We start from the raw sequence: 840,184 nt of genomic DNA, 5'->3' as shown, positions 1-840,184 counted from the left end.
GAATTGGTAAACAAATCAGAATGGATAAATTGATAAAAAAACATTAATTTGTTTAACAGCCTGACAGAGACATCAGTTTATTTAATAGAACTTCTTTAAAGAGAATCCAAAAAAGCTGGGGCTGGTAAAATCACTACCTTTACACAAAAAAGAATCGTACAACAGACCCATCTACTAATTCTACCATATATTACTTTAAAAAATGGACTCAAATACAACCAGACTAGCGGAACTAGGTCAATGGACCTGATGTTGATCCTTATGGGACATGTAGATGTATATATATTTTTGTAAATAAAAAATTATTGTTCTGTATTACAGATAGCCGTGCGCAATACTAGTGTTAATGGCAATACTGTGATGTACTCGTATTATGGAGCTGGAATCGATTCCCGGCTTGGACATTGGATTTTATTTAATGATATAGGAGAAATTCGTAGCAAAGGATTGGTTTGGTTTCCTCTGCCAACTACACCTAAATAATAGATAGGAGTAAAGACAGCCTGAAAAAAATTGACGGTCCATTTATTTTACTTTTATAGTCAAATCGTTTGGGAAAATTTTGAAATATTTTGCCGGAGTAAAAATGTACTTTAACCAAATGAGGCCCCAGGATGCTGTGTTTAACTAGCGCTAGTATCAATATATTAAGCATTTTGTAATTTTCAAAAGATTCCCACACTAGTAGAAAGTGTTTTAGTAAATAGTTTGATTTACTATAGTTTTTTTTGGCGTTTCCTGTCTCTTACAAATAAGAGTAAGTAAAAAATGTCCGTAGATTTTACGCCCAGCTATCGATTAGGTGTCGTGGACGGGTGTGACTAGCAAACATGCTTTATTATAAATTTCTCATCATTACCATTAAATACCATCCGAGGCTTCGACGGAGAACCGAGCCCTGTATCACAAAATCTTTCAAATAAGACTACCTAATGACAAGCTACTGTGTTAATGACTACCTAATTTATAAAGTGACATTATTAAGTGCCATTCTCAATTAGAATATTCATATCTTCATTCATTTCCTTTTAGTCCTTTCCCCTTGCAAGTGTACCGAGAGACTGAACACCTAAGACGGTAGGGGAAAATAAGTAGATGGTGAAGCTATTGCATCAAGCTCGTACGCTACCATTAAGAATATATGAAGTATGGAACTTAGGCGCAAGCAAGAATTCCAAGCCAAAATTAGATTCAAAGAGATTGTGATTTAAACAACTCCAACTTCTGCACCTATGAGTATGTCGGAGGTTTAATAAGTTTCAGACAGTTTTCAAAATTGTTTTACACAAAAAGAAAGAAGCTTATTTTTATACATCCCAAGACTCAAAATAAATACCTTAAAAAGAGTGAAAAAGACTTTTAGCTTTTGTTTACATTGATCAGATGAATTTTGTCTCTAAACCTAAAAGAAATAAAAAATTCAATGCTCTCACACTTTAAGAACATGAATAACTGTTATCCTTATCTTCTAATATATTAAACTATTCTTATGGTAATTGAAAGTATTTTATTCAATTGGGTTTAGGTTTCGCAAGCTAAATATTCTACCACAAACAATTGGAAAGTCGATGTTTTTACTAGACAAAGTAAAGATAATTCATTGCACTTCTTCTGGCAAAATTAAGGGTGGGACAAAATTTAACTTCAACCAAAATACTTTAAATTAAATTTATTTAAAATAATCAAAATTATTTCTGTTACCAATAGGAAAAAGACGTAATACGTAAAGATGTATCTAAAGGGCCAAATTGTTATAGTGTTAATAAATATAATAAATAAATAAATACAATATAAAACGGATGTTTCCATTCAAATCTATACGATCCCACCCACTACTTTCTTCTTATAATCAGGAGCAAGAGTAAATAATAAGTATGAAAGATTACAGATTGGTGGACAAGTTGGTGTATTTAGTTTGCTGCCTCCAACTTATTTCAGAGATCCAAACCAGTTGGGTCCTCAGTAAGCCCAAATCTAATTTCCGCTAAACTGTATTAAAGATTTCTGAAATCATATTTTCATTGCCAGTAAACTCCATTGAATTACTTTATTTTTCAAACGAGCCTCAACTACATTTTTATCTACTCCATTATTTGAAAGTTTCATATTTTCGGAAATTGATTTAGCTCCCGGTTTATTGCTTCCGTACATAATTTATAGAGATACTAGCTTCAAAATCCTACAGCAATTCAATTTAAACTGCAGCCAACATGCGCATACTTTATGATAATTATGCATATTTCTGTCCTAGAAATCTACTACGTCCTTGCACTTTTTCAAGAATCTTGGGTATTTAGACTCTCATATTTAGATGTAATCCAATTTAGACGTAGAGGTAGAAAGTAATTGATGTGCTATTCGCTTAGAGTACATAAGCAAAATCTCAACTTACACAACAGCCCATAGGCATTGCACCACAGCTCCTAGTGTCCTAGGCAAATTAATCATGAAAAACAAATGAAATGAAAATAACAAGAAGAGCTTACGAAAAAATGAAACAAAATAACAGACGCGAAAACTAAAAATCATTTACTACTTACTCTAGGCTAGGGAGTTTTACATGCTTCGCATACGTTACTTTATGTCAGAAGATAAATTAATAGAAAAGTTAGCTTCATGCTACAGGTTTTACACTTAGGAGGGCCTAGAAGCAGAGATGGAACTTACAAAATAAGAAAAGTAGTAGTTAAGAACTTAAAGATTTGACTCGCAAGTCTTGAAAGAGAGTGATTCTTTATTTAAGTCGTATTATGTATTTTCAGTAGTCTGCAGAGGGTTTAACATCATAATTTTACGATGCTCTATGCTAGTTTGTGTAAACAAAGAGAAGTTGTGGCATCTAAAATTTGTTTAATCATGGAGGAAAAGTTTCTTTGAATGAAAGCACTTACAAAACAAATCTTATCCATTATTTCTTAGCAATACAATTCCGACTTCTTTATTCTGTCTGCTTCTTTCTCTTTCAGCAAGATCCCATTTTAGCCAGGAATGCTTCTCCAACCTTCAAATTCTTCAGTATTAATTAATAGGAAATAAGTGTGCTGCTCCTTCAGCATTATGACAATTTGATGGATGAACTGGGAAAGGTAAAACTACAGCTGAATACAGAGAAGACGAATATTATGTTGCAGAAGGAAAGAGAACAGTAATGTATACATGTTAACGGATATAAAGGAGGTAGATATACCTTTAAGTATCTAGAAGCCCATCTATCTCAAAATTTAACCTGGAAGAAGGTATAAAAAAAATAGAGAGGCAACTGCAGGATTAGTTATTCATGCTTTGAGACTCTTTTCTTAGGAAATAAAGAAAGCAAGTGGAGTTAATAATCACATAAGCCAGGGAGTGCTGAAACTTTACTTCAAAGCATGATCAAAGCCGTAGAGATGCAATACGAGAGGAGATTAGAGGAGAAAAATAAGAAGGTAAGGCTGAAATGCCAACAGCAGAAATCGTAGCAACTAGCCACTTTCGCTGGTTTAGACTCACTTTAAGATTGGAAGAAGACTAGAGTAGCTGCTCTAGAATAACTTAGCAACAGAGTATTCGGCACAATTTCCAAGAGATAGGTTTGGATAGGGGATTGTTATTCTGCTTTAGCAGAGAAAAAAGAGTATTGTGTGCTGCCTAACTGTTAGTTTTCATTGTACAGCTACAAGCTACTCGATTAAAAATACAGTTTCATGTTTCAACCAATCATCTTTATTATATATTTTTTTTATTTTTTTCTTCTGAAGGAAGGAATAAGATTTTGGTACAATCCTTTGTAATTCCACAACTTGAAAAAGTTGGTTTACCCAATTAATCAATTTAAAGCAATATATATATATATATATATGTATATATTGGCCAGCAGTATCTAGAGGCTTCTGCTCTGTTCCAAAAATTTTTTTGAAGAGTTCCCAAAAGCATAACATATGTAAGCAAAATAATTTGCTATTTAATGTTGAAATCGAAATTACCTATTTTCAATTCCTAACCTTTGTATTGATTTTTTAGGCATTTTAACTTTCATGGGACTTCTGCTTACTGAAGGAACTTTTTGTCTGATATCATATTTATTTAAGAGATCGTTTAAATTAATAGGTTCATTGATTATATAATCATTATATAGCTGTTTTTCCTTAGTGGAGAATACTTGCAAGGTTTCACTGATGTCTGACTTTGTATTTCTTGGAGTATTGCTGAATTGTTTGCTCATGGAATTCTTGTAATTTTTAAATTGTTTGTCGTTAGTATTTCTATTTTGATCTACCGTTTCCTCGTTAGACATTAAAATATTAATTTTTGTGTGTTTGGCAAATTTAAATTTTTTAGATGTACTTGGTTGTTTTATTTTTGAATTTTCACCAGAATGCTTATTTTCTTCCACTGACAATATAGTCTCCTTCAAAGTGTCCTGAATATTTTCATTTTTTGTAGCTGATAGCAAATCTTTTTCTTTTAATAAATCTTTTCTTAAATTCAATGTGTTGGCAATCATTTCATTTTTTTCTTTTTCATTAAGATTGTTCAAGAAATTATGTTGTGCCTCGTTACATCTCTCTGATTGTTTACAAGGATAATTCACTCTTCGTCCCATTTCCAAACGATCATTAATTACCAAGTCGTTCAAAAAGGAAGGATCGTTTAAAGATTCAAACGCCCCACTTTCTACATCCAGTTGATATCCTTTATTAAGTACAGAAAAAGATTTGTTTGGCTTCAATGCATCTTTATCTTCATTAAGGAATTTAATTAGTTCTATATACTGAGTTTTGGCTATATTATTATTTTCCTGTTAAAAATTTAAATTTGAATTTAGTGATTTAAAATGTTATTGTTTTGTTGTGGTTTAAATTTAAAATCTGTTACTGCTTTAAATAATCCGTCGAAAGATTTTTTTATGATTTTTTTAGGGAATAATACCATTTGCATAAGTCGATAAACTCACTAGCAAAGAAAAGGCAAAGGAAACGCGTTAATAATTGAAAGCAGTGACATACTTTAATAAGTCTAAAAAGGAAAACTGATTTCTCACTGGGTGAAATTAAAATTTTTAGTTTTTATGTGAACTATTGCATGATAATCAATAAAACGTATCAAATCGCTAAACTCATTATTTTTATTTTCAATTTGTTTAATTACCTAAATAAATTAATGTAAATGTTCAAATTACACTATTATATGCATTTACTACTTTAAAGAAATACCTAAGAACTGGTGTTATCGTTTCGACAACACTTTAATAAGACTGAACACTCTCTGTGCAGTACATCGAAAAGGCTCCGGAAGCTGCGAAAGACCCAAAAAGATGTCAATCAATTAAATGCAATAAATGCAAACAGCGTTTGCATTGAGAGGGAAATAAGTCAATTGGACTTTTGGGGTTTGAAAAATTGGTTGCTTTTCTATTTGTCTGCGCGAATTTCCCTACGAACATTTAAAACCGGAAAATTGCAGTACATTCAAATTAGATACCTTTTGGATGATACCAATGAACTCCGAAATAAAGTTTTAGATAAAATCAAATTATGGAATTACTCCTTTACGGAATCGATTTTTCAGTTAGTACGATTTTTTTAAAAAAAAATCCTCTTTCAATTTTCTTTAATTCAAAATAGTGTGGCATTAATTATCAATCAGTAACTTATTATTAAATATTTTTATAAGGAAAGTACAAAATAGGGTAATTTTGAGCTGGGGAATAGTAAAGCCTTTCTCTAAATTGTAATTTTAATAACTGTAAGGTAATGACGCACTTATTTTAAAATAAATGATTTACTGAAATTTTGAGTTAAAAGGAAATTGTTCGGAAATGCGAATCCCCTGAATTGTCTTTTTACTTTTCCGCATTCGTGAGAATTCTATAGTTTTGGTACTTATAATGCTAATAAAAATTAGTATGTTGCAAAAATTATTAAGGTATTAAATTCTTTTCTATTTTGAAGAATATAGGTTTAGGTGTTTAATGTTGATCCTTAGTAATAACATAAAATGTTCCCACCGTGATTGGAGAAAATCGAGTTTTTTAGGCCAACTTTTATTTATTATTTATTTTATTTTAATTTATTAATTTATTTTTTGTCATGAAGAATCACATAACAGAATCCGATGAGACATTTCTAGTTTACATCTAATTGATAAATATTCAATAATAGTTGTTCTGTACGAGGTCTGTAAATTAAGTAATGAGACTGATTTTTTAAATTTTTTTTATTCAAAAAGAATTACAATTCTATATTGTCACCTTCAAAATAACTTCCTTCTGAAGCCACACAGCGCTGGAGACGGTTCTTCCACTCCTCATAGCAGTGCTCGAACTCCGATACTGGATTAGCCTTCAGCTGGTCGGTTACAGCCGTTTGAATGTTTTCGACTGTCCCAAAATGAATTCCCTTGGGGTGATTTTTCAACTTTGGGAAGAGAAAAAAGTCAGGCGAATAAGGAGGCTGAGGAGCCACAGGAATGTTTTTACTGGCCAAAACCTCGTTTATTGAAATTGCTGTGTGACAAGGAACATTATCGTGATGCAACACCCACTTGTTCTTGATGTTCAACTTGGGACGAATGACCCTTTTTCGAAGTTTTTCAAGAACCTCTCGGTAAAAGTGATAATTGAGGTTGTCATTTTGGGACAGTCGAAAACATTCAAACGGCTGTAACCGACCAGCTGAAGGCTATTCCAGTATCGGTGTTCTGGAAGTTATGCTATGAGGAGTGGAAGAAACGTCTCCAGCGCTTTGTGGCTTCAGAAGGAAGTTGTTTTGAAGGTGACAATATAGAATTCTTTATTCTTTTTGAATAAAAAAATTTAAAAAAATCTATCTCATTACTTAATTTACAGACCTCGTACTTTAATTTAACTAATTGACATTAGAGAATCTATTTTGCTTGTTAATTTATGGTTTCATTAATTTTTGTAGCTCGGAAATAATAATTAAAACTTATAGCTGCATAGTAAATAAAATATATATTTATTTTTAATTGAATTTCTCAACTTTACCAAATATATAAACAGTTCTGGCAGTCTTTGTGGAACAGGTTCAGTAAACGGTAAACATTGAGCTCCTGTCTCCAGCATTATTCTCAAGTACCACATATATTGCTTTCTAATTTCACGGCGTCGAGGGTTAACACTTTGGGTGCTCAAATAATTTAACCATTTACATATGTTAGTATAATCTGTAATTAATCGTTTATTCGAAGTGTACACCAGAAAAGAGATTTAGATATACAATTTTAAAATATGCAAATTCGATAAGAATTAAAATTATGAATGCTGCAAATACCTGTACCGTCCTTCTTCATTATAATTTCCCATATTGCCATCATATTATCAACCAAAGTTGATTTCAAATAAGGAAGTTTATAATTGGGCGATGTGATTCTAGAAGTAAATGGTACCATTTCCTCTACCATTTTGACACCTATTTCGTTTCCAACCGCTGATTATAAATTTATCATTAAATGGGATAAGTAAGATTCTTTAAGACTTGAATTAATAAATTCAAGTGCTTAAACATTTGTTTTTTACTAAAATCAATGAGAATTTCCTAAAGGCAATTAATTAATAAATTGCTATGTATATTACATCTGATTAAAATAATTCATCTGTATTAAAAGAAGTGGTAGGTAGCGATTATCTAGCGGAATAGTTATTTATTTTTCAGTAACATATTATCTTTTTTGAATTTTATTATTTATACAATAATATTTTATTTATGAGAAGCCTAGATAATCTGTGCCATGACATTGTTAGGTTCGTGTGCTTATATTTAGATTTTTTACTTTCACTTCTTTGAGAGAAGAAAGTTTTCCTTTCTGCTCTCGAAACTATGTTTTTCTATTTTTATCTAGAATTGGGAAATAGGTACATAGTTCAAAGCGTAGAGAAAGATTTTGAAACATACTCCTTTATTGTGTATTAGTGTAAGGTATGGAACATAAGTAAAGAAATTATTTACGGAGTTTGAGTTTGTTAAATCCTTCTTCTGATATCATTTAGCATTCAATAGGTGCTTCTTGCATCTGTTGATTCCAATCGATAATCCTCCACCAATTAATTGAAAAGAGATTTTTTTTTAATGATTTCAACTATTTTCCTTAATCTTTCTGAAGCTCAAATTAATATGGGGAATTTAGATCGTGTAGTTGTTATGTCAATGAGATTTAAGTATAATTACGATTGAGTAAGAGCTCTAAATTTGTTTTTTATTCCAGAACTTTTGTAGAGCGCGAAATGGTGATGGAAGTTTATTTATCAAGGAGGCAACATAAGTTCATTTCATGGTGAGTTTACAGGAAGGATACCATGAGATTAACACGTATCTAAAAAAAAAGTATCTCTAACCTTTCATTAATTTTTCATTTTTATTTCTACTATCAGTCGTACTAATTACGTTTAGATTACAAAATCTAAACTAAATGATTACATCGGACTACTTCTAGACTTTTACTGGTAAAAAGAATTATTGCGAATCGTATCTAAGTGTAGAGACCAAAATATTGGTAATATGAAAACAGTCTCTCTAGTGTATCCTCATTACATTTACATCTGAAACATTATTCAAGAAAAAGAATTTTAGAATAATTCTGAACCAGGGTTGGGAGTTAATTAGGTATATTTCTCGAGTAACAATTAAGTATAATTTTCTTCATATTCTCCAAGAAAAGGCTTCTTTCAGAATCCTTAGCTAACCACAGTAAACTGCCATTTATGCGTGCCTCTTAAGCAGTTGCCTCGTAATACTTGTGATAGCATCTCTCTTTCTAGAGGCGGCCCTTGGTAAGGGTGTTATCTTTTTGTAAAAAGACCAATAAGCAATCACTTTTCTTGGGTGCTCTTTGGATCATCCTATTTACGGGATATAAACTTCCCTAGAATGACTTCCCAAGTTTAATTATTGTTTGTAAACAAACCTCACTACATTATTCCAAGCTATTCTTACTTTTTTCCGTATAAGTTACTCTGAATATGATAATATTTGATTGCTTAAGAAATTTCCAATAAAATGTTGTACACAAATGAGTTCAAAGTTCATATCGTTCCGCACTTTGTATTATTTTTGCTGAGAAAAAAAGAACCTAAGTTAAAATATGATGATAACATTGTGTTTTTAAGGAGACACTACGCTATGTGGTTTGTGGATTATGTGTCAGGAAGATTGAGGCTCTGCTCCAACATCTTTGCGAACGCTGAATATGTTTCAAAGGTCTCATCATCGTTTCTAAGGTTCCGGGTAGGAAAACTGGCTCGGAATACAATATTGACACCATCAACGGCCCTGCTAGAATCTTGAAATTGGCTAACCATGGTAGTTTAAAGTAAAGTGCTACCTAATAGGGTATACTTTGGGCTTATTTCAGTTCTAGAACAGAACAAAATCACGATAGTCCATTGGAAGTTATTAGAATTTTATTATTTGAAACTGTATACTTGCTCTTTGAGTGAGATTCTATTGTTTGACATAGACGAGTGATTCTACTATATTATTTGATTGAATTCAAAGCGACTGTGTGGACCCTAATTGTAATCAATGTTCATTTCAATGAATGCACACTTCCTAATGGGTTATCTTTCCTTCATTTTAACGAAATGAAAAGGGAAAACGACCGACGAGATTCCTCGTAGAGACAGCATGACCTCTAACCTCTCCGAAGTTCCTCAGCAGTTGAGTTAACTACTCTCTCTCTTCCAAGTTTGTTTATATAAATAAGGAAAGATTATTTAAGAATAATTAATTTCTAATATATAATAACAACCATATAATTACATAAGTGACGTAATCATTTTGGGCCAATAGTCACACTTCCCTATTTCACACACTTTCACAACCTTCTTACTAAACACAGTTTATTAGATCGTGCGACCTTTCGTACCTCCTCTCGTATGACCTGCCAAACAAAAATTGCAGGTCACTCATTATTCTTCTTCCCTCATTAGTTATAAGTTTATAACTCTCAAAATCTTTCTATAGGAGTAGCAGGCAGACGGGGTTCATTTCCGACCTCATAGAGATGAGTTAAAATTCTTCTTCTTCTACTGCAGAGTTCAGCAATCGTTAAATGAAAGTCTTTTCTCTGAATTTCAGAGATAAGAAACCGGTTTTTGGTGTAAATGGGTTTCTAGGTGCTGAAAATTGAATGAATTTAATGGATATATTACTTTTAATGATTAAAGATAACTTATCATAACACCAAGCCACTGAAGAAGTCATAAATCCATGCATATTTATATAACCACCAATCAAATTAAAAAGGCACCTTTAATACATATACCCAATAAAACTGAATTCAAAATACTCTCCTGGAAGAACATGTTTTCTGTGAAATGGAAATTTAGGAAAAGGAAATGGGGGATAGGTTGGCCTACCCTTCGTGGATCCTGGATCTGCTTTAATTATCTCTTATATTACGTTCTTTTAGCTTCCAGGAGAAGCAGGTTCTTGCACGTTAAGATTCGGTGAAAATAAAAAAAAAGGTGTTTTGGTGTAAAGAGTGGCTACTACTACAATCTATAATGTTGTTAATCTTTCACAAGCTTGTGGTTGGTTCCCTTTACGTATTGTGGTTTAAACTGACATGAGTGAGAAACCGTCCATTTTTGTGGGAAGATGGAAGAACACCTTAGTACATGCTCATGTTATGATTGATTGGTCGTGAGAGAATTAGATTCAGAACTGTAGAGTCAGACCATTGGTAGAAACAAATTAATGTGGTGGAACATGGGCCTTTTTCTATCAAGATCGTTATTCGTACTGTGAGAATCTTACTGGTATAAACCAAGATCTGGTTTTTGTCATTATACCAGTATGTTACTGTTTCTAGGGCACTTCCCATGAAGATTAATATTATTAATAATACTAACCGCACATAAGTAATTCTATCGCTTTTATTTTAAAGTTCTTTACCCGGAAAGAAATGTGATTACTCCGGAAATTTGTGAGTACAAGTTCCGTGAACAAAAACTTATCACTTCCCCCCCCCCCACCGTTAACACAACAACGACTACACCCATCTAAATTTACATCAGATACAATTGAACGAGTAACTTTTCAAATTATAAGAATATTTTGAACTCAAATAGAATTCTAGTAATTGTAATGAGAGAAAGGAGATATTTTGCTCAAAGTAAGATAGACTTAACATGTTGGAGAGCCCAGCAAAGTATACAGTTCATGAATAAGTAACGTACAAAATTGTTACATACAAAGTTGAATCAAACCAATGTGTGCTTAAGTTGCAATGATATACGTGTTTCATGATGTCTCGCATGACGATAATAACTTTTATTAGACCTTACGGAAAGATTAGACTAAAGTCACCTTAGTGTGTTGGCGTCACATATTTGTCGCTCTCGTTTACAAATCTACAGTCATCTCTAAGGGCGCCTCACCGTACAGTCGGATCGATATTGCATTGTCGGCTGTTTGTGTTGCTAAGCGACCTCATTTGTACTTGGTTAATACCGTTGCCGTCTTGAAGTAAGTATATTAATTTTATTATTTGATTTGTTTTTAACAGGCATTGCAACACTTTTAATTTCACTGTTTAGTTGTGAAGTAGCCAATATTAATTTATATCTTTAGGCATCAAAAATCCAAAAAAAAAAAACATACTCTTATCTGATTCAAACGTAGTACAGTATTTCCTCTTTTGCTGTGTACATAAATCTGCTATGAGCCAGCTCGCAGATCGTTGGTTCTGGGTTGTATCTTGAGAGCCTTATTCACCTGTCCACGGCTAGTCTGGTATCATTGATTCTAGACTTTATTGAATTCGCATTACACTGCAATCTAGGGCGTTCTGGTCCCCAAAGCAATTTATCCAATAGGCCTTAACTAAATAAGAAAGAAGACTGGCAACATCGATTTGTAGAAAACTTTTGCATTCAATGTATGTGTGTTGAAATCAGTAATTTACAAAAAAAATTGACAAGGTTTGAGCAAACAACTAGACAAATATGATAAGTACCACGTATTTTTGAGTTGCTATTTAGCTGTCATTTGATTAGGCGAATAGTGCCTGACTAAAACTATGAAAGTAATTGACAAAGAAAAGTTTTATTTAACAGTATTTAAGAAATAAAACACTTTTTTTAAAATACCTAATTTTATCTAAGAAATTAAAAAATTTATTTCCACTTCCTACTAATTGATTTCATTTCAAATTTTGTAAATTGGATTTAAGAAAACCAATTATAGTGAAAGAAACAAACTTTTTGATCGATTCGTTTGTAGATGGATGTGGTTTTTACAAAGTTGTGGCTTAATTCAAGGTACAACGAAAAATAGAAAAATACACTGTATCTGTCTAGAAATTGCATTTCATTTATGATGAAACGGATAGCTAGTTTGTAAATTCTGCTGTCGGCAGATCGTTGATCACCACATGTTTTATAGATTGTGAGTACAAATGAAATATGTATGCTGTTAAAGATACCTTTTATATTGTAGCCAAGTTCATAATCTTGGGGAAAAAATTTAAGGACAGATAGGTGAATTCCTGGGAATCTAATGTAATAACTAATTGAACTAATCTCTTTCCTAGTGTATCTTATTAGTCAAATTACACCTCACCAAAGAACTCGACCAATGGAATGTGCGTCAAGGAAGCATTGGTATTGGCAGCATTGTAGAACTAGAAGTACAAGAATTATTTGCTTAAAGTTAATATTAACATTACCAATCAATCACTTTTCATGGAAGGGTACAAATAAATAACGTTTAGATACCACATAGGAATATTTACTGTCAAATATCTAAGGTCCCTATAATTTTTTCCTTTTTCTTTTTTACTCTACTTAGCAAATGAACTGAACTACAATTACTGACTTCCGTTGGAGAGTTGCAAACAACTAAGCAGAAAATGCCCAATGCCCAATTTAACTATGTCATTCACCGCTAAGCAAAATACAAATCCTATGTAGAGGTAATCTACTGCAAAATGGAACCTTTAAATCGGCTCTTTTCAACAATAAGAAATCAATAAACTGTAAAGAAAGTACGTTCACAGCAGTTAGATTGAATCAGGTGATTGTAGCAAACTCGAAAGCAATAGAACTAAGTTTTGGTTAGATGTGTTAATAAAACTATAATACATTAAAGTGACAAACATTTTTATGGACCTATAACTATCATCGGTTAATCTTCTGAGAAATAATATATATTTTCAAGGTTGGAGGAAGATAAGATTCAATGTTGTGCGAACAAAAAAGGTTACAGTCATGCATTTTGGTCATGCACAATTAGAAGTAACAGTTGAAGATTTCCTTTTAAAGAGATTGTTTTGTTATTTACTATTTAAGAATACTAGTCTGAGTAGATAAACTTCTTTCTAAACCTATTCAAAATTGGCCAATGCGCTTCAACATAACAGCTCTTTATCTGTAGTTACCAGCACATAACTACATATAAAAATAATCTTTTATAAAACAATGAATACAAACATTTAAAAGGCCTAGTAATGTTGATGCTAAGAGCACAAGTCCCACCAACATGGAACTGCATCAGAGAAAGATAATTTCAAAGGGAAGGATCCAGAAGCATCCTGTAAAAAAAATCTGCAAAAAAACATTACAACCGTAAAATTGGAAAGGTAGCGGAAAATTGTTTACTGCCAAAGCTTCTGAACTAAAACTGCTAAGACGCTCTCAATCTGATACTTGGCAACGATAAAACTGTGCGTATACGGACAAGATAATGTATCTGAGCAGAAACTTCTTTAAAACAAATAAAAAACAAATTGCCTGTATCGTGGCTTTTCAATTACAGTTCTGACAGATCTTTGATACTAAGTTAGTACTTATAATCAACATGTCACCTTATTTTTCTCCTGATAGCTCAAGAGAACACCAATTAAACTGATAAGCTCACGTTCAATTAAAATAACTTTAAAAACCATATTTAAAAACAAAATAAACTGTCTTCCAATCTCATAATCCTAATTTTATATTATTTTTATAAAACTAGACAAGCAGTTGTTAGGTAACATTTATAATTTAAACTACAAAATATAAATCCTGAACTAAATGATGTTAGTATAGATAGATAAGACCATTGCAATACTTTGCATACATAATACTTTTACAAAAATAGTAAAATTAATTTTTTTTTATCTTAGATTTCATGGATTACTTTAATATAAATCCGTTATATTAGGTAAAGAGTACGGTAATTTCCATCCTATGCGTTGATATTTTGTAACTCTCTCCGAGTCAATGTAACTGAGTTAAATAGAACAGTTACCCTGTGGAATGAAGAGCTTCATTTCCCTTACTGACAATAAATTCTAATTAGACATCATTCCTGTTCTTAATTACACTTTGTTAACCATGCTTAATAAGCCTCTTATCTATTCATAAATATTTTTGACACTTAGAAACTTCTGAAAAGCTGTTCAACTACGTTCTTCTCTAAATCAGGAAAAAACTAATTTAAAGTTGTTCTAAACTAAAATAAATCTACTTCTTTTAGAGTATAACACATATTCAGAGTGATTTAGAACTAAATAAATTCGTATAATTCTATCTCATTGAAGTAAAAATTCTCCCACATCCTCTTTCAGTTTATTTACAACGTTTAGAGTTATTTAAGTTTAATTTAAGTCATTAGTATACAAAATAAAAACAATTCATTCGCCTCTGGCATCGTCACAAATGCATTCAAAGCAACCTTGATTATCAGTTAAGTTGTTGTTCAGAATTTTTCACGAAGACTACATTTATTTTAACTAGCAATTTAGTTATCTAAGGAAGCTTAGAATAAACTTCACACGGTAGAAGTAATATTCAAAAGTTAAAAGAGACGTGCTTGTCTCGTTCTTCATGCAGCGCCGAACCTGCTACAGCTAGAAATGTGGAATTTCTTCAAAATGTTTTATTTTGCTCTAAGAAAGACAATGCCCACTAAGAAAGAATTTTTTGAGTTGGTAATTTTGGTTCGAATTTAGTAAGCAAAATTAATATGACTTACTAGTCACCGCTGAGATAATATCAGAGAGGCATTAGATTTTTATAGGAGACTTTGCTGGAGGCTTTAGCAAATCATTCCCTTGGCCAGAGTAACAACGATGTGTCATATCAATTTGAATCTCTCTCTAAGAGCAAAAGTCCCAATAGTTAAAGCTTTAGGTAGTATTTTTCTTCCTATTTTTGAAGGTACTAGATAAGTTCGTAAGATAATCCAACTGAGTTTAATACTGTAATGACATCTCTTAAAGAACGTCAAAGAAGTACTCTTATATCATGGCATCAAAACAAAATCTTAGTTTAATGAATGGAGCGTGCAACCCTAAATATAAAAATGATTAAGTAGATAGTGTTAAAGATGTGAGATTCATTTGAAGAAGTAATTCATACATGTCTGTGGGTTCGGCAATAGAAATTTATTTAGATGGTGAACTGAATATGAAATTCCAAAACCCTTCAATCTAGACAGCCTCTGCCCGCAGAACCTAACACTTAAGAACCTCTCGCTTTACTGAGGAACCTTAAACCTTCTGAAATTTATTACAGTAATAGACGACTCACTACAATAAACGTTGTTGAGGCAACAGTATGCACTAGATGCATTCAAGGGAAAACTGTACCCCTGTTATTCGGTTAATATTCTGTTGCCCTCAGAGACTTTAAATGGCTGCAATATCCCCTCAAAATTTGAGGCTTAATTAATATTATAATCTTTAAAGTTTAAACCATAATTTTTTACTTACAGATCTTAAATATAAATTCTCTTAAAGAAGCTAGGATAGTTGTAGGGGAGGATTATCTTTCTCAAAGACAGTTCATGAAGTCTGTTCTAAAGTGAGATGGTTACCTCCAATTCTTCACCTGCAGGCGATAAACTAAAAATATCCTTAATTAATCCTAACCTGAAAAATTGTTAGGCAAAATTAATTGCAAGCAAACCATAATAATAAAAAAACAACTTTTTCTTACCGTGAATTATAAGCTAAGCAATATGTCACCGTAGTATACACATACTGTTTGATACCTTAGCAGTCCTAAATTTTGTAACTTACAAGTTCGTATACTGAACAGCAACAAATACTTCTTATTCGAGACCAAAATTAATTATATATGTTTTTTGAAATATACCAACTTATGCATGGAATAATTCTAAAGAAGAACATTGCGTCGCTGCAAATTTTCCAACCAAACAACCCGGACAGTTTTAATAAGTGTCCCGAAATATTGATAAATGAGGTACAAAATCTATGCAATAACTGTTCTTTGATTTGATTTAATAAATTACTATCAGTATTTTAAAAAAAAGTGGTTAAAAAAATATCATTTTCATTGTTCAATTAAGTTGTCTCAACCACAATTTCTACACTTCTTGAAACAACCAATAATCAAGCCGAGGACGATAAAGCATTCTGCTGCAACAACACTAAACACAGACACTCACGGTCACTCTGTATGCTGCACGGGAATTAATATTGCACTATTTGCGTTTAGCGAACCTGCTGGCAAACTGGCTTATTATCACACAATACATATAGAATTCTTTGCAGGTCACAATCTACAGACACTGGATACTTAAGGGAGCTGAAATAGATATTTAGGTTGCAGGGATTTGACTTCGTAGCCACTCCTGTTTAGTCTACATCTATCGGTTTGAAAAGTTTCAATAGCTTGTGTGAAGCTTTAAAATCAGATTCTGATTTGGTTTAAATTTTGAAAGATGTGCACCCTTTTTTCTCATCTGAACAAAATTTTACGTAGAACGAAATTTAGTGCAGAGAAATAATTAATAAAAAGTAGTATTTATTTAAACATTTCACTGGCTACTAATAGTGGCGAGAATCCAAACTAATAAACCTATCAAAGAACGGTATACCACGTATTCAATTTCAAAGTCTGTGACCAAGCTATCCAATTTGCTAGAAACAGATGGGATATTCTTGGTCATGTCTCACGTCCCCAATCACGATCAGCAGAATGCTTTATCGTCCTCGGCTTGATTATTGGTTGTTTCAAGAAGTGTAGAAATTGTGGTTGAGACAACTTAATTGAACAATGAAAATGATATTTTTTAAACCACTTTTTTTTAAAATACTGATAGTAATTTATTAAATCAAATCAAAGAACAGTTATTGCATAGATTTTGTACCTCATTTATCAATATTTCGGGACACTTATTAAAACTGTCCGGGAGGTCAGTTATACAAGGGTTGATCGTCAAAAAGTGCACGAAAAAGCGTAATATTGAAAAACACCCAAATTTGACAATTTTTTTTTCTCATTTTCTATATGAAATAAAATTCCCAAAATTTTGTTATAATATAGGGCAAATCTTCCTTTATAAATGTAATTTTTTTGCTACAACCCAGATCTAATCGATTCCGAGAAAAAGTTGCCAAAAATGAGAAAAAAAGGCATTTTAAAAATTGTTGATGTTCTTCTTCTGGGCTGCCTTTATTGAAAACAACGTAGCGCCTAAACGGCGCGAACTGATTTTCATAAATGAGATGTCATTCGTTTCCGAATTTTCCGTAGATGTGCCTTCTGGAAGACTTCATGCTGTACATCGAATGGGGGAGGAGTTACCCCCACGTATTTACATACAGCCTTACGGCTAACTCCTAAATTATTCTAGCTAATAACGTCTGCAAATCTTAGCCCGAATGTACTTCATTCCAAGTATAACTTTGCTATTTAGGTACAAATACCTTGCTATCTTATTGAAAGTTAACAATTTCTTTGTTGCAAACGATCTAGATCGTTAGCATCTTTGATGTCTTCATATGTTTTGCAGTTACCTTTTTGGCATCGAAAAGTTTTAATTTTTTTTTTGGTTGCTTGGTGTAAGGTGAACTTGATTAGGAACTTATGAAGGTATTGAAGTTAGTCAGGACTTAGTAAATGGAAAGTTTCTGGGCACTTCTCTAATAATAATCACATTTGATGCTAACTGCGTCAAGTTTTCATTAAAAGTGTCTGAATTTTCTTTCTTCCCTTCCTCGTTGGCACTACAGATCTTGAAGGACCTGGGCTTTCTCAAGTACCCTTCTTCATTTTTTACTTCTTTTAATTACTTTGTTATTGCTGATGAAAATAAAAAGTTATAAATGTTTATTTAAATTGGTTTTTAACGAAAATGCTCGGATAATTCGGTTTTTCTCGAAACATTTGTAAATTTACTTATTACAAATTAGTTTTTATATAGTTTTCTATCGAGGTGAGCAAGTGAGCCACTCGGCAACTATGCCCAAGTATAAAATAAGGGTCGTTTATCTTTATCTTTGTACCAACCTCTAGCTTCTTCATGTAACAAGAAGCCTTATAATAGTTTTGTATTTTAACTGCTTGGCTTACCTCGGCATTGACCTGAAAAGTAACACAATATGCCTGTATTTTAGATGTGATGTTCAACAAAAATTGTTAGAAATCCAGAAATAATAGATAGGTATTTCACGGAAATACGAGTCGAAATTATGTGGTTTACATCAAAAGTATTAACTAAATTAAGTTTACGGGAAGCTTTCTTTTTACATCGATAAATATTTAGTTTTAAATCGAACTAAATTTCATGTACAGAGTGTTCAATAAGCAATTATTTTTATACTCGTTTTTTTACTATCTATCAGAAGTGTAAGAGAAAAAATAATATACATCAACTGGTCTACCTCCTCAAAAATATTAATAATGAACTTTTTGAAGTAAATAATATACAAAAGATGTACTTTAGATGATTTTAAGTTGTGCTTTTGACCTGTTTAAGAAATTTTATGTGTTTAACTTTTCAGTTAGTTTTCAAAATTTAATGTTAAAGAAAAAATATTATTAAAGAGGAATTATAGGGTTTGGTTTACAAAATTATATCCACCCAATAAAATAACGATAAAATAATAAAACTGCAAACCATGAACTGAAATCTCCTCATCAATATAGCATAGTCAATACTTGCACAACAATACAGATGCCCTTCGCAAAAAAAAAAAAAAAAAAAAAAAAAAACTAGAAAATCAGGAGCGTAATATAAAAAAAGTTGGTACTTATTTTTAATCGATTATTCCAACTGACCAAAATGGAAACAGGACAGTTGTACTAGGGTTAATCTTCAAAAAGTGCACGAAAAAGCGTAAACGGAAGTAATGGTAATTATCTTAATAAATATTTTCACTAAATGAATATCTTTATTCCTTAATAAAAGTATTAATAAACAATAATTCTTTCATTGTCTAAACACAATGCATCTCACAAACCACATATTGCGAATAACCTCTGACCGGTATTGCGCTGGCACCATCAATTTAGTGGGTGTCTCACTCAAGCTGTGCACTTTGGTCTTTGTCCAAATTGCTTTGGACTTGAAGCGATGCCAAAGTAAATAAGAAGTAGGAGTTTATCATCTTCTCATAAAGAAAAGCTTGGCATTCCGAATCATAGATTATTTATTTTATTTTAAAGTAAATTATATAGTTTCAATAAGACGGATTATTTTGCGCGTAAGGACAGTTTATTTTAAGTGATGAACTGTTTCTGTCAATAAATTTGTAATATTACTACTATTTGTAAATGTTCAACGCAGATTTTCTATAATATTTTTAAATAACTTTTCGAAATCCTACAACTAAGTATAAATTACCTAAAATATTATAATGGAATAGTAACTTCCAAAGCTAACATGTATTGTGGTAATGAATTTGTTTCCCGGTCAAAGTCTTGGATTTTATTTAATGGTTAATTTGAGAACTTCGTAGTAAAGTATGTTTGCTAGTCGCCTCTGTCCACGACACCTAACAATTAGGTTAGGTGAATAATTGGACGTTAAGCCCGCGTGAAAAAAAAGCGTTACTTTACTTTTACTTTTATTTATAATACAATAAAACTTTTAGTGACATCATTTATATTTTTTCCAACTATTTGTCAAATTGTACAGGATTTCAATTACAATAAATATATGTTAATTGTGCACTTGAAAATATTTTAATTAATTTTGAACTGTAGAAAACATGTTTAACTTTAATTCTAATAGGTAGGTTATCTTAAATGAATAAATACAATAAAATCCGTCAAGAATTACTCCAGGTCGGTTTTCCTATCGATACTATTCTCAAACTTTTCAAAGACAAGAAATTTAATTTGTACAAGTGATTAAATAAAATTTTGGAGAACAAAATAACGATTTGTTTAAAAAACATGTTTTGGTTGTGGTTGCATTAGATTCCCATTCGGTGATTCTGGCTCGAATCCTAATTGGAGTCCTTAAATTTTCTCTTCATAGCAGTTCCTATAGCTCGCTGTACGATGGAGAACGAAAGAACACTGTCTGGAAATCGGCACGAACAAGGCTCCATGCTTTTACGACTTCAGATGTCGATGCGCCTTAAATTAAAATAATAATAATAACGTGAATTAAAACTGGTAAGTGTATACAATTTATCGTTTCTGGGTCAGAGCTAATCCCAAAATTGTTGTTTCTTTGCGTGAATATTTTATAAATACACCAAATATATATAAATAAGAATAATTATGAAAGCTTAAATTTAATGAATTCGATTAAAAATTTGGCTCTTGGTTTAAAGGAATTATGTAATTAATAAATTTGTATACATTGTTTCTTATTGCGCTGCTTTATTTTTGCTGTTAGCTGAGCACATTAAATTCGTTGATAAAGTTGGCTGCTGGATAATTAATTCATCTCATCTCGCCTTAAATTAATGACTATAATTGGAACCCTTGTCTGGTTGTTCGCTTACAAAAAAGAAGAAGGTAACTGACCTCCATAATAACTCGTTTCAGTATTGTACAAGTTATGCTACCGTGAATTTAGTGCAGCCCTCATTTTAGTGCTAACGAACTCTTTGTTCTTGTCCAGTGGTTTAATCATTCTTTTATTTACATAACAAAGACTGTATAGCAAAAATGTACGTTTTAGCTGAAAATGGCTTGGTACGTACAATCTGGTACGAGATACACTTTCCCTTCTGGCCATTTTGCAACTTTTTGTAACAACTGCTGCATAATGAGAAACCAAGACGTCGATTTTCTACAACTTAAATGTTTTCATAAAAACTAAATATTAGAAAATTCTAAAATGAAACAAATCTCTAGGGTATTTTTGTGTATGTGACTTTGATATAAAGCTGAACTTTTTTAGAAAACTGCGTTATAAGTCTTTTACTATAGCTGGTCCTGCTCAGTCTAGCAATAAAATTCGCTCAATTGAAGTCGCTGTTCGTTTTAAATATTACCTTCAATTACTATTAACTAAAGTAAATTTGGTCATTATTACAAAATGTTGAAACTGCAAATATGTAATGTTACGTGTAAAATTGTGAAGATAGGGTTATAATATTGTAAGTTCTACGCATTTCTAGTTTAAAATTATGATACAGTCCTAGCTGGTAACACTTTCTTTTGGCGCTGTAGATGCGGAAGAATTCAAGGAAGCTGCGGAGATAGATTCTTTAGATAAAGTGCTCCGATAGTTTCAATTAGCGAAAAGTTTGAGGTAATTTGTCTCAATCTGGGATTTTGCCTTCTCATTTAATCCTCATTAATTTATGTAAACGAACCCTAAATTCCCAAAAAATGACCTTTTATTAGCGGAATTACTTTCTTATTATCATATTAGTATCAAAAATTGAAATATCAGCTGAAAAAAAACAAACCAAGCAAATATAATTTGTTTAATTTTTTCAATCTCAGGCTTGCTTTGAAGATCGGTTCCCCTTCTAATCATAACTTGTTTACTCAACAACTATACACAATTTGTTGATTTGGTAAACTCTAGCAGATCACATAAACAGCCCCGTTCTTAGATTCACTTTTAAACGTAATTACTATAAAAAGTTAGACGAACATTTCTTATCTAAAGTTGTGCTTGATTAAAACACAAATTTATGAATTTTATTCTTATGAACTAAACAAACATTTGAAGTGTAATTCAACCATAGGAATAACAAACAGGTTGTATTGTGCAAATGCAAGCTGGACTGAGTATACAGTTTGGCTGAATGAGCAGGAAATTAGTTACTTCATTGCTTTCAAGGTTGCATCATTTCAGTTTAGGCTTCTATTCCGTACTGATTATAACAACTGTTATGATGTAAATAAAAAAATTGTCTTGCCTTTTCTTTTTATGAGTTTTCTATTACGTCACGACTAAATTAGTCGTGTTCTATCTCAGTGTGATAGAAATAGCTAACTAACGCTGAGATAGAATATATGATGTTTATATATGATAGCTATATGATAGTTCACGAGACAAAGAAAACCTTTCTTCAATCCTTATTAAAACAAATGTGGATTTATTTATTATTTATTTTTATGAATATTTCATAAATGAAAGTGATAAAATTGGGATTTTTTAATGACAAGATGTACATATGATTGTCGTAAACAAAATTACTAGAATTGACCAAGTAGATCTGTGCCTTAAAAAAAAAACGAAAAAATCCTAGAAATTGTTTTTAAAGAAATAGTTAATTTACAGATACCAATAAAAAACAAAGTCCACACTAAATTGCAGACTGCTATCTTGTATTTATACATCAGTCTTTAGTATTGCTAATATTTATTTTTAGCGCAATGCAACATTTATCTCTAATTTGCATATTATTTCCAATTATCTCACGTTTTATTATCTTAACGGCATGAGATCATAGAAGCAAGACAGTATACAAGTTGAGACACTAAAATTAAAGAAATACGAATCGCTGTTTAAATAAAAATAAGGAAATTATATCTAAACAAATAATTAAAAAAATTATTTTTCCCTGTCTTTATTGAGGAAGTACTGTATTCATTCTGAATTTGAGTTATACTAAAGCGTAAATTTTGAGCACATTTGACATCTGTAATTATATTAGTTAAAACTTGGTCTACGAAATTATTTCTCAAAATTAATTGAGAAAATCTAACAAATGAATTTGGATCAGTGGGCATGCATAGATCTCCATAAATGAAAAAGCCGATCTTCTAGCCAAGTATGGTGGTACAGAAGTTGACATAGTAAATTATAAAGTCCTCTTTTTGGATATAGATTCTTCTTGAAAAGACTGAAAACTAGATGGCTGTGGGAATATGGTTCTGTTTGAAAAAGAGTGTTCTGCATTATAATAAATAAAATCCACTTGTAGGCTTGAAACCGTGGTTTTTATATTTAAACATAACAAGAAGAAGCGCCAGAATTGTTAATATAATCAGGTCCAACCGTGGACTGTGTGGAATATGGAATTTATTTGAATAAAATAGGCAAACCTAGCTGTAAATTGTGTCCAACTGCGATGAACCATAGAGACGTTGATTCATCACTTTATTGTGGAGCAGCACTTCTCAGAAAAGTATTGAGATCGGTTCAGATATCGATATTCGTCTTGAAAACTTTAATTTGAATGTTTTAAACACTTTATTTATTTACCCAGAGCAGTTATAAACATTAAAACATTAATTAGATTTTACATCAATCATTAAATTATTCAGTACATTAAAACTCTGCTCTTTAGGAGATCCACAATTGTAACCCCACCGTTTTTGCGATAAGAATCTGTTTCTTTTTCCACTTCTTTCTGACACAGACAGCCCTGGGGCTCTAGAAAAATTAACTCTATCTTATGAAGAGAATCTTATTTTGCCAACTCTTTGTAGTTCTTGTAGAAAAAATCGCTCCTTTCCCAAGGCTCAGGGTTCTCCTCCGGTGGTTATTGTCTGTTCTGGTCTCCACGGGCAAGGAGCGGCCTCATAACGCAAAGCTGTGATCCCGTTCGATTCATACAAGACCTTCAAAAGGGCAGAACCATCCATGTCGGAGCACCCTGAGGAGATGTTTGCTGCCAATGGGGTCGTCTAAGAAGGTCAGATTTAAGTAGGCGTGGACACTTGGCCTTGTCAAGACTAGTTATAATGTTAGTAAGGAGAATATATCTTTCTAACCTTCTAATTGTAGTTGATAAGATCGAGATTGTCCCTTGTGCCCTTGAGCCGTGTACTGCAATCAAGTTTTAGTTAATTAGATTTAGATAAAGAGATTTGGTGATAGAGATTAGGTTTTCATGCTTGAAGGAATTTCAAAGATGGATTTTTACTTTTTATTTTAATAGAAACCTTGAATGAAAAAGAAACTGAAAGGTGATAGTTTGTTAGATGTTACAGTGGTAAAATAAAATAAATTATCTAAAAAGAGAAATAGAACATATCGCATCTAAAAATTCAGCTTTCTCTAACTTACTTTCTACGAGTATTATTCTTTGATTTGTTGGCCGCCATATAATTAGATAAATAAGTGATATGCAGTAGGCGTGTCATTTTACAGCCAAAACATCGCATAACCAAGTTTAATAAGGTTGGTTGCATTTTATTGAATAGCAATCCGTGAAAAATAAAATTCAGACTGCGAACTTCATATTTTAGAATTAGAATCGCCATCTAATGCACTGTCGTTGCAACACTTAAAGCCTTATCACTCTATGCATTTTCATCGCTCAGAAATCTTTTTTTGAGAGGATTCAGGAGTACGAAAAAAAGTTTTTAGCTAATACTGAGAAAAGAGTGAGCGAAGGATCCAAGTTAGAAAAAGTGAGTCCTTTGGCAGTAGTTCCATTTGTCATTTTTGATCGGTTTCGGATTTTCACATATCTTCATTATATCATCAGGTTTGTGATAAAAAAAAATTGTCTAAAATTACATATTATGTTGATAACTTGTTATAAGCTTTATTATTGGAAGTAAAATTTCTTCCCAAAATATCTGATGATTCTTTCTTTGAAAACGGATGAAAATATGATACCAGTCCAAAAGGCTGAATCTTGATGGAAGAAATCAATAAACAATGGTCTGTTATGGTGAGTCTAGAAGTAAAAAGTAATCGCCTATTTCTTCTTCAGGCAGGTCTTAACGTCCAACTACCAAATTAGGTGTAGTGGACGGGGAAGGAAGCTCATACTTTACTATAAACAATTTTTTCTAACAAAATTTGTTATCACACGCGATATTCGAACTGGGAATCTCCCACTCACAAAGCCTCGCTCTTGACCACAGGACCAACACCCGCACCTGATTCTACAAGTAATTCACATAATGCGTTGTATTAAGGACTAAATCATTTTGGATTAAGCGAACTAGAATTCGTGTGAAATTATAATATTGTCAACAGACCTTCATTACGCCACCAAATCTATACGATAAACTACCGCAATCTTGCTAATAGTAATTTGACGGATGAAATGATTGAAATTACCAGCTTGCGGATCCAACCTTTAATTATTTCTTTTTACTTCCTTAAAGCTGTTCAGAAGAAAATATTAGGTCAAATGTTAGGGATATTATCACAAAAATGCACGCATTAACGCCCTCAGTGGCACATGTGTTGGAAGAGTGCCAGACCCTGCGTCAACAAAGAGCTCAAGCAGGTCTGCCAGATGATTTGCGTGCAGTACTAGAAATAGGGTCTTCTCACAAAAAAAGGCTATTTGCATTTTTGAAGAAAATTCAATTTTATGATAAAATTTAGGATTAGGTTAGCTAATAGGTTAGTTTAATAAAAGGGGAGAGGAATATCGAGTACTCTCCCCTCTGGATGGACGAAGTATGAATATATCAGTAGGCATGAATGTATTTATCAGCGAGAGTGTATTTATCAGCGAGAGTGTATCTATAAGCAAGAGTGTATTTATAAGTGCAAATGTATTTATAAGCATGAACGCATTTATAAGCATGAATGTTTTAATTAAGAAGAATGTAGGTATGAATGAGTGTAAATGTTGTACATATTGCTAGGCTTAGTATATTTTAAGGGGTGTAGGAATATATATAAGAGTACTACGCCCCAAAGTTCAGTACTGACAGCTAGGATAGTTTGGGAAAGAATAATAGATGCAAATAGCCTTTAGGTGGTGAATAAAACTGAAATAAGACGAATGAGTTTGGTAAGAAGAGGATGGCACCACAGGGTACCCGCACTCCCTCTTGTCGGCTGGACCGATAACCTAGGAAGGGAAGTGTGGGCCTAGGTCGGATTACCCGGGGCTCCGCCATGCCTCACTGGCTGAGATATTGGTTGGACGCAAATCGGGAAGAGAGACATGTGCCATCCTGGTCCGAGAAAAGAAAATAGCTCTAGGGGCGCTAATGGGCTAGTCGTCGATGCGCCAAAAAAAAAAAAAAAAAAAATTAACGCCCTCAACACCAAAAATGTAAGTTTAGCGATCAAAATATCAGCAGGAGTTATGAACTTGATTATACCTTTAAATTCCAAACATTAAATAAGAGCACTATCACTATTATTGTCAAGTAATATTGATATTTTGAATTCTGAGATAGTTGTAGTATTGTGTTTTGGTTAAAATATAAGGTGATATCACGTAAGCAATACGTGATGGAAGTATTTATATTTCCACATTTTGTAGGAAAATTCATTAATAGGAAATGACATAATATATTTTCGTTTGATTACAATATTTAAGCGATTGTTAGTTGCAATCGACCGCAACACTTTTCCTTCAAATTGTTTTTTTTCCTATAAAAATTTATGTTGTAGAATATATGAAGATCATTATTTGAAATATTGTAAATTTGAGACGTTGTTTGCTGACAATTAGCATAAAACATTGCGATTTTTGTTTCTACAATAAGTATTACGATCTAAAATGTAGTTATGGGCGACTTTACTTTGAAAGAATTTCATATCAACAAGAGATTTGCTGCTATGTTCTCTGTAAGCGAAACTTGACTTGAGTATGTCATTTCAGAATTTTATAATTATAATAATCGCATTTGGAATTGGGACAAAATTAATATTATTATTAAGTCATAAAAGAAAAGATCAACATTTGTCTTAAAATTCTGAAGCATTTATTTATTTTTTTTAATTTCTTATATCTTCGATAAAGGATCGTTAAGAAAATCTGATTCACTGGCTTCCCAGAGATCAGTTTATCAAGTAGAAGAGGATTGCTTGCAATAGAAATGATTTAAAATGAATTAATAACCCGAAAATTTAAAATAATACAGGCAGTTAGTTGTACGTATAGTGACTGCAAATGACGCCCACAGAACTGGTGCGCCAGATATGACAGATGATAAAACAGCAGGAAGTCCTCTTATCTCACTTTAGATACCACACATCATCCTTGCATACAGATCTTGTGACATTTTAGGCATAGAAAATGAACCACACAATAATATGTTGTTTAAAGTTTAATAATATTTAATAAATTTCAACCCACAATGTTGATATTAATTCAATTATTTATTTGTTGCTAGATATGAAATCATTTTTCATAAAACTTTAGAAATTAAATAATTATTGTTAAGAAATTTCGATTAACTTTTCTTTTATGCCAGATAGATTTGAAACAATGACACTTTTTACTTGTTTATTTTATAAAAACTGGTGTGTATATTCATTCGATTTTCTTTAGGTTTTTATTTATTTAAATTTTGTTGGCACAGGATTGGAAATAAATTGATACTTGGTTCCAATTTTGTATATTTTTAGTTTCTGAGCCATGCACTGTTTAATCTAATGATATGGTCACATTCCTTGTAACAGTACCAGGGATAAGGAAGTTGTAGATCTCAGATCTGGCTGGCAACTAGCAGCTTAATAAAAATCTATTGAGTCATGGAGATGAACTGCAGTCTTAAAAAGACAACTCGCCCGAAACCGAACAGCAAAAAGTGGAATTTTAAAAATATGACAGAACATTTCCTCTGTAAACTGGCCCGGGCACTCTCTCTTGGTAAAAGATGGAAATTATTGATGAAAAAGGCAGGAGAGGAGCTCCTAGTGTATCCTGTGAGTCACTAAGGTCAAATGAATGGCTCCTTACAATATGTCTTACTTATTTTGAAAGATACTCGTAGTCACGGCAGACGTTACATTACATGACGCCATTAATAAAGCCATGGCAAAACTTTATAGGGCAGCGAGGAGCCGAAAAGTTTAGAACTATTGGCTTAGTGTTAAAAAAATTAAGTAAATTTAAAATAATATAATGATTTTATTGAAGGAAATATCACTCAGATTCAAAAGACCTCATTAGAACTATTGTTCTCTGATACAGATCAAAGATTAGGCCTATGACTAGCCAATTGTTATGTCTAGATCAATTGAAATCTCTTGTTGACTTGTGGACAATCACAAAACAAATCAAAGAAACCAAGTTCTACTACTTTCAACACGGAGAATTGGCTACACTCGTAAATTAATTTGAAGTGCAGTGTTAGAACAGCACTTCAGAGCGAAGCTTCGTTCTAGCTTAGAAACTTGTGTAATGTTTCCTTAAAACTTGAATTATATATGAAGAATAAACTTAACTGTAATTAGTGTTAGTACAAAGTTTCAAATAAAAGTAAACTTTTTCTTAAAAAAACACAAAAAAAAAACGATGGAATTAAACAGCAATAATTTCTATTTTAATAAAAATATAATAATTAAAACTTCGAGAAATGCAATGAATTTTCTGAACACCAGTCCAATGGGAAGCTCGCCAGTTAGTTTCCCATGTAACGTTGGTTAACTCTATTCGTATAAAATACTACGTAAAACTTAATTTGATTGTTTTTTCAAATTTCCTTACAGAATTGATCAGAGAAGGCTGATAACATTTATTATCTTGTGCCTTTTTATCTGGAAAATGAATATTGCTTTACTAATTATTCGTGTCCAAAAATATTCTTCTCAGAAGCTTTTTAAAGCAAGAAATGTTTTTTGGGGCGTCAATATCTGAGCTCAAGAGCGCTCGGATCATTTAGCGCACTGCCGGCTTTCGAAGTATGACTTTCCGTTAAAGACAACAGTATCCATCAATTAGAAGATGTCTAGAAGAAGTTTCTAGGTAAATAAAATCTGAGGAAAGCGAACTGGACTCGTCCTCGAAACTTTAGCGAAATCCATTGCACAAAGCTTATCTCTTTCTTTCTAGCAAAAAGGTACTGTTTCTTTCCATAAAAATCCAATAATACAGTTAGCTGGGGGAGAAATAATGATGAAGCTGCATGTTTTTCTGGTTCACACGCGGCTGTTACCAGTAACCCTGGAGTTAGGGTCTTTACTTTACTTTTTTTTCCCCTGCACAAATCACAACACATGGCATGGTTAAATTCAGTTAGACGTAGCAGTTTACTTCTACATTTCTTTTCAGTTTTACTGGGTCCTAGGAAACTACTATTCGTTACTTTTAAAAGTCATACGTTTCACTCTTGCTGCACTAAGACAGTTTCGTGTTTCATCACACGTTGAGAAAGTTTGTATTTCCGTTTAAACGCCCATTGTTACTACAATTGTTTCTACAGAAATAGCTATTTTCGTTCACTGCCGATTGTTGCGTGTTCTGTTATTAATCTGATAAGCCACAGTTGTAAATTTTCTCTAAAAATTATAGATACAGTTGTGAATTTTTTGTTTATAGCTTACGTTCTTTTAGAAGCTATGTGGGAATACATCTTTAAATCGTATACTTGTTCAAACATAAACATTATAAGTTCAATCAAGGATAACAGTCTATTTTGCTTAAATTGCGCTTTCCTTATTTCTTATCACTAATCAGAAGAGCTCTAATTTTAATGAGTACTATTTTGACTCATTTAATAAAAAATGGACGGTATGGCAAAGAATATCTACAGCTAAACAGTTAATCAGCTTACTTTACAAAGCTCTTCATCCTTTATGTAAAACTTTTGCAGGTACAACGAGGGCCGTCTTTTGCGACTGTACCTGTTCCGTACGTTTTCTTTGTCCCATAATAAAAGCATCATAGGGCTTATCAGAATAAATCTTCTGAGAAAGAAATCGTGCCTCATGAGCTGGAAATCTGAAAGATCCTATCGGGCTCATTTTATTCGGGGGACTTGTGGTAAGCATTTCATGGTACCCAATGTCCCCTTGCTTCTTTCTCTCGTGGTCCAGAAACTATCTGTAATAACCTAATTATTTTGCATGTCGCGTACATCGATTATGCCCTTTATGAAATCGAACAATGAATTCTTGAGTTAAGGAGAATAGGATGGCCTCTGGTCACAAGAAGTGCATGAGGAATGTATAGGATATTACCATATCACTCCTCTTTTTTCTTTGCCTTTGAATAGTTAGATAATTGTTCTTTCAAAATAAATAATTTCTTATCATCATATTCATTAATCAATCATTTAACAAATATAGGACAAACTTGTGAATACAAAAATAATCCTCCACAAGACTGATCAGAAGTACAGGTCCCAGTAAAAGTCAATGAAACTGTTAAGAACATTTGAAAAAAGATTCTATGGCGATTATATGGACCAAAAAAAGAGCGATAAAGTTAGAGAAGAAGTTCTAATACGAAGTAATGGAGACCATAGATTCCTTGAAGCGGCTGAGAGTGTAGAAAGGCAATAACCAGCCAAATATTTTCTTTAATTAATACGCTTCAAATCCATACATAGCTCATTGGAACTTTAATTGCAAGAGTTTGACACACCACTGCACCTTCAAATAAAAAAATTGGGTGGAAACATTCAAGTATTGTCAACCTAGAAATGATTAAAATACTTTATTTTATTTATTTATTTTTTTGGACGCTGAATTTCTGGGTTCAAGATCAGTTTTTTGCCATAAATGAAGCATTAACACTGCTCGCTATTTTGTTCTGCACAGAATTGTCTTCAGCATGAGACTGATTTTTTACTTAATATGCTCCAATGTCAGAGTTGACAGTTTTACGTTATTTTTAATGGTATAGTTAATTTTCAACTTTCAAGTAGTTACGAACATATAGGTTAACAGTTTGTATGAACTTTTTGTAACAAACGTAGGTGTGGATGACCTTATTGTTGCCACATTAACGTAGAATATCCTAAGCAATACATTTAGTAATTTCTGGGTGTATGTTAAGTTGCAAGCCAAATCCACCTAGAACTGATCGGTTCTCCTCCATCTAGATGGTTTCTAGATGGAAATTTTCTTTCTACTTTAATCTTTATTTGTTTTGCCTACATTTGGTTAATGTATATAAATAAGGTAAAAAGTTCAGTTGGTATTATTGACATCTTTATAACATATACTACAAAATTCCTTGAGAGGAAACTATTGTAGTCACTTCTGCTGCGAATTTCGGCCCGTCTACACGATACCATAACAGTCATATTTGTATTTAACTCTTAAACTCTGACAACATTCACAAAAGGTCTGCACAGATTGATTGAAGTAAAATTGTAGCGTTACATATTCAAACTTTATCAAGCAATTCATTCGCTCAGTTCTCTCCATTTATCGTTACACTTTTTTACATTGCAATTGTAAAATTTGACACGCTATAGAATCACAATAGATTTTACAGATCGTTCTGGATTAGCTTTTTGGCCATGCCCTCTCGGTGATTAAAACTGTAATTTGAAAGCAATGATGATTCAGTCAATTTTTTAATACTTGATGCTATACTTGTAATGAAAGATGTACTTTCCCAGAAACATACGCAAGTGTGAATAAAACGTTTTGTTCAAATAACTAGATTTCATTTTAGAAAACATTAATTTAAATATAACTGATAAATAATTTCAAAATAATTGTAACAGCCGGCAAGTTACTAAGAATTCTCAAAGCAGTAGTTATTCAGTTTTATTTATTTTTTCACACTATAAAATAAATAACAATATTTTGACTATTTCAACACACTATGTTTCAACATACAATAAGTAAAACATTTAATTAGAGAAAGGAAGAAATATTGCTTAAAACCAGAGAGATTTAATTGGAACAAGTGTAGAGCAAACTTCATCAATCCACAAGATTTTTCTTCAAGACCACACTAGGTTCTTCAATAATTAAGAATTCAATCAGTCACGTGAAATTTTTGCCACAAATTTTCACTAATATTTATGGTAATTAAGGACTTTACATTGATTAATAGCATTTCTTAATTTAATGAACACTAATAACTCACATGTTGTAATTTTGAGTCATTCTCTGAGAAAAATAATCACAGTAGTTATCGTTTATGACCTCATTAAAGAATAATTTAAATCTATAGCTTTATTGTTTTCATTAATTATGATATCTTTTGCAGATTTAGATATTCCACTATTCCGTTTATATCTAATCCAGTTAATTTGATCCTTTTAAATAAGGAAGATTTAATAATAATAACTGTTCTCTAGTGACCTCTTTTATGGTATAAATTAAATACAAATATGAGATAAAATAACATTTTATACACTTTTGTAATGACGCGATCGCCTCACTTTCTTCACCTAGCGAGAGAAAGTAAATATGTATAAAATCATTTCTACAATTTGTCCTTTCTAATTCAGTGATTTTGGAACATCAGTAAAGAGTGGATTCATTAGGAAGGCACTAGCTATTTTGATTGCACTACTATTGCATTCTAGAGCTAGAAAAACTTCTCCCAAGTAGCAGTAAAAAAAAAAAGAATAAGCGACAAAAGATCACCTTGCCACATACAACTCTTGACTGTGAAAACCAAACCTGTTGTATCTGTGGTAATTTTCACCTTCATATCTGAATAGATCAATAATATTGCGTTTGATTCCTTTTTGATAGTAAGATGTGCAAATAATCTGCCCTGAAATATTCACTCTCGAAGTCTGCTTACTCGACTAAGTGGTACTAAATAATGATTCTTCAATGTAGTTGCCATTTTAACCACGCAGTAACTAATGCTGTAATAACTCTAACAATAACTTATAATTCAAATAACTAACTTATGTACGTAATGCTAGGCCTGGAACAGGAAGACTCCTGTAGATTCTGTTATAAGATGGTGAAAATTCCAAAGCACTAGCTTACTGCCTCGACGCAAGGTAGATTTGGATGTCTGGAAAAATACCAGAGGTTGGAGAAAGATATACTTAAGGAAAAAAAAAAATAAAAACACATCTAGAAATGTACAGATAGAATCTCTTGATATTTTTCATAATCTCTCACTTATTTCCTGAATCCATTGTTAACTGCAGTAATTAATCTGGAGTTGAACTTCAAGACCTCTCTCTCGTACGGAAATGGAATGAATAGAACCAGCATTCTATTATTTACGTACTTTTCCATTTCCATTGCTTTGAAAGTACTTTAAAAATATTGTATTCTTCGTAAAATACTTCCTTTAAAACTATTCGCTCCCAGATTCCTAGATAATTTATAAGCAATTTGATAATGCTTAATTTTAAATAGGTATAAGTTTGTTGTTTAATAATATGTGAGAATTTTCCAATTCCAAAAATTTACTTTAAGTAAGAGAAATTCAGTGAATTGCATACAAATTTCCTAGTTCAATAAAGTCACATACATTCTACATTGTGTGTTTAGTTAATGTGAGAGTTGGCTGGCCAAAATATACATGCCCGTTCTCATGGCCTAATCATGAAAATATTGTTATTGCTACTTCGAAATGTTTTTGTCAGCTCACCTAGATTCTTTTGCGAAATAGGCGTCAGATCCAAGAGAAGATTAGTTAGGAAGCAGAATTCTTAAGTCTATTGGTCAGTCTTCCAGACTGAGGCAAGCAGAGATCTGACGCACCTATTCGTAGGTCGCAAAGTTGCTGCTTAAGTTAAATTTTAATATAATAAAGCAGAGGTGTCAAACTCAATAAAAACACGGGCCATTTGGTGCAGCAGGCAAGATTCACGTGGGTCACATCAAAGTTGATTAGATAGGAATGATTCATTAAATCACATCCAAGAATGCTTTAAAAATCTAGACGAACTGGAAGCCAACTCAGTGTTTTTTCCTTGTATTTTACCATCCATTTTCTGAATGTAGGCTACCCTTTATGTTTATTTTAGCCCTGACCATTAAGGGTTAGTGACAGAGACGGAAAAAGTAGAAATATAGAAGAAGTTGAAGCCATTTCGGTGATTTTCCCTTGTATTTTACCATCCATTTTCCAAACGAAGACTACCCTTTATGTTAATTTCATCCCTGGCCATAAAAGTAGATGACAGAGATAGAAAAAGTAGAAATCTAGACAAGAGTTGTCAAACTCTTTGAAAAGATGAGCAATTAGGTGAAACAGGCAAGATTTCACGCAAACTTCCTTAAATTTGCAAACATGATTTGATTGATAAGATCCACAACATCACAATCTGGAATGCTCTTTTTAAGGTTTTCATTATTGGGATCAGTTTACATTACGTGACACGGAGAGCTTCTAAACGTCACCGGAACTAGTCATCGCGTTTATTCAGGCCCACTAGCCCCCAGGAGAAGGCACTGGGCCACGTGTATACTCTTCAGTAGTATGAAGGGTTAACGAGGGAATTGTGTGTACGGTATTGCCTCGATCTCCCATAAGCGCTATTTTCTTCATAACAATTTTTTTAGATTTTCACTTTATTTTAGAACATCGTGGGCCTTAAAAAATTACCTCGCATTGTTAGGTGAAATTTTAATCTCGTACTTGTTTAATCCAACACCAAATATAACCTTTGTATAACCTTTATTTGTTTTACTAATAATTAAAAACAAATTACAGTAACTAAAAGATAAACCTTAATTATTGTAATTACACCATGGACTCTTCTCCTGGCGTGATTTTATTTTTTGTATCAAATTCTAAAACGCTGTAAAATTCTCTATACAGAATAAAATTAAAGTTAAGTAAGATTTTTTAGAGTTATTGGCAAACTGTACTTTCTGGTCTCGATTCCGATATAAAAAACTAATTTGTTGGCAGCTTTCCAGTAGCACATCCAGTTAGTCACAACTCCAGTCTGAAATTGTGTAGTGCGAATGTTATATAAAGCGGCCGCGAAGAGAGAGGGGAGAGATTTAGATCATTTATGAGTACAATAAATACTTCGATTTTATAAAGATTACAGAAAATCGAAGCATCTAGAAACTATTGGGCAGACAGTCAATCTGTTCTTTACTGTGGTAGAAACAAGTACTGTACGGTATGAGGCTTGATTTGTTTTAAACTAGTGGAGTAGAACTAGTGCCAGTAAAATAAAGTGCAGATAATTAACCTTCTTCAATAATCTGAGATCCGAGTAATATTACGTACCAAGGCCTTACAATCTTAGAATGAACTCGTTGTTAGAAAATATAGATAGTTTTGTCTATCTGACTACATATGCTCAGTTTTATTTCACGATTTCTCCTTTATAGATCGATACAGTTTCCACTAGACTTATGGCGACAAAAGCACACTTTTAAACCGTTTTGTTCGTCTGCAATTCAGTATGGTGAATGAGATTCACATCTGAGATTGTCACCATGGAAATGAATTCAAGGTGAAACCTTTTCAGTGTTAATTGAAAGATTTTTCACTATTTCCTCATTTTATTTTTCTTATAAAAGGCAGATAAAAGAAAGTTAAGATATATCCTTTACTTATATATACAGTTTTTATTATTTTGAAATCAAGGACATTAAAATGAAATCCTAAACGGGAAGAACATCAAATATTAAGGCGGAGAAGTTCATTTGAATATTCCCAAGTCATTTAATTAGCACATTTATTATCAATAAAACTAGAGAAGAGAAGAGCTGTTTGCACCTGTTTATAGCAGCTCTTGGCTGATTTTTGCCACTACTCACCTCATCATCCTACACAAACGCACATCAAGGTGAACTTTCACGTGGCAAGCCACGAGGGAACCAGCTAACGGAGAAAGTAGACTGACAAAGAGTCGCACAACCTCTAAACACAGGTGACGCCCACTTTTATTTACCTGCGACCAAGCGTTAACTTTGGCAAACTGAAGTCACTGTTTTCCCGTATTAAGAAAGAACTTAATACGCATCTTTATTTTTAATTTCCTTGCTAAAATAAATGCATATGTATATTCAAAGATAATTATCACGTATTTGTCTAATTAAGTGAATTTCATCAAAGAAATTCTGTGTGTTGGATTTCATCACAAACATCTGACCTAAATCTAGTTTATATTTGAACACATTCAGTTCTAATTTATGTTTATGCGCAGAATATAAGATTTATATCAATTTTCTTTTTCATCTGCAAAATAATATGGGTGTTACGGATTCTGCTAATAATTCTCTCTTGAAGTTTATTTACAATTCCTAACTTTTATAACGTTTAATTTTGCTAGCTAATTGGGCAATCTTCCTTTATATAATTCCACTGCTCTCTACAAGAACATTTAAACGTATACAAAACTTTTTTATGAAAACAATAATTGTTTATAATTATTATAAACAGACTTTCGGTCCATGGTTATTAGTAAACATCCTAAAGGATTCTCACTTTTCACTGTATTTGGTCTGCCAAAATTGTTGAGTGAACCTAACAGCTTATTACCGCCAAAAGCGTCAATACCCTGCAGTTGTACATGAAGAAGGAGTAAACAGCTATTGTGGCAGTGGTACGCAAGAGCATTCTTGCCCTGGGAGATTATACTAGTGGACCAGTGATCCGTCACCTTTATCTGCCCTTTGGCACACCAGTTTATATCTTTTATTCCGTTTGGCACGCCAAAAAGTTTTCAGATTAATAAAGAACAAGCATTTTCAAAATATTTAGAGATTTATTTGTGCACTAATGTTGACATAGAATTTTGCTTCTTTACTAAAGCAGAGGTATTTAACCGTGCTTAGATTCCCTCCATCAACTGTTTTTTTATTTATCAGTAAAAAGAATACTCTAAATGCGTCTAAAACAGATCTGATGAATCTTAGACTCTCTTCCTACAGCAGGAGATCACCACACGCTGCACCAACATACGCTTCATCACCAGTGCTCCCCAAGATATTCTGAAGAAGACTTCACCAAATTAAAAGAAACTGGACGGATGCTAAATAAAATGCATTTCCCTTCAACACCAGATAACTACCTAGCCTCTCCAAGGGAATCCTAGGAAATAGCTGGCAGTTAAAAAAAAGCACTCCGTTCCTTAACACAACCCCTCTCCACAACGCACGCAGATGTACTGGCTCAGATATAGGAACTAGTCTCTTCAGGAATGTTTTGAAAGAAGGCAGTCAGCAGACTGGATTCACTATTCGTTACACCAACGAACCCTTCCCGCTAATTTCTGCCACTAGACTTTAATGCCATCCAAGATGGATGGTAATGACTAAAACATTTAGACCTAAAGTAGTAACAATTTATGAAATAAATTATAGCGTTTTCAATGTATGATATAAATCGTCTTCCCAAATGAGCAAGTTATAATTCTGAATATCAAGATCTTCTTGGACTTGGACGCCAATAATTTCTTTGCATGAATAACTTGTGAGTTGATTTTTTAGTATTATTGTTTGTGAAATTAAAGTTCAAAGAATTACGGCATCTGCATGGCGAGCGGCTCTGTTAAAGACTCTACTAATACGTATAATAGAACGGTGGCCATTGTCATCGATCAAGTGCTCTGACGTCAAATGACATACCCGTGACATGATATGTGACGTCGTCATGTGAAGTCTGGACAAAGAATTGCTACAAAATAGCCGCCACTACCTTTTTACAACACAATTGAAAAGAAATCTCTCTTTTGTCCGCCTTTTATTGTTAATGTTGTTATTATTATTATTAATATAAAGGTCTGGACATTAACACTACAGATTCTTTAGGAGTTCCTCATCAGTCACAATGGACAATCCTTCCCGCAGTGGAATAGTTAATTTTGGACTGACTATTCTGTTCACTTGTACAAAAGCCATTTTTAAACTTCAGAATTCATTAATTAACCGCCAAACAATATATTAAGTTATTTCAGATTGATAAATGAAACCTATTTCATAATGACGAACTTTAGATTTAAGAGAGAAAAAAAAAATAGGAAGAAATTGGCCAAAATGCAAAGGAATAAACTGGGTACCACTTAAAAGAAAGTAGGAAGGAAAGAGCTAAAAAACATGCATAAAATTTAAATAATGGGAAGTAACATAAAAATTCGTAAATTATTAATCAAGAGGGGCACTGAACTAGACGTTTACGAATGCACATTGTATGCCGACGATTAATAAGATTTCTTGTCGTCTTGATGGTACTTTGAAGAGGGATTGAGCCACACATTACTGTAGCAAAATTTGCAACATATGCTGGAAGTATTGGTATAAATAATGTGTAAATACTTCATATATTTATATATGTATCATTTATTTTAACCAGTATTTTTACGTTAAAAAGTAAATCGTAAGTAACCAAATAATCCACTAATTTTTAAGATTTTACCGGAAACTGCACAGAGACACCTACAATACTTATGTAAACAAAATGCTATTTGATATTAGAATAGCGAATAAGAATAAGTCTTTCACTCGCAACTATCAGATTACTGGCTAGATTCCTTGATGGGCATTGCTGTTCCCAAGATATTTTTAAAAAATGATCCTCATACCTGTTGCCTCTATTGGTCTCTAAATGCTTGGAATATGAGATCAAATTTAAGGTCTGGTAGCTTGTGATGAAGAATTTAGGTTGAACCCGTGTACCCCAATTGAATATTATTATCCATTTATTGTCTATTTTAATATTACCTATCACTTGCTTATTCACTAATGTTTGGGGAACTAGTTTTGGACTTACTTCTCCTGCTTCGCAACCATGCCAAATATTGGTTTCTTACACCAAATGTTGTGATGGAAGAAAATCCGTAACCAATCAGAAAAGAAAAAACATCGGGCTACTTAATTAGGGAATCCTGCAGTAACGCGGACCTAATTAAAGTTTCAATTATTATTATTCAATTATAAATTATTTATCTATTTTTAATAATATTGATGCCTCTAAAATAAATATAAAAAAGTATGTTAGACTTTTGAGAAATAGCACAAATTTCGTTAAATTACTTGTTATATGAAGTTCACACATTAGCGCAGGAAGACAATCTTTAAGAAAATGTAAACAAGATATTGCGCATGAATCATAAACAAAGATTTCTCTCAACGTCAATGGATACCACCATCAATTCAGGACTCGACCTAGTTTCTCTACACAGGTTCTTAAGTAGGCCTGTTGCATTTAATATTTATAGAATTTGGTTTTACTTTTTTGTGTGCATAGCTTTATAAGAATGTGAACTTTTAACTTAAAAATCTGGTTCCTCTTCAACCATTTTCAGCCGGATCCTTAAAACATTCAAGAAACAAAATAGAATAATTTATGTTTATTGTTATTATTTTTATTTATTTATAACAAAATGTAAGCGTGAAGATGAAAAATTATGAGTTTAACAGAAGAATCATTAAAATAGAAAAAAAAGTGTAAACTACCATACACCATCGGTTAGTCACTGGCCCTTAGATTTTCTTTCCCTACAAGTCTACGACAGCTCACTCAACAAAGATGTCTGTAATGATATTTCACAATGCTGAGGTCGGCGATGCTCGGAAATATGGATGCCAACATAATGAGTAATAGTAGTAATAATACGATATGGATATGTCCAAATGAGGGCTGACTTTTGCAAGTAGGCTTGCTGACATGCCTTCTTAGAAGTTATGATTCCGAATGCTTCACAATTTCCTGGTGGTTTCACAATCCGCTACTTAATTTTCAGTTATACGTTATTTCTTTCCTCTTTTGCAACTTCATAAACGGACTTCTCTATGAGCATCCTATTAGATTATTAAAATTCAGAGGTTATTAGTGAACTATGACATACAAGAAATAAAATTGTGTTAAAGGATTCTTTGAATTAATGTTGAACTAATTATTGCGAAGTTTGTCATTTTCTTGCGACTAAGAAGATTCCTAATTGATTGTTAACTAATAATAATTTTACAATTTTAAAACCTAACAGCTTGAGAGTAACTCTGAAAGTTTAGCCCACGCCTGGATTTAATAATGTTATTGTAGTAGCTGCTGGTTAATAAAAGCCAAAGGAATATATATGTATTCTTTTACTTTAGCAGATGTGAGAGATAAAGGTGGCGAAGAGGGCTGAGACCGCCATAAAGGAATATGGTTGGTTGCCTTATATATTAGTTGACTCTATTTTTAGTTCGTACTGCTGCCTTCTTCTCTCTAAACATGACTGCCGTTCAAACAAACCTCTCTCATAGTTAATGCAACCATTCAACCCAACAACTATCATAGAACAACTGTTGCAAAAACCATTTTTATTTACAGATTAACTGGTTTTATGTCCTTTTAAATTTTCTTAATCCTACAACTAATTTCCAATATATATAGATGTATATTCTGACTTATACTCTCTGCCTAATCGCTAAGTACATTTTAAGTTTAACTTTTAGTTTTATCCAGTTTTAGTTGTAACGTTGGCCCACAATATTTGAATCAGTATAACTTCTAATGAAAGAACGCAGATGGGTATACCCAATTTGAGAAATGAATTTAAATCATGGTTAATTTTATCTTCTGAAATGAGAGAGTACTAAAGCTCATATTAGATCAATCTTGACGAACTTCCTTCAAGAACAAACGTTCGAGAGGTCTTTCCTCTTTCCAGGCCTCTTTCCATTAAAGTAATCCACATTCAATCCACAACAAAATACATAGATTAGCTGCAGGATACTTTTTTCATGCTCTAGAAAAAGATGCTAGTTAATAAAATCATCCTTAACATTTGTAATTCTTGAGCTTTGTAAGAAATATTATAATGTAATGGTATTATATGATTTAAATCAACTAGTTTTAATTTTCAAGAGTGAAACTCCAAAATAAGAATAGTTAAATTTTTCTTGATTGTTCTCTGCATTAACTGTAAATTTAATAAGCTTTGTTATTTTGTTCATTAAAACTAACAACGTGTTAAGCTAATTTTTGTTGTAACGAACTTTATAGAATATAAAACTAAAATTAGTATGTTCAGTTATAGAAAGAATAACACTTGTGTACATATTGTCTACTTGTATAAGAATGCTATTTACAATTTGTATTCATTTAGTAACATATTGGTGTGTTCGTTTTTTTAATGTAATGTCTCTACTACATGCTCACACAACTATCATACTTGAATCGGTAATATTATTCTACTGGAATAACAGCTACTGGACTTGAGTTCTTCTTTTTGAATAATCAACAGTTTTCCTCTCAACTTAACACCTAATACATTAACTTTAAATAACATTTCCTTTGCTTAAATAAACTTGAATGTATTACGTAAATATTGTTGTTTTCGTTAATTTATTGATAATTCATTCAAATTTTGTTGATTTCGTTAATAAATTATTGAAGATTTTAGTTTTTTCAAATTGGATCGCAGAAAAATGATGTAAAGTAAAAAGCTGTAAAGCAACTTCAAATAAACATCCAACTTAGCCATCATGACACCCAGGTTAATGAAATAGAAGTCAACTTTATTAAAAACAATTTTCGCAATATTAAGAAATGTCCAAACTCCTAATTAAAATGTTGCTGATCGAAAAGTTTTGATAAAAACAAACGATAGGAGACCAGTGGAAGTGTGACTCACTTTAGTTTAGTTGGTAAAAGCTAACATTTTCCATAAAACCACTAGAAGAAGCTCAATCAAGAATCTCATAAGTTTAGACCATGCAAACAATTGGACAAGCTGGGTCAATTTTACTAATCTTATACTCTTTCCAAAATTCTTCTCTGCCCTCTTCTTGTAAAATTGACTAAATTTGTGTTCGATTCTCTGATTCTGTACCATGTCTTTCCAAATTTTAAGCATTTGTTAGGTCATAAGTACATATGTGTAACCTTCGCGTCGGAATAGCTCTTATATAATTTGAGCTTGCATCTAAAATGGTTTTGTAAGATGCTTAAATGAAATTTGATCCTAAGGAGCTTAGTTATTTCAACTGGTACTCTAAGTTGATTAAAATAACAAACTAAATAATTGTTTTTCGGGATAGAAGAAGTAAATAATTCTGGGTCACAACAAATATGTGTTGTTTATGTATAATCTAGTTTGCAAGTGAACTTTTAAGTTACATGTCTGAACTGTACTCATTTCTACAAAACATACATTCAGTTTATTCTGAAATGTAAAAGTATATCTTTTGAATTAGAGATTTTATTTATTTATTTTTCAAAAGCCAGTAATTAAAAGAATAAACTGATCTCAAAAATTGAATTACAAAGTTCTTTTTCATATTGAACTCTAATGACATAGACTTTACACAACTGACAGGTTTGTGTATTATGAAGAAAAAAAAGGCAATTACTCTCTAAAGAAGTGATTACCTCAGTAGTGAGATTTCCGTGTGAAATCGAATCCAGCAACCTTTGTTAAATTTATCAACCTAGGAGTACTCAGTAAAGAGAGAACCTATTCAGAGTCAGAGAGTGCACTGAAAAAAACTCTGGGCGCCAACAACCTCAGATGGTGACCCAAAACAATTATTTATCTGTTCAAGATAAAATATCATAAATAAAATCCAATACAAAATTAGATAAACTAAACAACTGAATAAAAATAGTGCATCTTCTGATAATATATTTTTATGTTATATTTTTTTGAGTTTTGAGAATAAATCTAATTTGAGGAAGGCGCCATCAGCAAGAAAAGTGTATACCTCAGAATTTACACTTAAAATTGTATTATGCACTATATATTATGACCCAAATTTATTTTGGAAAACCAACAAAAGTTTTCACTGAATTCATTATTTAGAAAAATGTACGACTCATCAGCAGATCCTTTGACTATAATAGTCCCAAAAATGAAAAGTTTGAATTTTTGTTTTACATCTTAAAACTGTAGAATGAATCTGATCCCATCTTACAACATTAAGAACTTACAAGACTTTCAAAGAATGCTATCCTCATTTTTTAAAGAAGTAATATAGGTGCTTCAAATTTTATTAGAAACCAAAAATAGCATACATCTTATCAGTAAACCTTTTAATTATTTGCGTTTTGATAAAATTCAAGAAAAATTTTGTTTGGAAAATTTACTTTCATTCTTCATCAAAAATTTGTTGACTCAACTAGTGGGCTTAATGATTCCAGGTTGGGATAATGAGTCCATTGATTGTGCGCCTACGTCTTTCTGCTCTACTTCTCTCACTGGCTGTCCAGTAATGGGCACCTTCTCAGCCAGAAGGTGGTTCCAATCAAAAACTAATAAAGCTGCACATTCAATGATAAAAAAAATGTACCCAATGATATAAGCTAAAAATTACTGTTATATCTGTTAAATTATAGACTTAAAGATATGTAGATATGTAACTTCATAATATGTAGAAAGACATGTGAAATCTTGATTTTGTTATTTTATTTTTAATTTAAGCCGCATCAATACCTAAGGTCATTGGCCTTTTCAGTGTTCTGAGTGAAATCATTGAAACTTTTTAGTGATCAAAATCAACTGCAAATACCTAATTTGAAAGCTTGAATATATCAGTGTATTTTCAATTAAAAAATGAAGCAGAATAATAAAAAATGAAGAATGTCGTACACAATTGCGTGAGAAAATCTATTTATTATCTTTAATACTAAGAGAACTTCCAAATTTAGTAGTTGTTTGTGAATAGTTTATTTTTTCAAAAATTTAATTTAAATAATTTGTTACAGGATTTTGTATTCAGCCAAAATCTTTTTTAGACTATTTTCTTGTAAGTGTATTTGATCTTTTAAAGTCTATCAATTACTATAAGTTGTGTTTTAGAAATTAACTAAAGATGTCGCCAACAAGAAGTATTGATATGCAGTCGGAAAGTTCGAAGACGGAGGGTTCAGTAAAGAGTGACCATGGCAAAAGTAAGCCTATTTTTGAAACATTAAAAACAAGACATGCACTTGCGCTCTACTACACTGATCTTTCTTGGCAAAAGTTGTAATAAAATTTGAAGAAAACACTACAATATATATTTTTTAAAACTTTATGTACTTTTAGGGAAATTATTTATTTTTTAAATAATACTTTTAGGAACAATGGTACTTGCCACAGAAGAAGAAAGACAGAAAGCACGAAATGATATTGAGAGAATTGTAAAGAAGGCGATGAAAACGAAGAAGGTCAAACCTAGAATTAAAAAGGTTTGAATTATTTGGACTCAATTTGCCAACTAAACTTTTCTTGAATAAATCTCAAGACGTTTTTTTGGAGATTAATTAATTAATGTTTTTAATCCGAATACAGTCTCTTAATGGAAAAATTGTAATGGTTGATCTAATTTTGTTATTTGAATTCTACAAACTTAATATTGTTTTAAAACCATGTTGATATTTTACTCGTAGTAATCAGTAATATTTACCCTTGTAGCACCGTACCCTTCATAGCCTCTTTCAGGTCTTTTATAGAAAAAAAAACAACCCTCACTGGCAGAGAAAGATCATAATCTGGTAACGTTTCCCCCTCAACACCCTCTGATCTTGTTATGTAACACTTCTCCGCAGTCATCCCCACACTCACTTTAAAAGCTCTACAATAGCGAAGAGAAGACCCCAATAGTTCATAGTGTATCAACAACTTTTTTAATACAGCGATAACTTTATTTAGTTTTTGTATTAATGCAAGTTTAAATAAAGTAGTTAGAAAACTAAACAAAATTAATTCAAATAAAATATCAGTCGGTAGTCAATCGTAGAGCTGGCCTGAAATAGAGCAATCCTCTATTTAATTAACAAGTTTGAAGAGGTAGAAATGAGGGAGATCGCCCATCTGCTGACGATTCTCAAAATAGATGATTTCATTACTGGCCTTATAAATAAATTATAAATGCGGTCAGCCCTCGTTTAGTCGTCAAGTGGGTTGGCAGTTTTGTTGAGCAAACAGTTGAATTGAATTGATGGGTTAAGATAATTAGAAAAGATAGTTAAAAACATTTTTAGCTAAGATGAATATCTGTTTAAAATATCACGTTTTGTCTCTACAATGTCTTATTGCTCATCCACAATCCAACACTCTGTGGTGTGAATGAAGAGGTTGCCCAACATTCACTAGCTGTCCACCATGGAAGTAGTGGAAGTAATTTTTTTTTTTTCAATTTTTTTTTTATTCTCAGAAACAAAGAATGCAAAACTGTCGATATTTAAAAAAGGGCGCTCTTAGGCGTATCTTAACCCAATAAAATACCATAAATCTCTTTCGATTTTTGCCAATCTTATACTTGATTTTCACAATGGTTGCCGTTAAACCAGTTAATGTCGTTACCTTTTCAAATCCGTCAGAGACAGCTTCATAAAGTTGTCCTTTTGAATAACATCAACTTCAAACTTAAACCGTATATTGTTGAACAAATAAACAGCCGAATCAACTTTAAGTTGAACATATGGTGAGCGTTCTCGGAAGATCTTTTTACTGGATGCATGTCTACAATCATCTTCCCAAGATCCCTTAAATCATTCATAATCCATTAACTAACCTCAAGGGCTAAACTTTCATAGGATAAATCTTATTTACAGGGAACAAGAATTTGTGCTCCCGAAAGTCCAGTACTTTTAATTCCCTTTCATGATTTCGGCAATCCAATGGCTATTAGAGATAGATACTGCAGGTTTTGGGCTTGCGAATGATGTTTGAGAAAAATCCACCTTTGCGAAATCAAATTCAGTTTTATTATATTCTCATTCATAACATCTTCTTGATTCTTCACAAAACTAAGTTGTAAGTTCGAAAGAGAACATTCAACTATCATAAGCCTTAGACTATGATTAGACATTTCTTTCTCCATGACTGTCTCCTTCCTCTTTCCGGTCTTGGCTATTTTCCTTGACCTGGACCACTCATACTTAGAATACATTTCGCCATAACCAAGGTTCATCCTTTGAACGTGCCGTCCACCATCTTAGCTCGTTTGTAGCTTGCATCGGTGATCTGTCCTCTTTGAAGGAAAATTCTAGTCTCCTAGACTAGTTTCCGTATGATTTTTTGCAGTAGACCATTTCCTGCTTCCTTATCTTTCACCTTGTTCTACTATTTTTTAGGCAAAGCCAATCCTTTACCGTTATTCTACAGTGTTGTTTCTGTAAGATCTTAGATCGTTTTAGCAAAAATAAGTCAACTAGAAGTACGAATTTCAGTTTTCGCGATTTTCTTCAACGATCGAAGAAATCTTTAAACCTCGCACTCTCTTTGCCTAACTAAATGTCTACCACTTTAAACTTCACAGGCTAATTTAGGAGTTCTCAGGAGGCTGAAACGAGCGTTTCTCTTTATTTATTTATTTATTTTTTTTATTAGTAATGTGCAGTTTCACTACTTTTAATATTTAGCAGATTAAAAATATTTCTAAAAATTTCAAAGAAAATAGTGTAACTGGAACAAATTTGCAAAACAGCGTCTACATTTTTATAATTTCTTTTGAAAAGAAATTCTACGAATTTTAACAATCTTATAAAAAAGAACAATCACTTTTATTTTAAATCATTTTACATAAAAAAAATCCTTTTATGGCGTTTTGACGGCATTAGAAGTCACTCTAGAATTGAATCCACATGTTCGAATTTAATGGAAAGTTAACTAAGCACATTTATTGTTACAGGGTCCCTCCTCTTTTAGTTTTTTATTTTTAGTAAAATTCAGTATTAGAGTAAAATAATTAGTCCGTTAGAATTCTGATAATTGCGTCAAGGGAACGTAGCGAGGGTGTTCATTTATTTTTATAATTTTACCCTGAAACCTTCTGCAGGGCCTAGTAAACGCAAGAATCGAGAGTTAGTTTGTGATGTAGGTTGCAAGCAAAATTCTCTAAAGAAAAGTATACTGCCTTCTTATTTATATCATCTGATTACAATAATTACAAATTGTATTTCATGATTAACGATTTTAAAATAGGTGAGTTGGTTGGATAGAATCAGTCATAGATCTGTTACAAAAGGAGGCACCGTTGGATATTTAACTGATGGTACAAGAAACAAGGAAAATGGACCAACTAAAGGTTATATGAGGCCAACGGAAAAATGGAAAGAAAAGCAAAACATTAGGGAAAGATTGCAGGTAAAAATGTAAATAAAATGTGGATAATTAATAAACACAGTTTTCTAATTTGGCAAAATAAAAAAATTAGGATATTATGACAATTAATCTCATCTTAAATTTATTAACAAGGTGGAAGACTTGCCGATACCGAGTGGACTTGTTGATACAATACCTGATTTCTTCACTTTGGTTCGTGGCCGTCCGGTTAAGGAAAAATTCAATAAAAGAGAGTTCATAGCCGGATGTAGATATCGCTTCATACAAAATTTAGAACAAGGTTTCATGTGTGATATTATTAAACAAGACGAAGATCAAACTAAAATCCAGACCACTGTGTTAGAAGATGCTGTTCAAGAATCAAGAGATATGAAGAAATTGATGGACCTTTTTTTAGCTGATCAACAAAAAGAAGCTGTGGCCCTTGAAGAAAATTTTAAAAAAATAAAAAATGATCGAGAAACAATAGAAGCAGAACATAAGTATAACTTTTTAGTTTGTCTTTATAAGGTTATAAGGTTTTATATTCCAACGTTTTGCAAACATTCGTTGGGTGATATCATAAAAAAAAAAAAAAATCAAATTTGTATTCATTTACATGAACTGAACTTCGGAGAAATAAAAGAGAAAACTTCCGGCTACAACATAATCACGATCTTAATTGATGTTTCCTCATTATTCAGTAATATTCAAGGCTAAAAACATCAACTTAAGTGTGTTTGGACTAGGAAACAATGATTAAAATTTCATTATCAACCCAACTCTTCATAAAATCACTAAATGAATGCAGTATATCAGTCAGGACTTTTACTTTAAAAAAAAAAGTTATCTTTTAAACTATCTAATAATTTTTTTTTTTTTAACGATTACGACCGCATCTTTTGTTGTTTATATAAATAAGTTGAAAAGTACAAGTTGATATAAATAAATATGTATATCAATATACATACATATGTTACTTTATAAAAGACAGCTAAGATTTTTAAAGCAGTTGTCTTGCTTACCTTGACTGTGAATGAATAATTCTTAGTCATGTATTTAGTCCTTTCCTTCCGATATTCATTCATCTTCCATGAATTTCTGATATTTTATAAATATTTTCTTATTAATCCTTCTTATCCTCTAGATTGACTAGAAAGATTGAGATTTCTGCTTCAGTTTTTTAATAAATAAGCCAGACGTAAATTGTACACGCAGGGTAGCCCGAATTTGAAGTTCCAATTGTAAAATTAATGGAAAAAAAAGGAATTCTCTTTTACTTTTACTGCAACGATTGAGATTTATGCTTTATATATTACATATAATTACTAAGCCATAGGTGGAATGTGGAACACAGGGTAGCCCGCATTCGAAGTTACATTTGCAAAATTAATAGAAAAATAGGAAATTTTTGACTAGTTTGATTAGAAAGATTGAGATTTCTTTCTTCATTCTTTTGTAATCTTTCTCCTTCATTTGTTTTAGAAGAGAAATTTTTCCATTCAATTTTCTGTAGTAATTCGAATTTGGGCTACCCTGTGTATACATTCCACCTCTGGCTTATTATTAATACACTGAAGCAGAAATCCTAATATTTCCAGTCAAACTAGACGAGTCATTAATTTTGCAATTATAACTCAAAATTCAGGCTTCCTTGCATATACATTCCACCTCTGTTTTAATTTCAATTCATTGAAGAAGAAATTTCTATCTTTCCGGTTAACTAGACGAGAATTCTGTTTTTTCCACTCCTTTCATGGTCTTCCATTCGAGGTGGCAAGTGCCAGGGGCCACTAGAAGCGATGTGGGCTCCGGCACTTGCCTGGGTAAGCCGGGCGCCGGACCTGCATAGCGTGAACGTCAATAGACTCTTTTTTTTCTAGCTAAAAAAATTGCCACCTGAAAGGAATGTTCATTGAAACGTTGGGGTGTTATTAAAAAAAAAAATAGATAAATTAAAAAAATATATATTACCCTAGCTTCTACCTCATCCTGAGGACTCTTAGTTTTATTTTAATAGCGCAGGATATTGACGATTGGTTAAGAGTTAGTGAAAGTTACTTTTCTTTTTTTTCCAAATTCTAATGGTGCGGAAATAATTGACAGTAAATCACCAGAAATGTGTCCTAGAAAAATATTCACAACAGAGTAATATGCAAAGTTGTTAACATAAAATTCGCAAGTATACGTAAAAATTAATCGACAATATTCTGAGCTATTTTCGTCAAATAGAGTTAGCCAATTATATTTTATAACACCTACTAGAAATGACAATGCTGCAAGATCAATCAATAGTTTTTAATTATTCATTCTCTTTCTTTCTTTTTTTTTTTGCTTAGAGAGGTTTCGAAGAAAATGGGTATAATAAAAGATGCAATACATAGAAAGTCAGATGAAATCGATAATGCTCTGCAGTACAAAAATTTCTTACTTGAAATTAGTTCAAGAACATGGTTAGAAGAATACGCAAAAGAGAAAGAAATTTGGAGTGAAGAAAATAAAAATAATGTTGACAATTTTATTATTAAAGTTGCAGAGTAATTATTTGTTCTGAATTATTTTCGCAAGTAATGATTTTTTACACAATTTCAAATTAATTTATTTCTATTTAATTTATCATTGTAGATACTTAAATTATGGAGAAAGCGACAGTAGCATGGAAGAAGTGTTAAAAAAGTTTATAACTCAGTATGAGAACTGTGGCCCAACTAAAATTCAGTTCAAAGATGTTCAAGAAGTTATCAATTTACTAAAAGCTATGTACTTGGGAAATTTAGAAAAGGCTACAATGATCAGAGATTTGAAACTTCAAGCAGGTCCACTAGTGCAAGCTCGAAGGTAACTTAATTTTTAAGTTTTATTACATCCTACTTAATCTGGACTTATCCAGGTGTTGTAGAACATCGGTTAACTAAATTCAATCGTTCAAGCTTACAATTTACAGTATTTACAATTGGGTGTTATGCTGTAAAAAATAGAATTCTGATTGAAATATAAGAATGTAACAGTTAGAAATATAAAAAAAATGGTCTTTCGAATAAAGCTTTGTTACAGTTTACAGATAATGGGCCCAATTTAGTACTGCCTCATCATACTGCTTGCAGGCAACAGTTAAATGATTAACTTCTTATAATGTACATATTTATTTCTAAAAATCGATCTTTTAAATTATAAAATATTTTGCCAAAAGTAATTTTTTTTTTAATTTAGGAAAGTGGAAAGAAGATTGTTTAAACACAGAAAACAACTGGAGAAGGATCTACAAAAGGCTATCAAAGAGGGCCATGAGAAAAAAGCAACTCAAGACAGATTACGCTCTATATATAAAGATGTAAAGAAAATGTGCAAAGACTTGATCGTTTCTAAAGAGGTAAATCCCCAATTAAAATTCTTTATATTAACGATTATAGTTTATTTATCGTCATAGATGTATTTTACAGTACCTCTGTAATTGTCATCATTTTGAGAAAGCGCTAAATCAAATTCTTTTATGATTTGGTATTTCTACAGTACTTATCAGATTTAAAATGCATTAGAAGACCATATTTTTGTATTTTCAAACATAGGAGGTAAAAACGCATGTATCTCAAACTTGATTTATTTTTTTGGGACGTAATGTAAGTAAGGGCCATGTAGACCCTACTGAAGGGATTTTTTTTTTTTGCTTATTGGTATCTTCTAAAATTGGTTTCTTCTTTAGCTTAACTTAAAACGTTTTACCATTTCATAAATACATGTGTGCCATTTTTATTTGTGACTTTTAACTTTTATTTGTAACCTTTGTTCAGCTAATTCATTTTACAGTTCTGTGTGAGAAGAGTGGTTAAACTTAAAGAAAACGTCTCATCTGTACCCTCAATTCAACAGATTTTAAATACCCAATTTTATTCTTCAAACGGTAGTTCTCCTCTTGACTTAAGAATTTTTTTTTTATTTGGCAAGAACTAGGAACTTCAGTATATTTCTACAACGATCAGTTTCTTATTGACGGTACATCTAATGAAATTAAAACTGAATAACTCATGAAAACTGATTGAAAATATTTTATTAGCTGAGAAATATCAACTTTCAATAAATGTGGTTCTTGTGATACCTAATTGGTATTATCTTTAGTTCTGTATTTAATGATAGCTTTTGGTGGATTATATCAATAAAAGGCGAGCGTTTAGTTTTTTGGTTACCAACTTACAAGCTACATAAAGAACTCACATATTCAATACCAACTTGATGCTTTCTTTAACACAGTTGTTATTTCATGAATCCCTAAATTAAAGAAGTTAGGAAGCCTGGCTTGACCAATCTTGTTTCAGCTATGTTTATTTAGTTTTAATTATTTAACGAGTTTTATTTTGCAGGTTTTGAAAAATCTTGCCTTACTCAAGGACTTTTATGAAGAAGTTACCGGAAATAATTCTGACTTTATGTCAGAAGAAGATATGTGGAGAGAAATTGATGAAGTCTACACTAATTTGAAAGAAATGCTCCAGGAAATTCCAGAGATAGAATTAAAACATAAATATAAAGCCATAAAGAAAAAACAAGAAGATGAAATGAAAAAAGCAGTTAAAGCAAAAAATAGACTCATTCAGGTAGAATCGATGATAAGTGGCATAAAAAAATCTTATGAAAAGCCAATTACTTTGGCCAAAAAACCAGTTTTGCCTCGTTCTGTACCACCGCCAGAAACTCCTCCTTCGTCAACCCCACCATCAACACCTGGTGCTTCCTATCACGAAGAATTGGAAATCGAGAAGAATCTTTATTATCCATTGAAACATTTGAAAGATATGCATAAAGTTGAAATGAAATTATCACAAGGAACAGTGGATAAAGAAGACAGGTATAAAATTGTTGATGATAAAATTTGTCGTTTAATGACTGAAGCGCCTGTTTCAATTTTAGAATCCAGTTCGGAGACTAGTTCTGTGTCAAGTGAGGATTTAACCGCATTCGATCCTACCTTAAAAATGGCTACTATAAATCCAGCTAAAGAGTTCGTTAATAAAGAATTAGGAGCATTAAAGGACTTACCAACTTTTGAAAAATTTACACCACAAAGTGTTGCAGAACAATTAGAGTAAAATCAAAGACCATCTGAAGAGGTTCGACTACTGGATTCCCATAGCTCTTGCGGAGCTGATTTCACTCCAAAAGATACAAATTTTCAAAGCAGCATTTCGTAGAAGGTTGAGGTTCCCCCAAAAATCTTCACCTGACAGAACCTTACTTCCGCATCCCATACCAGTTGTACGCCGGAATACTTTGCGAGCTTGCTCAGTTTGATGCTGTCAGGCACTTCAGCAACTGTAAACGCTCCGACTTTTCAATATCGTCGACAAATGTCATACAACTGTTGTAAAACAAATTTAGAATCGGAGACTTCGTAGATATGATTAGCTGGAAAAGTTTTTTCTAATTGCCAGAACATTACACAAGAGACTCTACTAGAGACACTACTAAAGGTAATAAAGGGAACAATTTCAATCTTTCCCCATTAATCTGGAATACACTTTTTCCAAATAATATAGCTAAGAGTAAAAAGACTATCTTGATCTCCAGATTTGAGTAAATACTCAACAAAAGAAAGAATTACAGCTCATGAAAAAAACGACGCGTGAACGTTATGATCCTTCACTTGAAATCAAGAATGCAGATGTGCAAGAAATCCAGAACAAAATGAAGTAATCTCTCAAAATGAAGTAATATCTAATGAAGTAATATTTCTAATTTGACGTTAGTAAAGTCCTTTGCAAACCTAAACAAAAAAGACACAAAATTTACGATACGATGATTTCCATAGGCAAGTCAGAAAAAGAATTGATACCGGCTCAGAGGCTTCATATCTTAGTAATAGGGCAGCGGATGAAATGAAATTATCTCCAAAGAAAAGAAACCGTTGAGGAACTGTATGGAGGGAAACAGTCTACCAACCACAAGGCTTATGAAGCAGTAAGTGTCCGACTTAGTTCGAAGGTTACTAATGAAGATTTAAATTTCTGGGTCACTAAGTTCGTTCGGAAGAAAGTAACGAACATTAAGATTAATAAATGAGTTGAAAAAAACAAAACTCATATGGTTTATTTTATGTATAAAATAAAGCACAGACTTTATTGGTTTGATGTGTGTTACACTTAAAATAAAATTACTTTAAAAAATCTTTTTTATTTTTGTTATAACTTCTTGGTCATTATGTCTAAAAATAGTCTTGTAGTAGTGCCTAAAATTATTAGATAAACCAACAAACTCTAAAAGTTTAAAAAGTTACTTGTTTCATAATGCTCTCTACCGTCGAATACACCGAATTTCATGCATTCAAATTGTTGAACCGTAACCCACATCTTGAACAGTTGATTCGTAGATATAAATTTGTAGAGAGTGTTTCCACAAATTTAATATAATACAGGATTCTTTGACCATGAACTTCGTAAAACAAAATAAAGATGAGAAAAGCTGGTTGTAAGATTTGAATCAGGCAACTTTTCGAAGAGATAAAAAATGTGGCTAGATCCGCTTGTCCTAAATTTGGCAATTATTTAACCAAAACATTTCATGTGATGGACTCAGATAGTTTATTTTTCTGTTTTCTTTATAATTTTTTAAGAAAATATTGTAGCATAATCTAAAGCAGGAGTGTAGAGATACATAGCAGCACTAGGGTAACAATTTACCTGATCTTACAACCTAATTTTAATTGGGTCGCATTTGTTGATTGCCACAAGTAATTCTTGAAAGTAGTTATTTAAGAAGTATTATTTTCTTCGTTGGATTTAATACCAAGTTCTGAAAGTTTTGTTATTATTAGAGTTATCAAGTTTTTATTCTAATTTTTAGCCACTTCGTTAAGCAGCGCATAAAATTTTATTTAATATTCTATTACCATCTAATAACTTGCAAACTAACATTATTTTAGAGGATATTCATGTTTATTTTACGTGAGTATGATTGAGAAGTAATAGAAGGTTAATAAAGTTGGTTTAATTTTTGGGCACTATTAAATTCAGCAGGCTTTTCTTGTAGACGGAGACGGATGCATCTAAATTTTGGATTAAATAGCCATTTTTTTTCTATTTCTTTACGATCATTAGTTGTGCTGCAACATTTAAAACGATGATTTAACGATAAATTCTCACATGGCCGAGAAATATAACTATTCTTAGACTTTATAACTATTCTATTCAAATAAAAGTGAATCTAATTTTGAGTAAATTTATTTCTTCCTTTTAGAAGAAAAAGTAAAATACAATTTAGTGGGGAACACCTAATATACAATTAAAAGTGGGACCATCATCATTGAGAAATGTGGTCTGACTACCTCTCCAACATCTGTGTTTAACATATTTAAGACTGCCCGGTCCTGTTGTAGCACCAAGTTAGCCCTCAGGCCGGTTCAAGATTCTAGGAATAATTCAATTCATTTTTTACATTTTTATATCCAACATAATCAGATGTTATTCGCTCCTTCTAATCTGCCCTATTAATTACAATAAATAAATAAAAAATAAATCTGTTCTGCTACACTAAAAATTATTGTCCATAACAAATATTTTAGTGTTTAACATTCTAAATATATAAGGAATTCTTTTTGAGATGAAGACCTTTTTTTTAATTAACAACTAGAGAAATATCTGTGAAATGTTTCTAAACACATCCATAAAATCTTTACAATGTTGGATGGAGTATAAAAAAAATGTACAGTCGTCAGGAAAGCTGTGCTACCAAGTTCAACACTTTAATGCCACATTGAAATTGTATCAGCTGAAAGTTTAAACAATTTATTTTAGAAATTGTAAGAAGAATTTTAATTATTTAAATATTTGAAGCAAAATGGACGTACGTTTTTTATTCCCCTGTTTATTAGTGCCGTTATTAGTCTCCGTTATTAGCACATTCGAGAGAGAAACCTATATTTTTTTTTATTTTTGTTTTAGGCCACTGTAATACATTTTGTGTCAAATTGTTAAGAAAATCATCTGTCTTTTTTTTGTAGCTTATTTCTCTATTAAATTACTTTGAAATTTTGAAATTCACTGTAAAGTCATTAATTGTAAATCCAAAGTTGTAAAATTAAAAAATTATAATATTTTTGGTCACATTGAAATGATATTTTTATCTTACAGACATACATAAAAAATGTCCTAATTTCCTTTTAGTTTTACTTTGGTAAAATTTGAATTCAAAGGCGCAAAAAAATCATTACTATTTTCAAACTCTTTTTTTGATTTCATTATTGAAAAAAAGTCTGACCGATCGTCTATTGGAGCTGTCGTGTACATCAGGTCCTACCGCTCTTTGGCTACCAATGGACCATTCGTAGAATTTACTGGACTTTCTGCCTGGCCAAACATCATTTTACATCCTCATTTAGGTTTTATTAACGTTCCACGCAAACAGCAAGTGACATAGCAATAGACAAGTCTCAAAATCACTTGCAATCGAGCTGCAAGGTCGACAAATAGCAATGCTCCCTGCTTTCCAGCTCATTACTCTCACAAATATTTTTGTTCTTATATGAGGACCTTAAAACAGGTAACCAACGAAAAGTAATCTTCGATAAATTAAGGTTCTATTCCCTTCCTGAGTAGTAGTGGAAATTTAAAAAAAACCATGTTTTCTAAACATCTAACCAATTAATAAAATCTCTAATATGATTTTTAAAAAATGCGTATCAACATAATATTAACTATGGTGATATAAGAGACTCCGTATTATCTTAAATGTAATCTCTAATAACAGATATGATTGTAAATATGTAAACATACATAAGCCCAAGAACAAAGAAGTTTTCTTTCTTTCTTTTTTAATTTATTATTAAGTGGGCAATATGGAGAGCAAGGTCAGCAAAAATGGACCGTTGGCTAACAGGTAGATAATGTTGAGATGTGGTTGTGGGAGTAATACCTGCTCGCAGCTTCCCACGACCACTCTCTCTAGCCGAATGTCCAATCTAGCACAGCTACTCTATGATTTAGCATTTTGCTTCCTTGTTAAGGGATAATTAACTTGATTTAACATAGAGTGTTGTTGATCCGCCTTGGTATTTAGTTTTAGTTTGGTTATTACTTTGGTGAGTGCTTAAATGCGTCATATGATGCAGAACAGAAATAAAAACAACAACCAGACACTCCCCTATGGAACACACATGTTTCTGATATGAAACATATGTTATCTTGAAGAGGGTGTTAACGACTAAATCAGCCCATCTCTTTTTCTGGTCACTCGCTTTAAAATGCTAAATTGTGAAAACATCCATGAAATATAAATGATCTCCAACTCCGATTTAACTTCTTCTTCTTTTAAAATTCTTTAATTAAGAAATCTGGAGTGAAGCAAGGCTCACTTTCTCTATAGAGCTCACAGATTCTAATGCCATTTTTTTTATTGTTTGTGTTTAATTAACAAGTAATAATATATTTAAAAACTGACGGAATCCTGCATTAGATGCTTCTTAAGAAAACCTAAAATATCACCCTACTACAGGGCCAGGAAAATTGCAATCTGAGTAATACACTGAACGCCGCGTATTGTAATATTTTGAAAAGTTATCATTAGTGATTACTGCAATTAGCAGTCAAACATATTTGATTACCGAGTATTCTTCTCAGTAATGAGATATGCAAATTTTGATTACTGGGAGAGTACTTGGTTATTCTGTCATACTCAATCACTTTTAACACTGTTCTCACATTGTGGATCCTCATCCCATTATTTGAAACCAATTCCCCATGACTATTCGTACTTTTCTCACACTCCACTCTTTAAATCATCAATTCTAGTAACGCCCTACGCTGTCCTAATAGTATCTAAAAGAAATCAACCATCTTAAAACAGAGCAATACATTATTCAGTATTAAAAAAAGAGAAGTGAGGATGGTATGCAACATCTCTTAATGATAGCTTTAGCTTATTCTTGAGACTTGTACAAATTGTTGAATACCAATGCCATTCTTTTACCAAAATTGAGACCGAATAATAAAACTTAAATCGTTCGAAACACGCTGAGTGTGAAAAAAAATTGGGTTTTTTAAACAACCTCTGAGAAGACGGGTAATAATATGAGTATACCCTTCTAGATTAAAAATTAGTGCATATGGATGGTATGTTCCATGTTTTGTCACGCAATAGTTTAAACGCTGCTACTATGAGCCACGCAATGGAACTATTATGTTATTATGGAAGAAACTAAAATATTACAACATGTAGTGTAATTCAGTGCAGGCCAGCAATTTTCTCTGTTATTTGGTGACCAAATACAAACGCAGAAATTAACTCTTTTTTTTACAGTTACACCATCTACTTTTGTAATTAGACAAGAATATTCTTTCACAAATATGGCTGACTGCCTTTTTTAAAATTACTGCACAAAGAGATAAAATGCTTTTAATTTAACTATTAAACATGTATATCTACTCTTAACATCGTTGATTTTATCCGTCATAGCACTTCTTTCTTCAACTCTGTTTTCGTATTTTCATCCATGTTCAGATTGAATCGTCACTTCCTTGCAGAGTATTTGTTTTGAATTCGTCACCGACTTGTTTTAAACAGTTGGCCACCTAGCTGTGTTCGTTCGGCACGAAAAACTCCAGGTAAAGCAAGCGTGAAGAGATCTCAGTCAAGTGTACAAAAAGTTTGTTATCTTGCAAGTCTCGATTTTGCTTAAAAAATGCACTCAAATAACCGAGTTTTTCCTCTTAATACTCCCCGTAACTTGGAAATAGAGTCCTTCGAAAGAGAACTAGGCCTCTTCTAGAGGCCATTACACCATATTGCCCATAGTTCTTGTACACCCTTCACTAGCCGAACAGAATGGCCCCTCCGTCGCCAAGAAAAAAATTACTATTTTTTAATTGATGCAGAATCGTCCACTGATATCAAAATACAATACTGTTGGACATTGTACATGTTTCATGATGAAGAATAGATTTAATATTGTTAAAATGCACATCTGTTAGCGTGGACAATTAATTGAAGTAATACAGGAATAAACTGAGACAATATTGTGACCCTAAGGGACTCCAGCACCAGAACTGTGAGGTTAAGGCAGCATGAAATAAAATTGGGACTTTCTGTTTTTAGATATGAGTGATGACTTTATGACCGAAAAGAATTCAGTGAGTCAGGAAATTAGAGAGCAAGCCCCTGACATAAACTTTCTGGATGGATACCCTACAATTCCAGCATGTTGAATTCCAACATAGAGAATATTGATCGTCGCAAGTTTCTGTTATAACATAGAAAAACCAGTTCAGCAAAGAAAAATGTAAGAAATATAGAAACAGATAGCTGAATAGATTGATTAGTGAATATTTGTTTGGGTCTCAGAATAACTTGGCTGGCTTTGAAATGGTGTTCCAGGTATTTCCATGGAAAATATCCCTCAACCGGTGCTTTTTGAAAAATCTGATAAAAAAAAAAAAAATCCTGAGCTTTCACGAGAGATTTTAAGGGAGATGTTGTTAATACGTTCAAACCGACATAGATTTTCTACTTAATTTGTAAAATAAAATAATAAAAAATGAATCCTCAAGCAATCCATAAATGCATATACCATATGACGTGTTCTGTATATTGAATAGTCAATTATTTAAATTACTTTGAGAGAAGTATAAAAGTAAAGTTATCCTTTAAACAAAAAAAGCCAAGCTCGTTATGAAATTAGGGAGGAAATGATGATGTCTTTATTTTACTATGTTCTTTCCATTACGGCAACTATAAAGCGTTTACGGAAATACCTACAGGTAAATCTTGACAGGGAAGTTTGATAAGAGAAGATTGATTGTATCTTAAAAAGATTTCTTCTTCGCTTGGGTGTTTCATTTACATTGTCAGGAACTACCACCTGTATGTATTGGAATCACTAGTAATACTCATACAAAAATATGTTGTGATGAAAAAAAATAATCAATGTGTAAGTTCAAAAAAAAAAAAAAAAAAAAAAAAAAAGAGAAGATTTTGCATTAATGATCAAATTTATTTTTTCGCTTCACAATAGACGGTTTCTGGCGTTAAAACTCTATTTTTAAAATATGTCTCAGTTCCTACAACTTTCACAAACAATATTACTGATTTTACTTACATTCATATATTAGAGAAATTATAAAAATGCGGAATGCAGGTACTGCATCCTTTCTTGCATCATTGTGAGCCTTGTCAAACAGTTCATGCGCATCTATCAAGTCCATCAGCGCGCACAATAGTATCTGATGTAATCAGTATAAATATTATACAGAAATATTGCATCGTGAGTGTCCCAAATAGTTATTGTGATGAAAAAAAAAAAAAAAAAAAATTGTTTGTTATTACAATTACATAAACAAGAAGAGGTAGCAGACTTGCCCAGTTTTTTAGGGAACTTTGCAAGCTACAGGTTTTCCTGCATGACAACATGGAAAGCAATCAATAGCAATTTTTCCATCCAGAAGTAATTGATAAATTAAGTAGATAAATGATAAAATGTAATTATTGTTGTACTGAATGCTTGTTTAGCTTTCTCTGAACAATTTACAGGCTACTTTAGTGTTGTTTGCTACAACAAAAAAAAGCGAACTAAATTAGCTTGAGTTCACCATGGCTATGCTCAAAAAATCTTATCACTTTTATCTTAAAACTGGTGTATCGGGTATCAAATAAAGTAATATTTCTAAAAATTGTACGCTCCCAAAACTAATGTTTAAGGAGAGAATTGAATGTTTAACATTTTTTAACAAACTGAAAGAAACTTGCAAATTTGCTATGAGTTTAATTTTATATGGATAAATCAGAAAAAAGATGAATAACAATCTCCGATTTGTGCAGCTATTAGAATTCTGTAAAGGATGAACTAGGATACTTACTTTACAGCTCAAGTTTTAGTGAAATAATAACAGGACACTAATATTTCATTAGTGAAATATTAAAAGGATGAATTAGACGAGGACCCCCTCAAGGTAGTCATTCATTGCGTCAGCTAGTTATCCTTACATTTTTTTTTCTCCAGATGCTCTAAAGCTCGCTTATCTTTTGATGGACAGTGTAGTTTGTAATGGAGAACAAGTGTCGAGGTCGTTAGAGCTCTGTGAAGACCCAGGGCATCTATAATCTTAGATGTTGCACCTTATTTTTAATTTGGTGGTATTGGTAGCGTCGAAAGGTAGGGAATTCATTACCAATTTCCTACCAACAATATTGCAATAGTGCTCTTCAATATTGTAATTCAATATGCTTCCAGTTCATCATCTTGTCATCAAATCACTACTCGTTTTTTGTGTCAGCAAATTCTCCAAATTTCTCGGCAGCCACTTGGAGGCACATACATCGTTTTTATAAAATATGGACTTCTATTTCTAATCTAACTCACACTCATTTAGAGGCTAATTTGTACAAATTATTTGTTCGTGTTCAGAGGATCCCAATATGTTTTTCTAGTCATACCTCGAAATATACAAAACTTCACAATTGATAAATTTCTTCTTTTAAAGTTAAGCGAAAATACAAAAACTACTACTTGTGCAGTTGGTAGATTATAAATTCTTTCCTTCCGACAAGTTCACATATTGTGTAATTACAGTGACGTTATATTTATAGTTACATCATATGTTCTGTTAGTTAGTACCAGTATAAATAATACAGTGAAACTCTAAAAGGAACTACTCCGAATAGAGTATCTGTATGCTGTAATAAATTATTATTTGAGCATTCCACTATTTTTAATATATTTTTTACTGTTATTGTTTTTTTTAATTGATTCAAAATGTCGGCTTTATTTTACTTAATTTACTTGATGCAACAATTGTTGCAGTTGTAAATATACAAATAAAGTGAAAAAAAAAAATATTTTACTTAAACCTTCATCAATAATTTATTTTTATTCACTTTTGCAAAGTCCATTTTAAAGTTGTTGAGACTCAAATTGTGTTCCAGAAAACACATGTTCTCTTCTTCGCTTTCCGTTACCTTTTTTAAAAATTCATTTAGCATTTTTTGCATATTTCCCACCGAGAAAGAAATCGGTTCTTACTTACGAAATGCATCTGATTCTCACTTAAATAAGAATTCAAGAAATGCCTTTAGTGTTCCTTGTTAATGGGTTTTCTTGAAGTGTATTCAACTCAGGAGAATCCTGAGAATCCGTAAAAAAAATAATTTTTGGGGGGAAGTTGTCTTTTAAATAAAAAGTGATGCCATTTAGATAGTTGGATAATAGCTCCAGAGTGTCATTTCAGACAAAATAGCAAAAATCTAAAATGTCCATTTAGTGTTTCATTTAGTTGATGAGCTCATAAAGGGAAGTCTACTAGCCACTTCTCCAGGGACCTAAACAACCCAGTACATAACCCAGCTAACAAGGCAAAGAACTCTTTCCTATATTCCCCAACCATTCTTCAATAAAACAATGCCTACAGAGATAGATGATACATGCTACTAGTTAGGTTCAGCATGCCCACAAGTTAAAGCCGATGTTCATCATCACTAAAATAGTCACAATGTCCTCATGAGTCAACTTTGTGGTCACTCACTACAGAAACATGATCCAAGCAAATCCTGACGTCGGATTTTGATTATTAGCTTCCGACATACCCTCACAAACAGTTCATTGGTTCATTCACTGTAGAACGTTTTTTTCGTTTTCAGAAGTCCTCAGGCATATATTTCCAGTGAAAAATTAATTTATAAAATTGGTCACCACGACAATACATTCTTCTTACGATTAGTAAGAAAAGGTAAAGATGTACAATTTTACATGAACATGTTATTCTAGTAATCGCTCAATTTAAAATTATTTTTAGAGTGCGTTACCCTTAAAGTGATGTTCAGAAAAACTTTGTAATTTCAGACTTGAGATCTAGAATACGATCTCCTTAAACCAAGAGAAGGAGATACTGAACAAACTTCCTTTATTTTTTCCCCCTTAAGTATAATTAAACAATATACGTGAGCAACCTAGAGTAATAATCGTGAAAATAGTCAAAATAAAATTATTCTATTCGTGTCAAGGAGAGACAAGAGTGAATACAGTGTTGCTGGTTCTCGGCTTTAGCTCACTATAGCCTGCAAATCACATATATAATTACTTTGGCACGCAGAGAGATATAATACTATGATAAGAGATATCAATAGCAGACACAAATGAGTTACATACATATTACTGCAACTCTATCTCAGCCAGACTATCCAGCTGGCTAGAATTCATGCGCAGTCTGTTGGTTGTTCTCCTAACCTAGTTCAACGCGATCAATACATGAATAGGAAAGAGTTACAGCTACAGGTTCTATTCATCACTAATACCTTTTGATGTAATCAATGTTTATTGTTTTATTACAAATCGAGATTTTTGATTAATTGTATTAATGTATTTATTTATGCGAATTTATTTAATTATTTTTTAAATGAGTAATACACCACTACTTTCATTCATACCCCGTTTTCTTAATGAGATTGTTTGTAAGAATATGTTCACAAAATAATTTAGGTAATATGATCTCTTTAAGTCGTAAAATGAACATTAATAATTGACTGTCACTAATGATTTTTAATTAGTTTAGTGCAGTGGTTCCCAAAGTGGTCCCTACGGACCCCCAGGGGTCCCCGGTATCATTCAGGGGGTCCGTGGAAAATTAAAATTGATTTGGGGGTCCCTGAACAACGTCAGGGGGTCCGCGCAAGGTTCAATATAAAATAATATAACTGTGATCCATTTTTATTATTATGGAAATTAGAAACTAATAAGGAGACCAATTAAATTTAATCAAAACTAAAAGCGTAATATCTGCGTTTGTTGCGAAACATTTTCTGTACAAACAAAACTTGGGAAGAGGAGAACGTTCTCAGTTTCCAAATCTTTCGAAATTGCAAAATAGAGATGAAGATTTTTTTGCTCACTGTCGAACACTTAACGGCTCTTCATGTAGACCTGAACCAAAGATTACTCGTGGGGATTTGCGGTAGCTACTCACAAACATTGAGCCTGTTATAAATACACTCGTAACATCTCATCACGTTCATCCAAATTTTTAATTTTTTTAAATTTTATTTTAAACAAAAGTTATAATTTCAATAAATACTTCTTCAACAAAATGTTTTTTTAAATTTGTAATTTTTATATTATGCATTTACGAGTATGTACAATAGCTTTTTCACTTGGGGGTCCGTGGGCAAGTTTTGACTATAAAAAGGGATCCATGGGTCAAAAAAGTTTGGGAACCACTGGTTTAGACTTATGACTCTGTGAGGTTCTCCATCGGCTTCAATAAAAAATACGAGGGGAGCCTGAGTGTAAAGAGCTAAATTCAGGATATAATGTAACCTTAGGCCTCTTGGGAGACAGACCACAGCAAACATAATAAACGAAGTATTGCATGGACTAGCCATTTTAGGTTTAACAGAAAAAAGTTCCTGTTGGGATGATCGGCGTGTACAGCTGGGAGGTAATATAAAAGAAACTGGGTGTATAAAATGTTAAAGAAACCCATGCAGAAAGTGGAGCAAATGTTCTTTCAGCTAATTCGGCTAAAAAAAATTAGCTTAAGGGCTTAATTTGGCCTTTTCAAAATATTCAAACAAATGGCTAATAATTCACAAACCACAACATTTTGCTCGAGCCAGGTATACGGTGACCTAAAGCTGGTAAGCGAACGCAAACGAAGCCTTAATGAAATTGGATCATATAGAGAAATTTAACCTTCCTTTATCACCGGCCTGGTCATAGCATTGAGAAGGTAGACGTTCTGGCGAAGGTAGATCCCAGATACAACCTTTCATAGTCTTAGACCCCAGTTGTGTTTAATAAATTTAATGCTGAAAGGCAAACTTTTCCGAAAATTGTGATTTTAATTGTTTTCAGAAAAGTCTACGTCTTTGGATTTCAAATTCTATTTTGGGGTAGGTAATAATAACTCTTAATCAAACAAATTGATATTTCAAGTTTAAACAATATGGCCAGTTTAAAATAACTATACCTTTGCTGTAGAAATTGTAAGTCCTGAGATTTATTACTACTTTGTTAGGACATTGGATTGGATTGAAAATGGGATAAAGGTAGCAATTAAAATAAAATAAATCCAATTCCAGGGATAGTTAATTAATAAAACAAAATTAATTACTTAAATTCAATTGTATTTCTCTTGTCTCGTGCTCTCCTTCTCAAATCACTCACTCCTACTCTCTTACTATATATATATAACAACTATACATTAATTAATATAAAATTTATTTACATCTATTTCATATATATTTATTAATTTAATTATAGGCTGGTGGTGCACCAATTACATCAGTCAGTGGGTCTCTTTACAATCCAATAATAATAATAATACAATATTTAATATTTATATATCTATATAAAATCAAACAAACAAACAGAAAGGTTGATATAAACTGAAAATTAATGGCCTCCACAGACAGAGGACTAGTGGAGAAGGGGCCAACAATAAACATATTGTATACACTATACACAATTTTCATTTTGGTTTCTATACATTTAAACATACGATATATATAATAATATTTACAACAAAACAAAAAAAAAAATCGAAAACCTATGTAATATCAAGCAATTATCTCTATACAGATAGGTTAAGTGAAAGTGCTGGGGAAGTTAATACCGTTAAATTTTATATGTTTTAAAACGTGTCAAAGATATTGGCAATTAAAATGCCAAGTGATGGAAAACTCCGGTTTAGAAAGAAGAAGGCACCAAAGGAAATAAAAAATAAAAAAATTCTAATGTCAGAAAATGTCTTGGTGAAGCTCTCTCGTTTAGGGTGCAGCTATTTTTATTTTTGTTTTATGTATTTAACAATGCAACCATTTTGAGAATAAATATTCAAAGCTTCCAAGGCACGTGAAGGACCAGAGTCTTCAAAGTATATGCAGAGCACGGATCGAAGGAGTTTATATTTTACTAAAAACCAATACGTTTATTAGTTGCCTGTAGCAACTAGTTTGGGAGAGAATAAACAATTTTACAGAACACAATCAAGACTGGCCATTATCATCACAACAAGCACAATTACTTTCCTTATAATATTAACTAAATACATGAATTTTTGTAAATATTTTTACTTATTTTTTTTTCTTCTTTTTGAGACGCTAAAATTTTTTTGATAACATTTTTATATGCAACATACAAATTTAGTTTTAAGTTTTCTTCAACTGAACTGTAAAATTAATAAAATTAATTGATAAATTTAGTAAAATTTCGTTGTACACAAAATCTTTACTAATTACGTAGAAATTTTTAACATAATTTGAGAAAATAACTTTTATAATTCTTTATTTCAATTCCATTTCATAACTATAGCATTAAACTAATGGCAGTTATCTCTTTTTAGAGCAATATTACTTGTCTTTAGATTTGAATTTATTGATTTATTGCATAATTTTTAGTTTTACCTCAGGACTCCTTCAGATCTACATAAAATTATTTTATATTGTAATGCGCTTCAAGCTAATGTTCCTCGAATCAAAAACTAAGGTGGCCATTAGAAGCCACTATTTACAGTGACTTAATAATTCCATACATTTATAAATTATTAGCTTTATAAAAAGCCACTCTGAAGGACCCTGTGGGTAAGACAAACACATTGGTCTTAAAACAAGTATGTGGGTGGAAATAATGGACTTCTCGGTTGGTGTTAAGTACAAAGGAAATATCAAAAAAAGAGTCGGAATCGTTATTATTATTATTCATTAATGAGATATTACTGTAGGTGAAAATAATTTATTTTGCCATTCCACATGATGATTTCACTCTTTCATCTCAACAATAACCCAATGCTTCTGCTACTTTTTTAAAATCTACGATTATTTTTTACTCTCTTCAAAGAGATTAGATTTCGAGGCAATTGAAAACTTTTCAGCCACATCTACAAACCTTTCTCAATGACAAGGCACCTTACCAAGGAAGACCAGATTAGAGGTAAATTTAATAGTTTGAAACAAAAATTAATGCAATTTCTGCTCATTCTATTGTAGGTTTTTTAACTCGATGCTGGGAGAGCTGATTTCATGCGTTAGGTTAGGTTAGGTTAGGTTTGCTTAGAATAAACCTTGCTTAGAATTACTTGCTTTGAAGAATGTGGCTTGTTCGAACTAATTCAATTGATTGTTTGTATGGTGAATGACTAATAATCTATTTCATGATTTTAGTTTATTTTTATTTTTTTTTTCACTGAAACTTTAGGGAATTCAGTTTGCAGTTACCATGCCAACATGATAAGTTAGGCTAACTCCGTCAAAGTTTGGAAACTTGTAAGACTACTCAAGAGAATAATTTAGAAAATACCCATACAAAGATGGGACAGGGCAAGACGACAACTGTTAGAAAATAAATAGCCGTACAAGAAGCCAGAAAAAGTAGATCGTCCGCTGGCCTTAACAGTTACATATGGTTGAAAATAGATCCTGTTATCCCTCTTGGTAACTTTATTGCTTCTACATCCAGGAAAAAACTGCAAAATGTAACCGTAGTGACTAAAGAACCGTAATTCACAAAGAATAGTAGATTTTATTGCATTCTCACCCAACGTTTCCAAAACTTGATTAGAAAATGGGGCAGAAGCGATGGGTCTTCTTTTTTTTTTTTTGGACAAAAGAGGAGAAGACTGACTTGAACAAACAAAAAATATTAGAGAGTTATCTTGATATTTTCTTTAATCAGTCCAAAAATATATGGCAATACCTTACTAAAAAGAAAGATACTTGTGCCATTAAAGACAAATTTTAAAGTTAGGCAATTGAAAATTTCTAGCTAACAATACTATGTATAAAAAAATTCTATTTACTGTGCAAATAAAATATTTACTAATGCAACAGCACAACACAGCATTCGTACATTTTATTAAAAATAATTCTTATTTTAGATCAACAACACAGGTGAAAAGTCGAAGTGATTAGATTGAAAATTCAAGAACTGGCTATCTGTAATGCAATTACAAATACTGATTACTGATAATTATATAAAATTTTGGGAAAGTGCATTGAAAGACCATTTTACTGGTTTTACTTTTGTTAATCAATCAAATAAGAAGTGAAAGGAATGAGATATTCAGAAGAAGGATATACTATTAGGCGAATGGAGACTTGAGTTATTTAAATTTTCTTTTTGGATAAGAGCACTTCCAATAAATCAAAAACCTGGTTTACGTTATTTGCCTATTATTTATGCGCAGGCATTTACTATGGTTAACATAACTCTAAAAGACGAAAAGGCAAGAAAGCTTAATTGTTCGCGAAATGTTTAGTGCCATGTTAATAAAAGCGACTTTCTTTTTCAAGCTTAAATCGAAATACTATTTATATCAGATCTCGCTCTTTCGCTACTCCCACTTGGTCTCAAAAATATCAAAGTGCCAAACTACATTAGTTAAAATATCTTCTAACAATGATCCGTCAGATCATGAAACTGGTGCCTCATTTCTCCTAATATTTTCCGCACGCTAAGTTAATTCGAATTTTTTTTTTTGTTATTTGGTATTTCGACCACAAATTAATTGCTCCTTTCCAATTTTCTTTTTCCTTTTGCAGTCAGTACTCAAGTATCATTACTATCTTGACCAATTGTTTAAGGAACAGAATTGAATTGTGGTTTTAAAGCGGAAATATGACGGTAGACCGCTCATAACCTATAAACATGACGGCTACCTGCCTTTCTTCTTAACCTGTTTAGCAAGTTTTCTCCTTTTCAATATCATTTCATACAGTGCGTCCACACCTTCGAAAAGGCCTTCGCCAGTAATTGCACACGCTGGCTGTACTGACCACATATGGCTACCAGCTAGCTCATGTAAACCTAATAATTTTTCCAATTCTTTAGGCTCTTTGGCTCCTGGTAAATCCTGTTTATTAGCAACTACTAATACTGGAACACCTGCGTTATCTGGCGATCTTGCTGTTCTAGCTAATTCCATTTTTGCCTCTTCCATACGTTCAACGTCCACTGAATCTAAAACAAACACTATACCATCTGTACATCTAGTATAACTTTTCCATAATGGTCTTAATTTCTCTTGTCCACCCACATCCCACACTAAGAAGGATACACCTTTTGACCTGCCTAACGCACCCTTCACTTTTTCACAGTTAAAACCTATTGTTGGCACTGTATTTAGATACTGGTCGAACTTTAACCTGTATAAAGCAGTTGTCTTTCCAGCCGAATCCAGTCCTAGCATTACAACATGAAGGGTACCCTGGCCGGTGGGCAGGGAGTCAAGGAAGGAAGAACTCTTGCCCATGTTGGCACCCATCCTCCTATGACGTTAGAGCTACTGCCCTATCAATGCGACACCGGCCGCATCACCCCTGTAACAAAACAAATACATATACATTAATTATGGGAAATATACAAATTTAAGTAGAGAAAAATATATGGTGTTAGTACACTAGACTAAGGACGCGTCTGTCACAGATTTTCTCTTCCTAAAGATCTCTTTTCTGTAATGGCTCCTGGAGTATAAGAAGATCGGTTGGCTACGGATGCCAACGACCTCAGATGGCTTTGCCTTCAATTAATGTATTTATAAACCAATAATCTTTAAACAAATAGAAGAAATGGAAAATAAGGGAAATCTAAATCTGGATGGGTGGAATACTGGCCATTAAAGAAATTTTTAAGATACCTTTTCTTTGAAAATAAAAGGCAACAACTACGTAGTACACTGGCTAGAAGCTTTGTAATTGGACCCTCTCTGGCCAGGGAAGATCATATCGCAGTAAGACTGATGGGGAAATTGCTGGACCTTCTAAGAGAGGGCAAGGAGAGGATTTATATCTAGGGGAGGGTGCTACAATAAGCCTCTCTGGCTGCAGTGCTTTAAGGAACAGGACCCACCTCTTGATCACTAACAATAACAAGAAACATTGTATATCCGTACCATTTTGTGCGGCTGTCAAACCTGGTCGTTAAAACAACAACTAGAAGGAGGTCAAAGTAGCCCAACTGGGCAAATAAAGGAATTCCGTCCGAGAAAGAAAGCACTTTTCCAACAAAGTAAAACACACCCTGCCACCAACTTACACAATCACTTACAAATCCATGCTCATAGCACGGCTTTTTATTTATGAATTTGATTACGTAATAATATCATCAAGAAATAATAAAATTAACAATATTTCGTTATCTTTCAGAAATTAACTGCATATATCCACAGGATCTTAGTAGAACATTCCTTGCCTATACATTATAGTCAGGAAGTTTATTTCTATTTTCACTGCAAAACTCTTTATTTTTTTAGGATTGAAAGAGAGACTACAGGCAACAAACATCTGAAAGGCAACAGTACAACCCCTACACAGTACAAAACAAACCTTCACAACCAACTACCGCAACCTTCTCCAGCCATATTTATTAACTCACTTTCTAGACCTTCCTACCTCCAACAAAAAGTAGCTGACGCTTATTTTTTTTTGTCCTTCCCCTTCATCAACTGAAGGCTGGCTACAACATTACGGCTCTTCCAATCTTCCACCACCTAACATTCCATTTCTAGTAGCTTGATTTAAAGGGAAAAAATGATAACAATAAAATGTAAATCCCCCAAATTGAAGACCAACTAGGAGGTGACCTTAGCTGAAAACCTACTGCACTTAATTCGGGTGCAAACTCATTCCCAAAATTTGATAAGCTCGCTTTGTTTTCCTTAACGAGCAGAGAATAGGTCAAACAATCAGAGAAAATACTATAGAATTTAATAAATTCTCTAAACAAGGGTTGAAGCAGGGTTATTTTAGTACACAATTAAAATCAACATTGGTTCATTTAATGTTGATTAAATGCCACCACTGGACAGAGACAGGCGAAGGAGTTCATCAGAGGCTATTCGCCGAGGCTGACTGCAGAATTAATCCGTCAAGGCCGTGGGGCTATAAGGATAATTGTAGGCTTATTAATTGGCCACTGCAGGCTCAGAAAACACATGCATCGCATGGGTCTGGCAGATGACAGCCTTCTTTGCCAGAAAGAAGAGGAAACTGCACTGCACGTGTTGTGTCAGTGTGAGGGGCTTGTATGGCTAAGGAAGTTACTTCTCGGGGAGGAAAAACCAAGGCCTGAGAGCTTTACCCAGGAGTCACTCTCCAGAATTAAGAGTCTAATTAAACGGACGGGTCTGGAGGGTGAGCTCTAAAGTCAGGGAACCACAATAGATCCAAAGGGGTCGCATTGGCGTAGGCCTTGTGGCCGCCCTAATTTAATCTAATCTAATCTAATGTTGATTAAATACAAAGTAGCTACATCTCGCTTGGACATTTCATTTTATAAATTATTTTTCTTTTTACAAAAACAAAGGAGAAATTCTTATCTTGGTCTCAAATCAAATGCATATATTAATTGTAAATATAAACAGTTTTGGTCTGATTACACTTTTCAAATAAATTGACTTAATTTTAAAAATAATTTTACACTTGTTTTGACAAGAAAAGCGTAAAGTTATAAAACGTGAAAAAAGAAATATAAATAGTTATCGTTTGAGTAAGTATTCATAACAAATTACCAACAGAAATAGTGCATGCCAAACAACTGTAAGATACAGATTAATGTAACGCATTACAAATTACATTCACCAAGAATAATGCTGGATAAACTACGTGACGGTCTCTTAATCTCGTATGCTTGTATGGAGAACAAAGTAGGTATACAGATTAAACTATACAAGAAATAATAATTATATAAATAAGCTTACACAATAAATTCTTTTTCTGTAAATAGAAAGTGGTTCAGCATTAATTAGGCTTTTTGAAAACTAAATCATTTCACACGTACTTATCTTAGTTTTGTGCTACATTATTTGGTGGCGTTTATTTCTTTTTATGGATGGAGCTTACGCAGAGCAATTTTCGTCAAAAAATCATTAATTTTAATAGATACTTCTCAAATCTTCTTACTAGCAAGCACACAAATGTAACTTTTGAACGTTACTTATTTTTGAAAAAGCTTTTCTCATAAACGAAGATAGTATGTTACCTACGCTACATCAAAGTCTTGTTTTCTAACTTAAGACTTATACACATGCGCAGATCTTTACTCCTGTTTATAGAGTTTGCGAGTTTGAAGAAGGCAAGCATTTAGCAACTTCGGAGGGGAAAAAACAAGTTCATCTAAATTGTTTCAAGTTCAAGTCAATTACCTCACGTGAGATGCACAGGGAAAAAATTATCATTTACATAATTTAGTAATTATGCAAATATATTCTAAGTTTTTGATTAAATTGTTTTAAATATTTTGACTGACCACATTTTAGATTAGTAAAACTACAAAACCATTAAAAAAGAACGACCCTACTAAGAGAATAATAGTTCTACTTTAAAAGAAATTCAAAACCTTTTGATAGAACCTGACTAGTGTTGGTTGTTGTAGAGGAGGGGTTTTTTAAAAAGGAGTGAGGTGAATTAATAGGTAGGAGAACAGTCCAAAAGCCCAAGGGAACCAGTTGGTTCGTCCTAACACAAGGTGCAACTTGAATTACATAGGAGACAACGGGAAACTTGCTACCAACTGCTTTTTTCTCCAATGAAAAGAATTGTTGCACCCTCCAAAAAGTACTCAGAAGTCTTTATAAAGTTTCTAAATTCTACCTAATTTTCTGAAATTTGACTTTTTTCTATTTATGGCGAGAAAAGTTTAGGAAGAATTAAATATATACAGGGTGTCCCAAGCTGTATGGATAACGACTATTTCTCGGAAACTAGGATAGCTAGAAAAAAACTAAAAAATACCTTAGTTTTTTGACAGAAATCCAAATTTATTTTGTAAATTTTTTTCGGTGCTTCCAGAAGCGAGATACAGGCACCAACTTCATTTTTCAAATGGAAAGGTGCGGTTTTTATTTAAGAAATAGATTCCTCTATTTTTTTTTAAGCAAAATTTACTCGAACGGTTTTTTTCTGTGAGCGATATTTCACAAGTTATGAATGAAAACATGATTCTTATAAGAAATGTCAAAATGATAATATTATAACGGTTTTTTGATAAAATAAGAAGAAAAGTACTATTTTATTATAAATTTTACTCCTCATTAATATTACAGATCATGCCCGAAATGGCCTCCACCATTAGAGATGCATAGACATGCTCTTTCCTGCCAATTGTCCCTTACTGCCAAAGAAATAGATTCGGCTTTAACCGAGTTACAGACATCTATTATTCTCTGCTTTAGTTCATCTACAGATGCAATTCCGGCTTGATTCTAATACACCTAGATTTAGAAATGCTTTTAGATAAGCAGAAATAAGAAAACAAAGAAAAAAGTTATGAACAATCACCTTGTTTTTCAGGTATCCCCAAAGGAAATAGTCCATAGGTGTCTAATCCGGTCAACGAGGTGGCCACTGAATTCCCCCGTGTCGATATAACACCATCAGGCATGTAAAGAGTTATCTCGATAGGCAATTTGATGGGCGTGTTATACGACACAGGGAGCGATTTCTAACAAAAAACTAAGGGAACACGTATTTTTTCGTTTTTTTCTAGCTATCTTAGTTTCCGAGAAAAAGTCGTAATCCATATAGCTTGGGACACCCTGTATATGTATATAATTTATATGTTAACAAAAAGACGGATATAAAGAAGTAAGTAAAAAAAGTAAAGTAATCGCCTATTTTTTCAGGCGGGGCTTAACGTCCAACTACCAAATTAGGTGTCGTGGACGGAGACGACTAGCAAACATACTTGCCTCACATTAAACATTAACTAAATCCAAGGCGTAGACCGTGAATCGAACCCAGTACCACAACACATATTAGCTTTAGCAGGTCTCGCCTCTAACCGCTCGGCTACCGTGGCGCCTATTGAACATAGATTGCTAGTTTAATTTTTATCCCAAAAAACGGTCTTCTTAGTCCCACTTTATGTAGACAATATGTCTCCACTCTAAACTGCAAACCGGTAGCATTTGCACGACTTTTTCTCACCTAAATTTGTTTAAGAATATTTAGGAATTTATTAAAGCGATGAAATCGCTAAAAACTCCCAAATTTTTTCGGTATAACGAAACCTGTTCAAATAAATTTCCATTAAAGTTAGAAGTTTACAAACCTATTCCGTTGCTGCCGCTATTATAGAGTAGCGGTACCTAATATACACTTAAATGGCAAGAAAGTGAAACTGAACCTCCCACTTCATCCACAGAAGTGCCTTAACAAGCAGTTTCCTAGGAATACAAGTAGTAGTTACAGGTATATGTGTAAATGGGTGTACGAAGTTCATAGAAAACTGTAAAGGCAGTTTTAGAGAGTTTAAAAAAACCATTAGTGGGTATTGTGGGCCATCAATGCAAAATGATTGACATCTTGAAGGGACTTCTTGTGGCGCCACCATCTCCTCAATTTTAACGGTATCTCAATCTTAAATCGAACATAAAATCTTCTAAAAACCTCAAATCAATTTCCTGTGAAAATAAATGTTTATATAATGGAGGTTCTTGGAAAGTCTTTAAAGTGTTCACTCTAACCTCTAGTTAGGGCAGGCCGGACGAATTGGCCTGGATGTGCTCTAGCAAATCTTAATAGGTCTGGAACCGATCCTGCACTGACTAAATCTATGTCTGCAGCAAATCAAAGTTTATCTGAGGGCTTTCCCCGGCACATAAGGCCGATTTGCTTGGAGTAGCTCTAAGAATTATGACGGGTCTATTGACTGACTAGCCACTGCAAGCTGAGCCTGCTTGGTCTATTGGTCTAGTCGAGCACAAATATTGTAGGGAGTCAAAGAAGATACATCGCTTCCTTATTTAGAATTCATTCAGTTAACAGGAATACATCACTCTACTTAAAAAAAATTAAAACAAAAAATCGTCCAGTTTATAAAAGTAAAGTTATGCTATTATAAAATCAATTTCAAAGTTATACTAATTGATACTAGATATACCGTAAAGTTATGAATAATTTGCCCTTGAGTCTCCCAATTTTTTATTTAAGAAGAAGAAAAATAAAATAAGGTTACTACCCTTTCACCAAGATGTAACCTCATTATTAGTTCGAGTCTCCTACAGCTGAGATAGCGGAATGCTGCTATGAACAGAACTGCGCTAGCTAAAGAGAAACCAGCGAACAAGCCTCTCCCATAAAGGTTTATCTTATTTATAAATTACCTTAACTTTTTCTTTTTATTATTACCATCATGTGCTGCAAGAGATTTTATTATCTAGTTCTTCTTCACAATATATGTAGTTTATTGACTATAACATTCTGAGTTTTCTACTAAGTGAAAGTTAGAGGACTTACATCAAGTTAAAAAGTAACAATGCAGGTATTAAAATGAATTTCTATATATTTTTAAATGAATATTCATCACTGATGTAAAAATATTATCATTTTTTTTTAAATTACTTTTTAAAAAAATTTTGCATACTAAGTATGGATAAAGTGAAGTAAAGTAATTGCCTATTTTTTGAGGCTGGCTTTACATAGAACTACCAATTAGGTGTCGTGGACAGAGGCGACTAGCAAACATACTTTACTGTGAATTTCTTTTATAAACCTTTAAATAAAATCCAAGGCCTAAGACCGGGGAATCAAACCTAGTATCACAATACATATTTAGCTTTGCCAGGTCTCTCCTCTTAACCGCTCGGCTACCGTGGCGCCTACTAAGTATGTATATAATACCACTAAATACAGTTAAGTTCAGCTGATAATTTTTTTTTTTTTGTATCTGAATCATTCACAGACTCCTAATGATTCATGCTGGTTCTAATGATTAATCTCCTGCCAAAATGACATTTTTTTTTAATAAATAATAATTTCCTTCAGTTCAGTCTTCGAATCTAGTTATACATTAAAGTAAAGTTTATTGTCGTCCTAAGGCAGTTTAGAGAGTGGCGTGATTCTGAAATTCCCACATTATCTAAAATAAGTTTACTTTAGAAATTCTTATAGTTTTATGAAAAGATGATAGAGCAGCAACAAATAACAATCAAGAAATTACAATAACAATATTAAAAATAAATAATAATGACAATCTGTATTCCGAAAATATAGTCCATCACAAGCGGCCCCTGCCTTATTTAGAGAAAGAATAGATTCAATTTTGAAGTTATCTATTACCAACAAAAAACATTGATCTAATTTTTTCGCAAAACTATTTGAAATAGAAGTGATGTTTTGTCACGTAAAATAAATAGCATTTCATTTAATATATTTTATTTTCCTACGCTTCCTTACATTTCTAGATAATTTAAAGGTCTTCATTAAACTAGAACTAGAACTGCTGGGCAACTAAGATAAGCTTGGTTTTTGGTAGCTCCAGTCTCTTGCAGAATCAAGATTTATTGTCAAGGTTTACTAAATATAATTGGGCCAACGTAAAAAGAGAGAGAAACCTAAAAAATACCTGTTCTGTAAGTAGCATTTCCGGTGAAGTAATTCTGAGTAGAATAATTCACAAAAATCAAGTGGTAGAAGAACAACCTTTGATGACAAATCACAAAGAATTTCCTTTAGTTACTTTTTTAGAAAATAACAACTAGAACTTCACCATAATTTTTGCTAAAATGCAATTCTCTTTAGAGGACAAGTCTAATATTGTTCTCACGATGTTGATAGAGTCCCAAAATAGTAGTTTAGATATAAATGACTTCTTCGAATGACTTCTTTCGACTACTTAGATTTATTTTTGGTATTTTTGTATTTTGATTTTAGAATATTTCAAATTAACGAATTTTAACTATCCTCCCTCAACCTGACAAGCAGTTTATTTAGTTGCCAATTTCTTATATGGGGCTAGCGATCATCTGAACACTGTGCTGCAAATGAATTGAAAGTTGAAATCTCATTTTTTTAGGTTACTAAACTATTTCCTTATTTAAAGTCACTTCAATAAATTTACAACATAAAACTATGATAATTGTAACGGTTATGTAAGGTTAATGTAGTGGGTGGTACTATTTGAAAAGAAATAAATAAAATAGTAATTTATTTAGAATAGGTAATTTTGTAAGGTGATTGAGAAGGTTTGGTGGAAAGGTGAAGGTTACCTTCACAGAACGCTAGTTTCGTCAATTTTGCTCTGTTGGTTTATATTTTAAATTTTTTGTATAGAGAAGAATCAGGGAGATAGATCACTTTTTTCTAAACAAAAAAATTACCCTTAGAGCCTTTATTTCAACAGATGTTCTCTCCTTATCTAGGTGGCACAAACAAGGACACTAAGTGATAATAAAATACAAAAATATTCAGACGAATATTAAAATCATCTTGGTGAGTTTATTGGTTCTTTAAGGCAGTCTACTCACTCACAAGAATCTGCGGCCATAATGGCAGTGGTTATGTTTGTATTCTATTTTATATATTTTTAAATAATGAAAATTAATTAAAATCAAATTTAGTGGTAGGTACTCGGTATATGATTTTTGGATGCGATACAATCTTCGGAGAAAACTTTTCGAGAAAAATCGTAAAAAAACTGAGAGATATATTTAAAACAAAAAACGTACTTTCCTGATTTGTTGATTTATTAACGAAAATTTTTGTATCAAAGAGGTGGTTTTTTTTTGCCTTTTTTTTGTCATTGGCTTCCGCCATACAGCCAGCATCGTCTAGGTGCTTATCACTAGAATATCACTCACTCTCCATTCTTACTTATAACATACAGTAGCTTCACACATTCATCCCTCTACTATATACAACTATTTATGTAAGTAAACTACAACTAATGGATGGATCAGTACTCTATATTCCTGCCATCCTTATAGCTTAACCGAAATTAAAATCACTTCTCTATTCATTTTCTTGCATTCATTCTATAACTTTTAAATACATTCATATTTCATTGCTAGCTCTGCTGTAGATTTAAGTACATAGATGTTGCTGGAGAATATTATGTCTTCGTAGCGAAATGGTGCATATGTCGTCAAACATTCTTTTCCTTTCTACCACATAACGTGGTTACCAAAACGGGATGCCAAAATTGAGCTTCCTCTGTTTTTGGTTTATGTTATATTTTATTCATCAGTATTTTTATTTTTATTTGGCCATCGGAAGATTTTTATCATGATTTCAGAATTTGTAATGAATCACAAGACTTGAATTAAGAAAGAGAAAAAATAATTATGCATTTGAAAAATGATTACTTGGAGAATAACGTTAAAGGCGATGTCCGCAAAGGTGCTGGGATTGATTCTCGGCTTGGGATATTATTCAACGGTTAATAAGAGGAAGCCAAAGTAAGTTTGCTGGTCGTCTTCGTCCTCGAAACCTAATTTGGTAGCAGAACGTAAAGCCCGGCATCACTAAAAAAATAGGCAATACTTTACTTTTTTTTTAAATATATAAAATAAAAGTAGAAATTTGACAAAATGAGTTGAACTTGATAAAGTAATAACCGACTGAAAATATGCCCCTCGAATAGGAGAAAAATATTAAGATTCTTTTTCATTGAAGCAATTAGATAAACAGCTGCTTTGAGCAGGTTCTGTTGATGCCCACTTGTCTATAGAACAGGAAAACTGGTTCGGTCCTTTAATCTTCCCCTCCGATGACTAAAAATGGACTGACAGAACGTGTGCTGGTCATTGCTACGGTTGGTGCTTGAATGTGTGGGCGAATCCACTTCAATTTATTTCATTTTTCACAGGGAATTGATTGCACGGTAGCCAATTGTTTGTAGGTTTAGTTTCACTGAAGTAGTTGTTTTTGGAATTCCCCGCAGCTCTTAGAATTAGTTTTCCAAAACTTTAAGCACTATATTTTAATGTAAAAGAAGTATCATTTACCGGATATACAATAATTGAAGAGCTTGGTGCAAAAAGAAATTATCTACAGATTTTTTTTTTTTTTTTTTTTTTTTTTTTCTTAGCGCATCAACAGCTGAGGTTATTAGCGCTCGGAGCTTTTTTCAGTGCACTGCCGGCCTCCGGACAGTGTTCTCTCGTTACAGACAACACTGTCCATCACCGGACAGTGAGCTGTAAGAAGCTCCTAGGAAGAGAAAATCTAAGGGTCAGCAGCTGGATTCGAACCCGGGACCTCCGCGTGGGAATCGAGTACGCTAACCACATAGCTAATCCCTCCCCTATCTACAGATTTATAAAATTTTTAGTAGGGACAAAAAACTAAATATGCTTAAAGATGTATTCCTTATGTTTTGTCTGCTGTAAGGATTAGTTAATATATTGTGATGGGGTCATTTGGGGCTCACTTTGAACTTTCTAGGGCATTTTTTAAGCTTGATATAAGCAAAAGTTATTTTACAGCTAACTCTTTTTTGCACCAAAATCATAATTTTCAGTAAAACTTGAGTACATACGTATTAAGTATTTTAGTCAACAGATTTCTTGTTTTTGAGCTTTTAAGTGGCATTTTGTGTCTTGTCGAAGCGAATGTTAGATATATTATTATGCCTGTCAAAAAGAAAAATAATAATATCTACCTAATATAAACATTAAATAAACCTAATAAAACAATTTTTGTTTGATTGATGGCGTCATCTTTTCTGTTTGGAGCAAAAAAAGTTATCTGCAGTAGAAAACTCATTTTTGCTCCAAATCTAACCTAGGTTAGAGAATAAGTAATAATAAACCGAGTCTGCAAACTCGTGTTGTGTTTGCAGTGTTCCTTTATGCAAACGAATCTGCATAAAGACTCGTTTATGCACCAAAAGATGTAGAATTGAGCATACAATAGGGGGCGCCACTAAACACATTTTCTGAAAAAAATGTAGATAACTCCTTTTTGCACCGAGCTTTTCAATTATTTGTACAACTAGTGAGGGTAATGATGCTTTTGAGTGATAATTACAATTTACAAAACTATAGAATCATTTGAAAAAGAAACACTAGTAACAATAGAGTAATAATAAATGGTAACCATGTCAAAAACCTTTTTTACATGTATAAATTGTGGAAATTAGAAAACCGAAACGAAACGTGCGGAAAATTTTAGGATAACTAGATAATCTGATTTGATTATTGATATAATTAGGTGCGGGAAATTACTGAAGGTCGCTTTAGAGGAGTAAGGTAAGTTGGTGACGTAAAAAATGGATCGGAAGGCACGATAACAAGTTCTTCCTAGAAGGCCGAAAGAAACATTTACACTACAAATTATGAATCTAAAAATTATAATAAAATGTATTTCTCAACGTGTCAAATCAATGCATTTTTCAATGAATGTCCAGAAATTAATTCAAAGAAGTAAAATATTGTTTCTCCTGGAGTTTCTTTCCTAATAACTGATGCGAATGAAACAGAAATAGAATTTTACCGCAGGATTAACAACAGAAATTGCCAAAAAGAAACCCTCCTTCATCTAATTTGCCATGAAGTGCCGAGTGAAAGTCCACTCATATGATTTCCTCTTTACTCATGTTTGAATGACTAGGCGCTGCCTCCGACCAAAACACTGGGAAGAAAGTGCTGTAAGTGATAAAACTCACAAGTGGCTCCATCAATTCATCCGGAAAGTATGACTTCAATTTCCGGTCTAATTACGGCCATAAAAACTTCACTTTTAAACTGATTTCATCCGCCATATGATGCCTGTTTTCTGGTTTCTGATTTCCAATCATCTCCAGAGATTGAATCATTAGGTTATTGTTGAGAAATTTGCCTTACACATATGGGGGGAGGTTCTAATTTATTCATTCACGGTTAGTGGTTGGTCAAAGAGAGCACGATTTCCCTTCTAAAACTTTATTAATCTTTATAATTATGGAATGAATTTTTACTATTCTTATTTTTAAATTTAAAGAAACGTATCTTGTGCTTTAATTTTTTGTTTACTAATTTCTAGCATTTTATCTGTCTAGTTCAGCGGTTCCCAATCTTTTTTCATTAGTGTACTCCTTTACCTGATTGTTTTCTTAGTGTGTACCCCTAACATATATATACGAGTATATATATAATATAAATAAAAAAAATAAATAATCGTATTCTTGATTTTACGTATTGTAACTTTAAATTAACAGCAAAACAATCTGAATATAATGTGTCTTGTAAAGAACATATACATATGATATGTTCCTATTAAAAAAATCATTTATGAATAGGTGAACATTTCAAACCAATAACTATTGCAGGGGTCGTAAATTGAATCAGCAAAGCGTTAATAAAGGAGAAGTAAATTATATGCGCGCCATGTGTAATATTAGTCAAAACTAAAGCAACATTTTTTCTAATTTTTACATTTTCAAGAAATCATTTAATAATTTTTGATATACAAATATATTTACTTTTAAAATAAATATTGCCGTATCGAATGAGTACTTAATTCTTGTCAATTTATATGTTATTCAGTTTTATTATAATAATTTTGTAATTAAGTTGTAGGAATCATTTATTATATAATTTTTTTCTCATTAATAATATACGAGGGTCGTTTGAAAAGTCCGTGCAAAGTCAGAGAGATAGCACCACTGGCGCGTATCGAGGTTATGTTTAGTTAGTAGCATCTCCTGGAAGGACACACACCAAGTTTCAGCCAGATCGGTCTATTTCTTTGTGTTTGGCATTCGTTTGAATCGAGGAAGTCGAGTGATTTTCAAAAAATGGACGAAAAAGAATTTCGTGTGTTGATTAAACACTACTTTATGAAAGGCAAAACGCCTCAGGAGACTAAAGAGAAGCTTGATAAACATTATGGTGACTCTGCACCTTCGATTAGAACAGTTTATAAGTGGTTTCAAAATTTTCGGATTGGCCATATGGGCACAAGTGACGCTTAACGTTCTGGACGCCCTGTTGAGGTTACTACTCCAGAAATCATTGATAAAATCCATGATATGATGATGGATGACAGAAGAGTGAATGCGTGAGATTGCTAGTGATGTAGGCATCTCGAATGAACTGGTACATAATATTTTGCATCAACATTTGGACATGACAAAGCTATCCGCAAGATGGGTGCCGCGATTGCTCACACTTGACCAAAAACGAAATCGTGTGAAGTGTTGCAAGGACGGTTTGCAGCTGTTCCAGAAGAATCCGCAGGACTTTAAGCGTCGTTTCGTCCCTGTGCATGAAACATGGATACATCACTACACTCCTGAGACCAAAGAACAATCTAAACAATGGGTTACCAAGGGGGAATCTGCGCCAAAAAAGGCGAAGACCGTTCCTTCGGCCGGAAAGATTATGGCGACTGTCTTTTGGGATTCGCAAGGAATAATCCTCATCGACTATCTGGAAAAGGGTAAAACTATTATAGGTGCATATTATTCATCGTTATTGGACCGTTTGAAAACCGAACTGCAAGAAAAACGCCCACGATTGGCCCACAAAAAAGTCCTTTTCCATCACGACAACGCACCAGCTCACACCTCAGCAGTTGTGGTCGCAAAATTAATGGAAATAGGGTTCCAACTCGTTTCACATCCCCCCTATTCTCCAGACTTGGCTCCCTCGGACTACTATTTGTTCCCCAATATGAAGAAATGGCTGGCGGGAAAAAGATTTTATTCAAACGAGGAGGTGATTGCAGAAACGAATGGCTATTTTTCAGACTTGGACAAATCCTATTATTCGGAAGGGATCAACAAACTAGAGCAGCGTTGGACGAAGTGTATAAGCCTAAAAGGAGACTATGTTGAAAAATAAAAAAGGTTTACCCCAAAAAATTAAGTAGTTTTTATTTTTTCAAACGACCCTCGTATCTGTATAATTTTTATATCTTCCGCCATAATAACTTTTTTTTTTTGCGTACCCCTAAACAATCTTTCGCGTACTCCTAGGGGTACGCGTACCCCAGGTTGGGAACCGCTAGTCTAGTTTATGAAATGTCTCACCAATTTAGACAGTTTATGAAGTCAATATCACGCAAAATCTTTTATAAAACTGTTGTCCTTGGTCCAATTGTTCCGCAAAAGTATATAAATAAAGAAGCCTGTTACTGTTGTAATTCAGGCAGCACTTTTAGTGACAAACACATCTTTTCCTTTTTAAAAGAATAGGGCTGTCTATTCTCTGAGAACCAAAAGATCAATTTCCCTGGCTAAAAAAGATTCAGCTTAAAGTATGAGAACCATGGTATATATAAAGTTCGAAGAGAATCACTGGAGCCAATATCGAAAAGTTGCACAGTTCCAAAAAGTTGGGGAGTTCTCTGAGATTTTTTGTTTTTCGAGATCTTTTTTTTTTTTTTTAAAAAAAAAAACTACATCTAACTTTGGTGACTTCAACTTTGTATTTCTTCTTTGACTCCAACTTCCGGTATTTGACAAGATACCAATAGATCCCTTTTCTAGGACTATAATCTCAAATTGAATTTATATAATGGTGCTTTAAGCAAATAATTCATCTTTGTCACTACCTGTGTGTATCTCAAAACTAATGGATACTTATAGAAAATGAATGCCAGCAAGAAAAGATGTCAATGTCGCAGCGGTAATTATGAAGTGAACTACAGCAAAAGGAGTGGGGGACAGGAGAACAGTACCTTGGCTAGAGCACGTATTGAAGAAATAAGAACATAAACATAATGCGACAATTACTGGATCTGTAGATAACTAACATTTCGTATAATGTCCGACTGCTACGTGACATACCACCAAAATTATGATGTTATGGCCAATTTATTCATTGGAACATGATTTACACAGATAACGTGGCCTCGATGAGATCGTATTGTTTCAAATCAAACATTTCCTTGCTCACTGTAAAGTATACCTATAATGCACAATTGAGGACATTTTTATTCAAGAAATGTGAAAATTATTTGTTTTGTTTTTAAATAAAATGAAAATACTCATACTACTGCCTCTTACGAACATTTAAAAGAAATTACTACGTTCGAATCACATTTTACTAGTCCTGTTTTCAATGAAACTGTCCGCTTAGATTTCTAAAGTAGTAATGGCTTTCATAAATTATTGTTTGTTCTTTTCCTATCTTAAAAAGTAATCCTGAAGAGAGGGTAAAGTAGAACCTCCCCATATGTGGAAGGCAAATTTCTCACACAATTCAATCTCTAAAGATGGTTGGAAATCAGAAACCAATCAGAAACAGGAAAAAACAGGCACGTTATGGCGGATGAAATCAGTTAGAATTGAAGTTTGTAACGATTCTACAATTAGTTAAAACAGTTTGTTAAATTTGGGATTCATGTTTTATTGAGGGAACTGAATTCGTGTAAAATTACCATATTTTAACAGATCTGCTACCATGAACAACTACCTCAATTTTGCGTACAGTAATTTTGCGGATCTATTCAAGGTCTAAACTACTGTAAAACTAAGGTAAATCTTCGATTACTTCCTGTGTTTTAGTTACGTTTTTGATTTCGATTTCCTAAACTTATCAATGTACATTTCTAAATCCTAAGATATAGCATGTATAGTTAACTAATAGCAAAGATATAAAATTTTAATCGCATACGAATGCAATGGTTCTTTTAAATTTTCGATTTATTAATATTCTAAGGAACTAGTATTAGCAATTCTAGGATGTTTCTTGAGTAGGCAAGAAAAATAACCACCTGCGGAGTTTGAAATTCTAGTGATTCGAGAAATGATGTTGCACGTACTGGTAAGAATAAAGGATCAAGATTACAAATAATTAATGGTTGCACTTGAACGTTTTGTTATGTGGCATTAATTTCACAGCAAAATCAATAAATCATCAAGTAGATTTGATCCTAAGAGACCAGAAGTCGATGGTAGAGTGACCTTGAGGGTGTATGTGACACACTATAATAAGTGCGTCTCTTGTAATCGAGTCTGCTTACTTTGACTTGCGACTCAGAGGCAACTGGGCATAGCATGAAGGCTTTTAACCCTTCCGAAGAGCAGAATCCTCGGACACACCACCAGATATGTGTTTGTGGGCCTTAAAATACACTGTCCAATACTCCAGTAAATACTTCTACCCTCACTGAAAATTACACTATGGATTCGTTGAGAAGTAATGGAGTAAATTTAACAGTAATGGTGCAAAGTAACAGATTCGGTCATGTACCTTTTTTGTGTTTTATTCAAGTTAAAAAAAATCATACTTTTAAATTTAAATTGTTTTTCTGAGCTCTAAAGTTTAAAATAAAGAGAACTTACATTACTCTAAACCTTTCGTAGAAATAAGACATATTCTCGTAATTTGGTAGAACACTTCTAAAGATTGAATAAGTTAACATAAATTCTCGTTCGGTTTATAATTTTTAATAATTATAATTTATAATTAATTATTTGAACACATGCTTCAAATTATTATTTTCATGAAGTTTGCAACACTAGCCAAAATATAATTTTTTACAACCGAAAACTAGAATTAGCAGGGTAGAGTAGTAATAATAATAATAATAATAATAATAATACCAGTACGTTTTGGATGCAACGATCAAGAGAAAGGCAGATGCTCTGGAAAAAGCGCATCTTGCATCTATGGCCTCTTTTCAACAATTAAAACCATGAGACGTTTGTTCAATTCCTGTGATAGCCCTGGCGGGAATAATTGTGTAAAACACGAAATGCTAGGTGGTGAAAGCGGAAATCCTCTCAAGATAGTTTATGAGAAGAATCAAGAATGTTTTGAGGAAGTAAAGAGAGATTTATTAGCATTATTAAAACTGGCATTAAATGGCTGTGGGAGCGATAGGGACCAATTCTTCGCAACAGAGCGTCCCAACATTTTGTCTCTTACAGGGACTTGTTGGTGGCACTTTAAAGTTGTACTGGAAGTGAATCTAGAGAAACCGAAAGACTCTTGTCCGAGAATCTATGATGAAAAAACAATCTACATGCCACTCTCCGAAGTCCTAGCAACGAAGTCTGTAAAAAAAAAAATGAAAATCAATGAGCATGAGGTCACAATTGGCGAAAGCTTTAAATACCGGGGAAAATGGTTGAGACAAATATAAAGATTAAAACGTTAATGAGTGCCCTCAGCAGAGGCGGCGAATCATAGAAAACAAAGATAATATTAATTTTAGATGTTTTTTAGCGGGGAGCCTTTCGAATTTTGAGTACGAAGATATATTTGATACCCTGATCTATTCAAAATTTAACAAGAATTTGTCATTGAAAGAAACGAGAATCAATATCCAGTATGGCCCCTAATAAAAGAAAGGTTCCTTTCAACATATACATACATTCAAAAGTGAGAGAATATTTAATGTAATGTCAGAAAAATATGCGAATTACATTACATCTCATATAATTTATAACACTGTTTAAATTAATTTATATCATAACATTGCATAAAAGAAAATGACTTTTTTTTTTATTAAGCAGACTTATACAATATTTAAGCTTGTTGGATAATATTATTAAAATATTAACGCGTTTTAAGCCAGAAATAAGGCAAAATCAGAGAGAAATAAAACGAATTTGAAAAGTCACTTCGTGGTTTTACTTTCATTATTAATACGTAAGAAAAGTATTGCCACCATATTGGTATTATCATTTCAAGTTTTATACCAGGGGACAGTTCTTTTGAGACCCTATCAGGGCCAAAAATATTAACACTTTAAAGAATCGAATTTTATTTATCGAATAAATATTTATAAAATGGCTTCATGATTTTCTTTAAAAGTCATTTCACATTTTATTTATAGTTGCGCAGTCTGGAAACGTTAATTTTAAATATTTGCCAAGTAAATTCGATTAGGGACACTTCAGGGATTTTATTTTAAAATACCATTTTGAAACTGGGCAATGTTACAAATAATTAAATATTTTTTACCATTTATAGGTTAGAATTTCGAGAATTGAAGAAAAAGGAAGTCGTATCAGTGTTTACTGCACCTTTTTATTATATTTTAAAGGCACGACAACTTTTGAGGTCATTATCACCCTGAGCTTTTTTAGTGCACTGCCAAGCTCCATAAAATGTTCTCTCATTACGGATCTGTAAGGGCCAGCTGTTGGATTCAAACCTGAGATCACCAAGTGGGAATTCAGTACGCAAATCACTGAACTAATCCAGTTAATATTACTGGAATAGCTACTTTATGAAAACTTGTTACGAGATAAATTGTGGATCTCATAAATTAGAAGAGGAAGAAGACAATAATAAACTGGAATGTAGAGGAGAGAAGAGCAGAGTGGAGAAATGAGTACAATAGACGAGGAATGTTTGGTAGAAGAATGTTCAGAGCAGAAGAGGTGGATGGTGGTAAGCGGCGATGTAAAGCGAGGAAATAACGGGTCTGCAAACTGGGCGGTCTCCCATTAGATTCATCCCTGTTCCAAAACTCTCTTTCACAACTATTCCAGTCTCCGTTCCTGGCCAAACAACACTCGGTACAGCCACCGTACACCACACTTCTGTGTTAGCACTAAGAGCACCACCCTTGGGAACACGCCAATCGCTGCAAACACAAACACATACATTGTTTTCTCTTAATGCCAGAAGCGTAACCTTGATTAGTTTATTTGAGTAGAATTTGGGTAGCTGGGCAAGTCTTAAATTGTATATAAGTACAACTTCTCCTGAAGAACTTGTTCGAATATTGGGCTTATCATGATCAACAAGTAGGTCATGGGATCAAAGCTGGGAGGTGCCTTACTGTAGAGGAATTCTCTGTTAATATTTACTAAGACAATAATAAAAAATATATATAAACGATTTTTTTTTACAGGAACACAGGAAAAATTTGCGGGTAAATACGAAACTCTTTTTCTTTTTATGTAAATTTCGCATCGAATTTCCTTAAACAATGTACTAGCCCAGCGTTTCCCAAAGTGTGAGCCGCAGAAAAATTCAGCTGGGTCGTGGCAAAAATTGTAAAAACACAAAAAATCTATAACATTTTGCTCTAAATTTAATATTTTTCGAAACTTTTTCAAGTACTGCAGGTGGCAACCCTTTACCAACGTTTCCTACCGGACCGTTTAAATTCGAATGCTCTGATTGGCTGATTTCGATTCGTCATTCAGTGCCTTCTGTCGATATTGAAAAGGAAGAAATGCTTAATCTTAGTGAACAAGAAGTTGATAATTTAATTGAAATTTCATGCGACACCGATCTTAAGAAAGTGTTTGAAACTGTACCACTAATTAATTTTTGGTTGCGCTGTCAAAAGGAATATCCAAGCGTAAGCGAAAAAGCGATACAATTCTTAATGCCTTTTGTCACCACTTATACGTGTGAAACTGCGTTCTCAGCCTTGGTGTACTTAAAAAATAAGTATCGAAACAGATTGGATGTCGAACCTAATTTGAGAATATAATTAACATCATTAAGTCCTAATTTGAAATTATCGGGTTGGCAAATAAGTTCGTTCGGTTTTTATTTTGGTACAGATTCATTCCGATTTTCTTTTTTTATTTTCGGAGCAAGCGCAGAACTCGATTGTTCATTTGAAAGATTATGTCAAGCTTAACCTTTCTATGGATTTCGGTTTAACAAACATTACTTTTGTGCTTGCTGCTGAGCTGTAAAGATGGAAGAAAATAAAGTGCATTTTCGTCATATTTTCCTCTATTATTTTAAAAAGGGCAAACGAACTGCAGAGGCTCATAAAAAGATATGTTATGTTTATGGTGATGGTGCTTTAACAGAACGCGTGTGCCAAAAGTGGTTTGCCAAATTCCGTTCTGGAGATTTTGACATTATTGATATGCCCCGCTCCGGTCGCCCGACCGAGATTAATTCAGATGATGTCAAGGGCGTAATCGATAAAGATCCATGCCAATCGGTGAGAGAGATAGCAACAGCACTTAACATATCCTGTACCAGCTCCAAAAATTATTTGTGCCGGCTGGGATACGTTTCTCGGCTCAATTTTTGGGTATTGCATGAATTGACCAAGGCCCACTTAGCCACTCGCATATCCATTTGCGATTCGTTGCGGAAACGTCAAAAAAATACCCATTTTTAGATCGGATGGTAACGGAAGATGAAAAATGGATCGTCTACGATAATGTAGTGCGTAAAAGATCATGGAAGCACTGCAGTGAGCCGCCGCAAACAAGCTTGAAGGCGGAATTGCATCCGAAGAAGATTATGCTCTCCGTATGGTGGGATTATAAAGGTATCATCTATTACGAGCTGTTACCGTCAGGCAAAACAATTGATTCAACCGCATACTGCTTGCAGTTAACTAAATTGGACCACGCAATCCGCACAAAACGTCCAGAATTGGCAAATCGCAAAGGTGTCGTCTCGGAATAAACTGCTGGGATGTTTTGCCTCATCCTCAGTATTCACCGGACCTGGCACTTTCTGATTATCATTTATTCTGATAGTTGCAGAACTCCATGAAAGGAAAAACTTTCGATAATGAGAAGACTGTCAAAAAACATTTGGATTGATTTTTCGACGATAAGCCACAGACGTTCTACGAACGTGGTATAATGAAGTTGGTGGAAAGATGGCAAGAAGTTATCAATAAGAATGGTCATTGTATAATTGATAAAAATTTATTCTGTGTATCAAAAAAATTGATATTTATTCCACCCTCAAAAAACCGAACGAACTTATTTGCCAACCCTATACTATGTAATGAAAAATAACATCATCCTTCGCACTAAGGTCAAAATATGTAAAACAGAATTTACTTTAAGTTTTAAATGAAGATAATGGATTGTCTTTAATTACTTATGTTTTTGTTATATAATTATTTTGCAATTTTTGTGTATGAAATAAACAAACAAATAACTTGAATTTTGATTTTTATTAAAAAATAAAATTTGTTTTGTAAATAAATGTTTTTTTTAAAAGGTGGGTTGCGAAAAAATTTAAAATCTCGTACCGGGCTGCGGTCAAAAAAGTTTGGGAAACGCTGTACCAGTAAATCATTCTTTTATATATAAATAGTATTTAAAAAATTCCTCTAATAATGCATGAAAGCAGTGTTACGTTTATCCAGAATTGACGGACTAATTTTCTGTCTGAACACAGTACAGATCATTAAAATTTATTACAGTTTTACAGTTCTAATTGACTATGTATAATTTAAGGGTTTTGTTTTACTTAAAACTATTCATAATTCCGGTAATTATTCCATTTTAAACTTCTGTCAGAATTGCGATACTTCCAGAAAGGCAAGGTGTTCCAGAAAGTAATATCATTTTTTTTTTTTTTTTTTTTTTTCATGAACATTTCGTTTGGCTAAATAGAATCAGTGAAGTTATTTCGTTCTCTGAAGAAACTGGCACAACTGCTGTATTTATCTAAATATATTAACATTCTTGATAAATTTCCAAGGCAGTTTGAACAGTTGTCCTGATCGTCAAAGTAAAAAAAAATATACATTTACAAATATATAATGTTTTAAAATATATTGAAGAATGCCAAGATTTTTTCCTTCAATTCATACACTTCTAGTTATGTATGGAGAATTAAACATATTAACATTGAAGACTGAATTGACTTTTATTTTATTTTATTTTAAACTGGATGTAACTGACTTTCTAAGATATTTGTAAGATAAAAACGTATTTTGAAGATCTTGTTAACATGTGCTGCCAGAGAAAGACCAGAGAGAGTTGAAAATTATTTCCAACTAGTTAACGGGACAATTATTTGAAATAAAGATTTTTATGTTAAATCACTTATTTCAAATAACTAGTAAAGTAATCGCCTATTTTTTCAGGCGGGGCTTATCGTCCAACTACCAATTAGATGTCGTGGACAGAGGCGACTAGCAAACATACTTTGCTGTAAATTTCTTTTATTAACCATTAAATAAAATCCAAGGCCTAAGACCGGGAATCGAACCAAGTACCACAGTACATATTAGCTTCGCAGGTCTCGCCTCTAACCGCTCGGCTATCGTGGCTAAATGTGAATCATTTTATATTTATTATATATATGTATGTATTTTTTAAAAATCATTTATTGAAATTTACAACTCCAACGATTGTTAATAATTTAATAAATATAATTGACATTTTTAAAATAAATAGAAATATGGTTAATTTTATCCGTCAATAGCTCTCATATTTTTCTTATACCATACCAATTCGGATATTCAACTCTCATCAGAGGATTGGAATACGGAATTTGACTTCTACTTATGTTTCTATCACATATGACACTTGCTTATTGAGTGAGAAAGATTAATGAGGTATGTATGTGAGATACCTAAAAGTTACTAATCCAGTTTTTAAAAATATTACAATAAATCTAATAAAAATTAACATGTATTAAAGTTTTATGTGTAATCATAAGGAATCATGAAGTTAGAATTTCATTTTATGAGAGGGTGCGCAAATTTGAACGGGCAACACTGAATCATTTGGTTCATGTTTATGCTTGCTAGTAAAAATAGTTAAATTAAATACACATGTATTCATGGGATGGTAACTTAATGCGCGAACAAGTACACTTAAAAAGAACACCGCTAAAGAGTTATAGTAGATGCAACATGCACGTATAAATGTGTAGCTAATTTGAAGTTGATTTTATATTTCTGTAAATTAAGACATCAATATGTGTAGTCATAGACGCCCGAAGACTTTTTCAGTTCACTGCCAGCCTTTGAACAGTGTTTTCTCGTTCAGTGAAATTTCCGGGTTAGTGAGCAATAGGAGGCTTTTAGGAAAAACAAATTTATTAGAGACTTGTGTCTCCAGAAACCGCATTCTGAGTCCTTTGAACTACCCGGAGCGAATCCCTACCCAGCATATCTACAGAAAAAGCTCTAAAAGTAAACGAAATCCAAAACCGGTCAGAAATGAAGCATTGCAGTGACAGATTGAGTCAAAACAAAGTATATTTTTGAGGTTATTATTATTTTTTTTAAAAATAATAATTGCCTTTAGTAAAGGCAAGGACTAAATAGGAATTTTAAAGAATAATTCCCCCAAAAAATGTGAATCCTCACACATCTTTGATGGTATTTCAGCAATTTCAGCAATGAAATATTTAGGCCTAAATAATAGAAATACGGATGTATTGAGCAATTGAGCTCCAGGAAGTAAGAGGAGCTACCCGAATCAAGCCATCAATGAATGAAAGTAATTTTACTCTAGGAGGAGCTACCAGAATCAAGCCATCAATGAATGAAAATTGTTCTAATTTTAGAGGAGCTACCGCAATCTTGTCAAACTTCCTAAAGATCGCTAGAAGTACTTCAGGGATTTCAAATAAATCTTTCACATTTAAATCCTCTTTGGTAGGTATATTAATAATATCACTTACAAGTTGTGCCCCTGCTAAGGTGATTCTCTAATTTCGGAAAATTAAATTTAAATTTGTTTTTAATAAATGTAAATTGATATTTAATTAAAATTAATGTTTAATACCATTTTAACATAAATAAGGTAAACAAATTTAATTTCCAAAAACATCGGATTGCGCATCTGAAAAGATTAAGTTGGTTGTGAAGAGCCAGAACAATACTTTTAATGAAATGAGAATTTTTCTTTTATAGTGATGGCCGAACATAAAATGATAAGCTAATATTCATAAAGTTATAATTTTATTGCTTTAATTACCCTTTTATGTTATTACCTACATTAATCACCCATTATAGAGCAATTAATTCTGTGCTAATTTAACCACCATAAAGCTGGACTTTGGCAGACTAATTACGTTAAGACCTGGAGCAATTCCATTATAAATCATTAATCTTAAATCTATCGTTTTGCTCCAACTGACGATTTGTGATTAGTTGCTAATTGGTTTGTAATTACTTTGTGCACATGCGCGACCCCTGACTGGTTTGAATTTAAGTTGTAACTCAAATAATACTTGAAGATTTTTTTTTTTTGTCCTACAGCAGACAAATAAATGAATGCGACCAGTAGGACTGTAAGTACATGGTTTGGTTCTCTGACTCCTTTTGGATTTTAGAGTAACAGCAAATTAATTTGAATTCGATAAGTACAGCTAACTCACTTTGCAAATGCTCCATAACATCAAAACTGGTCAGAAGTTTTGTTCAAACCTATAAATTGTTCCAACTATTTAAAATATTTTCTCAATTTTTCACTGAATATTTTTGGACCCTTTTACAAAAACCGTACTCTTTTTTTTTTTGCTAGAAACCCTATTAGTATAAATGTGTTGGGGAAAAAAATCCTTAAATTTTGCTGAATTTATTACATCCAATTGAATGGGTATATTTTACCTAATATTTATAATAAGTGAGATTTTGATTTCACCATTTTTAATTGTATTGAAAAATTAAATACTAGTATTATTTGCAAATTTAAATTATTAATAGATGAGTGATAAATAATAATTACATCAATGATTATATTATGTAAAGATCGGAAAGAAATAACACAAATTTAAAAGAAAAAGAATTTGAAACTTCAATAAAAAATAGTTTTCTTTTAGGAGACTTTTCCATTTTATCAGCTCTGTCTCATGCATAATTTACACGGGAAATAATTAAAAGGATAAATAAGGCATTTAGAACTGGCTAATCTTCAGATTCTTATCCAGTGGAGAAGGCCTGGAGGTCACTCATAGTCCTTGCGAGTTTTTGGGATATATTGTGTTACTTATGGTGGCCAGCGCACACCTTCAAAAGGTGGCCATATGAGGCGCAATATGAGAGCCCAATGATTTTATGCAGTTTGATGGAGTTTTTGATTGACTCCAAAAAAAATTATTTATAGGACGTCCTACAGTGGCTAGCCTCTGAGCATACTTTTATCACAGATTGGTTCCAACAGACTTCTGACTGGGTTTGTGATTGTACGGAGCATGTCCTGTTCCAACAGACTTCTGACTGGGTTTGTGATTGTACGGAGCATGTCCTGTTCCAACAGACTTCTGACTGGGTTTGTAATTGTACGGAGCATGTCCTGTTCCAACAGACTTCTGACTGGGTTTGTGATTGTACGGAGCATGTCCTGTTCCAACAAACTTCTGATTGGGTTTGTGATTGTACGGAGCATGTTCCGATCCAACAGACTTCTGTCTGGTTTGTGATTGTACGGAGCATGTCCTGATCCAACAGACTTCTGTCTAGGTTTGTGATTGTACGGAGCATGTCCTGTTCCAACAGACTTCTGACTGGGTTTGTGGTTGTACGGAGCATGTCCTGTTCCAACAGACTTCTGACTGGGTTTGTGGTTGTACGGAGCATGTCCTGTTCTAACAAAATTCTATTTGAATTCTAACTAGTCAAAAGGTCGCGCTAAGTAATTACAAATCCCTGTTGATACATGATTGGTTCTTTCACTGCTCTCATCGATTACAAATTAGTTTCAAGCTCATAATAGGTTTTGTTGGTACAGCCAAGCAAATATTTGAAATATATTTAAATTTTATTAGAACACTCATTGCGCACAACCACAAACAAGTTCATTGTGATGGAAGAAATTTACTATAATTTATTATCATACATCTGCTTAACCACATGCCTGCTTGCGTTGCAATAGCTAGTTAGTGAGATGAGATTTCAGCATTTGGGGATCAGACGATATCTTGCGCAAAAACGACAGACAGAAAACTTTGAACCTGAAAGATTTTTTCTTCTAGAGATTCAAGGTCGGCCAAAGAGTGTTTTAGCTGCAGTGAGGATCAGAGGCCGCCTCATCACCTAATCTAATCTATACCTAAGTAAATAACTATTTGGAAGTGTTTGCGCTATATGTAATTTAAGATATCACAGGAAGATTAGACTTCTATTTAGCTTTCTACGAAGCATAGCTCAACGATCAGAAGGAAATAACATTCGAGTAATTACTATTATTTTCTGTAATAGATTTACTAATTTTTAAGAGCCTAAAAGGATTCTCATTAATAGGACATTAATTTCACGGTAAACACTCCTTTTTATATTTCTACGAGCCACTATACCACAAAACTTTTAATATACTTTTATTCATTTAAGTTGTCAAGGGCCGGTACAGAAAATTCCACTCCAATCTACATATTCATGTGTATCCAGTAATTTAAAAATAGATAACCCTTAATGGTTTCTGAAAATCTTCTAAAGATAGTAGCTTGGAGATCTCCTCTCGAGAGAAGATAGTGACTGCATGTTCAGTGTCGTCTTTGAGTGTCTCTTGGTAACTTATACGCTCGTTGTGTATAATTAATAATTGTTATTGTTACACATACAGAAAATCGTGCTGAAGATAGCACGATGATAAATGAATAAATAAAATAAAATCTGACTGGGATAGCTTAACCTTTCTAATTAAATTTCTCTCTTCATCCCGCGACTGTTTGGTGTCAGAAAGAGGTAACTAACAGGGACCACTTAGTAAAACAAGATTTCTAGATGGGATGCCCGTCAACTACTTAACTACAGGCTGAAGTTGGGAGAGATTGTTAGACGAGGTATAGGTTATCCATAGTTATTGACCAAATAGCGGCTCTAGCCTTTCAATTCAAGGCTACTGGAGTTTTTGGACTGCTGAGGTTTACTTAGGAGAGCATTAAATCCGTCCCCAATGATCAATGTAAATGGTCACAGCTCCCAACCTATGCTGGTTGTCCTTATCATCTTATTTGTTCATACGCCTTATAAAAAGGCATGAAAAGTTTAAAAAACTTCTCCTCAGACTCAGAGTTTCCTTTCTAGTTAGTGAAAGTACTTGTCAAAAACGCAACTGTATTATAAGTAGGTTTACTGAACGTTTATACGTTAGTGTTTTTCTAAGCTATACAAAAAAAAAAATTATAGCAACGATTTCATTTTACTAAGCACATCACTACGTAAATTAATAGTAGTAGTTTACTTAATGAAAACTATCGCTGATCACACTATTTTTTATATAATGTTCTATTTTTGATCGTTTCAAATTTTAAGAGTATCTAACGACCATTTTCTACAATACAAAATCCACAAAAATTCACAATTGTAGGTCAGAAATATAAATTTTATTAGGGCTTGACCAAAATCTACAAAAAAAAAAAAATAATAATAATCTACCAAGTTATTCGCATTTATAAGCATACTCTTCAAATCAACAAAACTCGGAAGAAACGTTGAACTGAACAGAGTACAAAATAAAGCTGTGATTTCCTAAGAATCAAAATCATGGATATAATCTTGGAAGATTTCTTTAATGATGGGAATAAATTAAAGGGATGGACGGTAAACAGAGGATTGTGTGCATATCTATATTTTGAAAATGACGAGGATTTGAAGAGATATTGCAAGAACTAAGATCTTAAATTATTGTTATTTAACATAGGGAATAAGTAGGCCAGTGAATATCTCTAAAACCTTTTTCATGTAAATATGTTTATAAAAAAGCACTACAAATATTTCAAGATATATTAAGGAATCAAAGTAAGTTTTTTTTAAACCATGAAGTTCTAAGCATTAAAAAAGAGAAATACTTATGTACGTTAAAATCAACTATAACTATTATACGTTCTCAGAACGGTGAAGATGTGGCCTTAAAAAATAAGATATGGTGTTACTTGTAAGGAACTTAATATAGTTGTAACGCATTATACGATTTTTTTTTCAGCGAAAATAGTCCATGTGAAAATATATACTCACTTAATACAAGGGAAATTCTTTAGCCTTCATTATGGAAAAAAGCCCTATCCTAAGAAGGGCGTATATATTAACACCTTAGCACTTTACACAATAAACAATTAACTCTCATAGCAATATTTTCAATTTAGCAAGAAATTTCAAATAAACAAAAAATAATAAATAAAAGTGTTCCCAACAACACTCTACACTCTAACCAACGAGTTCGTAACGCTCACTGCTTTCTCTACTTGTGTGGCAGGGGAAATTAGTATGCGCACGCTCCCGTAGTTCTTGTAAATCCAGGAAGATAGCGTACAGATACCTACTTGTCGTGTTACAAAATCTCCCCGTTGGAGTTTAAAAAAATATGTTCTTCAAGGAGTTCTGTGAAACAATAAAGGTAAATTTACAAGAACTTAATTTAATAGAATTTAATTATATTCTTTATAATTATACAGATATTATTCATATACTTAAGATAGATATCTGAAGGACTAAGGCTTGAGCAGAAGACTGCAGTGAACCCATCGTTGAAAAAATGCTTTCTGGATAAGATTGCTGGGAAAAGGTAACCATCTTCGTCGAGATAGTTCTTTGACGTAAAAAGCAGGAGCTAAATTTGGGCTACTCTTAAAATAAAGGAGGTTAAGAAGAGAAGGAGTCAGAAAGAGCATAATCCCTCTCTTGTACGAGTAATGCAGTGAACGGTTTCATAGTGGGTTTTCAGGCCTGTAAAAAAGATGATAAATAGCCAATTCATTTTTAATTTAATTGTGTTGCACGCGCTTTCAAATACAGGCACGCTTCATCTTCAGTTGTATGAGTGAAGAAAGATTATTTTAATGATTGACTATATCCCTTTGTAAATCAGTTTAATGGGATGTGTTCGTAAGGTTCTTAAAGCATTTTCTCTCTCCAAAAAATAAATAAATAGGTGATCTCAGAAACCCATTCTATAAAGTTACACTTCTAATGCTTTTAATTATTATAGTTTGTTTGCTATCCGCCACCTTCCATGACATCTAATCGGTAGTGGGACTTAATAGAAATACGACCTTAAACATAATTCAGGACCACCGCAAAATCGAACCCAGTACCGCTCGGGTACCATGGCGAAATATCTTGTTCTCCACGGCTCTTCAGATAGGTGCTTAAATTTCTGACTCGTAAGATATTTAGTTGGGTGATTAATTTACATAGTTTAAAGAAATATCATTGGTGCCAATATCGAGAAAATCTGAAACATCACTAAAAAAAAAGTGGCAAAACATGAGTGAACCAAACGACCACAAATACAAAACGAATACAAGTTTGAATTACCTTTTGAGTTAGATTGGATTTTTTAAAATACTATGTTAACATATCCTTAAACATACATTAGCTAATTTTCTTTTAGTGAATCGGAAACCTTAAAACCTATGTTTCTAGTTCAAACTCAAATTCAATAATTTATCACGATCGCAATACTGTACTAGGATTTAGAAAAAGTAAAAATAGGAAATCAGATACTTGAATTCAAGAAATAAAGAAAGTATGACACCTCCTACGATCTAGCGGGACCTACATATATTAAATTGATTACTAAGAACGTCTACATTTTATTGCTAACTTTTTTAACTAGAAGTTGAACAATACATGGTAGACTATCAAGCACGTTCAATGTTTCCATTTAACTTTAAATCCCATTACATGTTTAAAACTAAAGCCAAACTTGATTCATAAAATTTCCAGATATCATATAATTGGAAACCATTCTCTATCCAGATTTTTTTTTTATTTTGGTTGCTCTTTATTGAAACTAAAACAAGAAATTTCGTAACAATTTGCTGGCCTACTTTTGGTTATCAATAGAATGTTGTGTTCTGTGGTAAAATTTGTAATTAGCTAAGAATCTAATTAGCAATGCTGACACGGTAATAAATGAAATTTATCAGCATAATTTGGAGTTTTAAAAGAATAGCTGCGAGAATTAAAATTAGATCTCGTTACTATTTCGGATTTTAGCTTATATCGAATTTAATCTTTACGATAGAAATAAAACATATCCATTGCTAAACTGATTAGTTTTAATAAAAATAAAATTTATTTGTAAGTCCTAGATAAGGACATTTATTCTATTATTTTTATTTCTAGTTTTTCTCTTCCTTTCTTGGAATCTCTACAATTTTAGAACAAAATCAGTAAGGACATTATCAATAATGATAGGACAAGTTCTGAAATTAGACAGAGTTCTGAAAAGCTCAAGGCGCCCTATATTGAATGGTACATAGGTAGTTTATTTTATTTGGGGTAGAAACCTATTTTAAGTGGAAAAAAAAGTAAATAGCCCATTTTTTCAGACGGGGCTTAACGTCCAAATACCAATTAGGTGTTGTGGACGGGGGCGGAAGCTCTTACTTTGCTATAAACAATTTTTTTTTTTTTTGTAAGAAATAATTAGTAGTCACACGCGGGATTCGAACTGGGGAGCTCCCACTGGGAACCAGGCTCTTGACAACTAGACCAACATCCGTCCCTTATGAAATTTTAATTGCTGCCTTAAAATTAAACTCTATTAAAAATAAACTTTAAAAACTTCTAGATCAGTAATCTGTACCTATTTCAACTGCAATCGTTTCGAAAATCCCTATATTCCTGGGCCAACCAGGCTAGGAGTCAATAATTGAGTCTAATCGTACTAATGTTTAAGCAGAAATCAATTAAATTTTACTGAATTGCTTTAATTACTTTTTATTCAAAATCTACTGTTTTAACTAGCGATAATCTTTAATTTGATACCTAAAAAATTTAAAAATTGCTCCAAATTATGATTTAATTTGCTTTTTAAACCAAATATTTCTGCAAATGCTTTACCTTTGACTTGATAAATAGATAGTTCATTTTTAATTTAATTATATTGTACGCGCTTTCAAATACAGGCATGCTCGTAAAAGAGGGATATATCTTCAGATGTAGTTGAAGAAAGCTTATTTTAATGATTGTCTAAATCCCTTTCTAAATCAACTTACTTAATGACCATTTCAAAAATTAAAATATTAAAATTTATGTTTAAATTTTACATTCATTTTTAAATTGGAACCAAATAAACAGAAACTAGATCTAGTTTGATAAGCATATTGTAACAGTTGCGAAGGTTTTGTACCTCTAGAGAAGTTTGAACTTTGAAGTTTTGAACTTAATAAATGTTAACCTTTTTAGATGGATACTGATGTATTTTCGATTAGTAATCAAGTTTTTGTCTTCTCTGACTTTTTTTTCTAAGAAGGTAAGAATAAATAGATATAATTGCTATATCTATTAGTTGCAATTTGACAAAAAAGAATGTTTTTATTATCCGGATTATTCTTTATCAGTTAATTCTAATAGATTTTAAGCCATTTGATAGCTAAAAGTAATAATTTTTGATTTGCTAGTTACTTCTGCGGATAGACCCATTATATTATTTTTTAATCTAATTATTTCTGATTATTTAGCAAAATGCTGTAGCGATGCTAAGGCATTGCTTCTTATGTACATTGCTTGTGCTGTAATGTTAAATAAATAAGTAAACTAAGTTGGCTAGAACAGTGATCTCATCGTCCCACTATTTTCACTTTCTAGCCGCCCAAGTGTTTTGAAACTCCTCTGAAAAAAATAAGGTCTAAATTTTACAGTTTTAACAAAATACTGACTAGTTTTGAAGTCTAAATAGTAGAAAATAGGGTGGTGGATTTTCTCAATATTTATTAATTATAATATGAGATAATAAAGAGCAAACATATTCACAGATAAATGAGTAAATTCAGATAAGTAATCTTTTCTTCGTTCAATTGGGGCTATCTCATGAAATGAACATTTTGATGTATTTAATGTGGCGATTTTATTTACTATATACTACAGAAGTATAGAAATGTCTTCGTAACTTACTTTTTCAGAAAAGAAAGAAAAAAATGTTAAGGGCTGGAGATTGGTTTAAAATCGGAAGTGTTATAAATTGAAAGGAGTTAAAAAGCATCTAAAGGAGTAACTTGGTAAGTTTACAGTAGCAAAATTATTAGTTGGGGATTTTATTTACGGCTATAATAAATACATTATTTTTCTGTTATTTATGAAATTATATGGATGTTTTCTTCTTCCAACGCTTTGGAATTCATAAAAATCGTAAAAGAAATTGCAGCTCCTTTAAAATCCATTCAATTTCGTGAAATAATAAACATAAAATTTTACTTTTCTAATTCATAATCTCGTTTTGTAATAATTCTTTTTTTTATTTAACAGGTTTAAGCATACAATAATAGTCATGGCTCTTAGCATTTCTAATCCATTATCTTCTATTCACATCGATCCTAGCTTCAGATTTTATAAATTGAGTTTACCAGAGAGAAGAATTATCAGCTGTGATGATAAAAATATTGTGGACTATTTTCGTAACCTTCAATACTTGCACTGCTCATTATGTCCCTATCAAGAAGCTGGACCCGATTCAATATATAAGCATTTGACATCAGAAACTCATGCTTTAAATGGAATGCGTTCTAATAATTTCGTTGGATTTTTAATTGAAGACATGGCAGCACTAATCATTTGTAAGAGACAAAACATAAATTATTTTTTTTATCTGCACTTCAAGGCACTTCCCTATGAAATGGGCATGGGAATTGCTGATCCTCAGTTTGTTACAATTATGAATAAAATGAGTGTAACGAAAGAGAACTCGAAAATTCGGGTATCATTAGGAGATTTTGACTTAAAACCAGAGAAAATTACTAACGAATTTTCTTTAACGGTTTTGTTTGAAATTGGGGAACAATGCGCCAAGACTTTATTTACCAAGAATTTTTTATTATATGATCTTATGTACAAAGTACAGAGTAAAAAGTACTTTTTGACAACTGCTAATATTTGGCGGTATTTGAACACTTCTGATAAACTTCTAAAAAATATAATTTGTTCATGTAAAAAAATTTTAACACCTGAAAAATTGGAGAACCATTTGGAAACTACTAAGTGCAACATCAGTGCAGGAATAAATTGCCGTTTATGTACTACTTTGACGCTATTTTCTAATGGAACATTTTTAACTCATGTGCATTCGCAAAACGTTTGTGCCCTATTTGAAAAAATGAACATTGTTGATAAAACAGTAGAAACGGCATCTACACCTATTCTTAAAGAAAAGAGCGATGGTACAACGCCTAAGAAAATGCAAAAAGTGAAGCAAGAGGTACGTATCAAACATAAAACTCCTGAAACAGTTGAAGAACAGAGTAAGAATGGTAAAGAAAGTACCCAAGTAATGAGCAAAATTGGCGTTAAAAAGAAAAATAAATCAATGAACGCAATTTCACTTTCTCTAGCACTCTTGGGTAACAATGCTAATATTCAAGCCACTAATCGTAAAACTCTAATTGAAAATTTAAAAGTTTATGTGTATAATTGCGAGAAAAAAGAACTTAATGTTTCTCGGTTGGATGAGTTATCCACCTCCTATCACGTATCAGTACTTGTGTGCTGCATTTGTATGAAAATATGTTCATTAGATTCCACATGGTCACACGTGAAAACTGGGGATCATAATAGAAGATTAGTAAAAAGTTTACCATCAGCACTATTCTTTCCTAAAATTGGTGAGTTAGTGATTTGTACAATAAAAGACTTAAATTTTTTGCAGCATATTATGTTTAAAGATACATATTTATTGAATAATATTACTGTTGGAGATTCCAACTCCATATTTATTTCGTTTTACAATTTTAAACTTAAAAAGGGGTTATTTAAATCCCCTCCCAACGCTGTGGTAAAAGATGATGTGAAATCTAGAATAGACATTGAATGTAACAGTAAATTTAGACTCGTCCGGTTGGAACCAGATGTTTCATCAGATAATCCTAATGCGGTTAGGGTTTTTCCTCAATCATTCATTATATTTGAATTTTTTTCCGATTCAAATAATTCTTCTGAAAAAAATGTTATAACTTCTTTGGAAATGAATACATTTTTAAAATGTTTGAAAAATTTTACAATTTCTTGTGTACCTTGTGGAAGAAAAAGATTAAAGTATAGTAAGTTTACAAAACATATTAGCGGTAGTAAATTTAATTGCGGTAAGAACTGTATTGGTGTGCTTTGTCATCAATGTTTGACGTTTTCAATCCAGCCTTGCGAAGAGTGTGTTAGGCATAATCATGAAACTACTAAGAGTGCTAGAAGAAGTGAAATCAAAAAAGAAAAAGATAAAAATGTTAAAGAATTTAATGTAGAATTGTACGAAAAAATTGACATTAAAGAATATTTTGATCTCGTTAACCCCATACGCATTTTTCAAGAAATGAATCATGTTAAGTCATTAACTGATTATTTGTTAAAAGCTCTTCCTTTAAAAACTAATATCAACAAAGTTACTTTTTCATGTAATATTTGCTGTGATTGGCGAGGTTTTCATTTGCAAGAAATATTAAAACATACGACCTCTCCTTCTCATATCGAAAAGAAGGGGAAACAGTTGGAAGATTATGCAGGTCTTTGTGATGTTTGCCATGTTTTCCTTCTTGATTCCAAACGAAATTTTTTAGAAAACCATTGCAGAGCAAATCATCCTGAATGTATCCCACAAGATAATGATTTCGACATAATTCAAGATGACAATTACATTACCATCAACTTAATCACTGAATTTAGCTATAATTTGTTAGAATCTTTTGTTGGAAAAATTGTGCAATATTTAAATATTGAATGTAAAGAATTGGTTGTGTTCTGCATGGTATGTTTCAAAGAATTTTCGTATAGTTTAGAAAACTTTCACAATCATATCATGCAGTCGACACATCAGCCTCGGACTAATGATCATTTTTCAGCTTATTGCAAATTTTGCCAACTTTTGCTGTATAATAGTGATATTAAGAGCATTATCAATCATTTCAATTATCATTCTCTTTTGATAAGCATAAAAGACTGTACAGTTGAGACATCTGATAATCTCAGACCAATACCTAATCAGGCAACAGTACCTACTGCTGTATTTAGTAAAATTGCAATGTTCACATTTTCTGGTGAAAGGAATGTTTCTAAACTAGCATTAGATGGATTTGAATATTTAACTTCTGTGCAAGTTACTAAACTATTTAAAAAAATTAAGAGCAAATATACCAGAAATGCTGGGAAAACCTTTCATTATACTTGTTTACAATGCAATGTAAGTAGTGATGATGAAAATGAATGCAACAGTCATTTTCTTACTGAGGACCATAGATTAGATATCAGCAGAACAGATTTATATTTTGCAACTCTGTGTGATGATTGCGGCATTTTATTGATCGGAAAGTCATTGCATTCTTTTTATGAGCATTTTGATACTACCAGTCACTTTTTAAATGAACATTATCGTACAATTGACAGTAAGCTGCATCTTCTGAGTAATATGACAGGTACGGTATTAATACTATTTTTAAGTATAGTAAATTTGTTGTCATTTATTTCTTTTACTGACTTTTAATGGGCAGTTTGGTAGAAGAATTTTAGCTTGGACTTATATCTGTACCAGTGGATTATTGAAAACATTAATTTACTTTCTCACTTAAACTTATTCCCTGGGCAGCACATATTTTCACAAGTTCTAAGGCGTGAAGGCCTTAGCAGTTATAAATTTCTATCATGGCTGTGTTAATTCTCACATTAAGTTAATTTAATTTATTATATGATTCATATTTCATTGTTTTTTTTTGTTTTTTTTAGATAAGGAAAGAAACACTATGGGCTATATTACCAAATCATGTGAAGATACTTTTTCTAGTAAAGAAAAGTATGATAAATTTGTGGAAGCAAATTTACTAGAATTTAAGAGAGCTGAAAGAGGACTAAGTACCCTTTGTATTTCCTTAACAAATGATATTGAAAAAGTTTTAAGTACAACATATCCAAAAGCAAAATTACATTTTTTTGGATCTAGAATATCAGGTCTCGCGAAAATTAAAAGTGACATTGATGTGTTTATTGATGTTGGTAAGCAAAAAAAAATATTTGAAACTTTAATATTAAGAAGTAGGAAGTTCTTTATTTCTCCCTCTTTTCTCGAACAACAAATTATTTAATGTCAGATAGTGCTTTTGTTTCTAACCTTGGTAAACAATTGATAATGTGAAAACAAAACCACTAATGAAAATAAATTAATTGATGCATACATAACACTTAGCCGAACGGTTAGAGGCGAGGCCCGCAAAGCTAAGTTTTGTGGTGTGGGTTCGATTCCCGGTCTAAGCCTCGGATTTTATCTAATTGTTAACATGAGTAATTTATAGTAAAATATGTATGCTATCTGGCTCTGCCCGCGACACCTAATTTGGTGGTAGTTGGGCGTAAAGCCTGTCTGAAAAAAATAGGCATTTCTTTACTATACTTACATAATCCATCTTCTTCAACTGCCTTTAGAGTGTAGAGCCTTGCAGAGCTTCTTCCACTTAACCTTGTTCTCAGCAAGCTCCCTTCTCCTTCTACAGACCATCTCTCTAACGTTAAAACCCTTTTTAAAATCCTTCCCAGGTTCTTCTTGGACGACCCTGACATATTTTCCTTTCCACTCTTGCTTCATATTCTCATTTGACCACTTCATTGGACATGTTGGTAACGTGCCCAAACTATCGCAACTGGTTAGCTCCAATTCGGTCCCCTGCAGGTTTTACACCCTGATTGTTTCAGATACTGGCATTTCTAATTTTATCCCTCTTTGTCTTTCCCAGCACATTTCTAAGATGTTGCATCTCCATACTTGGAGCTGGCATTTTTAGTCTTGTCGTTATAATCGAACATTCGCTGTAGAAAGTTAAAATTCGTTGAAACACTCGTATACCTGCTATCTTAGCGAACAAATCTTTCTCGTTCTCTTAAAAAGTTATTTTCATCTGCACTAAAGAATCTTCCTCTGATTCTTATTCTTATTTCCTTTTCTATTTTGCCATTTCAATTAAATGAGCTCCCAAATACTTAAAAGATTTTACCCATCCCATAATTTTTCCTTTAACTTTTATGTGTACTGTATCCACAGTTTCTTTCATCATCTTAATTGCTGACTCTTCATCATTTACCGTTCGGTTTTTCTTTTCCAGTTCTTATACCAGGATGTTGAGTTGGCCTGCAGATTTATCTCTCAGCCTGCTGCCACGAGTATGTCGTCCGCATATGCCAAAATATTTATTGCTACTCTCTGCAGGTTCCTAAACTCTTTATGTAGCCCTCTCATCCTTCCCTATTACAGTTCTTTAAAATTTTATCCATTATCAAAATAAATAGTGAGGGACACATGATGCTTTCTGCCTTACCGCAGATGGTGAAAAATTCAGAGTCGAGGTTTAAAGTGCGTATATAATTTCTGGTTTTTCTGTAAAAATTCTTGTTTGCCACTTGTAATCTGTTGCTGACCCCTTTATCTTTCAATGCTTGCCATATGGCCTTGGCTCTGAATGGAATGCTCTTGCATTGTCAATGGAACACTAATAGCTTGGTCTTTCTTTTTATCAGAAGCTTTTCATTTACCTACCTTACCGTGAATATCATGCTTCTATCTCTCTAAAGCTACACTGGGCTGGGGGTCTTTAGGTTGGAACCAATTTCATTTTTCATCCTTGTTTCCAAAATCGAGCATAACTACTAGTCCAGCGATATACCTTTATCATTACTATATTCTCTATTGTCTCCTTTTTTGCCTTGGCCCTTCTCAATATTGAGGTATTGCCTTTTACTTTTATAAAAGATTAATTATGTACAATAGCGCTTTTTTCCCTTCCGCTTCCATATACCTTAGTATTTCAGAAGTTAATCCATCTTTTCCCATTTCTTACCAAATTTCAACATAGTTCACATATACTCCAACTTAAATTCCTCAATATAGACGTCTTCCTCCCATTTTACATTCTGAACTTCGATAGTTTTTGCCCTACTTCTAATGCTAATTTCCTGTATTTCAGTCCCTTACAACTCGAACAAATATTTTTTTCATTCCCCTATTATCTCTTAGTGATGTGTGAGAAGCTTTCCTCTGCTATCCTTAATAAACTTCCCTCTCGATTCTTTAGGATTTTTCAAATTCCTAAGCACTTTGTACAATAGTTTAGTGTTTCCTTTTCCATCATTCTTCCAATTTCCTCCCATGTCGCTCACCAGCTCTTTAATAGCTTTACGCTGAAATTTGTATCTTCCGTAGATCTCTATGTTTTTAGATATTATATATTTTTACCATAGCTTCTTCTTTTCCCTCGCTTCCTCTTATTGTCAGGATAAAAATTAATTTTCTTTGCTATTTTTAAGCTTTATTTTTCTTCCTTATATATTTGTATAGAATAGTTATATAGTTATATATAGATTTGTGAATTATTAGCGTAATACTTACTAAGAAAAACCTAATGTGTATTCTTTGTTTTTAGGGACAGAAGATTTGGAGGGACTTGTACCTCTGTTCACAACTATTCCTGGATTATTTAATATCAAACAAGTAATATTAGGCGCTAAAGTACCAATTATAAAATTGGAACACAAAAATACAGGTTTAAGTTGTGACATTAGTTGTCAGGATGGATATGGAGTTTTTAACACTCATTTGATTAAGTAAATCACATCTTTAGTATATTATTAAATAAAAATATTAAACTGGCATGTGCGATCCCTGTACAGGTTTGAGTTCTATTGGCCCACATTAGAGTTGCTTTGCGCATGCGAGTTTTAGAAATTTTTGATACCTTCCTACAGCACACTTCTCATGTCCGGACTGTTGGTACTTAGTTCGTGGGTTGTAATCTCACCAAAATCAGTTGGAACTAGTTTGGGTTATATTTGAACACCTAACTAAAAAAATGGAAATTAGTTTAAAATTTTGGTTGTTGCACCAAAATATTCTCATTGCGCATGATCGTACTATCACCAAAGAAGACAGTCAGAAGTTCGATGGAACAACCTATTAATTTCACATTGCTTTCTTTTAACTGCGGAAATTTAATTGACGTTGTCCGATAATTGTAGAGCGTAGTAAATACGATCTTGATATATGAGGAAGACAACATGGTAGTGGCGGCATTAAAATTGATTGTAATTATATGCAACTAGAATTTCAAGGCTGTAACATAAAATTAGTTCTACCTACTACTGGACAGGAAGACCTTGCGTTGGGTTTATCGGTCGGGTTCGATTACCGTTAGAATTGTGACATGGTCGAGAGCTGCAGTTATTGCTGATTTCTTTGCAAACGTTACAACACAGAAGAGGGAAAGCGAATAGGTTTGGTAGCCGTGCCTTAATAAAGACTCCTTTTTGGCAAGCTTTAGTTCCTTAAGGATCTGTTCTAAGATTTTGATTATTTGTCATTGAACAATTTATAACATTGAGACGGGAATGACATTGATGCAAAAATATTCATGTTAAAATCATAGTAAACTCCTTATTTATCTCAACAATCAAGATTGATTAATTTGATTAATTAAATGTCTCTCTCAACTTAAAATTGTTTTTTTTTTTAGTCAAAAGTGCATTCATATTAAATATGCCAAATTATGTAACTTGTCATAAAAAGTACTTTTAAATTAAACCTATTTCAGCTTGAAAATGTGATTAAGTTCGCAGTGCTGGATAGTATCTTTGATTAACACGCATATTTATTGAGTCTCTGATCGGTTTCGGACTAATTAGATTAATTAGTTTCGTATAGAGATTTCGACTTCACTTATGTTTCTATCTTGCCGTAAACTTTCTTACTAAGTTCTCCCGGTGAACTATTTTTCAACCAACACTGCAAAATTAAACTTAGCATGAAACATCATTCTTTAAAAATCTATATCCACACTACTTTTAAGAGTTTCTTTGCTGATTGTGTTCTAGATTTACTTTCCTCGTTTAAATGGTGAACAAAATAACTTCTACTTATTTGAAACCGTTTATAAAAGTTGGTCGCAAAGGAAATGATGCTTACAATAAATCCAATTTACTCTTATTCCATTTATGAATTTTATATTCTTTTTAAAGACCATAAATTTGATTCATGAGTTATTCTTAGTTTCCTATTTTAGAAGCAAATCCAGAATTTTTGTTGCTCGCAAGGAAAAATTCTTCCCTTAAGTTTGTCATTTTCCAGTACCCTAATAGATATCATATCCACAATTACAGACCCTTGGTTATCGAAACCCTTGCATATTAGGTTGTTAAAAGTCAGATGTAAAATTTTAATTTTTATTATCACCACACTCAAGAAGTTCCAAGCATCAATTGTATTTTTATTCATACGATCCCATATGATTTATTTTCAGATTGTACTTAACCCTGGACGAGAGAATTTATAAATTATGTGCTACCGTGTTAGAATGGGCTAAAATGAATGGAATTAGAGGGTCGCCGAAATTTACTAGTTATTCATTAACTTGGATGGTCATATTTTATTTAATGCAGCCAGAAATTTCTCTAGTTCCATCAGTTAAGTGGCTTCAAGAAAGATTTTTAGGACGTCAAGTAATCATAAATGGTAAGTCTACTTAAATAATATTTTTATTTATTATTACGTTTCTCCGTAAACAATATTAACAATCTGAAATTTAAAGTTTATGTTTTGTTGAAATGACAATAAATTAAATAAATGCCTCTAACAATGAAAAAGTTTTTGTGATAGATGAAATACTTCCGAGTGAGCATTATTTTTCTTTATGTAATGCTCTTACAAAGCGCGTCAGATGAACGTCAACCTTTCAAAGAGAGTATATTACAAAAAGTTCGATAAGTATTATCATCCTAATCATAAGCGAATGCCGGAAAACCGTCTTTGCCTATAAAATTGAGCAGGATCAAATTAAAATCCTTTAAAATATCTTTTAATTTATTAATTTAAAGAACTAATGTTTACATTTTGTTTTTCCTCTAGGTTGGAATTGTTCTTTTTTAGACGATGTTGATTTGATTAAAAAATACTTCGTTTCTAAAAGTAGTGGAAAGACGTTATATGAACTAATGTACAATTTTTTTCTTTATTATGCAACGCTGAAAGTTGAAACAGTAATTTTATTTCCTTATACAGGCGAATTAATATCTAATAGTTGTTTATCTAGGTATCGTAAAGCTCCTATTTTGTTAAGAAATATATTTTTTGATAACAATGGTGATAGATTAATACGAAATGGTTCATTTAGATTAATGGATCCGTTTATATTAACTTGTAATATTGTGCAAAATATTCGAAAAAATGAGTTGAAATTATTTCAAACGTTGTGTGTTCATACACTGAGAAATTTAAATTGGGTGAAAGACACTCCTCTTTAAAAATGTACATGTTTTTAATGTTTGACCTATGTACTTCAGGAAAAAAAAAAAAAAAAAAAAAAACAGTTATTAAAGATATTGATTTATAACTTTCTCCATTTTATTTTGAACTCCGGAGTGCTAGTACCACTATTATGGCGAACTTTATTTGATTTATTTTTTGTAAACAAAAATATATACATTAGTGAGAGAGAGCAATTAGACAACTTCTCTTAAAGGTTGTGTTCAAACCCTGTACTATAATCTGTTTAATCAGATGTGCACTTCAAGATTTGACGATTTTATAACTATTTATATATATTATTAATAATTAAATCAACAGTCCTTCAGTGTTTAACAAACTGTAACATTTAGTTGCCGAAGGCATGGTTTGTTCCTAAGAATAAAGAAGCAATGAAGAAGAAGATGAAGGTCAAATAATATTTTCTTTCTCTGCATGTAGTAACTTCTAAGAGTTCTCAGTTCTCTCCCAAATCCGCAAAATAATCTTTATTTTTGCAAAGTTATAAAAAATGAAATCTTCTTAATAAATCAAAGTAACATATAGCCTATCATATTGACGCAATAAATATCCCAAAGAACTTCTTTTTAACAATCGTTGAAAGCGACATATTTTTCAAAAAAGAAAAGAAAAAAAAGGTCCTGAAGAGATAAGTAAAAAAAAAAAAGCTCTATAGAAAGTCTGTAGAAATAGCTCAGTTACTTTAAGAATTAGAAATGCATGTTTTGTTTATGAATTCAAAAGACCAGTGACGATCCTTTTTTAGAACAATTCACTCTCAATATATTTTTATTGTAAATTGTGTAAATATTTTAAATATATATTTTTTATAATTTTAATCGATATTTATACATATGGTATATTGTTTTTTATTCTGTTATTTTAATAAGCTGATGAGAGAAGATAGTAAGTTACCTTCTGTTTTAAGCTTGTACAATTTATATATAAATAATCTTTATATTCACAAAATATTTCGTAGAGATGTTAAGAGTAGTATAGTAATAATGGTAATAAAAACAAAGTTTGTTAATATTGTGGTTCCTTCAGGTTGTTTTTTTTAATCGGGAAAAACTGAGGCTTTCATTAGTTGTAGAACACAACTTCTTTAGGAATATTAAGTGCTTAAATATGAAAAGCTAAATTTTAGAAATTAGGGGCGATTAAGGTTTTGTACGATTTTTTTTTTTTTTTTTTTGCTACCTTATAAAAACAAAGGTATAAGCTTAAGGGAAAAGGGAGAATGCTTAAAAAAATATGTGATCGGTGCTATATGTACTAAACGCTTAGTTTTGATAAGAACTTATAGAAAACAAATGTAACTTTTTATAGAGCATTATACTATAGTCTAAATAATGACTATTTTGATGTACATAAAAAAATAAAAATTTTGCAAGGTAATTTTTTAATATTTTTAATTTTGTTGTCTTACGCATATTTACTTCACCAAAAAATAAAATGCTTAGAAATTTAATCCTAGATAACGTAAGAATGAAAATACATGTTCAAAGTTCTGAGTTTGCAAAAAAATACCTCAACCGCATTACTGTGTGGATTTCTCTCATTTTCAATTTTTCTCAAAGATATTTCGCTTTTTTTCTAAATTTCAAAATTACAGAATGCCTCCATATAAATCTATAATTTTTAGTTAAATTATTTGTGTGTAAATAAATTGTTTTAAAGCAGTTCTGGACGAACAACAAATAGGCTCCCCTAAAATTATCATTTTGTGAACTTACGAACTATATATTTTTATTAAGTTTAAAAGTACGGTGTTTACAGAAATTATGAGTTGGGAGCTTAAAAATTGTGGAAAAAGAAATTCGTGCCAGTGTTTTCTCCTGGATTTTTATTCATAATGTGTCTGATTTTATTCCTAGAGCGCGTAGTAATGCACAAAGATTTTTTTAACAAATCTGCATTGTTTGGGTCTTATTTGCTATACGCAAAACTAAGAAAATCAAAATTTTTTAGAAAAATTATTTAGATAATAATAAGTAGTTACAGAGTGAAGAAGTAATATTTTAAGTAAATTCTTCACAGTGTTAATGATGTTTGCAACCGATTAGAGCTGTAGAGGGCCCTTTATTATAATAATAATAATTACCTAGCTATGAAACTTTCACCAAAATTTTAACTTCAGGGCATGTCTGTAATCTATGAAATCTACTTGTTAATAAGTTTATATCTATGCTTTTAGATGTACTGCCATTCTCTAAAGATGATCTGCCGAAACTAGCTGTGTTATATAATATTCCTAATGATGGCTGACTAATACTACTAAACATAAATGTTCTGTTAAGCTTTTATTTTTATTTTGGATGAAAAAAATTTTTTTGAACTTATGTTAACCATTCAAATTTTCAATGGAGGGCTGCTTAATTTAAGCAATAGAATAAAAAGTGTAGGATAAATACGTGAGGACAAATTAAGTGAAATTTAATAAAAAAAAAGTAACAAATTTATTAATCATCAGAATAAAGTCGAAGTAGAGGAGGTGGTAAATCTTCTGGAGCCACAGAATACATCTGAAATTCACAACACAATTTATGAACCATTACACAATTTAAAAGCACAACCAAATTAAGTTTTAATTTTGAAAATTAACAAAAATTACAAACCAATGCAACTATTGGTATCAAGTCTTTTTTATCAACTTCTTGATTTGAGCGCAGACCCCATTTATAAATTATTTGAGATGCTTGCGAAGGGACAGGTTTAACCACTTTGTCCAAATATAACTGCTGCTCAAATTCCTGCAAAAAAAAAAAAAATTAAATAATTTTTCTCTTCAAGCATTTATTAATGATTAATTTTCCTCTCTTCCTTCACTTTTTACTTTAGCAAAAGAGCTATTTATTTACAGCTTGTATAATATTTATCTAAACTTAAAGAATGTGCGACGGCTTTATCAACCCTCCCACCAAAAAAACGGAAGAAGAATTTTATCAAGAAAAATGTTTCAAAAAACTGAATGGTTGGTTTGAAATTTAAAAATTAGTTAAGAGCAGAATTAAGAGTTAGGAAGGGAACAAAAATTCAGTAACGGATTTTTTTCGAATTAATGAGCACTTAACGTTTTCAAGATATATAGGAGTTATCGCAAAAAAAAGCACGATGTGAAAATGTCTTGAATTTAAATAGAGACTTTAGTTGGAATAAACTGGAGTCAGGAAAACTCCATATCACATAATTATCCTTCAGCTCATGAAGGCCTGTTTCCATAATTTTGATGGATTTAGTAAGTTGCACATTCGGAACTTGCCCGCACTAGAAGCGGTCCTCAGAATAAAGATTAATTGTTGTACCATTTAGAATTACGAAGACTTTTAGATCTACAGGGATGTAGTAAACTGTTATAGGGCTGTTACTTCAATAAAGAGAAATCAAAATAAAGCTAAATCAAGGAATAAAAATTAACTGCTCCTGCTCCTAGGGAAAAGTATTTATGTTATTGCTAATCGTTAAATAAATTTCAAAATTAAGTTTGAGTAATAAGCTCTAGTTGTTCGCCCATTAAATTCTACTTTGTTTCATATTTGGGTCTGCTCTCCTTTTTCCATCCTCAAATATACTGCACTTCATAAAAACACACAGATAATCTTGATAATTGCCGTAGGTAACAAAATAAAAGTAAAAACAAAATAAATTTTAGTACTCCATCACTCACTTACTTGTAAATGTCTTTTAATATTTCCAAAATACGAATCATCTCCTTCAGTATCCACTGACAATGCCGTAAAATAAGATTTAATCTGATCTGAAAAATACGCCAACAAAATAACATACATCAGTAAATAAGATTAACAGACTGAACACTATTTAACAGCATTTTGGACAAGATTTTATTTATTCACAAAATGAATCTTAAAACAGAGTAAAATAAAGAAATACACTGGAGTGGTTTTCTGAAATGCAGAATATATGAAATGTATTCCTTGAGATATGATTCGCAATTAATGCAATAAGTAAAATTATCTCTTTACCTAACGTTATCTCTTTGTTGTTATGTACAATTAAAGCCAGAATTAGTCCTAAAAGAACCTGACTTGAATTTGTAGTTTTAAAAGTCTTAAACTGATCCAATATCCTATTCCTTGGATTTACTAAAATATATTTGTTGTTAGATTCTTCAATCGTAAGACCACATACCTAACAAAGAAAATATTACAAATAACAATTTGATACACATTAGATGTTTGTAAATAATAAAAACTGAATAATAAGAGTAATCTTGTTACATCAAACAATTTTTTTTTTATTTCGTCTAATATATTTTTAGAAGCTCTTCCTTTTACTTTTGCACCTCGTAATATATCACATTTTTTGAAGGAACGAAGAGTGAAATTATCAGATAAAATTTGTATAATACATTTGTTAACATGGTCCTCTAAACTTCCTTGAGAAATATGGCTTTGTTGGGAGAACTGAGAAAAACTGTCTTCTTCGGGAGCACTTTGGGTATTTTGAAAATGCTGGGATCCCGGTCGAGGCATTGTTTGAAAAAACAAAATCCTTTAATTTCCAAAATAAAAATTCAATCAGAAATTATCATTACTTTCTTATAGCACAATTACAATTACATTACCGCGCACACTCTTCACACTTTTCAACAACTAAAGTACAAGTTTACAAACTGCATCAACCCCACCATAACCTTCCCTGTAACGTAACTGTGATTCAATAATCAAATTAATCTTTTCTAGGTGATGTAACTGCAGATGGGCGACTATTTTTTCGGGTATTTTAGATAAGACGGGAACTAAAGCTATTGGACGATAATTGTTGGGTTCGTTTAAGTTTCCCTTTTTATGTACAGGTATCACTTTAGTTATTTTCAACTCTGCAAGAAAACAACCATTTAAAATAAAACGGTTTATAAAGTTAGTAAGTGGCGATATATACAAGTGTACAGTTTTCTTAATAAATAAATTAGAAAAGCCAAAGTGATCTTCACTTTCCTTTTCTTTCATACCCTTCACCAGCTCCAAGACAGCATTTTTTCTGACGACATAATTTAAAACGCACTTGTGAGCGAGCGCCAGACATGTTGTGATATATTAAGCAAGCCATAACCTTGCATTAAAGAAGAGACTTGTGGGCTTGTAGCAGGTACGAAAGTGGTGTTTTTTATTTTCAAAGTTACGTTTTTTCGTGCAGTTTTTGACGATGAACCCTTACACAGATGTCCTACCGAACAGTTTTAATTCAATTCTATAAATCTTATTCATATGTATATGTGGTTTTTGATGTTTAATAGTAAAAATAAAGATACCTTGTTCATGTTCAGGTTAGAGTGCTGCAGGGGGAAAGTTTTTTCTGAAATCCTTTTTCATATTACGGCATAAAAGCAGAAATTTTACAATTCACTAGCTCTAACGATTGACAAAGAGAACATTTGAACAAGTCAAAGAACAAAAACATAGGCACTCTGACTTGATGCCATATTGGTGTGCTCACTTTAGTGAACACTTGTTACTGGACGACTACTTACTTATTTGACATCAGGTTGGTAGGAAAGGATGTGGTTTCTTTCAATTTATTTATGTGAGTTTTAGTCAACCAACTGCCCTTGTGTTTCTGTTTGTAGTACGTTAGATTTGAGTCCAAGTAGCACTAATAATGAGAAGTGATTGTCCTTATGTTGAAGCTATACTGCTATTTAGTCTCCTTGAATAAATATCTCTTCGAAAAGTAGTTCTCAGGCGAAGTATTTTTAAAGATACCTTTAAGGTAATGTTTGCACGCTTATTACTTCATTTATAAGAGGTAGATTGTTAGTTTTTAATTAACTTGATTGGTGCAGCTTAGTGCCTACTTGAATCAATGATTATAGTGCTCTCTAATTCTTTGCAATTTTGAAAACAGCGAGGAGTATACAATGAATGATCTAGCTAGCTTAACTGAGCTGGGAGCAGTTGTTCTCAAAGTCAATTTTTACTCAAGTTTACTTCAAAATTTGTGTTGATAGAAAACTTCAATCAACACTTACTGGGCCATTCAAATAACATTTGTTAACATGGTCCCAGTACTCTCAACCAAACCAGCAGGGACACCATCTGTGACAAATAATTGCTGCTCTGATCAGAAAATACAGTTTATATTTTGAGGATGTTTAATACGAAATTAAGGGTATCCTGTGGTCAATATTTGCCTTACAATTGTGACCATTTTCATTGGAATGCATGTCTAATTTAGTTTTTAAACATTTCTCACCATAAACAAGCAGAAATGGTAGGGAAACAAATATACCTTAAATATTATTTATGACCATAACTGCACATATCACTTCAATTCTCCTAAATACTTCCAGTAAAACATCTTTCAATTTCAGTAAATTCTTGTCCTTTGAATTCTTTTAATTTGAATCGTTAAAATCCACATTAGATTCTGGGAGGAACACTATGTGATCTGGACTATCAGGTGACATGACTGATGTGTTCAATATATTGTGGCGAGGTGAGGTAATCTAAGGAAATGTAAATTTCCTTAGGTAGTATTTTACCCAATTTGCTGGATGATGTACATTAGACAAGAAATGAATTTTGTACACATTCATAATTACAGAATAGTAGGTAAATATTTCTTGTCAGAAAATTAGGGAGTAAAGTTGGTAAAGTGATATGGCCGGTCTGTCCTAAAGAATTGTAACGGGATTAAATATATTAATATTGATGTTTAATATTTGTTGATGTAATGTTATGTATGTCTGTTAAGTGTAGAGCACTATTATTTCTAAAATATCATGTCAGCAAGAGAACTAATCCTGTAGTAGTGTAATGGCAGATTTAGTCCTCCTCCAAAACGTTTTTTATGTTGCAGTTCTCAAATGAGGAAATAGTTTTTACCCACTTATTCAGTGAGTATTTTTCTGTTATAGGTTGGATAATTGATGCGGAGAGGAGAAGTTCACAAATGATGCAGATGTGTTGAGTCTGTTAAGGAGCCCTTGCAGAGAAATGGAAGGTGACGAGAGGCGACTAGATGTATCCAGCATTGTTCTTCATAGTCAGTCTTGAGTGATAATGCTGGGCAAGTCGTATGTAATGCTGGCGATTTTTCAGGCACAATATTAAAAAATCAGCTAGCAGTTTGAACTGAATGCGCTGTGATGTTCTACCCAATTCATCCAGCCTAAGTGCGTGTATAGACAGGTTACTTAAACGTAATCGGAGTGTTTCTAAAGTGCCAGTGAATTCTGTTAAAGAAGTGTTCTGGCATATTTAAGAGTTTATACAATATGTCTTCCATGTTAACTGAATGCAATTATTCCTCAGAGAAATGCAGTGATTTGCAAATAGATAAAGTAAATTCCTCCAAAAATTATAAATGTAGTGTATGTGATTACATTTGTACGCGTGCTGGCCGTTTAGAAGAACATATGAGAGTACATACTGGCGAAAAACCATTTAAATGTAGTTATTGTGATTTCAGTAGCAAATATTCTTCGGTTATGAAATATCATATTAAAGTACATACTGGCGAAAAGGAATATAAATGTAGTGAATGTGATTACATGTGTTCGCGTGCTAGCCGTTTAAAAGAACATATAAGAACACATACTGGCGAAAAGCCATTTAAATGTAGAGAATGTGGTTACAGATGTTCGCTTGCTACCTGTTTAAAAGAACATATAAGAATACATACTGGTGAAAAGCCGTTTAAATGTAGTGAATGTGATTACAGTTCTAGTAGAGCTTGCGATTTGAAAAGACATATGAGACTACATACTGACGAAAAGCCATATAAATGTAGTGGATGTGATTACATTTGTAACCGTGCTAGCATTTTTAAAAAACATATGCGAATACATACAGGTGAAAAGCCGTTTAAATGTTGTGATTGTGGTTACAGTTGTAAAAGAGCTAGCGTTTTGAAAAGGCATATAATTATTCATACTGGAGAAAAATGTAGTGAATATAAATGTAGCGAATGTGATTATATTGGTACGCGTGCTAGCTGTTTTAAAGAACATATGAGAATACATACTGGCAAAAAGCCATCGAAATGTAGTTATTGTGATTACAGTAATATAAAAGCTAGCGTTTTGAAAATACATATGAGAATACATACTGGCGAAAAGCCATTTAAATGTAGTGATTGCGATTACAGTTTTAAACAAGCTAGCGGTTTGAAAAGTCATATGAGTGTTCATACTGGCGAGAAGCCATATAAATGTAGTGAATGTGATTATGGTTGTTTGCGTGCTAGCCGTTTTATAGAACATATGAGAATACATACTGGCGAAAAGCCGTTTAAATGTAGTTATTGTGATTACAGTTGTAAAAGAGCTGGCCGTTTGAAAACACATACGAGAGTACATACTGGAGAAAAACCGTATAAGTGTAGTGTGTGTGATTACAGTTGCATACAGTCTGGGGATATGAAAATTCATATGAGAATACATACTGGCGAAAAGCCATTGAAATGTAGTTATTGTGATTACAGTTGTAAAAGAGCTAGCTCTTTGAAAAAACATACGAGAGTACATACTGGCGAAAAACCGTATAAGTGTGGTGTGTGTGATCACAGTTGCACACAGTCTGGGGATATGAAAAGACATATGACAGTACATACTGGGCGAAAAACTTTATAATTGTAATGTATGTGATTATAGTTATAGCAGAAAAGGGTCTTTGAAAACAATATGGGCACACATTCTGGTTTAAAGCTGCATAAATGAAGTGTATGTGTTTATAGATATCAATCAGCGAGGTTTTTCAAAGCACATATGAGAATGCATACTGATGAGAAACCGACACCGATGTAACGAAAACCGAATTGTGGCGTTTTTGGTTTCAATTGCAAACATGGAGGGAGTCTAAAAAGACCTATGAAAAGTACATAATGGAGAAAATGCATTTAACTGTTAATGTGTGAGATTACAGTTACAAACAAGCTGGGGAACTGGAAAGACATATGAATGTAAACTGGAAAAAAGCCTAAAAATGTACTGGAAGTGATTTCGGTTGCACACTAGCTGAGTCTAACCAGAAAGATAGTAATACAGGTATACCGACAAAAAATCGTAAGGACGTGATTATAGTTTTTCCACTTTTAGTTCATCAGTTCAACAAGCCAATATTAACTGTTGGTCTTTCTGAAGTAAACTCTTGCTGCAGTGCAGCTGCCATCAAGTTCAGTCCCGTGATGAAGCTCCCCATTCGCTTTCTCGACCCGTCTGTGCTTCTAACTCATCCAATCGTTTAATTCCTGCACTCTCCTACAACTTTATGTACCCCTAATTAAAATTAATATTAGAATTTTTATTTTCTGTTAAATACAAATTATTTTTAAAATAATTTATAATGTTAATAATTTATAATGTTAGATTTTGATCAAGGATGTAAAAAAGGAAATAAAAAATTCTATGATACAAAATAAAAGGCAATCTCATCTTATAATAGTCTTATCTAATAAAAGTTAATTAATATACCCAGTTTGACTTATACTTTTTTGCTTATTTTTTTTTTTAGTCTAGGAAATTGCTGTAAGTTTCATTGTGCCTGGTTGAGTTTGTTGTGATTGAAAATCGTGAGATTAGAATTGTGTACCTATTGCTGATGGATGAACTCCAACTGGGAGGCAGAAATTATTTAGACAGGAATTGCGAGTTGAATTTCGTTTCCAGGCCCAGAAAGTTACTTGGATCTTCTGAGTGTAATTGTAGAGTCACGCCTATGAATAGCAATACCTGCCATGATTCGTTAATGTCTGACACATTAATGCAGGAAATTTTGAATAAGATCATGACCATGTTCTGTAAACAGTGAGTATACTTTCAAAATTGGTTTGTTTTAGAGATACTAGAGTCTTTATAGTTTAAAAGATTACAATCATATCAGTAAATAAATATGCTCATTGCACAAAACTAGTACTTTGGATTTGAGACCAAGTAGCGCCAATAAACGAGAAGTGATTGACCTTTGGTTGAAGCTATGCTACTATTTAGTCTGCTTGAATAAATATCAATTCGAAAAGTAATTGCTTCTCAGCAGGAACAGTAACTCACGTAGGAATTTTTTTAGATATCTTTAATGTAATGTTTGCAGGCTGTATGAGATCTCCTTAACAAAAACTTTGCAATCATTTAAAATTATCGTTTCAGAACCTATTTTCTTCAATGAAGTGTTATTTGATTCAAAAAGTGATTTAGATTTGCATTTTTATAGGTCTCGAAGCTGTGTATCTTTAGAAGAGGTGTTTGCCCCACGCAGATCTGGCCCCCTCTAAAACTTAACTTTCTACTAAACTCGTACAACTCTTAGTCCGATTTTGATAAAATTTAGCACGAAGAAGCGGTTAAAGCTTCTCAACGACATTATAAAGTGCGAACATGCTCTCACACCTACTAAGAGTAAGTTCTGCAATCGATGAAAATATCGACGTACCAACTGATTTTAATGAATGAATTGTCTTTCAGTTTCAAAGTTTGGATACTGTAGATACGGCTAATTCGGTCTCGATGATATATACTTAACAAAGGAGTTTGCCCCACGTAAATAAATCCCCCTTTTAATGGGTTATTAATAATAACTCAGTAAATCTTCGCCCGTCTTTGATCAAATTAGGCAAGAAGAATTTAGAATCCTTGACATTTAAGTGTCATCCTACTAAGGGGAAGTATTTGCAACTATGCAGTATTGTCAGTTTAAATTCTCTTTGTCCGTTTACGGAGAAGCCACTGTAATTGCAAATCATTTTTATTTCCACTCTTTAGAAGTTATTGTGAGCACAGCATGTTTTCTCTTACCTCCCTTAAGAAGCAGTATTGTTTTAGTAATCAAAATTTATCTTTTTTCTTTTATTGGAAGGCACTGGTAATTGCAATTTTCTTACTATTATCCCTCTTAATGGGTTGTAAATTATTCATCACTTAATTCCACAAAATTTCTCCACTCTCCATCTTCTTCCCACCAACTTGTTATCATTCCCCATAACTTGTGTCAGTTTTTTTTTCATCCTAGATCTTCTAATTATTCCAACTAATTATTCCCGTTACACATACATATATTTAAAAATCATTGGATGTATAAATTTGTTCCAATCAAGGAAGAAAAATGAAAATCTATCCAAAAGGTACAAAAATTTTCTTATAAACAAAAACTTACTGTTTAGAAAGTGAAGTATAAGGGTTGATTAAACGGCAAAAGGTACACAAATATACCTTTTGGCGTTTAATCAACCCTTATACTTTTAAAACTGTAAGTTTTTGTTAAGGAGCATTTGTTCAGTAATGAATAGCACCCATTTAATTTAGATTGTAATAGGTGGTATTAGGGAAGGGATTAGCTATGAGGTTAGCATACTGGACTCCCACGCGGAGGTCCCGGGTTCGAATCCAGCAGCTGACCCTTAGATTTTCTCTTCCTAGGAGCTTCTTACAGCTCACTGTCCGGTCATGGACAGTGTTGTCTGTAACGAGAGAACACTGACCGGAGACCGGCAGCGCACTGGAAAAAGCTCCGGGCGCTAATAACCTCAGCTGTTGATGCGCCAAAAAAAAAAAAAAAAAAATAGGTGGTATTTAACTATTGATGCACATTTTTTAAACATTCTACATTCTTCTTGAAGCCTAATTTGATCAAAGACGAGTGAAGATTTACAGTTTTTATTAATAACAGTTTAAAAGGGAACTTTATTTACGTGGGGCAAACTCTTCTCCTAAGTATATACATCGAGGCCCCAAAAAGCCGTTTCTACCGTATCTAAAATTTCAAATTGAAAGACAATTCATTCATTAAAAACAGTTGGTACGTCGATAATTTGAACGATTGCAGAACTTCCTCTTAGTAGGTGTAAGAGCATGGGGGCAGTTTAGAGATACTTAGGGAAGTTTTAACCGCTTCTTCGTACTAAATTTTAGCAAAATCGGATTTAGCGTTGTAGAAAGATTAGTAATAATAGTTTTAGAGAGGTCCTGACCTGCTTGGAACAAACCCCTTTACTAAAGATAAACATCGTCGAAACATATAAAAATGCAAATCTACATAATTTTTTGAATCAAATAACACTTCATTCAAGGAAGTAGGTTCACGAAACGATAATTTTTAATGATCGCAAAACTTCTTCTTATTAGGTATAAGCGCAGAACGTTGCCTAATGGTAAGTAGGGGAGCCCTTACCCTTTCATCCTGCCAAATTTTATCAAAATCGGGCTAAGATTTACAGAGTTATTTGTAATAATAATTTTGGAGGGGCCTCACATACATGGAGCTAACTCCTCTCCCATTTGATGTATAGCGTCGGGACCCCCAAAAGGGGGGTCCTCATACTTGAAAATCGGTTCACGTGTTTTGTCGCTACGATGTTTACAAAAAAGGAAACCAGAAGAAGAAGATTTTTTGAAAATGCCGTTTTTGCGCATTTCCAGACATATATTTCTCGAAATCTATTTAATCTATGTTGTTGCAAAAAAAAATTAGTTATAAATGAGGATTTGCACTATATTTTAAAGAAAATTTGGGAATTTTATCTTTTATAGAAAAAGAGAAAAATAAATGTCAAATTTGGGTGTTTTTCAACGTTATGCTTCTTCGTGCAGTTTTTGACGATCAACCCTTATTCAACTGTCCTACCGGACCGTTTTAATCTTTCATCAGCAATAAAATACAGTTTAATTTAAAATTTTCTTTTTATTTTTATTAAAGCAAAATCTAGAAAATGTACAATTGCTAAAATAAAACGCATGTGAGTGAACCATAGCGATTATCTTCGAGCCACTTTCAAATAATGTACTTAAAATTGTTATGTGCGTATATTTGATAAGTTGTTATGTTGTGCTAACGTTTCATTAAAGATATATTTTTAATTTGTCAGTAATAAAAGGCCAGTGTGGTGAGTTAGGTAGTAGTAGTAGTAATAGTCTTTATTGATTTATACGTAATACCTTAAATATTACAAGTTTAACTTATTTAAAAATAAATAAATAAGACAATCACCATGGTCATAGACCATGGAGTCGTTTTAATAAATAATGCAAAATTAATAATTAAATAAACAAAATCCCTGCGATTCCATTATGTACAGTTGAAAAACAGAACTAAATAAGAAAAAGAAAGAAAAGAACAACAAAAAAAACTCCTCTATAGACTAATATAAAAAATGTACTAAAATAATAGATAAATATGGAACAAAAATGAACAAAGAAACTGAATTTAACAACTTATTACTTTCCATATTTACTATTGCTATAATTTCTAATTTGTATTTATTTACATCTATTTGGTTACTCTTTAAATTTATTTTTATTTCATTTATTTATTTTTTTTAATTAACATTTTAGATGTCTATAAATAATTATATATTTTTTTACAAAAAAGTGTCAACGATTGCCAATGACTTCCATTTTTAAATATTTTAAATGTTTTAACATTTACTACATCCATTCCAGATAATTCGGAATTTCCCAAATATTTTAACCTAATTTCACTCAATCTGGGACAGACAGCAAAGAAGTGGTATATTCGGTCGACTATTAAACCTTCACACAAATGGCAGCACTCATCCTCATACTGTCGGAAGGAATAACCATCCAGCCGAAGACCACCACCGCACGCTTTCATAATCCAACTCATCTAGTCCACATTGAGCTTATCATTCAAATAGTGGCGGTCCCTCAAGTCAAATATTAATTCCCTATACACCGGGTATCTAAATCACTAATTTTCTGTTTTAAATTATTCCAAAAATCCTCCAGGACATACGTCTGTGTGCTCTGAAAGATGCCATACCATGTATTAATATTTCCCGAACAAAACATTGGACCTAAATTATTCTTAGCAATATTTATTTCTCCTGCCCAATAAATATTTTTCCTTAATATTTCAATGGCAACCAGTTTGGAAAATCTGACACGCAAAACACTTTAATTAAGTTCCTGTAGTGAAGTTTAAGTGTATGGACAAAAATGGGTGGTGAACCGCTTCATAGTAAATGAAAGGTGACGGATTGAACACAGGCAGGCAAAACAATTTTTTGATGAAAAACCGAAACAACTTTTCCAACTCATTATAATAGACACCACTCCAGACTTGAGCTCTATAGCAAGCCACACGGCATTAAATAGTTAAAGTTTTGAAAAATAAGATACATCAGGATTCCTAACAAATCTATTCCATAACATGTTAAGGCCTAACTTTGCCATAGACACTTTTAAGCATGTATTCTTTTGCATACATAACTGGTGAGTAAGGATTATGGTGAAAGTGGTACGTTATGCGTATATATAGATATAAGATGGGCCCAAAGACCTTTTATTGTGGGACTTGATATTCTTGAAGGATCTTGACAGAAGTACCTAACAATTAAGTAAAATTGAAAATGAAGGATAATTAAGAATGTGCAAGGAAGATGTTTTCCAATGTATAGAGAAGAGGTAGAAGACATTCTGTCAAAAGTTCGAGACATCTAAAATATTCTCTTTTTTCCAGTTCGAAAGATATCTTTCCTGTTAGTATGTTGCATTGGTGTACATTCGAGTAATTGTTGCGAAAGCCAAACTTAAGATCTGAGTATTTATACTGAAAGGGTTGAGTCGTCTTAAGAATAACTTGTTAAATCTCCGAGAAGAAGTACATTGACGGGACGGAAGGAGATGGTGAATCATGTTTGCAGTTTGTGAAACAGAGAATTACGGCGAATTCCAATCATGATATGGTAAATATAAGTAAAAAATATTATTAATTAGACATCTTTCTTCTTTGTCTTAGCTCTTATGCCTTTCAGCGACGTGCTTTAGATAGCTTAGACCTTTAACCATCGGATGTACTTTTCTCTATTACTTGCCAATTTATATAATTTATATAACCAAATTATTATTTATTATAGTCTGCTATTGCAAATATGTTCAACAGTCGTGAAGATGAGCTATTCCGTAGACCGAAAGCTTGGCATTAATTAAAATTAAAAAAATCATGACAGAAATAGCCAATTATCTATCTTTCCCTTGCATAATTCCTTAGCTATAGATAGTTATGCCATAAATTAGGGTTTTTTTTTTTTTTTCTCTTCTTGTTATTGGCCTCTTGTGCTTAGCAAATCAGCCTCAGAGTTATCAACCTCATTATTCATTTCTTCTATAATCATTTTTTTTGTAATATCGATTCATAAACTTTTTAGGGCATTTGCAAGTCGCTATTTTTCAGCTGCTCAATAGTAAGGTTTCCATCTTTCTCAGCAGCTTTATTCTTTTTCAATTCTTCCCTTACTACTTCACTACTTCCTCTTAAGATGGCGGCATGGCTTCATCACAAAATTCATCATTTTCATTATCAACTTCTGTATTTACGCTATGTTTAGTTCCTTTTTCTTGCTGCGTGTTAGTTTGGTTGGTGTAGCGAATAATTATTCTTCCCATCTTACACGGATTGCTGCATTATGTGTTCATCCTCAACCTTCTTCCATAACCACATTTATTTTTGGTATCTTTTTTAACTTTTTATTACCTTAAATAATTTTCTGCTGTTCCGCTTATATATTCATTCAGTATGCACTCAGATATGCTATTTGATGAATTCCTCTTTTTCATTATATCCATTTTGCTATTTTTCTCTTTTCTATGATTCTTGTGTACTTGTTCGTAATCAACTCCATCCTACTTCTAAACTACTTCACATTGTACCAATCATTTCTCGCACTCCTTCATAAAAAGTCTACCTCGCTTCTTCCTATACTTTCTTATCTCCATTTCCCTCCCACTCTAACCTTATACCCTGTATCTACCAGCAAACTCTCCCTCCTTTCAGGCTTTTTTAATAATTAAATAGCCAGGGATCTTCCCCGCACCGCTTCTTATCGTTCATTTTTCCCAACTATGACTTCCACTAGTAGGTGAGACAAAAAGTTCTCTTATGTGTTTTTATGAGAAGAACATTTCGGGCATCTCTAATTCTTCACCCACAACAAAATCAATTATTTTTCTCTCCGTTCATGTTCGCCGATAACATTCACAGTTCTTGTTGGCCTATTTTCGCAATAAAATCCCTCGAGAATATTCATTATTCCGCAGTTAGAAAAAGTCTAAGTAGGTTTCTTTAAACGTTTATTATGTTTGCCTAAATGTACTCCAAATGTTGCCTTGAAACAGAACAACCTCATTTAAAATATGAAGCACGCATTAAGATGGCTGCATAAAGTTCTTTGTGTAAATGATAATTATGTAAAAATCTGCTTAAAGAGACTAATTGTATTGAGTAAGCTCTATCCAAGCAATATTAGATTTAATTGGTACTTGCAATTAGTTGAATGTTTAAAAGAAATTAATTTAGAAGATTTGGGCTCATTAGAATGCTTGTATTACAAACCTGATATATCTATAATTTTAGAAAGGTACCGGGAATATTTGCATTTAACTGATTTAAATAAAGTAAATCAAAGCATGTTTAATATATTTTGGAACTCTCAAAATTTATTACAAAATGTTGGTAAACAATATTTAGGTAGATACATCTATTTCTTTTCAAGTTGTAAGAATTTTTTCTGACATAAGATTGGATGGCCCTTATGTTACTAAATTTAAAATCAATAATGTCATTTATACAATCAAACCTAAAGATCATTGTTTAATGTGTAATCAGAATGAGCCGGAAACATTAATTCACCTGTTTATCAGTTGCCTAGTCTATGAAAGTTTCAGATTCCCACTACATATAAATAAATATAACAATCATAAAGAAGAATTTTGTAAATTAATTAATAATTTTGAAGAGAAAAATATGTATACAATTTTTAACTATTTAAAAAAAGTTTTAAATTTAAGAGCTTATAGTCTACAAAGTTTATAAAGTAAACATGAACTTGGAACTCCTTTGTAACAGATACAATTGTATCTTTATACAAATAAAGTTTGATTTGATTTATTCTTTATTCCATCTTTAAAAACACTGGATTAAAAATTAAAATTATTCGAAATGAAGGCTAACATGATCTATTAAGAGATGAGAATGAGTTAATCTGGAGTGAGCCAAAGTTAGAACTACTGTTAAGTTTCCTCTAGAAAAGCCCTAAACTAAGATCTGGGCCTAAATTCCTCTGAATACAACCAATCATCCTCTATTATGCAAATCTTTGCCGCATTGACATGATATTCAACCCTTATTATAGGAGTCACTCACCTAGCTGCGTCTGGTATGTGTTGCTTCCTTGGATATCTAATTTTTGTCAATTGCCCTCTATCGTTACCTAACTTTTTTTTAGGTAGATGTAAGAAATTTTTCATTCGCCTTAATTTTGATTATGTAAACCTTATTCAAAGTAGACCTTAAGTGGTGAAAGAAGATACATATTAAATAGCTCGAAGAAAGAGGACAATGAAGGAGTATTTATTATCTCTTTAAAGGAGATCTCTTCTAAGTTATATTTTTGCCCTGAAGAAGACTCATATGAGAATGAAAGATTGGCACAATAATATTTTTAATTTCAAACCACAAATCAGAGTTACATATGTAGGTCCTTTAAAATTAACTCTTAAGTTCATTTATACAAGTTAGTTAAGTTCACTGGTTTTTACATGCTAAATAAATTGCAAAATTAGCTTCTATTTATGGCAAAAAGACATTTTTGTTAAAAAAAATAATAAAAATATATACCTATATATAAAAGGAGAAGAAGAAAAAAACTGTTAATAATGTATATAAACGCACCTGTGGGTTTGAGGGTTTTTTTATGTAGGCGAACTGGGTGGTGGGCGTAATGGAAGGGGAACCGTCAGTAGGGGGAGGTAACTGGCAGTCAGTCGTACCCAGACCCTACTCGAGTGATGCTCGTACTTAGTGCTGTGACTATCGACACCACGTGTTTTATTAATCGTATGATCTGCACGATTGACTGGTGAGTTAAACAAAATGTGAATGCACAATTCTGTTCCCTTAATAGTAGTTTTAATAAAACATTTCATTAAATAAAACTCAGCAGAGCCACGTGAAGTCATTCACACTTGTACGGAAGTTTGATACAGGCAGTTTTATTTCGCTTGGAATATTAATAAAATATTACGCCAGTCTAATCACAAGAAAACGAATGTTAATTATGGGGTCTATTTAAAAGAGTTGCGACACTTTCCTATTTTAGCTAGAGAATCTTGTACGGATTGATTTGGATATAGACATTAATTTACATTCACTCAGTGCTGTACAAATAATTTATTACGGTTTCATAATCTTTGTAAAGTAGTTTTTACATTAACATTTTTTTTGAAGGAATATATACAGTTATACATATTTTGACTCTAGTTAGCAAAAATATTTCTGTTTTAGGCCCCATTAAAATACGAATATTTGTTTATTGAGATTAAATAAAATGTGATACCTACTCTTGCCTGAAAGTTAGCGCTCTGCTGCTCCACATCGAAGAAGTGCCAATTGATTTTTTTCATGTGCCAAGGATTTAAATGAAGCGGATTTTTTCTGAGATTCTTTACATATAAAATCTTTTAATTGTAATTTAAATTCTAATTTTGACGGTAAAAAAAATGGGAATCTCAAAAAAATTGTACAGTCCAAAAATTATATATATTTTAAAGAAAATTTAAACATCCAAATAATGGACTATGAATACCTCTTTTACAAACACTCACAAAATTAAATAATAATGAAAAAAAACTTAAAATTGACTACACTTATTTTAAAACTAAATTGCCATGTTGTGCAAGGACAATACAAATTACCACTATTTAAATTATTTATGTAGTAATTTTGTAAGCAATAAGACTGGTGTACATAATTTATTGAATTTTTAAAGCTGTTATTTAAATATTTAATATTGACGTTACCATGTTTTGAAATATTGTAACAGGTCAGTTAAATTAAATCTAAAATACTTTTTAAGTCCAATTTTTACAACAATAAATTTGAACACAATATCAGTAGGCTTGTTTAAGATATCAGAATTCGTAAATGGTTCAAAATGGAAATAACCCTCTTATTTAATAAAAAATGCAAGTCAATATGGTGCATTCATCCATCGAGAGGAATAGGTAATCTATATTTTACAATTTGAGCTCTAAATACTTGTAATGTTCTAGGTAGATTTAATGCAGAATTTACATCTATCCCTAGACTAATGAAATTAGTCACTATCTGGGATTATCCCTAATGACACTTTAGAAATTAAGTATGAAGGATTTAGCTCTATTATTTCTGTTGTTCGCATAACTTTTTATAGGGGATTTAAGATGAAGTAAATTAGAAAAACTTAAATGGAATGGAAAGAAGTGACTTTTAATCGCTCGTAATTTTTTTAATTTTGTGTAAATAAAAACACTTATGGATTTTACGAGACATTACCCGCAAATTTTTCTTATTTCTGACCTCATTCGGATTTTAACCCATAATTAAAAAGGTTTAGAGAAATTAAGTTTTACTTGTATGTCACTCATTAGTCAGCAAGATCAAGCTGAGTGCGAAAGTGTCTAGAACTGGGAAATAAACCAAATTTAAAAAAAAAAAAATTCAATTATTGTAATCCTAAAAATTGTACATAAATATTTATTTTAATTCGAAAATTAAATTTTTTGATAGCTTCAGAAAGAGAAAATTAAAAATAGCCTTATGGATACCTTATTACGGCTTCTGCTAAACTATCCTTACTTGTATTTTTTCTTAAACTATCTTAAATATTTGCGAAAAAAAATATCTATTAAAAATAATTACTAAAAAATTGAAGTGATCAAAGAAGCACTTTCAAAATAATAAAACAGAGATATGTAAGTCGATCTACAAAACTACAACCAATCAGGCAAGCATTCGCTGATTATATTCTAAAATCCTGGTTTTTAACGCTTATAAGGTTTTTTTTCTAGTTTCGAGTGTTGTGGTACTATGTTTGATTCCTTAGTCTAGGCCTTGGGAATTTTATTTAATGGTTTATATGTGAAATGCAAAGTACGTTTGATAGAATTCTCCGCCAAAGTTCGCATGAAAAAATAGGCTTAATTGTTTAATTTTTTGTTTTTAAAAATTTTGAATTGGAATAAACACTGGAGTTTACCAATTACTTGGCTCCGATTTAGTTCAGTTTTTTTACGTCAGATTGCGTGCTGGCTCTGGCTTCTTCCTCAATTAGGAGTTTATACCATTTAAACCGTCCATAAAATTTTCAAAGAATATTCTTTTACTAGAAGGTATAAATGTGTTTACATTTTACCGACTGATTTATTTGGATTAGCAGTGAAGCCTTTTCTTTAAAAAAAAATTTCGAAGCCTCAAGAACAATATAGTTTGAGATTAACTTCCTCCTTAACCGATTTTCTTAAAACTTTGTAATTCTTTTTTTGTTTTTTAACATTAGCACTTCCGTTAGACGATTAAAACCTTAATTTTTAATCCATAATTTTAACAGCACATACACTGCTTAGACTTTCCGCAAAAATAATTGTTTTCGTTTACTGAAGGTGATTAAACATTTTCTGTGAATATAAAATTTTGAAAATTTCACAAAGAAGGCTTTGAGAATTTCGCACAATTTTTACTGTTAGGATTAGGATTTAGATTAGTAAAATAACAGAGTAATAATTCAGAATTAAAGAAGCTGGCTATTATTGTGCAGAGAAAATTTTGGTGAATTCGTGTCTTTTACAGATTTCAACAATTAACGAACAAGTGTTTACGAGTGTACATAAAAATGTGGGATTCCATTTGGCATTTAGTTGATCATTAACGTTGATTTTTTTGGTTTTAATCAAGGGTTCAAAACAACCTCAGACATTTAAAAAACTTACTTTAAATTCATAAAACAATTAAAAAGTCTTACTCGATAGCTTTTTACTAAACAAACTTTTTTTTTTTTCTTGAATCGTGGTGAATGGGCATGGAACTTTTTAATTTTTAAGTAACTTCTAGAATTAGGCTACCAAGTTGTAACAATAGAACCTAACAATACAGCCTAAACTAAAGCCATATAAATTGGTGATTTAAAGTCTACATTCAGGAAATTGTCCAGGAAATTCGAACATTATTTTTGCAGTAAAAGTAGGTAAAAAAAAACAAAAAGAAAAAAATAGATTTTATTGCGCATTTGGTGTGTGGCATTGCATAGTAACGGTCTTAACAAGGCAATGATTCTAGCCTGGCAACATTGACAATTTATTTGAGTTAACTTGTAAATCACTGGCCACGATTTAACTTTAGTATTAATGTACTTCCCCGTAGAGTTATGTTTATAGCAGTTCTTTACCTTCTATATTATAATTACAAATAAACAATAAAAATAATTTAGTACACTTATTAATTTATAAAGTTGTAAAAATATAATATTTTAATTAAAAATATAAATTCGTAAAATAAAGTATTGCAGTTCTGTTGCATTAGTAAGGCAGGAAACTAAGGTGATAGGCCTGCACACTTTTTTCGCAACTATTTTCCCAGACTTAATATAGTTGGTGAATTGAAGACTGGAATTAGAACTAGCCAATCAAAATTGAAAATCCCAGTTCTATCGCAATTTTTACTTTCTTTTACTACTCTTATGTGGATTTAGTGAGTAAAATTTTCAGTAAACGCTGTCTCTGAATAAAAAATAACTCATTAATAATAAAAAATCGCATTTTCTATTCTTCTTTGCTTATGAAACTAAGGTTCGACTAGATATACATCTCTTTGGAATAGAGTTTTCAGTTTGGAATCACAACTATGTAGGCGGAATAGTAGGAATCACCATGAGCCTTTGGCCATCACCCAAAGATTCTCCACCAGTTATTCTCATTCAGTCTAACGCCCTCGCAGTTCTTGCAACCTTCTGTCCTCCAGGTCCATCCATTTCGGGTTTAAACCTCTCTATTGGTTTAAACTCTCTAGGACTCTCCTTGGCAACTGCTTCATCTTCCTTCTAACAATATGTATAGTTTATCTTACTTTTTTTTACTTTAATTTCCGCTACAATTAGAACTGACAGAGAATACCTGTTCCCTGTTGTGCCGCATTCTCTGAGAATATCCTTGCTTTATTAAGCAATAGTTCCTTCCTTACGATCACTATGTTAAAAAAAAAAAAAAAAGAAGAAGTATTGTAAATCCTCTTTTTCAGCTCCACAAATTATAGCTGATCGAATTAAGGTTTGCTCGATTTTAGTATTTTTTTTAATTCAATTTTGACTTAAAGTGCTCGTAACATTTGTTTGCTGCCAAAATCCACCTATTAAATTCTTCGTAAACATCTTGTGTATGAGCGATAGAGGGACCTAGATAAATAGAATTTTCCACTTTTTCTAAGTTATGCTGGTCGATCTTTGAGAAGAGGATTTCCTTTCAACAGTTAACAGGCGTATATTTTATCTTGGCGACATTTCATCCGGCCCAAGTGTTTTGATGCTCTTTCGATTCCCTAAAACGATTCTATTAATTTATTAAATGCAGGCGTTATATAGTATAAAAAATAGATGTTTTGCATTTGTTGCAAGTTATGGCTATGAGTTGCATGCACATTCAACCAAATTTTATGCACATATTATTTTGGGTCCACGGCTGATTTGATTTGTACAGTTAACCGACAGCATCATTTTTTTCTGTTGTATCAGTTTTCTTGAATAGGGCTTACAAGATTCGTTATTTTTATACACTTTTTTGGCTTTCAGACACTCTATTCAAAATCCTCTATTCAGCTCTCATTCTACAGTGAATGAAGTTATCGTAGTAAAGAAGAATATGAAGGAAAAATAAAGTAAAACATAATTGTAGGGTAGGCATTAGTGGTTAACTAATAATGGATTCCCACGCGGTTCGAATCCAGCTGTTGGCCTTTAGTTTTCCTCTTCCTGCAAACGTCTTACTGCTCACTGTCCGGTGATACGAGGTGTGGCTATTAAATAACGAGACTATTACTATAAAACACTTTATTTTAAATTTATACATATTTAGTTATTATCACCTTCAATATATACCCCTCCCCTATCCCTACAACGCTCCATGCGAATTTACCATCGTTCGAAACAGTGATGGAAGTCTTTTTCTGTGAGCTCCTGCATGACGCGTGCCGCTTTTTCTATCACAGCTTCAACGGACTGAAATCGTGTTCCTTTAAAATGCAGATTTGACTTTGGGGAATAGATAAAGGTCACATGGGGCCAGGTCAGGCGAATAAGGCGGATGGCCAAAAACTGGGATGTTGTACTTGGCTAGAAACGTCTTGACAGACAATGCAATGTGAGCCGGCGCGTTGTCTTGATTGAGAACCCGTGACTTGTTCTTTCACAAATCGGGCCGTTTTTTTCTTACTCTTTCATGGAGTTGAGCAAGCACCTCACGGTAGTAATGTTGATTAATTATAATCGATATTTTCATCATGTTTTGGACGTGTAAGGGCGATCCGGGCGGTCATCATCTCCGACGTCTTCTCGGACATCTTGGAAACGCTTGAACCACTCAGAAACGCGCGCACGTGATTATCATTCATCACCATAAACTTGTTTTTAATAAAAGATAAGTTTCAGTAGCGGTTTTACCAATTTTCATGTGAAATTTCACGACAATTCGTTGGTCTACTACATGTGTAGTATCATGTTTTCGGCAAAACGAAACTAACACCTCTTACACAAACGACGGTTCCGGTCAGACAGATTTCTCTACAAACACGTGAGACGCTGCAATCGAAAGAGAAGGCTTTACGCTGCACACCTGTCGGTCGTTAAGATTTGGCGCATGTATAGTTCTTCTGTAGCAGCATCAGTTTCGTTATTTAATAGCCACACCTCGTACACTGGTTGTCTGTAATGATAGAACTCTTGCGGAAGACATCCTTTCCGTCAATATGATTGACCCCATGTTCGACAAGACGTGGTTTTCCAAATATATGTGGTATTCCTTTGCAATAAACCTTAAGGTTTTAGGCTCTGTTCCATCCGTGTACTGAGAGAATTGGAGATATTATGTAGTTTATGTTTAATAATATATTTAACTCTTGCACCAATTGTAAAAAAAAATGTATTCAGTTCTATTGTATCTGTAATTATCTATTTGTTTCCTCAGTCTTCAATATTTTTTTAAATAGTATTCGTCATACAATTTCTGTATTGAGTTGAAGGGAAGTATGGTAGATTTAGTTCATCGATTAGCCAACCCTTTGGCTATTTCATTATGGAGTTCCCAACATGGACCTTGCCCTTGCAAAACTTTGCTTGAAATGGGCTAAATGTAACGGTCCTAGTAGCCTTAGTTCGTCCTAATGTATTTCACCAAAGGCACGAAATAGTTGTAATAAGCAATTAGGTCAGAGCCTAATTACTGTCAAGCCCTATTACTGTCAGAACTCGTTTCAAGGAGTTCAGTGATACGTTTATAGAATTATTAAAATATTCTCTTTTTTTTAACCACTCAAAAGATTAAAAGGGTAGATTATTAGAAGTTCAGCCTAATTGTTTGCACACAATGTTCTGTAAGACGATACTTTCTTTCACGAAGGCCATCGCTGACCAGAATGACTAGGAATACCTATATTTCTATTGCCTATATAAATTAGCAATTTCTGTAGTACCTCAGACACCACTCTGGTATATCCGCTGGCAAAACTTTAAGGATTTTATATTTTCAAATAAATTGAAAATCTCAGAAGTTAATGATACTACATATTTCAGTTATTCTAAGATTACACTAGACATGATGTTATTGCTTTATAGGAAATTGTATCTTTTTAACCTTTATGAGGCTTTAGAAGTAAATAAATTGTTTACCCTACATCATAGATCATCTTTAATGCTTCACCTGAAATTTCTCAATGAACTGTTGATGGTTGGCTGGCTGCGGGATCTTTCCACCCATTTTTTAGTGATGTTCCAAGACATTTTCCCATCAAAATATAATTCTCAGATTGTCAATTACTTTTGGTAATTTAGTATTTAAGAAGAACAACAAACGTTGCGTAAGTATTCCTGCTACTGTACACGTAAGTATTCCACAGAATTGAACGCCCGCACATTTGGAAATTATATCAAAATTTGGGGCTCCATTTTTCCAGTTCTCATCTAGTTCGCTTATATATTCTTATATAATTTACCAAAATCTCTCAAAACGTTAAAGAAAACCGTTTATTCGGTTTAAGTTATGTTAGGTAACTCAGTAACTTTTCTTAAATCTTTTTATTACTTTAATTAATCTGTTACAGCTTAGAGTATCATTTGAATAAGTTGAGTTACCGGTAACTCAGTGTATTTAATTTTGAGTATTAATTGAGCCGTTCACTGTACAACTCGATTAACTTCATAAAACAAAAAGTGGAGAAATGTGATGAAATAATGTACATTGTTTTTTTTAGAATTCCAATTATAATATGAATTCAAATAAATTTACCGATATCATTTAGCACCTGCTTCTTAATTTGAGTGGAATTATTAATTAATTATTGAATTTAATGCAACGATTTGCATTAGAGCACTGAGTTAATCAAACTTCTAAAATACATTCTATTTTTTTATTCAATGGCCAAATCATTTTGTCGTTTAATGGTGTTAACTTTTATTATTTGGGAAATTTATTATAAAAAAGCTATGACTTAACCACTAAAATTTAAGATACATATTTCAAAAAGTGGTGTTAATCAATTTTTGATTTTTAATTAACTCTTGCTTTGTAATACAGAAAAAAAAAATTAATTACTGTTCTGAAGATTTTCAACGTAATAGATTTCCCTAACTAAAATTCCAATGTTTTGATAATTTGATCAAGTATTATTGAAGAGAAACAAATTTTCTATGGATTCTTGTTTAATGTTGTAACATTTTAAATTAATGAATATTTAATTTTATTGAAACTTTCGATTGGGAATTTCAACTTCTGTACGAATTGAATAATAATTTTCTAATCCAAATTTTAAGGATTTTTTCTAGATTTTTACTAATGACATCCAGGATTGCAGTTTTGGACATTATGTCTCTCCGTTCCGGCCAGGTTTTAATGAATGGGGCTGGCGATTAAAGTAAATATTTGCTGTGAAAGTAAGCAAGAACACACAAGAAACCATTTAAAACTAAACTTTTTCTAATATTCTAAACAAACTTCTATAAGAATTGATAGTTTCAAGAGGACACCATTACTTAGGGTTATTGTTGTGTGACATGTAGGTTGAAAGTGAATTACATACAACAGCTCAACTCAATTGGGTTTTCTATGTGTTCCAAATTTGTTACCCTTAACTTCTAAATCTACACATGAGGCCAATTAAAAACAGACTGAACAATGGGTCGTCAAGGCATGATTTAATTTTTATATTACCATTTCAATTTTATTACTATCGCAATTGAATTAGCCAGTTTTTTTTTGTTTTGTTGTATTCGTCGACTGAAATAATCATTACGGCAGCTTCCTTGTTGTATTGTGATTATTTTATGAGCATAATTTTATGTGAAAAAAAGTAATTTATGTTAATAAAGAGAATTGCTTCTCCATCAAGATTTTGGTCCGCATAGTTCATGATTCGGTGCGCATAGTTCATGATTCGGTCCGCATAGTTCATGATTCGGTCCGCATAGTTCATGATTCGGTGCGCATAGTTCATGATTGTTTTGATAAACAGAATAATTGTTATCTATTGAACAGTAACAAACAATTGTAACAAACAGGTGAGCAATCAAGACATGCTGAGGTGGAACTCCCATAAACAGTAGATGCCTAAAAATAAGATGCAGAAAGATCAAAATTTTGGTAATTTAAAAGTAAAAAAAAAAAAAAAAAATATTCTTTACACAATACAGTGTGTAAACAGAGACACTTTTCACTTTTTCTGTTTCATGTTTTGTTACATTGTTGATAAAAGTATTATGAAATTGTTAAATTATTTATAATAAAGTGTTAAAATTTAACCTTCCAGCAGGCGCGCCCAAAAAGTTACAAAAACAGCGCGCGTATCTTACAGATAAACTTTGGTATTTTTAATTTTTTTTAACAATAGAAGAAAGTAAATTAATTAAATAACATCTGTAATTATTAATGATTAAATAACAAATAAAAAAAGACTCAGAAAACGACAGTACTTTTTATTTTTTTCAAACCAGTAAGTGTAATTAATAATTACCATCAGCATGTTCAGCCACTAGACTGTCTGAAAGCTTTCGCAGATATTTCCTCCTCGTATCTGAGATATACAATGTCTTTTTCTGTCAGTAGAAAACAATATTCTTATAAACATTGTTGAAAATAGTTCAATTTGATGGACTAGAAGAAAAAATATAAATAATTGATAAGTCTGGAAACTTACTCAATTGGTCGCGAGTATATGTCAGGCACGGAACGACAATTGCAAAGAAATGTACAACCCCGAACAAGATGAGATTAGCACTGAAGGAAACTAGTCATGAGGGTGTAGCATTGCTTAAAGGGACAGCACCCTCCGCCGCTCCGTCACTAAACTGCGATTATTTTAGTCTTAGTCTGTATCTGTGAGATACTCGCGCCCGCTGGAAGGTTTAATTGAATTAATTCCACCTTAATTCCCAGAGCTGGCCAGGGATAAATTTGGTTTTGAAAAGCAAAAGAAAAATGTTGTTTCTTGAGGAGACTTTTCAGGATGAAAACTATAAATTGCTTCCCGCTATTTTTCCATTCCCGATCCCGTAAGAGAGTTTTTCGTGTGTTATTTCCGCTATAGTACTTTTACTCTAAAGAACTTGTCATGTACCATAATTTGATCGTATATACTAAGTATTGCATATAAGGAACAAACAAATAGCATACACTTAATGTATTCTGGGTAATTTTATTTAGAAAAGTATAGAAAATAGCACTGTTAATTAAGTTTTACAGTTTATTTGATATAAAATTTACTTAAATCAATTTAGAAATGGTGGTAATCAACCTTAAATCAATTTTCGTTTCTCCAGCTTACTTTGAACTTGAAGGGAAAAACCCGTTGGTGTGTCTGTTAAGAGTTTAAGTTGGATTCAGAAAAAGAACTTTCCTAATCTAAGCTTTTTCACCAGGTGCCTAAATTTGTTATCGTTTCGTCAGAATATGTCATATGTGGAGATTGATTGGAATTCTTGCCTCCTCTTTTCCTGCACCGGTTAAGATTCTTAGCTTCTATGATACGGCTTAATAGGTGTTTTTATATAGTGTGGGTATTTGTTGGTTGTATATTCACAACACGGCAATGCGCTTAAGCATACTAAGTGAAATATATGTATATAACACTAATAGAGTGGAGGAACTATCAAATGGTAGCACTATCTGGCACTTTTTGATCGATCATGAGTAGGGAACGGATTCGTATGTATTTACATATTTTTTTCTAGGCAATTTACAGACGTTTTTCAACTAGAAGTATTCATACTGACACTTTTTAAGCCGTTTGAGTCTACTTTTATTTCACATATTTCCACATATTTGGATGTTATCGCATATTTATACATATTTGATTAAAATAAATAAATATTTCTACATATTTAATCAAAATATGTACATATTTTTTCATATTTTTCATTTTGGGCATATTTTCATAATTGGGAGGTGGTTGACAGGAACTGTGAACCACAGACTGTAGGGCTGTGAATCACAGTGGGTACAATGGTTATTGTAATTTACACAGAATGCTGCTAAACAGTGACGGGCACTTGTTAGTTCTTTGAAGTTGTCTGACGTTGTCTGTTCTTTCAGCTCGTTCGTTGAAGTGTTCAATTCATTTCGTTCGGTCACTTAGTGTATTCTTTTTTGGGTGAAATGCCACGAACATCGGCCTCAAACAAACAACTAGTTGCTAAATATCAGCCAAGTCTTTATTCGAGAAACCTACTTTAAGGAACAACCTTGCATTCATTTCTGACAATTGCGTATTTCTTGCACAAGCCATTACCCAACTTGAGTCCCAAAATGTTCGACTGACAGAAAACGTGTCCAACGTTAAAAAAGTCATCGAAAAGGTGGAAGGAATACCTGGGAGTAAGGGAGATCTGATCAGATCAAAACTGGTAGAAGTACTGAGCAAGAACAAAGGGTGGGAGACCATCTGCCTGATTTCTGATATCATCAGTGGAACAGAAGTCACCTCAGAACATCGTGTACCCTTTACAACCAACGAGATAACTTCTTTCAGCAAGGCAACTTATAACATCTGCAGATGTTGAACGATCTTTTAGTCGTTACATGTCCATCTTACGCCCAGATCGTCGTCACTTTACGTTCCAACATTTGAAATTTCATGTGGTTGCAAACAATTTCGAAGAGAAGTTTTCAAAATTGAAAATTTAACACATCTTTTTATAAATAGTAAAAATGTTCTTTGTTGTATAAATCATTATAACTTGTAAAAACAAATTATTTTGTTCCTAATAAATTATTATGAATTGTAAAAATGTTCTTTTCTTGTATAAATAATTATAACTTGCCCCCTCCCAAAATCCATTTTGATAAAAAAAAAGTCCATTTTACTTAAATATTTTAAGAAAATCACATATTTTCCACATAATTGACGAAAATAAATGCATATTTTAATTAAATATTTGGCATTTTTAAATACATAAAAATCCGTTCCTTAATCATGAGGCCTTGCGCCAGTGGTTTGTCTGAGAGAGTTTTTGGAGAAGAGAGGTTTCTGTCTAAGGGTTTTATGTGGGTCTAAAGGGTTTAAAGGAGCTTTTTTAAAATGAAGAGGAAGTAATGGTGTTCATAAATGAGATTTTGAGGTCTCGTTGTGAAGGTTACAGGCAAGATGTGGAACATTTACTTTGGGAAGAAGGATTTTGGATGACTGAAGGAATTAGAATAGTTGAAGGATGGAACGTTTAATTGAGCTCTAATGTTGTTTTATATAGGTCAATGATTGAGTTATAAACAAATCATTTGTTTAGAAAAGTCTGTTTGAAACCGTCGTCAAGAAGCCTGCTTTTGAGCAGATTATAGTAGTTATTCAATTTTTATCTTTTCAGTCTGGTGGGAGGATTCCACGTCAGGCGTAGTCGATGTGTACAGCCCCACAAAGCGAGCAAACTGTGGCTAGCTGTTTGAGTTGGTGTATTATAGTACAGATTATTTACCGGATTGTTAAAGTAATGTTATGAACACTTCTGTTCATTCAGCGTGATTCTCCAGCTTACCAAGGATGGGAATTAGGATTAGAACTTTTTTTTTGTGGCTAATTCAGATCTTTGTGAGAGGGCAGGTTTGCAGTTTATCTGCATGATCTTTATGGAACAATGGAGTCGCATTTATAAATATTCTTTACAATGGAGAACGAAAATTCGTATATTTGTTTGCATTTGGGCACCATAACAAAAATAAACATAAAAAAACAATTTAATTTTTCTATTTTTAATGTTGAAAAAGCAATGCCGTGTACGTTTTTAATCGAAAATAGATATATTTAGAATTGTGGTACGTATATTACAATTTGTCTTAATTTTCATATTTTTAATTCAATTTTTATGGATATAAATCCTATTTGAGATCTGAAAAACACAGACTCCAATATATTTCATTTTTTTCTTATTTTTTATATGAAGGTAACGGTCCGGCTGTTTACCAGCTCTCTTCAGTCCTGAAACGTTACCTTTATACTAAAAATATAAAAAATAACCCAATATATTATATGGTTTTTCGCCTATAAAAGTTATTATATAAAATTAGTCATAAAAATACGAATTCAAGAAATCACAAATTTGTTTAAATAGCCTAAGATCTGCGGAAGGCGGATTCTGAAAGAAGACGAACAGACGTATTATAAAACATAACACAAAAATTAAAACATAATTACATATACATTTTTGTAATCTGTCGGACTAATAATAGTTATTTATTTAACAAGTGCGGAAAGTAGTACTTTTCCTCACGCGAGGCAGGGTTTGCACGCACGAGCGAGCGAAGCGAGGCTCGTGCAAGTGCAAATTGCCGAGTGTGAGGAAAATACTTTACACTCGAGTTAAATATTATATTTTTTCTGCAACCATTAGGGTTAATTAACTAAAAAAAAAAACTAAACAGGAATCACTAGAATCCATTTTAAATTTCTATAAGGTAACACTATAACCTTTTTAACTGTTATAATTAAAAATATCTAATTATTTATTAAAATATTATTTTTATTTCTATATTCCTTTCAATTTTATTTTTTTAATTTTCGTTTTTTAATTATTTAGATAAAATAAATTTAAATAAGCTTATTAAAGTTTTTCAGAAAATATTTAATAACAAAACTTCTTATATCAAGGAAGCACAATAAAGTTTTTCCACTCACTAGTGAGGAAAGTGACACTAATGGGAATTTTTCCCCACTAGTGAGGTAAAGTTGGGCATTACACAGCTGATTTTAATTGAGTAATTAGAACATTCCTACATGGTTGCAGAAAAAAGGTATTTTCTTGTAACTCAAAGAAATCATTCTTGATTTAAAATGTATTATACTTTCCTATATCTATTTGTAATATTGTATATGGATCGCTGCATTGCTTAGAAACTTGTTTGTCCAGAATGCGTATTTCTTCCAACAAAGCTGCTTCCACATCATATTTGATAGAATTTCTTTGAAGGGTAACATTTGGCGACATCGATTGGCTTGAACGTTATCTGTGAGTCTAGCTATTTTTTCTTCCAATAAATCCTTCAGCACTGTTGGATTTCTTATATTCTAGTTTTATATAATCCCCAACCATGAGCAACGTATATACTGAGGTTTCCTTGGCAACGTGAGGTCTTTCTTTCCTGTTATTCAAGAGGCTTATCTTCATATAAATGATATCTCTTCTTTTTTACTCCACATATCTGATTCACTTAATGGGTATTTTTCGTAGAGCAGCTTTTGGTGTAATTTTTTTCTATTTTTATTTATGGACTCGCATTACTTTTTCAAACTCTACTTCTATCTTATGATTAGAACGAGTAAAGTCTGCCTATTTTTCAAGGGTGAATTACTATCGTAACTCCAAAGTTGGTTGTGGTGTTATGTGACAGGGTTAACTTAACTACTAAAAATATGGGTTTAGGTAATCCAGCTGTAGATCTGGAAGTCTGGATCAGTGCAAATGCAAGGCCTTTATCCCCTTGATTTAGCCAACTCTCTCTTATATGGAGTCCATTACTTTCAAACTCTCCTTCTGTCTCACTTTCTCTTTCATGATTTGATTTGTAGAATTTCACACCAATGGTTTACATAAAACAAAAAGGCTATAAAGTTATTAAAAAAATTTGATTTTTAAGAAAAGGGAAACCAAAGAAATCAAGTGATACCAAAAGACTCAAAAGGCTTTTCATTTACTGTAATTCTCGAGATTACTACAACCAACCAACTCGCTTTGTGTAAGATAGCGGTACAAATGTGCCAAAATTTCTATATGAATGAATCTCTGATGATGGTTGAAACTAATAAGAAATAAAAAGAAAACCATGTGTTATGGCTGATAAAACCATCGATATTATCGAACACTGCTTACCTAACCACTTTATCCTTAATCACTAAAAGTGAATCTGTTGCAAATTTGATTAATATAAGTGGAAGTTGCAAGGATCTCTGTTGCTAAGTATTAGAATAGGAGTAGTTCAAGCAAGCTGTTGTTCAAAAACTCACGAATGGTTCGGATGTAGAGAATGTTTGGAGGAAGCCATGTTGCCGGAGTTGTTCTTAAGATGTCTAATATTATTTAGTAGAAATTGTTGGACCCTCTAGTAACAAATGTACGTATAATGCATTGAAGTCTGTAAAAAGTATGCCCTAATCGTCGGGTCTTTTTTTTTGGATTAGCAAAGTGCCGTTTTTGTGAAGAAGAAATCTATTTAAAGATTAATAAAAGATTAATAAGATTTTTAAAAATAGTAATCTTTTAAAATTTTAATATTATCGTCAGAAAATTACCTTTTAAATATGGCATATACCTCTTGAAACACAACTGTAAAATGTGTAGATGCTTAGTGTAGTTGTGGCCTTAACTTGGTCGAAAATGGAAGCCCCATTAGTGTCTGACACTTGATAAATATACTGTAATATTTTTAACTTCACTGGTATTATCATTATCACAAAGACCAAGATGTAAGATGCATGAGTTAGTTACCTCTATAGAAAGTAATAATTCCATTTTTTTTTACTTTCTTTTCTCATCAAGTTTATATTTTTTGAAGTATCACTTTATTTTTTGTGGTGACTTTGAATAGATCTTTTTTTGACATAAACTTTCATGATAATGGCATAAATCTAAAATTGAAATTAACCGAAGAATATATTATTAATGACCTAACAGAGCGCAGCATCTGTCCTTGTCAAGAAATGTTAATGGAAATATGAGAAGATTTGAAGCTCTGCTTCAAGCAGAATTCCCTGACCCCTTAACTGGTGTGAAAAGTCACTTTTAAAAATTGTTAACTTGCACGCCTTTATTTGCACATACTTGATTTTCGCATCGTAATTACTTGTAAGATCATTAAAGGCATAATAGCCTATTATCCGATCTCGATTCCTGTTAACTTCTGAATCACAGCAGAGAGCAATTGCGGAGAAAGTGATGGTCCATGGTCTTCGTAATAACTATTCTTTCTGAACTTCTGCAGAATCAATTATATATCTATCATTTTACTCTATGAACAGAATGATGTACTAAAATAATTATTTCACTTTAAAACCTACCTACATTTTTTAACCTATGTACCTATGTAGGAACTATCATACGTAAGTATTTAATTATTTTTTATATTTATGGCCAATTATTCATACCAGATATATTACGTACATGTTTAACATCCCCAGTGACCGGTGCAATTTAGAATCGATTGTCGCGGGGGGGGGGTGTGGAAATCCTGGAGATTGAGGATACACTTCTCAGATATGAAGATCAGATTAGCTCAGTGGCCTCACTGCCCAACTCATCTCTTTTACTACGGACTCTGTTCAACAACAGCCAGCACCAACAGACTCAGTTAGATAGCCGTGAAATCGCGAGGTTGAGTTTTCATCTAGGATAAATCGAGCTCAGCTTTACGGCTCCCCCATTTGAAAGCCTCCAAGGAGGGTTGTAAGCTCCAAGAGATGGTTGTGAAACATCTACCGTCAGGGACAGTGGAGAGAGTCAGTGATGGTCAAGACAGTTCTCCTTATCTCGATCGTATGGCAAGATGTCTTAAGAATTTTTTGAAGTTTCTTAGTTTAAAGTTTATAAACTGTCTTTAAAGTGAAAAAAAAAGAATACTGAAATCAAAAATTTAAATAAGAAACGGATGAGAGAGAGAAATGTTGGTCGCTGAGCTGCAGTTTGAGACCTAACTTAAACCAATGCAAAATATAATGTTTAGCTTCAGCTATTTTTCATGTTTGATTTCAATTTTTTACTTCACATTTTTTGAAAACCAATTTTGAAACTCAAAAACGGTTATTTTCGGTGACAATTTAATTTCGAAATGTGGAATGTTCGCAAACTTAGCTTACCTGAGATAAAAGAAAGTTATAGAACTTCATCTAGCTTTGAAATGTTTTAAAGCCACCAGAAAAGAAGGTGCGAATCCACTTCGAAATGGATCGCCGTTGTGTAAGCACAGATAAATAAGTCGACAACTTCAATGATGATATCTTTTCTCAATGAATTGATGCATTGTTGATGCAGTGCTTAGTTTTTATGAACTTTTACCCATCTACTTTTATGTTACTGTATATTACACCTTTTCTATACACAATTTTTCATCAGCTTACGATCCATTTAATTTTGAGTGCAATACTATTTTTATGAGAAGTAATATCCTTTCGAATTCAATAATAGACTAACTTATGGACCGTAATGCTTGTGAACATACATAACATATTATTATTCTTTTATCTCTATGTTATAAGAGCGACAGAATGCTAACTCTCCACACATCACGACTGTGACCATCCTTTCTGTTCGATTTTAATATTCTTCTCTCAAGGGGAAAAAGTATAAATTGGAAAACTTTGTACGTTGAACAGAGTTAACTATCTATCACTAATGCAACAAACTAACGTTAGGACTCACCGTGGAGAGAACAGCTTCGTTATTATAATAAAATATTTACAACTAAAAGTTCAATACAGTAAAACGACCTTACTAATCTATAATAAAGCAATTTTGTTTGTCATTTGGTATTTTTATCCATTTATTTTTATTTTTTGATGTTTTGGCGATTAATTATCCTTAAAAATGTGCCTTTCCTTTCTGTTGAATTATTAGTAACAGACACAATTTTTTTGGTTTCGGATTTTCGTCTATCTTCAGATGCTAAATTAACCTTTTTTTTCAGATATTCTATTCCTGCAAACTTTCAATTCCTGCAAAGCTAATATTACTATTGCTAATTGAAGAAATATTATTGTTATGATAGAATGTTTGTTTGTGTTTACTAAGTTTAAAATTCTAAAATTTCTTGATGCTTTTAACAGAATCTGCAAAAAAAAAAATCACTTTAGAGGTCGTTTTCTACTTTAATTAATTTCTCTTTGACATAACTTATTCTAAAATAATAATAATTGGCCACAATATCGATGCTTTAGAGCTGTTAATCGTTATTTCACAAATTGTTCATGTTTTAGAGTATTATTAAGTTTTGTTGATTTTGTCTTTTTTTCCGTTTAGTTGGTGTTATGGGTGATGCATGACGTCACTATCTTCATATCGGTCCCTATTCTCACTTGCCTTCATACATTATTCACAGTATTGCCTACTCTTCTTCCAACTTACCTACAATTCTTTTTATATGAAAATTGTTCTCTCTTTTCTAACATCTACTTTGCCTTTTTTCACAGTCCACGTGTAAGTATGTTTGTTCGTTTTTGGTTAATATATATTCTTTTACACGCATACACACTTTCTATTGTCAATGTTTTTACTACTTGAATACTTGATACCTGAATTCTTGATACTTGAATACTTGATTCTAAATCTTCTGGGATTTTAACACACCCTTTTACATTTTTTAAACTTCATTGTTTATTTCTGTTGTTATTCATTATAGGTGTCCTATCTTTGGTTAGTTACTTGAGATGAAATAAAAAATTTGGTTAATTACTTGAACTTACTTCTGTTTGACAAAGGGATTCTTAGATATTTATGGAGTGCAAATGTTCTACTTGACAATTCTTCCAATAGAGAATTTTAAATTTACTGTCAACAATAGAAAATACAAATATTTACAAGAGATACTGAATTTCAGTAATTGTATACCTTTCTTGAATTACTGGATTCTAAATTTTTTATGAACAAACAGTTTATTCAGTATTTAACTTTTGTCAGATTCCCTCTAACTGAATATTCTGAGGTAATTACTGAGTGCCTACTAAAGAAGGTAAGATGAGGGAAGTTACAACAAATAAATCTAAATTGATTTTTAATTCGATTTAAAGTAAAGTATTAGTGCGAAATAAACTAAAGTATAATAAAACTCGACTAAATTGACCCTGTTTTCATAAAACGAATTTGATCCAGAATGTGGACATTTACTTGACAGATTGAACTGTTACATCACTCTGCATTCAACTTCTATCTTACAACAGGATATAATTTTTCCAATCAATGGTACATGTTCTCTCGTAATGTATAGGAAGAGACATCTGCCGTTCATCAATTTTTAGCTACTATACCTGGGCAGGACATTTAAAAACTATCTCGCCTCATCCTCCGCTTTAAAGTTTGTGATTGCATTTATTAAAAACTTAAATTATATTTAAAGTGGTCTCCTTTATAGTAAGTAGTTTTAGTTGTGGATTTGTGTGAAGGTTATAAATGTAAAATGAAGTTTATGTAGAACATAAAATAATGTTTTGGAGAAAGATATAGGGTGTAAAAGTTTAGCAGAGAAGAATATTTAATCTTAGTATTGATGATCATATAAAAATGGAAGGTTATGGCACTTACAAAAAAGATAGCGTAAATAGGGCTTAAGTTGCAGTCTATATCGAGGTTCTACAAGTGGATTCGTGGGACGTATCGGATAGATGTTAATCATAAAATGGGTGCGGTGCCGGTGTTTTCCCAGCGTGGGTGTCATACTTATCTTGGGGGATGTGTCACCCATAACGGCTAAAGAAGAAGAATGAAGGTCGATCTGAAGAAGGAGACTTTCTTACCTGAACGCTGACAGAACTATCGATCCGGCTCACTCTCCTTATATCTCTCTGTTGCTCTCTCAGTTTGCTTCTTCTTCAAACTAGATCTACTGCTAACCTTTTCTATATTAAGAAGGAATCGATTAAGAGGGCTCGACGCTTCATTAGCCTACCGCCCTTTTTTAGCTGTTCACAACACCGTCGTTGGGTAGGGTGAGTGCGCCACTCACAGCTAGAGATCACTTGATGATAATGCCACTCCTCGCACTTTGATAAAAAATAAAGAAATAAACTAAGTCAATTATGGTAGTCTACTTACACTTCATGATAGCCTAACCTTTTCTTATATAGCTTACGCGATGGTTGCTACTAGTTGACCGAGGTAAAATGAAACAGGCTTTATTGAATTATTAAAATTCATTGACACCGCAGGTCAAAAAAAACTCATCGATTACATACAGTATTCTGCTATTCAGTCCCATATTTCACTATAGTTCGTAAAACATTAAAGAAAAGCTATGTACAATAATATTTGAATGGGTATTGCCTATTTTGTTTCCTAGTTTAAGTATGGTTTTTCTTTTAATTTGCTGCTTTTTGTGGGGGGAATTTCCCGCGGAAACTTTGCATCCATTTTCTTTAAACTAAGAACAAGAGTAGAAAAAGAGATTCCAAGTGGTTCAAATACTCCAAGGAATCTATGACGCTGAAAACCTACCTATTTGTTTAAGTTTGAGGGGTTGTGGTCTACAGATGGCAATGGCAATGAACCATTATTTATGGCGGTCATCCTTATACCATCCTCAACTTGGCGATATCAAAATTCTGTTAATATAACTCACTTAATCAATGTCCTAATCAATTCACAATGGAATCTGAGAAAGATAATAAATTATCATCCACATTGTTGAATCGAATCAGGACAATCACATTAATCTGGGGAAGATCGAGTTGGCGACTGCACTTTAGTTTCATTTATTATGTAAAATATTAAATTAATATTCTCGAAATTCAACCAGGCGACAGGCAAAGTCTAGCTTATTTATAATTACAGAAACATTCTGGGATTAAAAAGATGAATTACTAGATTCCAGCTTTCCATTGTATAATAATACCATATTAGAGATCAGCATGTAATCTATAGTTACATTTATAATTAATAATGCAATATGATTGAGTGGGATGCTTAATATGCAGCTTCCTTGGAAAAATTTATTCTTTTAGATTCTTTAAATTGTTATCTTGAAATGCTTTTTTTTTTCTTTTTTTTAATGCATGGGGCGCTTTTAAAGTGAAAGTTAAACCCCATTGTTCCCGGCAAATTTGCGAAAATATGAAAAAACTTCTTTAATAAATTACAATTCCGATCGACGGATTTTCGCTGTGACATCGGAAGTGGGATTGCACTGAAACCGTAATGTTCGAAGAAATTTTCAAAACTAACATCTCGATCATTTTTAGATTGTGATAAATTCTATTCACACTTGGAGTTTACACGGACACGAACCCATCCGCTAAAACATTTGTTTACTTATTCAGAAGTTCTTAAAACTTCGTTGAGAATTCAGTGTAAACATCTTTCAAAAATCGTTTAGAAAAGTTGAATCCCGTCAGAAGATAGAACGAATATGAAAAAGTTTTCAAAACTTATTCACCTACCTTAATATAGCTAAAAATAGCGTTTAATTTGAATAAGAAGAAAAAATAAATTATTTATCTAAGCTTTTATATAATTTTTTAAAAAAATTTGTTTATTTATTTTGCAACTGTATGCAAAAGTGATGAGAGATAAGGGATGGCGCACATACACTTGCATACACGCGCAAGTGCATGTGCGCCATGGACGTGAGTGGAGTGAACGACGACCATCCAGTGATGGAAGCCGTTAGATCGCCAGATTGGCAAGCTTATGCAGCAACCATCCTAGGAGGTCGGCGTTGTGTTGAGATGGTTGCGTGGCCACCGCCGCTTTAGTCTGCGTTGAGGATTAGAAGGACATGTTGTGGATCAGAGGGATGTATTGACTGTGTAGATTTGAGTGGAGTTTTGTATATCGAGATTGGGGCTATTTCAGAAACAAGAGGAATATTTAGATCAGAGTGTATAGTATGATTGGAGACGTAGAAAGGAGCGTTAACTATTGTTCTTAGAATTTTTGATTGTAAGGTCTAACTGAAGTCGGTTGATATTCGATTTTTTGGCGCTTCCGTAGAGTTGTATTCCGTACGTCCATATTGGGGCAAGTAGAGAAATTGGATATCCAACGGTAACTCGAAAGATTATTCCCACATCCCACCGTTCTCTCCTTTGACATGAAAACTATCTTTAGACCTCTAGACCTCTTTGTGTCACCAGATGCCACAAATAAGAGAGAAACCGGGCCTGAACAGTGGCTACTTCACGCCAGAAACCTAGTCAAAATACCACTTAATATTATTTATAATTACTTAGCAAGATGTACAATAATAAATTTTAAGAACATAATAATACTTTCATATTTGTACCAAGAAAATGTAAAAATGTTTTTCAGTTATGCAGTTAATGCTATTTATGAATAGGAATCGGTTGTAAGTCGATTCTTTATTTATTAGATCATGTAAAAATTTCTATTCTCCTAAACTTTGTTGCCAAAGAAGCTTTTATATAAACATTGTTAATTTAAATTATTTCTGTTAACCATAAGTTATATTTAGATAATAATCTTACTCTTTTTAAGTTCGTATATCTCAAATAATCACAAAAAATAAGCGTAAAATAAATATTTATCAATTGAAAAATATAAAGAGGTTATTTATTAAACTTTCAATAATAAGCCCCTTTATCGAGCAATTCAAATAGTAAAATCGTGACTACCACATCTTAAAGAAGTTACAGATACTTATATAGGTAATTCTTACAATTGTTAAAACTAGTTATGTGCTATCGCGTTCGCTTTAGATGTAATATTTCATAGTTTGGTTACCATATAAATCCAATCGGGTTCTCATCACGATTGTAAATCACTTTCGTGACAAAAACTAGAACATTGTGAAGGCAAAGCTGACCAGGTATAATAACCCGGCAGAATTAATGGCAATGGGAACTAAGGCGAGTTTTCCTAGCGTACCCCATAAATAATGCAGCCCTGGATTATTTATGGAAAAACTGAACTTTGTAGGTGATATATATGGTATGGAAGCCTTCAGCCGAACCTTGAGTGACCTGCACTAGTAATTAAAATTTAATATTATGCTTTGTGTATTAAGTTGCAAAAAAAAAAAAGTAAAAAAAACTGCCTATAGCAGATGGAAATTAACAAATTAAAAACAAAAAAAAAAAGCTTCTGAGTAATACAAAATTAACTCCCCATCATGAAAGTTAAGTGCTCAACAAGTTATTAGCCATTAAAAGGTGAATTTATCGCCAGATTAACATAACTCTGCGTTAGTTCTTGTTTATTCAGAAGTTAATGTCATTTAAAAGGTTTGCTAGTTAGTAAAGGAAATGTTGGATCCTTTTGAAACGTAGCAAGAAGGAAAATTACATCACAGTTGGGTTAACTTTTCTATTTCTCAAGTCAGGTTGTGTTAATGAGAATTTATTTCGGCGCAATTGTTGCAATTTAATGGCAGTTTGTTATTTTACGAATGGGATTTATAATTGTTTTGTATGAGTACATTTAAGACGTACTTAGACGGTCATTAGATTAGATTCTATGAAGGTTAGCTTTCTGCAAACCAGAAGAGGATCAGTTAGAGCGCTCCCTTCATTCTTGTCTATTTCAGTAAACCTTAGGAGTCTGGTGAAAGGCCGTAGTGGATTTCTCTCCTCCGAAGAGCCGAACCGTAGCCAGTTGGAATTGGGTGCTGTTCTTCTTCTTGAAAGAACCTTCACAGGCTGTTTTCTGCCATGATCTAGCGATCAATGCATGTGTTTATTTATTCTATAAGGACCAGTGAAAAGGGGCTACGACCATCCTAATGCCTTTGCTGGGGTAAGGCGAATAGCTTGTGTCTCTGTTGAAAACACTGTCCATCAGCGAACAATGAGTTGAAGAGAATCTAGAAATAAAAAAATTTAGAGCACCTAACAGGATTACTTCTGAATTCTAAGCCAGCTACTCTACTGTGCTAATGTTATTGTTAAAATGGCAATTCCTTCCCCGTTTCTTATTTACTATAAAACATTTATATTTTTAGACAATTATGAAAGAAAACTTGTCTAAATCAAACACAACCTAACCCTTTGCTACTATTGCCTTACGAAGTTTTTTAATTTAACCGACAACAAACACAGCTTTGAGAATGTTCATGTTTTTTGGCAGCACCAGTAAAGCCTCTCTTTGACTGTAGATAACTAATTAAAGAAAATTAAAAATAGAAATGACGGAAGAATTGATTTAAAATTAGGCATCCTGTTGGCTAGCAATGGACCAAGAAATATCTGTTATTATTTTTATAATTACTTTTAAGAATTGGATAAGAATTGACTCCCGTTTGTTAGAAATTAAAATCTATAAATTTCCCTTTACCTATTCGCCACTTTTCCCATCTTCAAGTTCTTGTTTATTTAGAAGTTAATGTCATTTAAAAGGTTTGCTAGATAGTAAAGGAAATGTTGGATCTTTTTGAAACGTAGCAAGAAGGTGGTGATCTTGTAAAATTTTAAGGTTTATTAATCTTGACTGAGATTACAAATTTTCTGATTTATTGGTTTAATTTCATTCATACTAGATTTTAACAAGATTCATACTAGATTTTAACAAGATTCATACTAGATTTTAACAAGATTCATACTAGATTTTAACAAGATTCATACTAGATTTTAACAAGATTCATACTAGATTTTAACAAGATTCATACTAGATTTTAATAAGATTCATACTAGATTTTAACAAGATTCATACTAGATTTTAACAAGATTCATACTAGATTTTAACAAGATTCATACTAGATTTTAGATTTTAGCAAGTGATGGTGGCCAATTTGTATTTTTCTCTCATAAAGGATGACGGTAAATATAACAAAATTATGAATGAAAATAGATAAAAGCAAGTGGCAATTATTTTTTTATTAATCTTCACCAAAATAAGAAAGAAAATTAAGTTTGAAGAAGTTATCTAAACGCCTCGCACAGGCCGTGAAGTCGCCCCTAAAACAGACTTTGCTTATTCGTTGACAGAGCCTATAAGGACCTATCTTTTCTTGTTTTTAGATGTTCGGAGTGAAAGAATAAAGATAATTCAGGAAACGAACACCTACATCAATCAAGTACAATAATATTTGGCGAAAAGTGCTGTTAAAATTGAATTTATAATTAAAGGAAAGTATATTAGATGGCGAAAAAGCTTTTTCGATTCAATGAGCAAGTCGCGTGAAATCGTTGAAATGAGGAGTTGAAAATGGTTGAAATGACTAGATCAAGTTGCAGCTGTTTCAAGGTGATCTAAGGGTTCCTGATCAAGGTGCATCTACGAGTTGAGGTCGCTGAAGTCGCGTTCTGTTATGATTTCCTAATCAGTTCTCCTTATTTATTTATTTTTATCTAGGAAGGTAATTGTTGTTTGAGTAAGAGCAGGACCGTAAGTTATGCTTAATAGGTATGTGAAACATTTTGCCATGACAGTAGGACATGATAGTGTGCCTAGTAGTGATGGGCTATTTGAGCGGACTCGTTCCATTGGAACGAGTCCGATGGTGGAACGAGTTGATTCAAATCCCTATTTTTAAAAAAAGTGATTCCGCCCCGCCCCAAAAAATTTAGGCAAATAAAAATGAAAATGAGGCAGCAGAAGGTTTGGAACGATTAAACATAAGAACAAATGTCACGCAATTTATTATATTATTATATCATTAAATGTTAGCTTTCCCAGTTAATAACAAAACTATATTTCTTTAACACACATTGAGTACTATCCCTAATTTCCAATTGCTCTGATAAATATAAAATTAACAACGTAATACAAATATTAACACAAAAATAGGCTAGTCAAATATAAATTAAAGCAATGCAGTTTTGTCATTATCTAGCTTGACCACTAGAAGACTGGAGTTAACTTACTTCAAGAGTATTCAAGGTAGAGAAACGGAAATGGGTAGGAAATTATTCCATAAAAATTCTAACCCTTCAAAATTATAATTACTCATAATTTTTATTTACTAAGAATTGAATATCAAGCTTTTAAAATATTATCTTATTGTTTTACAAAAAGAAAAAGCTGTGTGCTTAATCTTAAACTTAGCGCTGGACACTTACTCTCATCTTCATTGGCGTAAGTTTGAACGTGTACATGTCAGCTAGACGGTCAAAGTAAAACTGGGCCAAAATTTAGTATTACCTAACTGGTTTACTTAGTGTAGTATCCCTCCCACTCTATCACCTATTTCACAAACATTCATCGATTAAAAATATTTTTTAGTTAAATATTCGTTTCATTGGAATACAAAAAACATTATAACGCTTTCTTAAGATGATTTGAATTTTTAAAATTTGTTTTTGTCCATTACTCTTATAAAATACGAAGAATTTCAAATAAAATATAATATACAAACACAGAATGATCTAGTGTGCAGGTGGAGTCAGTCGTAGTTACCATGACAACGGAACCGTTAAACGACTCCGGCCCAGCTCTAGCATTTTCATTGGTTAAATCCACTGGAGTTGGTGGAGTCGAATCCGGAGTGATTTAAATCCTTTTGAAACCGGACTCGTTCCATTTTTTCGTTCACTGAATCTAGCCAATAGAAATTGCTGGAGCTGGAACCGGAGTTGTTTAACGGTTCCATTGCTATGGTAACGAGGACTGACTCCACCTGCACACTAGATCATTGTGTTTGTATATTATATTTTATTTGAAATTCTTCGTATTTTATAAGAGTAATGGACAAAAACAAATTTTAAAAATTAAAATCATCTTAAGAAAGCGTTATAATGTTTTTTGTATTCAAATAAAACGAATATTTAACTAAAAATTATTTCCAATCGATGAATGTTTGTGAAATTGGTGATAGAGTGGGAGGGATACTGCAGTAAGTAAACCAATTAGGTAATACTAAATTTTGGCTCAGTGTTACTTTGACTGTCTCACGGTCATGTACACGGTTAAACTTACCCAATGAAGATAAGAATAAGAGTGTCCAGCGCTATGTTAAAGATTAAGCACACAGCTTTTTCTTTTCGTAAGATAATGAGATAATATTTTTAAAGCTTGATATACAAGTCCTAGTAAATAAATATTTCTTTATTTATGAGTAATTATCATTTTGCTTGAAGGGTTAGATTTTTTTTTATGGGAATAATTTCCTACCCATTTCCGTTTCTCTATCTTGGATCCTCTTGAAGCACATTAACTCCAGTCTTCCAGTGGTCAAGCTAGATAATGACTAAACAGCATTGCTTTAATTTTTATAATTGACTAGTCTATTTTTATGTTAATTTTTGTGTTACGTTGTTAATTTTATATTTATCAGTGCAATTGGAAATTAGGGATAGTACTCAATGTGTGTTAAAGAAATATAGTTTTGTTATTAACTGGGAAAGCTAACATTTAATGATATTTTTTACAATGTTACTAATGCATAGGGTAAGTACAGAGACCGGAATCGGTGAACGAGTTGTTGGAATCGATTCCAACCCTGGAACTGATTCAAATCCAACGAGTCCAAAGACGGACTCGTTCTGCCCATCACTAGTGCCTAGTTTCATTTTATTCGTGACACAACATTAACATTATCTCACACTCGTGGATTGAGTAAACCCCTCTTGGGCGAAGGGATTATTTCGTTCTAAGAGAAGAAATAGCCAAACAACTGAGGTAAATATCAAATGTCAAACAGCAAGGCCGTTCTTCTTCTATTTTTCATGCTGCCTTGAAAAAAAGACAATAAAAAATGGCCGACTCCATTCTACATGAAACACGTAGTATCTTCTCAGGTTTGCGATTTTTCTGTACTTTCTGAACTGTTGACACTTTAAAAACTCATTAAGGTGAAAGGTGTTCCAGAGGTTCTGATGTTGGTTAATTACTGACATTTTTTTTCCTCCGTCTTTTTGCACATTATGAAAACAAACGTACATTTGCAGCATTTTCATGTAGACGTTCTGTGAGAATATTGTTGTTAAAAACACACTAATTCCTTCGTCATTTTTCACTATGACCGGTTTGAAGTCACTCCAGTGTGTGAATTGTGTTTCTAATGCTACTCTTCTAAGTTTACACTTCAATATGCTGAAGTATCTTTAAGCAAAAAAAGAAGAACAAGGAATGAATTTAAATCTCATATTTCTCTCTCTCTTTACTAGATAAAAAGGAAGTTATGCAATCATGTCAAGTTTTCTTCATACTTTTGAAGTCAACTGTACCCGATAAAGTTGTGTTTAGAAAATGGGCTCTTTTTTGCTTTGTTTTTATCTGATTGTGTGGGTTTGCGCCTAAAAAAAGAAACATTCCAGGGTACATAAACTTTATACTTAATTTTTGTGTAGTTTGGATAAAACAGAAATTATCATGCTTCCACCTGGAGTGCTATTTTATTGAATGAATTTTTCAAATGTTTTATTTTTTATATTTACTTTCTCAAAAATGCCTCCTCCGATATTCTTTACACTTCGTTTACCTATTATACACAAATAGAACTTTAATGTTTATTTCAGAAGTTCCTAATCTTTTTCGGTTTGCGGTTCCCTAAATAATCGGATTTTTTCCGCGGCGCTCTTAATATATAAGATTTTTTCTCAATTTTTGACTTTCTTGAAAAATTGGAAAAGCGATTACCCATTTAAAACGGAAAAATTAAAAACAGATACTATTTTCCTTGGGAATTTCAACTGTTTCGGTAATATCCATATCAAGACGGGGCAACCACCATATAGTTAGATTAATTGAAAAATAGATTAAATACGAATTTTAAATTCACTTTAAATCGTCCATTGATGATTAACATTATTAAAATTATTAATGGGATGGATGGGCTTGATGTTCACTACACAACTTTTCAAATCTCGGAATAAAATTGGATATGGCTACCCTCATTTCTTGTTCAACGATAATTTTCGAGCGATATTTGCTTTTTATTACCGCTTCACACAAATAAGATGTTGCAAATGGAATTAATATTCGTAGAGCTTTACCACTAAGCAGTGGATATTCCTTTTTTACTGATATCCAAAAATCAGAATGTTCCATGCCACCAAATTTTAACTTTAAAGTATTATCGCAAGTCAAGTCAATAAAGATTCTTCTTCTAAAGAAGTAAATTCTGATGGAGACTTGGCTCTAAATGGTTCTTGAATCCATGTAAATTTATCAATACCTGCTTCAAAGTATTTTTCAAATTTTTTTACAAGCTCTAATAGGTGATCAACAAAAATGGATTTTCTATTGCAAGACAAATTAATTTCATTGGAGGTTACAAACTGGTGCAACAAAGGAAAACAATCACTCTTCATTAATTTTGTCAGCATACACGATTGTTGGCGCAAAAATTCGAGAATTGGAAATTCCAAGAAAATTGCCGAATTGTTTAATTGAATATTTCGCGGCGCCCTTATGATGGCACCGCGGCACACACTTTGGGAATCACTGGTTTATTTGATACAATTTTATAATTGTTGTGCGGGGAGGTTTTCTTTTGAAAGTGCAATTCTTGCAATAATGCTCCGATTTATCACCTGCTTAATGTTAAGATGAATTTAATTTGCTGTAAAAATTTCAAGTTTATTAATCTGACTATTTCCGCGAATTGAACGATTTTTACCACATTTTATTAAGAGTGAAAATTGATTGTGATGTTAAAATTCGATCTTGTAAGACAGTCGCTTGACTGAAAGTGTGGAACATTTAAACGATTTTAGTTTTGTCTGTTGGTAAAGAACTATCACTATTCGTTAATTATTTCTAAGGAGATGCTCAGGTCGATAGACATAACCATGATATCACTACTCTCCTTGGTCAGAGTAACTTTAACCAACTAGAAGGAATAAAAATGAAAGAAGACGTAATTATTGGTGGTTGTAAAGGAGGGCTGTAAGTGTTACATTCACCTTTTTTTTTTATTTAGAAATTATTAATTGTAGAGACGAAGGAGGAATTTAAGGAGTCCACTAAGACCAGCTATTGAAGGAATTCACTCACTTTACTCTCAAATTGAGAGCAATGTCCTGAATATGTTTCTACAGCTTGCTCAAATAAATCTCTCTTGACTTTGCAATGAACTCTGCAACTCAAACTGAGTAAAGTAACTAATTGTTGAAAAATCTGTAGTTAGTTAAATTAAAATGTTTACCAGTGTTTTCCTTAACCCTTAACAGGTATCCACAAAATCTCAACTTCAACTGGTATCTTCGGGTCAGCTTTGACCCGAAACTTTAAATGCACATTACTTTTAAAAGGTCATTGATATGATTAAAGTCTGTTTTAGTTTTTCTTACAAAATTTAGTTAGCAAACGAAAATGATGAATATTTTGTTAAATTTGTTTCATAAGATTAAGAAAAACAAAAAAAGGTTACAAAATTACAAAAGTTGCATTTTTTTTCTACATTAGTTTTAAGTTACAAAAACAGAAAAACAAAAAAATAATATTTACTGAAAAACGTTATTTTCTTAAAGTTAGATGTTCATTCCAAGAAAAGAAAAGTCCTAAAGAAAAAACAATTTTTTCCCCATAATTCTGCAAGTACTGAATTATATGATACTTTTTTGTTTTGGTACAAAAAAAACCACCGTTTTGTTGCCAGTAAAAACAAACAATGAAGTTCCGACGGTAGTTTTTCTTTATTTGGAATTATATAAGAGGGGTTTTCTTTTTTATTTTCTTCGTAATGTCCCCGAGTAAAACAAATTTAGCTTTCCTAGTTCATGGACCAGCTTAACTGAACAGAACCAGTTATCAGCTACAATATTTAAAAAAATAGAAAAGAAAACAAACTCCAAAACTTAAAAATAAAAAATATTAAGAAAAAAAGTTATAACGTAAATGGTATTGTCGGGTCAAATTTGACCCAAAACCTATATTCTATTTACTTGCACTGCTCAAGAACGACTGTTGGTTCGATTGTTGGTGAGGATGAAAGAGGAGAATTCAGTGAAGGGGAGATGTTTATAGTTAATTCATACAAAATGCCACACAAAAGAAACTGAACTTTTAATTAGGAGTTACTATCAAATTTGACCCGACGATACCAGTTGAGGGTTAATGTTCAAATTTAAATTTGCTTAGAAAAAACATATTGCATTCTATGTTTTACTTTCAGGTTAGTTATTTTCATAAACAAACATTTTAATCAGTTAAAGGAAATAGATTTAGGGTGAGTAAAGAAAATTATTAGACATTTTTACGAAATTTAGCCTACTCTTATAAACAATAGTCGACTATCTCTGGATGAAAAAAGTCAGGCTTAGCTGTAGGTGATAACACTCTAGTGAGCTGAGAAAACTTTTCAGGTCATAAATCCAATTTCCTCTTAAAAGATCTTAAACTTTAAACTTTTTTTTTGTATAATATATGTACATTCAGTAGTTTGGAGCAAGTTTGACAATTAAAGGTTCGCTGGGTTCTCCACGTATTCTTAACATTTCCTTCAGCAGTGGTCCTTAAAATGTACAACAATACCCATAAGCTGTACGAAAGATCTATATGGTTTAAAATCATTACTTTCAGTAATGATTTAAAACCCTGGGTTGCACAATCTGGCAACTATTAGCAAACTATGAGTTTGACCACTATTTCGAACAGTATTCACAAATTTGCCATGAACTAGGAACTTTTTTCTGATAATTATCATCAATTATTTCTTTATCAATCTGTAACCTTCCTCCTTGTCAACTATAAAAATGAGGGAAAATCTCCAAATATTTCGCATCAAATTTGTACTGAGTTGATGTAACCTTTTGCAGACGAATATAAACACATTGCGGAAAAACAACAATTCGATCAAAATCTCTGGAGAAGTGTTATCTATAATAGAAACTAATTCAATAAATTTACAGCTTAGGCGCGCTAGTTTGAAACAAATTTTTAGATTATATTTTCTGATCGTGCTCTTTCTTACAGCTCATTATTGCCAAATGATGTTTATCTCGTTTTAAAAATTCGAATACAGTATTAAGCAAAACATGCTAAAACAAAATTATAGCCAATTATTTGACACGAAAATCTTAAAAAATATCTCGCAAAATTCTCATTTACTATAGTTATTGTTTCCTATTGTAACTTGTTATACTGAAAATCAGTCACCGATTGAAGGATTAGTTAATTATCGTCGGAGTATAGTGCTGAAATGTGCCTTGTTCGATTAAAAATGAAACTTAGAGGGCCTCTTTTTACTAGCTGCTTAAGGGTTTGCTACGGCCGAAGAATGGTAGGGCAAGTAAAGTTGGTTCAGCGTTAGAAGTAGAAAAGAAACTAATGTGAGTTACATTCCTCTTCGCAGATTTCTAATACATCACTAATCAGATCCCAAATTACGTATGTGTAGTGTATTCGAACTTTGAAGACATGAAAATAAATGTATAATATGCGATGTCGTCTTCTGGGCAATTTCAGGAACAAATGGGGGATTCGCAGGTCGGTGTGGTTGCTCAGATATAAGGAAGCTTTATTTGGGGGCAAATTCTGAAATTTTACAATACAAATTCAGAATTTAATTTAAGTTATCTTAATGTTTTGCTGAGATAATTTAATCTGAACTTTTAATTAGGAGTTACAATCAAATTTGTCTTGAATGCTAATTTAATTTAAAGTAAACATTTAATTTAAAGTAAACAACCTCGTTTGATAATCTGGTAATCTTCGACAAATATTTCTAGAGTAAGGTTGTATAACTTAATCTAAACGTGCAAGCTAAATTGGTAGCATGAAAATAAAGTCTACTACTTACTATCTTGTTACATTAAAAGTCAATTTTTACATTTTTCTAAATTATTTATATTTTTAATTCTTATTATTTCCCTCTCCCCAAAAGTATAGCTTTTCTAACGCCGAATTTTTTTTTTTAATGTTGGTTTTCTTACTAGAGTTTCATTGCTTGATTAATTGAATTTCATTCAAACTCAAATAATTAAGTGATAACTTTTATTTTGTAAAAGAATATTGGTTGCTGAATCGTGTTGTGACTTATCAACAATCAGGAACGTTTTCTTAAATTGAGCGAACGAGAAATTTCTAGCACTACTCTATCAAGTAATGGCAGAGAAAAGAACATTTTGGTTGCAAAACCTATTTATAACTTCATTCTAATCAGATTTGATTTTTTTTTTGTTTTAATTAAAGGAGAATTATTTCTTACTTATCCATACATTAATGAAGAATAGGGAAGGATTAAAAAATGGCAGAACGGATATTGCTTGATTGATAGTGAATCAGTTTCAAGTTATAACAATAAATGCAAAATATTCCTTAATTTAGAAGTTTCAGTAACCAAAACTATTTGTTTATTAAATTCTGTAAGAAACACATAAAAAATGAAGTGATTTTAACGTTAATTAATCGAAATTTTTCAAAAATGTATATTTTTCTTAATATTATTTTTTTAAAAATACAGCTTCTTTAATTATTCATAACTTTGAAAATAAAAAGGCCATCAAAATGATTCTAACTGCATTGTCTTTATTGCAAATTATATATTTAAATAAACTTTGTACAATTAAATGTTTTGCTAATAATTTTAAAAGATACAGAACATTTAAGATTTTTTATAAAAAAAAAAACAAAACAAAAATTTTTTGATCAATGGTAGTGACCTCTAAATATTAATCGATTTCGCTCTAATACGGACGAAACTTTTTGTTTTTAAATGAACTTTGATTTTCCGCCCGGTGCTCTTTAAAATTTAAAAGTCATCATTTTTTGAAACACCCTAGTCCAGAACTGGTATCTATCGAAACGGTACATTTGACCCACACAACTTCTTTAAAGCAATAAATAATGAATTAGTACGTCAAGAAGGTATTAACGTCAAGATTGCTTTAAGATAAGAGATAACTATTAATGTAAGCTGTAATACAATATCCTTTTTCAGTGTTGGAAAGTTTGAAATTCAATTCTGGTGACTTCCCGTCAAGTTGTGAGCGAAATATTTAGCTATCTATTAGTTTGTAAACCTCTTTAGCTTCTAAACATCCTTAGGAAATTAGAAATATTATTGGGGGAGACTTTAATAAGGAAGTGTAGGGAAATTATATTTTCATATAAAGTGCTTCAGGCTCTAAGGCTTAGTCTAACTAAAATATTTTTTTGATCAAGGAAAAACATGACTTTTATTGCTTATTATTGACCACTTATATTTCACCAAACCAATGCCAATTTTGAATTAAAAAAATTGTTTAATACTTTACGAGTCTACAGATAAATGAAGTCAGAATATTCTAGAATTACGTTAAATGTTGGAACTTCACGCAGCCTTTAAGCAAGCCTTTACAGGTCAAGGAAAGCCAAATAGAAGCCTTTTATTTTCACTATTCGATTACATAATCGACATTAAACGCGCCAATTAAATTGCACATTAGTACGCATCACGATCTAATGGGTGTGGAGTTATTCTCACACTTAAAATACCCATCATAAAGGTGTAATTACTTTACAAAACCACCTTTTAACCTTCATGTAACCCATCGGCGAAGGAAAATAAACGAAAGCAATGCCTCCATCAATGAAGATACAAAACAAAAATCTTGGAATTTTAAGGACTGCAGTGTGAGCTACAGGCTACTTAATAACATCACTCTTAAGTTCTTATTGAATTTGTGAGCTCAGTTAAAGTTATCTTAGTATTTTATTATTATTGTTCAAGACGGATGAGCTAAGGTATAGGAGGTCTCAGTCCACAAGTGGTAGAAAAACCTAACTCACATCCAACCCACTCACTGATCACTTCTAAAGCTGACAGTCTTGGTACATCGCCTCCTCAAATCTGTCGGAGACAGTTTTTATAAACTTGTTCCTCTTAAATAAACTACACTTCAAATACTCTCAATCTGCATTGGGCGTTCCCCAATTTACTGCATCACCGACTTTGTGCACTCTTCAATCCCACACTCATTGTCATTGTTCTTGCCGAATTACCTTTATGTTAAACCATTGGCCAGCCACTGGTGCTTATCCAGCAATTAGCGTCACTAGGATACTCGATTTAATAATCTTATGGGGTGACCTTTGGCTTAACTTTCTGAATCACTTCGACTGAGTTCCTATTCTTTGATTCAGGCAGCCCAACAGCTGCCAGTGATGGTCAGCAGTACCTCAGTTCTTTAGCCCAGATTCAGGACCATCAATTAACTATGCTCAGCTTATTACTTCAATCTCTGATAAGAAAATATCAGTGATCTCAGATGCTTTTACAAATTTAAAAATAAGCGAGGAATATTTCTCTAATTATCTCTGTATTTGAATGAGAAACATTGCCACTGAAAAAAGAAAAAAAAAATAACCTGGTTCTGAGGACTGAAATAAAGATTTTATCTAGACAGACTAGATATTTACACTCTTCATTAAATGTTAATTAAATCTAGGTACTTATCAGCTAGCCTACTGAAGGATTTAAATATTTTCAGTTACTTTTAGCCGCCAAAAGGAAACATTCCATGCAGAAATTATAAAGAGCGTTACCATTGATTCATCGTTCAAAAATGCATAGTGTCATTAAAAGTTAATATTTCATTCCCTCAGAAGAAGGAGCCATCTATAGACACAGCCTCCTGCTAACTCCTTCAACATGATTATCTATTATTTATATGTACGCACTTCATGTTTCACAAGTCTGCTTTCTATCTGGGTGGGCCTTCGATGACCATTTAAGTACACTATGTTTTGGGTGTAGATCCACTACTCTGTGCTCTCTGGAAACCAGTTAGGAACAAAGAAGAAAAAAGCTTGGTTACTACGACGGTTAAAAACAATGATCATAAAAAACAAATTTTTCTGCTATTTGTCCGTTTATTTGATGAATTTACAATTAGATTTCGAGAAGTGGTCCAGGAGAGGAAACTTTTAGCAGCTTCCACGTTTTGTATCCGGCAGAAGTATTCTTGGTAAAAATAAACTTTATTTTATTTTTTTCTTCATCGAAAAATAAGATTAGACAGAATTCCAATTTAGCAGGCAGACTGCTTTACTTCCGTTCTTTACGTTTTATTTTTTTGTATCGTCTTCATATTTTCCTTACTTCGTGGAACAAAGGAACAGATTTTTAAATTTACAAACACTTTGAAGCAGGTTTTCCTTTAAAACGTTAACAACTATAAAATCCTTATGGCAGTGTTTTCCAACGTTTTTTATATTTCCACCTTCCTGTCTCCTGCAATAAAAGAGCTTTTCACCATAATAAAGTAAAGAATCCAAAATAGAGACATTTTTCTATTGTAATAAAAGCAAGTTGATAAAAATTAGATGATTATTTTTTTGGGCTTCATGATAGATAGAAGTAGATAGATAGATAAATTTCTGTATTTGATGTAATTTAAATATTACAGGGGTTCTGAAATGTACAATAATTTTAAATAACCACTAGTATATTGTAGGTACGTATAAACATTAAATGTAATAAAATAAATTAAACTAAATTAAACACCTCTGTACAAACCAAATAATAATAATAATAATAATAATAATAATAATAATAATAATAATAATAATAATCATCATACTGATGTAAATTAAACATTTTAGCTACAATAATTTCTGTTTCTTATTCATTTCTTACAAATGATCTTAGTTGTTAAGATTTTATAACATAATGTTAGATCTTATTTAAGCGATATTATGTGTGTTTATTTTTAGAATATTTATTGGTTGGGACTCGTTTTGAAGAAACTCTCCCAGTTAATGTCTTCTCAACGGTAAATACAGCGGACATATAAAGAGAAAGTGCTCCAGGGTTTAATTTCTATTTAAATTGCACATTGTACAGATTGAGTCGGTGTCTATGTGGTAATAACCATTTCTAGACCTGATTTTCAATGCCTTGCATCTCGATACTCGAATCTGGCTGACCACCCTGAGTTTATCTAAAGCGCAAGTATAATAAATAAAATTCTCACTTAGACCCAATAAACTGATATCTCTATACAAGCGACTATAGCCAGCATGAACAGCCCTATCGATATCGAGCGAAAGAACATGATTAGTCCATTTTTCAATCAAATCTGGCACCCTCAGCTTCATGAGAAGACAAGATGTACTCAGGAATAATTCTGATGGTCCTTCATTTGAAGAAAGAAAACACATTTGAGAATGTGTTCTAACGACAATTTGTCCCTCAAATATTGTTTGGATTTTTTGGCCGGTGTTCTCCACTGAAGGTAACAGTTTTTCGTATACAACTGCCACATTCGACATTTGATTTTTGAGAAATAGGATTTATTGCGAAAGCTGTCTTAAAAACAAAAATTCTGATTTCGGTTAAATACAAAAAGAGACTGAGACTGAATTTTGATAGCATCTTCAAGCTTTGCCATGTAACACAGGTTCAAGAGAGCCATTAATTAATAGATTTATGGTTTTTGTTATAAAAACTTGATGGCCCATTTTACAATAATGTACGTAGTTTATTCAATGAAAGTGACTTTAACAAATTAATAATTTTTGCACTTTAAAATTTATTTCAGAACGTTTTTCATGTTTCTGTATTTCTGTTTTTGTTCAATAGTTTTGTATCAATATTTTTTTGTTTTTAACAGTTTTTACCTTTTTTCGTACCTCCTTTAAACCTTTAGGGCCTGTAGGCGGGGTGTGCCTTACAGCTGGAGAATTACTGCTTTTCAGAACTTGCTGAGGATCTATTGAGACTTTATAGAAAGTAATTGTCTACAGCAATGGTTCTCAACCTTTCTAATGCCGTGACCCCGCAAGACAGTTCCTCATGTTGCGGTGAACCCAAACCAAAAAATAATTTTGGTCGTTCGACCCCCGCCGGGGTCGCGACCCACAGGTTGAGAACCGCTGGTCTAGAGGTTATACGACGTGTAACATAAGTTTTTTTTAAAATGAGGTTGATGAAGTAGAGATTGCCGATGGATTGGCTAAACCCATCAAATTGCACTCATCATTCTCAATGAATAACAATCTTTTTGTAGCAGAATGTCGAACCATCCTTGTAGAAAGATCCTTGAAGTTGGTGCTAAGAGCTCAGTAATTTTTTAAAAGAATTCTGATAAACTTAAACTTTTAATTTAAATTTAAACTCTATTTTCAAGTCTTCGGAATTTCTGTTATAACTACTTTATTTCCTTTGATTTTTAACTTCGAGAATTTTAGCAATCGATGGGGTTAATAATTGGTCACTAGTGTTTTTTTGATTTGAAAGAGTTGATAAACACTACATCTAACCAGATTACTCTGACCGATGTGGCCAATAGAAGTTTTATAAACGACACTTTCTTTAAATTGTATAAAACTTAAGAAACAAAACAAATAAATAACTTACAAAACAGCCATTTATTTTTATATCTTTCACTTATTTCCCTCCTCGAGTTTCATTTCTGTATTTGGAAAGTGAATCTAAATTCAATATTAAAAGGAAAGTTGTGTCTTACCCACAAATTAATTAAATATTAAAATGAACCTAGTTTTAATATCCATTCAAATTCAAGAAGAAAATTTGCACTTTACCCCACTTCAGAGTCACCGGGACACTTCATTATTCTTTTCTAGCAGTTGGTAATGTATTAGTGCTTACTGTGCTTCTCGTCCTTTTTTTGTTTTTTGTTTTTCTTCCATTTTAAGTTTTTCTACTGACGAAAAACTCTTGAAGTTAATTAAGTCTTTACTTAGTGACAACAAGCTGGTGTTAGTTATTGACAAATTCTGACAAAACAATTTCTTCTGCACGAAATCATTTTAAAGTTTACTACAGAGTTTGTTCCTTCAATTAACACTTCTTTTTTTTAGGCTTCGCTTAATAAATTTATGAACCATCTCTTAAAGATATTTGTGAATTTAAGATTTAGATCAATTTGCAATTTTTTTTTTTCCTTGGCTTGCTCTTTTGGGAAAAGTGAAAAAGTACATTAGACAATCATTTTTCTTGTACTATCAACATCAAATAGTAAAAAGCAAAACATAATCAATATTTCCCGATGGTTTTAGATTTGGTTATCAGTATTAATTGGCTTTCATATTGTAGGCGCGCGAAGACGCCTACACCCAGAAGCGGAAAACGCGATAGTTTTAGAGAGGGTTAATCTCTAGTGCCCTTAGTGCGTAAGCCCCACCACCTCGACAAGGTTGGACACCAAGTGGGGTCAAGGCCTGAAGGGCCAGGGCCATAAAGAGGGCAAACAAAAGACACCGAGATAACCCTGCAGATGTAAATGGAGAAAAGCTGATGCTGAAGAGAAGTGTGATGTAAAGGATACAGGAAGGCGGTTGTTGCTCCTTCTTCTTGCCGATGACGAGATGCACTGTAGCCTGAAAAGAAGAGAAGTGAAAACACAATGAAGGTTACAAGATGCGAGGCTACAGAAGTTTGGCGGGAACCAAAACGCGGGAAAAGCATGGCGCGAAATTTAAAAGGAGGGGGCGCCGCGAAAAGATGAGTTCGACTGAACACATATATTCGATTGGATGCAAGAAGGAGCTTTTAAGTATTTGTACAATCTATAATGAATAAATAGGTACAAATATGCCTATTTCGTAGTTCTTTACGATGAAGACTACTTCTCAAAGTGTATCCTGGCCTAGAAATGATGGGTTTTTTGGTTGGTTTAAGGAGAAACACCTTCTGAACAAAATACTCTTGATGATTAGTTTGGGGTGGGTGGTGTTGGTCTAGTGGTCAAGAGCGTGGCTTTGTAAGTGGGAAATCCCTAGTTCGAATCCCGCGTATGACTACTTTTAATTTGTTATTTAAAATTGTTTATAGTAAAATATGAGCTTCCGCCCCAGTCCTCGACACCTAATTGGTAGTTGGACGTTAGGCCCCACCTGGAAAAAATTGAAATAGATTAGTTTACTGAAAATAAATCTGTACCTCGGAAGGAAAAGGCACCATGTCCATTTTTTCGATTTTCAGATTTTGGCATCATTTTACAAATTTTTTGTTGCTCTTTCTACAGGTGTAAAGCATTATGTCCTATGTTTACTATTAAGCGATATATGCGTTTTTAAAAAGCGCTATGATACTTCATTGCTTAAGGGTAAAAGGCACTACATGGACATAAATTTTTTCACAATGGAGATGAAAGTAAAATATTTTAAAATATGGGAGTTAAAGTGGCCATACCAACTATAATAATTGTGGTGAGAAGTACAGGAAAGAGTATAACCGGAAAAGTAGAAATAAAATGAATTTTGAAAAATATCTTCCTTTGGCTCCCCTGTAAAATTTACTTTTTGTGACATGGTGTCTTTTCCCTCCGAGGTACAGAAATATTTACGAGAAACATAAATATATTTAAATTTGTAGTCTCAAAATTACATTTAATCTCAAAACTTATTTACTCGTATTTCCCAATTTGAGCTATTTATTAACACAATTATAAAGTACAACGTTTGTTTCTTTATACTAATTTTTGATTTCATAAAAAGAGATAACATGAAGAATCAGAACAGTGAATCAATCCACATTCTTTGCTCCGATTAGGTACCTGCTACCTAGTAGATTTCGTAAACTTTGCATTTTCCCTTTATCAGGCTCCTGACACCTTATCCCTTGCAAGGTAGGGCACCTCTTTACCAAAGGTTATACCCATTATTTACTAGCTCATTAACAGGAGAAAATTGAGTAATTGGAAGTGTTTTTACAGACATTGTATTGCTAATTAGTTTAATAATTTTGTTTCCTTTCTTTTCAGCAACAGTGAAAATAAAGCAGAATATTGAAACAACTTTTAATAAAATGTAAACTTTATAAATAAATCTCATTCATCCAATTTCAACATGCTTGAATAGCTAAATCAGGGCGGTTGAAAGTTTCAAGCAAACTTGCCTTGCTTCAAAGATATTCTAAAAGACGACCAAAAACGAAAACCAGTTAACCGCAAAACTAGAAAAAAGTCTCATGAGGTTTATATGGCAGATTCATCCTTAATATTAGAGAGTGTTGTTATCTAGTGTTAAAATGTCAGTTGTGCCAAAACATGAAATAGGAAACTGAATAGAAACAGTGAAAAACAAAAACCTGAAAGGAAAAACAAAAAACATCAAACATTACAGCCCCAAGACAAAGTAAAAATATGTACACACGTGCATTTGTTGAACAACTCAGTTATACATTCACAAGCACTGGGTAGACGTGGGCTAGAATGTTGGATGTTGGTAGATGGAGCGGCCACATGGGAAGAGTTGCCACTAATCAAAAGTTATCCCTCCTAATCTAATTCCCTTTGTTTCGTCTACCACTTAGACTCGTTTTGAGTTGTGCTCCATACGTGACTCAAGTTTGCCCCAAACCTCTTGTTCCTATTCGCTTCCACAGTTACTCTTCCATCTTTATACTTTCCTCGCCCGGGGCTTTCCCTCGATGTTTCCACCTAAATCATGCTTCCTCCATACATAAAACTTCTCCGTACAATTATATCTTATATATAATTATTTAAGCTAAAATTTGTGTATGTTGAAATTTTTAATGAATATATGGTAAAAACTGTGCTGAAATGATGTATTTTATTGGAGTTAAAATTTTTTTAAATCTAATAAATTATCCTTTAAAACAAATTCTGGTGCAAAATTTGTATTTATTTATTATTGTATTGTAAATACCATTATTTTGTGAATATTTTGTTATAAGTTATTCTATTTATTATGTTAATTAGTTTGAACATCTGAGAGTCTTGATTGTGGAGTGTAATTTACGGAGATATTTCCTGCCTCAGACTGATTCTAACATGAACACTCTCTTAACGCATTCCTCAACACCCCTTCAAGCTAGATACATCTTCTTAATAAACGTTTAATATCAAACTAGAACTGGAGAATAAACATAAGTTTTATTAGACAAAATAAGGACTATTTGCACATAGTAACGGCTAGTGTACGCAATTAGTAATAAGTAAGGAACGGATTTTTATGTATTTAAAAATGCCAAATATTTAATTAAAATATGCATTTATTTTCGTCAATTATGTGAAAAATATGTGATTTTCTTAAAATATTTTCTGGAATATTTAAGTGAAATGGACATTTTTTCTATGAAAATGGATTTTTGGGGGGGGGGGCAAGTTATAATTATTTATACAAGAAAAGAACATTTTTACAATTTATAATAATTTATTAGGAACAAAATAATTTGTTTTTACAAGTTATAATGATTTATACAACAAAGAACATTTTTACTATTTATAAAAAGATGTGTTAAATTTTCAATTTTGAAAACTTCACTCTTCGAAATTGTTTGCAACCTCATGAAATTTCAAATGTTGGAACGTAAAGTGACGACGATCTGGGCGTAAGATGGACTTGTAACGACTAAAAGATCGTTCAACATCTACAGATGTTATAGGTGCCTTTCTGAAAGAAGTTATCTCGTTGGTTGTAAAGGGTACACGATGTTCTGAGGTGACTTCTGTTCCACTGATAATATCAGAAATCTGGCAGATGGTCTCCCACCCTTTGTTCTTGCTCAGTACTTCTACCAGTTTTGATATGATCAGATCTCCCTTACTCCCAGGTATTCCTTCCACATTTTCGATGACTTTTTTTAACGTTGGACACGTTTTCTGTCAGTCGAACATTTTGGGACTCAAGTTGGGTAATAATGGCTTGTGCAAGAAATACGCAATTGTCAGAAATGAATGCAAGGTTGTTCCTTAAATTAGGTTTCTCGAATAAAGGCTGTATTTATCGCTACTGCTTCGTCTTCGAGATGTGAAAGGACATTCTTGATTTTATTGTAGTTTTCATAGTAATACTGAGCTGCTTCCAGCCAAGTACCCCATCTTGTCAATATTGGTTCTGGTGGAAGGCACAAGTCTGGATAGAGATCTTTTAGCATTTTAATGCGACATTGTGCTTTTAAGAACACTTTTTTAACCGAGGAGATTAAGGAATCTACGTCACTGATAATATCTATGTACATATTTTGATTAAATATGTAGAAATATTTATTTATTTTAATCAAATATGTATAAATATGCGATAACATCCAAATATGTGGAAATATGTGAAATAAAAGTAGACTCAAACGGCTTAAAAAGTGTCAGTATGAATACTTCTAGTTGAAAAAGTCTGTAAATTGCCTAGAAAAAAATATGTAAATACATACGAATCCGTTCCCTAGTAATAAGTGTAGTACTTACCTGTAGTATAGTAAGTTTCACGGCTAGTTCTTCCAGTCTAGAAGGATAAAATAGAAGGAGGAAGGAATTTGCATCTTATATCTTATGTGATTTCGTTGCATTCTTGTGATTTAGGTTCTCAAAGTAACTGATGACAAAAAAAAATCCTATTTTTTCCAAAACCGGTGGCTTTAAGAATGAGGGAGATTTTCCTGCCAGACCCACCCACGAAAGAGCATCAGGCCTCTTTTGGCTGCGACCCATCCCTTGACCGAATCTTAATCTTAAAGCAGTTTCTCGTGTTGTAGAAACCAGAAGAGTACTCAAGATATTTTTGGGGGTAAAATGGGTAGTTTGAGAAGTTAAAACTTTTGGTTTAAGAAGTATTCTTACATTTAATTAATTTATTGTTTTGGATAATATTTTAACTAAGTAATTTAGACAACATGGTCTCTTTAAGCTACAAAATAAAAAATTATTAATTAAGTAATTTCGTTAAGCTATTGTCTCTGTTATGTTCTCGGACGGCTATAAGACAACAGTTGGGAAGCAGGTTAGTATTTGGTGCTAATCACCCTAGGAAAACCGGCCACAGTCTTTCAGGCAGAGCTAAGTTCATTTGTGTTGCAAAGGTTGCCAGAGAAGAACAATAAATTGCGGAGACTAAATTTTCTCCAGGCTCTACTGGCTATCAAGTCTTTGGAAGTTGATTGAAGGCAGTGTGAGTCATTCTGGAGAATATTGGTGTACATAGTCCGTTTGCCTGGGCCAAATGAGAAGGTAAGCTGGTTGGCCAGAAAGAGTTCCAACGAGGAGCGAGGCTTTCGGTTGAACTTAAGAGCAATCCAACCAAATGCTTTGTATAGATGCGAGTTATTATTCAAAGCATTCCCAGCATTTACGAATATCAGTAAAACTAATTTATTTTAAGAGAACTGGATTCATGTATCCACACATGAACAAACATCCAACTAATACAAACATGTTTTGGTTCTCAACTGAGCTCCAAACATTTATTTCCGGTGACAATACAATTTTAAAACTTTTAATGCGATACAGCTTCCATTTACCTGCCTAAACTTTGTGATTGCAAAGTTCAAATTATTGACAATGTATGCAGTTTTGATTGCTCTATGCAAAATTATGAGTATTATTTCAGATATCTTTATATTTACTTCAATTAATGGCGTAGAAGTAAAAATGATACATTTAATTTAGCGTTAATAAAACTAGACTATTTTATAATTTGATCCAAGTAAATATTCTAACTTTATTACTATGGTTGGAAAAATAAAGATACCCATCCTTTATATAAAGGTTCTAAAAACTGTTCCGACTTTTATCTCGTATAAAGATTTATAGACAAATCGCGCACAACCATAAAGGATCGAAATAAGAACGTTGTGATCTCCAGTTAGAAATAACCGGATATACTGATATCGGAAACACATACATTTTATTAGGTTATACTAAGCCAGTTTCCTGTACTGTCAATGCATTCTTTTTTACTTCCGGTCTGTTTAAACCCATTAATTCGCTTTTTATACATAAAAATACTAATTTTATTGCTGGAGTTTTTTGGTTATTGAAGGTTGGTTGCGGTACGCTATTTGGTTTCTTTTGATAGCTCTGCTGGTACTCGTAACATTGATTTTTAATTATAAGATGATGAATTCGCTGGTACTTTATTAAGATGGAAAATGTATAGTGGTGGCTATAAATTATGAGATGAGCTTTTTTCGGCTATGACCAAAATAAATCTTTATCTTTGGATTAAGTTTCATGAGCCCTTCATCTGGAACTACTTTAGGATTAGAAAAATGATAAACTAACATATACGATTTCTATTAACAAATTACTCATCATTATTCGAACCTTAAAACCTGAAGAACCTCAAGAAGAAAGACCTTGTACTGTTTCTTTTAGTCATCTCTTCAAGGCGAATTCATTTCTCTAACACCTATATAACCTTCTGTTTGTGAAAGTCCATCTTTTCGTCTATGCTCACCACTCTAGTCTGGAAAGATCAAGTGGCATTGCGTCAAAGTATTCGAACCATCAGGCTTGTTCAATCTTTCCCTTGTTCATGTAAATAACAGTCGTTATCCGTCGTAATCAAGTCTTACTTAGTTTTGCTCCATTGAAGGCACTATACGTTATGGTGAGGGCCAATGTCCTTATTTCTTAACACAATTAAGTTTTGCAAGGCTGACGCCAGTACTGATAGATTGAATGGTCTCAGATTTAAGTATCTTAGGTAAAATTGCTTCTAACATCAACCATACAGCTCTCCACCAATCACTGTTTCTAGCCGATTTTTGTCTCCGCTTCCAAGGAAGGTCACATCATCTACGATTGAGTTTTTTCTCTGGGATGCTCTTTCACTTTGGGCCCGGTTTTTTCTCCATTTTTAGACATCACCTAGCCCATTTTAATCTGCCGGCCTTAATGAAGCGAACAACATTCTAACTCGAACTTCTAGGTTTGTGTTATGTAGTTTTGAAGCTATGGATATAACAGTATAGGTCACGATAATAGAATCAAAATTACAAAGCCAGATTTAGTCTTATTGACGAAAACTTTGTGCCTATAATACAACACTAGCCTTTAGTATCCTGTTTGAAATGGTACGCTGGTTGTGGAACTCGTGTTTCTCAGTGGGCGTAATCTAAGCACTTCACACATCAACTTTGTTCAACACTTCCACCATCCTTCGCAGAATTATTATTATTACTTCGCCTACACGGTGCCTTAATCACCTCTATTGCTAGATATCAAACTTTGTAAGGAATGTTTGAATAGCAAACCCGGAGGAACACTAATAGAAATTATGATAGAAATAAACAAGTTAAAAGCAAAATTAACTTCATAGAAGATTTGTTTTCAGAGCATCTGCAGCTGAACACGTTACTGAATAGAGGAGTAATTATAATTCCTTTAAAACCAGAGAATACAACTTGTGAGAATTAAAATTTTATAAATTAATTTAAGTACTAATTTAAAATTAAGTTAATTAAAAATAGTGGCTTCTTCTATTTCTTTGTTTTTAATATTCCAGTTTAATTGAATTTGTTATCAGTCGTTATACCAAGCCTTGTTCAGACGCAACCTCCTTTATACAAGGAATTGTATTATTCTTCAAGATGAAAATCATTTTCAATTAAAGACGGTAGCTTTTCTTATCCAGTTACGGGCTTATATTTTCATATTTGTTAGTATATTTTTATATAGTTTATTAAGGTTCTGCCTTTGATTCATTTTCTTTAATCTAACCACTCTCAAAGCGCAGTCTTTTGACTTCTGTACCATTGTTTGCGTTCGTACTGAAAAAACGGGTTAATTTATTTTCTGATTTATATCATTCATTTTCCTTTGAGCATCTTTTCTTTATTGGATATAATAAGAACTAGAAAAACTCTCCTGTAGATGAAATATGAAGTTATCTTATATTTTGGAAATATTAATTAAATTTTAATGCGAGTAATTCAGATAATTGGTGAAATATTCTCTCAAATTTGGATTATAATACAATTAAATTTCGTTGCATGTATATACTGCCATATCTATTGAATCTATCTATATTCTATAGAATAGATATTGAATAGTGACTTATAAATTATTGATATACAATTGTTGAAGATATTTGTATAACTACGAATAAATGATACGAAATATTTCTTGATAGTGGTTGGATTATTCCAACTGAACAATTATCGCGATCTTTTTTTTTTTGCGTTTATTTTTGCTACAATCAGCGCGTTGGCGCTATAAGTAACAGTGATAACAGTTACAACAAATAACAGAAGAATACGATTGGAGAAGTTACCCAGCGGTAACACTCCAAAATAGGCTATTAGTCGCTCTCTTCACTTGAGAGGAGATCACGAGGCCACTATCTTTTAAGACGTCTTGTCGGGTTGTCAGGAAGAGTTCTAGAAGAAAGATTTTGAGCTAGAGGATTTATATGATATTGCAGGTTGAAGTAGAGTTTTCTGTATCTTGTTTTAGCAACTTGGGTGACAAAAGGAATGTTAAGGTCAGTCTGTATAGTCAAGTTGGAGACATAAAATGGTGCGTTTACAATAGTTCGAAGAATTTTAGATTGTAGAGATTGAATCCTTTGAAGATTGGAGCGTTTGGTTGAACCCCACAGCTCTATTCCATACGCCCAGATGGGTTTTAAAATAGATGTATAAATTAGTCTTTTGTTGTCCAGAGAGAGTTTTGATCTGTCGACTAAGAGTCTTTTAAGTAGTCGATAGCGTCTGTTCAGTTCTGTTCTTTTTAGTCTAGTGTGGGGGTTCCAAGAAAGTCTTCGGTCTAAGTAAAGCCCAAGGTAGCGGGCATCGCGATCGTGCAGATTCACGATTTTGAATATACTCCAGAATCTTCAAAATCTCCTGAGTGATCTTTTCAAAGCATTTTGACCATATGAACATTAATACAAGAATAGAAAATAAAATTTGAAAGCAGAATGTTCAAATTTGTTATTTCGAATCGAAATAATCATTCTAATCTTATTTTACTGAAACGATATTTGAAGTGCATTAAGTGTAATGAAAGGTCTTATTATATAGGAAAATAAATAAAAATAAATTATTTAGTGAAAATTCGGAATTCGAGGAAAGTCGGTTGAGCGGAATTGCCTCATTGAATAAGTTTTGTGGCTTTTAATATTTTTTGTGTCCAAATAATTTTCTTTCAAAATTTTAATAACTTTTGTAAATTATTGTAAATTGCATATTAGAAAATTTAGGTAATCCTATTTTGAAGGTTCGTTGCGATTATTTGTTTTAAGTACAGTATAAGTGTGATTATTTAACTTTAAAATCCTTGGTAAGTTGGCAGATAAATCATTTGAAGTTGAACACTAAAATGTAGTGCAAGAAAGCGAGCCACTATTTTACCCTTCACTTTGATTTTCATTTAAAAAACATTCATTCCTGATTGTTGATTTTAATTAAGGTATTCGATCTATTACGAGGGTCGTTTGAAAAGTCCGCGCAAAAATAAAAACTACTTAATTTTTTGGGGTAAACTTTTTAATTTTTCAACATAGTCTCCTTTTAGGCTTATACACTTCGTCCAACGCTGCTCTAGTTTGTTGATCCCTTCCGAATAATAGGATTTGTCCAAGTCTGAAAAATAGCCATTCGTTTCTGCAATCACCTCCTCGTTTGAATAAAATCTTTTTCCCGCCAGCCATTTCTTCATATTGGGGAACAAATAGTAGTCCGAGGGAGCCAAGTCTGGAGAATAGGGGAGATGTGAAACGAGTTGGAACCCTATTTCCATTAATTTTGCGACCACAATTGCTGAGGTGTGAGCTGGTACGTTGTCGTGATGGAAAAGGGTGGGCCAATCGTGGGCGTTTTTCTTGCAGCTCGGTTTTCAAACGGTCCAATAACGATGAATAATATGCACCTGTAATAGTTTTACTCTTTTCCAGATAGTCGATGAGGATTATTCCTTGCGAATCCCAAAAGACAGTCGCCATAATCTTTCCGGCCGAAGGAACGGTCTTCGCCTTTTTTGGCGCAGATTCCCCCTTGGTAACCCATTGTTTAAATTGTTCTTTGGTCTCAGGAGTGTAGTGATGTATCCATGTTTCATCCACAGTGACGAAACGACGCTTAAAGTCCTGCGGATTCTTCTGGAACAGCTGCAAACCGTCCTTGCAACACTTCACACGATTTCGTTTTTGGTCAAGCGTGAGCAATCGCGGCACCCATCTTGCGGATAGCTTTGTCATGTCCAAATGTTGATGCAAAATATTATGTACCCGTTCATTCGAGATGCCCACAGCACTAGCAATCTCACGCACCTTCACTCTTCTGTCATCCATCACCATATCATGGATTTTATCAATGATTTCTGGAGTAGTAACCTCAACAGGGCGTCCAGAACGTTCAGCGTCACTTGTGCCCATATGGCCACTCCGAAAATTTTGAAACCACTTATAAACTGTTCTAATCGAAGGTGCAGAGTCACCATAATGTTTATCAAGCTTCTCTTTAGTCTCCTGAGGCGTTTTGCCTTTCATAAAGTAGTGTTTAATCAACACACGAAATTCTTTTTCGTACATTTTTTGAAAATCACTCGACTTCCTCGATTCAAACGAATGCCAAACACAAAGAAATAGACCGATCTGGCTGAATCTTGGTGTGTGTTCTTCCAAGAGATGCTACTAACTAAACATAACCTCGATACGCGCCAGTAGTGCTATCTCTCTGACTTTGCACGGACTTTTCAAACGACCCTCGTAACTTATCTTTCATTTAACTGGTTTGTTGAGATCTCATAAATTATTCTTATTTGTTGTACATATTTGGAATTTTCTTAAAAAACACTTGAAGGGTTTTTGACTTTGATGATGGTAATATAATGACCCTTACACTGTGAAATGTACCCTAAGGTCTTTGTTGTTTAGCAAATGTCTCTCCCTAAATACAGGTACCCTAAATTTCTATTCAATTCATTAAATGGCCAATTTTTACGAAATATTAATCAATCATCTTATTAAATTGATTTTTTATTTTTAATATTAATAGAAGCTATTGGATTTAAAGTTTTAAAGATGATTTCAACAGACAGATCTCGTTTTGTTTAAATGTTATATTAGGTACTTAGCCAAACGAATTAGTCCTTTGGGAACACAGTTTTGAGTGCTGTGGAACGCCAAGTTGGTGTAGACCACTGAGAGAACTTCAGCGTGCAGTTGTGGATGTCATTCTTTTACAAAAAGTTAAATTGTTGTTTGGCAGTTCATTCTGCCTTTCTCTTAAACTTTCAAGTGTAATAACTTACAGTATTAAAATTTAGATGTTGTGGATGCAAGCATTCCAAATTGTGTTAAAAATTTGCCATTTATTATTGTAATATTATCAAGCTATTGACTCACATTTACCTACATTAGATCTCAGAATCCTTATATTCAATGACAGTCTATCTATAAAGTTATATTTACTGGCAATCCATCTTCGAATGCAAAGTTGTTTAATTAAATTAACCTTCTGTCTTCAATATTTTGTATATTACAGGTTTTTCAAATGGAAACTATAATAATAAATTCATAATTAAAATTGCTATTATTGTACAAGGCCATAAATAACATACACCCCATTAAAAAAGTAAAAGTGGGATTTCTTTTCTTAGACTGGCGTCCCATGCCTGCACACTGGAATTTAAGACTGGAGGGTTTGAAAAAAGTAAATTCTTTTGAAAGAACGGAGGAGGCACTAGCATTCCTTTGTGTATATAGTTATGTAACACACCTCGTTGGTTCGTGTTAAATTGCATGAGGAAAGGCAGTATGTATTTTAGAGTTGCTGCAGCTGCCCATAGAATGTGGTTCATGCAGATATTCTCTGAAGATCAGTTAGAAATATTATAACCTTCTATTGATGCTGAATAATTGTGGGAGTGCTTAGCAAAGCTATTGTGATCTTAAGACAGCCAGTAAGGCTGGATAAACACGTTTAAGTACCAGAAATTTTTTAGATAGGATGTGGTTGTGTGTAATTGTGTAAGGTGTAAATCTGAATGAATGTGTTTGTGAAAATGAGCTCGAATTCGCTTTTGGTCGCGTTGCGATACCCGTAGTTATGCCAAGATCATCGACCAAGAGTGACAGTAGGTAATTGCTGGTTCACGACAAGTTTTCCTAAAGGCGATAACTATAGGTTTTGAATTGATTTTAGTTTGTCATCATGACAAACTTTTGATTTTCTCCATAGAGAACATTAATGGACTGCAAAAACTGCAAATGATGAACAATAATAAATATCTCAAATCGGTTGACAGTATCTGCTTTTGGCATTCAATCCGCTTTTTTTTTTTGTGTACTTTGGAGGTTATCCTTCCAAGTTATTTTTATTCTTCTTCGAGGTCTTTCCTAGTCACTCCTAAAGATTCTTTTGAGATCCCGTTATTATCCATTCTGCTCACATAACCATAGCAGCCCTCTCTCTATATCGTTTAAAGGAAAGTTGGCTTTTGTGCTCGGCCCATATCGTCGTGTTCTCCACATTTTCTTAGCCAGGATATGACAGTTATATGATTTTTTTGGGTTGCTCATGATTCGCTTCCATATATGAAAATAGACCCAAAAGTATCGGGTAAACTTCTATTTTTGTAACCTTGAACAATTTTCTTTTTTTTTAAGGATGTTTCCGTTGGTAGCAGAGAACATCTTCTTCGCAGTGGCAACTCTTTCTTTAATTGCTGCATTTCGTTTTCACGTCTCACTTATTTTCTGTCCCAAGTTCTTAAAACAAGGATATACTCTTTATTTATGCTTCTTTTCTGGATGTTAGGATATCTCCGTGCACTTGTTCAAAAAAGTGTTTACCCTTAGTCCATTTCGCTAGTATTTTGTTCCATATGAGTTCATTATCTTGTAGCATTTCTTTGCGATCTGCTATCAACCCTAGGTTGTATGCAAAAGCAGGGGTCAGGTCAGGTCAGGTCAGGCGAATAAGGCGGATGGCCAAAACTGGGATGTTGTACTTGGCTAGAAACGTCTTGACAGACAATGCAGTGTGAGCCGGCGCGCTGTCTTGATGGAGGACTTGTTCTTCCGCCAATCGGGTCGTTTTTTCCTAACTCTTTCACAGAGTTGAGCAAGCACCTCACGGTAGTAATTTTGATTAATTATAATTTTGATTAATCGACATTTTCATCCGTTTTGGACGTCTTCTCGGCCATCTTGGAAACGCTTGAACCGCTCAAAAACTCGCGCACATAGATAAGTTTCAGTAGCGGTTTTATCAAGTTTTGGTGTGAAATTTCACAAGTGGTTGCTCTACTACACGTGTAGTATCATGTTTTCGGCAATACGAAACTAACACCTCTTACACAAACGACGGTTCCGGTCAGATAGATTTCTCTACAAACACGTGAGACGCTGCAATCGAAAGAGAAGGCTTTACGCTGCACAGCTCTCGGTCGTTAGGATTTGGCGCATGTATAGTTTTTCTGTAGCAGCATCAGTCTCGTTATTTAATAGCCACACCTCGTATTAGTTTTTTATACGTCCGAGAGTGTAAGTGTGTTATGTTTTAGTCCCTAAACATTGTGAGCAGAGGTTGATGTTGGTGTAGTGGTTTATGAAGCGTGGATTTGTAACTAGGAGATCCCAAGTCCGAATCCCGCGTGTAGATACTTATTATCTGTTAAAAACTGTTCATAGTAAGTACATGCTTCAGCGACGACTGATTGGTAGTTGGACGTTAAGCCCCGCCTGCTAAAATAAAAAGATATAAGATTACTCTTCTTATTATTTTATTTGACACTTAATTATATTTCCTTTATTTTGAAAGCAAATACCACCAATTTGATGTAACTTTTAGAAAAAATTCTGTAAAACCAAGATGTGTGTACCAATAAGTAAATATGTTCACGCTAAACTTAAAACTTGAATTACTTCCTCAATAAATATATTACTTCTAACCTCCAATCTTTTTGTCAAAATTAGATCTGATGGTAGCGACAAACAAACTGTGTTTGTTTGACTTTATGAGCTTCTGCAAACTTAGCGAGTTACACAGCGTGAAAACTCTTCCTTAACTCCTTTAATGAATTCTACTTCCTCACTCTTGTTAATTAGTAATTTCAGAGCTTTTTGAGGAGAAGGTACGTGGGAGAGGAATTAAGATATGTGAAATTATGTAATTGTTTAATGTTTATTGCGTACAATCTGATTGAACCGGATGTTAGATTAGATTTAAGATGACAACCACTAAGTTTTAGTTGATTTTATTATTATATTTCATGGTTTTTCAACCTTACTTATCCTGATCCGGTTATTTATTAATTGAAGGGAGATTGATATTTTTTTTTGTTTTTCAGTTATAACATCTTGACGTTGTGGATAAACTAGACCCAGTTCTTTCTCGACCTCTATCATAAACATGTCTGATCTATAATCTCTCACAATCCTCTTGTAAAGAAACGCAGATGGACTTAACTACAGTTACGATGAATTTTACTCACTGCTTATGAAAAACGACATGACCTCTGAGATACACTTATCTCTGGAGATCTAATTTCTATACGTGGAACTGCAGAACATACAGAACTACTTACTGCTTGGATTTTCCTCACGGCGGCACCTCCATTCAGCCAGTTCATTTTCAATACTTAGTGCGGTTCCAATGTTCTCCCATCAATCTTTCAGCCAGTCCTTACAGTTTTACTATAGCAATTGTATTGTCCGTAAAAGAGCCATAACTCTTCTCGTTTCTTCCCTCCGTATCCCGTTTCTCCTCTCCGGCGATTACATCTCGCAATACCAATAATGGGAATGTTGAGTGACGAGTCAACGTGCTTGCATTCTTCATTTTTCTCTAGCATCCTATTCCATCAACCTACTGCTCATAACAAGCGCCCAGATCTTCTCGATTTCTGAGTCAAATCTCAACTCTCTTTCTTCGCTTTTTTGTGCAGGACGATTTACCCTACCAACACTCTCCAGTCCTTCCAACTGTTCTCACCCATCCTACAACTAAAAGCCCCTACAGTTTACTTTATTCTCGGATCGATAAACGGGAAACATTTCTCTCTCCTCACCTTTTTAAAAACACCGGCGACATAGACGCAGCGATAGTAGACTATTCAAACAATGACTCAATACATACTTCCATAAAATACAAACATTACACACAGTTCTTCCCTGCAAATTATTAACCTTCCTCTGCACATCTGATTATAGGTTAACAGAAGTGATATGCTAGGGTACAATGACAAATAACACGTTCGTTATCTTTCTCACTAAAGAGCAGCTTGCAACAGAGTAAGAGTAATATATTCATCAAACTTGTGAAATTGTATGAATGTAAATTAGTACAATTTTTTATAAACTAAAAAAAATTTTTTTATCACTAAAGTGTCTGTAAATTACCGTGTTAATTAAAGGTCTTACATTTGGGAAATCGACACTAACTTATCGATTAGCTTTTTTTGTGATTAATAAATAACTCCAAAATATAACTTTTCAACAGAATCAGGGGAAACTGCTGTTGACAGAGGAATGTTTTCAGAAAATAAATTATTGATTTGTAAAAACACATAAGGCTTTCAAATATTCTATTATATGTAGTAGATTCTCTATTCAGAACTTTGTACTAACATAATTATTACCAAACATTTATAAACTCAATTCTTTGAATTAAAATTTAAAAAAATGAAAATGGCAACAGTAAATTAATGTGAGTTATATATGCTAATTAATTAGTTTTTGCTTTAATAATTCATGTTTTATAAAATAAATTTTTAATACATTTCCAGATTAACATGAGGGATAAGCTTTACTTATGGTGCTTTCTGTTCTTCATCTATTTAATTACAGGTACGTAATGAACATTAATTTCGCTTAATAGTCAATAACTGCATTAGATTTTATTTTTAACATCTTTGAATGTTCTTCTTTATTCAAAAACTTAATCGTTTCCACTTTGTGAAACATAAATTTACTCTACTTTTTTAGTAATTCAATCCTAACTGTTTATTTCCTTTTCATAATCGTATCTTAATTTCTACTTTTTGCTAAAATTATTTTTATAATAACTTCTAACTTCTGCTCCATTGATTCTGTATTTAACTTCGAAAAACCTGTCAGCATTAATGAATTTAAACCACATTTCATATCAGAGACATTTATTTCGAAAAAACCTTTTTATTTAGGAAATCGCAACTGCATTAATCTCAAGCTGAAAGAATATAATTTGCTTATACCCAAAATGTGATTTCCGAATGATGTTGCGATTGATTTTTTTTTTTTTGACTCGTTCACTGGAGTTATAGAAGAACGGTGTTCTATTCAAAAGAAAAGGAGAGATAGAATCATCCATTTTTTGATGGCAACTTTCTGCCGAATCCGTTCCAAGTGAGTAATTATAACTTCACGAAAAGACACATTATACTTTCATGTATTTTACAATAGTATTACCACTGACAGAATAACAGAAAATCTACTTACATTACCTATCAGGTGTCGAAATAACTCCGACATATTTACGTGTAATGCTAATCTGGAGTCAAAATGACTCTTATGATTCAAGTAGACTAATCAACAAAAAGAAGCTAAGAATTCCACAGTCTTCAGCTCGTGACTACCAAATGGTGAGAGAGTGGGGATAGCATATCTTAGAGCATTTTGGGATTGCTATGAGATGTGGGGAAACAGAGACCATTCCTATTTTTTTTTTTTTTTTTTTTGGAGTCAAATTGACTCCGGATTGGCAATGCAGTGTTAATATTGTAAAAATGTCACACTTTATTTGAAAGAGACACAGAACCGCTAATGGTATAGATCCCAGCTCGCTAACTGCATTTATATAATCACACTTTATGATGGAGTATCCGATATTCCTCCCTTCAAAATTTAATCCGTAATTAAAGTGTAAAAATCCTATTCCATTCTGGATGAATTTCATTAAGATTGAATAAGCAAACGAAAGGAGAAGTTACAGAAATTAAATTACTGTTTTGGGAACAGTTAAGAAAATGATAAATATGTAGTTATCTGAGGTATTATTACCAGAGTAGTAATATATGTACACTGCGCACAGAAATATTTTTCATTTAAAACTGAATTATGATTGGGAAAATTTAATAAAAAAAATATTGAATTTTATAATATTCTTTTCAACTCAATAACAGGATTTAGGGAATCTTATCACCGTAGCTGTTATCTTGGGAAGTAAACATGGATATACACTGTTTTAAGTGAAAGTGGAAGAGAGTTGGATTGGAGGCAAGGGAGAGGAAAACTCTCATGTCTAACACCGAGTCAAATCAGGAGAGAAAAGAAAGGCAATTTTCCGTCAAATCCATCAGCCTGTTGTGTGAAAGGGAATGTGTATTGGCTGTGAACTTATTGAAGTGGGTTCAGTGAGCAACGCTTATTGAAGTCGAGACTGGGAGATGGCGGATGAACGGTGGTGATTCCTTGGTATCTATCATCCCTATTGACAAATTTATTCATGAGGGAGTTTAATACGATTTGACTGGGTGTACGGGTCAACTTAAATAGCAATTTATAACTGGGAAAAGACGATAACTCAAAAATTCAATACTTCTCTTACTAATGTTTTTATACATTACCTAATTTAATAATTGACTTATTATTTCTATGATCATTTAATATAATACCAGTAATAATAATTGTTTAATTGATTTCTGTTTAATTTGGCAACGCCTTCTTGATTTAAGGACATCTTGCATTCTATTAATGGTTTTCTCGTCTTATGAAAGAACATCTTTCTTTCGTACATTAAGTATTCTAGCAACATTGTGCCGATTCCCGGGTCCAAGCAATAACAGTGATGTGTTCTAATTTGGAAGACATTGGTCCTGACTTCACCATACATGACTTCTGTCAAATAACTTGAACGTCGCATGAACAATAAGAGTTAGAAAGAGGCTTGAAATATAATTGTTAGAGACTATACAGGGTTCATTTATGAACGTAATTATTTGCAGAAAAGTTAAGGTTACACCTTAATCTCTTCTTGACACCTTTTTATAATGATTCTCTGGAATTTTACAGCCTGTTTACTGCCATTTTCTTAATTTGTCCTCTAAATTATTGGAAAAAATTCCGTCAATAGTAATTGCCTATTTTTTCAGGCGGGCTTTAGGTCCAACTACCAATTAGGTGTCGTGGACGGAGGCGACTAGCAAACATACTTTACTGTAAATTTATTTTATTAACCATTAAATAAAATCCAAGGCCTAAGACCGGGAATCGAACCCAGTACCACAAAATTCCTAGTACATTCAATAATAAAATCAAACTATGTCTAATTATTTTAATTTTTGTATATACAATTTTGTTTGCGCTTTTCGACTTTAAGCCGTTGGCAAAGTAAAAAATTCTTTTTGTCTGACTTCTTTCCTCTTTCCCTCCATCGCCTCTTGGTCCGCAATCGCGGAAGAGAATGCATTATTGAAGTTAAGTTTTCAATTTCAGGACAGTTATGATTAATGGCTTTCCCAAGGCCTTTAAGTGTTGTAAGTTCATGAAGTTATAAGTTTGTGTTCTATATATATTTTTAAGGACATCTTTCAACAGTCTGCTTCCACACTTACCTTTTGTTTGATGTCCAGTTTGGTTAATATTTTATCAAGAAAATGCAATAGTTATGGTGGAACCAAGCAGTAACATCTAGAGATTGATTTAGAAACGGCCAGACTTCCTCAACGATCACCACCGTTTATAATAAAAGGAATTGAAAGCACTGATATCTTACCAGTTTAATCTTTAATATATTGTTCTCTAATTTTTTTTTTTCCTTTTAACACTAATCTTGTAATCCCTGAAGATGACAAGCAGAGCCTGACGAAACTTCGGTAAACATAAAAAAAAATACATTATTGATCTTTTATTCTCAACACTAAAACGTCCGAATTACTTTATTATGTGAGAAAAGGATCGATGTTCGAGGACCTCTTTTTAAGATTGAATTTCAAAGTAGGAAGAAATGGTCAAGATAATTGGGATTTTTCCTAATATGTCGTTCTATGACCTGCGTAAGGAGAATTTCATGCCAGAAATTTGGGATAAAGCGCAGTTAAGCATATCTCTTAGATTGCTTGAATTGCAAAAGGAATGGCTACATCTCAATAACTTTTATATATTTGCAGATAGACAGAAACAATTTATTTTAGAGAATTCTAACTCTTTAGATTTCTTTTTATTCAGTTTTATTACTTTAATTACTATACTAGTAGGGTTATTAAGCCGTCAAGAAAAAAAAATAAAGTAAACAAAATTGTAAGGATTAAGGCTCCAAGATTAAAGCATCCATCTTAGATTTGACTGAATTTTAATATTTCTCAGTTAATTGCGCCAGAAAATAACTTTTCTGCAGCCAAATTAAACTTTTTTCAATAAAAATAAAACTTTTTTTTTAAAAAAATGAATGTTTTACGCTTCAATAAAACTTCTCTAAGTATATTAAAACTTTTTGAACCTAATGTTTGAAAAACTAATTTGATAAAAAAACAGAAAGTTTATTGTTTTAGTTAATTTGTTTGTTAGGCTTGTTTTTAAAGGAAGAAAAGAAGAAAGGCTTCTAACAAAGGTAGCGGCTGTCCTTTACTTTGGAATACGCAAATTATTAAAATACTCGCTGCTAAATTTGAAACGAACTAGCCATATCCCCTAGGTTAAGTCTGTGTGTAATGTGACCGTTGAACATTTGATGACCGCAATAAATTTTATAATTTCCTGTTCTTAACGGAAGGTTTAAGGGTAACGAAGCGGCAGATTTATTGGCCCGGGAAGGCTCTGCGAGATACTTCGTTGGCCCGGAGCCCTGTCTTGGGGTTCCGAAGTGTATTAAGACTGCGACCATTAACTTATGGGTACAGAGTAGGTCTCAGGAGTGGTGGTCTGCCACCACTGGACAGAGACAGGCGAAGGAGTTTATTAAAGGCTATTCGCCGAGGCTGACTGCAGAATTAATCCGCCAAGGCCGTGGGGCTATCAGGATGATTGTAGGTCTATTAACTGGCCACTGCAGACTCAGAAAACACATGCATCGCATGGGCCTGGCAGATGATAGCCTCTGTAGGTTCTGTCAGGAAGAGGAGGAAACAGCACTGCACGTGTTGTGCCAGTGTGTGGGGCTTGTTTGGCTAAGGATGTTACTTCTCGGGGAGGAAAAACCAAGGCCTGTGAGCTTTACCCAAGAGTCGCTCTCCAGCATTAAGAGTCTAATTAAAAGGACAGGTCTGGAGGGTGAGCTTTAAAGTTAGGGGAGCCACAATAGACCCAAAGGGGTCGCAGTGGCGTAGGCCCTGAGGCCGCCCTAGTCCAATCTAATCTAATCTAATCTAACGGAAGGTTTAAAATAATTCTAAAATTGCATCAGAGTTTAAAGTGCAGCCCAGCGTTTCCCAAAGTGTGGGTCGCAGAAAAATTCAGCTGGGTCGTAGCAAAAATTGTAAAAACACAAAAAAAATCTATAACATTTTGCTCTAAATTTAATATTTTTCGAAACTTTTTCAAGTACGGCAGGTGGCAACCCTTTACCACCGTTTCCTACCGGACCGTTTAAATCCTTTTCTTACCAGATCCTTTTTCTGTCGATATTGAAAAGGAAGAAATGCTTAATCTTAGTGAACAAGAAGTTTATAATTTAATTGAAATGTCATGCAACACCGATCTTAAAAAAGTGTTTGAAACTGTACCACTAATTAATTTTTGGTTGCGCTGTCAAAAGGAATATCCTAGCGTAAGCGAAAAAGCGATACAATTTTTAATGCCTTTTGTCACCACTTATACGTGTGAAACTGCGTTCTCAGCCTTGGTGTACTTAAAAAATAAGTATCGAAACAGATTGGATGTCGAACCTAATTTGAGAATAAAATTAACATCATTAAGTCCTAATTTGAAATTACTATGTGATGAAAAACATCATCATCCTTCGCACTAAGGGCAAAATATGTAAAACAAAATTTACTTTAAGTTTTAAATGAAGATAATGGATTGTCTTTAATAACTTATGTTTTTGTTATATAATTATTTTGCAATTTTTGTGTATGAAATAAACAAACAAATAACTTGAATTTTGATTTTTATTAAAAAATAAAATTTGTTTTGTAAATAAATGTTTTTTTTATAAGGTGGGTCGCGAAAAAATTTAAAATCTCGTACCGGGCCGCGGTCAAAAAAGTTTGGGAAACGCTGGTATAGCCTGCTAAGTTTACAGTCTTAATATAGCAATTAAATGCAGTTACAGGTTAATAAATTAGCGAAAGAACTTCGTACAGCAGTTGAGTCATTGCAATTAAAACTGACCTTGCCGCAATAAAAAGAAACCATCTATAATATCAATAATAAAAAGATAGGTGTACTTTTTGAAAATCTAATTGTCGTGTAACTGTGACAACATGAGTTTTATTGGTCAAAGTTAACTCAAAATTAACTTAATAATTTTTCTTTCATCTTCAGTATTTGGTTCATCAGACTGGTGTTGAGCTATACAATTACAAAAATTCTGTTCTCAACTATTCTGGCTAACGGCGACTATCAATTCGTCAGCAAAACTCTCAAATGGGTGGTAATAATAATAATAATAATAATAATAATAATAATAATAGAGGGAAGGGATTAGCTATGAGGTTAGCATACTGGACTCCCACACGGAGGTCCCGGGTTCGAAGCCAGCTACTGACCCTTAGATTTTCTCTTCCTAGGAGCTTCTTACAGCTCACTGTCCGGTGATGGACAGTGTTGTCTGTAACGAGAGAACACTGCCCGGAGGCCGGCAGTGCACTGAAAAAAGCTCCGGGCGCCAATAACCTTAGAAGTTGACGCGCATTAAATCATTTAAAAAAAAAAAATAATAATAATAAAGCATGAGGGACTTCATCACATACATGTTACCTGAAGGGTCTAATTCCCTATTTCTACTTTCTTCTTGTGGCCAGTAATCAGAAATAGTATGTTCGTGTCAAATTTTTAAAATCTCCTGAATGTAAAACATGTGTGTGTGGACGTTTTAGGCCTGTCTTGTGATCAGAATATTGCGAAAGATCTGACATCGAAAAAGTTCATCCAAATTTCCTTTATTTCGTTTCGATTTCTACGGATTCAGCTGAAATACTCTATGGATAATTGTATCCATTAAGCTTACAACTCCAAGCCTAAAGAAGCTCTATTTAGGATAGGCAGTAAAGATATCTGTAATGCAGAGAAATTCCCATTGGTCAAAAAGAACGTTTTTCTTATATTTATTTTCCTAAGAACCGTTTTAATACTTTTCTTTAAAAAATAAAATTGTATATTTCTCTGCAGTTTTTTAAACTCAACTTCTGCTTCTTCTTTTTTTAATAAACTTAACAGAATTTTAATTTACCTAAAACTGTGGAGAGTTTTTCTTTTTTCAATTTCAAATATTTGTTATTCTGTTAGTTTGCTTTTAGTCAAGTAAATTATTCATAAAATGAATAATTCAAATTGAATACTTTCTTTTTTTACCTGTTGAGTTTATTTATTTTTCTGTAAACATTTTAGAACATCTTGTAGATTTTTTCTTATCAAATTATTCTGTTTTTTTTTTAAATTCTTTTTTCTCCCTAAAATCCGCTTATGTAAATGCAGATGAAAGCGATAAACCACACCTCAAGAATAAATAGGTAATGTGAGATCGCTCGGGATCACTATCAACTGTTCATTTCTTTTTGTTTAATAGCAAACTGTTTGTTGTTTGGAAAGTAAACTAGAAAACAAATCTTACACTACCTTATCTAAGAAAAATTGATCTGGATTACCATAACAATTTATTGAATGTAATTAAATATTTAAAAAAAATACGATAATTATTAGTTATGTAGCTATCAGCTAAAACAAATAAGTATATCTTGATTTCAGGCAATGCATCAATTACACAGGTCTACAAAATGAAACTTTTTGAGAGCTGTTTTACTTCTGAAAAGTGACTATATACGTACAATTGAGTACAGCCATTCTCAAAAATAACCCCCCTTTTCTCCTATCACATCAGGTTTTTTTACAAATCGATAATGAAAAATTCAATGTTAATTACAAAAAAAAACACATTTCTTTTCAAATGTTGATACAGTTTTGATTAAAATGCTGGTTGTATTACTTGGAAATGCGCAATGTTGATTCACTAGAATGTTATTTAATCAATAATTACGTTTTCGTTTGCCTTCCAGTGATCTTTTCTTGGAAATTCTCTTATGACCTGCTGCAGAGTCATCCAGCAGTAATCCGCTATCATTGATATACTCCATCGTCCTTGGTACCGTCGATCCATCTCCCGGATGTCCTGATGGAAGCGTTCGCCTTGTTCCTCGCTCACCGCCTCCAGATTCTCAGGAAATACATCCAAATGCGAAAGTAGAAAGTGCACCTTAAGACTCATGTTGCATCCGAGAATTCTGAATTTCTCAAGCATTGTGGCTACTAATTTTGCATAGTTAGGATCTTTGGTGTTTCCTAAAAACTTCTTAGTTACATCTATAAAGGCTTGCCAGGCCTTTACTGCTTTACAGCCTTTACAGGATATCCCATTCACACAAGTGACATGGAAATTTAGTATATCCCAGTTGCTGACCTAACAAAATACCAATTACTTTAAGATCTCCACAGACCATCCACTGATGTCTGTTATATTGTACTTTATCCAAGAGTAGCTTCATGTTATCATAATTCTCTTTTAAGTGGACTGAGTGGCCTATTGGAATTGAAGCCAACTGGTTGCCATTGTTCAGTAATACAGAGCAGATGCAATGTCAGGGTATGTTATGCCTTTTTCATTCTTAGCATTGGAACCTTTGAGCTTACAAGTACAAAAGTAGCAGTCACTGCTGTGGTTTGTGGGTTCACGCCAAATAATCGGTATACCAAAACGAAGTGCTTTTTTTCTTCCCTTTTGCCCAATTTCTCAAATCTTCAACCAAATGCTGTACACTGTATGAGGCGCCCATGACTTGTCTTGATCTCCTAATTTTATTCCAAAATAAGCTTTATAAGCTTTAGCGACAAATGAGGTTATGCTTTGTCTCTGCTTTTTCACTACAAAACTACCACAAATGTAACAAAACACATTTGGACTGTTCAAACACTGTCGCCTTTCCATACTAACAGATTCACAAAACAGAAACTGACAGTAAATGCACACGTATTCAAAGTAAACTTCTTCGTTTGGAAATCTAGCTGGTCACTTAGAGCTTTTACATATTATATTTATTATATTATATTATATTAAAATATAATATATTATATTAAATTAATATTATATATTAAATTAATATTATATATTATATTAAAAATAAAAGATAGTGTGAAGTATGCAATAACGTCACTAAAACTAAAAAATTAAGACTAAGACTAAAAAAAAAAAATGGTATGTGATAGAAGTAAACGGGTATCATACTTGGTATCAGGACATGCATATTACTTCAAAATGACTCAAAAACTCAAAACAGCAAAATCACTGTAGACCTGTGTTATACTATGACACATACAGACATTGCATATATTTGAAACCTAATTTTACTAATAATGTAATCAACAATTATGTGTGTACAGAAGGAAATATCTAACGGTTATTAATGTTGCCGTTAGAGACTTTCTGAGAACGGCGATACCCAATATTCACTTCCACAAGCTTCTCTTCTCGATAATTCGCAGACCGACTAAATAGAATTCAAAATTATCTCTCATATCAATGCATAAATAGCAAGATGAATTACGTATGTTGTTGTAATTGGGAAGGTACAAATTAATAATAATAGATGTGGGTTGAGCTAGCCTAACTAGAATGCACTTTTTTTGGACACCATTTTTCACAAAAAATTGTGCTAAATTATTTTTGATTAAAAAACTGACATAGATAAGACATTCGGATATTTCTAGTAATTAGAAAAAAGCAGCTGGCTTTGTATTGCTGAAACTTACCTGCATTCTCGCGGAAGAGAGAAGTAGCTCTAACGCTGAATAAAGTTTTGGGAATTCTTACCCTCTTTTTCTGTAAAATAAAAAGCAAATTCTATCAACAATTCTGAGAGGCGATGCTGTCCAAAAAAGAAAAGTTTCTTCAACGTTGTTCTTCAAACTGATAATCAAAAAATGATTTCCGGAATTCATATTCTCGACTAGAATGTCCTTCACTATTCATGAAAATTTTTCCTTTTGATTTCTTTGTATTTCTTTTGAAAAATTTTGAAGTATAAGAAGATTGTTTTTTCTTATTACTTGCAGCTTGCAAGGACTTGATAAAGTTGTTAAAACTATGCAATTGAATGATTTTGGGAATTTTTCATATGTCCAAGCTAACTAGTTTTTCAATTTACATCATTAGGGGTATCTCAGTTTTTCCTAGCCTATTGTAGTAGTTTTCCTTCATCTTGCGATTTGTTTTTTTTAAATGTTGGTCAGGTCAGAATGTTAATCAGAATGGTTATTTTATTATTTTATTTTCTTTCTTTAATCTGAATGAACCTGAAAGTGACAACAAGATATATATTCTAGAATATCTAATGAGAAGTTAGGTACAACGTTACTAATAAGTTGAGTTGTTTTTTCTTTATATTATTTTTCTTTTAACATTTTCTTTAAATGGATCTATTCTAAGGTAAAGCCTGTAACCATTCATTCAATCGTCACTCTCTGCAGAGTTTTCAGCTCTGTCATATTTCAAAGTGACGTTTACATTTTTTATATTGTGACATTGCCAGCCAATATCACGTCATGTCAAAATAGCTTCAGGCATCGCATTAGATTTTTTTTTTTTTAATAGGATGAGAAAAAGAACCCAAGTAGTTGTGCCTGCGTGTATGGCGGATGGTACAAGGAGTAGATGAGTATAATTAAGAAAGGTCGAACTCCTGTTAAATCTTACGAACCTTTGTGATTTTACTAATAAGTTAAATAACACAAAATTGTGAAATGTAATTGAAGAATGAGGAATGGTGGCAAGGTTGTTGTATGGATGAAGTCGTAGGAATGTTTGGTAGGCTTAGTAATTACGGTTTAACTCGAGCTGGCATGCAGTTACGTAAATTGCTTACCAACTAATATTAACTGAAGTTTGAAAATCTCTTGAATAGCGAACACTGCTGAACTCTCAGCAAAACCATAGTATTGTTACAATGGTTCCCAACCTTTTAAAGAGAAGAAAGGTGAAGAGATTGAGTTCTCTTGCATTTAGAAAATTAGTTATAAAACTTCAAACTGGCGCTAGTAATCAAGTGGTCGATGCGTCAGAAAAAAATACTTCAAATTCGGGAATTGATTAGCTTCCTTGGTAAACTTAGTTAGCAAGAGGTTGGGTTGGAGACTTGTCTGCTCTTAGCTAGGAGTCTCTACTACTGCAGTGCGATTGCTTGACAGAATGCCGGTGGCCGGCACTGAGAAGGCTAATAATCCACCATATCTTAGGAAAATACAAATTATTTTATATTAGATGTAGGCGAGATAATGGAAATGGAACATTCTAGAATCAAGTAGTACCTAGTATCAATTTTGAGTGAGAATGGTACTTGTGAGTGTGTAAAGGCAAGAACAGCAACATTTTGTAACTTGAAACTGCGCCCTTAGCTTCCCTACTAAACGCTAAATCTTACCTCCATATTTACTATTATCTGGATCCGAGTCATGCTTTTCATGCGACAGAAGAAGAATTTTGGAGGAGACTTTTGTGAAAAAAGACACTCCTGCACCACTTCCCAAATGCTAAAATAAGAGAAATTGCCAACATGTATAGCGAAAAATACTAAAGCTGTTTTTTAATTAATGCGTTTCTCTTGTTGGAAAATATTAAAAAACAATTAATCCTTGCAAAAACTGTAAAACAATGGTGCCAACTGGTTACATAATTTAAAAATGATGAATGATAATCGTAGTAAAATGAATTGACTTACTCTAAGTTGACTTACTTTTGAGTTGTTAAATTATTATTATTATAATTATTATTGGTTGCGATTTTTATAATAACTTCCTCGCTTTTTAAGTTTTTGAATTGCATCAAATAACTTCTTCTGAGAAAATTTAGGCATTATCAGTATTTTAATTTGAACCCAATTTATCATCGATTGAAAATTAAGTCCGTTACTACCGTCTAAAAATAATAGCAATATCAATTTTCCTGAAGGACATCAAACAAACCTCTGGAAGTTATTATTGAAGAGGAAATAATTACTGTCCATCAAAAAGATTACAGTGTTTCCTTTGAGGCGTACTAGCTGAGCACACTGTTTACTTAGGAAATGAGATCAAGTGATTTCCCAATAACTTAAATCATTTAGTAACTTAATATCATCACTGTAGCAGACGCTATTCCACAAAATTATTAACTTAATTCAATCAGCCGAAATAAGATCTTATTACTGCTATAAAATTTTAGAAAGACAAGGATTTTGAAGAAACAGGAAGAAATCTTTCCTTCATTCTTGTAAGTAATAATGATTTGATCTGAACACACTCAGAACTAACACCGGAAAATACCTTCAATTGAGTTGTTTTTTGTTTCCTCTTTGCCTCTTATAATTCAACAATTACCTTTTCTTTTTGTTTTCATTCCATTTGTTTCTTTCATGTTAGGTTTTTGTTTATTTACTCGAATTCCAACAAACTCAAAGCAGCTGGGTCCTCCTTTCAGCTAGACCTTGGATAAAGTCTGTTATTCCACCCTTCACTTTCTCTTCTTTTGCTACCCAGCGGGGGGTTTATGACCTTTGGAAGTGGTGAGTTTGTTTTTTAAAGAATAATTACGTATTTCTTTTCTTCTTTTTTTTTAATTAAAGCGCATCAACATCTGAGCTGTCTTGAACCTTTTTTTTAATGCATAGCTCATCTTCGAACAGTGTCCTCTGGTTGTAGGCAACACTATCACTGGAGCGCTGAACTGTTTGGAAGAGAAAAGTCTGTGTTTAGCAGTCAGCTGAACTGAAACGCGGTATCTCAGCTTGGCAATCCAGTGCAAGAACCACTAAGCTGTTCCGTTCAATAATTTTACTATCTTCTTACCTGTGTGACATTCTTGTCCAATTGTTGGGAAAAATAAATAAAGCTCAAACAAACCGATAACATTTTGAGAATTTCTAGCCGTGTGTTGGCCAAACTTTTAGTGGTTGGAGGCGACTTTTTGGTTAAAAGTGTACACCTGAGGGCGACAACAGTCTTTTAGAGTCTAATTAAGACTTGGTGTTTTTTAAAAAGACTATTTTTCTTTTTTTTATGTGACACAAACTGAAGAAGACCTTTTACTGCGACTACTATCAAAGACAAATTAATAATTATTTTTCAGAACTGGTTCTGAATTTAAAATATAAGAAGGAAAAAGAAAACATTGTTTTAGATGCAAATTTTACTCACAGTAAAATTTAAACGTAGTTTTTTTTTAAAAAAAAATCACTTGGCATTGGGTAGTTTCTCTAAGTTTGTTGAAAGTTGATTTCTTTGAACCTAAACTATTTCTCTAACATGATTCCAACTGTAAATCCAATAATTTGTCAAGTCTTATCAGATTTATGCAGAAAAATGCTGATTCCGACAATGATGTTAAACCAAAAAAAAATGCTTTGAAATTTGGAGCAACTCACCAAATATTCGGTTCTTTATCCTAGCTCATTAATATCTAGAAGCCCTCATCTCAAATCTTATGTAGTATTATTTTTTTTTTTCATTCAAATCTGCTTTGAATTTATCACTATTATTGGTTAAGGTTCTTTTCAGCTTTGCGAGTGACTTCCAGAAGCGTTGCAGTCGATAGCGGTCTCTGAGCTTTCCCAAGCATCTTAAGCAATTATCTTTGTCCCAAAGGTGTCCACTTACTGTCCCCAATTGGCTCACACAGCTTTCACATTCGTCTTCATGCCGATGCAAATAGCCTTAAAATATTTTGCCAATCATCTTTTTGCTGGCTCCTTTTCGTTTTACTGATTATTCACAATCGTCTTCTTTTCATTCTAATCCTTATCCCTGCGTGGATCTCTAAAGTATAAGTTCACCTTCTGGTTTTAACGTAACTACTTAATAAAAGTCTTTGACTAAAAACATTGGTTCATTTAAACATTTTTCATTATTTATACAATAAAATCAGATAATAGAAAATTAACCAAAATTAATAGATTAATCAGAGTGCTGTTAGAGAATTCGACTTCATTTATATTTCCCACGCACACTATACTTGTTGATTAAAAAAAAAGTGTGGGACGGAAACATAAGCCAAGTCGATTTATTTACGCTAAACTTATCTACCTCTGATAATGGAAGAAAGTGCAAAACCAGTCAGGGATTCCATAAACGTGCTTGAAACCGCAGATAAAATAAGCGATATTATCCAGCACAACGGCGTCGACCCCATTTTGAATAATATTTTTTAATTTCACACTTCTTCTTTTTGAGAATCCCTTCCGCTAGACATAACAGAATCCAGGCTATATCCGTTCTGTTCGAACCATCTCGAGCCGCCCCACTAACACAGAGATCTAAAATAATTCTTTATAAAATGTTAAACATTGTTTTGAAAAGCCGAGTAATTTTGTTAAATATTGATAAATACATTTAAGCGAGCGTTTAACGAGGAATCTGGATTATTTTCTTTAGAGGTTTCGCTTTCCATATCTCACATCGCTTTATCTTAGTCCATATTGCTTTGCTCATTATAATTGATATAACTTTCTTAGATGGACATAAAATATTAATTGTTTTTTTCTCTTAGTGAAATAATGTTTTCTTAAGCTATTCTGATGTATGTCTGCTTCCATTGATCTGGAGCCTTGCCTCACTGGCGTTTTATCGACCCTCGAGTCTTAGCGCTGCCGTGTTGAGACCCTTATCAATCATCTGCCCTTCTGGTATCTATTTTTCCAGTTTATTACTCAGTTCAGAACTAATTCCGTCAGTATTGCGAAGTGCTTTATTTATTCTCTCCTCATTGCTACTTATAGTTGGTAAGAGTTTATTCCTGTTCCCTTATAAACGAAGACTTTGCATTTGAATCATCTGTAAGATTTGTTATCCGCTGGTCTATGCAAATAAATCTTTTAGGCGTTCATGCTGAGAAAAGATGTGGCATTTTTCTTACATTTGTAAGTGATGTTTTAAGACCATAATCGTTCTTCACCAACTTATAATTTATAAGTTATTATTCGTTACAAAGAGTCCTTACATAAATAAGTGTTTCTATACACAGTTCTCTCTTTCTTCTTTGTGTGTATCTGCCCCCTCTAACTGCTACAGGCTGACCATGACCAACAAGAGAGCTGGAGGAAATGATAGGATTGAAATTTTAAACCAAGAATGCAAAATGTTATTCCTAGAACCTTTGAAGTTTCTTTTAAGGGACCAAGATTGTAAAAGCCTAATTCAACGCTAATTTTTTGTTTTTGTTTATGAAAGTGTTTATATTAGTGTTTGGACGACAGCGCTTGTTCACAATTTTTGAAATAGTTAACACAAAAACAGCAAAAATATACCTAAACATAAAAGAAAGATTTTAAACTTAAATAAAAACTAATATTTATAAAGGAAATGACATTGCTTTTAAAAAGGTGAAATTACTGAACTCATTCAATTTCTTTAGAAAACTGTTGGACGAGCACTTCATTTAACCTCAGAAGTGCAATTTCCCGACAGAGAAATATCCTATTGCCTTGTGTAATGCCCAAGTGTCAATGCGTCCTCTTTCGAGCCGGGTACTCTATCACACAACCAATTTCATTTTTCACAAGTGAAAAGTCAGTTTGTGTAGTTTATTTTTTCTCAATCGATCTGGTCTAATAATTTTCAGTATTGATTGACACTGCATTGTACTGAACTAGATTGCAAGTATGCACAATAAATTGATAACTACATTATTATGAAATTCAATATGAATTATGATGAATTGAAGGCCCCTAGTAATTCTGCTTTCCCAGGTCCCCCATTTGCTTCCTCTTACTCCTAACATGAGCAGCTGTTGCGATCGATTGGATTTTCAATTTTTAGTTTTTTAACAGTAAATATTCATCTTTAGGGCCTCTGAGGCCCCAAAAAATAAGATTTTACACATTTATCTGGGTTTTCGTCAGTATTAATAAACAAAAAAATTGAAGGAGGAATTTGATATTTCGGTTTTTGGAGATTTCCTCAAAAAACTCGATCGACTTCATCGATTTTTTTATAACTTGATCTACTTTCTATAAACATATAGATTTTTTTATCTTTATTTGAATCATTTTCCGTGGAAAATCGTTCTTAAGGCAAGTTCTTGGGGATAAGAGAAGTTGAACTTCTATCTAAAGGGAAAACATTCTTCACGGATAGCCAGGCTGCAATTAAAGCTCTGGCCTCTCCTAGAAGGAACCAAATTTCGGTCAATTCTTGCCTTGCTGCTCTCAATTTGTTAGGAGCTTTGAATACTGTTTCGGTTTGCTTGGTCCCCTGATCATTCCGGGATTCCGGGTAACGAACTTGCTGATGAAACAGCAAAGGAAGGAGCTGCGTTGATAACAATGACTCCTCAGCCCATTATCCCTGTATCCTATCCACCTTGTAGAACAGAGGTGGAGCAGTGTATTTTGAAAGAACATCGGAAACATTGGAGACCCCTAGCTGACTGCCGTCAGGCTAAGGAAATTCTAGACCTGTCAAAAACGGATATGGTTGGTTTTAGCAGGTCCCGGATCCGCCAGTTGGTTCAGGTGTTGAGTGGACAAGCGAATTTAGCGTACCATCTTTTCAAATGCGGCCTTATCCAGTCGCCAAATTGTGCTGGCTGTAGTGAGTCTAATGAGACTGTGCGGCATTTTGTAGAGGTGTGTCCAGTTTATTCTAAAACTAGATTCCTCGTCTTCGGTAGGGTAAACGTTTCCCTACCGGAAATTGTGGCATCTGGTAATCTTAACGAACTTTCTAGGTTTATTCAGTGCACTGGACGGTTGAGTCGCCATGCTCCCTAGTGTCCTGTTACTACTTTATTGGTGTATTATATTAGCATCTCACAACCTTTAGCCGGATTTGTTGTTCTAAAGCCCCGGTATCTCTCATGATAATTGGGGAACAATGGGTATTTTGGATTGCCTGCGTTTCTGGTGGAACCGCCCGTCTAATGCAATCTAATCTAAAGGGAAAACAAGTTTAGTCAACTTTGCAACGTGATTATCGCATATTAAAATATATTAATAGGAATTAAATTCGCGCCAATAAAATTTGGAAATACTTTATTAAAGAATGGATTGTTACGCTTGCGTATTGTCTTCAAAGTAAGATCAATATTTTATTCAACCCTGGTAGCTAGTTATTTCCTCTTTAGATTGAGGAAGTCTTTATGTAACCAAACAATGGGGAAAAGAACAATTAGGGCTACCGACCTGGAACAGGAATGTTTAAATCTGTCTCCTTTATTTGACTCCAAATATATTCACACAGCCAAGCACATAACCTCAGTGGCTGTTCTTAGGTTCCAAGTCAAGCGTTCTTTAACTCTTTTCCTCAGTGAAAAGTCTAGTCTCCTCTTTTATATTTTGATCCTCTTTAAAGCGAAAAGAGAGCGTGCTAGTTGAGGAATCGACTTCAAGTCCATTTATTCGTAACTTTTAGTAAACGATTAAAAGAGGAATACATTTAATCAATACTCAATAACGAGGAAAACTGTTCAAAACCCCTAAGCCATTTTGTAAATTCTTTTTCTACACTGAAGTTTTTAAATTTTGTGTTTATACCCGAAATATCCCTGTAGACCGAAAAAAAAAAGGGATTTGTACAATTTCCCTTCCTTCCTAACAATAGTAACCCTTCTGAAAGAGACTCAATTAAATATGAAGCAGCTTTGCCAACATACACACAATAGTATTAATATTACATGAAGCAAGTGTACACTACCTTCGGGTACCTCGAGAACTGTAGAGAAATATATGTTAAAGCTGACTGGCTAAATCCTGGGCACGACATAGGTATTAGAGTGTGTCTCATACTTCCCTCTACGGTGTCATTTAACTAAAGAAGATAAAAAGTAAGATGAAGGAAAGATTCCTTGCTCCCTTTAGACATTTTCTCTCAGATATATATCAGGAATAATTTTTAGGTTTAAGTTTCATCTACCATCCTAGATGCACATTAGCAAAGATTTATCTTTTACCATTAATTATTCTTATCCGACGAGATTACAAGAAAAATTAACCAGTTTGTAATCTCAGAAGTGTAAGTGGGCATGAAAATTATTAAATATTTATTCAATCTCCTTTATACATCCTGCAATATACTTATTTAATATTTATAAAGGAAACAATATTCTTAAAGTAAAACTGGTAGGGAGGAATTAGAATAACTAATATTTATTTATTACATTACCATAATTTTATCTTAACAACACAATCCTCGAATAATTAATTATTTCTGAGATTAGTTAATCCAGTTAATGTAGAGAACTTAACTTGCTTTAAAGGTATTATCGCTATCTCCTTTGAAAAAGCTTAATACTACAAATTTTAATCGAGATAAAAATAAATCCGAAGGCTGCAATATTTTCTTGTCCAATAAGCTACTCCTTTGCAGCATTTCCACATTTATTTTGTGATTTGCCTGATGAATTGAAACATTCAGAACACTCAACGACCAGTTTGCTAAAATGTTAGCTAGATCTCGAATGGATCATCCATAGTATTATCAGTTTAATATTATTTCTATTCCTGCGATAAACATTATGTTGACTGAATATATAGTTTTTGTGACCGCAAATTGTTAAACTTAGGATGGAAGATTTGCGAGGAATCGGTCAAATAAAACAACTCGTCTTTTTGCCAACGTTTCGACAAATATATTGTCCTCTTCAAGGCAAAAAAAGACGACAATTCCACTGCGCTACTCAGACACCACATTGACAACAAACACAACTTTGACTTTCAGAATGTGACAGTACTCGATAGGGGGAAAAAAACAGTATAGGCGAAATTTTCTTGAAATGTGCCACATAGTAAAACAGAACAACACAGTTAACTTCAGGACAGACACGTCGAATTTGGCCAACTGCTACAATTTTGTCATTAAAAAATAAATAGATATCCAAATTTTGTACATAATTATTACTGGGTTTTTTAAAATTTACTTCAAATCTTTTGGTTATTTGTTATTTAGTTCATAAGGGTTATTTGGTTTCTCCTGTGTTTTGTGTTAAACGGTTTTGGTTGTTTAAAGAAATTTCCCAATATTTATTGTATTCACTCTTTTGTTGTAATTAGTCTTCTATTGTATCGTTTCAATTGTAATTACTACAATTCCCTTGTAAGTCCCGCTATATCTGTATATACGAGGGTCGTTTGAAAAGTCCGTGCAAAGTCAGAGAGATAGCACTACTGGCGCGTATCAAGGTTATGTTTAGTTAGTAGCATCTCTTGGAAGAACACACACCAAGTTTCAGCCAGATCGGTCTATTTCATTGTGTTTGGCATTCGTTTGAATCGAGGAAGTCGAGTGATTTTCAAAAAATGGACGAAAAAGAATTTCGTGTGTTGATTAAACACTACTTTATGAAAGGCAAAACGCCTCAGGAGACTAAAGAGAAGCTTGATAAACATTATGATGACTCTGCACCTTCGATTAGAACAGTTTATAAGTGGTTTCAAAATTTTCGGAGCCATATGGGCACAAGTGACGCTGAACGTTCTGGACGCCCTGTTGAGGTTACTACTCCAGAAATCATTGATAAAATCCATGATATGGTGATGGATGACAGAAGAGTGAAGGTGCGTGAGATTGCTAGTGCTGTGGGCATCTCGAATGAACGGGTACATAATATTTTGCATCAACATTTGGACATGACAATCTATCCGCAAGATGGGTGCCGTGATTGCTCACGCTTGACCAAAAACGAAATCGTGTGAAGTGTTGCAAGGACGGTTTGCAGCTGTTCCAGAAGAATCCGCAGGACTTTAAGCGTCGTTTCGTCTCTGTGGATGAAACATGGATACATCACTACACTCCTGAGACCAAAGAACAATCTAAACAATGGGCTACCAAGGGGGAATCTGCGCCTAAAAAGGCGAAGACCGTTCTTTCGGCCGGAAAGATTATGGCGACTGTCTTTTGGGATTCGCAAGGAATAATCCTCATCGACTATCTGGTAAAGGATAAAACTATTACAGGTGCTTATTATTAATCGTTATTGGACCGTTTGAAAACCGAGCTGCAAGAAAAACGCCCACGATTGGCCCACAAAAAAGTCCTTTTCCATCACGACAACGCACCAGCTCACACCTCAGCAGTTGTGGTCGCAAAATTAATGGAAATAGGGTTCCAACTCGTTTCACATCCCCCCCATTCTCCAGACTTGGCTCCCTCGGACCACTATTCCCCAATATGAAGAAATGGCTGGCGGGAAAAAGATTTTATTCAAACGAAGAGGTGATTGCAGAAACGAATGGCTATTTTTCAGACTTGGACAAATCCTATTATTCGGAAGGGATCAACAAACTAGAGCAGCGTTGGACGAAGTGTATAAGCCTAAAAGGAGACTATGTTGAAAAATAAAAAAGGTTTACCCCAAAAAATTAAGTAGTTTTTATTTTTGCACGGACTTTTCAAACGACCCTCGTATATACCTGCTTCTCCATTTCTGGCTATTAGTTGCTGTAACTCAACCAACCCGCAAAGCCACGTAAGTTTCAATAATTATAAAGAATTTATTGTATTTTACTGTTTATTTTTGTATTACTGATTTTTACTGTTTTTTCTATGTTACTGACTCTATAAATTGCTTTGTATTTGTAATATCCAGGCCCTGAAGAGGACAATATATTTGTCGAAACGTTGGCAAAGAGACGAGTTGTTTTATTTGACCGATATCTCGCAAATCTTCCATCCTAAATTATGTTGACTAATAGACTCCAGAACTGTACTATACATTTGTTTATATCTAGAACCCTGGAAATCAACTTGTCTTCGGCGATTAGCTTAAACTAAAACTGCCTTGGCAAAGGTTTGTTGAAATTTTCAGATCGAGCATTTGGTGCAAGAATTAAATAATAAAAATTGTTTTGTCGAGCATTATCCACTTAGAAAGTAACTATTTGCCAATTTAACTGGAATTCCGAGTAATGATTCTGTTAAAATTTCGAATTTTTCTTTGGACGGCAGTTACATTGTTAATCCAAAAACAAAACTTGTATTTTATCAATTATGTAAAGAGCTTTGAAGGAGCCGCAAAGCTTGGATTCTTTACAGAGCTTGAATGCAATTGATTCCACCATTGTCCAAAAGAAGCGAACACTCTTTAACTTCAAGTAGCTATGATGTCCAAAATCGATTTGTTTTCATGTACTTCTCAGTTTTTGTAATTTTATCAGTTGCAGATAAGTCAGCTCAAAGTTACGGTTGGGCCGTTTGACCGCTAAAATATTTGAGTGCCTACCAAAAATTAAAAAATCAAATAGTTATTTGCTATATTTTTCGATAAATTTTTTAATGATTAGTTATTTGTTATTTGCTTTTCATGATAAACCAGGTATCTTACCAAATGTGAAGCAAAATAGAAACTCTATTAGAATTGTGAAGTTATTGTCCATGTTCTAGGACAAATTAAGAGAAAGGCAAGTCGTTCTTAAGCAACTGTTTTGTTTCTTTATAAAGAAACCAAGTTGAACCGTAACAAAGACATCTCCTTAGTGGAAAAGACTGAGATCAAGAGTCGAATACTTTATTATTTACTGTTCATGTTAATATAGCCGTCTATCTTCTTGATAACTACACAATGCTTCCTCGATACTTAACCATTAATCTTCCAATTTTCGCCATTTGAGGTAGCCAATCCGATGGAAATACTTTCTTAAACCATTTAGTCCTTAATTCTGTAATGTGGAATCCTTTTAGAGTCAGCAAAAACCACAAAAGTGCAAAATGAATTCCCACGAATTATCTCTCTTCAACTTGGCCTCACAACTACTAACTACTTGCTCCTCGAAGCTAACTGGAACTTATCTCCTCTGTAGACTCGCAGACTTTACTCTGATGCAGTGACTCTTTTATATCTGATAAAACTCTTTCATTGACTGCCTTCACCTGCTAAACGAACTTAATTTCTTGGTACCTTCATACATTACTAGGCATCACAAAAGTATAATATCTTTATATACAATATATATTATAAAATATACACCAAATAATATATTAGAATCGAGTGAACTTACTGAAATGGGTTCTGGTGATCCATCTGTTACGAATTAATAAATAAATCACTCTGAGAATTCTCAAGTAACGCTGGTGGGGGTTGGCTCGAGAAGAAAGTGCATTTTCGTTGCTAAGCAACATCGCACCCCCGTGACCTCTTACCCAACCTTCTTTTCTTTTTCTTCTTCTTCCCTTCTCCTTCTAAAGACTTCTTTGGAGGATATGATGAGCCTCCAGGTCAAAATTAAGCTCCTTATAAACCAGACAGCTTTTTGAAATCCTTTGCCTTTTGTGTAAAGCTATTAATCTATTTTATCCTCAAACATTCTCCATCCAGCCCGCAATAAAGAGCTTCATCCCAATCATCAACATAATGTAGTGGTAATGTGACCTGAATAAAGACGTTTAGATAATTGTTTATATCCGCTAACTAAACGTTGCTTTTTATAATTAAAACAAAAACGGACTCTATTAAATAAAGGCATTTAATTTTCAATTCAAGAAAAGCAGTTGATTATAGATTGTTATTTGAGTGGAATTACCACGGATCTTTGTTTTTATGTTGTCTCATTATACAGAATAATTTTATTCTTTACATTACACGAACTCTGCAGATGAACTTGCGTTCTTGAACTGTTTTTCTATAAACTACGATTTGAATAGTGTAAGGATTATTTTTGCTTTACTTTTTTTTATGAAAACTTTAAATTATTATTATTTTTTACTATAATTTTACGATAACTATTACCAGAAATGTTGAAAACAAATCAGCAAATATAAATAAAACCAATAACAAATAAAACAAATAAATAAGCTGTTGTAAGTAGATAGTCTAGTTATAATTACATTTTTGTTTGTTTGTTTGGTTTGGATTTGCAACTTCTTGAAAATTAATTCCAGATCTAATAAACGTCATGCGCCGGTCCATGGAGCGTGATGATAAACTTTTGGTTAATCAACAGAACTGCAAGAGAGACTTACATTAATCAACCAGCTACGCTCATATAGTTTGTTAACGGAACGCTTGTTCAGTTGAAACACTTGGAAATGAAGCGAACTTGTACCTGACACATAGACAGCTTTAATTGGAGAGGACACTCCTGACTTAGCGTTAAGCCAAGTGACACAGAACGCTATCATTTATATGGAAATTTATTAACATTGTTTCTTTATGCAGATCTCAAATATTTTATCAAAATTTTATTAATAGAAAATAAATTATCAACCCAATAGATTTTACTAATTAATGCTTCAAAGATATTGATCTTCTTTGTGCTATTTTAATCGCATTTACAGAAAAGAATTATAATCTTCAGGTCGTAAGGTATCTGTATAAATTATATCCCATAAAACCGGCAGTTTGATTACAAGCTTTTAAAAAAATTTATTATTTTTTCATTTATTTATTTTGCAACTGCTAGTTTTTAATGTTTTCATTTCATTTTTAATAAGGCTTCTTTGTAATTTACTGGTTACTGTTTATATTTTATTCATAAGACTCCAATTTTAATTCGATATTTTAATATTCATTCCTTAACTTTGAGCTTTTTTTAAATATGTACAGTCAAAATATGACCTTTGGGATATATTATCTTCTTTTTTACTTTAGATTCCCTTTATTTTCTTTATAATAGGTTTGTGGCATACATTAATTAAAATAATTTGATTCAAATAAATAACGAACCCTACGAACAAAATTGGGTACTACATAGGATTTAAGCTACGAGACCGTCCATTGAAGGAAGACTTTCCCAAAGACACGCCAACAGCAGCAGGTTAGAGACCTATAAAGGGAATGAAAGGCATCTCATTTTTACAACTAATCCACTTCAGGATCTTCCGAATTGCCCTAATGACTTGCCTCCCCGGCCATTAGAACATCCCTAGCTATTACCTAGAAAATTTCAGCACCGATTTTGAGGTTAAGATTAAAGTGACCACACGTCCCGATTTTGGCGGGACAGTCCCGCTTTTTGGTGGACTGTCCCGCGTCCCGCCGATTTTTAAAAATGTCCCGCTTTTTAGAAAATATCTGCATTTCTTATTTAAAATGTACTGTAAAAATATATTACCTATTATTTATTAAGTATTATGGCGAATATAAAGAAATAAAAAATTCATTAAAAAACACATAAAATGCATGCTGAGTAAACTAAATTAGGCAATGTACCAAGTTAGATTTACTCGGTGGTGTTCGATCATTGTCGTTAGGTCTCGTACATTGGAATCGTCTAATTGGGTGAAATTAAAAAAGGAGATTTTATTAACCATTTTCCGAAAAATAATATTTGCGAAAATGATCTTTTTGATGAGGTGAATATTTTGAAAATTGTAGAATTCGCGCTCTCCCTTCCAGGAACAAATGCAGCAACAGAACGTGTTTTTTCTAGTAACAATAAAATATGGACAACTGAAAAAACGCAGTTGAACATTAAAACTTTAAAATCTATATTATTAAGTGTAAAATATAATTTGACCAATTCATGTGAAATATTTCACGACATTTTAATAAATGATCCGAATCTATTGCAAAGTATTCACTCGGATCAAAAATACGACCTTGAAAGAAAATCATAATTTTTTTTAAATAAAAAATTTAATTTGATTAAAAATCATGATGTTCAAATTATTATTTTTTACAAATATTTTTATAGCTACCAATAATTGATAATAAATACATTTTTGTACAAGTATATGAATGTATACAATAAAATATATATAACTAAACTGTATTTCTCATTTCATACCATTTGTCCCGCTTTGTCTCAATGAAAATGTGGTCACTTTAGTTAAGATACAAGAGTTTATTGTTTTTAGTGCTGCCTGATCTTCCGTGCCGATAAAAATTCCTTGAGTTCCGCATCCGCTCATCCGAAATACAATTCAGAATCGCGTAGACTTCAGATTGGAAGACAGTTATGATGACTCACCGAGAAACACGATCTTCTGTCCCAAAATAAACTTTTGCTTTTGGACTTCTGGAATCCTTCCATTCTGGAATCATCCGTGAAACATAATTGACAGTTATCTTGCCAAAAAACAAAAAAAACTCCTAATTGTTAGTTAATTTTATGTGAAAACTGCGTCCCAGTAATTTCAACCATCTTATGCCAAAAAGTAATATACAACCTTCTGTACGAGTAATACTGTTATTTTTCAAGGTAGAATAAAAGAAAATATGAATAAAATTTACTTTACTTTCTTAATATCAAGCCGAGAAGGCTACAAATACAAGGCTTTATTGAGAAGGCGTGTTTTCAATCTAAGTAGGGGTATACTTCTCCTCGAAATATGGAAGGGTTAAAAATAAGATTTACTCTAGGGATAGCGTGACTAATCTTAACTAATCGGTCAGAAACTCCGCGCAAGTTTGCTCTGTATTGTTTTTGCTTACGTAAAACTAATTACAGAGTATAATTTGATCCATTATCTGCAATAAATAACTACTTATCATTAATTATTGGAAAAAAAAAAAGGGAAACGCATTAATATTTAAAAAAATAGACCTCTTATTGACCAAGTATTTGGGTTTTTCACCATTTATTGTCCTCCTAAACTTCCAAAATTGTTTTTTAAACTCTTGGATACTTATACAGCTGCTTACTTAGTTCTTGCTGATGGCAAGGTCATCTTCAATAGCCAGATGCTGATTCAGTACTTCTTAGAGAAGCTCCCTGTAGACCTTGCTGGGAACAGAATCATGTACAAATTACAAACTTATCTCTTCTTTCTCCACAGTGGGGGCGGGGGTGCCGCAGGGTAGTATACTTGGCCCTGTTCTCTACACAGTATACACATCAGACATACCAGTATAACCCTCTACACTACTCTGTACATATGCAGACGACATTATGGCTATTATAGCTACAAGTACACAGTCTTCATCAGCTTCATGCAAGTTACAGACATACTTAGATAAAATAGAATTCTGGACAAAGAAGTGGCGGATTAAAATGAACTCACAGAAATGCCAGCATGCCACGTTTACTCTCCGGCGGGGCTCCTGTCCACCTGTCCTTTTCAACAGCAATCCTCTTCCTTGTACAGATCTGGGTGCGCTACCTTGGGCTCTACATAGACAAGCGACTCACGTAGAACCCACACACTAGACTTAAAAGACAAGCAATAACAAAACGTGTGAAACTGCTTTACAGACAACTTGGACGACGCTCCAAATTGCTCATTGAACTTAAACAATTAATATACAGAATTATTCTCAAACCTATTTGGACTTACGGACTAGAGCTGTGGGGTTCAGCCAAACCTACAAAAATACGGACTGTACAGACATTTCAATCAAAACTACTTCGACAGATAGCTGACGCTCCTTTCTAACCTCATTCTTCACACCGACCTCAACATTCCCTTTATAGACCAACTAGCCAAAACTAAATACCGAAAATTCCACACTACTCTCTCGACTTGCTCTAATCCTCTTGTACTGTCTCTCGCTTCCTCTGATATCCCTAATACTCCTCGCCGACTGAATCGCCAGTGGCCCCGCGACTTCCTTGCAGTCTAAAGGCCTAAACGCCATTACTCTCCTCTCTCCTCCTCGTATTCTCCTCCTCACATTCTCCTCTCTCATATAGAGAGTGCTACCACTGGGTAGCTTCTCTCCTCCTGCTTACCTCCCGCACCAGTTCATCACTCTCTCCATATTTACTGATTGTATACAATGTATACAGATTGTAGATTACAAAATAAATTAAAAACAAAAAAAATCTTTGTTTAACCTATAACTGAGGCTAATATATGTATAAACTAGAACTGATTGACTTTAAAATGTGATATTGAATAGTAAATGATGTGGAGTGCCGCCTTGTCTGGGATCTTGATTCGAAGGAAAATTCTCCTGAGAGAAACAGAGAATCTCATTTCAGAGCTCTTCAAATGTTCAAAAAGATCATTTAGGGTGTTGCAAATTAATAGCGGACATATTAAATTTTTATCAGTTTGGTTATCTGTAATTAATTTGTCATGTACCAAAAAAATGGTAATAAGTTAATTCATTCTATGACCGGGTGATAACAGTAAACATTTTTACGGTTAGGAAAACGGAATAATAACATTCAGGGTATCCATCAGTCACATGCAAAACCAGCGAGAGTAATACTTTTTAATAAAAATGTCTGATTTTAGAAAAAAAAACCAACAAAATATATACAAGATAAAAGTGAACCACCTTAATTAGTGTTGCTGTTAATTATGTGAGCCGGCGGGAACATATTCTTGGCCAGCTTCCTTCTACCTCAAACAGACGGAACATGGTAATTACATTTCACTTTTCTACTCCTCGCCATTCCTCTTTTTGGTTTCAACCTTTTTCATTTCATCTTCATGTGTTATCACCTAATTATTACAGCAGTTTCTTATTTTGTTTATTTTTAATTTGAATGATTCATTTATTCTTTTGCTCTTCCATTCTTTGTCTGTATCATATTTTACTTCTTTTAACCTTTCCACGAGTCGAAATAAAAGAGCATTGGGCAAATTAAAATTAAAAATTTCAGAACTTTAAAATTGTATTAAGTCCGCCCTACAGATTTGAGTTTCTTTAATTTACAAATATTCCATAAGTTTTTCGAAATTTCAGGTTTGAAGCAAAGGAATGAAGGTAGATATTGGTTAGGCTTACGACATAGTTTATTTCTGGCTAATCATACTTAATGGCTTGTGTTAAAAGTCTCTGCGAAGTGTACTGGGAAGGGATTAACAGAAATAGAAGATGAAAACTGCGTTTGACAGGATGGTGAGCATACACAACTTCAGTTTGGAGTGAACAACTGGAGGAAGTTCATTAAGCCCACTGAGAGCTCTAGGAGGAAAAGGTTCAAGCAATGAGGAGATGCAGAGGTCTTCTGGAGGAATGCATTACCAGGCTAATAATCTCGCTGCTTCAGATTCATGGAAGCTTTTAAGTAATTAACTAGCGATTATGGCGAGGTTAAGTTCCAAGAACCAATAGTGTTCTTGTAAAGTATTGTTTTATAATTTAATGATTCCTACCACTTGATTTGGGATTAAAAAAAGGGTGAACACTATAACTAATGTCTCTGTACATCTCAACAACATAATTCCGATAAAGAAATTATGGATTGGGATAAAATAAAGGTTGACGTAATGGAATTTTCATTTTAACCTTTACAATCAATGTTCAATTACGCTCATTAATTTGTTGAACGGGCCTTTTGATTTCTTGAATCATAAAAGAAACTCTATAGTTTAAATAATCAACTGAGGAGTAAGCCTGAATTTCGTTATCATTAAAGGTATTTATGGACAAACATCCTAACTATAGAAAATACCTATTTAAAAGATAAAGAAATAAATACCTATAGAGGCGTCTTAAAAAAGAGATATTAAACCCCTAGTTGATACAAACTATGTACTGCAAACTGGAACAGAAGCGTCTTGGACCTTGATGACCGTCAGTAAATGTTCTTGCAGCAAATACACCGCCTAAATGGTAGCCACTTATGACAGCCTAAACATATGTTCCCACAAAGGAAGAACTCTGTACCGACTCATTATCCACCCTCTTAAGTTTTGTTTACCCAGTACTTCGAAACATTTTATTATAGCCTTATAATTTTCCAAAATAATATTTGAGTCATATTCATTTGGGTGCCCGGATACTGTGGGATTACTGGCAATGAGAAGGCTGACTTCGCAGCTAGGAGAACTGTTCCGGATAGGACATCATCACAATATTGGCATCTGTAGTTTCTTTGCATTTGAAAGTTTAGGGAACTCCAACTAACTCCTTAACTGTTCCACTATTTTGGCCTAACCTTCACATTGTATACTTATGTAATGTTATATTAAAAAATATTTTCTTATATTTATATAATGAATAAATTTATTAAAATACATTATTTTGTCAAGCCCACTTACCCCGGACGAGGTTATGGCGTCGTATAAATAAACAACTGTTCTATGCAAAATTACAATTCTAGTTTTGAATAGTTTAATTTATTATTGAAGAATAATCAATAATTTAACTTAACTTCCTTTAATTATCTTACTGCGATTCCCCAAGACCACTCCTCCATTTTGTCTAGCCTTTTGATCTTCAAAGGAAAATACAGTAATAAAAAGAATCGAGCTAACTTTGTAGTCTTTCTTTTCCTGATTTGGCCGCCTTTAACTTAGTAAACCAATTGGGGCAAATTTATCTCAAGATTGTAGCAAAGATATACTAATAATTCACTATTTAAATCCTAGCCTTACTTTTCTCTTTAACTTTTGGCAATTACAAAGACCCATTCAACTTTTAGCGCACCAGCATATCTACCTTTTCAAATTAATCTTTAACGAAGTTGTATTTCTGACGTATAATTGCATTTAATTCTTGGAAGGCATCAGAAGGCGTCAATTAAATTCCCTGGCAACGCTCATCCTACAGGATTATATACCTCAACCTACGTCTTGAAGTATATTTGTCATAAGTGGTGTGTTAATTCCATTAGTGATCCTTCAATTAAGAGGATTTCATTGGAAATCCGATTATTTCAGCCCTTCATTGTTTCCGTTCTGTTTTTTCAACGATATGCATTGATGCTTAATTAAAGTTAGTAATTATCAAATACTGTTAATTTAGCGTGATGACTTTCGCGGGATCAAAACTAATTTCCTGATTTGTTTTTGTTCGGGTAATCAAGTAAATCAAGTAATTAAATGTCACGAGAGAATTTCGTCATTAAGGGAACTCTAACATGGCTTCCCGCTTGTTAAATTGTTAAAATACACTCCCGTTTCGCATTATAATAGAAGACTTACAGTAGAGATATATTCGTATATTCATAAGTTATGAATCATAACCTTATTCATAATCATGAATAAGTATGAATCATAACATATAAGTTGAATACAATAATTTGGTGCAGATCTGAGATTGTATATAATTACGTTTCTTCAATATTTTCTGAGAGTCTTTATTAATTGACGACTTATTCAGGCTCTACTTGCCCATAAGTGGATATTGGAGAAAAAATACCAAGAATTTCTCTTTATGAAAGCTTTTCATAGATACCCTGCTTTCTCATAATTGACATTTGCTGTAGGTCGTTATTTTCGGATCTCACTATAGGATCTATGATCATCGCTGTTTTACCTCACTTATCAAACTGAATGGAATCGGCGAACAAGTTATCTTCTTCTTCCCATGGTGATCCAATCTTATATGTTAGTAGGACCTGGACTTCATTCAAGACAGTGTGCCACTCTTCCCTGTCCTCGGCTTTCAGATCTCCTTCTACGTCATCCAACCATCTTATCCTGGGACGACCTCTACATCTTGTGCCCCCCGGGTGTCCATATAGTACTTTTCTCGGAACTCGGTGATGGGGTATCCGTTCGACCGGATGGCCGAGCCACCTCAGCCTGCCTTTTTCGATACCAAGAAACTATGTCGGATTCTCCGTATAGTTTCTTGAGTTCTTCGTTCTTTCGGAGCCTCCGAATTTACACCGGGCCGTAGATTTTTCGCAATACTTTTCGCTCCCATATCCTCAGTATATTCTCACATTCTTCTGTCATTGCCCAAGTCTCGCTACCGTACATCACTATCGGTCTTATTATTGTTTTATAAATAATAATTTTCGCCGGACGTGACAAATTCTTAAACCGCAAAACTTTTTGTAACGCATACGAACACCTGTTCCCTGCAGTTACTCTTCCTTTTATTTCAGCGGTTATGTCACAATTTGCTTGTCAGTACGGAGCCAAGGTATTTGAATTTGTCGCATGTAGAGAAGGTATAAGTGAGAATCTGAACTTGCTCTTCTCGTTGACTCTGGAGCCTTGAGGTGCGCATAAGCTTTGCCTTCTCTTGGTTTATCTCCAGGCTTCGTTTTTTTGCCGCTTGTTCAAACTCTTCAAATGCTCTCCTTCTAACGCTGCCCTTGACCTAGCAATAATTAACACGTCATCCGCATATGCTAAGTGTTAACAAGTTATCGATGCAATCATATACTCTTCGAGGAAAGAAAAGACACATTTAAACCATTATTTCACGTTCATACCTTGATACGAACTTTTCACGGTGCCGCGACGTATCAACAAATTAGGTTAGTACTAGTAAGTTGTTCTGGGTTCGAGTGTAAGAAAAAGAGAGCAATAAGGTCCGCCTTCTCAAATAAAAAAAACTTCATCTAAGCTCTGTACTTTTAGGACACTACGCCAAAATAGAAGGACAAAATTTTTTTGATGTTGCTACTTAGGTTTGACCAGAATGTCCAGCTAAATTACTATGTCGGTGTATTATTTGGTAAATAAATATTAGAAGATTGCAGCCGCTGGAGCCATTTGATTTAGGGTCAAATGTAGCTAGTTCTAGAAAGGTAATGGATGTCCTGATAGAGAGTACGTGCCGATGATAAACTAGCAGCTCAGATAGTGGCGACCTTGCCCCCCCTCTTTGAATGTAACTACTCCAGTCACCCTGCCTCATCATTGCAAAACACTGATGGTGATTCAAAACCCACACTGATGACTATAACCATCATCAAGACCTATTACACCATCAGTAACTTGGGTAATGTTAGCTCTTCAGATGTTATAGCTTCAATTTGCCGTACACTGTGATCACCAACTATCCTCCAGATTCGATCAAATAGTTCACCACTATTTCAGCTTTTTCTAACATGTTACGTGTGTTGTAGATAACATGTTTCTCTGCCAATTGCTTTCTAGTTTCTTTCTAGCACAAAAATATTTATGATGGAATCTATTGGGTGTCCACGGGTTAAACAGTATCTTTAGGTTTTTTTTTGTGACACAGCAAAATGTTTCCTAAGCAGGGACTTTAAAAAAAAGTGGGTATACAGCATTGGTAGTTTGAAACTACCAAAGGCAGACTAATGACTCGTCTAAACGCTCTACGTTATTAGAAGCCTCTAACCGGTCACTGCCGGCTAGAAAAAAGCGCAAGCATCGTACAGGCGGATACCTGCTTATGCATTGTCAAGAAGTAGAAGTGACATTGCACTTTTTTCAATACACAATACACCGTGCTGAATGCGGCTCTTTATACAGTAAAACTCTTACACTCAACAGATCCGCTATCCAAACTCTAAGTTGGTGGAGACGCACCAACTCTAACAAATCTTCTAAGTGCCCCTTTATATTTGCCTTGCCTTCGGATGCCTCCAAATCAGCGGAGTTGCTAAGGCACTCGAGTCTCTTCACATTGCTATGATTTCCTCGGAAGCATTGGTCCAACAACAATACTCAAGTCAAGAAGTGCAATCACTGAATCGTTTCCTTTTCAATTGTTGATTTTATCCAACAATTTTATTTATCTATTTAGGCTTTTCATTGGATGTTGATACATCAGTTTAGTGAAAGTCAAATTCTCTACACCATACTGATGAACAACCTCTAATGATGGATGAATATCTGATATAGGTCAGAAAAATAAAATCGTGCAACGACAGATAAAATCTACGGTACTTCCGCTATAGACTTTGATTAACTAATCGTAGTGTGTCTATTTCTTTTTGTTCGTATTAATAAAAAATAAAGTAAACTAAATAAAAAAATGGTTTTATAAAGTTGCGAGTTAAAATTGGACCATTTATCAAGTAACTTCGAACGTTTATCAAGCGAACACTTAGCGCTTATCAGTTGGTAACAGCCAACAGACAACGGAGCCATCCGGTAAACGTCATCACAACAGACTGATTTACCAACTTAGTGCTGAACTTAAAAAATTGAAAGGACAAGCGTTTACATAACTACACACTTTCAGTGACAATGGAAGACAAGCCGCTTTCGATTGCTACTAAGTTGTGGGACAGAGAATCTCGTTCTACGAAAACCTTTCCAGCACTCGAAGTTCTGGAGGCATCAAACGAGAACAACGTTCGTTTCTTTACGTATTTTTACTTTGTTTTTAAACCTCATCTAAATATGATATAAAACTTATGAAAATAAACTAAAAAGAAAATACATAAATCTTGTAAAAAAAATTCATTTTCAAAAACTACTACTACACCGAAACATGTATTTTATCATAAAATAAAATTCAAGAATATAAATTCTATCATTAAACATTCAATTAAAAGCTCAGTTTTTGACTCCTTCTCTTGATGTAATTGGAGACATCTTTGGACATGTTGACTAATATTCAAAATACTATAACGATTGACTTGTTTTTGTCTAAATTTATAGTTGTTTACTGGTGATCTATGATACATGATGTTATCGAAAAGTTCGAGAGATATTGGTTTATATTCTTACAAATTATTTTGATCTTAGTGATCTGCATTATCTTCACTATTGAAACGAAAATACAGAACAACTGACATGGAAGACTTAGAGAGGTTATTGTGACGATAATCCTAACACTTGTTGGATTACTGTATTCAGTCTTAGATTGTGTCAGAATGCAGTACACTTACTTCTTGACAAAATGTAGAATAATCTCAAACATGCTTTGTATCTCTCTGTCTCTTGATTTATTTGCAAGACACTTTCTAAATCTTGATTTTTCTATCCATCCGGAGAAATGGCAGCAAAAGAAACTAGTAACCAGGATAGAGAAAAGTAATGGCCAGCGCGCCAACACTGAAGAAGTACGACCGGGTACAATATGGATGAAATAAAGATACCAACATATGCTGCAGAGATAGCGTGATGCATGTAGAAAGAATTTATTTGTAGTTTGTACAGAATATATTTTTAGCCAGTAGAGAATACATTTGTAGCCTGTAAAGAATATATATGCAGTCTATAAAAAGAATGAGTTTGGAATAAATGTGCCTCAGACTGTTCTGTAATTTATTGTTTTGAATAAAGTAACTGCTTATTTCGTAGCTTTGCTTTAAATAAATGTAAAAATTAAACATATATTTTGCGTATGTGACACAAACGAATTGACCTCAATCTGAGGTTCAAAATGTTGTTAAGCCTACTCGACGAACGATCTAAACTGACCCTAACGAACAAAAAGAAAACTGCCCCAATATGGACGTACAAAATACTGCTCTACGGAAGCGCCAAAAAATCGAACATCAACCGACTTTAAACCTTACAATCTAAAATTCTAAGAGCAGTAGTTAACGCTCCCTTCTACGTCTTCAATCATACTACGAGGGTCGTTTGAAAAGTCCGTGCAAAAATAAAAACTACTTAATTTTTTGGGGTAAACCTTTTTTATTTTTCAACATAGTCTCCTTTTAGGCTTATACACTTCGTCCAACGAAGCTCTAGTTGTTGATCCCTTCCGAATAATAGGATTTGTCCAAGTCTGAAAAATAGCCATTCGTTTCTAGAATCACCTCCTCGTTTGAATAAAATCTTTTTCCCGCCAGCCATTTCTTCATATTGGGGAACAAGTAGTAGTCCGAGGGAGCCAAGTCTGGAGAATAGGGGGGATGTGAAACGAGTTGGAACCCTATTTCCATTAATTTTGCGACCACAACTGCTGAGGTGTGAGCTGGTGCGTTGTCGTGATGGAAAAGGACTTTTTTGTGGGCCAATCGTGGGCGTTTTTCTTGCAGCTCGGTTTCCAAACGGTCCAATAACGATGAATAATATGCACCTGTAATAGTTTTACCCTTTTTCAGATAGTCGATGAGGATTATTCCTTGCGAATCCCAAAAGACAGTCGCCATAATCTTTCCGGCCGAAGGAACGGTCTTCGCCTTTTTTGGCGCAGATTCCCCCTTGGTAACCCATTGTTTGGAATGTTTATCAAGCTTCTCTTTAGTCTCCTGAGGCGTTTTGCCTTTCATAAAGTAGTGTTTAATCAACACACGAAATTCTTTTTCGTCTATTTTTTGAAAATCACTCGACTTCCTCGATTCAAACGAATGCCAAACACAAAGAAATAGACCGATCTGGCTGAAACTTGGTGTGTGTTCTTCCAAGAGATGCTACTAACTAAACATAACCTCGATACGCGCCAGTGGTGCTATCTCTCTGACTTTGCACGGACTTTTCAAACGACCCTCGTATATACTCTGATCTAAATATTCCTCTTGTTTCTGAAATAGCCCCAATCTTACAACACAAAACTACACAGTCATTACAACCCTCTGATCACAACATGTTTACTACATCACTTCCTTCAAATCCACAGCGCAGACTGAAGCGGCGGTGGCCACGCGATCATCTAAGCACATAACGCCGAAGAATGGTTACTGTGTAAGCTTGCAAAAGTGGCGAACTAACGGCTTCCATTACTGGATGGTAGTCGTTCATTCCCCTATTCATGAATATGTATGTATGCGTGTGCGCTGTATGTATTTACACAATTCACAGTATCAAATTAAAGATACAAAATTTTTGGGTAGATTGATTGAAAATGTGTAGTGAGCAGTTTTGTTCTCGCTTCGATTTGGATAAAGTTCATGATTTTGAGGATAGACATAGAAGGTTGTTTTCATTTCTTTGTTTCCATAGTTATTAACATCTATTTCGTGACAGTTAGCCCATAAAGTTAAAACAAAATAATAAATCTAAAAAAAGTTAAGTTAAAAAAGTGAAAATGTTGAGCATAAATCAAATTTTGCTCAGTAACGTTTTCTCAAGAAATTATTTGAAGAAAACATTGTCTTGATTGAAGTCATGACGGTTGACATTGTAATTTACATCAACCTGGATTAGTACATTAACGTTAGAAATACACAACCTAGCAAACATTTGGAATTTATCAAATTAGATTTTAACAAACGGGTAGACTTATGCTTACTGGTGTAATTTAGGTAGTGTTGGGTGAATCCTGACAGAACTTTGTAGCCAGTACTTTCTGTCAGCAGGGTTTCAGAACAATAATTATGTAGACTTTATTATTAGTTTTCAAAAACATCCAAATTTTGTGATCCTCTATAAACAAAAATAAAGTTATAATTACAATAAAACTGTCCAGTAGGACAGTTGTATAAGGGTTGATCGTCATAAAGTGCACGAAAAAGCGTAACGTTCAAAACATTTTAAACAGATGACTATTATTACAGATCAACTCATGAACAGTGTTCCCTCTAATTTTTCGTGACCTGTGTGCGCACTTCTTTAAGTGTGTGCAGTTTTTTCCAAAATAAACAAATTTTGTGCGGCAATTTAAAAAAGCGCATTTAATAATAATAATAATAATAAAAAGACAATACAATAATAGTCTGAAAATTCAGCCAAATTTTGTTCCTACTTATACGCATTGAGCATATCACACATTACAACGGAACACAATGAAAAAACTACCCTAAAATCAAGTCAAATCATTAGTTCGTGAAGACAGAATTTAGTTGATTACTGTGGCTTCCCTTTTCCATTCAAATGGAAAATAAGAAAATTTAAATACTTACAATGTAATAACGTTGTCTGCTTCTAATTTTTTAAATTAACATATTTGTCAAATCAAACAAACAAAAACGGCAATTGACGATTACTTATTATTGAACAATTTTAGAATTAAGGATTACATTTTTTATGAATGGCATTTATTTTATAACTTCTCTCCCCAGCCTTTTGGTTTTAACCAATCTGCATAAACTTAACTTAAATTAGATTGTTTCCGTCATTCATATACTCGTATGATTTTACTCTCATCAGCATATCCATACGTTCCTGCAATCGGTTTCTTTGTTTCGTTTTATTAAAAAAAATTTTATGCGCGCAAATATTTTTCATGTGCGCTATGTTTAAAATTTATGTGCGCGCGCACAAGCGCACAGCTTAGAGGGAACACTGCTCATGACCAATTAATATTTTAAGTTTAAAGGAAAATATTCCAGGCGTTTTGGTGGAAAACAACGAAATATTAATTTAGTAAATTGGCTAATTATGACGAAAACTAGTAAGTACAGTAGTCGGCAGTAAGAGCCTTCACTAAATATCGTTGATTGACTGTTGCCAGTTTTGCAATGAAATAGCGTCGCAATCACTGCCAATTATTATTGTTGATTTTATAGCTTAAAGAATTTATATTGCCTAAATTATTTTGACAAACATATCTATAAAAACAGTCTGATTAAGAAAATGATTTTTACATCCTAAAATGAAAATACTTCTCAAATCAAAACCTGCCCATAACATTGTGGGTGCGCAGATGACAAATATTATTTTATTTTTAAATATTTACATTAGAATTTTATAGTTAAAATGTCCTCGTAATGTTATTTTATTTTCAATTTTTTTCCCCTGTCCCCGTATTTCTTCTTTAAATTGAATTATAAGCGTGACATGAATTTTTATTGAAATAAAAAAGAGTTCCCGTATTTGTCGAGTCTTCGAATAGAGGGAACGTGTTATTTACCAAGCCTGTAATTTACATAAGACTAAAGCCTATTGTAGGCAATAGGGGTGGGAGTATGAAATATAGCAATTATCTTTATTTATTAAAGTAGTAAATCGTTTACTTAACGCCCTCTTTTCTAGGTCACGCGATGTCTGCGTCAAGATATGCCATAAAATTGTATAACGGATACTCAGCAATCGCCGCCATTTCTTTATTCTTTTATTATAATTTCGGTTGAAGTATGAAATGCATTTTTATTAGTTGTTACTTAATTTAAGTCTTAAGTGTATTTTAACTAATAATTTATGTACAATCCTTGTTTTAACCGCAGGACCATCATTTGATATCCAATCCGTACCCAAGTGGTCAAAACCAGATCTTACGCTTTAAGAATAAAAAAAGCAAAGAACGACGACGGTCTAAAATAAGACAATCAAATATCATTCTGTTTTAATCTCATTCAGATTTATTTGTTAATAAAAATGAAAATGTAATTCATGAAATACAAAAAATAACTAAATCAATTACGAGGGTCGTTTGAAAAGTCCGTGCAAAAATAAAAACTACTTAATTTTTTGGGGTAAACCTTTTTTATTTTTCAACATAGTCTCCTTTTAGGCTTATACACTTCGTCCAACGCTGCTGTAGTTTGTTGATACCTTCCGAATAATAGGATTTGTCCAAGTCTGAAAAATAGCCATTCGTTTCTGCAATCACCTCCTCATTTGAATAAAATCTTTTTCCCGCCAGCCATTTCTTCATATTGGGGAACAAATAGTAGTCCGAGGGAGCCAAGTCTGGAGAATAGGGGGGATGTGAAACGAGTTGGAACCCTATTTCCATTAATTTTGCGACCACAACTGCTGAGGTGTGAGCTGGTGCGTTGTCGTGATGGCAAAGGACTTTTTTGTGGGCCAATCGTGGGCGTTTTTCTTGCAGCTCGGTTTTCAGACGGTCCAATAACGATGAATAATATGCACCTGTAATAGTTTTATCCTTTACCAGATAGTCGATGAGGATTATTCCTTGCGAATCCCAAAAGACAGTCGCCATAATCTTTCCGGCCGAAGGAACGGTCTTCGCCTTTTTTGGCGCAGATTCCTCCTTGGTAACCCATTGTTTAGATTGTTCTTTGGTCTCAGGAGTGTAGTGATGTATCCATGTTTCATCCTCAGTGACGAAACGACGCTTAAAGTCCTGCGGATTCTTCTGGAACAGCTGCAAACCGTCCTTGCAACACTTCACACGATTTCTTTTTTGGTCAAGCGTGAGCAATCGCGGCACCCATCTTGCGGATAGCTTTGTCATGTCCAAATGTTGATGCAAAATATTATGTACCCGTTCATTCGAGATGCCCACAGCACTAGCAATCTCACGCACCTTCACTCTTCTGTCATCCATCACCATATCATGGATTTTATCAATGATTTCTGGAGTAGTAACCTCAACAGGGCGTCCAGAACGTTCAGCGTCAAATGTGCCCATATGGCCACTCCGAAAATTTTGAAACCACTTATAAACTGTTCTAATCGAAGGTGCAGAGTCACCATAATGTTTATCAAGCTTCTCTTTAGTCTCCTGAGACGTTTTGCCTTTCATAAAGTAGTGTTTAATCAACACACGAAATTCTTTTTTGTCCATTTTTCGAAAATCACTCGACTTCCTCGATTCAAACGAATGCCAAACACAAAGAAATAGACCGATCTGGCTGAAACTTGGTGTGTGTTCTTCCAAGAGATGCTACTAACTAAACATAACCTTGATACGCGCCAGTAGTGCTATCTCTCTGACTTTGCACGGACTTTTCAAACGACCCTCGTAATTCTATTGCAGCAGTTACACCGCATTGTAGGGTTCTGAAATATGAGCATTGTGATATATGAATTTCATTTAGAAATTTGCAAATTAATTAATGTAAAAAATTACTTCTGTTACTATTATATTACGAAATCTCTTAGGCACATTATGAATGAAACTAGAATCATTGTCAATCTAAATATTTAGCTGAATACTGACTTAAGACTCAAATTTTTAGATATTTCTGATGATCGTTTACCCAGAATCGTTAGATAGAGTTAGATGCAAGCAGATTGAAAAAAAAAAAAAAAAAATTGCCTTAACTTGTTTACCATGATTAAAAATATGTTGCATTTTGAGGCATTAGGAAGTTTGCCAGCATATGTAAGTTATTAGCAAACATAAAAGTGCTATTACAGAAAAATTACAATAAAACTGTCCAGTAGGACAGTTGTATAAGGGTTAATCGTCATAAAGTGCACGAAAAAGCGTAACGTTCAAAATATTTTAAACAGATGACTATTATTACAGATCTACTCATGACCAATTAATATTTTAAGTTTACAGGAAAATATTCCAGGCGTTTTGGTGGAAAACAACGAAATATTAATTTAGTAAATTGGCTAATTATGACGAAAACTAGTAAGTACAGTAGTCGGCAGTAAGAGCCTTAACTTACAGAAAAATTATAATACTAATGCGTTTTAGATAACAGAGAAAATAATGAAAAGTCTCTACAAAATGCTGGAATATTATTACTTGCGGCGGCCGAACTGGAATATTTCACTTTCAAATATTCCTTCTTAAAATGTCCAAGTTATTCAGCTGTTAGTTAACCTATTTAAATTAGTATAACTATTCAATGAAACTGATATTAAAATTTTTGTTAGTAATAGAAAAATATAAATAAATTAAATATCTAATAACGCAATTAAATTCTTTAAAAATGAAAAAATTCATCTTAAATGAATTAAAGTATAACTGCTGTAGATTTAGTTCAAATGAGTTTGTTTTCAATTACATTTCAATCTCTTCATTTCAATTTACACTTTTATATTTTGCTGATTTGAGATTTGTAATAATTGCGTGTTTCAAACAAGTTAAATTTGGTTATTTTTTTGTAAAATCATAAATTTATTTATTTTATTGTTTTTTCTCAAAAGATATATATAAAATAAAAGACTACTGATGAAGTAGAACTCATATAAAATTTATATTCATGTTGATTGATTGATTATAAGTGTTGACTATAACCGAGAAATCATAAGTACTCAATCATCAATCATTTAGAGGAATCCTAAGAAAAGAATAAAGACTTTTTGGTTTAACACTTAGTTTTAATAAGCACACAAACAGGGCTAGACCTAAAATTTAGATTAAAAAGAAAGACAATTAATGGAGGCATCTAAAATATGATTTAAAAAAATATAGAGGAAAGAGAAAAGAACTAAGGCATTATTTGGAGTATAATGGAAGTGACAGCTAAACATGATTATTAGTCTCTCAGACTCGGCGCAGCCAGTTCGGTGAGTTATTGTCCAAATGAAATTATATAGAAAATAAGGTTTGTAAACTTGTCTGTCTTATTTTCCTCTCAGTTACCAAAACAAGTTCACCTGTTGATAGGCAAGTTCACTTTGTCACTTTTTCTTTCCTTTGAAATATCCTCCTATTTCCATCTAACATTATTAGAGTCATCGTTGTTCTTTTTAAAAGATTGTTGCCTAGAGAGAAACTGTCATCAGCTCTGAATGGTTCTTCTTTAAATAATGTTTCCTTGAACTAACTTAAGAATTAAAAAGTAAACCTGCGAAAAGAAACTTAGTTAGAAGCTTTCGAGGATGGACTGCATTGTTTTCTAAAGTTACAAGAAAACCGTACTGATGATAAAATAATGTTTCCTTGAACTAACTAACGAATTAAACTTCAGTATAGTTGTAGAGGAGGCTGTGGTCCTTTCAGGACTGTAGCGCCGAAGAAGAAGAAGAATGGTTCCTTGTATCCCGTCCTTGCTACCTTCGAAGGTTTTGATCAAACTTCATGTCTTCTAAACAATTCAAGTACAACATTATATTTCCTCACTTCATACTAACTAACAGATAATTTTGTACCATTTGATGAATTTAGTCCTATTCTCACCACTTTCTAATCCTTTTTTCTCATTTCAAATCCAGCAATACTTGTTTGAGGGAACATCGCCTAGAGCAGTGATTGGCAAACGCAGTAGTTTGAAAGCCACATTTTTTGAACTTTAACCATTGTTACATTGGGTTGTTACATTGTTATTAACTTTTTGTTCTCTCTCTTAGCGACAGCGCTTGATACACTGGCTTGTTTTCTTGAACTGCGGTCATCCAGTGATGAGAGCCGTAATAGGCCTTTAAGGCGTCAGGGAGTACTGACTCTCTGGATAGCCCACGTCAGGCATTCAGGCGGCCAGCGGCTCCTCAAACGTCTAGGAGGGTATGAGAGAAGATTTGAGGATGAGAGAGCTTGGATAAGTGGATTTGAATGAGGGGATAGTTTGGAGTGAAATTTCAGGTAATGGAGTTTGGTTTTGGTGGAAGCAAAGGGAATATTTTCAAGTCGGTATGGATGGTGAGGTTTGAAATGTAAAAGGGAGCATTGACTATGGTAGGTAGGATTTTAGATTGTTAAGATTAAATGCGATTGAGGTTTGTGCGTTTGGCAGTCCCGCACAGTTCCAAGTCCATAAGTCCATATTAGAGCTAGCAAAGTGTTGTAAAGTGAGATTGGAGCGTTTATCCAGTAGTTTCTTTAGCATTCTGTACCTGTGGTTCAATTCAGTTCGTTTAAGTCTAGTATGAGGGTTCCATGTCAAATGTTTGTCCAGGTGGAGTCCCAGGTAACGGACTTGAGAAACTGCTGTGAAAGAGATTTGTATGAGATTTATGGCGGGAAGGATTTTTCGGTTTAAGGTGAAATCAATGTGCTTGGATTCCTGATCATTGACCCTTATTCTCCATTTATTAGGTTATTCACTTAATTAGGGTAATCCTAAGCTGACCGCTAAAAAAATGTCCTCAGTCTGATGGAGGTAGGTTCGCTGATGTCGACTCCTTCCAACTCTTATATCCATATTCTTCTTGTATTCTTGTAACGTCTATCTCCTCTCGTTCATCCTCTCTATATGTCCAAACCATCTCCACATACCTCTCTCAATCCTCGACTTCTTTCACTCCACAATGCTCTCTAAAATTAACTTAATAAACACTACCTAGAGTTTTCAGTCTTAGTTATACTATAAGTACTTTGAATAAAACTTTATAGCAAACTAATAATGATATTATTTATTGATAAAATTAAACTGTTAGGTATCCATAACATTAGATCATGACAATGACTGAAAAACACTAATGTGAACAATGGTCTTGCATCTCCTTGTAAAATTTGGAAAGATATTAATTTTAGGAACGATTCCAATATCTCATCAATAAAGCGACTTTTTAATTTACTCGCATGTGGTATTTTCAAGGAGCCAAAGTGCTGCGTGTAGCTCGCGAGCCATGGTTTATCGACCGCTGGACTAGAGTATCTTCATCTGTGCTTCGCTAACTAGTTTCTCCAGTCTTACATTAGAGTCCAAGTCGCTAGAACTCTGTTGTACTTCGCGTGTTACATTAATTTATCACGAATTCCACGTTTTGAAGGAATGGCGCTATAATTGAGGTTCATCTATTTGTAAATTTTCCGAAAGTAAGGCTGTTGAAAATAAATTTAAATGAAAGAATATATTATCTGCTGGACGGAGCAGAGACAACGACAGAGGAGGGCTAAAGGAATGGGAAAGGACATAAATCTTGGCGGATTGTCTAGAACTGGAGGGGTGGCCTAAAGCGAGATTCAACGGGATGTCGGCTTGCAGTAGTGGTTTAAAAAGTTGTTCTGTTTAAAATAAATGAAAAAGCTAAAATTCAAGAATTTTTCTTTTTAATTGTAAATTTAATTTAACACATTTTTGCGTTATAAACAACAAGGGTATAATATTAATGTTCACTCAAAATGGAGAAGTTACCCAGTGATGAACTCGGACAACGCTTCACTTCTATTAACTCTCATTGTCGGAGAGGAGATCGCGAGGCAACTGTCTTGGGAGTTTTATTAAAGTTCTGGAAGAAAGATTTTACAACAGTAGATTTGGATGAGATTGTATGTTAAGTTGGAATTTACTGTAACGATCAAGAAAATTAGATTTTTTAATGGTTGCCATAAAGTTATGACCATTAAATTTATAGTTAAATGTTTGAGAAGTCAAGTGCCAAGATGTAACATGTCCAATAAGACCGGCATTCAATAATTCATTTAATAATAATAATATTTGTTATTGGAATTTTGAAATAATTTCTTGGGTTAAAATTACAATAAAGGGTAGTTATGTATAATGTAACAAATAAAATAATGCTTTGCCCAGCCTTCATTTGGTAGATCTCTTCCCTTTATTCAAACGGGCTGAAGTTAATGAATTGTCTAATAACAGAGACATCTCCTTCTTAGACATGATTGCTAATATTTTGACTGGATTCCTTTATATGGATTTCACTCCTTGGGTTGTTATCTGTGTTCACTATGTTATCTAGAGGTCAGAGAGGACATTATCCATTTTTTTTTTTGGGCAATATGTTTTATCTTGGCTGATGGCAAACTCTTAAACCCCACTAACTGTTTCAATCTTATTAATTACGCTCGCACTGCCTAGTTGCAGAGATTCCAATTGATATAAGAATTTAATTATTGGTCTATGAATAAGTAAATGTGTGGGTGTTAATATGTATTAATATGATAATTTTTTAATTATTATTGCGGCTTCATTTTTATTTTTTCCGTGAATGTTTAACAGGCAGCCATTCTCCTGTATTACATTTATGAAATAATTGTTCTTTTCCTTCCTCATTAATGAAGGTTGTTTCTTTAGTCTAATCTTATTTCCAAAGAACTTGTTTTGAAAGTAATTTTTAGATTCCTTCTTACTTTAAAATTGAATAATTACTTAATTTCCGGCTGACGATCTAAAAGTTGCATGTTTTTTTGCCCTTTGTTACGAATGATATTATTTTCAATAATGTATTGTTATGGTGATTATTATTATTAAACTCATTTTCTTTTCATTCATTTTGTTTTCATAATTTTCCGAAATTCCGGAATTTCTGTAAGCGTTCAATATAGTCCTTAGAGGGTCTGGTAAACTAAGCATGAACTTAATCATCCAAAAAAATTAGTAAAATTTATACAGATCTACAAATCCGCGCAAACTGGATTTTCATCTAATCTCAGAGGACGATGATAACTGAGGAATCATCCTCAGCAACTATTTTCAGTTGGTTCGTTGGCTTCTCCGTCCGTCCGTTCGTTACGGACGCATTGATGTGGTCAGCACCGAAGCGAACGTTCTCCATGACATCGTACGTCTAATTGAGAGGTGGATGAAGAATTTATTTAGACCATTAGGTCCGCCGATAATTGGGCCCTCAATATGATATATAAATATACAGTAAGTGAACTATATAGAAGCCCTTGCTTTTACTTTTAAGAGTACTCCTTAAGGCAATTAAGCTGATACATTTTTGCTGCTTTTTAAAGGATCTCGGCGACCCTGCAGGTATTCCAACTTAACAACATGAACATTTACTGACTGCCCCTCCTAATAAAAGAGTGGGTTTTAGTTATAGTTGATGGGTGCAACTACTTGGCTTCAGCAAACCCACAAGAGAACTTTAATTTCACCATCACATCCTCATTCATATGTGCATCCCACCACAAACCCACTCACCCACATATACTATTATTCTACGAAAGCTACATGAACCCATTGGGGTTTTGGATAGTACAGAGTTTGATCTTCCCAAATACAAATTAATTAATTAAAATCTGCAAAATAATGGTCCAAAACCTTTTCAATACACACTCATCGCAATCATCTGCGCAATAAAGGTAGGCACCCTCTTCACCCGGACCACGAGTTTTACTGCCTTTAGGGTAGAAGCAGTTCTGCTGATTGATCTCGCTTTGTGAATAATGGTACCGGTTTTGTATTGATTATTATTTCCTGACTCTTTGGTAGGTAATTCATATGTTTGAATTATCCTATCTGTGATCATATATGATGAAGTATCAATTTATGCAGGTGAAATGGCGTTCTCATCGATTAATTCCGACATGAAAAAGAACACAAAGCCTTGTACGACTGTTAAGGTAGATCTTACCAAAATAATTAACCAAACCAAATTAAGACAATCGGTGCGACTTCTAGATAATACAGGAAAAAGAATGAGAATTATAATCGATGTTATTTTTACCTGAACTATAGTTATTGATTCATAAAGTTGGCCCTTATCGATTCAATGTAACGCTTTACATTCCCATTAAATAGTTCTAAAGTTAGCTGCTTTAATGTGGCGCCATTAGCCCTAAACTGCAACTTTCATCAAAGGATTCAGGGTGTAATTAATAACTCATGTATCCTGTGATGCTGCATAGATAATGTGATCCTTTTGCCAGCCAATATTCATCCAACACATGATTTGACAATTTCCAATCAAGAGTATAAAAACTCTTTTTTAATTTGATACTTTTTGTAAAGTTTTCTACATCAAGCTTTGCCTCTAAAGTGCTCCTTTAGTACTTTTTTATCCTGTACCAGTTTTTCTAAATCAGATTATAACAATAACTGGAAGGAACCCCTTGTAGAAAATAGTTATGTGGATACATTTTGAATTTTCTAGGTAGTGGAATTTCAAGAGTATATTTTAATTTAGTTTTTACTAACACAAGTGCATCGATTATCTTTAGATCGCTTATACTTTTTATGTATCCGAATGCTTATCACATATTTAAAAAATGTTTCAAAATAATGCAATTATAATTGGACTTTGACGAGTGGGTAGAACCGAAGAGGCTCTGTATTTGGAATCAAATTACTCTGATCACAGGCCTATTCACGAGGCATGGTAGGCTCAGGAACCGTTGTGCAGATTGTGTCAGTAATAGGAGGAAACGGCCTCTAACATCGATGATCGATTGCGCTATGAAACCTTTGGAATTTTAAGACCAAAGGAGATAATAGTCCAAAAAGAACTAGTAGGGAGAGCCCTCAACCTTTTTAAGAGGGCAGATTTCGTCTACTAGATCCTAAAATGGGTGGGCACAGTAAGTCTCTTGTGGGCTGCGGAGCCGTGGGGCATGGGTTCTTCCGTCTCGCTTTATTTTCTATTTTCTATTTCTATTTACAGTGGGGAAAAGAGTTGGACGAAAAAGTAAAGTAAAGTAAAGGCCTATTTTTTCAGGCGGGGCTTAACGTCCAATTACCATTTACTAGGTGTCGCGGACGAAGGCGAATAGCAAACGTACTTTACTATTTCTCATTTAAACATTAAATAAAATCCAAAGCCAAGACCGGGAATCGAACCCAGTACCACAATGCAAATTAGCTTTGCAGGTCTCGCCTCTTAACCCGCTCAGCTACTGTGGCGCCCAAGAGTTGGACGATTTCTTTGATTTTATCCGTTTAGCCCTGGTTCAGCCAAGTGTATGACACGAAGGAAACACTAGTGAAGTCAAAATCTCCACACCAAGCTGGTTAATCCAACTCTAACGATGGCTGGAAGTCCGAAATAGGTCAGGGATACAATAAAAGCGTGCTACAACTGATAAAACCAACGAAATTAAGTACTTTATTTTATTTTTTTAATTTAATGCGCGTCAACATCTAAAGATCATTGGCACCACGAGCTGTTTTCAATGCTTTGCTGGCCTCCGGACAGTTTGCTCTTGTTGCAGCCAACAGTGTCCATCACCGGCCAGAAAGGTGAATTACTATCGTCAGTTTTATTACTATAAGAGGGTTAACATTTTGGAATGTAACATTATAATTAAAGAGTTGATGCAGCATTATTTAGCCTGGGACGGAGTTTTTTAATCTGTACATTATTCCAGCCAAAATGTATACGAGGTGTGTTCAAAAAGTAACGGGAATTTTTAAATTTCGCGGGTTTGGAGAGTCTGATTGTAAAATTTTTTTTTTATTATGTTGGTACACATGCCCCTGAAGTACGATAAAATTTTCAGTAATATTCATTGTTTACTTCTTAAGTGGCAGCCGTTAAGGTTAGACGTGTTTTTCGAGCTTGGCGATTTTTGTTTGTTAAAAAAAATGGATCAAAGAATTTGTATTAAATTTTGCGTAAAAAATGAAATAAAGTGTGTGAAATGTTAATAAAGGCATATGGTGAGTCTGCTATGAGTAAAACAAGGATTTACGAGTGGTATAAGCGTTTCCAAGATGGCCGCGAAAACGTTGAAGATGACGAACGACCTGGACGTCCAAGCACATCAACAACCGATGAAAACGTGAAAAAAGTGAAAGAAATGGTTATGAACGATAGCCGAATCACAATCAGAGAAGTCGCTGATGATGTTGCCATATCAATTGGCTCATGCCATGAAATTTTTTCGGATGTTTTGGGTATGAAACGTGTGGCAGCAAAATTTGTTCCAAAATTGTTGAATTTCGAACAAAAACAGCGGAGAATGGAAGTTGCTCAAGAGTCACTCAATGAAGTCGACAACGATGCGGATCTACTGAAACGTGTTATAACAGGTGACGAAACATGGGTTTACGGATATGATGTCGAAACTAAGGCTCAATCGTCCCAGTGGAGGCTTCTGGATCGCCAAGACCGAAAAAGGCACGACAAGTGCGGTCGAATGTGAAGGTTATGCTCACTGTGTTCTTCGATTTTAATGGCATAGCGCATCATGAATTCTTGCCACAAGGTCAAACAATCAATAAGGAGTACTACCTACAAGTTCAACGCCGTTTGCGTGAAGCAATCCGAAAAAAACGCCCGGATTTGTGGCAAAACAATTCATGGATTTTGCACCACGATAATGCACCTGCTCACACTTCATTGCTTGTTCGTGAATTTTTGGCCAAAAACAAAACTTTAACGATGCCCCAGCCTCCATATTCGCCAGACATGGCTCCATGTGACTTTTTTCTATTTCCAAACATAAAGAGAACATTAAAAGGCCGTCGTTTTACAAGCATAGATGACATTAAAAGCGAATCGCTGAAAGAGCTGAAAGCTATCACAAAGATCGAGTTTCAGAAGTGTTTCGAGGATTGGAAAAAGCGCTGGCACAAGTGTATTGTATGCGAAGGGGACTACTTTGAAGGCGACAATATTAATGTAGATGAATAAATAAATATTTTTTTCAAAAAACGAAAATTCCCGTTACTTTTTGAACACACCTCGTATGTGTTCCATACGTAATCTGAATGAGTTAGAGGACTTGTGAGGTGCTACAAATCTAGATACAGATTCTTAGCAGCACAATCAAAGAGTGTTTTAGTGTTGATAGTTACCTAGAGGAAATGATTGAATTATTTGAATGGTTGTGATTGGCCAGCACTAATTGCATTTTTTTTTTTTTTGCACCAGGCCATTGCTTACCGCACTCCTCTAATTGAGTCGTTCAATTTTTAATGAACTGCAGTAACTTTTTTATTTTTTGATTTTTACATTCTCTGAATTGTTCGCTTGTTTGGATCAAAATAGATTTATAAATATTAAATCTGTATTTTGAGGGTTTTAATTTAAATTTTTATTATTAGGAGAATCTACTAATTTCTTTTTTTATATTTGGGACATTTAAAATGGTTGTGAGAATGATATGCCTATTTATTAAATAGACTCGTGAGATTAGAGCTTTAAAATATTTTGTATTTATCTGTTGATTATTAATTTATATTTAGTCATAATTAGGACATAAATTGTTGGTTCTGTATTTTTAATAGAAAAGTGTGGATACCTTTATAAGCGTTAATTTTTTATTTGTGTATATTGATCAACGCATTTCTCACCATCATCTCTCTAATTCCCGCTGACTGCAGAGAGCTAGTAGTCGGCTTTGCTAAGATATTTCCATATTTAAATGTGAAAATTGTGTATCTAGTCTCAACTTGTTTTGTATGAGTTTGTATGGATAACGTACAATAATCCTGAGGGATATACAAGAAAGAAAAATTTAACAATAATATTTTACCTTGGCTGAAAAGAATCCTGCTACCGTATTTATCTAAAGATAGCCCGCGAATAGAACAGACCCATACCTGCAGACCCCATGAAATCGAATTATCCGGTCACCCTCTCGCTAAACAAATATACAATTTCTGCGCGCAGTTTTTCCTTCTATTTTTCTTCCTAACTTTTCCATTTTCTTTTCCTTGTAGTTACGCTGACTTTGCACATCTCATATTGTTTCTCTCACTATGTTCTTTCAATCTTCTGTGTTTACTATCTTCTTTAATTATTATATTTCATTTAGCCGTAAGAGTATTTTATACCAAATAGAACTTTTTATTGAAATGTTTTGTCATTTTATAATTTGTTTAGTTCAATCCAATTATATTTCTCTTTTACTATTTAAGAAGAACCCCCTAATTCAATTTGATTTGTAAAATAAAATAAAGATCATTTTTCAGTTTCCAGGGTCTAGAGACCATAATTTTATTTATACGAGGGTCGTTTGAAAAGTCCGTGCAAAGTCAGAGAGAGAGCCACCACTGGCGCGTATCGAGGTTATGTTTAGTTAGTAGCATCTCTTGGAAGAACACACACCAAGTTTCAGGCAGATCGGTCTATTTCATTGTGTTTGGCATTCGTTTGAATCGAGGAAGTCGAGTGATTTTCAAAAAATGGACAAAAAAGAATTTCGTGTGTTGATTAAACACTACTTTATGAAAGGTAAAACGCCTCAGGAGACAAGAGAAGCTTGATAAACATTATGGTGACTCTGCACCTTTGATTAGAACAGTTTATAAGTGGTTTCAAAATTTTCGGAGTGGCCATATGGGCACAAGTGACGCTGAACGTTCTGGACGCCCTGTTGAGGTTACTACTCCAGAAATCATTGATAAAATCCATGATATAGTGATGGATGACAGAAGAGTGAAGGTGCGTGAGATTGCTAGTGCTGTGGGCATCTCGAATGAACGGGTACATAATATTTTGCATCAACATTTGGACATGACAAAGCTATCCGCAAGATGGGTGCCGCGATTGCTCACGCTTGACCAAAAACGAAATCGTGTGAAGTGTTGCAAGGACGGTTTGCAGCTGTTCCAGAAGAATCCGCAGGACTTTAAGCGTCGTTTCGTCACTGTGGATGAAACATGGATACATCACTACACTCCTGAGACCAAAGAACAATCTAAACAATGGGTTGCCAAGGGGGAATCTGCGCCAAAAAAGGCGAAGACCGTTCCTTCGGCCGGAAAGATTATGGCGACTGTCTTTTGGGATTCGCAAGGAATAATCCTCATCGACTATCTGGAAAAGGGTAAAACTATTACAGGTGCATATTATTCATCGTTATTGGACCGTTTGAAAACCGAGCTGCAAGAAAAACGCCCACGATTGGCCCACAAAAAAGTCCTTTTCCATCACGACAACGCACCAGCTCACACCTCAGCAATTGTGGTCGCAAAATTAATGGAAATAGGGTTCCAACTCGTTTCACATCCCCCCTATTCTCCAGACTTGACTCCCTCGGACTACTATTTGTTCCCCAATATGAAGAAATGGCTGGCGGGAAAAAGATTTTATTCAAACGAGGAGGTGATTGTAGAAACGAATGGCTATTTTTCAGACTTGGACAAATCCTATTATTCGGAAGGGATCAACAAACTAGAGCAGCGTTGGACGAAGTGTATAAGCCTAAAAGGAGACTATGTTGAAAAATAAAAAAGGTTTACCCCAAAAAATTGCACGGACTTTTCAAACGACCCTCGTATGTAGACCATAAGTTCAATTCAAAAAACAATACTTACGCGCGGTCACCTCATATTACCCAAGCATTTACTGCCTCAAATATCCAAGAATGTGACACACGAGGTGTGGCTATTAAATAACGAGACTGATGCTGCTACAGAAGAACTATGCATGCGCCAAATCCTAACGACCGACAGCTGTGCAGCGTAAAGCCTTCTCTTTGGATTGCAGCGTCTCACGTGTTTGTAGAGAAATCTGTCTGACCAGAACCGTCGTTTGTGTAAGGGGTGTTAGTTTCGTTTTGCCGAAAACATGATACTACACATGTAGTAGAGCTACGAATTGTGAAATTTCACATGAAACTTGGTAATACCGCTACTGAAATTTATCTTTTATTAACAGAAGTTTATGGCGATGAATGTTAATCACGTGCACAAGTTTTTGAGTGGTTCAAGCGTTTCCAAGATGGCCGAGAAGACGATGACCGCCCGGGTCGCCCTTCTTCCACTTCCAAAACGGATGAAAATATCGATTATAATTAATCAACATTACAACCGTTAAGTGCTTGCTTAACTCCGTGAAAGAGTAACGAAAAACAAGTCATGGGTTCTCCATCAATACAATGCGCCGGCTCACATTGCATTGTCTGTCAAGACGTTTCTAGCCAAGTACAACATCCCAGTTTTAGGCCATCCACCTTATTAGCCTGACCTGGCCTCATGTGACTTTTATCTGTTCCTCAAAGTCAAATCTGCATTAAAAGGAACACGATTACAGTCCTTTGAAGCTGTGAAAGAAAAAGCGGCACGCGTCATGCAGGAGCTCACAGAAAAAGACTTCCAGCACTGTTTCGAACAATGGTAAATTCGCATGGAGCGTTGTAAGGATAGGGGAGGGTTTTGTATTGAAGGTGATAATAACTAAATATGTATAAATTTAAAATAAAATGTTTTATAGCAATAGTCTCGTTATTTAATAGCCACAACTCGTAATGTTGGGTTATTTGAACTCCAACTCATCACCATACACTGACCATACTCACAAATGATGATGGCATTCTTAGTACAGACACTAGACACATTAAGAAGCTTCTTAAGACTTTTTAAAATCTTCACTCACCTATCAAGAGATAAGATAAGATAAGAATAGATTGTTTATCATTTTCTGCAATTTTCTCGAAAATGATGGGGAGGTTTAAATTTCAAGGACATAATTATATTATATTCTTCAATCTAATACTGATGCGGTCAGAAGTTATCAACTTTTTGAAGTTATTATTGAACAATAAAACCCGCAATTCTCGTAAAAACTAATGTAATTTTTTTATAAATTATACTAGAATAGATAGACTGTTACTTTTTGTCACTAAAGAAAGAGATAATGATAAAATTAAATGATCTGTACAAATTTGATTCAAATTTTGTATCTAGTTGCATGTAATCATTCAAATATTTAAAAAGGAACTAATAATCTCTTCTCAGTATATCTCTGCAATAATAATTACACTAGTGATTGTAATACTTTACACTTTTATTAAAATAAAAGACTGCTAAAAATAACATTTCTTTACCAAAACTAAACTCTCTTGTCTCCTTGACTAGGTGCATATTTATTTCACTCTTCGGCAGATTTGAAGAGTTGGTGGAAAAGGCGGGTATTAAATCCCACTTAAGGAGTGTGTAGAATGTATTTGGAAAAGAATTTTCAAAAAGAAAGTGGTTCTGATGAGAAAGGTTTTTTTGTAAGCTGCCTTCTAAGGAGGGTATGAAAAGGTTAGAACGTAAGAAGAGCCACGTAAATAGTCAGAAGAAGACATGATTGGAATGCACAGAAATTTGGGATTGCAAGAGTTATAGTGCTTACAAAGGATCTGGGTCCTAATAGTATGAAACAGGAGGAATCCCATGAAATATTGGGATTATTGAGATATTGAAATATTGGGATATAAATATTGGAATATTACTGTTCCTAGGGAACAGCCAATCATTGTGTAAGTATATGTGATACACGTTTTGGCGATAACAAACATGATCGAAAATCTTATTTTTGGAGAGAAGTTTAGATGCTTCTGTTTTGTAAAAGATAAAAAATATACATCTTAAAGCGTAAAAATAAAAGAATGTAGGATTTATTAAATTTTTTCTCTCGGCGCTTTTCTCTTTATCCTATTGGAGAAAGAGGTTGGCTGTTCAACAGCAGGTGTAATATTGAGCCACAAAATGTAGGTCATATGTTGAAAATGAATCTGAGATATGGCGCTGGCATTAATAACTGATTCACTGGCGCTGTTTATCTGCTGTAATTTGTTCTATCTCTTATTCGCCTATTCTCTGTGGGATCGTACTAAAGGCAGAACGGGTTTTCTAGATAAACTTGGTGAATTTAGTTATAGTTATCTTGATATAACAGTTCAGATATAGCCTTGCTGAACTAATATATACTATTCAACAATAGTAAAGGTTTCAACAGTTATTTTAACACATTTGTCAATACTAAATTTCTTTAGAATTATCATTGACTATTTGATTTCATGTTAAATAACCTCCTTCAAAACTTGGTACGTTTGAACATTTTGTGGGACGAAAGGAATGGTTAGGTCTGTTAGAATAATTCGATTGGAGACATACGGAGAAGTGGCAATTTTTTGATCTTCAAGACTAGATCCTTTTGATAGAGACTTTTTGCGTCAATAATTCTACCCTTTTTCTTCTAGGGTTAGTTTAGGTGTATTTACAGGTGTTCAGCCATAAGACTACCCTTACTTCGGGAGGCGATTCTGGGCATCATTTGTAAAAAAAAAAAAAAAAAAAAAAAAAAAAAAATCCATATAGGTAAACTATGGCTCGATTTGGCTCCGTTTTATAGATATTTTTAATTTGATGTTTTTTCATTGGTAGTACTACTTTTTAGCAAACAGTTGTCTATATTTCTCCAACTATTAAAGTTACAGCAATTTCATTAAGCTCATTAGAAAGAAGGTTAAATTTCCTTTTAAAAAAGCTAATTTATATTTCAAAATAATAATATTAAGTATTATTAAATTACACGTTTCAAAAAACGTGAATAGTACACAGTTCTAAACTCGTTAAACGAAAATCCTTCCTTTCGAAATTGGTACCTAACCCTCATTTAACATCAAACACCATTTTCTTCTTTTTATCTTATTTTATCATTTATACTGTAAATTTAGTATTTTTTAATATGATTCTTTAATTAATTAATTATTAAATTAGATGTTTACAAAAAATGGAACTGGATTTGATGATTTTAATAATTACATTCTTATCGCAGGTGAACTCCTTTCATAATGCCGCCGCTGTATTAAGGCCTACTTTTTAGCAATTAATCACAGATTTCTGCATCACTTTTTAAAATAACCACTATTCATCGTATACCTTTCGAAAGCTGATTGTATGTAGTTGTTTTTCATGAATAGTGCACGTTTTTAACATAATATAATATTTTTGAGAAAAATGAAGTCGAAAGTTTTTGGAAAAAATTAGAAATTTGCTAGTTCTTATGTTTGGGCCACAAAGTGAAATACTTAATATTATTATTTTGAAATATAAATTAGCTTATTTAAGAGGAAATTTAATCTTCTTTATAATGAGCTTATTGAAATTACTGTAACTTTAATAGTTTGAGAAATATAGACAACTGTTTTCTAAAAAGTAGTAGTACCTTGAAAAAAAACCATAAAATTAAAAATATCTATAAAACGGAGCGAAATAGAGCCATAGTTTATATAAAATTTTTTGTTACAAATGATGCCCAGAATCGCCTCCCGAAGTAACGGTAGTCCTTATGCTGAACACCCTGTATATTAGATGCAAGCTGTCTTTTAAGTTATCGGAAGCGTTAGTTGAGTTTTGATCTCTGTAAATCTGTATGACGATTCTAGCTAAGTCTTTTGCCTTTCTATGTCCAGGTAGCTGTCTAGGTTAACTGTAGAGGTACTGGTGGAAAAGCGAGTATACTCGTAATATGAGGAAGAGTAAAGTGTTCATGACATTGACTCGTTTCCATCTTTTAAACTATTTAAAATTTTGAGGTGGGACTGAGGATTGCTAGGAAGCATGATTAGATCGCGATTTCTGGTTAAGGTTAGCTGTACCATCAGTGAGTATCTCAATAAATATCTGTGAAAAAACCTTATCCTTGCCACATAAAAAGAAAGTAGTAATATTTTTTAAAGAGAAAAATTACTTGCATGAAATGTATGTAACTAATAAAAGTTTAAACACTCATTTATATGTAACAGAGAGCCGAGTCTGGCTGGAAGAGATTCCACACGATCGTCGAGAATACTGATCGGTATTTTTTTTTTTTAAATCTGTTCCCGCCGATCAGTGGCAGTGGTTATCGATTCTTCACTTGGTGAAGATTATTTCCATCTGCTCACGGTCTTAAGGAGGCCGCAAACACTTTTACACGCTGTACTCTTTATGTGTGCGCCCATAATATTGTTATGTGGATAGCGTTCTAACTACAGTCTGCTCATTTCATAAAAGTATTTATTCTATTTCTTTTTTTTTTTTTCTCTTTCATTAAAAAAAAAGAAGCTGCTCACTTAAAGTTAGAAAACTACGTTCAACTAAAGATGTACTTTGAAGAGAGCCTGAACTCTAAGGAACAATATTAACATCAACAATGTTAAATGGAAATACATTCAAATAACGTTTGCAGGTCTGCAGATTTGTAATAAATATTGGAGACGATATTTTTTGTAAGGAATTTATTTAAAAAAATCTTTTTAATGGACTATAAGTGGTTTCTAGTGGAAGGATTTTAATAGGTTTCTTGGTCATACACAATCTTAAATGAAGTTTGTGCGTCCTATGATTTTGCAGCTCATATTACCCCACTGTAACTTTACCCTGTAGTAAAATATTCCTTCCGTATATGTAGTCTGTCCTTTCAAAACATAAGTACCTCACCCCTTATTAGAATGAATGGTTCCGCTAATAAATCATGATAGATGACAAAATAGGGTTTTAGCTTTAAAAAAAAAAAAACATATGAATGCTTTAAGAAGATAAAATATAAAGATTATAAATTAAATAAAAGGTAAATGTTTTTATAAGAATAAGACAACACAACTAGGATGGGAGGTTAACAAAATCCTAAGAAGCACTAAATGTATGTGCGGAAGGGTGTACGGAATGGTTAGTAGAAAAACATGTCAGGGATAAAGTTAGCGTTGAGTGATTGAGTGCTCTTTAGTCTTTGAACTGGAAGAGTTGTCAATAAGTTAAAATGTTCTCGAGTAACTCGTCTAATGCGAACAAAAAGAACAAAAAACTTCTCAACTTTTTTTAAAGAAACCCCTTCGACTTTTCATTATTTTACTTTCTAGATTTACCTTCAAATAAAAACATACAGTTGCGCCACAACTACATTATTTTAAATAATAAAAGATTATTTTATGAGGATATTCTTAGCATTATCAGTAGTTCTTAAAAAAAAAAAAAAAAAAGATCTCCCAGAACGAAACTATAAGAAGAAGAAGCAGTGATAAGGTGCATGCGGGAATCTTCCTAGACATCTCCAGCTGAAGAGTCTGGTCATTCTGGAGACACAGAACAACCGGATGTCTTCTGTTGATACTGGATAATAGATATAGATAGATAGATAGTGTTTTATTTAAAAAATAAAAGGAAAACTTACACTTTTTATAAACAAAAACACTTAAGACAATGGACAATTTGTCCGTCTGCCAATTCTGTTGATACTGTAAAGGTACAAAAAAAATTCAATGAGTGCAGTAACATTTAACCAGTTAGGCGTGGAATTTAATTTTTAAAAAACCCCCACAGTGTGCGGAATTAAAATCAGACAATGACGTGTATACACGTTGAACGCAGGGCAAAACAACCAAAAGTTTACAACGTCATAATAGTCACTGCAAGCACTTTTTTCTGCAATTTCTGAGGCTTGAAATTTACAGAGTACTCTGTGCTCTTTCAAAATATTGCAACGCTTCACGGATGCATTGCTCTAGTTAACTAGGGACGCAAAAGCTTTTACAAGGAAGAAAAGAGCTCTGAATGCTGTGCAAAATGAAATCATGCTCGAACTGAGGTATGAACCTCTATCTAAGGTAAAAACAGTATTGCACAAGGGTTGTGAGCTTTCATTTGCGTGCGTAATTCCCAATCTCTAATGCGGAGACCAAACATGTACCAACCACTTATCATTTGACTGGCTCCCACCGTCCCCCTCCGTATAAGATACTTGGCAGTTCTATTGGTAAGATAAAGGAAACATCCCACCAAATAATATTCTTATGTATTTTATTAAAATTTCGAGTTTTTATAGTTAATGGCAATTTTATATTTTTCACGAGTATACGCATCGAACGCACCGTAACAGAGATTTGGTTTGACGTGTCTACACGTCAAACGCGCTTAACTGGTTAATAACCTACCAACCTCAGGATAGTAGGAATGTGAGGGATTGAACTATTCATTCAAATCATGAGCAGACAGGACAGAAGATACACCATCCTTATAATAATGTAATAACATTATATTGCCAATAAGCTCTAAAGTTGACCTAGTCCCTAAGACGAGTGCTCAGTAAGATAAATAACATCATGACTGAAATTGGCATTATTCTTTTCTTCCTACTGGATTTATTTGGTCTTTCATATTGTTTTGGTGAATGGCTTTCTGATTGTATATTTCTACTCTTTCTAAGATGTCCTTAAGCCTTCCTTTTTTTCCTAGATGTAACATAGTGTGTTGGTACCGTCAAATTGATGACTGTGTTTGATAAGGAGGTTGGCGTAAGTAGTGTTTGTACAAGTGGATATAATCTTTGTATCTCTTTAACAAAAACTTATAGTTTAAAAAGTTAAGTATAAGGGTTGATTAAACGCTAAACGGTGCACAAATCAGCTAGTACCCAACAATTCATTAATACTTCATTGATATCACTTGAGTAATTTTACTCTATAAACTTTTTTCATTAATAATCTAACCTCTACAACTATTCTTGGAGGCCTTTACAGTATAGAAGTAAGACGGTGCACTTTCTCATTCTTTTTTCCAAAACGTATTATTTTCTTCATCTTTAAAACAACAAATACTTCTTTTTACCGATGCTGATTACTAAATCCACTTTAAAAAAAAATCCTCTTTGCCTTCTTTCCATAACTGCCATCAATATCAGGAGATCGTTATCACCCACAATTACAGAATAGTAAATCATTTACAGCTCAGTATCCAATGTTCTTTCACAAATCTGGCTTAATCTACAGTTGCATAATGGTTATTTTTAGTAACCTGTTCACGAACACCTTTTCCAAAGTATTATTATTTTAAATTCAAGTAGGAATTGATTTAGAGCTATGGAATTCAATTTGAGAGCTTATTCTCTGATTGGTCCATTTCTCGCTCTTGGAAATACCAACTGAAGTTTAATAATATCTAATATATTCCTAAATCTGATTTCGGCCAAATTGCTTGGTTAGTTAAGTTTATATATTGGATATTAACTTGGGGCGTTCGTCCAAGATTGTAATGGAAGTCACCAGGAATTTCATTGGCCACTGCTCGGGAATAGAAGTAAATTAGAAGAGATGTAATAGGATTAGCCACTAATCTGTAAACCATAACACATAAGTTCGCACCATATTCACCGAATATTAAAAATGCGCTAGCTGATTTTATAGTGCTTACTTTTTCATCAGTTTGATTCTTGCTAGTCCACCCTTGCCTCTCCAAGAATACCAGCTCTTCTTCGCCTTTCTTCAAATCTAATTTAATTTTTCCCCTAATGGATTATTTATATTTCATTTTATTGCGTTTTTTTAAACCCTAGAAATCAGTTATTTTTCCCTTCTTTTTTAATCTAATTAATTTTTTTCTCTAAATGGCTATATTTAAATTTAATTTTATCATGTTTTATTTAATTTTCCCTAACGTAAAGTGTATTTTGTTTACTACTTTAGAATTTAAAATAAATTTTCTCGATGAGGTTCAACCACAAAGGTTGGAATAATTTCTTTATAGTTGCTTTTCTTTAATTAGGAATTTAATAATTTGTAGAAAGCCAGAATGGTTGCCTAAAATAGCTGCTGTTATTGGTAATGTTTGCAAGAGATATTGAAATGACTGGGGCGGTTGCGGGTATCTGGGTAGGATTACCCTGGCGCGGCGGAGTAATGGCCAACTGGCTGTAGAGCTCCGGAGGTGCACAAGTGTACTTGAGTATCTGCCTGAGGGGGGGCCGCAGGCTCGCTCTCTTTTCTCGCTGCCTGTTATAATATTACCACTGTAACAGTGCCAACTGTAACAACTTCTCGCATGAATAACCCTCGCATAGCAAGATCTCTTGTGAGAGAGTTAGAAGCCACTGTTATTCCCAGCGTATTGGCACCGACATCAGCAAGCTCTTCTTGCTTCTTGCCATAAAATTGTGTCCCCAACACCTGATCTATATATACACCCTGGGTAAGCTCAATTGCTTACCACTTCCACATGTGTTCACAACTTATGTGCTGCGTCTCCATGGTTATAAGCAATAATACGGGGTAATTTTGAACACTGTTGCCCCTTCTACCGTGTTCACTTTGATTGTGTGGGTGTTATTGAATTATAGAGTGAGTGAATTATAATCTTAGATATATATTTCGCGGCGTTATATCAAAGGAAATGCTATATTAAATATACAGGGTGACCAGAGTTATATGCTCCACCCAATTTTATTTTAACGGCGGGAAATTTCGAAAAAATAAAAAACACTTATTTAATCATTTTTAGTCTAGTTTACTTTCAGTGATTGACCCATTTTTTTAAACCCCTGTATCTCGAGATACAGCATCCAACTTTTGTTTTTCAAATGGAACATTACATTTTTTGTTGCAAATTTTTATAGTATTTGAGCTTCTAAAAAAAACAAAAAAAAATTTTTTGAAATCGGTTGGATTTTTCAAAAGTTATGGTAATTTAAAATATGAAAAACAAATTTCAGTTTATTGGCAAAATTACGTTATTTTTTTTTAAAGAATCTGTTCAAACTGGGTCACAATCAACGAATAAGCAAGCTAAAACTCTGGACTCCCACACTTTGCTTATAGCAGCCAGCACCATAGTGGCGAAGTCAAGATCTAGGCAGGCTAGAATTATTCGACGTTCAGGTTGTTTTTTCTACAAACGTTTGGTGTTGAGTTTTAGGAAATCACCTAATCAGCCCATACTTCTACAGAGAGAACTTAACTGGTGCAAGGTATCTAACTTTTTTTTAAGAGACATTTTGCCAGTTCTGCTTGAAGATGTTCATCTACAACGTCGGCTAGATATGTATTTTCAACAAGATGGTTGCCCGGCACATAATGCGAGAGTGGTTCGAGGTTACTTGGACAGAAATTTCCATGAAAAGTGCTTAAATACGTGATTTTTATTTTTTCGAAATTTCCCGCCGTTAAAAAAAAAGATGTGGGTGGAGCATATAACTCTGGTCACCCTGTATATTAAAAATATATTGCTATTGACTCTTGTTTTCTGATTTCCTAATTCTTGATTTATTTTTGCGATTTACTGGTGGCCACTCTAGGTAATTGCAGTTATCTATGCAATTTACCACCTTATAGCTTCTGTAGGAAATAAGACCCAAAAATATATTAAAACCTGAAGTAAATGAACGGGAAATTAGTAATTAATTGTCAAAGTTGGGTGTTTTTCAAAGTGACGCTTTTTCGTGCAGTTTTTGACGATCAACCCTTATATTCTGCTGCCCAGAGTGGAAAATAAATTAAACTAAAAATTACTGATAAATCGAATTGATAAATCTTGTAAATGTGAAAATATTTGTGAAAAGCGTACACAATATGGTGGTGAACCATTTAGCGCTAGATTATATTTATTCACTTTACCCTAATTTGGATATTATAAAGGAATCAAGTGTGATATCTAAGAAGAATTTATGTGTTCTCACTAAGAAAAATTTTGTTCAACTGGAAAAACATAAATCGGTCTCAATTGGCCAAAACATGTTCTTATTTGTTCGAACAAGGTTTTCTTCAGTTGTAAATTATAAACCGCATTCAATAACTGTATTTGAATAGTTGAATAAACAAAATTGGACCAGGAATGGAATATTATTCGAGGCGATGCCCCAATAATGATCTCATTAAATAAAGCTCACCATTATTTTGTGTAAACTAATTAAAAATAAATGTTATACATTCTAAAAAATGCGATATTACTTTCTACTCTTTAAGAATAGTCGAGCGAAAATAGAAAGGAAGCTTAAAGATAAACTGCGCGTGAATAATGGAATTGTACAAGTTACCCCCTTCAGTTTGCTGGTGCTCATTATTTGGTATTCCGGAATGAATTAGGTCTACAGTTAAAGGGTATAGAATTAGCAATTATTAAAGGATATAGAATTCGTGGAAATGAAGATAATCTGCTAAGTTGGCGCTGGTTGCCTTAAGACTAAAAATAGTCTACAAAATAATGTCTTCTTTTTAGATACTAGGAGCTAAAAAAAAATAGATTCTGGCCAAAAACAAATTTATGAACACACCCAAAAGAGTTGTAATCTGAAGGTTGACCAGAATGCTATTGGGCGAGAAATGACTTTTTAAATGTATGGTGATGTTAGGAGTTAGCCGTTGAAGCTGTTCTCTGAAAGTTTTTCTTTACCCAATCATGACAAATACCGACGAAGCAAGGACAGTCGCTACCAGGATAAAGCGGACACTGAAGTCTAAAGAGGTATAGCTCCTTGGTAGTTTTGTGGGTATTACTTAAGAGAGTTTTGTAGAGTGGAGAAATGTAGACATGGATGAAAATAAAAAGGAAGACTCAAATAAGATGGAGGAGGTACAGCGGTAGGCGGGACTTGGAACAAATTACCACCAGTAAAGCGTAGCATGACTGAGAACATCGTGGTGATAGCCACAGCAAGGTTAGATGAGCTTAGTTGCCGAAAACATAGGCACAACATTCTTGCAACACTTCAATAAAAGGAAAATGCCTTGTCGTTCTTGTATGGTCTATAGAGGACCTTTCCCATCTTCTCTTAGCGCGGTAATCCTTTCTCAGCTTCTAATACCAAGAGTTCTCAAATCTGACTCTTATTCATCGTCCACCTGAATATCGGTCTTCTTTTTCTTCTAGCACCTCCAGGGTGACTCCCTTAGGAATCCAGCGCTTTTCAATATTTAAAAATTTGCTTCGTCCGTTTAATTCTTCCCATGTTGGTCCATCTTCATCTCTTCTTACTTAATAGGGCTAAACATCTTTATTAGGATCTCTCTCTCTTTCCCAAGCTTTTAATGGCTTTCCATCCTCTTTTGAGGAGCTCATGTCTCACTAGCGTAATGTTGGTCATTGTTAGTTATATACGGTTCGCGCGAATCGTTTTTTAAAATTATGGAACATTTGGGAACCGGTTATTAAAAATAAATGAATTACTCTGACTTTGGTTTTGAATCGTGCACCATGCCCTGCAGTGTTACAACTGTAGACTGCCTAAGTCGGGAGCCATACAAAATTGCAACCGCGCCGTAACCAGTGTCGTAATAGTGTTTTAACTACTGCAGAGGTAGTAGTTAAAAATTAAAGAATAGGTTCCTAGATATCACTTAACTTAATAATAATAATAATGATGCGTTTATTTAAATACTTTTTTTTTTTACAAATTAAAGAAATTTCATAAACCTTTCAAACACTTGAGCTTGGACTCCGTCCATCTGCTAGAGAAGTGTTGTACATTAATTAAAAATCATAAAAAGTGATTACCAACCAAAAGAAAAATAAGACAAAAATAAAAATGAAAGAATACATAAAACCAGTCTGGCGAACAGAAATAATTAAAATAATGAAACAAATATTTTCTACTTTTTTAACTTAAACAAAACTACTTCTAAAATAAATATTTACAACCACACAATCTCACTCAAATACATACAAAACACCCATACAAATACCACACCACGCACAATCTTAAGGCTACGCATAAAAACATAAATTAATTTCAATTACACTGTATTTTTATTAAAAATAAGAGAATTCTTTCTTTAAATTAAAAATTAAATTCATCTACCAAAAACTGTCGGTACTTTATTGCCTGTAAGTGATAATAATAACAACTTCTTCCAATTTTTACCATTTAAAATTTGGATTACCTCCTCTTTTTTTAATAAATACTTGCCAAACCATCGAACCCGGAATTCCCGCAGAATGCGGCACTCCCCTATATAATGAATTATATCCTTTTTTTCCCCCCAATTGCATAATGAGCAAATGTTCTCAGTTCGGGAAACATTAAAGTTCAACTTCACCGATTGACCTCTAAGCATAAATATACACCTCATGAAATTAGTATTGTTTTCGTCCGTCATTATCAACATTATCGCACATTATCAACTGCATTTCTCTGGATAGCGGTTGGAATCACTTTTTGCAGCGTACAAAAAACCACCTGTAAGTTGGCGTTATTGTGCTTTTGATTTTTACGCTACACTAATTTTTCTCCGCTCAAACGGTCCCCATTCTTAACAGTTTCGACATTACAATGTGTGCAAATGGCCTCCATTACTTGTTTTAAGCTCCGTCTAGTATTGATCCTAATCTTCTTCTTGACCTTCACTAGTTAACACCTTCGTTAACATATGCCACATGTTGGCTCAACTTTGTAGATCTGGCATGCCCCGAAGGACCTTCCAAAGCTTGATGACAAAATAAGACGGTTCATGAATCTCCCTGTCTATGAGCCTTTCTGTATGAGAAATTTTTGTAAGACTGAACGAAGTACTTTAACACTTAGCTTTTGAGCCTTGTAAAGTTTTTTTTTTTTTTTTTTTAGGTTAAAAGGATTGATTTGGCCGGGATGACAAACTTGCTTATCCAAATAAGAAGCTAGTTCCGCTTCAAACTATCATAAGCCTGCGAGAAGTTTTTAAATAGATGATAGACAGTCACATCGTACCCTTAGCATATCTTAACATGTTTCTTGTGGAAGAAATATGGTCTGAGGCTGATCTGCCCTGTCTAAATCCACTCTGAAACTCTTTCAGTACTTTTCTGCCCACTTATGTAGTCTGTTCACTTTTAGGGCTGAAAATATTTTAAGTCCAACTTTAAACAGAGATACCCCCTCGTAGCGTTGCAATCTTGTTCATTCTATTTCTTTGAAGAAGGACAAATAAATACAGTACTTTATTATAGTTTGAATTTACTCATGTACTTCAGTTTCATTGAGCCTTTCTCCTGTTTTGTTTATAAGTGTTCATGTGTTGATAGATGTCATTTTATCACTCTGTCTTTGTCTGCTCAGTACTTTGCATTTGTTTCCTAAAAAGGCTGGAAAGGATTACATTCAGCAAAGGTGATTAACTTAAGTTTCACGTAGCCCACATTTGTGAAAAAAATTAAAACTGTTAATTGTGAATCCTGTCACAAAGAATGTGACAAATTGTTCTGACACAACACCTCTCCACCAACTACGCTACAGACATAAATATAAAACCTAGAGATGCTAGAATAGAATTTATTAGAGCTGCTGGTTTTACCATAATGGCCCGTAATAGATCTTCTTGGTTGGCGTAGATGGCTTGTTGTTACCACAAGCAACTAATCGATTATCATATCTATCACGTTTAAACGTCTTCTATCTTTGGGTAGGGTTGCTGGCGGTTACCATTAAATAATGTATTGTCTTTCCATCAAGTTCTGTTTTTGCAAGCCACCAAAATTAATCAAATCTGTAAGTGTTGGCACTTGTAGAGGTCATTTAATGAAACAATCCACAATATGTTGAATCTTTTATTCAACTGTCCAGGCGACGGGTTACGGAATTTCATCCCTCTTCAAGGTTCGGTTCTGCTTCAAGTTTCGTGTGGAGAATATCACTTTTTTTCTTTCATAGCTTCCATCGTAACTAATCTCTAGGCAATTGACATGAACAATATCATAGGAGTGTTATAGGTGTTAGTGTTACATACAATCAAATCATAACTTGATGAACTTATCTTTTTAAAGATGCTGATCTTTGCTAAAACTGGATAAAGTTCACTATGGCAGCAGAAGAATTCTTGACAAATAATCTTCTCTAGTCAACTTTTCTGCTTAAATAAGTTTAGGATTTCCAGACGTGAACAGTTTGCGTCAATTCAATTTCCCAGCCTACGCCAAATTTATATTTTACAACATCTTTTAGTCGATTTAATATTCTGCTTACTTCTTTGCTTTAGATTTTCATAATTTAAATATTCATTTCCTCTAAATGATATTATTTTTTACTTCACTTTTACAAAAATTTTCTCTAATGTATTCGCGAATAATTTTTTTAAAAGAATAAACATATGTAGGTATATGTATAATATATATTTTTAAGTACTTGATCGTTTCAGAAGACTAAAGTTCAAGTTTAGTTTATGGAGTTTTCAATTCAAATACACAAATTTTGATTCTATTATTTGGAGAATTTATCGCACACTTAATGGCCAAACCATTTTGGTACTTTTATTGAATGAACCCAAAATGAATTAAATAATATTTATAATTACTATATTAAGGTTTAAACTAATTTACCATCGCACAAATAGAATATACGAGGAAAATAGCTGAATAAAATCAAATTCTAAAAGTTCCTTTACCATACTTTTAGGTGGTAAATGATTGGAATTCTTGAATTTTACAGGCCTTGTTAATCTCTTTGTGCTAGTTGATTTTCCAGGTCATTTGCTCATTGGAAATGGAAATCGTATGCATGGCCATGTTGCATTGCACTTTATTAACCGCTTCAATAATCAAAGTCATGTTGTCATCAATAGCTGTAATTTCCGGTAGAGTGTTAATTTAATTGATATTTACTTATGTAGGAGAAATGGTCAACAAATTTTTACTCATTTTTCATTTCTTATTTTTAAGATCAATAAAAGTAAGGATAGGAATGAATCATACGTCTGGAGAAGCATTTGCAATCATGTAAATGTTTTAAAAAATTGTTATTTCTCTTACTTTTCTTGAAAGATAAGTCAAGTTTTCGATCTCTAGTTATCACTATATCTATTTTGACGTCCGAAGAGTCTCAAAAAGTAGTTTTTGCAAATTCGTAATTTATTTGTAGGTCTGTGAAACCACAAAATAGAAAACAAAAAATAACAGGGATTCCACGCCCCTGCAGGTCCGGGGACAGAATAGGCCTGCTCCTTTATCCGGGATGTCGTAAGAGGCGACTAACAGGATATGGGGGAAGTGACTAGCACTTCTTAGGGAGGTCGGCTCTCCCTACGAGCCCAGCCTGACAGGGGGGTACACTGAACATGAATATTTTCACTTTGACATACAATGCACACACTCCTACACACACACACACACACACACACATACATTTAGATACGGTGGTGCATACAGGGTACACAGTTAGGGACCTAACTCAAGGTGTTAGCTACCGTGCTGAGGAGTTGGTTGGCGGCGGGATTCCTGGCCGTCACTAACGGTGCCCTCCGGACACCAGGCGACCTCCGGTTGTAATGTAGCCTTTCCATGGCATCCAGGCTCTGCTGTGGGTGACTTTTTTACCTTGGTTTCTCGTGGGAACGAAATGTCTTCACAAACAATCAAAAACCTAAAAGAGGAGTCCAACTCTTTAAATATGGACGTCTCCCCTTCCCTTCCTAATCCTGTCCCTTTAACCCCCATTGTTCCTTCCTTCCCTCCACAGCCTCTCCCATCTACCTCCAATTTTCAATTTGGATCACTAGTTACTGACAAATGCGCGAACTTGGACATATCAACCGGTAATGCGACTACTGTAACGAAAGCGAGTGCAATCACATTGCAACCTTTTGCCCCCTCTTCCCCGCCACGGAAGAAAGCCAGGGGTGGCCATCAGAATGTCAAGAGAAGTGCTCAAAATGTACCTTACCTCAATTTAGACGAGGATAATTGGGCAAGATACTTTGTTATCAAGAGGAAGGAAGGTAACTTCACTAACACCTGTTCATTCAAGCTAAGCAAAGAAATAAAAAATGCCCTGGGGAAAACTAAAAGTATCAGGAAGCAGGGGGACGGCTCGATTTGTATCGAAGCCGAAAACCGTGCCCAAGTTGCAGCGATCCTAGGGTTAAATAGGCTATTGGATGTTGAGGTGGAATCAAGCCCCCATAGGCGACTGAATTCCTCGCAGGGAGTTATTAGCTGTAAAGATTTCCTTAATAGCTCGTTAGAAGACATAAAAGAAGGTTTAGCGCATGAGGGTGTCTTGGACGTCAGAAGGATCAAGAGAAGGCTGGGGGGAAATCTAGTTGACTCTGCCTCCTTAGTATTGACTTTCGACAAGCCAAAGCCACCTACATCAATTGATGCCGCTTTTTACAAATTAAAAGTGAGACCGTACATTCCTTCGCCAATGCGTTGTTTCAAGTGCCAGAAATTTGGACACACGGCCCAACGCTGCAGCGTTTTAGAACCAATTTGTGCGTGCGGAAAGCCTGTCCATGAAGGAACGGAATGCGTCCCTCCAATTAAGTGTGTCAATTGTGGAGGTGAGCACAACGCTCGTGCGGCTGAGTGCCCTGTTTTGAAAAAAGAAAAAGAAATTCAGAGGATTAAAACTGTTCAACAATTGTCCTATCTGGAAGCAAGAACTATAGTCGAAAGTAAATCCTATGTTCTTCCAGATGTGACTTATTCACAAAAGCTAAAAACACCAGCGCCAATCTTTCAATCAATAAAGGGCCTCTCTCCGGCCTTAAAAAGTACAATCATCCAGGTGGGAGAAATCCCACCACCAAAATTAACTGCCCCAGAAGGGGCCCCGCTAACCATTCGGTTAGCCACCCCACCCCCTACCTTCTTAGGGGGTCAACAATCTAAGGTGGGGTCGAACTCACCTACATCTGCTTCCTCGCAGGATGCTTGGCGGGTGGTAAATACACCACGCCGAACTTCTCGGAGGAAGCAGCCAGAGAAAGTGATAGCTCTACCCCGTTCACCGATCCTTGGTCGGGGCTGTAGAGCAAAGAAGATTATGGGAAGTCAGCGATCTCCCAGCCAAAATATCTGTTCCCCACGCCAACAATATCAGCTTTTGGGAACAGATTTAGAAGCTTCCGAATCGGAGGGCGGAAACATTTCGGACCGCCCGCCGAGAACTGTGAAAAAGAAGGGATTACCGAAAGGTAAATCCCGAAAGAATGCAGCATCGGATTAAACTATTTATGAGAATAATGTATAAAGTTATTGCTAGTATATACTTTATAAATATGAAATATACTTACAAAACCACTTTAATGATTTTGACGGCGTTCCTGCAATACGTAGTTTACTTCAAGTTTACGAAATGACGGAATCTATTATACAATGGAACATGCGGGGCTACAGGAACAATTTAGAAGGATTACGTCGAATAGTGACAGAATCCCGACCCCTTGGCATGTGTCTTCAGGAAACCAAACTTCGTCCGGGGCATTCTATACGGATCCCTGGGTATATTTCCTATTCTAAGGAGGTGCAACCTGTCCCAGGTGGAAGAGCGCACGGCGGGGTAGCTGTCTGTGTACGGGACAACATCCCCAGCAGACTGCTCACGCTAAATACTAACCTTCAAGCTGTAGCCGTGCGTCTATCGACACCGTTAAGGATCACTCTAGTCAGTGTTTACCTGCCAGATATTCACTGGAGGAGGGGTGATCTGGAGGATCTGTTTTCTCAGCTGCCCGCACCGGTATTGGTTATGGGAGATTTTAACTCTCATAATACCTGGTGGGGATCAGCCACAACCGACACCCGTGGCAGGATCTTAGAAGAGATTGTTGACAATCAAAACTTAATGCTACTGAATAACGGTGCCGCAACTCATTTTAATGCGTATTCTGGAACTTTTAGTGCTATTGATTTAAGCATATCATCTCCTTCCTTAGCGGTGCATCTGGAATGGAACACGCTAGAAGAACTTTTCCAAAGTGACTTTATAAATATGAAATATACTTACAAAACCACTTTAATGATTTTGACGGCGTTCCTGCAATACGTAGTTTACTTCAAGTTTACGAAATGACGGAATCTATTATACAATGGAACATGCGGGGCTACAGGAACAATTTAGAAGGATTACGTCGAATAGTGACAGAATCCCGACCCCTTGGCATGTGTCTTCAGGAAACCAAACTTCGTCCGGGGCATTCTATACGGATCCCTGGGTATATTTCCTATTCTAAGGAGGTGCAACCTGTCCCAGGTGGAAGAGCGCACGGCGGGGTAGCTGTCTGTGTACGGGACAACATCCCCAGCAGACTGCTCACGCTAAATACTAACCTTCAAGCTGTAGCCGTGCGTCTATCGACACCGTTAAGGATCACTCTAGTCAGTGTTTACCTGCCAGATATTCACTGGAGGAGGGGTGATCTGGAGGATCTGTTTTCTCAGCTGCCCGCACCGGTATTGGTTATGGGAGATTTTAACTCTCATAATACCTGGTGGGGATCAGCCACAACCGACACCCGTGGCAGGATCTTAGAAGAGATTGTTGACAATCAAAACTTAATGCTACTGAATAACGGTGCCGCAACTCATTTTAATGCGTATTCTGGAACTTTTAGTGCTATTGATTTAAGCATATCATCTCCTTCCTTAGCGGTGCATCTGGAATGGAACACGCTAGAAGAACTTTTCCAAAGTGACCACTATTCGATTAAAGTGAATAGCTCCATCTCCAGGTCTGATTTTATCACACCTATGAGATTCGACATAAGGAGGGCAGATTGGCCCGCTTACTCAGCCAACGTGGTGGCACCAAGCTTGACAGGGGATGTCACCACTGACGCGAAGAAATTCACTGAAGCGTTGCTGCGAGCAGCAGATGGTTCGGTGCCGAGGGTCGGTGGGAGAGTCGTAAGACCTCCCGTTCCTTGGTGGACCTCAGCTTGCAGGGAAGCCAATGGGGCAAAGAAGCGGGCCTTTAACAGGTTTAAAAGACATCCAACTGAAGGAAATCTGATAAACTTCAAGAGACTAAGAGCCAAAGAGAGACGAATTATTAAAAGTGCAAAAAAGGAAACCTTAGCCTCCTACGTATCGACATTATCTACGTCATCCCCTGTGAGGGAGGTATGGAACAAAATAAAAGCCCTCTCTGGCAATCGAAAGACTCCTTCAGTGCCAGCCCTCCTTCAAGGTAATGTCGTCGTCACTGAGCCAACAGATGTAGTACAGCATTTTGCACGGCACTTTGCAAAAGTCTCAAGCTCCCAGCAATACTCAGACGAGTTTCTTAGGCGAAAAAGTGACGAGGAGCTCCGGACACTAAATTTTGATACCACTACAATAGAAAGCTATAATGTCCCCCTAACGATGTCTGAATTAGAACATGCCCTTAGTAAAGCCAAGGATACATCTCCAGGATTGGATGGGATTCCCTATGCGATGATCAAAAACTTATCTTCCTTAGATAAGGAACGTCTTCTGGAATTATATAACTGCATATGGGAGAATGGTCAGTATCCTGATAGTTGGCGAGAATCAATCGTAATACCGATCCCTAAAGAGGGGAAAACCCCCAGCAATCCCTCTAGCTATAGACCCATATCGTTGACTTCCTGTCTGAGTAAAGTCCTTGAAGGAATAGTTAATTATAGGTTGGTTCATGTCTTAGAGACCAAAGGACTTTACAGCCAGTATCAGGCAGGATTCCGCAGGTACAGATCTACGCTAGATCAAATGAGCCGTCTAGAAATATATATCCAAAACGCCTTTATGAGAAGAGAACACGTACTGGCCGTGTTCTTCGACCTCGAAAAGGCGTATGACACTACTTGGCGACATGCAATCCTGCGGAAGTGTCACGAATGGGGACTTCGTGGAAATTTGCCAAAGTTCATACGTAGCTTTTTAGAGCTACGTAGAATTCGAGTACGTCTGGGGTCGGTCCTTTCGGCTCCAAAAATATTAGAAAATGGCATACCCCAGGGATCGGTATTAAGTGTAACATTATTTACAGTGGCGGTAAATTGTCTTGCAGAAGTTGTGGGAGACCCCTTGCAGACTTCCCTATATGTTGACGACCTTGCAATATATTTATCTGGTAATAATATAAATGAGGTTGGGGAGACTCTGCAACAGGCAATAAATCGAGTGGCCGATGAGGCCTTCAAAAACGGGTTTCAATTTTCCAGAGAGAAAACGGTGTGCTTACACTTTTGCAGATTAAGACATGCACACGATCCTCCAATTTTATACCTGGAAAGAAACCCAATACAATACAAAGAAAGTACAAAGTTTTTGGGCCTCATTTTTGATTCGCACTTGTCTTGGCAGGAACATGTAGACTCAACTCACCTAAAAGCAAAGAAGACCCTTGATATTTTAAAATTTCTGTCTAGCTACCGATGGGGAACAGAACGTGAAATCCTAAAACGCATATTTATTTGTATTACGCGCTCAAAATTAGAATATGGAGCTCCTGTGTTCAGCTCAGCGCGCAAATCACGCCTAAAGTTACTGGATAAAGTATATAACGAAGGAATAAGACTTATAACAGGCGCCTTCCGCACAAGCCCTCTGCAAAGCCTCTACGTGGAATCAGGCTTAATGCCACCTCAGTTGAGAAGAGAGCAGTTAACATTATGTTATGTCGCCGGAATATGGGGGAAACCGAATAATATTCTGTTTAACTCCATATTCGAGAGCCATTTTGATGAGGAATTTCGACAGCAAAGAACGCGGACACGTCCCCTTGGAATAAGAGCTAAATGTCTAATGGAAGCGGAGGGGTTGGAGTTTTGTCCAGTTGAGGCGTGGAAGTTTAGCACTTCCCCACCCTGGCAATTACCCCGCGCTCGTGTTCGCATGGACCTGGCATTATTCAAGAAACAGGAAACACCTCCCATTGTCTACAGACAAAGATTATTAGAAATTTTTAATGTTTACTACGACTACCGACCTATCTTTACGGACGGGTCGAAGGTAGACAATGGTGTAGGATGTGCTGTGTACACGGAGGACGTCACACTTACGTGGACTCTCCCTCCAAATAGTTCGGTGTACACAGCAGAGATGTATGCAATATGCCAGGCCCTAAAACTAACACTGGAGAAAAATTATAATAAAGTGCTTCTGCTGTCCGATTCACTAAGCACGCTAACGGCTCTCCGGGACCCATTCTCAGCTGACCCAATGATAAAGAAAATTTACGAGATACTGCATCAATTAAGTACTGGTGGACAAGAAGTTATATTTACATGGGTGCCAGGCCACATAGGAATAACTGGCAACGAAACAGCGGACCAGGCAGCAAAGAGTGCCGCCTGCAAACATACACACGTTGCCATACCTATTCGCCCCACTGACCTGCGATGCCACATTAAAGAAAGATTAATTATGAAATGGCAGCATCAGTGGGACGCCATTTTAGAAAAATTGAAAGAAATTAAACCACTAGTACGATGCATACCAGCTGAGAACCTCCCGCGGCGAGAATCAGTAATATTGACGAGGCTACGAATTGGGCACACACGAACCACTCATGGGTACCTCCTTCTAGGTGCTAGAAAACCGAGGTGCTCACGGTGCAGAGAGAGACTTTCGGTTTGGCATGTGTTGGAAGGGTGTCAGGCACTTCGTCAAGATAGAGAAGCAGCAGGCCTGCCACATGATTTGCGCGCAACGTTGCAAGAAGGGTCTTCATATACAAAAGGGTTATTTGCTTTCTTGAAGAGAATAAATATGTATCACCAAATTTAGATTAGATTAGGTTTAGGTTTAGAGGTTAAAGGGAAGAGGAATATCGAGTACTCTTCCCAAAGTATAAATGTAGAGTGAAAGAATTTTATTGGTATAAATGTATTTATTAGCGTGTTTGTATTTATTAGCATGTTTGTTTTTATTAGCGTGAATGTATTTATTGGCGTGAATGATTGTATAACTGTATAGTATTTAGTTGTAGGTATAGCTATTGTAGCGGGTGTAGGAATATTTATAAGAGTACTACACCCAGTTAGAATTAAGGACTATTAACAGGGGAAGGAATATTTATAAAAGTACTTCCCTTCAAGAGCAAATAACCTTTTGGCCAAGAAATAAACGAGTTGAGTCTACATGATATACTATAGGGAAGCACATCGATAATTTACTTACAATTATTTTAATTTATCTTACTGATAAGAGGCATACCTAAGGGTTTAGATAACCCTGAAATGAGGAAAATGTAAGGGATGGCAACTATGTATCCACCCTCCCCCTCGTCGACTGAGTCGATGATGTAAGAGGGGATGTATGGAGGCATTGTTCGTTACCTGGAGCTCCACTAACCTTGCTGGTCAAGGTTCAGCGTCGGATGCGCATGGGTTAGAAGAACAACCGCCATCCCAAGTAGTGGAGTAATATGTTCGAGAAAGAACAGATATTAGAGGCGCTAATAACCTCAGCTGTTGATGCGCCAAAAAAAAAAAAAAAAAAAAAAAAAAAACAAAAAAAAAAACAGGGATTCCAAATATTAAATCTGATTGAAGCTGCGACTAATGAACCTGAAGATAACCTTTTTTTGACAATATTAGCCAACCGAAAAGCTACTTTAGATAAACAATTTTACAGTTTTCTTTTAAATTTTCTCACAAACAGTCCTACGATTTTCTTAAACTTGGTATTCTAATTGAATATAATTAGTTCTGCTAATTTTATTTAAAACCATTTTTCCGAAAAAAAACAAACTGAGGACAACTTCTGGGCATTTGTTTGAGGTATTTGGGCTTTTCTCTAAAGTCCAAACCCAGCTTAATATATTTACTTATTACGTATTAGATGTTAATAGGAATTAATATTGTACGCCAAAGTTCTAAATTTGACGAATGTTGCCATTTCACTGATTAGTTTTAACGTTCTTTTTTTTATTTACTTAAAGTTAAAAACGAACTCGAGTAGTATTGCAGTCAACTACTATATATATGGTACAAATGCAAGTTTCAAGAATATTTAATTGCATAATCTGCAATATGTTAAAAGATATACATGAGGGTATTCAAGCCAGATTGACATTGTTGTGAGCAACGTTAAGTTAAACTCCAAAAAGACATCATATTCTGGTAACAGCTTTTGACACATTTCGTGGGTATCTAACGTCTTCTTAGACGGACATTCAACTTCTCGATACGTAAGCATCGCCTAAAGTGGTGGCCTAGCACAAATCAAATGAGATATACGAATTGTTTCGACGGTAGCTGTAATATTCACCACAATCTTGTGTCGAATGATCTCCAGATTCTGAAAGTGGGATGGACAGAAAGCTTTGATTAGAGAAATTCTCTGCTGTTCAGTTTTGTGACGCAATCACTTCTTTAAATACAGTCTTGGGTAGCGCTAATCACCATTCTCTGTTAAAATGACAAAATCAAAGACAAATATTTGGTATTCATGACGCAACAAGTTCCTCTTGTACTTCCGTTTCCTGATTTTCTCTCAAATTAAACTTCTTATTCTTTGATTATTTAACGTCTTCTATGATAACTGGATTCTCCCGAATTTAAACAAGATTTTGTTTTTCTCTTTTTGGGAAAAATTTGGATCGTAGCAGTAACTTATGATTTCTCCATTGCAATACTTATCCATTATTTTTTGCCTAACTTCCACAAAATAAAGAAATACAAAAATGTATATTACATTCTATTGACCAATATTTTCAGAACGGTTGTCTTATTCAATTTCTAAATCTTCCATAAGCTTTGGTGGCTTGTCCATGGTTAGGAACCAAAACCATGCAACTCACAGTGTCACTCACCATGTTTTCCCACTTACTCAAGGAACCAACCAAAGAGCTTGATGATTAAAGCTACCTACCATGTTCAAAATTCATTGAAATTTACTTTTGTTACTATTCGTCAAAACAAAATTTAAAAAGTGCGACTTTTTCTATTAAATAAGATTTTAAACAATGTGCCGAAAATACTTATTTAGGTAGATAATGTCTTCGATTTAAAGCTGGATTTCTGAAGAATAAAAAGGAATTTATCGTCCAAGTTTACTAAATTGTTTTCTCTATTTCTTTTTAACTTTTACAAAGCTAAACTTTGTTATTATATATCTATACATACAAAACTGGGGTTTTGTAGGAATCTATCGAAAAGTTTGGTAATAGAGGTCTTGAAGTTAAGGCCACATTACGTCAATTGTTAAGTTTTCTTTCTGCTCCATTTGTCATTTCAGCTTGATGTTTATAAACTTATTGTCTGTATTTATTTATGTATTGTCCACTGTTTTCCCCATTTGTTTTCTTTTAATTTATTGGATGCTGTTAATGATTCAGTACTTAAATGGCGAGTTCTCCAGAGAGATTGTGTGATAATTTCACATTGCCAAATTCACATTGTCTGCCTTCAGTATCGTTTTCACGTACAGAATCGTGTAAATGAAATTAACATATTGAGGTATTCTTAACGATTAAAACTTCTCTTCTTTCGAAAAATATCTCACTTAAGTGAAAATACTTTTAATAATAAAAAAAATCACAGTCGAGAGTCCTTTATTTCCCAGATCACCAAACTTTAAAGATAATTTATTCAATATTTTTGTGGTTTTCCTTAATGAAAAGAACTCCTTCAATTCAGGAGTTTGAGATCTATTGAAATTGATGCCTCCCTGTCTATTGATGGAAAATTTGTTAACGGACAAGTCCATTTTATAACCCAATTTTCAGAGCAAGAAGAGATTTCCTAATTAAATTTTTCGATCCGAATGAATTAGAATAGACTGAAATTTTTATTTTGCTTTTCCGTAACAACTTTTTACTCCATTTTAATTTAAAATCTAGTTAAATAATTTATTTCGTAATTAATGGTTGGTTTGAGCTGCATTAGTTGAAGTGACACCTTCAGTCTGGAATTCCAAAAAAGATAATGGAATGAAATTGATTTAGTGAAATGTGTAAATGTCTCTAATTTTCAATGGAACTTTTAAAATGTATTACTCGAAAGTTTTTTAAAATTCAAATGCAAAACAAATACATGCATATGCATAATACATGAAGCGCAGTGTACGCTAAAATTTAGTATTTATTTATTTATGTATTTACATTTAGGCCTACAAGGCTCAGTTGGCTTTTGAAAAAACAATGACAAACTAATCGATCAAAAAAACAGCAAAAATATATAAACTTGAAATCATGAAACACTCAACTAACTGGAACACAAAAACATTTATTTCTTTTACTATTAACATATTTTTCTGAACAAATAAAAAGTAAACAAATAAAAAAACGCAGGATTCGAACAGGGAATCTCCTACTTACAAGGCTACCCTTCATAACCACTACCCCAACACCTGCCTCTAAATATTTAATGCCTTAGATATTTAAAAGTGTCCTCCTGTAGACTTTGACCTCTAATTGCGGTTACTTTTTGGTTTCCCCTAAGCTTTCATATTTTCTATCCAATTATTTGAACACTTTTATGGTTTGCTATGGTTATGGACTCTTTCATTTCTTTTTCTAACATTGCTAGCTGTGTGAAAAAAACAAATTCGCTCCCTAAGATGGGATTTGACATGCCTCATTATTTCCTTAAAAATCAAATGCAAAACATATACAGTTTACAATGCAGTGTACGCTAAAATCTTCCTTACCATTGTTTCTATTACGAGGTTGAACATCGTAGGTGTCTTCTTTTAGAAGTACATTTGTCACTTGAAATATATCTATATCTGGATTCCGGTCACTGATCCAGAAATTCGAATTTTCTAAAGTCATTTTAGACAAGTTAATGAACTTCCTGAGCCCCAAAAGACTTATTATCCTGAATAAGTTGTCTTAAGTCTTAATAAGTTTGATTATACCAATTGCTATTATCAAACTCGTATTTAAAGTAATGCCTATTTTTACTAGCGGGCTTTACGTCCAACCGCCATTTAAGTATTGTGTACGGGGGCGATTAGCAAAATACTGTACTTTTTTAAAAATGTATTAAGTTATTTACAATCTGTATATACATATATACAATAAGTAAATAGAAATATATAGGATAAATGTATGCGTGAAAGGCAGGAGAAGAGAAACTACTCAGCGGTAGCACTCTCTACAGGATATTGATGATGGTTATGGTGCACAGACTACAAGGAAGAGACTGGGCTATAGACGAATCAGTCGGCGAGGAAGACTGTTAGAAATGTCAGAGGAGGCGAGAGACTGAACGAAAGGATTAAGGATTAGAGCTATGTTAGTAGGGAAGCAATATGTAACTTTTGATATTTCGTCTTGACGAGTTGGTGTACGAATGGAATGTTGAGTTCGTTGTGAAGGTAGAAATGAGCGTCAACTGTCTGTTGGAGGAGTTTTGACAGAAATGTCTGTACAGTCCGTATGTTTGTAGGTTTGGGTGAACCACACAGCTCTAGTCCGTAAGTCCACATAGGTTTGAGGATGCTAAACGTTTAGGTTCTATGGGCAATTTGGAGCGTCGTCCAAGTAGTCTGTAAAGAAGTTTTGCACGTTTTGTCATTGCTTGTCTTTTAAGTTTTCTAAGTGGGTTCTGTGTGAGTCGTTTGTCTAAGGGAAAAAACTTACTGTACTTCAATTTCTCATTATAACTTTTAAATAAAATCCAAGGCCTAGATCGAGAACCATAGAGTTATTTCACCTTAGCGGGATTTACCTCTAACTGCTCGGCTATAGTGGCGCCTCGAACACTCAATATAAGTGATGTTTTACAGGTTCAATACTAAACTGTCACCTCAATAAATACAAAGTATCCTTATCAAAAGCAAAGAAATGTTAATCGAAATTTAGTGTCTGCATCAAATATAAAAATAAATTTACTTGTGTTCGTGCCAAGTTTGTACCTAATTACTTGTCTAATAAGCAAATTTTAAGCCATCTAATCGGAACACAAGATAACATTGAAAAACCGAAAAACTCAAGATTCTACCTGCAGTGATGGTCCATTTTCTAGGCGAATTAATCTAGAAAATGGAACAGTTAAAAAGCTTTTCTTCTCCTGTCGGTAGACTGGACTGTTTGATGATAGAACCCGAACAGTTCTAGATGCTAGCGAGCATTCATCCCTGCTAAACCCCAACCTAATGGAACTAGTGTTGAAAGTGAAGTGCGCCTAACGCCCTGGAAAAACATCGGCTACACTTGTTAATACTCCAGGGCAGTTGTGTTATCTAAGGGCTCTTAGGATGAAGTGGCAGCCCTCTGCTGCTCTCTCGCTTAAGCACCCTATCCGACACAACACCAACTACTTCAACATCCCTCCAGTTATCTTTCTCACTTATATTTGTTCGTCTATTTTCTGCTTAATTCTTTTCATAAACTTCCTAAGGTAAATGTAGATGTTAATTTAATTTTTGTTCAAAGCGTTGAATTTAAATTTGGTTCTTCTCTATTAAATTGTGTACTATTTTGAACGATTTGCTCTCAGAAGCATCTAATTGTCGGCACCAGTCAGTGTTCTGGGTAGTTCAACAACACAGCCATCACCGGCCAACTTAGAGGCTCCTAGAAAACAAAATCTTAACAAGGTTGATACAAACAAATAAGTAGTATAAAAGTATGGAGAAAAATGTGGAAAAAAACACTTCAATTGAAAGGTAATTAAAAAACTTCCGATACATTCAACCTCGGAAAAGGTCAAGGGCCTGCCGTAAGTCCCTTCCTTTCCACTTTTAAGGGCTTTTTGTAATCTTGCATGCCTGCGAGGGCTTGTGCGGCTAAGCCCAGTTTCGCCGACGTTCCCCTGACTTGCAGGAACATCATTTCCTTGAATACCTTCAACCATAATGTTCGACCAAACGCAGTACGCTTCCCAACTGCTCCTTGTCGGCCAGAGTAGCCTTGCAAATGCTCTATTTCCAATTAAGTCCCCCTACATTTGGACTTCACCCATTGTTTACCAACTTATGTGTAAGAAACTTTTTCCAACATTGCGGGCAAATCCACCTATTAAACGTGTTTAAAAAAATCGATGATAAAATGAAGTATACAAAATTGTAATTGTTGACGAGTTCGCGAAAGACTTGAGACTTTCATATCATTCCAGTTCCAACGGTTTCAAGAGAATTAGGACTTAGAAGGCCGATTCCTTTAATGAAGTCCGCTAAAAGAAAGATGCAGATCGAAAATTAAATAAACAATTATGGGAAAAAGTATTTAACACATGTTTAATTGAAGTCTGATTTACTAGCTAGCGCTGGAGTTGGTCAGTTTTATTTTAGCGCAGTCTAAAAAAAAGGGGAACATTGCGCAATGTTAAGTGCGTGAAGATGAATGTTTATAGCGGGGAATCATCTAATGACTCCAATGAGAGTCGTTAACAATGTTACTTGAATGTTGTTCTGGGGGAGGGGTGAGTAAGGTTATGGCGGGGTTATAGTTACAAGCGCCCCTTTACACCTACAACTGGTTACAAACCACAATATATGATTACCCTCCAGGGGGCCACCCGCAGCTCGCTGGAGAAATTCGATGCGCTCTCCTTCTTTTTATAAAAGCTCTTAAATTCTTTTGCTAGCGTTACGCCTCACTTTATGGGAGGGGCACATTTTTAATTAAATTGGTTTAACAGATTTCCTTCTCTTCGTTTTAGTTTGTTTAATTTTATAAATCTAAATTACCTTTCTGTTTGCAAATGAGAGTTGGTTAATTTTATTTGAGTTTAACTGTGTTATTTTTCTTTTCTGAGGCCATCAGCGCCTATAGCCTTCTTCAGTGCATTGCTGGCCCGGACAGTGTTCATTGGTTACAGACACACAGTCCAAGCCTGATATGGACTCCTAGAAATATAAAATAGAAATATAAAATGTTCCATCTCACTGAGCTAATTTCTTCCCCTTATAGATTCGTTTTAATTAATTAATTTAATATTTAATATATTTTATATTTTTTAATATATTTATTACTTAATATATTTTTAATATATTTTCTGTTAAGTTAAACACCATTTGACACCGACCTTGATCTTCTGCCAAATTTGTGGTATTTAAACAGATCCTTAGGCGTCACCGATAGCAAAGCTAAGATGGTTCGAACATCGACTTCCATGATTTTACTTTCTTTTACTATACTGAGAGAAGGTATTGTAATCATTATATTTGGATTCTGAGTTTTCACAAGAACTATCTGTTTTAAGAAGCCTTGAGTCCGAAAAAAATTGTTTTTCACAAAATGGTCTGTGATTGTGATCCGCCGTAACTCAAAAAACTAAAAATTACATAAATTTGAAATTTAATATTTCGTTTTCATGCCAACATAGGATCCACAATAAGGTTTTTCGTGAAAGTCGGCTAAATTCACTTAACTGAATCAATTTCTTAGTTAATTTCTTAGTCTTAAGGATTTTTCCCAAAACAGTTACTAGGATTTTTGGAAAACTTGGCTTGAGTTGAATGTAAGTAGATATTTTACTTTTGTTAGCATTTTTTTATTTAGAAAAATTTGAATAAAGGCACTTCTAGATAAATGGAATGGTTAGGTTTACCTCAGCAGTGTCATTCAATTAAATGTTGACTATTTTTACGAACCGGAGACTATTTGTGCTTGTGCATTTAAGCGGAGAAATAAATCAATGCAGTAAATTCCTGTGTGCTGTTTATTAAAAACTGTTAATTAAATTGTTTCTTATTCACAAAGGTAAATAATAAAGTCAACCCTAAAAGAAGAGAATAATCACAGAACTAAATTATTATTATTTTCTTTATTTAGGAATTTTACATTATACAGTTAGTACAACAAGTAAAAAGGATGAATGAACAACAAGTATGAACGTTGACTTAGCGTCAGCTCACATACACTGGCTTGATTTCTTGAACGGCAGCCATCTAGTGACGACAGCCGTAATAGGCCCTTAAGGCGTTAGGGAGTACTGACTCTCTGGATAGCCGACGTCAGGCATTCAGGCGGTCTCGCGGCCGGCGGCGTCTCTAAACGTCTAGGAAGGCTCGTGTAAAGAGTGGAGATTGAAAGAGCTTGAATAAGTGGATTTGAATGAGGGGATAGTTTGGAACGAAATTTTAGGTGACGGAGATGGACTTTGGCGGAAACGAAGTAAGTTTTCAAGTCGGTATGTATGGTGAGGTTTGAAATTTAAAAGGGAGCATTGACTACGGTACGCAGGATATTGGATTGTAAGGATTGAACGCGATAGAGGTTTATGCGTTTGGTAATTTCGTATAGTTCAAGTCCATAAGTTCATATTGGAGCTAGCAGAGTGTTGTAAAGTAAGATTGGAGCGTTTGTCTTGTAGTTTCTTTAGCTTTCTGTACCAGTGGTTCAATTCAGTTCGTTTAAGTCTAGTATGAGGGTTCCATCTCAAACGTTTGTCCAGGTGGATTCCCAGTTAACGGTCTTGAGAAACTGCTGTGATAGAGATTTGTATGAGATTTATGGCGGGAAGGATTTTTGATGTTTTTTTTTAATGATTCTTCACTTCCGGAACCATGGTTCCAGAATGTCAAGATGGCATTGGAGAAGGCGAGTAGCCATGAAGGGATCTTTATTAAGGGAAAGGATCATCAGCGTAGGTGAAGGTGATGGTGTTGGGATGAAGTGGGAGATCTGCTGTATAGCTACATTGATTATACAAAGCGGAGCAAGTATACTTCTTTGAGGGACACCTGCTAGGATAGGAAATATAGGAGAAAAGGAAGTGCCTTCGACAACCAGGATATAGCGATCAGTAAGCTATGATTTGAGAATTAGGTAGTAGGATGTCCTTAAGTTTCCACAGCAACCCCAGGACCCGGACCTAGTCAAGCGAAATGTCAAGTAAATTCGCTGGGCAGAACTGTTTCTTGCTCAAGGAAGGAAGTGATGGTATCTATAACTTTGGGTGCCTGGTGAATGGTTAGAGTGATTGTCAAGGAATAATGTGGAGTGGAGTTATTAGAGTCTGTCAGTCTGGAAATAAGTAACTTTTCAAAGATTTGTCTAAGTAGCGGTAGTAAGCTGATGGGTCTAAGGGATAGAATGGGGCCTCAACCCAACAAACAGTTCATTCTTCGGAACTAAAAATTAAATTCCATATTTCTCCTGAGACAGTAAAAGCTTGTACAAAACAAATATGCTGACTAAACAAAGATGAACTCCAGCAAAAACTACAATAAAGTGATCATCAGCTGTATCATGGTTACTTTTTATTAATACAGCCGGTAGTTTAGCTAATTATCAGGGTGGTTTGTGTATAGATATGGTGCTTATCTTAATGTACCGGGCGAGAGCACCTGGCCGGGATGGAGCCGGTCTAGAGTGACGATAATATCCCAGCTATAAAGTGACAGGTAATGCCTTCGCTTAGCCGGGCTACTTAATACCTTGCGCAACATCTGCTGTAACCCTCACTTTCCTGGGCCACCCTTCTTTATCTCCTCACTGCCGGCGCAGACTGCAAATCTGACCATCTTCTTATCAAAGTTTTTTTTTTATATTATTTTTCACCAGATTCCTCTATTAATGTAACCCATTTCTGGTTATATTTTGTAACTAGTTTAATGAAATTACTATTTAAAAATGGTTAGTTCTTTATTTTCGCTTACCCGGTTTATAAAAGTATTGCGGTGGATCAAATTTGTTGAGTATAAATTCATTTTTTGAATATGATTTTAGCAAATTCTCTGAATTAAAAAGTTACTTATTCTTTGAAAAAATTATATTCTGTCTAACCATTTTTGATGATTGTCTCTAGATTCTAAATCTTAACTTACTGTTTTTATAATTTCCAAACATTTTTCCATAAGTTTTTCTTATTTTCACTTTGAGTAGTGATTACGTAGACTTTACCACTCTACAAAACAATTACTATATTTGTAATGATTAGTGAAATTCTAAATATTCATTGACGACAAGCGCTCACGGTTGCCAAAGTTTTCATTATGACTGTTAAAATCAATAGAGAGTGAAGTTCACCTGGTTGATTAACATGATAATTAGAATGACAATTGGAGGCCTAATAAGTACTTAGTTCAACTGGTTGCTTTTATATTCATTAACCCGAATGGTGTTGCGAGTTTGTACAATAGAAGCAACATAGCCTTTTAAATGGCAAGCTTTATTCCATTATGTATTGAAGAATTTCTTTAAAATATCGTGCCCTTTTGCATTGTACATAATGCCGTCATATTTACTTCTATTTTTAGCATCTTTTTATACTTGTATTTTATATTGTTGGCCTGGACATTGATAAATCACATTGATTAAACAGAAAGTTTTGCAGAAAGTCAGCGCTTAACGAGCTACTGCCATCATGTTATTGTCACATAGATGTGCGAAGTATCCTTTAAACATGAGACATCTCTAGATGCTTTAGATAGCGTCATTTTGGCAGCTTGTCTGTACTCATAACCAGAAGTGAATTGTTTAATTTTGATCAAAGTAACAATTTGTGTTCTCTTTCTGGTTACCTACTGCATAGTTATGACTTTAGAATCATTGTTTAAAGTAGACAATTGTTTTAAACTTTTGTAATATATCAAGTGTTCTTCAGTAAAAGAACACTTGATATGTTTTATTAAAGTATAATAGTCCATAGTCGCCTGGAGCTGTTTAATCGAAGACAATCGGTCCACATGGCCAAGTATAAATGGCCTTACAGTCACGAATCAATTTCTTTGGAAACTGAACTGTACTTAGTCTTATTATCAATTGCCACTTAGTAATTTCGAAAACAAGTATCATCTCTGTATTTCATTTTTTTTTTTATGTTGATCAGCTTTTTCAAGTCTGTGAAGATAATCCATTTCTTTAAAGAATGTGTTAATGAACTAATCACTAAAAAAGTATGCAATACCCAATTAAAACTCAACTTCAAATATATGAATCAACAGCACAGCCTTCCTTTCAACTTCGTTCTTAATTAGCCTTCAAAGAGCAAAGAGCCTAATTGGATTTAAGGAAAGTTTGATGAATTTGTGCATTAATTTAAGATTATGGCACTACCTGGAACTTAGAAATGTAATAAAGATTCTGTTTTAATGGTGTAAGAGGTAAATCTATGTTATTTAGAGTTAATACCCACACTTTGGACGGAGAAATGCGAGTGCCAATTGTAAGATTATTTATTTGCAGTAGAGTTCGCCAATCTGTGCATTTCTCGGGAGCTCTGCAGTGTTGTTAATAAGTTGGTATAAATTGTATACATACGCAGTTCATGCTACTATAATGTACATCTGTGATAAAGTATCAGATTACAGATTTAATGTGCTCTCTATTAATCCAAATTTTATAATCCTTACTTTCACTTCAATAACTAGATTGTAAGTATCGTTTGACAAAATTAGAGAGGTTAACTTTACCTTCTTGCTTTTAATCAATAAGAACTCTTTTACAGTTTCTTGATATCAAATTAATAAGCTCTAGCGGGCTTAAAGAAATTACTTAAAAAACTAATCTAAAGTACCTAGATTTTTCAAAAAAGAAACTCGCTGCAAACTGAAAAATGTACACCTTAAAGGGCAATTTCATTCAACTTAGTTTAATCATATTTTGAAATTTAGTTTACACAATTTAATTCATTAATATTACTCAGACGTAGAGACTAAACTTGGACTCTAGAGGAGCTTACTCGCATTACTATTTCAAAAGCTCCCTTAATGAATTTTACTGGCAACATGTTTAGAAATCAAAGTTGCTAGTTCTAAATGTTAGCAATTAGTAATACAAGATTTAATAAAGCCGTTGGAGTTGTTTTTCAGTAAATCCCCAAAACTAACGTTTAGTTTTTACAGTTTCAAAAGTTTGAAGTTTGTAGTTTCACTTTTAGTACGTAGAAATTTGATTTTCAGTTTGATAGCTATGAACATTTTTGGCTTCATTAAGCGATGATTATTTTTGAGAATTCATTTTGTTTGTTAACCTCTTTTTTGACTCGCCATTTATCTTGTGCCCACCGTTACTGCAGCCAAAGAGAAGTTCCATAAAGTAACTAAATGTTATTAAACGTAAACATTCGCACCCAAACGCGCTTATTTTCTAAAAGCAAAAAAAAGCACTTTTGACCTCAAAAATTTCATTTCCTATGAAACAAAATTACTAAAATTTGACAAGACCATAATAGTTTTACTTGCGTGGAGTAAGAAAAAACAAAAAGATGAGTTCTTTAAGTTCAAATGAACTGTTAAATGTTAACAAACCACGTGCCGCTTGATATAATCTAAGGCCGAACGTTCTAATGGCTCTTATCAGACGAATGTAATCTTTTATCAAACGATTCACACTTTGAAGTTTGTTTCTGTCCACTTCATTATTCTCTGTCTCATCCTAGTAAGGCCAAAAGAAGAAAGTTACCCTCATAATATTGTGATGAAAGATGGTTAACATTAGTAGTCAATATAACAGACCGTAGAAATACCATTTTTTCAAACTTACTGTTCATGCAACTGCTGATGGGGTAAACGGAGACGGTTTGCTTAGGCTCTTTCATATAAATTGCAAGAAACAATTTTAATAAAATTAAAGGCCAATACTAAGTATCGAACTTGTTCCATACATTATAGCTTGTGTTGCATGACCACCACTCAACCATTTAGTGATCCTGGCACTCTTAAATGATTATAGCGTTTAGCCTTATGTTATAACTGCCCCATAATAAGCTTTGGGTTCGCATAAATAATTTGGTATGGATATATCAATGGGGTTTACTGTCAAAAAACTGATCCAAGTGGTTTTTGATGTCCTGTTCGTTTTCGAATTGCTTTCCATCCATGGAGTTCTGCAGAGACCGGAATAAGTGGTAGTCAGTTGGAGCTAGGTCTGGTGAATACGGAGGATGGGGCAAAAGGTCCCATCCAAAGCTTAATAATTTATTGCGAGTGACCAACGAGGTGTGGGGCCTTGCGTTGTCTTGGTGGAAAACAACACCCTTTCGATTCGCCAGTTCTAGGCGCTTGTTTTTAATTGATTGATCCAACTTTGTTAATTGCGAACAGTATAGAGTTGAATCAATTGTTTGTCCTGATGGCAGTAGCTCATAGAAACTAACACCCTTGAAATCCCACCAAATGGAAAGCATAATCTTCTTCGGATACAAAGACGGGTTTTGACGTTCTTCTAGGTGCCTCACTTCTTGGTCCCCAAGATTTTCTGCGGACTACATTATCGTACAGTATCCATTTTTCATCTCCTGTTACCAACCTTTTCAAAAATGGGTCGATTTGTTGCCGTTTCCGGAGTGAATCACAAACAGAAATGCGTGTTGCCAAGTTGGCTTCGGTTAGAGAGTGAGGTACCCAAGCATCAAGCCTGGAAACGTAGTCGAGTTTGTGTAAATGGTTTTCTACACTTGTGTGCGACAGATCTAGGTCCATAGCAATTTCTCGCACTGTTTAGGTGGGATTTTGATCAACAATAGCCTTACATTGCTCGTTTCAATTTCTTGTGGAGACAGTGGAGCGTCATTGATTTCAAAATTTCCTGAACGAAACTTGTCAGACCAATTTTGACAGGTGCGTTCAGTTAAGGAATCATCCCCATAAACATTGCAAATTTTTTTATCGGCTTCTGCAGCACGGTTAATTTTTTTAAAATAATACAGCAAAATATGCCGATAACGAATGATATTTTTTTTCCATGTTAACAGTGCAATAGCAAGCACAATACTAAGCTAATGTAACCAAGAATTTGCAGAAATGTTTGTTGACATATTGCAAATAGAGTAAACAATCCACCTTAGGGATTAACTCATCAGATAAGAAATGGATCGTAATGATATAAAAATAAACAGAAAAACCGAAAGGACTTATTTGCCAACCCGATACATTATGTTTGTTGTAGATTTTTGCTGTATAAAATATGTAAAAAAAATAGAGGAGATATTAAATTTCAAAATTTACAGATCGCACATGGCACTCAATTTCAAGTTTGAATAGCTCGCTTCATTCAGGGCAATACTCTTAAGTTATTTGAAACAATTAATTAACACTTTTAACTCTATAAAGTCGGTTTAGAGTTAACGCAGGGTGTTAACAATTAAATGATCACTTTAATTTAGAGTCGCAAAATCCTGCATCATAATGTTCAGAACTCTCGGAAATTTGGCCCAACTAAAGTTTACATCTAAAGCTGCAATTGAGAGAAATATCTACGGCAGATGTACAGTAGTGGTGGAGGTATAGAATGTTGAAATTAACAATATCTCACCCAAATTCGTATTTTGAATAACTGTAATATCGAAATATATATATATTTTGGTAACCGTTATGCCATTAAAACATTATTGATGCAAAAGATTCATTAATGATTCCCTTCAATTGATTTGTACAGTATCACGATTCATTCAGGAAATTGAAGGAGTTGGTAGATTAGTGGTAAGCCAAATGTCTGCCTGTTACTAGTTCCGGAATTCTGAGAGTTCCGTTGAATTATGTTAATTAAAAGTTTGAGTTCCGGTTTAATGGAAGAAAGATGTGAATGGAGAAATGGTAGTTTCCAGCTGATTATATTAACTCGAATCATAAATCTTGCCCTTCAATAGTCACTACCTAGATTTGAGGTGAGGAGCCGGTTAGTTTTAAGGGAGTTTTGAACCAGTGTAAACAATTTCAGTAACAAGTAGAGCCATGTCATGCCAGATTTTGTTATTGTATTTATTTCTATAATAACAACGTATTCATAATTAGTTTTAAAATTTAATTTGCCCGACATGCTGGCATATAATAAAAGTCTTTGATCTTCTAGGCATTAAAGCTGTTCCAACGTGTGCCTGCTCAGCCTCCTATATTACCCAGTTTACATAAATATCACCAAGTTTAATTAAGTTAACTTATGACGTATTGTCTTCTATGTAAACTGCTACAGCGTTCTTCGTGTTCCAATTTTGGTTTGTTTTATTTTATTTTTTTAAATATTTTGGGAAATTAGTACATTGCTGCACTGGTTTCTAAACGTTCTGTAACTTCGTCCTCTTGTTGTTCTTCATCGTCGTCCCCTTCTTGTTGCGCTTTTGCGTTAATTGTTTAATTTTAAACCAATTCCAACCTTGCAAATAATTGATCATGAAACAATGATCTATATTCATTCTTCAATCTATCTATGTATCTTCAATCTATATTCATTCAAAGTTCTTATCAAGAACTAGTACTTCTTTATTTCATTACACTGGTTATTTGTGGCACGGTGATTTCTAAAAATATTTTTCTTTTTACGTTGCTTCCTTATTTTATGGCTAAAATGAAGCACCTACGTTATAAGTTTATGATTTTGTGGCTTGTTTATACTTAAAAAATATATTTTTGATGAAAACGATTGATAAAAGTAGTTGGGAAATCGTTAAATTGCTGCAGTAAATAAATTGATTAGTTTTTCGAATACCAGCAGTGGTTTCGACTAGACCATCTTTGCGCTTCTAAAGTGTTGGGTTTCTATAGGAATGGTCGCATTGGATTTTGATTTTGACTGATGAAAATCTACGTGGACTCATAGCTCCCAATGTTGTCAATGTAAGAGCAATAAATTTATCTATTAATTAGAGCAAGGATGAGCAACACGCGGCCCGTCAAGCATTTCTAAAATTGAATTTATTTTATCGACTTTCTCCCATCAATATATTGCTATAAAATTAATTATAATAAAATGGTAGTACATACATACTAAACCGAAATATTTTTTTATGGCGAGTTACTTGTCGACGACGTTTTTAAACATGCAATACGAACGCGATGCGTTTCTTACGAAGTTTCGTAAATTATTAATAAGAGTTAATCTATGTGCGGCCCGCCAAAAAAAAATTAAATTTAAATTGGCCCATTGATTAAAAAGGTTGCTCACCCCTGAATTAGAGCATATACACAATTTGTGATGTTGATGCGGCTTATATAGTAAATAAATTCTTATATGAAGTGAGTTTTGGAATTTATTTTGAAATAATGTATGCAATTATGTGCATCATATAGTCTTGGTTTTGGAAGGTCTGAAAATAAAGGGTTCGTTGAATTCAAATTCTTTGCGTGTTTTTAAATACTATCTATGTTAACGAATAGAAGTTCCTCCAGAAGGCACCGAAAGGAAAAATAATTGTGGGCACATTTAACTCAATTTTATGGTGAAAGAAGTTAGTCTATTTTCATACAGGAAAATCTAGCTTACTCTGGGAAAGAGTGAGATTTTTAGTAGTCGCAATGAACGGCAGTAACAAGGAGCGGTAGTTAGCTCTGGAAGAGAACTTGTGGCAAGTAGGTTATGGAGTGTCCAGATTTTGCGAAAGCCTGAAGAAGACAAACTTTTGTTAATCTAAATATGATGCACGATATGAGCACAATGTTATAGCGGTTAGGCCATGTCAGAAGAATGGGTAGAGACAGATGGCCAAAAATCCTAATGGATCTTGCAGAAAAAGAGGCTGGCTAAAAAGAATGGATGGAGAGAGTGGATGAAGTGATGGTAAGAAGAACAGGTGAAGGGAGAAGAGCTCAAGGTAATCCAGGACATAACTTCAAGTTGGGACTCAGTAAATATTTACATTACTCAAATTCCTTTTTTGAAATTCCTAAACTTAATTCTGCTGATTGATTCTTGAAACCTAAGGAGCAATGGAGGCTAATGGACCACCTTGATTGGAAAACCTGATTCTCCAGTTGTCGGGTATTTAGCAGAAGACTGAGAATAGTTTTATTAAGGCACCTAACAGTGCTTTGTTCGACTTGTTATCTCATAAATATCATATTTAGTTCCACATTATCTCCGATCTTGACAAGTTGTTAGTTACCTGACTTAGTTCTGACCAGGGAGATGCTTTAATTGTAAGCAAGTTCGGTTGTTCATCTCCCTCGTCGAAGTAAATATGGACTTTACTCTTAGTTTTGCCAATTATTCAAGTATTCGGCAAGGTAATTTGATTTTTTCTCCTTAAAAAAACAGAATTTTAAAGAATTTAAATCTCTTAATTGGAAATATTTCCACTAAACTCGACAAACGTATGGTTGCACGCTTCATTTTGCTATCCATTTCCTTCGCTACATTGTTTATAGATTAATGAACTAGCGCTTAACATTAATTAACATTTGATGTATGTCACAATCATCTGCAAATAATAGCACATTCTCTGTTAATTGAACCATTTACACATATGCATTTCAAAATTTCTGAACTACATTAAAAATAACAATTATTTTAGGTTTTTACGAATTTTTGCCCCTTAACAAATCAAATGTACGTCCGGAAGAAAATTTATAAAAATACGAATTTTGTATCGTTCTTGCGCGACAAGATCTTTCATTTTTGTACAGGCTTCCTCAATCAAGCACACTGTAAACTCGGTAATTAACTCCCAAATGAATAAATATCTCAGTATCTCAAACATCTTCTGAGATACTTCTCTAAAACCGAATGTTCGCAAACAATTTAATTTAAACTTGAACCAGCACTAGTCATATGTGCAACTACTGTTAATTTGCCATCTGTAGCTAATTGCTAAGGAACTATTCCTTAATGGTAAGTTCCATATTGCTTCTGTCATGAATTTCAGTTGAACATAATGGCTCAGAAATAACACCTTGGTTGCTTTTGAACGCTTCAAATGTTCCAGAAGCCCATATATTATCTGTACGCAGTTTTAACAATCTCCCTAACGGTTAAATTTAAAATGATCAGTAGAATTTTGTTGCTAAAAAAGAGAAAAAAATTGTCAAAGTTGGGTGTTTTTCAAAGTTACGCTTTTTCGTGCAGTTTTTGACGATCAACACTTATACAACTGTCCTACCGGACAGTTTTAATTTTACAGTGAAGTATAGGTATTAAATAAAACAAATCATTAAGTGAAGTTCATTTAATAGATAAATAAACTCTAAAGAGGATTAGATAAGTATTGAATCCCAAAATATCTCAATACGAATCCGTCAAGAAGTGATAAGAAACTGTACGCACTATAGTTGTAAAGCGGTTTCAAACAATTATAAAACGTACGAAGTAATAATTAAAATTATTTTAAATAAAATACAAACTTCCAAATTATGTTCTCATTGAATATTATTCCTTTACAGTTGGGAGTTAATTAAAATAGGAGAATTAGTAAGTTTGGGAAGTGCAAGCACACTAACTCCTCTTACGGGGGTAATCGAGTGTAATGTAGTCTCACTACTTCACTTCCACGGGAAGTAATTTCAAGCAATAGCTGTTCATCTGGTCGTAAACATTTTTCTTACAAATTGCTTAACTATATATTATAATTTTTTTACTTGATTATTTCGCTTTATAAACTTAATTTAAATTTAAGAAAAACGCAGGGCAAAAAAAAGAAGAAAACGAAAGAATTAGATTATTTAAACTAAATAAAGAATAAATTATTTCGATGGAGATTTGAATTTTAAAACAGTCCTAAATAATATATTTATGTATAACATGATTTTACATTCCATTTTGTATTTATGAATGAGATTTGTGAATTTTTATTTTCATTTCTTTACACAACTATTTAAATTGTATGAGGCCACTTTTATCAAAAGTACCTCTTCAAAAGCACACAAATGTACGCTGAGCGGTTAAAATGTGGCACTTACAGTTCTTGTATTTACTTCAAATTACTCAGCTTTACTTATTCCTTAATATAATTGCATTTAATGCGAAAGGAAATTAGGAAATCGCCTCGGAAGCACCTTGAATAAATAAATCTACCAACAGCTTGGAAAAGATTACAGAATAAGAATATAAAAGTCGTTGACGCGTAGAACCTGGAAACAGGACAATGTCTTCGCTTCGGCGTTACCATTTCTGTAGCGCGAATGCGATCTATAAGTCCGATATTTGGTTGATCTTGAAATGGTGTGGTTGCCATTTTTCATCTAGAACACAAATTTGGATGTTGGGTCCTGAGCAATTGCCGCAATCAATATTTTTAGGAGAAATTGGCGATACCATTATTTTATATTAAAACTGTCCGGTAGGACAGTTGTATAAGGGTTGATCGTCAAAAACTGCACGAAATAGCGTAACGTTAAAAAACACCCAAATTTGACAATTTTTTTCTCTTTTTCTATAAAAGATAAAATTCCCAAATTTTCTTTAAAATGTAGGGCAAACCCTCCTTTATGACTGTAATTTTTTGCAACAACCCAGATTTAGTAGATTTTGAGAAAAATGTTGCCGAAAATGAGCAAAAACAGCTTTTTCAGAAATTGTTGTTGTTGTTCTTCTTCTTCTTCTTCTTCTTCTTCTTCTTCTTCTTGTTGTTGTTGTTACCTTTTTTGTAAACAACGTATAGTAAATAATATGTATAAATGACTTTAATGAATAATCTCATTTGTAAGAGATATTGCGTAAAATTACAAATGGCGAGCAATACTACTAGCACTTTAAGTTTGGTCAAATAATCTCATATCCGATTTTAAATATAATCTTGGTTTTTTCTATTTCTTTTGGCATTCAGATGATTGGGACTTTTAAACCTTTCCGGTTCAAATACAGAAGAAAAAAACCTTCTTTTACTACAATAATTAACGCTTAAAATGAACTAATCAAATATTTTCTTTTCCATTTTGAATGGTTTGAACACTTTTTGGAAAATGATTCCATACGGCATCATTGGGCACCAGTTAGCAGGAATGGGAATAATTAATTTTAGAAAATAATCCCATATGACATTATTGAGCTGGACAGGGTTAGTGTTTCTAATTGAAACTGAAATGTATTCTACAGTATTAATAACTTATTTGAGTGTCTCTGTTTGAGAGACTCTATTCCTTGACAACCGAACTATGTGCCAGTCAACTGGCCACCATACTTAGAAGCTATTATGTATTTATTGACCTGTTCTTTGAAAGGGTGCAAATAGGGCAATTTTAAAAATGAACGAGGCTAAATCATGGACTTTAAGTTGGGGTAACAAGTAGGTAGTCCCTTTAAGGAAGAACTCTGAAACTTCAGTCGCAAAATCTATTTACAGCCTCTTCGATACTAACAGTTTTTGGAACTACAGCAGAGAAGTTTGGTATTCTTTTTTGCTAATTTTCTTTCGTGAAATATGTTTGGTAAGAAGTAAAATGCATGTAATCATTATTCTTGAAGTAAACTACTATCAAATAGTTGAGTCGTTCTAACTTTAATAGGCAATTTAAATTCAAGTTAAATCTGCCCCTGTTAATAGAACTATAAATAAGAAAACAAATGTTTTACACACGGCCAAGAATGTTAACATAAACCAGGAATTTTAATACATACAATTTTAGCATTAGTGTAAACATAATTCCTTAGGTTTACAACCACACTAGCTTTCACAGCGGACTAATTTAACAGGAATGGTTATATTAACATTTTACAAGCGCTTTACGTTCCTCAGTTGAAATTTTAGAATATTCAATTACGGGAATTCATAATTTTAGAAATAGATTCTACTGTCTCTTAGCAAATAAATTCTGCTCTTTTTTAGAATTTTATAAAAATATTTGTCGGTTTCTAGTTTCCCTTTTTTCCCTTTTGATTTTTTTTTTAAATTAATGCCAAAGGTTTGATGTCCACCAAAAAGAAAACTCATTTTAGCATTAACTACGGCAGCAAATAACTGGTCATCACTTTCTCCGTACAATCCAATTTTTTGTTTTTAACTTATTGTTAGGTTTTCCACATCGAAATTAAGGCCTCAGTTGTCTGCATCTTGCATCAATCTGGATTACAACTAACAATGGCTGTAATAAGTGGTATCAAACAAAACACTCTACAACATCTTGTTTTTAGCTCGTCGGGGTTTTTTAGTGCTGCACGAGACCGAGACGAGGCGAGACTTTATGCAGATCTCGCCTCAGACTCGTATGACAAGTGTCTCGTCTCAAATCTCGGTCTCGTCTCGTCTCAAATCTCGGTCTCGTCTCGTCTCAAATCTCGGTCTCGTCTCGTCTCGTCTCGGTATCGTCGAAATATCTCGGTTTTTTGAATTTTTGTTTTTAAAAATGAAAAAAAATGAACCCATGTTCATGTTGTCATTAATAATCTTTTCAAATTTTTTTATTATTTTCTAATAATTATTTTAATTTATAATATTGATATTGATATATCAGTCGCTTGTGAGGCGACTAATACCAAATATGTAAAACCCATTATCGACGTGAGGACTAGATGGAATTCCACCTACGACATGTTGGAAATTGCAGCTAGATTAAAACCAGCTTTTTGCTAACAATGTGGGAAAATGTAGAAAAACTAAAAAAGTATAAAGTTCATGATCAGCAATGGGAGCACGTAATTTTAATTTTGAAAATTTTGAAATGTTTCAAGTTTGTATCAACATTAATTGGTGGAGAAAAAAATGTCTCTTTGTCAACAGTCAGGTTGCTTTTAACGAACTCGTTACCAAAATTGAAAAGTTAGCCAAGAAATTAGATGATAAAATTGATAGAAACTCAAATGATGAAGCTTCAAAATCTAAACTATTGTAATATGTTAGAAATAAAGTTACAGTCAGCTCTACGTATAACCAGAAATCTAATTTAGTGTGGCTTGACAATTCTCTCCATAATCTAAATCAATGCACTCTTTTTTCAAATATTAGTAGATTCAAAAAATAAATAAACTTCGTCAGCCCTGAATTAGAAGAACAAAGTTAGGTGATGGCCAGAGAGTCTTCGTTAAAGAAAAAAAAGTGCTGTTGGTGGCTCTTAATTAGAAGCCTTTAGGAAGGTGAATTGTAGCATACTTCATAAATTATTATTTTTTTTAATGAAGGCCATCCCTTTTCTTGACTTTTTGATATTCTTTGTTATTCATTAGTTTCTCCAATCTCGTGACCCGAAAGTAAAAAGCAAAAAATTTAAATACTGAACAATACAAAAATGAACAAAACTTGGAAAAACAAATATTCGATTGACTGCTGCAGCCGCTTTAATCCTTGATAACAGCTTTTTGAGACGGTACTGTTTGCTCACAATCAGTTACCCTCAATTTGTCTACATGCTGTCTAGTTAAAAGCTCGGAAGGAATTCTAGTTATCATTAGATTACCCATTAGGAACCTTTGTTGCCAAATGGCAACGCAAAATTCTTTATATTTTCGAAGGTTACCACGCATCTTGTATTTGGTTTATCGATTATTAGCAGTTATTGGTATTTAGAAGTAGCCTTTTTCTTAGTAATTAGTGGCTTGGATTTTGTCTATGTCGAGTAACTAAGTGATAGAAATGATAAAATAATGGCTGATCTCCAATACCTTCAGCAGCTCCTAGAGTTAGTTAATTATTATTTGTTTACTGTTTAATTTTTGGTGAACTTTCTCTAAGTCTTTCGTTTTAATGGATGTATGTGTACCACTAGGAAAAACAAAAATTAATTTTGCAATGTTTACATTGGATTTACAACAAGTTTGCCATATGGCAACAAAGAGCCTTTGTGCTACATCCACTTTTTTATTTTAGGCCAGGTTTTTTGTTGAAATTACGATGACGAGTTGTTCCCCGACTAAATTTTTGTTGAACCCCCCTGCGCCGACTGTTTTGACAGACGAAGAATCAGGTGAGGAGGACGAGGAGGGGATATTACCCATTTACCTGGGAGTTAGTTACCTGCTGCCGCTGAATTAGTTTTTCGACATTCAGTTAACTATGACCAAATGGTGCATTTTGTAGCGCAAACGGAAGGCAAAAAGAAAAGGAGACCTGCAGTCGCCGGAAGTAAATCAATTATTCGCACAATATGCAAAAAATGTCATGTCGGTCTAAGTATGTATCGATTGTTTTGCTGAATTCTTACATTTTAATTTTCATTTTAAAATAGGTAATAATGATATTCGTATAAATGGTAATTAAATTAGGTTTTCTACTTCTTCTTCTTAGTCAATCCTCGTTTACCTTTCAGTGTTGAGGTGCCTTCACTAAAACTTTCCAACTATCCCTATCCTCAGTCAAATTTCTATTTCTTCTCCAATCCAAGTTCCTCTTTCTGAAATCCTCTCTCACTATCCCTTCCCATGTTGTGCGCGGTCTGCCCCTGCCTCTTTGACCCTGCTTCTTAGCCTCATAACAAAGTCTTGCTATACGGCTTGTGTCCATCCTCATCATGTGCCCAAACCATCTTAGCCTGTGTTCTCTCAGCAGCTCTTCCACCGGCATGACATCGATTAGACCTTATTTAGAATTTCTTATTCTATCTCTTCTATCTTATTCTTTCCATCTATTCAACTCTTCCACTAATTCCTCCTCCTTTCCATTAATTCCACTCACATTCCAAGTTCCTAAACGAATAATCCGTTTTCCTCGCCTAGACGTAACCTTCAAAAATCCATCCGTCATTCTTGTGTTACTTGTAATCTATAAATTTTTGGATTAGCCCATAGCAACCTATCCTGATGGAGGGGCTGCCTCCTTATGGCTATCAGGCTAGCCATTTCTCCTTAGGGACGGTAGCCCTAAGTTGTGTACTGTTTGTACCTTGTCTGTAGTGTAGGAGTGTTTGTGGATATGTTTAGTGTACTGTTCTGGTGAATGTGCATGGTGTACTGAGCTCAGGTAACCCTGTGAGGTAACTCCTCAAGTAGCTGCATGCAACAGCTACTCCTTGCGGGATTTGTCATCCTTATTAATAAAATATTTATTCCTATAAAAAAAGAAGGTTTTTGTACGCCTATGTCCCTTTGTTGCCACTTCGCAACATTGAGAAAAACATACTTTTTCCAAAAATAATTTTTTTTAAACATTTTTCCTATGTATTTTTCACCATTATAAAGCATCCTACAAAATATCGTCAAAAAAATTTGTATAAAAAAGTTTTTCCTTAACGGGTTAAGTAAAGTAATCGCCTATTTTTTCAGGCGGGGCTTAACGTCCAACTACCAATTAGGTGTGGACGGAGGAGACTAGCAAACATACTTTACTGTAAATTTCTTTTATTAACCATTAAATAAAATCCAAGGCCTAAGACCAGGAATCGAACCCAGTACCACAATGCATATTAGCTTCGCAGGTCTCGCCTCTAACCGCTCGGCTACCGTGGCGCCTTCATTAGATAAATTTATAGTTTATTAATAAATTTTCATTTTAGGCGCAATTTTGCCTGGCGTTTAAAAAGTTTTCAGTATTTCCATGAGTTCCTTGATGATCCAGATATAATAAAACTTGCAGTAATTCCCAACCAGATGATTTGGATCATCTGTCGCTGATCTATTCTGTGCTGGCTAGACTTAAGAGGGAGATAAAAATATTGTTAACAATTCGGTCCAGTTTTCTAAGCCTTTTGGGACAAGCACTCCAGTTTTTAGACGATAGAAACTGTCTATATTTTCAGCCTAAATACACGATTAGATTTTAGCAAAAAATATTAATGCAGAAATGAAAAAGTATAGTTTAAGAGAAAATAAGGAAGCTAGAAGTTAAGAGCTGTTAGTAGAAGTCTTAGTAAGTTTAGCATAATGCTTCTGTGGTCGGTCTAAGCGTAAGTCTGTCTGCAGAGCGTTGCAGTGGGTATGGACAGTGAAGGCATCCTAATCTCTGGGTGTGCACCAGTTAGACAGATAGCAGGGCTGTCGCTCCCATGCTTAACCACTCTCTCCCTCCACAGAGCAGCTGTGTATTCCAAAACTTAGTAATGGCTGCCGAGCTAGGAGCTGCCAACGCCTGCTTCAGATGTCCGCCGACCAAACAAGGCGCCCTCTCTATACACACAAAACTTGTAGCCACCACCATAGCATTTCCCACCAGTTTACTAAATTCAGCCGCCGTCCTTGCTACTTCCACTTCACTTCTAGCTACCATAACAACGACTCCAGCATTGTTTTGTAACAACAATACAGCTATACTGAATAACAAAACAATGTAGCCATAGCTAACAATACTCTTCAGACATATATGTTGCTTATTGAATTATTTATTAGTAAGATCTTGATTCTAATACATTTCTTACTCAATTCATTTCATTCATTTCTTATTCTCTCAATTTCAGAGCCCTTAATAATAGTTTTTGAGGGCTTAATAATAATTTTTAACGCTGATTCATTTAGGCTCGATACGTAGAACATAACTCGTTAATCGCTACGTACATAGAACGGTTCTCTCTTTTCAAACTGAACACTATGTCTAAAAACGTGGAAAAAACCAAACTATTAGCGTAATGTACGTTTCATTTGGTCTTCCAAGGGCTTACAATAACACGCACAAAATCGGTACTCATTTTACAGGTAACAAACAATTGATAAAAATCCAAGAAAACAAGCACCTACTTAGAAGGTGTAACAAAATATTTTACGCTCAAGATATAAAATCGAAGAATTACAAAACAAAAAGCTTAAATAAAGCTCTAGATATAAAATCCAAAAACATCTACTGGAAACTGTAATGAAATATGGTATACTCAAAACATGAACTTCAAGAATACAGACGAGGCTAAGAGCTGTAAAAAAAATATTTTACAATGAAATAGGCGCCACGGTAGCCGAGCGGTTCGAGGCGAGACCTGTAAAGCTAATATGTATTGTTGGTTCTGGGTTCGATTCCCGGTCTTAGGCCTTGGATTTTATTTAATGGTTTAATAAAAGAAATTTACAATGAAGTATATTTGCTAGTCGCCTCCGTCCACGACACCTAATTGGTAGTTGGACTTAAGCCCGCCTGAAAAAGTAGGCAATTACTTTACACTGAAATATAAAATCCCAGTAAACAAAAACGGTAAGTTGCACATCTTTCAAATAATAAAATCCAAGGAGGCAAACGTTGTATTTCAGTTACAAAATCAAAGATTAACGTTTCAAGATAAAGAATAGAAATTATTGCACAAAATTTTTATCGCAAGATAATAAAAAAAGATGCATAGAACTACAAAACATATCGAGCAAAAGTGGATAAATTAAAAGGATTGTTGGGGTATACTCTTATTTATAAATATATTTTTGTGGATAAAATAAACTATAAGAGAGGCAGAGCAGAAATACAAACAGAGTGGCGGATGAGATGGAGGTAATGTGTCCAAGAGAGAATATCGGCCGAAGAGCATGAAGAAGGGTAATAGTAAGTAGTGCCGTCCTAGAGGCAGATATAGCTGTGGGCAAGCTCATCTCCAGCGTCTCTCCTTCTAGTAACTGGAGCAGCAGGTCGTTTCTCCAGCCACAACCCTTATAAATCCCTCTTGGGGAAACAATATACAACGGAGGTCTCCAACACCCTCTTTGCTATTTACTTCCCCCACAAACACATCCAATTCCCCCTTCTAGGGATAACATATCCACCAGAACAGCTTTCACTACAAGAATAGTCGTCGTCATTCTTACATATGATTTACTATATATTTCTTTTCTTCCTCTTCCTGCATGCATTAAGGGATGGCGAACAAAAAAAATTATTATACTGGACTCGTGTGGATTTATTGCTATTGAAGGGGGATACGTTGTTTTCTAAGTGCACTTCGTACTACTTTGTCTTAGACTTATGATTTCTTAAATTATTCTTTGCTCTTATGCGATTTTTCTTTCTTGTATTCCAGTAAGTAAGAGAAAGTTTCGGAATCATGCTTATTTTCAATTTGAGTACGAAAAAGTGGTTTTTATTGACAGTTATAGTTTCTCACTTACACCACAGCCATTGTAGTAACTTTGCCTATTTTTAAAGCAATGTTTCTTCATTGTAGGTGGCCATTCATTGTTATTCAAAAGCCTTCCTAGCCTTTTAGGTAATAATAATAATAATAATAATAATAATATACATTTATTTAAGAAGATATAGTACATAAGATCCTTTAACAATGTACAAAAGGCATGGCTAACGCCGTCTGCCAGAGTTTGGTTACAAAATAAAAAGAAAGAATAAACTTAATAAATTATTATATGAAAATAAACTTAATGGCACAAAAAAAATAATACAACAATAAAATAATAATAAAAATAGAACACTGTGAGTGAAAATTAAAAGCAAATTTTTTAAATCAAATTAATTGTAATTAAAATAGTAATATTTTCAAAATCAAAAAATTAATAATTGAATTCTCTAATGAGACTGTACCTATAGTTCCAAGCCTGCCTGGCAAAACTAATCAAGTCACTGCAAATATGCTGATTCCCCAAAACATCAATGACATATTGAGCATCTAATAATTTCACACCGAGGCTTCTCAGTCGAAATTCCGAAAGGATTGGGCACTCGCAGAGGAAGTGATGCAAGTCCTCCCTGCTATTCAAATTGCATAATGCACATTTTTCTTTTTGGGCAGCTTTTTCAATCCATGGCACACAGTTCAGAAAAAGCATTTCACCTCTAATTTTAAACCACCACCTCAGACTTGACATGCCCAACTGGGTGGTAGAGCCAACTTTAAAGATCCCAAGCCTAGCCTTTTAGGTAAACATTTTGTAAATAATAATTAGTTGAGAGAAGTAATCAAATATTTTTTTCAGGCATTGCTTAACGACGAACTACCAATTACATGTGTACAGGGGTAGAAGTACATGCTTTACTATTAACATTTTTATCAACAAATAAAAATTAGCTTCGCGCGGGATTCGAACTGGGTATCTCCCATTTACAATTCCACACTTCATAACCACTAAACCAACACCTATCCTCAAAAAATAAAGTAGGAGGGAAAAGATTTTCCTTACGATGTTAAAATGAAGCCGCAAAGAGCAGATAATAATTTCAAATCAACCATCGAAGTTTCAATTACTTGTATAAATTTCTGCTTATGGACATGGTTAAAAAACAAATTCTTCACACAACAGTATGATTTTAATAGAAATTGGTTTTAAGTAAACTAGAGACAAAGTTAAACACAAAGTTGTTAGATTTATATTCCCGAATTTCCTTTCAGATCTGAAACCTGTTATTTTCAGCTGGCCGCTTGTCACAATATTTGTCTCCAAACAAAAATTAGCAAAGAAAAAAAAGGTGTGGATACGGGGAAAAAAAAAGTGTTTAAAAAACATGGAATAATAACATAACAAAACGTACCTGCAGAGGTAGTTGCTGTGTGCAGCTACTTGGGTTTAGCGAACCCACAGGTAAACTCGAGCTCCCCACCACACACACTCATTTACACCTTAACATTCACACTATACAGACGACTACACACACTGCACGAACAAGGACACGCACTCGTCGAGAGTCAGAGTATAAATATCTCTCCCTCGCGGGCCGTGGCGAGGCTTTGGGGCTAGGGTGGAAAAGAGGATCCTGGGCATTGAGGGAGACGTTGACCTGCGGGCAGCTTATCCCAACACATGTCTTTGGCCTCGGCTTCACCCGAGAGCTCCACCTGGAGGATACCCCTACTTCAGGAAATCGGCTAGGGAACACTGCCTCAGACAGGTTCCTAGGGGTAGGAAGGGGGTCGCGGGGGCACGGGTCGGTACCTGGTACCGGAACGTTGTCTTCCGCGGCACCGGTCTATATCGAAGTGCGATGGTCTACCCGGATAGTAACCGGGTCCACTTGAGCGTCCGAGGAGGCGGGACCACGTACTTCGATGAATTAAATGTGTCTATCATGGATATACATATTAATTCTACCGGGCCTAGCCCACCATTTATCCCTACCTTAAATCCTAATCCTACACCAAATTACCCTATCCCTCACCCAAACTCCAATTCAAACCCACCTACCAATCCCCCATCCCATATCAACCCAATTGGCTTTTCAGGTAATCGACACGGCATGGACCAGGACAATTCAATGGACATTTCAACGACGGGGATGCAGGTTACTTTGCAACCCTTTTGCCCTTCTTCCCCGCCAAGGAAGAAAGCCAAGGGCGGCAACCAGAGAGGTAATGATATTTTTAAATTTGTTGATTTTGATTCAGATAATTGGGGAAGATTTTTTATACTTAGGAAAAAAGAAGGTTCATTCTCCAACGAATGTTCCTTCAAAATACACAAGTTTTTGAAAAGTACACTGGGCAAAACCAAAAGTATAAGAAAGCTGGGCGATGGCTCAATTTGTGTTGAAGCGGATAACCGCTCCCAAATAAGGGCCATTTTGAATTTGCAAAAATATATGGATGCTGAATTAGAAGCGGGCCCACACAAGCGCCTAAACACTTCTCAGGGAGTGATCACTTGTCGGGATTTATTAAACAGCGAGCTAGAAGACATAAAAGAGGGTCTGGCCGATCAGGGCGTAATAGAGGTGAGGAGGATCAAGCGGAGGCAGGATGGTTCCTTAGTGGATACCGCCTCCCTTGTCCTCACATTCGACCGCCCGAGACCGCCACAAATGGTAGAAGCTGCTTTCTATAAGTTGAAAGTACGCCCTTATGTTCCATCTCCTATGAGATGTTTTCAATGCCAAAGGTTTGGACATACATCAATGAAATGCAAGGCTACCGAAGCGGTATGCGTGTGTGGAAAGCCGAAACATGAGGGCGAATGCACTCCACCAATAAAATGTGTAAACTGTGGCGGAGATCATAATGCCAGATCCTCGGGGTGTCCAATTTTAATAAAAGAGAAAGAAATTCAAAAAGTGAAAACAATACAGCAATTGCCCTATCATGAGGCAAGAGCTATTGTTGAAAGCAGATCATATGTTTCAAAAGAAGTTTCATATGCAGATAAAATGAGGACACCCCTGACAGTGGCACACATCCTTTCAACCCCTGCGAACCAACAGGGGCATTTAAAAAGTGGCCCCTCTCCGGCCTCAAGGGGAACTATTACTAGCTTGGGAGAAATCCCACCGTCTACCTCCTCCCCTACTTTAAAGGGGACCATTATAAAGGTGGGAGAAATCCCACCACCAAAACAAACTGCCCCTCTTGGGGCACCGGTAGCCGAAAGGCTACCAACGATCACTCCCACTACTAGTGGAAGTGATTCAAAGGTGGTATTGCAACCACCTAAAACCAAGCCTTCCTCCGAAGGTGGGTGGAAGGTGGTAAGTCCACCTAAACGTTCCACCAGGAGGAAGCGGTTAAGCTTGAAGATGCCACCCCCTTATCCAGTAGGTATAAGGGGGAAGAGCATTAAACCTAATAAAGAGCAGATGTCTTCCGACCAAATAGCTCATTCCCCCAAGCAGCAATGGCAGCTAATGGGGACGGATATTGAGGCCTCTGAATCGGAGGGTGGTAACATTTCCGACCACCCCCCAAGAAGAAGAAAAAAGGGCTGGCCTAAAGGCAAGCCTCGAGACAAGTGTGCCACTGATTGACAAGTGATCATGATTCTCTCTTCAGCATCCATATATCTTAATACTCAAAACTTAGTAAACACAACAAATTCATTTAGAATGTTCCTGCCACGTGTGGTCACATCGAAATATCAAAATGTGTGAGTCCATCATACAATGGAATATGCGGGGCTATATGAGTAATGTGGAAGGGTTACGCCGAATGGTGGCGGAACACCGACCATTTGGGTTGTGCCTCCAGGAAACTAAGATTAGACCGGGGCAATTCATTCGAATCCCTGGATACAAAGTATTCAGCAAAGAGGTGCAACCTGCCCCAGGTGGGAGGGCGCGCGGCGGAGTAGCCGTCTGTATACGGGACAATATACCCAGCCAGCGGCTACCCCTCCAAACTAATTTGCAAGCTGTTGCCGTGCGCCTGTCTACACCACTGCAGATCACATTAGCCAGTATTTACTTGCCGGATATATTCTGGCGAAGAAGTGATCTGGAGAATCTACTCTCGCAGCTACCTGCCCCAGTGTTGCTGATGGGAGACTTTAACTCTCACAACACATTATGGGGTTCAGCTAGAACTGATGCACGAGGTAGAGCTCTTGAGGAGATTATAGACAACTCTAATCTGATGCTCCTCAACAGTGGTGAAGCTACACATTTTAACGCACACTCGGGAGGCTTTAGCGCAATTGACCTGAGTGTTGCTACTCCCACCATTGCAGTTCGCTTGAGATGGACTACACTAGATGAACTATATCACAGTGACCACTTCCCAATCTTACTATCAAGCTCCATCTCCAGGGCGCCCTTTGAGATACCCTGGAGACACGACATCAAAAATGCAAATTGGCCTGCTTATGCACAAAATGTGGTGACTCTACCCCTTACAGGGGATGCCACCCTTGATGCAAAAAGGTTTACAAATTCGTTGGTGCAAGCAGCCGAAGGTACCATTCCTAGGATTGGCGGGAAAGTCGCAAGACTTCCCGTTCCCTGGTGGACCCCGGAATGTAAGACTGCCAACATAGCAAAAAAGCAGGCCTTTAACAGATTTAAAAGGTATCCGACGGAAGAAAATTTAATTAGCTTTAAAAGATTAAGAGCCAGGGAGAGGCGTTTAATAAGACATCTAAAAAAGGAAACTCTCGCCTCATACGTGTCGACGATTTCTACATCGTCGACCCTTAAGGAGGTGTGGAGTAAGATAAGAGCCCTCTCTGGTGGTTGCAAATATCCGACGATACCAGTTTTAAAAAGAAATGATGTCGTCGTCACCGAGCCAAAAGAAGTAGCAGAAGTATTGGCTGGGCACTTTGCACAAGTGTCCAGCTCACAAAATTACACTGCAGAATTTCTAAGGCGGAAAGGTGACGTGGAGCAGCAGCCACTAGACTTTGAAATCGCCATTGATGAATCCTACAACGCGCCGCTGACCATGCAAGAACTAGAAAACGCTTTAAAGAAATGCAAAAATACAACTCCAGGAGTGGATGGAATCCCATATGCTATGTTAAAAAACTTGAACATAACCGGGAAAGTGAACCTGCTAAAATTATATAACAGCATATGGGAGACCGGACAATACCCTGATGGTTGGCGGGAAGCAATAATTATACCGATCCCTAAAGAAGGAAAAGACCCTAGCGACCCCTCTAGTTATAGGCCCATATCATTGACCACCTGCTTGAGTAAGGTCCTCGAATCTATGGTCAACTATAGATTAGTATATATGTTAGAAACGAGAGGACTTTACAGCCAGCATCAAGCGGGATTTCGCAGGTATCGTTCCACGTTGGATCAGATGAGCCACCTTGAGGTCTACGTACAAAACGCATTTGTGCATAGGGAGCACGTTCTGGCCGTGTTCTTCGACCTCGAGAAGGCTTATGATACCACGTGGAGACATGCGATCCTGCGGAAGTGTCACGATTGGGGTTTGAGAGGGAACATGCCGAGATTCCTTCGTGGCTTTTTAGAGCCGCGAAGGTTCCGAGTACGCCTGGGGTCGGTCTTTTCGGACCCACACGTCCTAGAAAATGGAATACCTCAGGGATCGGTATTAAGTGTTACATTGTTTACAATGGCGATAAATAGTCTAGCCGATGTTGTAGCAGATCCGCTTCAAATTTCTTTATATGTTGATGATTTGGCAATTTATTTATCAGGAAGGGATCTTTGCGAAGTTGGAGAATCGCTACAACAGGCAGTTGACAGAGTGGCTGCAGAGGCTTCCAGGAACGGATTTAAATTTTCAAAACCTAAAACGGTGTGCCTACATTTTTGCCGCTTGAGGCATGATCATGCCCCTCCAACACTGTTCTTGGATGGCACACCACTTCATTATAAAGATAGCGTTCGTTTCCTGGGTCTCATTTTTGATAGTAAGCTATCCTGGCAGGAACATATCGAATACATTTCTACAAAAGCAAGGAGAACCCTCGACATCTTGAAATTCCTTGGAAGCTACAAATGGGGGACCGAGCGGGAGATCTTGAAACGTATCTTCATTTGTCTTACCCGCTCCAAACTTGAATATGGAGCCCCTGTTTTCAGTTCCGCGCGAAAGTCACGCCTGGCGTTATTAGACAGAGTGTATAATGAAGGTGTTAGATTATTTACAGGCGCCTTCCGGACCAGTCCTCTACAGAGTCTTTATGTAGAGTCGGGGATGTTACCTCCTCAGTTAAGAAGAGAGCAGATTACCCTGACCTACACCGCCGGAATATGGGGGAAGCGGTTTCTTACCTTATTCCCTACCATATTCGAGAGCCTACATGATGAAGAGTTTCGTTACCAACGAACGCGGACGCGACCCCTTGGTATCAGAGCTAAGGAAATCTTAGCTGCAGAGGGTATAGAATTAGGAGAAGTTATGGGTTGGGGCTTTGCACCCCACCCTCCATGGTTACTGCCCTCTGCGCGCGTCCGCATGGACCTGGCAATTTTCAAAAAAGATGATACACCGCCCGTTGTCTATAGACAAAGATTATTAGAATTAATGAGTGTTTATTATGATTCTAGACCTGTCTTTACGGACGGGTCCAAAACAGACAACGGTGTTGGTAGCGCTGTGTACACCGAGGGAGTTACCCTTAGTTGGACACTCCCTTATTACGCGTCGGTGTACACGGCAGAGACGTATGCTCTTTGCCAGGCCCTAAAGCTTATAAAAGATAATAATTATAACAAATCGTTGGTATTGACAGATTCGTTAAGTGCGATCATGGCTCTCCGGGATCAATTCTCGACGGACCCAATGGTCATCAATATTTTTAATCTACTTTTTGAACTTCATGCACGTGGCCAAGGGGTGACATTCGTCTGGGTGCCAGGGCACATAGGTGTGTCCGGCAATGAAAGAGCAGACCAGGCTGCTAAACAAGCTGCCTCTACTACTTCTGAAGATGTCACCCCTGTACGTCCTACTGATTTACAAGCCTATATGAAACTTATTATAAATAGAAAGTGGCAAGTTCAGTGGGACAACACTAATGAAAAACTAAAAGATATAAGGCCACGTGTGCTAAATGCTAGAGTCGAGAATTACCCGCGGCATGAATCAGTGATTCTAACAAGGCTAAGGATTGGTCATACACGTATGACACATGGGTACCTCCTTATTGCCGAAAGAAGGCCGAGGTGCCCGCGATGCCGAGAAAGGCTGACAGTGTCGCACGTGTTGGAAGGGTGTCAGGCACTGCGAACACATAGAGAAACAGCAGGCCTGCCACATGACAAGCGCGTTATCCTTCAAGAGGGTTCTCCTTATATCAGGAGGCTATTTACGTATCTAAAACAAATCAATTTATATTTTAAAATTTAGGTTATTAATTAGGTTAATTTATAGGTTAGTCCTTTTAAAGGGGAAAGGAATATCGAGTACTTTCCCCTAGTGTGAATGCTTAGGATGAGTGTATTATATATAGGTGAGAATGTATTTATTAGTATGAATGTATTTATTGGTACGAATGTATTTATTGGCGTGAATGTATTTTTTTTTATTGGCGTGAATGTATTTATTGGCATGAACGTATTTATTAGCGAGAAAGTCGTATGTATGTTTAGGTTAGGTTTTTTATCCCGGGGTTGAAAGAAATTTTATACGAGTATTTCAACCCCATTAGGTTAATTATATTTAGTTTTAGTTTATTTTGGGATGTGCAGGAATATTAGTTCAAAGTACTGCACATCCAAATACTAGGTAGAGTAAATAGCCTCCTCGGATTTAGTATTCAGTAAAGCCCAAGCAAATAGTAAACGTAGAAAATATAATACTTTTGGTTTTGCCTACAATAAATATAATAGAAAACATTCAAAATTATTAATTCAGATTTAGGTATATATAATATAAAGTTAGTTGATTTAAGGGATGACACAATCATATTCCACACTCCCCCTCGTCGACAAGGTCGATGAAATAAGAGGGGATGTGTGGAGACAATCTTGCAGACCCAGGCTCCACCCTACCTTGCTAAGCAAGGTGTAGTGTTTGGAAGCTATGGGTCTGCACACGTGTCATCCCAGCTCGAGTAGCATTTGGTAAGTGAAAAGAACTTTATTAGTGGGCGCTAATGGCCAAGGCAGTCGATGCGCCAAAAAAAAAAAAAAAAAAAAAAAAAAAAAAAAAAAAAAAAAAATAACAAAACGTGGTATCAGCGTAGTTTCCCATTTTGTTCGACAGATGAATCCTGTGAAATTAATTTACATTTGATTGGAAACTCTATTTCTGGTCACTTGTTTTTTGCCGCCAGTTGGAAAAGTCACTCAATAATAATTGAGCAAGTTATTTTTCTCTGTCTCCCTCGCTGCATGTTTTTTTTTTTTTTTATTCATTTACGGTATTAATCCTTAGGGTATTTAAAAAAAAATTGAGGAATTGTATAACTATTTTTATATTATCCCTTTAATCCAACTAATTTTCAGATATTTTAACATTTTCTTTGATGAAAATTCAAACAAATGTAACAATCAGTCTTGAAGTTCAACAGTTAAACAACAAAATTAGCCCTATGTTATATGGTTACCTGATTTTTTACCTGAAATCCGAGGACACCTAGCAGCTCCATGTATACAGATGATCGTATCGTTACTGTTGTCGTCCACCGATAAGAGTTAAGTTTCTCAAAATAAATTCAATGCTACTATTATTATACACTACAATTATAATTATTAATACTTTGATAAAACATAATATTCTTGTTCTGACACAATTAAAGTCACAAGTATTTTTGTGATGAATGCATTTTTTGTAATATGTCATCTCTTGAACTAAGTTTTGTAGCGAATTCTAGACAAGTCACAGGAAAGCTAGTGATGATAGTTAACTCAGAACGCACTCTTTTAACACTCATTATTGATCGAAGACCACATCATGTTCATTGCTGAGAAAACTGTTTCGACAGGTGCATTACTCCCAAGCAAAGAGAGAGATATTTCAACTAGCTTTTGCAGATTATTAAATGATACCATTCTGCTAGTGAAATGTGAAACCACATCACACCACCTTTCACATGCGCTGAGGTTCATAGTGTTCCATTCTCTCACTCACTCTTGATGAACATACATTCCTTCAACGATGATATCTCATCAAACATGACAAATTCATCCAAACAATTAAAGTAGATGTTTTTAGCTTTGTAGAAATGGACTGCATCCTCAAACTTATCTCTCACTGGAATGCTTCTTAAGAGAATGCATTCAGAATTATGAATGTTGTCAAAATGTACATCCCACTAGGTGGTGACGATTTACAAACTACTAACCTGCTACTTAATGATTTTAGGACTCAGAACATTGATATCGAAAACGGGTACAGTCAGGGAGAAATGTAAAAATTCGGGGGACTGTCTCCATGAAACGGGGACGTCTGGTAACCTTACCCTACGTGGTAATTTGATTTGGTAGATCTAGTTTAAGCTCTAGCATCATCAAACGTGACGACTGCGCGCCTGAAAGAAAGGCTATTCCAGTTATGATTGCTTATCTTGCAGGTCAAAAAACAATCAAACGTAGATTTTCTTACTGCTTACTTACCTTGCTGTACATGATTGAGTTCAAAAGTTTCAAGTTCAAGTTTCCATCGACTTCAAACCGGGTTTTCCGCCCACGAGATTACAGAGAAAATGTACCGATATTACAGTAAAGATCTGTATCGATCGTATTCGGATTGCCTGACCTCTTTAGCACAAACAATTTGAATTGATGCGAAAGACATTCCTGTCGGTTCCTTTAATTAATGTTACTCTATTCATTCAACCTCTTCTTTTTCCGCAAAGGATTTCATTTTCTTCTGGATTTACTTCATTCCAGATTAGATTAGATTAGATGGTAGATGGGACGGGACCTATACCCCAAGGCACCGCAGCCACAGAAGACTTATTGTGCCAGTCCCTTCTTAGTTCTAGTAGGCGAACCCTCCCCTCCTAAAGAGGTCAAGGACTTTCCCTACTAGTTGTTTTTGCGCTACTATCTCCTTCGGCCTCAACGTTCCAAAGGTTTCATAGCGCAAACTTTCGATTGCAACGCAATCGAACAACAGGTGAGAGGCCGTTTCCTCCTCTTCCTGACATAATCTGCACAACGGCTCCGAGCTGATAAGCCCCACCTTGCGCAGATGCTTCTTGAACCTACCGTGCCCCGTGAATAGGCCTGTAATCAGAGTAATCTGATTTCTGCCCAAACACAGGGTCTCTTTGGATCTTTGCTTACACAGCCAAGGCATCAAAGTCTTGCTGTGTTTAACCCCAGGACACATCACCCAGTTCTTTTCGTGCTCCCTCCAGATCCAATCTCTGAGAGCCGCGCGAACCGAACCCCTGGTGATCCCCAGGACAGGCTCTGGACCGATGAAAGGAGTGTTAGCCCCATTCCTGGCCAGATAATCAGCTTTTTCATTCCCTTCAATACCCACATGACCCGGCACCCATTCCAACCGAACTTTGTTGTGCCGCGCCAGTAGTTCTAGGGCCTTCCTGCATTCCCAGACCAGGGAAGAGGTGATTCTGAAGGATACGAGAGCCTTCAGTGCAGCCTGGCTGTCCGAAAAGATGCGAATCTCCCTATTTCTAGGTTCCATCCGCAGGTTTTCCTCAGCACATATTTTAATAGCAAAAACCTCGGCCTGGAAGACTGTGGCGTATCTCCCAAGAGATCTCTCAATGAGTACCTCGGGTTTAACCCCATACACTCCAGACCCAGTCCCACAGTCCATCTTGGAGCCATCGGTAAACCAAATGCCTCCCTTCCGGTACTGATCCGTCCAGTTTACCCTCCATTCAGTCCTCGGTTTAATACACACCTGAAAAGGAGTCTCGAAACTGTATTTAGGACAGATACTGTCCCCTGCCATGTCAATAACCGGCCCAGGGTCGACCTTATCTGAAATAATCATATGGCCAATGCAGGAACTTATACGCCTCCATTGCCCATTGCTCGCCATTCTGTACGCACTGGCCCTTGCCTCCGCCTGAATAACATATTGAAGCGGAGCCAACCCCAGAAGTACCTCCAGCGCCGCAGTAGGGGTGCTACTAAAGGCCCCCGTGATCATCAGACAGGCCAGTCTCTGCACCCTTGCTAGAGCCTTAATTGCCGTCTGTTGTTCAGTCTTCCTCCACCACACCACTGAACCGTAGGTGATGATAGGTATGACTGTACGTGTATAGAGCCAGTGGGTCATCTTTGGGCTAAGACCCCATGTCTTCCCACAGGTTCTAGTTATTCCACAAAGGGCCTGTTTAGCCCTTAATGTAACTCTCTCAATCTGCGCCTTCCAAGTGAGTCTGGTATCCAGGACAATGCCCAAATACTTGACCTCACCCGACACATCCAGAGTTTTACCAAAAAATCGAAGGTTTTTGTAGCTCTCCTTATCCCTTCTCCTTGTAAAGGGGACCAGAGTAGTTTTAGAAGGGTTCACTGAAAGCTCTACCCTTCTACACCAATTTTCTATAACCTTGAGAGCTTCCTGCATGAGTTCAGCCACGATTGTCTCATGTCTACCCCTGACCACTACAGAAATATCATCTGCATAGCCAAGGACCGAGAACCCACGAAGGTCTAGCACCTCAAGTAACTCATCTACGACCATACACCAAAGGAGCGGGGATAGAACCCCCCCCCCCCCTGAGGGCACCCCCTAACTGTCGTTAACTCCAGCGATTCCCCAAAAAGGGTCGCTGTGATTCTCCTTGACGATAGCATGTTACAGATCCATCTTGAAACAGTGGACTCTACGCCATGTCTATCCATCGCCAAGGCAATTGAACTGTAGGTAGTGTTACTGAAGGCACCCTCAATATCCAGAAACACGCCCACAGCTGTCTCCTTGCAAAATACCGAAGCCTCCAACTCCTTAACCAGACAATGGAGGGCTGTCTCGCAAGATTTGCCTGTTTGGTAGGCATGCTGATTGGCATGCAGAGGCCGTTGCTTTAAAGCCACCTCCTTAATATACATGTCAATCAGTTTTTCTAGCACCTTCAACATGAACGATGTTAGACTAATTGGTCTAAATTCCTTCGCCTGGGTATGAGTTCTCTTCCCAGGCTTTGGAATAAAGATAATTTTTACAGGCCTCCATGCCCTAGGGACATGGTTGAGTGCCAAGCATGCCCTCATTATCCTGCATAAAATAGGAGTAATTAAATCTTTCCCCTGCTGCAAAAGGGCAGGGAAAATGCCATCAGGACCCGGGGATTTATAGGGCTTAAAATAATTTACAGCCCAGGCCACTTGCAGATTAACATTCCAGATTAACACTTGCGGCTATTGCTATGTTCTGCTTTACAGTCGATCAGGCCCAGCATCTTCCGAATTGATGTTTCTACAAATGGGGACACCAGCCTTTCCTTTGTGAATTTTCCTTTTCTTTCCTTTCTTGTGGTCAAAATTTCTTCATGAGAAATTGTTAAATAGATAGGTAATTTTAGATGGAATTTTTAAAAGCAACTTACCGCTATCGCTTTAATCCAGAATTACTAAGGAACTTTGTATCATTTAAGTTATCCTTTGGGAGTTTGTTGAAGAACATAAACTTTGATGAGGCTAATTGTTGATAGCCAGTAGTACTCTTGTGTTATTCTAGTTTTTTTACTAAATATTAGAAAATTATAATTTTCCACCATTGTTTGATCGGTCTTTTTTACATTTTACGCTCTATTTTATTTTTATTTATTTATTTTTAATTAGAAGTTATTAAAAACTAATTAGATTTTTAAAATTCAATTCAAAAAGTTAATTTCGTACCGTGTGAAGCGAAAGGTCCTCTCTATACACCTCGTTTTACCTTAAGAACATATTAAAAAAATTATAATTAAAAAATAAAAAGTTACAAAAAAATATGGTTATACGAGGGTCGTTTGAAAAGTCCGTGCAAAGTCAGAGAGATACCACTACTGGCGCGTATCGAGGTTATGTTTAGTTAGTAGCATCTCTTGGAAGAACACACACCAAGTTTCAGCCAGATCGATCTATTTCTTTGTGTTTGGCATTCGTTTGAATCGAGGAAGTCGAGTAATTTTCAAAAAATGGACGAAAAAGAATTTCGTGTGTTGATTAAACACTACTTTATGAAAGGCAAAACGCCTCAGGAGACTAAAGAGAAGCTTGATAAACATTATGGTGACTCTGCACCTTCGATTAGAACAGTTCATAAGTGGTTTCAAAATTTTCGGAGTGGCCATATGGGCACAAGTGACGCTGAACGTTCTGGACGCCCTGTTGAGGTTACTACTGCAGAAATCATTGATAAAATCCATGATATGGTGATGGATGACAGAAGAGTGAAGGTGCGTGAGATTGCTAGTGCTGTGGGCATCTCGAATGAACGGGTACATAATATTTTGCATCAACATTTGGACATGACAAAGCTATCCGCAAGATGGGTGCCGCGATTGCTCACGCTGGACCAAAAACGAAATCGTGTGAAGTGTTGCAAGGACGGTTTGCAGCTGTTCCAGAAGAATCCGCAGGACTTTAAGCGTCGTTTCGTCTCTGTGGATGAAACATGGATACATCACTACACTCCTGAGACCAAAGAACAATCTAAAGAATGGTTTACCAAGGGGGAATCTGCGCCAAAAAAGGCGAAGACCGTTCCTTCGGCTGGAAAGATTATGGCGATTGTCTTTTGGGATTCGCCAGGAATAATCCTCATCGACTATCTGGAAAAGGGTAAAACTATTACAGGTGCATATTATTCATCGTTATTGGACCGTTTGAAAACCGAGCTGCAAGAAAAACGCCCACGATTGGCCCACAAAAAAGTCCTTTTCCATCACGACAACGCACCAGCTCACACCTCAGCAGTTGTGGTCGCAAAATTAATGGAAATAGGGTTCCAACTGGTTTCACATCCCCCCTATTCTCCAGACTTGGCTCCCTCGGACTACTATTTGTTCCCCAATATGAAGAAATGGCTGGCGTGAAAAAGATTTTATTCAAACGAGGAGGTGATTGCAGAAACGAATGGCTATTTTTCAGACTTGGACAAATCCTATTATTCGGAAGGGATCAACAAACTAGAGCAGCGTTGGACGAAGTGTATAAGCCTAAAAGGAGACTATGTTGAAAAATAAAAAAGGTTTACCCTAAAAAATTAAGTAGTTTTTATTTTTGCACGGACTTTTCAAACGACCCTCTAGACTGGAATTTAAATTTTATGCCAATAACTAATAACTGATTAGCATTACCTCCACTTGCATTACACACGACTATTAATCAAATTTCTTTAGGGTGGAGTCCCCTCGATTGACGGGTAGAGTGAAGCAATTTCTTTTTTTCTAATCCTAGACGAAGTTATGCTGGCATAAAAGAATAAAATCCAATATCTCTTGGCCAAAAGAAAACTTTCCCAATGGAAATAATCCATCCAATCTATGAAGAACATAATTGAGCGAAAAAGGATTTAACTTGACAGTTGGAACTTTTAATTTGATGGATAAATTAATTATGGGCTAAGAGATGAATTAAAAAAAATAAAATTTAATTTTGTTTTACTCTTTTATGGTAAAAGCTAATGGAATTACGATTCGTATTCCTCATTTGTTAAAGAGAAACCTGACTCTAGAAAGCAACAGATTCGTATGAAGTTCTGAAAACTGGTTTTCTTTCTACATCTTTTATCTGAATAGAATGAGCTTCAATCATTGATCACATTTAATGCTACTAAATCTCTCTAAGAAGAGCAAAAGCAGGATAAGCTGAGATGTATTGTTGGCACTGTGTTCTAATCCAGGTATTTGCCTTGGATTTTATTGATTGATTCATACCAAAAGTGTGCTTTTACAAACTTTTACCTTCGTACATGAAGTTTACAGTTTTACAAAAAAAAGGCTCCTGTATTGACTAACATCATTCACCTAATTTATTCAAAAAAGATGAAATTAAGGAGCAATAGAATGAATAGGCATTGCTTAATCAGATTCTTCGGTCTTCAGGGGAATTGTTTAGCGTAACTTTTCTGGGGTTTTCCACGACGGACTTTTTGATCAGCTTTCTCTTTAAACATCTGAATCTTGCATGAAAATTACTCGAGAAAGATAAGCAGTAAAAGTGGCATGAAATTGTCAGTAAAAGAAGCAGAAATTGGTGTTATACCATTCCTTTCAGGCCGGTAACTCTGGGTCTTAAGATTACGTATTCTACCCAGAGCTATTTAATTTGCATAGACTTTTTTTTTTTTTTTTTGTAGATTACTTTATTATATTTTAAATGCGAGTATTTTTATTACACTGTTATAGTTGGGAGAGTTTTTCAAGTAATAGTTAATATAAATTTATACGTTCATACATTTGCTTAGCCCCAATATTGAATTAGGTTATAAACTTTTTGGTATCAGTTATTGGACATGGTAATCACCTTTCCACAGGTACCCCTATCTCACCATCAGCTGTTTGCTATTTTAGTGGCACGAATAGTTCGCCCACAATCGATCAATAACTAGTTTTCCTTTTTATTCACTTATTTCTGTATTTTGCTTCATTTAAGTTCTATTATCATAGATACTGCTCGTTATGAAATCTATTTTTATTTCTTTTTTATTAAAAATAACCTTTATCAAGATAACCCTACATGTTTTCATGTAGAGGTGGAGGTTCTTAAAAGAATTATTAGCTGGTGGGCGAAGATTAGGAATCTGATAAATGAGCGACTCCCTAGAATATGTTTGGAAATGTTAAAGTACTTGGATAATCTCTGTAACAATGATATAAGATTCAACTGGTTTTCGCAATTAAAAAATAAACTATTTACAATTGGTGCTAGCTATGCTCTTAATATTTCAGACCCTAATTTAGTCCATCGCGAAATTTCAAACATAGTTGAAAAAATTAGAAACCACAAGCTATCCATAGTTATAAATTCTGTTATGAATTCAAATTACAGTCCTTCCTACAGAAAAATAAGCAATTTAGGATTTGGAGAGCCTTATCTAAAATTTAGAGCTAATATTTCAAAACAAAAAGTTATTAACCAGATAAGAGTCGCCAAATTTAATTTCTGCAAACTGTTCTGTAAAGGAAAGCTCTATATATTTGATGGTGAACAACGGTTGCAATCTTTGTGACGAACGTTCGCCGGATGATATTCGCCATTTCTTGCTCTCTTGTGCCTCTCTCGCAGATATCAGAAATAGATTTCTTACTAACTACATAGATAGTAATGTAAGTTTGGATGAAAATTTTTCTAATTTACTGATTATTGATAATGCGGACAAAATGGATAATGTTTATTTTTTTGTAATGTCAGGCCTATCTATTAAATTCTAAATTTTTTAATCCAAAAATTATTTGTATTATCTTTTTTTTTTTTTACATAATCAGCATGTCAATTGAATTTTATTGTTTTATTTGAAATTTGAAAAAGATAAATTTATTATTATTGTATTTTATTTTATTTTTTTTAAAGAGCGTATATAAATTTATATATTATATATTTTTTATCTCTATTTTGTGTTTATATTTCAAGAAATGTGTTCTGTTTTGTCACTCAACTCCATTTGTATGAGGAATTCCTCAAAAAAAATAAATAAATTATAATCCCTAGGTGAAGATACTTAGACCTGGTTTCAAGAAACTAGATAGGCATTAGCTCAGGGCTTTGTGAGTACACTACCTTCTGGAGTTGCGATTTAGAGAGTCCAGCTGCCTGTCCTTAGGTTTCCTTTCCATACAGCTCTTTGTCTGAAGATGTAATGTCTGTATGTATGGACAGAACACTATCGTGTCCGCCAGTGCGCTGAAATGGCTAATGAATTCAGATAGAAACAGTAATTAAAAAAAAAAACACCAGGTGCAAATCTCGTTCTAATGCATTTGTCACTTAAAGAACAGCTACTGATTGTACTAATCCGGGTGAATATAATAAGCATTCATGCTGCAATGCTGTGGAGAACTAAGATCCATTTTGTGAGTCAATACACAAAGCTACTCAAATAGTACCAATTGTTCTTATTTTTGTTGTAACAAGTAGCCACGTTCTCGGAGTTTTAATTACAATATCAGACATTACTATGATCAACTTATTGTTCACAATTAATGAATAGAAGTTATTCTGGCTTAATGTTATGTGCGGCGTTCATAAAATGTACACAATCTAAGAAATGCAAACCTCCATGGAATGTAAAGAACGTTGAAAACTTGAAAACTCAATATCGTATTAGTCGTTAGAATTTATCGATGAATAGAAATAACAGTAATATTAAGCAACTACCATTTTAAGTACTTTTAACTCTCTATCAGCTTGTGGATGTTTAAATTAACATCTTATGATTGTTTCATTTGTTTTATTTAAACCGTGAAACTGTTTCTCGCAACTTAATTGAGGAATCAGAAAGAAGTGGATTTTAAGCAGCATTACGAGCCATGCGAATTATATTTAGATGATCCAACAATGACAGTCGTATACAGCAAGGGTCGGCAACCTATATTAAGTAGAGAGCCATTTCTCCTTAAATAATTTTAATAAATCTTACCAAGAGCCGCAAGGATGATAGTGTAAAAAACTCTGTTCTTCACAAATTATTATTTTATGATATTCAATAACATTTAAATGTTTTAAATATTTAGTTTTACATATTGCAAAATAAATAAACAAATAAATAATAACTAAACCTGAGTTTGATGAAAATGGCGGCAGTCTTATATAATTACGTACTTTATTTTAATATAATTCTATTCAATTTCTAACTAATATTATTTCAAATTCTTTTTGACAAAGTATCTTTAATAAAAGAAATTTTCATTGGTTTCAATAAAATTAAAATATACAATCTATTTTGGACAGGCTTAAGAGCCACACATTTTGGATAAAAGAGCCACATGCGGCTCGAGAGCCGCGGTTGCCGACCCCTGGTATATACCATTGAGGCTTTATGAAATGTACTGCCTCTCTGGGTAGCAGTCGTCGTCAGGCTTCCAGAGAGACGCACGGCCAAAGATGCCTCAGACTTTTGGGTATATAGTGGGAGTTAAGAGGGTTTGGATGAGCGGATTAAAATGAGGAACTAGTTTGGCATGGAGTTTCAGATATTTGGCAAAGTGTGGGATACGAAGGGAATTTTCTGGTCGAATGGTGAATGCTGAGGATCTTCGAATCCACTCCTTCAACTAGATTTATATAAAGCAAATGGAATACTTGAAGTGGTTTTGTCAGTTATTAGTAAACCCAGTAATAGACCAAGTATTAAGATGTTTCAAATCAGGTTTTATATTTTACCAAGAGAACAAAACGACTGATTATACCATTTTTTTTGCATCAATCTTTCTGTAAATATGTATTTAAATACCATCGTCAGACTTAGATATCTCACCATAGAACCAAACATCAAATTATCTATGAGAAACTTTTCCGAGAATATTTTAGCAGCTTTCAATTTATTCATTACCATGAAATGGCCCACTCAATTACTCGCATACATGATTTAGTAGAAAATGTTGTGCACCACCTGCTGCATAGATCTATTTCTCTATTTCAATTAGTCGCCATTCCAGCTAATCTATTGTATTCATCCGCTATTTTATGTGAAATAAAACACGTTTACTACTGCATTTGCATGTAATTACATTCCATATGATTAATTACTAACTGGAAAATTGTTTGTAAAATTATTGAGGGTTGACAATTGAAAATATTTCTAGGAAATACCATGAAAATTCTCGCTTTCCTCTTCATGAACGTTTTTAATAAAATTTATTTTTAAACAAGATTGGTTTTTACCCTTGTTTTGCGATTATATTTGTACTTAGCAAATTATGGATTTTTTAAAAATCGTTCTTTAATTTTTACAACTCAACAATCCCGTAATAATTATGGCAATTCTAATATTTTGAATATAACATAGGGTAAAATTACCCTGTATTTTATTTCATAAAATTGAGTGATATAATTTTTTAATTGCGTCGCAATTCATTATTAATTTAGTGTACAATTTAAATAAATATATGATAAAACAATTTATCCAAATTGTAATCTTGATCCTAGTACATATTACAAGAACTTTTAAATTGATAAATTGTTAGACTTTTCTTTATCTTTGTTGGAGAAGATATTAATGTAAAAAGGTCAAATTATGCGATATTAAGAAGTGACAGTAAGTAAACATTTCAAAGTTTTAATTCAGTTAGTGACTTCGTAAGTGATATGAATTGTGTTTTAACATTCTTGAATGTTCACAAAGTTCAGAGTTGCTCTTGTTCTTTTTCCATAAAACTTGTTCCTCTTTTTTTTTACCGAATGTTAATATTATTTCTATATTTTTACTGCTTGGGAATCCTTTAAAAAAATCAATTTGCCTGGGAATGTCTTTTTGAAGAAAATCAGAAATTGATGGATGCGTTTGTTGAAAAGTTACTTTCTAAGTCTTTTGAAAATCTTTTATGATAGGTTTCAGCAATCATCTGTAAACTAGGACTGCCAAAACATACAATATCAGTTCATTTTACCAGCCTGATTCAGTTACAAGAATCGTTTTAAAAGTTAGTGAGCAGCAGAGCTGGGACCCTTTATGTGTAACCATTAAGATTCATAGCTAGTACATAAATAGTTGATTAGATTAATAATTGCGTTCACAGAGAGACGTGAGATTGTTTATATCAGATAAAATACAGGAGCCTGTCGATAAAGCACCTAACAGATGTGTAATTGAGGAACGATCCATAAGTGAGAAATATAGAAACAAATTATACATTCTCATCCATTCCAGGGAAGCCTTTTGGTTACCCTTTAATTCTCCTTTAACTTGCCTGGATCTCATCGTAATCAGAATACAATAACGAAGCCTTCCTCCTGGTAATACCACCATTAAATCTTCCTAAAGGGAAGATGTCAAATTAATGAGGAAAGTACCACAAGCACAATCTTAAATCATAACCTGAAGAAGTTACTTACAGCAGTTTTTAACTCCAATTCGTTGATATTTTTTTTTAATTGTGAACTCGGTAATAATTATTCTTACCACTCACCTTGCGTGTTGACAACTTCAAAATATTATTTTTTAGTTTAAAAGAACTCTACTTAGTCCAAACTCACTTAAAATGTTTACACACTGTTTTATTAACGTTATAGAAGAGGACAGTATCAAAACTTTCAATTCTGCCGACAGAAAAACCTAAATAAAGCTATGATCCTCAAATGGGGCCTATGGCTGGTAATGGGTTAATTCATAATCTGACGAAGTTACCTACAGCAGTCAAGGTTTGCTTTAGCGCAGTCTTTGATTATCTAGAAAAGACACCTGTTCCATTACATTTCATCAGCTTATTCTAAAAAAACATTAGAATTTACATTTTTTAAAGGTGCAAAAACAGATGCTTTGGATTTTAGATTTCAAATTCTTTCACAGAAATGAAGGACCAGCTATGGTTCAAAATTTGCAGTATACTACCAAAACCTGTTTGTTGATTTGTTCTGGAAAAAAAAGTTTTCACGATGGTAAGTCTTCAACCTTTATAAAAAATGTTATTTATGAGACCATTAAATCATTGCCAGATTAACCTATTATTTATTACCTATAATAAACTCTGAGATAGTAGAACGCTATAACCTGCAGCTTTTATTTATTTTATGTTTAAAGAAGGATTTCAGAATTAAAGAAAGAAAAGGCTGGGAGGATGTAGCCTAGACTAAATCCAAGGCTTGCTGTGCTGTAGAATAACAAATCTAGTGCAAACACGACATTCTATTTCTACAATTCTCGCTTTTTTTTTTTTTTTAAACACATTTAATTTCAATACAATATCAAAATTTTTAAAGTTTCAAAGCTTTTTGTTTTTGATACATTTTGTTGTTTGCAGCAAAACAACCCGACCATTTTTTAAAAACCATGTTGCTTGGAGCTCAGGTAACTTTAAAACTTTAAAATTTTTAAAATTGGAAAAACTCGAAATCGAAATATGATAGTACGAGTAATATCTTTCAAAAACCAGTTAGTGAAACTAAAAAGGGGTTTAATGAAGTGGTCAGAAATTTAGGAAACATGTGGCGATTAAAAAGAGAAAGACAATTCTATATTTATTATTATAATTATTATTATTAAAGGAAAGTACGTAAATAACATTTCTAGAAGGGTATGGTGACATTATAGGTTAGTACAAGAAATGCTACCAGAAAGGAAACGATTCATTTTTGCCCCAACGTTCTACATTTATGGGAAATTAATGGGGCAAAAACAAGTTTGTGGCCGTCTGGGATAATAGCTACAATATACTTATATGAATGTAGTAACATTTATTACTTTAGTTGCAAGTAATAACTATTCTGTTGTTACTATATTGTTACTTCTCTTTTTCTTGTGCAATTGTTTACACCTTAGAAGTTTTATTGTTTGTAAATTTATTGCTCTTATCTTTATATTATTAAGATACGTATTAATGATTGCTCATTACACTCGACGAGTGTTGTAAACTACCATATGATTGTTACTATAATTAGATCAAAATTATGATCTTTGTTAACAAGAACCGACTCCATTGGCTTGGAAAAAATGCTGGAAGAGAGATACTTCGAATTCTTATGTGTCGGAAGTAAGATTATATTTTGGACACCGCTATTGACTAAAAAATCTCGAACTTATTTCTTTTACGAATAGCCCTGTTCCTCGAGTTATCAGATAAGCTCGAAAGGGCTGGTTTTATTGCCAGCAATTTGTCTAAAATTTAGCTTCTACTCCAAAAATTAGCACTTCTTTACTTCTTTGTATATTTATAATTTTCCGCTTGCTTTGGAATCATTTATTTACCCAGTCTCTACCAGTTCCCTTTTCTTTTTCTTTTACATTTTCATTTCATTTTCAAATTAGTATTTTGTATTAGTAGTAATTAGTGTTCAGTTCTAGTTTTATTCTTTTTTTTTATAATATTTATGATTTGCATTATTTTCTATCTGGTTTACGAACTGGTCACTTCAGCCCTTTCGATCTTCAAAGTTCCTTCTATATCTACAATGGTTTATAATTGAATTTTTTCTAGTCGTCAAATTCCGAAACTGTCTCATTTCCTAGTACATTTTTTTAGGCGTAAATTTCATCAGAAGTCAATAATACAAAATCTTGAATAGATCTTGGATTTCAGGCGATTGTTGGTTTGTCCATTTTTAGAGCAGCGCTTCTCCCCTGTCTATTGATTATACAATCTGTTGCTGTAGGCAAGCGGCCGTATAGAGCTCGCTGGGGGTCCACAGCACTCTCCACACCTGTTGGTCTAACCATTTCCTGTTGGTAGGAACAATGTTGGTATAACTGTATGGCCAACCTGTACCTTCCTGTTTTAACACTATTTAGCAGTCACAATTATTGCATTATGCTACATAATATCAGAGAAATTCTCTTCAACATATTGTGATCCTATTCTGTATTTTGATTCTGTGTAAGAATATTTATTGTCTTATTAATTATTTGCAATTCATTAATATAGTCTTTGTATGTTTATAGCAGGGCGCATGTGCGTTGAGGATTTTGGTCTCCGCATACCTGCACTGTCACAGGATAGCAATATAATAATTAATTGTGAATCCTTACTTTCTTCACATGTTTTAGGATGATTAAAAATTGACGTATTTTTTATTTAATATCAAAAATATGAAACTAATATTGCAAACCATTAATACTTCTACTCCACCAATAAGAAGAAGGAATCGTGCAGATTTTTGATTTGGAGTTTTCGACTAGAAATATCCGTTTTTAGTCATAAAAGTGGTTTTTACAAGGTGGTCCAGCTGATGACGTCTTAATAAGGTTTTGGTCAAGATCAGTTAACAGAAAGTGCCACTTTAAAAACGTCTCGAACGATTCTCATTAAAATTTCTTATACTAATTGTAATTATGCAGATCTATACTACTTTTGTTCAAAATATTTGTTGTTGCATTATTCGATTAAGGGCGCTTTTAGTAGAAGGAGTTAGGCTTTCCACTGTAGCAGCGTTTCCCAACCTGTTGTACGCGAGTTGCTGGTTGGTGGTACTCGAAAAATAATCAATATTGGCGGATATAAAAAATATAAAAAAAACTAAATCATAAAAGTCTCATAGAAACGTTTTTTCCTATAATTCATAACAATTATATTAATTAATAATATTATACAGTAAAGTTGTTAATATGTTATGTAGAATAATAAGGTAAGAATGTCTCAAGATATACAAGAAAATAAAATAACACTTTTAACTGAATTAAAATTGTCTTTCATGGAGTATTTTCCAAAACTCGAAAACACAAATTGGATTTCAAACTCATTTCTTTTCAAGTTATAAGAATTCTTTCTAAACACAAGATTGGGTGGCCCTTATATTATTAAATTAAAAATCAATAACGTAATTTATAAAATCAAACCCAAAGATCATTGTTTAATGTGAAATAAATAAGAAAGAGCTGGAAACATTAATTGTTTATCAGCTGCCCAGTCTGTGAAAGTTTTAGAATCCCAATTCATATAAATAAATAAAATAATCCTAAAGAAGAACTTTGTAAATTAATTAATAATTTTAAAGAGAAAAATATTTACGCAATTTTTAATTATTTAAAAATAAGATCTTACATTTTACAAAGTTTATAAAGTAAACATGAACTTGATGAACTCCTCTGTAACAGATACACTGTATCTCTATACAAATAAAGATGATAATAATAAAATAACACACTCGGAATAACTAATTTCACGAAATACAATCATTTTTTACGAAGTGGTACAATTTAGCACGATGTACTACCAAGTGGTACGCGAGCCAAAAAAAAAGGTTGGGAAACTCTGCTCTTAAGAACCATTTTCATGAATGATGCTGTTCTTGCCACCAATCTAATTTTATTAAAATTCACAGCTGGGGTTAATTTCCGAATATAAAGAAAACTGACTTACCAGGAGTGTCATTTTACTGATAAAATTTTTCAGTATTTTAAGATATCAATAATAGCTCCTATTATCTCATGGAAACTTCATATAGTCATGCAAAACTAGCTCCTAGACAATTCTGTAAACTTCGCGTTGGTTTGTTTAGCCTTCTCTGTAATGTTACATTTCAGTGTAATATACTGTTTTACAAACTGTAATTTTGGTGAGAATAATAATGGCTCTAATTTGCCAAGTTTTTTGAAGAATTAGAATCTTTGAAATAGTGGTAAGAAAAGTTGTGCCTTTCTTTGGTTGCCTCGTCAATTGCTACGCGCTTTATCCCTTTCACATGCCCATGAATCGAAAAGGGTGAGATTACTTTATTTTCTTGTGTACTCTGCCCGTAACTAGAAATGCATGCATATTCCAGATAAAATATTGCTTGTCATTGTGAACTCGTTTATCGAACATGTCTTTGTTTCTTTCTATCGTGCTTTAGAATTTCGCGGAGCTTGCGCGAGTACAGAACAGGTAATATTTTAATCAATGATTTATTGTTATTCAATAAAAGGAGGTTTGTAACAATCCTGAGCCCAAACCCAAGGAAAAGGAGCAGTTATACATTCCCTTTTTCCTTCCAAACTAAACAAAATCTATAACCTTCAATACTTATTGTCATGGTTACAATTGCTTATAACTGTTTGGCAGCTGTGCTAGAAATTTCATCCAATGAGAAAGTGTACTGCTTGTCGTTTTAAACAATTTAAATTCTTTGAAATTTCTGTAAAAAAAAAATCCCATTTCCCAACTGTCTGCTAAGTTGGATCTACACGCTGAACCTGAATATATTATCAAAATCAACTATGACTGCTAAATTCAATTGTGAAGTGATCTGATTAGTAGGGCAAAGGTACCTTGTAAATAATTGCATAGGTGTAATTAATAGTGTGCAGTAAGGTTCTGGCGTCTGCATTATTACTATAATTAGTGTATTACTTATTTGTTAGTCACTATAGGTTATTTCCTTGTTAAATAGAACTCAAACTTGTTGTCTATGGTTGACTATATCAAGGTTCAGCAATCGGTGTGCCACGGGACTATAATGTTCCGTATTTGAGTAAGAAGTGCAGTGATTTTTTTAATATTCATAATTTATTAATCAACAAACATTTTTTCCAAAAAATATTCCAGTTTAAGAAGTAACAGACTGTATTTATCTCAGAGCATTGCTGATTTATCTCTTTACAAGTTGACTGCCTGACGTTCCTCATAACCATTGTTGGGTGAGGTTCTTGGGGCACTGTATGGTAGAGGTTTGTTGGTTATCCCTATCTTCCACCTTCCTACTTTCCCTTGCGCTCCCTTGAAGACGAAACTAGATTCGAATTAGCATTCATCCTTTTAATTTAGGGGTATGTAACTTCAGAATTGCAAGTTGGATGAGCGAGAGATAATCTCCGACTGCCGATTCTCTTACCTCTTCCTAGAACTTTGCCAGTGAACCTGGGTGAGTGGTGCTACAAGATAAGAGGCCTCACGAGTTTATAAAAATAATAATCCGTTGAAGGTGGGAATTCCAAAGAATGGCAGCACACCTCAGTTTATTTTTTCAGGCGGGCTTTACGTCCAACTACCAATTAGGTGTCGTGGACGGAGGCGACTAGCAAGCATACTTTACTGTAAATTTCTTTTATTAACCTTTAAATAAAATCCAAGGCCTAAGACCGGGAATCGAACCCAGTCCCACAATGCATATTAGATTTGCAGGTCTTGCCTCCTAACCGCTCGGCTACCGTAAATACCTTACCTTTTAGTAAACAGAGTAGAATTCAATGGCAATAAAAAGAACGATGTGAAATTACAACTTAGTTGTACTGCAGACACAAAGGATAGTGGAACACTGTTCTAAATGATCAAAGTGGTTTTACATTCATTTTATAATTTGTATATCTAATGGCAGCTCAATAATTAAATTTAAATAAAATAACTCAAATTACCTCAGATAATCAAAATAGATTAACTCTAAAATAGAATTAATGGTAAGACTTCGATTATGGCAGAAGTGAAATTAACAAATTTAAACCATTTAGATGATGATATTTTGGTGGGTTACAGAATTCAATTTTTCAGAGAGAAATATTACTCAAAATGAGATAAGCTTTACCTTGGTAAAGTAAAGAAATAATCTAAGTAGACCTGTTGAACGTTCATATTTCCGAGCTAGTCGTTACGTCAAACGCTCTGTATTTCCATCAGAAGGGGCAAACAGAAGGTATATAATGAGAGGGGAATTTAAACTCGAATCAAGTTTAGTTAGAATGATGTTTACCGATGAGCTAACAGCAGCCTTCTCAAAGCTGAATCAAAGAATCAAATCTCCTTTAAAACGGGCATCTAATTTTCATTTTAAAAAAATTTCAGGCACATGATTGCTTTCAGCTTTCCAAAAATAAATAAAAATTTGACAATATATCGTGCAATATGTAAATTGAACATTGCCCTTATTTAAGTAGTCAATAAATCAATAGATTAAACATTGTAGGTAGAAGTAATCCCCTCGCTTTATATCATAATAAGCCAGAGAGAGCACTTTGTGGATAAATGGTTCATTGTTGTCTAATCAACAATATAATTCTTCAGAATTAAATATTAATAAACTGAAATTATTGATTGTTAAAATGATATTTATTCAACAGGTGTTTTATTTGGTTTGTACTTTTATCTTTCTATCAAAAATTTTCTCTTTTTTTTCATTTTTTGTGAAATTTGTAACTTATTTAGATACAAGTAAATATGTGGAACATATGAAGATACTTAACATACCTTGATTGCCTTAAATGGTGGACATCCATTGATGAGTATCATTGGACAGTTTTAAAATCAAGGAACCATGAATGGGTGGGGCCAATGGTCGTTGTAAAATGGCAAGTTTGAAACAAAAAATTAGAAGTGTTTCGCAGCGCTAAAGGATTGGTGTGAACTTAGAGAATAGGGTGAAATCTGTTATGGATGATCGTGGACAAAGGAAGATGAAGTATTGAGTTCAGTGCGTAATGGAGGTTAGATACGTAATATGGACAAGCTGAAATATTGTGGAAGATATTCAGATTGGAGAGTTTGGATTCGTTCCAGATTGGAATGTTTTCGTGTCCCACATATTCCAATCCGATGCCTGTAGTACTCTCAGTATTCATAAGGCTTTTTTTATTTGTGAGTGACAATTTTGGAGGGTTATCGAGAGGTTATCTGAAATGCAACTGTTTCTTATCAAGTAAGTTTTAGTTATGTAAAACTTTAAATTAAATCTTTCAAATTGTAAGCTTAATAGGATCCATTCCATGTTATTCAGCGTTCTGACTCTAAAAGGGATATCGAAAAACTTATTTTTGGTCTTCCTCTATTTCCGTATTCTTTTTTCCACTTTGATGTGATCTAATTTATTCGTTTTTCTACCTGTTCTGTATCGTCTAAATTAGTTCTTTTCAATAAATTGTCATTGGCTATTAAAATTTAATACGAATACAGTTTATATGTTGGCACTTGTATGTAGATTGTAATTAAGGTCTTAATGCAATCCTAAAGTTGTATTTACATAAATGAAACTCTATTAGAAAAGTGACATGTCCCAGTCTCCTAGAATAACACTTGTCCCTCGAGTTACTTGGTAGTACTGCATCCCATTCCGTGAGATCATATGTCATATGCTATGCAACATATTTAATTACTAAAACTCTATTGTTCCAGGGGAGTTCATAATATTATTGTATTTACATAATAATATTTGTGTGCGGTGTTATTGTTTGTAAAATACCAGTTTAATAAAATCATTTTAGATTATCTTGTTTAATTCTTAAAATTTGTTGTATAATAGTAAAGAGAATAATGTCCTTAAAGTTCCACCCTATTAATGCAATATGAGTGTTTAAATTTTGTTTGCAAGTTAGAAGTTATTTTCGAAAGATAGTTGGTTTCAATATTAAAAATTTCAACTGCAATTAATTACGGAGTAATTTCGAAGTGGTATTAACCGTATTACCTTGCAAAGAGTCCAGTATAACATGCCAGGGTCATTTTCTAAAAAGTAAGGAACTTTTGAAAATCAAAATAGAAAAATGAATAAATAGAATTAGAGGGTGGTAACATTAGGAGAAGAAAAGGTGGACTAGGTTTCGAAGTTCAAGTAGAAGAGCGCATCTAAGTGAGGATGGAAGCGGGAAGATTAAGGAAAGAACTGGTAGGATGTTTAACGCGGTCAGGAAGGGCTTCCTCAGTATCAGAAAAGTTTCAAAGAATACGAAGCTATCGGCAGCTATAGTCAACATTTCTCCTCATACTCACATACTCATCGGTGCCCTGTACAATGTCTAAGAAACACAAAAAGTAAAATACAGGCAACTGAGATAAGGTATCTGAGGAGATAGAGGGGGAAGACCATAAGAGATATGATTGGTAATACGCCACAATAACAACCAACTTGAATGAACAACCAGCAGAAGTAATAGAAGAGAATAGGCCACGCTGGTTCGGGCTTGTTAAGGAATGGATTCTGACAGAATGGAAGCATAATTGGAAGGACTGACGACGATGCAGGTGGAAGAGGAAGTCAAGGAGGGTGCGAGAAAAGAGGAACTGCTCACACCGCTAAGGCGGCAGAAGTGGCGTAAGGTTATGATGATGATGGGATATCAGACATTCAGCATCCAACACCACTCCTGTCACAAACTGGACAGATGAAGAATATGATTTCAGCCTTTGCGCGGTTTCTTTCTCAGGCACAGCTGTAGACGAAATTGGTATCTATCTATTGTACAATAACATTGGTTCATATTTATAGCAGATTACACTGTTAAGTTTGTAATATATTTTAAGGTGTTTACAATTCACTTATTTCACCTAGTTCTGTCTATATGTCTTCCTAGATTATCAAGTTTTTTGTGCTTAAAATTAGATGTAAAAAAGTGAAACAATAATTTGTTGTCTCAAAACTTTTGTAGATGTAATTTAAAAAAAAATTGAATAATAAAATTTAAACTTAACAAAAATAGAGCTGCACATTTGCATCGTCACAGTAGGAAAATAGCTGATTAGAAAAAGTAAATTATACAGTAACGTTTTCTGGAATTTTTAGTGGCGTTTCTGCAAAAAGCTAAAAGTAGTGAGCTGTAAAACTTGATGAATCCTTTTTGTTTGTAGGAGACATTGTTACTTGTTTATGAGCTTTCTAGTTAACTTTATCGCTTAGGGTTTTGTTTTTATATGTGTAACACTTATTCATTATCTGTACAGGAATACGTAACAAGGGTACTCTGCCACAGCAAGTTATTGCCGCAAACAATACTTTTCACAGTATTGGTACGGAGTTTACTAAAAAATTGTGGGTCCCCTTGACCATTATTTCATCCAATTAAAACTCTTCTGCTTTTCTTTTTTTGGGGGAGGGGAAATGCTGCACTGCTGCCCCTCTAGTGCCCATTGGCATCCCCTTTGTTGAAACAATTCACCCAGGTCCCGTAGCGATGTTCAAGGAGAATTAGGAGCTGGCAGTAAGTGAATAACTACTCCTGTACCTAACTCACTTCTTTCCCTTTTTTTTTGAATTTCTCACCATGACTATGCTGAAGCAATCTTCGCTAAAACGGTTCTAGGTAGGGGTACATTATTCTCTAGCAGCTGGTAACATCCATGCTCTCAGCATAGGAGCCCTCCATTCTCTCCTCATCCAATGCTACAATGGATAAAAAAGAAGCGAGCTATCCAAAGAAGTAAAGTAAAGTAATCGCCTATTTTTTCAGGCAGGGCTTAACGTCCAACTACCAATTAGGTTGTCGTGGGCGGAGGCGGCCACCAAACATACTTTACTGTAAATTTCTTTTATTTACCATTAAATAAAATCCAAGGCCTAAGACCGGGAATCGAACACAGTACCACAATACATATTAGCTTTACTGGACTCCCCTCTAACCGCTCGGCTACCGTGGCGCCTTATCCAAAGAAGTGTAAACATTAGAGAGCAGTTAGTCAGGCATAATCTTTCTGAACTCCCACTTACCCTTTCCCGTAAATCCCTTCCCAGATTTCTAAACTTGGCTCCTAATAGAAGGAGGTGTATTAAAAAGGGTATTCAACCGCCAACTCCGAAAACCAGCCAGGCTCTCCAAGAATATCCTAATGATGGATAAGCCGACAAATTAGCATATTTACTCCCAGGCAGTGTATTAGTTTCCAACTCTGTGGAGAGAACAACATCTCATTACCAAAGAACTCGGGGATTCCTCAATTCCTCAGTTATCTGAGTAAGATTGCTTACTCGGATCCCCAGAACTCGGTGACTCCGACACATTCTTTGGTACGGATTTGCATTACGCCTTTGTTTGGGCAAGGAAAGTGCTGGTAAGCAGTATAGGTACTTCTTACTCTCTGTGCTTCCCTCAACTTCTTCTGCAGATATTCTGAAGTTAACCCCTGAAAAGAGTACGAATTGCGTGTCCAAAATAATAAAAATACACAAAATATTGAAGGTTTGGAACGTCCTGCCGATGCCTGATGTTCACTTTCACCTTCTGGAGTTAGTTTTACTTCTGTTCATAAAACCATAAAGAAATAATATTAGGTTTTTTAAAGAGAGTAATTATATAGTAATTATAGTTTATTTATTTGCGATTTACTCATAAATAAAATGAGTTTTTCGGATTGAAGTTTCACTTGATTGCAATCCATTAGAGCAATACTGAAATAAATCAGATTAAAAATAAATAAAAGATGTTCGTATATATTACAAAAATAATAAAATTGTGCCGTATCTTACTCTTCTGTCCCGTACTTTCACCTGTCAGTCCGCGATGGTGGTGTAGTGGTGAGCATAGTTGCCTTCCAAGCAGTTGATCCGGGTTCGATTCCCGGCCATCGCATTTTATATTTTTTATTTATTGATTTATTTTTTAATGAAATAGTAACGTACATTTTCTCTCGATTAGTTTAAGACGGAAAAATTAATAGAAATAATTTTTTTTTTCTTGGCCTTCTGAACGCGCAAAAATTAGCCACGCAAATAATTTACAATTTTGTTATTTGAAATTTCGCATAAAATTTTGAAGCCACTCCAAATACTTTCTAACTCTACTTCACTCTGAGCTGAGACCAGAATGTCGTCAGCATATTTACTAGAGTCTGGACCATCCTGTTGGAAATACTTCCTCCGGGATTGGCTTTAACGGTCTATATCAATACTAGATTAAACATGAAAGGTATCCCAGTTTGAGGCCTGTGTTGACATTGATCTCTTATGGCAGATTTTTCTTTAATCTTTATTCTCCCAGTTTCATCTTCTGAGTTGGCCATTTTCAGTGATACAGTTTATTTCTCTTGTTAACGCTGATGTCCGTTAATGGAGCAGGGACACGTTGTCTTCATATGTTTTCTCCAGCACCTGCCTGACAGTTATGATTGATTGACCTATTCTTTATAAATCCTAACTGGTACACAGCCTTGAGTCTTATTCGCCCATTCTGTCTATTTTTTTATATATTTATATTGTTGTGAATAGCAGCGCCTTATAGCATTCGGGTAATAACGCTATTTCCCCGAAATTACGTTACAATAATTTATCTCCATTTTTTTTAGACTTTAATTATAAGTTGCCCCATTTTCTTGGACATTTTTCCTGCCGTCTCGATGTCTCAGATCGGATTAAAAATGTTTTCTGAAACTTCATCGCCAAATCATTCATATAATATTCCCGGGGGTCCATGAATTGTTAACGACTGTTTTTCTTGGAAGGACAAAGGACAAGGACTCGCCTTTTCCACCAAGGGTTTTCTGAACATTATGATTCATACAGAAACAATTCATTTTCAGAAACAATTGCATCAAATAATATTTACTGATGTAATTTGGAAATTCTAACTGAACGAAAATAATTTCCTAAAGGCGCTCCTGAGGAGGTGCTTATAGTAAAGCTTCTCTGAATAGCGAAAGTATCATAATAACAAGTTTCATTTCTTATCTGAAACAGAATGGTTATGAAAATGAATCTTTCCTCCCAAGCTTCCTTATAGAATGATTCGCTATAAATTCCTTTGGATCTCTTCCCTCATAACTTAACATGTTTGAAGAAAGAGGATGTTCCGTTAACATACCTGTTAAGTTTTTGATTCTATAAATCAAATAATTAGTTGCTATTGGGCCAGTAAGTAACGATAAGTATGTTTGTAATTGATGAACGTCTTTTTCTATTGGAATCCTGACAGAGAACTCAGAAGCTCTTCCAAATAAGTGCTTAGTATTTTCCAGAGAGGCCTTGCTTTTCCGAAGATAACCAACAAAGCCTTTGACGTACTTCCTGAACATACAAACTTTTTTTATTTCAAGAGTGCGCGTTACGAATCGGACAAAAGTAAAAAATAAAAAAATTTAAGCCATTTTTTCTAAAAAGTTGTTCAAAAAACTAACAAAGCAATGTTTCCTTCAATAGGAAGTTAAACCTTTGTTAAAATTGGTTAAAACTTCTCAAAATATTGTTTAGGAGCCAAAAATGTTTTTTATGGTGTAGTATAAGACTGAAGGAGCATTATTAAAAAAAAACTACCCATTTTGGCAAAAAAGAGTTACTTTTTAGGTTTTCCGTGCCGAAAAATTAAGGTAAAACTTACGTTATTGTTATAATCGCCTTGAACAAAATCGACGCGTCGCGACAGTTCGTTTCTTATGAAATATTTATTTAATTTTCTATTATTTATTATAATAGAATTAATTAATATTATTTCATGTTCTAAGTTAACCATTCCTCTTTCTCCTCAAATGCAGTTAAACTCTAAGCGCGATTATTTAATTAATTACTCTCATTTCTCCCAACTTGTAGCTCCACTCACTATTTATCGCCTGCATATTTCTCACTTCCTCACTACATTTCTCAGAGAGTTGTTCGCGGACAGCTGTTACCTTCTTGTCTCATCTTTTCTTCTCATTAAAATTTTTAATAAATACATTTTAAAACAAATTAATATTCAAGTTGGAATAAGGAGAATGAAATCTTTGCAAAGATTTACTTTCTTAGTGTTTTTAATGTAAAGTAGGCAACCCGCGATATGAAATTGAATTAAAACCTATCAATAACCAAGAATATATCTAATTAATTTATTAAAATTAATTGTCTTTTTTAGCTGTGTATAAAAAATAATTTCTTTATTTTTTAAAAAATTAAAATAAATTTGCCTAACAGATTTTACTTAAAACATTTTCTTGGGCCTGTCATTAATTTTCATAATCATTCTTGTAACGTACTTTATAAAATTTGGCTCGATTCCTTTATAAAATGGGCTGAATATTAATAAATTTGGTGGCAGATGTTTAGCGTAGAAATACAATGTTGTGTACATTAAGTTTTTTTTTAAATCTTAATTTTGGTCGTCTCTTTACAGTTGTAAGGAAAACCTAACATATCACGTAGCTGGAGAACTTTTTCAAGGCGATTATAACAATAACGTACGTTTTAACTTAATTCTAGGAGAATTTTGTTTAAAATTAAGACTGTTGTAGAGTGGTAGCTTTGCTTTCTTGAAGTAATTTAAAGCAGCCACTTAGTTTAGTACTTAGCGGCTATTTTATTCAAAGAAAGAGAATTAAAAACTAAGAACTTTGGAATATGGACTTTTAAAAAAACTAATTTAATAACCAGAATAATACGATGATTTACAAATGTAAAATATAGATCTAGATAGCAATTATAAGCTAAACTAACAGGGCAGCCAAATAGCGTGGTTAACGGTTGAAATAAGACTTTGTCTTCTGCGTTGATGTGGTCTGGTTTTTATACAACTTGCGTCTATTGTATTCTTTGTGTGCTTTACCACCCGCAAAACCTAAGGAACTTGGGCAAATCTCTTTTGTCTTTTGATATTAATTACCTGCCAGCCGCACCAAAACTCTGTCTAAATTAAGTTTTTATAATTTTAAATTATTTTCAATTGCAGGATTCTTAACTTTGCAGGAAGTTCCATTGCACTGTAAATGCATTAATCAAGAAGTTGGGATTTTTGTTTAACGTTTATAATGTTTAAAAAATTTGCTGTTACCTCCAGGATTTGCACTGCAATGGGTCCAGGCAGGTCCCGCTTGGACTTCTCAGTTGGACTGCTTTTGGCGCAGTTCCAATGTACCTCCAATACGTTCCGTCTAATAATGCATGCATTCTTAGAAGCCCTTTAAATTTCAAATATATATATAATATATATAACACCGGTATAACCTTAGTACAGCGTGCTAGTTAGCGTGCAGTGATGTTTACATGCCTACTTTTAAGCATTCGTGAGATAATTTAGCCGAAAAGCCTGTGATGTTTGGCATCTCTCAAGGATGCAGAGCAGTGTAAGAGCTTATAGTGGGTTAAAGTTAGTAAGAAGCTCTGTTAGAATGAGTTGCCTTTGCGGTGGCTCGCCTTCCGGCGCCGCTACATACCTCTAGCTAGCTCATGCCTTCAACAAACATGAAATTCCCCTTTCAACTTCACCTCGTAACAAACATGTTATTCTTTTGCTTGAAGCTTACATTTTATGCACTTACTAAGCTGCTACAATTTAATTTATTCATTATTTTATAAATACAAAATTAAGTTAGTAATATCTTTTAAACTATTATGAAAGGAAGAAGATGGTCGTAGATAAATTATTCTTTGTCTTAAATTGATAATGTATAAGTTAGGCGTAAAGAAATTACTACAGCACGTATAAAGAATGCAATTTCTGCCTCATTTGTGAGCTAGAATGAGTTTGCAGTTTTGCCAGCTAAATAAAGTAAAAATAAAATATTGTAATCAGTTGAACATTCATAAGGTAATGATTAAAATTACTGCTAGGAGTAAAACTATTAGATCTAGGGGTTAATCTTCTAATAGACTGATTAGGCTCTCAATGTGATGTAAGAGCATTTATTATAGTAGGGGAACTATGAATGAGATTCGCGTATGAATGGAGTGCAGCCCGGCATTTGTTTAATTTGGAGGACGATTGTTGGTATAAATTTATAAAACAGATTCTCTTTCATATAAAGTTTTTTCTACTCATTTTCAGAAAATTTTGGATAATTGTCGCTAAATATACGAGTCGAGTACATACATTTAGGGCATGAAGCCTGAATCCACTTTGTAAACATTAGACTTCAAAATCACTTGCAATATTTTGGGTGCATTCTGAAATATTAAGAGAAACGTTTTATCCGTTTTACCGTTGTTGTTTATAGATTTGCCTCTGTAATTTGTGTACATAGCTTGTTAGAAATATATTTTTAGTATCAAATATTGAGCATATTTACATACCTAATTTTGCTAATTCAATCTTACAACGTCGAAATAGGCAAAATGTTTGTGAAACTTTTAAAAGTATGAAATTTTTTGGCATCTAAATTGGAACAAAACTTCGAATAAACCCCAAATCTCCTCTATAGGACTTTTTAAAAATGAAAGTTTGTATACAAAGGATTATTGTAAGCAAAATTGACAAAGTGTTTTACTTCTTTTACAATAGTTTTCACAGTAGAAAGCCAGTTGCAGAAACACCAATTCTGTTGGTTCCATTTTTTTTATATTTATTGCAAATTGTGAATATTTATCTAAAAGTTGAAAAAGAAAACTAGAGATTTTATGAATATGTTACAAGAAATACAGATTGTTTGATATTATATTTTTACTCCTTAATTAAACAAAATATTGAGGTGAGAAGATTCGCGCATACTATAAGCGAATTCGTTGCATTTAACTCGGTTCATCCAACTACTCTATAAACTTAACTGCGCTTCATATCTTTCTTAAGTGGTGACTAAGGAAAATTGGAAACAATACTGGGCATTGTTTCGATGGAAGCGATTCTTGGGGAAAATCTTCTTACCCCAGCTTTGAGTACAAGAGAAAAATTGGCATTTTACAGACTAATTTGATGCATAGGGTAAAGTAGGGTGAGATGGCCACCATTTTATTTGGAGGGTGCCTGCAAATTTTTGGTAAGGACTAGGCTTACTTTATTATTATTTTTGGAAACCTCATACGCTCACAAACATAAGATAAGGAAAACATTGCAGAAAAAATGCTGAGGGAAACGTTTTTTTATTCTTACAAAAAAAAAAAAAAAATAGCAATTGGCCATCTATCCCCACAGGGTTGGGTGAGTTGGCCAATGCAACTTGGGAGAGATGGCCACATATTGTAAATGAAATTGCACTAGTAAAACGTAAAAATAACAGAAAAATGAATGGTTACTTAATATTTACTTATTCTTCTTCTTTTTAAATGCGCTTTTACTACAATTTTGGCAAGCGTATGCAAAAGAAGAGCAATTTTCGTGGAACCACTTCCGGCATATTATGCATTCCAACCAATCTTTTTTTTCTGGTCTTGTTGTAGCTTTCCCCATATCCTGTACATTCAGTTTCATCGATTTCTAAAATGGCATCACTTTCCTCTTTAAATTCGATTCCTGTTTCGTCCTCTTCATCGGAACTTGGGGAAGGTGAGCGTTTTCTTTTTCGGATAATCCTTTCTTTCAGAATTGTCTCTTTGGAGATGGTATTTCTTGTTGGTTTGGATTTCTTGGCAACTCTGTTTTTCACAGCAGCAATGTGCTCAAGAGAAGTTAATAAAGTGACAACAGACTTGGCTCGTTTTCTTGCAGAGACGACAGTTTGGGTGTGGGGTTAATACGATCTCAAATTTTCTTCAGTATAATTTCCGCGGTTAGTGTTCTGTCTTTTACGCTGAATTGGCATTTTTCTGTAGTGAATTGGAAACTGAGCCAAACTATAACAGAAAAAAAGTAAAAATAATTGGCCATCTATCCCTACTGTTTGATGGCCATCTGTCCCGAATGCTTGAGAGAGATGGCCAACATGATAAACATAACTCAACGCGTACTTTTTGACAGTTTTAGAAGTTAGGATTCATTAATGTATACTGTACTTTCCTAATATGTAAAAAACATCACTAAAATTTCGACATATACATACATTCGCTGCAGCACGCAATATGCAACTATCATAAAATTTTTTGTTGAGACGATAATGTTTTTATACTCTGAGTTAATTAATAACGCTTTGACGCAGACCAAAATAAGCTCACTGTAGTCAGACATGAAGGTTCATCACTGGAGAAGTCACGCAGCGCCGTCGGACGACATTTCGGTTAAATTTCGGCTGTTGGCCATCTCTCCCGATTGGCCATCTCACCCGACTTTACCCTACCTTTTTCCTTTTTTTAATTTGTTTTCCGCCCATCTTTTATAACTAAGATTCTTTTATTCCTAATTGTTGACAATTATACAATTAAAGATTTTCCATCATTCCCCAACAATAAAAGGTTTCATGCAAAACTAATTGTTGTAAAAACTAATAAAATAATGAACAAAAAAAATACTGAATTTTTCCCCCCCATTTTTAATTAACTCTGCAATACGATCATGGCCATTTATTTCACTTTATTATACATTTTCCAGCGTGCCCTCTTAGTCTAGCCTTAAAAAAAAAGAACTCTGGAAGAGTGATTTTAATTGTAATTACTCGCTCCATAATTAAAGAAAGGAAAAGAGTTTTATCCTTTAACCCTTCCTCCCCAAAGTGACCCTGAAAGAGTTATAGGTCCGCTTAAGCGCCGCCTCACGGTCCAGGCTTCTATGTTACAAGCGAACAAGAGAAAAAAAAAAGTAAATTATAAAATATCCCCTCTCATAGTTAGCTAATTGAGTTTTTATCGATTAGACATTTTTTAATTTTACCGTGTGTTTGTGTATGTGTTTGTATTTTCCTCCATTTTATTTAAATATCGACCTGATAACATCATATTCCAAGTGTGCTCACTAAGTTTAATCTAAATCGCTGAATCATTTATAAAATGTTAAATGTTTAAGTTTACAGGTAGATGAATAATCCAAACAGCAAACTCATATTGGCTAAAGAGAAGAGAAAACATGATTATCACAGGAAATCTACTTAATTTGTTACGAGAGTAAAGATACATTACGTGAGATGAAATTAGGAGTGCATTTATTAAGCTAGGTCCACATTATGAATTGCTGTTGCAAAGAATTTTCCTTAAATCGAGATCTACAGAGGAGGGCATGCCACTCTGTTCAATTTGGGTCCAAAATCTCTAATAAAGGGGAAAAAATGCAAGTTTAAAAACGCTTCCTAACAGAGTTGCTACGAATAGCAAAGTTACTATGCTAAAGTATTTTTTTTTTCATTGCTCTCATGAGAAGTGTAGATCACGAGGCCATCTTCTCTTCAATCTCCTCAGAGGATTACCTGGTAATGTGGAGAAAGATAGGTGTTCTATCAGACGGTTAAGATGAGCTGCTGTAGAGGAATGAAATTTAAGAAAACGAGTGTTAACAAGATCTGTAATGAAAGGGATTTTGAGGTCATTATGGATAGTGAGATTAGATACATACAACGGAGCGTTAAGAAGTTTTCGAAGTATTTTTGACTGTAATACCTGGAGGCGTAGTGAGTTGGAACGCTTAGTCAATCCCCATTCTTCGATGCCGTATGTCCAAATGGGTCGCAGTAACAATAGATATAAGAGTCGTTTGTTATGTACGTTAAGTTTCGAACGTTTGTCAAGTAGTATGGCGAGAAGTTTGTAGCGTTTGTTAGTTTCTTGTCTTTTCAGTCTAATATGGGGATTCCATGTCAACCGTTTGTCTAGGTGCAGTCCAAGGTAGCGTACTTTGTCCACAGTTGGTACAGGAGTTTAGTTCAAGATAATAGGCGGTAGGATTTTCCGTCTGAGAGTAAATACTATAAATTTTGATTTCGTAACGTTAGTTTTGATTCGCTATTTGATAAGCCAGTCCTGTAAATGGTTGATGTGTGTTTGTAGAGTTCCTGTAGCGATAAGAGGATCGGAATGAGGAGATAAGATTGCAGTATCGTCAGCAAAGGTAGAGAGAATGGTATTTGGTTGTTTGGATGTCTGCTGTATATGAGGAGTAAAGAAGAGGACTTAGGACACTGCCCTGAGGAACACCAGCAAAAGTTAAATATTTTTTAAATAAATTCTATTCCAAATTATCTTTTTGATAAGCAACAAAAATAATTTATCCCCGAGTAGGAATATGACTGTTATCCTGGCCAAGTGTTTGATATCTCCAGGTAGGCCGAACAGCAGATCGGTATCCATGTCGTATTGCCCATAAAATAGATTTCCTATCATAGATATCTTGGGATAGTGCTCAGTGCCTGCGATAAAATGAGAGAAAAACTGAACCAGAGAATAAAAATAGTGGTTTTATTAGCAAATATATGAATCTCAAATAGGCCCAAAACGACATTATACGTGCCGGTTCAGAAATCTTCGGCTCTTAAAGGGAAGAAAAACAAGTTGTATCCAGGCAGCTGAAATTAGGTTATTTAGAAGGGCGAGAAAGAAGTATTTTCGTGACGATATCCAGACACACCACCTTGAAAGCTAGCCTAAAGGTTATACATCTTTTAGATATCAATTCAAAGGGCAGTTTAGATGGTTTGGGGACATGGATCAAATGATCTTGGGAAGGCGATATCCTGGAAGGCTAGCCTAAAAAATAATGAGAGCGAAGGCTAATGAATATTTTAGAAGGTTGTAGGACGCTTTGCAAATCCTCTTCACTTTCGGATAAAAAATAACACGAACAGAACTAAATAAATGTTGACTGAATTAACAAAAAGGGTATTAACACGGTAGGAATGCACCCTTGTTGATTTTAATTAACAGTTAAAAGAAAATGAATAATTAATATTATGTTCTTTAAATTTTAAATTAATGAAACATATTACTGTCTTTAAAAATTGAACATTACACAATAATAACCGTGAGAAAAACTGTATAGCCTTTTTCTTTTTTATTAATATTTAGGCAATGGCCCGGTTAGCATTAACGCGGGTGCTGTCCCTTCCCGCCAACTTCACACAATCAATATAATTCACCCCTTTTGTAGCCCAGCTCCTTTCTCTCCAGCCTTCTTGATATCAACTATAATAATAAACTAGATGTAGTTTATGGGGTATCGCATTAGTTGAACATTAACAGTATTTAGTAGAATTAGTTTCCTTAGTTTTTTACGTAAACTTTGTTAAAAATATAATTACATCATAATGTTACATAAAAATAATAGGAAGGATTTATTATTATGTTTATGGCATTTATTATGTAATAAATTTACAAACACTTCTTCTAGCGGGGATTAAAAAAAAGATAAAGAAAATAAATTTGGCTCTGGTATTCGATCTTTATTCTTTTACCTACTTACTGTGGTGTTTCAGAACCTCAAAATATCTTCTTGCACTTCAAATACTGGGCGCCTGGCACCTTTTCATTACATCTGCTTTCATAAATGGCGGTAATTAAAATATTAAAGTAGAGAATATACCATTCCCCACATCGCATACCATCTTCAGAGACCGACCATTTCACTAATTTCCCTTCGGTCAAGCACAATGATGAATTAGTTGTGCCACAAAAATTGCAGAATACATCTATTATTATGATTTGTTATTCGAGTACAAGAGAATTATTTGCATACATTAATTGCGCCATTTACTGAGTCACTGAGCCATTTTTAGTTGCTACAAAGGACGCCAACTCAGCAATTGCCATGGTATATTTTGTGTTGCAGTCGGATGGGTTTGAGAAGGTGTGAATTTTTGGCAAGGTCCCAGGATGGGTTCGGTAAACAACCATGTGAATTCATTCTTGTTTAAGAATGATATGGGTTAATTTTTTTCTTGCCTGTGTTAGAGATCGTAGGGTGAATTTTCAGTTGGAAATGACAAAGATCTTTTAATGAATGTTAGCCAAACAAACCTAGTTGTCACTAATAAAGCGACGGATGTAGATTTGCGCAATCTTCTGGTACATTGAAAGGATTCAGTACATTCAAGAGCATTTCCAATCGACATATCCCAGGTCAAAGAAATAATATTGAAAGTTAAAAGATGAACGTATTCACTAACCTGCTCATTAGTTTGCTCTTACTGAGGGCTGGTTTTTCCCTTGTTTGCAGTGGATATACCGCTTTGTCCTTTCCTAAACAAGCCTACAGAATTTAAGTAATTTTTATACAGAATTTTTTTTCGACGTACCCTGTGTATAAAGTAATTAAAGTTTTATATATTTCTTTTTAACAAATTTAGGAGTGAACAAGCGAGGATTCGGTCAAAATAAAAAAGAACAACTCCGTCTTTTCGCCAACGTTTTGACAAATTTATTGTCTTCTTCAGGACGTGGAAAAAATTAATAATAAAATTAATTAGACTATTGAAACACAGGAATATAAAAAAAACATCTTATTAAAAATACTGTTAGTAATGATATCAATTACAATTCGTCAGAACTTAACGTGGTTATGTGAGTTGGTTGAGTTACAGGGAAAACTGAGAACCATAGAACGGATACCATGAACATATATCCAAATATAAAGGGACTTATATGGGGAATGTCGATAATGACTAGTGTTGTTCTTGGCCCTGAAGAAGACTAGAAATTTGTCGATACGTTGGGAAAAGATGAATTAGTTGTTGTTTTATTATTTTGGCCGAATCCTCGCTATTTCAATCCGAAATATTAATAGTTCACGGTCACTAGAAGATAATACAAATTTCTTTCAAACCTAATAACCCACTTCATTCTAAGCTTCACAGTGTTAATAACAGTAAAAAAATATATAATTACATTATGGGAAAGCTTGAAATACTAGAGTAAAAATTGCACTAAACAAATGCATGTACCATTAGGACAGCGCGCAATCGTAAAATAATGTAAATTACCCCCAGCTGACAGATAATGTGGTATTTCAATATGGCATACATTTACATAATGAACGGGCGGACAAACAACACCTATCATAATAGAAAATACGACCACAGTAATATATAAATGTGTACACGATGCATTTAGATATGATTCTATATACAACGTAAATACAATATTTCGTTATATACGACCATCAATCGTCCACTTCTGTCATACATTTTCTTTATTATACTGCTTTCGAAAAGAATGCGTGGTGGCCACTTGCGAGTAATATTAGACATTCAGTTTTATAAGATTTTAGTAAATATTGCTCTCAGTCTTTATATATAATAAGTCCTCCGATTCAGAGCATCATTTTCCATTGTCATTAATATGAGGGGCACTATTTATATTTTGAGCCTAATAATAAAAAAAACAGTAATTTGTCATTGAAAATGACTTTATTGTTTTTAAAAATATTCTCTTTCATGATCTATACACTTCTGCATGCGTTAGAACCACTTGTCAAAGCATTTTTTCCATTCCTCTTGAGACACCTCCAAAACATAACCATACATGCTTTGAATCAACGGCTTCTTCTGCCGACGAAAATCGTTGTCCACGTAATTTATTCTTGACGTTCGGAAACAAAAAGAAATCATTTGGTGCCAAATCAGGACTGTACGGCGGATGACCCATTAATTCGATTTTTTGAGTGCTCAAATAGTCGGTTGTTAGACGAAATGTGTGACAACTGGCATTGTCTTGATGAAGAATGATCCGACGGCGCTTGTTTGTTTTCCTTATTTCATCGAAGACTTCCGGCAAACAAATGGTTGTGTACCATTCAGAATTGATCGTTCTACGTTCCTTTAAAGGCACTGTTGCCACATGACCAGTTTTTCCGAAAAAACAGGCGACCATTTGTTTCGAAGTGCTTCGAGCGCGAACACCTTTTGTTGGATTCGTACCAGTGGTTAGTAACCAATACGGCTGGTTGGTATAACCAAAAAAAAAAAAAATCTAAAGTAAATGTTTTAACAGACAAAACAATGAATTTATCTCCAGACTTAACACCTACCATACATGTCAGTATATAGTATTGGTGATATGCAGACAACATCAAAATACCATAAATATGGGAGAAGGCACCTGGGCAAGCTCAAGGATTAGCTGGAATGAAGGGAGAGGATTGCTGGTCTGTAAGAGGATTGTAGGCAAGGATTTGTGGAAGGCGCGGATCTCATCCTTTATGAATGGAATTTTTAGGTGGTTTAGAATTGTTTCATTGCTTACTTAAAATGGAGAATTTACAATTTTTTACGAAGGATCTTGGATTGGGCGGATTGGATGTGAAAGATGTTGTAACGCTAAGTGGAACTCCTCGTGCCGCTGCATTCCTTCGCTCTAAAAACATTTTAGTCCATTTTATTTATTTATTTTTTAACCCAACAATTCTTTTTGTGTCACAATTTGTTCCATTATGGTGCTGATAGCGAAATGTTGTATTTAAATAATTAAAAAACTTTAGAATCATTATTGTGGTTTTAGTATATCTCTTGTAGTTCCTTTCTATTTAAGTAGTAAATGATTTTCCCACAAAACAATTGCATAGGAAGTATTTAAAAATATAAGCATCTCGTTAATCATTCTTTAGAGAAATGCAAGAATAGAAGTTCGATATAAAACGACAATTTTACCTTTTACCTTTTGATTTTAATAGATTCAGACAAAAAGCGACTGATGTTATTATATTCTTTGCACCTTAGGACTCAGGTATTTTAGGGCAACGGCCATAAATGGTATTCCGCAGCTCGAATGTTCGCTTGCCCTTGATTTCCGAGTGGAAGTATGTACTTTTAGCTCAATTGCAGTCTTGCTTCTCTGTCCAAGTCGAATACATTTGGCTTCCACGTCTACTCCGTTAACTTTGTCTCGTCCATCCTCTTTATCACCTTTGCATAGATGCTATAATATCAAGTTTGCCCACAATTTGTTTCTTCAGTAACTTCGTTTGTCAGTTTCTTTGTTGACTTCTTGCTCCACAGTTTCTTCCGTTAATACATCTTTATTATTTTTATATTTGTTCACTTCTCTACTTTGCTACTCACCTATTTTATTTATCATTTTTTTCTTTTTCTACCTTCTCAACTCCCATTATTGTACGTTGCTTTTGCTTTAAATTTCTTCAAAATTGGTTACCACTGTTATCGCTATTTCCTCATACTCTTCCGTCCTTTTCCTAAAACTTATATAAGCATCGTCCTTTATTGACGAAGTTATCTCAGCCGCGGTAGATTTAGTTTTTCTTTACTTCGTCAATTTTGTTATAAGCGTCTGTTATTGGGAAATTGATTTTCGCATTTCCGGGTTTTCGGCACCAAACTTTAAAAATATAAAACACAAATATTTTTTTACCAAACAAAAATACGCGCGGTTTCCCCGTAATTTTAATATATCCAAATTTATAATCCCAGTTATTACTGAATACGAGATGTGGCTATTAAATAACGAGACTATTGCTGTTAAACATTTTATTTTAAATTTAAACACATTTAGTTATTATCACCTTCAATATGCACCCCTCCCCTATCCCTAAAACGCTCCATGCGAATTTACCATTGTTCGAAACAGTGCTGGAAGTCTTTTTCTGTGAGCTCCTGCATGACGCGTGCCGCTTTTTCTTTCACAGCTTCAACGTACTGAAATAGTGTTCCTTTTAATGCAGATTTGATTTTGGGGAACAGATAAAAGTCACATAGGGGCAGGGGATGGCCAAAAACTGGGATGTTGTACTTGGCTAGAAACGTCTTGACAGACAATACAATGTTAGCCGGCGCATTTTCTTGATGGAGAACCCATGACTTGTTCTTCCACATATCGGATCATTTTTTCCTTACTCTTTCACGGAGTTACGCAAGCACTTCACAGTAGTAATGTTAATTAATGATAATCGATATTTTCATCCGTTTTGGACGTGGAAGGGCGACCCGGGCCGTCATCATCTCCGACGTCTTCTCGGTCATCTTGGAAACGCTTGAACCACTCAAAAACTCGCGCACGTGATTAGCATTCATCGCCATAAACTTCTTTTAATAAAAGATAAGTTTCAGTAGCGGTATTACCAAGTTTCATGTGAAATTTCACGACAATTCGTTGCTCTACTACACGTGTAGTATCATGTTTTCGGCAAAACGAAACTAACAGCTCTTACACAAACGACGGTTCCGGTCAGACAGATCTCTCTACAAGCACGCGAGTCGCTGCAATCGAAAGAGAAGGCTTTACGCTGCACAGCTGTCAGTCGTTAAGATTTGGCGCATGCATAGTTCTTCTGTAGTAGCATCAGTCTCGTTATTTAATAGTCACACCTCGCATTTCCCCTCACCCTCATCGGTAAAGGATAAAATCAGATGTTCTTGGAAGAATGTTAATTAATTTTTTTTTATATTTATATTTAATTTAGTTTTAATTTGAGATTGGAAACAAAATGTCCTTCTGTTTGAATCAGATTTTGCCTTTTGAGAAAGAAAAGCAATTCCTTTTGTCCTTCCATTCGCCTTCCTCCCCTCTCCAATACTTTTCATTCTTCTGCTTTTTATATTCTTCCTTCCAGCAACTGAAGAATATCATTAAAGTTCAACGATAAAGTTGTTCTGTATTAAAGGAGAGCTGGTATATCTTTCTTTTTAACGGACTTATTGAAACGCTTTTCAGAAAGAAAGGTGCGCAAAGCAGACTACATCCGCAGGATTTTACTTTAGAATTCATTTCAATTTCTTCCATTTAATTGAGTATTCTTTTTGTTTCTTTATCGTAGGTCATTAGACTAACAGCGCTTCAGATCTTTTTTCTTATCCTCGTTCTCAGTGCTTCACTTTCTTTCATTTTTTTCCCAAAGGATTTTTCCGCTCCTATGTAGTAAAGTTAGCAACTTTAATTTGTTTATATTTCCAAGATTCACTTTAATGTTATTTCATAGACTTTCAACAGATAAAATCTTTTCACTCTTTCACTATTGATATTTGATCCTGAACCTCACAGTGATGGAAATTGCCCTATCGGATAATTTACCTATGTTAAGTAGGGCTCCACTTTTTAAGGATAAGCTATCTGCAACCTTCCGACACGATGTTGATTACTAGAGATGACTTCAACCTCGCTTATTGTTATTAGAGTCGCAAAAACTCTAGGGGCTTGACACTCAAGAAACTCGAGGGGCTTGACACTCAAGAAATTCTTATGCATCCCCATAAATAAAAATCACCTCAAAGTTCTCTCTAAAATCAGTTTGCTCGTAATATTTAAAAATATCAATGTCCTTCCTCAATATTTGGCCAGCGTCTAACTTCGAGAAAGCGAGAACTCTGTATTAAATAATGATATACGGTCTCTTACACCATGTACAGGCTTCCGATGGTTTTCTGGTGACCAGATATAGATACATGTCTAATCACCAGAATTCTTTAATGCTCCTTTATCAGATTCAACAAGTATCTTGTATAGAGTGTCTGGATTAATTCTTCCTATAAATCTCTTAGCGTAACGATAGCATCACACTACCATTCCACTCTCTTTGTTTTCTTTGACCTTCAATTAATGCCGTCGCTTTGGGCTGACGGTTTCAGTACACAAAATGATTTCTCCCTTGCCAATGCATTAGCTCTTCCATCGCCCTCTATACAGAGTGTCCAGAATAGTAAAGCGAATCTTTTCCTAGAACCGGGCGTTTTCTTAAGTCTCCTACTAGTTTCGAATCCCAGTTAGGAGTATGAGAGAAGATTCTTATCTCCATTTTTTGGGTTCTGGATTTATTCCAGAGTCTTGCCACACTTTACTATTCTATATAACTTTACCAGTAGCTATACTTCCTTGTGCCACATTTTTGCTCTTATCTCCTTGGATTCAGAAACCTCCCAAGGATAATGCTGTCAGTTCCTTCCTGGTTCCATCTATGAAACAATTTATCATATCTTCCATCTCAGTTGATCATAAATTAAGGTCTTATTCTTCTAGATATTGTTCTACCCGTTTCGAACCCATATTTCTCCTTCAATTCTGTGATTAGCCTCTTCATCGTTGGGTTCAGATGTGAGATCTTCAGCCCTTGGCAGCCAGAGAAGATAATTTGTGAAATAATGGGGATGTAAATAGGAGTGTTTCATCTTTCTGGACTACAAGTGTTAGATGTTGAAGCGTCTTAAATTGAAAAATAAAATTTAGAAATGCCAATTCATTATGAAACATTTATAACCTAATATTTACTTCAAGTTGCTTAATAAATCAATTTACATTTTCTTTTTCTTTTGTTTCAGGTAAGACAGAAATTTGTTTTTCATCCTATTACGTGAGTGCACTATAATTATTAACCAGAAAATTATTTGAGGAATTGAAGGTATTGATAGGCAAGGGCCGGGCTCTCGGTGAGGGAAGAGGATGGCCGTGTTCAGAAAAGTATGAGGATTGGAATATAGTGCAGAGTACATACCCAAGCTTAGTACCACCAACTTGGACAGAAAACTGGCCGTCGACGACTAAATCCTAAACTCCCTCAGGACGGAGTAAAATAACAATAAATTCAATTACTTGATTATATAAGTAATTTGTGTTTTTTGGAGCTCATATGAAATACCCCGAATAATAAAGAGCGGAAGGAATAGAAGGGGCAGGGAAGAAGAACGTATTTTTTTCTGATATTCGCTGATTATGACGGGGACGTAAACAAAGTGAAGCTGTCTGCACCAAAATGATCACCCAAAAACGGATGATGGATTAAAGGTCGAAAAGCGGTAAGGGATGCGGAAAAAATGTGCGCAATAGGACGGATAAAATCAGCGAATTTAGGAAGAATAAATTATGTTTAAAAATTGTTTGTTTAAAGAAATTAAGTCGGAAGTTGGCAAATCGTAGAGCAAACTGTGGAGCAGCAGACTCTGATATCCATCTAGCTCGAGCTGGTGTTCCTAGGTCCTTTTCTTTACTCCTCATATACAGCAGACATACCTCAACATCCAAATGCCATTCTTTCCACCTTTGCTGACGATACTGCAATGTTATCTCCTCATTCCGATCCTCTTATCGCTATAAGAGCTCTACAAACACACATAAACCACTTACAGGACTGGCTTTTCAAATGGAGAATCAAAACCAACCTTTCCGAAGACAAAGTTTATAGTATTTACTCTTAGACGGAAAATCCTATCATCCTATCATCTTGAACCAAACTCTTATGCCAACTGTGGACAAAGTACGCTACCTTGGACTGCACCTAGACAAACGGTTGACATGGAATCCCCATACTAGACTGAAAAGACAAGAAACTAACCAAAGCTACAAACTTCTCGCCAGACTCCTTGACAAACGATCGAAACATAACCTACCTAACAAAAGACTCTTATACCTGTTGTTACTGCGACCTATTTGGTCATACGGCAATCGAAGTATGGGGATCGACTAAGCGTTCCAATTCACTACGCCTCCAGACATTACAGTCAAAAATACTTCGAAAACTTCTTAACGCTCCGTTCTATGTATCTAAACCTCACTATCTATAATGACCTCAAAATCCCTTTCATTACAGATCTTGCTAACGCTCGTTTCTTCAAATTTCATTCCTCTACAGCAGCTCATCCTAACCCTCTCATAGAACACCTATCTTCCTCCACATTACCAGGTAATCCTCTAAGAAGATTGAAGAGAAGATGGCCTCGTGATCTACTCTTACCGTGAGAGCAGTATAGCGAAGCACGTTACTGAAGTGGCACCACTGGGTGCCTTCTCCGCTCATGATTTTCTTTTATTTCTTCTTTTTTTTACCATATTTGCTTGTTGCAACAACTGTTGCAGTGGTAAATTACAATAAAAGATAAAAAAAAAAAGAAGAAAATTCGCGTAAGTAATCACACCGAATGTATATTTTTGTTTAAAAAATAAAAGAGGAAGAACCTAAATAAAACAATATAAAGGAAACTTATTGATAAATATATTTTTCCATTGAGCGATGTGTGAATACAAACTAAAACAATAAATCAATTTAAAAGTGACATCTGTTCACTTTGTCACACAGACCGTCATTCATTCGGCCATTCATTGCGTCAAACATAAAATACTGCTTTTAAATGGGGAGATTTCACGCTGTTTATTTGGCATTCTCAGTTTTAATTATTTTGTTTTTCTTTTCGTCTCTTATTGGTTTTTAACTGATACTTTCATTGGTGACAAAGAATGAAAGTGATTAATAAAAACAATTGTCTTAATATATCGCGGACAGTCTCAATTTCACATTCATTTTTTGTCATTTAATCTACTAAAATATTTCAAATAATTGTTTCCCGATTAATTAAAAATTTAATTTAAACTTATGTGAGCCATCGCAGATGGATGAGCGCGTCATGAAAAATAATATTCATAATATTGTAAAGTTTTTGTCCTTTTACTAAAAACTTCACAACTACAACTAGTGCCTGCCACTAGTTATTAAATAATATGTGGGTTTGATAAATAATAAAACTCGCTAAACTTATAAGTAGTTTGATTTATTAACACATTAACATTACTCACATTAACATTTACTAGCAACTAACGCTATTCATTACAGTTACCATTTACAACAGTCTCAACAGTTTACTGCTACTTACTCACTACGTAACGCCACAAAACTGTTCCACGACTGACCACTGGTCTGCACTGCACCGAGTTGCACTAGTCTCAAATGCACTAACACAGCTCTACTCACTAACTGACTAACCGCCTAACTGGCTAACTCCGAAGCACTCCGCAACACTGACTCTCTCAAAAACTGTCACTTCCAAAGTGTCTCTCTAAACTGACTTTCCAAGACTAACTTCTCAAAGACTAACTGCAACACCGTCTGTCCCAAATTCTCTAGCTGTGTCTGCCTCCCTTTAACTGCGACTGCCCCACTCCGTCTGCCTCACGCCCACCTGCCGCTCACTGGCTGAGGAAAACACATACTGCCACCACCCCAACTGGGGCCGCCCTCCTCCAACACTCTGTCTCGCTCCAACTCCGTCTTTCTCACTCCCACCAGTCAATCACTAGCTGGGGAAAACACATACTGCCACCACCTCAACTGGGGCCGCTCCCGTAGCTGGCTTTTACACAGCGGTGGACCGTTACAGGCTACGGTCACTAAACTCCTAGAACAATCTAGTCCCTTTCTTCTTCGGCGCAGGTAGAGACCGGCCTTTTGTTTACACAGTGGTGGCCTGTTACCGACTTTAGTCGCTCAACCTCTAGAAAAATCTAGGCCTTTCTTCTTTGCCCAGGTCAACTTCGTTACAATATGTTACTTTAGCCATAAGATGCAAAAATTTGCTGAAGTGCTATTGTTAGATGGCGCATAATCTAACAAAGAATATGAAACAATCGCGTTTCTGGCATCAATCCTACAAAAACAGGCTGCGAATGTCCGAGATGAATTTCTTCACAGGACAATGGCTGAAGTTGCCAGGGCAAGAAAATGCTTCTCTTCTTGCCAGTTTTATGGGAAATGGAGGCGGAGATGCTAGTTCTACTCCTGGATTGGCTTCTAGATAGATAGATAGATAGATAGATAATATCTTTATTAATAACAAATTTGGAAACATATGTACATACAAACAAATATATTAACAAAGACGTCTGCTTGGTCACTGACCGTCAGCGGAGTTGTGTGGAAAAAAATAAACAAATCAAAATTACACATCCTGGTGAGGGGGGGAAAAAATTACTAATAAAATATAAATGTGGAGTAAAAAATGTAATGAATATTTAATATATATGTTCATAAGAAAAAATAAATAAATAAATAAAATATCAATAATTGAATTCAGAAATGAGGCAATACCTATATTTCCACGCATCCTTGCAATAATTGATGAGAGGTAACCATCCCCTGTACCCATTCAGATATTGTACTAACTCCTCCAAAGAGAGAATGGTCTTGTTAAAAAGTAACAGTCTGAATTCTTTCAGAGAAGGACACTCAGCGACAAAATGGTATACATTCTCTAAATGTGACATATTGCAGAGGGAACATAAATGCCTTGACGGCTCTCTAAGTACACTGCAATTCAAATATAGTTACTCTCCTCTGGATTTGGTTATCCAACTAATGTAACTTATTGGCAGCTCGTCATTCATATATTGAACATCTAAGTTCAATTCTTTGTAAATTCTGCCTGATGAAGAATTTAGGGCTTTAGATATACAATTCTGACGGAAATAATAATTAAAGCGAGACTGAATATTTTTTAAATTAGACAACCATAAGTCTACGTTATTTAAATTAAATTTTATTTCCAATTTATAATCTGAAGCTGAACTATTTAATTCTTTAAGCCAGAGACTATTGCATTTCATGATTTCTAAAGTGACTAATTTCGGATACCTATATTCGGGATAATTAATAGTTTTGTGTACGTAATTTAAGTGGAGCTGAAGTGTATATACAAAAGGAGAAGTTAAGTGTGACTCTAAATAAATTAAATAAGCTGGTGTGTGAGAAGGCAGGTGAAGCAATGTTTTCATAAAAAAACACAGAAATCTGTTTAATTCTTCGAATTGTTTGTATCCCCAGATTTGAGCACCATAACAAATAATGGATCTGGATGCGGAATAAATGATTTTCATTTTAGAGGAAAACGGAATTTTGTTATTATTCATGAAGAGACCCCATACAGAATTTAGACCGGACTTCGCCTTAGACAGTCTTTCGTGGAAATGCTTTTTGGATTGGCTTCTATTATTCAGAGAATGTTTATGGTAGATTTGTTGTGGCCAGTAGCCGGTAAGTAAGCGCTAAGAGCATGGTAGAACAGAGCAAGATGGGTAGTAAACAAAGAGGGCATTGCTAACAGACAGTATTGGACCACTGGAGAGTCATTCGACAGAAAACAAATCAAGACGCAAGTTTTATTGTTTCAGTTAAATGAAACATTTAGTTTTATTTTGTTAAATTTAAAACAAATTAGTACTCGTTATAATTTAAATTATAAATTGGATTGTGCCACCTCAAATTTTCTATTAATTCTAAAATATTTAACTGACAACGAACAGCATTGCCTTTTTCGGCTTTAAATTTTCTCCTTTTTCGCGTTTCATTTATTTTATGAAGTTTTTTTGTTGAAAAACCTAATTTAAGAGCAATTTTAAAGAGCTTTTTTTGATCGCAGATTATTCCTTTAAGACAGAAATCCTTCGAGGCTCAGTTTTCAAGTATTTAATTGTCCGCGAAGGGGTATTAATTCGTATTTTGGTTTATACACTAATAGCGTCTTCAAGAAATATTAACGTAGTTCAGAATAAACCTGGATTATTTATTCTCTCCTATTCTTTTTATTTAACTTGAAACAAATGTGATTGACACAATACGTGCTAAATACTTTTTGTTTTTAATAATTTTTGAAACTAATGGATCGCGTAGCCAATAAACTGGGTTCTTTCTTAACACTGGATTGCCAATGCTCGAACTTAGTCAGTTATTGCCAATGTGGAGTCATATTGACTCCATAATTTATTGTTATCTTTTTTTTATATTTATTTCAATTTTAATAATAAAATTTGCACTAAAGGATGAGAAAGAATAGGAATTAAGGACGAAAAAACAAATTTTGTCCACAAATCGGCTTTAACATTTCACGCAGAAGGAATTAACTTAAACTTAGGATCGCAGTAATTTCAGTATTTTCTAGAATCCTGATTGACTGCTTTCTGATCAGGGACATTTTCATTTTTTTAATTACATTCACTATTTTTTTCAATTATGTGCGCTGTTGACACGGATCGGAAATTACCCAATTCACTGCAAGTTTTTGCTGCAATTCGGACAGAAAATCAATTCTAGAAAGAGGCTTTTTTTGTGCCTTGATACTTTCTATGAAAATTATGTAAATTTATTAAATAAGCATTTAGGCAATAATCTGGAGTCAAGATAATAACAGAAAATCTACTTATATTACCAATCAGTAGTCGAAATGACTTCGATATATTTACGTGTAATGCCAATCTGGAGTCAAAATGACTCTTATGATTCAAGTAAACTAATCTGCAAAAAGAAACTAAGAATTCCACGGTCTTCAGCTCGTGACTATCAAATGGTGAGAGAGTGGGGATAGCATATCTAAGAGCATTTTGGGATAGCTGTGAGATGTGGAGAAACAGAGACCATTTCTATTTTTTCGGCGCCAAATTGACTTCGGATTGGCAATGCAGTGTTAAACAATTAAATACTCATAATCACTACACCATGAATTAACAGTTGTTTATAGTTTTAACCATGACAATCTACGACTATACTTTGCTATTTTATTTTCTGTTTTGCACATTAAATTTCTTTATTTCACTCAATTAAATTTAGATCCAGCCTATAAAATTTCTCTGGATTTTCTAAAGAACGTTAGACATATTTGTATTTTTTTTTAATTTTTGTAATGCTCTATTTTTTTTTTTTTTTTTTTTTTTTTTGGCGCATCAACATCTAAGGTTATTAGCGCACGGAGCTTTTTCCAGTGCACTGCCGGCCTCCGGACAGTGTTCTCTCGTTACAGACAACACTGTACATCACCGGACAGTGAGCTGTAAGAAGCTCCTAGGAAGAGAAAATCTAAGGGTCAGCTGCTGGATTCGAACCCGGGACCTCCGCGTGGGAGTCCAGTATGCTAACCTCATAGCTAATCCCTTCCCTGTAATGCTCTATTATTCATTTTTTCTAAATTATCAGATGTAGATCACATTAAAATAAAAATCCTGGGATTCCTAATTTCACGAAGTCTTAAATTAACAGTCCTCTGACTATGGAAAATGTCAATTCTTTTTTACGGTCGATCATTAAATTTCTTTCATCACTGTTTTAATTAGTTTGTTGGAGTTAAGAAAAAAAAATGTAACAAACTGAGGAAATTCATAGAATGTGTTTTCAATTTAAAGTTTTGCAATAATTTTGAAGTTAAATCAGAAGAAGATTGCTTGACAGTTAGGCGAAATTAGAATTTTTTGTTGTGGTTGTGTCAGCCCCCGAAAATGGAGGAAGTCTCGATTCAGCTGTAGACTCTTAAGTTGGTTGTATAAAACTATTTTACTACACTCTTCTCGCTCACTTTGTTTCTCAAGAGATTAAATAAACTCTTTTTTTTTTTTTGCAAATTTAGTCTTCATTTGGTTGTCTTATTTGAAACAGTAACTGTAATTACAATGTGGTTCAATATTGGGTAATTTTAGAGTTTTTAAACCTGTAACTGTTGAAAAGAGCACATTTCAGAAAAATCATTTACTTAACGTCTAAGTGTGGATGAGCATTGAATAAATGGTGGTTACCAGAAAATTCGTTATTTTGTAATTGTGATTGAATAAAACATGTTTTAGTTTTAAAAATGTGGTCGTCTAATCAATGTGTCACTATAATATGAGGAGCGGTTACCGAAAAATTACATTATAAATAAAAAAGTTAGTTCAATAAACCATCAATTTATAAAATAAGAACAAATTAATGCAGGATAAACAGAGCTAGAGAGAAGTAGGATTGAACTTTAAGGAGAAAAGCGGGCTGCTGAAGATTATGCTGCGATATTGAAACAAACTGCTAATTACTTTCGGTTAGTTGTGCATAATAAACATAAACACAAACAAAGGACAGCATAATCACGCGAAATAATAGCAAAGATTCTCCCAAATACTGTCTTCATTTTCTACAGAACAATAAGACTTTAATAGCGACTTGTATCACAATAAACAACTCTATTTGTTTTTATGCTGCAATTTGTATCGCAGCTTGTTTTGTCTTTACTTGTTTAATAATGTTGTTTTTTACTTATTGTAGTTAATGCTGTCTTGTCAGTTGCTCGTGACAATGTGCTTATAAACAAATATTAAAAAGAGATAATTAGATGCAAAAGTGTATTATTATTTTCAATTCAGTCGTTAGTAATTACTGAATCCTTTCCATTATTGTTTATGTTATATAAACGTTTTACATAAACTTCTCTTATTATGTAAACTCATCGCATTGCATAAAAATAAAATCGTTATACACATTATGTATATCCATTGTAGATGCCCAGCATCTTTAATAATAGCTGGACTGAATTACTTTACTAGTGGGACCAAAGTATCGCTCTTCACTCATATCTGAATTTAGACGTCATTTATTTGCATATCTACATAATCTGTTCAGTAATGTCTAACTTTAGAATCTACAGTCGTTAAATGAATTTAAAAAGTAGATAAGACCAGAATCTGCAAGCGTTGGCCAAAAAAACAGACGCCATTAATTTGTCGCGGCGTGCTTTAGAGCGGTACCTTTTGGTCTTATTTGTTTCAGTTTATGATCGTCTAATGGCCACCGGTCTTGTTGGAGTAAAGCCACACGTTATTACCTTTTTCCCTGTCACGGGCCTGAGTTCACCCGACCAGACTACCTACTACTCCTTGATGGCCACATGACAAGGAATTCAGTAGTTCTACAAAAGGATTCTGGTTCTGTGAAATTCGTTAAGATCCTATCAGTCGAGTTGCTTCATTTTTCCTTCTTTTTCAAGTAAAATATTTGCGTCTACAAAGGACGATTCTCTTCTTGTGTATTAAGATGATGATTTCATTCAGCTTCTGACCAACAATGCCTCCAATATTCTTTTTATGAATTAGGAATTCTAGTACAGGCTGTTCCTAATTCCGCAGGTTTCTACCACTCATCATTAAGACGAAGTTCGTTTTCTGGGTAAATTCTGTAACAGTTTACCTGTCTGCTATCGCCAAATCGTGGACAAAACATCGTCCTTAGAGTTTCTTCTTGGATAATCTGGCTAAAATTTTCGTCAGTCATGGTGTCTTCTGGTAAGCAGCCTATACTTACTTTAAATTCTACACCAGACGGTCCACGATGGATATATTAGAATTTTTACCCCAAAATGGTTTGGTTTCCATCTGGCTGTTCTTGGATCAATTTTTCCCGTAACTAGGGAACTGTATCCGTCGGCCTGCAGATTAAGTTGTGCCTAAAATAACTTGAAAATATTTATTTAGGGCGTTTTTGTTCGGCTTTTTTAAAAAAGGTACATGAATTATTTTCTCACATTATTTGGAAAGAAATATTATATCCATGGTCATTCTGCTTAGGGGGTTCAGGGAAATTAAGCCGTAGAAACCCCACTAATTCTAGTAAATCCAGAGAACTGATACAGATAAATCGAGTTATTACGCCACTCTCTATATTCTGGTTGAAACTAGAAGAAACGTTGACCTTGTTAAAATGTTGTCGTACGTCTGCAGCCGTTCACCTTGTTGGGAAAACCGCTACAGTTCGAAGAGAAACAAATTTAATTAGAAGGGACAAAAAAACCATCTCCCTTAGAAACGGATTTGGACAAACCTTATAATCCCTTTGAAGTTATCCATTATTAATTATTAGGGCGTAATTATTTAACAGTGTACTGCACGTGAATGTATTGTCTGGTGATGATGAGTGGTAGGGTGGTAACCAGCGATGGCTAGGTTAGTTAAGTAGCAGGAAGATGGGATGACAGACAAACTGAATACGTGACACTAATCTCGGTCGACATTTCTGGAACAGACAGACACATGTTTTGTCATGCGTAACGATCTAATGTATACCAAGTAAGGCTGGATGTATATACTAATAACTGAATGCCATTTGCCAATATCATATTTTTAGTTCAATCTTCTTCTCTCTAGTATAATTCCAAACATATTTAGAATGTTAAACAATTGTATAGCGCTTTTTCTGAATAAAATAAACAGTATCATAAATTGCTTAGTTATTGTTAAAAAGTTTTTTAACAAGATAAAGACTGCTTACTAAAGGCGTCTAGAAGCTGGTAAAATAGATTCAAATCCGGGTGGAATTGGGTTACTATTGCGGGACTCCATCCATCCAGCTTCTTTTAGCTTTCTATCCGCTGATGGATAGCGATTTTTTCTTTAATATACCGTTTTTGAGACCACCCACACTCTGAGAAGGTACCATGGCGCTGATCATCTCAAATTTAACCCGCACCTTAATCAAATAATAACAGAAACTGGTTCGTGCTTTAGTTGCATAAAAATCAAAATACAAAAGTTTATAATATACCATCATTGAATTATTCCAAGCACAGATTATAGCAATTAATAACCATCATTTTTAAAGAACGATTTAGGAAACCTAATAAACTAAACATGCAAAGAAAACATGAGATAATGGACTAATACGAAAAAATTCTGATTGATTTCGCTTGATGAAATATCGGAAATTACGCATAATTAATCAACATTTCTACCGTGAGGTGCTTGCTTAACTCCGTGAAAGAGTAAGGAAAAATCGGCCCGATTTGTGGAAGAACCATGTCATGGGTTCTCCATCAAGACAACGCGCCGGCTCACATTGCATTGTCTGTTGGTAGACGTTTCTAGCCAAGTACCAACATCTCAGTTTTAGGCCATCCTGACCTGACCCCATGTGACTATTGTCTATTCCCTAAAGTCAAATCTGCATTAAAAGGAACACGATTTCAGTTCGTTGAAGCTGTGAAAGAAAAAGCGGCACGCGTCATGCAGGAGCTGACAGAAAAAGACTTCCAGCATGGTTTCGAATAATGGTAAATTCGCGTGGAGCGTTGTAGGGATAGGGGAGGGGTGTATATTGAAGGTGATAATAACTAAAGATGCATAAATTTAAAATAAAATGTTTTACAGCAATAGTCTCGTTATTTAATAGCCACACCTCGTAATCTGCTTCCTGGGTTACAAAAAGTGATTGAAATGCAGTCTGCATGGATTGATTATGATGTCAATTTCTCATTCTAAGCATTTTCTTTCCTTTCAATGTTAAAGTGGACTAGACTGTTTTTTTTAAACTTTGATTAATAATGATATGAATATAAATAGGTTAGTCTTGAATCCCTAATTACCAGAGGTTTACTTCCGTTTTGTGTTGACTAAGGTGTAGATTGAACATAAGTTTTGATTCGTCCACGGTTTTGTATAAAAATATAACATTAAATGTTAATGAAGATGTTTATATTTTAAATAATCCATAAATTCGTTGGGTCCCTGGGCTAGGGTTTGGCAGTACTTTCTTTAAAAAGATACCTCATCTTGAACAAGAAAGATAAATGGATTTTTTTAAAAAAAGTTTGCTAAAGTTTGCATGAGTCCTAAAGCCACACCTTAACAATATTGCCTCAATGAGCAATGCAGAAACTTAATTCTGTTTCGAAGACAGCAATTTCCACATTTTTTTGTTTAAGGCACCAGCCGCCCCTGATTAAATAATAAAGTTCTTTAAGAGAACTACAAAGTTTGGCCATCTCCGCTCAACATGGAGTAGAGGGACCTTAATAGCAAACCCCCTAAATTCTAATTAAATGTATTTCTCTTTGAAATGCAGCTAATTTAACTTCATTGTGAATGGCTTCAAAGTTGCGATAGCTTCCTGTATGTGATTTCAAGGCTTCAACGGTTCAGGTAACGCCTCAATCGTCGTTTGAAACGGTGCAAGCTCCGCAATTCTCTACTTCACTCATTGGAGACCCACTTATGTAACTCCTCTTTAATCTGATGTCCAGTCATCTGATTTACTTGTTGACTGTCAACAATTGCCCCTGAGTTGTAAATTACAATGGAGTTATTTTTTTTTAAAAAAAAAAAGATCAAGTAACATATGAAATAGTTCAATTAAAGATAGTAAAGTGTGGTTAAGTTCATCCTAAGAATTGCCCAAGTCCCAAGCAGTGTCAGCCTTAATCCTAATAAATTTAATGCGAACCGCATCCTTCTGGTTGGATTAGAATCTAACCGGAGTTTAGGAGGTGCCAGTGTACCCAGATTGGTGAGAAAAACATGAAATTGTGGCACTGAGTTCTTCTCCTCACTCGCACTGACGCTCACGCAAAGAACGTGTGCCACAAAGAAGGGTTTGGCTAAACCCTTTCTAAACTTTTATCAACACGTATGCTACTTTACGTAAATTCTTTGGCTTTCTTTCAATGCCGTTACCATTCGCCAGATATTCTTTCATACCTTTTTCAAAGCATGTTTACATTTATAATAAAAAGACAAAAAAATATGAATAATTCATAAAATTCAAAACCTTTTATTACAGCTGTATGGGTATCTATGAAATCTAGAAAAGTATACGATATTTGAAAACTTTTTGTTTCATAGTGTCTGGTTGGCAATACTAAAAAAAAAACTGTATGGCGTTATTTTTGCTTTAAAGAAAGTGTCCATTGCTTGTTTATACCACCCATAAAAGTGCTATGTGAGTTTCCCTTTTACAGAAATCGCCCTCCGCTACTTTTGTTTCCATAAAAAAGATGGCACTGCCTAAAAATAAACTTCCAGCATTCTTACAATTCTCTAAATAAAAAACATCAATAATTTTCAAAGTTTTGCAATATGATGGTGTCAACATCTTTGTGGACAATATTTCTTTGTATTAAACCAGAAGATTCTGAGTACACTGCTATACGAGTATGAGTTAGGCTTTGTAACTGACACTTAAAATGGAGTGCGTCCCATAATAATGGTGACTTGAGCTTAGCACTGAGATGATGCACAACGTTCACTTGGCCAAAAGATAGGAGATGGTTTTATACTTGCTTTGCGACAGTATGTACGGATTTAAAATCATTTATTCTCAACCGTTTTTGAGAAAGCGATCTTTTATCATTTTCTTTGCTTCGTGGTCTTTTAATGGCAAAAATTGATCCCTAAAAGTGACAATATAACGATTTTAATTACACTAATCTAATGAGCAATAAATTTTTTCTACAACCATGTAGGGAAGTTCTCATTACTCAATTAAAATCAGCTGTGTAATGCCCAACTTCCCACACTAGTGGGGGGAAATTCCCATTAGTGTCACTTTCCGCACTAGTGTGTGGAAAAACTTTATTGTGCTTCCTTGATATAAGAAGTTTTGTTATTAACATAAATATTTTCTGTAAAACTTTAATAAGCTTATTTAACGTAACTAAATAATTAAAAAACGAATATTAAAAAATAAAATAAAAATTGAAAGGAATATAGAAATAAAAATAATACTTTAATAAATAATTAGATATTTTTAATTATAACAGTTAAAAAGGTTATAGTGTTACCTTATAGAAATTTAAAATGGATTCTAGTGATGCCTGTTTAGAAAACACTCCTCCATCAATAAAAGAAACAGCAGAAAATGTAATAAGTAATGTAAATACGTAAGTAATGTAAATAATTGTAATATAACAATAAATGTTTATAATAAATAAATTACTTTTTGTAGACTGTAAAAATGAAATTTTTAATTTTTTTAGTTAATAAATGGTTGCAGAAAAAATATAATATTTAACTCGAGTGTAAAGTATTTTCTTCACACTCGGCAATTTGCACTTGCACTCGCATCGCTTCGCTCGCTCGTGCGTGCAAACCCTGCCTCGCGTGAGGAAAAGTACTACTTTCCACACTTGTTAAATAAATAACTATTCCGTAATAATTTCCTTTTTGTTTATTATTTTAATTGTTGAATACTTTTTTATCTATTTTTGTGTCTGATTTATTAATCCAAAGGGCAGAAAGGTTGTTGCCAATTTCACTCGTAATTTACGCAATAATCTTTCTGCTCCCATTAGTTTAAGAAAGGGTATCACTTTAGTGCTTCAAATAAACAGTAGTAATAATTTCAAAATTTGAAATAACTACATCTTACTCTATATCTGTTGGTTTTGGGCAGTAAGCTATCAAATCTAATAAAACATTAGTCAATTACTGTTCTAGATCACATACGTATATTTCAAATAATTACTGCTCCAAGCATATACAGGGTGTTCATTTTAAGACGGCTCAAATGCATTTCACGCTTAAACGGTTAATCTGAGCAAAAAATGGTAGAGGAAAAATTTGTTGCCCGTCACCTCTAGTTTCAGAATATGTGACTTGATTTTAGATTCCTGCCCGCATACGCGGCTGACACGCGACCAAACGTGAGGGTTAGCAGTTGACTCCCATTTTCATATAGACAGTTTTAAAGAGTATAAAAAGTTATGAAAGATACCGGAAACCGCAATTCGATATATTCAAAATTAAAGGAGCTAGCAATTTCAAAACCAGGCATTTATTAATCATATTTCAATTTTTTAACTTGTTATCAAAGAGAAAGAAGTGCACGCGATAGGTCATTTTTATGTATTTTTTTTGTTTTTTTTTAAATAATGCACTTTACTCAACTTATAAAGCAAGTACTGTGCCTTCAAAGGTGCCTCCTCTGGCTCGCAAGCCAGGTTAGCCTGGAGGTTATCAACTGCTCTCTGTATACGAGGAGGCACCTTTGAAGGCACAGTACATGCTTCACAAGTTGAGTAAAGTGCATTATTTGATAAATTAAGGAATAAGTTTGATTCTTTACATGAAAGATATTGATCATTTAAATGTGTGGCAGGTGGTTTCCAATTGTTTTGGTAATTAAACGCAACTCTCCCAAAATTACCAAATAATTATTAAACCTTCTTGTTTGTAACAGATGTAAAATTAATTTTTAGCCATTTTGTGTATGCTTGAGAATATCTAAAGCTCTAAACATTTGATTTTTCTTAGAAAAATCACTCGGAAAACGACTTATTTTCCGATATTAAGAAAAATACTAGCTTTACTGCCTTGGCAATATTTTTAGTAGAAAGGGGATGAAAAAATACATAAAAAGACCTATCGCGTGCTCTTCTTTCTCTTTGATAACTAGTTAAAAAATTGAAATATGATTAATAAATATCAGATTTTGAAATGGCCTAGCACCTTTAATTTTGAAGATATCGAATTGCGGTTTCTTTCATAACTTTTTATACTCTTTAAAAGTGTTATACGAAAATAGACCTCACCCGTATATGCGGGCAGGAATCTAAAATCAAGTCACATATTCTGAAACTAGAGGTGACGGGCAACAAATTTTTCCTTTACCATTTTTTGCTCAGATCAACCGTTTAAGCATGAAATGCATTTGAGCTGTCTTATAATGAACACCCTGTATAATATATGTGTATGCATAACGTGATGCATTGTTGAAATAAATTTATTTTTACTTTTTTTCTTGATTTTCTATTTTATGTTTTTATGAAAATTTGAAAGCAAAAGGAGAACAGAAAATGAAAAAAGTTCCTCCCTTCACATGCTTAGATATTGGTAGCCTTTTTATCTGGAGGAAGGTTAGTCAAGTATTAGTTTCCATTACCTCTATGATTGTATTTTTTCTTAATTGTATGCACCGCCCCAGACAGTCGCCACTTCCAAGCAGGCAATGGTTATTACCTTCTTAAATAATTATGTTTAACAGGCAGACAAATTAAAGCAATGTAAATATAATATTTCTCTCTCTATATAATCGAATTTTCTTCAGGATTTACTCGTTTGAATATGTTCTTTGAAACTGAAAAAGTATTAGTATTCTCAAGGTCTTGGATTTTATTTCTAAACTCCGCTTATGATGCTCTTAATTCTCTTGCGAGAGCTATGTTGGCCCACTAACTGCTGGAGAGCAATGTAGGCCTATTTGGGTGATGCTTCTCTCAAGCCTATTTATTTTGTCCAGGTTATTTACTTGTTGCGGAACATTTTGGTACCAGTTAATTAATATTAAAAGAAAATAATTAAAAATACGCATAAATATTTTTAGACAAATGTATTTTAGAAAACATTTTGGTTAATTATTATTATTTTTATTGAATATATGTTTTTTGCCTGTAGTTAATACCTTTGCGTTAAGACCCGGCTGTGTTTAGAAACGCGAACAGTTCTATGAGGTGATTCATTCACAGAACAGAGCATTATGTTTTGAAGCAGCAAATCTTATCCAAGGGCGAGCTAGTGGAAGGCGACAGAAAAGAACGTAGCTCATGGAAGAGGATACAACAAAACAGAACAGAACAAATAGACGAGTCGCCGTAGAAATTTGTCTGCGATAACAAAGTTGCTTTCTATTCAAAATCAACAAACGCCCCCAGAAATGGTCGTCAACTGATCGACACAGAGCTAAAATGTTTATAATTTCAGTTCAAATTTTTTGAGAATTTAATCGAAATGGTTAGACAATCCTCAGTTAAAACAATGAACCTCCCCAATAGAGATGGATAGAACGAGATAGTGGTAAAGATCCGACCATATTATTGGTCATAAAACTGCTTAACTGCATCACCACCGAGGACAGACAGTGGGATAACGTCTTTTATTTATTCAGCATACAGCCGACCATGTTGGTATGAACTGAAAAAAGAATTTTCTATTGCACATATGTTACATTGCAAGGTACCTCTACGTGTGCAGAATATTCTTAGTTTCGCTGCACTGCCAATACTATTAAGGCAACTGTGTTTGCACTTTATACACTCTTACATTTTAAATTATATTGGTCTATAAAAAAAAAAAAATTGATAACTAATAAAAAAATGTATTTCAAAAAAAGTATGGCATTATAATAGAACAGATTACAATAACTTAGGCAGATATAATATGGACTTGATTCTAGAAATAGCTTCAAAAAAAAAAGTGGAAGTATTAGCTTTGAGGTTAGTGTACTGGATTTCCTGTCCGGAGGCCATGAGTGCAAAGAAAAAAGCTGCGGTCGCCAAAGATCTTAGATGTTGACCGCCTTAAGTAAAACAAAACAACTTCCGCTCTAATTTCAAATTGTTTATCTCTCCATTTGGCGTTCATACCTGCTCTCCATAAAATTTAAAAATTCATTGATTGTTCGTTTGACTGTCATTTCTGGAGTATTTATTTAGTTATTTATTTTTTAAGAAAAAATAGTTAGTATAAAAGAAAAGCAAGTTACAATTCGTTTTTGTAAGTCACGTATTAATACTGATCTTTCGCGTAAATTTACAATGTACTCAAATCAAAACCCTTTTATCTGTAAGCCGGTCCTTTTACTTTTTTAGTGATATTAAAAATGATATTTTAGGACGTCGCCTATACGTATTTAGCTCTAATATATCTTCTAAAGACAGTCTTTTCTTTTATACGTAATTTATAATCAAGCCTGCTTTGTCTAAAACCTAATTCTTTCTCCCTTAAATAGCCTTTGTCTATGCCGAAGCCACTTTTTTATAGCCTCTAAGAACGTAGTTATCTAGTTCTTGTTTTTAACAAGATTTCTGTAAAACATGTTTTCCATTTGTAGTACCTTATTACTAAGCCCTTGCACGTTCTGGTGCATTATTTGTTATAATTTTTATTTTTAGTGGTATCATCGCTTCCCTAAGAAGTAAGATAATACGTTTGATGGTGACTTTACTACAGCTAGCCATCACTTTCAATCAATCTTATCTTTCATAAGAAAATCTATGACAAGTCTGAATCTACAGTTTCTTACTTTTACAGTCTTTCAAGCAAATACTTCTACATTTTTAACAGTTGTTTCCTACTTTAACTTGCCAAGATTAGGAAGATTTTTTTTAAAAAACCTAGTAATCGCTTTTATTGCAGGATGTGCTAACTTTTACCTTTCGTTTAGATTACCTAACGCCTACTTTTCTTTTTTTTTAATCTGCCAAATTGGGTTTCATCTGTTTGACTATCTCAAAATATCTTCTTCATTCTTTCTCAGTTGAAGATTCCTGTTCATCTCTCTGTGAAATACCTCGAGTTATTTCAGACACAACAAATCTCCATTGAAATTCTTATCCAATTTAAATAAGGAATTATTTCTTGTTATTTATACTTAATACGTTGTGGGGTAAATGGTATTCTTTAAGTTACAGTATTAGTTGTTAGTTTCTTTTAACTCTTGCCATTCTTTATTAAGACCTAACAGCTAATATCTTAATTATTTTAGGGATTGATAAAAGCATTGTCCAACCTCAGTAACTGTCTAAGTCAATGTTATTATTATTGTTAATAATAATTAAATGAATAACAATAATTGAAGTGAATAATAAAATAAAAATAGACTTCATAATTGAGACTAATTTTTTAAAATGAACAGTATACTGGAACGTCTAGCAACACATAATTTTGAGTCTGCTTTAAAGAAGAAAATGTACTCTTAATAGGAAAGTGTTTTTACTAGGATGTAAGACAAATAAATAATGACTTGAAACAACGCTATTTAGTTGTATTGCCTTATTTCTTATGGATAATGAATCATCTAGAAGCAAATGCGAGGTAAAATTGAAATTTAAGATTTAATTTAAGAATGAGGTCAGCTTATTGCTGGATAAGTTTTTAAAAAAGTAATCTAAGATACTTTAAGTAGATCATGCTTGACAGGCTTTGAAATCTAATTGATAAACCTTAATATAACCTTTGAATTCCTGTGAATAGCAGTTTGTTTGTTAGAAAGAGAGGGATGCTGAGAGAGTTTGGATGTTTGTTCTTCGTGTAATTCTGATGGGTGTCGGCAGCTGTAGAGTGGAATTCTCAACCACACGTAGCCTAAACCATTGTGACGAATACAAATTAGTGTGTACAGTATGTGTGGAGATGGCCTGGCTGTAGTTTCACTGTTCAAAGTGTAGCTCTCAAAGTTAGCAAAAAGATTGCTGGCCGCTAATCCTTTGTTGAGAGCGGGCTAGTTTATGGTCCTTCACTTGTTATGGATATTATTTAATTATAGTCCAGTGGCATTAGTATTGCGCTGTTTTAGTTTGAAACCATTTTCAGAAACTGGCGAACTTGTAGTAAATAAAATCAATAAGAAAACCACTCGTGATATTGTTACGCAGTTTATCGGACAGATTATAGAATATTTTATCTAGCAACGCTGTGTAATGTAGCTATAATGCTGTCATAAGCCGTACACTCTGCAGTCTTCCGTTGGAAGATTATGTATCTTGAGGAGAGATTAGCTTGGACTAATTTCACTCTTCAGTCTTTCTTACATCTAAACAATGTGTATTATTTTATGGCGGGAACAGTAATTCACAGTAATAATAGGACTGTTTAGAAATCCTGCCTAAAAATTTGAGGCCAAAATTAAGAACTTTCTTGTCTACGTGTCCGGTTATTCGGTTACAATAAGGCGGCTGGCTGTTCGCTTAGTCTTGGATAGAGCCCTCCAAAGTTTCCATGTGCCATTGAAGAAAGCCTTCTTACAGTAGCTATCAAAGAATGGGTGTGCAACAGATTACAGAAATTGTAGAAGGAATGTACTTGCACCGGGTGGCTTTTCGGATGATCATAAGGCCTCTTAAAGGGTCAATTTAGATCAAAGAAACACATACATTGCATGGGCCTTATACAGTGTTTTAGCCTCTAAAGTTCTGTTTGGAGAAGATGGTCCATCACACAGTCAAATAGAACTTGAATATTTATATAAATTATAATTATTATTTACTTGTTATTTTTTTTTTTTTATTGTATATATTTATTTATTTACAACCTGTATACATATAACATACATCAAGTAAATGCGTTCATCAATTTGTTAGGCACAGGTTGTAGGCTGAACCCGAGGATCCAGCGCCACAATCGGGAAGGCATGGTGAGAGGGGCCAGCCAATGCTGGAACTCTCTAGGGGTTGGAAGGAAGTTTAGGAAATAGGTAAAAGGTCACGGGGCCAACGTCGTTTCAGGCGTCGTGGAGGACTGTCGGGATGGGTTGTTGTGGATAAGGCTTGTGCTGTGGGATTAGGATGTATGGTTAGGCTATTATGGAAATTAAGGAAGCGAGAATGGATTAGGTCATTGACAAAAGGGATATTGAGGTCTGTGTGGAGGGTTAAATTAGATACATAATAAGGAGCGTTGACGATATGCCGAAGGACTTTAGATTGAAAGGATTGGATTCTTTGGATGTTGGAAGGTTTCGCAGAACCCCACAGTTCAGCTCCGTAGGTCCAGAGGGGTCTTAGTAGTGTCTTGTATAGAGTCAGTTTGTTATGTACGTTCATGGTTGATCTCCGCCCTAGCAGTCTTCGTAGTTGTCCGTATCGTCTATTGAGTTCCTGTCTTTTCAGTCTAGTGTGCGGGTTCCATGTAAGTCGACTGTCTAAATACAGTCCTAGGTAGCGTACTTGTGTGGAGGTCGGTATTTCTCTGTTGTGTATGAGTAGTGGGGGGCAAGTTTTACTTGTTATTAACCATTATTAACCATTTTTGCTCCCATAAGATGAATTCAAGACTGAAATTTCGTTTTAACTCCTAATTCAAATTACAACAGTAATAGACCAACTCTAACTTTCCCTTTTTCCTTTTTAATGTGCGAGTGAATGTGATGATTATTCAGAATAAAGATAAATCACAAGAATAATTTGGAATAGGGTTAAAATGAAATGTCTTATAATATTACTTAATACTAAATATTCTTTTATTCTTCTAACAGAAAAATATTTATGGGTGATAAAAGGCCAGCGCAAGGGCCTGTGATATCTAATACATTCTAAAAAATATGATACAAAAAGTATGAATGAAATGTTAGGTACTTGCTTATGGCGTTTAATCAACCCTTATACTTAACTTTTAAAACTGTAAGTTTTTATTAAAGAGATATAAATATTCACATTATTGTTACTATCAATGATAATAAGAGAAATAACGGAGATTTCTGCTCAGTGCTTAGCCATGCTGAATTTCCATTCGGAGTTTACGGGGTCGAATTCAGCTGTTGGCTCTTAAAGATTAAGTTTCTTCCATTTCATTGCCTGCTGATAGACAGTGTAAAGAGAGATCACTAGGCGGTGACTGGAGGTGTGCTTCGGGCGCCAGTGACCTTTAATGTCGACGTGCTTTAAATTTTATGTACAAGGCATGTTGATGCTCATTAATATCAATAAAGTAATAATAAAAATGGCTAATGGCCAAGTTTGCGACAAACCATATAAATAAATCAATGAAATAGAACAAAAAAATAAATAATAAATAATAATACCAAATATGAATAGTGCACGTTCGCTCCTCTGTCATCTTTGATGCTTCCTATCGATTTCTTGGAGTGAAGAATTGGACCACTCAGCAGCTCAGAGCTTTAAATAGAGCTGGAATAGCCTACGTGTTCAAAGCTTTTATCTTTAACTTTCCAGATCAGTGAGTTCAAACCCTTTATTTGCTCTTCACTATCAAATTGCAAGTTCTGGCAATCAGTCGCACAACCCTCTGTAACCTGCAAAACAGTACATTCCCTCCAGCCTAAAACTCTTCTTTATCGAACTGTTGACGCACTCCACCATCTTAATCATTCTCAGTTATTTTCCTTTAGATCATCACAGCTATAGATCGGCTATATAAAGATTTTTGTAGATATCCTACGTTGATTCCTTGTTCTCAATCAACAGAACTTCTGGAATGAGCTAATTTATTTTAGGCTGCTTCCAGAGACCTTTTAGATTGGTTGCCAATTTCTATCATTTAGTCTATTTTGTTTGTAACTCCAGTAAAATAAAGAAAGAAGAATGTTGTTATTATCGTGTCACAATTACTCCGAAAATGTGAAACATCATTCACAATCTAATTTGCCAATGATTCGAGACCAAGCTTGCTGTTTTTCTATGAACTCTTGCTACACTACAGGGCATTGTCTATTGACAGGCAGCGTCACTTCTAAAGAGAGAACACTTTTTTTTTTTTTCTTTGGCAGATGAAGACGTGTCTTAAATAATAATTTAAAAAATGATGAATAATGGCCTCAAAATTTCCCGAACTTTCATTGGTGGAAGGACATTTTATTTTAGGCTAGAATATTCAAATACATTTTTTTTTTTAAGTTCACTTTTTTTGCTTAATTTATTGCGAATTACATTTCGGCGCTGTGTGCCTCAAATAGCAGAAATTAACGTCTTCTAAACACAATTATTACACTTGCAAGATTTCCATGTTTTAAATTCGTAAGTAAATCCGTTCATATTTGTAACAAACATTACCTAAATGGTTATGAAGATTCAAGACTTTATTTCTAAGTGAATAATCACAGGAGTATTTTATTTAAGCTGGAAAAATAGGGAACTTCAATGGAAGTTATTAAATAGGTAATAAATTGGTTACAATATTTGACAAGGAAAGTAAATTGCTAAGAAAATTTATATTTTATTTAGTATTTTGAGAGAAAAGTAGATAAATTGTGTATTACAGAAGCCTTGTAAACACCAAACGTCCCGTTCGCCCTTTGCAGATCCTATTAACGGAAATTGCCTTTAAATCTCAATTTAATCCTTCAGATATCATCCAAAATTAACTTGCTTATTGCCAATCCCCTGTTTGTTACATCCATTACTTCATATTGTATATTTCATCTAATTGTTACTATATTTACATCTATTTTTCGCATAACAGAGTGTTCGATAGATTTCTGTTAATTAATAATTATTAGTTTTCTCTTTCAAATTCCCCACTTGGTCCAATTCTTTTGACTTCTGAAGGAAGCTACTGGAAATCTGGATAGGAATGTCCAAAAGAAGACCGGATTAAAACCTTGCAGTAAACGTTGCTCAATGTTACAGACATTCAGGACTAACCATTCGTCCAGAACGTTCAATTGGTGGGTTACATTCTGTTTAAAAAGTTATCGCAAGTTTTTACTTGCAACAACATTTGGCGTTTGCAATTCATTTTACTGCACGTTGAAATTTAGAAGTACAATTTTCTTATTAAATTCCAGGTGAGTATAATTATAGTTAGATCACTCAAGGAACTGCAGTATCATTATCAAAGATCAAGTGTGTAAGCTAAGAGAAATTCATTTTCCCTTTGAATTCAGACGAGATTTGTTGAGTTTATTGGTGGCTTGCGGAGAAGGTTCTCTAGTTACAGCCAACACTATGCAGCACTGGCCAGTAGAGGCTTATTTGTGGAGAAAATGTGCCTCAACTTGAACCCCGAATCTCAGCTGGCGAATTAGCGGGTTTATTAACAGCTAAACCCTCTTATCAAAAAGGAATATAATACATTTTCTACTTGTTACGCAGTAATAATCAGAATTGAAATTATTAACTTTTTGTACATTTTGAAAACCAATTAATATTTTGTTTTTAGTCGAAAAAAGTAATATTAGTATTTAGAATAAATAAAATATTGCAAAGAATATAGTTGGGTTTCTGTAAGCTGAATTATAGAGAGCGTTGCAGCTGGGTAAGTCAGACTTGTCCGGACTGTCACGCTGTTAAAATTATGGCCTAACTGACCTTATTCAATTCCAAATAAATTCTATTTTCCTTCATTTTCCCTTATCGTTATTCTTATAAGAAAATGGCAGATTGTAATTTATGGATGAAAAAGGAAGCGTCTCTGGTTTATCTGAAACCCTTATCTAGTAGAAGGACTAGTTATGTTTTACTTAAATAAACAGACCAAAATCAAGGAATCGAATCTTTTTTGATGAAGAAACTAGAATGTTCATACGCGGCGTTCTATTTTGCGCTAGTAAGTGACTTAAACAGTGAAATCCTCAGCTAGCGATAGTTACACAACGCAAGGTTGCTTAATGAATTCTTTGATTTCATCTGCATTCGATAAAATCACATTCGGATGTAAAATATGTCTCGATGATTTTTTGTTTATTTAAAGAGTCAACAGGAGGTCGGTCGCTAATTGAAAACATTGAAATACATGTACAATTTTAACTACAATTAATTATTCAATTTCATTATTTATATAGGATGCAATTATTGTGGATACGTATTATTAGTATCAAGGGTAGTAACACAAGCCGACATTATGAATATGGTATTTTAATAATTTGTATTAAAATAATTATTTGGTATAAACCATTGTTTATAAAACGTCATTCGCTCTCCTCCTTTGATTTTAACTAACCAAATAATAGTAAAATAATTATTTAATAAAATAACTGTAGAATTATTTACTAAAACTGGGACGGTATCCATTTCCCTCACACAGATTTAAATTCATATTTTTTTTATGAATATTTGTCTTGAGATTTTTAAACGTGGAAAGACAGGATGAGACATGTTTGAGGATCAACTGCAGGTTACAGCCGCAGCTTCTACTCTCGGAAAAAATAAAAAAAAGAGGTATTTTTTTTGGGGTCAGTTTCGTGCATTATTATTATGTGCCCTTAATAAGTATGTTTTCAATTTAAGCGGACAAACAAAATAATATAATATAAAGTTAATAGTTAATACACTCATGTTCTCTGTACAATGAGAAACCGTATAAACTGAGCTAGCAACACGATACTGTGACTGAATTTCCGTGATAGTGAAGAATATTTTCCTGAAAATCAATTACAGAAAACTAATACCTAGATACCTACTTAAAACTTACAAAAACTAACTAAAGTGTAGTAGCAGCAACTGATCATGAGTAGTATTATTTACCATTGCAAGTTATAGATGAAAACTGTTGAATTTTGAAATTGAAAAAGTTTATTTACAATTTAAAATAGATATACAAAAGGAGGTTTCAGGCTGCAGTGCCTATGTACACTCCAGAACCTTAATATTTACATTGATAAATGGTACAAACTTACATACTAAGGCAAAAAATCATTTAAAAAACCTTACTACATAGAGTTAATTAAAGCAAGATATGCTTTAGCCTTTTGTGCTTGTGTTTTTTATAATCAAGAGAACTTAAGTTATAGTCTACAATACTTCTTACATGCGAGTTGGGACTCAGGAAGTTACAAATATTTCCGTAGCATTGTAGATAAATGTAGACACGCTGGCAACATCAAGTGCTACATATACGTATGTAATCTATGGGTGTCCACCGGGGATATGACCCAACTAACCTTAAGCATTTCTTTTGAACTCTTTGTAACTTCCCGTAGTTGGTGCAACAAGTATTGGACCACACAGGGGCTGCGTATAAGAATACTGGACGGATATAGAGATAATAAATAAGTTTTTAATTAAGAAAATCTATGCTAGAGTTGCAGTTTAAGAGCGGAAATTGACTACACATAATTCCTACCGCTTTATCGCAAACTATATTTCTGTGTTTGGTGAAAGTAAGTTTCGAGTCTAACACCAACCCCAGGTATTTAACTTCCTTACTCCACGGAAGGGAGTTCCCGAAAATTTGAACTAAACTGATTCACTACCGGCCTACAGCGTGTAAACAATATAACTTGCGTTTTGGCATGATTTGGCCTTATTTCCCATTTTGTGAAATATTTGAAACTTTTGTCACAAGGGCAATCGATAAATGTTTGGCTATTGTATCAGTTCTGAAGGAAGTATCGTCAGCAAAAAGGGAGCAACTGGATTTGAGTTTCAGCTTGGTGATGTCATTTATAAAAATATTGAAAAGTGTAGGCCCCAGAACTGAGCCTTGGGGAACACCAGCTGTAATTAACCTCACACCTGAAATTGTGCTACCGAGTGCAACGCTGAATTTTCTGTTAGGTTTTAACAAAGTCAATTAAATATCTCGGAAAGCCATTCTCAATTAATTTATAGATAAGGCCATTGTGCTAAATACAATCGAAGGTTTTTTCCACATCTATCAAAGCCATCCCCGTATGCTTGTTCAGATTAAAGTTATGCTCTATCAAGTCTGTTACTCTGGCTAACTGGGCAGTAGTCGAGTGTCTTGGACGGAAATCAAACTGGCAGGACGATAGTAGACTAATATCAGCGATGAATGAGGTAAGTCTTCTTAAAATAATTTTCTCAGTCAGCTTACTAAGACAAGGATAGATAAAAGCTGTGAGAAAGTTGTATGAATTGCAAAAAAATTAAAATATAATTGTGCAATTATAATTTTTTCTTAATTTCAGCCCTTATAAAGCTTAAGTTAATCCAGTATTCTAAATTCAATTACCTACCTAAACTTTAGCGAATAGCCATTTGCTCTAAGTTCAGAGTTTATCTCCTAAATTATTGAAACGATTGCGGAAAAAGATTCAATATTGTACACTTAAGGAAAGTACTTTCATTTGCTCGTCCAATTTCATGGTACACTATGAAAGAAAACTCAACTACCCACACTTGTATAATAAATAACAATTTTTTTGCGATTACAGTAATAAAGAATGCATTAGGCAGTAAAAAGGTTGGTGAATGAAGAAGAAAAAAGGGCAAGAAGAAATGGAGAAATATCTGCCTGGCTTCAATCCGAGAACAAATGGTATGGAAAAGCTTAGAAAGCGTAGACAGTGGTGCGTCTCGCCGTGGACCCCGTTATCCCATACAGTCCTCATGCGGTGATTAAGTGGCAGAAGTCTCTCGTGCGATCTTTCTTTCAACATGTTGCTGATCCCAGATGATTAATGGCTTTCTCTCAGCTAGGAAATTTACCTACATCTTCACCTAATTCCGCCAGAATACTACTTACCACTAGTTACTGTTTGGATTTCTATTCTATAAAAAATGGCATTTATTTTAATCAAAATTAAGCCCCAACTATTTTATTTTATTTTTTTATTAAAGCTACAATCAGCTCCGCATTGTATTGTAAGCAACAGCGATATCATGGAATGTCCATAATTCACTTAGAGCGGAGAAGTTACCCAGAGGTAGCGCCCCAACATCTATAGATCCTAGAGGTAGAGAGCAGATCGTGAGGTGGTCTGAGATGAGATTCTAAGATGAGGTGGAATTTTTTCTAACGTGAATTTCATGAAAGAAATATTTAGTCCCATGTGAATGGTTTAGTTGTTGACAAAGCGTTTACTGTGAAGCAAACAAAGTTTGACAGCCAGAACGAAGTTCTTTAGCGATCTAAGCGTTAGTTTGCGCCTGACAGTTGGGCATGGCCGTTTAGTGAAGTCCATTATTTTAACTTGAAGTTAACTAATTGTTAATAAATTTTGGAGTTAAAAATACTGCCCTAGAGATCAACAAAACTGCATTTTAATACTGTAACTATTGTATTTGCAACATTACTGACTACTTTGAGGTACTATCAAGCTCCGTTGTGTGAAATCCGGTTTCATCTGGCGCCGATGCCATCGAACGCAGTACTAATGTACTGTATTTATTGCTTATAAAATCTTGCTCTTATAGGAAAAGTCTGATAAGACATTAGTTAAACTTAGTACATAGTTTAGTCTTTACAAAAAACAATACAAAAATAACAAATATAACTATTTACTTGTAAAATACCCTCGTATTTACATGGTGTTAGTGATAATGGTATTGATTATTTTGGGAAGGTTTCGCTAAACTCGCAGCCTGAATGCTTGCTTTTATGAGAATGGATTTAAGTAGTGAAGGTGTTTATGTATCTTGGGTGATAAATATAGAAAAGATTTAACGGTTAGAAATAAATTGATTTTATGCAATATCTTTGTGATTTTACCAATATACGAGGGTCGTTTGAAAAGTCCGTGCAAAGTCAGAGAGATAGCACCACTGGCGCGTATCGAGGTTATGTTTAGTTAGTAGCATCTCTTGGAAGAACACACACCAAGTTTCAGCCAGATCGGTCTATTTCTTTGTGTTTGGCATTCGTTTGAATCGAGGAAGTCGAGTGATTTTCAAAAAATGGACGAAAAAGAATTTCGTGTGTTGATTAAACACTACTTTATGAAAGGCAAAACGCCTCAGGAGACTAAAGAGAAGCTTGATAAACATTATGGTGACTCTGCACCTTCGATTAGAACAGTTTATAAGTGGTTTCAAAATTTTCGGAGTGGCCATATGGGCACAAGTGACGCTGAACGTTCTGGACGCCCTGTTGAGGTTACTACTCCAGAAATCATTGATAAAATCCATGATATGGTGATGGATGACAGAAGAGTGAAGGTGCGTGAGATTGCTAGTGCTGTGGGCATCTCGAATGAACGGGTACATAATATTTTGCATCAACATTTGGACATGACAAAGCTATCCGCAAGATGGGTGCCGCGATTGCTCACGCTTGACCAAAAACGAAATCGTGTGAAGTGTTGCAAGGACGGTTTGCAGCTGTTCCAGAAGAATCCGCAGGACTTTAAGCGTCGTTTCGTCACTGTGGATGAAACATGGATACATCACTACACTCCTGAGACCAAAGAACAATCTAAACAATGGGTTACCAAGGGGGAATCTGCGCCAAAAAAGGCGAAGACCGTTCCTTCGGCCGGAAAGATTATGGCGACTGTCTTTTGGGATTCGCAAGGAATAATCCTCATCGACTATCTGGAAAAGGGTAAAACTATTACAGGTGCATATTATTCATCGTTATTGGACCGTTTGAAAACCGAGCTGCAAGAAAAACGCCCACGATTGGCCCACAAAAAAGTCCTTTTCCATCGCGACAACGCACCAGCTCACACCTCAGCAGTTGTGGTCGCAAAATTAATGGAAATAGGGTTCCAACTCGTTTCACATCCCCCCTATTCTCCAGACTTGGCTCCCTCGGACTACTATTTGTTCCCCAATATGAAGAAATGGCTGGCGGGAAAAAGATTTTATTCAAACGAGGAGGTGATTGCAGAAACGAATGGCTATTTTTCAGACTTGGACAAATCCTATTATTCGGAAGGGATCAACAAACTAGGGCAGCATTGGACGAAGTGTATAAGCCTAAAAAGAGATTATGTTGAAAAATAATAAAGGTTTACCCCAAAAAATTAAGTAGTTTTTATTTTTGCACGGACTTTTCAAACGACCCTCGTACATAGGTAAGTAACTGACTCAATTTCTTGAACGGTAAATAATTTAACACAGATTTGTTGAGAATGATTATCTTTTGAGGCATCTTCGGATCTTGAAAGCAACTGATTTTAGTTCCATTAAACTGCATCAAAACTGCAATAAAAGCTTCTTCCCTTTGGCTGATCCAACTATTTCGGTAACCTTCGTGCTGGATCGCTCCAAATTCAAAATCATAGTGGAAAAATGAAACCTTATTACACATTAATTTTATTCATGTCATTTTTCAATGGCTCTTCAAATAAAGGCCTCACAGGAGTTAAACGAAAAAATAGAAAAAGAAAAACGTTTATTCACCATTATTCCATGGTGCAACAGGTCCATAATTGATTACAGCGAGTGTGAATTAATAGCTAACCAATTCAATTAGTCACTTATTATTTTAATTGATAAAAGTGTTGATTGTTTATTTAGGATTAAATTAGGTTTGCAATAGAGTGTGATTCGCTATTTTCTTCTCGTTGCTTCAATTAGTTTGCTTTCTCTCTCTCTAATATCGTGAACTAAGAGAAGGTTTTGTTATGGTACAGATTTATAGTATACTCTGGTATCATCCATTTTGAAATTTTCGGAGTTGGAAAAAGTGGAAAGTGTTTTTTGTTACAAAATGGCAGATTGGACAGAACGCCGAGATATGGGTTTAATATTTGTCGATATAGAATCAGCTTTAAAAAAAAAAAGCCAAAGTCGAAATCAGTGACCTCAACATTGAGCCTTCTTTGTTCGTAATATCGAGGAATTTAAAGCGTGGTACATCCATGAACCCAATTCTGCAAACGTGAAGCTGTAAAAGAATTCAATTTATGATGAATTTCTTCTCTTTTTTTTTTCTCTTTTAACCAGCAAAGTCTTCTGCTTTGATCAATACTCAGGCGTGTAATTCAATTTGCCTTTTAGTGAAAGCAGATTTTGTGATTGATTGTCTACAATGAAGTAGTAACAGCGGTAAGTCAAACTCTTTTATTTAGAGATAATTAACAAATAGAGCGAAAGTCTGTTTCCCATATTCCATTCCATTTTCAGGGCGTTATTAAACTATTACGTTAAAGCAAAGCGTTAATTCTAATGATAGAGTTGAGGAAATTGGCGATTCTGATGGCTGGAAGAGAGATAAATACTAAAACCACACAGTTATCAAACTTGCGAACGTATTTTTTAAGCAGAAGTGTTTGAAGTGATGTGAGATTAATGTAATGATCGAGTTGGATGTAAGGCAAGTGGTAAAGATAAGCAGGGCTTTTTATTTAGAGTGTAAGTGGATGGGGATTGTTGAGACAAGTACTTTAATAAAGTACCTAGCCCTTTGAGCAATGTGCCCTTCAACTTTGTGTTACAAGCTTTCATCCCTACCGTTATTTATGTTTATCTACATCTCTTTTGAACAAAAAAAAAAAAAAAAAAACTTTTATAATAACTTCAGAAAAAAAAATAAGGGCGAACGTTCATCGTAAACTTCTGTTTTCCTTGAATTCATAATTCCATTCTGTATTTGTAATTCAGAATTCTGAAGTTTTCAGTGCACAGATGGTAATCACAGTGTCTCAACAAAGCTGAGTCGCACTTGAATTAGCTTTGCTGTAGTTTTACCATTTTGAAAGCTCGTCTGAGATATGCATTTTTAATAACAAGGCCTGAACGCCTTCCTTTAGACAGTTTCTTGGACAGACAGTTAGTTGATATAACCAAATAAAAATTCGGTTTTAACATTGTTCATGTCCTCATAGTCTACTTAAGGACCCTTCTTGTTAATTGTTTGGAGTCAGTAAATTGTTAACCAAAATAAACCAAACATTTTTGGCCTTTGCTAAGATTTTTTACTTATTTAAATTTTAAAAGAGGATTTATAGGTGCTGAGTGGTAAGCTGGCAAGATTAATTTACGTATTTGAAAAGCTGAGAGATGTGGTATCTCTGGAGGTTCTGAAAACAGCGTATTTCGGATTGTTCCAGTCTAAGCTGAGTTAAAATGCGTATTTAAAATGCAGAAAAAGGCCTTACGGATCATGTTTCCTAGCAGAAAAATGGACAGCTGTAAACCATTATTTAAGGAGAATAGAATATTAACTTTACCGTCGTTATTTATTTATGCGAATATAATGCATATAAAAAAGAACGAGAAAAATGTTTTAAGAAGTGATGGAACATTCCTATAATTTAAGAAGCAAAAATGACTTACATTTGCCTAGAAAGAGATTGTTTAGGTCCGACAAGGCGCCGAGCTTGATGGCAGCTAGGATATTTAATATAATTCCACAATCATGAGAAATCTAGAAAAAAAGGCATTTCAGAAAACTATTAAAAACTTTTTATTAGATAACACATTCTATAAAATAGTAGCCTTCTTGGATAATAAATGAAATGTTACTCACTTCAAAGTTGAATGGTCTATTTGAACTGTGTAATAGTGAATACTCATTGTAGTCCGAAGTTTATTATGACGACGAGCCTATTGTATGTAGAACAGGCAAATATACATATTCTATTCTATACCGAATACATTCGGCGAACTTTGTTTTAATCAACTATTTCATTGTACATACATTGTACAAGAAACACCTTTCCTAATTACTAGAAATGCATTGACCCATGAATACTGTTATAATGAAGCGTCAAAGCACGCTGTTTAGGTTCAATACAAGGGTTTTATCCAGTAATCTTATTATACGAGGGGGTACCCAAAAAAAACCGGAATTATTTTTTAAAAGCTATTTATTTATAAATTTTTTACAGAACAACCTTATCCCCTTCAAAATACTCTCCATTACAACTAATACATTTGTCCCACCGGTGCTTCCACTGTTCGAAACATTTTTTGTAGTCATCTTTAGAAATAAATGGCTGACAGCTCCTTCTTCGTTTTTTTCTTGACCTCTTCAATGTTGTCAAATCGGTGACCTTTCATGCCCTTTTTCATGCGTGGAAATAAGAAAAAGTCGCACGGAGCCAGGTCAGGCGAGTAAGGTGCGTGGGGCAGCGGAACCATGCCATTTTTAGCCAAAAACTGTGTAACAGAGATGGCTGTGTGTGCAGGTGCATTGTCGTGGTGGAAGAACCAGTCTCCTGTTTGCCACAAATCGGGTCTTTTTTGGCGAACACTATTGCGCAATCTTTTCAAAACTTCCAAATACAAGGTTTGATTGACGGTCTGACCTGGGGGGACAAACTCTGAATGGACTACGCCTTTGGCATCAAAAAAGCAAATCAGCATTGTTTTGATGTTTGACTTGACTTGACGACATTTTTTTGGTCGGGGTGAAGATGACGTCTTCCATTGGCTCGACTGTTGCTTTCTTTCTGGGTCATAACCATAGCACCATGACTCATCACCAGTAATGACCTTTGACAGAAAGTCTGGATCAGTTTCAAGCTGTTGTTTCAAAGCACGACATGTTTCAACTCGATGTTCTTTTTGATTGTCAGTCAGAACTCGAGGAACAAACTTGGCAGCAACCCTTTTCATCCCCAAATCTTCCGTTAAAATTCGCTGAACCGAGCTCCAAGATAACCCACTACTCTCTGACAGTTGATCAATTGTCTGTCGACGGTCTGTGAACACCAGCTCTCGAATTTTTTCAACATTTTCGTCGATTCGGGCAGTTGATGGACGTCCAGAACGAGGTTTGTCATCAATCGACATGTCGCCATTTTTAAACCGAGTAAACCACTCGTATACTTGAGTTTTTCCCATAGCGTCATCTTTGTAAGCTGTTTTCAACATTAAAACACTTTCAGCAGCATTTTTGCCGAGTAGAAAACAAAATTTCAGAGCTGCACGTTGTTCACTTAAACTTGCCATCATAAAAAACGAAAAAAGAACAAAACAGCGCTGGTAAAAACAATCACTGCAGATGAACAGAAAAAGCCAGGCAGACAACACAGGCAGGACTGAACTGGCAAGGAATTGCGCTATACACGTCTAGCGGCAGAAATGCGTACTTCATAAGCTCCATGCGCGGCAACGCAATTCCGGTTATTTTTGGGTACCCCCTCGTATTATCGTTATTACTGAATTCAACCTTTTAATATCAAGTTTGGCTTTTATTTCCTGATATCGTATCGCTGTAAGCATTTCCCTAATTAGTGTGTCACTGTTGTTACTTACTGCGAGTAGTGTTACCATGACAACATTATGGATTTCAAACTAAATCATGGCGTATTTTCCGCTTTATCGTTGCAGAAGTATTTTTGTAATTAATGTAGGAGCGAGACAGAAAGTAATAATTAATGTTCCTGTAGATACATGTACATGGACGACGGTATGTATAGTAATGTGGTAGTGATAGTTGTAACAGTAAATAGTTTCGTCAGTAATGGCTGGCTTGAAGTGGGCCTTAGTGTTAGTGCAGAGGCTTTATTGATAGCCTGGTAACATTAGCGGCCGGCCAACACCTAGCCAATAAAACTAACACAGACTCTGCTCAGATAGAAAGCTACAAATAGATTTTCAGCCAACATTAACTGGACTCCAGTGGGAGTTATACGGGGGGCCAGCTGCCTACTCACCTGGACCTCACTGATTTTATGGCCGTATTTATCAATGACCAGCGCTCGCTTGTAGTGAGCCAACCGGCTTTTCTAACGTTGATCACCTATCTAAACTTGGGTCCCTACTGCCTAACGACTCTCCAGTATGAAATACCTTCTCACATGCCACCCATACTTCATTACATCAATTCAACATTTGTGCTGGAATTGAAATTGAATGTATTTTATAAAAGAGTTAAAATAATCTACACAATATTCTTTTTCATGGCAATTCGTACATTAAAACGATGACGTTTGCGAAGATTGGGATAAGGAATAAGAGTGATTGATTCCTCTAGGACAGCGTTTCCCAATCTTTTTTTTTTGGCTCGCGTACCACTTGGTAGAACATCGTGCTAAATTGTACCACTTCGTAAATATGATTGTATTTCGTGAAATTTGTTTTACCGAGTGTGTTATTTTATTGTTATTCTCCTTATTTGTATAGAGATACTATGTACCTGTTACTCAAGTTCATGTTCACTTTATAAACTTTGTAAAGTATAAGATCTAAGTTTGAAAACTTTTTTAAATAATTAAAAATTTGCATACATATTTTTCTCTTCAAAATTGTTAATTAATTAACAAAGTTCTTCTTTAGGATTACTATATTTGTGCCGAAATCTTATAAATTAATTTCTTTTAAGCATTCAACTACCTGTAAGTACCAATTAAATTTAATGTTGCTTGGATGGAGCTTACTCATTACAATAAGTCTCTTTAAGCAGATATTTACATAGATATCATTTAAGTTCTGCTATATGATAATTCTATTAAATTTTCTTTATAGAAGGGGTTTGAAATCCAATTATCATTTGTGTTTTCGGGTTTTGGAAAATACTCCATGAAAGACAATTTGAATCCTGTTAAATGTGCTATTATATTTTCTCGTATATCTTGAGACAGACTAACCTTATTACTCATTACAATAAGTCTCTTTAAGCAGATCTTTACATAGATATCATATGTATCATATGATCATACATGGATATGTTAACAACTTTACTGTATAATAATTATTAATTTTTATGTATTATAGGAAAAAACGTTTCTAAGATATTTTTAAGCTTTAATTTTTTATGTCCGCAATTATTGATTATTTTTCATGCACCGCCAACCAGCGTACCACAGGTTAGGAAACGCTGCTCTAGAATAATGAAAGCACGAGATTGGTCATTGAATATTAAGCTTCTCTCCTGCCATCTCAAGACCATGTGAATGCCTGCATGAGAATAAGATATTTGATTCAATCAGAGAAATTTGAGAAATATGTATTTCTGATTTGTTTCATTTGTATTATACAAATAAAACCTCGTATTTAATAGTGGCCTTATTATTAAAATAAAGCTTCTCTGGCTGAATCGAAAGTTAATTTTTTAAATAGAGCCCTGTATTAAGAATTGTTGATAAAATAAATCCTTTTTGGAAATAGGTGTAGCGATGGAGAATAATGTACATTATTATTAAGAAGAAGAATTTAGGGTAAGGGAACCATGCCAAAATGTCTTCTATCCTTCAGCAAATCAGAAAACCTATTTCCTCCACCAGACACTGCATACAAATGGCAACCCAACTATTCTTACACCCATTAATAACGCACAATCAATCACGAACCGTTTTCACTTATAAATCTACAATTTGTATTTCCAATACTCATAATAGCTATGAGTCCAATTTTGTTTACATTCAATATTGATAAATTCTTATTTATTTAGAGGTATTGGTTCTAGCTCGGTTTATCTAATTATATCATTAAATTAGTAATATGGTCTTAGATTAACCAGCATAATTAGTTTACCTTAATCTTACCTTACAAAATCTCTTTCATCCATTAGATTCTGAACCAACCATCCTTTGTCCACTACTACAGCAGAAGCTCATTTTGAAGAATTTAGCTTTACAATCAAGGATTTTAGTATCCCTTTTAAGGTAAACATCATCATTTCAAGTCTCAACCCTTGGGAATGATCCAGCTCAGATAAACAGGGTGATCGGGTTTTTGAAGCAAATCAGGCTGTTTGATGAAATATAGCTTGGAAGGAAGATCTACACCTTGTGTGTGGTCCGTGAAGGGATGAGGAGAGAAGTGGGATAGAGAGCATAATAACCGAAAGGTTCATTGCTCAAAAAAAAAAAAAAAAAAAAAAAAAAAAAAGTCTCAACTTTCACACAATATTTGCATATTTCTGAGAGATTGTAAATGAATGCAGTTGCATAGTTATTTGGATTTAGTGCATCTACGTGCAAACTCTAGTCCACCATAATTCAGTCACCCATTCGCTAACACTAATTTGGTTCCTCCAAGGCTGGATCCCCTTCTCGAACAAACAAATATTCTGGAAATCAATTGTTAACAATTCTTTCTACTTAACGCAATTCACTGCAACCCTCTAATCACAGAGTTTTATGTTCATCTCTTACATTATCTCGTTTTCTTTCCTAACAGGATTGCTTATCCTTTTTCTTCAGCTTCTTCTTGTATCGTTGGACTTCTTTCAATTGTTAGCACTTTTTAGACAGATATTTCTTTTCTACCATCTTTCTTTAAGTACCTACTATTGCTTTTAATTAATTAAATTAATATTTGTATTATATATTCACTGTTTGGATTGTATCGAATCAATTCCTATAGTCTGGAGAGTTTTGACCGAGGTGATTTATTCTCTCCCACTTCTTTTCCCAACACAAAGATGTGTCAGAGCACTCACATGTTCGTGTTCTTTGCTATATTCACGTACTGACATTCCAATGAAATAGGCCTGTTGTGCTGTTGTATTGGTGGCCCATTTCTTCACTCGATTTTGAATGAAGTTTCGGCCCAAGAATAGAATGCTGATTTGTCAGACCCCCTTATGTTAGAAGCATTCTTACGACCAACTACGGAAAAATATCACTTTTTAAGAATCAATATCTATTTTCCTGCAAGCTTAACGCCATTTTTCTTCTCTTTTTTTAAATGTAATTGATTGATTTATAATTAACGTCAGGTACTCTTTTACAAATACGTTCCTTGTCTTTCATCAATAAGCAAACCTTACCAGAACTAAAAGCAGTTTTTTTTTTTAATTAAAAAAAAAACAAAAAACTATAAATCCCCTATTGATGGCATTAATTTATTAACAAATTGATGAAAAACTTATGAAAAAAGGGATTCATCTCACAAAATAATTATATTTTAATGTTTTGATATTTTCCAAACTTCTGGAAACTACTTAAATAATAGTTATTACGAACGAATTTCTCTTACTAGAATCCTTTTTTATCTGATTAAAATAGTTTTATCGATTCTAGAGTTGAGAACGGTTCTTAAATATCTTAAGAATGGATATGAGTACAAGTATTGTCATTTCGGATTTTCTACAGTACGAGCCATCTAATGATCGAAATGGCTAATGATTTGGAAGATAGGAAAATAAAATCTTTAAAAATATTATTGGAAAATGGTGTACTTCTTGTAGTTATTGATTTTGTAACAATTACGCATGAATTTATAAAAAAGCGAATAAAAGGGCAATAAAAACTTACAAAATATGAAGAAATTTATTTACCAATACCAATAGTTTAGGTGAATCTTGATTTCACTAGTAGATGGCAAAGATTAGATCATTGCTTTGTAGGATGCCATTCAACTGTCTTAGACAGAGCCCTAACACAAGAGGCTTTCAGAGTATTACTTCTCATCCATTATGGCGGCACAATACTTGTATTGTGCTTTCACTAACTAAATATGGCGCTAAACTTTCCCCTTGTTATCTACCTACTAAATTTATCTTTAGCAAGTTTAGCTGTACAACAATATTATTTCTCCGCCCAAAGCCGGTAAAATCAAATTAGTAAATTATCAATTAGTTTTCATTAATTTACAATTAGTAAATATAGTTACTGGAAAATTACTAAATCTCTAAACGCTTAAGCGTGAATCTTAGAAGATCAAAAGTGAGGATTATTGATCTCGCTACAATAACAATTCATCTTGGGAATTTTCACATTTTGATGTGACGAGAAATTGATATACTGGTGGGATCTTGAGGCTGAGGATCAAAGTTAGATCACCGATCAAACGGCGGTTGCTCCAACAAGGCTATGCTAGAAAAAGTGATTTTTAAGTTTTCTGGAACTTGGCAGGAGTAATTTATCTCAATTGTTCCTGATGGATTTTTCCATGGATTTGGCTTTTACTGCCAACAAAAATGATCAGTTGTCGGCTAAAGTGCAGAGAAAATTTGACTTTAGACGCTATAATCAGTTCAGTTTGGAGTAATTATAACGCTGCCGGTCGTGCATTTAAGTACTTAGTACTCCTTGCAATATCCATCATATGGTATCTTGAGTATACTGTTCGTTACGATAATACAAACAACCGAAGTATGTAATTACTTATGGTTGTAAAGCCTGCCTTTATCAATTAGCTTTGAAGTTTTGTTCTTTTGTTTATTTGTATGTTATACTTTTTGTTAATAAAGTATTTCTATTTTATACTAAATTTGGACTTCCTAAAGGATTCGAGCGATTCGTCAATCATACTTCACGATTACGTATATTCAGGGGGTTGGACTGTCCTTTAGTGGTTTTAAATCTAGAGTACATCATTGATTTTTCTTGTAAGATTCGTTTTTTGTTTTGTTTGTTTATATCTCGATGCGGATTATTGAACTTAAACTTTAATACTTGCTTTGAGGAAGAGCCCGCGCATTACTCTCTGGTTTACCGCGCAAACGAGATTTCTCCATTTTCTGACGGTTTCTTCAATCCTTTTCGAATACAGATGTTCTCATTTGGATGATAAGACTTTATCATCCATTTAACTTCAATGTCAAAGTTCGTTAAATTTGAACCAAACTTGGCTTCACTCTCAAAATTTTGATAAATTAATTTAATATTGCTTAGTTAATCCAATCAATGTATTTGATTTTGTAGTTACTTATTGTTTTACTAGATTTTTGTTATTTTCGTTTTATCTACTTATTCTGTTTCTGATCTTGAAAGTGCATCTGTTCAATATTTATTATTCTCTCTTCTTATGGATACCGTCAGACGGTTTTACCTGTGGTCGTTAAGTGCATTGAATTAACATTCAGTTATTACAGACACTCTGGAAGTATTAAACAGCGATTCGGACCCAATTCATTTTATTGGATTATATCCATTAAATATGTTTTTCGCTCTGTAGATGGTGATATAGATTACATCTTCAGTACTCCCTGCTTGTCATAAGAGGCGACTAAAAGGGTACACTTGTACGTAAACACATTTCCAGATTACATTTACATTACCGAATACCTTCCTATGTAAACCATTCTTGGTTCAGATCCTAGGGCTACCTTCCGTGGGAAATAGCTCCTGATGGAGGAGCAAGTCTGGAGGTCCAAGGAAGCAGCCCCTCTACTATACTCGGAGCTAACCACTCGCATGCCTAAAATTCTCATGATTATCAGACCACAAAGAGTAGAAAACAATAACGGATTGATCCCAATCTTGGATTGGTAACGTCTTACTGACTTGAAAATAGGATTTGGGAATATTTCACCCCTTATACAGACGAAGGATTTCAAGCCTTCTTAATGAGATTGACAAATATTTTTGTACATTTACCTTGCTATGATCCAGAAAATCGCTGGACTAGTATGGAATTCTTGAAAAAAGACACTACATGTATGATAATAACAGCTGTAGCAATATAATATATTGTAATATAATAATGTTGTAATATAATATATATAATATATTAAAACTGTCCGGTAGGACAGTTGTATAAGGATTGATCGTCAAAAAGTGCACGAAAAAGCGTAACGTTAAAAAACACCCAACTTTGACAATTTTTTTCTCTTTTTTTATAAAAGATAAAATTCCCAAATTTTCTTTAAAATATAGGGCAAACCCTCCTTTATAACTGTAATTTTTTTGCAACCCCCCAGACCTAATAGATTTTGAGAAAAAAGTTGCCGAAAATGAGCAAAAACGGCATTTTCAGAAATTGTTGTTGTTCTTGTTCTTCTTCTTCTTGTTGTTGTTGTTGTTGTTGTTGTTACCTTTTTTGTAAACTACGTAGCGCCTAAACGCGCGAACCGATTTTCATGAATGAGGTGACATTCGATTCGGAATTTTATGTAGATGTGCCTTTTGGGGGTCTCGACGCTGTACACCGAATTAGAGAGGAGTTAGCCCCCTTTATGTAAGGCCCCCTTCAAAATTATTATTACTAATTACACTGTAAATCTTAGCCCGATTTTGATAAAATTTGGTAGGATGATAGAGTTAGGGCTCCCCTACGTAACATTAAAGCGGCGATCTGCTCTTACACTAGTTAAGGGGAAGTATAGCAATCGTTTCAAATTATCGACAAGTGAACTGATTTTCATGAATGAAGTGTCATTCGAATCGAAATTTTGTACAGATTTGCACTTTAAAAGTCTCGTCGCTACGCCTCATATGGAGGGGAGTTTGCCCCACCCAAGTATGGCCGTTTCTAAAACTATTATTACCAATAATTCTATAACGCTTTGTCCGATTTTGATAAAATTTAGCACGAAGAAGTGATTAAAGCTCCTCTACATGGCTGTGAAGTGCCATCATGCTCTTACACCTACTAAGAGGAAGTACTGAAATCGTTAAAATTATCAATGGGTGAACCTATTTACATTAATGAATTGTCGTTCGATTCAAAATCTTTGCCTCTTTGCCTTTTAGGGAGAAGTACTGTAATCGCCCGTTTATTTTTCTTACTCCTCTTAAAAGGAAGGTCTGAAATCGCAGTTTAAATTTGCTTTTTACGTACAAATACCTTCCTATTTTATATAAAAAGGCTTTCTCAAAAAAATTGTTATTGAGGATCGTTTGGGGACCGCAACTATAATCATTCTTTAAAAAGATCTCTCCAGTGGTAGTTACGGTTCCTACTTAACACCTTATCAGGTTATAATGATAGAATTGCTTATTCCTAATTTAAAAAAAGCAGTAAAGCAGATATGTAACTTAGCAAAATAGACAAAAATGAAAATCTATCCAAAAGGTACAAAAATCTCCTTAACAAAAACTTACAGTTTAAAAAGTTAAGTATAAGGGTTGATTAAGCGCCAAAAGGTACACAAATCAGCTAGTACCCAACATTTCATTCAAGCTTAGTTGATATAATTTAAGTAATTTTGCTGCATTAACTTTTCCTTCACATTTTTTAGAATTTATTAGATGTCACAGACCCTTATGCTGGCCATTTTCATCTACAAAATATTTGTTCAAGTAGCACTGTAGATTGACTTTAATATCTATTAATCTATAATAATCAAACTATTAATTACAGGTTAAAAAGAAAACGGTATAAAAAATAAAAAAAATTACGAGGCTACAAAATTTAAAAACTTTTTTAAAAAAATGCTTACACCAACATACATCAATGATTTCGATTATTTTATTTTTAATAAAAATCGTCGGTTTAAGTTCATTCTTCCATTAAAGTAATTGTTATTTTATGTAGTAGTCAAACGTTTATAATAATAGGTAATAATTATCTGGCTCTATCGCAAATAATATAGTTTTCTTCAATCACACTCTCAATGTAGCTGTTCTTCTCACAATGTTATATATATGTTATGTAATATAAAATAAATAAGTATTGCATACTTTTAGGACAGCTAATTATTCCAGTATTTTACTATAAGTAAAATTAAATTACAATTGAGAAATGAATAATTGTTGTTGAATAATCTACTTGTTATTAACTGTGTGTTATTTGTGCTCACGAATATTTCGGTAAGACGAATTCAAGTCTGAAATATTGTTTTAATTCCTCCGTGATTCAAATTTGAACAGTAGCCGACTCTAACTTTGTCTTTTTCTACTTTAACATGCATGTATAAGATGTGACAACTTCAGAATAAAGGGCATATTAAAGATAAATCAGAAGAATAATTTGGAATAGAGTTAAAATAAAGTACCTATTTAAAAACGAAGATATAATATACATTTTATCATAATTATAACCAAATAATATTATGAACGAACTGGCCAGCATAAGGGTCTGTGACATCTAATAAATTCTAAAAAATGTGAAGGAAAAGTTAATGCAGCAAAATTACTTAAATTATATCAACTAAGCTTGAATGAAATGTTGGGTACTAGCTGATTTGTGTACCTTTTGGCGCTTAATCAACCCTTATACTTAACTTTTTAAACTGTAAGTTTTTGTTAAGGAGATAATATCATAGCAGCTAAAGAATTGATTAAATTAGGGCGGCCTCAAGACCTACGCCACCGCGACTCCTATGGATCTATTGTGGCTCCCCGACTTTAGAGCTCACCCTCCAGACCCGTCCGCTTAATCAGACTCTTAATTCTGGAGAGTGGCTCCTGGATAAAGCTCTCAGGCCTTAGTTTTTCCTCCCCGAGAAGTAACATCCTTAGCCATACAATCCCCTCAATAGCAGCTATAACATAAAGCTTGCTTTTGGAACTGGATTCATAGTGGAAGGAAGAATGAGAGAACTGGACATCGGATTCACACCCATGAGCCCTCGCATTTAAATTTACATGAAAAAAAAACTTACTTTGAACAAAACTACATAAATTGGGCCTAGAAATTAAAGGTATGGGTACCGCTAAGCATTCAATTTTATACCCAATCCAATCCTTACAATCCAAAATCCTTCGAAAAATCACCACTGCCCCTTATTATGTCTTCAATAATCTACCTTTGCGTCTATCTGACAAAATTCTACACTCACAGATTCCATAACTCCTTATCCTATCATCACAGTTCTCTTGTAGAACAGCTTTCAAGCTTAACCTTATCCTTTAGACGACTCAAGCGTCAGTAGCCACGTTGCTGCATTGATCCAAAGCTATGAATTGCTACCACTTCTTCAAGTGTCGTTCATGTCATTTTATTTTATTCTAAGTTCACATTTGTTTGTCGTAAGTCTTACAAATAAATAATTGTAAATCTCATTGGTGGATAAAGTTTGACAAGAACTGTGCGGATTGTTTTCGTATGGTTTTATGAATCTTCCAGATTGTTTCAGCAACTCAAAAAAAGTGATGTAGCCATATTTGTCGTTTTGTGAATACGATTATTGCACGGACCCTTGACCTTTCTGAATTTCTTTAAATTTGTTCTTGAAGTAGATGATTGGTAAAAATCCAAATTAATTTCCCTTAGTTTTTATGGCATGTTCAATCTTAGTTTATGAGCTGCTTAAATGTAATGGTTGTTCTTGACTTACAAACATTTCCTTTATTGTATTTTTGAACTAATATTATACGAGCTGAACTTAAGGGCAAAGCGTACTCTAAAGGAGAGTTAGTTGAGGCACTGAGGCAGAGCTGTTGTTAATGGCTCACCGAGCGAGCACTCATTGAAGGCCGGCAGTTGGCTTAGGTCTTTGTAAGGGCAGCATGCAAATCTAAACCTTAAAGCAACAAGTCAGACCGCATTCAGCATTCATGAGAGTCGACCTTTACAGAACAGGTTGCCATAGTAACTAACGGCAATGCCCCCCATTAACCATATCCATTTCACTAGTAAATCCCCCCATCCTTTCCCAGGATTTCATTCCCGGCCCTCGTCACAAATACATACATCTACACCCACCCACATTCATAGGTTGCCATGTTATTCGTAAAAAATATAACTCATATTTAAATTTATCCCACTGGTTGCAAAATTTATTACATCTTCAAATTCTCCATATTTAATATTCCCTGTTTTCATAAACAAACAATTCTACATTTATTTTCAAATTCTAAATTTCGACGCCAGAAAACATGAGCTTTGGTTTCAGCGAGTTTCTGTAAGTGCTACCAGTATTTGAATAAGTGAACTTATTGAACCCTAACGCGAACATTCGAGTCAGTTTTGATGCTCGTCATCAAAAATCATTTAGATGAAAGTGATTACGCCTTCTAAAGCTAAGTGTAAATAATAAAGTTATCAGCTTACTACTAAAAAAATTACAAAATAAATAAGTTGAAATGTCTAGTCTATTAGAAATCGTAGAAAAAGGGTTATTGAATAATTAGTTTTTTTTTTATTTTTGCAAAATTACTCTAAGGCAGGGGACCCCAAACTTTTTTACACAGGGGGCCAGTTCACTATCCTTAAGACCACTGGAGGGCCAGAACATATAAAAAAAAACTATTTTAATGTAAAAAAACAAAATGGGAACAAATAAAATATTTAAAATAAAGAACAAGTTAATTTAAATCAACAAACTGCCCAGTATTTCTGTGTGGGCTATGGGCCTGCTTTTGGCTAATGAGATGGTCAATGTCCGGTTTAGTTATAGTGCTTTGCCTTTCTTCCTACTTCTGCTGTTATTTTACACTGTTTTCTCGGAGCCGTGACGCGTGCATCCCGCGTCACCGGAAGTAGTACTGAACTTGAGCGACGCAGCGCTTTGCGGCACCGCCACATATAGTGAAGAGATGCCCCTTCCGGAAGTGCGGCGGGGGCCAGATAAATGTCCTCAGGGGGCCGCATGCTCTAAGATATCAACACTATGATGCAATTTTATTGAAAAGAGCAATAATTCTGCTAGATTTCTAACACGTTCATTTTATAGAAAAAGATTCAACATTTATTCAACCTTACTAAATGATTTTAGTAATTTTGTATAAACTTCAAGGCACTTTATTAACATTAAAAATAGAGTTTTAATTGCGTTTTTACTGATCATCTTTAGGAATTTCAATAGTTTGTGTTTAAAATTAGAAATTAAAGACTATTATTAGATAAATTCTATAGCAATAAAATATTTTTCGGATCTATTTCATACTCATTGAATTTTGGTTCTAACAAAGTTAACCAAATCCCCACTTCCATGAACTCGGAAACGCTCCGACTTCTATTTCTGCACAGATCCATGTGTTCTCTTTCTGTATCCATGTTTAAAAACGTTTTACAAAACAATTGCGAACCATCCCCAAGAACTACTGACTGTTGAACAACTAAAATTTACGGAAACGGTAGTGTATTCGAATATATTATTTATTAAAGAAATTCATTGATGTTTATTTATAGAAGGAAATAAATTGAAATAACCTATAGATTGGTTAACTAAATTGTTGTTGGTTAAAAAAACTATTCTGCTAATATAGTTTTCAAAATGTAATTCTTTCTTTAAAGAGCATTGTTTATATGCCCATTTCAAGTGATATAGTATTGAGTGAATGTCTAGGAAGTGGTAACTATGGTTACAATGGTTCAGCTCACATTCTTAACACTTATTAAATATTTAGGAGTTCCACTAGCTTTAAATACGCAACTCCTTTTAAAAAATTAATGTCCTGAAGCTTGTCCGTATGGAGCTTTTGGGAGAAAAAAAAATAGAAAGGAAATTGAAGGTTAAATGTTAGATGCGAATACGGAGCCATATCCACGGTGACCCAGATCCATTCAGGCCCCATGGGTTTTGTGTTTGTATAAGTAAGGTAATCGTCTGTAAGTGTTTGTGATTGTGTCAGATTTAAAGCTATAGAGTTTTCTTTTTCATTTATGTAAATTCTGTAGTCTCACATATCCATTATTTCTGCAAGAGTTGTTAGCATTTTCCAGAGGTGTTGTGCGGTAAGTTAGGTGATGTTAGGATGGAGAACTCCAGAAGAACAAGAACGAATTATTGGTAGTGCCTATTTTCTGCATTTTAATATTGCTTTTCCCGACTCAATGGAAATTCTCCAAAATAATAATGATTCCTAAACCTAGAAAGGCAGTAAACAGCGTTTCGTCCTATCGTCCTATAAGCCTTCTTTCTATCTTAGGAAAACTCCTTGAAAAACTGCTCCTAATACGAATTTATCCATTTCTAGACTCACACGAAAAACTTCCGTCCCATCAATTTGGTTTCCGCGCTCATCACTCTACAGTCCAGCGTTGTGATAAGTAATCTCAACCTCTCTTGAGAATGGACATTATTGCCCGGGAGTTTTTCTCGACGTTGCTCAAGCTTTCGATCGCGTCTGGCACCGGGGATTGCTTGCTAAACTCAATAGCATCCTACCAACTACATATTTTCTCATTCTTCAATCTTACCTTACTGGACGCTTATTTAGTGTCATCTGTGGAAATTCCTATTCTCCTTGTTACCCAGTTCGTGCAGGTGTTCCCTAGGGAAGGGCCTGTACTCTGCACATATACATACACTGCTGATATTCCTACCAATCCTCATACCTTCCTTTTTACATATGCCGATGATACGGCAATCCTCTCTCCTCATAAAGACCCGGTCCTTGCCTATCACTCTCTTCAATCCCATGTAGAATCTCTCAAGCCTTGGCTGAAGAAATGGAGAATTGAAATTAATGAAAACAAATGTACTTACATTACATTCTCCCTAAGGCGAACTATCCTTCCACCCGTTTACCTAAACCTCACTCCTCTTCCCACAACAGATTGTGTTAAGTACCTAGGACTCTTCATGGACAAACGCCTAACATGGAATCCACATACTTGACGGAACGCATACAAACGGAAAGAACTGAACAGACGATACAAACTTCTCTCTAGACTTCTCGACAAGCGACCTAAACTCACTACAGAATAAACGACTTATCTACACTATGATACTGAAACCTACTTGGACTTACGAATGGAACTTTGGGTGTCATCCAAAGCTTCCAATATCTATAAAATCCAATCCTTCCAGTCAAAAACACTCCGTCGAATCACAAATGCTCCTTACTTTGTTTCTAATCTTACCTTGCACCGAGATTTCCTTGTTCCCTATGTTTCAGAAGCTGTAAGATTCCGTTATATTAAATTCCACTCATCAATCACCTAACATCCTAATCCACTAGTGTCCCAACTTACTACTCTACCAGGAAATCCTCCCAGGCGGTTGAAGCGCAGGTGGCCACGCGATCTTCTACATGAAGTAAGTGCCAATGTACAATAGTGAACTGTACCACTTTGGGAGTCACACCAATGGGTGAATTCTCCCCTCATGTATTCATGTATCTATTCTGTTATCATGTTGTATCAGCTTCATTTGTTGCAGAATTATACTGCAGTTGTGAAAATAAATAAAGTGAAAAAAATAAAAATATATTGAGGAATTGGTGACTAGACTTACCAAAGGCAGCCATTCGACCGATTGGCCGATTGGTTAGTTTTTTTTATTAATAACTTAAAAGAATTAATTAGTAAACTGTCTACACATTGTTACAAAGGCCTAACAGTGTCCATAATTTAATTGCTATGCTTCAGTATATGGAGTATATATATCATTAGGTGAACGTAATGAGTAATATTAAGCAATGACAGATGCTATATCATTGAATTATGCGTAGTATATATGTGTATATAGTAGTTGGGGCTCATTCGATCAAGATATGTCGCAGATGCCACATATTACCCATTCATTGCATCATTAATTATTGCAGACTCCACCATTTCTGCATCCTTTGGACCACTTCCTTTCTACATCATCTGACACTGTCTTGAATTCCACAAATGTTGAAACATTTGGTTAAATTGAATTTAGTAGGAAATCATGAAAAAAAGAAATCTTAAAATCATTAATATTAATTCTTTCTTATCCACGGTAATTGTCGAAATTTGTGCCATTTCTTCTTTTTTTCTTGCTTTTTGGGTGCTGTGGAAGTCTTTGTTTCTTGGGTTGAGCCACAGTACACCAGGACTACTAAAACTTCTTTCCAGCTCTATTAATAACGAGTAGAGAATTTTGCGAATATGTATTACAAAAGAGTAATACATATAGTTTTATCAATCGAAATAAAGTTTTATGTTTGTAATAACAACGGCTGTACCAATTTAGTAAACTAGTAATGTCAAGATCATTAAAGAACTCATGCTACAAGCAGGTGAATCTTGCTTTATTAAGGTTTAATGACCATGAAACCTCTCTTCAAAATGTAGTTGAATTTCAAATGAAGAATTAACGTCCATTATTGTAATCTCTAAGATGAATGGGAAGGAATTAAGCTTATCCTTCAGGAAATGGCTCTAATGAAAGTTTCATGGTTTTACTATTAGCACACAATAAAACATTTATGAGACATTCTCATATTTACATCGTTGAGATAATCCTTGACGGAGAATTTTGTTTTGGTTAATATAAAGTCTGGCAGGCCAATGTGGAAGGTAACGCTTTCTAGGAACCAATGGAAGTTGATATCTCGCAATCCAATGAATTTAAAGAGGAAATTATACCTTTAAACTACTATTAAGGGTTAAATTGCTGTACATCTTGAGAAATAGTGCTACAGTAATCAATTTAACGCTGCATTACCAATCCGTAGACAATTTGACTCCAAAAAAATAGGAATGGCTCTGTTTCCCTACATCTCATAGCTATCCCGAAATGCTCTTAGATATGCTATCCCCACTCTCTCACTATTTGATAGCCACGAGCTGAAGACCATGGAATTCTTAGTTCCCTTTTTGCAGTTTAGTTTACTTTAATCATAAGAGTCATTTTGACTCCAGATTGGCATTACACGTAAATAAATCTGAGTCATTTCGACTCCTGATTGGTAATATAAGTAGATTTTCTGTTATTAACTTGACTCCAGATTACCAATTTGGTCTGCCCATGCAGGGAAATTTACTTCTATTTCAAACCCTCTGTTGTCTACTTCGCGAAGAATTCTGAGATTTTACTCTTGATGTTTTTGAGAGTTATAAAGTTTATATTTTCATAGATTATGAAAATCGAAAGCAAGATTCTTTCATGTTTATTTTTCTTTTTTGAGCCCAATGTTGCAGCGAGTAATCTCAATAAACTGGGTTGCTACACTCATCTTTACATAATGATTCAGCGTATCGAAAGTTGTGTGCTAATCGTAAAACTTGAAGGTAGTCATTGTGTTTCTTTTTTAATATGATCAACATTTATTGCCTAAATGCTTATGTGATAAATTTTCATAGAAAGTATCAAGGCACAAAAATAGCCTCTTTCTAGAATTGGTTTTCTGACCGAATTGCAGCAAAAACTTGCAGCGAATTAGGTAATTTCCGATCCTTGTCAACAGCGTAGAGTAATTGAAAAAATAGTGAATGTAATTAAAAAAATGAAAAAGTTCCTGATCAGAAGGCAGTCAATCAGGATTCTAGAAAATGCTGCGATCCTAAGTTGAATTCCTTCTGCGTAAAATGTTAAAGCCGATTTGTGGACAGCGCCTAATTTTGTTTTTTCATTCTTAATTCCTATTCTTTCTCATCCTTTAATGCAAATTTTATTATTAAAATTGAAATCAATATAAAAAAAGATAAAAATAAATTATGGAGTCAATATGACTCCACATTGGCAATAACTGACTAAGTTCGAACATTGGCAATGCAGTGTTAATCGTTCAATTACCCTTTCTTGGTACATCTTTAAGGTTTATCGTATTTGAAGCATACCTTGAGAGAATCAATTTTATTGGGCTTACATGGTGTAGAAGCGATGTTTATGATACCTCTAAAGAGTCTAGAGACATACAGCCTTCTAAATAAACTTCTCGAGCAAAAAAATGCAGACTAATCAAATATTTGCGTGATGTATGGTATTAGCAGACTGTTCGCTAAACGTTGCAAACTGAAATAAACTGTCTGTCAACCACTGAATGTCCAAAAGCTATTGTCCGAGCTGCACCAAATTTTTTTTTTGTATTGTTTGAAAAATTCAATCAATGCACGAATAGAATTTATGAACATTTCTTACTCTTAGTACAGAATTTATTTCTTAGAAGTAGATGAATTTAATTCATGTCAGCTAGTTTGACTGTTGCCGATTCTATTCAAAGTAGGCTATCTTTAGATCTTACTTTTTCTACCACACTATTCTTTATACTGGCAGCATACAGATGAGTTCTATCAAGATTGTAGTATATTTTTTACTCTACCACCCTCTTGCACTGACTAGAAAATCGACTTGTAGGTTAAAGATAAAAAGTCAAAGCTTTTTCTTTCGTGAAATTGATGTTTGTTTTTCTTTCTTTCAAGTAGGAGAAAGTGTTTGATCAGTGAAAACCTGATGTTAAATTAGTGAACTAATAATTGCAACAGTAACATTCGAAATTACCTCTTTCAATCCCTTAAACGAATATATATGTATTTATATAGTTGAATTTAAAAATTGAATTATAAAAATATGGAAATTAAGAATAATTAGCAAACAACTTCTTAACCATCGTCACCCAACTGCGATCCCAAGAAGTAATTTCTGATTTCCTGTTTGGACTTTTTGATCCATTCTTACAATGTAACAATGTCTTCGCGAAGTAGGTGACCTAACATCTTTCCTTGAGCAGAAGCAGTAATTTCTGCGTGCGCCTAAGCCTTTTGATAGCGTAAAACATCGTTATCACTGAGAAGGTGCCCTACCACCTCCCAACAATTCATGAACTTTCTGGTTGCCAGTTCGGGATTAACCTTGGTTCAGACAGGATTTCTCCCATCAAGTCATCAAGGGCGGATTCTAGGCGCATCAAGGGACATCTCTAAACCTCAGTAATAACTCCGTAATCTCCGCTACTGACCAATAACCTCCGCTTTTGACATTAACAGCCACTCCTAAAAACTTTCTCGTTTTTGTCTTCAGAAATTACGTCTTAAATTAAATTGACTAAAGCCATTATAAAAACTAAAGCGATAAAAACTACAGCTTCCTTTCTTACATCTGGTTTACTTTGTGCGAGTTTGTCCGTGGAATGTGTGAACATCAAAACTCAGAAACCAAAAATCGCAGGAACTTCAAATATTTCTTTTTAGTTTAGGATCTACCTTTTGACCAGGCAGTAGTCTTTTCGTCTAAGTCTGACAACCAAAAATGATATTTTACTAATTCGATTTTCCAGTTTTTGAAGAAATTTTGATTTCCTTTAAACTTGGCAGACTAATATCATGTATTATGGAGAAATGAAAAGCTCATTTAGAAATCGGAGTCCCCATCAGGGTTGCTGTCTCCTCTCTTGATTCAATTATGGTAATTTAAAATTGCAACAGACAAAAACATGTTCATGGTTGAACCAAATAGCAATGCGTTTGTTACGCCTTTTTAAAATGTTTTCTTTTTTCAACAAATCTTATCATCTACTGAAATGAATATTGTTTGTAACTAATAAGATGAATTGAAGAATAAAGCGATATTATTCAGTTTCTATATCTGTATAATTGCAGATAGGTTATGAATAAAGCAGCAGAATTGTCTGGAATGACTGCATGGATGAAACGGGACAGAACAAGTTTAAACTATTAATAACTAAGTGCTTTGTGAATGCTTATACCGCTGTTAAAGTTCATCTCCTACATAGAACGCTAAATCTTAAACAGTTGTGAGTAATCTTAAGTTTCATTTCTCGGTTAACCAACCACCTCCAATCTCTCCGTGAAGATTATAACAGAAATTAGTCGTTGGCTGTTAACTTGCTAGTTTACAAGCTAATTTACTTGGATTTGGTTGGTCAAAATTTCATGTTCTCAATTACTATATCCCCAATTCCATGCACAATACGTTTAAGTTCAGAATTGTTGTTTATTACGAAGCAAATTAATAAACAACTTTATGCCTTCAGCCTTAATCTTCTGTAACAATCAACTAAACTATAATCTGGTGGTACTGAGAACTTAATGATTGCATCATAATAATGGCCGCTGAAGTAGGAGGTTCTGTCGTCTGCGGAAGTGGAAAAGCTGTTAATCTGGCTTAGAATTATGAGGCCGGATGAGAAAGTTGATCTATCAACCTCCCAGCCTTCTCGAACTGTAACTTCCGTTAGAAACTTCGTAGCTTCGTCTGAGAAATATGCGGGCTTGGTGCTCTGCATGGGAGTTCAAAATATTTACACATCCATGCCCAATTTAAGCCCGTATAGATTAAAATACTTAAAATGGTATTCACAGAAAACGAATTAATAATTCCTGATACTAGCTAGCAGGGCAGCTAGCAAGTATTTAAGGGAAGTCCGCTTTGTATACAATTAATTGCGAGAGGAACTTATTTAATTTTTTCATTTTCTTTCTTCTAAATTTTACAAATATAAGTACAGTAAGACCCCGCTTAACGCGGAGGATACGTTCCATCAAAGTAGAGCGTAATGCGAAACAGCGCTAAACGAGGCTATCTTAACATGTTTCTACTAACTATGTAACATGAACTATTTCTTCGACGTCTTCCACATTTACCTCATCTAAACCGGTTTGTTTCGCTAATTCCACTATTTCTTCCACTATTTCATCCATATCAAGCGCACAATTTCGGGGAATCCCCGTAGTGCTGCGAGCAATTTCTGGGAATCCCCGGGTTGAAATAAAAGAGCGCTAAACAAAACAGCGTTAAGCGGGATCTTACTGTATTCTTAGTTTTTACAATTACTATTCATAATTTTGTGCGTGTGTAAACATATGTTGCATATATGCCGTTGGTTCGTTAAGGTTTTATATGTTTGTACTTTTCTAACGATCTTCAGGTAGCCCTCAATAAAAAGACAACGAATGAGTTTGATTTGCGGTTAGACATGTTGTGAAATTGTGGATGGCCAGGATATATTTGGTTCCGAATCGTAATTCCCGACAAAGACAAGATTATAATAGGTTTTATTGCCGCGAGATATGGGAGACATTTCAATGGAATGCGTTAACAAAAAGAGAAATTATTAGTTTTAAATGTAAATAAAAAAAACTGTTTGCATTTATTTCAAAATTGAAAATATAGTTTGGACTATTAGATGGCAGAATGAATAATCATAATAACCCTCTCTCTGTAACTTATGTTTTGAATTCCCAAATTTGGGCTGCGAAACTTATGCTGTTTTACAAGTTGTAAGAAATATTTTATTTTTGTCTGAAAGTGTTACATATGGATTTAATAAGTTGTATTTCTAAGTAAAATAAATTTTTCAAAATTTGCTTAGGCATGTATTTGTTTCAAATGATAATCGAAATTTAAGGTATGTCTTAAGTAAATGTTTGAAGAACAAGAACATTATAAATGTACAAATTAATATTATTTCGGAATAATTTTTAGGGACAATAGATTTGTTTAATTTGGCTTTATTGTTTATTATTTAATAAAAACACTTATATCAGACGATTCCATAACATACGCGGTTTTGCTAATGTAATCTACTTAGTTTTAGATTATTTGTAGATTTGAATAAAAGTAATCGCATATTTTTTCAGGCGGGGCTTAACGTCTAACTACCAATACGTTTGGATTTGAATTGAGTGAACATGTTAGTAATGTGAGCTGAATATTTAGGTTTAAATTGAGTTAATGTGTTGAAATACGTGCGTATAGCTTGGTATTTTAAGGAAGACTAACTCTGATTAGGGACTAGAATGGAACTTGATGAAGGTGTGAAGGTTGAAATTGGTAGATGGTGTGAGAGCTCGATCAAGGAGCGCACTAATTGCACTGTTGGCCGCCCTGGGCTCACCACTGCTTATTTCCTCTTCCCCTGCGCTCTTAATACTCTTACATTCATTAACAGGTCGAAGAAGGGAGGAAGGAAATAAGGAAAAATGGGTGTAAAAGTTGATTGCATCTCATTTACATGTTTCAGACTCTCTAGCGGCAGGGTCTGTCTTTAACGAACTCCGCCGGCCCATAATTCTCTTCTCCATTACAATCTTGAATAAACCAAGTTAAATCCTTACCAATGTCCGCGAATGCTGTCCAATTTTCTGCGACATATTATACTTTAGAAATTTACATCTTATTGTTCTTGTTTGAATTATTGTAATTGAGTGAATTACAAACTTTCCTTCTTCCCTTTTAATTAAATTTACTCCACTTTTAAAACAGATATTATCATAAAAGTTTTCATTTGAATGGAATTTTGTTTAAAAAGATTTTATTTCACAAATTTTCTCATCTCCCCTTAACAGGGTTTGAAATCGATACTTATTTTTTTCCCCACAAATCATGAAATAATCATTATCTTTGATAAATAAATTTTAAAAGTCATGCCTGATTTATTAATAAAAATAAAAACCATTTTTTTGAATTTTATTGATTCCATTAAAAATAATGATTAATTCTTGATTCCTGGCACGGGCTGGTGCACCTCAAGGAAGTATTCTCGGACCGCTTCTCTATACTGTGTACACATCTGACCTACCAACTGACTCAAACACACTGCTCTGCACTTACGCTGACGATACTGCTATTCTCTCTTCTAACTCAGACGCCACTTCAGCCTCCTCTCATCTACAATATCATCTAAACAAACTAGAACCCTGGGCCAAAAAGTGGAGAGTCAAATTCAATACTCAAAAGTGCGAACAGATAACTTTTACTCTGCGTCGTAATTCTTGTCCCACTTTAAATTTTAACTCAATTCCTCTTCCTTCTGCTAATTTAGTTCGCTACCTTGGGATGTACATCGACAAAAGACTAACGTGGAATCCGCACACTAAACTGAAAAGACTAGAACTCAACCGACGAAACAAATTACTGTTACGTCTAATTGGCAGACAATCCAAACTACCACTGGAACATAAACGACTAATATACAACAGTGTACTTAAACCGATCTGGACTTACGGACTTGAGCTGTGGGGTTCAACCAAACATTCCAGTTCACAAAGAATACAGTCCTTCCAATCAAAAATTCTCCGACAGATTACAAATTTTCCATTTTATGTGTCTAACTCTACTCTCCATAACGATCTCAAAATCTCATATATAACTGACGAATCTAAATCTAAGTATAGAAAATTCTTTGACTCCCTTCCATTCTGTACCAATCCTCTTGTTCTAAATCTCGCCTCCACAACGATTCCAGATCGTCCTCCACGACGATTGAAACGCTGTTGGCCTCGTGACAATCTCCAGTAAAGTAAGAAACTCCAGCGAGAGTGTTGCCGGTGGGCAGCTTCTCTCCTCATGTTGATCCAGTCAGGAAGACCTCCTTTATCGTATTCACTTATTACGAATTCTATTCTTTGTAGATTGTGAATAGCAAATAAATTAAAAAAAAAAAAAAAATCTTGAACGAAAAAAATCATTTAAAGCATAAAAAGCAGCTGAATTGAAACAAAATGCATTTGTTTCTCACTATTTGCAGTGTGGTTCACATAAATATTTCTCTCAAATGATCATTATTATTGATCGAAAAGATTTCGCTCAGAAATAATGATCAAGTTTGATTTTTTCAGCTGATAATCAAAAATAAAATCACTCTTCATAAAAAACAAAATGATTTTTAAAGTTACCAGATAAAAATTTTGATCAGATTTGATTTTTATATGTTTATTTTTAATTATCGATTTCAAACCCTTAGTAATGAAAAAGTAATCCCAATTTTTCTAAAACATTGGAATTATAAGCTCCAGAAAAATAATCGATTCCTAGTTTTTCAAAAGTGAGACAACTTTGGTACTAGTTCTGCATTTCCTGTGTTATGCCATTCATCGAGTTGGTAACATCTCCCTAGGTGGATGAAAGTTTAGTTCTGATTCTTCTCCGAGCAGTAGGAAGTATATAAGCCATGGTACCAGCCATCATATTTACGCCAAAGACATTTTCTCCTTTCATTGTCTAAACAGCGGCCTTGGATGAAGTATCCACAGTTGGAATGTTAACAGACTTACCGTTATGTCCAGGTTCGTTCAATCAGTTCATCCCCGTTTGTTTAATCGCTTTGTTCCTTGTACCTTAGAAGCTGCGATGCCATTTTGATTTTTTTTGATGTCACTAGCTGGGCAGTTCCTCCATTTTTCTTACGAAATTTCCAATAAAGCATTCGGAATTTTTGAAATCACTGTACGATCTGCAATGCTGAAGAATATTAATAATTTCTACCACTTAGGATGGGTCTTCATTTCATTCTTATCGGTTTTGGAGTTCTAAGTGTAAGTACTATTCTCTGGTCTTAATATGTACCACTAACTCAAAAAATATGTTTTGGTTCGTATTTATTGGTTTAGCTCGCTGGGCGGGCATTGTTTCAACTCCCTCAGATGCACTCTTCTCCTCAGATTTTTATTATTATTATTTTTCCTTCTACCTTTGAATATCGTTTTCTTTGGATTCAGCTGAATGGTTAGAGGCGTGGGCCATAAGATTTCTGGACTGAGTTCGAATTCCGGACACCGATAATTTTTATTGGTTACTATGAAGAGGTTAACCGTAAAGTATGTTTGGTTTCGTCTCCGACCACGACATATCAGTTGGTTGGCATTAATTTATTTTTATCTTATTTATAAACTTTAACACCTTAAAATGATAGATAAAGATGTTTGATGTGCTGTAAATTACTTTGGTATTCCCAATCAATCTGGAAGGGTGACAATGAAACGCAAATTGAGAGATTTTCAGGCTTCCCAACTAACTTAGTTATGTGAGGCTTAATTTCCACCTGCCAGAGATTGCAATTGGCATTTGGATTAATAATTCGTTGTAAAATATTGGAATTGTCAGAAAGCCAGAACAAAATATCAGCTAACGACAAAATATTAATTCTAACATTACCTTTACGAAATCCCCCTTTAAGCGGAAGATCGAGGGCTGCAGTAAATAAGGAACAAATAGATGTGCTGAGGAAACATCTTTTTATCTGACCTGAACTTTAAATTGGAACAAATGATATAAATCTTAATTAAACAAAGAGAAAGTTCAAAATGGAAATTAGTACAAAAGGACGAAAAATGTTTTATATATTGCGATATATAATTTTATTGTCAAATTTAAACTGACAGAATCCCTATTAATAAAAAATATTGCATGATATACAAAATATAAATTAATGAAACAGGTATGTTGTTGATATAATAGAAATACATAGCTGTAGAGACACTAATAAATTATTCATTTTATTACAGAATTGTGAAATTGGCAAAAGCCGAGTCGTTATTAAATAATTTGTTAAAAGTAATTTTGCTTCATTACTGAAAAGGTGAAGTAGAAGGAAAATGTAAAAGCTATGAATGGTTTTATTTGAGCTACGTTGATTGAGTATATAATCGGAAGATGTTCTGAAAATATTTCCGGTATAATTTTAAACTGTTTTAAAGAAAGACAAGCAATTAAATGAAGCGCAACAGCGATCAAGGACTGAAGAACCACCAATGCCAACAAGAAATGCGAATTCAGGTTGTAATAAAAGCACAAAAGCTACCCTTCCTTTCCTTTGTACAATTTCCTAAATACTTGTTGCTTCCTAAATTAATAATAAAGGTCGTTTATTTGTTGACAGAATTCTGTTTGCCATTAATGGGTGACAAATATAAATTTCCTCTGCGATATTTTATCCAATGAAACTTCATTTCCACATTCTTACAACCTCATTTCTTTCTTTCTGTTCCTTTTAGTGTTTTTTACCCTCTACGATATTTTTACATCTAATCTTTAGAAAGTGAAGTGTTGACATCCTGTGTAAAAAAAAAAAAAAACCTCCTTACTTTTTGTCTTTGTAAAAAAATTGATATCCTGCCTTTTCCTTGTTCAAGTTCTCCTACATCCTGATTGTAAAACCCATTTTGCATGATGTTGTGGTGGCAAAGCTTGGCGTATCTCTAAATAAGATTTAGACAAGAAAGAATGTAGAAGGTAAAAGTGCAATTTAAGTACGGTCGTTCCTTTTAAATTCTACTTTTTCATACATTGAAGTACTGTTAACTTCAAAACCTATTGATGGACAAAACGATTTATAATTTGTTCTTTCTGTTCATGTTTTTCCTTCTAACTACCACGCGATGTTACAGATGTAATGGTTCTTTCCTTAAATCTTGGACCATTCTCTTCTGCACTAACCCTTTCGGTCCACGTTTTTTATTTTGGAAAGTGCATTGCTAACTCCAACTCTCTTATTTCATTATCTGTCCACCATTTACTCTCCGTCACCTCAGTAGTAGGGAAATGGGGGTTCTGGAGCACCTAAAATGTGCACCTTTTTTGTGCAAGATGGCCGCCATCCTCACTCCGCCCAATCCTACCCCCACCCATCCTTATTAAATAATCATCGAATTCGACGAGGGTTCAAGCCACCCCCCCTCCTTATTGATTAAACATCGAATTCGGCGAAGCTGTAGCATAACCCCACCCTCACACAATCATCTAGTTTGACGAGGCACGGCGCACCTAAAATGTGCAAGATGGCTGCCCTCCCAGGCAATCATCGATTTTGACGACATCACCCTTACCCCCACCCATTCCAATCGACCAATCAGCGAATTTGACGACACCACCCCCCTACCCAATCCATCATAATCGACCAATCAGGAACTTGGATGAGGGCTTTAAGCCACGCCCCTTTCCCCCTCTTAATCCATTAATCGGCGAATTCAACGATACCACCTTCACCCCCCCAACCAGCCCTACATACATGACACCTACCTTTATCCCACCTCTCAGTCGTCATATTCATTAGCCTGTCAATCCTCCTACAAGATAGCTTAACCGCTGTAGTACACAAGATGGCGGACCTCGTATTAGCTGATGACGTCAATATGGCGGGATTCATACCACCACTAGTACTCAAGATGGCGGACCACATACCAGCTAATAAAACATAACTCCACCCCCCTCGCCACTGATAGACGGGAGGGTGCATTTTTTTATTTATTTCTTACCTGAGATTCGATCCTACAACCTTCATGTTGGAAGACACGTCATCTTCACCAGTCGGCTACAGTATCATACTCGAGATATGAACGATCTCTTCTTTAACCTCCACCCCCTCACCAACCGATGGGAAGGTTTTCTCACGTGGGAGTCGATCCTACAACCTTCGTGTTGGATATTACGTCATCTTCACCAGAAAACCACATAGTCTCGCTTACTCTAGTTTTGCAACAGATTATTCATATGAAATTTTGTGATCCTACACATTCTGTTTTACTGAGTAGTATGCTATAGTTTTCCTGAGTACAGCACCATTAGTTGAGAAGATATTGAGAGTTGAAATTTTTTTGGGTCATGGTTTTGCTGGGAAATTGAGCCCTTATATTTCCCACTGTAAACAACAGATTATTCGTGTGAAATTTTGTGCTCCTACAAACTCTGTTTTACTGAGTAGTATGCTATAGTCTTCTTGAATACAGAACCATTAGTTAAGAAGATATTGAGAGTTGAAATTATTTTGGGTCATGGTTTTGCTGTAAAATGGGGCCCCTATAATTCCCACAGTAAACACCAGATTGTTCGTATGAAATTGTGTGTTCTTACACACTCTGTTTTACTGAGTAGTATGCTATAGTTTTCTTGAGTACAGAACCATTAGTTGAGAAGATATTGAGTTTTGAAATTTTTTTGGGTCATGGTTTTGCTGTGAAAATGGGCCCTAATAATTCCCAATGTAAACAACAGTTTATTCGTAAGAAATTTTGTGATCCTACACACTTTGTTTTACTGAGTAGTATGCTATAGTTTTCCTGAGTACAGCACCATTAGTTCAGAAGATATTGAGAGTTGAAATTTTTTTGGGTAATGGTTTTGCTGTGAAATTGGGCCTCTATAATTCCCACTGTAAACAACAGATTATTCGTATGAAATTTTGAGATCTTACACACTCTGTTTTACTGAGTAGAATGTTATAGTTTTCTTGAGTACAGAACCATTAGTTGGGAAGTTATTGAGATTTGAAAATTTTTTGGGTCATGGTTTTGCTGTGAAAATGGGCCCTAATTATCCCAAATGTAAACAACAGATTATTCGTAAGAAATTTTGTCATCCTACACACTTTGTTTTACTGAGTAGTATGCTATAGTTTTCCTGAGTACAGCACCATTAGTTGAGAAGATATTGAGAGTTGAAATTATTTTGGGTCATGGTTTTGCTGTGAAATTGGGCTCTTATAATTCCCACTGTAAACAACAGATTATTCGTATGAAATTTTGAGCTCTTACACAATCTGTTTTACTGAGTAGTATGCTATAGTTTTCATGAGAACAGACCATTAGTTGAGAAGATATTGAGAGTTCAAATTATTTTGGGTCATGGTTTTGCTGTAAAATGGGGCCCCTATTATTCCCACAGTAAACACCAGATTATTCGTATGAAATTTTGAGCTCTTACACACACTGTTTTAATGAGTAGTATGTTATAGTTTTCTTGAGTACAGAACCATTAGTTGGGAAGATATTGAGATTTGAATTTTTTTGGGTCATGGTTTTGCTGTGAAAATGGGCCCTAATTATTCCCAATGTAAACAACAGATTATTCGTAAGAAATTTTGTGATCCTACTCACTTTGTTTTACTGAGTAGTATGCTATAGTTTTCCTGAATACAGCACCATTAGTTGAGAAGATATTGAGAGTTGAAATTTTTTTGGGTCATGGTTTTGCTGTAAAATGGGGCCCCTATAATTCCCACAGTAAACACCAGATTATTCGTATGAAATTTTGAGATCTTACACACTCTGTTTTACTGAGTAGAATGTTATAGTTTTCTTGAGTACAGAACCATTAGTTGGGAAGTTATTGAGATTTGAAAATTTTTTGGGTCATGGTTTTGCTGTGAAAATGGGCCCTAATTATTCCAAATGTAAACAACAGATTATTCGTAAGAAATTTTGTCATCCTACACACTTTGTTTTACTGAGTAGTATGCTATAGTTTTCCTGAGTACAGCACCATTAGTTGAGAAGATATTGAGAGTTGAAATTATTTTGGGTCATGGTTTTGCTGTGAAATTGGGCTCTTATAATTCCCACTGTAAACAACAGATTATTCGTATGAAATTTTGAGCTCTTACACACTCTGTTTTACTGACTAGTATGCTATAGTTTTCTTGATTACAGAACCATTAGTTCAGAAGATATTGAGAGTTGAAATTTTTTTGGGTCATGGTTTTACTGTGAAATTGGGCCCTAATAATTCCCACTGTAAACAACAGATTATTCGTATGAAATTTAGAGCTCTTACACACTCGGTTTTACTGAGTAGTATGCTATATTTTTTATGGGTACACAACCAATAGTTGATAAGATATTGAGAGTTGAAATTATTTTGGGTCACGGTTTTGCTGTGAAATTGGGCTCTTATAATTCCCACTGTAAACAACAGATTATTCGTATGAATTTTTGTGATCCTACACACTCTGTTTTACTGAGTAGTATGCTATAGTTTTCCTGAGTGCAGCACCATTAGTTGAGAAGATATTGGGAGTAGAAATTTTGAGCTCTTACACACTCTGTTTTACTGAGTTGTATGCTATAGTTTTCTTCAGTACAGAACCATTAGTTGAGAAGATATTGAGAGTTGAAATTATTTTGGGTCATGGTTTTGCTGTGAAATTGGGCTCTTATAATTCCCACTGTAAACAACAGATTATTCGTATGAAATTTTGAGCTCTTACACACTCTGTTTTACTGAGTTGTATGCTATAGTTTTCTTCAGTACAGAACCATTAGTTGAGAAGATATTGAGAGTTGAAATTATTTTGGGTCATGGTTTTGCTGTGAAATTGGGCTCTTATAATTCCCACTGTAAACAACAGATTATTCGTATGAAATTTTGAGCTCTTACACACTCTGTTTTACTACTAGTATGTTATAGTTTTCTTGATTACAGAACCATTAGTTCAGAAGATATTGAGAGTTGAAATTTTTTTGGGTCATGGTTTTGCTGTGAAATTGGACCCTTATAATTCCCACTGTAAACAACAGATTATTAGTATGAAATTTTGAGCTCTTACACACACTGTTTTACTGAGTAGTATGCTATAGTTTTCTTGAGTACAGAACCATTAGTTGAGAAGATATTGAGAGTTGAAATTTTTTTGGGTCATGGTTTTGCTGTGAAATTGGGCTCTTATAATTCCCACTGTAAAGAACAGATTATTCGTATGAAATTTTGAGCTCTTACATACTCTGTTTTACTGAGTAGTATGCTATAGTTTTCTTGAGTACAGAACCATTAGTTGAGAAGATATTGAGAGTTGAAATTATTTTGGGTCATGGTTTTGCTGTGAAATTGGGCGCTTATAATTCCCACTGTAAACAACAGATTATTCGTATGAAATTTTGAGCTCTTACACACTCTGTTTTACTGAGTAGTATGCTATAGTTTTCTTGATTACAGAACCATTAGTTGAGAAGATATTGAGAGTTGAATTTTTTTTGGGTCATGGTTTTGCTGTGAAATTGGGCACTTATAATTCCCACGGTAAACAACAGATTATTCGTATGAAATTTTGAGTTCCTACACACTCTGTTTTACTGAGTAGTATGCTATAGTTTTCTTGAATACAGATCCATCAGTTGAGAAGATTTTGAGAGTTCAAATTATTTTGGGTCATGGTTTTGCTGTAAAATGGGGCCCCTATAATACCCACAGTAAACACCAGATTATTCGTATGAAATTTTGAGCTCTTACACACTCTGTTTTACTGAGTAGAATGTTATAGTTTTCTTGAGTACAGAACCATTAGTTGGGAAGTTATTGAGATTTGAAAATTTTTTGGGTCATGGTTTTGCTGTGAAAATGGGCCCTAATTATTCCAAATGTAAACAACAGATTATTCGTAAGAAATTTTGTCATCCTACACACTTTGTTTTACTGAGTAGTATGCTATAGTTTTCCTGAGTACAGCACCATTAGTTGAGAAGATATTGAGAGTTGAAATTATTTTGGGTCATGGTTTTGCTGTGAAATTGGGCTCTTATAATTCCCACTGTAAACAACAGATTATTCGTATGAAATTTTGAGCTCTTACACACTCTGTTTTACTGACTAGTATGCTATAGTTTTCTTGATTACAGAACCATTAGTTCAGAAGATATTGAGAGTTGAAATTTTTTTGTGTCATGGTTTTGCTGTGAAATTGGGCCCTTATATTTCCCACTGTAAACAACAGATTATTAGTATGAAATTTTGAGCTCTTACACACACTGTTTTACTGAGTAGTATGCTATAGTTTTCTTGAGTACAGAACCATTAGTTGAGAAGATATTGAGAGTTGAAATTTTTTTGGGTCATGGTTTTGCTGTGAAATTGGGCTCTTATAATTCCCACTGTAAAGAACAGATTATTCGTATGAAATTTTGAGCTCTTACATACTCTGTTTTACTGAGTAGTATGCTATAGTTTTCTTGAGTACAGAACCATTAGTTGAGAAGATATTGAGAGTTGAAATTATTTTGGGTCATGGTTTTGCTGTGAAATTGGGCGCTTATAATTCCCACTGTAAACAACAGATTATTCGTATGAAATTTTGAGCTCTTACACACTCTGTTTTACTGAGTAGTATGCTATAGTTTTCTTGATTACAGAACCATTAGTTGAGAAGATATTGAGAGTTGAATTTTTTTTGGGTCATGGTTTTGCTGTGAAATTGGGCACTTATAATTCCCACGGTAAACAACAGATTATTCGTATGAAATTTTGAGTTCCTACACACTCTGTTTTACTGAGTAGTATGCTATAGTTTTCTTGAGTACAGATCCATCAGTTGAGAAGATTTTGAGAGTTCAAATTATTTTGGGTCATGGTTTTGCTGTAAAATGGGGCCCCTATAATACCCACAGTAAACACCAGATTATTCGTATGAAATTTTGAGCTCTTACACACTCTGTTTTACTGAGTAGAATGTTATAGTTTTCTTGAGTACAGAACCATTAGTTGGGAAGTTATTGAGATTTGAAAATTTTTTGGGTCATGGTTTTGCTGTGAAAATGGGCCCTAATTATTCCAAATGTAAACAACAGATTATTCGTAAGAAATTTTGTCATCCTACACACTTTGTTTTACTGAGTAGTATGCTATAGTTTTCCTGAGTACAGCACCATTAGTTGAGAAGATATTGAGAGTTGAAATTATTTTGGGTCATGGTTTTGCTGTGAAATTGGGCTCTTATAATTCCCACTGTAAACAACAGATTATTCGTATGAAATTTTGAGCTCTTACACACTCTGTTTTACTGACTAGTATGCTATAGTTTTCTTGATTACAGAACCATTAGTTCAGAAGATATTGAGAGTTGAAATTTTTTTGTGTCATGGTTTTGCTGTGAAATTGGGCCCTTATATTTCCCACTGTAAACAACAGATTATTAGTATGAAATTTTGAGCTCTTACACACACTGTTTTACTGAGTAGTATGCTATAGTTTTCTTGAGTACAGAACCATTAGTTGAGAAGATATTGAGAGTTGAAATTTTTTTGGGTCATGGTTTTGCTGTGAAAATGGGCCCTAATTATTCCAAATGTAAACAACAGATTATTCGTAAGAAATTTTGTGATCCTACACACTTTGTTTTACTGAGTAGTATGCTATAGTTTTCCTGAGTACAGCACCATTAGTTGAGATGATATTGAGAGTTGAAATTATTTTGGGTCATGGTTTTGCTGTGAAATTGGGCTCTTATAATTCCCACTGTAAACAACAGATTATTCGTATGAAATTTTGAGCTCTTACACACTCTGTTTTACTGACTAGTATGCTATAGTTTTCTTGATTACAGAACCATTAGTTCAGAAGATATTGAGAGTTGAAATTTTTTTGGGTCATGGTTTTGCTGTGAAATTGGACCCTTATATTTCCCACTGTAAACAACAGATTATTAGTATGAAATTTTGAGCTCTTACACACACTGTTTTACTGAGTAGTATGCTATAGTTTTCTTGAGTACAGAACCATTAGTTGAGAAGATATTGAGAGTTGAATTTTTTTTGGGTCATGGTTTTGCTGTGAAATTGGGCTCTTATTTTTCCCACTGTAAAGAACAGATTATTCGTATGAAATTTTGAGCTCTTACATACTCTGTTTTACTGAGTAGTATGCTATAGTTTTCTTGAGTACAGAACCATTAGTTGAGAAGATATTGAGAGTTGAAATTATTTTGGGTCATGGTTTTGCTGTGAAATTGGGCGCTTATAATTCCCACTGTAAACAACAGATTATTCGTATGAAATTTTGAGCTCTTACACACTCTGTTTTACTGAGTAGTATGCTATAGTTTTCTTGATTACAGAACCATTAGTTGAGAAGATATTGAGAGTTGAATTTTTTTTGGGTCATGGTTTTGCTGTGAAATTGGGCACTTATAATTCCCACTGTAAACAACAGATTATTCGTATGAAATTTTGAGTTCCTACACACTCTGTTTTACTGAGTAGTATGCTATAGTTTTCTTGAATACAGATCCATCAGTTGAGAAGATTTTGAGAGTTGAAATTGTTTTGGGTCATGGTTTTGCTGTGAAATTGGGCCCTTATAATTCCCTCTGTAAACAACAGATTTCATACGAATAATCTGTTGCAAAACTAGGGTAAGCGAGTCTATGTGTCCTTCTGGTGAAGATGACGTAATACCCGACACGAAAGTTGTAGGATCGACTCCCATGTGAGAAAACCTTCCCATCGGTTGGTGAGAGGGTGGAGGTTAAAGAAGAGATCGTTCATAACTCGAGTATGATACTGTAGCCGACTGGTGAAGATGACGTGTCTTCCAACACGAAGGTTGTAGGATCGAATCTCAGGTAAGAAATAAATAAAAAAAATGCACCCTCCTGTCAATCAATGGCGAGGGGTGTGGAGGTACGTTTTATTAGCTGGTATGAAGCCCGCCATATTGACGTCATCAGCTAATACGAGGTCCGCCATCTTGTGTACTACAGCGGTTAAGCCATCTTGTAGGAGGATTGATAGGCTAATGAATATGACGACTATGTGGTGGGATAAAGGTAGGTGTCATGTAAGTATGGCTAGGTGGGGGGTGAAGGTGGTGACGTTGAATTCGCCGATTAATGGATTAAGAGTGGGAAAGGGGCGTGGCTTAAAGCCCTCATCCAAGTTCCTGATTGGTCGATTAAGATGTATGGGGTAGGGGGTTGGTGTCGTCAAATTCGCTGATTGGTCGATTTGGAATGGGTGGGGGTAAGGTTGATGTCGTCGAAATCGATGATTGCCTGGGAGGGCAGCCATCTTGCACATTTTAGGTGCGCCATGCCTCGTCAAACTAGATGATTGTGTGAGGTTGGGGTTATGGTACAGCCTCGCCGAATTCGATGATTGGTCAATAATGAGGGGGGGTGGCTTGAACCCTCGTCGAATTCGATGATTATTCAATAAGGATGGGTGGGGGTAGAATTGGGCGGAGTGAGGATGGCGGCCATCTTGCACAAAAAAGGTGCACATTTTAGGTGCGCCAGAACCCCCATTTCCCTACTACTGACCTCGGTTTCCGATACTATTCTGCAAGTGCGTGGAAAGGACATCTGTAAGAGATTGTCCATGCCACCACCTTAATCTATTGCATTTTCTCCGGTCATTTTTTTTTCGCTGGCTTCGTCTTCAATTGGTACTTTTTGTGAGTTTCCTAAAACTCAATCGTTTTAGGTTTTTCTCCTCAAATTTTTGTTAGATACTTCATCACGTTTGCTTGGACCTGGGTCTAAGCTCCTTTGTAAGATACCTTTGTATTAATACAAATAAAGAAATTACAACTGAAATTGGGAATAATCTTTCGTCCCGTTGGAGAACTATAATACTAAATTATTTTCTAACATTCTACCCAAGAGTAACCTACTCTATAATTCTCTTCAATGTTGAAGGATCTTTTAGAAAAACAACTTCTCCATTTCTAAGGAATGAAGTAACACAGCATATAAGATTTGTTGTTTTAAGGAAACGTAGAAGCCACAAATTTCCTTTTTCCATTATTAATTTCTTTCTTGGTAGTAACAGTTGGTAGTGGAAAACTTTTCTTTTCCGACCAGTTTTTCCCTTTATGTACACTTCCTCATTTCTTTTAGAGTTGTTGGATATAGGCGAAATGCAGGAATCGCTCTCCATTGGATACTAGGTCACAGTCGAATCCCTGGTGACTGATCTGCTTACTAAAAATAAATAAAATGCTTTTGCCACATTTTCCAATCACTTTCCGCACAGCAAAAAAAACAACAACAAAAAATGCAGTAAGTTACTGGCGGGAAGAGTTCAGCTGTTGGGGAGCCATGGGAAAGTTTAGAAGGCTTTACAAATCGCACATTCGTGTGAGGCTGTTGCTAAGAAGAGAATCTGTGGCGTCATTCAGATAAACGGCAATGAATGCACGCGGAAGCACCTCTATCGTATCGGAGTCAAAGATGGACGAACATTTCTGGTGCGGAAGTGGTGATAAGGATGCTGATCACATCAGCATCTTTATTTCATTAGAACTAGTAATAAAATTGTTACCTGTAAACGGATTACTACTGTAGTCACCACAAGCCGGCAAGATCTTTTAAAAAAACGTTACCCATTAATTAAGCCCTTAACATTGGTTGAGCCCCTTAACCTCTTTGTCTCAAAATGAATTATAAATAAAGAACAAATCAGATTATCTTTTCCTGAAAAGTTCTAAACAAATGGAGTTCTAAGCCAAATTTGTTAGGAAATGGATCTCCTAATTCAGGAATAATTGGTTAAAATCAATTGAAAATAAAGAGGAAATGAATCAAGTTCAAATAAATTTAGCTTTCTAACTGAATTTGGCAAAATGTGCGTAAAGTTGCTCTACACCATCATCTCCTTACATTTTACTGAATATTTTACGATGTTTACATAAGAAAGTGACAGTGCTTACTCTGTCTACTTAGGCAACTTTCTCCGCGCCTTGGGGCTCCTTGTTCCTACAACTGATTTCATTACACATGTTAACACCAAGCTTAATTATATTCGCATCCTCTTCGCGTATTTTAGACAAAGTTCTAGTCTTATTGACTTAGACTTCATAGTAAACTAATTAGATTTTCATCTTCTGGATTTATATTTAGAATAGCGTTATATGTGGAACTGGTTGCAAAGATATCCTCATTGCTTTATTGAAACGTACATTGGTGTCAAGAAATGAGTATACCAAATTTTGCATTCTTGAAATTTATAAGCTCCATCGATAAATTATGTAAAATTGATTTTTCGTAGTATAGATTAAAGTGCTTTTTATAGATTATGGAAATATAACTTGTTTTTCTACTGTGGAATCACTGCGGTTGCATAAAGATGATTTGACAATAATAATTTGAGGTGACTGGATTTTGAGAGATACCCTACTTAGGGTACCCCCTACTATTTAACCACCAAGGCGCCAATAAGACAACATTGGATAGCGAAGATCCAGTTGCTGGCCCTTAGATTGTCCTTTCCTAGGAGCTTCTTATAGCTCACTGTCCGGTAATGGACAGTGATATTTATAACGAGAGGCTTGCAGTGCACTGAAAAAAGCTCCGGAGGTTCACGACTGTCACACTAAACGCTACATTAGCAGTTGGTCGCAAGGCCACCGACGTTTCAACAAACGTCGTGGAGGATTAGTAGGGTGGGTGGAGGTTGAGAGGGTTTGGGCTATAGCATTCTTGTGAGAGGATAGTTAGGAATGGAATTTTAGATACAGGGATTCGGCGATGACTAACACGGTGGGAATTTTAAGGTCATTGTGGATAGTGTGGTTAGGGACGTAGAAAGAAGCATTGACTAGAATGCGTAAGATTCTGGATTAAAGGGATTGGATGCGATAAAGGTTCGAGTGTTTGACTGGCCCGTATATTCGTAGTTTATTCCATATGTCCATATAGCGGCTAGTAGTGAGCAGTACATCTGTCTTATTTTACGTAAAGTCAATTTCGAATATTTATCTAATAATATTTTTAAAAGTTTATATCTTTTGGTTAACTCCGTTCGTTTTAGTAGAGTATGAGGATTCCAGGTTAGTCGTTTATCAAGGTAATCTCCAAGGTAACGAACTTTTGTACAAGTAGGAAGGGTGGGTTTTCGGCTTAGTGTAAAGTTTTAGTTTTGCCGTTTAATGTGAAGAAAGATTGTTGCCAAAATTACCACTTTTAGAATCGTTCGAACCACTTTATCCAATAAACAGGAACATACTTTCATATGTAGCACAAAAAACAGAAGCTGATGATCCCTCATTAAACTTGTACAGAGGTGAGTGGAAGAATTTCAGGTCCCCTGGGAATTCTAAGCAACAGGGCCTGCAAAAAGTTAACTTTGTTACAACAAACTGTGCTTTTTCATGTTTAACTATTCATCTATACCGAAAAACCCTGAAATTAGACGGCGTTCTGTTATGAATCAACCCGGTAAATTAACAAAAATTAAATTCTTTGATTGGTAAGTTATTATAAATTACTTTTTGAACATTCCACTAACAATCTTCAATTTTAACCGTTCAGATACTTGGTAACCTGAAACATAGGTTACCACCTACTAATGTCATATTAGTTTTTGTGGCCAGTGGCAGTGGCCCTAAGGTTGCTGCTATTAATCTGAGTTACCACCGGCCGTGATCAAGCCAACCCAACCAAAATTTATCCATAACATTAGGGCAACTTTATTTAAGCATTTAAGTCAAGCTAATTATAGTATTGTTTAAAGTAAAGTAAATCATAAAAGTATTATTTTATTCCGCTGCAGACTAGCATAAACACCACTTGACTGGTTTGGAATCTCTGTAATTTAGAATTAAATAATTCTTATGGAGCCATTAGTATTAACTTCGCATCACCAAATTCTGTTTAATCAAGATAATTTACAATTATAATCTACTTTGTACATAAACCATGATAAATACCATGCTTGCATTAATTTAAGCTTTATTAATTTTATTTATTTTTCTTCATTAATTTTCAATTTATTTAAATTCTGTTTCAAATATCTTCCTTACTAACATTTTCCTTTATTTATTATTTATTTTTACTTGAATTTCTTCCATTTTTCTAATCAGTTTGTGTTCTTTTTAGTTACCACTTCAGCCAACATTATTAGCAATCGTACGGAAGGCAGTTTTGAAATTTTCCATTTATTTAGGACATTATTCCAAAATTGACTAGTACATGTTACATCATTTATAACCATTAGCTAGAAAATTTAGTTAAAAAAAAAATTCAAATAACTGGATACAATATTTTATTTTATTGGTGCAACAGGTGGTCGCTATACGAATATCAGGGGCTCTTCTAACAAATTGTGCCAATTTATGTTGTATTTTGATAATTTGCGTTTAAATAATTATTTGGCAATTTAATGTGCTAAAAATATAGTCTATTTAAACCAATTACATCAAATGGGAGTAATGTTGCTGGCTTGAAATTTCCTCACGTTACTCTCTGTAAACCTTTTTTTTTATTTATCCTTTTATTGAAATTTACACCTGAACCTACAGTTACAATAAGTAAATGAGATAAGTGTATAAATAAATAGCGTGGCAGACGTGAATGACGGTCATCCAGTGATGGCCACCATTAGTCACCCAGTTGGTCACGGGTCCAACGGCGCCTCAGCCGTCTTCGAGGATTGGAGGGTAGCGTAGTTGTAGACAAGTTTGCAGCTAGAGGGTTGGGATGAAGTGAGAGTTTTTGGTGAAAATTTTTATATCGGATTTCGGCAAGTTCGGAGATGAGTGGAATTTGGAGATCTGTATGTATTGTGTGGTTGCTAACTTAGAATGGAGCGTCTACTATGCGGCGGAGTATTTTGGATTGGAGTGTTTGCAGTCTATTGATGTTGGATTTTTTAGCTGTTCCGTAAAGTTCGAGTCCGTAAGTCCATATTGGTGTGAGAAGAGCTGTATAGAGTCATCGTTTGTTCTGTAGTGAGAGTTTTGAGCGTTTGTCGAGTAGTCTGGCTAGAAGGTTGTATCGTTTGTTTAGTTCGGTACGTTTAAGTCTCGTATGGGGGTTCCAGGTAAGTCTCTTGTCTAGGTACATTCCAAGGTACCGCACATGGTCGGCTGGTGGGATAGGAGTATGATTTAAGAAGACAGGTGGTGGAGTTTGACGTTTGAGTGTGAAGACTATGTATTTAGATTTAGTTGGGTTAATTTTTATACGCCAATTTTCTAACCAAGGTTCTATTGAGTGAAGGTGGGACTGTAGTGAGCGTACTGCGAGGATAGGGTCAGAGTGTGTGGAGAGAATGGCAGTGTCGTCAGCGAAGATGTAAATAGTGGTATTAAGGTTAGAAGGTAAGTCGGCAGTGTAGATTGTGTTAAGTAGAGGAGCTAAGTCACTTCCCTGTGGCACACCAGCAAGGACAGGATAGATTGAAGAGTGAGTAGTGCCTTGGAGAACTTGAAAGAATCTGTCAGAGAGATAAGAGCTGGGTATGAGGTAATAACTCTGTATTAGCTCTGTAAACTTAACTTGGGTTTTAGAATCTAGCCCTAGCTTTTATATTCTCTCTTCCTAGGAGCTTCTCGCAGACTACACTAACCAGTGATAGAAAATGTCTTCTGTACAGAGAATACTGTCCAGAAGGAGGTAAACCGGAGATAATGGTGCGAAAGCCCAAGATATTGACATCTTACTCTTTATATAATTCCTCATAAATGTTTTGTTGGGTTTAAATATAATGAAACGTCTTCTCCAAAGCAGAATTGTCTACGTGCTCTTGTTTATAATGGTGAGACAAAATCTTGTGAGATTAATCCATTTACTTGAAGAAAGAAGACTTAATTGACTTGGATACCTTGAAGACTACCAGAGGAAATGTAAATGTTTAAGGAAATATTTCACGGAAAGAGAGAACTCAAGATAACCAACATAAAGGTTGTCCTGACGAAGAAGAGGGTGAAAACAGCGGACATCGCTGAATGTTCTGCTCACGCGCGTGCACGGAGGTATTTATCATTCTGAGAGATAAGTGTTGGCAGAGCATTTTGTTAGCAGAGAATGCTGCATACCTTAATTGAAACAGTTAGTCAAATAGTTTAGTATATTATAAGGGCTTCAGTTGACACAATCCACTCCAATGCCCACAATGTACAAAGCCGCGGTGTACATATTGCAAACGAAAAGGCCACTTTCAATGGACATGGCTCACGTGCAACTGTTGTGCGACAGTTGTGGTAATTTTCTCCCCAGTGTTCATGATTTGTACAGCATCATGTTGGTCAAATACTCCATTATGCTCATTTGTTGAGATAATGAAAGCAATTATTCAAACCAACACCAAAATATACAACTAAAATTACAAACTGTAATTCAAACTGACTCTTGTATAACATTAACTGTATGAATTCCCAGCCAATTCTTTCAGTAAAATTGCATGATTGAAGTAGAATTGCAATTAACGTTTATTTTGGGCGATTTATTTCTATAGGATTTAAATATCTTCTCTCTCTCTCTCTCTGTCAACTGATTCGAATTTAAAAATGTTGTGTCAAATGTTAATATCTGTCCCACTGGTGGGGTACTTTTGAACACAATATAAAATTGAAAAAATGATATTACTTTACTCTGAATCTACCTTCTATCAGTTATTTCTCTCACTACTACATTACTTTCTCTTTTAAACCACTGAAATCTATTTCAAAAATCAAGAATGACTCATTTCGGGATGTTGTACCCGAAGTGATGGGTTTAGGAAGTTTGAACAAAATATTTGGTTTGTTGCGCTTCTTAATGTGGGTTCGGACAACTTTCCCCTTCTCTGCGATTAAACCAAAAAAATTCACAAACTTGCAGGTCGGTAGGGCACATTTTAACTGTGATGTTGAAATGTGGTGCCCCTCTCTTTCCATAAAAGAAAATATAATATCCAACACTTCTTGCAAGCAAATAGATTTTTGTAAATACTAGGTTTAAAAATACTAATTCCAAATGTTAATATGGACTAACAATACTTACACCTTGTCTACTACAATCTTCACAATACACTTCCAAAACTGCAACAAAACTTTTACTTCCAACTTACAAAATATAACATTTCTCAATTCTGACTTTACTAACAATGAAAACGAAGGGAAACTCAATTATTCAACAGGTCTACAACAAAAGTATGAAGAAAATTACCAGTCATAAACGTTTTAAATATCTGGCGAGAAATTAAAATGTTCAAAGGTGCCCCCTTCTCCCCTACTTTATCCGATTTTGATTTTCGCTGAACAAATCGGATGAATAGAAAATTTATTTATTTTTTTTAATTCTTGGTTTTAGAGTGTTCAAAATGAACGGAAACCACAAATTGTTCCCGGTATTAAATCATTCATTGCAGTTATATACACACGAGAAGGAAAGACCAAAGTAGGAGCAAGGAATATCCAGAAGTGGGCACTTGCCCCACAGATTCTGATGTAATGAATCAGGAAAGAAAAGTTATGATCAGCATTTATATAAAGCAAACAAATAAATAAATAACATTATTTCCTAATGAAACTAAAAATTCATTAAAAAAAATATGTAAATGAAAACAATTTGAATGTAATCTAGTGGATATTTGGTACGTAACCCATACATGAAAATGACTTTTAGATTTTTTGGTTTTGACGAATTGTGGTTGCTTTTCTTTTCAGACTTTTTTAATTTTATTTTTATAAATCAAACTATTCGAAATTCCGCTTCTGTTTAGCAGATTAAACAAAAAAATTGCAATTAAGAAATAACTAATTTTACTGGCTGCATTAAAACACCATTTATCTAGAGTTTTCAGACCTCACAGTTCTAATCAATAGAGATGAATGAATTTCTTGCCAAAGTATACATAAACTTCTCAAATTAATTTTAGCTCGTATTTTATCAATTTGTTTTAAATGACTAATGGTTCTAGCCAACTTTCCACTCTCGCAGCATCTCGTGGGAAGAAGTGGTCCTTAGGGTGCAGTATATCCACTATTATTCCATCATTCTCTTCCATCCATTTCATATTCAAACCCCAAACTTTTTTTTTTAATTCGAAAAAGTAAAGAAAGTAGTTTTTTGATTAAGCTACTTGATTTATGTACATCATGCTTAACCAAACTGTATCTTTTGTGACATTTTTATTTTTTTCTGTTTATATTTTCGGCCACCATATTCTTATTACTAGCTGCCATTTAAGACTACCGAAATGCTGGCCATGTCAAGTCTATTATTGTTAGTAAGATTACAAACTTTAATTTGTGGAGATTGCTTCAGTTCTTCAGTACTAAAACTTAGTCGCTTTCTCAGGTATGTCGAGGCGACTTCTCCAGAAGAGTTCGTCTCAATCCAATATAATAGCATGAATGTTGCGAGCCAAACACGCCCGAAAACCTAACACAGATTTTTTTCCTCAAGAGCGATATAAGGTACTCAAAGGTTTAAGAAAGTAGGGTTTCCAATTAGGACAGCATGTCTACTTTCTCGTTACCCGAGATCCTCATTTGGCCATGTATCTAGACCAAAAGAACATTTTTAATAACAGCTAGAGCTCTTTTAGTTTCCTAGAAGAACATTCTAACTCCACTCTAAAAAGCAGCAGTTGCAGCGCCGTCTGATTATTTTGGCCGATGCAAACCTGTTCCCAGGAAATATTTGAATCTGCTCATCCAAAATATAACAGAGATTAACATAAATTTGGGCCTGGAGAATATTGATCCCCAGTTCCAAAATAGACAGCTGCTCCAGACTGCCCGTTCTTTCTGAAACCGTGTAAAAGTTAAAATAATTTTCAGGTTACACACCAGACGAATCTATCGTTTACTAGTCCAATCTAATTTCCAAAAAGGAAATACCGTTTTCGAAAACAGTGGTCCTTGGTGTTAGGTTCTTCTTTTCCTGGAGCTTGATCTTACCGCCCCAGTGATAAACAGTGTTGAGTGTAACCCAGAGGTTGACAATACACTGTAAAAGATTCTGGGCGCCAATGGGTTAAAAACTAAAGCGTCTTAAATTAAATAATATTAAAAATATATTAGGTAGTTATTATAATTTTAGTTATGAAAAGTAGCAACTTTATAATGAAGAATTAGTATATTGTTCTAAAATTTTGTATTTATGGTACAAGTTTCTGTTTGAATAGGACTGAAAAAGGTTGCTTTACACCCTTTTGTTGAATAATCCGCCTTCTCTCCACAGCAAACGTATGCTGTAATATATTCAATGCCAAATGTTCCCTGCCAAAACGTTTTTACTGCCCAACTCTGATGCCTATTTCACTGGTTATTCCGACTGTTTAGCCGCCTTAACTGTTCAGGGGGTTTTGTATCGTTTTGTATCCATTGAATATTTAACAGTTCAAATTCTGTTATCAATGTAAACTTTATAAATATTCATCGATCTACATTGGGCTCATCTTGATGTCTTACTGGTACCAACATTACCATCAGTTTTATAATATTAATACCATTAATATTAATACTGCATTATTCAATTACTATCTCATGGAGATTGTATCCTTTTTATTGAAATTGTTAATCTAGTAAATTGCGTTGAATTTATTGAACGTGAAATGTACAAACAGTCTATTGTGACCCAAACGATTTTCTTTTATTTCAGTCCTTAAGTAACAAATAACTAATCTATTTTGGCAAAAACAATTGATAACCTCTTGCTTTAGTTTCCTAAGAGAGAAAATCACCCTGTTCAGCTTCTTATCCAAAGTCATGTCGAGAAATCTTACTGTATTGTTCGTTGAATCCGCGATATGGAAAATGGCCGAATCAGTTTTTTTCTCTCTCTCTCTCTCTTTATTATCTTTAAATCCACCGCCTATTGCATTGACATTTCCGCAAGAGATAGGAACACATACCTCTGTGAACAGTAAAAACAGCTGAATCATCCGCATGTAGAACTACCTTCCCAATTACAATATACATATTTCGTCCCTATTTCATTTGTCATGAATGTGAATAGCAGCCACCCGAATATTAGCTTCTGTACCATCTTAAAGAAGACTTGATTTGTAGTACTCTCCAAGTAATCTTTAAGTAGCTGCTGGTCAGGTCCTTCGACCTGACTCTTTAGTTTTTCAAACTCTTTAGTATTTTTTTTTTGGGAAAATCAAGTCAAATTTTTTACTTAGATCTACGAAAATTGCACGCAGATGCTGTTTTTTTTTTTCAAAAGCCCCATATTCAACTTCAACCAATTAATGTACGGCATCAAAGGTTGATTCATTTTTCCTGTAGCTATACTAATTTAATTCTGTGTCAGTTTTGCGTGGATTTTAAGCAAACTCTGAATTTCAGCGTCATACTTTATAAAAACGGAGCTGTTATTAGTTTTTCTCCTTCATAAACAGTGTGGTCCCAGAAATGTCACTTTAATGGAAAGAGTTTTTTTGAAAAGATATTTTCATTTTAGGTAGATGTTCTCAAAGGTTTTCCGAGCAAAGGAAGTTGAAAGAAACTTCCTTCCAAAGTTCAGCATTTTCTTCGCTATAAATATTTTTCATTTTCTAAGGCCAAAACATAGTGCAAGGAAATAAGGAAGACCAAAAAATTAAAGGGCAATTGCCTGAATTATTTTTTGGAATTGTTTGATAAATTTTGGTACATAAACTTGTTGATGGTTGGATAAGAGAAGAAAAGTGAATTGAATAAGGTTTGGGAGCCAAGTAGGTAAACATATTACACTGAAAGATGTTAACTTTATCCCAGCCTTTCAGTCTGCTTCAAGTTTCTGTTATTTTCAGCAACGCTCGCTTTTGTTTAGTCTACTTACGAAATAGATCTGTGTTAAACTTTCTTATTCCAGCCAAACTAGTATGTGAATGTGTTTCAATATTGCGCTGGCTATATTCCAGTCAGGTGTTCTATTTGTAACCTTATTCTCCTCTAACTTTCCTCTTTCATAACTTAATATTGCTTTTAATTAATTAAATTTCTCAATACTTTTTGCAAAACTTTGAACAGAATTTTTTGAAATTTTGGTTAAAATATTGTTATATCCTCTTTGCTTTATCAGTCAGCTTTTGGATTGGCTTAATCTTCGTTTATTTATTTTATTTTTCAAGGTTTTTTGCAAGGAAACCTGTTAGTTACCCTCTAATTTGGATAGCAGCCTTTTGCTTGACCACTCATTTTTTTTGTTTTTGTTCTAAAGGATAAGGTGCCAAATTTAAGATAGTAAGGGGCTAAAAATATACACTGATGTAAGTGTATAACATATGTCATTTAGGATGAAAACATTAATGCCAGTTTCAGTCATTATAAACTTTATTCTGCCGACTTTTCGACCTAGGGACTAGGTCATCTTCAAGGCTAATTTACAATATATACTGTTTTACACCATTAGAGAGTTGGTGTGTCTTCAGTCTTGTCTATTCATGGACTGAATATGTCATTTATTATTTCTAAAAATTCTGATTCCCAAGGTTTTACTCAAATTTTATTTATTTCCTCTCTCATTTTGTTATTTTAAAGCTTAATTTTGTTGTCATAACAGTAATTAACAGTAAAATATTAAATAATTTTCCCGGAAGGTGTTTGCTCGGAAATAAATGTAACAAAGGGTGTTTTACAGGGTGAGTCACTATCACCTTTATTGTTTAGTTTATATGTATCCGATTTGGAGAGTTATTTCAGAAGTCAGGAGGTTGCAGGAATAAAAATTAATAAGGATGTTGACATTCTATGCCTGCTTTACGCAGACGATCTGGTCCTGTTATGTGATTCCGTTACTGATGTTAATAGAAAATTAAATTTATTTAAAACTTATTGTGATAATAATTGCTTAAAACTAAATGTAGAAAAAAACCAAAGTTGTTGTGTTCCATAAGGGCAAATATGTGAAATTCAAAATTCCATTTAGGTACGGTGATGACATTTTAGAGCAAGCGAGTCAGTACTCGTATTTAGGCGTAATTTTCAGTAATTCTGGTGTCTTTAAAAATGCAGTTGAGTCTTTAGTGGCAAGAACTAATATCGGATTTGGCTCTGTGATGAAGATATTAAGTAATATAAAATGTAATTCATGGGAGGTTCGCAACAAATTGTATCATTCGTTAACATTACTATACGGTACACAGGTTACGGCCTTAAGATATTTACCAAAATTAGAGTCTTGCCACTTAGGATTTTATAAAAAATTGCTCTCACTTGCGGTCAACACGCCTCATTATATAATTAGATTGGAGATCGGCTCATGTCCAGTATCATATTTTGTGTTGAAGTCTGCCCTGAAATGGCTGTTACAAATATTTGCTATGGAATCTGATAGATTCCCGAAAATTTGTTTCAATGAATTGGTTAAATTGGACAACAAAAATATAAAATGTGTAAAGTTTAATTGGTGGACGCAACTAAAGAATTTATTGCAAAATTGTGGATATAATTTAGATTCAGTTAATTTCAATTTTGAATATTTAAAAAAAAAGTTAGCAGAAATTTTAAAGAAATACAAAGATTATTTACTCGAATTAGATAAAGCAAGTTTGGCTAAGAGTAGTTTCTGTCCAATCTATAAGTGTTTAAACATTAATTGTAATTATGAAAATCCACAATCTTATTTATCGCTTAAAATTCCACACCATATCACTAAAGTACTGGCACAGTTGAGAACTGGTAATAAATTAATACTGAAAATTGTCATAAAAAATGTAATGTACGAGGGGGTACCCAAAAATAACCGGAATTGCGATGCCGCGCATGGAGCTTATGTAGTACGCATTTCTGCCGCTAGACGAGTATAGCGCAATTCCTTGCCAGTTCAGTCCTGCCTGTGTTGTCTGCCTGGCTTGTTCTGTTCATCTGCAGTGATTGTTTTTACCAGCGCTGTTTTGTTCTTTTTTTCGTTTTTTATGATGGCAAGTTTAAGTGAACAACGTGCAGCTCTGAAATTTTGTTTTCTACTCGGCAAAAATGCTGCTGAAAGTGTTTTAATGTTGAAAACAGCTTACAAAGATGACGCTATGGGAAAAACTCAAGTATACGAGTGGTTTACTCGGTTTAAAAATGGCGACATGTCGATTGATGACAAACCTCGTTCTGGAAGTCCATCAACTGCCCGAATCGACGAAAATGTTGAAAAAATTCGAGAGCTGGTGTTCACAGACCGTCGACAGACAATTGATCAACTGTCAGAGAGTAGTGGGTTATCTTGGAGCTCGGTTCAGCGAATTTTAACGGAAGATTTGGGGATGAAAAGGGTTGCTGCCAAGTTTGTTCCTCGAGTTCTGACTGACAATTAAAAAGAACATCGAGTTGAAACATGTCGTGCTTTGAAACAACAGCTTGAAACTGATCCAGACTTTCTGTCAAAGGTCATTACTGGTGATGAGTCATGGTGCTATGGTTATGACCCAGAAACAAAGCAACAGTCGAGCCAATGGAAGACGTCATCTTCAACCCGACCAAAAAAATGTCGTCAAGTCAAGTAAAACATCAAAACAATGCTGATTTGCTTTTTTGATGCCAAAGGCGTAGTCCATTCAGAGTTTGTCCCCCCAGGTCAGACCGTCAATAAACCTTGTATTTGGAAGTTTTGAAAAGATTGCGCAATAGTGTTCGCCAAAATAGACCCGATTTGTGGCAAACAGGAGACTGGTTCTTCCACCACGACAATGCACCTGCACACACAGCCATCTCTGTTACACAGTTTTTGGCTAAAAATGGCATGGTTCCGCTGCCCCACGCACCTTACTCGCCTGACCTGGCTCCGTGCGACTTTTTCTTATTTCCACGCATGAAAAAGGGCATGAAAGGTCACCGATTTGACAACATTGAAGAGGTCAAGAAAAAAACGAAGAAGGAGCTGTCAGCCATTTCTAAAGATGACTACAAAAAATGGTTCGAACAGTGGAAGCACCGGTGGGACAAATGTATTAGTTGTAATGGAGAGTATTTTGAAGGGGATAAGGTTGTTCTGTAAAAAATTTGTAAATAAATAGCTTTTAAAAAATAATTCCGGTTTTTTTTGAGTACCCCCTCGAATATAATTAAAACTGAGGAAGTGTGTTCAATCTGCAACCTATTAGAAATGGAAGATATTTATCATATATTGATTAGATGTCCAATTTATGCCCCTTTAAGGAAACACCTTTATAATGAACTTAATATCCATAATGAGCCTCAAAATGAGGATGTACTTAGAATGCTTAGTATGACATCTGAACCCGAATTAAAAACCATTTTTAAATATGTCCGTGATGTATGCAAGTTAAGAGCGTTTTGCAGGGAAGAATAAAATATTTTTAAAAAAAATGTATAAAAATAAATAAGAAAAAAGTAGAGTATTCAAGGGTTTTAAGCAATTCTGAATAAGTAAATTTAAAGTTCTGTACCAATTTTTGAGATGTAATTTTATTTTTATTTTTGTAGATTTCTTTTTATTTTAAACAGTAAAAATGTTTTGTTTTTGTATTTGCTGTAAACAGTGAACTTTCTCCAATGAGATCTTGTATCTTTATATGGAACAATAAATTATTATTATTATTATTAAATAATTTTTTTTTTACTTTATTTCATTTATATTTGTAGAAAAATCAGTTTAAGTTATAATTTGTGAATTACAACTTAATTAATCTTCTATATTTCATATTTTGCAAGGTTATAAGAATTTCATTCTTGAAAGCAAATAAATATTTATTCAGTCATTCATTCAATAAAGGGAATGTAATAGTCCAGAGGTAGTGCACGGGTCTCTGGATGTGAAAATGCAGGATTGCCATTGGTTTTTGTTTACCTAGAAGTGTTTCCAACCCGATGTTCAGTGATCATTAGAACCGATGGTCCAAGGTGGGCGATCGCTGAGGTAGCTTCATGCGCCAGTAACCTCAAACTGTGAAGCGGCTTAAATAAATAATCAAATTATAATTTTATTATTAACACACTTAAATAGAGCTGCACAATTTAAGAAAGTAATTTAATGACTTGTTCGCACGAAGCCTGTATTTCAGAAATATGTAAAAACGTCAGCCTCTGTCTTTGGAAGGATGATGATAAAAGGGACTGTAAAGCTTTTTGGAAGTGCTACCCAGGCTTGCCTTTCTTTCAGCAAGATGTTGGAATTCTGAATACTATACATTGGATGATGAGCGGCAGGTGAAGGGCTGCAGAGAGATAAGGCAGAGAGAACTGCTAGGAAACCAGTAGTAACATTTGCCCAGGAGATGTAGCACTCAGATCCTGTATGCGCATACGAGAGAGGCCTGTTCTGTGCTAGTCAGGCCGAGGACACCACAGGATGGCTCCTGCTCTACCCACTGGCATCCTGCTTCGCTCCGACTTCCACCCCATAATCCAATAACCAACAATCTCTTCCTCCACCGCTTCTCTTCTTGCCCTACCCACAGTAGCCTTCTATTTCCATCTATTCCTCCACGCCACACCCCAAAACATTTCACCTACCCTACACCTCTTTTCAAGGCACTCTTTCCTTGTAAGACAACGACTGTCGGTTAGTCCTATCCATTGATGGTAATGTTGCTGGCTGGAATACGGTTAGAAAAAACTCTTTACGCATTCTGTCCTCAACCCTAATTAGAATTTTGATTCCAGCCAGTTTGAAACTAATCATAATATGTAAATTAGTTCTCTTGGAATTTATTAATAACAGACGATGATAGGAAACACAAAGGCAGGAGAGGCAAAATGTCTTGCTGCCGCCAACACTGGCCCAGTCACTGCACTATTAGCTGCTTCCGTCGGTTACGCAGAGAATTTAGTGTCTTAAAACTTTTTTTTTTTTTATATTAAATTTGTATTCTTTGATGCAAAGCGTTGCCAACATGTACTTTTATTCTTCAACAATTAGAGCGTCGTTTAAGATTATTATACCAACCGAGTTTAGAACCCGGTTCGAATCCAATTGACTTTCTCTTTCTAGGAGCTTCATACATCTCAATTTCCAGCGATGGACAGTGTTGTCTGAAAACGAGAGAATACTGTCCAGAGGCTAGAAGTGCACTGAGAAACATGCTTTGGGAGCGACTTGATATTTGCCTCGAAACAAGTTGGGGGGGAGAAATAACATAAAATTGTCATGGAATCAAAAATTACCATTGAAAAACACATTAGAAATCATAAATTTCATTTCAAGATGAGGGATTTTCAAGGCTGAAATTGTAGAATTTCATTGGCGTAGTTGTAGGATACACGAACGAGCTTGAGATTGAATTTTATAGAAATAATCTCAATGAAAAATATTATGGTTGGCAGAATTCAACATGAATTGTGACTAAAAAAAAGTCTGCTTCAGTAAAGATGTATCTGTGACTGAAAGCCACACCAGTACTGAAGGTAAAGTAAAATGATTGGTGAAAGTTTGGGGAATTTCATAGTTTGATATACAATTGAGGTATAGAAGACCTAACTGTGATATTACACTTTAACAATTATTGGATACAAGATCTACATTTGCTTAAAAGTGATTAAATCCCATATGGTACAGGAAAAGATTTTACTCACTTATTTTACTTCGAAGCTCAAAAACAGAACCGCACATCTGAAACTAAGTTACCAAACTCTGGCAGACAGCGTTAGCCATGCCTTTTGTACTTTTAAAAAACTATTTAGTGTAGGTATTACAATTTCTCCAATAAACGTATATTATTATTATTTAATTATTATTAGCACCCAAGATATTGTCGAAAATGTGGAAAAAGTAAAACTAGGGATAACTTGAAGCAATCATTGTTCAGACATAAAATTATTATAGCAAGTGAAAGTGAACTTACCTACACTTGACCAAATATGGACTTTTGTAAAGTCATGACATGTTTTCCAAAAAAAGAAAAAATAATAAACCAAACAGATTATCGGACGCCAAATAACCAAACCAGGAAAACCTACAGATAAGTAAATACTGCGGCGAATTGAGTAAACCACAAGTCGGGAAACACGATCGACTTCACAAAGAAAAGGAGTTATTCCCTCGTTCAAGTGGCACAGTAAATTCTCGCCTGTTTACCTACCTAAACGGAAGTCTCTCTCTCTCTTTAACATCAGAACGGCCATTTTACAAATAACTTGGACCGAAATATCTTTTTATTGGACAGCAATAACCTTATTGATTGAAAAAGTCTTAAATTATATAAAAATTTTAACTTGCTATAGTTTTTAAAGAAGAAGGAATTATAGAAACAAAAAGTTAAATCGTGAGCCATCAATATGGGCCAGCTGTCAAACATTGTTCTCTAGATGTAATGTTTGTTCAATAAGAGATTCGTATCAACGTAATTAACATGCGAACACTGTCCATGAAAACCAATCAATAGTCCGCCGAATAACTACCAACTATCTATTGCTTGCCAATTTGATGGTTGCTATTGTCATTTATTTAAGCACTTGTTAGTTTTATTGCTAGCAGTTTTATAACATAGATGAAATTAATGTAACATCATGTTCACATTAAAATACTCGTAAAAATTCTCTTTATTACCGCGTATGGTCTAATTACCTTTAATATTATTGTTTTTTTTTTTATAAATACTTTAAAATTTCCGTCCAATCCTCGAAGACGATTAAAAGCGTTGCTGACTAAATGACCTACTGGCAGACTAATGGTGTTCATCGTTGGATGGCCATCATTAACGCTTTACAGATCGTTTACAAAAAAAAACTCCTGGCAAACAATAGCCCAGTGTTTGGGGCAAAATGTAGGTGACCTAGTCAAGACTGCTCATCCACTTCGACGCATCTTGCTGTCTTAGTTCTCCAATACATTAATATAAATTGGTCGATTAACGTGGCTCTTCAGCGGGAGGCTTTTGTGCCCCCTTTCATGCCCTCAGAGTCCAACCGTATTTTTAATTACATAACTTGAGACTTTGATATTTAGAGGCTCCCAGAATTAAAGATGAAATAATAGTTTAAAGTTAAAATTGTACAAATAGAACAACAATCCATTCGAGGTTTGCCTTAGTATTTCTGTCCATTTTTAGAAACACTTTATACATACTTTATTACAGATATTCTAGATAGTATCAAGCTGCCTGAATTCTAACATTATCTTCTGCTTTTAAGGCTTACCAGAATCTTGCGGAAAAATAGATTTTCCTGATGTCTGAATCATTCTTGCCATTTATAGGCAAAGGCTGTCACATCATTTGTTTTAAGATTGAGCTGATTAAGTGCCTCTAACCTACGATAGTATCGCTAATAAATAGAAAACGATCTTACAAATACATTCACGGCAAAATCATTGGAACTGTAATTAACGAAAATCTTGAAACAAATGAAGCCATGCGTTCTAATGAGGTCGGTTTTTGTTAAATTATGTGACAATTGCTAAATTTTCCAATATTTTGGACTGTTTATTTACGAAAAAATATTCCTCTAACTGCGACATCTCGTACATTACCCCATTTACTACATTAGATATTACAATCTGCAAAAGAAAATACACTTATGTGAAATTATTACATAATTCCTGATTTTCCAAGTGCTTTTGGATGTATAATTTAAAAAAAAAGAAAGCCCTATTTCACCCATTGATGACCTACCTTAGATATACGTTGCCAACAGAAGAAATTGTAATTTGTATTATAATTTAAAATAAGACTATTTCTAATTTTTAAAAATCTTTCGGACTTCTAATTTCATTTTTAGGCAACAATAGTCGTACTAATCATTCCTGGATTATATAAAATTAGATAGCTAAGAAAAAAAAAAAACTTTTGGTCAAATTATAAGAGAATTCGTGATTTTTCCAGTTTTTCTGAACTTATACTTTCACATTTAGGCGACCTACTATTTGTACATAAAATGCACTTAAATTATTGGACTTCCCCCGATGGAAGTCAGATATTCTTACGAGGTTCAGAATAGGAAATTACATGAGTGGTGCACGGGAATCTTCTGTGATCGAAATGTTCACTGTACAGGGAAAGATTGGCATGAAGTGGAAGTGGTTTAATTGATGGAAATTGCCAAGCACTGCACGTCTGCTTTTGCATGATGGGCTCGCAATATTAGAATAGAGTATGGACTTACGTTATGGACTGTTTGCTTTCGAGAATAATGTTCAATTACATCAAAAGATTTAGTTTAGTTTACGCTTTTATATAGATAAAATATATTTGGTGGAAAAAGAATATGGAGTATTACATCCATTATGAATTAGCGTGCGTTCACTTTAGTTCATTTTTTTTTATCAAGCAGTTATTCTAAAATTAATTATTCCCTAAATTTGCTAAAGACTGTTAGGCTGGTGATAGATTATTAAGGAAAGAGTTATTTTTGTAAGAATTCCGACCATTTTTGGAGACCAATGAAATCGATAAGTTGGGGCACAAGTGGAATGAAAATGGAGCACTTGGAATTGAGCGTACTTAACTCTAAATTGGCAAAGTTAAGCACAGTGAAGCGTTTGTATGCATGCACATTTATTAAGAAAGCTAACATCTCAGCAGTTATGCCACTACATGCTCGTACATTCCTTAATAACAAAAAACTTCCACTTTAAAAAGTTAAATATAAGGGCTGATTGAACGACAAAAGACGACAAACCAGCAAGACGATAAACGTCATATTTGCAAGCACCCAACAATTCATTTATACTTTAGCTCGTATTTTCCAGCTTGTTAAAAACTTCGAAAAAACTTATGCACTTTATTTAGGTGTTCTGTATTTTATTTAAAGTATAATGGATTTTTCCCCATCTTTCTGAACGGATTTCTTTTACCACTATTAGGGCTTTCTAAGTACTTTAACCTTTGCCTTTAAATGATGTTTTCATGAATCCTTACTAAACTTAAGAAATATCACATAAAAATCCATTTTGCTTTAGGAAATTTTATAAAATTTCTATCATTTAACACTGCATTGCCAATGCTCGAACTTAGTCAGTTATTGCCAATGTGAAGTCGTATTGACTCCATAATTTATTTTTATCTTTTTTTTTAATATTTATTTCAATTTTAATAATAAAATTTGCAATAAAGGATGAGAAAGAATAGGAATTAAGAAGGAAAAAACAAATTTTGTCCACAAATCGGATTTAACATTTCACACAGAAGGAATTAACTTCAACTTAGGATCGCAGTAATTTCAGTATTTTCTAGAACCCTGAATGACTGCCTTCTGATCAGGGGCTTTTTCATTTTTTCAATTATTGACACGGATCGGAAATTACCCAATTCGCTGCAAGTTTTTGCTGCAATTCGGACAGAAAATCAATTCTAGAAAGAGGTTTTTTTTGGTGCCTTGATACTTTCTATGAAAATTATGTAGATTTACCAAATAATCATTTAGGCAATAATCTGGAGTCAAGTTAATAACAGAAAATCTACTTATATTACCAATCAGGAGTCGAAATGACTCCTATGATCCAAGTAAACTAATCTGCAAAAAGAAACTAAGAATTCCACGGTCTTCAGCTCGTGACTATCAAATGGTGATAGAGTGGGGATAGCATATCTAAGAGCATTTTGGGATAGCTTTGAAATGTGTGAAACAGAGGCCATTCCTATTATTTTGGAGTCAAATTGACTCCGAATTGGCAATTTCGCTGCATTATAAGTAGCATAAGCATTTTCGTTAACCAAGTCAGCTTTTGGGTACAAGAGGTGTGACGCAAGTCTCTCGTTGACTACTCAGCCTTCTGAGAGACATATCCTTAAAGGCTCTGACCACATTTGTTCTGATGATGTCGGTATTGTCGAACATATACGCCAGAAATATATATGTAAGACAAGCGCAATTCCAGCTGTTGCTGAATCAGTTCCAGTGGTGAATAGGTAATGGGCGCTAAATAGCCTAAAAATTGATGCGCAGATTACACTATAATCTGAATCCTACAAGGCACGAACAGTATACAGGCTGGAGACTCTCTGCGTAGTCGCACCCCGATTACTTTACCATGAAAACTGTTATCAAATACTAACGACTAAACAAATCTGCGCGCATTACTAACATAGTCATCAAGATCTTTTATTTATTTGTTGCAAGCTTAGAATGAAGTAAAAGTATTTAATAAGAAACTTTTGGATCTAATAGTTGTTAAAATGTATAGTTAATGAAGTAATGTGCGAAAGCCTTATTGTTTTGCCGTGATATTCGCATTATTTCTAGTTTATCTTAGATTTGGCTAGCGGCAGCTTAGAACCACTCCTTACTTACTCTTAGTATATCCTAATGAATTTATTCGTATATTAATATAACATTAATTTAAGATTAGCCAGTATCCAGATTAATCTAAATTTAGTATACGTTACCTTGAAAAGGTGTTAATTCCGATTATTATTACTATTATTTTAGCATAGAACAAACATTTCGAATGGGAATTGCTGTCTGTTAGAGCAAAATTTTCTTTATTTCTTTAATTTGTTTACTATTTCACTGAGTCATCAGATTGTGGGTTTCCAGTGGAAGAGTCTGGAGATCCTTTACTGATGGTCGCTCTAGCAATGGCTTCTTCTTCAAAGAGACCATCTCATTAAAATAAAATCGTTCTATGCAGCTTCTTCAAAAAGGAATCTGTTCCCTCATTCTAACTAAACCCAATAGAAAGGTGAGATATATATATATATATATTGTATGGAATGTAATATCCGCTTGAAGAGACGCTCAATCCTATTTCTGACCATAACGGAACCCAGAAGGTATGGATAAAGTTCTTCCTCTGGTTCTACATATTTCTTTCTATTACGAGGGTCGTTTAAAAAGTCCGTGCAAAGTCAGAGAGATAGCACCTCTGGCGCGTATCGAGGTTATGTTTAGTTAGTAGCATCTCTTGGAAGAACACACACCAAGTTTCAGCCAGATCGGTCTATTTCTTTGTGTTTGGCATTCGTTTGAATCGAGGAAGTCGAGTGATTTTCAAAAAATGGACGAAAAAGAATTTCGTGTGTTGATTAAACACTACTTTATGAAAGGCAAAACGCCTCAGGAGACTAAAGAGAAGCTTGATAAACATTATGGTGACTCTGCACCTTCGATTAGAACAGTTTATAAGTGGTTTCAAAATTTTCGGAGTGGCCATATGGGCACAAGTGACGCTGAACGTTCTGGACGCCCTGTTGAGGTTACTACTCCAGAAATCATTGATAAAATCCATGATATGGTGATGGATGACAGAAGAGTGAAGGTGCGTGAGATTGCTAGTGCTGTGGGCATCTCGAATGAACAGGTACATAATATTTTGCATCAACATTTTGACATGACAAAGCTATCCGCAAGATGGGTGCCGCGATTGCTCACGCTTGACCAAAAACGAAATCGTGTGAAGTGTTGCAAGGACGGTTTGCAGCTGTTCCAGAAGAATCCGCAGGACTTTAAGCGTCGTTTCGTCACTGTGGATGAAACATGGATACATCACTACACTGCTGAGACCAAAGAACAATCTAAACAATGGGTTACCAAGAGGAATCTGCGCCAAAAAAGGCGAAGACCGTTCCTTCGGCCGGAAAGATTATGGCGACTGTCTTTTGGGATTCGCAAGGAATAATCCTCATCGACTATCTGGAAAAGGGTAAAACTATTACAGGTGCATATTATTCATCGTTATTGGACCGTTTGAAAACCGAGCTGCAAGAAAAACGCCCACGATTGGCCCACAAAAAAGTCCTTTTCCATCACGACAACGCACCAGCTCACACCTCAGCAGTTGTGGTCGCAAAATTAATGGAAATAGGATTCCAACTCGTTTCACATCCCCCCTATTCTCCAGACTTGGCTCCCTCGGACTACGATTTGTTCCCCAATATGAAGAAATGGCTGGCGGGAAAAAGATTTTATTCAAACGAGGAGGTGATTGCAGAAACGAATGGCTATTTTTCAGACTTGGACAAATCCTATTATTCGGAGGGGATCAACAAACTAGAGCAGCGTTGGACGAAGTGTATAAGCCTAAAAGGAGACTATGTTGAAAAATAAAAAAGGTTTACCCCAAAAAATTAAGTAGTTTTTATTTTTGCACAGACTTTTCAAACGGCCCTCGTATATGCAAAAATATTTTCTTCCATTCCCTAGAGTACCAATTTTCTCGAATTAAATTAATTCATTTAGTTTCCGTTGATTATTATTGAGCTAATTGTCCATTTGATCAATCCGATTCAATTAGTAAAGGCAATTAATAAAACATATACAAAAGAGAAAGAAGGAATCGCGGTTTTGCGCTGAACACGTGATCAACACACGCGAACCAACTGAATGATAGAATAAATTGTAATTGCTCCTAAGAGTATAACTATTGACAAATAAAAGAAAAAATTATTAGTAATTCACAGATGAGGAAAATGTGTTAAATGCAGAATGAATTGATAGTGATGTCAAAAAGAGAAATGAAAGGTATGAAAATGGATTGATTCGGAACAGAGACCTCCTGGAAGCCGTTTTAGACGCTAGAGCAACAAGAGAAAAGAAGTGAGAGCAGTGGTTCCCAACCTGTGGTCCGCAGACCGACCACCAGTGGTCCGCAAAAATAAAAATATGGTCCGCGAAACACTTAACATTTTTTTCATATTAATAAATTGATTTAACATGCGTCCACGTGTGCGGCAATGTGAGTGGGACGTCGAGCGAGCGTAGAGCGCCCAACAAGTCCAGGAGTCGACTAAAAGCAAATATTTGCGTGTCGCTTTGAGCAATCTCATCAATCAGGATTACCCATCTTGTTAGGAAAATGCGAGCTCAAAAAGCAAATTAATGTAACTGAAAACATAATCACAATGTTAATTATAGTTTATTTTTAAAAACTAAAAGTAGTTTATTGTGATATTGAACCTGTGGCCCCTGCTAACAACAAAAATATTAAAATGGTCCCAGGTCTTAAAAAGGTTGGGAACCACTGGTTTAGTGGGTGATACGCAATATAAAGACGACTAGAGGTAAGTACAGTAAAAGCTCTTTATTCGCGGGGTATATGTTCCATAAATATGCCGCGAATACAGAAACCGTGAATACGGAATGGTAATTTATATGGGATTATAGGGGATACGTTCCTAGGTGACAAAATAAAAAAAAACTAATATATAAAAAAATCAATTTAATTGAAGTTTTTGAACATTTTGATTAATTATCTTAAGGCTTAGGCAATGGTTTGAAGAATTTTGTAATTTCCTCTTGCTTGGCAGTTTTTAAAAGCTTTTGTTTGCAGTCAAAGTTTGAACTTGCCACTACAACTACCATCAGGTTCTTTAAAATGAGCGTAAAGATACTTTGCCTTCACCCGGACCATTGGACCACTCAGGGGCACACCCTTTTTTGGATGCGGTCTTCGATCCATAATGACAACGCCACTTCCATTTCTTCTATTGCTGGATCACGAACAATTGCTTTCATTCTGTGCGTTTACATTCTCAAAAACACCGATCGCGGCGAAGGCGGCTTATGTCAAAGTCCTCGGCGATATCATTTAACAACATACTTTAGGCAAAGTTGTAATAAGATCTATTTTACTTTTTTTATTAGTTCATTTGACGGCATTTACAAAGGATATTGGGTTGCATACCTATTGGAATCCTTTTATTATCGTAGTGTACTTCCGCGAATATAGGAATTGGGTCGCATTTTTTTAATCCGCGAATAGTGAAAACGCGAATGAAGGAAGCGCGAATAAGGAGCTTTTACTGTATAAGGATCTTTAATTCTGCCTTACATTAGAAGAATGAAACCGCAAATATAATGTATAAAACTAGGTTTTTTTGGTCAATTTTACGATATCAATTTTTATTACATTATTCTATAATTTATCAAATACCTATTGGGGGAAAAATTAGTAAAAAAAATTTAAATAGTATTTTTCCTAGAAATAATTACCAAAAACGATTGGCTAATCTCATTGGCGAACGGGATGTGTGATGTCGCGGCGGGCAGCGATCCACGGTCGTCGCGGCGGTCTGTGATTTGGGGACGTCACATAGGATGCGATTGTTTGTTATAGCGATCCAGTTTGGTTGCTTTCTCCTTGAGAATGAGTAGTGCTTTTTTTTGTAATAAAGCTGTTACAGAAATACAGCTAGTTGTTAATAGCTGTATCCTTTACAAATTTACATCTGCATATACAAGTCAATAGGATCGCATATTAATACTAGTATTATTTATACTGTAGTAATCTGCAATATCCAACAATGTTTGTATTATAATGTGCTCATCATGAATCGTTCAGCTAAAAATAATTATTTTAATATTATGAACATAATTTCAATTTCAGTTTTCATGCAGTGCTCTAAAGGGTAACTTCGGACCAAACAACCACTTTGAGTTCAAGAATTTTCTATTCAAAAAACCTTAAAATGCATTTTTCCAATCGAACAACTCAACATCGAAAATCAGTACGATTACTGAGCCCTTTATTTTATTTTAATGTGCCCATATTATTTCAGTATCAATGTGTATCAGTGTCCATTGATGTGTACAGTTCAAATCTGAGGATTCTAAATGTTCAATATCTTCAAAATATTATTGAGAACGGTGCTAATGCCCTCGGCCAGTTGGATGCGCAAAAAAAAAAAAAATACTTTAACCAACCTAGATAAACACTAGATTTTGTAGATTATTTAACAACTAACTAATAGTAATTTTGTGCATACTTAATACGTAAACTTTGGATACATATTTTACATAATGTATTTGAGTATTTTAATAATCCCTTACAGATATCTGAATCTGCATCCATTTTGGTAAATAAATATTTTAGCATTATTAATTTTAATTTTAAATCGTGAGATTAAATTAAAATGAATTATTTTATTTTATTACTTTGGAGGAAGTTTACATTTAAATTCAGGGAAGGGATTAGCTATGTGGTTAGCATACTGGACTCCCACGCGGAGGTCCCGGGTTCGAATCCAGCAGCTGACCCTTAGATTTTCTCTTCCTAGGAGCTTCTTACAGCTCACTGTCCGGTGATGGACAGTGTTGTCTGTAACGAGAGAACACTGTCCGGAGGCCGGCAGTGCACTGGAAAAAGCTCCGGGCGCTAATAACCTCAGCTGTTGATGCGCCAAAAAAAAAAAAAAAAAAAAAAAAAAAAAACATTTAAATTCTCATGCATAAATTAAATTTAACGTAATAAAATTAAGTTAAAATGGTCTTTACCATTTTAAGTAAGGAAAAAATACGTACATTAATATAAGATAATTCATTGCCACTATTGTGCCTATTTTAGAATCATTTATTTTTTAAATTAGGGAATTGGGAGGGAATTTATTTATCTTAAAACTTTTCTGTTTTGTTTTACGCCAAATTATTACGTTTACAAGATTAGGGAAGCTTTTATTGGACAAATGTTCGTTCGCTTCAATGTATGTTATAAAGGCAGGAATTTTAAAAGAATCTCTTTTCGTCTCAGAACTCTTCTTTAGAATCAATTTTCTTGAAAGGAATAAGACAATAGCACTTGATCGAAGTGAAAGAAACTTGAAAGCTAAAGAGAAATCGTTCGAGAGATTCTGGTCAAGTGAATTAGCTCAAAGTTGAACTTCGAGCGACATACGAGGTGTGTTCAAAAAGTAACGGGAATTTTTAAATTTCGCGGGTTTGGAGAGTCTGATTGTAAAATTTTTTTTTTTATTATGTTGGTACACATGCCCCTGAAGTACGATAAAATTTTCAGTAATATTCATTGTTTACTTCTTAAGTGGCAGCCGTTAAGGTTAGACGTGTTTTTCGAGCTTGGCGATTTTTGTTTGTTAAAAAAAATGGATCAAAGAATTTGTATTAAATTTTGCGTAAAAAATGAAATAAAGTGTGTGAAATGTTAATAAAGGCATATGGTGAGTCTGCTATGAGTAAAACAAGGATTTACGAGTGGTATAAGCGTTTCCAAGATGGCCGCGAAAACGTTGAAGATGACGAACGACCTGGACGTCCAAGCACATCAACAACCGATGAAAACGTGAAAAAAGTGAAAGAAATGGTTATGAACGATCGCCGAATCACAATCAGAGAAGTCGCTGATGATGTTGCCATATCAATTGGCTCATGCCATGAAATTTTTTCGGATGTTTTGGGTATGAAACGTGTGGCAGCAAAATTTGTTCCAAAATTGTTGAATTTCGAACAAAAACAGCGGAGAATGGAAGTTGCTCAAGAGTCACTCAATGAAGTCGACAACGATGCGGATCGTGTTATAACAGGTGACGAAACATGGGTTTACGGATATGATGTCGAAACTAAGGCTCAATCGTCCCAGTGGAGGCATTCTGGATCGCCAAGACCGAAAAAGGCTCGACAAGTGCGGTCGAATGTGAAGGTTATGCTCACTGTGTTCTTCGATTTTAATGTCATAGTGCATCATGAATTCTTGCCACAAGGTCAAACAATCAATAAGGAGTACTACCTACAAGTTCAACGCCGTTTGCGTGAAGCAATCCGAAAAAAACGCCCGGATTTGTGGCAAAACAATTCATGGATTTTGCACCACGATAATGCACCTGCTCACACTTCATTGCTTGTTCGTGAATTTTTGGCCAAAAACAAAACTTTAACGATGCCCCAGCCTCCATATTCGCCAGACATGGCTCCATGTGACTTTTTTCTATTTCCAAACATAAAGAGAACATTAAAAGGCCGTCGTTTTACAAGCATAGATGACATTAAAAGCGAATCGCTGAAAGAGCTGAAAGCTATCACAAAGATCGAGTTTCAGAAGTGTTTCGAGAATTGGAAAAAGCGCTGGCACAAGTGTATTGTATGCGAAGGGGACTTCTTTGAAGGCGTCAATATTAATGTAGATGAATAAATAAATATTTTTTTCAAAAAACGAAAATTCCCGTTACTTTTTGAACACACCTCGTATTTCGCAGATGGTAATTCAATTCAATGATGTGACACTTCAGGAAATAGCCTACGCCAAACCACTTGTAACGTATAATGAATATCCGTAGGGAAAAAAAATTGTAAACACAAGATAGATATTGCCTTTTTACGAATAGTAAATGCACAATGTTCTAAAGTAAGCAGCTGTAATGGTTTCTAAGAAAATCTTTGAAAAGTGATAAACCCTTCAAGAATTTCTCACTTCAAAAGCGGAATTTTCAATGATATTTAAAGAAGGGATATAAAAGATGATTCCAGAATTTGAATTATTTGAATTAAAACAAAAGTCAGTTGGCGTAGCAGGCTTGCAATCAGGTACCATAAACTAGAACAAAGGACCTCAGCCTGACTGCAGTGCTTTTGGTACTAACCTGAGAACTAACTACACTTGTCTGTTACATTAAAAATTAAAAATAACAATTATTTGCTCGTTTACAGCATATTTTGTTATTATTAAGCGCTAGTTCGAATTACTATAATCCCAATAAATCGCTTATTTATAGTTTATAAATCCCGCTTACTCTGTATTCTTTATGTAATTCATATTAAATCGCTGTAACCATGCTGATGGCTGTTCAGGATCCCATTATTTTTTTAAAAATATTTTTAAGGCACGAAGAAAGCCCTTGGTGATACTTGTAAGATTTTGTTTTTTGGATCGTCAAAAACTGTTAGAAATCTTTCGGAATTCGAATCAGCTTGAAATTTGTATAATTAAAGTATTTATTTAAAAATTCCCGTACAAACTATACACTCCTATGCTTTTGTTAAGATCGTTACATTGTTACTACATTAGCGGCAGAGATTTGTTGTTAGAATACTATTAAACTTTAACATTTACTCTGTAGGTCAATAGGTCATTCGGCTTCCAGTAAATACGTTGTTTGGTTTTACAAGGAACCACCTCGAACCACCTAGTACCAGGACATAAATTGACCTGGACCCGTATCTTTTATGAATAAAAAATAATTTTACCATCAAATTACTGAGATAAACCAGCTATAGTGTTGTTTGAGAAGATATCTCTCAGTAAGTCTTCGTCAAATAGGATTTGAAAAGAAAATCTCAACCACTCATTTAAATCATGGGTGAAAAGGATTGTCTATGGACCATCCTAAAATCCATCCTCTAAGTGATTCCTTTATTTACTCTTCTGCCAGATGAAGCAATGAAAATGGGCATCTTAGGCATATTGTTTTCCGCACTTGTCATATCTGTTGTAAGTCAAAAGATTAAAAAAGGAATCTGGCTAAAAGTTATTATACACGTCAGAAATCTTTTGCTTTCTACTTACTTCCTCAAAATGCAACATTTATTTCTTGCTCTAGTTTCATTAGTTTCAAAGGGCCAATAGTAACATCCAAAGAAGCTTCGCTTCAATCAGGAGAGCGGTTAGACATCTTCTGGAACAATTGCGTCGCTATTAAATTACCCCAATTTAATAATGCAAAATTTCTCCGTGGATTTCATAAATCATTTCTGGGTTTGAAAATAAAAGATATTCCAAGTAATATTATTCGTAAAGAAAAATTTATTGCTTCTAACCACTTCAAGCAACTTTGGATGCCGCAACCGATACAGTTATAGGGCTCACTGCCGGTATGAGTGGCCATGAATTTGGTTTAATATCCAGTGATGTATAGGGAACATAAGGTTGCCATATACCTTCTTCTAAGAGTTGTGGAAAGAGATAGTTGAGCTAGAAGGACACGCCCCTTTTCTTCATAATTCGCCTTATGTCCCTGTTTAGGTATATTTTTAGTTATATATAACCGCGTAGAGCATTAATTTCTCCGATCACAGTAATCATGACCGTTAAAGTCAGAATGTAGACTTTTATTAAAAATATTTCGTCTTAGACTTGTTCTTCAATTTCAATCAACAAAATTATTAAATAATCTTAAGTAAAAACGTCCTTCTTTGGCAGTACTATTTCAGAAAAATTCTTTACTCTTTCTCTATTTCAAAAGTAATTTTGAACATCATGGATATCGCAGATTCTGAGTAAGTAAACTTTTAAAAAATAATAAGAAATATTTGGTGTAAATCAGTGATTGTATATATTGTTCCACATCCCGGGTCATGTCTACGTGCTCACACAGTGGGTCTATACTCTATCTAGCTTTCTAGCCTTAGCCTTATCTAGGCACTTTCCTTATCCAACTTCTCCTCGACTCACTACCCACTGAAACGAGATGTGACATAAGCTCTAAAGGGTCACGTTGGCAGGAAACAGTATAACAGATGGCGGAACATAACGCCGGCCATCGCTGCCTTATATTTGTCCTTCACCTTTACTTGGGCATGCTTAGCTTCGCAACCCTATTTCCTCCCTCCAACACTAAACCTGTGTCTAACTTCCTAATATCACCATTTCTATTTTATGCTTGACTAGATTTCTTATTCAATATATCCAAACCTAACACTGGACAAATAATGTGGCTGGATAGAATTTTCATCAGCAAGTCAAATCTCAACTATTTTTTTTTGTCCTCTTCCTTAATTTATTGATTATGTTGATTTTGCTATAGAGCAAATAGTTCCTCTATTTTAGTAACATATTATTTTAACTCTTCTGGCTAGTATTGTTCAAAAGTTATTTAATTGTAAACTTTACATTCAATGATTAATTTCCAGATCAAGTGAGTAATTTGAATAATATTCGTTGATTGTGTCCATTATTTTTAAATTCAAAAAGGGTAAAAAACAAAGAAATTAACCAAACAAAGTAGACAATGACCCAGCATATAAATATCAGGTATTAATCAATAGATAGAATGTAATTTCAATCGCTATCCGAGCTGTTACTCTGGCCGTTGTCCAATTCTCTATGACATACGAAGCTCGCAAAGCTTTATTAAAGTCTATACCAAAAGCCCTTACTTTCTTATTCGTTCATGCCAAACTAGGTGAAGATTCTAAAATACATCAAGCAATCATTCAAGTAAAAGTGCAATTGCATCCCGTGTGAGTTCTATTTTTATTAGAGTGGGTTCAAATTTATCGGACCAACACAGAAACTTGACGTAGGCTGCACCCACACTTTTGTCTCGCTACCAGATCTATGGATTCATTTTTAAGCTAAACTAAAATTTAATATTTAATTAAGCAATTCTCAAATAATAATAGCTAATTATTGTACTAATGAGAGAAGTATTGCTCTTAAACGAAGCTGGGTTAATACTTCCCTCAAGTATTCAATGTTAAATTTTTTCTGCAATCGTTTCAAATATTCAGTAGACAAACTCTAAACTTAGAAGAAATGGCTACCCGCTAAAGATTAGCTAGATTACAGAATTTAAAATATTAGATTAACTTGCACGTCTTTGTGTAGAAACTAAGAAACAAAATTACTTGAATAATTTTTAATTGTATTTATTAATGCTTAAATTAACAAATTAATTAAATTAATAATACATTATTTTGTTTGTATTATTAATGTAAAAATACAAACAAAACTGTTTAAGCAATGTAAATAACAATATCGTACGATTAATTGCATTTTGAACTAATTTTAGTAAATTTAGAATAATAATGTACTTACTTGTTTGGAGGCGCTAATTAATGAGCGCGGTAATCGATGGCCTGGAAAAAAGCTCATTATTTAGCTATTGCAATACAGGGTGTTCAGCATAAGACTACGGTAACTTCGGGAGGCGATTTTGGGCATCATTTGCAACAAAAAATTCCATATAAACTATGACTCGATTCGGCTCCGTTTTATAGATATTTTTAATTTTATGTTTTTTCAAGGTGCTACAACTTTTTAGCAAAAAGTTGTATATATTTCTCAAACTATTAAAGCTACAGCTATTTTAATACGCTCATTAGAAAGAAGGTTAAATTTCCTTTTAAATAAGCCAATTTGTATTCCAAAATAATAGTATTAAGTATTTTACTTTGTGGCCCAAACATAGGAAATAGCAAGTTTCTAAAGTTTTCCAAAAACTTTGACTTCATTTTTCTCAAAAACATTTTATATGAAAAAACCGTGCACTATTCAGGAAAAACATTTACATACGATCACCTTTCGAACGGTGTACAATACATTACGGTTATGTTTAAAATTGATGCAGAAATCTGTGATTAATAGCAAAAAAGTAGGCCTCAAAACAGCGTCGGCATTATGAAAGGAATTCACCTACCATAAGAATATAACTGATCAGAATCAACAAATCCAGTACGATTTTTTGCAAACGTGTAATTTAATAATTTATTTATTTAAGAACTATATTCAAAAAAATAAAACTTACATTAAAAATAATAAAATAAAATAAAAAGAAGAAAAATGAATATGATGTTAAATGAGAGTTAGGTACCAATTTCGAAAGAAAGGATTTTCGTTTAACGAGTTTAGATCTGTGTTAATTTAGAAATAAATTCTTTAGTCAATTAAAGAAATATGCCAAATAATGTGAATAAATCACAGATTTTCTTGAACTACCAAATAAACTTTTGGAATTAACAGGTTGTGAAGAGCTAATGAATAAGTCGAGAACCTACTTATCGTTCTAATCTCCAAGTTAAAAACTGACATGTTTTATCCTAATACGGCTTATAAAAACAAATAAATACAACAAGAAGAAAAGATAGTTTAAAGTCTACATTTTCATTAGATATTTAGTTGTCATTTTGCTATCATTATGCCTACGTATTCGAATATTGAATATCGCGATATGTTATACATCTACGGTTTCGTAGATGGGATTAGTGGAGAAGCTAGGCGGGAGTATTCGAGATGTTTTCCTGATAGGGTGTTCCAAACGCTAAGACGATCGTGGAGGTGTACTGGCGTTCCGGTGAAGTATTCCATCCACTATTATTTAATTTGGGGATCAGAGCGAGTAATAAGTTCTTGGCTTAGTACTGGATTTGATGATTCTGGTCAGTTATATTCTTATGGTAGGTGAATTCCTTTCATAATGCCGACGCTGTTTTGAGGCCTACTTTTTTGCTATTAATCACAGATTTCTGCATCAATTTTAAACATAACCGTAATGTATTGTATACCGTTCGAAAGGTGATCGTATGTAACTGTTTTTCCTGAATAGTGCACGGTTTTTTCATATAAAATGTTTTTGAGAAAAATGAAGTCAAAGTTTTTGGAAAAATTTAGAAACTTGCTATTTCCTATGTTTGGGCCACAAAGTAAAATACTTAATACTATTATTTTGGAATACAAATTGGCTTATTTAAAAGGAAATTTAACCTTCTTTCTAATGAGCGTATTAAAATAGCTGTAGCTTTAATAGTTTGAGAAATATATACAACTTTTTGCTAAAAAGTAGTAAGACCTTGAAAAAACATAAAATTAAAAATATCTATAAAACGGAGCCGAATCGAGCCATAGTTTATATGGAATTTTTTGTTGCAAATGATGCCCAAAATCGCCTCTCGAAGTTACCGTAGTCTTATGCTGAACACCCTGTATATAATGTACTTATATTATTAGTACATATGTATATAGAAGTAAATTAAATTTTGTATTCAATTTTAATTTTTGTATTTTCAAAACAAATATTTGTTTTTAGGTACCAGAAGTCCGAAAAATGTATTTTTTAAATTTGGTATTGTAATTTAATAAATTAGCGATTGTCCCTAACAATGTTAAAATAATTATTAATAATAATAGTACATTTATTCAGAAAAAGAATATATTAAAGAAAAAAATTAAACAAGAAGCTGTGGCACTTATCAGCATGAATAGAATCCGTCTGCCGAGTTGCTAATCTATGTATAAATACAAACGAAATCTGTACTCTTCATAACTAATAGAAATTTATCGCACCATTTATCCTATCAATTTTGCCTGCTACAAATTTTTCTTTTTTAGGTTTACCTAATTGTTTATACTTTTGTTTGCTGTTTTAATAAATCCTTTTAATAATGATCACGAGCTACTGTTTCTATACAAATTTAATAAAGCAAAAACTTGTTTCCTCTCCTTAGCGCACTGCCAATCGAACCATTCTTGGTTTTTAAACATTTTGAAAACCTCTGCAATCCACGCACTTTTTTAATAATATTAATCATTGCTGAAATAACATTTTGAGGATCCTTTGTTAAATATTTATAATTATTCAATTTACTGTCTAATTTTTCTTTATATTTTTTTACCTTTAATTTGCCAGACTAATTTTAGCAGAAGTGGCAGCATAGCGACATCTTTTTCATTTCTACCTTGCAAATTAATGGTCAAGACAATTGGGCAGTGGTCTGAAAAGAACTCAGGTATTACTGGAAATTTAGATACAATGGGTAAAAGGGTAAAGTTGACCCAACATAAGTCATTCACTGAAGATTCCATAGCTCCTATTAAAGTAAAATTTCCTTTTTCTGTCTCCCTCTAAAAATGATTATTATTATATTCTATCAATATTACCTGGAGACTTCTCAATAGGGGTTCTCATGAGGTCTGTGTTACCTCTACAATATTTAAACTTTGACCTACTTTGGGCATCATCACTCCCTTCACCATAACTAACTTGATTTGCCCCTCTTTTGAAAATCTAACCCTTTGTACATTCTTTAGAACAATAGCACTCGACTAACCTGGGACCACGAAATTCGATCTCCACATAATGTTTCCATTGTTCTGTCCAACATTCAGAACTTTCACTGTTTCACTTAGTACATAAATTTAAAATTCATAATCTAAATTGAAAATTGAAATTTGTTGAATAACAAATTTATAAAATGAAATAATGATTTTAAATAATAAATAGTCTTTGAATATAATTTTTTTATTTGATTTCGTACTCTTGATAATTTTGTTGCTTTTGACGATCAGTGAATGCTGAGAAGAACTAACCAACCAGTTGTGTGCGAAGCTGAAAGTTAAGACTGGTTGAATGTTTACCAGAAAAGAAAAGTTGTTAATAAATCACTTCTTCAGATGCAGAATTCTTCAAGGAGATACTTTTGGTGTTGATAAAGTAATAAGAAGAATGTTTCAAATGCCAGAAACATTTTTAAAAGGAAGGACAATAACTCAGTTAAATGTGAGTAGCATTAAATTGAGATTTGGGTTGCAGCTTCTGCAGTAAATTGGTAGCAAATCAATTCTACTTCAGGTACAACGTTTGGACAAGAATAGAAGCAAAGTTAATAATTAAAGTCATAACTTCAAACCTTCAGTCATGATGTTCACAAACTGAGTGTTGCTAGTCCATCAATGAACCGCCTTCAATACTAGATCACTGTTACTAACTTTCTGAATAGATAGTTGTACTAATTTCTCACAAAATAGCGCTAATCGTGTTAATTTAAAGTGGTTATCAATAATTCATGATTGTTCACTTTAAACTCATGTTGTATTGATGTTGTATAGCAAGATTCCTCAGTGCTAAACTAGCGTGGCCTATTGGTAACATCGAAATACTGTTGAATTATTGACTGTTCTTTGGAAGGCCTGTTATGAATGGGTTTTGTAATTGCATTACACAGTTAACTGCAGAGATAATATTTAGACTAAATGTTACGTTTGATATTTAGTTTAACGTTTCAAATTATTTATTAATTTTTAATATATAAAAAATAATTTCCAGGTATGGATAGATGTTTTTTTCCTAATTTTTTTACAGTAGTGGTTAAAAAACTATTTTCCTGCTAATTTGTCTTACATGTGAAAACATGTGATTGAAAAATCAATGTCGTAAAATTAAATTTATTCACGCGATTATTTTATATTATTGGAAAAGCTTATTAACTTATATGTGAAAAACCAAAACTAATTTAATTCAATCTTTTGTTGAGACCACCACATTAATGGCTTTTCTAACATGTGGATGATAATGCTACAAGTGGAGAACATTTGTGCCCGTCTTTTAATTTCAACTATTTAGTTTGGTGCTATTGTTGGTTGAAAATGATTATTGAGTGAGAATTGAGTTTAGTGCCCATAGTTAGGATGGTTTGTTGTGTCTTTGGAAAAGTTACGGTGCAATCCTGCCTGAAGTTATGTTATCTTCAGCCTCTAGAGCAGTGCTTCCCAACCTTTTTCTGGTCCATGGCACATTAGTCAGATAGCAAACAGTAAACGGCACACTGCAACTGAATTGCTCCCATTTCATTTTAAAATGACGTATTATTATGGGAATAATTTCCTACCCACTTCCGTTTCTTTATCTTGAATCCTCTTGAAGCAAGTTAACTCCAGTCTTCCAATGGTCAAGCTAGATAATGATAAAACTTTAATTTTTATATTTGACAAGCCTATTTTTGTGTTACGTGGCTAATTTTATATTTATCAGAGCAATTGGAAATTAGGGATAGTACTTAATGTGTGTTAAAGAAATATAGTTTTGTTATTAACTGGGAAAGCTAACCTTTTATGATTATTTTAATAAATTGCGTGATATTTGTACTAATGCATAAGGTAAGTATAGAGCCTGGAATCAGTAAACGAATTGTTGGAATCGATTACAACCCTGGAACTGATTCAAATCCTACGACTCCAAAGGCAGATTCAATCTGCCCATCACTACCACCCACTATTGAAATTGTTATGGAGCGCCACCGCCAAGCAGAACTGATGAAGTGAGGTTTGTTTTGTTTAGAAACCAATGGTATAACCGCGTCATTTTATGTTTTATTTCATTACAGGAATACGAGGTTATACTATTTTTACTTACAATTAATTTTAATGCAACGCCATTATAATTTTTTTGCCACGGCGCACTTCTACCGTAACCGTAGCCCTGCCCAAAGAAACTGGTACTTTAGCCCACTCCATCATCTGGTTACTCTCTCAAGGCTCTCTAGGGATGTCTTTGAAATAGCGACGTAACCAAAGCTAGTATCTAGGGCTCCCTGATGAAATCTACCCCCTCAAATTTACCTAGATGTTCTGAACCTCCAAAGAAAGGAAAGCAAGCTCCTCTATAAGTCATAGAGAAAGTTATGCCGACAGTCTGGGATGACTACTTCCTGAAGCGAATGTTTTCTCTTCGTCGAAGATCTTCCCAGAACGACATACACTGTGGATTCTATAAAAATATAGGAGTTTAGGACAGTGTAGCCCATTCCCGCAACCAAGAATAATAACAATGGTATATTATGATTTCTTTGGAGCGAACAAGCTTAATATTTTACAGGATGATTAAATACACTGATCCTAATTGATGTAAAAGAGAATCATTACCATTTACTACAATAAAAACAAGTTGTGCAGGTATTAAAATTCCCTAAGAAAGTAAATTTTTTTTTTTTTTTTTTTTTTTCAATTTGACAAAGACCTGGTAGAAAGTGTAATAAAATTCTTGCCCGTATTGTAAGGTCCTTGAAAAGGGAAATTAGATTTTCTTTAGCAGAAACTAGGCTAAGTGCTTAACAAATGCGGCTGCATGCACTGCCACCACCTGTTCTGCACAACGGCACGTTAACACGCATCTAAATTACCTCACTATCCATTTACTTCCTCAAATCTCTTTATCTAATAAAGCTACTTTTGTCCGTATAGATTAAATTACTTATATATACTTTACTTTTGTAGCCCCGTAGGGGGGAGTGGACTAGCCACTTCTTCAGGGAGCTTGGCGTCCCTGCGGGTATCCCAGTCTAACAACACTTCAACACTTACACTGACACCCCTTAACACTTGCACACTACACTTAGGACCTGCAGAGGTAGTTGCTGTGTGCAGCTACTTGGGTTTAGCGAACCCACAGGTAAACTCGAGCTCCCCACCACACACACTCATTTACACCTTAACATTCACACTATACAGACGACTACACACACTGCACGAACAAGGACACGCACTCGTCGAGAGTCAGAGTATAAATATCTCTCCCTCGCGTGCCGTGGCGAGGCTTTGGGGCTAGGGTGGAAAAGAGGATCCTGGGCATTGAGGGAGACGTTGACCTGCGGGCTTCTTATCCCAACACATGTCTTTGGCCTCGGCTTCACCCGAGAGCTCCACCTGGAGGATACCCCTACTTCAGGAAATCGGCTAGGGAACACTATCTCAGACAGGTTCCTAGGGGTAGGAAGGGGGTCACGGGGGCACGGGTCGGTACCTGGTACCGGAACGTTGTCTTCCGTGGCACCTGACTATATCAAGGTTTGATGGTCCACCCGGACAGTAACCGGGTCCATTTGAGCGTCCGTGGAGGCGGGCCCACGAACCTTGATGAACCCCCTTTTGATTATTATGGATAATCAAATTAACCCATTAGGGCCTAGCCCACTCATTCTCCCTATCCAAATCCCCAATCCCTTACCTCTTCCAAATAATCCTCTCCCTATACCTCTCTCAGCTCCTAACCAGCAATTTCCTGACCATACGCTCCCCACTTCCCATTCTTCTAATCTCCCAACAACGACCGTTAATACAAGGCAACGACAAGGCGAGGACATGGACATCTCTAATGGAAAAACGGAATCCGGTTTGCAATTCACCTTGCAACCATTCGGCCCTTCTTCCCCGCCAAGGAAGAAAGCCAAGGGCGGCAACAAGAATCAGGTTAGTTATAAATTTTTAGATCTCGAAGAGGATAACTGGGGAAGATTTTTCGTGGTTAAAAAGAAGGAGGGTACTTTTTTAAATGAGTGTTCGTTTAAGTTAAATAAATTTATAAAGGGTATCATAGGCAAGACCAAGAGTGTTAAGAAACTCAACGATGGCTCTATCTGTATAGAAGCTGAAAACCGTATGCAAGCTGCAGCAATTTTAAAATTGCAAAAATACATGGATGCTGAACTTGAGGCTGGTCCCCATAAGCGGTTGAATAGTTCACAGGGAGTAATTACTTGCAGGGACTTTTTAAATAGTACAATTGAAGATATAAAAGAGGGTTTGGCAGATCAAGGAGTAATAGAGGTGAGGAGGATCAAGAGAAGGCAAGACGGGTCCTTAGTGGACACCGCTTCTCTTGTTCTCACCTTCGATCGACCAAAACCGCCACAGTCAATAAATGCAGCATTCTATAAACTGAAGGTGCGCCCGTACATACCATCTCCAATGAGATGTTATAAGTGTCAAAGATTCGGGCACACCTCAACGCGTTGCAAGGCTCCAGAAGCGGTGTGCACATGTGGAAAGCCCATGCATGATGGTGAGTGCACACCTCCAATAATCTGTGTAAACTGTGGTGGGGAACACTCTGCCAGATCCTCTGGGTGTCCCACATTAATCAAGGAAAAAGAAATACAAAAAGTAAAGACACTGCAGCAGTTGCCCTACCACGAGGCGAGGGCAATAGTAGAAAGCATTGCTTATGCTTCAAGTACAATATCTTTCGCACAAAAGTTGAGGACACCCATACCAGTGGCACACTTAACAACCGCCCAAATTCAAGGGCACTTAATAAAAGGCCCCTCCCCTGCCTTAGAGGGGACAATTGTCAAAGTGGGAGAAATCCCACCATTAACCACCTCCCCTGCTTTAAGGGGAGTAGACCCAAAGGTGGGTTCAACCCCACCATCAAAACTAAGCTCCCCTCAGGGGGAGACAGTAGCCTCAGGGCTACTACCAACTGCTCCCACAACTAGTGGGGGCGCTATAAAGGTGGGGTCAAACCCGCCTCAAAATGCAACCGCCTCCAAAGGGGAGTGGAAAGTGGTAAGTCCACCTAAACGCTCTCTGAGGCGGAAAATAAAACCGATTCTGTCTCCCCCCTACCCTACTAGGACTAGGGGGAAACAATCTTTAACTGAAGGACAAACGTCCTCCAAATCCAATGTTCGCTCCCCCAGGAAGCAGTGGCTTCTTATGGGGACGGACATTGAAGCCTCAGAATCGGAGGGGGGAAATACATCCGACAACCCTCCTAGACGAAGAAAAAAGGGTTGGCCTAAAGGCAAACCCAAGGATAAGTGTGCCACTGAGTAAATGCATTGTATAGTTAAACCAAATCACAGCATCCATGTATTTTAGCAGCTATTTCCATACTTTAAATTTATTTTATAATATAATGAATAGTAGGTTACATTTATTAAATATTTTAAATGCAATAGATATTAAAAAGATCCTGCCAGGTTTAATGATTGGGAAAAATCACGATGTTTGAGTCCATTATACAATGGAACATGCGGGGCTATACTAGTAATAAAGAAGGACTACGCCGAATGGTGGCGGAATATCGTCCTTTTGGGTTGTGCCTCCAGGAAACGAAGATACGCCCAGGTCATATCATTCACATACCTGGATACAAAATATACAGTCATGAGGTACAACCTGCCCCAGGTGGGAGGGCGCACGGTGGTGTAGTCGTCTGTGTACGGGATAATATCCCTAGCAGGCGGCTCAACCTACAAACTAATATACAAGCTGTTGCCGTGCGTCTAACTACACCACTACAGATCACGTTAGCTAGCATATATCTGCCAGACATCTATTGGCGTAGAAGTGATCTGGAGAATCTGCTCTCGCAGCTCCCTGCGCCGGTGTTGTTGATGGGAGATTTCAACTGTCACAACACCTGGTGGGGGTCAGCTAGGACTGATGCTCGAGGCAGAGCTCTTGAGGAGATTATAGATAATAGTAACTTGATGCTCCTCAATAGTGGTGAAGCAACACACTTTAATGCACACTCAGGAGGCTTTAGTGCAATTGACCTGAGTGTTGCAACACCCACCATTGCAGTACGTTTGGAATGGACTACATTAGACCATCTATATAATAGCGACCATTTCCCAATCTTAGTATCGAGCTCCATCTCCAGATCCGACTTTGTAATTCCACGGAGATACGACATCAACAAGGCGAATTGGCCTGCTTATACCGCCAGAGTGGTTATACCAACCCCTACGGGAAATACCACTATTGACAGCGAGCTGTTTGTCAAGGCCCTGGAGGAGGCATCTGGTGGTTCTATTCCGAGAGCTGGCGGGAGAGCCCCACGAACCCCCGTCCCATGGTGGAACCCAGAATGTAAAAGCGCCATAGCAGCTACAAAGCAGGCCTTAAATAGATTTAAGAGGTATCCGACGGATGAAAACCTAATAAACTTCAAAAGACTGAGAGCCAGGGAGAGGCGTATAATTAATGAATCAAAAAGGACAAGTCTCACCTCCTACGTGTCGAAGATCTCCACATCAACGACTTTAAAGGAGGTGTGGAGTAAAATAAAGACTCTCTCTGGCGGACGCAAAACCCCGTCGATACCAATATTAAAAGTCAATGATGTCGTCGTTACCGAGCCGCGAGAAGTAGCTGAGTCCTTAGCTGGTTACTTTGCACAAGTTTCCAGTTCACAAATTCAGGTAACGTGGAGCAACAGCCACTCGACTTTGAAACCGCTATCAGTGAAACTTATAATGAACCGCTAACCATACATGAATTAGAAAATACTTTAAAGAAATGTAGAGATTCTGCTCCAGGTGTGGACGGAATCCCATATACAATGATCCGAAATTTGAATGCAATTGCGAAAGAAGGCCTTCTCCGGTTATACAATACCATATGGGAGACCGGCCAATATCCTGATGGTTGGCGGGAAGCAATTGTCATACCGATCCCTAAAGAAGGAAAAGACCCCAGCGATCCCTCCAGTTACAGACCTATTTCGTTGACCACTTGCTTGAGTAAGGTCCTCGAATCTATAATCAATTATAGATTAGTCTATGTATTAGAAACTAGAGGACTTTATAGCCAGCATCAAGCGGGATTTCGCAGATATCGTTCCACGTTGGATCAAGTGAGCCACCTAAAGGTCTATGTGCAAAACGCATTTATGCGTAGAGAGCACGTGCTGGCCGTGTTTTTTGACCTCGAGAAGGCTTATGATACAACGTGGAGGTATGCGATTCTGCGGAAGTGTCACGAATGGGGTCTGAGAGGGAAATTGCCAAAATTCCTGCGTGGATTTCTGGAGTCAAGAAGGTTTCGAGTGCGTCTGGGGTCGATACTCTCAGACCAGTATCATCTGGAAAATGGAATACCACAGGGATCGGTTCTAAGTGTTACACTATTTACGATAGCGGTCAACTGTTTAGCCGAAGTTGTAGGAGAGCCCCTAAAAGCATCACTGTATGTTGATGACCTAGCCATTTATTTAGCAGGCAAGGAGTTACACGAAGTTAATGTACTCCTACAACAGGCGATAGATAGAGTGGCTGATGAGGCAAAAAGGAACGGGTTTAAGTTTTCAAGAACTAAAACGGTGTGCCTACACTTTTGTCGATTAAGACATGAGCATAATGCTCCAATGTTATACTTGGAAGGCACACCCATCCAATACAAACCCAACGTTCGTTTCCTGGGCCTCATTTTCGATACTAAGTTATCCTGGCAGGATCACATCGACTACACTAGCAAAAAATCAAGGAGAACCCTCGACATAATAAAATTTTTAGGAAGCTATAAGTGGGGGACGGAGCGGGAAATTTTAAAACATTTTTATTACGCTCACCCGTTCAAAATTAGAATATGGAGCCCCGGTTTATAGCTCTGCGCGCAAGTCACGCCTGAAACTACTAGATAGAATTTATAACGAAGGAATTAGATTATTTACAGGCGCCTTCCGAACCAGTCCATTACAAAGCCTCTACGTAGAGTCAGGGATGTTGCCGCCCCAGCTCAGGAGAGAACAACTCACCCTGGCCTACGCAGCCGGAATATGGGGGAAACGGTCTCATACCTTGTACCCCGCCATATTCGAGAGCCCACATGATATGGAATTTCGACACCAACGCACGCGGACGAGGCCCCTCGGGGTCCGGACAAAGGAAATTTTAGCAGCGGAGGGCATCGAGTTAGGAGAGGTTATGAATTGGGGTTTTGCTCCTCACCCTCCCTGGCTATTGCCCTCGGCAAATGTCCGCATGGACCTGGCAATCCACAAAAAAGAAGAAACTCCCCCCGTTGTCTATAGACAAAAGTTATTAGAAATGATGAATTTTTACTACGATTCCCGACCTGTCTTTACGGAAGGGTCGAAGATGGGCAACGGTGTGGGTAGCGCTGTGTACACAGAGGGAGTTACCCTTAGTTGGACACTCCCTCATTATGCATCGGTGTACACGGCCGAGTTGTATGCTATATGCCAGGCCCTAAAGCTAATAATAGACAAAAATTACAATAAAGCGTTGGTGTTAACTGACTCACTAAGTGCAGTCATGGCTCTCCGGGATAAGTTCTCGATGGACCCGTTGGTATCCAAAATATTTTATTATTTATCTGAGTTGCGTTCACGTGGTCAAAGGGTGACGTTCGCTGGGTCCCGGGCCACATTGGTGGGTCCGGCAATGAACGAGCGGACGAGGCGGCCAAACGCGCCGCCTCTACAACTACTGAGGAAGTCATCCCTGTGCGCCCCACTGACCTAAAAGTATATATGAAACTTCTAATAAGAACTAAATGGCAAGGGCAGTGGGACCGCACAAACGAAAAATTAAGGGAAATAAAACCACGTGTTTTGAATGCTACAGTCGAGAACTACCCGCGGCACGAATCTGTGATCTTGACAAGGCTAAGGATTGGACATACACGTGTGACACATGGATGCCTCCTCATTGCCGAAAGAAGGCCGAGGTGCCCACGATGCCGAGAAAGGCTGACAGTGTCGCACGTGTTGGAAGGGTGTCAGGCACTGCGTAGCCAAAGAGAAAGAGCAGGCCTGCCACATGACAAGCGCGCTACTCTTGAAGAGGGTTCTCCTTACATAAGGAGGCTATTTACATATTTAAAGGATATTAATTTATATTGTAAAATCTAGGTTAAGAATTAGGTTAGTTTATAGTTTAGTTCTTTTAAAGGGGAAAGGAATATCGAGTACTTTCCCCTTGTGTGAAATGTGGTGTGAATGTATTTATTAGCGTGATTGTATTTATTAGTGTGAATGTATTTATTGGCATGAATGTATTTATTAGCGTGAATGTATTTATTAGCGTGAATGTATTTATTGGCGCGAATGTATTTATTAGCTTGAATGTATTTATTAGTAAGAAAGTTGTATGAATGTTTAGGATAGAACACAGTCCGGGGTTGAAAGAAATTTTATAAAAGTATTTCAACCCCTCTAGGTTAATTTTTAGACTAAGTTTATTTTAGAATGTGCAGGAAAATTTGTTCAAAGTACTGCACATTACCATAGTTCTAAGGAAAATAGCCTCCTTATGGTAGATTAGGTTTAGTACTTAGTTATATTCGGTATTGATAACACTTTTGGTCTTGCTTTGATATCTTTAGTTGATGTAGATAGGGGAAGGCACGGATGTATTCCACTCTCCCCCTCGTCGACTGGATCGATGAGATAAGAGGGGATGAGTGGGATACATACTCCAACATACCTGGGCTCCACCCTACCTTGCTGGGCAAGGTGCAGTATGTGGAAGCCCGAAGGAATCGCGTGCCGACCCAGCTCGAGTGGTTAAAAGAAGAGAGAAAGTCAAAATGATGAGGGGCGCTAATGACCTCAGCAGTCGATGCGCCCAAAAAAAAAAAAAAAAAAAAAAAAAAAAAAAAAAAAAAAAAAAAAATACCTTTGTTTAACATTTATGCTAAATTTTTTGTTATTTTACTTTCAATTTTCGGCTTTCAAAGGGATTAACCAAACTAAAGACTACACTGAAGGGTTTTTTGTTTGTTTATTGATTTTTTAATGGATTCTTTTGTTCGCTGAGAGGATCAGGCTTATTAAGGGCCCAAATGGATCTAGGTAGCTGTGGATCAGCGTGCATCATTATACTGTTAAGAAATATGCTTGCAGGGTTAATTTTCCTAAAAATTAATAATAAGTTTGCGCTTCCTTTGTTATTTTACCTCAGGAGAAAGTATGACTAGCCACTTCTTCTGGTATTTTGGCCGTCTCTGAAGATATCCCAACGCAACTGCACAAACAACACCTCTTTACAATACATGCATTGATTGGCCTGCAAGGATAGTTGAAGTGAAGGAAATAACGGCAAGACCAAAGCTCTAAGCTAGGGTGCCCTAATGAAAACTACCCTCCACAAATGTACCTTGGTGGTCTGAATCGCCAAAATAAGAAGAAAAAAGCTCTCCATAAGGCATAGAAAAAGTTTTGCTGGCAATTTAGGATGGCCACTTCCTGAAGCGAATGTTTCCTCTTCGACGAAGACCTTCCCAGAACGAAACACTCTGTGGAGTCTATAAAAATAAAGGATAGACTTTGCAGAACATAACCTAATGTATTGTACATACAAACACTGAGACTTTTTCAAGTATTTTCTCTTTTCACACCTCCTACTCTTTCATTTGAAAATATATTGGGAGAAGTACCTTCCTTGTTAGGTTTCCTTGCTAGCGATCCTTAAAAGCTCATTTTTAGACATTCGCATCATTGTAATTATTATCTCTCAAAGCAACGAGGAAAATGAAATAGTAGAGCCTTTTTTTATCCACGAATGCGATAAAAAAGTATTTATATTTTTCTCTAATAAGAGGTTAGACTGTTTTTTTTCATATAACTAGGATTTAATTAAATGAAAACATACTGGAGAAATATTTATCCCTAATTAATGTTCCATGTTTGTTAGTATAAATGAGAGTGTTGATGAAATATTAGTGCTGTTTGTTATATAAATCATTTTCATAATAACAACAAGTGCCTAGGAGCTTATGCGAACCGCTTAGCTATACTAATTTGATTTATTAGGCTGGAGTAGTTACATTGCGAGGTGTCTGCGAGATGGTGAGGGGACAATGAGAATTGTTACTAAGCTCTCGGACTAACGGCCATGAGTGAACTTCTGTTACCGGTAATAGCGTACACTCTGGGTCACATAATCCATTCGCTACCTGTTTTAAACTGTGATAGCATTCCAAACTGGACTACTTAAATAAATGGCAAGAACTTTATTGAGAACATTATTTATATATAACAAATAAAATCATCAAATGACATGCCAGCAAAAATGAGATATAAAACTTGGGATAATCAAGACATTTTCGCAAACATATACGCTTTATATTGTTGTGTACTTCATACTACATGATCTGCAAGTGTATTTAATGTTTTCAAAATAACATTTACCATCACAAACCTCTTTTACAACAGCTTTCAAGCATAAACTCCCCGTACACTCCTATATCCAAAATAGTCTGCTCAAACTCCTTTCCATCCTAGACTGTTATCCTAATCCACTCTGCTGCGACATAGCCTCAGACAGATCCTTCTATTCCCTACAGGCACTATAGAATTAAACACATCCTTCTCTAACTTTCCACACCAGCTGCAGGTTTTTCCTTCCTTTTTCCCTGCTTTCTTATCCTAAACCTTATCCTTTCTTGTTATCCTCACTTGTTATGAAGATTAAAATTTTTTTTTACATTGATACTTCGCAAATTTATTTATTTTTGTACATATTTAGTGTAATGAAGATTTATATTCTATTCAAGCATAAACTTACCCAATACTACCTCCTCAAACGATAAGTAATTATTGAATCTTTCTTCGCTTCGGTGGGTTTCCGGTATGATACTTGAATGTTCGACTAATGAAAAGTGAAATTTTGTAGGTGTATAATACAGGGCAAAACACGATTACGCGAAATCGCGGATGAGGGGGATTTTGTGTTAATTAGGAATGAATGGTAAGGTTAGATACGCAACAGGGAGCATTTACTGTTTTTCTAAGAATGAAAATTCGAACTGTTGGTAGTGCCCAATAATTTGTCTGTTAGTCTAATGCAGATTTATCTATTAGCAGTAGATATAGTTGTCTTTTGTTCGTAACTGAGATTTTTCAACGTCTGCCAATGAGTCTTACGAACTGATGGAAAAAGTTCAGAGCTGCGGTTAGTTTCTGGTCTTTTCTGTCTAGTATGTTTGTTTCAGTTTAATCTTCGGTCGATAACAGTCTATTATTATTTACGTAGTCTATGAATGTTAAGAATAGAAGTTTGGTTTTAGGTGAATGGATGGGAGGATTCGGAGAAAGGGCAGCTGATCGTCCGTAAAGGGACAGAGAACAGTATTAAAGAGTATTAGGGAGCTATGTAAACGGTGAATTGAAGGGATCTGAGAATTGAGTCTGCTACTATTGGGAATATAGAGGAATATAGGTTGATCCAGATCCACGTGAAAATATAGTTCAGAAAGATACGATCGTATAGAACAAGATAATGGTGCTAGGAAGGATAGCTTGAGCTAACTCAACTGTGGTCCATTGGCCAATTGATGCAAAAGCTCAAATCATGTAGCAGAAATGCGCAAAAAAGGGCTTCCACATTGGAAGGGAAAATTACATACAGATCGATGCTATAACCTAAGAGAATTGGCATCAAACCAAGGGTCATGAAATGGAAGGAAAATATAACCTGTTATGTTTTAAAACTGCCCGAAAGGAATCAATCCATTATAGGAATTGAATGTAAATGAACCAAAATGTTCCAGAATGAAGGTTATGAAGGTACACAATTTGGGCATTTATTTTTGTTATGTTTTATTGAGAAATATCAGAAATAATAAAACGGGTGTGTATTTTTCAATTCTCATTTACATATGATACTTGTTTTATTATTTTACCCTGTATAAAATTAAATAGAATTTCTTATTGGTGCCCCTGCAGATTGCAATTTTACAAATATTAACCAAGTGCGAATTAAACTATCAAGGTTAACTTTCATAGATAACTATAAAAATAAGTTCCCAAAAAAATAAAGTTCATAAAGATATGACAGACTGCAATCCCTGAAAAGTGACATTTGTACAGAATTGTTCTTCTTTAATATTTAGTTACTTGTAATCATCAAAACTGTATAAAGGAGTGGTTTGGTTAAGATTGATGAGGTTTCATTTGACTCAGAAATCAATTTAGATTTACTTTTTTGCTAGTTTCATGTGCATTGAATCGTTCGTGGATGGGTTTTTGAAGAAAGCTGAAGTTTAGGTTAAGTATATTATTGCTGAACTGAATATAATTATAGGGAAAAAAAATATTGTCGATGTCTTTCCAATTGAAAACATTGGTCTTCGTGTGCTTTTTTTTTTTTTTTTTTTTAAATTTCTTCAGCTGAGTGTTGATTTGATTGATTGCAATTAATTAAGACTTCTTTCCATTAGAGCAACTATGCACCAAGGCAACCTAGACACTTTTATCTCCTATAAGCAGATGAGTTACTTCAGATTAGTTTTGAAAAGTAAACCGAAAATTTGGTGCCCCAATTAGACATTTTTAAAATTACTTGGAAAAATATTTTCTAAAATAATCACCGCATAATTAAAACGAACAAATTATAAAACAGTTACACTTAGACTCTTAATAGAAGATCGACTTTTCGAAATAAATATAGTTATGCAGAGTGGGGCAAAAGGTATGAACCGGTTTTAAAGGGATGTAAAACAAAAACAATTCAACTTACAGAAATTATGTTTATATTGTTTAATTCAGTACAGAATCTAGTTTTTTACATTCAGTTTGAAAGATGATATCACGTAGGTGGCGGCCGTCAGCCGCGATGCACTCTTGAAGGCGAATTCTGAAGTTTTCAACCGCTCTTCTGCACATTTCGATGGGTATTGCCGTAACTTCCTCTCTGATTCGTCCTTAAGTTCTTCCTGGGTATGTGGACGATGTTTAAAAACATTTTCCTTTACGTACCCCCAAAGAAAAAAAATCACAAATGCTCAAATCTGGTGAGTGCGCACTACACGTCACCCCTCAAAGAGACGAGGCGCTGGGGGAACACTTGCCTCAATCTCGCCATTCAAATCCTAGCAGTGTGGGATGTAGCCCCGTCCTGTTGGAACCAGATGTCTCCCAGATTAGTTGTTTCACTCAATTCTTCCAGGTTAGGTTCAAAAAACTCTTCCAACATTGTCACATAGCGTTCAGCGGTGACAGTCACGGTTCGCCCATTATCCTCGAAAAAGTAAGGACCAATAATCCCAAATTGGGATATGTACTGCGCACCATACAGTCACTTTAGGGGAGTGAATCGGCCTCTGGTGAATTTCCCTTGGGTTTTCATTAGCCCATCAAATGTGCAAAAGAGCGGTTGAAAACTTCAGAATTCGCCTTCAAGAGTGCATCGCGGCTGACGGCCGCCACCTACGTGATATCATCTTTCAAACTTAATGTTAAAAACTAGATTCTGTACTGAATTAAACAATATAAACATAATTTCTGTAAGTTGAATTATTTTTGTTTTACATCCATTTAAAACCGGTTCATACCTTTTGCCCCACCCGTATGATTGGTACAACCAAATTCTGAAGTAAGAGGAAGTATTGCGTTTCCAGTTTTCCATAACCAGTAATTCACGTTTCAAATTGTTTGTGTAAATTTATAAGTTAACACTTTAGCTTTAACATGTAAGAATCACCGGAAGCAAGCACAAAGTTTTTATTTCGTTATTGACTACTCCCCTTGGCGAGCGATGAAATTCTTTCAGCTCTGATTACCATTCTACAGGGAAAACTTTTCTTACGATGGAAAAGCCTATTGTAATGCGCTATTTTGGTTCTACAATTTTTATTTGATAACATTTTCCTACCCTTTCTAGAGTTGGTTAGGCTTTTGATAAATTCACTTTAGCGGAATGTTTGTTATGTCGTAACTGTTGCTACAAATCCCGAGTGACCAAAAGTATGAATTTTCTTGATTCCTTTTAAGTATTCATGATTAAACTTTATGTTTCATGCTAGCTACTCAGTAAGTACTTGTCAATTTTCTTTATACTTTTTTGGGGGGGAAAATTGATTTTAGTAGATTTTCCGGGGATGCCCACTAATCATTTTTATTTTTCTCCAAACAAGAGCTACTTGTGCTAGAACGGTACCTATTGACCTATTGGGCTTCCACTGGCATATCTTGCACAGTAAGGCAGGGGTGGTGCTTATATTATCAAACATAGACCTTACACCCCTATTATATCATCGATCTAGCCGACGAAGGGAAATGTTATTTCATTGATTGTACCATCCTTTATTTTTCACAAGCTGTCATTTTATCAAAATTCATAAAATTAAAGGTACTTTGGCCTTTACTTTATCTGTAAATCTTTGTGTATACTGTGGCTTTACTGCCTGAGTTAATGTTGCTGAATAAAATATCTTTAACCTGAATAACTTTTTTAAAAGCATGTTTCTTGGAGCAGATTTTCAGCGCCCTCTGAAATTAGGCGGCTTAACCAGCTTTCTTTTTTCCACTTTCCCTTTTTCCTACGTCACAGATTTTGGGTTGTTGACAGAGTTATTCGATTAGAGTCCATTTTTTACTTAGAAGATTTTTATAAAAGGGCATAAAATAATCAGTCCTTTGGACTTGTTTTTTAAGCAGCTTGTCATGGGATATGTTGTAAGATTTGACAAGTTATTAGACCGCATTCTGGTGATATGTTTGAAAGATTGCTGATTATACGGGGTTGTGACGATTGGGGTTAATGGTAAGACAGGGTGTGGTGAATGCAGAATGTTTGTAGTTTCTGTCATGATGCGTAAAGTCTGACGATAATGTGAGGCATTAATATCTCTGATATTTTGTAGCCAAATGCAATTAGATGCATTAAAAGAAAATTAGTTCCCTGGGTCAGACTGGACGACTGGACTTTTCCTTAATTTCAACTGACAACACAATATTACCAATGTTGTCAGTTCAATTAACCGCAGAGTGCAATCAGCTACCCAGTCTGCTGATTTAAGCCTGACAATCATTGTGCATCAAGCTTTAATTCTATAGGGTTGGAAATAAGTTCGTTCGGTTTTTGAGGGAGGAATAAATAACAATTTTTTTGATACACAGAATAAATTTTAATCAATTATACATTGACCATTCTTACTGATGACTTCTTGCCATCTTTCCACCAACTTCATTATACCACGTTCGTACAACGTCTGTGGCTTATCGTCGAAAAACCAATCAAAATGTTTTTTGACAGTCTTTTCTTTATCGAAAGTTTTTCTGTTCATGGAGTTCTGCAACTATCAGAATAAATGATAATCAGAAGGTGCCAGGTCCGGTGAATACGACGAAAATGCACTTTATTTCCTTCCATCTTTACAGCTAAGCAGCAAAAATCACATTCCCCAGAGGATGAGAAAAAACATCCCAGCAGTTTATTTCGAGTGGTCAATGACGCATGCGGTCTGACGTCGTCGTGGTGGGAGACGACACCTTTGCGATTTGCCAATTCTGGACGTTTTGTGCGGATTGCATGGTCCAGTTTGGTTAACTGCTAGCAGTATGCAGTTGAATCAATTGTTTTGCCTGACGGTAACAGCTCGTAATAGATGATACCTTTATAATCCCACCATACGGAGAACATAATCTTCTTCGGATGCAATTCCGCCTTCGAGCTTGTTTGCGGCGGCTCACTGCAGTGCTTCCATGATCTTTTACGCACTACATTATCGTAGACGATCCATTTTTCATCTTCCGTTACCATCCGATCTAAAAATGGGTATTTTTTTGACGTTTCCGCAACGCATCGCAAATGGATATGCGAGTGGCTAAGTCATTGCGTCGGTTAATTCATGCAGTACCCAAAAATTTAGCCAAGAAACGTATCCCAGCCGGCGCAAATGATTTTTGGAGCTGGTACAGGATATGTTAAGTGCTGTTGCTATCTCTCTCACCGATTGGCATGGATCTTTATCGATTACGCCCTTGTCATCATCTGAATTAATCTCGGTTGGGTGTCCGGAGCGGGGCGCATCGTTAATGTCAAAATCTCCAGAACGGAATTTGGCAAACCACTTTTGGCACACGCGTTCTGTTAAGGCATTATCACCATAAACACAACATATCTTTTTATGAGCCTCTGCAGCTCGTTTGCCCTTTTTAAAATAATAGAGCAAAATACGACGAAAATGCACATTATTTTCTTCCATCTTTACAGCTAAGCAGCAAGCACAATAGTAATGTTTGTTAAACCGAAATCCATAGAAAGGTTAAGCTTGACATAATCTTTCAAATGAACAATCGAGTTGTGCGCTTGCGCCGAAAATAAAAAAAGAAAATCGGAATGAATCTGTACCAAAATAAAAACCGAACGAACTTATTGGCCAACCTGATAGATGATATCCAGCATTTTATAATTTTCTGTCACTTCTATAACCTTGACAGGTTTATAGCCGAATTGAAACCACTACGTCCACTCTTCCTATGTCCGATAATTACAAATACTAGTAGCTTCCAAAATATTGAGGGTGGTTCAGACAAAATTACTTGGTTTTCATTAGTAACATATGCAATATTGTTTCTTGTGTGCAACACGTAATATTTCATAACTAACGTTATTCTATAAACTCACATTAAACTAACTATTCCGGTTTCATTATTATATGGTGTTTTTATTTGACCGAAGAGATAAGTATTGACAGTTGATCTGTTTCTTTTGCGGTTGTTCAGCCACAGATTCTTTGACGAACAGCCTCAGAATAACTAACTGTTTTGCTGATAGGAACTGCACTTCCCATCTCTTTTGTCTAAATTTTATTTTTGTTGCAGTAACGATAATATTTTTTCAAAGTTACATGACCCATTGTTTTTTGATATCGCATATTCCTCGTAATCTGAAGCGATATCATTCATGTGCCCATAAACCTTGGTAATACTATTGTAACATAATAGAAATATATGTAAGGCGTAAAATTTAAGAGATACTAAAAGTTGTATACCCAATGACCCTAGTGTATATGTACTCATCGATGGGGTAATGCCGTTCTAACTCATGGTAAAATTTTATCTTGTCGTATATTTCCTTTATATCCCCCATAATCACCTTACTCGATGTAACTCCAAGAACAGTTAGATATCAATCTGTACAACTACTTCTTTAATATTCCCTAGAACTATCTTAGTGATCAAAAAATGATAACTCTTTTTGAGTATTTGTACGTCATCTAATTGAATTAAATTTAAATTATGTCCAAAAATAATAATTTTATTAAACATATGACTGGTACTTACATTGTTCTGGTTGTGGAGTTGCTGTTCATCGTTTTGGTCACTGATTCATTGATCCAAAAGTAAGAAAGAATATTGCGAATTTCAGACATTATATTGTATTATTATTTAATCCTCCAAAAGAAGAGGCTTTTTCTCTGAAAAGGGTGTTAATAAAGCTTTTTTAGGGAAGGGATTAGCTATGCGGTTAGCTTATTGGATTCCCACGCGGAAGTCCCGGGTTCGAATCCAGCTGCTGACCCTTAAATTTTCTCTTCCTAGGAGCTTCTTACAGCTCACTGTCTGGTGATGGACTGAGTTGTCTGTAACGCTGTCCGGAGGCCGGCAGTTACTGGAAAAAGCTCCGGACGCCAATAACCTCAGATTTTAAGCGCCTTAAATCATAAAATAAATAAATAAATAAAGCTTTATTATTATTATTATTATTATTTTTTATTTTTTTTTTTTTTGCGCATCAACAGCTGAGGTTATTAGCGCTTGGAGCTTTTTCAGTGCACTGCCGGCCTCCGGACAGTGTTTTCTCGTTACAGACAACACTGTCCATCACCGGACAGTGAGCTGTAAGAAGCTCCTAGGAAGAGAAAATCTAAGGGTTAGCAGCTGGATTCGAACCCGGGACCTCCGCGTGGGAATCGAGTACGCTAACCACATAGCTAATCCCTCCCCTTTATTATTATTATTATTATTATTATTATATTGTTGCCACGCTTTCGACCTAGCGACAGGTCAGGGCTCGCCAAACTATTTTGATCATGGACCTTTGTATAATTTCTCGAAATCTCTATCGACCCCCATAAAAGTAATTTTCAGTTAATTAAAATAAAACTATATATTAGGTAATGTGTTTGTACATTTATTTTATGATTCTAAACATTTATTAAAGTAGTTTTACATTGTGGAACAATAGTTTTATGAAACATATCTTAAAGTTGAAATTTAAATACCTTAATATTTATTAAATAATAAGTAATTATAAATAAGTAAAGTAATTACAGTATTGCTTCTTAATTAATGAAATGGGTGTGCCTGGTGTTTCTTTGAAACGTTCGCTATTTTGGGTTCGACCCCCTGCCTCAGATCGACCCTACTTTTGTTAAATAGACCCGATGTTAAATAACGCTTTGGCGACCTCTGGTCTATGTAATCTTCAGGGCTTATGCTATTGACAATTATATTTTTTTCATTGTTATATGTTAATGTCTTCTGTCCTGTCTGTTTTAGTGAATTAGTAAAAACAGTTCTTCACAATCTGAAGCATAAAAAAAAATCGACGCAGAATGATTTAATCGCCTGGGTTCTGGTAATAATAAACAATCAGTAAACAGCGGAAAGGATTGTTTAACCAGTTGTTAATAAAATTGTTATTAAATGAAATAATATCTTAAAACAGCAATAACCCAACACATTTTACTGAACACATATTTAAACTAATCGTGAGGGGGATGCCCAGGGAGGAACAATCTAAGAGCAGACTAGAACTAAAGATCTCGGCGTTGGAGTCCAACTAACCAGTGAACTGACCTCTACTGTTATTATTTCTTGTTTTTGGTAAATGTATTGATACCAATTTCCGGCAGTTTGATATGGTCCTGGTTAAAATAAATCGATAGAGTGTTTGTGGCTTCATTGCCTCGATTAGAGGCCGCTTCATCAGTCTGTTTGTTGCTGCAGAGGTTATGTATAACTGAATTGTTGAAGATTATCTAATATTTATTCTAAGAGCATTCAATTTAGTACTATGCGTGATCGCTTTCACCTACCAGTCAAACGAATATGCTCTACTATGCGATTTGCGAGTACTGCAATGTGGCTGAAATCCATTTTTTTTACCTTCTCTCTCGTTAATATCCAGTTTCGAGATTAAAAGTAAAGTAATCGTCCGTTTTTTCAGGTGGGATTTAACGTTCAACTTCTGATTTGTCGTTGACGGAGACAGAAACACATACTTAACTACTAATTTAATTTTTAAGTAGCTACACGCTACTTACGCATCCACTTACTAATCCATATTCGTGACCGGTGTACTAACATCCTCCCAGGTGCGAAATCATAAAAGAGTTGACTGCTGGCTGTTAAACTATGCTCCTAATATTGGCAGCCTCGAACCGTCGCTCACAGTGGCAGTGTCGTCCACATGTGGAACCATTTTAGGAAGGATATCAAATATGGGCAACAGTATGCCAGCAATAAATTAGAAATGGTCGTTATCTTAATTTACGCTATCAAAGAAATCACTCTTAGTTATATTGATCAGATTAGTTAGATCATTTCATTTCCAAAGTTCCTGTCAAACACCTTTCTCGATCTGCGCATGTGGGTGGGAAAAGTGAAAAGAAAGCAAAGAGTCTGAGGATCATTTCACATTGACACTGGAAGACAAAACTCCCGAGCCAGAAGAAATTGCTTAACCTCCAGAATGGCGTGCATTAAGTATTTTAGTTTAAATTAATTATAACTAAGTTTGGAAAGTGTTTAATTAATTAACCAAAACTAATAACAATCAGAACATTGTTTTTTAATTCTATAACGCTTCATGTTTTTTTCCTTTTTAAGATCAGATTTTCATGATTTAACAGTTTGTAGTTCGTGTCAGCGAGTCGTTAGGTGGAAGCCAATGGAGTTCCTATCAACGGCCATATCAACCTTTCCCACAGTTCCTTCTAATTACCTAGTGTTTATTAATTTTAACTTTCCCTTACTAACCTCTACCCCAAAAAGGGCTACGCTGAGATAATGCAGTTGTTAAAAACGAAAGAGATATAGAATTGTAATTCAGATAGTATTCAATAATAGATCTTAATAATACAAATAGAGTAAAATTGTAGAAATGCAGTACTGCCTTCCAAGTTGAAGAATGTGTGAACCTTTTATATTCGTTTCTTCTTAATTTTGAATTATATTTTTAAATAGCATCTGCTTGGCTGCAAAAGTGGAGAATCAAAGTGAATGAATTAAAATCTAAATACATAGTATTCACTCTAAACAAGAAAACTCTCCCTCCTCTCTCCTTCCACAATACTTCTATACCAACGACTAACCAAGTACGATATCTCGGACTACATCTTGACAAACGACTGACGTGGAACCCACACACGAGACTCAAACGAATTGACCTCAATCTCCAATATAAAATGTTGAAAAGGCTACTCGACAAACGATCTTTATATACCGCTCTACTTGCCCCAATATGGACGTACGGAATACAACTCTACGGAAGTGCCAAAAAATCGAACATCAACCGACTTCAGACCTTACAATCAAAAATCCTGAGAACAATAGTTAACGCTCCCATCTACGCCTCCAATCATACATTACACACTGATCTCAATATTCCTCTCGTTTCTGAAATAGCACAATCTCGCTACACAAAACTCCACTCAAATCTACACAGTCATTACAACCCTCTTATCCACAACATGTCTACCACAACACTTCCTTCAAATCCACAGCGCAGACTAAAGCGGCGGTGGCCACGCGACCATCTCAACACAACGCCGACCTCCTAGGATGGTTGCTGTGTAAGCTTGCCAATCAGGCGAACTAACGGCTTCCATCACTGGATGGTCGTCGTTCACTCCACTCACGCCTCTTGGCGCACATGCATATGCGCGCGCGTGTATGTAAGCGCATATATGTGCGTGCGCCATTTCCTCACTCTCATCCCTTTTGCTTGTTGCATCTATTATAGTTGCAAAATAAATAAACAAATTTAAAAAAAAAATAGCATCTGCATTTTCCATGTGTAATCGATCTGAGCACATTAAAATATATGTAGGGTGAAGGGACCAGTAATTGACTGCTTAAGAAAAAATTCGAGTTTAAGATAGAATAACTTCCGTTATTTTGGCTCCAGGTATAGGTTATAAAATTGTACCGCTCCAGTAGGATGTATTTTATTTTATTAATATTTTAAAAGCAGTAAATTCGATCTTTATGTCAACCAAAAATGATTTTTTTTGGAAGTATGTCAATGAACCAGTAATTGACATACCGAATTTTCGGTGGAACCAGTGTTTGACATGGGGTGGGACCAGTAATTGACATACAAATACATTCATGAAACGACATAAGGTATGCATTCAAAATCACTTTTAAATCTAAATAAATCACCTAAATCACTTTTTCAATTGGATTTATAACAAAAATCGGTCTTATTCATAATTAATTACAATCAGTTTTTAAATAGGCAAACCTAAATAATCTAATATTTTTTCAACCTTACCCTTTTTTATGCAGCTTTTGACGATCAACCCTTACACAACTGTACTACCGGTAACATCACAAACATCACAAAGTCACCAACTCTCCACGTATGTTTGATTTCGCACCTGGTACTTCTCTTGAGGGAGCTTCATTTTTCCTCTGGCCGTTTTCTTTGATGGAATTCTATGGTTTAGCCATTTCCTCCCTTTCTTCTTTGTCATGTGGCTAGGACCCAAAACTGAGGGAGAATGAGAGATTTTCCAACTCCGTTACGTGGGCGTCGTTTTTATTAGTCACGTAGGCCTCGGAAGCTGTTCGGCGATCACGACTATTCCAGTTTGTTGTTCATACATTGTTGTTCTCTACAGAATAATCATTCTGCATGCCCTCTTGAAATAAGGCGTACATTTGCTAATTCATTAATTTAAACATATTTTGTTGGAAGTTTTACTATTTATTTTATGTTGCCGATATTTTTTATCAATGATTTTATTTTACAATGTATTGAATTTTTAATTATAATAAAATTTACCAACCTATCTTATCATTTTCCCAGGAAGTCAATCACTGGTCTCAAACAAAAAAGCTGTAGGACTAGTAATTGACATACATGTCAATTACCGGGCAGATTGCCGTTTCAAGGACCAGTGATTGACAGCCCCATTTTAATCCTCAATGCTTCTTATAATTAAAAAAAAAACTACATAAATGAAATCTACAAGTAATACTAATTATAACAGAACATTGATAACCACACAAATATATGAACAAATAAACGAAAAATAAGAAAAAAGAAAAATTATTTTCTTATCAATCCTCCTTAGCAACGGCTTGTTTTTTCCTTGATTTTGAACTTTTAACACAAATAACCTTCCACTGATACCAAGGAACCTTCCAATAATTAATATTTTTCTGGAACTGCTGCCCAAAGGCTTCTCAATAACGAAATTGAAAGAATCACCACTAAAAACGGCTCATATCCCTTATAATACCAGTTTATTTCTGGTATGTCAATTACTGGTGCCCAGTCAATTACTGGTCCCTTCACCCTAATATATATTTTTCGATGATTAATATTTGAATTTTTGTTCAGTTGAAAATAGGAAAATATTAAATAATAATAAGTGTTAAGTTACGTGAATATTTTACCCGATTACTCTATATTTATTATTTGTAGCTTTTATTATAATCCGCTATTTTTCTTGAAAACTAGAATTTTAAAAAATCTGTGAACGAGAATTCTGTCTAGAATGTTCCAGTAGTGAGTTAGTTTTGTCTCCCCGAGAAGTAACTCTAATCGTAGACCTAAGATATTTGGCTCATTCAAATACACATTTTAGTTATTTTTGCACCTTTATTTGCCAATTAATCAGTTCTTTCAATGGCTCCTAAGCCTCTGTGAACCCTAACCCAATTTACCCCACCTTCTAGTTCGTCGCCATAACCTCTTCCTTAAGTCACATGACTATACCAATTCCTTAGTGAGTCTAGGATGAATCGGTTCATGATGTATACCGCCCGTTTCTACGTAACCGCTCTTCTACAGTGGCTAACACCTTTACGATTGTCTTTACCTCTGCCAGTTTATTAGAGCAATTAGCCGCGGCTTTATACTGCCAAACTAGTTGTTCCAACTCTTACCCAACAAATCAAACGTCGTTTTCGTTCTTCTTGATGCCATCAGTGTATACTATATGGTGTACGCAAATTCATTATTATTATTTTTTTTTATTTTAATTAACGGTTGGTTATAGTGTATATATGTTTGTAAGTTATTTCACCATTGCACTAACTTCGCCATAATTAGCAAGATTTATTCATTAGGATATAAGTAAACATTCTGTAGGGATAGGTTAGCTATGCTACTGCAACAAATGGTACTGTTCAACATCAATGCAGCAACAAAATTAATAAATTAGCAAATATTTTATCCTAAACCTAAAATAATTTTTATACTCATTTTAATTTGTTTCAAATTTACGTTGTATTTTGTTGAAATCTCACTTAAATATGATTCTTACAAGTGAGTATTTAGCTGAATTTTCTTAAATCATCCATTGAACATCGTAATCGTTGTGGAGGTCCAAGGAAATATGAGAGACAGTTTCAGTGCTACATTGAGTAAGTTAGGAGTTATAATGAAAGTTAGTAGCAAGTATGGGAACGAAAGAAAATGTTGAATAGACAATACGGCAAACCAGTGATATTGCTGAGATTCTATAATGGTGGGTTTAGATTCAGCACTGGTTGGATCGAATCTAATTATAGTGATTGTATAAGCTGTATTTGCAATGCCTGTGTGAAACAACCACTATTTCAGTTGCAAATCAGCTACTATTAGACGGCAAAAAGTGCAGTAAGGAGAGCCTTGGCAAGTGCAGTAGATAAAGGTTGTCTTGCCTCCTAAAATGTACCTCATCATCCTTGCACCACAGCTAATCTCTTCTTGAAGATGTAAAACTTCACAAAAAGTAACAAAATAACTGGAGACAATTACGACGTTAAAGAGATTGACGAAGGCACTAAAGTAATTAATGAAATCAAAATTAAATAGATAAATCGACTGGAAAGTTAAATCCAGGCAATAAATCACTTTGGCTTTATTTGCTTTGATCAGTGAGTCATATAAATAAATATACCTATGGATTTCCGCCTCACATTCTTACTGAAGTGAAATAACCAACTGAATAAGCGGTATTATTGTATTTGATTTATTTTTACATAAAGAATAAATATAGAAATAAAAGTTATTATTCTGTTTTAAATAAATGCCGTTTTGTTCAAAGCCATCGGCTGGTCTTCAGCTATTAATGAATAAAATAGAGCATATTAATTTATTCACGAAATGTTCAATAATAAATCAATCCAACTTTTCAAATTTTAACTCTTATTTTGTTATTATTTATTAGATATTTTTAATAAATTTTACCCAACATTGGTAGTACAGAAATAGCAAATCTGATAAATAATGCAATCTGTTATACGTGATAGAAGGAAAGAATCTACCTACCCAGGACGTGATATCCTACATTAAAGATCAATCTAAAGGAGAATCTCGGGCCACTGGCGATTCAGCCGGCGTGGAGGATTGTCTGGAATGGTATAGAGGCGAGTGACTGTACGTAAAGATTAAAGCCTTGAGGAATTGCAGTAAGGCATTTCGGGTATTTTCCTGGGCTAGCTGCTTTAAAAAAAAGAAATGTTGAGGTTAGTATGGAAGGGAGGTTTGTGACGTAGAAAGGGGCATTAACTATTTGTCGTAGTGACTTAGATTGGATTGTCTGTTTGGCTGAACCCTAAAGTTCTAGTCTAGAGGCCCAAATAGCTTTTATTATAGAGCTGTATATTAGTCTTTTTAGTTACTATGGTAATTTCATGTCTTCAAATAAGTCGTCGATAAAAAAAAATTGGCATGTTCTATCATGGCTTTTTTCTTTTGTTTCATGGCACGTTTTTGTTCTTCTTGAGTTTGTAACAAAGAAGAACAGTATCGTTTAAAAAGCCAAACATGCAATTCTTATCTGTTCGCCCTTTCACATAAAAAAAAAAAGATACTGGTATCTCTTATTTATTTTCTGAGAGTATCAATTATAGTTATTATCATTTGAAGCAAATTGAAACACAGTAAGTGCCCCTGTGAGGAAAACGCCATTAAAAAATAAAAATAAGATAAAAAATAAATTGGTGCTTGAAAAGCATCATTGCAAGGGAAACCTTGCAATGATGCTTCCCTTGGTTACTTGGCTACTAATCAAGGGTAAGTATCTACAGCTGACCCGAGCGTCCTGTCAATCTGTCTTTCGAATTCTAAAATGTAAAATGTTCTAAAATAAAAATAAAAAAAATGATTTTTATATTATACAAACAAATTTAAATCATTTTGATGGAAATGCTAAGGAGATAGTGCTCCCGATTTAAAAGAAGCTATATAATTTTTTGAGTTAATAAAATGAGTTCGTAAGTCTTAGTTTTCTAAGCAAACTAGCCCTGAAGCGAAGAGAGTTGATTCAGACACTTTCTGACAAACAGCGGACTTAAATGAAATGCAAGAAACAATTAAAATTCTATCGTTTAACTAGAATCATTGTGATTTTGTTGACCGCTTAAATGTTTTTTTTTCTTTTTTTAAGCTTCAACCGTTACAAGGTTCAAAACTCAACGAGTCCCAGCAAAGCACTCAAAAACCGTCAACAACAAACACAAAAATTTTATTTATTTATTTATTTAAATTTTACAACTGGCTTAACCCATATAGGGTATACAGTTGGAGATAGACCTCAAAAAATACATAAATAATAGTTATACATAATACAAACACAAAAATAAACAATTGCCAAATACAAGATAAAAATAATAAAACATTATCAACCATTACACAAATATAAATAAAGAAAACAGAATTCAACCACACACTCATAGACTCCCTACATACAAACCCGAAGCCACACACACAACAATCAGCCAGCAACACATCCCAGTCGATCAACCATATCAACAACATCATCCGCCCACTACCGAGGCCATCCGTCTATCAAAGGCCGCCCTCGCTGACGCGTTCTCCAATAACAGGGGGAAAACGTCCACAGCCACGCAGAATAGGAACTCTACCTTCCGCCACATGATAGAGCGCAAATAATCGTATAGATCACAGTGCAAGACTAAGGGCTCCGCCGTCTCCGCAGTACTGATCTGTTGCCAAGTCCATATTAAACATTTTAGCGCTCAACATTCCATGACCCATGATGACCAGTCGCGCAACTGCATATGGCATCTCCGTGGGAACCTGTCTTCTACCTCCCACAGTGTCGGGGACGAAACTAAATGTGGTTCTGCCCTTAGTTGAAGCTCGCCACCTATTCCTCCATTACCGATTCACCTCCTCTTCCACCTCACCATACATCCTTTCCCTTAACCATACCCGATAATTGTCAGACATTTCAGTCACAGATACTCGTATGGCTCTAACCATGGGGAGCCTCACCTCTATACTCCTTCGCAAAACCATAGCGCATCGCGGCCTTAACCACTTGACCGCTTAAATGATAAGTGTTTTATTCAAGCGTTCACTGAGATTATTTAGCGGCGATATATTTCAATTTTGATTTTTTAGAGTTTTCCAATACTTTCGCCGCTTCTTTGTTTTTGAGATCGCCCCCAGATTAGACCTGAGCTTACCACCGTCTCCTTGGCTTGACATCGTCTACTTCAGGAACGTTTGGTGAGGATCATACATCTGAAATGACATGAAATGCTCTATCTAAAATTTAGTCCCTTTTTTTGTCATCATAAGCAGACTTAGTTCTGAATTACAGTCACATTTTGAACTTATTCACGCCGAATAATTCAGGCATTCTCACCTCAGCTTTCTACAATGTAAATCCGAAATTGTTGAACCATAACGTGGCAGCCCTAATTGAACCATGCATCGAGGAAAGCATTGCCATAGTTGAACAGGAGCGCCCTCTATTTGAACTGTCATGTTGTTAAACATTACCATATGAATAGCACATGCAACAATTCTACAGCCTGTCTCCTGAATAGGTGATACCGTACATATATCCTCTATGTTGGCACATATATCCTGAATGGATAGTACGCCTTCCTAGTGCACAATAATATTAATTAACTCGTTCGATTCAAACCAAAGTACAACTTATTTAACGAATGGATGCACTTTCATATTGTTCACAACATTTTGTTTTTAAACTTTCTGCATAGTTGTTTAACTTAAATAAATATACATTAATTCTAAAATTGACAAAATATTGAAATTAATTTTTTTATTAAAATTGTTTCAGGAGGACTGTGTTTTCATGTAGATCTACGTGTGCCAAGATACGCCGATCTTGGTGGACATGTTGTATTAAAGTGTGAATACAACGTCATGCCAGAACAATTACATAAAGTAGAATGGTTAAAAGGTGGACGTAAAATCTTCCAATACGTTAAAGGTCGAACGCCTCCATTTAGAAACTACACTACGCCGGGCGCACTATTAGACGTAAGTTATCTACATTTATATTCTTTCTATCCATGTTTTGCTTTTTATTATTATTTATTTTGTCGCAAAGTACCTTTTTTTTTAAAAAAAAAAAAAAAAAACAAACATTTCTAGCAGCAATAGCTTACCGGAGTATACGTATACGTATATTCTCTTTTAGTCGTTATAGTAATGGAGTAAATAACTTTTAGACCCTACTTAATTATATGTTCACAAGACCTAAATTTAAATAATGTAGTCCACTTAGTTCTTCACAAAGGACCACTAAATTTATTTGGGATTAAAATTTTAAAAAATTGCAAATTCTGGAATACCAAGATTTGCGAAATCAGTCCGAAGCAAAAATATATTGAAAATAATTACCAATAATTCGCTTACAAAAGCTCACTTCATTAGAATGTCTCCAATACGAGTCGTTAAGCCTGCCGCTAAATCTAACTCACGTATTAAACACTGATTTTTACACATTATTGCATTCTGAAGTTTTAAAAAAATTGGTTCATTTTCGTCATAAAATATTTGGTCTTCTTATGACTCCACACTCAAGATAATCAAGAAAAGAATCAAGAATAGTAGATCTCAAGAAGACTACCCCATTGTAGCGACCTTACTTTGGAAGACTGTTGCCTTATTGTGTTAAGATTAATCGCTAGATAATAAAAGTAAGAATAATTATGTTTATTCAAAACATTTCGTTCAAAGAGGAAAGAATTAACTGAGAAATGAACTTCAAAAAACAAAATTATTACTTTAATTTAAGGTGCTTCAACATCTGAGTCATTGGCGTTTGGAATTTTCTCCTGAGCACTGCCGGCTTCCAGACGGTTACTCATTACAGACAATGCTATCCATCACTGGACAGTGAGCTTTAAGAAGCTCTTGGGAAGAGAAAATCTAAGGGTCAACAGCTGGATTTGAACCCGGAATTTCCGAGTTGCTAACCAGCACATCAACCATTGAGTTAATCTCTTTCTTAATTTTAGGAAGAAGCACCCATCCTTAGCAAGCCCATCTTACAGTAGTCAACCAGAACACCCCAATCTTTACCATTTCAAATGATATTATTAATTAAAGCCTTTATTTATAAATGTTACATAAAACATAAAAATAATGCAATAATCAGAATAAAATAATCACCTCTAAAGTTATCAACCTTGGTCATAGACCGTCGGTGGAACCATTTCAAATAGTCGACATTCTACAAGAACATTGCTGGTAAAATACGAGGGTCGTTTGAAAAGTCCGTGCAAAGTCAGAGAGATAACACCACTGGCGCGTATCGAGGTTATGTTTAGTTAGTAGCATCTCTTGGAAGAACACACACCAAGTTTCTGCCAGATCGGTCTATTTCTTTGTGTTTGGCATTCGTTTGAATCGAGGAAGTCGAGTGATTTTCAAAAAATGGACGAAAAAGAATTTCGTGTGTTGATTAAACACTACTTTATGAAAGGCAAAACGCCTCAGGAGACTAAAGAGAAGCTTGATAAACATTATGGTGACTCTGCACCTTCGATTAGAACAGTTTATAAGTGGTTTCAAAATTTTCGGAGTGGCCATATGGGCACAAGTGACGCTGAACGTTCTGGACGCCCTGTTGAGGTTACTACTCCAGAAATCATTGATAAAATCCATGATATGGTGATGGATGTCAGAAGAGTGAAGGTGCGTGAGATTGCTAGTGCTGTGGGCATCTCGAATGAACGGGTACATAATATTTTGCATCAACATTTGGACATGACAAAGCTATCCGCAAGATGGGTGCCGTGATTGCTCACGCTTGACCAAAAAAGAAATCGTGTGAAGTGTTGCAAGGACGGTTTGCAGCTGTTCCAGAAGAATCCGCAGAACTTTAAGCGTCGTTTCGTCACTGTGGATGAAACATGGATACATCACTACACTCCTGAGACCAAAGAACAATCTAAACAATGGGTTACCAAGGGGGAATCTGCGCCAAAAAAAAAGGCGAAGACCGTTCCTTCGGCCGGAAAGATTATGGCGACTGTCTTTTGGGATTCGCAAGGAATAATCCTCATCGACTATCTGGAAAAGGGTAAAACTATTACAGGTGCATATTATTCATCGTTATTGGACCGTTTGAAAACCGAGCTGCAAGAAAAACGCCAACGATTGGCCCACAAAACAGTCCTTTTCCATCACGACAACACACCAGCTCACACCTCAGCAGTTGTGGTCGCAAAATTAATGGAAGTAGGGTTCCAACTCGTTTCACATCCCCCCTATTCTCCAGACTTGGCTCCCTCGGACTACTATTTGTTCCCCAATATGAAGAAATGGCAGGCGGGAAAAAGATTTTATTCAAACGAGGAGGTGATTGCAGAAACGAATGGCTATTTTTCAGACGTGGACAAATCCTATTATTCGGAAGGGATCAACAAACTAGAGCAGCGTTTGACGAAGTGTATAAGCCTAAAAGGAGACTATGTTGAAAAATAAAAAAGGTTTACCCCAAAAAATTAAGTAGTTTTTATTTTTGCACGGACTTTTCAAACGACCCTCGTATTATCGTGTTTCAAACATCTTAGTATACATTCTTGCTATATCGGATATGCCTTGATACGAAAGGGCTTATAAGTTAGTTTAAGTTGAATCTTCAACACTACTTTTGTTTCCGAATCTGCAACAGTAAGAAAGCGAATTTGAGGTAGAGAAAATACAAATTTGTAAACATTTGTGTTCACGTATTTAACTAATTTTAGCCTTCAAAGTACGAAGTATATCTCTCTTGATGACTCTTTTGGTAGATGGGCTTTCAGGTAACGATGGAGGAACTACAAAGCATCTTGTTACATCCTCATTAGAAACAAATTTTAATTAAAACTAATTGACGTGTAAACTCCTAACTGTGTTTACTTATTTCTTCTTGTAGAAATTGTGTACGCAATGGTGATTCTACAGAAAACATCAGAAAGATAATTTTTAGATTTGGAGCATTATGAAATATTTTACACAATGAAAATATCAAAAAGATAGCACTGTATTACAAGAAAAAAAAAATGTTGAAGCTATTTTATATGTACTGTTATGATAAGTTGCAACTATCTTCCAGTTTGCCGTGTCCCAGTAGAGCGTCACTTGATTCTAAGCCACCACTTCTCGCTATCCACTTAAAGCAAGTCCTCACCGTGGCTGTAACATGTAATCTCAAACGGAACACCATGTTAGACTATGATGCTATCTCACACATAACCTTTCTCCTATTCTCAGACAAGTATCTACACTTGCCTGTATGTTCATTTATGACACTTTTTTTTTCTTTCTTTTTTTTATCTCATAATGAGCATGCCCTACTTTTCTCTCCCTGACATCTTTATTTTCTCTTACTTTCTCTTACTCTGTTAGTAAGAGAAAGTGTTGTAAATATGTAGATTTTCTTGGCTCTTTCTCTCATACAAAAATATTGTTTCAAAAGTATTAATTGAACAATCTAATATAGACAATAATTAAAAGGAAAAATGAATAAATAAATTCACTTTTCGTACAAAATAATGTAACGTAAACAGGTGCGTGGGAACTAAGTTAGCCCTTAGATAAGCAGATCTAGAACGAATTGCTTGATTTTTGCTTATTTTTCTTAGCTAAGGAATTTCATTTTAGATTTATTGAGATCAATTTTTCAAATTTCAGACATATGTCTATTATATTCAGCAAAAAAATAAAAGCTAAATGTTAGACCGACTATATCGTCAGCGGACATTAATTTTTGGGAACAAAAGGCTCGCATAAGTATTCAACAATACCTAGACGTTATATCTGAACTATGGGTTCAACTGAACGTTCTAATTATCAACGAATTCAACCATTTCAACTTATCCGTACCCTCGTTAACGCTCCATGTTTCAAATCTAACCCTTCTAATGCAGTAAACTGATTTAATTCCTTTCCTTTATCATTAAAATGCAGGTTAAGTGATGGAAACAATCATAGTTCACCCTCTGATTTCTCTTGTCCAATCTTGTGGAGAGAGCTGATGGCCCTGTGCATTCATTACTTATGGACACATGAGCTTCGATTCGTTATGCTAGACTTAATAACAATAATAAGTTGTACTTACAGATATGATTCGGAATTCTTAAGAAATTAGGTGAAACATTGATCGTTAAGCTTATCAGATCAGGTAATATTGTAGAATACAAGAATATAGTAGTTGCATTTTAATTTTAAGAACATTAGTTATTAATATTTCAGGCTGAAAGACGTCTGGGAAAATGCTGAAAGTTTCTATTCAGTTCAAGCTGTCAGACTGCATGTCAGAATTGTTGTGTACGGTTCAACACGCCGAGCAAATATTTAAGATTGAGAACACTTAATTGTTGTACATAAATGAATACCCCCCCTTCTCACCAGAATAAGGGAGATTTGTGGTGAGTGTGTTCGCACCAGATTTGTTTGCTCTCACCATAAGAGAGGATTTTACAATCGTGCCGATTTTCCATTTTGAGTGACTTCCGGAAATACGCATCTTTAGGTTCTTAGAGTTTGGAAAAACCTGTTCTTCTTTGGTCCTTTAGAAATATAACCCTATGAGGGGGAACTTATTACGCAAAAGTTCTACTTAATATCAGCAGAGTTATTACCAAGTAGAAAAGTAAGTTTTTGAATTAATTTGCCAAATACAAATAAAATTATTCTAAAAATTGTAGGACTACAATAACACAAAATGTTCTCGTTCACAAAGATTGAACAGAATATGGCAATATATTTTTAGATAAAATAGTAATAATAGTATAAAATTAGGTTAAGGAATTAGCTATGTGGTTAGCGCATTCCTACGCGAAGATCACGGGTTCGAATCCAGTAGCTGGCCCTTATATTTTCTCTTCTATCCCGTGTTGGATAGTATTGTTCGTAACAAGAGAATACTGTCCAAAAAAAGATCGGGCTCTAATAACCTCAGATGTTGCACTTTAAATTAAAAAATTAAAATTGAAATAAAATACAGTCCTTCCAATCAAAAATTCTCCATTTTATGTCTCTAACTCCACCCTCCATAACGACCTCAAGATCGCAAACGTAACTGACGAATCTAAGTCTAAATATAGAAAATTCTCTGACTCTCTTCCATTCTCTACAAATCCTCTTGTTCAAAATCTTACCTCCAAAACGATTCAATACTCCAATGGTGACTTCACCATCGCGATATTTACTTAGAAGTTGTGATGTATCTGGAGAGCGGTTATCTAGTCTTGAACTTCTTCCGCTAGTGGGTAATCTAGTAAAGTATCGGAAATATTTTGATTAGGAGAATATACGCACATAAAAAACAATTTGGACAATTTCAATAGGTATATTTTGCCTTTTTTTTTTCTTTTTTTTAAAAAATGCCAATTTCCTTGAACTTTTTCTGAAAAACATTCAAAATGGAAAACTTTCCACTTTTCTAGGTTAATTTTCTAGGTTAAGGTCCCACAATTAAACATGGTTTCTTATCCCTCTTACACAGCTACTTGTTCTTACCCATGATTACCAAGTCATCCGCGTATGCCAGAATAATTATCTGGCTATTTCCGATTTTAACTTAGATGAAATAACTTTTTTTGATTTAGATGAAAAGTGTAAACAGTACAGACTGAGTATGCATTCCTGCTTTACTCTAGTTTCATACTTAGAGTACGCTGACAAACCATCCTGATTCCAAAGTGCCGATTCAGTACTTTAAAGCTGAAATAAATTTAGTTGAAATTCCATATTCCTATATTTTAATAATAGAGCCCTCGCCGAACCACAGAATCAAATCTCGCTTTTATCTCTTTAAAGAAGCAATACATTTTTTTTGGAGCTTCTACTCAGTTTTATCTTTTTATTAATTAAAATAAATTAGTTATCGATCGTGGAGCGCCCCTTGCTGAAGCTCGCTTGACCCTCCATTAATATGTTATTTCCAGCCTCTCGGATAATCTGCCTGCCCGTAACTCATTATATTAATTACAACTAAAAATGTTATTTCTCTGGAATTGCCTATTTTATGCAATGGAGTATTTAAAACTTTTAGGTACAAAGCCTTTCTATAATTAACTTATTGCAAGAGATACAGTATGTTTTAGGCTTTAGCCTGTGTGTATAAATAAATAATTAATAATGAACTTATATAATAATTAAATTTAAAAAAAGTTAAATATTTTTATAAGGCAGATGTTAAAGTTGATTATGTCAGTTAAGGTAAAAATGTATGAAAAAGAGAGAACCATTGACTGTCCATACTTTGTTTAAAAATAATATTGTGATAAAGGAATGATTACAATGAAAATTATTTCTATCTTTAGGAAACCAAGTAGTAGAATTTATAATAAATTAAATAAATAAAGAAAGCGAAATAATTTATTGGGACAAGGTACTTATACTAAATAAAGAGATTTAAGGAAGTAAATGGTGAGAAAAGTAATTTAGGGGCAAGTTAAAAGCAATACACGTCAGAGAACAATATAATACACTAGTGTGAACATGAGGCAGCGAAGCCCATCTGTTAAGTGTGCTAACCCCTAGTTGCGGCAAAAGAATAACTACTAATCCACCTTTTCACCAAACATGCTGTTGGAATTCCTTCAAACCCACTTTCCAACAAGTAGCATGTTATTTCTAATTCTCTGCCAAGTTAAATGTAACCATTCAACAAATTGTTCTAAATATAAAATGAATGAATGCCAACAAACTTGAGAGCGTGTCTGTTTCATTACAGCAAATTTCCTTACAACTTTAAGAGCAATTTCGCTCAAACGCTTCGTTTCAGGAAACTTGTTCTTCACTTCGGCAATCTGAAATTATTTATTATTAAGTTTCTGAATGAGACCATACAGATAGTTTTTGAGCAGTCCTTTACTTAAATTGCTTTCGTAAATGACATCAAAGTTCTTGATATAAACCAGGGGACACAATAATAAACGAGTGTAAAAGAATATAGAAGCTGCCGATAAATTCTACAAGAGTAACTGAAACAGATGTTTAAATACACAAAATACCTAAATGGTATAAAATAAACACATCACGTTTGTCAGATAGCCTCTCTTGGAGTTTACCAAAATCCGGAATTGTGAGACCCTACTTGAGGAAGTGCATTTTTACTTTGGCTACTGGGTAATACAAGTATAAAGATATTAAAGTTAAACCAGAAATCCTTGTTAGGAGCCTGCTGATCCCAAAAAAGAGGTTATCAACACCTTGTATCTAAAAAATGAAAAATTACATTTCACTCATAATTCATATTCTGCTCTGGTAGTATTGTCGCTTCTTACACAGAGCTTTTCCAACTTTACTGAACAATTATTCATTTTTCTTTTCTTTTTTTTTTAAATGAGTAAAGATTTTTCTTTAAATATCATTCATTCTTTATTTATTCTACTAGCTAAATACCAATCACTGAAATGTTTTTCCGGCAAAATGGCTGCTTTGAGGTAATCTCACAGAATTGCTACTTCACTTCAGCGCTCTGAATCAGCTTTTTACACTGTTTCGATGCCTATAAACTCTCAAACAGTATTCAAAGTATTGCTGGAATTTCAAATTTGAGGATTATAAATTATCGACGAAAGCCATTTTACAGAAAAGGTTTCTGAGTTTTTAATTACATATTTCTCTAAAATGGACATTTCAAAATTTTGTTGATTCCTCATACTTACTACCTCATCCTCAAATCCTACCTAAAAGATCGATATTTCAGAGTCAACTGTGGAGCAGCAGACTCTGATATCCGTCTAGCTCTAGCTGGTGTTCCTCAGGGCAGTGTCCTAGGTCCTCTTTTTTACTCCTTATATACAGCAGATATACCTCAACTTCCAAATACCATCCTTTCCACCTTTGCTGACGATACTGCTATCTTATCTCCTCATTCCGATCCTCTTATCGCTACACGAACTCTACAAACACACATCAACCACTTACAGGACTGGCTTTTCAAATGGAGAATCAAAACCAACGTTAAGAAGTCTAAGTTTATAGTATTTACTCTCAGACGGAAAATCCTACCTCCTATCATCTTGAACCAAACTCCTATACCAACTGTGGACAAAGTGCGCTACCTTGTACCTAGACAAACGGTTGACATGGAATCCACATACTAGACTGAAAAGACAAGAAACTAACCAACGCTACAAACTTCTCGCCAGACTACTTGGCAAACGTTCGAAATTTAACCTACATAACAAAAGACTCTTATATCTACTGTTACTGCGATCTATTTGGTCATACGGCATCGAAGTATGGGGATCGACTTAGCGTTCCAACTCACTAGGCCTCCAGACATTACAGTTAAAAGTACTACGAAAACTTCTTAGCGCTCCGTTCTATGTATCTAACCTTACTATCCATAATGACCTGAAAATCCCTTTCATTACAGATCTTGCTAACACTCGTTTTCTCAAATTTCATTCCTCTACAGCAGCTCATCCTAACCCTCTCATAGAACACCTATCTTCCTCCACATGACCAGGTAATCCTCTAAGGAGATTGAAGAGAAGATGGCCTCGTGATCTCTTATCGTGAGAGCAAAGCACGTTACTGGAGTGACATCACTGGGTGCCTTCTCCACTCATGATGTTCTTTTATTTTATTTTTTTACCATATTTGCTTGTGGCTGCAACTGTTGCAGTGGTAAATTCCAATAAAAGATTTTAAAAAAAAAGATTCCAACAAGTTCAGTCTTTATTAGATCTGGGTTGTTGCAAAAAATTACAGTTATAAAGGTGGATTTGCCCTATATCATAAAGAAAATTTGGGAATTTTAACTTTTATAGAAAAAAATTGTCAAAGTGAAAAAAAAAAGTAAAGTAAAGTAATCGCCTATTTTTTCAGGCGGGGCTTAACGTCCAACAACCAATTAGGTGTCGTGGACAGAGGCGACTAGCTAACATACTTTACTGTAAATTTCTTTTATTAACCATTAAATAAAATCCAAGGCCTAAAGACCGGAAATCGAACCCAGTACCACAATACATATTAGCTTCGCAGGTCTCGCCTCTAACCGCTCGGCTACCGTGGCGCCTAATTGTCAAAGTTTAGAGTCCTTCATGCAGTTTTTGACGATCAACCCGTATACAACTCTCCTTCCGGACGGTTTTAGTAAGATAAAATGTTGCTGCGATGAATCTGTTAAATGCTGTATGATTCAACAACCTTATTAGGCTGTGTTTTTCTCTCTAAACCGGAAAGAGCAATTATTTTTTCTTTCTGCTTTGCGGTGGATTAGCAATATTCAGATTGAAGAGGGCAAAATAAAAATTTTAATTTACCTAGTGAGAAATTTAACTGTATGGCATGTAATAATCAAATAATCAAACTAAATATAATTGTGGGTGCCAAATATTCACTAACAACTTCCTTGTTCCTTTTATTTTTAATTTTCATTTTTAAATTAAGTGAATTTATCAAATCCATAAGAGCAGAAAATCATTCGATAAACTAGAAATTTTCATTAGCAAATAATCTGCTTTACGACTGAATAAATTCATCAAAACTTCCCTAAAAACCTAATTATGTTTCTTATTGATTTCCAGCAAAACGTGCCAGAGATGCTGGAAGTCTATAAAGCAATTCGTAGAACGTTATTTATAACGGCAGCTTTATAAACTCTCATAATAAACTTTATTGCTGGATAAAAAGCTACAAATTGTTTACTTTAGAATCCAGGAAATTAATTCGCTTAATACTTCTGGTAAATTTGTTTTACAAAGATGGTAAATTAAGTTAATCAATAATCGAGGACGAAGGCTTTCTAAGGTCACTAAGGCCCTCTAAAAAATAACCAAATCCTATTGATTTCGCTAGACTATTTTGCTGGTCTCGCACGATACCTGAAATTTTGGACGGCATATGTACGGAGTATAGCTCGATTTTTAAAATTCTTTTTCTTTTTAATGCTCTTTGCTTCAAAATGTAGTTCTTAACACTGCATTGCCAATCCGAAGTCAGTTTGACTCCAAAAAAAAAAAAATAGGAATGGTCTCTGTTTCCCCACATCTCTTGGTTATCCCAAAATGCTCTTAGATATGCTACCCCCACTCTCTCACATTTGATAATCACGAGTTGAAGACCTGGAATTCTTAGTTTCTTTTTGCAGATTAGATTATGTGTATCATAAGAGTCATTTTGACTCCTGATTGGCAATATAAGTAGATTTTCAGTCATTAACTTGTCTCCAGATTATTGCCTAAATGCATATTTGATAAATTTATATAATTTTCATAGAAAGTATCAAGGCACCAAAAAAAACCTCTTTCTAGAATTGATTTTCTGTCCGAATTGCAGCAAAAACTTGCAGCGAATTGGGTAATTTCCGATCCGTGTCAACAGTGCACAGTAATTGAAAAATAGTGAATGTAATTAAAAAAATGAAAAAGCCCCTGATCAGAAGGCAGTCAATCAGGATTCTAGAAAATACTGAAATAACTGCGATCTTAAGTTATAGTTAATTCCTTCAGCGTGAAATGTTAAAGCCGATTTGTGGACAAAATTTGTTTTTTCGTACTTAATTCCTATTCTTTCTCATCCTTTAATGCAAATTTTATTATTAAAATTGATATCAATATAAAAAAAAGATGAAAATATGAATTATGGCATTAACTGACTAAGTTCGAGCATTGGCAATGCAGAGTTAAAGCTGATTTTGATTTTAAGAATGCTTATTAAGCAGTTATAAGTTTTTCCGTCTACTACTCTTAATTTAGAAAATGGATGTAAAGCCAGCAAGAGAATAGTGATTTACGAGTATTTGACTAGAACAGAAAGCAATTCTCTTCTTAAAAGTGTGAAATTTCGTAACCTCTCGAGTTAAGGAATCCTTCTAAAATGCTTAAATGCTAAAAGTTTTGGAAAATGTAGGAATAAAAAGTAAAAAAGGAGAATAATTTTTTTGTTTTTGATAAACGATACTAATTAAGTAGCTTAAATTGCCCGTGTGAAATTGCCCTCTTACAAAGTACTCCACAAAAGTACGAAGTATTCCTAACTGCTCTTTCTGCGCTTATTAATGTTCTTATTTCCTTAAAAGAAAATAAATTACTGGATTTCCTCTGGGCAAAGAACGTTTTTTTTTATAATACTTCGGCCTACTACTAAAAATTCAGATATCCAGTTGTTAAATTAGAAATGGAAGACATCGACAAAGGATTGCAAGTAATATTTTTATCAAATGTGTTATGTTTAAAATGAGGCGGAAAAAATGCATCAAAGGCCAAAGCAGAGGTGAATGGAACCGGGCTGCAATAAGGGAGTGATACCAGAAGATTACCGTTTGTTTAAAGGGCAATTCTGTGAAAATTTCAAACCCTAGATTAGTTAATATGAAACCAATTCTCACTTTCTCTGATCGTCAATTAGTTTTTCAGTTTGAACGGTTCTGCGTCCACTTTAAAGATATGTACAGATAATGTTAGAAAAACAGATTTGAAGTTCGATCGGAAATAACGTCTTTGAGGTTACGAATACGAAAAATGTGAACTCAAATTTGACTTTCTCTGGCTGCAATTTGATTCTCTCGAAACCTAAAATGAGTGACAAATTGAAATGGATTTTTCTGGCGATCGCAATAAGATCTGAGTCTTTTGTTTAGGCTCTGAGAAGATGAATTTCTCCTGCGTAATTTGGTTAATTTGACACAGTAAATTTAAATCAGTTACAAACTTCAACATAAGTGTGGAAAAAAAACCTCTGAACTTGCGATCTATCACAACCAGAGCCAATCAACTTCAAAAAAGGCAGAACAGCGCTCTGTTCTGTGAATCTAAGCTCTGTTAGGTGAATCTAACTCAGTGATTGAGAATCACTTTTTACCACTAAAATATTTTAAACTATTCCTTATTGATTGGTCTCACAGTTAGTTTAGATTGCGGCACTTTCAAATAAAGGAAATATAACGTCACTTGGCACTCAGAGAGCGAAATTATAATTATGATGTATTCTCCAAAGCCAGTGAAAGTGTTAAAATATGTTGGCCTTATAATAAAAGATTTGAAAATTCGATTCACTTATTTGCTACAAAATTGAGGTTAATTAATGCCAGAAGTATCTTCTTTTTTTTGAAGCTGCTATCACAAAATAATTTAGTCTGACCATTACTCATTTCATTGAAGGTCAGCCTTGTTTTACAGCAGCTCTCTCCTGATCCACTCTAACCCTCGCCAACAGAATCAACAAATTAATTAATACTCTTCAAAACAATCACTTTTCTATCCTGACAGTTTTAGTCTGTAGAACTTCTTCACTTTTTTTCGTTTTGTTTATGATTTGAAAAAAAAGAAATAGTATTGCATTAATGCAACAACGTTCACTCACATAGTTTTTTTGGAAGAAAAATCATTTACTGATTGCAGTACTGATGGCCAGTAAAATTCTTCATAATCCATCAAAATGTTTTGTTTTTGTTTTTCGTATAGTGTACAGTTGCATCTGGCAGATGGCTGAGATTATGTGCACATAATGAACCAGTGTCCATCATGCTTAGAAATAGGTACGAATCGTACTTATAAGTAGCTGAACGAGGTTATTGGCTCAGGTTATGATGGCTAGACTGAGTAGGAAATAGTGCTTGGAGCAATTTAGTAGTGTCTTTTAGCTGACGGGCACACCATAGATCGGAAGTTCTGGTAGAAACTGATTGGCACCAAGACTCAAGTTTTTTAGTATCGGGTCGTCTTTCTTTCGGTTTATAAAAGTATTACTTTTTCATCCCATACAACTAGATTTGGTTGGCCATGTCTATGCCTTAATTATTAAAGAGTTTTTTAATTGCGTAAAAAAGTTGGCAAAAAATAAAGAGCCTATAATTTGGGTAGTTTCATACCTGTAATATATTTACAGGAAGCGTGATGGATATAAGTTTTGTAGCAGCATGTTCTGTAAACTCGATCTTTTCCTCTACATTGACGAATAAGTGAAATAAAATGTTGAACCAATACGAAATGTGCTGGAAAGAAGGACGAAGAATGAAGGACAGTATATAGTAGAGCGAAGGGAATATAGAAGTTAGTAGAGGAACTTGGTTGTAAGGAGTGAGGTATTTGGGAGTAGTGGCAAAGATACGTGCCCTGAATCTAGAACTACAAAACCGGAGTTACACTTAAAGCATGCAACTACCCTGAACCCTGCAGCAGCCACTCTTCGAACTATCTCCCACTCTATCCGGGAGTATATGTTCCCAGCACTCGCAACAACAACACTGTACACCCCCTTGCAGGCCTGCGCTAGCTTCATATATATTTTCTCATCACTTTCTTATTTTCTAACTTCAATAGCGTTCCATTATATTGGAAGAATTTAATAATGATCTGACAACATCGCATGTTGAATACTCTGATTGAATCTGACTGACTACATGTATCCGAGTTTATTTATGTAGAGGTATTACTCTAGTATTTCTTGTTAAATCATATAAGCGCTCGATACAGGAATATACCAAATGAAAACGCAATACTGCATAAAAATAATTAACTCGCATTTTTATCTTCTAATCCCAAAACTTCTAGTACCACCCGGCAATCCTCCCTTTCTAACTTCAATTTAAGTAAAGAACCTATCTTGAAATAAAATAAAATAATGCAAAAAAAATGCTCCACAAAACTTATAAAAATAACTATTTCGCTCAACAGACTCTTTAAGTTAGGAATTTCACTTAGTTATGAATTCCAATTAGCCTGATTCAGGTGATAAAACGGAAATTACCTTAAATCTCTTTTTAGAGTTCCGCCAGAACTGCCTTTAGAAAGATTTAGTTGCAATTAAAAGTTATACTATTAGTAAAGACCATCCAGAGTAAGAAGAATCAATCATTGGAGCTTCTTTCTGTACTAAATGTCAAAAAACTATAATTTAGTGAAGTGGGACTTCCAAATGGCTGACTTTGTTCAGTCTCCGTCTCTGCGAATGAAAAATATAAAACTTAAACTTTTCACGATTATTTATTTTAACTTAATGCTTATCACACACGGACAAACAGTTGAAAAAACCCAGACCTATTTTTTAAAATAATTTTTTCGGACTCAGGTTGATAATAGATCCGAATTTACGGATCTTTCTGGTAAAATTTTAAAATCAAATATGTGCACATCGCAATATCCTCTGTTAATAGAAGATTATGTAAATATGAAATAGTATTGAAAAATGGTGGGTTCGTTGTTTTTCAATAATTTTCATGTTTCAATAATCATTTAAGGTGTGTTAATTTGTTTATCGTAGAGAATAAGACGTCAATAAATAGAGAATTTGACTAAACTTGCTGAATACATTGCTAATACAAGTGTTGTGCGTGACAGAAACATTGCAAAGTTCAACTTCAGGTGAAGGATGGAAATCCTAAACCGGTCAGAAATTGAAAAAAAAAACTTGCGTTCCGATAAAATCAGCTACATTTACGAGGTCTGTAAATTAAGTAATGAGACTGATTTTTTAAAATTTGTTTATTTAAAAAGAATTACAATTAGAATATAGATATTGTCACCTTCAAAATAACTTCCTTCTGAAGTCACACAGCGCTGAAGACGTTTCTTCCACTGCTCATAGCAGTGCTCGAACTCAGATACTGGAATAGCCTTCAGCTGGTCGGTTACAGCCGTTTGAATGTTTTCAACTGTCCCAAAATGAGTTCCCTTGAGGTGATTTTTCAAACTTCGGGAAGAGAAAAAAGTCACAAGGACTCAAGTCAGGCGAATAAGGAGGCTGAGGAGCCACAGGAATGTTTTTACTAGCCAAAAACTCGTTTATTAAAATTGCTGTGTGACAAGGAACATTATCGTGATGCAACACCCACTTTTTCTTGATGTTTGGTCTCACACGAATGACCCTTTTTCGAAGTTTTTTCAAGAACCTCTCGGTAAAAGTGTTGATTGTACATCTTAATTTACATGTTACGACCACCATAAGGTGTACTCTTCATCATGACCCTAATGTTTCCAACTTTAATGAAGTTAATCCTCACCTGATTACGAAATTTCCACTTCAATCAGCGGCTGATAACCTGCTTCTGGTCTAATCTTAAACCACATACTCCCATCCTGATAATCCTCCAGTTCGTTTAAAGCTATGTCGGTTCCCCTTGCGATCTCCTCGCTTCATCAAACTCTTCCAGCGTTGGCTGTTTTCTCTCACCACATCCTCCCGGTTGTAACTCTGAGCTAGCTCTGTGACTCAACTTGTATTTTATGTTCTTTATGTACACTTTTGCTAATTTCTGTAGAGTACCAAACTCTGAGAACTATATATATAATAACGTCGTAAAATTTATTTATGAAGGAATATCTTTTTAGAGTTTCCAAAAAACTCACGTCCAAATTATCTTCACTGTGAAATGGTTGTAACCACTTTCATCGAAGAAACTCATTAGTAACCAATATGTACTAGTAAAAATTATTATTTAAAATATTGAATTATCAACTAAAACTGTGAGAATTACTTAAGGAAGGCGATAAGAATGAACATATCAAAGCAAACTTCTAGTTTAGGACAAATCAACACTAAAACAGTGGGTTCCGGAGGACGGCCCAAAAAAAGAAGTATTATATTTTCGGAGAGGAATCGAAGCGATTTGCTTTTTTGGTCCTTTGAAATTTTCTCGAAAAACCACTAAAGATTTTTTACTCGAGTAATGTTAGTCTTTAAATAAATAAACACCTCTGTATTTATTTATTCATTTTGGGAATGAATACTTGCCATTTTAGAGTCTGTTAGATGTTCAGGTGTACTCTAAGCTGTCGTTTTATAAGACTGTACAGTGGCACTATCACATAGACGACGGTGCTTTCCTTTGAATAAGTAAGAGAGCTTCCACTGGCACCTATGTTTGTGAGGAATGTTAGGACCAAGTTCACCTCATTACTTTATAGAGCCAGTAGGACAGAGGCTGGTGACCTATTCTTTTCTAAGTTCAGAGTTTCTTTAGATGTGTGATTTTTTTTTTTTTAAATATTAAATCGACAAATAAACCAAAATAATAATGCGCGTGATTTGTTTTTAGTTTTTTCTAAATGAGTACATAGTAAAAAAAATATTGTGAAACGTCTAATGTTAGGTTTTAAATCTCACAGAAGATTCCATTGTTATTTGTATATTTATTCGCTCTACCTTTAACAGATTTATGGTATAAATAATAATACTAATACTAATAATATGGTATACTAATACGAAACTGAAACGAAAATAAGGTTTAATATCGTCGGTACCACGCCAAAACCACGAAACTGCAAAAAGTAAGTTTTGAGTAAAACACATTTAAAGATCCTTTTAGCTCTGAAAAATCAGGGTTTCAAGTTTAAAACGTAAATTTTATTTTATATTTTTTATTCGAAAGAATAGCTTTTAATGATGTTATTTTCGTTCATAATGTTTACTTTAAAACAACATAAATGGTATAATATATCAAAACGATATAGGTTGAACTAGTCATAGGATAGAATCTGGTTCCACTTAGCATTTACTCCGAAAAATAGTCTGATTTTTAACTGTTTTCTGAAAAACGGCCACGTGGAGACTTTTTATTGCTTCATAAATTTAATTACATCTATTGAAAGAACTATAATATTCCCTGACCTTGCTATTATTTTAAGATATTTCGCAGTTTAATATTAGAAAATATAATAACTTCCCAAATTTGAATTAACTTATCTTTTTACTAATCCTTTTCAAGCTGAAAAAATTCTCTAATTAATGCGGTTGAAATCCAGGGGATGGCTGGCCGCAAGTGCATCTTTAAACTAAACAATAAACCAGAAAAAAATAAAGTCAAAGAATGGACTTTTTTTGGAAGTTAGAAAAAAATTAGAGCTGATTTACATTTGTTACTTGAATTTATTGAAGTTACGTTGGTTTTTTGTGTTCTTCTTCTTCTTTTTCTGTTCTTAAACAAAAGAAAAGTAAGTAAGATAATGGTTTAGGGTTCAGGATTTGGTGTCTCAGGTTCTTGTTCGTCTTGATTTCATTGAATGTCGCTAGGAGAATTCTAGGAGCCGCAGTAGCTCTCAATACTGTTAGCAATGGATGAGAAGAGAAGTTTTCAAGATCTACTCATCAAATTAGTGATTTTAATGTTTTTTATTTTTACATTAAAAAAATTGCCTACTTTTTTTAAATGATCCATGGCGCCTGTGGTCTTTGCCCATTCAATTTTCGTACAGTCTTCTTTCTTTGCGGAAAACACTGCGTAGTAGTAAAGACGCCAAACTAAAGGTAGCCAGCTGAAGACTCGAATCCGGTACCTCTGCGAGCAGTAATCAAAAATATCAAAACTTTAATGAATATAAGCTATAAAACAAATAATTATAATCTTTTCCCAATTTTCGTATCTTTGACTTTTTCACAAATATGCACAGAAACACAACAGTCCTTCGATAAAATATTCTAAAATATGTTTATACGACTAAAAAAACTTTAATCCCGATAAAAACACAATTGTAAAAAATTTTGTTTTTCCATCTACTAATTTATTAAACCTGTTTGAAAAAGTTTTTTTTTTTTTTTTTTTTTTTTTTTAATCATTTATTTAGTTACAATCAACGCATTTTGCGGTTTGAAAAAGTAAGTCAAAAAGTGACTTTATAAATATAAATTCAATCTTGAACCTTGGTGATTAAAATATTTTACTAGCGTTTGCTAATTAATGATAGCTAATGGGGATCCTTTTTAATTTAAAGACATTTTGAGTTTGGAATACTTTTACAAAATTTACGTCTATCTGGGTGAATGAGTACCGTACAAGTTTCTTTTCCGATATTGCTGATTCTACATTCTATTATAAAAGTTTTCTAGCCCCAGATCTTCAGAATCGTTTAGACTTTTAATTGCTTCATTACTTTTAAGAATGTTTTAACAGTTTTAATTCTTTATTTAATTTTTACATTCAAACTTCTTTACTATTTGTCGTCTGAAAACAGAAAACAATGTCGAATTAGTAATTTTAATTAACTTATTGTAAAAATTCCTTTTTAAACATCATTTCTTAGTTCTTTTTTCTTTTTTGTTTGATGAATTTTTAGGCATTATTTGTCCATTTGCTGCTGTAGGATCTCTCCTAATTTGCGGCATGATTGTTGAACTCACCGTGAATCAGTTATGTCGAAATTAATTTTTAATTAAATGAGCTAAAATGTTCATTTGTTATATTCAATTGTCCTAATTCGGGCTTCTCATTATGTTCAAAGTTTTCAGTAAAATTATTAAAAACAAATCGCATCATTCTTGTTGAAGGTGGCTGAGAGTGCGACAAGATTAAGGGGGTTTCTGATAAATAATATTTTCAGCACAAATTCGGTTTTGTTATATACGTAATTGTTCAGAAAAATGAATTGAATTAAGGAGAATCATTACCAGGAGAGTCGCTAAATTTCTGAGTTTTCTTAAAAATAATTTTTAAAAACTGCGACAGAAGCAATAAATAGGACTTCAAATATATTTTTTTAAACCCAAAATATACAGAGAATCGTAGAGGGTTTTTTTTTTTGTGGCAATTAGGGCAGAAATACCGTGACGTGCCATTCTTCGATTCAATGACTCTTACAATAAGGCGCTGAAGGAGCCGATCCGACAGAGACAAAAACATCTAAACTCAGATGTATTGTGGTATTGTATAAGAATCCCGGACTAAGACTTGTATTTTGTGTTAATGTAAGGAATTCGCAGTAACGCATCCCTTCCGCATAACTAATCGATAGTTGGTGGGAAAAGCCTCCTGAAATAAAAGCCATTACTTTACTTACTATAATAATTGTAGTGAACAAAATATTCAGCACATTATTATCAAATTAATGAGCACATTATTATGCTAAATTTTGAATAAAGAATTTTAATTTTAATCACTAGTGATTGAAAGTTGTGATTACAAAAAACTTCAGACAAGAAAAAGATATTACATTAAACCAAATAAATTGCTTAAAAAACCTGATTCTGAAACAAGGGACCAAATTTTAATTATAATTCAATTTTTTAATAAAGATAAGATCTTTACTGAAAATGACACTGGCATTATATTTTTTTAAGAGAATAATTACTTTGAATGTTGATTTTGTTTATTAAGATTGGTAATTTACATTGGTAATGACTAATGAATATATAGTTTTCGTGACCGCAAATTGTTAACCTTAGGATGGAAGATTTGCGAGGAATCGGTCAAATAAAATAAATGACAGAATTACTTGACACTTGCCTTAAACAACTTTCCTTTGAAATACCATTTATTTACAAATATGTCGATGATCTCTTAACTGCAGTCCCTAACGAAAAGATTAACGAAATACTGACCATTTTCAATTCATTCCATCCTAGACTAAACTTTACAGTTGAAATAGAATAAAATTGTCAAATCCCTTTTCTAGATTTGCTACTAATACGAACTGACAATGACACTATCATCACTGACTGGTACACCAAACCTTGCAGATCTGACAGATACTTACACTACCATTCCAAACAACCTTTTCACCAAAAACTGAACTTTGCTATCTCTCTCTACAAAAAAAGTTATGACAATCAGCGATGATAAATTCAAAGAAAGAAACAAAAATAAAATCTGCTACAATTTTGTCATTAAAAAATAAATAGATATCCAAATTTTGTACCTAATTATTGCTGGGTTTTTTAAAATTTACTTCAAATCTTTTGGTTATTTGTTATTTAGTGCATAAGGGTTATTTGGTTTCTCCTGTGTTTTGTGTTTAACGGTTTTTGTTGTTTAAAGAAATTTCCCAATATTTATTGTATTTACTCTTTTGTTGTAATTAGTCTATTGTATCTGTTCAATTGTAATTACCAAAATTCCCGTGTAAGTCCCGCTATATCTGTATATATATACCTGCTTCTCCATTTCTGGCTCTTAGTTTCTGTAACTCAACCAACCCGCATAGCCACGTAAGTTTAAATAATTAAAAAGAATTTATTGTATTTTACTGTTTATTTTTGTATTACTGATTTTTACTGTTTTTTCTATGTTACTGACTCTGTAAATTGCTTTGTATTTGTAATATCCAGGCCCTGAAGAGGACAATATATTTGTCGAAACGTTGGCAAAAAGAAGAGTTGTTTTATTTGACCGATTCCTCGCAAATCTCCCATCCTAAAGTTTACATTGGTAATCCTAGCTTTGTCAATGTTACCAATGAGGACCAATTACAAAATAAAAAATAAATAAAATTAAATTATAACGTTCTTTATATCGCAGTCTTAGTTCTTTATAAATTATATCGTACAAAGGCTAAACTCTATGTGCGGATTATTATAAATTTGCATTCATAATTTGCTCTCATTATTTTGAATTGTAAGATCGCTCGCTGTTCGTCTCCGGTTAATAATATGTCTGATTGGAATTAGAAATTAATTTTTTTAAAAATGTAGATATTCTTTTACCGCAGATTAAGTTAACAAGTTTTCCTTTTTCTTGCACAATACTGTGCAAGGTGACCACTGTACAACGACAGTTTAAAACAATCATGATGCCACATAATATCTTTGTTAAAAAGAAAAATGTAGATGAACATCGTTGATTTACAATTCTCAAGTTTGTCTTCTAAGTTTGAACTTTCTCTCTATAGTTAGTGGGCATAACAATAAGCTAACTATAGGAAGAGGAATTTCGTTCGAAGCTGACGTCTCAGAACCATTTCTTCATCTCAGCTTCTCAGCTTCAAAAAAATAATTCCAAATTAAGCGATTAAATTAAGCGCCAAGTATTACATCACGTACTTTTCATTTGTTTTACTTTTACAAGTTGTAGAGTTGGAAAATTATTAAATAAAACGAAGAAAAACAAATTAAACGATATCTGAATAAGCAATAGACAGCGTACTACTTATGAACGCCCAAAAAATTCTTTCACGATTCACTAAACGATTTTCTATATTTAGAAGATATAGATTGCTTTTACAAAAATATAGAAAATTAATAATGCCAGGAAAATAAAAATGCTTTCAAGAAAATAAGCAAGACGAGTTCGTTATTATGCAAAAGCTTACGCTACTTGGAAATCTGGTAAGATAAAGCTGAGATATTATGTTAGAAGTGATTAGCATGAAAATGTAAATTTTCACCCACGCTTACATAATGGCATACAATCAAGAATGTGAGCACATTTCGCGCACCTTGCCAGCATAAAGGGAGATGATGGAAATTTGTAAGTAAGGCGTCTCAAACTATCGACCACTAAATCAATATCGCTAGCAACATCTTACAGCGCTACAGTTTCATAATAAAAATAACAATAATCGTTGGTAATATATGCAATAATAAAATATTTTAACAAATGTTTATATTATACTTACAGGTATCTTGAATATTACAAATATTTACAGGACAAGAACTCATCTAACGTATAGTATAATGATTAAATCAAGCTGAAATAGCAGAAGTACATGGGCTGAAGATAATGGCAGTCATGAAACAGGATTACTGAAACAGGGTTTTTTATGGATTTCCCTACATCTAATATTAATCAAACCTTTCATTAAGCAAGGATTTCAAAAACCAGGAGAGAAAATTATTGGAAATATAATTGGGATTACGAAAGCTGGTTATACTGGAGTTATGTAGGCGACTTGACATCCACAAGCTCCAAATGTGTTGTAACTGTTGGCTTACAGGTGAATCAGCTTTACAGAGAATCTGGATTTGTAATTCAGTAATCTATGTAGAGTATAATCCTTACTAAGTTTTCGTAGTAAATTAGTTTTGTTTCTAATTAGATTTTCTCTCAGAAAAGACAAGACAACGGAGAAAACCTTTCCTTAACAATTTACCGAAAGTAATATCTAATCATTTGCAAAAAAAAAAATCACGCTTTTAAAAAGTTCTTTTAGGAACATCTAGATATATAGGATATTAATTATAATAGGATAGTATAGATGGATATAAAGGATAGATAATATAATAATAGGATATTACCACAACATAGGATATACATTTATTTAGAAATGTTTTGGTATATACGTGGGTGTTAGTTCAATTAGTTCAGTTTTATAAAGTAAAATAAATAATAATAATAGTGTTTATTCAGGAACTTTTTTTTTTATTTTTTTTTTTTTTGAAATCTTTTATTGTAATTTACCACTGCAATAGTTGTTGCAACAAGCAAATATGGTGAAAGAAAAAAGAAATAACAGGAATTCATGAGTGGAGAAGGCACCCAGTGGTGTCACTCCAGTAACGTGCTTTGCTCTCACGATAAGAGTAGATCACGAGGCCATCTTCTCTTCAATCTCCTTAGAGGATTACCTGGTAATGCGGAGGAAGATAGATGTTCTATGAGAGGGTTAGGGATGAGCTGCTGTAGAGGAATGAAACTTAAAGAAACGAGAGTTAGCAAGATCTGTAATGAAAGGGATTTTGAGGTCATTATGGATAGTGAGGTTAGATACATAGAACGGAGAGGTAAGACGTTTTCGAAGTATTTTTGACTGTAATGCCTGGAGGCGTAGTGAGTTGAAACGCTTAGTCGATCCCCATACTTCGATGCCGTATGACCAGATAGGTCGCAATAACAGTAGTCTTTTGTTATGTAGGTTAAGTTTCGATCGTTTGTCAAGCAGTCTGGCGAGACGTTTGTAGCGTTGGTTAGTTTCTTGTCTTTTCAGTCTAGTATGGGGATTCCATGTCAACCGTTTGTCTAGGTGCAGTCCAAGATAGCGTACTTTGTCCACAGTTGGTATAGGAGTTTGGTTCAAGATGATAGGAGGTATGATTTTCCGTCTGGGAATAAATACTATAAACTTTTACTTCGTAACGTTGGTTTTGATTCTCCATTTGAAAAGCCAGTCCTGTAAGTGGTTGATGTGTGTTTGTAGAGTTCGTCTAGCGATAAGAGGATCGGAATGAGGAGATAAGATTGCAGTAACATCAGCAAAGGTGAAGAGAATGGTATTTGGGTGTTGAGGTATGTATGCTGTATACAAGGAGTAAAGAAGAGGACCTAGGACACTGCCCTGAGGAACACCAGCTCGAGCTAGATGGATATCAGAGTCTGCTACTCCACAGTTGACTCTGAAATATCCATCTTTTAGGTAAGATTTGAGGATGAGGTAGTATGAGGAAGAATCTCCCTCAGCTTAAACAGTAGTCCCTCGTGCCACACCCTGTCGAACGCCATTCAGGAACTTAAAAACATAGAAAAAACAAAATATTTATCCTAACCATATAATAATTTACTCGTAACATTTCTTTAATTCAAAACAAAACACACTTCGAGCATGGACTTAGTCCGTCTGCCGAGTTGACTCTAATTTATTTATTAACCATACTAAATTTACAAATATATGAATAAATATATAATAAAAAATTGCTATACTTCAGAACTAAACATATTCCAATATTAAAAATTCAAATGATTTATTAAAAATTGTCTATAACTCCAAGCGGATATTGTGTATCTATACAGTTTGCACCAATCAAGGCCATTCAAATAAAGAATAATTTCACTTTTCTGGAGTTTTCTATTTCCCAAGTGCTGTACCCTGAACTCCTGTAAAATCGGACATTTCCCAATAAAATGGACCATATCTTCCACCGCTCCAAGATTACAAAGAGAACAGTAGTGTCTATTTTCATCCCTGTTTACACTAAAATTTAAGTTAAACAGTGCACCTCTCAGCTTCATTATTACATTAATAAACTTCATACTGCTTTTATCATGAATATAAACGTTTTCCCCTAAATCCAACTCTAATTCTTTGTAAATATAATGGTATTTAGCGCTATTTGCTTTCCGTATCAGACTATCTCTAAATTCTGATTTTAATGAATAATAATAATAATAGTAAATAACTACAATAAAAATAAACAAAATATTTATAGACCTTATATTTATAAATATTTATACGATATAGTCAAAATTAAGTCAAATTAAAAGAAATAAAAAGTACAAAATAAAGGAAAGAGTAAAGTTAGTTACAGTCAGCTCCTATTTACACCACAGCTTTGAAGTGTATTAAATAGTTTCCTAAAAAATAGTGTATCAAATAAAAGTAATAGTCTTACACTATAATTATAAAAAACATTTTTGAATAGTAGAATATGCAGAGAAGTTAAAAAAGCTCCACCCATTATTTTTAGCGCTAGCTGGAATTAATGTAATTATGCAAAGATTAAGCACGTATAAAATAGCAGGTTTAATGGGAAATAGATGGGGGAAGTGGTAATAATGTTGGGTCCCGATGAAAATAATTAATAAGAGTGGGTGGCGTACTGGCTGTTTATGTGGGCAATGTGGAATCTGTGCTCCCCAAGAACAAACCCGGCTCCCTTCCTGCAATATGTAATTTCCCAGCTCTATCCGTCTGAATGATTACCATTCTAATACAACTTGTCTTAATTTTATATAAAGGTGTGTGTAACCTCGCTCAGTACTTCAGTATATCTGAAACAAATCTAATTTTACGCGCTTTTATCATGATACCTGTTGGAAAAGGTTAAAAAAATTAAATTTAATCAAGCAATTAAACCTTTTACAAACTTTTGTCTCAACAAAGCATTTCTTTTTAATTTCTAAATGCGGCAAAATTACTTATTGTACGTGTGAGAATTTAAGATTTTACTCATCGAACCTACGATTTGATGGCCTGAGCTTAGCGAGTGAAGAACTGAAGGAGGAATTAAAATCTTCGATATTAACATTTTTTCCCGTCATCTTATCTGTAGGATAAAAAATAAACTCTTATACTTAGACGTAAAGGATATCCGGTGAAGGTTAGTTAGGTTATTGAATTTAGAATATTGGATAAAATTGAGCTTTAAAAGTGTAAAAAATTAGACATGATAGAGCTAAGTAGAGGGTAGGGATTAGTTCAGTGGTTAGGTTTCCCACGCAGAGATACCGGATTCGAGTCCTTAGATTTTCACATCCTAGAAGCTTTTTACTTCTCCTCTGACCGCTGATGGGTTATTGTTGTAACATATGTAACAAGAGAACATAGTCAGGAGTCTCAGAGGTTGTGCCTTAATTAAATAAGTACCATAAAGTGCGGTTATACTTTTTTACATTGATGTTTATGGACTTGCAATTATTGTTTCCGTGATCAGCAATAACGTTGCTCTTGATTACAATAGTTACTACTGTTATACTAGTTTTGGGAATGTTATCGACTGGTCTTCTGTAACTGTCTTAATTTTATGAAGATTATTATAAGAATACATCACTATTTTAATTTGAAATTAGTCGCAACATCGTTGTTGGTGGCCCACAAATATTTAAAATACCCGCCATGAAGCTCACACAAAGTTTTGGCTGGTCCACCCTCTTAAACAAGTGAACTATTGTATATATAAAGAAAACCAAATGGTTATTTTGTAAAAAAAAAAAAGAGGCTAAATTAAAAACAAAAATAAATGTAAAATATTAATGAAATGAATAAAATGGAGGAAGTTAATTGTTTGAACAGTTTCATAAAATAAAACAAATTGAGAATTAAATTAACCAAAATTAATCATTTCAGTTGAAAATGTTGACTTTAAGTTTGAATTTGTTTAATAATTTTATTGTGACTCTATAATGTGACGACCGGCATAATCGAAATAATGGCTAGAAAATATCCTGGATACTGATTGAAGCCTTTAACGTCCTTTGCCGGACTTTTCGGAAACCTCTAAATAAGAAAAAGATAGATTCTGAACTTTTTTAACGATGGATTAGATAGTGGTAATGAAAGAGATGAGGAACGCGATCTGTTGCAGGGAAGGATTGCGTAAATATTGAACACGTTAAACGTAAACGACACTGGACTGTATTCTTACATATACGATCTTACATATACGTAAATACAAATAGTTTATATCTTAGTTATAAGAGAGTGATTGTATATGATGATGCATGATTGTAAAGTCTGCTTCCAAATCTAAGTATTTTCTTGAAGTTGGAGATGACGGAAGCCTTCTGCTTCTCCGTACGCTAAACTGAGCACTTGTCTGACAATGATAAAGAGGTCAGATGGAAATGGATGCCAAGTTTGATAAGTGAGATGGCATTTGGGGTGGCTGACTTAACAAGATCAAGCCAAAATAACTTTATAGTAAGAAGGAAGGTTTATAACCTATAACAAGGGTATCTCGTATCTACAAGTTCCACATATCCTGTCATGGACTCTACTCTTTCTGCCTTAATTGTTCCTGATGCTTGAAAGAACCCCTGACTTAAAGAGACAGTCATTGTCATTTAATCAATCCATGTGCATTAGCGGAAAGAATACCCACCTCGTTTCCTTTATAACATTGAATAGCATTCAGTTTGGTAAAGTGATTGTCATTCCTTCGGCACTGGTAGAACGTAAAACAATGCTTGCAGTCCAAAGTTATTACCAAGACCGACAAATAAGTGAAAAGGGAGTGGTTCCTTCAGTGTGACAAAGAGACATATATTAGTACAGAAACACATATTAATACGGATCAGAATAGAAGATGCTCATTATAAATAATAGTAAGCAACTCTGGAAACACAGATTCATTGTGTAATAACGTTCATTGTATGAACTTCATTCTTATTACTTAAGGCCGCAGAATTTCAATTTACAGCCAAAGAGTGGTTAATTAGATTTAGAAAAGGCTTATGATATTTTGAGGGACTCCCGTACTCTAATTATTGAATAACAATCATTAAAGTTTTGCGAAATTCTCATATATTTCTTTATGCGCATAATTCAATTGGCATTTATAATTTTTTCATTTTCTAATTACAATTTGAAAGGTCGCTCTTAATTACAAAAATATACAAAAGGAAAGGAATTATTATCTTATTAATTTAAAAATCTGATGAATATGTTATTTCTCTTTCGTACCATATAAATGTGATTGTATTTTGAAATTTTTTGTCTTAAATTAAATAAAAATTTGTTTTTTTAATAAAAGGTTTATTTTATCAAAAAAATTAATTAATAATTAAAAATTATTTGTTTAACCCATTACCTGCCATAGGCCCCATTTGGGGATCACGGCTTTATTTAGGTTTTTCTGTCAGCAGAATTGATAGTTTTTATATTGTACCCATCTATAAAGTTAATGAAACAGTGTGTAAACATTTTAAGTGAGTTTGGAATAACTAGAGTTTTTTTTAACTAAACAATAACGTTTTGAAGTTGTCAACACGCAAGGTGAGCGGTAAGAATAATTATGACCGAGTTCACAATTTAAAAAAAATATCAACGAATTGGAGTTAAAAAGTTATTCTGCGTTTAATATGTGCCCTATATCTTTAACTTTTGAAACATATAGCTTTCTTCCCAAATGAAGCCTTTAGTTTCGAGTTTTGACCTTATATTTAGTGATCCCCATTTGGGGATTATGGCTGATAGAGGTACATTTTTTGGGAAAACAGTTTTTTCGTTTCTCCAGCTATGAGTTCAAAACAATCTACTTTGGGTGAAGTTAGAGTCAATAGAAAATGATCCCTATTTTATAGAATAATTTGATGATGGAATTGAGGGCAGTAATGTTATCGACATCGTGGAGTTACCACCAAATAAAGTAGCTGCTCTGACTGATGACGAGGAGATTGATGAGAATGTCTTAGAATCTACATTCCCAAAGAACCTACATTGATGAATATACTTTGTTTAAAGTAATTAAAAATAACCTATTTTTACCTAGTATCGCTTTACAAAAATCTACCAGTTTAATTCTGTAAGAGGTAATGAGCGTCAAGGAGTTCACCTCCTCAAAGAGTGACGGAGTTCTTCACGAGTTATTCACAGCAGGTAGTTGGCGTTTCTGCCAGAGAATGTTTGAATGTTCTCATTCAACAGTCGAATTGTTTGATTACTATTTACTATTACTATGTATTTTTGCAGAGGATCTCAGTGAAAGAGATCCTAATTCCGAGATACTACGTCTTTTCTGTTCATACTGTGTCTTAACATGTTCTATCGGGTTAAACTTACTATCATCACCGACTCGGTAGTCTAAACTAAGGGAATAGGTCTAGCGAGTGAAAGAAACTGCTTCTGGTTTAGTTGGAAGGAAAGCCTCCATCTCACATGACCAAATATGTCGGGAAACAGGTTACATTAATTTTGAAATAACTAACAGCAGCCTACATTTGCTTGCTCATTAAACTGACATTGGATCCTAATAAGCTTATTAATATTTAATGAAGTTATGTAAGTTTACGAGGAATATTTCACTACTAATTCAGATGACTTATTATTTATTGATTTTAACCTGGGAGCGTGACACTGTCACCACTTCCCTTACACAGGTTTAAATTGTAATACAACTAAATATTTTGCTGTGAAATTTTGTCTTACCATAGGTACAGAATGCTATAGAAATTATTAGTCAAGTGCTCAAAACACTTTACAAAACCAACAACTACTATACAACACTCTGCTAGCTCCAGTATGGACTTATGGACTTGAACTATACGGGACTGCCAAACGCACAAACCTCAGTCGCATTCAATCCTTACAATCCCAAATCCGACGTACTATAGTTAATGTTCCCTTTTAACCTTTAACTGGTATCCTCAAAATCTAAACTTCAACTGGTATCATCGAGTCAGCTTTGACCCGAAACTTTAAATGCACATTACTTTTAAAAGGTCATTGATATAATTAAAGTCGATTTAGTTTCTGTTAGAAAATTTATTTAGCAAACGAAAATAATGTTAAATGTGTTTCATAAGATTAAGAAAAACAAAAAGTTTTTAAAAAAATGTTTTTTTAAGTTACAAAAAAAAAAGATCAAAAAATAATATTTACCGAAAAACGTTATTTTCTTAAAGTTAGATGTTCATTCCAATTTTATTTTTTTTTCCGTAATTCTGCAAGTACTGAATTATCACGATGCGAGTACAACATACTTGTTTTGTTTTGGTACAAAACACCACCGTTTTGTTGCCAGTAAAAACAAACAATGAAGTTCCGACGGTAGTTTTTTTTTATTTGGAATTATATAAGAGGGGTTTTCTTTTTTATTTTTTCCGTAATGTCCCCGAGTAAGACAAATTTAGCTTTCCTAGTTCATGGACCAGCTTAACTGAACAGAACCAGTTATCAGCAATAATATTTAAAAAAAAATAGAAAAGAAAACAAACTCCAAAACTTAAAAATAAAAAATATTAAGAAAAAAAGTTATAACGTAAATGGTATTGTCGGGTCAAATTTGATCCAAAACCTATATTCTATTTACTTGCACTGCTCAAGAACGACTGATTTGTATGGTCGATTGTTGGTGAGGATGAAAGAGGAGAATTCAGTGAAGGGGAGATGTTTATAGGTAATTCCTACAAAATGCCACTCAAAAGAAAAACGCGCGGGTCAAATTTGACCCGACGATACCAGTTGAGAGTTAAATTTCAAACCTCAACATCTATACCGACTTGATAATTCTCTTAGTTTACGCCAGAGCCCAACTCCGTCACCTAAAATTTCATTACAAAGTATCCCCTCATTCAAATTCACTTATGCAAGCCCCCTCAACCTCAAATCTTCCTACAAACCCTCATAGACGTTTCAGACGCCGCTGGCCGCGAGACCACCTGGAATACCTGACATCGGCTATCCAGAAAGTCAGTACTCCTTAACGTCTTAAAGGCCTATTAGGGCTGTCATCACTGGATGGACGCCGTTCAAGAAATCAAGCCATTGTAATGTGATACAAAGTCAACGTTCATAATTAAAAGTTCATTCATCATTTTTACTCGCTGTACTTACTGTACTGTTGTAAAATCCTTAAATAAAGGAAAAAATTAATTTTTGTCTCGATTAGCACGTGATAATCGTGTTCTAAAACCCAAAAAGTAAACTTATTTTCAAAAAAGTGATAGGTTCTTGTATTTCCCCAAAATTAAACTGTACTTTCACCAACTTTTATTGTTGTAATTAACATTTTGTTATCCCCAACAATTTTTTATTAAAAATTACGTTAAAAAAAAAAAACTATCATTGTTGGTTTGCTTAGCTCATGTTTTTTTCTATTTCTGGCCAGTTTTAGATTTTCAACTATAGTTCAATTCAATTCTATTCAGAGGTCAATTCATCGGTTTAGAATGGATAATTTGACTTCATCTGTTTCTGTCATACACTAAACTGGTTACCATTGTACATTAATTGATTTGTAACTGATATGGTAGCCAAATGAAACAGTAGAAAGCAGTAAACGTTAACTACGTTAAATAGAAACGATAATTGTTACAAAATCCGTTTGTAAGGGAAGGGATTAGCTATGAGGTTAGCATACTGGACTCCCACGCGGAGGTCCCGGGTTCGAATCCAGTAGCTGATCCTTAGATTTTCTCTTCCTATGAGCTTCTTACAGCTCACTGTCCGGTGAGGGACAGTGTTGTCTGTAACGAGAAACACTGTCCGGAGGCCGGCAGTGCACTGGAAAAAGCTCCGGGCGCTAATAACCTCAGCTGTTGATGCGCCAAAAAAAATATCCGTTTGTAGAAATCCTTTAATCCAAAACGGGCATTTGCAAACACTTGTCACATATTCTTCCAAAAAATGAACTGCATTTTCAGAGAAGTTTTTTACGCTTACCAGAGAAATATTTACCAAATATTTAATAACATTCTTTTATTTATAACATTTTGCAAGCAAGTTTGCAACTATTGAGGATGATGAAGAAATGCGATATACTCGTAAATATATATCAAACTCTGCTGACTTGGTGGGAGATACTTTTTGTAGCAACTATTTACAAAGTTTCAAACTATGAGCTACAGTTACTGGCTGCAAGTTTTTCCTTTCGTTTTCTACAAAATTATGACGGCAAAACTTTTATACATTTTGAAATACATTTTCCTTTTATAAAATTTTTTATAGGTTTTACCGTAGTTTTATTATTTCTTATTAAAAATGGTAAAATGCTAAATTTTGAAAATAAAAAGCGAAACATGATTATTTCTGGCTACCTTAATTGTCCTTTGAAATTTGTCAGATGCCTTCCAGTATTTCTTTGCCTTAATCAATAAGAGTGAGGTGGGCTTTGTCGTAATCTGTGTGAATTAGAAAAAAAACAAAATCTTGTTCTCAAATTCTGTCCTCGTTGCTGAAAGTCACTTCAGTATTTGTCCCACAACTGGTGTACACGTTTAACATTGTAGTTTTATTTGCGAAAAGAATATTGCTTCGACTGGAAAGAATAAAAATAAATTTGTGTATTGTAAATGCTAGACGTTGGGTTAGGTTGGTAATATATTAAAAGATTTTGTTAGGGAAGATGACATAGTTAAAGTTTGGTTATATCGTAAATATTTTGAAATAGAAGGTTTGCAATAGGGCGAAAAGGAAGTGGCGCACGTGCACCCTAATTACCTGGAGCCAAGGTGCTGGCAGGAAGGTGGTCTTTCTTAATGATGGCTGGTGGCGCCAAGGTGTTCCACAGCAGTTAAGGTGGTGGCTCTTCCAAAACTTCTCCACCCTTTAGGCCAATATTTATTCTCCTACCCACTTTCCGCGCCAGCTTACAGCATCTGCTCCTCTAAGCATTTCATTCTGCATTTATATTTGTTTACACATTGTAAATATTCCAATTACTAAATACTTTTTTTTTTGCGAAAACTTATTTTTGCTATCTAATAATTGTTAATTATTTAATTTAAAATAGGTGGGTAATGTTAATATTCGAAAAGAAAAGACAGCTGTTATCACAAAACATTTACCAAGAAACATGTCGTATTGCGGTGTACAATTATTACTTAATATACGAGGTCTGTCTAAAAAGTATCCGACCTTTATTTTTCCCTCGCAAAATAAAGACGATAGCGCGGCGCCACTATACTCAGTAAAGGAAGATACCTTCATGTGCATGTGTGAATTTTGTGACAAGTCCGCTGCCTGTAGGTCGCTGAGTGAGGTGCTACACAAAGTGTTCGTCGCATTACCGATTCTCCGACTTCCGGATCCGATTCTCTCATGATGACTGAACGTGATGAGCAAAGGCACTGCATCAAATTTTGTCAAAAGCTTGGTGATTCTCAAAGCGAAACAATTCGTAACATTCAGCAGGTGTTTAGAGACGAAGCGATGGGTGAAACACAAATTAGGGAGCGGTTCAACCGCTTCAAAATAGCCGCACATCAGCGGAGAGAGACCAAGTTGTTGTCGCCGGAACGAAAGGACCTCCGCTTTGAAGTTGCACTAACTCTAACCTCTTGGGCAATCTCCCGCACGGTCAAGCGACGATCTGCCATCACCAAATTTCGAACAGTCTCTACAACGGCTGCACTCCGAGCAGTCTGGGGCCTGCGACGAACATGTTTTGTAGCACCTCACTCAGCCACCCACGGGCAGCGACTGACGCGCTGGAAGGCGGTGACAAAATTCACACATGTGCATGAAGGTGTCTTCCTTTACTGAGTACAGTGGCGCCGCGCTATCGTATTTATTTTGCGAGGGAAAAATAAAGGTCGGATACTTTTTAGACAGACCTCGTACTTTCAAGATATTTGATCCTTGCAAAGGATAGATGTAATAAGGAGGAAGATGTCCGAGTACATGGGCTCCATTTTAGACACGAAGGAGGATGTACTGAAAAGGAGCGAACATTAAGGAAGGTTATCCTGAACGGCAACCCATAGACGGGAAATCGCCGATTAAAGTGAAAGTAATCTTGGCAAAGACCACAATCTTTCTTCCTCCCACTCTTTAGGTCTGATCCTCACGAATTATTAAGATCCTATAACAGTGGAGCCCACAATTATGAACGATATTATAACTTTATTTTATTTTTTCACAACTGCAGTTCATTTTTTGCAATAATTGAAGCTGTTACAACATGATACATAAGTACAAATATTAGAGTAACATGAGGGGAGAATTCACCTAATAGTGAAACTCCCAAAGAAGAGCATCTTACTATTGTGCACTGGCACTTACTTCAAGTGAGCGAGGCTACCGGCGCTTTAACCGTCTTGGAGTATTTCCTGGTAATGCAGTTAGGTTGGAAAACTAGAGGATTCTGAGGAAATAGAGGCGAGGGCATAAGAGACGTTTTCTCTTCTCCTGTCACAGTCTCTACAGGTGTTGGACCCACCTACGGCGAAACGCCCTCTGGAGCTGTTTTCGGACCTATTGTACCCTCTGGTATGTTAACCTTCAGCTTTAACAAAAACTTTCTACAAAAAGAATGAGCGTCATTCTATGGAAAAAGAATCAAGAAATCATTTTCTTCTTCCTTCAAATACCTTCTTCAAATTCTTGAGAATACGTACGTCCAGCGCATAAATGCAGGAACTATTGCCTTATCAAAAAAAATTAAATACAAGCTCCTGCACTAAGAGCTTGAGTCCGCTTACAACATAGTTTATTAAACAGTTTAAAGAAGTTACTACAGGCCACTTTCTAGTGCTTACCTAAGGTAACAAGCACGAACCTGTAAGGGAGTTAATCCTAATTAACTCCGAAGAAGCAAGCATTAAGTAGTCGTCTGGATTAAATGGCCGTGTATTAAGAAAATAAAAGTATACTAGAAGAGTCATAAAAAAGCTCACTGACTTTAATCAAGGATCTTTACTTAGCTGACAAGCACATCACGTGGAAGCAACGCTATCATCATTACTTGCTTTGCTCGGCTCGCATCTCTTTTCATATTCTCTTTTCGAAAGTAATCAGTTTTATTATTTTTTAACTCACTTTTGCTCTTTTAGAGGAAGAAAATCTAGTAAAGTATTACGGGAAGTTGTTGCGATTTAACATTTATTGTTCAATATTCCACTACAACTGAACTTATATCTTTTCAAATTCGGCTTTAAGTTTGGTTGGCTCAGGACATACCAAAATGGAAGTTAGTAGTGATAACTTTTGTAACAGTTTGTCTGATGTACTAAAATTAAAGAAAATATTTGTAAAGATCGATTTATGCATTGCATTGGCAATTTTTATTAATTCCTGATACTGCTCTTGGTTATAAATACTTAATGACGTCAATGAGATTACATTTATGGTTGGCTAATAAAATACAAAGCATTCATTTGTTCTGATGAAATGGAAATGCCCATATAGCCGCTGTATGAATGCCTCTAGTAAGTGCGTGATTAGGGTCAGTTAGAGTGGACCAGCCACGCGATGACACAACTCTGTCCGTAGAGATGTAAAACAAGAAGTGACACGGGCAGTAAGCGGTCATCTGCTATCTGTCTTGACGAGCCTGTCTTTCTTGGAGTAATGGTGGCTATTTTATTAATTAATTCTTCTCTATTTTACAGTTTTATTTATAAAATTTAAATAATTAGAATTCAAAGAACCGAAACATACATCACAGAAGATTAATAGTTATTTTTTTTGAATTTAATGTCAAGATGACTACTCATTACACCCCTTTTTTGATGTTTTCTTGCGTGAGGAAGAATTATAAAGGGCAAATTTTTGACTTGAGAAATATGTTTTCATGTCTTTACATGTTCAGTAGAATGATATTTGAGAGAGATGGTTTAAGACTATTTCTAAAATCCCAACATTGAAGTGGCTGTTTCTCAACAGATTCACAACTTTTTAATTTTTACACCGACGTTTTATTTGTATTATTTTGGAAAAACCTACTCGGTATAGGAATATTTATAGGAGATTGGAGAGTAAGATAATTTGAGTACAATTCAAGTCCTCAGACTTCAAAAAGTTGTGCCCACCTCCTTTAAAAAGATTGAAATTCTGATGGTGTCCAAAAATTTAAAAAACTAAGATTCTCTCCAGTTTTATCAATTTATGTCTCTAATATTTGTTTAGAAAATGGCGCCAGTTATAAAAGTATTACAGAAGCTTCTTAAAAACAACCTTAAATAGATGGATTTTTGTGCATTTTTCATAAAAGAAAAAATGGATACTGTCAATTTGGAATGTAAAGCTACAAAAGGATGTTATCAAATATTTGCAGTACTCTGTAATTGAATTTGTAAACTGGTTTTAACAGCCGACTTTATTTTCCTGAAATAATTGTTTAAAATAATAATGATTAAACCTAAATAAAGTGAAAGTAGTGAAGAGAAGGAAATATAAGCAACAAATTCAAAAAAAATAATTAAACTATACGATTTTAAACGATCAATGTAAGAAATTATCTACTATATAGTTGGAAATTATTTGAAAAATTCTTAAATAAGCCAATAATTCTTAAATAATATTTTGTGTAAACATTATTTTGAGGGATTTAAGAGAGGTCAGTCTGATTGAAAGGTTAAAAAAGCCCCCTAGCAAACCGGTTCCTCCACAGTCAACTTTGAAGGAAGGATTTGGCAACTACAAAGAGAAAGCCCCTTCAAAATTCTGACATTTCCTTATGACGTTTTTCTCTTAAATGTTTTTATTTTCACTTTTCTCAGTCATTCTTTAGTCACCGCATATCTTGGTGATTCTAGAAACCTTGTCCAGCCTATTGTTTATTTTCTTAATTCATCATTTTCCTCAAAATTTCAGCTGGGAATGCCTGTAACAGTTAACGGTTGTAAATCTCGCCTGTTGTGGATTGTAGTTATGGTCGTTAAGAAAGTAGATGTGTGACCCCTACGTATTGATCCCTTTTTAATTCCATTCCTGCTAGCCCGGCACTACTAGCTCATCTTTATTCCAGCCCAACCGCACTCGCCCATCTCTGTCTTCCATGCTACGTTTGCTGCCGTCACATTGTTTGCTTATTTTACTGATCAATAATCTCTTTCCATTTTGTTCCTCCATTTATTCGCTTTTTTTTTCTTTTGGTTTTGTTTTTATTTAAATAAAGGTGACATTTCTGTAAGTAAAGTAGTTGGACTTTCGGAGATCTTGGAGATTGCTTTAAACTCGCAATTTTAGCAACATATTTTGCTACAGTTTATTATAATTCTTCTTCCAACCTCTTCTTCAATGTGATGCCTTTTTTAGAATTTTTGTGCAAAAATATTCCAAATTTTCCAGACTAAAACAGTAAAATGCGTATGCTGCATATTTTGAATCTAATCGGTGGCGCTATTTTGGCGATAAAATATCAAAAAAAGTGAAAATTCCCTTCAGTTACGTCACCACTGTAACTATAGCTTGAGGGATTTGAGCGGTTATTTTTGTTTTATGTTCATACCTTTAAGATCTCTTCAATTTTCAAGCTTTCAACTTGCACATTATCTACAAAATTTCGAAGTTTTACTAATTATAGACTGTAGCGTAGATAAGTTCACTGTAATGACAAAGTACTTTTGGAAACCAATTATTAAATTATTTTTAAAATCTTTAATGAATAAACAGCGTCAACAGTGCAGTAGGTCTTTCAATACAAAACACATGTAGCTACATCGTTCAACTTAGTTTACACCATATTTAATTCTCGTTATTCTAGAACAGGAGTTACAACCGTCCAATCCGCTGAAGAACGAATGCGAAAGTTCTTTTTCCGCTGAACTCACCTAACTTCAGTGTTTGTGGAACAGAGTTTCAAATGAAAGAGAAACCGTTGCTCTTTTGAAAACGAGTAGCTACATTACTTTATCTTGCGTTGACATTTTGAAATGAGAGAGGAGCTCCTTATGCTTCGAATACTGCTTGGGTGGAAATGAAGTCAAACAAAAAAAAACCTCAAATTGTTTATTGTTTTATATAAACTTAAAAGTCTATGTACGTAAATAAGGCACTAGTATACATATAACGATTTATCACTTATTTCAGATATTTAACTACTATTTATTTTTTGTACTTTTCATGGGAACCGTATTGCTTCTGTTACCAAAAAACTATCTCTTCAGCGCCTTTTTTACGATTCTATTGAGCTCGATGTTTACGAGTCGATCGTGTAGTTAATGAAAGGCGAAAAACCGGAAGCACTTATTCCGACTCGAAGGTAGTTTACATTATTTAGTGTTTAGATCGATAGCCAGTCAACGATCGGCTAGAGCCCGCAACTCTGTTTCCTATTATTCTATTCCAATTGCAATAAACAAAAATTTCTCATTTTTGGGTTATTAGTTGTAACTTTATTATTTTCAGATTGTAGTTTAATTAAATGCTATCTTTGTACTTTCTCTTAGTAAGAGAAAATATTGCAATCGTGCAGATTTTTGTTTTTGTGCTCTCAAAGAAAATATCCGTTTTGAAGTCCTCCTAGTCAGATTTTTTTTCTTTTTTTAAATATTGTAGTTTGTTGACTGTATTTTGCAGCGAAGATAGGTAGATAAATAATTAAAATTTGATATTTCAAATCTATGCAAACACGACAACCGGTAAACAGATTTTGAACAAAATAAGCCGATTTTTGTATCAACCTCCATCGTTCTTTGCACAATTATAGATATATAACTTATTATTATTGAACTTATGATTTGCTTCTTAAGGCAGTTCTGAGAGAAAATTGGATTTAAGCTTTCGTTTAAAATCATTAATGTGCAGCGTACGGTCTCATCATCTTTAAAAAGTAAAACTTTTTAATATAAGTGTAATGACTGATAATGCCTGATATTTCAGATTTGCTTTACATCCAACTACCAATCAGATGTAGTGGACGGAGACTAATAACTAAGAAACTTGATCTCATTCACCACATTAAGGCCTAGACCGGGATTTGAACACACTATCACAATACTTCTTTGTTATTACTGTTCATTATTTTTGGTGACTGAATCATAGTTTCAATAGGATGAAAAATTAATGCCAGTTTCAGTCATTATAAACTTTATTATGCCGAGCTTTCGACCTAAGAACTAGGTCCATCTTCAGGGCTAGTTTACAATATACTGTTTTACATCATTGGAGGGTTGGTGTGTCTTCTGTCTTGTCTTGTTCATGGACTGAATTTGGGCTATCATGACTGAAACTGGCATTAATTTTTCATCCTATTGAATACTTCTTAGCTTTGCGGCACTTATGTACCTCTAACCGCTCCTCTACCGTGCAGGTCTCATCGCTTATGTAATTCAAAATATGTAGAAATCTAAATTGGATGCAAATCGGTTGGAGCGGAAGAGCCATTTTTAGAAATTTTAGTTGTATCCTCTTTTTTTTCCAAATTTGATTCAAGTATTCCACAGTTGGTAAACTGCAATAAGAGAAGGTAATGTTAGTGTTAACATTATTTTCGATAAATACAATTAACCATAATGATCGCGTTTAAAGACAAGTTGATTACATAAATATTGATGTCCAGCCCCCATTACTAATTCATATTTATTGAACTTCTCTGGCACCAGTCGTCAAGTTCACTCTCTACTGCCAATACAATTCTTATTTATATTAGAGATTGTATTTCCATTTCTATTCTACTATTGTGCTTTTGAGAATTGATTTAGATTCATAAGTGTTTTTATAAACTTATGACTCCATTACCTTTTCTGATAAGTGCGATATTCTGTCAGACTTTATAGTACGTACATTCAGTGCTCTGTTATTAAGAAATTTATGCAACTTGAATGCGAAAACATTTTTTTTTGTAGAATGCGAATCTAAATGTAGCTAGTTTTTTGATCGAAAGCAAATTTAAAAATGTGTTTTACACAATTAAAAAATTTGACTTACCCTTTGGTTCACATTTCACTAGCATTTATTTTTTGTAAGGACGTGCAAGGACGAAATGCGAGCGTGTTCGAGTCTACAGCTTGGCTTTGGCTTTTATTATAACCATATAACAATTATGTGGTTATAATAAGTTATATGGTTAAAATATTATATTACAACAATTAACCATAATTGTTCATAAAAGGAATTTAAAGTAAACTACGTTTGCTAGTCGTCTAGTAATTTGGTAAACTACTAATTAAAATTCGTTAGTTCACTTGAATTTTTGTAAATAGCTTGTGACAATTCTATGTATTTGTTCTTTTGGTCTTTTCATGCAAATAAATAATAAAGTAGTAAAATATTTAGAGGAAAATTAATTTCGAGCTGTTTTGTTGTAGTTGCGAAATAAAGCTTGTATTAATAAAATAAATTCTTACAAAGAACCATTTTAAACATTTTTTTTCGTAAGTTTTTCCCAACTTATAGGTTTTACAACAGCTGCGTGCAAAAGCTCAAGTTATGTAATAAATATGTCAAATACACTCCAAGGAATACTTTGTCGTTACAGCTTTTTGAATCTACGCACACTGGATCGTTAAATCATTAAAGGTGTCCAAATTGTCTAGTTATTATTCCCATCTTTTGAGAGCAGTTTTGATGTAGTGGATATGTGTTCGGATAGTAATAAACATTACTTTTATTTCATTCTGTTACGCTAGGAAAGAAATGTATCTAATTTTAGGTAAGTTTAAAAATGATTGCCATCCGATTAATAAGTACGATTGCTTTAGAATTAATTGTTAGTGTCAGTGCGCTCGCTTGGTTATGTTATGAGTGAACAGAATATCTAACTCACCGTATCAAAGGGGAAGTCGCAGAATGCATAATCTACTACTGTCGCTTCCTTGCACGGAAGGATTTGGTCGAACTTCACTAACTGAATACTGATTCGAATCTCCAGTGTTTTCAAGATAATATCGAAAATGGTTTCAACAATTTAAATTTCACATATTCCTTTTTCTTCAGATGCCATTTTAGAAGTTACACAATGGATTAGTTTCACAAAGAATAGAGATATAAAGGTTGACTAGTCGATGTGGGTGCCACGTTTAGGAAACTGTGGTCAGCCTAGGGTTACTGGCAACCATTGTGAGCTTTTTTTCTTTCTTTCTTTAATAATGTGAAATGGCGACTTGGAGACATTGTGCACAATCTGGTGACGAGGTGTGGCTATTAAATAACGCTGCTGATGCGTGACAGAAAAACTATGCATGCGCCAAATATTAACGACCGACAGCTGTGCAACCTTCTCTTTCTATTGCAGCGTCTCACGTGTTTGTAGAGAAATCTGTCTGACCGGAACCGTCATTTGTGTAAGAGATGTTAGTTTCGTTTTGCCGAAAACATGATACTACACATATAGTATAGCAACGAATTGTCGTGAAATTTCACATCAAAACTTGATAAAACCGCTACTAAAACTTATCTTTTATTAAAAGAAGTTTATGGTGATGAATGTTAATGACGTGCGCGAGTTTTTGAGTGGTTCAAGCGGTTCCAAGATGGCCGAGAAGACGTCGGAAATGATGACCACCATGATAGCCCTTCCACATCCAAAACGGATGAAAATATCGATTATAATTAATCAACATTTCTACCGTGTGGTGGTGCTTGCTCAACTCCGTGAAAGAGTAAGGAAAAAACGACCCGATTTGTGGAAGAACAAGTCACGGGTTCTCCATCAAGACAACGCGCCAGCTCACACTGCATTGTCTGTCATGACGTTTCTAGCCAAGTACAATATCCCAGTTTTAGGCCATCCGCCTTATTCGCCTGACCTGACCCCATGTGACTTTTATCTGTTCCCCAAAATCAGATCTGCATTAAAAGGAACACGATTTCAGTCCGTTGAAGCTGTGAAAGAAAAAGCGGCACGCGTCATGCAGGAGCTCACAGAAAAAGGACTTCCAGCACTGTTTCGAACAATGGTAAATCCGCATGGAGCGTTGTAGGGGTAGGGGAAGGGTGTATATTGAAGGTGATGATAACTAAATATGTATAAATTTAAAATAAAATGTTTTACAGCAATAGTCTCGTTATTCAATAGCCACATGTATTATGACATGCACTGCGAACTCATTGTATCCTCTAACTGGTGCAGTTCTTCCAGATAACACAGAAATCTCAGGATTTGTAAGAGTTCTAAGGATGGTAGTCCTCCTTCAGCACTTTTCCAGGTGCCTGGGCAACGCATTGCATCAGTTAGAAAGTGTATTGGCGTTGTTTCCATCCGCTCCCCAAAATTCGCAAGTGCCAGATATTTCATCTACTTTCAATCAAAATTGAAATTGATATGTGTTGATGAACAAATTTGTTTTTATTATTTAAGATTTTGTTTATTTCAAATTTATTTATTTGTTGAAAATAGCAAATTGTATCAGGTTTAAACCTTTTTGTATTCTTTTATTTGTTTAATTAACAAAAAAAATAAAATAAACATTCTTTGTGTAAATAAGTTAATTTTTATTTAATTTTTATAATTTGCATGTTTCTCTCTGGGTGTATTTAATAATTAACATTTAGGAGCTCCTGAAATACCTGGTGGTGTTTTTTTATTTCCTTGCTCTCGTTTTGTTGATTATTACAGTCAAGAGGAAAAGAATTGTAGGCCACATTTATCAGGTGTAAAAGCAGCCTGGACACCCCATGATCAATGATAAAACGGCACGCTAAATAGCCTACATTACCGCTAGCAACAACAAAAAAAGCCTAGACTAGACGGTCTGATTAATAATCACAATAAAACTACTGAAACTACGCTTTAAGCCTACTATCTACTCTTAGGATTTTTTCCTTCACTTCCTGTACGTAAAAGGAAGTGTTATTTTCGTACAGATTTTTCTTTTTTCTTTTAATCTGAATTTTCATCGGAAACGTTGCGTTTTGTGTACATCCGATTACGTAATAAAAGTGATTTTTAGAATGGGCTTATTGTGCGTGCCGCTGTTTTCTTTACCACAATCTATTGGCACAATCTCTTACAAGATATCTAACACAAAACTTTGGGTAACGAAAATAAGGGATTTGCCAATCTATCATCTTCACTTACCTCGTCAAAGAAGCAGGAGATTAATAAATTTGGTGTGAAAGTGCAAAGCTACCCTAACGTACAGAACTCAAGGATAACAGCGGTTAAAACGTGTTAAATATAAATTATAAATATTTATCGTATACTATATGTAGTATTAGTATTATAATATTAGTTTAAATGCTCAAAACAAAAGAGTATAGCTTAAAATTAGATATTTCTGCAGTTTTCCGCTCCAATCAACTTATCTTCAATCGCGTCTAATTATTCAAACTACATTAAATCACCTTTTTAATATAACTCCAAGGATAATTAGCTCTTTTGTTGATTAAAATTAAAACTAAATCATTGTTAATCCTTCAGTGATAAGTGACGGAAGTAAAGTTCCCTTTAAACCTAGTTTAACGTAGTTTTAACCAAGTCAACCCATTATTCTGTTAATTTAAAATTCATGAAAGTTTCAGTACGTTATTACTTGGTTGCTGCAGATTTTAATCAATCGCTGTAGGTTTTAATCAATATCAGCAACTTTTCAGTGTTTTGTGATTTTCTCCATAATGACTCCTGCGATATTCTTTGAACATTATGTTTATTATACATACGCAAAACTGTAAACATTAATTAGTGCTTTGTACGCACAAGTAATCTTTTTTAAGTTTGCCGTAGGGGAAGCAAAGGTTAGATATCTTCTTAACACTGCATTGCCAATCCGAAGTCAGTTTGACTCCAAAAAATATAGGAATGGTCTCTGTTTCCCCACATCACATAGCGATCCTGAAATGCTCTTAGATAGTCTGAAGTGCTATCTCACCATTTGATAGCCACGAGCTGAAGGCCGTGGAATTCTTAGTTTCTTTTTGCAGATTAGTTTACTTGAATCATAAGAGTCATTTTGACTCCAGATTGGCATTACACGTAAATATATCAGAGTCATTTCGACTTCTAATTGGTAATATAAGAAGATTTTCTGTTATTATCTTGACTCCAGATTATTGCCTAAATGCTTATTTGATAAAGTTACATAATTTTTATAGCAAGTATCAAGGCACAAAAAAAGTCTCTTTCTAGAATTGATTTTCTGCCCGAATTGCAGCAAAAACTTACAGCGAATTAGGTAATTTCCGATCCGTGTCAACAGCATACGGTATAATTGAAAAAAATAGTGAATGTAATTAAAAAATGAAAAAGTTCCTAATCAGAAGACAGTCAATCAGGATTCTAGAAAATACTGAAATTACTGCGATCCTTGGTTGAAATTAATTCCTTCTCCGTGAAATGTTAAAGCCGATTTGTGGACTAAATTCATTTTTTCGTTCTTAATTCCTATTCTTTCTCATCCTTTAATGCAAATTTTATTATTAAAATTGAAATCAATGTAAAAAAATATGATTATACCCTTAAATCCAGATGTGCTGTAGAGAAATGAAACAAAACTAGGCTTCTAGCGCTTTTGGTTGCCTGTTTCCTTTAAATTACTAATATTTGTTCATTTCAATTTATTGGTAATAATAAATAAATAAAGGGAAACCAGAAATTTGAGGATGGTAAAATTGTTTCCTTCATTGTATAATAATTTGGAGGTTACAGTTATTGAATGAGGAGAGACGTACGTGAAGTTGGTATCATTGGCTTCAGGCACTCACTAATAACTGTCCAGCTCGCGTACTTCCAACTGTGGATGTTCTAAGTGAACCCTTTAAGTGAAAGTACTAAGTGAGAGCTCTAAATTTATCCTTCACTTCCTTGTAGTTTCGAATTTCTTTACAATTACACTCTCTTCCCATAAACTGGTTTCATTCTAGTTACCTCATAAGATGTAAGTTCTCCAATAGTAACAAATTAATCCATTAATCCTCTCTGATCTCAAGCCAGCTAGAACTGCCAGAGATTCTCATTGAACCATTTATCTTCACGCTAGAAATCTTTTTACTCTGAAATGCTCTTTTTTTTTTTTTTTTTTGTAGAACTCCTGTCTATGCTGACGTTACAAGCAGTCTCTAGGGAGCCATGCCGTTTTTACTATCTCTTTTTCAGGACACTCACACTATTATCTCTTATAGCAGTTTACCCCCAATTAATTTTTTTGAAATTTTGATTTTTTTTTGCTTGGTAAATGTTACCTGAATACTTCGTGGGTAATTATGTAGTCGAAATATCCATTCTGGTAAAATTGTTCACGAATATTTCATACTTTTTTGTCGGATGCTATTTTACGTAGTATGTTACACAATGATATGAAAGTCCATATTTCTGTATTATTATCTCCTTCATCAAAACTCTTTAGCAGTGCAGAAGATCATAGGTATGTCTTTTATTCATAGGTGTTTAAAAAGTGGGAGGAGCAAAGAAAGAGCGACAAAAGGCATTAATTCTCATTGGCTAACTACTTTCTTCTTTATTCCATTGTGACATCGTAATAGAGTGACCAAAAAATGAAATGGAGGCAGTGACGAGTGCTAGTGATTAAAGTTAGTGAAGAACACAGTGAAAAATACCATTATATTGTAAGATTTTAAATGAAATTCTTCTTATATATAAATATTCAGTAAGTAATGAATAAGATGATTCATTTATCTAAAACTTGTCTACAGGCCACACATGTTAGCTAGTAGATTTAATCGCCTGAACAACCTCTCCGAATCTGGTTCCAAGCTCAGCGTTAAAAACCATGATAAAACACTGCCTTGCGCAGTTTGTTACAGTGCTTTACTAATGTACGAGTATTACTTCGATTGCTCTGGGCCCAAGATCTGTGGCCACTAGAATGGAACAGAATATTATGTAAGAGAATAGTGGGCAACACGCCCAAAGCCTTCATCCCGACAGGGTTCTTTTCTAATAATCTCCGGCTGACCAGCGCTAACCAATGGTTAAGAGCAATACTCAAATCCAACGTTTATGTGCAGGCGCAGAAGCTGCCTTAGTGACGCCTTCACAGAGGTCAGCGTCGTGGGCTTTTCAACGTTCCCATGTGAGGAGGAGTCTCGCTTCTGCCACATTCTTGCAATGGCAAAGTACAAGAAAGGGTGTCTAGTCTTCAATCAAACAAAACCTAGAATAACCACCAATGACCAGACCTCTTCAGGCTCATGTTACTGAGCTCCACAATGTCAAACATACCCACTGACTTTTAGAGCACCTTAACTCTTTGGCTGATTGCCTCGAAATGTGTTGATCGTTTTAAAATCTTTTAAAAATTAAAATCTTATTTTATCTTTGTGACACGAGACAAAAGTTTTACTAGTGGGATCTAATTTGTCTAAACAAACCTGACTTTTTAAACTTTAGAGATATATTATTTAATCAGTAATTAGTTAGAATCTTCAACAACAGACTTAGATGAAATATTTGATAATTTCATTATGGGACAAGATTTTGTATAGTTATTTTGTTTTTTAACCAAAAAGGAGGTGAAAATTATTTCCCTTGTAATATTAATTTCATCTGGGAGAATATAATCAGGGCGTTTTTATTTATAAGTTTGAAAATAGAGTATTTTTGATGCTGAGTAGTTGATGAAGGCTAGAAATTCATCGTGGTTAGAGGATTGTTTTACATCCCGTGATAAATTTTACAATTTAAAAGAAGTGTAATAAACAAAAATCCGTTTTCTATTTTTACTTTGCTAGTTGGACGAAGAAGAATACAGATTCTTTCGCAACATTCTTTGTCCTTCCTCTTAAACTGATTCTACTCAAAGAAATAGAAGAGTGGTATGAATATGGAAAAAAAAATTAAGTTCGTGAAGAAATAAGAGAACCATTAAACATATTGCGCTATTTTGACCAGAATTAATTAAAATAATAAGTTGTAAAGTTCCAAAGCAAAGGGATTATTTTAGCAAAATATTTGTTGAAGAACTTATTTTAAAGCCTGACAATCAGTAAAGTTTGTATAATAATTACTTCGCAGCAGAATGAGAGCCATCCAACATTCTATACAAAGTGACAAAATATCTACATTGTAGAAAAAGTTTATTTGAGCAAAAATAATGCATTCATACATTTATACAGACTGTACAGGCCGCTCATTTTTATGTCTATAGAAGTTGTTGTGAGTTTGTATGAATACAGAGTCCATTCGGCGAAAGAAAAGAAGCGCGGAGGAAGGGCGGGAGTGACAGCTCGGTGAAGACTCCATTTGTACTCTTCCTTCCTCAGATAGGCCGTCTCGCTCTCTCTCGTCATATCTTCTGTCTCGCAGTTATTACTTTTTTTTTTGTTTTGCTATTTTAGCACCAACTCTTCTTACAGAGGGTCACATATTACTTTCCACTCCATGACACCATGTTCAAAATGGAGAAATAACGTGACCAACGAATATTTCACACTTTCTTTGTTTTCTTCTGCTAGCCCCATCTAATAAAATAAATAAATCTAAATACACTGCCTACAGCTTCTTCATTTTTTTGGTTAAATATCGATCGTAAAGAACAGAGCAATATGTTTGAAATTTGGTTATAATATAATCCATGCAATCTAACTATATCTTGTAGAAACTATATGCCACGTTTACTCTCCGGCGGGGCTCCTGTCCACCTGTTCTCTTCAACAGCAATCCACTTCCTTGTGCAGATCTGGTGCGCTACCTTGGGCTCTACATAGACAAACGACTCACGTGGAACCCACACACTACACTTAAAAGACAAGCAATGACAAAACGTGCGAAACTTCTTTACAGATTACTTGGACGACGCTCTAAATTGCCCATTGAACTCAAACGCTTGATATACAGTACTATCCTCAAACCTATGTGGACTTACGGACTAGAGCTGTGGGGTTCAGCCAAACCTACAAACATACGGACTGTACAAACATTTCAATCAAAACTCCTCCGACAGATAGCTGACGCTCCTTTCTAAGTGACTAACCTCACTCTTCACAACGGCCTCAACATTCCCTTCATAGACCAACTCGCCAAGACTAAATACCAAAAATTCCACACTACTCTCTCGACTAGCTCTAATCCTCTTGTACTGTCTCTCGCTTCCTCTGACATCCCTAATACTCCTCGCCGACTGAATCGCTAATGGCCCCGCGACTTCCTTGTAGGCTGAAGACCTAAATTATTACTCTCCTCTCTCCTCCTCGTATCTGCTCCTCACATTCTCCTCTCTCCTATAAAGAGTGCTACCGCTGGGTAGTTTCTCTCCTCCTGTTCTCCTCCCGCTCCAGTTCACCATATTCAATCTTCATATTTACTTATTGTATACTGTACAGATTGTAAATAACAAAACAAATTAAAAAAAAATACTGTACATATAACATGCAATCAATCAAACATACTGCATTCTTAATATTCACTTGAGCAAATGATTAGAGCTAAGTAATTGTTGAGCAAAACGATGGATGCTAATCACGGATAACAATTTAAATTTATTTATAAAATGCGCCTCATTCGGTACACAGCAACCTAGAAGATCTGTTGCCCCCTCACGACTTATGCGAGGCGAATCCCCTAACAATCTTTAGCACCTTTAGTAATAGAAATCCCAGGATTCTGTTGAGTACTTGGTCGGGTAATTTCTTTTCTAGCATTTTGTAGCTCCTAGGTGCCTAGACCGCATTAGCATAAATCTTTGCCTTCTCTATCGCGGGAGTGACGTAAGTCTCCTTGGACCGCAGTTCTCTTTCTTATGTCAACACTTCTTTCCTTTTTTTTTCATTTCCACTTCTCTAACACTTTTCTTCAAAGTGCACTGTTCAATTCATGCAGTGGCTAAGCCACCTTTATTTATATCTTCTTGTTAGTTGTTAAAGAAGTGATTACACCAATTGGAAGGTGTTTGAATGTTTTGCGAAGGGCCAGATTCCAAATTGGTATCCATTAACGGCCATTTTCTTACTTTACTCTTTGAAGTAATTAAAACATTAAATACAAAAAGTATACATATCTCACTTTTAAATCTTATCCTTTACTCATCAATGAACACTCAGCTCTATATTACAGAATTACGATGTACCGATCTCCCATTATTAGAGAACATTCTGCAAAATGTCAGGTAATTTATCAATACTAGCAACCATCTTCAAAAATTCACTAGCTAACTGAAAATTCGTGAAGGGAATGGCTAGAAATTTAAAAATGGACACAAACCGAAGACGGAACCCTGGTGGTGAAATTGAATATTCCAATTTAGTTTCTATATTGTGCTTAAGTTTTATTTTTTTTTAAAAAGCTGAAACGAAAAAGCTGATCCTAAAATGTTACATTACGAGAAGTTATTAATGTGATGAATGAACGAAGCAAGTTATAAATGTGTGTTTCAATGAGTGTTATATAGAAGTCTCTACACAATATTGCTGGAGAAATGATTATTTCTAGCTACGGATGTAATATACAACGTGAAGAAAAGTACCTTATATCACAAGTTAACCGTGGTAATTATTTTAATGGAAACATCCATCTTCACATAAATGACTAAACTTATTGGAAGTAATGTGGCTAATTAAGTTCAAAGACACCAGAGTCTTGGTGTTTTTTTGGGGGGTAAATTACACATTTATTTACAAAACCACATTCACCTTTTACAAACACCAACTGAAAAATTACTATGTTACAACGTAATTTGCAAATGTTAACAGCCAAAGTCTTGGTCAATTCAAGGAATTGTACAACCCATTAGTGCAAGAAACAACTAGCTTTTACTGAATGGTTAGGATTATTTTTAGTTTAAAAAAACTGTTAGCCACTTAGTATTAATCAACAAAGTGAGTTCATTAACTTTAATACTATTAGTGATTCCCTACGCCTGCTCCGCCTGGAGCCTGACTTGTAGTAGCAACATCAAGAAACTCGCAACACAAATTTCTTAGACTCGCGACAGACTCTCGACGTAGCATTAAAACTGACTCACTCCTCGAGACTGCGTCCATTATCCCCCGGTACACTCTTACATCCAAAATGTAGTCTGCTCAAACTCCTTTCCATCCTAGACTGTCATTCTAATCCACTCTGTCGCGACATAGCCTCCTACAGATCCTTCTATTCCCTACAGGCACAATAGAATTAAACACATACTTCTCTAACATTCTACACTAGCTGCAGGTTTTTCCTGCCTTTTTCCCTGCATTCTTATCCTTCATCTTAACCTTTCTACTAGCACTTATTATGAAGGTTAAAATGTTTTGTACATTTACACTTCGTTTATTTATTTTTTTGTACATATTTATATTATAATAATGGTTAATTCTATTCTATTAGTAATTGCGGAGAGATACTAATGAATGCTCGAAGTGCTTCCGATATTTAATTCAAAATGGGACATCGTTACCAAAAAAGTTCGCTATTAAAATAATCTCGCGGATAAATTTTTAACTGTTGAGTTGTCAATAAATAATTATTTGTATTTGATTATGGGATTTAAGAACAACAAATCTTATTAAACAATAGACTTTCTGCTTAAAGTTGAGAATGAAATTATTTTTTGGCCTTCTATATTGGATCTAAAATAATGAATAAATACATAATTTTGAATAAATATAGTGTAATATCCACAATAATATTTTTGTCTTCTTCTGCTTGTTATTTCAGGCCAACACTTGGTATGTAAGCTTGGTGAATACATTTTCACGTTTCACTTCAATTCAAAACATTACTTTTCTTTATATTTAGTCCATATTTTTATTTCATACTTCGAAGTCTGTCATTAAGTTGGTAAATCTTGTGACTTAAGACCCAACAAAAAAATAATTATACTTCTAAAAGTCTACATTTATTTAAACAATGTATGGTTTGGTAATATTTTCAATAACAGAAATTTGTGAATTCCGAATCAGACTTGAAAGTGCTGAACCTTCTATTTAGTAATTCTTTTTTAAGAAGAGAATAATTTACTATCAAAAATAGAGGAGATGTTCATTAGCAGAGATTCTTTGTTTAAATAAGGAGAATTAATCATTACTTCAGTGATTAGTAAGTGCAAAATCATCATCCTAAAGCCAATCTCTTTCTTAATAAAACATTTATTTTACGGCCAATTAGACCATTTCTATTATTTATTCTCTTATATTTATAGAACGTGGAATGTCGATCAAAATTAGTGATCTTGTAATATCTGCGTGTAGGGTAAGAGTTGCTCGAAACGGTTAATCGCAAGTAACTAAAATCTTGTATTAAAGATTGCTCAGATTGTCCGAAATTTGCCAAACATTTCGCTCAGTTTTGTCTTAAAAGTTTCAGATTACAGAAATTTTTGAAATTCACTAACAATTTTCTGAGAATTATTCTTTCCACGATGGTCTGTGGTCTTAAAGTAAATATTCTAAACTGAATTTCTTTGTATAGTTTAAGGTTAACGATGCATTATGCAGATTGATAATCGCCAATTTCTAGTTTGATGTAGCTAATATTACAGGAAGTGATAAGAGTTTTACATGTCCATCTCAAAGTTTATTCTGAAGAACCTTAGTTGTTCTAATTTTAATCTTGGTTAAGTTCTTTTGCTTAAAAAGAAGGAGATTTTGATACAGTAAATATATAAATCTGGAGGTATTGTTCTTAATAGTTGTGAAAAAAAAACATAAATTTCTTTGCTTCTAGGCCAGAGGTCGGCAACCCGCGGCTCGCGAGCCGCATGCGGCTCTTTCATCCAAATTTTGTGGCTCTTCTGCCTGTCCAAAATAAATTGTATATTTCAATTTTATTGAAACAAATGCAAATTTCATTTATTAAAGTAAAGATATTTTTTCAAAAAGAATTTTAAATGTGATAGGTTTGAAATTGAATAGAATTATATTAAAATACAGTACGTAATATATAGGACTGCCGCCATTTTCATTCAAATACAGGTTTAGTTATTATTTATTTGTTTATATACTTTGTAATATGTGAAAATAAATACATAAAACATTTAAATGTTATTGAATATCATCAAATAATTGAATATATCAAATTATAATTTTTGAATACAAATGATCTACAGAGTTGTTTACACTATCATCCTTGCGGCTTTTGGTAAGATTTACTAAAATTATTTAAGGAGAAATGGCTCTCTACTTGAAATAGGTTGCCGACCCCTGTTATAGGCCATTATAGTTGGAATACAAGTTGTTTACCTTCTAAGTAATGTCTGGTAATTCCAGATCAGGGCAAAACTCATCAGTAAAATGTATCCGATTGTTAGGTGCCGTGGACGGAGGCGGATAAATCTGTAAATACTGTAAATTTGTATTATTGTTAAGTATTACATGATATTGAAAGTCAGGAATGGAAATCGTTATTACCTATATCGCAACAATTGCATCTCAATTGAAATAATTTATAATGATAATAATATTAAAGGATTTGTTTATAATAATATGATTTATTGCGATGTAATTCTGCTTTATAGTATAATATAATTATTCAACGAGGAGAATAGCTTTCAGTGGTAGCTCTCTGCACAGGAGATTTAATAATTTTAACTCAGACGGATTCACTCGAGCAAACCACGGTGTCATTTGGCGCTTAACGACAGTGAGGAATGGAAAGAGGCGGAGCGGTAAGGGATTACGATGTGCAGATGAGATGTTGTGGTATTTCTTTTTAAGTCTCATTGAATGGAATGTTGAAGTTATTATATATATGATTCTTTTCTCTTTATGTTGATAAAAGGGAGCATTGAGTTCGTGCGAAGGTTTGGGTTCTAAAATAGGATTGTTTGGCAGATCTGCAAAGTTCAATCGGTTTAAGTGAAGTGTTGTATAAGAGAAGTGATGGTCTTGATATGTTGTCCCAACTGTCTTTTGAGCTGTCACTATCTACGTGACAATGACAGCTTTTCACAGACTGCCTTGAAAATATAATCGGAAATTTGATTCTTGAAACCAATATACTACCTAAAACCTCTCTACCGTCTGCATTCAGGTATTTTGTATGAAGAGAGAAGTCACTCCTAGTCTCCAAATTTCTCCAAACACTGGGAGCTACAGTGAAGGAATGCAGACGATTTGCGCTGGAACAAAATGTACCATCAAAGAAGTACAACATCAATGGGAACCAGCGATCACACCTAGTCAACGCAGTCACAATGTTGCAGATCTACTACTTCATGGCAGTCTATGTGTACAGGAATTGAAGGGCTTCCTATTAAAATTATTACATCTCGATGGACCATCAAGACACTTGTTTACCATTTTTGCTAATTTCAAATCATGAGATTCTTAAGATCAGCACAACCAATCTTCAATTGGCCAAGCAGAGAAGTTCGTACAGACAGTGAAGAAGTATTCACTAGCAATGGCCGATGAAGATGTGGGATGCAGTTCTTAAAGTTCAGTGATTGTTAATGCAATACAGAAAACCTATGGCTGGGCGGAGATGGTTCGACAGGAACATTAGAACGAGATTGGACTTCCTCATTTCCCTTATTCCTCAGGTAACCTCATTCGAGAATATATCTCTCTCTACACATACAAGAACATTGGAGAGAGAATTAAACTCAGGAACTTCCAAGAACCTAAAATAAAGTGTTGTTTCAGGAGAGTTATCTGCAAAGAAGGGAGTGTGACTAAAGTGCAATGGGGAGGAATGGCAATTGCATGGCAACCAAAGATTTGAAGGGTTGTTTTATAGCATGATTGTTGTTAAATTCATTAAGACTGGTATGTTTCAAAAAACAGTCGGGCATTAATGAAATATATAATTCTTTGAACTTATTATTGTTTCAAATATACCTATTACAGATTGAGCGTCACACTTCTGTTTATTTTACTTCTAAATATTGGAGAACATCTTCTTAAACGTCGATCCGCGTTATTCTTTTAATCTACAGAAACTGGAACACTGATGGAAAGACAGATCTATTACAGAAATGCCAAGCAAATATGTTTCGTACAGAGACTAGACCAAGTCTATTTGTTGGGCTGACGTGTGTTATGTACCACCTGTCAAGAGACCTGGAAGACTCAGACTGCTTTTTGATTCATATTTTATAAAAGCTTTGTATTCATCAACTGTACTCAGGCTCCCAAGTGGCACAGACTCTTCTTTTTTGCCCAAACTTCTGTTTCTGTCCACTGAAAAAGTCTGTTACATGTCACTAAAAATTATTTTTATTTAACATTTTATATGTTTTGGTTTTTAGGCAGACACGAAGTAAGATGTCAATTTGACTCTGTGTACTAGTAAATTTGAATATTAAAAGTCAGTTTTTGTGTTTGAATTTATTTTCTCTCCCTTTAAGGTCTTATCTCTCATTTCTTTGAAAGCTAACCGAGACATTCATCCGCGATTGGATGTGCGAAAGTTCTCATTCAAGCGAACGTTAGTCTTAGCTGGGCGCCGACTTTGACAATAAGTTTGACTTTTTGTTTCCTAAGATAACAAATCGCAAAACCTTATCCGAGTATAAAGTAAGCAGTTTTCTTGATTTTAATCAGGCAAAGCATGTCTGGCCTGTATCGCAAGTTTATTCAACTTCAGAAATTGGTTTATCTAATCTATGAAAAGATTTTGACCTTCTATTGGTGAAATTTCGGTCACAACTTATGCTGACCGATTGACAAATTCACAGATCCGGATCTGCATGAGGAGTACAATTTCTTCACGTACCTGATGTATCTCAGTGATCAATGAAAAATGAACGAAACTGGTTGGATTTAAATATGAAGAAGTAGCATTATAGTCAAAACAACGACCTGTAACTTCTTTTTCGATTGCTTAATATTGATGTCCTGGTTGATACAACTTCTCTTTCAAATTTGTTTCATTTATTTAAAACCTTCGGTTGAGAAGTAGCTATTAAAATTGTATCTTCAACTTGAACAGTTTTAGTTAATTTATCAGTAATAAGTTAAAAGCCACTTTGGCTAAAACCTCGCATGTTTCCAATACATTTTAGATTATAATTAATATTTTTGTGGTCCTTAAAAATATGCAGCTATGAAATATATGTGTAAATGTCCGGTAGAGCGCTCCACGATCCCGACCATGAACGCGAGTGCAGGTTATAAGACTGTAAAGATTCTTATTTTTTTACTACAAAACGTGCCGAGTCTGCTGATAGGGGGGTGTTTCTCGCCTGGGTGGGAGCCGAAGTCTGCTGCGGTTGCGGCTGGGCCGCCACCGCTACAGGAGGAATATCACAAGAGTTATCAGCGGACATTTCATCCGCCGAAGGCCTTCGGGCGACCCTCCGTCGCCTCTTGGTACCACCTGGGGATACGGAGCCTTCTCGCAGTGGTGCATTACCAACTAGAGGAGATTCAGTGGCTACATCGGACACACCTGTTTTACGACCAGGTCCTTTCTTAGCGGGTGGCTCGCCAACATGAACCTTTACAGTCTTATAACCTGCACTCGCGTTCATGGTCGGGATCGTGGAGCGCTCTACCGGACATTTACATATGTAAAATAGCGTTTGATATAATTAAAAGAGATACTATTGCTTTCTTTCAAGATCAGATTCCCTATCAATAATTGAGTTTTATTCATAAAACTAGTTAGTAAAAGATAGTATTGGTAGAACAGCTTCTATCACTAAAAGAAATAGTTACGGCGTGAGACAAGAACAATCTGGAAGTAGAGGGAATTATTTGCTGACATTCCCACACCTCTCACAGAAAATAGACATTAAAGCAGAAGGAACATCAATAATCATTAGGAATTACCGATTCAGAGCGACAGCAGTTCATCAACACAACCATCAATTTGTTTGTACCTTCCACTTGAACAATCACATCACGCCTGCCTCTCTTGTTTCACCATCATTAATTCATATTTAATCATGCTAAGAAATAATTTAAGCTAACTCTGCAGTTAAATTTATGTATTAGACTGTATTCTGGAGTTGGTACTTGTAAGTGTTTATTATTTATCCTATTCGTACCCATCAACACTTCGCTTTTCTTTTATCATCTCTTCATTTCCCTGCTATCTTCTGGTAGTATTCTTCTGATTATAGATATAATATTTGCGTGTTTTATAAGCTGGTTATTGAGTTATTGAGTCTACTCCCAAATAAAATCAAGGTTTACTAAATGGGTTTAATTTCAGAAATGTTACAAAATATAAATGTAAATTCCACAGAATTTGAGCGCAAAGAAAAATATCCTTTAATAAAAATTAACAAAAAATGAGATTTGTTCTAATTGTGAATAGTACGCTGGAATTTACTTGGCAGACACGGTGGAAAGTAGGTGTCCAATGTTGATGGCAGAGTGTTGTGTAAACTGTGCTCGTGAGAAAGAGCTAATTTACACAAATCTGCCCTTCTTATCTTGTTCTACCAGCAGTAATACCTGCAATGTTTACGAATTGGAAATACCAGATAAAACGTTGGAAAAAATATTTACTCTATTACTTCTCTTACACTGCTATAGTGAGAGAGGGTTGTAAGCTTGGAGATTTTCGTTTTTCGTGTTTTATTTATTTATCTTAATCTTTCTGCTAAGAAAGTTAGTTACAAAAAAAAAGCTCAAATTTTTGGACCTTCCTGTATAACAATGTTTGTGGTTTCTTGCATAAGGGAATGATATCCTTAGGAATTAGTGTGAAAGAGAAACTGTATGAGAGGACATTTTAAAAGTAAACTGAAGAGGAATTCAGCAAAGAGCTTAAACCTGAGTTCAGCATGGTTAACGTTATCCTATTCTTAGGCAATCCCAACATATTGCGCTGGTCCATTCACTGGTGTGAGATGAAAGATACAAAATTATAAGCACACATTTTAGAAAACTAGACCAACTGCTTTGGCATTTCTCCGTCTGAATGGTATTAGAATTGCGTAAGAGTAACACGTGGATGGAATCTAAACCCTCTTGCTAGATACACCCAGAGAAGCTGAAGAGGAAGGAGTTTATCTGCAGTGCTATTCTTTAACTTGAAGCACAAGTCTGTCCAGAATAGACAGCAATCTCCAGTCTGTGAAAAAATAAAATCGGCAGCAAGTTTAGGTAGGTTTTCTAAAGCACCTGCAAATTCTACGGGTCATTGAAGAAATATCTAATGCATGTCTTGACTAGCTGCGATGCTATTATATCCAAGAAAGTTGCCAAATGATGGAGAAGGAGGATATACCTTACTTAGTAGCTCTCAGATTCTGTGATTTCTCAGATATCTTGACTGGAGGGAGTGTTCTGTAGGTCTTCTGACACTTTTAAGGGTAGTCGACAGAACTTGAAAGGTTGCAGAAAAAAAAGAAATGATTTTACAAATTAATATCAGTCAATCTTTTAGTTCACAAACCTGCTGGATTAAGAAGAGGAGTTAGACATGAGAAATCTATTTTATGAAACCATTTTGAGGTTATTACTTCATTGATTGCGCTTTTACTACCTAATAATTTGTTAGTAATCATTTTTAATTTAATATTAAATCAAAGATTTTTGTGTAAATACTGTAGAATAAATAACGTACGTATTTATACATTTTTTTTTATAAGTTCAGTAGTAGATGAACCATGTTTGAATATAAATAGTGTAACAAAAAGGGTTGCACAGGTTGATCGGAAAGAGTGGTCTTTGATAGGAAACACTGGGCGAAGGTATGAGGATGGATAGTGAGATAAGGGTGGCAGTACAAGCTAGAACCTGGATAAGTGGCCGGTGGTCACGATATGGAGGTTAGACTTAGTGGAGGCCATAGCACGCAACAAGTAGCCCGTTTCTGGACTTTCCATGCATAACAGGTCGGGAGTGCGGGCCCAGCAAAAACAATGGCTTTCCACAGATCTGCGACCTACTCAGCCCCCGCAGGTCTCACATAGCACATAGTGTGCCGCACTTAAACTTCTGTCACTTATCATTCATAACCCCTTAGTTTTATACTGTGGTACATTCACCTTGCCAAGTACCGAGGATCCTCTTCCCCATACTTCTTTGCCTTCTATATTTCTCGTTCCTATATATATATATATACGAGTATATATGCAACAAAAATTTTTACATTTTTGCATTCTTCTATCTTTACTCAATATATCCCATCCAAATAAGTGTAATATTTTGTATTTCTTTCTTATTTATTATCATTTATCACGCAAGCTACATCCCATTATCTTGTATTACCTTATTTATTGTTATACTCTGAAGTAGTAGTTATTCTTAGATTGATATTGATGCACATTCAATTAAATCGAAATTATTCACTCAGAAATCATAATTTTCTGTAGAAAGAATTTTCTAATTTAAAAAAAAAGCACCATTTTGTTGCATTAAGTTTGAAATAGGTAAAACAAATAATTCAAAAAATGAATATTTCTCTAAATATGAACGTTTGATAAAAGTAAGTTGATTAACAATTTGATTGAATCTGCAATAATCATCAAACTTTGTTTCCTCAGCGGTTACACCAAAATGCTACTTCTTTACTATAATCTACCAAAAAAAAAAAGAGTTAAAATTAATCTACAGTGCATGGTCTGTTCCCAGTTAGGCCATTAGGTTATTAGCGGCATAATTTAAAAATATTATTCTGTGTGCGCTTTTTTTATACTGTGGCTAATGTTTCCATTCTCCTTCATTGCCAAACGTGGGTTAGCTGCTTCCTTAGCTAGATAATCCTTACAGTCTTAGGCTAGGATTGGATTAATATCTTTTAACAATAATTTTAAACTTAATCACATCATTGATCCGGTAGATATTTGAACGATAATTACTTCCACATTCTTAAATTTATTTTTCGTTTTGCGTTGAAAGAATTCTTACTAATGTACGGTAGTTGTTGAAAGGATTAGTGGTTGAAACTGTTATATCGTGTCAAACGATTAACTACCTAGGCCATTAAATCTTCAAATCATTTAAATAGGGTATAATACAGTAAGAGAGTTTGCAGAGCCGAGCAAATTGGTAACTCCCGGTGTTAACGCCTCCACTCAAGCCCATCTAATTTCCCTTTTGGTCTTTATTTAATTACTTGACAATTTGTTTAACGCCAAAACCTCCATTACAAGGCCATTTCTGTTTGCTTAACTAGCCATTTTGTTGCTAAGTATTTTTTTTTGGCGCATCAACAGCTGAGGTCATTAGCGCCCGGAGCTTTTTCCAGTGCACTGCCGGCCTCCGGACAGTGTTCTCTCGTTACAGACAACACTGTCCATCACCGGACAGTGAGCTGTAAGAAGCTCCTAGGAAGAGAAAATCTAAGGGTCAGCTGCTGGATTCGAACCCTCGACCTCCGCGTGGGAGTCCAGTATGCTAACCTCATAGCTAATCCCTTCCCTAGTATTTTTACTTATTTTTTAAACTATTACCTATTACTAAATTTTCTTTGAATTTAGTTACTCTCTTCTCTACCTTCTTAAATGAAGAATTTCATTATTAATTTTAAGTTATCAACTGGGGACTCGCGATAAGTTTTAAGAAAGTAATTTCACCATTTACTTTTAATATTTGATTTTATCTTTATCAATCATTTATTGCGATGAAAATCTATTATGGAATCGTATTAATTAATGATTCGGAATCTGCAAGAAGTTAACTATTTTTAGGTAAAAGATAAATGTTAACATTACCTTTAATGAATTTTTACTTAATTGCGGTCGAGCAGATTTTCGCTAGAACTACATATTTATTGACTTCTTCTTAAAAACAAAATGTAGGTTTTACAAGTTGATCTGCTTAGATTGTAAGTGGTCAGCGTAACTCAAAAATAGAAAATCGCAGAAAGTACATGTTCATTTAGCAGCCATCATGAGACGCGTCAATCAAATTTAGACTTTTAAAATTTATTGGGACGTTCTCAAAAATTAGCTGTTTTCAAGAAACCGCACATCAACCGGAAATCTGTATGACTGCGAGCCTCAGCATGGACTTCCTGTCTCAGGATTTCATCCAGAAATACTGTTTACTGTAAAAATTTTCTTTGTCGTAGCACATGTCAGTTGGATAAGTTTAGAGATATTGTCAAATAATCCATTACTTTGGTGCTCTGTTGGGATGCAGTTCACTGGAGCTTTTTTTTACATTTTACCTAATGTAGAATGTTTAGATGGCCACTTTAAGTGCAGAACTAATACTGCACTTCTACTTGAAGTTGTATTTTTGATTGGTTATACACTAAAGCTTCCAAAAAGACATTTTATAAATAAAATATAATCTCATTTAATTAATTTTTCATGTATTGTTCAACAATATATATGCAGTGGTCAAAAAAAGTATTCATACACTAAGTTTTTTTACTTTATCTACAGATCTTTTGATTCTAAAATGACTATTTCTTCAGCACTGAAATCGAAGATAGTAACATTGAATTTAATGCTCTCATTTTCTTTTATAAACATAAAGTATTAATTAAAAGTAGTGTATGAATACTTTTTTTGACCACTGTATACATTGTTGAACAATACATGAAAAAATAATTAAATGAGATTATATTTTATTTATAAAAATAGTAATCACTTAGCAACTGTACGTAATTAACCTCGTGAACATTTGACCTTTTTTTGAAACCAGAATAGTAACCTCGCCCAGGTCCTGTTGGCCAGGCATGTTGTAGTCTGTACCTCCTACTTTTCTTCATTTCCAGGAGTGAGTTCTTGGCTAATGAAGTCACGATTTCGACGGTGAATAGTCCCGGCAAACTCTACCAGATAAGATCATGAATTTACACATTTCATAAAGCAACCCATAACCCATTTACCAGCCACTGAAGTGAGTTTCACTATAATTAGATCACTGATGGCTGATATTTTATATATAAAATAAAATAATCACTTAGCAACCGTAATAATTAAACATGTAAACAGATCAGAACAAATACAAAGTGTTGAAAAGGATGATGTCTTAAATTAGGGGTTGATTTGAATTTATCATGTGATTGATGATTTGATGTCAATTTGATTTTCCCAACGTCCAGTACGCTTCATCATAGTTGATCTTTTCCTGAAAAATATGGTTCCAAAATGCTGTTTTGTAAGTTTACTTCCGCGTTTATTATTAGTTGTAGTTAGACTGTACTCACCCTACGTTTCCGTCAGTCGTCCCACGTTTCCAATCTTGGGCCCACTGGGTTACAGTTTTTTTCTCAGTTGCTGCTCATTTTAATGTGTACGAGTAATTCTGTTTTGCTTCTCTACACCACAGGGACCGTTCGTTGTTTAATTAGTTTAATTTTCACTTCTGCTATTTCTTAATTCACTCAAATAACTCCTCTTTGTCTTTTAAAGAATTTTTCTTTAATATCCTTCCAGTTAAAATAAGTCTTTAGTCGACAAATAACCAATTTTTTTATTCACTTTTCCACGATTTTTCCGAAAACACAGTTGGTTGGTAGAATGATAAGATTTGTGGAAAATACTGGACCTTTTAGAAAATTTGTCTGAATCAAAATTGAAGGATTAGAGTAAGGAAAATTCTTTTGTATATTTCACATCTGCTATTTTCTTGTACTTATTGGATAAACTTACAATGGTTGGGAGTTATGATGCATCATCCATCATTCTTTGGTTAAAGATAACAGCACATTTTTCTTCCTATTATTAAAAAGGATGCCCTATTGTTACTTTTCCTGCACATATATTATGTGGCTAGCATCTAAAAGCGGCCAGTGTTTGGATATTTTCAGCAATCGTTTGAGAGTAATTTTAGTTCATGTTACCTTCTTTTCAAATAATTGAACAATCGATTTATTTTCAGCATTAGTATTGTTATTCTATGAATCAACAGTTTTCAGCAAATTTTCACTACAAAATAATGTAAAATAAAATTCTTACTTTGAATTAGGGTTGTTCCAAATTTTGGAAATGGATTTTTATCAGGAATTTAAGATCCGCTGAGAAATTGCGGCAAAAAAAAAAGGTTTTTGAGAAATTGGTCAGTGCCTAGGTTTCAATCTATTGAGTGAATAGTTCGCACTACTTGAAAAATTTAAATTTTTAAAACAATTTAGGTTCTACCATTGGAACCGGAAATAGGATTTTGAAAAAAATCACAGGAGGGCTGATTTAGATTGCCAAACATTAGCGCTTATTCCTGCGATCGCTATCGTTTCTTCAACAATTTTTTTTCTTTTTTTAATATCTGCTCAACTGCTAAATCTATCAAATTTTTTACTGAACCAGAGATAATTTCTTAGAAGTTATTCTGAAAAGTATGAAGATTTTACATAAAAAAATTATATTTATAATAAAGTGGAAGAGGCATGTCCAGGAGGAACGTTTTAGTTTGGTGACCCGTGAATCTTTACTAGACACAAAAATAAATTTTTATCCATTACATCATAAATATAAATAAAAGCAGTGGGCAAAACCTATTTTATTTTTGCTTAATTTTACCTACTAGCTTTATTTTTAAGAGAGAGCTTAATACAAATTTTGAGCTCGTAAGATCTTTCTTCGGAACAGAATTTTACAATTATAATTAATTGTAACAAATTTCCTTCTAACAAATAATTTGACAAATAGATAATTTAAACAATGATAATATTAAATTGGCTTTTATTTAAATTTAGTAATAATCCTTTTCTGCAAAAATTATCTAGATCTGTTCAGAGACAACTGCATATTTTGATGAGGTATCTAGGTAACTTTATCCAGGGGGACGAAATATAAGCATTATTTCAAACATTATTGAAGCCAGATTTTGCATCCACCCTTTTTAGATTACTTTCATAGAAAAGAAGGTTTATTAATTTGCTGTTAGCATTTAGAAAGCTCATGGTAGTTTTAAAAATTCCAGAAACAAAATTACAAAATATATTTCTTGAAAAATGATAGGCAAATAACTTCCATACCATGAAAACAAAGAAGAAATCTGAATATACGTTCTTAAAAGTAATTGGTCTAACTCTAGTTCATCATCTGATTTATATTGAGAGGTGTTTTGGGGGTTGCGAGGTTGTGTGAGGAATTGCGAGAATTTGTGCGCATGTAGTTAGATGAAGTTAAAGTTAATCCATATATTACGAGCTGTAGTCGTACGATTGTAATAGATAGACGATGTAAGCATTGTTCATATTGTAAGCTGGGATATTTATCTAAATTCTGGAGGAAAAAAATGCTGCATCTTAAGCTCCATTAAGCAGCTCCACTCTACTTTAAAAAATACGCATATAACAGAAATAAAACTCGGTCAAAAAAAAAATGCAACTAAGCTGCAAATAAAACTAAAACTGTAGTACAAAATTGGCTAAGAAATCGAAAAACGTTTATTATTTTGAATGTATGCAAATTAGAAAATGATGCTCCGCTTTAACATGTGTGAAGAAAATACCACGTCCAAGGAATGTTTTGTAATGCTGAGAAGGTAAAGAAGGGGGGTTTGCTTGGCAGCTTGAGGAAGAAGTCATAAATAATATGTGTTGGTAGCAAGGTTAGAGTGAGCGAAAGAAAGCCGGTATGTACCGTCTGTTAGGGGCCATCTTGAATGTGTATGTTATGAGATGAATGGTTGGCAGAGCCCTTACACAATATACCTTGCACATAACTCAAAGGACAAAGGTTTCCTTCCTTAGAGCCCAGCTTGGATTTACTTGGAATATGGGAAGGTAGAGTAGTGAGTGTGTGGGTTCGTTTCATCCTCTTCCAGAGAGATGTGAGCCGATACCCTGCAGCTTGTTAACTACAATATTTTCAGCCAACTTTCTCTCAGTATTAAGGAAAATTTTGTATTTTCCTGTCTGAATGAGAATCAACTGATAATTTCGCCTAATATTTCCATTCACAAATAGGTAGGATTGTTTTTATGCTGATTTCCTGATTATCAATGGAAATCAACGTTCAGGGATCGTTTCATTTGGGTGCCAAAAATGGATGAATTTTATGAAAATTGATTAACAGTAATTACATTTTACTGAATATTTTCTGAGTATATTTATTACCCACATTTATTTGATCCTTTTATCGGAAAACGGTGCCTGGAATTTTAATTAAACCGGAAACGCTAATTAGTACCTTTATTTGGAACATTTTCAACAGCTATTTTAGAAACTTTAATAATTGAAGCCCATAAAGAATAAATTTTCTTAGATGTTTAACACTGATGAGAATTGATTTTTTGAAATGGCAGCTGTCCACTGAAGTTTGTATTGTAACTATGGCCAAACATCCAACTTATTCATCAGTTCAAAAACGAAATATATTTAGCTAGCCGGGAATGGCTGACTGCACCACCAGGTAGACATTATCTAGAGAGTAGAGTGAGGTTATAATTGACGTAGATGAATGGTTAATCAATAGAAAACTGTAACACTACACAGTCTCTCTCGCAACCAACTTCCGGCCAATATTTACTTGAGCTAAATGAAACTAACTCCAGCAAAGCACAGTTTACTTTCCCAACTGTATTTGTGACATTTTTTAGTTTTTACAATATTTAAATGCCGGTATTGAAAGGCCTTGTATTGTTCTTGTTATTCTAACGGCATATTAACTTCTTAAAAATGCCTACATTCTAAATTACTAGACCTGCGTTTCCCAACCTTTTTTTGACATAGCGTACCACTTAGTAGTACAATCATTACTAAATTGTACCACTTCTTAAAAATGATTGTACAATATTTAAAAATGAGTGTGTTATTTTATTATTACCATCTTTATTTGTATAGAGATACAATGTATCTGTTGCGAAGGAATTCCAAGTTAATGTTCACTTTATAAACTTTGTTAGGTGTAAGATCCTAGTTTTAAAACTTTTTTTAAATAATTAAAAAATGCGTACCTATTTTTATCTTAAAAATTATTAATTAATTTACAAAGTTCTTCTTTAGGATTATTGCATTTGTGCACAAAACTTCTAAATTAATATCTTTCAAGCATTCAACTACCAATTAAGTTCCAATTAAATTTAATGTTGCTTGGATAGAGCTTACTCATTACAATCAGTCTCATTAAGCAGATTTTTACTTAGTTATCATTTAAGTTCTGTCATATGATAATTCTAATATACCTATTCTCTTTATCTTTTATTATTGATAATGATGTAGCTTTTCCTAAATACTCTTTATAGAAGGGGTTTGAAATATGATTATCATTTGTGTTTACGGGTTTTGGAAAATACTCCTTGAAACAAATGTTGTGACAAATGTTTCCACTTATCAAAAATACGTTCTTGGTATCTACATTTACAGTTTATTGCATTCTTATTTTGTCAGCTCCATTGAGATTTGTCAAGGAACCAATTTCGGACGATTTTCTTGTATTAGTTGAAACTATGGTGAAGCTCTCTACCTGAGACGACTCAAAAAATTAATGCTTTTGGAGCACCAGTAGTGTTAAGGGAAAGCCTTGTGCAACGTTGGGTCTGGATGTTTTGAACTCGAAGTTCTCGTACTGTTTAACCTACGGTAAACAAAGATGTAACTTTAAAGACTTGCGTAGAAGCTGGGACTATCTCAAATGATTCAAGTGGAACATGAAGTTAGTTAATGTGGAAAAGCTCGCAGGTAGTTCTTGATTTGAGCAATGAGCGAAAACTGGCACGTTTGGAGGTTTGTCCCTCGCTGCAATTGCGCAACAAAATATACTTTTTTTTTTATACCGAATAGTTTCGTAATGAAAATTGTAACCTGAACGACAATAGGAAACATTGTGGATAGCAGTAGAAGAAGGCTTCCCCCGCACACTTCACTGAATGCAGTGATGTACTATCAAGAAGTGATGAAATGTACCGGAAATAACGTCAACTTCAGCCGACATTGGTCAACAAAAGGGGCCCGTTTCTATTGCATGACAACTTTCGCCTATACCATTTCACAAAGCACTGCTGTCCGAAAGTTGAATTAGTTGAAGGTCGAAGGTTCAGTCTTTCCCACCATACTCTTCAGAATTCTCGCCAATGAGGAATTATCCTCATTTCAAGCAACTGCATAACTTATTAACTTTACAAAAGAGGGCCTAGGCAAAAGAAGCATTGATCGCATTCCTTGGAACCCGAGGACTCACTTTATAATTCCATTTTTATAAGTCGACTTGCATCGATTGTTAGTGAAGATGTGCTGATTCTCACGGTGCTTATTTAATGATAAAATTGAATGATTATTAGTTTGGTAATAAAATTTTACAGTTTACCTCTGAAACCCGCAAAAATTTCCTTCCAATTATAGAATTAGAACGTTTTAACACCAATTACCAATGCTCGAACTTAGTCAGTTATTGCCAATTTTATTTTTATCTTTTTTTTACATTGATTTCAATTTTAATAATAAAATTTGCATTAAAGGATGAGAAAGAATAGGAATTAAGAACGAAAAAACGAATTTTGTCCACAAATTGGTTTTAACATTCCACGCAGAAGGAATTAACTTCAACTTAGGATCGCAGTAATTTCAGTATTTTCTAGAACCCTGATTGACTGCCTTCTGATCAGGAACTTTTTTATTTTTTTAATTACATTCACTATTTTTTCAATTACTGTGCGCTGTTGATACGGATCGGAAATTACCCAATTCGCTTCAAATTCGGACAGAAAATGAATTCTAGAAAGAGGTTTTTTTTTGTGCCTTGATACTTTCTATGAAAATTATGTAAATTTATCAAATAAGCATTTAGGCAATAATCTGGAGTCAAGTTAGTACATAACAGAAAATCTTCTTATAATGCCAATCAGGAGTCGAAATGACTCCGATATATTTACGTGTACTGCCAATCTGGAGTCAAAATGACTCTTATGATTCAAGTAAACTAATCTGCAAAAAGTAACTAAGAATTCCGCGGTCTTCAGCTCGTGACTATCGAATGGTGAGAGAGTGGGGATAGCATATCTAAGAGCATTTTGGGATAGCTATGAGATGTGGGGAAACAGAGGCCATTCCTATTTTTTTTGGAGTCAAATTGGCTTCGGATTGGCAATGAAGTGTTAAACACTGAGAACTTTTTACAAAACAGTAAACTGAGTACCAGGAACGAAATTTTAAGTTTGATAATTTCTTATAATTTGAGTAATATAATAAGTATAATTTAAGTAATTCCAAAATAATTCATTTGCCCAGCTAAACATGGAAGTAGTAAAAGAACAATGCTTGCTGCGTTTCTAAACAATACTGGCTGTTATTAGCTCTACTGGGATAAACTGGATTTAGTGTAGCTTTAGCATAGAATTTCACAGTTTGGAAAGCTGAAAACTAGTACTTTTCGAACAGGAGAATGCATCCCTTTACATTGAAATCAAATCTGCAGAACATTTGAGAATATGTCGTGATCTCCCTGTAACGATATGGTTAACGTTTGCCTTGAGATGGCATGTTGTGGAAAGTAGCTCTCAGAAAAATATGTCAATTAAGAACACTAACGAAGCATGGACATTCAAATAATCATAGCATTGGTAGGTGAAACTCTAGAAAAGAGGCAGGTGGAAAAGATCATTATCTCACTTAAGTTTACTTTAAGCATACAAAACAAAGCCGAGAGAGAGCATTCGTTCGAATTTAGGCTTCAAAGACAAGGCTTATTGCTCTCTGAGTATAAACATATGCATCGTATGGTTGGGTCAACGGACAGCTAGTGTTGGTTGTCTTTGAAAGATGGCACTGACTTACATTGTGGCTGGAAGTTCGGCTGTTGGGACAAGAAAACTTCAACCTTTCCTCTAGGGTTCCTCCTCATTAAGATCTCAAGTATAGCCAAACAATCACTGCCACTGGAGACCCCTTGAGGCACACTGACTTACTGGCTAATCCCCACAGAATTTTACCTACTCTAAACGCCCATTTGTTAAAGAAAATTTATATTTAGTATGCTGACAACAAATGGGTATTTACATGTTTCTATTCAGATGTTGTGTAGTCAAGCCTTGTTATACCTTAAAGCTGGAATTTCTTTAATAAAGTGTACAGTCTGAAGTTAAATTACATTTTTATAGCATATTATTGAAATAATTTTATATACATATATTAAAAAAAAAAAGTGGGTTAACCTCTTGATAATAAACAAGTTTCAGTACATATTCAACTAACTTTTTGCTAGTACCACAAACAGAGTCAATACTCAATCTAAACGAGTAGCAGTTAATATTTCATTTTCATCATCGTGTAAAATTAATTTAGGGGAAAAAAAAGGTGAATATTAAAATGAAATTTACGCCGTGAGTACATATGAAGAGGAGTTAGTGTTGAAAGGAGGCGAAGGAAGAAGAAAGGTCGAGCAAAGGCTCCGCAGCGCCAGTACCAGGGTTTATGGTATTGATCAGTAGCCGAGTGTCGGGTATGTTTCGTACATGTAATACGGGGACCTGTAGCTCGCACAATACTTTTTTACTTCTGCTATTTACGACTATCTATCTAGCTAATTTTCTACCCATTCATAAAATACATTTCATTCAACAATGTCCACTTCAATATCCCTATCTATAAATCACTTGGCTTGTACCATTCTGTTATCAAGCATTCAATGCTAGACAGAAATGGTTGGAAAACATTAATTATACTTGGCATTCATATTTCAGCTTTAACAATGATTGTCTCTCGTTGAAACATAAATTAAGATATGATTCATAATAAATGGACATTTATTTTTTTAATCAAGTTGATTGACTGATTTTTTATAAAAAAAAATTTAGATCACTTACTTAAAAAAGCTTTAGGCCCTTCGTATTTATTTTTTTAAACTTCAAATTTTAAAATGCTCACTTAAATGGCAGTTTTGGTCCCTCCATTCGTTCTCCCGACCCCAGGTTGTAATTAATAATGTAATTCTAGGTCCTAAAGTAAAACAAAATATTACTGTTATTTTATTTATAATATTTACAAATAAAATTTGGAAAAAGAGCTTTGTTCATGATTGAATCTCAAAAGACTAAACAACAACGAAGTAGTACTCCGTAACTTTCCGTTCATTGTAAACCCATCTGAGTTCAATTTAATTTAATAATGCATATCCAAAATTTTGAAAACCACCCAAGTTATACAGGATGAACTAATGTTCATAGGCCTACTGTGTGTAGTACATCTGAATTGGACTTCAAAGACGTATTGGCCAACTTCATATTTTCCACTGTTCTTGAGTGACGTCACTTATTTGGAGAATAACTTATGCTTCAAAATGGTGTCAATTTTTAGGAAATTTATCTGTCTTTCTAACCGTGTCATCACAATCGAATTCGGACTAAAACTTTCTGAGTAATAACATTTTTATCGCAAAAAAAGTAATGATTTCAGAAAAAAAAAATATAAGTTACTGTATATTTATTTTGAGTTTGACTTCTTCATCTTATTCTTCATCTCAATGGCGTTACAACCCGTGATGGTCTTGGTCTCTTCAAGCAACGATCTCCATTCCGGAGGCTTCTTTCATCAAACCGAGTCTCGGTCGTCCGACTCTACTTATTCCGAAAATCCGCTAGTACAGGATATTCTTTGGCATCGTGTTTAGCTCCATCCTAGCCAATTGGCATTTCTATCTCAACCTCTCAAGCTTGATAATTAAAAATAACATGAGGATATTGGTTTCTTAAAGTTTGTCACGTAATCTTTGCCATTAGTCCGGTTTTAAAAGACCCGAAAATGAGACATATTTTTCATTCAATCTTCGCGACTGAATGCTCATCAGCCTTTCGATAGCGTCCATGTCTTCAACGCCTTCATAAACACTTTTCGGGTTGGTAATTTGTTCAAAGCTTGTTTTTAAAAAAAAAAAAAAAAAAAAAAAAAAAAAAAAAAAAAAAAAAAAAAAAAAAAAAAAAAAAAAAAAAAAAGGCCAACTCCTGCTGGCTACTTTTTGGCCCTTAATAGAGCTTACTTAAAGAGGAAACTGGATTTGAATCCCAGCAACCTTCGTTTCTTATAATTTTGCAAAGTCTTCTTCCGAATGTCTTGTACTAGATTGAAGGCGAAATTTGGCTTAGCGAGTGGTGTGATTCCTGATTGCCAGTTCTGCCGCTCTTTTTAGAGTTTCCCTGGAGGACCTGAATGAGAGGTTCCATCACCTGGGGATGCTGAAAGATAAGTGGTCCCATGAGTGTAGGGCTCAATAGATCTGTTTTGGTCGTAGTGCAATACACTTTATTAATAAGAAAACAAAAACTTTGATGTGAGGAATGCCGAAGCACGGGTACAAATCTAGACTAGTTTAACAAAAAGAATTCTACGCACTAATGCGACAAAATAAGACTCTTAATTTTTAAAATTTCATGTTTTACCTAACTGAAAACTTTGTGGAGAACCAAAAAGAATGAAATACAGACTTTGTTGTGCCTCGGTTGGGTAAAGGTTGCGAAACCCTCAAATAAATAGCCAATTTATTTGCTTAATTTAGAACTATTTGGCTGTAATCAGATTTACTGATCATTGGCTACAGCTTTTTTGGTTAATAGTCTTTTCATTGAAGTAGACAAAAATTAAAGAATGAGCTAGAAAAATCAAGAACGGAGACATAAACGTGTAAAACTATTTTTAATCATCAATAATAGCTCTAAAGATCAAATAGATGAATAATTTATTTGGCATCCCCAGTATTACAAAGAAAATTTATTCTTTGAAAACTCTTCTACAGGTGGACATTTCAATAATTGACGAATTTAGGAGGAAAAGAGAGCAAAAATGGTTAAAAGAGGAAAATAGAAACCTTTCTTAGAATGTGAAGAAGTGTGTTCTGTTTTTGGTCAATAAGAATGGTATAAGTAACAAAGTTAATAAATAATGAATGTTAAGGAGTTTTGCTATTGTGCTCAAATGTTAACATTGTATGTGGTGAGGCAAAGTAAATCTAATTTAAAATTTATTAAAGAGACGTTTGCTTTCTTTTAACAAGCTGAAATAAAAAAAAAAAAATAACAAATGAGGGAATAAGATTCTAGGAACGCTTAAACTTAATTCCAACGTTTTAATGCGATTTCTTGTGAGTTGTTAAATTCAACTTCTTTGCACCATTCATACATGTTTAAGGAACGGAAATTAAGTTAACTTCTTTATGAATTCTAACTGATGAATATTACTCTTTTTTTGTACGAATATTTGGAAGCAGTTTTAATTTCACTGTTTCATTAATTTTTTTAATTGTTTTTAACAATTAACTGTTTTTTAATTTCAAATGTTTTAAGCGGCATTAGATTCTTTTTTTTTTCTGAATACACAACAGATCACAACAACAATACTTTCTATCTCTCTACGCGCAACAATGGTAGTGACTCTGTAAACACGAAGTACACTCATGTTCAGAGCAACATGTTCTCAAGGATATCATCAAGTCCTACCTTTTGTGGTGTTGACAGTATTTGTGCTATATGAGCAATGGTGAAAATGTGCGTAGAAATATTTTTTTTAAAAAAAAATATTCACTCTTCGATAAAGTTTAGTGTATCTTCTTTACTTCATTTATAAAATTTACACATTATATTTTTATTGACAGCCATTGCACAAGCGTTTAATATTAAAACAACCAATTAACAATATTCTTTCAAGAGTTTACTAGTACTTGTTTTACATTTAAATACAATGGTTAAAAATAATATGAAGAAAACCTCTCTTTGTTAGCAATTTATTAATTACCGCAAGTTCAATGTATTTTGCAGTTGTACGTTGTACTGAACAAATTATAATTTGGCTCTAGGCAGCATAATCTCATACTATGCAGCTGTATTGTAGTCTCTCATCGGTACATGTAGCACCATCTCCAATCCAAGATATCTGAGAAATCTCAGGATCTGAGAGTATGTTATGTCATCTACTAAATATCTTGGAACTTTCTAGGTATCCAAATTTTTTTCTGAAAATGTTATCACTGTTGGAGTTCCCGTCTTCTCTCCACAGTAAGAATCTACAAGTGCCATCACGTTTAGATGCGAGCTGTTTCTACAATGAACTATTTTGAACTGCAATGTGTACATTTCCAATTTAAGAGTTCATTTTTCTAGCAAAAGTTGCAATAAATAAGTAAAAAATTTAGTTGGATTTAGTACACGATAGAACACGCCCCACTGTGCTCCAGAACCGCCACACGATTGCCATCAGTGCTTCATTATCGCCCCACTGCGCACCAGAACCGCCACACGATTGCCACCATTGCTTCCCTATCGCCCCACTGCGCACCAGAACCGCCACACGATTGCCACCAGCTTTTCACTATCGCCCCACTGCGTACCAGAACCGCCACATGATTGCCACCAGCGCTACATTTCTGCTCCACTATTGCACTTGTGGTTATAATCTCTCATACCGTTACCTACATTAAAACCACAACCTCCAAGCCAAATCCACAACCACTAAGTTTAAATAATTTATTTATTTATATTAGTTAGTTGAAGTAAGAATATTTTTTGCTTACATTAGTCTGCATTTGGATGAAAGCAGGTGCTTACTTTCTTAATGACATTTACAATTTCTTTTACCCACGATAATCAAGGATTCAAAAGGCAAAGTTACATTTAAAATTGTAACGAACCTTTGTGTTACACATGTAACCAACCACTGAATACATTATAAAATGAAGCATATGCATAATTTGTTTTCAGAAAGAAGAAAAGCCCCAGTGGGACGAGGAAGAGGAGGGCATGATTGTTTAATAACGTTGAGAGAATGTTTGCAAACATCTGGAGCACAAATAGCACCTGTTCCCCAGTTATTTCCTATCTACTCTTCGTTCGTGATTCTGCCAATTAGATGGGAAATATTTTGCCCAATTTTGTGCATCCCATAATATTGGCTCACATTCACACAGATTCAAATACTAGAATCATCAATAATAATTTTTTTAAAAAATCATTGCTTTAATACTATCATTATTTTTGTAATTTACCTGTAATTAACCTACATATGTTTCGCATTCACATATAATTAGAGTAATACGCACATATTAAATAGTTCCGTTTATGCTCAATTTCTACATTAGACCTGAAAAGCTTTTTATATTAATTGAATTTGCTCCATAATAGAATGATTCTCCTACTTATTTCTTTATTGCAATCTCCTTGCTTGTTCAGGTTGGCAGCTAAAAAAATAAAATTATTTGTTTTTTCCAAATTTTTTTTCTCACTCGACAATGAAATGTATTCTTCTTCTCTTTGAAATCATTTTCTGTATAACATTTTAGTATTTTGTAATTTATATTCAGGCCTATTTTGGTAATTTCTAACACTAAACCAATCATATGTAAAGGGGAAGGGATTAGCTATGAGGTTAGCATACTGGACTCCCACGCGGAGGTCCCGGGTTCGAATCCAGCAGCTGACCCTTAGATTTTCTCTTCCTAGGAGCTTCTTACAGCTCACTGTCCGGTGATGGACAGTGTTGTCTGTAACGAGAGAACACTGTCCGGAGGCCGGCAGTGCACTGGAAAAAGCTCCGGGCGCTAATAACCTTGGATGTTGACACGCCTTAAATCATTAAAAAAAAAAAAAAAAAAAATCATATGTAAGAGTGAACTGTCTTTTTTCTTTTATTTTATTTTTCTTTGCGCGCGCATTTTGTTTGAGGAAGGTTAAGTGAGGTTTACTCGCCATACAAATATTAAAAGTTAAGTTTTTCTAGTGTTGAAGTGAGTTATTAGTAAACAATTGACTATAAAAACAGATTTTTCTTTTTAAAGGTAAGGTTTTGACCTATTTGTTTTTAAAAAAAAGTAAAAGTAAAGTAGAAATATTATCCATTTCTAAGATGAGCTTTACAATTACCTTTCTCTATGACTACTTATTGTTCTTCTACCCCATAAATTGTCTGACAATTCGATATCACTTCTTGATACGGACAACCAAGAAGAACTAATCACCTTCTTTTATTAAACTTGTCCTAATTTTAAAACTTTTTATTGTAGTTTCTATAATTGTGTGAGGTATTCGTTAAAATGTCACAGACATTGATTACAGCTCTCTCAGGTTAAAATTGGTCCTGACCTGCTCTTCGATTTGTACTCTCTAACTATAGAACATTCAGCTGAGTGAAATATTTTCCATTACTCCTTATTTTTAAGTAGTTTAAGTTACTTTATATTGAATCTTCTTACTTTCCTTAATTGGTACCAGAAGAATTATTCTCAGTCAGTTTCTTCTTGTGAAAGCGCTGATATATTGAAAATGTTGTCTTGATATCACTAATTTTATCCCTAACTCTGGTTTCTTACTTTCACGTACCATCCACTGAGATGGATTAATAAGTTTTATGTAGAAAATTTGACTTGAACTACATTTCATTCCCTTGCTTCACTTACCTGCTCATTTGCAGGCCAAAACTCACCATTCTTCTCAACATAAGTTAGCTGTTCTCAGATTGAATACCATTCCTCTTAAAATGACCGGACTATGAGCGCGAATTCAACCCCATTCCAACAATAGTCATAAATAACAGTTATACTTCCTACATTATTAACTACAAACCCAGAACATTCGCCACTTTTACTTGTCTCGAAAAGGAGATTCACAAAACATTTAGCCTTGTCAAGAAACTAGGCTTCAAAACCAAGATCCTGTGGCAAAAAAGAACCACAAGATTGACAGTACAGCAACTTTCTTCCTTCATAATTACTGTTCTTCTTTTCAAGGAAGAATAATTCACTTACTTATAAGTTCCTAACATTGTTAAAATCAGTTAACAGAATTGTCTTACACATTAGATTTGTATCCGGGTCAGTGATATTATTTAAACTTGTGCAGTTACATATACCTCCAATTTTACGTATTTAAGAAATTGTAAAATTGTTTTTATAGAGCGATTGTAAAATATCATGAAATGTGTGTTGTACTTCTTCAGACTTCATCAGGGTATTCTAATTGGACAACTATCTTCTCAGTCTGCAATTGATGAAGAGTTGCTGCTGTTAAGGCGTTCACGGAGCATAATCCTAAGCAAGTAATCCAGCGTTTAGCGTAGTTATCTCTTGGATATCCACTAATTTAATCTCCTTCATAATGTGCGTTACTGATCCCATACTTACTGTGCAATTTAGCAGTAAATTATTAATAAAAGTAAATTCACTTTATTTTTCTAATCCGACTCTTCCTTTACCTTACTTTAAGAGTTGCATCAAAATACATCTCTCCACAGTTGTCTGCCCTCCCAAACTTCTGGACAAAGGCATCGCACTGGCATCTACTCTGTAACTCATATTGTCTCTCCATCGTCTTCGGCAAAGAAAGCAATACGTAACTCTTGCTGGCCTATTATTCGGGGTCGTACGACGCGTATGATCATAACAGTTAAACTTTTTTTTATATTTTTTAACCCCTTTTTACAGCAGTTTCCAGAACATTCATTTGTTTCCTTATCTCTTTGTGCTACCTTCTTTTTATTAGTTCTTCTTTGTCATTGTGCATATTTTAGCACCGACGCTAAAATTCCCCCTACAGTGGAGTGGAAGACTCTTCTTTTTATTTTACTTGGATAGTCTGTTGCTATAGAGTACATGCCACTTGCTTGTTCTCTTTTATGTTACATCTCTAGCTCACAGCTATTTCATGTCCAGCATTCAGCCGAGCTATTTGAAACTATTTACTCTCTCTGAACCTTGTCCATTTATAACCAGTTCATTATTATTTTCAGGCCGCCAAAAACTGTGCAATCAGTTTTAGCAAAGTTTATCTGATAAACCCAATCATGGACAATCCTCATTAAACCTCAACATAAAGTTCTTGTTGACAGACCATGTAAACATACGTGAGTTTTAAAATGTAATATAAGTTGCTATTTACTTCATCTTGTTTACAATCAAGTCTTAAACTTGTAAAAAAAGAATATTAGACATATTTCTTGTTTGAAGCACAAAAAAATAGATGAGGTGTAGGGGTTTCACTGGCGTATCTATTTAACATCTACAGATGCGCATCCGGACATAAATTAATCAGCGCGATTACATCTGCTTCTGTTTAGAACACATCAGTAAGCCTGCTTCAAAACTTATTGTAGCTTTAGGCAATATATTTAACATTAGATGAATTTTAAATAATCTCCTACCTTTACTTTTATGCTTGGTTGATTTACTGACTTGACTGACTGTGTAGAGAAGTATTCAGGACATTCCTAACTGAGCCCGATTTCCGGGATTGTACTTGGAAAGCAGAATAACTTGGGAACCCACATACTTGACTGAACAGGAGACAAAGCTGAGGCGACTTTTTAAGTCAAAAGTGAATCCCCTACTTCAATACTAACTGGCTCTACGTTTGCAATGATACCCTTCAAAAAAGACCTCAGCATACCTTTTATTTCCGAACTAATGTGCTCTTGCTTCATTACCTTCCTTAATAATGTCCAGTCATCCATAATCCGATTGCCCAAGCCCTCTCTTTTCTACCCAGACAATCCACCACGCCGTTGAAACGGCTTTAGCCTCATTATCTCCTTTGATCTAGCCTGAGCTTATTTTCCTGGAGAGTTTCAGCAAGGGCTGGTGTTTCTTATCACGTAGCAATGGAAGTAGCACATTATAGAATCTGTAAAAAGTAAAGTAATGCCCTTTTTTTTTTTAAGGCGGGCAACTTCTTAGACGGAAGCGACTAGCAAACGCATTTTACTTTAAATTTTCCTTATTAACCATTTAGTAAAATCTAAAGCTTAGGCTGGGGACCGAACCCAGTACCACAATACAACTTAGCTTTACGGGCCTCACCTCTAACCGCTTAGGTACCATTGCGCCTCAGTATGTGTTCTGTATAAAGTAAGATATAATACATTTCTGGTATATGACGCAATAAATCAATAAATAAAAGTATATTATATCAATAAGTTAATCCTTATCCTGGCGTCTATTTTTACCGTTTTGTCCGGTTTCTATTTTTCGGAGATTGATTCTTCTGTCAAGTTGTCGCCGAGTATCAGAATATGAGGAGGTTTTGGTGTGTCCCTTGTGTATAAATAAATGTATGTACGTAGTAGTTAAAAACTAAGTTTGTTAAATAAAAGATGTAGAGATAAGTGTTAAAATAGTGAAAATAATTTGATGTATGGTAACTTCTCAGGACGGAAGCTGCTAGGCCAAAGATAAAAAAAATACATAAAAAATTATTAGAGTGCTGAGTCATGCTTGCAATTTTTGATAACGCCTCTACTATCAAAACAAACAACTGTGACTCACGCCCGTCTAATGTTTTTTTATACTTTTTTTTTTATTATTATAATTAATATAATTACTTAATTTTACTTTATTACGTACAGCTACGTTAATTTATTTGATGTTAAGGGAATGCGAGGAAAAGCCAATTGTGCCAATAGAGAGTGTGTATTTACGAGTATACAGCATCGAAGCTTCATCTGTGGTCCCAAGGCTGACAAACACGATTTCGAAAAGGATACAGTGCTTTCATTATTTCTTTAAATTACCTCTACATTTCTGATTACAAGTCCAGCCCAATAAATCATTACGTGCTATTCTAATAAACCAAGAACGTTCAAGAATTATGCTAAAGGCTACTACTGCTTTTTCACATCCTACTGCTCTGATTGTGATTAATGCTAGATAGTCACTGGCTTTTCCGATCTGCGAGTTCTCGAAGCGAAATGCCATTGGGTTTAGCCACACAGCTTTTTTAGCTTAAAAACTCTTGCTATACAATATGATACTTTCATCCGCCCAAAAAAACCGCCAAGCGGAACACTCCTTTTTTTTTACTGAAATAGTTTGTAATTTTTATTTGCATGTAAGATTCAATTTTAAGAGTTAAGTGGACAAATCATACGGCATCGAAGTATGGGGATCGACTAAGCGTTCCAGCTCACTACGCCTCCAGACATTACAGTCAAAAAAATACTTCGAAAACTCCCCAAAATCCCTTTCATTACAGATCTTGCTAACACTCGTTTTCTTAAATTTCATTCCTCTACAGCAGCTCATCCTAATCCTCTCATAGAACATCTATCTTCCTCCACATTACCAGGTAATCCTCTAAGGAGATTGACGAGAAGATGGCCTCGTGATCTTCTCTTATTGTGAGAGCCAAGCACGTTACTGGAGTGACACCACTGGCTGCCTTCTCCACTCATGATTTTCTTAATAATTTTTTTTTTACCATATTTGCTTGTTGCAACAACCGTTGCAGTGGTAAATTGCAATCAAAGATTAAAAAAAGTGGACAAATTACAAATTGTAAATTATTGTTTTTTCATTACTTATCTGTTAGGGCTTAAATTGAGAACCATAATTTAGTAGTACTTTAATAGAGGATCGTCTTTCTACACATTCACTAAAATAAAAATAAGGTACATCATAAAGATAAAACATATTACTTATCTTGTTGTAAAGGAAGCTGGATGGGAAATGAATACGTCATTTCTAAAAATAGGTCCTCATTGTTTCTGTCAGGAAATTAAACATTGCCATTTAGACATTTCTGCTAAATTAAAAATTTTGCAGGATATTTCTCTACAGAGAGGCGTCTCCCAGCTTGTTTTCATTACTGATAATTTATGATTCTCGTTGGAGTTTCTTGAAAGAAGTGTTTCTTAGGTCACACTGTCTACCCCGGGTTGTTCGTCATCCCTCTGTTCAGCTCATGTACAGCACTAATACCCTTACGTAATGGAACTCCAGAAGACTTCAAAAAAAATTGTTCCTCTCTTAAAAGAAAATAAACAAACTAAAGAAAACATTAGCTGTAGGGAAACCAAAGAAAATAATATTCTAAATTAAAGCAAGCCGAGGGAGTAAGGCAAACTGGAGGTAATCAGTGAAACACTTAGTGCAGTTTCTATCTGTGGGATAAGCGAAGGAAATTGCTAGAAGGTAATGTTGTAAATTTCTGGATTTAACTTGACTAAACTAGAAAGTAATGCTTTCGGCTCATCTACCCTACAGCCTGTTTACATTATCTAAAATAAACTTTTGTTATCATTATCTTTAGTTCCTTAACTGCAACTTTTCTGGTTACTGCTTTATTTGATACGAATTCTAGTGATTTTAATCTTCAACTCTGGATTGTAGACTTCATTTTGGATTTGGTGATAATGAAAAAAATCTGGTGAGGATCTATCGGTCCCTTCGATTTTTGAGGATCCGGATTATACAGATGTTTAAAACTTATTTAACTATTTCCAGCATTATCGGGAATAAAAAAACTGTTTATTACTTCTTAATGAAATCATACTTTAGAGGATCCTAACTCCATACATCCTCAGTAAATCCTAAAAAAATAAAACTGGCTGGGTCATGAATACGTTTACGTAACGGGTTATATTTTTTATATAAAATATTTTTATTTATGTATTTAGGATGAAATCAAGGAAACAAATAATTACTGTGTTACAATATAACTTTATTAATTATAGGTCTGTGATACAAAAATGTGTCTTCATAATCGACGATCGAACACAATCTATGCCTATACAGTCCGTTGTCGATGTAGAAGCGATTTCATCATCCACTTGCATACTTTCAACCGCCCCAGCTACAGATATACTGAAACCGTCGTTGATCCGCTCGGCCGCATTCATTCTTTTACGTTCACAGCTTGTCTCGGTCATATGGTGTTTTATTATTACCATTCGATTGTTCTTGAGAAGCCTTTTCCAATCGTATACGATCTCTGTATTTGGTTTTAGCTTTTCGACGCGTGTAGGCCGACATTATATATTTTTGATAATATTTTTTTATTCTAACATTATATTCACTGTCACTATTTTACACTAATGTTTTGTATAGATTATGACGACAGCTGACGATTAAAACTTAAACGAACATCGTAGCTTCACCGAGTCAAAAGTTATACTAATTGCAAATCTCGATACGCAGCAAAAAAGATCTCAAAATGGCGGCGCTTTCCCCTCCACCGCGCGCGATGCGCCACAGTCCTCGCTTATCGTCATGAATTCTTTGATCCTTTATAGATTCGAAACTATAATGCCAAACTGTATTCCCTGATTTTGTTATTAGATTTTTTGGATTGCCTCCATATGATAGCAAATTTAAAGACGTATTCACGTCAAAACTAAATTCGCTAGAAATATTTTAATAAAAGTGCTTTATTTAGTTTATGTGTATAATTTGTACAAGATTAGGGACAACAGGTATTTTTGGAAAAATCTCATAAACTATTTTCATTAAACAATTGTTTTGGGGGGGGGCACATTGGACGTGAAAACGTGATATGTCTGGTGAAATCACAATTACATTTAGTATGACCGTCAATACTTTTCTTACTTAGTACGAGAGAGAAAGTACCAAAAACAAAAGAAACCGGCATGAAACCTTCCCACTTCTTCAGATAATAAAATCTTTGACATTTTGAAAGTACCCCGTATTTTATATTTTGAGTTTCCGAATCCTGTGCATTCAAGAAAGACTTCGAAACTATAACCAACTAAATTCTTCTTAAAATAAAACAATTCCCAATCCAAGTAATATTACCGATAAACAAGTAACTTCTTTGTAACTCTAACTAGAAACAAATCCAGAATAAAACGTTCAAGATTGAATTTTCAGACTTTTTTATATGGACTAAATGAAAACTCTTATATATTGACTGATAGGGCTTTTTATTGTAATTTCCATTGAATATTGAGTTTTAAAATGAATAATCAATGAAGCCTACAGAGCGAGAGCTAACTACCAGAAGATGTTGTGGTTTAAATTGATAAAGTGCTAACTCCTTGCTGGAATCTAACGATTATATGAAATGGCATAAATGAATATTTGAAAGGACATAAATGAATATTTGAAAAATAATAACAGTTTATGGTGTACTAAAAATTTATTATTTGTGCCCTAATCTATGGCAAATAAAATGCAAACTACTGTAAAGAAGCAGAACAAAATCGCCTCAAGGCTGTTGACAGCCTTCCTGCATACGATTTCCTTTTCACAAAAGCATACACCATGGTGATTCGGACGAACGGATAAAAAAAATAACGACCATCGCTTTGGGATCTGTAACGACTACGAGTATGGCTCTGTACAACCACCTCCGTAGATCTCTTTAAAACTCCATGTTTCTTGCAGTCTTTCTGCAGATCTCCTTCTATATGGGAGCTAAAAGAAAGATCCTTTATTTAGGGTTACCCCTAAGTCACACACACTATTAGCTCTAACCCAAGGTTCGCCTCAATTGAGTAGATAAATGTTTTATCTCCAAGCTTCATTTACATATCAACTCTTTTCGCTATGGTGTAAAATAGCGGGGTTTTCTTAACATAAATTATAAATTAAAGATATTGCGGTAGGTAAAGGAAACGATTGATGCTATCATAAAATGTTGAATTCAGCTAAGCAGTCACCTTGATAAACCCTTGGACAAAAAGAATTAAAAGTGATAGATATTTGGTTGGATAAAAGCGTAAGAATTTTTTTAAAAAAATCTTGGTGCCATTTTTAAGAAAGTTGTAAAAAACAAAAAAAAAAAAAATAGGATTTTGGACCTTAAAGCAGTATCGGAAGTGGAACAACAGCTTTACACTTGTTCCGGTTTTAAGTCATTGTGTTAACACGAAACACTCACAAAGACCACATTATAAAACATATTTTCCGTATTCAGTGCTAAGCAAAATACGTATTTCCGGAATCTCAAAAATGTAACTCCCAAAATTTGTAAGGTTCCTATACATCTTCTACAGGGCAATGTATGAGAATACCAAATAAGAGTTGAGGATTGTGGTTTTTAATTTCGCTTAACGACGAAGGAAAGTTTGGGAGTTTACAGAGTTTCCAGTCAATTTATTTAATTTCAATATTTTACTATAATATGAAATTAGTACTGTTAAAAAAATAATATATATCCTATATATATTTTTTTCTTTTTTCTTTTTTTAATTTTTTATTGTAATTTACCACTGCAACAGTTGTTGCAACAAGCAAATATGGTAAAAAAAGAAGAAATAGAAGAAAATCATGTGTGGAGAAGGCACCCTGTGGTGCCACTCCAGTAACGTGCTTTGCTCTCACGATAAGAGAAGATCTCAATCTCCTTAGAGGATTACCTGGTAATGTGGAGGAAGATAGGTGTTCTATGAGAGGGTTAGGATGAGCTGCTGTAGAGGAATGAAATTTGAGAAATCGAGTGTTAGCAAGATCTGTAATGAAAGGGATTTTGAGGTCATTATGGATAGTGAGGTTAGATACATAGAACGTAGCGTTAAGTAGTTTTCGAAGTATTTTTGACTGTAATGCCTGGAGGTGTAGTGAGTTGGTACGCTTAGTCGATCCCCATACTTCGATGCCGTATGACCAGATAGGTCGCAGTAACAGTAGATAGAAGAGTCTTTTGTTATGTAGGTTAAGTTTCGAACGTTTGTCAAGTAGTCTGGCGAGAAGTTTGTAGCGTTGGTTAGTTTCTTGTCTTTTCAGTCTAGTATGTGGATTCCATGTCAACCGTTTGTCTAGATGCAGTCCAAGGTAGCGTACTTTGTCCACAGTTGGTATAGGAGTTTGGTTCAAGATGATAGGAGGTAGGATTTTCCGTCTGAGAGTAAATACTATAAACTTTGATTTCGTAACGTTGGTTTTGATTCTCCATTTGAAAAGCCAGTCCTGTAAGTGGTTGATGTGTGTTTGTAGAGTTCGTGTAGCGATAAGAGGATCGGAATGAGGAGATAAGATAGCAGTATCGTCAGCAAAGGTAGAAAGAATGGTATTTGGATGTTGAGGTATATCTGCTGAATATAAGGAGTAAAGAAGAGGATCTAGGACACTGCCCTGAGGAACACCAGCTCGAGCTAGACGGATAGCAGAGTCTGCTGCTCCACAGTTGACTCTGAAATTATCGATCTTGTAGGTAGGATTTGAGGATGAGGTAGTAAGTATGAGGAAGAATCTCCCTCAGCTTAAACAGTAGTCCCTCGTGCCACACCCTGTCGAACACCTGAGCGACGTCAAGGAAAACACTCGGGCAATCTTTTTTTTCTAAAAGATAATTTTGATTACATCGTTTCTTCAAACAAATTATTTTTTTCGTTTCACTACTTTGTACTTATGTATACAGAGCTATGTATATGTGCGTATATTCTGTATGCAAACCCTTTTACAACTGTCCTACCGGACAGTTTTAATAATTTGCTGCACTATTAAGCTAGCTAACAGTCCCTGAAATTGGTTTCAGTCCTTCTGTTGAAACTATTGCTTTTATTCTCTAATATCTGCAGTTTTGTTCTGAGCATTTGAGAGACGAATATTTTTTTCTGTTTGCTTAATTTTTTCATTTGCCTTTTAGAAGTTGGTCCAATTGCAATTAATGTTAAACACCGTGTAATATGTTTTTCATTACTCTTTCATTTATATTTTTTGCAATTAGCAGAAGTGCTGCCTTTAGTTTGTTCACAGAAATTAGGAACGATTTAGTTTATTTTCAAACCATTTACCTTATAGTACTTTAATCCTTTCTGTAAAGTAAAATTTTTATGTTAAAGTTCAAATAAAAAATTACTTTACTGGTGAGAAAATATTACTTGCATGAATAGATGCATAGTAGAAGTTATGTTGACTATTTTCATACGGTCAACAACCACCCATTCAAAAAAACTCAGTTATTTCCAGGAAATAATTTGTTTTTTCGTTTATTTTTTGGTACGATCAGGGCAGTGGCGCAATTATTAACCATGATAAAACAGAAAATAAGAGAAAACAATATATACAAACGAGCGATGAAGTTACCCACTGATAACTCACCAAAACACTGAACCATTAGTCACTCTCATCATTAAAAAGAGCTCATTAGACCACAGCCTTTTAAGAAGACTGGTTGGGGTCTTTCAGGAAGATTTCCAGAAGAAAGATTTTGAACTAGAGCAGCATATTTTAATCCTTTAATTCCTTTGAACAGTTAGAAATGGGAAAAGTTATATATTGCGTAAAATATAATTGATGGAAAAACAACAACCCAAATTCCTATACTCAGATTCAATTTTGGGAGTTCAATTATAGGATTTCGTTCATCAAAATTTTAGGAACTGAATTAAAAGCGTTAGGAGTGGTGGTTAAGAAAAAATTGGAACTTTTATAAAGATGAGTATGAATAATTAAAACAATAAGAAATGCAAAAAGACTTTGCAGTCATTAAAGAGGATATATATTTCCCTTTGATATTGACTTCAATCGGTGGGGGGAAAAACTTAAGGTATTACTTTATGGCCGCAAGGGCAGACCCAGAAAGGGGCGTTTCTAAGGGGGTACAATGGATGCGGTAATATAATCGGCTACAAATCTCTGGAGGGGCTCAAAAAGAACTTTTGTTTAGTTGTATTTAAAGGGGCTTACTCTGTGTCTTTTGAAGTATAGATCGGTCTAGACCGGGGGGCTTTCAACGAGCTAAGATATAAATACAATCGTAAGTGAAATAAAAAAAAACGTTTTCTTATACTATTGAAATCATGGCAAATTTTCTATTGTAGATTTTCTGGCAGATATGACAAGTTATTTATAGAGATAGGAAGAATCGCAAGACAATAGATCTTAGCTTTGCGGGTCTCACACTTTATATTTTCTTTGTTTTTCAGCTTTGAGTCTGGAAAGCAGCAGATTCTACTGGCCAGTAAGCTTAGGGCCATCTATGGAGAATCTATGGTAAAGTCCTTCAAGTCCTGTCACTTAGGAGACTGACGAGGAGCTCTTGGGCAAGATGTGAAGGCGTGGAGGCAGCAGCTTCTACCACTGTCCCAGTACAATACAGTGACTTTTCTGCTTCCCATTCTCTGTCAAGATCCATGCGTTCCTTGTACCTACAATGGCCAATTAAAAGATCGTCTGAATGGCCTTAATTTCTAATTTTTCTTCTCTCCAGATCTGGAAGACATGCATCTAGCTGAAAACTCTTCAGCACTCTTCAAAACCTTTCAGATCTCTTGTGAAAGGATCGGGCCGCTTAATAGCTCACTATGTCCCTGAATGTCCCCTAGCACCCAGTTTATAAAGAGAGATAGAGAGAGAGAGAGACCTTATTTTTTGCTACCAATTCTTGACAGGATTTCTTTTAACCTTGAGTAGACTTAACAGTTCTTGGCAGCACTCTTCAAAACCTTTCAGATCTCTTGTGAAAGGATCGGGCCGCTTAATGGCCCACTATGTCCCTGAATGTCCCTTAGCACCCAGTTAAGAGAGAGAGACCTTAGTTTTTGCTACCAATTCTCGACAGGATTTCTTTTCAGCCTTGATTCAATAGATCTTGGCAGCACAAAATAGTATTACGACTAGTATCCGCCATATAGACTGTCTTCTTCCACAAATACGATGTAATTCCACCTTAGTCTTCGCAATCTACTAATATCATGACAGCAGTTTAGTAAAATGTGGGATGCCACCTTACCTCTTGGTGCCTTCTTAACTTCTCAAATTTCCAGATCTCGTGCTATCATTAATTATACTGTTTTAATAATTGTTGCAATTGTAAATTTCGGTAAATTTTTGGTTTAATATTTTCGTTAGCGAATGGAAATTTATGGTGAAGTAGTTTGGAATGTGTCTGATTTGAGTTTGGATCGCAGTACTTGAAAGCCAGTATAGTGAAGGTTCAGAGTTCCTATTCAAGAATAGTTCTAGATCAGGGGTGGGTGCGGGCGGCCCTTTTAACATTTTCCTGCGGCCCGTGGTACAAAAAAGCAAATAATAAAAATTTAAATCATATTTCAAATTTTATGTTAATAAAGTTTGGTAATTTTCGCTAGTACAATTATTGTCGCAGCGTTCAAATCTTATATTAGTAATCCGCGCTCTTTCTTTGTATGATCACCCGAATTTTAGTACGCCATTTTTACACCGACAAAGCGTGTTGTCGCCGTCGAAGCTGCGGATTTTCGCTTCTTCTCTAGTTATTTATTTTATGGTGATATATAAATGTGAATACAATCGCATTATTTTTATTTCGTCTGGCTTTCAATAGAAAAAATGATGAAGGAAGGTATGAAGCAATTTTATAGAAGTCACTAAGCCGTTTTTTTGATTGTTGATTTGTTAATAAATTTCATTTTAATTAATAATCTGCATTATAAATATATAAAAACAATTAATAAATAAGAACCCGAAATAAATATGTATACGAGGTGTGTTCAAAAAGTAACGGGAATTTTTAAATTTCGCGGGTTTGGAGAGTCTGATTGTAAAATTTTTTTTTTTATTATGTTGGTACACATGCCCCTGAAGTACGATAAAATTTTCAGTAATATTCATTGTTTACTTCTTAAGTGGCAGCCGTTAAGGTTAGACGTGTTTTTCGAGCTTGGCGATTTTTGTTTGTTAAAAAAAATGGATCAAAGAATTTGTATTAAATTTTGCGTAAAAAATGAAATAAAGTGTAATAAAGTGTGTGAAATGTTAATAAAGGCATATGGTGAGTCTGCTATGAGTAAAACAAGGATTTACGAGTGGTGTAAGCGTTTCCAAGATGGCCGCGAAAACGTTGAAGATGACGAACGACCTGGACGTCCAAGAACATCAACAACCGATGAAAACGTGAAAAAAGTGAAAGAAATGGTTATGAACGATCGCCGAATCACAATCAGAGAAGTCGCTGATGATGTTGCCATATCAATTGGCTCATGCCATGAAATTTTTTCGGATGTTTTGGGTATGAAACGTGTGGCAGCAAAATTTGTTCCAAAATTGTTGAATTTCGAACAAAAACAGCGGAGAATGGAAGTTGCTCAAGAGTCACTCAATGAAGTCGACAATGATGCGGATCTACTGAAACGTGTTATAACAGGTGACGAAACATGGGTTTACGGATATGATGTCGAAACTAAGGCTCAATCGTCCCAGTGGAGGCATTCTGGATCGCCAAGACCGAAAAATGTTCGACAAGTGCGGTCGAATGTGAAGGTTATGCTCACTGTGTTCTTCGATTTTAATGGCATAGTGCATCATGAATTCTTGCCACAAGGTCAAACAATCAATAAGGAGTACTACCTACAAGTTCAACGCCGTTTGCGTGAAGCAATCCGAAAAAAACGCCCGGATTTGTGGCAAAACAATTCATGGATTTTGCACCACGATAATGCACCTGCTCACACTTCATTGCTTGTTCGTGAATTTTTGGCCAAAAACAAAACTTTAACGATGCCCCAGCCTCCATATTCGCCAGACATGGCTCCATGTGACTTTTTTCTATTTCCAAACATAAAGAGAACATTAAAAGGCCGTCGTTTTACAAGCATAGATGACATTAAAAGCGAATCGCTGAAAGAGCTGAAAGCTATCACAAAGATCGAGTTTCAGAAGTGTTTCGAGGATTGGAAAAAGCGCTGGCACAAGTGTATTGTATGCGAAGGGGACTACTTTGAAGGCGACAATATTAATGTAGATGAATAAATAAATATTTTTTTCAAAAAACGAAAATTCCCGTTACTTTTTGAACACACCTCGTATATAAATTTTGTATATACTGCGGCCCTCACAGCAAACTATTTCGATTTTAATGTAATATTTGGTCCACATACGAGGTCTGTTCAAAAAGTATCGCGAATTTTGTGTTTTTCAAAAATTATTTAATCATGAATATCTATTTTGTCCCCTTCAAAGTAATCCCCATCAGATATTGTACACTTGTGCCAACGTTATTTCCAATCCTCAAAGCACTTCAAAAAATCATTTTTTGTGATCTTGTTGAGCTCCTCCTTCGATGCCGTCTTTATCTCCTCAATCGTAGCGTAGCGTCGTCCTTTCATAGGCCTCTTCAGTTTCGGAAACAAGAAAAAGTCACAGGGCGCCAGATCTGGGGAATACGATGGCTGCGGCATCATTAGTGTGTTGTTTTTGGCCAAAAATTCGCGTCGAAATTGAGCAATTTTGGTACGAATTTCGCGGCGACCCGTCTCATGCCCAAATCATTGGTAAAAATCGAATAGCACTCAACTGTTGTTGACGTGCTCGAGCGTCCGGCACGCTCTTCGTCGTTCACACATCTTCTCGGCCCTCTGAGAACATTTTGTACCACTGATAAACGTTGCTTCGGTCCAAGGTAGCTTCACCATATGTCACAGTCAACATTCGGAATGCGTCCCCGCACTTAATTTTGTTTTTCACGCAAAATTTGACACAGATTCTATCTATTTTTTGGAATAGGCAAAAATCGAAGACGAGCCAAAACACGTGCAGCAAAACAGCTATTAAAAATTAACTGAACATTCAAAATGGCCGAATTTGTCGGCATAAGTGAGAGACATGGGTACCAACATAACGCCACAAAAAAAAAATCGAAAATCGAATACACGTAACAACTTTCAAACTGGAAGTTAAAACGTAGCTTCCGGCAAATATACAGAAAGTGGTCTCATGACGTTTGTCTCTCTAACCACCATAGGAATTATATTCAAACGAAAGAGGAAAATAACTTAATTATTTTAATTAATTAATGAATCTAGAAAATTAAAGGACAAAGTTTTCAAATGGACCAAGATTATGGATACAGACGCTGGTTTGATTCAGCCAGTTAAGGGAAGAAATTAGCATTATGAAATAGTAAATGTACAAAAAGCTTTTTTTTCTTTTATTTCTTCTGCAGAGGGTAGCCACGTTTTTCTGTCTCCCTTCGAATCGGTAGAGATTGTAGACGAAGGGAATAGAAGCAGTAGAAAGGGCTACAAATCGTCACTGTAAAAAAAAAATTCCAGAGTTAAGCCTCTTTACTGTGATCTGTACTTAGGGAAAATATTTCTGGCGGGTAAATCATTGGATGTGGTTTTGTGGCATTCCTACCGCTTGGTTTCCATTCTTGCAGCGCGACAAGCAGGCCTGCCTTGCTATACAATTCAAATGAGAAGATTAATATCGCTCTGAGACCAACTGTTGACATTTCCTTTAAATTCCTTTATTTACATTCGTTTACAAAGTTATGCACAATAGGCTTTCTATAATATTTTTTTTATTTCTGCATGAAATAAGAAAAAACAATTTCTTTTTTTTAACAAAATAACATCGAGTGTATTTTAAAACTTACCAGATGATAAATATTATTTTAAACTGTTTGGTTTTTTTTTGGAGTATGAGGGCGAATAATGGATATATTTATTGTACACGCCAACATAAACATGTTTACGATAACTGGTATTTGTAAATAAGAGCTTTGCTAAGTTAATGACAACATGTGGGTAACCCAATTGGGACACCCATAACTTTGCTGTGATAGTTGAGGTTACCATTTTACGTACAAGTAGATACCCAAGATAGTTCTCTCAGCAAGAGTTCTTGAGTCAGGTGTACGTGACTTCAATCAAATTGTCCCGAAAACCTTTTGTAAAGCTGAAGTGCTGAGGCTAGCTTACTTCTTCTAAACGTCCATGGGAGTTTATTTTTACAATATTTTCACCAGTTGTTTGGGAGTTCCAAATTCTTGTTTTGAAACAACTGTATTCACTACATTTTAGATTTTATGGCTTTTCTGCACACCTTACCTCCCGTGTGTAGAATATAAAACATTCTGCTTTTAATTTAGACTTTCTTGTTAATCAACGGGTATAACAATCTTGTTTAAGCTTCGTTCAGCTACTTCTTTATGTGGAAATTCAAGGTTACTCTCCAAGTTAATTGGAGATGATCGTCTTTGGGGTTTCATACAAAATAGGTACTTACACCTTTCACTGTAAGTGGTTCAGGATTAGGATACTTTAGAAGAGGTTACTTTCTCTCAGGTTTTCTTAGAAGAGGATACTTTAGCAGAGTTCTTCATGATCATGACATAGTAATTTTCCACATATAGAGGAACCCCGCTAGGTCGTTAAAGTAATTTGGTAGTATAATTTCAGCTTCGATCACATTGTTGATCAAAAGTGAATTTGAAGCCTAGATAAGATTGATTTAACATATTTTGTATTCAAAATAACAATTCGTTTCTGTAGTTGGAAAAAAAGGATTTAAAGGCGTTTATGGAATTCCCATTAAAATTAGCTTTCATAAAAAGCATTCAAAGTCATACCCTACATTTCCATGTGAATGGTTAAAGAAACAGGAGAACAGTTCTAGATTAGATTAGACATCAAGTGTTCACCCAGGAAGCTCAGCCAAAAGGCACTTAGTATGCTGATCCCTTTTAAATCCAACGGGATAAACCCTCTTTCTCACGCAAGTTCTAAGGCTTTCTCACTATTTACTTTTGAGATACATCCCCTCTCAAGATGCTAAAGGTCCCAAAGTCAATGATTCTAACGACTACCCAAGAGGGCCTCTATATACAACTTAAACTCAGGAAGACTAACCTATACTTAGGGCCATCCTAGACGAGAAACCTTATCCTAATTACTAGTCCCTGCTGCCACTTCTCGGCACCAACTTAGACAATATAGACAAGAAAAGTAAAACTTGACCATAGCTGTATGTAGCTTCGCAAAGTATCGGATGACACCTTCTGCTTACTGCAAAACCAGAAAGTGAAGTCTCTAGAGAGAATACTGCCTTCTTACCCATCCTAAACATCTCACATTCACTCATACTCTCCCCTACATACACATTCTAATTAGCAACTTCACAAATTACCACGTCTTTTGTAACATGTGCAACTTTGGAGAGAAGATATAGTTGCTTAATAATTTATTTAAATCAGATATTTAATTTGCAATAATTACAATTAAAAATGCATGTGTCAAAATATTTTCAATCCTGAATTTTAAATTAACTATCTTAAAGCATTTGGAACTTTTGAAGGCGAAGATGAAATAGTAAAATTATAGATGGTGGTCAGAATTCCTTGGCGACCCCCTTTTTAGAAACCAAAGATGCATTGCTTCTTAGGAGAGTTAGGAGAGCCTTTCTAAGGGAGATCAGATCAAAGTTGGTTGCTGTAAAGAGAGTTAACTGTCCTAATGGAGATCAAAATGGCAAGTCCTATAATTAAAAAGAATAAGTCCTTATAGTGCTATTCTTCAAAGTGATCCATAGCCCTAACTTCAGTTACGAAACTATTTAAGTTTTCTTAGAAGGAAATAAGCCTAATAAATTATTAGTTACTGAATATCCTGATTTTCCCCTCCATGGGTTTTTTTTTAGGTTACCCTTACAAATTATTAATTGACAAAAATTATTGTATTTTGAATTTTACAAGAATCACATTTCACAATACGTTTTTTTCACAGACTCAGTCCTCACGAAATTACTTTGGAGAAATCTCCAGTAAATCAATAACTAATAATTTGAATTGAGTTATTTTAATATATTGTTATTCATTTTTCTTAATGATTTAAGGCGCGTCAACATCTGAGGTTATTGGCGCCCGGAGCTTTTTGACGAGAATACGTCTTTAAATTTACTATCATATGGAGGCAATCCAAAAAACCTAATGATAACAAAATCGAAGGATACAGTTTGGCATTATAGTTTCGAATCTATCGTCTACATCCAAAATTAAATTAGACCATTGGATAGCTAAAGGATCAAAGAATTCATTACGATAAGCGAGGACTGTGGCGCATCGCGCGCGGTGGAGGTAGAAGTGCCGTTATTTTGAAATCATTTTGCTGCGTATCGAGATTTGGAATTAGTGAAACTTTTGACTCGGAGAAGCTACGATGTTCGTTTAAGTTTTAATCGTCAGCTGTCGTCACAATCTATCGATTCTATATAAAACATTAGTGTAAAATAGTGACTGTGAATATAATAAGGCGTTAGAATAAAAAAATATTATCAAAAATATATAATGTAGGCCTATATGCGTCGAAAAGCCAAAACCAAATACAGAGATCGTATACGGTTGGAAAAGGCTTCTCAATAACAACTCACTTACTTACTTCCCAGGTGCTGCAGCCCGGGTCGGGCCTTGACCTCCAAAAGAAATCGACCCCAATCGTCCCTATCCAAAGCCTTAGACCGCCAATTCCGAGCGCCCAACCTGGTTGCATCCCTTCCAACCTGGTCTATCCATCGAGCTTTCGGGCGTCCAAATTTTCTAGTACCGGTGACATTGATGTTCAATACTTTCTTCGGCATTCTGTCGTCTTCCATTCTCAGGACATATCCTACCCATCGGAGTCTATTAATGCGGATTAATTGCACTGCCGTAATATCATCAAATTTATCGTAGAGCTCTTGATTATGCCTCCTTCTCCATTCACCATTAACTTGAACTGGTCCGTAAATACGTCTTAAAATTTTTCTTTCAAAAACGGCAATTTTTTGCTCGTCCACTTTTTTAAGTGTCCAGCATTCCGAACCATAAGTCAATATTGGCCGAACTAAAGTTTTATATAAAGTAGTCTTGGTTTTTTGTGAGATTAGTCTGGAACTAAAATGTTTGGTAAGTCCGTAATAACATCTACTAGCTGACGCTATTCTCTTTTCAATTTCTTTTGAGAGGTTATTTTCGGCATTTACATAAGTACCCAGATACACAAAACCCTGAACTACTTCGAACTTAAAATTTTCAATTTGTAGGTAAGGAGTAGAGCAACTACTTCCGACTACCATATACTTAGTCTTTTTTTCATTTATTACGAGCCCCAATTTTTTAGCTGACGCTTCCAGTGCTTTGAACGCCTCTTTTACTCCTGCTTCCGACCTGACGATATCAATATCGTCTGCATAAGCTATAAGTTGAACTTGCTTATTGAAAACATGGCTATTCGTCTGTATAAGGGAATCTCGTATTACTTTCTCAAGTGCAATATTAAATAGCAGGCATGCCAAAGCATCTCCATGCTTTAATCCATTCATTGTTTGCAATGGCTCCGAATGGGAAGACTGTATCCTTACTTTACATTTAGGGCTAGACATGATGACCTTAACCATTTCAATTAATTTCCTCGGGATATTGAGATCGTGCATTGCTCTATACAGCATATTTCTATTAATTTTGTCATAGGCTGCCTGAAAGTCTATGAAGAGGTGATGCGTCGTAATGCCATACTCAGTGGTTTTTTCCAAAATTTGTCGCAACGTAAATATTTGGTCAATGTGGCAGCCACATTGGTAATCCTTAATATTATTTTCCACATAGGGAAGCATCCTACTGAATATTATGTTTGACAGAATCTTGTAGGCGGTGTTTAATAAAGAGATGCCCCTGTAATTATCACAAATAAGGGGGTCTCCCTTTTTGTGAATCAGACATAAAATACCAATATTCCAATCGTCAGGCATTTTGTTTTGGGCCCATATATTCTCCAAGAGGTGCGTTAGTTCCTTGATAAAGTTTTGCCCAGCACACTTAAATAGTTCGCCAGGTAGTCCATCGGATCCAGCCGCCTTATTGTTATTTAATTTTTCTAGGGCATAAATCACTTCATCATAAGACGGGAGTAATTCCTCCCTATCATCCTCCGCTTTAAGGAATTCCTCTTCAACTTCCACCTCCACCTCTCCGTGACTCCCCAGCAGGTCGCCAAAGTGTTCTGTCCACCTTTTTAAGACTCTCGGAATAACATTGACAATCTCACCGTTCTTGCTTCTACAGGCATAGGTTCTCGGTTTAAACTCCTGCCTAGTATTATTAACTCTCTTATACATTTCTCTACTAAGCTTTTTGCATTTATACTCTTCGATCTCCTCGAGTTGCTTTTGCAGGAACTTTCTCTTTTTCCGCCTGTGAACCCTCTTTTCCATTCTTCTTGCCTCTATAATTCTCCTGTGCTGCCCTTGTGCGCTTCTTCTGTATCATCATTCCATATAATTCATTCTTTTTCTTTGTTACTTCCTTGCATTCCTCGTCGAACCAGCCATTTCTTCTGTTATTTTGCTTTATCCCAATGACTTCATCAGCCGTGGTTAGCATAATGTTCTTGAGGGTAGACCAGTCCTTTTCTACATTTTGTCCTTCCACATTCACCCTTTCTATCTCTCTTATCCTTTCATCTGTTTTTTGCTCAAACCTGTTTTTCACCTCTAAATTTTTCAGTAAATCCGTGTTGTATCTAATTGTTCTGACGCCCCTCTCATTTGTAGCCTTAGATATTCTGGCTCTCAGTCGGCTGACAAGGAGAAAATGGTCACTGTCCACGTTAGCGCTCCTGAACAACCTCGTATCTAGCAGTTCTGATCCATGGCGTCTATCAATTAAGAAGTGGTCTATTTGGTTAACCGTCATTCCATCAGGGGATGTCCATGTACCTTTATGGATTTTCTTATGATCGAAGAGAGTGCCTCCAATAATTAGATTGTGACAGATCGCAAAATTCAAGAGTCTAAAGCCATTATCCGAATGCTCTTGGTGCAGGCTATATTTACCAATATTTTCGCAGGTGTCATCTTTGCCAATTTTCGCATTCATATCCCCAATAATAATCTTAATATCGTGCCTAGAACAATGAGAGTAGGCATCATCAGGAAGGTCGTAGAAGGCGTCTTTCTCAGTATCCGATTTATCTTCCGTAGGGCTATGCGCATTAATAATAGAGTAGTTAAAAAAGGTACCCCGTATTCTTATTTTGCAGAGCATGGGTGTATAAGGCCGAAAGTCGATAATACTTGCTTGTAATTTTTTACTTATAAGAAATCCCGTTCCAAAGGTGTGTCTTCGGTCATCACAGCTGTAGCATACCGAGAAATCTTTACCACTCATCATTCCTTTACCTGTCCATCTCATCTCCTGGATTGCCAGGATGTCAAGTTTATATTTAAGGGCCTCATCAGATAAAATCTTCAGGGCTCCAGGTCTGTACATGGAACGTACGTTCCAGGTCGCAATCTTTAAATCGTGACGCCTTTTGAAAGTTCCAGGTCTTTTGCCTTTAATCGGTCCGTTGTTCTCTATTTCTTTTGGTTTCATAACAAGGTAGTTTTCCGGGGCGAGCCGTCAATCCTACGCCCAACCCCCAGACCTGGAGGACCAGAGTTTGATTTTGGGGTAGCTTTCCCCTAGAAGGGCAGTCTTCACTGGACTTCTGCCCATTCGCAGTAAGTCCCCTTACTTGACCTGTGGGTGCCGCCGTTGGTCTCTATATCAAGGCTCTTCCGCCACCACCCCGCCATGTGTCCTGCTGCCGACACATTGCATCCTAGCAGGCCTTAACCCCAGTTATTCCGGGGCAGCCCCACTAAGACCTCCAACTCTCGTTTGCTCGTTGATCCATACCGCCGAAGGGATTGGTTACCACAACCTTAGGATGGATTACTCAACTTAACAGGGTTACCACGGGTAGGTGAGAGTGGAGTTGAGGAGGATAGGCTAAGTGGCCGAACCTGTTCGGGCCGACCATGCGGTGCGCATCACTCCCCCATTATAACCCATCTCAATAACAATCGAATGGTAATAATAAAACACCATGTGACCGAGTCAAGCTGTGCCGAGAACGTAAAAGAATTAATGCGTTCGAGCGGATCAACGACGGTGTCAGTACATCTGCAGCTGGGGCGTTGAAATTATGCAAGTGGATGATGAAATCGCTTCTACATCGACAACGAACTGTATAGGCATAGATTGTGTTCGATCGTCGATTTGTTTCCTTGATTTCATCCTAAATACATAAATAAAAATATTTTATATACAAAATATAATCCGTTACGTAAACGTATTCACGTCCATGACACAGCCTCACGTTAATTTTTTTCAGTGCACTGCCGGCCTCCGGACATTGTTCTTTCTTTACAGACAACACTGTCCACACAGGCTGTAAGTGAGCTTTAAGAAGCTCCTAGGAGGGGTCAGCAGCTGGAATCGAACCCGCGATCTTTGCGATGGAATCCAGTATACCTAACCGCATAGCTAATCCCTTCCCAATATTATTGTTATTCTATTATTATAACACTATACCCAAATTATTACAATACACTACCAACATTCTAACATTACACATTTACACTGATTGTTGTAAATAAATTTATTTCAATAAAACGTCCTTCGCTTTTGTCGATAACTTGAAAAGTACAAATAAATATGATTACAGCTGCGGAGAGTCTGTTGATATTCCATTATGAACGGTTGAACAAAGCAGTAGAAACAGCTCTAATTCTGTATTGATTCTAGTTCACTGACTGTTGTTTGATTGTTATACTTCTAAGTACCACTTAAAATGTTTCAAAACACCATTAACTCAGAGAACAGATGTTGCTTTACTGTATTTTTATCCCACTTTGAGTACTTTACTTTTTGATCCTTTGAATACTTAATCTTGTTCTTCCGGTTGCTACAAGTAGATGCAATAAACACAGGCGAGGATCCTACAAGAAAATAATAGTAAAAATAATTTACTACTTTCTATTAACCATATTGTGGATATTTTTTGAATATTTAACAATCTTAACGATAAGTACTGTATAACATATTTACTAACGAACAACTCTTTATGCCTGATTATTTTAATCATCGGAGCATTAATAAGTTCCAACTACTTCTACCAAACAGTGACTTACAATCCGAGCGAATATTGTCGCTTCACATCTCGATTTGTTCTCTCCTCTTTTTAGAGAACTAAAAGAACAGAACATCTGTAGAAGATCAGAGATTTATAATAATAATAATTTACAGCAATAATTGAAACATGAACCAAGGTTTGCACGAAAGAGGAAGAACAGATCAGAGATGCTAATGAACCCAACGACAGTATACGAAAATATCGCCTACCCAACTGAGGCTGAGGAAATAGCACAAACCAGAGTTAAAAGTTTAAAAGAAAAGTTTTGACGGCGACCATCTCAACTACAAACGCAGTAAAAGGACGGACGCGAAACTCTACAGAATAGTTTTCTAGTGATTTTGCAATTTTCCTTTAAATTGGCAAATTTGATTTTACTTTAACATCGCCTATTGTCTGTAAAAGTATCCTAATTTTTTTAAAAAACATCTATTCAGAAATTAGAAATGCCTTATAAATAAATAGGGCAACTTGAACATAACCTGTCTTAACACTGCATTGCTAATGCTCGAACTTAGTCAGTTATTGCCAATGTGGAGTCATATTGACTCCATAATTTATTTTTATCTTTTTTTCTATTGATTTCAATTTTAATAATAAAATTTGCACTAAAGGATGAGAAAGAATAGGAGAAAGAACGAAAAAACAAATTTTGTCCACAAATCGGCTTTAACATTTCACGCAGAAGGAATTAACTTCAACTTAGGATCGCAGTAATTTCAGTATTTTCTACATAGAACCCTGATTGACTGCCTTCTGATCAGGGGCTTTTTTATTTTTTTAATTACATTCACTATTTTTTCAATTACTGGGCGCTGTTGATACGGATCGGAAATTACCCAATTCGCTGCAAAGTTTTGCTGCAATTCGGACAGAAAATGAATTCTAGAAAGAGGCTTTTTTTTTGTGCCTTGATACTTTCTATGAAAATTATGTAAATTTATCAAATAAGCATTTAGGCAATAAATGTTGATCATATTAAAAAAGAAACACAATTACTACCTTCAAGTTTTACGATTAGCGCATAAATTTCGATTCACTGAATCATTATGTAAAGATGAGTGTAGCGACCCAGTTTATTCCCTTTGTACGATACCGCTGTAACATTTGGCTCAAAAAGAAGAATAAAGATGAATGAATCTTGCTTTCGATTTTCATAATGTATAGAAATATAAATTTTATGTCACTCAAAAATATCAAGAGGAAAATCTCGGAATTCTTCGCGAGGTAAACAGCAGAGGGTTTGAAGTAAATTTCCCTGTATGGGCAAACCAAATTGGTAATCTGGAGTCAAGTTAATAACAGAAAATCTACTTATATTAGCAATCAGGAGTCGAAATGACTCCAATATATTTACGTGTAATGCCGATCTGGAGTCAAAATGACTCTTATGATTCAAGTAAACTAATCTGCAAAAAGAAACAAAGAATTCCGTGGTCTACAGCACGAGACTATCAAATGGTGAGAGAGTGGGGATAGCATATCTAAGAGCATTTTGGGATAGCTATGAGATGTGGAGAAACAGAGACCATTCCTATTTTTTGGGAGTCAAATTGACTTCGGATTGGCAATGCAGTGTTAAAAGCCCTGTCCCTTTGGTTTGATTTATTTCCTTTTCAAAAAACAGGTTTCCATTGTGGTTGTAGGGAAGCTGTGACGTGATACTTCCTTCAATGAGATCATTATAATTTCTTTTATAATATCTATTCATCTTTTCTGTACAAATTTTGAATTTTAAGAAAAATTTTTAACATAAACTGAGGCAAAGTGGAGAGCCGTCTGAAATTACACTCCACATTTTCAGTTTATTATCATTATTTATTTGAAAGTGAGAGTCACTTTTACATTATTGGCAGTTTAATACAAATATTGTGTTTCTATTTTTGTAGGTACTAAATAATGTACTTTCTATTCAAGGATCAATTTAAATATCCATTAACTGAATTAACTTTACTGTTTATCGCTTTTACTGTTTTTAATTATATTAATAAAACAAATACCAGCCAAAGTGTCTCTTTGACGCAACTTTATTTTTGTTTTTTGTTTTTTGCACGTTTAGTTAACAAATAAATGAACTTTTTAATGTCATTACACATTTTACCAATAATTATTACGGTTCTTCATTAGCTTAGGGAGCAACAAATATAAATAGGAAATTAATTAATAAATACTTAAACTTTTAATTTTATTATTATATCTCATCAGTGAACATAATGGTTCTAAAGTGGCTATTGTTAGATATCCAGATGAATCACCTAGTATCTCGATAGATAGAACACCTGAGACCAGCGCCTTACACTACGAATGAGACTGTCAAAAGATGACAAATATGATAGATGATTAGGGGAGTTGGATATGATAGATAATTTAGATTAAGAAAAAAATTGGCAATTTTCTTAGTCCGGACCGTGGATTCCTGATGTAGAGAAGAGAAATGAAAATGACGAGACGTCTTGAAATGGTACTCATAAATTAATATGAAAGATTTTTTTTTTAAAAATCAAAAAAAGCGATTTTTTGATTGGCTTTTTAAAATGTAATTTTGTTTTATATTTAATATTTTACCACATTTACAAACCTATCTAAGATAACCTCTGAGGTAATATCGGAAATCTTCCTCACAATCGAATCCAATTACTTCATTTTGATTTTATCTTCTTCGGTCTGTCTAGATAGTCCTTCAGGCCTTATACCTTCTGCTTTCTCAAAGAGTTAACTTCCCGTCGGGCGCGTTGAATCTTTTAGCATCACCGGACGCCTTGTATCATATTATTCGCATTAAAGTACTTCATTCAAAGTTAAGAAACAACATATAAAATATTAGCCAAACTTTCAGTCAGTTAAAACTACGAGGTTAGCAGCACGCCATTACAATAACCAAAAAATAAGTAATTTAAAAAAAAAGATTAGTTTTCTTAATGCATTTTCAAAAAAGTTCTCCAAGCGAAATAATAAAACAAATAATTTTCTTAAAATAAATAGGTTATTTATTTTGCTTATTTTGTTGCAGTTTGTAGCTATAAAAAATGTAAATTGCTTTAATGTACTTGTTTATAGACGTTGCACTTCTTGCAATCCTATATATTTGGTGTACCTCTTTTTTTAGCAATTTGACATAGTTTTCTTTGAACTATTGTTAATTTTCTTTAATATTATTTCATTTTCGCACCATCTGTATCGATTTAGTCTTTCTTGAGGCTCTGCATTCATCCCAAACTAACATAAATGCATATTATTAGTGCAAAAAGTTCAGTCACAGGCTTTAAATGATTTTTAGTCTATTATTTTGAACTGAAATGCAACATTATTTAATTTAAAAAAACATCGAAGTATTTGAAAGATTTGGTATAATTAAAGATATAAGTTTAGGTAAAATTTTATCATTTAGCATTTTAACTTGTGAATTTTTAGCTCATTAAAGAAACTACTACTAGCCACCTGTTTATAGAAATAAATACAGGAGTTTGTTTAAGGTAAAGTGTAAGACCCAAGTGAATTCAGGATATCTACGGCCCCTGAGGGATACCCTGTCTGGAGAGGGCTGCAGCCAGCTGGCCTGATCCTAAAACATCTCCAAGTTCACTCTACCATTTAGTCTCCATATATTTTGTCCACTAAAGCCAGTATATCAGAAAATATAACGCTCGGTTAAGATTATATGAGTTGAAACTTTTAAGACAGACTTCAAAACTAGAGCTTGCCAAAGCTTCTTCTTTTTCCTAGTTTTACTTCTAAAATAAAGTCCATAAATACGAGTAAAAGACTATAAGCTTAAAGTGAAGGGAGTAGTAACGCTTGATCCACGATTTGGAAAACTTTCTGAAAACAAGCTTTTATAGCTTTACAGCAAGTCTGGGAAAATATAGTTTTCTCTCCTGTTCGCAAATTTTCAAATTTTATTTTCACCTTATTTTCATTATTGTAGGAACGTGAATCTAATAATTGTTATACTTTCAAGGTAAGAGATTTGTTCAGTAATTAGGGAGCTAAATTCCTGTGACGAGAGATTCTGGGTTCGATTCAAACTGTCGGCGAATAGAGGTTTCTCTTCATGGAAGCCTCATACAGTTGCGTAATGCACTCCAAGAAGGTACGGGTGCAAATGGCCTCAGATGTTGACGGGCTCTCAACTAAAATAGTAATAATAATAATAATAATAATAATAATAATAATAATAATAATAATAATAATAATAATAATAATACTTTAGGGAAGGGATTAGCTATGAGGTTAGCATACTGGACTCCCACGCGGAGGTCCCGGGTTCGAATCCAGCAGCTGACCCTTAGATTTTCTCTTCCTAGGAGCTTCTTACAGCTCACTGTCCGGTGATGGACAGTGTTGTCTGTAACGAGAGAACACTGTCCGGAGGCCGGCAGTGCACTGGAAAAAGCTCCGGGCGCTAATGACCTCAGCTGTTGATGCGCAAAAAAAAAAAAAAAAAAAAAAAAAAAAAAAAAAAAAAATAATAATAATAATACTTCCCAAAATAGTAGCTGGTTTAGTAGTAATTTTCCCGAGGAGCTGGTGGGTTACTTACATTCAATAAAATAAGTAAAACCCCTCAATTTATTCACTTTCTGACAGAAGAGATTAAAAATTTTACTTTATTATATACTTTTGGTTGAATAATCGACAAAGTATTATATAGATTTTTTTAGTTATATGTAGAGGTGTTCTGGGAGTTCCATGACGTAGATATTGGCTGCGTTAATTCTTCAAGAGGAAGAAATTGTGCACTTACAATGCATTATTTTTCCGAAGTTGAATTCCACATTCGCTATCTCCTACTGCACTTACAAATCACAAATGCTTGACGTTAGATGTTAGTTAGTAAAAGTTAGATGAGCAGTATGAATAATCTGTTGTGACGCTGAATAAGTTGCTGTCTTTTAAATCTGAAAGTTAGATGAGAGTTCAAAATGTTGTAGAAAAGGGTGTCAGTAGATATATTTATAGAAAGATCCATAAACTAGGTTTGTAAAATTACATTAAATTAATATGCTGAAGATTGGAACGCCATTTTGAGCCCCAAACTATGTACTGAACGTCCAGTTGTTGACTAAACTCTAAGGTCTATAACAGACATTTCTTTTTCACTGAAAGTTAGATGAGCAGTATGAATAATCTGTTGTGACGCTGAATAAGTTGCTGTCTTTTAAATCTGAAAGTTAGAACACGTTAACGGTCAATGAATGTGTTATCCAAAGCCACTAACGTTCTGCCGGCAAGACAATAAATTGCCAAACAGGGATTAAAGAAAAAAAGAATTAAAATCCTCTAGTTACACTGCCAATAAATCACTTCACTGGTTGATGGAAATAGGGTATTGTGGGAGTTGACCAGGGATTGCTTGGGAGAATTATTTGTCAGCTCCAGGCAGGCTGGAGTGGTGTTTAGTGGGGGAGGTTAGTGTTGCCTTAAATTACCATTCCAAAGGACCTCGATAAACCAATCAGTTTACAGTCTCATTGATTGTGTACCTGGTAACTCCAGTAAACAGTTACCTCTTATTTGGATCTATCTATGTTGAATACAACGGAAGAGGATTAATGGCACTTTTATTACGATTTTTAATGGTTTCCCGAGTAATAAAATGGTACTGACTCTTCCTTCTGACAGATCTTCACTGATTGTAGATTTTTGACGTAAGTTATTACACTTAACAATCGTATATCTTAGCACTTAGGCCTTCAAATAGTTGTTACAAACTAAATAGTATTTAATCTTTAATCAAGAGATGAATTGATGTGTGCCATTGATTACAAAACAATTTATTTTTAAGAAAATAGGAAAATATTTGGAATAAAGGCTTTATTAATCTATTATTATTATTAGCCGCCACGGTAGCCGAGCGGTTAAGAGGCGAGACCTGCAAAGCTAATATGTATTGTGGTACTGGGTTCGATTCCCGGTCTTAGGACTTGGATTTTATTTAATGGTTAATAGAAGAAATTAACAGTAAAGTATGTTTGCTAGTCGCCTCCGTACACGACACCTAATTGGTAGTTGGACGTTAAGCCCGCCTGAAAAATTAGGCGCTTATCTTTTTTGCAATTATTGACCGGCGAGTTCTTATCGGACAGCAATTACTCTTACTAAAATCTCAAATTATTGTTTTCTTTCTCTTGCATTTTCCAAAAGTAAGCACCGCAGACGAAGTTCCGAACTTAAGAATTTACCAGCATGTTTTGAGTTTCTCTTGAAAAAATCATTGATTTTTTTTCTACCTAAAAAATAGTTTTTTGCTTTCAAGGAGTAGAAAAATTCTTTGGGTGAATAGAAAAGTTGTTTAAAGATAAGTATTTTGTAAAAAAGAGAAAGATCTGAGATATAAAACAAAGTTTGTCGGCGTTCTTTAAATAGAGTTCCTTATTAAAATTGTATATGTTAGAAGGCGGTTAATTAACCCAGCAGAGCGCCTGCTGTAAGCTAACAGCGCCGATTGAATCAGGTTGTACCAAGAACACGAGCGTTACGACTTAGTGGCCAACTAGGAAAAAGGCTACCTCTGCTCGTCCTTTATTGAAAAGAGGAGGTAAAAATTGAAAAAGTTTCTACCCTCTGGTTCAGCACGTAGCAAGAGGTATCTACGTAGCACTCTGTAGAGAGCGCTGGTGTTAGTTGAACATTGCTTCAACAAAACTGTAAGGAATTTTAAATGCTGATTCCTTAGCCACTCCTGTCCTTTATCAGCCAATAATAATATAGAATACCTGCAATCCTCTGCACCCTGCTCCTTCTGGAAGATTCGGATATTAAATTACACAGTTTTTTCTCCCTTTCTCAATTTTTAATATGATTTTTATTTTATGCCTTATTGGCAATAGTGTAATAATGCTAATAATTCAAATCTTGCGTCAAGCCAAATCATTTAAAAACTTTTTTTACAACTGGACGATGGCTCACGAAAATTACTTAGAGCAATTCCTCACACACTTCCCGTTACTGCGATAATTACTTTTTTCAAACTTTTCATTAATTAATATATAATCATAGATAATTAATATTAATAATAGATAATTCCATTATCATTCATTATTTTCGTGAACTTGGTCGTGTTAATAAAAGACGTTGCAATGACAAGCATTTTTTTTTTTTATTTGTTTATTTATTTTGCAACTATAATAGATATAACAAGCAAAAGAGATGAGAGTAAGGAAATGGCGCAAATACACACGCACGCACATATATGCACTTACATACACGCGCGTGCACATGCATGTGCGCCAAGAGGCGTGAGTGGAGTGAACGACGACCATCCAGTGATGGAAGCCGTTAGTTCGCCAGATTAGCAAGCTTGCACAGCAACCATCCTAGGAGGTCGGCGTTGTGTTGAGATGGTCGCGTGGCCACCGCCGCTTTAGTCTGCGTTGAGGATTAGAAGGAAGTGTTGAGGTAGATATGTTGTGGATCAGAGGGTTGTAATGACTGTGTAGATTTGAGTGGAGTTTTGTGTAGCGAGATTGGGCTGTTTCAGAAACGAGAGGAATATTGAGATCAGAGTGTATAGTATGATTGGAGACGTAGAAGGGGGCGTTAACTATTGTTCTTAGAATTTTTGATTGTAAGGTTTGAAGTCTGTTGATGTTTATTTGTTAAAAAAAATAATAGTAAAGTATGTTTGCTAGTCGCCTCCGTCCACCGCACCTAATTGGTAGTTAGACGTTAAGCCCCGCCGTAGGAGATTACTTTACTTTTCATATTAGAGAACATTTCATTTAGAGAGTGACACCTCCATAGCGGCCTTCTTAAGTGACATTCATGCAAACGTTAAGCCTCTGAAGCCTTATAGCAAATTAAGAAAGGGGTTTTGAGACATATTCATTGGATATACAAAAAGAGATTTGCAGTGTAATTATCGATGTAAATAACATCTGCTCGCCGTCCTGTACTTAACTCAACTATTTCTGGTAAGGCTTTTAATGGTTCAACATATTGTATAGCAATATTGACAATTTGTTTCTGCTTTGTAGAAAAGTGTGTTAAATTTGCTCATTTGATGTATGTTTTTATGAATGTAAACAGAATACCTACTCAGAAAGATCTATTGCGTTCCTACTTGGCACAAAAATTTTGCCTATCATTTATTTTGAATAATTAGCCCACATGTAATAAATGAGATAATGCAAATTATTATATTTTATTTGAAATAACCTCTTTCTTCCTCCTATTTTCCAGTCAAGCGTTTATTTTTTTGGGAGATTATAAACATTTTAACCCTGTTTCCTAAACGCAAAACACTAAAATATTAATGTGCCAATAACACTAAGAGTTTTCTTCAAATAACTATCTCCTCAGAAAACTTTTGGGAGTTGGATTCATTAATATTGATCAGGAAAATTGTGAATTGAACGGAGGGGTCAGAGCTGAAGAACTTGTTGAAATATTAAGTTGATCATTGGTAACTGGTTCCTCCAATAGGTTAGAGGTTCGCCTTTCACTCGAATGATGGAAGTAAGAGAATTATAGACTGCAAATACACCCATGTTCAATAAAGTATTTCAATAAATGATGAATTATCTTCCGCCATAAATCCAGTATCCTATCTTAGTACTGGCGGGGAGTAGCCACTCTCAGTGTGCTCGAGTGAAAGGCGATCACGAACCTGGATGGATTCGTTAATATTGAATTTTGAGTGGTACCTTTTGTTTTTCCTTGTACTTGGTGGAGTCTAGAAGCGATAGCAGAGAATTTGAATTTAAAGCAGATAGATTCCTAATCTGGAATGTTTGCTACCTAATTTTTGGCTGATGAGGAAGGTCTCTGGATCATCGTTGGCAGTATGGGCAAGGATGTGCAATCGGCTTGGAGGGGCCCGCCTGCAGGTTTACCTCCCACCTGCAGCTTTTGAGCTGGAGAGGTAAATTACGTAGGCACACGTCATACAAGTTTATGCCACTAGCCTCTGACGATCAAAGCAAACGCACTTTTCCTAGTCCGTTGGTTATTATTGATAATCCGCCATAAATAGAGGAGAGTAGCCTCTCTCAGTATGCTGAGATTATTTAGGTTATCACCTCTAGGAGACTCCGCTTCCATTTATCGTCATTAGAGCCATGACCCTAGGTAACTTGAGAGAGAAGAGATGAATGTCGCGGTAGAGGAGATAAGTTTCTTTATTTGCTCATAGAACCACTACAGACTTGGAGCACCCATTAATGCTGGTAATCACAGTAGTTCCTTGATTGAAGTCCTCCGACCTCTTCCATTTCTGTTATTCTATTCTATAATCAAACCCTTTACGATCTTCCACAATTCTAACCAAGGAAAGCGTGTTCTTGAAGGTTTATCTATAAAAAGCGAATTGCATTTCTTTCCTTTAAGAGAGCTCATGATAAGGATCAACTATTTATTCTGATTTAACGAGTTTCTCTGTCACCTATAGACTGGATAGTAATTGCATGGGTCAATTCCTTGCTATGAGTGTACACTCTAAAAGCAATAAAATATTACTATTATTATTATTATTATTATTATTTTTTTTTTTTTTTTTTTTATTTTTCCTTTTTTTTTCAAATTCCTCGCGGCCCGCAGGCAAGGGAGGAACTTGTTTTCTTTGGTATTACCTGTGGTATTACGGTTCTAACTGGAACCGGACAATTGTCCTATGATAAAGACAAAAGAAAATATGTCCGTGCTAGTCTCTGGCGTCTTCCCTTAGCACTTCCCTTACAATGCGGCAGGTGTGGAGAACCACAGCCTGCTGCATCTCGTATATGATGGTCCTCCTGATTCCCATCATGCAGAGGCCCTCTCCCAGCATTATTATTATTATTATTATTATTATTATTATTATTATTATTATTAGATTGGATAGTATTTTTTCCCCAATAAAATAGAAAAAATATATTTTTTTAAAAAAAAGAATGTTGGTTTGCACACATAAAACAATAAATATGTTTCATCCAGGGGCCTAGATAGAATCAGGAGTTTGAAGTATTCCATTGTTACACGAACATGGAACATTTCGTGACACGTTGCTAACAGATCTATTTTACTGATCTTAATTACATAATCACCCTACACTCTCAAATTTCAATCATCTGCTATGAAAGAAATACATGACAATAAATTTATCGAAACCCAGGCGAAAAGACGGAGTCGTTTTTATTTTCAGTTTTGACCGAATCCTCGCTATTTGATTCCTAAATATAAAGTGTGTACGGTCACTAAAAGCTAATAAAAATTTGTATTTGGACCTCTGTTATAATTAGGATTATGATTTGTTACTAAGCGTGGTCTACTCCTACCTTCCTACGGTTCTATTGGCCAGTATACACGCCCACTAAACCCTTGTTCGATCCGCCATTAGGATTTTTAATGCTAATTATTTCTATTAAAACAGTAGTTTAGAATTTTTTTTACTATTTTTTCCTCCGTAGGTGTAGCTCATAAAGAATCGACTTACGCAATACAAATTTTCATTACAAAAATTAATGTAATGATTAACTTTGTATTATAATTCCTAATGTCGTTTCATGAATATACTTGTTTTGTCAATCACTTGTCCCGCCCCATGTCAAGCACTGGGTATCCCCAAAAATTTGGTGTATATCACCAGGACATTGACATAGGTACATTAAAAAAAAAAAAAACATTTTTGGTTGTCAAAAAGACCGAATTTACTGCTACTGCTATACCTATAAATAATGGGTTGGGAAAAAATAAATCCATTATTTTCTCGGTAGATGGCTGTAGTGATCGATATCTCCTAAAGTATCGATCAAACAATTTCAAGTTTATGCTCGTTGTGAAGGTGTCATTTCACACAAAAAAAATTCTTTTGCTGTTTTTAGTTTGTTCCATTCAGTTGTGAGCTACAGGGTGTTAACAATGGAAATCAACAAAGAGGAAATTCGGTACATTTTACAGCTTTTCTTTGATAAAGGCGAAAATGCAAGCCAGGCCGCTGAAATTGTGAATGGTGTTTATGGTGCCGATACTGTAACAGCTAATTACGTGCAATTTTGGTTTCGTCGATTCAGTTCAGGCATTTTTGGTGTTAAAGATACATCTCGCACAGGCAGGCCCTTCGTCGAAAATGTCGATAAAATCACAGAAATAATCGAAGTTGACCGGCATGTTAGTAGTCGTAGCCATCGCCCAGGAGCTAAAGATCGACCATAAAACAGTTTTAAACCATTTGCGCAAAGCTGGATTCGAAAAGAAGCTCGATGTTTGGGTGCCACACCAATTAACACCAAAAAAAACATGATGGATCGAATTTCCATCTGTGAAGTCTTGGCCAAACGGAATGAAATCGACCCATTTCTTAAACGAATGGTGACTGGGGATGAGAATTGGGTCACATACGGACAATATTGTGCGAAAACGATCGTGGTCAAAGCGTGGTGAAGCAGCTCAAACGGTAGCCAAACCAGGACTACATAATACATGATACATAATACAACCTAATGGAGCGGTACAATTTTACAACCTACACTTGGAGTCAAAATAACGGAAAATATTCTAAACGAAACTCGAATTTTTTATTAAGCTGTCAATTGCCGGTCCCTTCGCTCTACGAATGTATAATGTGGAAATGAAATGTATTAAATTCACATCAGAAATGTTAAATTAAATAAATACCTGCCATAAAAGAAAACTAATGTGAACACTGATACGACTTTATTAACATTTCAACTCAAAACAAATTTTAAACCCCGAACGTACAAGTCATGTTTAATTCTTATCACTTTAGAAGAAATCTACCCAAACCTTCTCACAGAAAAAGCTCAACAGAATATGGCAAGACTGCCATATTAAGAAGGAAGGTAACTATGTCTAACAGCTCTACAGGTTGCCTAAAGTGCCTTAAAGTCGATCCACTTCCTGTATGCGCTCAACTTGCTACCATCCAACACGATTCTGGGCTGGGTTATAAATAGCAAATTAAAAAAAATCCTATTTTTTGATACATAATTATTCATAAATATATACACTGGGCCAAAAAAGTCTGTGAACACTAACCTAAATTTTATTACTTTTATTATTATCTTATTACAAACTTCTTTTATTTTCAAATGAAATATACTATTCGATAGAGAGAAACCAGAGTTTTTCATTTTATATTCAATCTTTTATTTTTGTTCAGCAGGAATATCACAATTAAATGTTTAACAAAACAACACCCCAAACGAATGCAAAAAAAGTCTGTGAACAGCTGTATAAATATGTAAAAACATTAAGATAACAAACAGAAAAACGATTGAATAAAGTTTCAAAGTTCTCTATTGTATTGTAGAAACCACTACAGTCAGTTTTGTGAATAAATAATCTAATTAGTACATATTTAACCACTAATATGGAAGTTCCCAGAACAATTCGAGAACTTATTGTGACGTTGCGAAATGAAAGAAAAAGTATTCGAGAAATAGGGAAGATAGTTCAAAAAAACCCTTCAACGGTGCATAATATAATTAAAAAGTACGGAAATGTGATTAGTAGGCCACGCAGTGGACGGCCACCAAAACTTAATTCCTTTCATAAACTGCAAATTCTGAAGTCTGTTCGAGAAGGACCCAGGACAAGCGCTCAAAAAATCTGTCAAGAATTATCAAGTGGTTATGTGTAAGCGTAACACCACAGACAATTAGAAATAAATTACATGAATACGATTATTGCGGTCGAGTCCCGAGGAAAAAACCTTTAATCAATAAAATAAATAGTAACCGCCGATTGGATTTCGCGAAAGAATATGTTTCTAAGCTTTCTAGTTTCTGGGAAACCGTAATCTTTTCAGATGAGTCGAAATTCAATGTATGTGGGTCTGATTGACGACAAAAAGTGTGGCGAAAAAGAAATGAAGCTATGAAAATGAAAAATATGAAGCCTACTTTTAAGCATGGGGGAGGCAACATTCTGGTGTGGGGTGCATGAGTGCTAAAGGAGTGGGCAAGTTAGATCTAATTAATGGTATGATGGACCAATATGTGTATGTGGATATATTAAGACGCAATTTAAAAGAAAATTCAAAAAAATTAGGGTTGGAGGGAACGTTTGTCTTCCAACAAGACAATGACCCGAAACATACCGCACTAAAAACTCGGGAATGGCTTTTAAATAATACACTCTGGCGCCTAAACACCCCTCCACAATTGCCAGACCTTAACCCAATAGAACATTTGTGGGATGAAATCAGCCGCGAAATAAATAAACGAGGAATAAGAAACCGTGAACAACTAAAAAACGCTATTTTAGAAGAGTGGGATAAAATTCCAACATTGACGACCACAAAATTATTAGGATCGATGAAAGCTCGCTTGTTGGAAGTGATTAGGAACATAGGAGGTCCTACAAGTTTTTAAAATTTATAATTCACGTACAATGTGTAAGAATGATTTATTTCTGCAAAGTGTTCACAGACTTTTTTTGCATTCGTTTGGGGTGTTGTTTTGTTAAACATTTAATTGTGATATTCCTGTTGAACAAAAATAAAAGATTGAATATAAAATGAAAAATTCTGGTTTCTCTCTATCGAATAGTATATTTCATTTGAAAATAAAAGAAGTTTCTAATAAGATAATAATAAAAGTAATAAAATTTAGGTTAGTGTTCACAGACTTTTTTGGCCCAGTGTATAAAAAAACATTTTTAGAACAGTTTGTGTTTTAAGAAAGAATGAAAAGAGAGCTACTGTAGTATATACGATATTCATTGTGCGCCACATATCTCGAAGTTCTGATTTCTTTTTCATGTACGATCAAAGAGATTAGAATTTCACCAAGTGGAAAAAAAAGGAAAGAGAAAGTTGCTTTTCTCTCGGGCAAGGCAAAAAGAGCGCATAAAGCTTTGGAAACTGTAGCGGGAAGGAGTGAGTGCAAAGAGATGGGTTGTGAGGCTACGAGGGTAAGATATTATAGGGAAGTTAGAAGCCATTGTTGCAGGCTGTCCAACATAGTGCGCTACTAAGTAGACGGCCTAACTACGCTTTGCAAAGCTCGCCTTCAACTCCCCAACCTACCCATTTAGTCATTCATTGATTCACTTCGCTCATAACTCATTTCTTCTAATTATTAATATCATTTGAAATAGTTCTCATCCATTGAATAGGCCAAGCCTAAAATTCCATCGGATTTTACATTATGTGTGCCTTATAATCCGGTGATACCTTTTGCGTAGAAATAAAATATTGAAAACTTGGTTAGGTCCAGTGTACTAAAATAGAATCGTTGATTCTATCCGTCGTTGTACGCATGTTTATTTTATCTCTGACTGGTTTCGTAATTACATCGATACATCCATTATCAAATGTAGATTAATTAGTTGGATGTAGAGAATTCGACTTCAATTATATTTCTATCTCACACTAAACTTGTAGTCCGTAATTTAGTATTAGTAAACGATAAAAATCTCTTAACTTATTTTTACAGAATTTTCTTAAAACGGTACCATCGATATTACCCCTCTTGTAGGTTTATTACTTTTATTTTTACAAAAATTTCCAGACGCTGTTAGGTTTACTTTTTAAATTAAATTTTAGTGCAAATTGTGGTTGTTTTATTTATGTAATAATGAGGCCTAAATGAGATTTTAAAATTCCGAGTCTGTGGAAAATGGAATGACTAAATGTGAAAACTTTTGTTTTTAGTTTCCGTGATTTTTCATCACAATTTTTATGCAAATTTGCGCAGATTTATCTACTCCATAAAAAATGTGGTAAAAAAAAATTATATTTATTATAAAATTATTATTTAAGTATTTCTTAGTTCTTAATTTTATTATATCATAGGAAAGACATGTAGTATATCGTATTAATAGTGTGGACTAAGCACTAGTTACTAATTCTAATACTAATTAGCCACCTACTACTACTAATTTACGTAGGGGGCCCGAGGGCTCATACCCGTAAGTTGGTAATGGGAGTGGCGCACTCCATACTGTTATCCGGGGCTGAGATCTGGGCGGACGCGCTCCAGAAGGAAGTATATAGAAAGAGGCTGGTGTGGGTCCAGAGAGTTGGCGCGTTGCGGATTGCCTCTGCTTACTGGAACAGTCACTGAACCAGCCATTTTGGGGATCGCGGGAGTTACCCCCTTGCGCTATTAGCTAGTGAAAGGAAGCGGCTCTTCGAAAGAAGATGGGAAGCTGATAGGGCAGCAGCCGCCCGAGAAGAGCGAGAGCGAACTATGGCTGCGTGGCAAGCTGCGTGGATGGAGGAAACCCGTGGCAGGTTGACGGCAGCTCTGCTCCCAGATGTCAAAAGTTGGGTCGGTAGGGGTTTTGGCGAAGTAGATTATTACCTCACCCAGCTCCTCAGCGGGCACGGTTACTTTCGGGAGTTTCTCCGGAAGATGGGGAAGCGGTCAGAGGGAAATTGCGTAGGAATGAGAGACGACGCTCATCACACATTTTTTGTGTGCGAAAGATGGGGTCGTGCCAGAAGGGATTTGGAAAGAAGAGTGGGCGAATGGGTTCCCGAGCGCTTCCAAAGCATAACGCTCTCTGGCAGGGCGCAGTGGAATGCTGTGGCAATTTTCACAAGGGAAGTACTAACCCTCAAAAGGCGAGATCTGGATGGAGAGGAGGCTAACCCCTAGTGGGTAAGGAACAGGAGCCTAGTCTGTAGTAGTGCTGCATAAGCGAATCCAGAATAGGCCTGGCAGTAGGGGGTGTTTTAGCCGGTAGGCCGCGAGGGAGTGCGGCACAATGTGCGTAACCTGCATTTCGCCCCTCTTTTTTTTTTTTTTTTTTTTTTTTAAAAAAAACTATTTATATAATTAGCCACCTGTATTTGAGCCTTACACCAATCCAAAAAAATAGCTTCAATGAAGCGTTTTGAGCTTCGTATTTTTGGACTTTATACCTGTATCCTTATATCCTTAAAATCCTTATATTCGTTTTAATTTTATATTAAATTCTAAATAGATATCTAGGAAAAAGTTCCATAATATTTTTATTGACTTCCCTCAGAGAAATGCATTTTTTAAATGGTTAAAATTTATATTTTATAGGTAAATATCAGTTTTACGTTTCATTAGATTATCTAAAACTTATTAAAACTATAAACAGAAAACAAAAGGGGTTAATTTATCGTTTCAAACTTAATTAAAGCTCGAGTTTTAGTGTAGAAAAGTTTTGAAACTTGTAAACAAACTTGCGTTGGAGTAATTTGTTGTTTAACCATGTTGTGTGTTGTTTGTTGTAAACTTAGCTTTATAGATCCATGGATTAAAACCACTAATTGGTGTGTCCTTTTGTAATTGGGCAAGGAGCAAACAACCAACAAAATAGTTTTCTTTTGTTTTATTCGTTAGTAATATTGAAAAGAAGTTATTTTTTTCATAAATTTTGCCAGTTATTGTACTATAATGGTAGAGGTTTTAAAAATGTTGAACGTCATTAAAAACGTAACGGCAAACATCACTGACAATAAATGAATAAATAAATTTGTAAAAACAATCTACAGACTATAAGAAAAGATAAAATATTCTTTTTCAAATCCATGAACTTAATACATGTAGATATCTTCATTCTTTAAAATTCATAAATGCGCCTGCAATTTGATGGCAATTGGACAATCGAAGTGGCTAGAGCTCCACAAATATGAATTCCCTCATGTAGATGTGAATAAAAAAAATAAAAATTAAAAAAAAAACCACAAATTAAAAGAAGACTTTGAAAGAAAAAGGAATATCAGGAAAAGTCTTGGCCAACAAATTATTAACAAAAATAAATACAGTGGCTCCCAGTGAAATTGATTCACTTGAGTAGATAAATAAAAAGCCCTAAAACACCATAACACTGCCACCCCCATGTTTCACAGTTGGGCGGAAATTTTGATTTGGCAAGTTCTTCTCCTGGTTTCCTCCACAGATAGGAACGTCCATCGGACCCGAAAATATTAAATCTACTATATTACAGTAGTACAAAACTCGGGGTCCTTTAATAAACATTCATTTGCAAATTATACCCTAACTGAAAGGTTTCTTTCGCGCTACTCTTTCATGAAATTTGTTTCTTAGCACACGTCGGACTGTTTCTGCACTTACTGACTGACCTAAACGTTTTGATAGTTCTACGGCTATTTTTGGTGCACTCAGGAACGGCTTTTTTCAGTTATTTCGGCTATTTCGTTCAGCGATTTCCCATCATTAAAATGTTTAATGAACAATTCACGTTCTTTAAGAGTTGTATGTACTCCCATTACTGAAAAAGTTCAAATAAACGGCAGTTATTGTCTCTGAAGAGAACCAAATGATTTCGCCAGAAGAGTTTAGAAAACAATTTAAACAATTAAACCAGAGGAGAAAACAATTTAAAGTAAACAAATACACACATATAGGGGCAAAGAACGGTGTATCATTTTCACTGTGAGTTTAGTCAATTGTAAAAAATTGTGTTTATTCTTATTAATAAATCATTGGTTCATTTTTATTTGTTTTCACACAAAGAACGTATTTCTAGGATGTTTATTAATTGAAATAAATTAAAATCTTTCAAGTAAATATAATTTTGATCTTCTTATTCAACAATTTCTAACAAATAACCTGGTGTATCATTTTGACTGTGTATATACATAAAATAAACATGAAGGGGTAGCCTTGATTCGGAAAATAAAAGGTAAAATACAAGGGAAAAACACCGAATTGGCTATAAGAGCGCTGACTAGTTCCGGCGACGTTTGGAAGCGATATGTCTGCCACTATGAGTGACACGTAATATAAATTGATCCCAATCGCGAAAATGTTAAAACATCATTTTGGATTGTGATGTTATGTACTCGTATTATACCAACCAAATCAAATGTGTTAATGTGACGTGGCTGGTGTGAATCTTGCCTGTTGCACCAAATGGCTTGTGGTTTAATTAATTTCGACACCTCTGGCATAATGATATCGCAGTTTAAAGAAACCATCGCAATAATCATTCTAATTCTCAATTTTTAATAGCTTTAATAGGTCAATTTTGGACCAGATAAAATAAATTTTAGGAGATTAGTGTTTGTTAACACATCTTTAAGATCATCACTTGATTTTCAATAATCATATTTCTCCTAACCTTGAAGTGACGAAGTGTTCTGCAAGCACAGCCTAACAGAGTCAGCTTGATGCCATAAATCTGCATTTTACCACAGAGAGTAAAGGCCGTATATCTTGCACAGATGTTTTTGTAATTGATTTGTCGAAATATGGAGAGAACAATGCTTTACACTAGGCAGTGGTCGCTGCAAAACACATGAATGTGCTTCTTTCATGGTAGTTTTGCCATCTCTTTCGAGTGTGAACTATAGCCTCGGACCTCAAACAATAATAAATTGATACCTACTTTTTAACCTCTTCGTCGAATTTCTCTTCCTCCAGTCTTGTGTAACTTAATACCTGTATCCAAACGTGAACGTCCATTACCTTGGGCTTTACTTAGATCAAAGACTTTCTTGGAATCTCCACACTAGACTTAAAAGAACAGAACTAAACAGACGCTATCAACTACTTAAAAGACTCTTAGACGATAGATCTAAACTGCCTCTATACAACAAAAGTCTGATTTATACTACAATTTAAAACCCATCTGAGCGTATGGAATAGAGCTATCTAGGGTTAAACCAAACGCACCAATCTCCAAAGAATTCAATCTCTACAATTTAAAATTCTTCGATCCAGAGTAAACGTTCCCTGTTATATCTAATCGGATATTCATACTGATCTTAACATTCCTTTCATCACAAGTCTCCAAAACCCGATAAAGGAAATTCCACTTCAATCTGAAATCACACGAAAATCCTCTAGTTCAAAATCTTTCTTCTAGAACTCTTCCTGACAACCCAACAAGACGCCTCAACAAGACGTGGCCTCGTGATAGCGCTTTCTTTCTTTTTTACTTCTTGAACGTTCTAGCGCAACTTGTCTTTAGGAGCGAAATGCTTTAATATTTTTACCGGCTCATCCCACGCCTCAACCTTTCGCTATTCATTGCTCAACTCATAATTCCCAGTCTACCTCACTCTCTTCTCTTGAGAAGACGTTAATACGCAATCTGTAGATTTCAAAGGATTTCTCAGTGACGATTTTAATACGATATTCCACTTAATCTAGATGAAAGAGGTTCTAAGATGTTGCCTGTTTTAAAAAGTACAGAACAGCGGCATTGTGATCAATTCTAAATTATGCGTGAATTTAACTAAAAAATAAACTTCACCGCCAATGTAATAGTTTAAAATGGTAATTATTTGTTGATTGAAGGCAAATTGTAGGAATGAATTCAATGAATTATTGAACAGCGCTGGTTATTTTTATTTTACTGAATGTTATTTCTGTGGACAAAATAATTACACAAAAAAAGCAGAATAACGTGAGAGAGAGGAAATTCCGATACGAGGGAAGATAGACGGGTGGTATCAATATAAAACCAACATGACGCCACTTGTACAAACAGACATCTTATACTCCTCAACAGAGAATCGTTCACTTATTTGCACAAATATGACAGACTCAAATACAAATATATAAAGTTATCTACTCGAACAGTCGGTTTTCCTTCTCAGTAATATTATACTCCACAAATTCTGTTTGCTTTAGCTAGGATTAAATAAGATATAACCACATTAATGATGATTGCTTTGCAAACCAAAGTACACAAAATTTTACAAATAATAACCATTTGATGATTCAAACGTTTATTTTTTTATTTGTTATAGTGGGCGAATAGCAATGAGAAGCAAGTTACGCTGAAAGATCTGGATTTTGATGCTTCCGGCATGTATTCATGCGAAGTATCTACTGATACTCCGATATACACTAAACCTTCGGATGATCAGGAGTTAACAGTTATGCGTAAGTATAGTTTTTCTTTCTTTGTTGATGTTGTTTTTATTTAGTTTGGTCGTTACAGGCAAAGTTTATAAAGATACAGTATCTGTTTTCAAACAATGTTGGTTTGATGATGATTGTTTTAAAGTACGTAAACATTTATGCAGTTTGTTAAATATCTTTAGAAATACTAATTCCGTTACGATGAAACTATACTATTTGAAAATCAGGAATGAATATAAAACTTTGTGTAATGATAAAAAAAAGAAGTATACAGAGAATATCATTAATGAATTTAGTAAAGTTAAAGATACGAGCGAGTTCTGGAGTGTGGTACGTCACTTTAAAGAAAAGAAGTACTTTTTTGACAAAAATATATCTGCTGTAGAGTGGATTAATTATTTTAAAAATCTTTTAAATCCACCGCTGAATGCCACCCGAGTTGTCTACGCGGAACCCTTTATTGTCAATGACTTCTTAGATGGCCTTTTTGAGATGACGGATTTATTATTAGTCTTAAATAGAGCGAAAAATAACAAAGCACCGGGGACAGATAGGATATCATATGAATTTTGGAAAAGTAGCCCTAAGAGTTTTTTAGAAAAATTATTAGAATGGTCCTTTTCCATCACGACAACGCACCAGCTCACACCTCAGCAGTTGTGGTCGCAAAATTAATGGAAATAGGGTTCCAACTCGTTTCACATCCCCCCTATTCTCCAGACTTGGCTCCCTCGGACTACTATTTGTTCCCCAATATGAAGAAATGGCTGGCGGGAAAAAGATTTTATTCAAACGAGGAGGTGATTGCAGAAACGAATGGCTATTTTTCAGACTTGGACAAATCCTATTATTCGGAAGGGATCAACAAACTAGAGCAGCGTTGGACGAAGTGTATAAGCCTAAAAGGAGACTATGTTGAAAAATAAAAAAGGTTTACCCCAAAAAATTAAGTAGTTTTTATTTTTGCACGGACTTTTCAAACGACCCTCGTATGTTCCAATACGTTTATAAAATAAAAAAAAGAATATTTCCTGAATTAAACAATGAATAGTTGGCCAAGTGCAGGTCACTGGCAATCGATATAACCTGTTATAAAGGTTAATAGTTCTCTAAGGAGTATTTCCTCCATAATGTTATGTTGCTGGAGATAATATATCTAGGCAAGTATTGGGCAGAACGATTGGGCAAGTTGCTCATTCCCAGAAGGACCCAGGGCCGACCCTGCATCTGCTGTCCTCTAGTCCATCAGCAAGTGACGACGCTTGCAGCATCTTGCAGCTACGACTTGGTTTTGAATCTCTACGAAGGTGCCTTTCGTTTGCAGATAATGTTATCGTTTACTAAGGCCATTTCGTTGATGTTTTTTTGTTCATTGCACCACTTTCGAGAATCAAGAATAATTTTAAATCTTGGGCAGGGGTAGTCAACCACTTCATTCCTACCACCCATTGCATCTTTATTGGCAATAAAATTGTCTTAGCAATCATTAGTGTTTTGCAGTAACTTAATTTATATCAATGGATATATCCACTGGTAGAGTCCACTGGCTTAAATATAACTCCACTATTTGCTCATGCTAATTACGCAGATGACGTGACTATTGCTTTATTATTCAAACGTTAACGTTTGTTGAACGATGACGTTATTGATTATTCATTCACATAAAACTAAATATATTAATCATCTTTCTGTAAAATACAAGAAAACATTAGTGCCCTGTAAAAAAGTGGGAAAACTAGAACTTTGGAGAAATTCATCTTTGTAACTATGATAACTAAAATTCAAAAATCAACTTTGAAAGTTTAGAAACGCCTTGAAACAGTTGAAAAGTTCCTCAAATTACAAAGGTTTAAATGGTTACTGGGGTGGAAGTCTAGGGTATTATTTATTAATGCTGGGTTATCGTCTTTCAAAAAAATCAGGCGCCATGTTAGCCGAGCGGTTAAGAGGCGAGACCTGCAAAGCTAATATACTTATATTGTGGTACTGGGTTCGATTTCCGGTCTTAGGCCCTGGATTTTATTTAAAGGTTAATAAAAGAGATTTACAGTAAAGTATGTTAGCTAGTCGCCTCCGTCCACGACACCTAATTGGCAGTTGGACGTTAAGCCCCGTCTGAAAAAATGGTCAATTACTTTACTTTCTTTTATTTTGTCTTCAAAATTTTCCTGTAGCAAAAAAAAGCGAATGATACACTTTAACTGGACAAAGGATGATCATATTCATTGCAAATAGATGCTGATGTGTGGCTTACCGAGAATGCTAATTTGCTAAATTCTAGATCGTCAAATCTGTAAGAAATATTTTAGAATTGCTTAATCTACAAAAATTTTAAGTCAGTTATAAACTCAAGGTATAATCCTAATATTTCTTACATTAAATTAGGAGAGACTTATTTAAAATTGCAGCGCCACTTAAATAAATGAAGATTAGCAACCCAATTAAGTTTGTTCAGTTGCCAGTACTGCACACTTTGTACCAATGATGATTAGTGTAAATTTCAGTCTCATTTTAGCTGTTAATTATGCCTTGATACCTCAGATAGTTTGGGTAGTTTATGTTTTCAGTGCTCACGTAAAATCTGACTATTTAAACTTATTAGTTAGTTATGAATTAGGATTAAAGCAGTTTACTCGTTGAATTATTTATTCTGAATGGTAAATCTTCACATAAGTTAAGCGTTTATAACAGTTTATGATGACATGTGATTGATTTCCGCCTTTAAACCTGAACCATGTCATGTCCAGTTTATAATAACTGTTTTGGAGCATCGACTGCTAGGTCGTTAGCGCCAGTTATAGTCATTATTATTTATTTTTTATACATCTGAAGTCATTCGGGCCCGGAGCCTTTATCAGTGCACTGCCCGCCTCCGAATAGTGTCCTCTCGTTACACACAACACTGTTCATCGCCGGCAGTGAAGAAAATCTAAGTGCCAGCACCCACTTGGATACACTTAACACTGAGCTAATGTCCTCCTCCGAATCATTTCTATTTAAAAACAAATTATCACTTCGATAAGGAAGTTATTTGCTGCAATTTTAGACCTTACTTAAGCCAAATGTCTTTTGAACTAATCATATTTAGATAAAATCTAAATTCTGTATCCAATCACATACTCTATTATAGCTAAAACGTTTTTCTGTTGAATACCTCTCTGGAGAAGTAGTAACGAGTAAATGGCACCAACCTTGCTGCTAATTAAACGTACTCAATAAGTCATGTTAAAACACATAAAAATGATGTAAAATAAAATTTACTAGGAAAATATTGCTTACTGGAAATTTTGAAACATTAACAAAAAAGAAAAACAGCAAAATAAACAAAGATTAATTTTAGTGCAAAGAAATTTAAAGATAGGGTGCGTCCATATTTTCATATTGAATAAGCTCGGCTTAAGAACAATAGAGGCCAAGTACCCTTTAAGCCAGAGTCCGGGTTTGTTTGTATGCTTCTAACGCTTTCACTTGCAAATGATTACAGTTAGTGCCCCCAGTAAATAAAGCTAGACAATCAAATTTTAATATTTCATTTAATGGTGCTTATCTCTGTGTGGCTTAGTTGGTCCTAATTTGAATGGGTCTTGGAAACGTCAGCGTTGGCCCGCAGCTTCCCTTTTGTAACGTGCTCCGAGACGACTTATGGACCCAACAGAAGTAATTAACATATTTAACTATGGGTGTTTAACTTCCTCTTCCGACTGTACCCAGTTAACTGCTTTTGTTGCCATATCAACAAAAATACTGCTTAGAAGAAGACCTTCATTGGTACTTTTTCATAATCATCTCTTCTTCATCAAAATGAATTACCCTATTTTCGATTTAAATTAGAATTTCCTTTGTTTTGGTCCTATAGAAAATTCGTGATTTTTTTTTAATATTACAGTCAAGGAATAATACTATTTATTTTATGGGAAAAGCGCTACCATGACCAAAGCTCTACTTACGGCAAAACAATTTTCTCCAGGCTAATAGTGTATAATGATTTAACTGCAGAGCTGAACTTAAACTTGCTAAAGTCTCTGAATTCCAGTGTTCGTATTTATTTCGAATGCAATAAGGGACGAGAATGTTACTCACTTCATATTCCTTGTTAGGCTGAATGTAAAGTACAGAAGGAAGTACTGCTTTAGTTTAGAAACTTCTTGTACTGCTCTTCAGGAACCAACGCCCGCAATATTTACTTGATATATTCAGCTGTAAGGCCCAATTTGATCTTTGAATCCCCAGAAAAGTCAACACTCAATACTTGTAAAAATTGATCCCTAATTCAATCCTCTGTATTCTGGAACTCATTATCTCCATCTTTAATGAATAAATCTACAAAAGTATCATTTAAAACTGAATCGTTTAATTATTTAACGCAGTTATTTAAAGATAGCGCCAGTTAATAAGTTTAATTATATTTTTTACTATTAAATTATTATTATTATTTTTTTTATTTATTTTGCGACTGTAATTAATTACAATAAGCAAAAGAGATGAGAGATAAGGACAGCGCAAATACACATGCTCGTGTATATACGCATATAAATACATCCACGCGCGATGCATGCACGCCAAGAGACGTGAGTGGAGTGAACGACGACCATCCAGTGATGGAAGCCGTTAGTTCGCCATGTTGGCAAGCTTAAGCAGCAGCCATCCTAAGTGGTCGGCGTTATATGTTGAGATGGCCACCGCAGCTTCAGTCTACGATGTGGATTTGAAGGAAGTGTTGTTGTAGGCATGTTGTGAATCAGAGGGTTGTAATGACTGTGTAGATTTGAGTGGAGTTTTGTGTAGCAAGATTGGGGCTATTTCAGAGACGAGAGGAATATTTAGATCAGAGTCTATTATGTGATTGGAGACATAGAAGGCAGAGTTAACTATTGTTGTTAGAATTTTAAACTGTGTGGTTTGAAGTCCGGTTGATGTTCGATTTTTTAGCGCTTCCGTAGAGTTGTATTCTGTACGTCCATATTGGGGCAAGTAGAGCGGTATATAGTGTTCTTTTGTTAGTCTGGGTCAGTTTTGATCGTTTGTCGAGTAGTCTACTATTTAAATTTAAATTAATTATTATTATTGTTACATAATTAGTAAATATTTGTAATGGTTTGTCAGTTTAGCTCAGAGAGGTTATATCCTGTTTAATTTCATTTATTTAATGTTTTTTTCCTTTATGGTGTGTTGACCCAGAAAATAATATGTTTTCCTCATTTCCGTGCGTGGGGGTAGTGTGAATTAAACATCTTAAAAGCAAAAACTCGCAGGAAATTGAAACGGTTATATTAGCATAATTAGGTTTTCCCAGGGCTCCCATTCATAACGCAGCGATCCAAATCCTTATTCGAAAGTACTTCTTCGCAGAATGGATTTTTCGGTTTGTGGAGATTTTTTCGCAAATGGATTATACGATTTTCATTCAACTTTTCATACTCTCTGTGGTTGGCAAATTCGATTAAGGGCACTTTTTTTGAGAGAGGAGGAGCTTAGTCTTCCCCTTAAAGTATTGTTCAGTATTTGTGTACGGACCTTTGTCTTTCAAGTGTTTTAAAGAAAATAATGTGCAGCAAAAGTTCCTAGTTTGTAGAAAATTCCTCTTTACTGAATGATTTTATTTCTTCAAAATTCTCTTTGTTGTAAACTTTACACATAATTTTACAAACTTGTAAATTATATTGTTGAGTATTGTTCATCGTTTTCGGCGCCTGATTCATTAATCCAATACGAAGAATGAATATTAATAATTTCAGGCATTATTTTGTATATTTGCCAAGCTTTCGTCTTTGGGGACTAGTACTTAAACGGACAGAACTGTAGAACCTTAAATATTTTAATTGTTAATAACATAAGCCCTGAAGATGGCCTAGTCCCTAAGGACGAAAGCTTGGCAGAAACACAAAATAATATCTGAAATTGGTAATAATTTTTCTTCTTATTTGGATTACAATTATATATTTATTTATTTATCTTTTTAGGGATTTCTAGGGCCGGATTTAGACTTCATTTGTTTCATTTCAGGGTAATGTGCCGATTTGCAATCAGGGTTATGTTTTGTAATACGTGTTTCAAAATTCTGAGTAACAAAAAAAAATGGGCTTCGAGTGCGGAAGTAATTGAAAGCCAGACTTTTTATTTTATTTTTCTAAAACCAATGAATGCCATCTTTGATAGTTTAGATTAAAAATGCAATTATTGTATGATTGCATATTTTGTTTTATTTTATTTCGATGATTCCAATAAATTTATAATATGATTATTTTTAGAGGGCCAACTGGAAGATCCGCACATATCCTTTGGCAAACCCACCTACATGGTTGGTGAATGGCTCCAAGTGAACTGCACCTCTGGTCCGGCAAGACCCACACCAGATGTAACGTGGCTAATCAATGGAAGGCAGGTCAGTCAACTTTCATTTATGTACCGTTTTTTTTTGTTTCACTCTTATTGAAAGCGAACTTGCAACAAAAGTGACTTCTGTTTGCTAAAAGAGTCGCATCCGGATCGTGAGAGACTGGACAAGGGGCTGGACAAAGAGTGAATGTAATGGGAGTCGAGCATATTGATTTGTTGTCTTGTGAACTCTAGTATTACTCTTAACCGCCATTGAAATTGAACTTCTTTATTATTATTTTTTTTTTTGTGACAGAGACTTAAAGTATTCGAATGCTTAGAATTTAAACTATAAATTTTCTTACAAAAAATTGAATTTTTAAAGTGGTGGTAAATGATATATTGCCAAGTCGAAATTTTTAACAAAATTTTTCTGCCTTTAGCTGAAGTTGCTCAGAGTTTAGGAAGCTAAATCTGATTTATAGTTGTACTACTATAAAAACATTTTTAGCTGGGAGCTAAAGAAGGTGAATCAAAGCGACCATATTAATAAAAATTATTTTTATATATTTATGGGAATATTTAAATATTATTACTATTTATTTGTATTATTAATTAGAAATTAAGAATAATCTCTGCTAATGATTAAATATCTTATCAAGAGATACAAAAATGTTTTGTAAGCTACAAAGCTAAGACGTTACTTTGTCTACGTCTATCTTCTAGCAAAAACCTGCTTTAGTTATCTTTACAATATCTAAGGTATAATTTAAATAAATAAAGCTGCATTATTGTAACTATTGTTTGACATATATGTCAACTTGCGGAGTGAAAATGATCAACCATCTTCGAAATCTCACGCCGCATCAATACTGTTTAGTGTTGCAAAAATAGCGAATGAATTCTACGTGGGGCACTCCTTATATTTTGAGCCTTGGCAACACTGAGTGTTGTCAGGTGCTGTCTGACTTTTCAAGACAGGAGTGCATCGATCAACTTACTTTCACTTTTGGCGATAAAGCCCCATCCTTTGCCACTGTGAAACGCTGGTATAACAAATTCAATCGTGGTCGTCGTTCGCTCACCGACGAAAGTCGTGAAGGTCGTCCAAAATTAATTGTTGTGTCAGAAAACATTGATGCTGTGCAAAAACTAATAATGCAAGATCGTCATGTGATATACTGTGAGATTGAGGCAACCTTAGGCATTAGTTCCACCAGCATATATAAAATATTGCATCATCATTTAGCCGTGAAAAAGGTTTGTTCTCGTTGATCTCACATAATCTGACAAAATCTCAAAAAGATGCTCGTGTCGATTGGTGCAAACAAATGCTTAAGAAATTCAATGGCGATGCTTCATAAGACAAATCCTGGATATATATGCGTATGAGCCGGAAACTAAACAGTGTTTCAAGATTAACCAAATCCAACAAAAGTTGTTCGCGCTCAAAGCACTTCGAAACAAATGGTCGCCTGTTTTTTCGGAAAAACTGGTCATGTGGCAACAGTGCCTTAAGAGGAACGTAGAACGGTCAATTCTAAATGGTACACAACCATTTGTTTGCTGGAAGTCTTCGATAAAATAAGGAAAACAAACAAGCGCCGTCGGATCATTCTTCATCAAGACAATGCCAGCTGTCACACATCTCGTCTAACAACCGACTATTTGAGCACTCAAAAAATCGAATTAATGGGTCATCCGCCGTACAGTCCTGATTTGGCACCAAATGACTTCTTTTTGTTTCCTAACGTCAAGAATAAATTACGTGTACAACGATTTTCGTCGGCAGAAGAAGCCGTTGATGCACTCAAAGCATGCATGGTTATGTTTTGGAGGTGTCTCAAGCGGAATAGAAAAAATGCTTGTCAAGTGGTTCGAACGCATGCAGAAGTGTATAGATCATAAAGGAGAATATTTTGAAAAACAATAAAGTCATTTTCAATGACAAATTACTGTTTTTTTATTATTAGGCTCAAAATATAAATAATGCCTCTCATAGTGCCAGATTATCAATGCACATGATAGCCTAACAAACTACAATAATAATAATATCGTACTTGAATTAATGTGACAGTTAAATAGCAGGATAGGGTTCTTTTATTTATTTTATACGAAATTAGGGGTCTAGTATAATATGAGACCTTATCTCACGTATTAGATTTTTTGTTTTAATTATCTTGATTAACTAAGAGATTGAAAGTGGCAACATAAGAAGGAAGTTAAAAAAGGGCCTTTATTATAAAATTCCATGTTTATTAAACATAAATTTCTTCTTTAAAAAGTTTACGTCAAATTTATTGCGTGGTTTTAACGAGCCTGCAAGTTATATTTATTGCTGTTGGCGAAATAAACTGTTACGTTTATTACTAACTTCCACAATCAACATTTTTTTGAAAGTGACAGCACTAGAATTTTTAACTTTTTGAAATATTTACTTTACTTTTATAATATTGGTAATATCTTTGTATATATATTTGGGCAGCACCCTTTGTTTTGCAAATATTTGCATTAAAATGTTTCTCTCTCTCTCTATTGATAAAATAGGGAAGGGATTAGCTACGCAGTTAGCGTATTGGATTCCCATGCGGAGATCCCGGGTTCGAATCCAGTTGCTGGTCCTTAGATTTTGCTCTTCCTTGGAACTTCTTACAGCTCAATGTCTGGTGATGGTCAGTGTTTTTGTAACGAGAGAACACTGTCCGGAGGCCGACAATGCACTCAGATGTTGACGCACCTTAAATCATTTAACACACCCAAAAAAAAAAAAAAAAAAAAAATGCAAAAATAATTGGGACGGGTCAACATTTTTAGTCGTAGGTGTACGGAGCCTTCTCAATGTATTTCAGACCTCTGGCTTCGCTACAAGCAACAATGAATATGAGCTGAAGAAGCACCTAGAAAGGGAAAATGTAAGGATAGCGCCTCTGAATTTGATTCAGATTCACTTCTGACTAACTTATCCACCTCTCTACAAAAAAATGTATACTTAAGGCTTAAGTTTAAAGCGACTATTGTCTTGAAAAATCCAAATCAGCTTTCTAGGCTTTCTTACAAGAAGAGCGTCTAAAGAAGAAATAAGAAGAATTGTTGAATAAGATTGGCTGGCAGACGCTCATCCTAAAAATGAAGATGTTTTATTGGAATTTATGTGGATTTTCATTTTATTAGTCAATTTTTCGACCAATCAATAATATTTGTAATATAGATAGCAGCCTTTGTGCGGCTAAAGTAGGTTTTTCTTCCTTTGAATAGCACGGATTTTACTGTGGCGTCAGATGTAAAAATGGGCCGATTTAAAGACGAGGACTCTGAATATATACGTACAGAATTTAAAAAAATTTATACTCCAAATCCTTCGTAAAATTTTAAGTTTCTAGAAGCTCATTTTCTGCAGAATAATAAAGAAGGAATAAGTTCAGCAGTTTTTAGAATTGGATTGAGTTTTGGGAATGAAATATATATAAGATTGAGACAATATTTTCAATTTGGTATCACTTTGATGCCAAATAATCAAGTCAATAAAGTAAAGTAATTGGCTATTTTTTCAGACCGGCTTTACGTCCAACTACCAAATTAGGTGTCGTGGACGGAAGCGATTAGCAAACATACTTTACTATTAAATTTCTCATATTTTTTTTTTTTTTTTTTTTTTTTTTTTGGCGCATCGACATCTTGGTCATTAGCGCCCACTATCATAGTTCTTCTTATTTCCTTATACTACACGAGCTGGGATGACACATGTGCAGACCCATAGCTTCCAATCACTACACCTTGCTTAACAAGGTAGGGTGGAGCCTGGGTCTGCAAAATTGTCTCCACACATCCCCTCTTATTTCATCGACCTTGTCGACGAGGGGGAGTGTGGAATACAATTGTGACATCCCTTAATTAAACTAACGTTTATACTGCATATCTAAATCTGAATTAATAATTTTAAATGTTTTCTATTATATTTATTGTAGGCAAAACCAAAAGTATTATAATTTCTAGGTTTACTATTTGCTTGGGCTTTACTGAATACTAAATCCGAGGAGGCTATTTACTCTACTAGCAGTTGGATGTGCAGTACTTTGAACTAATATTCCTGCACATCCTAAAATAAACTAGAGCTAAATATAATTAACCTAATGGGGTTGAAATACTCGTATAAAATTTCTTTCAACCCCGAGATAAAAAACCTAACCTAAACAGACATACGACTTTCTCGCCAATAAATACATTCATGCCACTAAATACATTCACGCCAATAAATACATTCAAACTAATAAATACATTCACGCCAATAAATACATTCGTACCAATAAATACATTCATACTAATAAATACATTCTCACCTATATACAATACACTCATCCAAAGCATTCACACTAGGGGAAAGTACTCGATATTCCTTTCCCCTTTAAAAGGACTAACCTATAAATTAACCTAATTGCTAACCTAAATTTTAAAATATAAATTGATATGTTTTAGATACGTAAATAGCCTCCTGATGTAAGGAGAACCCTCTTGAAGGATAACGCACTTGTCATGTGGCAGGCCTGCTGTTTCTCTCTGTGTTCGCAGTGCCTGACACCCTTCCAACACGTGTGACACTGTCAGCCTTTCTCGGCATCGCGGGCACCTCGGCCTTCTTTCGGCAATGAGGAGGTACCCATGTGTCAGACGTGTATGACCAATCCTTAGCCTTGTTAGAATCACTGATTCATGCCGCGGGTAATTCTCGACTCTAGCATTGAGCACACGTGGCCTTATCTCTTTTAGTTTTTCATTAATGTTGTCCCACTGAACTTGCCACTTTCTATTTATAATAAGTTTCAAATAGGTTTGTAAATCAGTGGGACGTACAGGGATGACATCTTCAGAGGTAGTAGAGGCAGCTTCTTTAGCGGCCTGGTCTGCTCTTTCATTGCCGGACACACCTATGTGCCCTGGCACCCAGACGAATGTCACCCCTTGGCCACGTGCACGAAGTTCAAAAATTAGTTTAAAGATGTTGATGACCATTGGGTCCGTCGAGAATTGATCCCGGAGAGCCATTATCGCACTTAACGAATCTGTCAATACCAACGATTTATTATAATGATTATCTTTTATTAGCTTTAGGGCCTGGCCAAGTGCATACGTCTCTGCCGTGTACACCGACGCGTAATGAGGGAGTGTCCAACTAAGGGTAACTCCATCGGTGTACACAGCGCTACCAACACCGTTGTCTGTTTTGGACCCGTCCGTAAAGACAGGTCTAGAATCATAATAAACACTCATTAATTCTAATAGTCTTTGTCTATAGACAACGGGCGGTGTATCATCTTTTTTGAATATTGCCAGGTCCATGCGGACGCGCGCAGAAGGCAGTAACCATGGAGGGTGGGGTGCAAAGCCCCAACCCATAACTTCTCCTAATTCTATACCCTCTGCAGCTAAGATTTCCTTAGCTCGGATACTAAGGGGTCGCGTCCGCGAGCGTTGGTAGCGAAACTCTTCATCGTGTAGGCTCTCGAATATGGTAGGGAATAAGGTAAGAAACCGCTTCCCCCATATTCCGGCGGTGTAAGTCAGGGTCATCTGCTCTCTTCTTAACTGAGGAGGCAACATCCCCGACTCCACATAAAGACTCTGTAGAGGACTGGTCCGGAAGGCGCCTGTAAATAATCTAATACCTTCATTATAAACTCTGTCTAATAGCGCCAGGCGTGACTTGCGCGCAGAACTGTAAACAGGGGCTCCATATTCAAGTTTTGAGCGGGTAAGACATATAAAGATACGTTTCAAGATTTCCCGCTCGGTCCCCCATTTATACCTTCCAAGAAATTTCAAGATATCGAGGGTTCTCCTTGCTTTTGTAGAAGTGTGTTCAATATGTTCCTGCCAGGATAGCTTACTATCAAAAATGAGGCCCAGGAAACGAACGCTATCTTTATAATGAATTGGTGTGCCATCCAAGAACAGTGTTGGAGGGGCATGATCATGCCTTAAGCGACAAAAATGTAGGCACACCGTTTTAGGTTTTGAAAATTTAAATCCGTTCCTGGAAGCCTCTGCAGCCACTCTGTCTACTGCCTGTTGCAGCGATTCTCCAACTTCGCAAAGATCCCTTCCTGATAAATACATTGCCAAATCATCAACATATAATGAAATTTGAAGCGGATCTGCTACAACATCAGCTAGACTGTTTATCGCCATTGTAAACAATGTAACACTTAATACCGATCCCTGAGGTATTCCATTTTCTAAAACGTGTGGGTCCGAAAGGACCGACCCCAGGCGTACCCGGAACCTTCGCGACTCTAAGAAGCCACGAAGGAACCTCGGCATGTTCCCTCTCAAACCCCAATCGTGACACTTCCGCAGGATCGCTTGTCTCCACGTGGTATCATAAGCCTTCTCGAGGTCGAAGAACACGGCCAGAACGTGCTCCCTGCGCATAAATGCATTCTGTACATAGACCTCAAGGTGGCTCATCTGATCCAACGTGGAACGATACCTGCGAAATCCCGCTTGATGCTGGCTGTAAAGTCCTCTTGTTTCTAACACATATACTAATTTATAGTTGACCATAGATTCGAGAACCTTACTCAAGCAGGTGGTCAACGATATGGGCCTGTAACTAGAGGGGTCACTAGGGTCTTTTCCTTCTTTAGGGATCGGTATAATTATAGCTTCCCGCCAACCATCAGGGTATTGTCCGGTCTCCCATATGCTGTTATATAATTTTAGTAGGTTTACCTTCCCGGTTATGTTCAAGTTTTTTAACATAGCATATGGGATTCCATCAACTCCTGGAGTTGTATTTTTGCATTTCTTTAAAACGTTTTCTAGTTCTTGTATGGTCAGCGGAGCGTTGTAGGATTCATCAATGGCGATTTCAAAGTCAAGTGGCTGCTGCTCCACGTCACTTTTTCGCCTTAGAAATTCTGCAGGATAATTTTGTGAGCTGGACACTTGTGTAAAGTGCCCAGCCAATACTTCTGCTACTTCTTTTGGCTCGGTGACGACGACATCATTTCTTTTTAAAACTGGTATCGACGGATGTTTGCAACCACCAGAGAGGGCTCTTATCTTACTCCACACCTCCTTAAGGGTCGACGATGTAGAAATCGTCGACACGTATGAGGCGAGAGTTTCCTTTTTTAGATGTCTTATTAAACGCCTCTCCCTGGCTCTTAATCTTTTAAAGCTAATTAAATTTTCTTCCGTCGGATACCTTTTAAATCTATTAAAGGCCTGCTTTTTTGCTGCGTTGGCAGCCTTACATTCCGGGGTCCACCAGGGAACGGGAAGTCTTGCGACTTTCCCGCCAATCCTAGGAATGGTACCTTCGGCTGCTTGCACCAACGAATTTGTAAACCTTTTTGCATTAAGGGTGGCATCCCCTGTAAGGGGTGGAGTCACCACATTTTGTGCATAAGCAGGCCAATTTGCATTTTTGATGTCGTATCTCCAGGGTATCTCAAAGGGCGCCCTGGAGATGGAGCTTGATAGTAAGATTGGGAAGTGGTCACTGTGATATAGTTCATCTAGTGTGGTCCATCTTAAGCGAACTGCAATGGAGGGAGTAGCAACACTCAGGTCAATTGCACTAAAGCCTCCCGAGTGTGCGTTAAAATGTGTAGCTTCACCACTGTTGAGGAGCATCAGATTAGAATTGTCTATAATCTCCTCAAGAGCTCTACCTCGTGCATCAGTTCTAGCTGAACCCCATAAAGTGTTGTGAGAGTTAAAGTCTCCCATCAGCAACACTGGGGCAGGCAGCTGCGAGAGTAGATTCTCCAGATCACTTCTTTGCCAGAATATATCTGGCAAGTAAATACTGGTTAATGTGATCTGCAGTGGTGTAGATAGTCGCACGGCAACAGCTTGCAAATTAGTTTGGAGAGGTAGCCGCTGGCTGGGTATATTGTCCCGTATACAGACGGCTACTCCGCCGCGCGCCCTCCCACCTGGGGCAGGTTGCACCTCTTTGCTGAATACTTTGTATCCGGGGATTCGAATGGAATGCCCCGGTCTAAATTTCTCATATTAACCATTAAATAAAATCCAAGGCCTAGACCGGGAATCGAACCCAGTACCACAATACATATTAGCTTTGCAGGTCTCGCCTCTAACCGCTCGGCTACCGTGGCGCCTAATCAAGTCAATATTGAGCAAGTAACTTGATTAGATGATAGTTCAGAAAAAGAGTGCGGCAGCTGGAAAATTTGATCTATAACTGGATATATCCCACTGAGGTTCATCCGCAAAGATCAGAGAGAGATTTAATACGGATTAAGGAAATGATTTTTAAATTTTGGGCGCCCAGGATTACAATAGATTCATTCATTGCAAATTACCGTCGCTTCTTGTCCTCACACATTAATAATGGAATTACCTTTTGACTTATTTATTTATTTTTTAACTACGCTATAGCGTAGATATATCTAAGGCTATTACAGCCAATAATCTTGTATCAGCCAAACATAAAATACTACGCGTCAATAAATATTTCTATCCCCACCGCCATTGATGTAATGATTACTTTTAACCGATTGTCGGATAGCGTCCAATGTAGCAATACAAGTGAATAAGTAGTCAGCATCTATATTCCAATTTTGGCACAATGGACAAACCGGGGTACAGAGTATCTAAATCCTGTATGGATTAAATTGCAGGAAGTCATGAACAGCGATCATTGTGAAATCGGCCACTGCGGCTCTTCTTGCTGGTATAAGTTCTTTATTAGGCATCCCACTTCCTCGCACAGGCCTTTATTTCTTGCATAACCTTGGCCATATTCTGTAGTTTATCTTTTATATTTCTGCTAGTGTGAATGGGCTATTAAATGAGGAAGATTTCATTAGTTACCTTCCTAGGCTAAGCCCGTATGAGCTAATATAAGTGAATGTGGAACCCATAGAAACGCAATTAGCCTTAGGGTTCCATTTTCATCTTTGTTCTGAGGTTGACGTTGGATTATTTTTACAAAAGAAATATACCATGTGAAGGTTTTTGAAGGGACTAAAATTTTGCGACTACAAAAGCTTCATTGATAAACTCTCCCTTAAGTAAGTTGAAAGTAGCCTAAAATTTATACGGTAAATGGATTAATTTGTCAATGTTTAGAATTTCCTTTGAATCAACCTTGTAATTAATTCGTGTAGAAGGATTTTAGCAAGTCTTTCATCAAATATTAATCCAATAAAATTAGTATGAAACCATGAATTCAATAGCATTTAAACTAGAAATATTATTATGAGTTACAATTTAGTTTTGTTTAATAATTTAAAATGCCAAATATTATGGAAAAAACGCTTTAATAGATTAAAGATTACCTTAAATAGATACAATAATTACAAATTTATTATCATCAAATCATAAATCGTAACTTGAAAAAAATTCATGAAATGTTAGCAGAGAAGTACATGTTGAAACATGTATACATTTTGCAACACATCTCAATACAAGCACATCTTAATTCGTTGGCAAGGATACCTACCGATCGTTGTAGTTAAGATTTGTTTATTGGGTCTCTAGGTGACCCGCGGATCTTAGGTTAGGTATAGACGATTCTATGAAAGTGGACTGGAGGTTATAAATTGTGCATCCAAGAAGTCTTAATGCATATAATTTGTTCTCATATTATTTGCTTAAATTATTATTTACATCGCATCGACAGCTGAGAACACAGAACAAGTTTTTATTTATTGCTGTCGCTATACGATTTAAGACGGGACCCGTAACTTTTAGCATTGGATACCTAACAAGTACCTGCCCAGCAAGTTAGAGTGGAGCCTAGGTCTGCTGCTAGCTTCTCCATGTATCCCCTCTTATCACAAATTATCAGATATTTACATTATGTAGAGGAAGGTATTGCGATATCGTGCTGGATAAGTTTTGAAAATTTGTCTTAAGTGAATTTGTGTGAACGTGTGGTCAGCATAACTCAGAAATTAGAAATTTTTGCTCAAAACCAGCCAATAAGAAGTGCTACTTTAATCAAATCGATTTTTCTGTTTAATGGGATTGTTTGGTAAACGATAGATTTTCGCTAAACTTTGTTTTTTGCACCCAGGTAGGTTTCGAACTTACATTTGAAACATTTCCCCAGAAAAATGTCCTGTTGGCTGTAGATTATTATAATTGATGCATTTTACATTACAAATAATACTTTTAAAAATAGATCATGCTAGTAAGGGCAATGATAGACATCAGAGAGCGTCTGCCTAATTATTCATCACCGGTTGGTCACTAGTGTTTGCCTTCAGAATGCCATGATGACATCACAGTCCCCTGTGTTAATCATATAATCAACTTAATCAATTTTAAGGCAGGCACCATTTACAAATTACCTTGTTCGTAAACAATACAACTCTTGTAAAATATGCATACTTATTTGTCGACCTCACTTTACCATCTCTAGTAAAAAAAAATGTAAATAAAATTATTGTCTCGCATTTTTGAGGGGGAAAAAAAAGAAAAATTTGGTTTTATATATTTTAGCAAACAATATTTTCTTTTTTTCTACGTTGCGAAGGTAGTGTAGGAGAAGAAGGTTGGCTGACCCACATCCCCATAATATAGGGTTCAGATAATCTGCTATAGCAGCCTCGTAAATATTGCTAACTGTTTTGCCCGCCATTTTCCTAAATTACCTACACTCCTGCTACAGAAACGTATAATGGGTATACACTTTATGTTCGTTAGATCAACCTTATTTTAAAAAATCCTTGTATATTCTTTCGAAAAAAGCTGTAAATGAATTCCAACAATCTTATGCACCAAGAATATTCCACTTATTTCGTTAACGTATTCAAACAAATACATTTATAGCAATATAATCATTGATTAAGCTAAATAAATCATAAAAATAATAAATAATATATTTTTTTTGCGTTTATTGTGCTACAATCAGCGCATTAGCGCTATAAGTAACAGTGATAACCAGTAACAAATGATAAGTAACCAGTGGAGAAGTTACCCAGTGGTAAAACTCCCAAATATTATATGGTCAGTCACTCTCTTCACTAGAGAGGAGATCACGAGGCCACTGTCTTTTAAGACGTCTTGTCGATTGTTACAAGACACAGTTCTAGAAGAAAGATTTTAAGCTAGAGGATTTACGATATATGAGATTGCAGGCTGAAGTGGAGTTTTCAGTATCGTGATTTAGCAACTTGGGTGACAAAAGGAATGTTAAGGTCAATGTGTACAGTCAGGTTGGAGCCATAAAATGGAGCGTTTACAAGTTCGAAGTATTTTAGATTGTAGCGATTAAATCCTTTGGAGATTGGAGCGTTTGGTTGAATCCCACAGCTCTGTTCCATACGCCCAGATGGGTTTTAAAATAGATGTATAAATTAGTCTTTTGTTGTCCAGAGAAAGTTTTGATCTATCGACTAAGAGTCTTTTAAGTGGTCGATATCGTCTGTTTAGTTCGGTTCTTTTAAGTCTAGTGTGGGGGAATAAATAATATAAATAAATACAATGAAATACTTTCATCAAAATGGATATCCTTGATCTTCAGCGTGACTTGCGAGTTCCCATTATAATTTAATAAAATAATAAATCTCGAGTGAACTGAAATTGCAAACAAACTGATCAATCAGTAATCTCATTAATGACAAACGATTTCCCTTGATAAAAGTCTTTGAAATAAGCAGCAAGAGCAAGTCAGATCCTGCCAATGAGCAGTGCGAAGCTACGAACTACCAAAATACCTGTCATTGTACTTTAGGCAGTCAGTCATGAAGTAAAGGAAATTCTCAACACGCTACGAAGTTCCCAAAATTTCTCCTCAGTATACTTACATTATCGACAACGATTTTAGAGGTTGCCAGTTAATAACCCTTGTGTATTAATTACTACGGTTGACATTTTGTTTTTTTGGATTTGAGGTACTGAATGAAATAAAATCTGTCATCTCTGTCAAATTTTGGTACAGAATTAACATCCGACTTGGCTTATTAGTTGCTATATTGTTAATTAATTAAGATACTAGGCTTTTAACCTTTTAAAATAAATAAATTAATGACATACTTTGTTAATAATTTAAGTTAAATTGTATTAAGAATGACCCTGGTATTAATATTAGGATTAGCTGCTCCCAAGAAGTTTAATCCTTATTGCATAACTGCTCCTAGCTAAAATGTCAGTAATTAAATCTTGACAAACAGAATCAGGGAAACGAAACCAACCTACTTTTGTGCAGAAGAAGTAATTAATTATCGGAAAAATTTTAGTACTAGTGTGTTAAAAAAAAAAATAAATTTTTAGCCAGAGATCAAAATTGATTAGCACTAATTAAAGCTCAGTGCGTAGTTAACAGGAGAGTGTATTTGTGCGCAAACAGTTGGGGGTAGTTTGTTAGACTTGGGGTTTGTGATGGAGGACTAAAAGAGAAAGTTAGCGAGTAGAAGAAGCAACAGAAGGTAAACTAAAGATGTGTTGTGTTAAGAAAGCCAGCATCTTCCCGCAGTATCTTCTATTTAATTAACAGAGTGTGCGACAAATAAGAAAATGGAAAGCTGAAAGTAAGTACGGGGTTCAGTCTAAAAGCTTCTAGGTAGGGGCTAACCAAATATAATCTTTTATTTTAATTGTGATTGCTTTTTATGGAATGTCTTTAAAATAATTAACGCTTTATTAATTTTTATAATGAACATTCATTTTAAGAAATGACACTAAAGAAATGACTTTTTTAAAAACATTAAAAGTAAAAAGTAAAGTAAAGTAATCGCCTATTTTTTCAGGCGTCCAACTACCAATTAGGTGACGTGGACGGAGGCGACTAGCAAATATACTTTACTGTAAATTTCTTTTATTAACCGTTAAATAATATCCAAGGCCTAAGACCGGGAATCGAACCCAGTACCACAAAGCATATTAGCTTGGCAGGTCTCGCCTCTAACCGCTCGGCTACCATGGGTCCGAGCGGTCCTTGTGCCATTGTCTTCATGTATAATACTATGATTCATCACATTGTGGTATTACTAATTATTACGTTATTACCATGTTTATGATATATAAAGGCTATTTCGTTTTTTAAAGCATTATTGCGTAAAGATATCCTGGTGCCTAAGTCCCTCACTATATAATATTTGCTTGGTTCCAATCTCAGAACTCAGAAAAATGTGAGAAGTTGAGCTTGAAGGAACACCTTTCTTCTAGATCTAGAACCCTCATGAGAATGTACATGAATGGTGGATGGAATGAATTTTGGAAAGTGGCAATGAGCTGCAGTTGGCCTTTGGTTTGCTCAACCCAAATGGGTGCATACTTCAAATTTCAACTTGCAAGTTCTCTGTATTGTACTTGTTATAAATTTCAGTGTGTCACACAAAATATATGCGGTTGTAATCTTTACACGTAAATTTGGCATTAGCCATGAAATCATCAAGCAATGTACTCTCACTCAAACTCATAATAGCAAAAACAAAATAAAACCACAATTTTATTTAAAACCCAAAGAATAAAAAACAAAAATATCAAAATTGTGCCACAAAAACCAGTTACACTAGTAAATGTAAAATAAACAAAATAATTTATAACCAGTCTAGCAGAATTTATTTCAAATTCAAATGCTGATTTATATCCTGTTGCAGTTATATATCGAGTGGAAGACCGTGCTTAAATTTTACGGTTGCATAACTGTGTAACTAAATTTTGTTATATTTTATAAGTGCTGTTTTATTCTATTACATCCGTAGAAATACCAATCATTATTATGTAGGTACTTCATTTTGTACAATTCTTCCCGTTGATTTATTAATATTTAGTTATTAAAAAACGGAACCATACGAACTACAACTAGCTTTGTTATTTGTGTGCAATTCTTTACAAAGTTCAAGAAAGCCACTTAATATTTTTGTAAACAAGATTTTCTCTGTTTTTACTTTAATTTTTAAAAATTTTCCGATAAGAATTATAGAAAATTAAACAATTTACGAGATTTCCTTTATTAACTATTTTCTTTAGCACGTTCTAGAGTCTTCTTCGTTTAACCTTTATTATTCACTCTAGTCCTGGCAGAGCTTTATATCAGACATAATTATCATTTTAAAGGGGGTTAGCTTGAATACACAATTACTCTTGATAGGTAATCATTACGCAAGAATTTTGGCCACTTAGAAGGTATTTGGCCCAACAACGTTCTGTTTTTTCTTGTAAATTGCCTAATAATTACATTCATTTTGTAAAAGTTATACTGTAAATTACGTAATTGTTTCTGTTTAGCAATGAGAGAATTTACAGTTGCAAATTTCAGTTTACTCAGTTCCACAACTAATATGTATGTATATAAGATAAAAACTTTCAGTTAGTTGTTTAATATCTGTGTTTACTTTTTTTTATTAAAAGGAACTTTAGCATTTAAAGAAGATTAATGGTTTACCTACTAGTCATTTCAGCGATGTAATCTCCACTGCTGCAAAGATCCTTAGACCACAACTTAATGTCTACCCTTATATCTCCATACCATGTTATTTAACTAAGACAGCTGCGATTAGTTAAGCTATTTAGGTAAATAATGATAACCAGTTTGCTGAAATATAAACATAGAAACTTTACTTAAACAAAAATAGTTTTTGAGACGAACGTGTTGAGTGATTATTTTTTTTAACACTAAAGAATTCAACGACAATTCTTGTACTTCATTCTGTTATGAAATCCAAGCAAGATTTACAACGAATACGAAATAATCAAACATCCAAGTTTGTAGTTCTCTGGTTAAGAGAGTCTGTCAGGAAGTCTAGGACCTCTTAACACTTTTTGTTTGCACTTACGTAACGTGAAGCTTAACCGTCCTTTTACAATCCTCTCAAACCTGCAGTATACTGAATTTACTTGACCGACGGTTCGACTTCTCATAGCTGATCATATATTGTCTTTGTAATTTTTCATTAACCCTTACTTTATAGTGTTGCCTTTAACGATATCCTACCACGCACCCCAAATTCCATATTGGCTTCATTCCTTCTAGGCATCTCATTTTGGTAAATCAAGTTTAAATCTTATTGTTTTGTCTAAAAATAATTTCACTGGGGGATCCCTAGTTGTTCAGGACAGATTTCCCCGGGATTAGAAGCATGAATCGTTGTATCCCCATTAACACATTTTCTTCTGTTGATACTAGCTTCTTTAAATGTTTAGGCATTTCTTCCGGTATTTTGTTGTTTGATGAAAAGAGACTGAAAACTTTGATTTATCTCTTTAAGTCAGTATCAGTTTTCCATCCGTTAGACATGCAGTTAACGTCGGGTTTTTCTTAAGGAAAAATTATAATCACCTCTGAACTACAGGCATGTGTTGCAATTATTTTTTGTATCTTTTTAATGTGATGTTTGGGTAGTACTAACTTAATTATACCATATCAATTGTTGAGAAATCCATATGCATAATTAGAGATACTGATGTGTGCAATTTTTTTTCGTTGCAGGAAACAGGTATTGTACACACTGAGTGTTGCATTATCTTAATTGTAACTTCTCTGCTTCAGAATCTTATAAAATACATACTGAACTGTTGAAGGAAGCGCCAAAGTAAGTAGTCTCTTAGGTGCTTAAATAGTTTAGCTAAATCGGAAAAATTTCTTACATTAGGGTCATTTTTTAATTTTTTTCACAAACATTTTTGCTGGTGGGTCACATCATTTCTATTTTAGATTACATATTATCTCAGAATATAGAAAATAAAAAAAAAAAACTACAGATGGGATAATTCAATTACCTTAAATAGATAACTACAAATTTATTATCAACAAATCCTAAATTATAACTTGAAAGATATCATCAAGTGTTAGCAGAAAAGTACATGTTGAAACATGTAGACATTTTGCAACACATCTCAATACAAGCACACTTTAATTTGTTGGCAACAATACGTACATACCGGTCGTTGTAATTGAGATTTGTTTACTGGGTCACTAAGATTTTCCCAACGAATCACTAGGTCATAGATTGCCGACCACTGAGCTAAATTGTACAAGTTAAATTTCGTATAATTAACATTAAAATTGAGATAAAGATTTTGGAAATCGCCACTTCTTGCAAAGAATTCAAATTCCTACCTTTCTGTTACTTCAATTATCAATGATCTATTTGCTATTTCCATTTATTTCTAAATTCACCATCCGACTCCAAATTATGAACTTTATATAAACGTAACCAATAACTTTTCGTTCTAACTACCTCCTTTACAATAATATATTTAATCTATCATTCGAATATTACATAAAAGCCCTAAAATATAGGAGGTGTGACTTCTTGATGAAAGAAAATAACGTATTTCTTTTAGCGTCCTAAATAAGTAGCAGAGTTGAGTGTACTTTGGACAAGGTGGGACATCTTGTTAATAAAATACCTCTGCAGCCTCCCAAATGGGTGAAAATCCACATACTTTACTCCATTAGCACAAAATAAATAGCAGTGCAGCATCGAAAACTTTATATTTAGATGGAAATTAGGGTTGAAATGTTAATAACAATTCCAGATGCTTATTTTCAGCAGTAAAATTATTGATAAGTTGTTAACAAGTCTAGTATAGTTGTTAATACAATACATTTAGCCTAATATAACCTTAAGGTTTGCTATATTTAGAAACATTTTACAATTAACACTGCAGAGCCAATGCTCGAACTTAGTCAGTTATTGCCAATGTGGAGTCATATTGACTCCATAATTTATTTTTATCTTTTTTTTTTATATTTATTTCAACTTTAATAATAAAATTTGCATTAAAGGATGAGAAAGAATAGGAATTAAGAAGGAAAAAACAAATTTTGTCCACAAATCGGCTTTAACATTTCACGCAGAAGGAATTAACTATAACTTAGGATCGCAGTAATTTCAGTATTTTCTAAAACCTTGATTGACTGCCTTCTGAGCAGGGACTTTTTCATTTTTTCAATTACTGTTGACACGGATCGGAAATTACCCAATTCGCTGCAAGTTTTTGCTGCAAATTCGAACAGAAAATCAATTCTAGAAAGAGGCTTTTTTTTTTGTGCCTTGATACTTTCTATGAAAATTTGTGTAAATTTATCAAATAAGTATTTAGGCAATAATCCGGAGTCATGTTAATAACAGAAAATCTACTTATATTAGCAATCAGGAGTCGAAATGACTCCGATATATTTACGTGTAATGCCAATCTGGAGTCAAAATGACTCTTATGATTCAAGTAAACTAATCTGCAAAAAGAATGTAAGAATACCATAGTCTTTAGCTCGTGACTATCTAAGGGTGAGAGAGTGGGGATAGCATATCTAAGAGCATTTTGGGATGAGATGTGGGGAAACACAGCCATTCCTATTTTTTTTTGGAGACAAATTGACTCCGGATTGGCAATGCAGTGTTAATATTAATTGTTCTTCTAAAGCATTTTATTTTTTAAAAAAGTATCTGTATGAAGAAGTGTTATTCTATTGAAATATATTTAATCAACTTTGGTATGAATATCCGAATAGCTGTAAGTACAGTATTTCTTTCTCTGTTGAGTAGTAAATGAGGCTGAATGTTGTAACTCAGAGTGGTGACTTTTAGTCAACAATTTATGTTTAGAAGGAGATATTTGACTGTGTGGGAGGCACGCTACTTAGCATCCATTTATATTCTCCATGAGAATCTGGAAATTATGAATAATTCGCCTTATTGAAACCTCATATTTTATTTAATCCATCCTACAAGAAAATGTTTATCTTACAGCTGGGCATTCAAGCTTCTTTAAAAAATTTACTTATTCGTAATTTAGTATTTTAAATAATTCAACTTGGCTTCCTCTTAAAAAAGATTGTCGAAACGATTTTCTCAGTCATCACAAAATAATTTATTTTTAGCAAATGGCCTCTTTGGCTTGGAATGTTCTTTTTTTTTACTTCTTTTGTTTACACCCACATTCGCTGTTGGGAATCTCGTATATTTTACCGGTATACCCTGAGTTATATTCTTAAAAACATAACACTTTTTTTAATTCATAAGCTGTAAAAATTTAGCCAAAATAGATAAAAGTTTCGAAATAACTCGTCACCAACGAGACTTTCATATTCATACATTTGCAACAATAAACATTTCTTGATCATAAAAAAAAAACTCAATATTTTGTTGGATAGTTTTTTCTCTTAATTACTTCAGATATCCTCCTAGGCATCGACTCAACAAGTTTCTTGGTGGTTTCCGAAGTAATGCTATACCATTCTTCAATGAATTTCTCCTTCAGTTGACTTACATTTTGGATCTGATGATTTTTCAATTTTTTTTAAACTCCTGCATTGTACTGTACTGTCTGTTGAAGGCTTTCATGTCTTTTCCTCCAAACTTTACAGGTTCCATCGCATTGGAAAATGTTAATTTTAGTTTCATCTGTAAATAAAACATTTTTCAATGCGATGGAACCTGTAAAGTTTGGAGGAAAAGACATGAAAGCCTTCAACAGACAGTACAGTACAATGCAGGAGTTTAAAAAAAATTGAATAATCATCAGATCCAAAATGCAAGTCAACTGAAGGAGAAAGTCATTGAAGAATGGTATAACATTACTACGGAAACCACCAAGAAACTTGTTGAGTCGATGCCTAGGAGGTTATCTGAAGTAATTAAGAGAAAAGGATACCCAACAAATTATTGACTTTTTTTTAAGTAAGAAATGTTAATTGTTCCAAATGTATGAATATGAAAGTCTCGTTGGTGACGAGTTATTTCGAAACTTTTATCTATTTTGGCTAGATTTTTACAGTTTATGAATTAAAAAAAGTGTTATATTGTGAAAAATAAAATTTTACTTAATATGTGTGTGTTATTTGTTCACCCTGACTCACCAAAAATAAAACAAAAACAGATAATGAAACAAAAACCTGCTGTATGAATATGACTGACACTAACTGTAAATATGATCTTCTCTTCTTTTTTTTTAAGTCCAGGAGAGGCTTTAATGATGTCACAATTGCAATGAAGCAGCGCCGTGCATATAAAAGCGTAAACCATTATGAAGTTATTATGATTTAGACAAAGCAAGCTATTAGATAAGTTGTAATGCCTTGATTTATCATTAAAACAATTAAGAGCTACCCACTGTTACCTCCAGCTTGTTATAAGGGACAAATACGTTAAGGATCGTCTAAACATTACGGGCAAGACTAACTAAATTATTTACATCTCACTATATTAATAAATGAATAATGCTGTAATGAGAAAAACTCATTTAAGTTGGTAGTTGGAAGAACGAGTTAAATAAAAGTGAAAATACTAGAATAGCGAAGGGGAAGATGATTAAAGTAGAAGAGGTAATTAAAACTCCTGCACTTTTATTCTAAACTGGAGGTTCTTAGTGCTTTTACCATCTTCTTCTCGGGCCATTTATAAATAAATTATAATTTTCTTAAGTATTACCACTAAATTTTAAATCTAACATCAACTTATCTGAATATTGTCGTCCTTGCGTTAAATAAGTTTGTAGCTGTTTATTTTATTTTTTTTAATAAGCCCACGAAATCTCTAGGGTGCTTGTTATTCTAAGGCAGAAGCCTATTTCTAAATAATTACGCGAGAAAAGATCCCATAAATTGTTAATAAATTGATTACTGAAATTAATCCAGCGACTTCGATGGAAATTGAGCAATGAGTTCTGCTGAACATGAAAACAAGTTTACGACGTCCATTTTTTTTTTTTATTTCTGAACGACTATGCATTGCGACCTCAAACGTCTATTGTGCCCTCCTTTCTGGTGCCAGGCCAATCCCTACAGCACCCAGATGACGAATAAAGTCCAGAAACTGAGAGGTCTCCTAGGAGAGTGTGTCCTCTATCCAGCACTTGGCAATTACCCAAGTATTTCAATCTTTCTTGATTAATCGCAGTCAGTTACAAAGTGAATTGGAGTTTCCTTATATCTCTTCACAGAATCTACATGTACCATCGTGTTCTAGGCCCAACTTCTTTAGGTGCACTCTGATTCGAAATACCCCAGGAGTAAACTCCCTGTCAGTTTTGCGGAATTTATGATTATTCAGACCGAGGTACACTTCAGATCTGTTATAATTCCCTAAATAGAAATTTTGCCTGCCTCATCCCATGATGGCTGGTCCAGAGTACTTCTCTGCAGATCACTTCCTCCTTCTTCAACTCCCTCGCTAAGCAAGCCATCGTCTCACCTCACAAAAGGGTTCAGGCCCCATACATGGGATAAAATATTTGCTGCGTGGATTATGTAATATAATACAAGATTTTTACGAACGTTTCACATAAAAGCACATTTTTTTTAGCCTTTATTTTCTAGAAAATAGGTCCTATAGATTTCTATAAAACTTCTTATGATATTGTGGTGTGATTATGTGAATGTTTGATGTATTTTTGAATAGAATTAGACACTAAGGAGTTGAAATATAGACTTTGAGAGCGCTGACCTAATTAATTTAATTACTAAGAATAATAAGAGCTATTTACTGCATAAACTATAGAACTAGTAGGCAATTATAACGGCAATTACAATTTGGGAGCATATCAGCGTGGGCCACAATTGTAGTTAGAATCTCCTAGTATGTTGGCGTAATTCTCCTATTTTATGCAATATGATTCATTGTCTTCTTGACTCCTGGAAACCCAAAAAGTTTTTAGTATAACTCTTTTGTCTTTTGACCACAATGTCTGCCAATCGCACCCAAAGTCTCACTAACTCGAGTTTTTATAATTTTTGAATAGTGTAATTTTTCGCATTAAAAAACCAAACCTGTGCCGGTCACATCATTTGCCTTCTTTTTACAAGAAAACATTATAATTTTTAATTCCTTATTTAAAAATCTCAGCGCTTTTTCTGATTCTGCTGTCATTACACTATTTAGCTACAAAAATGCTTAATACTTTAACTTGTTTGGGGGCAAAATAGTTTCGGGGATTCTCGAGGAATCGCTGGGTTAAGTGCTTCTTCAGAACAATTTGCTGTGGCGCTCTCACCGTTACATCACATCAAAGAACAGTATAGAAACCCATTTAAAGGGAATCGGTTAAGCGGAACTATAACTTTAGCGACAGATTATTGGATTTTCCTGGTAAGGGCTGCATAAATTTCTTTAAGCTTTTACTATTTTTCCAACTGAATACATTCTGATTTATTTAAAGAAGAAATCAAGAAAAATGATTTTGAATGGTAAATAGGCTTTGAGAATGTTTACTCTCTTTCGCTGGGACACCAATCAAGTTATTGAAATCAAGATAATCAGATCGTAGGAAAACTTGATTTATCGATAGAACAACAACTCACTTCCGACTTGATTTACAATTTTCTTTATTTAAGCGATAGAATTAATTTACTCTTGCTTCACTTGCAAAGAGTATTCTTCTATTTCCGTTATCAATGAATGAAAGAACAATATAAACAAAGAGTTAAGAATTTTTATTTTGACTGTTGCTCGTTTTGAAGTCGTTGAAGTCCTAAAAAGTGAAAAATTTGGGAAACAAAGTCTATTATTTTGACCTATACCATCATGGTACTCGATAACGAGCTGATTGGATGAAATTTGGCCCTAGATTTCATAGATTTTTATTAACTCGCCGTTTAAACTGTTTAATAGAAAATTGCCATAAATTACATTGATAATCCATTGTATGATGTATAATTACATTAGCTCCAGTTTGGATTATAGATGTTAAGCTCATAATGACGAAACACATTAATTTGCCTACTAGATTCACCCAGCTTCTGTGTGTGAGAGAGATTCCAAATATCTGTAGTAACTTGGATGTGGTATTGCTCCGTAAGTTCCTAGATACCTTAAGTACCTAGCTAGTGGGCTTTAGTCATTTCACTATGTCGTAATTAATGCCAATTAATCTGCAGTTCTGATTGCTTTTAACAAAAAAAGTCATAAAATTATTTGTATCTATCACAATCAACATATTAAACTAGAATGATGTCAAAATTGTAATAAATTTGTTCAGAAATCTGCCTGTGCCATCGAAGAGACTTTTTGATTTGTTTTCCGTGAATCTTTGTGAACATTTTAGACAATTACTTGTTTTTCTATAACTGTCACAATGAGACGAAGTTTGTTAAGATAGTAAGGTAATAGGCGCCACAATAGCCGAGCGGTTAGAGGCTCTAGGCCTTCGATTTTACTTAGTAGTTAATATAGAATTTAATACTAAAGTAAGTTTGCTAGAAGCCTCCGACCAGATTTACTAGTTGGCATGAAAAAAATAGGCATCACGCAATATTTTTTAGATCATATATTGTGAATAGATTTACTATAGTGTAAATATGTATTTTGGGCGCCAACATTTAGAGCGCAGAGATTCTGATATCCTAAAGCAGGGGCCCAAAACCTTAATACCTTTAAAAAATAGCCCCTATTTGTGACAAATAGGGCTCAACTAAATTAAATTTAACACAAATTTGGAGTTATGATCTATCTTAGATGTCAGGTAAATGGGGATTTTCGGGTAATGAGGAGGTAGATAAGCCAAATCGAGGCCTTACCTTTCCTTATCGGTCCCGAACCAGCAGTCATCTGAGATATGAACGTCGGGAATCCGGACGTAACGGCTTTTAAGCATTCATCCTACGTAGATAAGCTCTATGGATTCTCGACTAGAATACAAATGAAGGATAATCAGAACAAATGAATAATTCTCTAATTAGTAGCAGAATTTTGAATTTTCAATGAACTCAAATTCATAACCTTTGCCTTAACACAATTAGTCTTTGAAATTAGTGAGTGCAATGTAGAAAATACTCAAGTTATTGCATTCAGGGTGTCTGTATTCATTAATAATCAATGAATTAATAGAAATTATTATTTTACAAGCAAATAACTTTGTTGACAGTTGTCAACAGGTAAGAATCATTCCAATCTTAGCAAGAGATGAATAATTAAACAGAGTGATAGACACAAAATAGAAGTAGAAATAAATTATATCAGATAGTAAATAAATAATGGGGGAATTCATTTAGATTGGCAGGAACAGAAGGAGATGGTAGCAATAAGATGGCAACAAACAGTCCTGTAGTCGGGCATATAGCAACTGGTGCTTTTTACATTTATTCTCAGCCTGGGCTATTCACTATGTAAGAGAGGGTTGCCGGAAGGGGGATCGTATATAGACCCAGGCAGAACGTGGGGATCCTTTCCAAGTGTTTGAAATGCCTAGTTATTTAGAACGAGGGCTGGGGCTTGAAGAGGGGTTACCCTTGTGATAAATACAGCCTCTTTATCAAGAGAACTGGAGGAATGGATAAGAGACTGCTCAAGTAATGCTCTGTTCTAGAGTCTATGAGCGCCCGGGACAAGTATGCCTCAGGGCGTTCGCTAACTCCCTGCCAGCTTGCTTTCTCCATTCAATTTTACCAGAGTGATAAAAACACAAAAAAAGTAAATGAGTAAACTTGTCAATCCTTTTTAGTTTTTCCAATTTCCTTTTTAATGAGTTTATAATCTCATTTAAATGTTTGCGTACTTTTCATTTAATTAAGTTATTTTAGAAATGCCAGCATGCTCCGGCGGGGCTCCTGTCCACCTGTCCTCTTCAACAGCAGTCCTCTTCCTTGTTCTGATCTGGTGCGCTACCTTGGCCTCACGTGGAACCCACACACTAGACTTAAAAGACAAGCAATGACGAAACGTGCGAAACTGCTTTACAGACTACTTGGACGACGCTCTAAATTGCCCATTGAACTCAAAAGATTACTATACAATACTATTCTCAAACCTATGTGGACTTACGGACTAGAGCTGTGGGGTTCAGTCAAACCTACAAACATACAGACTGTACAAACATTTCAATCAAAACTTCTCCGACAGATAGCTGATGCTCCTTACTACGGTGACTAACCTCACTCTTCACACCGACCTCAACATTCTCTTCATAGACCAACTTGCCAAGACTAAATATCAAAAATTCCATACTGCTCTCTCTAATGCTCCAATCCTCTTGTACAGTCTCTCGCCTCCTCAGACATCCCTAACAATACTCCTCGACGACTGAATCGCCAGTGGCCCCGCGACTTTCTTGTAGTCTGAAGAACTAAACGTCATTATTCTCCTATCTCTACTCTCTCCTCCTCGTATTCTCCTCTTCACATTCCTCTATCTCATTCAGAGAGTGCTACCGCTGAGTAGCTTCTCTCCTTCTGCTCTTCCCGCTCCAGTTCATCTAATTTACATCCTATTTACTTATTGTACGTATATATGTATACAGATTATAAATTACAAAAGAAATTTAAAAAAAAAAAATTAAGTTACTTTATTATTTCATTTTATTATATTTTGGCCGCCCTCAAGATGAAAGTGTTCTGGCTTCTTCCTTCCTCAGTGTGAAGCCTTCGATCAGGTTTGCACCCTTGGTCGCTTTAGAAGCTGAAAGGCATAAGTCTATTCATTTACTTCCTCATTTTGAAGTCCTATTTTCAAATTCGGAATATCGTATTTAGCTAGCAATGAAGCTGATGCAAGCGTTCTGTCAGAACACATCCTAGATGCTCTTCTGCTACTACATACAGCAGACATAACTAATCCACCCATAAACTTCCTTGCAATCTACATATCTATATCCAACTTATACGGCTATAATAGCTTCTCACCTCGATCTATATTCAAAGAATGGAAAATTAAGATAAACGAAACCTAATCTCAAAACAATACTTTCACTGTCCTTTGCATCACTCTTCCTCCGATCTTCTTTGACTCAATTCCTATTCCTCCTGCCAATGTTGTCCGCTATCTTGGGCTGTTTTTTAGACAAAGGCTAACGTAGAATCCACAAACTAAACTACTTTTTAAAAGAACTAAGATCTAATCTCTCACTTAACTTGGATTTCAACTAAACGTTCTAATCTTCATCGAATTCAACTTCTTCAGTCTAAAACTCTCCATCGTTACTGCTCTGTTTTATGTTTCCAATCTAACCATTCTCACAGGAGCTTTTTATAAAAACATTCACCAAAAGTTCCATTCCTGTTTAAATGCTCTTGTCCTCTGAGTGTCATCTCGCTCCGTTCTCGACTGTTAAAACACCATTAGCCTCGCGATTCCAATAAAGAGAGTAGGTTGGTCCGGGAAGACTACTTAGGGAGTTAGTAAGAGTACTTTAGTGCTTTATTGACAATGTTACTCATAGTGCAGCTAGCAAAGGTGTGACGTAATTCTTTTTTGCCGCCTCACATAACCAACTCAATCATGAAATCAATCATTATCAATCAATGCTTCGGGCGGTTAATCAGTCAATCAGTAACAGTTGGAACGGAAGCTTTGTTAAAAGATAAAAAATACATTATCGATCTTCTTTATTTCCTATAAGAATTAAAGGATATTCTGTCCTATAAAAATAAACGATACTTTTTAATGATCTGAAATCCCTTGACAACTTCTTGAAATGTCTCTTCAAAGTATCTTTTAATTAAACTTTTTTCTTCTTTTTTTTTTAGTTACCCTTACTTTTTTTTCTGATACTTCTCTACTTCTAACTTTAATTCCTAAACTCTTTTTTTTGCGTTTCTATGTCCTCAAGGGTTTGATCCAATCCGTCTTCTTTTTTGCCTTCAGCCTTTTTCTCCATCCATTGGACAATTATTAATTTTTGTTGCAAACCATTCTTTCTGTATGATCTTTATTTAATTCGCTCTTTAGTGCATTTTCAGATTTTTATCCAAATTGTAAATTATATAAATTACTTTCTTCTGTAAACATTCTTTGAAGATTTGGAGGCCTGCGGAATTCGTACATTAAGAAAACAGAAAGCTCTCCAACTTAGTCAGTTCGCCAGAAAATCAATATTAAAATAAAAATATTATTTATGAAAAGTTGAAACACCAGGGAGACCATATTAATCTTGGCACAACAGATATTTTACCCCAAAAAAAGTTGTAGAAGACATTAAGCTCATCAGCAATACCTTATAGATCGCAGGTTTATCTCTAGGCCAATTGTTGACATATCTATCTTATCTCCTCCTTTACACGGAGTATACAATTGGGCTAAACTTGGGTCACCAATACCACTTTCCACATTAATTTGCATATCTTACAAACACTCTACCTGCCTACAACCGACTATTTCTACCATTAGAACAGGCTGAAAACCCTAGCACTAATTTACATTAATGTTTCACTTTCCTATATGTGATTAATACAATTCACCTTATCTGTAATCGTTTTCCGTAAAGAAAATAATAACCTTAAAACGATTCCCAACTTAAAAAAAATATAAAATTGGTAATCAAAGAATTAAAAATTATATTTCAGCTTTAAAAAAAAACTTCTCTTAATAAGGGGATTAATGCAATTAATTTCAAATAAGTCGGGATATTTTAATATTAACTCTTTGCGGCTAGGTGGGTTAAAAACTGTCCCACCTTTTGCTTAGCTTTTGCTGCATGGTGGGATATATTTTAACCCACCTCGAAAAGTTGAAGATATTCGTACATACAGCTTAATATGTTATTTAAAGTTTTTCATTCAGTTGGCAGTGCTGTGCACCAATGGTAAATGCGAAAATAAGTGAAATAATTTTTATATTCATTATAAACTTGACCGAGATAGTAAAAAATGGTGGCACCGCACACTGTTCTATTATTTGGATGCAGCTGTTGTTAATTCATATATTGTTTATAAAAAATTGGGTCAAAACATGGAACTTAAAACATTTCAAGGAACAGTGCGCTGAAGGACAGTACTGTACTGTCTGCAAAGTTCCGCTTTGTTTTGGTAAAAAGTTGTGTTTGAATGAACATCATATAAAGCATTAGTTGCATAGTAGTATTATACAATACCAGTGGCCCACACTAAAAAGGACTATTGAAATGGTATTAATTTTTTCTTTTCTTTTTTTCTTATTTCGAGAGTAATGGCTATTTGAGAGGGATGATTACATATGGAAAATAATGGAAATGAATGTTTATTTCCATTTTTTTTATAATAAAAGAAATTCTGTGCAACTAGGGCTTTTATTTTCTTTAAAATCGTGCGCCTCAAAGAGTTAAAGTAATCGCCTATTTTTTTCTTAAAAAAACTTAACGTCCAACTTCCAATTAGGTGTCGTGGACGGAGGCGACTAGCAAACATACTTTACTGTAAATTTATTTTATTAACTATTAAATAAAATCCAAGGCCAAAGACCGGGAATCGAACCCAGTACCACAAAACATATTAGCTTTACTGGACTCGCCTCTAACCTCTCGGCTACCGTGGCGCCTTAAATTACTATATATTAACTCTGAAAAGAAAATTGATAAAACAGTCAAATTTTCTCTACAATTCTCTTCTTTAAAATTCTTTTCAAAAAATGAAACGCATTACTTCTACTGTAAACTCAAGAATTTGATAAGTAGATAGGGATTAGTTCTTACTAGCAATTCCTTAAATTTTGTATAGCACTCCTTGGATAATCTAGGAAAAATTGATTCTAATTTTTAGTCATCCTACATTTAAACTTATACTTTGCTTCAATTAATTCAAGCCCTTTTTAAGGCTATCTATAGGGGGCTTCAATGAAACTATTTGGATTAAGCTGGTTGTAGCAACTTACTTGTTTAAAAGGCATCTTAAAGAGAGAGTTTTGCTTAAAATGGCTTCTAGAGTGGAAGAACTCCTAATTATTAGAATTAGGGCAGTGGCGAAGAAGGGCGAGTTGCCTGATACCAAATTTTCAAGATTATGGTAGTTATTTGGGATAGAAATTAAGTTCTATGGACAATTCTGAACAAAATTGCTAAGGATTTTAGAGAGATCTAAAATGTTCTTAATTAGAAGCCTTGTAACCATTCCTTTGGCTAAACAGGAAAGAAGAATTTATTTTTTGGATTAGCGTGTCGATTTTCTTTGTAAAGATCGTTAGCGGTTTTATTTTTTACTGATAGCGAGTTACTTGCTGAATTGTTTGCACTTGAGTGATTTTTTATTCCTTCTGAGTGGGACTACAAATTTCTATTCTTAACATTAGCCAAATATGAATATCTCACTGTTTTAGGTTAATTAAGGAAAAATTTTATAAGAATTATTATGAAATCTCTGAGCCAAAATAGTATTGTTATCTCGTTCTAAGGGAAGGTTATAGAAGTAGGGAACATAAAGGGTAAGTGAGTGTAAAGATTGTGAGCTGGTCACAGTCAAGAGTTCAACAAATTCATGAAGTACTCTTCAACTGCTAGACACAAGTGCCTTCAAGTAATTCTTTTATTCCAAGCTTGTTACCGGTAAAAATAAAATAACCTTCTACTTCATTTCAACCTCTCTTTCATTTTTAGAAGTCATTTCGGCAATTCTTATATAAGACATTTGTTAGTCGAATGAATAATAGACATTGTATCTGCTTTTATTACCTTAAGGAGAACAAAAATTGCTAAGTAAATCATTGAAATTTAAGAAAAAAATTAGATTTCAGATGTGAAAAACACACATCCCTCCCTATCTCTACCACAATTTTAGCAGTAAAGTTTTTGTTGTAATTATTTTGAGCCAAAATTTCGCTAAAAACTACTAAATTTATTCAGAAATTTGGCATGGAACCGATTTTCATCAAATTTTAAAGTTTACTTCCATATTTATTAATTATTAGTTCCTATTTATATTATCCAGCAATGAGGTCCCTCATTATATTTAATTAACACTTTATGAGTGATAAAGTGTTAATTAAATATTTATTTACCTTTCTTATATATTATTTCTTAAATATTTATTACCTTTCTTCCAGAACGGGCTTAAGAAGCATTTCCTTGAGTAAATATTGAAAATAAAAGATAGAGATCTATGTGAGTGTAACGAGTGGAAAATTGTATAGAATAAAAAAAATAAGTTAAAACTCGATACAGTAAAGTACAACACTCAATGCAGTCCTTAAGGTTGATTGCTTTTGTCGAAAAGCTTAGCTTTATGGTACCTAGTCGAATTAAATTAAATCTTTTCTTTATTTTCCGCTGTTCAGTAATCAGCATTCACACTCATACGAACAAATTCACTCGAAAACCAATTTGTAAAAACTATTTCTTCAAATTTGACCATTACTCAGGGAACTCTGATTCATATTGAATTGGCGAAAACTCAAAATAGGAACTTTCCTCCATTTTCTATTTCCGGGTACTTGAGAAAAAAATAAAACTATAAATTTAGAAATAATAATCTTTCCTGCATAAAATGTTATTTCTCGCAATTTATCCGTTCTTTTAAGTTTATTGTAATTGGAAGAAGCTTCTTAATGGATGCTAAGACGATATTCATGAAGATCGGTTCGCCCGTTTAGGCACTATGTTGTTAACAAAAAAGGTAACAACAACAAGAACAAGAACATTTTTTGAAAATGCCTTTTGTTGCTCATTTTCGGCATCTTTTTTCTCGAAATCTATTAGATCTAGGTTGTTGCAAAAAAATAATAATAATAAAAAAAAATACAGTCATAAAGGAGGATTTTCCCTAAATTTTAAAGAAAATTTGGAAATTTTATCTTTTATAGAAAAAGAAAAAAAAATTGTCAAAGTTGGGTGTTTTTCAGTGTTGCCCTTTTTCGTGCAGTTTTTGAAGATCAACCCATATACAACTGTCCTACCGGACAGTTTTAATAGCTTAGCAACAACGTTGCCTGGTTGATCTTAGCGGAGGAAAACAGTGTAGCTGCTATTTGTACTTATTGCTGCTGTTGACACTATTTGAACTTGCTGCAGATGATGTTGTTTTAATTGTGGCAAATTCGAATAAATCTAGAATTGAAAGATGATGCTTGTTTTGGGGACATCGTGACAATTTGACAGCCTAATCTTCGCTTTTCCTTATAGATAATGTAACCTCCATATTTTAAAGAATACTCTTAAAGGCACAAAGTGCATATTAGAAGTGTATCAGTCATCTCTTGGTACAGAAATATGATGGGTGGTTGCCGGCGCATATTACGATTTTTGTATGAAACCTTATAGCTCCATTTTAGTCCGAATTATTGGCATATCTTGTATTCAACTACACCATAGTGTTCATGAGATTCGTCACTTAAATTTGTTAATTTAATAAAGTGGCATCAGGAAGGGTTACTGTCCTATGGCCTAGGATGGAAAAGAAAGCAGTTTTGTGATGATTGCAGATTCACTACTCTTAATCGGAACCCTTTTCGAGCCTTATAATCATTGCGTTTTTGTCAATTGATAACTTTACGAGTATCCCGGAATGATAATGTCGTTTCTTCTCAAAGAAGTACAAAAAATATTTCAAATAGATGTTCGAAAATTATTATTGAATATATTCAATGAATAAACAACCTTTTTTTAAATCTAAATAAAACGGTGTCTTTTCCAGCAGAAGTTGAGTAGTGTTTTAGAGAAATCAGTTTAGAGAAAATACTCTTCTACTGAATAAATATTTTGACTTGAGGAGAGTTTTAATTGTAAACTTTTCCTTTCGTAAAGTTGGTAAACAGTTTGTTGGCAGGTTACTTATTTTATAAAACTTTTGTTTCGCAACATTTTGCTTTTTTGTTTTTTTTATTAAATTCTTTGCTTCTCTCTATTCGAATACCTAATCTTTAAATCCAATGATCCAGTAAAAATTTAATAATACAATTCCTTTGTGTTTTATTTGATTTCGATCAACCATTTTAAAAAGAAAAAAATGTATATTTGAACATTCACCTTATAAATTCTCTTCCTTCTCAAATTATTACAAACCAGACTCCAGAAACCAACAATACTAAGCGAAATCTCGGACAAGCTTTGGACTTATTCAAGTGCTCAGATAATGGTACTTTATCATACCTTATTTAGATTACTACGAGGGTCGTTTGAAAAGTCCGTGCAAAAATAAAAACTACTTAATTTTTTGGAGTAAACCTTTTTTATTTTTCAACATAGTCTCCTTTTAGGCTTATACACTTCGTCCAACGCTGCTCTAGTTTGTTGATCCCTTCCGAATAATAGGATTTGTCCAAGTCTGAAAAATAGCCATTCGTTTCTGCAATCACCTCCTCGTTTGAATAAAATCTTTTTCCCGCCAGCCATTTCTTCATATTGGGGAAGAAATAGTAGTCCAAGGGAGCCAAGTCTGGAGAATAGGGGGGATATGAAACGAGTTGGAACCCTATTTCCATTAATTTTGCGACCACAACTGCTGAGGTGTGAGCTGGTGCGTTGTCGTGATGGAAAAGGACTTTTTTGTGGGCCAATCGTGGGCGTTTTTCTTGCAGCTCGGTTTTCAAACGGTCCAATAACGATGAATAATTTGCACCTGTAATAGTTTTACCCTTTTCCAGATAGTCGATGAGGATTATTCCTTGCGAATCCCAAAAGACAGTCGCCATAATCTTTCCGGCCGAAGGAACGGTCTTCGCCTTTTTTGGCGCAGATTCCCCCTTGTTCTTTGGTCTCAGGAGTGTAGTGATGTATCCATGTTTCATTCACAGTGACGAAACGACGTTTAAAGTCCTGCGGATTCTTCTGGAACAGCTGCAAACCGTCCTTGCAACACTTCACACGATTTCGTTTTTGGTCAAGCGTGAGCAATCGCGGCACCCATCTTGCGGATAGCTTTGTCATGTCCAAATGTTGATGCAAAATATTATGTACCCGTTCATTCGAGATGCCCACAGCACTAGCAATCTCACGCACCTTCACTCTTCTGTCATCCATCACCATATCATGGATTTTATCAATGATTTCTGGAGTAGTAACCTCAACAGGGCGTCCAGAACGTTCAGCGTCACTTGTGCCCATATGGCCACTCCGAAAATTTTGAAACCACTTATAAACTGTTCTAATCGAAGGTGCAGAGTCACCATAATGTTTATCAAGCTTCTCTTTAGTCTCCTGAGGCGTTTTGCCTTTCATAAAGTAGTGTTTAATCAACACACGAAATTCTTTTTCGTCCATTTTTTGAAAATCACTCGACTTCCTCGATTCAAACGAATGCCAAACACAAAGAAATAGACCGATCTGGCTGAAACTTGGTGTGTGTTCTTCCAAGAGATGCTACTAACTAAACATAACCTCGATACGCGCCAGTGGTGCTATCTCTGTGACTTTGCACGGACTTTCCAAACGACCCTCGTACACCAAGAAATTTTTAACCCGCTTTACTGAGAAGACTTGGTTATTATATTAATTCTGGATTAACTCTCCGCTCAATATTCTTGCTAGTAGGATATATATAACCTAAAGACCAAATAAATATTGCAGATGGAAGAAAGAATAATGCCATGCGTTCGACTTAGGAAATACATAGGTTATCTGCAGTATTTGTTAATATATATTTTTTTGTATTTAATACTGAGTGTCTCAGTTCATGAGCAGACAGGACGGAAGATACACTAAATTTATAATAGCAATATAAAAATATTATATTGCCAATTAGCCCTGATGATGACCTGGGCCCTAGGTCGAAAGCTTGGCAAGATTAAAAAAAATCATGACTGAAATTGGCATTATTTTTACTTTCCTTCTGGGTTATTGAATCCGTTACCCACAACTATGAACAATACAAATAAATAATGTTTAGTCTTTATTATTCAAATTTCATGACAGTTTGCAAACTTGGAATTCACTGTCTAACTTATGTGAGCGTAATCGGAATGATATCCTCAATGGTTGTTACCAAATATATTTACGAGGATTTATGATTCGGTCAGTTGTTCATTAGTTGTTTAGACCGAGCTTAATAATATAATATTATTTGAAAAATTAAAAGAATGTATGAAAAAAGCTTAACGATTATAAACTGCAATCTGTTTCACAGTTGTGTTCAGTTATCTGTTCCACAGTTAGAAATTAGAAAATAAAGTAATTCTTAATATTTAGTATAAATGTTATAATTCACAGATTGCGATGTTTGTAGTAAACAGTATTTTCTCATTCAAAGCAAATGTATTGGATTTAACAAAAAAATAAAATGTGAAACAAGTAAATAGTCAATACAAATACTGTTTGAATCATTAAGTGGTACTGATGCAACAAGTTGTACTAGAGTACACGAGATGTAAAATGAATAAACTTCTGGATGTACTATATACGCTACACGCCCTTCAAATGAGAATGGTAATTCTGCTCAATGGGTTTTGAACGTATTATTCTGAAAGAATCTATTCGAATTTCCTTATTTATTCTAGATTACTCGTAGTAAAGGAAGAGGAGTTATACTCATGTATTAGTTATTTAACTCGTTTTCTTTCCACTATTAAATAGTTATAATAAAAAAGATGAAACTTTTCGTTTGTCAATATTGTTCCAGTAAAATGTTATTGTAACATTGTATTGTAATATTATCAAATTAATATTAAATTAATTATTACAAATATGTAATATTTGTTCAGGTAATGTGGATTAAAAACGGCCTCCATCACGTTTCTCTTTTTTTTGTTCCTTAAGCGTTGAATTTCAGATTGCGAAGTGCGGTTCAGGACGTGGTAGTCCCTGAATCCTGTCTTTAGACTTTCCAGTTGGCAGTACAATTTTACTCCTCCGCGGTAATGGATAGTGACTATCTATCTGTAACGAATGAACGTTGTCTGAACGCGAACAGAACATGCGAAGGCCACTGGTGACTGAAATCTCTACTTTTGAACTCATAATTATGTGTGTGTATGTTATTAATTGCCCTATGTTCAAAAGTGCTACCTAAAGTTAAGTCTTGGGGGTACCTGGTTCTAGGAGGGGAAGTAAATGGCGGCCTAGGATGCAATCCCGAGTCAGTGGAGACTTTTTTATTATTTGATGTAAAAATTATAATTTCACTTTTCGTTTTGTAATAACTATTAATATTAGTTTTGGTTATTGATTCATTTTTTCAGTAGGATGAACAAATAAATGTCAATTTCAGTCATATTTTGTATTTTTTATTGTGCCGAACTTTCGAGCTCTAGGTCACCTTCAGGGCTGTAGAACAAATTTTACATATGGTAGAATAATCCACAGCCCTGAAGATGAAATAAAAGCAATTCGTTTTTCGACAATGGTGCCCTTCTTAGATGAAACATATTGAACGATACGGTTATAAGTAAAGACAACAATTGTCAAAATAGTAAACTTAATATTATGAATGAATTCTGAAATTATGTCAACGCCTAGTACATTAATACCTATGTGAATTCGATATAGGCAATTGGATCAATTTGACAGTGGGTTTCCACTAGGTCAAACATTGCCTATGTACATATTTGACAGTACATCCAGTTGATACTACTGACAGCTGGAGCGCAGCGTGATTATTTAAACATTACATTGCTGCATTTGTGTGCTTTACTTTACGGTATTTAACTGGGTTAATGATCTGTTTCTCTTCGCTGTTCCAATAGACCCTAGAATTTAAAGAATATTTTGCACCACATATTTATTATTAAATTTTGGTTGACCTGTTTCTTTTGAAAGCAAAAATCCAAATCTGATTCTTCTGCAGATAAGTTTCAATGTTATTGTCAATAATTTACGTCGTTATGTAAAATTTGCCACCTTTTAAACGTTTCTTGCAAGTTTTCAGTCGTACATTTATTCTACTTTTTTTTTTGGAGAGGAAAAACATCTTTATTTTTTCGGCAGTATTTCTGCGAACACGATTAAAACTACAAAACATTGCACCAAATATTGATTTGCTTCATTGTTAGTTAATCTTGTCTTAGTTCTGCCGCAACTTGGTTGTTCTCGACGTCGGTCAGTTTGCTGTCCAACTAAGTAGTTTGTAGATTGTCTAGAAATATGTGTGTTGTCTTGCCTATGAAGTCTTTGACATAAGTGTTGTCACTTCCACTACTCTGCGTATTCGATCTTTTAGCTTAAACCACGGTGCTCTTACCATGATACGCAGTACTTTATTATTTTCAAATACCTGAAACTTGTTCATCACGATCTTATTAGCCTTAAGGATCTCCAGCTCTGATAACCCGTCAAAGTTATATATTTACTCGTGCTTTAAATGTTCTGCTTCCTTGTAGAAATAAAATTAGGCTTGTTTCCTAGTTTGGAAGTCATCGAATAGAGTTTAATGCTAATAATCTTGTTTACAGAGAGATATTTTAAAAGACAGTAAAATCATTTTAGTAAAAATTTCAGTTGGTTTGTGTTGCTTAATTTGCATTCTTTTCGGTAATTTGCGTTTTTTTTGTCGTTTTGGTTGACAAGTGGAAAAGTAGATATTTTTAATTTTTTTTCTCTTAATTGTCCCTCTGCCTTTGGCCATTATGTAAATGGTGCTATCTAATTATTTTTCAAAAATCTTGACGTATAAGAGGATAGCGTACCGTTAAACTCCTGGCTGTCAGTTCAATTCTTCGTTGCCATCATGAAGTTAATTATAACTGGCCTTCTTGCTGTCCCCCAATGTTGTACTTCCACGCCCTAAGACCTGACATCTAAGGGTTCATTATAAAATTAAGATTGGAGATCAGATCTTAGATCGGCAATGAGCTACTGCTTTATTGAGCTCCTTGTCCATTGCTCCCTATTTTTCCTGTTATTGCTCATGTTAGAATAAATTGGAAAAACGGAAGTAATTTCGAGCAACTTGTGATCGAATAATAAAAATTATTAGTTGTCCAAGAATTATTTCTTTTTATCTTGAAAATTATCTGATTTTGTCAAAACTCTCCAAATTAATTGAAAACGAAGTTGTATTTAGATTAAATTTTCTCTTAAATCTACCTTTTTGCCTTTCAAGTTAAAATCTAATTTAACTAGTTGAAACCCTACTAGGTTATTGACGGTCGCAGCAGTCCCCTTGGTGACCCAATAGTGAATTTCATACTTACAATTTCTGTTGGGCCCTCAAACGTCAGTTTAAACATTTGAATTTAATTATTTTCAACCATTGTGTCTCATTATTTAGTTATACATTCAAAGTAACAACAATAATAATGAACTTAATTAGTTACAATAACTTATAAGTAGCGTCATGATTCATTTTAACATATTGAGGTTACATACTCGTATAAAGGCAGTTATTTTTCAAGTGTGGTTTTCTAGTCAATTTATATTTGTATAAAACTTTATTTAAATTTACGACTGAAGTATTTTTGCTATTGTAACAAGATATCGCATAACTTGATTTTTGATATGAGAAGAGATACCATCCATTGAATAACTGAAATAATGACCTTCACCACCGAGAAAATCGAGTAGCCAGCACCGTCTCAGCTGACGTTTGGGTTGTTCGGGAATAGTTGAAGGTGAGAGCTGATCAATGAGATGTTTGGGAACAGCAGAGAGAGACGAAAGTGGATTTTTTTTTTTATAAAAAAGATACAATCTTAAATAAGTAATAAGTTATATATTTAATTATCTAATTTCTTTGTTGTGTCATTGATTACAAAAAATTTAAAAACATTGGGAACTTGCGAGTTAAATTGATGAAACATCTATCAGACATGGCAACAACTGATTTTCTCCTATTTCTAAATTTTTGGGTAAAAAACGTTTTTAGTTCAGTAAAGTGAAGCGTCAGCACTCCGTAGATACAATTTCGCGGATTAAATCTTTTCACTTGAAAAAAAATAAAAAATAAAATGGTGGATTGAGAAATAGTTAGAAAAGATAGTATAATTTTTCTAGGAAACGTTGCGATCTGAATCTGACGTCATTATATGTGCCCAAATAGTTAATAATGGTTATTTATAAGATAAAAATTATTAAATATGACTTTTTGTATGATTTCAGGCGGAAGAAAGTTGGATGAAGATGTTTCCAGAAGAAAATCCCAATTCCGTTACAGTTCAACTGGGATTTACTGTGGAGGAAATCCATTTGGACGGTCTGGAATTGACCTGTATTTCTACCATTCCCGCCTTCCTGGGCCACCATGCAAGGCATTCGCAATACGCCGACCATAGGGCCCATTCTATTAGAGGTAAACACCCATTTTTTTTTTCTTTACTATTATTTTCTGCTAGGGTATTACCTGGTATAGCTGGCCGAGGACTAGTGATGCACTTTTCTTTATTTCTAATTATAACTATTAATAATTAGAAGAAAGCATTATAAGTATGTTCGAGGTGTGTTCAAAAAGTAACGGGAATTTTTAAATTTCGCGGGTTTGGAGAGTCTGATTGTAAATTTTTTTTTTTTGTTATGTTGGTACACATGCCCCTGAAGTACGATAAAATTTTCAGTAATATTCATTGTTTACTTCTTAAGTGGCAGCCGTTAAGGTTAGACGTGTTTTTGAGCTTGGCGATTTTTGTTTGTTAAAAAAAATGGATCAAAGAATTTGTATTAAATTTTGCGTAAAAAATGAAATAAAGTGTGTGAAATGTTAATAAAGGCATATGGTGAGTCTGCTATGAGTAAAACAAGGATTTACGAGTGGTATAAGCGTTTCCAAGATGGCCGCGAAAACGTTGAAGATGACGAACGACCTGGACGTCCAAGCACATCAACAACCGATGAAAACGTGAAAAAAGTGAAAGAAATGGTTATGAACGATCGCCGAATCACAATCAGAGAAGTCGCTGATGATGTTGCCATATCAATTGGCTCATGCCATGAAATTTTTTCGGATGTTTTGGGTATGAAACGTGTGGCAGCAAAATTTGTTCCAAAATTGTTGAATTTCGAACAAAAACAGCGGAGAATGGAAGTTGCTCAAGAGTCACTCAATGAAGTCGACAACGATGCGGATCTACTGAAACGTGTTATAACAGGTGACGAAACATGGGTTTACGGATATGATGTCGAAACTAAGGCTCAATCGTCCCAGTGGAGGCATTCTGGATCGCCAAGACCGAAAAAGGCTCGACAAGTGCGGTCGAATGTGAAGGTTATGCTCACTGTGTTCTTCGATTTTAATGGCATAGTGCATCATGAATTCTTGCCACAAGGTCAAACAATCAATAAGGAGTACTACCTACAAGTTCAACGCCGTTTGCGTGAAGCAATCCGAAAAAAACGCCCGGATTTGTGGCAAAACAATTCATGTATTTTGCACCACGATAATGCACCTGCTCACACTTCATTGCTTGTTCGTGAATTTTTAGCCAAAAACAAAACTTTAACGATGCCCCAGCCTCCATATTCGCCAGACATGGCTCCATGTGACTTTTTTCTATTTCCAAACATAAAGAGAACATTAAAAGGCCGTCGTTTTACAAGCATAGATGACATTAAAAGCGAATCGCTGAAAGAGCTGAAAGCTATCACAAAGATCGAGTTTCAGAAGTGTTTCGAGGATTGGAAAAAGCGCTGGCACAAGTGTATTGTATGCGAAGGGGACTACTTTGAAGGCGACAATATTAATGTAGATGAATAAATAAATATTTTTTTCAAAAAACGAAAATTCCCGTTACTTTTTGAACACACCTCGTATATTTAAAATGTAAAAAGGTTTAAATGGAAGAATAATTTTTCTATCGCATTATTTATTATTATTTTTCAACATATTAAAATTAATAATATCTAGTCTAATTTAGAAGCCAGAATAAATTTGTTTTATCGTCAAATAAAAGCAACCAACACATCATTTTAATGTACCCTGTCTGCAAGACTTCAAGACTTCTTACGGTAAGAATATCTTGCCAGGTTGTTGGTCTAGTGGTCAAGAGCATAGCTTTGTAAGTAGGAAATCTCCAGTTCGAATCCCGCGTATGACTACACTTTTTTTAAAAAAGTATTATGATGTATTAAGTATTATGAATAACTGCACACGCGGGATACGAACTGGAGATCTCTCACTTACAAAGCCACGCTCTTGATCATTAGACCAACAACCTGGCAAGATATTCTTACCGTAATCACAATTCAAGAAGTCTTGCACACGGGGTACATTAAAATGATGTGATGGTTGCTTTTATTTGTTGATAAAACAAATTTATTCTGACTCACCCACAACCATTACATTACACTACATTCTTTAAAATCTTCAATTATTATTATTTTTGTTCTTTGCGTCGCAAATAACATTTTTTGCAGTCAGAGGACCTCCCAAATCGTGTATTTCTGGTTGAAAATTAATATCGAAAACCGTTCACGAGTTGATAAAATAGTAACTTTGATCTTAAATATCTCGACTAATATTAGTGATATCGAAACCGGGTCAACGTCATTTTCCACAGTTTCTTATTTAGTTTTCATAATCATTGTCAAAACCAGTGGTCCTTATGAAACCCCAATCGGGTTTTTGGCCATAACTCCGCTAAAAATAAATATACAGCATCGGGGGTGGAAAATTTGAAAACTAGACCAAAAAAACGTATAGTTTACTTCATGGATTTTAACTTTCCTAAAAAGTTATTAGCGATTGGTGCGTTTTAAATGGACCACCCTGTATATGTTTACGCGTGATATTTACTTGAATTAGTCTCTAACAAAGCAACCGTCCGGAAATTGTCCAACAATTAAAAACAGTAAAAAAGAAATCAATTGATCAGTCAAATAATCAATAACTCTAAAACCGCTGCCCTAACCTTTCATCCAAAGAATCTGTTAATAGTCTAAAACATCATAGACATCGCAGCTATCTTTCTTCAAGCAACACCTCCAGGTGTTAAAGTTGGAGTTAAAAGGGAGCTCATCTACTGGGAGGCTCTCCCAACAAATTATCATGATCTACATTGAACCCTACTTTCATCTCTTAATTTAGAATCTTTTTTCTTTTTTTTTTTTTTTTTTTTTGCATAATCTCTCAGTTGTCCCACTTTTTTGTTTGCTTTAATATTAGCTATAATATTAAGCTTTGCGGTTAGATAAATGTTCCAGAGTGGTAGCTAAACATACTTAATGGAATAGAGCGTTATCACAACGGAACAAAAAGAAAATAAAAAGTTTGCTAAGGACATAATCATGTTGTAGGTTTAAAAGATTAATCATTATGCTAGCCTCTGACGGCTTATTGTTCAAATTTAAAACAAAAGCAGTAGTTTCTGGATGGTTAGGAAGCGGGGGGGAGAAGATTGATTAAGACAGATTGTCGGTTTTTGCATGAACAAACACGTAAGATTAGAGAACAACGCTAGCATGGATAGATCAGCTTTTTAACGTTTCTACTTTGAATATTATCATTTTAGGTAATCTTGTTTTTAGTTCATTTAGTTTTTATTTTCCATGGAAAAACCACCAAACTCTTACCTTTCTGTTTTGGGTTTAAAGAATAATTCTCGCTTATGAGTCATTTTGTTTTTTAGTTTATTTATTTTGCAACTGTAGTCATTACTATAAGGACAGCTTAGTTATTTCGCCACGTTGGCAAACTTACGCAGCAACCATCCCAGGAGATCGGCGATATGTCTTGAAATGGTCGCGTGACCACCGTCGCTTTAGTCTATGATGTGGATTTGAAGGAACTGTTATAGTAGACATGTTGTGGATCAGAGGATTGTAATGACTGTATAGATTTGAGTGGAGTTTTGTGTAGCAAGATTGGGGCTATTTCAGAAACAAGAGGAATATTTAGATCAGAGTGTATAGTATGATTGGAGACGTAGAAGGGAGCGTTAACTGTTGTTCTTAGAATTTTAGACTGTAAGGTTTGAAGTCGGTTGATGTTCGATTTTTTGGCACTTCCGTAGAGTTGTATTACGTACGTCCATATTGGGGCAAGTAGGGCAGTGTATAGTTTTCTCTTGTTCGTAAGAGTCAGTTTTGTCGAGTAGTTTTTTTTTTGTTTTTCCAAGAGTCAGATTTACTTGAAAAACAACGTATGTGTACACCTCCATTTTACAAACTTTTATTTTCAAATCTTTTAATATTTTATTTTCAGACAAAGACCTTGTATTTTTGTTCTTGTATATTTTACAAATCGATATGTAATTGCTTACGAGTTATCACACTCTATTATTCTAAGAAAGTACTACAAATAGCACTTTTCTATTAATAATGTTTTAATTTTCTCTTATTCTAAATAAAAGAGAAGCATTTCAGCTAAACGATTTTGCGTTTTTTTTTCGATTTTATCGAAAATGCCGTAAACAATTATCTTGTTAAACAATGGTCTGCAATTCTTTGCCCAACCTAAGTAGGAAAAAGTTTGCGACTTATTTTCCACTTTCCACTACTTTCAGGCTAACTATTTTTTGAACTGATAGTTTTCCTGACTGTGGTGTAGAACCCTAAGCCGAGGGCGTTGAGTTAGCAAGTGTAGATTGTGACGGAAACAGAAGTTAAGGCGAATTCTCTACAGCCAACTTATTGATCTGCTACAGAGGTAGATGGTAGATGAAAGACTGAAACCAGTTGCAGTTTTCAGACGGTACAATCACGTCTAAAATGAGCGATACATGCAATTTTTAAATAACAATAATATTTCAACAGCAAAACCGAACTTTTGTTCGCTATTTCAGGTTATTATTAACAAACATGGGAACTGTTAGTTTTAGTCAGTTTCTATAAAAAACATTTTACTAAAAATTATTTTCCAAAATTGATGAAATTGGCTGCTATAAAGTTTTAAGACTGTTTAAAAAGAAATAAATAAATAAAGTACCAGTTCTTGTCTAATCGTTGAGAAAACAGATCCAACGTGCAATTTCTTTAAGTAGCTGTTTTATGAAGCTAATATAGTAATCGTGTAAGGTCTAATAACATTTTATTAATCTATTACCTGGGGTGATGCATGTAATAATAAATTAAATTGCCTATATAAGAGGAAATAAAAATGCTATTTAAAGTTGACCAGAGAAGGGCAATGAAGTCAGGTAGAGTCATTGTGGTTTTACTTTCTGATCTAGAGTGTATTTAACCGAGGGGGGTCATAAGGCCACCTAGATCACTTTTTACCTCAGCCATAAAAAAAAGATCTAACTTTTTATTGCTATATTCAACTATACACCGATAGATGAATTAATGCTCTTCGCATTTTATTCTTTGTAATTAATTTTTTTTTGGTTGCAAATAATATTTTAAAAGATAAAAAACTTTATATCAATATTTAATAAACCTAATGATCTAACGATCAGCTATTTGCCGAAAACTACTATTAAAAATTGCCATTACTTTCCTTCCACAAAATTTTACAATTGGTTAATTTAAAATCGTATTTTTTCTTTTTTCTTTTATTTCTTCTGAAGCAGCTCACAGAGTCTGATCTCATTCTGTGGTGTGCGCATTCTGGTGTTGTGGGGCTTCAACTACTGAATTTTAGACTAAAAGCAAATTTCCACCAGATAATCTCTTGTTATTAAGTTATTATTTTATCTAATTACTTTTCGAATGTTAGGTTTTTTATATCGGAAAAGTTTTACAGTTAAAAAACAATTAATTGTTTTATTTTTCTCTTTTTTAAAAATTTCTCAATTTGCATCATTATTTGGCGAGCACAACCTTCTTCCTTTCTAGAAAAAAAAAACCTATAGCTCTAGTTCTATCCACTTAGGTACGCACGCAGTTAGAAAGATAATCGCTGTTCGGTCTGCGTAGGAGGATAGGATTGTAGTCAGAGGGTGTGGTAGTGGTTAGGTCCTTGATTGACCTGAAAATGCCGATCAGTCAGATAGAATACAAGTAAGTATTTAGAGAGAATGGCTTTCGCTTGTATAGCTGTCCGGGTGCCAGATCCTGTTGAACGCCTGAGCCACTTCAAGGAACGTCCCGCACCATACTGCCTTAACTAAAGTGTGGGTGCCGACAGCAATTAATATCCCGATGAAACTATTGAATAGTCAAATGATTTTCGTGGAAGCCGTGGATTTTTGGATAGCTAGATGTAGTGAAGTACCTAAAAAGAAGACATTTTTCTAGTTTATTTCATTTTTAGGCACATTAACATCTGAAGTAATTGGTGCACGAAGCTTTTTTCAGTGCATTTTGGGCCTGGGTTAGTGAGCTTTAAGAAACTGCTAGGAAGAGAAAATCTAAAAACCAGCAACTGGATTTGAACCCGTCATCTCCGTGTTGGAATCCAGTACACGCTAGCCACTCAGCTGATCCCCTCGCTAGTATCTACTATCTCGCCATTATAACTAGGTACGGCTTTATGAAGGAAGACTCATTGTTTTTATAAGTTTGTGGATCGTTTTCCTTACAGAAATCTTCCTTAAGAGAGAAATTTATTTGGCGGGCTGCGTTGTTGTACATGTAGGTAAGGAACAGGATTGCTTCTTGGTTGTTTGGCGCGTTTGCTTCTATATTTTCTTGTAATAGGGTGTGGCTGTGTGAGGGAAGTTGCTGGAAATAATGAAAACAGTATTTAGATAATCTAAGAGATGAAAGAGAAGTGGATTTGTGGTCTAGATCCTCCACTTGTTTGGATTAAAATGGAGCTTAGTCCAGGGAATTTTACTATAAATCTCTAACGCTTACTGCTCATAGAGGCCAGCGTTTTGTGCACCTTGAACATTATCCGAAAGAGGGCAATACTCTACGCTAACGACCAAAATGGTGGAGCGTCTTATAAAAAAAGAAAAGAAATCGAAACACATTTTTAACAAATTATGCCCAATATTGACAATGGCAAATTCTTTAATCATCTTCAAGCGATTTGAGGTTTTGCAACAAACTTTGACTTAACAGACATGTTTCCTGAAAAGAAATAAGACCAATAGTCGAAATGGAATACTGTTAAGAATGTTATTATGTTCTAATTATTGAACTAAAACAGTGTCAAATGCCATTTAGCACATTTATTGGTTTGCAGCAGTAAGTAAGAATATATTTAAGGAGTTTGGAAAATATGGCAAATCTTTCCTGAAATCGTTCAAATCATAGCCAATTGGATAGAAGGAAAGAGAAGCTCTAAAAGAACAGTTCTTGTTTTTAGAGCCAGTACTTGTGGGAGACCTGCCTTACACTGGGGTGTAGAAGCGAACGTGCTTAACTTGGAAAATTTAGAAAAGAACTACTTTGAAATGAGGCTCTCAAAAGAATTATTGAGTAACGAGGAACAGAAGAGGATGAAGTGAAAAGTATAACTTAGAGTAAGAAGAAGCGCCTTATTCTTAAAAATTAGTGTATTTACTTTTCAATTATTCCTAAAAATTTAAATCGTTCTAAAGTGGTATTAGTATTTGACTTCTTAGTTACACGATTTTGTTCGTCTTCTTCTTTTTCTTTGATTAAAAGTAATACACGATTTGGATTGCTTTCACTGAAAATGAAGTAGTAGAATTTACTGGTTGCTTAAGTGAATGGCAGTTATTGGATTGAAGCAAGCATTAACTGAAAGTGAATAGAAACTCAGTGGAAATAATGTAGTCTCAGCTAGTCTATAAATGAGCGAGAACTGAGGCGGAGATATTTGCTCAGTAATGGAACACGTGTGAGTAAATATCCAGCGCAAATACTCTACATTCGCTCCACCAACTTCCTCTTCCGCTTTTAAGCCTATCAGCCATTCATCAAAGGTCAGTCGGTAGTAGTGGTAGTGGTAAAGAACAGTGTAATTGTTCATTTTGTACTTTATCGACCAATTGATACTCGCAGCCTTTATATAAAACTAAAACGATCCTTTATATAAATAGCGACTATAACACTTCCTTAACAAAGAGAACTAACATCTTCTATTCTGCTATTGCAATACTTGATCTAATATTGATGTAGCCTCCTTAAGGATTACTAATCGCCTTTTATTCTGAAGTATATGTCTATTCTTCTCGATTATTGCTGCAATCATTCTAGTTGATTTATTAAATTGGATTTTAATCCTACCGGTATTTTCTCAAGCTATCTTTACGCTCTTCTTCCCTAAAGATCTCTAGAAATGCTCACTGTAAATTTAGCGAAGTCTGCAAAGCTGAAACTGTTAATAATTACTAGCAATCTCTATTATGAACTGCAGGATTGGAAAACAAAATTCGTTATTTCCAAATTGAGTTTTAATTGAATTTTAATTCTTTAGCTCTGTGTACTGTAGTGAGTAGTTAAATTTAAACATTTTATTACTGCCTCCAAACCCTTACCGTTATACAATTGATTGTAACGTTAAGCTGTATCGTTAAGCTAGTATAGAACAGGATGCATAAAAATGGGTTTGAGCCAAAATTCATCCATTGTTGCATTCCCCGATTAGCCAGTACTAGCCGATAATTCAGAACCCATATCCAGCAAGCCGTGTATCGCTTCAACCTGCCAATTAGCAAATTCACTCTTAGAGCCTATTCCTGGCTAAGAAGATCCGCCATTACTTTGACGAAATTCTTCGATTGATCCACTTCACCTGTCTCAGTCATTAAACAATATTGCATAATTTCTGTGAACTACAAGTTTGTTAACATGTAAAGTGACATTAAAAATAGATTCATATCACACACAAGCTTCCTTTTGCTAACTTAATTGTGGCAGCATAAATAGCGTCCATTTAGGATGCTTAATAGAAATAAAATTTAAGTGATCATGTTCATGTAATAGCATCGAGACTCAGTAGGTTAAGTTTTGTGAAGGACAAAGTTGGTTGACGGGTGAACTAATATTTTCTTTGATCTTTTAAATAATATAATCTAAATATTAATCAGGATTTAAGCGCCACGGTAGCCGAGCGATTAGAGGCGAGCCCAGTAAAGCTAATAAGTATTGAGGTGCTGGGTTCGATTCCCGGTCTTAGGCCTTGGATTTTATTTAATGGTTAATAAAAGAAATTTACAGTATGTAAAGTATGTTAGCTAGTCGTCTCCGTCCACGACACCTAATTGGTAGTTGGACGTTGATCCTCGCCTGAAAAAATAGGCGATTACTTCTACTATTAATCAGAATTATAATTTTAAGCCAAATAATCAATGAATCTTCCACGATTGATCTCTATCTACAATTTCTTCATGTAATTATTTATTGATTTATGAAATATAAAATTTGACTATAAAATCTTTAGCGTCATAGGAGGACTTGTATTGAGATATTAGGCAAGGGTGAAGTGGGCAGTTTACTGGTTTTCAGCAGACCGCTGGCTGGTACGATGATGCTTATACGATATGTATATGTAATTTTCCATACTTTAAAACTAGAAATAAGTCCGTTGTACTCCCAATCTTTCTAAGTAAATAATTAATTTACCGCTCTGTAGCAACGATGTTTATTTACAACTGTTATTTTCAACCATATCTTGTTATCTGGTTATCTTCAGTTTTGAAGTGGAGGAAGTCTGGAATGTTTGTGCTTTGCAGCCACAATATGACACTGACCTTCTTCTAATGTGAGGCCTCACCAATCTTTCTAGAAATGTCTCTAAAAAGTACTCTTTCATTCCTTAATGAAATATTTTTTAATAATTCTACGTAATTTTTTTAATGCTTCCTTATTGAACATTTCAAATTATAAGAAGATGGCATAGTGACTCAGGTTTCTAGAACGTTTCAAAATGGAATCTAGGCGTCTGTAATGTGTGTGACATGAAAATCTGTAAGAGTGGGTATTATGATAAGCTAGAGTTTACCTATGGGTTCGCTAAACCCAAATAGTTACTACTTACATCAACCAACTCAGCAGGACCCATCTGTATTGTATGATTGTTTACGGGATCTTCAACTTGTTAGATGTGTTGTTGTTATCGTGCACAAGGGATACGCTCAGAAACAATCAAGATCTCTGGTGAAGTTGGTTAATCACCCTCTATCAGTCTAATACGTAATGTTATGCCACCTTTGCTGATAAGATTATACCCAGAATTCAACTGCTTAAACACTAACTTTAACAAAAATAAAGTAAATAAAACATTTGGTTGTTATTAGCTTTTAAAATCCTGAACAAGTTTTGAAGTTTGAAGAAACTAATATTTGTTTCGATTAGAAATCAACAAGGGTGACTAAATATTTAATGTTTTACTGGTTTTTAAAAAATTCAAATTAGTTTTAAATGCAGTTCAATACAATGTATGTTTAGGTTTTCGAATAAACATAATATGTAGTAGAAACATGGATGGTTGTCATTTCTTCCCAACTGATACCTATTTGTGCGTCTGTTCACGATCTTGGCCGTTATCACAATCCATACCTCTGACCTGAACTATCTCAAGGGAACGGCAGTAATAGTAACACATTCGCTTAGCAGGAACACATCAGTTTTTACTTCCTCTTGTGGAAAAACTGACTCAACTTTCTTTTACTGCTTATTACAATTCTAGATTTTCTTTAACTAAACGGAAAATAGTACCTCTAATCCGAGAGGATAAGGATTACAACGAGTTTCTGCCCAAGGTTTATGGAATAGGTTCCTAATTTCAGGTAGTAATCAATTTTGACTTCTCCCTTTCTTGAATTTTTAAGGCAGTCAAAGTATACCTTTCTTCTTATACACTACGGTCCATTTAGGACTAGGGCCTGATCATCTATCTTCTGCCACTCTTCATGATCTCTTCTCCCTCTTCACTCCCTGATCTTCGTCAGATCGTCCTCCAAATCATCCAACCAACTCGCAGTACTATTCATTACTTTTTAAATCCTTTCCCTGTTAGTACCTCAAATTTGTTTAAAGATTTTTCTTTCTCTTAAAAGTCGTTCATTTACTTTTGTGAGAATTTAAGATACACTGTCTAATCAGTATAGAGCGCATCATTAACTGGTGCCAACGAGGGTTGGCTGAAAAGTAATGCACACATGCTAGGAGAGGGGGAAAGAAAAGAGTCATCAAGTTCGGACAGAAAGTATATTAAAGTGCAATTCTTAAGCTTCACAATTATGTATTACTTTTCAATGTAGTCACCATTAACGCTAGTACATTTCTCCCAACGTGAAACAAGCTTTTTCATTCCGTCACTGAAGAATTCTTTTGACTTTTCTTGAATCCAGGAATTGACAGATGCCTTCACCTCATCGTCTGAGGAGTAGTGATTACCCTTGAGGTCCCTCTTGAGTAGAGGAAACAAATAAAAATCGCAGAGGGCAAGATCCGGGAAATAAGGAGGGTTTGGAATTGGTTCAAACTTCAGTTCTTTCAGAACCTCTGCAGTGAAAACAAGCGTTGTCATGTTGCAAGATTATTGGTGCCAAGCTGCCTCTAACACGACAAACTCGACGTCGGAAGTTTCTTAGAGTCTGTACGTACCGAGAAGAATTTTTTTTTTTAGCGGACGGTTGTGTTTTGAACTTTTACGGCCGAGGAGAAGAAGCATGTCGATATTCAGTGCCCTGCCTTTTCTCTTCTGGGTCGTAATGATGGACCCATGATTCGTCCCCTGTCACAATATTCAAAAGAAAGTCGGTAACAGCACGCCGTTTATCTCGCAGTGACATAGCACCAGTACACGTGTCCATACTTCGGCGTCTAAAAATACACTGGCTGAACGCAGCGAGTCCAAACTGCGCATACATAATAAGTTACTTTCAAATGCCACCTCGCGCGCTTTTGGAAGCTCTTCGTTCGCGCTCGGCTAGCATGTGTGCATTACTTTTCAGCCAACCCTCGTATTTTCTGAAACGTCGAGTTACACCCAAAAAAGTTGAACATGCAAAATTGCAATTTCATTTTATGTTTTTCATTTCCCTAGCTCCTAGTTAGTTAGCAAGAAACAAAAACCTCCAGTAGTTGTTAGTTGCGCTGTTTCAGAAATGGGTGGAAAACCTTACTACTTCTGGTAGTACAGAACCGGAGTTCTTATTACTGTAAGAAATAAGTTACATATGTGGGAGACAGTTTAAGATGGGAAAGGTTAGAAGGTTCACCGGGCCATCATCTCCACCTTCAAGAAAACAGATCGCTGACATCAACGTTATTAAAATTTGCACTTTCAGGTTACCAATTCTTCGCTCCAAACACTTGGAGTGCGTTCAGCATCCGCTTAAACAATCACGCCACGTTCAGCACTTTCATTACAATATATAATTCAAATTTTAATCAAATAAATTTGTAATTAACTCATAAATTAGGATAGCTCGTTCTTTCTATTTATGAAACGCATCTAAGTATTTTATGGACTTGTTTTCAGAAAATAAGTACTTTAGGACCGTGAGCGTTGCAGAAGAGAAAGACGTGGGAGTTGTAAAATCTTTTCCTATAAAGATTAAAAAGGAAAAAGCTGTAACGCTGATAATACTACATCACCGAGGCGAGAGATTAAATGGAAAAATTCCCAAATCACAAATTAAAAAAAAAATGAATCTCAATATCGGATATTCTGGAACTTTTTTAATATTGAAAGTAATTTTTCATGCGAGTTTTATGTACTTGCTAGAATAGAGTCTAACCGCTCCCTACCGCAAACTGTCCAGCTTCACCATAATTTTTTTGTTTTGTTACCTTCACTGTAAATACTTTGCCGTTACTAAAATTAAAGTTTATAAATATTCTCTATCTAAATTATGTTCCGCCTATTAGGTACATACAGTGACTCCCATTAATATTGGGACAGTACATACCGAAGTTCAAAATTGACGAAAATTAAAAGTGGCACCCATTTATTCAAATTTTTATAAATTCATTTCATTTTATAATTACTATTAATTAAATAAAAACTATTTAAATAAGTACATAAAAATGTTTTGGTAGATTAAAAAAAATATATATAATAATAAGAGCAAATTCTACCTCTCATAAATATTGGGACACTATTATAATTTATAGTTTGTCCAAGGTTTTGCCCGAATATTTATACAATTTGTAAATATATACCTTAAGCATATATTCAATATGAAATTAATAATTATATTAGTTAATATAAATCAAGCCAGGTGTAACATGTCGCGCAAAAATACAAATACAACGATTGAACAAAGAAATATTATAATTTCTTTGCACACAGACAATAAAAAGTGTTAGAGACAGAAAAACTGATCGGACCTAAAACATCTACTGCGTGGAACTTCATTCAGCGTTACCAAAAAGAAAAAAGAATTGTTTCAACCCCACAAAAAGGCCGTCCTCAACTGCTCTCTGAGATAGAGCAGCGTTATATATTAAAAGAATTAAAAAAGATCACCGACTTAGTGCTCCAAAACTTCTATGTGAAATTTTTGACATGTTCAGAGAGCAAAAAAGGAGCAGAAACAGTTCGGAGAGTGCTAAGAAAACTCGACTATCATGGTAGAGTAGCCTGGAAGAATCCTTTTGTCAGTAAGATAAATAGTGTTAAGAGAGTGAAATTTGCCGAAAAATATTCCAATGTAAATAGTGAATTTTGGAATGATATACTCTAGCGATGAATCAAAATTTAATGTTTTCCAGTCAGATGGAAGGGTTATGGTCTGGAGGAAAGCGAATGCTGAACTCGAAAAGAAGAATTTACAGCCAACTTTAAAGGGTTTTAAAGCTGCACCTCCGGGTGGAGGTGGGTCAGTTCTGGTTTGGGGCTGGATGTCCGCATCAGGATTTGGAGAATTAGTGTTTATTGATGGAATGATGCACAAAATGGTTTATAGTAATATATTAAAATATAATTTGAAAAAAGTACCCAAACATTTGGTATTTTAGGGTCTTCTTAATTCTACCAAGATAACGACCCCAAACCTACGGCTTGGGTGATACGTCAGTGACTGTTATACAATTGCCCAAAAGTATTCCAAACCTCTCCGCAGTCACCAGATCTTAATCCCATTGAACATTTAAGGCAATATTTAGCCAGTGCTTTAAGAAAAACGAATAATATCTAACAAAAATGAATTAAAACTGTTTCCTGGAAGAATGGGAAAAAAACACCACCTGAATTAACCAAAAACTTGTTTCACCTATGCCTGATCGTTTGAGGGCTATTGTAAGTCAAAAAGCAATTATTAAATTATTACCAACCAATTATTAAATAGTAGAAGATTTTAAATATTGAACATTTAAACACTAGCACTTCTGGTGTCCCAATATTTTTGAGAGCCTTATTTTACACTTTTTCAAAAAGTGCTACCTAACAGTTTGGAATTTCATCGATTTATACTTATATATAATTTCTACAGATGTTGCTAATGTTATTTAAAAAAAATTCCAAACTTTTGTATGTTGTTTTCATTTTCCTTTTAAATCATTTTGTAATAGGTGTCCCAATATTAATGGGAGTCACTGTATATATAAAACAGAACTGGTTTTTTTTTTTTTTTTTAATTAAGGCGCGTCAACATCTAAGGTTATTGGCGCCCGGATCTTTTTTCATTGCACTGCCGGCCTCCGGACAGTGTTCTCTGGTTACAGACAACACTGTCCATCACCGGACAATGAGCTGTAAGAAGCTCCTAGGAAGAGAAAATCTAAGGGTCAGCAGCTGGATTCGAACCTGGGACCTCCGCGTAGGAGTCCAGTATGCTAACCTCATAGCTAATCCCTTCCCTCCAGAACTGTGTTAATCACCTGTACACAAGTAGAGTACACAAAATAAAAGAAAAATATAGTTTTGACAGAACTATTGATGAACTAATTTCACTTTTCCTTTATCAATGAAACTTACAAAATCAAGAGATAGCTATCTACACATAGTAGTGTCGTCAGTGTTGTTTTAAATCCGTAACCAACTTTATCTTTTTATATTTTAAGGTGCATGTGAACATGTGATTACACAGAATAAATGGCATAATAGGGATCAATCAGAAAAATAATTTGGAATAGAGTTAAAATATAGTGCCTATTTATTTATGAAGATGTAATGTACATTTTATTAGTAGTATACCAAAAAAAATTATTACGAATGAACTGGCCAGCATAAAGGTCTGCGTCATCTAATAAATTCTAAGGAATATTAATGAAAAGTTAATAGAGTGAAATTACTCAAATGATATCAATGAATTATTAATGAAATGATGGGTACTTGTTGATTTGTGTACCTTTTAGCATTTAATCTACCATTATACCTAACTTTTTAAACTAAGATTTTGTTTTTGTTAAAAAGTTTATTTAATCGCACTAGTACTATACTTAATACAAGTACAGAAACTGAGCTTAATGATGTCAACTTATGATTAAAATTGATGATGTAACGTTGAATATAAATAGAGTGATGATGTGCTGCAAAGGCGTTGTGACACTAGGTGATTGATTCAAGATAGAAACACCATCTTGCTACTACAATACAATAATGAAAATTGCAACTTATAGAGTACTACACTGCTTCGTTCTTGTAGTTGCTAAAACAGCCTGCTTATCAATTATTAAGATATAATGTTAAAAATTGAACTTATTAACATACTGAGAAAGTACAAATCAAACCCTAACCTTGAAGGCCAGTATAAGGTAGTTTTCTCGATCTCACTGATCATAGCAGGCTGGTTCTTATCACTTTTGATTGAAGATACTTATTCAAATCAGCCAATTTAAAGTGCAACTTTACTGCTGATTTATTAACGTTTTGCAATGTTCTTGCTTTTGACTCCAATACTTTTTTTAAAGAAACATTGCATACTAGCTCCAATGGAGATAGATCTGTTGTTATAGAAACATTTTCAACTAAAACTGATCTTTTTTTAAATTTAATTCTGATGCGGCATCTTCTCTACTTTAATTTCAGCTTTAACCCAATCATGTTCAATATTTTTTTTCATTCAGACGATATATTTAAAATACAAAATAAGAATTTTATAGCTTATAAAACTAGATGAGATACACTCGGTCGCTAAACATAACTCTGAGCGCATGAAATAATATAAATAAATATTGTACAGTATAAAACATTTATTGTAATAAATGTGCAAGAACTAATTAAATCCAAGATAGAAGAGTGCCAGTAAATCACCCTGGGTTCGAATCCAGCTGCTGGCTTTTAGATTTTTCCTTCCTAGGAGCTTCTTACAGTTCACTGGTGATGGACAGTGAATGAGAGAACAGCGTCCGGAGGCCGACAGTGCTCTGAAAAAAGCTACGGGCACCAATGTTCTCAGAGTTAACAAAAATATACATATCAATAAATTGAAAATGCGGCTATAATTTTCGAAATAGTTGTTAAAGGTTATTTTGAGATGACGAGCCTTACAGCTAGCACATTGGTTAGTAACTTTTGTCGCAGAACCATGATTTTAGTAGGAATTTAGGAACATTGGGACATCACACATCCTTAATTCCTATCATTTAAATAATACAAAATGATGTATAAGATTAATTGCAATAAGAATAAATGTGGAGCTTAAATGTAACAAATGTAACTTAAATGTAACAAAACACAATTATAATTTAAAAAGTGCTTTTAAAATGAATTGGTAAAGATATTCAGTTTGTTTTGAATTCTAGGTTTAATTCTTATTTTCGATCAATTAAAGACTTTAGTCTATTTGAAGAGGAAGAGGAATACATTAATCTGAATATGAGCTTGAATAAAGTTAGAATTTTGGCCCAAGTTAGAATGGCGGCTGAAAAACAGAACAGAATATTATTAGGATCAAATTCTTACTACACTCGCACCTCCCATAAAGGACACTCTCACTAGCGGCCACCTCCATTTACGGACAGTTTTTCGATTTCCCCGTTTTACTCCTATACACTTTCTGCATAAAAGAACCTCCATCTAACGGTCACTCAACATAGCGACCGCGGGCATTGATTTTGGGGAACGGATTATATGTTTCACCTCCCACCAACGACCACCTTATTATTAAACGTTCGTTTGACGCGGTGATATGATTTTTTTAAAATTTTATAAATTTTTTTGGATTATTAAGAAAAATTTGATGCATATCATATAGCTAAATAATTATGCAATTATGTAAGTTTTTAAATCTATTAATAATAAACAATTTTTAAATAGATGTTTGGAAAAAAAACCCATATTTTTTCATAATGAAACTTGCCTACCTCCTTCTAACGGCCACCTCCAAACAGCGGCCACTTTGCTTTCCCCTGCCAGTGTCCGTTATTGAGAGGTTCGACTGTATTTCAAAAGTGATAATTGTAAACTGTGTTTTAATGGTAAAGATACTTTCATTCATTTCTATTGAGATGTAATTTGTTGGTCCCATTAACATTGGAACATTTGAATAAATGTATTTCTGATAAGGATGATTTAACAATTTTAGAAAATTTGTTGTCTTTAGGCAGGAATGTTCAAAAATTCTCAGATATTTATATGTGGGTATATTGTAAAAGCATGCAAACTTTGAGATTATCATTGTTAATTGGGTTTAAAAATCTTTTTATTACATATTATCATTAATATAAATTTAACAATAATTAAATTAATAATGCATTATATAACAATAAATTACTATAAATTATAATAATGGAAATTTATTTTGTTCAGAGTTCATTTATGTTTGTGTTCTGGAAATAATATTTTGTTCCTTATTTTTTCTTTGTTAGTCTTTTATGTAGGTTATGCATTCTACTTTTATTGTTTGATACCTTGTCTAATAATGGTATTTTTTTTTTAATGAGATAATTATAAATATTTTAAAAAAGTATGTTCTTCCAAAAGCACTCTGCCGTGATGACAGTTTCATTAACGTTACTGTTCTTGAATATTAACAGCACAATACCGAGCAAAGCTTAATTATCAGCCAACTGAACAAACATCATTTCCCTTCCTCAAAGCAAATATGAATGTATTTTATTTAAATCAAATATCTTTAAATTAATATGGAGCTAATTTGACTCACTGCTAAATCTTAGTTGTTTTAGATTAAAGCTTACTGGGTTTTTTTTCTTTAATTCTGATGCGCTTTGGTCCTTCACCAGTCTTTATAGTTTCATTCAAAGGTTAGTCCAGCTACTTTGACTAGCACCTCCAAGGATGGCGTAGGGTCTTCCGCTCACAAAGATTGGCGAAAAGAATTCAACTACTATTTGCAGAGGTTGTTGTAAGGAATTGGACTAACACATTCAAAGATTGGTCTTGGGACTGTGATCTTCACTCACAGTCATCTCACAAAATTCTGACATCTTAAAAAACTGACTTGGAGCCCTCACACACGACTTAAACGAACTGAAGTTAACAGATGTAATATATTTATTTATTTGATTTATAGGACTCACGTCCTGTCTCAAAAACAGTTGGGTACAGCATAAATTAATATAAATATATACAAACATAAGGACAATAAAAAATGAAAGAAACACTTTGAATATGTCATTGAAATAGGTCTAAGGAGTAGCTCCTTTGTGGTATTTCATGGTATTTTTTAAGACCTTGGAAATAAGTAAAAAGATAAATAAAGCCAAAGTAATTAAAAAAGAAATAAAGTAAAAAACATAAATCAATTTTTCAACTTATTAACTCCTCTCTTAAAGAGAAACATTCACACAGATAACAAAATACAGTTTTCATTACATCTCTACTGCACTGAGTTAACACAAAAGGTAAACTGAAAGAAGCTCTGTCCTGATACTTTTCACGGATACTAAAATATGCTGGACAAACCATGAAAATGTGGTACAAATCCTCTTTTAGAACATTACCACATAAAAGGCAATTACTGTTTGAATCTATCCTGTAAGCGCTATTTTTTAATTTTAATGAAAATGTGTATTTATTAATTGTCCTAAGTTGAGCAAATAAACGTGTGTATGAAATAGGTAATTGAGTAAGGAGATATTGTTGCGGGATCGAGCTATGGTTGAATACTTGAGGGTATAAAATACTACAAGTGGAGCTATGTAGTCTATCCAAATCCTGATTCACAAGAAAGTGTCTATATTTTTCCAAAGTTGGAGAAATCATTCGTGAGAAAACTTCAGGGTCAGATATTCCCAGCAGGCTAGACTCATCAAACTGATCTAATAAATCCTTCAATCGTACAACCCAATTGTACTTAGCAGACTTTCGGGAACAAATATTTTCACTTCCCTGCGTGCAGGACAACATTTTATCTAGGCATGCTCTAGGGTATAGTAATAATTAAAAAACAATAGTAATTTGAGGTACCATAGTAAACTATACTTTAACACGTACCAACTAATGTGGACTGAGCCGGTCTCGAGACGAACAATATAATTCGAGGTATTTGTGTGCAGACGCAGAAGGAAGTTAACAGATGTTATCGACTGCTTAAAATACTACTAGACCAACGTTCAAAACTTTCACTTAACAACAAACGACTGATTTACAATTCTATACAAAAACACGCCTGGACGTACGGTATTGAACTGTGGGGTTCAACGAAACGCTCCAATCTTCAACGAATTCAATCGTTTCAGTCTAAAATTCTCCGCACTATCGTTATAGCTCCATTTTACGTTTCAAGTCTAACCATCCACACAGACTTGGAAATTCCGTTTTTAGGTCAGGTTGCATGCACGAACTCGTTGTAAAAATTTTCATCAGAACTTGCACTCTCATCCCAATCCTCTTGTCCTCCATTTATCATCTCATCACCATCCAGATCATCCTCCCAGACGATTGAAACGTCAGTGGCCTCGCAATCTTCTCTCTTCTGAAGAGAGTAGCTTAGGGTGTGTTATCACTGGGTAACTTCTCCCCTCAATTAGTGAGTTTGTAGTGGTGTCAGTTATTGTCATTGTTACTTATGGCGTATCTAGCGTTGGTGTAACATAACAAATAAATTTTAAAAAAATGTTTATTTATTCAGTTTTTTCAACATAAAAAGTTATAGAAAATTTAAGATTCTTTCTTTTATTTTTTTTAATTTAGGTGAGGCAGTGAATAAACTAGGTAATATAAAGGCGAAAGCAATTTGTGTGGACGTTGATTATATCAAAGAAGATGTGCATGCAACGTGGGTGGACTTGGTAACATTGAGCGTACAACCGCATGTTTTCACTATGTAGCTAATGGATTGAAGGGGGGGATTGCTAGAGGACCAGACAAAGGTAAGGTTTGAGTTTGGAATAACATGGATTAGGTGGGGCATGTAGCACTGTACGTCTGGTTAACCAGCAAAACATCATAGTGCGGGTTAAGTCTGCAAACTGTGGGTTATGTAGTCTAACTTCACACAATCTCCACGGGACATACTGGACACATACTACATGGGACAAAGTATACTGGCCCAAGTCCAGTCTCTAATGTTGTGGCGGGAACGTCTCGTCTGTCTACCATCTCTTACCAGTGGCCTTCACTGGTACAAGAGGAAATACTACTGTTGAGGAGACGAGGGACGCCAGCTATAATTATCACGAGAAGCACCTTCTAAACTTCACAGCATCTCCCCCCCTTCCACAGCTCAAAGCATCCCCATGTACGTCACTAATTCACATTCTTCCACCTATAATTCTAAATAACATTCCTACTAATCAAACACTGCAACTACACTAACGCGTAATTTATTGAAGAAATGTACATTTCTAATTAAAGGGTTAGGGGTTGGTGTAGTGGCCACCAACCTGGATTTGTAAGTGGGAGATCCCCAGTTCGAAATCTATATGAAGCTACTGTTTATAAAAAGAATAAGATAAAATAAATGAATTACGGCTCTGCAAAAACGAAACCTAAATGTTTAAGAATTGACGTTTTAAAGCATCTCACTAATTTATATTCTTTCTTCTATAATTCTGCATTAGCTCTTTCAGTAACCTTGTCCGGGTACAAGAAAAAGCAGAATGCTGGATAAGAGAATTACCACTGAGAAACAGCTCCAACTTAAATGTTTTTCATTGAAAAAAGCTAGAATTCCTCAATGCTATCAAGCTGTAATCAAAAGTGGTAACTATCGGCTACCTTCGTGGGTTTTCGGAGTCATGAGGACGCTATCACTTTCAACTAGAAAACTTTAATCGATTTAAACGCTTTTCACTGTTTTTTGCTTTATTAGTTTTTTTTGAACTTTTAAAATGGAGAGTGAAAATTAGTTCTTATGAATTATTATATTATTGAGTATGGCAGATGCCTTGGCTTCAATTAAGCGGATTTTAAAGTAAAATCTTCCGTCTTGTTTACTCTCTAAAAAACATTAATACGAAAATAAGGGTCGTATATTCTAACAATTTCCTGTAATTCGGTTAGGTAATTCAAATATTTAATTTATAATACTTTGTTAAATTGAAATTTCACATGGAGTTCCTCCGTAGGTATACTCGTACAGTGTGGCATCTCACATGTTACCATGAACTGATTTTATTCCACCGAGAAATCCGATAGCCGAGTTCTTTACCGAATTTTACTGACAGAAAACTGATGTTTCAATCCGGCTGCGACCTAGATAGATGAAACAACTTTTTTCTTCTTTTTTTTTACCTTGTTATTGGCCTCTTGAGCTTAGCAAATCAACCATTTAAATTCTTCTTTCGAAGCTTCTTTAGTATTTTGAATATTTACAGAGTTATCTTGTTGGTTTTTCATGAACTCAAAGAGTTCTGTGTAAATGTTGCTATCATCAGATGCAAGGAAGCTATCTCCCTACGATATACATCTCCATACTCAATTTTAGTGTCCGATATTGGAAATTATGCAAAAGCTGAGTGCTATAAGAATGATATACAAATTATCAAAGGCGAGAAATGGCCAATTTTACACAGCCATATAATCTAGTGTTCCCAAAAAGACCTTGGTTTTTCAGATATAAGAGAACAACAATAGGGAGTTTGTTTGCACACTTATTAGAATGCGGTTTAATCACAATTATTCGCCACACCATCTATCCAGGATTGGGGTGGAAAGATCTCACCAGTGTTCCTGTACTTCTAGCATAATAGCAGACGCCAACCATCTAATTCTGGTATGTGCTAATAACTTTAAGGAAGAGAACGATTGTGGAGGGCTGTGATAGCGACTGGATGTCCTTTCTGTCTGAAGGAAACTATAGCCATAAATGCGGTTGGTCTTTGTTAGTCCGAAAATGATACTAGATGTAGAATACTGCTGGAATTGTTTGCAAGGTTTACTGCTGCTCTTTGCACAGAGCTGTTAGACTGTTAGCTTCTGCAGATCTTGGAAGACGTCGTATCTGCATCCGCCCCTCTGTGGCTGGTCCATCATTACTTTTTACCATTTCTCCATTTCTCCTGTAGCCGCCAACAACATTTTTGTCTCGCTAAAAAAAAAAAAAAAACAGAAATGTATTCTATACTGTTGGGCATTAGAAAACTGCCATTCTAAACGGAGTATCTTCAAATTTCAAGCTAATATTTTCAAAATATATGAGGAATAAATAAAGATTTAAGTATAATGATGGGAGATGATAGTCAAAGAACTTGTCTTTTTAATAGGAATAATTACATTTCTAGGGAAGGGATTAGCTATGAGGTTAGCATACTGGACTCCCACGCGGAGGTCCCGGGTTCGAATCCAGCAGCTGACCCTTAGATTTTCTCTTCCTAGGAGCTTCTTACAGCTCACTGTCCGGTGATGGACAGTGTTGTCTGTAACGAGAGAACACTGTCCGGAGGCCGGCAGTGCACTGGAATAAGCTCCGGGCGCTAATAACCTTGGATGTTGACGCGCCTTAAATCATTAAAAAAAAAAAAAAAAATTTCATTTCTATATTAAATTGCATTTTCTTCTCTTTTCCAACTTAATATATTTTTGAAACCTACCTTCCTTAAATTCTGCGTCCTTTCTTGGCAGAGCATTTTACAATCCATTGTAAATTGTAAATCCAGGACTTCCAAATCCTGATAAATTCCCTAAATATGGAATCTTTACATAAGACGGTGTTAAAATTTAAAAATGTGTTCTTTAATGCTCTTTCAATTTGTTTGTATCGTTGTCACCAAATTCCCTGTACAGTTTCCAACAATTTCCACTAGAGGAATTTAAAAAAACAAAAACTACACACTTTTACTTAGTTCGTTTTGTTTTGAAAACTTTCTAGAAATAACTCCTAGATTTCTGGACCATTTAACACAATGACTCGAGTAGTTGACTGTTTAATCAGGTTCATGTTTTAAACCTTTGTTCCAAAGAGCTTAAACTAAATTGCCTCTTTTCTCTACAGCTAGTAACTTCTGTGAGTAGCTTTGTGAAGTTATTTATATGCTAAATAGTTCAATGTACACTGCAAACTAACCTATTACTTTAACTATTTGTAATTGAACACTTGAAATTTGTTTTAAAAACGATTTTTTATTAACAAATATAAATATATTTTTTAAATTTATTGATTAATCTAAAAATTAAAGATTACTAGATCCTTAATTGTTCATCGTAGTTATACGTATTTCTTTTTGGAATCTAAATGACATCAAAAGTGCTTAATTGTCTTATAAAGATAACCATATCCATTTGTGAGACAAACCTCTTGATTGTAAAGAAGATTTGGAGTTGTGAAGTAAAGCAGGATAAAGTTGTACTCAGATTTTGATTCCTTCCTCTCCTGGTTTGAGTGCAGACATTTCGTAAATTCAAAATAATTTCTTCTTTTAAAAATTAACATTTACGGTTTAATGTAGCTAAGATTTCATTATTTGTGGCACCAAGTAACCACGGATGCAGAGCAATTCCCGTGTTGCTGAAGTTGTGAATCGTGACAACCGAGGGCCGTAAAAACTTAGAAGTGAATTTCAGTATTTTGCATTTTTTTAGCCAGAAAATATTTTTGAAAGTTTATATAATTACTCACTAAAAATATTACGTCTGAAAATTAATTTACCACAATAACTCTCAAGCTTATCTGTTACAAAAATTCGTTTAACTTCCTCCAGTTGTATTTAACTCATACCATTTTTTGCAGTTTTCTAAACTTACTTCAGATAGTAAACTTAATTCAACAATGCAGCATTTGCGTGCATTCAGGCCAACTCTTCGAAGCACTAAACTCAAAATTTGTCAATCACTAGGCCACTGGCACGACCATTTCCACAAAAGTAGCTAACTAAGTCAGAAATTTACGCACTTTTATTTCTGTAATCCTAGTATTTATTTATTTTTTAAAGTAAAAGAATAAAATAAAATACAATTTTAACTCTGAAATATTTCGAAACACGCTATACATTCATTCCAAAAGTTCATACACTCTCCAACGAACCAAATGTATACATATTTTCAGCTCAGCTGTCAGAAAGTATCTTTCCGCCAAAGCGATAAACTCTCATTAATAATAATCAGAGATAAATTAATAAATGGCGGCCTTATAAACAAATAAATTTACTTTTCTACGCAACGAAATGTATTTCTATAAAATTTAAATTAAAACATCTAATCCCTACTTCATTACATTCTATCGGAGGGGTGTGATTGAAATTCGATTCGTGGGTCCACTGTGTGCGTAAGGAACAGCCTGCAGTCATCAATTAAATTTAATTGGGTTGGTAAAGCACTACTGCCGAGCTTTGGCATCTCACTGAGTGATAAACGGCCTTTTTATAGAGAGACAGTCTGCTGTTGCTGAAGTGCCCTTTCCACAGTCCATGCAACTGTAGTCCGATTTATTTTTCTTTTAAAAACCATGAGAGTGGTCCTCTTTGTCACTTAGTTTGTCCGCTTCAATCTCTTAAAAAGTTTAATAAAAATCTAATATAATTGATCACTTTTTTTGTTTGCTTGTTATTTATAATGAACTGTGTGAATATTAAGCGATAATTATGAAGTCTGACAATGAAAGTGATATTTATGGAGTGCTAACCACCTCGTCTGATCTTCTCAAATAGAGTTTGGAAAAGTTACTATTATCACGCCATACAAATAGTGGTCGTACCAAAAATCAGCCAAAAAATCTCATTACATTTAATTACAGAACTTTTAATTGGGATTTTTTAATTTACTGTTTTAGTAATGGTGACACTGCCGAGTTTTACTTTTCAATCGAAGGCGAAATGTAGGAAATCTACATTCATTGCCACATTCATTAATGGGATTCCCTGCAATTCCATATTTGACAACTTGATTCTTTCTGCACATTTGCATTGTGTCAGATATTTTTGTTTTATACTTCAAGGCAGGAAGTTTGTTAAGTTGTTGCCTTGAATGAATAACTGACTATTTACTCTCGTGGGTATGAGCTTGGATGGATCTACTAGGTGGATCCTGTCAGGTAGACACTTATCGCCTCTGTACGCAAGGCAATCGTATTTGATTGTTCTGTTCTCCAAGTGTCATGGGATTTATGGCAAACTGGAGCAATTATACAGGAGATAAGAGACTGTATCCACTCTTCTTGATATACTTTGTAGAGGTCCAAGAATTTCCACCTAGAGGACATTCTGTGTAGAGTATTCTGAGCTCAAGGCCAGTTCTAATGGTAGTAAGCATCTCAGCAATTTCCAAATCAAAATCTGCGGCTACTTTGGCCATTTGCCATGACGAGCAAAGAGTGATTACTGGATGGTATCGCACATAGCCTGATCTTTCTGCTTATCGCGTTCTAAAATCTAAGGAAAGGGTGCCTTCAGAAACTGCCTCAGCAGTTCTTATTTAGGGCAGAATCAGAGTGATCGTTTAGTGCTGGATGTTAAGTCTGCCCAAGAGCAAGCTGTCTTAAACAAGAAATCTGTTGACTAAAGTACTTAATATGTACTCAAGTTTTACTGAAAATTATGATTTTGGTGCAAAAAAGTTTATGAATTAGCTGCAAAATAACTTTTGCTTATAGCAAGATGCCCTAGGAAAATGCCCTAGAAAGTTCAAATTGAGCCCCAAATGACCCCATCACAATATATTAACTAATCCTTACAGCAGACACAACATAAGGAATACATCTTAAAGCATATTTAGTTTTTTGTCCCTACTAAAAATTTTAAAATACTGTAGTTAACTCCTTTTTGCACCAAGCTCTTCAATTAACATACTCTAGCGAATTTCATTAGTTGTTATCTCTCCGGAAATTTATAAATTTATTCTTGAAATATAATATTTGATTAAACGAGGATTGACAAACTTTTACTAATTTCACTGAACTTTAAAATCGGACACTAAAGCAAATCCAAACCGCATTCGAACTGAATATTACGTAAAGTGAACTGCTAAGCTTCTCTACTTAAGAGATCATAAGGTCAACCTTAAATTATTATAATTATTTTTTTTTCTTATCCCGCGACAAAGGCGTTAAGCCATTTTCTGTCTGGCAGCCCAATATCTTTCATATATAGTGGTCATGCCCTGTAGTGCCGGGCACTCGTTCAAATGGTTAAAAATCATTACGCCGTCATTGCACAATGGGCAAATCAGCGAGTCCCTAATACCTATCTTGTGGAGGTGTGCTTGGAGATAGTCGTGCCCTGTAATTCCTCGGAAGAGCACGACTGACTCTTTTCTTGGGAGGCCGTCAGGTATCTTCATTTCTAGCAGTGTTGCCCACTGCTTTCCAGCGGCCATGCTCCTGTATTCCTCGTGTATTTTCCCCATTATGTGGTTACCTATGACTCTTTTAGCCGATGCGTAACACACTGCGTAGTCGGGCTGGTCGCATTGACTTCCCTGTTTTGCAAGGTTATCGGCCTGCTCGTTCCCTGGTAATTCACAATGTGCCGGAATCCACTGGAAAGCCAGGTGCTTCCCTTATATAAGTATCTTTTCAATCATTTCCTGGCACGCTCTTACATCAACGGAAACTCCACTCTGAGCTCCCGTTACGGCTATTAACGCTGCTTGGGAGTCACTAAAAAAGACTACTTGGTCCAATTTTCTTTCAACCACGTATCTTAGACTTATCAGGATAGCCCGAATCTCCCCATCGAAATTTGATGCCCACGTTCCATCCAACAGGTACTGAGAACTGGAAGTTGGTACCATACACTTCAGCTCCCACATTTTTAGTAGCACCTTCTGCTGAACCGTCGGTATAGATGTGGGTCCAAGGAGGAGATGGATATCATTCTCCAAGCATTTCAAGGGCTAGAGCTCTCAACTCGGTCTCACTGTTGACGCCTTTTTTTACGGGCTCCATGAGATGGAGACGTACCAAAGGTGTCCTCCTTATTTTCCAGTACGACTCATTGTACAGAGGCTCTCTCCTGCCAAGGGTTAAATTATACTTTTGGCGAATAGCATGTGTTTGGGTTGAAAATTTCACCTGAGTTTTTAGCCTTGCGACTTCAGGTGGTCTATCTTTTTCCCAGTAATCAATCCTCAATCTTGCTAATCTCTCCTTCATGTTTAGAGCTGTAATTTCTCGCCGAACTCTAAAGGGATATATTTCTGATTGCAATTGCATGGCTGCTAGAGGAGTAGACTTAAGACCTCCTGTAATTTTTCTAAGCGCAACATTTTGGACTTTTTCTAGCCGTTCTTGCACAGAATCCGAGGCAGTAATAACTAATTCGTTGCCATATTCAATTTTATTATATTCAGCATATTATATTCATATATTATATTCAACCTTAAATTATAAATATTTCTGTTATCACATCCGCTGCACCGGGTTCCTTGAATTTTGCTGGAGTCCTGCTACACTGTTTTACTAAATCTTAACTGTGATCAGTCACTTGGATTAAATTCAATGTTTTTTGCTATAAATTAGATTTAATAATTGATTAGATTCAGTTTGTGTGATGTCTTATTAAAGAAAGGATTTAAAGACCCCCATGATGGCAATATTAGTGCAACAAATTCTTGGCAAAGTTAATGCATTTTGAACTGAGAAATGCTTTTTATGAAGCACAGTTTGGTATATATAACCGGCTTGGAAAAGTTTCCTTCCAGTTTTAGTTAGATGAAGCCCCTAGAGCAGATCCCGCTCTTTCACACAGCTGCTTGCAATGAGAGTTAACGGAGAGACATGCGGGCTGCCTACCCTACACAATCTAAACTCCTAATACTTTTCTTCTTCTAGTTGCCATTTGTTTATAAATTATAAGTTCCTCTTGTTATCTTTAACTTCTTTACAGCTGGTTCTTTTTTTCTCTCTCTTCTTTATTCTCTTGTTTTAAAATTTATTACTAATTAAGAGTTCATGAGTAAATAACAAAGTTATTTTATTTAAATTACAAAAGTTTCTACAATCAATCGAATAGTAGAATTATAGCCAAGTATAAGAATGTGGTCGACCCCTAGGGCACAATTAATTGTATCTCCACAAAACACTCGCCAAAACTTACAATCTAAATATAACTTATAAACCTAAATAAACCCAATCACAAACTCATAACAAACAAAATGGAAGATAACTTTGAAGAATCACCTTCATTAAACAATTTTGACACCAATTAATGTTAATAAAGTTAAATTCAAACTTTATAATTCAACATTAAATAGGCAAATTAGAGATTTAGGAACTGCGCACCATTATTTTCCTATAATACTGATAAGTGTAAGTGTTGTGATGGTGACAAAATTTTGTAATTTAGTTTTTACCAAAAAAAACAAAAGAATTGTGCTGTACTAAACACACAGCGATTTAAAATTGACCAATATTTCAGAAAATAAACATCTAAAAGAAATAGAATCGTTAAAAGCCATTATTTCTTTCAGCTGCTGTTATCGCTTCAGCTATTGAGGATAATCCTCAACCAGAAAGGCGACTTTACTGAAGAGGATTGCCTTTTTTTCCGATATTTCTTGATAATAACCACAACGAAATTTATTAAAATTGGAATGCTGCTGATTTATGTGATGAAACAATTGTTTCTAATAACAATTATTTTCTAAAGTATTTAAGCTTTAATTGAAAAAATTGTTCCAATTCGTAGTGAAATAATGGTGAAGTTAAATGTTACTCGAAAGTTATAATTGGAATGATGGGAAATAGTTTGAGAGTTCTCAGCAGTTTATATTATTTATTTAGAGAAGGTGGACCATAACACTATTACAGTAATTAATTATATAATTACTAGAGACTTCTTCGATAGCCTTTATACTTCCGATTATGCTTGGCTTGATGATTGTTAAAACCTCAATGAAACCAAAGTCCAGGGATCCATTTAACATCAATCGATATCGTAAGTCCATCGAAAAAAGACTAACTAGCTTTTGACGTGCAAATCGTTTGAGCCGTGTCAGCTTTAGGCGTCTGAGGCGTTGGTGACTCCAGATAACTGACGATTCCGCTGCAAAACTTCTAAGCAGCATTCACGTCATTATTAATGCAATTAATCTTGCTGCACTCGCATGGTAATCATCCAGTGCTAAGGCTAATTTCAAAAATAAATTAATAATAATAAAATAGTATGAAAATATCGTTTAGAACAATCATGGTTTTGAGAAGAGAGACGTGAACAAATTTATTTATCTGCTATGATCTTTATTGCAAATAAATGCTAGTCCCATTAATTTTTAATGCAATTTGTAATAATTATCATGCATTACTGCGTAAGATATTAACTCTGATCTTTCTTTGCGATAATTTGAATTTTCTGTTAAAATGAGATTAAAGTTAAAGTCTTTTAAGTTAAAGTTTAGTAGGCTGCATAATTAGTAGCATAACACTGTCTAACATAAAATTGATTTAACATAAATTGACGCATAGCGTTAAGGTGCTATATTTTACGTTATTCTAAATTCAACGTCTAAATTCATTAGCGTTTTCTCAAGTGCATTGCCAGAAAACTCCAGTTATAGAAATACATTGAAAATGAAAATCTAAATGTCAGTAAAATTGTAATGTTTTCGATTCCCTAGGTCTAGATCTTGTTTATGCCTGAAGACTGAACGAATACAGGAAGAGTTTACTGCGGTAACTTTAATACCAAGATTAAAGGAATTCGGGTGTTTCAGGCAGGAAACAGGATCTGTGCTAAAAATAGGTAATGCATGTAAAACGGTGCAATAAAAATCTGTCGAAAATCAACTCACCCAATGTTCAGGCTTCCAAACCACTTTCCTTTACTGCAATTCTTGTAGGACTTCTAATTTTATAGTTTTCTTAAAACATACAAAGTGTTTATGACTTGAATGTAGTTTGTGGCCAATTTATAAATGGGTCTGCCAATTAGCTCCTTCCCTTTTATATACCCTCATTTCCCTAAGAATTCGACACTTAGATCTGAGATCTATTAAAGAAATTATTTCCAAAGAAATATTAAAAATCAAAGCGCAAGTTTATATGAAATTTAAATTGCTTTTAATGGCCTCAGATATTTTATGGATGCGGGTCAGTAAATTGTTCAAGAAAGGTCACTTCAAAGCTGATATTCTTAACATTTTGTTTTGTTCCAAGGATCACTTTAACTGCTAGAGAACGTTGCCATTCTCATCTCAGAATTGTATTCTTAAACAAACAAATCTTTTATTATAACTAAAATTAAAAGAGATTATTTTGATGGAAACAAATAATATGTTTAATGATTCATCCGTCATAGCGGGATGGCTTTTCGTATCAGACCGTTTCGGAGTTTAATCCATCTTGATGGTTTGATCGTATGGCATCACAGGTATTAGCTTTTTAAAGATTTAAAGAGAAAAAAACTGGCCCACTGTTTAATAATTTATAATAGGGCTAAAACATTAATTTTGGCAGTAAATGCAACGCCAAAAAAGGAATACTGACACATTCCTCATAAATAAAAATTTGGCAAATGAAAAGTTATATTATTTAAAGAGTTAAGCCAAGTGGAATTGATTACCCCCGTTCTAAAATTGGAATCGTATTCAATAGGCCCACATCCACTTTGTGCTTTGAAGAGGAACTGATGATACCACTTATTTCTTTGACCTCTTTGCTTTCAACCGCACTCAACATCATTGAACAACTTCTAAAACTTCTTAGAAAACTAATTCGTCAAGACTGATCCCAAATGATAACAATAATTGCTTGGAATTATTAGTTATAAATGCCTTTCTAAAAGGAATAACTCAACAAAGTCAATAGACATCTCTGCAGCTCATTATAGCAAGATCGCTCTCCCAATTAGAGTGATGTTCTTTAACTTCAAAAAAAAAAATCTGTTGTCCAGTAGTGCTGCCCACACCCTCTTGTGATGCTTTAGGAACATGAAAACTTCTTTTAATATAAGATTATAAATGTTGACATTGTTTTATATGTGAACTCATTTCCCAAAACCTGTGTGCTTGACGTTAAAACTAATATTGCTAGACAGGCGAGTAAAAAAAAAAATCTTCACTAAACTTTCTCACGTTAACATTAAATTAAATCCAGTACCTAGACCGGGAATCGAACATAGAACCACGCGATACATCTTAGCTTCGCCTCTAACCGCTTGACTATCGTGGCGCCTTCATTACTCGATGTTTTAATGGTACAAAATTATTGATTTACCCGGGATACCCAAGTAAAATTACTACTCTACGCTCCTAGTTATGTCCTATTATTGACGCTTCAGTTATCGATTATTACCAGGAAAATGTTATTTCTTGTTGCAGTTGAAGTGTTGCCGAATATACCGGAACCTGTTGTAGACAATAGCTGCGCTTCCGGCCAGCAAGATCTAACTCTTAGTTATCTACTGATGTCACTCGTCCTCTTTTATTCAACGGCGCAATGTAAGTAGCATTTTAATGTAAGATTGTCTGAACATTGTTATAATTAATTATTTTTTTAAAATAATACAAATTGTTTTAGTCGATTTATTTATAGTGCATATAAATTTTTATTGCAGAACGTAGAAATGGATGTTTAAAATGGAGGCGAAGGGTGCCTGGTCGCAAGTATTATTACCAATATAATAATTGAGGAAATAAAAGACGGAAAAGATTCCTCCTAGGCTAAGTAAGATTGTGTGTGAGTGTGTTTACAAAATAAAAATAAAAAAAACAAAAAGGATATAAATATTGTTAGTGATTAATAATTATAAAAAATATTCATTTTATACAAAGAAACAAGAGCGCGTGTCAATTATCGGACTAGACTTAGCCATCCTCGTCCCTCTCGTATAGTACTGCAACGTTGAGACCAACGCACGTAGTCTGCCCCTCTCCTTTGTACTTTACGTTCTTTAAAATAATGATGATTAGGTAAACAGTGATGACAAAATTATCAATTCGTATTAATAATCTACATATATAAGTTTTCTACACACAAAAATATTCATAAATCACTCTATAACATTTGAATGATCTTCTCAACCGAGTCAGCAAACTGTGTAATGTTGGTTGTTAATTGAAATCAATTATTCCAGAAAACATTTCAATTAATGGTAATTAGGCCGATGTTTCTTTTATTCAATTTTATTTTTGTATGTATTGTCCACCCCAAAAAGAGGCTTTCCTCACCAAACTGAGATAGCTCTTTTTTATATTAGTAATTCAGAGATCCCTATCAAAAAACTTCCTTCTCAGCCCGCTTCGTTGATGGCGGTTGCCATGGCCTGCCTCTTCTGCAGACAACCAATTTAAATTTTTATGGTGCATTCTTTCCTCTTCCATTGGGCAGATATGGCCACCACACCATTGAAGCCTCCTTTCTGCACGATTTCTTCTAGTACTTCTATCAAATCTCTTTATCATTTCATTTCTTACCAATTCTCAGCAGATTGGCATCCACCTCTGTCGCTATCAACTTTCTAGTGTCCCTCAGTACTGAGTGCTCACTCAGTACTTTTCGCATCTTTTCAACATAATACTTAGAATAGCTTTTTTCTAAACACACTTTCAGTTTATTAATTCAGCCAATTATAAAATTTTGCTAGATATTATGGCCTATAAGTCCTTGCAGCAATTCAAACCAGGACTTCCTCACAGTTTTCTATCGCCGAAAAATCCTTGTCTTTCTTAGCCTCGCTTCTATTTGATATACGAGGGGGTACCCAAAAAAAACCGGAATTATTTTTTAAAAGCTATTTATTTACAAATTTTTTACAGAACAACCTTATCCCCTTCAAAATACTCTCCATTACAACTAATACATTTGTCCCACCGGTGCTTCCACTGTTCGAAACATTTTTTGTAGTCATCTTTAGAAATGGCTGACAGCTCCTTCTTCGTTTTTTTCTTGACCTCTTCAATGTTGTCAAATCGGTGACCTAACATGCCCTTTTTCATGCGTGGAAATAAGAAAAAGTCGCACGGAGCCAGGTCAGGCGAGTAAGGTGCGTGGGGCAGCGGAACCATGCCATTTTTAGCCAAAAACTGTGTAACAGAGATGGCTGTGTGTGCAGGTGCATTGTCGTGGTGGAAGAACCAGTCTCCTGTTTGCCACAAATCGGGTCTTTTTTGGCGAACACTATTGCGCAATCTTTTCAAAACTTCCAAATACAAGGTTTGATTGACGGTCTGACCTGGGGGGACAAACTCTGAATGGACTACGCCTTTGGCATCAAAAAAGCAAATCAGCATTGTTTTGATGTTTGACTTGACTTGACGACATTTTTTTGGTCGGGGTGAAGATGACGTCTTCCATTGGCTCGACTGTTGCTTTCTTTCTGGGTCATAACCATAGCACCATGACTCATCACCAGTAATGACCTTTGACAGAAAGTCTGGATCAGTTTCAAGCTGTTGTTTCAAAGCACGACATGTTTCAACTCGATGTTCTTTTTGATTGTCAGTCAGAACTCGAGGAACAAACTTGGCAGCAACCCTTTTCATCCCCAAATCTTCCGTTAAAATTCGCTGAACCGAGCTCCAAGATAACCCACTACTCTCTGACAGTTGATCAATTGTCTGTCGACGGTCTGTGAACACCAGCTCTCGAATTTTTTCAACATTTTCGTCGATTCGGGCAGTTGATGGACGTCCAGAACGAGGTTTGTCATCAATCGACATGTCGCCATTTTTAAACCGAGTAAACCACTCGTATACTTGAGTTTTTCCCATAGCGTCATCTTTGTAAGCTGTTTTCAACATTAAAACACTTTCAGCAGCATTTTTGCCGAGTAGAAAACAAAATTTCAGAGCTGCACGTTGTTCACTTAAACTTGCCATCATAAAAAACGAAAAAAGAACAAAACAGTGCTGGTAAAAACAATCACTACAGATGAACAGAACAAGCCAGGCAGACAACACAGGCAGGACTGAACTGGCAAGGAATTGCGCTATACACGTCTAGCGGCAGAAATGCGTACTACATAAGCTCCATGCGCGGCAACGCAATTCCGGTTATTTTTGGGTACCCCCTCGTAGCTTCCTAACTTTGCGGAAAGATCAGCGAGTGTTTATGCTGGACTTAATGTATTGCGCTTGATCAGTCTTAGTGAGCAGGTTCCAAACTCTTCACTGATAGCCCATATTAGATTAGTAAACTGGACAAATATGAAAGCCCTTAAAAGTGTTCCCCAACTACCCATCGACTACTGAATTTAATTCAATCATTTTCTCAATGTATTGGAAGTTGGCGATGGTGATGGCTCTGTACGAGCGGTGCAAAAGTCTTTAACAAAGGTGCTTGTCTTTAAATCTAAGTGGATGACCAAAATAGAAGCCATAATGTGCTGTACAAGTTCTCTTCGTCGTCTCTATATCTTCACCTCGCACCATCTTCAGCCCGTAACACCATTAGCAATGCTCTAAGTACCTGTGAATTATAACATTGAGTTTTGTCATGTTACAATCGCCTTCGTTGTCAACCAACTAAATATTTTCTTGTCAATGATGATATCATGCAGTCATCAGTCCATTCTTAATACATGGCCCAACCAATCGATAAGGCTTTTATTAATTGAACTATATTTCCTTTCTGATAAAGCTAGTAAAGTTCTCTGTTTTTACAGATCTTCCATGAAACAGAGTGATTAATGAAAATTCAGTCATAAATTCTCCTAAATACTGTTCTAATTCTATTACATAATACTAATTTAATTGTTTATTTATGGTGTTATTTTGTTTTCATGATGTTTACCAAACATTTTTTGAGCGTAGAAAAAACAATCTTCAAAATTTTCTGTTATCTTCAATTATTTTGACATTAGTTGCTAATTTACCTGTAAAGACTATAACCTTTGTAAACTACAGCCTTTTTAGTGAAAATGTTTCTTTTCTTCAACATTTTTGTTCGTTGAATTCCTTGAGTGAATTTCGATAGCTGCAGTCATCTTTTTTGCTTTAGCTTTAACTCATATATTTCCATTTTCCAATAACATCTAGAGCATGTACTCATAGTTGGAAGTATTTTTGCATAATTTGGAGTATTGTAAATGATATACGATTTGAAATATTTTTTATTGTTTATGAGGACTTTAAATAAAGTAAAAAATAGTTAGCTTTCAGTAATAATCTAGATTTATGGTCCCTAGATTTACAAGACAGTGACGATAATGGGTTTTGGAATAAAAGATTTCGAGAGCACCAGCAAGACGTAAGCGTTGCAACCAAGTATGGACCGAAGACAGAGGTCCCTATAATATCATCCTGTCGTAGATATCAATGAAGAACATCTAGAGTTTCAAAACTCAATTGGATTTCCTCTGTGGCTCTCCAACTGATATAGTTCGCTTACAGACAGAAAACGAACGAAAAGTGTTGCCGAAACATCGAAATTGTTATTTATTTTGTTTTATTATAGATTATTTGGAATAAATAAACGCCCCACATTTAATAGAATTCCCGTAAGTTTACCTTGTAAAGCACCAAAGAACATTGATTTTTTGAAGTGCCCAAAATTACTTGAATCCACAAGTTCATTTATTTAATTGTTATAAACATGGTTATAGTCGCTGCCTTACAGAATATGTTAGTAGATCATGAAACTTATATCTAAGATTTGGCTGCCATCCCAGTCCTAACATCATTAACAAGTCCTTCTCCTGAAATGTCTTGAGACGATGAGAGCAAAGCAACTCTTAGTATTAGAATGAAATCCAAGCTAGGTGGCTCTGATAAAACCTTCTAATTCAAAGCAATGTTTACTTTTTCACTACAACATTAATCTATTCTTTTTATTTCTGTTAATCCAATAGTAATTAAAAAAAAAAAGAAGAGTATCCTAATCTTACTTGTTGAGAATATCATTCAATCGCCGTTTTGACAAATATTTACAAAAACAAAAAATGAAAAGCTCATAACGCTCTCTTGTGACTATCAAAGAACAATCAATATAATTGACAAAGAATTTAAATAAATATAAAAATTAAGTTATTAAACAGCTTTTAATAAATTAAATTTATTTTTTTTTTAATTTAGAAAACCAAAATGAAGATAAAAGATAAAGAAAGAATATATTTGTAAATACTAGAAGTGATGTGTGCTTGTCGCTATTTCGTTCTAAAAAAATAAAAAATGTTTTTTAAATGTAAAGCGGTGTACTTTTTCTGTAAAAAAATAAATTACAAAAGTAAAGTGTATTTATGTTTATATAAATATAAAAAATATAATAATAAAGAATATAAAACGGTTTATATTTCAAGGGACTAAAATGACGCTAAGTGAGGTAAATGTATTTTCAATAATAATTTTAAGGTAATTTAACAATCATAAAAAGATTTTTTATTGAAAAAGAAAATGTTGTACATAATATCACCCTACAGTAAGTATATCTTATTTTATATTTTATTTAATAAATATTCGAGAAGAAATTAAATCTTATTACCAAGTTTTATACAAATATTTATTTTTAATTAACAAGATCTAATTATTCAAAAATCTAATTTTATTATTAAGCCTTTATTAAGTTATTTTTATTATTATTATTAAGTACGTTACCTTGGACTGCACCTAGACAAACGGTTGACATGGAATCCCCATACTAGACTGAAAAGACAAGAAACTAACCAACGCTACAAACTTCTCGCCAGACTACTTGACAAACGTTCGAAACTTAACCTACATAACAAAAGACTCTTATATCTAATGTTACTGCGACCCATTTGGTCATACGGCATCGAAGTATGGGGATCGACTAAGCGTTCCAACTCACTACGCCTCCAGACATTACAGTCAAAAATACTTCGAAAACTTCTTAACGCTCCGTTCTATGTATCTAACCTCACTATCCATAATGACCTCAAAATTCCTTTCATTACAGATCTTGCTAACACTCGTTTCTTCAAATTTCATTCCTCTACAGCAGCTCATCCTAACCCTCTCATAGATCACCTATCTTCCTCCACATTACCAGGTAATCCTCTAAGGAGATTGAAGAGAAGATGGCCTCGTGATCTTCTCTTATCTTAAGCACGTTACTGGAGTGGCACCACTGGGTGCCTTCTCCAATCATGATTTCCCGTTATTTCTTTTCCCTTTCACCGTATTTGCTTGTTGCAACAACTGTTGCAGTGGTAAATTGCAATAAAAGATCTAAAAAAAAAAAAAAAAAAATTATTAAGCCTACAAATTTAATCCAAAGAAAAGTATATATAATATTTTTTACTCAAATTTTTCTTATTGCAAAAAAATAATAATAATTAACTAAAAGAAAACAGAAACCATTTTCTTCCTATTTCCAATACTTAATATTACTTAAGGTAATTATAGTTGTAGATTTAATTGAAGCTTAATAATTATTAACTAAACTTGTGTTAGTTGAAATGACAGAGATGGTATTTGATGTGAAGAAAAAATGGTATGCAAAATACATTTTAGGTAATATTTTAAAAATTATAACTAATGTTTGGCGATCAATTGATTTGCCCAAATAATTATTTAATTAGTTAATGCTATAAGATTGATTGCATCTAAAAATTTAAACTCTGAGAAAATTATCTGAAAAGAAAAGCTTGGTTTTAGAAGAGCATTTAAACACTTCATCGTAACCTTTTCTCTTTTTATTAATTAATACTATTTTTATTTCTTTCTACTTGTATGATTGCAGTCACAAGCCCTACTTCCTAATTAACTTTGGTTCTTTCTTGAATAGACGTCTCGGCAGAAATGTCTAGTTAACGTTCAATGGAAGAGAACAAAAGCTTTATTTGTTCTTGAGTTCTATTTCTCTATGATGGCATTCCACTTACAAACTCATAGCCACCATTAACAGTTCTGATCTGATAATAGCCCAAGCCCTCCAAGAAAATCAGACTTTTTATAACAAAGATTTTGAACTGGAAAAAAAAAATGCTTTGATTAATATACGAGGTGCTGGCACAATAAGTCTTCTGTGGCTGCGGTGCCTTGGGGTATAGGTCCCGTCCCATCTACCATCTAATATACGAGGTGTGTTCAAAAAATAAGGTGAATTTTCAAATTTCGCGGGCTACGTACATTCGAATTTCGATTGTCTTTTTTTTTTATGTTGGTACACTTGTCTCGAACATATTTTCAAAGTTATAGCTATATAGCATGTTTAGTTTGTATGTTAGAGGCATAAATAAGGCAAGTGTTTTGCGAGTTCGGCGATTTTCTTCTGTCGAAAAAAATGGATCAACGAATTTGCATCAAATTTTGTGTAAAAAATGGAATTAAGTGTTAAAAACCACTTGAAATGTTGAGAGTGGCGTACGGTGAGAGTACTCTGTGTCAAAAAAATGTTTACAAGTGGTACAAGCTTTTCACAGAAGGTCGAGAAGATGTGAATGACGACGCTCGCCCTGGACGCCCCAGCACATCAACAACCGATGAAAATGTTGAGAAGAATCGTCGAATCACAATTAGAGAAGTTGCTGAGGTTGTCGGCATATCGGTTGGCACATGTCCTGCAATTTTTTTTCGGAAATTTTGGGCATGAAGCGTGTAGTAGCGAAGTTCGTTCCAAAATTGCTAAATTTTGATCAAAAAAACCGTCGCATGAGCATCGCTCAGGAATTGTTGAATGACATTATCATGTCTCAGTCACCGTATTCACCAGGTTTGGCGCCCTGCGACTTTTTCCTGTTCCCATGATTGAAGAGACCCATGAAAGGACGGAGATTTGCGACGATTGAGGAGATAAAAACCGAATCGCTGAGAGAGCTCAAGGACATACCAAAAAGTGCATATCAGAACTGTTCCGAGGATTGGAAAAAATGCTGGCACATATGTATTATATCTGAGGGGGACTACTTTGAAGGAGACAAAATAAAAATCGATGAATAAATAAATATTTTTTAAGAAAAATGAAAATTCACCTTATTTTTTGAACACACCTCGTATATACAGGGTGACCAGAGTTATATGCTCCACCCTCTTTTTTTTTTTAACGGCGGGAAATTTCGAAAAAATAAAAAACACGTATTTAAGCATTTTTAGTCTAGTTTATTTTCAGTGATTGACCCATTTTTTTTAAACCCCTGTATCTCGAGATACACCATCCAACTTTGTTTTTTCAAATAGAACTTATATTTTTTTGGCATATTTTTATAGTATTTGAGCTCCTAAAAACAACAAAATTTATTTTTTTGAAATCGTTTAGGTTTTTCAAAAGTTATGGTAATTTAAAATATGAAAAATAAATTTCAGTTTATTGTCAAAATTACGTTTTAAAGAATCTGTTCAAACTGGGCACCATCAACGGACAGGCAAGCCAAAACTCTGGACTCCCACGTTTCTGTTTGTTTGTTCTGGTGGCAAAGTCAAGATCTAGGCAGGCTAGAGTTATTAGACGTTCAGGTTGTTTTTTCTACAAACGTTTGGTGTGGAGTTTTAGGAAATCAACTAATCGGCCCATACTTCTACAGAGAGAACTTAACTGGTGCAAGGTATCCAACTTTTTTTTAAGAGACATTTAGCCAGTTCCGCTTGAAGATGTTCCTCTACAACGTCAGCTAGATATGTATTTTCAACAAGATGGTTGCCCTGGCGTAATGCGAGAGTTGTTAGAGGTTATCTGAATTGAAATTTCCATGGTAAGTGCTTAGGGGCTCATTGTCCCATCCAATGGCCACCTCGATCTCTGGACTTAACCCCAATGAACTATTTTTTGTGGGGGGATATCTAAAAAATAAAGTGTACAGTAACCTTAATCCCGTGGCTTCTGTCGATGTTCTGAAACGTCGAATTACTCTAGCCTGCCTAGATCTTGACTTCGCCACCATAAGTGCTGCTACAAGCAAAGCGTGGGAGTCCAGAGTTTTGGCTTGCCTGTCCGTTGATGGTGCCCAGTTTGAACAGATTCTTTAAAAAAAAAATAACGTAATTTTGACAATAAACTGAAATTTGTTTTGCATATTTTAAATTACCATAACTTTTGAAAAACCTAACCGATTTCAAAAATTTTTTTTTGTTTTTTTTAGGAGCTCAAATACTATTAAAATATGCAACAAAAAATATAACGTTCCATTTGAAAAACAAAAGTTGGATGCTGTATCTCGAGATACAGGGGTTTAAAAAAATGGGTCAATCACTGAAAATAAACTAGACTAAAAATGATTAAATACGTGTTTTTTATTTTTACGAAATTTCCCGCCGTTTAAAAAAAAAGTGGGTGGAGCATATAACTCTGGTCACCCTGTATACAATATTTTTACAAACCATGTACAATTGGCACTTTGAAGTTAAATCCCGTCTGAAAAATCAGGTGATTACTTGACATACTACTTATGGTACCACACACTATAGTTTGTTCAAAAGATACATTCCCAAAATTTTAAAAATAGCAAAATTGCCTTATATGTGAAAGTTTTTTATTTTATACCTACTTAAAAGTTCTGAAAGTGTAGAAGCGAACATTTTCATATTGCCTTGATTGTTTCACATTTTACAGACCTTTCCATTTTCGGATAAGAAACTTTTTGTCACCTATTCGATGTTTCGATTTTGTATTCAACTATCTTTAGATAATGTTCATGGCACAGGGCTTGGTTTGGAAATTGTAACTTTTTTTTTTTATTTATGTTGTTGTGTAAGACTTATCAGAATAATACCAGTTTAGTGGGTGCAACATTAGTTTGAATGTGGTATTTACTTTTTGCAATTTAGAAATATTACTAGAAGAAATTAAGATTATAGTCCATCTACCGACCATGCTTAGAACCCTAAGAATTGTTTTAAGTATTATCAAACTGATAATGAACCTGAAGAGCGGTTTAAATCTATTTGCAAACTTTTACCTCTGAATATCTCGTAGGTATTCATTCAGAAATCCTCTCTAATAAATAACAGAGATTGTTCTAGGTCGAAGAATAGCCTATACTCGAATCGAGTGAAGGAAAAGTGTTAATTTAGAACAATAAGTTTATAAAATACTTAAAAGTAAAAAACTATTTAAAGAAAAGTGTGCAATTAGTCAATTCCAAGCGATAAATAGAAACTTATATGCACAATTAATACATTTGTGATCTAGAGAGTCAAATACATTAAAAAAAAAAAATAACGAACAGTCAAATTGTAGATTATAAAGAAGGCGGGTGGTTTCTGGCCTAATCCACTGTAATCTATAGTGGTTTCATTATACACATCAACTATGAGTTTGGGGAGTGTTTTTAGATTGGAATATTCGGATGGTTTCCGAGATCCCCAAAGGAGTGTCTAGTCCATTTCTTCTCTATGGAGGAAGAAGCAGTAAAAGGTAAAAAAATACCTTCTTTTTTCATAACCACAGAACAACACATCAATTGACTTGTAAACAAATGTTATGAACGCAAATATACTAATACTTTTCTCTACGCAATTTTTTTTTCATGAAATTTTTTTTATATTATATATTATTTTGGGTAGTTGGAATAAAATTAATTAATCGCCAAATATTATTTTAATTAATCTTATCATTCATGTTTTCAAATATAAATATGAGTGCAGCAATCAAACAAAAGGAAAAGGTACATATCAGTTTAAAATATATAAAGTTTATGAATGAAAATTTATTAAATTAAAAAATATATATACGCATTGTTCTTTATTGAATGTTATTTTATATTAATGTAATTTATTTCTGGTGTAAAGCTTTTAAAATATTACTGTAATAATTATAATATGTTAACGTTGATTTCTGAAATTAATATTGTTTTCTGTATTTTGAAAATGATAGAGATCACCAGCTGTGGAACAGTTTTCAGGTAAGAAGTGGGCGAACTCGTACTGCCATAATTCGTAATGCATTCTCTAACCATAAATATCCTCATTTCCTTAATTTTTCTCTTATTATTATTTATAATTATCTATATTTTGCCATAGAGTATCTAGATGGATATTATTCTCTTTGCTATGGTGGACAAAAAATATAGTTTATATATTTGCATAAAGGATAAAATAAAGACTAATTGTAAGTTAAACTAGTTATTTACATCTTAGGTATTCCTTCACAAAGTTACTTGGAATTTTTTTTTTTTTTAATATTTAATAAAATTAGAAAGATTTCATACTGGGCGCATGACTCTGGAAATGAGGGAAACCTTGAAGGATGATAGCTAATTTGGAAGGGTAACTAACACACAATCTTCAACGGTATGGTAGTTCTGGGCACCGCTACTTTTGCCTTGACTCTAGAAATACTGAAGTTTGTGCCCTCATCCTATCTAGACCCAAACTCAAATACTTGTGGTGGGCAAACCCGGTTTCAAACATTTGGTTAAAACTGTGATTCAAATAAATTAACGGATATTAGGCTAGTGTTGATTCACCTGCAAGATTATACGAAGGAATGTTTTATTGCCCAGTAAAATAACAGCAGCCAAGGATCCAATCAATAGAACTTAACAGAATCCTTAGCCGAAAAATTTGTAAAACGTATTCGTCTATGCTTTAAAGTCGTACTTCTGATTACACGAATTTCTTCAAATTTTAAATCCAAATTTTGTTTTTTTTATTTCTTGACTTAAAGTAGGCGGGGGAACTGTACTTTTATCTGAATAGCATCTACCAATTAAAAAATAAAATAAAAGTTAATTAAGTCGTGAGAAATTGTTGAACCACTCCGAATTATCAATGAAATACTGAAGAATAGTTTCAGTGGATTTGAACTTCCAATTTATGGATTCCAGCACAATATTTAGTACTGGGAGTTGACAAAAGTTTCGTCAAAAAATTGTTTGTTTTTGAAATGCTTTATGCTTTATACATTTTATATACACAGCCAATGCGGCAAGTAAATATTTGCTTGTTTTGAGAACCTTAAAACATGTATTTCTAATGGAAAACTCAATTTAGAAAAATGGACCGATCACAGTACTTCTTCTTATTAGGAGAGAGGGAAAACTCTTCATCCATGTTGCAATCCAGGACCATTTTGTTCATGTTATAAAACAACTTGTGTTGACTTGGATCCATATCCAATATTTTCCCCGCTGCTCCCTTTTTTATTAATTTGTCTTCTTCTTTTCAACATCACCAGGCGTGCCGCGATCCACTTGTTGACGGCGACATGTCCAAGACTTCTCTCGACGTTTCCGAATATCGTTATAACATACAGTAAGCAACCACCCCCATACTACCAATGACAAAGCATTCTGCTCTTATTTTGTTCTAAAATCTCATTTGCTGGTTAAGAAGTTGAGATAGTTTTAGACTAAGACGAAATCGCACCAGAGCAAAGAAATCTCTTACCGATTAACAGATTTACCCAGCTAGCTATCTATGCGATTTGGTTTTCTTTAAACTGTATACCCTCTGAACAAATCATCTCTTATTATTCAAAGAAGACTTCACAGGTAGGACCTGACAAAAAATTTAGGGGCTAAAATTGCTCAATAGGAAGGAGCAATTTAACAAAAGGTATTTCAGGCACTCCGTTTTTCATTGTATTTATTTATTTAGATAAATAACGTTTGCAAAAATTCGTTATCAAATGTTTTAGGTGGTTGATAGATTTTCCTGTAAAGAGAATTGAGTATTGCGTAAAGGTACGTACGACTATTTACATTCTAAAAGAAATGTTAAGTGTGCCTTTATGTTAAAATGCCGTGATTGGAAAAGATCCACATTAAGTAGATCTATCACTTCACTAATGAAAAAAGTTCCATTTTCTTAATTTTTTTTTTTTTCCTAATATGGCCAATACAATTTACAATACATATTAAAGCTTTATTACACGTAATTATTCTTCAAAAAAACAAAAATGGTTTTAGCACAGTTTTTGGGTGTAATGGGTTTTAAGATTTCTTCAAAATAATCATTTCAGTTTTTACGATTTTACAAACTCTGGGTTTCGATAAAATGTGTTAGAACTAGAGAATTTTAGTGTCCACCAAGTCATGAAAGCAACAAAATTTAAACTAGTTATTTAAATTGCTTTCAATTATCAATTTAATTAACTCCCATATTAAATTACCGACTTTCTTAAAAGTTAAAAATGCTGTTACCAACCTTAATTCATTAAAATTAATTTACCTTAATTTCTTATTGTTGGCAGAATTTACACTAACTATAATGACACTCTTGGAAGGAATCTTCTAAAAGAAAAAATAAGTTTTTCTCAATAATGACTCCAGCGATTTTCTTCTAACTAATTACTTGTAGGTCTAGAACTTCTTGCTGCAACTGTTTTTGAAGTTTTCTATTTCAAAACTTCTTTTTTTTAAAGGGAAATAGTTTCTTAATTTACTCTAGAAAAAAGAAACCAAACCTAACAGTTTTTTTCCAATTTCAGTGAAAGTTTACAATAAATTACCTAAGTGTACCCTTTGAGGTTTCCCCCATTTGCCCCAAACACCTGTACATAATTCCAAAAGAAAAAAAAAAGGAGTTAGAAAAGTTTTATTAAAAATAAAATAATAAATATAAATAATAATGTTTAAAAAATAGTTAAAAAAATTAAATTATTGCAATAAAATTCAAAATTAACGTCTGCTTTATAGAGATTTATCGTCCTACATTGACTGTTTGCCGGAATGTGTGCAAAAAAAAAAAAAACTGAACAATATTTAAGTATCTATGTCAATGTTTTTTTAGAAAAAAAAAAGAAAGGAAATTTGCACATAATATATCCAAGAAAAACAGTGCTTTTTGTGTCGGAAAGCTGTGAGTTGTTGAGCTTAAATCTTTTTCTTGATTCCTAAATATTTCCCTTTTTTCTCCATATAACTTTATGAGCTTTAATTTTGTTTTTAATGACACTGGAAAAGTGTTGAAAAAAAAAAAAATCTATTTTCCAATTTTTCATAACCCTTATAAGCGTTACAACCTCTGCAAGACTTTTATCTTAGCAAATAAAAGTATTTTAAAACTAAAAAAATCTCGCCCATGTGAGGTTATTAAAACAAAAAAAAAAAAAATTAACTAAAAATTAATTTAAGATTATGAAATATACTCAAGCATCTATGTCTTCCTGAATGGCCTGAACGGTCTAATGTTATATAGGTTTATATAATATATATTAACATTTATAATAAATAATAATTATAATGCCATTCTAAACGGCCGTTATAATCTTCTAATTGTAATTTTTAGTTATAACTTATAGTCATTTACGTTAGGGAAGTTATAGCCAAGTTAGAGTGAAAGTTCTAGAATTTGATGTTGTCTCATGTTTGAGGTTATAAGAATTATAAATAATTTACGAATAAGAATAATAAATAAGTTTTCATGTTGATTTTTCTTCTTTTTTATGGACAAAAAATAAATAAATAATAATGTGCTATGTTAATGAAAATAAATATTTTTGTGATGTGCTTCACAAGGGTCTTCTTAAATTATTATTACCTTTCTTTTTTCAGGATTACATTATTTTTATATTACAGTGAGATGTCTTTCCATCTATAAATGTGACAAACGTTAATGGCAGTTGAAAGTATGGAAGGCTGAGCTTCTAAGACTCCTGTCTTGCCCGTCTCTAGGTTCAATAGTAAACGGTACTTTATAATCACTGGCGTCCCATCATTGCTAGGATTTCTAATTAACGCGTGAGGGATAGATCGGAACAATGGGCAGTATCTGGCTTGCGTTACTCCTCTTATGGGAGCGGTCCGCCAATGCAATCAACAAGGTCATTGCTGCGATTCCTACCACTAAAAAAGGTAAAGAGCTAATGAAACTTGCGACTAAAATGGCATGACCAAAGTACAGAGCTCGGCTAAGCAACAAGCACCGCCAGGTTCACATTGGTACAAGAAATACAATGAAGTACCTTGGACCAAAAGACCCGAAACTCGAAAAACCCCACGATTACAATTACCATCTCTGACTAGTACTGTAAGAAAAAGTTAAAATATGGCCAGAATTAGGCGAATGACAACCTTTCAAAAATTTATTTCATATAAGAAGTATGGCTTCAGCAATGGCCGTTTTCTATTAGCCCTGAGGCTAATAACATTTCTTGTGACTGCAGTAGCGTCAACTATAAAGATGTTCAGCTGCAATCTCACTTTAAGTCTAGTTCTGCATATAATTATGTTACATCCACGAATGTAATCGACCCGCAAATGTAACTCTTGATTAAAATTCTGTTCTAAATGACAAAATTAATAGTACAATTGAGAATCTCTAATTAGATCATTTACATTACATAAAAGATCATTGTTAATGATTAATGCTAACGAGAAGAGTAATTATAGGGTCCGATATGTTGTAAACCATCCATTAGAATATATTGGCCGAGTTAAATATAAACTAATTGGACGTAATTCATATTTGAGTTGAATAGTGAATCTTTTAAATCAAATACTGTACAAATCGTCGACGCCAGCTAGCTCAGCGGTTAGAGACGAGACCAGCAGGTTGTGTTATGGTACGGAGTCTGATTCAGAGTCCTGATTATTTGAACCAGAGTAAGAAAAAAGTTCTTTTTCTTAGCATTTTTTTATTTTTGCTTCAGATTGTTTGCTTGATTTTTTTGTTGTTCTTTATTAATAGTTACTTATTTCTGTCTTCGTATTGTTGCATTTCAACACAACCTCTGTGAACGGGTTCAGCTGTAATAACAAATAAAATGTCTATAATTAGTATTATATTCAATTCTTTAATTGAATTATAATGTAAAATTCTTCTTTTTTTTGCGTTAAATGCCAACAGTAATATGGAAGAAATGAAAGCAAGGTTAAATCTGAAAGATATGTTGACATTAAATTTTTTTTTAAGTATATTGTGTTGTATTGCACGATAAAGGAATTTACTTTTATAGATATATAAGGCTTGTCAATAATAAGGATGAAGGAATAGTGAAAAGAAGTGAAAGCAGCCAGTTACTGATCCTTTTCCCAGCATCCGTTCTGTTAAACCTTCCTTAGAGAGGGAGAAAAAAAAGGATAAAATTCCATGCGAAGTAGAGGTGGATCTGCACAATAAAGTATATATACAGCAGAATTTGGAGATTTATTTAAAAATATGTATATAATTTTTTTTTTATCTTGTATAAAATGTATGATAAATGTATACGACAGAAATGATACATTGTGTGATAACACAATGTTATTATTATGATAAATATTGAAATGTGACAGACTTGAATAACCGTTAACGAAAAAGATATTGAGGGCATAAGTAAAATCATATTTTTTTCAGGCTATTTTTTTAAATAATGTTTAGCCTTTTATCTACCAAAAAAAGGTTCCCAAGGCGGGTCGAGGGAAGAGAAAATAACGAGTAAATACGAGCGAAACTCTAACTGGGAGTCTTCCTTTTGCTGTCACCACTACACCAGGAGTTCCACAAACTTTTTACACAGGGTTTAGTTTGAGGATTCCTGCATTTCACCATTCACGCCCTGTATTTACTTCTTTAAGTAATAATTAATTTAAATCAAGCCTGTCGATTTAGGTCATGTTTATTTATTTATATATTTATTGAGTTACATGAATAAATAAAAGGACTCTGAGCCTAACTATGTGGAACATATTAAGCTTAGTAAGAATATAAAAGGAGAAAGTGTAACTGAACATAAACATAAAGCAAATGCGATTATACAATAAAAGGATATGAGACTCCACTGATATCGTTTTTAGGGCATTGGATCAAATGATCTCCAGTCCACTCGCTCTTCTGTTATTTGATTGGGCTGCTATTTGATTGGGGGAAGTTTAAATTGAAAGCTGTTAGACCAAACAATTATGATGCAACGTAAGGTGTTGTGAAATCTTTGATATTGACACTCAACTAGATCGGATGCAAAATGAATGAATGGGTCATTAGAACGATATTGTTGATCATGAAAAAGAGTGTGGTGATTCTGCATTGGATTTTATATTGTTGTGATGGTTGGATACAGTAAAAAATTTGAATCTTAAAATAAGGTTAGATCGTTATCTTACCATTACAGAAGTTGAAAGGAAGTAGTTTCAACACCAGAACAGGAGGAATTCATAAGGAAAGGGAGGAGTTCACCAGGATAGAAACATTCTGTTCACTTTATCTACCATTTTGTGCACTATTTTTTGTATAGCTATTATATAATGTACATACATACATTATGTAATAGTTACAAACTTGTTATAAACTTGGTATACACTATTTAAAGATCTTGCGGAATTGGTGTTTGTCGGAGTGTTAGTGTAAACGATAAGTGACCAGTTTGATAGTGTACGTTAGTAAGGACACAGCAGTTGATATACTACTCAGGTACTTTTTCACTTCATGAGGAAGGTGTTGGCTCTTCAAAGATGAATTTTAGGCCGATCCTTAGCTGCTAATTGCTGGCTTTTGATGTTTAATTCTACCTTTTTTTTTTAATCTTTAATTTTACCCTTATTTCTTATTGGTTTGTCATGAAATCTTAAGCCCACTTACTAGCCTGTGACAGAATGATGTTACTTGACTCCTGGCCATGCCTGTGAAGAATAATATTGATACATAAGTAGGTGAACAAGGTAAGCATCTTGTTTGCTCACATTAAATTAATTGATTGAGTGTGCACTCACAAAAATTTGGAGTCTGACCCCCTTTAATAAGAGTCAATAATTAATCATTATTATTGCAAACAACTGATGAAACGTTCATAACATTCGAAGAGGATAAAATTAAATATAGAAGTATTTCATTCTTCTTTAAGTTTCACTAAAAGTTTTTACCCAGGTCCTGCTGAAAATGGACCTTCGTCTATTTTTTTGTTTTTTTAAACTCAAATAAAAGGACTCATAGCACGAGTCACACAAATAACTAAAAAAGAAATTGTTTCAAGATATTAATATAAGGCAGAAAAGAAAAAAGCTAGCCCCAATCTAAAAACGTCAGAAATTTGCTTTCGACTAAATGAATATGCAAAAATAAAGTAAGACCCAAGTACGGCTGGAAGAGGAGTGCAGTAAGTGACACGTATCCAAGAACCGTCGTGCATTAAGCATCATGACAGCGTTTTGGTAGTGGTAGTACTCCTCGCTGACAAGAACAGAAAAGTGGGTATAGAAAGTTTTCTGAGAGTCAGATAGTGAATATTCACAAGTTGGTGGTGCATCAACAGGCGGCGGTTCTACACTTCCAGATACCACCCAGCTCAGTCCATTACAGGCTGCTGCTAATGGATTCACTCAGTAAATTCTTCGTCAAACAAGGCCAATAGATCTTGTCCACTTTCATCCCCCTAATATTACTTTTAAATTTCCTTGTATTTTTTTTAATTTAGTTTTCAATTGAATAAAAGTTAGGTAATTAAGTTAAGAATTTACATCACCATTACAGTACTCTATCTCAGCAATCTCAGTGCTGCATCTGTGCAGCTTTCTGAAACAATACCTATCTAAGAGTTTATTTTGCATAAGTGAGGAAGATCTTGGTACCTAACCTGCAATGTATTACCTTCATTTTTCACGCTGAACTCTACAACCATCACCAGGCTATCAAACATGGAAAGAGTGCTCAGCAACTTCTTATCTTTGGCACGTAATCTGTACAGAATTTTAGTTCGTCCTGGAAAACTGAAGGAACACCTTTATCGTTTCAGACCGAAGGACTTCAAAGTTTGTTAGAAACATGTTTCTTTCCAATTAGAACAGTATGATGTGGTTTGTGAGTAAGCTCGTTGGACCTAGGGAGGTCTTCAGAGGAAAAGGACAGAATGGCCCAGGTTAATCCAATTGCTGACTACAACCACCTTTCCCAATGGACTCTCTTTATTTCAGCTGGCCAAACATCTGAGGAAAACTACAACTCGACTAGTTTTACGGAGCATAGTGAACATCACTAGTACACATGGTGATCATGACCTGCAATCCGTTAGATATGCAGCTTCTTTTCTGCTAAGTGGTGCGATGAGGATGGGCTGAAGGCTCAGATACCCCAGAACATTTACATCTACTTCTCAACAACATGCCACTTTCTTATCCAACAGGACTCTTCTGCTTATATAGCCAAACTCTAATCCGTTTCACTGCCGTTGGAAGCCGTTGAGCCAAGAATTATTCTGTTATGTGGCTGCATCAACATTCTAAGCCATGTACAGTACATAATTCTACAGTCGAACACATATATAATTTTGCCAATTAATAGTTTAATAATTTAATTTTCCTTTAATATTTTGTACTTTATAAAAGTCATTCCATGTTTAGAAATCCACATCTTTATAATGAAAACTGACTTAAAAGTGCTTCATTTCAATAAACATACCCTTGAACAGAAATAGAAAAAGACTCTAAAACGAAAATGCTCCACCCATATACAGTATCCGCCCCACTATTATAGCCTAAAGTTTTTACAGCAGTTTGTGTGGATTCCTTGTCAAAAATTGTAGATATAAAATCATTCCACTAATCATTAAACTAAAATTTATCCTCGTTAATTTTAAAACACACTAATGTACCCGTTTTAATTAATAAATTAAAAAGTATTTGCAACGTGCAGGTTCGTTCACAGATTTACAAAGGCCGCTCCTTTATAATTAAATCATAAAAGATTTTACAGTTCCTAGTATAGTTTATTCAGAACATACATTCTTTCACAATATATTATTTATATTATAATGTATTATACATTATTTATCGTGATTTGGCAATTTTATTTTTATTACTTATTCATATATTAAAATGTTTTTGTACAATATACAAACATATATATATGTACGAGTATGTTATTTACTCGTTGCTTAAATGGCTTTTTCACCGATATCGACCGTATCTGGCGCATATATTTTTTAGGACAAGAACAAAATACTGTGGTTATGATAGCAAAAACTCCAAGAAAGAAGTGATGAACAAATTAGATTGATCCTCAGCAATATTGTATTCATTAAAATAAATTTAAAAAGTAATAAGTTTTAAACCATCTCACTCCCAGGAAATGTCGGGTACTTTAGAAAATTAATTAAAAAAACTCTAACCTATTTTAATATTAAAAAGTATGGAATACTATTTATGTATTACTTAAAACTCAAAGACTAAATATGAGTGAATGTTGGAAAAACCAATATTCTTGTTAATGTTTAACAAACTGTATTTTATGGCATTCTCCCACACATTCACTACTCAATGTTATTCTTTCATCAATTTCCCACAAAATAACAGTACTCCAATTAAATTTGTCACTTTGCACATGTTCAGTTTATTTAAACTGGAGAATGTTTGCTGTTCATAATTTAAATAAATAGTAAACAAACAAAATAATTTTAATCATTTTTTAAAATAATATACAGACTCACTAGATAATTTTAGAACATTCACCGCAATATATATATATTTTTTTTTTTAAATTAGACCTGGGTTTGCCAAACTTTTATCAATCTATCGATTATCAATCTCCTCACGATTATTTTTATGTTTTCAAAAACTTTAGTCTAGGAAAACTAAATAATATTCAAATAATTAGGGATGATCACATAAACATCTCTTTTCTTTCTTCAACTATTTACTTGTTTAAAAAAAAAACAGCTCTATTTGAAAATATGGTTACTTCCGCAGTACTGGATCTCGCCACCTTTATTTGTAGTAAGCACTTTTATACATTAATTTCTGATCGTTTTCGGATTTCGCTCTATCATCAGAGGTTGAATAAAAGTTTGGTGTATAGAATTTAATTTCAATTAAGTACCTGTCCCTCTCTAAATTTGCTGACACTTAGTTTCACTTTATTCATGTCAAATTCTATACTTACTCCTAACTGATTATATTAATCATTCTATAATGATGGATGAAAATGCGAAATCGATTAGGAATTTTAAAAAACGAGTAAGTGCTACGACAGATAAAATCTGCGATGTAATTCTACTTTTTTTGTTCTCCTTATTTTTTTGTTTAAAACAAATAAAAACAAAAAGACTGAAATATTACAATTCTTATTGTGATTGTATTTAGCTTTTACTTTTTATTTGTAAGTAGTACAAAAGGTACGACGTACAACTAAGACGTATGATCGGACCTACATCTAAACTAACCACATCTAACAAACTAATCCTCTACAAGACGTTACTTCAACCCATCTGGACTTACGGATCAGAGCTGTAGGGCTCAACTAAACCTTCCAATATCTCCCGCATCCAATCCTTCCAATCAAAAGTCCTCCGCCGTATTGTTAATGCTCCCTATTATGTCACTAACCTCATCCTTTACAAAGACCTAAATATCCCTTTTGTCACTGAAACAATCTATTCACAATTCCTCAATTTCCACAAAAGCCTACCCTGCCGTCCCAGTTCAACAGCTCAAACTCTTTCCTCATCAACCCATACTGATAATCCCCTATGACGTCTAAAACGACGTTGACCTCGTGATCTCCTAACCTAGACCTTTCCAGTCACTAAAATTCCCGAGAGTGTCAGTTCTGACTGATTTCTCTCTTCCTGTGACCTTATGGTTGCGGTGAGCGTCGGCTATGCCGGGGAGCTTTCACAACCTGTATTGTACTTGTACCATTCACACTTTGCCTGCTGTATATCTATTTTTATACAGGTAGCAAATAAATGAATTATTAATAATAAAAATTGTAATTGGTAGTAATGATTTCAGTAGCTGAGACCGAACCGTATCTCTAACTTAGTGAATGTAGTACATGCCACTGCAATCATTCATTCATCAAAAAGTTTTCAGCAAATATAGCCAAGGTTGTTCGGTTGGAGTGAGTCGGGAGTGTCTTTAACAATGGAGATTGCCAATGTATGACAGCCTGGCTAGGAAGTAAGGGCCACCGGCGTCGCTATTGAGAAATATCACTTCTATTCACTTTCAATTCTGCAGATCACATCCTGCAAGGTAGTAGTGCTGTCCGTGATTCGAATGATACCGTCAACTTGCTGCTGCGTTCCGTTTACAAACTGCCACACACTGAAACCTCCATCGTCCCCCATCTAATAAGATATTTCATCAATATCTTCACTTCACGCCCGTAAATACACGCACTTCTCTAGACCTTCTGGTTGCGCACGCTTGCCCAGTTTATTCAACACTCTCATGTTGCGTTTTTAGTCCTCTTCAAATTGACATTAACATTCCGTCAGACTCCCTCGTGGTCACCTACATCATCTTTACTATGCTACCACATAATCAGCATTTCTGTTGTTAATAAACTTGCTATTTTAACCTTGCATGTTCCACTACCTAACCACAACTGTGCCATAAATTTATAGTGTTTGTTAATAAGGTATCAATAAGTAGAAAATTTAATTATTGATACGAATATTTCAATATTTAATTATGATCATTAATATAAATTTGTTCCACATCTCGTTCAATTGTTCAGTATCACGTTTGGGCTAGTTCCTTGTTGAGGCCAACAAATTAAATAGATAAATAATTTGTTCACCATTCAATTCATTTAATAAAGATATTATTTATTTATTGTAAACTTTCATTCATTATTTACTAAACATCTTTGGAAAAATAGCAAAATTAAGTCGCTGTTGGTAACTATTTAGCGTGCTCTTGATGCTCAAATAAAGCTTGATGCTGCCAGGCGACTCTGATTGGCGTTGCAGAGCTGACAATGGGACAAAATGAAGTTCGAGACGTTAGATAAATGACTGAGCGTCAAAATCAGGGATGTAAACTTGATGGACTTTTTATTTCTGGCTAAACACCTGAGAAAAGTTATACGGAGGAATTAGCTGCAATTAGTTAGACAGGCTCTTCTTTTTCTAGTTATTTGAGTTAGGAGTCGGCAAGTTGGACTGGCTTCTGGTCCAAAAACTACAATAACTTATCATCTACACCTCAACAACATGCCAGTTTCTCATCTAACAGATACTTCTTTACATCAACATATATCTATTTAGCTGTTGTTGTCTCACTTCTTCTCTTCCTGATAATTTTAGAAGCATTACACTTTTCTAGACCAACTCTTGTGCAATAGTTTATCAGTTTCACAGTTTTTGTCTATTACATTGCTGACAGAGGTTAAAGAAGTATCTGGAATGAAACTGCAGAGAGCCTGCAAAACAAAAAATGCACACGAATTTTTTTTTTTAAAACTGTTACAATTACAATGAATTACTTTTCCTGTATCTTTTTAAGGTGCTTTTTTGGAGTCCACCAGACAATAGCGTTGCGTGGATGGTACTCTCACTAATGGTTCTGTTCCTTCTTATAATAATAATAATAAGCGTACCATGTAAATTTGATCTTTTATGGATTATTTCACTTTTTAATTTGTGCTGTCAATTTTTTACAGGTAAAAATAGTTAAATTTCTCCGGCATTGATTTATGATGGATGGACTTTCATTATTAATTCTATTTCGATATTTTTTCACATACTTCTCTTTAGACATTATATACAAATTATAATCATATTTCATTACATTCTGCTTATTTAAGGAAGCTTTGACAGTTAGATGATACACAATCAATTCTCTATAAATTTTGATGTAGAAAGTAATCTATTAGAAAGTAATTCAATTTTTGTCTTTATTTAAATTTAATTTCAGGAACTAATCTCAAGAATGACGTAAAATTCAGGGCATAAGGAAGCCTTCTGAAGATTGCCCTCGATAATTTGTTTATTAGGGCACACCAGCTTAGCTTCTCTTTAGGTGGACCAACAGCTAATCCTAAAACAACGTTCATTTAATTTTTTGTTAATTATTCACCATGGATTCTTTTAGATTCATCTCAACTTTATTCTCATTGAAGAAATAAAAGAAATAATTCTTGCCTGCCAAGCTCAAAGCTAACTCCGCTTTATTTCTTGGCAGTATAACGCTTAACATATCGAGATAATACGAACCTTATCCTTGATTAATTCATCTATTAATTTTTTTTTCTTCGGAAGTACACCAACATTTCGAAACCTTTCTGAATTTTTAGACTTTAGTCTTTATTTCCCCGAATGAGGTTTACAGTCCTGATATTTCCTTATTTTCAATAAGCATTTTTTTTTAACTAACATTTTTTTTCTACAATATTTGTGTGTAGTTGCCCCTCTTCAAGGTAGAAATATTTTTATTCACTAAAAGTACAAATATTTTTTTCTAATTGCAATTTTGTTTTTTTCAACTCATTTTTCTTTCTTAAAATAATTCCATCAAAAATTCAGATAAAGTGCTGTAGCTGACAGATATTTTATTTATTCAGGTGTATCTTTATTTTTAGCGTTATTTCGTCATTTGGAAACATGAAAAATCCTACAACTGTGAACAGACTGGCAAACTGTTGCTGTACGTTTCCATCAATGTCAACTTCATCAGAAACTTTCAGCGACCCTCCACATCTCACCACCATCTGCTTAATGTTTATCATAACTTCTAGCACAAACAAATAATTTACCAGCTTTTAATCAATTTTGTAACTTTAACTTTGTTCTTAAAAAAAAGTATTATTAATAATAATAATAGCGATCACTGGAAGGCGCGCCAACATCTGAGATCATTGGCACACTCAGCTTCTTCAGTGTACTACGGCGTTTGGGCAGTGTTCTCTTTTTACAGAATACTCAGTTCATCACCGGACAGCAAGCTGACGAAAAGAAACTTGACTCAAATTGACTCAATAAACTAATAATTTCCAGTCGAGTAGTAAAAGTATTATTTGTAAGCACATGAGTATTTTCCACATTATTATTAAGAAAATCTTAGGGCCAGCTGCTCGATTCGTAATAAAAATGGATGTTAAAATTAGTTAGTGTAGGCTTATGGGAGGTATAATACGACACAGTACATTAAAAAACACTTTATTATATATATCAATCACTATTCTAACATATATGAACAATACAACATGGCAACACACAAGCGTCTCTTACATATCTATATGCATATTACTTGTTACCAACCCAACTAATTCCCGCCAAATAATAACCCAATAATTAACATTGCATACTTCGATACTTAACAATTCGAACCCCGGATCACATGGGAATCCAGTAAGCTAAACACTGAACTAATCCTATCCCTAGTTATTATTATTATTGTTTTTTGTTCCTACACAGATTCTGGATTCAAATCTTCTGGAGCTTCTTACAGCTCACTGTACAGTGTTAGTAATGAGAGACAGTGCACTGAAAAAGGCTTTATTTTGCTAATGAACTCAAATGTTGTACACCTTTAATTTTTTGTAAAGAATAATACAATTTGTTGTTCCATATTAGATTTTTTCTTATTTGCTGTGTACTTAACTACTCCGGTGCTGTGCCCTCCGACGGTCATGGACCAGTGAGGTATGTCTACAAGAATGTATTTTCTTTTTCATTTAATCTGTATTTTATTTATTTTATTTTTTTTAACTCCGATGCTGTGGGCACCATCGGATGTTTCTACATCTATATTCGATCCTGTCATTAAAAAATAATGCCAAATTATGCAATTACCATATTTTCTCCTAAACATGATATTTTAATTATGGTGGAGTAGGAATTCAATAAATAAATTTAAATCTATGAAGTAAAATAAGTAAAGGAAAAATATAATTGGAATATGACAATGTTTTAATCTTAGGATGCTTAAGACATTGTTTTACAAAGTAAAATTAGAAGTGCAATAACAATAACCTGTTAAAAATGGTAAAATATTTTAGTTACTCAGTCTTTTAGTCTTTCACTTTTAATTAGTACTCTAATTCAATCACCTTACTGTAAAACAGTTTGTGAAATGATGCAATTAAATACAAATCGGTGCAATAAATTTCTTCGTAATTTTGAATAGATTATTAAGTTATGTTTTGTTTCTTTTAGACAATCGCACTCAAGGTAACGAAGCAAGGCTCTAAAAATTACTAGAACTCATGGTATTGTTACGATAAATATCATTGAGAAGAAACTGTTCAAATTTACCTGAAACGTGTGGGCGTGCAATCATATCAGGTAAATATAGATTCAACATAAATTTACCTACTGAGTTATGATTACATTCAATTTGACCTACTGTTCTTGGTAAATGTGCATTTTCTTAAGTTGTGGTCAAATTTGAAAACTGACACAGTACGAGGTTAAGATTAAATTCATCTTCTTTCTTTCTATTTCTAATTTACATATATGTATGAATGAAGTAGTCATATTTAATATTTAATTAAAGTAACGGGTTCTTCCATCCTTGTTTAGAAAAAAATAATAATAATCAAGAATTTTGCACTTAGCCAATAAAATCATAATTATTTGAGAAATTCTACATACAATAGAAAAACTGATACTCAAAATTTATTATGAGTGGTCTTGGAGAAGCACGAAGGAAAATTAAATTGGGTAGAAGGTATATTAAAACTGTATTATACCAGAAATCAGCTTTCGGCATGTTAGCTAAATTGGATGTCTATAAACCAGTAATTTCTTCTTTTAAAAAAGTTTCTAGAAGTTGCTACTAAATCCTAGCTAACTAAGAGGTCAAGGGTTTATTAAACGTAATCGTTAAAGTTAACGATCTTCTTTACAAGTGTAAAGAAAATGTACGTCTCAAAAGTGCACTTACAAATTGGCAAAAGTTCTATGAAATTCTAAGTATGTATTGCCCAAATGTAAACATTTTTTACTCTTTCACCATTTTTTTCTTTTATTTTTATTCTGCCAATCTGCACCGTTTAACTAACATTATCATAGATATTTTTAGCTGTCGGTATATATGTAATCATACCTTCATAAACATTAAGTCCGTCCGCTAATAATTATTTGTTCAGAGAAAATTATTGACTCAATAAACTAATAATTTTCATTTAAGTAGTAAAAATATTCTTTGTATGCACATGAGTATTTTTCCACATTATTACCACTGTCATGACACTTCTCTTATGGCCTGACTTTACCGACTCCTTTAAAATGTTCTAAAACAAAATTGTTTGTACATTAGTTGTTAAGTTCCTTCAACCAAGTTTAAGGAAAACCGCTAAAACTTTGTAGAGTGAAACATGGAAAGCTGAAAGTTGGAACTTTACCAACATGTTTCATTCTCACTAAAATTCCATAATTCGCTGTTTTTCTGCTTTAAAGGGAAGCCCAACGAATTATTTTTTATTTCCAATTTTCTACGTTCTGGGCTTCTTTTTTTCTCTTAAATACAATCGAACTTTTATGGTTAACCGACTAGTTTTATTAACAGTTTCTATTTCATCAGTTTCTGTAGACCGAACAGAATGATTTGAAAAAAAAAGTATAACGTTTGGAGTGGAAACTAAGAGGCTTCTAGCAGGTTCCTGACGCCGTTGCGGTTACAAGCACACTATCTCTGATAGATCGCATCGTTCAGAGTGAATAATTACTCTCCTTTAGTTATCGATAAAAGAAAGTACAATGTCACGAAAGTCATCAGAATCAATGATTTGAATTTTAATCAGAAAATGCACGCATCGTTTGGACCAAAAGAATGAATGCGTAGCATCGGTTATGAAAACAACTACGTTCCAAAAACCTTCAGGTTACTAACCAACTTAAAGATAGATTGTTCGAGAAAAGATTTTCAGAGAGAAGCTGTACTCTTTTAGCTATTATTGAGTAGGATTGGCATAGTGATTTTAAAAGAAGAGAGTCAATTTTTATCTGGTAGAGATTTATTTTAATCGAATTTTAACTGTCAACTAATTTGATTTTAAAGGACTTTAGTTGTGCCAAGAAAGAGAGGAATAACAACATGAATCTGGCCACATAATTTTGATGACCCTGTGACAAGGAAATAATAATTTAATTATACATAATTCTGAATTGGTTAGTTCGTTTTCCTAATTTTTAATACAATTTTGAAGAGGTGCATTATCACTTTATCAGTTTAGTTGTTATAAGTTTTAGATGCTTCCTTTACACAAACTTGAGTGTGTGGCTGAGGATGTGATATATAAGCACTAATAGGAATTAGTGTTGTTGATGTTGGCAGAAATTAATTAAAACTATTCCTGAAGCTTGCGACAATCATTTGTCTGGCTTATAAACGTGAGCTTGCATCATTTATCAAAGCTCACTTGCCTGAGTTGTTCTGTAGGCGAAATGCATACTCCTTTAACATATGAATCATGCATTGTTTATGTGTAGTGCCTAAAGTTTATAGAATGGCGGCATAATTAAGTTAGTTTTATGCCAATAATTTTGTTTGTTACTTGCTCTTGGTGTTAATGATCTTAGTAACCAACAAAGCGTTTCTAACATTTCTGAGCTTTGTAAAAGTTAAGTAAGATACAGTTTTTCTACAGATCGAAAGATGAATTATTCCGCCTTACTCGGATTAAACATTCGAAAAATCTCTAGTAGGGCTTTATAAAATTATTTATTGTTCGTTAGAATGAATTTGGATCGTTTGTCCAGTAGTCTTTTGATCGTTCGGTAAGTTAAGTTTATTGCGTTTTAGTCGGGTTTAGAGGTTCCAGGTAAAGCGTTTGACCAGTTAGAGTCCGAGTTAGGGCACTTTACCGCCGGTAGGATAAGAATATGGTTCAGATAGGTTGGAGGGACATTATGTAGTGGATTCGGTCTCGTTGGTTTTTATTCTTAATTTACGAATCTAGAGTTCGAGCATAAGAAGATGAGACTGGATGGATTGGATGACAATTACGTGATCTGAACTATGAGATGACCCTTTTCGTCGGCTACGAATTAAATGGAGGGTTGGAATGGAGAAAAAGATCAGCCGTACCAGAGAAGTGAAGCGAAAATACTCCCTTGAGGAACTTCTTTGAGTGTTGGATAAATAGGAGAGGAAGAAGAGGCTTGGATAACTTGGAGGAAACGATCTGAAAGATAGCTTTGTAACTGAAAAATCTTGAAATATTTCCTTCCTGAATTATTCACTAATACTGCAATGTCGAAAACAATTAAACATTGATTTAATAAACAAAGAAGGAAAATATGATTTTCTGAGATTGTATTAAATGGAAACATTATTAACTTAAAATAACCATTAGTTTTAGTTGCCCATTTGGTCCATTAAAGTGGGCCCGATATAACCACAATGTGCAGCACTCAGTTAATGGTTGCTGACAACCATCTGTTGTCAGTAGTGGCCGGGATCGTTAGCGGCGGTTGAGGCCTCAGTCAATCGAACTGTGGTTACACAGATTGCAATCTCTTCGTAAACTAAATCAACTAATAGCTATTTTGCTTGGCATTGATATCTTACTCAGAAAATACATTTTTAAAATCTGAATGAAGGTTTTCTTATAGTTCGTATAAATTTGGTTAAACTATAGTACGGGTTAAAAAAAACAAATTTCCAGCTTTTCGTGACTTATTTTTGTTAAAACTTATGTAACTTCTCATACACAACTATTACCGTGATTAATATTACTACCAAAACGGCGCTAATGTCCAAGAAGTCGATGCGCCAAAAAAAAAAACTACCGTAATTTAAGATCTCTCGGAAATCAAGGAAGCCGAAGCGTAAGACTTTTGTAAAGCAGTTTCTCACTATGTGGCTACATTCTTGGAAGATACTAGAAAAACTAAACATTTAATCAAAATTTCGAGTTCCTAGAAATGTAACACTTGTCCTTCGGAATCATATATTTTAAAAAAAAATTAATTTACAACCTTAGTTCAGTGAAGCTCCTACAACTGGTAAATAAACTTAAAATAGAGACACGAGACCAGTCAGTATACCTGTGGCATCTCTCCAAAATTAAAATATTTAATTTATTACAAATAAGACTTAGAATCTTGCGGCCAGTGTCTCCTTTAATCTAGGACTTGATAAGCGCATGCATGATTTATCCAGAAGTGGGCCTAATAAAAATGTCCTATAATGACTTTAAAAAAAAAGTTCATAAAGAAATTAATTCAGTTTTCTCAAGACCTGCCATTAAATCAAAGCGTCCGCAAGGGACCTATTTCGTGATTTAATGGAGATTCTCTTGGTGCCATTAGTTCATTACACTTTTCTTTAATGAGAAAACATCCAATAAATATTTATTAATAATTTATTATCACTGTTAAAAGTTACACATTGAAGTATTTTAATCTGGTTTTTCTTAAAATATTTTTAAATTTACTTATTAAAAATTGGTGTTCTGTAAAGTTTTATTTTTTTAAAAAGCCAACTTTAGGATTCAGGCAAAAGTCCCAACCTCCAGAGATAATAATTTTCTTTAATCCAAAATCCTCTTTAATCCTCCGTTTCTTTAATCCTCCATTAATACTTCTACTTTCTTTAAAAACATCCAATTTAATCCTCCACGAAGACCCTGAAGTTTTCTTTAAACATCTCACCCAATCACGCTATACAAAATTCCATAAAAGGTTGCATTTCCATAGAGATTTCGCCTTTATTCCGCCACCTCTCATGCTGCACCATCCTCAGAAGATTAAAAGTTAGTTACCTCGCGAATTCCTTTCCTCAAGTAACTATTAGTTTAGTGTATTACTGATAGATAGCAACTCCTTGGAGCTACATGTGTGCGACTGCTTGCATTAAGTCATTGCAGTACAACCAGAGTTCTTACTGCTCTACACCGCGAGTGTAGCAATATGATAATAAGAAAACATATTTTTTATTAATATTATTAATATGCAGTATTGGAAAGGGTAATCTTTAGAAAGCTTGACTGACCCCCGTACATGGAGTCCGTAAGTCCAAATCAGTTTCTGTAGTGTCTTGTATATAGACATGTTTCTTTTTAGGCAGTGTTAACAATTAATTTCGCTAGTTCAGTTTGACGTTCAGTTCTTACCCTTTGAGTCTTGAGTGCGGATTCCTTATCAGTCTTTTGTCTTTGTGGAGTTCTAGGTATTTAACAAAGTGCAGTCTGATTAAAATTAATATTGGATTAGCTCGACTGGTCGGAAATGTAACAGTTTATTGGCACTTCTCTAGAAAGTTTCAGTCGTGTTTTGAGTGTACACTCTAAAGTTGGTGTTCTAACCCCCACATTATGTACCCTATCCCGTCCGAATATCTAGAGCGTTCCGGGTTGAATTCATACATCTATTAACTTTATTCTTCAGAGGGAGAGGGGCATTGCAGTGAAGATTATTTAAATTATCAAAATGTTGTTAAACGTTATAAGTGATAATAGAAATATTATATTCCAAGTTTATATTCATCGTTTTTGGCGACTGACGATCCATTAATAAACAGACAGGTCAGAAGATACACTAACAAAAAATATTATAATCGTTAATAGCTATTAACATCGTTAATAATTATTAAGATAATTAATTTTTATACCAAATCAATCTTCACTGTAATTCCCCTCTTCCTCTGAAGAATAAAGTGAATAGATTTATGAATTCAATCCGGAATGCTCTATATATTAATTTTTATAATTCTGTTACTGTGAATTATGTTCCACACCTTGAAAATTTCCTAGTCCCTAGTAGGAAGCTCGGCAAAATGAATGAAATTGTCAATATTCTTTCTTCCCTTGTTAATCTTGTGTTTAGATAAGTTGAAATAGTCTTCTTTTCAAGTGTTTTGCGAAAAATGAGGCGCTAAATAAAATAATTAAATGGGGATAAAAGTCTTCGTGAGATTTGGACCTGATAACGTGAAATTATGTGATGTAACGTTGAAAATATTTTTCAATATTTATTTTATCAACACTCATTAAGTGAGTTACAATAAATATAATAAAAATTACATCTGCAGAGATACCCTACTTGGCCACTAATGGAAGTATTGGTGCAACATGATACATTTATTTTTTTTCCTACACTTGACCAATATGGAGTAATTATGCAAAAATTAGACATTTTTTTTTAACTTTATTAGCATGTTACAGTTTATTTTTTTATTTTATTATTATGTGAATAATTCCATTTTTATCTACTAGTTTACTCTGCTAGCTGAAACGGGATGCTAGTGGTTCGACCTACACCTTTCTTGAACAGCCACTGGTTGGAAGATGGAGTCTCCGTTGGCTTGACCCAGTTGCCTTTAGATCGATAGCAGCACAACAGGTGAACAGCGCACCCAAGGGGCAGCAACTGGTGTCAACATTAATGACCCTTAAGTATAATTCTATTTTAATGTAAAAATAATTTACAATTTAAATTAGTTTCCTTGAAGAAATTGTAACATAAAATAAGAATTTTCATTTTTTTTTTTTGAGTTCATTCAATTTATCACAATCCAGTTTTAATAATATACACAATTTTTAATAAATTAATAACTGTGGCAATTATAAAATAAAATGGTAACTTTTTTACCTATGTTTACAAAAACATAATTCTTTTTGTTTTGCCAAAGAGATAATATTTCAATTAAAAGCAAACGTGTTATTTAACGTTTCAAACCTCCAGTTGACCTACGCAGTCGGTAAACTCTTCAGTCTGCCAACTTAGAAGTTGCCCTAAAGGTTGCTAATAACTAGACCAGTTTTCCCAGGTTCGAATCCAGCTGCCATCATTTGGATTTTCTCTTCCTAGAAGCTTCTTACGTTATGTTTGTAACGAGGGAACACTATCCGGAGTCAGGCGGAGCACTGAAAAAAGCTCCGAGATCCAATAACCTCTGATGTTGACGCGCCTTAAATAAAAAACAAAAATAGACTAGTAATTAGTTATCTTCTAAATTAGCAAACGCTCTACAAGAATCAGCCTAGCTCTTTGTCTTCCCACGACCAGCTCATTTTCGCCTCCCTGCAACTCCAGCACTTCGTTCTCCAAGTCACTATACCTTATTTTAAAAGCCTTTCTTAATTTTGGAAAAGGTTTGCACATTCAGTTCTTTTTACTTTGATTAGGCGTTTCTAAAGTATGGCTACAGTACTTTAGAAAGGTCTGTTGTCCATTAAAAAACTGACCCTCCAAGGGGTTAACAACCGTTTCCAATGTTTCAATCTTCAGCATGTCTTAATAAAGTGAGAATGTAAAGTTAGAACAAACACACAATTACAAGAGCAATGCTTTCTAAAAACACCTTTTTTGGAATAAATATGTTTATGAACCAATCGCGTTTTTTATTTTTTTTAATAAAAACTTTCATCCAGGTCATAACCATAAATTTTATTAATTATAATCAGTTTACAAATCACATATGTTAGTTCCCGCTGCAAGATGTAATAAGTAATTCTTCTTTTCGTTCAATTAATAACCTAGTGTTACGGTTTTTCAAGTGAATAAAAATTATATAAACTATAATAAGTATTACAAAATTATAAAAATTATTATGAGCAAATTGTATTGTTTTTTTGGAAAGGTATGTCTGTTAGATATTTTTGTTTCAAATGGCAAAGTATAGAAATTATGCACTTTTAATAATTTGCTTTTTATCTAAATACTAGATTTCCACAGTTTTTACGAGACTCTTATTTTTTCCATCTCTGTTGCACCACGTAATTATGGGTAAGTTTTTCAATCATAATTGGTATGACAGAATTGATGAAACTGTATTACTCGGCGCCCTTCCACTTAGATCTCTGGCAGACAAGTTAATTAATGAAGAGAATGTAAGAGGTGTGGTTTCTATGAATGAAGATTACGAACTGTATTTCTTCTGTGTGACAAGTGCCGAATGGGAAAGGTACAATGTTGAATTCTTACAATTAAGCAGCAAAGATCTATGTTTTGAAGCTCCATCTCAAGATAAATTAATAAAAGGTGTACAATTTATACAAAAAATTTCAAAATCAAAGAATAGTGTGTATGCACATTGTAAAGCTGGAAGAACTAGAAGTCCTACCTTAGTCGGATGTTATCTCATGTCCAAAAATGGATGGTCGCCTAAAGAAGCTGTCAATTTTATGCGCAAGAAGCGTGCACAAATTACGATTTTTGAAAAGCATTGGGATGCTTTAGAAAAGTATTATGAAAATTGTATACATGGATCAATTAAAGAAAATAAGTTTTATGAACTCTTATTAATCTTATTTAGTTAGTTTTATTTCAAGAATTATCGCTAATATTAAGTGCGGCTGGTGCCAATTAAAATGCACTTAATTGGAAAGTTCATCTACTAAGAGTGTTCATAATTACCCAACTAAAAACGGAGGAATTCATATTAGATTAGAATTTCCATAGTATAAGATAGTGAAGAAGTGAGATTTCACTTGTGCGCTTAAGGTGCAAGAAGTAGGGAAGATGCTTCTAGAAGGTTTGGACTATAGCACTGAACAAAGCGTATCAACTTCCAGAAGGGTCATGATTATTTGAACAGAACATTCTACATTTATTTGCTATGGCATAAACAGCGCTAGACATGCTGCAGACCAATTCAGATCCAACTTTTTTTTTATACAGCAAAATTCTTAAACATAATAAAAATTACTACCACGTACTTTCCTCATCGTACCGTTCCTAATTTTTACAATAGGAAAAGCAGCTTCTCATAATTACGCACTTTTAATAAAATAATAATTAAAAAACACACGCATAATAATATTTGGTGTGGTATATCTTTCCTGATCCCAAAATGCATTCTGAAATGCTAATATATTTTTAAACCTACTGTATGTTACTTTTTTTTTAGTTGGAGTTACAAAAATAATATGCGATTTAAAACAACAATGTTCCTTTCAATAGATTGAATAAATTCTAATTTAGATAAGAAAGTGAATGGAAAAATTTCAACTGAGACTTACGCCTCACCTGAATAATGTCTCATGTCAGAAATAACAGTGCAAAACATTAATTCTGTTTTAAAGATTGCCATCCCCACATTTTTTAGGCAAGGTCAGTCATAGGTCATAGGTCTATCTTATAGAAGACGGACCTATGTCAAATCCAAATGCAGATGTTTTCTCGCATCGCATCCAAGGATAGGATTTTTTTTTAAAGCCCTAGACTAAACTAAGTCTAAGAAATCGCTCATTCCGAGCCAAGATCCATTGCCAGTTTCTGGCGTAACCACTAGGTTATCCAGGCCCCCTGCTAAATAACTACTTCTTTATCTAAAGCATCAAACTCTTTCAAGGAGGGTTGTCTAGGTTTTCACTACTAAGCCCGAGTGCATGTTTACCAAGAAGCCCCTTCCCGACATCAGCCAATTTAGGTAAAAGGAATCGCAAGATAGAAATGTAAATCTAATACCTAATCTCTTCTACCTCTTTGTTATATGACCTGAGAGACGAAAATGAAGACTGTCTTGGGAATTGAGAGAGTACTATTTCGCATCTTATACTCATCTTAACTTAACTCTGCTCATCACCTGATGGTGATGTATCCAGGCATCTAAAGTTCTACCTTGTAATGAAAATCTACTTTAGTTGGTTTTCATTTACCTTGGTTGTAGAGCGCTTTCTTATGGAGTCCCGAGGCAAAGTTAATAAGATTAAATACAATTTCGTTTTGATTTTTTTTAAAAAAAAGATTCTTAATAAGTGGATAAGAAAGACTCATTTTTTTGGTAGAATTCATTAGTATGAATTTTTTTAGCCACGAAATCACTTGAGCCTTGATTGCTAGATGCTCAATGAAGAGTAAAAATGCTAAAAGAATGAATAAAATTTGTAATTGATTAATGAGATTAAAGAGGAAGATAAGAGAAGTAAAGATAATATTAGTTGTAGAAAACTGAATTTCACTATAAGAACTGTTTAACGTAGTTAATAAAAGTAAAACTTCTTTAATAGAAGATCTAAAAGTTTGACTTATGAAATTGGAAAGCAGTGACTACCAAAGCAGATGATGGTAACAGGCAGGATGGCAGAGCAAGAAGAAGCGGTGAGGGTGGATGTAACAGAGTTTGTAAAAACGGTTCGACCTTCCTTCTTCTGGCCACAGTCTGCCTCTAATTCCGTCTGATCATTTGGACCAAATTAAATGTTAAACTTATCGTCACCATCCGCCACAATTCAACCCTTCACTCTTCTTGTCTACAGTTTACCTTGGTAAAGGGGGCTGAGATCTCAACTGTTTCCACACTCCCAAATTGCCCCTCTACATATATTGACAAGGCTGTCAAGAAGTTAGCAGTTTGTGTGGTCGCTACTTCAGTAGGAAGAGCTGTTTTAACCGCACCAACTGGCCTCACCACATCCCCTCTTCATGTACAGTGCTTCTCCGAACGAACGAAATAACCAAATAATATCGTTACCCAATATTTTACCATCTCAAAAATATTAAATCCAGAAGATAAAATATAACAAAAACATGTTTCTAATTTCGAAATGCCCCCCCATAAGTGATAAAAGTTGTAAGTGATTACTCATCCTAAATATCAAACAACACTCGAATTTAAAAACATATTGCCAACAGTGTCGGCAAGAACGGTTAAATAAAATGAAAAGAAAATAACAACTCCAAACATTAAATATCATTAATAAAAACAAACAATTGTAAAAATAATTGAAGTAAGAGAAATTATTACTAACTTCAGTCTTATTTCGGTCGAGGGACTAGGTCATCTACAGGTCTTATACTAATTAATTAACCATGATACATTGTGTTTTATTACTATTTAAAAATGTTATTTAAATTATGTGACAAAACCCCCATGGCATGAAGTTTTTAATTAATACTTAGTATTATTAGTCATTCAGATGACAGGACAGAAAAATACATTGTAAAATGAAAATAGAAAAAATTGTTGTGAAGAAAATACCGCTTAGGGGAGTCGGGGCACTACCGTACCCAACAATTCCCTCCCTCGATAACCCTTTAGCTACTGAAGACGAGTATACACGTGATCCAGTGCCTTACCTGGAGGCCTATGGGCGTGTGGAAACACGCTGTCTCAGTTCCGAAGACTTTTGGAAGCGATAGGTCTGCCACTCTAAGTGGAATTCCTGAATAATTCGGTTTTAAAAGACAAAAAGAAGTAGGAATTCCCAAAATATATCCTTACGTTTTCAAAGACATTGAATCCAGATAAAGCAAACTTTGTTAGAGGAAATCGCTAGCAAGTAAATAAAATAATTATCGTTGTATAGAAACAATTACATAGTGTTTGATTTATCCAACCATATTCTTGAATCCTCACTTTAGAATATAAATTTATCAAAATTTGTAAATATGATGTGGCCTGCGTGACTGTTGCCTTAGCACCAAGTGGCCCATATTTTAATTGGGTTTGACACCCCTGCCATAAATGAATTCAACAAACCTGAATAAATTCAGCAATTTTAGACAATAAGAAAAATATTTCACTTTTTGAACAGAATTTTTGAAATGATAACTTAGCATCTGGATCAGCTCTCTTAGAGCTTTGCGCACAGAATTAAGAAACAAAATGAAATTTTCACATTGATAAAGAGATAAGATTTAATACATTCTTAATACCATTCTCCATCCACGACACCTAAATTCGTAGATGGACGTAAAGCCTGCCTGATTAAATAGGCATTATTTTACTTTACTTCACTTCTTTTTTAATACTTCAATTACAATTTAATACATCCAAGGCTTCAGAAAAGCTCAACAGTGTGGTACTGCGATGTTGATCGTTGTACGTGATGTAAATTGACTGTTAGTTTAGTGATGTGATAGTAATTTCTTGATTGTCGGATTCTCTTAGCATGTGTCTGTTCATGTGATCTAGGAAGCGGCGTTTATAGAGATGCGTAATATTCTGTTTTGAAAAGTTTGAAGACACTTTTTCAAAGCGATGCTAGCTGTAATCTGAACAGGACAAGCACACGCCAAGAAGAGGTCTAAAGAATGTCCTGAACAACAGTGGACAATCAAATCATAAATATACAATGAGTATATTTTGCTCTAGGAATGTCAAAAATACCACTTCTTTATTTTTATTCTTGATAGTGATGGAATTAATTAAAGGCAGAAATAACATGGTAACAAAAATCTTTCCATTTATTTGGTAACTATCATTTGCAAATATATGGGATAAAACAGACATTTAGGCTGGTATAAAAAAGAAATAATAATAATCTAATATCTTTCACTAACAGATCAGAAAATTTAATTCTAAACAATTACAAAAAAAAAATTAAATCAGAGAATGCCAAAAGTTATTAACATTTATTTACATACAAAGATAAGCAGGCACACAGAAGAATGTAAGAACTAAATTAAGAGAAATTTGGAACACCCACGAAAAAAGTCACCCCAAGAAAAACAGTTCAATTACTGTTTGAGCAATGAATACTGTAAAAATAAAAGATCATCACAAGTTTATAACTTCCATAACTAAACAGATTTCTTTATTAAAATAAAATTGCCAAGAATGCAATTGTTGAGAACTTATGGTATTGTAAAAAAATAAAACCAATTTTTATCTTATATTAAAATTGATTCCCTTACACTATTGAACTGTAAATAACTAACAGTCTAACATTTTTAAAACTTTATTTTATTAATGACATAAATACTAAGTTTGTCTAAAAGAAAGGTAATATATACAATTAAACGAGACTCGTGAAATCACGGCTAAGTCGCAGTCAAATAAGAAATTCATTCATTCACATATGTACTAGTATTTACAAAATTATACACCTATATAAATCTTCTTATGTGATCAAGACTGTTACTTTCTTGTCTAATTTTATTAATTTCTCCATTGTAGTAAAACTAACGAGCCGACTGTTTCTTCATGACAGGTGTCAAACATATTTTTAAAAGACCTACAATTGGTGCTTCAAATGCTAACGAAATTAGAAATGATACAAGGAATGAGGCCACCAAATTTCCAAACCATAGTATCACCTGAAACATAATATTAAATGAACCTTTAATTAATTCATCAAGTATATTAATGACTATAGAAAGTGTATGTGGCAACCATTAAAAAAAAGTCCATCAGAGGGAAGAACTATATCTTTCAGAATCCCTTAACAAGTGCCTTAAAAACCGGTAACTAGAAAATCTTTGAAAAACTATTATATATTCGGGAAAATCACATTTTCAACATGAGGTTTATATTCTAAAATTGACTTCACCTCGAAGTTTGGAGTTTGGAAATGGTGTCCTACTTGTACCTACAGGAAAAAAAATACCTGAACTCGTATTTGTTACTTTGGGTGAATGCATTTTAATTTTTACTTCCAAATAACTTCAAAGTACCTTTTTTTTAATGTTTTCTCATTGAACAATATTATTCTAGAACGAATCCAGTTAAAAAAAATTTCCGATTTAAAACTGGAATCCAAGTGGTAATCACATGTCCTTTACACATAAACTATCTCTGTAAAAGTAAATTATGGGAATGCTTATCACCTCTAGTAGCTACTGTGGGTCTTATTTCTTTTTAATGCTAGTTTAAAAATAAAAATTGTGGGTAGCATCATTATTTTTTTACTCACGAAAGAAAGACTTGCAGTAATCTCAAGCTTCTTTTTTTATTTTATCTCTCTTTTAAGGTCAGAAAATAATAGAAGCATGGAAGGAAGCTTCGCAATTTAGCGAGTCCACGTTTCTTAGCATATTAGAGGTTATCTTTTTCTTCAAAAATGAATAAATACACGAATTTAAAAAAAAAAAAATCAATTATGGCATAAAGACCTTCATAGTTTTATTTTGTTAATACTTACAATACTTGAATAAACTTTCAAGTTTATACAATACTCACAATGATAATGTTGTCAGTGTGCAATGGACCTTGCATATGAAAACTTGTCAGCACCATGATGACTGGATGTGCTAGATATGCACAATAGGTGAGTCTGCTCAACGGACGTAATAGTTTACACGATAAAAGAGAGTTTATACAACCTAAAACAATTTTCATTATAACAGTACTTTTTATTTTACTAATCATTTTAGTCTATAAAGGTTAGTGAATAAGGTTGAAGTACTTCAGGTTTGGTTGGAATGTCAAGTGCACCACCGTATCTTTTAAAAATAGCTTTTAAATACTGGTTATCTTATAATAATTATTTTTTAAACCGATTCTACAGTGAGGATATTTTTAGACTGTTCATTAGGTAAAACATTAAGAGATGTGAAGAATATCGAGTACCCCCACTCACCAGTATGAATACTATTACGATAGAGAGTATAATGAAATCGCGTTAAAGATTTAGCTTAGAGAGTGCTTGTATTTATTGGAGTGTTTGTGATTTATTGGTTTGAATGCACAGGTTTGGATCGTGGTTGATCATAACAGTATGCACTTGGTCGATTCTGTCGTTTTTTGGCACATTAGTATGAATGATTGAACAGAATTACATATATCATTACAAAAAAAGTATATACAAGTAGTATATCTCGTATATCTTGAGAGTCATTGAATTTTATTCAACATTTTTCATTGCGTACTTTAACAACTAATATAAGAAGACGAAAGATTAGCTAAGTGATAGTCAACCACTAGTGAGCGATTTCATGGTGGATGTGGACGTTTGTTCGATTTCGACAGTGGTAACCATGAAAACCTGAATAATGATATTCAAATATGTGCAAAATTATATTCAATTAATCGAAAACTTTCCGAATGTCCTGACTTAGAATTAGGCTTTATTATGCTGTTAATCGTGTTACAGCATCAAAATGATATTTTTTTCATAGTATAAACATACAAGTAAATAGATAACTTGTGCTACGTATTTTCATTAAAATTCTACTCATAAATTAAAGTACTTTGAGTTTCAATAAATTAAGTTAGATAGGTTGGAATAAAAGACGCCCTGGATTAGCTAAACGATCAACGCAGTGGAGATCTAATTTTCTTGTCCACCTGCCTGACCTTTAATCTACTCTTACTCAGAGCCTAGTACAGCTGGACACGAGATACTGTTGGCTATAAAGAGAGCGAAAATGAAACCAAAGGAGAAAAGAAGTAACAACTAGTTAAATCTGGAAAGCAAACATCATTTTGGATAATATTAAATTAAAAAATATGAATTCAAATTTTGAATTTTTTTCACTAGAAGTAAAGTAATAGTGAGTGTTCATGAAAAATTTAGAATATGATCAGTTTTTCAGCCGCATAGTTCCCAACCAACAAACCCAATTGGAGCCTTCACTAATAAGTATATTCAGCACGCTAACTGTACATACATATAACCTCCTTTGAAGCACTAAACGAGCGAATTTTTGAGTTTGACTTGGAACCTGAATCAGGGCACATTGCCTGATTTACTTCTGGCAAGGCTACTCGCAACGAAATTACATCAGTACAATACTATGAGAAATTCTATATGATTACGCAACGATCAAGCTGGATAAATTAAAAAAAAAATAGACAATCGTAATATTAAATAATCGTAATTGATCAGATAATTGTAACATACACATATATGGCATTTGCTTTCAACTTTTGTTTCATAATAACTACCAAATAGAAAGTGATATTCACAATACACGAGTATAATAACTAGTGAATATTATAAACCTCTGGGGCACCTTTGTGATGCAACAAATCGCATTAATGATAAACCTACCTCCATTACCAGATGTACATGCTATGACAATCCATGCTAGGGCAGCTCCCCAAGCAGTATGTCCTATCGATACGTACACAGCTGAACTTGTTATTGATAATTCAAACCAATACAATCCATATACTAGACTAAATAACGTTGACAAGGACATGAACCAACCAATAAATATTACTGCCTGCAAAAAAAAAAAAAAATTACAACAAAATCCATTTTAATTTTACTTAATTTAGAAATTTACAATCTGTACAAAGATATAAAAAGTAAATAAGATATGAGGAGAATGAGGTGTGGGCAATAGAAGGAGACAAACTACCCTAAGACAGAACTCTATGTGAATGATCCATTAATAATGTCAGTCCCTAAAGAAATTTTTGGTCCACTGGCGATTCAATCGACAAGGTGAGTTGTCTGCCAGTAATGCCAGCAGAAGAGAAGATTGGAACAGTGACAGAAAGCTGGCAGATATTTATCTTGTCTTGGCGAGGCCATTATGGAGAGAAAGGTTAAAGATCCATAAAGGAGCGTCCACTATTTGTCAGAGAAGTTTTGTTTGGAATGTCTGCAAAATTCATATGTTGCTGAATTCCTCAGCTCTAATCCATAGTCCATATTTCCACAAAAGAGCATGAAGAGGATTTAAAGACTGGGATGGCAGGAGACAGTAAAATCAAGTATAATATTTAAAATAAATATTTTATTTTCAAATATTATATTTGTTCAATAGTCAGCTCACTTTTTAAGTAGTCGTAATGGACAAACCATTAGCTAGTTATATTTATACTAATAAATTTTTCTAAAATGAATGTTAAACACTTTAAAATAAAATAATAATTAAAAATAAATAAATAAACTAACTTCTCTTCAAATAAAAGATATTTATAGCTGCAGAATTGAAGGTAAATGAAAAAGATCTATCATACAAACTAGTTAAGAAGAGATAACAGGCGTCATTAACAATTCTTAAATACTAATAATTTTCCCACAAGTTCTATAATGGATGAAGGAGATGATACAACTTCGCATTGCAGAATCCTTCTTTATCGGTACCAAGAGTTAGAAAGATTAGCACAGGTCAGGAAAGAGAAGCCGAGAATAAACAGTAATCGCAATTCAATCTGGACGAGGCCCAGGCCCTACTAGGGCTGCAGCACCATTTAGCAGTAGTAATATCTCCAAGGAATGAAATTATAATTGTGTGAATTAAATTGAAAGCACCTAGATTATCTCATAAACAACGCTTTTTGAAATGAATATTATTTATGAGACAATTATCAATGTTTTGTCCCTGGAATGAGTTGACGCAGTCATTTCTACAGGTTAGCACATGTGAGTGAATAATAATGGTTGATATTCCTGCCAGTTATATACAGGCAGTATAGGTATCTCCAAATACTAAATTACTAAGATGAACAGCCATTGCTTTTGGCAGCAATCTAAACCCTTTAAATTTATGAGAGATATATGTTTTGTTAATCAAATTTATGTTTTGAAAATAAATATAGAACGTGGTTCCTACACTTTTTTGAATATATGATGAAAATATTTTTTAAAAATCATTAAAAATTATAGATAATCGAATTCTGAGAATTACTGAAAACTAAACAAATATTGTAGGGAATTTCTCAGACAGTTTCATGGTTAGTGATTTTGCACGTTTAATAAATGGCTAGTCTTACTATTAGATAGACAAAAATTGGTGCTTACTAATATTCTTATTCGATCTTATTAAATATAAAATCGTAGTCTTTGGTCTGTACTCAGTTTTTGAAATGCTCAATAACTTGTACTTCTAAACTTATTTTTCATTTTTCATGCCATTCCATTTTAGGAAGTTTGGAGGCACAAAGTTTTATTTAAATAAAAGATAGTTATTTGTAACAGTTATTTGCAGAATTGAAGATAAATGGGAAAGGGTAGTTCTAGCTTACAAACTAAATGGGATCACAAGTTTCATTAAAGTGAGATAATTAAATAAAATCTAAGAATAAATGTAAAATAATTGTTTTAGAAAGAGCTACAAATGAATTAAATGTACAGCTATTGAATTAAAAAACATACCTTTGAAATCCTAAGGGAGCATTTAATCCTATGTACAAACCACCCTGTCACTAAGCCAACCAAATAGGGCCCCAGTCTCAACCATGGCTTATCGTAGAGTTCATCAAATAATATAAATGGTGTTGATACACTGAAACACAATAATATACCAGTCAATTTTCACTTAATTTAAAAAAAGTAATGTGTGGCAAAAGTTTATGAATGAAAATTCATTTTTCTAGGTAGTTTTTGACATAATTAACAGCCACGAGATACAAAAATATAGCCGACAAGTAATAAATTAAAACTAAATTAATTCTTATACAAATTAATATGCACATAAAGCAAATAACGTTGAAAAGTAAGTCACTATTTCTACAAGTAGATCTGCATAAGAATATAAATGAAATATAGATAACTAGTTTTCAAACTGCCGAGGGAATGTATGTATCTCACAGAGAGAGTCCACTTACCGGAATCCGGCAATGTGTAATGCAGAGGACCAGGTATTTAATATCATCTATGCCGCAGTTAAGCGGTTTTTTAAGCGATAATGCATAGAGAAGATGAACTAAACAATTTTTTTTTCAAAAGATTTGCTCTTTTGGTAAAAACTTAAAACACATTTAATGAATTTAATAATTTAAACCCCAAAATAAAATGGGAAGTAAAACCGCATAATACACAGAACTGACACTTCAGGCCTTCTTCCCAAGTACCATTCTTCCAAACTAAAATACATCTTCAGGGGAAAATGTTTCCCCTGAAAAAAAAATGTGCTACAAGTTTGCAATCATTATCTCAAGTATACAATGAGTACCTCAAATAAAACTGAAAAAATCCGTTCTAAAAGTGTTAATTTCGGTTCTAAGATTAAGATTATGTAACGATAGGGTTTCGTAAGAGTATCCAGTTTAGCTAACCTTTCATAAACAATGACCTAAAGTGAGGGAGGGATTAGACTATTCTAAAAACCAGTCGCCTGGGCTCACAAACCTAAATACAAGTGTTTAGGTTAAAACTAAACATCGAAAATTTGGCACAATGTAATACTTCCTTTAGTGGAAAGAGCTAAAAATAAATAAATAAAAAATAATGAATTCTCAAACCTGACAATGTGGTCATGACTGAGTGAGATCAAGGCTGTAGTAACAGAAGAGCTAATTAACAGCAGAATCAGTCCAGCGGTTGCAACACGGAAGAACCTACAACAAAATCATGTTTCTTTCAAAATTTAGGAAGTTTTTTAATTTTAATTTTCTATTGAGCTGGGAGAATAGAAAGAACGTAATGATTGATGAAACTATAAAATTAGAGATAAAATAATAAATTTTCTACATCATTAACAATCTCCTTTATAATTTCTCCCATAAATCAAACTTAAAAAAAAAAAATGTTAAAAAGAATGTTGAGATCATATGGTAATGCAAAATGACATAGGGTGAAGGGACCAGTAATTGACTGGGCACCAGTAATTGACATACCAGAAATAGACTGGTATTATAAGGGATATGAGCCGTTTTTAGTGGTGATTCTTTCAGTTTCGTTATTAAGAAGCCTTTGGGCAGCAGTTCCAGAAAAATATTAATTATTGGAAGGTTCCTTGGTATCAGTGGAAGGTTATTTGTGTTAAAAGTTCAAAATCAAGGAAAAAACAAGCCGTTGCTAAGGAGGATTGATAAGAAAATAATTTTTCTTTTTTCTTATTTTTCGTTTATTTGTTCATATATTCGTGAGGTTATCAATGTTCTGTTATAATTAGTATTACTTGTAGATTTCATTTATGTAGTTTTTTTTTTAATTATAAGAAGCATTGAGGATTAAAATTGGGCTGTCAATCACTGGTCCTTGAAACGGCAATCTGCCCAGTAATTGACATGTATGTCAATTACTAGTCCTACAGCTTTTTTGTTTGAGACCAGTGATTGACTTCCAGGGAAAATGATAAGATAGGTTGATAAATTTTATTATAATTAAAAATTCAATACATTGTAAAATAAAATCATTGATAAAAATCGGCAAAATAAATAGTAAAACTTCCAACAAACTATGTTTAAATTAATGAATTAGCAAATGTACGCCTTATTTCAAGAGGGCATGCAGAATGATTATTCTGTAGAGATCAACAATGGTATGAACAACAAACTGGAATAATCGTGATCGCCGAACAGCTTCACGAGGCCTACGTGACTAATAAAAACGACACCCACTTATCGGAGTTGGAAAATCTCTCATTCTCCCTCAGTTTTGGGTCCTTGCCACATGACAAAGAAGAAAGGGAGGAAATGGCTAAACCGTAGAATTCCATCAAAGGAAACGGCCAGAGGAAAAGTGAAGCTCCCTCAAGAGAAGTACCAGGTGCGAAATCAAATATACGTGGAGAGTTGGTGACTTTGTGATGTTACACAATAATAACATTAAAAAGATTGTAAGATCTATTGTATTTACCAATTAACAGACATGTTGACCGAAGACGAATATATAGCATCCCATAGGCTAAATAGGCTAAACTGTATTTAAAAAAAATGAAATCGGTATGAAAACCATTTTTAATCCCCAAAGACGTGAAGGTTGGATCGCCCTGTACTACTTTATGGAGAACGTTACCAATTTAATAAAACCGTTGATGTGTGAGGTTTTCAAATGGCTTGTGATTTCAAGTGGCTAATTATCAATTACATAAGATATATTATGATGTTCATTTCCTATGGATTCCGAAAAAATATTTTGTTTTTTCATTCATTTTTTCTTTTATGGTGTGCCTATTTTAGTAACACATATTTTTGTCAATTGGTTACCTAGTTATGTGAATATCAGTGGTTTATTTGTAGGTATGTGTATATTAATACCTATCCTTTCCAAGTTAAAGAGTCAATAACAGATATATATTTTTTAATCTAGTTTTTTTTTCATTGACGTTTCATTTATTTATTACTGTTATAAGTGCGAATGCTTACAACCTATGGCGGGGCGCGATGAACGTGCACACAATGTATATATACATGTGCCCAAGAGGTAACTCAGTAATAATAAATTATAAAATACTGAATAGATGCAGAAAGTAAGAATGACTTACATTCAGATAGTTTGGTTTCGAAGCAAATGACACTGGCAGCACAGATTGTGGAAAATATTAGCGAAGCGCTCCAAAAGAAGGGAAGTGTAGGAGAAATTTGGTTTACTAGAAGGCACCAACAACTCGAACTCAAAGACGCGTAGATACGATCGGTAGCAGCGTTATAGGCGGAATGAATGAAACAAGGATGTGACCACATAGTCTAATCGGAAGTAGAGAGTTTGGTAAAGTGAGAACCAAAAAAGTTCCCAAAAAAAGGTTTAAGTAACAAAATATTTAGCGGAAACTTGAAAGGATAAGAGAGCGGAGAGAAAGAGATAAAAGCGAGCCGACAGACATTGTGTGCGATCTAACAAGTAAGTTAGCTAATATCTCCTTGGTACTATTGAAAGTAAGGGCTGTTATTCAAATTACCTGTCTTGGTTTGGACTTAATTAAAACTGTCCGCTAGGACAGTTGTGTAAGGGTTGATCGTCAAAAACTGCATAAAAAAGGGTAACGTTGAAAAATATTAGATTATTTAGGTTTGCCTATTTAAAAACTGATTGTAATGAATTATGAATAAGACTGATTTTTGTTATAAATCTAATTGAAAAAGTGATTTAGGTGATTTAAGTGATTTATTTAGATTTAAAAGTGATTTTGAATGCATACCTTATGTCGTTTCATGAATATATTTGTATGTCAATTACTAGTCCCACCCCATGTCAAACACTGGTTCCACCGAAAATTCGGTATGTCAATTACTGGGTCATTGACATATTTTCAAAAAAAATTATTTTTGGTTGACATAAAGATCGAATTTACTGCTTTTAAAATATTAATAAAATAAAATACATCCTACTGGAGCGGTACAATTTTACAAAATACACCTGGAGTCAAAATAACGGAAGTTATTCTATCTTAAACTCGAATTTTTTCTTAAGCAGTCAATTACTGGTCCCTTCACCCTAATTAAATTCTAGGTTGTTACAAAAATCTTTGCATTTATGGGTGTTATACATTAATGAGTTAAAAAAAAATACTTGCCATTTAATTCTTAGAGTAGAACACTTTCTACCCAATTTTGTGTCAGTAGTTCAATTCCTCTTTGTACCATAAAGACTTTTTGGAAAAAAGAATTCAATATAACCTGTTTCATCTCTACTTACGTAGTAAAAGTTTTTCCCAGCAAAAAATGAACTATGAAATTGGAATAAGTGGTAGCACGAAGTGCGTGGTCTGGGCTAAGAGAGGAATGAGAAAGGATTTCCAATTATAGCTAATTAATTTTTGAGATGGTCATGGACAGGCGTTCATTAAAATGCTTCTTTCTTCTATCTAAAGAGAGGGATTTTTCGACCAGATAGTCACCTCTGCTCATAGAATTCAGTTTCGATCGCTTCCCTATCGGAAAATAATTATCCCTCACATTCGCAGACCATAATCTTTTTCGCAAACCTTTTCCTACAAAGCCCAGGAAGAGCAGATTCGCCAACCCGCTACGTTTTTAGTGTTAGAGCAAGATACCCACTTTTTAACAAAACTGACCATTCTTAATATAAAATGCACATCACTTGTTTGACTTGACAATTTGTGGGTCGTAGTCCTACAGTTTTTTTGTCACTATTCCAATGACATGCAAGAATCATTTATAATGCAGTGAGACACTTCTACAGCACTGTAGTTTAACCCTTAACTTTACAATTTTAGAAGCAAATTGATTATAGAATAATTAGATATATACGCATACAACTATATCCCTGAAGAAGCTCCAGTTAAAAGGGACAGAGGTTTCCAGAAGAACGTCATCAATAAAATATTTTACCAAAGTTACTTTTTCTGGCAGTTGCAATCAGTTTCTTATGAATTTAAATGTTTGAACACTAATATGTCGTTTTTTGTTTGGAAAGTGCTTGAAGTGGACGTCTGGGTACTAGGCTACGGCGGGAGAGGAGTAAACCGTTAAACTAGCAATATAAAACTCTTATAAAACATATTTGGGATTACGAAGGGGAAAATTTATTCAAAGTGCAGCTTAAATGAATTTTTTTGTGGGATTTATTTAATGGGGCAAAGATGAGGTGTGAATGAAGTCAAACTACGCCCTAGCGTGGGCTCTCCCTCCCACTCGCTGGGACCTTCATGTAACCCCCAGCTAGGTCAACCTCAGACCACCTACACTCGCGATAATATTATTATAACTTGACATTCGCTGAGTAAACTTGGCTAAAAAGTAATCAATGTGTGTTACAGAGTTTATAGTACTATTGCTAGAAATTTTTCAACAGTGTAGAATAATTTGTCAATAAACATTAATTTTTTAATAGCTGGGCTGTTTCAGAGATTTATAAGTGCAGTGAGTTTTGACTTAGATCTGATCTTTGATTTAATTTATAGATCTGTTTATGTAAGATTTATTTTAAACAGTACATTCATGTACATAAAATCATTGCAGTTGTAAATTTCAATAAAGGATTAAAGAAAAAGAAGAATCTAGTCTTAGAATTTCTAAACTATAACAATTGAAATATGAAATAGTTTCAGTTCAGAAAACAAATGTTTTTGATTGCTTTTTGAAGGTTTAGAATTGAATATTTCGTGTAGGTATTAACTTTTCTAAACAAAATGACTATTTGATTTTTAGCCAAAAATAATGTGGATTTTTAAGTAGGATTGGATACTCGGCTATTAGCCTGTTAGTTTTTTTTTACTGAGGTGATAATTCGTAGGGAATGGTCCTGCCACTTTTGGACCATTCCAATATCTGGAATCGTCTGTTCATAGTACTATGAGATATTCTTAACCAGCCTGCATGTTTTCTAATGTTTGTTCGACGGTTTTTCTTTAAAGAAGTTGGGAGCACGGTCCGAAGTAAACTTTTTGAATTTTGAGTATCCTTTCCCTCAAATACTGGAGCAAAGCTGTACCTTCGAATTGACAAAGCATTGGCCCCCTTAATTTTACAATATCCCTGGAGCTACACTAGATGTAGCTGTAAACTTTTTTGGAAAGAAAGGTTTAATATCATCTAAATTTCAAAAAATTTACGCGATTCTATATTTTTCTGAATCAATCTCATTCTGTCGAAACATATTTATTTAATTCGTCACAAATTGAAAAATGAATTTTGGCTGAAAAGGCTTTAAGAGATTAAAGTACACTAACATCGATAAATTAAAATTAGCAAATCATTCAACTAATTTGTAGAAAAACGCAAAGACTTTTATACTCCATATAATTACTGAATATTAATATACCTTGAAGAAATTAAAAGCAGAATCGTTCCGAGCACATAAAACTGAGTATCGTTAGACAGATACCAACTCCACAGCATACACTGATACACAGAATTGAAATATTGTTATTTAGTGAAATAAAATATTTATTAAGTACATTTATTAAACAAGTTTCCAAATATTAATGTCCAACCAACCATTTCTTTTCTAGGATAAAGACTGTTTAAGTACAAAGCATTTCTCCACCAATACTTATGGCAATTAATATTATCATTTGATACTGGTTCAAATACTGATTCGTTTTTAATCCATTTCATGGTAAGTTCAGCGCATCCTAATACAAACAGATAAGCCGGTGTTAACCTGAAAATGAAAAATAAATAGAATATTTACTCATTTATTTTATTTATTTTTAATGATTTAAGGCGCGTCAACACCTAAGGTTATTGGCGCTCTTTAATCATTTTATTAACATTTGTTTTATTACTTTTGGTGAAAATCCAATACTAATGTTGGCAATTAAAACAAGCAAAATGTCCATTCTATAACCGAACATTTTATAAATTAACTTCCTGCTATTTGTTTACATACACATGAAATTTAAAGTAATGAGAATAATGAAAAAAAAAAATATATATATATTTCGGTAGAAGTACCAAAAATTTGTGTGGGTTGTGCTTATACCCACTAAAGGTCGGAGATGTACAACGCCCCTGCACAAAATGATAAAACCTCGCTTTAATGATCACTGCAAGTTTTTTCTTCTTTTTATCTAATATAAATGTTATATTATGTAATAAATGAAACCCATGCTTTGGGAGCTATATCAACAAATTTTATAGCCTTATATTTCTAGAGTTGGTTGTCATCGAAGGGTTGAACAATTTTACCTTAATAATTATAAAAGCTAATTGTGAATGGACAAATGATCGAATCCAGACGAGAGTTTTTATCATTACTACGATTATACGGGAATGAAGCCTTGAATTGTTTTAAAATAGTTGGTTTGTACCTAAATGTGTGTTGTAAATGCCACAAAGAAAAAGTAATTCAAGTTAAATAATGAAGTAGTTTTGCATAAAACAAATTAATATTGTGATTACAATCATATTTTACACTAATCAATATGTTTTTAATTTGCATATTCGTTGCTACAATTCAGTGAAACTATAGACATTATCTAAGTATGCATCGGAAAGGATACCATTTGGTAGATGTGAGTTTTTGTTATTTGCCTTAATAATACATATTTATTTCGTGAGATCTCTTAGTAGCCTCATGTTAATAAAAAAGTAAGGGAAAAATTAAGAAAATAAAATGGCTAAATATCGTAAAATATCAAGGGTACCCCTAATATAAAACAGTTAATAATAAATAACTTGGTTGTCAAAGGATTAATGTTCAAAGCATGGTAAATAAAATGAACCTCATTAAATGAAACTGAATAAAGAGAAAAACTAACTTTTTCTTTTTTTATGTATTCAATTTATTCACTTCCACACAGCCGAAATATAAAATATTTTTAATTTTTTTTTGCAGCAACACAAATGTTGTTACATGTCATTCGAACCAAAAAAATTAAAAGATTTATCTAACATATTACGGTCTTTATTAGTAAAAATTATACTTTAAATGTTGCTCTCTGAAAGATTATTCGTTATCCATTGAGACTCAACTTATTTTAGATTAGCTTTGATTACGTATTATTATCGATTTTCTTTCATATTACGTGAAGCGCTTGGGCATTCACCGGGTCAAGTAAAAGCCAGTGTTCTGCTAAAATAAAGTAGGCGAGCTTTAAATTATCACCGGACAGTAAGCTGTAAGATGCTCTTAGGAAGAGAAAATCTAAGGGCCAGCAGCTGGATTCGAACCCGGGACCTCGGCGTGGGGATCCAATACGCTAATAGGTAATCCCTTCCCTTTTAAATTATTATCAATATAAATCAGTTGATTCAATAGTGGATGATTTTATTATGATTTTCACATATCTTATTTTATCATTTTTTGACAAAGTTAGTGCCCCTAAGAGTTCATTGGTATTACTTATTTCGCAACATTCACTATTTGAAACTATACTCCATAGCCTTCCATTAGAAGCTATAATTTAATCTGAAATCAAACTTAAAATTTCATTTTCTTTAAGCCAATAGTGCGGTTAAATTAAATGTAAGCATGATATTTCAATTTTAATTTACATAATCTGAAGTTATTCGTAATTTATTTAATTTTTTTTATTATTATTTATTTGTCAAGGGGTGTCCTCTAACGTGCTACGTAATAGGTAGCCATTAATGGATATTGCAGTCCTATGACTTCAAAAAATGAATGTAGTACGTTAGCTTAATATTACCGACGTGACGCTTTGAGTACAGAACCTAAGACTCTGCAGCAAGTCAAAAACCGACCATCAACCCAACTCACGAATATGACCAGCAAGAAAACTGCTCAGCTAAAATCAGGGTAAACCTGGCTATTTACAATGTCTCCTAAAATCTATGTACAAGCAGTAGTGGCACAATAGATTTCTACGATTAATGTTTCAGCATTAATTTTTTGTTTGTTCGGTTTAATGGCTTTATTATTAAGAAGCAATATTAAAAATGTTGCATGCTTAAAAATATGAGACATATTAACTAACTGTAGATAAAATAACGTCAAAATGGGAATAAAGAATGCACATTCCGTTAAAAAAGAAATTAAACTTGAAAAAGAAATATTGTTAAATTATAGTTTGAAAACAAAACCTAACAAAGTCATAATCGTTTTGCAGCTCTTTATGAAAGGGAATTATGTTTCCTTCGTTGTTTATGTAGATGACGCTGTAATGCAGAGTTTCTAAAACTTTTTTAATTTATTTTGTAACTTTTTTTCCTTTTAATGAATTTTTTTCAAGTCCTTAATGCTTTAGGAAGATTTTTTCTTTATTTTTATTTTTTTTGTTAGAGATAGACGGTATTAGTTTAAAGTGCCTCATTAACACCTTTTTTTCCAAGTAAGTGAAATAACCCAATATTAGATTCTATTAGTGGGTGTGGATTACAGTTAAATAGAAAAAGGAAAATTAATTACTTCCACGTCAAACTTCAACAATTTCGTTTTATTCTTCGAGGCTCACTTTGACATTTGACATTCGTTTATTTCGTGTCACACATCATTGGAATCTGGAAGCTTTATCAAGTAGAGAAGCACACAAGTACAGGCAGCAATAACAACAATATCGCATAACAAGGTAAATATTCAATTAACACCTACCTAATAAATCTATACCCAAGAAAGGTACAAAATTTGGTTGCTAATAGTTTCAAATCAACCAGAAGAGGACGAGGAGGTCTTGGTGTCCTTAACGCTGGTTTGCCTACATCGTCTGTTTCCGGTTTGGTCGCTCCTTTGAAATATAAATAGGCCACCAGTAAACCACTATAACAATAAAATTTCTACAATCGTTAATCAAATAATTAAGACAGATTAAGGGCTATAACAGTGTTATCGCAGTTCAAGAATCCAGATGTTAATGTTGTCGCATAAGATGTATCTCCCTAACTTAAATAAGGTAGTGTATTGGTAAAGTAGAATACTTTTTTTTTGTACCGTAAAGAAATTCAGTTAAAATTCAAATTTTCAGTTAAAAAAAAAAGAGGTACTGAATCGAAATACTAATTCTAAAGTCCTAAAACAACATTGTAAAATAACATAACGCAAAATAACAAATAATATAACATTAATTGACTACTAATTAAAAATGGTACTGAAATAAATAAGCTAATCAACTGTGTACTGGAATCAACAGAATTTACAGCAAAGCTTGCTACAATAAGCAACTCCACTAATGCCTTATTAAGCAGTAATCTTAATATTAATAAGTGTCGTTTATATAACAATGATAATATAAATTACAACAATGTGGACAGGCTCAGCCAATGTACACACTTGGCCAATATTAACTCATTAATTATTAGCAACAATTCTGATTGTACAGATTACGGCTTATCTAAATTTGACTATAAATTCTGATTCTGTAAGTCAGCTAAGGACCATAGTTTGCATTGGTAATACATTACGAATTTGTAATAACCGTATTTAGAGTATTTGCGGCTATCAGCGATTTTCATCAATGCATGTAAAAAACATTGCAATCAATAAAAGTGTAGATGGGAAAAATTTAAATAAATTGAAAAAAATATTCGAAATATGCTAAATGTAAAGTATATATAATTTGATCATTTATTTATTTTGTATTTATTAATACATAATTAAATAAATAACAAACCTGATAAAAAAGAAAGAGTCTACTGAAAATGTTGCATTTCCAACTGTCTGAAACATAAACCTTTTCTCTGCCACGCTTCTCATGGTTTTGTTTTCTGTGAATTAGAACAAACAAATTAATCGCCTAATGCAAAATCAATTAAAGCATTTCAACAAAAACAGTATTAAGTTAAACTAGGAATAACTTTCAAAAATCAATGCATAAAGAAATACATAATAAAATATTAACTTATTTAATAATTCCTACTTTGGCAATTTATCACCAACAAACCAAGTTCAAAGCCTAGATATGTAGAAAGAGAAGGACAATAAGAGAAGAGAACAATACGAGAAACGTTCAGATCCCAATCAACAACCGTCGCTGAGGCCATTATCGCCCCAAACTAACAGGCATGCCACTCTGGCCACTCAGTTCAAAGAACTGTGATCTCTTCCAGACACTGTCATAGACTCAGAAATAAAAGAAATCTGAAAATTAAGATCCGCAACAAAGAGAGAACTTGGACTTTTGTTCAGTGCGTGTTAAATAAAATCAATGTCACAGTAAATTAAATATAATCATTTTCTACTGAAACTTCAAAAATTCTAGAATTAGTGGCTCAGGAAAGGAATTAGTTATGTGGAATTAGTAATGGATTCCCGCGCGGAGATCCCTGGTCCGAATCCAGATGATGGCCCTTCCTAGGAGCTTCTTACAGCTCACTGTCCGGAGGCTGGCAGTGCAATGAAAAAAGCACCGAGTGCCAATGACTTTAGTTGTTGAGCGCTTTAAAAGGAAACGAACAAAACAAACGAGGCTCGCTTGTATCGCAAAATGACATGCATTTTTTTTTTTTTTTAATCCTATTACTTTCGTTGATTTTTATTTTCGGGATATGTAGTTATTACACCGCAGTTCTTAACGCCAATTAGGTCTTTTGATCCGCAACCTTGACCCCAGCACACTTTTAGCTGGAGCTGCTCCCATCTTGTGTGTGAATCTAATTCTAAAAGCACTAGGTGAAAAGCAACGTAAAGCATAGGCCTTTAGCAGGAGAAAACGCAACAATCCTTTGTAATCTGCAACATGGCTTCTTGTTGGAACTATATCACTTAATTTTTGTTTTCCATATTTTCTTATAAATCAGGTCAAAAAAATACTTGGTCGTTCATATTTTTGTTACAGAATATGGATTTTTAGGGAAGTTGAAAACAGTTTTATGAAGCGATTTCTAAAAATTTTATATTCGTGAACTACGAAAACCACTCAATCGTTTTCCATTTATGTGACTACTAACTGAAACCATTTACTGAACTATTGAAAACATTTCAAAAGATGTTATAAAATCTAAGAAAGTAAGATTACATTACTTTAACCCATTGCTTCTTACGACGACACTACGTCCTTCACAAAACATCAATATTTTACCTTCGCTTGAGTAACCATTAGATTCAAAATGGAATTGATACTTTTACGAGTATATATTGATATTCAGAATTGTTTTGTTAAACAATTTGTAACTTTTTTTTTTAGTAACTGACATCTTATAAGAACTTTGCTGAAACTGGTATACTTTTAAATAATTTTTCAAAATATTTGTGAAAACAAACCTGAGTGAATCATCTTTTACAAAACTGACATGATGACACTACTGTAGCAAGAAATCATCAAGGAAAAAGTTACTTCATTGAACCACTTCTCTACAGGAGATACAATTATCTTTTAAAAATTACCGTTGATTTATGAGGAAAAGCATATTACAAAATGGAACTTACTAAAACATGGCTAATTGGACGTTTGCCAGTTTAAAAAGGTCCTTCTTAATATATCAAAGAAGCTACCAACTTCTACTTCTTGAATAAGAATGAGAGGTTTAGAAGGGAGGTTTAGAAGGGACTAATCTACTGAGGGAAGTTTTTATTTATTTATTTTACGACTGCTAATGTTATTACAATAAGATTATGCAAGATCTGATGGCTCTTACCCTTCTAAACCTCCCAAGAAACGAAAATATAGATCTTCTCCAGCTGACTAACTTTATAGTCTGCCAACATATTGCGAATTATCTTTAATTCTAAATCTCTCAAATATTTACTGGGGAACTAATCTAAAAAACCACTGGACATAATTGAAGATTAAGATTAATGTAAGACAATGTTTCGTTAACTCCTTTATGCTTCTAATTCCCTAAAAGCAATATGTACCGACTCCTTTTCCAGCAACAGTTGTGATGGAATCAGAACTTAAATAAATATGAAATCCAGCCACAGACTTGCTCCTCATTCCACTCTAAAAACCAAAAATTAACTGGGAAAGTATCGCCTAGTCAACACGAAAATAATTAATATAAACATGTCTAAGAACATGCAGATTTTGAACTGATTGTAAAATGAAGACTTTATACTCGTGTAATGATTTAACTTAAAGAAATTCTAGCGTCTCTTTAAGAGCTTTTGTAAATGAACAGCATTGGTAAGCACCGAAGAAAGGATAACCTTCACAGTTACAGTAAACTATTTGAAAATATGATTAAGATGTTAGTGATTAGGTCACTTCAAGAAGTGAGAAATGCTAACTTAAAAAACTAAATTCAGCAACATTTGTAATCGAATGACTAATAGAAAGATCTAAATTTCTAAATCTTATTTTCACGCCCTGCAATGTAACACTCAGCCTATCTAGGTAATGCGGACCATTTTCTATTCAAATGAAGGCACTTTCACGATTAAATAGGAATATTTAAATATATATGTATAGATTTATTTATTTATTCGTTTGTGGCAGTTTCCTAACAAAAAATCCTAAAACCAAAGCGCAAATGGTCAAAATCCAAACTCTCTGTCTTTCCAATCCGTTTCTCGAAGGCTTCTAGCTACCATTCCCTCTATAATAACCAGCATTCATGTTTCGCTCGGTCTTCCTAAGCTGGCACCTTCTTAAAAATAAACTATCATCATAAATCTATGTTGGTTCTATTTAAATATAGTAACCGAATTAAAAAAAAAATCACGTGAGATTAAATCAATTGCTTTAATTATAAATAAAAACTAACTTTAAACTTACCAGCAATAGCAAACACCTGTAGAAATGTATGCACCATGACTACCCAGGCAAGACTCATGAATCTAATTCCATGTACACATGTCAATGCATCTTTTGGCGCACCGTTGCAGTCTAATATCTTTCTTCCATTACTTAGTACAGAAAATGACAGAATCAAATTGCAAAATTTACCAGGATCTGAAATGTAAAAATAAAATAAGCAGTAAGAAATACTTGTTAAACATAAAAACAAATTAGCTTAAACGGTAAAGTCATCTGACTCTGATTGACACATGAGTTTTTGATTGCTGGCCAATTTATAATGTGATTGCTTTCATCCGCCACTGAAGTTCGTTTTAATTTTTTTAGGAAGTTAACTAAAATATTATTTTCTACGTTCGGGATTATAGAAGTAATGTAAGGTACGTTGCTGTATTTACTGCTAAGAGAATTACTTACTAAGTTGTCAAATTATCGAAAATATTTTTATCGCTAATAAACTTTTTTAAAACTCATTCTGAATAAGTGGATTTCACAGATAATCTTTGTTATGTACACAAAATCGGATATCTAAACCCAAAATCAACATGGAAGTTCCATTTATTCTATATTTATTAAACTTTATTTGAATTAGTTTTGAAATGTAAAAAATTTAAGCTGAAGTTGATATTGTATAAATAGAATGCTGGACAATTCTAGTCAATAATTGATTCTAAATTTTAAATTATTTCATAGTAAAAGATTTACAAAACCACAGAAATAATTTTAAATAACTTTTTTCCAACTAGTCCAGGGTCGGACATGGTTACATCATCATGTTTAAAAATGTGACAAAATGTTTACAATCAAGAGAATGTGGTTAGATGAAAAGAAGATTAAAATATTTAGGGAAGTAACTCAAGGAGTAGGAATCACCAAGTTTACAAAGTGGAAATAGAAAAGGACATTCTGCCTTATCTTGCATCTCTGAGAAGACTAAGGACCACTTTAAAACATACATATTCACAGAAGAGTAAATATATATATATATCTCACTCCGGAGGCCCAGCATTATATTCCTTATCGAAAGTGCCGCTTCACCGAACTTAGAGTCACTTCTCTCATCCTTTTCTTTAACTAAGAGCAAGAATAAAAGATTGAAGAAACAAGTCTTCTGTCTTAATAATAAGGGTCACCCGGGCAGCTAGAAGGAAAGGAAATTCAACTGTTATAAGAGTTTTCTTCCAGTCTGTTTTCACTTTTGTAGTAAGGACACAAATAAAACTTGCTACCAACCACTTAAAACAATAGTTATCTATAGATGTGGCACTCAACTATTCTTAATTCAAATAATTAAACAAAACTTTAACTGAATCCAAGAGAAAATTATTCTGATAAAATCGCCATTAATGTTTCACTTTCCTAGAAGTGGTAAAGCGAATGTTTTAAGTGGATTTAAAATGAGTTGTAACGGCATGGAACTTTATCAATGCTGAAAATCTCCTTGCTGTCTTCTAAAACTGAGTGTAACAAATTAAAAACTTAATACATGACTATTTAAATCGCGTTTATCTAGTTTAATATTACTGCATTACTGCTTATTAAAGCTTTTTGTGCACACCACAAGAAGTGTTATCTCTTTACTCTGCTAATATTATTGAACATAGGGAAAACTACAATTCTTCCAAATAGATTATTTTTTGGCCTAGTTCAAATTAACCCCTTTTCAAGAGTATCGAGCCTGCATCGAATGAGCATGTTTTATCCAACGAATGATAATGGAATGGATTAGCTCAGAGGTTAGCGTATACTGGACTCCAACTCGGAGATTCTGGGTTCCATTTCAACAGTTGGCCTCTTAGATTTTCGGTTTCTAGCAGCCTCTGACTGATGATGAACGTTCTGTAACGAGAGAACACTGTCCAGAGACCGGCAGTGCACTTAAAAAAGCTAGGGACGCCAATTACCCCTCAGTTGTTGACGCGCTTTAAATTAAAACAACAAAAATGCTTAATGATTGCGACTAATGTGATTTGTACCGAGTTTAAACTGAACAGTTGTTAATCTAGTTAGATTAACCAACTAAAAAAAATTGTGATACTAATGTATTAAGTTACATAACATTTAATCATGAGTGTTGCCCTGGGACGCTAGATTAGCCTCGACCGCTATTAGACTAGCAGAAAGAAACTAGTGCTGGGAACATGTGACAGTCAGATTGACTATATAGTGTAAGTAAAATGGTGGAATAATGATCAACTTAGAAGTAATGAATCCCTGAAGTGATCTGCCTTATTCGGAGTGCGAGACGGTAACATAAGAGAAGGCAAAATCTCGACTCTAAACTGGTTATTCTGCCTCCGATGATTGTAGAAATCCGTGCTACAACGGATAAAATCAACGTTCCATAACTGCAAATTTTAGCACATTTCTTTAAGTAGTACGTTCTTCATAATCACTCTGATTTAACACAACCAAAAATACAAAAAATGTGCTACACTAAAACCGTTGTGAGTGTGAAAATTCAAATAAAATAAAAGATACCGCGGAAAAAATCAGTGAGTTATCAAGCACCAGCTTTCCAACCCTTCGTTTAATTACCTTACTTAAAGTAACTGGCAGTAAACAGTTTGTTACCTTCAACACTTACTTTTACTTGAATCAGTAGACGTAACCAAATCTGTGTCCGATTGGGATAATTGTTCCTTTTCAAATGTTAACTTATCTATGGCGACCTTCGATGAATCATTATTGTTCGACCTCTCAAGACGAGTTTTACGATTCCTTCGTTCCAATATTGCCTCGTACATGGTACCAATTGCCATCAATATTGCAACCAGTACTGATACACTTCTGCGAAAAAAAAAATAATACAATTCTTCATTACCAAATGTTAATAGAATTTCCATCATTAATAATAATGAATTTTCAGAGGGTCGCTGTTGCATGCAGCTTCTTGGGTGTTGCAATACCACGGGTTCCTAGCATAGTGTTCCATGCACTTTCACCCTACAATAGGGACATAGTACAGTTACACTACATTAACAGTAAGGCATACACACTATACACCCAAGGGCTACCTTCCCTTGGAAATAGCTTCGGCAAAGGGAGTAAACCCATTGAATCCAAAATTCTCCATTGTATCGGTGGTTGGGTGTAGGGTCGACAACTCTTTCCTGCAAAACCTTAACTCGTCTCGAAATTTCAATTGAAAAAATTGAGGAGGCTAAAGCCCTGCAAGGGCTGTAATACCAAGGAAGTAAGAGAGACAACAAAATTTTTAAAATGGAAACTTGAATTAAGGAATTATCCATGAATTCGTCCATTCTAGTATGATTGCTTTCTTTCACAATGCTGTGATAACTAAAATCAACGAGAATATTTATCTATCAAAGAAACATATATCGTCAAAATATGACAAAAATGACTTCCAATCAAAAGTCCTCCTTCCAATAATACTCTCCATAAAAGACCTCAACATACTTTTTATTTCCGAAGGAATACCCTCTCGATTCCTAATCTTCCTTACTAATCTATTCAGTTATCCCAGTCCTGCAGCTTAAGTCCTTCCTGTTTTTAACTTCCCACCTCGACAGCTACCCAAGTTGCTTAAAACGGCGATGGCCGTGTGATCTGCTGAGGAGATCAAGCATACCTTAAAACCTAGAAATTTCTTGCCACATTGTACATTCTGCAGGCCGAATGCATATATTTTATTCAGGATGCAGTAAATAATAACTCAATAATTGAAAGGTGCATACTTTCCATTACTTAATGGTTTCTTTTTCACCTCTGGCAAATTTAAATAGGCTAGCTAGTCTTTTTTTAGCCAACATCTCTGTGGCTATTTTGGAACTGCTAAAGCTATCGGTAGGATTTAGCTCTGATTGCTGGGAGAAAAAGAGCAAACTCAGCAGCAGTCAGCACTCTCTATCATAGGGTGTACTGTTGTATATGTCAGAAATCTAGGACGTTTATTATTCCAACACTGTAAAGTAAAATTGCTTAAATTATTGTTGAGTTTGGCTAAAAATACCCCCTACATTTATATTAAAATACAATCAGGTCGTTCTATCTTGCCATGTAAATTATTCAATAGAATTCATAGCTGATGGAATAGATTTTATTACATAATTATAATACCTTCTAAAACAATGTTGTTAATATTTGCAGACTGGAAGTTCACCTTTACTAATAAGGCTTATGAACTGAGAAAGCTTTGGCGTTAAATGAAGACAAATGAATTTTGGGATAATTCGGATTTTGTTGATGGAAATTATAATAGTCCGGATGATTTTAAAAATAAACTGCTGTAGAAAGGACAACTTATGATCGTAACTTTTGTTTTAAACCCTTTCTTCGACACTTACTTCCTTTGTGTAAGTGATTATGGAATGCGAGAAGACTACCTATAATACAGCATTAACATGGTTAAAATTAGCATACTCTCATAGTTCATATTTGCCATTAAAAAGCACCCTAGACAGGAAAAAGTTGCATCTAATAATGAAAATAAGTGTAGAATAGTGGAAGTAATTTATAAGTATATTTTTATTAATATTAATTTGAATTGTATTTAAGTAGAACAATGTTAAGGAATTTACAATAGTATAATTCCCAAAATTGTGTTATTAATAAAACGATTGTAAGAAACCCTTTTCTTGCTACGATCTCTGTATCTTGAAAACAATAAAAATATTATTATTAATAACTGTCCGATACTTTCTTTCTCCGGAAAACGTAGCGTGGCAGAAAGTAGGATAACTTAGCAAAAAACGAGGTATAAAATCAAGTATAATGGAGTTGAAGGAACCTAATGGTTAGAAGAGTCAGTTGCGGGTTTTCCTACCCGGCAGAAAAAAAAAACTAACGAGTAATAAAGAAAAATATGAATTTAGAGATTTCTGTGTCTGAGAGTATGGTGAAGAGAACATCAAGTGGAGTGGCCACCTTAAATAATGGATGAAAACAGATAGCCTGGAATGATGGAATAAAACCTTCAAAAGAAGAAGATATTTATTTTCAACAATAAAGTTGTAGGTTTAGTAGCAGAAATAAAAACCAATTGCCAATATGGTTATTAATAAAAGTTATTGTTGATTAAATACACATCCACAAACAACGGATTTCTTTAGCAATAAAACTTAGAGGCACATCTTCAGAGTATTCTTTTTTAAATCCTTGAATGATTGAGAAAGCTCTAGTAATACTTCAAAAGCCGAGAGAGTTGTCGAGTCTCAGTAAACCTTCTTACATAAAACTTTAAAAAATTATTTATTCTCCTGCGTGTCACTTCAAACCAGACAAAGGTGATGAATATTTAGAATCAATTGAAAACGAATCCAAATTTAATCCAGAAGGAACTGCTAGCTCTTTAAAAACTTTAATTAATTTTAATGGTTAAATTTTTTCTTCTCTGAATAAACGAGGATGGTTTATTTTATCGCAAAATATGTATAAATGTTAGTGAATTGTTATAGTTTAGGTAGGATATTGAAAAAATCTATTTCTCTTAACTCCTTTTTTTTAAATATAAAAATTTTAGAAAGCAAATTTCAATAAACATAAGATACGCTGGCTAATGAATTCAAAATAATGTGATTGATGTTTGAACACAGAAAAGGATTCGTTTCAAACCGATGCAACATGTTGCAATAATAACATCTCATTTTTCAGGTGAAATTTGTCCGCTCAATTTAGCGATAATTGAGGTAGCCTGAACTTTGTAGTGGCATATTTACTTTGTAATATCCATGTACACCTACATTAATTCTGTGTCAGGGAATTGAATCCAGTAACGTTCGCGTTAATCATTAGTTGCAGCAGCCCACACCGGTATCACCAAACCCACAGCGACGCCACCTACATGGGCATCTATAAATAGATAACTTGCCCCTAGGTTATTTATAATTCAGGAACTCATCCATTGATAATAGACTAATAGCAATCAATTTTTCGAGGATGATCTTTCGATTTAAATTAATCAGGTATATTTTCATACGTGACGTGGCCTTTACGCAGTTTTCGCGAAAAAATTCTCTGTCCATCTACAACTTCTATGTTTTTTAATGAAACAAAATCACTTATTAAGACTTTATATTGTCCCGCAAATTAGAAGTTGATTTAAAATTCTTAACTTTCTGATTACAGCCCTGACAAAGGTAGTGACTTTGGAAGTTGTAAAAGACCACATTACAGTGTAAAAGAATTAATCATTATTTGCTCAATATTAATCTGTTGACCTAAATTTGTCTTCAACTGCAATTTCTAGAAGCCTCGTAGAAGGCTATAATAATCTATCATACAACATTCTTCACCTGGAAGAATTTTTAGACGGCAATTTGGTCCTTGTTCTAGTTTTACAACTTCGTTCCTTGTACTTTTTTTTCTTTATGAATATGTAACTTTTCTATTCTGATAAATTCATTTCCGAAATAGATTGCTCGTATTCCTCTTGAAAAGGTAGAATTACCACTTCTATCTCACATAATATTGATTTATTTATACTGGATCTGAATGCATTAAAAATACATTCATCATGAAGAATAAAGTGCCATTACAAGGGCAAAAAAAGAAGTTGGAAGTACTTTTACAAAAAGAAATGTGATAAGAAAGATCCGTAAATAGAATAACTATAAAATAAATCCAGCTACCGTTGAGATAATTTAAACGAGATTTACTATTCTTGATTTTATACTCATATAAATATAAATAATATTGTAAATTGTTACACGCCATACAAGAAATAATGACTTTCTGCAAGGAAGATAAGCAGAATTATATATTATTGTGATTATTAAGAAAGAATTTCATTCTACTTATTGCAAAATATTATTGTGTTAATATAAATAATAATGTTTTTAAAAAAACTTAAAATATAATACAAATTACATCATTTTAGTCTTTTAAAAGTAGTAATATAATGATTATTTTATTAATTTTTTAAACATAAAATTTGATCTAAGCCAATTTTACTTTATTTGATTATTATTATAATCATTTTATTTTTCTTTTCATGTTTACCATTATAATTTTTTAATCAAATGTGAAAATCTTTTTTGTTATTTGAATTGTTTTGCTGAAATGTCTCAATTATTATTTCTATTCCCATTGTTTCATTATTAACATTTAATTTTGCAGCACTGTTTTCTTTTTTATTTTTTATACATTTCCACTTTACAACTCCTTGCTTACAAAGTGTAAACTTGAAAGCAGTAAATAATAACATACAAAAAAATAGCAAGTAATGAAAGATAGAAAACATTTTTAACTACAATGGTAAAAAAAAAAGAATTTTATATATAAGCCAGGCAAAAGAAAATTAAATCGACCGAATACAAGACTAAAACATATCTTCTTTGTGGTGTCTTTCTTCCTTACAGAAGACAAAGTTATTATTACATTTATGGCAAGTACAACCTACAAAATTATATGTACATATATGAGTACAAAGTCGAGGAGAGTGAAGCTAGGTTGCATTGTGTTCTCTCAAGCAGCAGTAAATATATGAGGCAACTTAGAATATTATTTTTGAAAGAGATATAACTTTTTCTCCAGTTCGTGATTTAGGAGATGCTCGCTTAAGAAATATTTTCATAATGTAGAATATGTTGAAATCATAATGTTTGCGTTTTGCATCTTGTAAATATGTTTTCCTGAGGTTAGTGTAAAAAATTATCTGAACACTCAAAGGACTTTCTCTTACTGTGTAATAATTGGCAAATTTTCTCAAATTATTTTTACACAAGGCATGTCTGTAAGAGTGGCTAGTAACGCTAAACTACAGCTCCTTTTGCACCCCTGTCAAATTTTGTAATTGGTATGTGCCAATGGCGAAAAGTTCATTATTATCCTAACTTGAATACAACATTACTCCAACAAGGCCTGAAGGCCATTAGAAAAATGGAAGCCTCTTTACGGATCTCGCCAGACTGAATTTACTCATGCATCATCCCATGGGCCTGACAGCGGATAGCGTTTATAGGTATGAAAGAAAAAAATTAGAAACTGCACTAATTGAATCTTTCCTGCCAATGGTCCCTTACTGCTAAAGAAATAGATTCGGCTTTAACCGAGTTACAGGCATCTATTATTCTCTTCTTTAGTTCATCTACAGATGCAATCCCGGCTTGATCCTGATTCACCTAGATTTAGAAATGCTTTTAGGTAAGCAGAAATAAGAAAAGAAAGAAAAAACACCATCAGGCATGTAAAGAGATATCTCGATAGGAAATTTGATGGGCGTGTTTCCAAATGTTTCCAATGCCTGATGGTGTTATATCGACACGGGGGCTATTCAGTAGCCACCTCTCTCACAGGACTTGACACCTATGGACTATTTCCTTTGGGGATACCTGTAAAACAAGGTAATTATTCATAACTTTTTTCTTTCTTTCCTTATTTCTAGCTATCTTAGTTTCCGAGAAAAAGTCGTTATCCATATACCTTGAGACACCCTGTATATGGCTGAGAATTGGAACTAAAAACAGGTCCCTTTAAGCTATACCAAGGAGTTTCTCTCGACTTAAACAAACAGAAAAACTGGAGACAGACATTTGCTCAACGAATTGCTGGATCCCGTTGGAATAGACTGACAATCAACTACCACGGAATCTAATCTAACAAAAACTTATATTTAACATTAAAGAATTATGTTTAAATTGCAGATAAAGGATGGATACATATTTTTATTCAGATGTTAGAAATTTAAGTCATAAAATTTTGTCTTAGAGATATAATTTTCTAAATAATGTGTATAGCCTACTTTACATTTGAATGTTTTGTGGCATATTATTAGAAATAATTTCAATTTTAACTCAATCTTCTCAAGTTCTAACCCTTAGCACTCCCTTTTGCGCCTATAACCGTAGATTAGCTTCCTTGGGAATTAGCGGTAAGCTAGACAGCGATCTAAGTTATTGTGATAGAGTTTCTGTTTAATTAGGCTTGGGAATCTGGTCCCCTTATGGATAAAGTATAGAAGAATAAGTTTTTCTCTCCAAAGTGCCCAACTCTATAATGTCCCTTGCACAACATGTTGCATTCCAGTGCACTGCCTTCTTCTCCTTAATAAAACCTTAAACACGCTATTCTGCTAGGATGGAATATTACCGTCAATTTTCTGCCAGGCTCATGTGTTTTTTCTCTCCAGTGCGTGTGCTTCTTCAGTTTACAGAGGCCCATTAGACCTATTTTAATCCGAATGGGTGCCCTACCTTGTTGGACTATTAACGAAGGAGTTTAGGCGAGTCTATTTTTCTGTGCATCTGGCCGAATTTTTGTTTTAGTACTTATAATATTTATTTCTAGTAGGGCGCCACGGTAGCCAATCGGTTAGAGGCGAGACCTGCGAAGCTAATATGTATTGTGGTACTGGGTTCGATTCCCGGTCTTAGGCCTTGGATTTTATTTAATGGTTAATAAAAGAAATTTACAGTAAAGTATGTTTGCTAGTCGCCTCCGTTCACGACACCTAATTGGTAGTTGGACGTTAAGCCCCGCCTGAAAAAATAGGCGATTACTTTACTTTACTACTTTTACTTTTATTTATTTCTAGTAAGTTAATAAACTAGGTTGCAATTCATATAGACAGTGTACATAATGTTTTGTACTGCTATTTATTTAATATCATTAATTTATTTTCAACGGATCCTTGGTATAATTAAATAAACTTAATATCAATAGTCGAAAAGTTATGGCTCAAACATAATGGATATACCAAAAAACTTATTTCTATAGTTTTTAACCACAGTTACTTTGTACATAAATAAAGAAATATGTAATAATTAGCACAACACAGATATGGAATAGAAAATAAATTAATAGAAAAATGCAAATTTGTGGTGGTGAAATATGTATTTCAAATGTATTAAGAAAGAATGTAAAATAAACAATAATAAATAAAATATTTACATTAATAACTAGAAATATACAAGTTTGGGTGGTACACGACTTGTAAAAATTGCCCTTTCTATGGTTTTTTGATGAGAATATGAAAAGTTTATAAACTTGAAATAATTTAAATTTATAGGCATTTAAAAATAGGGTTGCCAACTGCCCTTTATTTGGAAAGGACAGCCCTTTTTTAACACCTGGTTGTCCTTGTCCTTTCTTAAATTAGGAAAGGACGCATTTTGTCCTGTTTTCGGATATTGTTCACACAAATCTAATTTATTTTATTGTAAGTTGATTTATGTTCTGACTTCTGAGACTTCTTCTTTTGGCGTATTGTTTTTCTGTTCTAACTGAACTGAATAGGTCAACAGGTTATTGATGTAACGATGAACTTTTCATGAATAAACATGTAAGATATAAATGTACCCAGGCCAGATTACAGACAGGCTGAGAGGGGACTTTCTCCCGGGGTCCGGAGCCGGAGTCTTTGCATGTACACCTAAAATAAATAAAAGGAAAACGAATGATATGTATCCCCGGGCCCCAAAATCCTGTCGATGGTCCTCAATGTACCTAATTTTTTTAGGGTGTCCTTTTTTGTAACTTTATAGTGTTGGCTACCATATTTAAAAAAGAAAACCTACTTTGATGATTTAAAATAAAATTTTCATTTGGCTATTGAACAAAGTTTCCGATTGAAAGTAAGTATACAGAAAATATACTTGTATGTAGCTATGAAAGAGTATGTAGATAAATAAAAACTCAAACTGCACTCAGTCTGGATTACATAAATTACAACAAGTGTGTAAACAATAATCAATACATTATACACTAAGTGTGCTAACATCCTAGGAATATAAACTAAGTCAAAGTTTAACAACTGTTGCAGCAGGCCTAAACATCTCGCACTCCTAACGAGCTGATTTGCATTTAAGACTGGCTTCATGCGAAATTGATTTATCTCTAACAATTGCTTACGGAATTCTGTAAAATAAGTATTCTACACTAATCCGTTCATTGGGGCCACACAGCTAATAATCCCTTCCTCTGAAATGAAAACCATTTTTCCAACATAAACACATATTAAAGTGAGAAATCTTTTTATAGAAACTTTGTTTGCGGAATGAGGTAAAAGAATGTTTTATATACAGGTTTTTAACTCCGCCACGAAAATTAATAAAGGTAAATGCAAGTGGCACCTAAATATGTTAAAATGTCTCTCTTCTAGATCACCCTTCCAAAAATACTAACATGACGATTACACAAACTTATAACAGAAATCTCAAAATAGTTTAAGATCCTGAAATTATTGCAAAATCTATACTTTTTATTCCCCCCCCCAAAAAAAAATTATTTTTGACGCCACAGAGTTAATGAACCAAATAAGGTTTGTGAGGAATCTTACTTATTTATTAACTACTCACTACGCATAAGTAAATAATATGCATAAAATATATAATTGTCGGATACTATTACGTTACGTAATGCAAAAAATGATTGTCTAGATGTTGCGAAGGACCAAGGCTTTGACAGTGACAATGTGATTGTATTTCGTGACGCAGCTCAATTCAAGCGTTTCTACACAGGTGCCACGTTCAGCTGCAGATAATGCACCTCGACTGATACAACGTGTTTCTTACGTAAATAACGTGACTTTCACGGTTATTAACCCTGACATCATTGAAATAGATTTAAGCAGTGGTTTATTGATGAAAAACTTTTCCACATTCTATTGCATTATTCTTCATATATTGCTAAATTATTTAAAATAAATTAAAATGCAAAAAAACATTACATGAGAATATTTGTACATTTTTAATATTTACACACCATATTGTAGAAAAGATGGAGAAGTTATACTCGGCTATGTCATGCAAGATTATTAGCGTCATGTGCGCTGTTTGACGCCATCATTGAGGAAATCTCATTAAGCCCAGAAAAAGCCGTTTGAACCTTTGCTCTGACACTGTTAGGAAGTGGTATTGATGTAAATTTTCATCATCGACTCTAATGGGAAGGTCAACATTGCTGATGCGTGAGTAGCCTTAGAATCTTGCCGTCAAAAAGCTACTTGGAAGAATATTCCAGAAGTCACTATTGTTGCCTTGTACATATCCAAGAATAAGGCACCAGTAATTTTAACTCATACTACTCGAAAGCTAGTTCTTGAATGTTTTTCACTTGACACTACCAACTTGGAATCGACAAACACTTGTAATTTACACATAATTTAATTAGGGAATGATTATGCTTTTATTTTATCAAACCAACCATTAATATTCATTTTACTGCACTAAAATTGCAACGATCTGCGTCACTCCAACATACTTTTTTCACTCTCATTATTGCAAACCAAAGTCTGGTTTGGCTTTGAAATTGCACACTCGTAGTTATAATCCCGCAAAATATGAAAGATTAGTAGAGAGACAATGTCCCTAATAGCTAGCAACAAAAAAGATCCTTATGTTTATTTGCCTAAGGAAAGAATTCAGCGGGTCATCGTACACTGTACACTCTCTTGGGAATATTCTCTGTTTATTGAACCTAGGTGAGAACACAAATATTGGCCTTACGTAACCGGTATTACACAAAAGGCTTTTTTATTAACTGGAAGTTAATAACATTTCCTGATAATTAGCATATATTTTATTTATATAAATGATTTCCTTCTTATCTATTCAATTATTCCGTTTTATAAACATTCATTAATCGCAAGTTACAGTTACAAATAATCCTATATTTTGAAATAAATGTCAATTTTATTGAAACCTGATTGACACTGCATTTTACAATCTCTCTTGCACGCAGGCGTGGTGGCTGTAGGATACTGCAGATCAGGTATACTTAAAGTTCGTGTATTTTACTCTGGCACTGTGTCAAGGACTCTTAGAGGGAAACGAAAGGAGTGAGTTGTACAAAATTACGTGAAAAGGTCATTTTTGTTTATATGAATTTTAATTTACAAAATATATATGTTTTATTCCTTTTCAGTACAAATACCCTTGAAAACGGTTATTTAACCTAATAAATAAACAAATAAAAATTTTGGTTACACAAAATATTAAAAATTTAAGAATAAATTGTCCATTTAAAATATAAAAAAATATCAAAAGTTGGCCAGAATGTTGATTCGAAAGTATATACTATTGCATACACTAAATTAGAGTATTCACAACAAGCATGTTTATTATTACTATTATTATTATACTTAGGATTGTGCTGAGAAGCTCCATAAAACATCATGACGGCTTGGACATTTTTTCTTGCGAAAATCAATCTCTCGGGGACATTAGGTGAAGTCCTGTACTTTCTTCTTCCTGACAATACCCACTCAAGATATCCGCTTTCCAGGTCCACTTTATAAAGGTGTCCAACTCAGATAATTCGCCAATCGCACTTACATTTTCTCCACTTACAAACGCTAGAGATTTATTTTAAAAATATGTATATACATATTTCCAAAAAAAGTACCACTTTCGATTTACAGCTTTCTGCCGAAACTTGAGCTTCAGAAGTAGCAATGGTATTAAACGGAATTTGCAGTTTGGATTTCTCAATTTTGTTTTTTTGCCGTTCATGCACAGATCTGAATAAGGGCCATGCACGAAAACATTGTTTTTGTAAGACTAAATGAGTATTACCTTTGCTTTAAAAAATCTGAATGTGCAATATGATCGTATCACATCCTCTTACAGGGAATATACTCGTAAAATCTATTTTTGAGGAAAAAATTAAATTACTATTAATTTATATTTCTTTGCCCATTAATAACTTCAATTATTACAAGATAATAAGTTTTTTTTTTTTTTTTTTTTAATCTTTTATTGCAATTTACCACTGCAACAGTTGTTGCAACAAGCAAATACGGTGAAAGGGAAAAGAAATAACGGGAAATCATGATTGGAGAAGGCCACTCAGACCCAGTGGTGCCACTCCAGTAACGTGCTTAAGATAAGAGAAGATCACGAGGCCATCTTCTCTTCAATCTCCTTAGAGGATTACCTGGTAATGTGGAGGAAGATAGGGTTAGGATGAGCTGCTGTAGAGGAATGAAATTTGAAGAAACGAGTGTTAGCAAGATCTGTAATGAAAGGAATTTTGAGGTCATTATGGATAGTGAGGTTAGATACATAGAATGGAGCGTTAAGAAGTTTTCGAAGTATTTTTGACTGTAATGTCTGGAGGCGTAGTGAGTTGGAACGCTTAGTCGATCCCCATACTTCGATGCCGTATGACCAAATAAGAAGTAAAACAATTTCCTTAAAAAAGAATTGTCAAATGAAAATACCTATTATAATAAATTTTAATATATAGTACCTATTTTAATAATTAGTACGAACTCTATTAAAAAAACTTCTAAGGCTTTAAATGGAGCTAATTACACACGAGTACAATAATAAAGTACTAAATACACCGTTTTATTAAACACTATTGTATTAAATAACAGAAGAAAAACAAAAACGTCACTTTAGTTTTAAGCACGCAAAGATGAGGCCGTCAGTTAGAGTTGCCTTCTCTAATTTTAGTTGTCGTTTCTAATTATTTGTAGCCATGACTCAAACTTTATCACTTGGATGCCTAGATAACGAAAATTAATTATTTTGCCAGGGAAAGTCTAGTTTCAATTATTTAGCATCATTCATCTTTATGAGTTTAACTAGTTTTACTACAATATATGAAAAATAATTTTCAGATATATTCGGGAATAAAAATAGGAAGGATTCGATGCGTGACCCTTGATCGAGAGTTAATCATTAGTAAATTCCTTTTGTCTTCTTTTTTTCTTACATTCTCTTACTAATGCAAGAGAGGAAAATAAAGCGGGATGACGTATCCTGAGGCCTCTACAAGACTTCGAAAAGGGGAGTATAGAAATGAACTTAACTATTTGTTTATGATTCAAAAATAATTAATGGTAAAAGTAGGTATTGAATTTAGTTTCCGCTTCTCCTTTTTGTAAAAATAATTAAACCGGAACTTCCACTTTTCTAATTTTATTTATACAATAAAACACTAATTACTCTCCAGCAGGCGGTTATTTTAAATATTTTTCCGCTATAATTCAGTTCAACAGGTTTTGGGGAGAAGTTTCTATACTTCCCTCTAAAGTATCATTTCAAAGTTTCCATTATTTTAAAATTAATTTATATTATAAATAGAAGAAGGGAAAGGATTAGCTGAGTGGTTAGCGAATACTGGATTCCAACTCGGAGATCGCGGGTTCGAATCCAGCTGTCAGCCTCTTAGATTTTCGCTCCCTAAGAGCGTATTACAGCTCAATATTAGGTGGTAACGAAAGTACACCATTTGGAGACCGGCAGTGCACTGAAAAAAGCTTCAGCGTCAAACCTCAAATGTTAACGCGATTTAAATTTTCACTGTTCTACTCGACCGAATGATAATTAACGCTATCTACATTTCTATCAGGCTTCTTTGACGCAATTCTAATTTGATAGGGGTTGAATCCTAAGAGGTGGATGTTAGTTAAATGGCCGAGTATACATATGTAAATATAGTCTCGATAACAATCGGTTTAATAATTAAACTGTAAAATATTCCCGATATTTAGTAAGTTGGTATTTAAATAGTCTATTAATAACCACTACCACTATTAATAACCGAGTGATTTGTGGTTATGTAAATGAAGATCCCAAACTACTTTCACTTGATTATTTCTTATCTTATCGTGCCAATTGTTTCAAGGTTCATTCCTTCTATTAGCAGCATTATATAAGTGGCACTTTTGTTTAAACATAAAGAAACTAATTGTAATTTACATCTTATGGATGCTCTGCCAGTTCACTTATTATTTATTTCATTATCAGCTCTCTTATTATTAATCATTCAAATTTCTCTTTAATTTTCCTCTACTTCATCTATTTTTTAAACCAACTTTTAATCCTGTTAATTACGATAAACTAGTTTGGAAGGAAAGGTTAGATTAATAATTGGAATAAGATTATGCGAGAATACTCAGAGCGATCTAAAAACAAAAAGTGCAAACTCAGGGATCTTAATCCTTAGTTTTTTCGCGAACTTCACTTTGAAGTTTTAACTCCAACTAAAAGCAACTGTTTTTTACAGTATTAAGAGTTTGTAAAAATATTGCCTTAAACTTTTTTTTCAGAAAAAAATTTTGTACAATGTTTAAAAATAGTTTAGGTTAAAAACTCAAGACTATCAAGCAAATATTATGAACTGTGGTCTGAGGTTCGATTCCTGGCCTAGGCCATGAATTTTATTTAATGGTTAATAAAAGGAATTTATAAAAAAGTATGTTTGCATCTGCCTCCTTTCACGTCACCTGATGGACGAAAAGACGTCTTAAAACATTGGCATTACTTATTTTTTTTTCGTTTTGGTAGGTCGAATTAACTTATGAATGTGGTACGGATGGTAACTGTTCAGCTGCGCTGTTTACAGAAGCGAAATCTCTTGGGAGTGTATGTTGTTCAGTGGGCAGTTTAATTTGAATAACTCACTAAAATGGCACTTCGGTTCAAATGATTCACTTTAAATTTTGAAATTTACTTACATTTAAATTCTTATTACCGTTACATAGAATATGAGATCACAAATTACTCTGAAGTAGCACTTAGAGAAATGTCTTTCACAGCTATTTCCCTAAAAGTGCCCTCACAAGAATTTGTGAGAGAAACTTCTATAGATCAACGTACAATTACTTTTCAAACGTAAAGAAACTTGTATGGCCTAATTTCGAGATTAACCCCCAAAAAAATACACTTTGAAAAATTGATAAATTGATTCCGATTTGCTGATTTTACCCAATTTTCGGTTGCAATGGTGGCACCCAATTCAAAATAGGACTTCCTCTGATTTTTAGTTTGTTCAGACCACTATAAGCAAGACAAAAACACAATTAGTCAATTTGTAAAAACCACTAAAGAAAGCTTTGCACTCAGAGAACCTCAAACTGTTATTTCCGGTTATAACTCAAAATAGAAACCAACACAAAGAATGCAATACTTTTTCTTAAGAGAGATAAGTAAGTGGAATTAAAAACAATTGAATTATGTTGGGTCTCTCTCCACTAGGATGGAAGAAATCAACAGGTTCTTAAAGCTCAACAAGCTGTGCTTAATAGTATTCTATATAAAAACAGAATAATCTCGAGGAAAATTAATAGCTACTAAGGACGAATCATTTACATTGTGTGCATTTAAACAGCACCAGTCAACATCATTACTCTTAAGTTTAAAAAACTTCATTTAACATAATTACTCAATTTACTTAATCTTCATCTGCGAGAAATCGTACACCAAGCGACAGAAAATGTATTATTAATCTAAAGCCTTCAAATTAAGTATCCTTTAAAATTAATTTAATTTAAAATCAAGCGAAAACGTCTTGGAGTGATTACTTACACTTTCCTTTTACTGCAGTTTAAGACATTGCGGCAGTTCAAAATTACAAAAAATTATTTGGTGAAATGGTGCACCTGCCAGGCGATTTTCTCCTAAAATAGAATCTGGGTTACATTTTTAATCGCTATTATTTATTGAGCCATAAATGCATAGATGACATTGAAATAAGACTTGATTGGAAACATTATTTATCTCTTAGTGTAGAAGTAGCCTCTATCGTATTTTAAGGGGCAAATGCTTAAGGTTGCAACACTACTTATGCGCAATAAGAATACCAAGTTTAAAGGATAGAAGCCATGTTAGAGAAAATCTCTAAAATTGTTTTAGTAAAGGGGCACTTTTGGTTGGCAGACTTCATCGAAAAGCTGATTGCGATATCTAAACCAGTTTTCCAATTTGAACTTATTGCAATCGTTTCTTTCTTTCAATCAACTTTTCATTTTAAAAATTTTGGTAAATATTATTTGACCCATAGTAAGACAATCGATAATAAGTCAGTACATTCATTCAACTAACAGTTTAGAAGATAAGTTCACTTCTTCCTCCATTTAGAAATAATCAAATCAATCTAATTTTCTTTGGTAAATGACAAGAGCAAAATTGTTGATGAACTTATACGCAATACGTGCACAAAAGTTAGAGGGAATTGCCGGAGCCATTAAAGAAAAAATCTCAAAAAAGAACTGAAAAATTCAATACTCTCTTTCGATAGGCTGGTTTTGTCCATAAGTTTGTGGCAGAGCCGATAGTGGAATGCAAACTAAATATCAAATTTGAAGTTTCTGCGATATTTTGTTATTTCTTATATTATGTTATCTATTATGTTACAGACAGAAAGCATTATAAATTGAATTTTCTTTCAATTAAATCAAAGACAAAGAAGGCTGAATTCATAAAAAACAAAAAAAAAAAGAAGAAGTTCATGTTGTAAATGTTTCATAGACCCTATTAAGGTTATAGGGTCATAAATCGCTATCTCCTTGCGTGCTTCAAGTTCCTTTATATAAAGCAAAATATGGTTTCCCAACAGGGATCATAAACAGAGCTGAACATCTCAATCGGTTTAATTTAATTCGAAGTATTACTTGAAATATTTCAAATTTTGGGAAAGATAAATAAGATAAAATTTAACTGATTACGTTAAAGAATTAGATAAATACCAAATAGTGGTTGTAGTGCACAATTGCGATTCATTCTAGCATTTTCATTTAATAAATTTATTATTATTTAAACTTTTCATAGACTTATTGAAATTTTGTTTTGTTTTATTAAGAAATTAAAAACTGAATGCTCTTTCACTGAAATGTCATTTGAAAATTTTGACTTTTAGTCAAGTTTAACATATGCAATTTGCGGATTGATATCTCAGAGTTAGGATTACATAGGTCGAAGCCCCTCTAAGAATATACTTCGTTGAACTATTTAAAAATAAAAATTTTAATATTTGAACTAAACTTAAGAGTTTACATAAAGCTAATTCATTTCTCTTCCAGTAAAGAATCATACAAGTTAACTAAAAAGTTAACAACCCCACCTGTCATACAGTATTGATCTCTATAGTAATGGATAACTTTACTGAGTAACTTTCTGAGAAGAAAACAATCAATAATTTCAGCGCAGACATTTTGTTTCTAAACACAATAACTGTTGCTAGTTTTTACATTACTAAATGTTTACCACTCACTTTCAATATTTTATCTTGTGCATCACTAACACTAGATTCTTGCTTTCAGGTGCTGTTTATCACCGAATAGTAACTATTTTCTACAAGACTCCGTTCGCCCAGTGCTCGTTTGATGTAATTTGGGTGTAGACTTCTTTGGTCACGTCCTCATGAATTTCTTGAGTCTTAGACGACATTGTTCATCTTCTATTTGTAACCTATTGTCCAACAAGAGAAGGTTTGCTCTTATTTTGAATGAATTGTTGTTTTTTTCTAATTGGGCTTTTTAATTTCTTGAAATTGCGAGAGTACAAAATAATATTTTTCAAAAAGATTCCTAAATGTGAGTACCATAATGTATGAATCTGGGGAGAAAAAACAAACTTCTTTCTGCGTAGATTGAATATAAACTTATTCACCATTCTTCAATAAGAGATTCAAAAGGAAATTTTATCAGATTGAAAGTATTACAATAACATTAGCTCCTTATAAGCCAGGCTGCAGCAAGTTAGCCAGAAAAATGGCAAACTGCAATCCACTTCGTGCTCGCTTAACAACTGCACTTAAGTCATTTTAACAACCATTATCACCATAAACAGGCATATTCTTATTTTATGTTATTAACCTGAAGGTTAGCTCAGTATTATAGAGATACAAATACATAAATACAAATGGAAGACAGGAAAAAAAATACACAATATCCAGAAGGAAGAAAGAATAATGTAAATTTCTTTCATTACTTTTTATTTTGCCGAGGGACTAGGTCATCCTCAGGGCTTGTTGACAATATAACACTTTTACATTGTTATTCTAAAGTAGGTGAGTTTTCTGTCCCGTTTCATTATGAAAGCTTGGCAGAATAAAAAAATAATGACTGAAACTGGCATTATTCTTCCATCCTACTGGTTTATTGAATCAGTCCCAAAAACAATGTTTATATATTTATAAACAATATCTTAATTTATTGAGAATAGAAGTACAAAAATAACTTTTTAACTTTGTCATAACTCTGAGCTAGGATTTGTTTATACATAAATGTATTGTTTCAGACATATTTGAAAGTAGAAATGTTAGTGTGGAAATATCAAGAACATTATTCTTCCAACGGTGTAGTTTTACTGCTGGAGATTCAGTTATATATATTGACAGAAGTTTAGGTTGGTAAGAAAGTCAAATTAGTTAATGATTGAATTAACAACTTGAACCACAAAATGTTGTGAATATCAATTTTATTGAACGCGAGAGGAATTATCATCTGACTAGCTGGAGAATCCAGTAAAGAATATCCTATTGAACAGAATTCCACTTTATTATTTCTTACCGATTACCACTTGTCGAGTATTAGGGAGAGCAAACACAGAGCAGTAGACTCATGGACAGACTAAGGCAGAGTAAAGAATGTAGAAGATGTGAGAATTTAAAATTTATTACAATAACTTCTTCCCACTTTCAACTGACCAGTCAACCTGGAAATTGAAATTTAGTAATTGGTCAGGCACAAAATAAATATTTGCGATTAGTTGGTTCCTTTCCCAACTGGTCAATGATTGACCATATTCACGCTTGCTAGATGTTGCTAGTGTTTCTACTACTGTTTGTAGCTCAACTGAAAGGTTTATTCAGTCTTGTTAGAACAGTGTACACAGTCAGACTGCCAAAATCGTTGAATATTACAAAGACACAATGCTGTACAAAAGAAATGAACAAAAAACACAGAAGCACATCTTGCTAGTGAGTAACTTTCACGTTAAGGTTTTTTTAATTATTTTTTTTCTTAACTTTTTCCTTAACTTGTAAATATGCTTAATATTTAACTTAAGATAAATTCTATTATTTTTTTGTTTAGGGTATATTGGCAGTTGGCTCATCTTGATGTTGAATTTTTACACAGCATTTGTAAATAAATAAATCTCAGTAATTGGTCAAACATAATTCCTTAATCTTTTACAATATTCTCTTCTAGTTAAACGAGAAATTTCTACTGAGTACTGAAATACTAAGGGACTCCTTACCCTTCTGAAAATTATTACTGAACTTTTGTTGACATTTCTGAAAAATGAAGTTGCTGAGGCGAAATTGCATTAGCCACAAATGACAAGACACTACTTCTGCAGTGACAAAAACTGAATCATTGAATTAAGTTTTTTTTTTTTAAATATATTTTAATATCATATGCCAATATGTGAAATTCGACATTCTTCAGCAAATAAAAATTATCATTTAAGAAAGATAAAACAGAAAACGGAAATACTTTATTCAAGTAAATGTTCCTATATTGCATATAATTAACGCTATTTGATTATTTTAAATTTTAACAAATCGGCCAGCTGTAAATATCTAAAAATTCATCACTGTAATTCCTTATTGCGCGAACAGGAATATTACTCAAATATTAAATTCTTTCTCACACTGCCAAACATAAATGTGTTTTAGGCAGAAACTGGGAATTAAAATGAAACTTGGTTTTACTTAATTTGTTTGTGCTACCTCCTTTTTCAATATCTCTTTAATTAATCAATAAGCCTAACCCCGAAAAAAAATTACTGAACACTAATATCTCATGGAGAAGCTCCCATTTTAGAGAGTCTGTTAGTTTTCAAACAGATGACCGTTACTTTCTACCCAACTGAAATTTAATCAGGTGTCATTCAGATCACAATACTCATTGCATTCTGTTTTGTAAAATTTGAAAAACCAAGAAATTAAAACAAATCTTCTAAAAACCCCAAGTAAATATTCAGAGGAAGAATAGAACATCAAAGTTATAAACAAATTTATTTTCTAACGTAGCAATTATATTTGTTTTACTAAGTTGTAGAATTACTGCCACTTATTCACATTCTACATAGTACTCACACTACACGGGAGTGAGAACAAAATTACAAGCTGTGCAGATATTTTCTTCATGAAAGTAAAAGGCAGCAAGCAGTTCGGTTAGTAACTAGGTTAGTTGCATAACAATCGCACATGTCCACCAACGACACTTGTCGTCGTTGCTTCATTAGCCGGCCAGTCTCAAACTATCCATTCTAGTTATCCCATTTACTGCTTTGATAATTTACACCATGAGGGAGTTAAAACTGTATTAAGCAGGAGTTGCAAAAACTTACTACTAGAAATTAACAAGCACACTTAATTAGTTGATTTCCAGCAGACTTCATTGGCCATGCAGTATACCTTTTGCACTTGTCATTTTTGTATTATTGTATTTATTCAAATAAAGGTTATTATAATAAGGGATCAGCTATGAGGTTAGCATACTGGACTCCCACGCGGAGGTCCCGGGTTCGAATCCAGCAGCTAGCCCTTAGATTTTCTCTTCCTAGGAGCTTCTTACAGCTCACTGTCCGGTGATGGACAGTGTTGTCTGTAACGAGAGAACACTGTCCAGAGGCCGGCAGTGCACTGGAAAAAGCTCCGGGCGCTAATAACCTCAGCTGTTGATGCGCCAAAAAAATAAAATAAAATAATTAGTTGATTTAATTTAGAATCCTGTCAATTTTCTTCTAGTCAACATTTTATACGTTTACTTTCTTTTATTGTTAACAGTAATCTTTTGTCTGTTTATTTCTGTACTGAATTCACTAAACTCTCTAAGAATTCGTTTGTAATATTTTTAAGATTAGTTTCGAAATGTGTCCAAACCACATTAAGTAGAATTTTCGAAAAAGTAATCTTCAGCATAGGTTCCGAATGTAACTTCAGTCTGTAATGACAGAGTACTTAAGCAATTATAATCGAAAACACAAACAGATGAAATTATTTTAGTTCGCTAAGACCTCAAAGGAAATTTGACTCGTGGCTTTACTCATAAGTGCCACAAACTTTCATCTCGCACAGCTTTGTTTGTGGCATTGCCCCAGAAATGAAATATAGTGAAGAGAAGCTAACACCTAACTGAACCAACTCATAACTCCGTTGCAATTGCCACGAACATGTGCCGTATTTGTAGGTTTGTTAAAATTTGTTGAGAAAGAAGTAACTAATTTTTTTTTTTTAAACCAAGACATGACAATCTGTGAACATTGGTTCACTGCCGAACTTCGGTCACTGTTATCTCTTTACAGTACAGAGAACTGTCAGAGACTCTTAGGAAGGACAAATTTAAGAACTTGGTAAACTAGAACGTTAACCTATTGTGCTAATCTCTTTCCAGCTAACTGAATTTGCAGTCATCCTGATAATCGTTAACAGAGAACAGTTTCACAAACTGCAGCACTTCAATCAGACTCATCATTGACAAAATCCATGATATGGTGATGGATGACAGAAGAGTGAAGGTGCGTGAGATTGCTAGTGCTGTGGGCATCACGAATGAACGGGTACATAATATTTTGCATCAACATTTGGACATGACAAAGCTATCCGCAAGATGGGTGCCGCGATTGCTCACGCTTGACCAAAAACGAAATCGTGTGAAGTGTTGCAAGGACGGTTTGCAGCTGTTCCAGAAGAATCCGCAGGACTTTAAGCGTCGTTTCGTCACTGTGGATGAAACATGGATATATCACTACACTCCTGAGTCCAAAGAACAATCTAAACAATGGGTTACCAAGGGGGAATCTGCGCCAAAAAAGGCGAAGACCGTTCCTTCGGCCGGAAAGATTATGGCGACTGTCTTTTGGGATTCGCAAGGAATAATCCTCATCGACTATCTGGAAAAGGGTGAAACTATTACAGGTGCATATTATTCATCGTTATTGGACCATTTGAAAACCGAGCTGCAAGAAAAACGCCCACGATTGGCCCACAAAAAAGTCCTTTTCCATCACGACAACGCACCAGCTCACACCTCAGCAGTTGTGGTCGCAAAATTCATGGAAATAGGGTTCCAACTCGTTTCACATCCCCCCTATTCTCCAGACTTGGCTCCCTCGGACTACTATTTGTTCCCCAATATGAAGAAATGGCTGGCGGGAAAAAGATTTTATTCAAACGAGGAGGTGATTGCAGAAACGAATGGCTATTTTTCAGACTTGGACAAATCCTATTATTCGGATGGGATCAACAAACTAGAGCAGCGTTGGACGAAGTGTATAAGCCTAAAAGGAGACTATGTTGAAAATTAAAAAAGGTTTACCCCAAAAAATTAAGTAGTTTTTATTTTTGCACGGACTTTTCAAACGACCCTCGTATTTGTTTAAAACAGTTACTTTTAGCTAAATCTTAAAAATATCTCAGAAAACGCGGAAGCTAATGTAAAGTGATAGTTCTCGCAGCACAGATGAAAACAAAAACAAAATCTAGTGAATAGTTAACTCTAAATATCTGGAGAAAATTGAAGTAATGTCCTAAAACAGGTGGATTTGTAAAAATATTTTTATTTATTTCCTAAATACTACTTCATTGGAAAATAATAGCAGTTGGAATGTAAATGAAAAATGTTTTTTTAAAGCAAAATAATAGATGCAAATTTTATTGGTTCTTAACTGTCTAGTAATAAATTTAACTTCCTAGTTAAGAATTCAAACATGATATTTCTACATTAAACGTAGGAAGAAAAAGTCTTTTTTATTTCTTCTGAACTCACATTGAAGAAACATTAAAATAATGTAAATGTTCCTTCTTCGGTACTGCGTGGAATAGAAATTAGGGGGACCCCACGGTTCATAGCAGCTATTCAATTACCTGTCCTTAAATACGTCGTTTTGAGTTCTTAACAGTCGGTTAGACTGCTGTATCATTTTCTTTCACTTGTGTATAATAAAAAGTCGCAGTTAATAATAAAAAGTGTTTGCTAACTACTATATGTAAAACGGTTAAATATGGAAAGGAAAATTACACCTAAACATGTTATTTAAATGATCATGTGACACATAATTAGTCAGGCTTTAAATAACAAGAGGAAGGATGTTAAGCAATCGCCAGAAAGTCTTTTTTCAAAAACTTTTAATTGGTGCTCTATTTTTCTGGTATAATTGTTTCTTTTCATCTCGAGCTTTTTTGGAATTGTCGAGTTTTAAACATTATAACAACACTAAGAGCATTTAAGAGTTGACGTGTTGTAAACTGGCCAGGCTCATCCAATTGATCAAAAACTAATGGTGCACAAAAAGTAAAGACGAATGCAGGAATTTCGAAAAATCGCATAAAAGGCAAAGTTTTCAAATAAGGCAATAACTGTTCTCTAGCTAGCAGCACAATACCTACTTTTGAGATAGGTATGTTATTCCTGCCAACAAGAAAGTTATGTGAAATGATACAGTGGCGTAGGTACTCTATTTTGCAGTACAGATCTTCAATAGTTTATTCGAAAAATTGATAAAGAAGACATAATAGAACAATGATTTCAATTTCCGAACTCATTCATGCATTGAGGACAAGATGTTTTCTCTTAGCACTATATTCAATTCATTCTTTCTAAAACGTCCTTTTGTAAAAGTATGCATTAAAGCAAGCCATCAGAAGTTTTTTTCTTATTTCAAGAAGAGATGTGTTATTGCATGCAAAGTTACATCCAATTATCGAGTTTTCAAAAAATAAAGAAAAATTAATAGCTAAATTTCAGTTAGAATCATTTTTTGAAAGTGTAATAAGATTTAAGATTTGGGTTAAAACTCAGGGTTAGTCGATGATTGTGAAATTCAAACACATCCAAACATATTCCAATTGAAGACGTAAAATACTTGCATTTCAATTAAGTTTAAATACTTTTTATGCTACCACAAATGTCAAACTCAATGTATACATTTGTACAATTATTTATAGTAATAATTATCTATTTTCCAAATTTATTAATTGTCACCAACTTTTAAACATTCATATTCTAATTATTTAGGTCAACATTTATTTTTTACAAAGGTGTATCATTATTCTATTTATTTCATTCTTATTTTTTATTTTATTATATATATATATATACGAGTATATATATATACGTATATACATAGATAGAGAGAGAGCTGTTTTTCTTTACAGTAATTACTTTCAACCCTTTGGGCAAATTTAACCAGAGCAACTGCATTATTTATAAAGAATGTCAAAGTTTTTCCATCATTAAAAATGAATTGTTTCTCCAAAAATCGTAAGTCGCAATATGTATATCAAAACCACTTGAACCAGATAGAAAGTGATTATCTCTTTAAAAAAAAACAAAAAACAAAACAATATCATGTTAATATCATCACAACAAAATTTCCGCCTCTTCCAAAGAAGTTTGAAGTTTTTTAATTATTTTTTATTCTATTACAAACCGAGCCCTAATTTACTGTACTTTTATGATATTCAAAACCTCTTTTACCAGTTTCAGTTGATAATTTTTTTTTTGCATACATTTTTTTCGCTGTTTCAAAACAGCATTCATCTTCAAAGTGAATACTATATGTGTATTTTTAAAAAATTACAACAATAAATAGAACTTTAGTATTGTTGGCTTTGTGCTTAATGAAACAATACTTTGTTTTAATTACATCTACAGTGTTTTACTTTAAATAAAAATAAAAAAATAATAAATTTTTTCTTGCAAGTGCTGAACCTATCCAAGTTTTAAAGGAAACTGTTGTTGCAGCTAGCAGGAAAGTTTGGTGGGCACAATAAACTGTTTAGTGATCTGCGGTTAGCTGAGAAATATTCCCTAAGTCCTACAATCAGGTTCTAAATTGGGGGAAGTGCTTAAATGGTAAGGTTAAATTCCTATTACTTCTTAATTCTTCAATATTGCTGACTGGGACAGTTGCATGTAGCACAACATCTTAATTAATATTTTTAAAAATCTCTTAGAGCAGTTCCAATAGTAGTAATGTAGGTTTTTTTTAATACTCATTCTTAATTATGCCCACTAATTGAATTTATAATGATATTTACTCCATGTGATATTTCAAAGAGAAGTCCCTTTATCACCTTTTGTTATACTTTGATTAAAAACAAAGAAGAAACAAAACAAAAAACGGAACCAATAGCGCCACTAAAGTTTAGGCAAAAGCGTGGACTGTTTGGGAACTCACTATAGTATGCTGGTGTCTTTACTTCTTCCAGTCATCTGATTTCCTTTAATTTTATATCGGTCATTTTCCCAAAAACCAAAAATTATTTAAAGGAAAATTAAAATAATTCACACTGAATGAATCAAAGTGTGAGCACATAAAATTGGAACACCAACAAATTATTTTAAAAAAAAAAGAAAAGGCGTTATGATGATTTTTAAACCAAAATTGTAATAAATGTTTAATTAAGCTAATAAATTGACTGTATTACTTGAGATTATGTAACTGAAAGCCATCCACCTGTAGAGCACATCTTTAACCAAAATACTGAATTCAATCTCTTACTCACGAAGAACTTATAAATATACTTTCACGATCACTTTTAATCACGTAATGCTAGGAAGTTTCCGATCTGCCGGCTGATGTAACATTTTGTTTAAATGTGGTTTGAATGTAAAATAATTTTTTTTTTTTTTAACTTTTCCTCTATATGTGTGCATGTTACTATAAAGCCTTGATTTCAAATAAAAAAATAATAATAATAGGAAAGAACATCCTCTAATTATCGAATTATTTAATTTTTATAAAGATTTGAAAGGAAAATTTTAAAGCCCACTTAATTTGTTATTAACTAGAAATAATAAAACCGTTACAAAATAATAAAACGGCTTTGAACAATATTGATTCCACTCGCTAAAATCTGAGAAAGTGGTTAGGTGTAGTGCATTTCTGGAAATCGTTTTGTATTTCTATTAAAAATCAAACAATTATTTCAAGAAGGCTTGAAGACAGTATTTCTTTTACTGCAATTTACGTAATTAAATTTAGTAATATCTTAGAATCTGAAAGCATAACTGAGATTAATCCTTTACATGTTTACTCGCTTCGCTAAAGAAATAAAGAAAGATGCATCACAACTCTCCAGAATCCACCTAAAACTAATATTCTTGGTGTTTAAATCCAAACTGGTAGAAAGGCCTAATGCGTTAGCACTCAACTAAACTAAAGTTCAACCAAAACCCCTAATTCAGCCAACTGAAGTTACAGAAAACTAGAAAAAGCCGTTTTATACACTTCCATGGAACTGATGTTTCATTTAGGATTCTGCTTACACATTCCTAACAAATGCTTAAACGTATGAACAGTGCGTAAGTCTTTAAACCGTGGTACACATAGTGGAACCAGGCTTCAGAATTATGCGTCCTTTACTCATCACTAAGAATCTCGAATAAACAAAGTTACATAGAAAATGGAGTTCCAATAAAAGTATGGACTTCTGTTAAGTAGGCATGGAACAGAAAACTATTAAAATCTTTTTCTTTTCTTTTTTTTAAGAGGTGGCCAAAAACTACACTTTAATTGAGTAATGTGGCAGTTTCAAAATACACTTCTTCTTTTAATTAAATCTAATTAAATTGAAACTTACTTTAGGAAAATACATTTTTATTTATGTGAGAGTTATTTTGTAGACTGAAAATTATATCTACTTGTTACAGGCATTGAGGATGTTTATATTGAGTAAGCTTGAAGTTACTTACATATATTACTTAAAACATTACATTTATTACTTTTTACTCTTTCCTAGTTGTAAGAAAAGTATTGCGATTTTGACTAATTTTGGATATCAAAGTTTTCACCGTTTTGAAGTCTTCTGATTTCGAAACAAAGTGGGTTTCAAAAAATTGGTCAGCGTGGTGTGTGTTGTACGTAAGTTCTTTTAAAAACCTGCATATTCAGAAACTAAAAATTGCTGGAAGTGATTTTATTCCACCATGGGACCCAACCATAACTTATTTCATGTAGACATTACCTAAAAATTTTATCAAAAGCTCGAATACGAAGTGCGGTTTTACTGAATAGAACATTTTTTAGTTTATTTTTTACAATTTCATTGAAAACCTTTTTTAATTTTTTTTTTTTAGAGATATTTATGCTAAGATAATAATTATTATTTATTTATTTATTTTTATTATTATTTTTTTCCAAGTTAATGATGAAAAGCTTTTATCTTTGGGCATTTTAAAAACTAAGAGCAGTATCTAATTTTAAGTTATTTGAATGAAAGTTGTTTTTAAAAGGGAAAAAATCTTTGTAAAAAAGCTGCACTCTGGAACAGTGCTTAATAGAGAAAGCTATTAATTTTAATTGGTATTAATAAGCATTGCCTTGGTCTAGAAGGGCGGCAGATTTGTTCTTGGGTCTAGAAACATCCTTGTGGAAAAGTGTTAGACCTGATTGTTCGCAATAATTAATGACATAATCAATCATTATAAAAACTAAATATATGTAGTGACAACAACATGTAGAAAGAAATTATTCTGATGCAATTTAGTTTTGAAGAGATAGAGCAGTTTAAATTTTAGGTGCCAAGCTATTCAGAAAAAATGCCATCATACAAGATATCACGGATATCTTAAGCAATGAAGCAATAATTGCGGTGGCAATTACTACTATGCAATGCTACGAGTACTAACAACAGAAACATAATTACTAACCAGGAGAAATAATACTAACTTTGCACTTAATCCAATACATATTGAAAATTTTAAATACAAATTTCGTCCGTTCCATTATCTTGACTGTTAATAATAGTACGATAAAACAAATAAAAATAAAGAATTGTTGAGAGTGTAATGAACTTTCATGGCCAAGATTTTTTTATGTTAATCTAATACCATATACTCAGTTTTAAGCTCGTCAAGGTTTCTCTAATAGTTCGCGCTCACATTCATTCAACTTACCTGAAGGTCATTGTTTTTTAAAAAACACGATGATTTCGCAACTGTTTTATGTGTAGTCATTAATTCAGCCGCTACGCATCTGCTCCATATATTTTGAAATTTAATATTTGGATGAATCCTTAGTTAACTCACCAATAGTGATTAAAATGATTACGAGTATTTATAACATTATTTGAGACTGAGTTACACTTCATTGGAGGGAGATGAAATAATTAAAAAAGGCACATTAAAAAATATACAAACATATTTCACAATTATAATGCATAAACTATAAAATATCCGCTAGATGGCATTGGCTGTATTAGTTGGCTACATTTTATTAATATTTTGAATCGGAAGTCTTCAAATGACCATTGGACAGCAATGCTACATTAAGTTTTCCCCTTAATAATAATATATTTGTACGTTGACTCTTTGCCTGGCCATTTTTTATTTAAGACTGTAATTATATGTGTATATATAGGCATATTTAAATATATATTTAATGGATATTGAAAGATGATAATACTCCTTAACTAAACGATGTAGCTTGTCCACGACATTAAATGATATGGTTTTTGACTTAAGGACATCAATTAAGTTCTTTAGAATTAAGAATTATTTTTATTTTCTCTTCTCACTTGCTTTGTGAGGTATTTATTTCATTTTCAGTTCAATGACGTATTTGTTTTAGATTCATTTGAATGTAAGAGAGAGTTTACTTTAGCCCTTACAGGACCCCATCCTTCTCACCGCAGTGTGATACCATCTGAGGCACTTTGTTTGGAGCGCACTAGGACTACTGTTCTCTTATAGCTTCGGCTATCAGGCACCCGAAACCGATTTCGTTCCTAGACGCTATAACCAAAATGTTCCGCTTAGCAGTTTAAATATGAGGTTCCAATTATAATAATTTTTTTAAATCACTAATTTTATCATCACCATTTTTGGAGGACTTCTCTTATTCTTATTTATTTAATATCATCACTGAAGATTGGGTGCTTGGCCAGCCTGAATAGCAACATTTCTTACCGTAAGAAATAACATTTCAGTACTTAACTCATTTAGATGCATTAATTAACCACAATAACCAATAAAATATTAAATATCTCCTATTGACAGCACAGCTCCATTTCAATAACTAATCGATTTCTTCTTCATAGGACCAAGCGATCCGCCTCCTCTTTGTCACTATGCTAGGTCCTGAATGTCAATACTATAAACACCAGGATACAAATTCTCGTCAGAACTTCTAAGCAGTCGCCCATTCGCCTTGAATAGACTTGACAAGATTTTATGATCCATTAGGCCGGCTGGCTGACTAAGTAGAAGACGACCCTGGAATTAATCATTCTTCCTCTTAAGAAATCGGCAGTACGTAGATATATTGAGACTATCTAAGACTGTAGCCAGCCTATATAGTCTACTATAGCCCACTTCTTCCTCCTTCTTGACGCTGCCAGAGCATCATACAGAGTCGCCTGACAATGGCGGCCAGCGCTTCTAACTTACCGAAACTGTACCTAAGAGCTATCCGAGGTCAGCATCAATGTTATGCAAGTACATAGTTTTAAAAAGCGTGAATTCAGATTACCCTAGAACCCCTCTAAATCTTTACTTCCTAAGAAAAATTAAAACTAAAATGATGCACGAACAAAAACAAAACCATTTGACAGCCCAAACAATTAGAAAAAAAAACTCGCGAAAACTATGTTAAACAGGGATGTTTGTCAGAGAATTTGTTTTTCAAATTAATACAACGTAAAAGCAAATTTCGAGAAGCTTAAATCTAACATTTGCAGAGGAATTAACGGACTGAGAGATAATACTGTACAATCCGATTGGATTCAACTCAGCCAGGAAGTGAGTTTCGGTAATGAAAAAGTACACGCAATACATAATTCTCTGGCCAACAAATCGTAATCCGCTTTAAGCTCATCTCGCCAATTAATCTCCAGCTTGGAATCTAATCGCTTTTATTTAAATATAAACAGTTAATAATGCTTACTTTGGCCTCTTGATTGGGTAAATCAGTTAGACTTCCAGTTTCATTTAAGATGTGCACTTTTCATTCGGCTAAGCAATATTACGGCTCATTTCATCAATCGAGCTAGCGTAAATTGATTTATTTAAATTTTCCAATATTTTAGAAAAGAATTATTTCGTAAAAAACTTACAAGAAAATTAAATGGTACATTACTTTTTTAAAGAATAAATATCCCAGATAAGTGAAAAATCCCTTTAATTAGCAAGATTACTTTAATGAAGCGTTGGAAGAGTACAAGAGGAAAATGGCCCCTCACTGTCCGGAGTAAGCAAGAATTATGCAGGACGGTATAATTTTTTAATTGCTGTCGACAAGACAACCTTAGTTTCAATCTTTGCTCTGACTGCTGCTTCATGAAGCCATTTGGAATCAATTACAAACTCTTCTCCGGCAATTAAAAATACTATTTATATTAAAAAGAAAGATTCTGTAATTTTTTAATTATATTTTTGAAACATTATATTTAACTTTATCTTAAATTTGCGACTAATATTGATATTAAATGTTTAAAAACAGAAAATTTATCGACGTAAATTATTTTAAGAAAACAAAAGTTAAAACTTTGAAAATTAGCAAGAAAAAATTAAGTAATAACCACTTCTTAATCTTCAAGACAAAAAACAAAAAAAAAATTAAAAGACCAACATTGAGAAATAAGATAGACTTACCCCATTATATGGAATTTCGGATCCGAGAATATAGAATAAGACCCGGGCACACGCCTTACTCTCAAACCATTTACTGTAATCCTCTTGTCATTTGGCTCCATGGCAGCAGCCAGTAGTTCTCTTACATCTTTACTGGAACATGATTCAGGCAGGCAAACTCCAAGCGACATCTCGCGACCCTGTAGCAACAATAAAAAAAATAAACTGTTATTTACTGATACACCAATTCTGATTAAAATACATTTAAAAAAACTAAATAAAGCTTTATTTTATCCTAGGAAATTAAATAACATCATCCAAAAGTTGGATTATTGTCTCCTCCTGTGTTTGTTTAATGGAAGGAATTGGTACAAATTGTCTAAGATTTATAGTTTAATCCTTCGCAAAATACCAGTATTTATTTGTTATAATTATTTGATTATAACTCAGCAATCTGTTAGAGAAGCTTGATTTATTCAATCAAAATACTTACTAGCGACAATATTTGCGTATTTTACAAAGCTATCAACATGCAGTAATGTACAAGTTCGAGTAAATTAATGTAAATGATAATCAATATATTTATTAAAGTAATATATGCACATACAATACATTACATGAGCCTAGATAAACATTGCGAAATGAGAATGAAAGGTTAAGAACATATAATTAATGACATTTTCCCCCAAGTTAATAAATCGACTAAACGTACTCATTCTCGTGATTCTCATTAAACTTAAGAGTGTACCAGTTTACTGACATGAAGTAAGAATTAATGAAAAATTGAAAAGTTAATTAGTTAGTTATTATTCGTGAAACAAGACCTTGATGGAATTGTTCTTAATTTTTTAGACAATCTTTTAATGTATACATTTATTTTTAGTAACCTATACAAAATTAACTAAGTAATGGTTACCATTTGAACTGTACAGAATTAAACTCTAAAGTATTACGAAATTTACAATAAATTTCGCCTTGAGAATTTTTTTATTCGCCCTAATAGTAGTTTTTACCTTCACAAAATAGTATTAGTTTTGGAAAGAAATTTAGTAGTTATCGCCATTATTTAATTTTGTTATTTTTTGAAGAAAAATGTTATTCAACAACATAATTATAAGATTTATTAACTGCAATCTATAGTTTATCACTCGAAGATAAACATGATTATTGTATTGCGCAATTCCTTTGCATAAGAATAATATGAGCAGTAATGGAGGCTGTTCCAAGTCGCAACAAATTGTGTAGTACATTATTGCGTAACAATCTAGCAATAGCCGATAATAAATTAGTCATTATTTGCATTAATACTTTTGGGGGCACCACTTTCAAATTTCAACTGCGTTTCCTCTCATCCCAAAGGATTCAATCCATCTGATGGAAAATTTGTACTCATATAACTCCGTACTCGTTTCTCCAACCTTACAAAAATTCTCCATCATAAAGATGACCGCAAAACCCAGAAAACCTATTTATGATACTCGTCCCTACCGGCCAATACGTCATCTCCCAGTAACGATAAAATCCTTTTTAATAAAACTACTTCTTAAACGTTTAATTTCTGTCCTAGAAACTTCAAAACATCCATCCTGTTAATATGTTTGGATTCAAGGAAACGCACCCCAATGTCCATCAACTCCATCGCAATGTACATACCGCAGCTTCATTGTTAGAGAAGAAACTGTAGTACGGGAACTTTTCTCGATGACTCTGAGGCAACTGAAAGGTATGGTCTACCGAATTATTGTCGAGAAACTAAGGCATCCTATCTCATACCCACTTCCTATGACCAGTTTGGATGTCCTTTTTCTTTCTACTTTCCTGTGAAAGCAGAAGTCCCCTTGGTAGGATTCTGAGACCTATTTTTACAGCTAAATTTTCACATCTGACCTTCTCCGGTCTCTCTTCAAAATGAATGAATCTTTCGCCTTTTGCATCCTAATATAATAACTTTAACCTTCGCTGATATACTGCAATTATCTCTTCTCATCTCGTACTTATCTCCGCCAAAGGTCACCTTAAGGAACATCTGTCCTTAACCGAAAAAGTGGTGCTAAAAATAAAAGATAAAAGTGAACAGAAATTTATTCAATCCACGTTTTCACTCCGATACTCTACCTGTCCTGTTATTAATTTTATATTATTTTTGCTTCCTACTCCTAACAGAGTGTCACAAAGTTGTCTTAATAAAACAATAAATAACAAACAATTTTTTTATCATTTAAAAAAAGAAACAAATGAATAGTAATATTGTGTGTAAAGAAATCTGTTAAGTTGAGGGTGTCAATGCTTTGTCAAATCAAATGTACAGTATTAATAATGGAAGCGATCTGAGCCTTGAGAGATTAGCAAGGTCGAGGCACCCACGATCCTTGACCTGGTTTTAAGAGAAGCTGCAAGAATTGATTCTAATTTTACTCTCATTTTGATTAAAGTAAAATACTCAAAACTGTAAAGACTGTAGAGACTGTGTAGTTAAACCCCTTTGCAAACGGAGTGTAATGGAGGGCGATCCCAAAAATTAATTTCCTAGTAAAAATGTTACAACAGAAGTAAGATCTTTCTATGTTTTACATAAATATACTAAGTTAAAAGAGAAATCATGTTTACATTTTCACGGAAATCCTGATTAATGGAAAAAGATTTTCTTTTGAAAGTCGGATTTATGCCAAAATCTTAGATCGAAACCGTCAATGATATTTTATTTTTTTAATTAAAAACGGATCAATATCCATTTTACAGAATCAACAATATTAATAACGTAAATAATACAAATGGTTCTCAGTCTAATTTATAATTAGGCTTTAGCATTTTATTTTACGTTTTAGAGGTTATTATAAAGATTTATACAATACAAATAGTTCAAAAAAAGAAATGGTTGACATCTGGCTTTATTTAGAAAATTTTGCATATCTGTGCCAAAGAAATCTAAGTTAAAATGATTGACTATCCGCTTCATACGAAAGATAGGGAGTAAAAAACGTAATTATGTTTGCTGTACAGTACATTGAACGGTAAAGAATGTCGGGTAGTATGGGATGAGATATATATTTTTTTTTTTTTTTTTTTTTTTTTTTTTTTTTTTTGGCGCATCAACAGCTGAGGTTATTAGCGCCTCTAATATCTGTTCTTTCTCGAACATATTACTCCACTACTTGGGATGGCGGTTGTTCTTCTAACCCATGCGCATCCGACGCTGAACCTTGACCAGCAAGGTTAGTGGAGCTCCAGGTAACGAACAATGCCTCCATACATCCCCTCTTACATCATCGACTCAGTCGACGAGGGGGAGGGTGGATACATAGTTGCCATCCCTTACATTTTCCTCATTTCAGGGTTATCTAAACCCTTAGGTATGCCTCTTATCAGTAAGATAAATTAAAATAATTGTAAGTAAATTATCGATGTGCTTCCCTATAGTATATCATGTAGACTCAACTCGTTTATTTCTTGGCCAAAAGGTTATTTGCTCTTGAAGGGAAGTACTTTTATAAATATTCCTTCCCCTGTTAATAGTCCTTAATTCTAACTGGGTGTAGTACTCTTATAAATATTCCTACACCCGCTACAATAGCTATACCTACAACTAAATACTATACAGTTATACAATCATTCACGCCAATAAATACATTCACGCCAATAAATACATTCACGCTAATAAAAACAAACATGCTAATAAATACAAACATGCTAATAAATACATTTATACCAATAAAATTCTTTCACTCTACATTTATACTTTGGGAAGAGTACTCGATATTCCTCTTCCCTTTAACCTCTAAACCTAAACCTAATCTAATCTAAATTTGGTGATACATATTTATTCTCTTCAAGAAAGCAAATAACCCTTTTGTATATGAAGACCCTTCTTGCAACGTTGCGCGCAAATCATGTGGCAGGCCTGCTGCTTCTCTATCTTGACGAAGTGCCTGACACCCTTCCAACACATGCCAAACTGAAAGTCTCTCTCTGCACCGTGAGCACCTCGGTTTTCTAGCACCTAGAAGGAGGTATCCATGAGTGGTTCGTGTGTGCCCAATTCGTAGCCTCGTCAATATTACTGATTCTCGCCGCGGGAGGTTCTCAGCTGGTATGCATCGTACTAGTGGTTTAATTTCTTTCAATTTTTCTAAAATGGCGTCCCACTGATGCTGCCATTTCATAATTAATCTTTCTTTAATGTGGCATCGCAGGTCAGTGGGGCGAATAGGTATGGCAACGTGTGTATGTTTGCAGGCGGCACTCTTTGCTGCCTGGTCCGCTGTTTCGTTGCCAGTTATTCCTATGTGGCCTGGCACCCATGTAAATATAACTTCTTGTCCACCAGTACTTAATTGATGCAGTATCTCGTAAATTTTCTTTATCATTGGGTCAGCTGAGAATGGGTCCCGGAGAGCCGTTAGCGTGCTTAGTGAATCGGACAGCAGAAGCACTTTATTATAATTTTTCTCCAGTGTTAGTTTTAGGGCCTGGCATATTGCATACATCTCTGCTGTGTACACCGAACTATTTGGAGGGAGAGTCCACGTAAGTGTGACGTCCTCCGTGTACACAGCACATCCTACACCATTGTCTATCTTCGACCCGTCCGTAAAGATAGGTCGGTAGTCGTAGTAAACATTAAAAATTTCTAATAATCTTTGTCTGTAGACAATGGGAGGTGTTTCCTGTTTCTTGAATAATGCCAGGTCCATGCGAACACGAGCGCGGGGTAATTGCCAGGGTGGGGAAGTGCTAAACTTCCACGCCTCAACTGGACAAAACTCCAACCCCTCCGCTTCCATTAGACATTTAGCTCTTATTCCAAGGGGACGTGTCCGCGTTCTTTGCTGTCGAAATTCCTCATCAAAATGGCTCTCGAATATGGAGTTAAACAGAATATTATTCGGTTTCCCCCATATTCCGGCGACATAACATAATGTTAACTGCTCTCTTCTCAACTGAGGTGGCATTAAGCCTGATTCCACGTAGAGGCTTTGCAGAGGGCTTGTGCGGAAGGCGCCTGTTATAAGTCTTATTCCTTCGTTATATACTTTATCCAGTAACTTTAGGCGTGATTTGCGCGCTGAGCTGAACACAGGAGCTCCATATTCTAATTTTGAGCGCGTAATACAAATAAATATGCGTTTTAGGATTTCACGTTCTGTTCCCCATCGGTAGCTAGACAGAAATTTTAAAATGTCAAGGGTCTTCTTTGCTTTTAGGTGAGTTGAGTCTACATGTTCCTGCCAAGACAAGTGCGAATCAAAAATGAGGCCCAAAAACTTTGTACTTTCTTTGTATTGTATTGGGTTTCTTTCCAGGTATAAAATTGGAGGATCGTGTGCATGTCTTAATCTGCAAAAGTGTATGCACACCGTTTTCTCTCTGGAAAATTGAAACCCGTTTTTGAAGGCCTCATCGGCCACTCGGTTTATTGCCCGTTGCAGAGTCTCCCCAACCTCATTTATATTATTACCAGATAAATATATTGCAAGGTCGTCAACATACAGGGAAGTCTGCAAGGGGTCTCCCACAACTTCTGCAAGACAATTTACCGCCACTGTAAATAATGTTACACTTAATACCGATCCCTGGGGTATGCCATTTTCTAATCTTTTTGGAGCCGAAAGGACCGACCCCAGACGTACTCGAATTCTACGTAGCTCTAAAAAGCTACGTATGAACTTTGGCAAATTTCCACGAAGTCCCCATTCGTGACACTTCCGCAGGATTGCATGTCGCCAAGTAGTGTCATACGCCTTTTCGAGGTCGAAGAACACGGCCAGTACGTGTTCTCTTCTCATAAAGGCGTTTTGGATATATATTTCTAGACGGCTCATTTGATCTAGCGTAGATCTGTACCTGCGGAATCCTGCCTGATACTGGCTGTAAAGTCCTTTGGTCTCTAAGACATGAACCAACCTATAATTAACTATTCCTTCAAGGACTTTACTCAGACAGGAAGTCAACGATATGGGTCTATAGCTAGAGGGATTGCTGGGGGTTTTCCCCTCTTTAGGGATCGGTATTACGATTGATTCCCGCCAACTATCAGGATACTGACCATTCTCCCATATGCAGTTATATAATTCCAGAAGACGTTCCTTATCTAAGGAAGATAAGTTTTTGATCATCGCATAGGGAATCCCATCCAATCCTGGAGATGTATCCTTGGCTTTACTAAGGGCATGTTCTAATTCAGACATCGTTAAGGGGACATTATAGCTTTCTATTGTAGAGGTATCAAAATTTAGTGTCCGGAGCTCCTCGTCACCTTTTCGCCTAAGAAACTCGTCTGAGTACTGCTGGGAGCTTGAGACTTTTGCAAAGTGCCGTGCAAAATGCTGTACTACATCTGTTGGCTCAGTGACGACGACATTACCTTGAAGGAGGGCTGGCACTGAAGGAGTCTTTCGATTGCCAGAGAGGGCTTTTATTTTGTTCCATACCTCCCTCACAGGGGATGACGTAGATAATGTCGATACGTAGGAGGCTAAGGTTTCCTTTTTTGCACTTTTAATAATTCGTCTCTCTTTGGCTCTTAGTCTCTTGAAGTTTATCAGATTTCCTTCAGTTGGATGTCTTTTAAACCTGTTAAAGGCCCGCTTCTTTGCCCCATTGGCTTCCCTGCAAGCTGAGGTCCACCAAGGAACGGGAGGTCTTACGACTCTTCCACCGACTCTCGGCACCGAACCATCTGCTGCTCGCAGCAACGCTTCAGTGAATTTCTTCGCGTCAGTGGTGACATCCCATGTCAAGCTTGGTGCCACCACGTTGGCTGAGTAAGCGGGCCAATCTGCCCTCCTTATGTCGAATCTCATAGGTGTGATAAAATCAGACCTGGAGATGGAGCTATTCACTTTAATCGGATAGTGGTCACTTTGGAAAAGTTCTTCTAGCGTGTTCCATTCCAGATGCACCGCTAAGGAAGGAGATGATATGCTTAAATCAATAGCGCTAAAAGTTCCAGAATACGCATTAAAATGAGTTGCGGCACCGTTATTCAGTAGCATTAAGTTTTGATTGTCAACAATCTCTTCTAAGATCCTGCCACGGGTATCGGTTGTGGCTGATCCCCACCAGGTATTATGAGAGTTAAAATCTCCCATAACCAATACCGGTGCGGGCAGCTGAGAAAACAGATCCTCCAGATCACCCCTCCTCCAGTGAATATCTGGCAGGTAAACACTGACTAGAGTGATCCTTAACGGTGTCGATAGACGCACGGCTACAGCTTGAAGGTTAGTATTTAGCGTGAGCAGTCTGCTGGGGATGTTGTCCCGTACACAGACAGCTACCCCGCCGTGCGCTCTTCCACCTGGGACAGGTTGCACCTCCTTAGAATAGGAAATATACCCAGGGATCCGTATAGAATGCCCCGGACGTAGTTTGGTTTCCTGAAGACACATGCCAAGGGGTCGGGATTCTGTCACTATTCGACGTAATCCTTCTAAATTGTTCCTGTAGCCCCGCATGTTCCATTGTATAATAGATTCCGTCATTTCGTAAACTTGAAGTAAACTACGTATTGCAGGAACGCCGTCAAAATCATTAAAGTGGTTTTGTAAGTATATTTCATATTTATAAAGTATATACTAGCAATAACTTTATACATTATTCTCATAAATAGTTTAATCCGATGCTGCATTCTTTCGGGATTTACCTTTCGGTAATCCCTTCTTTTTCACAGTTCTTGGCGGGCGGTCCGAAATGTTTCCGCCCTCCGATTCGGAAGCTTCTAAATCTGTTCCCAAAAGCTGATATTGTTGGCGTGGGGAACAGATATTTTGGCTGGGAGATCGCTGACTTCCCATAATCTTCTTTGCTCTACAGCCCCGTCCAAGGATCGGTGAACGGGGTAGAGCTATCACTTTCTCTGGCTGCTTCCTCCGAGAAGTCCGGCGTGGTGTATTTACCACCCGCCAAGCATCCCGCGAGGAAGCAGATGTAGGTGAGTTCGACCCCACCTTAGATTGTTGACCCCCTAAGAAGGTAGGGGGTGGGGTGGCTAACCGAATGGTTAGCGGGGCCCCTTCTGGGGCAGTTAATTTTGGTGATGGGATTTCTCCCACCTGGATGATTGTACTTTTTAAGGCCGGAGAGAGGCCCTTTATTGATTGAAAGATTGGCGCTGGTGTTTTTAGCTTTTGTGAATAAGTCACATCTGGAAGAACATAGGATTTACTTTCGACTATAGTTCTTGCTTCCAGATAGGACAATTGTTGAACAGTTTTAATCCTCTGAATTTCTTTTTCTTTTTTCAAAACAGGGCACTCAGCCGCACGAGCGTTGTGCTCACCTCCACAATTGACACACTTAATTGGAGGGACGCATTCCGTCCCTTCATGGACAGGCTTTCCGCACGCACAAATTGGTTCTAAAACGCTGCAGCGTTGGGCCGTGTGTCCAAATTTCTGGCACTTGAAACAACGCATTGGCGAAGGAATGTACGGTCTCACTTTTAATTTGTAAAAAGCGGCATCAATTGATGTGGGTGGCTTTGGCTTGTCGAAAGTCAATACTAAGGAGGCAGAGTCAACTAGATTTCCCCCCAGCCTTCTCTTGATCCTTCTGACGTCCAAGACACCCTCATGCGCTAAACCTTCTTTTATGTCTTCTAACGAGCTATTAAGGAAATCTTTACAGCTAATAACTCCCTGCGAGGAATTCAGTCGCCTATGGGGGCTTGATTCCACCTCAACATCCAATAGCCTATTTAACCCTAGGATCGCTGCAACTTGGGCACGGTTTTCGGCTTCGATACAAATCGAGCCGTCCCCCTGCTTCCTGATACTTTTAGTTTTCCCCAGGGCATTTTTTATTTCTTTGCTTAGCTTGAATGAACAGGTGTTAGTGAAGTTACCTTCCTTCCTCTTGATAACAAAGTATCTTGCCCAATTATCCTCGTCTAAATTGAGGTAAGGTACATTTTGAGCACTTCTCTTGACATTCTGATGGCCACCCCTGGCTTTCTTCCGTGGCGGGGAAGAGGGGGCAAAAGGTTGCAATGTGATTGCACTCGCTTTCGTTACAGTAGTCGCATTACCAGTTGATATGTCCATGTTCGCGCGTTTGTCAGTAACTAGTGATCCAAATTGAAAATTGGAGGTAGATGGGAGAGGCTGTGGAGGGAAGGAAGGAACAATGGGGGTTAAAGGGACAGGATTAGGAAGGGAAGGGGAGACGTCCATATTTAATGAGTTGGACTCCTCTTTTAGGTTTTTGATTGTTTGTGAAGACATTTCGTTCCCACGAGAAACCAAGGTAAAAAAGTCACCCACAGCAGAGCCTGGATGCCATGGAAAGGCTACATTACAACCGGAGGTCGCCTGGTGTCCGGAGGGCACCGTTAGTGACGGCCAGGAATCCCGCCGCCAACCAACTCCTCAGCACGGTAGCTAACACCTTGAGTTAGGTCCCTAACTGTGTACCCTGTATGCACCACCGTATCTAAATGTATGTGTGTGTGTGTGTGTGTGTGTGTGTGTGCGTGTGTGTGTGTAGGAGTGTGTGCATTGTATGTCAAAGTGAAAATATTCATGTTCAGTGTACCCCCCTGTCAGGCTGGGCTCGTAGGGAGAGCCGACCTCCCTAAGAAGTGCTAGTCACTTCCCCCATATCCTGTTAGTCGCCTCTTACGACATCCCGGATAAAGGAGCAGGCCTATTCTGTCCCCGGACCTGCAGGGGCTGGGGTGAGATATTAAAAGAAATTAGAGAAAGAAGGTATGGACAGTCTATTTGAGAATGGAGAAGTTTGCAGAGGAAAGAGAGGTCATAATAAATTCTTCTGGTGGCAAGTGGAGGAATATTGAGAGTGAGCTGTAGATCGGAATAGATAAGGGTTTCTTTAGGGATTTTCAAACGGCAAGCTAACCACCGAAAGAACTTGTTCTGGACCAGACTCAATAGAAGCCATATGTACCTTGCAAAACGGACTCCAAATTACTGAACCATATTCTAGATGGGGTCTTACAAGGGATTTATATAATGTGATATAAGAACGACTGTCAGAGAAATTCCTCGTGTTCCTAAATACAAACCCAAGCATTTGTAGAGATTTGCTTCTGATCCTGTTCATGTGCTCCATAAAATCCAATTTGCAGTTGAACTAGACGCCCAAATCCTTTACTGACGATAACCTACCCAGCAAAAGGAGAACGGAAGTTTAGGTTTGCTTTTATTTAGTTTTTGGAAAAATAACAAATCAAATAAGTAACTCGAGACCAAATACTCCTACTATCAAAGAATGAAAGGAAATAATGAACAACGTTTCACTTGAAATATAAACCTTTTTTTTAGATTCAATGAACCTCAAAATTCGTGTTCCAGAGGAAACTAAATTCCTAAAATCTAACTTGATTGCAACATTTCTCATGTTTGCTGTAAGAGAAATTTAAAGAGAAAGTCAGTTTAGTTTATTATTCTTATATAATCATCGATAATCGTCAGGTACCTTTTAATTGGGCCCTATGGCTATATAACAATTTAAATAAAATAAATGCAGGATACTTGTAGCGTTCACAGGATTATGTCCGAATTAAAGAAAATAAGAATAAAATAATCGACGATATGAAAAATGATTTATTTAACGCAGATTTTGTCAAACCGAATAACACCCGATATAACGATTGCATTAAATTTATCATACAGTATGATTTTAATCATAAATATCTTATATTAAATGTTCCCTTTAACTTATTGAAAGTAATTACCCAGATCCGATTGGCCAATAAGAAATTCTCAAGAATTATCCTTAACCAGATTTAATATGAATTTTTTTCTAACTATCAGCTGTAAGCTATGTAATCTCGACCTTTCGGACACTATAACTCATTATCTTTTAGAATGTGAAGCATTTAATTTCCATAGAGTTAAATATTTGGGTCACCTTCTTGATAATGAAAGCGATGGTGAACAGGAGAAGATGTACCAAATTCTGAATTGTGACTCTGCAACTAAAATTAGAAATCTATATAATTTTATTCTCAAAACGTTAAAATTAAAAAAAACCATTGGTCATTGGTTATAAGACAATTTAATGCAGTTTTCGTTTATTTCTTTCTAACTGCTTTTATTTTTATTTTATTTTTTCTTTTCTTTTTGATCTGAAGATGGATAACTTAGTTTTTTTAAATTCTTCATTTTAATGTATAAATGAATGTTTAATATTGAAGATATACACAGATAGTTGTATTTTGTTTTATTTCTTTTACTTTATCTGATTAAAAAAGCTTTCTTTGAGTGATTTCAAACAATTGATTCTCAAATCTATGAAATTTAAATTTATTCATGTAAAACTTTAAGATCACCTAACTTTGGTGCCTTAAAAAACTAATAAAGAATGATGATTATGATTATTCTTAGAAAGAAAATCTTATAAAATAACTTTTGAAAGCCTAAATTAAAATTGCACAAACTTTCTAAATTGTGTAAGAATATATCAGATATCGATAAGCACCAGCCTATATGGCCCATATTCTAACAAACTTCATTAGTGAGGGTCGCTAGCGTCTTGGAAGATAGTTTCATAGTTAACAAGTTACTACAACTTTCAGGACATATAAATTACGAAAATCCAATTTAGTTAAGCATAATTACCTTTGCGTATCTACCGCAAAAACTTGGTGCCATCAACTACTTCAAATTTGATAAATAGTTTCTCAAATAGCAATATTTATTTGAATAATGTTTCTTTAAAGATATTTTACTTTCTTCTCAACTAGTAAGAAAAGCTGTGTCCAAAAAGTGGTTGTTAGAAAGTAGAAAGTTCAAATCCTGTATTGAATTGAATTTTCCTAAATTGGTTGAATTTCGTAAGAGGACTTAACGGTGACTTAGCGAATCAAATTCCACAATTGGAAACACCACTTTACCGAGTGCACTTTTTTTAAAATTTTGTTTGGATTATTGCAAATCTCAGCAGAAACTTGAAAAAAGAGGCCTACTTTTAGTTCCTTTCTATTGCTGAATAAAGTAGATGAAGTAGTTCACCTTGCCAGGTTATTCACCTGCATCTGCCATATGTGCTAGTGACATTCGTAAGAATGGCGTAAACCATCCCCAAATTATTATTACTATTATTATTATTTTGTATTTAGGACACTTCGACATCTGAGGTTATTAGCGCCCGTAGCTTTTTTCAGTGCACTGCCGACCTCCGGGCAATGTTCTCTCGTTACAGGCAACACTGCTCATCACCGGACAAGAAAATCTGAGGACCAGCAGCTGGATTCGAACTCGTAATTTTCCGCGATGGAATCCAGTATTCGCTAACCAAAAGTGCAGAACCCTCAGATATACCCGTCTTTCACACAGACATGAATGCAATACTCAATTCTTCTAGTGCTGTTCCTACTTCTTCTTTCTGTCAAATCTTCATAGGATATCCTAAGAAAAGTTCACTCGATGCTTGTGTTTACTCATTTCACAGTGGTCCGTCCAGAGGCGTGAGACGTTTCTAAAAATATTTACTTTTCTGAATAAAAGATCGCGGCTATAAAGAAGCATCTACATATTAGTTTGTAATTAATTACAAATTATTAGGCGTCTCGCTAGCCGTGCGGTTAGAGGCGAGTGCCGCAAAGCTATGTCCGCCGTTTAATAAGGCATTACTTTATACACACAAAAAAAAGTACAAATTATTACTCTTTGTTAGTAACCAGTATAGTGAAAAATTAAATAATCTCTATTAAAAAATTAAACAGCCATTAAAAATAATGTTTTATATTTGATATTATATAAATTAATTAAATTAAACGGCATCATAATAAAACAGATATTATAGTAGGGGACTTCCAGAGAGGTCAACATAGATACAAATGTGTTATCGCAATAGCTTAAGTAAAACTGGTAAGAACATTGCAATATTACATAAGTAGACAATTTTACGAGTTACAATATCTAAGTTTTACTTCCTTGTACGTTCACAGATATCATGTACTCATTTGGCAAAGCAAATATTTCATACCTTTAGTAATTAAGTGCAATAGAGTGAAAGGAATCTGCACCGGCACTTTTTAAATGTGATTTAAATTTTTGTAATTTTCTTTGAAAGTTAAAACTACAATAACTATTACAACTAGCATAAATATGGTGGTGCATTTTTAATGGCTTGAAGTAAATAAATGGATGGCCGTTCATTTATGGCTGGATGATTGTATCCAGTTATGACTGTCATTAGTTGTTCTAAATAAAGTTACTTGTTAAGCAACTTCAGGGAATTCCCAGTTTAAGCGAGGGCTTGGTTACAGAATTTGAATGTATGTTGGAAGCTTAGTGGGTGTATGATAAACAGGCCTGGTGAAAAAAAGGTGATAAAAGCAATATTCAAATGTGTTTGTAGGTTAAGGTTGGAAAGATAAGGATTCAGTGACATGGGAATGAGTTTGGATTGGATGATTTGGAATTAGTTTAAATTAGAACGCTTAGAAGTCCCGTATAGTTCCACTTTGGGCTCATTAAAGAGATAAAGCAGTCTTTTGAGCAAGTGATAATTTAGCAGCCTCAAAGCAGACTAGAGAGAAATCTGAAAAGTATTTTGACCGCCGTACGTTTGAGTTGAATATGTAATTCTGGATCTAGAGTCCAAGGTACAACTAGTGATCAGCTGGAGGAATTGGGATTCCGTAGGATAAATCTTTGTACGATTGGAGAAAGCATTAAACGCTGCATTTACCTTCACTATTATTTTCCATTTTAGATTCCACGAGCTGATAGAGGCGAGATCTGTAAAGCTAATAAGTATTGTGGTACTGGGTTCCCGGTCTTAGGCCTTGGATTTTATTTAATGGTTAATAAAAGAAATTTACAGTAAAGTATGTTTGTTTGCTAGTCGCCTTCGTCCACGACACCTAATTGGTAGTTGGACGAAAAGTGCGCATGAAAAAATAGGCATTACTTTACTTTTTCCTTTTCCATTTTTTTTAAAAAAAAGGCTCAAGTAATGTAATCTGAGCTTTGAGAGAACAGAGTGAATGTGTCAGGATCAGGGTTTAGTCATAAATAGGCGGTAACATCGGCTTAGGAGTGAACTGAGTGGAATGCCAGCTGTATTTAATAGGAAGCGAAAAAGGAGCTAAGATACTTCCTTGAGGAACGCCAACATGGACAGGATGAATAGAAGATAGTGGGATGCCTTTGCAGGCTTAAAAGAATCTCCAAAGTAGGATTTTAGGACATGATAGATGGAAGGATGCTGCTGAGTTTTATTATAATTCAGATGTTACATTTTCTGCCAGCTAAAATAATCTATTTAGGTACTAATTTTTGTTTACTTATTAACTAAACACATTTAAACCACATACCTTGCATGCGGTTTTTAACTTTATTCAACGAACACAAGTCAACAATCTAATTCAAGCCAATGCAAATTCCTACAGGTAGAGTTTAATAAAATATTATATTTGTCTTTCCAAATGATATGTGAAAAATTTGATTGTTTTACTGAAAATACATTGACTCTACATTTTATCTAATACAAGTCAAATATTACGTAAAAGGTAGAGAGGGTATGTGAATGTAAGGAAATGTGAATGTCCGTTAATGAAAAGGAAACGTTAGAGCTAACACTTCCGATTCGCTAATTAATTACATAACTATACAATATTTTTGTATTTTCGGCGACAGAATGTAAGAGGTATAAGAGCAAGGTTGTTGGACGAGCGGCTTACGTCAGTAAGCAAAGATGTACAGTTAATGAACATGGTAACGGAATGCGGATGATGTCACAATTAGACTTCGCACAATCCTTTCGGATTGGCGGTTAAAACGCAATCAAAGACTTCTTTAGTACGGCAGTCCCTTTCTTAGTACGTCTACTGAGCTACGTAGAATGGAGGAACGTTGCGTCACGTTTACAGAACAGGAAAACTCTGCTATGAACTCCCTCTTAAAGAAAATCTTCCTCTAACGCAATTCACTTAATTATAAATAATTTGTTTTTTAATATTATAATTTTTGGCAAAAAAAAAACCACTTTAATAAAGTTTATGTTCAATTTACAAATAAGGCGGAAGGTAACGTGATATTACAGCTCACTAGAGCTTTACTTGTATCTATACTCCCTGAGCAAAACGTTTCATACCAAAGTAATAATAATAATAAACCTTCATTTGTGTAAAAATTAACAATAAAATTATACAAACTTGTTCATTATACAGAAATTAAAAATATATTCTTTTCCCTTTCTATGTATTTACATTATTAATGTTAGTAATATTATTATTTTTTATTATTTACACAAAATCAGCCTTAGCTGAGGTTTTGTTTAGTTGTAATTCAATGACTTTATGTGTCTTAGAAAAACAATTAGGTTCAAAAACGAATAATATATAAAACGGTAACTAAATCAAACAAATAATAAGCCTTTTAATGTGAATTTAATCTATGAAAATTCGTTTGCCCACACTTCACAAAACACATTCGTCATTCGCTTCCACTCCGTTCTGTGAACCACATACCCAATTGAAAGACCTAATTAATACACGTTATGGCCCAAGTTCAGATGAACCCTTTTGCTGGCTACAAAATTCCTGAAGAAGACGTTCAGTTGCACTTCTGGTGAACTGGCAAATTCTACCAATTCGAAATATTGGGTAACAGGTTCTTCTTAGTCGCCTTCGCTAAAGCTTTTTCTTTTCGGGATCAATGTTTCAAATACAAATAATGCTTCTATCTACTTAGCATACCAAGCCAGAAAATAATCATTGAAACTATAATACTTTTGAAAAATAATTGCAAAACTGGAAAATCTTTAAAGCGGCACAACTAATTTTCTTCCAGTTTTGGATTTTAGTTATAATTTTGTTGTGGAAACGTACATTTCATTTTAATGGCACATTAAAGAAATGCTCTAAACTCATGGAAAGGGTCCTTAAATGGATCCTGGAGGAACAATATTAATATAAGCAATTAGTTTTTAGCAAATCCGTTTTTGTGACCCTTTCCCAATCCAGAAACATTGTTGACCCAATAATGTATTATTTTGAGTTCTTAAAAGAGCTCAAGCTTGTTGTCTATGATCTTTACAATGTAAAAACTTTGTAGAAGATTAAAATAATACATGTAAATGATTCCATAGCCTGTAAATAATTCGTAATTTAATGCTTCTAGGTCTTTTTTTGACGAGCCACGTTTGTGATACGAATTAACAGCATTGTTAATCATATCCACAGGCTATCCGGCTGTGTTAATTGATTTGCGTAATCATCAAAGTAGATGAGGAATGCGGTTGTAAATTATCGCGTCCGGATCCTACACTACTAATCCCACACTTTAAATCTATTAAAATTAATTAACCACCCATCACAAAAATTCTTTTAGTTCATTTAATATCTGCTATTTCAACAGGACTCGATTATTATTGAGAGTAAGGGGTAGGTCCTGTTCTTAATGGCACCGCAGCCTAGAGACTTATAGCACCATTCCCTAAGTAATCTAGCAGATAAATCCTGCTATTCTTGCTAGGCCCAGAATCATACTCGCTAGTTCTTGTTGTGATACGGTCTACTTTGGCAGCGAAATGTCATTTATCTCATATAGAAATCTCGCGTCAGCTACGCAGACAAAAATGATACGAGGGAATACTTAGAACTGCTTTCCAGAATTTTTTGTGTTCTCTCCAAAAATCGTTTCTAACTTTTCTCTAATTTCTTAATAAATTTTGCGAATAATGCAAGAAGATGGATTTTTAGAAAGATAACTTTCAGTTCAATGTTTACAACCGAAGTAGCTAATGAACTACTATAATAGCAACATAAAATTTCGAGATCCTCCATGTTGAAGTTTTCATTCCACATTTTGCAAAATTTTTAAATGGTACAAAATTTGGAAACTGTATATATCAATACCTATATCATTTTATCAAGTGACTTCTATTTCTATCAATTCAATAAAGTTTTTATAAAATGACAAAATATAATCAATTATTTCTCTAATAGCTGCTTATTCATTGTCTAATTATTTTTTATGTTTCATGTGGTAATTTTAGAGTCATAATGTAAATTATTTGAGTCTAAATATCAGAATGTAAATGAACGGTTGATTCAAGAGGATTTTTTGAAAAGAGAATATCCTGCGTCATTAAACTTCTTAAATAAGTCCAGAAAATATGTATAACGCACATTTCTGTTGTAATTACACCATCCGAAAGTAGAACTTGAACACACAGTACTGAACTCTCTCATACCCATTAAGAGTTAATATAATTGCCTATCCCAAACCTGGAAATCTGATCTTTTTAAACGCCACAGGAAATAACTTTGTTTCTATCAATTTTATTGATTAAGCAATTCTAAATAAAATTCCTTTCTATCATTTTGGTTATATAAGATTCAAAAGCAATGCAATAAAACCAGACAGTAATATAGGAGAATCATTTTAACCCTAGTTTTGAAATCGAAAATCCCCGTTAGCTATTTCTAAATTTCCATTTCTATGAAAACAAAAACAAGGGAAAAATATTTGTAATCTATTTTTATCTGGGAGAAGAACTGAAAGTAGGACAGTTTCTTTATCTCGCAGAGTTTCCGTCTCGGTTCGAAACAAACTGTTTCCTTGCTTCTCATAAAGCTTCTTACTACAAGTTAAGCGGCTTAAGTCAATAAGAAAAATGAAAATTACAATGTAGGAAATATAAGAATTCTAATTGTATCTCAACGAAAATAGGCCACATTTGATTTAACAATATAAAAAATAACGTGTGTAATAATTGTTACTGAATAAGTCATTCTAGAAATAGAATTTCTAAAAATAAATAAATAAAACGAAACTTTTTTGCTGCATAATATTTTAAATGATGGAATTAAATTATGGAGCAATCATGAAATTTAATTATAATTGTTAATTTATTTACAATTTAATGAGGATAAATTTTCGATATTTCAAAGAAATAAGAAATATTTCATCAAAATAAGAAAGAAAATCACAGACAAATTTTTTATGTAAATTCTATAGTCCTGAAATCAAAATCACCAAAATCTATCCAAAAATCAACTATGAAAAAGGTTTCGAATTAAGAGATTTAATTGAGGTGCTCCAAGTATGAGGAAGATCCATGGAAGAAGGTAAACAAAACATCGATCCATAGATAGTATTTATTAAAAATAGATTTTATTATTGTTTTTTTTTTTTTCTGATTTAAGGCAAGTCAACATCTAAGGTTGTTGGCGCCCGGAGCTTTTTTCAGTGCACTGCCGGCCTCCGGACAGTGTTCTCTCGTTACAGACAACACTGCACATCATCGGACAGTGAGCTGTAAGAAGCTCCTAGGAAGAAAAAAAATCTAAGGGTCAGCAGCTGGATTCGAACCCGGGACCTCCGCGTGGGAGTCCAGTACGCTAACCGCATAGCTAATCCCTTCCCTTATTATTGTTAATTTTATTTTTTTGATGACAACTTTTAGGGTCATTCCGCCATGAACATATCGTATTTCTTGTTCGTCAGTTCAATATGTCGTAGACACACGTACTCCTACTCCACTAAAAAACCTTCAAGCAATTTTTTATGCTATAATTTTATACTCATTTCATATTTTGTCACTTTTTAAACATGGTAATATTCTTCAGCGATAAAATTGTCATCTCCTGATAGTAGAATCATTGATACTTTTTTAGTTTTTATTGGGGAATTCCTGGAAGGTCCATTCGGAAATGATTCATGTTGTCGGCCGCCTTGACCCTTCTTATTCATTTAGGTTTTACTTTGTTTGTTTTAATGTGCACAGAAATGTAGATTTTTGCTTTAGAAATTATTTGCTTAATAAGTTTTCAAAAGATGAGGAGGGAATTTTATTTGCAGTCTCATTAATAAAGGTTATATTACATAATATTTTAGCATTATGTAAAACAACTGTTGTGATATCACCCCTAATCACTTCATACGATTCTCGCTCCTAGATTACATATTAGTTTGAATATGAATTTCGATTTATTATTTCTCAGTTTTACAAAATTTCGTTTATACTTTGGATGTAATGGAATAGTAAAATTTGATTTGATTTTATAAATGCCTATTTAATCAGTTTTTGTAGTGAACAAAACTTTAAAAATCAATTGCACGTAAAATTTGCATACATTTGCCTAATTATCTTCCGAAGCACACCTACACTCTTTAAAAACTTAAAATTACCTTTACGTCGATCGGATTTAGACTTGCTCCTCTAATGTAATTTGTTTAATTGATCTGCAATGTCCTTCCTCTCCATTAATTTGCTTTCATTTCAGCATGACTCAAAATGTTTAGCTTTTCCTACAAGCTCTGAGTAAGATAATTTTTTTTACAACTTGGCCCTGATTTCTCCATCTTATAGTTTATGTATAAACTACAGTCCATTGAAATTACATTTGAATTCCTTTTAAGGTTGGCATTGAGTATGTTAATAGATTCTCCTTCTTCATGAGTACAAATAATGAATTTATACAACTTAGCCCAACTACTAGTTTTTAGAGTCTAAATAAACTTCAAGAAGTTATTTTAAAGCCAGAATACTATTTTTGAATATGGCTGAAATGGTTAAGATAATACTCTGAGTTATTCGTAAATGATTGGCAGTAAGGCACAATGATATATAAATTATTTGTTTTAGCTCTCTGCCGTACAATTCAGTTTTAGAAACGTTGTGAATAACTTGAGACAGATTCCCTCTCTACAATAAATCTCAAATTTTAGCCCCCTAATTTTAAAATGATTTTATGTACGTTACCTTCAGGTGGATAATTTTTATTTCAACTTAAACTGGACCTTTTGTGATTGTCCAATCATTCACCTGTAATTTGCATATCTCGTTAATTTATACTCTCCCGCCGAATACTTAGGTAATATGTGGTTGAATTTTTTCGACTAGTCAGCTGATTCTTTAAATTTATCTGTAAAATATTATAGCATAGTGTCTTGGTCTTCTACTTGGTTTTGAACTTAAGTTAACTGTCGCTTAACCACGCTTCTTGTTCTGATTAATTTCTCCAATGTCGCCATTATTTTATTTATTAATTTTATGGTAATAAAAGAAAATTAATTATAAACTCGCGCATTGACAACCTTTTATTATTAGAACTAAAACAAAAAGTTGCAGTAAAGTAATGCCTATTTTTCTGACTGGCTTTAGGTCCTACTACCAAGGTGACGTGTACGGAGACGATTAGCAAACATTTATTATACAAAACATTAAATGAAATCCAAAACCGAGACCGGGAAGCCAACCCAGTATTCAACAATACTTCTTAGTGTGCAGGCCTATCCTCTCGACAATAGTCTGTACCAATAATATAATAAGCCAAAAGGTCACAATACAGTAATCCATTCACATGGTAAAATCTATTAAATCTATTCATTTAAAAGCAAGCTAAGAGTACTCAAATAAGCAAGTTGACAGAAAATGTTAATAATCTTTAAAAATCAGTTCAGTATGTGCTCGCAGCTTCATTGAAACCCATTCAATTTCATACAATCACCTTTAACGTTCAATACATTCACCTTTTGTACTAAGAAGTTATGTAAGAGTTATTATCGAAATGTATAAAACTCCATTATCTCTCTGAGATGATGTTGAGTAGAATATGGATCACAATTTACTTGATAGAGAATGTTATTTGGAAATATAGTTATTGAATCAAGATACTTTTCTCATCTATAACAACTGATCTTTGCAAATCACGTTCAGCCTTTTATGTCAGAAGAGGCCGTAGTTCGTGAAATGGAAACAGTGGGTTGGATAAGTTCTGATGGAACGCGTATTGAAATAATATTAAACAAAACTAATTTTTCACTACATTGCATAAATTTGAAACTAAATTACTAGTTTCTATCATGATTTTCCATTTTTTTATACTGCTTCATTTAAAGAATTCTTTTTAAATTTTGTAATTTTCAAAAATTTGAAATTCAAAATGTGTATTTAAGTTTTGCACTTGTATGTTGTGCAGTTTCTGCACTTGATTAATTTGCTTTACTGAAATTCACTCTTCAAATGTGGCTGAAAATTATTTAACTACTGCAGTATGAATTTCTTCCACTCTATTAAATAAATACAGTTAATTAGAATTCGGATAAATGGGTTATAACATCTGAATTGTTTTCATAGAAAGTGAAATTACTTTTAAGCTAGATATTAACAAAGGCAGTTAAAATGGAGTTTTAATTAATTGTTGTTGAAGGTTAATTGCAAATAATTATTGCTCTTTTCATTTATATTATTAATTATAATGGTTTGTTATTTGTTGATTTAAAAATTCCTCATATAAACTAATACAAAATTTAAAATTACATCTGGTTATCTGCGTTCCATCATAAAATATCTGTTCTATGATTGTTAATTGTTCTATTATCGTCATAAATGTTTATATTGTGTAGTCTGTTAATGCCTTAGTGACCCATAAATAGATAACAATGTGAGGGAAGCGATTAGGCGACTAGTCGGTGTACTGTCTCGGGAAAAACTGGGGTTACGCCTAATCGGATGCCTTAAATTTTCTCTCGTAGAAGGCTCAGGGTTTTCCACAGCTTATAGTCCGGGATGGACACTATTTCTCTAATGAGAGAACATAGACAGAAGAATTGTAATTCCTGAAAAGGTTCTGAGCACCAATGATCTCAGGTTATGATGCACCACCTTAAATTAAAATAAATACAAATAACTTGTTCTTTTTATATTAAATTAAACATCTAGTATTCCATTGGAAACTTGAAGGAGCGGTTTTAAGGTAAAAATCGAGAGTTAGTTTATCCCATTATCTTTAGAGAAAAAGTGCATACATTAACTCTGCGACAAAGTCAGTTTCATTCATTCGTCTTCATGAAACGTATTTAATGAAACGTTAAAGAGCGATTAATTTAATCTGGATTCGAATAAGTAAGAACAAGTACTGCCAATCAATTCCTTTACGATTTTGACAGTTCCGCATTGTTCCTAAAATCACGACTAAATAATAATAATAAAGTGTAAGTACAAAATATTTATGCAAGAAAAATGTATTAAAATAACCAAAGCTTTTAGAAAATTTATCTTTTGAAATAATAAGAACCGCTCTTATTATACAAGCGGTGAACGCTGCGAACTTTGAGATTGCCCATTCACGATCACAAGTGATATTTTACTTTTTCTGGCGGTCCAACTGAAACTGCACATCTTCCACTTACAAATTTACATTTCATAACCACTACACCAACACTTTTGTCTAATCATCTCACGCAATTGGTAGTAATGGGAGTAAAGACTGGGAATGCGATTTCTCTTCAGGGTTCTGTAGACAAACAATAGCAAGTGAACCCAGATGACGTTCGTTTGTTACCAGAATGGTAAGATCATGGTTTCCCAGTTAAACAATAGGAAATGAAGTACCGAAGGTGATGAAGGATGAAATCTTGTTTGACCTAATTGTGAACATGTGTAGTTCAAGGCGCCACTTCGTGTTGCCAGTAGAAGGCGAAATGTAGCTGGAATGAGTCACCTTTTAAACATAATTACTCATTATCATAATATATTAATTGATCTGTTAATAACAATAAGAGGTGAAGATTATATTGAAATAGAACAATAGTTTAGTCCTTGAACTAAATCTTTTGCACTAGATGTGAGAGAAGAGCTCCTTGATGTTGTATTTCAAAAACTGCACGACTAGTTTTAATTGCGAACATCCAGAGAATTCATTATGATGTAAAGTTGATTACAATCACTGATACTAATCTAATAAAGGCTGTAGTTCATTAGGTTTGATGAATAATTTTGACTGTGTCGTGAACTATGAACACCTACATCATCAACATCCATTTTGATATTTACTTTTATTTGGCAATCTTTTCGATTTGCTGTGATTAAAATATTCTATTAGCGATTCAGTTAATTATTAAGGATGACGGAACACTTTCTGTACACTAATATATATATAACAGCATCTATCGATATATTCTATCGATAAAAAGCTCAAATTTCTCCATTCCTTTCTATTACTGTGATGCCGCCACGAAGAAACAGCAGAAACTAGTGTTGAATTACGTTCCTGGTCTGGAATACTGGATAAGTTTGAGCCAGCGTAAAAAGTTCCTAAGTAGGGGCGATCCTTCGTGGATAACCATTTAGCGAAGATTCATTTCTTGAGTTCCTCCTCTATCTAAAGCCATTAAGCTTAAGGAGGGGTAAGGCCATCGCGCGAAATACAAAGTCCATCTGAGCAAATCGTGACTTTAACTCGCTGAGTGACCATGCCGGTACAATCTCCCTCAAGCCTTTCTGTCAATAATTTCAATATTTCTACTGTAGGGACTATCTTTTACACAAAGCTTTGCAGATTATGTAATCGGTGGTAGAGAAAATGCCTCTTTATCCTGTTTAGTCAGATTGTAGTCTTTAATGTGACATTCGAGATTTTAGGCACTTCAAGGCCAGAGGAGACAATAAAATACAAATACTTATAAGGACTCGGAAATTTAAAAAAAAAGGGGGATGTTCGCTTATTAGATCTAAAACAGTTCAATACAATACTTTTTCTTCTGCTGTGTTCAAGGCCCAGGGTTCGCTCCATCTCTAAATATAATGTGACTTATTCCAAGAAGTCCATAACTAGGCATTCCTAAAGATGCCTCTAAAGTATTTTCTTCATTAAACCTAGGCTAATAATTTTTTAAATAAAAGAAATAAGCTCAGGAATGTCTGAGTGCTTCGAGAATGGCATGAGTTCAGCCGTAGCGGATCATGAGTCTGAGAAAAACTTCAAATCGCTATTCCCATACTTTTTTCTCAGTTCATAAATAAAGTTGGTTATTTAAAAAAATTAAAAAAATAAGTGATTAAAACACCTTGAGAGCACACTATTGAAAATAAATCCAGATCGTTCCTGAAAAAAGCAATAAAAACTACCAAACTAGGTTTCTAATTTCACAATGGTGCTTCAAGAAATGTTTTCAGAGTGGAATACGGATTTGAAGAAGTGAAAAGGGAGGTGGATTTTAAATTAAATTCTAAAAAAAATGTATCTATTTAAGATCAAATTGCGTTCTTTCTTCTTAGGAACAAACTTTGGTTTCGATAGAGAACTCCAGTCAGAACCCACCAACCCTAATCTCGACTTTAGTGATTGTGCAACTTTCCCATTTTAGTGATTCCAAAAAAAAACTGAATTTTAGCCAGTTTCATCTATACTCAACTCCTAACTTATTCTTTTTGGTTTATGAATTACTTATTTAGAATACATGTTGATAAAACTTATTTTAGAACGGTTCTTGATGGACAGTGACTCTAAATTCATCTTAGTATGCCAAACTAGTAAATGTACTTCATGAGGAAGATAAAGAAACAGCTGTATTAAGGAACTTAGTAGAATGGAACTGTAGCGTTCCAGTGAGGGTGTCTTCATATTCAATTTTCTCAACATTGTAGCATATTAAGTGAATATAGATTATCAAAAAGTTAATAATACAGCAATCTTCATCACTTCTCAATATGGCTGGTTATGTGTGACGTGTATTTCGGTAGTCAGGAGGCAGCATTGCCTAAAAATTTGATGAAAGTAACCTTGATGAGTTCTCCCGACATTTCGTTTTACAAGGAAAATGTTTTAAAGAGTTACTATTTTAAATAAATAATCGGTAATTTAAACTGTTGCAATGAAATGAATTTTTGAAAGTGATGCTAAATTTCTGATCTATAAATCTTTTATAAAACTTAATATTTGCAATGATTTTCTTCTTTGAAAAGAAAAACTAACAATTCTAATATTTTTTTGTTTATATGTACTAATACAATAGGTAGTATTAAATGTTACAATGTACACCAGCCGACCATGTGCGGTACCTTGGAATGTACCTAGACAAGAGACTTACCTGGAACCCCCATACGAGACTTAAACGTACCGAACTAAACAAACTATACAAACTTCTGGCCATACTATTAGACAAACGCTCAAAACTCTCACTACAGAACAAACGATGACTCTATACAGCCCTTCTCACACCAATATGGACTTACGGACTCGAACTTTACGGAACAGCTAAAAAATCCAACATCAATAGACTGCAAACACTCCAATCCAAAATAGCAACCACACAATACATACAGATCTCCAAATTCCACTCATCTCCGAACTTGCCAAAATCCGATATAAAAATTTTCACCAAAAACTCTCACTTCATCCCAACTCTTTAGCTGCAAACTTGTCGTCAACTACACTACCCTCCAATCCTCGAAGACGGCTGAGGCGCCGTTGGCCACGTGACCAACTGGGTGACTAATGGCGGCCATCACTGGATGACCGTCATTCACGCCTGCCATGCTATTCATATACACTTAGCTCATTTACCTATTGTACCCTGCAGGTACAGGTGGAAATCTCAATAAAAGGATAAATAAATTTTAAAAAAATCTAACAATGTATTACTATTTAGGAGGACGTAGAGTTCTCTGTCGTGATCATCTACTTGGTTATATTTTGCCCTAGTAACTTAACAATGGACAACGTATGTCTGGATTCAGATAACCTTCGGAAAAATTTTCTCCTAGACTTCCCATATGTCAGGTACAACAATCCAGTCGGGGATATCTAGTCTTGCAGGCATTTTACTCCATTCCATCTAGCCATCATAACTACTATGGCTTCCAAACTTTAAACTCTGAACGTTTAATCTTATTTAATTATTATCTTCTTCCAGGAAGCAATCTGCAGATTTTTTCACAGAAGTACCATTATCAAATTTCCGTGAAAAATATTTGCTATCAAAATACAGAACTATTTGTATGGATATAATTATCTATACATGGATTTTGAAAACTAGAAATCTGTCCAGAGTATACATGATTCTTTACTAAAATTATCAGTACATGATAATGCTGCTCTTCGCGGGAGTCAACATCTCAAGGCTCTTCAGCATTTATAATCACAAAATGTGAAAATGTTAAAAGTATATGTACAGATTTTAATCATCGTCAAGTTAACAACGTGCTGTCTGCATGGTTGTGGATTTGAATGTTTACAATCTTGAAAGAAAAGGGAAAAGGCTAATGTTACGTTCTGGATTCCCTAACGAGTAACCAGATAGCTGCCCATATTAGCTCTACTTTGGAATCGAACGAAATCAAAATAACAACATATGTGGAAATCATGCAGTTAAAGACATGCCATACCGATTTGAGGGTTGAGAAAGTTAGCAAACATAGGGAGGTTAATGACCCTACAGTCGATACTTAAAAAACAGTCCCTACAATGTCAGGCAGTATTTTCTAGACTACAAACGGCAGAAGAGATTTAGTTCCATTGACCATTAGACAGGAATCATGAGCGAGCCTAAGAGAAAGAAAGCTAACAACTCTGTAAACAAAAATACAAAAAAGTTGATCAAAATTTCAGTTTGTTTTAATAAATAAGAGTGAAAGTAAAAAGTGAAAATAAAAGTTGTGCGTTGTGTAAGTGAGAGACCGAGTGCCAAGTCATGCTAAAGCAGTATTGATTGCGTCCTCATATATGTTGCTGTTCCAGATATAAACTACATACATATGAATCTATGTTTCATACATTGATGTTACCACCTACTCATCAAAATGACACGAAAGGAAGTGGCATAGTTCCTTCAGATTCATCACACCAATATAATTATACCAATAATCCACATGATTATATTTGAATAAGTAAAATATTACCTATTTTCCAGACGGCTTAACGTTCAACTACCAAATTAGGTAAATTTTCAAATAAAATAAATTGAATTACATATTTCTGGCTTTTCAATTCTCATAACTTAAGAAAATAAATTACCAATATTAAAGTATCATTATTTAAAAGAAGTAGTAACTTCAAATATTCTCTTTTTGTAAAGATTAATTCTAACCTACAACCAAATTTTAAAGGGGGAGGCGAGTTTCGTAAAGAATTTAAACCAGGAAGAGCTCCAAATCAAGGAAAATTTCTTTCTTTTCAATATATTTTAATGATCACCCACTTTTTATAATCTATCTTTCACAAAACTCTAAATTTGTAGACAACTTCGGCGAGCAAAATAATGAATTTCAAAAACGTTTTTAACAAAAGTTTTAGTAGTACTTGATTGGGGTTGATTTTGTTTACAACACCAAGCACAAGATTTTTTTTTTTTTAAATTTCCAGCAGGTTTTTGGATTTTCATCCATCATTAGTGACTGGTTTATGTTAGAGAATCAAACATCCGAACTTACCCACAATATTCGGAGTAACGTATTATTCAAACTTTTTGAGAGTCAAATTCGATACCATATAGAACTAACATTAATCGTTGGAAATGCTGAAAAATCTAAAGCGTCCCAGAATTTAAAAGTAACAGAGAAAATAAAAGATTTAATTTCATGACCAGCTTTAATAGCGAACGTTTTTATTTATTATTCCACAGAAGTATTTATAATTTTAATATTAATTTAAAAGTAATAGTTTACTTACAATTAAATTTTAAGCTGACTAACCTTCCAATACGTTTGCATAATTTACTTCAATATATAATGTATAATTTATCTTCATTAAGTGCATAAAAGGTTTGCAGGTTTACCAAAGTATTGTTTTTAAAAGCATTTTAACATAAATATATGTTAAATTAAATATAGAATTTAAAACCATTTTCTTTGTCTTTATTCACATTCACTTAGGGCCCTTTATTATCTACTCTTAAACTTCATTTTACAAAATATTACTTTATATTAATAAAGCAGTTATAGTTACCAAAAATGGTGACTGAGAGAAAAATTAGAAAAACAATTTCTTCCTTTTATTTATCAAATAAATTAAAAGTCATGCTACCTTGTAAACTTAAACTAAAACAATGACAATTTTTGTGAAGAATATTTTAAAAATTTTAATAATAGAAAATACTTTTTTTAAATGTTTGCTTTAGTTCGATTTGATCTTAAAGTTCAATCCAATTAGAACTGCGGTTTGTTTGAAGTAAGAGCAAACATCATAACTCTCAACTGCAGACGTTTTAAGAATTCAGTCAAAATTGTGTAACCAAGACGTGAGTGAGGTCAACACTACCACTGGCTAGCGGTGTGCCCAGTTTTGAGCTAGGGGTTGGCATGTCCTCTCTTACCGTGGAACTTATTTACGGGAAATATTCGCCCTGGCGAATTTCGAGAATTCCCTTTCGCATTTATATTATAATAGTTTTTAAGTAACAGCAGTTGAGATTCAGTAACAGCTTATGTAAGAGATGGCCGTCTTTAAAGGTCAGTGTAACTTTCTTTTTCTGTGTTTTCCCCCACTTTCAAGAATTTTAAGAATTAGTAATTGAGTAAACTGAATAATTTGTTTTTCTTGGCGCTCTTGTTCAATTTTTTATTCTAAAAATAATTTTGAGCTTTAGTTTTTACAATTTCTTTCTTTAATTATCTATTTTTTCATTATGGAATTTGAGAAAATTTTAGATTCTAAAATCAAATATTGCTTAAACTTCACACTGGTGGCCACTGACCTTGTATTTTTTCTTCAATTTAAGACGCGTCAACATCTGAGGTCACTGGCGCCCGGAGCCTTTTCCAGTGCTCTGCTGGACTCTGGACAGTGTTCTCTTGTTACAAACAACACTGTCCAACACCGGACAGAGAGCTGTAAGAAGCTCCTAGGAAGAGAAAATCTAAGGGCCAGCTGCTGGATTCGAACCCGGGATCTCCGCACGAGAGTCCAGCACGCTAACCACTCAGTTAATCTCTTCGCTTTAACCATTAATTCAGTCATTTTGTAATGTATTTTTTTACTTCTTAAGTTACGGAGCTTAGGTTACGGAGCCTCAGAATTAGTTTGTTTAGGCAAGATTCACTAAATTATAATTTTTGTAATTAAAAAAGCAGTAATTATTTGAAAAATATATAATTATATAAAAATATATCAAAAAAAGATATAATTAATTTTAAGCGTTTTTTTAATTGTGACTTTTTAACATTTATTTTATTTATGTTCTAGGTGGAGGTGCGTCAACGTCTGAGGTCATGGGCGCCTAAATCTTTTTTTAGAACTCTGCGGGCCTCCTAGCAGTGTTTTCTTGTTACAGTTACCACTGACCGTCACCTGAAATTGAACTGAAAGGAAGAAAAAATCTAAGGGTTGTCAGCTGAATCGATCCCGGAATCATCGCAATGGAATCCAGAGAACTAACCACTGAGCTAATTTTTCCCTTTATTTGGGATTGGACCTATATAACAGAATACTCTTATACCTTCTGTTACGGCGATCTACTTGGTCATACGGCATCGAAGTATGGTGATCGGGTAAACGTTCCACTTCTTTACGCATTCAGACTTTACAATCAAAAATACTAGGAAAACTACTTAACGCTCCGTTCTATATTTCTAACCACACCATCCATAATGACCTCAAAATTCCTTTCATTAAAGATCTTGCTAAAACTCGTTTTCTCAAATTTCATTCCTCTACAGCAGCTCATTCTAACCCTCACATAGGACACCTATCTTCTCCCACATTACCAGGTAATCCTCTAAGGAGATTGAAGAGAAGATGGCCCCGCGATCTATTCTCATCATAAGAGCAATATAGCAAGAGCACGTTAATAGATAGTCGCCGCCACTGGGTGCCTACTCCTATTCATGATATAGTTATATCACATTTGCACTTGTTGCAACAATTGCAACAAGTGCAAATTCACAGTTGTGAATTTCAATAAAAGATTTTTTTTTTTTTTTAATTTGTGAGAGGGAGCTCATCGACTGTGTGGTCATTAACGCCAAGTCACCCTTTGTTATTTAATCAACCTTTTCTCATTTCCAGGTTATTCGTATTAGTTTTGAACATTGAATTATTACTTTTAGATTTTGAAAAGGAAATGTTGCGAAAATCATGCACGATGTTGCTTTCCGCTTTTGAGAGAATATTTGTTCAAATGTTTCTCCCCCATCTGTATACCCAATGTCTGGAGTGTATGTATAGCTGCAGGTAAACAAAAAATAAAACCCAATATTACGCGCAAAGGTGAATGCAAAAAAAAAAAATCATTCTAGCTCTGAAACGGATGTTGCACTGGTGGAACTTATTATGTTCCGGAATAATTATGTTCTGGTTTAAAAACACTTTTATTTAAATAAGTATGTTTTCTTCTGTTTATACACTGCTAGGAAGATTAATTCTTATTATTGCCAAGAGCTCAATTTACTAAATTTCTTCGACGCCATTTAATAGTGCCAGGGTCGGTAATGAAAAAAGTTAAAAAAAAAGTTTGCATTGCAGAGGAAGATTGTTAGTAATTACATATTTGAAACTGATCTGTGACCTTTCACTTCTTAAAACGAACTAGTTAAGTTACCAAACTTTATATTCATAATTATTTTTAATTCTTTTGTAAATTTAAAATGTACAGGGTGAACCAGTATAAGCTGGCCTAATTTAAGAAGGCGTTCTTCACCTCATTCACGTCAAAAAACAATAAAAAAATTAAATTACATATAACAAAAAAAAATAAATAAAATAAAAAAACTACAAAAAATAAAATCAAGGGCAGCGAACTTAACTCGAACGTGAGAGCTCAACCTGCTGAATCCAGTGCTCTATTGATGCAGATCTTAGTTTATTTTCTTTCAAAAGAATGGAAGATTGTATAAATTCAAATTTAAAAAATATTTATTCAAATCTTTACTCAAGTATACCTCTTCAACTTTCAAGTGTTCCTTAGTTTTGTTGCTTTAAAGCTCAACCAAACCTTAATATAAGGTACAACAAGCTGACAGATATGAAGCGCAATTAATAAAAAATGTTTTATGAGATTTGAGAATTTAGTAAAAAGAATAATAGATAAAGCTATTTTAAATTGTGAGAATGATAAAATTTTGTTTAATTTTGAGCCTCTTACACCGAAACGATTGCTTACCCTACTCAGCAAAATAGTATCATCATATAGTATCTTTAATGTGCTTTCGAATTAAACATGCTTAAGCTTCAAGTCTCTGGAAATAAAAACTATTAAACCATTTTTATGAAAAGAAAGAAACAAAAAATGAACCAGTGCTTTAAAAAATCGAAAATGAGCGATTATCCATCCGAAGGCAGTTGAGAATCGGACCGCATTTTATTTTAATTTTGATTTGCGCAGATGAGGTTCAGAATCAGCTCTCTAAGTATGGCTAGTTCAACTTATTGCATCCTGCATAGTAGCGTCCAAAACATATTAAATTAAAAATAAAAGTGTAGAAAAAAATTACTATAGGAAATAAATAAATACATTTTTGAATAAATTATAAAAAAAAATAAAATTACAAAAGCAAAACAGCATTACTTTTGTAAATAGGTTGGCTAGTAGTAACAAATGACAACTTTGGCAATGAAATGTGAATTTCCTGACGTCAGTTGGCGATGACGTGAAGAGAAATCATGAGAAAGCGAACAATATGGGCCATTTATCTTCCCAATATGGCGATTGGGATGACCAGAAATTTTCAATAAACAAAAAATAACAGAACAGAGAACTTCCTGGAAAATTATAATTTAACCGACACATTACAGCTAAATATCAGTTTTTTAATTTCCTGAAGTAAACAAGTGAAACTGTATTTGACCTGTCCATCTAGTTTCCTTAAAAAAAAAATGAGAGTGAAGAAAGGCAGAGATTCTATTAAAGTGTATGCTAAATTTTCGTTTACAATTGAAGCGAAAAATAAAATAGTATAAGAAAATTATAGCTTTTTCTATTTCATTAAACAAAATAGCACAATAATATAGTAAAGTTTCTCTGCTCAAAACAACTTTAAGTGAAACGCATCTTTTCTGTCTGATTTTCAAACAGCAATCTCAGAGAAGTGTGTTGTGCACGTGCAGAACGCCGAAAACTAGACAGCCTTTGGTGTAGTTTGTGAGGGTAATTAAAGTGGCTAGTAATTCTAAATAATTCCTCTAGAAAAAGCTGTATACATTAGCACGCTAAATTCAATTATAAAATTTAAATGTTTTCTGTTTTTGGAAAATTTGTCGGACTGGCTCAAAGCTGCTCATTGTATCCAAAATATAGTTATGTCCTAACCCAATGATGGGCACACCATGGCCTGTGGACATAGGTGAAAGCTATAATCCTGCCCGTCTCATATTTTATGACAATAGTTTTAAAAAACAATTACACTTCATATATTTGTGAGCAGCTTTTCTCAATAATGAAACTTACAAAAAGCTGTGTCACAAGTAGATTGACGAATAAATTCAATTCAACTCAGTTCAATCTCAATAACTACGTTCCAATTTGAGCCCAATTATGACAAACTATTATCAAAACACTCGCAGCTCATAGATCGTATTAGTTTAATTTTGATATTATAAAAATGTCTTACTCACTTACTGTATTTTTTTAAATAAAAAAAATTATAATGGGTCGTCCAAATTTTTCTTTTCAGTTTGTTGGTTCACTCCTAAAAAAACTTTGCCCATCACTGTTCTCACCGGATGAAAGATAATTTTAAGAGCCTTGTGAAGGGAGATTCCTTGCTGGTTCAAAATACGATGTTTGTTTTGTACATAATTAATTGGGTACCATATTTGTAAAGAAATTAAAGCTTAGTAACGGAAAGAAGTACACTTTTAACAATATAATACTGAAACCTCCGAATGCAAATTTAATTTCTTATTAACAAACGCCTTCCGGTGGCTGCTAATCAAATTGAAAAAATAAGTGAAATTTTAGCTAAGGAAATAACTTTACACTTCTTACATATTTATTCCGAGCATCATATCAGTTCAAGACGTACTCTAATGCGTAAATGACAGAACGCTGCCTGCCCCAAGTGAAGAAGAAAGAAGACTGCGCACAAAGATATAACGATAACAGTTAGAAGTAAAGCTAAAAGGTAAATTCGAAGAGAAGGGCATTCGATTATGATGAAATCAGAGTTAAAAAAAGAAGCAGACGGAAAAAATAAACCCAGAAAATAAAATTAAAACAAATAGAAAATAGAAAACAGATAATGAAGATACAGTATCGGAGAAGAACAGAATGAAGGAGTCAGCAAAGATAACAGAAAGAGTGATAACAAAATGTTGAAGTTAAATTAAAGAAATTGAAGAATTGGAAAAGAATGAAATGTGGAAGAGAGATTGTAACAATGTGGAAAAGATTATGAGGAAGATATAGCAGTCAAAAGTGTTGCTGAGGCCAAATCTAATAGAAACTCAAAGATATTATTCGATAATTATGGACTTAGGTTTGAGGATATGAGAGTCAAGAACGATAGATCTCGTGAATACCAGCCTATTTATTCATTTGTATAAAATTATATCCAATACCTTTGATCGTGGGAGAGCCTTAAAAAATATAATCATGATGGCAGTGAGTTAATTATAATGCGATTATAATGTAGTTTTACAAAGAAATATTCGTGTACCATATATCTAACGAATAATAAACCAAGAAATGGGAAGTTTATATTTAAAAAAAAAAAATAATAATAATAAAAAATAAGAGCAAGGTTTATTTAGGACCCATAAGGATAGAGGATAGTGCAGTCCCCAGGCTCTTTAAAGGGACCTCAGTTACCATTAGCAGATCATTTACAATCCCCTTTACATTAATGTTTCTACTGCGGGAAACACTAGACAGCAAATTGGGTCTAACTTCATTATAAATAAACACGGCCGACCTCTACCTGCAATGTTTAATCTCAATGTAAAAAGAAAGATTTTAGATCCTACAAGATTTTTTGTCTACCCAAAATCATCGTCCAAATTTTCATTAATTTACAAAAGTAGAACGCAACACTTCCATTTCATTTAAATATATTCGGTTATTTTTTTAAACACAAATTGGTACGAAAAACCTTTGCTCTTACTATTTATTTGTTAAAGTTTAAAACACAAGATTATTTAGTTGGCCAGAGCTGGAGAGGTTAATCTACAAGTCGAACAGGAAATAAGATAGAGAGCTCATTGGAGCAAGTTAAACAGGAACTGAGGAAAGTAAGACTTTAGAGTAAAATTGGTGGCGATAAAACTTCTACGTTCCACTTTACAGCAAAGGAATATCAATGTTTACAGTATCTTTAAACCAATTTGCAGTTAATATGAAACATTATTTTCCTTTAAATGTTAGCTAAAGATTAATTTTGAAGAATTATCAACTCTTCAAAGTATTCTGCATTAGTTGAAGATCAAGTAATTACAGTGGAAATAAATTTATTTGTCTGTGTATTCTACACAGTCGAAATCTTCCAGTTTGTTACCAGTTATAGTTAAGAATATTTAGCAATCTTAGATGTTATCTTTTTTTTACTTTATAGCTGAGAAAATTTTAAAGAAAATTATCGGAGATGAGCAGTTAGAAGAAATTACAGAATATCACAATTTCATTTAACTTCTTTTTTAACGTTTCAATTAAATTTAGGGCCTACAAATGAGAACCCACGAAAAAGTTGACAAACCATATTCATCGACCCTTTTGAATGTCAAAATGAATGTTCCTTTGATATCATAATAACTCTCTTCCTCTTGCAAACACACAGTTATTTCTAATTAGACAATTTCGTGCAGAGCTGTCGCTGTTTATCGAGCAAACTCTAAGTCGAATAAAGGAGTGCTTGATTTATTAGCAACAAGTTTATGTTTTTTTAAACAAATATGTAATGAGAAAATACAATAACCGACTGTCCCTTAATATGCTAATATTTGGAAATTAAAAAATGCGAAACAACCAAACTGCTTAATCATTATTGCTGCGACTCCTTCTGGCCAAACCTTTAAGCAGTACACTTTTTTGATTAATCAAAATATCTCTTGGGTCAGGGGTCGGCAACCTATTTCAAGTAGAGAGCCATTTCTCCTTAAATAATTTTAGTAAATCTTACCAAGAGCCGCAGGGATGATGGTGTAAAAAACTCTGTAGGCCATTTGCATACACTAATTATTATTTTATGATATTCAATAACATTTAAATGTTTATTACATTTATTTTCACATATTGCAAAGTAAATAAACAAAGAAATAATAACTAAACCTGTGTTTGAATGAAAATGGTGGCAGTCTTTCATAATTACGTACTGTATTTTAAAATAATTCTATTCAATTTCAAACCTATCACATTTAAAATTCTTTTTGAAAAATATCTTTACTTTAATAAATGAAATTTTCATTTGTTTCAATAAAATTGAAATATACAATTTATTTTGGACAGGCTGAAGAGCCACAAAATTTGGATAAAAGAGCCGCATGCTGCTCGCGAGCCACGGGTTGCCGACCCCTGTCTTAGGCCAAAAAGACTGTGACTTAGTTCTTAGCTTACTTTAGTAGAGTTAAGAGGTGCTCACTTAACCATTAGGAACCAGCTTAAAATTTCCCAACACAAATAGGATCACTCTTTTTCCAAATATATTTCTCTTCGAGGGATGAGAGCAGACTTGGTCCATTTTAGTTGATTCGAATTAGTAGAAAATGTATTTATTCCTTGATGAAACAAGAATCACTCGCGTATTGAAGAAAAGTTTATAAACTTCATGTCGGTTTGCTTTTTTGAACCATGCTTTAAGGATGAATAGAATCACCTCAATGTAATTTTTTTTTTTTTTAAGATCAGTTTTTTTAGCTTCTGTCAGAATGACAAAATAGTTCTGGACAAAGCTTTTTTCCCAGCCAATTATGCTTCTCTCTAAATACAGAAGTAAGTCTCCCTACAGAATGAGCTTTTCACCTATACTTCATTAATTTTAATTATGTCTTAACGCTTTAATAAATTATTAAAGATACAATTTTTTTTTTTTATAAGTAGTCACATAAAATCTCCCAAATTTCAAGATTCAACTCACTCATTTTTAAATCGCAAAGACTTTTTCAGAAGCTAGTACAAGCAAAAAAACTATGTGTAACTCTTGTTTATACAAAATATTTTACTCTATGCACAGAATTTACTCTCTAGTTTTGTTTTCAATATTTTTCATTAAAAAGAATGATGAACTTAAACAAATATGGATACAAGATTTTCTATTGTCAACAAAATAAATAAATAAAATATTGAAACAATGCAAAATAAATAAGAAATAAGACAAAATGTCTTTACAACATGCTACTGAAGAATAATTACAGAACAGAACATATGAACAGATGTTATTCAACGCAATTGCTTCTAAAGAAGCACTCAAATGGAATGTTTTCAACGCCAACCAAATCGTCTTGAAAAGATATTAAATGTATCAAAAAGCTGGCATTTTGTCACACATTTTTTTGCCAACCAAAACTCACTTCAATATACAATATGAAGGATAATACTTGCAGAGCCCTCTTGTGAAGACTGTAACTTATTCACTGTAATACATTATTTGCAGAAATATGCGAATCTTTTATTTTATTTATTTTCAGCTCTTGAGATAGTGCGTGGGGGTTCAGGGCACTTACTGAATCCCTAAAAGCCACCCTTTCTAAGAAATAACTTCTCTCAGAAAAATGTTCCAAATAAAAATGTCAGACCTATCTGTGTACAGTGTAAAGGAAATCGTGGTATACTGAAAAAAAGATCTTCTCAGTAAAGTGGGACTTCGGACCAATTTCAAACTCAGGGGACTTCAGAACGTTATTTCCAGTGAAAACTGGTATTAGAAAACTTTCACGTTTACAAAACCTCCTCTCAGAAAGGACAGCTAGGGCTCAAATCTCAACCGCATACAATCCGTCCAATCGTAGGCACCAACATAACGCTCCTTTCTATGTTAGCAATCATACTATCTACACTGAGCTAAAAATCCCTTTTATTCTTGGCCTAGCCAAATCCCGTTACACCAAACTTTCCCAACACTTTAACCCACTTATAAACAATCTATCCCAAACTACTCTTCTCTCAAATCCTCGCCGAAGATTGAAGCGTCAATGGCCTCGCGATCACCTGTTCGCAAAATAGAAAAGAGCATCTTCGAAGTCACTTCAACGGTATCCTGAGTTAATCGACTCATGATGGCCATCGTTAGATGTTCAATCCCTTGAATTTATTTAGATTATATATTATATGCAATCATGAAACAATTGCTGACAATTGGCAGTTGAAAGTTAAGTACAAACAGTTTAAAAAAAAACTACTAACCCAGTATTTATAGGGAACGATGTCAGACATGCTCAGTTTGTTAACATTATTCTTCCGACAGACTAGATGAACGGATTATTATATTGTAATTATGTGTTATAATTGTTTATAGATAAAGTTAATACAGAGGGTTCTCCTCTCCAATGGAAAGCCCGTTCTCGAAACCAAGACTCTGGCTTAAGTGTTCAGCGTATTCCAGATGAAGTATGCAGCAGGTATGTTGAAGAGTTTCAAAATTTCAATAACTAAGACAGCTCTACATTTCTTAAATCGTCTATTTACTTATAATTCAATTAACTGACATTATTTACAACCAGATTTAAGTAATTCCAACCACTTATTGGAATATATGGGCAAAAACAACATATTAAACCATTAAAGGAGAGTGAGGTGCATTAAAAAATATTGTTGAAATTTAAAGAATGCAACTAGAATTTGCATTATATGTTAGTGCAATTAGATGATCAATTTATATTTTTTATTTCAAGGGGAAATGAAGTGGTATCTCAGTCTGGACGAATTTTTAATGAGTTTTTAACAGAAATTTGAAAAAAAAGAAAAAGAAAATATCTTCCCTATAGGAGTACTGAATACGGAAATACTTTTTGGGAACGATCTACCTGCATCTACCTGGTGTGTGAACATCAAAAATGGAAAATGGAATTTCAATAATTCTTTGTTTTATATACAAAAAAAAAAAACAGATTTTACTCTAAGGTTTCAAGTAGTTAGTTTACTAGAAATGCCATTTTTAGCATTTATATTTCAGTTTCTGACTACACTGGAAGTAGTATTTTTTACATTATTACCATTTACTTTTATTTAAATTGCATTTTCGAGTAAATTTGTTGAAGAGAAGCTTTAGCAGAGCCAGATACTTTATAGGTGCAAGTCAAGCACTTATTCTTGAAAAGAGTGATTAAAAATTTTGGTGATTTAGAATTAAACAGTTGGTATGTAGTTGCAGTGGACAACTTTCTATGAGTTTAATTAGCCACAGTTTCTTCATTGGGCGGTTAAAGAAGATACTAGTCTAACAGGTTTATCAATAGGCAGTGACGTTGTACAAAGTGAAAACAGAAAACCTAACATCTAAGAACTTTATTTTCCATTTTTTATCATAGAAGCTATTATTAGTAGTAAAAATATTGGTCAACTGTTAAATAGTCAAAACGAAACAATAACTCTTTAAAATAACATTAATTTAAAAAAAACTTACCCTGGGTGTATATTCTGGTCCCATATTCAGAGTGAATCGCGCTAGATGATAACTTGTCGGGAATGGTGCTTTTAAAAATAAGCATAGATTTTTAGATCCCAGCCAGAAATCGTTTCCAAAGAAAAATTGATCTGCATAACGGCCGCTGGCGTCTGACACTGAAATCAATGAAAAATTGTTATCAAAATAGGAACTAATAATTTGAGAAAATTAAAAATAATAGGAAGGCATGTGGGATAATGATAATTTGTAATTAAATCATAAAATGAAGGTTATAAAAATAAAAGAGCCAAATTGAAATTCTATTTATTCAAGCTAAAAATTGTTTACATTTAATTTATTTATCCATTCACTCCTCTCAAAGGATGTTGGCTTCATTATCGAGAAACTGAAACGGATATTTCTGGTCAAAAAAAATGGATGTCAAAAATTTTACATGAACACTCTACTTACCGTTAATGAACGAAAGAATTATAACAGTAAGTTTGGATTCTGTAGAACCAAAATCAAAACAAGTAAGACTAATCATATTTTGATTTTAGACATGATTTGGCACTCTGTTACAAATAACTATAATAGACAAAGGATCTTGCTTGGAAAAGGGACTCTTTTTTTTTAGAAAATGTAACAATCTGAATATCTAATAATTTTCCAGTTCTAACTTTGTAGTGGTGAAGTGATATAAATAATAAAATGGAGAGCAGAGGCACCGCAGTCATGATTGGGTATCTAGCAAGGGAAAAGCTAGCCATTGCAAGCAATAGATAAATTGCAAAGAATAATTTATAACTTTTGGAAGCAATAAAACGCAGCAAGAGGCACTTCGCAGTGTGCTAAAACTGTATTACTCTTCGTAGGATAATTAAGGAAATTTATTGCACTCTTCTCAGTCTGAAATCCAATATGAAAGTTTGTTTTTTTTTCTACAGTCCTATATAAATAAATCTTCGTGTGCAGGAGCTCAAGTATTATTACTTCTCGCTGTACGTAATCCATTTACGATAGTAAGTAGAGCAATGATAAATGTTAGTACATATTCACACTGATGTAATCCTGAGTTGATTTAATAAAACGTTCCCAGAAAAATAGCTTTTGGTGATTGCTAAATTTCCAGTAGTAAATGCAAATAATACCATCTTAATTTAATATTCTTTTTTAAAAATATAAAATAAAACACAATGGCTATTGTACAAAGCAATATAATATAAAAAAAAATGTGGCAATTCCTATTTCTAATAAAATATTCTCAGACAGAATTGAATTTTACATGTTATGGTCACGATATGTTGTGAGAAATAACCCAAGTAGATAAATCACCCGTGTGCAATTTACTTCAATAAAATGTAAATGTAACTTTTTTTTACTCTTTATTTCTATTAATATAAAATATGAATTGAATCTAGAAATCTATCCTCATATCAATTTGAAAACAAATTCATTGATTCACTGATGGAACAAATAAAGAGGTGATGCAATCCAAAGTACTTCAAAACAAGAGAATATACTGGAGATAGTACAATTTTAGCTATCTTTTAATTGTGTTGAATGAGCCGTTCACTTTCGATTTTTTGAAATCTCTTTATTTAAATTTAATAATCAAAGCAATTGGTTCAGTTATAGCTTTTTATATTTATAATAAATTTCCCAAATGGTATAGATTAACATCATTAAGCGAATGTAAATCGTTGAATAATTCAACTCAAATTCAGTAGCAGGCGCTGAATGATAACGGTAAATTTATTTTATAAACGGAATTTTAAAAAACTATGTGCGTTATTTAATCGCACTTCTCCATTTTTTTGTTTTATATACTAGTACTTAATCAAGTTGTGCAGTGAACGGTTCAAATATAAGTGAAACATTACAAAAATTTAAAAAATAATTTGAGGCGCCTTGGGTTGTGGTCTGCCCAGTGAAGTGGGAATTCTGTCCACAAACCTTCCACCTTGAACTTGCATACACTACATTGATGATGAGTTTAATATTTTTATTTGCTGATTGGTCAGAAGAAATTCTCGGCCAAGCACTGTTCATTATAGAGACACTCGAAAAACATCTCCCTTCCTCTTCCCATCATACTAGATGATTGTTCTGGTTACCTTGGCTATTAAAAGTGGTCACATTTGCCCAACGCTTTTAAAATTGGTCTTCATATTTTTCATTTTACATCCTTTCTCTCTAAAAACAAATCCCAAGATAAAAACTGATAAGCATCTAAACATGTTGCCTTTGCACTTTTATAGATCATTTTGAAATTTTTGCTACCAGCAATAAGCCTCTTTTAAACACACTCTCAAAAGATATAGAACCAAATTCTACTCCATAAAGTTCTTTTACTTTGCTACTTGCTTTTTGTACGCCAGCTTTAATTCAATAGTTTCCTTCTAAAAACTTTACCATAAGTGGTATATCGACAAAGGCTTGGATGGAACGTATCGAGAATAAATCAATGGGAACTTAAATACTGAAAAAATGCTACAGTGACTAATAGACAGACATCGAAGCTCCTAGTAGAGTACAAATAACTGATTTACAACTGCATACTTAATCCGATCTGACTCACGAATATTTATACATTACAAAAAAAGTACCCAAGTCTTCCACTAAGTTCTCCGTCCATACTAAGTCTCCACGATCAAACTGCTCCTCTTCACCAAGATCCCATTCTAGTTACAGATAACAGAAACTCCAATACATTGAACATTCATGTTACGATCTGTTAGTTTATAATACCAGCGTTGTTGGGAACGTAGCGTGAACTGTCAATGGTGGCCTAATTTCCAAACAGTCTCCATTAACGGATGTCATCAGTCTGAATATAATTTCACTTTCTGATCGATATTTGCTTTTCCAAGGTTTCAATTATTTACTAACACATTTATTCATGTATAATGCATTTATTTAATCATCTGCAGACAAGAAACGTTGCAATTAGGAAATAAATATTTTTAATGCAGATGGATTATCTATTTTAGGAAATAAATACATAGAAGTAAAAGCGAACATAAATAGTAAAGTAATGCAGGGTGGTAGGGTTGGTGATATGGTTTTGAATCGTGGATTTGTAACTAGAGATAAATGGAAAATAAGTTCTAATTTCTTAAATTGTATGGGTGTTCACACTAGGTTTTTCACATAAACATAAACTGGATCATATTAACAGCGTATTCATTAAAAACTATGAGAAAAAATTACTTAGATAATACATTTCAATTCACAAAATTGTTGAAACAAAATATAGATAAAAGATCATCAATTTAACAACTATGACATTTTGTTACAATGATTTAATTGAAAAGTTGATACCATCTTCTACTTCGTGTGCAAAAGTTTAATTAACGAAGTTAATCAAAACACATGGAGAAAGTGATCAACTTTTATTCAGCAGTAACGGATATATAATTTTCTCTGAAATCAATATTACATAGTATTTTTAATATGAATATGTATTTCATGATCTAGGAAAAAAAAAACCAACGCCCTGTTAAAATGAACTTTATTTTATAAATAAATCCCAAGTTGGAAAAGACAAATATGCCTCGATTTAAAATTGTATTTAATTGTCTGCAATCTTGTATCACCTATCAATATTTAGTAAAATATTAACTGCGATATATTTATTTATTAGCCCTTAAAGTAAAGTGGGTAAAGTTCTATCTTAATTTAACAAATATGTACGTTGTAATAAATGTAGTTACATTTGTTACAGTGTGAATTATTATTGTTCATTTACTCATTTATTGTGTAAGCTACATCTGTGCAAAAGAACAAAAACGATAAGATTACTGAGCATTACTTAGTCAGTTAATTTGACGGTCGTTTATTAACTATTGTGAAGCCATCATCCAGACAGGTATGTTCAGTTTGTAAGGTTAACCTAGAACCACTACCTTTTAGCTTCCTTTTGGTGTTCTGAAGCAGTGAAGTCGTTTGAGAAGAAAGGAAATTTCTATAATTGGTTTTTATAGTGTACGAGGTGTGACTATTAAATAACGATACTGATGCTGCTACAGAAGAACTATGCAGGCGCCAAATCCTAACGACCGACAGGTGTGCAGTGTAAAGCCTTCTCTTTCGATTGCAGCGTCTCACGTGTTTTTAGAGAAATCTAACTGACCGGAACCGTCGTTTGTGTAAGAGGTGTTAGTTTCGTTTTGCAGAAAACATGATACTACACATGTAGTAGGGCAACGAATTGTAGTGAAATTTCACATCAAAACTTGATAAAACCGCTACTGAAACTTATCTTTTATTAAAAGAAGTTTATAGTGAAGAATTTTAATCACGTGCGCAAGTTTTTGAGTGGTTCAAACGTTTCCAAGATGGCCGAGAAGACGTCGGAGATGATGACCACCCGGGTCGCCCTACCACGTCCAAAACAGACGAAATTATCGATTATAATTAATCAACATTACTACCGTGAGGTGCTTGCTCAACTCCGTGAAAGAGTAAGGAAAAAGCGACCCGATTTGTGGATGAACAAGTCATGGGTTCTCCATCAAGACAATGCGCCGGCTCACACTGCATTGTCTGTCAAGAAGTTTCTAGCCAAGTACAACATCTCAGTTTTAGACCATCCGCCTTATTCGCCTGACCTGGCCCCATGTGACTTTTATCTGTTCCCCAAAGTCAAATTAGCTTTGAAAGGAACACGATTTCAGTCCGTTGAAGCTGTGAAAGAAAAAGCGGCACGGTCATGCAGGAGCTCACAGAAAAAGACTTCGAGCTCTGTTTCGAACAATGGTAAACTCGCATGGAGTGTTGTAGGGATAGGGGAGGGGTGTATATTCAAGGTGATAATAACTAAATATGTATAAATTTAAAATAAAATGTTTTACAGCAATAGTCTCGTTATTTATTGTAATAGCCACACCTCGTAGATAGTAACTATATAATGTAGTATATAGTGCAGATGATTTTATAGTGTAGATACGTACATTTAGGTCAATGTGCGAAGTTTGGGACATAGAATGTTATTGTGTTATTGTGTTTGAAATGTTGATTAATTGTCAATTGCTTAGATTTCAGATCTTGTTTATGATCTGATCCAAGCCAGGCTGATGGGGATGTTTCATGGTGTGGAAATGTGATGATTTTTTCTGCTTCTGTACAAAGAAATGACCATTGGATCTTCTATACCGACTCTGAGCTATCCACGGTGTGTAGAGTCGTCCAGAAAACGAGAGGTAGGAAATATGAACCTGAATAAAAGGCCAAAATTCAAAAAGCAAAATTAAAAAAAAAAAAATAATCGCCGGATAATCAAACGCTCCCCACACCAAGATACATTGGAATTTTTGCTAAATTACTAAATTTGTTCAGTAAGATTGAGCAAATATTGACTCAAGGTGCCATGATAGGCGAGCGGTCAGAGGAAACATTGTGGTACTGGTTTCGTTTCCCAGTCTAGGATTTTATTAAATAGTTTCTATGAGAAACTCAGAGGTAAAGTGTGTTTGCTAGTCACCTCCACATTCTCTAATTTGGTAGTTGGACGTAAAAGCTGCCCCCAAAAAGTAGGCATTTCTTTACTTAACAAATATAAACTTTTTTCCAATATTCCAAAGGTGGATAGAAAGTTTTCAAAGATACTTGTCCTTTTCTGCAGCAAATATAAAATAGAATATCTATTTGAGTTTATTGATTAGTATTAAGATTAAAACAAAAACGAGCGATTGTTTACAATAACTGACTGGTTCTACTCCGAAGTACAACTATTTATGAATGAAAATGGAAATGAATAACGGTGCAGATACTGTGGTGAGTAGAATGCGCAGAATGATGGATTATGGCAGGGAGATTATTTTTGGCTTCCTTATATATTCTGTTGGTTGGTCAGCAGATATTGTCTAAAGCCTACGTGGGTTTTAATCTTTACACAATTTCACAGCCTTTTTTTCCGGCCTTTTTCTTAATTCTATGAATTTCCTTCTGCTACTGGCACTGGAATTCTGATTAGTTTTCACCCATCATCAGAAGTTGAACATCACCAGGTGTGTAGAGTATGACAGAAACGTTAGAAGTAATTCTCTGCATTGATTTATGAACCTGTAATGAGGATAAAATCAATGACATTCTAATTATCTTCAAGTGTGATGGTATGTAACCAAGCTCAAAACAACCAAGTCTAAAGTATTTAGTAGAGGAAGAAAAGATTCATTCCATGGGGGACTTTACACTTGATAATGTCTGAACAGAAAGTTTTAGAGAGAATAAGCAAGTATTATAAACAAATGGGGAAGCAACTTTGAATGTATGCTTTCTCTACACAGAACTTAGTCTGCACTTCTATCTTATTACGCAATGAACAAATCACCTTCTGATTTAACTTCTTGGTTTACCTTGCCAAATATAAATATACACAATGTTAAATGGAATGGATTAAATCAAAATTGCATACAAATAGTTTTAAAAAAAAGAAAATAAAGCCAAACAAAGATTGGAATAATAAAATGGGGGTCTCTGATTTAATTCACATAACGTAGGCACATTTTATTATATTTTGTTGTTATCGAATTACACCCAATAAGGAAGGTAATTGAATCATTTTTATTCAAGGAGATATTTAGAAAATTTTTTGAATACATTGATTGAAAGTAAAACTACTGTAATATTAAATGGCATATTATATTACTAGATAAAAATGCATTCCGCAAATTGTAGCAATAAGAGAGATATAGAACTTGAAGCAGGTGTCTCTGGGTCAGGAAATGTGTTTATCGAGTTTAAAATAGAACGTTTTTATTATTTTCTTGAAATAATAATGTGTAAAATATAACTAAGACTTCTTTAACACACACCAAGGTACATAAAGTAAATGTGAAGAAAAAAAAATTTAAATGGTTTGTTGGCTTGAAAGGTTACTTTAAAAAAGGAAAAGTAAATAATGTCTATTTTTTTCAGGTGGGCTTTACATTCATTGGTATGTATACCTACAGTATTGGTATAATTCTTTACAGTTATTGGTATAACTTGAAAGGTGAAGGGATTCAGTCAAGTATACACTACCATAAGAATGATTCTCTAACTTGGGTATTAAAGTAATAGTTAAGTTTTCTATAGACATAACATGGAGATTTAGCAAGCTCAGATGTAAAAAGAATTTCATTTACCAAATAAGAAAGAAATTTCTGCCTCACCTTCGTTTCATTTTTTTATCTTCAAACCTACAATTCATGCTGATCTGAAAAGCTAATGTCTCCATGAAGTTGCATAGTCTAGATACAACATATTCCATAATCGTTTATCCCTCCATCTCAATACTCTCTGCAAACTTTCTTGAGGTAGGTGTGAGTAAATGAGTTTGGTAAAATCCTTTATTTGGAACGGAGAAACGCCAAGAAAAGCCAAAACAGTTAATAAACATTTTTATTTATTTTTTTTAATTCAGGACTTATGAAACTCCCAGGATCTATCCTCGGCCTCAATTAAAATCTTAAAAAAAACTAAGTTATTACATCTGATTCGCAAATTTTTGAAGTAAATGTTAATTTTTTATTTTAAAAAAAAATTATTTCCTAAAGTATCAGAGTTATATAGGTAAGTATTATTTCAAACTATTTTTTACAATCGTTAAAGAAAACTCATCTCCAATATTCCATTTAAATTACAAAAAAGGAGAGACTTCACAAGAACCGAGTGATAATACATACGAGTATACCAACATATTTAAAAGAAAGTTTATTATGTCACAAATAACTTGATAATCAGAAGTAACTCTGATTTTGAGACTAAATATGGATCCTAGGAAATCCAAAACGTGTTAAATTATAACAAAATTAATAAAAGTGTAGAAAGACTGTCTTAGGCTGTTTGTAGGGTTTAGCCACACTTCCCAAAGTCGATTGAAGCGCTGATGGCTGCGCGACCTACTGGACAACTGGTCACATTATATCATTCACTATATTATCATTTCCCCTATTTATTGCTTTAATAACATGTAAATATTCAAGTAAAAATTATTAAGAAAAGGAATTTAGAATCAGTTGGGAACTATGCTATTGATAAAAAAGAGAGTGTTTATAAAGATGAGGATAGCTATAGATTATAGTCTGTGGAGTTTGTAACAGTTTAGCGGACCCTTAGTATCAGTCCATCAGTGTATGAATATGGCAGTAGGTAGTTTTTTTCTTTCTGAAGAGTTTCTTGTGAACATTGTGAAGTCTGATAAGACCACCATAGATACTTCCATTCCTACTTAACTTCTTATCTAGCCTGTGGAAGAGATTAATGTTACAGAAGGAGGCGACTTTTTTCATTTATTATAAAAAAAATAAATTGTCTTTTGATTTATTTGGACTTCGGTTAACGGCATCAATTTTGATGGTAGAACGAACATTTTTTTTTTTTTTTTTTTTAAATAAAAGTAGATGTGTTTGGAGTGGTGATTTGGGAGCCCTGGAGATTGCAGTTAGCTAGGTTTATTTATAGACTCTGATCAGGATACAGGCAGAAGTTGGTGAGCAGGCCTACACAAATCAATGCCTTTCAACTGCATATTGGTAAAGTGGAGTGCAATTTGAAGTAAATGGTCGCTACTAAACTATTGGTCCTACCGTTGAATCTAGTTTTTATGAAGTCAGAACAAATTTAATCATTCGAACATTCCAGGGTTTTATGAATTAATTTACCAAAAGAGTGTATAATTACAAAGCTAGATGACAAATTGTAAAATTGCATTGAAAGTAGTTACCTAGTATCTAAAAAGAAAAAGAAACTATTAACATAATATGGTCCTCTCTTTGAGCAGCATTATTATTTTTACAATTACCACTTTAATAAATTAATTAATAAAACCTTGACATATTGAGACTTGAAAATAAATTATGTGACTCTGCAGTATATAAATTAGAACACCCCATTCTTGAAATATAATAATTCTCGAACGTCCATCAATAATCCAGCAAACAAATCAATTGACTAAAGAATTTTGTATTTACAAATGTTTCATCTTCTTGTTTATTTTGACTGTAATAATGTAGTTCATTCCTGTTAAATCCTGTACAGACATTTCTTTTATTTATGTCCTTATTTATTTATTTCTACTTCAACTAGTGATTATTCTTCATGCATTCCATTTTTAATTTCACATCATACCTAAGGAAAGTATATTGTTATATTATACTTATATATATATATATATATATATATATTGTTTTACGCCCCGCCCGAAAAAATAGGCGAATAACTTACTTTACCTTATATATAGTTTATTAAAGAAAAGTAATTGCCTATTTTATTCAGGCGGGCTTAACGTCCAACTACCAATTAGTTGTCTTGGTCGGAGGCAACTAGCAAACATACTTTACTGAAAATGTCTTTTATTAACCGTTAAATAAAATCCAAGCCCTTAGACCGGGAATCGAACCCAGTACCACAATACATATTTATTAGCTTTGCTGGTCTCGCCTCTAACCGCTCGGCTACCGTGGCGCCTTGTATTATTTATTATTGAAACATTCAATCAAGGGTAGTTCTGGAATGCAGAAGTGTTATATAATGTTATTGAAAATCAAAGGCAGGATACGTTTTAAATTTGCAGAAAATCAATAAACTATAAGTTTACCGATTTACGAAATAGATTTTTCAGTTTTTCATTTTTCAGTTGAGCTTTCCTCGCCCCAGCTCCACCGATTTTCCTTAAACTGGGTGTGCTGATGAGCACAAGAAGATCAATAAGTTTTTATTTATAACATTTTTCCCAGAAAATCCGATTAGGGAACTTCTGGGAAAAAGGGTGATCAAATTCTCTCTGAAGAGCCATTTTTCTGGCCTTCTGAACCGGAAATAGGAGTTAAATGTGTTGCCAAAATAGTGTTTGAAAAAAATTCTCCAATCAAAAGTGTCTCCTTACTCAATAACAAAAAATATCTAAAAACAAAAAACAAAACGTTAACTTCAGATTCAACAAAATTAGTAATATCAACTCTAAACAATCTTGAAGTTTCTGCCAACTGTGGCAAAAAACAAATTAATCAACTGGACCTTAACCCAGACCTATGTCGCTACAATCTACCCAGAAATCTTAAAATTAATGACATTATTAACAGTTCCAGATGGATTAATTTGTAAGAAGGATTAATAAGGGTAGAATGAATTATTAAATAAAGCATGGAAGTGAACAATTAGTTATTCCACTGGTTTTCCATGCGGAGAGCCTTAGAACCAGCTGCTGCCCTTAGATTTTCTGTTTCTTGCAGACTCATTGTCACACAGTTCATGGATAAAGTTTCTTAATCGAGAGCCAGTAACCTTAGATGTTTACGCGCTAAGTAATAAAATCCAAGGTTGTTTATTTATACCTATTATTTTTAAAATTAGCCACAGCAAAAATACTTTATCATATGAATATTAATTTCCTAATTATAATCTGTTATATCTGCTGGAGATTAAATAAATACAACATAGATGGATATGTATGATGGAAAATAAATGAAATGCGTGAAAAAAACAAATAGATCAAATACTGAAAACAAATTCATACAGTTGGTGTTTTTTTTTAATTAAACCTCCGTCGGCAGTTCACATCTAGTCTAAAAACTTCGCTGAGATTATAAACTTGTAGATAGTAACAAGAAATTGTGGCCTAGCAGAACTTTCACATAGTAAAAGCGTAAAATAAAGGGCCATTTTAAACAGATAGAAGATCATTTTAAACAATCTTAGCACACTAGCAAATATAGTTAAAAGGTGAAAACATTTTCTTGAAGATAATTGATGTTAAAGCAATATTACAGACGCAAAGCAAGATACGCTTTCCTCTTTTTAAAGACTACTTATTTGTCTTATATAGTTGTATAGTTTGTTACATACTCGTAAGATGTTATTGTTTCCATTTAAATATTTTGAAAACAATTCCGAGGCCAATAAAATTTGTTAAAAAATTCCCATTGGTAATAAAATAATATGAGGTTTAGTCATATGTGCAAGTTCATTTACCGTGAAATGTTCAAAAATAAGCACTAATTATTTAGCTTATTTTTTTAACTGGAATATTTCTAACATGGAACTATTTCCAATTCTCGTATTAATAACTCAATGGTTCAACACTCGACAACCCATTCAATATGATCTTCAGCTTTGGAACGCCATGTTCTAAAGACACCTTCAGGAAGTCATCTCATCATCTACTCCTTCATCCTACATGAAGAGGCTCGCCTTATATCTCTGATTATTAATTTGGTTTTTCTGGACAGTCAAACCGCACTTTTGCAATGACTTCCTACTTCTCTTCCAGTTTAATCATTATAATTTTATTATTAATCTGGGTAAAGATACTTTTTGAACTTATTTAACGTTTAATTTATTCAGTTTTGTAAACTTATTGCGATCGCCAACGGTGATAATAACATCTCATGCGGAAATACCCTACTTATTATACAATAAATCGATATCATACACTTGAATTGGGGACATAAAACTATTCACAACTAATTGGAATCCTATAAGCGATTGTACTACCCCATATTCTCGGAAATCACTGCTGGCACACACGTAACGGTGATGGCGTTAAGAACCCTAGCAATTTCTTTTTGTTTGTCTATTTATTTAGTGATTTACAATCTGTATAAAGTATACAATGAATAAATAGGAGGGAAATATGATGAACTGGTGCGGGAAGAGCAGGAGGAAGAAAACTACCCAGTGATGGTAGCACTCTCTATATGAGAATAATGATGTTTAGGTCTTCAGACTGCAAGGAAGTCGCGGGGTTATTAATGATTCAGGATTGTTAGGGATGTCAGAGAAGGCGAGGTATAGTACGAGAGGTTTATAGCTAGTCGAGAGAGTGGTATGGAATTTTTGGTATTTGGTCTTGGCGAGTTGGTCTATAAAGGGAATGTTGAGGTCGGTGTGAAGAGTGAGGTTAGTCACTAGAAAGGAGCGTCACAGCTATCTGTCGGAGGAGTTTTGACTGAAATGTTTGTACTGCCCGTATGTTTGTAGGTTTGACTGAACCCTACAGCTCTAGTCCGTAAGTCCACTTAGGATTGAGGTTATATCAACGTTTAAGTTCTATGGGCAATTTGGAGCGTCGTCCAAGTAGTCTGTAAAGCAGTTTCACACGTTTTTTCATTGCTTGTCTTTTAAGTCTAATGTGTGGGTGAACCCTAGCAATTTAAAACAGGCTGTGCGAACAACAGGTTTGTTTCTGAACTCATGTTGGGCGAATATTAAGGGATGCGATTTAGTCATTTTTTTTTTTTTAGAAGAGAATCCACTTCGACAGTAACGATGATTAGTAGTGAGTAAATATTAATACTTCTTCTTAATTACGCCATTGATTGAGTAGTACAGCATCCAACTTCTTGCATCCCAGAAAAATACAACCTTCTTCTTTAACGGGTCGATGTGATGGGCCCTTTTTTGGGAAGCCTTTATAATGGCCGGACACACGTTTAAATAAATCCATTCCATCTCCTCGGTATAGATGACCCACCGGGTCATTCATGAATCCTATCATTTTTTATGTAATGCTGTAGATAATCACGGCATGGATAGTCAGTAATCAAGCTAACTAGAACAAGTTTCTCCACACTTCTGACAAGTCTGATTTTGGATTCAACCACTCCAGTCCAATCGAAGTTACCAACAATTTCCTTCAATTAATTCAAATATTTACTTCTGCTCCAAACATGGTTCAAACAGATTGCTGTGCTCATGGTAGGATACCTAAATTAATTTCAGCTCCTCTTCACGCCACAATGTCTACTATATTCATTCTCAGCTATTTCACAGTCGATAGAGTTCCATTAAGCGACTGTTTCTATTTATTTCCTTTAATGTCGCCAGGCTCTGGGCTCCTTTAGGCTAGAAAAAACGGTTATAGCAACTTGATCACAATCTTTTTCCAATGCTTATCTGATTTAGAAATAAATTTCAGTTATGCAATCTAAAATTTTGCAACCTCTTAAAAGTTTCGACTAACTGGTTTTCAGTTAATAAAAACCCGCAACTGGCAATTCGAAATAATTTACTAAATATTTAAACACTTGGTTTAGAGAATAAAATACATTACCTGTTATCACAGGTTTTGCTTTGTGAATAAATTCTTGCAGGATGAATAGTTAATTTTTTTGAAAAGGAAGTTTAATACTTTTATCAGATATTCACTTGACTTAGACATCAATTAATAAAAGTCTCCAAGTTGTTAGTATAAAATAAAAAGCCTAAGACTCCAAATTGTTAGTATTCTAAAGAAAGTGGTAGAAACCCGCGTAGTAATTTTGATTTCAATATAGACATTTAAACTTTATGGAATACAAAATATATTTGAAAACATACTCCTTTCAATATTTCAATTGACATACCTTATTTAGGACACACATTATCAATAGATACCTAAAACTAACAATCCTTACCATTCTTAAACACTGACGTAATTAAAATTTTTACTTATTGAGCAAAATCTGCAGTTAAGAAAAATGAAATAAAAAATTAGGGCTGATTGCCTTACATTCACTTTATTGTATCATCACTATTGCACCGTGAAATGCACAATTGTGTCAAGAGTAGGATAGTTTTTTTCTTTCTTTTTTTATAATGAACGTTTGCAGTCTAGTAATTTGTCTGGCCAGTCACCATAATTTTCCGCCTTTTGAAAACAATATTTAACGCGTATTAAGTTTAATTTTTAATACAACATTACATTACAAGTTATCTTAAAAGAAGTAGTTTTTCTTTTCAGTCTGACATCATTAGAAGACGATCTCTGATCACGTAAAATTTATTTTTATTGCATCTTTTCTTTTCACTTCCTGTCATTTTTTGTTTTTGTTTTAAGATTTGTTCTCTGTTCAGATCTCAGAATGATAATAACTGTAAGAGTTAATGTAAGATCAAGATTACAAAAAATTACCTTTTTCAGATTACATTGTTTAATGAAATTCTCATAGTACAGTTCTTTTAATTGAATGGGGTTAATTTCTAAACTATTTTTAGCCATTTTATCTATAATAAGGATGTGAAACTAATAGATTTTATACCAAAAAGTTTGTTCTTCCTAAGTTCTTTTTGATTTTTCTATTTCAGTAAATGCTGGGTATGAGATGTGTTCAGATAGAGGGTATGATCGATCATTGATCAGCTGAATAAAAAATTAAGAAGAACGTTCTTCGATTGAGTTATAGAACTTCTCTTTCCAGTTTGAGGAGATATTGGATGTTGTCTCTCTTTTAAAGATATCTACGTTTTATTCCTGTTTTTAATTTCTAATTATAATTCTACATTTATATTCTACTACTGTGACTCTTATTTTCTTGGTATTGAAGTATTGACATTAAAAAGAAGATATTTCTATGGATGTTCAAACAGGATTTACTTACGGAATCAATATCTTAGCTTAATCAGTGATTTTCAATTGCTTCAATTATGTATATCATGGTCACTAAACTGGACAGCTCTAAGTTGAGATATAATATAGTTCTTCAATTAATTTGCCAAGATCAGGCAACCATCATTTTCCCTATTCTTATTTTTTTTTTATATATATATATAGCACTCAGTCTTACACAGTTTAATTACAGATTTACAATAATTCACATAAGAATATTCTTTCACTTCTCATTGTCAGAATCCCTTCATAGATATTTCTTAATAAATAGATTTAATTGCCGCTTAGAAGCAGCACATGTACATGAATAAAGAATGTATAATCAAGTATGTAAAAAAATATTATTGCGATCATGTTTATATCCTCATATTTTCCTGCATAATAAAATTAGATGGAATAAAAGATATTTTAGACTCAACAGCAGTAGTAAACTCAATATTACATTTCTTTTCAAATCGCCCAACATACATGCAAATAAACGCAGCAAATAGTGTCATAAAACAAAGCACAATGATAACAGATATATTACATTTACGTTTTAGTAGCACCTAAGTAATGAAAAGTGGATAATGAAATGCGGTTGACCAATACCAAAAAAAAAATGTTGGTTTAAAAAATATAAATGTTAAAGACTAAAAAGACAAAATTAATTTTAAAAACAGTAAAATTTAAAAAAAAAAATCAAAATGAATTGGAATATTCCAGGTCACTCACCAACCGAAAAAATAATTAAAAGTAAACAATTTAAAACGATGAAAAAGAAACAGCTATTAAAGAACTTAGATTTAGCTACACAGAAGTAAAGTTAAAATAAGAGTAAAGAAAAAATAATAACTCTTTAAAATAAAATAATCTATTAAACATTGAGTAAATAAGAATTAATTAAGTTACAAAACTGTTTTGTTTTATAATACAATTTTTTCGTTTTTAAATAGTAGGACAAAATCTAACATGTAGATGGTTTTTACAGTTCTTAAAAGAGAAAAATATGTGACATAATCTGGATGGTAAGAGAAATGATTTCTGTTTAATTAGAAGGTATTTTTCTTCTAAAAAAATGTTAACTTCTAATTGGACGTACCATGTATTACATAATAAAATGGTATTGATATTTATCACTGTCATGAACTTTGAAAAATAAATAAATAAATCCGTATTTTTTAGTGAGTCTTAAAAATTTAGTTCAACTAATTCAGCATTAAGTTTACAAAAAGCATAAAGCTTTTATTATTGATTCAACCAACCTATCTCCTTCTTAAGGCCCCTTGTTATAATACATTATTTAGAATATCCTTTCAGCTGGTGCAGATGTGCCCAGCAGACAGAAATTGCATTCTATAATTTATAACTAATCAAATTTTGTTTATAGTGTTCGGCTTTCGTTTTGCACCTCTTTAATCTTCAAAATGATTCACTGACTGGGTACGACAGTATCGTGAACTTATTACTTAAGAAGATAAGAATACATTTAAAACAGACTCTTTCTGCTGGAGGTGTGATATCTGTTAGATAGATTAGATTTTAGATTTTAAAAAGACGGGGCGGGACCCTCTCCCCACGGCACCACAGCCACACGAGGCTTATTGTGCCTTCCTCTTAAACCTAATAGGTGAAGCCTCCCCTCCTGAGAAGGTCGAGAGCTTTCCCTACTAGTTCCTTCTGCGCTATTATCTCCTTTGGCCTCAAGGTTCCAAAGATGTCATAGCGCAGTCTCTCAATTGCAATGCAATCGAACAACAGGTGAGAGGCCGTTTCCTCCTCTTCCTGGCACAATCTGCACAAAGGTTCCGAGCTAATAAGCCCTATCTTGTGCAGGTGCTTTCTGAACCTTCCGTGTCCCGTGAATAGGCCTGTAATCAGAGTAATCTGATTTCTGCCCAAACCTAGAGTCACTTTAGTTCTTTGTTTGCACAACAAGGGCATAACCCTCTTGCTGTGTTTGACCCCTGGAAGCATCACCCAGTACTTTTCGTGTTCTCTCCAGATCCAGTCTCTGAGAGCCTCACGAACTGCACCCCTAGTGACCCCCAGGACTGGTTCCGGACCAGTGAAGAGAGTATTAGCTCCATTCCTGGCCAACTGGTCAGCTGACATCTGTTAAATATAGTATTATTGTGTTAAATAATTGAAAGTATTGAAACTTATTTTGAATATTCCAGAACAAAAATAAGGGATTCAGAAAATGGGTTACTCCTTATTTTCGAATAAAAAAGTTATTAATTGAACTTATAAGGAAATCTTTTATTCTAGGTGCAGTAGCTAAGACAAATGATGGAATACACGTAAACGTACACTAAGTCAAAGCACTGCAAACGATTTTTGCATTGCAAATAAAATTTTGATCCATAAGTCACTACTAATCATTGGAAGAGGAGATAAGTTTCATACTGTACCGCTGGCCATGCGATTTAACGTTATTATCTATTTGCAGAAACAATGGCTTTTATTAAGCAACCTTCACGAGAATATATCTAGATCTTCTATTGTCTGTAGCTGGAATAGGTGTACGTAACTGTAATTTCTGATTTCAGACTTCGTTGATGTGGTTGTTATTGAGTCGTGGTGCTTAGAGATTAACTCGCTTGACTGATACAGCTAATTCATACGATAATACCAGTCTATAACAATTATAAAGTGGTAACAGTGCTTAACTACAGTATTTTGTTTTTAGAGTCCACTGAAGTACTTTTACGTTGCGTCACACAATTACAAGTCAGAAATCACTTCCCTAAATTTCTTGAAGAACACTGTGAGATCAGATCGTGCGTGAGGTTCTGGAACATACAAAACATAAGCGTACCGTCTCATAGCTTCACCGTACTTGGTGGATCAGAATCATCAGTCTTTCTGATTCAGATAAACGGTATGTACTAGCGTAAGTGGGAACTATGTACTAAACTGGTATAACACTACTTTATCGTTATATGTATTTAATTCCTAGTTATTTACCTACTATCTCTTCTATGATCGTGGTTAAATCTAATAAATTTTACGATTACTTTTTAGAAATTATTACTCCAGCAATAAACATCACTTACGTTCAGTAATGTTTGCTGAGTGAGACACAAGCACTTGAAGAACAACTGATACTCTCTTTAGAGTTCCGATTTTTGTGCCTAATCAACTTTACTATTTCGCAGAAATATGATTATAACCGTAACGTTACAAAAATTATTGACATTAACAAAATTAAATATATTGTACAACAGCATGCGATTATTTGATATCGTACTCCTCATTTTTCTCAAACGATGCGCTAATTCTAATAAATGTTTCTAATGTTGGACAGGTTTGGGATCCAAACGATGTTCTTACGGCGATTTACTACGCAATTTTTCCTAAAACATTCTCTTGAATACTTAGAAAATAATTTCAGAATATTGATCATCGTTTTTTGTGTCCATTATTTATCCAAAAAGAAGAGAGATTATTGCCAATTTCAATCATAATTTTTTATTTATGTTGCCAAGCTTTCGATCTACGGGCTAGGTCATCTTCAGGGCTTATGCTAATATTTTTCTACATTTTTAACATCAAAGGTGTCTTCTGTCATGGCTGTTTAGGTCTTTATTTAATGGTTAATATAAAAAAACCTCTTCAAAAGCACGTTTGTTAATCGCTTCGTCCATTAAACTTAATTCTGTAATTGGACGTAAAAATGGGCATTACCTACGGAATTAATCCAAATGAAACTCAATCTATTAAGGCCTTATTAAAAAAATAAATAAATAAATAAAAATAAGGAACATAAAAATTAAAGCCTTGCCTCTAAATGACTTAATTATACATTGAAATGCCGTCTGAATATGTTCAATGTCAGCGCGGCATATTCTCCTTAAACTCATCTTTAAATCATTTTTTTAAGATGCCCACCTCAAGCTAAAGACTCACCTCTAATATTGTCCTTCAAGAACACTTCCACGAAGTTCCCTCGCTACTTCATAAGAAAAAGGAGAACACGGCTTCGAAAAGGAAAGGCTAGTCAAAGGCATTATTGTATTTATGCATAATTCTCCTCAAGCTAATGTACGAGAATATAATCTCAAAATTAGTATTCTATGGCCGTCGTCTTCTATATTCTATGGTCGCTGTTACTCTATATTTAAGACCTCATCTAGTTGGGGGATGAAACATAAATAAATACTGGATGAAGATCTTATTTAAATAGCCTGATAATAATGTCTTTCGTAAAATGCCATCTTTCTCTTTGAGTTTGGTGCCTTTTTTTATTTTGCACTACGACGTTGATTGGATCTATTTGGTTCCCACCAGTGCCATGTGAAGAGAAGCGGAAGCCGGAAGCAAGGGATAACTATTCCCTGGAGCCTACTCACTCTACCCTACATACTCTGAAGAAAATTCCCCCAAGAGGATTCCAGAAAGGGGATCATATTCCCTTCCAACATCTGGCAACTATCCAGGTTCTCTAGAAAGCGTGGGGTTTCTCTAACTCTTTCTAAGCATGGCTTCCCAAATCAAAAATGAACCAAGGTTCCCAAATCAAAAGGGAACTAAGGAATTTTTAGGAAAAGATGGGAACTGATGATATTAAATAATCACAAAAGCCATCGCCAGAAAAAAATAATAAATTACATTCCTTTTATTTGGATATACATCGAGCATTTAATTTCCACTAAAATTTGACGTATAAATCTATTAATAATTTCCGCCTCATTCCAAATTATCCTAACTTAAGAATGAACTACAATAAAACTAATACGTCAGCTTCGTTTGGCACCTAGTAATGAGGTTTTTAGTTAATGAACGTTTTTATAAAATGATTTTATAAATCTCGTACATGTTCCATATTGAAAATATCTTATATTGCAAAACTTTGCAGATAAAGTAATTCCACGCGCTGCTTTAATACACTTTATTGCCTTTACTTTGGCCCTTAAAACTAGGATTTCCTTCGTCTATATTTACGTACCAATACCTTCCTATTTACTAAGAAAATTGTTTATGAGGATTCATTTGGGGACCGCAACTATAAGCATTCTTTTAAAAGATATCACCAGTTAAGGGTAACAGAGTTTTTCAACCCTTATACTCAACCTTTTAAAAGCGCCACGGTAGCCGAGCGGTTAGAGGCGAGACCTGCGAAGCTAATATGTATTGTGGTACTGGGTTCGATTCCCGGTCTTAGGCCTTGGATTTTATTTAATGGTTAATATGAGAAATTTATAGTTAAGTATGTTTGCTAGTCGCCTCTGTCCACGACACCTAATTGGTAGTTGGACGTTAAGCCCCGCCTGAAAAAGTAGGCGATTACTTTACTTACTTTGACTCAACTTTTTAAACCGTAAGATTTTGATAAGAAGATAATGAGATATAGAAGGTTAAATTTTGGAGATTTTCAACTGCGTTCAAATTTCGAACCTTTATATTTCTCTTCGTATTTCTCAGATTTTAATGAATTCTTTGCAGAATTGTAGAGAATAGTTTGCTGTATAAATAGTATAAATTGCAATGTTTTAGTTATAATAGATAATGAGATATGGAAGATTAAATTTTGGAGATTTTCAACTGCATTCAAATTTCAAACCTTTATACATATTTCTCTTCGTATTGTTCACATTTTAAAAATTATTTATCGAACTGGAGAAAAGAGTCTGCTCTATAACTGATATGAATAGCAATGTTTTTGTGATAATAGTTATTGTGATATAGTTAAACCTCTACATCTCATTAAATTAAAGTATTAAAGAGTTATCCTGCTCTTTCAACGACTAAGGTAAACACTGTAATTGTTCAAATTATTTACGCGTAAACCCATTTACATGAATGAATTATCATTTGATTCAGAATTCTATGTGGATATAGCTTTTGTGGATCTTGGATATCTACAACATTAGAAAAGGTGTTTGTCCCACTAAAGTAAGGCCCCTTTAAAGCTATTACTAGTAATCTTCGCCCGATATTGATTAAATTTGGCAGCAAGTGGTTTGAGCTTTACTGTGAGACAATTAGGTGCCATCTAACTACTTTACTGTAATGTACATTTTATCAGTATAATAACAATAAAATTATTATGAATGAAATTGCCAGCATAAGGGTCTGTGGTATTTATAAATTCTAAAAAATATTAATAAAAAGTTAATACAGTAAAATTACTCAAATGATATCAATGAAGTATTAATGAGATGTTAGGTACTTGCTGATTTGTGTACCTTTTGGCGTTTAATCAATCCTTATACCTAACTTTTTAAACTGTAAGTTTTTGTTAAAGAGATATTACTAAGCAGGTCTTTTATTAGGGACTTAATTTTAAAAATGGAACTAAGAAGAAGCAATTAACGAAGAAAGATTGCCAGCTTAGGGAGAAACATTTACATAAATAATAACTTTAGGTTATCGAAAAACAGAGGAAAGTGAATAACCTAAAAAATAAAAATAAAAACACATAGGCGAATTAAAATAACATATACCTAATTACTGAAGAGACTTATTCAAAGCACGTGCGTCAAAATAATGTCATTGTCGTTTAGTTATTTCCATTGCGTACACGCAGCCAGCTGTGAAAGGATCGCGGCAAATTATTTAAATAATAAGACGTAGGGAGGCGCTAATGACGGTGGAGGTCGATGCGCCAAAAAAAAAAAAAAAGGTTTTATGAAAGATAAAAGAGGTCTTGTTTCCCTCTCTGCAAAGATTCTTTCGACTCAAGATTCCGTTTGTTGTTTGGTATTTGTATATGTTGTTTTTTTTTGCGATGGCCGAGGAGTTATGTCTCCAACCTAAGCAACCAGGATGTCTTGTTTCAGACCCAAGACAAGGTTCCCTTTACCATGTATTTCCCAACAAAGAAGTAAACAACTATAATATGTATTTCTGATAATGGATAGAAATTATATCTGCTTTTGGGAATTGCATAATCACCTTTACTGCACTTCATTTTTAGTAATTTGAGATTCTGCTGAAAGAACAAATTGTTATCGGCTAAGTTTCGATTTTGAGATTCCCGAGTTGGAAAAAGTTAATACTACGCGAATGGTTACTCAAAACTCAAAAACAAAAAATTTCTAAAAGTTAAAATTGGATTTTCCCATGAGGTGCCAACAGAGGAAGTCCACAATAAGGTTTGGGTCAAAATCAAAACAGAAATTTACTGAATCTATTTTCCAGTTTTTCAATTATTTTTTTTTCGAAAAAGGCTTCTTTGATTTTTTTTTTTTTTGTTTAACTCGGTGTAAAATTTACATATTTGTAGATCAATGACTTTTATTTCAAACATTTGCGAGGATTATTCAGTTAAGGACACTTCTGAGAGAGAAGAGTGTTCAGATATTCTTCTAAAATGCCATTGATATAAATTGTACCGTCTTACCACCTGTACGGTGTTAAGAATGGAATGTGGGGCTAACTCACAAATTTAAGAAAATCGGTAGACCAAAAGAAGCCATTTTACTGAATACATTCTCTCAAAACGGCTATCAAAATAAGCCCACCAAAATAGTAAAAGGGAAAGTTAAGAGTTGTTCTTCTACTGCCTTATTCTTAATATATCCTATTCACGTCATATTGTTTAAAGGTAGTTAAAGGTAGGCATTTGAAGAGTCAAGATGTATAATTGCGTAATGAACTCCAATTGCAACCTCTCTTTTGTTAAGATTAACATTTGTTGAAGATGAGTTTTATATGGATGATAGAATGTACATTAAGCAAAAGAATCACAGGCTTGTTGAGATTGTCTAATATTAAAATCTTGAGGTTCTTTCTATATAGAGAAAGGATTTTCGTTAACATGGACAAGATGTGAAATTTGTGAACTGCAAAGGTGTCGAGTGATTACTAACTATAACCAATGAGAATCAGTTAAAGAATTTATTTTCTTTTTTTGATTTAAAATGAGAACTTTTGTTTTGGAACTAAATGAGCGTTTAGGAAAATAATCTTAAATAATGCATTCATTTTAAAATAATGCTAAAAATCATTGTTTATGCTGCAGTTCATTGTTCAGCTGTGTCCGCAACTATTGAATTTATCGTCACAGTTTCCTACAGCATTTCCCTGCATCAATTTTGTTCTGATAATGAACCCACCATTGAAAGACACATTACAAAGAAATACATGGTTAATGTTCTACTTTCGGAGGAAATACTTACTGAAATTGTAGAATAATTTGATTTGAAAGTGCTACTTTAAAGGTTTTTCCGAAAATTGATTGTAGGAATCGAAGGAAGCTTAGTCGTTAGAATTCAAGTGCTGGGATTGATCGAGATGCCGCTAGCTGAACGACATTGTAATCAATCACAATCACGCACTTTGCTTGAGTGACAAGTGGCCACTCTCTCATTCACACACCCAAGTGAACACATAGATCTTCTAAACTTGAAGAAAAGTAGAACTATTTTGCTTAAATGGTTTATTTTGTTAATACAATAGCGGTACACACCAAGCATGATCCGGTTTAATAAACTAAAGAAAATTGCAATTGATAACATGATCACTGAATGCCGATAATATCGGGACTTATCCAAGTTCGATAAGTGCTACTATTCGCTTCTCATTTCGGTGTTTCGGGTTAGATGAGCAGATTTTGAACATTTAGAGTTCGTTTTGACATGTCTGCAAGTTACATGTGATAGTGCAAATCATATATTTTGCCTGCTTGCATTTATTTGAATCTCAGTGATTTTTATTTTCTGAATATCTTTGGTGCAGTTTTCCAGAAAAATTAAAAAAGGTTGAATAAACGCATAAGTAAAGAAGTACTTTCGATTTACCGATGTCAACCAAAACCTTATGGTGGCATTCTCCAGCCGTGTATGTAAGCGAAAACCTTATTGTTGCATTCTCCAGCCGTGTATGTAAGCGAAAACCTTATTGTTGCATTCTCCAGCCGTGTATGTAAGCGAAATATCTAGCTTCAACTTTTCTGCGATTTATTGTTTTTGACTCCCGAAGTGATTGACATACACAGACCTTTTTTAAGTCTCTACCGACTCAGAAGGGATATTCCTGGTGATCACTCACAATCGAAAATCTGCTAGAGTAAAATACTTTCTTTTATTATAGTAGCGAGAGAGGGGAGAGTAAATAAACAGCTACTAAATGCAGTCCACATTCGCTATTGCATAAGGCAAGATCTTCTATAAATAAATTGTTGTCCATTCAGGAACAGAACGCAAGTTATTTTAACGATATGTTAATATGAGTATTCTGAAGGTTATGAAATAGAAGAAGAAGCCAGCATGTTAATTTGCAATTTAATGAAGAATAATTAGGTATTATGATACATTTCTTAATGCCTAGTTGAACATCAACGGACCTGTAGACACGTCATTTAATCTCACCTGGTGAGATATTAACTTGGACCAACATAGTAATTAGTACGAGTCGAATAAACAAAATTTTCTAATGAACTTAAATTCCTGTTTACGTTATTATTGGTTGGCATTATTTTCATTATACTAACGATTATTCGCAGGAAGGTAATTTTACTGTAAGCACCATATTTATTTTTTAGTAATCAAAAAGTCCTGTTTGACTCACTCAAATGATTTTCTTATGCACTAATTCTTGCAATTAAGGTTGAAATTAGTTTTTTTTTTTTTAAGTTGGGGTTTTAATTAATATTTATTAGAAGAAATTTATGGGAATATGGACGATACTTTGTAGATATACTCCTATCCCAAAGCTTGTTGCGTCTCTTATAAAAGAGCCATTTAAGTTTGGCCTTAATGGAAGCATTAACTCTTTACAGAAGAAATATGACAGGGTAATGGGGCATCAAAATTTTTTTGGGGAGGCTCTAAATAGTCTCGTATAACCTAACTCCTTGGCAACACAAAGAATAGCTAAGGAAATTGCCGACTTTAATAAGTTGGCATTTTCTTTTATGGAAAGGCCTAACTCTTTAGTTCTGTGAGTGCATTGTGCTAGGCAAACATTCCTAAAATTATGCCCTGCAATGTGGAGAGGAACTACAGATCTGAGCTCGCCTCCGACCAGCTTTGTGTACTTGTGGCCTCAAAGCGCTACTTCATTCCTGAGGCGACTGCAATTCCAAATTAATTTATTGCGAATCCAGTTTAGAAATATAGGGAAGCTGTTACTAACGAGCCCACTGCGAACTAACTATTCTGCGTTGGTAATGTTTGTTCGTAGAATTTTCGTGGTCAGTGTGTAAGTTCAATGAGCTGGGATTTGTGTTCAAGGCTGAAACACCAAGATGCCTGCAAGAAAAAATTGTAGTCCATTTTCCCTTCGAGTTTACACCCATTATGATAGGGCTAAGAAATATTGGATATGAACAAATAATTGTAATGATGTCATCGAGTTTACTAGGAAAAAATAAGTTGTCTTTATTCTTTCCAGTACAATGGGTATATCAAGAACAAAACATGTTACATTACGGAAATGTGATTTATGTTTACAGTGCTCAAGTTGGCGCAGCGCTCAAGGTGATATCTCTTAGCTCCGATCCTTGCCTATAATAATAATAAAAATTAACGAAAATTAAACAAAACAGAACTAGGCAATTAAAAAAAGGGGTACGAGACTACGTACTACTGCATTTATTTAATATTCAAATGGCTAAAAACCACTTTAATGTTTTAAAACTTTAATTACCGGTGGGAAAAAAATTCAAAACTGTTCGAGAAAGTAATCAAAGCCAAATCCCACCTCTCACATTATTGTTTGATAAATTATTTTTCTCTCTCCTCCACTCTGTTTATTTCATTAGAATTAGGGCAGTATAGTATTTCCTGTCTACAAACTGCGTTAGTTAAATTAAAGGCGGAAATTCCGGTCAGATTTCTATTAAAATAACCACTCTGATTACATAATTTATACATACATATGTACGTTTCTTAACCAACTATTCTCCTCGCAACATTCTTAATAGATTTTTGTGTTCGATTGAATATTTGAATATTGAATCGATTATGCTGATCACTTGATCAATATGTTATGTTAAAAGTTTAAACTTTATAAAATAAGACTGCGTTAAATAATATCTGTAGAATAAATGTGTTGACTATTGTCCTAAAGCAAGATTGCCTTATTGTATTTTCTGGGGACTTATCGCCTAGAAATCGTATCTTTTAGTTTCTACATGGAAGACGACAATTTATCAGAGGACGTTGTTTGCTGGCGTTTAGCGTTTGTGAAGTCTGCTTCAGTCATTTCTCTAGCAAGACCATATAGACACGCAGAAGAAGTGCCATTTTTTCAGATGGCCAGCTCACAGATAGCTGAGAGCTTTGTAGAAGTACTGCGCCTGATTGGCAAATATCAACGAATGATGCAAAGGAAAAAATGAAGTTCGTGGAAGAACCACAAAAAAGCATAGGGCTAAAATGGATGCCAGGATGTAAATAGGAGCCCGAAAGACTGGCTAAGGAAGAATGTTTACGGAAAAGAGTGTTTGTGGACACTCTTAGATCCCAAGCATCTTTCTCTGGCATCTGGTATAAGATTGCCTGCGGGGCCATTGGCTTTCAAGGAAGAACTGTCTCTTGGCAGAGATGAGGCGAACTATTTGTACTGAATTAGATACTTGAACATTTTACAATAATTACTAGCTTGTCTGACGGATCAATTTTAATTGTTTAGGAAATATGCTGAACCATCAAAAATCTTAGATATGAGTTCAAAAAATTCCAGATGTTATAAAAATCGAAATGTCATTTGAATTATTTTCGTTGATATTAGGTCAATGCCTACACGTTTGCCGGTGGAATTTTAATATTCAAAATAAATCTGAACTGAAAGCTGGTTTAGTAATTTACTTCTCACTGATTGCTGCAGAAAATACTAGAAGCAAATTCACTTGCTAAGTAATCCTGCTACAATACTGGTAAATCGCTAGATGAGCAGTCTTTTTCGGTACAAAAGCAAGTGATAACAATGGGGGAAGCAGGTTTGCATTTTACAATTTCACTCACAAAAATTTGAATCAAACTGATAAACAAAAGTTGCTGGTAAGATCTAGTTAGTGAATCAGTGTCTTTCGAGTTATACTTTTAATGTAATTACCACAAAGAAGCAGCATCAGGCATTGTGTAAATTACTTAAGTGAATCGTAAGGCCTTAAATTACGATGAGATAATTGCAATGGCTAGAGAAAGCCTTTTTTTGACATATTATTGTGATTAAGTATCTCTACATTTTGTGCGCCCTTTATTTGGACCTTCTTTATGGGTGAGGCGATTTGCACGTTAAAATCGCAGTTAGAGGATTTCCTTTTACAAAAGTAAAACAATGGCAAAAGCCTGTTACTGCATCCCACAATTCTTGCTCTCTTCGAAGTCAATGCTTAAGAGAGCTATTCGCATAGAGCCCTAGGACAGATTCTGGACTAATTTACAAAATGGACGCTCCAATAATGTTATTTTATGTCAAAATGATGTACACCATTTTGTTTTTATAAAATACAGAGAAAAAGGTTATAAATATATAGGTTTAGCTCATTTACAATCACAAAAAAAACACTATTTTGCGCGGATTAACAAGCTCTGTTTCAGTAACCAAGCAACTAGCAAATAGTTTAAGCAATATAGCTAACATGGTTGATAAAATTACGTATGTGACAGTTTGTAACCACTGAACCGTTCCATTGAATGCACAACTATTAACCTGCAGTAAATTTAAATACCACTCTAAGCTCCTAGAAATTATATAATAAAACTAAGTTTAGAACAAAACTTTATTTGCTTAAAAATGACGAATACAAAAAAATTACTTTGTTTAAGGAAATTAACACATCACTCTCACTTTACACAAATATTTTTTGAATAACTAGTTGAATCTAATTTTGATAGAAAGCAAAATTTCAAAAATTCTAGTAGAATGCAAAATTTCCTTTTTCCGCAAGAAGAGAAAGTAGATGTGTAGCAAAGAGAAATTATTAGAAAGTACACTTTTGCAATATTATTCTATGTTGAGTATCTTTTATTTTGAATAAAGTAAAGGTGGCCAGATACCGCGCTCCTATAAACTTACAATATTATAAAATGATTGTATATTTGGCTTTAATTGTGGCAATAAAAGCCAATGGCTTAATGGTCAGTTACCACATTGAATTACCCTGGAAACGGAGGCCAATTGGGGAAAATTACATTTAAAACTTTGGTCTGCATTCTCTCTTAACTTATAATTTAAATTTACAAAGTACTGTTTTCCTAACAAATTGAGAAGTTATTAGTTAAGTTTTCTTGGTTGATTTATTTTATGACCCTTTATTACACTATCATAAATTGATGTAATTATTTCAGTAATAAAGCAGACTAATATAATTTTAAGGACTTGTATTTGCTTTGCAATAGAAATAATTATAGCTAATATAATTGCTTAAGTTACCGTTCGTATTGGCTCTCTCTGGATCCCTCAACAATAAAGAACTGAAATAACATGGAAAAGAAGGTAGCTCTATCTTGATGAATAAAAAAATGAATAACGTACTTCGTTGAAATTATTTCGGGGATTCCAGGCAAATATCAAAGGCTCGATTTATTTTAAGGCTTATTAAAGCGCATCATTTCCACAGCAATCAGCCGCTATTCACTTGATTTTAATTAAGATATTTGAAGACAGGCATGAAATAGGTATTTCTAAAAATGTTGGCTAATTTAATGAGGAAGTGCCTAGAAAATGCTGGCTGCAAATGAGGAAACACGATTCAATTATCTTACCCCAGAAGAAGTGGTTATAAGAAGCTCCCTCATGCGTTCCTAAATTTAATTGACTGCAACTATGGCGTCGAGGTCGGATTGGAAGCTTTGAAAGAAGATTAAGGGCGCCTTGCAGATGTTATTTAACAAAACGAAATGCTTGTAAGCAAAACGACAGTTCGAAATTAGAATAGCAGATCCCTCTAAACATAAATATCTTCATCAAATGTAAAGTAATTTTAATTATTTGGGCATCATTCTTCGTAATGGAACTTACAACTCACATAATGCTAGAGACAATCTAATTAGCTTTTCTAATATAATAGTTTTTGTGTCTAATAAAATCAAAGATTACATTAAAATTCTTCTATGATAATCTGCAATTCACTAAAAAATCACTATTGGTGTCCCTGAGTACTTTAGAAATAAAAAAGAATTAGGATTCAATTTTATTAAGTGTGCCAACATTGTAAAGTAATCAGTGATTACTTAACACACTATTCAAGTTATAAATAAAACATTCTTATGGTTGTACTGTCGCAAATTGCATTATTATTTTCTGAATATATGCTACAATTATCTAAATAGATAAAGGACAGCCTGAACTTAAAGCGAACTTCACGTAATCCTAGAAGATTGGAAAACTTGACAGAATCCATGGAAATACATAAGTAGCAAATCATATTAGATAGAACTCTCAAGATCAAAGAAGGCTTGGGGTCTAAAGGAGATAGTAAGACTCTGGCTGACTGTTTAGGACAGAGCCACACTGAAAGCAGTTGTAAATAACATTAAATAAATAATTTGTTTTCACTTTATTAGTAATATTTACATCTGCAACAAATGTGATAAATAAATGAAAATTTTATCTCTCCCTTTTAAAATCGAATTTTTAACTGAATGCATTGTCATGAGAACTGATAATCATAATTCAATCGTGCATATCAGATAACAGAACTGAAATTAATTAATAAGAGCGAACATTATTTTATACTCTTTATTTTTAAATAAAATAAGAAAACACAAGTTTATAGCTGAATATTATTTCAAAATTATCACCTTATTTTATTTATTTATAACTTTTCACGAGCATCCGTTTACAGTATACACGGACAAATATTACAATTTATGTAAAATGTCAAACAAATGAAATAATTAAAATTCAAAACTTTGACAATTATTTATAAAAATCAATCTAGAACAATGTAAAAATTCAATTAATAAAATAAGTTTAAAGATAATTATAGTAAAACCCAGGAGAGAGTATTATAATATATATCTGGTCAAATATTTAAAAAGCAAACAACCTGAGAATAAACCAGTAAAGACGGTATAATAAAGGAAAGAGAGTCTGCATCAGGGCGACCTTGCCGAGGCTACCTGGACGTAACACATGTAACTTACACTTTCTCCATGCTGGAGGTGTGGTGTGATAACCAGCTGGCCGACAAGCGTTCCTCTAATGTGGTTACATCAGCGTCTAATCAGAATTGTAGCTATGGCGCGATCTCATTCGCATCTCCTTTTATAGTATTTTTCTTCCTTTCTTTCTCTTTCTTCATCTCAGGTTGTGGTGGTATATGTGATCAGCCAAATTTAGAGAGGAACAAGTCAAAAATGTCTAATTAATTTTCATTTAGGTGAAAGGTATCTATAATCTTCTTATTTTTACTGCACTAAGTTCTTCAAATGGAGAAATTTCCAACATTTATCTTGGGAAACTTACAAATTAGAAAATCACGAAGTTCTCGTCATCCTAATCTTTAAAGTAATTTTTGCCGATAGTATCAAACATTGAAGTTTTGATTAAAAAAGAATGACAACTTATTTTAGTATCATTTCATTTCGACTTTTTTCTTTTATACTTTTTCTCTCATTCCATCCAGTTAGGAGTAAGTCTTCAAAAACATTTTCATATAATTGCCAAAGTTACGGAATGTGGCTATTCCAATGGTATATCTTACAAGTGAAGGTGGCACAATTCGGTGTGATATGAAGTAGTAAATAAATTCACATAATCCACCTTAGTTACTATCTATTATTTTCAGAGGCACTGTTTATATTAGAAGCGCACTTTTCTGAGAAAGTGATCAGCAACAGTTCTTCGCTTCAACCTTATTGGTTATGGTTCTTCTTCATAGTCACTATCAAGTAAAAATATTAGTGCGAGAGGTTTCGAGTGAAAAGGCTATAAGACTGCTTGAAATGGTTTTGTAGGTGTTCAGAGCAGCCCAAGAACGTCAGAATTAGTAAAATGAAGAAGCCATAGTTCCTCAAGGACTGAGACAGTTAAATAGTTTATGGATAATAAACTTCTAGCAACCTGCGCAACCAGTGAGGAAGAACAGTACCACATTGGCGAGGAAACGCTTTAAGCCCTCCTGACAACCAACCGTTAATCTCGAACCTCGTTCATCCTGTACTTCTTTCTCACCAGTTCCCGTCCCTGTTCTCTACGCCTTGTTCATTGCTTTGTGGTCTTCTCCGTCTCTACGAATGACTTTATTGGCTAAGTCTATTGACTAAGTTTTTTCTGTAAGATGCCGAAAGCGAATTTTAAATTTAACACTTGTCTGAAGCACCTTTATTGGTAAATTGGATACTTTTCTAGATCTATGCAGCTTGCCATATAATTTGGGATTCCGTTTCTGTTGTACAAAAAAGATGAAGGTTAATAGCCTCGCAGGAAAAGATAGCTGTTCGCAATTTTTTTTTTTTCTTTCTCTTTTACTTGAAGATAAACGCACATTAAGAGATTATGCTGTCACTCTGAATTAAAGTTGTGGTCCCAGTGGGTCTTCCAGGTACACTATACTATCATCTTACATGTCTAACTCTTGTAGACTACACGAAGTTAGTGTGGTGGAACTTGCCTAACAAGATATGCTGCGGGTAAATATCAAACAAATTCCTATCCACTCGCCTACACCTATAATTGTTCAAAGTACCCCAAATACACAGACAGATATCAAAAGGGAGTGCAACCCTTGTGAACGTAGAGCCGTTATTTTTTGAATTAATGATGAATTTACCTGGAAAGTAATCGCACTTCTGATCAAACGACTTTCCTCAAACCTGAATGACTTGGACTACCGGTAATGAATGCACCTTAGTGCTAATCAGTTCCACGAATTCCCAAATCATCCAATTTTCTGTAAAAATATTTTAAAAATTTTATGCCTTTAATATATGTTTAGTGTCTGAAGTTTAAAAAAAAAGTAATAATAATGGTTTTGTCTTCGAAAAAAAGTTGAGTTTAACTGATAACAATAGAACATTTGGTAAAGTCTCGCTATCAGAACCAAGAGTTTGACCAAAACTTTACGTTGATGCGGATTCGGTACCAAACTAGATATAAAAATGGAATTTTACAGTTTTCTAAAAACCCGATCACATTTTAAACTTAAGGGAAGTAGATACTCACTGTGTAGTGCCATTTTAACTTCTTTCTGACAGACTCACTCAAATCCTCATGTTTTTACTCAGTTGATTTGTCCCGACAAGAGCTCTACGATTGCCTAAATGGCCGGTCGGATTTGCTGAAGAAATGTCGCAATAAATAAAGAAGTGTGTGTAATTTTAAATTGTTTCGGCTTCCTCAACGTCGGACTTGATGCCTAGTATTGCTGCCTGGATTTATGAGAAAACTACGACTCAAGAATTGCTTTTCATGCCTCTGACGAGTATAATCTCAGCAGCACAAATAACCAGCTGTCTGAAAGACTGACTCCAGCTGTACTACGTAGGCTCACCGAAACATCGTAAATGTGATTAGCGTCTCACATCTCGGCTACAACCTCTTCTTCAGTCTTGAAGCCTTCATGCTCCTCCAAGAGCGCCTCCTCCATGAGTAATGACTCATTTATTGATGACTTTTTTTTATTGATGAGTTTTTATTTTACAGCTTCAAGAGTTCGTTAGGTTTAAATTAGCTTATAATGTTATTAATTTATAAAGATACGATCTCATTAAGAAAGTTTGCTTATTTATTTCTCCAAATCGCAAACTTCCGCTGAGAAAAAGTCTGAATTCTCCACTGATCCCAATAAATGCGGAAACGTCAAAAATCCTCCAAAGGGCTCAATGCTTTTTGATAAACATGATGGGGTAAGAAAGGGATGCTCATGGAATTTCGCCATCAAGCAAAGTACGTCTAAGAGAGAAGTAACTTAAATAATTCTTACATGTAAAGAGATTACACTTTCCCTTCACCCTTCGAAAAAGGGAGGCTGTGTTTCTAAAACAAGGGAGAATTTCGTAACACTTCCTAATCCAACTTTTTGTTTTATTTTTTTCTCGTAAGAGGTATCTGCATTCAAGCAGATTGTTTTATTTTAAGTTTTTATCAGAAATGCAAATGGCAAGAGGCCCCACTAGAATAAAATGCAAGTTTTGTTATTGTTATTCTAATTACTCCATTTATAATATTTTTTTCTCTTTTTCAACTCCTAAAAGATACATTTGTTTTCACTTTTTTTTTATTACGTTTTTTTATTCATTGTAACTTTAAACTCATTAGCACTTTGTTTTGATTTAAATTCATTAACACGTTTTGTAATGTCATCCCCTTGGTAAGAACATACTTCATAAGTGTGTAATACAAATAAATATACTTATAATTACTAAACATAAGAGAATGACAATTATTTAAATACACAGCAATTTGTATTACCGTACAAAACTCTAATTTAATTATTTATTTAATTACTATGAAAATTTTCGGGAAAAGCTATCCGATTTCTTAGGACGAAATTAAATGCAGTAATAGAAAGTACAAGTGGAATTGAGTTTCATTTATAAATTTCAATATACACACAAAATAGATATTTCGTTAGAGAGTTTTTTAAAAAAAGTTGATATTTAGTTTAAATGTCTTAATAAACGTAATATTTGAATATTCAAATGAAAATGTAAATATTATCTTTAAATAGCTTTAGTATTTAAATTACACTGGTACTACCACACAACTAATTTGTTATGTCCAGATTTTTTATATATATTTGGAGAATGTAGGCAAGAAATTTCTTCAGTTAAAACCAATCAATATAATTCTTCTACATTTACAACAAATGTTGTAGGAAATTTAGTACAAATGTTAATGAAGAAAAAAAATAACATATTTATGAGACACTTTCTCAGTTAGGTGCTGCTCTCTACGTTAGAAAGATGAAGTTTTGTTACAACAAAGATTATTATCTATCATTTAATAGATGTATTTAAATTATAAACTTAAAGAACAGGAGCCTTCATTTAAAGACAGAAAAATATCACCACACGGTATGATCACATTAATATCAATACTTTTAAATAATAATTAAATTTCCATTGCTAATATGTTTAAGAATAACATACCATGATTAAACTATTATAAAAATAGATACTTAGTATTGTATTCTTGTATTGTATTGTAGTATTGTAGTTAGTACTTAGAGAATTCTTAGTAGCAATTACTTTAAAAATTACCATCCAATATTTCTGTACAAGCTAAAATCTGCATTAGAAGTAGGAGTAATGGAAAAACTCGCATACAATCTTGAACTATTTATAATTCCAAATATCATTGATTTTGTTCGTCATGAGACGTACTTTTTTCTTATTTCTTATTTGGTTTCTGGGTTTTTCATCTATCAACAGAGACTGAAAGAACGGAACATCCAAGTTTTTAAATAATTTACTACAACTCGCACATTTGGAATAGGGACATGGCCAGTTTAGGTAACTCTAAACAGAGAGAATGCCATGGAGCAGAACATCCATCTATCTGGGGAAATGTCAACCTATATGTTTAGAAATGAAGTATACGATCTGACGAAAAAGATAACAATAATTTTTTTTGTAAAGAAAAATAAATATTATGAAATGAAAGATATTACATAACTTCCGACTTTTAGGGAAGTTAAGAAATTTACCAATTACTTTGCTTAAAAAAATAATTTCTTAAAATAAGAACTATTATATTTTATTCTAATTTTTATCTATGAAGGATAAAGTTATTTTCATGTTTTCAACAGAAGGAAACATTAGGCGCTGCTCTAGAAATTGTTAGTGCTGTGATAAGGCGTTAAATCACCGTGTTGCAATAATTGATGATACAATTTCCACTTACGAAATAAATAATTCTCTCCATATTCACAAATTTTGGAGGTTTTAGAGAAGTGGGGGTGAATAACCTCGTTGAAGCAATGCATCCTCACTCTTCTCATCTCTTCAAATTATTAATTCTATTCTTTACCTCTGTTCTAATCTCTATCTCTCCGATTCATTTTTATTCCTTAACTTGTTGTACTTTATTTTTAGCTACATTACTTTTTCACTCGTGCCCTAAGGCTAAGTAATGTAGATTTCTATGGACAGTAATTATAGAATGGATATTGTGGTGCCTTCACCTGTAAGTGGTAGGTGTGTAGTATGCGCGAGTTTGTATTTAAAAAAAAACTGTAGCGCGCAATGAATTTTTACAATTCTGATGAATGAACATGGCGACAAGAAAGACAAAAGTGGCATATACTAGTCAACGTTCAACTTGTATATTACTGAAGTTCTGGACGCTAACAAACATAAAAAGAAGAAGAAGGCGAAGATTCGGAAATTAAAAGTTCGTTACCTCTGAAAAATAGGTAGGAATAAGAGAAGGGATAGAGCTAGAAATACTCCGTTAAAACCAGCCTTGACGTAAATGGGAAATCGATATTGTGAAAGAGAGCAGGCTAAGATGGACTATCACCATCTTTCCAAAATATATTTGACTCTTCTCCGTATAAGATATACATTTCCAAAGTTATGGAGCTGACTCAGAAAAAAAAAATTCTCTGAAGTACCTCGGATAAGATTCCTCCTCAAGCAGTGATGATGGCGAGAGCTATGACGATGATAGTGGTGATTTTTGGTAAATATGGATGAGATTGAAGTCTTTTGTCAAGGTGTAGTGCATATTAAGAGACAATAATTATTAAAGGTGACCAATAGAATTTATTTGTTCTGTGTTAAATATCAATCTTTTACTCGTATTAACATGCTCCTTTATAACAAAATAGTATTTTTCTAAGGCTTTATTAAAAAACTAATGTTGGAAGTGAGTAGGGTTTAGTACAAAAGTTAGTACTAAATTTAATCTACACCTTCAATCTTGGCACCAGCTCGAAGCACAGAAATACACAACTGATATTGTACGATACAAAGAAAAAGTATAATCTTATTATGTAATATAAATAGGGTTAAATAAGTGATAAAATTCCAAATTTGAAAGGAAGCATCCGCCATTCTATTGTACTAATTTTTGGTTTCTGTTGTTTTTTCCGTACACATTCAAATTTTTAAGAGAATTTCATTACGTAAATTGCGGCAAAAAGAAGTCTTGTGAGTATCCGATCCAGATTTTCTCTCATAAATGCAATGGCATCATAATTAGTGATGCCAAAGTGCAATAGCTAATATGAATACGTTCTGTTTCAATACACTTAAATAAAGTATGTTCAACTTAAATATACTTTTTTGATTTCCTAACTTCTTTATACAGGGTGTTCAGCATAAGACTACGGTAACTTCGGGAGGCGATTCTAGGCATCATTTGCAACAAAAAATTCCATATAAACTATGGCTCGATTCGGCTCCGTTTTGTAGATATTTTTAATTTTATGTTTTTTCAAGGTGTTACTACGTTTTAGCAAAAAGTTGTCTATATTTCTCAAACTATTAATGCTACAGCTATTTTAATAAGCTCATTAGAAAGAAGGTTAAATTTCCTTTTAAATAAGCTAATTTGTATTCCAAAATAATAATATTAAGTATTTTACTTTGTGGCCCGAACATAAGAAATAGCAAGTTTCTAATTTTTTCCAAAAACTTTGACTATATTTTTCTCAAAAACATTTTATATGAAAAAACCGTGCACTATTCAGGAAAAACATCTACATACGATCACCTTTCAAACGGTATACAATAATTGGGGTTATGTTAAAAATTGATGCAGAAATCTGTGATTAATTGCAAAAAAGTAGGCCTCAAAACAGCGTCGGCATGAAAGGAATTCACCTACCATAATATAACTGATCAGACTCATCAAATCCAGTACGATTTTTTGCAAACGTGTAATTTAATAATTAATTTATTTAAGAACTATATTCAAAAATATAAAACTTACATTAAAAATAATAATCGCGATATTCAATATTCGAATACGTTGGCATAATGGTAGCAAAATGACGAACTAAATATCTAATGAAAATGTAGACTTTTAACTATCTTTTCTTTTTGTTGTATTTATTTGTTTTTATAAGCCGTATTAGGATAAAACATGTCAGTTTTTAACTTGGAGATTAGAGCGATAAGTAAGTTCTCGGGTTATTCTTTAGCTCTTCACAACCTGTTAATTCCAAAAGTTTATTGAGTAGTTCAAGAAAATCTGTGATTTATTCACATTATTTGGCCTATTTCTTTAATTAACTAAAGAATAACACACAGATCTAAACTCGTTAAACGAAAATCCTTTCTTTCGAAATTGGTACCTAACCCTCATTTAACATCATATTCATTTTTCTTCTTTTTATTTTATTTTATTATTTATAATGTAAATTTTATAGTTTTGAATATAGTTCTTAAATAAATTAATTATTAAATTACACGTTTGCAAAAAATCGTACCGGATTTGATGATTCTGATCAGTTATATTCTTATGGTAGGTGAATTCCTTTCTTAATGCCGACGCTGTTTTGGGGCCTGCTTTTTTGCAATTAATCGCAGATTTCTGCATCAATTTTTAACATAACCCCAATTATTGTATACCGTTCGAAAGGTGATCGTATGTAGATGTTTTTCCTGAATAGTGCACGGTTTTTTCATATAAAATTTTTTTGAGAAAAATGAAGTCAAAGTTTTTGGAAAAAATTAGAAACTTGCTATTTCTTATGTTTGGGCCACAAAATGAAACACTTGATATTATTATTTTGAAATATAAATTAGCTTATTTAAAAGGAAATTTAACCTTCTTTCTAATGAGCTTATTAAAATAGCTGTAGCTTTAATAGTTTTAGAAATATAGACAACTGTTTGTTAAAAAGTAGTAACACCTTGAAAAAACATAAAATTAAAAATATCTATAAAACGGAGCCGAATCGAGCCATAGTTTATATGAAATTTTTTGTTGCAAATGATGCCCAGAATTGCCTCCCGAAGTTACCGTAGTCTTATGCTGAACACCCTGTATAGCCAAATTTTCTATTTATTATTATTTACTTATACCGGGGCTAAAAATGAATTGTTACTCTTTTTTTTCAATAATTTTCTCAACAGCCAATCCAGTAACAGTTTCTTCCATTTACAAAATATATTTTTATCTTTTAAAAGAATTTTGTTGCCCCTCCATAGACTATGTGGTTAAAATTAACATAATGAAACTGAGAATTAATTTTTGAATAATCAAAAGTGAAAGATTTTATAATGGGACACACACTTACATTATAAATGACAATTTTATAAAGTTTTAATATTTATTTCCGTTAAATCTGCTGGATAATCTGCAGGAAAATAAAAACAGCGATGGTAAAAAAGATGACAGATGAATGTAAAATGGGGGGTAAAGGCAGACGGTTAGCGGAAGGAAGGCATACTATGAATATTACAAAGGGCAGAAAACATACCGCAGTTGCTTGTACATTGCGCAATTATTTACAGAGAAAGCAGGCGCCCAGCTATGTATATGTATAGGATATGATGGAATGTAAGTAAAAAGCTAGAAGTATGTCTGTACTGCAGGATCTGCTAGGAGGTTATCTCCACAGGCGCTCCTCAGTGGAGAACATCCGCAGATAAATTGGCTTATTGTGATACACCTAAATGTCATTAATGTACATTATGTAAGCACCAACCATTAGCTATTATAATATTAGATAAATATTCAATAATGATTTCTTCCTGTGAGGCTATATTTATAAACCGTCTTATGCTACCATATTGTAGACTTGTGTGTTGCATGTTGAATGAATACCTACAATAGATCGCAGCTTTGTCGGAGATTAGACTCGATAGTCAACAGGCTTACTAGGGTCATGTCAAAGCGTTTTATAAAGGTGCGCTTATTTTAGATTCATGGACAAATAAAGTGACAGATGTAAGTAATTTTTTAGCACATTTTTTTATGTATTTTTTTTTTTACTAGTACCAAAATGTCAACAATCTGTGTGCAGAGTGTGGTTAGTTACAAGGAGAAACTGAGTGAAGGAGTAAAAAATGCCGGAGAGAAAAGAACTTTATCTTAACTATGTTAGAAGCGCGACGACATCTGAGATCATTGGCGAGCGAAGCCTTTTACAGTACTCTTCCGGCCTTAGGACTTGTTCTCTCGTGAAAGACAATTTGGCCATCTCTAGAAATTAGCTGTAAGATGCTTCTAGAAAAAAAAAAAATTGAGCGCATTAGACTCGAACCCAGAAAAACAACAGAATGTAAGTCCAGTGCCTAACCACTTTGCTAATCCCTTCTGTATTGATAAGAGAGGTAGCTACAGTTATTATTTGTTCTTTTCTTGTTGTTTGGACTCACTTCTGACAGTTAGGGAATAGAAGTTTTTGTACTTTATTTGAAATTTACACCTTACAATGTAATACAAAACTGAATAAACTGAAGGTTACGTTGGCCAAAATGTTTCACTAGTCAAGATGATAACTTAGTGAAATTAACTCTGTGTAAACGATCTATTTCTTGGAAGTCACTTTAATGACCTTGGTATAACTTTTGCCAGACACAATTTTGATAATGGCTTTTCAAATAAATTATGGGTAAACAGTGTACAATTTGTAAAAATGGTATAATCTTAAAAATATCGAATCGAATATTTGGAGAGTGATAATGGCTTCTCAAATAAAGCTCAGTAGCAGTCTACCTGATGTCTCTCGTGTCAACATTATCGCCAACATGATAATCATAAAAGTAAATATCTACAAACTATGTGCTAGGTGCCAAACTTTACTCTTTATTTGACTTTTACAGTCACTTAACAGTTATCCTTTTTAATTTTTTTTTTTTTTATTTTTTAAATAATACACTGCCGAGCGAATCACCATTACTATAACCACCAGACAAATTAAACTCGTTTATGTTATCCCGTTTTTCCTAATGCTGTTTCCTAAACAGTTATCCTAATGAATTCTAAAGCTTAAATGCTTTAGATAATATTTATAACTGCTGAAGTAATAGAAAATGTTGCACAAAATAGATGATACATTTTACAACATTAAATCGGTCTAGAGTCGCTACCTGTATTTAATACCTGAAAAGTATTAAATTTTATACGACCTGTTACTAGAATTCTCAGATTCTCAAAAATGTATACATTCCGCTCTCCGAGCTTTGCATGTAATTATCTTTTATAATTAAAATAGTGCAATCAACGTGCTAACATTTAACAAAGGCGTGATAACATATTGCAGTAAAAGTGGCTCCACTGGTAAGAGTCTAGAGTCAGTTTTTTAAGTCATTTTGAAGTGTCCGATTTCTTTAATAATATTAATAGTAAATAGCATTCTCTAAATGTGTCCCGGCTGGTGTAAGGTTACGAATAAATAAATTTTTTGATGTACTCACATAAATCACTTAAATTTAAACAAACTTTTAAGGAACAGATATAAATTCTAAAAACAGAAATGAAAAATAAACCCTAATTTATTCTTATATTTATGGTGGTTATAAAATTCAGATATCAAAACAACTTAGACGGATGAGATATGAGTTCTCTGATAAGGGTATATCTGTGATTCACCATGCAGTTTTAAATATTGCAACATTCCATAATAGTGCAACGTTTTATTGATTAATAGTTAATTTGATTACGATGGTAGGATGTCTGATAGGGTTCTTAGATTGGTCTTACAGATAGATGCCTATAATCATAGAATTTCATTTCAAATCTATTTCAACATAGAAAAACGAAGTGGAAAGCGAAATACTATAATCTTTAGTATCACGAAAAGGTATCTAGAAAGGCTCAGACAAATTAATGTTTTCTAGATATCCTTGTAAAATATTTAAAGAAATATTTGAAGTTAACACGCTAGTAGAAAGCGTAAAATCATTGATGAAAGATAGACAAACAAACAGAAAATGGACAGATAAGAAGAGGATGCCAAGGAAAGGATTGATGACAAACATAGAATATTGATGAAATACAACATGACCTCGCCAATCCGCTTGTGTCATTTTCCTGTAAATAGTTAATGTCAACAACCGAACTGGAGGTCTAACTGCAACATTCAGTTTATCGTACAAATCTCTAACCTTCGTTGGCAAAATTTAAAACTTAAAATTACTATAAAGAAAACAAAAAATTTAGTTAATCATAATCCTTCTTCACTTCGACTAAATACGAAACCAACTCTTGCTGCCCATATATTTATGCAGACCAGTAATTATAATATTGTTATTAAATAATAATTACATAATCTAACCACACGTGATATTCGTCAACCACGCATCATGTATATTAAAATTACATGATTGTTACCTCAACCATGATATCATTAAATACAAAAAGTAACCACATCCATGATAACAGCTGAGGAAGTATTTTACGACAGATTATATTAAGTAACGTTTAAAGTTCTACAGTTGATGCTTGAATAAAACTACAAAATTAATTAATCAACAGTTTTTTCGGCAATAGAGAATTTGCAAGGTTGGCTATTCAATCACATCAATTATCAATCATTCTCATCGTGTAATGGATTCATCTATACAACTGATTTAAATAGAGTTTGAATCGATTTAAACCTCGTTATCGCGTTTTTCTTAATATTTAACAAAATAAAAGATAAAACAAAAATTTAGCAATATAAATTCATAATAAAAAGCTAGGGCGTCACAGGCCACATAATCGTTAACGCCTTCAAATAAAACTAGCCATTGTGGTATTAGGATATGTTAGGTGGATCAAACCATTTCCAACGTACAAATTATCTTGGAAAATAAAATGTGTGTATGACCCCATCTTGTATAAAACTAAATGAAAGTGTGTCAAAATTAAAATTTCAACTATTCGATATGAAAAGTTTTGAATGATTGAAATGTTTCTCTATAACCGCTAATCAAAAACCAAATGCCATCTTTATTACTTTAAACAGAAATTTCATTCTGCATAGTCTCTTTTAAAAGTTTGCAATATTTCAGAAGACTTTTTCTTTTCTTTTTTTTTATTAGAATATAAAAGAATACGAAAAAGAAACTGCGGCTTGAATTCAAGGAGAGCAATTTTTCTATTATTTTTCCCCATTCTACACCAAAAAAATCCAACTTTAAATTGAAAGGCGACTTATATATTCAAAGGATACGGTAATATGATCTCTAGCTGGCTAATAAATTTGTTTGCACCCATTTATTAAAATACTATATCCTACTCTACTTCTCCCTTTGTCCGTTTCCTTATTTACATATTTATTTCCACCTTATTTCATATTACGTTTTTACAAGACATAATAATTTCTTTAAATAAAGACATTAAATTAAAAATTAAACAACCTATATTTAATTAATTAACCTGAATTTACAAATATTTTAAATCAAAATCAGGTAGATTTATCCCCTGATTTAAATCTTCTTCAATTTTCCCAAAATTTTCGTCATTTGAATAGATATTAGTTGGGACATAGTTCGCCATTTTAATAATTTATTTTTAAATGAGCAAGATGAGCCATTTTTCTGAATATTTTAACCCTTGATGGGGCAACTGGTCGAAATACATATGAGATTCTGTTTTTGCCATACTGCTCCATTTCTAAGCATACATAAGATGCCGATATTAACATGAGTTTGTCAACATTCCTAGTAGTCTTTCACGAATTTACAATCAAGAATTTTAGACAGAAGGAACAGCTTCTATTTATCATTAATTCTCTCTGTTTTATAATAAAGATAAACGGTATTGTCGTAACTTTCCACTTATAAGCCGGAAATAAATACCTTTCTGGGTTACAACTGCCGTATAAGTGAAATTATAATTAATAAAAATTAAGTAATAGATTACAATTTCGCTATTATTTATATTTAAATGGAAAACAAGAAATAGAAAATTACTTTGTCGTTGACATATTGCGAACATAAGATAACGACATATAAAAAGCACATTTCATATAGTACAGAGAGAATTGAAACACGCAAACTCGTATGTATCCTGTTTTAATGTCGTCTTTAGAATGTGACATAACGCTTTACTTTCATGTCATGTAATTCACTCCACAAATATACAGAAGGAAATTAAATTCTATCCTTGTAAAGTGGCGAGAAACGGAAAAATCATTTCGTCATTTTAATTAAATAAAGCTTGTTCATTTTATTTCAAACAGCGCAACGTAAATAAAATAAAAAAAAAGAACCATATTGTTCTCTCATTAAAAAAAGTAATAAAAATGGAAGTATAAAATGAAATTTTAGTAGATTTGATAAAATACATATTTTAAACCAATATCAAGTATATTTATACTCAACTTACAAGGGGACGTTTACTTATTTTGAGCGAAAAGAGTCTACTGACGTATTCACGAAAATAATTAAGAAAATTTTTGATGTTATACTTTATACTCTGTTCCCAAATCGTACAAACCTTCATTTCTTGTTGGTGATGCTATCAAAAAGGGTAACAGGAACTAGTTTAATTAGAGATGGGGATCTAGTCTGGGATAGCTGATATCTAAGTTGGGCCAAATGGTTGAGCGTCTTCAACATCCAGGATTGCCCGGATGATTCCACTCACACTGATCTCGAGGTGAACACATGGTGGTTTACAGGACACATTCTCTTCTAGGGTCCTTGGAGCTTTCAAGCTGGTTACATCGCTATTTAATATATGGGGTTAGCATACAACCAACACATTGTTGGTTTCACTGGCCACTATTAGTCTAGTAAATATAAGGGCTGCAGGTTTAAAGTTTGGCCTTTACCTTTTTGTAAAGCTAACAGGATCAGAAAACATCACCAAAAGTTGTCCTCTATGGGGTGCCTCCGGTCTCAGAGCAGGAGAGAGGATAAGGTGCCTTACACCTTTTCTTGACACTTGGAGATCAGAGAAGATTTCAAGCAAAAAGGGAAATTTACTCCTACTAGAACATCAAGGATCGGGCCAATTAGGTGTCTTTAGGTTTCAATGTCAGGGGAGCCAGCCCAATCCATGGTCTCAAAATATACGGAGGCACTGTTTCATTCTATTGATGACCATATTAAAAACGTGGCCTAAATAATTAATAGTTAAATGAGCTAAATAAATTCATTTGCACAAAAATCGCATAACATTATTTCTTTTACAAATCGAATAAAAATTGTTTATATCTTCTCTTTTTTATGCCACCTTTTTTTATTTGGAAAAAAGTTTTATTTTTGGAACAAAAAAGTGTAAAAATTTCTCACCTGAAAAGTGTTTGTTATAGATTGGGTGGAATATATACAAATTTTTTCGAGAGAAGAAAAACACTCCACATACATCAAGATATAAATATTTTATATTTATTTCTAAAGGAATAATTTATATCAAATAAATAAACAAAAATTCTGTTCTACAATGCACGAAGGGCTTTCCGAAAGTGATCCTTGTAAAATATGCAGCGCCATACAGTTTAATTAATTCGATATTAAAAGTTAAATAAATTTTTGAATGCCGTCGAAATAGAATCATATTTATTTTATTTATTTCCTCCTCGATCGAAATTACTGACTATCCCTGCGGAAAGGAACAAGAATTCCTTCCATTCTAGACCAAAATAATGGTCGAATTATTACAATTTTTGCGATTATAACCCTGAATGGGTTTATGGCTCGCAGTCGACAGTGCCCAGCCCACACCTACAGACAGATTCTTCAACAGCTTGTTTTGAAACTTTGCCCTCATGCACATTAGAATTGCATACGTACACAAATACACATCTGATAGATTTTCTTATATTCTCTCATCAGTTATCTTTTACGAATATGCATCGCTATTAGGGATTGTCGAATAAGAAAAATAAGCCTTCAAAGAAAGCTTATATATATAGCATTATTAAATTTTAATAATTTTTATACGTATCATGGTATCAGTTTCGATTTCTGGTCTAGGCCTAGGATTTTATTTAATATTTACTGAGCTCTTTTTTCCAGTGCAAAGCCGACCTCCGGACAGTGTACTCTCGTTACAGTCAATACTATCCATCACCAAACAGTGTGCTTTAAGAAGCTCCTAGGAAGAGAAAATCTAAGAGCCAGCAGCTGGATTTGAACCCAGCATCTCTGCGTTGGATTCCAGTATATGCTAACCATTGACTGAGCCAATCCGTTTGCTAGAATGTAGATGTCGTTCGTCACAAGTTTATTAGATACTGAATGAAAGCTATGATTTAGTAGTCTCAAATGAAAGCACAGTTAGGTTTGTCTTACAATCTAAGCGAACTTGTAAAAGCAGAAAAAGGGCTAAAGGTTAAGTTAAAATGTCAAACTGGTTAAAATTTAATAATTGCTGAGGGTTTATATTTAGGGTTAGTATTTCTTTGTAAATTTTTATGTAATTTCTAAATTAGACCCAGACAATTTAATACTCTGATTTTTTTTTTTTTAATTTATTTGTAAAGTTACATCAGCGCTAGACACGCTATAAGTAACAATGACAATAACTGACATCGAACTAACTAATTGAGGGGAGAAGTTACCCAGCGATAACACTCCCTAATTCATCTCTAGGATTAGCTACTCTCTTCAGAAGAGAGAAAATCGCGAGGCCACTGGCGTTTTAGTCGTCTGGGAGGATGATCTGGATGGTGATGAGATAATAAGTGGCGGACAAGAGGATTGGAATGAGAGTGCAAGTTCTGATGAAAACTTTTATAGCGAGTTCGTGTAACCTGAGCAACAAACGGAATTCCCAGGTCTGTGTGGATGGTTAGATTTGCAACATAAAATGGAGCGTTAACGATAGTGCGGAGAATTTTAGACTGGAGAGATTGAATTCGTTGAAGATTGGAGCGTTTCTTTGAACCCCACAGTTCAATACCGTACGTCCAGGCTGGTTTTAGTATGGAATTGTAAATCAGTCGTTTGTTATTAAGTGAAAGTTTTGAACGTTGGTCTAGCAGTCTTTTAAGAAGTTTCTGATATTTAAAATTAATAAATCATATTTCTTTTTCTTCTTCTTTAATTAAAGCAGACACATTGAAGAAAACTGAATAATATATCCATTACATTCTTCTACAGTAGCTCATCCTAACTCTCTCATAGAACACCTATCTTCCTCCACATTACCAGGTAATCCTCTAAGGAGATTGAAGAGAAGATGGCCTCGTGATCTTCTCTTATCGTGAGAGCAAAGCACGTTACTGCAGTGGCACCACTGGGTGCCTTCTCCACTCGTGATTTTCTTTGATTTCTTTTTTTTTACCATATTTGCTTGTTGCTACAACTGTTGCAGTGCTTTTAGTTAGATTTTACTAAAACAGTTTAATTAAAAGAGCTGTTTCTTTAGAGTGGAGTATTAGTAGTTTACAAACAAATTTTTAATTAAGAGAAATGGGTAATATTGAAGGTGACCAGAGCTAATAACTGAACAGAGTTAATATCGGAAATGGGCAAGAAGAGTCAGAGGAAGAAGTAATTCAATCATTTTCATGGTTAGACGCTGCCGCTAAGAGCAGATAGAGCTTATGGAGGAGGAGGAGAAGGAGGCATCAGCTTACAGAGCTTGTGTGCTTAATGACTTCACCCGCTGCTTAACCTCTGCTGACAAAGTAAACCACCATTAGATATTAGTTTCACGGATATAGATTAATAATTTAGTATAACAAGAAGCAAATCTTAATTTATTTGTTTTTAATTTGTTAGATCAATATTTATTCTAAGCAGAAATGTTTTATCAATCAATCGAAGTTAAAAATTAAATTACCTACTTCAAATTCAGAATTTGAGCAACATGTTTGATTCTGTTGGAAATGTGGTTAGGTCTGCAGTGCTGAATAATTTATTTGTGGGACAATTTTGACCAGTCAGCAAGTGTGGTCTAACCAAACTGGATAAATGAATCCGTCAAAGATGACGGATAAAAGAACCGAAACTGGTCGGAAATTGAAAAAGCGTGTTTGCTACGATGGATATAGCATTTAGAAGCTTAAGTTTAGAACCGTTAAGCGTTAAATTACTCAAGTTACTGGGGTCTAAGAATTTTTTTTAAAGTACGTAATACTTTTCACAACAAAATTTTTGGTAACTTTTTTAAGTTACCATTTTTTAAGTGTGCATTATACAATTTATTATATAAAAATATAAGGTAATAAAAAATTATTTTCTTTTTAATTTTTATTGCGCATCAACATTTGAGATTATTGTCGCCCACAGCTTTGTCAGGCCTCCGGACAGACAACACAGTGAGTGAGCTGAAAGAAGCTCCTAGGAAGAGAAAATATCTAAGGGCCAGCAGCTGAATTCAAATCTGCGATCTCCGCGTTGGAATCCAATATACGCTAACCACTCAGCTAATCCTTTCCCATGAAAAAAACAGAGTCTCTAGTCCCCCTCTTCATACCCTATAAATGTTTTGCCTTTTACTAAAAAAAAAGTTACTCCAAGTAAATTAAGTAGAAATAAAATTTAAACTTTTACGCACTCAATTTTTTTTTTTTTAATATTTTATTGGAATTTAGCACTGCAACAGTTGTAGCAACAAGAAAATATGGTAAAAAAAAAAGAAATCAAAGAAAATCACGAGTGGAGAAGGCACCCAGTGGTGCCACTGCAGTAACGTGCTTTGCTCTCACGATAAGAGAAGATCACGAGGCCATCTTCTCTTCAATCTCCTTAGAGGATTACCTGGTAATGTGGAGGAAGATAGGTGTTCTATGAGAGGGTTAGGATGAGCTACTGTAGAGGAATGAAATTTGAGAAAACGAGTGTTAGCAAGATCTGTAATGAAAGGGATTTTGAGGTCATTATGGATAGTGAGGTTAGATACATAGAACGGAGCGTTAAGAAGTTTTCGAAGTATTTTTGACTGTAATGCCTTGAGGCGTAGTGAGTTGGAACGCTTAGTCGATCCCCATACTTCAATGCCGTATGACCAAATAGGTCGCAGTAACAGTAGATATAAGAGTCGTTTGTTATGTAGGTTAAGTTTCGAACGTTTGTCAAGTAGTCTGACGAGAAGTTTGTAGCGTTGGTTAGTTTCTTGTCTTTTCAGTCTAGTATGGGGATTCCATGCCAACCGTTTGATAGGTGCAGTCCAAGGTAGCGTTCTTTGTCCACTGTTGGTATAGGAGTTTGGTTCAAGATGATAGGAGGTAGGAATTTTCCGTCTGAGAGTAAATACTATAAACTTTGATTTCGTAACGTTAGTTTTGATTCTCCATTTGAAAAGCCAGTCCTGTAAGTGGTTGATGTGTGTTGTAGAGTTCCTGTTTCAATAAGAGGATCGGAATGAGGAGATAAAATTGCTGTATCGTCAGCAAAGGTGGAGAGGATGGTATTTGGAGGTTGAGGAATGTAATTTAAAAATTAAATTGAATTTTTAAGAAATCTCTATAAATGATTTTTGCATTAATAAAATCTCTTGTGAAAACACTTAAACATCTAACTCTAACTGCAGGTTTGCATTCAACTCAGAATTTAGTTCAGTTTTTTTTCAATAGTAGTTCATTGTATTGTAGAAGTAGTTTTCTTGGATGACCCGTTCCTGAACCACTCAACAAAATCAATTATCTGAGAAGACTTTCACACAAACGTGATAGTATTATCTGAGCAGACAGCATACTTATGCTAAAAAGCATCAATAGCTTCAAAAAGCTTCAATAGATTCATGCTCAGAACTTTAGCCAAATATTTAATTTCAATGTTATACAGGTTATTTTTGAAGTAGATGGGCAAACACATCTTACATTAAATTATTTATCACACAGCGGAAATGCGGTATAACTATGCAAGGGCAAAATATTACATTTCTTTTTCTTTATTCTAGTTTGAAATGTATAAAGCAGTCTACAGGATCACAATGGATTTAACAAGTTTCTTAATAACACGCTAACTTTAAGAGAACACTGTATAAATCAGTAAAGCACTATATTAAAAAGTAGTCGACCGCCTTTTCCCAAAGACAGCACTGAAATGAATCTCGCAAGAATTGTGTGTGATGCATTTTCCACGTTTAATGTAGCGACTTTCAAGAAAACCTCAACTAACTGAAAAATTCATTGAATAAAATTCATTTTGTAAAGTTTTTTTTCCGAATGAGAGATTTGAATCGGTTACTTCTATTCAGGACCATGGGAGACCTCAGGTATCTTAGAACATTTATTGGAAACACACATTATGGAATTTGACATGATCCCCATTTTTGCCTCTTCTCAAATAAGGAACCAATCGATTATGTTAAACAGTATCTGGATAAAGGCTCGGCTTTTTGATGAACTTTGTGTCCCATTTCATTCGATACTGAGGAAATTTTAGAATTCTAGAGTAACGTTTTAGATTTAAATCGATAAATTTGAATTCCTGAAAGATTTTTGAAATTTAGAAAGTTATTGTACAAAATTAAGTAAATCTCTTTTAAGAAACAACTTTTCTAAATTAATAAAGAAATTGAAGATATTTGAACAAAAAAAGCTGAAAGTTAAAAAATAAAAATAAACTCACTGAGAGCGGCCCACAGCGTGCTGTTGGTTAAAGCTGTCAAATAAACTTTCATCGAAGACTTGCACTCTCCTGACAAACCCTTGGCTCCTGGTAATTGGTTTGGTTTCCAGTGATGAGGGTTATACATCTGGCTGAGCCACTCTAAGATTACAACGCCCGGTTTTTCAGTTGTAGTAGTATTTCTGTACTCAACTGTACTCACTTTGCTTACTTTCTGTATATTATTACTTAAAGGTCGATTATCTTCAATTAATTCTTGTTCAGCTACTTTACCGATTGTTGGCAGATTGATCACCTCAGTACTATTAACTACATCGCACCGAACACTGGGCACAATCACGTTCACTAGTACTAATAACCAAACCACATCCGGATACCACATTCTGCAAACAAAAAATTATAGCAAAGATTATACATGGTATTGGAAAGAAATAAACATTTTTATGCATGGAATAAAATCTCATAAGAAGAAATACAAATATAGACAGAGGAAAAAATAAAAAACGAATTCAGTGGCAGTTTAATTAGTTAAAATGATACTCGTACATTTATCACTAGAAAAAAACTAAATTTTTCAAAATAAAAATACATGTACCTAATAAATAAATTTAAAAATCTTAAAAACAAATGTGAGATTAAAACATTAACTAAAGAAGAAACAAAATAATGGCTATAATGGTTATAATGAAAATGTGTACAAACAAAAAACTAATTAAATGAAGAAACAAGCCAAAGAAGAAGAACATGTACACTTGAGTAAAATGTACAAGAAAATGTAATAATGCTACTAATTCCTACTGTTACAATGTCGCCGACTGTAAAACTTGTTGGAAGTAAGGAAAATGGAATTTTTCATGGAGATTAATTAGTATTATTTTATGATCGCTAAAGATAAGGAATTTCTGAGAGAAGCCAACTAGAAAAAAGAACGATTTGTAGCAAAAGAAAATATAGATAGCAAATTGGTAGGAACTGGAGGATTTGCGATGTGAAGAAATATATAGAAAAAATGCGTGAAAAAGATGGGCCTACGATATTGTCGAATTTGGCAGACAATCTGACAAGACCAAACTAGGGACTATCCTAAAACAGGCTGTTAAATTTAATAATTAATTATCTTTTATGCAAATATTTCATTAATTGCTTACTTAGTTCAAATTCTTTTTAGGATCATTTCAATGATTTTTAGGGCATAGTGCATTCATTAACCTCTCTAATAACACTGTTCATTATTTTTGGTGACTGATTCATAGTTTCAATAGGATGAAAAATTAATGCCAGTTTCTGTCAATGATAACTTGTTATACCGAGCTTTCGACCTATGGACTAGGTCATCTTCAGGACTGTAGAACATATTTACAGTGTGGTAACAATCATTATATTGAAATGAATATTTTATACTGTAACGTAATTTACAAAATTATTTACCTAATTGACAATGTAATATTTTATATTATCATTAAAGGTTGGAGTAGCTTTTGTCTTGTCTGTTCATGGACTGAGTGTGATCGGTTTTATCGAGTACATGGCCAGCACATGTTCTCTTCTCAAAAAAGGGTTTTTAACTAGAAATCTATTGACGGCTAATTTGGTCCAGAGTAAATCTGTGCCTGCTTAAAACTAGCTGAAAAGTCGTTTAATTTATAAAATTGGACTAGCCGATAATTAATTATTACCTCAAGGACTTTACTCGTCTACAAGTCAACGAAATAGCACTTTGGCTAGACATCAGGGGTCGGCAACCCGCTGCTCTTTTATCCAAATTTTGTGGCTTTTCAGCCTGTCCAAAATAAATTGTATATTTCATTTTTATTGAAACAAATGAAAATTTCATTTATTAAAGTAAAGATATTTTTTCAAAAAGAATTTTAAATGTGATAGGTTTGAAATTGAATAGAATTATATTAAAATACAGTACGTAATATAAGGGACTGCCGCCATTTTTATTCAAATACAGGTTTAGTTATTATTTATTCGTTTATTTACTTTGCAATATGTGAAAATAAATATATAAAACATTTAAATGTTATTGAATATCATAAAATAATAATTTGTGAATACAAATGGTCTACAGAGTTATTTACACTATCATCCTTGCGGCTCTTGGTAAGATTTATTAAAATTATTTAAGGAGAAATGGCTCTCTACTTAAAATAGGTTGCCGACATCTCGGCTAGAGGGTTCACTGTGATTTTCCCCGCCTTTAGGAGTCATTGTTGCAATTGATTCCCACCAACTGTCAATGGCGCTTGAACAACCCTATAAGTTGTACTTTATCTAAGAAAAGTAATTTTTTGTTATCATTGCCTAAGAAATCTCACCCAATCCTGGAATGGTCGTTTTATGAAGAGATTTTCTATTTGGTACATTGTGAGGGGAGTTCAACTTATAACTAACTTTCTAATATGGCCGAAGCCACCTGGAGCTGGCAGTTCTTTTTTAAAAGAAAAGAACATGCTGAGGGATTCCATATGATATAAAATACCTCACATGTTAAAACTATAAATAGATTGAGAGCAAAATCATAACCTATCCTGACGGTGACGTTGTCAGAGGTGTTAAACCATGGTCAACTTGTTTATTCCTGTGATTTTATTGTTAATTCCTTGTAAAAGTTATTGCGGCTGCAGCTGTTCTATAACTGCCTAATTTACAGATACATTTTTTGTAATTTATCATTTTAAATCTGCGGGTGGTTAAAAAAAAATTGTTACGAAATTTCTTTTTTTTTTTAAGACCACTTTTTGAACCTGACTGACTACTCTTTTTCTTCCAAATTTGACCCTGGTAAATACAAGGAAGTTTTTATTCCAAAAAATCCTTTTTCCTTTTTTTTGAAAAATAAAAACTTCCTTGTTTTGACCAGGGTCAAATAACAAGGTAAAGAGTGGTCGGACAGCTTCAAAATATGGTCTTCAAAAACAGAACAAAAAAATTTCGTAACAATTTTTTTAACCGCCCACAGATTGAAGTAAATTAAAATGAAAAATTACAAAAAAAAATTATTTTTTTTAAATTGGCAGACAAAATACATTAATAACTTTTATATAATCAGGAATTTTTAAAGTGACCATGGTTTAAGGGCAAATATACTAACAAAAGTGACGTCAGGACTGTAACTAAGTTGAAAGCTAATCACGTAGTTTGTGTAGCTTATTTGCGTAGAATTGGTAAAAGAGATCTTTCGCTCTTTAAACAGATTGCAATGAAGAGGAAGAGTTCAATGATTATGTGAACTCGTTATGAAAATGAGGAATTGTTTGACATTTATCAACATCCTTATAATTTATTTGGCGTTTTAAATTTTTTTTTGGTAGCTGTTGCAAAAAAAAACAAAACAAACAATTCCCTCTGGTTATATGAGGAAATTTGATTTGCAGATTATTGAAATAGCCGTTTCTCTCTAGAAAATGCCTTCAATATCTGCTGGTCTTGAACAGTCTTGAGTATGAAAATTTAAAAAATTGATAATATATTGAACAGCAATTAAGTTCAATAATTTTCTAGAATTTGGTTTATTACAATCTACGCCCAATGAGTCTAAAATGTTATTTGAAATATTTTCTGAGACGGTCAGTTTCAGGAATATTAAATGTTCATGGCGTGTTGAGAAGTACCGAACTATAGCATCATTATAAGATTCTACGGTTCTAAAGTTGATTGATATATTCCTAGTTGAAGAAGAAGAAATATTTATTATAATAAATATAGAAGTATAAGTGTATGATACATTTTAACCTTCTTAACTAAGTGAAGTAAGAGAAAAGTTAGGTGAGGAGGATTGGAATGCAGAAAAAAAAGGAGAGGAAAAACCTGCAGCTAGTATAAAGAGTTAGAGTAGGATATGTTTTAGTCTTCTATGTCTCGTATGTTGTAGAAGGATCTGTAGGAGGCTATGTCGCGGCATAATGGATTGGGATGGCAGTCTAGGATGGAAAGGTGTTTGAGCAGACGATTTTGGATAAAGGAGTGAACGGGGATAATGGACGCAGTCTCTTGGATTGAGTCAATTCTAATGCGTCGTGGAGAGTCAGTTGCTAGTCTCAGAAATTTGTTTTGGGTTATCTGAAGTTTCTTGATGTTGCTACTACAAGTCAGGCTCCAGGCGGAGCAGGCGTAATATTCCTAGTTGGAATCCTTGTGATTGAAGGCAGAATAAATTAATTAGTCGATAGTACTATAAATTAAAGCGCAAACATTAGGTTAACTGGCCAACAAATTGAACACTTCTTTATAATGCAACACTTTGTTTTTGTTGTGTTTATTGTATTTCCAATTCATCCCCTAGTCAATCAACTAGTTATGTTTAAAGTGAAATTTCCCTTTGAATTTCGAAAGCAAGTAATTATGCCAGGAAAATGAAGAAATACTACCTTTCAATTAACTTAATGATAGTATATTGTTTCAAGTAGTTTCTAGGCTTGCAAATTATGTACATATCTCAACAGAATTTGTTTAATTAACAACAAGATTGGTGCTCAATTGTACACCGGCTGCGGACATCAGATCTGCAGATAAACGTAAAGAATTCTTTCTTTAGCCTAATCTCTCCTTCCCAAACGTTTAAGAGATTCAATATTCTACGTTTTTGGGAGCTAATCACCAAAAATGGATGCCGCGTATTAATTTTTAAATATATTCTTAATATGCTTTGAATTATTTTTATTGTCTTTCATGTCCAGTAGACGTTTTATTTATTAATGTAAATTATGTTATCTCAATTCTTTACCTTTAATAAAATGCTCTTATTAATCTAATTATTTCTCCGACTTAATTAATTACCTTCTTTCAATATGATTGTGGAATGTGAAATTTTATTGTTTCCAGGACAGTATGGTGAAAAGGAATGTTTTGCAGCCGGAGCAACGAGGAAAACTGGCGGAAGAGGAAAATATACAAATTCCTCACGCTGATTTCAAAAATTCGAGTGGAGAACAACAATTGGAAAGAGGTGGATTTTCAGTGACAAATCTGGATACTTGGATCAAGCTAAAGTACATTCTGAGCACTAAGCTTGTCCCTGTCTATTTTTATCCTGTACCTTCGTAAAATCAGTTAAGAGAATAGAGCGTGTAGACAGATATTTTGCATGTTGACTTATCCTTTCTTCTTCTACTCCTTTCCTTACCTCCTTTGTGACGTGAGGCGTGGAGGAGCAGCCCCAATCCATCTCTTCATCGATTTTTCTACCAATCTCATCCTTGTTGTAAAGGATTCTCCTCTCTGCATAGTTCTCGTAAATGATTGGAGACTTTTCTCTGATCATTTGCCAGTTAGTTCAAGTTTTTGACCTTATCATGCCAGCTGTCCAAAATTGAATATGACGCATTTATTGTTTAATAACTGCCTTCTAACTGACATATTTCTAAAGTAATCCTTTGTTAGTTTACCAAAGATAGATCTAAGAAATCGCATTTTCGCAGCTGCTACTTTGCTGGCGTTTCTGTTTAGTAGCTAGCGTCCAATTTTAAGCACCATAAAATAAGCAGCTTCATAAGCACCAGCATATCTTCTAGGCTCAACTTCGGCTTTCTAATCAGCGTGGTACACATCTGATAGAAAAGGAAGTTAGTCTGCTATTAAACTCTAGTTCCTATTCAATTTTTATTTCAATGTAGTCTGCATTGATAACTGACTCTAATTATTCGAAATCAGTTCTAGTCTGAATAGCACATTAGAGTTATACTTTCATCAAATAGATCCCTGGGCGTGACCCAGGTTGCAGTAGCTTGTAATGTATTCGTGATCAATCAACTCAGCACTTTAAAAACTGTTGTCCGTTTAATAAATGTAGATTTCAATTGCTTGATTGTAGATTGTAGATTGTTAATTGTAGATTTGTGTACCTTTTGCGGTTTAATCAACCCTTATACTCTACTGTTTACACTGTAAGTTTTTGTTGAGGAGAATTGACTTATTGTTTGAGGGGGAAATTGCCACGCGCACTAGTGAAGAACTTGTTAACTTTCATTTTCTGAAAATTCCTTTGGTTGACTTCAACAACACGCATGCTCACTGCAATAAATGATACTTTTGAAGAATGAGTGAAGTTCAAAACAAAGATTTAAATCTAATTAGAGGAGTTAATCTAATAAGATGAACCCATTTTCTGGAAAACTATGCAAAACTCGAAGATGCTGTTCTGCTCTAACTCATAAATATGGCACAACAGGTACACACTGCAATCGCATTTAGAGAAGCGCTTACCATCACTCTTCTTCATATAAAATTTTCAGATCAAAAACGTTAATTTGAGAACTGTTTAAAAATTGTACAAAATACAATTATTCTTTGACAAGAGAAGTAAATTATTATCGGTGACTGTTTGCATTTACGTTAATACCAAAAAAACAAGGCAAGACAAAAGAAAAGGAACTGCTCAATTCGAGGTATTGCAATCCGTATAGAATTATAAAAGAAGACAAGAAATAACAGGTGATCGATTAGTAAATCTAAAATAAAATGACGACAACACTGCCAGCTTAGACAGGCTAACATAACAGTGAAGCGTGTTAACATCACATTACTTGCCCAATGTCCAGCTGTGTAACTCTTATTGCAACCTACTTTTTAGGAACTCCCACTTCCTTGGTTATAACCGGCCTCTGTGCCCTATTGCTCCAACTATGATTTCCTACTCGTAACTCTCACTGTCTGGAGGAAAATCGTTTTACCTCTTAGATTTTTCATATTATTTTTATTTTGTGTAAGCTTACTCAAGGAACTAGATAAATTAATTATTCTTATTAAAATATTTTACTACTTATAGAAGCAAATCCGAATTAGTTAATATGTTAAAATACTCTAAACTCAGTTTACATCAATTGCGGTTAGAAATATTGTTTTTTCAACGAATGAATGAATGCAAGCGTTATTATATGACGTTAGAATGAAAGTAACATTCGCACATAAGAGCATCGGTAGCTCAGTTTTTTTAGAAGAAGACAAGTAAAGGTCCCCAACGAATTCCTCCTTTTAATATATAATTACACATAAATTACTATCGTCCTGCAACCATCTTAAGTTATATGCCTCAAGTTACAATTTAATTTGGTGCCCTGTTCTAAACGGACCACTCAAGCTTGATAGTAAAATGCCAAACATTAAATTGAGTTGAAGCTTTTCTTTAAAAAAAATTAGTAAATCAGTTGAAAAAAATCTTCGTTAAAAGAATTTTTAAATAAAAGATATTTTGTACAATAAAACAATAAATCTGTCCTGAATAACTTACGTTTTCACGTTCTTGTTCTTACCAGACTTTAGAACTGGAATCGTATAGACTTTCGATTTGGCTTTTTACAAATCTGTCTTTGTGTGTGTTTTCTTTTCTTTATCCTGTCCCGCAACTCAAAAACGAAGTTGAAAAATTCGCTGTGGGAAATCACGTCAATTAACATGTGTAAGAATTGGGCTACCAAAATTAACACTTTACTGAATCAGTTTTGCAGATTTTTACAGATTTTCCCAAAAGATAGAACTTACTTTGAATTTTATAACTGTTCTAATGCAATAAGTATTCTATCAAAGTTATGTTTACTTCTGTTGCTTTTACCCCTCATAGCTTGCATGTTTCTAGTATCCCTGGCTAGTTTTGGAATATCATCCATTATCATCACCATATTATCCAGCGGACCTAACCACATTTTACACCGCTTGATCTTTAATTATCGATTAATTACATTACTTTTCTAACTTGATGAACAGACACAGATTAATAAAGTATCAAGAGTAAAAAAATAAAAAAAACCTTAATTACTTCTAGAAATTTAGTTAGTTAAAACTTAATGTACGAAAGAAGGACGTTTATAAAATAAAGCAAAAACTTTGAAATAGTCTAAGTAGAGCGTGATGGAATTATGTTTCCTTGGCAACGTCAAGAGGTCAGAGAGGCTTGTATCATTCTTATTTGAAACTTGTTTACTGAAGTCTGGCAGGTCCTTGAAAACTAAGTCCAAAACATAAAGTTTCAACAGTTCTGACTTCAGTATTTTCGTTATTTCTTTATTGCTTCAATAACTTACTTTTATAAAGTGACAGTATTTTTTGTTTTATTCTTTGACTTAACATCAGAGTGAACGCTTTTAGAATATTAGTGATATTCTAACAATTTGTTATAACAGACATATGAGATTTTTGTGTGATCATCTCCGGTTTTGGTGATCGCACTGCTTTTACTGCATCCTAAACGTAAATTTTGCAACACAAAGGGACCACATAAAAGAAACATGTCGCAGAGGTTCCCCAAAACTGGTCACTTTTCTTTTACAGTAACTAACTTGGAACTTTAGTTCGATTAATCAATATTACTTTTCTAACGTACTAAACAAAAATCACTTTTTATTAGAGTAATTAACTTGTTCTCCCCTACATTCAGTATCTTCAACTCAGCAAATATCTCTAACATTTAATAAACTTGGTATCTCATTAGATTACTTACGGGTAGATCCACTTACATCTAGCACAGTTTCTAACTCACATTAAACAGGACTACAGTTCTCTTTCATTAATCAACTTGGTACCTCATTATGAGCAATTAAAACCACTTTTCTTCTTCATTTAAAAAACTTTTACTGCACTGAATGAAATTTTAGAACACTCTTCCCTTATATTTAACACGAGAGGCAAAAATCTGATCTCTACTTCTTTGTGAAGCCCTCCAGATAACTGTGATAACCCATGAGCGGGCCCACAAAGACGGATTACATTTCTACATCCGGGATTGGGTTAATCATCAATCTCACACCTGTCAATATAGCTGAGAGATAAGAGAAGGGAGTCATCCTCAAGAGAGGACTGAGTATGATGATAGGGTGAAGAAGGAGATGACGCTAGGGAGTAGATATCCTTGGCCCTGCTCCTTCCCTTCAAGTACTACCCTTTAATTAGCACATTGATTCCACTTAGTGCTTTATAATGAGCAAGTATGGTTAATTTTCTCCTAAATTTAAATTTGTCATTTTGCTTTGAAAAAATGCGACCAGTTCTCCTATACATTCAAGCAATTTGAGTCAGCCACACTACCTCTAGTCACTAACCCAAGTCATCACTTTATAAGTGGTAGTCCAAATCTCTACATCAAACTAAGGAATCAATTATGATAGCTGAAAACCGGACAGGTAAAGAGAGGTGACAAGCTAAAATTATTTAGCTATGACGGCTAAATTGGACGTCATCAATCTAACCTTTCGATTAATTACTTTTTCTTATTCAAAATTTTCTTTAAAATACAAAATCCAAGTCACGTCGTTCAAGCTTTACTACATGGAGTTTGAGAGTGAAATATTTTTGGTAAATGGAGGAACTTTTGAAAGCGGTTATTATCCATTTTCTTTGCAGTTGGCGTTTGAAGCGAGATTTAGTCAGAAGTTCTAAGTATATTCATCAGACATCTAAACTGTAAATTCGTCCAATAAGTAAATAATGAATAAATATTTCCACGCCAAAAAAAAATCTTCAATTGAATTTGAAGATTATTGAATTTGACTTAGCAAAAATTTACTTTCATAGCATTGTTCACTTGAAAACGATGAGCACTTCTATTTAAAATTATAAATTACATTTTTAATCTAATTTGATTTTTTACTATTATAAAATTCTGGCTAAAATTTTCATTGACATAACACTGTTACTTTTTCAGACATTAATTAACTCTCCGGAAGGCATCAGACGAGAAATGTTTGTTAGCCGGAACTGTATAAACTTGTAAACATGGTATAGCAGGTATGAATAATGCAATGGCGCGCTGTAGCTTATTATTTTAATTATTTAATAAATTAAACTTTCCTCCTCATAATAGCATTTTTAAATTCACCATGTTTCTGTATACTTTTAGTTTGCCTGAAAAAATGTCAACTTCTTTACAAAAAAAAAAAAAAAAATTGAGTCAAAAATACTCTAATTGGGGTAGAATATTCAAGATTATGGGGACAAAATGCTGCACCATACCAAGTAATGATCCTTCTATAAAGACTGTGTAACGGGTTTCTTATCTTGAATGTCCACGCTGGTGATGAACATAAAGATACGGTCTTTGATTAAGGAAATAAAATCAATCAGCAAATCATGACTCGGCATAAATTTGGTTATTAAAAAAAAAAAACATTTTCAAAATTCTTGTTCTGTTGGTTGACAGAGACAAGCGATATTACCTATATCTCGTACAATTTAAACAATTTTATAATCTTCATTGCTTACAGATCATACTTTTTAAATACGAAACTCCCACCAGAACATTCACATCTTTAAATTTGGGAAATGGAAAAAGGAAGTAAGCATATCCTCAAACCCAATTTGGTGTTGATTCGGGGTCTTTTAGAAACGCGAAGAAATAGCTTAACAATTTTCTTTATTTTCCTGAATCAACTCCAAAAAAAGTTGTTACTGTCTTCAGTTGATTGATGTAAAGTAATAAACAAAAAAAATTATTTTAATAAAAATCAAAGTATAAAGTTTATTCCAAATTTTATTCTAACGTAGGACCGGTTTTATAAGCAGGTTGACATTTCACTTGGTCAGCTTTCCACCATCCTTTATTAAAATATTGATAACCAAGGATTTGAAATTTTCAAGGCGATTGAACTGTTAAAGCTATTATTATTTATTACATAATAATGGACGGGCACAAACATTACATGAACTTTGCCCAGAGGTTTTTTGATAACTTCCTAGTATGCTGAAATAGAAAGGTTAATGTTCTTATTAATAAATAAAAGTTATAATTTTTAGTGCACGAATATTTAGCAACTTTTCAAAGAAGGTTCTAACAGATCGCCTGTTTAAAAGAGAGTTTTTAATTTTAAATTTGTACATATAAACCAATTAAAATGGTATAATGGTATTAACTTAACTAGCGCTTCATTCATTGTAATTCAGACTTTTACATTAATGTGAATCCTTTTTATACTAAGAAGGTTTAATAACACGATTTTCGCAATATAATAATCTAATGGTAAATATTAAACAATTATCTGTTATTTGAAAGTTTGAGAAATTTGTAGCTTCTTTGCAACACAGAACAGATTATTCGGATGGTAACTTTGAATACAAAGAAAATCTAAAGATGTAAATGCGTACTGAGAGTAATCTAGTGAGTAACACTAATACTTAATTATTTTCACAGTTCGCCACAATTTCACCAAATTTAATTGATTAGGGAAATATATATAACTTATTATTAGCTATATTAGCGCCTCTGGAAAGAAATCAAAAGTTGTCCGTTGTTGCTTATGATTTGTGGCTGTGGAAAGTAGGTAGAAAATTGTTTTTTAAAAAAATAATAAACTTTTTCACTTTCAAGGGGAACTTACCTAGCTGATCACCGAGCAAGAATCATAAAAATCATTTACCCCAATCTGATGAATTTGCCCCAAGTGATAAATCCAAAATGCGCAGATGTGCACATAATTTTAGAAAAATTTGATAAAGCGGTTTTAGAGAAAAAGGGAAAAATAAAAACATCTAGTTGTGTACTTCCTTGAAAGTAATTTTCATATCGAATGGAAGAATCATTATATTTTATAAATACACTAAATTCTAAATTTACTAATTCACAGTTTAAAAATGAAAATGATTAGCTAGAAGAAATAGTATTAATAAAAAAGTTTTAACGGTTAGAGCGCATCTTTTCAAACCTCATCTTTAAACATGTTTCAGAAAGAAAAAGTGATTCAATGTCTCCTCAGCATTGTTTCCTAACCCACTCCCTCACACTGTCGTCATAAACCAAAATCCGAGATGGGTTGATGTGCGTCTGGAAAGCTCTTCAGACATTGTGCAGTGCAGTTCAGTATAAGTGCAGTTGAATGTAAGTGAAATGATTGCAGTAAATCGTCAGATATTGCCGTTCTGTTAAGGTAGCACCATAAAAATAAGCAAATGCACAAGGTTATAAATACTAATAGCTTATGTGACATGTAATTATATAAATAATAAATTATTGTGTTGTGACCTAAATTGCGGGTAGAGCATAGAACCGCAAAGTTAAGATGTAGTTCTCTAAGATAATGAATTCCATACCCAGAATATTCCATGGATTTTATTTCATGTAAACAAAATTATGTTTACAAAATTACTCCTACTATCTGTCTCTGCCTTTAACTCCTAATCAGTAGTTGGAAGTTAAGACCGCCTGAAATATTGAGCATTACTTTACTTACTCAGTTACAGCAATATATATAGCTGTTCACTTTTTTATGAACTTTATTTTCAGGATGCTTACATGTACACCTAATTAAGTTAAACTCGATTAGGCAAACATTATGTAAAAATTCTAATTTTGTAAAGAATTGGCAATATAGAAGAGAAAGGATCAGTTTCAAAATCAGGTTTGTCTTAATGATTTTTTCTCTCCAAATTAAATTTACTTTCAAACTAATTTCGTTCTAAAATGCATAATTTACAATTAAGCCCATAAATTCGCCCTGACTTTAAATACCTTCAATCATACAAAATAATTAAACATTTGCAGCATTAATCTTCATACTTTAAATTATGAAGCGACAAATGTCTTTGATTTTCAATAACAAATTTTTCAGGAATAGAAGACAGTTGCATAAGGATTTATTTGTACTAACTAACCAAACTGGTCATTACTGCGGCCACGCGTGGGTAGTAAGTACAGAACCATTTCATTGCCTTAATGTAGTTGTTTTATAATAAGTATGATTAACGTTGTACTGTGTTATAATAAGAACTTCTTGCATGAGTAAATATAATTTGATAATTAGTAACTTATTATTTGGGTTTTACTTAGCTGTAGTAAAATTCAAGACTACCACTTTTTTGGTTGTATTTATTGTATTCATTATAGTTAATTTGGGTTATTATGAGAATGTTGACTAAAATGAAAGGTTGTTTTAAAACAGTTATTTGTTAGAGTGCCCCGAAAAATTTAAACATATTCAAGAACTTGTAACGGTAGATAACCTATTGACAAAAAAGAAGAAAAAAATGCACAAATGGATACATAATACGGTATTACAAAGAAAAAAAATATGTATTTGTATAATAAATTAGACCCCAGGTAAAAAAAATAGAACGGGAATAAAATTCACAGTATTAAAGAACAGGACATCTTAGCCCAAGGTCTACTTCTGGCTAACATGTAACCCTCTCACCGACTCCCTAGAACTCTTTTTTAATTAGGAAGTCTTTTTTCTTTTAATTATGGCCTCGGTTACACGATTCTTAATGACAATGACCTTTCTCTCACTAACGTTCAATGTCATTGCTGTTCTTCCTTACGACCCGCAACGCAACGTGGGAAATCTCCGACCAAATGAATCAATCGCAACTGCCATAATACAGAGTGAGAATTTTTAGAAAATCGGGAGACAAATTTTCTTCAAAATGCGTACGCTCATTAAGTAAACCAAAAACTTACATTTGAATGTTCATTTTCATTTTCACTGGATAATTCTTAAGGTAGTTCTGTGGGAGAGGTGGGGGATTAGCTCTCTTTAAAAGTCACTTAAGAGCAATGAGAGGGTAAATTACTGATCAGGGATCAAGAATGTAGATTACAGCCTACGATGGCTGGCCAAAAAAGCCTATGCCACCTCGATCCTGAGGGTCTGTTATGGCACCCACTAATTACAGAACACTTCTTCAATTAAACTTAGCTGTTATGAGGTTTCTCGGCTAAATATGAAGCCGTGGATTTTTCTTCTCCGAATAGCCAGAACCCTGAGCTAAACTATTCTTCACACTACCACAATAAATGCAGTGATGTCCTCATTTTCTTCCTGACAGAACCTACTATATAGTTTGCCCTACACCGTGTGGTGCTTGTACTTTTTCAATCTACAATAGCCAGTGAAAAGATGTACGATTATTCTAATAGCCATCAGGCATTACGTAAATTGCGGTAAGATAAAATCGGGCGAATGTTACTCCTAATTTTTCACATTCGGGTAATGACGCCATTCCTTAAATAGCCAGAAATTCTATTTTTTTGTTTTCTGTGTTTTTTTCTAACCGGCCAGTGCAAATGAATTGTGACTTTTTCCGTGCCCTTTTTCCTTGTGACTGTATTATCGATCACCATAAATCAATGTGAATACATAAGTGTTCAAATAACAATCTGGTTAAAGAAATCAAATGCTTTTTGTTACTGTAAATAATCTCAAGGATTAAAGATTCTAACTACGAATTTTTTAAACATTTCCGTCTTTTTAAAAATTTACGATTTATAAAACCATACCTAGTACTGAAACGTCCCTAAAGAGAGATGCTGCCCTCTCTCCGACCTCCAGATCTGCTCTAAACCGATTTTTTTTGTTTTTTCAATTAATTCAATAATAGTTATAGCTCTAAGTGCATTCAAAATATAGTTGAAGTCACAGTAAGTGCAAGTTTAAAGAAAACCTTAAACGAAATAAAAACAATTATTTAAAGGGGTATTTCCAATCGAATAATTTGGTTGGAACTCAAAATTCAATCAATTTTTTTGGCCTTATTTAAGTGGTAAGAACTGCACATGACGTTAAAAAGGCATTACCTAGATAAGTCCACTATTTCTCTTTACCAAAAGTGCAATTAAAGTTTCCTGAAAAAATTATTCATAAAATGAAAGTTGTAGATCAACTGAACATAATCAGTGCATAAATTGAAAAAAAAGAAAAATCTTTCGGTCAATTTTAAGAAATGATTAAAAAAGCGAAAATCCATTTGTGGTAATTTCGTTTTGAGGGGAAGACTCGAAACTATTTAAACCCAATATTAATATAACACAGCTTCCTGTAATTCCGCTTTTGAGATATTTTGTTGGCATTGAAACACATCGATAAAAACTGACCATTTTTTTTTTTTTTTAATCATTTTTTTCGGTCTCAGAGAATCTCTAAGCGAATACTTCCCGTGGAAATTCGATTTCAAATATTTGATATGATCCCAATTTTTTTTTTTTTTTTTTTAACTAATGAGGCAAAGTAAAAAAAGAAATTTAAATTTAATAAAATGGAAAATGAAATTAGGGAAGTTAGCGAATACTGGATACCAACGCGGCCCTTGGACTTCCACTTCCTAGGAGCTTCTTACAGCTCACTGTCCGGTGATGGGCAGAGTTGACTGTAACGAAAAGACACTGTCCGCAAGCCGACAGTGCACTGGAAAAAACTCCGGGCCCCAATGACCTCAAATGTTGACGCGCCTTAAATCATTAAAAAAAGAAAAGAAATGAAACTAACAGGAATTCTTAGCAAGTGGCGAAGGATCTTTTCTGCAATACTTGTCATTGTTCACACCAGATTTCATAGTTTATTATAGTGGAGAAATAAAATTTAAAACAAGTACCTTTTTTTTCAATTTTTTGTACTTCATTATTAGAAAAAGAAAAGAAATAGTGTCTGTTAGTGAAAAACTTGTCTACAGAGTCAGCATATCACAATATATTCTATGTTTATAGGTTTATTTCCTTCAGCTGATCAACGCAAATACACTGGGTTACATAACAGTAAATCAAAGATTTCACTAATATTATGTGAGGGAACAAGAAACAAGAATGTATGTAACAGATAAGTCGACTTGTTCTTAATATTTATTAAATAAGAATAAAAAATATCAGTTGGGAACTGACACGCCATTTTCTCTTATTACAATTTTTGAGTGTTGATTTACAAGAACATTTTGACTGCACCTCAAATCAATTTTTAGAAAAATTATTTAAAAACATAATTGGAAATAATTAATTAAATAATAATGCCTGATAATTGAAAATAAAAATGTAACAAATGTGAATCATTTTAAGTACCTTGGGTCGGTTCTAGAATTGAATGGATGTGTTAAGAAGGGTTGCTGTGGGTCGGAAGGCTATTGCTATTCTAAATCCGGTATTATGGAGCAGAAATATTCTTGACAGCACCAAAACAATTATTTATAATGCCGTAGTACAAAGTGTATTGTTGTATGGTTGCGAGACTTGGTCAATTGGGTCGCAGGAACAGAAAAAAACTGGTAGCTACCGAAATGGACTTCTGGCGCAGATCTGCGAGAAAATCCCGAAAAGAAAAAGTAACGAATAATAAGATCCGGGAGATTATGAATGTCCAGAAGTCGGTGCTAGAAGATATCGATATAGACATGACTGGCCATGGTTTGACGGAAAGTGATGCCGAGGATAGAGTTTATTGGAGAAAAAACATATTTGGCGAGGAAAACCTCAATTTTGGGGAAACTCCTTAAAAAAAAAAAAAAAAAAAAAATACTTAGTTTAGAGAAAATTTCGGTTTAGAGAAAAATTTTAATTTAAAAAAAAACTAGAAAATTTAAAAAATGCGTTAAATATGTGGCATTTTACGGTACTTTTGGAATTTTATAGACATTTAATCCCGCTTTACAATTTAAACCACGCAGCGTTGTAAATTATACTGAAATGGAAATTCAGAGGGAAGAATAACTTCTTTTCCAAAGAATATTATATAAATAGTTATAATTTAAAAAAATATAAGATACAGACCAACAATTGAAAGGTGGATAAAAAGAAAATCTTTTTTAAAAATCTTTGGAAAAAATGGATCATCCAGTGTGTAAATTGCTACTTCTGGTCGTGAAATGTTCATTAAATTCAGAATTTTAGCAACTTAATCAAAAATCTTAATATAATAGTACTCAAAACAGTAAATTGTACTCAAATGAAGAAACCCTAATCAAACCCTTTCCTAGAAATGTTTTTAACCTAATTTTCTTGGAAAAGTTGTGGAGCACTTTGAGCCCAATTTCTGTATTGAGCGTTGGCTCTATTTTTGAGAAAAAAAACCCAAAAAGTGGACAAATCTATTTACTGAAGTTGTGATTCCGGCAAAGACATTTTGATTGCTAGATTGCAGTCAGCTCCGCTGGCATGACCTAATCCAATATTACGTTACAACCTTCCTGCGATTTTCAGTTCTTCTTATTTACTTGTATACACGCTGACAATACTCAAAACCCACTTCTTCGGCCACAGGATATTTCAAAACGGATATTTCATGTGAAAACGTAAAATCAAAATTTCCATAATTGCAATTATGCACTTACCTAGTCAGTGAAAGTAAAAAAAAAGAAAAGGTTTTTCAATTATTGTTTGAGGATAAGAACTAAATGAGAATTCACTAATGTAGGAAACGGGCCACCGGAATTGTCTGATCTGGTTGCATAAGATTATTAATTATTTAGTTTATTCTCTCACTCGCACATTTCCCACAATCTGTTTTAGCCATTTCCGTTAATTAGTTTCAATAAACCATTTAATAAATATTGACATTTTTTGTGGCAATCCTGAAAAAAACTTTTAATAATTTTACTTAAAAATGACTCTGTGAAACTAAATGATTAAAATGTATCAAGGCCTAAAACTTTTACGCTATTTCCATTACGCGGGAGTTCATGAGCGACCAATTTATCCTTTAATTTGAAGAAATTTAAATCATAGAATGACGAAGATCTTAGTGAAAGCTTAACACTATCCAATGACAAACTTAAATTCCACTTCCAAAAAAATAATATACCTAAATAATTTATGAAAAAATATTAGCTCTGTACGATTCAGCTCCATTGAGAAAGACGCCAAAGCGAAAACAATATACATATATTGCAATTGGTAAGACCTGTTGTTCTCCAGTTCAAAACTATTTGCGTCTTTTGAAGGTCTTTAATTAGCCAAAGATCCTTAAATAATATAAAATAAATTGTGATCCGATGATAAATAATAATAGTAAGGGAAGGCATTAGCTGAGGTTAGCGAATACTGAAACGCTGAAGTCACTGGTTCGAATCCAGCTTTCTTGGCCCTTAGATTTTCTCTTCCTAGGAGGTTCTTATAGCTGGCTGTCCAGTGATCCAAAAAAAATTGTTTCAGAACGAACTTCAAAATCTAGCTTCCAAAAAACCTTTGTTTAAATATACCCTTCAAACTGTTTTTTTAAACATCTGGGGGTAATTTAAAAAAAAAAAAAAAAAATCTGAATAAAACGGTAGACGAGCGGTTAGTGGCGAGATGTATTGCAGTATAGTGGGTTCGATTCCCGGTCCATGCCTTGGATTTAAAGTAATGGTTAACATGAGATGTAACGGTAAAGTATATTTGCTATCCGCCTCCGTTTGTGACACCTAATTTGGTAGTTGGACGTAAAGCTGGTCTAAAAAAATATTACTTCATTTTACTTTTATTGTTAACTACAAACGACGAAATAAAAGTGATTTTTCGCGTAGGAATTTTTACCGTATTAGTTTTTATAGATGTTCGGGTTCAGTAAGTATTTCCGTTCTTTGGAGTTCCTGTTCATATAAATGTGACTAACACGCTCTCCTTTTTTTTACACAAGGTAAAACTCATCTACTCCAGGGTCGGTCTAAAATCGATTTTTCTGGGAAGATTATACAGATAGTATAATGTAGTTTTAATAAAAATTGTAAATATTTTATTTACACAGCAAAGATAATTGTACGATATTTGTAAGATATCTCAAAAATTAAAACTAAATAAATAAAATGCTGAATGTATTTTGTGTGAAACATTTATTTCCAATCCGCTTAGAATTTTAATATTCCTGACCCGTTCCATCTTTATGTGAGTACATTTAAATGATGCCGTTCCAACTCATTAAAAATCAAACTTCTCAAAACCCTCTTTACTTTTTTTATTAGTTTCCATCAGTTTCTATACATAAAATCAAATTGAACTAGCTTCCGGTAATTCAACTGACTGTCAGTCTCAGTCCATAAACAGACAAGACAGAAGATACGCCAACCCTTTAATCATGTAAAATATTACATTGTCAATTAGCCCTGAAGATGACCTAGCCCCTAGGTCGAAAGCTCGGCATAATAAAAATATATCATGACTGACACTGGCAGTTATTTTTTCATCCTATAAAATCGTTCTTTTAAATCATTGATACTAAAACAAGTTTTGTTATGCAGGTATTTTTAACTAAGTTGAGGAATCGTAATTTAACGGCATTAACTTTAAACAATTCAACTATTTTTAATTGAAAAGATAAGGATCCTAAATTAACAGTAATTAGTATTACCCATCTCTAACAGTAATTAGTATTAATAATCAATTTCTGTGTTAGGATTCAGCGAAAATCAGCAACGTGTAGGTTTTTTAAAAAAAATATTGTTTTGAAAATAAGGTATTAATATTCTAGTACGCAGAGAACATTCTAATTTTAATGTATCTTTAAATTTATCAGATACGAATCATTAAAATTTAAATGCATCCTAATTTCTTGCTTTGAACAAGTTCAAAACTTTATAAAACAACTAAATAAAATTGCAATAAACACCGGTCATTTTGAGATGTTAATTCTAAGAAAAAGTCGGATGTGTAAATCGATCAAGAATGTATTCAAGTGATTTTTACTTTCAAAATTGCTTCTCTTATTTACAAAAAAAAATCAAACAAACAAAAAATGCAGAATTTTCAAATAAAGTTAAAATAATTTTTGTCTTCTTATTTGTTTCTTATTCAAGAAAATAAAACATTTGAGAGCTAAGTACTATAACTGTAGAAATCGGATTAGTCAATCAAATTCATATCTTGCAACTAAAGTTTTTGTAGCCGAAAAAAATTAAGTTAAATAATTTTGAAAAAATAAAATAATCTTTTAAAAGAGAACTAAAATTTAGAGGAGGAAAATCCAATAAAAGAAAGTTTTTGTCTTTACACAGAAATAATAACACAAAACATATTTAGCGTAGATACATAGAACTAGTATATGGAGAACACGTGTATTACCTGTATTATTAAACCAAATAAATCCGATCGTGGTAAGTAGCACAAGAACAAGAGGAACACTGAAAAGTTGGTCACCGATTACAGAATAGTATTTTAGGGGATACAAGACTGGAGAGGTCGGGGGAAGGGAGCTCCCCCTCTAAATACAAAAAAAAAGAGAAGCTAAATGTACTTACTTCGTTGTGTACATAACTGAAGAAAGGATTGGTAGAAGTTACAGAGTTTATATTGGAGAGGGGCCTCAGTACAAACTAAACATACCGGCCAAGTGTTGACTCCCTGCCGCAGAAGAAAGTAATCTCCGGAACCTGTTAAAAGTGAAATCAAGGCTCCTCGTTCGATAAAACTTGTCGTCCATCGTCTACTGTATTTTGATAAATCAACCAAAAATATCGTACTGAATACTGAATAACACAAACATTGTGAGTGTATGTGTTTCTAATCAATAAATACATAATAATAAAAAAAATTATTTACTTTTGACTTTATATTTTCTTTAATATTGAGTTGAAGAAACAACAGAGGAAAATTCAGCTCAGAGGTGTGGCTCAGTTCATTTCTTTTGAACTTTATACGAATTTTCTAATGAAAATGTTTGGAACAAAATTCGACATTAAAAAAGAAACAAAAAATGGTTAAATATGAAACGACTCAAGTACGTCTAAACAAAGTACAAATTCCAGAAGGCAACCACTGAAAGCAAAAATCACTGCAGAGATAATTAAACCATGCATTGTTCTGTAAACCCATAATACCATTTCTTTAGTTTCATTCGCTTCTTCCATTAACTCCAACCGAGAATCTTTTCAGCAATCGAATTCATCCTCACTAAGTTTGTCATATATTTGATCTGGAAACAATAATGTAACTCTTTGTACCATCTCCTGATCAAATGAGATTCCTAATGAAGCTCTCTCTTCTTTGTCCAGCGACCGGTCTTTTCATTTTAGCTAAGTGTGGTTAGTGAACTATTTCTCCTGCTCGCTGCCTTTACATTTTCTTTTTTTCGGAGCTCACTATATGGTAATGGACCTCTCTAGTTCGTGTAAATGGTTAATAGTACTTCGGCCTAATCAGAGTAGCTAGCATCCGTAGACGGTGCTACCAGCTGCCACGCTAACAGCTGGAATATCGTACGGACTGCTGTTTGCTGGCAACTCATAGAAAGTACATTCTTCTCTCAAAACGTAGGTATTGATACCAAATTAACATAGTAGACGATGCAACCAGCTGCATATTATGCAGACTGCTTCAACTGAACAACACTGCTGTAATCTTAGACATACTAACACCTGGAATATAGTTCAGACTGCTCTCTATTAGCTTATCGTAAAGACTGCTACGAAAATCTTACTCCAAGAGAGAAATAATATAATAATGAACCCCATATTCAAAACTACTGTCATTGAGCTGAGAGAATTGCTTCATTTACAATTTTATTTTAGCTACTTAAATTTTACAAGCTGTAAACGCCTTAATAAATTTTTAAACAAAGTTAAGTAATAAAAAATTTATTAATTTTCTAAAAAAAAGATAACATTTTAATGTATTTATTTCATGATAATGAATATCAAGAGGTTGCTTGTCGACGATACTTAGTATAACGACTCAAAGTTGTAAATTACAAGTGAAGATGGGGAGTTATGTTGAAGCAGACTAGATACCAGCGGGTGGAGGGAGAGACGGTGAAAGTGTTACGTCCGAGGACTTGGTGAAACCTGAAAACAAGTAGATATAACATCTACGTCCATACTATTCATACACCAAATCTTCATCTTTCTCACACTCACTGACCCACACATATTCCTCGTATTTTTACATCACTGACCTTACTGACGTTTTGCTCGGGACATTGTGGCGACACAGTCTAATTACCGTGCCCACTTTGTGAGTTCTATTAATCTTCGTTCGCTTGTGAGATAAAACTGTCTTTTCCTTCTTTACTTACACTCACTCACAGTAAGAGATCCCTTAAGTAAGAAAAAATGGCCTTCACAATTGGGCTGTAGAACTGTATAAGTTGGTAGGTGGAAGCATTAACTATGTTATTATCCACCGTGACTCAAAAATAACGAATTAGAGAATGTTCAAAGATGATATTTCGCTTAGATGCCACCAAGGGACGGGGCAATAATTTTTTGGTCAATATTGGTAAATCGAAGTACTGTTTTCAATGAATCAATTTTTTCAGTATTTTAAGATATCTCAGATTTGCTCTAAATGTAGAAAACTTATTGCCCAGAAGTTGCAAAAACTTAGGAAATTAAAAATCTTTTAAACAAAATTTTTATTCCTACTTCACAGCAAGAGTTTTAACCACAAATCCGGAATTCATTTGTTTGTGATTCTAGTTGTATCTACGTTATTGGTCTAAAGCAGTGATGGGCAAAGTACGGCCCGCGGGCCAACTCCGGCCAGCGAAAGTATTTAATCCGGCCCGCCGAAGGTCCATCGACATGGATAGTACGTATATGGCCCGCTATAATTACGTTTTGACGGTGGAGAAGTATAAAGTAGATTCTACTAAGTAGAATAATAGATGCATAGCCTATAGGTGAAGCTAAACTAGCCGCGTAGTTACACAAGTGTGTAATGCTGTAATGTTTTTATAATATTATGATTAAAAGCTTTAACACAAAATGCATTTTTTTCTATCATTCTGGCCCTCCTCTAGAATTTCTTAAACTTTGTGGCCCCCCATTAAAAAAGTTTGCTCCCCACTGGTCTAAAGTAAAGCTAAACTCACTATGGTCTAAAAACTCACGAATAGATTTTAATTTTAAAAAAAAACACAGTGAATTCTGATAATTACTGCAAAAACTTTATCCAAGTCCTGCCAAACAGCTTTAAATTACTTCACTTCCATTTGTAATCTTTCCATCTCTGCATTTTTAGCGTCAGCACAAAAAAAAAAAAAAAAAAAAAAAAAAAAAAACTTCAATTCCAGCTTAAATCGGTGACATCTCATCTCGCAATGAATCATATTGTTCTTGAAGATGACGAAAATCTGAATTGTCAGAATTAGGAAAAACAGACACGGCTAGACGGATGACATCACTAACATATATTTTGTTTTAATATTTTATCTCCTTTAATTATAGTTTGTGATGTGAACTTAAAGTGTATATGTGTTTTATAACGGAATCCGTGGGCCTTTACCCATTACTGACAAAGTGCTCCGAGGAGCAAGTAAGGTTTAAGGGACCCGTGCTCTAGGTCACTTCAGTGTAATGTGCAGTTTTACAAACTAAAATATCAATAAGTATCGATTATGTTGCTGTGATTCCAAAATTTGAAGTAAATTGACTGACTAGAAGTACCATTTAATATTAAAGTCACCTATCCATTAAGTTATGTAATTAAAGTAAGCTATTCAACTGTACCTCTTTAATGAGTGAATTTTTCACTTTTTTGACAATTTTTTAGAAATCGTTCCAGCCATTTTCTTTAAACTTAGTAAAAACTTGTATTCATTTTGTTCTTCAATTTGTATTTAAAATACTTAAATATTTAAAAGGGGAAGCGTATGCTTCCCTTCCAAGTTCTGTTTCAGTGAAACTCCCATTCTTTAATTGTTTACATCAACAAACAGCTCCAAAGCCAAAATAGAAGTCATACAAAAGATAAATCCAGTCAATAACGATTGCACAAAAAAAGAGAAACTCTATAATCCACAAGTGATTACAACATACAAGAAGTTATATATTTAAAATGTTAATCTTCTTATCTGATGCAAATATGTCCAGCTCTTTGGGCACTGAATTGTTCCAGCTACTACATACAGCACCTGTCTGCCACTTTTCTACTCGCCGAATGTGCGTTGGAGAAATGAGAAATGATAAACATTCAGCATGAAACATTAATGGTGTACTCCCGATAAAACATCTATCCTAACTGAGGTAATAGTTCCATTCCATTTGACTTACCGTATTCTTCAATTCAAGTACTATGAAAAACAAGAGTAGCAGATAGTAAATTCCCGAGTTTCTCGAACAGCAAGTGTTTAAATAAGTTTCTTGCGAAAATCAAGGTCTCCAGAATGTAGTTCATGAAGCAAATCAGGTTATCACCGTTGAAAGATCAGATAAAAATCTCTGTTGCTTTTCAGGGAACAATTTATTTATCGGAGGTAGATGTAAGAAAACGTGACTTGCTGAAAACACACAAATCCCGAAATTGGAAGATAAATATCGATTGCGTTATGGACACCCCTTTATAGAAATTGGGGTTAAAAATGCTTCTTTCCATCTATACTGAAAAACTCCCGTTCTTAAAGACTACTAATACTCCTTAAGTCCGATTTTATAATTTGAAAAAAAAAAAATCGAAGGGTAGGCTGTTGGTTTCGAACCCTGCATCTTTTCTTTGGAGATTCGGGCAATAATCACTGAGCCCATATTCTGTAGTTTAGGATAAAATTAGTTTATCAGAAGTGCAATTCATTAAATCGACTTCTCTAGTTAGGCAAAGGTGGGTTTTTATCTTACCACAAAAATATCATATTAGAGATAATAAAAATTGAAAATAATAAGTAAAATTAAAAATTTGAATACATTCGGATGAGCGGATGAGACTTATAGATAAAGCAAAAAATAAACTAAATAAATGACAAGTTTTCAGTTGGACTTAGTTATTTCATCTTTACCTAGTATTAGAATGTAAAATGGCATGCCAGTGCTATCTATTGGCGCTTATTAGAACAACTACAGAATTAGACAATTTTAGAATTGATTTGGTCTGTTTAGAAACGCATTAGCATTATTTTATGTAACCAACAACAATCTATATAGATTTATTTATTATTTATTTTGATTTATTAATTATTTATTTATTTAGTGTATTTACATTCCTACGGATTCTTAAGCTTTTT

At 34.1% G+C, this 840,184-nt stretch overlaps 10 protein-coding genes, 7 long non-coding RNA genes and 1 other non-coding gene across 38 annotated transcripts in view; 11 read left to right on the top strand and 7 right to left on the bottom strand.

The window, feature by feature from the left end:
- The window catches only part of LOC141460627 (uncharacterized), a 28,698-nt gene extending 12,163 nt beyond the window's left edge, over positions 1-16,535 (bottom strand). For 3 of the 12 annotated variants that reach the window (XM_074140917.1, XM_074140830.1, XM_074140840.1), the window contains exons 1-2: positions 15,920-16,527; positions 15,694-15,852 (exon numbers count right to left, since the gene is read on the bottom strand). The gene's annotated coding sequence lies outside the window, so the exon portion shown is untranslated. Of the gene's footprint in view, positions 1-15,693; positions 15,853-15,919 lie in introns of all 12 variants that reach the window. The other 9 variants (XM_074140814.1, XM_074140820.1, XM_074140872.1 and 6 more) reach the window with 7 other exon arrangements.
- On the bottom strand, positions 3,680-7,571 carry LOC141460620 (uncharacterized). Its single transcript, XM_074140802.1, has 3 exons — positions 7,272-7,571; positions 6,986-7,164; positions 3,680-4,777 (listed from the first exon to the last, which is right to left on the bottom strand). Exons 1-3 carry the CDS (start codon positions 7,399-7,401, stop codon positions 3,959-3,961), a joined length of 1,128 nt encoding a protein of 375 aa, XP_073996903.1. The 5' UTR covers positions 7,402-7,571; the 3' UTR covers positions 3,680-3,958.
- Positions 6,013-53,796, top strand: LOC141460599 (uncharacterized). Of its 3 annotated transcripts, XM_074140770.1 has the most exons (8): positions 42,844-43,524; positions 43,694-43,803; positions 46,544-46,705; positions 46,817-47,166; positions 49,003-49,200; positions 49,289-49,501; positions 49,874-50,033; positions 51,019-53,796. In XM_074140770.1, the coding sequence occupies exons 1-8, from the start codon at positions 43,446-43,448 to the stop codon at positions 51,742-51,744; spliced, it is 1,998 nt and encodes a 665-aa protein (XP_073996871.1). In that variant the 5' UTR covers positions 42,844-43,445; the 3' UTR covers positions 51,745-53,796. The 3 variants fall into 3 exon arrangements, with proteins under 3 accessions (XP_073996872.1, XP_073996881.1, XP_073996871.1); XM_074140771.1 differs by lacking the exons at positions 42,844-43,524; positions 43,694-43,803 and adding an exon at positions 6,013-6,752; XM_074140780.1 differs by lacking the exons at positions 42,844-43,524; positions 43,694-43,803 and adding an exon at positions 11,356-11,465.
- LOC141460676 (uncharacterized) lies at positions 7,602-12,380 on the top strand. Its single transcript, XR_012462281.1, has 3 exons — positions 7,602-7,741; positions 8,203-8,271; positions 12,222-12,380. It is a non-coding gene; the product is annotated as an uncharacterized lncRNA (long non-coding RNA).
- Positions 53,797-63,733: 9,937 nt separating the features above from the next.
- On the bottom strand, positions 63,734-95,135 carry Arl4 (ADP ribosylation factor-like 4). 2 transcript variants are annotated; one of them, XM_074140755.1, is made up of 2 exons: positions 94,922-95,135; positions 63,734-67,942 (listed from the first exon to the last, which is right to left on the bottom strand). In XM_074140755.1, exon 2 carries the CDS (start codon positions 67,885-67,887, stop codon positions 67,279-67,281), a length of 609 nt encoding a protein of 202 aa, XP_073996856.1. In that variant the 5' UTR covers positions 67,888-67,942; positions 94,922-95,135; the 3' UTR covers positions 63,734-67,278. The 2 variants fall into 2 exon arrangements, with proteins under 2 accessions (XP_073996856.1, XP_073996857.1); XM_074140756.1 differs by lacking the exon at positions 94,922-95,135 and adding an exon at positions 83,613-83,733.
- Positions 95,136-95,174: 39 nt separating this feature from the next.
- Positions 95,175-109,559, top strand: LOC141460554 (uncharacterized). 3 transcript variants are annotated; one of them, XM_074140698.1, is made up of 7 exons: positions 95,175-95,300; positions 98,815-98,910; positions 99,158-102,303; positions 102,611-102,877; positions 105,292-105,472; positions 107,161-107,372; positions 107,766-109,559. In XM_074140698.1, exons 3-7 carry the CDS (start codon positions 99,180-99,182, stop codon positions 108,158-108,160), a joined length of 4,179 nt encoding a protein of 1,392 aa, XP_073996799.1. In that variant the 5' UTR covers positions 95,175-95,300; positions 98,815-98,910; positions 99,158-99,179; the 3' UTR covers positions 108,161-109,559. The 3 variants fall into 3 exon arrangements, with proteins under 3 accessions (XP_073996799.1, XP_073996809.1, XP_073996790.1); XM_074140708.1 differs by lacking the exon at positions 95,175-95,300 and adding an exon at positions 95,379-95,468; XM_074140689.1 differs by lacking the exon at positions 95,175-95,300 and adding an exon at positions 98,008-98,165.
- Positions 109,560-110,572: 1,013 nt separating this feature from the next.
- On the bottom strand, positions 110,573-113,571 carry LOC141460576 (uncharacterized). 2 transcript variants are annotated; one of them, XM_074140754.1, is made up of 5 exons: positions 113,434-113,571; positions 112,145-112,310; positions 111,833-111,918; positions 110,780-110,914; positions 110,573-110,686 (listed from the first exon to the last, which is right to left on the bottom strand). In XM_074140754.1, the coding sequence occupies exons 1-5, from the start codon at positions 113,440-113,442 to the stop codon at positions 110,624-110,626; spliced, it is 459 nt and encodes a 152-aa protein (XP_073996855.1). In that variant the 5' UTR covers positions 113,443-113,571; the 3' UTR covers positions 110,573-110,623. The 2 variants fall into 2 exon arrangements, with proteins under 2 accessions (XP_073996855.1, XP_073996854.1); XM_074140753.1 differs by lacking the exon at positions 113,434-113,571 and adding an exon at positions 112,400-112,654.
- LOC141460564 (uncharacterized) lies at positions 113,525-117,056 on the top strand. Its single transcript, XM_074140720.1, has 3 exons — positions 113,525-113,666; positions 113,749-113,891; positions 115,039-117,056. Exon 3 carries the CDS (start codon positions 115,399-115,401, stop codon positions 116,752-116,754), a length of 1,356 nt encoding a protein of 451 aa, XP_073996821.1. The 5' UTR covers positions 113,525-113,666; positions 113,749-113,891; positions 115,039-115,398; the 3' UTR covers positions 116,755-117,056.
- An 8,783-nt stretch (positions 117,057-125,839) lies between these two features.
- LOC141460566 (uncharacterized) lies at positions 125,840-645,373 on the top strand. 3 transcript variants are annotated; one of them, XR_012462144.1, is made up of 9 exons: positions 125,840-125,987; positions 179,573-179,633; positions 451,823-452,025; positions 566,048-566,183; positions 572,411-572,544; positions 609,039-609,228; positions 640,213-640,332; positions 640,449-640,558; positions 644,905-645,373. XR_012462144.1 is itself a non-coding variant. In XM_074140735.1 (8 exons), coding segments are annotated over exons 2-8 (840 nt in total). In that variant the 5' UTR covers positions 125,840-125,987; positions 179,573-179,578; the 3' UTR covers positions 640,451-641,807. The 3 variants fall into 3 exon arrangements, 1 of the variants encoding a protein (XP_073996836.1); XR_012462143.1 differs by lacking the exon at positions 644,905-645,373 and adding an exon at positions 644,019-644,898; XM_074140735.1 differs by lacking the exon at positions 644,905-645,373 and having other exon boundaries at positions 640,449-641,807.
- LOC141451498 (uncharacterized) lies at positions 298,489-326,473 on the top strand. The gene is made up of 3 exons (XR_012456864.1): positions 298,489-298,608; positions 298,971-299,017; positions 325,056-326,473. It is a non-coding gene; the product is annotated as an uncharacterized lncRNA (long non-coding RNA).
- TRNAG-UCC (transfer RNA glycine (anticodon UCC)) lies at positions 308,831-308,902 on the top strand. The gene has a single exon. It is a non-coding gene; the product is annotated as a tRNA-Gly (tRNA).
- Positions 468,679-483,552, bottom strand: LOC141460598 (uncharacterized). Its single transcript, XR_012462205.1, has 3 exons — positions 483,237-483,552; positions 482,834-483,054; positions 468,679-469,216 (listed from the first exon to the last, which is right to left on the bottom strand). It is a non-coding gene; the product is annotated as an uncharacterized lncRNA (long non-coding RNA).
- Positions 500,880-510,748, bottom strand: LOC141460597 (uncharacterized). The gene is made up of 3 exons (XR_012462204.1): positions 509,888-510,748; positions 502,515-502,607; positions 500,880-501,127 (listed from the first exon to the last, which is right to left on the bottom strand). It is a non-coding gene; the product is annotated as an uncharacterized lncRNA (long non-coding RNA).
- LOC141460594 (uncharacterized) lies at positions 511,140-521,752 on the top strand. Its single transcript, XR_012462203.1, has 2 exons — positions 511,140-511,286; positions 515,464-521,752. It is a non-coding gene; the product is annotated as an uncharacterized lncRNA (long non-coding RNA).
- Positions 645,374-646,059: 686 nt separating the features above from the next.
- On the top strand, positions 646,060-652,750 carry LOC141460543 (uncharacterized). Its single transcript, XR_012462130.1, has 2 exons — positions 646,060-646,794; positions 646,873-652,750. It is a non-coding gene; the product is annotated as an uncharacterized lncRNA (long non-coding RNA).
- Positions 652,751-663,781: 11,031 nt separating this feature from the next.
- LOC141460540 (uncharacterized) lies at positions 663,782-671,861 on the top strand. Its single transcript, XR_012462126.1, has 3 exons — positions 663,782-665,005; positions 665,519-665,647; positions 671,537-671,861. It is a non-coding gene; the product is annotated as an uncharacterized lncRNA (long non-coding RNA).
- Positions 671,862-672,709: 848 nt separating this feature from the next.
- LOC141460537 (phosphatidylglycerophosphatase and protein-tyrosine phosphatase 1-like) lies at positions 672,710-674,116 on the top strand. Its single transcript, XM_074140646.1, has 2 exons — positions 672,710-672,890; positions 672,976-674,116. Exons 1-2 carry the CDS (start codon positions 672,861-672,863, stop codon positions 673,567-673,569), a joined length of 624 nt encoding a protein of 207 aa, XP_073996747.1. The 5' UTR covers positions 672,710-672,860; the 3' UTR covers positions 673,570-674,116.
- Positions 674,117-677,414: 3,298 nt separating this feature from the next.
- LOC141460526 (nose resistant to fluoxetine protein 6-like) lies at positions 677,415-835,587 on the bottom strand. Of its 2 annotated transcripts, none has more exons than XM_074140631.1 (15): positions 835,491-835,587; positions 815,598-815,980; positions 767,031-767,188; positions 728,868-729,046; positions 699,219-699,421; positions 696,611-696,787; positions 693,569-693,662; positions 692,554-692,718; positions 689,496-689,661; positions 689,320-689,399; positions 684,114-684,209; positions 683,026-683,155; positions 680,968-681,142; positions 679,155-679,297; positions 677,415-678,292 (listed from the first exon to the last, which is right to left on the bottom strand). In XM_074140631.1, the coding sequence occupies exons 1-15, from the start codon at positions 835,502-835,504 to the stop codon at positions 678,158-678,160; spliced, it is 2,298 nt and encodes a 765-aa protein (XP_073996732.1). In that variant the 5' UTR covers positions 835,505-835,587; the 3' UTR covers positions 677,415-678,157. The 2 variants fall into 2 exon arrangements, with proteins under 2 accessions (XP_073996732.1, XP_073996733.1); XM_074140632.1 differs by lacking the exon at positions 835,491-835,587 and adding an exon at positions 835,315-835,459.
- Positions 835,588-840,184: the final 4,597 nt, after the last annotated feature.

Source organism: Rhodnius prolixus, unplaced genomic scaffold, assembly GCF_049639745.1.
Source record: "Rhodnius prolixus isolate KJV_2025 unplaced genomic scaffold, Rpr scaffold_1, whole genome shotgun sequence".
Classification (NCBI taxonomy): Eukaryota; Metazoa; Arthropoda; class Insecta; order Hemiptera; family Reduviidae; genus Rhodnius; species Rhodnius prolixus.
This window is presented reverse-complemented; position numbering and strand designations above follow the sequence as displayed.

Coding starts and splice junctions, on each gene's coding strand:
- LOC141460620 (XM_074140802.1), bottom strand. CDS start 7,401: ATGGTAGAGGAAATGGTACCATTTACTTCTAGAATCACATCGCCCAAT. Junction 7,165..7,271: donor AATGAAGAAGGACGGTACAG/GTATTTGCAGCA, acceptor GATTAATTACAG/ATTATACTAACATATGTAAA. Junction 4,778..6,985: donor CAGAACTGTTTATATATTTG/GTAAAGTTGAGA, acceptor AATTTTTAACAG/GAAAATAATAATATAGCCAA.
- LOC141460599 (XM_074140770.1), top strand. CDS start 43,446: ATGTCGCCAACAAGAAGTATTGATATGCAGTCGGAAAGTTCGAAGACG. Junction 43,525..43,693: donor AAAGAGTGACCATGGCAAAA/GTAAGCCTATTT, acceptor TAATACTTTTAG/GAACAATGGTACTTGCCACA. Junction 47,167..49,002: donor ACAATAGAAGCAGAACATAA/GTATAACTTTTT, acceptor TTTTTTGCTTAG/AGAGGTTTCGAAGAAAATGG.
- Arl4 (XM_074140755.1), bottom strand. CDS start 67,887: ATGGGTGCCAACATGGGCAAGAGTTCTTCCTTCCTTGACTCCCTGCCC.
- LOC141460554 (XM_074140698.1), top strand. CDS start 99,180: ATGGCTCTTAGCATTTCTAATCCATTATCTTCTATTCACATCGATCCT. Junction 102,304..102,610: donor TCTTCTGAGTAATATGACAG/GTACGGTATTAA, acceptor TGTTTTTTTTAG/ATAAGGAAAGAAACACTATG. Junction 107,373..107,765: donor ACGTCAAGTAATCATAAATG/GTAAGTCTACTT, acceptor TTTTTCCTCTAG/GTTGGAATTGTTCTTTTTTA.
- LOC141460576 (XM_074140753.1), bottom strand. CDS start 112,654: ATGCCTCGACCGGGATCCCAGCATTTTCAAAATACCCAAAGTGCTCCC. Junction 110,915..111,832: donor ATATTAAAAGACATTTACAA/GTAAGTGAGTGA, acceptor TTTTTTTTGCAG/GAATTTGAGCAGCAGTTATA. Junction 110,687..110,779: donor TGATACCAATAGTTGCATTG/GTTTGTAATTTT, acceptor TGTGAATTTCAG/ATGTATTCTGTGGCTCCAGA.
- LOC141460564 (XM_074140720.1), top strand. CDS start 115,399: ATGTCTTCCATGTTAACTGAATGCAATTATTCCTCAGAGAAATGCAGT.
- LOC141460566 (XM_074140735.1), top strand. CDS start 179,579: ATGAGGGATAAGCTTTACTTATGGTGCTTTCTGTTCTTCATCTATTTA. Junction 572,545..609,038: donor GGCTAATCAATGGAAGGCAG/GTCAGTCAACTT, acceptor GTATGATTTCAG/GCGGAAGAAAGTTGGATGAA. Junction 609,229..640,212: donor TAGGGCCCATTCTATTAGAG/GTAAACACCCAT, acceptor TTCTTGTTGCAG/TTGAAGTGTTGCCGAATATA.
- LOC141460537 (XM_074140646.1), top strand. CDS start 672,861: ATGAGCAAATTGTATTGTTTTTTTGGAAAG. Junction 672,891..672,975: donor TGTATTGTTTTTTTGGAAAG/GTATGTCTGTTA, acceptor TCTAAATACTAG/ATTTCCACAGTTTTTACGAG.
- LOC141460526 (XM_074140631.1), bottom strand. Junction 767,189..815,597: donor CACGCTGTGGGCCGCTCTCA/GTGAGTTTATTT, acceptor CATTGATTTCAG/TGTCAGACGCCAGCGGCCGT. Junction 681,143..683,025: donor GCTCCCTTAGGATTTCAAAG/GTATGTTTTTTA, acceptor TTTTTTTTGCAG/GCAGTAATATTTATTGGTTG.